General features: G+C 41.8%; 5 protein-coding genes, 4 long non-coding RNA genes and 1 other non-coding gene across 67 annotated transcripts; 6 read left to right on the top strand and 4 right to left on the bottom strand.

The window, feature by feature from the left end:
• Positions 1–23,623: 23,623 nt before the first annotated feature.
• CCNY (cyclin Y) lies at positions 23,624–144,107 on the bottom strand. Of its 2 annotated transcripts, none has more exons than XM_025264681.3 (10): positions 144,001–144,107; positions 60,963–61,037; positions 57,289–57,323; positions 50,422–50,522; positions 36,796–36,831; positions 35,106–35,163; positions 34,894–35,013; positions 30,363–30,529; positions 26,804–26,966; positions 23,624–26,177 (listed from the first exon to the last, which is right to left on the bottom strand). In XM_025264681.3, the coding sequence occupies exons 2-10, from the start codon at positions 61,027–61,029 to the stop codon at positions 26,061–26,063; spliced, it is 864 nt and encodes a 287-aa protein (XP_025120466.1). In that variant the 5' UTR covers positions 61,030–61,037; positions 144,001–144,107; the 3' UTR covers positions 23,624–26,060. The 2 variants fall into 2 exon arrangements, with proteins under 2 accessions (XP_025120466.1, XP_006063247.2); XM_006063185.4 differs by lacking the exon at positions 144,001–144,107 and adding an exon at positions 132,385–132,645.
• LOC102395769 (endogenous retrovirus group V member 1 Env polyprotein) lies at positions 133,026–140,786 on the top strand. 2 transcript variants are annotated; one of them, XM_006063186.4, is made up of 2 exons: positions 133,026–133,133; positions 138,279–140,786. In XM_006063186.4, exon 2 carries the CDS (start codon positions 138,496–138,498, stop codon positions 139,546–139,548), a length of 1,053 nt encoding a protein of 350 aa, XP_006063248.3. In that variant the 5' UTR covers positions 133,026–133,133; positions 138,279–138,495; the 3' UTR covers positions 139,549–140,786. The 2 variants fall into 2 exon arrangements, with proteins under 2 accessions (XP_006063248.3, XP_044784156.2); XM_044928221.2 differs by lacking the exon at positions 133,026–133,133 and adding an exon at positions 134,121–134,863.
• Positions 144,108–159,733: 15,626 nt separating the features above from the next.
• Positions 159,734–227,612, bottom strand: CREM (cAMP responsive element modulator). Of its 20 annotated transcripts, none has more exons than XM_006063188.4 (10): positions 227,476–227,612; positions 215,640–215,739; positions 210,299–210,422; positions 190,980–191,126; positions 187,799–187,896; positions 187,515–187,657; positions 179,087–179,275; positions 168,635–168,670; positions 164,667–164,823; positions 159,734–160,481 (listed from the first exon to the last, which is right to left on the bottom strand). In XM_006063188.4, the coding sequence occupies exons 2-10, from the start codon at positions 215,681–215,683 to the stop codon at positions 160,337–160,339; spliced, it is 1,083 nt and encodes a 360-aa protein (XP_006063250.1). In that variant the 5' UTR covers positions 215,684–215,739; positions 227,476–227,612; the 3' UTR covers positions 159,734–160,336.
• On the top strand, positions 205,138–210,454 carry LOC123329265. The gene is made up of 3 exons (XR_006544651.2): positions 205,138–205,259; positions 207,755–207,928; positions 210,255–210,454. It is a non-coding gene; the product is annotated as an uncharacterized LOC123329265 (long non-coding RNA).
• On the bottom strand, positions 208,720–209,434 carry LOC112578900. Its single transcript, XR_003103355.2, has 2 exons — positions 209,274–209,434; positions 208,720–208,809 (listed from the first exon to the last, which is right to left on the bottom strand). It is a non-coding gene; the product is annotated as an uncharacterized LOC112578900 (long non-coding RNA).
• Positions 227,613–255,558: 27,946 nt separating the features above from the next.
• CUL2 (cullin 2) lies at positions 255,559–327,135 on the top strand. Of its 6 annotated transcripts, XM_006063202.4 has the most exons (22): positions 255,769–255,926; positions 256,332–256,507; positions 274,139–274,279; positions 279,822–279,924; positions 282,752–282,846; positions 288,874–288,979; positions 289,655–289,737; positions 297,441–297,537; positions 297,634–297,744; positions 299,432–299,594; positions 304,092–304,216; positions 306,046–306,153; positions 309,337–309,396; positions 310,077–310,205; positions 310,302–310,388; positions 311,366–311,518; positions 312,020–312,097; positions 316,405–316,471; positions 321,142–321,344; positions 323,009–323,110; positions 325,671–325,787; positions 326,536–327,135. In XM_006063202.4, exons 3-22 carry the CDS (start codon positions 274,161–274,163, stop codon positions 326,665–326,667), a joined length of 2,238 nt encoding a protein of 745 aa, XP_006063264.1. In that variant the 5' UTR covers positions 255,769–255,926; positions 256,332–256,507; positions 274,139–274,160; the 3' UTR covers positions 326,668–327,135. The 6 variants fall into 6 exon arrangements, with proteins under 6 accessions (XP_006063265.1, XP_006063262.1, XP_006063264.1 ...); XM_006063203.4 differs by lacking the exons at positions 255,769–255,926; positions 256,332–256,507 and adding an exon at positions 255,559–255,708; XM_006063200.4 differs by lacking the exon at positions 256,332–256,507 and having other exon boundaries at positions 255,768–255,926.
• Positions 327,136–402,712: 75,577 nt separating this feature from the next.
• Positions 402,713–402,785, top strand: TRNAG-UCC. The gene has a single exon. It is a non-coding gene; the product is annotated as a tRNA-Gly (tRNA).
• Positions 402,786–419,910: 17,125 nt separating this feature from the next.
• PARD3 (par-3 family cell polarity regulator) lies at positions 419,911–999,597 on the top strand. Of its 32 annotated transcripts, none has more exons than XM_044928196.2 (25): positions 419,911–419,997; positions 512,172–512,273; positions 640,876–641,056; positions 676,875–677,050; positions 698,193–698,324; positions 739,558–739,649; positions 741,876–741,959; positions 752,988–753,113; positions 754,102–754,481; positions 758,310–758,449; positions 761,250–761,378; positions 763,656–763,694; positions 773,564–773,752; positions 775,090–775,260; positions 783,258–783,408; positions 789,686–789,875; positions 794,481–794,542; positions 795,691–795,735; positions 800,896–801,123; positions 815,331–815,562; positions 846,342–846,452; positions 856,262–856,504; positions 981,467–981,587; positions 991,210–991,337; positions 997,559–999,597. In XM_044928196.2, the coding sequence occupies exons 1-25, from the start codon at positions 419,926–419,928 to the stop codon at positions 997,953–997,955; spliced, it is 3,921 nt and encodes a 1,306-aa protein (XP_044784131.2). In that variant the 5' UTR covers positions 419,911–419,925; the 3' UTR covers positions 997,956–999,597. The 32 variants fall into 32 exon arrangements, with proteins under 32 accessions (XP_044784131.2, XP_044784123.2, XP_044784121.2 ...); XM_044928188.2 differs by having other exon boundaries at positions 794,481–794,629; XM_044928186.2 differs by having other exon boundaries at positions 794,481–794,632.
• Positions 932,239–941,097, bottom strand: LOC112578898. The gene is made up of 5 exons (XR_003103353.3): positions 940,967–941,097; positions 940,710–940,866; positions 937,109–937,217; positions 935,413–935,501; positions 932,239–932,369 (listed from the first exon to the last, which is right to left on the bottom strand). It is a non-coding gene; the product is annotated as an uncharacterized LOC112578898 (long non-coding RNA).
• Positions 999,598–1,018,012: 18,415 nt separating the features above from the next.
• LOC123329264 lies at positions 1,018,013–1,022,330 on the top strand. The gene is made up of 2 exons (XR_006544649.2): positions 1,018,013–1,018,397; positions 1,018,506–1,022,330. It is a non-coding gene; the product is annotated as an uncharacterized LOC123329264 (long non-coding RNA).
• The last annotated feature ends 21,532 nt before the right edge of the window (positions 1,022,331–1,043,862 follow it).

Below are 1,043,862 nucleotides of genomic sequence, written 5' to 3'. Positions count from 1 at the left end.
AGACAGTGATGCGCACGGGCCAGGCCACTCTTAGCCGCAGGATTTGTAATCTCAAAGGACTAACTGGAAAGAATCCGGTGACTTTTCAAAGTAGAATCTCCAGAGGGAAAGTGGGTGAAATCTGAAAACACAGCAGTTAAACCCAGATTTGGAAATGTGGTTGAAGTCACCTCCTCTGTCGTTCTACAGCTGGATCTGTGAGGAAGGTGGTGGAGACCTGATGGCATAAATTAGACCCATAAATTCATTAGGAAATTTCAGATAGTTCAGCCATTGAATACTTAAGGAGAAACTGTATACCACCTACCCTTCTAAGAACAAGCAAAACAGTAGTGATGAGAGTAATTCCTGCTCTCATGGAAGGTACATTCTAGTTGGGAGAAAACAGACAATATACAAATTAATATTTAACATGTCAAGTAATGTCAGCATTTTGACAGCAATTAAAAGGGGAGGAATAGAGTGGGGATGGAGGTGCTGTATTAATTAGTGTCATCAAGGAAGATCTAGCTAAGTGACACTTTAGCTAGACCTAGAAAACTAAGATCATGGCATCTGGTCCCATCACTTCATGGGAAATGGGGAAACAGTGGAAACAGTGTCAGATTTTTTTGGGGGGGGCTCCAAAATCACTGCAGATGGTGATTGCAGCCATGAAATTAAAAGATGCTTACTCCTTGGAAGAAAAGTTATGACCAACCTAGATAGTATATTCAAAAGCAGAGACATTACTTTGCCAACAAAGGTCCGTCTAGTCAAGGCTATGGTTTTTCCAGTGGTCATGTATGGATGTGAGAGTTGGACTGTGAAGAAAGCTGAGCGCCAAAGAACTGATGCTTTTGAACTGTGGTATTGGAGAAGATTCTTTAAAGTCCCTTGGACTGCAAGGAGATCCAACCAGTCCATTCTAAAGGAGATCAGTCCTGGGTGTTCATTGGAAGGAATGATGCTAAAGCTGAAACTCCAGTACTTTGGCCACCTCATGCAAAGAGTTGACTCATTGGAAAAGACTCTGATGCTGGGAGGGGTTGGAGGCAGGAGGAGAAGGGGATGACAGAGCATGAGATGGCTGGATGGCATCACTGACTTGATGGACATGAGTTTCAGTGAACTCCGGGAGTTGGTGATGGACAGGGAGGCCTGGCATGCTTCGATTCATGCAAAGAGTCGGACACGACTGAGTGACTGAACTGAACTGAAATGGATGAGAGAGCAGTCCATGTGGATTTTTGGATGAGAATATTCCAAGCAAAAGGAGAAGCACATTCAAAAGCCTTGGGTTAGGACGGCACTCAAGATGTTAGAAAAACAGCAAGGAAGGGACTGTTCTGGTCTAGTAGGGGTCTTGCTCTGAGTGATGGGCAGCCAGTGGGAGGTTCTGAACAGTCTCAGTACTGGGTAAAGAGGCGGAGCCAAGCAGCAGAGTGACTTTCCTGGCAAAAGAGGTTAAGGAACACCTCTGCAAAATAATGGAAAGGGGCAGCCATTCAGAGACTTGGAAAAGCATTCATAGTGAAGAAAGCAAGAACAGGTCTTGAGGAAGGAACGGAGAGGGTTAAAATGGCAGGGTAACTGGAATATGGCGAAAGAGTCGGGCAGTGGTAAAGGCTGGGGACAGAGAGGTAGGCAGGCGCCAGACCAAGCAGGACTGGGAGTCAGCCTTGAGGACGTTGGGTTTTATTCTAATTGTAGCGGGGAGATATTGGAAGGTTTTTAGCAAGTGATTTGATTTCTGCCGTGTGCCATCGTGCTGGCCCGTGATTGGAAGCTCAGTCAGACAGGACAAGAGGAAAAGCAGTAAGAGGACATTTAGGAGGCTGTGGGGACTATCCAGGTGAAGGATGATGGTAGCTTTGATCAGGATTTGAACAGTGGGGATGATGAGAAGAGTTTGGATCCAAGATACAGTATGAAACCAGAACCTGCAGCATTGCTGATGGGCTGGGTTGGGGGTGGGAGAGGGGCAGAAGGGATTAGAAATGAAGTGTAAACCAGTGAGACTGGCATCCTGGGAGCGCTGGTGTGAGGCAGGGCTACTGAAGAAAGATCAGTAGGGACAAGCCAGGTTAGGACCATGGGGACCATGTCCAGGATTGTTTTCTCATCCATGAGATTGTGTAAAATAATATCTGAAGCCTCTATTTTCTTTGTAAAGTAAAAAAAGAAGTAGGATCATCTGCTGGGGGAGGGGGTTGATAGGAAGTTATCATGTCATAGATTTAGGGAGCTGGAGAAAGTTTAACAAGGGCATTGCTAAGAATCCAAGAGTGAGTTCCTTAGAAGAATATAATGGGATTTCCAGGCAGCCTGAGTCTGAAATTGGTGATGGTGGCAGAAGCAGTCTGCTCATTCACGTGGCCCTCCTGCAGAGCTGGTTACCTAGGTTTGGAGAACATTTAGCTGTAATGGGAGTGGCCAAAACAAGCCAGCTGGAAGGATGGGTCATTGTGGTCAGAAGGGAGGCAGTTTGAAGTTTGCTTCAGGAGGCAGTGAGATTATGGATGGTGACAATGTCCAGGGTGTGACCGAGGGCCTGGGTGTCTGAGATGGTCAAGGAAGTAAGATACCAAAAAGTAGCAAAATGTTAAGTCACCCAGGGTTAGGGTGGTCACATAGAACTGTTGAGACTGGGACACTTTTGAGGGGACCAGAGTGCCAACTGGATGAGAAATCAGGAAACCGGTGTAATGCATGACTCTTCTGGACAAACAGAATGACGACAAGATTTCAGGTCATCTTAAAGGAAGATTGGGAGTCAAGTGTCAGGGTTCTGAAGTGAGAAAGCAGGAGTGACTGGAATTCGGGGAGATGGCAGTTCTGAAGAAGGAAATGGAATAGTTTACCCAAATGACATGAGCCTCGAGAGAAACATGTGTTTGTTTTTTGTATTATTTTAAATAAAAAGTTGAGCCACTAGAATGTCTGCAGGTAGCAATGGGGAGCACAGAGAACAGCAAACTCACCCTCTGAGCTTAAGGTACATGGAGTGTGAGAGAATAGACCGCCTACCGTTGAGAAAGTTGCAGTGGAAAGTCTGCAAGGGCAGAGTTAATGCCCCAATAGAGGGACGCTCCAGAAATAGCTTCAGGACACAGGAGTGGCAGTAGTTTGAGTTTGGAAGATGGGGAAGAGAATGCCTGATGGAATTACAGGCAAGGAAGAACTGATTATCCTGGTACGATGGAGTGGAAGAAAATTCTCCAGGTGGCTTCCTGTTTGGGGAGGGCCTCCCTGGAATATCTCTGCAGAGGGTGGCTCGTGGATAGAGAATGTCGGGGAACTGGGTTTCACTGAGCTGCATTTTCAGTTTCTTACAACCTTGCTCTTTGGGCACATCCACCAAGTCCAACTTGTGTTTTGGCTCATTTCCTTCCAGCTAAAGGGCACTTTCATCTTCTGGCAAGGGGCCTGGGTTGACCTGAGGTAAGAATCTTGCTACCTTTGTTTCCTCCAGGGGAGAGGGATTTGTTTTTTTCTTTTGGTTTAGCATTTTGTATAGTTTAGCCCATTTATTTTATTTGCTTTGCTCTTAATCATAAGGAATATTTGTTTCTGATATAAATGTCTAACTTTTATGCCCCCTGCAGCGGACTGTATTTTCCAAAGATGGCCACAACCATTTCTCGCTTTCCCCATGAAGAGGTGGAATCCATTTCTTTCCCTCCCCCTTGAATCCAGGCAGGCGCTGTGAGTGTTCTGACAGATAGAGGACAGCAGAAGTGGTGGCGGGCTTAGCCCTTTCCTGGCTCTTTCAGCCCGCAGCGGGGTGAGGCCATGTGGAGAAACACGGAGGCCTCAGGGATGAGGTGAAGGCACCCAGCCCCCTTATCTAAATAAAGCTGCAGGAGAGAGACCAGGGTGAAAAAAACACCCAGCAGAGTTCAATCAACCCACAGATTCCCTGAGAGATAACGATAAACAGCTGTGTGAGCCTCTGAATTTCAGCTTGTTCACAGCCAGAGATGCTCAGGATATCATCTTGGGTATCTGCTTCTCCTTTTTCTGTCCTGGTAAAGGTGTACTTACAAATGGGTAGTAAAAATAAATAACTCTGCTCATGATTTCTATTTTAACCATAACACCTATGTGTAATTAGGATGCTATTACTAGGGCTTCCCAGGTGGGGCTAGTGGTAAAAAAAAAAACAAAAAACCTGCCAAAACAGGAGATATAAGCAACTCGGGTTCAATCCCTGGGTTGGGAAGATTCCTTGGAGGAGGGCATGGCAACCCACTCCAGTGTTCTTGCCTGGAGAATCCCATGGACGGAGGATGGGTTTTTTTTTTTTAATAAAAATTTTAGTTGCACTGTGTGGCATATGGGACCTTAGTTCCCTGACCAGGGATCAAACCCATGCTCCCTGAAGTGGAGTCTTAATCCTTGGACTGCCAGGGAAGTCCATATATGTTTTATATATAGTATATATCTTTCCTCTTCCTTGTTAGTAAAACCCTCCCTCTGCCTGACCACTTGGTCCTCTGACCTTCGTTCACGTCCTTCAGCCAGCCCTTTCCTGCTCCACACCCTGGTGCTAGTGAGTGGGAGGAAAACCAGAACAGAAGAGATGGAAGAATAACCCCAGGAGGAGAAGGATGGGGAAGAAGACAATGCCCAAGAAAGCTTGGGAGAGAATTTTTGGTGGGGAGCTGAGAGCTAAGCAGGGAGAAGGATGTTTGGGGACACTGCAGGGTAAGAGAGAGGTAGAAAGTGAGAAGAAAGGGAAGAAGGGGGGTTTAAGAATTGTAGGCTTGGTTTAAAATTAAATGTGGTTGTTGGTTTCTTTGCGTTGACACTGCAGAGAGACTATGCCCATGGGAGCCTAGTGTTCAGTTACTTAATAAGCATTAACATCTGTGAAATACTGAGATGCACGCATACACTGTGCCTCCCTAGACCTTGTGACTCTGGAGTCGTTATCATTGCTACCTAGTATCACTGATTTATAAGGAACAAATTCCATTCAAAGTGGGCCAGGCATAAAGGAGAAGTTCTTGGAGAAAAGCTCTGATGGCTCATTGAACTTGGGAAGTACAGCTGGGTCTCTTGAGGGACTACACTAAGAACCAGGGGACTACCAGGAAGGCTCTGAATCTCTCTTTTTTTTTTTTCCCCAATTTTTAAAATTGAGGTAAAAAAATATATATCATAAAATTTATCATCTTAAACATTTTAAAGGGTACAGTTCAGTGGTATTAGATAGCATCACCAACTCAGTGGACAGAAATTTGAACAAACTCCAGGAGGTAGTGAAGGACAGAGGAGTCTGGTGGGCTGCTGTCTGTGGGGTCTCAAAGAGTCAGACATGACTTAGCAATTCAACAACAAAAATTAAATGCATTTATAATGTTGTGGGACCATCGCTACCATTCATCTCCATTGCTTTCTTCATCTTGTAAAAACCAAAACTCTGTACCTATTGAACACTAACTCCCTAGTCTTCCCTACCTCTAGCCCCCGGCAACCACCTTTCTGCTTTCTCTGTGATTCTGTTTCATATAAGGAGAATCATATAGTGTTTGTCTTTTTGAAACTGGCTTATTTCACTTCCATGTTGTCCTTAAGCTCCATCCATGTGGTAGCGTAAATCAAAATTTCCTGCCTTTTTAAGGCTGAATAATATTCCATTCCTTGTGTACTCACATTTTGCTTATCTGTTCTTTTATCCATGGACACTTGGCTTACTTCTGCCTCTTAGCTTTTGTGAATAAAGCTGCCTCAATATGGGTGTACAAATATCTCTTTGAACCCCTGCTTTTAATAAATTCGGGTATATACCCAGAAGTAGAATTGCTGGATCATCTCTATTTTTTATTTTTGAGGAACTGTTGTGCTGGAATCCACAGTGGCTGTACAATTTTACATTCCCATTAGCAGTGCTCAAGTGTTCAATTTCTCCACACCCTCCCTCTTTCTAGTAGCTGTTAATCAGCGTGAGGCAGTAGGCACCTCATTGTAGCTTTAATGTACGACATGATAATTCAGTACATGAATATGTTGTGAAATGATCACCAGGATAAGTCTAGTTAACATCTGTCACCACACACAGACGCACAGTTACAATTTTTTTTCCCTTGTGATGAGAACTTTTAGGATCTACTGTATCAGTAACTTGCAAACAGACAATCCAGTATTATTAACTGTAGTTATCACTCTATACATTTTTTTGCCTTCTCCATTTTTATTTGGCTTTGTTGTATAATTGTTGAGTTATGAGTTCTTTGTACATTATGAGAATATTTTTGTGATTAAGTTTTTTAAATTGAAGTATAATCAATTTACAATATTAGTTTCAGGTGTAAAATATAGTAGTTCAGTATTTTTATAGATTATATACCATTTAGATTTATTATAAAATATTGGCTGTATTCCCTGTGCTGTACAATATACCGAGTAGCTTATTTATTTGTGTTTTTTTTTTTAATTGAGGTATAGTTGATGAACAGTAAGTTTCAGGTGTGACAGAAGTTTCACAATTTTTAAGTTTATACTCCATTTAAAGTTACTGTAAAATATTGGCCATATCCCCTGTACTGTACAATATATCCTTGTAGCTTATTTATTTTATCTGGTTCTGGTGTCACTTAATCCTCACCCCTATATTATCTAACCCTCTTCCCTCTCTCCAATGGTAACCCTAGTTTGATCTCTATATCTGTGAGCCTGTTTCTGTTTTGTTAGATACTTTTACATTTTTAATATCCACTTTCTGCTCACTCAGTTGTTAACTCAGCTGCTGCTGCTGCTGCTACTGCTAAGTCGCTTCAGTCGTGTCCGACTCTGTGCGACCCCAGAGACGGCAGCCCATCAGGCTCCCCCGTCCATGGGATTCTCCAGGCAAGAACACTGGAGTGGGTTGCCATTTCCTTCTCCAAAGCATGAAAGTGAAAAGTGAAAGTGAAGTTGCTCAGTTGTGTCCAACTCCTAGCGACCCCATGGACTGCACCCTACCAGGGATTTGCCAGGCAAGAGTACTGGAGTGGGTTGCCATTGCCTTCTCCGTGTTAACCCTAGCAAAACCTAAAAAACAAAAAAAAAAACAAAAAAAAAACCCTGTTCTTCCACACCATTTCTTTTCACACAGTAATGGCAAATGGCAACATCCAGCAGTCAGCTTTTGTATGAAAGACCAAACCTGGTGAAAAGTGGTTTAAGGGCTGTCAAAGTAAAATGTGTGAAAATGCAAGCTATAAAACCAATATTTAAAGTCTTTCCTCTGTATGTTTCATCCAGTTTGATTGCCACACCTGGGTGTAAATGAGAACCACGAGCAGAACCCTGAAAAATACTTATGCCTTAACCAAAATCTTAAAAAACTTGTTGATATCAAAACTGCTGCGCTGACTAAAACCCTATGAGGCACTACTACATGCTTATCCTGCTGCTGCTAAGGCGCTTCAGTCGTGTCCGACTCTGTGCGACCCCATAGACGGCAGCCCACCAGGCTCCCCCATCCCTGGGATTCTCCAGGCAAGAACACTGGAGTGGGTTGCCATTTCCTTCTCCAATGCATGAAAGTGAAAAGTGAAAGTGAAGTCGCTCAGTCATATCCAACTCTTAGTGACCCCATGGACTGGGGCCTACCAGGCTTCTCCGTCCATGGGATTTTCCAGGCAAGAGTACTGGAGTGGGTTGCATATGACCTGGCTATTCTACTCCTAGGTAGAGAGATAAAAGCATATGTCCACACAAAGACTTGTACACAAATATTCATAGCAGCTATATTTTTTATAGTCCCAAGTTGGAGACAACCCAACTGTCCAGCAAGGTGAATGGATTAAAAAAAATAGTGTTAAAAAAATCATACTGCAGAATATTATTCAGCCATAAAATAGAACAAACTTCTGATACAACAGTGTGGCTGAATCTCAAAACAATGCTGAGTGAAAACAGGTTAAAAAGAAGACATGTTGAACGGTTGGTCTTATTTCTTTAAATTCTTGAGAATTAAAACTAATCTGTAGTGAGTAAAAGAACTAGAAGGGGTGGGAGGAAGGAAAAAGGGAGGATTGCAGAGGGGCACAAGGGAACTTTGAAGAAACTTTCTAGGGACTTCCCTGGTGGTTAAGACTCAGCATTTCCACTGCAGGGCACAGGTTCAATTCCTGGTCAGAGAAATAAGATCCCTCATGCCCTACGAGGCCAAGAAAAAAGGAAAGAAATTTTCAAGGGTGATGAACATGTTTTGGTGATGGTTTCCAAACCTATGTATATACGTCAAAAACTGACCAAATAGTACATCTTAAATATGTGTCATTTACTATATATGTCAGTTGTATATCAACAGAGCTATAGAAAATATCTTTGTACCTTGGACTGTTTTTCAGTTCATGATTTCAAAAAGCAACTTAAAAAATTAAAAAAACAAAAAACCCCACACATAATTTTAATAATCTATATACTACATTTTAATTAGAATCTTACTTATCAACAATAAAGGAAAATTTTCAGTCTATAATATTAATATTCTTAACAAATATTGATAATTATGAAAGAATCACAATGTTTTGCTGTAGGAAGTCTTTCTGAAATATAAATTAGAGAGAAAATTCAAAATTGTGTGGGAAGAAATATGAAATTAAATGCTACAGATTTTCCAGAAGCTCTGTTTGATGCCACTGGCTACAACAAGCTATTGGAGGTTGCAGCTGCTAAGTCACTTCAGTCGTGTCTGACTCTGTGCGACCCCGTAGATGGCAGCCCACCAGGCTCCCCTGTCCCTGGGATTCTCCAGGCAAGAACACTGGAGTGGGTTGCCATTTCCTTCTCCAATGCATGAAAGTGAAAAGTGAAAGTGAAGTCACTCAGTGGTATCCGACCCTCAGCGACCCCATGGACTGCAGCCTTCCAGGCTCCTCCGTCCATGGGATTCTCCAGGCAAGAGTACTGGAGTGGGGTGCCATTGCCTTGGAACCTTAAATGACCCTACAGCAAAGAGGGGTTTGTCCCACAACTGAAAAGAGTACAAGATTTAAGAAACACTTGTGTTACATATTTTTAAAGTTTAAAGCACAAACTTTATTAAAGATCTTTTGTATCCAAAGTTTTTTTTAATCTGCTTTTTAGCTGGTGCATATGTGTACACTAAGTCGCCTCAGTCTGTCCCACTCTTTTTGTGACCCTGTGGACTGTAGCCCGCTAGGCTTCTCAGTCCATGAGATTCTCCGGGCAAGAATACTGGAGTGGGTTGCCATGCCCTTCTCCAGAGGATCTTTCCAACCCAGGGATCGAACCCGGGTCTTCCTCACTACAGACAGATTCTTTACCGTCTGAACTACAGGGAAGATCCAATAACTTGATTAAGGCAAGAAAAAAATATATGAGAATTTATTGCAATTGACCCTGCTCAGTACTTTAGAACATAAAATTAAGATTTAGCAGTTCTTAATGGGCACAGTCATATTTTCTATTTTTGGCCATACCTTGTGGCATCTTAGTTCCCCCACTGGGAATTAAAACCATATCCCCAGGATTGGGAGCACAAAGTCTTAGCCATTGGGCCACCAGAGAAGTCCCTACAGAGTCACATTTAAATGCTGGTCTTCAACACTGAGCTGGATATAAGATCAATACAAATTATTTCCTTAAGGCACTGGGGTTACCAACAAGGTCTTATTCAATAGAACCATTTACATTATGCAATGGCTAAGACTGTGCTCCCAAGATTCTAACAGCTTTGACTGTTACATTTACCTGGTTTTACATAACTGTTTTGTTGACCTTTCCACTTGAATTTTATTTTAAAGTCTTTATTGAATTTGCAACAAGTTGCCAGAAACTTATTTTGGATAAAATAGAAATGTTTATTTTCCCTTAAACCAGTGCTCCTCTCAGTCTTTCTCATTTCAGTAAAACCAATCTTTCCCCTTCGATACCTCAATCCTAAACCCCAAAACCATTATTAATTCTGTCTTTTAATTCTTACCCTTGTCGAATGCAGCAGATGTCCTTCTGGCTCTCCCCAAATGTATATCCCTTTGTCTCTGTCCTCACCTACTTAGTCCAAGCCCCATAAACTTTCCCTTGGACCATTTCAATAACTTCCCAGCTGACCTTGTTCGTTACCCACTGCCCCCAATCCATTCTCCAAACAGCAGCCAGAATAATTAAAAATAAAATAAAAGCAAGTAATGTTTGCGGCTCAGACAGGAAAGAATCTGCCTGCAGTGTGGGAGACTGGGGTTCTATCTCTGGCTCAGGAAGAGCCCTGGAGAAGGGAAAGAGGAGCCTGGTGGGCTACAGTCCATGGGGTCGCAGAGAGTCGGACATGACTGACAACGAACACACCCATACACAATGTTTACCGATGCTTTTTAGACACGAGGCACCATTCCAAGTGATTTACAGTGAATCATTTGAATAGAGTCCTATGTTGGACCAGTGTTACCTTTATTAAAGAGGAAACTGACATATGGAAATTAAATAATATGTCTTCATTTAATGGTAGAAATGGTGTTTGAATCTACATAGTCTGATTCTTGGAGAAGGAAATGGCGACCCACTCCAGTGTTCTTGCCTGGAGAATCCCAGGGATGGGGGAGCCTGGTGGGCTGCCGTCTACGGGGTTGCACAGAGTCAGACACGACTGAAGTGACTTAACAGCAGCAGCAGCAGTCTGATTCTAGAGCTTGAATTATTAACCATTATATATCATACCTCCCTGAACATGTCAGATTTGTCATTCTTTGCTACAGAAAATTTAAACTTGCCTTTGTACTTAGGATAAAATCTAAACTCCTTGCCATGACCTCCAAGGCTTTACAAGATCTGATGCCAGAGAATTCCAGTGGCGGTCCAGTGGTTAGGACTCCGTATTTTCACTGCCGAGGGCCTGGGTTCAATTCCCGCTCAGGGGAACTAAGATCTCACAAGCTGTGTAGCCATTAAAAAAAAAAAAAAAAAAGATCTGACGCCAGCTCCACCTCTCTAACCTCATCTCCTAGCATCTTGTATTCTCTTCCAAAGCAAGCTGAGTCCACACTACACTGGTGTATTCCTCTGTATTCTTGATTGAGGAACTTGGAATCCTTACCTTCTGGCTTTTCCTGAATGGTGTCTTCAGTCTCAGCTTAAAGGTGGCCTCTGCCCTGTTAGGTAAGGTCCAGGAAAACATGGAGGTGTTGCTGCAGCGTGGGGAAAGGGGTGGTTTGAAGGTAGGACAGAGGGAGCTCAGGGAGCTTTGTTTCTCCCAGTACAAAGCTCCACTGCTACCCTGGTGCCTTTTCTAAGAGAAATAGTTTGAAGTGTTCAGTTTAAATACGGTGATCAGACTGTGAAACATAAGGAGGTCAGAAGTTGGCATGTTTATGTTCTCACCCCACCCTTAGCTATAAAATGAGACTACTAATAATGTCTTCCTGCCCAAATCACAGGGTGGGGGTGCAGATAACGAGGGCAAGTTTGCCTTGAAAACTATAAACAGGAACCACCAATGCTTCAGGCTAATGTGGTCTTCACATCATGGCGGTGCCTTCCTTTGTGAATTTTGCCAAGGACCAAATAGAGAAGGTCAACAGGCTAGAGGAGATGCCCTTAGGATCATTTCACCGCCTGCTCTGGGGGCCTCAAGGGACCCACTGCCCATCATGCAGCAGCCTTCAGACACTAAGTGACAATATGTGTGTCTTATTTCAAAGAACACAGCAAAGAAATACATTTCATTTGATGTGGGCCATTTTAAAAGTCTTTATTGAATTTGCTACAATGTTGCTTCTTTTCTATGTTTTGGTTTCTTTGGCCAGGAGGCTTGTGGGATCTTAGCTTCCTGACCCGGGATCAAACCCACACTCCCTGCCCTGGAAGGTGAGTCTGAACCACTGGAATACCAGGGAGCTCCCCCAAAATTAAATTTCAAATGAGAAAAATTTCTCTAGCTAACTTAGATCAGAATTCCCTTTTTCCCTCCCTCATTTACTGTCTCCCCTGTCTCCTTCCCATCTTTGTCAAGATTGAAGCAGGACACTGGTCAAAGTGGAAAACTTCCTATGAACAAATGAATGGCAAGCACAGTAAAACAGCTGGCAGTAGATACTTTAGTGTTACCCATTATTGATATTAGGGAATGTTGGTGTAATCAGATGACCCAGGGGAGCTGCTGAGGCCCCACAGAGGCTTCTTCTGTTTGCTTTGCTTCATTCAATTTTATATCCTATCATGTAAGGTGAAAGTTTAAAAAAATCCATCACTGGATATGTAAATTTCTAATTAGAACTGTGTCGGGGGTGAAGTCTCCATCTTTTAACTGTAATTTATTCAAAATAAGGGACAAAGTCAGATTCTTTCTTTCCTAGAACCATGCTTGCAATCAGTCAATTAGATGGTATTTGGTAAAGCCATCAATGCATCTGTCAACAGGCTCCTTTATTTTTAGTTCCCATCCTTATTTTGCGCGATTCTTAGTGATTTTATTATTATTTTAAAAGGAATCTTACTCAAAAAAATTTCCCCCAATAATATTTCATGTTGATGTGATCTGCCTTCATTTGAACCTTGTGAAGCTAATCCTGGCAGACTCCCACGGGCAGGGTCCCACGGGCTGTGTCCCTGGACCCTCTGCCCCTTGAGTGAATGGCTGCTCTTTTGACTGAAAGCTCCCAGTGCCCTGTCTTCACCATTCTGAGCACTCAGGAGAAACATTTGTCTACTCCCCACCTCATGCTGAGGCTTGGGGACTGAGCTGTATTTTCTAACCTATCTTCTTCAGCTTTTTGCCATGTAGCTGTCTTTACTCTCTGAGCCGTGGACATGTGGGGGACACCGGCTCCCTCCACGGGCAACCAGAGTTGAGTCAGGGCACGGATCCACCTGATTCAAAACGCTCACCCCTGCAGACTGGCCCAAAAGGCTGGGCAACCCATACCAGCTCCCCTCCCTGTTCCTCTTCTCTTGGACTCTCTTCTTCTACTCCAAGCTTTGGAAGTACAAGTAAAAAATCAATTCTGCTCAGTCCTATGTTATTTAAAATCGTTTCCTTCTCTTTCTTTCTTATGAGAAGGTGATTTATAACTCAGGCAATGTCTTGCTCAAAACTCCTCTCTTGTTCCTGTAGATAGTATTTGAGGAAGAAAAGAATGCATGGATGCAAAGGAAAATATCTCATCGGGCTAAATTATGCAGACGTTGTTAATAACAAATTTATAATGTATTCAAGTACAAATAAGCAGTATTTTTAGAGTCCAAATTGCATTTGCACAGAGAAGCTATTTAGTAACATACAATTAAACTACATCAGAAACACGTCGAAGTTAAACAAGTCACACATAGACAGTGTCACGGTTCAGTTCACATAACACTTTACTGAAAATAAGTGACCTGAAGGCCACATCCTGGTCTGAATCTATCAAAGGCTCTCACCAGCCTATAAGAAAAGAGAGCACAGGCTTCACTCTTTTTCTTGTGATGCGTGGGCCAAGGAAGCCTTCCTGTCCCCCTTGATGAGGGGCTGCCTCTGTTGTCAGTCAAACCCAGTTACTCTTGTCCCCCTCTTTTGCTCCTCACTTTCTGGGACTCTAATTGCGTGTTAAGTGTTTCTGCTGTCTTACATGTATCTCTTAAGCTATTTCTGTAATTTTGAATCCTATTTTTTCTTTCCGTGCTTTAATCTTCTGAGCTGTGTTCTGGTTCACCTGTTTGTGATCTACCGTTAAACCCAATTGATTTTGTTCATCGTTTCAGTTCTAGCATTTCCATTTGGTTCTTTTAAAAAAAGAGTTTCCAGTTCTCTACTGAGATTTTTCCATCGTATCATCTAATTTCTTGAACATATTAATCATAGCAATTTTTTCTGAGCGTTCTGGAAATATAAGCAACATATAACATTTGGTAAATTGAAGGTGTGCAGTATAATGATTTGATACACATATATTTGCAAAATGATTACCACACTAAGGTTAGTTAACATATCCTTTACCTCACAGGGTTATCATTGTGGTGGTGTTGTGGCGAGAAAATTTAACCTCTCCTCTTATAGATATTTTCAAGTATATAATACAGTATTGGTAACTCGAGCATCATGCAGTACATAGTTCCCCAGAGCTTACTTATCCTATACCTGGAAGTGTATACCACCATTCTCTTCTCTGTTTCTATGAATTTAATGTTTTTGGATTCTATATATAAGGGAGATCATGCAGTAATTGTCTTACTCTATCTGACTTGCCCTCAAGGTTCATTTTTGTTGTTGCAAATGGCAGGATTTTCTTCTTTCTCATAGATAAATTCTATTTTTTCTCTCCCCTTATATCTATCTCTCACATTTTCTATACCCACTCATTAAATCAGTAGACACTTAAGTTGTTTCCTGTCTTGGCTATTATCAAAAATGCTGCAGTAAACACGGCAGTGTAGATACGTCTCTGAGATAGTGATTTCATTTCGTTTGGAAATACACCCAGAAATGGAATTGCTGTAGCATAGGGTAGTTCTAGGGGCTTCCCAGGTGGCGCTTGTGACAAAGAACCTGCCTGCCAGTGCAGGAGACGTAAAAGATGCAGGTTCAATCCCTGGGTCGGGAAGATCCCCTGGAGGGGGGCATAGCAACCCACTCCAGTATTCTTCCCTGGAGAATCCCATGGACAGAAGAGCCTGGTGGGGCTACAGTCCATACGGTCGCAGAGTCGGCATGACTAAAGTGACTTAACAGACACACAGGGCAGTTGTATTTTTAATTTTTTTTGAGGAACCTCCATACTATTTTCCATACTGGTTGCACTGTACATTCCCAACCAACAGTGCACAAAAGTTCCCTTTTCTTCACATGCTCATTAGCATGTTATCTCTTGTCTTTTTCATAATAGCTGTTCTAGCAGGCGTGAGGTATTTTCTCATCATTTTCATTTGCATTTCCCTGATTAGTGATGTTTATCTTTTCATGTACTTTTGGGGCATTTGTATATCTTCTTTGGATAAATGTGTATTCAAAGCCTTTGCTCATTTTTAACTTGGGCTTTTTAATTTTGCTGTTGTGTAATTTCTTCATATATTTTGGGTATTAACCCCTTATCATTTCCCTATGTGGAAACTTTTTCACTTTGATGTAGTTTCACTTGTTGAATTTTGCTTTTGTTGTTGGTGCTTTTGGTGTCCAAATCAAAACATTTATTGCCAAGACAGATGTCCAGATTTTTCTCCATGTTTTATTCCAGTTTTATGGTTTCAGTTTTTACACTTGAGTTAATTTTTGAAAGAAAGAGGTTGAATTTCATTCTTTTGCAGGTGACTATCCAATTTTCCCAACACCATTTATTGAAGCTTGCCCAGTGCAGGGGGAGATTGGGGCCCCAAGTCCCGTGATGGTCATTGGCTCAGGCTGCTGGGCTCCACAGTACGGACAACTGTGTGGCCCTTGATGAGCACTGCAGGAGGAGGGGAGGAAGGTCTGCAGAGGCTGCGGGGCTGGTGGGGTCCTCAGCAGAGCCTCCAGGCTCCGTGGACAGGGACGAGGGCAAGCAGCAGCGGGGTAGGAGGGTGGGGAAGGTTGGGGTGCGGCACTGGAGGCGTGGGCGCATGCTCAGCTGTGGTGGCCAGCTGCAGGTGCCTGTGGAATGGAAGCCAGTGACATCTGCGAGGAATCTCTTTAGTAGTGAAGGCTGCTGGGTTTGTCTCCAAGACAGGGCCCTGAGAACCCATGATCATTTCTGCCACGTGGCTGCTGCTGGTAGCCTCCTGATTTTGTCGTTCCTAGTTGTCTATATATATCTCAGCTTTGCCAGCCTCTGGTTGTGGTAAAACTGAATGGGACCTTTCTATGGGGCCAAGAGAGACTGGGAAGCTGGTTGCTCACCCTGCTCTTCCTCTTCTTGTGAGGGGAACTGCTTCTAACTGGGGACTTCTCTCTCTCGATGCAAAGCTGGCTTGGGGGATGGGATGATGTCTTCCTTCCCTTTTTGTGTGGTTATTCTCAGGTTTTTTTTGTTCTGCTGTGTTACTAAAGTTTCTTAAGTGAACTCCAGAGCTCTCCCAGGGAGTGTGTTTGTGCGTAGCTAATTATGGATCTTTGTTGGGATATGGCGACTTAGGGTCCCCATACTCCACCATCTTGGTGACATCATTCTCCCTGATAGATGCTTAAATATATGTAACATATACACACGTATTAGATGCATGAAAAGAAAGCTACCTCCCTTTCTCATACTATAAACAGAAAAAGTAAAGGTCTAATATTAGAAAACAATAAAGAATTAGAATGATATTTTGGAGAGTAAATTTGAAACAGGAAAAATCCTCCAAACAGACCAAAAATCCTAGTAATCAGACAGGTATGTTTTTTTACATATATATATTTTTTTAAGTTTATGGCAAAAAAATTATAGACAAAGTTGAAGGACAGACTGGAAAATATATTTTCAATAGATATGGCAGACACAACCATTAATATCCATAATAATAATTTCTCTGAATAAGAAATAGAAAACATAGGGGCAGAGGTGACTCACTGAAGACAAGATTTATATGAAAAGATACTCAAGCTGACTTGAAACAAGGAGTGTGTGTGTATATGCGTATTTATATATATTCTTTGTATTTTTTGGCCGTGCCTCACAGCCTGTGGGATCTTAGTTCCTCCACCAGGGATTGAACCTGGGCCCCCTGCATTGGGAACACAGTCTTAGCCCCTGGACTGCCAGGGAAGTCCCAGGAGTTAAAGCAATAATTCAACTACTATTTTTAAAATTATAAAGAAATGTTCTGATGTCAGGTGGGTGCAGGTTGTATCGGCTCTTTTCAGAAGGAATATTTGATAATGTATATATTTTACAAAGTGCTACCAATCATTAAATTAACTATAAATCATGTAATTGGCAGGAAAAAGAAAGGAAGGGGAAGGATCACATTGTGTGCCGCTGTGCTGCAGAAAGCGGATGTTCTCTTCCTTTGCTTCTGGAGGTAGTAAAGTGCTGTGCCTTTTCTGAATGTAATCTGACCACATCTACCAAAAGGAAAAAAATTCATTCTCTTTGGCGGAGGAGTTCCACCTTAGAAATCTGTCTCATGGAGATAGTGGCACAGAAAGCCGTATGTTCCTGGATATTTGGTAACAGCTTTGTTTGTAGTGGCAAGAAAACAAAAAATGATTAAGTTGTCAGTTACTGAATGACTAATTTAGAAGCATGTGCAAAAGCTGGAGAGCAGGGAAAATACTGATATGGAGCCGTGTTGTGTGACCTTCTTCCTGTAGCAAACACTGTAGGGGAGGGAGTGCCTCGACCTTGATTTCAGGATTTTACAAGGTCTCCTCCTTTCTCAGACTTTTCTACGTGAAAATGATTAGGTGTTTGACTTCATCATTATCTGCTCTGCTTTGCTTAGGTATGGAGTTCAGAAATTCTTTCTGATAGAGGAAAGATTGCCTGGATGAACAGTTAAATAACCCTGGGGCCTTGTACGTGCTAAACAGAATGTGATTTATCTCTACAACATTTTTGTGTGTACTGATATATAATTTATATAACTTGGTGTATCGATATATATGATATTGGACATAGATATGATATAGATGTGGTATGTATTGACAAAGATGGAGAAATCTGCATGATTATTATTAAATGGCAAAGGCAAAGTGCTGAGAAATATCAATAACATGATCTTACTGTTGTGAGACCAGATACACTCCCTGTATATTAGCATTTATTCATTAATTTGGGGAAATTTGTTGAGGAAATACCATCAGCTTTTATTAAAATCAGTTTTTTCAGCACATAGTATGTCTTTCACTTTACACATCTCAGATGGTTTCTTCTGTTACAATGAGCACGTATTACTTTTTTATAAAACACACAGGCTGTTAATCTTTGCTCACCTGCAAATGCATTAGCAGATTTCCGGACTTCTGAGGGTAAATCCTAGTTCTAAATTGCCTTCCCTTTACCCATCACTATTCTTTTGGGCATTCCTCAACATCTGCCTGTGAGTTCTTAGGAGACACAAAGGTGTTTTAATGTTGGGTTAGCCAAAAGTTTCATTGGGGTTTTTCCATGAAATGGTTTCCATTAAAATCAGCAGAGTCAGAAGAAGGTCTCCTTAGTCCATTTTGTTTCATAACTGAGCCCTTTCATTTAACCTACAATTTGACAGGGTCTTAGTTGTGGCCTGCATCTGCGTGGCTCAGAGGTTAAAGCGTCTGCCTGTGTCTGCCTGGAATGCGGGAGACCTCGATTCGATCCCTGGGTCGGGAAGATCCCCTGGAGAAGGAAATGGCAACTCACTCCAGTATTCTTGCCCTGGAGAATCCCATGGAGGGAAGAGCCTGGTAGGCTACAGTCCATGGGGTTGCAAAGAGTCAGACATGACTGAGCAACTTCACTTTCATTTTCACTTTAGTTGTGGCACACGGGATCACTGCGGCATGTGGGATCTTTAGTTGTGGCGTGCAAACTTTTAGTTATGGCACGTGGGATCTGGTTCCCTGACCAGGGATTCAACCTGGGCCCCCAGCATTGGGAGGATGGAGTCTTAGCCACTGGGCTACCAGGGAAGTCCCTGACCTTTCAAGTATTAATGAAACATGCTTATCACTCATATTTTGAGAACATTTATAGCTAGTTAGATAACCAGAAAGGTGAAGTTCACAAAAAGAAAGGAAGTCAAAAGCTTGAAACGGATTTTCTCTCACATCCACTGTGCTGTTTTGGCATTTCTTTGCTTCCCCAGTTGAAGAGCTGACTCATTGAAAGACTCTGATGCTGGGAAAAGTTGAAGACAAAAAGAGAAGGGGGTGGCAGAGGATGAGATGGTTAGATAGCATCACCAACTCAACAGACATGAACTTGAGCAATCCTGGGAGATAGTGAAGGACAGGGGAGCCTGGCATGTTGTAGTCCAGGGGGTCGTAAAGAGTTGGACACGACTGGAGCAACTGAGCAACAACAACAAAAAGTTGAAGCAGAATGGACTTACTGTGTTACTGGCACCACCTGGGAAGTGAAATGATTCTGAGGACTGTTTACTTGTAAGTTGCAGATGGAAAAGGAAGGATCCGAAAGAATAATTTTGCCTGCACTGTTATACCAGCACTGAGAGACCAGTAGATGTCAGCATAAGGACACAATCCTCCTGGTTTCCGGTTCTCCTAGATGAAAAGATTTGGTCTTGTTGCTCATACAAACAGGAGCCACTGGGGCTTCCTCCCTCATCCAGATGCCTGCTTCTCCCTCTAGGGATGTGGCAGCTTTATGGTCATTTGTGGAAGAATTACTTGATGCCCTTTGCAGAAGAATCACTTTGTGCCCTTAGAAGTCACCTGTTCCCGACTCCCACATGAAAAGCCCCCACTCTTAGGATTCTTTGTCTACATTTCTAGAGTAGCATCTTGGAGTTTACACTTCAAGATCACTCTGATCCACAGCCAGGGTTGAGAAGTGATGTCTGAAGGTGTAATAAAAAAGACATTACTTTGCTTCCGTGCATACTTGTTTTATCTAAATGTGTCCTTGGATTTTACTCTGTTTTATGAAATGTATTTGTGGGTCTATTGTCATTGATTCATTAATTCATCTAGTATTTGAAGAGTCTGCTATGCCTCAGGAATTGTGCTAAGTGTAGTTAAGGAGGGTACCCCGAAGTTTGGCAGGGGAGATAATGAGACACCTATGATAAGAGTTTACTCAGCAGTGAGGAGAAGTGGGAAGGAGCTCTTCACCTAAGGAACACAGGCATGTCACAACTAAAATATTGATGGGGAGGAGAGCAGGGAAGAGAGCCTGGACAGGCACAGGTGCCCTGTCCTTGGTGCTGACTCTTCACTGGCTAAGATAAAGAAGCTTTTCCTAATACCTGGCTTCTGATAATTTCTCTACTTTCTGTCCCACTAATTCCGAACCAAATGAGGAAGAGGGGAGGAAAAAAATGAAGGACCCCAAATGTAAATGATTAAAGAAGTTATTGAAGAGACAACCACTGAGTTACTGACTTGGTGATGTGACGTTTGAGGGAGAAGGGAGCAGAGATTTCAAATAATTCCAAGAGGGAAGTTTCTCCTCCAGAAAGGAGGAGAAAGCTCTCCAGTGCTTTCTGCAGTGTTATACTTATGAAAGCAGAGGCTTTCTAGAAGTGTTAACAATGTGAAATGGGTCCTGAAATTCACCTCTAGGTGAAGGGGGCCTGAGAGGCATTCAGGCAGAGACAGCATTATTAACAACAAAAAAACAAACTTGTTTAAGGACCCACATGTAACTTAAAACAGCAAGAACACTTAGTGTGATATATCATGATATACTAGTGAAGATGTAGCTAGGAGTTATGCCAAGGATGGTCTTGCATGCGCTCCTCATGGAGGCCGGCAAGGTGCCTCCCTCCCTCTCCCTAAATGGCTCCCCCTGGGGCTCTTCCACGGAGACCCCCACTCAAAAGCTGCCTCACCCCACTACTCAGGCCACCTGACTGTCTTCATGACCTGATCACAGCCTGAAATGTGCTTCTGACACAGTGACCTACTGATTGCCTGCCCTACTGCCCCATGGACCTTGCCTGTCTCGTCCCTGGTGTCAGAAGACCCACAGATAGCATCCCGCACAGTTCCTGCTCCGTAAGTATTTGCTGAATGAAGTAATTGTGTGAGCTAAAGCCTTCATTCACGTCTACTCCTCACAAACAAACACCTGTGTTCTAGAGAATATTCTGGAATAGAAATTTTGTTTCCAGTTTTTGCAGTGTTAGAGGCTGGCACTCTTTGCAGGATGCGGCCGAGAACCATGGAAGGGAGTAAATAGACACGTGGGATCCTAGAATGCTTCAGGATAGGCTTTCCTAAATTGTTTTCCTAACACTGCAGGGGTGAGTAGATCTCTTGTTCTGAACCCCGAGGCTGCTCCTGGAAATCTCAGAATAAGCGGTTCATAAGATAACTAAGTTTTAGAAGTGAAAGGATCTTAGGGTGATCCAGGGTTTGACCCATTTCTCTGCTCTAAAGATGAAGCTCCTGGAAGCCAGAAAAGTTCTAAGACTTGCTGGTCAGACCAAATGCCCAGTGTACCCTGGTGAGTCCTCGTATGTAGGTGTTCTGACCCTGCAGAGTCTACTGTTTTACCTTACACTGTCCCCAATATGGCACTTCTCTTTGCAATGGACCCCAACTCTTCTGCACACAACGCCCCCCCCCCCCCCCCCCCCCACGCAAGAGCTGGTGAGCAGAGGCAGATCTGAGAAGCCTGCAAGTGGCCGAGTTCCATGGAAGTGCCACAAGAGAGGAGGGGGAGAGAATTCCTTCTCCATGGTGGCCCCCAGAGCTTTGGGTCTGCAGGTCTGAGGATAAGAATTACTGGGGGATTAACCCAAGAGGCAGCACCCTTCTCAAGACAACCACTGGGGAAGATTCCTGTACCCAGCTTCTCTGTCGCAAGATTTTCATTGTCCATCAATGTGGAAAAGAACCACAAGGTCCAGTAAAACCCAATTGGACAAGCTGAGGATTCAGGTGCATTAGGGCAAACCTGGGGAGGATGGACAGCAGCTGAATTCTAGACACCCACATCCTTCTCCTAAGAACAGCCGTATCTGCTGATGCCCACCCTTCTTCCACCCTGGCCCTGAAAGGGACAACGGATTTCTCCGGGGAAACTCACAGATGAGCTTGGACTTATCTTTCAGTGGGTCCAGCCTTCCTACATACACGCAGAGCAGCATCCAAAAATTGTAATGTAAGAATGGCTGAGCAGTGTGGGTTTAGAAACAGAGTAAGACAGGTGGAGAAAACACGAGCAAGTCGGTCTCTTGCCAGTGAAGTTTGCTGAGTGATCCAGAGAGGTGATGGAACTTGTCCAAGGTCACACAGCAAGTTAACTCTGGGCTGAGACTGAAACCCAAAGTTCTGTTACAATATAAATGAATAACGTTAATACAAATGTTATGCCTAAGTTCTAGCTACATTTAATATTTTTGCCCATAATGGCAGTTGTTTTGGAATGCCATTCTTTTTTTTATCCCGTGTTCTATTTAAACAAAGCTCTTTAAGAAAATAAAGCTCTCTACCCAGACCGAGTCCCTAAAGGACACAGGCTCCTCCACAATTCTTGCTGCAAAGACCTACAATGGGCATTGTGGGCACCAGGACCACCCAGTCTGACCCACGGCCCAGACTCACAGCGATGCAGACAAAGGCCTCCGATGACCCTTTCAAATCAGAGATGAACGTTTCTAATGGAAAATGACAACTGACCTTAAGCAGCTCCAGACATGCAAACTTAGTGAGGAAACCTACCAGAAGTGGAAGCCGCTACCCCACTCTAGTCCCGAGTCCAGCAGCTTGGTGGCCGCAAGCCCCTGCTCACCTCCCTACTGCGGACGGGGCCGCTGGCCCCTGCTCACCTCCCTACTGCGGACGGGGCCACTGGCCCCTGCTCACCCCTCTACTGCGGACGGCGCCGCTGGCCCCTGCTGACCTCCCTACTGCGGACGGGGCCGCTGGCCCCTGCTGACCTCCCTACTGCGGACGGGGCCGCTGGCCCCTGCTGACCTCCCTACTGCGGACGGGGCCGCTGGCCCTGCGGGATGATTCGTTTCCAGTGCAGTGGGGCTAGGAAGGCTTGGCGATCAGGACGCTCCAGTCATGAACCGAACACAGTTGTGTGCGGGGCCTTCCTTGTAATTCGCAGAGCTTAAAATATGAGTCCCAAATTAATCCTTCAGTACCCTGTTCCCATTTTACTTGAGGTTTGTTCCCTATTTCCTTCTCTTTTTTCATAAGGGCAGGGAAGGGCTCCTGTGGTTCAGAAGACGATCCGTGTTGCCACAGTCCACCCATTGGGAGTCTTGAGATGCTAATTCTAGTAAAGTCAAAGCGGATGGAGAAGATCCAGTCCTTCTGAGGATCACTTAACACCTACAGAACCCATAATACTCTCCACTGCTTTTCATCATGTAGAAAAGAACTGGTTCACTCAGCATCCTCAAAACCGGTTCAATTCTATCTCAATGTCATATTCAAAAAATGCAGCAGGAAGGCAAGCACTATTTGGTCTCTGTGTTTATTTAACACTTAATAAGTACCTACAATGAACCAGGAATTGTATCTTATTGTTTAAAAATGTCAAAGCTGTAAAATATGGCTCCAGGTGAGAGGTTACCAAAAGTAGCCTGGAAGGATCAAAATCACTCACGCAGCAAATTCTGCTCTGCAGCTCGGCCAAGCATCAAAACCCCTAGACCCAAAGGAAAGCCCAGGGTGGAGATGGTCTTGCCAAAGACCAAGAGGAGGAGCTTGGGGGGGTGGTGCGGGTGGGCCACCTGGGAAAGGGGCCAGGTGACGGCCCCAGCGGGTGCATTTAAGGCACAGCAATGTCTGGGATCTTAGCAGGACCTCCCATCTTGCCCTCCAGTTGGTTTTAAATCCGACTTTTTTGCCTCTCCCAGTTTAAAAGAAAAAAGGTAAAACAAAAAGGGAAAATTCATTGGCATATTCTCCCAAATGACTTAGTTTAAGTCAAATCTAAACTTAAAGGCAATAAATTGTGTGGTTTTCTTCACCCTTCATTAGTGAAAACTGCCCATTCAAAAACTACACTAAGACAATGTATTCCTAAATAGCAATCCGGCTTTAATTGTAGGGCATGAACCACCTTGCAAACAAATTACATCACGATGATTTATCAATAGGTACTGTACTGGGTGTTGTTGGGCTTTTTTTTTTTTTTTGGCAAACTTAGAACAAACCAGAGAATGTAATGTTTAAGTCTTCTTCATCATGTAGAAAAATAAACCCAACCTAAATTACCTTCATGTCAAGGGATCCATTCTGCAAAAGCAAAACTGAAATCTACACTTACAGCAGAGTTTTAAAAATCCTCAGTGCAAGAAACATAACCAATTAATACAGATCAATGCTCAGGAATATGGAAAATTTTCCTATACAGAGGTAGAATCCAGTGCACAAGGCTAAACAATATTCAATAGTCTAAACAAGACTGAGTCAGGTTTTACGGAATCCACTTTAAGTTAGCAGACTGTATGTACATACATACAATAAATAGACTATACAATTTTTTAAAGTAGTTTAATAAACTCCACAAAATAATAGCAGATGCATTGAAATATTTACATAATTCAATTTTCAAATCTCTCATTCAAATAAAAGGGATAAAAATAAGATGTCTGCTTGAAAGGCAGCAAAACCTCTTTCCTGAAATGGATCGGTAAAGTAAGATACTCTACATGGGAGGAACTAATTTATTTGAGAGGTATTCATAGTCAGCTAAGAAAATATGTCCCTTTTTAAGCTATATAGTTTAGGGAATATAAAATGTTATTTTCTACATTTTTGGGGGGTCTCTATTTCATGTTCTAAATCCAAATCTTACTTGAAGAGAGCAGCTGATTTTGGAACCCATATGGAGCATACTGATACACAGTTACAATGTAAAGATAATTAACTTTTCATGTTCCGCTTGTTTGCTTTTGAAAGTTTAAGCCAGAAAGAATCTAACAGTATTTCTGGCCCACACAGTTGGGTTTACACATGCTACAAACTTCAGGGCCATCTGAGTAGCACTGGGCTTCGTGTTCTTGGGCTGCTTGGCTGTTTCTGAGTCCCTCCCACTAACAAAGCATGTCTCCTCAGGGGCAGGCATGTCTGGGGAGCAGGTGTATGAGTTCAGGGCACAAGACAAATAACATAAGATTCCAGAGTTTTCCAAGCTCACACAGGAGGGTGGTAAAACACAGATTTATCTACTGCCATTTGCCTCAAAGACCTGATGAAAGAAAAACTTAGAAACCTCTGTCATTGTGACCCGAGAAAATATGCAAACCCCAAAGCACTGTATGCTTCACTGACCCAGATTCTTAGACTTAACTGTGAGGTTCTGTCATTAACCCTTCAATTTTCCTTGCTACAAAAGCTTTCCATTTGGCCCATAAGGAAATGAAGAACAGTCAGAAATGAAAAAGGACGGTCATAATTAATGACATGTAAACCTTCACAGCTTTAGTTTCATATAACTTCACTAAGCACCCACAATGAAAATGCAAGTTGAGTTTTTTATTCAATCATTCTGTGAAAAATACCTCAGTAAATAGGAACATTTTGCCCTTCAGTGATCTTCCATGTGAATACCCATCCCCACCCCCTTTTTTTTTAAATTTTAGATTTTTAAAAAATTTTTATACAAATAGACTAACTTTGATTTGAAGTAAACATATAAAAGTTGAGAGGAATATTGCTTGCACAATGGACGTGGAAGTAGAGGAGTGGGGTGGGTGGGGCGAGGAAGGGGCTGCCCCTCGGGGCAGGCAGAGAGAGAGACCGCTGCAGGATCAGAAGGCACAAGCACCCATGTGATCTAGAATGTTCCTGGGGGAGGAGCTGGGGGAAGGGAGTCGTCTGGTTCAGCACTACAGTCTGGTTCAGCACTACAGTCGAGCTGATTCCGCCACTGTGGAGAAAACCGGCTAGGATAAAGGCGCGCAGACACGGGGAAAGTGCCCCCTGGAGAGCAAGAAAGCTCAGAAGACAGCTCGCAGGAGTGGTGCAGAGAACAGCCGGTGCTATTTATTTGGATGTCTATGCCATGGTGGGTACAAACTATATTCTCTGCTCTGTGGGACCAAAACCAAAACAGAATAAAACAAACAAAAATCCCCCCCAAATCCCCGAGAAGCAGCAAGAAGGAATGCAAGAAGTCTTAACGGGACATACTGATCCGGGTGGGGTGGTGAACGCGGCGCGCGCCTTTAATGCGCATCCAACTTTGTCACCTATGCCGGGCTCTCCTATCAGGTTGGTTCGGTTACTGACCGACGGGGACTTAGGAACCAGGCCAAGCCGCTCCCTGCCTCTATGCGACTTCCCGTCCCTTCCCTGCCTCCTCCAGGGTTAGAGTCTTTTTCCTCCACGAAGGAAGCGCTGACCCGGGGCTGGGAAGGCGTGGACGGGATCCCATGGCACCGACTTCGCGTCCTCGGAGCCCTGCTGCGCGTGTGCGCAGCCCAGAGGCGCTCATCAAGGCAGCCTGGCGGAGCTATGAATTAAAAAGAAAAGGAGAGGGGAAACAAAACAAAACCACCCTACGTCTGTCTTTTCTCGAACTAAAGAAGAAACTGAGGGATGGCACGGCCTCCGGCAGGGACGCCCACGGTTAGGAGATGATGGCCGGGGACCACCTGGGCAGAGTCAGATTGTCAGCACTCGCTGACCGCTTCCTCGTGGGTCTTCTCAGGTCCTTGTACTTGTCCTCGCAGAGGCGGGAGATGGCCTGAGGGGCAGGAGAGAGACACTCGGATCAGCCCCGGGGCCGGCACCCTGCCCACACTCTCCATCCTCGCGGTGGGCCAGCACCATCCGCGACACTGAGGACGCGCGGAATGAAGGTGCTGAGGGCCCCGCACCTCCCCTGGAAGACTGCTCTGACCTGTGAGCCTTCTCCCCACACCTGCAGCCGCCAAAGTCGGATGGGAAGAGGCCGGTGCAAGTGCAAAGCCGAGCTATACGTAAGACACAAGTGTCACACAGCTTCACAGAGACGGCCCTAAACCCAGGTCAAGACCAACAACATGGCTGTGGAGAAAACAGCTTCAAAAAATGAAAAACGCGGATTCAAACCTTTCTGGATTGCCAATCAAAGGGTCATCTGGTATCTTTTCCCTTATAAAAGTGAATGCTGGTTTAAAACAGGTTTTAAAAAACTTACTTGATTTAAAAAACAGAATCAATGCACGTTAAATAAAAACCAGTACTGAGAAGGTTATTAAAAGTATGAGGTTGTACCAATGCAATCCAGGTCATCTGGTCCTTATTTTATGATGACCGGCAATGGCGGAATGAGCCTGAGCACAGAGCTCTGCCGCAGGAGTGTACCCGCGGGACGCTGGCGCCTCTTACCTCCAGCTTGTGGGCCCTCTCCCTGCTCAGGGGCTCCAAGGGGAAGCTCAGGTTGTTGGCTTCCGCCAGAGAACGAAGATCAAAATAATACTTGGCATAAACACTGGAAGGAACGTTAATGTTGAACTGGAGCAATTCAAGGAACTGTCGCTCTAGCTCGTTCCTGCAGAGAAAGACAGAAATGCACAGCTCAGCCGCCGTCCCCACCGCGGATGGCCCAGGCAGGCTGCCGGACACGGAGGCCACAAGACCGCACCCTCCAGGGAGAAGAGCCATCTCACCGGCAGCCCGCTTGGACGCAGAGTTGCCATCTCATCACCAAACTGGTGATAAAAACCAAGCCCATCTGACCCAGTGCCCAGAGGATGAGGCCTGATTAACTGGGATGATTAGCACCAGGAAGTGCTTCAGGGTGACCCCAACACTGAGACCAAGCACATGTGTGTGTGCACACACATACGCATGCAGCAGGCTCTGGCCTCACCTCACCACATGAACCATCAGTACAAACGGGGCAGAAGACACAGTTAGGAGCTGTCAAACAGACTCCAGTGAGACTGGACAGCTGCCTAGAGGACAGGCCTCCGAGACCCAGAGGATCGCCTTGCGGGGAGGGAAGGGTGGGGAAGCGATGAGCAGCTTCCTCAGGACCGTGGGAGTGCAGGAAGGAGACCACCAGTCTCAGCATGCACCCACCCACCCACCCTAACCCTAAGCCTAACCCATCACCTGCAGGGTCTGTGAGGACCCAGAGCTGGGCCACCCATCTGATTTGACAGGTCTAGGTGGGCCCAAGAACATGCATCTCTAGTGCGCTCCTGCTGCTGAGCCTTCCCTCCTGCCTTCCCTCCTGGATAACAGTGGTCCATAAAGGAGCCAATCCCCTTATAGCTGATGAAGGCCGGAACACATTGTAAAACGCCCCCATTAGCAGGCCCACCTCTTGGTAGTCACTGCCGGGGGAAAAGCATCCTCAGGGACAGGTCTGTCAGTCAGCACTGGTCCTGGGCCAGATTCTCAGTTCTAGGCCACCCCCTGGGCAGCACCCTGGACTCACTTCTGTCCTTTATCACAGTCTCCCCTCCTCCTCTCCTCCGAGACAGAAACCGTGACATCTGACTGCAGCCTGGCCCCAGCACAGCACCTGACACACAGCTGATGCTCAATAATTAGTTATTAATTATTGAATGGAGTGGACCAAGCGTAGCCTGGGTGGAGGGATCAGGGAAAGCTTCCTGAAGTGACAGCTGAGCTAAGTCTGGGAGGCGGTAGTGGCTGGTTCCCTGACAGCAGCTCCTAGGCAAAAGATAACTGAGGAACCTCAGCAAGTTGTTATCGAAGGCCTGAGCGCTTTGGAGGGAAAGATCAAGACATCGAATTCAGTTCATCTAATCAGAAGGGCTGCTTCCATGCAGCTTTGAGGAAGAAGTTAAGCCCCAAATGTATATGTGATGTCAAAATTTACACTTCTAATGACTTTTATTTATGCCTGCTTTAAGTCAGACTTAGGAGATCATCCTGTGAAATACAAGAACCCAGATAAGATCTTAACAAGACTTGGGAGCTGCCTGTGGACACACTGCCACATAGTGGCCAAGTGGTGACACTGCCGCTCCCATTCTCCAATGCCAGGAAGAAAAACCAGTGAGAGAGCCAGGAAGCTATTCCCACCCCAGATGGTATCTAGACACCACTGCCTTTTGTTGAGGGTATAACCAGGATTAAAGTCGAGAGGAATCTGGTTTCTAACAAGGTGGCAGTTTCCCCAGGTTCCTTAAGGGAAAAACAGCCTTTCTGAATATTTATTTTTTTAATGTTTCTGTTTATGTTGTGGGGGAAATAAAGATTTTAGAGTGGCTGTGTTTTCAAACTAGGGCAATATTTAGAAAATAAAAATAATTCCCCAAATTTGAATTTCCAAACAATAGCAGTACCTCCTCCAGGGACATCTGACAGCTTGTTATATGATGAATCATCAGAAAACTAAGTGATGCAGAGGGAATGGGCTTGATGGATTTGCTACTCTCAAGGATGTGTGTGTGTGTGTGCATTTAGTTGCTCAGTCGTGTCTGACTCTGCATCCCCATGAACTTTAGCCCGCCTGGCTCCTTGTCTATGGGATTCTTCAGATAAGAATACTAGAGTGGGTTGCCATTTCCTTCTCCAGGGAATCTTCCCCAGGACATCGAACCTAAGTCTCTTTCGTCTCCTGCACTGGCAGGTGGATTCTTTACCATTAGCACCACCTGGGAAGCCTAATTACCAGTAAATAGTTCTGATGTAAAACTTTATAATAAATAAATTCAAGTGAATAAACCAAAACATTTCAGAAGTATTTGTTGCATTAGGTCATCACTGTAAAGAAACCCAGTTGATTGATGCCACTTAGCAACTTGCGAATGGGGCTCTACAGTTGTTTTCATCACCTCATGGCCTATCAACTTTTCTAGAAAAATGAGCCCACTTTAAAGACCAGCTATTAAGGGGCAATCCCACTCCTGGGCACAGACTCCAAAGAAGAGAGCCTCAGGCAGGAATTTGCACACTGATGTCCACGTTTACAGCAGTTACTCACAGCAGCCAAAAGGTGGAAGGGACCAACTTACGGTCTGCATGACAAGTCTCTTAATAACTGTTTTCAGCTTGAAATAAAATCAAGACTTTAAAAAAATTTTTATATTTTCTAATTCTTGCTATCAAAGACTTCATATTTTTCTTACTTTTTAAGGATAAAGAATGACAGGTGCAGGAAAGAGTCTTACTGGTCTGTAGTAGGAAAAGGCTGTGTGGCAAAAGATGCAAGAACATAAACAAGTGTTCCCAGGGCAGCAAAAAGTGGGGGGATGCCCAGCCAGCCAGCAACCGGAGGAAGGGGCAGGTAGGGTCCAGGGACATGGATGGGGGCTGGGACACAGTGGAACCTCCTCTAGCAAGAGGAGGCTGTCCGGCTTGAGGAAGCCGGATAAACAAGATGAGAAACACGTTAGTAACAACTGGGTCAGCCATGCAGAAGTTCATCCTGATTGTTTCCAAAGCAGCTCCTTTCGTCCTGACCCCACTTCCTGTACACCAGGCCCCAGGGACCCCAGGCCTCGGGCTGCAGGTGAACCCAGAACGGTGCCCTGAGAGAGGAGCGGCCCGACCGGGAAGCACAGGAGGACCCTGAAGGACAGAAAATTCATGTGAAGCCAAGTGAACTTGCAACAGGTGTCAAAAGCAATGATAATCTTCTTTCTGAAACTGAACAGAGGCAGGGAGCATTTTAGCCTGTCTGCTGCCTGTCGTCAGTCTGCAATGAGTACAGAGTGGGGATGAACCCCACCGCAGACAGGGAGCAGGAAGGTAAAGGAAGGTTCCCTGGAACATGGTTTCAAGACTAGATTCATAAGCCAGAAAGCTTGTCCCAGTACCCATCTGGGACCCACAGGACGAGACGCACAGGTTTTTGTAAATCCTATCTGCAACCGTGTCCTTGCTCAGCCAGCTCACAATAGACGCACAGCCACGGTCACTCACTCCCCGTGCACATCCACACGGGGGCGCCCCCGCCCACACTCACATGTCCTCCACCGTGATGTCCTTCAGGATCTGGCAGTAGTCCACGTTCCACACCGCCTGGTCGTCCCACACCTTGGAGGCCAGCAGGATGGCCCCCAGAACAATCCGCTTCCAGTTGGCCGGACAGATGTCAATCTCTGCGTATGTGAGAAGCCGTTCGAGGTACACCTGGAAGACATGGCCACACCGGCACCCTTCAGCCCTAAGCCACAGACAGAGGGAGGGTCAAGGGCTCCCTCCCAAGCCCAGCAGCCCCGATGGCCTCGGCAGCCAGTCTGTGCGGCCTGCGGTCTGTGAACGGGGGCCCAGGTGGAGAAGCCTAGGGAAGCTGACCAGGGCCAGCACCTTGTCTGCCTCTGCCACTCAAACAGGAGCTCTCTGCCTCTGAGATGAGGGCTGGCACTCAGCTGTCTGCTAAGTCAGTAAACAGATGAGTGATGATGGTTCTTTTGCTTAAAAGGTTTCGTTCTGCTTCCAGTGCTTTACTAATGAAAAGTCAGTTCTTTCCATCTTAAAAGCAGGATTTTTATGGATAATCTCAGATCCCAAGTACTCCTCAGATCGGATGAGGGGCACAGTATGAAAGACAAAATAAAAATCATGAGAAAGAAATTACTAATGTAATCACAAAGACAAAACAGCCATACCCAATGAGCTGCCAAGAGGCCCTAAGTTTCCTGAGAGGTGATGAAACGGGAAGCCATCATGACCACCTTACTGCCCCACCCTGGTCCGGTGACCCAGCCCCGCCACCGTGGCTGTGTCTCTCCCCGGGCAGGGCAGCTGCCCTCCTCTGGTCTCTCCCCCGAGGAAGCCAAGTCCCCTGAGGACCACGCCCAGGCCTCACTCCCACCATGTGCCCAGCACTCAGCACGCGGCTGGGTCAGGGAGCGGCCCCCACGTGCTGGCCTCAGGGACACAGGGCCCTGCAGGAAGGATGCTCTGGGTGTGGAATGCGGCTACAGGAGAGCAGGTCTAGGGAGGCCTGAGTGGATGAGATGACCACAGCAATGGCATTCAGGAAGGAGCCGCAGTCAGAAGCAGGCGGGAAACTCAGGCCCTGGATTTAGAGACAGGTGCGGGGGGAATGGGGGGTCAGAGGAGACCACTCAGGGAAGAGCCAGTCCCCTCTGCGGTGCTCAGCACAGAACATCTGAGAGGCCTTCAGAGAGGCCTCTGGGGTCACGACACGTGCCTGCCAACCGTGCTCTATGGACCTTCAGGGGCGCTTCCGACGTCCCTCGGGGACAGAACAGCGCTGGGCTGTGACAACCACTGGTGAAGAAACGTGGGTCACTCAGCAGGTCAGTCATCTTTTCCTTTGTTCAGATTTAGTTTTTAATGGCATTTATTACATTCAAGGAGCAGGAAGAGTAAGCTAATGTTTTAGATCATTATTTTTGTGTGAAAACTGAAATCCTTCAGCGAGAGATCCAGGCCAGGCTGAGGGGAAATTTAATTGGACACCGACCTCAGGAGCCCAAACTATGTATGTTACAAAGGTTGATGACTAACTCTTCTTATTCCACGAAGAAAAGCATTTTTTAAATGTGCCACAAAACTGTACTAGGAGCAGAAAACTGAGGCTGGATCTAACTCCAGATTTTTTGAAGCAATCATTATGGACACTCTTCAACCAGATCCCTAAGACGCTATTCCTTTATATAAATGAGCTATGTAAACCTCTCCAAGCTCCCCAATGAAATAGCTTCTCACTGACTCAGTACAAAAAGAAGGTTACTCAATTTTGTTCTTACTTAACCACAGTAGATATATATTAATAGGTACACTAGGTAACATTTAAAATAATGTTTGGAAAAAAACAAGCATCTACCACATCTGATACTCCACTAAGATGACCTGGAGAAATCAGATACGATAACACACTCCATTACCGAGGGGAAGCAGATGTTATGTTTGGGGAGAAGGAATTCATAATCAGCACCACATAATAGCATGTAATTTGGCAGAACTTGCCAAGAAACCTATATTCAAGGGTCAGCTGTAATTTCTTTAGTAAACTCCCACTTGGCTATTTTAATTTTCTGCCAAGTAAAATAATATACGATTGATTTTTTCTGAACACCATTCCCTACACCATTGCTAATAGGACACTGCTGCTCAATTAAATTTTCAGATTTAATTTCCTAAGAAGGACCATCCTGAGAATCTCTAGAAAATACAGGTTAGTGAGCGCTTACAGAGCGTTCAGGTGACTGTACAAAATAAAACTGTTCAAAGGCATGGCGTGGGGGAGGAGGGGAGGGAGAAAGTGCAAAGTCACGGACTCCGGGGTGCACGGGCCCACACTTCTGAGGACGCCGGGCTTCCCTGTCCATCACTCAGAGCAGCCCCGGGGGGGGAGGGAGAAAGTGCACACTCACGGACTCCGGGGTGCACGGGACCACACTTCTGAGGACGCTGGGCTTCCCTGTCCATCACTCAGAGCAGCCCTGCCCACACTTCTGAGGACGCTGGGCTTCCCTGTCCATCACTCAGAGCAGCCCCGCCCACACTTCTGAGGACGATGGGCTTCCCTGTCCATCACTCAGAGCAGCCCCGGGTCCGTGCACTGTAGGCTCTCACCCACAGCTCAGCTGACTGGGCCTCCCAAGCGCTTCCTATTTGCTAATATTTGAGGCAGCTGGATTCCTCACTGGACTCTATCTGAACAGCACTTTTGACCTCGGTAGAAACCACTAATGTGCCCTAAAAAAGGGGGTCTCTGGGGTCAGAATGGATAGATTCCACAGGTGGCCTCTTCACCAAAGCACCGGCCTCTGAGAGGCACTTTGGGGCCAAGTGACAGCCCTCAGGGCCGCCCCGGGGGGCCCAGCTGAGCTGGCATGCCTGGTGCTCCTGGACACACGCAGCAGCAAGTGGCTGAAGGCTCTGGAGGCGTCTCCCACAGGCAGGCAGCGGTCTGGTTCCCTGCGGGCAGCGGGGCAGAGCTAACTGTGGTCCTCCCTGCCTCCTCCGGGCAACGGGCCAGGCCACCAAGGGAAGGCCCAGGAGAAAGGCAGAGAGGGACACAGCCCGCCAGCTCCAGCCCAGGCCTGCTCTGAAGGGTTGTTGTGAGCCTGGAATGACGGGTGGGGCCATCACACGCAGGGCTCGATCGCAACACAGAGTTGGCTGCCTGGGCCAATCAAGCAGACCCCAGAGACTCAGTCTGCAGAGCTGTGCCTGCCCACCTGTCAGCTATAGCCAGAGACGCTCATCTCCTGCTAAGCCACCAGCTGATGTCCCAGGACAAGGGAGGATTTCAGCAGCTCCCACAACTGACAGACACACACCACTCCCACAGCACTCCCAAGACAAACTAACCACCCACGTCTGCTCGGAGACAGGGGAACAAACTCTACATGTTCTCAACAGAAGTCTCTGCAGAAACTACGTCTTTCACAGGACACAAAGCTTCTTCACGCTGATAAATCCAAACTGGAAGGTGCTACAGGGCAAAGTCAGGTCACCATTTTCTTCAGAACAGAAGGCAAAAAACCCCACCACACAGCATTTTGAAACAGGAGCTTCAAAATAAATCTTTCTTCAGGGCGTCAATTTAAGTACTCATTATCTGATTTTCTTCCCCTTCTTCCCCCTTTGTCACAATCTCCCTTCATTAAAATGTCAACCCTGCTGCCTGGAGGGGGTTTTTTGAGGACTTGACATCCTTTGGAGGAACAAAGCTGAGCCATAAATATGCTTCTCAGTCATGACCTCAGGGTCTATCAGCAGGCCACTTCACCTGAGGAAGACTTGCTGGATGTCTGTTCACCTGTCAGGGGGCAAGTTCCACAAGAGAAGGAATTCACAAGCAAACCGGTCACTGTGCCATGAGCTGAAAATAAGGGGCTCTCAGTGTGGCGGAGACGTGGACGGTCCTTACACTCGTCATCATACCACAGGGTCTCTTCTCAGGGAACTGCATGGGCCCGCGGGGCAGCCCACGCACTGGCAAGCCCGTTTCTTATCTGAGTGGCGCACAGTGGGAAAGGTCAGTGACAGCGGGCTCCGCTGTCAAAGCTGCTTCCCCAATGAGATCGGAGCTAAATCAACCGTCCCTAAGGTTTTAAGAATCTAAGGAAGGTTACAGGTTTTTAACTTGAGTCAATGTGCAGATTATGTCCACGCTGTCTCTGAATGTCTCATGAATGTCTCAGAATGTAAGATGAATGTCTCATCTTACAGACACGTATTTACACAAAAATCACAGAGGAGAAGGCAGCAATTACAGCAGTCTTTGCGACGTAGGGAACCAACACCAGAAACCTGGACATCAGTGAGGTGGCCCTGGTCCTTGTCAGCACTGTGGGCCCTGCATGGGTCGTTTCCGCTTTCCTGCTTCTGAGTGTGATCTGACGAGGGGCTTTAGGTGGGACTGCGGAACAGACCGCATGCCCTCTTTTGGGAGATCCAGTTGCTATTCTGGATAAAAGACAACCCTGAGGTGGCGTTGGGGTTCCCAGGTCTGCAGTGGACACTCCCACCTGCACCCCACTCGATGGCCATGTCATCCTGCGGGCACTCACCAGGGTGACGATGGCACATTCTGCAGTCAGCTGAGCAGCACTGAACAGTGTCCGAACAAACCGGTAAATCTGCTTCTGCTCTGGGTTGTGTTTGTCATAATCTGGTGGCACTTCGGATTTCTGGGGAGGGAGACATTCTTAATGAGTAGCCGCCCCACAGGAGCCACAGAGACATGACTGGACCACACCCTGGGACCCAAGGGGAGGGTTACCGAAAGAGGGTGAAGGTTTTCATCGAAAATATCCAAGAGCATCCTTCCATCTGGGTCCCTGGGGAGGAAAAGTAACAGAAAACGGAGTTTCCCTTCTGTAACAGAGTGCCAGTCAAAATGAAAACAAAATATATTCTGATTCAACTGTTATTTCAAGAAACAGAGGCAGTACTGTTAAGAGATGCTATTGATTATTCATGAATTATAATTTGCTTTTCTTGGGGACAATACTTAATCACTTTTGAATAGTCCATAAAATAAAGGTTATGAATCCCATTTTGATTTTTACTTTACTAAGATTTTCATTTCTTGAGTTTTCAAATGCACCAAATCTAAATTTCTTTAACATCTTATTTCTGAGCAAAGTTTGATGGATCTGTTTAAACCATCACTACGTTGTGGTCAACACAAAAGAAGTCTGAGGGTGAGAATGAACACATAGCGTGTCCTGGAGATTAGTCTGAAATTCTCACAGCATGCAGCTTAACCACTTCACTAATGAGGGGCTTCACGACTGTATTTTTAAAAAATAATTTAATGTATGTATTTATTTTTGGCCGTGCTGGGTCTTCGCTGCGGCATGGGCTTTTCTCTAGTTGCTGTGCAGGCTTCTCGTTGCAGAGCACAGCCTCTAGGCACGCGGCTGGCAGCAGTTACGGCACGTGTGCTCAGCGATGGTGGCTGCTGGGCTCCAGGGCACAGGCTCAGTAGTTGTGGCGCACGGGCTTAGCCGCTCTGCAGCACTCGAAATCATCCTGAATCAGGGATCCAACTTGTGTCTCCTGCACTGGCAGGCGGATTCTTAACACTGAGCCAAAAGGAAAGCCCCACGACTCAAGTTTGAAAAACAACAGGGGCCATGTAGAAAAGTGTACCTGGCTGTTACCAAGCCAGTACCCACACAGATCCATTTAAAGGGGTGGCTCTCTCTGTGAACGCAGGCAGAGGGGGCGCTGGGCTCTGGGGGGCCGCACCCTGCTAGTGACGGCTCTGCTCCCACCTGACTTATGTCATTTGAGTGTTGCCTAAAAAACTTGCTTTGGAAACTGCTGCTTTGGTAACAGCACGTAACGTTCCACTGTCAGTTAGGCTCGCGATTATCAGAAGCTGCAGATGTGCCTCTGCCATGCACCCCCGTGGCACATACCAATTTCTGCTCTATGACTTACTGTCTGCAAAAGACGAAAGAGAGCTTGGCAGAACAGCTAACTTCTTATATGATTTTTCCATGATTCACTTCTAAAATTAACTGAACTATCTCCAGACTCCCATCAGAAAGGATTGCTACCACCTTAAAAGAGTTTATGACTAACTTTACAACAAAACTGTTTCTACTGAATTGAAACTATAAACTTCTTTTTCATGTGAAAGCTGTGCACAGAAACTTGTTAAAATATTTTATAAAAGACAGAATGTTTAAGTGAATGACACAGAAAATAAAGTCAAGAGGAGGCTGAATACTGTCAAGAAACTATTCTCTTTTGCTGACTTCATTTGGTTTCCTCTGACTCAGAAGCAGTTCAGTACTTCTCTGGGAGGTGTGGGTAAACTGTGTTACCTTTACAGATTCTATGAAAGTGAGATAAGAATACAAAACTCAAAGGCTGAGGCAACTAGAATGCAATAGGAAAAATGTCATTGCAGATAAAATGTGATGTTTTCAGCACAAAATTAAACAAAATCCACATACCTGTTTTTGATGTGGTAATATATTGCGAGAGCTACACTGTAAAATAAAATGCAGGAGTTCAGTGTTTCATAAGCATATTCAAGATGTTGCATTTTCTCTGGCATCAGTCTGATCATAAGTATTTACAACTTAAGTAAAACGATCCATCTGAACAGCCCCCATTTAATTCAGAATGCTGATTAAGAATATGCACTCTTCAAAGTAAATCAATCAGATATTTATATCCAGCAGTTATTAAATCTTTTCCAGAAACACCAAAACTTTGTGATATTCAGAAATAAATTTCTCTATCTGAAATTTTAAGCTTTCCTCACTTTATAATATAGTCATTATGCAAAAATTAAGTGATTAAATTAAACTCCTCTAGAGGTCTCCCAATTCAGCACCTGCTATTTTAGACAATCAGTGGTTTCTTTATAACTGCCAGAAAAATGTGAATATTACCCACAGTGGTTTATCATTTTTTCTCTTAATATCAATAACCTATTGGCAATCTGCCTAACTTATTCATTCATCTGCTGAAATGGTACTTACCTCTTATTTGTAATACCTTATAGTTTAATACCTTAAAATTTCATTTTACATTTTAAAAGAATTTAATGAAGACATTCCCATCCCCTGAATTTTCAAGTACTGTTTCTCTGATTATAAAATGAGATATATTCATATTGTAGAAATTTTTGGAAAATAAAGTATACAGAAAATAATTCCTCTGCCCAAAGATGATTACTACCAGCTTGAGATATAGAGACATCTATTCCTAGTTACCTATAAATTATGTGTGTAAGCAAGCAGGCTGGCATCCCACTTTCATCCTCATTAACAAGTTTCTTACCATTAAAATGTTACTCAAAAATACAACTTTAAATGGCCAACTATATTCCATATTCCACCATACTGTTGAATAATTTATTAACCATTTCCCTGTTCTTGAACATTTAAGTTGTTTATAGTATTTTGCAATTATGATTAACACCATAACATTCCCACAAATAAACATTTTGTGACCTATTTCCACAAGAAAACATCCTGTAATCAGAAACGGGAGCTCTAAGGTCGTTAATAATCGTAAAGCTCCCCCAAACATACCTCCCAAAATCTTTGCAGAAAAGCTGTACCAGTGTACACTTCCTCACCAGTGTCTGTCTCACTTCACCTTCACCAACGCTCACCTTGAATGTTTTGAAAAAATGTTCTCCAGCTGGATAGGGTAAAAAGGGTAACTGCTTTCAACCTGAGTTCCTTTGATCACCTATCAAGTGGGCAGGGTTATTCAGGTTGAACTGCCCAATCTTTTTATTACTTCCTCCTTTGTAACCTGTCTAGATCCTTCCACAATTTTAAAATTTGAAGAGGCCAATTTTTTTTTTTAAGCTTCTAAGAACATAGCTAACTGGCTGCATCAGATTGTGCTCTGGTCTCTGAGCCCAGGAACTGCCAGCCCGGGCCCCAACATGGAGCGAGCAGACTGAGCCCCAGACACCTCTTCTCACTCAGCGGTGCCCACTTAGAGCTCGGGCGTGCACACTGCACTCCAAGAGGCCCAGACGTTCACCCACAACCTGACACAACAGCTCATTTCACTCTGCCGAAAGAGAGCACGTTCTCCCAAATCTCTCTTTACAGATCTATGAATTCAAGAGATTTTAGATAAGTGTGAAAAGTATTCCTGAGCAAGTGTAATATTTAGTTCTCCTAAAATCCTAAAAAGCATCTAAGCTGATGAAGGAATTGTAACTGGGGTGAATGGACTTCAAAAGTTTAAAAAATAATGGTACAGTTTTCCAAGTACCTTCACATGTACCTAAAAAGCCCTGTCATGGGAAATAATAAATGTTACCATTTCTATTTTATAAATGAGAAAATTCATGTAAAGATATCAGATGTCAGGATTTCTGACTTATATAATGGTTTTGTGCACTTTCATTCTATAATGCTGGCCTCTGGAAAGAAGCAAGAGATACTGTTTTATTCATTTAAAAGTCACGCTGTGATGATTAAATTGAATGTTTCATATGATTGGGTTTGGTAAAGTGATTACTTTAATTGCTTTAGGAAAAAATACAGTCCCTGTGCTCCCTGTGAGGGAACATGTCATAGGAAAAACATCACTGGACTGAAGTCAGACCAGCTGGGCTCAAAACCTGGCTCCTTCATCAGTTAAGAGTTCATCCACCCCTCAGAGCCTTCACTTCACATTCAGACAATTCAACCTGCATTGCAGAGTGGTTATTACAATCAAACGAAGTAAATAAAAGCATGATCTCAAATGTAAAGTTCTCAAATGAAAGTTACTATTATTACTGCTGTTGTTGCCCAATGAATGATTCCATCTCTGGAGGTCTTCCAGCCTCTGTGGAGGGAAAGTTTCAGGGCCCCAGGTTACTACTATCTCCCATATCTCTAGAACCCAAAGCCAGGTTGGACGTTATCATGACTCACACCCCCATGAAACACAGGGATGCTCGGAAGGCCAATGTCCACTCAAGGTCAAACCCCGAAAGTGGGAAAACCAAGCTGAGGATGCACGTGTGGTCTAGCTCCACCGCCCAGTTCAGCGGGTCACGGTGAAAAGAAGCAAGCAACTCTTGGGGGGAAAGCCTGGCCAGCTGCAAACGGAATAAATCCCAGGCTTCACTCCCAATGGCCAGCTTGGGAGGCCTGGCCAGTCTGCCACATCCTCAGAACTGGTGAGGTCTCCAAGGACAGGCCGACCAGAGGGCTAGAGCAATTGCCCTAGTTGCAGAACCAGGAGGAAAGGGGAGCCTGGAAGGAAAAGAAGCTATTTTCTTGCCCAGGAAAACAAACCCCATTTCTGACAGCTAGCACCACCCTTGCCTCACTTCTGACCTAGAGCTAGGTCAGAGGTGCCGGGTTCTGGAAGGTGTACGAAGCTGCTCTGACCCTGAGGCCAGGGGCCATGGATGGTGTTGCTGCTGCTGCTGCTGCTAAGTCGCTTCAGTTGTGTCCGACTCCTTGCAACCCCATAGACGGCAGCCCACCAGGCTCCCCTGTCCCTGGGATTCTCTAGGCAAGAACACTGGAGTGGGTTGCCATTTCCTTCTCCAGTGCATGAAAGTGAAAAGTGAAAGTGAAGTCGCTCAGTCATGTCCGACTCTGTGCCACCCCATGGACTGTGTAGCCCACCAGGCTCCTCCATCCATGGGATTTTCCAGGCAAGAGGACTGGAGTGGAGTGCCACTGCCTTCTCTGATGGATGGTGTGGGCAGCTGCAAACAGCTCCTCACCACCTGCACCCATCCTCTGAGCACCAGCCCCATGCTTGTACACAACTGGGGGCCTGGGGTGGTTACAGGGGCACCAGGGTGGATGGCAAACTCTGAATTCATACCACAGCTATCAGCATTCAGGGGAAAGATGGGAAAAATCAAGTTCTCAGGGAAGATATCATGCCTGTGGAAAAAAAAGGAACACAGAATTGTGTGCAAACCTGTCACACATCTGCTTCTTTGACCTTTCAACCCTCCACCCATTCCCTAACCAGAATGTGCAAATATGTTTGCTCTTTGGGCAATCCCCAATTTACAAAAGAGTTTTCTTTTTTTTTTTAATTAAGAATTTTATTTCACAGTACTTTTCAGTTCCTGGATTTCCAATTGGGTCTTTTTGTAATTTTATTCTTTTTTCTGGCTGCACCGACCAGGTATTGAACCCAGGCCACAGCCATGAAAAGCCCAGAATCCTGACCACTAGGCCACCAGGGAACTCCCCAGAGGGTTTTCTTCTAAAAGGTCAAACGTGGTTAACAGGAGGTGAGTTCAGCCCACGAATGCCCCTGCCCCGCTCTGCCCACAGGAAGCTGAATGACTGATTAGTGAGTTTGTATCAATTTTGACATCTTGGGGGAGGAGACCATAGGGGCCTTGGCAGGTGGCAAAATTTCAGAACAGGAGGGCATTCAGACCTCGCACACCCTGCCCTTCATGACATGCATTCCCCTTGTGCAGGCAAAGGCCCTGGCTGAAATCTCCCAGGCCCGCTAACACCTCAAAATGACCATCACCAAGTCATGTGTGACATACAAGATTTACAGGGAAGGATTCTGATGGTATGTCTACAGTTAGGGTCCATCCTGACAAGCTCTCAGATCCAAAATGGACATTTGTAAAAACAGGGCACATTTTAAACAAATAAGCTATTGCCTGAAGACATCTCAAATCTGGGTGGTGCCCAGGGAAGCCACAGCGTCCACACTGGACTCTTCCTCTGGACACTCAACCCTCACCACTGCCCTAGCTTTCCAGCTTCTCTTCCTCTTTTTTTTTTTTTTTAACATTTATTTATTTTTTATTGAAGGATAATTGCTTTACAGAATTTTCCTGTTTTCTGTCAAACCTCAACATGAATCAGCCATAGGTATACATATATCCCTTCCCTTTTGAACATCCCTCCCATCTCCCTCCCCATCCCACCACTCTAGGATGATACAGAGCCCCTGTTTGAGTTTCCTGAGCCATACAGCAAATTCCCATTGGCTATCTATTTTACATATGGTAATCTAAGTTTCCATGTTACTCTTTCCATACATCTCACCCTCTCCTCTCCTCTCCCCAAGTCCATAAGTCTGTTCTCTATGTCGGTTTCTCCACTGCTGCCCTGTAAGTAAATTCTTCAGTACCATTTTTCTAGATTCCATATATATGCGTTAAAATATGATATTTATCTTTCTCTGACTTACTTCACTCTGTTTAATAGGTTCTAGGTTCATCTACCTCATTGGAATTGACTCAAAGGTGTTCCTTTCTATAGCTGAGTAATGTTTCGTTGTGTATCTGTACCACATCTTCTTCATCCATTCATTTGTCGATGGACATCTAGGTTGCTTCCATGTTCTAGCTATTGTAAATAGTGTTGCAATGAATAATGGGATACATGTGTCTTTAAATTTTGGTTTCCTCAGGGTATATGCCTGGGTCATATGGTGGTTTTATTTCTAGTTTTTTAAGGAATCTCCATACCGTCTTCCATAGTGGCTGAATCAATTTACATTCCCACCAACAGTGCAAGAGGTTCCCTTTTCTCCACACCCTCTCCAGCATTTATGGTTTGTAGACTTTTTAATGATGGCCATTCTGACCGGTGTGAGGTGATATCTCATTGTAGTTTTGATTTGCATTTCTCTAATAAAGAGTGATGTTGAGCATCTTTTCATGTTTGTTAGCCATCTATATGTCTTCTTTGGAGAAATGTCTGTTTAGGTCTTTTTCTCACTTTTTGATTGGGTTGTTTGTTTTTCTGGTATTGAGTTATATGAGCTGCTTATATATTTCATTAAGCAATCTTTTGTCAGTTGTTTCATTTGCTATTGTTTTCTTCAGACAACATTCTGAGGGTTCTCTTTTCAGCCTGCTTAGTGTTTCCTTTGCTGTGCAAAAGCTTTTAAGTTTAGTCAGGTCCCACTTGTTTACTTTTGCTTTTATTTCTATTACTCTAGGAGGTGGGTCACATAGGATCTTGCTTTGATTTATGTCATCTAGTGTTCTGCCTATGTTTTCATCTAAGGGTTTTTATAGTTCTGGTCTTGTATTTAGGTCTTTAATACATTTTGAGTTTATCTTTGTGTATGGTGTTAGGAAGTGTTCTAATTTCATTCTTTTACACATAGTTCTCCAGTTTTCCCAGCACCATTTATTGAAGAGGCTGTCTTTGCCCCATTGTATATTCTCGCCTCCTTAGTAAAAAATAAAGTACCCATAGGTGCATGGGTTTATTTCTGGGCTTTCTATCTTGTTCCACTGGTGTATATTTCTGTTTTTGTGCCAGTACCATACTGTCTTGATGACTGAAGCTTTGTAGTATAATCTGAAGTCAGGAAGGTTGAGTCCTCCAGCTCCACTCTTCTTTCTCAAGACTACTTTGGCTATTTGGGGTCTTTTGTGTTTCCATATGAATTGTGAAATCTTTTGTTCTAGTTGTGTGAAAAATGTCATTGGTAATTTGATAGAGGTCAGAGTGAATCTGTAGACTGCGTTTGGTAGTATAGTCATTTTCACAGTATTGATTCTTCCTACCCAGGAACATGGAATATCTTGCCATCTGTTTAATGTCATCTTTGATTTATTTCATTAGTGTCTTATAATTTTTTGTGTACAGTTCTTTTGTCTCCTTCAGTTCAGTTCAGTTGCTCAGTTGTGTCTGACTCCTTGTGACCCCACAGACTGCAGCATGCCAGGGCTCCCTGTCCATCACCAACTCCTACAGCTTACTCAAACTCATGTCCATTGAGTCGGTGGTGCCATCCAACCATCTCATCCTCTGTCGTCCCCTTCTCCTCCTGCCTTCAATCCTTCCCAGCATCGGGGTCTTTTCAAATGAGTCGGTTCTTTGCATCAGATGGCCAAAGTATTGGAACTTCAGCTTCAACATCAGTCCTTCCAATGAATATTCAAGACTGATTGATTTCCTTTAGGATGGACTGGTTGGATCTCCTTGCAGTCCAAGGGACTCTCAAGAGTCTTCTCCAACACCACAGTTCAAAAGCATCAATTCTTCAGCGCTCAGCTTTCTTCACAGTCCAACTCTCACATCCATATGTGATGACAGTAAAAACCATAGCCTTGACTGCTGCTGCTGCTGCAAAGTCACTTCAGTCGTGTCCGACTCTGTGTGACCCCATAGACGGCAGCCCACCAGGCTCCCCCATCCCTGGGATTCTCCAGGCAAGAACACTGGAGTAGGTTGCCATTTCCTTCTCCAATGCAGGAAAGGACTGGATGGACCTTTGTTGGAAAAGTAATGTCTTGGCTTTTTAATATGCTGTCTAGGTTGGTCATAACTTTCCTTCCAAGGAGTAAGCATCTTTTAATTTCATGGCTGCAATCACCATCTGCAGTGATTTTGGAGCCCCAAAAAATAAACTCTGCCACTGTTTCATTGTTTCCCCAACTATTTGCCATGAAGTGATGGGACCGGATGCCATGATCTTCGTTTTCTGAATGTTGAGCTTTAAGCCAACCTTTTCACTCCTCTTTGACTTCATCAAGAGGCTCTTTAGTTCTTCTTCATTTTCTGTGGTAAGGATGGTGTCATCTGCATATCTGAGGTTACTGATATTTCTCCCAGCAATCTTGATTCCAGCTTGTGCTTCTTCCAGCCCAGCGTGTCTCATGATGTGCTCTGCATATAAGTTAAATAAGCAGGGTGACAATATACAGCCTTGACGGACTCCTTTTCCTATTTGGAACCAGTCTGTTGTTCCATGTCCAGTTCTAACTGTTGCTTCCTGACCTGCATACAGATTTCTCTGTATGCAGAGGCAGGTCAGGTGGTCTGGTATTCCCATCTCTTTCAGAATTTTCAACAGTTTGCTGTGATCCACACAGTCAAAGGCTTTGGCATAGTCAATAAAGCAGAAATAGATGTTTTTCTGGAACTCTCTCACTTTTTCAGTGATCCAACAGATGTTGGCAATTTGATCTCTGGTTCCTCTGCCTTTTCTAAAACAAGCTTGAGCATCTGGAAGTTCACAGTTCACGTATTGCTGAAGCCTGGCTTGGAGAATTTTGAGCATTACTTTACTAGCGTGTGAGATGAGTGCAATTGTGCAGCAGTTTGAGCATTCTTTGGCATTGCCTTTCTTTGGGATTAGAATGAAAACTGACCTTTTCCAGTCCTGTGGCCACTGCTGAGTTTTCCAAGTTTGCTGGCATATTGAGTGCAGCACTTTCACAGCATCATCTTTTAGGATTTGAAGTAGCTTAAATGGAATTCCATCACCTCCACTAGCTTTGGTCATAGTGATGCTTCCTAAGGCCCACTTGACTTCACATTCCAGGATGTCTGGCTCTAGGTGAGTGAGTGATCACACCATCGTGATTATCTGGGTCTTGAAGATCTTTTTCGTATAGTTCTTCTGTGTATTCTTGCCACCTCTTCTTAATATCTTCTGCTTCTGTTAGGTCCATACCATTTTGTCCTTTGCATGAAATGTTCCCTTGGTATCTCTAATTTTCTTGAAGAGATCTCTAGTCTTTCCCATTCTATTGTTTTCCTCTATTTCCTTGCATTGATCACTGAGGAAAGCTTTCTTATCTCTCCTTGCTATTCCCTGGAACTCTGCATTCAAGTGGGTATATCTTTACTTTCTTCCTCTGCTTTTCGCTTCTCTTCTTTTCACATCTATTTGTAAGGCCTCCTCAGATAACCATTTTGCCTTTTTGCATTTCTTTTTCTTGGGGGTGGTATTGATCAATGCCTCCTGTACAATATCAAGAACCTCCGTCCATAGTTCATCAGGCACTCTATCAGATCTAATCCCTTTAATCTATTTGTCACTTCCACTGTATAATCGTAAGGAATTTTATTTAGGTCATACCTGAATGGTCTAGTGGTTTTCCTTACTTTCTTCAATTTAAGTCTGAATTTGGCAATAAGGTTTTCTGTGTTGTCTTTATCTGGTTTTGGTTACCAGGGTGATGGTGGCCTTGTAGAATGAGTTTGGAAGTATTCCTTCCTCTGCCATTTTTTGAAAGAATTTTAGAAGGATAGGCATTAGCTCTTCTCTAAATGTTTGACAGAACTCTCCTGTGAAGCCATCTGGTCCTGGGCTTTTGTTTTGGGGGAGATTTTTGATCACAGCTTCAATTTCAGTGCTTATAATTGGGTTGTTCATAATTTCTATTTCTTCCTGGAAGATTAAACTTTTCTAAGAATCTGTCCATTTCTTCCAGGTTATTCATTTTATTGCCATATAGTTGTTCATAATAGTCTCTTATCTTATAATCCTTTGTATTTTTGCATTGTCTGTTGTAATCTCTTTTTTCATTTCTAATTTTGTTGGTTTGATTCTCCTCTTTTCTTGATGAGTCTGGCTAAAGGTTTGTCAAGTTTGTTTATCTTCTTAAAGAACCAGATTTTAGTTTTATTAATCTTTACTATTCTTTCTTTTTTTTTTTCATTTATCTCTGCTCGGATCTTTATGATTGCTCTCCTTCTACTAATTTTGGGGGTGTTTTGTTCTTCTTTTTCCAGTTGTTTTAGGTATAAAGTTAGGTTGTCTATTCGATGTTTCTCTTGTTTCTTGAGGTAGGATTGTATTGCTGTAAACTTCCCTCTTAGAACTGCTTTTGCTGCATGCAATAGGTTTTGAGTTGTCATGTTTTCATTGTTATATGTTTCTAGAAATTTTTTGATTTTCCTTTTGATTTCTTTAGTCACCTGTTGGTTATTTAGAAACACAGTGTTTAATCTCCATGTGTTTGTGTTTCTTACAGTTTTTTTCTTATAATTGATATCTAGTCTCATAGCGTCATGGTCAGAGAAGATGCTTGATACAATTTCAATTTTCTTAAATTTACTGAGGTTTGATTTGTGACCCAAGATGTGGTCTATCCTGGAGAATGTTCCATGTGCACTTGAGAAGGTGTATTCTTCTGCATTTAATGTCCTGAAGATATCAATGAGAGCCATCTCATCTAATGTATCATTTAAGACTTGTGTTTCCTTATTAGTTTTCTGTTTTGATGATCTGACCAATGGTGTGAGTGGGATCTCCTACTATTATCGTGTTACTGTCAATTTCTCCTTTTATGTCTGTTAGCGTTTGTCTTCGGAGAAGGCAATGGCACCCCACTCCAGTACTCCTGCCTGGAAACTCTCATGGACGGAGGAGCCTGGTAGGCTGTAGTTCATGGGGTCTCTAAGAGTCGGGACACGACTGAGCAACTTCATTTTCACTTTTCACTTTCCTGCATTGGAGAAGGGAGTGGCAACCCACTCCAGTGTTCTTGCCTGGAGAATCCCAGGGATGGGGGAGCCTGGTGGGCTGCCGTCTATGGGGTCGCACAGAGTCGGACACGACTGAAGTGACAGCAGCAGCAGTGTCTGTCTTATGTATTGAGGTGCTCCTATGTTGAGTGCATAGATATTTACAATTGTTATGTCATCCTCTTGGATTGATCCCCTGATCATTATGTAGTGTCCTTCCTAATCTCTTGTGATATTCTTTATTTTAAGGTCTATTTTGTCTGCTATGAGGATTGCTACTCCAGCTTTCTTTTCCTTCTCATTTGCATGGAATATATTTTGCCATCCTCTCACTTTCAGTCTATATGTGTCTTGAGGTCTGAAGTGGGTTTCTTGTAGACAGCATATATATGGGTCTTGTTTTTGTATACATTCAGCCAGTCTGTATCTTTTGGTTGGAGCATTTAATCCATTTACATTTAAAGTAATAATTGATATATATGTTCCTATTGCTATTTTCTTGATTGTTTGGGGTTGATTTTGAAGATCTTGTTCCTTCTCTTGCATTTCTTGACTATATAAATTCCTTTAACATTTGTTGCAAAGCTGGTTTCATGGTATGAATTCTCTTAACTTTTGCTTGTCTAAAAAGCTTTTTATTTCTCCATCAATTTTGAATGAGATCCTTGCCGGGTACAGTAATCTTGGTTGTAGATTTTTCCCTTTCAGTACTTTAAATATATCCTGCCATTCCCTTCTGGCCTGCAGAGTTTCTGCTGAAAGATTAGCTGTTAAATGTATGGTGTTTCCCTTGTATGTTACTTGTTGCTTTTCCCTTGCTGCTTTTAATATTCTTTCTGTTTAGTCTTTGTTAGTTTGATTAGTATATGTCTTAGCATGTTTCTCCTTGGGTTTATCCTGTATGGCACTCTCTGTGCCTCTTGGACTTGATTTGACAATTTCCTTTTCCATGTTGGGGAAATTTCAACTATAATCTCTTCCAAATTTTTCTCATAGCCTTTCTTTTTCTCTTCTTCTTCTGGGACCCCTATAATTCGAATGTTTGTGTGTTTGATATTGTCTCAGAGGTCTCTGAGACTATCCTAAGTTCTTTTCATTCTTTTTACTTTATTCTGCTCTCCAGAAGTTATTTCCACCATTTTATCTTCCAGCTCACTGATTTGTTCTGCTTCAGATTCCTTCCAGAGTATTTTTAATTTCAGTAATTGTGTTGTTTGTCTCTGTATGTTTATTCTTTAATTCTTCTAGGTCTTTGTTAATTGATTTTTGCATTTTGCCCATTTTGATTTCAAGGTTTTTGATCATCTTTACTATCATTATTCTGAATTCTTTTTCAGGTAGTTTGCCTATTTACTCTTCATTTATTTGGACTTCTGTGTTTCTAATTTGGTCCTTCATTTGTATAGTATTTCTCTGCCTTTTCATTATTATTTTTTTAAACTTATTGTGTTTGAGGTCTCATTTTCCCTGGCTTCAAGGTTGAATTCTTTCTTCCTTTTGGTTTCTGCCCTCCTAAGGCTGGTCCAGTGGTTTGTGTAAGCTTTGTATAGGGTGAGATTTGTGATGAGTTTTTTGTTTTTCCTCTGATGGGCAAGGCTGAGTGAGGTGATAATCCTGTCTGCTGATCATTGAGTTTGTATTTTTGTTTTCTTTGTTGTTTACATGGGGTGTCCTGCAAAGGGTGCTACTGGTGGTTGCGTGATGCTGGATCCTGTATTCAAGTGGTTTCCTTTGTGTGAGTTCTCACTATTTGATACTCCCTAGGGTTAGTTCTCTGGTAGTCGAGGGTCTTAGAGTCAGTGCTCCCACTCTAAAGGCTCAGGGCTTGACCTCTTCATGTCCTTCTTCATCAGAGTCCTTGAGTAGTTTCATTGCTTATTTCAACAAGAAGAAAACCCACCAACAGGGAACTATGAGCATCTCAGTAAGAGGGTGTTAGAGTGTAGAGCACAGGGAACTGCACCTAGTGCTCTCTGGTGACCACTTTAGGCACATAATCAACATCACAAAACCACAGTGATGAGACAAACTGATACCATATACCAGTCGTCAGTGTTTACGACGAGGAGAGACCAAGTCGATGTGATGTTTTCTAGAAGAGTCCAGCATCTGTGGTAGTTCTTAAAACAGGTTAAGTTTTAATTTTTTTTGCAGATACAAGTCACGACCTGATGAGACTGAGGGTGTCAGGTTGGACGTTCCACCGTTTGCATGGGAGACCCTTTTCTTCGTCTTGGTATTAACCATAGGTGACACCTTCAAGAGAATTGGAAGGCAGAGGTCCACAGACGTCCGGGGTCTTCAGCCTTGGCTACCCATGAAACCCTCCTGGAGGGGCTGACAATCCAGATCCTGGATGTGTGGGGCCAGACACATCTCATGGATCCCTTAAGCCCCTGAGGGGGCCTTGCAGGTGCAGTATGGCTAAAACTGCTGATGCACAAACCACACACATGACTTTGGAGCTGGCACCTCTCAGACTCAATACCGAAGTATCCAACTGTCACCCAGATTTCCTGCTGGGCCCCCGAGTGTCTGTGTCACAACCAGGGGCAGTGTGAAGTCATCCCCGGGGGAAATTCTGAGCAACAGAGTTGGAGGCCCAGGAAATCGACTGGCCCTGGAAGACGGGTCTCAGACCCCGGGGAGGCTGAGCTCCAGGGCTGGAGTGGGTGCTAGCTACCAGGTCTCCAGGCTCCCACTGCACCCCCCCACCTCCCCCCCCCCCACCCTCCACCAGCACCTCTCGTTCCTGGCATGAAGCTCCCAGGGCAGAGTGGCTTGACCAAGGGCAGAATAGTGGGGCGAGGGCACACATGGTCCCCTAGCTGTGAGTGTCCACCATGGGGTGATGCCCACTGGTCACCACCACACCCTCTATCACCAATGGAACAAAGGAAGAAGCTACATTCCCATTTAGGTCTTAGAGACATGCAACTCACCCAACTCTCCAGGTGGGCCCACCTCCTACCTTCCCCCTGGAGGGGACACTGTCCATAGAAGACTATCCCAGTCTCCACTGCCCAGCAGGCCTAACTCACTGACACATATGGGCATGTGCAGGAAAGGGTTTCTAGACCTGAAGGCCTGGCCCAATGGAACAGAAAGCATCTTATTTAGAAAGCAAATACTCACTGCACACGATGGCAAAGAGAGCTGTTAAACATGGATTCTCCTTAAATGAGTACAGAGGCAAAATATCCCAGGTTTTTCATAGTGAAGCCTAGACCAGATCCCGAGCAAGTGGGTCTCTGTAACCTCAGTCAAGGCTTCCTACTACAATGCTGGGGGGCACACTTCAGGGAAAACCAGTGTTCCAACCCTCCCACTTCCCACTTTAAAATAAGGGAGCTGAAGCCCAAAGGGAAAGATTTTAATCCAAAGACTCCCCTTCCTCCCTTAAACCCCACTTTACAGCAGAAGCCCAAAGTGAAGGGTCTTTGCTCCCACCCTCCCCGCTGGGGAGGGAGCCAAGGTCAGAAGCCTGCTGTCCTTGCTCCAGACAAGCACCCTTCCACGGTGCCAGGCCTGCTCTCTACTGCAGCCCCAAGTCAAAGTGGGACCCATCACATTCTGACAGTAAAATTCAAGCAGAGTTAGGCTGGGATGGAGTCCATACAAAGTGGGAAGGTAGAAAGCATCCACAAAAACAAAACTATGCTTAACTTACAATTTCAAGTCACTGAAAATTTTGGTCTTTTTTGTAAATAGTAACATGTATAAATATTTTGAACACCTCTACATTTTAACTCCCCAAATCACATTTTTAAAAGACTCCCTGAGTATCAATGTCCTCCCCCTACCCAATCCTACCACTCACAGATCCCACAACCAAACAGTTAGCCAGCAGCTTAAGGACCAGAAAAGACATTCAGTGAAGGAAAAAATGCGCATACCCACCATTTAATTGTATACTTGAGGTTTGGTTGACTGACTGTGCTATCATCTAGGAAAATAGTCGAGCAGGAGCTGTATTTCCTCGCTATTTGTCCTGGAGGATGCTACAAAAACAATGGCAACAAAACAAGAACAATTAAAAAGGGGCTCAAAATTCTTCCAAGGAACATCATCCCCTTCACCTTGAGACCAGCCTATAGAGGAAAAGTGTCTTACCGAGAAATGTTAATACTACCAGCAAGTACAGCACAAAACTCACTTTCTTCCTACCATGGAATTCCATGTTCTTCCATATAAAAAAGTCACCACCACCACTCCCGGTCCCAAACCTCCATCAGCTCAGCACACTCCCAAAATCGAGCATCAAAGGGTGTACTGCAGAGTCCATAAAAACCACTGAGAAACAAGAAGCATGCACTCTTCTCACCAGCAAAGGCCCATGCTTCGGGGGCAACCTGGTGTGAGGCACCAGAATCAAGACAGGAATCCACAGCACCCATTTTTTCCTACCCCTGAGGTACAGTCGATTTGGGGACCATGGAAGATACAGCCACTGTTAATTTAGAATCTCCTAATCTTCAATTTCAGGAGGTGAAGATGTAAAGAAAAAAATACTCCTTATTTAAGGGGAAAATACATTTTAAAGGTGCAAGTTATCTGATGCTTTTGAAAATATGACCAGTGGATGAGCTTCAGGTGGGGTGCCTATGGAAGCTGTGCACCTGGTTCTCTCAGGCTGTGTAAATTTTGAGCTCTTTGGAAAACTTTAGAACTGAGAACTATAGTTTTAGAACTATATTCTAAAACATACTGCTAAGGAAAAAGAATTTAAATTACACGCAGCTGACATCTAACTGAATAGTAAGTAGATTTCTGGCAATTATGTGGGCAATGTGATTAGTAGATATCAATCTGGATCATTCTTGCTCAAAGCATGCTAAAAAAAAAAAAAATCAAATCATCCAAACGAGTTTCGACTGGCCTGGTGCTATGTTGACAATCAAAAGTTGTCATTTTCAGCAACCAAAACAATTAATTCCTTAAGGATAACAACACTGCCCTATCTCACCCACCCACCCCCAGGGAAGCCCTTAGTACCCATGGTTTATGAACATGAAGGGAGCCTTAAAGCTCATCAGAGACCAAATACCCTGTTTAACATTTACTTCTTATTTAATAAGGTTTCCCATGTAATAGGGCTTCCCTGGTGGCTCAGACGGTAAAGCTTCTGCCCGCAATGCGGGAGACCCGGGTTCGTTTCCTGGGTTAGGAAGATCCCCTGGAGAAGGAAATGCCAATCCACTCCAGCATTCTTGCCTGGAAAATCCCGTGGACTGAGAAGCCTCATAGGCTACAGTCCATGGGGTCGCAAAGAGTCGGACACGACTGAGCGACTTCACTTCCCCATGTAAAAAGGGCTTCCCTTGTGGTTCAGCTGGTAAACAATCCACCTGCAATGCAAGAGACCTGGGTTCAATCCCTGGGTTGGGAAGATCCCCTGGAGAAGGGAACGGCTACCTACTCCAGTATTCTGGCCTGGAGAATTCCACGGACTGTCTAGTCCATGGGGTGCAAAGAGTCGGACACGACTAAGTGACTTTCACTTTCACATGTGATAAAATTATAGAAATATGCAACAGCCTGAGAAACAGAAGACAGTGTTATATAAACAATCTCCCCTCTTGCTAATCATCACTCCTTGGGGCATACAGTTCCTAAAATCCCCACCAGAGGGCACTGCACCACTGAATCACTACAACCCTCTGGAGCGCTGCTTTTGCGAAGGGCATGTGGGTCAGGAGGAAATAACCAGAGTCAGGGAATTCAAAAGATAAGGCTTGTTCTTGGCCAATGTGTTTAGGCACACATTGTTCTGTGCCTGTGTAAGATAACACGCACAGTTGTGTCTGACTCTTTGCGATTCCATGGACTGTAGTCCGCCAAGTCCTCTGTCCATGGGATTTTCCAGGCAAGAGTACTGGAGTAGGTTGTCACTCCCTTCTCCAGGGGGTGACACTTTCCTTCCCAGGGATCGAACCTGGGTCTCCTGCATTGCAGGCAGATTCTTTACCAACTGAGCTATTAGGGAAGCCCTGTGTAAGATAAGGACACCAAAAAAGCCTGTCAAGTTCAAGTTTCTTGAGTGCAATTTTAACAGGGCATTTTTCATGTCTATCAAATTAATCACAACAGTCTCATTAAGACAAGCCAGAGACATTAAAAACCATTTTGATCTCTTTTGTAGGTCAGGTAGCAATCACACTTAAGTCACAGACAAAAACTTGCAATCTAATAATAGATTATTAACATGTGGCAAGTTTTAAAGAAAATTCTTATGAAATTTTCCCCACCAATGGAAAATCTACTATAAACAGAAACCTCAACAGATATACTTAACTCAAAAATTCAGTAATTAGTTGATATATTAAAGAATCTTTAGAGATACAAGAGAATTATTATTTAGGAATAATCACAACAGTGAAGCAAAGGACAGCAATGACCGGCTTCTATTTGTGAGGTTTCCACTGTTTCCTCTGACACAAATTTCCTAAGATGAAAACATGATGGGAGCAGCCAAGAGTAAGTGGCTTCCCTAAGAAAACATGAGCACTAGCGTTAAGGAGAGGAGGTCAGTGATACACCAGGTCACAGAGTGGGCACGTCCTCATCCTCCTTTCAGGAGTAGTAGTACTCTTTGGGGTCACAGGGTTAACTGGAAACCAGCATCCCCAGGGGCCGGTCCTGGCCTGGGGATCCCCCAGCTGTTAGTCTGAGCCCTCTATCACTAAGGGCTGGTGTGCCAAAGGGGGATGCCAACTCAGCTTTCTGACTCTTTGCAACCCCATGGACTGTAGCCCACCAGGCTCCTCTGTCCATGGAATTCTCCAGGCAAGAATACTGGAGTGGGTAGCCATTCCCTTCTCCAGGGGGTCTTCCCGACCCAGGGATGGAACTTGGGTCTCCTAAAGTGCAGGCAGATTCGTTACCAACTAAGCCATCAGGGAAGCCCCCTTCAAACTATTTAGTAATTTCTAAATTGAATTGAACTCCTTGGCATTGTTATAATGGGGTTATGTATGAAACCTTATTTGGGCATTAAGTCATTTGCTGGATAGAAGGGCTACAAGGTTCACAGAATGTATACTTCTCTTGATCTGACATCCACCCCCCACCCCCCAAAAAAAAAAAAAAATGGCTGAGAGAACAAGGATCCCTCCACAGAAAGGCTCCTGAGCTCAGGGCAGCTCCCCTGCCTGGTTCCTGGTTTGAGCTCTTTTGTGTGGCAGAGGCAGGCAGGGACCGTGCTCAATAAATTTGTGTTCTATTAGGAGCAAAGCTCCCAAAGAGACAAAAGCAAAGTTTACAATTTTTAAAATTTCAATTCCTGGATCACATTCACTTCATTCCTTAAGTGCTATGGCTTAATACTTACGAAAAAACTATATCCATACTCAAAATACCAGAAAGACTTTGATCAGTTTTGCTACTGAACTTGGAAAAGTAAACAAAATTTACTTACAAATCTAATGAGCAATAACAAAAATAACATCAACATACTCAGATGGTGCTAAAATCACCTGTTCAGTCCACTAGGTAAACAGGCGGACCAGGAGTCATTCTACGAGATCAGACAACTATGACTTCAAGACTTTTTCAAGGTCCCCCTTTATCAGCTGGTATTTAGGGCTTGAACAAAATTCTTTTGGCTCCAAGTCCAGCTACAAATGTGGCTCCTGCTAAACTGATAAAGAATGCTCTATATTCCTTCACAAAGTTTTTACAGCTACCACCTGTCTCAATATTAAGACAAATAACTGTGATTATTTTGCTGAGGGGAAAGGAGGCTGGCCATTCAACTCCTGACTCACTCTGTTTTAATTTTTTCTTTAACTTAGAATGACCAATTCCCTTCAGGTACGCTGTCATCAAGGGGAGGAGAACGTCACGGAAAAGTTAGGCTAAAGCAAAAGATGTGCGTTTTCCCTAAGTTTCGGGAGAGAGATTCCAGATTCTCAGCCACTGACAATGCCACCCACAATTTATAATCAGAAGACTACCACATTTTAATTAAAAGATTCATTAAAACAGCTAGCCAAAACTTCAGCAAATTTTAAGCTACAAACTTTAAATAAAGCCCTTTACACAATCTTTGCTAAAATACCTAAGTGTCTCTATTGTAATGTATTACATTTTCCTGTAACTGTTGATCTGATAATTACATCTAAAACATACTGCTGATTAGAATATTAATCTTTATAATTTGCCCTGGTTTAACTTAGTGTTAAAAGTCCCCCAAAGGGTTTATCCTCAAATAGCTTCAAGATTTAAAACCTATAATAATTCTTTTAGAAGAAGCTCCTTTTACTTTGTAAGTCTCTCTTGGCAGTTCTCAGCCAGTGAGCAGTGCCCTCTTTACCAGCCAGGGGTTCCTTCTTTTGGCCCCTTCCCTGGAGGCTGTATCCAAAGTCAGCTTCCATCACTTGCTAGACTGTGTTACTGTCCTGGAGCCAGAAAAGGCCTTGTTTCTCTCCACCTGGTGGAAGCTATTTCCCTGTTGTGACCATCACCCCTCACCTTTCCTCACATGGCTGACCTACGTCCACTGCTTTTTCTTAACTAGCAGCCTCTTTATTGATTGTCTTAGCAGCATGTACTAATAAGCAGGTTCTTCAGAAACATCCCTCACAATAAAGCAAATAAAAAACACAACGGATTTTATAAACAAGGGCAAAGAATAATGGTCATTCCAGAGTTCAACAACAAAAGAAACTACAAATGTTAGTTGGGGCCCCAATTCAGAAAACAGTGCTCTCTGTCTTCAGATAAAAAGCTAAACAACTTGTGTCCGGGTGGCGCTTGGTATGACCGTCTGAGGACTGAATGGCCCGGGCCAGCCCCCTGGGCCCCAGGCTATCCACTGCTGACTGACTGATGTCCACTGATGGTTGACTCTTTGTGCCTCACTTTCCCCATGTGGAAGGCTGGAGTGACACGCAGTTCCTCCTGGGCACAGTTATCCAGCACATTAGGCTACAGAACAGAGTCTGGCACAAACACGGTATAAAACGTGCACTAGACTGTGCTGATGATTACCGTTACCACTTACCGTCTCTTTATTGCCCTAACTTATGACACTCGGGTGTCTCAAAACTTGGAAAGCACAGCTGGTTTATTAGCCTAATTGAACCTGCAGGTCCTTCCACTCCAATTCTACTTCAGTTGGTTGAAATGGCACATTCCAGTGGTTTCTCCCAGTGTGGGCAGAGCTGAGATGCCACTGTGCAATGTGGTCTGGAGGGCACGCTGTTACCCGGGCATCTGTTACATAAGGCAGCACAGAGATTTCTTCTATCGGCATGAGCGCACCTGAGCACATTCCAACAACTGTGCTTCCACTCTCTGTGTCGGGGGCAAGGGGGCTGGCAGGGGTGAGAGGACACGCTGGGTCAGGGGCACAGCGCAGGGCAGGTGCCAGGATGGCGCGCCGCAGAGCGTGAAGTCGCGGGGCACGGGGGAGACGTGGGGCGTGTGGCTGGCACAAGGGCAGGCCTCCCCACCAGCCACTTGAATGGGGCTGCAGTGACCAGCAGAGGTGGTCTAAGGCTCCTGGGCAGACGTGCTGACTGGGGGGCAGTGTTCCAGTGCCCCTGGCACGTGAAGAGGCGGGAGTGAGACTTACAGAATGGGGTCAAACCTCTCACCTCTCCAGGTCCAGGCAGACACAGCTTTCAAAAAAATCAAAAAGGGCATAGCAGTTTTCCGCATATTTTCCTTAAGACACAGCTCGTAATTTCACAGATGCTTCACACTGCTGCAGCAAAACTGGAGAGAGCCAGGAAAAGGCCGTGAATTGCTGTAAGAATCTGATAAAATCTACAGGGCGTCTCTTCAACCCTGAGACCACTGCCTACGAAGGACTCACCAACCTCCTATGGGCCGAGCGTGGAGCCCTTTGGGTGCAAGGGTCCAGCTATGAATTTCCTTTCAACTGCATTTTACCCAGATTTTCAAAGAGCAGAAGAGGCAATACTATGGCTTTAAGTCTGTTTAGCACAAAGCTCCAGTGCCTAGTACTTCAAGATCCACAAATACTTAAATGCAGACAGTTTAGAAATCCTGAGAAAAAACCCTGAGAAATCAAATACATCATTCTCGCTTTTGATATGAGAATTCATGGCATATACTTATTTGGTAACACACCTGCTTCATCAAGAGGCCTAAGTTTAGAGTATTAGGATGTGTGGCCATAGTTCTGGTGGCTGGGCACCACAGTCCTGGGGGGGCAGCTTGAGATCACCCCGGGGCAGGGTGGAGGGAGGCTGGCTGCACCCACTGATCAAAGGAGAAAGATCAAGTATCTTTATGCCTGGCCAGCAGGGCAGGGAGACGCTGCTCAGAATGGCTGAAAGACTAGAGCTGGTTTTTTTTTTTAATTCGTTTTAAAATTCCAGTGTTGTTAAGTTCATCCTTTCTTAGAGCATCAAAGGAAAATGCAGACTCTACTGTATCTATAAACAACAAGGGGGAAGAACACATGGGTTTGCTTATTCAAATGGGACCGAGTTAGGAGACAGTCACTTGGGGGAAGGGAGGCAGGAAAGGACCTGTGGGATCTGATGCCGCCCTGTCCACGCACACCAATCCAGGAGCAGCAGCAGCCCGGGGCTTCAGGTCACACAATGGCCCTGGCGATAAATGCCAAGCCGTGCCTGTCCAGCCACAGGCCAAACAGAGCCTGAGTGCCCTGCAGCCTTCTTCACACTCTTCCACATGCAGACAAGATTCACGGGCCACTTCCCCACTGCACACACAGTGTGGATGGTCTCTGGACAGTTATTACGAAGAACACAGGCGAACAGCTCCACTTACATGGTTAATGAAGAGACTCTTGCGCTTTTCTCTCACTGTGAAAACAAAAGATGCAACAGAAATGTTACACGCCTGCGTGCGAACCCCTGGCAGGTTGCTGAGGATGGGCCTCTGTGTCAAGGTCCCGTCCTTCCACCAACCAACATATCCAGCTGCTCGATTATGACTTAAGAAATGCGACCTGCTCACATGCAGATATGACCTCTGCTAAGAGAGCAGAACATGAAACCACGTATACCACAGCACCCAACAAAACTACTGCACCATAGTTAACTGAGTGGTAATGGCTTCCCAACTAAAGAAAACAGTAACTAGTAAAGCTCATAAAATTCTGCATGGTCCACTAATTAAGATGGTCAACAAAAAGCAGGACTATTTATTTCTAACCAAAACAGACCCATAAAGGTCCATACTACTAGGGTGAAATAAGACACGACACAGTGACTAGACAACAAATGATAACAATACTATCCATAACTGGATTAAAATACAGGACACTGGACGTCGGAAGCATCACTGGAAACCAGTTACTCTCCGCACCGGTGCTGGGGGCCTCCCAGAGCATCCTGCTCCCTCAGGGAGGCCGAGCAAACTCACAACAAAAGCACCCCTTTTCAGAGGCTGTTCTCACACGGCTGTCTGTGTGGCGGGGTCAGCACCCCACCTTCGTTTCCCAGACCTCAGTGTTTCTCAAAATGGGGGCTTCTTAACCTCAAAGATATAGAAGGGGGAGATAGGGAACCCAGAGGAGATTTTTAACAACCTAGTATCACTGAGTTTTGCATTTTCTTTCCTGAAAACTCCCTTTTGAGAGTATATAGAGTGAGAGTTCAGTCAGGAAGATCCCCTGGAGAAGGGATAGGCCACCTACTCCAGTATTCTGGGGCTTCCCTGGTGGCTCAGACGGTAAAGAATCCGCCTGCAACGCATGAGACCCAGGTTCGATCCCTGGGTCAGGAAGATTCCCTGGAGAAGGGAATGGCAACCCACTCCAGTATTCTTGTCTGGGAAATCCCATGGACAGAGAAGCCTGGTGGGCTACAGTCCATAGGGTCTCAAAGAGTCAGACAGGACTGAATGACTGTGCACAGCACAGAGTAATAGTTGGACCATAAAGAAGGCTGAGTGCTGAAGAGGTGATGCTTTCAAATTGTGGTGCTGGAGAAGACTTCTGAGAGTCGCTTGGACTGCAAGGAGATCAAACCAGTCCATCCTAGGGGAAATCAACTCTGAATATTCATTGGAAGGACTGATGCTGAAGCTGGAGTGCCAACACTTTGGCCACCTGATGTGAAGAGCTTACTCAATGGACAAGACCCTGATGCTGGGAAAGACTGAAGGCAGGAGAAGAAGGACAACAGAGGATGAGATGGTTGGATGGCATCACTAACTCAATGGTCATGAGTTTGAGCAAACTTGGGGAGACAGTGAAGGACAGCAAAGCCTAGCGTGCTGCAGTCCATGGGGGTCGCAGAGTCGGACGGGCCCCGGTGACTGTCACGGCGTTACTGTGTTGTGACAACAGCACAGGATCAATCACACAGCGAACAAGCAGGTCACTGGAGAGGACAGAGAGGGATTCAAACCAAAAGGAACGTCAGCGGAAAGGAAAAGGGGAGCTGAGGCTCTTTGACTGCGTGTGGATGTGAGATCCTTGTCTGTGAGGTGCTGCGCCTGGCGTGGAGAAGAGACCCGCGGCTGCTCCAGAGGGCACGCAGATGCTGCAGACCCCTTGTCCACTTTCTCCAGGCTCCTGAGTGTGTCAGGTCAGCCCGGGTGCCACCAAATGGCAAGAGCACTGGACGAAAGTGACAGTCATTCACAGGCTCTAGGGTGTACTTTCCAGAAACTCCTTACTTTTAAGGAGCTCCCACAACCAGGCGAGAAACTCTTACAATTAAGTGGACTCTAATTCCTTACTGTCAACAGAACTGAAGGAGAATAAGACTGAACTGCAGCGATTAGGAGGGATTCTAGAGGATAAATCCCTTGGAGTTTCTGACACATAAACCAAGTAGCGTAACCTATGGATTCTTCAGTGTTTCACTGCAAACACATCCCCTGAATGGGGATGGCGGGAGGAAGAGCCTAGCGGGCAAGCGGAGGGAAGGAGGAGGAGGAGGAGGAGGAGGTACAGGAGTGTTCGCTCTGCAAGCTGGGAGACAGGACACCGCACAGAGATGGGTGTCGGTTCCTCTTCCTTGTTTTTAACCTGTGAGACTCAAGTAGATCCTTTACACTCAAAGGGAAGACCCAGCATTTGAGGAATGAAGGAAAAACAGAAGGACGAGAGTTGCCAACACCCCAGTGATGGATGGAGGAGGGGAAGGTGAGAGGGAAGGGGTAGATGAGCGCCCCTGACTCACACCCATGGATCCTGTGAGGTCGGAGGACCCTGCCATCCGTCTCCCCGTGACAACCAAGCCACGTGTCATCCACTTAAGAGGCTCTAATGCCATTTCATGTGAATCTAGGTAAAAAGCTTCTGGCTGATGTTGGTCTGTGCCCTAAATTCACAGGAAGTGAGAACCGAATCTGAAAGTGTGCCAGATTTGTGTGACTTGTTTTCATAGTACTATATTAAGTGCAAAGACTTGCTTTTGACTCTCATTTTTCATTGTCCCAAACCTTCACCCACTGGCACTCTCCTGCCTGGCAATAACCTCCCCTCTCCATGGGCTCCTGCTTCATCAGGTGAAGAAAAAAATGTCCTGCTTAGTTTCCACCCAAAACATTCAAAACTTATCTCACAAGTATTTGATGCCTACAGTGGTTTCTTCTTATACACTTAAAAGCAAATGCACCAAATTCTCTCTGATCTCATCACTGGCCTGCTTAAATCAAGATCACCAATATTATATCAGCATTATGCTACATCAAAGTTGTCACCTAGCCATAACTGAGGAGTTATCAGTTCTTAAAATGAACTGTCTTAAGTATGTTTGATTACTTTTCTAGTCAACTTAGGAGCTTCTCAAAATGAGAGCTTAGCAATTTGACGAGAGCCACGGCTAGAACCCCAGGGCCTCAGCACTCTCAGTACAGCACCATTAACAGATCCTCCACTGCTCTCTGCTGTAGGAACAGGCTATGTCCACTGTATTGTGTCTTTTATCTCACCTTTGTAGCCAAGAGCCAGGGAACAGTGACATAAGTCAAGGGCTGGAAAGAGGGGAAAATCCCCCAGAAGAAATTCCACGCCACAGAACAAACAGCTTAACACAAGTATGACAGAAAGAAAACATCTACCCCCAGTGTACAGGTTCAATCTGGCTCTCAAATGACACAACTGAGATAATGGTGTTTTCATTTAGAGTTGTGTTATGATTTCTTTTTACATACTATCCAATACTTCTGATCTTCAGAGAATTTATGCAAATAATAAATTTTTAAAGGAAAGTCTCTGATTCTCAGGGTACAAACTGCCTTGAACTATCCCAACTGATTGGCAAAATGAGGACAGTTGCTTCAAATAGTAAATTCTAAAAATATGACTTACTATAGAGAAACCCCAAAGGGTAACCACCCAAACATCCTTAGTGGTCACTAAGGATGACCACTAGGATTCTATCTTTAGCCTGAGAATCACAGTGACTGGAAAATCAAGACAGGCTAGTTACCAGCATAAGTCTTAAAAAAAAAAAAAAGAAAGAAAGAAAGAAGAAAGAACCTACCGTCTGTTTGAGATTTACTGAGGAATATCGTGCTGGCCCGAGGATGGTCTGAGGGATTGAATTCCATGTTCAAATCTTTAAAGAAAGAAAAAGAAGAGATATGAAAACCCATCTGATAACTAAAGGGCGTCAAAGATTTTCAATTTTTTAAACCTTAGATTACTAAGACATTCAAGGATTCTGGAAGAAACCAACAGTTACTGTGTTAATAGATTCTTCCAGGTTCCACTTCGAACACTTGACTATTCAGAAACTTGAGAAAGTCATACATTGAAAATTAGACACCTGGCTGGAGATCTATTAGCCGAAAACTCCATTTTCTTTGTAAAAGTCTGTTCTGCACCAGTATAACTACAAAATAGCAGGACAACGTCCGAACACGTAACGAAGGAGAGGTACGTGCTAAAACTGACTCATCTAAATCCACAGTTAAGTGAGTGGTATTTCCTTGTTAAATGTGATTAAAATAGGATATCTCAGCCAAATTGGTATCTACACACTCTGCTTAATTAAGACAGTTATTTTCTGAAAAGGCAAAATTAATCCTTTAGAGCAAAAGCTCACATTGCCCATCTGTGGGCATAATCGGGGCCACAGATGTGTTTTGTCTGATTCATTCATTTTCTTTCTTTTTTAATAAATTTGAACCCATGCATAATTTCTGTATTTCAAACACATATCACAAAGGGAAAAAAACTTATTTCCAGCTTCTCTTGAGAAATTAGATCATTTAGCATCACCGGGACCCACCCCAATGGTAGCAACTGGCAGGAGCTAAGACCCCAGTGCCAGTCCTCACCCTCTGCTCCACCACCCACTCCTTGGGGCGGTTCCTCAGTTCCTCCCGGCTACTGGCATCTGCCTTTGTAATCCTCCTGCCTTAGAACAGTCTCCAAGGGCTACAGGCTTGTCCAGTATAAACAATCAGAATCCCATCACAGGGGAGTTTTTTCAATTAAAAAAAAAAAAAAATTCCAAACGGAAAGAATGGTTAAGCAAAACAAAAGAATAAAGTTACAGAAGGGAAGAGAGAAGACCAAAATTAATGGAAACTCAGAATGGTCTTCAAATCAGCTTCTAACATCACAGTGAAAACTTCTGAGTTCCATTATTTCAATAAATTTGCAAAGAAATCTAATCAACACCAACAAAAAACAGAAGGTATCTTATCCTTAGCTTTAATAGCTAATCTAGTCAAAGATAAAAGGAAAGAAAAAACAAGGATGGTCACACGTTGTTGTTGGGGGCATCCAGGGCCCTTGCAAAGTAGCTCACTGGGCTCAGGGCAGCCTCAGCTCTGGAGGGTGTTGGCATGTCTGTGCTTGTGAATTTTCTCTGGAGCCTGCCTTGAGGGAGAGAATGACTGTGTCTCAGCCTGAGGTGCCACCTGCATTAAGGTACAGCAGCTCATGACCTGGTGATAGGTGGGCGTTTGTGACTTGCTGGTGGAAAGAAAGAGAATCAGATCAGGAGAGCCCTCATGGTGCCTGTGGCTCATGTTGGCTGGGGCCCTGACTTCTTGTTTGTTTTTGTGTTCTATCGCTTCATTTTAAAAATACATATTTATTGTATTTATTATTTATTTATTGGGTTGCCTCAGATCTCAGCTGTGGCAGGTGGGATCTAGTTCCCTGACCAGTGATCCAACCTGGGGTCCCCTGCCTTGGGAGCACAGAGTCTTGGCCCCTGGACCACCAGGGAAGTTGCTCTTTGCTCATTTTTAACTTGAGGATCATATCCCCTGAGGAGATAAGTATCTACCTGCCAATCAGGAGAGAACACAGGGGAAATGGCTTCAGAGTCCATTCAGAGTGGCAGGTTAAAGCCTAGGGCTTGCTCTAAGCCAGTGGTCCCCAACCTTTTTGGCACCAGGGACCAGCTTTGTGGAAGACAGTTTTTCTACAGATTGGGTGGGGAGGATGGTTTTGGGGTGATTCAAGTGCATTACTTTTATTGTGCACTTTATTATTCTTTGTTGTTGTTCAGCCACTAAGTCATGTCTAACTCTTTGTGACCCCATGGACTAACTACAGCATGCCAGGCTTCCCTGTCCTTCACCATCTCCCAAAGTGTGTCCAAATTCAAGTCCATTGCATCGGGGATGCCATCCAGCCTTCTCATCCTCTGATGCCCTCTCCTCCTCCTACCCTCAATCTTTCCCAGCATCAGTGACTTTTCCAATAAGTCGGCTGTTCACATTAGGTGACCAAAATACGAGAGCTTCAGCTACAGCATCAGTCCTTCCAATGAGTATTCAGGGTTGATTTCCCTTAAGATTCCCTTAAGGTTTGATCTCCTTGCTGTCCAAGGGAGTCTCAGGAGTCTTCTCCAGAACCACAGTTGGAAGGCGTCACTGCTTTGGCACTGTGCCTTGTACCCTGGAGGCAACACCTGAGGGCTGTCACAGAGACCCCTTTGAGGTGACTGTGCCTCAGAGAAAAAAGGCAACTTTAGGAGATGTCGAGTCCCTGGAGTTGACTTCAACCCACTGCTTCTTTATGATGATGATACTTATTAAGCTTTCCAGGTGGCTCAGCAGTAAAGAATCCAATGAGGAGACGCAGATTCAATCCCTAGATTGGGAAGATCCCCTGGAGAAGGAAAGGGCTGCCCACTCCAGTATTCTTGCCTGGGAAATCCCATGGACAGAGGAGCCTGGCAGGCTACAGTCCACAGGATCACAAAGAGTTGGACATGACTGAGCACCTCATACTAATAGAACATTATAAGAGTCTATAGCCAGACTTTCAGGTGAAAACAGAAATACTCGGTCACAATGCTTTCAGTCCACGTTTCGGCTGAGTACAAGGCATGACAGGATCCCTTTATTCAAAACTGAAAAGAAACTGACAGAATTTAATACAGCAATGCTGTGAGCCTTCCATGTCTGTGGGAACTGCACCTGTGGGTTCAATCAACCTTCGGTCAAAAATAATGCATTTGCCACACATGGGCATCTATTTAAATAACATTCATACTGCATATCTACAACTCTGTATATAAAATTTACATAGCATTAGGTATTATAAGTAACCTAGAGATGACTTAAGGTGTACAGGAAGATGTGGTAGGTTATATGCAAATCCATGCCATTTTATATGAGGGACTTGCGCATCCACGGATTTTGGAACCAATCCCTGGTGGTTACTGAGGAATGACTATATTCTCCCATGCCATGTAGCCTAGTTTTTTTCTGTCCTTTCCACAGATAGCCTTGTTCGTCTCAGCTTTTAAACTAGCACCAATGCTAGAAGGATCCCTGTGACGGTGCCTAAGAGAAGTGGGAGCCATAATCCATGACTGACGGTCTGGAAAACCAGAAAAAGAAAAACACGACGGTGCAGCAAGGCCTAAACAGTGCCGGGTCTAATTAGGATAGATGAGGAGACATAAAAGGCGAGCTGCAAAAACCAGAAACTTTCACCTCCCACCCACTTTGTCCACACTGCCTGGCCTCAGGTTGGTGGTGTTCCAGTGACTCATCCAAGAGACGAGCTTGACAGCATCAGTGAGTAGAGGCCGAAGGACTCAAGGACCCTCTGAGCACTTGGTACTGTTTTAAGACCAACTGTGGTCAGCTAACCACCCCAACCCAACCTCAGATGACTCCATCAGGTCTGTTTCCTATCTTTAGATAAATGTATTTGACATGATCATAATCTTAAACTTCTAATTTCAATGTTAGGTCGTCACATTGCTACGTGTGACTAGGATCTGCAAAGCAATGATGGAAAATCAACAAATAAAGCCTGTTAATTTTAAATCAGTTTGGTTTACTTTTATTTTTAGTCACTACTGACCCACTGCCTGAAGATCAGCGCCTATCTCCATTCATTAGCGCTCCGTTCATCAGAACCTGACCCCATTGGTTTGCTGCACTGGTCGCTCCGGGCCAGCCCCAACCCCTGCATCCCGCATCAGCACCCCATTTATAAACCCTGCTGCTGCTGCTGTGGCAGCAAACTGCTGCTACCACAACTCCAACTGATTCCAGAGCCATCTTTTGTACCCCCGCTGACCTCATGTTTATTTTTTACAATTATTCTAACGCGCTCACATGTGGTCATTTTCTCTTCTCACTCTCCTGGGGGCACACCTATGCACGGTGGGCCTCCAGCCTAGGTCTGTGCACACATCTGACTCACACTCATGTGCTCTTTCTCTCCATCCACCTCCTTCCAAACTGCCTATCTCTCAGTCTCCTACTCACTCTTGTTCTCTTCCTGTATCTGTCTCCTCTTTCCCTCCCGCACCCTCTCTCCAGTCTCACCACTGTCCCTTTCAAATATTCTTTGTTAAGATGAATCAAAGGAGAGAAAAGATCCTAATGTTTAAGGCTAAAGAGAGACTGTTCCGCCAATACAGCAACTAGATAACCTATAAGCTCTCACACTACAAGCACCTAGAAGTCTGAGATAAAATACAAGACATCCATTTAGAAGCCTAGAGAGTGAGGCAAGGGAAATGGCTTGAGCCTCTAACCGAAGAGTGAATGGAGTCTTCTGGCAGAGCAAAGGCTGTCTGGCTGTGTGCCCTGGGTCTCAGGTTTCAACCAAGGTGACCACATGTCTTGGTTCACACCGATTATTCTGGCACAATAGCCAATTCTATCTTCTTTACTTATAATGTCCTGATTAGGAAGTTAGCTTATTTTAATGTCCTGCAGGATAGGATATAAGCCAGTATAGGGGATACAAGTTAGAACAGATGCTTGTATATGTGTCTGAAACCCTCAAAGAGATACAACTGCAACAAAAACTGAATTAGAAAACAAAGTTATCTATAAACCCAAATGAAAAAGGAGCCGGGCCCTCAGAAGGGGAAACATCCCCCAAGCCCCCCTCCCCTGCCCACAGTGAATGGTACCCACTGGTCTGTCGGAATCTCCAGCATGGTTCTGGAGTTCCATTCTACTCTGCACATATAGTCCAGGGAACCCTGTGACAAGACTTTTACACCAAATTGGTCACATGCCAGTGAGACCCCTGTGTGCCTGGCAGAAGTAACTGCAAACCACTCTGGAGAAGTCTGCCTCTCTGAGCCCCTCCAAAGACAGGCTCCCCATCCCAAATGAGGTGACTCAGAGGAAATGATCCACTAGAAATGAGAATCAAGAGATACAACAAATGATGTGACTAGAACCTGGATAACAGAGTTGGTGAGAGACGGCAAAATAAGCATGGGCTGAGGTACTTAAAGTCCGGGAGAGAAAAAGATAAAAATGTACAACTGAAAATAACAAGACTGAACTCTGGCTTCTCGGCCATGTGAGCAAATCACTTAAAGGTGATGGTGACACTAACAGGCCACCGGGCCCTGTGGTGAGCAGAGGCACTGCTGCCTAAAGCCAGGGGGACTCGGGGCCCCGTGCAAAAGCTGAGTGCGGCCCTCAGCCCCACAGATCAGCACTGAGGACAGAGACCACGTGTACAAAGTCCAAATGCTCAACAATAGTCAACAAACAAGCCGAATAATGGAAATACATAAGAGAATGATCAAGTGAAGCAGCTCTTCTCAGCGTTTCTTTTTTTTTCTTTAAAGAAAAACTGGCAAGAACCAACCATTAACTCACATGTAGATTAATTCAAAGAGAAAGAATCTCCTAGCAACCAGCCTCTCCTGAGGCCTGAATCAATGCTATTACCAAACAGGAAAAGCACCACTTGGAACATTGATATTTTAATATCAGGCAAATAACTAGGTCTAGTATGGGCAATATTGGTAAAATTGGCCATTGCAGACAACTAAAAAGTGTCTGAAGTGACACACTGAAAGTCAGCAGAGACACTTGAGTCCCAATTATTACTTTATTCAACAGTCAATAAATATTTACTCAGAATCAACTTGATGCAGGCATTGCATGCAAGAAATACAAAGTGAAAATACCATGGCGCCAGGAATGCTGAGGCCTGGGGGCAGGGAAGTAGTCAGGGCGGGACGGTGCCACAGAACCGAGGAGAGAGCTGAGACCACTGTGAATCGAGTCACACTGCATGTTGAGTGAGGGGAGAGGGATGTGGGGGTGCTGGGGATAAAAACAAACGCACCAAGAACACTCAGTCCACAAAAAGATTCACCTCTGATTTTAGAGGCAGGTGGGACTGAGTAACATCCGGGACAAATGAAGTCAGTGATACTGAGATTTCCCAATAACAGATCCGACAGTATTTCCACTTTCAAACACAAAACCACCAAAAGGCACAGGTGCCGTAAGGAACTCAGAGCACAAGCAAGAGGTGGCAAGAGACTCTCTGATCAATTGTCAGCAAGCGATCCGAAGCATTCCCCAGGCACCCCACACATGCAAATGAGGGCCACATCTACAGCAGCAGCAGAAAGCGCTAGAAACAGAGACTATGGCTATATAAATCAGGAATTATCTGAAAGCACTTTAAAGAGAGGAAATAAACCAAAGAAAAAATGAAAATAAGATTACAAAAGGATATCACGTGAAAGACAAGAAAACAGAAGATATAACTCGGGGCAAGTACAGTGTAACCTATGTGTGAGGACAGCTGTTGGGTGAGAGACGCCAGAATGTGGGCACCGAGGTGCAACGCCCCAGAACCGTCTGAGGGGAAGAAAGACCTGGCTCCTACTCGACACCAACAACACGGGAATAAATGACAGGAAAGGAACCAGTCTGCCTCTCTTACAGCAATTCTATTCCACAGACTCTGAAGACTGTTCTGTCAGTTCCAATATGTCAGCCGAGAGCACGTCTACAATTCCAAGAGGTCAAACTCACTCTGCAAATGAGATCATCACCCTTCAGTATAGACCTGATCTATATCTTATATTCTAAGAAGAAAGTTAAATTCAGAATTCACCTCCTACTTCAGTCTATAACTTCAACCTGCCAATTCTGGGGAAATACATAGAAAGGAATACTGTGGCCTCTGAGCATCCTACTTGACTCAGACACAAGGAAATGGGATGCATAACTAATAATAAAACCGGAGAGGCAACTGCCAGGGCCGAGCCGTTCTGTATTTAATGGGGTCTGTCGAGCTTCAGAGGGAAAGAAAACAGGCAGCCAGCCGGACAAGACGTGCATTCAGAGGAGCCACACTGGAAGATCCAAGTAAATAAATGTGCCTCCGAACCTGCCATCACAGACCTGCTGCTCGGTTCACCAGCACCGAACTGAAACAATCACATTTCGTTTAAGAAGCTGAGTCAGCACCAAGTCCAGCGGGAGAAAAGCGCGGTGCAGACTCTCCTGTCCCATCTGAGGGCTCAGCACTGGGCGCGCCAGGCTCCAGTCCCTGCGGCATCAAGGCGCCGCCAGGTTTGGTGAAAATGGATTTTTTTGTCCTCCCTGCACAACCATCTGGCCAACGGTGGATGCAACTCAACAACTCTCAGCACACATGAGTGCAAGCGCACACACCAGCACACGTGACAGCCGTCAGTCCTTTGCAAAACCTGAGACACTGAGACGGGCGGACAGGCAGCCAAGTGCCCAGCCAGCCACTAAAACAGCCATTGCGACGGCAGAAGAAAACAAAGGCACATTTGACTGGGGCAGGTCACTCGGGGTCCCTGGTTTGTTAGCCTAGTAAACAGTGTTCGACCAATACGCCAGAACCAGGGGCTCAGCACCCGTCCTGTTCCTCTCCTGTCTAGACCTGGTGAGAGATCAGGCACCAAGCCTGCTCGGTGTCCCCAGGCCCGAGCGGGGCAGCCAGGGTGCCGGGCATCTTCTCTGCACTGGCAGCATGGTGGCAACCCCAGGGGGAGCAGAATAGGAGCAGGCCCTCTGGTAGGTTTCTTGTGACAGAGAAGAGGAGGGGAGAAGGCCACATTTATTACATTTTTCCTACCACAATCTTCCAGGTTTGGTAAAAATGGATTTTTAAGGCAAAATTTTTCTCAGCATTCCAAGAAATCCATGGTCAACCACATACCCTGGTGACTATGTTCAAAATAGGAAATGTCACTTGTTTGCATGATACAATGAACTGCCCTTTGAGAAGAGGAAAACACTAGCAGTGATTAGCTTTGATTTTCTTCCATAATTAGAATGTCCTAGAGCATTCACTGAAAGGTCATCCTGCCATGGTTACCGCGCCCAATGGAAGGGGACAGTTCCAGCAACATCAGGCCCTCGGAAACCCTCGGGTACTATGGTCACTGCATCATGCTTCTTGGGAGTCAGACTGGTGAGAGGTTCTGAGTCACTGACAGCCTCCTCCTCAAAGCACCCAGCGGCCACCTCTGATCCAAGCAGGGATCATACTGCTTCATGGGAGTTTGTGAACAGAAAACACAGATTTGGACAGGTCACAGTCGAAAAATTGATAAGGGCCACAAGTACATCAGTAAAACACCAATATTATTATTACTAGAGAGCATGCACAACTGCAAAAAGCCTTAAATATACCAGATCTTCTTTTACCTGATTAAACTCTTTTAAAAAGTGTAGTCACTGGAGAGAGAAAAAGTAATTAAAAAGAATTAAAATAAGCTATGCCTGCTCAATTTAGACATCCAATGAGTAGCTTTTGCTAGTTACATTAAATATTAGTACTACGTACTTTCTCACATTGTAATTTCAGACTGCAATCTGAAACTATGAGTCATTCATTTAGTTTTGGGACTCTATCCTAGTGATATGATCTCACATGCAGACAAGGCTTTAAGCCCAAAGATGTTCCTTACTGCATTATTTATAATAGGAAAAAGAAAATTATAAATAATCTAAATGTTCACTAATAAGAGCCTGAATAAAGTAGGTGGCAAATTTACCACACTGAAATTTGTAGCTATTACAAATAATAAATGTTTATAAAATGCATACTGCATTTATAACTGGGGAAATGCTTCTATATATCATGCTAAATGAAAATAAAAAATTTGTACACAGTATCACCACAATTATATGTCACCCAGGTTTGGATTTTATTGCTTTGGTGGTGGTGGTTTTAAGTAAATCTAGCTTTTAAAAGTACTAAAAGAAACTACACAAAAAAATGTTCACAGTACTTCTTTTGTATAAGGCAAGCATAGGAACTTTTTCTCTTTTCATTTTCTTTCTACTTTATTTTTTTACTTGAAAGATAACTGTTTTACAGAATTATGTTGTTTGCTGTCAAACATCAACAAGAATCAGCCCAAGGTACACCCATGTCCCCTCCCTCCCAAACCCCTCTCCCATCTCCCTCCCCATCCCACCCCTCTAGGTTGATACAGAGCCCCTGTTTGAGTTCCCTGAGTCAAACAGCAAATTCCCATTGGCTATCTATTTTACATAGGGTAAAGTAAGTTTCCTTGTTACTCTCTCCAGACATCCCACTCTCTCCTCCCCTCTCCCCATGTCCCTAAGTCTGTTCTCTATGTCTGTATCTCCATTACCACCCTGCAAATAAATTCATCAGTACCATCTTTGTAGATTCCATATATATGCGTTAGTATACGATATTTATATTTCTCTTTCTGACTCACTTTGCTCTGTAAATAGGCTCTAGGTTTGTCCACCTCATTAAAAGGGTGTGGAAAAAAGGGAATCTTCTTGCATTGCTGGTGGGAAAGTAAACTGATACAGCCACTGTGGAAGACGGTATGGAGATTCCATTAAAAACTAGGAATAAAACCACCATAAGACCCAGCAACCCCACTCCTAGGCATATACCCTGAGGAAGCCAAAATTGAAAAAGACACATGTATCCCACTGTTCATTGCAGGACTATTTACAATAGCTAGAACATGGAAGCAACCTAGATGTCCATCGACAGATGAATGGATAAAGAAACTGTGGTATATATACACAATGGAATGTTAGTCATAAAAAGGAACACATTTGAGTCTTTCCTTTTTTTAAAAAAAAAAAGCTTTTCTATATGTTCAAGTTTTTCTCTGTGGACATATTTTGCACATTCAAAATGAAGAGAAAGTTAGAGCTGCCCTTTATATCATGCTACAGAGCGTTAAATCTTACCATTAAATTTTCAGCATCAACAAAGACAAAAAAATTTACTCTAAAATGGTGGAAACTTCCATAGTCACTTAGATGAAAAACAAAGAGTTGGTAGTAACTTCATGTATTAGATGGGAAGATAAACATTACAAATTAAACAAGGTTAAATTTATTTACTGCTGAACAGGAATATTGTTTCATTCCAGATAAGCAAGGTTATGATTGGTTTAAAGAAGACCAATACCACTGTTGAGCTGATATAAACTAAAAGGCTATTTTGATATCTGAATAGGAGGTGAAAAGTGTGCATGTCATTTCTTATTTCAGCAGCATTTAACCTAAAGGTATATGCAGAGATGGGGCTTCTCCTGTCGCTCAGCTGGTAGCTCAGCTGGTAAAGAATCCACCTACAAGGCAGGGGACCCTGGTTCGATTCCTGGGTTGGGAAGATCCCCTGGAGGAGGGCTAGCCTACCCACTCCAGTATTCTTGCTTGGAGAATCCCCCCAGGAGCCTGGTGGGCTACAGTCCACGGGTTTGCAAAGAGTCAGACATGACTGAGCGACTAAGCACATATGCAGAGACAAAGTCTCACAGAAGAGTGGGAAGCCAAGCAGAGCACCCAGGGGCACCCTGAGTAGCTCAGTGCCCCAAAGAAATCCCAGGATAGACCTACACATTTGGGCTAAAAGCCTATTAATTGTTTCCTGCCTGTTACTTCCTTATCCAATTATCTGTGGTCCCAAATCACAGACACAGCACAAATAGCCAACTTTGGCTAAAAAGACTGAGCAAAACCAGTGAACAAAAATCACATGAAGCCTGCAAAACGCCCCAGCATCAGACACACTATTTCTGGCATTTCATGGTAGACACACTACATTTGGGTTATTATTTATAAAGCTTTTAAGCTACTGAAACAACACTGCTAATAAATAACCCCTGATATCTTAGAAATTAAAATTTTATATTACTTCCAGTCTTGCCATATTTTTTCTTTTTTTAGGATTCAGAGTTAATTTTGGGGGGGCCACACCATGCAGCTCCCACCAGGGATTGAACCTCGGCCATGGCAATGAAAGTGCCAAGTCCAAACCACTAGACCACCAGGGAACCCCCTTGTCATATTTCTTAAGAAACATGAATGCACAGTGTTAGAAATAACTGAGATGTAGACAACGATGATGACGGTGATCAATCATCGTCACCACCATCTTTGTCATCATCATCACCATCTCAGGCCCAGAGTGCTGGCTTTTATCCTCTGCTTTTAAATATAAATGAAAACCAACCTGCTTCTCCCCTCTAACCAGCAGAGCAGGGAACCATAAACAGCCCTGGGGAAACATCGTGGGCAGTGGGGTGGGGGTGGGTGGTCATCAGCTTCACAGATCCCACAAGGGGCAGAGCAAGGACAGAAGGCTGTCTCTCCTCACCACCAAACAAAGATCCTGGCAAAGAGGGGAAGCTGCTCGAGAAAGACGATCCGACACAATTTTATGATAATTCCTGTTTCTGAGTTTTGTGTTCCAAATATATACTATCTGTGGCAAATATACACCACCCATTTTCACTCAAAGCAGGGAAGGAAAGGGAATGACTTCCTGCACACAAACATGGTCCAGAGGGCAGCGGATTTAGGACAGTTAAGTACTATTTAAACGAACTAAAACATTCTGTATTTGGAGGGGATGGAACAAACTCACATTTTCCACTGGGTGTATATATTTGTCCAATGTTGAAGGGGACAATGCTTTAGAGATTAATTTGACATGTAAGTATTTTGAAGGGAAGACTTTTGAACCTCACTAATCTATCTCATGCCAAAGAATGCTCAAACTACCACACAATTGCACTCATCTCACATGCTAGTAAAGTCATGCTCAAAATTCTCCAAGCCAGGCTTCAGCAATACGTGAACCATGAATTTCCAGATGTTCAAGCTGGTTTTAGAAAAGGCAGAGGAACCAGAGATCAAATTGCCAACATCTGCTGGATCATGAAAAAGCAAGAGAGTTCCAGAAAAACATCTATTTCTGCTTTATTGACTATGCCAAAGCTTTTGACTGTGTGGACCACGCTAAACTGGGGAAAATTCTGAAAGAGATGGGAATACCAGACCACCTACCTGACCTGCCTCTTGAGAAACCTATATGCAGGTCAGGAAGCAAAAGTTAGGACTGGACATGGAACAACAGACTGCTTCCAAATGGGAAAAGGAGTACGTCAAGGCTCTCACCCTGCTTATTTAACTTATATGCAGAGTACATCATGAGAAACGCTGGGCTGGAAGAAGCACAAGCTGGAATCAAGACTGCTGGGAGAAATATCAATAACCTCAGATAGGCAGATGACACCACCCTTATGGCAGAAAGTGAAGAGGAACTAAAAAGCCGCTTGATGAAAGTGAAAGTGGAGAGTGAAAAAGTTGGCTTAAAGCTCAACATTCAGAAAACGAAGATCATGGCATCCGGTCCCATCAATTCATAGGAAATAGATGGGGAAACAGTGGAAACAGTGTCAGGCTTTATTTTTTTGGGCTCCAAAATCACTGCAGATGGTGACTGCAGCCATAAAAATTAAAAGACGCTTACTCCTTGGAAGGAAAGTTATGACCAACCTAGATAGCATATTCAAAAGCAGAGACATTACTTTGCCAACAAAGGTCCATCTAGTCAAGGCTATGGTTTTTCCTGTGGTCATGTATGGATGTGAGAGTTGGACTGTGAAGAAGGCTGAGCACTGAAGAATTGCTGCTTTTGAACTGTGGTATTGGGGAAGACTCTTGAGAGTCCCTTGGACTGCAAGGAGATCCAACCAGTCCATTCTAAAGGAGATCAGCCCTGGGATTTCTTTGGAAGGAATGATGCTAAAGCTGAAACTCCAGTACTCTGGCCACCTCATGCGAAGAGTTGACTCATTGGAAAAGACTCTGATGCTGGGAGAGATTGGGGGCAGGAGGAGAAGGGGACGACAGAGGATGAGATGGTTGGATGGCATCACCGACTCGATGGATGTGAGTCTGAGTGAACTCCAGGAGTTGGTGATGGAAAGGGAGGCCTGGCGTGCTGCGATTCATGGGGTCGCAAAGAGTCGGACACGACTGAGCGACTGAACTGAACTGAATCTATCTCACTTCTCAATTAATAAAATTAATAAATAACACAGTGTTACACTGTGGAATCAAAGATTTACTATTTTTTGAAAAAGGTCCAAATAGCCATCATGTTCCTCTACCTTTTCTGCTGATTGGTTACCAGTCAAGAAAAATATCTAAAAGAATATTTTTTATTTCAGAACTTTATAGTATAGTCCAAGTCCCACACTTTGTGTGTTTAAGCCTCCCATTAGACAAATAACCATAAAATATTTTAGGAGATGGTGGGGTGTCCTAATTATTTTCCAACAGAGTGTCTCAAAAGCCTTTTCTTATGAGAGTAAAGGGTATTAAACAGATTATATAACAAATGTGAGAGTTCTTAAAACATGAACTATTTAGAAGTAAAAGTACCTAATGTCTGCAACTTATCTTCATATGGTTCACGAAAAAAAAAGTATGTAAGAAAGAAAAAATAATAAAGCGATTGTGGCAAAATGCTAACTACATTCTGTGGTAACGTTAGTACTATTCCAACTTTTCTGTAAGTCTGAAACTGTTTACAAATAAAACATGAAGGAACATGTATCAGCAGGTGTACTACACAAAAGAAGAGTTATTTAGGTTGTGAACTCTTTCCTACAGACTCTCTACCTTTCCTCACTTCTGGTTCTCATCCAACCTCCATACTTCCCTAGTCAGACTTGTAGGAAGGCAGGCTCTCTCTTCCCACTTCCAGCTCCAAGCCACCTCCAAACACGGCTTCTGTTTCTTCTCACCTGAATCCTTTCTCACCAAAGTCATCAATGACTCTCATTCCCAACACACTAGCTCTAAGCAGACTCCAGCTTTTCTGGTAGAGATGTGACTCCGACTACTGCTCTGCTGTTGTCTCTCCATGAAATTTTCTTCCTCTGACTCTTAAGACTTCCCTTAGATTTCAAATACGATGCACTTTTTGCCCAACTCCTGTCAATTCCCAGTGCTCTGCCCTGGGAAGGATCCTGAGGCTCCTCTGTAAACCCACGCAGGGCAACGGGCCCTGACTTCACGGTTTGCCAAAGTCCAACCTCAGCACGTGACCTTACACACCAGGGCCGACACCGATGCGCTCTGCTGGGCACGTAACTGGTCATTCAGTGCTGGTCATGGAGACAAACTGACCTTTCCAGACCTTGGGTTATGCCCAGGGACACTTTTCATATTGCTTTACTCAGACTTTTAAACTATTGTTTAAAACCTTTCTTTATAACTGTTTCACTGTTTAAATTTTTTTCTATCTAAAACTATAAATGGAAACTTTCCCTTTCATAGATTTTCTTATAAGGTTGGGTCTTCTCAGTATCTTCAACTCTGAAGCCAAGTTTATTTCCTGAGAAACACATTTTCTTTCTCTTCTAATTTTACAGTGAGTCATTAACCGAAATTAACTTTATATAAAAGGCATCTCCACTGTCAAATGAGATACAACAGATAAACTCTTACCAAATTTATAAGAATAACCTCCTGCTTTTTCCATTTAAAAGCCTAATTTCTGAGGTACAGTCTATATAGACCACGAAGATAAAGAAAACAAGCAGCGCACACAAGGCTGATGCACAGCAAGAAACACTCTATGTAACCACCCAAGGCCACACACACACAACATCTGGGAGAGCTCTGGCTCTTCCTGTCACTGTCCCTTCCAGAGTGAAAGTCGTTTCAAACAAGACTGTTGCTGCTTCTCCGCTGACAATAGTCTAAAAGCCAACTTGTTCCACACTCACAATGGTGCCTTTCTGCAAGACGGTGGAACGGGCTGTGTTCCGAAGGAGGGGGCCCGACACCTGTCGGAGCTGAAGAACCCCCAGCCCAGCCCAGCCCAGCCCATGACGCGCTCCACAGGACTGCCGGGAGCACAGAGCCATCTTTCAAAGCATGGAACGTTACACAACAGTGCTCTTCTCAGATTGTTGTATAATTGCAGCACTTGGGACTCAGAATTAAGTTCCTATATTATATTTCTACTGCTACATTTTATGTCCCTTTAGTATGAGGAGAACTTTTATGAAGTTGACATTTTGGGAAACTTTATACTTCAAGCAATTTCAGTCTGATTTGTAACACATGACTTTCCTTAATAAAAAAAAAAGCGGGGGGGGTGTGTGCGGGGGGGGGGGGGGAGAAGGGGATTTCCCTTCTTGTCATGAACATTTATCATCTTTTCTTTTCTACTACAGGCCTTATTGTTATTGAGCTGCTAAGTTGTGTCCAACTCTTTGGGACCCCATGGACTGCAGTTCACCAGGCTCCTCTGTCCGTGGGATTCTTCAGGCAAGAATACTGGAGTGGGTTGCCACCCTCTTCTCCAAGGAATCCTCCTGACCCAGGGATTGAACCTGAGTCTTCCCCTTGGCAGGTGGATTCTTTACCACTGGGTCACCAGGAAAGCCCATATTATAGGACTAATCTCAAGTAAATAATCTAATGCATGTTACTCATTTCAGTCTGGCTTCTTAAGAGACTCTGCCTTTAAATTTCCAGCAAATGGGGTCTTGTCAGGGAGGTGCTAATAATATAGCATGAACTCTGGATTAGCAACCACAATACTCTAACTGGAGAAATAGCACAGCTTTCTGCAATGTCTCTGGCCACAGCTATACAACAGAAATAAGAGCACCCATCCTTAAACAACATCACAGAAGCACAAGCCAAAATGATGTGTAAAGAGAGATGTTTTGACTCAGCGACACTACGAGAAAATGCAGACATGGTTCAGCTGAGTTGGATGGCTTCTGTGGGTAGCATCACTAAACATGCTGTGAACAAGCAAACAAGTGTTGTGTAATGTCTACCGGAAGTGCAGCTCACTAGAGACCGGTCCCAGTGTGCTTGAGTATGTGTCAAAAGCCCCAGTCAGACACCCCAAAGAAGCTTCTGGGAGTGTTGGAGAAACAGCCGTATGAGGCATGGGAAAGAAGAAGGGTCTGCAGCAGGGGGGACCTGCTCATGTGTAGCTTGTCTGGGGCTGTTTCTGTAGCTCTTCAGCGGAGCTGAGTAGGTGAGACGCAGACCATGTAGCCCTTTTCAGAAAAAGTCAGCTGACCTCTGGTCTAAAGCTAAGGAAAAAGACCAAGGCTGGAAATACATGTGAGGGAATCTCTGGATAGGGGCATAGAGGTGTCACTCCCCAGGAGAACAAGAATGTCTAAGTCAACTGATGGTTAAGTAGTGGGTAGGACAAGGAAGCTTCTAGACCAGTCCCACCTGGTCCTTACTCTTGATCCCCCAACAGCATACACTCTGCTAAGTAAAAAGGACGTATGCAAAAGTACGTGTGTTAGTTCTCATAAACAAGTGACAAGACACACCACAAGAAACAAAGAATTATTATGCTTAGCTTTTTGAAAATGGTTGTTTCTTTTTATCCATGTAAGGAATACAGGGACGTACCATTTACTCAAGTCTCTTACCCTTCAATGTTAATTATCAGTATCTCAAAAAAATGTCAAACACTCTTAAGTGTTTGAAAGGCATTTATATAACCCAAATTATGCTTCAAAAGATGCATGCGCTCTGCTGACACGAGAACCTACTCTGCCCCACCAACCTGCCTTCCTCTGCCCACTGTTGCACCACCACAGACACAGAGTGGGTCGAGCAGATTATGCACGGTACAAGTTAACAGTCTTAATGTAGTTAGTTAAAGCAACCCTATAAACATGGTCTTTTAATTCCTATCTTACAAATGAAAACTGAGGCTGGTGCGTGCGTGCTAAGTCATTTCAGTCATGTCTGACTCTTTGCGACCCTATGGACCGTGGCCCGCCAGGCTCCTCTGGTCCATGGGATTCTCCAGGCAAGAATACTGGAGTGGGCTGCGATATTCTCCTCCAGGGGATCTTCCCGACCCAGAGATCTAACCTGCGCCACTTACATCTCCAGCACTGGCAGGCAGGTTCTTTATCATGAGCATAACCTGGGAAGCCCAAACTGAGGCTGAGAGAGAACTAAATAACTGGCCTAGTGTCTCAAAGCTAGAAACTGGCAGATCCCATACCCAAACCTAGCTCACCTGACCCCACAGTCTATAAAGCATTTTCATCTCCTGCAGATGTGAATCGTATGTGAACTCAGCACACCAGGGAAGCATAAAGCTACTTCCCTGTAGAGCTGCCCCTAGGGAGCAGTGGAGAAGGACAGCTGCCCCAGATTCTTTCTCTCCATAGCCTAAGACAATCCAGGGAAATGCAATCGTAGTCAGGAGCGGAGCTGGCAGTTTCCTCAGTCCACGTTGCCAATCCCTAAATCTGCCTCTGCAAAGGCCAGGCGAATGCTGCTTCATTCAGGCTCTGGCTACCCGCTGCCCTATGGCGGATTCCATTCCCCTCCAGGAGACACTCGTGTTCATTTCAACAGTCAACTGTCCTTATTTTGATTGAAGAAAAGGAGAGAAGGTCCAGATGCATTCAAAACGCTCTCCTCCAGGGTGCCCTGAGTCTGCGGAAGCATAGCGCAGTGGCTCAAACCAGTGGTTCCCTCCCTTCATGCATCCAGCACGTGCTGCCAATGTCACCACCTTAACCTTATCTCCATGACCTCTCTCTCACCTGCACGACTCCCCACCACATCGCCTCTCTAGGTTGTTCTCGTCTATTCTCCAACCCCGACAAGTGTTCCACCCACCCTCCCTCTCTTCTCACACCCCATCACTGGCTTCTCACTGCTCAGTGTAAACACAGAGGACTGCCACAGCCTGCTTGCTGTGTTTCACCCTTCCGGGCCCACCCTCCACCACCCCCCGCTCCCTCTCACGCTCCTGTTCTGGCCACGTGGGTTTCCTGCAGCTGCTGTGGCAGGCAGCGGTCCACACGCTTACCTCTCCACTCAAAAGTCCTTGCATCACCACTGGTTCCTGCCGAGCCCTCGGGTCTCAGACGCGCCCCGGCCCCGAGCTGCAGCTTCTCCCTGCAGGCTCTCCTGAATGCCCCCGGCATCCATCGTAGAGCGCCGCCTCTCCCTCCTGACTGTCAACCACTGGCAGCAGTGGCGACATCTGCTTTGCTCACCATTTTAACCCAAAGCTCGGCATAGAGTAAGAACATAATAGACAGCTGTCAGATAAATAAAAGCCAACATATAATCAGAACGTGCTGATACACGCCCAGAAAGAATGAGCCGATTTACACTCTCACAGGGTGTGAAAGTGACTTTCCCCACCTTCGTCACCAGGTACTAGGGAAGTTTCCATGTCCTGGCTAAGTGGTAGCTGCCAGGCCCAGGAGGGGCAGTGGTAAAGGACACAGCAGCGTGCGGTGCCCTCACAGCTGGCATCCGTCAGCACTTGGCTGGTTGCTGCTGCTTAAATCTCAATGAAGGATGTAATTTGAGACTGGGTTTCAGCCTCTTTTACGAAGACCTCTGACGGACTCCCACTGACACTACACATATTTGCTCCTGGCAAATCCAAGACACTGATCTCTACTCCCTTGCAACCTATGTTCTTTATTTACACATATGCTTCCGTGGGTTGCAACAAATTTATCTCATATATATACATGGAGAATGTATGTACCAGTAAGTATTAAAATACTCACACAGATACACATATTCATTAACATTTATGGAACACTTATTATGTGCCAGGCACAATAACAAAGGTTTTAGATGCATTTCAGTTACTTACTAGAAGGCTTTCAAGAACATTCTATGATCATATCCATTTTAAAATGAGGAAACTGAAGGTTAGAAGGCTGTATAGCTGGCCCAAGGCTACATAAAGAAGGATGAGCCCCGAAGAACTGATGTTTTTGAACTGTGGTGCTGGAGGAGACTCTTCAGAGTTCCCTGAACAGCAAGGAGATCAAACCAGTCAATGCTAAAGGAAATCAACCCTTAATATTGGAAGAACTGATGCTGAAGCTGAAGCTCCAATACTTTGGGCATCTGATGTGAAGATCCGACTTACGGGAAAAGATCCTGAAGCTGGGAAAGACTGAAGGCCGGAGGAGAAGGGGGCGACAGAGGAAGAGACAGTTGGATGGCATCGCTGATTCAATGGACAAGAGTTCGAGCAAACTCCGGGAGATGGTGAAGGACAGGGAAGCCAGGTGTGCTGCAGTCCATGGAGTCGCAGAGAGTCGGACACGACTGAGTGACTGAACAACCACAGGGGAGAGGCAGAGCAGGCATCTGTCTGCTCCAGACCCGCCATCTCTTCCCCCAAGCTCCCTAGACTTCTGCCAAACTACAGCTAACCAGCAGGAGCTTGGAAAGAAAAACGTTTTGGCTTTTTTAAGAGAAGAAAATACCATCCTTAGCTTAATTAGTCTTTCCATGCCACGGCAGGCCCTGACCACACACAGAGCTAGAACAGTGGGTTTATTCGGAGATCCATCTCCACCACAGAATGAATTCTCAGGCCAGATGTAAGCACATACAATCACACGCATCAAAGAAAGGCGGGGAAACTACCAAGGGTAATACCACTTACTTAGTACATTTCTTAAAACCGGCTTTTTTGATTCCACCCTTGTTGGCCTGGATGGAAAACTACAACATGCCCTTAGGAAGCATATATTTTAACTACAGAGAAAATGACCACGTCCCTCGCTGGAAAAACACCCATGACGTACAAATCCTGAGAACAGAAATGCCAGGGCCCTCCGCTCACACTGCTGCTCCTCACCCACCTTTTTTCTTGTCCACTTTTTAAAAATAAACTTTATGGAGGTGATCTACAGGGAATTAAACGTACACCCATTTTGAAGGTACATCTCAGGGCGTTTTGACAAATTTATACACTGTATGACCACCATCCCAGTCAAGACACAGAGTATTTTTGTAACTTCAGATCTGCTCCTGTGCCCCTTCCCAGACCACACCCTACCCACAGCAGGCCCTGATCCCCGGTCACTCACAGTGACCTGGAGGCATCTTCTCTAGACTTGCACACAAACAGATGCACGGAGTATGACCCTTGCCGACCCCTGACCTAAATCGTCTCCACAGTGCACTGTTTCATAAATCCTGGTATTTAGTGAATTCCAGCTGTGCTGTCTGATGCTCTGTTCAATGAGCCACAGTGTGGAGAGGCAACTTCATGCCACACTGACGCAGCCACAAGTGTGCGTGCAAGCAGCCTAGCCCTGGCACAGTGCCCTGCCTCCCAGCACCCCAGGCAGGCTCAAGGCATGGAGCCTGGGAAGCCCCGGTTTCCTGTGAATCCCAGGAAGAGTCCCCTGTGACTCTGGCTGCTGCAAAATGAGCCCCTGGCTCACAGCAGGTTCTCAGGCTCTCTGGAATTGTGTTCGGCATCACTTCTGTTTCATCTTATGCTTCCATCACAGTTTTCCATTTTCTTTCCTTCCCTTTTAAACTTATAGTATTTTCCTGCGTGTGTAGGTGTCACAGACAAGGTGGAGCTGGTTCCCTGACTGGACGTGAGGGCAGGACTGGGAGAGACAGGTAACCACCTCTTTTTCCCTCGAAGGAGAGCTCCTCTCCTCCCACTGATCCATCCCAAGCAATCGTGCTCACCTGGCTTCAGGTGAGACTCACCTGGGAAGATTACAAAATACTGATGCCTGGAACAAATCCCTTATGATTATACAGTGGAAGTGAGAAATTGATTTAAGGAACTAGATCTGATAGACAAAGAGCCTGATGAACTATGGACGGAGGTTCGTGACATTGTACAGGAGACAGGGATCAAGACCATCCCCCAAGAAATGCAAAAAAGCAAAATGACTGTCTGAGGAGGCCTTACAAATAGTTGTGAAAAGAAGAGAAGCTAAAAGCAAAGGAGAAAAGGAAAGATATAAGCATCTGAATGCAGAGTTCCGAAGAATAGCAAGGAGAGATAAGAAAGCCTTCTTCAGCAATCAATGCAAAGAAATAGAGGAAAACAACAGAATGGAAAAGACTAGAGATCTCTTCAAGAAAATTAGAGATACCAAGGGAACATTTCATGCAAAGATGGGCTCAATAAAGGACAGAAATGGTATGGACCTAACAGAAGCAGAAGATATTAAGAAGAGGTGGCAAGAATACACAGAAGAACTGTACAAAAAAGATCTTCACGACCAAGATAATCATGATGGTGTGATCACTCACCTAGAGCCTGACATCCTGGAATGTGAAGTCAAGTGGGCCTTAGGAAGCATCACTATGAACAAAGCTAGTGGAGGTGATGGCATTCCAGTTGAGCTATTTCAAATCCTGAAAGATGATGCTGTGAAAGTGCTGCACTCAATATGCCAGCAAACTTGGAAAACTCAGCAGCGGCCACAGGACTGGAAAAGGTCCATTTTCATTCCAATCCCAAAGAAAGGCAATGCCAAAGAATGCTCAAACTACCCCACAATTGCACTCATCTCACACGCTAGTAAAGTAATGCTCAAAATTCTCCAAGCCAGGCTTCAGCAGTATGTGAACCGTGAACTTCCAGATGTTCAAGCTGGTTTTAGAAAAGGCAGAGGAACCAGAGATCAAATTGCCAACATCCGCTGGATTATCGAAAAAGCAAGAGAGTTCCAGAAAAACATCTATTTCTGCTTTATTGACTGTGCCAAAGCCTTTGACTGTGTGGATCACAATAAACTGTGGAAAATTCTTCAAGAGATGGGAATACCAGACCACCTGACCTGCCTCTTGAGAAACCTATATGCAGGTCAGGAAGCAACAGTTAGAACTGGACATGGAACAACAGACTGGTTCCAAAGAGGAAAAGGAGTATGTCAAGGCTGGATATTGTCACCCTGCTTATTTAACTTCTATGCAGAATACATCATGAGAAACGCTGGACTGGAAGAAGCACAAGCTGGAATCAAGATTGCTGGGAGAAATATCAATAACCTCAGATATGCAGATGACACCACCTTTATGGCACAAAGTGAAGAGGAACTAAAGAGCCTCTTGATGAAAGTGAAAGAGGAGAGTGAAAAAGTTGGCTTAAAGCTCAACATTCAGAAAACGAACATCATGGCATCTGGTCCCATCACTTCATGGGAAATAGATGGGGAAGCAGTGCCACTTTATTTGGGGGGGGCTCCAAAATCACTGCAGATGGTGATTGCAACCATGAAATTAAAAGACGCTTACTCCTTGGAAGGAAAGTCATGACCAACCTAGATAGCATATTCAAAAGCAGAGACATTACTTTGCCAACAAAGGTCCGTCTAGTCAAGGCTATGGTTTTTCCAGTGGTCATGTATGGATGTGAGAGTTGGACTGTGAAGAAAGCTGAGCGCCGAAGAATTGATGCTTTTGAACCGTGGTGTTGGAGAAGACTCTCGAGAGTCCCTTGGACTGCAAGGAGATCCAACCAGTCCATCCTAAAGGAGATCAGCCCTGGGTGTTCATTGGAAGGACTGATGCTGAAGCTGAAACTCCAGTACTCTGGCCACCTCATGCGAAGAGTTGACTCATTGGAAAAGACTCTGATGCTGGGAGGGATTGGGGGCAGGAGGAGAAGGGGACAACAGAGGATGAGATGGTTGGATGGCATCATCGACTCGATGGACATGAGTTTGAGTAAACTCCAGGAGTTGGTGATGGAAAGGGAGGCCTGGCATGCTGCGATTCATGGGGTCGCAAAGAGTCGGACATGACTGAGCGACTGAACTGATACCTCAATCCACCCCAACAGCTCCCGATTCCACAGGTCTGGGATGGGTTCAGGCCAGGCGGATTTCAGAGTTGGTTGGGGAGACCGCGAGGTAGCCAGAGGGAGGGGTGGGGTCCTGGACCAGCCTCCCTCCGGCAGCGTGCCACCCCCATCCCCCACCCCAGCCCCCCACCACGAAAAAGACCCATAAGGCACCTGAGTTCTTCACTCCAAGGCTTTAATGCCTTAGTCCATCCAGGTACCAACTACATCCCTGACAAAATTCATGTCGCATGCCCTGGTGTGCAGCTTGAGCAGTGGATTTCTCAGTGATGCTTAATAAATCTGTGATAGGGGTCACTGCATTTAATTACTAACATAAAGCCCAGGATATTAAAGGGATCTTTTTTCTGCTCTGCTCAAGACACCGATATACTTTTTAAGAGTGTACAATGGATTTTCGAAATGGTTTCTTCCACTGTGGCTACATCTGTCTGGGTCGAGACAGGAAGCCTCAGGGGCACAATGGCTTCTCCTCATTACAAATTCGATCGAACAATAATGAAGGGACCACAAAGCCTACTGTGAGACATAGACGGGTAGAAATCTGACTTCTTCCTCAGAACAAAACATCGAAGTCTTTTCTGTCAGAGTGCTTGTCCACGTAGAAATGATAATTCAGCATACTCTAATACTCTACCAGGGTGGAAGGGTTGCTAGAAAGATTTCTGGCCTCAATTTAACATTTTATTTTTGAGACAAAGAGTTCCAGGGAGATGGATATTGTCTTTAAAAGTCGGTGAAACCACTGGTTCAGCATCACAGAATTTCCAGATAACTGACACTGTATTATACCAAGCTGTTAAAGAAATTCTAAGAGTGTTTTTAAAATGTACTGCGTACCCTCCTGCCTTCCTAATCAGAGTATCTGAGACCGCATCTTGCCTGTTCTCAATGCCTGCCCAAAGTCATCTATCAGGATAAATCCTCGGGGACAACACTTGAAGAGGCTACTGAGGATGCTGGGGTCTTTGCACCAATGTGGAGTTTGACTTGGGGTGTTTTTTGAGGTCTTGGTTTATTTCTCTATAGTTCTGCTGTCTCCTTCCTCACTATCATACCTTCGTAATAACTTGCTTCCAACTGGGAAAGCAGGCAACACAGCATGTCTGTAGAGAAGATTTCAGAGCAAAGGCTTAAGTGCTGCTCACTGTGTGAGCAAGTGTGTAAGAATGGGTGTGGGTGTGTGCACACGGGTGTGTGCTGGGGTAATGGAGCGGGGAGGAGGAAACAGGGTTTTAACTGAATGAAAGAAAGAAAGAAAGTGAAGTCGCTCAGTCGTGTCTGACTCTTTGCAATCCCATGGACTACAGCCTACCAGGCTCCTCCGTCCATGGGATTTTCCAGGCAAGAGTACTGGAGTGGGTTGCCATTTCCTTCTCCAGAGGTCCTTCAATAAATAGTTACTATGAATAATGCTGTGATGAACGCCTGAAAGGTGGTAGTCGTTCAGTCGTGTCCAACTCTGAGACTCCATGGATTTTAGCCAGCCATGCTCCTCTGTCCGTGGGACTTCCTAGGCAAGAATATTGGAGTGGGTTGCCACTCCCTTCTCCAGGGGATCTACCAGACCCAAGGACTGAACCCAGGTCTCCTGCATTGCAGGCGAATTCTTTACCATCTGAGCCACCAGGGAAGCCCAGATGAACACCCTAGACCTTTGCAAATGCATACTAGTAATAAATGCCTTTAAATGGAAATTTCTTGGTCATAGGGTTCAAGTAAATTTAAACAGATATTGCCCAGTCACCTTCCCAACAGGTTATGACAATTCACAGAACTTTTAATCTCATACCAATGCAATCATTGCTAGGCCTTTCCAAGGTCCCTGGCCCTAATAGGAGAAAACAGTAAAGAGTAAGTCAAGTACATGGGAACTGCGATCCCAAAGCCCACACTACTTGGAAGGAGCCCCTCTTAGAGCAGTGCTTTCCTGCTGACTCAGCAGTAAAGAATCTGCCTGCCAATGCAGGAGACAAAAGTTCGATCCCTGGGTTGGGAAAATCCCTTGGAGAAGGAAATGGTAACCCACTCTAGTATTCTTGCCTGGGAAATCCCATGGGGAGAGGAGCCTGGCAGGCTACAGTCCATGGGGTCACAACGAGTCGGGCATGACTGAGCGACTGAACAACCACCACCACCACCTTTCGGGGCAGCCTGCCATCTCCGGAGAAGAGGACTACCATGTACCTTCTCCGGGCCCAGGCTGCACATCTGGCTGTGCACGTACACATGTGGAGTGAAAGCGGGGCACCCACGTCACACCTGGAACACAGCACACAGCATCAGGACTTCTGCAGAACCAGAGAAAACCCCAGCCAGTTTATAGCACTGAGAAGAAACCACAGTTCTACTTGTTTTAGAACCAATCCTGTACCTGACGTTTTTACTTGCACTTTCCAAGCTCGTGTAGCTGGAGGACAATGCAGATTAGACATTTCTCTAGACTGTGCCTGAGAGCAGATATGTTCTCAGCAAAGGGAATTTCTACAATCACACAAGGCATGAGTTTCAAAGCATGAATTCTATAAACTATACATGTCTCCTCAGACACATGGTGGAACACCCACCTTCGTTCTCAACACTGGACAGCTGCACAGCCAGCCTCTGCTCAAGCCCCTAGAACACAAGATCCAGCATCACTGACAGCAGACACACCCTCTTTGAGAAGATGCTGTGAACCTCAGATGAGAGAATGTGTGAGGCAACACTCTGTAAGCCACAAAGCACTGCAGAAACGCAAGGGGTTATTTACCACAATCAGAAGAGCTAACATCTGAGAGCGTACAGTGGGCTCTGCATACATTAACTCGTCCCACCCTCACAGCTGCTCTGAAGGAGGGGCTCCAACCCGCGCTGAGCAGCTCAGGACGTGGAGAAGCCCAGGAAGTCTGACTGCAGGGCCCGTCCTTGCTCTCTGCTCTGCCCCCTTGTTCTGGGCACATTACTGCCCCGGTTTCCTCATCTCCATGCTGAAGGAGGACCTGGGGGCCATCTGAAGGGCTCTTTTCCAACCAGCACATTCCACTGCGTGAATTCTGTTAGGTGACCAGAAAAGCAACCTTTGGATACGTGCAGCCTCTCTGGAGTTTCGAAACAGCAAAAAATGTGAGAATTTTCAAAGGAGGACATCTGTCAAAGAGGTCTGCTGTTTTTAATCATTTGCCTGATCTGGCCACGGCAGGAATTTCTGCCCCAGGAATTCAAGCAGGCCAAAGTTCTTCTTGGATAGAAGGTTTCCTTGCAGGATCTCCAAGAGGTCTCAGGTGTCGAAACCAAACTGATGCATCTGCCGCCGTCCAGCACATGGGGGAGAAAGCTTCTTCCCAAAACAAGAGTTTCTACCAAAATAACCCACTGCTGCAGTCAACCCCTCAGTATGCACATCCCCTTCCCCAAAAGCCTCTTTCAGTAGAAAATGATTAAATAAATGAAAGAAGACTATCTATAGAAAACCGAACTGAATTAAAGGCAAGCATCGTGCTGACGAAGCGGCACCCATGGAGGGCCTGTCTTATTTTAGGAGACTGAGGGAGACAGGGGTTTGGTGGCTCAAAATAGAGGTTCATAAATCAAGGGGGTTTTCCTCCCCATTAATTCGAGCACTAAACTGCAGATGACTTAGTGCCATCTAACAACATCTGGAGTCAGTTTCAAAGGCTACAATTAGATGAAAGCAGAGACTATTTTATTGTGCTTTTAGAGAAAAATTTTATAAGGGCCTTTACCCTAGCTATAGACATTAAATGAGTCAATATTTTTTAAGAGAGAAAGTAAATGGGAAAAAAATATGCAAAATATAAATCAGTATCTTCAGACTTAACTATATGTGAAAAGTTCTCCCCTACCCCTTCAGCTCTTAACTGGAAAAAACAACAACAAAAAAAGCCTTTTTGTCCCAAACTGAATGTAAACTGCAAAGTCTTTTCTTGGTCCCATCCATCATAAACCTGAACTAACTGCAAACATTGAACTAGCGTCTTTCTCAAGTTAGTAACAGTTCACCGCTTTTTCATAAAGGACATAATAACTACCATTTTCTGAATATCTAGTATTGTGCCAGGAACCTTGCTACTTACTCACATTTAATCTTTCCAAATGCTCGTGAGTTAGAGGAGGAAACAGATCAGGGACGTTAGGTACCTTGTCCGAAGTTAAACAATAAGGTGAGTGTTGGAGCCAGGACCCCAGATCTAATCCAAAGCCCGAGGCTGTTTTCAAAACACCACACCTGCCTGTGTTACAGGGTGGCTGAGCACATAAGAATGAGCTGACCCATCTGGGACCACTGGGCCAGATGGAAAGAAGATTTCAAAGAACGGAGGAACCAAGACCTGCAAGCAGAATAAAGCAGTGGTACGAGATCTGGCCACACAGACAGAGGTCTAAGTTCAAATCCCGCTTCCCCGACTTAGCAGTCTTGACAACCTGGGGCAGTGACCCACCTTCTTTGCGCCTCTGTCGTCCCACCTGCAAAGCAGGGATAATGCACCTGGTAAGACCGTGATGAGGAATGGGGTAAATGTGCCCCAAACTGAGAACCATGTCTGGCTACAGCAAGCACTGAGCTAGGGCTGCTGATGTGAAGGGAGACGTCTGGAGGCAGGGTTACCCCATGGACAAGGACAGAGCACAGAAGAGACGACAGGAAGACACAGCTCCTGCAGGACGACGAGCAACCATGCTCAGGGACACAGGGTGGGCTGCCCAGACCAGCGGGAAGGGTCTCTCAGGCTCTCGGAGACCGGGGTCCAGCCGGGAAGACACAGCAGCATCTACGTAAGACTAGCAGGGTGGTTTTGGAGGAAAACAAAGCCAAGGGGGCATGAAACTGAGTCTCTGACATGAAGAGCTTGACTCTCTGAAATAGCAAGGGAGTCAAAAGCCCTTGGCCGCAGGCTACAGACAGGACACCGAAGGCACACTAGCAAGTTCTGGGCCGTCGAGGTCGGGGGCCAGAATCAGAGGGGAGGGCTCCTAGGCAGGGCTGCACGGCACCGGCCATGCAAACCCGAGCAACAGGAGACAAGCGTCGGGATCTACTGAAGTTCAGGGACAGCAGCGTGAAGCCCCACACTGTCTGCCCAGTAACTCCCAGAGAAGTCAAAGTAAAGACATGTCCATGAAGCCAGGACTGCCAACCTAAAGAAGAAATGCCCTCTCCTTACACTTGGCCTTCCAAAGTTCACCCGAGCAGGGCACAGGCACAGGCTCCTGGACACCTGTGTGGCTGCTCCATGTCCTCAGCCAGGTTCCCTAGGTCCCGTACCCAAGGCCCAGCCCCCGAGCCGAGCAGGCCTCAGCACAGCCTGACTTAGATGACAGGCCTGTCAACCCGGCTGGCTGCGCTATTAAGAAATAAATGGAAACAGGCATATTTACATTTGACGAAGACAGGCTCAGATTTGGCTTAAAATGCTACAGGGTATGACTCTGAATTAGTAACACAATGACACATTTTTCACCGTGGTCAGCCAAGTTAGGTTTTGAAACGAGAATTCAGACTCATTTTCATACAGACTCCAACAAATTAATATTGAAATAGTTAAGAATTATTCTCCACTCACACTCAGCCTAGGCAAGCACCTGCTTTTGCAGCATGGCAGCTAGTTGTCTCATTTCAGAGTTGACTTAGCATTCAGTTTCTGTTTTTTAGGTGAGACTTTGTTTTTACTTTCAAATGAGATTTTGAGATAAAGTAGTGATTTTCCTTATGATTCGATTATCAGGGACCAGATAGGCGATCCTGGGTCCCACACTCAACTCCCTAGAGCCTCCACCCGCAGGTGTGGGTTTTTACCTCATTCCAGTCGCACTCCACACATTTTCATCTTTTTTTAACCTCAAATTGAAGATACGCTCGAGGAGTAGGTGCAAACTCACCAAAAAGCTACCTGTGCCAGGTCAGAGGCATAAAAATATCATCACAACAGCTTCACACCTTCTTGAGAAATAACAGGCCACCAGTGAGAAAGACCCAGAATATTCAGGCGGACCCAGATTCCCAAGCTAGCTCCCTCCTCCCCATTAGGAAGGAGCACTGGGGCCAGATCCCAGCAGCCCACTCCACTGTACACAAGGCAACAATACCAGAACCTTCTCGCCCAGAGCAGGACATGCATCATTCAGGCATGGCTCTATACACTCCTACACACAAAAGATGAAGCAGGATGCACATTTTTCTAGGGAGCAAAGGGGTTCAAAGGAAAATTTCTGGACTTTATATACATGACAACACTCCCACTATTTTAGCTAGGAAAGAGAGACAGTGCAGGAAGAATCAGGCGAGCACAGGCCTAGGACCTCAACTAAGAAAAAAGAGATTAGGAACAGGGGGCACCAAACTTTTCCTACAGAGAAAAACTGAATAAGGAAGAAATCATTTGCAGGACCAAGTAATGACAGCCATATTTCTTATTTCTTTTAATTAGAAAATTTATCTAGGAATTGATAATCAGTCGACCTACGTCCTACGTTCAGAAGAGTGAAGATGGCCACAATGATGGGAAAGCATCAAAACTGAAAACACCATGTGTACACCTGTAATTCACATACATATGAAATCCACACACACATATGAATAACTAAGGATGAAAGTACAGCAAGTGCTGTGTCTATGGGGACCTAGTTTTGGACAGTCTCCAATTTAGCTACTCAATCAGTCTCTGGACCTCTAATTTATCACATGATACACACTGCAAAGAAAGGGAAAGGACCGATGCACCCCAGCTCCCTTTATGTCTCCACGGATACCACCCAGGTGCACGCCTGAGGCACACCTGCATTCATTATTCCACCAGGTTTCCAGTGAAACCTCGGGTCCATCATGGATGACTCTGCCAGTGTTCCAACATCTCTGAAACATTTCTCTGTGCCATTGCTTTGCTTAATTTTTTAAAGACTTACAGGACAAAGTCCAACTTATTTAGCATCAAATCACATTCAAGGTGCCTCACAATTAACCTCAATCTACCTTGTATTAACTTTCCTTCAAGAATTCCCAAGTAATAGAAATAACACAACAGAGCACTGGAGGTATGCTGAGTTTGGTGGTTTGTCACACCACAATAAACAACCAACACAGAAGGGACAGGTGAAAAAGGGAGAACTCCTTGGACTGAAAGATCAGTATCTGCACCTTGACTCTGTGACAGAGGCTCCACGGCAGAAGGGAACTTGAGAGATCAAGTTCACTGCCACTGGCTCCACCTCTCCCCAAGAAAGCGGGGTGAGGGTGGAGGGGGCGCCTCTGTCCTGAGCGTCACATCTCCCCATGTCTACTCTCATTCTCAGCCCAGCTCTGCCCAGCTGGTATGCTAGCAGAGCAAGGGGAATGTACGAGAGAACTGAACTGCTTGTTTTGTATCATCTTCCATGCAGGGAGCCTGTCTCTAGGATGGTTGTGCTCAAGGCATAAGACCATTTTCACTGTTCTGTCTCCAGCTTTTGTGAAAGCCTCTGCTTACTTTGGGTTTTGACACCGTTCTGAAAAGTCAGTGCCTCTCCTGCATCTACGGTTTCCTCTTTCTAGGGGAACAGGTCAAGGCTGATTTTTTTGGTTCCTTTGTGTTTCTGTACCATCCAAGATGTATGTAAGAATCACAGACAACTGTATCACACGGGGGCGGAGTATCTCTTATCTGTAACATTTTAGTATTAATTTCAATTTTATTTTAACATGACTTCTTCAAGGTGTTCCCTATACTGTGTCTTTATTCCCTAGGAATCATCTATGCTGTGCTGTGCTTAGTTGCTCAGTTGTGTCCAACTCTTTGCGACCCCATGAACTGTAGCCTGCCAGGCTCCATGGGGATTCTCCAGGCAAGAATACTGGAGTAGGTTGCTGTGCCCTCCTCCACGCGATCTTCCTGACCCAGGGATTGAACTGGGGTATCCTGCATTGCAGGCAGATTCTTTACCAGCTGAGCTACCAGGGAAGCCCAGGAATCACCTGTACGTCTGTTTAAATTAAAGCAATTTCTCTTTGCACTTTAGAATTACAGTACATTTTCTGTTCCCGGCTGTTTCTCTTCTCTCCTCACTCTGGCCCAGCCTCTGGAGGGCAGGAGACCAGCTGGTCCTCTGTTCACAGCAGCCGTTACCTTCCGGCTGCTGGCAGTGACTTCAGAGACTCTCGGAGCGTGTGGCCTGGCCGCCCTGGATACAGCTGCCCCGCTTCAGATGCCCGGACAGCAGCTGCGGCCAGGCCCCTCAGCCAGCGGGCTCTCCCAGCACAGGAGCTCCAGAAAAGGCAGCAGGGCGCTGGAGCCATCACTGCAGTGACCCGGGGACGCCACAGCTGTGGGGGGGTCACCATGGCAGGCGCAGGGCTCGCCCCCATGAAGGCACCTGGCTACACAGCATCACGGCTCCCGACCTGGACTTGGGCTAGAAGCTTGGTGCCTCCTGGTCACAATACACAGCCAGGCGAGTCCGTGAGGGAAAGACAGTCCTCTCAACACAGTTTGCTTCTCATAATGAGCTATGATGTAGGGTCACTGATTTCTGCTTTCATCTCTGTGCCTGGGTTCAGGGAAAAGAATAATTATTTTTTGTTTTTCTCCTGGAGAATAAGAACAAGTTGTTAAGCTGGGTGGTGGATGGCAAGAACATAAGCTGAGCCATTCACGATGAAACAATACAGTTTGCTGGCCTGTGTTCATCAATTTCTCATGTCAGGTCCTGAATTTTCACTTATTTTGAGAAAAAACACTTCAGAGAGAGAAAAGCAGGTGCCACTCCCTCCCCGTACCCTGCAAAAAATTTAGAATCGTGCTGGCTTCTGGCAAAACAAATTTCTGCTATAGCTGTCTGAGGAGAGGACTGGCAGGCAATTGTCCAATCCAGGAGAGTGGAACTGGAAGGGGAAGTACTCTGTGGTCTTCCGGTAGCGCAAAGGTTTCGTTATCACGTCCCAGGCAAGGAGGGGGTCACAGAAGAACACGCCGCAACCCCCCCGGGAGTACATGCTCTTCTTCACAGGCCTGCCCTCAGCTCTGCTTCCACTCCTCTCTCCACAGCTGCGATGGAGAAATCACAGGGCAGCTGGGGGCCAGGGATGTGAAGAGGCACATCCTCTCACAACAGAACCCCCCCAGACGGGAACCCCCCAAACACAAGTACCGCCCGCAGGGGCCTGCCAGCCCCGCACCTTCCCTGCCAGTCCCACGTGCCCTTCAGAGCACAGGTCACTGCAGTCCGTTTTCTAGAAAGTACACATGCAAAAGTCTCTTTTCTTCACCATTTTCTCCTTCTCCCCAAAGAAAGTGCTGATTAAAAACAACAGATCACTGCCACAGCGTGCCTACTAAAAGAAAACACAACAGTCTGGGAATTCACGCCGAGGTTGCCACAGCAACAGTTCCAGCCCAACTCGCAGCATCAAGCTTTCAATGCCTCCATGCTGCAAAGATTCCCAGGGCAGGGAGGGCTCCCTTGTTCTGTGATTGGAATTCTCTCCACTGAAAACACTGTTTGGGCACCTACTGCACCATTCATATTCCTGCTCCTGGTCATCTAACCCACAGCTGATGACTCTGGAGACATCTCCTGATAGTTCTTTCAGCTGGAGGACTGGGAGATGTCAGCCAGGAAAATCTCTTTCAGTTCTTAGAACAGAAAATACACTTTCTCAATAAGGCTTATTCTTAACCAAGCACACAAGGTTACTTCAAGTAATCCAATCAAGTCGGCAACTATAAGGCTCCAGGCTGTGATGCCAAGTGCCCCCCTCCCTCCAAGAGACCCACTGAAGTGCCCCGAACGTGCATTCCCAAAGCAGGAGGATGGGGTGAGAAGAAGGTAACTGTTCAGCTTCTCCTCCCAGAATAAAACCCCAGCACTGTACCAGGGAGATTCTGAATAAAATGACTATTCATTGCATGACAAGGATGACTTCTTAGTGTCTCACAAAGGCTACCAGACTTCCTCTGCAAAACTACCCACATCAAATACATGTTGCTGGAAGGGAATCCAAATAGAAAGGAAAGTTATCCACGTGGCTGGAATCAGGCGAGAGAGAGTATCCAAGAGGCGCTGGTGAGCGAGCCTCTGGTTGCACGTGTTTTCTGAGAGCCCCTATAAATAGGAGAACACATGCCTGGCCTGCCATCCCAATAAAGCCCGATCTCCAGCCAAGGCTACCATTTACTGAGAGCAGCCAGACCCCAGGCTCCTGATAAGCATAATCTCATCTTGTCCTTACAACCACCGCGTGGGGTGGGGGCGCCACTGGGGTGGTGGTGGTGGTGAAGGGGGAAGGTACAGCTATCATTTCCACTTTAAAGATGACAAAACTGAAAACCAGGGCGATCTGCCTGAAGCACACGTCTAGTAAGTGATGGAGTCTGTACTCTCTCTACTCCACTACCAATTTCTCAAGGGGGTACTGTGTTACCAGTGAGCTCCTCAGACACTTGGCCTCAGTCCCCACACTGAGCAGGGAAGGCCCTGGCCCCCTTCAGTGTCACCTGAGCAGTTCCACCTGTACCCATTTTCTGTATCTTCAGGATGTAAGAGAACATTAACAACAACAAAAAAAAAAACAGGAGTTCTCAATGCTTCAAAAAATAAACAGCAGTTTGAAAACCACTTTCCTTTGCTATAGTGCCAACTACATGGGCCCTGAGGGGCTGAGATGTATTTGGCAGGTATGCTTGGCAAGTGACACAGGGGGAGGAAGAGGCATGTGCTGGAAACAGAAATGAGATGGAACGTGAGGGCCAGGAAGTTCCAGAGGACCTGGAGCAGGACAGAGGTGAAGGAGCCTCTAGGGGTGACAACCATCCACACCAAAACCAAATGTGCAGGTCACTCTCAAAGCAATGACGTTTAATACAAACTTCAGAGAGCCTGCTGTTCTGGCATAGCCAGTTCTGATTTAAAAACTCAAATACCAAGACAAAAATGCAACAGATGTGTAACTCTATTTTAAAATCAACTGAATGTGTGCCAATCTTGCAAAAGAAAGTGAGCTTTCTCAGCATTCCTGCTCCTGAGGCAGTCTCACTAGGTATTCTGGGCAAGTTTTGGGGGGTGTTACTCTATCCAAGGTGTGCCTCCTACAAATTAATCACTAAAAAGGTGGCACAAAGGGCATTCAGACAAAGTCAAAATTAATGGACAAGAATTTATCTATACTCACCTGTAATATAAAGAAAGATCAAATCATGCTTTTTTGCTAACTTATATGGTACATTTAATACAAAAATAATCTGAAGTCCTCACAGTTTTACAATATTATCCTTAAGAGCAAGGCAATAATGAATGTGTGGTTTGAGATTTTCCATTTTCCATGATTTATTACAAAGCGATACTCAGTTTAGCAAAGAGCAATCTTCAAATAGACAAGCAGTAATTCATTTTACACAGTTGGTTTCACACTCATGACCAGCATCAGATGATGCGTTCCTGAGACATGGCTACAATAATGAATTCTACTGCACAGGTAGGTTGTCTGAGCCTTACACTCAATGGTTTTCCAGAAGTCAAGAGACAAAGGGGTTTTGAGTTCTTACTGCTTTGCTACAGAAGTTACAATTCTCTAGCTATTATGTTTGTTCTTAAAATCTGGGCCAGGGTGGGGTGGGAGTGTTGAAACAGTTCTGTTTAGCTTGGCAAACACTTACTGAGCACCCTAAATTGAGTGCCAGGTGCTGTGGAAATGCTGGGAATTCAAAGGTGATACAGACAACGTGGTGGCCCTAGAGGAGTCTGGGAAATTTAGTAGGAATGAAATATATGTAAACAGAGAACTTCCATACGACTTAGTACAGATCAGGGTACTATGGAAATACAGAAAGCAGAAAGAGCCTGTGGTGGGCAGAATAATGGCTCCAGAGATGTCCACACCCTAACACAGGAACCTATAAACACGGAGAACAGAAGACATGCAATGAGAGAAGCAAGTCAAGAGATGTGAGGCTGCTGTCTCTGAAGACAGAGGGGACCACCAGCCAAGGGATGCAGCTGGAGAAGGCAGGGAGAGAGGGAGCTCCCGGAGCTGCACACAGGGCTGCGTGATGTCAGCCTGGTGATGCATGCGCACTTCTGAACCAGAGATAATAAATATGTCTGTAGCATTTCAAACCACTAAGTGTGCAGTAATTTAAGGTAGCAACAGAAAGTTAATCAAGAGCCCTTCAGTGGGAAGATACTATTTACATGTGAACGAGAACACTCACTCTTACTTCATCAGCTTCATCAGCCAGGCTCAGCAAGAAGAGCGAGGCTGTTCAACCTTGACGCTCCACCCAGAAGCACAAACGGCCAAGCTCCACAGTTCATGGTGCTACAGTAGGTCTCCGGGGCCTGCTCTTGAAACACCCTTCACTCGTTCACCAGCCAGAGAACTGTCATTTGGGAGACAAACTACTTGCCAAATTACAAGGCCATAACCATTGGGCTGGCACCACCACTCTGAACATGTGTATGCCACGCATCTGACGCAGGCCTTCTGAGGTGCTTGCTAGCTGAGTCTACTTTGCAGCAGCCTTGGTCAACAAAGACTATGCTGCTGCTGCTGCTAAGTCACTTCAGTCGTGTCCGACTCTGTGCGACCCCATAGATGGCGGCCCACCAGACTCCCCCATCCCTGGGGTTCTCCAGGCAAGAACACTGGAGTGGGTTGCCATTTCCTTCTCCAATGCATAAAAGTGAAAAGTGAAAGTGAAGTCGCTCAGCCGTGTCCGACTCAATCAACCCCATGGACTGCAGCCCACCAGGCTTCTCCATCCATGGGATTTTCCAGGCAAGAGTACTGGAGTGGGGTGCCATTGCCTTCTCCGAACAGATACTATAAATGTTGCTTATTATGGAGCACAGTATTTAAATGTGATGCCACAAAAAGCTACAGAATCAGGGGCTACAGAGTCTGCTTCTCTGAAACTGCTCTGCAAAGGAAACAGGACCCAAGTCTCCTGCAAGGCTGAATTCTGAAACACCAACTGGACATGAATGTGGACAAGCACAAGGCAACAGCTTCCCCTGGGTCCCAGCCTGGAGTGTGTGCGTGCCTCAAGATGACTCTGGGGAGCACGGTCTCAGGAGGACCGAGGCCAAAGAGGAAGGGCCATGCCTCAGCGGGCATTTTCAGGAAAGTCAGGCTTCAGTATGAAATCCCATAGCTGTCCAGAATCCATCAACGATCTGTGACTTAAAAATTATTCTGTGGATGCTGGCAGCAAGTTGCATTCAATGTGCTGTATATTAACTACTAAATTTATTACACTGTCCAAAATTTTGTCTTAGTTTTTTGCACTTAGAATACTTCCCATAGTAAATTTTTAAAAACAAGTGAACTGTGTGAATACAGTCACTTTTAAGAACACGTGTATCCTCCCCTCCGCTCATGTCTAGAGTTCTTTCTTTTTCCTGATCTCTTCATAGCTTCTCGGAGGTACCACCCAGTGTCCAACTTTGCACATGTGGCCAGCAGGCTGATTAAAGCTGCTTCCCATCCCACCACCCTGTCTCACATCTGCACCAGATGGGACACTGAGCAGACAGCAATGCAAATTATCCTATTAAAGGCTCAGCAGAGGGCTACACAAAAGATGTCTGCTTTACTCTAAACGATGGGCTTCCCTAGTAGCTCAGACGGTAAAAGCATCCTCCTGAAATGCAGGAGACCTGGGTTCAATCCCTGGGTCAGCAAGATCCCATGGAGAAGGAAATGGCAACCCACTCCAGTATTCTTGCCTGGAAAATTCCATGAACAGAGGAGCCTGGCAGGCTACAGTCCATGGGATTGCAAAGAATTGGACACGACTGAGTGACTAACACACACACATTACTCTAAACCACGGTTTTCCAAACTCACTGACAGAGGATCTTTTCCCCCCCTAAAAGGACTATTCCCCAAATTTGCTTGATCTTAAGACTCACCGAGGACTACTGTTGAAACTGAGGATTCCCGTCACATGACTACAACCCTGGTCCCTTCTTCTAACCTCTGAGTCTTCAAGGGGAGGATTTTGTCATGTAACAAGCAACCCAGATGGCTTATCATCAGACCAGTTCAGGAAAAGACTGACAAGCCAGCATTTGGCCAGAAACACTACTTCCTGTTCAAATGTTTCTAAGTGATTTCCAGTTCAATTTCCTAATTTAAAGGCAAGATCTTGGGAATTTCCTGGGGATCCAATGGTTACAACTTGGCGCAGTGGCCTGGGTTCAACCCCTGATCAGGGGACTGAGATCCCACAAGCTGCACAGTGCAGCCCAAAATGAATAAATAAATATCTAAGGCTGGATCCTAAGCATCATCACCCGTGGAGAGCACCTAGATGCAGAGTGGAGCGTTTCTACTGCACCTGGGCCGTCACAGCAACAGGTTTCCATCCTACATGTCTCCCCACCAAATTAACCATCGTTGTTATTTATGCCACCAAAAACTGGCCTCTTCAAGGTATCATTTTCCACAGTTTGCCACAAAATCACTATGAGAAAAGCACTAATTTTTTCCCATTTCAAGGAAATGAAACAGGCTAGGCAATTTTACTTTATTTGCCCTAAGTCAAAGTTTCTCAGCACCGTGGACGTTCTGGGCAGACAGTTCTTTGCCGTGGGGGTGGAGAGGCTGCTTCGTGCCCTGGAGGATGCTGAGCTGCATAACCCACCTCTACAACCAAGATGCCAAGGTCAGATCCCCTCCAGCTGTGACCATGAATGTCTCCAGTCCTCACCACACACCCCTGGGCACACAATCAGGTAGGGACCACTGCCCTGAGTGATGCTCCAGGTCAGAGCAGAGGTCTCCACCAGCCCACCACCTGGGCGGGAGCAGCCTTGATGCCATCCTTTGTGGCTCCATCCAGCTGGCCCTGTAGGAGCCCTCACTGCTCGGTCTCACAGGCTGCAGGCCCGGGAGAAGTTCGCAGAGGGACAGAGTGAGATAAAGGTGCAGTGCGTGCCCGTGGTGATTTCTGGCACAGACTCCTCCGGCAGTAGAGTCCTGAGTCTTTCTTCCTGTCCTGCCAAAGGCTCAGAAAAAGAATTCTGCCTGCCAGGATATACCTCGTGTATTCAACAGCCAGGAAGGACCATTTTTAAAAACACTCCCTTCATATGAAAACACTATTTTCAGTAATAATTATGTAAAAATCAACTATTTTCATGATTTGTTCTTCAGTATCAGAACCACCCATTTTAAAATAATACATTTCAACTTTATTGACATTAGGCAAATTTAGTAAAACAGTTCATGTATGACCTAAAATTTGAACTTACCAAAGAAAAAATATTACACCTCCAGATCTGTTTTAATTTTTAAACAGAAATAAAAACTCCACATGGTCACACAGAATGACAGAACTACTCAATAATACCACTATTGTTCACTTCAAATCTACTGTTTAAATACAGAAATACATAGTACCACAGGGGTTAAGCAGGGGAAGAAGGTCTGAAGCAAGCTGGAACAATTCCAAACTCTTGAAAATCTTCTCTCGAAATGAATGCACATAGCTGAGTCCCTCACCACGTGTTAGCAGCTAACTGTATAATTAGCAGTCTCTGATTTAACTTTCATGCAGTCTACGATGTCTACTAAAGGCTAAGTAATCAAAAAGTACTCATTTGAGGCTTACACATATATTGTTAAAACTCAAGTTACCATAGCAATTATGCAGAACACACACCAACAAATTTTTGCTGGAGGAGTATGCCATCACTGACATTCACAATTACATGCACAATTCTAGACTTTAGGATTTTGCAGATAAACTTTTGGATGGTTTTATTAAACTGTACCAGAAAAGCTAAGAAGCGCTCCCAAGCAGTGCAGTTGAGAGAGTCAGCACACAGGCTGCCAAGGCCAGCTGCTGCTGTGTGACCCTGGGTAAGTTACTTCCTATCTCTGGGCCTGTCAGTTTTCTCATCATCAAGATGGAAATAAATAATACCTGCCCCATGGGGCTGTTGTAAGGTAATAAAAGCAGAGTTAAGTGCTCTAGACATAACGGGCAGCTGTACCCAGGAAATACCTTGAAATTACTGAATCTGGGGGATGAATCTATAGGGATACATCATACTATTCCATTTCGGCATCCTACACATACTTGCCTCAATGACTGGATGTCGGACTGACTCTAGGCTTTCATTACAAAATACAAACCCAAATGGGACCAGCACTTTCAGATCCAAGCCCCCGATGACCCGAGACTGGTGCCTAAATCTTCCTGTTCTTCACAGATCAGAGCACAGCAAAGGACACAATGATGGGGGCTGTTGCTGGAGGAAGGAAATACCCCCTCAAAAGACTGACTGAGCTGAAGGCAATACTGCACCACAAATGACTCTAAGGCTTTCTGGGGGTGAGCTGGGAAGAAAGCTGGGGACCCCTTTTAGCACTCGCAGGACTTTCAAACCAAGGAAGCCCTCCGTCAGGCTCACCCTTGAAACACAAAGCCATGCCATGTCCTTCCCCTGCTCTCCTAAGACACCCCTCAGCATGCCTGAGAGCCCGCTCGGTGCTCCCCATAAAGCTTCAGATGTGACAACACGCCCTGTGTGTGTGTGTGGCTTCGTGAGCCCCTGACCTCTGAACCAAGCTCAAGCAGGGGCCACCCCACTCCCACACGTCTCCAGGTGCTCCTTCCGACTTTGGCCCAAGTCTTTTCCATGGTCGCCACTCGGTATGCCAACTCTGTGGTCACAAACCTACAGGCGTCCACAGGAACAGAAGGCCTGAGGACCAGGGCCCACTCCACCCCCGGCTACCTAAGAGTTGTGACTGGCAGGTGTGAGTCTCCCTTTCACACTTATAAAACATGGCTGGCCATCCTGCCTGCCCTTTGATGATGCTGAGGAGCAGAAGGGGTGGATGGCACGCTGCAAGCTGTGGCGCTACACACAGTGGCTCCCCGAGGTGACCCCCCCCAGCACCTGCCCTGCTCTCTGCCCTCCTCTGCTCCCTTGGGCTCTGCTCTAAAGGCTTAGATCACTGAATACAAACAACAAAACCCTCAGCTCTCCTCCTACCCGAGCAGTAACGGAGGACTTCCAGGGAGTCATCCATGTAAACAGGCTAACACCAGGCACAATCTCTCATACTGCCAAACACTGACTATCACACGTCTTATCACAGCCCCCAAGGCCAACAGCTGGGGTTCCCTCTTAACTTCTGAGCCCCTTGGAGGAAGGGAATATGTTGATCACACCACAGAGAATCACTGAAAAAGAAAAGCCACTTCTCCCACTGACGACAACACTGGAAATAAGGAAGAGCTCAGAAGTCAAGCAGATGTCGATTTTGAAAAATCCAAATATAACAAGTCACCTCCAGGTTAATTATCCAAATTTCAGGGTTGGGATAAAGAATACCAAAACCTCTTTAAGGCAATGGCTCCCATACTCAGAAACTTTTCGTCATCAAATTGAAAACAAAAACAAGAAACAAAACAAACAAAAACTGCTCAAAGTGCGGAGAAAGCAGGTCTTAATGCAGAAATGGATCCAGGTGGAACTCAGCCTCCCGTGGCCCCGCTGCCCCCTCCCTGCACTGGCACCTGCGTTCCCCGTGCACGTCCAAATGGACACTGGGGCCAATTCCTCGAAAGAGGTGACGGCTGGAAATCACACGTCTACCGCCTGCCTGAAACATCTTGAGCTCAAACATCACCACAGAGACCCCCGAGATGGAGGTCTCAGCCAAACGTCCAATATCAAAATCTGCAATTATCTGGTACCCTTGGGGAAAACATCACTCACCATCAAAGTTATCAAGAAAGCACCAAAAGATGAACTACTTGTCCCGGAAAGCAGCCTCCTTCCCTTCAGCATCCGGCACAGCAGGCAGCTGCTGAACGCCACCTCCTCCAATACCAACCCGCAGGAGTTTATGCGCTAATCCCAGGTTTATCAGTGCCCTGCTCTCTCTGGGGCACTGTGCCCAACACTGGAGATGGAGTGATGAGAGCCTAGATCAAAGAAGATAGAGCTATGAAGAATTATAACATGAGACCACAGTAGTTGATGTATGCACTTAACATCTACTATGTACTACTACAACGGACCTCAAAACGGGGTCCCTGCAAAGAAGAAAATCCTGCCTTTTGCTACAGCACAGACAGACCACAAGGGCATTATGCTGTCTTTATTGTATCTCAGAAACTCTGAAGAGTGGCTTTTGAATCCACCTCTCCAAGTCTGTGCTGCGATAGGTGCTTAGAGAGGGGCACAAGCACAGCGCTGTCTGCCTGCTGGTGCCTGTCACGGGCCATCTTTTATGGGAATCCAAAAGTACAGCAGATGAGAGAAGAGAGACACTTGGGATGAAAGTGAAGGAGAGACGAGTGTGGAGAGGTGGACAGGAACCCAGAAAGCGAAGAGAGACCGGCCCCACGCTTGGTACTGAACACGAGGTCATCACTGGGGACTGGCTTCTTCCACTCAGCCCAGTACTCTGGAGATGCCCCCAGGGAGCTACATGTTTAGGTGGTATGTTTCTTCTGATTGTTGTGTAGAATTCCATGGGGTACTCACTGACCCGTTTAAGGACATCTGCGTGGTCTCTGGTTTCTAACTATTTCAAATAAAGTTGCTGCAAACGCTGGGAGGGCAGATAGGGATGGATGGAGCGAGGAAGGAAGGGGCTCGGACCTACCCATGCTCTTTCCCTGGAGCTTGTCAATGTCCTTTCTTACAATCGGAACCCTCATCGTAACCCTTATTTCTTATCTGTCGAATGACAAACATCAGAGTACCTGCTCAGCACCACTTCATCACCAGTACTGACAATACGCTTTTGTCTCCTTTGCATTCTGGTTTTAACAATCCAAATCTCTTCTGTGGGCAATGACTTCATTTCCCCCACCCTTTCTGTCAGGGTTCACTTTGGCATATTTACCTATTTTCCAGAGATCCACGTGTTAGACCTCCAGTTAGACCTCTAGTATGCTATGAATATAAACTGTTTCAGAATGCCCATCTTAAAAACCAAGAAACACTTCACAAAGGTCAAGGATGCATCAGCATTCAGTGAGACGCTTCCCACTGGCTCATTTGTGAACCACCACCCCATTTGCACCTGCAAAACATCTCAACACAATCTCTTGGTTGGAAGTGTCATTTGTCACCAGGCTCCATGTCATGAGACAGATTTGCAGCACTAAAAATTAATGTGCACTCATTTATCACGAAGATGGATGAGGGAGAAAACCTGGTATGACTGGCTACGGAGAGGAACAGAATACTCTTAAAATATTTATATTGGTTTATCGAGTTCTCATAGAGCAAGCTTCTTTTCCTTTCTCTGTTAGGAAACATTTGTATCCCTACTGAGAAAATGGAAGGATCAGCTACCCACAACCATGTCAAATACATTAAAAATTTATAGGAAAAAACGAATCCTGTGGTAGTATTTCTTCTCTGGTTTCATAAGTGATATGGTATGTACACTTTATACAGCTGCCCTACTATACATCTAAGCCTCAGCATTTGCTCTGAAAAGGAGAGGGCCAAAAACCAAATCATTTCAACATGCCCAGAGTTCTGTGGGCAAAGGCAAAACAGAACAACGTCAATGGGGAAACTAACTTTACAGGTTGTACCTCCTGCCATAAATGTTATAAATATCGAATATATAAATAGCTGCCGATCAAATCTTTTTTAAAAAGTACAAATTGATGCTATTGACTGCAGTGTACACTGCTTTCCCAGAATAAATATGCGCTTCCTTCTATGCAATCACCAGCAGAGACAAATGAAACCGCTATTAGCATAGGACGCTCTAGGAAACAAGGGAGCACAGTCATGAAGAACGTCCACCGGCTCTTTATGACATGCGTCACCCGATGTGCACAGACACGGGAAAGGAGGTTCAGAAGGGCAGAATTGCGCACGCCTGCCCCCGCCATCCTGATGAGGAGCAGGGGGCTCCCTCACCCGCTCTCCTCTACCTCGTCATCCCCGCCCTCCGAGGTGCAGCCAGTTGTTGTTGAGGTGTAGACTGCTGAGTACTTAGTGTGTGCCAGGCCTGGGCCCCACATTGCTAAAAGGTCAGCTGCATGATCCCCACTTTGTAGGTTAATAAGGTGACAGGATGTAACCACCCCAAACCACACCAAGGGAGAAGCAGAGCCTGGATTTAAACTGAAGTCAGCCCAGTTAGGGCTTATCCTCTGATACTGACATGGATGTTCTCACTACATTTTATTAAAATTTAAAATTATTCCTGGATTTAAAAATCCTTTCAGTCACAACCTAGCAGAGGAAATAAAAGCATGACTAAAAATAACCACAGTTTTAAGGAATGAGTTTCCATTCTCTATGGAGTGAGATCTACAGTTAACTGACCCACAGCACAGTGGAGGAAGGGGAGCAGGAAAGGCTGATTCCGGCCAAGGCCTGAGCCTGTGTGAGTGAAGGCACGTCGGCAAACAGTCGGGTGTGTTAGGGGAACGACACTTGCAATAGAGGGGCTGGGCAGGCAGACAGGCAATGGCCTGGCCACGACAGAAGTCACCCGGGCTCACGCCAGCAACAGGGAATCACCTAAGCTTTGTGAAGAGAAAAGGTGACACAAGACAGACCTTTGCCAGACTAATCTGTGCAGGCTCACCTCAAGCTGCCCCAGGTGGGCGGCTAACAGTGAGACTCCTCTCCTCCCAACAGCAAAAGGGACAGAGCTGGACAGAGTGCCTCCGCCTGCCTCGCGCCCTTCTCCTCCTTCCTGACTACCCCAGGGGAACCTGGTCCCTTCCCCCATCCTCCACGACAGCTCTTTATTCTGAGTCTTCTCCTGTATACCAGCTCCACCTTCTGAGCCTTCAATACACCTAAGAATCTGCCATTTGGGGAAAAAAAATAATAAAACCTGTCTTTTCATTTTTAAATCTCACAAAAGTGTGTGTGGTCTGGCTCCTCCCTGCTGCAATTTAACCTCTGTTCCTGCTGAAGCGCTTTCAGAGCACACCAGACTGTCATCACTCACTCATCAAATGCAATGGAACTCCCTCAGTCTTCGCCCACTTGCCTGAACACGCAATACTCTCAGTCATCCTCTTCACCTGGAAATTCTTTCTTCCCTGGACTTACTGACTGCCTCTCCTGGTTCCCGTCTCAACTCTGACCACCCTTTTCCACTTGACTTCTGAACCAGAGCTGTAGCCCCGCGTCCCGTTCTGGGCCCACAGCCTATGCCAGGAGAATACTTCCACCACCTTGGCCCTGTCCTGACCCTGCTCAGCACGAGCCCTACATTTAAAACTGGGAAGGATGAAAAAGCCGATCCCAGCTGGTACAGACTTGCACTGAGGAGGGACGGACTCAGTCAAAGCAGTGTTCGCACATCAGCCTGGCAGGTAGGCGAAGATGTGTCTTGACCACAGAGGAGGAGGCCGAGGAGGCCACCGAGTCCAGCCTTAGGAGATGAGGGCAGGAGCGAGTGTGGCAACAGAAAGGAAGGTCTCACCAGTGCACATCACTAACTAGGCACCACGTTCCTCCTGCTTCCCCTTGTTGCTGTTACCAACACCATCCATATACAGTACCTGCTGAGCAGGCTAAGCAGGGAGGAAGGAAAAGAAATCCAGCCTTTTTTAAAAAAAACCTCACAGCACAAAAAGTGAAATAAGCTACCTAAGAGGCAATCAACAAGGAAGAGAGTCTAAGAGTTTCTTCCAAGATGAGACCAGAAACAGCTGAGCAAAAGAAGAAAAGCAGTGACATGACCTGGCCAAGTCTCCGGATGATCAGCAATGGAAACAGAGCAGAAGATCGCTGTTTATGGGCAATGTTGTAACTCACTAAGTCAGAACAACGTTCAATTCAGGCTTCATAAACAGAACACCTCCAGGCACACAGCAAATACATGTCAATGCCCAGAGAATATGGCCTGCGTGACAGACAGGATTCACCTCCCCTCTTTGAGCATATGCCCTCACCAGTGAAATCATGGGGATGCTGTGAGTCTTGGAGGAGCTAAGGGTTTAGGACAAATCACCTAGGCAATTTCCTAAAAATACATATTCTGCAGTTCCATTCCTGCAAATTCTGATTTAGAAATCTGTATTTTCAAACAGCCACCCAGGGAATTCTGATCCAGAATAATGTACAATCACCCTTTTCAATATTCTCAAAAGTGGTCTGCCAAGTCTAGAGCAACACAGGGCACAATTCAAATGCACTTTATATCTAGTCACCTCTAATCTAACGAAGATACTGATTTCTCTGGGGTCCAATTGAAATACACACAAATGGGAAGTAGAAAAATACTCCATTACACATTAGTAGGCTTAATCTCAGAAACATATTTCAATTGCAAATTTTTATATACATTTAGCTCACCTAAGTTGGTTCAGTCCAGTGAGAAAAATGCTATGAAAATCTCAAGCAAGATAAATTTAACAGAGGATGGCCTGATGGAGCAGTTTTCTCAAAGGGTATATAAAACTATAAAACAAAGAATGCTGCCTGCATTCCAGTTCCACCTACAGTATATCACGAAAGGAATTCAGGGCAAAGATCAGGAATGAGGCACTTCGAACTTCACACAGGTATTTTTAGGAGAAAATGTCATGAACCCAGTTCCTGGCATCTTCCCATACTTAGAAAAGCACTAATATCATTAACTGAGATATCTGTTCCTCGTGACGAGCAGCAACCTTCTACCAAGAGGTGTGCTTGATTACATGATGCTGTCTGTTGTTTAGTCTCTGAGTCCTGCCCAATTCTTTGCGACCCCATGGACTGTAGCCCACCCGGCTCCTCTATCCCTGGGATTCTCCAGGCAAGAATACTGGAGTAGGTTGACATTTCCTCCTCCAGGGGATCTTCTTGACCCAGGGATCAAACCCAGGTCTCCTGCATTGGCAGGGGATTTTTTTACCACTGGGCCACTAGAGAAGCCCTAATTACACATACTACCCTTCACCAGAATCACACACACGATTCTCTCTGTGGAGCAGTTCCTCAGAGCTATCTGAGAGGCTGTCTCCCAGGCTGAAGTCCTTAGTAAGACCACCGCCATCCCCAAATCAAACTGAAACTCACAGCTCTAACACTGTGCTTTTTTTCCAAGTCAACAAAGCCAAGAATTTATTCTTTTAATTTACATTTTCATAATTATTTCCCATAAAGAACTGACTGGAATTTGTTCTGTGTTTTCTGACAGCAAGAATCCAAGTTTTCAGGGATTACAGAAATGGTTCTGTTTAGGACTTGCCAGAGATCACAACCTCCCTGAACTCTGCTGAGCCTTTCATCCTCAGCTTGCAAATGTGATTAACAACAAATTTACCCCTGAAACCAAACAATGTTCATACCCTAACAGTTTAGCTGATGCCTCTGGTGGGATGAGATACAGTGCTAATGAGTCCAATGTCACAGGCAGGACCTCTGTCAAGATTAATCTGTCCTGCTCTGTCCCTCTATCCGCTGACACCCGCAGGGGGACATCAGTTCCCACAGTCACCAGCACCTTCGTTAAGATAATCTTAACTTATCTTGTCCATGACACAGTGCAAGGCCATTTGTACCTGATGATGAATTAGTCCAGAACGCTATTTGTATGTCTGGCACTGAACCACTTCTACAAAGCAAGCTGGGCGGTGTCCATGATGTCAGACCAGCAGGAAGTTCCACAGGATAAAAGGCAGGCTACTGCTGCTCTTTCCTATACACCAGAAAGTGGCAAACACCAAAGGGTTTCTCAATAGAACGATAAGTTCTCAGAATTCAGTAGTGGAAAGTACACTGGCCTGGAGTCTGGAGAGCTGCTTGCCCAGCCCACTGAGCAGCCTTTCAGCAGCCTTGTGAGCTGGGACAACTCTGAGTCTTAGTTAAGGAGATAGTAAGATGTTCTGTGAGGCGCCTTTGAGGATCTAAAATCTAGGATTTTATGACTCTTTACTCCAAACATCATCTGTAATCCCACTAGGAAGGGCCTGTGCAGGGCAGTGAGTGCCCCAGGGTAGCCCCCGGTCTCTGGGCAGGGTACAGATGGCTCCATGGCAAATTGGGAATGGTCTCACCCATACAGACATGCCTCTGACAGCCTAAGAGAGGATATGATGATGACCACATTTGTGAACAGAACAAGCACATATATTATCTATGAATGCTCGATACAGGTGAAAAGAAGCAAAAGAGTGTAAGATGGGGGCTTCCTGGTGGTCCAGTGGATAGACTCTGTGTTCCTATTGCAGAGGGCTCAGGTTCGATCCCTGGGCCTCAACCAAAAAAAAAAAAAGAAGTATAAGACAATTTTATATAAGAAAGCTCAGAACAAAGAAAAGCTTATCAATGCAATTTTAAAAGCTTTCTTTTTTTCCTTTTTGCAAATTAGGAAAAGACTATGGTTTTTCCATTTTTTGTGGCAGCGCAGTTTCTGCAAATCAAAGACACTAGGACATGGCCTACAGATGGATCCTAAAGATGAAGGTTAAGCGCCTGAAGCCCAGAAAACTCACAGGACTCACCCAAGGCCGTGCAGCTAAGAGTGGCTGGGTGAACATTAGGGCAGGTCTCCTGATTTCTGGCTGCAGAGCTGCTTCCCAATGGAGCAGCTCTCACCTTGGTTATAAGGCCCCCCCAAGCAAGACTGTGCAGCCTCACCTGTGACCAGTTACAGCTCTAACCTTTCTTATTTTTAAGAGTTTCCTTAGCACATGCACCTAAATCTCTCTTCTGATAATTTTACCCATTTCCCTGTGCTGATTATAAAAGAAAAAAAAAAGCTAGTGGCCTTCCATCTAGGTAGTAACCAAACTCTTTAAACCAGCACCTACACTCTGAAGCTTTACAGAGGAGTGGGAAGGCGGAACTTGTGTAACTATTCTCTGTACCCCATTACTCAGGAGACTAGGCAGAATGAGAAGTCTCCAAGAGTAGGTTTTATCTTCAACTTCTGGTCATTCAGACACTCCTTGTTCTAGTTTGTTCCTTGTTCCTAGTTGTTCTAGGAAAATCAGTTTCAAACCACAGACTTGTGAAAAAAATATAGGCCCAGAGGTGCCCTGATGACCCTGCCCACCTCCACCACTCGGCTCTGAGGGGAAGGTGCCCTCTCACAAACCACATGACTCCCCCAGAAGAGGCTGCCCGCCTACCCGGGAAGCCAGCCTCTTGGAGAGCAGCATTCCAGGGATGCCGGACTAGCTGGTTCCAAGGTATAATGGTCAGCACTTGGGACTCGGACTCCAGAGATGCCTAACCTGTCCCAAGTTTTCTGGTGTTTGTCTTATTCTATTATGATCCATGACATCTGAGCCCATGTCATTTCACAAGAAACAACCTTTACCTAGTAATATAATTAATAACAATTAGTATTTGTTGACTCCTTACTTTGTACCAAACAAAGCAAGTGATCTTGATTCTTTTTTTTCCCGTGCGAGCCCCAAACACTTTCTGAGGTAGGTATTTTTATTATCCCATTTAGCAGAAGAGGAAAATGAGGCTGAGGGACATGAAGTAACAGGCCCAGGTAATCACAGCAGGTGCTCCATGAATGTTAACCCACTTGCCTCTTTCACTTTCTTACGATCTAATAAAGCCTTCTTGTTTTGTGACTTTTCCTTGTATATCTTATCTCCCACATCACTCTGCTCTCCGATAAGCAAGGGCTGTTATTCCCACCCACATACAGTCCGTTAAAGAAAAAGCTTTCCACCATCCATTCTAAAGTTCAGAGATTTCATCTCTGTGCTAGTGGTCCTGCACTTCCCCAGGTTTTATTCTAGCAGAGGTCAGTTCTTACCACAATTTTTAAATTATCACTTTTTCTAAAATGCAGGCAAATAAGCACATGTCATCAGGGAAATGTAAATTAAAATGAGATACCACCACAGGCCTATATGAATGGCCCAAATCTGAACACCAACATACCAAATGCTGGTGAGACGTGGAGCATCAAGGACTCTCATTCATTACTGGTGGGGATGCAAAATGGAACAACTACTGCAGAAGAGGGCTTGGCAATTTCCTACAAAACTAAAGGTACAACTACATGACATTCTGGAGGAGGAACTATGGCAACAGTAAAAAAGATCAGTGGTTGCCAGGAGTTGGGAGAAGGGAGGGATGAACAGGTGGAGCACAGAGGATTTTCAGGGCAGTGAGGATACCTTGATTGATACCATAATGATGGATACGTGTCATTATATATTTGTCCAAACCCAAAGAATGTACAGCACCAAGAGTGAACCTTAACGTAAACATGAATGGTGGGTGATAACGAGTGTAGGTCCAGCAACTATAACAAGCCCCATTCTGGGAGGGGACGTTGGCAGCGGGGCAGACTCTGCAGCTGTGGGGAAAGGACACGTATGAGAAACTGCTCTGCTTTCCTCTCAATTTTGCGGTGAACCTTAACTGCTCTTTTAAAAGTTGTCTTTAAAAATAAGAATGAGCCAGGCTACTTCCTTTCAACAAGTCTCTGAACTTGAGGCCTTTTTCAAAAGGAAGATAAGACAGAAGCGTGAAAGAAAACGGTCCCCTTTTGTCCCATATGTCAAATAACACCTGTTTTCATCACTGGACTGGCAGCACTGACCTGACCTGTCACAGCTAACTTGGTCCAGCGAGAGACGCGCCGGCCATGAACACGGCATCACCGCTCAGCCGGGGCCTCCGTCCCGGGGCAGCAGCGCCGGGGAGAGAGAGCTGAAGGCTCCAGGCCCACCGCTGTCCAGGAAACGGCTTCTCTACAGGGACACCCGACAGGCAACGAGAGCCATGGCGAGAGCTCCCCATAGACCCACCAGACGAGCCCCAACCCTGCTCCCCAGGAGGTGCCACTGAGCCACCACCCTGAGGTCAACCAGAAAGCCAAGTATCTAACACGACACCATGTTCAGGGTCATGGCATCTCTGCCCTGAACACGGTAGAAAGAAGAGACGAAGATTCAGGCAAGTGCAGATGTCACCTCAAAGCCGCCTTTATTTCAACACATGACACCTAAAATGTGTCTCACTCTGATGAACCTTCCACAAATGCCAGTTTACAGAGTAAGCTGGCCCAGCCTTGAGGGGCGGGCTCACAGCAGGGGCACTTCAGCAGTAAATACCAAACCAACCTAATACACCCGAGCTTTGCCTATGAAACTGTAATCCTAGGGATTTCCTGAGGAACAAAGTAAAGATGTATCCCTTCCAAAGTGAATGTACATAATTAATCTCCTAAGAATTGCATGTAACATAAAAATGTATGTAATATTTTAAAAGAATAAATAGGCGATAAGTAAATGATGACAGAGCCATAAAATAGAACACTACAACAGTGAGTAACAACAATGAGATAAGTTATGTTTACTGACCTGGAAAAAAGTTTATGTGAAAAAATAATTATATTTTAAAATGGTACCCAAGGGGAATTCCCTGGAGGTCCAGTGGTTAGGACTCCACACTTTCACTGCCAGGCCCAGGTTCAATCCTTGGTCAGGAAACTAAGATCCCACAAGACATGTGGCATGTCATCCCCTCCCAAAAAAAAGAGGTACCCAAAAGGTGACTCTCACTAAGGTACCCCTAAAGCAACAGAAGAGAGTCAACATGGTAAGCACATCATTGCTATGTGCTTTAATGGAGATTTTATATCGAAAATGGAGAACTGAATATCTGTGTCTTTTCTTTTATACTTAAATTGGCATTCAAAGTGGACCACTTAATGAACGAGCACTTGCAGCCACTAGCTACATTTCTTTTCTTTTCTAGCTGGGTATCAAATTTATGTTACTCTTGCTTTCAAATGTCCTACAGGGAAGAAGATAACCTATCTTATTTATACTCCAGAAACCTCAACAAACATTACTCAGTAAGTGTGAGATAGAACTGACTTTAAGATATGAAATTCAATTATAAAAATCTTTCACATGCACTTGGAATTTTCCACCTTCCAAAGCACTAATGTTCAAAGTTCAACATGTTACAAAACACATTTGTTTAAACTGATTGTTAAACATATGCTAATTGGCTAGCTTAAAAAGCATAAACAAGGTAGTCTTGAACTTAAATGAGCACTAGAAGAACTCAAAACATCCACATTTTGACAGCTAGTGCCCAATACTAACTAGGGACCATTCCCCAAATCAGATTTATACAGCCTTTGCTTTGGCAAAGACCTCAATCTGTAAAAGAAGGTGGCTTTTAGAAGTTCAAAAGTTGTAACAGTTAACAGGCAAATCTAAAGAAACCAAAGTTTAGAAAAAACACAATCAGCTGGAAAAAATGAAGTATAAAAACATACAATTCACAGAGGTGAAATGTCTAATAAGCACATCAATGTAGGTAATGTTCCTTTTAAAGCTGACTTTCACATAAGAATTCAGAACTCTTCAGAAGTATGCTGTCTCTTGATATTTTATACCACTATGAACACAAATTCAAAGATCATCCTAATGTGTGGAAGAAAGGAAACCCTTGGACACTGTTGATGGGAATGTAAACTGGTGCAGCCACTATGAAAAACAGTATGGAGGTTCCTCAAAAAATTAAAAATAGAACTACCACATGATCCAGCAATTCTACTTCTAGGTACATATCCAGAGAAAACAAAAACACTATGTCTATCTGCACCTCCATATTCACAGCAGTATTATTTACAATAGCTAAGACAAGGAAACAATCTGTGTGTCCATCAACAGACGAGTGGATAAAGATGTGGCATACTAATAAAATAAGAGTATTAGCCGTAAAGAATGAACTCTTGCCATTTGTGACAACATGGATGGACCTGAGGGGATTATGCTAAGTGAAATGAGTCAGAGAAAGGCAAATACCTTAGGATTTCACTTATGCGTGTGTGCTCAGTCATGTCTGACTCTTTGTGACTCCATGGACTGTAGCCCTCCAGACAACTCTGACCATAGAATTTTCCAGGCAAGAATACTGGAGTGGGTTGCCATTTCCCACTCCAGGGGATCTTCCCTACCCAGGGATTGAACCCACATCTCTTGTAACTCCAGCAATGGCAGGCGGATTCTTTGTCAACTGCGCCACCTGGGGAGGCGGACGCATAAAGCAAAAAAAAAACCAAAAACAACGAACACAAACAACAAAACAGAAACAGACTCATAAAGAGAATAAACAAGTGATTGCCAGAAGAGAGGGGAGTGGGGTGATGAGTGAAATAGGTGAGAGAGCTTAAGAAATACAAACTTTCAGTTATAAGTTGTAAGGATGTAATGTACAGCAAAGAGAATATACTCAATATTATTTTAATAACTTTGAATGCTAACAGATGGTAACTAAACTTATTGCAGTGATTGTTTTGTAATGTATAGAAATACTGAATCATTATGTTGCACACCTGAAAGTAATATAATATTGTAAATCAATTATATTTCAATACTCAATATTCTACAATGGTCTATATGGAAAAAGAATCTAAAAGAAGAGTGGATTTAAAGTATTTAACAGACTCATTTTGCTGTACACCTCAAACTAATACAATACTGTCAATCAATTATACCCCGATAAAATTTTTTTAAATAAAATTAAAAAATCATCCTAATGGTACTTCTGACCATTCCACCACATCGTATTTTTAAATTAGTTAAACACATAACATTATATTGAATCAACTTAAAAACTATGTCTGGGGGTCAGAAAGCAATCTTTTGGTATATTTAATTACAAGTGAGACAAACAGGACATAAAAGCCAACTTTCTATCATGCTAGCTTGAATAACTTAAAGGAATAATTAAAAGAACCTTTAGTTAAATCTGAATACTTGAATTTCACCCCTACTTGCCTCTTCTCTTGTTTTGAATTATGGGCGAAGGGCTACAGGACCCGAAGTCCCATGAGAAATGAGATCAAAGGATCCGAAACCACCAAGAGCTGCTATAAACACACACCTTCATCAAGTGAAATGACTATAAATCTTGATCCGTTCATCATCCCTTTGACACCAATCTGAGGATGAGAACATTCAGATCTTACAAAATTACATTCTTAACAGGAATATATGAAAATGAACTGTGAAAACTGATTATCACTGAACACTGAGAGAGACTGTATGAAACCTGTCTCTGCCCCAAAGCTTGCCCCCTCCTTCCTCAAAGCCAACTCCTCCTCCTCTCCTGCAGTTTCCACTCACTACCGCAGCATCCTCCCATCTCCAAGGACCCAGGGGCAGCTCTGAATCGTCACTCAGGCACTAAACTCCAAGACTGCTCCATTCATTCTCAACAAAGCTGGTCGAGTGAGCGATGCAGGTGTTCTAATGGACTCAGTCCGCATGGAGCTGGGGGTTGTGGCAGGAGGGCACTTCCACAACTTTCAAGACCACTATCCCACCTCAGACTTTCCATGTGAACCCATGGGCTCCAGTCATTTGCTATTAGCAACTTCTCTGGCTCCACAGCTCTAACATACTCATCTTCCTAAACAACTCTGACCAGCTGAGCCTGCTGCCCAAAACCAGATGCTCCTGAACAATGGCATTCAGGACAGCCTGACCTGGCGTTCTCAAACAAATGCCATTCATGAGTTTAGACTGGATCTAAAGAGTAGAGTAGACAGGAAAAAAAAAAGTCCCAAGAACAGCCTGATATATATGAGAGCCAATCACAGAACAGATGTGTAGCCAGGTGGATCAGGACTGGGGTAAGTGGAACAACCAGGTAAGCGATAATCAGAGGTCCCATGACTATCTCCACGTGGTGGTATCAACCGTATTACAAAGTGAAAAAGTGCAGAAGGATGGCTCCGCCGCGATGCCCCAGCGACCCTGCACTCATCTACACAGTCCGGGAGGCAGAACCGCAGCTGACCTGTCCTGGAGGAACACCTTGTGCCCCTCCCAGGACATGAGAGGAGGGGGCCTAAGGAGTGCCTGGAGCCTGCCTTAGTCTGCTCTGGTTGCAGATACAAACAGCCTGGATGGCTTGTAAACACCAGAAACTGATTTCTCACAGTTCTGGTGTTTGGAAGTCCAAGGATGGGGTGCCAGCATGGTGGGGTGAGGGCCCTCTTCCGGGGTGCAGACTTCTGACTGTACGCTCTCCTAGTAGAAGGGGCGAGGGAGCGCGCTGAAATCTCTTTCATGAGGTACTAGTCCAACTCATGAGGGCTCCACCCTCACAACTTAAGCACTCCCAAAGGCCCCAGTTGAACACAAACACAATGGGAGTGAGGATTCCAACATACGAATTCTGGGGAACATACACTCTCAGACACAGCAGAGGCCACTTCCCGCCGGCCACCCCTGCTCTCTGGCAGCTGCCATGAGACAGTTCTCTCTGTCCCCGGGGTTCTGGTGAAGTGGGGGCCTTCTGTACACCTCACTCTGCCCCGAGCAGATGTCCAGAACATAAACCCACTGACGTGTGGCTTCATGGCAGCAGGGTTCTGCGAGTCACACAATCATGGGTCCCTTTTATTTCAGTGCACCCCTGCTGGTGTGCGGGACAAGGATTATGCGACACCGGCTCCTTTGTCTATATAGGTAATCAACCATCTAAATCTGAAGGTGGCCATATATTTATAGTCAAAGGTCAGGCCCTGGCCTTGCCTTGTCCTGTGTGTGTGAGCAGGTAAAGAGGACTGTTCATTACCAAAGTCCAACTTTCTGATCTCACTCATTCTTCAGCGCAGTCTCATCTTCCTCCACTAAACCGTCCATCCCAGGGAGCAGAGCCGGCAACTGTCTTCAATTTTTTCAGCTCCAGACAGAAGGCTTCACACACTGGCTTGTGTGCGCGCTCAACTGTGTCTGACTCTGAGACCTCATGGACTGTAGTCCGCCAGGCTCCTCAGTCCATGGGATTTTTCCAGGCAAGGATACTGGAGTAGGTTGCCATTTCTTCCTCCAGGGGATCCTTCCAACCCAGGGATCGAACCCACATCTCCTGTGTCTCCTGCACTGGCAGGCAGATTCTTTACCACTGAGCCACTGGCAGTACTCAATAAACACTGTCAACATCTCACTGAACTCTCTACTCTGTGAGCTACCAGCAGATAAGCTGCCTCTCTTTGATTTCTCAGGCCCAGCAAGCAAAATTGTGTGAGTTTACAAGAGACTGGCTTCTAGTCACATTCTCAGGCAGAATGATTGGCTACTGATGTTACTGTGATGTTCTGGAAAGGAAAATATTGCATCCGTATTTCTTAAGAGGGAAAGGTTTTTCCAAACTAAGAGAAAAATTACTTCTAAAAGGCAAATAACCTGCTGGAAATTAAGGAAGTGTTCAAGGAATGAGGAAGACATAGCAAAATGACACAGCTTGTAAAGAAACAGTCTGCAGTTTGAAGAGGCTTCCACCAACCAAATCTGGGACAACTTGAGCAACAACAACAATGAAAAAAGAAGACAAGGGTATTGCAACTCACTGAATAAAAAAAGAATCCATGACTCCATACTGGCAAATATGTAAGTGAGAAGGAAGAGCTCACCCCCACAATAGATGCCTACCCCAAACACGGAAGGGGCTAAGTCACCAATGGACACTGCAGCTCGCAGAAAAAAACTCATCAGAAACAGGGTGTCAACACAGTCTCAATCTCCCCACAAATCACTTATTACTATTAACTAAAGCTAGAGTGCTGAATAAACCTGGATGACATCGTCCCTTAACCAAGGGTGAAGTCAACATCAGCAGCACTGGGATGAACAGGACACACGTGCCCCTGGGTGTGATGTGCCAGTCAAAGCAGGCTAATACATAGTGAATACTTAAGCCTGTACATCTTAGGATGCTGCTCTGTTGGTTAAAAATTGAAACTGGCAGAATGATTCCTGGGAATGCTAAGCCCTCACGGGTCCCTGGGTGGGGGAGCTGGCACCGGTGGGTACCCAGAGGGTATTTTGAGTGTTTCAGGGTCCACTGATTTCTGCAAGGTTTGCTGGCTGGTGCTCCTTTGGAAAAGTCCACTCGCTCTATTTACTCTAATATATTCCTCACACAATACTCCATTACTGCAGTTGGTGTGTGTGTGTGTTTGGTCACTCAGTCATGTCCGACTCCTGGCGACCCCATGAACTGTAACTCTCCAGGCTCCTCTGTCCATGGGATTTTCTTAGCAAGAATACTAGAGTGGGTTGCCATCCCCTCCTCCAGGGGATCTTTCCAACCCAGGGATTGAACCTGGCTCTCTTGCATTGAAGGCAGATTCTTTACCACTGAGCCACTGGGGAACCCCTATTGCAGATATAGATTTGGTAATAATGCTGCTATTTCCTGTTAGAATCTAGAAAAAGCCCTGCTGCTACTACTGGGGCCATTCAAATCAAACTCTGAGAAAACTCGAAACCCACCAACCAACTTGTCTACAAAGCCAAAAAAAAAAAAAAAAACAATCATAAAACCTCTGGGAGAGGCTTTCAGTTCCCATCTTTACAATAAAAATTTTTTACAGCTAAGTCAAAGTGTACATCATTTTAAAATGTTGTGAAAGTACGTAAACAAGCATGCAAAAATGTGGATAAGAACCTTCTGTGCATTTTTATAATTTACTGAAATCAATTAAAGCCCAAAACATAGTGTTATGAAGACACTTAAGTGGGCAGTTTTAGAAGAGAACAAAAATGCTTATTTCAATTCAAGTTACATAAACTCCTAAAAAAAAAAATCTAAGATAGGAAAGCTGACAGATGTTCACAGTCTAAGAACATTTTTTTTAAGTGGATAAACCTGGAATTTATAAGGGGCAAGCTCAGAAAGAGTGAGAAAGAGAAACAGTAATTTTAGTAACCAATAGATTTTCCAGCTTTCAAATTAACAAAAGCCTCAAAGAAATTTTTTAATTTGTTTCTTAATAGAGATAACCATGCTTTTCTGCTAAGGTCCCTCTTTTCAAAACTATTTGCAAACTTATCCTTAGCTTGAGTTTTACCCAAATCAATTTATTTTAGGTCTACTAGGGAATTTCTTTTCCTACTAAGAAACACTGAAATATGGATTTAAAAAATATACCTATCTGAAAAAATTATTTCCAAATGCCCTTCTCTGAAATGTGCTTCCCCCAACCATTCACCAGCCCCTGCATCCTCATCCTTTTATCTATTTCCACAACAACAGAGATAATGCTTCTATAGTCATGTCCAGATCCCCATCTCGACCTTCACACACCATAGCTGACTGCACGCCTTGCACAGGGGAGCCACCCCATTAATTGGGCTGAGTGAATGCAGTCCTTTCTCCTGGGAAGCCGGAACAGTGAGATCCTAGTCAGTCGGTGGGGGTCTTAGAACTGAGGGAGGGAAGGAGGAAGGAAGGAAAGAAGAAATTTTATAAAGAATAAAAATTGACACAAAAGTAAATCTGAGACATGGAGAAGGATAAGACCAACTAAGCTTGACAAGAAAATTTGATAGTAAAATACTGAAGAGAAAGGCACACCTGTCCCAACAGGGAGTCCAACTCCCAACTCCAGTTCCCTGTGAGACTCAGGGTGCTCCTGGCCTCGCTTTCCATGAAATATCCTGCCATACTTGCAACAGCTCTTCCCTCTCGCACTCCCCACCCACCTTGCTCTCGTGGTCTCAGTGGACTTCTGTTACATACAAGCAAGAGAATCTGGTCTAACGTTCATGGTAAGCCGCCTCCAATACAGCCCCCCAAATACCTCCAGGTATTCGCACTCCTGTGGATCACAGGCTCCTTGGGTGTGGGCCAGCCTTGAGCAATGATGAAATGCCATTTTTAACTTAGGTACAGAAAGGCTGTGGCTTTTACCCTAGGGGTCTCTCTTGCCCTCCCAGACCACTGGTTCCAGGGAAGGCAGCTGCCAGTGTGAGCTGCCCTGGAGAGGCCCGCAAGGCAAGGAAATGATATCTACAGCCAGCACCTGAGGCCTTGGGAAGAGATTCGATTCCCCTGGTTGAGCCCTAAGAGAATGGAGGCCCCAGCTGACAGCTGGACTGCAATGCCACCAGAGGCCCCGGGCTAAGCTAGGTCTGAGTCCCGACCCACAGACACTGAGGATAATGAATGCTGTTGTTACTAAACTTGGGGGTGGTTTGTTACACAGCCTGATGACCAACACAATTCTCTAAGACACAACTCTCAATCAGACTAACATCATGTAAAGAACGAATATTAAGATGGGTCAAGATTCATCTCCTCCGGGGAAATCTTTAACCTGGTGGCGAGAACCAGGGTGAAAGGCTCTGACCCCGTCAAGAGACAGCTCCCGCCTGCACACCACCCAGCAGGAATCGTGGGGCGCTGGGGAGGAGCAGCCCTCCCAGCAGGCCGCCTGGCCTAGAGCTCAAGGATCTCGGTGGTCCCTGATGGTATAAACATTCTGTGATTCTATGAAGGTTAACTTCACAAGCTCAACAAAAATAGTTCTCAAGACGTTATTCTGTCTTCCACATTACAACTTGGAGTCATCATTTTCCAGAATCCAGAGTTATGTGCAAAATACACAAGACACTGCTCCCCAATGAATATCCATCCATTAGGAAATCTTTTAGAACAAACATCCCCCTAACAAGCATAATCCATTAAATGAGATGTCTGGGGACTAAGCCACCAAGTCCAACATCATCTACTGACTTCACACCATCCTGTGACCAATTCGTGTGAGATCTTTCTGAAGACTGCCCTGCCCACTTCCTGCCTCTTCCCCACTCCCACTCCTCTTCCCTCGCCACCCAGGATGCCTTGCCAAAGCATCCCCTGACCACATCCCCTCACCACCTAGGTCAGAGGTCACCACTAGCCTCCCTTATACCTCAGCATAAGGTACTGCAATCATTTATCTGCATATCTGTCTCCCTTAAAGGATCATCAGGTCCTTAAGGGCAAAGTCTGAGCTACACTGTTCTTTGTAGCCAGGGCTACAATGTAGCCAGTAGCCAGGGCTCTGAGCTGGCACCACGAATTCCCCTGTAAGTGGACCAGACATCTCTCAGCCAACACGTGCTACTGAATTTCACATTCTCTCCAATTCTGTGGCTGAAGAGAACACATTCTAGAAATACTTTCTCATGAGGAATTTACCACTTGCTAGACATATTAGTTTAAGACAGAAAGAAGCTCCCTGACTTCTCAACATTAGCATTTTGCTCACATGGCCTGCTTTGTCTATAGAGAGAATTCCAAACTGTCACCACGGTTCTGAACTCTGGGGGAAAAAAAAAAAAGATTTGTGATCAGCTTTGTGATGAGATCGCTGATCCCATCATCAACAGTAACAATCATTTCAAATAAAAATGGTACCAAAAGTTGTGTATTCTCAGTAGACTTTAGAGAAATGAAGGCTAAAGTTCCACACACCAAGTGTCTTCTAATAATACCTGAAAATTAGGTAAATTACCTGCATCCCAGGGAGCAAACCAAACAACATGGCCAACACAGATCTCAGTGACGGTGCCCAGCTGGCCGCTATGTTAAACCACCAACAGGTAAAAGGAAAAATAGTCCCACGAACTGTTGGGCTGTAGACACTTGCGAGGCACACTGCTCTTTACCGAGGGAACAGGATGCAAGTTCATACTGGACACCCCTTTATATCCTGGTCACCTGCTCACTGAAAGAGTCTTGTGAGGGCACCTAATAAGAAGCTCTTCTGGTCATACTGCCCCACGGTTTTGTTTATATGCCGAAAATAAAAATACTTAAAATCCTCTATAACCACAATCTTCTGTCTCAGAGTTCCCACACATTGCCAAGCACCACTCTGTAAGTGGTGCAGAATGCGTTTTGCTGTTTCTTCTTACGCAAAGAGACTCGCTACCGGCCTGCTCGTGAAAGGAGCTTCAAGAACTATGACACACTTCGCCTGGGAAAGGCTAGACCTTCCCTTCCTGAGAGATCTCTTACTTCATGCACACAGGCATGTGCTGGGCTTAGTTAAACTTAGGAGTCACTCTGAAAACAATACTGAAGGTCACTTTGGGGGACTTTAGAATACAGAAAGAACTGAGAGAAAATGACCAAGCTCTGGCTGCTTCCGAGGCTCATCTCTGCATCATGTCCAGATGTGTTCTCCAAACAGTGCTGCTAAATGGCACACTGCGTGTGCGCAGACAGGCAGCCCCAGACGCAGTCCCAGCCTCAAGGCCTCGGTCTTCCCATCTTTCTGCTGGGATCCTTTTCAATCCTGCAATCAAGGTCCAGGCAGCCGGCTTCCCTCCTAGCTCTGTAACAAGGGTGCTGACCACCATCCCTCTAACCAGCAGCTGCACTTTGACCACAAGGATGCTTCCTAACCAGTGATCTGTGCTATGTGGGCACTGACCATACACCTTCAGCCCCCAGGCTCTGGGAGGACACCTCTAACGTCAGGAACCAATACATACATACAGACACATACTTCGTTTGTATCTTTATAAGGACTTTTACAATGGAGGGACTGACAGTTTGGGTTCAAATATTCATAGAAGCAAGGTTTAATTGTCAGGAATACAGCATCACCATATTTTAGGGGGCTTTCTTCACCTAGGCAAGCTACAAATCAAGACCTCAATTTCTAAACTTCCACCTCAAGAAACCCAAACTCCACTTCCTCATTCCAGCAGTGGTGTGCTTGGGTACAGAAACTTCTTGAAATCAAATGACTTAAGTGGGTTCATCTCTCAACTTTTTTCCTTCAGAGTGTAACAGTGCAACAGAGATCCACGCCTTGAGGGTTCCCCCTCAAGTTTTCTACTGAGCGTGACCTGAACACCAGACCCTGAATCAAACACCCACCCAGTTCACCCAGATTGTCCAGCTGCAGAGAGGAGATTTGATAAGCCCCACAAAAATACAAAATTGCACTGAGCACTCAAACCAAGCCAGAATGATGCAGAAAACACAGATCAGAGCTTTACCAACTTGAACAATCTTTACATTTCTCCTCAAAACAGAGTCTCAGAGTAGAGTCCACTGTAAGTATTGATAAGATATGAAAAACCCACACAAAAAAACTAGCTGATTTTGAAGTTGAAGTAAAAAATAAAACTGCTGGCTAAAAGAAGAAAAATGTACCACGCCTCTCAGTATATTGCATTAAAAAGGGAAAAAAGAAGTAAAAAAGGAAAAGGCACAGAGAAGAAAAACACATGACCTTTAATCTGAGTAAAGGAATCACACACCATTCAATGCACCCAGAACGCCACGGCACCATCAGAGTCAAAGGCACAGATTTCTGTCCATAGCACCACAAGGAGCCCCAGCTCAGAGCCTGGGACAGTTCCACGGAGTCCACATGAGTGCAGAAAGCAGTCCTGTGGGGGAACAGTGGCATGGTCCACACGGTGCCCCAGGAGGCCCGCACTGCAGCCTCTGGTGTGCACAGAACCGCCACCATGTCAGTTTCTCTGTCACTTTGACTCTCGGAACCTGGCAGCTCAGTGGTTCTCAAAAGGGGCAGAGGGGAGCTGCCCTCTGGGGAAATGAGATTTAGCAAAGTCTGGAGACATGTCTGACTGTCCTGAGCAGTGGGTAGAGGAAGGGGCGCTGCTAAGCATGCTACCATGGACAGGCAGCCCCACCACCACCACCAAGGAAGGATCCTGCCCAAAGCGTCAATGACACCAAGGCTGAGAGACCCAGTGGACCTTCACTGAGGACGCCTGCTTTACTGAACGTGACCCTGATTTTCACCCCAAGAGGCCAGGCTCCATAAATATCCCCTCACATGTGAATACAGCTCATCAAGACTGAAACCCATTTATGAAAATCAGCTTGAGGTCCTTCTTGGCTGGATCTCAGCACTACGTTCCGGACCCAGAAGGCGGGGGACAGCACTCACCCAGTGCCCCGGCTGCCACCCTTCTGCATCCAATGTGAAGACACAGATCGAGCCTGAGGCCCCTGGGGGCTGGGTGGCCAGGACGAGGGTGACTCAGCCTGGCCTCAGTGGCTGGGGCCCACGCTTACTCGTTCCGCCCTCTCTTGTCCTCACACTCTGTCCACAGCTCCTTCTGTCCTTACCTCTGAGCCATCACAGCACCATTTTATCCCAGACACAGGAATAACTTTTGTTTTCAAAAAACCCGACTCTAGATTCCACAGGGGCTACTCCCAGAACATTCTTGGTTAAATGAGAGAAGACAATATGGTCCAGCCATCCAGTCTCCTGGTTCCACGCCAGAAGCCCACAGGGCCCCAGTAGACCATCCCCACCAACTGAAAACCATGGCCACACTCGCCATCCAGCCCCAGCCATGCTCAAAGGCTCAGAGACACCCAACGTGGCCCAGGAGCAGAGCCACTGACCGCTCCTGGGCCACCGTGGGGGCTGTGCTTGTCTGGGGGTCTTGTGCTAGGTCTCCTCCCCACTTCTCGAGGCCACTGCAGCTCCTTCACACACACTCTGCTCACATCCTGCACTCCCATCACCCAGGGGCCAGTGACAGCTGCAAAGCCTGCAACAAAGCCGCACCACCATCGCTGCAAAGGAGCAGGCCCTGCAGCCGGGCCAGGGCTCCGAACAACCAGCCTCTGGAAAGAGAGTGGCGTGCAAAGCAAGGACCTGTGCTCTCCTCCTCCAGTTCCGGGCTGTGTGGTTAAAACCCAAAGTCACACTTCTGAAGGCCAGCTCTGCTATGCTTCCTCCAGATGTCTGACTAAATGCAAGAAACAGAAAATTAGACATTAGATTTATCTTAAGAGTCAAATGTATGCTAACATTACAGTGAATGAACGAGTCCCCATTGCAGCTTGCAGAAGACAGAGGGCATTCTCCAACGCTGCAGAAACTCTGCTTACTAATGCCTTTCAAGCAAAGGAGTAACAAGGACTATACATTAAAATAACCACCCATCACTGACAGCTTGAGGGGAAAAAAGATTGTCCGCATAAAACTGGCAAAAGCAATGTTCACTATAAATGAAGGTACGGCTTGATTGTTTTGGGAGTTCAAAATTTTCGAAGCTGAATTCAAACACAGCATCATGACTTCGACTCTCGTCCTAGATTTTGGCAGAACGCATGGGGAGCCCTAAAACCTGGACTGACAAGCAACTGTACAAAATCTAGATCCACATCTAGAAACAAGAGCGTGTTTAAAAGAGGATGACGATTACACTTTACAGAACAGCTGTCACCAACTGGTATCCTGAGTCAGAGGTTCATTAATGGACAAAATTCTAAGTGTGGAGCAAAGTCTTCTCTTGAAGTACAGGCCTCTCAACCTATCAATCCATGCGCCAATCCCCTAGGTTATTGGTCAATTTGCAGAGTGAAACAAGATTCCCCAAATATAATCAGAATATTTTTCATAGCTTTTCTTTCCCCACCAAGGACCAGAATCACCCAGCCACGAGAAAGAACTTGCTTACAGAATGTTTCAAGCGCTACACTCATGGCTATACTACATATCAACCAACTCCCATGCACAGTGTTTCCTATTCACCCTCCTCAGAGTCACAAGGTCTATAATCAGAGGCATCCAAAATAGAAGTGACTTGCATTTCACCATCCAACGAAGATTTCTGCAAAGCTCACGGAGCACACTGGCAACGATGTGACTGCAGTGGCGAACAATTATCTTTAGTGCACTCCAGCTGTATTCCTCTCGGCACCAGGAGCCAGCTGGCATGTCCGCGGAGGCTGGTACATCTCTGCTGGGCACGGCACTCATCTGTCACACCCAATGAGCCCCCACTATACAGCCCGAGTAGGGGACAAAGACCGCAGAAAATGACCCAGAAATTAAAATCACACGTGCCAGGTGATGTATCTATAGAATAATGAAACCAGGTTGAATTTTTTTTTTTTAATCAAAGTAGTATAACCAAGGGAGACTAGACACTTAGCCCAGAGCTGTCACCATTGCTGGAACATTTGAGAACTCCCTTTTTGGACTCTTTTCAGTCCAACTTTTGATCCATATGAAAAAACAAATAATGAAAACAAAAATCTCTTTACAAAGTCAAAACTAATGTATAAAATGTTAGTATTCTGACAAAGGTGAAGAATAAAGGATTTCAAGGCTTTCCACTCCAGTATTTACATGTTAAGTAACCTCCCAGCAAAGCAGCAGAGAACCCAGCATGCTGCTGCTTGGGACCAACCGTCCCTGAGATGACCTCTCTTCTAAGAGCCACCAACTGACTTTCTAGGCAGAATCTTGCCAACTGAGGAGCCTGCCAAGTTGTCTGCTGTTGGGCCGACCACTCAATTTTAACTTCAGCACATCCCTCTCTCCAAGCTGGCAGAGGGCAATAGAAGCCTCAAAAAGAAGCAAAGGAAGGGACCACAGGTCTCCTCTGACCTCGCAGCTGTAGAGCCAGCCGGTCAGACTTTTCCGTGAAAGAAATGGGCACAAACCATCCCCCAAATTTACTCAGGGCTGCCTGTGCTTATTTTTCAGCCCATCAACTCCTATTTAGTTAGAGCAGTATTTTAATAAAATAAAACATCTGTATGCAGGCCTCTAAAACCTTATTCTTTGAAGATTTTTTTTTTTTTTTTTTTAAATCCCTGGCCTCACCCTCTCTGTCAGGGCACAAGCTGATGTTCCAAGGATGAGAGTGGATGCCAGCTGGGTGGGCCCGGCACCCACGGGAGAATTGCCTCAAACACTCATCCCACCCTCTCTGCGCGGCATTATGGTGTGACTGTACAGAGATGCAACCTAGAAGGGCAATAAATGCCAAGAAGAGGAGGATTTGCAGTCCAAATTCTACTGCCAGCAAGTATCCACTCAAGTCACAGAGCTCTATTTAACCTCATCCCACCCAGCTCTCAAATTCCACTTATCCTTCCAGGACTGCCTTGAACCCTCGATGTGTCTGCAAGACAAGCCCTCTGGCTTCTGGCTTCTCTGGCTACAGCAAGTTCACACAGGCTCCTGTAGCTCTTTCCACCCACTGCATATTTAATTCAAGAAAATTAACCTGAATGCTATGTTCATAATGACATATATCCATCTAGCACCTCTGGTTTATTAACCATCTTAGTCTAATTTCAGGTTCCTTGGGTCACACGTCAAGGCAGTATGTTTAAGCAGAGATCCAGTGAGGCTCAGGAGGACAGATGATCCATAGCCAAGGCGGGGTCATGGCCAGACTGCAGACTCCCGACTTCTGGGCTCTTCACCCTCCACCCACTTCACATAGCCAGAGGCATATTTTGAAAAACATTCAGGGAAGAGCCCTCCCTCTTCTTCAGGAAAGGTAGGACAGGCTAACAGTGAGTCTAAGCACACAGAGGAAACGATCTCCTACCCAAGACTTGCAGCCACAAACTCAACATTTCACAATGATGCAAAGGCTGCAGAGAGTGAGCTCTCTCTTTCCTTCTAGCTCTCTGCTGAGAATGTGCTGAAAGCATGAGAGGCCCTGACATCAACTGCTGGTGCCATGCACTTACCCTGGGCGCCCAGATGTTGAATCATTAAGGGATGTGTACTTTGAAGTATGACAAGTGTAACACTGTCAATAGCTCTCTTTGGAAAAATACCAAACACTGCTTCCTTACAGACAAGTCCAACACTATACACTTGGAGCTACATCTCTGACCCTGCATGATTAAAACAGGATTTCAAAACTGCTCATGTGGCTTGTCTCCCATATTTTTCCTTTTGGTTCTGCCCTTTGCTGGGTAGGAATGGATTTCATCTTTGTGTTGTTAAGTTTCATCTAGCCAGAAATGTGAAAGCAATTCATCTAAAGATGATAGAGACAATCAGCTTTGTAGAAAAGGGTGAGAAAATCTATTCAATACTATTTCACAAAATTATTTAATATGCACTCCTCTCAAAAAGGAGCAGAAAAGTAAAACTCCTCATCACAAATACTGCTAGTCAAAAGTGCACAGGCAACAACTGAATCTCTGAAAACAAGGCAAGTGTGGGCCAGGCACAGACCACCCCCCACCTCAAACTAGCAGTCACAGCGCAGCTGAGGTGGGATTCTCTACCAAGTGAGGACAGGCTGGACTCCAACACTGCCACTAACCAGCTGCGGAAACGTGAGCAAATATCTTAACCTTTAAGACTCGATTACCTCTCCTGGAAAATGAGGACAAAGACATGAAGAGATTCACTGCCCTTGTCCAGGATCTGCAAGACCAGGGCAAGAGACTGCACCTCTCCAAGATTCAGTTTCCTCATGCATAGCATGAGGGGATGGGAGCAAACGACCCCCTGCTCTAAATCAGAGAGGAAAATTAAGTGAGCCGGGTGGTGGTCAGGGAGCCACCCATATGCAGTCAGCCCACACTTGGTCAGAGCATCTTCACAACCTCGCAGGCAGCACTGCTAATAAATTTTAGTTTGTAAGCAAAGTCTACAGGCATGGTTTTGCCCACCAAGCTGGAAAGGTTAAAGTGGGTTAAAGCCTGAGAAAAAGAATGCGTAAGAGATGAATTTCCATAGGCTGCAGACAGCGTGGAAACGGACTGCAGGAGTCCAAGCTAATCGCCCCAACAGGCACTGCGGTCCCTGGAGTTTAAACACTGGACTTTGCTGTGCACCTCCCGTGCCCGAGAGGAGCCGTTCAGATATCAGTGCTGTACAGCCCAGAACACACTTCACATTAAACACATGAAAACCACCGTGAGTGGCTATGTCCCTAATCAAAAATGTTTATCTAGTACCTTTTGGTGTGTTAAGCATTTGAGACTCTTTTTGATCCTCAAAGACGTGAGACAGCTAAAGTCATTCATCTAAAGAGACAAGGAAAGAAGACTGAACAGTATCGTGTTGTTAAAAAGATTGCCACTAGCCACGGTTTCCTTTCAGTTTCGTTTGGGTGTTTTTTCTTTCGCTATATGCTTTGAAATCTTTCTTAAGTTTCATTTTCAGGACATGACCCTATCTGCTTACTTCTCAGGTAGAAACGCACACCAACCAAAAAGTTTACTATCCCAATCTGCTTTCATTACTGCAAGTCTTACACATTCTCTACTTCCTCTCAATAAACACACACGCTGATGCTCTGACTGATGTCCTTCAGCGGGTAGCGTCACTCGTTCATTCAACAAATAGTTATAGCATGTCTGCAAGGTATCAGACAACCCAGTATTGTAAGCATGTGGGTTACATCAATGACTAAAGAGTTCTAGAACTTACATGCTAAAGTAAGTAGAAATAATTATGGTTACAGTTGTATATATGTACAAAAAGAGGCTTCGCAAGCGGTGCAGTGATAAAAGTATATATACAATGCACTATAGCTGACATGCAATAAAGAAAAATGGTGGTGCACAAAAGGCATATTAGGATTGCTGATGGGATGACAAGAGGGGTGTTTAGTGGGGTGTCTGGGAAGGATTCACTGAAAAGTGAGGCCTGAATTGAGACTGAACGTGGTGAGGAAGCTAGCCAAGAGCACACATGGAGAAGAGAACTCCAGGCAGGGTGACAGAGCAAAGGTCCTGGGGCAACTGCATGTCTGATGTGTTCAAGAAACAGCACTCAAGGGGCCAGTGTGGCTGCAAAGAGCAAGTGATTGAGGCAGGCAGGAAGATTGCAAAGGACCCTGGGGTCCCCTGGAAGGCCTGCGTTGTCAAATTCACTGTAAGGCTTTTATTCTATGTGACAGAAGGAGTCGCTGCAGTTTTCTGAGCAGAGGAGTGATGTGTTCAAGTTCTCAGAAGGATCTCAGTGCAGCAGCAGTGTAGAGAACAGACCGCGGTGGGTAAGCCTGGAGAGAGGCAGGGAGACCAGTCGGGCTCATTACATGGCAACAGCAGGAGAGGTTTTAAAGTGGTCAGATTCTGCACCAGGTCTTGGTTGTGGCACGTGGAACCTTTGATCTTCATTGCTGTATGTGGGATCTGGTTCCCTGACGACTGATCAAACCTGATCCCTTGCACTGGGAGTCTTAGCCACTGGACCACTAGGGGAATCCCTCTGGATGTGCTTTGAAGGCAGAGTCATGCCTTCCTAGCAGATTGAACAGGAGATGAGGAAGTGATAGGGTGGTCCAGGATGACAGCTAGTCCCTGGATGAAGTGGCTCTCAATCATTTTAAGATTTCAGTTTGTCAACCCAAACGGACACGCCAGGTGCAGGTATTATAATTATCCTGATTTATTTGGCCTCACTGAATTTTAAATTCTCTTTAGTCCGTTCCTCCTCTTCTTCTTCCATAAAAAATGATCCAATCAGTTAAGACCAGTTGTTACAGATGGAAGAAGAGAAACCACAGACATGACCCAGTGACCCACAGCCTACCCAAGGCGGCAACCCCAGCCTAGTTATTATCTGATGGCTAGTCAAGCAATACTGGAAAGTTTCCACTTGTAATTTAATGGCTCCATGGCTTTGGGCAAGTTATTTCTCCTCTCTGCCTTGTATCTGGTCGTAAAGTAAGGATGATATTGTCCCCAGGGTTACTGTGACTAAATGTTACTAAATGAATAAATTACTGAATGAAATAAATGTTACTGTCACTAAATGTGACTAAATGTTACTAAATGAATGAGCTGATGTCAAGCAACATGTAAGTGCTGTACTTTGTTATCATCATTGTTGCTAAGTGTTTTTGTTACTTCTTGATCTCAAATAACTTTATAAAAAGTAACATTTATTTCAGTTCAGTCCCTCAGTCCTGCTGACTCTTTGCCACCCCATGAACTGCAGCACACCAGGCCTCCCTGTCTGTCACTAACTCCTGGAGTTCATCCAAACTCATGTCCATCGAGTCGGTGATGCCATCCAGCCATCTCATCCTCTGTCGTCCCCTTCTCCTCCTGCCCCCAAACCCTCCCAGCATCAGAGTCTTTTCCAATGAGTCAACTCTTCGCATGAGGTGGCCAAAGTATTGGAGTTTCAGCTTTAGCATCAGTCCTTCTAAAGAACACTCAGGAGTGATCTACTTTAGAGTGGACTGTTTGATCTCCTTGCAGTCCAATGGACTCTCAAACATTTACTTAGTAACATTTATTTCGTTTAGTAACTCATTCTCTTACCTAATGAGTCTAACATAAATTTCTAAGACAGGAATAACCTAACATTGGGTGTCAACTGCTCAATCATGTTCGACTCTTTGCAACCCCATGGACTGTCCTCTAGGCTCCTCTGTCCACGGGATTCTCCAGGCAAGAATACTGGAGTGGGTAGCCATTCCCTCCGCCAGGGGATAGCGTACACTAAATACAAAAGGAGGCAAGTTCCCCTTGGGCATCATGGAAGCCTAATACAATCACTGCAATTCTATGGACAAACATTACCTGCTGTATTTGGGTGTGGAAAATATGAACCTAGTATCCTTGGTGCTCTAAAGAAACTAACCTAACCAAGCTCTATGAATTTCTCTGACTCTTCCAAGTCTAGCTATCTAGAAGGTCTTTCAGGACAGAAGAAATATGGTACTTAGGCACTTCACCTTTTGTTATGTACTAAAATTAAGAACTCTTGAGACACAGTTTTTAAAAGTTTAATCGTCTAACAATCAGAAGTTAAAATACAAATATATATACATACCTATACACTACAACTTAAATCTATTCTCTTCTGCCAGCTTCTGACACAATGAGTTCCCATGGAAAATGCGTCTGAACAACAATGACAATTCCAAGACTCATCCCAGCCAGTGATTTTCAAACCAGCAGCATCTCAGAATCACCTGGAGAGCTTTACGCATACTCATGACAAAGCCCAGTCCTAGATTTTTGGTCTAACTGAAATCATTGAGAACAGCTAAATAGGTAAATACTACAAGTATTATTGACTGAATGTGGTAGACAGAGAGAACACTAGTTAAATAGTGAACGAGGACTTCTAGGTTTAAATTAGCATCATAACCAGTGGGTTCTGGGGTGAGAAGACACTACAGCCCAGATGAGAAATCCTCTTAACCTGCTCTGCTAGTCTCTCAAACCATCCCAAAGCTCCAAAACAAGAACTAATGATCTTCCAAATGTTTCCTCAAAAACAAATGATGACCAAAACTTAAGACTTCTTCCAAATGAAAGAACACACAACATCATTCTACATTTTTCTGGCAAAACCCTTCTACACCTTATTGCCAAATAGCTGATTACAGTTACTTTTATTTTCCCCTTTCCTTATTATAGTCATAACAGCATGCAGCATGGGTCTAAGAAACGAGAGTCTTCCTTTTCTTTGTATTACTTTAATCCATTATTTAAAACAATGTCTGTACCCAATATTAGGGCACAACACAAGGGAGAAGTTATTTCCAATGTTACAACAATATATATGAGTAACGATATTCTACAACAAAGTCATTCATTCCTTTATAATACAACAGTTATTCAGTCTTTATTACATGCTGGACACTTCTTTCAGGTGCTTGGGACCACAGAAGTGATCAGGACAAGTGGGACTTATATCTTTCTGCTGTGCATGTGTGCTAAGTCGTGTCATTCATGTCCCACTCTTTTTGATCCCATGGACTACAGCCCACTATGTTCCTCTGTCCATGGGATTTCCCAGGCAAGAATACTGGAGTCAGTTGTCATTTCCTTCTCCAGGGGATCTTCCCAACCCAGGGATTCTTTACCACCTAGCTACCAGGGAAGGCTTCCCAGGTGGCACTGCTGCTGCTAAGTCACTTCAGTCGTGTCCAACTCTGTGCCACCCCATAGACGGCAGGTAAAGAACCCAACTGCCAATGCAGGAGACTCAAGAAATGCAGGCTTGCACCCTGGGTCAGGAAAATCCCCGGGAGAAGGAAATGGTAACCCACTCCAGTATTCTTGCCTGGACAATCCCATGGACAGAGGAGCCTGGCTGGCTACACTCCATGGGGTCAAAAAGAGTCAGCCAGGACTGAAGCGACTTAGCACCCATGCACCCAGACCACCAGTGAAGCCCAGGTTAACATAATGGAAGTTAAAATAACACCATTAGAAATGTCATACTGAACCCTAACTTACTGTCTACTATAAACCAGATATTAGTCTCTCTTTACATAGGGTACCCATTTACTAAAGTTGTTCTAAAGAGATGAATTTACTATTTACAAGAAATTAAATGATGCCAAACAATGAAAAAATTCTTCCCCGTGGCCGAGTTTAAATTTGGCTTTGCATACTAGATGGAATGCGCCATTCTAAAAGTGACAAGAATGAATTATGACAGAGTTGTGCCAATTCATTCACACAAGAAATTTTTTTCAAATTAGTTCAACCACATCAACTGTGAAAAGAATCCGTGGTTTAAAAAAAGTCAAGATTTCATAAAAATATATTTCCAATTTCAAATTTTTTTAAGTTGAAAATTACATAAACTGTTTGATGCATAAACTACCCATCTATTAGATACTAAATCACATAAGCTTATTGATAAAACAGTACTAATAAAATACTGTAAGACCAATTAAATAAACAATCATTACTAGGAGCAGCGATCAGTCTTTTAACTTCCTTTACAAATCCTAGTCCAGAAGTCATTGAAATCACTCAGAAATTCACAGGACTGTAATTCAACCTCAAGCAAAAACAAGGGGACTTATTCCAAAGCTGTCTGCAAATCACTGCGATAATACTGTAAAGAAAAAAAAATGTTAACGAATTCAGGTGACGTTATTTGACTGCAATCTCTCAACATTCCCCCACCCAAAATCCTTTTTGTTGTTGGTATTTTGCGAGGAGGGCTGTGGGGGGTTTTTTTGTTTTTTTAAAGAAATGGGGTCAGGGCCAGCAAGTGGGCTCAATTCGCGAGTTTCCGGGGAGCCGGCCCAGGCATTCAGTCCTCGGCCGTGCCCAGGGTCCCCATCGCCTTCGCCTCTCGGGATACAAACAGGCTCACCCTTTCGCGCGCAACTCGACAGGCAGCTCCGCCGGACAGACAGCCGAAGCCCGGCCTGGACCCCGCCCCGGCCCGCTCTCCGGGGCGAAGACCCCGGTCCGCTCGCGGTAACCGGTCGAGAGCAACGGCCGCCGGGCGGGGCGCGGGGTGCGGGGCGCGCGCGCAGGAGGCTCGGGGCGTCGGAGGAATCAGAGGGACCCCCGCCCGCCCGCCTCACCGTCGATGTTCTCCCGGTCGCTGATGTGCTGCAGGTTGCAGCCCGTGTCCTCGCGGCTCAGGTCGGCGTCGGGCCGGCAGGACTCCAGCCGCGAGTGGGCATTCCTGCGGAGCTTGGGGCTGGACGACACGCAGCACGAGGCGGTGTTCCCCATGGCTGGCGCCCCGGCCCCGGCGCGGCCCCGGGTCAGCAGCGGCGGCGGCGGCGCGGCCTCGCCATGGGCGGCCCGGCTCCCCTCGCCCGGCCCGGCGGCCTGTCCGCGGCGGAGGAGCGCCCGCGCCCGCGCGACTGCGGCCGCCCGGCCCGGCTCACCCCGCCGCCGCCATGGCGGGCGCCGCGCAACCGCCTCCGCTTCCCGATCGGCCCGGCTCTGCGCCGGCGGCCGCAAGCGGTTCCGGTTCAGGGGGCGCGGCCGTTCGGGATGCGGAGACGCGGGGGCGAAAGCAGGCGGCGGGGACGCGAGAGGCCGTGGGCGACGGTAACGCGGGCTGCGGGGAGGCGCGGCGCTGGGCCCGGGCGTGGGCGGCCCGGGGGACGTTGGGGCCCGGCCCCGCCCTCCGCGCCCTCCGCGCCCCGCCCACCCGCGGGCCCGGTCCCGCCCCCGCGCCCCGCCCACCCGCGGGCCGCCCCGCCCGCCCGGCCTCGCCCCGCCCTCTGCCCTGGAAGCGGATGCGGAGGAGGGGGCAGCCTTCCGCCCGCGCGTGCCGGCGGTGCAGTGGTGTAGCGAGGAACCGGCGCAGGGAAGAGAGGTGCGTGCGGCGCCTGGGCCACTGGCATCGGCGGATGGGAGTCGGGGTGGAGGGTGGAGATTTTTTTTTTTTCTCCTTTAAACTCTCAGAGGTCAGAGTTAATGGGCAGGGTTGGGGCGCTCTCCCGTCCTCAGCCGCCGGTCGTCTGCCCAGAATGCACCTTGGGCCGGGGCGGCGCCGCGCTCTCAGCAGGTTTATCGTCAGGTGCGCCAGGCTCTCCTGTTCACCCCACCACGCAGTCGGCTGTGGGTGCGAGAACTTTGCAGGGTGGTCCCCATCCTGCCACACACACACACACACACACACACACTGCAGGGTGGTCCCCATCCTGCCACACACACACACACACACACACACACACACACACACTGCAGGGTGGTCCCCATCCTGCCACACACACACAAACTGCCGGGTGGTCCCCATCCACACACACATACACTGCAGGGTGGTCCCCATACACACACACACACACACACTGCAGGGTGGTCCCCATCCTGCCACACACACACACACACACACACACTGCACGGTGGTCCCCATCCTGCCACACACACACACACACACACACACACACACTGCAGGGTGGTCCCCATCCTGCCACACACACACAAACTGCCGGGTGGTCCCCATCCACACACACACACACACACACACTGCAGGGTGGTCCCCATCCACACACACACACACACTGCAGGGTGGTCCCCATCCTGCCACACACACACAAACTGCCGGGTGGTCCCCATCCTGACACACACACACACACACACTGCAGGGTGGTCCCCATCCACACACACACACACACACACACACACACTGCAGGGTGGTCCCCATCCTGACACACACACGCGCACACACACACACATTGCCGGGTGGTCCCCATCCTGACACACACACGCGGACACACACACACACTGCCGGGTGGTCCCCATCCTGACACACACACACACACACACACTGCCGGGTGGTCCCCATCCTGACACACACACACTGCCGGGTGGTCCCCATCTTGACACACACACACACATACACACTGCCGGGTGGTCCCAATCCTGACACACACACACACACACACACACACACACTCTGCAGCGCTGCCCCCTCGCCTCCAGGAAGGACAAAATAAGGCAGCTGAAACAACCCTTCCCCCCCTTTCTAAATGGCCGGGGAAGGCATCCTGAGACCGGGGACAGAATGCTTTAGTGGGTGGAACCTGGCGTGACCCCATTCTCCATACAAGGAAACTGAGGCCCAGAAACACGACGTGTCGACACAGGTGCTAACTGGTAACAAAAGGGAGCAAATGCTCGGCGTCCGCAATGTGTGTACAGCTTGCCAGAGGCACTGTAAACATGATACTGTCTAATTCTGGACGAGTTTATTCTTTTTTAAACTTGTGCTTTCCCTTCTGTCTTTTTGTTACCCCGTATTTTAAAAGCTCCATGTCTTAAGTGTATTGTTGCCGTTTATTGGAATAAGTGGTCGGTGTCCTTGTTCTGACTTGCCCGGCTGTGCCGTCCCCAGCCCACCCGCGTCTCTAACGCGACTGTACTAACTGGGGATTAATGGGCGGCCAAACGTAAGATGATTTACACCCCCTCCCCTTTACCTGTGAGTTTGCAGCTGGTGTCATCTCATCTCTCATTCTTTTTTGTATATGCCTGAGTGGCTTCTTCCCCGCCTCAGAAGAGATTTGCTAAATAAACTGGGAGTTAGTATACTCTTAGAACCAGGTAAGAGCCAAGAAGACAGAAAATCAGAACAGAGAATGCATTTGTTAGTAGCCCCAGATGCCCCACCCATTAGTCATGAAAATATTGCCCAAGAAATTAGGGAACAGGTGGATCCTGTGGTTTGGAACTATATCTGTTCCAGGAAAGGCAAAGCTTGTTCCCTGGATGGAAATAGAGGTCAAGCCTGTGGGAAGATACCCCTGATAGAGGCACTATCTTTTAAAGCCTGAGACCTTGTCAGGGAGGAGGGGTCGCAGATCAAACTGCTGCTCTGCTCACCAAATTCCTAAAACACAGTCCCACTGACCCCAGTCAGTCCTATTACAGCACTCGAATTCTCCCATCCAAAAAGCCTCACAGGGATATGTTTTGGCCCCGGTTTGTATAAGACTTATGGGTCATCCACCCCATTCACCCGTTGGTGCCAAACCCATACATAAACCCAACTCACCTAAATGCCAGGGGTGCTCAGTACTTCTCTCTCCTAGACCTCAAGGATGCATGTTCTTTGTCCCCCTTCATCCAGACTCTCACACCTTTCTGCCTTTGAATGGAGGGAACTTGATACCCTGGAAGCACTTGGACAGTGCTTCCCTGAGGCTTTCTCTAGAGCCCCCATCTCTTTGGAAATGCATTAGCAAAAGAACTGATGGAACTGGGCCTGTAATGTGGAAGACTGTGTTCCAGTATGTTGATGACCTATTAATTGTTGTTCAGTCACTAAATCATGTCCGACTCTTTGTGTCCCCATGGACTGCAGCACACCAGGCTCCCCATCCTTCACTGTCTCCCAGAGTTTGCTGAAACTCATGTCTGACCATGAATAAGTTGTGAGATAAGGCAAGATTCAGATCAGAATACTGTTAAGGTCCCAAGTTTCCTGGCAGAAAGGGGATATAAAGTCTCCTCAACAAAGCCTGATCTTTTACAACAGGTTCAATGTTTAGGGTTTGTTTTGACCCCCTGGCCATAGATCAGAAAACAGCAGTTTGTGTATTACCACCTCCAGCCACAAAGAGACAACTCCGAGGCTTTCTCGGAATGTCTGGGTTCTGCCGTATCTGGATTCCAAGCATGGCCTTATGTATGAAGCTCGGAAGGGAGAAAGGGAACCCTTTCAGTGGAGTAGGGAGCATCAGTAGCACTTTGAGACTCAAGACTGAGTTGAGCAAAGCACCAGCACTGGGGCTTCCAAATTTAGACAAACCCTTCACCCTATCCATGAGAGGGCAGGGATAGCACTAGGAGTCCTGACCCCAAAATTGGGAGCAGATCAACGGCCAGTGGCTTACTTTGCAGAACAGTTCTACTCAGTAGCCTTGGGATGCTCCAGCTGCCTTCAGGCGTTAGCAGCATGGCCCTACTGGTCAGTGAGGCTTGCAAGCTCACCCTGGGACAACATCTAGATAAATTAACCCTTCATCAGGTGCAATCTGTGTTAGAAGCCAAAGGATACCATTGGTGAACCAGAGGGAGGTTAGCAAAATACCAGGCTCTTCTAATGGACGCCCCTGATATTACTTTAAAGGTGTGCCAAGCCTTAAACCCAGCACTTCTCCCAGCTGTTGAAAATGGAAATTTATTGCATCAGTGTACAGAGACAGTAAAACAAACTTATTCTGTCAGATCCAGTCTTCTGGATGAACCTCATGACAACCCTGAGGCTGAACGGTTCATTGACGGGAGTAGTTTATAGAGATGGGAATCCAAATGGCAGGCTGCTATAGTTAGGGCTTCCCTGGTGGCTCAGATGGTAAAGAATCCGCCTGCAGTGCTGGAGACCTGGGTTCAATCCCTGGGTTGGGAAGATCCCCTGGAGGAAGGCAAGGCAACCCACTCTGGTATTCTTGCTTTGATATCCCCATGGACAGAGGAGCTTGGCAGGCTACAGTCCATGTGATCGTCATGGGTCGGACACGACTTTGAGACTAAGCACAGCACACATAGTTAGCTTATATAAAATCAGCGAAGCCAAGGCCCCACCACCCAGACTTCAGCCCAGAAAAATATTTTTACTGATTCTAAATATGGATTCCATATGATATGTACATGCTCATGCTGCCATTTGGAGAGAGACAGGAATGTTAACTGCTAGAGATTCTGCCATCAAACATGAAGATTTAATCTTAGCTCTTTTAAAAGCAGTGCAGTTCCTGACCCAGGCACCAGTAATTCCCTGTAAGGGCCTTTGGAAGGACAGGTCCTCTATAACCCAAAGAAAGAACAAAGCTAATCAAGTCCCTAAACACACAGTGCAGGTGCAGAGCATCACCAAATCATGGCCCTAGTGATTGTCTCCCCACCCTGAACGGCCTGCCTTCCCCAGTATTCCCCACAGGAACAAGAGGATGCTGAAAAATGGGGCTATAAGAAGGCTGGAACAAGCTGGTATAGAAAGGATGACAAGTTTCTTATCCCTGGAGCCTAACAATGAAGGTTCATTAGGGTTCATATGATGCCACCACCTATGGGAGGAGTGCACTATGGGACTTGATACTAAGGACTTTTTCAGGAAAGGGGCTTAAAGGAGCAATAAAACAAGTGACCCTTGTTTGTGATTTGTATCCCTGTAATAATCTGTAAGCCCATGCAATCCCTGGTTCGTTACTCAAGCCAGTTCAACACCAATGGACAGACCTGGGGGAAGACTGGCAATTGAACTTCATCCAGATCCCCCCACAGTCAAGATAAAAGTATCTTCCTGTGTCCATCAGTACTTTTGCAGGATGGTTGGAAGTCTTCCCCATTCAATCTGAAAAGGCCACTGAAGTCTGTGAGTCTGTCTTATAGGAGACAGACAGTTGCTTGGTTTGGACTTCTAAAATCCCTCCAGAGCCATAATGGGCCCTCCTTCATAGCAAAGGAAGGCCTAACAAACACCTTGGGGATTAGCTATAATTTACACACTTCTTGGCACCTCCAGTCTTCAGGAAAAAGTAGGAAAAAATGAACCATACTTTAAAGAAAACCTTAACAAAACTTTGCCAAGAGACTCGTGAGCCCTGGTTCCTCTTGCACTCCTTGGGGTACACACTGCCTCCAGGGTATCCTGAAGTTTAGCCCATTTGACATGACCTAGCAGAGGCCCTTCCTTACCACTGGTGTGAGGAATTGAGCCAGTGTCTACACATGTACCGTTAACCTGGAACAGGATCACGAAGCAGCCTTGGCTAGTGCCAACAAGGCACCACCAGCGCCCACTAGGGATACAACAGAGGGGCAGCTTCTTTATGACTTAAGTTTGGGAACCAAGTTCTTAAAACTTGGAAGGAGGGAATCCCCTGAAGATCAGCTACCAAAATGGAAGGGCCTCTAAGGAGTAATTTTAGCCACCCTCACTGCCAGTGAACTACAAGGAATACCTAGTTAGTTACATTTAACTAGATTAAATCTCTTGCCTCCAAAAACCCCACAGGCTACAACGGAAGAACACACCTGTGAGCCAGTTGAAGACCTGAGATACTTATGCAGAAGAAAAGCACCACCAACTGATGAGTAAAAAGTGATGCATTAGGCTGGACTTCTGGTTGCTTATTTTGTCATTGCATTTTTGGTCACATATTCCTGGTTTGCTCAGCCACCCCCTCCGGATAAGCAGTTTTGGACCCTCAGAGCCTAGAAGACCAGAACCGATGACAGGATGGGAAACATGGACTCTTCTCCTGGCCCTTCTCCTAAGGAGGGGTTGGGGACAAAACAACGAGGAGAAGGGAACCTGGAGAGAGAACTCAGTCGTCAACTTCTCCAGCATGTTGGCCTCAGGAAATAATCTCTCCAGTTGTTGGACCTGTCATCCCCACCCACAAGAGGGGATTCCTCAGCTCCAGATTGTGCCGGTAGATGAGGATGTTAATCTCACCCTGACTTCTGAACCGGTTAGGAACACACTGCTTCTAATAGTGGATCTTGAAGATCACGAGGAAATGGGGTGTGTAGAGCTTACAGACACTTGGAACCAAACGGGTCTCTGGATCAAGCGGCCCTTTCTCTGCACAGGGCAAGGAAAACCCTGTTGCCCCTGCCAGACAGATGCCTGCCTTATTGATGGAGGAAGCTCACTGTCTATTTATCCAATGTCATTTTCCACGTTAAGCTCCTCCTGCACCCCTAACCAGACTCACTGGTGTGTGGACTCATCTCTGCTCTCCCCAGGCACCCAGCCCAACACATCTTGTACGCATTGGAGAGGAACAGCAGCCCCGGCCTGGAGGCTCACCTATCAGACCCCCTCTGCTTTCAGCGATGAGGAGGAAATAGAGGAAAACTCAGAACTAGATGGGGGACTGCTAGAAGGAGGGCCTTTGTCCCCCAGGTGCAGTAATGCCCCTCGTTGGGGTGCCCTTTTACGTCAATGGTTTAATTCTACTTCACCCCGCCAAGCTTGTACCCCTGCCGGATATCTATTCCTCTGTGGTCCACCGCAGAATAAACTACCCTTTGAAGGGAGCCCAAATTCCTCCTTCTCCTGGCCTCTCCGAGCAATGGCCTACCCATGCTTAGACAATGTTCACTTCCGAGGAGAATGCACTTTGGGCCGATTAGGCACTAAAGGACTAAGCACCACTGCATATAATAATGCCACCTCTCAAAACAGACATAACTGGGTACTCAGACTAGTCCTGGCAGGAATTGGGGCAGCCATAGGTCTGGCTGCCCCTTGGGGGGTTTTGCCTATCATGAAATAATCTTAAGAAACCTCACACAGGCCATAGAAAACCTGGTCTCAAAAAACGGTGATGGGAATTCCCCGGTGGTCCAGTGGTCAGGACTCCATGCTTTCACTGCCAAGGGTGCAGGTTCAATCCCTGGTCAGGGAACGAAGATCCTGCTTGATATGCCTGGTGCAGCCAAAAAAAACAACTGGTGATGCCTTTAAGGGGTCTCCAAGAGTCCCCAGATTCTTAGCCAATGTTGTATTTGACAATAACCCTGGATCATCTTCTGGATGAACAAGGGGGTGTCTATGCAGTGATTAACAAAACTTGTAGAACATGCATCAACAACTCAGCGGAAGTTGAAATAAATACTCAGGAAATTTATGAACATTTAAATGGCTACGTGGGTTCAGCTACCCCACTGCCCAAACTATATGGGACTCAGTCAAAGGCTTCATCCTATTTCATTCCTTGGTTCTTGCCTCTCCTGGGCCCTCTAGTGGTGCTAGTTCTTTTGCCATTATTCAGAGCCTGCCTGTTTAATCTTTAGTTAGATTTGTGTCTTCCATGCTTCAACAGTTCCAAGTGAGGCTCCTGATGGCCCAAGGATTTAAACCCATTCCTAGAAGGTGACCCTGGTCCCTATAGGTCTTTGGAACAGTCAGCGAGGGACTTCTGCACCTCTCGGCTAGGCTAGGGTCTCGGCAGGAAGAAGCTCCAGAAGAAGAGACATTCGGCTCCTTGACCCTTAAGAACAAAGGGTGTAGAACCCCTCAAAGGAAGATGAGATCAGCTGGGATCTTGGGTCATCTGCCAGGACACTTGCCCCTGGACAGCGCCTCCTTGAACAACAGGAAGCTGGCATCCGTAGACTGACCAAGGGGTGAAGCTTCCTTAAACAACATGGTGCTGAAGGTGATAAGTTAACTGCAAGTGATTAAAAACAACCTCACGCCTGTGCAGTAGGGCGATGTTGACCACTACACACCCTTCCCAGTGGCGGTAGTCTGCAAGTCTGCCATTTTGAAGTGCTAATGCAGAAAGCAAAAAACTGTGCACAATTTATTCATATGGCACTGCCAAGGAGGAGGGACAGACCACCTGAGCCATGCCCCCTGCCTGGACTGCAGGTCCATTCCCACCGTCACCCCATGTAAGGACCCAGGGAGCTCTTTGTGAAGGAGCAGATAGGCAAGGACACCTGATCCTTGCCTTTCTTCCCTTGTGCTGCAGTGTGAGCTGCCATAAAACCTTGTCGGAAATTCTCATCTGGCCTCATGTCAATGTCTGTTGATTAAAGAGTCCAAGGGCCCAGGTCAGTAATACTGGGAAAATGAATGACAGCAAAGTGCTAATGCCAAGATGAGGAAGGAAAGTTCTAAAGAATTCCAGTCACATAGAGGTGCGGAGGTAGCAACAGGATGAAATGACTTCTCTTTATTAAGGCAGTTCCGACCCTTTTGCTTCCCAGGCAAGTTTGACTGGAATGTAACTGCAAGTCAGTGAACATTCAGATTTTCAGGGCTGCGGTGCATGGTTACTGTGTGATCTGTTCCAGTTGCTGTTTTGTGATGTGGGTGCTGTGTGAAAGGAAGCATGCAGTCATTCGACCCTATGTGTGCGGCATGTCCATGCAGACACATGAACTTTTTATTTAATCGTAACAGTTAACAGATTTATATTAATGATGTGGGCTGAAGGGCTTACAAGGAGACACAGAATGGCACATAGGAGACAGCATGACTTCTGCAAGCTTTCCGTGCTGAAGGGTCATTGGCAGAAGAGAATGGCAGTGTCAACAGAGAACACCATCTGGGGGTGCGCGCAGACTCGACCAGGGGGCACGGCAGCCACAGGCTGTTGCCCGGTGATGGACGGCTGCTGGTCTACAGCAACTTTTGTGCACTACCCGCCCCCATCCCACCTTCTCCTCTAATGCTCCTGCCATATTCCCCTTAGCAATGTGTCTGTGGGGCTTATTCAGGATATGACTTTGGGTCCACAGGCCAGGAAAGGAAAGATAAGTACCATGGCCTCATCAGTAATTTTCCAGACTGCCAACCCCCTCCCACCAAAACATCACACGCACATGAAAATCCTCAAGACAGAAATGACTCCTGCTTGACACGTGGTGAGGGTTCCAGGAAAGTCCACAGAAGCAGTGTGATGCCAAGATGATGATGAAAGGCATCTCTTATTGAACACGTGGTACATACTAAGTTGGTTGTTTATATATATGTATATATACATATATATGTAAAACCAAGCCTATGCTTTTATTCTCCATTTTACAGAGAAATGGTGCCAATATGATGGTGAAAGGTGTCATTTATTGACCACCTGCTGGATACTAAGTTTTTTTGTTTGTTTGTTTTTACTACCAAGCCTATGCTTTTATCCTCCATTTTACAAATAAAGACACTAATTCTGATCATTAAATCTGTGGAAGGTCACACTACTGAGAAATGGCCAAAGTGGGGATCTTGTCTGCAAGATCACCCTCCTGCCGCACCTCCAGGAATCACTGAACAGTAGCTCAGAAAAGCAGATTGGAATAATGAGAGAGGATTCTGCAGATGTTTTGAGTAGAAAAGAGACACATTCTAGTGAGCCTTGCTTCTCTCCTTTCCTCTTTTTGAAGTGGTTTGGGAGTGACTGCTTAGGATTAGTTCTAGACTTGAAGAGAGGGGGGCCTTGTTATTTCTGTAGAACTCAGCCCTCCCAACCAAAGGCAGCAAGGTTGAGAAGCGTTATTCAGGAAAAACCCATGCCTTTAGCCCCAGCATCTCCTGTGATGTAGCCCTTGGAAGTCTGAATGCAGGGGCACTTTCTCACATGGATCTGGCCCAGGTGTGGGGCTGGAGGGGGCGAGGGGAGGTAAGCAGTGCAGCCTGAGACCCTGTCCTTGAACACTCAGCCTTCTTAGAAAGCTTCCAGCTGGATCAGCTAACCCCACCCTGTTCTCAGCAGACAGAAGTACTTGGGAATTTTTTTTTTCCTTCATCTCCATAATTGCTGTTGAAGGTTTTGGTTGTTGTAGAGAAGTAAATATGAAACTTGGGGGGATGGCTTATTACTGCTCTTCAAACTTTTTAGCTATAGAAGCTGGGTATTTTTAAGCAGAATTTTGAAAGGAATCACAATATTGAAAACATGAGCAATATCACTGTCAGCTCAAACAATTTATAAATATCTGCTTATATAAAGAAACCACCTCAACTGAATCAGGAAGCCATAATTACACAAACCAGTCATTTGCACAACTCCCTGAATCACCTCCTAGAAGACAGAAAACACTGAGCCAAGTTAACCCAGGACGTGGACCTTTGGTCAAAAGAAGGAAAATGGCCCCAAGCTCAGGCTAAGTAACTGCTCCGAGTGTGTGTGCTCCACCCACCCGGTGGCCCGTTTCCATGGCAGCCGCTGGCGTTGGCAAGGCACTGTGGGGTAACCAAGACCCTTTGTTGTGCCACCAGTGCTCTTCTGTCACTTTATTTTCCAGTGACCCCTCCCCCTCCAAAACAGGCCCCTGGAAAATCTTATAGTAACCAGCTACAGGGGAAGTATTGACTCTGATAGCAACTTGACCTGGACCAAGGTAAAGTGCTTCATTTATCCGTAGAACAAAGCTCCAAGGTTATTTTCTCTACCATTGAGGTGAGTTAGGAAGTAAGGGAGCCCACTCCACCTTGCAATTAATTGTAAGTATACATCCTAAACTGCACTTGTTTGCAGAACATTCTAGAATACTTTAATGCCTTGAACTGTTTGTAATCAATGAGTGGTAACTTAGGTTTAAAGATACAACTAGTGAATAAGGGAACTTAGAGTTGAAAAAGAAAATGTGGCCAAGATTCATTCCCTACCAATCCAGTTAATTTTTTAAAAGCCTTAAATATCATAAGCAATCTCAGTAGTCTTACATTTGAGTGATTTTCTGAAATATTCACTGAAGTGTCAGATGTACATGCAAAAGCCATTGCTTCATTGCCTGTAAAACAGATGAATACCTTCACCTAGATAGAAATCAGGGAGAAGGCAATGGCACCCCACTCCAGTACTCTTGCCTGGAAAATCCCATGGACGGAGCAGCCTGGTAGGCTGCAGTCCATGGGGTTGCACAGAGTCAGACACAACTGAAGCGACTTAGTAGTAGATAGAAATCATCAGTCCAGCCAAGGATTATTGGCTAGTATGGAATCTGTACTGAATAGAAGTCTCAGTGCCAGCCACCAAAAATCTAGTGTCTCTAAAAAAGACTTTTCAAAAACCAAGTCACCTTAGTTTCAGGCCACCTCCTAACTGCTGAGGAAACCAGGGTACTAACCTGCAAGTTTGACCGAGTTTGCTACCCTCCAGGCTTCACAGCCCACATAGTGGGCAGTGTCTGAGAAACAAAAAGCTTTTTTTTATTAGAAACAAAAGCTTTTTCTAGGAAGGAGATGATATTTAGCACTGGAAAATAACAGGACCAAGGCTCACCTGGTGGCAGAAAGCTCCAGGGCAGGGAATTCCAGTCCCAGTTCAGCTCCTGACATGATGTGACTGAAGAGACGTCGAGCTCACCGCCCAGTTTCCTCACCGTGACCCTAAAATGACAACACAGCCGACTTCACAAAGGGGCCAGGATGTGGGGCAAACAAAGGACAGCAGCACTTTTCCCATTTCAAGATGGGAAACATTAAAAAAAAAAAAATGGGCACGCACAACCTCATTATGTGAGATGTCCCCACACGCCTCTGCCGTTTTAACTATCAGGGCGCCGTGTTCAGTCATGTCCAACTGTGCGAGTCCATGGACTATAGCCCGCCAGGCTCCTCTGCCCGTGGAATTTTCCAGGCAAGAATACTGGAGTAGGTTGCCATTTCCTACTCTAGGGGATCTTCCCAACCCGGGGTCAAACCCGCATCTCCTACATCACCTGCTTTGGCAGGTGGGTTCTTTTACCACTGTGCCACCTGGGAAGCCCATTAACCATCAGTGACTTATTTAGTCTCAGTCACAATACCTTCTGTTCGGGTTACTCTGGATTCCCTAATCTTGACTTTGATCTCTGATGGTGAGCCCTGAGTAAGCTTTCCAACAACCATTTCATCTGCCTCCCAGCTCACCCTGCATCTCCAGGACCCCAGGCCTGGCTTGCCCAGGATAAAGGGCACACCTCTCTGACCACCCCCCCTTCCTACGTGCAGCCCACACACTGTAATAATGTGCCTTGTGTGTCATAACTAGGTCATGACCCTTCTCAGGTCATATGTCACCTCCTCACTTCTCTCAGATCCTAGTGCTCTGTACATAAGACAGTTCAATATACACCCCCAAATGGTAATTATCTGTTAGACCTGTTGTTCTCCAATGGTTTGGAGAGTGTTTTCCCAACTCAACGGATTAGTGCTTTCCTTAATTAATAAACATTTCCCTACCATACAAACACGGTTACCTGAAAATATCATTCTGGCTTAGTGTATGTCCTTATTACATCATGGTTTAAATTTGAAAAGGCCCCTGTATGATCATTATACATGGAAACAGCAATGTCTCACTGATGTGGCATTATAGGAAGAGGTCCAGACCATTTAAATAAACTTCCTGGGTAAATGAAAAGACCTCCTTAAAGGACCCTTTGAAAAGTTGCACCATTTTTGATAGCACTCTTCGTTTCAGAAATAATATAATCAAACGTTTCAGTACTTACATATTTATCAGTGGCTGTTTTTCTAAAATGTGTATAGATGTCTGCCTCCTTGTGAATGGGAAATCAGACATAATTTAAGGTTTTCATTACATTCCAAAGCATCGTTAAGTATACATTATTGAATATTGTAATAATCCAAAGTGCTAGTTTTGCTTCTTAGAATTCTTGTTTCTCAGCCAGATGACACTATTATTTCACCTGCTGGTCCCTTCTAATTCACTGCTTCTGATCTACTCCACAGGCTTCCCAGGTGGCTCAGTGATAGAGAATCCACCTGCCAGTGCAGGAGATATGGGTTTGATCCCTGGGTCAAGAAGATCCCCTGGAGGAGGAATGGCAACCCACTCAGTATTCTTGCCCCAGAATCCCATGCACAGAGGAGCCTGGCAGGCTACAGTTCAGAGGGTCACAAAAGAGTCAGACACGACTAAGTGACCAAATAAGCAATCTACTCCAGACCAGCACACCAGGAAATCAAACTTAGGAGTAAGAAACGTGTTTGTGCACTGCTGGTAGGAATGTAAACTGGTGCGGCTGCTATATAAACTAGTATGGTGGTGGTGGTTTAGTCGTTAAGTTGTGTCCGACTCTTGCAACCTCATGGACTGTAGCCTGCCAGGCTCCTCTGTCCATGGGATTCTCCAAGCAAGGATACTGGAGTGGGTTGCCATTTTCTTCTCCAGAGGAATTCCCCCAACATAAAAATAAAATTATTGTATGATTCAGCAGTCCCACTTCTGAGTGTACTCCCCCCAAAAATTTGAAGGCAGGGTTTCAAAAAGATTTTTGTACATTCCTGTTCACAGCAGCAGCATCTACAGTAGCCAAAAGGTGGAAGCAACCTAAGGGTCCGTCGACAAATGAGTGGATAAACAAAATGTGGTGTATAACTACAATGGAATATTTTCCAGCCTTACAAAGGCTGAATTTCCCCTTGAGAATCCCTGTGTTGTCCTGGGCCTAGTGAGTTTACTTCCCTCTCAGGCTTTCCCCGCCAGGCCATGACCTCTGCATGTCATGACCGACAGCTCACCCTGGTCCCTCCCTCTCTCAGTTCCTAGGAGGGTCAAAAGAAAAGAAAGGAAATTGAGTAGGGGGAAATGGGGTACAGGGGAAAACCATCTTGAAGGGACTAGCAGGGGAGACCTAACAGCCCCTCATCCCCTCTTTTGTGCTAGGCAGCGGGCACATGAACAGGTATATATTATGACCCAATCTTACAAATGAGGGAAATTGACGCCTATTTCCAAAAGGTGAAATTAAGAGAAATAAGGGCACTGCTGTGAGTTCATTATTCTCAGATTAAATCTTTGCTAATTTTTCTCAGGGAGCAGCAGGTGGAGGAGGGGCTGTTAAAAAAAAGAAGAAAGAAAATTCTGACATATGCTACATATGAACCAACCTGGACATTGTGCCAAGTGAAGTAAGCCAGTCACAAAAAACACATATTTTAAGATTCCACTTATATATGAGAGGCACCTGGGAAATCAAATCATAGATACAGTGGAAGCACAGAGTACTAACCTTAGGACCACCAGGGAATTTACATTATGATTAAAATTTTAATTTTTATCTCTCATCAACATCTGGGTGTATCTGCTTAGTTTTTCTTTCTGTTACAGATTAAGGAATGGAATGGGAGAGACAGAATGTACACAAACCCAATGGCCAGACCATCAGAGCAATAGATTGACCCATGACCTGCAGCCACCTACCCCAGAGACCAACCGCTTATCCACAGTAACCAGCCCAAGAAGCCAGCCTCCTTGAAATCAAACTTAGAGGAAGCAAGATTGCTGTCTCTAGCAACAAGCCAGGAAGCTAAATAGTGACTTCTGTAACAATTGGCCTCAGATGGCTAGGGCTTGATTAATAACGGACACACCTTCCTAATTTTGCCCCTGCTTCCAACTTAAAGCCAGCCAGAGGGAGTCAAATCTGACCCCCAACCAATCACGTAAGATCCCTGGTTCTAGGTTATCCACCCTCAGCTGCCCCCTGCCACCAGCCTCTGGTCAGGCACACCTGAAACCTCCCCTTCTCCATCTTACACAGTTTTCCCACTCCTTGCCCACCCTTGAGTCTCCACCGAAACACCAGCGACGGTGGCTGGCCCCCTTGCTATTGCAAACTCAGAATAATGGCGCTTGCTTTTCTCATTTTGTTCATTTCTCTTTATTTCTGCAGATGTATAGTTTCTGCTGTGTAATGGCAAAACACTATTCAACTTTCTGCAACACTTAACTACCAAAACATAACTGTTACAACCCCAGTTTCCTAGCAAGTTCTTCCATTATTACAGTGCTGAAATTTTTAACAGTGGGTAGTCATTTGGAAAAATTCTTTTAGAACAGTTCTTTTGCCACTTAGACTCTTCTATAATACTTCAGCCACTGAGAAACAGAGAACATCTGTTTGTTCTAGTGTTTGTGGATGGCTGGAGTGGCCCCAACAGATGACCTCTGAATAGCAGGGATATTTGTCCATCTCACTTGAAAATGTACACGTGTTAACTGAGTCCAAGCTTGTACTGCTCACTGCATGACAGACCAGTACGTCAAGAGATGAGTTGTTGGGGCGAGGAATAGCAACTTTAAGAGGAAAGCCAGAAGCCTGAAAAAAATAACGGATGTGTTCCAAATAAGCAGCTTGTCTGGAGTTAGCATTCAGGCTTCTTTTATACTAACAGGGGAGAGCGTAAAGTCAGACATTTCCTGTTTCCGGTCAGCCTTTGGAGGGGATGTGTTAATTTCTTTCTCCCTGAAGTCATTCACAGGTGGGTCTGGTCATAATGTTTCCTGGGAGCTAAACAAAGGTATTTTAGCTTAATGCTCATTACCTGGGAGGCAGGGTTCCCAGAGATGGGCCATTATGTATGATTTAAGTTTATAGGCAATATCCCTTTAGTGATTAACTTGTAATAAAATTAAAGGTAGGACGTATTTCTGTTTGCTTGGATCTGAATAACTACTGGCTAAACATCAGGTGTTAGAAAGTACTTGATAAAGCTGGCTTCACTGTCATGCTGAAAAATCGTAACGGATATTACTTTTTAATTAGGTGATGTCCTTCTCTCCCTGTACCTCCATGTACATGACCTCCCTATGCCCTGTAGGTAGCATCTATTTGTCTCAGGCAGAATTATGATTCTTCTAGAATACAAAGAAAAACATGTTTGTGCAGTCTAGCCTTTGCTATCGAGAATTTTTAAGATCACAAACTTGCAAATCAGGCTTTCAAAAGAGACAGGACTTTCTAAATCCCAAATGCTCTTTGTATTTCCAGGGGCAAACCCAGGCTGGCTGGTACATTATTACAAGAGCTTGAATTTTAACACTAATGATCTTGTGGGAAAATGCAAGGGTAAAACAGAAGTTTACTTTAAACCAGAGCACCAGGGAGTCCCTTGAAACAGGAAAGGAAAATAGAAAAATCCCATCTCTTCCAGGTCTGGGGAGAGGCAGCAACAGCAAAATGAATTGGTTCGCCCTCTAGTCAGAGGACTCCCGGGAAGGTAACATCCCACTGGTGGAGAGAATGGAGCTTGGCAATTTCCTACACTGTTTTCCTGGTATTTGATTCTGATTTGCAGTTTTAGGTTCAGTGCATTACATCGTCAGTCTTAGGGCTTGTTACCTGGGTATTTCCTGTGACTTTGCACCTTCTCCCTTCTCCTCCCCGTCTCCATTCATGGCAAATGGGAAATGTTTAACGCAAAGCATACTCTTGTTGAAAAGCATATGTTGTCTGATACCTTTTTTAGACATTGGATATGTTAATTATGTTATTTTGAGGAAGTTAAAAACCCATCTCTTTCAGAACAGTGATTCTCAAATAGGGTTCATTTTGACGTGCCATTGAGACTAAGCAGACCCGGGATGGGCTGTTATTTCTGTTTAACAATTTGGCTCCATCTAGTGGACTGCGAGGAGATCCAACCAGTCCATTCTAAAGGAGATCAGCCCTGGGTGTTCTTTGGAAGGACTGATGCTAAAGCTGAAACTCGAGTACTTTGGCCACCTCATGCGAAGAGTTGACTCATTGGAAAAGACTCTGATGCTGGGAGGGATTGGGGGCAAGAGGAGAAGGGGACGACAGAGGATGAGATGGCTGGATGGCATCACCAACTCGATGGACATGAGTTTGGGTGAACTCTGGGAGTTGGTGATGGACAGGGAGGCCTGGCATGCTACGATTCATGGGGTCGCAAAGAGTCGGACACGACTAAGCGACTGAACTAAACTGAACTGAGTGGTCAGTTTGGGAATTTTCATAGGCTGTCATCTGTTCTTTAATAATAATATGCAGTAGTGTGTGCTTTCCTGTCTTGACTCTGCAATCCCATGGACTGTAGCCCGCCAGATCCTCTGTCCATGGGATTTCCCAGGCAAGAATACTGGCGTGGGTTGCCATTTCCTCCTCCAGGGGGTCATCCCGACCCAGGGATCAGACCCGTCTCTTGTGTCCTCTGCATTGGCAGGCTGATTCTTTACCACTTGTGCCACCTTTAAAACTCCTCTTCAAACATAGTCATTTTTCCTAGGAAGGTTTGGGGGGGTGGATAACTGACTAAGAGAATATATGCATTTTTAGCAAATACGACAGTCATGTTTGAAGAATGACTAAGGTTTTTTTTCAAGTGGATAAGGAATCTTTTCCATTTTAAACCTTTTGTCGTATATTGAAGTACAGCCACTTAACAATGTTGCGGTGGTTTCAGGTGCACAGCAAAGGGCCTCGGCCAAACACACACGTTATCTATTCTCCCCCAGACTTCCCTTCTATCCAGACTGCCACATAACATTTTTTGAAGAATGACTAAAGTTTGTATATATGATTGGCAGGTTTAGCAAATAAAAATACAGGGTACTCAATACAATTTAAATTTCAGATTAAAAATAATTTTAGTATAAAATTTAGTAAAATTTTTTTAGTATAAGTATGCTTAAATACATTAATCTGGCAATTTATGTGTTTCTATCATATTTTGCATCTCAGTTGACAAATGAGAATTCTAAGGATCAAAGGCTCAAAAAAATAGTAAGTATTTTTCTCATTTTACTATGGCCTGTCCTTTTTTCTTTAGAAATTTTCCTCTAAGTTTCCAGAAGAAATCAGATCAGAGTCTGATCAGATAACACTTCAGTTTAAGCTCCAAGTATCCTGAGACATCTTTGTTTTAACTTGACCAGGTGAAATGATCACTATGCAAGTTCCCAGGGGACCCTCAACCTCTCCCTGAAGCTTCCCCACCTGGCCCCTGGGGCTCACCTGTGGGTTCCAGTCATTTGTGAGGACACAGCTACTACATGAGAGCAATCTTTATAATGAAACTCAGCCCAACGATAGGCTGCCTTAGGTTCTCATCACAAAATACATGGGGACTTCCCTGGTGGTCCAATGATTAAAACTCTGTGCTTCCACTTTCCACAGCAAGGGGCATGGGTTTGGTCCCTGGTCAGGGAACTAAGATCCAAGAAACTGTGTGATGCAGCCAAAAAAAAAAAAAATTATCTCCTAGTTTTGATGAAATCCCAAATTACAAATGATATCTTCAGTTCAGTTCAGTTCAGTCGCTCAGTCGTGTCCAACTCTTTGCGACCCCATGAATTGCAGCACGCCAGGCCTCCCTGTCCATCACCAACTCCCGGAGTTCACTCAGACCCACGTCCATCAAGTCAGTGATGCCATCCAGCCATCTCATCCTCTGTCATCCCCTTCTCCTCCTGCCCCCAATCCCTCCCAGCATCAGAGTCTTTTCCAATGAGTCAACTCTTCGCATGAGGTGGCCAAAGTACTGGAGTTTCAGCTTCAGGATCATTCCCTCCAAAGAAATCCCAGGGCTGATCTCCTTCAGAATGGACTGGTTGGATCTCCTTGCAGTCCAAGGGACTCTCGAGAGTCTTCTCCAACACCACAGTTCAAAAGCATCAATTCTTCGGTGCTCAGCTTTCTTCACAGTCCAACTCTCACATCCATACATGACCACTGGAAAAACCATAGCCTTGACTAGACAGACCTTTGTTGGCAAAGTAATGTCTCTGCTTTTGAATATGCTATCTAGGTTGGTCATAACTTTCCTTCCAAGGAGTAAGTGTCTTTTAATTTCATGGCTGCAGTCACTATCTGCAGTGATTTTGGAGCCCAGAAAAATAAAGTCTGACACTGTTTCTCCATCTATTTCCCATGAAGTGATGGGACCAGATGCCATGATCTTCGTTTTCTGAAAGTTGAGCTTTAAGCCGACTTTTTCACTCTCCTCTTTCACTTTCATCAAGAGGCTTTTGAGTTCCTCTTCACTTTCTGCCATAAGGGTGGTGTCATCTGCATATCTGAGGTTATTGATATTTCTCCCGGCAATCTTGATTCCAGCTTGTGCTTCTTCCAGCCCAGCGTTTCTCATGATGTACTCTGCATAGAAGTTAAATAAGCAGGGTGACAATATAACAGCCTTGATGTACTCCTTTTCCTATTTGGAACCAGTCTGTACCATGTCCAGTTCTAACTGTTGCTTCCTGACCTGCATATAGGTTTCTCAAGAGGCAGGTCAGGTGGTCTGGTATTCCCATCTCTTTCAGAATTTTCTACCGTTTATTGTGATCCACACAGTCAAAGGCTTTGGCACAGTCAATAAAGCAGAAATAGATGTTTTTCTGGAACTCTCTTGCTTTTCGAAGATCCAGCAGATGTTGGCAATTTGATCTCTGGTTCCTCTGCCTTTTCTAAAACCAGCTTGAACATCTGGAAGTTCACGGTTCATGTATTGCTGAAGCCTGGCTTGGAGAATTTTGAGCATTATTTTACTAGCGTGTGAGATGAGTGCAATTGTGCGGTAGTTTGAGCGTTCTTTGGCATTACCTTTCCTTGGGACTGGAATGAAAACTGACCTTTTCCAGTCCCTGTGGCCACTGCTGAGTTTTCCAAATTTGCTGGCATATTGAGTGCAGCGCTTTCACAACATCATCTTTCAGGATTTGAAATAGCTCAACTGGAATGCCATCACGTCCACTAGCTTTGTTCGTAGTGATGCTTTCTAAGGCCTACTTGACTTCACATTCCAGGATGTCTGGCTCTAGGTGAGTGATCACACCATCGTGATTATCTGGGTCGTGAAGATCTTTTTTGTACAGTTCTGTGTATTCTTGCCACCTCTTCTTAATATCTTCTGCTTCTGTTATGTCCATACCATTTCTGTCCTTTATCGAGCCCATCTTTTCATGAAAAGTTTCCTTGGTATCTCTAATTTTCTTGAAGAGATCTCTAGTCTTTCCCATTCTGTTGTTTTCCTCTATTTCTTTACATTGATTGCTGAGGAAGGCTTTCTTATCTCTTCTTGCTGTTCTTTGGAACTCTGCATTCAGATGCTTATATCTTTCCTTTTCTCCTTTACTTTTCGCTTCTCTTCTTTTCACAGCTATTTTTAAGGCCTCCTCAGACAGCCATTTTGATTTTTGGATTTCTTGCCATTCTTTATATCACAGGAAGCAAAATAAAAGCAAGTTAGTTCACTATAAATGGGCGTGCACCATCTTAGTGGAGTGGTGGCAGTGCTCTAACTTCTAGATTGTGGTGATGATTACACAGCTAAAAGTCACTCACTCAACTGTACACTTGAACTAGATGAATTGCAGCATGAGAATTGTATCTCAATAAAGTTACTCCCACACGCCAAATTCATTGCAGTACACTATATGACCACAGAGTGTCAGCCAAGACAAACATGAAGGATTTTCCCATAAACCTATCTCCAAAGATCTCCATCAAACCTATCTCCATCACCAACCACGCTGACTGTGGCTGCCTCTCACCACAGAAATTCCTGTGTCCTGGGCCTCAGGAGTTTGAAGTTACCAAGCACCAAAGTCAGGTAGCAGGAATAAGGAAATATTTTCAAATATTTGCTTATGCAAATCTACAGTGATCGTAGCTATCAAATCATTTAACCCATGATATTTGCTGAAGCTGAAACTCTACCTGATATGAAGAACTGACTCATTGGTAAATACCCTGATGCTGGGAAAGATTAAAGGCAGGAGGAGAAGGGAACGACAGAAGATGAGATGGTTGGATGGCATCACCGACTCAATGGACATGAGTGTGAGCAAGCTCCAGGGGTTGGTGAAGGACAGGGAAGCCTGGCGTGCTGAAGTCCATGGGATTGCAAAAAGTCGGACATGACTGAGCAACTGAACTGAACTGATATGCAATTAAGTAAAAAAAAAAAAAAAAAACAACCCTCACACCACAATAATCTTCAATAAGAAAACTAGAAATTTAGTCCTATTGGAAATATTCAGTTCAGTTCAGTTCAGTCGCTCAGTCGTGTCCAGTTCTTTGCGACCCCAGCACACCAGGCCTCCATGTCCATTACCAACTCCCGGAGTTCACTCAGACTCATGTCCATCAAGTCAGTGATGCCATCCAGCCATCTCATCCTCTGTTGTCCCCTTCTCCTCCTGCCCCCAATCCCTCCCAGCATCAGAGTCTTTTCCAATGAGTCAACTCTTTGCATGAGGTGGCCAAAGTACTGGAGTTTCAGCTTTAGCATCACTCCTTCCAAATATTAAAGTCCTTTAAAACTGGTTTTGGACTAGTTATATGTTCTGTTATATAAACTTTAATTTGTATAGCTATTATATTATACATTAAAACTGTAAATTTAAAAGTAGAATTTTAAAAATGTCCATCTAATTATATAAAAATCAATAAAACTATTAAAATAAGTTTGATTTAAAAAATCAAATAAAATCATCAATAAAACTTTTCAAATAACTAGTTAACATGGAGAGAAATCTTCTAAAAGGAGTATAATCTCTCTTATTCATGACTAATTTAGTCCTTTGAAGAAGTAAAATCAATAAGTCGGGTGATGGGAAGGTAAATCTTCTAAGGCGTTGAAAACCACAGTGGTTTCTGGGCTGGCAATACTTCCTTTTACTCAGTGCAGCCGTGTTAAGAGTGAGCAAGGCAGAGACTTGTGAGCTGGAAAATTTTCAGTCACATTTTGAGCATATTCATAAATAACTGTAAGTGAAGTAACATTTGTCTAAATAAAGTCTTCAGGTGTCAAAATCTTAACCTACATGATCCAGATCAAAGTAGACACCCCTTCCTTCATTAAGGCCAGTTTCAGTCTAAGGCCATTTTGCTCATGAATTCTGTACCACATGTCAGGGATGGATGGATCCAGCAAGGTCCTGCAGCTTCCCACTGTTTCAGGGGTCACAAGGGCAAATGGTTTCTCAGAAAACTAGGCTTTCGCCAAAAGCTGGTTAAAAATTCAGTTTACAAAAAAAGAGAGGCATTGTGGTAATGGAGTTAAGAGTTCTGAGTATTTCTAATCTCGCCATTCCCAGTAACTATCAACATTTAAATAAATCAACCTAAAATCTGGTTTCCTTGTCTATAAAATGAAAGCAGTAAGTTACACCTTTATCACCTCTTTTTAGCTTGGGGATTCTATTCCAATGTGTAAGTCTGCAGCTTTGATATCCCAACATCTAATCCTCAATCTGTAGTACCATTTTCTCCTGATGGCTTCATGGATTTTAAACACCAGAGAGAAATGGATGCATGCTCTCAAACGGATAACCAGCAAGGGCCTCCTGTCTAGCACAGGGAACTTGGCTCAGTGTTGTATAGCAGCCTGGATGGGAGGGGAGTTTGGGGGAGAGTGGATACATGTCCATGTGTGGCTGAGTCCCTCTGCTGTGCACATGAAGCTATCACAACAATGTTAATTGGCTACATTCCAATATAAAAGAAAAGGTTTTAAAAAGAAATGGATGCATGCTCTTGTTCATTACAACAGGAAGGGTTCGGGTGTTCCTAAGTCTACCCAGTGGGGCCACAGAGTGTCTCCAGCCACCACCCACCTGGCCAGCACGCATGCCCTCCGGCCACCTTCTTGCTTTGGGTCCGGGCTCCCTTGCTCGCTGCCAGGTTTGCTCTCGACCCTGAGCCCTAGCTGTTGTGTGACCTTGGGATAGTCACTTACCCTCTCCAAGTCTACTTCCTCGTCTGCAAGATGGGGGTGATGGTAAAAGCACCAATACTGATGAGAATTAGGTGCGATAAGCCCCGTGTGGCATGCATTTTGGTGCTGAGCACAGGGACAGCACTCAGTAAATGGCAGCCATTGCTTTGGATAACAGCTGTGTGGTTGGAGCCGCCACAGGACTCGGGATGTAACAGAAGAGTCCATGAAGTGCCAGTGTTGCCACGGGCCCTGACCCTCTCTCCTTCCAGACCCTTTCTCACTCGTAGCGACGAACATGCTGCCTGACTCCGCAGGTCTCTTTCCAGAAACCTATCACAGTCCTGAATACGGCACAGCAATCTAAGGAAACAGGAGGCATCATCCATGAATCTCTTTCCCAAAAAAGAAACTGGTGACCGCAGTTGCCTCCCGGGTGACGGGAGCCAGGGATGGGAAACAGACTTTGCACTCTATACCTTTGTATCCTTTGAATTTTGAATCTCAAATATGTCTTACCTATATTAAAAACTAAAGTTGATTTCTGAAAAGTAAAAGGATACAATTAATTTTTTAAAGGTGACACCTTCCCTCCGGACAGTCGGGGAGCTGAAAGTCGAGCCTCACAGGCTTCCTCATCCCCCGCCCCCGACCTCAGGGCTGTGGGCAGAAGCCATGGGGGCACAGAGGGGAGGAGAAAGGGTGTTAAGTTCAGACTCTGACTCTTTCTGCACAAAGATCCAAGGAATTCATAGATTCGGAGCAAGGCTTTATCTCCAAATCTGATCGATGGCCCAGGAAAGGTAAAGATCTGGATTAAAAGCTAGAACATGGACTCCCTGGTGGTTCAGTGGTTAAGACTCCACACTCCCAAAGCAAGGGTCACTGGTTCAATCCCTGGTCGGGGAACTAAGATCCCTCAGCCAAACAATAAAAAAAAAAAGTAAAAACAAATGGTAATGAAGTGTGTGCAGTGCAACCCACACTGAGCTTTGGTACTATTTATGAACAAACAGACATTTTTTTTTAATAAGGAAATCTGAAAAAACAAAAATCTCTATCTTCCTGAAAACTAAGACTGGCTTAGAAATAAGAAAGGTTGCATTTCATTTAAGCACATACAACCTACTGTAACAGAGTGCAAGGTTACTTTTGTTTTATTCATTTTCCATCTTTGATGAGCTTCCCTGGTGGCTCAGATGGTAAAAGCGTCTGCTTGCAATGCGGGAGACCTGGGTTCAATCCCTGGGTGAGGAAGATCCCCTGGAGAAGGAAATGGCAACCCACTCTAATACTCTTGCCTGGAAAATTCCATGGATGGAGGAGCCTCATAGGCTACAGCCCATGGGGTCGAAAAGAGTTGGACTAAGCGATTTCACATCTTTGATGGAATTATGTGTGAAGAGACTTACCTTAAATCTCGTCATAAGTCATCACACAGTATCCTGTGGCAAAATAAATCTTTGAAGTACAAACACTGTGTTAACAATGGTTTGTGTTAAAAAATAAATACATTTGGAATTCTGAAATGTAGGAATATGAAATGTACTTAGGAGAAAATGGATTTATAGAGAAGCTTACCCACAAAGCATAAAGATTCAACTGTGCCATGCTTGAGTAGCTGGCGTGGGGTTGGGTGTCTCTAGGACCACCTCAGATGCGGCACCTCAGATTTGGCACCTCAGCTGCCGAGAAGCTTGTGAAGTGCTGATAACTCAGCAGGGCTGGCTGAGTCTCGGGGGCAGCCTGTGCTGCACATGTGCCCAAATCACGCCATGATTTTTGGTTGAGGTCTAGAAAAGCAGTGTGTTGGTTTCAAGAGTCCTCATACTTTAAAAATGTACTTTAGGCACAAAGGCACAGCCTTACTGGACATAAGAAGAGCTGATGAAGGAAGCAGAGAGGCGAGGCTGCTGATACAAATGGTGCTACTTCGGACAAGTGCAGAGCTCCTGGCCACACACCCAGCAATGTCCTCCCTCTATTCTTCCATTTTGAGCAATTTCAAGTCACAAGCCACCTAGTTGAATCTGAGAAGGTGGTGTAATCCTCCAACCTAGGGTCAATAATTTCTATTTCCAATAGTCCAGGAGCAGAAACTCTTAGGATTAAAAGAATAAAGTCACAGACACAGTGACAGCTCTGGATTCCATGCAGCACTGCTGCACGAGACAAACGATGTCCACACAGCTTCCAGCTTACCTCTGGCTCCATCTACCAGGAGGCTACAGGCAGTATCTGCTAATGCTGGGTGGAAAGCTAGCACATTGTGCTAATCTAGCATCAAAAGATGAGGTTCCAAGGTACAAATCAGATAAGCCAGAATCTGGGGAAGTCCTGTGCGACTCCAGCCTCAAGTCCCACCAAGGTCCCCAACCCCCGGCCAGCTGCAGCCTCGCACATCACCAATATGGGACACCCCATTAGCTGCCCACACCTGGCTCTTCCGGAATCCAGTTCTATTCAACACCAATTGGCCATATGCTTCACAGAAGCTGGCCACCCTCCCAGCCCCAGAGGCTGCATCCTCACTAGGAATCCAAAGCTTTTAACTCCACTCTCCAGGCCAGTGAGCAGCTGCGGAAGGGGGTAACGATGAGCGTCTGGCAGGTGAGACTCAGCTGGTGAGACTTGCAGAAGGTCTTCTGTGCAGGTTTTCTTTGCTCTGAAGACAGGACAACCAGAAGAGGTGCTGCCGGCTGCCCTCTGGTGCTTATATCCAGGCAACGATACCAGGATTCGGAGGCCAGCCTACACAGGGAGCCGATGCTCTTGAGGCCGTGTTGAGCCACTGAATCTCTGGGCCTGGTGTCTCATGAGATGATAACATTTCCTCATGTTTAAACTCCTGGGGAAAAGGGGGGGGGGCATTGGCTATCGGGGTCCCAAGTAGTCAGATGCAATCTCCTTTCCCTGAAATGACAGAGTGGGGTACACATGTATACGCACAGCCTCTGTCAAACCAAATGGACTCCCTCCATGAGTCCTAATTTCACCTCCTCCATCTCCTTGACTCTTCTCCTAGGAGGGGGTCTGCTCTGTACCCCATCTAGATACACACACCCTCACCGCTGCATTTCCAGTCACTCCTGTCTGCCTCCTTCAGGAAGACCCCATCTGGCTCCACCCACATCTGCCTCCCCTTCTGACCTACTGCATCTCCTGCATCCACTTGTTTACGCCCTGTCTGCCAATCCCTGGGTCACCCCCCCCAGTGTCCACACTTCTGAACATACATCTCATTTACACAGACTCTGAGCGACTGAATGAAAGGTTGAGTGATGGAGTGACTGATAACTGCATGAGTACCAAGCACCCTTCTCCTTCACTTGAAACCTGGGGTTTTCCTTTCCTCTTTTCTTTCTTATCTTCCTTCCTCATCTTACTTCTCTGTAGAATGAAAGACAAACATTGAGATAAAAGAGATTCAGAGCTCGGGCTCTGTTGGGTGGATTAAGTATTTCTAGAGAAAGCCGCAAACGGTGCGCCTGGCCTCCTGGGAGTTACAGATAAGGGATGATGACGTGGGGTGGCACTAAGATGCCACACAGCGGCCTCCTGTCCTGCACCCCACACTGCACACAGAAGCCAGCTCCACCGCTGAAACTGGGGGAGGGGCAGCCTTCACAGGTCGGGAGTTACAGCAGAAACTAAGCTGAGTCCAGCCCACAGGAGGCCTTCAGCAGAAGTCCCATGAGTGAGTGAGGTGACAGAGTATCTTGTGGTCAGGGCTTTGGGCTTACACATGTCTTCGAGGTTTTTTATTATAAAAGTAGGATGACATGTGAATACCAGTAATAACCCACTCGACGTAATGAACTTCATCTGAAAGTGCTGACTCAAAAGTATTTGATCTAACAAGTAGCTATCTCAAAGTGGAAAAATAAAATCTTGAGTTGTCTTAGATTTTCCTTTCAAATTCCTATGGTGGGACTTCCCTGGTGGTCCAGTGGTTAAGAATCTACCTTGCAATGCAAGGGGCTTGGATTGGATCCTGGATTGGGGAACTAAGATCCCACAGTCTGTGGGGCAACTTAGCCCATTTGCTACAACTAGAGAGTCCATGAAGCAGCAAAACATCCCGTGTGTCACAACTAAGCCCTGATGCAGCCAAACAAATAAATATTAAAAAAAAAAAAAAAAACCAAACCCTCCCATGGTGGTTAGCCACAACTCACAATAGAGGGTCACCAGCAGGAGATTTCCAGACCATGCGCAGAGAGGCCTAGTCCATCACACCAGCTGAATCTCTCAGAGCTACTCTGCTGTATACAGCTAAGCCCTGGGGCTGGGTTTCTGAGACGATGGCAGAAAGAACACGTGGCAGAAAACATGGCCCACTGGAAATCGGCAGTGGAGCCCGTGAAGGTCTGCAAATACAATTTGAACTTGTAACTCGGCACAGGTATTAAAATATGTGTCACCTTTCATCACCTTAAGAGCAAACCGACACTAAAAGCTTCTGCAAGATCTTTTATATTACACCATAGAGTAAAAACTGTAGTCAATGTTCGGATAGTTGAAAGAGCACAAACACTACAAAGTGTAACCAACATGGTTCTATTAAAAACTGTTGTCAACTCTGGCATTCAAGGACAGCAATACAATATTTTCTTTACAAAGCAACCAATATAAAAATCTGCAAATGCCATAAATTCATTTATAGGCTATTATTTTCACATAGGCATGTCACTAGATTCTTTCCATTCCTTCTTTCTTTCCATTCTCTCCTGAGGTATTTTTTTGTGGTTTATTTTTATTGTACTGCTGGATGCATTTATCTTTGATCACCCTTTCCTAAAATGATTTTTAAAGATCTGCAAAAAATTTTTATTGCATAGGACACTATTCATGACACAGAGATGGGGAACTGCAAATATGTAGCATTGGAACAAGTCTTACAAATATTGCATTTTAAGAATCTGTTACAGACTTTTTTTTACAGTTTGTCTCTTTTAAAAAAAAATTGAAGTTACAGCTAAGAGTTAACTACGTACAGTGAAGCAGTTTGGGAATGTTAGAGATTAGAAAATACGCTGAATGATACAAAGGAGGAAAAAAAAGCCATAATTCTTGCCGGCTATATATTGTATTGCCTTCAAAAGCAACTGTACAGGTTGTAATCAGTTCATAGTTAAATATTTCTACTAATCTGTTTTGGGAGAGCAAATGTCTTTCAAGGTTTCCAGTTCCTCTATAAGCTTCTTGTTTTGAACTTCCAGCACCGCGACTCGACTCTCCAGACACTTGACATATTCTTTCTTTCGACGTCGACATTCTTTAGCAGCTTCCCTGAAAGAAAATAGAAAGCAAAAGGGCAAACAAAACATTTTTTCGCATGCACGCTACTGACAAGGAGGCTGAAGAAGGCTTGGGAAGTGTGATCATGGTTGCATTCCCCATCCTGGGACAAGAGGTCTCATTCAATTTCAAACACTAAAGCCAAACTGGGTTCTCAAGGGTCACTGGGGTCCCTTCCACAGGTCATTCCACATGGCAATTAGTAGCATGGCTGCACCTCCTGCCTTGATTAGAGTTCAGAGCAAACAAGGTCCGAGTCAAAGACAGTTACTCTGCTTTATGGCAATAAAGATCTTTGAGGGCCTTGAGTTCCTCAATGAGGGTCTTGTTTTGGTTTTCAAGCACAGCCACGCGGTTTTCAAGACACTTGACATATTCTTTCTTCTTCCTGCGACACTCCCGGGCAGCTTCCCTGGAACCAACACAAGGCAAGTGACAAGGGGAACAATCTCTCAGCGCAGTCCAGAGCGGACCCCCGGGCTCAACCACCAGGCGGTCCTCGGTCAGGTCTGGACAGAGCCGCACGACAGCTGTGACCAAGCACGGGCCTGGGCGTGTGGTCACCCTCAGCCAGCAGGAGCGATGGCAGAGCAACAACTGGCCCGGCATCTGTGGTACCAGGTGTTTCCTTAGGGCACATGGCCCATGGTCACAGGGACCAGAAGGTTTTCAGTAACCAAAACGATAGGAACACATCCCCACATGAATTTCTACCAAAAAAAAAAATGACAGATCTGTTCAATTCTCTTAACTATCTTTGTCCACCAAAAGCCACATGTTCCATCATGAGTTAACTTGGATCAACAATGATTAGAAAAATTAATCCTCAGCAACCTTAAACCTCAGTATGGGAGGTTTTTATTCTTCAAGACTAAATCTCAGTTAAGACAAGATCAACTGGGATGGCAAGCAATAATTTATTGGCTGGAAAAACAACACAGATAAGAATAACAGGTCATGCACATTCTCATAAACCAAAATTAAAGGGACTCGGCTTTTGAAAATTAAAGGAGAGAAGACAGGGTACAGAATACAACCCTCAGTAATTCAGACAACTTAAACCTGGAAATGTGAGAATGCCATGACAGAAAGCATGGAAAGGACATGAGACCTACATCTGCAAACCAGGGCTGCAAGCAGTGCAGACACGCCCGGAGGAGGCCGGACCAGCAGCCAAAGCAACACACACAGATGAATCCACGAGCCGAGGCAGTTACTTTCACGCGTAACCCCACCAAAAAACAATGGACACAGCCAGCATTTTCTGTCCTCCTTTTTTTTTTTTTCAGGGAGGGAGGAGGTGGCAACCACATCATTTAACTCCTCTGCAGAAGATACCCTTTGATCACAGCTTTATTTTGAAGCATTCCTTTGAGAAGAACTGCCTTTCAGGTACTCATCGTATCAAAAAGCCTGCGTTGAAATAGATAATTCAAATATATAAACAAAAGTTGTGTCGAATGTCTAATTACCAACTACGGTAATGCCAGTTACCTCTGCTGCAATCCTGAACTAGGATTGACGTGTGCAACACACTTGGCCGATTCTGTTTTATGTTTGGGGATAGTTGATGCTCACTAACAACTGGTTATCTGTGTTTTCTCTGTCGGAATTAAGGGTCAGCAGAAGAGAGACCTTGAAATCCCAATGAACTGCAGGAAGAGATCAAGCCTTACTGCCTAGCTGGGAACAATGGCGTCACCCTGTGAATTTAAGATGTTCTCAGACTTCTCAACCAGTTAACAGAAAAATTAACAGTGTAAAAGTGAGCCCAATCTGATAAACACAGATTAAGTTAATCTAAATGATTCACATGGCAAAGTCAAGAGTAACTCCAATCACACTTGGCAGTTTGGGAGCATAATTCAACTCTTTCACAAAGAAATGAAAATATATTTCTGAATACCAAGCTTTTCATGATTAAATCATCATATGAAATTCTAGATCTGGAAGGAAGATAGTCATTTTATAAAACAAGTTACCATGAAATGAAATTTTAAATATTGAAGAGCAGTGTCGTGGGATGTCTAATTTTTCAAGTTTTATTTACCAAGGTCAACTATTTCTAGTGAAATGTCCATACTTCATGTTTCATGTGTCTGCCTGCGTGTTACCAGAGTCAAAATGTTCTAGGCACAGGACTATTTCTAGTGAAATATTCATACTTCACGTTTTGTGCGTCTGCATGCATGTTACCAGAGTCAAATGTTCTAGGCACAAAGCTCTGAATGGTCATACCAGTAGGTGGTACATTCCTAAGTTGTCTCGGCTACGGAAAACACCTGTTTCTTCTATTAATAGTTAGCTCAGCTTTCAGGTCTTGCATTTGTCTGAAGATATCCTTGGCGTGGAGAAGAAATACACAGCAAAGAGGAAACACTGACAAGCTTGTTAAAAAAATAAAAACCATCGTGGGATTGATAGAAATACAATTAAGTATCTATTATGAATGCCAGCCAAAGAATTTAGTCTTTTTAGAGAGAGAATGTGTAACAGGTCTTTTACATGAATAAGTCAGTCCTACATGTCTCTACATGGTGGGGCTATGGGTAATTTTAATTCTTTCTGTAAGGCCATACAACTAAATGTGCAGCTGACACCAAGGTCTCTTGCAGGTGACCTCAGTGTTCGTGCTATGTGGGCTCTGGGTAAAGACAACCTGAATGCACTTCCAGGTTCTGGGCAGTTTGGGCTGTGTGATTTTAGCCAGCTTGTAACCTGACCTCTCTGAACCTCAGCTGCTCATCTGTAAAGTAAGGAGGATGTGTATGTGTGTGTGCTCAGTCATGTCTGACTCTTTGCAACCCCATGGACTGCAGCCCACTAGGCTCCTCTGTCCATGGGATCTCCCAGGCATGAATACTGGAGTGGGTAACCATTCCCTTCTCCAGAGTATCTTCCCGACCCAGGGATCGAACCTAGGTCTCCTGCATTGCAGGCAGATTCTTTATGGTCTGAGCCACCAGGGAAGCCCATGAAAAGTAAGGAGAATAACTAGACCTATTCTCATGTGAAAGCTATGTGCCTGCGAGTTAAAGAAATGGTAGAAACAAGCATTGAAAACTTGCTCAACAGACACTGAGCAACCAAATAGCCATGTGTCATCTGTTTTTCTCTTGTCCTGCTCTGAAACTGAAATCTCGAAGCTAAAATAGACCCGTCTCAGAATTCCTCGCACCTAGAGACTGTCTCAGTTATTTCAAGCCCAGAAAATATGCAAGAACATGTGAGAAAATGAGAGAGGGAACTAGAAGTATACTACAGGAGGTATCTCTACATGGTGGGGCTGTGGGTAATTTTAATTCTTCCTCTTGCTTTGTCCCTGCACTCAGCGAGAATTTTTCAGAATAGACTGTACTTTGGTATAATAGAGAAAAAACGAAGTTACAAAATGGATAGAAAACTACATGTAAAAGACAGAAAATTCTGAACTCATATTCAAATTTATTTTGCTCATAAAGAAGCTTTTTTTTTTTTTTTTTTTTACAGGATCTTTAACAAGTCAGAGGGGTGGGATGGGGTGGGAGGTGGGAAGAAGGTTCAAGAGGAACTGGACATATGTATGCGTATGGCTGATTCATGCTGATGTATGGCAGAAACCAACACAATCTTGTAAAACAATTATTCTCCAATTAAAAAAAAAAAAAACAAGTCAGGCAATGGTTTTATTTCAGTCTTTTTGTATAAAGTATAGAAGTACTTCATTATCATCATCGAACCATTTTCTAAGGTTTTCATTGTATCTGAATGTCTTATTTCATAATAATGATAATTATATTGACCATACTAATTGACAAATTAAATAATGATAATTTTTTAAAATATTATTTTAATTTTTATTGAGTATAGTTGCTAAGAAGCTTAAAATTACTTATCACCTATTTCACAAAGTAAATACCAAGTATAAAGTGAATCTTTATTTGTAATAAAGTCCTTCTGTTGTCATTAAAAAAATATAATGTCTCATTTAGATATTACCCTACAACACGGGGATGTACCTCGGCTGATGAAAGAGTTTCACAGCTGGAACTCTGATTAGAAAACTTACCTATGAGCACAAGCAGAGCAGGAGTCTACACAGAATGCCACAGAACACGTAACATGGGAGAAATAGCTGAGGACTGTAGGAAATGATAGGTCCCCTAGGTGGCCGCAGTCTCTGATGGAACGCCTTACCTGTTTTTCATTAGCCTCAGCTCCCGTTTGCGTGTCGCTTCCTCTGCTAGCTGCTGGGGACTGTGCAGGCTTCCGGGGGAGGCAGCCATCACCACTCCCTGTGGCAAAGCAGTAGTCGGAGCTCGGATCTGGTAAGTCGGCATGTCGCCAGTGGCAGCTGCGAGGAAACAAAACGGCACAAGTCATATAAACAATTTCCCACTTGATATATTTTATATAAAGTTTACCTGGAAATAACCACCTTCTTTTTACAAGTTGTGAGAGGTGATCTTGCTAATGTTTAAGATGACTGTTCAGGGCATTATAGAAATCTTAGGTATGAAAGATCTCATGAGCATTTGGAACAGTGCTACTCAGGATGGTCTATACATTTAATAGAAAAATGCCCTAACACTTTTTAGAAAGGTTTTTTTTTTTTTTTTTGTAAATCAAAGGCTAAAGTAGGGAGACTTTTGAATTAGTAGTTCATTTAGCCTAAAATCAGTGGTGTGCTGATACGTATTTAACCGCAAGCTCTCCAGGAGGGAAAAAGCAGCCCTGGTCTGTAGTGTTTATCGAATCCCAGGATGTGAACACTTTCACCATGGCCAGTTTCAAGCTACCAGTGTGACTTCACTAGATGTAGAGGAGGGAAGACATATTATAGTAAGGGGCACACCATGGAGACAAAACAGAGGTAAATAACCTCAAGATCATGGATATAATTATTAGAAAGGATGAGTTTTAAGTGTTTATTAATGTAATTTATGTTAAGTTTATGTGTATTATCAATACATCTAATTTTTACTGATAGCTGTTTTTGCAGTCAGTTCATAAAAATCCTGAAAATGTAATCATCGGTACCAGCAAACCAGTGGAAGCTGCCCCTTGCACACCACTGCAAGAATTTTATTTAAGCAGAACATCTGTATCCTCTGAACAGCCCGGTGAAGAGATTTTCCCAGAGCCTACATCATACCTGAAACAGTTCCTGAAAATCTTTAAATGCAAGTGTTATTAACAGATGATGACTAACTGGGCTGCTGGAAGGAAAATACTAGCTTACTGTATTTTCAGCTTAAAAACAAGAACAAAATAAGAAACAGGAAAGCTCTACTTAAAACTGGTTTCTCTGCAGAATAATAATTTTTGTCTTTCCTAGGTTCCTTGGAATAATAACACATTTCTAAGCAATCATTTTTTAAAAACACATTTTCTAATTATAATATAATCATAGCTAAATGATAAATTTAAATATTTAGTATTCAGACTGAATACTAAAAGTCCTCAAAGTGTCCTGATTTCAAAGTTTGTCTATCCACTGCCATAAACACAGCTTCCTAGAAAGGACAGATGGATTTAAGTCATGAAACATTTTTTTACCACCAACTTTTCAACTTTGAGAATGAATGGTCCATAGTTAATTGAACATTCATTTTGATGAGATATTGCAAAATGCATGCTCTCTCAAAGTTAAATGCAAGAAAGGTTTAAAAAGTTATCAAATTCTATAAAAATTGGTCTGAACCTAGTGCCAATCAAAATATGAAAGGTATCATCACTATGTGTCATTGAAATGTATTATACCCATTGAGTAAGAAACAAAATTTTACCCAAAAGGGAGACGAAGACTTTTTCACTAAAGTGGAATATTATCACTGAAAATAGCCAACCAGTTTAAAAGGTTCATCAAAAATGATCTATGTGCTTCTTTTGGATATATACCAGGGTTTTTTTTTCCCTCTAGGGCTTGAGAATTAAGTGAAAGAATAAAAATATGGCTTTGAGTGAAGATAACAAGGTCTTTGTAAGATTAACAAAACCACTTATAAATTTCTCCCTTCTGTATATAGTTTAATAAACAATCATGATAAACAGTAACTGTGATAGATATAACAATCACTAGCAAAATTCAATATTAGTAAACTTGGGAAAAATCCTAAATTTATTTTTGTGACTATTTAAAACACTGTATACACAGATGTCTTATTATATGTCACAGAAAATTTTGAAATATTTTGTAATTATTTAAAAAGATATTTAAAAAAATCAGTTGTAAACTGTTAACTTCCTTAAGATTTTTAAGAAAAACTTCAAATCATATTACCAGGGGAACTAGAACGGTGCACAGAACAACACTGTGGTCTCCTTTCTCTGTATTCACATCAGGGGAAGGTGGTTAAGGGTTAATAAAGGTTAAACAATGGAACAGCTGGAGGCGACAGAGGCTTTCTAAAATTGGAACAATGGCCTGTGACGAATGAGAAGTTCTTGTGTCGTCCCTGTGCTGACATTTGCAGGCAGCAAGGATGCAGACCTTGGTCTAGGGTTGCTCTGGCCAAACACTGCTCACAAAGAGTGCAATAAAAATTAGCAGCAAGGCACAGAGGGGTTCAGGATGCTTGCTCTAGTTTTGTATATATCTGCTATTTTTGGTACTGTAAGTTAGAGCAGACTGGTTATGTGATATACAATAGTTAAAGAGCATCCATTTTTTAAAAAAGGAAAAGGAGTAGGGGGAGGAATATTTTGCAGGTGAAAAAATAAAGTTCATTCACTGGTCTTAAAGCCAGAAATGTTTCTAAACTTGGGCCTGTTTCCAAAAGCTGAAACTACCCTCCAAGGGCCAAACTTGGCACCATGAAGAAGAGCGGCACTTTTTAAAGAAGTATTCTTAAAACATTTTGAGCAACAGCTCAGGAAAAAATACAGCTATAAAATGATATCTTGGAAAGGAATGTTGTATTTGGATGTATTAGTTCTAGATTATTCGCTAACAAAACTAGGTTTTATTACACTTTTTCAGACCTAGAATATATTCATTCTATCTCCTTCAACAAAAAATCACCCTGCAGTGCATTAGTTCAAGCCACAGATAGGAATTAATGTAAATTAGTAGGAATTAGCACCAATTCCTATAATATCCCCAATAATTTATGTGATGGTGCTATTCTAATGTCTAATGGTTACTGAATAAGGATCAAAGATGAATTCCATATATTGAAATATGATCTTATTAGTAAGCATGTTAGTAAGATATGGGCAAAGAGAATCTTTTGTTTTAAGGAAATTCAAATGTCAAAAACTTTTGTTTTTGAAACAGGTTATCAAAAAGTTTTTGTCTTAGCTTTAGTTTTCAGTGAAGTGATTCAGTGGTAATAAAGCAGGTCAGATGTTGAGGATCACAGTTCAAAGAAACCTATTAGATTCTTCGGTGTCACACTCTGATCCATGGATTCTTACAAAGGCCAATTCCTGTTCCTTCTAACTACTAAAAGTGCCCAAATTATTTTTTATTCCAGAATTTCACTGTACACATTATTTCTGAAAATAAGTAGACCATCTGTGGGGGCTTTAAACTCATGATCAAAGAAAAACAAGGAAAAGATATTGATATACTAATTTTATTCTAAGGCTGCAAACTTTAAAGACAAGTCAGGGACATCTTTTTTACCTTGGTATCCCCTAGAATCTAGCTCGGTCTTTGATACTATAAGTGCCTAGTGAGTTTACATGTGTACCACACGGAGTAAAATTTAAACTTCCTGGGGTTTTGCAAAAGTCCACTGTCATTTAGAATGTCTAACATAAGCAATATTATGATTATAAGACCGTAATTGGCTATTGTTATTATAGCTAAGTCTTTAACACTAAGCCATGGAGAGCCCAATAAGGTGCCATGTGTTTATGTTTATTCAGACTTCTCGATAAAAGGCACTATTTCTTCAGTCTTCCCTTAGGTAGTAGTCATCTAACCTGGCATTTTGGAAGGAGAGAAATTCTATTTATAGTGCGATTCCAACCATCTAACTCCTGACATGAAAAAAAGAAATGTTTAGGTTTAGTATCAATATTTCATGAGAAAGAAAATTCCTAGAACTCTCACTTCTGGTCAGTAACTTCATACCTCTCTTCGCAAGCTTTAAACACGGTACAGCAGAAAAAGCATGGGGCTTGGAGTTGGGGTTCTAGTCAGCTCTGCCACTTACCAGCCATGTGACTTGGGGCAAGTTCAGTTTCCTCATCTGTAAAATGGGGATACATGGTTTCATTTAATACTCACAATAAACCCTGTAATGTATGTCAAAGTGTCTAGCACAGTGCCTGGCACATGGTAGGTTTTCAGCAAATGTTAGTTCCCTTCCTCTTCCCTTCCTTAAGTTCTGAAAGACAATATTCCAGATTATGCTTATAGTGTATATTAGTTCAAAGGCATATAACAACCATACATATGTTTCCCCCTGGAGTTTCCCTTCTAACAAACCTGGCTAATAGAAATGGTTGAAATGTGTGGCTCTTATTCCTTATTGTGCTTTTTAAAAAATATGCCTCTTAAAAAACTTTTAAAATTTCTACTATAAAAATTTATACTATATATATATGCTATCCCCTTAGAGAATAAATTATTAAGCAATAATAGAAAACATCCTTCTTAAGGTGTATAATCATTTAAAAGAGAACCTCAAAGGTGGAGAATCACAAATAAACAGATGGTACAATCTCATCAGCCTGGTGATAAGAAAACTGTCAAAGGTACTTATTTCTTTCTAACAAAGAAAAGAGGAAACCCAGCCAGATGCCTAGCTTGATAACTTCCAGAGTGAAACGATTTACCAACACCCCTATTGATGGTGATATCATTTGCTTATTTATTGAGTTCTCTGAGCACGTTAACTGAATCAAGATCTCTTTTTCTACACACAGCTCCTACCTTCATGTGTCACGTTGCTCTATGTGGCCAATCCCAAACACACTGGAGAAATGCAAGCAATGGAGGTGACTTAGCAGTCATACTGGTTAGCACGGGTTGCTTGCCCTGGCTCCAGCAAAGCAACAGCATCCTCATTTTCCTTTTCTGGTCCTCTTCCTCCCTGCCACCACACCAGGACTCAAAATGTCCAGACCAGGCGTGTCCTCGCCTGCTGTCTCACACCACCCAAAACTTCCCCTCCTCCACTGCCCCCCACTTTTCCCAGGTAAATGAAGTCCTATGTAAATGTAACTAAATACTGAACACTTTCAAATTTGTTATAATTCCTGTAACACATAGAATTGAGCCAGTACTATTTTTCATTAAGTTATCCATAAGGGACCTTCCTGAATTGTTTATTAAGTAAAATTCTTCAAGTGAAAAAAAGAAGTCCATGTAAAAGATGAAATTATGAATATAAAAATTTAAAGTTCTATACAATAGCAAATATATACTCTATCATCCTAGGATAGTAAGAATAAATATTCTAGAAAAAAGCAACGTGATATGGTGTGAACAGGACCCAACAAGGAGTCTGAAAATCCAAAAGAGTTCATCGCTTGCTAACTCGGTGAGCTAGAAGAGCTTCACCCGCTCTGATCCCTGTTCAGTTAGATGCAAATAAGGGTAACATCATCCGCAGTCAGTACCTCAGTGACAAAGCATGGAAAGTGCTTCTCCTCTCACCTATTTAAACATGGTTTCCTCAATGGGGACTTTCCTGATCCCTTAACCCTGTTACCTGCTTCTCGTGGTCTCTCATGCTCTGCCAGCTTTCTTATAGCACTCGCCACATTTGTATTTGTTTATTTGTAACAGTAAGTTACAGATTTTTTTTAAGTTTACATAAATGCAAAGTATCATCATAATTATTTTATTAGGCACCATATTCATATAGGCATATAAAACTGGGCAAAGTGAAACAAGCATCCAAAATTGTATTTCATTAAAATGTTTTTTCAAAACTAGTGGGAAAATAACACAATGGCAATTTCTGTATACTTTCCATGCAGTTACAGCCTGATCCAAAACATCTTTTCATGTGAAAATCTCCAAACAAAAACCTTTTCCAGCAGCCCCTTTTCACAAAGGTGAAATGTATCCTTATTCTCATGCATCAAATACTAATTAAGATACTATTTTCCAAATTTGAATAAGTTGTAACTTTTTAACAATTCAGAAATCCAGGCTGAATACCATGACAAAAACTATTTCTGATAAAAATTTAAAGTATAACCAACAGAATCAATCATATAATTCTATAAACCATGGATATTCACTCTCACATTCAATTCCATGATCCTATAAGCAAATCCTCCTAAAACCTTTTCCAGGCCAATCATTATTCTGGAGCCTGATTCTGGTCTAGATAAGCTTTTCAAACTATAAGTTGTAGACCATAAGTAATTCATTAGTTTCATGGGTCAAGAATGGCATTAAAAAAAAGAATAGAATACACAAGTATATCACAGAGCATAAGCACTATTTTTGAAACTGTTTTATATAACGGTACTTGTTTTATATAAACACACACACACACACACAGTCTACTGCAGCATGATGTCAAATGTGCATCATGGTCAAAACCGGGTGGGGACGGTCCCCTGGAGAAAGGAACAGCAACCCACTCCAGTATTCTTGCCTGGAGAATCCCATGGACAGAGAAGCTTGGTGGGCCATAGTCCACAGGGTCACAAAGAGTCGGACACGACTGAAGAGACTTAGCACACGTGGTCAAAAAGTTGGCAAGTCAAAGATCCAGTTCCATCCACTCCCTTCAAAATCCGAATGGAGAGGGGGTGAAACTGGGAGTCCAAAGGTGGGGCCCAGAGCTCACTACTGCCTTCAAAAGGCCCCTTAAATCCTAGGTTTTGGGAGCTCCTCAAAAAAGCAAATAAAATATGCTTTTCATTCTCAAATAGCATTTTAAACAGAACTGATTCTGTGAGAACTGACCAGATTTCCAAAAATAATGATTTCTGAAGACACAGTGAGGTCTTGTGAAAAACATTTGAGATTTTAAAAATTTCAGCATTCTGAAAATTTTAAATTGGAATGGGTAAATCAGGTATAAGCATTGTGGGCAAAACTGTGAGAAAAAAATCTTTTCAAGGATAGTAGTATGTACACTCTGTAAACATAAATGTTCTCTTATTTACAAGCAATGGTTAAAAATGTATACACATTTTTACTTTAAAATTTAATGTTTAAATATATTCCAGTTATTCTCCAATCATTTAATTTTATTTTTTGCTATGATTTGTTTCTCATATTTGGACATGAAAATTGGAATTAAAGGCTTAGTAAAGAAAAATACACACCAACTAATGATTTTTAGAAAATAAATGCATGCACAAAAATGCCTTTGGTCCTAAAATCATAATGACACGCAGTGTTTGAGATTAAGTCCATCTATCTCTTACAATAAGTCTGTCATCTGAGGGCTTCTGTGATCTATAGCACTTCCAAAACCTCAACCTCACAAAAACTTCTTTGAGAAAAACAATTTAACACAGGCTTTACTTGCTCAAGACAATGGAATGTTCCCTTCGGGAAGAGAGCGAGATCCACCGAGAGAACAGCTAAAAGGTGTTTACAGTAACCCTGTCTTAAGAAATTAGGCTGCAAGTTTAGTACGGGTCTGGCACTCAACTGCAAGTCACTGAATCACAAGCATTACCTGTAACTGAGAGCATCAACCCCGGGAAGAAGTGAAGGCGGGGGTGGGGTAGGTGGGGGGCGGCCAATCAAAGACTTGCACTCCCCGGGCCAAGCACGAGCGGGCGCTCGGTCCCCAGGCACCTGCGCAGGCTGCTTGGCCCCGCCGGGCACACACTTACCTGGGGCGCAACGTGAAGGCAAGGCTCACGGGACCTGCTGGGAGCTAAGGGCGCCGTCGGGGAGGGTGGCCGCCCCCACCTGCGCGCGGCCGAGCGGAAAGAACTGAGTCAATTACGGCGTGACTTGGACTGACGTCAGCGTGCAGCTCGCCTGCAGTTTAACTTTCCACTCCTCGCTGCACCGATTCCAGGAAATGTAATGACGTAGGCCCTCTGAACCCTGTGAGCTGAGCAGCAGACCGTTTTCCACAGGACGGAAGGAACGGCAGGCTCACCAACACCCTTGACGCACTGGGTTCCTTATTCTGTTTTGCAGCTACATTTGAACACAGCGTGAAAAAAATCGGAAGCTGACTTTGACTTTTTTTTTTTTTAACAACTTGAACAGAATGTGTGTTTCACTCGCAGCTGCATTGGATCTGCAACAGGTTGCAGATGAATCAACAGCTTATTTTAGTAGAGCAAATGGAGAGAGAGAGGGGGGCGTGGGGTGGGGGCTGGGGGGCGGCGGATTACCGCTTTGGCTAAGGAAGCAGCTCAGAACTGAGGAAAAAAGCAACTACACTCAGATGCCTTCACAGGGTGCCGAGCAGATACGGTTACAGATTAGAAGAAACATCTTACTTCTCAGCTACTAGAAAGTTGATACTTTGGGAAACACTGAAGAGGTCCCTAAATAATTTTTCTAAACTTTAAAAACAATTCTGCGGAATGTAAACCCCTCTTTAAAATTCTTACCTGTTTCATCCCCAGTTACAGCCATGATGGGCTTCTGCATACAGCACCGCCTGGCTTCCCCTGCCGCGGGTCCACATAAAGTGTTCCAAACCAGCAAGCTCGTGCGGCGTGAGTAGGAGTACTGACATCACAATGACATCACTAGCCTATCACTGCCATCAATTTGCTTTGTCACACACGAGCTCACTGAAACCAAACCCTATTAAAACCCTTCCTGTAATAAATCATCTCAGTGTTCTAGTTCCTCATTTTACATAAAAATCGAGTTGGGCTCTGGCAAAAAACAACAACAAAAAAAACCATTTTACTAGCATTAAAAGTTACCTGGTTGTTTTTTATGGGGCTACTTTTAATTATTGTTATGTCCAATGTTTCTAAGTAAGCAAAGTAGGCATAAACCTTAAATATTTTTCTTAACTCATAGAAAGATAAAAAGCACTTAACAGATTAAAAAAAAATTGACAATCAGCCCAGAAAAATGCTGTGAAATACACAGAAGTGTATTTCATTGACGCTTCTAAACTCACCAGGTAAGGAATACCCAGCCACCTTAGTTGACTTAATAAATTTTTATTTGCTACAATACCATAAAATCCAGCTGTTCCTAGGATGACACAGAATTTGCTAATTTCACTTGAAGGAAATGCATACTGAAATTTTAAAAATTCACTCTGCCAAAAGTAACAAGTATTATATAAATTCCTCCAGAAAAATTAGATTGAATCATATGAATTAGCTGATAATTAACCTTTTTGGCCCATAAAAATAGCAATTTCATGTGGCTCAATCTAATATGCTATTTTACTCAATTAAAATCCCTTGAAAAGAATTTTGTGGTTTATAAAACTCATAAATAAACACAATTACTATTCATACATTTAAAAAATACATCCAGTTTTATTTGGATCACTTAGTAAAGGTTCAGCATATGAAGAGCTGGATCATTGCTGGAAATTCAACTATTACAAAGTTAGACAAAAGACTGGCACATGTTCAACAGAAAAACAGACTACAGCCCTGGGGAAGAAAATCATCTACATCTCTCCTGCACAAAAATAAGTGATCTGTCACTGATCTTCTGTCCTTATCAGTGGGCTTACAAAGTTCATTCCCTGTAGGACTAGGATTCAATTCAATGTTACCTCAGTGAAAGGGTATTCATTCCACTACCTCCTTCTTTCTTTATTCAATGAAGTACTTCTAGTAAGGCAGAGACTTCACATTCAGACACTTGGGAGGCAAAACATGATGAAGGATCCATGGTTCTAGTAATTTTCCGAAGCACATAAACTAAAGACATCCTGACGAAGTAAGAAAGTCTGGAGACCGATGGAGAGTCCATGAGGGACTCTTCCATCCCAGCCATGCCTGAGGGCTTGGGTTCAGGACTGCTGATCAACTTTTATTTCAAATTTGAGAAAGTTCACATTGATTTTAATCTCAACATTTCTTTAAATTGGCACTTGGTTGCTCAAACCTATCTGTGTAAAAAAAAGGTGGGGGAGGTACTTGCCTGGTGGTCCAGTGGCTAAGACTCCCAATACAGGGGGCTTAGGTTTGATCCCTGGTCAGGGAACTAGATCCTGCATGCCGCAGCTAAGACTCAGAGGAGCCAAGTAAATAAATAGAAATATATTTTCTAAAAAGAGTAGAGGAAGGAAAGGAAGAAGGGGGGTTGGTTGCTTGGCTGACTACTGCTATTGGTACAGTTTTAATAAATCCCCTGGACTAGATAAACTTGGTTAATCAGCACATGGAACTAGTTAGTAACATTTTTACAGAGAGAGACTATTTCGCTTTCGTTCAGTAAATGGTTATCGACCATTACACGTCAGGGGTCCCAGCAGCCAGATGTAGAAGGTTGGGGAAGGCTGCCTAGGAAAGTGTTTCTCAGCATGAAGTGATGGGGGAAGTGCTCCTGCCAGGGTGAATAGCTTGAGGTGAGGCCCCTAGAGGGGAGAGGGCACATGGCACAGGACAGGAAAGGAAAGGAACTGCACAGAAGAGGGACAAATGTAGGGAGAAGTCCAGTGAGGAAGGAAAGCCTGGATCAAGCAGAGGCTTGGGCTTTGTTAGGGACTCTGACTCTAACAAGTTACGGGGTTACTTGTAACACAAGGATTTTGAGCAGAAGAGGTTGACGTGCTTACACACTTGAAAATTTTACAAACACTACTCTGAACTGCAGAAGGGAGAGCAGAATGGGAAAGAGGAAATGCTGGAGACAGAGACTTTTGTTCCTAAGAAATATTAGTAGCTCCCAAAATCACTGGGAAGGATGAGTAAAGGGAGCCTAGCTAAACTCTCAGGAGCAATCCAAAACACCAGGTCAACAAGGGAGCTGCTGCTTCTGGCATGAGGAAGAAAATCAGGGTGCTGCTCCATAGCCGCCAGCTTCAGGGCAGCCACTGGGCAGTGGCCAGGGATCGCCAAGGTCCGGAAAGAGGACTGTGACAGTGGAGGTGGGGAGGAATGAAGAGACGGGCTCTTGAGCAAGGAGGAGGGATGAAGACAGGGCGGGAGAGTGACAGGTGACACCCAGGATTCCGCATGAAGCAACAGGATGGACAGTTACTGAATGAAATAGGGTAACAAGGGGAAGTGGGGTGGGAAAAATTAATGTGGGGTTTTGGACTTCAGGCGTCAAGAGATGTGAGCCGGGAGCAGGGATGAGGTCATCCAGAGAGAGCACTCAAGCCAGGCGGAAGAGGGCCCAGGATGCAGCCTGAGCACCACCACAACCACCAGCACCTGGGAGCTGGGCCGAGGGGACCGGAAGAGGGGCAGGGCTACCCAGGAAGTGAAGAAGCAGAGGTCAGCAGTGCTAAATACTGCAGAGGGAGGGGGCCATCGAGATGACGCCAGAGACAATAAAACTAGTACTATTTCTATCTAACACAAGCAAAGTAAAAAAGTACAGGTAATCAGCATAATTACAGGACCATAGGTATAGCTTATTCAGATGATCCAGAATGCCTTTGTATTATTATTAAATTTTTATCTAAACTGTTTAGAAATAAAAGTATGAAACACTGTCAGACCCCTGGGGTCTAGAAAGCTGTTTAAGAAGTAGTCATTTATAAACTTCTGTTGTACAGGAACACTTTGCATTCAAAAGCATTATGTGGCATAATGTGAAAAAAAAAAAAAAAAGATGAGGACAGAGACTCACAGGGAAACTGCTGTGACCTTTCAAGGGGCTGACAGGGTGGAAGGTGGAAAGAGAGTAAGACAAGAACGCCCACGGACCCTGCTATGTTTAAGGAAGAAGTAGAACCCCTGGCCACCATTATTTTTCAGATGGAGTAGGAGAAGATAAAAGTAAAGGCAAGGAGAAAGAACAAGAGGAAAATTTATTTTTATCTTATTTGTGTTTGATATAAACATTCATGTAGGATCACAGGGAGATTCACCAAGAGTCAGAATATTATTAGCAGTAGAAGTAATTCAAGTTTTAGCAAGGTTCATAGATAAAAGATAAACTTAAAAAAAAAAACCAATTATTTCTCTATACCAGCAACCAGAAAATGTAACAAAGAGCTACCACTCCTAATAACAAAAACAAAAACCCGACCCCACCAAGTATTTAAGAATTGAACACTGTTCAGAGTATGAGAGGACCCCGCCCCCATGGAGAAAATTTTAAACTGTTACAAGAAGTTAAGATCTGAATAAGTTATGCTCTGTTTGGTGGGAATATAAATTGGTGCAGCCACTATGGAAAACTCTATGGAGGATCCTCAAAAAATTAAGAATCAAACTACCCTATGATCCAGCAATCCTACTTCTGGGTATTTATCTGAAGAAAATAAAAATACTATCTCAAAAAGATATCTATACCCTCATGTTCACTGCAGCAATAATTACAATAGCCAAAACATGGAAACAATCTAAGTGTCTATCGACAATTAAATAAATAAGACATGGTATATGTGTGTGTGTATATATATATATTTTTCAATCAACTGTAAAAAAGAAGGAAATTCTGCCATTTGTGACAGCACAGATGGACCCTGAGAAGAGCATTATGCTAAGTAAAATCAGTCAGACAGAGAAAGACAAATGCTGGATGATATCACTTATATGTGAAATTTAAACAAACAAAACTCAGACTCAAAGACAAAGAGAGCAGACTGGTGGATGCCAAAGGTGGGGCATGGGGGAGAGCAAAAAAGGGTGAAGGGGATGTCAAAAGGTACAAATTCTAGTTATAAAATAAGTCCCAGGAATGTAAAGTACAAATTGGTGACTCGAGTTACTAACATTGTGTTGTATGTTTGGAAGGTACTAAGAGTAAGTCTTAAAGGTCCTCAGCACACACAAAAAAAGTCTGTAACTATACACGGTTAAGTATGTTACAATAAATAGCCTTAGCACGGCGATCACTAGCTGTGACTGTACAATTGTAGGATCCTTATGTTGTACACCTGAAAGTAACAAAAATGTTAAGTGTCAGGTATACCTCAATAAAAAAAAAGACTTCAGTTCTCCCTAAGTCAATTGATAAATTAAGTGTAATCTCATCATTGGTTTTCTTACTGTATTATACTATTAGTATTTAGAAATTCAACCTTATTCCCAATGCATATGAGAGAACTATAGTTCACAAAAGCGAAAACAGCACTACAAACAAAAAGTTAAAAAGACAAAAAGGGGCGCTTGTTCTGTGACAACAAAAGCAGTGTAGCGCTGGCAGCAGCAGCGAGAGCGCTGACATTTCCCGACTGCACAAGCCTACTTGCTGCACAGCTAAGACGGCGCATAACTGGCCGCGTATGCGGAGAGAAAAAAATAAAAACAGGTCTTCACCCAACGCTACACACAGAGGTGGATCACAGGTAGATTAACAACGTAATGTGAAAGGTACCATAAAGCTGACAGAATCAATGCAGAAAAATATCCTTTGTGACTTATGGAAGAAAAAGACTTGTTAACGCCCCCCCCCCAAATATAAGACTTACGTGTGTATTATTGATGCACAACACAAAACATTAAAAAAAAACTCTCCTTCTTAAAGTAGCAAGTTTTCAGTAGATTTTCCATATTAAAAAAAGATAAAAGGAAAAGAAATGAGAGCATTCTTTATGATTTTTCATTTAGGTATAAAGGATTTATGAGTATCAGATAAATAGAATGGGTGCTTTAATTTTATATTTAAAAGAAAACATTAAAGCACTGGGTAAATACTAGTGATTTTTTTTAACTCCATAAATATCACCAGTTTAGCTTTTCATACACTTTTATTATACTCCATACAGTGCCCCAAATACTTCAGCGTAAATCTAAATTATCAAGAGACTCATCGATTGTAATCTTCTGTTTTCTATACTTGCAAAACTTTCAAACTAAAAGAACTGATGTTACTCCCCACCCTTAAAATTAGTGCAAATAGACCAAGGGGAATTTTTTGAAAGTTGCATTGAACACATTATAGTTATTTGAGCACAACTGAATGAAATAAAAAATACTGTATACTTCAATTTTCATTGAAATCTTAGGTTACCCTAAAAACTTAAGGGTATATATCACATACCCTTAAGTGAATGAAGAGTGCATTAAGAATACCCTTAATGAAGAGTGCTTCATTTCACTACTCTTAGCTTTAACGAGAGATAGAATAGGTACCTCAGAATTCAAATGTACTAAAAATGCTCGAAAGAAAGCACAAAATCAGCATTTGTTTTTAAAATAAGATGTCTAGAAAGTAGGCTTGAGTGTAACAACTGGGGAAAAACCCAAATTCAGTGCATTGTGGACTGAATACTTAAGTCTTCCTAAGACTAGGTACTAAAAACATATTCGGTACATTTCTAATACCCAGAGGAAGAATATTTACTTAAAAACTTCATGTTTCCAACTCCTTTTTTTCCACTGTTACTCTGAATTTAACTTTAGAGCCAATAAAATCTGCTAAAAATTGAAAACTGTATAGTTTATTTAACTTTTGGTTTAGTATGCTAAAATACTTCTCCAAGCCTTTTTAAGTCCTCTCTACCCCCACTCCCTCCCCAAATCTACATCCTGTATGTTTCAGAGAACTATGAAATCACCATTAAATGGCGTGCTCTAGTAACCCACAGGTATTCTAAATGTATTAGATGAATGACATATACCTTGAACCACCACCTGGCTGCCTGGGACAAAGAACTGCTGTGTGCCATCTGCTGACTGTGCTGCGTACTGCACAATTGTAGCACCTGGTGGAGGAGCTCCTGAATTTGTCATTGTTAATGCCTGCAGTCCCTGAACACCATCAGATCCTGGGTTAGAAATCTGGATTGTTCCACCTTGGGCTATAGCAACTTAACAGAAAAAGAAAACAAGTATTAGACAATTTCAAGATTTGTTCTTAACAACCCCATATTGGAAGAATATATACTCTGGACCTATATATGACCAAAGCTTCTCATTCTCGTTACCCTTAATTCTCTATGCTAGATTGATCAAGGGACCCTCCTTCATGGGACAACACAGTGGAAAAGCTCAAAACACTTGAAAATGTTTTATATTCAGAACTGCCTGAAATACACAGAACTCAAGGAGTTCTTCCTCCTCCCTGGCATCCATATATATATATATAGTATTTAAGAGGAAGAATGGAGATGCTGGCAGGGATAAAGTCCAGGTTTTGACTTTCTCCTTTCTTTCTCATATATTATTAGTTATAAACAACATTCTTCTAAGATTTAAGAAATGGTCAGTTAAATTCCATCAAGCATCATAATTACAATAAAGTTGTACCTGCAGCTAACTACTTGCCTAATTTATCATCAAAAGTACCTTTTAATGGAATATATATTTAATATATAGCTTTAAAGCCTATATGTATTTATTAAAATATGTGTACTTATATATTTAATAAAACATATGTGTGTATATATACATTTAGACATGAGGTTTTAAAGTGCAAGTCTATAAAACTGTAACTTTTTACCATTTTGATTATGTCAGGAGAATCCTGAAATATAAAATGCTAAGTCAGAAAGAACCTTAAAAGGTAACTGTATGGAAAGAATTTGTGCTACAGTATTTACCTCTATAAAATATCTTAAATAACTGTAGCTATGGCAAAAGATATGAGGTAGACTTCCCTTAAATATAGAGGCTTACCAACCATGTTTAAAAGCTGACAAATTAACAGAAAGTTTCAAAAGAATAACTGATCAAATGTTATGTTTTAAAATTTTACTCTAATAGACAAAGAAGTACTATTGAAAATATCTGAGAGCTCTATATACTTTAACATAAAGATGACTCCGTGTTTTAGTTTAGACACTAGAGGTTAAGTGGAACAAGGGCTAGTCTTTAAAAAAAAATCACATATAAACAGCTAACTAGACTTTACAATGAAGATAGAAGTTAACACATAATCAGAGTAACATGACCCTTATAATTTAATGTAAGTGCCCTACAGGAATGCTGTGGTAGTGTCTAAGGTATATTCTGAATATTTCAGAGTCATTTTCTAACTTTGTTATGGCATCTAAGCAAAGGTGACAATCTGATTGGATAAACCTGTCAGAACTATTAGTAACAATAACCACCACCACCACCACCAAATCTTCAGTTCTTTGACCTAAAGTTCTAGGGCCAACACAGAAAGATGAGTTAACATTTTAAAAAAAGATTTCAACACAGAGGCACTATCTGGTTTTAGCTCACTGGCAGGCTACCACAAGATTGATAGAAACTGAAGAATCAGTTACCAAAATGTCAATAGTTGAGAAACTCTGAAGCAATCTCACTTTATTTGTCTCGTTCATCTACAGCATTATATTTCGTACACATTTTCAAAACAACATTTCACCATGACTGTCCAAAGATTTCAAGGGTCTCAGGACTCACTCTTAATAATAAAAGGGTTTGAGAGAAATCTAAAAAAGAAGAGATATCGCCTTCTTGGATCTTCATGGCTGGACATGAATGAATGTCATATGTTGTTATATATTTGAATGCATATTTTCAGTTGATAGTTGGATGTCAAAGAAACAGTGCTTTATAAAGAACAGGCATGGGCAGTGTACCCACCATGTTAAGAAGCACAGAGCCTAGCACACAGCACGCACTCAATAAATATGATTGATGAGTGAATGGCTATCATTTCCTCAAGACAGGACAGATTAAAAACTTAAGCCACATGTGAGTGTCGAAGAGTTAAAGTATGGTTTCAAGTTGTAATTATAGAACTTAATTTTCCATATTGACAATATTATCAAGCTTTTCAACTAGTAACAGATCTGAGTTGTTGCTTCCAAGGATAAGAACCATGAAATAGGTAGATAAAGATCCTTTCTTTCTTCTTTTCATACTTCATTTTTTTTACTCTTTTAGTTTTCAATGTTTTCCCAAAAGATCTAACCAAATTTCTTTGCTTTCACGCTGTGAAAAACTGAATCTGTTCTTATCGTTTTATTTTTCTGATCATCATATAATTAGACATGAAAAACAAAAAGACAAGCAGCCACACAGAAGCTGGCTCTAGAGAGAAAATGTTTCTACTGATAAGTCTTGTCCTTCAGCCTTTTATTTTTTTTTATATCAAAGGCACTCTTGAGTTTGGCATAAGCAAATGACAGAGGGCTCTCCCATTTAAAAATATTATCTCTCAACTGACAATATCCCTAATGCTGAAAGATTTCTCAGTGCTTCAGGATACCGGAAATAGGCTTTGTGAGCATGTGTGTATATATTCAAAAGATGTGAGGAGGAAACTTTTTAGGTTACAGAAATTTTCAAGGATAGCATAAGATGTTTTCAATAAACACATCAATATAAATTAAGTAGTAGGAAAAACAAAAATGAAATTAACTGAGTGAGTTTAGTCATATCTTAGCTAATTATTAACTTTATAAACTTATGGAAATTTTCTAGTGAACATAAAAGGTAAAAGAATTTTGTGTCAGTTATTTGCCCTACCCACTTATTCCAAACCTTTTTTTTGTGGGGGTGGGGAGGTCTGGAGTATTTTAAAACCAATCTCAGACATCAGGTCTGGCAAATCATTTTAAAATAAAATCACTGGCCCATATCAAGGCCATTAGGAACCAATGAAAATAAAATAGCTTTGTATTTCCTACTGATTCCTAGGTCCTTGGGGACCTAGGTTTTACTCATGCTCTTTTGGACTGAAAGGGCCGCCCTGGTGGCTCAGACAGTAAAGAATCCACTTGCAATGCAGGAGACTTGGGTTTGATCCCTGGGTCAGGAAGATCCCCTGGAGAAGGGAATGGCTACCCATCCAGTATTCTTGCCTGGAGAATTCCATGAACAGAGCAGCCTGGTGGGCATGCAACTGAGGCATAAAAGCTTATACTTATGGCCACTTTATTGTTCGTAATGGAGAGCCTACACGGGCCTGTGTATAGTGGTTAGAATGCAAGCAGAGGTAAAGTAGTGTGTTATTTTAGGCCACTTAACACATGCACACTTATTTTCCTCTTCTAAGTAAGCCTTAATAACATTACGATTTGATGAAATAATCTCAACTGAAGGAAAACTGAATGGTTAGATTCCATGATCAGTTAAATTCTACCTCACTGTCCTTTCTGAGCTGACTCAAGCCTGATGGCATACTATCTGCTCATAGTACTGGCGGGCAGAGGTTAAGCTCTGGTATTCCAGTTGCTCTGGGATATGCCTAACTTTCTGCCCCCTAAAGTCTCAGGTGAACTTCACCCCAAAATTAAGTAGATGACTCTACTCTACACCCACAGACTGAATGTTTAACACACTGACCTTACATTAAAAAAAAAAAGTTTGTCTACAGAGAGTTTAATTCATTAGTTAAGAAGTGTTTTTCCACTAAGTCAGTTTTAGTGGTTACACAGATGTCTTCATATACATTCTGACATAGCCATGATATTTAGTGTCAAATCAGAATTAACAAGTATGGTCTCCCTAACCCCAACTTACCATATCCCATGGTAACCAGGATGATACCATACCAACTAGTCTAGGCAATGAATTCTTTAAAAATTCTTTGTATAAAAAACTGTTTAAAAAAATCTGCTACTTCTACTATTCACTGCCATGGCACACTTCTCTTCTTAGAGGAAGTAGTATCACTGAAGCAAGGAAAACACTACTTATAGGATGAAAATTCAAGAACTTTGGTAAAAAAAATTTAATTAAAAAATAATATTTTAAAGGCATATATAATCAATAAAGGAGGAAGAGAAAAATAAGGATGGAAACTGAAAAAAAAATTCATGACCAAATGAGGAAGAAGCAAAATTTAAGATTTCATCTGACCTCTTTTCACATGATACATCTTTTTAAATCTAAATCTGTATATATGAGCTAATTCAAACTACAGGATCTTCCCTATAGCTCAGACGGTAAAGAATCTGCCTGCAATGAAGAAGACCCAGGTTCGATCCCTGGGTCGGAAAGATCCTCTGGAGAAGGGAATGGCAACCCACTCCAGTATTCTTGCCTGGAGATTTCCATGGACAGAGGAGCCTGGCGAGCCAGTCCATGGGGTCGCAAAGAGTCGGACACAACCGAGCGACTAACACTACCACTACTACTATATATGAGCTAATTCAAACACATAAACATGTAAATGTTTAATTACTTATAATTTACAATTTAAAACCATCTTTATTCCAACTGCAATGAAAGGATTCATAAATAAAACCTCATTGAATGAACTTTAAAAAGGAATAGCCAAAAAAAAAAAAAAAAAAAGAAAGAACAGGCCTTATTCCAGTGAATTCTCAGAATGAAATTCAAAAAGTGAGCACAACACAGAAACTGTGAGTGCCTGAAAGACTAAAACAGCTGGGTGCTACAAGAACAGCAACACCAAAGTTAAAGAACCAGATTTACACTAAGCAGATACCATCCAAAGTCTGCTTTGAAAGGTACCTTGGGAGCACAGAAGCAAAGTCATTCCTAACAGTAATAAATGCAACTGCATTTACTTTGGAATGCACAAGCCGATCATGCCAATTCCTCTATGAAGAAATGGAATGGGTGTTTATTCATTTGAGCTTCCTGAGAATTCTGAATTCTTCAAGCAGGCCACAAAGGTCACAGATAACCTTTCTTCATAATGGTGGATTTAGGATGAACTTACTTACCGTTAGCATACAGATGAGTTAATAGAGACTCACTCTAACAAGATTCCTAGGAAAACAAAGTAGGAGCAAGAAAAGAGACAGAGATATTTAGGAAAAAAATAATTTGAAGTCTTGGATGATAGCCCTTAACTGGTAAGGGAAGAAGTAGGGTTAGCTCGACAATGGATTAAAAAAAAAATTGTCTTTAGAGAAAATTTAATGAAGAAACTTCAAACATTTAAATTTCTTTACCTGCAACAGCACAAATAGAATAACCACAACTTCTGTTCACGCATTCATTCCCACTCAATGCATGTCACGCAGCAAGTAACATTCTTTGCTAATTCTAAGACAGTCTGAACCACCATTGTTCAGAAATAGTCTCTTGAGACAAATTACAGTTTCTTTGACCAGAATGACTTAATTGGCATACAGCAAACCTGTGACTAACATCAGTACTTCCAGTAAAGTTTCGCAAGTGTAGCTCACTTTCTTGGTGTTGCAATAATGAATCCCTGCCTATTTTAAGTTATTTTCCCTACTCCTGGAAATAGCCTATTCTAACTTTCACTTCTTGCTTTTGTCATTTAAAAAATAAGTTGAAATAATAAGGCCAACTTCTATAAATATCTCACTTTCAACTACTAAAAATGCAACTGCTTGTATATGAGAAAACTTAAGCACACTTCATTTTTTTATTTTTTATTTTATTTCCTCAACTTTTACAGTTCCTTTGTATTTAACACCAATGAACTCACTGTATCAAATTAAAAAAATAATTAGTATAATAAATAATAATTATAATTTATATATAATAATTTTTGAAGTTTTTTTATCCATGGATAAAAGTTGAAGAAAGAATTAAAATCTTTTTATAATAAAAGTTTATAAAACAATCTCAAAACTAGGTACATATAAATACACAGAAAAATCTCCAGAAATTCTAGTAAAATAAACTCTAATCTAAAAACCAAAGGACACCAGTAACTCTATTTCTAAGATAGTTAAGAACATTTAATCATTAATTTCTGTTAAGCTACTGCTAGTAAGAAATGGTTGATGAAAATGGATCTTGTATAAATATACATTTAAAGCAAGGTCTTCTAAAGAAAAACTTAAATATTAGTATTCACTTGTCCAATGAAAGAATTATCAACATAAACAAGTGTCACTAAGTATCTAAGAAATTCGTTTTTAACATAGGCAATATCCCTTTTTTGAGAACCGATAAAATGGCAGTTTTTAACCTGCAGACAACACATATTGGACAAACACAACTTTTTATTAAAGTAGCTGCCAGGATCATACTGTATGGGTCCAAATTGAGAAAACTAAGTAACAAACTGTCCATGACATCTTATGGAGAAACTATATGGTAAACAGTAAATAAATATGCCTGAACTTCTATGCTAAGGAAAAAAAAATTGTCCATGACTTCTAATGTGGCAAATAAATCTATACCCTAATTTCTAAACATTTGATTTCCTAGTTCTCAACCAGAACCCTGACGCCACGCCCCCACACCCACATACTCCACACACAAGGCAGTGACAGCAACACTGAAGCCCCGGCTCTGAGCGCACGCTAAGAGCTCAACACACGCTGCGGGAGAGGACAGTTCAGTGACTGAGTGAGACACTGCCACAGCCGGCTTACCTTTCTCTGTTTCATGTCAAGAGCAGTATGTCTCTTCTGACATGAAGAGTCAAAAGATTTTACCCCCACAGGTAAAATCTGTTGTCTCCTTTTGTTCTCACATTAACCCTGAGCTTGGAAATTTAGTGTTAGTCACACTTCAAAGACTAAAAACCTGAGATGTGAAATTATACCAGGCAGTGACTGGCAGGACCATGTACCACCGCCTTCCCCATATCATCGCCAGCCTCAACATCCTCTCAACCCAACATGTTCTCACGACTCCAAATTCTCAGCTAATAATCTAGGCAAATTCACCCACAGCATCCTTGCCATGTCACTTAGAAACAGATCAATTACTGAGCAGAGTCAAGATATGCCAGAGAGATTTGTAAGATGCCAGCATCTTAATCACCCTTCAAACTTTAAGATATCTTACCATAATTTCAGCAGTAATTTCTAACATTTTCCCTGTCAAGACACAAAAGAGACATGATAAGATGGTAACAGCCCACTGCTCAAGGCCAGAGCTGACTAGCTAAGAGGTTTCAGCATCTCCAAGCCCCACCCAGTCACACTGGTTCTAAATTCCCACCATCTACTCCCATGGGTCAGACAGAAAAAGGCATATAAATCAGAGAAGTGATAAAAGAGAAATAAGGGGAAAACCTCAAGGTCTAATTCTTACAGACCGTGGAGAGTTCTCTTTTCCCAACATTGACTTTGGACATGTCCAGTCAGCGCTCTGTACAGGATGTGGACAAATTATATTATAGCCCAGTTCTGCCTAGTATCAGGGTAGGAGTTACCCAAAGAACCAGAATCACCAAAGCAGAATTGGCTTAATACTGCAGATCTACCACCATTAAAAGAAAAAAACTAATGACTGTATAAGGCTTTCCCACAGATTACAGCAGCCAGGTCTTAAGTTAAGACTTGAGATTTTTTTGTAGGTATTATTACTTTTTAAAGGGAAAACAGAAAATATATCTAAAATATTAACACTGTACTTGGATCAACACAGTCATTAACATCACACATACTTCTGTACCTAACTAGCTTTTTTAAAAAAACTTTTTTCCTGCCCTTTTCTCCCTTTTCCTCCCCACTTTTCTTTCTTTTTTTACTAAAGTATTTTTTATATCAAATGTTCTTGATTTAGGGAAAGACTAGTGCTTTAACTGGAGCACAAAGCACAGAACTAACAGCCCATTAAAATGCACAAGACTAAATGTGAATGTATCTGTTTATTTACAGCTTTTGGTGCTTAAAATTTCAAATAAAATGATCTGTCCAATTGCATTAGTTTAAAAAATAAGTCATTTTTCCATTCTCTTCTAGAAAAAGCTGCAGCACAAATCAACACAGTAGAGAGTAGTGAAAACAGAATTACATTTAAAACATAGTTTAGAAAACATAAGCACCTCTTTTAGATTAGTAAGTATAAGATGTAATTGTTGGTGACAAAGGTCAAGAACGAAATACAGACATTTATATCTTATTGTGTTCACATGCATCATAGAGACAAAAACAGTAAGTTTTAAGTGTTTACTAGATGTGAATACAAACATATAAATTAGAAAAACCTTCCCTTTATTTTGACGCCAAAGTTTTCTTCATTTAGTAATCAAAATTTTTTTGTTGTTATTTTTCAAAAGTATACGACAACTGTCAGTACAAAACTCTCACTTCTTTAACATGTACTTTTCACACTGTGATACACAATTTAGGTATTATGATGCAGTTTTTAAATGGAACAGTTTAGTGCCAAAACCCAAGCTGCTTCAGGGAAACAAGAGCCTGAAAGCTAGCACTACGTCATGTGGAATCGCCGCATACATACTGTATTGCCCCGTGCTAGTCTGATATATGCTAGTCGGCACTGCCATAGCAGCGATGTTCGGCGGTGTTCCCTCTTCCTCTGATTTTTCTTCTTCAATCTTGGGTACACCAGGCACATCAGAGGAAAGTTCATTCAGTATTTTTCTAAAATAGAATTCAACAATACAAAGAATTAAGATACATGAGTGAGATTTAAAACAGAAAAGCTATCAAGGGAGAATCGGAGGTATCTTTATTTCTCCCTTTTTGGAAAAACTTTTCATGACTGTAGGAAACTTAACTTACCTGTAAGAAGGTCTTCGTGAAAGGATTTCTCTACGTTTATGAGAATCAATTACACCTTCTGATTCTGCAGACTCATCTGTTTCTGCAATGGTTGCTACCTATAACACAAGAATTCCTGAGATGCATCATAAAACCCATGGTATCTCCTTCATTCACAACCCGGTGTCTGAAGGGGCTCTGCGTGCAGCACAAAGCCGGCACTGCCAACAGAGCACACTGAGCCGGGCTAGCCGTGCTCACAACCTGGCCCAGGACGGGAAGTGCAGACACTGACACTTGGCTGTAAACCAGCCTGTGTGCCAAGGATGACACAGACGACACATGCTACAGAAACACACGGTGCCAGACAGGCTTCAGGAAAACACTGAATGTAAGACACACAAGGCCTAAGCCCCAGCCCTGAAAATGTCTCACAAATCCAGCAGAGGGTGAGCTAGCAAGTGACAGAGGAGCAAATCCCACTGCTGACTTAGGCTGGGTCTTCAAATTACACATTAGATAGACCCAAAGAAGAAAGAATATTAAGTAGGTAAATACTTGTGTTAACAAGCCTGGTTAAAGTTATGAGTTATATTACAACAAGTAGGTTGGGCTTGATGTCAGTAGGTCTTGTCAAAATAAGGAATTACTCCTTAAAAGAAAGAGCAGTTTTAAATACAATTTCATTTTTTGAAGGAACAGTATAATAACATGAGTATTAAAGAAAGGAAACTAAAATAATAAATCTCTCCACAACATGACTGTTCTCAATATATTCAGCCATCTATCACAGGTTCTGAGTTTACAAAACTACCTATTAATATCATCTATCATCTAGTTCTGAGCTTACAAAACTCCTCCAATGAATATGATAAGGACATGGGATTTGATCTGGGTATAATCAAAAAATCATATTAAAATACCAACAATGTAAGCAGGAACATATACTTCCCAAGGCACATGGATGTGCATGTATGTTTGCCCACATGTATGATCATGCATCTTTGGTCATGGATACCTTATACATAAGCACACTTAGGCATGAAGAGAATCTTTAGAGAAACTATTGTTGCAGTCAGACAACCACACATCATCACCAACTATTTATCACTTTCCATTGGGCTTTCACACATCTCTTGTATAATCATAACCACCCCTTTGTGCAAGGTAGGCTATTACTGTAGAAAGTGAAAACTGAAGTTCATCACTCACCAGGTTGGAATTCTAAGACAAGATCCACAGGCCCCTACCTCTGTAAAGATAATTAAGTCACCCATTTAACAAAATCCAAAACAGCCTATTGAAAATGAGATAATACTCTCTCTTCCAGTGCCAGCTAGGTTAAAGCTAAGTAGAAATACCTGCATCCTAATAAAAGTTACAAAAAGGAGAGTGGAAAGTCTTGTTTTATAATCAGAGTCAGAAAGAGTCAGAAGCTCCTAGAATTAAGGGCCTCACAAGAAAGGGAAAAAAAAAAAAAAAAAAAGACACTACTGAGAATCACTCAAACTTTTGAACAACTTGGAAGAGACATCTGTGCCACAAAGATAAACAGACTTTTATTGCACATGGATTTATTACTTCAAGTATCGTGGTGCAACCCTTATCCTTATTTTGCAACAAACTGGATTCAAATACACAGGAAAAGGACAAGACCAATTAAGTATAAGCAACTACATTTTCTTCACAGATCTTTTTGTCATCAGATAGGTTCAAATAATTTCAATATTTAAAGGATAAAGACAAACTGATCTTAAAAAGGAACAGAAATAAATTTAGTAAAAGAGAAAAGTATGCTTTAAAAATGCATACTTAATAATTTATATCTATCTGTCGATGCAAAAAAGAATGTTTTTGCTTAAGAAATGTTAAGAATTTATGACCAACTTTGGTGACAATAAATAACAAAACACATCTCTGGATCACAACCGCAACACTAACCACATCTAAAAAAAACAAGGTTTAATCTGATGTATAAATGCAACAGCAATTAACAGTGATATCATGGCACACATACTGAATGAACAATAAACCTAAATTTCTACACTTCACTGTGAGTATTGGTGAAAACAGTGTCAGTACTAGAATATTTACATTACGATGTTTATTAGACATCTCCAAAGAAGCCTCAAAGTACTTCTAAGCATTTTTGGAGAGCTTTGCTAAATGAATCTCAGCTTGAGCAAAGAGAAACCTTATTTAAAGGAGACTGACTGGGCCTGCAGATTAGGAGCTGACAACAAAACTGCAGCCCGAGTCAATCTCTGTATCCAACAGGGCACCAAGCACTTCACAAAGAAAAAGGAATCTGCCTGCAATGTGGGAGACCTGGGTTCAAAGCCTGGGGTGGGAAGATCCCCTGGAGAAGGGAACAGCTACCCACTCCAGTATTCTGGCCTGAATTCACGGATAGAGGAGCCTGGTGTGCTACAGTCCATGGGGTAGCAAAGAGTCAGACATGACTGAGGGACTTTAAAAAAAAAAAAAACTTCTACAGAAATAAAAAGGAAATTCTTACAAATGTTTAATAACAAGAGTTGAGCATCACTCAACTCTTGCCCACCAGTTCAACCACTTAGAATTTATCCTAAAGAAATTTTTAGGCAAATGCACAAATATAGCTTATGTACATATATTTAGATAAACACAGGATGTGTGTAAATAACATTTCTCAAGGTATTAAAAACTTAAAAATACTTTAAAATATGGAAATTGTTACATTATGTTGAATTATATTAAAATAATTTATATTGGGTCATCTATGACTAAAAAAAGATACTACATATAATTGGTAACATTACTACACTATAATTTGGTAATAATATAGTACATATAAATAATAGAATACTAGCATGCCATTAAAATATGTTTATGTATGCACATAGAAAACATATATGGAAGACTTCCAACCAAATGTTAATAGTACTTATATCTGAGTGCTGAGATTATTTTTACTTTCTTCTTTTCTGTATTTTATAATTTTCTTCTCAATGAACATAGGCAAATGTGCAATTTCAAATTAAATAAAGAAGCCAGTGTTGACATAACAAAAAGAAATTACCACCATACTAATAGATTGCTCCTTATGTGGATTAAAAAAAAAAAAAGACAGAACATCAAATCTACAGGAAAAAAAAATGATAAATGAATTAGTAAAAAGCTCAAGAAAGTCAAAGAGAAGTCATTTAGGAAGGAGGCTAACCTGAACAGTTTGTATTTGTGGTGACTGAATAACGGATGGCTGTGGTGTCTGAATTACTCCCTGGACGTGGACAGTCTGGCCGGAAGGTAACTGTACTAGAGTTACAGCTGGGGAGCCTCTTCCGGTGCTGGATCCAGCTACAGAAACCTGCAAAAAACAGCATCACTGAGGATTAAGGCTGAACATTTTTTTCCTCCCACTGTTACAACCTGCCTATGTTCCCTGCTTTTAAGAAATGGCCAGCAAGCCAGGGTACTCACCATCAGGAGATGGTTACTGTGCTGGAACAGTCATTCTCTGATGTGACAGATATTAAAGAACCCATGCGTCTCACTTTCAGTTCCCATGCTTCAGTGGCTAAGAATGTTCCAAGCACAAAGTTCTAAAGCGGTTAAACTACCTCACTACGACCTCAAGACTACTAACAGTGAAGACTTCTTTAGGCCAGAGTATAAACCACTCTCTCTAACTTAAGAGCAATCGGAGACAGAACTTAAATATGGTAAATTATTTTTTCAATAAGTGCAACTTCTGACATGTGATATTAGAGTATTACTCCAGATACAAGCTAATGCCTTGTCTCTATACTGATGAAAACTGCAGTTACTTTTATGCCCCAATAGTCATAAAAAAAGGCATAGGTCAAAGAAATTCCAGGACCTCTCAGGCCCTTAGCATCTCCAAACCAGAGAAAGCTCATCCCCTGGAGACTGTGTGGTCCTTGCACACTCCCCTCCCCACAGCTTGAGCATGCAGAATCATCACTTGGATTGCACAGAGAGGAGATACAGCTGTTTCCCACCACCTTGGGTGCTTGCAACAAAGAGCCCTGCCAGCAAAACACATTAAAACCTGTTCTGTTTTGTTCACTTCTCTGGACTCAAAACCTGCCAAGTTTCTAACTGGTAGGCAACTCAGTCCTAAAAGCCAGCATAATCTTACAAACTCTGCCTCATTTTACTAAGTTTCACTATTGATTATGACTTCCTTGGAACAGACAGAGACTTTGGACGTGAAAGAACCTGCTAGTTTCTATCATGAGTGGTGGCAGACCACAGAATCTAAAAAAAATTTTGAAGAAAGCCTCCGTGGGCCCTCACTTGAAGGAAAACCAATCATTTCCAACCAACTTACACAAATACTTCTCAAGAATTACTAAGAACTGGGTTTATAACAAATAATCAGATGTGTATACATCATTCCCTTGGAAGGCAAACTTCTTTGGCAACCTAGAAGTAAAGTCTTCTATCCATGCAAGAGAACCTACATGGAGAGCACTGAACTAGGTGCACCGGGGTGGAAAGCAGAATTGCTAAAACCAACACCTCAGCAACGACAGCACACAGACAGTAGAGGACTAACTGCTCCACTGTCCAGGTCATGAAAACCACAGGAGTACAAAACGGACACATCAGCAGAGCCTGACAAGCGCAGGCGTTGTGTAGAAGCTGCCCCTTGAGCCGGGCCTCATTATGGTCTGGATAACAGCTGGACAGAAAAGTGAGAAACCGGGGCAGAGACCACCGACATGGAGCCCCATGGGCAAATTCAGCCCACCTGCCCTTGGAGTGTTATTGCCAACTTTAGATTTCAGGGGAAAGAAAAAGGGCATCCCATAATGGAGCCCTCAGATTTAACATCCAGAAGTTTAAAAGCCACTAGATTTATTCTACAAATGTTCCCTGCATGAACCATATAAAGGGATCCTTCTCTTTGTGAACCAGTTGCCCTCCCCCCAAAAAAGGTATTCCTCTGCCAAATGACTAAGGCTCAGACTTTTTAGTCTCAGAACACCTTTACACTCCTGAAAATGACTGATGACCTCAAATAACTTTTGTTTATGTTACATCCAGCAGGATCCTGTAAATGTACAGCCAACTCCTGGGAAGGGAAAATGCTATGGGTAACTTTTGCAGATTTCTGTAATGAAAATACTCCTACTATGCAGATTTTAAGTTGCCAATGGGTGACATTGAAGACAAAGCTGGAAAAAGATGTGTGCGACTGGCTATGACAAGCCTCTCAGCTCTTATATATATAAGCTGTTATATGTTTATATATATATAATATTGATATTTACTAAATAGAAATTAAAACAGAAAATTTTAAAAATACTTAGTAATTGATTTAAAAGCAACAATAATTCCATCATATGCTAACAGAAATAGCATTTTCTGAAGACTGTTTTCAAAGACATAATAATTGGTGACAAGAATGTCAAAGTTTTACATTTTTACAAATTCTTTTAATGTCTGGTTTAACTTAAAACAAGCTGGATTTTCATACCTATTTTTGCACTGAATCTATTGTAATAAGTTATTTTAATTGGTATATGAATATGCCTTATACAGATATATGATTAGAAAAGGTGGAGTGTATCAATAGCTTTTTCAGAAAAGTATGGGTATTCTTCTTGGATACTACCCCAAAACTCAGCAAGTGGTTGTTTTTCTCAAAGGTTAGTGGCCATGTGGAATCTGAAAACTTAGTTATGTTAAAATCGATTGATCTGGGACTTCCCTGGGGGTCCGATGGCTAACACAACGCACTCCCAGTGCAGGGAATCCAGGTTCAATCCCTGGTCAGGGAACTGGATCCCACACACTGCAACTAAAGATCCTGTGTGCTACAACTAAGACCTGATGCAGCCGAATAAATACATGCTAAAAAAAAAAAAATCTATTGCTCTGTCTTATACTTCAGATGGTTCTTTAGCCAGGCATGATTTTGTAATGTCATGTAGTAGCTACTTGGAAAAGACTGTTATTGAATTAAGCAGATCTCCCAAATGCTGATAAATTTCATGATACTCTATCAGAAAACTACATTCATTAAAATCAAGATCAACTTCATCAGAAAACAATAAAATATTGGCATGTTATCAAGCTCAAAATGGCAGATGAAGAATTTCCACAATTTGAAACTTCTGCTAAAAGCCTAAATTTTATCATCAGCAATAAACACTGTTAACTGTTTTCCTTGATGTGACAAGCTTACTTCATTTGCTTTTGAGAAAAGTTTTCAAATACTCAAGTTTGAACAGACATAGATATAATTTAGTTACTTGCCACTGCTTTAAGAAAAATTATATCCTGTGGCAGGGGCGGATGTGTGTGTGTGTGTGTGTGTGTGTGAATTCAGCTAGTTCATCTTGTCCCTCAGACAATAACTTGTGTTTTTTCTCAAGATCACCACTGCTCTTCAGTAAGTGGCAGAAATGCTTTCAATGAATGTTCCACTTCCAGAACACAGAATATTAAAACAACATGTACTTGACGGTCAAGATTTAATATAATTGGTAATGTTTACTGTTTCATCAGGGACCATCTTAAGTGGAACAGACTTTGTTTTAAAAACTGCAAGTGAATGCAGCGAAGACTGTAATGACCACTAACAAAGTTTGGTGCCACTTACGTGACTGGGATGAGGCACCAAAACTTTTAAACCCCCACTGTTTTTGTGCCATCAGGGCAAATGCCAATACAGAGGAAAAAAAAATACATCTTAGTATTATTATGAAAATAGGTTTGTCCTCCAAAACCTCCAGGCATGATTGTGTAACATCATGTAGTAGTTACTTGGAAAATACTGGGTCCTTGGAGTCTCCTCCAGGGTTCCCTGAATCACAATTTGAAAACTACTGCTCTGTCCTCATGCAGCCTCTGGGCCCTGCTCACAGCTCAAAGCACAGAGTGCTGAAACGGGCTGCGATTTTAGCTCCACCACAGCAGGATGGTCAAAATCACCACCCACAGTAATTTTGATAGAACATTCCTATGTCAGAGACTGAGCAAAACAGAAGGTACATTATACCCAAGAGCATCACCAGTATTCCTACAGATGAGACCTGTGGCTTGAGATGCAGTTAGTGCTACACACACTTTCATGGAAATGACCTGCTGTAGAAAAATTAGATATTCTGAAGAACAACTCAAGAAAGATTCATGGGGGTTTCGATAAGTATAAATCATGCTTAGAGTCGCTCTAAATGTCTTTCAAGTGTAATTTTCAGGACTTTGCATTATTAAACAATGCTCCATCAAAATGGCTTACTGAGAAGAAACTCTGCTGTAGAAAAGAGAGCTATACCTACTAGAACAAAACTGAATTCCCAGAATTCTGGAGATGAGTTACATGAATCTGTATCTGCAGTGAAAACTCAATGTCCAAACTCTGGGCAGTGAAGGAGGTCATGTGTGCATGTGCTCATTTGTATCCAACTCTTTGTGACCTCATGGACTGTAATCCACCAGACTCCTCTATCCATGGAATTCTCCAGGCAAGAATACTGGAGTGGGTTGCCATTTCCTCCTCCAGGGGATCTTCCCAAACCAGGGTTCAAACCCAAGTCTCCTGTGTCTCCTGCATTGCAGGTGGAGTCTTTGCCCATTGAGGCACCTGGGAAGCCCCATTTTTCTTATAAACATCATATATTCATTCCAAGAATTTTTAATAAGTCAATCTCACAGAAACAAGTCATACTTACAAATTAACTCATTCTTTTGTTCCCTCAACAAATGTTGGAAGCCTGCCTTGTGGACCAGTCTAGACAGCAGAGATAAGGTAGTAAACAAGAAAAGTCTGCTCTCCTAAATCAGGAGACAGAAAACAGATGAAGAGAGTAAAACATAATTTGGGAGAGGTACCAAATTCTTAAAAGAAAAATAAAGAAGGGGAACTAGTGAGATGGGTTTCCCTGGTGTCTCAGGGATAAAGAATCCACCTGCCAATGCAGGAGACATGAGTTTGATTCCTGGGTCAGGAAGATCCCCGGGAGAAGGAAATGGCAACCTACTCCAGTATTCTTGCCTGGGAAAATCCCACAGACAGAGGAAACTGGTGGGCTACAGTCCATGGGGAATTGGACACAACTAAGAGACTAATCAACAACAGCTAATGAGGTAGAGGGAGGGTGGAAGGAAGCTACGTTAAGGTATACCTACTGTGGGAAGCTTCTCAGAGGAGGGAACTTCTGTGCAAAAAAATAGTCTAAAAGAAAAGTAGGAAAGAAGGCCAAGGGAAGATCTATCAATATACTCATCACATTCCAACCATCAAGCAGGCAACTGCCCAAAAAACAAACACATAAAATGGGTGTATTTTATATTTTATAATTTTACACCTCTATTTATGAGGCTCTAAAAAGTGTAAAAATGAACTCATGCCAGACAGTTTACCTTTTTTTCCAGATCCCCTGAAGAATAATCCTCTTCTATAGGATGCCTGAAACATAGATTATGCTGAGGCCACCACATCCACCAAAAACCCCACTAGAGACAGGAGTTAACGTGATGAAATAAATGAAGATGATGCAGCTGACAGCCTAACTTGGCTTTGCAACTAAAAAAAAAAATCTAATAATGACACTTATAACTGGTAAAACCTCACGATGTTGTAACACAGCATTTGATTAGCACCGAGTGGACGGCACCAGTGCGTAGCTAGGTTCCCTTATGAGGGGTCATGATGTCACAGTGTGGCTGCGCGAGTCACACAGCCACTGAGCCCGCATTCCAGACAGTTAACAAAGGATGAGGAGAGGTGAATGCATGGCCTAGCAGACTTCACTATCAACTCTGCTGCCTGAAAAATCAAATCTATACATTATCTATTTTAATTCCAAGGACTCCAATGAAAACCCAGTAACACCCTATGGGAGAAGCTGGAAAAATATCTTGATTTCTGTGTATTAAGACAAGATTCTCAAAAAGAGTCTGTTTATTCTACAGGGAAAAAAGAAGTGTTTACAGAATAAGGCTGAAAACAGGCAAATAATATTATAAATGTGTACACTTTAAAAAACATGTAAAATATTTCACTTCACTTTTTAAAAAGTTGTACTTAGGGACTCCCCTGGTGGTCCAGTGGCTAAGACTCCATGCTCCCAATGCAGGGGGCTCAGGTTTGATCTCTGGTCAGGGAACTAAATCTCACATGCCACTACTAAGACCTGGTGCAGCAAATAAATAAATAAATAAAAATGTTTTAAAAAGTTGTTTTTAATTGCATTAAATGAAGACAAACACAACATGAAAAATATAGAATTGGTATCACTGTAGTGTCTTTACTGTTTTTCTTTCCCATATTGAGGTTCTGGTTTTTTTAAACAATGTGACTAACAAATTGCAAAAATCAATGGAGTTAAATTTTACCTTGTAAATATCAACTGAAAGCACTGATAACAGAGTTGGACACATGAGACTGATATTTTTATATCTATGTTAAAATTATAAGGAGAACTACCACATGATCTTTGAATCCTTTCTGTGTATAGGGAATAAATAAAAACTATCTAAAATTTATAATCTGAATTTAAAAAGGAAGTAATTCTGTTTCTGTAATTATAAGTGGCCAAATATGTCTCTCTTAAAAAATTCCCCTTTTGAAAGCAAAGCAAATATCAGAATCAAGTCATTCTTAATTATATAGTCTATTCTGATAATACTTCCAATAAGCAGTGGTGATCACTGTGGCGACTGGTGATGACAAAATTAGGGTTTCTTTATACTTTGAAAAAGAACGCTCTAGCGGATTTTTTTCTCTAGCAGATCCTTATCATTTCTTATTAACAGTACTTGGAGCATCATTTTATATTCTAATATGATATGTGTTTTACTTATATAAAGACTTACTATGAATATGATCTTTAGGGAAGTCAAAATTCTTTTAGCTCTAGAAAAATCAATCTTATATATTGATTTCAATAAGACTGAAACTAAAACTGATCACAATTTTCTACCCAACTCCATTATAAAGTAATAAATGCAAGTAGTGAAGTAGGTTGCTATGAGATCCTGAGCCCAAAATGACATTTACCCAACAGATGGCTTATATGGGCAAACAGTGGATATTAAAACTACTCTTAACAATGATATAGATTAGATTCATTTTAATACTGAGGAAGAAATGTACATGCCAAAAGCCTGAAGCTACAGAATGAATGCCTAAAACCACTTACCTTTATTTCTGACCAGTATCAACTTATTGGGATCTTCTCTAATAGCTCAGTGGGTAAAGAATCTGCCTGAAAGGCAGGAGACCTGGGTTCAATTCCTGGATCAGGAAGATCCCTTGGAGAAGGAAATGGCAATCCATTCCAGTATTCTTGCCTGGAGAATCCCATGGACAGAGGAGCCTGGCAGGCTATAGTCCATGAGGGTGCAAGAATCGGAAACGACTTAGCAACCAAACCACCACCACAGTATCAACTCATAGGAATGCCTATGAAGGAAACTTCAATTCACTTGAGCTATTCTCCATTAATTTTTCTACCAATCACTTGGTATATAAGCCCTAAAGATCACTGACTTAACAAAAACAACTTTAAAAAACAGTAATAATAAACAAAATGTGGTGTGTACGTACAGAGAGGAAGGAATTCCTATCACATACAATACAGATAAACCTTCAGGACATTATGTAAAGTGTAATAAGCTAATCACAAAAAGACAAGGAAAAGAAATGAAAAAAGTCAAAATGGTTGTCTGAGGAGGCCTTACAAACAGCTGTGCAAGAAGAGAAGTGAAAGGCAAAGGAGAAAAGGAAAGACAGGCCCATTTGAAGGCAGAGTTCCAAAGAACAGCAAGGAGATAAGAAAGCCTTCCTCAGTGATCAGTGCAAAGAAATAGAGGAAAACAATAGAATGGGAAAGTCTAGAGATCTCGTCAAGAAAATTAGAGATACCAAGGGAACATTTCATGAAAAGATGGGCTCCATAAAGGACAGAAATGGTATGGATCTAACAGAAGCAGAAGATATTAAGAAGAGGTGGCAAGAATACATAGAAGAACTATACAAAAAAGATCTTCATGACTCAGATAATCACGATGGTGTGATCACCAACCTAGAGCCAGACATCCTGGAATGTAAAGTCAAGTGGGCCTTAGGAAGCATCACTATGAACAAAGCTAGTAGATGTGATGGAATTCCAGTTGAGCTATTTCAAATCCTAAAAGATGAAGCTATGAAAGTGCTGCACTCAATATGCCAGCAAATTTGAAAAACTCAGCAGTGGCCACAGGACTGGAAAAGGTCCATTTTCATTCCAATCCCAAAGAAAGGCAATGCCAAAGAATGCTCAAACTACTGCACAATTGCACTCATCTCACACGCTAGTAAAGTAATGCTCAAAATTCTCCAAGCCAGGCTTCAACAGAACGTGAATCACGAACTGTTCCAGACATTCAAGCTGGATTTAGAAAAGGCAGAGGAACCAGAGACCAAATTGCCAACATCCGTTGGATCATCGAAAAAGCAAGAGAGTTCCAGAAAAATATCCATTTCTGCTTTATTTACTAGGCCAAAGTGTCTGACTGTGTGGACCACGACAAACTCTGGAAAATTCTTAACGAGAAGGGAATACCAGACTATCTGACCTTCCTCTTGAGAAATCTGTATGCAGGTCAGGAAGCAACAGTTAGAACTGGACATGGAACAACAGACCGGTTCCAAATAGGGGAAGGAGTACATCAAGGCTGTATATTGTCACCCTGCTTATTTAACTTATATGCAGAGTACATCATGAGAAATGCTGGGCTGGAGGAAGCACAAGATGGAATCAAGATTGCCGGGAGAAATGTCAATAACCTCAGATGTGCAAATGACACAACCCTTACGGCAGAAAGTGAAGAAGAAATAAAGAGCCTCTTTATGAAAGTGAAAGAGGAGAGTGAAAAAGTTGGCATAAATCTCAACATTCAGAAAACTAAGATTGTGGCATCCAGTCCCATCACTTCATGGCAAATAGATGGGGAAACAGTGGAAACAGTGGCAGACTTTATTTTTGGGGGGGCTCCAGAATCACTGTAGATGATGACTGCAGCCATAAAATTAAAAGATGCTTACTCCTTGGAAAGAAAGTTATGACCAACCTAGACAGCATATTAAAAAGCAGAGACATTACTTTACCAATAAAGATCTGTCTAGTCAAAGCTATGGTTTTTTCCAGTAGTCATGTATGGATGTGAGAGTTGGACTATCAAGAAAGCTGAGTGCCGAAGAATTGATGCTTTTGAACTGTGGTGTTGGAGAAGACTCTTGAGAGTCCCTTGAACTGCAAGGAGATCCAACCAGTCCATCCTAAAGGAGATCAGTCCTGAATATTCACTGGAAGGACTAATGCTGAAGCTGAAACTCCATTACTTTGGCCACCTGATATGACGAGCTGACTTATTTGAAAATACCCTGATGCTGGGAAAGATTGAGGGCAGGGGGAGAAGGGAACGACAGAGGATGAGATGGTTGGATGGCATCACCAACTCAATGGACATGAGTTTGGTTGAACTCCAGGAGTTGGTAATGGACAGGGAGGCCTGGCGTGCTGCAGTCCACAAGGTTGCAAAGAGTCGGACACGACTGAGTGAACTGAACTGAAAAGACAAATATTGATGATTCCTCTTATATGAGGTATCCAAAAGTAGGCAAATTCATAGAAACCAAACATAGAATGGTAGTTACAGGAGGTTGGGAGGGGTGTGTAAAAAGGAGTTGTTGTTTAATAGGTACAGAGTGTTAGATCTGCAAGATGAAAAAGATCTGGAGATCTGTGTCACAACAATGCGAGTACATTACAGCGAACACTACTGAACTATAAACTTGAACTTAAGACTGAGGATTTTATGTCTTTTCTTTAACCATATACAAAAATAGCAATAACAAATTGCCCCACATTTGCTGTAGATGATAATTAGCTGGCTCATTGCCAAGAAGATAATCAATCCGTTGATTTTACCAAAGGCAATGAGACTGACTTCCCCATCATTTTATAAAACATAATTCTAAAGCTGTGGGCGCTCTCGTGCTCCTGACCCCAGAGTTACTGCTTAATAGTTAGATTGGTTATTGGTGCCAGGATTTATATGGACCAGTTACTAATACATCAAAATGGATAAAGTTTAAATCTTCTACGCTCTTCATATATCCAAGATCAGAAGCTGAACTGGGACATAAACATGAAACTATCTTGAAAGTGAAAAGTGTTAGTTGCTCAGTCTGTTGTCTGACTCTTCAACCCCATGGACTGTAGCCTGCTAGGCTCTTCTGTCCATAGAATTCTCCAGGCAAGAATACTGGAGTGGGTAGCCATTCCCTTCTCCAGGGGATCTTCTTGACTCAGGGACTGAACTTGGGTTTCCTGCACAGGAGGCAGATTCTTTACCATCTGAGCCACCAGGGAAGCCCCAAAATACTGGAGTGGGTAGCCTATCCCTTCTCCAGTGGAACTTCCCAACCCAGGAATCAAACCAGGGTCTCCTGAATTGTAGGCGGTTCTTTACCAGCTAAGCCACCAGGGAAGCCCCATAGTAACTATATGTAGCATATAATTATGATTATTCTGTGTTGATCATGCATGTTCCCAGGTAATGTCCTCTGAAATAATCTGGTTCAACACTGAGTACCTATGTATTATCACAGAAGTAATATAAATATTTAATGCTATCTAAAGCCAGGTTTCCTGGGCTCTGCCTTTTACTAGCTATGTGACCTGTGACAAGTTACTCAGCCTCTCTGTACCAAATTTTCCTCAACTGCAAAAGATAATGAAAACAGTACCTTTCTACAGAGTTGCTGTGAGAACTGAGCAATGTGTAAAACACTTAATTCAAACTGAATATTGGTGTAAGTTAGGGCTCTTCTTCCTTATACCAAGTACAAAGCAGGAAACAAGCCGCTAGAAAAGGTAAAACTAGAAAGTTCTGAGGAACTGGGAGGCCAACTTATACTGGCAGTACCTATCATGGTATATTAACATATCTGATATCAAATAAACTACCATTAGTTTTCAAAAGGTATTTAAAAAGAGGTCTACTGCTGTATAGAACTTACCTACTTAAAGGCAAGTGCTTTTCCTGAACTGTTTCTGCTTGCACTATTTTCACCTGACATTGTCTTGACTTAGCATTGGGTTTTGCCGTAAAACCTGAACAAACTTTTTTGGCCAACCCCATATTTTCGACCTCACAAGCAGGCTTTTCTCTCCTACGCCTTTTTGGAGAACCACACGTCGTACCTCTGGGGGTGGGGGAAGGCTCAGAAAGCTCACATTTCTGAAGATCGTTACTAAGATGCTGTCATCACAATTAATCAATGAGTGAAAACTTCCCAAAGCCTCTGTGCTTCCCAGTGTAATTCCTTTGATAGTTTGGGGCTTACAGAGGTTGTAGCAGCAAAAATTGAAGTGAGGCAAAGTAAACAAACTGAATCTTACTCAAGGAAGAAACTATAAAAATTAACATTTCTAATATTAAAAAATTTCAGTGTCTAGTCTACTATTTTTGTTTTTGCTGTTCTTTTATTGTGGTAAAAAAATACGTAATATAAAATGAATCATCTTAACCACTTTTAAGTGTACTGTTCATCATATTCATACTTTTGTAAAAGATCTCCAGAACATTTTTATCCTTCAAATTGGAATCTATAGCCCTTTATCAACAGCACCTCCTGTATTCCCTCCCCACAACCTACTCTTTAACTAGGAAAAATCAGAGAAAGGGTAAAAAAAGTAACTGTTTATACTCAGTTATTTTTCCATTACTGTTAGTGACAAACTACCTGGTACTAAAACTAAGACTTGAGCATCAAACAAAAAGTACCTAAAATCATTACAAATGACAGAATATCTCTAACAATCTCTTAAACACTAAAACAGATTTGTATTTTTTTTCTGATTATAAGAAGTGAAAAAACAAAATCGTATTCTGAAATTTGACTTTGCTTTATACCTGCTGAAATTATGTTTGAAACATCAATTTTCTTATTTTTTAAAAAATATTTATTTGGCTGCATCAGGTCTTAGTTGTGTGGCACATGAGCTAAGTTGCTCCTCGGTCTGTGGGATCTTAGTTCCCTGACCAGGGATCAAATCTGTGTCCCCTAAACTAGAAAGTGGATTCTTAATCACTGGGGCACCAGGGAAATTCCTGAAACATCAATTTTCATTCAAAGCAAAGTATTATCACATGTAATATACTGGGATGAAAATACAGAGTGTGTTTTAAAGCCAAAAATTAACCTTTAAAGAAGCAGAAGGTGAAGAAGAACTAAAGAGCTTCTTGATGAAAGTGAAAGAGGAAAGTGAAAAAGTTGGCTTAAAGTTCAACATTCAGAAAACTAAGATCATGGCATACTGTCCCACCAGTTCATGGCAAATAGATGGGGAAACAATGGAAACAGTGGCAGACTTTATTTTTGGGGGCTCCAAAATCACTGCAGATGATGACTGCAGCCATGAAATTAAAAGACACTTACTCCTTGGAAGGAAAGTTATGACCAACCTAGACAGCATATTAAAAAAGCAGAGACATTACTTTGTCGACAAAGGTCCATCTAGTCAAGGCTATGGTTTTTCCAGTGATCATGTATGGATGTGAGAGTTGGACTACAAAGAAAGCTGAGTGCCGAAGAACTGATGCTTTTGAACTGTGGTGTTGGAGAAGACTCTTGAGAGTCCCTTGGACTGCAAGGAGATCCAACCAGTCCATCCTAAAGGAGATCAGTCCTGAGTGTTCATTGGAAGGAATGATGTTGAAGCTAAAAGTCCAATACTTTGGCCACCTGATGCGAAGAGCTGATTCATTTGAAAAGACCCTGATGCTGGGAAAGATTGAGGGCAGGAAGAGAAGGGGACAACAGAGGATGAGATGGTTGGATGGCATCACCGACTCAATGGACATGAGTTTGGTTGAACTCGGGGAGTTGGTGATGGACAAGGAGGCCTGGTGTGCTGCAGTTCATGGGGTTGCAAAGAGTCAGACACGAACTGAGCAACTTAACTGAACTGAAAGAAATATACTAGCAAAATATACTAGCTATTATTATTAGGAAAGAAGGGGGCGACAGAAGATGAGATGGTTGGATGGCGTCACCAACTCAATGGACAAGAATTTGAGCAAACTCTGGGAGATACTGGAGGACAGGGAAGCCTGGCATGCCGCAGTCCCTGGGGTTGCAAAGAGTCAGACCTGACTTAGAGACTGAACAACAATACAACTAGCTATTATATACAAAGTTATCAAAATATAAGTACAGATTATATAAAAAATTATTATTCAAATCGAACAAAATGGTCACTAATATTAATAGTTCACAAATTATTTTTACTTATGTCCCTTAAACCCTAAATTACCTTCAAGAATGAGTTACATGTCAAAGTAGTATATTTTCTTGAATTAGTTAAGAAACAATGAAGATTTAGGATTTACTGAAAAAAAAATCAGTGTTCTATTTTCTCCTCCTAATTTATGTTAATTTTTAGAGCTAAATGAATACAAATATTATGATAAAAAAAATTAAATTATGGCACTTAAAAATAACCAGGAGAAAGAATACATAATATTAAAGAGCAATAGAAAGAAAGTCAACAATAAAATGAAACTTTTTATTTTACAATCTTAAGAGGAATATTTCCTCCAGTAAGAGCCTCTCAAGTCATGGAATCAGCATCAGTTCAGTTCAGTTCAGTTGCTCAGTTGTGTCCGACTCTGCGACCCCATGAATCGCAGCACACCAGGCCTGCCTGTCCATCACCAACTCCCGGAGTTCACCCAGACTCACGTCCATCGAGTCGGTGATGCCATCCAGCCATCTCATCCTCTGTCGTCTGCTTCTCCTCCAGCCTCCAATCCCTCCCAGCATCAGAGTCTTTTCCAATGAGTCAACTCTTCGCATGAGGTGGCCAAAGTACTGGAGTTTCAGCTTCAGCATCATTCCTTCCAAAGAAATCCCAGGGCTGATCTCCTTCAGAATGGACTGGTTGGATCTCCTTGCAGTTCAAGGGACTCTCAAGAGTCTTCTCCAACACCACAGTTCAAAAGCATCAATTCTTCGGGGCTCAGCTTTCTTCACAGTCCAACTCTCACATCCATACATGATCACTGGAAAAACCATAGCCTTGACTAGATGGACCTTTGTTGGCAAAGTAATGTCTCTGCTTTTGAATATGCTATCTAGGTTGGTCATAACTTTCCTTCCAAGGAGTAAGCATCTTTTAATTTCATCATACTGAGGTCTAAAAAACAAGATTCAATTAAACACTGAGCTTGAGCTAGATGTACTCAGCCAATAATAAATATAACAAATCAACCTAACATGATGCAGATCATCATATACAAATATGATGTTGCTGGCCAGTTAGCAATAACAAACATTGCTTGTTTTGTTTTCTGACAGCTATTCATATTATTCCTGGTACTACTTAGGACAGAGGAGATAGACTTTTGGCACAGCTGGCAAAACAATGAGAAATGCCATCCCAATTTTCCACCAGTTTGAAAAAGCAAACATGTAAGTCATACACTGAAACCTATCCCTTGTTAAATCAATCGTTCCTACTCCAATCCCTCACTGCAAGCCAGGCCTGCTTTCCTCTAAGGCACTTCTTTAACACGCCGTTGGCATCTACAGCAGACAGGATAAGGAAGGAGTGAGCAGACTGCAATCCCTGAACACTCCCTAGTGGCTTCCTCTGCTCCACAGAGTCCTCTTGTTCCAAAACTACAGAGGGTGTCAGAAAGGTGGAATTTTATATTAGAACTAAGTCTCTCAAGGCACTATGCTGACCTTGATGCTCTCGAGTTTCCTTCCAGCTCTATGATCCCTGTGGTTCTGCTCCTTGCATCTTTCCTTCCTAATCTTGGCTGAAACTTTGAGAATTGGTCATTTACACAGCAGAGTTATTGAGCCTTCCGAGTCAGGCCTTGGGCTGTACCAGGAGCTGTAAGGCATGAAACCCCAGACAGCACACCCTCTCCCAGGGCTCCATCCGGGTTCCCTCACTCAGCCAAGAGCTTCGTGGCAGCATTATCAATTCCCAAGAGACATGGGATAAAGAAAGGGCAGGGGGGCATCACTGCTGCTTTCAGAGCAGCTTACACATTGTGAGATAAATGGGAAAACATGAGTATGGTGAGCATATTATGCCAAGGAATTATGCTCAATTTTATTAGGTATGATCATGACATGTGGTTATTTCAGACAATATGCATAAGCGTTGCATACCCAGAAGAAAGGAGGAATGAGATGACGTGATGTCTGAGATCTGTAGAGCTGCTTAAAATTCTTCCACAAAAAGGGAAAAAGAAAAAAATTTTTAATATAAATTTTGTAGCAAGTGCTACAAAATCTTAATTTTAGGTTTCTATAAATGTCAAAGCCTTATTCTACTCTTACATATGTCTAAAATCTTTCATCACAAAAGAAATGATAAGTTCCCATTACCCATTTAAGGATTATATTACTTCCAAAGGCTGTATGTTTAACTTTTAAGACTACCTATATATACAGTAATTTTGCTTGTCACTATTTTGGCTTTGGGCAAGGGTTTTCTCCTGGCTTGGTGATATAAAATAGACTCTTAATTTATCACCAACAGTTTTTCCAAGGGGAGAGGAGAGTAGACTCTAGTCTTATATACGTATCAACATATACACTTAGACAAGACTCCAGCTTCAATTAAAAAAATCAACATAAAAAGTAATTCAAAGCAAGAAAATACACAAATCACAGTACTCAAACCTCAACGATCTTCCATGCCAGCCACTAGCCCTTGGGTACTGTTACCACATGACCTCTATTTGCTTTTGGATACAGACAGAAGGGGCAGGCTCCACTGATACCTGGGAAGTTATAAAACAGAAAAACTGCAAACTGAGAACTCTAGCCTCCCTCCATCAGTCAGCAGAGCAGAGGCGTGAGGGCCAAGAGCAAGCTCAAGTTTTCACATCTTTATAACTGGGATGATTTGCAGCGTTAACTTGATTAGCAGAAGCCCTGGATGGGCAAAATTACTATCGAATGACCAGAGGCAAAGGATCAGACCCACTGAAACTTTGGGTTATATCTTTTGTTCTCACACTATTTAATGATAAAGAGACCATGTGAAAAGGAAAGTGTCATAAATTCCATTTTATACAAGACTGAATTTAAGTCTAAAACGTCTTGGAATTCACAATCCTCTAGTTTAAAATAAGTGGCAAGAATGTACAAAATATCAGGAATTATTCAGAAGAGTCAGTCACGTTTAGCATACATTATAGGCTTAATGAATGAAGATTTCAGCTTGATTTCCTAATCCTTCTATCATATAATATTGCATAATAATGAATACTCAAATGAACTGCTTCAGGCATCACAAGAATCTAAATTGATAATAATGTTTAGAAAATTTTGACTCTTAAGAACTGTGTCCTAATTCTACAAAACATCATGATCCATAAAAGATTTATGGCCTCACATCCATGGAGGACAACTCTTATTTAATCAAAAGAATCAATAAATCAGCATACAGATTTCTTCTTAATCTCTTAACATTCTTAGTATGTGAAAGATACGTGATATATTTTTTGATCAAGTATTTTAAATATATGGAAAACAGAATAAGATAGCAGGTCTATGAACTTGCTATCCAGATGTAATGACTATCAACATTTGATGTACTTGAGATTTTTAAGGAAGTAAACATTGTGAATGTAAACCACAGCCTTTTCCTTGCTCTGTGGTTCCGTCTTCTCACAAGTCTCTATCTCTGAGCCCTTCTGTTTTATTTAACCCTTCAAACTTCCCCACATTCCTATTTAACACACCAAACTTACCCTAGCTCACACTCCTTTGTCTCCCAGACCCATCTTTCTCTTTCACAGGAAAATTTCTTAAAGAATCTATACTTCCAATTTCTACTTTCTCTCTCTCTTAATTATTCTGTAACCTACGAAAGCCTGGTTTCTGTTAACTGGACTCCTATGAGATTTCAAAAACCTCATTAATCCTAGGTTATTTTTCAGACTCTACATTACTTGACCTCTTCAGCAACTTTTGACCGAGGATCACAGAGCTGGGTGTCACCCAGGCTGAAGGCTGGAGGAAAAGGCACGTGTAGAGGACAGGGAAGTAGTACCTAGAGGGAGAGAAGCGGGCGCAGGAGGAAGAGCTGCTCTCAACTAGCACTTCAGCAAAAGGTGAACTACAGATCTGGAATCACAGTTATAAAAACTCTAGTTGCCATTTTTGTCTTTTCTGAAATTCTGTCACCAAGGAAGGCAGGACTGGACTTCCCTGGTAGCTCAGACAGTAAAGAATCTGCCTGCAATGCAGGAGACCCAGATTCAATCTCTAGGTTGGGAAGATCCCCTAGAAAAGGAAATGGCAACCCACTCCAGTGTTCTCGCCCAGAGAATCCCATAGACAGAAGAGCCTGGCGGGCTACAGTCCATGGGATCGCAGAGTCAGACATGACTAGGTGACTAACAACACTCTTGGGACTTTGAAATGGTAAATATTTGTGATGTGTGAAAAAGCATGATACATAACTGTATGACCTTAATTACATAAAAATGGACGCTTGGTTGTGTAAATACACAAATAAGACCTAAAAGGATGCATCAGATGGTAAAGTGCTTATGATTCTGGATGACTTTGGTTTTTGTTTTGGTTTCCTATTATGCACAGGTTAACTTTTAAGAAATAAATGTGATTTTAAAAACCTTAAAAGAAAACTCTAGAAGACCCCAGATTAATCAAAAGATATATGTATACTCTATTAATATTCTTTTTGCAGACAAAAAGACAATAGGATAAACATCAAGATGCTAACAATTAAATTTCTGCATGTAAAGACCACAGGTGGTTTTAATTTTCTTCTTCATTTAATAATACACATTTTGCCAATTTTCTACAATGAACCTTTTTTTTTTTAATGAGAAAAAGGCTGCTTTCTTGAAAATAGCATGGTATGCATGCCTGTTTTCCAGGGTAACAAAGAAGGGTGTTGCCAGGGAGATGCAGCTCCACAGAGCACTTGTGAGGAGGAAACCCCAGGGAGCAAGTGGGTGTTGAGAGCCTGAAAGAGGAAAGAAGGGCAGGCTGAGTTCAGGGTGTTTTGGAAAAGTCCAGACCATGCAGGAACCAGGCTGGCTGGAGACAACCCAGGAATTGCCTGGCACTGCCGCGGGCTTTCCAGGCAGCCATGGGTCCTTCCTAGTCTCTCTTCCAGATATTGCAAAGTCTCTCTACTGCTCGAATTCACGTCACTGTGATGCCACCCAAATGGGGCCCCACTCCCGGCTTGCTGATGTCCCACCCAACACCACTTGGCCACAGGTATCCTGCTTTGGTTAACACTTGGAACATGGGATGGTCCACTCCCTCAGATGCATACCACCCTCCACTTAACCCTGACCAGCTCCACTTCCCAGCCCAGACACAGCGCCACTTGGCCCCCATCCTCTGCCTTCTGTATACTCTTCCCTGGCCTAGAGAATATGCTTCCCTCTCCTTATATACCCAGTGATATACTCTACTCACCCTTCATAATAAAACCCTCTACAGAGCACTCCAAATATTCAGGAAATCAACCCTGAATATTCATTGGAAGGACTGATGCTCAAGCCAAAGCTCCAATACTTTGGCCCTTGATAGTGAAGAACTGATTCACTGGAAAAGACCTTGATGCTGGGAAAGATAGAAGGCAGGAGGAGAAGGGGACAACAGAAGATGAGATGGTTGGATGGCATCACCCACTCAATGGACATGAGTCTGAACAAGCTCTGAGAGAAGGACAGGGAAGCCTGGCGTGTTGCAGTCCATGGCGTCACAAAGAGTCGGACACGACTGAGTGACTGAACAACAGAGTGCTCCTGGTCACCCAGCTGCTTCCCCTCTGCACAACTCTGTCATTTCTACGTAACATCTTACAGCACTTCTTACATGGCGAGACTTATCCCTTAAACATCCCTCCCCACTAAACCGTGAGATGTCAAGTCCAGGAAATCCAGAGCCTCATGCATCCAAAACATCACCTAGATATGGACGGGGCTCAGTAAGTAGTTGATGAGCTAAATAAATATATCTGTTTTTACTATATATTTTTATAGATATTTCAGAAATGAGGTTTAAGAGCTGAAAAATGGCTAACTGATATTGGTACTCTCTAAATGAAACCAATTCAAAGTTTAAGGTGTAAGTAAAGATTAAACCAAGTATATACTGGGCAAATGGCAAGATTTCTGTCATCTTTAGAGCTGAGAATATAAAACTACATCAATCTGGAATTACCAACCGTACCAAATAGTAATCTGAGGACTACACACAATGCAGGGGGTTTTGTTTCTCCTTTACATAGTGTCTTTTACAATGCAAAAGTAATTCAAACACATATCTTCTCTTTGAAGGCAAATCAGTAAGAATGGCTGATACCCAGGGAACAGGGGAAACTTATGATCAATGGCAAGAAAACAGAATCTGCGACTAATTCTCATACTGCGTGTAATTCTCATTTCCACACAGGCTGACTTTCATGGGTGCCTGCCTGATGCCTACGTTGAGTTTACCTGAGCTAAAGTGGGGATTGAATTTTGACCAGTCTGCGTCTGCATGTGAGCAGATTCGCTCTCTGCCACAGAATCTGGTAAACCTCCATCCTGCTGAGAGTCAATTGTTTCGATGGTCATTTGTCTGAAAAGACAATAAAAAGGAAGAAGAATTAAGGCCCTATCTGAAATACCTGTTTTCACCTCGCTTTCTGGTTGATATTCATTTCTATCATCCAATTATTCTACCTTGTTTTTCAAGAAATAGATTCAGTGGCAAAGCTCTAACTCTCCAAATGTAAAGGCACCTTCTCTGCTCACTGGATATGAACACTATACCAAGGGAGGAATGTCCCATGGGAATTAGTTTATTTGAAAATTTTTAAATCTTACAATAAAGTCTCCTTGATAATTATTTTAAGCTCTCTACCATAAATTAGTGATAAAGTTAGGTTTTATATTTTACATGAAGTTTAAATATCCTATGACTCTCATGGCCTAATAAACCTGCTTTATACTATGATTTAGTATGAAAGAATTTCCACATTACCTACATTAAATGTGTTACAATATAAAGATGTGTCTGGCTTTGTCAGCACTAAATAGTTTCTGATTTAAAAAAACCTGTCAAAAAATAAATAAATAAATAAAAAATAAAAAAACCTGTCAAATTGAATCACTGAGTGGACCACTTGTCCTGCAGCTCCTCCTTCATTTAAAGAGGAGAATCTAATTTTTCCAGGAAAAACTTGTAAATCTTTATCTTATAATTTCAACTTAAGTTAATGATTTCTATATAGGCTCTTTCTAGACAGAAGGTAAGCCACATTTTAATGTTACCCTACCACGAGAACATATAAAATGCAAGCAAAATCAACAACAAAAAAAATGTTTTAAACTTATAGGAACTACTCCCTGCAATTGTGTATCTTTTCGATCGTTAATAATATAGTGTGTTTTTTTCACCTCAGTAGCCTAAATATATATCCCGAAAGTATGCAGGCAACTTAGAACTTTAAATTGAAATGTCCAGATGTTTTTTCCAGATTGAATTCTTCTGCATTTCAAGAGGCGTCACCTGAATCCAAGTCTTCTGTTCTCAAAGCTGTCTGCTGTAGCCTGCACTACACCTAGAATTACTTCTCTCTGTTCAGACAGTTTAATACTTAGAACTGACCGTGAGAGTTTAGAGCAATTATGATAATCTAGAGTCTACTATGAAAAGACGTCTTTCCCTCAGCGTTCCCCAATTCTTTTATCTCTTATCATTTCCCAGCATGGACTTTCTAATTCTAGGTAAGCAGAGGCCAACCCCCTGCAAAAACTGCCAATTCCTGAGGTTCCACTTTTGCTTGTGAACAGTTTCCAAGGAGAATACCTAGAACATTTGATTCTGCAGGATATGAAAAGGTATTATCTGGGCAAAGAGTGTAAGAGGAAAAACGCTTGGTCAGAGTTTAAAATATCTGGGATTAAAAGGGTTTCTTGGCCACAGAACTTTCTCTGAAGCTTGACTATTCCAGTTTGACTTGGGAAGGATGATGCAGATCCAGTCAACAGCATTTTCCAAAAGAATCATCCCAAACCCTTTCCCCACAAAGCGAGTCCTAAGCAGAAATGGTTTGGAAAGAGTGTGAGAAATGTTGTCTTATGCTTCTTCTTACACCTTTATTAAAAGCTCTCCAGGTTCTGTCAAGAACTTGAGTTTCCACTCAAACATTATCTTCTGAAAGGCCTTCCCCCTTTCAGAAACATTCCTTTAGCACCATCTACATGACAGACCCTGAGAATACAAAAGTCACAATCCTTGCTCTCAAGGACACTGTTCTCCACTTGGGCCTTAGTTTCTCCAAGAGTCCTCGGACAACCTGTCTTAGAATTGACACACACACTTGTAAAGGAAAAAAAAGCAGATTCCCAGGCTCGACCCCAAACCTACTGATTCAAACTTTCTAAGGGGTCTAATTTTTATATCTAAGAGATTCTGATAGCTATTAAAATTTGAGAACAACTTAGCTTATTGGTAAATGCTATTGGTTAGACCCGTAATGAACACAAATTGTGTGAAGGGTCTATGTATGAAATGCTAGGGGAAACACAGGAAAACTGAAATAGGCCTGAGGATGGGGCCATATGAGTTGTATGCTGAAGAAGGAGAGGGTAGAAAAGATCAGGACAACCAAGAGAGGAAGGAAAATACAGAGCATGTTTGGAAGACAGAGTAGCTGACTGCAGCAGACAATCTGGTGAGGCATGCAGGAGCCTGCTAGTTTTCATCCTTAACAAATTCTAAAGGGCAATATAGTTAGTTCTTCTTATAGAGGTGAGGGAAAGGAGACATAAAGAGGTTTAGAATCTGATTTTCAACAAAGGGATTGAGTGGCAAAGCCAAGTTTTGAACCAAGGTCTTTTCCCAAAGCATATTCTCAATGACCAAACCAAACTGCCATTCAATCTCTCTCACAACATGAGCTCACTTTATCTTCACAGCCTAATCTCCAGTCACTTCATTCCTTCCCACATTCTGCAATCCAGACTCCTTACAAGCCATGTCTTTGGTTGAATACACATCTTAATTCCCCAATTCTAATTTTCTATATCCGTACTTCTCTCTTCCTCGGATGCCCTTCAGTCTTTCTTTGTCCAACGGGCACATTTCTACTCATTCTTCAAAGTCTGGATCAAGGACACCATCTTTAAAAAGTCTATTCTGATAGCCTTGGGCAGAATGAGTCTGTCCTGAGTTCCCAAAGCATCTTGTGCAATCCCTCCATTTCAGCACTTGTCTAGCATATTCATCTGTCCACAAAGTTCTAGCAATAGTGTGAGGAACAGACACAACATCTTAGATTTCAATGTATTCCCAGTGCCTAGAATAGAATCTACCATAATCATTAAGTGAGGGAATTAATTAATCAACTATTCCAGAAGACTATAGGACTGTTAGGTGTTACTAAGATAATAAGAAGACGGTTCAGAGAGATTTGGTGTCTTTCTCCAGGGCTCACAGAAGACTGCATGATAGAGGGTGAACAGGAGGTCCGGTGTTTGTGCCTCCAGGGTTCCTCCCACAGCTGGTACCCTGAGCAGTACCCCCGTCTAGACACGTCTTACAGAAACGGTGTGCTGCTCAGTGTGCTGCCGCTGCTCTCACAGTCTTCACTCAGATGGGACGTACAGGCTCGAATTCTACCCCATGTTACTCTCCTGGAGTGCCTTGTACACGGCCCGGTACATGTCATTCAGTCCAAGTTTGTTACTAAATCAATTTATTTGAAAGTAAAAATCTACAGAAGAGCAGGTCAGTACTACCAATTTACACAGCCTGTCATCCTCAAATAAGTTCATTCTGCTGATCTATACCCAACTCCTCTCCAGTACAACCTCCTAAACCCACTAAAAGCCAACCCCAGACCAAGACTCGGGGCAGGAGATTCAACTAACATTCGCGTGCTCAATGTGGATCAGGCACTGTACTAGGCATTTTCAGACACTAACCCAGCAGGAAATAAAGGGCCCAGACCTCAGATGGAAATGACACATATCAACACTAATATCTGTAAATCAGTCTCAGCTAGTTCCAAAGGAATTTGTTTACCAAGTGTAAGAGACAGGCCCATTTAAATCTTGCACTGTTCACTTACCTACTTTACAGCAAAAATTAAAGAGGTGAATCATACAATATTTTTCCCCAAATCTCACTTTCTATACCAAATTTTAAACACAGTTGTACTAGTATTAATAATCTGTATATTAATTAATATATAATATTTCAATCTTAAATACAAATGAGAAAAAGACCAATTAGGAAATAGAAATTACAGAATATTTAAAAATAAACACATACAAAATGATAAAAACAAAAAGTTAAAAGTCCATTAAGCACTATAATCTACAAGTGAGCAAAATACTGGCAAACATTTGGTTCTACAATTCTAAAGAACAGATAAGGATTTGCTAACACAGGCATATTTAAACTTATAAATGATTAATGGTAGTAGCAACATGCTTATGAAAGTTAAATATTTCTTCTGAAATCTTTATTAGCAAAGCATTCTCTTCTCCAGTAGAAAAGCAAATGTTATCCCAACATGTTTTGAAAAACTGGGACTCGTTTTAATAAATGTTAATATAATCATTGTTTTAAAAGAACAGGATCCAACCAGTTGCACAATTTTCAAAGTCTTCTAGGGTGAACTGCCTTTAGTGCGGGTAGCACTGTATTTGCGGATTACTCTGTTATTTTCTAGGTTTTTAATAGAACATCTATGTCATATTTCAAAAACTCCCCAAAATACTAAACTACAGCAAACAGTACAGTACGGTTTATATATGTTTTATATAACACACTTTGAAGAAATGAATACAAGGCAGTATATTTGTAAAAATTATGTTTTTACAATTATAGAAATATTGAGATAATTAATGATCAAAGTTATTTTCACACACCTATGTACCAAGCACACAAAAGATATTTAAAAAGAAGGAAAAATGAGAAGAAAAAGGAAAAACAGTTTTGAAAAATTCTATCCTAGGTACCCAAGAAGATATTCTTAAAAGAAAGGAAGAAAAAAAAAGAAACAAACAAAGAAAAGACATACAAGCCAAAAATATCTACATGAAAAATAAAAGTAGTTTCCTAGTTATAATTAAAGTGTACAATTAATAACTTTGAAAATCTTGGTTGTATCCAATTTGCAAAGACAAATTATACAGTGGAGCAACTATATTTATCCATGCAAAACTTTTTCACCTGCTTAAAAAACAGAATCCAGCAACAAAAGGAAAAATGATTAAAGTTGTTTTTATTATCTCTTTTTAAATAGCTCTATTAAAACTGTCATGAAAAATTCATTTTCTTTTTGCTGCTAGACCCCACTGATGAACCAGAATGTCTCTGAAAATCACTAAAAGAGAATCTGAAAAATAATATTTGGATTTCCAGAAAACATTGGTAGAGATGTGCTGTTTTGCAACTTTAGGTACGGGTGTTGACTAAAGGCAAGAATGAAAATGAAAACTCTTCTCCACTTCCATATATATCATCTCCTTTCTAACTGAAAAGGCCAGTATTTAGAACAAGCTGACCATGAAAGACCACTCAACTCCTATGTTGCCTAGCACAACTCATGGGAGAAGACAAACTCCCTAATTGAACAGCTGAGCAATTTGGGTACATACTATTACAGTTTTATTTTAAAATGTATATATATATATATATATACATACACATATATATACACACACACCCATATACATACACAAACACATATACATATATACACACACCATTAATTTATCCATTTTAACTTTAAGCTAAGTAGAACTTTCAAAAGAATAGAAAAATAACATATCCACCTACCTTAGATTTGTCTTCATATATTTTTTCCTGCCACATTTGCTCATTATTAAGACATTTATAATCAATGCTTTGCTCCTTCTTGTTTTCTTCTTTATTTATCCTGCAGTAAAATTATAATGTTGAATTGGGGGATCATAATATTTTATTTAAAAAGAATTAAAATCTCTCACAACTACAGCAAAATACCCTAGTTTCATAAAACTAAAAATAAAAAAGCATAGAAAGCTGAAAATGATTGTATTTTTTTTTCAAACTTACTCCTACCCAATTTTCTTATCTTTGGAGGGAAAAAAATTTTCAGAAAAATTAAATTGTATGCTATTTACCAGATGATTTTCTATTGAACAGAGCAGTGCTGCTTGAAACATTTAATACACACTGCAATGTGCTTCTATCAGCTCTATTTTACAATGATAATAAACATTTAATAAACTGAATGAATTATTGTTTTCTCAAATTTCATTTCACTGAAACAAATTTGTCAACTGTTTTTCATATACCTTAACTTCAAAACTGGGTTTTGTTAAAAAAAATTTTAACTCCAAAAAGAATAGTAATTTTTCCTTTAAAATCTCCTCTGACAGCCTTCAATCTATTTTAAAAAGCTGTCTTAGACACTGTAGAAATTAAACTCCATTTATTTTTTTAACTAATATCTCTTTAAAATGTACATTTGACATGCTGCTGCTGCTGTGCTGTGCTCAGTTGTGTCTGACTTTTTGCAACGCCATGGACTGTAGCCTGCCAGGCTCCTCCGTCCATGGAATGCTCCAGGCAAAAATACTAGAGTGGGTTGCCATTTCCTCCTCCAGGGGATCTTCCTCACTCAGGGATCGAACCTGCATCTTTTGTGTCTCCTGCACTGGCAGGTGGATTCTCTACCACTGCGCCACCAGGGAAGCTCTCGACATGCTGAATGAAAAAAAAATCGACAAAGAAAAAGACCAAAGGAGAGCAGTGAGCTCTCAATTTATTTTAGGTTTGAATGGACAAACACTGGCATTCCTAAGTTTCTTCCGGGCATCTATGCCAGCAATGGGTGCTCTGCCACAAACAGGCTATTTTCAGGGCTCCCTCATAATGGCCCCTTTATAATGATGTTACACTGTCTCACCCAATTTGGAAACTGAGTTGGCAGTCAGGTGTGCTACCCCTCACTAGGGGCACTAGGATGATGATTGTTGTTGCCACCTGCCCCCAATCTACAATAGGGATGAGAAAAGGTAGGGCATTTGAACCAAACCCCCCGCGCCCGCCTCTGCCCTGACCCCAACCAGGCTTCCCTGGTGACTCAGTTGGTAAAAAATCCACCTGCAGTGCAGGAGATTGCCGGCAATACAGAAAACCAAGGTTTGATCCCTGGGTCAGGAAGATCCTCCTGGAGAAGGAAATGGCAACCCACTCCAGCACTTTTATTTTTTAATTTATTTTTTAATTGAAGGATAACTGCTTTACAGAATTCTGTCATTTTCTGTCAAACCTCAACATGAATCACCCATCAGTTCAGTTCAGTTGCTCAGTCATGTCCCGACTCTTTGCGACCCCATGAATTGCAGCACACCAGGCCTCCCTGTCCATCACCAGCTCCCGGAGTTCACCCAAACTCATGTCCATCGAGTCAGTGATGCCATCCAGGCATCTCATCCTCTGTCATCCCCTTCTCCTCCTGCCCCCAATCCTCCCAGCATCAGAGTCTTTTCCAATGAGTCAACTCTTCGCATGAGGTGGCCAAAGTATTGGAGTTTCAGCTTTAGCATCATCAGTCCTTCCAAAGAATACCCAGGACTGATCTCCTTTAGAATGGACCGATTGGATCTCCTTGAAGTCCAAGGGACTCTCAAGAGTTCAAAAGCATCAATTCTTTGGTGCTCAGCTTTCTTCACAGTCCAACTCTCACATCCATACATGATCACTGGAAAAACCACAGCCTTGACTAGACAGACCTTTGTTGGCAAAGTAATGTCTCTGCTTTTCAATATGCTATCTAGGTTGGTCATAACTTTCCTTCCAAGGAGTAAGCGTCTTTTAATTTCATGGCTGCAATCGCCATCTGCAGTGATTTTGGAGCCCCCCCAAAAAGTCTGACACTCTTTCCACTGTTTTCCCATCTATTTCCATTGAAGTGATGGGACCAGATGCCATGATCTTCGTTTTCTGAATGTTGAGCTTTAAGCCAACTTTTTCACTCTCCTCTTTCACTTTCATCAAGACGCTCTTTAGTTCCTCTTCACTTTCTGCCATAAGGGTGGTGTCATCTGCATATCTGAGGTTACTGATATTTCTCCCAGCAATCTTGATTCCAGCTTGTGTTTCTTCCAGCCCAGCGTTTCTCATGATGTACTCTGCATAGAAGTTAAATAAGCAGGGTGACAATATCCAGCCTTGACATACTCCTTTTCCTCTTTGGAACCAGTCTGTTGTTTCATGTCCAGTTCTAACTGTTGCTTCCTGACCTGCATATAGGTTTCTCAAGAGGCAGGTCAGGTGGTCTGGTATTCCCATCTCTTTCAGAATTTTCCACAGTTTATTGTGATCCACACAGTCAAAGGCTTTGGCATAGTCAATAAAGCAGAAATAGATTATATAAAACCCATTCTCCTTATTGATCAATTGAAGCAGTGTAGCAAGAAGCAAGCACTGTATGGACTCACCTTGTTCCCCAGGAGTTTGTAGAGGAGCTACCCCATGTCCGAGGTCAGGGGCGGGGACCGAGAGGAGCTACCCCTGCTCCTCGTCCGAGGTCAGGGGCGGTGGCCGAGAGGAGCTACCCCAAGCCCGAGGCCAGGGGCGGCAGCCGGGAGGAGCTACCCAACGCCCGAGGCCAGGGGCGGCGACCGGGAGGAGCTACCCCATGCCAGAGGTCAGGGGCGGCGGCCCAGAGGAGCAACTCCACGTGCAAGGAGCAGTGGCTGCGCGGGCTCAGGAGGGCTGAGAGGAGCTACTCCACGTTCAAGGTCAGGAGGGGAGGCTGTGAGAGGCATCAGAGGGCAGACACACAAACCATAATCACAGAAAACTAGTCAATCTAATTACACAGACCACAGCCTTGTCTAACTCAGTGAAACTAAGCCATGCCATGTGGGGCCACCCAAGTTGGGCGGGTCATGGTGGAGAGGTCTGACAGAATGTGGTGCACTGGAGAAGAGAATGGCAAACCACTTCAGTATTCTTGCCCTGATAACCCCACGAACAGTATGAATCAGCCATAGATATACATATATCCCCTCCCTTTTGAAACTCCCTCCCATCTCTGTCCCCATCCCACCCCTCTAGGTTGATACGGAGCCCTTGTTTGAGTTTCCTGAGCCATACAGCAAATTCCTGTTGGCTATCTATTTTATATATGGTAATATAAATTTCCACGTTACTCTTTCCCTACATCTCACCCTCTCCTCCCCTCTCCCCACTCCAGTATTCTTGCCTGGAAAATCCCATGGACAGAAAAGCCTGGTGGGCTACAGTCCATAGGGTTGCAAAGAGTCAGATATGACTGAAGCAGCTTAGCACAATAAATAAATTGGCACCCAAGGTACACCAGCCCTTGTGCTAGGCACCCAGACACAGATAATAAGATGTCTCTGATCTCCAGGAACTTGGATTCTAATGAGAAAGACAGACATTTAAACAAGGAATAATGATAATATTATCTGAATAATGATGATGGGCATGACACCATCCAGTAGTACTTGGGCCACCTGATGTGAAGAGCCAATTCATTGGAAAAGACCCTGATGGTGGGAAAGATTGAGGACTGGAGAAGGGGATGATAGAGGATGAGATGGTTGGATGGCATCACCGACTCAATGGACATGAGTTTGAGCAAACTCTGGGAGATAGTGAAGTACAGGGAAGCCTGGCGTGCTGCAGTCCATGACGTTGCAAAGAGTCAGACACGACTGAGCGACTGAACAATAACATGACACCATCTAAGAGGGGAGAAGTAACTCCCAATTTCTCTTGGAAATACCATTTTCTTGAGTTTAATTTCTGAGTAAGTAATACATTATCATTTGAATCTCAAGTAGAAAAAGGCGTTTGATCAAGTCCCAGGACCAGCCACCTATTTCCTCTTCCCAGCTTCCTGCCACCCCTGCCACCAGACATCAAGAGAGAAAACGATTAACCTCACAACAGAACAGTGACCATCAGTAAAACCTGATCCTGATTCAGGCTCATCAAAGAATTATTTCATTCCCAGTACTCTCTAGAGAGTCATCACTGATTGCCTGCTTGCAACATCTAAAGCAAAATGGAGAAGGAAATGGCAATCCACTCCAGTGTTCTTGCCTGGAGAATCCCAGGGACGGGGAAGCCTGGTGGGCTGCCGTCTATGGGGTCGCACAGAGTTGGACACAACTGAAGTGACTTAGCAGCAGCAACATCTAAAGCAATGATTTTTAGTCTCTATCTTCCTTAATACACCTACAGCATTTCCTACTCCCTAAACTTTGTCCTCCTTGAACTCTTCAGGGCACCACATTCAAGCTTCCCTTCCAAGTTATCCAGTCCTTTGCCCCAGTCTCCTTTGGCCCACTCTTTAAGGGTTGGTGTTTCCATGCTCCCAGTCACAAAAACCACAACACTCTCCCTCAAGACTGCTTCATCCCTGTTAGATGAGTCTCAAATCTCACCTCCAGCCTGACCCCTCTCTGGTCGAATGCTCAGGAGTATCCGACTCTTTTGCAACACCATGGAAGTTCCTCTGTGCATGGGATTTCCCAGGCAAGAATCCTGGAGAGGGTAGCTATTTCCTCCTCCAGGGGAATTGTTCTGACCCAGGGATCGAACCTTTGTCTCTTGTATTGGCAGTACCACCAGCGCCATCTGGGCCTATGTGTATCTGCCTATTTGACATCTCTTAACAGTTTGTTCACAGATCCTCAAGCCTGAAATATTTAAAACTAACCTCAACTCCTTTGCTCTACATCTCCCTTCCTGCTATATTTTTTATCTCAGTCGGAGACTGACGTCACCATGGCCTCAGGCACCGTATCTGGGTATTCTCTGCCTTTACTCCCGCTTCCTTTGTCTGTCCCCAGTTCCTGAGGAGGCAGTGCGGTCTAATGGTCATACGTAGCAGCACAGTGTGCGATATACACAGCACAGCACTGCAGGCTGATCTGGGTGTCAACTTGAGTTCTAGCCCTTATTGTACTATGGTTTTTGCAAGAAAGACAAAACTGAAGTCCCACTACAATTAGCATGGTCAAAATGAAAAGAACGTGGAATAAAGGGCAGTGCACCTCTAAGGGAAATTTCTATAATGATTCATTCTTTAGTGTAGAGCCTAGGCTCCTGCGCCACTGTCAATGCATGAATCATTATATCTATAAATGAAACAAAATTTCTTTTCATATTATCTTTTCATTTTTGGTGCCTAGTGTTAGGAATACATATAACAGCTACAGTGTTTTGTATCATCTAAGATGGTACTGATGTACTGACAAAGGATTCATCTTGTCAATTTATAGTATTGATAAATACAGTACAGTCCTATAAATGTTTCTCTTCCTTATGGTTTTCTTAATAACATTTTCTTTTCTCTAGCTTCTTTATTGTAAGAATATAGTATATAATACATATAACATACAAAATACATTTCAATTGACTGTTTATGTTATTGGTGAGGTTTCTGGTCAATAATAGGCTATTAGCAGTTAAGTTTCGGAGAAGGCAATGGCACCCCACTCCAGTACTCTTGCCTGGAAAATCACATGGATGGAGGAGCCTGGTGGGCTGCAGTCCATGGGGTCGCTAAGAGTCGGACACGACTGAGCAACTTCACTTTTCACTTTCATGCATTGGAGAAGGAAATGGCAACCCACTCCAGTGTTCTTGCCTGGAGAATCCCAGGGACGGGGGAGCCTGGTGGGCTGCCATCTATGGGGTCGCACAGAGTCGGACACGACTGAAGCGACTTAGCAGCAGCAGCAGCAGTTAAGTTTTAGGGGAGTCAAAAAGTATATTGGGATATATACTAACACCTCTAACACCCATGTTGTTCAAGAGTCAACTTCAATTACCCAAGCCCATATATGTGAAGTTGACAGGGATGAGCCTATGATTATTATGTATTTTTAGGTGAAGATGAGTACAGGAAAAACAAAACATACAATAGTAACAGGAAATCATGCCACTTTTAACTTTTTGTAATCTTTGTGAAGCAAAACTGGAATAACTTTCAAATAATTTTTACACTTCTCTGTAAAAATACAAGTGGTCAGGAATAGTTTTTGTAAAAAATTATTTGAAACTTGCAAATACTGTCTTTACTATTTTGAACATGAATCACTCAGAAAATCAAGCAGCATTCTAACACAGATTCAAGACCACCCAGTTTAATTGCTTCAGATACCTATTAAGCATGTATGCATGCTCAGTCACTCAGTTGTGTCGGACTCTGCGATCCCATGGGCTGCAGGCTGCCAGGCTCCCCCTCTCCATGGAATTTCCCAGGCAAGGATACTGGAGTAGGTTGCCATTTCCTCCTCCAGGGGATCTTCTCAACCAAGGGACTGAACCCATGTCTCCTGCATCTCCTGCATCGGCAGGCAGATTCTTTACCACTGAGCCACCTCAGATATCTATTATTATTTAAGAAATATTAACTCTTTACTAAAATCACCAAAGGATTAAAAATTATTCAAGCATCTCATTCTCATTCATTCCCCCCTGGTGCCTGCTTTTGTCTATTTCAGTCAATGAACAGCAGAATCTGCTGCTAAGGAGGAAATGAAAAATGAAATTCAAATAATCATGGCCTATCTCCTCGTCTCCAAGTCCCCCTTCCCTGCCCCAGCCCCAATTCATGAAAGGAAACAAAACTTTCTATCTTTGGGGGGAGTTATTGCTTGACTAACAATCACTGTAGGGTTTTTCAACAGCATGCTCCATTGCTGCACTTTAGGTATATTTCAGAAACCCTTACCTTCATGTAAAGTACAACTACATTGACCACTAATTAGTAAATCTGGGAAAGAGTAGGTAAGACACTGGAATTAGCTAAAGTTTATAGAAATGAATTTCAACGTTGTGATACTCAGGTTGGTCCTATCTTGCGTATACAAACAAAATTAGTGTCCAAGTGCAGACACGTGTCTAAATAAGTTAAACTTCACTCCTCCGATAATTTTAAGAAATGCAAAAGCATCCCAAGTGTGTATGCGTGATACATAGTTGTCCCAATGCCAGAGCTGGAAACTTTCATGATAATCAATGCTATGCTATAAATTACTAAATTATTAAATAATTTTTGTGCTACCAGTGGAAAAAAAATTGAAGCTGTTTGAGAATGTGAACAAAACTCTATGACATTTGACATTTTGAATTAGGATGTTCTAATTTTAAGTCTGCTGAGTTTAAAAAAAAACAAAAACAAAAATGTTCATTAAGATAACTTTGAAGAAACTGAGTTTACTTTCAGGAATCCTCAAAAGTAAAAATATTAGAATCACATGAACCCCACTGTTAAAATTTAGCAGGATTTCATTTTGACATTTGATTGGTCTGTTCACTGTTCACAAAGTGTGCGTGAAGTTGCTTCTCATTTGGGGAGAGAGACTTCAGGAGAGCCTCATAAAAAGTTGCTAGTAAGGTTTTCTTAGAGGCAAGCCTCCTTCCTCACAAGTGAGACAATTATTTTAAACAGTTCCAAATAACCTTACCAGCCCATGCTTCTTTTCAAAACTGTTTTGCATGCACCTTGCCAGTAATTTCCTGTAATACTCCTGGGATGGTCAGTCAAGAGATTTGCAAAATAGGTATTTTTAAAATTTGCTATAATTGAATTATACCATAAGACTCAACTTGTCTTCATGAGTAATATTAAGATAAATCCCCAGTAATGTCATCCTTAGGTTATTCTCTTCATTCTCTCTTACTTTCTACTGGATATCCTATAGCATCATTAAAAGAAAACCCATGAAGGAAAGATTTAAAAACAGGGCACTGTTTATTGTGCAATTCTCATGGTAAACAGTATTTTACATACTTTGTGTGCTTTAAAAGGGAATTAACAAAATGATTTAAAATGTATATCTCAGTTTCTTCAAAGTTATCTACATGTGTATAATGGATGAGAAACACTTCCCCTGAAATCTATATTTTTACAATGTATATACCTGTACTGATAATATTGAAACTAGATTCAATGTAGGATCCTAACTTTTCTCAAAGATGACTTTTATATGGGTCAACAGCAATCCCATTAAGTAGAAAATTAACAGGATTCAATGACATTTCAGGTTTCTTTCCTTAATGACCAATACTGATTGCCTGTCAAAACATCAATGGTGCAGTTGTTAAGTGTTTGCATTGTTCAGTTTTATTTTTCAAAGTTTATCTAAATAGGCCAAGACATTTAAGTACATTCCCCAGTTGAACTGGCCCAATATTAACTCGTAGAGAACACGAGGGTGGAGAAAACAGGATCAGGAATATATGTCTATACTGATAAAAGATTCAGTCAGGATTCCTTTTGTATGTTAACCTGAAACTCTTCCCTACTATTCATGAAATGTCCATAATTCTAAACATGATTTCATATTTTAAACATACAATGATTTGCCTCAGTAGGAAACTAGTCTATGGAGTCCGGAATTTGTTAAATTCACCAGATTTCAGGAAAGCTTCTGGGGCAATAGGGAAACAGAAAGACTAAAGCATTCTTCTTTGTTTACACATTCAATAAAAATTTATTCATACACTCTTACAAAATGTGTACACAAAACATCCATGTAATTACAACTTCACACTCACCAAAGGAACTCCAGGTTGAAGAGCAAGTCCTTGTGCAAGCATTAGCTTACTCTTAACTATTTTACAGATGCACCAAAAATGTCTGTCATTACCATCACTTAACATGACAGTTTTCATTCCAATCCCAAAGAAAGGCAATGCCAAAGAATGCTCAGACTACCGCACAATTGCACTCATCTCACACACTAGTAAAGTAATGCTCAAAATTCTCCAAGCCAGGCTTCAGCAATATGTGAACCGTGAATTTCCTGATGTTCAAGCTGGTTTTAGAAAAGGCAGAGGAACCAGAGATCATTAATTGCCAACATCCGCTGGATCCTGGAAAAAGCAAGAGAGTTCCAGAAAAACATCTATTTCTGCTTTATTGACTATGCCAAAGCCTTTGGCTGTGTGGATCACAATAAACTATGGAAAATTCTGAAAGGGATGGGAATACCAGACCACCTGACCTGCCTTTTGAGAAACCTATATGCAGGTCAGGAAGCAACAGTTAGAACTGGACATGGAACAACAGACTGGTTCCAAAGAGGAAAAGGAGTACGTCAAGGCTGAATATTGTCACCCTGCTTATTTAACTTCTATGCAGAGTACATCATGAGAAACACTGGGCTGGAAGAAGCATAAGCTGGAATCAAGATTGCTGGGAGAAATATCAGTAACCTCAGATATGCAGATGACACCACCCTTATGGCAGAAAGTGAAGAGGAACTAAAGAGCGTCTTGATGAAAGTGAAAGAGGAAAGTGAAAAAGTTGGCTTAAAGCTCAACATTCAGAAAACGAAGATCATGGCATCTGGTCCCATCACTTCATGGGATATAGATGGGGAAACAGTGGAAACAGTGTCAGACTTTATTTTTTTGGGCTCCAAAATCACTGCAGATGGTGACTGCAGCCATGAAATTAAAAGACGCTTACTCCTTGGAAGGAAAGTTATGACCAACCTAAATAGCATATTGAAAAGCAGAGACATTACTTTGCCAACAAAGGTCTGTCTAGTCAAGGCTATGGTTTTTCCTGTGGTCATGTATGGATGTGAGAGTTGGACTGTGAAGAAAGCTGAGCCCCGAAGAATTGATGCTTTTGAGCTGTGGTGTTGGAGAAGACTCTTGAGAGTCCCTTGGACTGCAAGGAGATCCAACCAGTCCATCCTAAAGGAGATGAGTCCTGGGTGTTTTTGGAAGGACTGATGCTAAAGCTGAAACTCCAATACTTTGGCCACCTCATGCAAAGAGTTGACTCATTGGAGAAAACTCTGATGCTGGGAGGATTGGGGGCAGGAGGAAAAGGATGACAGAGTATGAGATTGGCTGGATGGCATCACCGACTCGATGGACATGAGTTTGGGTGAACTCTGGGAGTTGGTGATGGACAGGGAGGCCTGGTGTGCTGCAATTAGTGGGGTCGCAAAGAGTCCCACACAACTGGGCAACTGAACTGGACAGTGGTCTCAATGTTTACTTATCCAGGATCAAACCCATTGAAATATCTTCTCAAAAACTATGTCTGGATCACCAAGTAGCTCTTTAGACATCAGTATTTTTACTGCTGCTGCTGCTGCTGCTAAGTCACTTCAGTCATGTCCGACTCTGTGCGACCCCATAGACGGCAGCCCATCAGGCTCCCCCATCCCTGAAATTCTCCAGGCAAGAACACTGGAGTGGGTTGCCATTTCCTTCTCCAATGCATGAAAGTGAAAAGTGAAAGTGAAGTCACTCAGTCGTGTCCAACTCTTAGCGACCCCATGGACTGCAGCCCACCAGGCTCCTCCGTCCATGGGATTTTCCAGGCAAGAGTACTGGAGTGGGGTGCCATTGCCTTCTCCGGGTTTTTTTTTTTTTTTTTACTACTTCTTATAAAAAGGCCAAAACACATTGTTTGCAGATTGCCTTTCTTTAGTGGAAAGCTGAGCACTGAAGAATTGATGCTTTTGAAATGTGGTGTTGGAGAAGACTCTTGAGAGTCCCTTGGACTGCAAGGAGATCCAACCAGTCCATCCTAAAGAAAATCAACCCTGAATATTCATTGGAAGGACTGATGCTGAAACTGAAACTACAATACTTTGACCACCTGATTCGAAGAACTGACTCACTGGAAAAGACCCTTATGCTGGGGAAGATTAAAGGCGGGAGGACAAGGGGACGACAGAGGATGAGATGGTTGGATGGCATCACCGACTCAATGGACATGAGTTTGAGTAGGCTCCGGAAGTTGGTGATGGACAGGGAAGCCTGGTGTGCTGCAGTCCATGGGGTTGCAAAGAGTCGGACACGACTGAGCGACTGAACTGAAGTGAACTGAGTGGGGAAAAGTTCCTTTTAAGTTCAAAGATTCAAAGACTGTGACTTAAGAGGGGAAAGCAGCTTGTTATTCAAAAGTTGCATGGCGACTAGGCCAAAGATGTGGTACCCACAGGGGAACAACCAGAGAACACGACCTTCCTGTCTTCTAACACAGTCTTCACCTTGGACCTCCAGCCCTGCGCATCTCGGTTTGTGTTTATTTCCAAGGAGGGTGGCTGCACTCCCAGGAGCCCGGCGAATGAGGCGGGGAAGCCAGAGGTGTTCGGAAGCCGCTTGGTGAGCCGCTCGGTTACGGGGCCTCCGGTGTGGGCCGAACTGGTTCCGCCAGGCGGCATCGCTCACCCCCGGGCCGGCCGGCCGCCGCTGCCCGAGCCGCGCAGGGAGGGAAGCGGCTCACACTAGGGATCCGGGTCCGGCGGAGGGAGCAGTGAAGACGTCCGAGGACGCTCGTCCCTCTGAGTCCGCGGTCTGGACCGCGGTCGCCTGGCTGGCTGGTCCCGGCGCCAGAGGGGCACGGGAAGGAAGGTGGCGCGCCTTCCAGAAGCACCTCTCGGTCTGTCTAGGGTTGCGAGGATCGGGGACGGCGGCTCCGGCGAGCGAGCGAGCCGACCGACCCGCGTTGCCCGCCGGCCCTCGCCTCCCAGGAGCCGGAGCGGCGGCCCCTCGGAAAAAGCCCTTGAGGTGCGCGGGGCAAACGGCCCCCGGCTACCCGCCCCGCCCCCGCTCCGGCACCGCCGCCTCAGGCCCCGCGGGTCCCGCCGGCCGGCGCGCCACTTACCCGCAGCGAAGCGATTTACGTAGCGGACCTCGTCACTGCTTACGGACGCGAGGAGGTGGGACGACGAGCCCCACCGGGACCGCCGCCGGCCCACGTTGCCCCACGTCAGTGCTGATGCGGCCGCGGCCTCCCCGCAGAGCGCGATCCAACGCGGCGTCGCAGCCGCCCGCCCGCTCGCGGCCTGGAGTCCGCGCGTCCACCCACCCGCCCCGCTCCGCGCCTGTCCCTGCCCAGTGGACGCCGAGGAAATCCACGCTCGAACCCCGCCCCCTGCCGGCCGCCGGTGGGAGTGCGGCGCCGACAATCCAACAATTGAATGGAACGAGGCAGTGGGGGAGGGGGATGAGGGGCGGGGCCTGAGGGCGGGCTGGAAGGAGGGGTCTTAGGTGGGGAGGAGGGGGCCAGGGGCGGGGCCTGGAGAAGGAAGTAGGCTGGGCGGGGACGAGGACCGCGTTGCAGGCGGGTTCTGAGGCCGTGCGGTAGAAACCAGAAGATACCTGGTGGCACCTGCTCTAGGAAGTCAATCCTTAGAAAACTGCTAACCCAGGTGGTCCCGTTGTGTGTGCCGAAGTGGTTTCCCTTTGGATTTCCCCAGCTGCCAGGCAAGGCCCAGGAGCACATCCTACCGACACCACCCCGCCGCCGCCGGCCAAGAGCCCCGGAGACCCCGCCCGCCGCCGATCCTCGGCGACCTTGCCAGGGTCCCGGGGACCCCATTTGGTGATTTCACGGAGGACAGGAAGGCTTTTTGGTAACAAGCAAAACCCTCGCCTGGAAGAGGGGAGAGTCTCGTTTTCGTCTAGCTGGAAACCCGGGGTTTTCTAGTAGTAGGGGCGGTCCCGGCCGATAAAACGGTCACCTGTTGTGTACCAGGAACCCTGTTATAACGGTGACCCAACGTCCGACCTTAGGTTCTCAGTAGTGGGTCACACCGAAAACTGCCGTCAGGGACACTATTTGAAAAGTTGCTGAGTAAAGAAAATAAGAGCATAAGCCACGTAGTGCAGGTGGAGAAGGGCAGCTTTGAGAAATAGTAGGATCCCAGTGCGGTTCTCCCAGAAGGGGAGAATCCTGAACTGTTCAGTGCTAGATTGTTGCCATTCCGACGTACTGTCAGCAGTAAATGCTTGCTAGCAGAGATGAGAGGGTAATAACCTGGTCGGTTCACGTCCTCCTTTCCACATTAGCAGAGCTTTGAAATTCTTCCAGGACAATAGTTGATGCCTGTCTCCTCCTCCTGTTAAAAATGAGGGACATTACAAAGCTAATAAAAAAGTTAACCAAATCCTTTTTCTGTGTGTGCTGAGGTAAGGCTGGCACAGGGTATTTATTCGTAAGTAATCAATGAAGCTCATTTTAGTTCAGAAAAAAAAGAGCGAGAGAGCCATTAGAAGGAATGAGAAGGGAAAAAAGACCAGAATGCTAAACCTGAAAAGTCATAACCTTTGTTTTGGTCAAGGTTGACCATGTGCTGGAAGAATAGATTTTTAGCTTCCAGTGATTTATGGGGGATTGTGATCACTCTCCTTCCCAAAACATTGTTCTCCACCTACTTGTTTATCACTAAATTTTTTAAAACAAAGTGTACATTCTTTGTAGATAGAATCCATCAAACAGAGGACTTCAAATGCAAATATGAGTCAGAGGGGGCCGAAAAGAATTTGCAGCCCGTTCCAGTGACATCTCAAGACAGAGAGCCTGTATCCCTGTTGATGTTCATTTGCTAAGTCGTGACCAACTCTTTGGAATCTCATGGACTCTGCAACTGTGGCACTTCCGGCTCTTCTGTCTTCCACTATCTCCCGGAATTTGCTCAAATTCCTGTCCATTAAGTAGATAATGCTATCCAGCCATCTCATCCTCTGCTGCTCCTTTCTCCTTTTGCCTTCAGTCTTTCCCGGCATCAGGGTCTTTTCCAGTGAGTTGGCTCTTTGAATCAAGTGGCCAAAGTATGGGAGTTTCAGCTTCTTCAGCCTCAGTCCTTCCAGTGAATATTCAGGGTTGATTTCCTTTGGGATTGACTGGTTTGATCTCCTTCCAGTCCAGAGGACTCTCAAGAGTCCTCTCCAGCACCTCAGTCCGAAAGCATCTATTCTTGTATCCTTAGGAGCTTTCATAAGCACCACTTAACCATGCCCAAATAGATCCAAGTGACCCAATCTTGCCTTCTGGCTTTTTGTAATTGATCACTTTCCTGACTCTTCTCAGCCCCATTCAGCCCCTCCCTGTTCTTCCATTCTCCTTTAAAACACTCCATCGCCTTTCTAAAGTTGATGTTGAATTCAGTTCATGCTAGACTCTTTTTCTCTATTGCTATAGTAGATAGGGGGCTTCCCTGGTGGCTGAGTGGTAAAGAATCTGCCTGCCAATGTTGGAGACATAAGAGACACAGTTTCGATCCCCGGATCAGGAAGATCCCCTGGAGGAGGACATGGCAACCCACTCCAGTATTCTTGCCTGGAGAATCCCACGGACACAGGAGCCTGGCAGGCTACAGTCGATAGAGTCACAATGCGTTGGGCACAGCTGAAGCAACTTAGCACACAGGTGCATAGTGGATAGGTGATTAAAACCACTTCCACTAGTGTTAGCTTTATCTGACAAGTCACAGGAAGCCATTAAATCATTAAATATCCAATATCCTTGCAGTCAAGGATGCAAGGATATTTCCCACCCGTGAAGGCAGAAAACGGTGATTGCCCTTCCTTTCCTTCTCTGACTTTTTTCATTAGAGAGATTTTTTTTATACCTGCCACACTCCCTTTCCCAACAGTTAGGTCCACCGTGGGTACAGTGTTCTCCCTCTGTCATGCTGTGCTTTCCTCATAAATCCCACATGTATGCCTTTTTCTTCCACATCCACACCTGTGCCTTCCTCATACACCCCTACATTTCTGCCTTCCTCTTGCACCCCACACCTATGGCTTCCTGTTATTCCTCCTACCCCCACATCTTTGCCCATACTCTCTTTAGTTTCTCCTTTTTTCCTTTTTGACTACCATTTAGTTGCTAGAGGAGAAAATCAAAAGCACCTTTTTTCCTTACTTTCTCTGATTCTGTTTCATTTAGAAAGCCAGAACACATAATCATGTTCATTATGGATTTTTGCATTAAATATTCTTTTTAAGTATTACATTCAAATGTCATTTATTTTGATTACTGAGTTCTTGTGCCATCATAAATTCTGTGCCCAAGATGGGTGGCTCTCTCCTATCATGGTAACCCAGGCTTGATCTGTGACTTATATTCAAATTTTATCAATTTTCCCAATGTTATTCTCAGTAACTGTCTTCTCCCATCCATGATCCCATTGGAGTCATGCATTGCACTTATCTGTTTATATCTCTTTATTCTGGAACTATTCTTCAACCTTTTTTTTTCCCTTAACCTTGATATTTTAAATAGAATAGTCCAGTTATTTTGTAAAAGGGCAATTTAAAAAAACTATTTATGGAGAACAGACTTCAAGGAGAACAGGCAATAGAAATTACCTTATGGGTTAAATAGGCTTCATGGTACTATTGTTTCTACTATTTTTGGCACGGGAAAGTATTTTTCCTTCTAAACAATTTCTCATCAAACTTTTAGAATATAATTCATCTATAAATTTGATGTTATGTTCAAATTCAGAGATTAATGAATTGGTGATAAAATATCCCTAACTGACTCTTGACTGATGATAATCAAGATAGGATGGATTTTTTTTCATGCTCTTAATTCCTGGAACAGGCTACTACAGGCCCTTTGCACATGCCCATTCCCTCTGACTTTGTTATGCTTTTCCCTTTTCTCTCTTCCTGGTTAATGTCTATTCATCCTTCAGAGCTTAGCTCACTGTGTCTTGTTCAATGAAGCTTCCCTTTACTTGGCAGACTGAATTCAGCCCCTTTAACCATTTATGTATCCTCATTTTATTAGATTTATCTTTTGTAGCACTCATCATAAGTTTAATTAAGTAATTATGTCATCATGTATTTAAAGCCCATCTCCCTTGCCAGAATGTAAACTCCATGATGACATCTGTCTTATCCAATGCAGTTTGCCTGATAACTTCTGAGTTATTCCTTAATTCAATAATAGGGAGAAATTATGACATTATGGGTAACATCAATACAGTTGCATCCTTATATTAGGCTCTTACATAGCTGTTCACCTGCTTTTGTTCTGCTTATCCAGTTCAGGGCCATGTGCTAGAGATGATTAATAACTGTTTTCTAAAAAGATGAGGAATAAGATTCTGTTATCAAATGAACCATATGAAAAATGAACTTGAAAGATTAGCCAGTGCCTCTCTGTAAAACACAAGGGAAATGATACCCATATTGTTTTATATATAAAATGCCTTATTTTAAAAAGTATATCTATTTAATTGACTGAGTTGGCTCTTAGTCATGGCATGGGGAAATTTTGGTTTCCCTCAGGGCTCTCTGGCTCAGTAGTTATGGCATGCAGCTTTAGTTACCCTGAGGCATGTGGGATCTTAATTCCCCAACCAGGGATGGTTGGAAGGCATATTCTTAACCACTGGACCACCAGGGAAGTCTCTAAAATGCCTTATATATATGCATGCTCCATCAATAATAAGTATTTTAACTAGAATTTAAAATTAAAAAATTTAAGGCCATGACAAACCTAGACAGTTTATTAAAATACAGAGACATTACTTTGCTGACAAATGTCTGTATAGGTCGGAGAAGGCAATGGCACCCCACTCCAGTACTCTTGCCTGGAAAATCCCATGGACGGAGAAGCCTGGTAGGCTGCAGTCCATGGGGTCGCGAAGAGTCGGACATGACTGAGCAACTTCCCTTTCACTTTTCACTTTTATGCACTGGAGAAGGAAATGGCAACCCACTCCAGTGTTCTTGCCTGGAGAATCCCAGGGACGGGGGAGCCTGGTGGGCTGCCGACTATGGGGTCGCACAGAGCCAGACATGACTGAAGCGACTTAGCAGCAGCAGCAGCAGCAGTCTGTATAGGCAAAGCTATGGTTTTTCTGGTATTCATGTATGGATGTGAAAGTTGGACCATAAAGAAGGCTGAGCACCAGAGAATTGATGTTTTTGAATTGTGATACTGGAGAAGACTCTTGAGGGTCCCTTGGACTGCAAGGAGATCAAACCAGTCAATTCTAAAGGAAATCAATCCTGACTATTCATTGGAAGGACTGATGCTGAAGCTGAAGCTCTAATACTTTGGCCACCTGATGCAAAGAGCCAACTCATTAGAAAAGACCCTGATGTTGGGAAAGATTGAGGGCAGAAGAGAAGAGGGGACAGAGAATGAGATGGTTGGGTGGCATCACTGATTCAGTGGACATAAATTTGAGCAAACTCCGGGAGATAGTGAGGGATAGGGAAGCCTGGTGTGCTGCAGTCCATGGGGTCACAGAGGTAGGACATGACTTAGCAACTAAACAACAACAACTAGAATTTACCAGGTCCTTGCTGCTACTGACAAGTACTAAGTTGTGTCTGACACTTTTGCACCCCATGTACTACAACCTGCCAGGCTCCTCTGTCCATGGGATTTTTCCAGGCAAGCAAGCATACTGGAGTGGGTTGCCATTTCCTTCTCTAGGAGATCTTCCTGACCCAGGAATCAAACCCAGGTCTCTTGGTCTGCTGCATTGGCAGGCAGATTCTTTACGACTAAAGCCACCTGGGAAGCCCTTGATCTTCATAAACTGACAGCCTCTTATTTTGTAGGTTATAGTGCCATCATGTGGATACTTGATTTTCCTAAGATAAAATGTAACATTTTTGTTATAGAGACTAGAACACTATGACTGGAAACCCAGCCATCCCACACCCAGGCACTACTTATAATTCATACTAGTTACCATGTCTGGCTGAGTGAAGGTTCATTTGGGGACTTCTGAATCTTCGTTGTAAGCATGCAGAATTTGGAAACATTCATTTAAATGATAAAAGAAACCTTACAAAATACAATAGCTTGAAGATGCCCGCAATCCCTATGATCATCAGGTTATTTTGTGTGTCTAAGAATCCACCTGCCAATGCAGGAGACGTGGGTTCGATCTCTGATCCGGGAGGATCCCACATGCCTCAGAGCAGCTGGGCCCGGGAGCCACAACTACTGAACCTGTGATCTAGAGCCCGGGAGCTGCAAGTACAGAAGCCTACAAAGCCTGGACCCTGTGCTCCACAGCAAGTGAAGCCACCGTAATGAGAAGCCGGCACACTACAACTAGCGAGTAGCCCCTACTCACCACAACTAGGGAAGAGCCCTCACAGCAGTGAAGACATAGCACAGCCATAACTAAATAAATTTTAAAAATTAAAAAAATAATAAAGCATACAGATGATTACCTAGATGAAGAGCCACATAGGTCTGGAAGGGTTCCAGTGCACAAGCTTCTTCTGTCCCTTGGAGTTGGGGTATGCGAGAATGAAGCAGGGCAAAGGCTAATAGAGTTTTGCCAAGAGAACTCACTGGTCATAGCAAACACCCTCTTCCAACAACACAAGAGAAGGCTCTACACATGGACATCACCAGATAGCCAACACCGAAATCAGATTTATTATATTCTTTGCAGCCAAAGATGGAGAAGCTCTATACAGGTCAGCAAAAACAAGACCAGGAGCTGGCTGTGGCTCAGATCATGAACTTCTTATTGCCAAATTCAGACTTAAATTGAAGAAAGTGGGGAAAACCACTAGACCATTCAGGTATAACTGAAATCAAATCCCTTATGATTATACAGTGGAAGTGAGAAATAGATTTAAGGGACTAGATCTGATAGACAGAACGCCTGAAGAACTATGGATGGAGGTTCGTGACATTGTACAGGAGACAGGGATCAAGACCATCCGCAAGAAAAAAAAATGCAAAAAGGTAAAACGCCTGTCTAAGGAGGCCTTACAAATAGCTGTGAAAAAAAGAGAAACTAAGAGCAAAGGAGAAAAGGAAAGATATACCCATATGAATACAGAGTTCCAAAGAATAGCAAGGAAAGATAAAGCCTTCCTCAGCGATCAATGCAAAGAAGTAGAGGAAAACATTAGAGTGGGAAAGACTAGAGATCTCTTCAAGAAAATTTAGAGATACCAAGGGAACATTTCATGCAAAGATGGGCTCGATAAAGGACAGAAATGGTATGGACCTAACAGAAGCAGAAGATATTAAGAAGAGGTGGCAAGAATACACAGGGGAACTGTACAAAAAAAATCTTCACGACCCAGATAATCACGATGGTGTGATCACTCACCTAGAGCCAGACACCCTGGAATGTGAAGTCAATTGGGCCTTAGGAAGCATCACTACGAACAAAGCTAGTGGAGGTGATGGAATTCCAGTTGAGCTATTTCAAATCCTAAAAGAGGATGCTGTGAAAGTGCTACACTCAATATGCCAGCAAATTTGGAAAACTCAGCCGTGGCCACGAGACTGGAAAAGGTCAGTTTTCATTCCAATCCCAAAGAAAGACAATTCCAAAGAATGCTCAAACTACCGCACAATTGCACTCATCTCACACACTAGTAAGGTAATGCTCAAAATTCTCCAAGCCAGGCTTCAGTAATACGTGAACCGTGAACTTGAAGATGTTCAAGCTGGTTTTAGAAAAAGCAGAGGAACCAGAGATCAAATTGCCAACATCCGCTGGATCATGGAAAAAGCAAGAGAGTTCCAGAAAAACATCTATTTCTGCTTTATTGACTATGCCAAAGCCTTGACTGTGTGGATCACAATAAACTGAAAAATTCTGAAAGAGATGGGAATACTAGACCACCTGACCTGCCTCTTGAGAAACCTATATGCAGGTCAGGAAGCAACAGTTAGAACTGGACATGAAACAACAGACTGGTTCCAAAGAGGAAAAGGAGTACGTCAAGGCTGGATATTGTCACCCTGCTTATTTAACTTCTATGCAGAGTACATCATGAGAAACACTGGGCTGGAAGAAGCACAAGCTGGAATCAAGATTGCCGGGAGAAATATCAGTAACCTCAGATATGCAGATGACACCACCCTTATGGCAGAAAGTGAAGAGGAACTAAAAAGCCTCTTGATGAAAGTGAAAGAGGAGAGTGAAAAAGTTGGCTTAAAGCTCAACATTCAGAAAACGAAGATCATGGCATCTGGTCCCATCACTTCATGAGAAATAGATGGGGAAACAGTGGACACAGTGTCAGACTTTATTTTGGGGGGCTCCAAAATTATTGCAGATGGTGATTACAGCCATGAAATTAAAAGTTGCCTACTCCTTGGAATGAAAGTTATGACCAACCTAGATAGCATATTAAAAAGCAGAGAAATTACTTTGTCAACAAAGGTCCGTCTAGTCAAGGCTATGGTTTTTCCAGTAGTCATGTATGGGTGTGAGAGTTGGACTATAAAGAAAGCTGAGCGCTGAAGAATTGATGCTTTTGAGCTATGGTGTTGGAGAAGACTCTTGAGAGTCCTTTGGACTGCAAGGAGATCCAACCAGTCCATTCTAAAGGAGATCAGTCCTGGGTGTTCATTGGAAGACTGATATTGAAGCTGAAACTTCAGTATTTTGGCCACCTCATGCAAAGAGCTGACTCATTTGAAAAGACCCTGATACTGGGAAAGATTGAGGGCAGGAGAAGGGGACGACAGAGAATGAGATGGCTGGATGGCATCAGTGACTCAATGGACATGAGTTTGAGTAAACTCCGGGAGTTGGTGATGGACAGGGAAGCCTGGTGTGCTTCAGTTCATGGGGTTGCAGAGAGTCAGACACGACTGGGCAACTGAACTGAACCACCCCACCAGGCCCAACCTGGTGTTTACCAACCTGGAAACTCTCAGAATCTCACAGTTTAAAGGTTTTTATGGAGACTGCATCATGCAGGTGAATGTCAGCTCCCTTCCCTCACTGTAAGCTTAAAGTTCCAAGCTTCAAATCCTGGCTTGGTCTTCCTGGAGACCAGCCTCCATCCTGAAGCTATCCAGGGGCCACCAAAGATGCTTCTGTCACTCAGGAAATTCCAAGGGACCCATGGAACTTTGTGTCAGGAACCAAGGGCAGTGACCAAATGTATATTTCTTCTTTTTTTTTTTTTTCTTTTTTGACTGTGCCATGCAGCATGAAGTATCTTAGTTTCCCAACCAGGGATGGAACCTATGCCCCCTCCAGTGGAAGCATGGAGTCTTAACCACTGGATTGCCAAGGAAGTCCCTGAATACACATTTCTTATTATGTCACAGTTAGCCATTCAGCAGTTGTGCAGAGGTATCTCGTCATTTTAATTTGCAACTTCTCTAGTGACTAAGGATGTTAAGTTGAGTAACTTTTCATGTGCTCATTTTCCCTCTCTATATCATAGGTGAAGGGCCTTTGTTTATTTAAAAAAAATTTTATAACATTGGTCTATGAGAATTACTTACACATTCCAATAAAAGTCCTTATTATGTACATGCTTTGCAAGTATTTCCTCCCTGTCTCAGCTTGTCTCTCTACATTCCTAATAATGGACTTTGAAGAGAAGTTTTAAACTTTGATGAAGAAATCCAATCAATTAATTTGTTATTTTATGAATCAAGCCTTCAGTGTCATACCTAGGAAATCTTTGCCTGGAGAACAAAGATTTTTCTCATGGGTTTTTTTCCAGAAGAATAATAATTTCAGATTTTACCGACCTGGCTGTTAAAATTTTATTTATGGTTAGGAGACTGTGAAAAAGAAATCAAGGTCCAAAGTATTTTTTTGCCATGTTCTAGGTATTCTTGCCTCAAAAATCCCATGGACAGAGGAGCCTGGTCAGTTACGATCTACCCTTTTTAATGTAAACGGAATCACCTCAACCTGGCTCAGGAGAGCGATAGAGTCTAAGGAAAAGAATCTTCTTTATCTCAGCACACTCAGCCTTATTGCTCAGACCAAAAATCTGATAATAATCCCTGAATCTTTTCTTTCTCTCACTTAGAAATGGCAAACTTGGGAATTTCCTGGTATCCATGGATAAGACTCTGCATTTCCACTACAGGTCCAGGAGGGTGCCTGGGTTTGACCTTAGTCTGGGAACTGCAAGCTGTGGTCAAAAAAAAAAAAAAAAGTGGCAAATCCATTCATGCTACCTCCAAAATAATTCCCCAATTCATCCACTTCTATCTTCTATGCTCAAAACCCTAATCCAAAACAATAGTATCTTCTGCTGAAATGCTGCAGTAATATCCTAACTGGTCTCTATTTCCATTCTTCACCATGTTACAGAACGAACTGGGTCTCCCCACTCAAATTCGTATGTCCCCATAACATCTGAATGTAATCCTATTTGGAGCTAAGGTCTTCAAAGAGGTGATTAAGTTAAAATGAGGCCATTAGCGTGGGGACCTAATCCCATATGACTGGTGTTCTCATAAGAAGAGAAAGAGATCCCAGCAGTGTGCACACAGAGGGGTGGACATGTGAAGAGAAAGGAAGTCATCTGCTAGTCAAGGAGAGGGCCCTGGGACAGTTCCTCCTCTTATGGCCCTCAGAGGAAACCAACCCCCTGGCTCCTTGATCTTGGACTTCTGGCCTCTGAAACTGTGAGGAAACAAACTTCTGTTGTTTAAGGGAACCCAGCGCATTGTGTTTTTGTTGCGGTGGCCCTAGAAAACCAATACATCCTCCTATGCTGCTGCTAAGTCGCTTCAGTCGTGTCCAACTCTGTGCAACCCCATAGATGGCAGCCCACCAGGCTCCCCCGTCCCTGGGATTCTCCAGGCAAGAACACTGGAGTGGGTTGCCATTTCCTTCTCCAGTGCATGAAAGTGAAAAGTGAAAGGGAAGTCGCTCAGTCGTATCCGACTCTGTGCCACCCCATGGACTGTAGCCCACCAGGCTCCTCCATCCATGGGATTTTCCAGGCGAGAGTACTGGAGTGGGGTGCCACTGCCTTCTCCGATAGCCCAGCAAATTTTCATTTGCCTTATTGTTACCTATGTGTGTGTGCTAAGTCGCTTCATTGTGTCTGTCTCTTTGTAACTCTATGTATCACATCCTCCCAGCTCCTCTGTCCATGGGATTTTCCAGGCAAGAATACTGGAGTTGGTTGCCATGTCCTCCTCCAAGGGATCTTCCTGACTTAGGGATCAAACCTGCATCTCTTAAGTATCCTGCATTGGCAAGCAGGTTCTTTTCCACTAGCGCCACCTGGGAAGCCCTGTGCTTAAAAACCTCCAAGGATTTCCCACATGGTTAGGATGAACTCTAAACTTCTCATCATGGTATACAGAGTCCTGCTGCTGCTGCTGCTGCTAAGTCACTTCAGTCGTGTCCAACTCTTAGCGACCCCATGGACTGCAGCCTACCAGGCTCCTCCATCCATGGGATTTTTCCAGGCAAGAGTACTGGAGTGGGGTGCCATTGCCTTCTCCAATACAGAGTCCTACCCACACATTTTTTTATTTAGCCTCCAGTCTTCTAACTATTAATTCTTTGTTTCAGTAATTGTTGAAGATATTTTTTTTTTGTTTCATCTTTCGTAACCCTCTTTGTATTTTATAAACTAAAATTTTAATTTTTTATAACTTTATATTTCATAACTCTGTCTTTGTATTTTACATATAAAATAGATTGTCACATTTTCTTTGTGTGAAATTTTTTTCTTATAGTGTTTATTGATTTTTTTTTTTTTAATTTAAGGAGGCTGCTTCTTTCAGGAGCCAGATTCACTGCTTTTCATTAAATGTGTAACTGACATTAACTGTACTCCCTTTATTGTACATAATTATTTAATTTGGGGGGGAACCCAAATCCAGGCCATGACTTTTAACCCTTGCTGAATGTCATGCTATTTGTTTCCTTTCTGGACCTTGAATATGTCTTTAAGTATCTTTATTCTGCATTGACCTATAAATTTTTTTCCCCAGAGATTTTGATTATTTAATCTGAGTTGCGATCTGGGAAGGATCTTTTAAAAGGTTCCCTAAGTGATTCTAGCTAAAACTGAACCACTGCAAGATCAACAAAGTAGACAGGGTTGGTAGAAGAATCTAGGCTCTCAGGTGATACAATTCTGATGACTTTCTTCTGTCCGTTGTGAGTTCCTTTATTTTTTTTTAATTTGTTTATTTTAATTGGAGGCTAATTACTTTACAATATTGTAGCTGTTTTTGCCTTGACCTATAAAATGAACTGTTGTTGTTTAACCGCTAAGTCGTGTCCAGCTCTTCTGGGACCCCATGGACTGTAGTCTGCCAGCCTCCTCTGTCCATGGGATTTCCCAGGCAAGGTTATTGGAATGGGTTGCCATTTCCTTCTGCAGGGGATCTTCCTGACCCAGGGATCAAACCCATGTCTCTTGCATCAGCAGGCAGATTCTTTACCACTGAGCTACTTGGGAAAGCCCATAAATTGAATTAACTGGACATTAATTGAGCACCTAGTATTTGCACACTACTATGCTTTCCTAAAATTTCATCTATCTTTAACACAACTAAGAACCAGAAAAGCGGGCCAGCAGTCCCTTCTTCCCACCACGCCAAGTTTCTAGGCAACCAAGAAAAATGAGAAGCCAAGACTGAGAAGGCAGAGGGCAGGAGAGAAAAGAGAAAAGAGACCAAAAGACAAGATGCTAAGCTCAACGGGAAAAGTAAAGAAATGTCTTACACCATCTTCTGTATATGTGTGTGTGTATGTTGTTAAGTGTGTATGTGTCTCATAGTAACATTGTTTTTGTACAGCTAATACACTGTATTTGAACTCTTCCAGATGTCAGAGAGAGAAATGATTCACCATAAAGTTAATGCAGCTTTAATTTCCTCTCCAAGGCACTCTGTGGAGTCCTAATATATTTATTTGTTTTTTGTTTTTTTTTTTTTCTTAAGGACAACCTCTCAAATTCTGGATCTGGTGAGGTTACTTTTTATTGCAAAAATTTAGATTAAGTATAGAGGGGGAGGGATGAATGGAGGATAGAATATGAGGTCAATATTAGATCCAAGAAGCTTGAATGAACACATTTTGAGTCAAGTAGATTTTGGGTGAGATTACCTAGAAGGCTCATTGGTCTTTGGTTTAGAGGATTTGCAAAAATCCAACTGATTAGACTTCGAATGAAAAAAATATCAAATTATAGAGCTTTCCCTACTGATTTTATAACTAGCTCCTTCCCTTTAAAGGTAGCATTATTCAGTTTAGGTTTTATGGAATTTCAACAACTTGGAATGGAAATAACATTGAAGATCACCTAGTTCAAGTTTCTTATTTTATCAAGGAGTCACAGATTTTTTTTTAAATTTTATTAGTTTGTTGCTGCTGCTGCTGCTAAGCCACTTCAGTCATGTCCGATTCTGTGCAACCCCATAGACAGCAGCTCACCAGTCTCCCCCGTCCCTGGGATTCTCCAGGCAAGAACACTGGAGTGGGTTGCCATTTCCTTCTGCAATGCATGAAAGTGAAAAGTGAAAGTGAAGTCGCTCAGTCATGCCCCGCTCTTAGCGACCCCATGGACTGCAGCCTACCAGGCTCCTCCATCCATGGGATTTTCCAGGCAAGAGTACTGGAGTGGGGTGCCATTGCCTTCTGCATTCTATTAGTTTATTTATTTATTTTTGGCCATGCTGGGTCTTCACTGCTGTGCAGGCTTTTCTCTAGTTGCAGCGAGCAGGGGCTACTCTTCCTTGTGGTGCACTGGCTTCCCATTGCCATGGCTTCTCTTGTAGAGCACAGGCTCTAGGGTGCACAAGGTTCAGTAGTTGTGGCACACGGGCTTAGTTGCCCCACAGCACGTGGGATCTTAGTTCCCCAACCAGGGATTGAACCTGTGACCGCTGCATTGGCAAGCGGATGCTTAACCACTGGACTACCAGAGAAGTCCCGAGGCACAGACATTTAAATGACTTTAAATGTGAGGTTCGGAGAAGGCGATGGCACCCCACTTCAGTACTCTTGCCTGGAAAATCCCATGGATGGAGGAGCCTGGTAGGCTGCAGTCAATGGGGTCGCTAGAGTTGGACACGACTGAGCAACTTCACTTTCCCTTTTCACTTTTATGCATTGGAGAAGGAAATGGCAACCCACTCCAGTGTTCTTGCCTGGAGAATCCCAGGGACGGGGGAGGCTGGTGGGCTGCCGTCTATGGGGTCACACAGAGTCGGATATGACTGAAGCGACTTAGCAGCAGCAGCAGCAAATGTGAGGTTACGGCTACAAAACAGATCTCCTGTTTCTTGTGCTCTATTGTGTCTACTCCCTCTAGTTAGAAACCATTCTGTTTGGTATGCTAGAATTAGAGCAATAAACTGAACACTAGCTCTGCTACTGCTGCTGCTAAGTCGCTTCAGTCGTGTCCGACTCTGTGCGACCCCATAGTCAGCAGCCCACCAGGCTCCCCTGTCCCTGGGGTTCTCCAGGCAAGAACACTGGAGTGGGTTGCCATTTCCTTCTCCAGTGTGTGAAAGTGAAAAGTGAAAGTGAAGTCGCTCAGTTGTGTCGGACTCTTCGCGACCCCATGGACTGCAGCCTACCAGGCTCCTCCGTCCATGGGATTTTCCAGGCAAGAGTACTGGAGTGGGGTGCCATTGCCTTCTCCGAGCTCTGCTACTACCAGTGTTAAAAGCAGCAGCTCTATTCAACATCCACTTATGATAGAAACTCTCCAGAGAGTGGGCACAGAGGGAACATATATCAACATAATAAAGGCCATATATGACAGACCCACAGCTAACATTATACTCAATGTTGAAAAGCTGAAAGCATTCCCGTAAGATCAGGAACAAGACAAGGATACCCACTCTGATCACTTTTATTCAGCACAGCAAGCGTCTTTTAACTTCATGGCTGCAGTCACCATCCACAGTGATTACAGAGCCCAATAAAATAAAATAAAATCTGTCACTTTCCACTTTTTCCTTTTCTATTAGCCATGAAGTGGTGGGACTGGATGCCATAATCCTAGTTTTTTGAATGTTGAGTTTTAAGCCAGCTTTTTCACTCTCCCCTTTCACCTTTATCAAGAGGCTCTTTAGTTCCTCTTTGCTTTCGGCTGTTAGAGTGGTATCATCTGCAATATCTGAGGCTGTTAGTATTTCTCCTGGCAGTCTTGATTCCAGCATGTGATTCATCCAGCCTGGCATTCCACCTGATGTACTCTGCACATAAATTAAATAAGCAGGGTGACAACATATAGCCTTGTGCTACTCCTTTCCCAATTTTGATCCAGTCCATTGATCCATGTCTGGTTCTAACTGTTGCTTCTAGACCTGCATACAGGTTTCTCAGGAGGCAGGTAAGGTGGTCTGGTATTCCCATCTTTTTAATGTATATGTATATATATTTCAAACACATTTTAAACTACTTGAAAAATGTCTTATTTTAAGATCAAGTGCTATAGTTTGTCTCTCTTTCCGACTATCAGTCATCACCTTTATAATTTATATATTCTTCCCTAGCACTGATAGGTAAAGCCTATACATAGAATTGCAAAATGTGGAACATGGAAGTAGACTTAGGACTCTGCTAGTCTAGTCTAGTCCTTGTGTGCTGGATTTAAGAATCTGCCTGCAATGAGGGAGACCTGAGTTCGATCCCTGGGTAGGGAAGATCCCCTGGAGAAGGGAAAGGCCACCCAGTCCAGTATTCTGGCCTGGAGAATTCCATGGACTGTATAGTCCATGGGGGTCACAAACAGTCGGACACGACTGAGCGACTTTCACTTCACCACTAGCTCAGCGGTTAAAAATCCACCTGCAATGCAGGAGATGCAGGAGATGCAGGTTCAGTCCCTGAGTTGGGAAGATCCCCTGGAGAATGAAATAGCAACCCATTCCAGTATTCTTGCCTGGAAATCCCATGGACAGAGAAGCCTGGTGGGCTATAGTCCCTGGGGTCACAAAGAGTTGGAACCGACTTAGTGACTGACACCACACACACACCACTAAAGGTGAAAAATAATTATCTTAATTAGTAAAAGGCATTAGGCTAGGGGACCTAGTATTTCAATTTTCTGTTTTTCTTCCCACAAATTTTTAAACAACTGTGCTTTCAATTTTTAAAAATAGAATTGAGGAGGCAGTTCAACATGGTGGTGTAGGAAGATCCTGAACTCGCCTCCTCCCACAGACACACCAAACGCCCAGCTGCTTGTGGAAACATTCCCTCTGAAAAAGGTCTGGAAACTAGCTGAGCAGTTCCTGCACAACAAAGGATAAAAGGGCCACACTGAGATGGGGAGGAGAAAAGGTCTCGATAATACTCCACCCACAGCGTGGTGACCCACAATCAGGAGGATCTCACAAATACGGAGCTTCTCCCTAAGAAGCAAGGGGTTCACACCCCACATCAGGCACCACAGCCACTGGGACCAGTACCAAACAGATGAGCCCCCAGAACATCTGGCTTTGAAAACCAATGGGGCTTACCTCTAGGAGACCCAAAAGGCTGGAGGGAGCTGAGAGCCCCGCTCTTAAACGGCTCAAGGGCAAACTTATTCACCTCAGGACCCAGTGCAAAAGTAGCAATGTGATAAGTATCTAGACCCCATGAGAAGGAGATTCATTTGCTTATCATAAATCATCTGCCAGTGGGGCAAAGGCCAGTTGGGGGGTCTCTCATGGTGTTCATTGCACCACCCCCAGGGCATGGTGCAGTCAGCAGACTGAAAAGTGCCCACAGTCTTCTCATGAAAAAGGCCTATTTACTGGTCCTGTCTTTTATTATTTACTTCAGCCTGAGGGGCAGGCTTCAGGTTTACTGCACATCTAGAGACTCCAGCGATGCTCTCAGGGGACAGAGGTCATCTGTGTGCGCTCCCTTGGCCTCCCTGCAGCTCACCAATATCTCCCAGAAAGAAGTACATACATTCCTCTGGAGCCCTAAATTTTGCAACTTTACCACCTCAAGATCAGCTTGTCTGGAGGCCAGCAGGGTTTACATTGCAGTCCCACAGACTATATAATTAAAAAAATTTTTTTGACATGTGCACACAGCTATATTTATTTATTTACCCACTCCAATATTCTTGCCTGGAGAATCCCATGGACAGAGCAGCCTGGCGGGCTACAGTCCATAGGGTGGCAAAGCGTTGGACATGACTAAAGCGACTTAGCAAGGGTGTTTGCTCCATGGCATGTGGAATCTTCCTGGACCAGGGAACAAATATGCATTGGTAGGTGGATTCTTATCCACTGTGCTAACAGGAAGTCCAGGTTGCTTTTGTGTTGGTTTTTGCTGTACATGAAGTGAATCAGCTATACGTATACCTATGTCCCTTTCTTGAATATCTCTCCCATCCTTCTCCCATCTATCATGAGGTTGAATAGTGAGAAATATTTGTATTTCTTAAGTCAATTGCTTTGCTTCCCTGGTGGCTCAGTGGTGAAGAACTCTCCTGCCAATGCAGGAGATATGGGTTCAATCCCTGGGTTGGGAAGATCCCTTCAGTATTCTTGCCTGGGAAATCCCATGGATGAAGGAGCCTGGCGGGCTACAGTCTATTGGATCACAAAAGAGTCAGACAAGACTTTGAGACTAAACAACAAAGTCAATAGTAGGTTCCTAGATGCAGTAACTGTATGATTTTCTCTGGTATCTCAGATTCTAGAATCAGATCTAAGAAAAAATAGACTCTCTTGATACTTGTTTAGTTAAATTAATGAATAAATAACATATTTGTAAATAAAAAAGATGCTGCCTGTAGGTGACTTCCAATCAGCCCAAGGTGCTTCCACCGTAGGGGGTGTTGCTTCTATCCTGGTGGGGGAACTAAGATCTCTCAAGCCGCACAGTTCAGTCAATAAAAAAGTGATTACACTTAGCAGTTAACCCATAAGTATTTATGAACTTCCATAAGGGGCTTCCCTGATAGCTCAGTTGGTAAAGAATCCACCTGCAATGCAGGAGTTCAATTCCTGGGTTGGGAAGATCTCCTGGAGAAGGGAAAGGCTACCCACTCCAGTATCCTGGTCTGGAGAATTCCATGCAGCGTATAGTCCGTGGGGTCAACAAAGAGTTGGACACGACTGAGCGACTTTCACTTTCATAATGACCTCAGAATTGTCCTGGCACTATGACGAGTCTGTGACGGTTCACCATCATTCTCCTGAGGATGCTCATCATTCAGATTCAGAAAACTGACCAATACGAACATTTGTGTTGTGTTGTATATCACAATCACAAAAGCTATGAAAGCTCATAGGTGAGGAGCTTCAATAGACCTAGAAAGGAAGACTTCCTAGAGGAAATGAGAATATTGCCGAGTCTCTGAAACCAAGCAGGATCCTGTGGAGTTCCCAAGGATTGGGGCCTTTCTGTCCTCCATTTATTGTAGGCAAGATTCCTCCGCTGACTTCCAAAGAATGGATTGAAACAGTTGCTAATCAAGGAGGAGCAGCCATGAAATCACCCTAGGCATGATTAAAGGGATCAGAGAAGCTTATCAGGATTAGGAGAGGGAACACCTGAGATGAGATGAAGGGAGTGCAAGGAGACACTTTGGAACTGTGGTGCTGAAGACTCTTGAGAGTCCCTTGGACTGCAAGGAGATCAAACTAGTCAATCCTAAAAGAAGTCAACCCTGAATATTCACTGGAATAGACTGGAATAGACAGATGCTGAAGCTGAAACTCCAATACTTTGACTACCTGATGTGAAGAGCCGACTCATTGGAAAAGACCCTGATGCTGGGAAAGATTGAAGGAAGGAAGAGAAGGGGATGACAGAGGATGAGACAGTTGGATGGCATCAATGACTCAATGGACATGAATTTGAGCAAACTCTGGGAGATGGTAAAGGACAGGGAAGCCTGGCATGCTACAGTCCATGGGGTTGCAAAAACTGACATTACTGAACAACCAACAATAACAGAGGTCTGCTCACATCCTGATCTTGTCAGACCCCGCCTTTGGCCCACTGTTTTAAAAACCCTCATCAAATTCTTTAGGGTGGATATGCAGTTTTTTGAGGCTGAAGACCAGTGTGTCTTCCTTTGCCTGGCAAAGCTATGAAGTTGTCCTTTTCTACTTCACCCAAAATTCTATCTCTGGGATTTGATTCAGCACCAGTGTACAGAGAGGCTGAGCTTTTGGTAACATTTCCATGAGAAAGAAGGAAATCCTGCCATTCATAACAACTTGGATGAAACAAGTAAAATAATAGAGAAAGAAATACTGTGTATTCTCACTTAATATGTGGAATCTAAAAAATCTGATAGTCAAGTGGTAGTTCCCAGGGACTATGAGGTGGGGAAATGGGGAGCTGTTGGTCAGAGGGTCATACTTCCAGTTATAAGATGAATATGTTCTGGGGATCGAATGCACAGCATGGTGATTATAGTTAACACTACTGTCCTACATATCAAAAGTTGCTAAGACAGTAGATCTTAAACATTCTCACTACAAAAAGGAAATGGCAATTTTGTGAGTTGATGGAGGTGTTAGCCAAGCTATGGTGATAACCATTTCACGACATGTAAGTGTATCAAAGCGACAGGTTGTACACTTTAAACTCACATAAGGTTATATGTCATTTATCTTGACTTCCGGGTATTGTACCTCTCAAGTTTAACTTCTCCAACTCCTGGTTTCCATGGATGAGAGACCTGAGACTTCCTTGAAGGTTATGAGAGCTGCTCAGATGGAAGACTGAACACTGCGTTGTAAATACATTCCCTGCTTCCCTACACCCGGAAGACCTCTCCTCTCATTTTCTCTTCCTCTTCCTTCTCCTGGGTCCTCCAGATACCCATTTACAAGATGGGCATTGTCCTGCTCCCCTGTTCTTTTATGGGATTGATTGGTCAGAAAAGACTAGGTAAATTGGAGGAAAACGTACATGAGAAAGAAACTTGAATGAGAACCTAGGGTGACATGGAAAGAAGTAGGGTGATATAAATGAGTAGTGAGAGAGAGCTTGTCAGGGTGATAGAGCTCTTTTGAATCCCGTGGTGGTGGTGGCGCCACAGATCTAAACAGTGTTCAGGGACTTCCCTGGCCATTCAGTGGTTAAGACTTTGGCTTCAAGTGAAGGCTCAATCCCTGGTTGGGGAGCTAAGATCTCATGTGCCTTGGGAAAATCAAAACATAACAAAAAACAAAACATAAACAACAGAAGCAATATTGTAATAAATTCTATAAAGACTTTAAAAAATGTTCCACATCAAAAAAGTCTTTAAACAGTGTTCAAATTGGTAAAAAAAAAAAAATGTATATCTCTCCCCTAATCAATGTTACTGCATGATAATTTAAAATTAAATGAAAACAAAAGTGTAAAACAGTGCAAAGAGTCAGGCTTCTCATCTTTCCTATCTTCCTAAACAGTCATAAGGGAAATGTGATGTGGATCCAGGTTACAAAGTGGCTCTTTGTTAGAAATAGTATAGGCTGCTGCTGCTGCTGCTAAGTCGCTTCAGTAGTGTCCGACAGCCCACCAGGCTCCCCTGTCCCTGGGATTCTCCGGGCAAGAATATTGGAGTGGGTTGCCGTTTCCTTCTCCAATGCATGAAAGTGAAAAGTGAAAGTGAAGTCACTCAGTTGTGTCCAACTCTTTGCGACCCCTATGCTAATTTCTAAGACTACTTACATATTGTATGATTATTTGAATGTCACTTTATCTCTCTCTTTTTTTTTTTACTAGCATAATACATCTTTTGGGATGCAAGCAGTTGCTGACTTTTTTTTACAGGTTGTTGTGATACATGAATATTTTTATTAAACATTAAACCATCATGCAGTTCTTAGTATATTGGTCTTATTTGCTCATGCATGAGATCTAGACAAGCAAACTTGAAGGTTAAAAGGGTCAAATTCTTTTTTTTGTTTTCTTACTTGACTTGCATTCTATTTACTGGCTCTTATCCTTGCCATGGGGTTCCCTGGTGGCTCAGACTGTAAAGAATTTGCCGGCAATGTGGGAGACCGGAGTTCAAACCTGGGAGGATTGGGAGGATCCCCTAGAGAAGGGAATGGCTACCCATTCCAGTATTCTTGCCTGGAGAATTCCATAGCCAGAAGACCTGGTGGGCTAGAGTCCATGGAGTCACAAAGAGCTGGACATGACCTTGCCATACCTATCGATAAATATGCTACTTTAGAAATCCAGTTGCATAATGGTACACAGTTCTTATCTTCAACGTTGGTGTTGAGCAGATGAAGCACTTAGGACCCACTCTGCACAATTTGACTTTATTAATTGACCTCCTTCTTTTGCTCAGAGGTTGTGTCTTTGCCATTTGTTGTGGTGGTTATTCAGTCGCTAAGTCGTATCCGACTCTTTGCGACCCCATGGACTGCAGTGTGCCAGGCTCCACTATCTCCTGGAGTTTGCTCAAATTCATGTCCGTTGAGTTGGTGATGCTTTGCCATTTACTCTTTTACAAAATTAGCTTCCTTCCTTCCTTCCAGTCTTGCCACATTTGATTTGCTCTGCTTCTTTGATCCCTTTCTCCTAGAATGGGATGGACATTTCTTATTTTCACTAAGTTACAAGTTTTCCCATCTTCTCTCATCACACTTCTCTGGGTGGATCATGATTCATTTCCACTCTAGTGACACACATATTTTTAATATGATATACCTGTTGAGAAAAATGTCATCTCTCTTTCTTTCATATATCACATATTATTTATTGTAATCCATTACTCAGAGTCACTCTTGACTCCCAATTCTGGGAAATCACCTTCTAAATGCATTATCTCAGACAGTGAACTTTATGGATATTTGATTTTTCTTTCTTGTTTAAAAAAAATTTTATTGAATAGTTGATTTACAGTGCTGTGGGTATATTTCTTTGAAATGAGCTCTCTTTTGACACAGCTTTGATTTTGTTAAATTACCTGTCTGAATGTGACTGCAAAGAAATATAAAGGATTCGGAGGTATTTTTTTTTAATTAAAGCAATTTTTTTTCTAATTTAAAAGAGGATACTTTTCCTTTTCTTTTTTAATAACTTTCAACCAGAATTATCTACATGTAAACTTGGTGTCTGGTTCCACTTCTCCATAGGGAAAAATCTTAGGTGCTCTTAGCTTTTCTGATTAGAGACCCTAGACTTTTTCTTTATTTAAGTGTACATTTAGATGAGGTTTTTATTTTTATTTTTAATTAACAGACTTTATTTTTTAGAATAGCTTTAGATTTACACAGAAACTGAGCACATAATAGTGCCCACCTCTTCTCTTCCCCATCCCCGATTTTCCCTATTAACATCTTACATTGAGATGGCACATTTGTTACAATTAGTGAATGTATTTTGATATATTATTATTAATATATGGTTGAAATTTTCCTTAGTTTTTACCTAATGTCTTTTTTGTGACCCAGGATCCTCTCCAGAAACCTCATTACATTCAGCAGTCATGTTTCCTCTTGGCTGTGACAGTTTCTCAGACTTATCTTGTTTCTGTTTTTGTTTTCTGTTCAGATTTATTGAGATACAACTTATCTTGTTTTTGATAATCTTGACAGTTTTGAGGTGTACTGGGCAGGTATTTTGTAGAATGTTCCTCCCTATATTAGAATTTTTTCTCGTGATTGACTGAAATTTGGGGTTTGGGGTAGGATGATCACAGTAAAAGGGCCAGTCCCATCCCATCACATCAAGGGGACATAGGATGAGCAATGAGTTGTCATTATCAATGTTGACCATCATCTGGCTAATGTGACATTTGTCATGTTTCTCCACTATAAAGTTTCTCTTTTAAATTCCCTTTTTGTACTGTATTCTTTGGAAGGAAATCACTTTTCCTAGCCTATACTTAAGAAGCAGGGACTTACGGTCCCTTTATTATACCTACATAATTTATTTGGCATTCTCCTGCCTGAGATTGTTTTTTTTCCCTCATATAAGGCTTATTCAGTCATTCCTTTATATTAGTATGGACCCATGGATACTTCAGGCTTCCCTTGTGGCTCAGCTGGTAAAGTATCTGCCTGCAATGCAGGAGACATGGGTTTTATCCCTGAGTTGGGCAGATCCCCTGGAGAAGGGAAAGGCTACCCACTCTAGTATTCTGGCCTCGAGAATTCCATGGACTATATAGTCCATGGGATCGCAAAGAGTAAGACATGACTAAGCAACTTTCACTCTCACTTCTCATGGATATTTACTTTCTACTTTGGGTTATCATCTTTGACTCGTTATTTTCTTGCTTACATTGTTCTAGTTCTGACTCATGGGAGCTTTTTCAGTTGGCTTCTGTGTCCTTTGACCTACTCCTATCAACGTGGATGTTTTTATTTTTGAGCACTTCCTTACTTTTTCACACTACAAGATGTTCCAGACTCATGTTGTGTACTTCCTGCCCTGGCCCTGCAGTTAGATGTTTCTCCAAAGAGGAGCCTTGTACTTTTATAAGCATAAAACCGCTCCTTAATCAGCTACTCCAAACATGAAAACAGTTCTTCAATCTCTGTTTTTCTGTTTTAGTTTCAGATCAGATCAGATCAGTCCCTCAGTCGTGTCCGACTCTTTGCGACCCCATGAATTGCAGCACACCAGGCCTCCCTGTCCATCACCAGCTCCTGGAGTACACTCAGGCTCACGTCCATCGAGTCAGTGATGCCATCCAGCCATCTCATCCTCTGTCGTCCCCTTCTCTTCTTGCCCCCAATCCCTCCCAGCATCAGAGTCTTTTCCAGTGAGTCAACTCTTTGCATGAGGTGGCCAAAGTACTGGAGTTTCAGCTTTAGCATCATTCCTTCCAAAGAAATCCCAGGGCTGATCTCCTTCAGAATGGACTGGTTGGATCTCCTTGCAGTCCAAGGGACTCTCAAGAGTCTTCTCCAACACCACAGTTCAAAAGCATCAATTCTTCGGTGCTCAGCCTTCTTCACAGTCCAACTCTCACATCCATAAAAGATGGAAAAATGTTTTAATAAATGATGTAACTATGAAATGCAAATTTACAGTAAAGGTTTAAGAAAGATGATTCAATTTTAGTATATAGATTATAAAAAGGATAAAATTATTTGAAATCATAAGTCCCAGAAAAATCAGGGCTCCTTGGGTTTCATGTCTATAAAGGATGCTTAGAAGCACAGAAAATGTTTCTGGTTGGGCTCCTTGAATGGTGAGTATTATTTGTAGATTATGAAATGAAAAGAGAAAACTATGTACACTCTTAAGTGAAAAATGAATGGAAATAGATATACTTGGTTTACTGAGTTATGTAATGACATTTTAATATATTCTATTTAAAATGTTTTTCATTAATTTACTTTAAATATAAATTTATAAATTACTATGCCTGTCTGATAATTACTTAAATATTCTCATAAAGACCAAAACCAGAAAGATTCAGAAGTAAAAATAGCTGGCTACAAAGTGGCAAATCTATAATATGTTCACAGTTGTGTAAACGTATTTAATCATATTCATAGAAAAATCTTGAGGAATATTTATCAACCTAAACATGGTTATCTATTTCTGTAATATTGGTCTTTTTAAAAAATGTGTTTGCTTTAAAACAAAAAACATTTATTACTTTTGAAATTGGAAAAAAATAAAGGAATTCAATAAACATCACACAAAGCCAAAACACATTTTTAAGTAATATATGTAGCTTTTGCTAAGAAGTAAAACAAGAAGAGGACTCAGAGATGAACTAGAGTTTAAGGTTTGGTTTGAAGGTCAAGACCAAATATTGCTTAAAGCATTGGCTTGAAGGGTTGATTAGAAAGGATAACTTTGTTTTTCTAAAAACTCTATGATAGGGTGAATGATGACCTATAAGAGGGCTCATGGTGTAGGACACTGCTACTGCCAGAGTCTGTGTCCCCACAGAGAGCTACTGTGGACCCAGGCCTCTGGAAGAGACCCTCCAACACTAGCAGGTAGGCCTGGTTCAGTCTCCTGTGGAGTCACCGCTCCTTTGCCCTGGGTCTTGGTACGCACAAGGTTTTGTCTGTGCCCTCCAAGAGTGGAGTCTCTGTTTTCCCCAGACCTGTGGAAGTCCTGCAGTCCAATCCCACTGGCCTTCAAAGTCAGATTCCCCGGGGATTTCCTGTCCCTTTGCCAGATCCCCAGGCTGGGAAGCCTGATGTGGGGCTCAGAATCTTCCCAACAGTGGGAGAATTTCTCTGGTATTACTGTTCTCCAGATTGTGGGTCGCCCACCCAGTAGGTATGGGATTTGATTTTATTGTGATGGCCCCCTCCTACTGTCTTCTCGTGGCTTCTCCTTTGCTTTTGGATATGGAGTATCTTTTTTTGGTAGGTTCCAGCTTCCTCCCATTGATGGTTGTTCAACAGCTAGTTGTGATTTTGGTGCTCTCACAGGAGGATATGAGTGTACCTCCTTCTACTCTGCAATCTTAAACCAACCTCTCATATTTCCAAAATAAAAAGATTCTATGAGTTTTCATTTTTTTAGTGAGAAGTAAGGCATTGTTTCTTTTTTGTGTATCTCTTTAATATCTGGCTTAATAAAAGACAGCTAGATTCTCTATGATTGAAGTATAGGAAGAAAATAGAAAGCCTTGGGTGGAGAATTCAATTGTCTTTTGGGGTGATTGTGGATATTCTTATCTGATACAGAAAATTTGACAGGTGGATGTTTCTTAAGGGTTAGTTGCAATGAAAATCTGCAACCATATCAGGTAATCTTTTGTACTCTGTGTTTTATGTGCATGTACACACACACACACTCCCACACCCATCTATCCTCTGATCTTTCACTTTGAATTGATATTTTATCCATGGGTGATTTTAAAGTGGCCTGCATCAGTTATTTGGAAAATATTGGTTCACTGTGTCGTGTAGATCTTCCATGTATTGAGATAGCTTATCATCCAATATCAAAAAATTACAATCATTAATAGCACTACAGTCTCATCAGTAAAGTCTTTAAGCTGCCAAGCTCATGGTGGTGATGGAAGACATTTTCACATCTGAAGTATGGTGAAGTCATTCTGGCTTGAACTTCAGGCTAACTGGAACAGTCTGTCTTATGGCTTATCGAAGGTACAGTGTATGTATACTTTAACCCTTAAAAAAAGAATTATTTAAAAAATGAAAATGGAGAAATTGTGGTTCAGGCATTCAAAAGGGAGCCAGGTTGCCATTATGGATATAGTTTCACACTTGTTACTCCATCACTGAGAACTTGAATTTTCTGAATTCAAGGACAGCAGTTCTCAAACACAATTATCTGTTAGTAGCTGATGGCTGCAACCTTATTGTCTCAAGGTCTTCCCTTTTAACTATGCAACCATTTTGGTTCCCAACCAATCCTTACCTAACAAGCATCCTTACTTTTTACTATTTCTAATCCTAAATCCTGACAACTTAGGTTAACTTTGTGGTTTTTGCCCATATAAGCCTCCCTCATTTTTGAGCCTGAATCTGTGTCTCTCGGGCTATCATTCTCAGTTAGGCTGGAATAAAACTCTTTTCTATTCCTGTTATAGATTGTTCATTGATTATCTCAGTTGACAGTATTGACACAAATTTCCCACATTTTCAAATTTCACTTGCAAGCGAAATTTTATCATTGGCAACAAATACTGTCAGTTATTTTGCTTGAAGTGTTCGGCTCATGTTACTCATTTTGTAGAAATGTCCAAGACAGAGTAATGTTAACATTTCTATCAACTGTTCTTTCAAGGAAAAACAGCACTCCATGAAAAAATGGTTCAGCTGGCAACTCAGCCACTCAAGTGTTTTTCTGCAAGACCAGTCCTACTGTGGTATTCAGCAAGAGTAGGCATGTGCTTCCTGTTTCTTCCCTCACAATGTTAGAAGGCCTGTACTCAGGGTTGAAATTTATAAAATTAGTACTTTTTACTACTTCACCAAGGATATTCGTAATACAAAACAAGAACAAAGTACCAAACTGGGGGTGCATGGCATCAATACAATGACCAACAGGACAGATATGTGCCATCCTCTTTTTTTTTTTGGCCTTGCCAGGCAGCTTGTGGCATCTTAGTTTCCCCACCAGGAATCAAACCCAGGCCCGGGCAGTAAACGTGCAGAGGCCTAACCACTGGTTGGCTAGGGAATGTCTCTTGCCACCCTCTTGATTCTTCCTGAGGAGATGTCAGCTGGGTTTTGTGAACCCAGAAAAAAAATAACAAAGAATGTGCCATTTACAAAGAAGATTGTTTTTAACATCGGGACCCCTGAAAAGATCTCAGATTTCCAGAGGTCTGAGGGCCATACTTTGAGAATTGCTGGATTAAAAGAAAGAGACCATGTGAGAAAACAGATCATATAGTGGGATTGATTTTAACATATGATAGCTTTCTTAAAATAAGTACTGCAGACTTCAAGTGCTGTGAGAGGCAGATTAGAAGAGGAGAAAGATCCGTGGGATTTACCAGGTCGGGAGATTTTACATGGACCTTGAAGGAATGGAACCCACTCCAGTATTCTTGCCTGGAAAATCCCATGGACAGTAGAGCCTGGCGGGCTACAGTCCATGGGGTCCCCAAGAGTAGGACACGATTGAAGGGACTAAGCCTACAGGCGTGCACTGAAGGAATGGTACAGAGTTTTAAGAAAGGGTGTTGGAAGGGAAAGGCTCAAAAGGCACAGAGAAGACAAGACTGACTTCTGAGATCTTTGGATACCAAAGGCTGATAAGAGAATAAAGCCAGGCTTTTGTTCCCTGGGGCGCTGTGCGTACTAGGGAGGAGATGGGTACTGTATGAACTTTTGTCAACATCACCCTGAACATTTGTAGGCGGACACCCTTGGATTGACAGGTGCAGGGAGGCGGGGAGTTGGGGTCACAGGCTGTGAAGGGACAGGCCTCTACTGAAAATACATATTTATGTCTCAGAATGTCTACAGATAGAAACCCACTAGAAAAGGAGTATGTCCGAGGAAACTAATTTTGCTAATACCTATCAATCCTTTGAAAAGCCCATAGAAGTAAGTAGGTGGCAAGGAGATGGTGGTGTATCAGAATGTTCACGTAGTTCTAAAAGAACTTTAGGGGGAAATCCTGTGTTGAAACCACTTTTCTAACACATTGTTATCAGCAGCCCCCAGACTTAGGGGTCCTCAGTCGCCAGCTCAGCGAACCGCGAGCGCTCGTGGGCAGCTGGGGCCGATCGCAGTGGCTCGGAGCAAGGTTCTCTCGGCCTTCCGCGACCGCACAAGAGTGGCCCTCGGCCCTCGCCGTACTCGGACTCTACTAACGCCGGCGCAGGAGGGGGGTGTTTGGTGGTCGCGGAAGAGGAATCCCGAGGGTGTGCCGGGAAAGCAGGGCCTCGGAGGACGGTCGTTTCATCGCTCGCGTGGCTCTCCAGCCCTTCTCCCCTGTCCGCTCCTCACTGCGCCGTTCCATCCGGGAGCTCTCCCGTGTTCCCGCGACGGCAGGTGAGCGCCCTGGCCCTCGGCCCCGGGCCGGCCCCCCCCTGCTCCTCGGCGGTGGTGGCGGCCGGCGGGGAGGCGCCTGCGCGCAGTAATGGCAGCGCGGTGAGCAGGGACGGAGCTGACAGCCGCCGCCGCCCACCCTCCTCGCCGGGCACCGTCCTGCGCGCCCTCAGACTGTCTTCCTCCCCTGCTCCCTGCCCCGCGTCCCGCCTCTGCAGCAGGTAACCCGCTGAAGGCCCGGAGCCAGCTGCGGGCTCCGGGAAACTTCCTCTCCCGGTTAGTGGGTGGCGGGGCTGGGGCGGGGAGAGGAGTTGGGGGCGCGGAGGGGGAGGGGAGGCATGGGGGGAGGCCGGGGACCGGGTGTCCTGAGGGTGACCCCGGCTCCAGGAGCGCCGGCCCCGGAGCCTGGCCGCCCCGGACTGGATCCCGGGCCTCCAGACGGCCTTGGCCGCCCCTCCCTCGGCCCCATTTTGCTCCCAGGGAGGGAAGGTGCGAGTGCATATTCTCTTTTATTTACGCGCTCACGCGGTTACACAGCTCTGTGTGTTGCGGTGTGAGAGGTGGGGGGCGGGGGGCATCAATCTCTTACATCCTTACCACGAGTGTCTTCACTTTTGTTTCCGCAGACAGCGAAGATTGATAGCTCTGGGGAGGAGTGCCCTGCGTGCATGCTAGACCTGTCTCAACCCTTGGGGTCTGGTGAAATAATATCTTTAGACTCTTAAGAGCACTTAGTTACACACCAGGGAGTCTGGACCATTCCCTACCACCCTGCAAATACGTGCATGTACAGAAAACATTTGTGAGTTGCAGACTGTTTTGTCGTTAAATCCTGTCCTTTCCCCAGGGAGTACTAATACCTAGTTGTAAGGGAGAACCTTGGAAGTTTACATTTTGATAATAAGATTAAAGACTATTAACATTCACGGCAGACTTTGGCTTCACAGTGTAAGCATCTTTGAACTAGACCAGTCCCAGGTCTATACAGAGTAAGATAGGGGAAATAATCACTTAGTTCTGACTTATCACCGACTACATAATAGGCATTTAAGAACACTCAAAAGACTGCTCCCTCCTCTTTACTATCTCACGTTTCTTTCCAAGGCAGACAATCGAACAGATTGTTTATATTTTGCCTCTTTTGCCCAAATACGGTGTTGGAAGACCCTTCCGAAAGAGTCAGAGATGAAATAGCAGATGTACACGGTGTTCTCAGTTACTCTTCCCTACCCCAGATACTGTTTATAAGTTGGAAGGATATCTGCACATAGTATGTGAAAAATACCCTTTCTATGTCTGAATGCTCACATGCATCTGAAATACTTTTACTGCACTCTCCAGCCTCTGGTGATTTTTAAGTGTTTTCTGTGGGAAGGTAGTTTATTCATGTTTTTTTATCTTCACCAGTGTGTCACTAAATGGAATGTTGTAGGCCTTCTTCAAAGTCCGTTTTGCCTTGCCTTTGTCACTTCACTATTTGTTAAGCACCTGGTTTGTATGACAAGCATTACCTGAGGCCTTCGGGATACAGCCATAAACAGGACATGTGAAATTTCTCCTCTCCTGGAGCTTCAGTTCTGGGAGGTAAGGGAAAGTCAGAAAGTAAGAAATAGAAAAAATTTCAGCCAATCCTAAGTGCTATAAAAGAAGTAAAATAGGAAGTCGTGGTAGGACGAGGAGAGACTGCTTCAGATGCTGTGGTCAGGAAAGACCTGTCTGAGGAGACTTTTGACCTGATATCTGAAAAGTGGGAAGGATATGGCCTCTGGAAGTCTGAGGGAACAGCAGATGGATATGTCCAAAGGTAGTTTCAAGCTTAGGGTCAGCAAACTGAAAGCAACCCACTGAAGTTGGGCTGAGACCCTCTTGAGAAAGAAAAGTTTAGGTGGTAGCCGTGGGTCAGGTCATGTGAGGTCTGTTATCAGAGGAGTTTGTTAGGCTTTTATTCTTAAGGAACATTGAAAAGCTGTTCCCTTTTTGCGAAGCTGGGAGTGATATGGTCTGGTTTACAATCTGACTGAAGGAGATTGGATAAGAGGAAAGAAGCAGGGCTACTGGTGAGAAGGCTGGGGCAGATCTGAGCAGTGACCAGAGTCAAAGAAAAAAGATGCTGAGGTATATTTTGGAGTTGAAAGTAGTGATCTGGCCTGGTTCGGATGGGAACGCAGTTGGCTGGGGTGGAGGTGACTCCTGGCTTTGAGGCTTCACCTGGAACGTGGTGATGCCATGAATTGAGATGGTGAAGATGGGTATAGGGTTGGATGGGACATTTGAAGTAGAACCTATTCAGTATTCATGTAGAGATGAGAAGCAGGCGATTGGATACACAAGTCTGGAATTCAGTAGAGAGATTAGGGAGGCATTCATTCATTCAACAAGTATTTTTTAAGCACCAGCTACCCACTCCAGTGTTCTTGCCTGGAGAATCCCAGGGACGGGGGAGCCTGGTGGGCTGCCATCTCAGGGGTCGCACAGAGTCCGACACGACTGAAGCGACTTAGCAGCAGCAGCATGGACTAGGCAGTGGGGATACATCATAGTGAAAAAATAGACAAAAATCTCTGCCTTCATAGGATTTAACTTTTAGTCAGAGAAAGATATGGGGAGTCATCTAACTTTATCTGTTGGTTATTATGTTAATTTTTTTAAAGAATTAAAAAAAAAACTCCTGTTTTGCTTCTTGTTATAATTATCTTTAGATACAAACTATATTCACGTGATTCAGAATTTGAAATGTTTGATGGAATACAGAATGAGAGTCTCTATTTCTTGTCCCAACATATTTGAGGCCAAATATTTTGACGGTCTCTCTACACATCTTTCCAAAGATGTATTTTGTGGACATGTAGACAAATGTGTGTAGGTTTCTTCTCCCCACTTGGCAAAAATGGTAGCGTACTTGCTTTGATTTGACACCTTGTATTTTTTAGAGTATTAAATAGTATTTAAAAGGTTATGAAGCAGTATATGAGGCCATCTGAAATAAGAAAGTATGAAAGAAGAGGAGACGGTCCTGGGGCACTGCAGCATTTTCTGATTTGGTCCCTATCTTCTTTGAGTTTAGGACCTGCAGATATGGAGTTTAGTTTAAAGAGCTGTTTTGGTGAGGCTTTTTTTTTTTTTTAACAAAAGTGTGCACTGTTTCTTGTGTGTTTCATCTTTCTTATCTGCCTGTTTTCTTTATGTGCTAGAAAAATGTTTGATTATGATCGAAAGCAGCATTTCCGTGAATGTACTGTCAGTTAAATTCAAGTAAGTTGATAAAAAGACCAGCATTGAATCTTTATGTTTTGAGGAAGTTTAGCTAATGTTAAAGCTTGGAAAAACAAGCAGAAATTTGGAATGTTTTCATGAGACAAAAGTTATTGCTACTTGAGATGTATGACTGAATTCTCTCTCAGTAATCAGTTAATAATAAGACTGTCTGTTCAGAGTTGTCTGGCCCTTTGCCTGGGTTTGAATCTTAACAGTCAAGTTTCTGTTGCGTTGCAGATGTTAGCATAATTCTTAGGTTACCATCTTTAGGATTACAGACCGTCCCCAATTTACAATGATTTGCCTTAACAATTTTTCAGCTTTATGGTGGTACAAAAGCAATATGCATTCAGTAGAACCCTATTTTGAATTTTGATCTTTTCTTGGTCTAGCAATATGGAGTATGATAGTCTTGTGATGCTGGGCAGTGGCAGCGAGCCTCAGCTCCCAGAAAGCCAAGCGGTCATGAGAGGGAACAACCAGTGTACTTAACAATCATCCTGCACATGGGCAACTGTTTTGTTTTTCATCAATGTAGTAGTCACAAAATTACATGAGACAGTCAACATGCTATTCAAAGTAGGCTTTCTGTTAGATGATTTGCCCAACCATGGGCTCATGTAGGTGTCCTGAGCACTTTGAAGGTAGGCTAGGCTAAGGTACGATGTTCGGTAGGTGAGGTGTTTTAAATGCATCTTGACGATATTTGTAACTTTTGATGGATTTGGGGAGACATAACCTGATCTTAAGTTGAAAAAGATCTGTGTAAGATTCAGACTATGTTACCACTTTGTATTTGGGAAGGCCTGTTGAAGATACTGGAACAGTGAAGTTCCTTTAAGTCTTAAAAAGTTTTGAGACAATGACTAGAGTTAAGGTCATGATATTAGCATTTGCTACAACTTTTGGGGTGCAGTTAATGTTAGCTTCCCCTGTTGATTGACCCAGAGGAGGGGAGATGGAATATTTTCTGTAAGTTGCTTAAGCTTAATTTTTTTTGAAAAATTAAAAAACTCAGACTCATTGTGTTCCCTACTGAATTTAATACTATTTTTTATATTGGTTGACATTTTGATTTTCACTTAGCTGTCTTTAGCTAGACACTTTCTATGTAAATTGATCTACCTCTTTGGTTTCTTTTTTTTTCTTGAGATTGTTCTGGATTTATGAACTGTTTTGTTCAGTTTGATTTTATTTATGTTATTGTTACCTCCCTTTTTTCTTTTTCGTCTGAGATAAGTAAGCATTTAGTTTCTAGGTTGGAGAAATATCTTTAAAAATACTTAGTTTTTCTTTTTTGCAGCATTAGTAATAATACTATGAAATATGTGTGCTTAGGCAGCGGCATCCCACTCCAGTACTCTTGCCTGGAAAATCCCATGGGCGGAGGAGCCTGGTAGGCTGCAGTCCATGGGGTTGCTGAGAGTTGGACACGACTGAGCGACTTCACTTTCACCTTTCACTTTCATGCATTGGAGAAGGAAATGGCAACCCACTCCAGTGTTCTTGTCTGGAGAATCCCAGGGATGGAGGAGCCTGGTGGGCTGCCATCTATGGGGTCGCACAGAGTCGGACACGACTGAAGTGACTTAGCAGTAGCAGTGTATTAAACTTACTTAAACTCTGTAAATGTAGATGTTAATGTTCTATTTGAAGATTTTAGTTATCCAGAGAATTTTCACTTATATACTTTAATAGTGTAAATGTTACTGTTGTTATTTAATCATTGAATTATAGCCTGACTGATGAAAAATTCTGACACATATACAGTCAGGTTAGTAGTTTATCATCTTTGTTTCTCTTATCAGCTGTAAGCTTCTTGAAGGCAACATCTTTAATACCTGGTAGAGGTCTGAGTATTGTGAATACTTAATAAATATCTATTAACTCAATGACTTAAGTCTTGTTCTAATGTAGGTTGCTTTTAAAATAATGAAATATCAGATTTACCATGTGTAAATATTTCTTGAATTTCTCAGTTTTGCTTTACGTCAGTTGACGGAAAGTACAGGATACTTAAATTTTTATTTTATTTTATTTTTGTTTCTTTTTTGTTGATTTGGCTGCACCACGTAGCAAGTGGGATTTTAGTTCCCCAACTAGGGATCAAACGCATGGCCCCTGCAGCGGAAGCGCTGAGTCTCAGGCAAGCACTGGACTGCCAGGAAAGTTCCCTAAATTTAAATGTTGAAATAATTTCAGACTCTACAGAGAAGTTGCACAAATGGTACAGAAAGCTCAGGTATACCTTTCCCCATATTTCCCTAGTGCTAACAGCTACATAACCAGGGCACAATGCTCAAAACGAGGAAAATTAACATTGGTACCATGCTGTTAATTAAACTACAGACCTTTATGTGAATCCCACTAGTTTTTCATGTAATGTCCTTTACCTTTTCAAGATTCAGTTCAGGATCAGACACAGCATTTAGCATCTGTCTCCCTGCTGCTGCTGCTGCTGCTGCTGCTGCTAAGTCGCTTCAGTCGTGTCTGACTCTGTGCGACCCCATAGACGGCAGCCCCCCAGGCTCCGCCATCCCTGGGATTCTCCAGGCAAGAACACTGGAATGGGTTGCCATTTCCTTCTCCAATGCATGAAAGTGAAAGGTGAAAGTGAAGTAGCTCAGTCGTGTCCGACTCTTAGCGACCCCATGGACTGCAGCCTACCAGGCTCCTCCGCCCATGGGATTTTCCAGGCAAGAGTACTGGAGTGGGGTGCCATTGCCTTCTCCAATCTGTCTCCCGAGTGTCTTCTAATCTGTGATGATCTTTTCTTATCTTCCATCATCTTCATGCTTGCAATGAATGGTCAGTTTATTTTGTAGAATGACTCAATTTGGGTTTCTCTGATGGTTTCTCATAGTTAGATTGAGGTGGTACATTTTTGGCAGGCATACTAAAGAAGTGATGCTGAGTCTACAGCATATCATATTGCAGGATACAGTGTGTCAGTATATTGTATTAGAGGTGATGTTAGCTCTCATTAAGGTCATGTCAAATTTCTTTGCTTGTAGAAGTTACTATTTTTTCTCTTTGTAATTGCTGGATATATGGGGGGAGATTCTTTGAAACTATGCAGAAATCCTGTTCTCAAATTTTTGTCCTTTCATTTCAGCGTTCTTTGGTAGTTCTTGCTTATAACAATAATTACAGCAGTGTTCACCTGATGGCAATTTTGTATTTTTCTCATTTCCTTCTACACTTATTAATTGGAATCCTTCTATAAGGGAGAACTGTCTCGTCTCCATATTTGTATCCATGTTGAGTCAGAGATACTTGTTTTACTCTATGGTTTATAATTTAATTTTATCTTTATTTAATCACTCAGATTGTTCTTCTATGGCTTTCAAGTTTGCTCTTTGTCTTTTTAACATCCTCCAGCCTCTTTAAGAAAGCACTTTCTGTTTTCTGACATCTTAACATGTCCAGACTCATTATATTGCCCCTGCTGCAGCCCTGGAACCAATCACTTCTCCAGTGAGCTCTGGTTCCTTCTCTTGGAGAATGGTTTTTAGAAACCAAGATCTAGATGTTATGTGTGCTAATTGCCACTGGGTGTCATTGCTCCTAGGCCCTCTCAGTGAACGGAGCTAGAAATACATGTATGAATACTAATCCATGCATACACAACATCTGTTTATTTCTATATCTTTCATCTCTCTCTATGTGTTAAAAACCATGCTGATAACTCTCATTCCAGTCAAATACTATAGGATTTACACTTGCTGTCCCCTTTTATTTATAACTGCTGTTTTCTGATAGAAATAGAGCATACTTTTCCAATAGTCATAATAATGGTTTGAAGTTACCAAAGTGAGTCCAAGGTTTTTAGATAATGTGACATAATTTAGCTCTCAGGATAACAAAAATTGCAAGTCATTGGGTTGTTAAAAAGGATAACTAGAGTATAATTCGAGTAATCCTTTTTAATATTTGGATAGATGATCAGGACTAGAAAGAAAATTCAGTCTTAATGTTTATTTATGAAAAGGCTTATTGGTCACAGCTTTGTCTAACCTGTGTGCCAGAGTGGGTGGGCTTTCCTACTCATGAGAAACTCAGATTAATTCAAGTTCTCTAACTCATCCTTGAAACATCCATAAGAATTTTTTTAAGGCTAGTTGGAGTCTTAAATTCCTGCCTGGCTTATTAAAATTGGAAAAAAGTGAGCAAGTAAGTGAAAAAGACATAAAGCTTCATTGAGATAGAGCCATGGAAAGAAATACTGTTTTGTAGATATGTGGGAGAGTCTCAAGTCATGGAGGAGAAAGCTCTTTAATTCTGGTCAAGTTGACTTTAGTTTGGAAGCAGATTCTTCTATAATTTTTTTGTGTATTATAAATATATTCCGTACTTCCTACTGTCCCCCTTCCTAAGGTTTTCTTCCTGCACTGTACATTTTGCCAATTGGAGTTACAGACCACTGTGTTTCTCTTGACTTTTTTTCACCAGTGTCTGCCTTTTTAAAAAAACCCACTACTAGAAATTTTTTTATTTTTAATTAAAAAAATTATTTATTTATTTGGCTGTACCAGATCTTAGTTGCGGCATGTATAATCTCTAGTTGTTGCCTGTGAACTGTTAGTTACAGCATATGGGATCTAGTTCCCTGACCAGGAATCGAGCCTGGACCCCTGCATTGGGAGCATGGACTCTTAGCCACTGGACCACCAGGGAGGTCCCCTAGAAATTCTTAAGTAAGCACATCACATTATGGAAATGACATTTGTGGTGTGGAGCTGTGTGTCAAGCCTTACTGCAACAGTAAACATTTACCCTGAGCCTGCAGTTAACAAAGATACCTCTTGGCTGTAGCTCATGGGCCACACATTCAGTGCAGTAAGATGAAAGTGTTTAGATGCATGCTTGGAGCTTATTTTCATATGAAATCATGATAACCTTTGGTCAGTGTATACCAGAGACAGTCTTAGAAATGGAAAATATTGAAGAATTAATAACGCTCTTTGATTAGGTATTAAATATTTTCCTTATTTTGTGTATTTAGGCTATAACCTGCTCAATAAGCCCCCTGGATGTCATTTTAAAAATTTACTAGGGTATATTGACTTAGCTGAAATTTATTTAGGCCGCAGTATTCTTTTGATCAATGCAAAGAAATAGAGGAAAACAACAGAATGGGAAAGACTAGAGATCTCAAGAAAATTAGAGATACCAAGGGAACATTTCATGCAAAGATGGGCTCGATAAAGGACAGAAATGGTATGGACCTAACAGAAGCAGAAGATATTAAGAAGAGGTGGCAAGAATACACAGAAGAACTATACAAAAAAGATCTTAATGACCCAGATAATCACAATGGTATGATCACTCACCTAGACCCAGACATCCTGGAATGTGAAGTCAAGTGGGCCTTAGAAAGCATCACTACGAAGAAAGCTAGTGGAGGTGATGGAATTCCAGTTGAACTATTTCACATCCTAAAAGATGATGCTGTGAAAGTGCTACACTCAATATGCCAGCAAATTTGGAAAACTCAGCAGTCCTGAGTGAAAACTCAGGACTGGAAAAGGTCCGTTTTCATTCCAATCCCAAAGAAAGGTAATGCCAAAGAATGCTCAAACTACTGCACAGTTGGACTCATCTCACATGCTAGTAAAGTAATGCTCAAAATTCTCCAAGCCAGGATTCAGCAGTACATGAACCTGAACTTCCAGATGGTCAAGCTGGTTTTAGAAAAGGCAGAGAAACCAGAGATCAAATTGCCAACATCCGCTGGATCATTGAAAAAGCAAGAAAGTTCCAGAGAAACATCTATTTCTGCTTTATTGACTATGCTAAAGCCTTTGACTGTGTGGATCACAATAAACTGTGGAAAATTCTGAAAGAGATTGACCTGCCTCTTGAGAAACCTATATGCAGGTCAGGAAGCAACAGTTAGAACTGGACATAGAACAACAGACTTTTCCAAATAGGAAAAGGAGTATGTCAAGGCTGTACATTGTCACCTTGCTTATTTAACTTATATGCAGAGCACATCATGAGAAACGCTGGGCTGGAAGAAGCACAACCTGGAATCAAGATTGCTGGGAGAAATATCAATAACCTCAGATGTGCAGATGACACCACCCTTATGGCAGAAAGTGAAGAGGAACTAAAGAGCCTCTTGATGAAAGTGAAAGAGGAGAGTGAAAAAGTTGGCTTAAAGCTCAACATTCAGAAAACGAAGATCATGGCATCTGGTCCCATCACTTCATGGGAAATAGATGGGGAAACAGTGGACACAGTGTCAGACTTTATTTTTTTGGGCTCCAAAATCACTGCAGATGGTGACTGCAGCCATAAAATTAAAAGACGCTTACTCCTTGGAAGGAAGGTTAGGACCAACCTATGCTATGCTAACTCACTTCAGTCGTGTCCAACTCTGTGCGACCCCATAGATGGCAGCCCACCAGGCTCCGCCATCCCTGGGATTCTCCAGGCAAGAACACTGGAGTGGGTTGCCATTTCCTTCTCCAGTGCATGAAAGTGAAAAGTGAAAGTGAAGTCACTCAGTCGTGTCCGACTCTCGGCGACCCCATGGACTGAGCCTACCAGGCTCCTCCCTCCATGGGATTCTCCAGGCAAGAGTACTGGAGTGGGTTGCCATTTCCTTCTCCAGGGGATCTTCCCGACCCAGGGATCGAACCCGGGTCTTCTGAATTCCAGGCAGACGCATTAAGCTCTGAGCCACCAGGGAAGCCCCACTGTGAAGAAAGGTTAATGCCAAAAAATTGATGCTTATAAAATGTGGTGTTGGAGAAGACTCTTGAGAGTCCCTTGGACTGCAAGGAGATCCATCCAGTCCATTCTAAAGGAGATCAGTCCTGGGTGTTCGTTGGAAGGACTGATGCTAAAGCTGAAACTTCAATACTTTGGCCACCTCATGCGAAGAGTTGACTCATTGGAAAAGACTATGATGCTGGGAGGGATTGGGGGCAGGAGGAGAAGGGGACAACAGAGGATGAGATGGCTGGATGGCATCACCGACTCGATGGACATGAGTTTGAGTAAACTCCAGAAGTTGGTGATGGACAGGGAGGCCTAGCGTGCTGCGATTCATGGGGTCGCAAAGAGTCGGACATGACTGAGCGACTGAACTGAACTGATTCTTTTGATAATTTTTGGAATGCCAGAGTTTTATTGCTGGGAATGATCAGTACTGAAATAAAAAGTTAAATTTGATAGGTTTTTTGTTTTATTTATTTTTAATTTTTTTTTTTTTTTTTTTACATAAAAAAGACATTAAGTATTTAACCATTTACATTGTTGATAATTATACTTTTGGAAGGCAACTGAAATGTTTATCAGTAATTAAGCTGTAGTCATATTGATCATTATGTTGAACATGGTTATACATTTTGCTAAAATAGTTTGTGCTTCAAATAAAATATTTAATTATGTACCAGCATCAGTTCTGTCCTTAAAATGAATGTTTTGAGATGCTGTTACTGCCTTACCTGCTGAAGTGTAATTATCCAAATCACTTCTTTGTTTGAAAAATGAGTGAAAAACAGTATCACTCCATATTAAAATCCATCTGATGTTGGCAAAATTATATCTTTTGTATTTCTGCTATTGCTGGCAACTTTGTTTTCTTTCAAACATTGTTGGGGTGGGAGTTTTGTCAGGCTGTGTTAACATATCATAGCACATTGTCAGGCTGTGTTAACACTTTGGGCTGGTACCATGTTGCTTCAGAGCTCCTTCAGCATCTATACCTCAAAGTTAAGATTCTCGGGAGAAAGGAAATGTTAGTGTGTTTGTGCATAATCAGTTGCTCAGTCATGTCCAACTCTTCTGTGAGTCCATGGACCCACCAGGCTTCTCTGTCCATGGGATTCTCCAGGCAAGATTACTGGAGTGGGTTGCTATTTCCTCCTCCAGGGGCTCTCTTTTAGTGTTCTGGGGAGTGAGGTAGGTGTGTGAAGAGAAAAACTGAAAAGGAAAAGAGATTTTAGAACATTGCTATCAGAAATCTATATAACTTATCAATTTGATTTTTGTCTTTAGCTTGGGTTACCTAGCTATTCTCTTAGAACTAGTAACTGATTAGAAAATGTTTGTTGTCAGAAAACTAGTCAAGTATCTGTCCTGAGTCTATTGACAATCAGTGATTTGATGTATGTTTTTGTATTTTTGACTTTTTCAGCAACCATTACAATATGTAGCTTAATGAGCATGTCTGCTTTCACTTGGCATAATGCTTTTGAGAATCATCTGTTGTTGTCTACATATCAGTGATTTGTCCAACTTTAATACTGAATAGTATGCTGTTGTGTGAATTCACCACATTTTGTTTTCCATCCACTAGTTGATGGGATATTTGGTTTGTGCACTTTGGTAGTTATTAATAAAGGTGCTCTAAAAATTTGTGTTTAGGTTTTCCTGTGAATGTATGTCTTCATTTCTCCTGTGTAACTACCCAGAAATGGAGTTGCTGGATCCCATGGAAAGTATATGCTTAACTTTAATAGAAACTGCCTAAGTGGTTATTAGGCAGCTTGTCACTGTTTAGTATGTTAGCTGTGGGCTTGTCTTATATGACCTTTATTGTGTTGAGGTACATTCCCTCTGTGCCCACTTTGTTGAGAGCTTTCATCATAAATGAATGTTGAATTTTGACAGATGCTTTTTCTGCATCTGTTGAGATCATCATGTGATTTTTCATTCTTCATTTTATTAATGTCATTGATTGATCTGTGGATGTTGAACCTTGTATCCCTGGAATATATCACAGTTGATCATGGTGTATCAATCCTTTTAATGTGTTGTTGAATTTGGCTTGCTAAATTTTTTTTTATTTTTTTTGCAGATGTTTGCATCTATGTTCATCAGGAATATTGGCCTTTAGCTTTCTTTTCTCTTTGGTGTGTGTGTATTTTTTTTATTTTGATACCCATTTTGTTTATTTATTTATTTTAAAAACTTTGTATTTTATATTGAGGTATAGCTGATAACAAATATAAAAGTTTTAGGTGAACAGCGAAGGGACTCAGCCATACATACATATGTATCTAGATTTTCTTTTCTTGTGGTGTCCTTTGGTAATCATGGTAATGCTGGCCTTGTAACATGAGTTTGGAAGTATCCTTCCGTCTTTTTTTTCTTGGAAAGAACCCTCCTGGAGCCCTTTGTTCTGTGTCTGTTTAGACGGGTTGTTTTTTAAAATCTGTCAAGCTTCTGTCCTGAAAAATTCCTGTTCTCTCTTCTGTGTTAGATCCCTCTGTTTCTGGGATCCCAAGTCTTTCTTGGTTTGTTAATTTCCTCCTGATAGAGGATATCTTCCAATAGATTCCTGAATAAAATGATTTCATGTACATTATTTGATACCACTCTGGATAGAGAACTCTAGGTGATTAGTCATCTTCCCCTGAGCATTTTGAAAGCATTGCTTTACATTACCTCCAGCATCCAGTGTTGCAATTGTAAATCTAGATATAATTTATAGTCTGTTGTGACTTTTTTCTTTTCTGAAAAATTATAAACTCCTTTCTTTATCCTCAGTGGTTTAGTATGCCAAAAAGTGGTGCCTTGTTATTTTTAAAATCAAATATTCTGGGTACTCAACATGCCCTTCTAAGTTGGAAAACTAATGTTCATTAGTTCTGCAGTATTTTTTCTTGAATAATTATCTCTCATTCTGATTTTCTAGAATGCATATTAATTGAATGTTAGATCTTTTGGATGAATAATCCTTTTAAAAATAACTTTCTGATTCTGATTTATGTGCTCCCCACTCTTCCTCATATTTATGGAACTGTTAATGATGATGGTAAAGATTTTTTTTAAACCCATTTACTTTGAAAAATTGCAAACATATACAGAGAATGAATAGTTTAATAATGCCTAATGTACTTGTCACTCATTCTCAACAATTATCAATCAGTACATAAAGAAGCTGTTTAATTTTGAGGTAGGTCTCAGACAGCATTTATTACATTCATAAGTATTTTGGGATGTGTCTTTGATAGATAAGAACTCTCATTTTTAAAGCTCTCATAATTGTTATAAAAAATATTTTTAAGGTCATGAAATAGCCCCTCAGTGTTTTCAGATTTCCAGGGTTATCATAAATATAAATTTTAAAAAAGAGCATAAATCTAGATCCACATAGGAACAGTCATACTATGGTAGATTAAATGTGCCTTTTCAGTCTATTTTAGTTTAATTTCTACTCCATAAATGTCTCTCACTCTCATTTTCTTTTCTCTATCTTATGTATGTGCATAATTTATTGAAGAAATCTGATTATCCAGTAGTTTCCTGTAGTCTGGATTTTGCTGACTTGCAGGTTGATGGTTAGTAATGTTTGTATATATAATATGTATCACATAGGAGGAATTCAGAAGGTATTTAATGAACAGTAAGGATAATGATAAATTGTAATTTTCTTATAAGTATTTGTAGCAATTGTAACTTAAGTTGTGTTAACAGTATCTTTAGAAGAAAACTTTGTTGATGTCAATGTGAAAAGAACTTACTAATCCATTTAAAAAACTATTTTAACTCAAAAATACTGACATTAAACTAGGTACTTTAATTTTGGAGGACTCATCACATATCATATCAAACACAATAGAATGAATCCAAGTACAGCCAAGCAGTGAAATGCCATTTGCCTAGTCACTCGGTTGTGTCTGACTCTTTGCGACCCCATGGACTGTAGCCTGTAAGGCTCCTCAGCCCATGGGATTCTCCAGGCAAAGAATGCTGGAGTGGGTTGCCATTTCCTTCTCCAAGAAATGCTATTAGGATTAAAGAAATCCTTATGTGTTAATATGGAATGCTTTTCCAAATGTACTGTTAAGTGAATATATTGTTAAGTAAGTGGTGTGATGCCATTTATATCAAACAGGTGAAGAAAGACCATCTCTATATTCAATTATGTAAAAAGGGGAAATAATAACATATATGCATAAAGTACTCCCAGACACATATAATAGATCCCGCTAGTGATGGGACCTGGTAACAGTAGCATAGGAGTGAGAAGGAGACTGAGATTTCAGAATTTGCAATCATGTAAATGTACCTGTTTTCCCCTACATTCCCCTCCACATTAAATTGCTCCAAAATTTTTGGTACGGTTATTTCACCTTAAGTGTCTTAACAGCTTTATTGAGTTATCCTTCACATACCATTCAGTGTACTCATTTGAAGTGTGCAGTTCAGTGGTTTTTAGCACATGTGAGGGTTGTGCAAACATGATGACAATCAGTTTTAAAACATTTTCATCACCTAATTAGCAGTCACTTCCCATTTTTCTCCAGGTCCTGTAACCCTGTGCAAACACTAAAATACTTCCTGTGTCTGCTGATCTGTCTTTTCTGGATATTTCATGTAAACGGAATAGGCAGTGATAGGCAGTCTTTTATGACCAACTTTATTCACAGAGTATGTGTTTGAGGTTTATCTATATTGTAGCATCTATCAGTACTCCATTCCTTTGTATTACAGAATAATCATTGGATGTACTACATTTTATTTATCCATTTTTTACTTGATAGACATTTGAGTGATTTCCACTTTTTTGGCCTTTATGAATAAATGCTGCTATGAACATTTGTGTCCAAGTTTTTATGTTTTTTTATTTTATTTTATTTATTTTTGGCTGGGCTGGGTCTTTGTTGCTGTGTGGGCTTTTCCCTAGTTGTGGTGCTTGGGCTTCTCACTGCAGTGGCTTCTTTGTGTTGCAGAGCAAGGCTTTAGGGCACTTGAGCTTCAGTAGTTGTGGCAAGTAGGGTCAGTAGTTGTGGCTCCTGGGCTTTAGTTGCTCCGTGGCATGTGGGATCTTCCTGGATCAGGGATCGAACCGGAGTCTCTTGCATTGCCAGGTGGATTCTTTACCACTGAGCCACAGGAAAGCCCCATGTCCAAGTTTTTGTGTGGACATGTTTTCTCTTGCATAGGAGTGAATTACTGAGTCACATGGTAGCTCTGTGTTTATATAAATCACTTTTGTAATTATTAACAGCCATACGATACTTAGAAATGGTGCTCCTAGTGAGAAAATCTAATCTATGAATCATTTTCAAATGTAATGAAAATTTCATAAATGTTATTGTCATAACATTTCTTTCTTTGCCCTCTCTCTTTTACATCCTTGTATAAATTCTCCATGAGTAAATGATCATTTAAACAATTTAAATAAGATGAAGGAACATACATTTTATTTAAGGAGCTTAAATAAAGGAGCTTTCTATTGGGCAGGCGTAGAAGCTAACCGACTGTTTTATAAAGCATACTTCCTGTTACTGGTTTTTTAGTTTTTAGTGTATTTCCCTGGGCTGATGCTTCTCTCACCTTGGTGTTCACATTTTCCATCCATCTAAGAGTGGATTATCACTGTACATAAACCCATTCTCTCTGTTCTCAACAGAGAAATCAATGCCAGTCTGATTCTGCTAAAACTTGAATAAAGCTAAAAGGTAATTGATGCAACCATTATAATAATGTATAAGCAGGGTGTGTGGTATGATCCCATTCTTACAGGGGGAGGAATGGAATGTGAAGCAAACAGTGATAGCTTTTTGGTACACAGTTACACAGTAGTCTCCCTACCCTGAGGAAGCACTCAGATAATCGTGGCTCAGTTCAGTTCAGTTGCTTAGTCGTGTCCGACTCTCTGTGACTCCATGGACTGCAACATGCCAGGCTTCCCTGTCTATCACCAGCTCCTGGAGCTTGCTCAAATTCATGTCCATCGAGTTGGCTGAGGGTAGGTTAATCCTCTAATAGCAGTTAAAGAGAATTCTCAAGTTACACGAAGAGGACACCTTACCTAGCTTAAGTGGGCCCAGGAAATTTCCTAAAAGCTAATATTCTGGGCCAAGGCTAAAAGAGCAGTAGGAGTTAGGTGAATGGATTGAAAGGAGGAGGCATGGAGAAGAGAAGAATTTTAGGTACAGAAAGCAATCACGGTAACACTCAGTGTTTGTGAATCAGCCTGTTGTGTTCAGTGACCTCTAAGCAAAGAAGTTTCCAGATTATGATGCCAAGGAAAGGAGTCCCATGAGAAGAGCAAGGTGAGGATGGGCTTCAGTCCAAGGTCACATCATGGAAGCTTGATGATCCTGTTGCCAATGAGCTTAAACCAGATGCTATCCGTAGTGGAAAATCTCAAGCTGCTTTAAGTACCAGAGTGACATGGTCAGCTCTATGGTTTAGGTTATTTTTGTTGCTGAATGCCAGATCCAAGAGTCTAACTTCCTTGAAAGTCAAGAACTCTGTTGACCACTGTTATCCTCACCTAGTACAATGCCTGGCATGGATGTTCCCAAGTCTGCTGGAGTAGGACATGGCAACCCACTCCTAGTATTCTTGCCTGAGAAGTCCCATGGACAGAGAAACCTGGTGGGCTACAGTTCATGGGGTCGCAAGGAGTCGGCCATCACTGAGCACACAGCACATAGTTGTATATGGCAGTTGAGGGCAGGGGTACCAGCGCAGGTCTGAATCCTGATGCCATCAATAAATAGCTCTGTGACCTTAAGCAAGTTTGTTAATCACCACGTAATTAGTTTTCTTATCCAGAAAATGGACGGAACAGTGAGCCCTACTTCAGATTGTTGGGAAGATTAAGTGACTTTATATAAAGCACTTAGATTTGTGTTTGGCTCATAGTAAGTATGGGCTTCCCTGATAGCTCAGTTGGTAGAGAATCTGCCTGCAATGCAGGAGACCCTGGTTCGATTCCTGGGTCAGGAAGATCTGCTGGAGAAGGGATAAGCTACCCACTCCAGTATTCTTGGGCTTCCCTTGTGGCTCAGCCGGTAAAGAATCCGTATGCAATGTGGGAGATCCGGGTTTGATCCCTGGGTTGGGAAGATGCCCTGGAGAAGGGAAAGGCTACCTACTCCAGTATTCTGGCCTGCAGAATTAATTCCATGGACTATATAGTCCATGGGGTCGCAAAGAGTCAGACACGACTGAGTGACTTTTACTTTCATAGTAAGTACTGTATAAGTATTAACAGTTATTAGTACTGTTTTGATAAATAAAAGATGAATGCAAACTGGAACTGTTGAGGGCCTGACCCCAGAGCTTTCATGGGGTTGCACGAGAATGGAAGGATTTAAGAAATCCCACACAGATAGGATGTGTGAAAAGCTTGAGAAGTTAAGGTTAATTTTCTGATTTAAAACTGGAGCTTTAGGTCCCCCTCTTCCCCCCAATACACACACACACACACACAGGGATTACTGCTAGTTAGAGGAAATTTAAGGCCTGGTCTGTTGACGGAAGAGAGTTGATTCAGTGTGGCACACCCTCTTTGGGCTTTTGTTTGACCTCTCTGATTCATTTTCTTCTCTTCTCTTGAAGTCTGTTCCCTGGACCCCTCTGCAATTCTTTTCTTCACCACGTAAGAAGGGCCCAGGGCCTCCTCCAGTTCGTGGACCATGCAACTGGTCTCTTGTCTCGTTTCCTTTCTCTCTATGCATCCTGCCTTCTCCCTGCTGTCTCTTTACCTCCTTTTTTCCCTACAGTGGGACACAAAGAGGAAGAATGTTTCCTCCTTGTTTGGCCCTAGCTACAGGACTAACTTGGTGCTTCACAGTCCTGGTAATGAGGGAAAACTTCGGGGAGGGTGTGAAGGCTTGCACAGGAAAAATGCTCCCTTGTGCAATTAAATGTGGCTTTACAAGGTTTTTCTTTTAATTCTGTTCTTCTGCTGTGTTATGGAGAAGGATTTGGAATCCAGCTAAACTGATGCTTTAAGAAAAGACACCCTTTAATGGTTTTGTGTTTCCTCATATATGGGCTTGGTCTCCAGTTTAAGGAGTGCAAACCACGAGGATTTGGGGCTGAAGCCTTTTTGTCTTGACTGAGTATCTGCTGTGGATTTCTTATGTTGGAGTTTAACTTTTTGGCTCATTGAGCCCCAGCTTCTTTCTGTCAGCACGTGAAGCTTCTCATTCTTTGGACCACCCTGAATTATAAATAATTTGTGTTAAAAGCTCTCTATTTCTTAGGGTTTGTAGTGAATACAAACATTCTGAAGAATTCCTTGTCTGGACAGGCATGAAAAGATGACAGCCAACGTTGATTGTTCTTACCATGCGCGTCAGGCTCTGTTCTCACGCCTTCCTGCATCCTGCTGCCTAATGATGCGATTGTTTTAGAGACAAATGATTGACCCCGTGTAATTCATGCTAATGTTAGCATTGTCTTTAATTAACAGATTTCAACACTAAACTTGCACAATGTCTTTGAAACCAAGAGTAGTGGATTTTGATGAAACCTGGAACAAACTCCTCACGACAATCAAAGCTGTGGTCATGTTGGAGTACGTGGAGAGAGCAACGTGGAACGACCGCTTCTCGTATCCTTTGGTGGCACCTACGCCTGCGCCCGTCAGCACTCTGGGTTCATAAGCTTGTTGAAAACAGGTTTAAGCTTTCCTAAGTGGAAGAACTTTCCAGTATAACTATTTTCAAATGTATTATTGTTCACAGTTCCAAGTTTATTGCCTGTATGTGGCAGTCAACAATCTTCCATAACCTTTTGTTCAACAAATACTTTCCTGAGATTTAGCATATGTCAGACACCGCTTCAGGCTTTGGGAGTACAGCTGTGAACAAAACAAGCCACTTTCCCTTCATTCTTCTGAAGGAGATAGGCATTAAACAGATGTAAAGGAAACCTCATGCCAGTGCTTCTATTAATCATAACAGGTTAAGTATTGGGGCGGTCCGGTGGGGAGGAGTGAAGCAGGGCAAGTGTCTGAGTGTGGCTGGAGTGTGTGTGCGACTCTGCAGATGGTGGTCAGGGAAGGTCTCTCTGAGGATGGTGATAAAACTTGAGCAAAGACTAGGACAGAGGGAGGGAGCAGGTCACACAGAGACCTAGGGGCAGTGTTGCAGGCAGAGAGCACATAGCACATTCAGCGCCGGGGAGGCGGGAACGGTTCTTACCTGGGTTGTCTGCATTTGCGAGTTAGGGGTTGTATATGAAAACAAATAGGTGGTTTCCCTGTGGTCTAAAACCTGCTGCCCTGCATTTCTACATGAAAGCAATCTTATTTAAAAAAATTTATATACATACACATATATATACTATACTTAATATGGAGAAGCTCTATACAGTCAGCAAAAACAAGACCGGGAGCTGACTGTGGCTCAGATCATGAACTCCTTGTTGCCAAATTCAGATTTAAATTGAAGAAAGTAGAGAAAACCATTAGACCATTCCTGTATGACTTAAATCAGATCCCTTACATTATACAGCGGAAGTGACAAATAGATTCAAGGGATTGGGTTCAAGGAATTAGTTCTGATAGAGTGCCTGATGAACTATGTACGGAGGTTTTTGACATTGTACAGGAGGCAGTAATCAAGACCATCCCCAAGGAAAAAAAAGCAAAAAGGCAAAATGGTTGTCTGGGGAGGCCTTACAGATAGCTGTAAAAAGAAGAAAAGCAAAAGGCAAAGGAGAAAAGGAAGGATAAACCCATTTGAATGCAGAATTCCAAAGAAGAACAGAATAGCAAGGAGAGATAAGAAAGCCTTCCTCAGTGATCAGTGCAAAGAAATAGAGGAAAACAATAGAATGTGAAAAACTAGTGATCTCTTCAAGAAATTTAGAGATATCAAGGGAACATTTCATGCAAAGATGGGCTCAATAAAGGACAGAAATGGTATGGACCTAACAGAAGCAGAAGATATTAAGAGGTGGCAAGAATACACAGAAGAACTATACAAAAAAGATCTTCATGGCCCAGATAACCATGATGGTGTGATCACTCACCTAGAACCAGACATCCTGGAATGTGAAGTCAAGTGGGCCTTAGGAAGCATCGCTATGACCAAAGGCTAGTGGAGGTGATGGAATTCCAGTTGAACTATTTGAAATCCTAAAAGATGATGCTGTGAAAGTGCTGCACTCAATATGCCAGCAAATTTGGAAAACTCAGCAGTGGCCACAGGACTGGAAAAGGTCAGTTTTCATTCCAATCCTAAAGAAAAGCAATCCCAAAGAATGCTCAAACTACTGCACAATTGCACTCATCTCACATGCTAGTAAAGTAATGCTCAAAACTCTCCAAGCCAGGCTTCAACAGTATGTGAACTATGAACTTCCAGATGTTCATGCTGGTTTTAGAAAAGGCAGAGGAACCAGAGATCAAATTGCCAACATTCGCTGAATCGTCAAAAAAGCAAGAGAGTCCCAGAAAAACATCTATTTCTGCTTTATTGACTATGCAAAAGCCTTTGACTGTATGGATGACAACAAACTTTGGAAAATTCTTAGAAATGGGGATACCAGACCACCTGACCTGCCTCTTGAGAAACCTGTATGCAGGTCAGGAGCAACAGTTAGAACTGGACATGGAACAACAAACTGGTTCCAAATTGGGAAAGGAGTACATCAAGGCTGTATATTGTCACCCTGCTTATTTAACTTATATGCAGAGTACATCTTGAGAAATGCTGGACTGGATGAAGCACAAACTGGAATCAAGATTTCTGGGAGAAATATCAATAACCTCAGATATGCAGATGACACCACGCTTATGGCAGAGATCTGAGAAAGAACTAAAGAGCCTCTTGATGAAAGGGAAAGAAGAGAGTGAAAAAGTCAACTTAAAACTCAACATTCAAAAAACTAAGATCATGACATCTGGTCCTGTCACTTCATGGCAAATAGATGGGGAAACAATGGAAACAGTGACAGACTTTATTTTTTTGGGCTCCAAAATCACTGCAGATGGTGACTGCAGCCATGAAATTAAAATATACTTGCTCCTTGGAAGAAAAGCTATGATCAACCTAGATGGCATATTAAAAAGCGGAGACATTACTTTGCTGACAAAGGTCTGTCTAGTCAAAGCTATGGTTTTCCCAGTGGTCATGTATGGATGTGAGAGTTGAACTATAAAGAAAGCTGGGAGCTGAAGAATTGATGCTTTTGAACTGTGGTGTTGGAGAAGACTCTTGAGAGTCCCTTGGACTGGATCAAACCAGTCAATCCTAAGGGAAATCAGTCCTAACTATTCATTGGAATGGAGAAGGCAATGGCACCCCACTCCAGTACTCTTGCCTGGAAAATCCCATGGATGGAGGAGCCTGGTAGGCTGCTGTCCATTGGGTCGCGAAGAGTCAGACATGCCTGAGCGACTTCACTTTCACTTTTCACTTTCATGCATTGGAGAAGGAAATGGCAACCCACTCCTGTGTTCTTGCCTGGAGAATCCCAGGGATGGGGGAGCCTGGTGGGCTGCCATCTATGGGGTCGTACAGAGTCGGACACGACTGAAGCGACGTAACAGCATTCATTGGAAAGACTGATGCTGAAGCTTGAAACTCCAGTACTTTGGCCACCTGATGTGAAGAACTGACTCATTGGAAAAGACCCTGATTCTGGGAAAGATTGAAGGCCGGAGGAGAAGGGGACAATAGAGGATTAGGTGGTTGCAGGCATCACTGACGCGATGGACACGAATTTGAGTAAGCTCTGGGAGTTGGTGATGGACGGGGAGGCCTGGAGTGCTGCAGTCCATGGGATTGCAGAGTCGGACACAACTGAGGGACTGAACTGAATTGAATATAATGTATGTATATGAAAGTGAAAGTTGCTCAGTCATGTCCGACCCTTTGCAACCCCTTGACCTGTACAATCCATGGAATTCTCCAGGCCAGAATACTGAAGTGGGTAACCTTTCCCTTCTCCAGGGGATCTTCCCAACCCAGGGATTGAACCCAGGTCTCCCACATTGGAAATGGAGTCTTTACCAGCTGAGCCACAAGGGAAGCCCAAGAATACTGGAGTGGGTAGCCTATCCCTTCTCCAGCAGATCTTTCCAACCCAGGAATCGAACTGGGGTCTCCTGTGTTGCAGGTGGATTCTTTACCAACTGAGCTATCAGGGAAGCCCTGAAAGAGTGATCTGCCCTCTCTGAGGTTCAAACTCAGGACCTTCAGATTGAGACTGACATGCTGCCTCCTGTGTTAAGAGGGCAGACATGTATATTATATGTACATTATAGCATTAATAATATTATAGAGGTAAAAACGCAGTGTGACCTCCAGCACCCAGGATATATACTCTGGAAAAAAACCCACAGCATTCCAGCACTTTAGCTTCTTAGTATTTGGGAGGTTAAAGCGGTCTCTAGGAACCCTCAGCCGCTGGTAGCTGGGAAGAGGGGTGGGTGGCTGTCTCACCAGCTCTGCCCAGTGTTTGCCAGGCACCGTGGCCGGGGGGGCCTGGGGGCAGCCCTGGCAGACTGCTGACCTGCCTTCACCTCCTACCACAGGGATATTCCACATGAAGGAAGGGAGTGGGGTTGAGGCCTGGTCTCTGGGTTGAAGCGCCCCTATAGGAGGCTTTATGGACAGAGGAGACCCTGCAGGAACCAGAGACTCTTTCCATCTAAAGGAAAGATGAGACGTGAAGGTATTACGTGGGTGAAGGTTCCTGTCGTCTCCTGCTCGCTGCCCCCTCCAGCAGTGCCCTGGGGCTGAAGGATGGCTGCCTCACTGAACAAGGTGTGTGTGCTCTAGAAAGGCTGGGATTTCATAAGAGTGATTCAACTTGTTGTCAGTGCCTAACCCAGTTGTTAATATTAAACCGAATGTTGGTGCAGGAGCAGTGAAGTTCTTTGAATTCATTACTGTTGCAGTTGTCAGTAAGAAACATTCGATACGCTGTCTGTGTTCTAGTCACTACAGATACAGAAAATGATGGTAACTTTTCTAGAAGACTTCATAGTTTGCAGAGGTCTTTTACATTTTTAGTGTTATTTGGTGCCCCAAACACGCCTATCAGAAGCGGTGGGGCAGATATAATAGATGTGGAAACTGGTACTCAGCGGTAAAGGGACCCACTGACTCTGTGCTGGTAATCATTGATGGAGCACAGACTTCATGCAAGATTTCTAACATCTGATTTCTTGTACTTTCCATTGTATCTAGATGATAATTGATAATGGATTTTGCCTTTGAAGAGCTTATTATTGAACTAGTCTCTTTTAAGTTTTGTGTGTGTGCATGTGGAACATCATGAACTGTTTCTGATTGGAATCTTAGTAAAAACTTTAAAAAGTGTTAAAAGTTACTTGTGCATGAATGAGGTTGGGCTAGGCAAGTACTTAGGTACTTTTAAGGCTATTTTAACTAAAATAATGAGTAAAAAGAGAAGAGAAGGAGTTGGTCACAGAAGATGACAAGAGAAAATGAGCATAAGTTAAAATGGAATAATTAAATGTGTTCTTATTCTACAGAATATATAGTTACTTGTTAGTTTGGAAATGGGTTTGAGATAGCTAGCATCCTTGAAAAGTCCCTTCAGTTATTGATATTTCTAAAATGTTTATTGTTTGATCTAAGATGATCCAATTACTCTTCACCTGATCATGAGTTTTCTGCTCCTCCCCTGAAATAAAAAAATGTCTGTGCAAACAGCAAACTTGGAATCTTAGTTTTAAAATTTTATTTTGAAAAATAAAGACCTGTGTTCCTAATTGTTCTACAGCCAGTCTCTCTCCTTTTCCTGTTGTTTTGCCCAGGAGTATAAGGTTGACTTCTGATACTCAGATATTAAGTAGAAATTTTAGCGGTGATAAATCTTTCATATTTTGAAACTGAAAAAAAAAAAAAGCCCACCACTCTCCTCTGAAAATTGTGCAGCCCCATATGTTAGCACTTAATTTTTTACAAAGCATTTGTGGGGTATGTGACTTAACCTTATGTGGTCCTGTCCCGTCACATGTTGGGTCAGTGCCCTTCATTCTGTATGTATCTATATAATCCTAAACTAGAAGAGTGAAATAAAGGTTTTCCATTTTTTAACTTGAGTTCAAACTTGAGTTAAATCTCATTTGTTTTAAAGTAATGTGAATATGAAAACCTTAACAATTTAACTAGAGATATCTATGCTTTATGTGTGGCCTATCCTGAACCCCTTGGAGAAAGACTTTATACAGAAACTAAAATTTTTTTGGAAAATCATGTACGGCATTTGCACAAGGTAAGGACTGCTGTATACATGATGTAAGTGTGTTTATGGCTAGATAGTTATTTGACTAGTTCACTGTTTTCCAGTGCAGAACTTGTATCAAATTAAGGTTATTTGTTTTGTTTCCTAAATAGCATTTTTCTAAAATGTATTTAAGAGCTATGAGTCAAGCACTGTGTGGTTAGGTTCTCCAAGGGAAATCAGTTTAGTTGCTCAAGGTCATGCTACTAGTAAGTGAGGAGAGTTTCAAATCAAGATTTGTTCAACTTGAAATCAAGTCCTCACATGTTCTTCGGATGGTGTTTGTAGAACCAGGTTTTTTTGTTTTTACTGTCCCTTCCCCACCTCTTGGTGGATCTCTGTAATCAACCTTTTAGCTGGCTCTTAATATCCTATGTAAGGTCTTGAAAATCCTAGGATTAAAAAGGAGAATGGCAAATGAGAAAGGATGACAGGAGCTCCCCGTGACCAGTTATTTCGGTCAGTGTGCCATGCACACGAGGGAAACATCACAGACTTGATGATCCGTGTATACGCATTAACGAATTTGCAGTATTTAGCTAATGGCAGCATTTCTAACTTATTTCGGATTAGTGATCTTATCAGGAACTGGATGAGATCATTTATTGTTTGAGCTAGAAACTTTTGACCACCTTTTATTAGCCCTGTGACTCTGGGCAACTCACTTAACCTGCCTCACTTAACCTGGATTGAACTTTAAGTTCTTTTATCTATAAAATAGAGATAAAGTAACATAAACTGTGTAGTTGTCTAACCCTGCACATGACTAGGATGAGGCCTTTTTCAAAGGGTAATAAGTGGAGCACAATTGATCCTATGATAGTTCCCTTCTAACCTTTGAAGAAAAGCTCATTTTTCCAAGCCTGTTTTATCTGTTTACTATTATTTCTAAATAGGGTAAGTCCCTAGACTTAGACTTACTAGGTCTTAAGTCATGAACAATTTTTATTTTTTTGACTTAATGTGGTTGGTCTTCCATGTCTATGTCTTCCATACTGGTGGATGTGGAGGCCTGACTGTAGGGGAGTTGAGCCTCTGTGGGTTTTGGCATCCATGGGGCATCCTACAAATAGTCCCTGCTGATACTCAGGAATGACTGTAGTAAGAAATTGTTTCTGGATTTATATTTTATCCCACCAGCCGCAGAAGTTCCTAAGGGGGCCCTGTTCCCTAGCATTGTTAATGCTGTGCCATGTCAGTCTCTCAGTTGTGTCTGTCTGTGCGATGCCATGGACCATAGCCTGCCAGGCTGTCCATGGAATTTCCCAGACAAGCATACTGGAGTTGGTTGCCCTTTCCTACTCTAGGGAGTCTTCCTGAACAGGGATTGAACCTGTGTCTCCTGCATTGGCAGGTGGATTCTGTACCACACTAAGCCACCTGGGAAGTGTGGCATTATTATTAGTGGTTGGTATATTTAATTTATTTACCACATGGTAGGCAAAAAAAGTACTGTTTGTCGGCTGTTCCTATCATTGTGAGCTTTAATTGTTTAAATCCCAAGTTTAAAAGCATAGCATTTCATCAGAGTTACTAGATGAGCATTGAGGTCAGGACTTGCCCAAGGTCACACGGACAGTTGATGGAAGGACAGTTGAGGTACAAGAAGGGGTGACTTTGGGAATGTCCGTCCTAGCCAGTGAATTTTTGTTGTTATACTGAATTTCAGTTAAAAAGTTCAGGCCTCAGATTTCAGCCTGATTTTCATTTTTCAAAAGATAGTAGGCTTTTATTTTTATTTTATTAAGTAAATATATAATACCTTATTTGGAGAATGTGGAAAAGTGGTCAATTTTCATAGTCTTATTCAGAGAAGTGAATAAAGTGAAGTGATGACGTACAACTAGCAGTCTGATAAAAATTGATGGACATGGGGAAAAAGAGAGATACATGGCAATAGAATTACATTCTGTTTTAATCTGACCTAGTATTCTAGCCCAAGGAACAGCATCAAACCATTACATTTTATTTTTTTATCTTAGGAAATGAAGCATTTACTCTGTAATGTGGATGTTTCATTTTCATCTCTTAAGATTCATTTTTTTTTTTCCTAGCTCTTTCATTGTTACTGAAGGTAGTTAAATTATTATTATTTTTAATTTTAATTTAAATTTATTTATTTTAATTGGAGACTAATTACTTTACAATATTGTATTGGTTCTGCCACACATCAACATGAATCCACCACGGCCGTACATGTGTTCCCCATCCTGAACCCCCCACCTACTTCCCTCCCCGTACCATCCCTCCAGGTCATCCCAGTGCAGCAGCCCCAAGCATCCTGTATCGAACCTGGACTGGCAATTCGTTTCTTATATTATACATGTTTCAATGCCATTCCCCCAAATCATCCCACCCTCTCCCTCTCCCACAGAGTCCAAAGACTGTTCTATACATCTAGGTCTCTTTTGCTATCTCGCACACAGGGTTCTCGTTACCATCTTTCTAAATTCCATATATATGTGTTAGTATACTGTATTGGTGTTTTTCTTTCTGGCTTACTTCACTCTGTATAATAGGCTCCGGTTTCATCCACCTCATTAGAACTGATTCAAATGTATTCTTTTTAATGGCTGAGTAATACTTCATTGTGTATATGTACCACAGCTTTCTTATCCATTCATCTGTTGATGGACATCTAGGTTGCTTCCATGTCCTGGCTAGAAGGTAGTTAAATTAGAATGTAATTTGTAAATATGATATATAATGCTCAAATTATGTCACTTATGTAAGAACATTAGTTTTTGATAAATTTCATCGTTTACAAATGAAAATGATCACTGTTTTGTGAGTAAAAAGCGTTTTTTTCTTTATCTAGAGAGTTCTGGAGTCTGAAGAGCAAGTGCTTGTTATGTATCATAGGTATTGGGAGGAGTACAGCAAGGGTGCAGACTATATGGACTGCTTGTACAGGTAAGTGCACTTTCACTTTCACTCCCCTGACAGACGCCTGTGTTTGGTAGTTGAAGGAGTTTTTGCTTTTATGACCTATTAAAATGCACAGAACTGAAGCATTTCATGACGTATGGGCTTTTCTCTGCTAAGGGGAAAGGTCTGTAGGGCGGGTCATGTGGATATTTGGGAGCCAGGCCATGTGTGGAAACTTAGTCTGTGAAAACTGAAGCTGTATTTGATGGCATAGCTCTGTTTCTTCAGTTTTCTGGGACTGGGTAGCATGCATTAAATCTTGACAGATCTAAAGTGAAACTTCAGCTTGGATGAAACTCCTAGTGGATCTAAGCCAGCACCCTCCTCCAGCGTGTTCCTCTTTGACTCCAGGATTCAGTATTTTATGTCTCATGGAGGTACCCAGCCTCATCTCGTCCTGCCATTCCTCAACGCCATTCTGTCTGTCTGTCTGGATTGCCTCTCTTCCTTTCCCTGAGTGACTAATCCCCATTCCCTGCCCTGAACTTCTTGCCTCGGTCTGCTGCTTAGATCTCCTGCCTTAGCTGCCCACTCCTGCATGTTTCCACGGCCCTCTGGCCTGGTGCTCTCTGACTCATTCACGCCAACACTGGAAATAGGTACTGGGGTACACAGGCAGAATCGCATTTATTGAAGGATCGTGGATAAATAAAGGAATGATGCTGGCCCCAGCGGCCTGAGATGGCTGCAGTGAGAACTGCAGCCCCTTCTGTGTTGTGGCTTGGGCCACAGATGAACCGCTGCCTCAGTTTCTTACTGAGGAGAAACTGAGAAGCCGAGCTGACTTGCACATTTACATGATGCTTTGCAGGAAGCCACACCGGGGCCAAAGTATGGTCTCCTCGTATTTGTCCTTCTTTGCTTTATGGGGTTTTTGGTTCCTTTTGTTTTTATATTACCGTTGAACTTTACTAGATGTAGGTTGCTTATGTTAGAAACTGGAGCTTAATTCTAAATAGCCAGTAGCTCTGTTTCTTCTTAGAAGAGTAAAATGTAATAAAACCAAACCAGAAACCAGCAATGGCTAACAAAGGCATGGCTTACTGTGGCTTTGGCTTTTATAAAATGGTGTCTGCCATCCATTAAACATCCTGACCATTTGATTTTTTTCCCTACCTCATCCACCAAAGTTACCTAGTCATAAATAGAACTTTGAGAATTCCTTAGCTGAACTATGAGGGAGAGCAGAGGGAGGTTTAAGGATCAGAGTGAGGGCGCATGTGTGCCTTTGCACCTGCTGAGAAGCTGGGGCTGCTGGTGTACTGATGACGAAAGAAAGCGCTTCACCTGTGTGTGGGCAGTGGGACCCCTCAGTAGCTGAGATGCTTCAGCAAAGATCCAAGTTATTTTTCTGTTCTTTCTTAGTTTTCTGAGACAGCATTCTCTTGGGTCTTCTGCATCTCTCTTGACCAAAATCAGTTAGGTGCTATTGAAATTAGTACTATTAAAGAACTTTTATTAAGTTTTATAATATATATGATGCACACACATATATATATATGTGCGTATGATAAAAGTCATATGAGGTAATTTTTTACAGTGGAGGAAAACTGTGGGTCATAGAGGTTAAATGTCTTTGCTCAGGGTCCCTGAGCTAGAAAAATGACAAGGGGAGAAGTTAAACCAAGATCAGCCTGAGTAAGTCCATTCAATGCCTTTATTCTGCCTAGTCTCATTCTAGATAGAGACTGTAGTCATGTAGGTTCTATTCTCATTCCTTAGCCACACTCCTTATTCTTTCTAGGATGATCTCAGTTACTCCTGGTTTTAACTATAACCTGTATATCGATTACCACCAAAACAGACGTTTATTTCAGGTAGCCTCAGCTTCAGAGGAGTATTCTTAGCTGACAGCCTGTACCTCTAAGGTGTTCTGTGGGTACATCGTACTGCTGCAGATGTTTACAACTTGTTATCTTTTATGCATACGCTGCCTCCAGTAATGCTTATCTCAGTTAATGGTAGTAATGGACACCCAGATGTATGTGCCAGAAGTCGCTTATCCTTCACCTGAGGTTATCTTCTCTGCCTGACGCCTCTTGGTCAAATCCTCCAGATGTCTCTTGAATTTATTATTTCCTTTGCATTGCTATTATAGTATGGTAGTTCGACCTTTTTATCATTTCTCACCTGTATATTAATGATAATGTAACCAGTTTCCCAGCTTTTGATTTCTAATTTAGTAAATTTCTTAAGTGCAAATTTGATCATTTAGTACCTTTCCACTGTCTGTAGCAAAGGCTTAGAGTCAATGGCTCACGGGATTCACTTGGAGTGTTTTGTTTGACCTCCATGTGGTTGGCTTCATGTGATAATCATCATTGCTTAATTATACCGGTAGACTGAGTCATGAGATCTCATGAAGGTACATTTGGCAGTAATTAGATGAAAAGTGTTTGATACTTGTTGGATAGTAGGTTATCCAGGCTATCTTGTTAGCAATCTCAGTCTATAAGGAAATCTGTGTAAAGAAATGTAAAGGAAAAAAAATCAGTTTTGTTTCAAAATTATTTTTCAATATTATTTCGAAGTAATTTCTAGCCTCTTCTTTACTCTGGTTGATTTATAAGATGGATGTGCCTTAGCATAGGTGACTTAAGGATTCTGATCTTAAAGGAAAATAATAATGTTCCTGTCCCACTTTTCCTGCTACTCCATACCTGTTTAGGCCCTGCTGGCCCTTGATGGAACTGCTGGGACACAAGGTTACTTGTTTAGTCCTAAGCTGTGTCCGACTCTTTGCGACCTCATGGACTGGAGCAATTAGCTTGAGACCTAACAACTCCTGAAATCTAGCAGGTATTAGCATGAGAACAGTTCTCGTAATGCAATTCTCTTAAGATAGGTTGAAATGCCTGATTTCTTAGAGGCTTCAAATTTACCTTTAGGCTCTTAGTTCTTGTTCGTTAATGCTGTTGGGTTACTGCTAGTACTCCAGAAAAGCAAAGGATAATTATTAACCGCTTTGAGCCAGGATGAATTATAAAAATGTGTACTACTGCACAAGTTTCACCTGAGCAGTGAAGGTATTACCTGTGCAAAAGAGTAAAAACTATTTAAAGAATTTATTGGAGGCTATTTTACGATCTCATAGTATATATATGTTTGTTTAAAAATAAAATAAAATTAAAATAAATAAATAAATAAATAAAAACAAATGTGTGGTTAATAAATTCTATTGTAAAACGCTACAGTGACTTAGAAATTAAGAATCATGTCTAAAAAAAAAAACAAAACAAAACAAAAAAAAGAATCATGTCTGAATCAAAATGAACAACTACCCTACTTTTTTCAGTTATATCTATAAATTATTTTAAAAGCTTCTCTATCAAGCTTAAGCTGTCAAGAGTAGAATATCTGGAATGAGAAGGATCTAGATAATAAAGGTTAGTTTAAAATTTATCCCATGAGGGAAAGAGAATAGTGACTGGTCTTCTGCAATAACACAGCGTATGACGCTCCCCTGACACAGGGTACTGCTCTGAAATATACACATAGACCTTGGGAAGGGATCAGTGAATCCAGACTTCTGCAGATCTAGCAGCTTCTCTCCCAAGTCAGCAGTGCTAAGAAGTTTACATTTAATATAGGAATAAGGGGGCTGCTATAGGCTTCTGGATAGGAAGTTGGTATCCTGAAAATAGAGTTTTCAGATGAATGAGAGATGCCAGAAATGGGAAACAGAGACCAGTCATGAGAATGTTGATGCACTTGATCCAAACGAAGAGTCAACAAATGCATTGGAAGTGAAAAAAGAAAACAAGGGGAGGAGGTGATGAATAGTTTAGAACAGGAGGACCAGCTGATGAAAAGGAGATAAAATGGAGCGTGAGGTGAGTGGTGCTAACATTCTAGGTAGGATTGCTGATGGCCATGGTACGCTGACCGGAAAAGGAGTGGTTTGGAGCAGAGGCTCTTTCAGAAAGGCGCATGTAATGGTGCAGGTATGACAGTTAAGTTCCCCCTGCTCAGAAATGTTACATTTCTTCCTGTTGTTATGTCCTGCCAGATGGTTAAGCTCACCGGGCAGAAACTACATTTTTGTTTTTCCTTTTTTCTGTCCCCATTGCCTTGTTGTACCTGGCGTGTAGTACGCATTTGGTCCATACTCCCTGAATGAGAGAGGGAGCCCTCGTGAATTTTCTGAGTCAGCTCTGCCACTTAGTAGTGGATGGACCTCTGCCGAATTCTTTAAACTCTCTAAGCTGCAGTTTTCTTACACGTAAAATGGGGATCCTTATGGTACCACAAACACCTGCCTCCTATTATTCAGCCAGTGGCAATGCTTAGGGCTGTCTCTGACGCATAATAGGCACTCCATAAATATTAGTGACTGTTTTTATTTCCTGACATTCATGGCTTTTATGATCTGGCTCCAGGCTGCTTTTCCAGACTTGTGTTCTGCTGTTAGCTTTTGCCATCCATGCTTGCTGGAAAGTTACCGTTTATTCATTTCGTTAATTCGAAGAAGTATTTTTCAGGGACTGCCTGTCTGCCTGCCACTGTTCTGGATACTGTCTGGCAACCCTCACATTCTAGAGAGTATGTGTAGACAAAGAAAGAACAGGGTTATTTCACATAGTGGCAAGTACTGTGAAGAAAAGAAAACAGTTGTGTATCAGACACTAACTTCATAGGAGGGTGGGGAGTGAAGGCTGGTTTGGCTTGGGGGTCAGGTCAGGCCTGAGAGGTGTGTGAGCCAAGACCAGAGTGACCTAGGCCAGAGGTGCCTCCCTGCCCCAGAGAGTCTGGTTTCAGGTGAAGCAGGCGTTTTCTCTCGAGCTGAGGCTTCCTCTCTCTCTCCTGGAGTTCCCCTTTGCTCAGTTGGAAGCATGGTTGGAAACCCAGCAGGAAATTACAGGGGTTATAGTGAGGATGGAAGGGAAGGTTCATTGGTACTTGGAAGGAAATGAGTTTGTAAGCAGTGGACAGAAGACACTAAAATGTTGAATGAAGCTCCACAGTGTAAGCCCTGGAGGCCAGGGCTTGAAGTGAGTGAGCGTGGGAGGGAATGTGTGTAAACGATTGTGGCCTTGTGCTTTATTATTTCCCATCGTTTCCTAGAATTGGCAGAGGAGTTACGCCGTTGAGATTTTTGTTGTCTTTGCTTTCAGTTTCAGTTGTCTGTGAACACTGAGTAGACCTTTGATTTCGATGCAGCAAACATGTGTGTTTTAATACAGAGATTTCATGGTTGTTGCTTAAATATTTGTATCGTCAATAGCCGTTTTCACCTTGGCAGAGCTTGTCCAACGAATAGTGTTAGGAGGTGAGCACGAAGGGCCTTGTGAAATCTGGGATGGTGGCAAGTGGTACTTGAATATTGCGCACCCTTTGCACACATTTCTTTTAATCTTAGAACTCTGTTCATCTCAGTGATTCTAAGAGTTCATCACAGTTGATCTTTCTTTATAAAGCTGTTTCCCTGTGGTTGACACAGTGATATTAATTCTGTCCATTTTTCCTTCTACCTGTCTGTAACAGTCTATTCCATTTTCTTACTTAGTGATTGTGATTTTGTTTTTGGTTCAAAAATGAAAAGTTACGTATTTAATGGTGATAAAATATAGATTAGAGAACTTACTTGAATTTGATCTTTTTAAGCATTTTCTGTTTAATTCTTTGCAAAGTGAATTCAGCTTATTTAAGGAGAATCTGAGAATGAGCAAATTAACTTGTAGAGGGTCTGACCCTTGGATAGCAGCTGTTGAGCTCGAAGAGTATTAGAAATTTTGGGAGCAAAACTCTTGAGTTTTTTTAAGTGGGACTGTGGTAATAGGATTTTTTTTTCCTACCCTAGAGGTCTTATTTTTTGTCTTTTAGGGCCTTGCAAAGAGAGTTTGGCTGATAATTTTTATCTTTTTTGAAAATTATATTTCTAATTTCTTTGGGGTGTATTACTGAACTATTCTGTAGTTGATTATAACTCTAAAGTTATTGTTCTAAAATTCCAAGTTATTTCTTTTCCTACTGATTTTGACATAGCATCTTGATGGTACATTTGTTTTTCAGGTATCTCAACACACAGTTTATTAAAAAGAATAAACTGACAGAAGCTGACCTTCAGTATGGTTATGGTGGTGTAGATATGAATGAACCACTGATGGAAATAGGAGAGGTAGGACATTCTTTAAAAGACTGGCAAACATAAACCTGTTTTTATATACTGAAGTAACGTGATCCACTGTCTTCCTAAGAACACTGAGTTAACTGTCTTAAAATTGTCAAGATTTAAAACATCCTAAATGTTAAATAAATGAAATACTGTTTTGATTTACTAAGACTTTCATATAGATGAGAAGAACAGAAAAGATGTGGGAAAAGTATTATTTTAATAATTAAATTAATGGTGGATGAATGACAGAAGGTTAATAGTTTTGCTGTATGAAGAAGCTCATAAAATATATTTAGAAAATGTTGAGACTCTTATAGTTTAAAATAAAAAAAAAAAAAAATGTGAAGAACATGGACTTCAGAGAGAACCCGGAAGAGATGAAATAGAAATCTGTGGATACAGCAAACTTATTTTAACTAAGGTTTTATAAAAATCATTTATTTCTGTAAGATTTCCAGTTAATGATAAAACCTTAATTCTGGTCCTTATTCAGAATGTCCGACATGTGAGCCAGTGTCATTTTAAATTAAGCCATTTATTTTCCTTATGTATATTCAGTTTTTATTTGAGTTTTGAAATAAAGTTATAAATACTTCTTCTGATGGGTATTTACTTTTACAAATGTTTAAAGCAAACACTGAGTAATTCAGCCTTAATGATTTTCATTTTTCCTGGCAGCTAGCATTGGACATGTGGAGGAAATTGATGGTTGAACCACTTCAGGCCATCCTTATCCGAATGTTGCTCCGAGAAATCAAAAAGTGAGTGTTGACATCGATCTTCTTAAGTTGGTTCTGATTTGCTGATTGAAATGGTCTAAAATAGTGAGCATTGGTCTGGCTGTCCACTGCACATAGGCCCCATTTTACTGTAATGACCCTCTTTTTCCATTTTAATAAAGCCAGTATTTTAAAGTGGTTTTATAATCTTTTGGTTTTGTGGGGGGCAAAACCACAAGATTTTACTATGACATATGCTTAGTAAATAAGTAAGTCCCTGAAGGAAGTGACTTCTTCTGTAGTCCGGAAACCTCTTGGATCCTGTAGGCAGTGCTGCTGAGTTCTTTGAACATATTCTCAGTTGAAACCCTGATGACGATAACCTGCTCAGGAAATGAGATGCTTCCAGTTAGTTGGTTACCTTTATAACCAGTTAACCCATGAGGCAAATTTATGAGAAAAAGGCTCTAGAATGGTTGATTGTGCTTGTGGCCCAGAGAGGATGGCTTGTCTAAGCTGCTGTGTGAATAGATTGTGGCACAGTGTAAGTCTTCCTGTGGAGTCCAGAGTGGGGCGTCCTTGGCTCAGGTGTGGCCTAGAAGATTCTTACTAGACCCTAGGTGACTGGAACTGCTGTGAAGGGAATTCCCTAGACCAGTGAATTGCCACATGATAATGGCCACTCCCTCTGAAACTGCTTTCTTTAAGAAGACCCAAATAGGGAGTTTTTTTATGTGAGGGAAAAAAGAAAAGCATTTTTCTTACTGTGGGGCTCCTAATAGGAAATAAGGGGTTATTAAAAAAAAGTTCATCAAAAAGGATAAGACACTATTTTAATAGTTAATGTTAATACCAAATAGGAAGTATGTGGTAGGAATTAATAACTTGGTTTTTAAAAATGGTCACTCACACTTTAATAATTCCGCTGTTTCCAAAGAGGATGAGAGAGAAAAGAGGCAGTGGAACGGTAGGGTGGAACTGTCTTCTTCCTTCCTCTTTTCTCTGCTGAACTATGAATGACTGAAAAGGCACTCCCAACAAGGGTTTTAGGCTCTAATATAATTTCCTTTGCTAAAAATATCAACTTTATTCTTGAAATTCAGCTATTTTACAAGTATAATGGAAATATTATTATAAATTTTCTAAATGCACTTTTAATGAGTGTCTCTTTTGTAACAATTTTGATCCAACCTCATAAATTTTTAAGTGTGATTGTTAGCTTGTTAAAAGTGAATTTAATGACAAATTAAGGAAAGCATGACTATGTAAGAAAAACAGTAACAACTGTAGGATACTAATTCTGGAAAAGACATAGAGACCATGGTCAGAGACATTAGGCCAACTCATTTTAGTTTTGTTGTTACAGTCCGTTTCCTTTACAGTATTATTTGACATGCTTTACTAATATCTCATTTATTTTTTTATGTCTGCTTTATTAAGTAGGTATTATCTTACATTTTCTAGTGAGGGGTACTCAGGCTTAGTAATAATAATAAAATATGGAAACTGTGTACCAAGCAGCAATTAAAGCTTTACATGCTAATCCCATTTAATCCTCGCCACCCTAGGAGACTGGTATGATTTACCATTTATAATGTGTTAATCTTCTTTGAAGATTTCAGAAAGTTGAGGGCCATCTCGGCCTTGAGGTAAAGTTATCTGTCAGGCTAATGGAGGATTTTTTCAAAAGCGGAATGTAGATTGCAGAATTTTTTTGTTTGCTTAAGAGAGTCAGTGAAACAATTCTTAGTTTAATTTTTGTTTTTTGTGGTATCATTAAATGTGTACACACAAAATTTAATTGATAATCCAAAAGTAAAGTTGCTCCTTCTATATAAGGAAGAAAGAAACAAGTGATGGAGTCATAGATGGTGCATCATATTTTCATAGTGTCTGCTTTACTAAGGAAAGATAGAAGTAATTCTATTCATACAATAACTGGTCTTTTATAGTAAAATAGTAGAATGCCAACTGGGACTTTCAATGTAGTAACAGCCTAACATTGATAATTTTAATGAATAAAATGCTGTAATTTCATGGATCTAAATGTTACAGTGTAAGAATGTGAAATTGGAGAGAAGAAAGCAGATCAGTTTTTTAATGCAAGTAAAAGGAATTGTTTAGATACTTAAGGATACTACTGAAAACACAAACTCTTTAATGTTAAATGGATTCAAAATTGCTTTCCTTTTTCCCAGTAGCTCTGTTAGCTTTCTAGTGTCAGATAGTCTTTGAGCAAAAATAAAAACTTTAAATAAAATTCTTTGTTCACCTGTGGATTAGGAGCAATTTATAACATAGGCTGCTGTGACTGATTTGTATTTTCTCTGACATGTTCATAGGCTTTTTATTCTATTTCTAAACTGTTAAGATTTCATTGAGGAAAAATATAGATTTCATTGAAGAAAAAATATAATCGTGGATAAAAATAAAATTTAATGTGTGTGTGTTAGTCGCTCAGTTGTCTCTGACTCTCTGCAACTCCATGGACTATAGCCAGTCAGACTCCCCTGTCTATGGAATTCTCTAGGCAAGAATTCTGGAGTGTGTTGTCATTCCTTTCTCCAGGGGATCTTCCTGACCCAGGGATTGAACCCAGGTCTCCTGCATTACAGGCAGATTCTTTACCATCTAAGCCATCAGGGTCTCATAAAATTTAATGTAATAGGCTTAATTCTTTCATATGTCAGTTTCTAAGAGAGGTTTAAATTTCCCAGCTCATTTTAGATTTATTGATTTTCATCCTTGCAGTGGCTATTTTTGCTTTATGAATTTTGGGCCTCTGTTGTTAGTTGTATAAATATGAGGATTAGTCTCTTCATGTTTTTTACTGTTACGTGGTACCTTTATCTATCTTGTGCTCTTTTTCCATGTTCTGTCACATGTTAATATTATTATAACAGTTTCCTTGGATTTTTGGGGATTTTGTTGTGTGTGTGTGTATCATTTAACCTTCTTAGTGTAAAATTAAATATAGACAGAGGAGACCATACAACACAAATGTATAGCTGAATGAATTATTGAAAGGCAAATGCGCTTCTGACTGCCACCCAGGTTAAGAACTGGAGCCATGCCGGCCTGCCCTGAAACCTGTGTGTCCCAGCCCCTGCCTTTCTCCCAGAGACACAGCTGTCCTGACTTCTGTGCAGTCACTTTCCTGTTTCTTTATGTTTTTTTCACCCGTGTGTGCATTCCTAGATGCTATAGTTTAGTCTTGTTCATCCTAAAAAACATTTTAATCAACAGATTTCTCCTCCATCCTTCATTTTTTTTCCCACTTGTAATACATTTGTTCAGGAATCCTGGCCATTTGATCCTTACACTTTCCCACTGTCTAGATTTCTCTAGGTGAGTGTATGAGGCCCACTTATATGTGTTCCTTTGTCCTCTGTGTTTCCTGTAAATTGGCAGTTAAGTGGCCTACTCAGACTCAGGTCGGTTCTCCCTGGCAAACCAAGATATTTTGTTTTTTCATAATGTATGATTTTTTACTCTTTTTTAAATTTAAGCAGCCACTGATGCTAAATGCTGGCATCTTTTAGTTTATTGAGATTTGTATAATAGTGCCACTTGAATCCTGTTGTTTGATTTTCATTTTTTAACTTGAAAAATTTTATTGAAATATACTTACCCTTGTCTATTATTTGGTTATCATATATGAAAGATGAAGTAACTGCTTTTTTTCCTTTTCTTTACCCATTTGTCAGGATAATGAATTGGTTTGCTGTCATCTTCAGAAAATGGCCAGTTAGCTTTTTCCACCCAATATATCATGATGAAACGTAAAGACTTAAATATTTTGATGTGTTTCTATTGTCTCGATTTTATTAAAGTTTGAATAGCCTCTCTTTGGTTAGTTGGTGCCAGAATCTTTTTGCTATGACCATTGTCATCCTTGATAACTTTCTTGCTATCTCGTATGTCAGGATGTTCCAGGCTTATCTTGTACATTTTCTTCCTCAGACCTGGCACCAGCTACTCAGTGAAAAGCTTAGTTCAAAATACACAAGTGATATGTAAATGCATTCTTGAAAAACATTGAATGCTCCAGATCTTTTCCTCTCCATGGAGGTAATCCCTGTTTATCATTTGGTTAACTGTCTTTTCAAACATTTTCCTATGAATTTTTATATCTGTGTACAGAAATAAATACAATACAGAATATTTTTTGTTTTTTTTTCCAAGTGTATAATTTTTTCATTTTTTTCTAACTTTTAAAAATCGTTTATGACATACTGATTTATCTATCTTGATAATTTTTCTGTGTTTGTACATAAGAGATCTTACCTTCCTCCTTCTTCCTAAACTCTATATCAAGTATGGTTCTACCTCATTTTATTAAACTCTTCTCCTACTGATGTATATTAGGTTGTTTCCAGTCTTTCCATTAGTACAACTCTGAGTTCTGTTACGCACATATGCAGCTTTTTAGAGCCACAGAGTATAGGCATTTAGAATTTTGCCCTCTGTAAAGTAACTGTTCTTCTAAAGACAGAGTATGGAAACCAGTTTCTCTACCACTCATCAAGTCTTGATGCTACCAAATCGTGCTAGTCCGTGATTTCCCGGTACTACCGGAGGTGCCCTCGAGTGGATACCAGAGTCTGGGTACAGACAGTTTCCTTCCTCCTGGGACTGCGCTCACTGCTCCTGCAGGGACGCACTGAGCAGGTAGTCTGCCAGTGAGCTCACTGGTTTTACGCCAGCCCGCTTTCAGTAATGCCACTCCTTGCCCATCCTCCTTCACGTCTTCCACCCCCTTCTTGTAGCCGTCCTTTCTCTTGTGCATTTTTGTTTTTCTGTGCTATCTCGTCTTCATTCCATCTTATTTTCAATTTCTGCAGGTCCAAGGGCTACTGCCAACAATGGAATATTAAAAAGTATCCTTCTTATCACTTCTCAGGTTTGGATTGAGGCAGGAGACTGCATTTAATTTAATCTTCTCGTCTTAATCACAGGGGGCAAATGAAGGTTTCACCAAGAGATAAATTTGCCCATTGTCACATAGCAGAATCAGGACTTATGAGAATTCAGCCTTTTTTTTTTTTTTTTTTTTTTTGCTGCACTGGGTCTTCATTGCTGCATGAGGGCTTTCTCCAGTTGTGGCAAGCGGGGTCTACTCTCTAGTTGGGGTGCATGGGCTTCTCACTGCTGTGGCTTCTCTTGTTGCGGAGCACAGGCTCTAGAGCACAGGCTCAGTAGTTGTGACTGATGCACAGGCTAAGTTGCCACCTTGGGCATATGGGATCTTCCCAAACCAGGAGTTAACACCCGTGTCCCCTGCATTGGCAGGCAGACTCTTAACCACTGTTACACCAGGGAAGTCCCTCAGACTAACTTTTTATGATCATCACAAACCTAGTCTGCCCTCTAAATGCCTTGGTTTTAAAATCACACTCAGTGCATTTTTTCTTTTCTTTTTTTTTTTTTTGGTCTCTTAGCTTTCTTCTCCTGCTTCCATTTTGCTCAGTCTGTACTTAAAATGCTAGCTTAGTGATGCTTCACTCATTTACTAGGCACTGTGCTATATACTTTCTTGGATTATGCTTAATCTTTACCATATCCTCTGAGAGTAGGTGCATTTGTTATCCCCACTTTACAGAAGGAAAAATCTCTTGAGTCCTAAAGGTTAAGCACCTGCACAGGGTGACATATTAATTCAGCCAGAACTTGAACCCAGGCAGTCTGACTCCAAAATCCGGGTCTTAAGAACTACAACAAACAATTCCTATAAGCTCCCAGCCGAATGATTTCATTATGGTTGTTTTAGGCATTTTCCACTTAGTTCTGTCACGATCAAATAATGAACCACATAATAAAAATTCTTTATATTCTTTTCTCAGAGCTCATCTCTTGGGATCACTGTTCTTTGATAAATCCAGAGCTTATTCACATAACCAGCTTAGTCATTGCTTTTATATAGTACTACCTTATTAGCATCATTTCAGTTTATTTTCATTATCTGTCAACTTAATAGAAATAAATTATAATGATTTTGTTGTACATTTTGTGCAGTTATAAAACCATGTGGTGATCTTTAAGATTGAATAATTATGCCTAAGGGTTTCTGAGTTCAGATGTTATTCTTACAGTAGAAGACAACTTAGTCATTAAGCACTGGGAATATTGATATGCTTTCTAGGCAGTACCTTACCAGATTCCTGCTTCTCTGGGCCTTTTGGGGTCAGAAACAAAGGGCAGGAGTAGGAGTGGGTATTTTCTGGGTGCTGAGCAGGGACAGTAGAATTTGGTCATGAAAATAACTTTAGGTAACCTGATTTAGATATTTCTCACTTTTTCCCAGACAGAGTTAGAAGGCAAAGAGCTATGTGCTCCAAATTGATAAATTAAATCATATCATTTTTTTACCAGATTTAATTTGGGCTTAAGAGGGAAGGTGAGCAGAAGATATGAGCTCACCTAGTGTCACCTTGTATGTATTTATTGCTCTTACTAGTGGTAACAAAATGTAGACTTTGTAAAAAAAAAAAAAATGTAGACTTTGTAACCAAGATTTTGTGACTGTCAGAGGACTGTAGCCATATTAATTCAATCACAAAAAACTTTTTCCACAATATCCAGATAATTAAAGGAAGAAGGAAAGAGGCTTAGAGGGAGGTGGAGACAGGGAAGGACACTAACTTAAAGCAAAGGTTATTGCCTCAGTAATTTTCCTAAATGTTTGGAAGTCTTTCTATCCCAGTGTAAAACCCAGATGATTCTATTAGAAATGATGATAGTATACTTTTTTGTTGCTTTTTTTGTAAAATAATTATTCATTCAAAGAAAGAAAATATTTAAAAGTAAGGTGGAAGGTTACCAATAGAAAGGTAAACCTTTGACTGGATAATGGTTTGATTTAGGCATTATTACTGGATTCAGAACCTTCCGGCATAGATCCAGGCTGTGTTACTGTGGCTTTAGGCAAACCTTTTTTTTTTTTTCCTATGTCTATAATTAGAAAAATAAAAAAATCACCTACATTTCTTATTGTGGTTAAGACTTGCATCCCAGTAGTGCCTTTGACTGAGGAGGAGCTTATCAAAAGTCACATAATTGTGTCACCATCTCAATAACGGAGAAATATTGAGTCACATCTCAATAATTGAGATGATTTTAGATCCCTTTGTAGCTGTAAAAGAATATAGAAATATTAAAGCATATCTCAGTAAATTCTAAGTAAAGAATTACCTTTGTGGTTAGATGAAAGCAACTCCGTGGCTCTAGCAGATATCTTAGAGAACAATAGCTATTAGTCATTTCAATGAGCAAAATACTGTATTGAGTGTACTTTTGAGGAATGAGTCCCGTCACATTACTGTAGGCATACTTGTGATGGTTTAAAAACTGGATTCTCAGACCAAATCCTCTAGTAACAGAGTTTGTGGTGAGTGAAATTCAAATATTCTTAACCACTGGTATTGCAAGTCTTAAATTGATGGGTTCATAGCTACTCTATTAAAAGAATTTTCTTAGTATCAACATAGTATCTTTTAATTTTACAATTAAGCTTTTCTGTTGTTTATTGAAATGACATCTAATGGGTACATTAACTGTCATAAATATTAATTCAGCTGCAGTATTAAAAATTGCATTTTAAATATCGTGCATGCATTGACCTTTAAAATACTTCATAAATAAAGTGATTAGACCAATAGAATAAGCAGCCATATTTTGGCATACTTTGGTATATTTCCATGGATACTTGTATTCTCAAGAATGTTTTTTGTTTTACCTTATTTTAGTGATCGTGGTGGAGAAGACCCAAACCAGAAAGTAATCCACGGGGTTATTAACTCCTTTGTTCATGTTGAACAGTATAAGAAAAAATTCCCTTTAAAGGTAACAAAGCTTCCTTTAAAACATAAATTAATAGACCTTTAATTTCTTAGGTTGTTTGTTCTGATTTTTTAAATATGATTTAATTGATTTATTTAGTTTTATCAGGAAATCTTTGAGTCTCCCTTTCTGACTGAAACAGGAGAGTATTACAAACAAGAAGCTTCAAATTTATTACAAGAATCAAACTGCTCACAGTATATGGAAAAGGTAGGAAAGCATTATGTTAACTATTGTCGTCTATTATATATCAGGTGTGGCTTATTTAATATTAGTTATCTTAGTTAATATTTTCTTTTGGTGGAAAAGGTTCCGTTTTTCTTGATCAGTCATTGTTCTTGCTTGACATTTTCCATGAGAAAAAGTGCTGTTCCAGTTTTCATTGTGGTCAGTGCTTTCTGATAATCCTGATTAATCTAAAATTAATATATATCATGTTCTTGACAAAATAATAAGCTATATTTTATGCTTAGTAGATAAGAGAATAGGCTAAGTACAAAAGCTAGGTATTGGGAGTTTTTATCTTTCTTCCTGTAAAATACAAGAAAAAAAAATAGTAAAAATATAATAATTCTAGATACTTGGTCTTTTGGTCTGTTAAGTTTGTGGCGACTAAGAAAAACTTGCATGAGAAATTTTAATCATTAAACCAGCATATTGATAACCGTATTTAAAATGGCTATATATATTTTCTTGGTCAAAGAATAATCAGATGATAAATTCAGTCATCAGATATATCAGACATTTTAACTAGTTTTTTTCTTCCAGTGTTGGATCTCAGGCATTTTATTATCAGATGATTTTTCTTAGTTTGTTCACCTTTAAGCAAAGTTTGAAGTGGAAAAGCTGTAGTGAAGCCTCCATAGGACATAGATCAGGAAATATCAGTACTTACTGATACGATACACTGGTGTCTGTTCCACAAACCCAGGTCCAGGAGTTGATTAATTCTCTTTTGCTTTGTCAGTGATTAGCTCCGGGACCTTGAGTAAGTTATCTGGGACATTTTCCTCCATTAAGTGCAGGTTACACTAAGTCAGTGGGTCTTAGCTTTTAGCCCTTTTTACATCTTAGACCCTTACTAAAGGTTCTAGATCCAGTCTTGAAAGGTACACACAGAGTATCAGTGATGTATAAACTCTCGTCATTATATCTAACTCTCAAAAACAGGCTGTTGGCAAACACTGAAAACAACTCAAATGTCTTTCAAGAGTTGAAAAGACAGGCAAAATGTATGTACATACAATGAACTATTATTCAGATTTAGAAAACAATTAAGTTCTGACACAAGCTGCAGCATGGATTAACTTTGAAGACATTATGCTGAATTGAAGAAGCCAGACACAAAAGAACAAATATCTTAGGGTTTCACTTATACAAAATGTCTAGAATAGACAAAGTCAGAGAGGCAGAAAGCAGATTAAAAGTTTTTGGGAGGGGAGAACAGGGAGTTATAGCTTAATGGTTTCTGAGCTTCTGTTGGGTGTAATGAAAAAGTTTTGGGAATAGACAGTTGTGCAACATTGTAAATGTAATTAATGCTACTAGATTGTATACTTAAAGATGGTTAAAATGACAAATTTGATGTTACACATATTTGACCACAATTTAAAAACACTAATAATATACCAGAAATCATTGAATTGTACATATAGGACAATTGGAGTCAATAAATAAGGGAAAAAATGCAGACCAGTTAACTTATGTTCTTTTTCATAAGGCAGTGCTGAAGTGTAGCTTAAATAAGATTTTGAAATGATTTATGGAATGGAACTTTGAATCGTGAATAGAATTGTATAAATAATTCTATTTGTTAATTTGCCATGTAAGTTGCTTACTGATATTTCAGGTGTTTTCTCATAGTAGTTCATGACTGTAAGACTATATATTTCTAAAGGTTTTAGGTAGATTAAAAGATGAAGAAATTCGGTGTCGAAAATACTTACATCCAAGTTCATATACTAAAGTGATTCACGAATGTCAACAACGAATGGTAGCAGACCACTTACAGTTCTTACATGCAGAATGTCATAATATCATCCGACAAGAAAAAAAAAATGGTAAGTGATACCAAACATCAATAGGAATAGGAGTGAAATTATAAACCCACTTTTTATATCATCTTCCAGGCCTCCTTAGGCTTCAAACATATTTAAGTAGTATGTCGATAGGTTTTTCAATATGCCTTTTTACAGATTATTAATTATTTTAAAACACTGTTTGGAAAAATATATTTTCAAACTATTTTCTAAAGTCAAAAGAAAAACTGGGAAAGTGTGTTTGCACATTTTAAAAAATCACAGGGACTAATTTCTTTAATACATTAAGAGTTTCTAGAAGGAGAAAAAACAAAGAACATGAAAGGGAAATAAAAGTAGATTTTAAATATCTGAAGATGCTCAGCCTCAGTCAAAATAGAAATACAAAGTAAAGATACGAGATGTTAACAATAAGCAGTGAAAAAATGGAATTTTTTTAGAAAAAAGCAATGAGAATTTTTCAATAATAGGGAATAAATCTAACAAGATATGTGCCAGACTCACACAGAAAACTGAACATCGTTGAAAGCAGCATTGATAGATCCAGGGCAAGCTTTGCAAAACCCAAGATTATTTTTTTAAACTCTGAAAGTTACACTGTTCGCCTGAACGGTCAAGACAGTTTTGAAGAGCACAGTGAGAAACCTTTGCAGGATAGCATGACTTCTAAAAATTACAGTAATTAAGAAAAGGAAGTGGCACAAGGGTACTCAAAGTGACCAGTGGAATAAAATAAAAAGCCAGGAAATAACTCATGCATACAAAGATACTTACTTCATTTAAGACCAAGGTGGCCTGCAGAGCAGTGGGTGATAGTTTTTTGAACACACAGTACCAGGTCCATTGGATAACCAGTTGGGGAAGAAGTGAAATTTGATCAGTACTTCAAACACTGTATACAGAGTCAGTCAATTCACCTTGGGCTTTTGATCTCAGTATAAAGCAGTAATGCTTCCAGAAGATAGCATAGAATAACTTCAGGACTTGGGGGTAGAGAAAGATAATTTAAATGAGACACAGAAAGCACTAACCACAGGGAAAGGTGATCAAGTTTATTACTTTATCATTAAAAGCTTAAACTCAATACAAAACCATAAGACCATTGGATCATCAAAAGAGCATCACAATAACAATCATAGGACAAAGGAACCAAGAATGCACAGTGTGGAAAGGACAGTGTCTTTAATAAATGTTTTTGAAGAAACTGGATGACTGACTTAATGCCATACACAAAAATTAACTCAAAATGAATTAAACACTGTAACTTAAGACCTGAAGCCATAAAACTCCTAGAAGAAAGCAAAGGTGATAAGCTTCTTGATACTTGTCTTAGTGATGATATTTTGAATCTGACACTAAAGTGAAAGTGAAAGCCGCTCAGTTGTGTTCTACTCTTTGTGACCCCATGGACTATCCATGGATTCTCCAGGCCAGAATACTGGAGTGGGTAGCATTTCCCTTCTCCAGGGGATTTTCCCAACCCAGGGATCGAACCCAGGTCTCCCACATTGCAGGTGGATTCTTTACCAACTGAGCCACAAGGGAAGCGAAAATAAACATGTGGTTTTGCATCAAACTAAAAAGCTTCTGCCCAGCAAAGGGAACCATTAACAAAATGAAAAAGCGACTTACTGAATGGAAAAAAATCACATATGTGATAAAGGGCTCATACAACTCAATAGCAAAAAAAATTGATTGAAAAATGAGCAGAAGACCTGAATAGGCATTTTTCTAAAGAACTCCAAATGGCCAACAGGTACATGAAAAGGTGCTCACCATCGTTAATCATCCGGGAAATAAAAATCCAACCGTAGTGAGGTACCATCTGGCACCTGTTAGCATGGCCATTATCCAAAAGACTAGAAATAACAGATGTTGGCAAGGATATAAAGAAAAGGGAGCTCTCATGTACTGTTGATGAGAATGAAAATTGGTGGAGCCACTATGAAGAACAGTACGGAGGTTTCTCAGAAATTAAAAAGTAAAACTTTAATGTGATGTAGCAATTCTGCCTCTGGGTATTTATCCAAAAAGAAAAAGAAAAAAAAAAAAAACACGCTAAAAAAGATAGAGGCATCCCAATGTTCATTGCAGCATTATTTACAAGAGCCAAAATAAGGAAACAAGTGTCTGTCAATAGGTGAGTGGATGAAAATAAACACACAAACACATAGAGAGAGATCGTTCAGCTATGTAAACAAAATGAAGCATTGCTATTTTGTAACAACATGCAAGGATCTCCAGGGCATTGTGCTAAGTGAATTGTCAGACAAAGACAAATACCGCGAGATCTCACTTATATATGGAATCTAAAAAGCAAAACAAGTGAGCTCATTAATACAGAGAACAGATAGGGTGGTTGCTGAAGTCAAGGTGGATGGGTGAAGGAAGTCAAGAAGTTTAGTAACTTTCAGTTACTAAAAAAAAAATAAAATAAAATAAGTCATGGGGATATAATAATATGTAGCTTGGTGACTAGTTAATAATACTGTGTTACATATTTGAAAGTTGCTAAGAGAATAGATTTTAAAAGTTCTCATCACAGGAAAAAAAGTTATAAATATATATGGTGAGAGATGTTAACTCGACTGATTGTAATGATCATTTTGCAGTATATAACAATATTGAAAATCATTTTGTTATAATCCTTAAAACTAATATATGTCAGTTATACTTGAAAAAAAGAGTCATAGGGTTATATATTTGCAATTGTTGAAAAAGGTTTATGTCCAAAATATAAAATAATTAGGACATTTGAACAAGCACTGCAGAATATATATATATATATATATATATAAATACATATATCCAGATGGCCAATAAACATATAAAAAAATCTCTCAAACTCACTAAAACAGAAATACAAATTAAAATCACACTAAGGTATTAGTAATTAATCACATTTTGATATAAAATGAAAAAGACCAAAAACAATAAGTGTTTGGAAGCGTATAGAGTAATAGGAACTTGTTATACATCGGACGTAGAGTATAAATTGATGTAGCCACCTTGAAACTCTTGACAGTGAGTAGCCACTAACACTGAATAAACATATCTCTTAGGATCCAGCCATTGCTCTCCTAGGTGTTAAAGCCCCCACCCAAAATGCATGCATACATGCACAGAAGAATATGTGCAAGCATGCTCACAACAGCGTTGTTTGTAATAGCCCCAGTCTGGAAGCAGTACAGATGTCCTGTAGCTGTAGAATGAATAAAGTGCCACAGAGAGATACGATGGAATGTTAAAGAAGAGTGGAAAGGAACCCCTGAGAGCTGCGTACAACTCAGATGAACCTTTTATATTGAGCCAAAGAAACCAAACATGAAAGAATTGGATGATCTCGTTCTTCGTTTCAAACAGGCAGATCGAATCTGGTGTAGTTGATTAGTGTTGTCATGACCGTGATTACCGTTGTGGAAGAGCAGGAGGAGTAGGGAAGGCAAGGGGGCTTCCGGGAGGAGGTTGTGTCCATTTCCTACTGTGGGTGGTGAGAACCTGGCTGGGGAGGGGGGTCACTTGTGGTAATTCATTGAGCTATACACTTAGGGATTGTATACTCTTCCATATGTATGTTATACTTCAATAAAAAGTTTAAAATAAAAACCACTACACTGAGATGTCATTTTGCACCTCTCTGTGTGAAGATCAAAGAATTTGTTGACAGAGCTCCCGGCTGCTGGGGGCTCTGTCTACAAGGTCGTTGTGTAAGACAGACCTGCTGCTTTTACACAGCAGCCCCACTTCTGGGAATTTATACTATGGATACTCTTGCCCATATGCAGGGTTATTAATTGTAACAATGTAAATATCAAAAGATTGGAAACAACCAAATTCTCATGCGTTGTTAAATAATTGTCATATGGCTGTCAAATGGAGTGTTGCTGCTGCTAAGTCACGTCAGTCGTGTCTGACTCTGTGTGACCCCATAGGCGGCAGCCCACCAGGCTCCTCTGTCCTGGGATTCTCCGGGCAAGAATACTGGAGTCGGTTGCCATTTCCTTCTCCAATGCATGAAAGTGAAAAGTGAAAGTGAAGTCGCTTAGTCATGTCCGACTCTTAGCAACCTCATGCACTGTAACCTACCAGGCCCCTACATCCATGGGATTCTCCAGGCAAGAGTACTGGAGTGGGTTGCCGTTGCCTTTTCCAGTGTGTTAAGCAGTTGTAAAATATGAGGAAAGGCTTTATGTACTCATATGAAAAGATCTTCAAGTTAAAATGTTGTGTCTGCAGTCGCAAATAGTATATGAAATACGCTACATTGTTTATTGAAAAAGGTGGACAGAGGGAAGAATAGTACTTGAATGGGTAGGAAACAGCTCTGAGAATATATTAAACAGCCACAGCGTTGCTTTCCCAGGGGAGGAGTACCAGGGGGATTAGGAGAAAGGTGTGTGGGGGCTTGTCTGCATATGCTTCTGTAATTCTGCATTTCAAACCATGTATTACCTATTGTATTAAAAATATTTTTTAAATTGTTCGTAAATTTCATAATAAATTTCTTTCTCCCCTCAGACATGGCAAATATGTATGTCTTACTCCGTGCTGTGTCCACTGGTTTACCTCATATGATTCAGGAGCTGCAAAATCATATCCATGATGAGGGCCTTAGAGCAACCAGTAATCTTACTCAGGAAAATGTGAGTGACATAAGGAACGGGAAGATTTTTCTCTTAATCAGACTATCATGGAGTTTTTCTTTTGACTTTACTGTTTAAAAGCATGAAAGAAAAGTCCTACCATGCTAAGAAATGAGACATCTTTTTTAAAATGTTCAAACCTAGAATTTGTTGGACATGTTTTAGAATTATCAGTGATTAGGAAATCAGTTCAGTAAGACTTCTTACACTACTGTGTTCATTTACCAATTCTTAGTTAATTTCTCACAGGAAAGTATGTTTGCTATTTCAAAACAGTTGTGTTTCTATATAACTAGCATCTATGTTTAGTTAATTGTAGTAGTAATGGTATTAATCACTGATCATATAGACAACTTACAATTTGGTTTCCTTTTACATGTCCTGGGTATGATAGCCCAGGAAGCAAATTTGGATTAAAACTATCTTCCCTAAATATATGCTTACTACCCAAAATACTCAGCAGTGACCCTCATGTCCCCAATTCCTATCTGTCTTAAGAGTTCCCTGCCATTTAAATGACAGTTTACAACAAGGTGTCTTTCCTATCCAAGTATGCTCCTGTTGTCAAGTTTTGTTGGACCACCTTCCTTGGTTTTACTAGTAATGGATGACAACTAAGGTAGATATGACATCATATATCACTTGTCTTCCCTAAGTAGAACTATTTGCTCCCCTGTGAGGAGTGATCTGTGTATAGACCTTATTTAAAGAAAAGAGATGTCATTCAGTCATGTCTGACCCTTTGCGACCCCCATGGACTATACAGTCCATGGAATTCTCCAGGCCAGAATACTGAAGGGGGTAGCCTTTCCCTTCTCCAGGGGATCTTCCCAACCCAAGGCTTAAACCCAGGTCTCCAGCATTGCAGGTGGATTTTTTTACCAGCTGAGCCACAAGGGAAGTACAGGAATACTGGAGTGGATAGCCTATCCCTTCTCCAGCAGATCTTCCCGACCCAGGAATCGAACCTGGGTCTCCTGCATTGCAGAGGAATTCTTTACCAACTGAGCTATCAGGGAAGCCCTATAGACCTTATTGACAGGACCTTAGCCGTAGATTTAGATGCATGTCCTGTCACAGTAATGCATAAACTTTTCTGTTTTTGTCAAACTGTTGGCTTATATTGTTTAGATCTAATAGCTTGTATTATTTATTAGTTTTCTTAGTTTATGTTAGTTTTACAGATTCAGAGTGTGGAATGACATTGGTCATAGAGGCATAGAGTTTAGTGTCACGGCCTGGGAGATGCAAGTACAAGAGAATATGTTCATAGGAAACTCAGAAAATTTTAGCTGACTTAGAGGTCTTAGGTCTAACTTCATAGTTATCTCCATTAATAGTGAAAACTCACTTTTGCACTACTAGGTGTTTCTTCCCTGTGAGATGTGGAGAACGCTACTGCTAAACTCTTGAGAGTCTCAGTTTTCACAGATAATACCTTTTTAACCTCTCCCCTCTCTCAGCCGTTAGTGACTTTGAAGGCCGTTTTTGTTTACATAATCCCCTATGAAACTGATAGGCCTGGTAGTTCTGAGATTGTATCTTGTTACCCTTATGATACAGAATCCTAGCACCAGAGAGAAGTGTGTTTTCCATGGGTTCTTCTGGAAGAGGAACCACAGTCCTCCATTTCTGGTGTTGAGTGACAGCTCATTTCAACATTGAAGTTTTGGATTTTGACTGTCTCAGCTAAAAACATTTTTTGAGCATGTGTGTTGTTTGTAACATTGTTTGCTGGGGGAAATCTTTACTCTTAAGCAGTCTTTACTAAGCCTAATTGTTTTATCCCTGAACTTCTTAAAATATGGTTTTGTATTTCTTACTTTTAGATGCCAACACTATTTGTGGAGTCGGTTTTAGAAGTACATGGTAAATTTGTTCAACTTATCAACACTGTTTTGAATGGTGATCAGCACTTTATGAGTGCGTTGGATAAGGTAACTTTTCAATACATGTATCTTTATCTATATATAATTCTCCTAATTTAATCATTATTCTTTAAGTAGTTTCAGAAATAGGGCTACTAATTATGAGATTTCTAATCTGTACATGAAGATTAACCTTAACCAACTTCATAGTGAAAGTCAGAAGTATGTAACTTATAATTTTTAAGTAAATAACTAAATTATTAAATTGAGTGCTTGGATTATATGGGAATTGAATTTCCCATGATTTTTCTGTAAAAGGAGACTTGTTAATATACTAGTACATTCTGAAAATTATGTGTATAATTTTAGTATTATTTAGTGCTCTTTTTTCCTTTGAATAGAATACTTAGGCTATATTGAAAAATACTTGAAAGAAAAATAAATATATTTTACAAACTTGAATTTAAATTTGCTTACATGTTTGTTGTAAGATTTTTTAAAATATAGTTTTATTTTGTCAGTGTTCAGATATTAGAAATAAGTTTTAAAGAGCATCTTTCAGTAGGAACAGGATACATATAATCATTATATAATTGTCACGAGGGATACAAGGATAGGAGTTTACTCTGTATTATATATGAAAAGAAATATTAACAAACTACCACCAAAATGCCATGTTTTGTGTCAGGTAGTAATTTTTGGATGTACCAATTATAGCATATATTAAGCCAACTATATTTTTACTCTATTCAGTTCAGTTCAGTCGCTCAGCCGTGTCCGACTCTTTGCGACCCCATGAACCACAGCACGCCAGGCCTCCCTGTCCATCGCCAACTCCCGGAGTTTACCCAAACTCATGTCCATTGAGTCAGTGATACCATCTAACCATCTCATCCTCTATCATCACCTTCTCCTCCTGTCCTCAGTCTTTCGCAGCATCAGGGTCCTTTCCAATGAGTTAGCTCTTTGCATCAGGTGGCCAAAATATTGGCGTTTCAGATTCAACATCACTTCTTCTGACGAACACCCAGGACTTATCTCCTTTAGGATGGACTGGTTGGATCTCCTTGCAGTCCAAGGGACTCTCCAGAGTCTTCTCCAACACCACAGCTCAAAAGCATCAATTCTTCGGCGCTCAGCTTTCTTCACAGTCCAACTCTCACATCCATACATGACTATTGGAAGAACCATAGCCTTGACTAGATGGACCTTTGTTGACAAAGTAATGTTTCTGCTTTTTAATATGCTCTCTGGGTTGGTCATAACTTTCCTTCCAAGGAGTAAGCGTCTTTTAATTTCATGGCTGCAATCACCATCTGCAGTGATTTTGGAGCCCAAAAAAGTAAAGTCAGCCACTGTTTCCACTATTTCCCCATCTATTTGTCATGAAGTGATGGGACCAGATGTCATGATCTTCGTTTTCTGAATGTTGAGCTTTAAGCCAACTTTTTTACTCTCCTCTTTCACTTTCATAAAGAGGCTTTTGAGTTCCTCTTCACTTTCTGCCATAAGGGTGGTGTCATCTGCATATCTGAGGTTATTGATATTTCTCCCTGCAATCTTGATTCCAGCTTGTGCTTCTTCCAGCCCAGTGTTTCTCATGATGTACTCTGCATAGAAGTTAAATAAGCAGGGTGACAATATACAGCCTTGATGTACTCCTTTTCCTCTTTGGAACCAGTCTGTTGTTCCATCTCCAGTTTTAACTGTTGCTTCCTGACCTGTATACAGATTTCTTAGGAGGCAGGTCAGGTGGTTTGGTAGTTCCATCTTTTTCAGAATTTTCCACAGTTTATTGTGATCCATAGAGTCAAAGGCTTTGGCATAATCAATAAAGCAGAAATAGATGTCTTCCCAGAGCTCTCTTGCCTTTTTGTTGATCCAGCGGATGTTGGCAATTTGATCTCTGGTTCCTCTGCCTTTTCTAAAACCAGCTTGAACATCTGGAAGTTAACGTTTCACGTATTGCTGAAGCCTGGCTTGGAGAATTTTGAGCATTACTTTACTAGCGTGTGAGATGAGTGCAATTGTGCGGTAGTTAGAGCATTCTTTGGCATTGCCTTTCTTTGGGACTGGAATGAAAACTGACCTTTTCCAGTCCTGTGGCCACTGCTGAGTTTTCCAAATTTGCTGACATATTGAGTGCAGCACTTTCACAGCATCATCTTTTAGAATTTGAAATAGTTCAACTGGAATTCCATCACCTCCACTAGCTTTGTTCATAGTGATGCTTTCTAAGGCCCACTTGACTTCACATTCCAGGATGTCTGGCTCCAGGTGAGTGATCACACCATCATGATTATCTGGGTCATAAAGATCTTTTTTGTACAGTTCTTCTGTGTATTCTTTCTACCTCTTAATATCTTTTGCTTCTGTTAGGTCCATACCATTTCTGTCCTTTATCGAGCCCATCTTTGCATGAAATGTTCCCTTGGTATCTCTGATTTTCTTGGATTGATCTCTAGGCTTTCCCATTCTATTGTTTTCCTCTGTTTCTTTGCATTGATTGCTGAGGACGGCTTGCTTATCTCCTTGCTATTCTTTGGAACTCTGCATTCAAATAGGTATATCTTTCCTTTTCTCCTTTGCTTTTCACTTCTCTTCTCACAACTATTTGTAAGGCCTCCTCAGACAGCCATTTTGCTTTTTTGCATTTCTTTTTCTTGAGGATGGTCTTGATCTCTGTCTCCTATACAATGTCACGAACCTCCGTCCATAGTTCATCAGGCACTCTATCAGATCTAGTCCTTTAAATCTATTTCTCACTTCCACTGTATAATCATAAGGGATTTGATTTAGGTCATACCTGAATGGTCTATTGGTTTTCCCCACTTTTCTTTAATTTTAGTCTGAATATGGCAATAAGGAGTTCATGATCTGAGCCACAGTCAGCTTCTGGTCTTGTTTTTGCTGACTGTATAGAGCTTCTCCATCTTTGGCTGCAAAGAATATAATCAATCTGATTTCGGTGTTGGCCATTTGGTGATGTCCATGTGTAGAGTCTTCTCTTGTGTTGTTGGAAGAGGGTGTTTGCTATGACCAGAGCGTTCTCTTGGCAAAACTGCATTAGCTTTTGCCCTGCTTCATTCTGTACTCCATGGCCAAATTTGCTTGTTACCCCAGGTGTTTCTTGACTTCTTACTTTTGCATTCCTGTCCCCTATAATGAAAAGGACATCTTTTTTGGGTGTTAGTTCTAAAAGGTCTTTTACCCTGTTGCTGGCGACTAATTCCTGTTCTGTCTTCCATTTAGGCCCTTACATCAGTTGTAAATTACAGAGAACCCAAGTCTGTTTGCAAAGCACCTGAATTGGTAAGTTTGATGGTTGCATAAATGTAATCTTATGAAAAATTGTCATTAGAGAATGCAAACTGAGATGAATGTCAGATTTTTTTTGGTAGCATTTTTTAAAAAAATTAATGAAATTAATTATTAAAAATAGAAACTGATCAACATTGTATATAATTTGGCATTTGTATAAGGGATGCAGTAGGTCATCTCTGTAGCCTTTTCTTAAAAAATAATTGAAGGAGAAAATATTCCATCTTACAAACTTTGGGTTGGAAAGGATGACTGCTTTAAAATAATTTGTATCGCATTTCATAGAAGTTTAATTTTATCTTCAACTCTAAAGGGGGAATTTGATGACAAATGAAAACCTTTAAAGGAAGCTTGCTTATAAGGTTGTTGTACGATTTTTAATAAGCATTTTTTAATGTCAATGACATTACTGCTCAAAACTCACCTAAGTGTTGCATCAAAACCTAGTTACTTATATCAGTGCTCCATCGGATCATTCAGTGTTGATTAGATTTTACTTGTTTATAGTTTTTTTAAAAAATTCACCCAATCATGTATTTTAAGTTTTAGTGCATAATTTCAAAACATAAGCTTGAGGATGACAAAAACCCATGATCCTGTTTTGCGTTGTTACCATGGTGCCTCCTTTGAGAAGGACCCTTTGTAAGAGTTACTGTTGATTTCTATTTGAGCTCGCTAAGTACTGTGACAACTTGCTGAAGAAATCAGCAAAGGGGATGACAGAGAACGAAGTAGAGGACAAGCTCACGAGCTTTATCACTGTCTTCAAATATATCGATGATAAAGATGTTTTTCAAAAGGTAATTTTTGAGTCTGAAAGTTTTATGTGTCAGCTTTGATTAATCTTTGAACTTTAAATCAGAAAGGAAATAATCTTTTAATCTTTTTTAATGTAGTTCTACGCAAGAATGTTGGCGAAGCGTTTAATTCATGGGTTATCTATGTCTATGGATTCTGAAGAAGCCATGATCAATAAATTAAAGGTACTGTAGGACTTTGATACGATGTCCTAGAAGTTATTTCACTAGCACACAGAGATGGTCATTTTCACAGTATGAGTAATAACAGGAAATAATTCATTAGCAGTTGACTGGTTAAATGTAAAGTGTAGTTTCATGTTCGCACATGCAAATGCTGTATTAAAGGACAGAGTCTCTCTATATGTTGATATAGAATCATCTACAAGATATGATTTGTATTACTTAGAAACGAGCATACCTAAAATATTCCTTTAAGTACAGGTTTTGTGGAGGGCATTTGAATTTCAGTTCACTTTTATGTGATTTTAGTTTATACAATGATGAGATAAGCAGTTGCTGATTCATATTTATCCTGAGTTATTCAATAGTTGATAGTTTTCCTGTATAGCAGACATTGAATATGCAGTCCTTTTCAAAGATACCAACAATAACTTTTAATTTTTAAAGATAATGTTAACAAAGCTTTTTATATCCCAAGATTAGAGATCCAGATTTTTTGACCTGATGATCACAGAGTTTGGAATAATTTCAAAGAAATAGATTTCTTCATTATTCAGCTGATAGTATTAAAAATCTGCCTCAGTGTCCTCCTTGTAACATTAACTACTGGCTCATATATTCCCAGTTACCTTTCATGTGTATTCAGTACTATCTGTAAACCTTATAAGGTATCTTACAGTAATGAAGCAGTTTTTAGTGTTGAAATGACATACAGATTTATAGAAAAGTTGTTGTTTTAAATGGAAATTTGTTATTTCATGAATACTTGTTTTCATTCACTTATTTAATCTATGTTAAAAAAAAAAGAAAGGAATTTTTGAAATATTTAGAATAGCTGCTTTGCGTGATGAATAATGTAGGCCTTCGGTGTGAGTGTACAGGCCGGACCTTTGACCAGACACATAGCAGTAGCACAACATTCTTAATAATCAGTATGGTTATTATTTTTGTTTTTAAATCTTTAAAACTTTCTTCTACAGCAAGCCTGTGGTTATGAATTTACCAGCAAGCTACATCGGATGTATACAGATATGAGTGTCAGTGCAGATCTCAACAATAAATTCAACAATTTTATCAAAAATCAGGACACAGTAATAGATTTGGGAATTAGTTTTCAAATATATGTTCTACAGGTAGGTATTTTATTGTGGACATTTACTAATCATTTCTGATACAGAGGACTGATTAATAGATGGATGCCTGATTGCCTTTCTTTCAGTCAGAGGGTTATAGCTTCTGAAGTTACATGTTACATTGTTATGGAATGAACTGTGCCCTGATAGTCATGCTGATGGGTTTTATCAGCATTTGAAGGGAGGAGAAAAAGTTGTTTTAGTTGCTTGTGGTGGTGGTGTTAGTTGGTTTATCGTGACCAGCTCTAAAGATCCCATGGACTGTAGTCTGCCAATGTCCAAGGGATTTCCCAGGCAGGAATACTGGAGTGAGTTGGCATGTCTTCTCCCGGGGATCTTTCCGACCCAGGGATCAAACTCGAGTCTCCTCCTGCATTGCAGGCAGATTCTTTACTGCTGAGTTACCAAGGATTCCCATTGTAGTTGCTTGCATCATTTTATAAACATTCACTTCCAAGTGAGAGGTGTATCTATTTAACAGTTTTACTCTTCTCCTTTTAGGCTGGTGCATGGCCTCTTACTCAGGCTCCCTCATCAACATTTGCAATTCCCCAGGAATTGGAAAAAAGTGTACAGATGGTAAGTGGACAGAAGATATATTGGAAGACCTAAGGAATTTTAATAATTGTCTTCATGTTATATCACTTTAAATATTTCTTCAAAGTCTTAAGGGCTCATGTGATGTAAAAACATAGTCACAAGTTATGATTATTCTGCCTTGTAGGAAGAATGGAAATGATAATAGTTTCTAGTTAACGCTAAACTGAAACAACTTGATGGTGTTGGTTCTTTGTCAGAACGTGTCTCTCACTCTTAGTAAATCGATTATCTGTCACGAGTAATTCTAAATTACAACAATGTTGATGTTAGAAGAAAGTTTTAGAATCCAGGACTGAAAGCAGTCCTTTTCTAATTTTTCATTTGAATGTGGAGCCGTTTTTATAATTCATTTATCCTTTATAATGGTTATTTTTGTTTCTGGGCTATAATTTGTGTAAATATATAGTAAATGGGAAATATTCTAGAAAAAAAAATGGATTGAAGATGGAAAATACAAGTAAACATGGTCTTAAAATATGACTGAATAGAAACCTGAGAATTCTAACCTAGAGCGTTTTCAGAGACTGTGGAGACTCCATTGTCGGCAGCTGTTGAGCTATAATTCATATACCATATGGCTTAGTCATTCCATAAGGCTGCTGTAACAAAATACCGCAGCTTAGGTGGCTTATAAACAACAGATTGATTTCTCATGGTTCCCGAGGCTGGAAGTTCGAGGCCAGGATGACAGCATGGTGGGGCAAAGGCCCACGAAGGTGACAGACTATGACCTCACGTGGGAGCAGGAGCTGGGGAGCTCTGTGGGATTTAATGCCTTAGATGAGGGGATCTAAGCACCTCCCAAAGGCCCTACCTTCAAAAACCATCACATTGGGCATCAGGATTTCAACATACAAATTTGGGGAGACACATTCAGGCCACAGCACTATACAATTCATGTAACATGGACACTTTCAGTGGTTTTCAGTATATTCACAGTATGTTCATCAGCACCATTAATTTTAGAACATTTTAATTGTTTAATTACCCTGAAAGAAACCCCCTACCCATTAGCAGTCACTCTTCACCTTCACCAGCTCCCTGCCCGCTCCCCAGCCCTAGGCAGTCTGCTTTCTTTCTCTGTAGATTTACCTGTTCTGGACATCTGTTGTAGTGCTATGTCATACATGGTCTTTTGTGACTGCCTTCATTCACTTTGCAGAATGTCGCGGTTTATCCATGTTTTAGCCTATGCCAAATACTGCCAAATAATGTTCCATTGTATGGAGTCATCACATTTTATTTACTCATCCAACATCAGTTGATGGGCATTTGAGCTGTTTTGATCTTTTGGGTGTATAAGTCATGCTACTCTGAACATTCATGTACAAATTTTTGAATGGATGGACATGTTTCCATTTCTCTTCCAACTGACCCTTTTTGATTCTCTTAACTCACCAAACAAGCCTTCTTATTTCTTGATTGGATGGAAGTTTAGGTAGCTTTTTTTTTCTAGCAAAATCTTTATTATCCTTTTCATTAACTTTTTATTTTATGTTGGAGTATAGCTGACTAAATACACCTGCAATGCAGGAGACCCTGGTTCAATTCGTAGGTTGGGAAGATCCACTGGAGAAGGGATCGGCTACTCACTCCAGTATTCTTGGGCTTTCCTTGTGGCTCAGCTGGTAAAGAATCTGACTGCAATGCAGGAGACCTGCATTCGATTCCAGGAAAAGAAAAAGGCTACCCACTCCAGTATTCTGGCCTGGAGAATACGTGGACTATATAGACCATGGGGTCACAAAGAGTTGGACATGACCGAGCAACTTTCAGTTTCACTGCCAACTAGCAATCTTGTGATAATTTCACCTTCATAGCCGATTAACAATCTTGTGATAGTTTCAGGTAAACAGTGAAGGTGACTCAGTCATACGTATACATGTATCCAAAAGGCTTTCATTATCTTCCAGTAGTCTTTTATTTGGGCAGTAACTTGAGGTTGTGAACCTCAAGGTATGCATATGTTATTTAAAATGAAAATGGAGAGAGTTGCCTGGAAACATATACAGTACTATATATAAAACCGGTAGCCAGTGGGAATTTGCTCTATGACTTAGGGAGCTCAGACCAGTGCCCTGGAGGAGTGGGATGGGTGAGAGGTGGGAGGGGGTTCCAGAGGGAGGGGACATATTTATACTTACAGCTGATTCATGTTGATATATGGCAGAAACCAACACAATATTGTAAAGCAATTATCCTTCAGTTAAAAATGAATAAATAAAAATAAATTGAAAATGATACTTCATTACACTGTTTCCTAGAGAAGTTCACAATGTGCCGTTTGAATCTTTGAATTATGTATGTTTTTGTTTCTTTCAAAATAAGGATTATAAATCAAATAACAGTGTAAGCTTTGGGATCATAAATCCTGGTTTTACATGTTCTGTCATTTACTGTGCTCTGTGACTCAGGGCAAATAACTTTCTAATTTTCTGTTAACTGATGATACTAATACTCAGAGTGCTGATATGAAGATCAAGTGAGATGTGTAAAGTAAGTACTCAGTAAACGATAGCTGATAGTAGTTAATGCTAACACAGATGGTAGTGGTAACAGCAGGCTAGCATAATATGAACAGTCAGGTATATTTTAAAATACCATGCATAAGGTAGACTTAGAAGACTGACCAGCCCCTCACCTTTAACAGTCTTAAAACTTATTTCTTCTTAAGAGCCTACTTTGCCAATTGAAATTAAAGGAGAAGTTGGGGGCAGAAATAGTAATAGTTTCCTCGTAACTTTGTCATTCTTTTCTTTCTCCTTGAAATAATTATTTTCCAGTACTTATTGGAGTACTGGAATAAACCCCTTAAACTTTGTTTATTAACATATGACCACCCCTAGGTTCCAGTGTCCTTATTTACAAACAAAAAGCGGGTTTCTTTCTAACTGTAAAATCTTGCTTTCAAGTAAATTGTTTTCTCCATTTGAACTTTCTTTCAGTACCAGTAGAGGGAGTTTGTCCTTTTTTTTTTCCTGCTGCTGCTGCTGCTAAGTCGCTTCAGCGACTCTGTGCGACCCCATAGACTGCAGCCCACCAGGCTTCCCTGTCCCTGGAATTCTCCAGGCAAGAACACTGGAGTGGGTTGCCATTTCCTTCTCCAATGCATGAAAGTGAAAGTGAAGTTGCTCAGTCGTGTCCGACTCTAGCGACCCCATGGACTGCAGCCTACCAGGCTCCTCCGTCCATGGGATTTTCTAGGCAAAGTACTGGAGTGGGGTGCCATTGCCTTCTCCGGGCTAGTAAGTCCAATTTTAGTATCATTTTCTCACTATAGATTATGTACTAGCTCTTTAAAAAGAACTCTCTACTTTTTGGACTGATGTTCCACATTCAGTCAGAGGGAGGAATTTTTTTAATGTCAAAGCTATGTTACTAGAATGTTTAATTTTCCACAGTAGTATCAACAAAAGGATACAGAGTCAAGACTGATGCTTTGCTTGTATTAGTGTTTTACTGTATGTGGAAGTTAAATCATGGTGGTCACTTTTGGAGTAACTGTTGACACTAGTCAACCGGTCCCTTCAACAAGGGTATATGTTATAAGAGACTAGAGATGAAGGTATGATTTTATTGTTTATATTTTCATATTGAAATGTGCACAGTAATGTTTTTCGCTTAGTGCTTTATCTGCTTCCCTGGTAGCTCAGCTGGTAAAGAATCCACCTGCAATGCAGGAGACCCCGGTTCGATTCCTAGGTCAGGAAGATCTGCTGGAGAAGGGATAGGTTACCCACTCCAGTATTCTTGGGCTTCCCTTGTGGCTCATTTGATAAAGAATCTACCTTCAATGCGGGAGACCTGGGTTCGATCCCTGGGTTGGGAAGATCCCCTGGTAAAGGGAGCAACTACCCAGTTCAGTATTCTGGCCTGGAGAACTCTGGATAGAGGGAGGAGCCCGCAGGCTACAGTCCATGGGATCACAAGGAGTTTGACATGACTGAGCAACTTTCACTTGTATTTATAAAGTTCAAATTGATATCATTCAAAACAGTAATTTCTGAATTTATGCAAAAAGTCAGATTTGCAGGACTGTGGTTTGGCCGTGAAAACCACAGACTGAGTTGTAAGTGAAAAGGGCTGGTCTGATATTTGCATAATCTTTATTAGGAGCTTTAATGTATTTTGCATTTTCTTATCTATAAAATGAGTAAATATACTCTGTGGGCTCTAATGTCTTTTTCTAACATGAATTTTCTTTTTGCTTTTTTAGTGTAGTGATAGCCAAGTAAGTTAGGTTGTCGTAGCTGAAAATAATTTGATTCCTTTTTTCTTTTTTACAGTTTGAATTATTTTACAGCCAGCATTTCAGTGGAAGGAAACTTACATGGTTACACTATCTTTGTACAGGTAAAATGCATTTAATTATATCTAGTTTAATGAAATTGACCTGATAATTATTATGTTAAAATTTTGGACAGAGATTTCTTAGAGCCTAATTATAGTTGTCTGTTTTTTTTTTTCTTTTCTAATTATAGTTTTTAACCTTTTCTTCTTCATCTACCTTTCTGGTTACCCTTAAAGCAACAATAAAGAAGTTCACATGCAGCATTTTTAATAGTGTGCTGCTGATAAAGAATTTCTGAATTTTATAATGGTTTCCTACATTTCTGTAACAAACCACTTTTTATAGATATTTGGAATTTTATTTAGAAACCCAGACTTGATGAGTCAGATACTCTTAAAAAACCTGTTCTTTCTAGATATGCCAGACATCCTCAGAAAGTTCATTAATTATTACAGCACCACAAGGAGACCTAACCATTTGATTTTTTTTGTGGTACTGTAGTGAACTACTGTAGAAAATGCTTTTTCCAGAATGTCCCAATTAACTTCCAGTACTTCCCAGTTTTAGAAAAGTTTAATCAAAATCTAATCATTTCCTTAGCTTCTTCCTGGAACAGTGGGGTCGACTTATTGGAAAGTAGAATTAATATTTTGGGTGGTGAGAGCTTATATGTAATATTGCTCTGAGCTGCCTGAAGATGTGAGCCAAAGCAAACACTAAGAATTTTGTCTACTTTTGCTAAAGCTATGCTTTGAAAAGTGCATTGAATCAACTTTCAGTTTGTATAAGAAGGAAAGGATATCCATGTATGTTAATGTCTCTTAGGAGTGATACAGGAAAATCTGATTAGTTGCCATACCTTTGTCAGGAAATTGACTGGAGAAATTTCTGGTGTCTCGGTGGTAAAAGAATCCACCTGCCAATGCAGAATATGCAGATTGATTCCTGGGTTGGAAAGAGAAACATAAGTACCATTTATTTGATTACTTTATATTTGAAATACGATGTCTCATTATGTTAGTAATGCATATTAGTACATAATAAAGAAGCATAATGCGGGAGACCCGGGTTCGATCCCTGGGTTGGGGGGTTGGGAAGATCCCCTTGGAGAAGGAAATGGCAACCCACTCCAGTACTCTTGCCTGGAGAATCCCATGGATGGAGGAGCCTGGGGGGCTATAGTCCATGGGGTCACAGAGAGTCGGACACAACTGAGCAACCTTACTTTCACCTTCACTTTCAATACATATTTATACAAGTGTATCTTTAGTGAACAAGCTGAGCATTTTAATTTTTCAGTTGTTTGTGAAATAGATGTTTGCTGATATTCTTAGTATGTGGTCACTTAGTAGTTGACCTTTAGTTTTATACCTGTTTTGAGTTTTTATATTCTCATTTAGTAAATTGGTTTTAGGGAACAATACATTGCTGGACCAGTGTTTTAATGTACTTGAATTAAAGTTACTTTTACTTTCCCTAAATATCTATCTTGGGGAGTTTAAACTCTCTTTGCAGTTACCTCAGCAGTAATCAGTCCATCTCTTCAAGTAGTTTTAATGAGGAACTTAACTTTTTGGTGTTTGGAAACTGGTGTATTAAGATATTGGTGAGAATATCTCTTCGGGGGTCCTGATCGCTCCTGGCTGGAGCATCTACTGATGATCATGGCTTGAATCGGGTATCTTACTCCTGGTTGCAGATCGATGACACTCTGTCATGCACTCAGCAGTTTAGCAGCTGACATTGTTCTGTAAGGAAAAACTTTCCGCTAGAGACTAGATTGCTGATAGGTAACGAGGGAGAAACTCAGATGAAAGTGTTTTGAGAGTTCTGCCTACTCTTTATTCTGGCAGCTGTTAATATCACTTGAATTATGGTTGGCTAATTTTTCAAGTATGTATGTATCAGAATGTTTTATTCTAGTTTGGAGTCTCTTAGAGTTTCTCAGCCTATTCTAAAGGTTAAATGACCTCTTTGTCATTCTCCTTTCCTGTTTACCCAGCAGTAATTAAGTGAATCATCCAGATTTCGGGTTTTCTTCCCTGCCACACATGCTCCTCACCCTTTCCCCAGTCTTTTCGGCTCTGAGAGGAGTAACAAGAGAATGGTGCTGGAAAAAGTGAGAAGAAGTCCATGTACCCCTGATACTAATAATGTGTGGAAAATAGCAAGAAAACTAACAAGTTTTCATTTTTTCTCTAAGAGTTGCAGAGTGGATTTGATATCAGTGAATACTTTGAGCCCTTAATTGCGTTGTCTCCTGATGCTCTCTGCGTTCTTGGGCCAGAGACTCACTCTGTTTCCAGACCCTTGGCAGTACGTTGCAGCATCTTTGACAGCTGGGTGATGGTCCTAGCTTAATCATCTAGATGCTTGAGGCATTATTTTATACTTTGTTTCTGGGATATGATCGAGCAGTCATTGCACAAATGGTCTAATGCCATTTATGCAGTTTATATTTTTGCCTCTCACATTTCCTAAACTTTAATGTTGAGATGAAGCTCTTAAAATGCTCTTTATACTAATTGTTAGTAGGACAATCCTAATGGTAATATGCTTAAACTCTATGTGAATTGGATATTCCCATTAATTATTAAAACCTCCTTTTGTGGAAATTCAGAGATTAGAATTTTTTTTTTCCTCTAGGTGTTCAGATAATTTTGAAAAACATTTCTGAGTGTTAGTTTTTTTTTTTTTTTTTAAAGTTGAGGCAAAGTACAAGTTAGAATAAGCATATCTGTCTGGTGATAGTAAGTTGGAGAATTGACTTATTGCCTGTAAATTTTTTAATTATATAATGAATGAAATATATATTATTAAATAATAAAAGAAGCACAAAATCTTGACCAGAGTTGCTAATTGTCACCAACAGAGCCTTTGGGGTAAGTTCATGTAAAATTCAACTTTCTTGAGTTAAAATGTAGAACCCAAAAACCAGATCTCATACTGATTAAGTTTATAAGTCAGTAAAAGTCAAATAATGTAGGATGTGTATGTGCGTGTAAGAGAAAGAGAAATGCAGTCACTAAACCCCAACTTTGTGCTTTAGGAAGATATTCTTTGACTTGTAGTAACCGTTTCTTACGTTACCAGTGCATATCTGTTTGACAGCAGTGTTGGCTACAAGCTCTTCGGTGAGCTCACCCACCACCCCCGTGCCCCCAGATGGATAGAACTGTAGTTGACCGAAGCCTGATGTGTTTTTACAGCTCTCAGGGTAGTGTAGGGTCTAGAACATTTTTATTCCATCAACTGTTTCAACAAACTTGTTCAGTTGTGTCTGGCTCTTTGTGACCACATGGCCTGTGGTCCATGAAATTCTCCAGGCCAGAATACTGGAGTAAGTAGCCTTTCCCTTCTCCAGGGGATCTTCCCAACCCAGGGATCGAACCCAGGTCTCCCACATTGCAGGCAGATTCTTTACCAGCTGAGCCACAAGGGAAGCCATATGGCAGAAAGCAAAGAAGAACTAAAGAGCCTCTTGTTGAAAGTGAAAGAGGAGAGTGAAAAAGTTGGCTTAAAACTCAACATTCAGAAAACTAAGATCATGGCATCTGGTCCCATCACTTCATAGCAAATAGATGGGGAAACAATGGAAATAGTAAGAGACTTTATTTTGGGGGGCTCCAAAATCACTGCAGATGCAGCCATGAAATTAAAAGACGCTTGCTCCTTGGAAGAAAAGCTATGACTAACCTAGACAGCATATTAAAAAGCAGAGACATTACTTTGCCAACAAAGGTCCGTCTAGTCAAAGCTATGGTTTTTCCAGTAGTCACGTTTGGATGTGAGAGTCAGACTATAAAGAAAGCTGCTTTTGAACTGTGGTGTTGGAGAAGACTCTTGAGAGTCTCTTGGACTGCAAGGAGATCCAACCAGTCCATCCTAAAGGAAATCAGTCCTGAATATTCATTGGAAGGACTGATGCTGAAGCTGAAACTCCAGTACTTTGGCCACCTGATGCGAAGAACTGACTCATTGGAAAAGATCCTGATGCTGGGAAAGATTGAGGGCAGGAGAAGAAGGGGATAACAGAGGATGAGATGGTTGGATGGCATCACCGACTTAATGGACATGAGTTTGAGTAAGCCTCGGGAGTTGGTGATGGACAAAGAGGCCTGGCGTGCTGCAGTCCATGGGGTCGCAAAGAGTCAGACACAGTTCAGAGCAACTGAACGGAACTGATTTCAACAAAATAATGAATCTACCTATTTGTCTCTCCTCATATTTGTGTTTGTTTCTAGAAGATTACTGGGGAGAAAAACTTAATTTATGAGACAAAATAACATTGTTATAGTTTAGCAGAAATTATGCTTTAGCCAGAGCTGCAATAGAGGTGTCCTCATAGTCATGAACCTTCCCTGGGGTAAACCAGATAGACACACAGGAGGCAGTTGCTGGTAGCAGACTGTCTTCTCTTTTTGTCTGTTTCTCTTCCACCTCTAGTTTTTACTGTTTTTTCTGCCCAGGTCTTAACTTTCCTATTAACTATTTGATAGCTTAACTGTGATTATATTAGATACCCCAGACTAATATCCCTCCACTCAATTCTCCCTCCCCCCCCATCCCCTCAGCAAACAAATGCTACATTGCTAGCAGGAATAACTTTTCAATAATTAAGTTCTTGGTTCACTCTTTCAAGAGAAAATATTGGAAATAATTATTTATCAGGTAATTTTGGAATGCTTCTTTGAGTGATCAGCTTATTGTCACAATTTTATCTTAATTATAGGTGAAGTTAAAATGAACTATTTGGGCAAACCATACGTAGCTATGGTTACAACATACCAAATGGCAGTTCTTCTTGCCTTCAACAACAGTGAAACCGTCAGCTATAAAGAGCTTCAAGACAGCACTCAGATGAATGAAAAGGAACTGACGAAAACAATCAAATCATTACTCGATGTGAAAATGATTAACCATGATTCAGAAAAGGTATGGGGTAATACTTTAAGAAATTTAAGTATTATAAACATTAAAGCTTCATGGGACCTTTGCAGTCTTAAAAGTAAGGTTATAATCGTTAATGCCCTTTGTACTTTGTAGCGCTTGAAAGCCGCGGTACTTCAGGCTCTTTCAGTGTCTCAGAGAAGGCTCCGTCAGTTGGTACTCAAGTGCCCCTTGTTCAATTTTATTTGAAAATTATTTAAGAGTTGGCATCAGAAGGATTCTGCTTAATTGAGGTTTTAAAACTGTAGTCTGTCATAAACTTTTCTGGGCTCTTCTGTGTGTTTAGTTACTGTTTGATTAAATGGTTCTGTGATAGGAAATGACAGCTTATTGATGTCTATTCTGTGCGTATTTACAATGTGTGACTCCCGTCTCATGCTGTCACTCTCACATTTAATTTAGAGTCCTAAACTCCAGGATTCAACTCAGCCCCATATAGTTTTAGTGTCTGTCATGGGACTAGCAAGCTGATAGTACATTTCTTTTTTTCTTTGTAACTTTTTTCCCCTAGTAACATGTTTTTGTTTTCATAGTATCTCATAGATATTTGAATAGTTAAAAAAGCAACAGATGTGGGTTCAATCTCCTGTTTGAGATTATCGTGCCTGTAAGGAAAACTTCTTGCAAATGATGTTGTGTTTTTATTCTACTTCATGGCCTACACCAGTTCATCTTGCTAAAGATGACTTTTGCAGCCTCTGAATGGCATGCATGCTGTAATTCAAATCAAGCTTTTCTTCATTTTGAGAAATGAATAATTTTTCTGACTTCAGAAACTTAGCAGAATATTGAATTAATATTAAAGTTTTAATTAAAAAGCTTTTAAGCTTAAAATTTAAGTTTAAATTTTTAAGCTTAATTAAAATGCTTAAAAAGGTAAGTATTTTTCTAAACGTATTATATATTTTTGCTGCTCAGTAATGTACAAAATAAATATTGATAGGTTGTATGCACATTAAATGGGAAATACAAAGCTGTCATTTCTTTAATAGACTTTTTGTGGTTATTACTGAGGAAGTGCCATCTGCCAAGTGCTCCATGGTCCTGCTGGTGGAGAAATTCCAGTGTATGACAAAAGTGGCTTTTTTAAGCTCAGTAGAGCTTAAGAGCTAAAGATTGGCTTAACAACTTCCACTTGAGAAAAGACCACTGGCTTCTGGCAGAGTGGATAAAATGAGCATTAGGGGGTAATGTCAGAATTGCACTCGGTGGTAGGGAAGTGAGCTTGTGTGCCATTGAAACCAGCTGGCTTCTATCACTGGTTATTTTTAATTGGTATTTTGTTATTGTAATAGTATTCAAAAAATTTTGGTTAATTTGGTTTTTCAAAATGTAATGGAAAAATTACAAGCCTTGGTATTTAATAAAAATTAAAATGTTAAAATACTGCTAAACAGTTGGGCCAGAGAAAGTTTTGCTGAATCTAAGCTGATTAAAATTCTATCAAGTATAAAATTAGGAAAGAATTGTTTTCTCTTTCATGATTTGACAAAAGATGATTATTTTCTCTTAAATAATATTTATAATAGATTATGAGACTTCAGTGTGTTTTGCTTGGTCATTATTTAACTTCATGGCATGTTATTTGCAGCAATTGTTATTTGATGATTTTATTTTTATAAGTGTAAATGAATTATTTTTAATTATAGGAAGACATTGATGTAGAATCTTCATTTTCATTAAATATGAACTTTAGCAGTAAAAGAACAAAATTTAAAATTACTACGTCAATGCAGAAAGACACACCACAGGTAAGTGCTTTCTGATGTCATTTCTTTTGTAAATATTTAAGCATTGGACTTTACAAGCAGTAACATTGAGACCAATGCAGAATTTTGCACATCAAAATTAGGATACATCTTCTCTGGTTTATTCTTTCCATTGACTGACCTCACAAACAGTATTTTAGATTTTAAAAACAGTAGTATAATCTTCGGAGAAGGCAATGGCACCCCACTCCAGTACTCTTGCCTGGAAAATCCCATGGACGGAGGAGCCTGGTAGGCTTCAGGCCTTGATATCGCTAAGAGTCGGACACGACTGAGCAACTTCACTTTCACTTTTAGCTTTCATGCATTGGAGAAGGAATTGGCAACCCACTCCAGTATTTTTGACTGGAGAATCCCAGGGACAGAGGAACCTAGTGGGCTGCCGTCTATGGGGTCGCACAGAGTCGGACACGACTGAAGTGGCTTAGCAGTATAATCTTAGGGAAAAGGTGTCATAGTTTAGTCATATTTGCCCTTTTGTTTTTTCTCCCAGTTTTATTGAGATATAATTGCCATACATCACAGTATAAGTTTAAGCTGTACAGCATAATGACTTGATTTACATACATCATGAGATGATGATCACAGTTGGTTTAGTGAATATTGATCATCTCATATAGAGACAAAATTAAAGAGGTAGGAAAAAAACTTCCTTGTGATGAGAACTCAGGATTTACTGTCTTAACCACTTACATGTATAACACACAGCAGCATTAATTATATTTTTCATGTTGTACATTACATCTCTAATACTCATTTTATAATTGGGAGTCTGTACCTTCTAACTGCCTTCATCCAATTTTCCTCCCCTCTCCCACCAACCCCTGCCTCTGGTAACACCAAATATGATCTCTTTTTCAATGAGTGTGTTTGTTTTTGAAGTATAATTGATGCTACGTTAGTTCCTGTTACACAACATAGTGATTTAGATCACCATGAGAAGCCTAGTTACAATATATCACCATACAAAGTTACCGCATAAATTTCCCCACACTGCACCTTTCATTCCCAAGACTCATTTATTTTACTGCTGGAAGTTTATACCTCTTCATCTCCCTCACTGATTTTTCTCTTTCCCCCATCTCCCTTCCAACCACCTGTTGATTCTTTGTATCTGTAACTCTGTTTTGCTATGTTTGCTCTTTTTTTTTTTTTTTTTTTTTTAGATTTTACATATACATGAAACCATGAAGACATGTCTTTCTCTGTCTAACTTATTTCACTCAGCATAATATTCTCTAGGTCCATCTGTGTTGTCACAAATGGCAAAATTTTATTTATTCTTTTTTTATGACTGAGTAATGTACCATTGTGTGTGTATACACCACATCTTTTTTATCCATTCTTCTATTGATGGGCACTTGGATTGCTTCCATATCTTTGCTGTTGTAAGTAATGCTGCAATGAACATAGTCATATTTGCTTTTAAGTTTTATTAAAATGTATGGATTCGTTTTGTATTCTTTTCTACCTTGAAGAAATTTCTACCTTGAAGAATAATGTAATCTCTCATATTTTTCATTCATAAAATAAGGGAAAGTTTTGCAACACATTTCTTTCAAAGAAAAACTGTTGAAAATGCCTTCAGACTTCCCTGTGCAAATAAACTGCATGGAGAGCATGTTAATACTCAAACTGTGATGAGCTCGTAGGTCTGGAGTAGAGTCTGACCTGGGGTGAGCCAGTGTGCACCGTGAACATCCGCTGTTGACGTGGTGGTTCTTCTCAGGCAGCCTGTTCATATCACTGGGGATTTCCTTATTGCTTCCCATGTGCCACCCTGACCTTGGGCTTGAGGCAGGCTGTGAAGGTATCAGATATGTCAGGCTCCTCTGGGAACTTAACTCCCCCCCAAGGTCAAATGTTAATCAGTTGCTATTCAGTTTGACCCCTAAAATGGTCACGATCTCATGCCTATAGGCAATGGTGATAGCGTGTGCTATTGTATTTTATCTGCTGTGAGATCCCTGTTAATGTGGCACTGCCTGCTTCTGTGCCTTCCCGCCATTGTCTTCCCTTGACCTCCACGGAGAGAGGCCCTTCTGGCCCAGCCTTCCTGGCTTCTCTGCTTGAGTCAAATGGAGCCCTTCTCAGCTCTTGCCCTTGAAGCCTGATCCAGTATCCACTTGGAGCCAGTTGCTAAAGTCTGCAAGCTTTGTGGTATAAGTGTTTACTCACTCATAGGTCCATGGTCTTGAGACTTATTACTCTCAATAAGTAACTTACGAGTTCAGTGTCGTAAGGAAGAAATGCATTACTGAAGTAATGTGTCACTTAAGTTCTACTTTCTTGACTATTTACACTGAGTACAATGTACAGTAGTGTTCATTTTTTTGAAAATAGCCTCCCCACTTTAACTTGAGAAATTATATATAACTTATAGGTATTCTGTTGGTAATGGTTATGTTATATTGGGCACATAATTGTATAGTTTGATTCTCAGTATTGATTGGAGATTTATTTAAACTCACAAATAAAAGGAGTTAAAAACAAGTGCAGTGACTGAGGGTCTCCTTTGCTTTTTATGGGCTTCATAAAACAGGAAATGGAGCAGACAAGAAGTGCTGTAGACGAAGACCGGAAAATGTACCTCCAGGCTGCTATAGTTCGTATCATGAAAGCGAGAAAAGTACTGCGGCATAACGCCCTTATTCAAGAGGTAAAAGGGGAAAGTCCTGAAGACTTCTTGGCAAAGGGTATTAGAATTAGGCATGTTTCTTTGTGAAGATGATACAGAAACCTGTGACTCCTGTATAGCATAAAGAAATGCTTTTTGTTTCTGAAAGAGAACAGTGCTCATAAATCCAGTATTAAATTCACGTTTAGATTTAGAGGTCTGAGCCCCGTGTCCATTTATTGAAGGAGGTCGCCCATATCCACCACTCACTCATTCCTTGAATTCGCGCGTCTCCCGTTTGGTGGAGCACTGTGCTGGTCGCCGTGGGGTGCACTCCAGCTCAGGACATGGCTTCTGCTCTTTGGGAGTTCAGTGTCGTAAGGAAGAAATGCATTACTGAAGTAATGTGTCAGTAAATATAAAATTACACTAATGTGCCACAAAGAAAAGAGATATGGTACAATGAGAGTGTACACAGGTCTTGACTCAGGCGGTGTTAGGGAAAGCTTTCTTGAGCAGGTGTTCCTTCAGCTAAGAGCCAGAAGTTGCGGAGGGATTAAATGGAAGCTTGAGGGCGTGTATGAATAAATTAATTAGTTTGTGATTTGATTTAGTATGTTATTTAGGTTTGACTGTATCTGTGCCCTTCACCATTTAAATTCCTTCACAGCCTCAACGTTAAGACTATTCCCACAGTTTGCATGAAAAGGTATTTTTGTGCATTGCATCAGAGTTGAACGAAGTGCTCCTGGTGAGAAGAGCATTTTTATCATCCGCCTCTCTCCCACAGGTGATTAGCCAGTCAAGAGCTCGGTTTAACCCTAGTATCAGCATGATTAAGAAGTGTATTGAAGTCCTGATAGACAAACAGTACATCGAACGCAGCCAGGCGTCCGCAGATGAGTACAGCTACGTCGCGTGACGCGGCGCTCCGCCAGCGTCGGTGTGGAAGGTCGTTGCCATCCGCGTCCGGTGTGTCCTCGTGGGAGAAGGCAGGCCTGTGCCTCCATAATTTGGTCATTTGGCAGCCCCTGTTTCTCTGCTGTTTACAACATCACCAGTGCCACGTCATGAGCGTCAGAGAAGATGCCTAGAGATATTTCAAGCTCATGTCATTATGACATTTCTTAAAACTTTATTAAAAAAAAGAATGAGTGAAGTATTGCTGAAATGTGGAAATCTGGCTGGGTACCATGCTTTTTCTCCCCTTCACGTTTGCAGTTGATGTGTTTTTTTTTTTTTTTTTTTAATGTATCTTAAAGGACATAAGATTAAAAAAAAAAAAAAAACCTAAATATTGTAATATGACAGATAACCTAATAATTGTATCTACATTAAAATGACAAACATGATATTGCTGCTTGTCAAATAAAAAAATAAAGAAATAGAATGCCTTTTTTATGTGGATGGAGTATCACAATGCTCAGAAATGTCCGTGAGTCCTCGTGTTCCTGTTTAAATCCTACATGAAAACGTCTCGGTTGTTGTTTCTGAACGCCTTCAGCGTAAAGGATGCGTTCAGCATAAGTGATGCTTTCTTTTATGGATTAGAACTACATTGGATGTGAGCCTTGTGAGGAGTGAGGCTGTGATTCTGTTCGAGTTTCTGGTGGTGTCCTGCTGCAGCGCAGAACCGTGAGCGAGGGGACTGCGGGGACCCCGCGTCTGGCTCAGGAAGCGCCGTCATTCCTAGGCTGTGTTACTCCTGTCTCCGCGGTGCATCAGTTCTAATGAGGTCTGACGCCCCTCTGCTCCTTCCCTCCCCCTTCTTCGGGGTCAGAGGTCTGCCTGTGCGTCCCCCCCCTACCCCTGCCTGCCTGTTACTCTCCACCTCCTTCCACTTTAACACTAGATTCACTCCTACGTCACAGATACTCTTAGCAATGCATAACCTAAATACTTTTTTTTTCTGTATAGTGCATTATACCAGGTGCCGCTTTTATAGACATGAAAGTGCATTATTTTGTTTATGTGTATCAACAGCAGTATTAGAATGCTCTGGTTTATTTCCATATTTATTATCTACCCTTCCTCCACCACTACACACACATTTTTTCTTAAAAGCTGATATTTTAAAGCATGTCCTTCGTGGATCATTTCACTTGCAATACTTCAGTCACAGAAAAGGCCAGTAGGAAAACACGACCACAGTTACTTTACTACACTTAATAAATAAACAATAATTACTTAATATCATCCCATATATGACTTGTATTCCAGTTTCTCTTATTGTTGCCAAAGTGGCTTTTTCAGTTTTTTTGTTTGATGGTACTTTTTCTAACTCATGTCTCTTAAGTGTTTTAAAAACAAAATCTGCTGAGCTTTTAATGACTCCTCTACTGCATTTCTCATTTTCCCTTTTATCCCCTAGAGAGGAAATATTGGCAAATCATACAATATTGTACATCCACTGTCAAAAAACAAACCTTTGTTTTGATAACTTGTTGATAAAGTTTTCCAAATTGATTCCTTTTTTCTTAAATACTTATAAATATTAAGTCTTAACCTGCTATCTAATTGTCAAGAAAATATATTGAAAAATGGAGAAAATACTTGTGCCGAGGTTGACAGAAATGACCGACAGGAGTTTTTGTCCCATCTTTTTTCCGTTTGACCTGAAAGGAGACATATTGAAGGCACGGTTGTCACCTGCGAGGAAGGAGCCAGGTGCCCTTAACGAAGGCGCCTTCTGAGAGGATGGATTTAGTGCACCTTCCGTTGAGCAGCAAGGAGCTGGGGAAGAGTGAGGCTGCGGGGTCAGGTGGGGTCAGGCAGGTGACGTCGTGGCACCAACCAAACCTTGGCACACGGCCCTGTGCTTGGTGCCCAGAGCCATGGGCAGGAAGGGTCAGAACGACAGAAGGGCAGAACGAGGGGCAACAGGAAAGGCTGTCAGTGCTTTGCCTCAGAAAACAGAAAGAATGTGACCAAAACTCTGAGAAGTTAAAAAATCAGGCGTGCTGGAGTGGTTAACGTGAGTCAGAGATCGGGCTTAGAGCCGCGCAGCGTATAGCTCTTGTCAGCACTTTGTCTTTTCCATTGGAGCCCAGATATTTTCATAGCTGCTGTAGCTGCAGGTTTATTCTCGAGTTTGGTCCAGTATGGTATGACAGTCACTCTAATATGAACAACAGGATAGACATTCTGGAGTTTGTGTTTTACCTTGTAACTTATGGTCTTAATAGGATTTTATAACCTGTATATGCCACAATGCTGTAACATTTCCGTTAATTTTTTTTTTGACCTTTATGGAACGCAGACTGTGGCTGCTGCTTCTACTTGTTATTTGTTTGCAGTCTTCAGATAATCCTGAAAAATCAGCAGCATTCCTCTCTTTTCATAGATGAGGAAACTAGAGTGCTTTCCAGGAGTTGTTGCCAGAAACTGCATAACCTGAACTTAAAACCAAGGCAAAACTGTGCACCTAATATAGTGTGTCCTGTGAATTAGATAGAAATAACTTCATTTTATATGTGAACAACAATCATCTTTCCTAACTTTTCATAATAAAAGTTTGTGTCCAGTTAATTTGTGAGTAATAAACACTTCCTATTTTAGTTTCTTAAGATACTTATTTAAGCTGTAAATATACATGGTTAAGTGAGTTGGCTCAAAACCTCCTCCATTTACAGGTGGACAGAGTCCTGAACAAAAGCAGTTTTTAACAGTCAGGCAGAGGGATGGGGTTCTCTGAGGCAGGCCATTGTGTATGATTATAATAACAAAAGCAACAGAAAATAAGTCAAAGAAACTGTTCCAACATGACATCAGGAGTCAGATTTGGCTCTTCACAGCAAAAAAAGGATATGGGCTTTTAAAACAGTAGTTGTAAGAGCAGCTATATGTGGGCCATAGCTAAATGGGTGGGAATGAATATGGAAAGGCTCACTGGTTGAGGATTGGCATGTTCATGGGGCATATCTAAGGCCGAACCAGTAAAATCCTCAGGTGAGACAGAAGCCCCATTGGTTGGAGTTCATTAAAGGCCGGCTTCACTGGTGGCCAGGAATGATTTTCACATTTGGTGACTGTGCTGCCTGGGAAAGCAAGGTTTACCTGCCTGGCCTCCCTCTAGGGCTCAGGCAAGCCCCCCTCCTTTGTCGCCTAACAGCCATGCCTTGGGGCCAGGTCTTGTGTGGGTACCATGGCTCTGACCATCAGCAGCCAAGGTATGATCTGCGCCCAAGTGGGGCATTTAGACTTGTGTTGGTCAGACGTGAACACCGCATTCCAAGTGAAAGTGCTGACAAAGGGGCCTCCTGGGCTATTGCAGGAGGTCGGGTAGGAGAAGTTAAAGGCAGAAGATGAAGCTGGGAGAGCGCGGGGTAGGCAGCAGTGGCCAGAACACCTGAGCCTCAGCGGCTGGTGTTTACACAGTTTACTTGGGCGAGTTATAGTTGTATCAGAAAAAAAAATGGATGACGATGTTTTTTAAAACATAGGTGGTGAGTGCATGAATATTTCCTTTGCTGATGCCGTATAGTGTACATATTTATATTTTTTCTTGGGTGTTTATGAACTGTTTCAGAATATTTGTGATTTCAGTGGAAATGGAGACACTGTGTTTGTGTGGAACGGACTCTGGAGGGAGGGCAGGACACGTCCACGCAGGACGCAGGCGGCCCAGGCGGGAGTGGGCAGGTAGGAGAGGGCCAGTGGCGCCCTCCAGTGGAGGAAGTGGGTAAAGCAACACCACTTGCTAGTGGACTGGGTGAGGGCAGAGGTGAGTCAAAGAGGACCCGAGACTCGGCTGTCACAGCAAATACCATCCAGCCAGATGGGGCACCTGGACAGAGACAAAGGTGGAGAAGGAGCGGGGTGAGCCTGGTTCCAGATACCCATGGTGTGTGTGTGAGATGACCCAGTGGAGCTGGCAGTTGGTCCCAGGGGACTGATGCTCCTGATGTAGGTGCTCTGATCCTGAACCTCAGAAGCCAATTGTAGAGGCTTCTGAATCCATCCTCATTCCCCTGACTCTTCAGCCCTTGAATGAATGTCCCAGGTAACTGTGACTGTGAGTAGTAGGTATTTACTCCCACACGAGTACAATACATAACATCTTAGATCATAAAACTAAGAACCAACAAGAATGAGAATATTTGATCATTGGTACGTGTCTTGAGAGTCCCTTGGACTGCAAGGAGATCAAACCAGTCCATCCTGAAGGAAATCAACCCTGAATATTTACTGGAAGGACTGATGCTGAAACTGAGGCTCCAATACTTTGGCTACCTGATGTAAAGAGAGCCGACTCATTGGAAAAGACCCTGATGCTGGGAAAGATTGAAGGCAGGAGGAGAAGGGGATGACAGAGGATGAGATGGTTGGATGGCATTATCGACTCAGTGGACATGAGTTTGAGCCAACTTTGGAAATAGCGAAGGACAGGGAAGCCTGGTGTGCTGCAGTCCATGGGGTTGCAAAGAGTCAGATATGACTGAGCGACTGAACACATGTTCTAGGGTCTGTCTTCCTAGAACTTCAGAGAATAGTCCTTGTCACCCTACTTGGACGCAAGGACATGTTTGTAGAAGTAGAGGAATTGAGCCGTAAGTCACTCCGTTATATGATTATTTCTTCTGTTTACAATCTTTGTTAGCGTTAAGCAGTAACCTTGAGGAAGGAACATATCGGTGTTTTGCATTCTCCTGACGACAACATTAATGGTACAATTTTTCAGCAAAAGGAAGAAATATTTGAGAACTAGCTTGTGGAAAAGAACTCAAGGCAGGCAGGGTTTGTTCAGTTTTCGATTCTTTATTGTTTTTTCTCTAGTGCTTCCTATTTATAGTTCCAGTAATTGAAGAATTGCAGCCTGTGTCAGAGGTTCACAGTCCAGGGGAGGGTGGGTAAAGTGGATGGGTTGCTAATTTTATCCCATGTGGTCAGTTCAGTATTTTCCTTGGAAGAACTTTGGGGTTATAGGAAAACGATGGAACTGTTCTGTGATTTTTGTAACCGCCCTGTTGAGGTATCACTTGGTTTGTGGGATTGCCCACCTCAGCACTGCGCTGACAGCCTGACCTCAGAGTGGGTGGGCTTTATTAGTTTATCCTTTGGGGAAGAAAGGACAAGCTTGAAAAGCAAAGATCTACTTTTAGCAGAAATAAGCTGGTTTAGCATCAACTGTTCCTAATTTTGGCCACCTGATGCGAAGAACTGACTTGTTGGAAAAGACCCTGATGCTGGAAAGGATTGAAGGCAGGAGGAGAAGGGGATGACAGAGGATGAGATGGTTGGATGGCATCACTAACTTGATGAACATGAGTTTGAGTAAGCTCCAGGAGCTGGTGATAGGGAGGCCTGGCGTGCTGCAGTTCATGGGGTCGCAAAGAATCAGACACGACTGAGCAATTGAACTGAACTGTACCTAACATGGTCCAAGGAGGTCACCCATGCAGCAGAAGTGCCCTGATAAAGAAAAAGTTGAATGCTGAATAGGAAAAAAGAAAGGCTGTTTTAGCTGTTTATATACTGCTGAGGTGACTAAATTCAAATCTATGCTGTGCATCGGAGACACCTTTTTTAGACTGTACATCTTACAATACCCATCTCTCAATGTTGGCAGCCAAGAAAGATAGCAGCCCTCCAGCCCCTGGTGCAATGGTAAACTGGATGTGCAGTGCGGTAGGAAGGGGCCAGGCCGGGTGGGGTGGGAGGATGTGCAGTCCCCGATTGCACAGCACGTGCTTCACCTGGCTTGCCCCCCAACCCCGGCACTGCCCCATGAAGCAGGGTGAGAGGAAGAGGTGTCCGCAGCCTAACCCACCGCCTCTGCCCTCTTCCCTGCTGGCATCGGCTCAGGTCCAATCGGAGAGAGCCTGTTTGCATTCCCGAGGAGGTGGCACCTCCAGGAGGCCAGCCTTGCTCTGGACAAGTCAGTCAGGCTCACTGCTGACCCAGTCACTTAAATCCCAGCTGGCTCTGTTCAAAAGCTCTGACACCAATTGGAATTCCTTGTAGCCGCCGATCCCAGAAGCAGCACTCAAGGACCAGGCCACTAGCTAATGCATCTTTGTCCCTGTCAGATGGTCACTCCTTCCAGGGGTGACTCTCAAGAGGCAAGAATGGGGCCAACCAGGAAGCTCAGGGAACTCGGCGGAGCACTGTGCTGGCGTTGCTGAGTATACACTGGAGGGATGAGAGGTGTGATGTGAACTCAGAGGATTGGGGTCAGTCCTTTTCTGCCTGAAGGACTTACTTCATTAACTGCTTTGATTTGCAGTGGGTGGGTGTGTATGCTCATTTTCATTAGACTCATCTAATACTGTCTTTGGTTGCATACTGATTGTTGTTGAATCGCTCAGTCGTGTTCGACTCCTTTGTGACCTGGTGGACTGTAGCTCGCCAGGCTCCTCTGTCCATGGGATTCCCCAGGCAAGAATACTGGAGTGGGTTGCTATTTCCTTCTCCAGGGGATCTTCCCAACTTAGGGATTGAACCTGCATCTCCTGCATTGGCAGGCAGATGCTTTACCACTGAGCCACCAGGGAAACCCACGTATTGTTCCTACTTACTGCATTGTGTTGGATAGCGTCCTCCCAAACTGCATGTCCACCCAGAACCTCTGAATGTGACCTTGTTTGGAAATAGGGTCTTTGCAGTTGTAATCAAGCTAAGTTGAGGTCATGCCGGGTTAGTGTGAGCCCTGATACAATGATGGGGGTCGTTACAGGGAAAGGGAAGTTTGGACACAGACACACAGGAGAGACAGCCACGTGAAGACAGAGGCAGAGATCGGAGCGATGCAGCCATGAGCATCAGAAACACCAGCAGAGATCTGGGAGAGCCAAGACCTTACACATGGGTAGTAAAATTTCCAGAAAGATACAAGAGCCAGGCAGAGGAGAAGCAATAATAATAAATTCCTCTGTGCTAAAAAAGACTTGAGTGCTCAAAGCAAGTACATTTACCAAATCCCAGGCTGGATTAATAAAACATCCACTTGAGGAATATCCTGGTAAAAATTCCTGAATTTTAAGGAAAAAGAAAAATCTCTCATACTCTGGACTGAAAGGGAAAGAATCAGCTTGCACCAGATTTGTCTTCCAAAACATTGGATAACATTTAAATAACATTGGAATAACAGTGGAATAACATTTAAAACTGCTTCAAGGAAAGAAGCCAAGATTACTGTGCAACCATTAAGGTAAAAGGCGAATATTCTTTCTGCAAAGATCCAAAGAATAAATTGCACATCTACTTCCATTTGATGAAAACACTTGAGAACTCTAATCAGACTATAAATAAAACAGAAAAGAAAAAAGACCTCAAGGTTGGCGTGATGCGCAAGGAGCTTTGCAGAGTGCGTGTTGTGATACATGTAAAATGATACCACGGTCAGGAATGTGTACCGTGCGTGCTAACTAAGGATCTTAGAATAGAAACAATTCTACGAGCAAAACCGTAATAGTAGCCGGGAAATGAAAGCACTAAACTCCCTGGTGGAGCAGTGGCCCGCATGTCCCATCTGGGCCTGGGAGCCTGCAGGGTAGCTGTGATGTCCTCAGGGTTTCTTACTGATGAAGGAGTGGAGTTTGGTGGTGGGAGAGACATCATTTTGCTCTGCGTTTCTGTTGTTACATATAGTGATAGAGAAATAGGTGTCCATTGTACCAGGTATAGAGTGGTATCCACTAGTGAAATGGAAAATTATGGTAAAATTTTCACGTCTGGATAAGAAAAATTAGTCTAAGTGATGCCCTAGACTGGAATGGTGATGGACCCTCTTCTGGCTGAAGTTGCCAGGTCAGAGCAGCAGAGGACACAGAGACCCGTGGTTTCCAGCTCCTCTCCCTTCCCTGTGCCTCCTGGAGAAACCAGGGCCCAAGTCCAACCCATTCCAGGCAAGTACAGGCTCTGGAGGCCCAGTTGCAGGGCTGTGTTTTTGTTACCATTTGCAAAAAAGAAAATTAAGAAAATCCATTCTTTGTTTAGGGTTTGCCTTTTTGGTGGTGTGTGTGGGGGGGGTGGTGTGAATATTCTTTTTTTTTTTTGTAATTTCAAGCATGCAGAAATGTTGGAAGCATAACACAAAGAACTCTGTGATCCCCCCTCTCAGATGTGCCAGTTATTTACAATTTGCTCAGTTTGGTTTATTATTTATCTATGGAAACATTCTTCTTCCTGAACTGATTGAGAATAAGGTGCTGATCCCATACCCGTGTGCCCCTAAATAGCTGAGTGTGTTCTCTTGTATAACCACAGGGTGATCAGAAGCAGGGGACAGCGTTTATACAACATCCCTAATGACAACCTCCATTCACGTTTCATATTTTTCTCATCTGGAATGGAAGCCCAGATCAGGCAGTATCGTTTCTCCTCGGTCTGTTTCAACGGGGAAACATTTTTCAGTATTTCTTTGTCCTTCGTGAGCTGATGAAAGGCAGGAGGCAGTTCTACAGAATGTCCCTGGAAGGAGAAGCGCCTGGCACCTAGGCGCTGGCAGCTGCCGCCGGTTGGGCACCGGTGGTGCTCTTGGGAGGCCAGTACCCACAGGAAGGGCTCGGTGTCCTCTTGCTGAGCCCCAGCCATCTCGCAGAACCCCAGGGCCACTCTGTGACCACGCTGGATCATGGCAAAGACAAAACCACCCTACAATCATGTCTGAAGACAGACAAAACATGACCATTGCCAAAGCTACAGTGTACCAGATGCCCGCTCTGGCTAGTGAGTGATGGCTTCTCTAGTCTGCCCTCCCCATAGATAGGACAGAAACCTCCAGGTTTCCTCTCTCCATGGGATTCTCCAGGCAAGAATACTGGAGTGGGTGGCCATGCCTTCCTCCAGAGGATCTTCCCAACCCAGGGATCAAGCCCGCGTCTCTTACATTTCCTGCATTGGCAGGCAGGTTCTCTACCACTACTGCCACCTGGGAAGCCTGTACCAAGTCCCGTCCTCCTAACATGTTAGGTCCTCCTAAGATGCTGTGCTGTGATGAAGAATAAGTCCAGCCCGTCCAAACACAGGGATGCTCCTGGTCATCTTTTTTATGTTTTTTTTTAAATTTATTTTTAATTGGAGGATAATTGCTTTACAATGTTGTGTTGGTTTCTGCTGTACAACAACGCGAATCAGTCATGAGTATACACAATCCCCTCCCTCTTGAACCTCTCTCCCACCGTCCCCCACCCCACCCCTCTACCTTGTCACAGGGCAGCAGGTGCTTCTGCTCATCTGTGATTGATCCTCTCAACTGAGGCCCCAAAATAACTTTGGACAGCATTTTGAAATAAATTCTCTGTGTGTGGACTTTAAAAAATCTGTTGTGTGATCCCAGGCTGACTACTTATTGACATCACATTCACGTCTCATCATGTGCCTCCCAACGTGCTGGAACAGGTTGAACTGAAAAGGAAGCAATCCATGGAGCAGAGATTTGCTCTGCATGAGAAAGGAGGACGGACAGGCATCCGGAGCGAGCCTGGGCACGTTCCTCAGGTCTCCTTTAAGACTCAGTCCTTGAAGGGCAGGTTGAACTCTTGCTCCCAAAGATAAGATCAACTTTGCAGAGGAAATGTCAAAAATTGAAGAAATCAGAACAAAGCCGTTATTAATCATACCTTCACCTCAGGTAGCTGTTTCAAATACCTCCTGCATGCAACATACCATAGTCAATACTAAGGCTATGAGAAAACAGTTCTTGCCCTCAAGCAACTCACAGTCTAACTGTGTTAAGTTGATAATTAAATATGCCCAGGGTATTGTGGAACGTGAAGGTGCATGTTCAAAGATGACTTCCTGGGGAAATGATGCTACAGGGTAGGAACTAAGCATCCAGATGGCCCACAGGACATAATAAAGACTCTTTTCAGTAAAGAATGAATGATGGGGGACTTCCCTGGTGGTCCAGGGAGTAACACTCCACGCTCCCAATGCAGGGGGCTTGGGTTCAATCCCTGGGTGGAGAACTAGATGCCACGTGCCACAACAAAAGATCTCACATGCCAAAACTAAGACCTAGCACAGCCAAATAAATAATATTAAAAAAAAAAAAAAAAAAGAATAGTGACTCCTCTCTACTACTAGGTCTGGGCTGAACTACTTAATACCCCAATCGCCTGACTAAAGCCAGGAAAAAGCCAGCCAATGTGTTTAAAAAACATAGTCTTCCTAAAAGCCTCAAAGAACCAGACAGGGAAGAATCATGAGGGACAAGGTCTGGAATGAGATAGGAATCAAGGGAATGAAGTTCCCAGGCAAAAGCAGTCCCGATACTGGACTTCATCCCCAGGCTCCTCCTCTCAGCAGCGCTGCTTAGGGTTACCCTCCAGCTAGAGCGCAGGCTCCATCAGGGCAGGTACGGGCTGCCTGCACCGCCCACGAGGCTGGGGCTCCGCCGGCCTGGGCTCTCAGAGCGGGGCTCTGTGACCACTGTCTGAGGCTGCACGGTCCCACCTCCACCTTGACTGGCAAGGTCGCAGGATCCTTCCTCCTTTCTGGGGTCCCATCTCTTTGCCTGTGAGCAGCTCTCCTCCAGAGCTCCATGGCCTCTCTGATCTCGGGACTGGGCTCTGGGACCTGCAACCCAGAGTTGCTGTGAAGTGGATAGACAGGAGCAGCCTCCCTACCCTCCTTCCTCTGCCACTTTCTCTGCAGAAGGCGGAAGGTGGGGGGCGGGGGGTGGATTGGCTCAATTATACTCTGCACCAGGGTCTGCTTCCCGCATTTCCCTCTGTATTTAAAAAAAATTTTATTGATTGATTTTTGGCCTCGCCAAGCAGCTTGTGGGATCTTAGTTCCCTATCAGGGATTGAATCCGTGCCCCTGCAGTGGAAGCACCAGGGAAGTCCCCCTCTCCAGTATTTTAACAATAATTTAAATCTAGAGTCAACCCCTGAGGTGGTTATCATGAGACCTTTATATGGGAGAGTGAGCTAAGGTTTAGAACAGGTGAGGTAGGTCTCCTCCCTCCACTCACTTATCTGGTTGCCCTCGAGGGAATACCTGCCAGGACCTCTCTCCCCAGTTTGAAGCTGGCTTCTACTTCCTGAGGCTCAGGTCTTGAGCAGGTGATTGAGCCTCCCTGGAAGTTAGGGAACTGGGTGGGGCCCCACCTCCCTGCCGGCTGCTGTCAACAGGCCCTGGGGAGCCGAAGCTGAGGGCCGTGCTGGCTCAGGGCAGGGTTCAGGGCTGGGAGCTGGGGTGGGTGGCAGCCCCTGCCCTGTCCCCTCACCAGGTTTGAGAGGACCCGGACCAGTAGGGGCGTCGGGGACAGGCGAGCTGGCTGAGGGCCCTCACCTACGTTGGGACCTCGGGGAGGATGGGAGTCTGAGACCTGCAGAGGGTTTCATAACCCGAGTCCCCAGTCACAGGATATGTGATGTAGGACCTTCCTAAAGGGCGCTGGACATGCCAGAGTCCCCCTCCTCTGACCCTCAGGCCCTTTTCTACGAACTTTACTAGTTCCACCTCAGACCATGCCTAGCTCTTGAGTGTTGCTTCATGCCTCGGTTCAGAAGAGGCTGCACTCATCCCAAGGTCTCTCTCTTTCTCCTGCTTCTCCTCTCACGGCCTCTCAGCTGTCATCTCTTTACTGACTGTGGCTGTTGCCTCCTTACTGTGCCTCCCTTTTCATCTCTGAGCTGATTCAGATCAAAATCCTGCTCTTTCTTCAGAGCCGACACGGCCTTAATAGGAACTATTCCTGCCCTCGGGGTCTTCTCACAGGTTTGACCCTATTTGACCCTATTTACCCCATGAGAGTTAGACCATAAAGAAAGCTGAGTGCTGAAGAAATGCTTTTGAACTGTGTGTTGGAGAAGACTCTTGAGAGTCCCTTGGACTGCAAAGAGATCAAACCAGTCAATCCTAAAGGAAATCAATCCTGAATATACATTGGAAGGACTGATGATGAAGCTGAAGCTCCAATACTTTGGCCACCTGATGCGAAGAGCTGACTCATTGGAAAAGACCCTGATGCTGGGACAGACTGAAGAAGGGGACGACAGAGAATGAGATGGTTGGATGGCATCACTGACTCGATAGATATGAGTTTTAAGCAAGCTTCGGGAGTTGGTGATGGACAGGGAAGGCTGGCATGTTGCAGTCCATGGGGTTGCAAAGAGTAGGACACAACTGAACAACTGAACTGACCCCACTGAGGGCTTCCCAAGTGGTGCTAGTGGTAAAGACCCCACCTGCCAATGCGGGAGACGTAAGAGATGAGGGTTTGATTCTGGGGTTAGGAAGATCCCCTGGAGGAGGGCATGGTGACCCACCCCAGTATTCTTGCCTGGAGAATTTCATGGACAGAGGAGCCTGGTGGATTACAGTCCATAGGGTCACAAAGAGATGGACACAACTGAAGTGCTTTAGCATACACACACCCTACTGAACCCCCATGCCTACCTGATTTTCCTTTATTTCACAAACCTTCTTGGCTCTGAACTTGGTTTCCCCAGTGAGTGCTCATTTCAACTCAACAAACATTCCTTGAGATTCCAGGCGAGTTTTAGTCTCTGCCTTCAAGAAACCTTTAAATTTGTAGTGAAAATAAGACACTTCCACAGGAAATCAAAATATGTGATGTGGTGAATATTTCAGCTGATGAAGAAGCAAAGTGCTACTGGAGCCGAGAGGGAGAGACTAGTTCCACATGAGTAGAGGGAAAGGGGTAGGGCAGGTCTGGGAAGGCTTCTTGGAGGAGGTGGTACTGAGCTGGGCTTGAACACTTCAGAAAGTCCAGAAGGGTGAAAGAGGACATTGGACAGAAGGAGAGTATGCTTGGAGAGTCACTAGCTTTCCACTATGGCTCAAGTACAAGTTGAGTGAGAAAGAGGGAGATAGAGATAGGATATTATCAAAGGAAGGTTGAAATTATGTCATTGATGGTCTTCAGGTCAAGATGTTCAGAAGCTTAAACTTTTATAGAAAAAGAGGAACCAGAGAAGAATTTTGAGTCAAGAAATGCCCAAGACTCAATCTGGAAGGCATTCTTTTCCCTAGTCACCAAGTCTACATCCTCAACTGCTTTAAGAACCGAGCAAGTCTCTACATCCGTTAGGTCACCACACCTCCGTTCAGCCGCCACTTTCTCTCATCTGGATGGACACGGCACTGCCCTAACTAGTCCTCCAGTCTCCAGATGCCCCTCTGGCATGTCCACTCCTAATGTACTCCTCCCCCAGAAGCCACACTGGGTCGTTGTCAAAGTGCAGATGCAATCGTGTCCATTTTCTGGCCTTGTGACTTGCAGAGGCTTCACATTATTCTCAGGATAAAGCCAACATTCCTTATATATTACACACCTGTCCTTTCCTGTCTCTTGCCATTCCTGCCACCTTACTAACCAGTTTGTAATTCTGCATTCCCTTTCTCCATGGGGATGCCCCCTCCACTCATCAACTGGCTTGACCCCAGGGGTCTCTGGGTCAAAGTTCGGCTCCGGTGCCATTCCCCCCCAGGGACCTGGCCCTGCCTCCCACCTCCCCAGGCTTCCTGTTGTTTTAACACTTATCACACAGTGTTGAAATGGGTGTTGATTTATTATTTTCCCCTGCTCTCTGATTTATGATCGGATCTGCATTCCCACAGAGCAGGTGCTTGGGGCTCAAAAAAAAAAAAGTGTTCTCAAATGTGTGAAGAAGTGTTCATTTCCTCCCTAGACTGACTGACCTCTCCTGCCCACACACTCCATGCCCTCTGGACAAATTATTTGCTCCTGTTTCTTCATCTTTTCTGCTTTTCTTTGCCTCTCTGTCCACAATGACTATGGCGCTGTAGGAAGAGAACACACAAACTCATTTCCAGATAACATCTCTGTGAAAATTCTGGAGTGAAAAGCCAAAGGGTTAACAGCGGTGGCCTCTGGGCAGTGGGGCAGGGGATGATAGTGTATTAGCTCCATTTTCTCTAATTTCTTAAATTGACTATATTTTGTAATGGGAAAATACTCTTTTTTTCTTTTCTCTTTTTTGTTAGAAAGACTGAAAAAGCTTAGTTTCAGGCAGAATAGTATGTATATTAAATGGTTATCTGTCTAGAAAAAGAAAATCAGAAAAAAACATATATTTATAAAATTTCTCTTGAAGGACACATATATGGGCAATGTCAATCACTTCCTTGGAGGGGAGCTAGGAGGCCAGGGCCTAGAGAGGCAGGGTTTTCACCAAGTCCCTAAGTATGTTTTGGAGCTTCCCAGATGGCTCAGTGGTAGGGAATCTGCCTGCTAATACAGGAAATGCAGGTTCGATCCCTAGGTTGGAAAGATCCCCTGGAGAAGGAAATGCCTTCAGGGCTTCCCTGATAGCTCAGTTGGTAAAGAATCTGCCTGCAATGCAGGAGACCCCAGTTTGATTACTGGGTCGGGAAGATCCACTGGGGGAGGGATAGGCTACCCACTCTGGTATTCTTGGGCTTTGCTTGTGGTTCAGCTGGTGAAGAATCTGCCTGCAATGCAGGAGACCTGGGTTCAATCCCTAGGTTGGGAAGATCCCCTGAAAAAAAAGGCTACCCATTCCAGTATTCTGGCCTGGAGAATTCCATGGACTACAGTCCATGGGGTCGCAAAGGGTCGGACATGACTTAGTGACAGAAACAACAACGAGAAACTACATTTTGGATTTTGAACCATGGGCAAAAGATAAAGTGTGATTGCAAAGAGCTGAGTTTGACTTTCGACCCTCAGATGACCGAGGGAACCTCCCTTTGCCCGTCTGTGAAATGGAGGAAACATATCCAGGGTCACGGGGTGATGGGGCGGCGGGCTCTGGGGCGCCACCCGGAGGCAGGCCGGGGCCTCTGCTCCCCTAGTGCTCCCTCCCTCTCACCTAAATGAAGCTGTCAAGGCCGAATTGTGTCTGCCAATACATCTCCCCCGGAGTTGCCCGCCTTGGCTCCCTGCCTGTTGGAACACAGCTAATAGTGTGGAGCAAAAGCCACCCTTGGAGGCGCTGGGCATCTCGGAGCGGCCAGACAGCTCTTTGTGTTTTCTCAGGCTCTCAGCTTGCCAGCTGGTTCCACACATTAGAAATATTTTGGAAAAAAAAAAAAAAGAAAGAAATATTTTGGGTCAGCACTGCACTTTTCAACCACACAGATTCGTTTTGTTTCATGACTACTTCCTTATAATAGCTCTGGGAAAAACGGCACTGGGCCGCGTCCCAAACCACGTCCCTGGCGTGGCCAGCTACATTCAAGATGGTGTCTTTGGGTAGAACCGTAAAAGAAGCCGAGATTTCCTGCAACTTACTAGGATTTGGTCTGGAAAAAAAGACGTGTTTGGGTTGAGTTTCTCAAGGGTTGTCATCACCACGACCTTCAAGCTGTTTGAGGCAGGAAGAGGAGCTTAATTTGCCATGTTCCTGCCTGTTTAGATATTCCTGCTTTTCTCTGCAGCCCCATGGATTTCTTTCTCCTGTACGTGGATATTTATTGAGTGTTGATGAGAAGTACTTTCTTTGTTGACTGGGATAGAGCTGCCAGATTTGGCAGATAAAAATACAGGGCACTGGTTAAATCATCATTTCAGATAAACAACCTATTTTTTTTTTTTTTAAGTATGTCCCATGCAATAACTGGGGCATGTATACATTAAAGATTATTTATCACTTTAGTCTTAGGATGTCCCATGTAATATTCTCATACTTAAACTAAAAATTATTCATTGTTGATTTGAAATTCAGATTTAACCGAGTGTCCTGTATTCTCTCTGGCAACCTTGCCTATGAAGGACACGGATGAATCTTCCGTAGCCCTCACGAGTGTAAATGAATTCATCATATTCTTTTCTGAGCATATACATGGGAAAGGTGAGGGGCACGGGCTCGGGGCACTTGAGGTCGGAGATAAGAGCGGACACCTCCTTCTGGAACAGGATGAAGGGAACTCAGCCCTTGGGCACCTGGTGGGTGCTTCTCGTGAAGAGTGGACCTCAGACCCTCCCCGTGCTGCCCCAGCAGTGATGCTAACACTCAGAGCAATGCCCTCTCTGCACTACCCTGAGTCCAGCCTCGCAAGTCCCCCTCCTTCTATGGCAATTTCCTCGGGTACCAGAAAAGGATCTTCAAGGGATGCATTGGAGATTTCTATCATCTGTCCATGTTTTGGCTAAGAAAGTGTTTGCTGTGACTGCTGGTTACACCTCTTTCCATCTGGTTTCTCATGGTTTCCAGGACTGTCCTCTCTGCAAGGCCAATCAGAGCTTGGATTTTCAGAAATATTTCTCACTTGCTCGATTCTGCTCCCCTAAGAGCCTCTGCTGAGCAGAGTTCCACAGATAGTGTCCTCGTTCATTTTTCTGTTTATAGAGCAGAGCAAGGTCCACGTCCTTGTTCTAAGGCAACACCATAGCTAAAATCCACCCCTTAGTTTACCCCCAGTTTTGATTTTCCTGGTTGAGAACCATTACTTTCTTAATTTTTTTAAATGTTATTCAATTGCTAAGTCATGTCTGACTCTTTGCGACCCTATGGACACCAGGCTCCTCTGTCCATGGGCTTCTCCAGGCAAGAATACTGGAGTAGGTTGCCATGTCCTCCTCCAGGGGACCTTCCTGCCCCAGGGATTGAATCTGAATTGCTTATGTCTCCCACATTGGCAGGTGGGGTTCTTTACAACTAGGGCTACCTGGGAAGCCAGTCAACTTTGATCCAGAGCCATTTATTACCTTGATAATTCTTAAGAAGCAATGCAATATTAAAATCAATTAATCCATACAAATAAATATTTGAAGCCTAAGAGAAAATGAAAGAAATGAGGCTCAGCAAAACTGCATTATGCCACGTCATTGACTTTTATAATCTTTTGCGAATAGCTGTAAATCAATATATGTGGAGAGTCTGTGGTGTTGCCTTGGCCACCATCATCTTGCTGAGATAGAACTCAGCTCTGGATTTCGTCTCCTGTGTATTACTGCTGACCTTATGGCTTTTCTGGGTGTCTTTCATAAATCTGGGTACCCGAGAATGGCAAGCCCCTTCAGAACACAAACCGTGTTCTCATTGCAACTTTTAGCCTTTGTTTTCTGGGGCATCTTGAGCAAGATGCGTAAATATTCTTATCCTGGATCTTTTAAAATATTTGGGAAAAAGAGCAATAGATCTTTTTATTTTGCTTAGAAAAGCTAAACTGGAAAACAGTTAAGACATAAAACTCTCATGAGAAGGAAAACCTGCTGCTTAACTCAACAGTAAATATTTACATAATTACTATAAAATGGATCGTTAATGTATAAATATATTTGGAGAATGAAAGAGGGAAAATAGAAGTAGGTAGTTGTGTGAAAACATTGGAGCTGAAGTTAATATGTACCAGAAGCTAAAACGCTTTCTGTGTTCCCACTCAGAGTGGGGCTTAGGGTGGGGCTGCTGTTTTTCATTATAAACCCATAATCCTTGACTGTCAGGGTTCTTAGTTGAGATAACAATCTACTCTAGCTTTTTTCTTAAGAAGACAGGCGTTTAAGGACTAGCTGGAGCTCCAAGAATCTCAGGGAGATGTGAAGAGGCTGGGTTTGTATGGTGGGTCCGATGCTGGGCTGCAGAAATGGCCACTGCCTGGACACCCACTGCCCTGTTGTCAGCCACAGCCTCCTTGCTACAACCTGGGCCACAAAATGCAGGTCCCCCCTGCCAGGCTCCAGGTCAAAGGTGTGGGCGGTCAAGGGATGGGCAGAACCCACCTCCCACAGTCCAGAGCCATGCTGAGAAGCATCAAGGCTTAAACACTGCTGGGAAGGCAGGTTTTCATGATGTGGAACTGTTCAAATGGATTTTATTTTTTGAAGCCAAGCGTACGTGTTACTTTGATGAAAATAAAAGGAATAAAAAAAGAAAAGGGCTTTATGAGCTGGAAGTAGAGCCAGCTTCTAGGCTCATCAAGCACTCTTAATAGGATGAGTTGGCATTTTCACGTGGTCGGCGGAAAGTTATTTGAAGATGGGTTTTTAGCTCACTTCTTCTGGAAGGATGTGTGTAGCCCTCTTGCTGGCTGCATTCAAGAGCAACTGCATTCATGAGTCTACTCCTTACATAGGAAAGAAAAGCGTTTGCAAAGCCAATGCCTTCTCTTCGGTTTTATTCCAGGCTCCTGACCCTCCTCCTTCCCCAGGCCCCTCAAGATTGACATTTGAGAACTGATTATCCTAAAGCAGTCATCTTAAACCACACTGTGTCAGGGCAGATGGCTGATTGAGGCATGACAGGACAGGTGTCTGTGAAGGAGGGAGCAAGTGGATCCACCAAGGTGTATATTTATAGCAGCTGGAGTTAAACATACAAGCAGCTTGGTCCCAAAGCCTGGGCCTGTTGAGATGGTGTGGGGACCTCAATCTGTGATGAGCGAGGCCTGAGGTGCTGAGGTCTGAGTGGGGTGAGGAGGAAGGCCTCTTGCCACAGAAAGCTGGAAGAGATGGGCAACATGGAGGTTGGACCACCGGAGGTGACCAGCCACCTACAGCCTGAGATCTCTGCCCACATCCTCGCCAGGTGGAGCTCAGATCGTGGAACACAGAGGGGAGTTGCAGGACATGTTTATGAAATCTGCAGCGCAGGGGAGGACTTCCAAAGAGCTTCACATGTCATCAAGGTGTTTACCCCTGAGCTTTACTGAGAGATGATGAACATATGATGCCATCTTAGTTTTAGGTGTACAGCATAAAGACTTGATATTTGTATAGATATGTATATGAGGAATGATCATGGTGATGTTTCGTTAACACCCATCACTACCCACACTTACTCTTTTTTTTTAAGTTTTTTTTTTTTTTTTTAATTGTGGACCATTTTTAAAGTCTTTATTGAGTTTGTTACAATACTGCTTCTGTTTTATGTTTTGAGTTTTTGGCTGCGAGGCACATGGGATCTTATCTCCCCAAACAGGGATTGAACCTGCACCCCCTGCATTGGAAGGCAAAATCTTAACCACTGGACTGCCATTGAAGTCCACACTGTTACTCTTTATTCATAATAAGACTTATTGGCAAGTTTGTCACTGATGTACATTGTATTGTATCTATTGAAATGAACTTCCTGAGAGAGAGGGGACATTAGAGAAAACTGCTTTTGTGGTGAAGACACTGTTCTGAAGGAAGAAAAAAGCTGCCAGGAAGACAGGAGGAGGACCTTTGCCCACCCTAGGGGGACCCACTGCAGAACAAATCCCCATGTGGGATGCGGATGCAGAACAGACCTTGGGAGCCCCATTGCAGGCCTGGACTCGCTGGCACATATGATGCCAGCTCCGAGGCACCACCCACCAGGGTTAGCCATCCAGGGAATGAAGCCAGTGAGCCCCTGATATGCTGCCCTGGGGAGAGGACAAGGCCAACGAGAGGAAAACACACAGGGAGGAGGAGGCCTGATCAAGGAGCGCCTGGGGGGTACCCACACGTAAACTCTAAAGAGAGGTGTGTTTTTCAAGAGAGAGAGAGCTGGGAAGAAGCATACTAATGGGAGACCTGAGAGTGGGCAGGCAGGAGCCTCGTTCCCTGCATCTCGCACATACCGTGGCAGGGCTGTGGGGTCAGGCTTTGCCCTGGGGAGCTGGGCAACCACAGTTCTGAGCATTTAGAAAAATAATCATTGTGCCCATGAGTGCCTCTGAGTGCTCAAAGGAAAGGAGTCAGCAGGGTCCTCCTTGGGAAGCTGCCCAGAGACCCTGACAAAAGCGGAGAGTTGTATGTATCAAACTCCCTGCATCCTCTCCTTGTTTCTTCCTACTCACCCCTACCCTCCCAGCCCCCAAAGCAGAAAACAACACAGGAGTGACAACAGTGGCCAGCTGACAGAGAGCAGTGGAAAAAACACAAACTCGATTTTCAAGTCTGCCTGGGCACCCAACCCTGTTTATACGACTTTCCAAGTGGTTAAAGTCAATGAATACCAGCGCCGGGTTTTAGGACACCCCCAGGTGACTTTATTCCAAGGGCGATTGCGAAATTCTAAAACTAAAATGATTTTAAGTCCCTGCACTTTCAAATAAGCTCACACCTTGCAGTCTTTACAAGCGCACACTTTCAGAGGGAAGGAGATTGTGAAATCCAACAGCAGCCAGATTCTAGCAGGCTGGCCGGGGCAATCAAAACACCACTTGGTATTTGAGTAACGCTCTGCGGCTTTGAGAGCACTTTCCTGGGTTAGTGACTAAACCTGTGAATTAAGACAAAAGATGACTGTTCTAGCCTCCACGTTGCGCTTGAGGTAGATACGGAGATGGGCCCTTCCTCTGGCATGAAGCTACGTAGCTCATCTGTGAAGTTCCAGTTTGTCAACAGCTGGTGGAGGTGCTGTTTGAAAAGAAGCTGGTGGCCCAGGCCTGGGCAGCAGTGATGTTGTTTGGGCCAGGCAGAAAGGGTGATCGATGCAGGGCTTCAGGTCATGGCCAGAGAAAGGGAAGAGAAGGCAGTTCCAGGCTGGCTGTCCCAATGTGCTGCACTTGGCTGGGAGTTCTGGGGAAGCACCCTGAGCAGCTGGCCAAGTTAGCAATGACCCTGTGAGCAGCAAGGCCCAGGCTGAAATCTGGGACCATTTCTTCCGGAGCTCACACCCCTGCCAGCCTGGGGAGCTGCCTCTCAGTTGAATTCCTAGAACTGAGCTGTGTTTGAGAGACAAGGGTCTCCTTATGTGGGCCTGCCTGCATCCTAACAGGCTGATGTTTAATTTAAAGCAGCACCATGGAAATTGAAGAATGGAGAACAAACTTGGTTTTAAAGAAAATAAATATGGGAACTTTCCTGGCAGTCCAGTGGTTGAGATTTCACCTTCCAATCCAGAGGGTTTGGATTTGATCCTGGTCAGGGAGCTAAGATCCCACATGCCTCGGGGCCGAGAAACCAAAACATACAACGGAAGCAATCGGGTAACAAATTCAATGAAGACTTTAAAAATGGCACACGTTCAAAAAAAATCTAAGAAGAAAAGAAATACGAGACAAAAACGTATGTCTCATGGAAACACAGTCTGAAGAGGTTCAGGAGGCCTTCTGCTGAATCAAGAAATCGTACCCTGCTCAGGGCTGGCCCATTCATTCACTCCACCCAGAAGGGCTCACATGCTGTCTGCTTGGGGTTTTGATGTCTTTTGGGCAGGACGGCTCAGGGTCCCTCACGGGAGAGGGACAGCTCATTGAGAAAATGGCAAAAGGCAGAGAAATGGCTCAAAAGGCTAATGAGACCATCCAGAAAGAGTTAGTGGGGGTGCAATTAGTGGGATTTGGGTATCTGTCTCCAGAAATCTCATCCAACAGGTACGCTGGGTGTTTAAAGAATAAACTAACGTTAAGGACATAAAAATGCACGTCGTACCAACAGTTGATTTGTGTCGTGAATGACATTTACACACACGATGTACAGCTGTACTGAATACAGTTTTTCAATCTATATGTGAGTCTGTGGCAAATCAATAATTTTGGCAATCGTATTAGCTGCAGATATCCAACACATAGACCCACACTCTCCTGGAATTTGGCATAGCTTATCTGTATTTTAGGAAGTCATAACTAAAGCTGCAAAAATATGTTCGGGTTCACTTTATCAATCCAGGGACTGACGTATTATTTTATATTTCACTCTGAAAAAATAAAATTAAAAAAAAAACTTTAGGGTAGAAAAATACATTTCAGAAGAATCTTTACTTCATTTTTAAATTGCCCATATCTGGCTATATGTTATTTAACTTATTTTAGGGTTTTTACCATGGATAGTTAGATCTAAGTGAAAAAAGAATTAGACCATTCCCCAGGGTATAATATACATGATAGAAAATGACTGTCCTTCTGTATTCACATCGACACAGACAATTAGGAAAGGGATAGTCTGGGATCTAATTTATTTTCTGCAGTTGCCATAAAAAGCAAATGTCTATTTTCACTTGGGAAATGCGATACATGTAAAAATCAGATTAAAAGATGCAGATAGTTGACACTGTTTATACGTACTTTAAACCCTCAGAGAATGTTCTTAATGTTTTATTTCCCATTCATTTGCTAGGTTCTATGATTCGATTTGGGTGCAAGGAAGTTTCTGGAAATTTACCTCACAGAAAAACCACGTACCACATGTCCTTAGTATACACTTTAAAGAGTCAGGCATGGTCTCCAGATTTCAACTTTTCTACTTAAGTCCTGGCAGTTTGCTACACGTCAGTGACATTGGATCATGCGTTACATTCTATTTTATGATGATTCAGGCAGATTCAGTGTCTAAGTGTCTTTTTAGGAGGATTGCATCCTTTATTACAATATATAGACAATGCTGCATAAACAATTTCTAGCCTAAATGGGTGGCAACGGCACATTTTTACTTGCTCAGGCCGAATCTTCAGAATCATTCTTTATTTTTTAAATATTTATTTATTTATGTATTTGGCTGTGCCAAGTCTTCATTTCTGAATGTGGTATCTAGTTCCCTGACCAGGAATCGAACCCAGGCCCCTGCATTTGAAGCGTGGGGTCCTTATCACGGGACAGCCAGGAAAGTTCCTGGATTCAACTTCTTCGTGTACTAAGTCCATTGCTAGATTGATCTACTGTTGGGGTGCCAAATGGATCTTAGTTCTGTTGTCCAGGTTAGCCAAGGCTTGCATCAAACAGTACCAAGGAGAGGAGCTGGCTGCCGGAGGCAGAGCCAGGGCTTAGGTTAGAAACGGAGTTAACATTTATGACATGTTTATGTAATCTGGACACATGTAACTATAATTTGAAACACACATTGCTACTCTAAAAAAAACCTATTTATTATTTTTGGCTGTGCTGGGTCTTCGCTGGTGTTCGAGGTCTTTCTCTAGTTGCGGTGAATGGGGGCTATTCTCTAGTTGTGGTGTGTGGGCTTCTCGTTGCCATGGCTACTGTTGTTGCAGAGCACAGGCTCTATGCACGCAGGCTTCAGTAACTGAGGTGCACGGGCTTAGTTGCCCCGAGGCACGTGGGATCTTAGTTCCTCAACTAGGGATCAAACCTTCAACATCTACATCGGAAGGAAAATTCTTTTTCTTTTTTAAAAAAATTATTTATTTTTAATTGAAGAATAATTGCTTTACAATATTGAGTTGGTTTCTGCCATACATCAACGTGAATCAGCCACAGGTACACACTTGTCTCCTCCCTCTTGAACCTCTCTCCCACCTCCCACCCCATCCCACCCCTCTAGGTTGTCACAGAGCCCTGGTTTGAATTCCTTGAGTCATACAGCAAATTCCCACTGGCTATCTATTTTACAGAAGGCAGATTCTTAACCACTGGACCATCTGGGAAGCCCCCACACTGTTCTTTTGATTTTAAAAGCTAAATGTAAATATGCCCCAACAGTGGGAAAGACCCTTTGCCTCTAGGAAGAGTCAACTGGGGATCAGAGGTCAGGAGGTCAGCGGGCAGGAGAGTTTCTTTGCACAAAATGTCCTTTTATACTGTTAATTTAATATGAGCACATGCTGTCATTAAAAATAAACCCAAAAACCAAAAACAATGGCTGCGCCTGGTAAACAGTGGCTTCTACAGACGGAAGGAAATTGGAATTTTCATTGGCTCTGGGAGCCATCCAAGCAGGGTCCAAAGTCAGTGAGAGTTACTTGGTGCACTTACTGTAGATGAGTTTTTTATATATATAATTTTATTTATTTACTTTTGGCTGTGCTGGGTCTTCACTGTGTGTGGACTTCTCTCTAGTTGTGGCAAGTGGGGACTGCTCTCTAGTTGCGGTGCTCGGGCCTCTCATTTTGGCAGCTTTTCTTTTGCAGAGCACAGGCTTTAGGGCCCAAAGGCTTCAGTATTTGTGGCTCCTGGGCTCCAGAGCACAGGCATTGTGGCACACAGGCTTAGTTGTTCCTTGGCAAGTGAAATCTTCCCAGATCAGGGATCGAACCTGTGTCTCTTGCATCAGCAGGTGTATTCTTTATCTCTGAGCCACCAGGAAAGCCCTGTAGATGAGATTTAAAGAGCTCACCATTTTCTGGAGACAATGCCTCCTAGCTATTGTCCGGAGAAGGGCAAAGAGGCTCCCCAGATCCCAGTAAGAAGGAGGCAACCTAAAACGTACCCGACGCCAAACAAGCCATGAGTTGTGACATGTTTCAGCTGTAGCTGGGCAAGGGAGAGTGAATCACAGGTGAGAAAATGTGGTCACAAGGAGAAGTCGGGTTAAGGGTTTGCCAGGCGACTCCAAGGATGTGTCAGAAGCGGCTGCCCCAGCAGGCTGACCTCGACCTTCAGTTGCAGCAGGACAGCCGTGGCCAAAAGGACCTGATAAGGGGATCATTTAAGGATATCGGGTCTCCTTTGATCTGTCTTTATATCCAGTAAGTAACTTTCTTGGCTTCCTTTGCATTTCAATGTGCGTTTTCTTTCTGGGGAGAGACAGGGCTGACGACTGGCTAAAACACGTCCCGTCACAACGCACCTCTCCGTTGGGAGTGAGTGTGTTAACACTCGGCAGTGCCATGAGCCAGTCCAGAGTGAGTTTGGATTCAGGAGCCAGTGTCACAGAGGGAGCCCACACAGACTTGGAATGAGAGGAACCAGCTCCCATTCTCAGCTTCTCCTCTCATTAATGTGGAATCTTGACCTCGTTAACCTAACCTCTGAGCTTCAGCTTCTCCTGTACAAGATGGAAATGAGCTTGGGCGAAAACCAAGAAAATACAGGCAAAACGCTTGAGATGATGTCATGTGATAGACATTTGAGATATGGTTCTCTCTCACTGTCCCATATGCAAAGGACCATGTTGTTTTTGTTGAGTCACTAAGTTGTGTCTGACTCTTTGCCATCCCATGGACTGGAGCCCGCCAAGTTCCTCTATCCATAGTGTTTTCTAGGCAAGAATACTGGAGTGGGTTGCCATTTCCTTCTCCAGGGGATCTTTCCAACTTAGGGACTGAACTTACATCTCCTGCATTGGCAGATGGATTCTTTACCACGGAGCCACCAGGAAGCCCACAAATGACCATGCGTATCATTTCAGTCATGTTTGACTCTCTGCCAGCCTATGGACTGTAGCCTGCCAGGCTCCCCTATCCATGAAGATTCCCCAGGCACAAATACTGGAATGAGTTGCCATACCCTCCTCCAGGGGATCTTCCCAACTCAGGGATCGAACCTGTATCTCTTATGTCTCCCGCATTGGCAGGTGGGTTCTTTACCACAAATGCCATCTGGGAGCCCTATACATGACCATATTGAAGATTAAATTAGCGGGGAGCTGTAGATCCCGGCCCTTAGGATTCATGAAGGTCAGCATCGTGCAGAACCAAGCAGTAGAGAAACCAGGTGCAGGATGGGGTGAACCAGATGGCGCCTAAGAGGCCAAGTTCAGTTTTGAACAAGCCCAAACATGGCAGGTGAGGGTAGAACAGCGCCTATGGCTCCATCGGGAGGAGAAGGTTTGGTCAGCAATCACCTAGTGAGAGGAGAGAAACTGTAGCTTTTCCTCATTCCTCCCTTTTCTCAACATGCGAATGTGATGTAGATGACGTTGCCCAGAAAGGGATCCCTCTCTGGCCCGCACGCCCCTTCAGTTATTGCATCCTCTCTCCTCCGTCTCCTCTGTCTGCTCCCAGCTCCCGGCAGGACCCTCCCTTCCCTCCCACGTCCGCAGCAGGGCTCCAGGTGAGGGCGGCCTCTTGCACCATCCTCCTGTGCTTTGACTTGTTGCCTCTCCTGCCTGCTCCCTTAGCCTTTGCTCTGTGAAGGCTGCCAATGACAGAGTCCCCAGTGACCTTCGTGGGGTTCCATCAACCCGCACATCTCAGTCTTCCTCTTTCTTGACCGGTTTGTGGCTCTGGCCACATTCGACCAATTCCTCCTCATGACATGATTGTTTTCAGTTGGCTTGGGGAACACCATGCTCCCTTGGTTTTCTCCTCTGTCCCTCACTGCTGCTTTGGAGTCTCAAGTGCACCCCCAAATGCTGCCCACTGGGGTGCTCAGGCATAGTCATGAGTCCTCTTCCTTCCAGGGATCTCATCAGTCTCCCAGCCAGCAGCAGTGTGATGTCTTCCACGTTCATATCTCAGGCCCAGACCTGCCCCCTTATTTCCAAGTTCATGGGCAAAACCCTAGGTGAATAGACATCTCAAGCCTCCAACTCTTCTTCTTTTTTGACTTAGGAACACCAACTTGATTTTGTCTAGGAAGGATGTTAAAAGAAAAAAAAAAGACCCGACTATTTAAAATCACCTTCATTTCACAAAAGGATGTGTTGACATTTTAAAAATAGAAAGGGCATAATCCCAGAATCACGCCTCCAGGTTTTTCTCCTTCCCTCAAATCTTGCTGCTTCTCATTTTAGTAAATGACAATTTCGTGCTTTCAGCTGCTGCTTTGGACTGAATTGTGTCACCCAAATCCTCATACTGAAGCCCTAAGCCCCCCTTGTGAGTGTACTGGAGAGAAAACCTTATGGTAATTTAAATGAGGTCATAAAGGTAGCTCTGATCCCATAGAATTGGCATCCTTTTAAGAAGAGAAGGAGATACAGATAGATCTGTCAACAACAAATTTGTCTTCAAACTACAGTCAGCCTTCATCTGCCACTAATCACTGACAGTGTTCAGGCTATTGGGTGATTGCCATAACCTCTTAGCTCATCTTTCTATGTTGGATTTGTCACATCCGCACCCCAGTCTGTTCACTTATCAAAACAAACAAACAAAAATGAAACAAAATAGCCAGAGTAATGCTTTTATTTCATATACTTATGTATTTATTTTTTATTGAAGTATAGTTGATGTAGGCTTTCCTGATGGCTCAGTGGTAAAGAATTTGCCTGCCAGTTGAGGAGACTGGATTCAATCCCTGGCCTGGGAAGATTCCCTGGAGGAGGAAATTGCAACCCACTCCAATATTCCTTCCTGGAGAATCCCATAGACAGAAGAGCCTGGTGGGCTACAGTTCATGGGGTTGCAAAGAGTTTTACGTGATTTAGTGACTGGACATAGAGAAGGCAATGGCACCCCACTCCAGTACTCTTGCCTGGAAAATCCCATGGACGGAGGAGCCTGGTAGCCTGCAGTCCATGGGGTCGCTAAGAGTTGGACATGACTGAGCGACTTCACTTTCACTTTTCACTTTCATGCATTGGAGAAGGAAATGGCAGCCCACTCCAGTGTTCTTGCCTGGAGAATCCCAGGGACGGGGGAGCCTGGTGGGCTGCATCTATGGGGTCACACAGAGTTGGACACGACTGACGCGACTTAGCTTAGCAGCGGTGACTGGGCAACAAATAGTTGACTTACAATGTGTTGGTTTCTGGTGTACAGCGAAGTGAAACTGTTTTTCAGATTCTTTCCTATTATCGATTCTTATAAGATATTGAATATAGTTCCCTGTACTGCAGTTTTGGTCCTTGTTGTTTATGTTTTATATGTAGTGGTGTGTGCCTGCATGCTCAGTCGTGTCCAACTCTTCACAACCCTGTGGACTGGAGTCTGCCATGCTCCTCTGTTCATGGGATTTTCCAGGGAAAATCTTGGAGTGGGTTGCCATTTCCTCCTACAGGGGATCTTCCTGACCCAGGGATTGAACTGGCGTCTCCTGCATTGGCAGGCGGATTCTTTACCATGGAGTCCCGGGAAGCCATGTATATAGTATTGTATATGTATTAATTCCAAACTTTTAATTTATCCCCACCTCCCCTCCCCTTTAGTAACCATGTTTGCTTTCTATGTCTATGAGTCTGTTTCTGTTTTGTAAATAAGTTCATTTGTATCATGTTTTTAGATTCCACATCTGAATGGTATTATATGTCTTTGTCTTTCTGATCTACTTCACTTAGAATGATCATCTCTAGGTCCATCCATATTTCTGCAAATGGCATTATTGCCAGAGCAATGCTTTTATTGCTGAAACAGAGTGTATCACTTCTGGGCTTGAGCACCTTGCATAGGCTTCTCCTCTTGTTCAGAGAAAAGCCTTCATCTTTAAGAATGGCCTCCAAGGGGACTTCCCTGGCAGTGCGGTGGTTAGAACTTCATCCTCTAATGTGAGGGGGGTGTGTTCAACCTCTGAGGGGTAGGGAGCTAGGATCCCACGTGCCTCGGAGCCAAAAAACCATAACATAAACAACAGAAGCAATAGTGTAACAAATCCAAGAAAGACTTTAAAAATGGTTGATTTGACTGACTGATGTTGATGTATGGCAGAAACCAACACAATATTGTAAAGCAATTATCATTCAATTAAAAGTAAATTAAAAAAACACATTTTGTAAGGAAAAAAACAAACAGAAGAATGGCCTCCAAGCCTTTACATCTATATCCCCCTCGGCCATGTCCTATCTGAACTCAGCACCCTTCGATCTAGTCACCCTGCTTTCCAGCGGTTCCTCATGCACCTGTGTCCTCCTCTCTTGCAGGAGGCCTTCCCTGACCAGCCTACTGGGGTTGCAGCCTTCCTTCCCCCACACCCCCCTCCATTCGCCGGCTCTGACTTCTCCATGGCGCTGTCACCATCTAACACTGAGTACTGTTCGCTTGGTTATTGCCAGTCCTCTGCCACTAGGCTGTGTCCCGGGAGAGTAGGAATTGTTTTCTCTGTTGTGCATCACTGTGGCCCCAGACTGAGACCAGGCCTGCTCCAGAGTGGCACCCACTCCATAAAGATTTGTTGAATAGCTGCACTGACAAATGAATATCTGTTTCTTTACCTTTTTTCCCAGAAAACTCAATCTTTTGAAATAAAGCAGTCTTTAACATTGGTTTACATAACCACCTTTAAGAAAGATTTTTGCCCTTTAGAGAGTAATTAACTGCACAGCTCATGAGCTGGGTGAACCCAGGCAGCCGGAGCCACAGGGCCACCTTGCAGCCACATACTTTTCATTGCAGGGAAATCCTGTAAAGAAAAAGAAATGTCTTGAAAGCGGTGTTTGTAAACCTGAAAGAAAAATAACATTCTAGCAGTATTCTTTAAAAAGTAAAGGCTGGGAATTTTTAAGGATGCTTTTAAAGGCAAATTACTCGGGGTGCTTGGCTCATTTAGAAGAGACTCATCCTTTTTACCATCCATCTGGCACCAGAAAAGCCATTATTCTTGGGGACATGGGGAGTTTCCATTCTTCCAGGGTTGGGATGATCCTTGGAGAAACAGTATGTGGACTCCTTGGGACTTACTGGCAGGAAAAAAGGAAAATTATCTGGAACAACAGTGCTTCCAGTGTCCTGCCAGGGTCCACGTGGATCTGCTAATAGCCCCTGCCCAGGATGCAAGTCACAGGCAGCCTGACCTGGCCCTTCATCTTCCACCAAGCCCTCTCCGGCCCCAGGAGGGAGCCTGCCACTTGCGGTGCAGCCAAGAACTGCTACTGGCACCCCGTGTTCTGATGGCTTTTGCAGAGACTGCTGACATGTTTTTCAGAAAGCCAGAATCTCCTTTTCCAGGGAAAGCCTTCTACAGAACAGATTTAAAATCATATCAAGTCATAAAAAATATTCTTTCTGACAAAGAGGCAGGAGGAGCCAGGGGCTGCCTGACCTTTGGCAAGGGGTCAGCCTGGCCTGCCTGCAACTACTTACGGTAATTAATCCTCAAAGACCAGAAAGCCCAGAGCACTCAGTGTGCTAAGCTCACTGCCTCCCATATTCCTGGTAGGGGTTGATTATGGGGAGGCCAAGGGTCTTGGAGTTAGGCTTCTGCCATCTTGGATTATGAGGGCTGATTGCCTTCTGAGCATTTCTCTGGTTGAATGTCTGTGCTCATTCCTTAAAACTTCCTGAAACTGGCAGTGAAGAACCGGTGACATCAATGTGAAATGAAACGGGGTAAGAGAAAAGCCTCACCGTTGTTACTGTTATTCAGTTGCTCAGTCGTGTCCAACTCTTTGCGACCCCATGCACTGCAGCACACCAGGCTTCCTTGTCCATCACCAACTCCCGGAGTTTGTTCCAACTCATGTCCACTGAGTCAGTGATGCCAACCAACCATCTCATCCTCTGTTGCCCCTTCTCCTCCTGCCTTCAATCTTATCTCAGCATCTCATTTTCCAATGAGTTAGTTCTTTGCATCAGGTAGCTGAATGTCTGTGCCTATTCCTTAAAACTTCCTGAAACAAGCAGTAAAGAACCGGTGACTTCAACGTGAAATGGAAAGGAATACGAGAAAAGCATCATGGGTATTTGTATAGCCTCCATCTTCAAGAAACACCAAGTACTTCACATCAGGGATATCTTGAAATACGGTCCCCAGACTCCGAAGGCCCAGGTTGCCTTTTGTGGGCTTGCCGTGGGCTGCTGGCTGGATATAAATGATTTGTTTCTCATCTTTAATAAGCTACTGAACATGGTCACAATGGTACATGCATCTGGTTTAAAAGTTCCAACAGTGCAAAGGCTTCATGAAGAATCCCCTCCCCCTCTCTCTGCTTTTGTCACAGGACTTTACTTCTTTAAATCTTTTTTTATAATTTCATTTATTTTTGGCTGTCCTGGGTCTGTTGTTGGGGGGGGTTTCTCTAGTTGTGACAAGTGGAGGCTGCTCTCTAGTTGCGGCGCTTGGGCCTCTCACTGTGGCGGCTTCTCTTGTTGTGGGGCACGGGCCTTAGGTCTAGCAGGCTTCAGTAATTGCGGCTCATGGGCTCTAGAGCACAGGCTCAATAGTTGCAGAGCACCGGCTTAGTTGCTCCGTGGCATGTGGAATCTTCCTGGATCAGGGATCGAACCTGTGTCTCTCCTGCATTTGGCAGGCAGATTCTTTACTACTGAGCCACCAGGGAAGCCCTGAACTAAGTCTTAGAGTCAACTCTTAGTAAATTATTTATTTGGGGAGGGGGAAGCACTTTTCTGATACAGTCGTATAATATAGCATCCTTTGCCGGTTTTACAGTCTGGCCATGAAAAGAACTGTTCTTACAGCACCAGGGAAGTCCTGTTAGGGGACTTTTAGTTTTACGCAATCTCAGTTCACATCCACATTTGCCATTAGAAACACAATAAAATCTGGTGCTCCATCTGTAGATTTATTCCAAATGTTTCAAACACTGGTGTTTGCTATGTAAATGTCAAGGATGTTTAAGATCTTTAGGGGCTAACTCTCTGAGGGCTGGGTCCCTGTGTGTGATCACCAAACAAAACTCCGGCATGGCGCAACCAGTTATCTCCTTATCATCCCCTTGGGGGTGGCAAGAGCCGTTCAGGCAGCAGCAGATCCCATCATGCAGAGACTTCTCAGACTGCACGTATCTACATGGCTCCCAACCAGCTTTGCAAGGCACCCGCAGACATTGTACAATCACCTGGGAGGTAATTACTGCCTAGTCTTGCTGGCTGCCTCGCCATGAAGTCAGGGAGAAGGACTCTGCCGCTCAGCCCCCAGGATCTTCTTCTGAGCCTGAGTTTAGAATAGGAGAACTGGTGAAGGTGGAAATAGTCTTCTGTGCAGCTGTCAGGGCCTTTCAACCTCATCTTGCAAAAGCTGCAAAAATAAAATTAAAGTAAAATGGAAGTGAAAAGATTTCCCAAAGCCTTTGAAAGTCCTTTTTAATCAGATGCAGAAATGCTTCTCAGTTAATGGTGAAGTGCCAGTGAAGCAGGATCTGTTCTCAGCGGACTCAGGTGGACCTGGATTTGGTTCTTGCCTTTGCTTCTTAAGAGCTGTTGGGTTCTGTTAACTTCCTCTCTGCAAAGCCTGTTTCCTAAGGTCTATGGGACCCGCCTTACCCTTCTCGGGGAATGGTGAACCTACACGCCCAGCAAGCAGGCTGTGCACTCTGAGGGATTAAGTAGGCAGCAGGGCACCACCCCCTACCTGCTCCTAGGAGATGTTCATGTCTTCACTCTGGTCCATCCTGTTTTAGGCAAGATTGGGCCAACACCTGCAGACAGATCTTGTTTTCAGGTGTGCTTTTAGAGTTTCTGGAAAGAATTCCAGCTCTCTCTCTACTCTATTAGTAATTTTACCAACTGGACTTTTTAACTTTCAAGATATTTTTGCCTTTCTCAGGTGGGCTATAAATAACAGCATACTTTAAAATTTCCTGATGGGCAATACTGTAAGCATTTAAAGTTATATGTCTTCATCTCAGCCAGTGTGAGCCTAAGTGAGTTGGAGAGAGATAGAGTTGATACGAACTCTGATACTTTATGATTGTCTAATAAGATGGAGATCCCAGAATTTGTGTACGGGTTCCACATGAGGAAGCGTAATACCTGCATGGACCTCATTTTAGTGTCGGCATTAATTTCTTAGCCAGGTTTTTAAAAGGTGTTCATAAATAAGAAAACTTTTATAAGATCCTTCTAGTTTCTGTTGCGTGTGTATGAACAGAAATGATATCAGAGAAAATACAGGTATCTCAGCTGCTAAAACTTGTGTGTAATGTGAAAGTAATGGTCGTATTTTGGCAGGAGCACAGTGGAAAAAGAGTTCTCAACATAAATATTGGACAAGCATGGGAGGTGTCCTGTGATTCATTAAGGTTACAATGATCATTATCATTTTCTCCCTGTGCTGCAAATAAGTTATCCTGTTTTAAAAAGAAACAATTCATTCTCTGCAGTAATCAATCAAGAACCTTCTGTGTTCTCCTATATTCAACGTATCTTCTGGCCAAGGACTGCCAAAAACGTACCATATTTCCTTTCTTATCTATGGTGTTGGTGATTGGATTACCTGGTGTGGTTCTGTACTCTCACTCTTTGAAGCCCAGTAGTTTCTGAGAGTGGAGCCAGGTCAGAACAAAGAAGCAACAGGAAGATGTTTGGGAAGTATCTCATGACTGCATCCCGTGTCCATACTGTGCAGCTGTGCTTGAAGCAGAAGGGATTTAGTACAGGGTATTGACTGGCTGAAAGGAGCAGGGAGAGGGCAGAAGAAGCAGAGTTGGGCTGAGTGGCCAGCTTCCACATTCCAGCAGCGGGTACAGAAGAGCTGAGGGCCCAGCCACATGCGGAAGCTGCCTGCAGACCTGGGAGACCTCCCCTGCAGCCACTGTCCCCAGATCTACAGGATTCGGCTACAGTGCATACCAGCAGGCTGGGGGCTCTGTGCCCCGCCTCTCCCACATAATTCCCTTCTAAATTCAAGTCTTGCATGAGTGCCTCCAATTAGCAGCAGCTGAACCTCACATAGAGCCCTAGCTGCTCAGGAGCTCCAGAAGTGCCCTTTCTTATCCTAGGTCCCAGGACAGGAGGCACATTAGAGTGAGGCTCGAGCACAAACAGTAAGCAGATCCCACGCACCTCACAGGCCTGCCAGTATTGTTCCTCTGAGGGATAGGGCTGCAGTGGGCCCTATCCCACTGCAGAATAAGAATAAGACTTCCCAGGGCTGGTGGCGGGCGACACTGGTACATTCCTGAAGTCCAGCCCGGAAGACTCCCATTGAGAAATGGAAGGTGAGAGCTGGCAAATGGAGTGAGTGATGCTGCTGAGACCTCAGGTCCCATCCCAAAGAGTGAAGCGCTGGATGGAGGGCTGAGTGTTTGGGCCCCATGCGGTGAGAATCTAATTCAAGAGAAGGACAGACGATCTGTTTTTGTTCCCATGTTACCTGTGATTAATTCTTAATGGCTTCTTGGAGCACTAAATTAAGATTTTTCAGGTTCAGTGGAGAAGAAAGCTGCGATGTATTAGGAATATCTGCTGTAGGCACAGTTAGGGGTGACTTGAGTGTAAAGAAGGAAGTGTGGGAAACTCAAGCTTGTGCTTATGTCCAAGAAGAGAGAGGGGAGGTTGGAGGGCCTGAGAAGTTAGAGGTGCTCTGCTTGGAGAGAGTGAGCAAGAGGGCAACACGAAGTCCCTCCTTGATGGAGGAGGACTGTACATTGAACTTTACATGGAACACCATGAATGCAATACAGAATAACACTCGACTATTCATCTTGAAGTTAGCCGTGAAGGCTTTCTTTTTTTTCGCTCATAGGATAACCAAACAATTTAAGTGCACACAAAAAAGGCTGGTGGTAGTAACTGGATTATTTAAAAAAAAATTTTTTTTTAATTGAAGTTGCTTTACAATATTGTGTTAGTTTCTGCTGTGTAGCTAAGTGAATCAGCTGTACGTATACATAGATCCTCTCTTTGTCACTGCAGAGCATTGAGTAGAATTTCCTGTGCTATACAGTAGGTTCTCATTAGTTATCTGTTTTATTCATAATAGTGTATATATCAATCCCAATCTTCCTATCCATCCTACCCTCCTTCCCGGTCTTGGTGTCCATATGTTTGTTCTCTATGTCTGTGTCTTTATTTCTGCTTTGAAAATAGGTTTATCTATTTGTGGTAATTGACTTATATAATGGAAATATCCATCCTGAGTTGATTCCTAGTCTCAAGTGATGTCAGGAGATGACAAAGCCATGTACTCACCATCCTTAAACCCTGAAGGCAGCAGGTGGCTCCACATTGCTCACTCCATACCTTCCTGAACAACCTTAGGCTATGGTGCAGTGAGGCTGGAATTCTGCACACCCCAGTTGGACTTTTCAGTTCCATTAAGAAAAGAACAATATGAATTATAAACTTTTTAGATATCTATACAAAATGACTGAAACAAAAGTAGCCCAGAAGTGGCTCTGCAGAAATTAACTCTAAATCACTGCTGAGGGCAATTAGTAACCGAATATTTCCAAACTGTTTTAGAATGCTTGAAAGGTTATTCTCTAAAGTTGCTCAAACAAACTACTATCAACCTTATTTTTACTTTAGATTTTCTTTTTCTCTCACTTGTCTTCACTTTTTCTGTCTTTCACTCCTACATTATGTGACCATGATTGAAAGGGAAATATACAATATTATTGTCAAAATATCATTTTCATTTCAAAATAGAAATGCCATTTTCAAATGCTTGGGACCAAAAAAATCAAACCATAGAAGTATATAAAAAACATAAAAAGAAAAACATGAAACTTCCTCCCCATATTCATCCCCAAAGGCATATTTTTATTTTGTTTATAGAGGCATATTTGAAAAAATCTTATCTACCATGAATAGTTTTATGTTCTTTTCTGTGAATATAGAATTTACATTTTCCTATCAAAATTTCTATAATCCTTTTGTTATAAGCCAACAAACCAGTAAGTGAGAGAATATTTTTTTAAAAACCAGATTTACTTTTATCTCCAAAATCACTGCAGATGGTGACTGCAGCCATGAAATTAAAAGACACTTGCTCCTTGGAAGAAAAGCTATGACCAACCTAGACAGCATATTAAAAAGCAGAGACATTACTTTCCCAACAAAGGTCCATCTAGTCAAAGCTACAGTTTTTCCAGTAGTCATGTATGAATGTGAGAGTTGGACTATAAAGAAAGCTGAGCACTGAAGAATTGATGCTTTTGAACTGTGGTGTTGGAGAAGACTCTTGAGAGTCCCTTGGACGGCAAGGAGATCAAACCAGTCAATCCTAAAGAATATCAGTCTTGAATATTCATTGGAAAGACTGATGCTGAAGCTGAAACCCCAATACTTTGGCCACCTGATGCAAAGAACTGACTCATTGGAAAAGACCCTGATGCTGGGAAAGATTGAAGGTAGGAGGAAAAGGAGATGACAGAGGATGGATGGCATCACCAACTCTCTGGACATGAGTTTGCACAAGCTCCGGGAGTTGGTGAAGGACAGGGAGTCCTGGCATGCTGCAGTCCATGGGGTCGCAAAGAATTGGACACAACTGAGGGACTGAACTGACTGATTATGTATCTACTTATCTATCCACCTATCATCTATCTCTCCACATACAATACACATACACACTTACATAGATACGTATTAAATATCATACAACCTTTAGAATGATCTTAATTAAACTTTTTGTGGAAAGAAGCAATGATTAAATCAAAGCATATTATTACAACTATTATTAGCTGTTATACCCAGAGTTCCTCCATCTCTCCCAGGATCCCCATGACTCATGGCCTGAGTAAGCACACATCAGCTCAGGCTTCTGAGGAAAGTTGTCTGCATCTCTTGACATTGTTATTGATACCTGCTCTAATGCATGTGTGAATGCTTGGTCACTCAATCATGTCTGACTTTTTGAGACCACGTGGACTGCAGCCCACCAGTCTCCTCTGTCCATGGGATTTCCCAGGCAAGAATACTGGAGTGGCTTGCCATGCCCTTCTCCAGGGGAATCTTCCCAACCCAGAGAACATCTCTTGCATCTCCTGAACGGGCAGATGGATTCTTTACCCCTGCCAGTTGGGAAGATGGTGCCTGACCACCTGGGAAGCCCACATGCTCTAATACCTATCTCTTAACAAAGTGTTTATTACTCAAACAAATATGATTTACATTCAATGGAAAATTACTCTTGACTACATTTTAGTGATGGCTCCAGGGTATGAGTGATGAGAAATGTCAGGCTTCATGTGTTGTCCAGGATGAGCCCTGAAGCTCTGGTGAGGCCGTTAGGAGTGCACTCCGTGTGCAGTCTCTCTCATGGCCTGGAGTCTTGTTTGCTTTCTATAAAATTCTGAGTGCGTTTCCAAAGCCCTGAAAAATAAATCACAGCACAAGGCAAAATCTTTCGAAGTGTCCCCGTAGATCACAAATCTAATTAGAGTCCAGGCAGCCTTGTGGAGTATTTCTCTCCCCACTGACAGAGGGCCTCAGCATTAAAGATGTTTCTCTGGGGTTTCTAAGTGACTTCTGAGCATGTGCCATAAAAACACCAATGCGTGGCCAGAGGAGGGTCATAGTAAACACAATCTCTTTGTTAGTGTAAATTCTGGAGACACAGAGGAGGGAGCAGAAACTGGGAAAGCTTAGGCATGTATGTTCCCACGTGAAGAGTGGCCAGAGGAGACAAATAAGGTGTTGGGGAGAAGATACACAGAAAGACCTCGTGATGGTGATGGGTCTTCCCAGAGATCACACTCCAGCTTCGAGTTGCCTAAGGTCTCTAAACTCTACACCAGGGGGCTGGCAGACTCCCAAAAGTTGCTGTTCCTGAAATGCAGTTTACTGCTTAAAAGATCCTATTGAGTCTAGTTCTGTTGAAGTAGGACCCAGCCTCACACATCTACTCGCTCTTAATAGTCTCATCCCTGTCCTAATATTCTTCAGCTTGAAGGAAGTAAATTCTGGGTACTAAATATAGATAAACTGGAATGGTCCACGTACAATTGTCTTGGCTCAAGTTCAAATGCATTGTGACTCTTGGCCTAATAAAACCCATGCGTTATTCTCAGCTTCTATAAGAAGATGATGTTGGTTTTCCATTTAGTCTCCTATAAGGAAATTAGAAATGAAACATCTTTATTTTCTCCAGAATTTTTATGTAAAGTTTAACTACAAGGTGTTCACCATATTTTCAAAGATGGGTCACCATCCTGTCTAGCTGTTGGATTCCTCCAAGTGTAGAAACAAGTAGTCTCAATGTCGTTTGCCATTTGTACATTAGCAAGGTATATGCTCTGCTGCTTCCGCTGCTGCTGCTAAGTCGCTTCAGTTGTGCCCGACTCTGTGTGACCGCATAGACGGCAGCCCACCAGGCTCCCCTGTCCACGGGATTCTCCAGGCAAGAATACTGGAATGGATTGCTATTTCCTTCTCCAAGCTATATGCTCAATGGGGTTAATAGCAAGGAAATAGATGCAACTGTTCTTTTGGCCAATTTGATGGTATTAATCTTGATCTGCTGATCTGAAACCACACATGTGAAAACAAATAGAGTCTTGGCTTTGATGCATGGTGCCCAAAGGACAGTGACTGATGAGAAAAATTCCAGCACCCTTTCTTCAAAAATACTTTTAAAAGGAATTTTGCAATGAAAGTTTCCATTTTCCTAGGGAGGGTGATGCCCTGGGGCCCACTGAGCTCAGCACTGTCTCCAGTGGCCCTCATCTAGGCTTTCAAGGGCTGGACAGGCCCCTGAGGGCTGGCTCCTGTGGCCTGTTCTCTCTCATCAGCATGTATGGACACAGGCCTTGTGCCCCAGTGGTGTGTGCTCCTGGGCAGGAGCACTGAATTCCCGAGTGGAAGTTTCACTCATTCATGGGACAGTTATCATCCAATGCCTGCGGTCTGTTGAGGGCCGGGCACTCTCTAGGCACCACAGATAGAACAAGAGAGAATGTTCCTGCCTCTTGAAGCTTATATTTTAGTGAGAAGACAAACAATAAATGAGGGAAGTAAGCAGAAAGGTTTGAGTACTAAGAGGGAAAGAAGGTTTATTGAAGGGATGGGGAGCATGAGTATCATCGAGCACGGCAGCTAGGGGGGGTTATTTGCTTGAATGTAACCATTTGTCCATCCTGGCTTGTGACGAGCAGGTTAGCCCTTCCAGTCTTAGGTCCGTCACTTAACAGAGTGCTCCCAACTTTGAGTAGGAATCAGTGCCTGCGAGTTGCATGTCATTAACATGAATTGGGGTGCCAGCTGTCACTGGCCATAATTAAAATGGAGCATTATGGCCTTATAATTTTGTTAATGCAAAACCATCTTGCTGGGAGTGGGAACAAATGAAGGATGAATTTTATTAAGTGCAAGTACTTGCTCAGACAATTCCTTAAAACCCCCTCAAATGCCGCACGCAGTGCTCCAGGAGATGCGGGTGGAGATGCACCTCCTTTGATGTGTGGTACAGAGTGGCAGCTGCACAGAGCGGGCCGAAGCTTCCACACGCCCATCAGATGTCCCGTGCGGGTGGAACATGCAAGGGGCGCATGGAAGACACAGCTGTGCTCTGAGCGGTGGGCATTTAGCGACATCTAAGGGGACGTCTTTGTTAAATTCATTAATCTCTTGATAAAACTGTGCAAGTTCTGACTTCTCAGGAAAAGGCAATGAGAACAAAGTGCTTGGGTGTGGGAGGTGGCTCTTTCCTGGGGCAGCTGTGAAGTCCTACCAGGGGGTGAACTGCTGATTACATAAAAGGAGAGCAGCCGCAGGGGAGCCTCCGGGGTGGGGGTCCCTGTCCCAGATAGCGCCACCAACCTGGCAGGCCGGGAAGGCAGGGATCTGGGATTGGGCTGCCAGGGGACAGCTGCGGCCGCAGCCCCAGTGGACCCCACGGGGCCGTCCTCCAGGCCGGAAGCTGGGGAAGTGAGGACAGCGACCCCGATTCAGCTGTTTGGGATAATTCCGAACATTTGGCGTCACATCTGGTGTCAGTGATTTGGTTACTGTTTCACATATTTCATTTCACTTTGGTATTAAGGGATGAAGCCAGCCGTCCACAGAGGCAGGGAGAGTGGAAAAAGAGCCCACGTCTGAGCAAGTCCTCGGGTCACGAGGTTAATCCACTCCCGCGGCTCCTGTAAAAACTGCTAATTGAGGCATGGCTCAAGTCCTGGAGCGCAGGCAGCATCCTTGCCCTGATTATCACCACATCCTCACGGATGTTCCTTCAGCTCCTGGCCCAACGGCCTTTCCATGGATGCTGTCTGGTACCCGGACCGACATCTCATTTTTTCAGAAACGGCTGTTGGAACATTAAGTTTTTAGTGTCATTTCCCCGTAATTATTGGTTCTGTGAAAAGAGAAGAGAAAATCTATAATGCGGCAATTGGGCGACAGTAATAGACCTGTGATCAGAGTGAACAGCTGGGTGAAGAGTCACACATGTGAGGCGCTGTCGTTATTACTGGACCAAGGTTGGAAAGGGCCTGGCCAGGAATGACTGTTCCTCCTGTGAGCAGCGGGTCTCCGTGCAAAGAACACAGAGCATTTGGGGTTGAACCTGGGTTGTGTAGGTTCTGCCTCTTGCAAACTGTGTGGCCGTGGTCGTGTCCTGGGCTCAGTGTCCCCACCTGCAAACAGGGACAGGACAGGTCTCAGATGGTCATTTGGAGTCGAGTAAGGGGAGTGAGCGAAGTGGAAGATCTGCCCACTATTGTGGGCAGTGCCAACTGTAGGGCAGCCCTTGTGCTGGGGACACGGGCCTTCCGGGAATCCCTGCTCCTGCCCAAGCTCTGCCCCGCCCTGGCCCTCTCCCTGCCCCCGTGTGCCGGCGCGCATGCCCACACACACACACACCCCCACCACTCTCCCCAGTCATCTTCCTGCCGCCTCCACACCTTCCCGCTGTTATCTTGGTCTCCCATTTCCTCATCACCTTTCAGATCCAACTCTCCCTGAGTTTTAGCTGTAATTGTCCCCCAGGTAGGGTGTCACTGATTTCCTCCGAATTTCACACTCAGGAGTGACAATGTGCCTCTAACTGCCTGCCACATCTGTCGGTCTGCCTGAGTAGATTCTTAACCCCAAAGCCAGAAATGCACCCTCTGTTTGTCTGGTGGAAGTAGCCAGTGGGGAGATCTAAGGAACACCTGAGCACCTGCTTTTTTGGTCACAAGATAAAAAAGGTGGTGTTGACAGTATATAATAGTTTTGCAGAGTGTCCTGTTAGTCTAACCCAACTTGGAATTAAAGTGACTGCCTTTGATAAGATGGTGGGACCATCATTCCCTGGACAGAAGTGGAGGAGAACCCCAGACGGAAGAGGCAGGGACCAGGGACTGAGGGGAGATGGTCCTTCATGGGCTCAACCAGTCCAGCCCACCATCTGCATCTGGGCATCTCAGAGCCCCCTTGGGGTTGGGGAGGGGAGCTGGCAGAACCCAGAGAGCTTTTGTGTTTCCAGAAACAAAGGACTTATTATGACTTTTCTTCTAATTCTAAAATATCTATTAAGCTTTCAAATGAGCCAAATACTATTTATAGGGTATCTAATAAGATGGTTCTTGCTCTCAGAGTCAGTTTTGAAGGCACAGTAATCACAGTTTTTTAGATAGTAAAGACAAATTTTCCCCTGATATTCTAATGGCTGAGCCCACCCATGCTGCTGTTTCCAGCTGGGTGGACCCCTAGGGGCTGCCCTTGGCCAAGTGGGGAAGTGGACAGTGCTGGTCTTTCCCACCCAGGTCCAGCTCTCAGGAACCTCCCTCCAGGACTGAGTGTCCACTGCTCCCAGGAACCCCCGCGGCTATGTGGAACAAGCATTTTCTTCCCTGGGGAGCTCGGCACAGCCATCTTTCTCCAGACCCCTCGTGGATCACATTCTAAATGAAGAAGCTCTTCACTACTAGGATGATCCATACAAAATTGAGGGCAGCAGTGGTCAAAAATCAGCAGTCTCACAGAGTTCACCTAATAGATGTCAGATTGAAAGAATCAGATAAATTATTTTAACTAATAGCCTAAGGGACCGCAGAAGTGATTAGGACTTCAGTTTGAGGAGTCAGAAAGGCCTGAGTTGAAACCCTGATGCTACCCCCTGGCTGTCTAATGTGGGTCACTGTCTCCCTCAGTTCTCAAATGGAGGTAATGATACCAAATTCAACCTTAAAATTCATGATCTGGAAGAATGCTCTTACTAACTGATGGGCGTTTACAGGTGAGCTTTGATGATAAGTTGGTAACAGAGCAGATCTTAGGTGGGTGTCCTTTGTTTGGAAGGCCTGCTGAATGCCAAGTGCACCCCAAAGGCCCAGGGCTGATTAAAGTGATTGACATGTATTAATGTGTGGAACTCTCATAACAACAACCCTTTCAAGGTAGATACTATTATTATTATTCCCATTTTAGAGATAAGGACATGGAGGCTCAGAGAGGTGAGGAACTTGCTCAAAGACATACAGCTAGAAAGGGCCAGATATGAGTTTCAAATCCATACAATCTTCCTCCAGAGTCTGCGCTTGTAATCTCCCTGCACCTGGCTTCTCTCTGAGGCCTATAGTCTCCTCTGATTTTATTGTTGTTGTTGTTTTAGTCGCTAAATTGCACCTGACTCTTTCACAGCCTCATAGACTTGTAGCCCTGCCAGGCTCCTCTGTCTGTGAGATTTCCCAGGCAAGAAGACTGGAGTGGGTTGCTATTTCCTCCTCTAGGGAATCTTCATGACCCAGGGATCGAACCCATGACTCCTGCATTAGCAGGCAAATTCTTTACCATTGAGCCACCTGGAAAGCCCAATCTACTCAGTTAAGAACTAGATTTTCAAAAGACTGTCTCATTAAAAGGTGGGCAAAGGACCTGAATAGACATCTGACAGATACAGACAGATACAGATGGTATCTGTATATCTTCAATATTCGGGAAAAAAAAAAAAATTCCCTAACATCAACTCAGAGTTCACCAGACCAAAACAGCATTTGGCAAAGCTGTGCGTGTGTCTGTAAGGGAGAACCCATGTTAACAAAGCTCCTCTGAACAAGGAGCTGAGAGGTGAGGGAGTTGTTAGACATTAGACTTACTGGAATAGTTTCCTGGTAGTTTGGGCCCGGGGTTTTCAGGACAAGGCTCTTAGTAAATGAGATCTTCGACATATTCGTGAGCAAATGGTGTGTGGGCTCATGTCAGGCACCGCCTGTGCAGGAGTCAGAAGTTTTTTAAAAATTCAAGCTGTTCGTGAAATCACGAAATCCAACACATGCAGAAACATCAACACTATGTCACTCAGAGGCCATTCTCAGACACATGTCACGTGGAACTAATAAATTCAGATGCTGAAATAGTCCTTCTGTCCTTGTTTTCTTTCTTGTGTAACACTATCGAAACTCAGAACATTGTAGGTCTGTGCAACAAATTGATTTTGACTCACTGTTTTAGGGCCTGAACGGAACTGAGCCAAGCCTAAAGGAACTCGGATTGAAAGAAAAATGGAAAATACCATTTTTTATGTAGATAGGGGGATTTCCAGGTGGCATCTCTGCTTGCCATCAGTGACAACTTCTACTTGGACTGCAGAAGGGAAGAAGTAGCTAGAAGGCTTATAAGCTGAAGCTTCTAAGTTCTGTCTGTAAGAATCTGAGAGGAGTAAGTCTGCTGAGTTAAAGCTCTTTCATGGTCTGTGTAGGAATCCTGGTCTTCAGTGAGAGTAGAGGAAACTCATTTTTTTATCCTGTGGACTTCAATTTTCTTTAAAGGGTACATCTTCTGGATCCTTCTCCCCTTGTGAGGTGGCCACACATTTGTAGAAATAAACTTACCATTCAGGACACACCCTTGCTTTTGGCTTAGAGTAGACAAAAGTGTGTCTGCTCAGTCATGTCCGACTCTGCAACCCTATGGACAGTAGCCCACCAGTCTATGGGATTCTCCAGACAAGAATACTGGAATGAGTTGCCATTTCCTCCTCCAGGGGATCTTTCCCACCCAGGGATTGAACCTGAGTCTTCTGTGTTGCAGGTGGATTCTTTACTGCTGAACCACCAGTGAAGCCTCAGACAAAAGAACACCACCCTGCCCCCCCCCCAAATTCTGAGAGCTTTTTCTGGTTTTATAATTACTTGGCTGTAAATTACTTGGGGTTTAACTTTTGCTTCCATTATTATCCATATTATACTGGACGGTTTTCCATGCTGGCAGATTTAGTGCTTCTGAAAGGACCAGTGCAATCCTGTTTCCCTGAATAACTAGTTTTAGAATGGAAAAGAATGGGTAGAAATAACTCACCATCTTTTGACTTCTTCAGAAAGTGCATATTGTCAGTGGGATTGGCCTTCTGGCATAGATTTGCACCTCAAAGGGTTCACAGCAGGCAGGGTTTTAGTTCTAGAAAACGAAAGCAAGTTTTCAGTCTGCCATAAAGAAGCAAGTAAACATCATTAAGATGACTTTTCTGAAAATGAGTCGTATTTCTCTGTGACTCTACTTCAGAAATGCTCAAGGAAACAATTACCATTAGAATTGCTTGATCATCTCCTCAAAAATGGGTTTCCCTGGTGGCTCAAATGGTAAAGAATCTGCCTGCAATGCAGGAGACCTGGGTTCAGTCCCTGGGTTGCAAAGATCTCCTGGAGAAGGAAATGGCCACCCACTCTAGTATTCTTGCCTGGAGAAGTCCATGGAAAGAGGAACCTGGCAGGCTATAGTCCATGGGGTCACAAAGAGTTGGACAGGACTAAGCGACTAGAACTTTCACTATTTTTCACTACTCAAAATGGTCAACAAAATCGATCATTTAAGGGGCCAGGTGATGCTTTCCATGTGCATTTCTCCATTAGCTAGTGTAGTTGGCCAGATGCAGGCTACTCTGAAAATACATTAAGATGAAGCTAAGGGATGATCATTTTTAATCAAAATGAGACATGCGCAGCCCTTTCCCTCCTCCCAAGCATCCCCACAAGCCCGTTCCTCACGTATGAGGCCAGGTGCTCAGCCACTGGGGAGGAACGGTCTAGATTTCAGCCTGTGATTCATCATGACAATGCCTGTCACTGTTCCTCCAAGTCCACTCGGAGGAGTTAAATAGTTCTCAGCCAAACTGCCTCAGTTGGTGGCTGGAGTGAAGTTGATCCACCTAGATGGTGGTCTTGGCGGCTGCCTTTCCTGAAAGCTCATACTTGTGGTGTCTGTTCACCAGCGTTCATGTATGGATATGACGTGGACCCTACTACTTGGGGACATAGGACAGTGTCCCTGAGTCCCTTCTGGCTGGGACCAGCCTGGAGTGAGGGGCTGGTGGCTGCCGAGCCTGGAGCTCTCGCCCCCCCGCCCTGCTAACTCTGGGGAGCGGCTGCTCCAGACACACCACGCTCCCTCCCTGTCCTTCTCCTCTGAACTTCCACCTTCCCCAGAACGTCTTCCTCACATTGCAGTGTTTGGTGTTATTTCTGAATTAGGCTGTTGGCACTGAGTCCGCAAATACTGCTCTTGTTTCCTGGTGATGCAGAGGCCCCTCTTTTCCACTCACTCATCTTCACCTCCAGGCATGGTGTGCAGAGTGCAAAGAGCTGGGCAGTTGGCAGATGCTCAGTAAACAGAGCGAGCGATCAATTGATTGAGTGAGTGGGTGACTAATTGGTTGATTGATTGGAGCTCCCTGCTTTTTGCTTAGGTCACGGCAGTGCATCCCCCCAGGGACAGAGTGATGGACAATGTGCTTTTGAGGGATGGGCTGCACCCAGCTTAGCCTCAGAGGCCTCTTCCTCCAAGCCACCCAGCTCCAAGACTCACATTTGCATGATTAAATCCAGAGGGGCATCAAAGTGCTCAAAGCCTCAGGACTAACAAGCCTTGGTGGAGGTGGGGTAGGAGGCAGGAGAAGAGATTGTACCTGTGGCAAACCCAGGCTTTGCTGTCTTCTCTGGTTCAGGGTTCTCTGCAGCCAAATAAAAATAAGTGCTAGAGGCCTGCTGCCTTCTGGCAGAATGAACTAATCAGAAATATGGTCAAAATGCACCCCCTCTGAACTTTCTAACTCCTGCTACAAGGGAGCTAGTGACTGTGTACATTCAAACAGCACGGGGAAAGTCTAACTCCCCTGGTAGTTTTGACGCTGCAATGTTTATCTTCGTCTTTAGGTTTAAACTGGAATGCCGAGGACCTGAATTTCGTTATAAGCCAGTGACATTTTTAGCTGGCATCTCTGCTTGGAGCTGACTCCGTACGTGTATAGGTTTTGATTTTTGGAATAACGGTGCCTGGCAAAAATAATTATACAGAGGAATGTTCTTTATTGTAAACTCTTCTTAGATAGTAAAAGACAATTTGGTCAGATGAATTGCTAAATTGAGCTTGCCCTAATCAAGCTCAGCTGATTAATTGTAAAGGTTTTTGACAATGGACATTTTAGGAGTGTTTAACCAGGCTAATAAGTGCTCTTAAAATAGCAATCGTATGATAACCACACTGTAGGCTGGATAAGTAAAAATATGTAATGGACACCTCACCCATTAGCCACAAAGGGAAAAATTATAGCCTATACATGTACATACATATATCTTCTTTTAGCTGAAATCCTGTAATTTATTGTATATGATTATAGAATAGGAACAAATACGGAAATGGTTTAGGCACTGATGAAATTTTATCAATAAAATATGTTGGAATGGTTTGTGGTAGCAGAGCATAAATAAAGTTTAAAAGAACCCCCCCATCCCAATATATAAGCAATGCAGACACACACACTCTATTGTACTCTGTTTTTGAATTAATAAAATTTAGATACACAGGGCATCTCTAATAGCCAAGGCCTTCTTTAACTTTGAAAATATGGTCCTTTTCAGGAGATTTCAAAATTCACTCCACATATACCTGAAAAACACAAATGCTCAATTGGCTGGTTTTCTTTGTGTGATAATAAAATGATCTGTTCTCTAACCTCTCATTTTTATCGTTGGCAGAAATGTGACTGTACTGTAACCCAAAAGACATCTGTTAGCAATTTGCAGTCTCCAAGCGGCCCATGGTTTTATAGGAGCTTCATCTGAAACTCTGATTCATTTGGTAAGAAGTCAGCTAACAGCTAACCTAAGCAGAGTGGGGGCAGCCATCCCGCACTGGGATCTGGGGAGGGGCTGGTTAAGAGTCCAGGCTCTGTCTCACAGCATCTGCCTCATCAGTTCAGTTCAGTCGCTCAGTTGTGTCTGCCTTTTTGCCACCCCATGGACTGCTGCATACCAGACTTCCCTGTCCATCACCAACTCTACGTTGTCTCACGTTGCCTCTTCTGGGCAGCTTGGTCCAGTAAGGAGCCCCCCTGTTGTGCATTCCCTGGGGCAAACACTTTAGTTTCTTGTGGCTCTTTCTTCCAGTCTTTACCTTCATATTTCTCACTTTCTCTGCTGTTTTTCATTTCATCACATCCGGACATTTTCTGTGGACTTGTAACAGCTGAGCATTCTCTGTAACATAGCCTTTTTCCTCCCTCCTCCATTCAGTTGTATCTTGAGAGAATTGCACTGATGCAAACTAGTACACAGAGGATATGAATAAACAACAAGGTCCTTTTGTATTGCACAGGGAGCTATGTTCAATATCCTGTGTCAAACCATAATGGCAAAGAATATGAAAAATAACGTATATATGTGTATAACTGAGTCATTTTGCTGTACAGTCTAAATTAACACAACTTTGTAAGTCAACTATAGATCAATAAAATAAATTTTTAAAAAAGAGAAGGCTGTGTCAATAGGGTTGGCATTGTTAGGCACTTTTAATTACTGCTCACTGGAGAAGGCGATGGCACCCCACTCCAGTACTCTTGCCTGGAAAATCTCATGGACGGAGGAGCCTGGTGGGCTGCAGTCCATGGGGACGCTAGGAGTCGGACACGACTGAGCGACTTCACTTTCACTTTTCACTTTCCTGCATTGGAGAAGGAAATAGCAACCCACTCCAGTGTTCTTGCCTGGAGAATCCCAGGGACGGGGGAGCCTGGTGGGCTGCCGTCTATGGGGTCGCACAGAGTCGGATACGACTGAAGTGACTTAGCAGCAGCAGCAGCAGCAGCAGCTGAGCCATGGAGTATGCTGTTTCCTTTCTCATACAACATTTCCCTTTTTCCTGGAATAAATAATCAGTGTTTTGTTGTTATGGTTTTTTGTTTGTTTGTTTTGCTTTTTTATAGACTGTTCCCCTCTGTACTGGCCTGGACAAAGCTGTCCTCATAGAAAAGACCTTTACTACTTCCTGCTGTCTGTATTGAATCCCGCTTCCTGGGTTGCTTTTCTTCTTCATCAGTGCTCTTGATTTGCAGGGGGAAACGCTTCATTCTCGTGGAAGGATGTATGGTAGGTAAATTTGAGTCTGTGCAAAACTTGTATTGGAGATTTTTCTCAGGTGCTCTTTGTTCTTTGCCTGTCCATTTGTACTTGAGAGGGAGGTCCTTGGGATGTTCTTTGGAAGCTCTCTATGCAGATGGAGCTTGTCAGCTCAGGAACTTGTGCACTGAATGATTGTGTGGCCTCCTTGTTGGCCCCTAAGTCAGCATTTTCAGGGTGTTAGGAAAGATTCCTACAATCCCAACTCTCCCAGCCTCCACTTTCCAAGGGGCCAGAGGGCATCCTGCTGGGATTCTGGAAGCAGATTAGGAATGAAGGGAGTCAACTAGAAGAATTTCACTTAAAAACCATGTGTTCAAGCCCCAGGCTCATCCTGCTTTCTCTATGTACATTTGGTCTCTTGGCATTTGGGGTGGTAAGGAGGGTGCATGGGTGGGGTGGGGTGGGCAGGCTCCTGATTTCTGGGCAGGGGTGGGGGAATGAACTCCACCTCCCACCTCCCTATCTTCAGTTCTGAGCCTTCCTAAATCCCATGGGAAAAACTGATGCTTTTTTTTTAGCATCCCCTCTTCAAACTATATGGGCTTCTCGGTGGCTCAGATGGTGAAGAACCTGCTTCCAGTGTGGGAGACCTGGGTTCTATCCCTGGCTCAAGAAAATTCTGTGGAGAAGGGAATGGCAACCTACTCCAATATTCTTGCCTGGAAAATCCCATGGACAGAGGCGCCTGGAGGGCTACAGTCCATGGGGTTGCAAAAAGTCAGCCATGACTGAGCAACTAACACTTCACTGCAAAGTACTGACCCAGTACTGATCACTATTCCAGTGATCTCTGTTCTTTCAGTCTGCATGTTAACTGCCTGTAGCGTTCAGAAATGTGTTCAGATCTTTCATCTTCTGATGTCCCCTCTACCAAAATCTTTGTCCTTGTGGCTTTGTATATTTTTTATTTTAAAGGGAAAGGAGACGCATGTATGTGGCTAACTGATCTCATTTAACCAGGAGCCTTCAGTTCAGTTCAGAGTCGCTCAGTCATGTCTGACTCTTTGCGACCCAATGAATCACAGCACACCAGGCCTCCCTGTCCATCACCAACTCCCAGAGTTCACTCAGACTCACGTCCATCGAGTCAGTGATGCCATCCAGCCATCTCATCCTCTGTCGTCCCCTTCTCCTCCTGCCCCCAATCCCTCCCAGCATCAGAGTCTTTTCCAATGAGTCAACTCTTCGCATGAGGTGGCCAAAGTACTGGAGTTTCAGCTTTAGCATCAGTCCTTCCAAAGAAATCCCAGGGCTGATCTCCTTCAGAATGGACTGGTTGGATCTCCTTGCAGTCCAAGGGACTCTCGAGAGTCTTCTCCAACACCACAGTTCAAAAGCATCAATTCTTTGGCGCTCAGCTTTCTTCGCAGTCCAACTCTCACATCCATACATGACCACTGGAAAAACCATAGCCTTGATTAGATGGACCTTTGTTGGCAAAGTAATGTCTCTGCTTTTCAATATGCTATCTAGGTTGGTCATAACTTTTCTTCCAAGGAGTAAGTGTCTTTTAATTTCATGGTTGCAATCACCATCTGCAGTGATTTTGGAGCCCCCAAAAATAAAGTCTGACACTGTTTCCACTGTTTCCCCAGGAGCCTTAGACACATCAATTTTGCTAAAGTAATTTCACTGGCACTGGTGACGAGGGAGAGAGCAGAGGGTTCCTACACTTCTGGGTGGTCACCTGTCCAGTGTCCACTCAGCACCCAGCGGAACTGGATGGGTTATTCTCCCAACCGAGGCAGGATGAAATTCTGTTTCTGGAAACTTCCTTTCATCTTTTAGACCTCTCCTAAGTTGGTCAGCCACATTCATGACTTTAGGCAAAAATGATACATCAGAAAGGCAGAGAAAAATCTTTTGACTCACACTTTCTTAACTCGGGATCCATGGAATGGTGGTAGTGGGGGGAGTCTGTGGTTAGAATGTGCATGAAGTTGGATGGGAGAAATATCATTTCTTTTTTTTTCATATCTGTATTTGCAATAACTTCTAGTTGAAATTCAATCGTGAATGCTGCAACAAACCACAGAGGTAAGTAATGGAAATATTCGTAACTTCATTACCAACAGAAATCACTGATGTTTTCATATCACGAAACAGTGGTTGTGGATACCTCTAATTATGATTTGGAAATTATGATCACTGGAAATTATGGTACTCATCAGACCTGTCGGTCTTATTTTTTTAATAGAAGCATGAGGTAACAACTTAATTTTTTTTTTTTTTTTTTGGTCATACCACTTGACTTTCAGTATCTCAGTTCCCTGATCAGGGATTGAACCTGGACCACAACAATGAAAATGCTGAGTCCTAACCACTAAGTGACTAGAGAACTCCCCTTAAATATTTTAATACATATATTTCCATATATTTGGCTTATTTTGTAGTCCTATGTATCAATATCATGTTTTTGCGATCACAATATTTTCTGAGAACTTTTGGGCTGGTTCATTTAGTCACTGTCAGCGGGGCTGTCCATTCTTTTCTCCCTTGCAGCCTCAGCAAAAACTCTGACTATTCACCCCGTGTTCACAAGATCATGACGGTAGACCCAAACCTCACATCCAGATACGGCCATGTAGGTGGAAGAAAAATGATCATTTCTTCACTTGTGACACTTTTCATAAACAAGAAAATGTTTCTTAAAATTCCCTCCTCCTCCAGAAGACCTCCCCTTATGACACGTGCCCAGAAATGGGCACAGGGACATCCCTAGATAAATCACTGTCCAGGGGATGGAACTGGCTTATGCATGAGTCACAGAGAAGCCCAGACACCGAGGCGACAAAAGTAGGTTCTCTTGAGAGTTCCCCGGTGGTCCAGTGGCTAATACTCTGCTTCTACTGCAGGGAGCCTGGGTTTGATCCCTCGTCAGGCAACTGAGATCCTACAAGCCTTGTGATCAAGAAAAGAAAAGAAAAAAAATGCGGGTAGGGTTCTATTTGCAAAGATGAAATGGGGAGTGGTGCTGGTAGCCAGGTAGCTGTGCGTTACACTTAGAGAGCATTTCTGTTCTGTTAGGATGATGTCAATGGACTTGAATTGCTCCCCTTCCATAGAGAGACTGAACACCTCAGATTCTGTTACTTCCCAAGTCTCCCGAGGCACGTGCTGAGCCTCTGGTTCCATCTCAGGGGTGAGAGAGCTGCCTTGGTGTCCCTCTGGCCCGGGCTGTGCCGTGTGGGTCAGACATCAGCCTCCTCCTCTTTGCCACACTTTGTACGGCCTGACCGGCTTGTGGGCTGGAACTCCACTCCACTCCAGTGTCCCGAATGGCTCATATGGTAAAGAATCCGCTTGCAATGCAGGAGATGCAGGTTCGATCCCTAGGTGGGGAAGATCCCCTGGAGGAGGAAATGGAAACCCACTCCAGTATTCTTGCCTGAAAAATCCCATGGACAGTGGAGCCTGGTGGGTTGCAGTCCATGGGGTCGCAAAGAGTTGGACACAACTGAGCGACTAGCATGGCACGCCTGCATCACAGGTCAGGCTCCCATGCCCACGAGAGGGCGGAGCCCCCCGCCCCACCCCACCAAGATTCGTCATAGATGTGTCTTGTGGTGACCAGGTTTATTCTAAACCACACGGGCCCCCATGTTGGTGAATTGGACTTGGCATCTTCCAGTGGAATAAAACCGATTTTAGTCACATTTGTTCTTATGGCTTAAACTCAGGTGAGCATTTATCTCAAGTCTGCTGATATGATGCAGAGGGCAGGGCTTATCCACCCATCCTAAGGTGTCTTTGAATTTCTTTGTGAAGGCAGTTGGAGCCATCAAAGTACTCAATCAAACAACTCCTGTGGTTTTAAAATGGAATTTCCCTCTTGTCCCACCCTAGGTGTTCTGATGGGATTGTGTCTCCAGTTTATTATGCCCACAGCCCAGATTTTGAAAGCTGATCTTCTACCACAGTCTCTTGTTTTTCTAATTTGCATGTCTTCCTTCTTCTGCCCACAGTGGCAGAGACTGCTGCAGGAAAGCAGGAAAGGCTCTGGGTAGGCTGGTTTTCTCCCCGTGCCCAGCTGATGTGGCCGAGTCTGCCTCCTGTTCTAAAATCCTTGTAAAGCTGAGGTCCAAGAGGAGGTGATGGTCTGTTTGGAAGACCATAGGGCTGCAAATGTTTGTGTCTATAAACCTGAAATCCATTTTCCCCTGAAAATCCCCTTGTGTCTTTCCCCTCTGTGCTTCTAACACAAGTCACTCTGTGCCTGGGGCTACATACACAGACCACAGCTCCAGGGCAGAGGAAGGGTGGACTGAAGAAACTAAAAAGCAAATCAGCAAATATGGTGGTGGGTGCTGGGACAGGCACGGTTGTCCACAGGCAGGCCTGGCAGAGGGCTGAAACTCTGGGGTGTCTGCGGCCCTTCCCTGAAGCCGGATCCCACCTGGCCAAGCAAGTCCAGCCTGAAACAGAGAACAGCTTGAGGGGGCTACTTCCAAAGGGTGGGGACCGCTGGGTCTGTCTGCCAGTCCCTTTCCAGCCTGCTGGTTGCACTCCATCCAGGTGCAGGACAGGGAAAGGGCTCTGAGTCAACCTGCAAACTGGACCATCGATCCAGTTTGTCTTCCTTTACTCTGCAAATTGGCCCGCCTTCCACCCGTAGCTCTCAGAAATGTGTTCAAATCTTTCATCCTCTGGTATCTCCTCTACCAAAATCTTTGCCCCTGTGGCTTTGTATATTTTTTATTTTGAAGGGAAAGGAGATGCACGTATGTGGCTAATTGATTGCATTTAACCAGGAGCTGTAGACTTGTCAATTTGTTAAAAGTTAATTTATTTGTTTTAATTCGAGGATAGTTACTTAACAATGCTGTGATGGTTTTTTGCCATACCTCAACATGAATCGGCCATAGGTGTGCATGTGTCCCCCCGCCGCCAGGTACCTACAAGCCTCGGGGTTCTTTTTCTTAACATGCCGCAGTGTTGCTGGAGCTGAAATCACTTATTCAACCAAAGAATCAAGGAAATCCACCCATGGTTATCATCAAAACCCTGGTACATATGTGTGTGCTCAGTTGTGTCCGACTCATTGTGATACCCAGGACTGAGCCCGCCAGGCTCTTCTGTCCATGTCCATGGAATTCTCCAGGCAAGAATACTGTTGTGGGTTGCCATTTCCTACCCCAGGGGTTCTTCCCAACCCAGGGATCGAACCTGTGTCTCCTGTGCCTCCTACATGGGCAGGTAGATTCTTTACCACTGAGTTGGACCATAAAGATGGCTGAATGCTGAAGAATTGATGCTTTTGAATTGTGCTGGAGAAGACTCTTGTGAGCCCCTGAACAGCAAGGAAATCAAACCAGTCAATCTGAAAGGAAATCAACCCTGAATATTCACAGGAAGGACTGATGCTGAAGCTCCAATACTTTGGCCACCTGATGCGAAGACCCAGCTCATTGAAAAAGATCCTGATGCTGGGAAAGACTGAAGCCAAAATCAGAAGGGGGCGACAGAGGATGATATGGTTAGATAGTATCACTGACTCAATGGACATGAATTTGAGCAAACTCTGGGAGTTAGTGGAGGACACAGGAGCCTGGCATGCTGCAGTCCCTGGGGTTGCAAAGAGTAGAACATGACTTAACAAGTGAACAACATCAACCTGATACTCAATAAAAATGTAATCATGCCCCCTCAATAGAAAGAAGATAAGAATACTCTATGTGTAGAGAAGAGAGTTTGATACATGCATTAATCAGAGCTATCATATTTACTATATGCTATACAAAAGTTCTATATTATTGATTGCATTTTACCCACTTGACTTATAAACCATAGAGACAAGGGAGGAGGCCAGCATGTTTCTCTTTGTTTCTCCTTTCCTCTCCTATAATTTCAAGTTTATGGATGCTATTGCTTTGTTATTTGGTGCTTTATAACTATTTTATCTATTTATATTTATACAGACCAATAGTTATAAATTTATAGCTATTTTATCTTCACTGTGAATCATGCCCTTTAGCTTTATAAGGTGCTTTTATTGGTCTTGCTTAATCACTTTTTTGGTCTGAATTCCAACTTGCCTGAAAAACCAGGACCCCTGCTTCCTTTGGGTGTGTGTATGCGCTTAGTCACTCAGTCATGTCCAAATCTTTGTGACCCCATGGACTGTTACCCGCCAGGCTCTTCTGTCCGTGGGATTCTCCAGGCGAGAATACTAGAGTGGGTTGCCATGCCCTCCCCCAGGGGATCTTTCCAACCCAGGGTTGAACCCAGGTTTCCCACATTGCAGGGGGAGTCTTTACCTCCTGAGCCACTAGGGAAGACTTTGGGGGTATTTTCCACTAAACTACCTTTACTTACCCTTTTACTTTCAATATTCTGATTTGCTTTAGTTGTGTCCCAGGTATATAGAATTCAGCTCTGCTTTATAATCAAATCTGGAAATATTCTTTCTCTTTGAGCATTAACCCTGTTTGTATTTGTTTACTGATGAAACTAGCATATGTTTAGTCTTAGTTCTATTATTTTATATTATGATTTGTTTTTAGAGTTTCTTTATAAGTCAACATAATTCCATTTTATTTGTTGGTCTGTTTGTTTGCCTTTGTTTTTTAGTGTCATCTTTGTGATATTTAGGAAACTAATATATTTTCTAGTAGATATCTTTATAATAATAATATTAACATTCTACTGGGTTGGCCAAAAAGTTCATTTGGGTTTTTCCATCTGATGTGACAGAAAAACTTGAACAAACAAACCCAATATTTGTATAGAAAGTATCTATTGGTTCCCTAAGCAACTTATCACTATTACTAATCTCTTCTAGACAGCATATTAAAAAGCAGAGACATCACTTTGGCAACAAAGGTCCATCTAGTCAAAGCTATGGTTTTTCCAATAGTCATGTATGGATGTGAGAGTTGGACTATAAAGAAAGCTGAGGGCTGAAGAATTAATGCTTTTGAACTGTGGTGCTGGAGAAGACTCTTGAGAGTCCCTTGGACTGCAAGGAGATCCAACCAGTCCATCCTAAAGCAAACTAGTCCTGAATATTCATTGGAAAAACTTATGCTGAAGCTGAAGCTTCAATACTTTGGCCACATGATGTGAAGAACTGACTTATTAGAAAAGACCCTGATGCTGAGAAAGATTGAAGGCAGGAGGAGAAGGAGACAATAGAGGATGAGATAGTTGGATGGCATCACTGACTCGATGGACATGAGTTTGTGCAATCTCTGGGAGTTGGTGATGGACAGGGAGTCCTGGCATGCTGCAGTCCATGGGATCACAAAAAGTCAGACAGGACTGAGCAACTGAACTGAACTGAACTGGTTATTTCCCTACTACAAGCAATGGCAAAACTAGTATATTTCCTCTTTGTCGTCATTCTACTACCAGCTCATTTTCAACAATAACTTAATATTTGTTACAATCCATCTTTGTTCTTTAAACAAGTTTCTAGTTTTTTTACTTGAGTTGTCAGGTCTTATGTCAGTCAGGGCCTAGGAAAACAGAAACCATGATAAACCAAAGTGACTGGATCAGGAAGAACCCCTGAAAGAGGAAATGGCAGCCCACTTCAGTATTCTTGCCTGGAAAATCCCATGGACAGAGGAGCCTTGTGGGTTATAGTCCATAGAGTCACAAAGAGTTGAACACAACTGAACAACTGAGCGTGCATGACTGTAAACCAAGGAAGTGGGTACACAGGTGGCAGAAATGCTAAGAAGTCCCAGTAAGACTCTGCAGATTAGTAAAAGTGGTAAGTTGGTACTTCTCCTCGGGGCTGGAAGGAGGTGGTGTTACCGAGTCAGGGACCAGAGGTACCTTGAGGTGCTGCCCCAGGAGAGGCAGCTGCTGTTGCCCAAGGCTTCCTGCCCCCACCCTCCAGCCTCCCACAGGCTCCTTCTAGCAACCCAGCCACAGACATCAGGCCCAGGATGAAACCATACAACTTGCTGGGATTGGCCTTCTTGTGATATTAGCCAGAGGAGCCAAAGGGCAAGGATTGTACCTGAGAACAAGCAGGCCAAAGACTGAAGGGCTTTAAATGGTGTCCTTCGTCTACTCGTTTCTGTGGATGAACTGAAATATCCAAATACTACTCTCTATTCTTGGTTTTTAACAGTTTGACTTGGATGTTTCTCATAAGCTTCTTTATGTTTATCCTGTTTGGTGTTTGCTTATCATTTTGCATCTACAAAGTTCTATACTTCATCCAATTTGGGGAAATTTTGGCCTTTATTTCTTCATAAAATTTTTTCTGCCCATTCTTTCTTCTCTCCCTTTAGTGTTACAATGACTCAAGTATTAGACCTCTTGATATCATTTAACTGGTCCTTGAATTTCTGTTCAAACTTTTCAGAATTTTCTCTCCTCTGTGTTCTTCATTTTGAATCATTTTAATTGACCTATCTTGCATTTCTTTCATTTATTACTCTGGTGTGTCTATTCCAGCATAAGTCTATTCCTGTGGAATTTTTATTTCAGAAATTTTGAGGGGTTTCGGTTCTAGAATTTCCATTTAGTATTTTTTAAAAATTGTGTCAGTATCTCTGATGAGATGTCTTGTTTTCCATTTATTTAAAACATATTTCTTTTACTTCACAGACAAGAGCTACAATATTCACTTCTAAGTCTTGCCTGTGGGTTCCATCTTGGATTCATATTGAGATACGGCTTCCTTGCTTCTCTTTCCTCTTGAGGACAAATTCCATTTTCTTGATTTTTCAGATGGCAGGTCATTTTGGAGTGATCCTGGGCATTATGAATGTTAGGTTGTAGAGATTCTGGATTCTGCTATTGTTCTTCAATGAGTGTGTTTCATATGGTCACAGGAGAATTTCATGGCAAAATTCAGTTTTTTGATATGAATACTGGTCTTGGTCTAGATCTTATTTCCTTAGCTGAGCTGACTTAGGCCTGTTTCACGTACACATGGCTCAGGGTCTGTCAGAGACCAATGGAGGATCCCACCTCTGAGTTTCTCCCTCCTGGGACTCCCCTGTCTCTCTCTTCACCATTCTGGTTTCTTGCCTTCATTTTTCCAGCTTCCTGTCTTTATTTTTTTTTTGTTTCCCAGGATAGAAAACCTGTGGGGTTTTCCTTGTTTGCCACAGTGCTGCTGTGCGTGCTGCACAGACCAGCCTTAGCCCCTGGCAAAACACCAGAGTTGGGAACTTGCTTGCACGGCCCACCTCACCATCCCCAATAAATGTGTACTCCTCCCCAGACCCCTCAGACTGTCAGCTTCTGTTCCGACTCTAGTACTTTTTGTTTCATGTTCAGATTTCCTACAGGGAGGGTGGTTGAGGGCTTGTCTGATTGTGTTTTAGTCCATTAAATCCAGAGATAGAGTCTTTTTTTTTATTTTTAAGGGAAGAAGATTCTAATGAGATTTTGCCACAGAAATAGCGACAGACGGCTGGGAGGACTGGAGAGAGCAGCTGCATTTCCTCCACATGGGTCACTGAGGAACTCATGGGAGCCTGGTAATGACCAGAGGGAGAGAGGACCCCTGAATGCCATATGGCTTGAGGGATCTGATGTGAGAGAGCGAGAAAGAAAGAATGAGAGAAAAAAAGGAGGGAAGGAAGGAGGGAGGGGAGGAAGGAAGGAAAGCAGAATTTTGATTGCAGTTTTGCTATCAGAACAGACATGATTAGACCTTTAATATCCAAAAAAGAGACTTCTGGTTATTAACTGAAAGTTACCTGTGAGATCTGTGTGAACTTGTTGTCTTGGATAGCGAAAAATAATTCAGCTTGACTGTATTTGAGAAAAGGGCAGTGGTTTGATAACAATAAAATTTCTCTGTGCTAATTCATTCAATACACTGGCTGCCAGTGGAAGAAAGGATTTATTTTCTACTCCACACACATTATCACTTCCTATTGACACCCTCACCTTATCTGTAGGGTTATATCACAATTTTTATTAAATTCAAATTCATTGTTTATATTTTATGATCATGTGTGATATTATTCACAACAGAGTTGCTGGTCCTACTAGGAATACATTTTCTTTCTTGTACTATTTTCCCCTAGTGATAGTAATTAACTTGGATTTTGTTCCTTGGTTCTTCTGAGTTTTTGTTCACTTTATTTTGCATTTACCTATTGCTGATTCACCTCCTAACTTCCACAATAAATCTCTGATACGTTCAGAATCATTAAGTAATCTACTTTTTTTATGTTTGTTTTTCCCCCTTGAGAACATGTCTTCTGAAATCCTCCACCTCAGCCTTCACTCCCTTTTAGCTGTTCTCCCCACAGTTGTCGTCCTGTGATAGCCCTTCTAGAAATTACTTTCTTTCCCTCCCATCCTAGACTTCTTGTGTCCTGAGTCTCATGTCTTCTCTTTTGGTTTATTCCCTCATTTGATGAAGCATATCCCCTAGAATATTACTAAGAAAGTGCAGCAGTTCAGTTGCGTAGTCATGTCCGACTCTTTGCAACTCTATGGACTGCAGCACATCAGGCTTCCTTATCCATCACCAACTCCTGGAGCTTGCTCAAACTCATGTCCACTGAATCTGTGATGCTATCCAACCATCTCATCCTCTGTCGTCCCCTTCTCCTGCCTTCAATCTTTCCCAGCATCAGGGTCTTTTCAAATGAGTCAATTCTTCCCATCTGGTGGCCAAAGTATTGGAGTTTCAGCTTCAGCATCAGTCCTTCCAATGAATATTCAGGACTGATTTCCTTTAGGATTGACTGGTTTGATCTCCTTGCTGTCCAAGGGACTCTCAAGAGTTTTCTCTAACACCACAACAGCATCGAAAGCATCAATTCTTCGGTGCTCAGCTTTCTTTATGGCCCAACTCTCACATCCATTCATGACTACTGGAAAAACCATAGCTTTGACTAGATGGACCTTTGTCAGCAAAGTAATGTGCGTAGAAGGCAAATTTTTTGGAGACTTCACATATCTAAAGTTGTCATGATTCCCCTTTACAAATGATTGACCATTTGTCTGGGTAACTCCCTATTGAGTCCCTGCTTTTGTTATGGAATGATACAATGAACAAATATATTTATAAAGAAAGGGATAGAAAGAAGAAAGTTCTAGCAGACTTCTCTATCCATTCAAGCAATGGACTTTGCTTTCGTTGAGACTGAGGTTGTGGGTGTGGGTCTGGATGGACCATGTGGTATTTGTCCGAAAGCACTTCTTAGGAGAATCGCCTCCCTCTCATTTGTGGGGCTGGTCAATCATGGTGTCCTTCGTCTGACCACAAAGATAGTCATGGGAGCTCAAGCAAGGCCAGTGTGGTTAATATTAATAACGCATCCGAGGGGGGAAACCCCTCTGTGCTGCCTATCTTCTGTTGCCTGTCCAGACGTGTTCTTGTCCTACGCTTGCCTGCTCACTGTGGAGAGGCTCCCTGATCTCTCAGCCTCCCACTGGACTGAACCTGTGGGGCACTCCCTGGAAACCAGTGAGAGGGCAAGCGAAGGCCAGAGAGCCTGGGTTCACTGTGCTCCCCCAGAATGCCACGGCTCCTGCCAGTAAGCCCTCTCCACACCTCTCCCCACTCCAGCTGCTCCAAACTGCTTCTTTCTCCAGCGTCCTCAGGCCTGGGAATAATATTATATTATTGATAGGTTCTGTGGTTTATAGCACTAAGGATAGCACTCAGTTCAGTTCAGTTCAGTCTCTCAGTCGTGTCCGACTCTTTGCGACTCCATGAGTCGCAGCACGCCAGGCTTCCCTGTCCATCACCAACTCCCGGAGTTTACCCAAACTCATGTCCATCGAGTCAGTGATGCCATCCAGCCATCTCATCCTCTGTCGTCCCCTTCTCCTCCTGCCCCCAATCCCTCCCAGCATCAGGGTCTTTTCCAATGAGTCAACTCTTTGCATGAGGTGGCCAAAGTACTGGAGTTTCAGCTTTAGCATCAGTTCTTCCAAAGAACACCCAGGACTGATCTCCTTTAGAATGGACTGGTTGGATCTCCTTGCAGTCCAAGGGACTCTCAAGAGTCTTCTCCAACACCACAGTTCAAAAGCATCAATTCTTCGGTGCTCAGCTTTCTTCATAGTCCAACTCTTTCATCCACACATGACCACTGGAAAAACCATAGCCTTGACTAGATGGAGCTTTGTTGGCAAAGTAATGTCTCTGCTTTTCAATATGCTATCTAGGTTGGTCATAACTTTTCTTCCAAGGAGTAAGAGTCTTTTAATTTAATGGCTGCAATCACCATCTGCCGTGATTTTGGAGCCCCAAAAAATTAAGTCTGACACTGTTTCCACTGTTTCCCCAACTATTTCCCATGAAGTGATGAGACCAGATGCCATGATCTTAGTTTTCTGAATGTTGTGCTTTAAGCCAAATTTTCACTATCCTCTTTCATAAACTTGCACTCACCACTATGAATAGCCCCTTCATTAGATAACCCTCACGTCACCTAACCATTTATTTCCTGCTTGGACTTCAGTGGAGCTATTCTTTCCCCTTAAAGGATTTAAGGCTGGATTTGTTAGTCACCACTTGCTGAGTGGGGCTTCCCTTGTAGCTCAGCTGTAGAGAATTAGCAGTGTGGGAGACCTGGGTTTGATCCCTGGGTTGGGAAGATCCCCTGGAGAAGGTAAAGGCTACCCACCCCAGTATTCTGGCCTGGAGAATTCCATGGACTGTATAGTCCATGAGGTCGCAAAGAGTCGCACAAGACTGAGCGACTTTCACCTGCTGAGCAAGCAGAAACAGAGCGAAGAGGTAGAGATGAGCCTGATAACATCCTCTGAGCATCTGGACTCAGCTTGGTCTGCAGCTAGCTGTATCCCAGTCTTCCCAGAAGTATCAGCTAACAAACTTTCTTTTAAAAAAATTAATTTAATTGGTCCAGGATCCATGAAATTTAATGGGAGCCTGCTGGCTGTTCGTGATGCACAGGAATGTAGTTCTTAGCTTAACTTGGTGGTGCTTGGCCATGAAAAATCACGTCATTCTTGATTTCATTATCTTTATCACAGCTAAATGTTTACTTGCCCCTACTGGCCTATCTCGTGGTCTATTGAAATAAGATCTTCAGAGCCATATCAATTCATATTTCATGCCCAAGATATTGGCAATACAGTTCAAGGTTTAAAAAAAACATTATTGGAAGAAATATGTATCATATTCCCTCAAGAGACCTAGAACATTACATAGAAATTGCATATATGCATCCCTATGCTGGTGATTCTGAATCCTAGGGACAGTGGACTTATTTAAAAAGTAGAAAATGGTTGATATGGCTCATAATACCCTGCCACATTCTTTTCAGCCTTGCAGAAGCAATTTTCTCCTCACTTACTCTTCTGGGGCCTCTTTTGTCAGGCACAACAAATGGTTTCCTGCCTCAGGACCTTTGCACAAGCAGTGTTCTTTAACACAAGGCTCTCCCCCTACTACTGGTTCTTCAGGCTGTGTTGAAACACCACATTTTTAGAGAGGCCCCTCTAAGCCCCTTATCCAATGGTATCTCCCTATTATCCTGTCTCTTTTTCACCTATCTGTTACAACCGTGGCACTTATCACAATTTGACATTATTTTCCCTTCCTGTGCGTAACTGGTATGACCTGCTTCACCAGCTTGGGGTGAAAATTAAGTCACAGTGCTTAAATCTTCAAGTCAGAACTGGCTCTGGTTCCATGAGCCAGATTTCCAGGAAGCTTACGCCCTTCCTGAGGTTAGGGGAGGTTCTTTTCCCATCAAGTTGTCCAATAACTTCAGGGGTTTACTTGCTTCAAAGGGGCCAGTCCTGACCCCAAACATCTCATCAAGAGTACTGTGTATAAAGTAGATGACTAAGGAGAACCTGCTGAATAGCACAGGGAACTCTACTCAGTACTTGGTGGTGACCCAAATGGGAAGGAACTCCAAAAAAGAGTGGATATATATAAACATAGTGGATTCAATTTGCTGTACAGTAGAAACTAACACAACATTGTAAAGCAGCTATGCTCTGCTAAAAATTAAAAAAAAAAAGAAAAAGAGTCAGTTGGAGCCTCTGAAGAGTTCAGTAGTTGGCTCCCTTATTTTATTATTATAAAGTAGTTGACTTATTTAAAAAAATTTTTAAACTACTTATTTAAAAACAAATAATTATTTATTTAATATAAATTATTTCATTGTGGCACGCAGGTTCCAGCAGGTTCAGTAGTTGTGGTGTGCAGGCTTAATTGCTTCTCGGACAGCATGTGGAAAGTTAGTTCCCCAGTCAGGGATTGAACCCGTGTCCCCTGCATTGCAAGGCAGATTCTTAACCCCTGGACCACCAAGGAAGTCCCGGTTGTTATTTTAAAGGGCTGTGCTCCTTGTTGAGAGCTGACCCCATGCACCTTGAGGGGTCAGTGTCCACTGCTGCTGGTCCACCCTCATTGGCTGAGCTCACACTTTGGGGCACACCACATGAGGGGGTGTCTGGTGTGACTCCGGGGCTCAGCCCAGGCATCCCACCCCTGCCCAATGGCCATGGGTGTCCTGGCTCTATAACAGGCCCTACAGCCAGCATGGCTGCTTCGAGACATTGGAGAATGGGTTCAGGGGAGATCCCTGAGGACTCCAGCTGCCTGCAGTGTAGACAGCTTACACTCTCATGTCCCTTGTGGGATCCAGCTACTTTCCCTTCCTCTTTGCCTCTTTGTGGTCCTGCCTCCCACACACAAGCCACACCCTGGAAACATGTACCGATAATGCTTTCACCTCAGGGTCCGTGGCTGCAGGAGGGGACTTGAGACCCTCTTCCCCAAGATGAGCTCCCATCGGCACCCTTGAGATTTTCTCTGCTAGCTGATGGCTGAAACCATCTCATCCCCCAGCCGTACAATCTTCACCCACTATCAAGGTCTCTTTCCCCTTCATCCCAGGAAGGCCTGGCCCCTGTCTGAGTTGCCCTCGCCCGCTTGCCTGGAGGAGGAGGAGAGCAGCTGCAGTTAGGCACACAGACATGGGCCTTCCATCCCCTTGCTCTAGAGTAAAGGTGTTGCTCACCTCCTGTGACCAAGAAGGGCCACTCAAGTGGGCCTTTCCAACACAAAGACAATTTATCCCTGAATAACTGAGGGTTTGTCTGGATAAAGACTGTGAGAAACTTTTAAATGGAAGCTCTCTTTAGGTTTAAAAAAAAAAAAGACTCCATCACACTGCATGGCTGTCTCCTGTTTAAGCCTCAGAACCTCAGCTTCATCTGTGAACCCATTCATGGCACATGGTGGGCAGACAATCAGTTCTTGCTGAATGATTGTATCACCAATTCCTGAAAATATTCATGCCTATCAGTAAACCAGGGTTTGAGAACCAAAGGATGGGTGCAGAATGATCTAATAATCCTGTTAAATGCTGCTGATCAGAGATTTCCCTGGTGGCCCAGTGGTAATGACTCTGAGCTCCCAATACAGAGAGCAGGGGTTTGATCCCCCTGCTCAGGGAACTAAGATACCACATGTGGCACAGCCTAAAGATAAATAAATGAATAAAAATAAAATAACAACAAAATGCCATCAAAAAATTAATAATAAAGAGAGCCAGAAATGCAAGTAGATACATAAGTAAATATTAAAAACGTTAAAAAAAAAACTTATCATGGGTAGAAATGTCAGTGTCCATATACATGCAATTTTATTCACGTTTTCTTCCTTTTAATTTCAAGAAGTGCAATTTTCTTTTCATTTGGAAACTTTCAAGAAGGATTTCAGACATTCAAAATAGTGTGAAAAAGAATGTTTAACACCAGGGAACCCAACACAGAATTTAAGAAATAAACCTGAACTAAAGTAGTTGCAGACACTTGGGTACCTCTCCTCCCTTCTCCCACCAGAGGTACCATTGTCCTAATTTAAAGAAACTTCCACAGCCCTAGAAGCCACAGACCAACACAGGTGTGATCTTGCCCCTCCTCCTCCGGCCACAAGTGATTAAACCAGGTGGACACCCCACACACCTGGGCCAATCAGCTGCTGTGTCTCAAGAGTTCAGACTTGAAGGCCTGAGCTAGTGTGCTGTGATGAGCAACACGGACAGGTCTTGCTGGTTGCAGGACTTGGACTTACTTTGGGTGTGGCCACAGGAGTCTTGTGAGAGAAGGTAAGTGAATAGTGAACAGTGTGAAGGGATAAAAAGACAGAGCGGATGTAGAGGGAAAGGAGGGGAAGGCTGAGGGGGAAGGGGAGACACAGGGAGGTAAAGAGAGTAAGTGGGGAGAGGGTGTGTCCAAGTAGAAACACTGCTAATTATCTTGTCTGCCGCTGTGCTCTGTCGTGTCTGACTCTCCGCAACCCTATGGACTGTAGCCTGCCAGGCTTCTCTGCCTATGGGATTTTCCAGGCAAGAATACTGGAGTGGGTTGCCATTTTCTTCTTCAGTGGTCTTCCCTACCCAGGGATTGAACATGAGTTTCTGGCATCTCCTGCACTGACAAGCAGATTCTTTAACACTGAGACGCCTGGGAAGCCCTTTCTGCCTCTATCTCTGCTCAAAAGACTCAGTTTACACCTGAATTTATTTTAAACTATTTTAACTTGGGTTTTTAGCAGACCAAATGTACTTTTCTATAATGTTATTCTATATTATATTAAGATATTATAATTCCTTTAGGGAATGATATCTGCTGTGAAAAAATGCCTAGTTTTTCATTATCCTCATTTTTATTGGTGTCATTTCTTCGTCCAGTTTGCTCTGATTATATATATATATCGCTTTGGCTCATTTTTACCCCTGTAATCCTCTCCCTATCCCTGCAGCATAATTGTGGTATAAGTCTTAGGGATGTTTTCCTCTTATTCACCATTATTTGTTCATTCAGTCAATCATTTATTTATTCCACAAATAAAGTGTCTGCTATGGTAAGAATAACACAGTAATACAGACAGATTTAAAATAGTGAGCTGTGGAAGAAACTAAAGCAGGGAGGAGGATAGAGGATTGGACTGTCTAGGGTTTCAATTTAGCACTGGGGTGGCTGGGCTAGGATTCCTGAGGAGGTGACATTCTGTATAGATTTGAAGGATCCAGGGGACTGGTCTAGTATCGTGCAGAGCCCCAGTCCAGGAAGCAGGGGTGGTAGGTGCAAAGGCCGTGGGGCAGAGAATGAACTGGGGAGCAGGATGAAGGAGAATAAGCAGTAAGACGTGGGGTCACAGTCAGTGCAGGGCCTCAGGGCCATTGTCAAGACTCACTGGCAGACATGGAGGCTTCTGGTGAGAGGAACGGCCCAGTCAGACGTCTGCTATAACAGGGTTACCCCAGCTGCTCTGTTGGCAACTGTCTGAAGCAGAGCTGTTCTTCAGCCAGGAGGCACTGGGGCCTGGCATGTGTTCTTGGGTGTTTTCATATCACCGTAGTGTGACAGAGGCAAGCATGCATGCAAGGTAACTGGGCAGGGGGCTATGATGACCATTCAGGTGAGAAGAGCAGGTGGCTTGGACCTGGGAGGGGACAGCAGAGGAGGTGAGAAAGGGTCAAATTCTGGAAATAGGTGAAGCATAGCCCTTTGCCAATGTTAAAAAATTGTCAGTGATCTACACGGGAAGTGTCATACGACATTGGTAGTTTAAACAATTCCTTTTATGAGAAGGAGGACGCAGGAGGCTGGCGTAGATCCTTTCCTCTGATGCTTCATCCCAAATTCCACCCCCCTATTTCAACCAAGTCATTCTGTCCTCCATGCATCCCATTGGCTCGCCTTCGTAAGTCCATGGACCCATTGCCAGTGAGATGTGTTCTCGTTTTTGAGGCCTGCTTCCAAATGGTCCTCCTTCCTGTGTTCCGGCTTCTGGGATTCAGTTTCGGTTTTCAATACAAACCTATAGAATTTCCTACAGCTCAACTCCAGAAAAATAAACGACCCAATCAAAAAATGGGCCAAAGAACTAAATAGACATTTCTCCAAAGAAGACATACAGATGGCTAACAAACACATGAAAAGATGCTCAACATCACTCATTATCAGAGAAATGCAAATCAAAACCACTATGAGGTACCATTTCACACCAGTCAGAATGGCTGCGATCCAAAAGTCTACAAGTCATAAATGCTGGAGAGGGTGTGGAGAAAAGGGAACCCTCTTACACTGTTGGTGGGAATGCAAACTAGTACAGCCACTATGGAGAACAGTGTAGAGATTCCTTAAAAAACTGGAAATAGAACTGCCTTATGAGCCAGCAATCCCACTGCTGGGCATACACACTGAGGAAACCAGAAGGGAAAGAGACACGTGTACCCCAATGTTCATCGCAGCACTGTTTATAATAGCCAGGACATGGAAGCAACCTAGGTGTCCATCAGCAGATGAATGGATAAGAAAGCTGTGGTACATATACACAATGGAGTATTACTCAGCCATTAAAAAGAATACATTTGAATCAGTTCTAATGAGGTGGATGAAACTGGAGCCTATTATACAGAGTGAAGTAAGCCAGAAAGAAAAACACCAATACAGTATACTAACGCATATATATGGAATTTAGAAAGATGGTAACAGTAACCCTGTGTATGAGACAGCAAAAGAGACACTGATGTATAGAACAGTCTTATGGACTCTGTGAGAGAGGGAGAGGGTGGGAAGATTTGGGAGAATGGCATTGAAACTTGTAAAATATCATGTATGAAACGAGTTGCCAGTCCAGGTTCGATGCACGATACTGGATGCTTGGGGCTGGTGCACTGGGACGACCCAGAGGGATGGAATGGGGAGGGAGGAGGGAGGAGGGTTCAGGATGGGGAACACATGTATACCTGTGGCAGATTCATTTTGATATTTGGCAAAACTAATACAATTATGTAAAGTTAAAAAAAAAAAAACCTATAGAATTTCCAGTATTACTTGGTAATTACCGCATGCTAATCACTGTTGAAATTTTTCTTTCCAGCAAACACCAAATGAACATGCCTTTCTGCTATCATGATCACATTGCAAATCTAATTTAACAACCTGTGGAATAAACAAACATGGAGATAAATAGTACATTGTCAAGTGTTTTCAGCAAGTTAGAAATTGGATCAAATCCTTGTAGGTGGCAATATTTAGTTTGGATTTGCTCTGTCTTCATGGCGCTTTAGTTACTATGATCCTGGGGAACTTTCTAGACAAAAAAAAAATGCTCCCTGTTTTCAAATTCGTCCATCCATGTCTTATTAATGGCTGTATTTATACATTTATCGTTGTTGTTCAGTCACCCAGTTGTGTCCGACTCTGGGGCCCCATGGACTGCAGCACGCCAGGCCTCCCTGTCCCTCACCATCTCTGGAGTTTGCCCAAGTTCATGTTCATTGCACCAGTGAGGCCATCCAGCCATCTCATCCTCTGATACCCTCTTCTTCTGCCCTCAATCTTTCCCAGCATCAGGGTCTTTTCCAATGAGTTGTCTGTTTGCATCAGATGACCAAAATACTGGAGCTTTAACTTCAGCATTCAGCTACATTTACCTGTTTAATTGTCTGTAAATAAAGAATATGGTAAGGAAGAGCATTTGGGACAAGACGTGCTTCTATAAAAAAAGAATCAGCCTGAAGCATTCAACTTAAATGAGGGTTAAGCACACAGATAATTGTGTTCAATGGTAATGAAATGTTTCGTTTTATTTTTAAATGTCATTTTGTTACTGCAAACTCCAAGTCCTCCTGTGAAGTACCTCATTAAGCAGAAAACAAGACCAGACGTGAATTAATGTTTTCCTCTGAGCATCTACACTTTCTCGATTCTGAGCTCTTCAAAATTCAAGGTGCTTCCTTTTTTTTTTTATTGATGTATAGTGGATTTACAATGTTGTGTTAGTTTAGGTGCGCAGCCAAGTGATTCAGTTATTTACGTATGCATTCTTTTTCATACGCATATATTCTTTTTCAGATTCTTTTCCATTATAGGCCGTTATCAAATATTAAGTATAGTTCCCTGTGCTCTACCACAGGTTCCTACTGATTATCTATTATGCTTATATAGTAATGTATATAAGTTGATTCAAGGTGCTTCTGAAGCATATAACATTTAGATCTTTTTTTTAATGTCCACAAAATCAGTGAATTCTTTGCTATTTAGAATTTAACCTTTTGAAAGCAAGTGCTTCTGTTAGGTTTTACTTAACTGCATGAGACTTTTCTTGTATCATTTTTGACACATTTTCGATTGAATTTCATATATGAACATACTCATGTTCTCTAGATTTTACCCAGCACCTTTTACTGAAGGTGAACTTTTCATGGTGAAGGACTGGACATAGAATGAGACTCCTACAAGATACTGTCTATACATACGGCTTTTGGACTAACAGTTTCTGCTGTTTTATGGATAGTTTCTGACAAGGATTGGATTGACTTCCAGATACAGAGAAGAGAGATGCGGATACACACTCATTAACATTTACGGGTACTTTTTTCAGAGGACTTATTTATTTAGATGATAATACAAAGACACTTTCTCTTTAATGGCCAAACTACACAGTAAAAGCAAGTGTTTAGAGAAAAGACCCTAATGAACCATTTCCTGTAGTATCTTGTCGCTCACATGCGCACACGTATTAAGAAGCTCTTTCTTCTACCTACAGACTATCCAGGCTATTTTTATGGTTTCTGAACCCATCTGTTCCAACCTGTACTTGCTGCTATTTAGAATACAGATGTTAATTACCTCCTTAACATCTCCCTGCTCCTTGCTAGAAGCCTTGAATGCCCCCAAGCAGCTATGAGGTTCTCAACACCCAAACCTTGGTTCTGGTTTTTCAGAGCAGCCCAACTCAGACTCGTCTCCCCATCAGCCCCAGTTAGAGGGACATGGGTATGCCCTCCAGGCAGAAGTACAGACCTGATACTTCCTCTGTCATCACTGAAGTCCCGACTAAGGCAGACCTTCTCGCTCTGAGTTGAATAAAATAATCCTAATTCTAAACATCTTAAACATCTTGTTAACAGGATGTGTCCAAACATGTCAGAGGCTCCTTCTCATCCCAGGTCTGTCCAGCTTGTTGGAAAACTACAGTTTCTCTCCATGCTGTGTAACCCTGGCTGGGTTTGTTCCCACTACTGGGCCATCCATAGGTGAAGGCTGGTGCTTTATTATGGCTTGCTTTCATCCTTGGGCCCTATTATCTTTTCCCGCTGATTTTAAATTCCCTAAGGGGCCTAACATTGATTCTGTGATTCCTATTGGTTTGTCAACTGATTTCCCCCCCTTTGTTTCTGTTGTAAGCTTCAGAAAGTTGCCACTATAATGAATGAAATGCAGCTTCCAATGGGCCTCTGAGAACACATAGAAACCCCACTTAGAATGAAAACATCCCTTTATTTATTTTTTTATTTTTGGTTGCATGTCACAGCATGTGGGACCTTAGTCCCACCAGGGGTTGAACCCGTGCCTCCTGTGTTGAAAGGTAGTCTTAACCACTGGACCACTGGGGAAGTCCCCCAAACAACACTTTAAATGGGTCATGGAGAAGGACTCAGTTTTACCCTTTGAAAGTAACACATTTTAGTAGAAATTAAGTATTTGTCATTTGATGAGTCTTCTAGAACTTTGTGCTAATTATAATGCCTCATTTTATCACCAAAAGCTGTAGAAAGAAGAGTGCCTTACAGTTGCTAAGAGTGGAATTTTTTCACGTGAGTTCTTTAAATTTACTACTCTACTCATTCCTTGTAGTTGATAATTGAATGGGAAAGGAAATAAGTCAGAAAACAGAGGAAAAAGAAGACAGCACAGTGCCAGGCAAGAATAGATTCTCAACAAATATTTGCTGAATAAATGAATGAAAAGGAGCCCTGAAAATTTAAAAACAGTCATGATGTAAGATCTCAGCTCCTCGGATGAAATTCAATTAAAAACATTCAGACCGTTCTGAGCATGAGTATGATTTTTGTCATGGGGAAATCATGTGTTTCTTTTTTTTGAATAAAATTTTAGAGAAAGAAAAGGGGTGGAAAAAAGATGAATGCCAGGAGAAGTTGAACAAGGTGAACAGAAAATAAAGGCGAAGAAGAAAAACAGATGAGTTTGGTAAAAGGAAAACAAACAGAAATGTGAGCACATTTCTGTTTTTCTTTTCTTTTTTTCAGAGATAAATCTCCCACCTTTATTCTTCAAATGAGATCAGACATCTGATCTCAAGATGTCTGATCAAACAGATACTATTTAGTAGTGATAAATATGGGCTTCCCTCAGATGGTAAAGAATCCACCTGCAATGCAGGAGACCTGGGTTCAGTCTCTGGGTTGGGAAGATCCCCTGGAGGAGGGCAGGGCAACCCACTCCAGTATTCTTGCCTGGATATTTTTAATATTACAATGAGCAAATAATTATGGAGGAGTTACTATAGCTGAGTCACTTTATTTTTTTTATCTGTTTCTTTTTTTAATTAAACAATTTTTTATTGGAGTATATTTGCTTGTGTTGTGTTAGTTTCTGCTGTACTACTGTTTTTCTTTCTTCTTACTCCCTTTCCTTTCTTCTAGTATTTATACTCAGAATTCCAAAGGGAGATTTAAGAATAATTTGGAAATATGTTAAGACAACACCAGGTGGCAAATAGCAATTTAATTCTCCTTGCCAACAGAGCTAAAGACTTGGCGTGCTTTTTATTATTAATAGCAGAGCCAGGTGGGAGGGAGAGGGGAGGGAGGAAGGAAAAAGCCATTTAGTGTGCGGTGATGAAGGCGGCACGGAGTTGATAGGACCCAGATAAGAAATCTCTCAATGCACGCATGAATTCTCCTTTTCATTCTGCCGCCTGCTAGAAAATTGGGTGAACAGGCATTTAAGACTTTTTTTTTCCTGCAGCAAATATTTGCATGGGAGCCTTGCATTGACACTGTGTGCTTTGGATTTCAGGGAGCAGGCTGATGCCTCTTGGGGCATGTAAGTACAGAAGGCAGGGCCACACCCCTGAGAAGGTAGCTGGTTTCAGAGGCAGTTCCAAGAGTCCTATTTGCCCAAACTGAGTCAAGTGAGGTACTCATCACTTTGAAAAATTGGATGGGGGTCTCCTTTGAAGTCTTCCATGTGATTATGTCCTATTTGGTTTTTATCTGATAGAACACTGGATTTTCTGGGCCCCTAAACATATACTATTTCAGTTCAGTTCAGTCACTCAGTCGTGTCCAACTCTTTGCGACCCCATGAACTGCAGCATGCCAGGCCTCCCTGTCCATCACCAACTCCATGAGCCCACCCAAACTCATGTCCATTGAGTCGGTGATGCCATCCAACTATCTCATCCTCCGTCGTCCCCTTCTCCTCCTGCCCTCAATCTTTCCCAGCATCAGGATCTTTTCAAATGAGTCAGCTCTTCGCATCAGGTGGCCAAAGTATTGGAGTTTCAGCTTCAGCATTAGTCCTTCCAATGAACACCCAGGACTGATCTCCTTTAGGATGGACTGGTTGGATCTCCTTGCAGTCCAAGGGACTCTCAAGAGTCTTCTCCAACATCACAGTTCAAAAGCATCAATTCTTCAGGACTCGGCTTTCTTTGTAGTCCAACTCTCACATCCATACCTGACTACTGGAAAAATCATAGCCTTGACTAGATGGACCTTTGTTGGCAGAGTAATGTCTCTGCTTTTTACTATGCTGTCTAGGTTGGTCATAACTTTCCTTCCAAGGAGTAAGTGTCTTTTAATTTCATGGCTGAAATCACCATCTGCAGTGATTTTGGAGCCCCCCAAAATTAAGTCAGCCACTGTTTCCCCATCTATTTCCCATGAAGTGATGGGGCCAGATGCCATGATCTTAGTTTTCTGAATGTACTATACTACTATATACTATTTAGTAGTGATAAATATGGGCTTCCTTGGTGGTTCAAATGGTAAAGAATCCACCTGCAATGTGGGAGACCTGGGTTCGACCCCTGGGTTGGGAAGATCCCCTGGAGAAGGGCATGGCAACCCACTCCAGTATTCTTGCCTGGAAAATCCCCATGGACAGAGGAGCCTGGCGGGCTACAGTCCATGAGGGTCGCAAAGAGTTGGACATGACTGAGCAACTAAGCACAGCACACAGTGATAAATATATACCATTTAACATAAATTAGTAGATCCGGCTATTGTTATTGCTGTTATTTCATCTTCTGTACCTGGCAACATTTTCAACTCCTCTCGCTGCAGAGGTCGCCGAAGTTCTGTCTTCATTCTGGCTGGGTGAGTGGGAGAAGCCCAAACCCAGTCTACTGACCTGAATCAGAAGGAAGGAAGGTTTTCTTTCTCTTTCTCTCTTTTTTTTTCATTTTTGAGTCACGTGCTTCTTTTTTGTGAGGTTCAGTAGGTACGAATGGAAGAATCAGGTAGTGAGCTCTGTTCTCCAAGGGAGCTGAACAGAAAGAAAACCTCGTGCGGATGCATCGAGGTCCATGTCAAGAGCTTTTTGGATAGCGGGCCCTTGGTGCCCTGTCTGACCAGACTCTCATCATGGAGCAGGAAGTGGTGCTCCAGGGCAGCTGGACACACCCAGAGAGGCTGGCTGTGCTTTCCCTCTGCCCCATGGACAAAAGGGCTGTATGGATATGGTGGTGGGAGGGCACTCTCGAGTGGGGGACTGCCTGTCTTGCCATGGGTTTGTGGGCAGCAGCCTTGTCAGGCTTTAGAATTTGAGTGCAGATCTCACACTATTCGGAGTTTCCTTTTAAAAAAAGCAATGCTGTGAGAGACAGCATTAAGACTGTAAATGTAGCTCTCAATAGAGAATTTTTGAGTTCTTTCCCTTTTTTGGGGAGTGGGGGAGGTACAGGGTTAAGTTCCAGAGCCCTAACTGGGGATCAGACTGGGGGTTTGTTCAGTTTACTTGTCTGTAAATGGGGTTGTCATGATGATTGCAAGAGTGGAGTTAATGCATTTTTAAAGCACTTAAAATGCTTCTCTCACAGTCAGCCTCAGATGCACTTTAACATTAATCTATTATTACTACTTTTGTTCACTTGCCATGAGGTTTAAACCCTCTTTCACTGCAGGTCTTGCAACACTCTGTGGAGGACAGCCCACAGCTAGAAAGCGCTCCACATTTCCCTAGAGATTTGTTTTCAAGACCCCATGTTTATTTCTCTAAAACTCTAAAATAGCAGGAACTTTTGCATTTTATTGAGTTAGCCCAGAGGTCTAGATTCACACTGTAGGACAACCTTCCAAGGTTCTATGTAGCTAGCCCTTCTTGTCAGATGCCCAAGGACCTGCTCCTCCCACACAAAGCCAAGCAGAGAATGAAGGTAGCTTCAGATAGGTCAAGTTAGTGAGATTTGTCTGGGAACTTGTTTCAAAGCCCTGGGAACCTGCCTTTTGTAAAGAACTATTTTCTACTTTCCCAGAACACAAAGTTTTGGAACTGTGACTTATCCATAAAGAAAAGAAAAGCAAAAACTCCAGCTTTCAGGTTAGATGGCATCACTGACTCAATGGACATGAATTTGAGCAAACTCCCGGAGACAGTAAAGAACAGGGAAGCCTGGCATGCTGCAGTCCATGGGGTCGCAAAGAGTCAGACATGCCTTAGAGACTGAACAGCAACATGTATTTGTTGAGAAATTATTATGTTGTTTGCCAGGGGTTGTATATCCAAAGATGAACAAGTTCCTTAACTTTGAGGAGCTTAAAGTTAGTGATGGAAGCATGCTCAGTGGCTCAATCGTGTCCAACTCTTTGAGACCCCTGGGACTGTAGCCCACCAGGCTCCTCTGTCCATGGAATTTTCCAGGTAAGAACACTCAAATGCGTTGCCATTTCCTACTCAAGGGGGTCTTCCTGACCCAGAGATCAAATCTTAGTCTCCTGCACTGCAGACAGATTTTTTACCACTCTGCCACCTGGGAAACCCCAGGTATGAATGTAAGAACAAGGTGATATGAGCGGGTGATATTATTACTTGGAGGAGAAGTAGGGGTTTGTCAAGATGAAAATGGGAGAAAAGGCCATTCTAGAGAGATGCTGTATAGCATGTGCAAAAGGTTAACAGTCAGCCAAGACCATGGATTACTGATCAGACGAGTGAGAAGGCTGGGGTGACCAGGGCACAGTACCCTTCTCTCTCTGCTGAGCAGGTACCCGCACCGGCCACACTGCTCGGGGCTCAGCAAAAGATGAGAGCAGCAATCACCCATAACTCTGATGCTCAGATGGGGAGCAGGGCACTAATTCATTTCCAAGAGGGACCACCAAGCTTATGAGGCCCCAGAAACTTGTGAAATGACTCACCTGAGCAGAGGTCATGGTATAACCCCTGACAGCTGGAGGTGAGGGTGAGCTTGAGGGGACTGGTTTGCAGAAGCCAGGGCAGCACAGGCACTCCGGCGGCTGAGAGGTGCAAGCTCAGGGCTCATGAAGCGCCTTTGATGACTTTTCTGAAGCGTTGTATTCTGCCTTTCCCTGCAGGTGAGGGTGAGCTGGTAGACTGTCTGCACACCTTTGCAGTGTGGAGAGCATTCTGGAAGGAAAGGAGCCAAGACAGGAGTTGATGTTTAGTTAGGAGGCTGGAGTGATGCTTCTGGGGACCCCTAAGGTCTGAAGGAAGATGGTGCTGGCGGTGCAGGAGGCGTCAGTAGAACCTGGAGCCGTTTCTGGACTAGGAATGGCAGGATGTTGCGATGCTGGATGAAACAAGGAAGGAGGAGGATGCTCAGGTCGGAGTCGTCCTGTGGTCACAGGGGTCTGGGTGTGGAGCAGCGAGCGCTCTGTCAGCAGGGCTGAGCTGACCCTTCACTGGGTTTGTGCTGCCGGCTCTTACAGCAGCCCCTGGAGGGGAGGATCCCCAGGTGAGGGGGGGCAGGGGTACAGGAGGGTGGGGTGGCTGCCCACATTTACACAGGAGACCGAGCTGCATCTGGCACCCACGTCTGCCCATCTCCTCCCTTCGTCACCATGTATGTTTGCTGCCTTTCCAGAAGTAGGAGGTGTGGCCTCTGTGTGAAAGTCTGAACTGTTCCAGCATTTTGGAGAACAGGGTGGGCCGATCCCCCCATCTGGGGGACAGAAACGGGCCAGGAAAGGAGGGGATGTGAGCGTCCAGCCCACACTGTCCCAGGGGGCTGGTACAGGAGCACTGAATCAAGCAGGTAGTAAAAATGAAAGGTCTATTTCCAGGAGGGCTGCTTAGGGGGCTGCGCAGCAGGGGCTGGGGGGCAGAACTCACTGGCCACCTTGGGAGGACTGGAGACCTGAGGCTCGGGGAGGATATGTGGGTTGCGCAGCCCTTGTCAGGGTGTTTGGAGATGCAGGATTCATCGGGGATGGCTTCAGGGACCAGGCGGAGGAAAAGGAGGTCTCCTTTGTAGCAGCCAAGAGGGTTCAGGTCTCAAACAGACCAATGACACTCCTAGGGCTTCTGTGAACCACTGGGACTTCTGTCCACCAGAGCTGGTTCTTGAATTCTGCCAGTGGACAAGGTCATAGACGTACACTTTGTTACTGTGACCCTATTTCCCCCTCGGGCAAGTACACGCAGCTCAGTCCATGCAATAAATAATAACAATGACAGCAACACCTGTGCATTTGCCTGCCCCAGGCGTGGCACTGAGCGTTTACATGCACAGTCTTACTTAACCCCAAAATAATACACAGAAGTTAGTGCCATTGCTTCCCATCTTACACATGACGGAATGGGACAAGAGCTATTCCTGTGTTTGTCCTAAGTTAAAAGGTTAGGAACCAAGGATCCTTCAAGTTTACTGTGAACATCACCCTTTTCTTACTCAATTAAAAAGTCCAGTCTCAGGACTTCCCTGGCAGTCCAGTGGTTAGGATTCTGAGCTTCCAGTGCAGAGGGTGTGGGTTTGATCCCTGGCTGGGGACCTAAGAGCCCACATGCCTTGGGGCCAAAAAACCCCCTAAAACATACAACAGAAGCAATATTGTAATGAATTCAATACAGACTTTTAAAAACCGTCCACATCAAAAGTCCTAAAATGATGAAAATAAAAAACCAAAAAAGTCCAGTCTGTATGCCTCTTACACAAATCCTCAAGCCCAAGTGTTCTCTTTTTCTTCTTCAAGTTTGTTTTCTCAGCTGACTAGATTGTGGGCGAAGTGACATCACCATCTGATCAGCATCTAAAAACATTTCAGCTAAGTTAAAAAAAATAGAGATCTCGAACGTGCTCCCTTAATTACATTTGACCATTTGAGCAGCTGCGTGGAAACCCCGGGTAGCCGGCCTGTTCTGCAATTTGTTTTGAAAACAAGCTTTTCAGTCTCTCGGCTGCGAGGATCCTGTGTAAAGGGTGTACACTGTGAATCACAGTTTCAAAGGAAGACGACAAACACAGATCTCAGCCAAGTAATTTGTAAAACTGGATTGCTGACAGAAATTCAGGAAGCAGCAGAAAACAACCAAGCACAAAGACACAGTCAAGAGGCTGGATGCGACCTGAAGCAATCATGGGAAGAAGCTCCGGGGTGAAGGAAAGATGAGGAGCAGAGACCCCGAGGGGCTGAGAACACATGGTCTGAATGCAGGATGCCCTGCGTTTGGGACCTGAGCTGCCTTCAGCTGTTCCTAACCTGCGTTTAGTTCCCCGAGGGAACAGGGAATGGACTGTTTCTTCAGTTAGATTGGCAGCTTTCATTATCATCATGAACTCAATCAGTCCAAATCTCTTTAATGATTACTTCATGGATTTTGTGGTCTTTTGCTCTAATAATAACAATAACAAAATAAAAATAAGTAACACTTACTGAGCTTTCTACCTTCAACAAGTATCAGAGAGACTTTCCTGGTGGTCCAGTGGTTAGGACTCTGAACTTCCAATACAGGGGACTCAGGTTCAATCCCTGGTCAGGGAACTAAGATCCCACATACCATGTGACATGGACAAAAAATAAAATAAAAAAAAAGGTCATTTGGATTCAGCCAAAAAATAAACAAACAAGAAAACCACAACAAGTGTCAGAGTCCACTGGGGACTGAGTGGGTGGATAAACCAGCACCTGTTGCAGGTCGGCAGGTAGTACTCTCGGGACTTCACTGGTTCATTTAAACTTCATCACTATTCTATTAAGAAGATATTTGTGATGCTTTCTATTTTACAGATTAGCTAACTGAGTTCCAAAGAGGTGACTTAAGATTGTCCAAGGTTACACGGCTACAGGGGCAGAGGCAGAATCGGACTCAGGCAATCCCACCCCAGAGTCCCCTTCTCCATACTACTGGTCTTCAAGCTTCATTCACTCACTTTTAGTTTAAACCTCTCCATTTGACTAGACTTCTGAGATAATACAAACATGAAGCCTGAGTCATATGAAATGTGTAGAAAAATGCACCATGAAATTGTCAGATCCCAAAGCCCATTGCTCCCCTACACAGTAAACTAGAAGAATCTCTTCCATGAGAAAGCAGTTCATCTCCTACTTTTATTTTTCAAACAAATATCAGTTAACTTGGTTGAATATTTATGTCTCACATTATGAGAGACTCTTCAGCAGTTTTTTCTTTTTGTAATTGTAGAAAATACTTTCTTTGTAAATGTAGACACTTTGGAAAAACACAAACCTTTTTCTTACCAGATAATTTTCATAAGACTAGTTTTCTCAAGTTTCCTTGTTAAAAACATTAGATTTTTATCTTTGATTTATTTTATACTCCTTTGATTGGGTCTGAGGATATTTAAGAGGATATAGACCTCAAAGTTTCTAATCCAGATCTCTATATTTTTAGTTTTTATTGGGAAAACCATGTTCCTTTTCTGCATTTCCCCAGTTAATTTAACAGATCATGCCCTCTTCCAAAGACCATTTCCAAATATCTGCTGAGATCTCTTCTCCTCCACATCCTCAGGGTCCTCCTAAGGGCCACCCCACCACTTCCCAAAAGCATATATTTACTGACCTGATTCATCTCCTGCCCTCACCTTTCAGCTTTTCTTAGGGAGCTTTTTGATCATTGAAAAGAAATACCTTCAAAGATGTATTACCTCAATAGAGTTTATATGATAAAACCATAATGTACAAAATTTATATTGAAGTGATACAGTTAAGTTTTAAAGGGAGACCATGGTAATGAGGTGACAAAAATATTGTTCATTTATTTTCCAAAATTCCTTGGAAAAATGAATCTACATGGTTACACTTGAAGGATATTGTACTTTGCAATCACATAATAAAGCCCTGACTGCATCAACATCACTCCGAAAAGCTGGTGATGATAAAAGCTAAGGATATGGTTCCATTATATAGGTTAAAGCAAGTTTCATTTACCTGTCTGTGTATATTGCTTGTTTTTAATTAATTTAAGGTGTTTTTTTCCTTTGTAGCCTTCAGATAGAGACACCATCTGCCACCATATAGACTCTAAAGAATCTGGATAGGGAAATATTCTCATTCTTCCCTTTTTTCTAACCCTTTAATCCAACAAATCTCAGGGCTTTCTGATTATAACTACAAAGTATTTTTCGTCTTTGTCCGCCACATGAAGAGTAGAAAGGAAGAAATAAACCTCTTATTATTTATTGATGATATGCTTGTCTGCATAGAAAACCCAAAAGAATATATAGAAAAATTATGAAAACCAATAAGAGTTTGGCTAGGCTGTTGAATACAAAATCAACACGCTAATGCCAATTGCCTTTTTCTATACCACCGAAAGTAAAAAGTATAATTTTGAAAAAACAAAAACAATGACAGTGGCAGCAAAAGTATGAAGGAGCAAGGGAGAAGTCTTGCAAAATGAGTGAGCTCTTTAGGAAAACATTCTAGAACGTTGTGGACTGACAGTAAAGAAGGGCAAAGTAAGTGGAAAGATGTATTATATTCATAGATGGAAAGAGTCAATATCAAGTGTTCCTGTAATGGTCATTTTAAATCAAGGTCCCAAAGGTTCTGCCCCATCCCTCCCTACTGGAAACTTGACAAAATGATTGAAAAATGAATGAAGAAGAGCAAAGCATGAAGAATGGTTAAGAGACTCCTGAAAATGTGTCTTGACTAGTTACATAAGACCCATCATATGGCAGCAATGACTGTTGGTATTGGCACAAAGCTAGACAGACAAATGGACTGCTGTGGCTGCTGCTAAGTCGCTTCAGTCGTGTCCGACTCTGTGCGACCCCATAGACGGCAGCCCACCAGGCTCCGCCGTCCCTGGGATTCTCCAGGCAAGAACACTGGAGTGGGTTGCCATTTCCTTCTCCAGACAAATGGACAGGCTAATGCAAATATGGAAGCTCTATTTATGACTGGAGAGGCATCAAAGATTCGTGAAAAAAAGAGTGGACAATTCAGCAAATGCTATTGATCCAAACAATTGGCTATCCATTTAGAAAACCATGAGGTTGGATTGCTTCCTCTCACATTAAAAATCCATTCTATGTGAATTTAAAGACAAAATCAAAAGGCAAAACTAAGACAAAATTTAAAAGACAATTAGGAGAATATATAAGCTTGAAGTAGGTACAGATTTTTAAAATAAGATGCAAAAAACAAACTGTGAAGGAAAATAAAGATAAGTTGAACTATGTTAAAAATAAAGATGTTTGCTCATTATAAGACAACTTATGAGAGTTAAAAAGAAAGTAACAACCTGAGGTAGGACATTTGCAATACATACGACTGACAAAGGATCAATATACAAATTAATAAAACAAGTAGGTACAAAAATAAGACAGACCACCCGATAGGGAAACAGACAGAGGCATGAAAATGTACCTCATAGAAAAGGCAACACGAATGGTCCATAAATACATGAAAAGGCACACAATATCATATAGCAATAAAGGTAAGGAAAATTAAAGGCACCAATTAGATACGATTTCACACTCACCCCCAAGTTAAAAAGTCTAACAATCCTACATACTGGAGAAGATGTAGAGACATGGAAATTTCCACTTGGGAAACAAATTTGGCCGTGACTAGTGAAGCCAACATGTGCGGGACCTACAGCCAAGACGCCCAACTCCTGAGAAATATATCCTAGACAGTGCTCACAAAGAATCTGGACCAAACTGGGCAAATCCAGGGCAGCTGTGCCTGTGGAGGGGAAGGCAGGGGAGGGAGAACTCTGGGTGATTTTCAGGTTTAGGGCTGGAGCTGATGGCAGTACCACTGACTGAGATTTGGAAGCCTAGAAGAGTGGGGTGGGTATCCAGGGTCCTTTTTAGATTGCAGATGCCTTTTCTGCATCCAGGATGTAGTATCTTATGAGCAGATGGAAAAAGGAGTCTGGGAATCAGAGGAGAGCTGGGGGCTGGATTCCTATGCCCATCCTTCTGTCCTCCCATCTGTTTGTCTCTCCGTCAGAATCAAGATCATGAATGCTATTTAAGCCCATGGACTGGATGGGATATCTAGGCAGCCAAGAGCAATGGAGAAGATATTGGGACTGAACCTTGCTGTGCTCCACCATTTAATGATTCTTCAGACTTGAGATATCCAGCCAAGGTCATGGAAAAGGAGTGGCCAGAATGGCAGGAAAAAGATCAAAGTGTGTGATATCCTGGAAGCTCCTGAAAGAAGTGCTTCCAGAGGAAGGGACAGTGCCAAGCACAAGGGTCAAGTAAGAAAAGACCATTGGATGTGGAAACAAGGAAGGTGTGTGCGACCTTGAGGGATCTCAGTGGAATTATGGAGACAGGAACATGATTCAAGCAGATTTAAGAGAAAATGGGAATGAGAGTGTGGGTGGCTGAACCAAGTCAGTCCTTTACAAAGTCATGCTCTGAAGAACAGCAGAGAAACGGAAGTCCTTTCTGGGAGATGTGGGGACAAAGGAAGGTGTTGGGGTTTTTGTTTTTTGTTCAAGATATGAGTTTCTGGAACTTGTTTGTATGCTAATGGGAATGATTTAACAACAGAGGGAAATTCTGATAAAAAATGTGGGGAACCAACGTTCTCAAGGCAAGAGGATTACATAAGGAACATAGAATTCAGATTATTGTCAACATGCGTGTTACTAAAAATGTATTTTGAAAAAAATCATTCTCCCTAACTCTATAAAATAGACTATAAAATAAATATTAATGATAACAATAATGACAATGTAAGGTAAGAACCATGTTTATCAAGTACCTTCTGTAAGTCAGACTCTGCTGCTCTAGTCACTGTAGTACTCTGACAACACACAGATGAAAAATTTATTAAGATTTTTTCTTGAGGACCATTTTTTAAAAGTCTTTATTGAATTTGTTATGATATTGCTTCTGGGTGGTTTTTTTTTTTTTTTTTTTTGCTTTTGTTTTATGTTTTGGTCGTGAGGCATGTGGGATCTTAGCTCTCCAATCAGGGGTCAAACCCACACCCCCTACATTAGAAGATGAAGTCTTAACCACTGGGCCACCAGGGAAGTCCCCAAATTTATTTATTTATTTTTTGAAATGTTTACAAATGAAGAAGTTGAGACTCAGAGCATTTCATGGGCTGGCAGTGAATAAGTGACAGATAGGTGATGAATAGATGGCCGGTCTAGGATCCAAATCCAGACTCTTAGTTAATGCCCAGGTGCTCTGACTGCCCAGTGATGTTCAGATCTGGGTCTGGCAAGCCCCCCCACCTCCCTCCACCCTGTGCTTCTGCAAACCCCATAGGCCCTGGGCTGTTGCTCCCATAGAGCAAGATGTATTACAATTGGGAACCTGTCTCACTGTTTTGTTTAGAACATTTTTTCCCATTTGAAATGGTGACGTTATCTCTCCCGTGACTGAAATGGTTACCACCGTTAATGCAAGAGCTATTTTCACATACAAGCTATTGCCTGAGAACAAAAAGTCCCATGAGAATAAATACGACCTGTTTAGGACAAGTTCTAGGAAGTTGTGTTTAAGGTTATTTGTACTTTCCAAAGGCTCCTTATTTCCAGTTCATAGATAAATGTGCATCTTTGTATGGCAATCTTCTGGAGATCAGGACTTGTGTTTTTCACTGTTTTTATATTTCCTTTATCATTCTCTAAGAGCTTGGTATTCTGGAGAGGTGTTCAATAGTGAAGCTGTTGTCTGGTTGATGGCAAGTGTGTGTGGAAATCTCAACTTACTGAGTTTCCTCCTATCTAGGTCATGCAGAACTCCAGGGAATGAGAACCTTATTGGATTGGATCCTTGATTGAACAAGTTTTTAACATCAACCTGGGGAATGATCGATCGATCGCTAAACTTTGAAAAAAAAAAATTTTTTTTTGGTGCATGTATGCCATAGAAGAAGCCCTCATTATCTTAGTATAAAAAACTAATACAATGGAATCCACTTCCAGTGCAGAAGAAAATTTTCATATTAGTTAAATTAAAAAAAATTATTGGGGTTAGGAGATTTACAGTGTTGTATTAGTTTCAGGTGTACAGCAAAATTAATGTGTTATATCTACTCTTATTTATATTCTTTTCACACATAAGCCTCATTAATTACATTTTTTAGATTTTTTTGGATTGGGATTTATCTAGAAAAATGAAACTAGATAGCAAAAAAACTAAATTTTAAAAAACGTGTATTAAGAAGGTTTAGATTAGGTCACATTATAATATGAACTATGTCTTTAAAAAAAAATGCTATTTCTCTATCTATTTTTGCCTGTGTTGGGTTTTCATTGCTGCTTGCGCTTTCTCTAGTTTTGGTGAGCCAGGGCTACTCTTTGGTTGCAGTGTCCGGGCTTCTCACGGCAGTGGCTTCTCTTGTTGCGGAGCATGGGCTTTAGCCTGCAAGGGCTTCAGTAGTTGTGGCTCCCGGGCTCTAGAGCGCAGGCTCAATAGTCTTGGTGCACAGGCTTAGTTGCTCCGTGGCATGTGGGATCTTCCTGGATCAGGGATCGAACCTGTGTCGCTCCTGCATTGGCAGGCAGATTCTTTACCACTGAGCCACCAGGGAAGCCCTGAACTAAGTCTCAGAATAAACTCTAGGGAAATTAATCTGAGGAGAGAGAGAACCTTTCTGACACAATCATATAATCCTCTGCTGATTTTACACTCTGACCATGAAAAGAACTGTTTCTACAAAAATGTGCCCTAGTTTCATCAGTTTTCCTAAGGGCCTTTCTTAATCCTTTGATATTCAAATCATTCTTTTCTGAAGCCCCATCTTCATTACCCTTGTGGACCCTCTTCCGTCTTCAACAGTCCAACCCGGGTGGACCTTCCCCGGTCCACAGTGCTGCCTGTGATGAGGACGGTTGTCCATATTGTTTCCATGAAAACCCAGCTATTTTATGAGATTACAGTTTTTCTCTGTGCACATCTAAACCAGATGTTTATAACCTCAGACCATCAGATCCTAATGACTTATGACTTGGTGACCTAGATGGCAATGGAGACGTGGGCATGGAGCAGAAAGAGACATCATCATGGTTGTGCATGGAGCTCCATTAGTGGCCCATTTTGGTTGTTGTTTCTCTAAGTTATGTGAGTTTGGAGTTAAGAGAAAAATATTTGCCCATCCCAACTTGAAGTGGTGGGATGGAAGGAGAGGGGGAAAGACAGAAAAAGAGGCTTCCCACGTGGCACAAGTGGTAAAGAATTCGCTTGCCAATGCAGGAGATATAAGAGATGTAGGTTCAATCCCTGGGTTGGGAAGATCCCCTGGAGAGGGAAAAAATGCAGCCCACTACAGTATTCTTGCTTGGGAAATCCCATGGGCAGAGGAGCCTGGTGGGCTACAATCCATGGGGTCGCAAAGAGCCGGACACGACTGATCGCTCACACATACAGAAGAGAATTCGCTTTTAACTGCCTTTCTCACTTCATCCCATTCAGCTCTCTCAATGTTCTTTATTTCTCTGGAATCACATCCTTCCTCCTGTTTCAACCCCAAGTGTGTTAGCCACAGTTACTAATGTTTCCTACCACCCACTCTTTTCCCCAACCCCAAGCACTGGGGGAGAGAGCCTAGAAGGGCCTGGAAGATAAAAGTGCTTCTTCAAGAGACACTGGGCCCCTTAAACAATGAGGACATGGATTTAGGCCCTGAGAAAAGGCAGGAGGATTGCACCTTTGTCCCCATCCCATAATTTAAATTCTCAGCACACCCCAGGGACCAAGGCGTAGCTCCCTGCAGCAGCCGCTCTAATTACAGCCCTTCGGGGAATGCCGTCATGCTCCGTCCAACCTCCCTCTCCACCACCCCACCCACCGAATCACTGCTGCCCAGCCCAGGCCCAGAGCCACCACTTCCAATGCTCTGCCAAGGTCTAAACCAATGTTAGATGACCATCCTTTCAAGAAGCACTGTCTTAAACCACTGTCTTATGTCTGTAGGTTACATGCTGTCCAGAGTACAACAATCTCCATTAATGAGATGAATCTACTTGTACTAATGTGAAAAGCTGCCCGAGATATATTAAGTGAACAAAAATGTGCAAAACTGTATCTATGATAAAACATTTTGCTAAATTGTTGGTATTGACATATATATTAGTTCATGGAACTGGACATTAAAATGGAAGATTCAATGACATCAACACTGTAGGTAGGATAGATGTCAGATACCATGCAGAGCATGACACAGGTCACCCTGGAGGAATCTTCAAAGTAAATACAGAGAACTAGTTCTGGGCGCATTGAATCCTGGTGCCTATTTTGAGAATATAAGCGAGTGGAGATGGGGGGCTTTGGGAGAAAGTGAATTTGAAGAGTTCTGCTACCGAGGCCAGGAACAGGGAAGTGCTGGAGCCCCTTGAGGATAGGCTCCTCCAGACCCTTGCAGGGCTGGGTTTGTGTCCCTCAGAGTTGGGGGACCTCACAGATTGGTGCCTGATTCATGCCTGACAAAGCAAAAGCGGCTTGTGGCAGGGCGAAGAGCAGAGGGCTGTTTGTGCAAAGTGACCACGCTCCCATAGATCTGTGTGTATGGAGATGTAACGCATGGCTGTTTCTTGCAGATTCTTGTGAGAGAGCTAGTCTGCTGTCACTTAAAGTCCATTAAAATCCAGAAGGAGGGGTGGGAAGGGCCAGGGCCTCCATCACAAACAGTCTGAGCCAGGAGTGGATACTGAGACCTGAACTGGGCAGGATCCAGTGGAAGCAGAGGCATCCTCTAGGCCTGAGGGCCTAGCAGGGGACCCACAAGGTGACCCTGAAACACCCCGGGAAGGAGGTGTTGACTCAAAGCATTTTTTCCGCTCAGTGTAGTAGCCAGCAGCCGAGTGGGGCGGTCCGCATCTCTCATCACTTGTGTTCCCCACACTCGACTTGGCCAAGCCAGCGAGTGGGAATGAAAGAAAGTGAAATCGCTCAGTCGTGTCCGACTCTTTGCAACCCCCTGGACTGTAGCCTACCAGGCTCTTCCGTCCATGGAATTTTCCAGGCAAGAGTTCTGGATTGGGTTGCCATTTCCTTCTCCAGGGGATCCTCCTGAACCAGGGATTGACCCCAGGTCTCCCGCATTGCTGGCAGACACTTTACCATCTGAGCCACCATGAGGAGAAAAAAAAAGAGAAAGAGAGAACCAGATGCTCCATTTGCAGGAAAGGAAGTATCTTCTTTGAACGAAGGCTGAATTGATGAACCAAAGCTTGGATATCTAGTTTCTAGTTATCTAGATATCTAGTTTCTAGATTTCTAGTTTCTGATTTGCTACTGTGTTTTGAGATTGCATGACAGTCTAGTTCCTAAAAACTGAGCAAGAAAATTGAGGAGACTGCCCAGTGATTAGCCAGTGGCAGGGGAAAATTGCCCTGCTGGATCAATTTTAAGGGGCCTTGGAAACAAAAATACAGCAGTGTTATTCTCACACCTCTTTGTTGTGCTTCATGGAAAGACTGGTTTCATAAACAAGGTAAGAGGTCCCAGAAGAGAACCACCAGCTCTGGTTATCTCCAGCCGGGTGGGGACAGGAAGTTGTCCTCTTTTTCTCTTATCTGTTTCCACTATGTTTGAATTATGGAAGCAGAGCATGGGGACTTTTATAATCAGAAAAGCCATGATGACAAATATGCCCATCTAAAATACTAGGGTGAAAAGTCATCTCCGTGAGTGAAAAAAAAAATATGGTGAGAAAGAGAGCAAGTTGAAAAACAAAATAACAATCATTGTAGCTAACATTTGTAGAGGCCATTCCATTTTCCATAAGATTTTCATCTTAATGATCTCATTTGATTGTTTCAGCAACCCTGGAGATAAGCATTTGAATTATTCACATTGTGCAGATGTAGAAACAGAAACAGTCATAATTGTTGGTTACTTTGCTTGGCCAACAACACTGCTAGTAATGAGAAGGCTCAGATTTAAGTCTCTGCCTGTGAGTCCCATATTCCTCCTATTGCATAACATCAACTGCTGCCCTGAAAGGATATTGAGTTGTCAGGAAGCATTTGCCCAGCCCACTCCCTGTGGAGGGTACGTGGTCCCCTGCTGACATGACACAATAAAGCCATGTTGGCATGGCCTGCATTGACAGTATTTTTCTGAATTATATTCCACTTTCCTCTTTAAAGAGGATCTCTATGTGTTCCCTCCCACCTTCAAACTGATATTCTTGCTGGATGCCTTGCCTGTCAATGGTTCCATCATTTTTCTAGTATCACAGTCTCAAACTTCAGTTTTCTTTGATTTCTCCACCTCATTGTATTCCAAAGTTGGTCATTTTTAAGTCTTTTAGCTTCTCTTCTAGAGGAACTTAGATCTGTTCATAATCCATTTCTGTGGATTGGACATCCCCCCTTGGTTCAGATGTTTAATTTCCTATGTGGCTCACTGCCAATTGTCCATTTTCAAATTTGCCCTTTTCTGGAAGCTTTGTCTGACCACTGAGGCTTCAGCCTCTGTGTTTCCAGTTATACAGTCTGTGTTTTAACAGTCTGTTCACATTGCTCTCTGGCTGTCTCCATCCCAAGAAGAAGGCCATCCTTGAGGACATGATTGCATCTTACCTTTTATCACTATTTAGCACAGTGCTTGACAAAATGCTAATTTCCCAGTGAAAGGTGAATGAGTGAATGAGTAAATTTTTTACAAAGGGACATCTTTGAAGCACATGAACTCTGGGTGTCACAAGCGGGAAGAAGAGTGCTGGGTGTCAGAGGGAGAGAGACGGCCAAGCTGTACCACCGCATGTAGGATCTTTCCAGTCCAGGGATTGAACCCATGTCTCCTGCATTGGCAGGCAGCCTCTTAACCACTGGACTACCAGGGAAGTCCTAAAAGAGAGACTTTGGTATAAAAGGCCCCTAACACACATTTTCACCCTTTACTTCCAGCCACTCACTTTCAAGAGTCTTCCACTTCCATAAGGCCTGTCTGCTCATCACTGCTTTGCCAAAAGCCTGGATCATCCTGCTTCTTGCTCAGTGGGACTCCCTTCCTGAAGTTCCTGGGAGTCACCCTCAGGATGCTGGCAGGAATGTCTCCATGCTATCTCTGAGCTGAGCAGAGACCCAGGGCCACAAAGGGCAGCTTGCCTCAGAGAACTTCCCCACCTGGAACAAGCTGGTAGCCTCTACTGAGATGCTGAGCAGATGACATTCCAAAGCACAGAGAGAGCAAGCTTTTGAAATTGAACTCCTAGCTTAGCAGCGTAGTAAGAGGAGGGAGGGTGACTCAGCCATCTCATGTCAGGGGCAGAGGAGCAGCCAGGCTGGGTGTGTGCTGCTCAGCACACTTGCATTACTGCTTAGAACACCAGCACCCGGGTGCTGGATTTTATCACAGAGCAGCCTCGCTGCCACATGGCTCCTTCTGACATGAGCAGTCTGGCTTTTTGGAAGGAAGACTTCCCGTTGTCAGCTGGGTGAGGTTGGGGGGTGGAGGCGGAGAACTTTGGGTGGAGGTGGAGGTGGGGGACTCTGGGTGGGGGTGGAGAGGGGGGACTTTGGGTGTGTCTCAGGACGGGTAACCCAGGTTGGCCCACTGCCCAGAAGGTCCTGCATGGTTGGTTGTTTTTAAATGTTGATTAATTTGGCCGCATTGGGTCTTAGTTGTGGCATATGGGCTTAGTTGCCTAACCAGAGATTGAACCCACGTCCCCTGCGTTGCAAGGTGGATTCTTAACCACTGGACCACTGGGGAAGTCCTGCCGCATGGTTAATTCCACCACGGTGACTGCAATTAAAGCTTCCCTGTCACCCAGCCTCATTGTTTCAAGATTTGAGAATTTCAGACATTTAATCTTGACAAGATCAAGAAAAAGTATATTGTTCTAACGATCAACCACAATGCATTTTTTCCCTTCTTTACTGAATGAAGCTGCTCAGCCACATTTGCTAAAAAAACAGTCTTTAAAAGCTGATTCATATCCCCTAACCTGAAGTCCTTTAGAGCTGAGATTTATCCAAGCATTGGTGCGAGGCTTTATGTGAAATCATTTCGTCCTTTTCCTTTTAATCATCAAAGGTTAAGTATCCTCTGGGTGAGGAGAATTTCTCTTCTTAAGAAATGATTACAATCATTTCCTTGATCTGTTCCCCTTCCTACCTCATTTTCTCAAAGTCTTGGAGTAAAAATAAAAAACAAACAATGACTTCAGTACTTCGTGCTTCTAGGAGAGCCACGCCCACCTTGGAGAGACAGCAGAGTGGTCCTCCCAGCTGGGAATCCCAATTCAGACTAGGAGTCTCAATTCCTATGCCTCTGGACTCCTCCAGCTTAGAAGGTCAGCACTCTAGGCCTTGCTGGAGAACTTGACCCAGGACTTTGCTCTCAAAGATTCAGCTGAAAGAACCTCAGGTGGAGACACCTCTCCATACTACTGGCTGCTCCCATCTGCCTCAGGTCAAGTGGCCACTGGCAAGTAGGCAGCTCAGACTGCTTTGCTTGACTCTCCTGCAGATCTGTCTCCAATAGCTCAGTTGGTAAAGAATCCGCCTTCAATGCAGGAGATCCTGGTTCGATTCCTGGGTTGGGAAGATCTGCTGGAGAAGGGATAGGCTGTCCATTTCAGTATTCTTGCACTTCCCTTGTGGCTCAGCTAGTAAAGAATCTGCTGCAATGCAGGAGACCTGGGTTCGATCCCTGGGTTGGGAAGATCCCCTGGAGAAGAGAAAGGCTACCCACTTTAGTATTCTGGCCTGGAGAATTCCATGGACTGTGTAGTCCATGGGGCCACAAAGAGTTGGACATGACTGAGCCACTTTCACTTTCACTTTCTTACAGATCTGTCTCCAATAGCTGGGTTTTAACATCACCAGTGGTGCCACCTTAACTCTGGTCCATGTGTTTCTGGGCTGGCCTTTGAGGACTTGATTGACAAACTCCCTAGTTCTTAGGCTTTAGAGCATGGGAAGCAGAGGGGCATTTGATGAAGGAACCATGGCTCTTGAGTGGTGGATCACGATGCTGGATGGATGGATAGAAGGATGCAGGGGATGGCTTTCTGTAAGGAACTTGGGGATCTCTTCCTACACACTGAGGCTGGGTGATATGGGGGCATCTAGAAGTGTTTTCCAAGCAAGGCAGTGGGGCTGACACAGCTTCCAGGCATTTCTGGGGACTGGTGTAGGACAGCAAGAATACAGTAGACACTCTGGTGACTGCCAATAGATTGGTTGAGGGCAACCTGGACTATTTTGAATGGAGGACTTGGATGCCCATGGGGAAAGCCAACACCACCCCATCGGAAATCACAAGCTGGTGAGTCAGGTGCCTTTTGGATTACACCAGCCTCTAGAGTAAAGACAGTGTCGGATGCAAGGGAAAAGGAGATGGGCCAACCTCATCCTGTGAGATTTTCTTCTGATAAGAACCAGGTCAATCCGTGTACTTTTCATGTCTGATGATGGGGGATCATTAAGGCTCCTCCTGTCTCTTGTTCTTTTCCTTTTCTTTCACTGACTTATTACTCTCACCCAAGCAATTCATATGAGCTCAAGCTTCATTAGAAAAAGCACTGTTTTTAGACTTCTGTTTAATGTTGCACAATAGGAAGATCTGTGGAGTCTAAATGCCATTCTTTTTTTTTTTCCCGGCTGCAACTCGGCCTTGGATCTTAGTTTGCTGACCAGAGATTGAACCCAGGTTACCTGCAGTGGAAGTGTGGAGTCTTAATCAAAGGACCACCAGGGAAGTCCCTTACGTGCCATTCTAATTTTCCTCAATCTTTGCATTCTATCCTAAACAGCTTTACTTTTACAATATTTGTACATAGGTTAAGAAGCCATCTTTCTCCCATCCCTCTGTATTCATTCACTCATTCATCACACTTAAAAGCTAGTGTGCAGATAGCCTTGGGAGAACAATTCTGGGGAAGTGCTGTCAGAGAGGGCACTTGTAAGTTCCTCAACAGTGCATGTGGCTTCCAGCCATTAGCAGTTCCATCCTGTAGAGCTTTGCTGTCCAATATGGTGGCCACCAGCCACATGCAGCCACTGAGCTCTCACAAGGTCAGACATGTGCTGGTTACTCAGTCTTTGACGGAAGAGTGAATCATGAGTGAATGAATATGGAGGACTGGTTCAAAGGAAGATGTGCTGCATGTTTAAACTATGCACAGGGTCATGAAGAATTAGTAGGCCAAAAAATGTATGAAAAATAGTGGTTAGTAGACATTTGGTTCTGTCCAAAACTTTCACAGGACATTTGGTCTACACCAAAAGGTTCTCGATATTTGGTCACTTTTGGCCCTGTCCAAAACATCCATGGCGACATTTGGTCCATGTCAAAAGGTCCTTGATATTTGGTCCTGTCCCAAACCATCTGACATGGAACAAATATGCCTATGATGTTTTGTGTGTGTGTGTGCTACGTCGATTCAGTCCTGTCTGACGCTTTGCAACCCTATCGACTGTAGCCCACCAGGCTCCTGTGTCCATGGGATTCTCCAAGCAAGAATACTGGAGTGGGTTGCCATGCCCTCCTCCAGGGGATCTTCTTGACCCAGGGATTGAACTTGAGTCTCTTATGTCTCCTGCATTGGCAGGCAGGTTCTTTACCACTAGTGCCACCTGGGAAGCCCTCATGATGTTTTGGACAGAACCAAGTGTCCTGCAAAGAAAATGTTCATTAGTATTTTTTAAAAGTTGATTATGTTGAAAGGTTGAAATGATAATAGGATATACTGGGTTGAATAAAATATATTGTTGAAATTAATTTCATCTGTGGCTACTAGAAGATTTTAAGTTAGGAATATGGTTCGCTTGGTGTTTCTCTTGGACAGTTTCACTCTAGATGGCCTGCTTCCACCCCCTTCACTTTCCTCTCTCCCAGGAAGGAGCATTTCCTCTGGGTACCATCATCATCTCCATACGTAGCACCTCTCATACCCTAGTGGCTGCCTATTCATGTCTGAAACCATTTCCAGCGTCAGAACCTCTTGAAGGAGGAATTTTCATACCCAGCCTACAGTGCTGTGCTTGTTATATAATAGACAGACAATAATTAATTGGTGAATACTGATCAATTGCTCCTATTAGACTAAACTTGTGTGAGGCAAGGCATTTATGATTGTTAATGTGGTCTTAAGTAAAATACTGCATAGGCATTCAGTATGTGTGGGAAACATTTCAGAGATAATTTCTAAAATACATATGAATTTTAAAAATTCCTGGAAATATTTTTTCCTAATTATTAAAACTTTTAAGGGTATGGTGTTAGGTAATTCAGTACTGTTCCTACACACATGGGGTGTGTATTTATTTCACAGTACATGAATGCTGCTGGATAGAGTTGAATTTATGGTCCATGTGGTCACACCTGCCCATTTACAAAATAGGCACAAACCCAGCTAAATTCTAATCAATTTTCAAAATTCTCTGATGTTTTCAAAACCAATTGAAATCAATCAATTATAAAAGAGAAGTATAAGTTAGGTAAGAGTCATAATTTTTTTTTTTAACAAAAATAAGCAGAATTTAAGACAGTAAACACACTAGAAAATATTTACTTAACGCTTGACCCTTAACTTTGATGAGTTTGCTTCTCAGGGGGCTGGGTTTGCTTTTATGCTCATCTCAGGTCAGAAGCAATATGGTCAAACTGAACATTCTGTAGATGTGAACGCAGCCTGGCCCTAATGCATCTTTATGGTTAGACATTAGATAAGTATATTAGTGAAAACAGATTTATTATTCATAAGAAAATTTTATGAATTTGACTCAAGACACCAAAGTGTCTGGTATCTAAAATTAACACAGCATTAGTTTTTCATCAGTTATTAATATAGAGGGGAATCACTGTATCTAGATAAACTTGGTAGATTTAAATAAGGACTTAAGGTTTTATCTGGCTAGTTAAATCACATTGTAATTATTAATCTTATGATCATATTTTTGAAAAGCTGTCTAAACTTATTAATGATTTAATAGTGGAAGGAGTTGATGTACACACAATGGTACAGGAGTACTTAGATGCTGTCTCTTTTCTGAATTCAGGCCTCCCTCCCCAGTTCGGCTGTAAACACTTTGCTGGCTTGAATCTGTAATGTCTTGAATTACAGTTATTGGAGTAGCTATCTTATTTTAAAATTTAAATTTTTCTTACTTAAAAAAAAATTCTGCTTGTGGGATCAAATTAAGGGAAGTGAGTACAGGTTTGATTGAAGGTCATGAGTCCTGGTCCAGACACTAAACAGCTGTATCGCCAATTCAGCAATTTCTCTGAGCCTTGGACTCCTCCCCCAGGCTAACCCTCCCCCTCAGCATCCTCCTTTGCTATCTGGTCCTGACTTTGTTACCCTTCACCCACATCATGATATGTGTGTGTGTGCTCAGTCCCTTAGTCGTGTCCGACTCTTTGTGACCACATGAACTGTAGCCTGCCAGGCTCTTCTGTTCATGGAATTCTCTAGGCAAGAATACTAAAGCCAGTTGCCATTCCCTTCTCCAGGGGATCTTCAAGACACAGGGATCAAACCTGTCTCCAGCACTGGCAGGTGGATTCTTTACCACTGCGTCACCTGGGAAGCCCTACGTTACAGTAACTGGACTCTACTAAACTACACACTCCCATGCGGCAGCATGCACTAAGTATCTTAACACATTATTTTAATCTTAATAATTTATCTCATAATTTATGGAGATCATCAGCCCCACTTTTCAGTGAATAAAATTGAGGCTGGAGAGAGACTGAGTGGCATGTCTAAAGCACAAGTAAATGATACAATTACTATTTCTACCTACATCCCAGCATTGTCTGATGTCCTCTGGCTATTCCTGAACTTGCCTTTCAACCAGAACTATTTTGAGAAAGCCCCACTCTCAACTAGTATACTCCTCTCTTCCCAAAGCATTAAAACAGAGACAACATCTATAATTATCAGTAATTGTTGTTGTGGATCCAAGTATTAATACAGAAGCAAGGAGACCTCTGCAAGATTTGTTGTCGTCGCTGTTACAAACTTAATTATTGGGTAGAAATGTTGAAGGTTGCCTCTAAACAGAAGAGGAGTAAGAGAGCCTTTCCCATGAATGCATGGCAGGAAACTTGGGCTCTCTTTCTGGGTCATCCTCTAGCTTTCTCTGGGTGGCCTTGGGCTAGTGATTTCAAAGCTCCTTAGCATCCTGGGGTAAGATGGGATGATGACACATGGTGCCTATTTATTGCACTGCTTTGCCAGGATAATTGATTGTACTGGTCAAGGGCTGCAAAGGAATGGAAGTACCTTGTGTATGACAAACCACATTATACCTGGGGCAGTGGAAAGTGCAGGGATCCAAAAAGCAGATTAACCTGTCTTGTTTCCTTAGTTTAAAAAGGGAGGTGGACAGTCACCAACTGTACCTACTGAAGTTCTCCTCGAGCCGACAGAGCTGTTGATCACTTTCACAAGCCCTAGAGATGCTGGCAAAAATGAATCCACTATCGTTTGGGACAGACCTGGGCCAGCTATGACTCTTTGTTGACACTTGCATTCTCTGAACAGAGAGACACACAGTTGCCAGGAACACTCAGATTCCTGCCATAACAGAGGAGCCTCAGTTACTTTTCTTGACGTGGTGTCGGTTCCTCTATTAACTGTCGCGGGTCCCCACGCAGGTGACTCCATGCAGCGCTGCTTTCTTCCCCAGGGCTGTGGTGGCCTTCCTAGTGCATTGTTCCTAACTTTGCGTTCAGATTGCTTGGGTTGCAGAATTCTAAGAAATAAAACGATGCCAATTGCTGATGTCGGAGTTGCATACAACAAAGCGGGTGAGTCGCCCTGGGGTCACAGGAACTTCAAGGTAAGTGGTGGCCTGGGGAGAAATATCTCCCCGCAGAGCAGCCCCTCATTCTGGGGACGAGGTGGGGGGGGGGCGTTGGGAGTTGGGGGGATCGGGCGGGAGCCCCCCCCCGGACCTTTGGGGTAGTGTGGAGTCAGCCGCGATTCCTCTTGGGCCCCTCCAGCGCCAGGAGGGGGGATCCACAGCGACAAAGGAAGGGGGGTGCGGGGGGCGGGGGCCGGGGGCTGCGGCGCCCAGGCTTGCCGGGCGGCGGAGGAGGGAGGCCGCCCAGCGCCCCGCGCCAGGTCTCCGCGTGTGCAGTGTGTTGTGGGACGGCCGCGCCCCTCCCCTCCCCTCCCCTCCCCTCCCTCCCTTCTGGTCCCTTCCCCTCCCTCCTCGTCCCTCCCCTCCTCTCCCCTCCCCTCGCCTCCTCCCCGTCCCTCCCCTCGCCGCGTCCCCTCCCCCGCGGCCCGGAGCGAGCGCCTCGCCAGCGCCACACGGCCCGGCCGCCGAGCGCGACGACACACACCGAACAGGTGGCCGGAGGCTGCGGCGCCGCGCGGGCACAGGCGGGCGAGCCCCGGGCCAGGCCGGGCTAGGCGCGGCGAGGGCGGCAGGCCGGGCATGCAAGCTGATCGGGCCCCCGGCCGCGGCCCCTAGCCTCGCGCCGCGCGCCCCGCGCCGCGCGGCCCGCGTGCAGTCGCCTCGGCCCAGGGCGCTCCGGCCCCTCCGGCCGCGGTCACCGAGGGGCGCGGGCCGGCCCGCGGCGGCGGCGGCGGCGGCATGAAAGTGACCGTGTGCTTCGGGAGGACCCGGGTGGTCGTGCCGTGCGGGGACGGCCACATGAAAGTTTTCAGCCTCATCCAGCAAGCGGTGACCCGCTACCGGAAGGCCATCGCCAAGGTGAGGGGCCGGGGGCGCGGGCGGGGGCGGGCGGGCGACCGAGGGGGCGGAGGAGGGGCGGAGGAGCGGGAGGAGGGAAGGCGCCGGGATCAATATGGCGCTTCCTGGAAGGGGAGGCGGCGGCGGAGGCGGGGAGAGGGAGCGCGCGGCGGCCGGCCCGGCCTGCGCCCCCCGGCCGGGCTGCGGGCCGCAAACTTCCCCGCGCCCGGCCCCCGCGCCCCAGCCCCCGCTGTTCCTTCGAGGCCCGGCCGCCGGCGCCCCGAGCCTCCGGGGAGCCGAGCCGGAGCCGCGGCTGGGCGTGCGGAGCCTGCTCCCGGCCGCGGGCTGCGGCCCCGGCTCCCCGCCCTGGGCCGCGGGCGGAGGCCGGGCGAGGGAACTTTTCCTGCTGGAGCGGAGTTCGCCCCGCGAGCGGGGAGAGTGGCTCGCTGGTGCCTCTGCGCCCCCCGTCGGGGGGTGGGGGGAGCCCCTCCTGCGTGCCCTGCCGGGCGGGGGTCCCGGGGCGGGTGGGGGCGCGGCGCCGGGAGCGACCAGCTCCAGCTGGCTCGCGATCGTCGCTGGAGCCCTGCACTTCGGAGACCGAGAGGCCCGGGAGCACAGCTGGCTCCTGGGAGGAGCACAGCCTGGAGATGGGTCACCGAATTCCGAGTGTTCCTGCTGTCACCTCGCCGTGGACCCGTCTGCACCGAGCTCCCTGCGGAGCCCGCGCCGCGCCGGGCCTGGAGTGGAGTGGATTTCCCTTTTCCCCGTGGAGTGATAACATTGTCTCCACTTCCCTGCATTCCTCTACAATGTGTCAGAAGTGAAAAGGCTTTTTGTTAAATTGTTTTATCGTCTGTGTCTGTTTGACAACAGCCCACGCCTCCCAAGTTTCTTTCAAGCACCTGAGGATATTTCCTTTGCGCCAGAGGAACGTTGGTTGGAAAGCACAGTCACTTTCAGAATTCCCGTTTTGTCTCCGATCTTAGAGTGGTTTGAGCCCTTTGGGTCTGGGGGCCACAGAGGAGAAAAAGTTTTTACACTCTTGTTTTGAGGAGAGAGGAAAATTAGCCCACGTTTGGCCTTTTAAAGATAACCTTGGGGACGTTTAAGAACCTGACACAGTGATGGAATATGTTGACTTTATTTCAGGGCTCTAAAATGTTCCTTACAGTTGGTTGAACTTTTATTGAAAATCAAATAAAATTAGTGGAAATTGGGCACCTGCTTATCTTGAACCACTGTCAACCTCTGAACCTACCTTGAACATTTTAAAGGGTTGTTTATGGATGACAGTTTGTGATCTAAATGTTTGGTACCAGTAATCAGATTGCACATGTACTCAGGAAACCAACAGAATAAACTGTGAGAGGAAGGAAAATAATATATACTTTGCAGTGTGCCCAGGTTCCGAGTACAGAGGAGTGATGGACGTTTCTTGGCTTACATGCTTAAAATGGACCTGCTTAACATTAGTCATTTACATGCTTAAACATTAACATGCTTAACATTAGTCATATTTCATTATGCACATGATGCATGTGGGTGGAACAGCTTGTTTGGGAGATACAAATGTAGTTGTTTGGGTCATTTGTATGCTCCACAGAAATTCTTAAGCATTTACTGTGACTGAGGCATTGTTCTGGGTGCTGGACATCTGTGAGATCCACTGGCTGCTTGTGGAAATTGGACTGTGAGACTCAAGGAGAGAGGCCACACGGTCCTGCAAGTGAGGGTAGCCAGCCTTTGGACTGGCGAGTTACAGTGCAGTGGGGAGAAGACAGGCCTCTGGGGTTTTGAGTAGATGGAATTGAGAAGCCTCGGTGAGAGAGCTGGACTTTGTCTTTAGGTATCGGTGGTGGTTTTGCAATGACTGGGGAGCATGAAGAAGGAAACATAGGTTTCTGCAGGGCACCTGGGAAAGCACCCAAGAGAAGCAGCATCAGAGCTGAGTTTTGAAGGGTAGGCGTGAGACTGATTACTGTTCCTGGTGGAGATGGAAGGAAGGAAGGGTCATGCTCAGAAAGTGACGGTGTTGTTGGAGTTGGAAATAAATGACTCAGAGGCTTCCAAAATTGTTTAAATTCTCTTTAAGTACAATTCACAGTTCAGCAGGTAAATTTTAAAACCGGCTTTGTGGTCTACAAAGTTCAGTCATCGGATCACAAGACTGTTGACTCTCCAGTGTTGCATGAGCTGGAGTTTCTTCCAGGTCCATTTGTATTTTTTTCCTCTTAAATGATTAGGTAATGGCTAAGATGAAACTTTAGTGGTTCTTTCCATTTTGTCCACCTCCTTTAAAATGGTTATGAAGCAAACACTTATTAACACTTGTTTTAACTTTTATCCTCTTATCTCTTCCTTACCCCTTACTGTTGAATAGAACAAGATAAATTTTGTATGAAGAACTGGGTAACTGGGTAGCTGTAGAGTGGTGTTTGGTTGCTAGGTGACATGTGCCATGCCGAACTCCCATCTCGTGAGGAAAAAATGGGGGAAGATCATATTTATGGCTTTGTATAAAAACCAGCTAAGCTGGAAAAAGAAAGAAAGAAATTAAAGGAAAAAAGAAAGAGAAAGAATGATCCCAAGCCACTAAGACTTGCTCTGCAGTGAGCATTTTGTGGTGTGGTGGGGCTAATTTTTGGCATTATATTTAAGCTGTTTTCAGGTTAAACAAATACGTTTTTCTGGGCAGTGGAGTGGTGTGACTGAAACCAGAAATGTCCTCAATAAGCAGATATTTGAAGGCTTACAGTTATTCATAGCACTTTTTTTCCCCCTCCAGTTAAAAACTGTTTTTCTGTTTATGATCCCTGATGGGTGAAAATGGGTTGGCTGTTCTTCCCCATCCACCCATCCTCATCCAGACCATCTCTGAGGAGGGTGCCCTGCTAGACATGGAGGACCGTGTCATGTGGACTGTTCTGCTCCTACCTGTGGCCTGACTCATCCATGGCCCCTGATGGACACATGGTGCAGAGCACCAACTGCCCGGACTCTGTAATGTGGTGACTTGGCTTCTCAGGGCTTTGCCTGCTCTTTCTTTATTCTCAGTGGATCAGGGCTGGCCTGACTTCCCATTTTTTCCTGCTGTGCACCTTAACTCTGGTTAGCAGGAAAAAAAAAATCTCCATTCTTTTTTAAAAAAAATTGTTTATTTGTTGAAGGGCTACTATATGCAAAATGTCATGCTCTATGAAGAAATGTAAGGCTGAATTCTTGCTTTCAAGAAGAATGTAATCTGGGAAACAGGGTGAATATATTAAACTAGAAATAACAGTAGGCAATAACATTAATTAGCAACAGGGTGGTACATACAGAGAGTAGCTGCTTCTGGATTTCAGAGATGGAAGTGGTCATTATAGCCTGGGGGTGGCAATCTCCTGGAATCACTGGGGTTTGCGTATACTAGGCTTAGTCAGTGGGAAGGCTGGCCTGGATTTAGGATGGCACTTCCTAACTGGGTAGTGGGGTGACCCCCAAATACACCTGCCTGGCCTAGGTATCCTGGTTTGACAGGTGTTCAGTGGGTCCAGGCGTGTGAATCTGGAATGTGTTGGCTGCCATGCTGAGGGGTGAAAGGGAGGGCATTGTCGGTGAGCATCAGGGCTGGTTTGGCTCCTGTGCTGCTGTCCTGTCAGATGGTGGGGCAGGACCAAGCTGAGGAGGGCTGGGAACGCCAGGATGAGACCCTGAGGCTTCGTACAGTCTGATGGTCCGGGGGGACTGAGGTGTTTGGGCAGGACTAGTTCTCTTCCGGGCAGAGGACCGGGATCACCTTCAGTCCACAGAAACGCTGCTGGTCCCTGAGGAGTAATCAAAGGAAGACAAAAGTGAGGGAAGGCTGTGACTGGAACCTCTTAGCTCCCCTCCGTCTCACCTCCATACCTCTTTTAGGTCTCAACCCCTCTTTTAGGGGTTGAGGGGGAGCTTTGGATTGAATTTGGAGACCTGGGTTTTTTCACCATTTAACCTTGGGCAGACCAGCCCTACGGAGCCTCATTTCCTCATCTCTTGAACAGGTTCCTCCCCTGCAGGGTTCCTGTGAGTACTGAGGGGTGATGAATGGGCAGCTCCTCAGCTCTGCATCTGGATCCCTAATTGGTTTTACTCACCAAATGGTTTTACTGCCTGCGAGACTTTCCTGAGTAGTCTGCTAGTTCTGTTTGGGTTTTTCCTCTTTGCTCAGGAAGACAGTGTGTAATTTAATTAAAGAATAGGTAGGAATGTTAATATTTGCCTAAGCAACACCACAATGAAGAGCACATTGTGTGTGTGTGTGTGTGTGTCTGTGTAAAGTAGAGAATGTAAAAATCATGGATGTTACAGCTTTACTCTGTGTTGACTTCTGGGCCTCCATTTTTATTTAGGGGGAGGGGCACTGCTTCTGTTCTTTGAGCATGGAAACCTTGAGTTATTTAATAGCAATTTATTTGTGGCTCAGCTGGTAAAGAATCCACCTGCAATGCGGGAGACCTGGGTTCCATCCCTGGGTTGGAAAGATCCAGTGGAGAAGGGAAAGGCTACCCACTCCAGTATTCTGGCCTGGAGAAAAGAGTCGGACACGACTGAGCAACTTTCACTTTCGGTTTGTTGGTATATAAAAAAAAACACAAACATAAATTTATGGGCAGTAACTTTTGAAAATATACTTTCCTTTTTTTGAGGCAGGGAGGACTGTTGATTACCAAAACCATGTAAGTCATGGTTTGTACGAAGATTCTTGTGTTTGGTGTGTGATTTCTTGTGGACAGATGGATGACTGCATGTTGTTACACATTCACAAGTTTATTGAAACTTTTAGGAAAATAGGAAACTTTTAGGAAATTGTTGCAGAGTTTGAATGACCCTATTTTTGAATAGTGAAATGAAATACATTTTATTATTTTGTTAACATTTTCTCATCTTCCTCTTCAAAAAGAAAAAAAAGAAACATTTCTGAATGGTTGATCTTTCTAAAATGCACATTTCCATGTACTCTTCTGCTTAAGGACCCCCAATATCAGCTTTCCCCAGAGGCCAAGTCCTGCCACCTCAGCAGGGCCTGTCCCTTGTAGGACCCCTCTTGCCTCTTCCACCCCAGACCCTCCCACTTCATCCCTACCCATTTGGCCTTGCTTGCACTTTCCTGCCTTTGCTCTGGCATTTTCAGTTTCCCCCTCCTAGATCACTTGCTTGCTTCACATCTGCTCCTCTCTTGAGCCTCAGCTCAGCTCAGGCTGGCCCCACAACCCAAGGCTGTTTGAGGTTCTCCCCGCTTCTCACAGCTCCCGTACTGACCTAGAGGAATGTGCCTTGTTGTGGGTGCTTCGGGGTATTTTTTTTTGAACAGAACTATGCCCCTTCTCCTCTAGGTGAGGTGCTTGAAGGTGATGGTCCTGCCTCAGTCTTACCGGTATCTGCCATGTAGTCATCTTACAAGCTGAGTAGGTGCAAAATTGAGGATAAATACGTGGCACGTATTCTCACACAAAAAGTGCACTTTTGCTTGGAAGACTGTATGATTTTGAAGACTGTAAAGTTTTGTATGTTTGGCGTATTGGGACAGAGATTGATTTAGTGTGGTTTCAGGGTACCTGGAAGTTATTCTTTGGTGTCATTTGTTTTCAAGGAGTTTGGTTTGTTTTTCAGCCAGAGCAGAGGAATCATCCTGGGGTTTGCTTTGGGCCTGTTTCAAGGCTGGTGGCCAGGGCAGTGCAGGAATCTGGCCCCAAGACACACCTGTGCTGGGTCTGGCGCTTCTAATTCTGTCAGTTGGGATCTGTGGGTAAGTGCCAGGAGTAAACAGAAATGTTTAGGATCTGAGATTCACAGGGAGAATCTAGCGATGCGCGGTGCTTCCTGGCTTGTGGCGAATGTCGTGAATTGGGCACAGGAGGTAACCTGAGTACGTCAAAGGGCCACATGCACAGAGTCTCTATCTGTGCTGGAAGGTCTGTTCAGGCCTAGAGTTGGATGCAGGTGGGTGGTGGTGAACACTTGAAAGATGACCCGAGCCCTCTGCCCTTTTTCAAGGATAGAAAGAAACACATACGATTGGCCTAGAAAAGTGCTTTCCCCAAGTGGAGGTGCTCTTCCATGGGGTAGAGGTGGGCAGCCCACACAGGCGACTTTTCTCCCACTTGGCCACTCACGTGGCAGTCCAAGGTGCCACCAAGGTCAATGGCAGTGGAACAGGGCTCAGAAAATTTATGCCAATTTTTTTTTTTTTTTTTTTTTTTACCAATTTTTGGTATCTTTTCTGTGGTATCTTTGGTATCTTTTACATGGAAAAGAGAAAAATCTTAATAAAAAGAAATGCAAAGTTCTGTGATCATAGTAGGAAGGTGATTGTTTTTTGTCTTACAGTCATTATTTTATCCAAATGAAAATTTTTTTCCATTTGGAAGGATTATGTAAAAATGCTTTTCCTTCATGGCTCTGTCTTCCTGCATCTGACCTTCCATCTTTAGGTGTTCCTGCCATTAAATATTACTTTTGTTTATTCTTTTCTCCTCCTTCAACTAATATTGGAACTTAGAAATACAATTTCCAGCTTCTTTCCAAATGACTTGAAATGTGAATTATTTAGTTTTTTTCACTCGATACTAGCTTATACACACACATGAGAAATTGAAAACACATCTATAGAAAAAATATATACATGAATGTCTATGACATGATTCGTAACAGCCAAAAAATAGAACAAGTCAAATGTTCATCAACTGAAGAAAATGTGGTATATCTATACATTAGAATATTATTAAGCTGTAAAGATGAATGAAGCTGTGATGCATGCCTCACTAGAGATGCACCTTGCAAACAGTATGCTACATAAAGGAAGCCAGTCATAAAGGCCCACATACTATGAGTCCAAATTTACAAAATGACCAGAATAGGCAAATCTGTAGATGCAGAAAGTAGAGTAGAGTTGCCGGGGCCTGGGAGTTGAAGAATGGTGGGTGACTGTTTGTGGGGATGGGGTTGATCTTTGGGATGATGAAAGTGTTCTCAATTTAGATAGTGATGATGGTTGTATGCCTCTGTAAGTATACTATAAACATCACTGAATTGTACACTTTAAATGGGTGAATTTTGTAATATATTGTTATGTCTCAATAAAGATGCTTAAAAAAATAGACTGCATAAGCCACTATGGACAGAGCTCCATTTTTTAGGTATTTTATAGTTCTGAGAGTCCCATAAAACATGTTTTTCTGTGTTAGAGATGTTCAAATGAAGACTGGCTATTTTTAGGAGTTTTCCATACAATGTGTGAACCTGCTTTCTTGAGGTTGCCCGCTCTCTCCTGGTGCTGTCTGCTCAGCCCTTGACTGGTGAGAATCCACGTTCTCTAGTGCCCCCTGGAAAGGCTTCACCAACTGACCGTTCACCTGTTCTGCCTTCTTCTCCCTCATCCCAGTCCACCAGCTGCCCCGGTGGTTGATTCAGACGACCTAAGATGTCCATCATGGAAGAACTTTTCCAGTTTTTGGGTTTGAGCTTTGGCAGATCTCACAAGCTCTGTGTGCATCAGTTTTCCCATCTTCATCTCCCTATACTTAGAAGTTCTGGGCTGGGCTTCTGCTTTCTGGCCCCCTGGGCAACAGCCACCCTGAGTCTGCGTGGTTGGTGGTTGTGCCTGTGGGAGCATCAGGCATGAGAGGCTTTTCAGAGGTGCGAACAGAGTAGATCTCAACTCCTCCGACCCTCCCTGTGAGAATGTTTTGCATCCTTTACTTTGAAATGATGGGCTTGACCCATAGGTCAGACATATGCTGTTTGAAAGTTAGAATGTATTTTGCTTGGATTGTCCCTCAGAATTTCTTACTGTCCCAAGATAAATATCTTTTAAAATAAATTACATGCTCAAAAGTAACTTAATAAGACTGTGTCCTTTGTGAAGTGTTACTAAAGGTCTGATTCTGCATGGTTCTAAATGTATGGCGTGTGTATACACATACATGCACAAATGTATTCATGAATTTGGTATTTTTATGGTGATATCAATTTAAGGGGTTTTAGAGATGACTGGTCCCTACTTTTAATGTTCTTTAATATTCAGAAATGATAAGGCAAGTTTTTGGAACTCAGGTTTATTTTTTCCTGGTGTGTAGTTTTTCTTGTTTTTGTACTGCATCCCTGTATGATAGGATTTATGTATCTGAAAAGACCTCTTTGAGATATTCTATTATACAAAGCAATGTTTCCTTCTCTGTTTATTTTAGAAAACAACTCACTATATATAAAAAAACTTAGGGTTCCTAAATACTAAAACTATGTGGTATTAACAGATGAAAAGCACAGAAAGGCTGTTTCTGTGTAAGTGGTTGAGATGAGAATGGGCTATTTTGTTCTAGTTCTTTGCAGTATACAATAAAAACTGGGAAATATTTTTTCATGTTCATGATTTAATTTTTTCCAAATCTAATATTGAATCCAGAATTAAAAAATAATCCATTTCCCAGGGAACACAGGAAGGCTTTTAAGATACACCATTTGTAATTCTGAAACCTGTTGTGCAAAGTCATATGTGAATAATACTTAGCCAGATTCCTGCCCAACAGGGGTATAGTCTAACCTGAGATTCTCTCATTCCAGCCAGCAGCACCTGCAGAAGAAGGAGGGGAGATGTGCATGTTATTGGTTCCTGGTGAGCCACCATACAGGATATGACTAATCTCTAAATCCATGAAAGCTGAATGTAGGATTTGGTATTTTTATTGTTTTGTTAGAGATATGGGAAAAAACCTTTCAGACAAATCAAGGGGATCGCTACATGAAAGTGCCTCATTTGGATTGATAGCTACTTAAACAACTGCATCTGGAAGGTGGTGGCATTTCTGCATTTGTACTGCCTGAGGAATATGAAATGAGTCATATTTTAAATTATGAAGGCATATACTATTGGGAATTTTTTTTTTCAAGGAAACCTGGAAAGCTAATAAAACCCTGAATTTTTTATAGTGGAGTCAGTTTTATCTTTTGTATTTCATGACCCACTTTTTAAAAACACAGATGTTTGGTAAAACACAATTAGCTGGAGGTGGAAAGTTTGGTGGTGGATGTTTTTTTGTTTTTCTCCTTCTAGGAGGCAAGCACATCAGTATGACAGAGTCTGGGCCAGGATTCAGAAGAACAGATTACATCATTTGTGTATCAGAAAGCAAGAACGGTAACCTCTGTCAGCCTAGGATCCATGTCCTTCATGGGATTGTTGTGAATGTTTAAAGAGAGAATGTTATAGAAAGGCCTTGCAGGAAGGAAAACAGATTTTGAGAGCTATTCTGTTCTTTCGCTCTTGCTAAGAATGGTCACAAGTGATTAAGGCTCACTTGAATAAATGCTTCTAAATTGTTTCTTCTCATCTTCCTTAGAACTGCTCTAGATGTGGAATATTGAATATTTCGGGGGAAAAAAGAGTTCTCCCTTTAAAAGTCTTGAAAGTATTTTGTTGTTTGAGAAATAAAATCCCAGTGACATTGTTATAGATGCTCCAAAGATGTCCATAGAGGAATATCCTTCCTCGTTTTTGGTTTTGGCCGTGGTAGTTTTGAACTTGGATAAGTCTCACCGGCTGTCTGAGCCGCAGTTTCTCATCTGCAATTTGGGAGTGTTTTCTTTAGTTAGCAGTCATAGAGATCAAGGGATTTATTATGGATAATCCCTGCCATGTTATAGACTCTCAGTCCATTTTAGATCTTTTCCTTTCCTTCAAGTTTCACACAGAAATTAGACACACTTTTAATGGCTAATTCATAAAATCAACTTGATTTTTATTTGATTTATAATTCTAGTTGTCATTTTTCAAGATGGTTTGTCAAAGAGTTAGCACTTTCTTCTTAAAAGTACTATAGAAATTCCAGTATTTAGTATTCCAGTTTTGGTACTTTTACTAAATCAGTTGGAAATAGGGGAAAAAAAAATGTTCTAATAATCCAGTAGCTGATTCTTTTACAGATCAAGAAGTGTGTTTATCCTAACTCTGTAGCTTTTTCTGTTATTAGCCTTTTCTTTTTTTTTTTAACTTTATTTTTGGCTGTGCTGGGTCTTCATTGCTCCCCGTGGACTTGCTCAAGTTGTGGCAAGCTGGGGCTACTTTTTGTGGTGCTCGGGCTTCTCATTTCAGTGACTTGTTGCAGAGCTCAGGCTCTAGGGTGAGTGGGTTTCGATACTTGCACTCGAGCTTAGTTGCTCTGTGGCATATGGGATCCACCTGGACCAGGATTGAACTCCTGTCCCCTGATGTGGCATGCAGATTCTTAATCACTGGACCACCAGGGAAGTCCTATTAGCCCTTCTTATTTTCTAAAATAATTGCAGCTGCCATGCTGCTAGATGAATGGAGATTATGGGACCTTTCTTTGCTATATTTACAATATTTTAAAAGGCACTGGTTACACATTTTTCCATTAAAGAAATCTTTTGAAAGTTGGAAAGAGTAAAACTAGAAATTGTAAATACTATTGATATTTAAAAAATCCTAAAGATCTTTAAGACAGCTGTTTTAAAGACCTTTAGCATTTATTAACTAGTAGTTCTGAGAGTACCCTGGAGTGCAAAGAGATAATCTGAGTTATAAAAAAAATGGGAAGGTTGACAGTTTTGTGACCCCTCTAATCCTTTATTCTATAGGCCTCTATAATTCACATGCCTGTAACACTTCTTCACTCTTTTCTGTATCTTCAAGATGGTGATTTGGGCAGCTAAATCAGCAGTAAATGAACACCGAACATCTTTTGCTTGGGTAGATAGTTGTAAGGGTTGATTGTAAGTTGTAAGATTGATACAACTTTTAATACTTTAGTTCAGCTAAAGGCACCCAATGCCAATCACCTGAAGACTTCGCCCAAGAGTTGACCTATTTATCATTCTGAACCAGGAGTGGTGCCTGAGAGGCTTCCTCAGGGTTCTGGGTGGGGCTGTGCTAAAATGCCAGACTTGCCAACTCATCAAAACTCAACTGAGTTCATGCCCAAGAGGACCACTTCTTACTTACCTTTTCCCTTTCACAGTATTGAGAGTTGTCTTCCTCTCTTTGAGGACTTTAAACACCTTATTAATTCAAGCTTCCTCCCTCTCTGCATATGTCTTTAGGGAAGTTGCTAGGTAGTGATTAAAATAATAAAGCTTATCTAGTTGTGCAGCATTCATATTTTGACTTTGATTCCTTCCATATTTGTTTATAAACATTGTGTCAGGTGAGTGCATTTGAAATCCAAAGCTTTTGATTCACACAAGGCCTAAAAAGAGATACAGCAACACTGTTGATTGGAATTTATATATATCATTTCCATTCACAATTTCCTGTGTTTTTGTGCTTTGTAATGAAAGTGATAAATAGTGCTTTCAGAACCTTTCCAGAATACCCCAGCATTTTATAACAAAACTGTAGAGAAATAGCTCTGGGGGAGTTTTTTTCTCCCCAGCTTTATTGAGGTGTAATTGACAAATAAAATTGTAAGATATTTAAAAGTGTGCACCGTTATTTGATACACCTGTACATTGTGCCGACTTCCTCCCATTGAGTTAATTAACGCATTCATCTCATCTTGAGTATTTCTTTATGTTCTCTGGGAAGATTTAAATTGTACTCTTTGACTTGGGAGCATTTTAGACAGATCTGTTCTGATGGGTGATTGGAGTGGAGTTTTAGTCTAAAGCAGAAGAGTTTTTGGTCCTGGGCTGTTTTTCCACCTATGAGGAGGGAAGCCGCCTCCTTTATAGATTCAGGGGAGTGGTGTTCTCAGGTCAGTCTTTTGGTGTCAATAACCTTTTTAGGTCAGAATGGATGATAGAAAGCTCTTGCACAAGAGGTGCTGTATTAAGGGCATTATGTATCTGCCTGTCACATTGGGGAGCTGTTGAGAAAGTACTTTTAACAGTGATACCCATCACATCTCAGTCCCAATTTGTTGAGGAGTTTCTGACAGGTAGGAGGGTAACCAGGACACAGTGGTATCAGGTAAAGAGTAGCAGTGATAACGCTTATTATCAACAGGCATGGTTAGCACTCTGGGGGTATTTTGTAACATCAGGCCCTGAGTCTGGGCTCATGCTCATTAAACCCATGGAGTGGTAGTGAGGCAACTCTGAGTTTATGGGTGAGGACGCTTGGGCTAAAGAAGATTAAGAAGGTGGTAAAAGTTGTACATCTGATGTGACCCCTCTGGTTGGAGAGCCTGTACTGTTCTACAGGAAAGAATGAACAGCACCCATTGGAGAAGACAAGTTCTTTTCTGATCTAGGTTTCATCTAGTGGCTCATGAGTGAAGGGAAGAAGTGCACATTTGGGATGATGGAGTTGGCTGGGTCAAGGAGGCTAGACGTCGAAGCCCCTTGCTGCTCAGGCGTGGTCTATGGGTCAGCAGTGCTGGCTTTGCTTGGAAGATTGTTAGGAATGGAGAATCATGGACCCCATCCCTGAGAGATGCTCTCAAAATCTGCATTTTAGTCAGATCCTCAGATGATTCTAAGCTTCCCTGGTAGCTCAGCTGGTAAAGAATCCAAATGGGTACCCTCTCCAGTATTGTGGCCTAGAAAATTCCATGGACAGGGAGCCCGGCAGGCTACAGTCCATGGGGTCACAGAGTCGGACATGACTGAGAGACTTTCACTCACTCAGGTGATTCCAGGGGCTTCCTGGTGGTTCAGTGATAAAGAACCTGTCTACCAAAGAAGGAGACTTGAGTTTAATCCCTGGGTCAGGTAGATCCCCTGGAGGAGGAAATGGCAACCCACTCTGCTGTTCTTGCCTAGAGAATCCCATGGAAAGAGGAGCCTGGCCATCTATAATCCATGGGATTGCAAAGAGTTGGCCACAACTTATTGACTAAAACAACAACAGATGATTCAGAGCAGTTGCTCTCAACTCTGGCTGCAGGTAGGAACATCTGAAAGGGTTTTAAGAACTGGATGCTCAGGCTCCCCACGAACCAAGGGAATCAGGTCTCCGGGTGGGAGTGGATACTGGTATTGCTCTGAAGCTCCTGCAGGGTTTCTCTGTGCTTCCAGGGTGAAGAACCACTGGTTTAGAGCAGCCTCCAGGCCCTTAGGGGTTGTTGTGTTATGTGACCTGGGACCTGCCGCCTTGTAGCTATACATGGAAATTTCCAGAACATAAGTTGAGAGGATGAGCCAGGGTGCTCACAGGCTAGTCACTTAAGTGACAGTGGCTCCATCTCTACATTTTCATTTCTGACTTTTGAAGTCACTCCCCCCCTTAAAATTTTTCTATTTTATATTGGAGTATAGTTGATTAACCTGATGTGAAGAACTGACTCATTTGAAAAGACTGTGATGCTGGGAAGGATTGAAGGCGGGAGGAGAAGGGGATGACAGAGGATGAGATGGTTGGATGGCATCACTGGCTCGATGGGCATGAGTTTGCGCATGCTCCAGGAGTTAGTGATGGACAGGGAAGCCTGATGTGCTGCAGTCCATAGGGTTGCAAAGAGTCGGACAAGGCTGAGCGACTGAACTGAACTCACAGTTGATTGACAGTTTTGTGTTAGTTTCTAGTGTACAGCAAAAGTGATTCAAGGTATAAATATACAAGAATCTATTCTTTTTCAAAATGAAATCACTCTCTTCTCCTGCCTGTTAATTAATTTTGAGTTGTATTTGTGGATGCAGTTGACAGCATCGGTACTAGGTATTCCTGAGGTTTCAGCCGTTAACTCTTAAGGACATCTAGTCTGAGTTTAATGACAGAAATGGCTTAAAAGGTTCAGAGGAGCAGTAAAACTGACAGCCCAAGAGATAGAAATAAGGGGGGGAAGGAGAGGTCATACTGAGTCAAACACGTGAGATTTGGTGCAAGTCATGTGCTGTCCTCTTGGTGTTTGTGATTTGTAGTGACAGGACAGCTAAGACTTTTGGTTCTGGGTAAAGCAGGCTTGTGAGCAGTGGACTGAGCACTCCTTTTGCTAGAGCTTCTCTTCAGGCTTGTTTGTGGCTGTGCCTGCCTATGTAGGAGAAGGCACACCCTCACCAGGCCAAAGGGCATTCCTATCACACACATCCACTCTCAGCTTGTTGGAATGTTCCAGTCAGACTGTCCCCACCCCCACACCAGGGAGCAAGGGCAACAGGTGCCTCTGGCCTGAGGCCTCGGGGACCTGAAGCCTGCCACCCGGGTCCATTTTATTAACTTGGGCATGAAATGAAAAGACGTTTGCTCCTTGGAAGGAAAGCTATGAAAAATCTAGACAGTGTATTTAAAAAGCAAAGACATCACTTTGCCAACAAAGGTGCGTATAGTCAAAGCTATGGTTTTTCCAGTAGTCATGTATGAATGTGAGAGTTGGACCATTAAGAAGGCTGAGCAATGAAGAATTGATGCCTTCAAATTGTGATGTTGGAGTAGACTCTTGAGAGGCCCTTGGACTGCAGGGAGATCAAACCAGTCGATCCCATAGAAAATCAACCCTGAATATTCATTGGAAGGACGGATGCTGAAGCTGAAACTCCAACACTTTGGCCACCCGATGCGAAGAGCCAACTCATTAGAAAAGACCCCGATGTTGGGAAAGATTGAAGGCAAAAGGAGAAGAGAGTGACAGAGAATGAGATAGTTAGATATCATCACCGACTCAGTGGACATGAATCTTAGCAAACTCCAGGAGATAGTAAAGGGCAGAGGAACATGACATACTGCAGTCCATGGGGTCGCAAAGAGTCGGACACGACTTAGTGACTGCACACAACAAAGACAACAACAAATGGCATTGTAGTCTTTGCTTGTCCTGGCATTGTAGCTCCTTATACTATCCCTACATTTTTATACATTTCCTTTGTTACTTGAAGTAGGAAAAAGGACAGATGACCAGCTGTCATTCTTCACATGGATTTGCCAACTGACCTTCATTTGGAAAGTTTGCACATGGGATGGGGCTTCCTGCCACTCCCCGCCCACCCCCCAACTCTAGTCATAAAGACCCAGTACAGGGCTCACCAGCCAGAGATGATAAAGACAGGACATGCTTTCCTCAAGGGAGATTTCAGAGATGCAAAGTGCAATATTTAAAACAGTGTCTTCAAAGGTACTGCAGCTATAAGAACTTACTTACCTGTTAGAAATTACTTTAGTTAAAGGTGTAACGAGTTTGGGAGCACTGCCCTTGTGAGAATTTTTTATTTGGCAGTTTCAAATAGCACTTAACCATGAGTTGATTAGTGAAAATGTTGTTTGAAAATTTATGTATGTTTAGGTATTGCTGCTTAACAAACTACCTGGAACTTCATGGCTTAAATCAATAACTAATTATATCTCATGATGTAGTGGGTCAGAATTTGTCCAGGGCTCAGCTGGGTGATTCTTCTGCTTCATTTGGAGTTACTTGGGGATATTCAGTGGCAGGTGACCTGGTCTGGAAGGTCCTAGATGGCTGCATTCATTCACATGTTTGGTGCTGGTGGGGTTGGTAGAAGCTTGCACTTCACTGGGACTGTTGACCAGGGCACCTAGTTTTTGCATCTCCAGCATGGAGGTCTCAGGGCTCCTGGAGAGGGTGTCCTATGAGTCAGAAGAGGAAGCTGTCGCTTTATAAAGACCCTAATATGGAAGCCAGCACAGAATCACTAACCTTATATTCTCTGTGCCAAACCAGTCACTAAACAGCAGAGATTCCAAGGCAGGGGATGCTGGCTGCACTTTTCAAAGCCATGAGAGTCCAGGAACTTGTGAGCATCTTTATTTTGCTGTCACTATAGAGGGGTGTGTGTGTGTGTAGGTGTGTGTGTGTATTGCAGATAATATAAAACATTCAGTCTTTTAATTGTTCTGTGTCATGTTGTAAAGTTCTCCTTTTCTTGGTCTGGGCACAGTAATAAAGTGTATATCCTGAACTGTCAACGCTGACAAATCTAAGAAGTCATTGGAGTTCCTAATTCATGAGTCCAGAGATCTGTCAGCTTTCCCAGGCTGTACAGCAGAAAGAGATAAAAATAATAACACCTTGGGTTTACATGGCATCTCCTCTGAGAGGTTCAAAGTGGCTGCGCCGCTCAGGATTCCTTTATTGGAATGTCTCGTGAGGTAAATTAGTCATGTATCTTCAAGTTCATGTACCGATGAGGAAATGAAGTAATTCCATCAGTCTGCTAAGCAACAGTGTTCAGAATGCAGCTCTTCCAATGTTCCATGTACTAATTAGAACTGGAGTATGGGTTTACCCTTTTTAGAGGGGATTCTGGAAGATGCTGGAGATGGACTTTTTTTTTTTTGGAGATGGACTTTTGAACATCTGGTAGTATTTTGAATTATATGTCTCCTGCCAAAACCGGTGTCAAGTTTAAAGAAGAGTCAGTTATTTTTCTAATGTGGATTTTTTTGAGGGGGCGGTAGAAGCTTATGGATATTGCATCACTGGGGTGTCACTATAATGAGGTGAGTTCTGTGGGTTCAGCAGAGATAGGCAGAAGGCCTGGTGAAGGCAGCTGCTCTCTCATGAGTGTGTGCTGTGGGTGGGGGGTGGCTTTGGAGGTGGGAGAACCTTGTCCCCTGTGTGGTGTCCATTCCCAAGTCCTCTCATTGTGGGAGCATCCCCTGGTGCTTATGGGTAATTCAATGGCGTTTTCTGGGGGTAGTTTAACCATATGTTAAGCTCACCGTGCTATTTAGTGCCTTACTTTTGGGTAACATGCTGCTCCACTGTAATGCTCTAAATGTGGTGCTGGTTACATTCATTCGGTTTTACTTAAAATGAAACACTTTACATGCAATTGATAGGTATCAGGCTTTGGGAATAAAGTTCTCCAGTCACTACTTGTTAAGGGCATCTCCTGGTTCATGACCCCCTCACCCCCCACTCCCCACCTCCCCCGCTACGTGTGCAGTAACCCACCCTGCATGTTCCCAGCAGGTAAAGTCCCCAAGGACAGCTTGCATCACAACAGTCTCCAGCTCAGAGAAGTCCATGAGGCTTGGCAGGGCCTTCCAGGCAAAAACAACCTGATCAGCCTGAAAACGGCCCCTGCCTACCTTTCCCCTTGACTCTCACCACCTCTCTTCACCTGCCCATATTAATAGAATGGACTCTTATATTTCCCCAAAGCTGTGCTGTTTCCTGGTTCCCTAGCCTGGAATCCTCTTGCCCTCATTTCTCTTCTCACTTGGGTTCTCCCATTCTTTCCTCTGTGTTGTTGACAGAGCTGTGCCTTTATGTTCAGATAGATTCAGGGCTTCCCTGTTGCCCCCAGGACAGTCTTCCTCCCACCCTCCCAGGGAGGATTCAAGGCTCTGCCCCAGTCTCTGTTTCTCCTTGCCTGGCACCATGTGCCATTGCCTAAACCACTCAGGGTCATCTATGCCACAGACCCAGGTGTGGCCCAAAAGATACCCTCTGCTCCTCCCCACCCACAAACTAGAGAGATCCAAAAATAGACACATCCGGTTATAGGGATATAAAGTGTCGCTAACACAAACATTTTCTTTTTGAAAGGAAGTTAACCCAATAATTTCGACTGTGTTATTACGTGTTTTATTAGTTGTAAATAATTAGAAGAGGATGAACTTTTAAGGGGCTTCCCAGGTGGCTCAGTGATAAGAATCTGCCTGCCAATGCAGGAGACACAGGAGACGTGGGTTCAATCTGGGTCGAGATGATCCCCTGGAAAAGGAAATGGCAACCCACTCCAGTATTCTTACCTGGGAACAGAGGAACCTAGTGGGCTACAGTCCATGGGTTGCAAAGAGACATGGTTAAGTGACTGAGCATGCATGAACTAATTTTTAAGAGACAGTGCGCTGATATCATCAAGAAGGGCCTTTTGAATGTTCTTTCTGCAGCATGGTGCTGGTTCTCCACTGGGAATCCTTGGTGCTGTCCAGCTTCCCCTGCTGACAACTGTGGCTTGACATGTTGGATTTACTGTGCTCAGATGTCGCTGTAAAGATTGTGGGTGGATACGCAAGTTCCAGGGGGTGGATGACTTTTCCATAAAGTGGCTAAAAGAGAGGGAGGTATGTCCTTAGTGGAAAAACAGTGTCCTTGGAAACTGCACCGCAGCTATGACTAATGCTTAGAATTGATTAAGAAATATTCCTCTGGCAGTGAGGAGCCACTTTTTTACGTGTCTGTGTCTTGGGGCTTCCCTGGTAGCTCAGCTGGTAAAGAATCTGCCTGCAATGCAGGAGACCCCAGTTTGATTCCAGGGAAGATCCCCTGGAGAAGGGATAGGTTACCTACTCCAGTATTCTTGCTTGGAGAACCTCATGGACAGAGGAGCTTGGCGGGCTACAGTCCATGGGATCGCAAAGAGTCGGACTTGACTGAGCGACTAAGCACAGCACAGCATTAAACCTGAATGAATATTAAGGTTTTTTTTTTTTTTTTTTTTTGCATTTGCTGTGCTGAGGAGTGGAGTCTGTGAAGCGTCAAGAGATGGGGAACAGGTGCTGCTTGATTAATGACCATTTTTGAATCGAGGGAGGAAATTGAACTGGTAGCCTTAGCCAGGTATTTGAAATGTTCATCTCTTCTTACCTCAGAGAATTGGCAAGACCCTTTGGATTCTGTTCTATTATCACCCATCTCCTTAGCCCCAGGGTTGGGCAGAGCAGGAAGTCCATGCAGAGTGAGTGCTGCAAACGCACCTTCCAGAATGCTGTGGCTGCATCCCGATGGATCGGAGCAGTTAGACAGTAGGGCAGTTAGATGATGAATCAGGGGCCGTTAGATGATGGTGTAATAGGGCATGGCTGGGCACAGACCTTAGCACTGGCCATTGCTGTGCTGCCGTTAACCTGTACCCCATTACTGCATGACTGTTAGTGGTCCGGCTCAGCCATTGATTGGCACAGCTGTGGGCCCCTCCCCCAAGCAACCAACTGTCAATGAGTGACCGGTAGAGGTCCCGCTCAGCCATTGGTTGGTGCTAGACCCCACCCACAAGCAACCAACTGTCAGTGAGGGACCGTTAGTGGTCTTGCTCAGCCATTGGTTGGTGTTAGGCCCCACCCACAAGCAACCAAAGGTCAGTGAGGGCCCATTAGTGAGGCGTTCAGTCAACTTCCTGTAGAGTGGTGGTCATCAGGCAGCGAGAGAAGTTAGAGGCAGATCCTGGCCTTCTCCCCCGGGCCCTCCAGCTTACCAGGCCTCAAACCAACAGGTGAGCTGGGGGCCCAGGGGACAGGCTGGGGGCCATGTCCTGCAGGCTCCAGAGCCCTCACTAAGGCTGCCCACTAGCTGTGCCTAGGCCTTGAGGTGGTGATGACCCTGTCCCCCATCCCCACCTCTGCAACCTCATGGTATGGGTCACCATCTGTGGGACCTGCTCTTCCTCCCACCGTTGTGTGGGTGGCCTGAAGAGCCTGAGGACTGGTTGGATCCTGTGCCCTTGCTCCCTCAGTGATGATGGTTGGAGAGGGTCTGGGGACCTGGCCCTGAGGGAACCGCCAGCTGAGATCTGCTCATCTCAGCCAGGACTGGACCTCGGAGGTGACAGTTGTGCCCAGGGACCATGTCCTTTCTTGTCAGAACAGAGAATAACATTCAGTTGGTGGAGGTTTAGAGGCGCATCGTTCCCTTACTGTGTGTGACCTGACCTCAGGAACACAGGCTCTGCCACTAAGACGTTTGCAACAACTCGCTCGCCCTTCCCTTTCCTTCTTTAGGAAAGGGCTTTGCTGAGAGTTCTTGGGGGAGTTTGGGGTTTTTGAGGGCATGAGCCACTCATCACCTTGCGTGACCCTGAAGTAAACCTTTCTCTGCTCCAAACTCGGACTATTTGGTGTTGTTTGGCCTCACTGTGCGTTGGGCCCGTGGACTGGTGTTTTGGTAACAATGGGTCAGGGACAGTGAAATGATGGGTTGGAGCAGTTAGATGATGGAACGTTGTATAGGAGAGTTCAGTTCAGTCGCTCAGTTGTCAGTTCAGTTGTTCAGTTGTGTCGGACTCTTTGTGACCCCATGGACTGCAGCACACCAGGCTTCCCTGTCCTTGACCATCTCCCGGAGCTTGCTCAAACTCATGTCTATCGAGTCAGCGATGCCATCCAACCATCTCATCCTCTGCCGTCCCCTTCTCTTCCTGCCTTCAATCTTTCTAGGCCTTTAGTTTGGTTTCTTTTTCTCCCAGTGGGGTGGTTGTCTATTTTGTGATGCTCTTAAACTATTAACCAGAGTGTGGGTGCATCACGTATGTGTGTCTGTGTGAGAGGCTGGGGTGGAAGGTGGTTACTGCACTCTGTGAGTTCTTTGGCCAGAGACTTGGGATTTATTTCACAGTCATAGACGGGCTTTTTTTTGTCTTCCAGGGAATAAATACCTCTCATGTAATTCCATGGATTAAAGAAATGAAGTCAGTTTTTGTATGGCTCATTAAATCTTTTAAAAATCCATTTATACTGGGGTACATTGCTGAAATATTTAGAAAACAATTCACAAAAAGCTTCATTCCCCACCCCTCCCCCCAGTTTGTATTATCTCAGCTCTAACTTGATTTTCCCTGCTTCATTTGCAAACTTCTCATTTACTTACAAGTGCTGTGTTGCATGAATGCCAGTTCCACACAGGGCAGAGCCTCCGAGGCCCCCTCTGCCTCTCTGCTCATCTTCGTGGGTGCTCGGTGCGCCCGTGAAGTCATTTCAGCATCTTCCCCCGCCTCGTTTATGCATCAGCATCATTGTTGTGCCTGCCTCTTTGGGGATCTGACTGATTGGTAAATTAGAGCTGGCAGAGGAAGTGGAAGACAATGCACAAGTGTTTTACTTAAACAAACACACTCTACAATTTATTTTATTGGATTTTGTCCTTTGAATGAGAACACCACAAGTAATCCTATTACAGACTAGAAACTGCTTGCTCACACCAGATTACAAGCCTCAAAATGTGTTGCTTTGCCTTTGGAAGCACATAAGTCTTTAATAAATGAGGCAATTTCCACATTCATCAATAATTAACCAGGAATTTGAGAAGTTTTATCCCAATCCAAAGCTGCAGAGAGTTTGAGACAGTCTGCCTGTGCAGATGAAATCTCTCTGAAGCATCTGTGAACACTGAATTCTTCTTCAGAGATGCTGGTTTGAGAGGTGTGATGAATGCTTTCTTGAAAAATGTTTGTTTGCATTAATTACAAGAACATAAATACTTATTATAGGGAGTTTGCAATGTACGGATGTTTTTGTAGAGCAAATTACCTCACCTACAGTCTCACCACCCCGAATAATCTAAAATTTGAGTATTTTCAGTCTGAATTTCTGTATGTTTGTGTGTATATAAATACAGATGCTTTTTAAAAATAAGTTGAAATCATGATGTATGATTGTTCCGACTTTGTTTACTTGATATGTTTACATTTTCCCATGTCTTTTTCTTTTTTTTGTTTTTGGCCTTGTTGTGTGACATGCAGGGTCTTAGTTCCCTGACTAGGGACTGAACATGGTCCCCTCCAGTCCTTCTCATGTCTTTTAAAAATTGTCATAACAAAATTTAAAGGCTATATAGTGTTTCACTGTGTGAATATATACATATTTGCCTATTGTTGGAAATTTGTTGCCCCATTTTTCACCATTTAAAAATATTGTAACAATCCTGGTGCATAAAATTTGGTCAGTGGTTTGGATTATTTATTTAAATTGGGTGTATAATTCTTTTTTGGGTGAGGAAGTCATGACTTTTTTCTAAGGCTCTCAGTTTATGCATTTTGCCAGTTTGCTTTCCAGAAGTTGCATCAGTGTTTGCTTGGCTGGCCTGGGAGGTTCTTCCTGCCTCCTCTGGGGAGACCTCGTGGCTTAGTAGGTGGTACACCACACTCACAGCTGTGAGCCCCTGGGCCCAGGAATGAAGTCTGCGGCCTCATTTTGATCATCTGTTAGCTGGGCTGTAATACATCTGGACCTTCTCTTTGAAGATTAAAGAGAGACATTTATGTAAAGGGTGTGGCCTTGAGCTTGTCCAGTGCAGGCATCTGGTGCTTGGTTGTTGTGGAGAAGATGGCTGATCTAATGTGCAGCATTTAGATTCTTCCCTGTTACTAGAGCAAGACAGTGACTTCGGAGATGAATGGTAACTGTATCAACTTGTCTTTCAGGAAGAGGCACAAGTGCTTTTCTGAACTGGGATTCTGTGTAAAACAGTTTGACAACCAAAAGTTTAATATTAACAAACAGAAAAAAATAGCTTTTTTTTCCTGAGGATGCTCTGGGCATAAAATGCAAAGATGTCCCCGTATCTAGAGCATCTCCCACCTGTCCACATGGACCCCCTGCATTTTAGGGACCCCGCGGTGCTTCATCAGTGCACTGCGGTGCCCCTCTGTCCTGTGCTTTGGGGGTGGAATGACATTTTCCACAACTTTCCTGCTAGTCTGACAGGGTTATGACTGTACAGTGTCTGTTTTCCACTTTAAGACTTAAAACACTTCCTTTGCCATTATGGTTTTCTAGGATTTCTTCCATCTTGCCTGAGATACAGAAACACTCCATATCTTCACCATAGTTTGTCTAGCTTACATGCTCTCAGACCTTAGTGAATTGTAAAGCACATCTGGTCTTAGCATTTCCATGACAGCTCTAAGCCCGCTCACCTCACTGAGGTGTTATGTGATCAACATTCCATCTTTTGTTCAGATTCCGCTGTTGGAATCATACTTGTTTCATTCTTTTAAGTGTGTCCCATCTCCCCATGATATGGAAAGGGAGTGGCCTTGTTATCTACTGGGTTTGGATCTGTACTACCTTAGTAGTGTTCATGTGAACTGGGTTTTATCTTTGATTTCTTGAGGTGCATAATAGATCTATGAGGATTTTTGTTAAATTTCCTAGGACTGAGAAAAGTTGGCAAACACCCAGTAGTTTTTCAGTTACTTGACTCTGAACTGGATGTGGTGCTAGTATTTAGATTAATTGCTTTGGAGAACTCTTTACAAGCCTTGAAGCTGTGTGTCCCACTTCCGGGTGTTTGATTCTCCTGATATAATGATGCACAGCAGTCACATTTTCACTGAAGTCTGCATGACATCTTTGGACTTCTGAAAGCAAATCTATATGTACGTATTGGAAAAAGAAATAGACATAAAATCCTAAAGCCCATTTTTAAGTTCCTAACAAGGCAGTGAGTGTCAGAAATGGGTAGATTTTAAGTGGATCTTTTGGGCTTGTTACTTGAATGGGATAAGAATCTGTGTGTGGCTCTCCTGTACCATTAGACACTGGCAGGTGCCTCTGTTCCTTTCTAATCCCCAGATGTAACAGGATGCCTCTGACTCTAGTTACTTCGAACTGCCATTCATAAAACTGGTGGCCAGTCCTCCCAGGGGGTGGTGGTTCTAGTGCCTTTCAGACTGTCAGAGCCCACTTGCCCTTCCCTTGTGAGACTCAACATCACTCAGACCGTTGCGGTGTTATGTGTTGACTTGGGCTCTTCCAGCATACAATGCTCAAGCATCATTTGGCCACTTTCAGTCAGTGATTATGGGTCAAAACTTTGGCCAGAATTAAAAAATGGTTGCCAGAAAGAGTCGGTTGGGTTACCCCAAGCTGCTGCGTGCATGCGTGCTAAGTCGCTTTGGTCGTTTCTGACTCTTTGCAACCCTAAGGACTGTAGGCCACTGGGTTCCTCTGTCCATGGGGATTCTCCAGGCAAGAATACTGCAGTGGGTTGCCATTTCCTCTTCCAGGGGATTTTCCTGACCCAAAGATTGAATCTGCGTCTCCTCCGACTCCTGCATTGCAGGTGGATTCCTCACCACTGAACCACTGGGGAAGTCTCATCCCAAGCTGCTACTGGAGTATGAATTTCAAAGTGCAAAGTTAAGGAAATAAGAAGAAAACTGTTAAGTCATAGATTTAGATGTCTGGCTTTCAAAATATGACTATGTGATGCTTGTGCTAGTTTGGGAGGTTGAGGTATTTGAGATTAGGAAAAACATTTATTAAACTTTTTTTTTTTTGGTTGGAGGATAATTGCTTTACAATGTTGTGTTAATTTCTGCTGTACAAAACCATGAATCAGTTACAAGTATTCGTATATCCACTAAAACCATTCATTTTTAAAAGTATGAAATCATTTTTCTTTTGTATATTTAAGTAAAAATGTCATCTAATGTCCCAGGTAGCTTCACTGTGTGGACTGAATGATTAGTGACATTTTTATGAAGCTCTAGCAATTATTTTCTAGTATGAAGCACTTTAATATTCCCATAAATGAATTTAAATAAACTCCAATATCCACTTAAACCATTTCCAATAGTTTTAGGGCAGTGAAGAAGCTTAGTTGGTGATTGAATTTCTGGCACCAGTTTTTCAAAGAGGATGTTGAGGTGAAGATTGAGAAGAATAAATACTAGGAATTATTACTACTGAAATGCATTGATTAAGAGGGTTTCAATGCCCATGAACAGTTAGTTCATGTGTGGGAAAGTTCAAGATACATTTCCAGTTCCACAAGGTTAGATAGAGACATAGGAAAGGAAAAGGGAAGAAAATCTTTAAAAAAAAATATTTGAAAATACCAGGAGAATGCTCATCTCCACTTACACTTGCTCTTTTGTTACTCAGATCTTCTTAGGACAAAGCAAAACATCCTAAGACACTTGGGTCGTTTTCTCCGGCCGTCTCGAAGGGAACTAGTGTTTTATTTAATTTTTATTTATTTATTGCCTACTTTAAATATTAGAATGATGGTTATAAAAACTGTAGCTGTTTCAGAAACCACTTATAAGATGCATATTTTATACAGTTTGCTTGCAAATAGTTAAAGGAAGGCGTTAGATGATTTGGAAACATACTAGACCAACAGCAGTATTTGTTTTAGAGTGATGAAATAGGGTGCTTTTCCCTTTTTTTATTCTAAAATTTTTGTAATGTGGTTATATATATTTGTGATAAATGAAAACTGTATACTCTTTTGTTTTTATTTTAAATGTGCTGCTGCTGCTGCTGCTGCTAAGTTGCTTCAGTCGTGTCCGACTCTGTGGACCCCATAGACAGCAGCCCACCAGGCTCCCCCATCCCTGGGATTCTTTAGGCAAGAATACTGGAGTGGGTTGCCATTTCCTTCTCTTCTTAAATGTGCTAGAGGACTTATTATAGTCTCAAATAGTATACACCCTGAGGCAATTATTCCACATTAAACTGAAATCAAATATCTGAAAGTTCAAATAAATGTACCTTACAGAAAATATTTAGAAACCAAAATTTCTAGGTGGGAGTTACATCAGACCCAGATTAATGCTTTTTAACTATTGTCCCTTGGATGAAAATAAATTCAACTTGACCCAATCAAGCTTTCAATTTTAGCACACTGATAAAAATGGTATTTAAAAAATGTTTTAAGCTAAAGTTTAAATGTAAAAGCTTCTATATTTAAAATAGATAACCAACAAGGACCTACTGTATAGCACAGGGAACTCTGCTCAGTACTCTGTAATAACCTGCTGCTGCTGCTAAGTCACTTCAGTCGTGTCCAACTGTGTGTGACCCCATAGACGGCAGCCCACCAGGCTCCCCATCCCTGGGATTCTTCAGGCAAGAACACTGGAGTGGGTTGCCATTTCCTTCTCCAATGCATGAAAGTGAAAAGTGAAAGTGAAAGTGAAGTTGCTCAGTCATGTCCGACTCTTAGCGACCCCATGGACTGCAGCCCACCAGGCTCCTCCATCCATGGGATTTTCCAGGCAAGAGTACTGGAGTGGGGTGCCATTGTCTTCTCTGCTGTAATAACCTAAAACCTAATAAAACCTAGTAAAAAAAATTTGAAACGTATATGTATAACTGAGGGCTTCCCTGGTGGCTCAGTGGTAAAGAATCCACCTGCAATGCAGGAGTTGGGGGTTCAGTCCCTGTGTTGGGAAGAACCCCTGGAGGAGGGCATAGCTACCTTCTCTAGTATTCTTGCCTGGAGACTCCAGTGGACAGAGGAGCATGGTGGGCTACAGTCCATAGGGTTGCAAAGAGCACAACTGAAGTGACTGAGCATGCACACATATGTATAACAGAATCACTTTGCTGTACACCTGAAACTAACACATCGTTAGTCATCTATACTCCAATATAAAAAGTTTAAAAAAATGCTTACTGTAAGTCCTTCTTGGAATATAGTTGGCATGTAGGAGGAAACCTTTGTGTGTAAGTCATTGGGTAAAAGTGGCAGGACTGAAGTGTTTGGGGCATAATTGCTAGTACTGAAGATCTGAGTATCTGGAAGTGGAGCGGCCAGCTCTTAGGTGTGTGGACATCATTGTGAGAATTGCAGTTAGTTATAAAGAACAGATGTAGAGCTCATCTCAACTCTGGAGATTATGGAAGATGGAGCTCCTCAAAGAAGACCTTTCTCTGTGCCCCAGTGTTGACTGAGTACCTCAGAGGGTACTGGGGATTCCAGACTCCATCGCAGCCTTTCTAAATATCTCCAGCACCCACTGAAGGAGCTGGGTGTTGCCTCTCCTCCCCTAGACCCTCTCAGGATCTTCAGATGGGCGGGTCTTCTCAAGCTGCTTGATCAGAGTGGGCTTGGGTTACACCCTGACCTTAAATCGGGCCTCTGCAATTTGTAGACTTCTGCTAGGATGCAGTTGGGTCCAGAAGCAAGTTAGGATGATATTTGAAGGACAATTATGTGGTAAATAGTGGAGTTAAAGTGCATTCCCTTACTCTGCATTTTACAAGTTAAAAATATCTAAAAAGTGTGGTAGGCATTTCACAATTTCTCATAGGTGCCAGATTTAGATATCACCTTTTAGAGTGCTTAAGCACTGTGAAGAGAGAATTCCATTAATCATAAAGTTCTGTTTTTCTAATAAGTTAAAAATCATCCCTACTCCTGTCTTGCTGGGACCGTGTAGTTCGGTCCTAGGTGTTCAGAGCGGCTCGTGTGCTCCCCTGGGTTCAGGAGCCCTCTTTCCTCCACAGAACCGTGAGCTCCAGGCCAGGGGTGATGCTTTGTGTCTTTTATACACGGAGTATGGACTGTGCTGAGAAATCATTAATTTCTGTCCTACTTTTACTCCCAGAAAGCCTTGTTTATTCAAAGAACTAAAGTTAAATGTCTTATAGGAAAAGGCATGATGAATTTAGAGAATCAGATCTAACTTTGTTTAAACATTCTGTTGTAGGCTCTTGGTTTTAGGGGTCTTCACTACCAGTTTTCCTTTTGCATCAAGTACTAGCTGTGAAAGAAAGCCAAAATCTGGTGGGCCTCTTTATTTCCCTCCCCGCCCCCCTTTTTTTCCCGCCTCACCCCTGCCCAATGTGGAAACCACCAGAAACCAATAAAAAAGAATGGGAAGTGACTGGAGAGCAGACAGGAAATACCAGTTTCCCCAGTGAAGCACCGCAGCTCATCCTGAGCCCGAGGTCACAGGGGGAGGGAGTAGCACAGCTGCCTCTGCAGGGGGCGTTCTGCCCGACCCACAGCGTCTGCAGCTGGGCAGCCTTGCGGTGTCACCCAGGTTCCTAGGTTGATGCTCCTGTGAGCCTCTGCAGATGCAGGCACTCAGGGAGCTGGGCGGGGGTGTCCCCGGTCCCTGAAGGGGCAGAGCTTCACTTGGATGCTGTGCTGGGACTGGGAAGCCTGGGATGGGAGAGGCATCTGCCCCACCAAGTTCAAGAAAAGTACAGAGTAAATGGAAGTACTTCCCTTCAAATACAGGAAATCCCCAGTCGCTTTTATGTTTCCCCTCACAGCTGTGTGAAATATCTTGCAATTTAGCCGTAACATTGAACTTCAGCTCCTTTTACTGTGTGGCATCCTAGGGGTTGATTTTCAGTATTTCCTTATTACAGTGTATTGTATTTCTCACCTGCACGGATGATTGTTCTTTGTTAGTTTAGAAGTCCTGTTTTACCCAGAGAAGAACAGAAAAATAACAGCAATTTTGAATTGCAGCTCTCTCCTTTTTTATTTTTAAAAGAAAGATACCACTTCTGTAAAATCTGCAGCAGGAGAAAAGAAGGGGTGTTCTATTTCTGGGGATAAACTAGGCAGGGGACCAAAGGCAACTCCGTTTTAGTTTTATTAATGAATCCCAGTAGAGTTTTAACAGCAGAGCAGGATTTCCTCCTATTATGATTCTTGATGACCTCCAAGATAACAATTCTTTAGGAAAGTACTCATATGACCACTTTCTGATTATAGGCTTGTAATAATTAGATGTTTATCTCCAGAAAAAAAAATGCCATAAAATTTTATTAGTAGTGCAAGGGAAATGCTTGTGTACCTTATCATGTAAATTGTTATCTTACAGTCTCCATCATTTCAAAAAATGTACTGAGAAGGTTGTTGACCAAGAGTTCTCCCATAGAGCAGTACTTGGACTTATAGACAGTATCCATCATGTCCACCAAGCACCTAACAAGTTGTACCCACACTCCCATTGTTGAATAGCATCCAACTTTTTGGGAAGAAATGGGAAGCCAGGGACTTATTTGGTGATTGGTTTTTGAGGTTAGGTTAGGTCAAGGGCAAAATAAATATGTGTCAGCAACTTTAAAACCATTCATATAAAAGATGTAGATTCAAAACAAACTTGACAGTGTTTCCATGGGGATAGCCAATAGGTATAAGGCATCAAGAGATTGATGGAGAGAAGACACAGGGTGTGATGGCTAGTGTTGGTTACATGTGTCGCTTGGTGGCATCAGTGTCATCATTCATTCATTTCTAAGCATCTGGATCCTCAGTTACAAGGCGTCCAAGAAGGCAGGGACCCAGGAAAACCACGGAGGAATTTGCCCCATATAGGGATTTCTCTGAAATAAGCACATCTTCTTGAAAATGCCCAAGTGAGAGAGCTGTGTTGGGTTTTTTCAGGTGTGATCTCATGTGGATAGTATTTGCAGTTTTGCATGTCGTGATTGAAATGTTACAATGAGCATTTCCTCTTGCTTTCACTGTCTACATGTCACTTCACAGAAGTGAATTTCATGGGTTTTTATAGCAAATTCAGAAGAGAATGATTTACACTTAGTTGCTTTATGTTATATGGGTGGTGACTGTAACTTTATCCATATTTTTTTAATGTTTCGATATTTCAATTTTTATTATTTTTCAAGGACAGAATATCTTATATGTATATTTTATATTGTACTGTTATATGAATGTGTTGTGTCAAAACAGCTTAATGAGTAGGCTTGGGTAGTGTTAAACCATTAAATTTAATAATGACAGAGACTCAGAAAAGGTAAAAGCCTTGTCCAAAAGTCACAGAGCTATAGTATTCTGGTAAAAAGAACTCTGGACTGGGAAGCAAAAAATTTAAATTTTCATTCTAGCTCCATATCTTACTTTTATATTTGTTGTTGTTCAGTTGCTCAGTTGTGTCTGAGTCTTTGCAACCCCATGGACTGTAGCTCACCAGGCTCCTCTGTCCATAGGATTCTCCAGGCAAGAATACTGAAGTGGGTTGCCGTTTCCTTCTCCAAACTTAATCCATATTAATCTTGATTGATTACATATATTGTATATGCTGTAGGACGCTAGGCTATTCTAAGTCAGAGTCTGTCAGTTTTGACCATTAACTATTATTGACAATTTACCATCCCTCGTGAGCAAAAATCCTGGTTTATCTGCCTCATTTTAAGGGAATGGAGATGCATTTTAAGGGAAAGGAGATGCATTTTTAAACAGAATGCACTAAGAGGGAAAAAACCACACTAGGTTGTTTAAACAGCAAGTTCTTTATTGAAAATATGATTTGTCATTTACATCAGTTCAGCGTACATGCGATTACCTGTGTAACCGATAGAATAGAATGTGGGGTAACTGTGGGTCCTAAGAGATGGCTTCTAAGTATGTAGGCCTTCTGAGCCCTGCAGACAGACTTTGTTCACCAAATGTTTGCCCAGAGATCACATCTGTGGTGATACATTCAGCACTGCTCACGGCAGCCAGTTCAAAGGGTTAAAAACTCATACTGGAAAAGTTCTGTTGGCCTGATACCTGCTTCATTTTTATCCTTGGCAATTTATGTTGCTTATCATTCAGCAAGACAGACAAGTCTCTTCACCTCCATCCTTGACATCAAGATCTGGAAGCTAAGAACCCAACATGAGAATCAGGCAGCACAGAGATATTGCTGTTTGCCAGACAAGTGACTCCGAACCAGCTGCTGTCTTACATTTGTCCTTGGCCAAGGGGTGTACAATCAAACAGACTGCGAGTCAGACCTGGAGGTTACCTGGTGCTCCCTCCCTTCCTCTATCCCTCCCTGCCCACTTATGGGGGACACCAGGAGACCCACAAGCTTACATGTACTGTCCAAAGCCACACATGTTGGCTGTGAGCTCGGTGAATTTTGTTTCAGGTTTGGGTTCAATAGTCAAAACGTACTTTGATCTCCATGTTGGAAGTTGCTAGCTCTTGTTTCTGAGTGTGGTTTTGACGAGGTTCGACACTCAAGGACATTTACTATTTGTTCACGGTTTCACTGTTTAATGTAATAAGAGTAATTTGGGAAATTTTTAAAGTACCTTGTTGACATTTGACGGCCGTAGTAGGAAAAAACGACGCTAGTTTCATGTACCTGGCCTGAGTGGTCCCAGGGCAGGTCACAGCGTCCCTGCCCCTTTTGGGTGTCCAGAGTTCACTGGAATCTAAGGGAGATGGGAGAAGCTTTAGAGACATGTGGACATGGGGTTTGGAACCATTTCTTAGCTCAGACAAGTCAGCCACTGAGTTGCAGATTTTTCTTTTTTTTGAAGGGCAGGGCACTCCCTCCCTTGGAAGGATGTTGGCGAATAAAGCTCTAACTCAGAGCCTAACTGGTCTCCATGTCCTTGGGGAGGCAGCACTGCTCATCTTCATTTTCTGATCTTTTTCCTGGTCTCATGACCATTCTTCAGGGATTCAGTCATTAGTTGATTGATTAAGAAATGAACATCTCTTACTGAGTTCATGGTGTTAGTGATATGAAATGTCCACTTAGACCCCCAGTCTGGTGGGAAACAGCATCAGCAAGAGTGGGAAATTGGGTAGAGACCCAGGCCCCATGTGTCATGGGACCCAGGCAAGGTCACCTTTGTTCTTCTTGGTCTGATGGCAAGTAAGAGCCCATCCAGAGAAGATGACGTTGGAGATGGATTTGGGTGGGTCCTCTAGGGGAAGAGGGACTGACCTTGGAGGGAAGGGGCTTATTGTCCAGCAGAGGAATTTGTACCTGCCTCCAAGCAGATGAAGGTTCTAATATGGGGGAAATAGCACAAAATTACTGAAAATGCTTTGGAAATGTTCTTAGTTTATTATTTTTATTATTTTGGAGTGAGAGAGAGGCTACTGATTTTCTTGTTCCTTTTTTAGCTTGAAATTCTTCTGTTATAAAAGACCAATAAGAAATACAATTGGTTAGTAGTAGCCTACACTCTCCACACTGTAGCCTGCCTCTTTCAAGCTCCAAATATAGCTTAGAATCTTACTTTCCTCCTTTAGTTTCTTAAAAAAAAAATTGTTCCTGCACTTCAGCTAATTCTGGGGTTTATCTTTCTGACAGAGTTCTTTGTGGTTCATACCACATTTTTGTTTCCTTCTTGGCCACGGGCCTGCCCCTCCAGTTTTTAGATAAACTGTTTTAAAAATGGAACTACCCAGTTAGTCAGATTAATTGCTTTGGATAATGCTGATTCATCTTTCTCAGATTGTCATGCTTTAGTGTCTTGAGTGCTGCAAAAGCAGTGATCTCTTTCAGGTGTGTAATGTGTGTTTTCTTGGACTTTTCAAATTTAAGTCTAGAGATGGTGTCTGCTTAGTCCCTTGTATTGTTATTACTAGTTCCACAACTGCATTCTCACTTTCTTCCAGGAGTCTTAACGGTCTGACTGATGAGTTCCTGTTTGGTCCAAATTATGAGTGAATTTGATTTTCTTCATACTTTTCCAACATTTCTTCAATGAGCTACATTAATTTTGTTAAAGAACAAAGTGTTATTAATTACAAAGAGTGAAACTGAGAATGATAACTTTTCTTACTGCTTCTTCAGAGGCAAGTCAAGAGTTCTTATGACATGCTCTTAGAATTCTAGAGTCATACCAGGAGGTTTCCCTTATGTCTTTATTCTGCACAAATTTGTGGTTAAAATATGTGTATATATTACTCAAACTCATGTCCATTGAGTCAGTGATGCCATCCAACCATCTCATCCTCTGTTGTCCCCTTCTCCTCCTGCCTTCAGTCTTTCCTAGCATCAGGGTCATTTCAGATGAGTCAGCTCTTCGCATCAGGTGGCCAAAGTATTGGAGTTTCAGCTTCAACATCAGTCCTTCCAATGAATATTCAGGACTGATTTCCTTTAGGATGGACTGGTTGGATCTCCTTGCAGTCCAAGGGACTCTCAAGAGTCTTCTCCAACACCATAGTTCAAAAGCATCAATTCTTTGGCGCTCAGCTTTCTTTATAGCCCAACTCTCAAATCCATACATGACTACTGGAAAAACTATAGTTTTGACTAGATGGACAGTTGTTGGTAAAGTAATGTCTCTGCTTTTTAATATGCTGTCTAGGTTGGTCATAGCTTTTCTTTCAAGGAGCAAGTGTCTTTTATTTATTTATTTATTTTTTAGCAAGCGTCTTTTAATTTCATGGCTGTAGTCACCATCTGCAGTGTTTTTGGAGCCCCCCAAAATATGTCTGTCACTGTTTCCACTGTTTCCCCATCTATTTGCCATAAAGTGATGGGACCAGATGCCATGATCTTAGTTTTCTGAATGTTGGGTTTTAAGCCAACTTTTTCACTCTCCTCTTTCATCAAGAGTTCTTCTTCACTTTGTGCTATAAGGGTGGTGTCATCTGCATATCTGAGATGCTTTTCCAGGCAATCTTGATTTCAGCTTGTGCTTCATTCAGCCCAGCATTTCTCATGATGTACTCTGCGTACAAGTTAAATAAGCAGGGTGACAATATACAGCCTTGACGTACTCCTTTCCCAATTTGGAACCAGTCTGTTGTTCCATGTCCAGTTCTAACTGTTGCTTCCTGCCCTGCATACAGATTTCTCAGGAGGCAGGTAAGGTGGACTGGTATTTCTCATCTCTTGAACAATTTTCCACACAGTCAAAGGCTTTGGCATAGTCAATAATGCAGAAGTAGATGTTTTTCTGGAACTCTCTTGGTTTTTTGATGATCCAACGGATGTTGGCAATTTGATCTCTGGTTCCTCTGCCTTTTCTAAATCCAGCTTGAACATCTGGAAGTTCATGGTTCATATACTGTTGAAGCCTGACTTGGAGAATTTTGAGCATTAATTTGCTAGTGTGTGAGAGGAGTGCAATTGTGTGATAGTTTGAGCATTCTTTGGCATAGCCTTTCTTTGGGATTGGAATGAAAAGTGACCATTTCCAGTCCTGTGGCCACTGCTGAGTTTTCCAGATTTGCTGGTATATTGAGTGCAACACTTTTCACAGCATCATCTTTTAGGATTTGAAATAGCTCAACTGGAATTCCATCACCTCCACTAGCTTTGTTCATAGTGATGCTTCCTAAGGCCCACTTGACTTCACATTCCAAGATGTCTGGCTCTAGGTGAGTGATCACACCATCGTGATTATCTGGGTCATGAAGATCTTTTTTGTATATCTGTCTATCTATCTTTGTTTTCTCTGGACAGTAAGTGGCAAATGCTTTTAGCAGGGCTTTGTCTATTTTGTTTCCTTCTTATTTGCTCCCAAATTTCTTCATGCTCCCACAAGTACATCTAATATTTCCCCTTATGATACATTTTCTGAACAAAGTGTTACCTTTAACTGGCAGCCTTGTGTTCCATTGTCTGTCCAGTCTTGATCCTATAAAGAATTTGTTCTTTTTTTTTGCTGATCAGTCTTTATTTAACGGCACATAAAGGTTAGAGTATTGCTGTATTTTGAGCAAATTCTCTGTCGCATAACCTTGAACAACTGGGCACTATGCTACTTCTTTCTGTGTTGTACGAGTCTGCAGAGGAAAGGGATTTTGGAGTTAAAATTGCTCCACTTTTTCCTCAAAGTATGTTTCCTTTATCTGGTTGGTACTTATCTTCAAAGCATAACTTCTGACAAGCCTGAAATGCTGATACAGAGTATCTCTTGGGTTTTTCCATTTCATATACTTTTATTATTTTTTTAAAACTAAGTAAACATTTGAATTACTGAAATTTGGTATCTGTAAATGAAAAATTAGTGCGTGATTTGAGTTCAGTATTTTAATGTCTGGATGTCAGATTTACATTTGGCAGGATTGCAAAACAGTGACAGGTACGTACATGCAGTTGATTTTAATTCAGGTAAAACTGTTTTCCCATCATAAGATCAGTGTGGTCTTTGAGTTGGTTGTGGTTTTCAATGGCTGCTTTTAAATGACAAATTAGTTCATGTGACATCATCATTATCCATTTACAGTGTCATTGGGTCATGTGTATTTAACTTATGCTAACTTAACTGTAAATGTTTGCTTAAAAAGAATTAATAGTATATATATATATTTTCCACGCAGCATTCTCTTGAACAAGTCAGACTTGTATTTACCACACTTCTTGTATTCAACCAAAGAAAGTGCAGTCTCTGCCAACACCACAGGAAAAACTGGCAGCGCTGGCACCATGGGCGAACCGGCCTTTGTGAGCGAGAACGCCGTACTCAAAACACCACGCACGCTGTATTGTGTAGTCTAGTCAAGGAATTTTCAGGGAGAATTTTGTCTTAAACCTTAGCCTTGGTCTTAGGAGCTCTGCATCAAAGGTGTGCTGTGAATTCTTTGGCCAGATCTACAGGGTGTAGTGGTGTACTTTATTATCAACAGCATTGAAGGATTATAATTTTTTAATATTGAGAATTTAAGCTAGGTATGCTTTACTGTTCAAGCGTGAGCCACCCATGACCCTATTTAAATAGCTACATATTTTCACGCTCAGTTTGTTCACACAGTGACAGTGCATTTTTGTCATTGAGCTTGTTTTCTGTTGAGAAGTAGTAATGGCTGAGAAATGTGGGCTGTGTTAAGTAAACTGGAGAGCCACTGGTTTAAAGCAAAGAGGTGGGAGTCCTCCCTGGGAGCAGCAATGTGTTGTTTACTTCTGAACATTCATCCAACTGCAGTGGTAGAATTAAGTCCCTATTATTCTTTGTCTAACATGAAAGCTTCTCATTGAAAATGCAAGGCGCTTACGGGGCACTTTGAAGCCATCAAACTAAAGACAAGAATATTAAGAGCCCAGTGGATGGTTGGCCAAAGGACTCAAATGAGCAGTTTAAAAGGAGAGAATCAACTAGTAAAAAACCATGGAAAAACATTGAATAAACCTACTATTCACAGACTCACAAATTAAATGATCATTTATCTTATTAAATTGGTAAAACAAAAACTGCATAACATACTCAATGCTCCAAAGTCACGGTGACCCTGTGTGTTTGGATCATCATGCCATTGCTGGTGCTTTTGTGCAACTGTACATTTCCTTCGAAAAGCAATTTGGCAAGATTATGAAGATCTGCAAAAATGTTCCTACTCTTTCATTCAGTTCCTGGAATAGTGTCCTCTGAAGATATTGTTTATCCCTAGGAAATTAAAATCATGGGTGAGGATATTCAGCCAGCATTATTTAAATTCTGAAATCCTCAGCATGACTTCAAAAGTCTAACATCAGGAAAATCATTAGGTAAGCCACAGTTTATTCATTAGAAGAAATAGTATGTAGCCTTTAAATGAATATAAAGGCTTTATAGTAAAGTGAAAAAAGGTTATACTAGGTTAAGTGAAAAAAGGTACAAAATTAAAGTGTACCCTACAGTTAGAAAAACATTAAACATGCTAAGGTAAAACCCAAATGTTATTTGTCGAGAGTGGAGAGTTAATGGATTTTTTTGTTTGTTTATAATTAAGAGCTTCATCAAAGTAAAGAGAAAATTAAAGAATTAGATAAGGCTATGGTAGGATGAAAATGAGATGCTGGGATGACTATATTTTGAATCCAAGGGAATGTGTCGGCTTCTTTGGTGTGCCTCCTGGTTCTGCCAGCAGTTCATTTGCTGTCTAAGTGGATTTCGCTTTCCTATCACCTGGGTATGCATGAGAAGTAATTTTGGTAGCTAAATGAACATGTTGAGGCCATATTTTAAAGTTCAAATTCCATCTGCTGAATGTTTGTTTTTGCTAAATGTATTTATTGCGTCTTCCTTTGCTCTAATGAGAATACAGACCAGAGAACCATATAGGAATAGATGGTTTTTTTCTTAAGTGTTTTAGAGTAAATCTTTGAATCATCAAATATTTTGACTCTCTTTTACTCCTCATTTTGGATCATTTCTATTATCCTGTTTACAGAAGTTCTGTCCTACCTTTGAGATGTAATTGATAGATTAATGACATGCTTTTTAGTGAAGTAATTACTACATTTTTCTTTATACAAATCTCTCAAAGATACTCAATCTTTACTAAGTAATTAAGATCACACGTTTTTGGATGAAGGTTGAAATTTGCACAAATGCTTATTCATACAGTGTAAGTGGGTCTTAGCCAAAGTGGCTCATTGGTAAAAAAAAAATCCACTTACCAACTGGAGATGTGAATTCAATCCTTTGGTTGGGAAGATCCCCTGGAGGAGGAAATGGCAACCCATTCCATTATTCTTGCCTGGAAAATCTCATGGACAGAAGAGTCCCAGAGGCTACAGTCCAAGAAGTGGGGCATGGCCGAGCATGCATGCACACTGTATACTGGTGACCTCCCAGTTTTTTTTTATTTGTACGTATTTTCCTTACTGTAGAAACTTAAAGTGGATTTCTAGAGAAAATGTTACAGGTCAGGAGGCAAGTCTGAGCAATGACGAATCTGCAGGGTATTGTGATCTACATATGACAGGTGGCCCAGCGCACAGAATGGGCAGTTGGTGTCCTGGAAGTTGAGGTGGGAGAGACTACCTGTGTGACAGGCTGCATGTGTAGCTTGGCCTTTTCTCCCTTATTCTCTAAGAAATGGGATCTTGTGAAGTTTGGGGCAGATGGGATTCCTGATGCTATCTGGGCAAGACTGTGGGCAGGGCCCTGTAGGGGATCTCAGTTGCAGGGATTAGCCAGAGGACCCGGGGGAAATATGTTGTTTTAGACAGTGAGCGATGAGCATCTAACTAAGATATCAGTGGGAATAGAAAGGGCTAATGCAAGAGACATGGATGCTTCTTTTGATACAACGTGAGAGGTGGGAGGCAAAGATGCCACTTGAAATTTGGATTGAGAGGGATAGAGAATTATTCAACCATAACTCAATTCCAGGTCAGCAATCATTTTTGTAACCCTGCATATCAATTTTCTCACTTAGAGACTACAAAATTAACCCGAAGTTTCCCTTAAACTTGAAGGGCAATGATTATCCACTTTTATGTAATCACACTTCCTGTTTTCTGAGGACAGTCCTAGGTTGTGATTGAGGATAATTTCTGACCCCTGATTTTTGGTGTACACATTTTGTCGGTGGGATATTATAGGAAGACTGTTGGGATTTCATCACTGCCACATGTGGGAGTGATCCTGTTTGATGAGTTATACTGTTTTGCTGCTGATATTTTATTACATTTTTCCCCCGGTGGGTTTAATTTTTTCTTCTTTTAAAGAAAAAGTTTTATTTATTATTGGCTGTGCTGGGTCTTTATTGTCTCTCATGGCTTTCTTTAGCTGCAGTATGAGGCATTGTCATTGTGGTGGCTTCTCTTGTTTCAGAGTTTACTGTGCTTTCAAAATGCCATGCTCCTCTAGAGCAGCACTTCTTCAGCTCACCTGCACACTGGGGATCTTGTGAAAGTGCAGGTTCTGATTCAGCGGGTCCAAGGTGGACCAAGAGTCTCCACTTCAGACAGGATCCCAGGTGGTGCGGGTGATGCTGGACCTTTGATGGTCAGGCACAGCAAGGCTCTGCAGGACGCTTCTACTTAAACTACATGCTTTGAAGATTACTTTTTGATGATGGGAAGGAACTCTACTGCTTCAGGCTTTTAGTGTTATTTGAACATTGCTGTGAAGGTGGATTTCATTTGCAACCTGATTTCCATATTACTGAAATATCAAAAAGAATCCCCCTATCTCCCTTCTATAACTTACATTATAGAAATGTTAATATTTAGAAGAAGTTTTACCTATTAAAATAAACTTGAGGTTTGAATAGTGATGCTTTCTACCATTGAAGTAACCTAAGATGCTTAATAGTAGCTTTGGTATATGTATAGTAGTTTCCAAATGACTTTCTGCAACCTGCAGTTCAGAGTAGACACAAGAAAAATGAGCAGGGTTTATTTTAATAATTTCAAACAAAATGGCTTCCTTTTATTTTGAATCATGACTTCACAGTGGAATAAAATGATGTCCTGTGAAAAATTTTGGAATTAGGTTAGTGAAATTTTCAACATCACTGTGTATCTGTCATATTTTGGTAGAAAATGATTTGAAGCAAAAATGATTTTAACTGTTTAAGAAGGTAATCATGATACAGAATGAAATTTTTCTTTCTTTGGGAGGTTAGCTCTTGATTTTATTATCCTTTTTTAAGAGAAATATCTATAAATAGACATTTTAAATAAAAGGAAATACAGAGAAATCAATTTTAAAAAACAAGTTGAGGGTTCAGGAGGGAGGTGACATATGTATACCTGTGTCTGATTCATGTTGATGTATGGCAGAGGCTAACGCAATATTGTAAAACAATTATCCTCCAATTTAAAAAAAAAGAAACAGGTTAAGAAAGTACTAAACTTGTCCAATTTCTAGCATCCATTTATTAATTACCTGGTATTTTGGAAAATTTTAATGTTTATTGTTTAATTGCTAACATTTAGGTACTTAAGATACTTTATATCTATATTTTTTAAGAAATTTTATTTTACTTTTTTGGTCATGCTACTTGTCTTGGGGAATTCCCCAACCAGGAATTGAACGCATTCCCCTTGCAGTGGATGCACAAAGTGCTAACCGCTGGACCGCCAGGGAATTACACACACACCTAAACGTATATATTTCATGTGTTGGTGCTGCTGCTGCTGCTGCTGCTGCTAAGTCGCTTCAGTCATGTCTGACTCTGTGCAACCCCATAGACGGCAGCCCACCAGGCTCCCCCGTCCCTGGGATTCTCCAGGTGAGAACACCGGAGTGGGTTGCCATTTCCTTCTCCAATGCATGAAAGTGAAGAGTGAAGTCGCTCAGTCGTGTCCGACTCTTAGCGACCCCATGGACTGCAGCCTACCAGGCTCCTCCGTCCATGGGATTTTCCAGGCAAGAGTACTGGAGTGGGGTGCCATCGCCTTCTCCATCATGTATTGGTGAAGTGAAGTGAAATCGCTCAGTCGTGTCCGACTCTTTGCGATCCCATTGACTGTAGCCTACCAGTCTCCTCAGTCTATGGAATTTTCCAGGCAAGAATACTGGAGTGGGTTGCCATTTCCTCCTCCATGTATTGGTAATCAACCTCAAAAGGGGTCACTTTATTAAACCGATACCTACTTTTTATTGTATTAAGAATTCTTAAGGATGTGTGTATAAAAACTTGAACAACATCCTTGATGTATTGTGTTGTAGGTACACTTCTGAATAGGAAATACAACATTTTGACAGTCTGGTAATAAAGTCACTTGGATGATTTCCCATTCACGTTTTTAATATAATTGAATCTCTCAGGGAACAACTTGATTTTTTGCCAACTTTAGTGTAATTCCGTTTGTTCAAATTCTAGTATGGTTATATTTGCCCTGGCTATTCTGAAGAGTTACTGGCTCAAGTTCTAGGTGTCAGCCACCTATAGTGGCAACTAGGAAACAATGTGTACACACACACATAATGCAGGGCAGACAGTGCTCCTGCCCCAGTTCTGTTAGCGCTGGCTGCTGCGATGGACCAGCCTGCCTGCCAGCTGCTTTAGCCGCTGCTTCCATAGCAAATGTGGGAAATTTTGCTCCAACACAGAGGATTGCAGAGAGGTTAGCTGCCTTGAGAGGGTGGGCTTCAAACCTGATAATGTGTACTGTGCAAAATCTGTATTTTATCTTTGAATCCTGTTTATATCCAACTCTGTTCATTTGGTTTATTCCTTCAGTTCACATGGGACTGAGTGTCTATTTTAAGCAGGTATTGTAATCCGATGGGTATATTTCTGCTGTACAGTGGACTGGGGCATTACGGAATTGTTGGAAAAAGCAGAACCCTTTGCTAGTTGGGATGAGCATAGGCAGTTCTGCCTTCCAGGTTGAAAAACTTCCTTGGTATTTGGATCCATGACTTCTTCCCACTGTCAAGGGCTGACCTGAGCTTGTTTCCAGGCATGACCTGTCTTTGTTGGCTTATCCTGTGAGCTGTTGGGAAATACTGTCATTTTAATTTGCTCTATTTCTGTGAAGCTCCATTAAACAAGGTCTGAGCTCACCCCATGGAAAAACTCCTTTGTTTCTGCCTAAAAGGACAGGGCGTTCATTTCTATCAGATCAGTTCCTTTAAATATACCAGCCTGGGCATGTGTGTGTCTTTGCTTAAACACCTATTGCTTCATAAGATATACCACAGAATTGGAAGAGGCAGGGAAAACTGTTTCTCAGCTGGCATTAAAAGCAGACACCAAAAAAAAAAAAAGGTAGCAAGTTGTTGTAAGGCTTACATGGGTGGGACTGGCCGACATTACTTTTCTTTCTTAGTTCTGTGCTAAGTATTTTTGGCTTTAGAAAATTGTTTTGAACTAACAACATGCGGGTTGATGTGCCCTGCTAATTGCACGGCAGTGATCTTGACACAGGTGGTAATAGGAGCAGCAAATGTCCATTGCTTATGCCCATGTGCCAGGCACGGTGCTTCACACAGGGAGTCTCCCATCTGGCGGGTGCGATGATTACTGTTGTTCTCAGAAAATGAACCTGGGAGGCTGAGGGATGCTGAGTCTAACAGCTGGGATGGGCAGAGCTGCACCCCTGCTTTTGCAGGGTACCCGTCCTGGTGAATGGCTTCATTACTGCTGTGCTTTGTCCACATTTGCTTTCAGAGGCCAGAACACTTAAAATCAAAGGAGTACAAACTTAAAAACTGCTATGAATTTTGTGTAGTTTCTTGAAGAAAATCGTGAATGCTTGCATATTTTAAAATGACAGATTGTATTTTTTTTTAAGTTTTTTTTTTTTTTGATGTGGGCCATTAAAAAAATTTTATTGAATTTGTTAAAATATTGCTTGTTTTATGTTTTGATTTTTTTTGCCATGAGGCCTCTGGGATCTTAACTCCCCAACCAGGATCAAACCCATACTCCCTGCAGTGGAAGATGGGAGTCTTAATCACTGGGCCTCCAGGGAAGTTCCTAAAATGGCCAATTTTAATACCAGGTCTTCCTCCCTCGCCCCTCCTTCTCATCAGCCGGAAGAGCATTTGCTTGTTGTTTGGTTGTTCATTCCAGAGCAACCTCATAGACTTTTAGGGTTTGAGTTCCCAGAGGAACATTGCAAAACCTCCCCAAATCTGGTGATTTTAGACCTTGAAGGTCATGGAGTCCGAGGATGGCAAATCCATGGCCTCTTGTTGCTGCCCATCTTTCGAATCTGGTGGTTTTTGAGAACTGGTCGCATGCTCTTTGTCTGGAGTCCCCACGTAACCTCAGTCATCGCAGACGCCACCACTGGGACATTGAAACTGGAACTTGACATGCAGTTTATTCGTCCCCTCTAATTTACTCTCAGAGCAGACATTCTGGGTCAGGTTCCTGTGGTCTGCGGGGTGAGTCATCTGTCCACAGTTACATACCTGGTAAGTGGCAGGCGAGTTTGGACTCCTGGTCTCATGCTTGCCTCTCTAGTAGGCCACCCTGCTGCTCTGTGAGTGAGCTCCAATCCCATGACGCACCTGCTCAAAAATGGCTACCCAACATGAAAAGTTGGGTGAAGGATACTTTATCAAATCCAGGTAAGCCATTCTGTTTGGGGTTCTTAGCAGAAGTGATGGGATGATCAGAGCTCAAAGCTCTGTCTTCAGGGAGTTTACAGGCAAGCTCAGGGCTAGAGGTATAAGCTGAGTTCAGGAATATTGAGAATACCAGGCAAAAGGAATGATTTTAAACAGAGGGAGGAAATGCTTTTGCAGCTGGAGAGATGATCATTGGCTGAATAATGAGGAAAGATGTTGGAGGGGAGATAGCACTTAGTAGATCTTAATAGAAGAACAGATAAGTGGGCATGTTGGCTGAGACAGTGTTGGCGAGCCACAGAGGTAGCAGAATGGCTCATATCTGAGGTGCAGGGAATATTCGACTGGATAATGTAGCTGCATGTGGCAGATAAGATGGAAAAACAGCATCTGTAATAGATGGTCTTGAATGTAGGGCCATCAGCTGAAATCTAATTTAGGAAGTTATTGGGAGCCGCTGAAGATTTTTGAGCAGGGGAATTAAGTAATCGGGGCTATATTTTAGTGAGACAAAGCTGGCTTTGGTGGAAAGGGCAGATCAGAACAGAGGACCCGTCCCCTTATTCTGAGTTAATGTCATTTAGGGAAAGAGCCACAGAGACTCAGCAGCTGAGGGTTTAGGCCTTAGAGGCACTTAGGCCTCACACCCAATTTCAGACACAAATGGATGTTGTCAGTCTAGAAGGAGGGTATGCTAGAGCAAGCTTTTTGAAAGTAAATGGCGGCAATTGTGCTGCTGAGGCGGGTGTTAATTAGAAGGCACGATGTGGGGAGTTGTCATTCTCGGGAGTGTGGCATGGTTGTGGCGTGTTGTGTGTGATGCGGATGGATGTATAATAGAAGAACACTGGGTATGGTTTTAAACAAAGAAAAAATGGACAGATATTTGTCTAATGTCATTCTTTTTAAAAGTCTCAGTAATCAGTCTGTTAGGGTTAATGACTGTGCTGATGTATAACCTAGTTTTTTTTAAAGACCTTTGAATTATTTGGAGTGTTTTGGTTGTTTTTTCATGGTATGTAAAGTGCTAAAAGTATTGTTCTACTCTTCGAATGAAAGAACCTGAGAAACCTTGAGGCCTTTTCATTTGTATAATCCTTTTCCAGCTGAAGTAGTTTGATGGAGAAGAGGGCGGTTCTATGTTCTGTTGTGATTTTCCTCAGTGACTCTCCATCAGTGTTTGGTTAAGAAGTCTTTTTTGACCAAACCCATCTTCCCTAAATGTCCCCGCTCCCACTACCTCCTTAAACACACTACTCAGTCCTTTTCTCGCCCTGCCTCACCCACGCCTGTTGTTCTCAGTGGTCCCGTGGAGTTTCCGGTGTGCTTTCACTGTATGTAACGTGTTGTTATACGTGCTCTCACCCACTTGTGTTCCTATCAGACCATGGTCTCCATGAGAGCACCACAGATCCGCTCATCTTCCACCCCGCTGTGTACGTGCTGGGTGGATGTCAAATAAACTGAGGAACCAATATGCACTTACAGTGAAACTCGAGTGGGCTTTTGGGAGTAAAATGAGAGCTCTTGTAATTGCTGGAATATATGCAAATGCTTCCGGAGAAGGCAATGCCACCCCACTCCAGTACTCTTGCCTGGAAAATCCCATGGACGGAGGAGCCTGGTGGGCTACAGTCCATGGGGCTGCTAAGAGTCGGACACGACTGACGCGACTTAGCAGCAGCAGCATGCAAATGCTTCAGTATATGAGGGAGGTAGATACTGTTGAGCATTCCCTCCCTTACTTTATAGATCAGAAGAGTGAGGCTTATAGGTCACCCAGAGAATATCAGAGGATACAGAAAAGGCATTGATGGACCTCTTCATTTTTGTATCTAATGCTTGTGAAAAGCCTTCAGATAGATTATTTTAGGGCACTCATAGGGTTAGCAGTGCTGTGTGAAGCATTGGAGGGTACACGAAAAAAATTAGTCATGCTTTGATCCTAGAAGGGCTGTCACTGAAATGGTAGTGTAATATACAGATGTAGAACCCAAAACATTTATGAGAGTGTGTCTGTGGTCCAGGGACAGTCTAATTGAAGAGTCACTGAAGACATTTTGGACGGTGGGCAAAAGTTGGGCTAGCTCTTGTTCACCAGTTTAAGATTGGCCCCTTTTGAATGGGGGTGTAAATGTGAGTATGGTAGAAAGGGGGCTCAGAATGAATTCAGGGCTGGCTGCGTTCTTTGGTGATGCTGAATTTTCTGTTCAGAGACTTTCAATTAAATCCGTTGAAGGCAGTCTTTTAAGGGAGAAAGAACTTAGCTGTAGCGGTGGGTCAGTAGGCAGTGACAGAGTTGGTCAGGGTGGGAGCCTCAGCACTGTGGCTGAGGCTGCAGTGCCGTGTCACCTGCAGAGCCAGTCCTGAGGTTCAGCCATGTCCTCACCCCTGTTGGACAGCTGCAGAGCCTGCCTCAGAGCAGAATGTGGGGCAGTGTGGTTCTATGGAGAGCCTGGCTTTGTTGACGGTGACATCAGTGTGAGGTTGAGATGGGATGGGATGATGGACATCATTCGGCTTTGACGGGAGGCTGACATCAAAGGAGTTTATTGAATTTACTGATGGAAGCCTAGGAAGGGGAGGTGACATGCATGCCTCTTCTTTGGTTGATGAGCTGTGAGGGCTGAGCACAGAGTTGACAGTGAACTCGGGCTCAGTGCTAAGAACTGGGTATCTACCTGTTTAGACCTAAGGCAGTGACACCTATTAGAGCTCTGTCTCTGTGCTGGGCTGGAGCCACACCCCGACTGTGCTCACAGGTGGTGGCATGTGTGCAGGGCTGCAGCCAGGGCTGGGAGCCAGCGACCAAGCTGTTTGAGGATAAAGGTGGACAAGGGCCAAGTAAGGGCTCTTTTCCCTTGTCCCTCTGTGGTGACACTCTGAGTGATACTTTCAGGGCTGTATATGGTAAACTTGGACGTCGGAAGATCCTTTGAGCACTGAAGTCCAGTGAAGTAATGGAACAGACAACATAAGGGGACAAAACAGCTGTGCGTGTTCTTTTAAAAAACAAACTCATGCTTCTTTCAGATAGAGTGGAATCTTATCACCTAACATTTTGTATTTTGATCTTTTATTTCTCTCAAATTCTTAGAAATTTGGAGGTCACACAAAAATGATTATTTACTACTTTAAAAACACAATTTTTCTTCTATTAATATTATTTTAAACATTCTCAAAGGCTTATATGTTTCTTTGTATGGATATACTATTTACTTTTCTTCCGGGATATTTAAATTGTTTTTATAAATAACCTTGCATTGAGCTTGTTTGTATGTAAATACTTATCTAAATGTCTAATATAGTCTTTAGATTCTAAAAGGAATTATTCTAAAGAAACAAACTGCATATATTGCCGTGTTCTTTTTAGAAGGGCTGTAATTGTATAGCCTCATCAGCACACCAACGTTTATGAAGGTAATGCATTTCACCTTTCTCTACTAGATTCTGCTATTTAAAATTTTTTGCTAGATTTATTCAGAAATCATAATTAAAAAGTCTGCTGTCCTGGTGGTCCAGTGGTTAAGACTGGGCTCCCAGTGCAGGGGGCGTGGGTTTGTCCCTGCTTGGGAAACTAGACCCACATGCCGCAACTGTAAGATCCGCACGCTCCAACTAAACTTCCTGCACGTGGCAACCAAGGCCCGGCCCAGCCTAATAAATATATAAATAAATAGTTTTTAGTCTGCTGTTGTCCTAGGTTTCCTGTAACTTTGCCGAGGCAAAGTGTCCCCTGCTACACTTGTGTCCAGCAGTGTTTGGATTGCAACAGTAGCAGGAGTGGACATGTTGGTTAACTAGAACCCCAGAGAGAACGGGAGGCCACTTTGCAAAATGCTTCTGTTTGTAGTAGCAATAAGTCATTATTGGTCACCTCGAATTAGTTCAGTTAATTGAGGCTGAATTAAAAAGACATGGAGCCGGTTGACTTTCTTGGGATGCTCAGAGTGCAGGAGCACTTCGCGGGGGCCTGTCTGTCCCTCAGGGCCTCAGAGCTGCATTTGTTTCTTGCTTCCCTGCGCCCAGAGGAGCGAGGTGCCGCATTGATCAGCTGCTGGGCTCCTCCTGCCCCTCCGTCTCCTTTTCCCGTCTAATGTTTAAGTGCCCGTCTTCCAACTAAAATCATTTACGTCTTTGATTCAGTCTTGTCTCCTTAGAATCCAGGCTCTATTATAGCAAGCTCTTGGTTTTTCTGGCTTGTGCTGTCTCCCCAGAATCTGGCCTGTAAGCGGTGCTGAAGGAGGCTCCCTGTTGCCCATGGAGACAAGTGTAGACTGTCACCCCATCTTCAGTTTGCCCCGGCGGCTTTCCCAGAGCATCTTCCTGAATGACACTGCCCTGCATCCACATGTGCGCCCTGCCTGTGGTGCCCTGCTGCCCGGGGGCCTCCTGTCTCTGACGCCCCGTTTCACATGGGGCCTGGCAGAGGACTTGTTGAGTGTTTAGCGTTCAACTCAGTGTTTTGCTGATATCCCTGACAAAACCTTCCCTCACATCCTAACTGGCTCTAGTCTTGCTTCTCTGCATCCCGGAAAGTCATCCTGTGCCTTAAGAGTGACCTCTAGCTGTGTGTGGTTATGTCTTTGTGCCTCTGCAGTGGGGACTCCCTGCTCACCCAAGTTCTTGGCCCAGCAGTGCTTGGGGCTCAGGCAGCTAAAGGCTCACTGGACTTTTCATTCACAAGTCTTTGTTTCTCAAACTGTCTGCCCGCCCCCCCCGCCCCGCCCCTTTTCTCAATTTGTTTCTCATTTTACCTCTTCAGTTGTATTTTTTTGGTCTGTGAAATAGTTAAAATATTACAGCCGGTGGGGATCTTGGCCAATATCTAGCCTCATTGGAATATGTACCTGTACTGGGGTTTTTCCATTAAGCTTTGCCCCAGGAGTTTCGGGTTAGCTTTGGGGCTGGTAGCAAATGTAGATAATTGTTTCCTGATTAGGAGTCAGATTTGACACTTCCTATTGAAATGTTTTGCTGTCTGGGATATGAAGCAGATGGTCGCTTATGACAGAACAGATGTCTGTGTTGAATCAGAGCCTTTTAATCTGCTCTGTACCTTGAGGTGTTTCCCTTGGCAAATACTCACTTCTGACCTACTTGTTTCAGTTTTGGGTGTTTTTCCCTGCTGAGGGGCTATATAGATCCTTACAAAGAAGTCTGATAAAGTATGACTAGAACATAAGTAAGTTAGTATTGGTTAATCCACGTGCTTATCTGAGTGCAAGTCCAATGTCTTGATTGACTGGGTAAGTGGTAATTTGTTGATTAACACTCTGTTAACATGAACTACTGATCATAACTCTGAAAAAGTCATTTCACTTAAATATAGTTTGACTCTTCAGATTATCTGTTGAACTCAGGCTGTTGGTGGATTGTATGGTGGAAAGTTAGCTGTGTCATAAGACCAGTGTAGATTTAAGCATGACCTTGCAATGCTGTGCTTCAGTTTCCTCATCTGTAAAATGGGAGTGAGCAAGGGTGGTTATAATAGTATTACTTTTCGGACTGAGTAGGGGTTACATGAGTTTATGAATGGAAAGTGCCAAGAATGCTTACTGGCTCCTAGTCACTGCAGAAATATTAGCTCTGTCACTAATATCATCGATGTATCATCATTGCCATCCTCATCTGAGAAGCTGGAGCCCTCGCTGCCCATGTGCACAGTACAAGAGACTGGAATAAGGGCCAGATCTGAATAAGGAGTGTCCAGCTGAGACCTCTGTGTGGTCTGCCCAGCTTGGCTTTGTTTCACTTTCTAAGGTGCTGATTGTGCCACAGCTGTTCCCTGGGATGTGTAATGTCTGTGGACAGTTTCTGTTTGAAAGTATAGGTTTTTGAGAGTCACAGACATAGAGAACAGACTTGTGGTCAAGATGAACTTGTTTGTGCCGTTAAAATTATGAATGTAAACTAGTGCATCAAAATAGCACTGTTAAGTGAAATTGAATTCTCTTTTGTGGGTGTTGTTCATATACATGTATGTGTTATATTGATACATCTCATGGGTTCTCAAGCAGCGTGTGTAAAGCTGCTTATGCATGTGGAAGCAGTTTTTCAAGCTCCATCCTTGAGCCCTCTTCCTTCCTAGTTCCTTTATCATGGCATCCATCATTTCCTTTGTCATAGCACTTTGTTCCTTTGAGATATCCTATTCTTAAATAGAAAGTAATAGACCTTTTTAGGGAGAGAAGAGAGTAAAGTACTACAAAGATACCACAGAAGGAAGGCATATGTCTTTGCTTAACGTTGATTCTCCAGGGAAATCTACTCATTTAAGTGTCATGGGAGGAATGCCAGTATCATTTATGTGACTTGGTAGAAGAAATGAGCCATAATTTGCCTCTGAAAATCTAGGAATACTATAATTTGGCTATACTTCTAAAATATTTCACTGATCATTTTCTTAGAGTTAAAGAATAAATCCTAATTGCTTAGTTTTAAACTACCTTAGCTAATATAGTATGTGTGTAACCTTTTTTTTTTTAATGTTTGAAGAATAATAAATCCAAATTAGGATTCTTTTTGTTTTCAATAAGGCCAGATACTTGAATATATTTGTGCCTTAAACAAACAAAAAGATTGGCTGAACTTTATGGCCAAAAAATGTTTTGTCTTCTATGATGGGCTCTATATAAAAAAGTCTATTAATTATCTAATTTATATAATTTATCTATTGTGGAATAAAAATTACCCCAAAATATAATGGCTTAAAACCCCAGGTGCTTATTAACTTGTTTCTGGGGGGCAGGACTTGAAGCGTGGCTGGGCTAGGGGCTTTGGCTCATCTCTCAGGAGACTGAAGGTGGGAGTGGGACTGGGGAATCTGCTGAGCTCCACTCATGTTGCTGTCAGCTGGAGGCCCTGGTTCCTCACTACAATCAGTGAGCACCCAAAACAGAGGCCACCTGCTTTTTATAACCAATTTGGAAGTGACAGTCTGTTCCTTCTTCTATATTCTGTTCATTAGAAGTAGACCAAGGAGAAGGGATCACACAGGGGCATAAACAAGAGATGAAGATCATGGGGGTGTTTTAGAGGCTGTCTCCCTTATTATATTTACTTATATAATGTACAGTTTTCTAGATCTTGGAATTATACTGAACTTGTTGAAAACTGAATACCTCATGGCAACGTGAAAGATTTTGATGGGTAAAATTATGTTTCTGAAAATTAATAAAGAAATCTCCAAGGAAAATGAGGATTTTTAAAATTCATAAATGTTCAGAGCTGATCTTGAAAGTAAAGGGGAAACAGAAAATGTAGTGGTATATGCAGAGCTTCTCACTATATTAAAACATTACATTGTAAGAGTTGTATTTCATATGTGAACTGACTTATGAATCACCACTGGGGGTGAGCTTTCATTCAGTCATCTAATTTAATATTAGTTTTTACCTCGGCATTATTATGTGGGCTGAAATCCGAGCACTTAACATGTTGTTTGCTTCAAAGAATTTTACCTTGATTTTGGGTACAGAGTGATGAATTGGCTGCCCTAAATCAGTTCTCTCAATTCTTTTTTAGATTGATACTTTTTCTTTACCCTCTTTTCACTTGCTTTAATTTGGAATATTTGATTGCTAAGTATGTCATCCTTAAATGAAGTGTTTGAGGCAGAACGTTCTAGAAGCTTATTTTCTCTTTTCTCTGGGGTGCTGAATAGACTACAAATCTCCTGGGAGATAATCTGGAGGATTCTAACTAAGGATGAGATGTTTTCCTTAAGCAGGGCCCCTTGTGAAACAGGTCTCAAGAGTACATTGTATCTACTATGAAGTCTGTTAAGTGCAGATACAGTATTTATTGGTTACATTTATACTTAGTTTTTCTTTGAAGGTGATAGTTAGGTCCTAAGTTTAGAGATCTGACATTGTGGCTAAAATCCTCTGTCAGATCTCTTTGTATTCTCTTCCATGCAGTATATTTCTGTGGTTTCCTATTTCTGCTCTTAGTACTGAGTGTTGACTAATGGAAGCAGTAGTATTTTCTCTTTGTTTATTTCTGTCCTCACTTACCTTCAGTGCCTGTGCTTCCATAGCTTTTCTTTTCTCTTTCCCCTTTCTGCTCTTCTTGGGCAGCAGTATCTAAAAGCATCCCCAGTGAATCCTCTGTTTGCATAACCTATTTTGTCTGACACAGCCTTCTGTCATGACTTGGTTTAGCTGTCTCGGTCACACCCTTTATACATTGGGGGATTTCCAGTGCTGTTAAGCCCTCCTTGTCCCTGGGGTCCAAGGTGTGCCTTTCAGAGGGCAGGGCCAGAACTCTCCAGGTCTTACATTTTAGGTGGGAGCTCATCTTAGGAATTGTTTTTTCTGTGAATGAGTAACAGTGAAATTAATCCAAGCTCAGTGCTGAAATGAAAACACATTTGCATGTTACAGTGTTAAGTTGAAGGTCCATAGTACTTACCTGCCCCAGTGAGAAAATAATTCATCATCAGGTGTAGTTATGTAGAGAGCATGATGTGGTAGAGCAAAAAGGAAACTGCTGGCGAAACAGCGACTCTGAAATTCACTTGGCTTCTCTAAAGTCCTTCGTTTTGAAACGTCTCTCCTTCACTTGAACGTCAGATGGACCTCAGTGTGGTGGGGAGGTTTCGGAATTACCTACTACTTTGCAGCCACAGTGCTTGGAAAAATTACTTCATCTCTCTGGACCTGGGTTTCCTCATCTGTAAAACGGGGAGATTGCCAGTTTCCTTGAGAGATTGGCTGGAGGTTCTATAAGAATGTGTGAAATAACATCTAGCACAGTGGGTGGTAATTGGTGGGTATTCCACACTCTCTCCGGAGAAGGAAATGGCAACCCACTCCAGTATTCTTGCCTGGAGGATCCTGTGGACGGAGGAGCCTGGTGGGCTGCTGTCCGTGGGGTTGCACAGAGTCGGTCACGACTGAAGCGACTTAGCATGCATGCATGCATTGGAGAAGGAAATGGCAACCCACTCCAGTATTCTCGCCTGGAGAATCCCAGGGACAGAGGAGCCTGGTGGGCTGCCATCTATGGGGTTGCACAGAGTCAGATACAACTGAAGCGACTTAGCAGCAGCAGCAGCAGCCACACTCTCTCTTTATTCAGTTGATTCCTTCTGTGTCAATGCTATGACCTGAGTTGTGTGAGGTTTTGTTTAAGTGGCACCTTTCAATGATGATGGTAGCATGTCCAGCATGGTCTAGGCAGCTAGTGAATAACAGAGAAACACGGAGCAGGTGTAGCGGGTCAGGAACAGATGTGATTTAGAAGTAAAGAGCAAGGTGGGCTCATAACTGAGTTGACAGTAAGGAGTTAGTTTAGAAGAGTGATTTCATGCCCCCAAACTTTATGTGTAAAAAGGCAGCTTTGCCTTAAAAGAGAGATTTTTAGAACATCTCTGTGAAGCACCAACAGTGAATCCATCCAGGTGTAAGGGCAAAATGAGGCATCACATGTTGGGTATTTTACAACAGTTGTGAGAAAAAATGTGTCCCTTAAAAGGGCAAGAGGGGACCAGAAGCTTTGGCATGGTTTTAGATTGTCCAGGGGAATTTGCAGTGGTTTTCAGGATGTACTCTAAGAAAACAGATTGTTTCAGAGTCTCAGTGAGTGGATAAGGAGACAGGAGGTGAGGGGCAGGTAGGTCCCTGAGCTCACAGCTTCTGTGAATTTCCTTCACCAGATACTGTTGTCTAAGAAGGCAAACTTTATTTATTTATTTTTAGTTCATACTGATGTTCAGTTATGAAGTCTCAGAATCCAGGCTGAGAAACTAGCCCTGGAAAGCACATGGGGGCACAGAGGAAGGAGTGTTAAATCATCTTGTTTTTGGTGAATCTTCTACTAAAAGATTCAGCCCAGATCAGTTGAGGATTGTTTAGGTTAGAAACAAAATGCCCACATGCTTTAAATGAAGGCTTTAACCATATACAGTAGAGCTTGCATTTTGTGGTGTGAAGTCACTGGTGTGTATACGTCATTTGGTGGGTTAGGATTGAAGGGAGGGGGGAGGAGAAGAAAGCATTGCTAAATCAATGACAATTAAAATATTTCCTTTTACCCTGTCAGTCTTAGTAAAAACTTTGCTTCCAGTCCTCTGCTAAAATTTGTGCAGGCTCTAACTGGTGTCCTGTTACAACTGTTGTAAGTACCTGAATACTTACCTGTATCCCAGCTGGTATTTTGATAGATAGGCAGCAACAGACTATACAATTGCATTAATTAACCAGAGCGTCAGTTCCTTTCTGTGTTACTTTCCATGCCACATGGTAAGGTCTCGGGAATATTTGTGCCTTTGGCATTTTGAATGACTGCATTCAGGACTTTACTTACAGTGGTCTGGTCTCATGTGGTGGGGGGACGTGCAGGTAAAATCAGGGGTGTGTCAGGCAGAAGTGGCAGCCCGGGCTCATGATTGGCAGCAGCGCACCTGTTCTTCAGGGTTTGCCCGGAGCGTGGCTGCCGGCCTCTCCAAGAGCCTGGTGCTCTTGGTTTGTTTTTCTTTTGGTCAGTCCAGGTGCCCTTGGGTTGTGGCTAGTGCGTCATCCAGTTCTGCTCCTCAGCATTGTGGGTAGAGAGGAGAGGCTTCCTGGGTGCACACATGTAGCCGGGTTGGGTTATGAGGCCCGTCCTGGGTCCAGGACCGCAAGGCCAAGGCCGCCGAGTGCATCAGAAGGGGTTCACCTGCTGCTTTGGTTCCTTTCTTCCATTATGACATCTCATGATGGGACATTTGGAAAAATTGGTTGTGGTAGAAGAAGCGTTTCCACTCTAAATTGGAGACCAGTCCCTGTCAGTATTCGGATTAGTAAGTACAGGCTTCCCTGGAATGAAAACTTTTGGCTGAGGTATTCTCAGACAGCCCCTGGCCATGCACTTGGGGAGAATGGCCACCCATCAAAACCCTGTCTTCCGGGGTTGCCAAATACTAGTCTTTTCAGGTTCGGTGGTGTGACAGGTGACAGCATCCTCCTGCTGGTTAAGGACAGGTGTCATGTGTTGGATCTGCCTCTTGAATTTTGTTTAGATATTTTGTAAAGAGATTCCATTGAATTGAGAGACAGAAGTATTTGAGGTCAGTGACTACACTTGACCCCATAAGATACTCTAAAATGGTCTTCCCGTCCATCAGCTCCAACAACCTCAGTGTAAGTACCTATATATATATATTTATTTATTTCAACCCCCCACCCCAATACGTTCTTAGCCTTTGCTCTGTTTTAAATGACTTCGTAAAAACTTATCCCCTTAAATAATACAAAAAGCTGCCTTAAGTTGGTGAAGCTGCCAGGCCGGAAATGCTTTCTGCATAATCATAGGCTGCTGTGAATACGTTATTTTCGGTTGTCTCACTGAGTTTGAACTGGGGACAAGCAGGAGACGGCCTTTCTTGTACACGTCTGTGATTAGCAGATGGGTTGCTGTCTCCTGGTTAAGCTTGTCCCCACTAGTACTTCTAGTTCACAGTCACCTGAGAAACTGGGTTTTTGTTGTCCCACAGAAAAATCTCCCACAAAAATAAATTATTCTCTAAGAAGATAACACTAAATTTTAGTTTACTGGGATAAGCACTAGATTAACAAATTAAGAGAACTACGTATTTCAGATATGTAACCAATTTGACCTCCCTGTCTTACAAGTGTGCTTACTTGCACTTACTTACAAGTACTTACTATGCAGGAGTGAGGTGCTCTTGTGGTTTTTTTTTTTTTTTAATAAAAAATTATTATTATTTTTTTGATGTGCCAGGTCTTAGTTGCAGCATGTAGGATCTTCGATCTTCATTGCAGCATGCGGGATCTTTAGTTGTGGCGTGTGGGATCTGGTTCCCTGACCAGGGACCAAGCCCCGGCCCTGTGCATTGGGAGCTCAGGGTCTTAGTCATTGGACCACCAGGGAAGTTCCCCTGCTCTTGCTGTTTTAACCATAGTCCTCATCAGCACAGCAGCTGTTTCCTTCTATTAAGTAATTATGTGCCAAGGTACTAGGCTGAGTACTTTTGTGTTTAATACTTAGAGCAACTCGTGAGGGCTTTGTCTTCGTCTTGCCAATGAAGTTGCTTCAGCAACTGCCCCAGGCTCATGTCAGCAGTGCCTGGAAGGGAGGGATTTTGAGCCTGGTTTTGTCTGATGTCAATGCCTGTGCTTCTTCATGTGCCTTCCACTCCGAATTTACAGTACGAAAGAGTTATAAATAAGAAAAGAAAAATGTTTCTTATGTCACCTCCAAGAATAATCCAAATGGACTTAGTGTATAAACATTTAGACAGCTTAATCAGTATAAACAAGAAATAAAGGCTCCTGCTCTAGCTCCTCGCCTCCAAATGTAAACGCAATAATTGTGCCTTCTGCATAGCCTTGCAGCCTTCTAGGCTTTTAGGTAGGGGTGTGTGTGTGCATGTGTGTCAGACAGAGGAGACGGGGAGGATATAATCCCAATTTTGGTAATACTACAAGTGGGTCTGCTGCTTTCTAGAAGTGGAATTGCTGGGCTATCTTTCTTTTCATAGTCTCTCATTTTTGCCTTTGCTTGAAATGTATCTTCTACAAATTAAGATATGTTTGATTCTTTTTCTGTATTCTGTATCTATTCTGTTTATTTTTTCTCCTTTCCACTCCTCAGTCCCAAACTATTTTTAATTCTGACAAAGCACCTCATGTTACTTTTTGTTTTCATAATTTTCCTCATTTTTTCTTTTTAAGACTGTAACTTTAGACTCATTTTGCCAAAGGTGACCCATTGCACAGAAGCCAGACAAATGGAAATCTATTAATATTGTAATTGAGAATGCATTGCAATGATCAGTTACTTCAGGGAAGGAGTTGAGATCTTTATTTTATTTATTTATTTGATCAAACCTCCAAGTTTGCAAGATCTTAGTTCCCCAACCAGTGCTGGAACCTGCTTCTCCTGTAGTGGAGTCTTGGAGGCTTAACCATTGCACTGCTAGCGAAGTCTTGACATCTTTAAAATAGTTAACTCTAACCAAAAAAAAGAAAAGAAACAAAAGAAAATTCCAAGAATATGTATAGTTTCCCTTTTACTTGTCTTTTTTGGTCACTTAGAATTCTAAATATCGTGTAAGTCTAATACATTTATTATTTCCTAGGTACTTAAACCCTTTTGATGGCTATTGTCAACTTTTCTCATAATGTTTTTACTTTTTCCCATCATCATATTTTCATAGTGGCTCTAATTTATATATAGGGAAGATGTTATTATATTTAATTTTTATAAAATTTATCATTTAAGTGTTATAATAATTCAAGTTATTCTTTTGGATTTTCCAGGTATGTAATTTTATCATATGCAAATAATGATAATTTTGTTTCCTTTTCTGTGTTCTTAGCAAATATTTACTTCTCTGTTTATTGCCTGGCTAGCACTTTCAGGGTAATGTTAAGTGAGAGTGGTGTTAATGAGCATCCAGTCGACTATATGCCAGACACATAATAATGGTTTTGGTATAAAGGATATCAAGGTCTACCATAAAAATACGTAACTGTTAAATTTATAACTGTGAAAATGGATAAAGAGAAAGTAAGTTGAAACCCAAGTACAGGGGGCAGGTAATAGACTAGGACTAGAATTCGAGGAATAAATAATGAGAAAATCTAATGGAAGAAAAGTAAGGTCAGTCCAGGCAGAAAGGTTGCACTGGAGGCTGTGTGTCCACCTGGTGAGTCAGTTTGGATTCTGAAACCAGCTGTGCATCAGGCTTCATTTTGGTTGGATGCTCTGAAGATGGCATCCTTTTATGAAGTGCCTGTGACAGAGGGGGGCTCGGTAAATGAAGGGAAAGGAAGGTGGGAGTAGAGGGAGGGGCTGCTGCCCAGAGGTGGAGAGCTGGATGCAGGTGAACTGTTCCAGATGGGGTCTGGATGGGGGTCCTGTTTGCCATGTGGGGCTTTGCAGGGGCAGGTGGGTTGGGGGCAGCTGGAGGGCTCCTGGTGGCTGAGATCGGGTTGGAGCCCTCAGGATGAGAGTGGAGGGGTTGGCTATCTTTGGCTCCTGCACCCACATTTTCTCTGTGTTTCATGCTATGAAGACAGGAAAGTGGATGGTCCAAGGAGCTGCCCAAACCCCGCGTCTATACTCCATCTTCAGACAGCTGCTGTTGGGGCTCCTGGGTCAGAGAGCAGTGGGCACAAGGCTTGAGCTTCTCTGTCCACCTCAGGGAAGCCCGCAAGGGCACAGGGTGTCAGAGTGGACGGAGAACAAGGCATTTGCAGGTCAACCCACAGAGCCAGGATGTAAGAGCGGACGTGAGCCATCCTCTGACTGTTGGGAACATGTCTCAGCATCTTTCTTTCATGAATGACTTTCAGTCACTGTTAGTCATGAGTCCTTTGATTAAATGAACTGTGAGGAGAGAGAGCCCAGTTGGATGAACATATGATGAAAAGACTGCTTTGAGTTTGGGGAAGGGGGAAGGGAAGAGATGAGACCATCTGTCTGGGGAGTTTGAGGGTGTTGGGCCAGGTCTTGAGGATGCTGCCGGAAGCTCAGGAAGAATATCAGCAAACTTCTGTAGAGTTGTAACGTGGTAATACTCAATTTTGGATGAGCAGCGGTGAGGGTGGCAGAGAAGTTAGTGCTATATAAAGTCAGCTCCCAGTGTTTGCTTTTATGTTGTTTAAGGATGAAACGTTTGACTTGCATGATTTAAAAATAATGTTTTCAATATTCTAACAACAGTATTAAGAACTGTTTTTTTTTGGCTGTGCTGCAAGGCACTTGGGATTCCCGTGTTCTGGGGGTGACAGTGGTGTTCATTGCCGGGATATATCACAGTCTAGGGGTTTTGTGTATGTTATTTGATTAAGTCCTCACACTGATCCTATGATGTGGGTGATATTATCCCCATTTTGATAGGAGACGAAATTGAAGCTTGGTGTGGTTAAGTAATTGGCACCGTCTCTCAGAGCCTGTGGGTGAGACAGGCAGGATTGGAACCTAGGAATGTCTGAGTGGAGTTCCTAGCTGGGGTGGAGGAGGTCAGGTCTCGGGCTGTGAGGTGATGTGACCATTTAGCTACAGAGCACACACTGCAGTGGTGGGGGCTCAGCTCGAGAGGGAGAGGGCCCTGGGATTTCTCCCTGACCTGAGAACTCAAGGTTCTGGTGCCTGTTCCCCTAGATGAGATGCTGTACACTCAAACTGACAGCTATGCGAGCTTCTCAGAGGAATTGTGGACCACACATGGTCACTCAGCATGCACTATAAAAAGCAACTTCAGGAGACTTTTGTGCTGCAACTTGCAGATCTTTGTAAAATGGGAATATCTGCTAACTGCAAAGTGATTTTAAAAAATAAAACCTAACGATGCATTTCCCATTATTTCTTATGATGGGAAACAAAAGGGAGAAACTTTGGCACTTGAAGAAAAGCGTATTGGTCACCTGACGGTTATATTGGGACAGAGAAAAGACCTGTTTCTGTTGATGATAAATACCTGACAGTCGCAAACTGCTGGACGTCTTGCTGGCACTATCACAAAACTGCGATCTGCCTTTTTCAAAGCTGCAAAGCCTCAGTTCTTTAGATTTTTTGCCAAAAGGGTCCTATGAAATGGCCATGAAACAGGACTACCAGTAGGTTAAAATATTAGAAATGTTTGAAAGAAGTTAAAAGTTGAAAAGTTTAAAAGTTGCACGTATGCATTTCCAAGGCTGTTCCTGCTGGAACAAGGCAAATATTCTGTTAGAAGTTCTAGTATATTAGAGAGTATTATTTAGTTACTGCTCTAGTTCTGATTTTTGAAGAGTTGTAATTGAAGAAGACAAATGAGGAGAGCTTTTTTGCATAGAAAAATTTCAAGGTTAATTACTGTCATGTAATTACATACAGTAAGTCCCTATGTGCAAATGAGTTCTGTTCTGAGAGCACGTTTCTTAAGCCAACCAAGTTAGCCTAAGTACTCAACTAACGCAATAGGCTGTATAGGACTGTATTGTAATAGGTGTATAATACTTTTCTTATAAATAATACATTAAAAAACAAAAATTAAAAATTTTTTTAATCTCACAGTACAGTACCTTGAAAAGTATAGTGGTACCAGCTGACCCTCTTCTGATCCCTGGGGGTGGGGGGTCAATGTGGCCTGTGATTATAATGAACATTTGGAGGGAAGTTTTCTAAACTCTCCTCAAATGGTCCTGTTTTTATTTGAGATTTTGACATTTTATTCATCATGGATTTTGACATTAATTTTGACTCCCCCCCCAAATTTTCATTAAAAGTGCTTATCACAACTACTGAGATTCTGCCCCCCACCTCACTTAAGTTTTGTCTCCTAGACAGGTCCCCCTTGTCTCACCCCAGTCCTGGCCCTGCTCCAGTCACAGGCTTGTAAAGACTATAATTCTTTGTTGTTTGTCATAAAGAGTGGTTATCAAAGCCAGGTAATTTGGAGGTGTAGACAAGAGATTTCACTGATATGCTGGTAAACAGATGCCTGTTTATGCTGACTTAGTGGCCAGGCAATAGCAGTTGCAAAACCCTGAAGTGAAGACAGAGCAGTGAGGTGGGCAGTGGGCAGGGCAGCAGTCTCTCCCATTAGTGGTGAAAGGGAACCTTTCAGTCTTTCAATCCTGGAAGGTAAACAGCCAAATATTGGACTAACTTAAAAATGTTATTACTTTTGAGATGGGAAATATGGTCTTGCTACTGAATTCCTCTTCACAGTGAACATTTTTTTTTTTTTAAACTGGAATTTCTTACGGCAAATATTTCAAGATGTACATGGATAATGCAAATCTTCCTCCAACATGAGTGATGTTAAGAGAAGCATAGCCACCTGGTTTGTTGCCTTTAACTGTAAAATTGCGCTGTTGTGCTATGTATGATCATTTCTGAGTGATACCGTGGAGGGTCCGTGGAGCAGAAGGAGATGCAGGAGCGGGGCTGTGGTGGCTGTCTGGGCCCTGGGATTGCTGTGCTCCGTCTGTCACAGGAGGGCCTGGGCTGGCTGTTCGCTGCTGCTTGCATGGGCTCAGTTGTGTCTAGGAGTCTCTTCGCCGGGCAGAGGCAGGCTTCCCCTTGGAGCAGTCTTGCAGGCGGTCCTGAGTGCCGGTGGTGTCTGTGCCAGGTACCCAGCGCTGCTGTATAAGGCAGGGACGGGCCGCAGTGGGAGGGCCCACCAGGGACGCAGAGCCATGCAGGGGCAGTCATGTGGCTTGCCAGCCCTCAGGCCAGCTCTGTTTTCCTCTTCCCTCCTCTGACTGTGGCACTGACTTTTTTTTTTTTTTAAACGTGGACCATTTTTAAAGTCTTTACTGAATTGACTACAACACTGCTCCTGGTTTATGCTTTGGTTCTTTAGGCCAGGAGGTGTATGGGATCTCAGCTCCCTGACCAGGAACTGAACCCGCACCCCTTGCATTGGAAGGCAAAGTTTAACCCTGGACTGCCAGGGAAGTCCCCTGATGTGGCGTTGACTTTGGGCAGCTGATATGCAGGATCAGTCTTCATGTTACCTGCAGCCACCACTTCAGCTTCCAATAGCCATTGCTAGTCAGTGCTGCATGTAAAAATCCATGGCAGCTGGTGAGGATGGTCTGGTGTTCAGAGGACGTAGGTTTTAGCTCGAGGAGAACTTGGCTGCTTTGCCTTCGGCTCTGTGTGCTGCATTAATTGGCAGGAGTTTTAAGGGTCTGAAATTCAGAGTTGATTTCAATTCATTTTGAAAGACGAGTGTGAGGGACAGTTCTCAGTATGTCAGGTACTGATCAAATGGGGTTTTACCAGGGTTGATTTATTCTAAATCCAGCTATTTATCAGATCTGTCGCAGAAGCTGGTCTCAGGCTTCTGTCCTGAGCTGAGGAAGCTCTGTTGGGTCTTTGACTCTGAGCTGTGCAGATGAGAGGACTGAAGCTACTGACCAGACCTGTGGCTCTGGTTCCTTAGGAAACTGCTTTGATGGCTCAGTGGGTAAAGAATCTGCCTGCAATGCAGGAGACACAGGAAACTCAGGTTTGATCCTTGGGTCAGGAAGATCTTCTGCGGGAGGAAATGGCGACCCATTCCAGTATTCTTGCCTGGAAAATCCCATGGACAGAGAAGCCTGGTTAGCTACAGTCCAAAGGGTCACAAAGAGTAGGACAGGACTGACTACACACACACACGCACACACACATACATGCAAAGACAGGGACAGACAAGCGCCGAGGCCTGGGTGTGGGGTTTTGCTTGGCTTCTGGTCCTTTTTGTGTACATGCCCTTGGAACCAAGACGTTCCAAGAAGTATCCTGTTTGGGAGAAAGATGTAGTGGAGAATAATGAGAAGATGATAATACACTTTAATTGAATGTCGTCTAAGTCCAGAGCACTGTCCTAGACCTTTGTAACTCAGATTTGTAACCCATGAACTAGGTGCTATCTTCGTATCATACAAGGAGGACCCTTGGCAGTAAATGGAGCCTGAGAGTGTTCAAAGTTGAACTCAAGAGTCAGAGATTTGAGGAACTTCCTTGGCGGTCCAGTGGTTAAGACTCTGTGCTCCCAATCCATGGGATGCAGGTTGGATCCCTAGTTCAGGAGCTAAGATCTCACAAGTTGGGTGGTGCAGCAAAAAAAAAAAAGTCAGCGATTTGGGACCCCTCCAGTGTTGTGTGCCCAGTAGATTATTGATGTATTCTTCATAAATAGACTTGTAGAGTTGTTTCACATTTTAAACATTTAAGATTACTGTTGAAGTAAAAAAAAGATACATGCCAATTAATTTTTTTTTTTGGCTCAGAATAAAAATTCGTCTCTGAGCCCTCAGGAGGAGAGGGAAGGAAAGAGAGTTTGTTGTTCATAAAATACAGAAGAGGCTGGTAGGGAAGATGTTGTGAAGCTTCGGAATAGATTGACATGAATGAGGAGGACACCCGGGGGTGACAGGTGGGAGGAGTGGGAGTGTGAGATGGGGTGGAGCCAAAAGAGCATTCTTCTTAGCGTCCTGCCAAGAACTCATGGTAAACCTCTGTTTTGTTGTAACTGCAAAGGCGATTGACAGAGAATGTTGTCTAGAGCCACTGCCACTGATTCAAAAGGCTGGTGACTTTGAGGTCATGCAAGAGGCTGAACCCTAATAGCATATGTATTTCCCAGGAGACAGATCCGCTGATACGCTTTTTCATCATTTTGCATTCACAGCATCTGTGTCTGCTTGAATTAACTACTGTCTCCGCATCTAGGAGACCTGTTAGGGACATCTCCTGCCACTCAGCTCGGAGCTTTTCCATTTTGATGTGTCTGCTTCTCAGCTCTTGCTGCACTGGTGGTCGTCTGGAAAGGACCCCTGCCCAGCCCCCTCCACGCCCCCCCTCCACCCCCCCCCCCACCGCCTGTTTGCACTGGTTTCATATTTCCTTCCCTCCTCCTCTGGGGGTGGGGGGGGTGGTGCCTGGCTCCCACCAGCTGCTCTCTTTGTGTTTTCTCTCTTGAGCTAAAGTCTCTGACATCCTCCGCACTCCGCTTTGCCTCCTGTGAGCCCGTGGGAGGTGAACCCTAGTGGTTGGTTGTCTGTGCCCCGACTTCTACCATTGCTTGCCATGGCTTGTGCTACTTAACTCCAGATTTTATTTGGTTTTCACTAGTTTTTCCATTGATGTCCCCTTTCTGTTCCATTTTAGTTAGTTGTTGACTGTATATTAATAAAAACTTATGTTTCAGTGCTTAGTTATTTTATTTAAGGGGATGGTGATACAGAGAGTTAGTTACCTTCTCCTGGGTGTCATCTTTCTCACTTCCTCTGGTCGGTCAGATACACATAGCCTTTCACTGAACACACTCATTTGTGTTTGCTCTGGTTTATGTTTTGTAGTAGTGTGTTCTTTAAACACTTTATATTTACAAGTAAAATTAGCAGTATTTTGTATGAAGTGGCAACATACTTCCCTGCATTTTAATGAGGTTTGAATACACAGTAGTTTTGTGTGCCATGAAGCTGATTAAAAGTGGGATTTTATCAACATTTTGTAATAATTTATAAGGAAGAAGAATCTGAGAAAGAATATATATATATAATAGCCGAATCACTGTGCTACACATCTGAAACTAACACAACATTGTAAATCAACTATACTTAAAAAAAATCTAGGATTCTATTTGTATGATGGATGAGTCTAGTACCAGCTTTTCCAGGACCAGTGGTACTTGTAAAAGTGTGATTTTTCTGTCCAGCTAGCTAATAAAGGTATTTTCCTTAAAATTATGGATGCAGGTATCATTCAGGATAGTTCATCTGGGAGAGGGAAGGGAGTTTGTTTCTTAGTAGGTTAAAACTGGCACTTAGAAAAAACAAATGAAAAGAAAATAGTTGAGGACATTGCGTGTAGTAAGACCCATAGCCTTTAGGGAAAATGCAGTCTTCACTTGTCCAGTGAGAGCCCCACAGCTGGTCTTGCCTCCCTCCTTGCTCTTAGCCCGGGTGGGTCCTCTGGCCCAGGCTTCTGCGCGTGCACCTGGCACGCTCTTGTCCCTGTTTTCTTAAGTGTGCAGCAGACTGCCTTGCTGTGGTTTTGCCTCCACAGTGATATAAGCATGTTGAGGAAGGGGATCTGCCTTTCGTCTCTCCGGCCTCGGGATAAGTGCTGCTCTGGGCTGTTTGTGGCAGACCTCTTTTCCGTTCCTTGTTTGGGCCGATATTAAGGGCATGACTTCACCTGTCCTTGAAGGTGAATACAGCCAAGTACCTAGAAGGGCTTTCTGCTTTTGCCTATTGTGACTGCCGAAATAGGAAATCCTCCTTGCCTGACCGCATAATCACAGAATAAACTTTGGCTTCTGTTAAAAAATGAAAGGCAAATTGTACGAATGAGATACCTTTGACCTCACAACTGTTAGCTCAGCCACCTAAATACACAGCGAGTCCCTGGGGCCAGATCTGTGCTGCACACTCCCGCTTCTCCCTCTGTCCCTCTGGCTCTGGTCGTTCATGTTTCTGAGCCTGGGTTTGGATACTGCGGTTCTCAGTTGAGATCGTGGGGAGTCTTAGCTATAAAAGGGGATGGAGACATGAGACTGGTTGCTTCCCACGTATGGGATGTCTAAAGCAACCTGTTTCCAACATTTCGAGAGCATTCTTCAGGTTTATTCTCTGTAGTTCTCACTTTTTATTGAACATAAACAATAGTGTCTATGTCTGTCAATGTAGGAGTTATAGGAGACTCAGGTTCAACCCCTGGGTCAGGAAGATTCCCCTGGAGGAGGAAATGTCAACCGCCTCCAGTATTCTTGCCTTGAAAATTCCATGGACAGAGGAGCCTGGTGGGATACAGTCCATGGGATCACAAAGAGTCAGACACGCCTGAGCCTGCAATCCAATTATTTAAGCAATCTGCTTCTGTCTAATTTCTTTTATAACACAGTTTGTTAATGAGAAAAATCAACTCTAAATTCAGTCTAACCAAACATGGATTATCAAGGCATGGGGTACATTGACTGTTCCCTTAGTTTTACATTTTCATTAGGTTGCACATCCTGGTGGTGTTTCCTCTAATAGCTCTTTCATTGATTCTTTTAGGTTAGAGAGAAGGGGGCTTCCCTGCTGTCTGTTTTTCAAAGAATAGTTAATAGCTTTGATTCAGTTCAGTTCAGTTGCTCAGTCGTGTCCGACTCTGTGCGATCCCATGAACCGCAGCATGCCAGGCCTCGCTGTCCATCACCAACTCCCGGAGTCCACCCAAACCCATGTCCATTGAGTTGGTGATGCCATCCAGCCATCTCATCCTCTGTTGTCCCCTTCTCCTGCCCTTAATCTTTCCCAGCATCAGGGTCGTTTCAAATGAGTCAGCTGTTTGCATCAGGTGGTCAGAGTATTGGAGTTTCAGCTTCAACATCAGTCCTTCCAATGAACACCCAGGACTGATCTCCTTTTGGATGGACTGGTTGGATCTCCTTGCAGTCCAAGGGACTCTCAAGAGTCTTCTCCAACACCACAGTTCAAAAGCATCAATTCTGTAGTAGCCGCCGCTCCTGCACCAATAGCTGTGATTAATCTTGCAAAAACTATTCTTTTCAACATTTCGCCTTACAAGATTATTCCTTTTCCTTTTGTTTTTACCCTGTCAATTCTGAGAAGCAGGGACCCCTGAACCTGAGGCTTATTTCGTATTATGTCTGTCTCCTTAAATTTAGTTGACTTAATTCTTTGCTCTCCTCTTGTAAATATTTGCAAATTCATTACAGTATTTACTTTCCCTGTGGTTTAAGTTTTTTTTTTTTTTTTAAAGATTTTGGCAAAATGTGTAGCATGCTGAAGAATTATTGGAATAGTATTTGGGAGTTGGAAGTTTTTAGATCTTGCTCTCCAGTTAACATTTAATTTTGAGCCTTGACTTTCTCAGTTGTTATTCATGATCTACAAATTCTTTGTGTTTGCTTAAATCTTAGAGGTTTTAATGGCAAATAAAATTTGTTTTATATTGTTTTATGGCCTACAAAGTGTTATTTTAGAAAGAACCATAATTTATAGGACATAAAGGGTTTATTTGCGCTGCTTCTGAAAAATCTTGGTACAATAGTTCAGGCAGCAAAGTCAGCAGTTAGTGTAAAGGACTTGTGTAAAAGAACCCCTCACCAAATAAGAGTTGAGTGGAATTTATAGGGGAACTGAAGATCTCATGCTAGAATACATTTTCTTTGCATACAGCCTCAAACTCGGACCTGCTCTATACAAGAGTTCTTGAAAGAAGATGATCAGTCATCATTTCATATTCTGACAGTTTTCTGAATCAGAGAAAAATGATAGGCACAGAGAAAATAGTTTAAAGAAATAGCTCAAAGCATATTTTACAGATGTTTATAAATGTATGCATTCACACAGATACAAATACCTTTATGATACAGAAACCTTGCCAAAGGCAATTTGTAGCTGTAAAATTCTTAACTTTGGGGTACAAAGTTGGGTGACTTACAGCGGTAGAGATGTGTAACCAGATCAAATTTCGGACTCCTGTCCCTCCCCCATTGCAATAGGTCATTTCCTTTTAACTGGGAGACTGTAAAATAAACACACATGAAACTCATTGTTAGGTTTATTAAAGAATGGTTTGAGGACATGAGTTTACTGTGTCTCACACCACATTCATCTTGGAAATCTGCAAGGGAAACTTCTTCCTGGTGACACACACCATGGTGGTTTGCCTCTTACATGAATGTACTCAGTGAGAGGGATTCATTCCCTCCTGGGCCAGGCTGCTGGCTTTCCTCCTAAGCCAGTCTGGAGACTTCATGGAAGTCATTTTGAATACCTTTGGCTTCATTGTAGTTTTCCAAATTTAATTTCTCTACTCTTGATTTTAGGTTATTAAAAACATCCTACTGCATTATGCAACTTTGTAGCTTATAGTACAATCTACAATGCAGGCTCATTGATTTCCACACATAGTTAATTTGTCCATTAGAAAACAAAAAAGGTTTGGATTTTGGAGAGGGAGAGAGTCTTAAGAGTTGTGGTTGTGGATGAAATCACTTTGTATCTGACTGCTTTTATATGTTGCTGGCTTTACTTTGCTAATATTTTGTTAAGGATTTTTGTGCCTGTGTTCATGAGGGAGATAACATATATTTTAATGTCTTTGTCTGATTTTGGTATCAGGTTATGCTGACCTTTCAACATGAGTTGAAAAGTTTTCCCTCATATTTACATAGAAAGTTTATGTAAAATTGACATTAATTCTCCCTTAAATGTTAATGAGAGAATTCAGCAGTGAAACCATTCGAATTTGGAGTTTTCTTTGCGGGAAAGTTTAAAATTATGAATTGATGTTTAACAGGATTATTCAAATTTTCTATATCTTTTGGTATAAGTTTTGGTAATTTGTGTCTTTCAAGGAATTGGTCATTTCTTCCAAGTTGTCAAATTTATCAGCATAAAGTTGCTCATAATATTCTGTTATTAACTGTTTAATATCTAGGATTTGTCATGATATCCCTTTTGCATTCACAGATATAATCTGTGATTTCACTTTTTCTTTGATTAGTATAGCTAGGGGTTTATCACTTTTATTAATTTTCAAGGACCCAACCTTTGGTTTATATTCTGTGTTTGTCTACTTTCCATTTTATTGGTTTCTTACTTTAGTATTTCCTTTCTGCTTACTTTGGTTTAATTTGCTTGTCTGTTTTTCAAGCTTCTTAAGCTAGAACCATAGATAATTGTTTTTAGGCCTTTTTCCTTCCTTTTTAATTGGAGGATGATTGCTTTACAATATTGTGTTGGCCTCTGCCACATATCAACATGAATCAGCCACAGGTGTGTATATATATCCCCTCTCTCCTGAATCCACCTCCCATCTCTCACCCCATCCCATCCCTCTAGGTTGTCACAGATCACTGGACTGAGCTCCTGTGTCACACAGCAAATTCCTACTTGCTCTCTATCTTGCCATCTACCTTTTTTTTTTCTTTTTAAAATAAGCACATAGACCTATAAATCCACCATCAAGCCTTAGCTCCAGTCCAAAAATTGTGATATGTTGAATTTTTATTATTATTTGGTTCAAAATCTTTTTAATTTCCCTTAGCCTTGGGTTATTTAGAAGTATGTCCCTTAACCTTCAAATATCCAAACATTTGGAGATTTTCCAAATATTTTTATCATTGATTTATAATTTAACTCTGTGACTAGAAAGAATATGCAGTATTATTTCAGTCCTTTGAAATTTACTGAGGCTTGTTTTATAATTCAGCCTGTGGTTGAATCTGGGTGAATGTTCCATGTGCACTTGAAGCTGTTTTCGCTTCTTATTTTAGCCAGAAAAGGAAAGACAAGTTGGACTGAGAACAAAACAGCATCTTTCTCCAGGCTGAGGTGTGGGAGTGATGCAGGCAGCTCTGTTCACAATGACTTTCTTGGTGTATTTTATGTGGGAGGGGATATGGGGTCCCCTCGCTGTATGACTGACCGCAAAACTGTAATAACGAAACAGGAGGCAATTGTAGTCTATAGAAGGAAGATTGCTTAATTGGTTCCTTCATCAAATTGCAAAGTTGCTCATTCTGTGGTCAACTCAAGAAATGATAGGAATAATTCATCTTACTGAAATTCCATTTTTTAGCAGGAGGGCTTTCATGTAATAGTATACATACAACTGTCCCTCCGTATCCATCAGGGCTTAGTTCCAGGAGCCTCTTGGACACCAAGATCTGTGGATGCTCAGGTCCCTTATATAAAATGGTGTGGTATTTGTGTGTAACCTAAGCACATCCTCCTGTATACTTTAAATCATCTCTAGATTATTTATTAGATTATACAATGTAAATGCTATGCAAATATACTGAAACATGACAAATTGAAGTTTTGCTTGTAGACCTTTCTGGAAAAAATTTTTTCCTGAATATTTTTGATCCACATAGTTGCTTGAATCCTTGGATGCAAAACCTGGGGGTACAGACAGCTTAATATTCCTGTGCTAAGGATGATAATTTCATATAGGTGGATGACTCAGACTGTTTTGTTGTGAAATAACAATTTATCCACTATGCATTTCCTATTAAAATAAATACTAAAATTTGATGCCTTGAGCCTTTTCTGTCTTAACTTAGAATTCTGTAGCTAGAGTGAGGCAGCTAGAATAAGTTCTCTGGGATAGTCAGGACAGAAATGATCATCACCTCCTCTCATAGAACTTAGATGAATAACGGACTCTGTCAGGTAAATAAAGCTACTTGGCAACATACATTTTGTTTTCTAGGGATACTGACCTAAGTGAATTTCACTAATCCCTAAACAGTGAATGTTTAAAAAAGCATTTTGCTCATACTGAATTGTGATAATTTTAAATTCATGGCAAATCACAACTGCAACCAAAGTTTCTACCTCAGTACTAATAATGCTAATGTATTGTTCAGCTCCCATTAGGGTGAATACAGGGCAAGGGAGGCACTGGTGTAAAAGTCTGATTTCAACCACTTGTAGATTTATTACCTAATTGAAAGTTTTGAAATATTAACTATATTTTTTGGAAACCTTGGTAACATTAAATTTTCATTGCCTCTTGATGTGTTTTCCAGGTCCAGAGTCTCACTCTCAATAGGTGCGTATGTTCCTGTATGTTTGTCCAGAAGGGCATAATTTCTAAAAGATGAGCCTGGAGATTAGATCGGCTACAGGCATCAGAAGTATCTCACATTTCAAAAGCCAAACCTTGGTATTTCTCTGTGCTATGAGATGCTCCGGGACTGATAACACCTATCTTGGGTCAGGATATAGCCCTGAGAAATTATTTTCTTGAACATTTTAAGAAACACACAAAAATTCTTTATGAAATGCTCTTTAGTTCTGATTTAGATGATAAGACCTATTAAAATTCTGTATTACTTATTGGAAAGCCCATGGTTTTGCAAAAGCAAGGCAAGGGGGATGTTGGGAGTGCTTTTTCTAAGAAGAATCCTCCCTTCTTTCCCCATCTTTTTAAATTGAATCTCTCCCTGGGGATAGATCACAGATGAGTGCACAGCCGCCAGAGTGAGCACCGTGAGCTGTAGGGCTGCTGTCAGATTACTTTCTGGCTCCTGTAGAGGGTTGTTCATTGCATAATGAGTTAATTTGTTGTAACTTCCTTAGTGTATTTTTAATTAAGTGGAGTTTTTGTGAACATGTACTGGTCAGATTGGTGGTGATTTAGTTGCTAAGTCATGTCTTAGTGACTCTTGTGACCCAGTGGACAGTAGCTTGCCAGCCTGCTCTGTTGGGTGGAATTCTCCAGGCAAGCGCACTGGAGTGGGTTGCTATTTCCTTCTCCAGTGGATCTTCCCAACCCAGGAAAAGAACCCGGGTCTCCTGCATTGCAGGCAGATTCTTTGCCAACTGAGCTACTGGTCAGATTGGCTTATAGTAAACTTTCTATATTAAGTCATGTCACACTATTTGAAGATGTTTAGCATGTATTTCACATGTAGAATATTTCAAATTACCAGAGATTTTTATTCAGAGCATTATCTTCCTTAAAAAGGTAGACTACTTTCAGCATTTGAAGGGTTTTACATTTGAGGATAATTCGGTAACTTTGTCTAATGTGAGATTCAGAATATCGTGCTACATATGGTGGCGCTAGTGGTAAATAACCTGCCTGCCCATGCAGGAGGCAGAGATGTAAGAGACACCGGTTTGAGCCCTGGGTCAGGAAGATCCCCGGAGGAGGGCCTGGAAACCCACTCCAATATTCTTGCTCAGAGAGTCCCATGGACAGAGGAGCCTGGTGAGCCGCAGTCCATGGGGTCACATAGAGTTGGACACGACCGAAGTGATGTAGCACACACCTGACAAACTATTTTAAATGTTACTGGGCTTCCTAAAATGTGAATCTTGTTTGCTGCTTCTAGGTAATGAGAAAGAAATAGTTAAGTATGGAAATGGTTGTGTTCTATTGGAAAACAGAAACATTTTACTGCAGCCTGTGATGACATCAGATGATTGGGGAGCATTTAAAAACAAGCAACATTGTGACACATTTACTGCAAACTGGGTAGTGCCTGTGCGTGCTAAGTCGCTCAGTCGTGTCCGACTCTTTGCAGCCCTATGGACTGTCGCCCGCCAGGCTTCTCTGTCCATGGGATTCTCCAGGCAGGAGTACTGGAGTGGGTTGCCATTTCCTTCTCCAAAACTGGGTAGTAGCTTATTGGAAATGAATCTTTTTAAAGTGGAAAGGCATTTTTAGGTGCGTATGTTCCATTCTCTTATATTCATCTTTTAGGACATGTTTCAGGATTGAAGAGAATTTTGCTGCTTCCGTTTCTAAAATGCCCTGTTTTGTTGCAGTCAGTGGAAATATTTAAGATTGGGACTCTCTGGCTACTAACTGGGCTTTTTCTAATCTGTGAAGATGTTCACTAATAACACTCATTATCGGAGTCTAAGTTTTATTTGTTGTGTTTCAATCTACAGGTTTCCCAAAGGCTATTTGTATGTATTTGAAGCACTGTTTACCTTTATTAAGCATTTGACAGCCAAAATGTGGGAGCGTTTTCTAAAAGCTGTGCTGTATTAATGATGAGAAATTGAGGAAGACAGAATGAAGGGGTTTTCCTCTGCATGATCCTTGCCTATGATCTATCATACACAACACACTGCTGCTGCTGCTGCTCCTAAGTCGCTTCAGTTGTGTCCGACTCTGTGCAACCCCATAGACAGCAGCCCACCAGGCTCCTCCGTCCATGGGATTCTCCAGGCAAGAACACTGGAGTGGGTTGCCAATACACTACTGAGCCTCAAATTGGTGAAATCTAATCAAATAGATGGAATAAATATGGTCTTTAAACCAGAATGCATGTAGGCGTCTGGTGTTAAGGTCCGATGTCAGATGTGCCCAGTACACAGTGGTGATGGAGGGGCATGTGGTGGTGGGGTGGGATTAATACTTCCATCATTTCCAATAGGAAACTCACTTACAGTTGTCAAAGACAGTGTTTAACAAGAGGGCCAGAAGAGTTTTATTCTGGCACCGTTAAAGGATCTGGGATGGAGAAAGAAGTGACCAGAGACAGAAAATCGAAAAGGCTTTGAGCTGCCCATGAATCATTGATGAAGAGAAAAACTCAATTCTTTCTCTAGTGGCTGTGCTCAGACTTGTTCCAGTGAAATGAATTTTGACCTCTTTCCAAAATACCAGGTGGGAATTCTTTGAGCTTTAAGGCTTAAGCCTGGGAGGACAGGCCTGCTTAGGGTCCAGTGGGACTTGCCCTGCCTGCAAGTGAAGTTGGTCTGGACAGCAGGGCTTTGATGACGTCTGTCACAGCCACTTGAGCAGTTGAGAAGATCCCCCATGGCCCTCACAATGCACAGCTTCTCCTGAGACCTGGAGCATCGAAGCAGGAGCAAGCCCACCCCACATGCCTGATTTTCCTCTCCAGGCTGCTGGAACCCCCATCCCGCCCCCATCATTTGCTTTCTCGGTTTTTGTAGTCATGTGCGCTTGGGATTCTTGTTCCAGAGTGTTTAAGCTTGACTTCTCCCAACAAGGGACTGGCCCAGACCACTGTGAAGGGGAATGGGTGGTCCAGCTTTTGTGGCTTACAGGAGGATATATGTTAAGGGTAGTGGGGCCCTTAGATCTTGTGCTGCTTCTCTGTGATTACAGATGGGGAAATGCCCAGAGCTTTTAATTGCCTGAGCGCACACAGCTAGTTATTGGCAAAGCAGGGACTAGAGCTGACTCCAGTCCGCAGAATCTCATGGAAATCTGCCAGCTGTTGGGGCTCAGGGATACTGTGGCTGTAAGACAGCCCGTTCCAGGGCTGGGCTCACGGAAGATGCTGGACAGATGGAATGTTGGCCAGTCCCCTACGTCTAAGAGAAATCAGCTTTTGTTTTAGGAAACCGCCAACTTCTAAGGATAAACGTAGTTATCACTAAGAGCTTTAGGAATGTTATATTACATCTGGCTCAGAGACGGTTGGCTGTTGATGGTTAAATTTAGGCCAAAATCCACGAGGAGCTAATTGATGATCTGTACTGACCCTTAAGCTTGGATCAGATCTCAGTCTAGAGAAATTTATGCTTAGATAGTGCATCTAGCTGTTGCAGGGCTGAGAATAGGAGAACAGGCGATTTCTTTATAAACCAGGAGTGCACTTACCCAGGACAGCAGAGTCAGTCCACACCAAGGAAATCATTCTGGGTTGCACAGAACCTTTTTATTCAGTTATCTCCCTTATGGGGTGGGGGGAGTTCCCCGTGCTCATTCCTAGACTAGATGGTCGGGATTGGGGTGTTGGGTAGCTAATTAATAAAGCTCTGTGGGTGTTTTGGATAGTCAGGAATGAGAACTCCTGTGTACAACCTACTCCCTTTTGAAGTAGATTGGCCCTAGGTATTTGCGCCCTCAAAAGGGTAGGGTTTGCAGTGTACAATACCCATCCACAGTTGAGGAAGGAACCTTGGCTATAATAATAGCAACTAAACTTAGCAGTGACTCAATCCCATGAGCTATTTTAACTGCTTTAAAGGTTTAGACTCCTGTAATTGTTTTAACCATTATGTGTGTTGGGGACTCTCTGTTACTCTCATTTCTCAGCTGAGGAGAGTGCTGTGAGAAGAGGTTCAGTAGTTGGCTTAGTGAGTCCCAGAGCCTGGACGCTGACTCCTTCCTGGCTCTGTTGCTTGTTTGGAAGCAGCTAACCCTCCCTTCTAGTCTAGTCAAGTCAAGGCTATGGTTTTTCCAGTGGTCATGTATGGATGTGAGAGTTGGACTGTGAAGAAAGCTGAGCGCCGAAGAATTGATGCTTTTGAACTGTGGTGTTGGAGAAGACTCTTGAGAGTCCCTTGGACTGCAAGGGGATCCAACCAGTCCATTCTGAAGGAGATCAGTCCTGGGTGTTCTTTGGAAGGAATGATGCTAAAGCTGAAACTCCAGTCCTTTGGCCACCTCATGCGAAGAGTTGACTCATTGGAAAAGACTCTGATGCTGGGAGGGATTGGGGGCAAGAGGAGAAGGGGACGACAGAGGATGAGATGGCTGGATGGCATCACTGACTCGATGGACGTGAGTCTGAGTGAACTCCGGGAGTTGGCGATGGACAGGGAGGCCTGGCGTGCTGCGATTCATGGGGTCGCAAAGAGTCGGACACGACTGAGCGACTGAACTGAACTGAACCCTCCCTTCATATTGATGATCCACAGAAGCCCCTTAGCTCATGAGGCTGGTTCAAAGTGTTGGCGTTTCTCCTGCTTGTGCGCTTGCTCCACAGCATGTCTTAGACCATGGAGGCCAAAACTCTCTGTGGAGTGCACGAGTCTGGAAACGCCTGCCGCAGGGCGGGCTTACCCCGGAGCTGCTCTGCACCGCATGTGCACGTGTACATAGATATGAATATGCACATACTCACCGTAGCGTTTCCTGTGGCTTTCTGTGCTATGTGTACTGTAATTATAATTGTTATTTTTTAAACAAATATGTATTGATTTGGCTGTACCCGGTCTTAGTTGTGGCACACGAGATCTTTTTTTAGTTGCAGCATGTGGGATCTAGTTCCCTGGACAGAAATCAAACCTGGGCCCCCTGCATTGGGAACCTGGAGTCTTAGCCACTGGACCACCAGGGAAGTCCCAGTAATCAAGTTATTTAAATAGTTTATTGAGATTAGGAACAGAGAGGTTTATTACATATAATTTAATTTTTTACAAGCAACTTTAGAAAAGTACTAATAAATTTAGAAACATTTTACTAACAAATATAGAAATGTATGAGCTTTTTTTTTAAAAAAAAATGTAGGGAACTGAAGGGAAATAAAGAGATTTTTCTCTACCATCATGAGACAGTAGATGGTCGTACAAGTCTTTCAACGTGGACATGATTTGGAAGGACATTTTAATTGCATGGAGAAAGCCATAGACCACAATGCAGCTTCCGGATACACTGCTCTGGGTTTCCCCCACTCTTAAAAAGTGTTTTATATAGAAAAATGTTTTAAACAGTATAGTATTTATCTCATAGCATCCTCAACTTGCCTGTTTATTTTCTCATGAACACGAGTTTATTCTAATTTCTTATTAAATTGCTCCCATGCTAAATATGAAGTATCAGTTAAGAATGCATTTTGCCTTGATTGGGGTGAAGAACTGTTTCCCTCCACATGGAAAGGAACCTCTGCTCGCAGAGTGCACTCTGCTGGTGGCTCTGTGTTTCAGTAGTAGTCACAAAGCCAGCATCCTCTAAGTAATGGAATGTGGGCTTGAGAGCCAAAGGCACTTTAGCACCCACTCCCAGCAGCAGCAGCCCTCTGCGCTGGGGCCTACAGTATAAGGCAGCCCCCGAGGAGGGACGAAGCAGCCCCTTCCTGGTCCTGCCTCCCCATACCCATCCTGCCTCCACATCCCGGTTCTTCTTCCCCATCCCTGTCCTGCCTCCCCATCCCAGTCCTGTATCCTCATCCCGGTCTTGCCTCCCCATCCCCGTCCTGCCTCCCCATCCCAGTCCTGTATCCCCATCCCCGTCCTGCCTCCCCATCCCCATCCTGTATCCCTGTGGAGTTGCCAAGCCCAGGGCAGCGGGCGCTTTCAGTGCCTCTGCTGCATCATTGTGGTCAATACTTGAGTGTATTTTAAAACACAATGTACCAGGATAATGCAAAATTTATGAGGTAATTGGGTTTTCCCTGCCACCTGCAAAGCATCGAACTAGTGAAAGTGAGAAGTTTCAGAGTTTTCTTGACATAATAAAGTCAAGATTAATTACTCTGATCTGATTGATACTTAATACATTTTGTTTTTCAAGAGATTGCTAGAATTACTCAGTGATCTGAGCTGAAAGAATTTGAAAGAGGATCTCTGACAGAGAAAATCTGGGGAGTTAGTAAGGCACTGTGTTTGTTTAAGGGGGAAAAAACTCCAGAAAGTCACAATAGGCATGATGACTTTGCTGCTGCTGTTGTGTGTGTGTTTCAGCTGTCACTGACTACTTTTCCTCTTATGGTTTTATTGAGAACATGTGAATCAAGGGCAGCCTCTACCCTTCAAGTCAATATATGTATTTGGCAAACAAGACCAGTGAACTAAGAACACCCTGCTCTTGGCTGTGCTTTGTAAAGATGATTCTATTTTGGAAGGGGGTTTTAAACAAGCTCTGCGATATGCCAGATGCAGAAGCAAACAATTTGAAGTTAAAAGTTTTTGAGATGGAGGCCTTGAGCATGTGTCCTGACATGAGGAGGAAGTGTGAGTGGCCCTGCCCACACTGGGATGGAGCAGCCAGGTCTTTCCCTCTGTCCCTGTCAGTCAAGATGCCTCCATGGATGCTTCTTGTGATTGTGGTTGGCAGGGCCCCCTTCCACTGAACCAATTTATTCTTACAACATGCAGTTGATAAACTATAACTTGTTTTCTCTGTAGGTGACTTCTGGAAGTGCAAGGGTGAAAGAAAGGGTGGCGGTGGGTGAAATCTTACTTATTACTATTTAGAAAATAACAAAGCCAGTGTTATAGCTTCAGATCAGATCAGATCAGATCAGTCGCTCAGTCATGTCTGACTCTTTGCAGCCCCATGAATCGCAGCACGCCAGGCCTCCCTGTCCATCACCAACTCCCGGAGTTCACTGAGACTCTCTATATGATTGCAGTTTAATATATGCTTCATTAAAGGTATTGGTATAACCCCAGTACACATTTTTTTTTTCATCTAACGTAGATTGAAAGTTATACTTAATGCTTTGTTTGTATCTTCCATCAGTTACTGAATCCACCTACTAGTTAGATCTCTCACATTCTTCTTCAGTCTTGTCCTGATGGTGAAAGCGTGGCTTCGTACAGCTCCAGGAGATGATGCTCCAGCAGCCTCTGTGGTTAGAGCAGTGGAACCTCAGTGCCTTTCTGGCCTGTTGACCTTGTGGGGATTGAGTTCCCTGGTCACTTGCTCATCCCTTGTGCACACTGGACACTCCCAGGGAGAGGGATCCCCCTCCCCCCACCTCTCAGCCCCAATCCTGCCCCACCTCATCCAACTCAGCATGCTCACCCTGTCTTTGGAGGAAAAGGGTCAGTTCTTCCGTGTCCTCCTGCTTGCTGTCTTGCTAAATCCAGGTGCCAGTCAAACATCCTTGCAGCATTAGCCTCCATCACTTTCCTTCTTTTCACATGGTTTAATTTACACTGTATTCTTTCCACAGTTGTTTGACTGTTTTCAAAGACAGCATGGAGATACAGGATAGAAAGAAACCTAATTTGAAGGTTAGATTGTTATTTTTAGAATGCGGTCTCCTCGGCCCTGGAATTGATTTCACTTGGTTGTCACTGGTCTTTGTGAAGAGTGGACCTGGCTTAGGATTTATATGTAACCTAGTCAAGTTTGCTTCAATATCGTATTACTTTGCATAAGCTTTGTCAAGGGGGCTTGAATATTTGCTGTAGATTCAGAATTAATGCATCGCCCTTCTCAAGGTACTTCCATTGCCCTTCTGCTGTGATGGGGCTCAAAACTGTGTCAAGTGCCCTCAAATCAGTCTGAAAAATTCTTTCTTAGTTCATAACATTGTGACTTCTCGTTAAATGACAGTGACAGTCCTTACAGGCAAATTATCTTATTTAAATTACGATGGATTTTGCTTTCCTAAATAACTGGGCACATTTTTAGGACTCTAGTGGCATTTATATGTGTATATATAGGTATTATTTTAGGTGCGTTGAGAAGAATTCTTGACAAGGTACAAAATGGCATCAATCCAAGGCACTTTTTTTCCCCAAAAAGTAAGGGGAAAAAAAGAAAAACGAGTGTCAGTAGTCTACGTTTGGTTTATATTTACCCATGGGAGCAATTGTTTCCCACATATCTTGCATCATAAACTGAGATTTTGGTGCTAGTACCCTGGTGTGGGGTTCCATCCAGAATGGAGGCAGGTTTTTGCAGGAATGTCATGTGACTGTGAGATGGGCCCCAGAGAGGCTTTGTGTCAAAACAAACACTCACCTGGTCCAAATGGACTTTGCCTCTTGTTTGTCAGAGATTTTTAGTTAAGAATGGGCTCTGGCGTTCAGATGCTTGGATATGTTGATGTTATTCTGCTTCAGTCTCCTGTGTGCTAGTCCAGGCTCTGCTGTGATGTGAACAGAGCCCTGTCATGGTGGTGGGAGGTGGTCAGAGGGCTGGGCTGGACACGCCTGATGCCGCCGGTATGTGGGGCTGGTGACTGAAAGGTGGGGGTGCTTCTCTGGCTCACACAGCACATGTCAGACGGGTTTTCTGTTTTCCTTGTGGAGTTTTGTTGACCTGCTTTTCACTTTAGTCTTTTGATAAACAGGAAGTGCTGCTGCAGGGCTGAGAGGGGGTGTCTGAAGGACTTTTACTGTTAAGCCCATATAGGATTTCATTTTAAAAAGAGGAGAGATGAGGGGTTGGAGAATGTAAGATTACCCAAGATAATCCCACAATCCTTACAGTTTTGGAATTTTAACCAGTGTGATTTGGGGTCTTTCAAAATGCTTGTTGGATCTCGAACTGGGTTCACATGTGCAGCTTCTGTGGGTGACAGCTTGCTTAAATAGTTGTTTAGAGCAAACACGAAGCTGGAGATGATGTTTGGGTTGGGGGCTTGAGTGTCAGTGATTCCCACTCAGGTTTAGAGAGCCTCTTCTGCAGCCTGGCCCCCAGAGTTCTGTGTGTGCGGCTCAGCTCCCCGCATCCCGGGCCTGTGAAGAGAGGAGTTGAGTACAAGACAGGTGCTGAGGGGGTGTGTGTGTGTCGTGTCTGGGCTTTACTCCCTACTGTCCAATCATGTCATGCACATCTTGGCCTCCTCGCCTTTGTCTGAAGATGTCCCCCACTTGAGGGGACATAATTCCTTTGTGAAGTGTTCTTTGTCTCTGCTATTTGTTTTTGTAATTCTTGTACCACTTGATTGGCATTTAATTTTGATACCTAGGAATTGTTAGTGAACTTTCCACACACCTGTGGTTTGCCTCCCAAAGTTGATTTGACGTCATGGAGGGCAGAGGCCTCCATAGACCTGGCTGGACCCCTTTATCCTAAAACACAAGCTGGACTTTGAGACTGAGTGTTAAGGTTTTCATTGGCTGGTGGCGTGTCACATGCCATCCTGTTACCTGCGGCTGTTAAACTGGGTAATAAGAGCACAGTGTTTTCAGTCATTAGGAGCCGTTGAATGGATGTTCTTCCATATCCTCGACTGTTCCTGCTGGCAGGAGTCTTCCAGAAACTTGGATGGGCCCATGGCCTTGCTTCTTGCTTCCTACTCTGGATGGTGCAGAGCATGGTTCTGCTGCCATCAGGAGGCTCCCTGTGTTTGGAAAGGTGGATGGATCGATAGCTCAGAAGTCTACTACTGCCCAGACATATGTCTGTAAACATGTGCTCAGCAGAGGATGTTGTAGGTAGGGGAGGTTAGGTAGTTTTAATTTTGTATGATGAGTTGCTTTCAAGATCAGATTATGGTGGTTGTGAAAATGCTTATCTTCCTTCCACTTTGAAAAGGAGAGCTATTTGGAGTGTGTTCAATTTTTGTGTCTGCTTGAGCAACGTGTGACCCTCAGTGACAACTTACCTCCTTCATTGCTACACACACGGCCTCGAGTGTCTGCAGACAGGAAATGACTGTGCATCATTGGGCCACTGAGTCCATGGGGTCTTTTCACTGCCTTTTCGTTGTTGCTCTTGGTAGACAGGCTACATGCCCACTGGGTGCCTGTGTCATTAAAGCTCTGCCTTTGTGCCCGGTCCACTGTATCTGTGCATCTTCAGTGCTTCACAAACCAGCTTTGCTTCTGTTTTGCTGTCTTCCCACCCTGTCTGATAAGTTTATAGTGACACATTGTATTGTTGTTTGAGGTAGTCCATTTCATGCTTTAATTACTAGTTGTATAATTAGGTTTTGCCTGAGTTCCCAAACAGCTAATTTGTTTCTTTGCTTCCATGCAGGATTTTTATCGGAGACTTCAGGTATGATGCAGAATATGTTGGGCCTGTGCCTGCTATATTTCCTGTTTTAGTGCTTCGATTGCACTGGTTAGCATTTTGTTTTGTTTCTTTGGGAACACTGTGCACCATATTTTCTTAGAAGTAATACATTGAAGGCACAGTTAACTAAGTTTCAAATACCTCATAAAGGAAAACTTTACAAGGACAGCAAACTAACCGTGTATCTAAGGGATTAAGAAATGATATGGTGTTAACCTCTATAATCTGCTCACATACTTCATAAGGTATCTTGAAGCCCTTTCAAATTCCCCCATTTCAAATGACTTTGAAATTGACCAGATGAAGCCAGATAAGTTTGTGAGTCACACTAGGGATTTTCAAGGAAAAATTTTAAGTGCCAACACACTTGGAAACAGATGAGTTAGTAAAGGAATACAAATTGACCTTTGGTATGGAATCACCAGTGACACCGATGAGTTTCGGGGTGTGGGGCCGTGTTTGCGCGACTTGGGACTAGGGACCATTTGCTGCTGTAGCCCTGTGTCTGTTCAGTGCCTGCCACTGAATAGATGCTCCATGAGTGCGTGAATCAGGCCCTGAGGCTTGGTTAGGGTGATACTGTAAAACATGCACATCTTCACGACATTGTCGTGAGTGCCGTGGAGAGACAGGGCAGGAGACAAAATGAGATGGGAGACTGATGCCGTGCCGAGGTAGATGTTAGCAGGAATTGACATTTGGGTGAGCTTTCCACGGGCTTTTCAGGAGGGTACCAAGGAGCTACAGCCAGCCTGCGTGACGAGCAGACCCCGAGCATTTACTGGCCTGGGTCTCGGGGTTTGTGGTGGCTGTCTTTGTCTGTCCGTCACTCTCTTCTCTGCTGAAAACCATCCTAAAAGCTGATGCGTGTTCCTCGCCTGCAAATACGTCCATGGTGATGAGACTCTGAGAGGACTCTGGTCTCTGGCACATCTTTTGAAGATACCATCATAGCTCCCGCCCTGGACCCATGCTGGGAGTGTCCTGGGAGGAGGAGGGTGCTCCACCTCTGGCCTCAGCGGCCCCAGGAAACACTGGGACAGGCCCCTCCCCCTCCCGAGTGCCTGCAGTTGGAGCTGCGTTCTGAGCACCAGCACCTGCTGTCCCTCACCTGGGGCCACCCTGTGATGTGGTCGTGCTGTGGCCTTCCTCGCCGGACCCTGCGCAGCGAGGGCTATGCTGCATTTGAGTGTAGGGGCCACAGAGTGCAGCTGGATGGCTGTGTGCCCAGGCTTCTAAAAAGGAGACCCCAGGTAGGTGCAAGTTATCTATCAAAACCCACCATTTCCTCACAGTCTCCTCTCTTAGTTCACAAGTCATTCTTCTGATTCAGTCCGGTTGGGTACTGCCAGATGTAAGGAATTGTGGATTTTTAAGCAACTTGAGATAACATCTTTGAAGAAAAACTGGGAGGTGGTTTTTGGATTAAGTCATAGGATGGGGGAGTGGAGAGCTGCTTTGGGGTCAAATTTGGTTGGTTTGTTTTAGAATTCTGCACTATTAGAATTTATCATGTTTCAGGGAGGCTTTCTTTCCGTCGGAGAAATTCCTTTTGGTCTGAGTCAGCCTCTCTTGTTGGCTGGTTGGAGAGTAAATAGGAGAGGGGAGATTTTTCTTTTGTGAAGCTGGGTGAGAACCTTGAGGATCTCTTAGTTTGGTTATTTCTTTATAAATAGTAGAAAAACATTCAGCATCTTAGTTCACTTGAGAAGATCTCAGTTGTTGCCTGATCTGCACAGGTGCTGTGGTTTGCTGATGCCCCAGGGTGGGTCTCTGCCCTGAGGGGTCTGAGGCCTGGTTTTAATGGTTGTATGTGTGTGCTAATTCGCTTCAGTTGTGTCCGACTCTTCGCAACCTTATGGACTGTAGCCTGTTAGGCTCCTCTGTCCAAAGGATTCTCCCGGCAAGAATACTGGAGTGGGTTGCTCTGTCCTCCTGCAGGGGATCTTCCCGACCCAGGGGTCTCTTGTGTCTCTTGCGTTGGCAGGCAGATTCTTTATCACTAGTGCCACCTGGGAAGCGCTTTAATGGTTCTGGGTTTTTTGCTTTTTTTCCTGCAGCTTGGAATCCAGCACTTCCAGGTGCATGGCTGGAATGACATACTTCTTAAATCAATATGTCTTTATAGGTGACACTGGGAGTAAAACATTACTTCCTTAAACTGAAGTTAGTCAAGTCTATATACACGTAGACTTGGGTTATATATTTTTCATTATTATTATTTTTTTCCATTCTAAGTGAAAAAGAAAAAGAAGGAAAGAAAGAAAAGAAAGGACTCTATCCTGATCAGATTTTCCCTTCCTCATGTGTCCTCCTGACAAATCTGTTTGGTCCTCGTGCAAGAAGCGGTGCGTCCAAAAGTGCACAGCAGTCACTCAGAAGCCAGAGTGACATCTGAGCTGAAACGCCCTTTCCTCTTCCATGATCTCAGACAGGTTGGGTTTCCTGCTCCCCTGGCCTCACACCTGCTCATGGAGCCGGAAGCATTTACCGAGAATGAATGTCCTGAAAACCATTGCTGTGCATGAGTGGCCCCATGGCTGGCCCCTCGTGGAGTCAGGGGAGGGTTAGGGAGGCCCAGTGCAGGCGCCCACCTTCAGCTCTCTGTTGGTCCCCAGGCCTGGAAGGAGACTCTTGGAGTTGGGGAGAACACTCCTGTAGATCCATGTTGGTTTTTGGGTCTCAGCCTCATTTACTGTCTCACACCCTCTCCCGGTGCCTCTGGCCCATCAGGTGACAGACAGTACTGCCCACCCTCTGCCCTGGGCATCCTTACCCTCCCTGACGTAATCGGGGAGAACGTGGCTGGCCCCGGTAAGCTGTTGTCTGGCTCTCCTTTTCCTAGATTGTAAGCAGGTGTGTTGACTCCTTGGAAAAGACTCTGATGCTGGGAGGGATTGGGGGTGGGAGGACAAGGGACGATGGAGGATGAGATGGCTGGATGGCATCACCGATTCGACGGACATGGGTTTGAGTGAATTCCGGGAGATGGTGATGGACAGGGAGGCCTGGCATGCTGCGATTCATGGGGTCGCATAGAGTCGGACACGACTGAGTGACTGAACTGAACTGAAGCAGGTGTGACCAGCATAAACTCAACTTCTGCCCGGTCTTCCAGGCCAGCGGTGCTGGGGACGCAGCTCTGCGCATGAGCATGAAGGCATTTCTGCAGGAAATTGGGTTCCTTTACACTGGAAGGGTAGAGTACCTGGAAGGCTTCTTCCCCCACAGCTCAGGCCATCTGGAGTGTCAGCCAGGATAGTCACACTGAGGTTCTTGAGCGAGCTCTGAAGTCAGAGGATACAGGATGAAGGGAGCGTTGATCCCAGCAAGGTACCCGTGTCCATGGGGTTTCTTTTGGTGGTTAGGGAAGCATAAGCCTCTTTGTTGATTCTAGTTTTCTGAAAAAGTCTTGTTGAAATTTCTTTTTTGTCCAATTGGGTTATTTATTATGCATATTTTATACATTATTTGTGCAACAGCGTGGTGTTTTGTTCATTGTTTTGTGCTAAAGAGAAGAAGATGACCCTTGCATTTGGGGAACTTATCTAGAGATAAAAAATATCACCATGCATGTGCAAGGAAATAGGCGATTATGTGACACATCTGTGGTCTAGATGAACACCTTGGGGTTGGAGGGCATTTCACAGGGGAGGTGGTTGTGATCTTGGTCGGGAGGAACAGACAGCCTGGGTCACTGGAATCGTGGGGTGAATGCTCTCAGCTGTGTGGAGGGGAAGGAACCAGTGTTTCCTGAGCACCTGCTGTCTCGGGCTTGGCTCTGGGTGCCTGGGGTAGGATCCACAGAGAGCCCGGAAAAGCAGGCTTGGAGAGTGTTGAGTGCTTGGCCGAGGACGTTGGGTTTTAGTGTTTAGGATGTAGTGAGTCACTGGAAGTGACTCATCACAGGGCAGGGACACGATGAAATAGGTGTTTTGTGGAGATGAATGTAGTCTCAGGATGTGGAGAGAATTAAGAGAGGAGCCTGGAAGTAGTGAGATGAGTTAGCAGGTGATTCCACTGCTGAGAACAAGAGAGGAAGGAAGGGGAAATGAAGGGATGTGTTCACTTGTTACTTAAGGTGATAAAATTATACATATATGTTTCTTATGGAAAATCAGAAGGGTGGCCAGTTGTGTTTAGCAGTTCTTTCCCGTTATCTATGGCTGCTGATTCTACTTCAGACTAAAGATGAGATGCTACCTTTCATGGTGTTCTGTGCACAGCATTTAAATTGCTGTACAGTGTTTCATGGATTATATGTCCTCAATTTCTAATTGTTGGGTGTGTAGCTGGTTTCCTATTTTGTACTACTGTTTATTATAACATCTGATTTTCTATATACGTCTTGACCATGTAGACAAACATTTTAAATTCCTGGGTCATGTACTGATCACTTCCAGGAAATTTTCCATTTATCAATTTTGTCACGATATGACAGATTCTTCAATTGTCCCAGCTTTTTATTTAAGTAAAATTTCTCTCCAGATGCAGGATCTACTCCAGTATCATACATTGCATCTAGATACTAGATAATGTGCATTTCAAAAAAAAAGAAATCAGTGCAGTTGTGTTATTAAGGTCTCATATTCTGGACTTGTCTGGTTGTTTCCTTGTGGTGTCATTTGACTTGATTTTCTGTCCCCTGTATTTTCTGTGGGGAGGTGAGGTTTATGGCTTGATTAGGTTAAGTCAGAGGAGGATGATACTGCCAGTAGGAATGAAGACAAAATGTTGATTTTAGGGGCAAGATAAGGGATAAAAGCTTCATAAATTAGAATTAAAATAGGACTTGATAAAAATATTGTTTAGTTATCAGTTATTCCCAAATGGACATCCTTTTATTCATTGCATTAAAATTTCCTGGCAAGCAATCAAAACAAGCTCCCTGGGGAACTCAGACAGCTCCCAAAGTCACGTGCAGTGAGAGAGGTTGATGTTTGAGTGTCGGGAGAGCTTTGAGATGAAATGATTCTGAGAAAGAGTTTGTATCTGACACTGGCTGTGAATACATAACCATCTATGTGATCTGTATGTATTCATGATGATGTTTTTTTTTAAGATGTAGTAAGAAACATCTGTTTAAGAAATGTTCATGGGACTTCCCTTGCGGTCCAGTGGTTAGGACAGCGCGCTTCCACTGCAGGGGACACGGGTTTGACACCTGGTCAGGGGACTAAGATCCTGCATGCCACATGGCGTGGGAAAGAAAAGAGGTGTTCATGGGGGCATTAGCCCATGAATTTATGAGCTAAAACATAATAATAATAGTACCTAGAAGAAATACAAAGCATTTCAGCCTTGAGAAGTTGTGATTCAGTAGAGCTGAGATTTGGAACTTCTGACTAGTAGTCAGGTGATGCTGATCTGGGGTGGAACCCTACTTAGAGAACTACTGCTTCAACTAGGGTGAGGCTCAGACTGTGATATAATACTTAGGAGAGTGGCTTTTCAACCTTGGTTTTTTTAAACAATCAAAACTTTTTTATTAAAATAAATATTTTACGGACCTACTCACTATGCAAAACATTAAAAAATGATGCTATTGGGAAGAGATTGGGAGGAGGGGCTGTAGGAAGACAAACAACTGTGATGCTGCTGTTGGGAACCGCCCGTCTGGGTCTTAGAAAGGGCCAGGAACCATCGGCAGACCTGCGGCTGTCTTGGCTGACAGCGTTTATTAGTTGTGACTTCTTGGCAGCAGTTTATGCTCTCTGAGTCTTAAGTTTTCTCATCTGAAAATAGGGGTTATAAACCCTCCCATCACATTAGATAGTGCGCACAAATGTAATGCAAATCTCACTCGGGGTTACTACATTCTCATTCTTGCCTTGGCTCTGTCCCAAGCCAACTCTGTGATCTCTGTTAGGTGATTTCTGTGGAGTGGAGCAGGAATTGGGGAGCATCCATGACTTGGGTGATGTCTTTGCTGTTATGAAAGTAATGTCACAGGTACAGACGTCGATCATGGGCTGATTTCCCATATTACTGGGCTAATGTGCGACTGTAGAGGGATTACGTGCTGATTCTAATAAAGCAGAATGCCAGGCAGTTATTTCCTTGAGGTTGGAATTCACCTTTGGTTTCAGGCTGCCTTTTTCTTTTTTGATTGACATATTAAATGAAGCCATCCACCCTTCAAGGGAGGCAGCAGGTTTGTGGTTTGCTCTGCTGTGTTGTGGTGAGGTGGTGTCATGAGTGTTGGGTGTGGTTTGGGGTGGAAAAGGGGGGCAGCAGAGATCGATCAGTTAATCTATAGATTTCTATTGAAAATATCTTTTAAAATCTCAGAAAATTCCAAAAGCATAACTTGAGTTTGCCATCCACACAGATGACTGCACAGTTCTTGCATTGTTTTAGGTAGTATACATCATCTACGTATACAGGAGGAGGTGGTAGGTGATATACAAATACTACATCATTTTGTACCAGGGATTGAACATCTGTGGATTTTGATGTCCCCATAAGTCTTGGAACCCCATACTGAGGGGGAACTATATCATGTCTATCTCGAACTACCAATGTTCATTAAAAAAAAAAAAAAAAGAACTTTACAACATACTTAAAGTTTCTTGCTTTTGCTTCAAGTAGATTGGAAGGATACTTACCAAGATAATCTAGCAAGAGGCATCAATCCTACTGACTTTTTATTGCTCTTCTACTGCCTTTAAAGAGAATATGCTATTTGTGATGTCATTACCAGTGACTTCATTTGTCTCTGCAACATAACTTTCCTTGGCTCATAGGATGGACACATGCAACCTTGAAGCCCTGTGCCACCATGCCCATTATTTTAAGGATGTTTTCCAACAATGTCTTTTGGTTTCTGAACATTATAGATGTGCAGAGTCAAGTGGTTCTACCAGGATTCTTAAGAAAAAGAGCGGCATCTCCTAGAGAGGTTGTCTTTTCCAACTTTGAGCCTGGTCCGTTCCACATTCTCCTCTGTATTTCTGTGTAAACAGTTATGTTACTTCTTCTTTTTGTCTGTCTTTTGACTCAGTGTGGAAGATTTAACCCTGTTTCACTGCCCTGTGTGTGCTTTGTCTCCCTCTCTTGCAACCACTTCTTGGATTTCGGTCTCTCTCTCTCTCTCTCTCACACACACACACACAAATGTGATTGATGTCACATTATTTTCTTTTAAAACTGCTCAGAGCTGAACCATGTAAGATACCTTTATTACTTATTCTTTGACAACTTGTGTGTTTTCTCTGGAGTGAACAATTCCGCCCCCTACCCCCCTTTGGTTGGTCTTCTGTGAACTTGCAGCTAATTCCACCCCAGCTTGGGCAGCTGTTAAGTAGCGTCTCATTGCGTTGAGTTGCATGGGGTCCTCTCCCGGCCTTGTCTGACGACAGCTTCCACCATGACCTGCCCTTCCCACCTCTGGTAAGCACCCTGTGCATTCTCTCATGGGCCTGTCCCCGGCTTCACGTGCCATGATGTCCTCATTCATGGTTAGGTCTCTGTCGGCACACATCTTCTAGGACCCACCTGAGAAAGAGAGAGGGTAACTTTCTGGTGACACTTCATTTCTGAAAATGTTTTCTCCCAGCGCCCATGCTTTTCTGATAGTTGGTTGGTGAGGTCTAGAATTCTATGTTGTAGAACATTTCTCTTGCGAGTTTTGAAGTCACTGTGCTGTTATACAGGTTTTGGTGTTGCTCTTAAAAAGGTCCAACCCATTCTGATTTCTGATTCCTTTTGCCTTTGTTGTGGTGACTTGTATTTTACTTTGTGGAAGTTCCTTCCTTTCTTCATTGCTTCATTCTATGCCTCCCTCTTCTGGGATCTGATTCTTCTAAAACCTCACCACCAACCTTTCCCAAATCTTCTCACTGAACGTAATCTTTTTCTCTTCAGAACTCACAAAGCGTTTTTTAAACTTACTTATTTTTAAGTGGAGGAAAATTGCTTCACAGTATTGCGAAGCCTCTGCCATACATCAGCATGAGTCACCTGTAGGTATACATGTTTCCTTTCCTTCTTTAACCTTCACAAATCATTTTTATGTTTCATTTTCTTATGACCCATGGTCTGTCTGTTTCTAAACTGTTTGTTTTTTTTTTCTTAGCTGATAAATTTTAATTTCTCACGGTAGGTCATGATTGTCAATGTTTATACTCAATTTTTTTTTTGGATCAATTTGAATTTTCTAGTCATACATTTACAAATCTGTTCTCCTTTGAAGATTTCACAGGATATAGACCATTACTACCCACCATGATTGAGGCAAGAGTAGGGTACTGTTTCTATTTGCAGATGCTTTCCTTGAAGCTCACATGGGCATAAAATATGTAGCCCTTGTGTGTCACCACTTGAAAAAGCTCATTACCTTGTTGTACAGTGTGGTGTCTTGAGAGTCTCTTGGACTGCAAGGAGATCCAACCAGTCCATCCTAAAGGAAATCAGTCCTGAATATTCATTGGAAGGACTGATGCTGAAGCTGAAACTCCAACACTTTGGCCACCTGATGCGAAGAACTGACTCATTTGAAAAGACTCTGATGCTGGGAAAGATTGAAGGCAGGAGGAGAAGAGGACGACAGAGGATGAGATGGTTGGGTGGCATCAGCGACTCGATGGACATGAGTTTGAGTAAGCTCCAGGAGTTGGTGATGGACAGGGAGGCCTGACATACTGTAGTCCATGGGGTCGCAAAGAGTTCGACAGGACTGAGCAACTGAACTGAACTGAACAGTGTGATGATGCTCTTTGTGGAGTGGTGAGAGATTTCTTGAAGTTTGGGTAGGGATCATTCTTTCATTATGACTTTCCCTCCTCTGTTTCTCTTCCTGTGTCCTGGGATAGAGTGACATCAGCATTCTTTGCAGTTTGCACCTTATCAAGTCTCTGCTTTCTTTCTAGCCAATCATAGAACTATCCCCTCCATCTTTTCCCCAGTCATCTTGGGCGAGAAGCAGTGATTTTGTGTGCTGGTTTGTCTCCTGGTTTCTTCTCTGGGCTCGGATCCATCATGGGGAGTGTTGCCTGGTGGGGACATTTGCTTCTTGCTAGTCCTCTATCCCGGAGAAGGCAATGGCACCCAACTCCAGCACTCTTGCCTGGAAAATCCCATGGACGGAGAGGCCTGGTGGGCTGCGGTCCATGGGGTCGTGAAGAGTCGGACACAACTGAGTGACTTCACTTTCACTTTTCACTTTCATGCATTGGAGGAGGAAATGGCAACCCACTCCAGTGTTCTTGCCTGGAGAATCCCAGGGATGGCGGGGCCTGGTGGGCTGCTGTCTATGGGGTCTCACAGAGTCAGACACGCCTGAAGTGACTTAGCAGCAGCAGCAGCAGCAGTCCTCTATCCAGCCACTTGTTGCGAACCTTGTCTCTAATTTCGGGATTTTTGTTCATCATAATGTAAACTTATTGTTACTGTTCAGATCTTTGGTTATTTATATGCATATACTGTAAGTGAAACCTTTTAAAAAAATTTAGTATGTGTCACATTTGTTTTTTAATCCAATGACAAGTCTATTGATTGTAGAATTAATGTTTTTGGCATTTTTAAAAGTGGCTTATCACTGCTTTCTGTTTAGTTGTATGTATAAGTCGCTATAGCCAGGACAGCAATGATTTCTGCTATTAATTATTTCAAACTTCTTAGTGAAAACTACCATGAGGTGGAATCAACGAGTATGTGCCAGCTTGTTTAGAAAACAAGTTTTTCTCCTGGGTACTTGACCGTTCCTTGAAAATACAGCCAGTCCTCTGGGTATTTAGAGAGAATTGTGTGGACGAAGGCTGTCAGTTAACATCTCCTGAGAGACAGCTCTTCCAAGGAGATGTATTTCTCAGTGGCGAAAAGCATCCTGGTTTTATACTCTTGTGGGAGGAGGTAATTTTCATGTGTGCTGCTCAGATCTGACTTTTTTTAGTGTCCTTTGCTCCATTAGGATTACTGATGATTCCCACTCTGTGTCTTCTCTCCAAGTGGTTGTTTCCATTCAGCACATGGTTCAGAGTGACATTTAGTAAGTACCAGCCTGATGAAAGCCTTGACATGTTGTCGTGGCTACTTGGCATAGCTGACCTCTGAATCAGGACTTCTCTGGAGGCAGGAATCAACAACTGAATCTCAGAATTGGACACACCCTGATCAGACAGTTGAAGGATGATAAGCCAAGTCTGGAGAATATTTCAAGGAAGAGGGAGTGACCAGCAGCGTCAGATTCTGCTGATAGACCAAGGAAGATGGGTCTTGAGAACTCGCTGGCAACATGGAGGCTGTTGGTGACCTCGATGGGCAGTTTTGGCACTTGTGGTGGGGAGGAAGCCTGACCGGAATGGGGCTATAGGAGAAGAAGAATCTGAGATGACAGATCTTTAAAAAATTTTGCTATCAAGAGGATCAAAGTGTGGTAGCTCAAGGACAAAAGTAGGGTCCATAGAAGATTTCATACAATTATTTTCGCATCTGCAAAAATACAGTATTAACAACTTTTGAAGACTCTGAGTTGACATCTGAGTGCTATTTTCCATGCTGTTATGGTTTTAAAAAATTAATTTTATTGAAGTATAGTTGATTTACACTGTTGTGTTAATTTCTACTGTATGATTCAGTCATACACATATATACATTCTTTTTTAAAAATACTTTTTTCCATTATGGTTTATCACAGGTACATTGAATATAGTTCCCTGTGCTATATAAGGGGACCTTGTTGTTTATCCATCCGATATATGCTAGTTTGCATCATACTGTTAACGGTTTTTAGGAACTTTAACAGTAAGGCTAGAGATAAACTTTTAACCTTTCTTGGGATGTTCCAGTCAGGAGAAGCTCTTGGGGAAGAGGATGGCTGAGGAGTCTTGAGGGATGGAAGTGATCAGCCTGGGGGGTAAGTGGGGCTCCAAACATTGGGCGCAGTGGGGAGGGGTGCATTTATACAGGACACAGTGCAGGCTGCGAGAGGGGAAGTGGTGTGAAGGAGGCGGGACAGTGGTAGGTTCTCCAGTATCAGTTTAAGAGATTGGGAAATCTTAAGCAGGGAATTTATTTCCAGGGAGTACCTCCAAATGTTATAGAAAAGCAGTAGATTACGATCTCATGTGGAAAGAGTGAGGAGGGTCAAAAGGCTTTAAGAACATGTTTTATAAGCTACATTTTAGAGGTCAGTCTGTTTCTGTGTTGGAGTAGGAAATGGCAACCCACTCCAGTATTCTTGCCTGGGAAATTCCATGGACAGAGGAGCCTGGTGGGCTCCATGGGGTTGCAAACGATTAGACTCAACTGAGCACGCACCCATGCTGCTTTTGTGTGCGTAAAAGTGTTTCAGAAATGAAAGTGGATATTCAAGCTGGTTAGGTCATCCTGCTTGGGGGAAGTGGAGGACAGGGTGGACCAGTGATAAATGGCTGGATTTGATGATGAAGGACCACCTTCTCTTTATTCAGCCCTCGGGTTATTCATTCTTCCCCATTTCTCTTGCAGAGTGAATGCCACTTGGGAAGGAAGAGGAGAAGTATAGTTTGTTTCAGGACTTTGTTCTTTAACAGCTCAACAAATATAGAAATGAAAAATTCTGGAGCCTGGCTGGACTAACAGCAGCGGGTTTCCTAAGAACTCTCTAGGTGATGTGATTAATATAACCAGGGAATTAGCCGAGTAAGGCCCATGTATGAAGGGGATGCCAAGAGAGGGGTGTGTGTGTGTGTGTGTGTGCGCGTGCACATGCGCGTGTGTGTCCCACAAGCTTACTGTCTGTGTTCTGGATTAACAGTTGATTTCAGTACTGAATCTCTCTTTTTAAATTTTTTGGCCGTGTGGCATCTTAGTTCCCCGGCTGAAAGTGCTGAGTCTTAACCTCTGCACCTCCAGGGAATTCCCTGAATTTCCTTTTAAAGAAGTCCAGATAAATGAGGGTGCATGCAGAGCAACTGTGGAGTGTTGGCATAGTGGTCATGTTTAATAACTTTGAGAACTGGAACCTGAACGGTTTTCTGTGCTGGTTAAAAAGTGACAGGGATTGATAATACATGTTCCATTTTAATGATTGCCTTGGAGGGCTTTGGAGTCCCTGGCTTCACCCTTGGAAGGTCTGAGTCAGTAGATATGGGGTAGAGTCCACAGTCTGTGTTTTTATTAATAACTGTCATTAATCTTGTGCCTCCTCCACCCCAGCCTTTCCTCTTAGAAAGAGCTGTACCTGACATCACTGTTCAAATTGGTAAAATAGAGTGTTAATGTGAATTGCACTTTTTATTAGTAATTCTGTGCTATGGATGATTCAGTAGCTAATGGCAAAGGTTATAGTTTAGTGTATTTTCATTTTTGAATATACAAATGAGAATGACTGTAGAAGTTGAAAAACAGCTATGTTTTTTCCTCACGTCGTTTTAGAACTTGGTTTGATGTTATATTCTGGGGTATATATTTTGTGTGTGTATGTGTGGGTGTGCATGTGTATATGTGTACATGCATAAGTGTGCACACACACCCAGGTAGAAGTGTGTAACACTTAAAATGAAGTCCTTTGTCTTCTTTCTTCCCCAGCCCCACCCCTCATGGATAAATATTAAAATGTTGGTGTGTATATCTGGGGACATTTATCTATGCACACATACTAGCGTATGTAATTTTGTCTTTATAAAACAGACTCAAGCACACATGCTGTTCTGAGCTGGCTTTGTTCACTTGTGGTCTTAACATTCTTCTGCGTCAGTATATTTTAGACCTGTTTGTAGTGATTACTTAGAGCCACCAAGGCAGGCAGCCTCCTTTTCTTCAGATAGGCTGCAACAAGAGTTTTTCAGACACACAGTATGTGTTGCTTGCTTATTAGAATGTCTCAATAGATTGGATTGGGGAGATTATTAAGCATTTCATATTAGGCCATGGGAAACTCAGCATACTTCAGAGGAATTACTATTTTGTGTGCTGTGAGTTGTGCTGGTTTCTGCAGCTCCTATCACAATAGTATATCAGTGTCTGAGCCAAAGGGGTGTACATGCATGAGTGACTCCATCATAAAAAAAAGCAAAATGGACTCAAACATAGGGAGCCACCTGAATTTTCAATCAAGTGCCGTATTGTTGATGAGGTCAATTCCTGTTCATGGCAGGAGTTTATCCCAGTTTAAATTGTTGCGTTCCTTTTTGGTGGTGCTAACTTGCCGTATACTCTCATACAGGATCCAAACTACTGGATACAAGTGCATCGACTGGAACACGGAGATGGAGGAATTCTGGATCTCGACGACATCCTCTGTGATGTGGCAGATGACAAAGACAGAGTGAGTTCAAGTCCAGGGAAGCGGCTCTGGTGCATTTTGTGAAGACTGGGGAGGGTGTGGGTGGAGGGGAGCACTTTGCTTCTGTTTCAGACACTATTTTAAAGAGCATTTGGGCCACTCATACTGGTTTGTTTGTTTTATCATAAGTATCATGAATCTTTGCTTTCTTGAACCCTGGGGACTCAATACTAGGTTTTGGAAATTTTAAAATTGCAGCATTTTAAATGGAAACATTTTAAGAAGTTTCCATGCCATTCCCCCATTATTTTCACCAAATGTAACATCTTTCTTGACAACTCAGGCCTGTCATTATGATCATCGTTTCTGTTTTGATCCTAGTGGCTGGCATTACCCTGGCTGCATTCCAGTGTCCTCCCAGTGAGCTTGGCTTCCAGTAAGCCGCCCTTTCCTCTGTAGCTCCTCTTTGGGTAATGTCATACTGCAACACCATCTTCACTGTTAGCGCTGAAGCCATGGCCTGGATCCGCCTCCTGTCTGTCCTCACTGAGGGAGGGGGCAGAGGAATGACTCAGGGTGTGTTGGGAGCGTGATGGGATGCGGGGCTGTGGCACAGGAATTCACAGATTCCACCCCTCTCAATCCTCCGCTGCCGCCTCCCGCTTTTTTTTTAGGCAGCTGGTTAATATGATTTTATTTCAGTATTTACTGGAGTTTTAAATATAATCACATAAAAACCAAACATTTCAAAAAGTGTGACGTATTAGAAAGTTAATGAGTGCCATTGATCTTTCCATGCTAACAATCTCTTTTGCTGAGATAAGCAATACCAATTCTGCAGCTGGCAATATGTATAATATGATACTCTACCAGAGTTTAAAAATAGGCTTGATCAAGAGATTGCATGTGATACAACTGAAGTAGTGCAAATTCTTGATTGGATGAGGTGCTGACTTGAGCAGGCTGTGGCCACGCCCCTCATGTCTGGCAGCGAGATGATGGGGAGGACTGGCCGCCACATCCTCACCTGTTCATCACGGCCTGTGATAGCTCAGGGTGGGCTCCGCAGTGATGTTACGTCATGGGATCAAGGAAGGTAACTCTCCCAGCGATCACTCCTGTTCCTCCCAGGTGATCATTCCAACCACCGGCCCCTTGCCTCCTGGGCTGTGGGCTGCTGCGTCTTCTTTACACCTGCATTCCCGACAGTTAGCATGGTACCTGGTTCAGAACCGGTTGATGTCTTATGTGTTTTCTTGAAATCTTAAGGAAAAGGAAAATTTCCAGGTACCAGATATTGTGTAACGTCAAGGATATTTGATTCACTAGCACCTGTCATAGTGGGGTTTGTCCCCTGCAGCTCCTGTGGGCTGGGAGCACCTTGTGTTGAAAATACAGAACTTTCTGCCCATATGTGATTTGCTGCTGTTTCTCCAGGTGTCCGTTCTTCTCATGAGGCTCCAGGAGCTAGAGGCTCTCAAATCCTTTTGCTGCAATCCACATGAAGAAGCCCCTCTCGAGACTCCAATTTTTTTTTTTTTGAGACTCCAATTTATAGTCATTTTATTGTGCAGCTCAGCTCCAGAGCTTAGACAACTACAGAGATTTATGAAGGATTTAAACAGGTGTCCTTTCCCAGTCATAATGCTGCAAAGAGATGAGCTAATGTTGTATTGATCTTTTAATATTTTTTCTTCTCCCTTCCTCTTCTTTCTTTTCTTTTCTCGGTTGTTTTTCTTCTGTAAGATAATATGGCTTCTTGTGCAGAAAGAGAAAAATACCGGCAAGGACATAGCTACCCGTGAGCCCAATGCTGCCTGAACCTCATTACTGATGCTGTTTGAGTGGGCTTTGCTTTTCCTGACACTCTTTTCCTTCAGACACACACATACTTTTTCTCTTAAATAGGAGGGAATGAGTAGCAGCCTGCCTTTTTGGAGTTGCTTATAAACATATTTCCATGTCCACTGATGGTGGCTTTGCTGACAGAACTGCACAGTGTTCTGTTTTAGGGAGTTGTGTGCTGGTTCGTTCTTCCTGGTTTGGGTTCTTGGATTTCTGTGGAGGAGGCCCTGTGGTCCGGGGTGTGTCCCTGCCCCCAGCGGCAGTGATGAGCATGCCTGTTTCTCCACCTGTTTCCTTTCAATTGAAGTATAGTTAATTTACAATTTTGTGTTAGTTTCAGGTGTACAGCAGAGTGATTCAGTTACACTTGTGCATATATTCTTTTCCATTATCAGTTATTACAGGATATTGCATACTGTTTCTTTTCTGTGTTGAGCACAGATGTAGGTTTCCCCCAAGTTGGTGCCTTTTCACTCTACATTTTGACTTTATGTCCAAGTAAAGAGAGGGAGTAAGAATTGGCTCTGAGATTGCCTCTGTGCTGTGTCTCGCCCTGGTGTGCTGTCGGGACCGCGGTTGCCACAGGAGCAGGATGATATAGCACCTGGCAGGTTCACGAAGCACCCCCATCAGCATTCACACTCCAGACACAGTTCACATTCTGAGTCGGTATTGAGACGTAGGTGTTCGGCTACTGCGTTATTGAGACTTATTTTATGGCCCAGTATATGGTCTTTTTGGTGGGTGTTTGGAGAGAGAGGAAGAGAGAGGGAGAGATAAGGAGAGGAGAGAAGGTGGGGGCAGGGGGAGAGAAAGAAAAAAGAGAGAGGGAGAGAGAGAATAAGTCCAACTGTGATCTAAAACAGTTGCATATTAAAATCATAGGATACTTAATAAACTGTTTTAGATTTTATATTCTTATGTAAATTTGATGATGCTGAATCTGCATTTTCTAGAATCTTTTTTTATATATCCTTTATAGGTCAAAAAATATATTTTTAACCTGAGAAAGAAATACTTAAAATATAGTAAGAGAAATACGTTTTCAGACAATTTTATATCATATAGATTAAATTTAGTTTTCAAAGAGAAAAATACCACTGACTAAAATAGTTTTTAAATCATTGTTTTATTTGTTCCAAAATATTTAAATGTGTGTGTGCGTGCATGTGTGTTAGTCACTCAGTTGTGTCCAAATCTTTGTGACCCAATGGACTGTGTAGCCCACCAGTCTCCTCTGTTCATGGGATTCTCCAGACAAGAATACTGGAGCAGGTAGCTATTGCCTTCTGCAGGGGATCTTCCCAACCCAGGGATTGAACCCAGGTCTTGTGCATTGCAGGAAGATTCTTTACCATCTGAGCCATAAGAGAAGTCCAAATATGTGTATGTGTATAATTAATTTCAGTTTTTGAAGGAGCATCTTCATGGACCCACTTTTAAGTTGTAACTAAAAAAATATAACTAATCCAGAATCTCAGCACCACATGAGTGTTGTTGGGTGATTGTTGTATTATTTTGTGTATTATTTTGAGTCCAAAGAAAAGTATTATTTGAAGTGATAAAGTTACTCAAAGTGAGGGATTGTGTGTAGTCAGCTGCATGGCTGTTTTCCATGGTTCTGAAATTTGATTCTGTATAATCACCTTGGAGTGTTTTCAACTTGTTTTGGCAGGTTCTCTGACTAAGAATCTTGACACTTATTTTGCTTTTAGGTTAGAAAAGCAATCTTCTAAATAATACAATCCTTCTTTAAAAAAAAAACAGTCCTGCTTTTTAGAACTCCTCTGGGCTCCTGCATTTTATACCCTCCACCCCTCAAGTGAGCCAACTCATTGGAAAGACCCTGATGCTGGGAAAGTTTGAGGGCAGGAGGAGAAGAGGGTGACAGAGGATGAGATGGTTGGATGACATCACTGAATCAGTGCGCATGAGTTTGAGTAAACTCCGGGAGATAGCAAAGGACAGGGAAGCCTGGTGTGCTGTAGTCCATGGGGTTGCAAAGAGATGGACCCAACTCAGTGACTGAGCAACAACTCCTCAAGTGCCCCAGGCGCTGTTTTTGCTCCCAAACTGTGAAGACAAGACTTCATTGGCTTGTCCGCCTGGCAGTCTCCGTAAAAGAGCAAACTCAGAGATACAGATTTTATACCTGGTCATTGAATTTGTAAAATTATGAAAAAATATTTTTAACAGAGGGAAATTAGGATTAAGAGGAAATAATTCAAATGATCACATAAGAAAATTGAAGTATCTATTTAGCTGTAATTTTGGTCTCTATCCTTTAGTTATTAAAGTTCAATGCATAGCACCAAGAAGTTTTCATTCAGTGCCTATAATACGATTCCAATACCAGGGCTTACCCAGATGTATTCAAAATGGTGTGAGTGTGGATTGTTTTGGGTTCCTGGAGTAGGTTTGATTTCCAAAGACACAGAATATTCTAGAGTTAGGTTGAGCATGAGGATGTGCCATGTGTGTTCCTCTCTTCTGGACATTGGTTCTTCCAGGCAGGGTACAGAGTCAGCCTGCACGTGCCGTTACGCCGGTCTGTTTACTCTCAGAATCTGATTCTCAGTCTTCTCATTGACATCCTGCCAGATTGTGAAAAACCAAAGTGGCTTTCACCCGTTCTCTAGCACGGTTGACAGCAGCTGTAACTCGAGCCTTCCTGAATGGTACACTATGTTTTGTCTGAATTTCTTCTTGATTTGCTCTCCATTATTTATTATTCACTATCTCTGAGCTTCTCCTAGTTCTCTGTCCCTCCTGTCATTCCCTCTGTAAACTCTAGTCAACTGGGTACATAGATGTCTGGGTAGGAATACTGGGCATTTACTTCTCCCTGCAAGCTGGCACCTTACACTGACTGAAGGGTGGAAATGGACGTTTCAGGCGGAAGTGATCAGCACTTAGAGTTGGGGAAGGATGCTTTGTGGGGGAGCAGTCAGCAGGAAGAGAGTCTTTTTCTCACTCACAGTATTGTCTTCTCCTAAGTCTTCGGTGTTGAAGGTGATTTAAGATGTGGTATCAAGCATTTCCTCTGTCACACTGGGATGTAGTTTTGTTTTGACCAAGGATGATGTCATGTGGTTCTATCTTGGTGATGACCTTGGGAAATATCTTTCATTTATCCATATCTAGCTCTTTGTAGGAACGTTGGATGGGATAGCAATTTCAACTCTTTGAAGAGTTGGTATGTTTAGAATGGGGTCCGGGTTGTTGAAGGGCTGGTTGCTGTGGAGCCAGCTGTCTGCTGCTTGTTGGAAAGAAGCCAGGATTCTCTGGGGGGCAGTCTGGCTGGCCAGTGTCCTAACGTAGAAGAATATTGAGAAAAAGAAACTTTTAAAATGTATTGGCATTGTGGACAAACAATCATTTCCACTTGTCGGTGGAAGCTAGCACAGAGACATTTGTGGAATAGACAAGTTAAAACTGCATTTTTGAACCAAAGCCAAGGGCCCCTCCTGCTATTGAAGAAAGCTTAAGTGGAGAAGTTTTCAAACCAGGATGCTGAATAATAATAGTAATAATATAATAATAATAATGAAAAGACAACACATGTAATAATTTCCTTTGAAGGATAAGACTTTTGACATATATTTTTAAAAATAATTCTTAGTTAATTTAACCTATTTATTGACTGAGCACCTGTTGTGTGTCAGACATTGTGCTTAGTGCACATTGTTGAACACACAAGTAGATAGAGTTTCTACTTTCTTGGGGCTTAGGATCTATTATGAGAGTCAGACTTACTGATAGATAATGATTTTGAGGAAAAGGAACGGTCCTGTGAAATACGTGATTAAAGTCCCCTGACCATGCTCAGGGGGAAACAGTACTTAAAAAAAATGTGAGTGAGCTGGAATTTGAAGGATAGCCAGGTGAGAACAAGGAAGTGTTAGGTGTTCAGATTTACATTTGAGAAATATCCCCAGTTGAATGTGTCAAGAATGAATGGGCGAATTTCCCTGATAGTCCATTGGTTAAAATTTTGCGCTTACAAAGCAGCGAGTTATAGGTTCCATCCCTGGGCGGGGAGCTAAGATCCTACAAACAGGGTGGTTTGGCAAAAAATTAAAAAAGGAATGAATGAACAGGAGGCATAGTGGACCCGGGGGGCCAGTTGGTGGGCTTTGTGGGGGATGGGAGATGGATGGAGGTTGGATCTGGTGGTGAAGTGGGAAGTAGGTACGTAGGCAGATCTGAGGTAGCTTAATAGGTAAATTTAATGGTGGGATTATTCCCCAAGGTCAGGAGTGTTGGAGGGGACCCAGGTGGGGGATCAGGATTTAGTCCTGACGTTAGCTGGTTGAGGTGCCCTGGAGGATCAGTTTGTCAGGTGAATATTTGGAACCAAAGCACAGATAAATGTGTGAATCTGATATAAAACTGTTAAAAAATCAGAGTAAAACAGCATTGAAAATATAGTCTAATTTTAATGAAAATAATTATACACCTTTGGAAAGGTTTTAAGGGACCAATTGAAATAGTTATCTCTGAGGGTGGAATAGGTGAATAACTGGAGATTTTGTTACTTTCTTTTTTTCACTTTCTCTGTAGTTCTCCTTCTGCCTAATTCCAATATGAAGAGAGCATTAGTCAGTTCTAAATTTAGGTTATAATAGGAACATCCTTTTTTTTCCTTAAAAAAAAAAAAACAAAAAACAAAAAACAAAAACCCAAAAAACAAAACTTGTGTGTGAATTGGCATAGCGATGATTTAAACACTTTGCTAACTTGAAATTGAAATAATTTGTATAAATAGACTTCATTTAACTAGATGACTTGATTAATTTCCTCCTAAATGGATTTATTTGAGTTAGGTTCTAAATAAAAAAATATTTAAATTAAATGCCAGCAGAGCACCAAATGTCTAATTAATTAATTCAAAGGGATTATTTCCCAACATTTGATTATTCCGTGAGTACTGGCTCAGCCACTGCTCATTAGTTTGTGGGTGGGTGGGTCGGGGAGCACAGGGCCAGGAGTATCCCAGGTGGTGGTGGGTGAGGGGAGTTAGCGGAGGGGGACAGAAGCAGCAGGACCTTTGCTGGTGGGGGCTGCCTGTGGAATCATGGCTGGGCAGCCTTCCTGGGGGAGGCTTTGAGGACTTAGCTTGGCTGGGGCGACCGGTGAGTCGGGAGGAGTGGGGGTCAGTTATCATTGTTAATGGTAGGCTGGGGCTGGGTTCCCTGGTCTGCTGCATGTTGCTTTTCTATTGCTTCATCAGCAAGGGGCATCTTGGGGGTGGCTGCTGGGGGGTGGCTAAGAGGCTACAGTGCTCCTGTCTGAATCCTGGCCTGACTTCTTAATGACCTGTGGTAAATCTTGACTTCTTTATGACCTTTGGCAAAGTATTTAATCTCTGTAATCTCAGTTTTCCCATCTCTAAATGGTGAATAGTAATTGTATTACCTTGTAAGTTTGTATTAAGTTTAAACCTGAGAATTTGTGTTAAGGTTTCAGCATTGTGCTTGGCAAAAATAAGACCCCAGGAAACGGTAATTTGATCATCCTTGATCACTGTTGCTGCTACCATCTTTGAATTAGGGAAACTATTCATTCTTAAATACCACCTTCTAATGATTCAAAAACAAACATATAAGCTGGGCTATCTTAGGTATTTGTTTTATAAAAATAATTTCTATAGATATTCATTTTCATTTACTTATTTTAGTATTTCTATCAATTTGAAGAGAACTTGGTATGAAATAGATGCTCAGGGATAGTTGAGGGGGGAAATAGGTTATTTTCTAACAAACCAAACCAAAAGTTTTGACATCAAAAGCAAAGGCAACAAAAAGCAAAAATAGATGAGTAGGAATATATCAAATTAAAAAGTTTCTGCTCAGCAAAGGAAACTACCAATATTAGGAAAATGCAACCTACAGAATGGGAAAAAATATTTGGAAACCATTTATCTAATAACTCAAATAACTAAAAAAAGAACACCAAAAACAAAACCCAACTGGGTCAAGTAATGGACTGAGGAAATGAATAGATATTTTTCCAAAGAAGACATGCAAAATTACCATCAGGTATGTGAACATGTACTCAACATGACTGATCATTAGGGAAACACAACTCAAAACCACAGCATCAGCTCGCACCTGTCAGAGTGGCTGGTATCAGAAAACAGGAGACAGCAGGTTTTGGTGGGAATGTGGGGTAAAGGGAGACCGAGGCCTTGTTCACTGTTGATGGGAATGTAAACCAGTGTAGCTGCAGGGAAAAACTGCATGTAAAACTCTCAAAAAATCAAAACTAAAATTACCAAAGTATCCAGCAATCCTTCCTCTGGATGTTTATATAAATCAAATGAAAACACTGTCTTGAAATGATATCCACCCTCCCATGTTCATTGTATTATATTATTCACAGTTGCCGAGATATAGAAACAACCCAAGAGTCATCCATGGATGAATGGATAAAAGAGCGTTTACACGCACACATACACTCACAGGAATATTATTCAGCCATAAGGAAGAAGAAAATCCCATCATTTGTGACAACATGGGTGGACCTTAGGGAATTTATGCTAAGTGAAATAAGTCAGAGAAAGACAAATATGTATTGTATGATCTCATTTGTATATAGAAACCAAAAAAAAAGCCAAACCCGCAGAAGCAGAGATTAAAAGAATGGTGCTACTGGGGCTGGAAGGTGGGAGGAAAAAAAGGGGTGATGTTGGTTAAAGGGTACATGATTAAGATGAATAAGAACAACATAATGATTAGAGCTAGTAATATTGTATTACATGCTTGACTGTTGCTACTGACAGTAGATTTTAAATGTTCTCACCCAAGAAAGATATGGTAATTATGTGCCGAGATACAAATGTTACTAATACTCCAGTGGTAATTGTTTTGCAGTATAGTCAGTGCATCAGATCAACACTTTGTACACCTTAAACTCATATAATGTCATATGTCAGTTACATCCCAAGCTGGGGAAGGACGGAAAGGAAGGCCTTGTTTATGGTTTTAAGATATTGCTTGGTCAACACTGACAGTTCTCCAGAAAAAACAGCACATCTCAAAACAAGTACTCCTGAATAAATGCTGTGAAAAGGTATTTTATAACAACTTTCATCTTTTAAAATGTTTTGTGTAGGTTTTCCTTTCTCTCATATCTCAAGTGCAATGTATAAAATTCAACGTTTCATGTGTACAATAAACTATTATCATCACAAAAAGGAAAAAAAGGAGGAAGGTTGATGACTGTTGGTTTCTTCCTCATTGATATTTTCTGAATGATTTTGGAGAAGTAATTATAAATGATAAACACGATCATCCTATTCATTCATGCAACTATTAATAAAGGATAGAAATCATGTAGAAAGTAGCAATTTTTTCCCCTTCCTGGATTGTGTAGTAAAAAAGGAGGAAAATAGGAAAAGTGTGGATCATTTGACCCTCTTATAATTCCAAAATAAGTCAACTAATAAAACTGAACCCTCATATGCTACATACCATAGCAGGATAGAGATGTAACTTTGTATCAGCCCTGGGAGTTGGGTATGGTAGTGTCCTTGGTTTGAGCAGTGGGAGAACCAAATATACTTTCTAAACCTGCAGATCTCTTTCACTTCCTTAGAATCCTGCCTGGCCTCAGATAACAAACATTTTAATTGCTGGTTGGGGTTGGAGAAAGAGGCTAGTTTAGCTAGTAAAAATATTGATTTTAACTACTATATTTAATTTTGTCACACTACTTGTATGTAGTCTTATATGAGTATTCAAATGCCAAGAGTTTTGTCATGTGTAATTGTATCACAATGATTGGTTATTATCATAATTATTGATGCCCCATGTTCCTATGTAAGACTAAAATTACAGCATCTGTTTGAACAAAGGTTAAGCAGATCTTACAGATTCACTCATTTCTTCATTCATTTCATCCTTCTGACGCCCATTCAACAAATGCTTTTCAGTCTCTAATATACTGGAGAAACAGATGGAGGTGCTGAGGGCATATTTGTGGTGCGATGTCCTCTTATCTCACAAAGCTCTCCTTGCAGTGAGAAAAAGAGACTCTGAAGGCAGTGAGTCTGGGCTGTAGTGGAGCATGGGAGGGAAGGACAGCTCTCAGGACACAGGTGTGCTGATTTCAGTGAATGAGAAGGAGCAGGCCTGGGAATAGCCAGAGGCAGAGGGAGCAGCCGGAGGCAGAGGGAGCAGCAACCTGAAATAGAAAAAAGGATGCGGGATCTGAAGGGGATGAGTGTGGCTGGGTTGCAATGAGCAGCTGGGAGAGGGGAAATGGTGGGGTTGGAGAGGAAGGCGGGTATTGAGGACTATCTTAAGCTACTAAATTCAATAGAAAGCCATTAAACTGTCAAACTGAGAGGTGACACAGAGAGGATAATTTTAGAAGGTGGATTTGGGAAGAATGCATTCTAGGTGTGAGGAGTGAGGGCAAAGAAGATATATTGAGAATGATTTAAGAGTCTTAACTGGAGCAAGATGGGTATACAGAGGCTTCATTTCATTTACATGGGAGATGTCACAAGTGGAATAAGGGTTCAGGGTTGGGGAATCAGGGTTGGGGTCTTCTTCCTGTTGAGACGCTGAACTGCTTTTGCAATGCCTGTGAGACATCCAAACAGACATTGACATTGACCTACTTGACATCAGTAGGTCATGGGACATATAATTCTGAAGCTCAAGGGGAAGATCGTAGTTGGAGATATGAATTTGGAAATAGCTACTACATAGAATAGATGGTATCTAAAGGCGTGTGACAAATAGTGTTTCCATGTGGCAAAGTTTGCAGTCATTCTAACCTGGTCACCTTTATTGGTTCCTCCAAGAGTGCACACTCTCATCTTATTGCTTGCCTTCACTGTGATGGAAAATACTAGTAACATTTTAATTAGAAATTAGTATTAAAATGTGGAAAAGAAACTCCTTAAATTCTTCTGAGTCAAAACGTTTGAATTAGAATAACTTTGGGTTTAGATATTGAGGAAAACAACTGAGTGTAAAAGGCTATAAAGAGACAGCTCAGGGAGATGACGCCTCAGACACAAGACTGGTAGTATTATTTCTGACACATGCACAGAAATGTGTGAATGCTGTAACCCATTTGATCTTAGATGGTCTGGACATGATTGCCTCCTAAGAAAGAGCTTATTTAATACAATAAAAGTACATAGTTAAAATCAGAAACTCACTTGGACTACCGGGATCCTATAATCTGTATCCTGTATTTCAGAATTTTGATAGTCCCTCCATTGAAATGCCCAATAGATTGCTTAATTTCTTATAAAATATTAAGCAACACTTCTTTTTAAGGGGATAGTCAAATGCTGACTGTTCTCAGGCATTTTGTTATTAGCAGTAGTGTGTAGTGTCGGCAGAGATTTCTCAGTTCTAGGAACTTGAGACTGAAGCCTAGCTGTGCTTACATTTTCTTTTTTTAATAACAGCATCATTTTCTTTAATTTAGCTCAGATGTGTTTTTTGAGCACCCATTCCATTCCAGGCAGAACTTGAGATATTGAAGGGAATAGACAAATGCTTACTTTTCACCATCCATTGTAAAACAGGAAGATGAAAGGTTCTAATCCTGTGTGCCATTTCTGACTTTCCCTCTTACAGAGCGGCAGCCTTAAGTAAAGATAATTCTACCTTCATTTGACATAGCAGATGATTGCTTTGTTTAGTATTGTCCCCATTAAAGTTCTTGTACTTGTATGATTTATCAGCTGTATATTCTGGTATAATCTAATGTTTGGTTATGTAGTTTTTACAGTTATGTAGTTTCTTTAATGATTGGTATATGTGTATTTTTAAAAACAATAATGTTACACCACTTGTTACAAAAATGAACTCTTAGGATTATGAGCTAAGTTTAAAAATATTGCCTTGACTACACTTCCTTTCAGTCCTTGGGTTAGGCTGTGTGTGTCCCAAAACATTGAGTTTTGTGGGAGACTCTAGTATTAACCATGCCAGGAGCATTCATTGTGTTGTGAATATTTGTGATTGAATTCTCTGATTTTTCTTCGTTCATTTCCCTCCTCCCACTCAAGCTTCATTCAGCTGGACTTGAGACAAGCTGAAGGTATGATGCTGCCTTTGGAAAGGACGTAAAACACCCTCCTCTCCTTTCTGGGGCAGAGGACAGGTATTCCAGACTCCTATTCATTTCTCCTGTGACTCTTTTGTCCTATACTTTTCTGGGTAAAAGTATTTGAGCATTGGATCGCTTCAGTTCTCATTCATTGGAAGAAGAGAATGTTCGAGGAGTTTAGAAAACAGTGTTTGCTAATTAAGAGGGCTCTGCCTTTGAAGTAGGGGTTGGGGCTCCGTCCTGTCCTGGCACCAGCTGTCTGTTTTGGCAAGGACTGAGTTAAAGAGACTTCTCTGAACCTGCTGTGTTTACTCACACCCTGCTGACTCCTAGGTGTGTTGTTACACCCTGTGTCACTCCTGACAACTACTTCTGGCCTGTTTAACTGGTGGAGGGTGTTTTCGTCTGGTGCAGAGGAAGCCGTGTGCTTGGTCTCCCTGCCCTATGCACAGCTCTTGTCTTCCTGGGGGCTTACATATATGGAAAGGGTTCTTTCCTGTGTTTCCCACCTGTCTCTCATTTGTTGCCCTTTCTAGAGTACTGTGCAAAACACAGGGCATATATCTGGGTTTGGAGGATCATTTTTTTTTTCCTGTGGTTAGTTTTGGAACCTGAGTCACTGTGGATTTTTGCCTTCTGATGGACTGAGATGGCAGACAGATTGACAAGGAAACCTGCGAAGAGATATTACTCCTTTTCTGGAACCTCTCGGAAAGATTCAGTGAAGGCCCTGAGGTTTTCAAGGTCATTGAACCTTAAAAGAGCCACTTCAGAAATCAGCAAAAGGCAGGTTGGTACAGAAATTTCTGATCCCTTCAAGTTTCCTTTGGAGTTGAAAGTAGTTGAAACTTTTGAGAAAAGCTTTGAAAATTTGATTTGAAAATTTAATTTGAAAATTCTTTCAAGGTTTCAAAAACATTGCTCTTTTCTGCGCCATCCGTCTGTTAATGGATGTGTATTATTTGTGTGTGTTCATTTATTACATGGGTTTAAATTATTCACTGTTACAACACAAAGTTGTCATGGTATCAGAAGATTCTGATTCCTAATATGAATTCTTCTCCTAAAAGTCTGTTTCAATGAAGATTCTCATAGTACCAAAACATCTCACTGAAAGGATTAGTTGACTTTTGTGCATAAACAAAATATTACACTGAATGCAAATTAGTGTTTATATACTTTCATAGGAATATTGTTCTATAGGACTATATGGAATTAAACTTAAATTAAAAAAATATTTTTTATATTAAATAATTGGAGGCTACTCCTTGGGACTATAAAAAAATGATAGGAAGCGATTCTGGCTGTGTGCTTTCTTGTTTAGTTTTCCTATCTATGTGTTATACTGTGACTTAACGGCTGTTAAAAGAATACATGTGTGCTGTGTGCTGTGCTGTGCTTAGTCGCTCAGTCGTGTCCACCTCTTTGTGACCCCATGAACTGTAGTCAGCCAAGCTTCTCTGTCCATAGGGATTCTCCAGGCAAGAATACTGGAGTGGGTTGCCATGACCTCCTATAGGGGATCTTCCCAATCCAGGGATCAAACCCAGGTCTCTTGCTTTGTAGGCGGATTCCAGGGAAGCCCAAAATAGTACATAGAATAGTACATAGAATTTTTAAAATAGTATTGTCTATTAGGATTGAAAACATTTCTCTTCTTAATGTTAATATTTTTGGAGCTCCCTTTCAGTTACCAAAGAACAGTAATAATTGAATAAAAAGTCAACTAACATCTCACATAGAATGTGATTTTCTTTTTACTTCATCATTTATTTTTGGACAAGGGCCCTGGGTTATGTGTGCCCTCCAGTGGTCTTTTGTAGAATGGTTATTTTTGAGCTCCATTAAGAAGCAGTGGTAATATCCACACCACTACTAGGGGAAGAATTGTGCTTTCAACATTACAGAGAGGTTATTCAGAACAACTTCCTTCATACAGTTCAGACCCAGCTCAAATATATGATATTTATTTGGATACTTTCTGAAGGATGTGTGTTTCGGAACATCTCTCAGTGGTTTGTAGGAGTGGACAGTGAAAACTCATGTTAGTTAGTATGTACCATCACTTTGATCTTTATTTTGGACCTGACTGCTAATATTGAGTAATTTTAATTTCTTCTTTTTCCCCTTCTTTTCCTTTTTACCATGAAGAACGTTGACATGTCAGATACGAATCAAGTCCAAGACATTCCAAATCACTAACCTATTTTCTCCGGCAGAAATCACAGCCATAGTAGATGTTTGTTGATTAGGGATTCTCAACAATCCTGATTTTTTTTTCTAGTTATTTATGCACAGATCAGTGTAATTTGAATTGCGGACACAGATTAAAACCTGTTTTTAAGAAATTAAACTTTCTACGTTGAGTGTACATAAAAGATGAGAAATTAATGAGGAAATCAAAGGCGCTGATTCACATGTCAGAATCTTTTCTCTACATCCTCGAGGAAGTACAGAGTTGAAAACTCTGCTTGAACTTGAGGGTGGGACCTGTGTGACAGCATTCTGTGCTTGAGAATTTCAACAGGAGCACCCTGTCTTGTCATTAACGACTCCACACATTGTTTACAGAAGTAGGGTGTTCACCTCCAGTTCTCCGCCAAAATCCAATTTGTCTAATTAAATTCTGCTGAGCATTTCTAACTTCCTGCCTGAAACGCATTCTAATTGCTTGTGGTTCCAGTGCTGGTAATAATAGTGATGGTGTTCTGCTCTGGTAAACATGTGTTTAAGTGATTACATTCCAACCTGTCGGGGAAGATGAGGTTACTTTTTCACGTTAAAGATGAAAAAGACTTGGTTTTTTGGAGGACTCACGGGGATGTCGGCTGTATTGGTGATGAGTTCAGATTCCTATGCAGAGTTCCTGGGTCATCTTATATGTACAGTTGGTGACACTCTTGACCAAGAAAGGCACCTACCCTCCCCCCAAGGAAGACGCATCGCCTCCTCAGAACCTTGTTTCTCTCCTTGAAGCCAGTGTGTGAAATGTCAGCAGCCATATAATTTCAGATTCCTGCCTTGTTTTGCTTTAGGAAAGGTTTCCATAGGTTTCAAAATCAGGGTTTTGTATACTTTTGGTTGTGGGTTGGGGGAGAGGGTAGTAATGATTAGGACAAGAGTGTAATACCTTTGAGACTTGTCAAGGGAATTAGGATCTCATATTAAGTGGAAAAAAACTAAGCAGAAATGTTGTATAGTGGACAGTTTACTGGGCTCACAAGGCAAAGCAGTTTAGTGTGTGTGGTTGAAAATCTGTCTCAGCAAAAACACAACCAAGGTTTTTGGAGTCAATGGTGAGAATTTGTGCATCCAGGATCTGTGTGTGGCCCAGCGTGTGGATTTCAGTCATTTGCTATGACACCATCATTTCTGTCAGTCATCTGTGTGTCTCTGTCTCTATGCTGACTTACTTCTACTTCCTGATTATATAGAAAATCAGCATGTAGACTCAAAAGTCAGCAGAATGACACATTCTGCTTAATGATTAATGATGGAAGAACAAGGAAGCTAACTCAGAAAGTTAGATGGTTTTTTAATTCAACAAAAAGGAACTTTAAGAGCCTTAGGTTATATAGACATGTATTTTATCTGCTAAAGAGCCTTCATTTTTAAGTAGAAGGCAAAGACCTTAGAATAAAGTTGCCTTGGTCTTTTAGGGCCTGAAGGTAGTTATTTTGGATCCGTTTATTGGTTATCTTTAGGTACAAAGCAAAGGAAATTGCGTGGATTTTGTATTCAAACAGAGTAGAAAATTGTTTTATCTGTAGTGTGTGTGTGAAGATAACATGCTAAGTCTTTTTCCGTGTTCTATTAAGAGTGACTTATAGAAGGATCACAGTTGGTCAAAGTGTAGCTCTGGTTGAATGAGGTTGTCTTCCTATACCAACCATTCCTTAACGACAGACAGTGCCAGTGCTCATCAGTGAGAGACCGCAGTTATGTCCAGAGTAATATGACGTATAGCACTGTATTGTAAAACACTAAAACATATGTCCTTGTTCAGTGCTTTTTAGAAACTACTTTGAAAATATTTAACAATTAGGAATATGTAGCGGTTCTCTTATTCATAAAATGTAGCCACTTTTTTTTTTTTTAAGAGGGAACGATTTAGAAATAGAATGTATATGTGTGGATAACTTGGAAGAATTTTTTGTTTTTGTTTTTTTGTTACCAGAATAGTTTTTCTAATCATAGCAGACAAGATAGTGCTGCTGATGTCACCCAGGTGGGAAGAAGTGTGTTCTTGATGAGTTTTGTGACATAGCTTTGCTGTGTACATAATAAAATGTCATCAAGTCTATTCTCTTTTACTCTTGTGTTGCAAAAGTTGTATATTCTTGCTTTTCTCACAACCTCAATTAATGAGAAGCTCCTAAACTTAAATGCAATTCGTGTTTTCAAGAATAGCTTATATATTTTTTAATATTAGGTTTAGCTTTACCCTGTGTAATTAGATGAACTGTGCAGATGGTATTGCACAAAGTATCAGTTTAAAAAATACAAACCTTTAGTATTTAATACCCTCATATTATTCTAGGGCGAATACATTTTCTTGTGAAAACACGCTGTCCCCAGATTGAGAGAGTTTTGATTCGGATTGAAGTAAGATGGCAACCTGCTCCAGTGTTCTTGCCTGGAGAATCCCAGGGACGGGGGAGCCTGGTGGGCTGCCGTCTATGGGGTCGCACAGAATTGGACACGACTGAAGTGACTTAGCAGCAGCAGCAGCAGCAAGTTCTCTTTAGTTATTTTTTGAGGGGTTTGTTCCAGCATTAATTGTACTCCTTAGTTATCCTTTGACATTTCTTGATTAGGTAGTTTGATCTAAAATAGCAGCCAAGTTAAAGTAGGCTGAGATAATTTTGAATTTAGGAATAGATTAATCCAGAGCTTTTAATACATAAAGGGAAGTGAAATAAATGCATGTAGGTGTTAATGATGAATTGTATCATCCTTGAGGTGAGCAAAGGAAGACTGCTGAACAGTGAACTGCTAAAAGAATCAAACGGGGCCAGGGTCTTTCAGATCAGATCAGATCAGTCGCTCAGTCGTGTCTGACTCTTTGCGACCCCATGAATTGCAGCACGCCAGGCCTCCCTGTCCAACACCAACTCCCGGAGTTCACTGAGACTCACGTCCATCGAGTCAGTGATGCCATCCTCTCATCCTCTGTCGTCCCCTTCTCCTCTTGCCCCCAATCCCTCCCAGCATCAGTCTTTTCCAGTGAGTCAACTCTTCACATGAGGTGGCCAAAGTACTAGAGTTTCAGCTTTAGCATCATTCCTTCCAAAGAAATCCCAGGGCTGATCTCCTTTAGGATGGACTGGTTGGATCTCCTTGCAGTCCAAGGGACTCTCAAGAGTCTTCTCCAACACCACAGTTCAAAAGCATCAATTCTTCGGCGCTCAGCCTTCTTCACAGTCCAACTCTCACATCCATACATGACCACTGGAAAAACCATAGCCTTGACTAGACAGACCTTTGTTGGCAAAGTAATGTCTCTGCTTTTGAATATGCTATCTAGGTTGGTCGTAACTTTCCTTCCAAGGAGTAAGCGTCTTTTAATTTCATGGCTGCAGTCACCATCTACAGTGATTTTGGAGCCCAGAAAAATAAAGTCTGACACTGTTTCCACTGTTTCCCCATCTATTTCCCATGAAGTGACGGGACCAGATGCCATGATCTTCGTTTTCTGAATGTTGAACTTTAAGCCAACTTTTTCACTCTCCACTTTCACTTTCATCAACAGACTTTTTAGTTCCTCTTCACTTTCTGCCATAAGGGTGGTGTCATCTGCATATCTGAGGTTATTGATATTTCTCCCGGCAATCTTGATTCCAGCTTGTGTTTCTTCCAGTCCAGCGTTTCTCATGATGTACTCTGCATAGAAGTTAAATAATCAGGGTGACAATATACAGCCTTGACGTACTCCTTTTCCTATTTGGAACCAGTCTGATGTTCCATGTCCAGTTCTAACTGTTGCTTCCTGATCTGCATACAGATTTTTCAAGAGGCAGGTCAGGTGACCAGGGTCTTTAGCTTCTCTTATTCTACACCCCTTTCTGTAGTTAGCATCTCACCAGGTCACGCGTGTTAGTCGCTTAGTCCTGTCTGATTCTCTGTGACCCCGTGGACTGTAGCCCGCCAGGCTCCTCTGTCCATGGAATTCTCTAGGCAAGAATCCTGGAGTGGCTTGCCATTCCCTTCTCCAGGGGATTTTCCTGACCCAGGGATCGTACCCAGATCTTCTGCATTACAGGTAGAGTCCTTACCACCTGAGCCCCCAGGGAAGTCCTCACCACATCATAATACCAGCCCAAGCAGGCCTTGGTGACCAAGAAAGAAGGACCAGCATGAAATGTGGCTCATTTTGAGTAAAAAATTAAGGCCATGTAGTTGGAGGATGTATGTTCTTTCGAAAGGCAGCAGCTCTTACATAAGGAGTGTCTTCAAACAGGGTGGAAGCAATGCAGCCCATCCATGCAGTGGATATGATTTATATTTTATGTGCTGTTGGTTATACATGTTCCCAAGGAGAAGTCCTCTCTGTCGGATTAAAATGAATGGTTGTTCCTGCCGCGTGGGACCTGTGGTTGCCTGGTGAGAGTGACTGGGTTCTCGGCTGGTGGTAAATTCCTTGTTTACCTTTTTGGGCTGTGAACTAAATGTACTGTAATTTATGTTAATTTGTGCTTTTAAAAGTCTTCAATTTTGTACTTGATCATAAGGGCGGGTAACAAAGATGAAGTGCGCATGAATAACAGTGTTCCTGGGGAAAGGGAGAGTGGTTAACCTTTTGAATCAGAGTCATAGGTAAATAAACTCAGCTTTTTTTAAAGTGATATATCGATTTTCAAGCTGTGTCTTTAAAACCACAAAATGAGTTGATTTTGAAATTTGCGACCTGTTTCTCTGTCCCTTAGGGACTCTGCTCCTGAGTTCTTAAGCCTTACAGCTTGTGTGGCTCTTTGTAACAGCTGGAACGACTGACATTCATTTTCAAACAATCAGTTCTCTCTTATTTGGAAACACATATAATCATATTTTGGCAAGCATTTTTCCATTCCAGTTTCTCCTAACCTGATGTTTTAGTGTCTCTTGCAGCCATGTTAACACTGGCTCTTAGTTTTAAAATTTTTTTGAATTTAATTTTCACATGAAGCTTGAAATACATATTACTATGATGCAAAGAGTAAAACAATTTTTAAATGTTTTTTAGGACTGTGTTCTAACTATCAAGAGCCAAACAAACTTTCAAGGTTTTTTTCGGTTTGTTTTTTTTTTTTTTTTTTTTTTTTTTAGTTTTTTGAAGTTTATGGAGGAGTTCAGTTCAGTCGCTTAGTCATGTCCAACTTTTTGCAACCCCATGAACCGCAGCACGCCAGGCCTCCCTGTCCATCACCAGCTCCCGGAGTCTACCCAAACCCATGTCCATTGAATCGGTGATTCCATCCAACCATCTCATCCTCTGTCGTCCCCTTCTCCTCCTGACCCCAATCCCTCCCAGCATCAGAGTCTTTTCCAATGAGTCAACTCTTCTCATGAGGTGGCCAAAGTATTAGAGTTTCGGCTTCAACATCAGTCCTTCCAATGAACACCCAGGGCTGATCTCCTTTAGGAAGGACTGGTTGGATCTCCTTGCAGTCCAAGGGGCTCTCAAGAATCTTCTCCAACACCACAGTTCAAAAGCATCAATTCTTCAGCGTTCAGCTTTCTTTATAGTCCAACTCTCACATCCGTACATGACTACTGGAAAAACCATAGCCTTGACTAGACAGACCTTTGTTGGCAGAGTAATGTCTCTGCTTTTTAATATGCTATCTAGGTTGGTCATAGCTTTCCTTCCAAGGAGTAAGCGTCTTTTAATTTCATGGCTGCAGTCACCATCTGCAGTGATTTTGGAGCCCAGAAAAATAAAGTCTGACACTGTTTCCCCATCTATTTCCCATGAAGTGATGGGACCGGAATGCATGATCTTCATTTTCTGAATGTTGAGCTTTAAGCCAACTTTTTCACTCTCCTCTTTCACTTTCATCCAGAGGCTCTTTAGTTCTTCTTCACTTTCTGCCATAAGGGTAGTGTCATCTGCATATCTGAGGTTATTGGTATTTCTCCCGGCAATCTTGATTCCGGCTTGTGTTTCTTCCAGTCCAGCGTTTCTCATGATGTACTCTGCATAGAAGTTAAATAAACAGGGTGACAATATACAGCCTTGACATACTCCTTTTCCTATTTGGAACCAGTCTGTTGTTCCATGTCCAGTTCTAACTGTTGCTTCCTCACCTGCATACAGATTTCTCAGGAGGCAGGTCAGGTGGTCTGGTATTCCCATCTCTTTCAGAATTTTCCACAGTTTATTGTGATCCACACAGTCAAAGGCTTTGGCATAGTCAATAAAGCAGAAGTAGATGTTTTTCTGGAACTCTCTTGCTTTTTCGATGATCCAGCGGGTGTTGGCAATTTGATCTCTGGTTCCTCTGCCTTTTCTAAAACCAGCTTGAACATCTGGAAGTTCACAGTTCACGTATTGCTGAAGCCTGGCTTGGAGAATTTTGAGCATTACTTTACTAGAGTGTGAGATGGGTGCAATTGTGTGGTAGTTTGAGCATTCTTTGGCATTGCCTTTCTTTGGGATTGGAATGAAAACTGACCTTTTCCAGTCCTGTCGCCACTGCTGAGTTTTCCAAATTTGCTGGCATATTGAGTGCAGCACTTTCACAGCATCATCTTTCAGGATTTGAAATAGCTCAACTGGAATTCCATCACCTTCACTAGCTTTGTTCATAGTGATGCTTCCTAAGGCCCACTTGACTTCACATTCCAGGATGTCTGGCTTTAGGTGAGTGATCACACCATTGTGGTTATCTAGGTCATGAAGATCTTTTTTGTATCTTCTGTGTATTCTTTCCACCTCTTCTTAATATCTTCTGCTTCTGTTAGGTCCATATCATTTCTGTCCTTTATTGAGCCCATCTTTGCATAAAATATTCCCTTGGTATCTCTAATTTTCTTAAAGAGATCTCTAGTCTTTCCCATTCTATTGTTTTCCTCTATTTCTTTATATTGATTGCTGAAGAAGGCTTTCTTATCTCTCCTTGCTGTTCTTTGGAACTCTGCATTCAAATGGGTGTGTCCTTCCTTTTCCCCTTTGCTTTTCACTTTCCTTCTTTTCACAGCTATTTGTAAGGCCTCCTCAGACAGCTATTTTGCTCTTTTGCATTTGTTTTCCTTGGGGATGGTCTTGATTCCTGTCTTCTGTACAATGTCACGAACCTCCGTCCATAGTTCATCAGGCACTCTGTCTATCAGATCTAGTCCCTTAAATCTATTTCTCACTTCCACTGTATAATCATAAGGGATTTGATTTAGGTCATATCTGAGTGGTCTAGTGGTTTTCTCCACTTTCTTCAATTTCAGTCTGAATTTGGCAATAAGGAGTTCATGATCTGAGCCTCAGTCAGCTCCCGGTCTTGTTTTTGCTGACTGTATAGAGCTTCTCCATCTTTGTCTGCAAAGAATATAATCAATCTGATTTTGGTGTGCATGGGATTAATGCATTGTTTGAGGAAATGGTTTGAAATTCTAATTCACGCTGTTTTAAAGTTTGATTTGTGGGATATCACTTTATTTTTCCTTATTGAATTTGGCATTTCTATACAATTTGAATATCTGCTGATACATTTGGATATTCCTTGATTCAAAACTATTTCTTAAATGCAAAAGCAGTGGTCTGGCCTTATCATACAACTTACCCTTTCATTGAAGCCATGATTTTAACAGAAATAAAACTTTTAGCTGCTTTAAATTGAAGACCATCTGAGGAGTCTAGACATCTTAGGTAAAATGTGTGTATTTTTTTTTTTAATAACATGATGCTGATCTTGCTGCTGCTGCTGCTGCTAAGTCGCTTCAGTTGTGTCCGACTCTGTGCGACCCCATAGACGGCAGCCCAGCAGGCTCCCCCGTCCCTGGGATTCTCCAGACAAGAGCACTGGAGTGGGTTGCCATTTCCTTCTCCAATGCATGAAGATGAAAAGTGAAAGTGAAGTCACTCAGTCCTGTCCGACTCTTCGAGACCCCATGGACTTCAGCCTACCAGGCCGCTCCATCCATGGGATTTGCCAGGCAAGAGTACTGGAGTGGGGAGCCACTGCCTTCTCCAGATGCTGATCTTGGGAACACTCAAATCACCAAGATGTGGGAAAACTGGCATTTTTGTCAAAGGATCCTGTTTCTTTTCATTCATTCTAGACTAGCACCTCCTTTTCTTACAATGATAGTTACATTAGTAAATATATTATTTCGTAAATAAAACAAATCCTTTAACTTTTCAAGTGTTTAAAAAAAGCAATTTTATACTTAAGCCAGACTTGAGGAAAAGCACAAAGTTTACCAGCTTACATTTTTTTACTCCCAACACCTCAAGCACCCGTTCTGTGCACAAGACTATTCTGGTTGCAGTGAAAGTGATTCTTAGCCTTATACACCTGGTTGAACCTTCTGGAATTGTGTTCTCTCTCTTTGCAGAGAGTAAAAATAAGTAAAATCACTATTGTTTACTACCGTATATATGTGCTAAGTCACTTTAGTTGTGTCTGACTCTTTGCGACCCTATGGACTATAGCCTGCCAGGCTCGTCTATTTATGGAATTCTCCAGGCAAGAATGCTGGAGTGGGTTGCCATGCCCTCCTCCAGGGAATCTTCCTGACCCAGGGATTGAACCCGTATTTCCTGCAGCTCCTGCATTGCAGGTGAATTCTTTACCACTGAGTCATGGGGGATGCCCTTGTTTACTACTTACCTGCCCCAAATCTACTCTGGCTCATGGATATGTGGTTCTGTCACATTTAAGGTATTTCAATGAACTCAACTCCTAATAATTATCCCAGTATTATGGGAATTCCCCTCCCACCTTCTCTGTCTCCCATATTTTCATCTCTGTATTCTCAACCTAGAACAATGCCTGACACATAGGAAGTGCTCAAATATTTGTTGAATGAATCAGAATAGAGATATTGCCCAAAGTATCTTTGCTTTGAGAAGGCCTGATCGTGTGAATACATTTTTTTCTTTTTCTTTTGCTTGTCTAATTAAATATTTGCCATTGGTTTCAAATATAACTACAAAGAAGGCTCTGGAGACATTTATATTGTGTGCATTTACAGTGAAGTCAAGTTTTTATGCCGGTGGAAATGGACTTTTTTTTTATTACGACCAAGAAATTGACCCGAGTTGTGGTTTGTCTGGGCCTGTCCTGGTCTTTGTTGTTTTCACTTGTCTTTGTAGCTTAGGCTGAGAACAGGTAGTGGTTACTCTTCCACCCACATTCTGCCTTAGTCACTGCAGGCTACTGGTGAAAACCCATGTCCGTCATCAGCTCATCCAGGAAGGTAAGGGACCAAGGAGAGATGTGGCACATGGCTGTGCGGTACCTCCTTCCTCCCTGGGTTTTTGGAAAATCCATCCATTGGATTTTTCTGTTATGACCTTAGAACAGTGAAGCAGCAGGCAGTTTCTCCTTCAGGCCTTAAAAATAAGGATGGAACTTACGATAGTAAAGCTTGTTATAATTACTTTTAACAAAGTCATCACAGTATAATAAACATTTCCTGTGGAATTTAAGAATAAACATTAGCTACGGTGGCTACTATTTACATTTGGCTTAATTTACCAAGACCAAGTCTACCTTGGCTGGGCATTCAGCTGTCAGTCATTGGGTGCCTGCATCTGGACTGGGCTCGAAAGGGGAGCACTCTGGCTTTGTCCCACGACAGCCACGTGTGAGCACTTTGATGCTTAGAATTCTCTACTGCAAACATTTCTCAAATATGCTAGATACAAAACCATTTAAAATCAGTGTGCATTTTTCAGTGCTAAAGGCTGGCCGATAAAAACATCTCTTTGCATAATGTTCTTTTGACTCAGAGGAATAAAGTGAGCGCGCTGTGGCCCCAGACTGTCGTGCTGCTGTTGTGCAGCCACAGAGGATGCTGTTGTGGGGGCCGGTGGTCTCAGCACCACTGCTTGCTCTGGATGTCGATCAGTATGTCTTGAGGAACTATGGAATGACGCTTGGAATACAATCCATTCTTTCCTTAGACATCAAATTCTAATTTCTGGCATTGTGTAAACAGAAAGTTTGCATCTTCCAGCTGATTGGCCCTTGTTGAGTGGTTCATTTTAGTGTTTTGGATTTTTTTCTTGAATTTCCAAACCAGTTTCTCAACTTGTGTGTCAATAATTATGTTATAATTTACCTTAGCGTGTTTCTGAAAGACTGGAGCAGATATTTTGGTTGTTGGATATGCATATCAAGGTCAGTTATCAAATTAGGTCCAAACAAGGTCTTGTTCAAAACATCCATCTTTAGTTTCTGGAACTCCTAATCCTGTATGATGTGTACATGTGCTACTCTCATTCTTCCTGCCTTTAACAATGAGGAGGAGGTAATCAAGCCCAGCGGCAGAACAAGAAATGAGGAGCCCTCACTGGACAGATGGTAGGAGGTGAATAGGACAAACCTGAGTATTTGAAGTTTAGAGTCTTGTTGAGCGATTCCTATAGCACCATCTAGAGTCTGCGAGTGATACTGTGTTAGCTCCTGTTCGCCAGCACCAGGCTTTCCCCTGGCTTTGACGAAACCAGAGGTTGAGATTCTTAGATCCTTTGTGTTGTGTTGGGAACCAAAAGCAGCAAGTCAGCAGCAATTTCTTGCTCCTTGATTAGCCGCATAATTAGTCAATATACATTGCATGAATACACATGCTATGGTTTAAAAAATAATTTATGCCTCAGTAATATATTTCCTATATTTAAACTGGGGTTTTTTGAGGATTGACTTTTATTTAGAAGTAAATTAGGTAATTCATAAGAATCTCTACTATAGTGTCATTATTCTCTAGCTTATTTGAATTGCTATACCTGTTTCGATAAAGACAATCTAGCAATCTTTATTATTAATAACTTGTACAGATTGTATTAAAACAGAGAACTTCTCCAGACAAGTTTTCTTCTTACTTAAAAGATATGATTTTCCTGGTAGTTGTGGTTTTACTTACGTTGTGTCCCTGTTTAATGGGATGCCTTTGTAGAAAGGTGCTTATTCTATCCTATAGGCTATCTATCCTTCTATCTAAGACACACATGTAAACATGTACGTACTTTGTTAAGCATTTCTGAACTGCCTGCAGATTCTGTGTAAGCTGTTACAGAGAGTGGGACAGAGTGTGCTTGAGAACCCAGAAGTCTTTAGAAAGAGGTATTTAATATTTTGCACAGAAAGACTTGCTTAGGATGAGCCTCTTAATAGCCTTGTCTAGGATGATGGACGGAGAAGGCGATGGCACCCCACTCCAGTACTCTTGCCTAGAAAATCCCATGGACGGAGGGGCCTGGTGGGCTGCAATCCATGGGGTCGCTAGGAGTTGGACACGACTGAGTGACTTCACTTTCACTTTTCACTTTCATGCATTGGAGAAGGAAATGGCAACCCACTCCAGTGTTCTTGCCTGGAGAATCCCAGGGACGGGGGAGCCTAGTGGGCTGCCGTCTATGGGGTCGCACAGAGTCGGACACGACTGAAGCAACTTAGCAGCAGCAGCAGCAGGATGATGGAAGCAGTGGCCACTAATTTGACTAACAAACAGGTTCTGATTGCATTTGCTGTTGATACTGACATTGACATAAATATATTAAAAGCACTCTTTCTGGAAAAAAAAGTAGAATGTGGAGCGTTTTGTGGATGAATAGGATGACACAGTGTCTTTAAAACATTTGTCATGCGTGGTGCCTCCCAGGCCAGGTGGGTCACACACAACAGCCCACCTCGTGTGTTACGTGTGCCTGCTTGTCACATCAGTATCTGCCTATAACCAAGTGTCTGGAAGTAGAGAGGGGGTGTGTTTTGAGGCTGAGGAAAGCTGATCATACCGTTCTTGGGGTTCTCAAGGCAAGAATGCTTAAGTGATTTACCATTCTCTTCTCCAGTGGACCAAGTTTTGACAGAGGTATGACCAACCTATACAGTGTGTTAAAAAGCAGAGACATCACTTTGCTGACAAAGGTCTGAATAGTCAAAGCTATGGTTTTTCCAGTAGTCATGTATGGATGTGAGAGTTGGACCATAAAGAAGGCTGAGTGCTAAAGAATTGATGCTTTTGAACTGTGCTGTTGGAGAAGACTCTTGAGAGTCCCTTGGATTGCAAGGAGATCAAACCAGGCAATCCAAAAGGAAATCAACCTCAAAATATGCATTGGAAGGAGTGATTCTGAAGCTCCAACCCTTTGGCCCCCTGATGCAAAGAGCTGACTCACTGGAAAAGACCCTGATGCTGGCAAATATTGAGGGCGGGAAGAGAAGGGGGTGACAGGATGAGATGGTTGGATGGCATCACTGACGCAATGAACATAAATTTGAGCAAACTCCGGGAGATAGTGAAGGACAGAGAAGCCTGGTGTGCTGCAGTCGATGGGGTCACAAAGAGTCAGACACGACTGAGTGACTGAACAATAACAAAAGCTGATCTTGGAGAGAGAAAGGGCCACCCTTTCAGCCAACCTCAGATGTCAGCTTAGCCTGCTTTAGAGAAATTGATCACTGGTCCCATGACATGTGTACCTCCAGGAAGGTGGGGGGCATGGCTCTCTGCCTGCACATTTTAGGGACTGAGATCCGAGGAGCAAGATCTGTCTCTCTTCCTAAGGGTGTGCGATATTTTCAGGAGGTGCGCCCCTTTCTGTGCACAACTCCCTCGGTGAGGGGGCACCTTAACGCATCACTGACTGTGCCAACCCCTCCCTCCCCTGAAGGGCTTACCTGAAGGTCAAGGGCTCTTGTCCGTGTCTCTCTTTCCACTGCAGCAAAGTTCACTGACCCTGAGCTCTGCAAAGTCATGGTGATAACAACTCTCCTTCTGTGGTTCTTTCCTCTGTGTCACTGAACTTGGATGAAGGCCTGTGGACCACAACCCAGGCCCAGTTTGGGCTACAGATGAATAAATAGATCCTGTCCATTGTTTTTTCTTTCCCCTTTATTTTATGCAAAAGTGATGCTTAATTGTTGTCACCTACTTTCCTGACCTCCATAGAAAGGGTTTGTCTCAGTTTCTCTGCCATGACCCTCAAGCCCTCCTTTGACTAGATGTGAGCAGTTTGGGAAAAACCACAGGTCCTTTATCAGGCCACTTCAGGGAAAAAAAGGTTTGCATATTTGCTGAATGGATGTCCCAGGTTCCTTTATTCGTTCGTTTTAGGATGTTTGCAAGTAAGTTTTATTTCCTAAGAAGTTGTTGCTTTATTAGTTACAGAAGAACTAGCTTTGTCAGCTTGTTGGGTAAAGGAGATGCATCTTTTCTGTCTCTTGTTTCTCAGGGAGAATAGCTGCAGCTTCAATTAAGAAGTACTTTTGGACTTGAGGTGTCCAGTGTGACCCGAAGGGCTGTATTATGTGTAAAGATGAAAGCATATTTGTTTGACCAAATTATTTCTGTCAGTCCAGTTAGTTATAATCCTAGCCCTTCTGCCACAGGTAAGAAGGGGCTTTTGGTAGATAATTTAATGTGTGAAAGAACGTCTATTAGTTCCTTGTTGACGGGGTCAGCAGGGCCCGCTCTTATACACCAGCACAGAATACGAGGGCAGATTGGGCTATAGCATCTACCACTGCAAAAGTGGCTTAGAACATTCAGCTAGAGCACCATGCTTCCGTGCCGTGTTTTTTTTATTTTATTTTATTTTTTTTTAAATTTTATTTTATTTTAAAACTTTACATAATTGTATTAGTTTTGCCAAATATCAAAATGAACCGTGCCGTGTTTTAAAGTAACTTTCCCGTCTGGACAGAACTGAGGCTGGCTGTGTTGCCCGGTTCAGTTCCTAAGTTCTTGCTGCCGGCGGCGCTACCCTGGGTGCTGACTGGGGCTCACAGGAGTCTGGTCAGGCTGGTTCAGCCGCAGAAAGCCTGCTGCACCCGCACGTGGGAACCCGAGGCTGTCTATCCGTGTGTGCACTGCTGCGTCCTGGGGTCAGTGGGAGAATGGCAGTCTTCATCCCCGCGTGTGTCTTCACTGTGCCCTTTTCAGCTGTGACTTCCAGTGGCTCTGCGCTCGGGGCCCGCCCCGCACAGTGCCCCCTCTACAGGGCTGGGGGAGCACGCTGTGCACCCCGTGTACGTGGCAGCCTTGTGCACAGTCGTGTACTCCTCCGCGGATGCTCCTCAGAAAACACTGCCACGTTTAAAATGTCCTTTATGTTCTACAGTTTTAATCTAAGTTTTAAATGGTCTGTCTTTTCAGAAAAAGAAACGTGCAGTGCAGGCATTTATGTGGATACTGTATGTGATTCAACCAAACTTCTGTTCCATGAGATGCCTTCATTAAAACAAAAGACTTTTAGAAAATTAGTTTCAAATTTGAAATGAAAGAGGATTTTTATAATTATAAAAATTTCAAACACTGGAAGGAAGTTTAGAAATAAATGTTTATCAGGCTTCCTCCTTTGGGGAAAGAACCTCAGGCCCAGGTGGTGTGTTGGAGGCAGGACTTGCCTCAGACCAGGGTCTCCTGGGTCCTCACTCCTTAAAACCCACCTCCTTTTTAGAGTTTGCTTCCTGAGGGTGTAGTCCACACCCAGGCTGTGTGTGCTTTTGCTTTGCAAGAAAGTTTTCTATTAAAGTGGATTTTGTGTGTGAATTCTAACCAATAAAGTCATACACATTAAATAACAAATACTTTGAAAATAAAATAATGTCATGTATAAATTTAACACTTATCCTGTGCCAGGCATAACTATAAGGACTTTTTAACAAACATGATGCACACCATCTGTGAGCAGGTTCTGGTATCTTCTCCATTTCTTCTCCGTGGGTGAGGACACCGCGGCACTGACAGCCGTTCTCTCACACAGTACGTTATTGATCAGCCCCGACCAGGGCACTAAGTGCTGCACTGCATGTCTTGCGTGTCTGCTCCCTGCCGCTGGTGCTGGAGGAAGTCGAGAAGGGAGGATGGAGAGGAGGTGCCTGGCTTTTCCTGTTTGCTCTTCCTGTCAGCATTGCCCAGCCAGGGCAATTCAGTGGTAACTGATTCTAGTTTTCAGCTCTTTTTCCGGAAGCCCCAGAACCATCCCAGGAGGCAGCAGCCAGGTTTCCCTCTCAGATGCCCCAGCACGCGCTCTGCTGTGAGCTTCCTCTGAGCTCCCAGGGGCCAGCCCACCCTGCTGTGTCCTTGTTCCACGAAAGTCCTCCACTAAGTGCCCTACATCCCAGCCCCAGCAGGCAGCACCCTCTGCTGTGGCCTCGGTACCTGCTGCCCAGGACCTTCCTCCAAGGCTCTTGGTTCTGCGAACCCCTGTCTCCCTCCTCCTCTGCTATTCCCAGCTCCAAGCTCACCTGTTTACCCTTCCTTATACTCTCTGTTGTGACTTCTGTTTTCCTTACTGGACCCTGATTGCTCTTTTGGCATATATTAAATAATATTCAGGATTAAGCATATTAGCTCATAAAATAATTTTGGTGAACTTATCCTAAGAAATATTGTAATTTAAACCAGTATCTAATTATGAATTAGTACTAGTATTTATTTTCAAATATTTGCCAAAGGATATAAAACCCAAACCATCTTTTTTAAAAAATGGAATGATTCCTTTACTGAGCTCCAAAAAAGTTAAAATGAGGCTGGAAGAAAGTAGGAGATAGTTCTCAATTATTAATTAGTGAAAATCTGTGGCTTTTGGGAAAGCTGCTGATCCAGTTAGAATAAACAAATATCAGTTGATTTTAATGAACTCCAGCTGGACCTAAAGAAAATTATTTCATCAAATGAATTTCAAATTTCATGATCTTTGGTCACAAACCTCTATGTTTATTCCTTTCTCATCATCCTCTATTTAAGGAAGCATGACGCGGTGCTTGAAAGTGTGTGTGTGTGTGCTTGTTCTGGCTTTTCTTATTTGTGCCTTTGCCAAGACTCTAAAAGACCCGGTCACTGTAGTAAAAGTTTAGGGTCCAAGTTTGCATCTGAACATAATTCCTTGTGGAGTAAAAAGTAGAGCTGTGACAGCTTGGTTCTTCCCCCTCAGGCATAGTTTGGAATGTTTAATAAAAGGATGTTTCTTCACACCGAGTTTCCATCAAGCTTGCATGCATGCCTTAGCTTGGTGCTTTTGCAATTTTTATGTAGCATCTGTTCCCCAATCCGAGGGCGCTAACAAGACCTTAATACAGATAGCAGTCAAGACAGCAGGGAGCTGCCCCTGTCGGCTTCTGACTCCTCCTGTGTCTTGAGTTATTATTCATAACGTAAACTCTCTCCCGGTTCCCAGCATGTACATAATTAATGGAAGAGACTATCCCAGGAAGTTTAGCAGCCACAAGTAGGTCACCATTACCAGATGTTTAATTATTGTCATTAGAAAGCATTTGGAAATACCTGGTGAGCTTTCTAAAAGCATAACAATAAGCAAATCCCTTTGGATTTTGATGGATTGGTTCTTCTGTGTTGAACGATGATTAAAGTGATTACAGGCACAATGCTGGAGCCTTCCTCTGAATATCTTCATCAAAAAGAGGTAATAATTATGCTTCACTCAATGTGAGATGCACGCCATCTTCCTTTTCATTTGTTTCCTCATTTTCTTCAGCTGTGCCAACTTTTAATTAATGTGCTTCAATAGTATGAAAACGTGAACATCTATAATTATATATTTAGTAGCAATATTTAAATCTTTACTGACAATATATTTATTAGATAATATTTTCTAGAATTAAGGTCAATTGTCTGGAACCTCAAGAAAATATTGGAATGGAATGTGTTCCAGATTCGTTTTTTAATTTTGAAGGTTAAAAATAAAATGAGAGATAGGAGAGGTCGAGAGAAATCTGTTAGAATGAATTTACAACCATTCTGTTAACATTATAATTTAAAAAATTTTTGGTGGCATGTGAGGGTGGTCCTAGTAATGAAACTTGTCAAAGGAAGGAAATTTTGAAGAAAATGCTCGTTTGACTTTCTTCAATCTCAAGTTGGTATGTCATAAAAATTTTTTATTTTTATCTACTGTGTGAAAGGGCTGTTGTCAAGCCATCCGTCTGAAATGTTTGTTTCAGAAACGCTCACACTGAAGATTACTCTAAAAAGTCCTTTTCTTTTTTGAATTCAGTTCTGAGGAGCATAAGGAATTCCTGTATGTTATTCTTTACTGATTTCTTTCACTGCTCCTCTTGTTACTCTTAGTATTTTTTCATTGCCTCTCATGGTTTGTCTTAGTGGAATTTAAAGTTTAGTGTTTAGATAAAGTTTTGGTTTTTAAAGCAAATTTCCTAGTGTCCAGTTACTTTGCAGATGGACCCACTGGCTCCCCCTTGTGGGCAACCTCTGTATTGTCACTCCCAAGGCTCTTGGTAAAAGGCCCAAGTGCCAACGACCATATCCTTCGGAGTTCTCATTTCCTTATTGACTCTTCGCAGCATTCTGCCCTATTTCACACACTTTATAGTAATATCACGCACATGACACCCCTTACAGCACCCTGTGATCAGGAGAAACGCAGACTAGGGCCATTCCTGTTGTCTTTTACAGAGAAAACACACAGATAAATCACTGAGAACTAATATGCTGGAAAGATTTATAGACAAACACTGTGCAGTGTGCAAATGCTAACCAGGTGACCCTAGGAGAGGCCTTCTCTTTTGAATAGTGTCACACAGGTAAGCACAGAAGAATCACTTGATATTACGTAAGGGGAATAGCTGTTTTCCTAACAGGGGTTTGAAGGGCAAATATTGTCCCAAGCTGTGCTTTGTGGGTCTTGGGCAGAGTTTTGGGCTCCGAAAAGCATTTGTCATGTGCTTTTCTATTTTCATCATAGGAAAGACTAGCGGTTTTTATCACAAATTTTATGGTTCTGTTATTAGACAGTTGGCAGGTGGAAGGGGATGAGCAATCCGGAATGGACTGTGATTTTAGAAAGGAGAGGCACAGGGTTCACAAGTGTTGTGGGCACCAGCATTCGGGGAGTACAGCTATGGAAATGCTCGCTGTGTGGGCTGTGTTTATAGGAAGCAGCTGAAGAAGAGCCCAAATGGAAGATCTTGAAAGGCAGATGTCAGAGCTGAGTTTAGGAAAGAGTGCCAGGTGCTCATGAGGAAAAGGACGGAGAGACAGAAGGAAACAGGTTTTGTGATTGGATTTGGTGCTCGGCTTGATCGGATTTAGCAGCGCAGCCAGCATGGTGCTCTGGTTTTGTTTGTCCTCAGCCTTTCTGCTGAAAGTCACAGATATTTTTCCATAGAAAAGCTGGGAGTGCATCTTGGATTCTAGAGCAGAGTCTGGATTTGGATGGCTCGGGTTCAAGTTCAGCCCAGGTATCTGGCTTTGTGACTTTGGGCAAGTTACCAAAACTTTCTGCCCATCTGCAAAAAAGGCAGTGATTATAATAGTTCTATTTGCAGTGGGGTGGTTGTGAGGGTGAAAACAGTATGTGGTCTGTAGTGTGGCCTTACACACGTTGGTGGTGATTTAGTCGCTCAGTCGTGTCCAACTCTTGTGACCCTGTGGACTGTAGCCCGCCAGGCTCCTCTGTCCGTGGGGTTTTACCAACAAGAATACCGGAGTGGCTTGCCATTTCTTCCTCCAGGAGTCTTTCTGACTCAGGGGTTCAACCTGTATCTCCTGCGTTGCAGTTGGAATCTTTACTGCTGAGCCATTAGGGAAGCCCCTTTATATATGTTAACTGTTATTATTTCATTCTTTTTCTATTTGCATAGCCTTCCCCAGAAACCAACAGTGGCATCATCTTTATGATACTTCTGAACTGTTTTTCACAATTTTACTGGCACCAAATGTGTTTATTTTCACCCAGTCCCTATTAGAACCATGTAATCATATTCATATTTTTATAAAGGTTTTCAGTTTACTATTAGAGCAATTAATAAAGACAAGGTGTGAATTCTGTTCGCTCATGCCTCTGTATTAAGCAGATTTAAAGATTCTACCATCATTGAATGAGTGTGTGTACAAGGGTACAAACATGTCTCTTCCAGATTTCTTTCTGCCCTGTAATCGCATCTCTGGGTAACAGGTCACAGAAGACGGACTCTTCCTTCACAGCTGGGTGCCCCGTGGCCACCCCAAGAGCTGTGCCAGGGTCCTCTGGGCTTGCCCGGGCCATGGGTTTGATCTCTGTGAGCATCTTTGTAGAGGTGTTCCGTGCATCTGAGTCCTTCATCTCTCCCTTCCAAATGCCCCTCCACACCAAGCTACTGTTATGTTTGCTGTGGGAGCGTTTTCTTTTCAGAGGATGCAAAGTTTGTCAAAACAGGGAAAAAGATGAGTAAGTATGATTTTTCAGTCCTTAAACACAGTGAGCAGATCTCTGTGGGGACTGACGATGACGTGTATTAGGGGACGTGTGAGGGGCAGGCTGACCACAGATCACAAGAAAAGACATCAGCTTCCATTTGACGTGTCTGACCCCCAGGTTCTGCTTCTTGGGTGGTTCTGCTCCCAAATATCGTCTCCTTTTTAAAGGGTGAGAATAATTTGTTCCCTCCTGAGCAACGTAGTCCTTGTACTGGTCCCAAATATTATTTTTCTGATTATTATTCATTATGTAAGACCCTCCAGATCTTTCTTTTCCTTAAAAGGGAGGATCTAAGCTACCACATTTTCCCCTCTCAAGCATGTGATTTGTATTTTTTTTAATTTATTTATGGTCCCTTACCAGCCTCAGAGCTCTAGGGCTTGTCATTTAAATGAGCACTTTTGGTTTAACATGCTGTAGCTCTTCATTCCCTTTGCCTTAGTGACCAACTTTTTATTTGAAATGCAAATCTCTAAGTAACAAGCCAAAGTCTGACCTACTTATACAGTTTGTTGCTTTCCATATAGACTCCTTGTTACAGCTGAAGAGTTTGCATATTTGTTGCATATGGTTGCAGCGAGCCTGGATATGAGTGCGCTTCATTATCTAGAATCTGAGTCTGTATTTTCCCTCCGGATCTTCTGGTGACTCTGCAAGCTCAGAGTTGCCCTGCCAGCTAAGACAGGACCCTTCGCACAAACAGCACACACCCCAGTCAGCCCCCAGGTTCCCTCTGCACCTGTGCTCGTGTCTTTTACTTGGGGGATGTTGGCCATTTTGGAGTCTCAGCATTTCTGAGCTGTCCTCAGCATCCATGTGGTTGGTTATTTGTAGAACATCTCAAACCAGGTACCTTCCCTGTTGTCTGGGATCTACTGTTCAGATTTGGCAGAAAGTGAAAGGAAATCTCTGTCTCAAATTCCCTAAGGAAACAGGATTAGAAAAAAAAGGCTTATCATCCAAACTGATAATAGACGGAAGGGTGAGCAAGGGGGTTCCAGGCTGCTCGCCTGTTCCCTCAGAGATCATTTCAGGTTGTGAATCATGGTTGAGCTGGTGACTCACTCACAGCCAGATTATCAAAATAGTCTGTAGGTCTTTGCATAAAGAGAGTTTTTTTTTTTTTTTAACTTTCTTTTCTAGAAATTTAGGGAAAATGATGTATTTACTTCTGAACTCTTCAGGAGTAAAATGTAGATTTTTAACAAAAAAAAAGGAAAAGGAAAAAAGGCATGAAAGCTTCTGAGGCCGTCACCTTGTTCTTGTCTTCAGCCCAGACCATCCGCATACACTGGCCTGTGTCTCCGTGGCCAGCAGTGGGCTGTGAAGCGGCCCTGTGTCTTGAAGTTGTGCACAGACTGGGCACGTCTGCACAATCAGAGCCAGCTGGCTGGTGGCTGTGGGAGAATTGGGAGGGAGATGCGGAGGTGAGGGGCTGTTGGTCCAGCACAAATAAGTGCTGTGTCTTTTCCTTGGGACTTGCTTCTCTTTGGGGGCCAGCTACCAACCACAGGACTGCGTGCTGAGTGTGACATTTGTGAGGAGGGTTGGTAGGGTGTGCTGTGGTCTACAATGTGAGTAGGAGATAGGGGACCGATTGGCTCATTTTGTTCTGAAAAAAAAAAAAAAAAAAAAAAAAACCCGGAACTCTTGTGTACAGAAGAGACCCTAAAGTAATTCATCTGATGAACATTTCCTAAAGCCTGTCCATGTCTCTCACACTAGTAAAATTGCTCAGCCTCCTGGGTGGTGTGCCTTTGTGACTCAGCAGCTGAGTTTGTGGTCTTATTCACTGAAGGCTTGGTTCCAGAGGATGCAGTTGGTGGCTCCATCACTTGGCACCTCTGGCCAGAGGGTGATCTCAGTGCTGTGCGGTCCCAGAGCCTGGGAGGCCTTCCTGAGGCGGCTCTGCGGACCAGCTCCCAGGCTCCCAGGGCCTGAAGGTGCTGCTGCTGGGTCTGGCCACAGAGTGAATGTTAGGCCCGTGGGGACTTCTCTGCAGGGACCCTCTTGGTGAGGGGGAGCCTTCTCTGTATGGGGGCGGGGAGGGGGGGCACTCTCCCTCCCTGTGCAGCTGCCTGGGGAGGCTGGTGGGCTGTTCTGTGGGAGGAATTCCTGAGAGAAGTAGGGTGTCACATGCCCCCATAGAAGGCATGTGAGGGCAAGAGTCTTCTGTTCAGAGAGTGTGTCGTTCTCTGCTCAGACCAGTGGAAAAGCACATGGTAAATCTTTGGCTATGTTGATTTTTGCCTTTTGGAGCTAAAAAAAAAAAAAAAAAAAAAAAATCTCCTTTTTGTGTTAGTGATGGCGGGAGCAAGTGAGCTACGCCTGTGGGTCCCTGAGTTCGGCTGGGGTGTTGGCGATGCCCTTCCTCCCTGTCACAGCAGGGGCACCGCGGTCAGACCCTCGAGTGTGATCATGGTCCTGGGTCCAGGCTTCTCAGCTCTCCCTCCCTGTTCCTGTGTTTTCTGACCCCAGTGCTGGTAGCAGCTGCATTGCTGAATGAGCGGATGGTGAAGATAGTTTCTAGGCTCACCCTAAAGGCGCTCAGTTTTCCTAGGCCTGCTATAGTATGTAAGCACCTTAAAAAACACACCCTTCCATCATCGGGGTTGCTCCACTGCCCAGCCAGCAGCTCCACTGTGCTTGAGTTCATCATTCGAGACACATTTGGTCTCTGGGCGTCATGGTCACTCACAGGAATGCAAGTACCCGGCTGTGCACTTCTCTGGCCACACCGGCGTGGGGCAAAGGAGGTTACTGGGAGTCCCAGAATTTCAGGAATCTTCTGACTCAGCCTCTTTAACTCGGAGGATGCATAGCTTCACTGCCATGCATAAAACCGAGGAAACGGCTTCCCATTTCGGAGGTGTCGTTGGACAGTGACCGTAATAAGTTCATCCCAGCCGCTCCCCAAGGACAGTGCCCCCGAAAGTGTGAGCTGATGTCCCAGCTCCTATAAAGTGTCATGTGCTGGGGGAAGGTGCTTGCAGTTGGCGTGGGGCTCCTTAGATCTCCATGTGTCATGGGGTCTTATCATGGGCTCCTCAGAGCGTGGCCGACATGAAAAGAGGAGCTTTCCCACAGCTCTTGGCGTTTGTTTTCAGATGAAATGCATCAATATGAAAAATAAAGCATAAAACAGTCATGAAAGTTTTTGGAGTCCTTTTAAGAATTGCTTTGAAGCTGACTTAACATTGTAGCATTTATTACAGTCACTCTGCAGTTCAACTCTGCTTTATAGGTTTTTAATCTTGGGTTCCCATATGCGTTTTAAGATGATATAGCATTATATGCAGTTTCAGTCTGTTTATAAAAACCAAATGCAGTCTTCAAACCCATGTGCGTGCCACATGGCAGTATTGGGCTGAAGATTATGTTTCTATTTATAAACAAATATGCTGGTGAGGATTTTAGGTGTGATTTGCAGATTGCATGTCTATCTAGGAGCAATCTCTACAGAGAATAGTAATAGTAATGATTCCTATCCCCCCCACCCCCCGCCACACACATATACCTTGGACCCTGTTCTTGAAGGTTTTAGTAGAAACAATGCTTAAATGCTCTCACTTCCACCTGCAGTTTCAAACAGTACAAAACTCAGTTTCCAAATATGTTTATCATTTCTTGATTGAATATTTTCAAAAGCTGACATGTCCTAGAATTTCTCTCACATAGGTCTTAGCAGCTGGTCATATTGATTAGAAGACAAAGAGTGAAGGTATGTTATGCTTGCTGGCTTTTTAGCTCAAGCATCACAAGGAAATTAAGGGTGCATGTCAGCCTGGTTCCGACACTAAAAGAGGGCTTTTCAGATTTTTTCTGGATTTTTATGTCTGGTGTAGATCGCCTCCTGGGGGCTTGAAGAGAAGGCTTTAAAGATTCCATTGTCAGCCCCTGGGTACTGGTTATATCTTAGAATACAGAACAGCTATACGTCGGTGGAGTTGTATTGGTAGGGCTGCTGGTTTTGTGGAAGCTTCACCCAGCAGACATTCTGAAATTGCCTGCTTTATTTAATTCAGCCAGACCGCCATTTGTGAATCTTGTAAGGTGCCCTCCAGATGAGGGGCATGGCAGCCAGGGGACAGAGCTCTGCCCTGAGAGCCCACACGCCAGCTGTGTACATGGTGATGGAGGGTTTGGGGAGGGAGGTGTTGTGGGTGCAGTTCACGATGAGGTTCCACTCCGTGTAGACAGGATGAATTTTCGTGTGTGAGCAGCTATCTGGTTATATTTAAAGCAACTTACCCTCCTCTCTTTCCTCTTAATGTGTGTAGTAGCAATCAAGGTGGAAGAGTAATTAGTAAAGCTCTCTTAAATAAGAGCAGATACTCCCACATTTCCCAAAAAAGTGGTCCTAAGTGGAAGGCGTATGGCTGTGATGCTAGAGAGGACCATGAGAGGTGAATGGAAATTTGGAGAGGGAACCAATAATCTCATAAAAGATCCTGCAGTTACTACATTAGCAACATGATGGGGACATGTTCCCATCTAAGTAATGACCAGAATGTGCTTTATGTGAAGAATATTCTGTGAGAGACATAAAGTCCTAGCAGGGCCCCCTCTCAGGTTATTAGTGGATGATGCTCACACTTCGTTTTATTGCCAAATGACTATTATGCTCTCTGAGGTATGAAGTGATATTAATGACCATTTGCAATGAGAAATAACACTTTATAGCATTGCTATCATTTACACATATTAAAATATGTTGTAATGTGGAAGAACACCCTAGGGGGGAGAGATGAAAACTTAGGAGTTTAATTTGAAATGCAGTTTGGAAATTATTTGGACAGGAGAGAAAGCTTCAGGGCAAAATTTCAATAAAAGTGTGTTATTTTCTAAACTATTCATGAAAGTCTGTTTTTTTTCATGTACCTGGACTTAATTATGGCTACTCACTGTCCCCACCCCCCCAAAAAAAAGTTTGGTTAATTTTAGTCACTCATCTGTACTAATCCAAAAACAAAAAAGAAAAGTTATTAGTGTAGTTATTTAGAGAAAACACAATTAATCATTTGACTGTAAGCACTTAGATATTATAATCACGTCCTTAGTCTTTTATCTTGCTTCTTTTGTGAAAAGTCATATTTCTGCACTCTTCTGTGTTGGGGGAAATTATGTCCTACTTACTATCATATATACTTTTATCAAGCTTCAGTCTTGTCCTAGTGATTCTCCAGAGACCTAATCAGTTAAAGAGATTTTCTTTTCCATTTCAGATTTTAGCCTGAAGTTTTACTCTTGGTTGTCAAATATTCTATAACTATGTAACAGGGAAGAATTAGAACATGTCAAATATAGTAACACACTTTAATAGTTTGCTCTAAAAATCTGTTAATAGGTAATCTCTGCTTACCTGAATTTGGTCTTTTCCCCCCCTCATTTCTTAGGAGGGCTTTTATTTGCTCATTGATCTAATATCTAAAGGAGCCAAGAGGGTCTGGCTGTGCTCGCATTGAGGCAGCTGCCCCCCTGCCAGCGTTCTCTTCCCCCCTCACTGGGTCCCCTTCCAACCATGAGACAGGGGCCAAGCTGGACCCACCCTGGCATCAGGCCCACTGGGATAATGGGGAGTCGCACTGGCTCCCTCTCTGAGTGCCTTGCAGAGGCCCGGGAAGCTGCGTGGTGCCCCGTCTCTGCTCTCCCCAAGAGGAGGGGGATGGTAACCCTGAGGGTCTGGGCAGAGTCTCCTTGAACCCCCTGGCTCTAGGGACTGAGACCAGGAACCCCAGGCCGGCTCATTGCCGGATTGCTATTTCTAATTTGAAAAACTTGGTATCTTTCTTTGTTTAAATTGTGGGTTAACAATGTTGTGCTAATTTCTGCTGTACAGCAAAGTGACTCGGTTATATACATACACATTCTTTTCCATTATGGTTTATCATAGGAGGCTGAGTGTAGTTCCCTGTGCTGTATGATAGTTAGGCCCTTTTATCCATGATAGTTTACATCCGCTAGCCCCTAACTCCAGTCTATTCCCCTCTCCCTGCCATCTCTACCCTTAGCATCTATAAGTCTGTTCTGTATGTCTGTACATATGAAAAACTTGGTTTCTTAGTGTGCTGGTGGAAACACATGCCTGCAAAAAATTCTTGACTGCTTTTAGTGCCAATGTTGAGTCTGGAACCCCATTATCTTGGTGGGATTTATCTTTATCATTATATTTATCAGTATCTTTATTGTCATTTTCTTTAAACTGTCTGCTGCTCTGATCATGACAGACATCCCCTCTTCCCTTGGAAAATTTGATGAGCATCCCAGCACCATGAAGAAACTTTGTGAAATACACAGGCTTTCTTTTACTTGTATAAAATATGTCTTTTTACCCTCACTTATTCAGCAAATACATTTCTTAAAATTCATAAATGGCTTAAGACACTGAATGCCAGTTTCCTTATCACTGAGAATGCTATGGCACCCAAAGAGACCCTCAGGCCAAATGGATGCCCAGTCCTGTTGGTCAGGGGGGTATTTAGTGTAAAGACTGCATAGCTGTTGTGTACCCTGTAAACGGCATCCTGGAAATGGGGTGCATGCTTTATCCTTATTCCGTAGAGGGGTGCCTGGAATGGGCTGCCAGGAAGAATCCCAGGGCCTTAGCCGCACAGCGATGCATGCAGCGCCAAGGTGTCTGGGCCCTGGGAACCAGCTCCCCGCTGCAGCCACCCTTGGCCGCGTCCGTCGGCACCAGTTACCCTTGCATCTCAGTGGTCAGATGGTTGTCAGGGCGCTGAGCTGGGCCCTGGGGACCCAGCTGCTGCCTCTGTGAAGCAGTTTTAATATATTAAGCTTGGAAAGCTCCTGCTGAGCTGGATAAAGACTTGGTGTCCTTTGGGTCTCGCCTGTTTTATTGGTTTCCGGCTGCAGGGCAGACATTCCCCCTGCCTGCTGCCCCCCTCCCCTCACCCTGGCCGAGGTTCAGGCCCTGGGATGTGGAACTGGCAGGTTTGACTCTGGAAGCCCCCAAAGGCACAGGGAGATGGTTCTGAATTTGGCATGTTTGTCTCAGAGTCCAATACCCAGCCACTGTGGACAGCTTTGCCAGGTTTTGCAGCCTAAAAATGTCATGCAGGCAGTAAATAAAAAAAATCTGACACACAGACACAACATACACATCTCGCCACTGTGGGGTCTTTTGTACAGGTTGTACTTCTCTTTCATTTCATTTTATTTTTTTTTAAATTATCTGTTAGATTTACATGAGGAAATATATTAAAATGTGGAGAAGGAAATTCAGTGTTGTTGTATTTGTAAGTGTGAAAGCAGAAAGTAACAGAATTAGAAAAGGTCTTTGTGCTCCTTTGGCTTGTTTATTTTATATTTCTGTCAGTAAAGGACACTTTAATATATTTAGTCAATGTAGAACTAAAATGTACACAGAATCTCCTGTTAACTCACTGCATAGATGTTCCCTGAGCTGTTTCTTTTACTCCACCTTTATTGAGATGTAATTGACATATAACACTGTAAGTTTAAGGTGTGCAGTGTACTTATATGCTGTATAATGATATCACACTAAGGTCAGTTAACACACCTATCACTTCACAGAGTTACTCTGTGTGTGTGTATGTGTGTGTCTGTGAGATGAGATCAAGATTTCCTGTCTGTGCAACCTCCATGTATACAAGATAGTACACTATACCCCCAGAATTTATTTATTCATCCTAAAGCTGGAAGTTTTTGCCTTTTGGCTAACATCTCTTCTCTTCCCCCTCGCCACCAGTCTCTGGTAACTACCAGTCAACCCTATGTTTTGATTGGTTCAGTTTTTTTAGTTTCCACTTATGAGTGAGATCATACAGTCTTGGTCTTTCTCTCTCTGACTTATTTTTCACTTAGCACAACACCCTTAAATTTCATCCACATTGTCACAAATGGCAAGACTTTCTTCTTTCTCATGGCTGAATAATATTCCATTGCACATACATAGCATATTTTCTTTATCCCTTTATCCATTGACAGGCACGTTGTTTATCCATCTCGGCTGCTGTGAACATAGCTGCAATGAACATAGGGATTCAGTCTCTTCAAGACAGTGATTTCATTTCCTCTGGATATATAACCAGCAGTGGGATTGCTGGATCATATAGTAGTTTTATTTTAATTTTTTTGTTTAGGAACCTCCATACTATTTTCCATCTATAGATAGCTTTAGGTAGCATAGGCATTTCAATAACATTAATTCTTCCAATGTATGTGTCTCCTTTTAATTTTTTCACTATTATCTTTCACCTTCTTGGTTAAGTTTATTCCTAAGTATTCTATTGAAATGCAATGGATATTTGTATATTGGTTTGTATGCTATAATCTTACTGAATTTGTTTACTGGCTCTCACTTTTTTTTTTTTTCTTTTGGCGGAATCTTTAGGGTTTTCTGTGTATAATATTATGTCATCTGCAAATAGAGACAGTTTTCCTTTTCAATTTGGATGCCTTTAATTTCTTTTTCTTGCTTAATTGCCTTGAACCCTTTCTGTGTATGAGCTGTTAGGGGGCACCAGGCCAACTCCAGGCAAAGGACACCCAGGCCCTGCCGTGTGCAGCCCACGAAGTGCCCCTTGCATAGTAGACACTCACTGTTCAGGAGCTGAGGTTGTGCTCTTAGGGCACTCACATGTTCCCATGACTTCATCCTGGGGGTTTGTCGGGAAAGTGGTCCCTGAGATGCCTACTTTTAAAACAAAGGCTTGGGAAGGAGTCAGCAGGTGACGGAGGGGGAAGGGAGGCTCGGAGGGGGAGGACAGGTCTTTCCTTCCGGTGGGAAGCCAGCAGTGTTGGAGGGCTCCCCAGCAGAGCAGGAGGGCGCAGGCAGACGGTTAGGGCAGCAAGGCCACCCTGTCCCTCAGCAGACATCTGAGTGACTGCAGGGACCAGTGCAATCGGAGGTTTAGGGAAACTGTGATCTTCCTGTTTGGGGGGCAGGCACGGGCAGTTACAGAAATGACATGGAGGGCGTCAGGAGGCCTGAGTACTGACAACACCCGTAAACAAGGGAGGCAGAATGACCAGAGGTGGATGCTGGTCTGACAGGCTGCCTGAGTCCATTTTCTCTGATGGGGCCACATGTCAGCAGAGGCCCTTGAAGGCGTGTTAGAGTTTCTGGATCAGTAGTAAGAGCATAGGAAGCATGGAGCAGGCTCTGGGGAGTGACAAGATGTGTCTTTTTAAAGGTGGTCTGGCTCCTCTGCGGACCATAAAGCAGTTAGGAGGCTCTTGCAGAATCTAGGAGGTGGGAGGAGGGCAGCTCTGGTCAAGGAAAGAGGGAAGAGTGGGTGGATCGGAAAGGCTAGTTAGGAGGTGGAGTGACAGGCCACAGTTTCTGGCCAGTACAGCAGAAACCGGGTCAAAATTAGGGGGTGCTGGTGATCATGAGGGACATTTTGGCATGTGCTGTGTAGTATTGAGGAGAGGTCTAGGCTGGGGTGGTGAACTTGGGTGTGGCTGAGGATCGGCAAGGCGGTCTAGGGAGAGCCTAGGTCAGTGAAAGAATGAGGTCCCAGGCTGAACCTTGGGGCCTGCAGCGAGGGTGAGCTCCACACTTCAGTGGGGACCCTGGGGACCGGGGAGGGTGGGTGCAGAGGGATGCCTGCTGAGTAGGCCTGGGTCCACAGGCCGGGGGAACCATAGTGGGGAGGGGGTTGAGGGAAGCAGCTGGGCTGTGGCTGAGGGGGCATGGCGAGGAGGTTGGGAGGGAGTGGAAAGCGAAGGGTTCGTGACAATAGCACGTTCACAGGCAGCTGGAGGGACTGGTGGGGGAGCAGAGGAGGCGGGGGCAGAGGGGCAGGGCTGGTGGGTAGTCCAGGGCGCTGAGGAGGCGGGATGGCTGCGCCAGGAGACGCAGGAGACCTGGCGCGCATTTGCAGGGACCCAGGCAGGCATTTGCAGGGTCCTGGTGCCCACATGCCACCGAGTCCTCCCAGTCCCGTGGGAATTTGCTGGGGAGATGCCTGCCGCCTGGTAGGGAGACCTCGGTGCATCTTCTGGTCCCTTGAAGCACATCACCAGTGCCTCTTGCCCACCTTTTGCTCTCAGCGCATCGCATCCTACACTTAATAACACACAACACGTGATTAAAGATCAGTCAGCAGTTAACTGCAGAGTGCTGCCCTACGACAGCTCCCTCCCAGCCTTCCCACTTTACAGACCAGGGGACTGACTTAGAGATGAGGAGCTGCATCCCGGTGGGTCCAGCACTTCCGGTGGCCCTGAAGCTCTGGGATGTGGCCTTGGGGTGAGTTGTGCTCGAGGCCTCCTGCTTAGTTTTCTCCACGCCCCCCTGTCTCTGGGGTGTGTGCTCTGAGGATGGATCACCCTAGGGCCCTGAAACTCTCAGCTGGTGCGAATTAGAATCGCACAATCTGCCAGCCAAGGCCACTGTCTGGGAGGAGATTGGATGGGAAGGTAGAGCTTGGATGCTCTCAGCTTCCACCTGTGCAGGAGTTGGCCAAGGGAGGATCGAGATTTTGTGCAGAAGGAGCAGAGATGGGCCCGTCCTCCCCCACAGACGGGCTGCTCCAGGTGCCGGCAGGAAGGCAGCTCCGTTTAATTGCTTTGCAGTTTTGGCCTCTGTGGTTTCCTTGCCGGCCTTGGATGTGTTTTAGCCCAAGCAAGAATTCAAGATGGGAGTTGTTTTAATTATATAACACAGTGTGCTCATGATAAGAAAGTCATCCATCACAGGAGAGCGTAAGGAAGCAGCTCAAAGCCGCATCATTTCTGCCTCGTGCAGCAGAAGCCCTTCTGCTCGCTAGACCATCTCAGGGAAGGACCTCTGCCTGGGTGGACCTCTGCCCTGAGCACGTTGTGGGGAGAGTAGGGGAGCTCTGTCTTATGTGTGTGTGTGTGTGTGTGTGTGTGTGCGCGCGCGCGTGCGTGCCTGCACAAAAGTCTCCTGTTAAGTGTGGATGTGTGCTGGTGAGGTACGTGGTTGGATTCTCACAATAGCTCTGCTCTGTGGCTCATGGTTCCCGGGTTTTAGGGGAGGAAGCAGGGCTCTGGCCACTCACCTGTGAGGTGGTCCCTAACGCTGTGCCCTCCCCCATGCAGATGGGGAGAGCTGCTCCAGTCCTGTTGGTTTAAAAGCATGTGTTGTATTTCCCCCTGTGTTTTCCTACGCATTTTATTTATTTTTACTTTTTAAAATTATTTCTATTTTTCTTTTGTTTTGTCCCACTGCAAGGACTTGTGGGATCTTAATTCCACACCCCCGCTCCCCGCCCCGCCCTCCACTCCCCTGGGATCAAACCTGTGTCCCCTGCAGTATAAGTGCGGTGTCTTAAACATTGGACCACTAGGGAAGCCCCTCCTGTGCATTTAAAAAAAGAGTAGTGGTCATAATATATGTTGTGTTTTCCTATGCACACTTTTTCAAGAAGAGGTTTTTTGTCATCTTTATGTATCCACCTTCATGTCTCATCAGATCTTATTTTGTAGATTAGAATAACTTTGAAGCCAGAGAAAAATCTTAGATATTATGCCAATGGCACAAGGACCTTAGGCCTAGTAAGAAATATTCTTTGAAATGAACTCTCACAAGCGTACTTCGTATTTTATATATTCTCTTCTAAGAATTGGAAAGGAATTTAATTTTATTTTTCCTGGAGGGAGAACTATAAATCATATAAATACGAACAGAGATGTTTGTGGATGACAGAACTCAATTCATAACTGATTTTCAAATCAAAGCAAATCTACTTAAAAGCTAAGCTTTTCAAGTGCTTTGTAACACCCGGTTGAAGGGGCTATTATAAGACTAAATAGTTGTGCTGTTTGGTGATATTTTTATTTCAGAATACCCACAAATGAAAGTCAATACCCTCTCGGTTTTCAGGGTGTGATTTCTGGACCTTCCAGCAGAGGGCACTGCCAGTTTGTGGTTGAGTTTTACTGCTGGCAGTTCAGTGAGCCTGTCTGTGTATGTGGTGCTTTCCAGAGGAAATGGATCTGAGTGTGATGTGCAAATAGTTAGATTTTATTTTAGGATGTTATCATGAAAATTATTGTAGGTGTCATAATAGTATTTGTAAGGTATCTCAGAAGATGGGACTGTTTCTTATTACCTGAATGTAATGAACATTTTGCAATTAGCTACCTAGTGAGGTTTGACATAAAATTGGTTGGATGGCGTCACCGACTCAATGGACATGAGTTTGAGCAAACTCCAGGAGATAGTGAAGGACAGGGAAGCCTGGTGTGCTGCAATTCCTGGGGTCACAAAGAGTTGGACACGACTTAGCAGCTGAACAACAAAAGGGGTTGTTACTGACTATGGCTTGAATCTCTACTTAGCCCACTCCCTTCCCCACCCCTGCCCCCCAGCTTGATTTGGGTTTTATAAAGGAAATCTTACTAATTTGAATACAGGGGACGCATACAATTTTGGGGGTAATTTTTATTATGTAGCAAAAAAGAACGCATGACAATTTCTTATTGGTGGCTCTGTGATTTCCTGTTGATTTTTAACTGTTTTTAAATTTCAAGTATTTCTTTACCAGCTCTGGATCCTGGTGACTGCATCTTCAATGGAGACTTACATGGCTTTGTTACGTCCACTTCTCCGCTCCCTATAGTGTCCACGTTCTCTCTCCTGTACTTTGTCTGCCAGACCCATACAACCCTTATATTCTGTGGACTTGACTTGTCAGTGTTTTCTCAGCACAAGAACGGTGGGCGCAGTAGCTGTCTGTGTATATATGTGTGTTTTGTCTATACATAACGCATGTGGATGCAGATACATTTTGGCTTAAGTTCTTTAGTGTGAAAAATTTTAAGTGATGTCCATTAAGTGATGTCCATTAAGACATGTCCATACATGTCTGAGGTTTGAGTATCTTTCATGCCTGTAAGACTTGATTATTTGATGTCCATCAAATGTCGAAGTTTTAGGAGAGACCTCTTTATATTTCTGGGGTTAGCTTGTGTTTCCGTTTTTTTTTTTTTTTCCCCTCCTTGATCCAGTTCACAGGCTCTCCCTGCCTGTCTGCCCTTCTCCTTTATAGGCGCTGGGCCGGCATGGTCCGCTGGAGGGCAGCACGACTGCACACTGCCCGGCAAAGTCTAGGGGCTTTCTTTTCAGTTGGCAGGTGCGAGGGGCACTTGTGAGAACAAAGCACATTATTACCGAACACAGAAACCCCCAGCGACAGAGCATTGTCGTGAATTCAAATACACGATCCGGGAAAATTCTCAGGGTGCCCGGGACTGGTCTCTAGTGCGAGCCTGAGACACTGATCACTTGTAATTAAAGCTCACACTTGTGGATGGGGTGAGCGCCGACGTTACCGGGCGGCTCATTGTGGGGCTTTGGAAAGCTGTGGCAAGCCCGCGGAGCCAGGGCCTCTTATCCCTAGAATACTTATGAGGTACAGACATAAGAGCTAGTTGGGAGGAGGATTGTTATCTGGATTCATCCGTTTGTGAAAGGAATGGCAGGAAACTACACTCACAGCACCTGATGGAGTCCTTGCTGATGGACTTATTTTACTTGTTGATTTCTGGAAACTGGACCATTTAACTAGTAAATCTTTGCAAAGGGGTATAATTACAGTATCACATGTGTTTCTCTGTTACTTGTGTAACTCGTGTCTTGGACTATAATCTTGATTTTAAGTTCCTTCTTTAGGTTTCATGTTTTTCTTTTTTTCCCCAAAGATCCTGGTGCTTAACATAGAGTTTTGAATGCAAGTCATAGCCAACATTTGTTTGATAGGCTTTTATGTGAACAACTGCACCATCCTCCTCCCCCCAGCTCAGTTTGCCTGTTAACATACTTTTCCCTCTCTCTGCGAGGATGCACCTGCATCCGGGTCTTCCTGCCTGTCCATTATGGCCGCGTGCCACGCCCACTGGCTCTTTCCTTGCTGGTCCCACAGGCAAATTAACGTGGGGACATAGAGCATCGTGAAGTAAATCAGTTTATCCTACTAACTGGTTGCCAACAGGCTGACGGGAACTGCGGGTTATCTTCAGCATCACTGTTGCTTTGACTCTGGGTGAGATGGCTTGAGGTTCAGTGTGGCTTTGTCTGTCTTCCCCCAGCCCTGCAGAAGCACTTGTGCAGTCACCGGCTCAGTTGCGCCTCAGCTGTTTGTCCAAGGTTTTCAAAACCTCCCACCTACCGGTGTGAGATTATCGACATGCCAGTGGTGAACTGGTGTCAGAGGCTGGTACCGCCCCATAGCCTGACAAGGTGGTTGCCTCGGGCCTGGTGGAGAAGGTGGGCTCCTGCGGCCACATGGATGGCCTGGGTGGCTGAGACCTGGCTGAGAGTGGAGCAGCTGGGCTCGACTTGGGGATGGCAGCTCTTGAATTTGGGTGTCCAGGGACCTGTGGCTGCCTGTTGGTTTGGCTAAAACAAAGCTTGCATATAACCTTCGGGCAGAGTAAGAAAGACGAGTATAGAGTTTTTGGGTTTTGCTTTTTTAAAGAACAATGCATTGAGACAGCATCCTCATCCTCATTAGACCAGACCCCATGGTGCTGTGGTGCTGTTCTGGGGGTGTGTGGGCTTGAGGGTTCGGTTTGCTCTTCACCGTCAGCTTGTGGCCAGATCCTTCCCCGATTTTGTCCACTGGTGTGTGTGCTCTGTGCCCACACTGCTTGTGGGACGATGTCACATCGTGTTTGTAAAAACCCAGCACGCTGCGTGGTACATTCAGGCAGGCGCTCACATGTTCTCTCTCTCCATCATCCTTTGCAACTGAATTAATGGAAAAAACAAGCATCAAAACAAATACATTACTTCCTATGTGCTAGTTGTCTGATCTCAAGGAAGGAACAGTTCAGGAGATTTGAGTGATGTGTGACCTGGTACCAGGTTCTGAGTGCTTTCTTATGTCACTGAGTCCGTTTAGCCACCCCCATCAAGTTATTACCCTCCATTCACCCCTGAGGTCCCTCGGAACAGTCAGGAAGCCCAGGAAACCTTTCTTGAAAAGAAGGGGGTGGGGACTCAGATGTCCCCTGTGTGGCCCCAGGGCCAAGCCCCCCACCCACAGAGGTAGCCCGGAGCTGACCTCGCGAAAGCAGGCTGAACTCTAAACCCAGCACTCTAAACCCGCACCCGTGGGCCCTTTCCTGAAATATGGTCAGAGCACAGGCCACGTGGCCACTTGCAGCTGCCATGCGGGAGGAACCTGTGTGGAGGCCAGAAGGGGACCCTGGGTCCTCCCCACCTTGGAGCCGTGTGTTTGGTGAAGATCTAGGGTAGAGAACCGGGCGGGTGCCCGTGCTGGCCCTTGCCTGCCTCCACCTCCTTCACATCGGGCTGTCTCCGCTGTGTTTCATGATCCTTTTGTTCCAAGCACCACAGCTTCAATCTTAACTAGAAATCACCCAACCAATTGAAAAGACTCCGTATTGTGGGAATGGAATTTTGTGGCTTTCACTCAATACGGGAGTATTCGGAAGCACCACCTGTAGGATCTCTGCAAAAAAAACAAAGCCACCCCCCTGTTTCACTGGAGGTGTTTTTGTTGTCTGTTACTCCTGGTGCCTGTGAGGGGACTGTGAGCCATGGTGTTCTTTCTTTTCTTCTTATTCAACAGAACATCTCTTAAAAACCCTACTATGAGAATCTCTCTGTTCCTTTAAAGTCTGAGGTTTTTTTTTTTTTTTTTTCCCTCTAAATTGTAATACTGATGGAAAAAAAAAAGTGTATGAAATGGAAAATAAAAAATGCCCTGAATACCACACCCCTACCCTCCCTTGGAGAGAAAACACAATCATCTTTTTTCTTTTTTTGGCAGCATTCTTCCAGAAATTTCTGCACATATATGAGCATTTTAAACACACCCCCACACACAAATGGTTTCCTGCTCTACATACTGTTCTGCCAGTATATCTTGGATGTGTTTCCACATCAGCAAATATAGATTGACTTCATCTGTTAGCAGCTCCTTAGTAATTAGGGGATAATTTCTTACAACTCTCCTATTTTTTGGTTCCAAAGCAAGATGCTCTGGATCGGTTCCCATGTTCTCCCTGTGCCACTTCCTGTGTTCAGTGCTCGTCCAGCCCTGCTTCCTTTAGGGAGAGTTTCATCTGCTAATGTCACCCACTCAACTTTTTGTGGCTTTCAATTACTTAGGTGTGTTACCGATTACGTTTCTAATAAGAAAGGTATGGGTCTCAGAACTTAAGTTGGCTACCAGAGGCAAATGCAGTTGGACAGGGAATTGGGGATCAAGATGGAGCAATGACCTGTTATGCACAATGTTAAAAACTGGAGCCTCCAACTCAGGAGGACTTCTGGAGATGAAAGCTCTGCCCAGTTATTTGACCAGCGACCTGGGTCCCCCTTTAGGTCTCACCCTCTTTGTTCTTTCCTGAGTTGTCTTTGGCCACAGGGCTCCATTCACCATTTGAATTCAGTGAGACATAAAAAGGCAGTCAAAGAGTGCATTAGAAAAAAAAAAAAATCACAATTAAAAATGTAATTGACTCCTTTTATTTGAACCAGTGTAAATATTATCAATGTTTCTATGACAGTATAGCTTACTAGGTTCATTTTCTAGAACTGTATGTGACCGAGAATTTGTATTTGTGTATAATCAGTATAATTAGCATTCACCTGCTTAAGATTCTTGTTTTCAAAATATGCACTTTTAGCTAATCCATTTTCTAATTTCTCTTTAAAAGCAACATTTCTGAGTGTTAGCTACCTGGTATAAATGCCATAGAACTAGTGTGAGTACCTTTATCTACGATCATCTGTGTCAAACTATTCAGACCTTCTTATTGACTTTTGTTTTCTGTGTATTTTGCGTCAGGCTCTTAAAATCAGCATTAACGCCTTTATTCCAAGTCTGTCTGAAGTGCTTGGGGGAAAGGCAGCCTTTTTTGACTATGAAGTGACATGGAGGTTGTGTCATCCCCTTGGCATGGGTTTTGAGTTGGATTCTGGGTTTGGGCGATGGGGCCAGGAGGAGACCCACAAAGTGGAACAGGTAAAGCCTGCGAAGAGCCAGTCACTGTGGCTGTAATAGCTGAGGTTTTTCTTTCTTTCTTTATAACCGACAGCACTGTGAATTTCTAGGTCTCGCCTAGTGATGTTTGAGTGTAGGTGCCCAGTCATTCGGGGGCTTCCCAGGTGATAAAGATCCTGCCTGCCAATGCAGGAGATGTAAGAGACACGGATTCGATCCCGGGGTCAGGAAGATCCCCTAGAGGAGGGTGTGGCAACCCACTCCAGTATTCTTGCCTGGAGAATCCCACGGACAGAGGAGCCTGGCAGGCTATGGTTCATAGGGTCGTGAAGAGTCGGACACGACTGAAGTGACTCGGCACATGCAAGCACACCCAGTTATTCCGAGCCCAATCCCAGCCCTGTACACGTTATGTCAGAGTAGCAGGATTTGTTTGCAGTTCCTGTGATGCTGTGGATGCCAGTTACTGGGGCAGCAGCTGGTGGGAAAGTGGGGTCAGGTCCTCACTGGAACAGAAATAGAAAAACGAGGCTCTGGGTTCCCCTGTAGACCCCGACCCTGCTGAGGTGTGCGGGCTGACTGCTTGGCCTGGAGAATATTCTGTCTCCACTGCCCCCTGTGTCTCCTGGTAGATCTCTTGTCCCACCACTGGCTCGTGTCCTCTTCTCAACTGATGGTCTGTATGGTCAGGTGACTTCTGCAGGGGCTGCTCATTATGGAGGGGATACAGGCCACGTTCACCTAGCACAGTGGGGACAGCTACGTGTATTCCCAGGTGTATTTTATCCCAGGCATTAGATATTTATGTAAACATCTACATCCTGCATGTATTCAGTATCTAAAGATCTATAATGTTGCTTAGTGAATAACTAAATGCTGTGTACTGTTGACCTCAGGGAAATGACAAATTATTAAAAAAATAGTCTCAAAAACTAATGAAAGCTGAGGGTCTTGAGTATTTTGGTGCTTGTTATTTTAATCAGGTCACTAAACAGAGGTTATGACAACTGGATGAGTGTTTTATCTGAAGCATTTGAGCAACTGGGTGGTCTCTTTTCCTTGGCTTCCAGATAATGTAATGTGATATTAATTTTGATGAATGAAATATGCTTAGCTGAGGCCCTCTCTGAGAGGCTCTCTGCTAGCAGACTGGAGGTTGTTTTCTTTCTGGGGTTGCAGTCAATAGATGTTCTGAGCAGGAGACCATAGCACCACACTGTCCTTGCTTGTGTGTGTGTGTGTGTGTGTAAGTTAAGAGAATCCCCCACTCCTGTGCTTTGGGATTACTGCTTTTGTGATGGAGACTGGAAGACTTCCTCTTTTTTTGGCAAGGGCTATAAAGAGAGATCATATTAGTATAACCTTTGCCCCTTAAGGTGTGGATGAGTGCGTTGTGGTTAGAATTTAATTTTAACAGGTTTTATCAAACTGCTGAAAGATATTGAAAATGTTTAATATGGAGTTGAGGCAGTAAGTCACCTGCGGGCTTGTTAAATCAGCATCCTCGGGGGTGGGCGCTCAGGTCCCTCCCGGGACTCTTGCTGCTGCCCCGACCAGCACGCTGCAGTCACCTTGTAACTCTGCGATATTGAACGGCTGCTGGAGACCGCGGGGAAGGGGGATTTAACACCTTGTCTCCCCCTCCTGGGGGAGGGTTTATGGACCTATTCTTAGATCATTTGGCTTTTCACCGGGATTTTAAAAGTCATATCTGAAGTATGTAGACACTGAATGGTGTCTTGTGACCCCCTCCCAGCTGTAGTGCATTTGGCTTCATCTTTTTTTTTCCTATCCTTTCTATACTTTTCTTCCCTCTTTTTGTTGACTTCCAATTTTGTTGTTGCCCATATCACACACTTACACCACAGGTCTGGCCACACTTGTTGGGGACACGTTGCTAGTCTCCATCATCAAAGTCGGGGTGACAGACTACAGCCCACGTGCCAAACCCGCCCGGTGGTGGGACCCAGCTGCTGTTGCCATGCACTGTCCGTGGCCGCTTTCACTGGGCAGCGCTGGGCGTTGCTGAGAAGCAGCCTCAGAGCCTGCAACACCTGCTGTCAGGTCCTTCTCAAGAACAGGTTGCTGACCCCTAACCTAAATCATAGTAGGTATTTACTAGCTGCTGAATGAATTGGTGTATGAAGGACTTCCCAATCAGGTTTTACTTAGTATAGAAACAGACCCGCTGGTCCCGGGTGCTTGGACTCCTGGTGTCCCTGTGGGGAAGATCTGTCAGAGCATGTGCTTGAGTCCACACAGGTGTGTATCATCCTGTCACGCCACTGTTGAGTGTGAATGTTGTGTAAGCTGTGCGGCACCTCTCAGAGGAAAAGGGAAGACTTGGAGAAGGAAGTTTCTGGACTGCAAAATATTCCCAGGTAGCATGGATGGGCATCCCACATGCATTGAGAATTAGTCCCTTAGTCTTGGTGGTGCAGGTCCCTGGAGAGTCAGGCAGGTGAGGTCGGAACCAGGGAGATGTTTGCCGTCTGTCTGCCTTCAGATGGGAAGACAGGCCAGGCCCATAGAGTGAGCTGGTGAACCTGTGTACCAACAGCTTCAGACATAAAAAAAACGGACAGGGCAACTTCTGTGTGTGCTTCACGTCCTGCTAAAAGCATTGATCTTATTTCCCACATGAAACTTGAAAAACTGTTTTAATCAGTGTGCTTATGGATACTCGGTTAGTTTCGGAGGGATGCTGTAATGGAGGACCCACAGCTGGGTGGGTTAAACAGCAGAAATGTGTTGTCTCTCAGTTCCCGAGACGCGATAGCTGGTCAAGGTGTCGGCAGGGCGGCCTTTCCTCTGAAGCCTCGGGAGAAGGAGTGCTGCCTGGCTCATGGTGCCGCACGTGCTCCTTGGCTTGAGGGACACATCATTCCAGTCCTGTGTGTGTTCACACTGTCTTACCTCGATGTATGTCCGTCTCTGTGTTCAAATTTCCCTGATTTATAAAGATACCAGTCGTGTTTCCTAGGGCCTGCTGTAGTGAACTCATTTCAACTTAATTGCTTCTTTGAAGACCCTGTCTCCAAGAAAGGTCACCTTTTGAGGTCCTGGGGCTCAGGACTTTCGCAGATCATTTCAAGGGGACACAGTTCAATGCATAATAGATGGGTATCTCAGATCAGTATAATTCAAAAGGATGTTTGGCTTCAAAAGTGAAGTCGTACAGAAACATGGCCAAGAAAAGGTAACATGTCATTCTCTGAGCTAAAACAGTGTTGGATATGACTGCTTAGGCTTCATAAATGGGCTCATGTGTTGATTGTGTTGGTCTCCGCGTCTCTTTCTGGATACGCACATTCATATGTTTGGATATGGTTAGAAAGAAGGGAACTGTTTTTGAAAGTTTGCCCTGAAATCACAGTGTACACAAGTGTTAGATGTCAGGATTGTAACCGCGTTCTTCTCATATGTTTTGTCATGTTCTTGGCCAATTTTCAGATAGTTGTATCCAAATGTGAGTTTCACCCCTCAAACCAGTCAGAATTTTCTTCTTGATTTTACACCTTAGCCATAACACATATTCTGAGAGTGCTTTCAGAGACTCTGTACTGCCAAGTGTAGAACTATGAGTTAACCACATAATCATGTGGTTAACTCATGATATTAACAACGATATTGTTCTTGTTGCTCGATTTCCTTCCCCTGTCCTCTCTAGAAAGAAAGAGATTAGAAAAGACAAGTTTTATTCTTGGAGAGAGAGAGGATGAGAGTCAGAGAGTGAGAAAGACACAGAATACATTTCCCCACACAGAGAGGAGGAGAGAGCAAGGAAGCACACACAGAGGGAGAGTGATTCCAGAAGGATTGCCTGTGGACCTGCCCTTCCAACTCAGTGGATGGATTGAGAATGAGCATCCAGTGAAGCCTGCTCTTCCCTCCATCCCAGCTCCTTCTGGCCGCCCAATGCCAACATCCTGTTGCACTGAATGAATTCCACTGTTTACACAGACACCCCCTTCACCAACGCCCCCTCCCCACACCGCGCGCCTTTAGACACTTTTGTTCAGATGATAAAACACTGTTGTCCTAGAGGTTTTCATTTCAAATGCCTTGTTCACGATTAAAGTTGAAGATTGAAGTTATTTAAAACTGAACATAATTATATAGGAGAAGAAAGTTTGATAGCCTATTAAAAGATGCCTAGAAAATCCCCATTTTGGTTTAGTTGCACTGTTAAATAATGCATATTTAATGTGCATAAATAATCATGTGTCTGGAGTAGGCAGGTCTGCTATAAATAGATGCCATCAGACAGGGTGCGATGCTGTTCCTTCACGTGTGGGAACAGCCTTGGGGGCTGTTCCGTGGCTCCCTGCCCCACATGCTGCAGACACAGCCCTGTGAAGTGTCAGTTTTCACTTTTGGGCTGCTTAAGCCCAACGTATATTCCCATATGCTTTTGTGTGTCTTTGTAGAGCACTTTGGGGTGGATTTTTGTTATTTCATCACTTTTCTCACTCTGCCTTCAGGAGCCAGAAACACCGACGTTTCACATGTGACCTGCAAACTCTCAAGCTCCTGACATGGCACTGAAGGGCCAGGAGAAAGAAAACAGTCTATTTGTCAGAAAAAAAAGAAATAAGTGAAAACGCTCCCCCCAAAGCTTAATTCCCACTCTTCTCTAGTGATTTTCTCAGGAGGATTATGAGAAATACTATTAATATGGACTGTGCATGCCCTGGGCACTAAAACCAAACGCATCCCAGGCAGTATTGTCCTGTCATGAATCTGGTCTTTGCAGAATCTTCCCCCGGAGCTTCTTGTTTTTATAAAAGACACTAAAAGCAGCTGACTAAAGTTTATCCAATATATTCTCTCAACCCTAATTTATTCAGTGTTTGTATGTAGCCCACTGGGACTAATTGTAATTGTTATTTTGCTTACAGATACAAACTCATCTTTATCTCTGCAGTGGCTCCTCCCTGTCCCCATAGAAAGGGGGAAAAAACCTCTTCTGACAAATATTATCTGTCATCCTTTTGTAAGAATTGAAATGGCTGACATTTTAGGTGAAAGTTATAATATAGAATTATTTTCAGAAGCTTCAATAAAGGAAACATAATTTCCTTTCTCACATATAACTTTCTTATTTGATATCTCTTTTCTATGTTAATTTAATTAATATCTTGAGACTTTGGGTTTTAATTTAAAGCAGCATTGGCCTGCAAATCCAAAGTTGATATTTCTATGAAATTTATGCAAAATGGGTAAGTCAGAAAAAAATGAAGTTCTTCAGAATAAATGATGATCTTGGATTTCTGTCACTATTTTCCAAATTAAGTTCTGTAAATGTATCTTTCTTTCTATATGTTTCTAATAGATTGGTAATGTTGCCCTGTCTAGAGGAATTCTGTTCTTTGTTGTTAGCAAGCAATGTGGTCCGACATGAGTGTGACTTGGATTAATAAGTAAAAATCTCTAATTGAAAACAAATGAATGGCCACCTGTAGAAGTACCTAGTTCTTCTACTGAATTTTAGGAAAGGTGTGAAAATTGAATAATGATTAAATAAATGATTGGGATTCATGTGTTGCTTGAGAACTCTTTCTCCCTCAGCTGCACAGAATGTTATATAAACATGAGCACCAGGGTTTTGATACTTATTTCATCCACATATACTTAGTATACAAATTATATTTAGATATACAATCTTTTTTTTTTTTCAGTTTAGGTACTGCAAAGTAGATTTAAAAAGACAAAAGTCTGACACTGGAAAAAAAAAATCTGTGCATCATATGACTGTATTGTCCTTATTGGTATAGACTGCCATGGAAACTTCTAGAGCATAGAAATGTACTATACATGCTTCTTTAGAGGGCTTATATTTACATGAAAAAATTAATGTGATCATTTTAAGGAGGTGAGAAGGCAGAGTTGCTGTTTATTTCAGGTCATGGTGTGAGTCTGGCATCTGGATTCTGTCTTAACAGTTTTCAAGGGTGTTCTTGAGCAGCTAGGAATGTGCAGGTAAGTCATATTCTGTTGTTCAATGTTGGAACTATGAATTCTTTAATGGGCCCTGCCTGATTCGATATTTGTGTGTGTGTGTGTGTGTGTGCAAACCTAGAATAGAGTGGGATTCTCCTTCCATCTCTGTTCAGAGGTTTCTCTTCATTGGATCATGACAAAGGAAGAGGTCATGCCAGCCCACCTGGGTGAAAGGGGACCATCTGTGGGCTTGAGGGCACTTGCAGGCCCGCAGTGAGGTGCCTGGGCATGCACGTGGCCCTGCTATCCTAGTCTAAGATTGAAGTGCTTCTCATCTCCTGTTGCTTTCATAAAGAATGAGAGCTGGTTCATCATTAATGATTTAACTTGGAATCAGAAAATTTCCACTTCTCTTTCAAGCTTTGGAATTAGTTTAATTAAAAAGTGCCCTGAAATTGCAGGGTGAGCTTCTGTCTGTTTATTCGTGAGACTTTTAAGCTGCTGTCTTGGAAGCAGAACGAAATGCAGAAACAGGATTTTGAGGTAGATGAAACGCTCAACCCGTTTTGACTTTTCTGCTGTGTTCGTCAAACTGCAGCATTGTTTTCTTCCATTGTCTTTTTAATAAGAAATGATATACATTCCAAATGAAAAGATAAATTTATGTAAGTCTAGATTTTAGCTTGTCTTTGTATGAGGATCCTGTGAAAGGTTTTTATTGTACAGTGATTCAGAAAGAGAGGAGTGTCCTCCATACCCCCAGACCTCTTGCTGTCCAGTGACAGAGAGTCTGGAGCAAGTGTGTCTGGAAACAAGGCAGGAAAAAGGTGTGGATGAAATCTGGAGAGCGCAGACTTGGTGTGGCTTCAACTGCTCTGAGCTGTTGATGGTGTGAGTCACCTCTTGGTTGTTAGGGATACAGGATGCATTTTGTTGCCTTTTTTCTCTTTTTGGTATTAAGTTGGTGGCATTTGAGAAGGAGAAGCCAAAGGGAGGCAAGATGACATCATGCACGAGTGACTGATGACCTGGGGACACCTCTTGTGTGTGGTTGTCTAAACAATGCCTGTTTTTCCACCTGTTTTCACTTAATAAGAGCAGGGCCCATGGGTCTTGCTGCAGAGCTGGTGGGAGTGTTCATTACATCCCCAGTGCCTGGCATAGGGGTGGGAGCTCATAGTAGGTCCTCAGGAAGCTTTTGATGAATAAATAAATGAAGGCATACACCTAGAAGCAGGTTCTGCTATCAGGCAGACGCAGACCCAGGCTTGCTCGGCTCAGTGCCGGGGGGAAGTGCATGGTCCTGTGTTAGGAAGATCTTCTGAGACAGAGCTCCCTGAGATTGCTGTGAGCTGCCTGGGGAGGGAGGGCCTGCAGGCGGAGGGCGAGTGGTAGAAACGGAGCAGAGGGCACTCAAAGAGTTTTAATGGCCAGTTAAGCCAGATGATTCTAAAGTGCTATTTATATTCTGAGACTCCATTAAATATTTGAGCATCTCCTGTTTCCATAACAATGTGTGAGTCACCAGGGAGAGATCCCACAGTGTGTGCAACAAGATGCCTACCTAGGCTTGGGTATTCCCAACTGCATCTTGATAGTAAGATAAAAATTTAAAAGTAAAACTTAGTGAATAACAAATTATAAATAGATACGATGAAATTCAAGATATTTATACCATTCACTCAATAAAAATTTGAATGCCCATAGGCATTGTAGATACAGTGGTTGTGTTTGTAGTTGGAGAGAACAGCAAAATCGTCTGAGAGGGGATAGGGTCGGGCTGACTGTGAAGAAATTACAGAAGAGCATCAGCAGTGGGCAGTGGGAAGTGTGGAAAGCTGGTGCGGGGGTGAGGAGGTGCCTCCAACAGTGAGGAAACCTTGCTTAAGAAATAATGCAGGGACACCAGGCAGGGAGCTGGAGTCACTTCATGGTTGACCTCAGGTGTCACCTAGGCACTGAGTTGATCCTGTGATCCAGTGTGGAGGGAGAGGTGTGTGTGGTTCAAGTGCATTTAGAAAAGTTTTTGCCTCCTCCAGAGAGGAAGGAGGACTAGGCGAAAATGACATGGAGATCCAACTGTACAGAGTCCATCAGGGACGTATCATAGCTAAAAAGACTTCTTATGTTTTGTTGGTGGCTCATCTGTTTGCCAGTTTAAATGTACATTTAGTGCATTTGGGGTCTATTCTTTTTTTGGGTTCATTTTCCTTTCACGTGGATTCATTGGCATTTATCACTTTCTCATTTCTGCACTAATTGTGACTGACTGTCACCATTATGGAAGTGCTCTCACATGCTGGCTTCACTGGTGTAAGATGTCACTTGATGTCACCAGGAGCTGAGAAAAGCTATTTTAAGTGGGGTGGCAAAGGAAATGTATTTCAGGTTTTAAAGGAGCCCCTGAGTTTTCGAACAAAGCTGAGTATTTTTAGGGAGCTTGGGCACTTGTGCGTTCTTGGGAGGTCTTGTTAAAAGGCTTTGGATTTTATTCTGGTCCTTTGTTTCTAGGGCATTATTGGTGGAACATCATTGGATGTTTATATAAACAAATAGAATCGAGCGTGAAAGCCCTAATGTTTTAAAGTAAAGATGAGGAAGCCTGAATTTTAGAGGAAGTGATGGAGGAATTGTGCCTTTCCTCCCTTCTTCTCCTTCCTCCTCCTTCCCCCTGCCCATCTAATGCTATGGTTTAAAAAGGCCATGGTTTGGAGGATCCTCTGTTGTTATACTATAATTTTGTACCAGACAATACAGTTGAGTATCAGTATTTTTAGAGAAGCCATAGCTGATACTTACAGACCTTTTCCTTTAAAAATTTTTTTCAAGCTGAATTGCATTTGGGTTTTACTTCTCACAATTTTTACCAAAACTAAGAAGTTAAAGAGTTTAAAAATAAAAATGTAAAGCTCTAAGTTTGATCTCTTTAAGCTCCGAGTCCTGGAGACTAGCCCCGTACTCTCTGAGGGTGGCTGTCCCTTTGTGAATCTAAGCGTCCAAGACCAGTCCTGTGAAAAAACTGTTCCCTACCACGTGAACTCTGCTTCAGTTTGTGTGACAGTAAGCTGATCTGGTTCTGTGGGCCAGATTGCCCATTGAAGTGCACTTAAAAATAACTTTATTTTTTGAAAAAGTTAGGTAAAAATGTTAATTAGTATTAACAGTGCTTTAAAAATACATGCTAGACATTTAGAATATGAGTTAAAAAAGTGATCTGGGTACCTTTAGATTATTTGTTAATAAATGTCATTATTCATTAGTTTTTTTATCCTTGAACAGCATACTTTTTTTGGTCTCACTCTAATACTTCTTGAACTTTATATTCCTTTTCTCTCAATTTTCTGTTAGAGAACTTCCTGATATATTCAAATTTGTCGTCTCCAGAGCTTCAGCTCTTATTAACTCTTCTTCATAGGCAGCTCTGAAATAATTTCCCAGAGGATTCTGTCTCTTCCTCGGAGACCTGTGGTCCTTCTGCCGCCCCACGCAGAGGAGCAGAAGGAGGGGGTTTGTGCACTTGAATGACGGATGTTGGCTGACTTCAAATGTCACGAACACTTTTCCCCAGAAGAAACAAAACTTTAAAGGAGAAAAAACATTTTTTTCCCCCTCTCTCCAAATTTGCTCTTTGCTTTTGAAAGCTGGATCCAGCAAAGCAAACACATCCATAAGAACAAATATGTGTATATGAGTATATTTGTTAACTCATTTCAGTGTTTATAAACTTGGCCTATTAGTATGGCCTTGGAGTATATTCTTAGTGATTGCCTTAATTTTAGTTATTTCTATAAGTTGATTCACGAATGGGAGGGTCTGCTGATCGATAGAGCATTATAGATTTGTAGCTTGTGATGCATCATAATGTCAAAAAGCAAATTAAAATAAGAAGTGACAATGGTTTTAGAAAAAGATGGAAAATGTGTGTGTGTGTGTTTTATTTTAGAACTACATGGGACTTATTTAAAACCTTTTTTTTAATTAAAATTTTTTATATTTATTTATTTTTATTTGCAAAATATTTTTGACACTTTGACCCTAAAACGTTTCCTCCATAAATTTAGAAACTTGGAAGCTGGTCCCTAGAGAATATTGAGCAGAAAACCATTTTTTTAAGCCTTTTTTTATTCTACAGGAAATGAATGTGTTTGCTCTTTTCCTGTGGTGCCATATTGTCTGAATTTCTATTCTGTACTCATAATGGGCAGAAAGAGTAAGAAGGCCACACATTTGCTAATCCTCTTGATGCTCTGCGGTGCTATGCTGTGGGGTTGAATAATTATGATTAATTGTGAGCTAGACCATGTGCATTTCTGAGAGTGGGTTGTAATTAAATAAAACTTAATGATTTTAACATTGGGCTACTGGTACGTATTTATGATACATAGCTCTCTTGTTCGTATAAGATATACTTTGTAATCGCACAGATGTCGTTGAGCTCAAATTTCAAGCCATAAAAATATTCTGGGACTGCTTTCTAATGAAAATAAGGTTTCATGTATCTTTGTGTTTCACAGGTTAGACCTCAGAAAGGTGAAAACTGAGAGGTGACTGGAAAAGAAAGCAGGTGGCCAGTAGCACACACGTGATGTGCTTTAATCAGGATGCATGTTGGCTTGATTTGTGTGTTGTTTACATATTTTTATAAACGTGCAAAAGTAAGTTTTTGTGAGTGACTTATTTTTTAAGTCATTTTTTACATATCTTTGTATGTTTTTACATATTTTTATAACAGTGCAAGAGTAAGTTTTTGTGAATGACTTAAAATACTTGAAACAATTCAGCCATTGTAGATTTGTTCTGAGCTGGCTTTTGAATTCAGAAACAAAGTTATTTTGTGTGGTGGACTTTTTAAATATTTATTAGTATTTGTACTATAAGTAGCTTTGGTAGAATTATAGTCACCTATATGGGTTTAGGTTTTATAGCTGCTTGGAGAATTATGTACATTAACTTGAAAGATAAATTACATTTAATTTTCATTTAAGATTAATTATTATTGTTGGCTTGGTTGGCTGGCAGAGTACTTTATCATCTCCCCTTCAGCTCGTTTCCAGCCCAAGGTTGCCCAGTCTTTTTGCAACTAGCTTAGTGTCCTGGGTTGTCATTTTTCTCGTAAAGAGGATAAGGAGACTCACCTTGCTGTGTTCCTGTAGTGAGTGGCAATATTAGATTCCACTCACCGGGTCCAGTACTGTGCATCAGAATTAAGAGGCTTTCTGCATCTATTCTGTCATTAAACCTCGCTACTGCACTTTTGCGTAGAAACTGTTGCCCTAGTTTTCCCACTAGGGAAATGAATCATGCGGGTTTCCCACGCTCGCCCAGGGCTGCACACAGTTCCTAAGACGCTGTGTTGGGACAGTGCACGTAGAGCACCCAGCACCATCCTCTTGCGTTGTTGTGGTTGTTATAGATCCACAGTAACTACTGGAGAAAAGTGTGTAAAGAGGTGAAAACTAATTTTTTAAATATGACATTGTCTTGGGCATTTTTTTTTGCCTTTTCAAAAATCATGGTTTTCCTCTTCCTAAGGGATAATTTCTCACTGATAGGGCAAAAGTCTGTATGTTTAAGGATTTGGGGGTATATTTGCAAAAGGATTTTATATGTTTTTAAATTTTATATTTTTAATGCATTTTAAACATAGCCTTAGAACACTTTGGTGTATGCATACGATTATTTATACATATTTCTTACTTCTGTCTATGTTTATATCTTACACATTGTGTTTGTAGTTGTGTACTATGTATATGGAAGACTTCCCGGGTGGCGCAGTGGTAAAGAATCTGCCTGCCAGTGCAGGACATGCAAGAGATGTGGGTTCGATCCCTGGGCCAGGAAGATCCCCTGGAATAGGAAATGACAACCCACTCCAGTATTCTTACCTGGAGAATTCCAGGGACAGAGGAGCCTGGCGGCTGCAGTCTATGGGGTTGCAAAAAGTCGGACACAACTGAGCGACTGAACATACACTATATTTGAACTACTTTATTCTAAATGTCAGACATTAAGTTTATTTCCCACTTTTGTGTACATGGATTAAGATAAATTTAACAGTTTTTAGCTGCCTCCCCCTGATTTCATTATGCACAATTCGGGCCTCGAGGGTGGAATTCTTGTGGTTGGTCGAAGATCTAAATTTTTCCCTGGACCTCTTATGCTTTTACTCTCGTTTGTCCTATTAGAAGTTCATAGGAAAGTAATTCTAAAAATGATATTTTTTAATTTGCCAAGTTAATTTTTCTGGCCATATCTGAAATTTGTAAAGGCATTAGGAAAATCTAAAATAACTCCCTTATGCTTCTCGTCCTTGCCTTACTCAATATATGAGTACTCCTGTGCCTTTTAATAATTTGGTTTTTAATTTCTTCTGTCTTCCAGTTTTGTCCAGATATTGCTTGGTTAGATAATACATCTCTAAGGGTCTCATTGTCTTGAATTTCTAGAAAAAGTTAAAATTTCACATTTTGGTTAGCTTACCTTCTCTCTATTTTTAGGTTGAGGATTACAGTTGTGTAACAGTAAACTAACTTAGTTGTTAGGCAAGGTTATGTTCCTAAAATGGTACAGAATTGGGATGGAAAAACATTCATATTTGTATGACCTTGTGTTTTACAAGTAACTAGTAAACACAGAATACCTCTGAAAACTATAATTAAATTTCTTAGCCATCACTGATTTTTACTTTTATGTAAGCACTGAGCAATGAATGTAAAAATAAATTGGTCCTTATTCTGCTTATTCGTAGATTCATGGGTTTCTTCCATTTTTAGTGCTGAATTTGGCAGGCATTGTGGCAATAGGCTGATTTATCTCCTAAATTGTTTAGAGACTAAACAAGTGTTTTCTGCAACACTTTACACAGAAAAGAAAACCATCCATTTTTTCCCCCTTTTGTATGAATGTATTTCCCTTGGTGCTGCTTACTTTTTAAAGTCATGGAAGAGTGGAAAATTTTCAAGTTTGCTGTCAGCACACACACACAGCCTTGTCAACTGGATCTGCAAATATAAATAATCTTTGTGTTAAATTTTAAAGAATCAAAATCTATGGCTATTTTCTAGTTGTTCCATTTAGTACCACACTCTATAAAACCTAGAGTTAATCATATACACCATTCAGCAATTTCATTTTACAGTCAATGACGACCATGAAATGAAACAAAACAAAACTCCCCCTTCCTATCATTAAAAAAATCTCCTAACAGCATACTGTAGGAACTCCATAAATGTTCTTTGGAACATGAATCTAGTTCAACCCTGATCCTATTGGTTCCTTCGAATTTTCCTCTTACGACATCTCTGCACAGACCTGCCTCTTTTCCTGTGATTGACACAAGTCTACAGGTAACATTTTGGGGTGTACTTGCTAACCCTCTGAGCTGTCCTGGAAGGCTGGTTTCTGCTGAGACTGTCTGCATCAAGATTTCTTGCTTTGAAGAGTGTCCTGGTTGCCCAGTGCCCACTGGGTTTTGATGAGTGTTACTCTTTTCTGTCATTTTGAGCAGGGACACAGCCTAGCATGTTTCACATGTTCACATGTAGAAGACTCTGAGGAGCAGCCAGAGACTAGTGAGCCCCAGACCCTCACTCAGGACCAGCTGAGTAACTCGCTGGGATGCCCCATGCAGAGTGATTCAAAATGCCCGGTACTTGATTTAAAAAGTCTCCATTCAAGACATCAGCAACAGTGGAAACATGGTGTGGGGCTCTGTGCTGAGGCCTGGGTGGGTGCACCCCTGAAGCCCGCCCTGCTCTTCCTCTCAAACAAATGAAGCACACCTAAATGTTTCTCACAAAGCTTTCTCAATCCTAATGCTTGAGGCCTGAGCAGAGTTAAGTGTTAGTCGCTCATTCGTGTCCAACTCTTTGCATCCCCATGGATGCCAGGCTCCTCTGTCCGTGGGATTCTCCAGGCAAGAATACTGGAGCGGGTAGTCATTCCCTCTTCCAGGGCATCTTCCTGACTCAGGGATCAAAACCATATCTCCTGCATTATAGAGAAATTCCTTCCCATCTGAGACATCAGGGAAGCCCTATTCCAGATCTTGGAATCGAGTTTTCCCTGCTGATTCACCCCCAGTCTTCCTCCAGCTACAGAATGAGCTCTGAGAAGTGCCAGGCACACAAGCAGAAATGTCTGAGAGGTGCCAGAAGAGGAATTTACCTTTCCTTCCTTTTCTCAACACGCTTGGAACAGAAAAAGGATCATAAAAACAGACATCACCTCGGATAACTGCCATTCAGAATTTGTATAATTAGTAGAGTTTGTATAAAACACGGAGGATCCCTTTCTTTTAATCTATTCATTTTCCATTCATACTGTTTTCCCTCCCAAGAATCCTAGGAAGTTAATTATTTAACTGTGCTTCTAGCTGTTACACATTAAGAATTCCTATTGTTGGCACAAAACCCATCACTTAAGCCTCCTCTTGGGAATGCACTCATCCTTATTATTTCTGATATGACCATGAAATGTGGTTTTTAGCACATTTGTATATACCCTGGAGGGTTGTTTGCAAACACAGATCACATGTGTTGTGAATTTATCTGTAAAATGATGGAATATTTTTATGGTTTTAATGTACCTGGAGTGATGACTTTGTGGGTGGGATGAGGTGAAGTTCTGACAGTTTTGAAATGTGTAAAATGCAGAAAGCTTGGTCTTGCCTTTTGAGGCATTTAGATTGGCCCCCAAAGATGAAGATTTACACCAAAGCACATTTCTCAAGATCTCCTTGCACCACAAAAACAACACATCCATCTGTGGATCTGGGCCACTCCTTCCATGTCCCAGCGGTGTTAGGGCTGTCTCCTGGATACTATTAACTTCTCTGCCCTGCTAGACCCATGAAGAACCAAAGAACCACCAAAAATGAGAATCCTGGAAATGCATGCTGCACAGCGTGTGGACTTGACGGAGGGGATTGAGTCAGGTGTGCTTTCCCCCTTCCCGCTCATCTGTCTCCACCTCCCCTTTCTCTTGGCTGCTCTCTTGGTTTGAGAGACCCAGGCTCCCACACGTGTCCCCCTCTCCCCTGCACCTGTGCACATGAACAGATATAATTTCTCCTATGAAAAATAGCAAGACTAACAAGAAATCACTTGCATTTGCTGGTTGGCTGGGCACAGTTTTATATCACTGAGTATATTTGGGTGTGTGTCCTTTGCTTTGGTGGCCCTTTTGTGAAATGAGGGAATCAACTTGTTAAAATTTCAGGGTAGCCACTTTTGGTGATGGCTGGGGGAAATGAAGTTTTTGGAATTTCTTGTTCTTGAAAGTATCTGGGACTGAAGGCATCTTCAGTCACCTTATTCCTCCAGGATTTGGCTTTAAAGGGGTTGGTGGCATGTCAAATGAATTTCTACATGTAATTGTCTTTCTCTGAACCCGGAGCAGTGGTCTACACCAGCTTAGCATCTTCACACCTTTTTCTTTTCCCCATGACTGCTATACGTAAGTTTTCTGGTATGTTTTTCCTGTTTCCGTTCCTTCCTCGCTTTCTCTTCCCTACTCCTCTACTCCCTGTCTGGTGTGCTGGGTGGATATGATAACCTCCGATCCTGTTACATGTTTCTGGTTATGAAGTCTTTGGCAAAGAAGTGAGTTGTCCAAGTCCACCCTGCTAATGGACAGCTTAGATAACTGAGATTCCTTCTGAGTTTTGAAATCTGATTGACTTAGGAGCCCCATCCTGGACTGCATATCCACTTTCTAGTATGTTGCCTTTCCCTTGCCTTCCTTCTCTGCTTGATTTTGGAGGGAACTAGGCAGAAGGGACAGTCTTCGCAGATTAAACCCAGGCAAGTTAATGTTGTCGTTGGGCAAAGAGTATTAACCCCTGGGGTTCTTGGAATATGTCAGGTCTTTTCTGCCAAGGGCAGGATGCCATCGAGGACAAAGATGAACTCTTCAGGGAAACAAGGATGCAACTTTATTAGCACTGGAATTGCAAAGCACCAGGCAGGGGGTCCCTTCTAATTTAAAAACTTGCAGCCCACCCAGGCGCCACTGCTTCACTCTAGGACACCTTGACAAGCTGCTAGCAAAGCGTGATTTTCAAAGCACAACAAAATTTTTCGGATACACTCTCTCAGGTCCTACATACAGTGCTTAATTTTGATAGCCATTTGCTGCTCTAGTATTCAAGGGCACTTTCTTCTTTCCATTCATCTCTTTCTACCAAACAATCACATGAAAAGAAACAACATTTTGAATTTTAAAACTACAGCATTACTATTTGTCAGCTATTTTAAACTATAACAATTTTAAGTCTTAGTGATGTTGGATACATATTTTACACTGTTCTGAACCTCAGTTTCTCTTTCTGTTCATTGTGGGCATTATAGGGACAGTAGAAAAGGCCTTTAAACATTGAAGTATGTATATATCTTAGTTTCCTGACCAGGGATCAAACTCTAGTCCTGGGAGTGAAAGGGCTGAGTCCTAACCACTGGGCCATCAGGGAATTCCTGATAAGTGTTTTTCTAAACAAATCGTGTGTCCCAGTAAAACAAGCAAGAAATATATACATATCTAACATATATTACATTATAGAATATATAATAACATTATATAAGCAAAACCAACAAATCAGTGACAAATTATAAATATAAGCAAGGAGGTGCAGTCATCCGTCCAGCTTCTCTTAGCAGCCTCTGCAGCCCCTGTTTCTGCCGGACCACAGTGAAGTTGAGAACACCTCAGTCTTCCCAGCTCTCATTCCAGTGTGACCTTGCAAGCCTATCATAAGCTACTAACTCATGCCTTGTTCCGGTTTAGCCCTCCAGGACCATTTCCTTGACCATTCTATTAGGAACCTAGAGACTTTGGGACTTGTTGGTATTTCTTTGATTAAGCAGATTCTTGAAATGTCTTTGGCACTGGGAGTGCAAAATCTACCCTCTTTCCATTTAAACTCTACAGCTGGGAGCGATTTCTTATTTATGTGCCTAAAGCTAGTCAAATCCCTTCTCTGTTTCGCAGTCTCTCTCTAGATTTATTTAAGATGGAGATAATGCATTGAAATACTGCTGGGGCACACCTCTGCTGCTCTTTGAGGGACGCCCTCCACCCCACCCTTACCTCCCACCACTTTCTCATCTTCTCCACTCTAGAACTGGGTTAGGCACCTTTGGTGTGTGTTCACATTTCCTACAGGGCTTTGAAAAACGTGTGTGTGTGTGTAATAGAAGGAAAGTCTGATGCAGTTATGTTTAAACAATCACATATTCCAAAAAGAGGTAAAAATTAGAGTTGGATGAATATTGCTTGCAAACTTGAATGCTCCCAAGGTTATCTGCACAGACATGCCAAATCTCACTGAATCTATCGTGACTGTATAGGGTTTAACTGGAATTAGGGCTCAGGAACAAAAGCAATGAATGACTGGAACACTCACTTTTTTTTTCTTTTTCATGGAAAAAAATTAAGGATAAAATTAAGTTTTTATCCTCATTTATTTGATATTTCAGCAAGAAGAGGAAGAAGAAAACTGCAGTAATTCTAATGCAAAAACCAAGGCAGAATATTTTTTGACCTAAATAATGAGCTCTAGTTGAGGTAACAAAGTGAAAAATAAAATTTTACTTTGTTTTGAATGTTTCAATGGAAAAATTTGAATGTTTCAATGGAAAAACTTATTACACCACACTGCTAAGTCACTTCAGTCGTGTCCGACTCTGTGTGACCCCATAGATGGCAGCCCACCAGGCTCCCCCGTCCCTGGGATTCTCCAGGCAAGAACACAGGAGTGGGTTGCCATTTCCTTCTCCAATGCATGAAAGTGAAAAGTGACAGTGAAGTTGCTCAGTCGTGTCCGACTCCTGACGACCTCATGGACTGCAGCCCACCAGGCTCTTCGGTCCATGGGATTCTCCAGGCAAGAGCAGTGAAGGGGGGTGCTGTTGCCTTCTTCATGCTATAATACTTAAAACTTATTACACTACACTATAATAAACTTTACTTTTTATTTTAAAAAGTGACTTGGTTATGGTGACACACTCTCCGTCCTTGAAATGTTTTAGATGGGTAATTCTGACCACCATCACCACCAACACCATAATCGGTATTTGAAATGCCACTGGGTATGCATGAGGATAAAGGAGAAAATGTCATGAAATCAACTTGAAATTTAACCAACTTGGAGACATCATACCTTGTAGGGTGCTTTATGGAGTATAGCCATGTTTTGTCCTACTTTTTAGTAGATTTCAGAAGTTGTAGTTGAAAGCGAAAAAATCTTTTATTTCTAAATTTCTGAAGGGTTTCTTTAAGACTCTGAATATTCTGTGAATACTTAGGGCAATATTTCACAGCAGAAATTTCTATTGTATAGTATTTCGTATGTTCAGTTGATTAATCTTTGGCTATGCTGAGAGAAAAATCTCTTTCCCTCTCCCCCATTTGACAAGAATGACTTTAAAAAATTTAATCAGGCTGATTTGACTTTAAAACTAGAATGAGGAGTGGAGAATTTCACCAGTGATGGTCTGAGTCATTTTTAGGGGATATTTTGATTTTGAAGCCTTAAGTAGTTCTCATATATTCCTGGACCACAGGACTACAACCTCAAGTATAGAGTTTTGGATAAAGAACTGAATAATAATGATGGTGATGACAGGGTCCTTTACTATTGTCCTTCACTCTGGTCTGCTATTCGCTTGGCTCTGTCCTAGGTGTTTTAAATGTTGCTGTTTATTCAACAGGCAAATAACTCCATGGTGCTCATCTGAAGAAACTAAACTTTCAAGCGCTGCTGGGCCAAGATGCCTTGCATTCAAAAGGCCAGTGTTAAGATAAAAGCCCAAATCTGACTTATTTTAGGGCCATGTCTTTTCACTGTCCCCATCTGCCTTCAGAGGAACTTCATGGCCCTCTCTCTAACTGTTGGCATCACTTACTGCTCGTTCTCGGGTTTTTGTGTTTTCTAGCAAAGTTGTGTGAGAGGAGAGTTGAAGAGCTTTTTACCCAGGCTTCAGTGATGTATTTGTGTAAATGAGCCTCAGAATCCACCCAAGTACACTTCCTTATGACGGAACTGCCTGTATACTATTCTATTGAAGCTTTCCAGTACAAGTTGGAAAGAGGAGTTGAAATGTAATAGCCATTAAGTATAAATTGTGGGTCATTTCAAAGACATTGTTTTTACAAATTGATGACAAGCTAGGTCTTTCATGTAGCAGTCTTGGACTGGACAGTCTTTACCAGCCGCACACATTCCCAGTGCTTGGCATTGTTCTCAGGGCATGCGATCAACTGTTGAAGTAATAAACCTCTTTGCTGTCTGAGAGCTGAAAGGGAGGCTGTAGTCTGTTTGGGCACAACTGAAGCGACTTAGCAGCAGCAGCAGCAGTCTGTTTGGGAAAAGGCGTAAGTCATAATTGTAGGCTGTAATAAATATAAATCCATGAGAAATGGCTCAGCTTCAAACAGCTAAGTAGCAGAAGCTTGTAAAACCATGCCCCAGTCCTCCTTTCTGGGGCCCAGATCACAGAAGAATTATTCATCTTTTTTTTTAAGCCATGAAATTTTGAAGGATTCTTACAATCTCCAGTCTCTTGGCTTCCTTCAAGAAAACAAATATCGAGTCTTAAATGACAGAAATGATTCCTAAATAAGTTAAACTTTTTCAAAATTTTTACTAAATTTGAATAATAATAATGCTCCTTACAGATGATAGCTCAGGCCAGCACTTCCTCAGTGGCGCTGAGCTAACATTCTAAATTCGAGATGGCATTCTCTCTGTTCTGCTGTCGGGATAATCACTGATGAAACATTAATCATCTCAAGGTTCTATTCAAGTCCATTGATGGAAATGCTGAAATGTAATTTAGCTCGAGGAATTGAATTAATGTTTTCTAATAGCTCTGAGGTATTCAGTGATTTATAGGTTTCGATGCTGGAAGGTGTGTGTGTTGTGTGCAGTACTTAATCTAAATAGATGGTTAAAAATGATACACATTCTATACTATAAAAATATGTATTAATCTATGGCGAATGTTAGTATGGTTTATTTATGCCTGTCAGTGTAACATTGATTATGTTATACACCCAATACAAAGTAGTGCTCCATTAAGAACTATTTGTTGAATTTTTATAAAACCTTTAACTATGGATGTTCGTATGCAGATGTGGACATGAATATCTGTCTGTATCTATATATTTGTCAATATTGATATCTATGTTTAATGATTTATTTTCAAGAAAGTTCAAGATTTATTCTTATTTGATTATACTATAAACTGCTATTATGCAAACATTAGTTTTCCATAATCCATCATTTCCCTCATTTATAGCTTTTATTTTCCTCCCATGCCTCATACTCTCTAATCTATAACATTTTTGCCTAAAACCACGTTAATAACATACTTGTGTCTTTCTCACTACTTGCTTCTTTCAAAAGGTTACAGTATGATGCAGTTTCATTTTGTTCACTTTGGTACCTATAGGATCTGAGCAGTTTCTGGCCCAGTGTAGGTATTCACCATTGAATGAAGGTATTCAGTGTTGAATGAAGGTGGAATGTGAAGAAACCAGGGCTATGCCCAGGGTCCTGGGGAAGGTTCATTCTATGATTCTGCCCCTTTTGCATCACTTTGGACCAGTTGTTTCCTCTGTTTAGTTCTTTATTTGAAAAATATGCATTATTACACCCATGTCACTGGATTGAGGGTTAATAAGGTTATGTAAGTGAAATTCCTTCTGTGTTGCCTAGAGTGTAGTAGGCTTTCATAGTTGGCTCTCTTTGAATGTTCTGTCCTAGGTGTCCCTATGTGTGAGTGTCCTCCTCTTATAAGGACAACAGTCATACTGCATTAGGACCCACCCGTATGACCTACTTTAATTACCTCTTTAAAGACTCTTCAAATACAGTCACATTCTGAGGTACTAGAATTTAGGATTTTGACATATGATTTTGGGCAGGGTGGGGTGGGGAATATGGGTAAGTCTTCTAACAGTGCAACACTTTAAAAATGTGATCTGAAGCTCTTGTTAAATGAATTGGCTTTTCTTGGGGCAAAGGGAAGGATAGACCAGCTCTGCTTAACCAAATTTCTTACGTTGGTTTCTGCAAAACAGAGTACTTGATTGATCACATTAAGCTCAGAGGAACTGACCCATTTGTCACGTATCCTCCATAGCACAGGATTTTGAAGGAACTTTGTATGTTCATGTAGCATTACTTCTGCCAGAGCAGTACGCCTCAGACTTTAACGTGCACATTACTACTGGAGCGATCTTGTTCACATGCAGTCAGTTCGCCAGGTCTTCCTCGGAGGCTGAGATGCTGCATCTCACCTGTACTCCGGATGGCACTGATGCTGCTGAGACCACACCTTGAGAAGCAGGCAGGACTGGCTCCACAGGTGACAGGTTGCAATGCAGAATCAGAGTGTGGTCCCTCGTTTTCAAAACTGATTAATAAATTTGAAACCGTACCAGCAGAGAGTTAAACTAAGTGCATGGAACCCTGTGTTGTGACACCATTAAAATGCCCGCGAGCCAGCCCTGAGCTGCTTTTGAAGTGCTAGTGGAAATGATCTCAGGCCACTTACTCACACTGATCTGTGCAGTGATTACCCTTATTGACCCATATAAAATCTTTGTACTGCTAACCACTCATGGTTTTACATAATGTTTGCACAAAACTCTGAAGATGTAGGGAAGCATGAGCACGTGGGAAGCATAAATAGAGTTGCCCTGACACTCTGCACATCCCTGTATATAAAACAGAACTTTGTCCCCGCCAGCACAGTGACTGTGATGCACAACTCATCCTTCATTTGGAAAGGTGCAAAGGCATCTAGGCCATGACATGTGGATTCCTCGGAAAAAATGATGATTCTTCTTTTTTGTCCTTGAGATAGCACTAAGCCTTCTTTTTATAGCTGAGTTTAGGAGCAAAATCCATTGCGTTTTTTTTTTGAGATGAAGGTCATTATAATAATATAACATTTTAAAAACTTGGGTGACTCATATACATGGATTTGTCAATTTTCGGTGCAGGGAACAAACACAACCACCCATGTACTGAGTTGTACATCTTAGAGTTGTCTCCCCATTTTCCTGCTTCCTTCTCCCCTCCTCTCCTCTTCATTAAGAGAACTGTATAGGTAGATAATTCCAGAAGCTGAGGAAATGGTTTTCATTTAGGATTAGCCCAAGGAGAAACCCGAGGTTTGATGAGAATGGTCTGAGGTCTCTTCCTACTCTTTCATCCTACTAGATTTCTTGGTACTTTTCCAAGTCCTTGGCACTGAGTTCCTGTAATCAAGTAATTATTGCAAAGACAACGGTCAGGTTTCTATGGAGTGAATACTTCTTTTATAGTTGTGTTTTTAAATACTTCTTTTCTATATCTTTATCTTCATATATTTATTATTTCTATATGAATTATGGAATTTTTGTAAATTAATTTTTTTGGTCATACTCTGTAGCATGTGGGATCTTCCTTGTGACCAAGTACTCCCTGCAGTGGAAGCATGGAGTCTTAACCACTGGACCACCAGGGAAGTCCCTGAATTACGCAATTTAAGGGAAAATAGTTTCTTAAAAAAATTCTGATAAACATCTTGTGGAGGATTGTGATTGTCTTGGTCTGGAATGGTAACCTGAATTTTTTGAATAAGTGCTATTTCCATTTGTTGTTGTTATTCAGTCACCAAGTCGTGTCTTACTCTTTGTGACCCCATGGGCTGCGGCACCTAGGCTCCCCTGTCCTCCAGTATCTCCTGGAGTTTGCTCAAATTCATGTCTATTGAGTCAGCGACTCTATCCAACCATCTCCTTCTCTGCCATCCTCTTCTCCTTTTGCCTCCAATCTTTCCAAGCATCAGGGTCTTTTCCAGTGAGTCGGCTGTTCGCATCAGGTGGCCAAAGTATTGGAGTTTCAGCTTTAGTATCAGTCCTTCCAATGAACATTCAGGGTTGATTTCCTTTGGGATTGACTGCTTTGATCGCCGTTCTGTCCAAGGACTCTCAGGAGTCTTCTCTAGCACCATAGTTTGAAAGCATCAGTTCTTCAGTGCTCAGCCTTCTTTATGGTCCAACTCTCACATCTGTACATGACTACTGGAAAAACTATAGTTTTGACTGTATGGACTTTTGTTGGCAAAGTGATGTCTCTGCTTTTTAATATGCTGTCTATGTTTGTCCATACAGCTCAAAATTAAAAAGGTATGATTGCCACTACCATCCTCAAGCCCTTCAGTGCCTTCCTGGAAGGCTCCCCGCTGTGTGTGTGTCCTCTAAAGTTAGTTTAGGCTTACATGAGCAAATGCGCCCACCCTCCCCTCTAGGAAACTATTTTCATGGTTTTGCACATTTTAAAAATTATCTAAACTATAATACAGGATTTTGTGAAAGGTAATAACCTTCAGGACTGTGAGCAATGCAGGTGGAAGATTTGAGGGGTGAGAAGTGTGTGTGCTCAGTAGCCAGAGATCCCACCTGCTGCCATAGTCACCTTTTCTTACTGCTCTTAGAGTTGGTGCTATTTCTAGGCTTTCAGAGTTTTGCCCCAAAAAAGGGATATTAGAAAAAGTGGTGGGCTTTTGTATTAGAAATAATAAAGAATTACCAGGGGAGAGATAGTAGATTGTTTTTAAAAAGAAAAATCATCATCCAGTTAGTTTAATTTCAATTCCTAATAGACTGATGAAATAACATTAACAAGAATGTGTAAACATCTATAAGATAATGGAAACAGAACCAAAGACTTTAAAGCAGCAATCATCACACAAAAACCTGATTGCTTTCCTTGATAGCTTTATACAATTACTTGATTAAAAAAGGCTATATATGTTAAATATCATGATTTTAAGAAAACAGTGTTTTTTGAAATCTTATGTACCGAATTAACTGAATTGGATAAGAAATGGTAAATGTATAATGAATTATCCAAAGAGATAATGATTATTGAAAACATATCAAATTGAAGAGACCCACAGGGTAATGTGTATATATTTTTTAATGATCTGGAAGAATTAGCTAAGCAGTGTATTAATGGCATCTACAGAAAATGGTGAATGGGAGGGTGCCTCTTTTTTCTTTTTTTTGTATTAGTGAGAATGAAGCATAGGAGTCAAAATGCACTTTCAGTGTAACAGCAAAAGGTGAAGCAGACTTATTTTCAAAAAACTATTGTATTTGCGAGAAATCATCAAATCAATGGGTCAAGGGAAGGAAAAACACAGTGACCAGATGACCATTTCAGGAGATGGCAGTATAATAGCAGTTCATTATTATGTGAATTTGATAAGATCTTGATGTACAATTAACCTAAAGATTTTTAGTTCATATGATGAACAAATATCAAGTGCTAATCTAGGTATAATATTATACATATTTGTCAGTTTCATTACCATACCGTCATTAGATGGCATCGTGACTGCAAAAGCAAGAGGTTGTACTGCAATAAAGGAAAATTTTCTAAAAAGAAGTGTCTTTCAACAAAGTGCACATACATTGTAGAGACACGTGAAAACTTGTTGAGGCAGATGACATTTGTTTTATTGTGAATTATTGGCATGAGTTGGGTACCATGTTGCTGTCTTCCTGAAGGAGCTGCGCACGATCACTTGAGAAAGTATAGTGGGAGCAAGGAGCTGGCCTCTGAATGCCCTTCATCGTAGATGCTGTCCCTTGTTTTACACGGTTGGGCTTTAGCTTAGAGAAGTTGCAGCGTCTTGTGGAGTGTGTTATAGACAGTCTATGGGTGTTTAGGCATATAGTTGTCTCCTCTTACTAGACTAGAGTCTTTGCACTGGGTTTCCTGAGTTTCAGTAGTCATTCTTCATGTTAGCAAGCAGTAGGGGTATTATGTCTGCATGGACAAGGAGGAGGAGAAGATTTCAGTCTCTAAGGCAGTCATGATGGGTTGCCCTTTTGACTTACAGCCTCTCACAGCAACAAATTCATGTCTGCTTTGGACCAGGAAGAAATAGTAGTTTGAAATCTAATAGCTTGAAGAGTGAGGAGGACATGCCAGTCAGTTTTGTGTCATCAAATTTGTGGATCAAGCATAGATTTTCTAACCTGAGTGATCCTAAGAATTTATCATAGTGCATGACTCATGTATACCAGAGGCTGTAATAATTAAATACCCCAGAATAGTAGCATTATTGATGTATGTTAAACTGGTGGAGATGCTAGAATTAAAATTAGTTCCTAATTTGCATTGATTTCTTTTTAAAGAAGACATCAATTTTATGGAAACTTTTGAAGAATTAAAGTGATAGAAAACTGTAAAGCACCCTCTCCTGGTAGAAAATGTTCTTTTTCCCCTCTCCTGATGAGTTTAGCATAGAATCAATGCTAATGATGTTTGTATTGTACTTTAGTGTTTACCAAGTGGATTCGCATATATTCTCATATTTCATCTGTGCAACGACCTCTGGAAGACGAGATTTCCTAATTATGTTTTTTACTGTCTATTTCTTAACTCTGTCTAAAAGCAGATTGATTGAACTCCATTTCCTCAATTTCGAAGGCTGGTCGGGTTAACTGTATGATGGGATATTCAAGGAGGCAGAGGAAAGGAAGAACTAGAGATTCTAGATGATAGAAACCACCCCTGAAGTGATTTCGCCAGCAATCTCACTTCTTTATCCAAAGGCTGAAAACAAAATACAACCCAAAGACAAGGAAAGCAGGGAGCACGTGTGTCTTTGAACTTGGCAGTGGAGCAGGGCCTTCCTGCTGTGCCTTGAGGAGGAATTTGCTTTGGCTGTCTGTTCTGCAAAGTCAACTTTGTTTTTTCTCCTCAGTGTCTTGTTTTACTGGCATATGCTTATACTGGATTTATATTTCATCTCATTAAAACAAAAATTGAGACCTCTGTATCATTCTTTTCATAATTATGACTTCCATGGTGCTCAGACGGTAAAGCGTCTGTCTACAATGCAGGAGACCCGGGTCCGATCCTTGGGTCAGGAAGATCCCCTGGAGAAGGAAATGGAAATCCACTCCAGGAAAATCCCATGGACAGAGGAGCCTGGTAGGCTACAGTCCATGGGGTCGCAAAGAGTCGGACACGACTGAGCGACTTCACTTTCACTTTCTGACTTTGTTAGTTAGGATTAAACATGGCACTATACAACCCCTGATTCCCCAAATAACAGCAGGGTCTTAAACATGCTAAAGGTTTATTTCCCTCTTAGATAAAGCAGTCAAGCAGTCTGCATCCCAGAACTGATTTGTGTGATAGCTCCAGAGGCAGAGAACCAGATGCCTGACTCACTTCAGTGTTATCTTCAGACTGTCAACCTCGTGGTCCAGAGGGGTTGCTTGAGTGTCAACCATCAGGTCCACATTCTAGGCATCAGGAGGAAAGAAGGGCGCTTGATTTCCCTTTTAGGATGGTTTTTTTGATATACCAGATAGCTTTCCTGTTTTTATTTCTGCTCTAGTTAGAGGGCCGACGCGGAACAACTTGCTGCCAGGTAAGCTCAGCTCAAAACCAGAGTTCCTTACTGAGGGGGAGAGGAGAGTGAGTGCTGGCGCGAGGACCTCGCATCTTGCACATGTGATGTAGGGCACCATCGGTGAGCAGTGAGGGTGCCTCTGCAGTCTGTCCATTGTCTGGCTGCACCGATCGGTTTATGATGATAGGGTGCTGTGACTTACTGCTCTTCATGTAGAGATGCACATATATTAGAATAGTCACCTGATTCATTTAAACTCGTGCCTGTAAAAGGAGAGGGTATTTGTTCTCAGAAGTCACTGAGTAAGGTTAGATTTCTGTACTGTTTCTAATTTTTACATTATTTCCTAAGGCTTCGGGGGAAATGCGAGCAGCTTGATGCTAGAACAGTTTTCTATGTGATTTCCTCTCCTTTTTCTTTAAAGGAGCAATAAAGTGCATAGAGAACAATGGGCAAAATGCCAGCCACTGTGTCTTTAAGGTCTGAGATTTAGCTGTGGATCATGGAAGAAAATTCCAGAAACACTCTTAAGAAAGTTATTATTTTCTCTTAAATGGGATTTGGAACAGCAAAGGACAATATGTTTTATAGCACAACTTTTAAGACAACTGAATTGGCAATAAATTCACATAATGAAACTTCCATCAAGTCTTTATATTTCTACTGGGGAATTCCTTGGTGCTTGGTGTAAATTTTTTAATAGTTAATATCAGCTTTCTATTCTTTCGTTTCTGTTTTTGTAGAGCTAGTGGGAAAAAAGCTTGCTGTGTTACAAAGAATGCCTTTTAGTAAGACTATGAATCAACTCATGTGTGTTTCTGTGTCAAACATATTAAGTAGTAGTTTTTAGGCACTTGAAGGATTGCGCATAATGTCATAATTGTGAGATTCTCTTTCTCATCCATAACCAAGTGAAATCCTTCCTTTCTACCACTGCTTGTCCAGGCTCCCAGCCTTCTGGTTCTTTCTCACAATCTATTTTCATCAGGTTCAGCTCTAAACCAGCAGAGCAGGTCCTAGCTTCTCAGAGACCTGAATCTTAGTTCTAGATTTGCTGTTGAAGGACAGGGTATAAATTAAGGCAAACTGATGTGTGTTTTGAGGCCTCAGTATTCCCACATTTAAAACAATAACTTGAATTACAGTATTATTCTCTTCCACTTATGAAAATCTGAAACTCAGTGCAATGGTTTCTTTAAAAATTAGCAAAAAAAATTTTCTAGAACATGTTTTTCCAATAATCCCAAACATGTTAATTTATTTTAAAGATGCTACATTTAAGTTATTAAAATTACCAGCTTTTTAAAAGGAATTGAAGTAAAAAAAGTTTGAATATTTGTGATTATGAGCTCAAGTAGCTAAGCTTAATTTTTACAATACCTATATTTTGTGGGGGAAAGAAGTTGCAGCGAAAACGTTACTTTCAAACCCTAATCATAGTCTACATTTTCTGTTCGAAATTTAATGATAAATGTGTTGAATTACTGAAGTCAGATAAGGAGGAACCATTTCAAAAGCTGAATAGTCTGTCAGCCTCCTTGATGACATTCAATTTTATTTGTATTCAAACAGCAAGTCTCCTTGGATTAGCAGCTGCCATTGTTCTGAAGCTTGGTCCCTGTCCTGAGTACAATGTGTCTGTTGTCTTTGTAAATCTTTATGTGCTTTAAGTGTGTGATTACTATTTCAAACTTAAAGAATTTAAATATGGGAGAGTTCAGGTTTTTAGAATGTCTTTTAAGGATAACAGCCAGGATCAGTAAAAACTGGGGGGGGAATAGATACAGCCTTTAAAAAAGAAATTTCATTTTGCAATTTTTAGCAAATGGGTTAAAGTGCTTTTTGAGATTCTATCTGGAATGTTTAATTGGGAGATTTAAAATTAGTTTTAGTGAAAGTGGTAGGTATTATTTACTTAGTATCTACTCTCTGGCAATGAACTAGCCTCTTCACATTTATTTTTTGCATTTAATATCTCCACAGGGTTCACACCTATTTCACAGGTGGGGAAACTGAGGTCATCCAGAATGAGTGACAGGAAGGCAGAGTTGAGGGGGGCTCACCCTTACCTAAGAGTACTTAGACACTAGTATTTATTGAGAAGGATGTTGCTAAAGTGGTTTATTTAATATTTTGCTTTCCTGATTAAGCAGATCTCTTGAAATTTTATATAACTGGTATATCTTCCTCTTCCCCTACCATAGAACTTGTAAGTAATAGGAATTCAGCCTGAACTGATTCAGAAAAAAAATTAAAAAAAAATTTTTTTGCCCACATAAAATCTGATTAATACATTGACTTGTGCTGTACTGTGCAAGAGTCGTGTATGACTCTTGGCGACCCTGTAGCCCTTTGTGGCTGTAGCCCATCAAGCTCCCCGTCCATGGGATTTTCCAGGCAACAAGACTGGAGTGGGTTGCCTTGCCCTCCTTCAGGGGATCTTCCCTATCCAGGGATTGAACCCTTGTCTCTTACGTCTCCTGCATTGGCAGGCATGTTCTTTATTACTAGTGCCACTTGGAAAGCCCAGTACATGTACTTGTGTGCATCCTAATACTCTTAGAAATGTAAAACATGTACGTTACCTCAGGGACTTAGTGCCTTTGGAGAGTTGCAAATATCAGTGTGAATTAAAGGCACAGGCTGTGTAGACAGAGACCCCGGGTTTGAATCCTAGGTCCACCAAGTATTGACATATGACCACTTAAGAGCTTCAGTTTCCACATAAGTTAAACTTACTTCAGGGCTGTCAGGTTAAAGTGAAATGATGTTTGAATCATAAGCATAGTGCTTGGCAATATTTGAGTTGCTCTTGCTCTTTTGGGGTAAGTTTATTGTTCATTGGCATGGGAATGCCTTCTCATTTGAGTCAAGAAAAATAACGTGTTAAGAAGTTTAAAAATAAAAAATGAAGACTTACTAATTAATGTTGGGTGTATTTTTTATGTTAGTTATTTTAAAGACTCTATAGAAGTCCTCTAAATAGATTCCCTCACCACCTGCAGTGAGCCTTGAATATGATTCAGTTAAAAATTAGTTTCCTTTAAAATTTTCAAACATTTTCAAAAAATTTTCTATGATATTTTTATTCAGTAGTAGTTGAAGTATTGAGGAAGTGTTACAGTTTTTACTTTATTCTAGTATCAACTGACACATTAAATGAATGATTCATATCCCTGAACAGTATAAAACTTTCATATATATGTATACACACACACACACACACATATATATATGTATATATATAGTTTTGAACACATATATTAAAAAAAAGTAAAATGTTTTGGGGGTTCTTTTTATTGGAAAAAGTTATTTGTCCTTCACATTTCACAGGCAGGGAAGATGAGTCGTAAAATGGTACTTACAAGAGCAGCGAGAGTGATGGATTTGCAGCAAAGGAGAGGGTGTGAGGAGGCAGACATCCTTGATTCCCTTTCAAATTGGATTCATGTCTGCTGTGCTGTGTGGCGTTTCCAGCATGGGCAGCTTTTTGAAATGTTTTAAATTTTGCTTCTGTGTTGTCATATAGTTCAGTGTTTGTGACTGGAACGGTCTCTTGGGCAAAGATACTAATTTAAGAATGTTCCCAGTCTAAATTTTCCTAAGAGGATTAAACAAATTCCACAGTAAATAAATGGACATGTTTAGAAGGTTTTTCCCCCAAGTTAATTTCCAGAAAACACACAGGAATCATTTGCTAAGCTAAATCTCAGGTACATGAACGAGTCCCACTTATGTGGATGGACAGTCGCAGGGAACCTCATCGTTAGGCTTGGGTTCAGTAGTAGAAGCTGCACAATTCACAACTAGAAGCTGCTCCTATGTGTCTCTCCCCAAAGTCGGTGAGGCAGCTCCCCTCTTTGCCTGATCATTAGTATTCATCAGCCCACAGCTCAGACTCTTTTCCCTTGTTTTTGTCAGGGAAGATGATGGAGCAAGGTTGCCTAGAAACAGTTAGCCACACTCTCCACGGGAATTATCAATCTGTCCTGTGCATTCACCTCTGCACGCAGGGGAGAAAATTGAGTTTTGCTGCTGACAACGTTAATTGATTGCAAGTTGTTTTAGATGTTGTGTGATGTTGAAAACCGCAGTCCCTTTCCTTTTTATGTGTTGGATGTGGAGAAACTACGGTGACTCGTTGCACTGAAACGAAAACGATCGTAGAGGCGTCTCAATTTGGATTTGTGTGTGTTAGTATTCAGATCTTGACTCTGGTCAGTTTACAGAATCCTCTTTGGTTTTGGAGACTGTTTCTGTAGTGATTTCTTTGGTTTCCAATAAATTCACACAGCCGTCTCCTTCAATAGAGTTCTGATTAGCACAGTCAGGGAGTGACACACGAAATCGGGGTGGGGGAGAGGGCTGAGGTGAAAACCAGCCACCGGCTGATCACCTCTAATTTTTATGGTCCAAAAATTCTTTTGTCAGTTTTTTCTTTTCTCCACTCCTTCTGGTAAGATTGTCATCTTCAAAAATGTCTTGCCCTAAAAGGTAAAGGCATGAATACAATGTGTTTCTGTGGTTGATTTTATTGGACTTGAATTCCTCTTTAAAGATTTTTCTGATTTGGCTATTAAGAGCTCTTAAAAGCTGAAAGAGGAACAGAGCAGATGAGAGAAAGTTAGATAAGCTGCCACCTCTCTGAGGTTAGAATGGGTTGACCTGGGGTAGGAAGAGGGGCTAGAGGCAGGCCAAGGGGACAACTTTGTTTCAGGTCTGTAGCCCTCTCCTGTGCAGTGCCTAAGCCAGCTTGTGTGCTGAAAGCATAGTGCCTTTGGTCATGAATGTGTTCTACCAAGGACTCCCATTGAAATGAATGCATTGAACTTTGGGGAGGCCCTAATATCATATATATATATATATATATATATATATATATATGGTTATAAAGATGTTTAACACACTGTGTGGCCTCTGGGATCTCAGTTCCCTGACCAGGGATTGAACCCAGGCCAAGGCAGCAAAAGCCTGGAATCCTAACCACTAGGCTACCAGGGACCTTCCAAGCACATTTAAAATCAATTCTTCTTTCTTCAAGACAACACATAAGAATCACCTGTGGAGCTTGAAAAATCGGTGCTTATTCCTTGTCTTGCTCTTAACAGATTCTGATTTAGTAGAAAAGCAAATTGTCTAAATTCTTGTAGGATTTATTATATTAGTCTGTAATGTTAACATATATACGATGGATTATATTATATGATAATTAGTGACTTAATCGTAATAAGATTGCAAATACAAAGGAAGTTACTTATAATAAAAATATTAATCCCAAATGGAAATGTTCAAGTCTTATCTAACCAGAAAACAAATGGCTTCACAGTATCAAAAGACCTCTTGACAAGCTCCCTGTTAAGGTTACACTTCTTGATAGTGTTTCATGAAAAGGGGATGCACGAAGCAATTCAATCCAGAAACTGCATTGAAGCTGACACTTTGATTTCCTTCTAAACCACAGCTATAATGGATCCTTGAAATTTCTGGTGTACATCAGAGAGACTATTTTATCCAAAAATTGTAATACCAGTGTATAATATAACGAGCCCCACAAAATATGTTACATAAGGCAGAAAACATTAGATACTTCCTTTAGTATAGAAATAAATCATCATTAAAAATTTCTACTACCAAAATGAATTTTATATCACACTGCATCATTAGGTTTGACAGCTTTACTATCATTTACTTTTACTGTGACATCTAGTATTTTATTAATTTTTTTTTTTCATAAAAAAATCATTTTATCAGATCTTGTGTTAGAGATGATGAGCAGAACAACAAAGCTATGAACGTGATGTTGGATATTCTAAAATTAACTCGGTCACAGCTCAGTTTTACGACCTCATGCTGAAGAGGAAGTCTTGTAATTGTGTTATTTATTTATTTATTTATTTTTATGCATTTATTTATTTATTTTTTTGCCAAACGGCCTGAGGGATCTTAGTTCCCTGCCCACAGAATGGAACCCCATGCCCCCTGCAATGGAAGCATGGATTCTTAACCACTGGACCACCAGGGAAGTCCCTGTTTATGTTTTATAGTAAGGTGTACAGTGCTTGGTGCTACCTCACAGGGTTATAAAGACCAAATGAATTATATGCATAAAAGGCTGGGAGCAGTGCTTAGCCCATATTAAGTGTGTACATTAATGTTAGTTGTTGACATTATCACAGCATCATCATAATTACACTGTTATCATGATTAATCTGTTAATATTAATCCATATTATCCCTTTAACTTCTCCAGAGGAGAAAATTTAGTCTTCTAAGTATGTCTTTGCCAAGCTTATAATCAATTAAACATTTTAAAAAACTTTCCTATTCATAGGACTATAAATGCCTGATGTATTTACTTCTGCTCCTGTGCTGTCTTCTTGGCCGAGGGTGATTTTTCTATGGTTGATGAATCCACAAGACACTTGATATAGTTCTGTGGGTTCTCAGTGTGATCAGACAATATCTAAATGTTAATTTCTGAAATGGGTAATGTCGACAGGTATATCCTGTGAAGGGCTCCCCCAGTGGCTCAATGGTAAAGAACCTGCCTACAATGCAGGAGATGTGGGTTCAGTCCTTGGGTCGGGAAGATCCCCTGGAGAAGGAAATGGCAACCCACTGCAGTATTCTTGCCTAGAGAATCCCATGGAGAAAGGAACTTGGCAAGCTACATTCCATGGGCTTTCAAAAGAGTTGGACATGACTTAGTGACTAAACGACATACCCCATAGAAACAAAATCTCTGTGGAGTTTCCACTAACTTCTTAGAGCAGAAATATTCCTGAAGCATCTAACTTTGATCAAAACAGGTGAGGTGTAAGCCAGCAATTCCTCGGTCCCAGGTTGCGGCCAAGCTTTGTAGCTCCATTTACTCCCTGATGCGTGAGGATAAAAAATTAAAAAGTTACACTACTTCTGTGTAACTTTTCATAATCTCCCAGGATTTAAATTTTTACTATGTGAAGAGGGGTGCTGATTCTATTCACATTCATCTAGCTTTAAGAATAAACAACTGGAACTTCATAACCTTTTGTAGTTTTGAGTGGAGACAAAAACAGTCCATTGCTTCTTAATTTTTCCTGAATAGTCCTTTGTAGCCCACCTTTACCACTGAGAAGGAAAACATTGCTCAGCTCTGTTGTAAACTAACATCAGTTCAGTTCAGTTCAGTCTCTCAGTTGTGTCCGACTTCATTGCGACCCCGTGAATTGCAGCACGCCAGGTCTCCCTGTCCATCACCAACTCCCGGAGTCCACCCAAACTCATGTCCATTGAGTCGGTGATGCCATCCAGCCATCTCATCCTCTGTTGTCCCCTTCTCTACCTGCCCACAATCCCTCCCAGCATCAGGGTCTCTTCCAATGAGTCAACTCTTCGCATGAGGTAGCCAAATAATTGGGAGTTTCAGCTTCAGCATCAGTCCTTCCAACGAACATCCAGGACTGATTTCCTTTAGGATAAACTGGTTGGATCTCCTTGCAGTCCAAGGGACTCTCAAGAGTCTTCTCCAACACCACAGTTTCAAAAGCATCAATTCTTTAGTGCTCAGCTTTCTTAACAGTCCAACTCTTACATCCATACATAACCACTGGAAAAACCATAACCTTGTCTAGACGGACCTTTGTTGGCAAAGTAATATCTCTGCTTTTGAATATGCTATCTAGGTTGGTCACAACTTTCCTTCCAAGGAGTAAGTGTCTTTTAATTTCATGGCTGCAAACACCATCTGCAGTGATTTTGAAGCCCCCCAAAATAAAATCTGACACTGTTTCCACTGTTTCCCCATCTATTTCCCATGAAGTGATGGGACCGGATGCCATGATCTTCGTTTTCTGAATGTTGAGCTTTAAGCCAGCTTTTTCACTCTCCTCTTTCTCTTTCATCAAGAGGCTTTTTAGTTCCTCTTCACTTTCTGCCATAAGGGTGGTGTCATCTGCATATCTGAGGTTATTGATATTTCTCCCGGCAATCTTGATTCCAACTTCAGCCCAGCATTTCTCTTGAAGTACTCTGCATAGAAGTTAAATAAGCAGGGTGACAATGTACAGCCTTCACGTACTCCTTTTCCTATTTGGAACCAGTCTGTTGTTCCATGTCCAGTTCTAACTGTTGCTTCGTGACCTGTATATGGGTTTCTCAAGAGGCAGGTCAGGTGGTCTGGTATTCCCATCTCTTTCAGAATTTTCCACAGTTTATTGTGATCCACACAAAGGCTTTGGCATAGTCATTAAAGCAGAAATAGATGTTTTTCTGGAACTCTCTTGCTTTTTCAATGATCTAGCGGATGTTGGCAATTTGATCTCTGGTTTCTCTGCCTTTTCTAAAACCAGCTTGAACATCTGGAAGTTCACGGTTCATGTATTGCCGAAGCCTGGCTTGGAGAATTTTGAGCATTACTTTACTAGCACGTGAGATGAGTGCAATTGTGCGGTAGTTTATGAAACTAACATAGCTTACTGTATTTTCTTTTATGAAAGAACTCAAACAACAGGTAAAACTTTGAAAATATTTTCAAGTGTTTTGGCTAAAACTAAGTGAGGAAGCAGCTTTGGGAGTTTAAGACTGGAAATTTTTATATGATTAGATACATGTGTGTTGTTTAGTTTGTCTACTTTTAGAAAACTTCATCTGAGCCTATTATTTGTCCCTGTTTGAGGAAAGTAAGAATATGTATTGGTGGCATTAGAATCACTTATTCCTGCTTTTATTTTAGCAAGATTTCCATAGGAAATCTTTAGTAGTGGTATGGAAAATATTTACATGTAGTCTATTGTTTCTAGTTGTCTGAGTAGTAAGGAAAGGCTTGGTTAACCAAGGGTCAGCTAATCCTCACTGATTTAGGTGGGGAAGAACTTAGCTTCATCATTTTTTCTGATACCACAATTTTTCTTCATGTTCTGGTAGCATTTAGTGATGGTGATTTGTATTAACTTTTTAAAAAATTACTGTCACTTATAATACAGGATTACATAGCATTGCATATTTATTTTGAATCATATTCTACCTCATAATTTAAAAATCAAAACCTTGTCTATCTAAATTTTCTTGTGGTAGTAAGATCAGCCTGTCCCCTGCCCTCATTCTTCTGTAGGATTATTTTTCCATTTCTCTATAGTTTCCATATGCTGATGTTTAAATATTAATGCAGTAAAACTTTTCTTATTTTGCACTTGGCTAATGTTGTGTTACTGTCTTCTTGTCTTGTTCTGAAGGGCTCTGGCTGTTTATCTGGCATTTTAAAAGTTTTCATACATTTTTAGATGGTATGAAAAGTAGTATGGTGAGTTTAGCTTTGAATATTAATACCTGTTAATTATTATACATTCTAAGGAATGATTTTTTGTTTTTGGAAGGCTTTATTAACATTTTTATCTGGAGATAATAATACACACTGTAATTGTAATTGCTTGTGTCAGTTGAAGTATTTCATACTCAATACTATTAGAAATAAAAGTTAGGAAGGGCACTGGGCAATTGACATATGAGTGCATCCTTCCTACAGCTCAGGGAATTGAAGTTCAGAGAGGTTAATTGCCCAAAGTCAAACAGCAAGCAAGTTCTGGAACAGAACTTCAGAGTTTGACTCCAGTGTCTCTCTATTCCTTAACTTGCAAATTGCTGCATCTGAGAAGAACAGAGTGGGTCATCCCCGCTCTTCCACCTCTTAGCTGTGTGACTCTGTTAGTATATTATTAATTGTCATGTTGTTATTCTTATCCTTAGACCTCAGAGTTGTATCATTTATGAAAATAATCTACAAGGTTTTTTAAAAATAAAATATTCCCCCTTTTACTATTTCTTTAAAAATTTAAAGATACGATTTATGTTTCCTGGTGTAATTGGCAGAGATATACATTTTGTTTTTTATTGTATACTACTACTAAGTTGCTTCAGTCGTGTCTGACTCTGTGCGACCCCATAGACAGTAGCCCACCAGGCTCCCCCATCCCTGGGATTCTCCAGGCAAGAACACTGGAGTGGGTTGCCATTTCCTTCTCCAATGCATGAAAGTGAAAAGTGAAAGGGAAGTCTCTCAGTTGTGTCCGACCCTTAGCGACCCCATGGACTGTAGCCCACCAGACTTCTCCATCCATGGGATTTTCCAGGCAAGAGTACTGGAGTGGGGTGCCATTGCCTTCTCCGTTTTTATTGTATAGACACTTTCAAATTGAGCAAGGTTTTAATTCATAACAAAAGTATTTACAATCATAATGAATTCAAGCTTCTTCATAGGGTGTGTCCTTTGCCAACAATGGCGTGACCCCTACCGCACTGGTTGGCTGTCCGAGTGTGGCTGTTGTAGTGGAGGTCGTTCACGTCTGTGATACCAACTTCAGCAGTATTTTCAGTTAGGTGAATTTTGATGTCACTCTTCTGTCCAATGATAGTCCCAGCCCAGATAAAATGCAGTTTTTTGGGAAGGCTGTTCCTGAAACTCCTCCTCTATTCAGTAGGAAATGTAGCTAGCAGGATGGAAGGTTGGTCCTGAGGGTGACTGGTGGACTCTGGAAGGGAGGGTGAGGTACAATGTCTATTTGATGGCCCCATAGGAAGAGAAATGCATAGTAATTGGAAGATAGTTGGTTTCCTTCTCTTTTAGCCCACCCATCAGTTCTTTCTCGGGCAGAACCTACTATACTTGGGAGTCAACTACTCATCCTTACTAGCTAGCTCCTCCAGCAATGACACACATCTTACGATCTGAGGACAGATGGCTGGAGCATAAATCTGTAAATGTCAAGTTAAGTCTGTTGTGCAAGGCTTCTTGCTAAAATATTGATAGCTTAGTGTCCAGCTGTAACTGCTGGTTCTGCTCTTCCTATGTTTATCTTATTATTTAAATGAATAATGCTCTTACTACTTTAAAAGCCACTGGAAATTTTAAAATTAGATTAAATTGTCAAAGCACATAACTAATGTTTGCTTCTCTCTGTATTTGTGTTAATGAATGATTCGAGGTAGTACTCTAAGAGTGAGTTTAGCCTCTGAATGTTTGAAATTCAATCTAGGCCAGTTGTTTAATGTGAAGTCAAATCAGTGTAAAAAGAAAATGTTATCAAAGGACTCAGACTTCTTAAGGTTTAAAACTGTTTTGGAAATGTCTTAGGGATTTAAATTTTTATAATAGATGCTACACCCAAGCAAACACTCATATGTATGCCCACACACATATTTAGTTACTATTTTAATTAAAAATGGTCCCAGTTCTAATCACTATTTTTGACATGAGTGCTTGTCTATATTGACATTGTTTTTTAATTTTTTTTTAGTAGGTTCAGAGTTTGTTTTCAGAACATATACTAAATCAGTTCATGGTATAATAGGACTATGCTCCAAAGGTTGATATTGACATTCTGTTGAATATCTTTTTTTCTCTGTCGCACATTAACTAGCAACCCTGTTTTCAGGGAAGGTTGGCGCGACAAGCTTTCATTAACCTCTTGTTTTCTTTGCGTGGGGCACTGTGCTAGCAGCTATAAATTGCATTTCCTGTTATTAGTTTCCTGTGTAGCGATCTTTCTTAACTAGTCTATAGTGCTCTTTATTTCCAAGTCTTTATAGAGGAAGTAACTATAAATAGAGAAGTTATATTTTACCCTAAAATACATTAAAAACAAGCATCCGGAAAGTATCTGAACAGTTACAGAATTTTATTTTTAAAACGTTTACCCCTTAATATAGTACATTCAGAAAACATTTAAAGACATGTTGTTGTCTTAAAGCAATATTAGCTTTATAGCCATCTGATCAGCATCATGTGTGTTGTTTGGCCTGATGTGGGGTGGATATGCCAATTGCAAAAGCTCTTGGATTAATTTGTTTAATTAGTATCCAGATAGAGTACCATAAATGAGCTCCCATGGGACTTCTACGTGATATTTTTCACTGGAAAAGCAAAAGCAGTATATGAAGAAGAAAACACACAACTCATGTTCAAAACCTGCTTTTCTTCTTTGTTTTGACATTACACAGGTAAATTTTGCACCGTGATCCATTTTGCACCACTTTACCACTTTTGGTCAGACATTCTCACTGCATTTCCTGAATAATGTATTTACCATACATTTTACTCCTCATACCCCTGACTCTCCACCTTGTTTCCCCCAGGATGTTTTTGCACTTGCCTGTCAAAGGGTCGAGTCATGACCTGACTTGGTTTTTAAGGATTTTTAATCTGTATTTGGAATTAGTCACTATCTGTGCTTTTCTGTAAGGTTATGCCTCTTTGCATATGCTTATAATGACCGTTAGAGAAATGTCCCTCAAGGGGTGCTTCGTGTTGTTTTCACATCATTTTCAAGAATGCACAGCTCTATCTGTCAATCTCTAGAAAAAAAAAAATAGTTCAAAACTTTCTGCAAAGTAGAAATTTTCATACTGTGCCATAGTGTTGACAGGGCTGGCCATTGTTCCCTCACCCACGCTGCAGGGGGCTGACTGAACTTTGGAATCCCCCCAACACTGTGAAGAGCCCCCTTCCTGCTTTTGCCTTGGGGTGACCCTAGGATTAATGGAATGTGTTCAGTTGGACTTTAAAGGGATTTTGCTTAATCTTTGACTGCTATTTTCCTTTAGATAGAGTGGAACAATAGTTGAATCCTGACTTTCATTTTTGTTTTTTTGCCATCTAGAAAATGGGCCAAATTAGGAAAAGCCAATAATCATGATAATTTGAATTCTACATTTTTTTGAAGATTGTCTTCCTTGCACCAACTCTGGTGCTCTAATTAGTGTTGTGCACTTACATGCACTCTTAAAGGAAAGCACCACTGTCCTTTCCCATTTGAAAAGTGAAGGGTATCATCCATAAAAACCCAAGGCAGAGCTTCCCAGGTGTACTATGCATCAAAACCACTTTGTGAAAAGTCAGACTTTAGGAATAAATAATTTGCAGCACAGAGTTGCTGCAAATAACTCTGTGTTTTCTAGAGTTTATTGAGACAAGAAAAATGGTATTAAATCTTTCAACGTTATATCTTCTATCTGGCCATATGGTTTTCAATAGTGACCAGATGAACTGTCTTTATATAATTAAACTAGCTCTCATAATTGAGTATAATTGGACAATAAGTTATCTTGGGTTTCTGGTCAGCAATTAATATCACTGATGGTCTGAATTTGTTTTAATGCTATTCCTTCCACAGACAGTATTGGTTAACAATAATGAGTGGACTTGAGAGCCAGTTTCCTGAACTTAATCTTGATTCATCAAGTTAATACTTCTGTGCATCTGGACAAGTTACTTGGCTTTTTTGGGCCTCAGTTGACCTGTCTCTAAAGTGGGGATAAGAGATATACTTACCGCATAACTTTGTAGTAAGAAATACATGAATTACAGTGAACATTTGAGAAGTGTTAGTTGTTTTTATTCTATCAGTAAATGAAAAATTATCATATTAATGACATAACTATAGACTGAGATTATTTCATTAATCATGGAATCCAATAATGCTCAATAAGGGGGACCCAATTCTTTCTTTTCTGTAATCCTCAGCATCGAAGCTGGTTCTTCCCAGAATCACGAAAGAACTGTAGTCGCCCCATCTCGCACATTCCAGCATATGAGTGTGAAGCCCATCTCCAAAGCCCTAGGAAGGCTTCACCTGCTGACCTGTGGGCTAGAACTGAATACTTTATTCTTCTCTGAGCAGGCCTTGAAAATGAAAAGAAACTATAAGAAGTCATAGAGCCAATCAGAGACAGATAGATACTGAAAAATCGGGGTTCAGTTAGTGACACAAGAGTTTGGAAAGGATATTGAGTAACGTTGTAGCATTTATTTTTATATTTTACTGATACGTAAATGTGTGTATGTGTTCTAAGTTGCTTCAGTCGTGTCCAACTCTTTGCAACCCTATAGACTGTAGGCTGCCAGACTCCTCTGTCCATGGGACTCTTCAGCCAAGAATACAGAAGTGGATTGCCATGCCCTCCTCCAGGGAATCATTCCCAACCAAGAGATCGAACCTGCATCTCCTATGGGTCCTGCAATGGCAGTGGGCTCTTTACCACTAATGCCACCTGGGAAGCCCAAAGAGCACTTGTCCCACTAAACCAGCCAGGAGGCGAACCTGGAATCTTTTGATCCATAGTCAGATGCATTATAAAGACATAGACAAATAGTATTTATTTATATGTGAACAAAAGCTAATATTTGGGTATATAGAGCCTACCAACCAGAGGATGAATTAATTATTATATAATTTCTCCTCATAAAATCCCCATGAGGTAGAAACTATTAACTCCATTTCATGGATAGACAGGGTTAAGCAGTCCAAGGTGGTGGGGCCAGGATCTGCTGAAAGAAACGTGGTTCTCTGAAGTTGAAGCTCTTTCTATTATAAAATGCAGTTTCTTATTCCTTTTGGACATCAGAATATTAACTGATGCTCTTAATTTTACTTTATGGTAAACTGATTTACCTTAGTTCTTTTTGAAGACAGGTATGAATTTCATGTATGAACAGATTCTATCTCCAAGACATAGTGTTCCATATTCTCATATTAGCAAAAATTTTCTTAATGAATAAACTGTTTTAGTAAATGGAAATTGGATATAGAACTTGTAAAATGCTTCATAATAATCTTACAGAGAATATGTAAGTATGTCTGTTTAGCACTGCGACTCCAGCAACTCATTCTAAAGCACATGTTTTAACTTCTAATTTTCAAGATATTAAAACAAAATCCCCTCAAACAGTCAGTTTTGTCTGTCCTCAACATATTAAGTTTATAACCTGGGTAACTAAAAGAATGGCAATACAAAATGTGGTTGCATTTAGAAGGTTGAATGATTGCAGTGTCATGGTTCAGTTCACTTCAGTCGAGCAGTCATGTCCAACTCTTTGCGACCCCATGAATCACAGCACGCCAGGCTTCCCTGTCCATCACCAACTCCAGGAGTGTACTCAAACTCATGTCCACTGAGTCAGTGATGCCATCCAACCATCTCATCCTCTGTCATCCTCTTCTCCTCCCCACTTCAATCTTTCCCAGCGTCAGGGTCTTTTCAAGTGAGTCAGCTCTTCGCATCAGGTGGCCAAAGTATTGGAGTTTCAGCTTCAACATCAGTCCTTCCAATGAATATTCAGGACTGATTTCCTTTAGGATGGACTGGTTGGATCTCCTTGCAGTCCAAGGGACTCTCAAGAGTCTTCTCCAACACCACAGTTCAAAAGCATCAGTTCTTCGGTGCTCAGCTTTCTTCACAGTCCAACTCTCACATCCATACATGACCACTGGAAAAACCATAGCCTTGACTAGACGGACCTTTGCTGGCAAAGTAATGTCTCTGCTTTTGAATATGCTATCTAGGTTGGTCATAACGTTCCTTCCAAGGAGTAAGCATCTTTTAATTTGATGGCTGCAATCACCATCTACAGTGATTTTGGAGCCTAAAAAAATAAAGTCAGCCACTGTTTCCACCACTGTTTCCCCATCTATTTCCCATGAAGTGATGGGACCATATGCCATGATCTTAGTTTTCTGAATGTTGAGCTTTAAGCCAACTTTTTCACTCTCCTCTTTTGCTTTCATCAAGAGGCTCTTTAGTTCTTCTTCACTTTCTGCCATGAGGGTGGTGTCATCTGCATATCTGAGGTTATTGATACTTCTCCAGGCAATCTTGTATTACTTTATTTAAGTTAAACAAATCTCATTGCTTTTAGTGAGTTAAAAAGACCATATTTTTCTTTATGCTTCTCATTTTCTTACCAGAAGATGATGATTCATTTGGTTGAAACTATGTTCTGATTGGTTTAAAAAATGGTTTTAATAGTTATATAAATGATAGACTTAAAAAAAACTTTAAATGGTGATCCCTCCTGTGAAATTTCCTATAAGAAACTTGGGAGATGGAAAACTGAAATGGACGAATAGAGTAACAAGAGCTCTGTATGCCTGTCCTTGGAGGAGGGTGTGGTGGCTCCCGCTGACGGTCCTAAGTGTGCGTCCAGTTACTTGGAGGAAGACATTTCAACATGGCTTCTACCCTGTACTTGGTTTTACTGAATATGATTTTGGACAAGGATAAATGGAAATTGGAAGTGACAAATCAGATACTGGTTTGAAATTAGGGGAAAAAGTCAAAGCAGTTGGTCAACTTTTAGCAAGATAAGATTCCCATCATTTCATCTTTGCTGTTGCCATGATGAACACTGGAGGTTGGAATAATTTAATTCCTATAACACGAAATGTTTGGTAGTGGTAAAGGGGATTTCTTGTATCAATCCTCTTCTTACCTCACTGCTGCCAAGATTGGAGACAGGGTGTAATCTGCATCAGTAATTGGAATAATCAAGAGTATTTCTGTTCCCTGTCCCCTTCTCAGGATCAGAAACTCAGCTGTTGTTCTTAATATTGACTAGCTGTGTCGCCTGTTTTACCAATAGTATTGTTTAATTTGTTTGAACAATACTATTTGTTTAATTAATTAATTTTTAATATTTTTGTTTGTTTTTGCTCTAAAACCTTACCCTAAACAGTGGTTTGAGAGAGCCCTCATCTGAGTACATTCCCAGAAGGAAAGGATAGAGACTAATTTGACCTTAGATTCTGTCATTTTTGCATAAAAATGCTGAGTTAGTTCCAAATGCCTCAGATCAAAAGGAGAGCTGACACTTTGTCCCCCTTGCTATCCTTTGGAACTCAGGAAAACGTGATCAAAATTTAATACTATTGTCTTAAAAAGGCATAAAAGAGCTCCCTGGACCTGCGTGCCTTCTGCTGTTCCCAGTCACTCCCCCAATTCCAAACTAGATGACAAGGTACTGGCCCCATTCTTGCAAGGCTTTGTCTCCCTGGAGTTTTACGCATAAAGTTCTTGCATCTGTTGACATTAACTTTCAAACATAGGACATTTTTTAATACTATAACCATGTATCAAAAATTAAAAAAAAAAAAAAATCCTTTATCTATGACCAGATATCTAGTGTATTCTGGAAGTTTTTGGTATACCCTTTAGAGAATTGCTTATTGATTTTTTTGCACCTTAACAAACCACGTGGCTGTGTTGAGACTGACAGTATAATTTATACACATACAGTGACAAACATTTATATTTGACAGAATAAATTTAAATTTTCATTGACTTTGTTACTTTAAAGCATTTTCTAATTGAAATATATCTTTAGTTAATTCTACTTTGATACACTGCCTGCTGCTGCTGCCGCTAAGTCACTTCATTCATGTCCGACTCTGTGTGACCCCATAGATGGCAGCCCACCAGGCTCTGCCGTCCCTGGGATTCTCCAGGCAAGAACACTGGAGTGGGCTGCCATTTCCTCCTCCAGTGCATGAAAGTGAAAAGTGAAAGTGAAGTCGCTCAGTCGTGTCTGACTCTTAGCGACCCCATGGACTGCAGCCCACCAGGCTCCTCTGTCCATTGGACTTTCCAGGCAAGAGTACTGGAGTGGGGTGCCATCGCCTTCTCCGTGATACACTGCCTAGGGCTGCCTTCTCTGGGGTCACACAGAGTCGGACATGACTGAAGCGACTTAGCAGCAGCAGCAGCAAAGTGCATTTACTGTAGTTAATGCTGTTACAGACTTAAGTATACCCTGGTGTACCTCGGAGAGTGCTGCTTTGTACTCATAAATAGTAAAATATTGTCCTCACTGATTCACAGATTAAAAAGATAAATTAAAAAAATGCATTACATGGAGGAAACCAAAAATGAATGTATTTCCATTTAGCAGATTGTTTTAGTCTTCTGTGACATTGTCTGTACTAGGCTTGTGTCCTTTTTTGATCCTCAAGCCCTACACATGTAAGAGCCCCTGAAACTCTTTCTGCATTAGAGATTAAGAATTAGAATTAACATATATAAAAGTATTTGCTTTTGATATTTGGTATCATTAACTTTTTCTGCATGGCCTAGTTTTGAAGAACAATTGTTCTGGGTTTGAAAAGTAGTGATATTACGTGCCAATGTGCCAGTACAGAACATACTAGAAAAAATACTCAGGGTATGGTAAAGTCAGCCTTCAAAAGGTTAGGAAAAGTACCCTAAAAAATGCTGCTTTGGACTCTTGATTCCTTCTTTAGGAATCATGGTTAGTTGTGGTTCCTCATATATAATTATAAATTAAGCACTTTTATTTTCCTGGAAAGCCAAACATTTACCACTATTTTGAGTTACTCAGTAGAATATACTGGTGTTTACGATGCACATGATTAAAGCATATGACCTATGTCAGCTTCTAATTCAAAATTAAATTTTTTTTTACTTTGTAAACAATATTTTGTTAAAAAAGAAAACTCTCTTCACAGACTCATTTTAAATGCCCATTTCTATACAACATGAAAGATCTTCGTTCAGCTTCTAGGGTAATCTTAAAATAAGTACATCCATTTCTTCTTAAATGCATCCAATCTTCTTCACTTTGACACGTGGTAGAAGCCTCTCAAGTGTGTTTTTGTTGTTATGATCATTTCTGTTCTCACTGAGTAAGTAAGGTCAGATTATATTGCTGTCCTGGGAGTCATCCTTTTCACCAGTTATTGTGTGTCTTTCTTTTCGATGAGTAACTGTTTATTAAACTATGAAATAATGATTTACGGAGGATATTGTGGCATTGACATGTGGGCATTCACTTAAGGAACCTTGACTTGCTGAGATGTTAAAAAGGCAGTAATACTGTTTTTTTCTTTCATTGGTGTGTGTCTATTCTGACTGGTAACTATTGAGACTCAGGTAGAATTTATAGCTCAATGTTTTATTTTTCTTTTAGAAAGTGTTATAAAAGCTCTAGATGCTGGCAGTTCACAATAAAATTGGGCTTAAAAACCATTTCTGTCTAATTCTCTAGACTTTATGAGTGAGTGAATGTTAACATCTTACGTAACTATAGTGCATACAGTGTTACCGCCTGCATTCTGACATTCTTCCATGGAACTTGTCTAGGTGTCCTCTGTTTTCTGTGCCTTTGAGTCTATGTGTGTGAATAGTTCTATGCAATATTATCACAGGTGAGTATGCTTATTAAAGTGTGAGTTGCTCAGTCATGTCCGACTCTTTGTGACCCCATGGACTGTTGCCTGCCAGGCTCCCCTATCCATGGAATTCTCCAGGCAAGAATACTGGAGTGGGTTGCCATTTCCTTCTCCACTAGATTTTATGACCCTTGCCTACAAATGCACAGGTACTTAGCAGTTACAAATAGGAGAGCAAGACACCTCAGCCATGGTTTACAGAAAATCATAACAAATTTGCACCAATTAGCCTACAAGCCTTTTTATGTTAGATCCATGAAAAATACTACTTTGCCAATAAAATCAATTCAGGCAGATTGATCTCTTGTAAAATGTGCACAATGAGCTGGAGTAGAAGGCAGAGCATGGGGCCAGGATTAACAGGGTGTGTGGACCAAGGACAGAAGAATAACAAGAGGGAGTGTTTTGGGATAGAGGCTCCAGAAAACTTAGAATTTGGAAAAAAAATCTTTTAATTCTAGATGAGTTGTTTATTTCAGGGAGAAGAAATAGCAAATGTGTGGGTTTGGAAGTGAGCATCTAATTGATCTCTGGTTCCCTGTAATTGGAATAAAAAGCTCAGTGTGCACACTTAGGGGGAGGGGACATCATGGAAACTGAGGCACAGACACTGTGTTTGCAGTCGGCATCTTCACACTCGTGCATATTAGAGAGTCAAGGGGACCATCAGAGAGGAAATAGGACTTGTTCTCAGATTGCTTAGTGCCGGGAGCCGGCATATTGCATATTGAGTGCATATTGCATATTGAGTGCATACTGCATATTGAGTGCATATTGCATATTGAGTGCAGCACGTTCCACAGCACCATCTTTCAGGATCTGGAATAGATCAGCTAGAATTCTATCACTGCTGGGAGCCAGCGTGAGGCACTCCACCCATGACAAAGGTCATGAGGAAGGAGGATTGGCATACGCAAAGGTGGGATCGAGCCTCAGGAGTCCCCCTGGAAATTCTCGAACATCTACCCCCAAAACCAGAGTCTGCCTACTTTCTGCTTTGTGCTTTCACCTACATCTCTGACTTTATGGGGGGCTGTCCCCCACTACCTCTCTCTGAAAAAAGAGTTAGCTTACAGCTCCAGTTAATAATTCCTGGATGTGACAGTGTTTCAACCTACAAACTCCTTTGGAAATCCTCTAGCCTGCCTGAATGGGTTTTTCCGGCCACATGTGATTGTTCAGAGCCTCCCAACTGTGAGAGGCAGGAGATGTTCTGGCTAAACACAGATTCCTTTGAGTAGTTAAAAGATTGATTAGAAATTGTATTGGTGAAGGGTTTTTCACTTACTGAGCCAATGTTTGCTGCTAAGTCTCCATACTCCGTACCTACTGTGTCCTTGGCAGTGTATTGATTGATATAATGGGTGTATAGAAATGTAAGTAGTAGCCTCAATGTTTGTAACCTTGGACCCTTGAGTTAATTCTTTTCTTGATTGAGCCGACCTCACCTTTGCCCTATAGGAATGCAGCTTTGTCCAATGCTTTTTTGGAGGCTGGTGCCTGACTTTGGAATAATCACCTTTAGAGAAAAATAGGTTTCTTAAAATGTTAACAGGCCTCCTGGCCAGAAGATGATGTCAATCACCTGAACTTTTGCATATGATAAGTTTGAAAGCCTGGCTTCGATTAGAACCAGGAACTGCTGTCCTTGCATGACTCCACCCCTTCCCCCATTATCCTCTATGCACAACTTAAGGTATAAAAACTACTTTGGAAAATAAAGTGCGGGCCTTGTTCACTAAAACTTGGTCTCCCCATGTCACTCTCTCTCTCAAATTCTGGCTGAGTCTCCATCTGGAGCGCGGAACCTGCCATGCTTGCTCATTATGCCTGGGCTTCTAAGATCCGACCGGGGAGGCCTCAGTGTCTCCTCTCCTTCGGGAGAACGGAAGGACGCCTGCGGCCTACATAAGTGGTGCAAACTTCTTCTCTTGAAGTTTTATTGGTCTCCCGCGTAAACCAAGCTACTCAGCCTCTTTTCTCCACTGAATTTTCCTACTGAGCTATCTTCATTCTATTATTCTTTATATCCTTAATTAACGTTTAATTAAGCAGTTGTTTCCTGACCCTCGCCTACGCCGTCTCTCCTTCGAATACCCTGGATCAGCTGGGGCTGGACCCCGGCAACTTAGGACTTAACATGTTGAGAAAAGGAATTAGTAGGAATGGTAAGAATTTTATCACTCCTAAGGGTGAAGGCAATGATGACAGTTTATAACGTGCATCTTTTCTGTAATTCCATACCCATAGCTGATAAAACGAAGCAGTAGAACTACAGCTTTGTAACGGCATCCACTCCAAGTGTTTTTGGAATACTCCAGTCACAAGTGCACCTCTGGTGTGGCTGTGCTAGATCATTTGGGCTGTAACAGTGACGGGTATAATGACGCATTCAATACTTCTGAGCAGAGACATGTGCAGCCACATGCACGAGCAAGTCGGGGCTGAGAAATATTTGGCATCTTCTACAGAGAAGTATGTTTTGGAAGATCTTTACCCATAGCTATTATATATGGACAAATGGTCCAGCGGTTAAGACTGTGTCTCACTGCAGGCGGTACAGGTTCGATCCATGGTTGGGGAAGTAATCTAGCATGCTCTGTGCCACAGTCACGAAAATTTGGGCTTCCCAGGTGGCTCAGGGGTAAAGAATTTGCCTGCAATGCAGGAGATCTGGGTTCAGTCCCTGGATTGCGAAGATCTCCTGGAGAAGGAAATTGCAACCCACTCCCGTATTCTTGCCAGGGAAATCCCATGGACAGTGGATCCTGGCGGGCTGCAGTCCATGGGGTTGCAAAGAGTTGGACATGACTGAGCTACTAAACAACAGCAACAACAACAGGAACACCACAGCTGTCTGCATCTTTGATTGAGAAACAATCCTGGCATCATCATGCTTTTTGTATTTTCTAGTTATTCTGATTGGTAATTATTTTCTGTGCATGTACTATATTCTATAAGATGTTTTGGGTGCCAGGGATACAAAATTGAATAAAGCAATTTTGAATAAATTTGAACTTTCTTTAATAAAGTTGAATTTATTGTTTTGAACTAATATTCAATAGAGTTCCTACTTTTCAACTAGCTTAGTAATCCTCATCTGTTTTCATGCCCAAACCACTCAGAATAAAAGCACCTTTTAGTGGTAACAGTGACTTCCTTTGGTACGGATGTTGTTTGGACACTCCTCTGTCCTGTGTGAACCTCTGGGTCCTTTAAGCATTGCTGTGCTACAGGCTGTGAGAAAAAGCTAAACGGACTATTGTACCTGTTTCTATCACCCGTCCCTGCTGGTGGGTTGGGGTCAGATATGTGTATGTGTTCAGAAAGATTTTGAATGAAATATAGACTATCTGTGAATCAGAAATATCCTTGTATAGGTATTTTGGGTGGAACTTAGAAAGGTGAAGGACAGTGGGCTGGGTGGGGAGGGGAATGAGTTGCTGGGGAGGGATGGTTATCACCCTTGAGATTCATGATCGAAACAGACCTGGACATAAAAAACCCAATCGTAATAATGTTGTCCATCTAAAAGATCTTAAGCCGCGGGATTGAAGAGTGGTAGCATCTTGCATATATTAAATCTTTGTTCCACATAGGATGTTAGGGCCTATTCAGTTGAGTTTCTTGATATTCCACATAACAATAGCCAAATCAGATTAGCCTAAGAAAAATGGAACAGTACCAGAGGGCTTCTTCATGACCTCAATAGTGCAAGAAGTTAATGGGAACAGAGACTGTAAAGTCCTTAGGAAAACCAAAAGGTCTCTTTTTATGCCGTGATTTCTTGCTTGCTTCTGGAATTCTTTTTTATTTCTCCTCCCCAAGAGCAGCTTTCTTTGCTCCTGTTTCCACGTTATTATTTGTCTGTCTCAGCATCCACACCTGTGCCTTATATTAGTCTCAGCCCCTTTCCGTCTGTCAGTCCCACATGTAAGTTTCCTTGTAAGTTTTCAGTTGGTCTAATTTAGATCAAAGGTCCACCTCTGATGTCATCAGTGTCACTGGAAGGGGAGGGTGTGGATGCAGTGATGATGACAGTGTGTGTGGAGATGAACTAGACCCACACACCCCTTTGGATGGGTGGTAGGCTGGTGGGTGTGCAGTTAAGTGGAGACGTTTCTCAGAAAATGAGAGATGGCACTGAACTTGGCAAAGTGGTCCTATGATTATAAAAAGAACCTGAAACATCTTGAGGACATTAGAAAATAATAAGGATAATAAAATAATAATGGAAGGTATGTATTCAGTTGTGAAGGTTTCATGATCCCCCTCTTTGGCAAAAAACTTTGTAGTAGTTGAAGCAAAACTTGAAGTATTCATTCTTCTTTGATCTTATAACTTTGCTTTGTTCCTTAGTTATTTTGATTTACATTTTTTCTACATCATTTTGCCATACATGCAATAGACAAGATTTTGTTTTCTAATGGAATTTTAAAAATGGAAGTATAACGTCCCAACATTTTCTTCAAGAAGAATAGTGGCAGCATTGTTCTGTTTGAATGGATTGGGACCACAGTCCATGTCTTGAAAGCTAACATTACAGTTACTGTTTTTAAAAGACAAAACTATCTGTCCATTTTCAATCAGTTAATTGATCTTCAAATATTTTATTCACTACCATCAAAATATCTCACTATTTTCCCCTTGAGTGAATGATTTTGTGATTCATTTTTATTTTTCTCATTGTGAAAGAGTTCAGTTCAGTTCAGTTCAGTTCAGTTCCGTCACTCAGTCGTGTCCGACTCCTTGCCACCCCATGAATCGCAGCACACCAGGCCTCCCTGTCCATCACCAACTCCTGGAGTCCACCCAGACTTTTTCCATCGAGTCAGTGATGCCATCCAGCCATCTCATCCTCTGTCGTCTGCTTCTCCTCCTGCCCCCAATCCCTCCCAGCATCAGAGTCTTTTCCAATGAGTCAACTCTTCTCATGAGGTGGCCAAAGTACTGGAGTTTCAGCTTTAGCATCATTCCTTCCAAAGACATCCCAGGGCTGATCTCCTTCAGAATGGACTGGTTGGATCTCCTTGCAGTCCAAGGGACTCTCAAGAGTCTTCTCCAACACCACAGTTCAAAAGCATCAATTCTTCAGTGCTCAGCCTTCTTCACAGTCCAACTCTCACATCCATACATGACCACAGGAAAAACCATAGCCTTGACTAGACAGACCTTTGTTGGCAAAGTAATGTCTCTGCTTTTGAATATGCTATCTAGGTTGGACATAACTTTCCTTCCAAGGAGTAAGCGTCTTTTAATTTCATGGCTGCAGTCACCATCTGCAGTGATTTTGGAGCCCAGAAAAATAAAGTCTGCCACTGTTTCCACTGTTTCCCCATCTATTTCCCATGAAGTGGTGGGACCGGATGCTATCATCTTTGTTTTCTGAATGTTGAGCTTTAAGCCAACTTTTTCACTCTCCTCTTTCACTTTCATCAAGAGGCTTTTTAGTTCCTCTTCACTTTCTGCCATAAGGGTGGTGTCATCTGCACATCTGAGGTTATTGATATTTCTCCTGTCAATCTTGATTCCAGCTTGTGTTTCTTCTAGTCCAGCGTTTCTCATGATGTACTCTGCATATAAGTTAAATAATCAGGGTGACAATATACAGCCTTGATGTACTCCTTTTCCTATTTGGAACCAGTCTGTTGTTCCATGTCCAGTTCTAACTGTTGCTTCCTGACCTGCATGTAGGTTTCTCAAGAGGCAGGTCAGGTGGTCTGGTATTCCCATCTCTTTCAGAATTTTCCACAGTTTATTGTGATCCACACAGTCAAAGGCTTTGGCATAGTCAATAAAGCAGAAAAGTGTGGTTTAATAAAACTATATCAGTTCCTACTATTAAAAGTTTTTTTGTCCCAGTCTTAAAGCTCAACACTTAAAAAATGGCCCCATTCCGTGGTATCCTGACTCCTAATGAAAGGCTATTGAGTTGTCATTGGCCTTAATCGTAAGTTGGTTAACTTGGCATATTAAGTTTCTTTCGATTTATATTACATTTCTTTTTTTAACTATGGGAATTACTCTTCTTAGAAAATAAACTCTTTAAATGATGAAGAATTTATCTTCTTTTTAGATTGTATTATAAGGAAGCTTGACAGTAAGCCATGGGCCAGGCACTCTAGCTTTTTCTATTATTTAAAAAAGGCAAGCATTAAAAGGTTAGTACAAAGAAAGAACCTAAGCTACCTTTCTTCAAAATTTTTCACCTTCTTAGTTCACTGAAAGCATTTGTTAACACTTCATCACTAACATGGAGTATAAGTTAATGATGCACTAAGTTTAAAACCTTTTATATTCAATTAGAGGACCTGTGAGCTTTGAAAGTAGTAAATAATAATTGGCATTTACTGAATTTTAAATAGGATCTACGCATTGTATTTTTGGTTTAGAGCACATATAGCATTTTGGGTTATGCCATGAAACTTGATGTTCTGAGAATATAGTTACCTTTTAGCATTTAACCTAAAGTCTCTTCCTGATTTTAATGTGGAATATTTCCTCTCTTTAATTGCTAACATGTTTTTCAAATATTTACACATGATTTTAAAGGTGCTAATTGGCACTAGAATAGCTGATGGATAGTAAACATTAACTTAAGCACATCCATAATAAGTTTTTGTATCCTGCCCTGGAATTGCTGGCATTTGTGCATTAAATGCATCCTGGCCTAGCAGTACAATGCATAAAATGGCAGTGTGCAGTTTCAGCTTTTACCTTTCCAGGGCCTTGGATGCCAGCTACGGGGTCTGCCTCCGCAGAATTTGATGGATTCTTTTGTAGAATTGTAAATGTTATGGTGAAGCTCTGTTTTTTTTTTTTTTCTTTTTAACAGAACATTGCCTGTTTATATGTTACAGCTTATTTGGCCCAATGGACTTTATAAAAACAAAAACCCACCTTTCTTCTAAAACCCAAATATGTGATTAATGTCATCTTTTGTTTCTCACTCTTGCTTTTTGTTTCATGCTTGTTATTCTTCCCACATTTTCTCCCAGTGTCATTTGTATGTTTCATAAAAACACACATCCTTCAGATGGGTCATGTTCCACTGAGCCAGGCATCTTGTCCGCCTCATCTGTTCATCCCCCTTTACCTCTCTGTAGTTGCCCTGAGAATTTGCAGTTTATCCAGTACATCATTTTTGCAATTATTTTGCTATTGTTCAGAGATGTACAAAGGCCTTTTCTCCTCTGAATGTAGAACCTGACTAGGAACCCCCAGCTCCAGGCTGTTTTCTTATATGTCTCCTGGGGCCTGCCCTGGGGACTCAGGTTCGGGGGACCAGAGAGGAGGCCTGGGGTTCCTCTGTCAACTGTGTCTGCACTGGTTTTGACCTGGGAGCCCTGTCTGGTGACCACTGTGACTCACAGTGAGTCATTTCCCAGCTCTGAATCTGGCTGCTGATCAATTCCTAGAGCCAAGTTCAACAACAGCAACAAAACTCATCCCATCACGTACTGCATGCATGCATGTGTGCATGCTCTGTCATGTCTGACTCTTTGTGACCCCATGGACTGTAGCCTGCCACGATCCTCTGTCCATGGAATTTTCCAGGCAAGAATACTGGAGTGAGTTTGCCATTTCCTTCTCTAGGGGATCTTCCTGACCCAGGGATAGAACTTGGTCTCTTGAGTCTTCTGCATTGGCAGGCTGGTTCTTTACCACTGAGCCAATAGGAAGCCCATCATATTTTGGTCTTACTATTGTGGATTCAATACAGACAGGAGATTCTCACCTTTGTAAAGTGAAGGTGTGGGGCTATATTGTATTTTCAACTTTAGATAAAAGGTGCATCATAAAATCTAAGACCTTCAGAGGAGGAAGGTGGTCAAGTGCTCCAAATCCAAGGGAACCATCCAAGTTCTGTTGAGATAAACCCATAGTGTATCCCAGCAGGGCTTGTAATCCAGAGTTTCTTATGGGAGAATCAGCAGTATTTGTGAGCAGTTTCCAAGATACTGGATTTTAAAAGATATCACAGTTAATATATGGAAAGACATAGTGGCTTGAAGTTTCCATTGTTGAAAGATACCAGCTAAAAACTTTGAAAAGTGTGACTGTTGAGATGAGAGCTATCTGATTGTTGCAGTTTGGTTTTCCAGCTCCTGCTCATCTTCTTTATAGATGTTAGGGTAGTTTGGTTGGTCTGATTCAGCAGAAAGAAGATCCAGTGGTGGATATTCCCTGAATCAGTTTGCTCCTGGTCAGTTGAAAGCTGACCACTACAGATGACCTAACTTCTGAGAGTGATGAACAGGCAAGAGGATTTGGGATGTGATAGAGGCTGAACAAGAACTTGTAGGGGGCAATCCTGTTCAAAGTGTTTACAAAGTGAAGTCAAGCAAAGGAGACTCTACTACCACTTTTCTTTAGTTCTTCACGTTGGTCTTCAAATAAAAGAGAAGAACAGCACTTCTTGTTCGAAAGGCTGGTGTGTTGAGGAGGATTGTTCATAAACCACTATGCTTAAGGTCAGATTTTAATGCTGTTCGGGGAGTGAGCTTCATCCTCTTTTAAACAGTGGAGAAACTTCTGTGGGAAATGATATTTAAAAATGAAAGGAAGAGAGAAAGAGATCATTTTGAATTACAGAAAACTGGGTTTCCAGGGTAAATCAGTGTTACTCCTTTCGAATAAAATTTTAAAGAACAGGCTGGCTAACTGATAAAATCCAAAACATCAAATGGGGAGTTGGTGAGCTTGATCATAGAGACTGAGGCCCGCATCGTATAACTTGTTTCTCACCATCTTGTTAGCTTTTAGAGCCCAGAGAAGCACAACCACATACATATATGAAGTCATGGGGGACTGTTTATGTTTATGTCAGCTAATTTTTCAGTAGTTACTAGAAGTGATGGTCAGAGTTTGCTGGTTAATTAGCCATTTTAAACATAGTCATTGCCTGAAATATGTTTTTCTGTTACACAGCATATTTTTTCTCTCATCATTAAGCAGTATTTTATTTGAGTTGCTACTTGAGCAATAGATGTCAGGGTATTTGAGGAGAAGAAGAAAACTCTCAGTAATAATCCATCTGATTGCAAACTTAGCATTGCCTCGCCAATCTTTTTTCTTTTTTATAAAAATTTTATTGGAGTATAGTTGATTTACATGTTGTGTTAGTTTCTGCTATACAGCACAGTGACTTAGTTAGACATGTACATATATCCTCTCTTTTTTAGATTTTTTTTTCCCATTTAGGCCATTACAGAGTATTGAGTAGAGTTCCCTGTGCTAGACAGTAAGTCATCTGTTTTATATAATGTAGTGTGTATCTGTCAATCCCAATCTCCCTGCTACTTTTCCCCCCTGGTAGTCTTCCTCAGTCTTGATGAGCACTTTTAGGTATTATTAAGGGCTAAACGTGCAATTTCCTAACAGAGCTTAGACGCTGTATGTCTCAGTATCATAAATCTCTAGCTGAATTCTTGGCGGTGATGCATGTGTTTTATGTGTGCTGTGATTATCTCCAGCCGTAATTATTTAATACACATGGTATATGTAACATTTATCTTCCCAAGGGGAAAAAAGATGTGTAATTCTGGCAGATTATTTATATTATTTATCCTTCAAATGTTTGGTAAAAAATTCTACGTATCTGTCTTTGAAACACCCCTACTGTTCTATTTTTAAACAGTTGTATGAAAATAAAGAAACTAAGCAGAGTAATCTTGTTTTTACCTATTTCCTCTTGTCAATTACTATAAATGGTGAACATTCATTGAATTGACTGGCTGGTGGGAACTGGCTGACAGTGGGAGTGTCCCCCTAACTTTTTGATGGATAGTTCAATAATGTCACCCCTTGCATAAATTTGCATGAAGATTTGAAAGTTTCATTTGCCACTGGATACTAGGAAAATTTCTGCAATCTTATCAAATATTGAATAAGTAAATTTTATAAAAATAACTCTTGTAGTAAGTTAAGCAATTTAAAAATATTTCTTGCTTTGTGTGTTTGAAAACTAGACAGCAGGCTAATAATTTTTTGCCTTTTCAGATAATTTCATTTGTGTTCTGGCAATAATCAGTTCAATTCAGTTCTGTTCAGTCTCTCAGTCGTGCCCGACTCTTTGGAACCCCATGAATTGCAGCACGTCAGGCCTCCGTGTCCATCATCAACTCCCGGAGTTCACTCAAACTCATGTCCATTGAGTTGGTGATGCCATCCAGCCATCTCATCCTCTGTCGTCCGCTTCTCCTCCTGCCCCCAATCCCTCCCAGCATCAGAGTCTTTTCCAATGAGTCAACTCTTCGAATGAGGTGACCAAAGTACTGGAGTTTCAGTTTTAGCATCAGTCCTTCCAATGAACACCCAGGACTGGTCTCCTTTAGGATGGACTGGTTGGATCTCCTTGCAGTCCAAGGGACTCTGAAGAGTCTTCTCCAACACCACAGTTCAAAAGCATCAATTCTTCAGTGCTCAGCTTTCTTGACAGTCCAACTCTCACATCCATACATGACCACTGGAAAAACCATAGCCTTGACTAGGAGGACCTAAGTGGCCTTAAATTCTAATGTGCTCATTCATTGTATTGAACTAGGAGAATACATTAAATGTCTAAAACAGTATAAAAGGAGAGAAATGCTACTTAGTTAATACAGTGAAAACAAAAGCTATATATTTATTTTCAGTGGAACCCTGAATCTTGTTAATAAAATGAGTATTGCTAATTGCTGTGATCTGCAAAGTACTATTTTTCTTCTTTGTACAAAAATGTATTCATCTAGTATAGTCAGTGTTTTAGTGAATAATATAAAGTATTAACTTCAGAATTTTAAACAATTCTTTATTATTATGTTGACATCATTCTATATGTTGAATATTTACTAGGTTCTAGAACTATAGAACATGTAATTTACATATGGTATTTTTTTCTAATTTTATTTTATCGTAAATATACATTGTACATTAAAACAAACTTGTAGTGTAAGATTGGCTTTGGTTGTGGCTCAGATCGTGAAGAATCCACCTGCAATGCAGGAGTATAAGATGTTGAAAAACAAAGGAGTAAAAACTGGAAAACAAATATTCTGTAATTCTACAACATCAGATGTTGACTACAATATGTTAGTATTTGGGGGACTTCCGTAGCAGTCTAGTGGTTAAGACTGCACTTCCACTGCAGGGGGCTCGGGTTCCATCCCTCTTTGGAAATGAAGATCCCTCATGCAGCAGGGGGGCAGCCAAAAAATAATAAAAATTATTTTAAAAGCTGTTAACATTTTGGAGTATATCATTTGTTCTCCTTTCAATGTCTGTGGATATATATTGTAATAGCTATATTGGTTTAAAATACTATGGATGATCAGTGATTTATTTAAAACATCTCCTCCTGTGTATAGTTAAGGGTGTGGTTATATATTCGTGATAGAATTCTTCTCAGTGTTTTCCCTCTCAACATCCATGTGTCTAGATTCTCACGGACATGTTTTCCATATATCTATCTCTCTTGACAAGTGCTTTCCAGCAATGTGATATTTGGGTTCTCACATCTTTCATTTCCTAGATCTTTAGGGGCCTCAGGCTACTTTGAAAGCTGTACTCCCAGAGGGTCTGTTACTTCTGTCTCTCTCAACTCGCCCCTTAAATTGAAGCAGTTAGGATTTTGGTTAGAGATGAGCGAGTTGTGGAAACCTGGCCTTGATTTAGGAATGGGTGATCACATTGTAAAGATGGCAAGATGGGCTGCACATAAGTTCCTCTTTCAAGCAATTAAATAAAAATTTGAATTAATGGAAGAGGACTCCAATGGCTATCTGAAATCCACACCCTGCCTATTTTTTGAGGAGGGAGTAGTATCAATGAGTGTGGGGCTTTCTACGTGTTATAGAAACTGGAATTACATCCTCAGGAAAGCTATCCATTTGCACAAAGCGTGTGTAAGTTACCGAGTGGATGATCCTGGTTCTGTGAAAGCAGGAAGGGAGGGACACTCCCCGTGTGTGGTGGCAACAGTGGTTAGCAGCAGACTTTGGTTTCATACTACTTCTTAGAGCCTCAGCTTAGTGTTTAATATGACTGAGCCAGAGCTGCTCCAGAGTCATGAGAATACAAGTTCCTACATCATGAAACTATCATAAGGGTGAAATGGGCTAAGTTGTGGATGTTGCTTAGCACAGGAAGGCTTAGCACTTACTTGCAGGTTAGGATAGTGCTTCTCCAACTTGACTCTGGATTAGAGTTGCTGGAGGGTTCAGAAAAACAGACTTGCAGCCCCCAAGTTTCTTACTCAGTAGGTCTGGGTTGAGGCCTAATCATTTACATATCTAATGAGTTCCCACATGGTGCTGATGCTCTTGGCCAGAGACCACACTTTGAGAACCATAGGGCATTATAAAGGCAGGTATTATCTTGAACCAGTATATGATTGAACTCTTTCTTTTTGGCCACCTGCATAGATAACATTTAAATCACTTCCAACCTATCTTCTAGACCCATTTTTTGTAAGTGATCAGATCTGAATTGTTTTGGATTACTGTAGAAATTTAAAGCTAGAATTACATAGTTACTTTAAATTTTAGAATTTAAAGTCTAGAATTTTGAGGATTTTGATAGCCTTTAAGTATACACATAATATATGAGTATGTAATATTCTATGAGTATATAATGTGCTCACTCAGTTGTGTCCATCTCTTTGTGACCCCATGGATTGTATTCTGCCAGGCTCCTTTGTTTATGGAATTCTCTAGCAAGAATACTGTAAGGGTTGGCTGTTCCCTTCTCCAGGGGCTCTTCCCAACCTAGGGATTGAACCCAGGTCTCCCACATTGCAGGTGGATTCTTTACTGTCTGAGCCACCAATATTGGCTTAATTTTTAAAGAAAATGGTTTAATAAAAGTCATTTTCCTTTGATATGGACTCTGTATATATTTCTGTTGAATATAGAACACTTGAACATGAGACATTTTCCAGAATTTTAAAATAGATGCAGAATTTAAAATAATGTTAGACTGTGAGCCTTGATTTTTTTTTTTTTTCCCCTTTGCTTCCTTGTGAAAGATCTGCAGGGACTAGGCTCCTCTCATGGCATTGTTTCTGCCAGATGTTTAAAGCAACTGGAATCATCTAGAGTATTGTCATGAGTTGCCAGTGATTGGCCATCATTGTGAGAACAAAGCTTCACTTGTAATTTTCTTGATGAGTGCAAGACAAGGGCAGGCATGAATGTATGGTGTTGACACTTAATTTAGTACTCCTTCCACAAAGCTATTACATTGACTATTAATTGGCCTTCTGATAAAATTTCTGCTTAATGCAAATGATGAAAAAAATGCACCCTTGGATACTAGCTGCTGCTTCTGAAAAATTCGCATGCCCTGAGATCTCATTAGTGACAGAAAACATATCTTCTTTTGAATGTGGTTAGGTTTCTTTTAAATATAATGATTAAAATGTATTAGACCAGACTGTGGTTAAAAAAAGGCTTAACTTGCAACTGTATAGTTTGTGGTTCTGTTGCCTTGTCTCTTTTTCAACAGTTTGAAAAGGAAAGAGGAGCTTGTCTATGTTCAGTCCTTCATCAGGCTGTGCTTTTCCAAGGTAGAGCCTGTGTCTGCAGGTGTGAAGTTTAGCAGTTTCAAACCAGAAAACCTCCAGCTCACACTGTATTTTGAAAAGCGTGAGTGGTGAATAGGAAGTTGGTTTCTGCTTGTGTTTTCCTGGCCTTTTTTTTTTTTTTTTTTTCCTGCTTTATTTCTCTCTTTCTGGTCTTCTCTTTCTTATTTACTACCTTCTGTTTTAGGATTTTTTAGTCAACTCTAGTAACTTACTCTGGTGATTTTGATGATGGAAGGACTGTCAAGTCAAAAAATCTGAAACTGTTGGCTTCTTCACAATGTGTAAAGATTTTTTACTTTCTGAGTAAGGATTTACAAATTATGAAACTGTCCTGCCTTGCTCTATCTTTTTTGTTAGTTTGTCACAAAATCCTTTATTCTCTTTTAGTTTCCCACCTCTCTGAAGTGAGCATCATAATTTTTATTATTAGGAAAAAAATTGGAACTAAGTTTTAACTGTGTCCATTGAGAACCTGTTGTTACATTCATTTCTTAAGTATTAGCAGACTCTGCGTACAGTGGTGCACGTATGTGTCCTAAAGGAATGACCCCCAGATGATGTGAAATACAACTCAGTTAGTGGCCTTGAAACTTATGACTATCTCCAGGGTTGGCAATGGTGACATTTGCGGCTAGATTGTTCTTGGCTGTGTGGTCTGTCCTGTATGTTGTAGGAGGTTTCGTGGTTTTCCCTGACCTGTACCACCTAGATGTCGATAGCACCCTCCTGGAGTTATGACAACCGAAAGTGTCTCCTGTCAATGTCCCCTCAACAAGTCCCCTATAGTAAAAGATACTCTTGGCTTGGCAGCCAGGTGAAGAAAAACGTAAACTTGTAAACAGCCTCCCTGCATAAGATGTACGTTGATATTTTTTATTCTTTCCTATTCCATTTCATTAGTCCCATACCATTTTATTTAAAAACTCTTGTAAGCATATTTTTCTAGTAGGTCCCTAAGGCACTTAGTTTGCACTTAAAACTGTATGTGGGATAATGATTTACTAAGGGTTTTCTTAAAGTGAGGCACCAGGCTGAAGAACATGCTTTTCCGGGGCTACCAGTAGCTGCTACGTGCAGAGATGGTTCTGAAAAGTAGCACCAGGTGAGGCAGCAGAACTACCCAGGGCCCCTCCAACCTGTGATCCAACGCATACCACCCAAGATGGATGGTTCTGGTCTAGAATTGTGGCTGCCATGGTTTAGGAGACACAGTTTATGCTGTCAGCAGGAAAAGGTGTGTTGTTTTGGGCTTCAGGGATTTTGCACACGGTTCACAATGGAAGATGCCTGTGAGGCTAGAATTCATCTGTTGTTGTTCAGTCATTCAGTCATGTCTCTTTAAGACCGCATGGACTGTAGCACGCCAGGCTTCCCTGTCCTGCACTCGATGATGCTATCCAACCATCTCATCCTCTCTCACCTCCTTCTCCTGCCCTCAATCTTTCCCAGCATCAGGGTTGTTTCCAGTGAGTCAGCTCTTCATCTGTAGAGCATCCATAGAACAAGAGAATGCTGTTATTCTTTTAGGGACAGATTAGATCTTGGGGTACAGGGCTTTTTGAGTCTCATCCCACAACATTTAGTTGCATTTCTCTAAAGGAAGCATTATGTTATGTGTGTGTGCGGTGGAAGCTCTTCCCTTCTCTTTGCATTTGTTTTTCTTATGCAGATACTGTGTGTGAAATATCAGTTATGCACAGTTATGTCCGAGATGATGGTCCTTCTAGGCCACAAATAAGAAACCTTCCGACTGCCTTAAAAATAATGTGTTAAGATTCAAAAAGAAGCATTAACTTTATCTCCTGAAAAATCAACTCCTGCATTTTCAACTTTCTTTTGAATGTATCTTTATGGAATGTTTCAGTTATTTAATTTTTTTGGATAATTTTTTTTTCCTTTAAAATTTTACCTGTATCTCAGATTAAAGCTATGAGAGCTTGCGAAAAAGTTGCTATGGTGAGTATATATTTAGGCTTTCTTCTCTAATTTAGGAATGGATTTGTGGTCTAAAACCTCATTTTTAAATCAGTTATTTGGAACTGTTACTTTTTTCACAGAAACAGTATTGAAAGTAGTAGTTAGGTTTTAGACTCAAGCAGAAAACTTACTTAAACCAGAAAGTAAAAGAAATTTCATATACTCAGTTTTTTCCCTCATGAATTCTCCAATAAGAAGAAGTTTAGCAGATGGTTTGTTTGTTTTGTACTTTTTCTTACCTTATTGTTATTTAGTCAGTCAGCCATGTCTGACTCTTTATAACTGCATGGACTGTAGCCCGCCAGGCTCTTCTGTCCCTGGGATTTCCCAGGCAAGAATACTGGAGTGGGTTGCCATTTCCTTCTCCAGGGGATCTTCCTGACCCTGGGATTGAACCCTCATCTCCTGCATTGGCAGGAAGATTCTTTGCCTCTGAGCCACCAGGGAAACCCCTTTTCTTACTTTATAGGATTTGAAATATAGGGTGTATTGAACCACAAGGGGCTTTGGAGGATTTATTCATTCCTGTAGTAAATATTTACTGTGTCCCTACTATTTGCAAGGCACTGGTTGAGACCCTAGTATCAAATAAAATGATGCTAGTTGCTCCCCCAGTGCCTACTGGCTGTGGGGAGCTGACCTCTAATTTCATGCCCTGGGAATGAGGTAGGAGGCCAGGAAGGAGGCTGCCTTGAGGCCTTGTCCTCCAATGGCTAATAGAACCTTGGAAAAGGGGCTCTGGGGTTCCTGAAGCCTCTGCTCCATCAACCTGGCTCCCAAATTTCCCTTCTAGCTGTCTGTTATGCACAGGAGCCATTCCTGAGCTCTGCCATCCTGACGTCGTCCTCGTTCATCTTTGTCTTCACCGTGTCAAGAGAGCCTAAAGTGCTGATGTGCTTGTTGATATCTAACATCCAACATATTTGTAATGTTCTTTGGTTTCTGTGGTGTGAATGCTTTACTGCAGCCAATTTCAAGAACCAGTGTGATGTCAGTGAGTGTGAACTTGGAAACACACCGTACATACCATTTTGTAGTATTTCTGCTCTTTGGATAAGGTAGATGTGCTTCCCGGTGGCTCAGTGGTAAAGCATCCACCTACCAATATAGGAGCCAAAGGAGACACGTGTTCGATTCCTGGGTCAGGAAGATTCCCTGGAGGAGAGGATGGCAACCCACTCCAGTGTTCTTGCCTGGAGGCTCCCATGGACAGAGGAGCCTGACCTGCTACAGAGAGTTAGACTCAACCGAGCACAGATGCATGGATGAGGTAGATCTACATATTCTCAGATGACACACAGCAGTGAAATGCAGTCATGTAATTAGAAAGGGGTATCTTCCACGAAACTGGTCCCTGGTGCCAAAAAGTCTGGGCACCAGTGATCTGCACAGCCTGCTGCTGCTGCTCTTCTAACCCAGTGTTTGCAGTATCCAGCTGAGCACTGACGGTGCGGAGGCCACAGCATCTGGGGTCCCGCCCCCGAGCTCATCCTCCAGGAAGTGGATTGCAGTGGACAGCTTCCTCTGAAGACCTGATTCCCAGGGGCAGTTCACTCCAATTGCTCAGAGTTGTGTCTTAACAAAGCTTCTTTCCTTTCAACTCCTGAGTCAGCTTCAGTGAGATTCTCATCAATCAGGCCCGTTTCCTTGCACACTTGTTTACAAGGAGCATATATCTGAGGGACATTATCTGTGGTGGCACCCACAAAGGCGACTGCATTAGGGAAGAGCAGCCAGTCTTCTGGAGCGCCCATGAATGGTAGCATTCAGCTTTCCTGACTCTCTTGTGGTTTTTAAGGTTCTGCTGGGATGTTTGAGAATAGGAACTCTCAATCACTAATTTCAGAGGTTTTCCATTAGTATTTATTTTATTTATTATTTATGTATTGGTAGCACTGCATGGCCGGCATGTGGGTCTTAGTTACCCAACCAGGGACTGAACCTGCACCCCTTGCCTTAGAAGCAGAGCCTTAACCACTGGACTGCCAGTGAATTCCCTTTGTTCATATTATTTTCTGTGGGCAAACTAATAATTGAGCTGAACTTATATTTTAATCACTTTATGTGGAAGTTTAATTCACCCTTTCTTGGTGAAAATATTATATATTAAGATTTCACAATCTTGCATAATAGTCTATTTTATTCATTTATTACACTTAGCAATGCCACAATTTGTGAAGTGACTTTTCTCCCTCGTAATTTACCACTTACCTAAGTGTGTTTCACTGTCTGACAGGATTGAATCAGGCAAGTTTTAAGGTGGCAGCCATTTATAAATAATGTGGTTCTTCCGAAGAAAAAGCAGCAGCCTATTAATGGTTTGTTTACATGAAATTTGTGTTTATTTCTGGCAATTTTGATGCTAATTGTCTCATCAGATTTGTGTTTTAGAATAAACACTGATCTGGCCAGTTGAGGAGTTTGTATTTTCCTATCTTTTAGGCTATTTTGCAAGCATAGGGACTGTGTTTACACATCCGAGCCGTGGCCTTTTCTGCTTTTGCTCTCACACCTGTGTAGGCAGACCCTGTGCTATAGAGTCTCTTGTATGGGAGGCAATTTTATTGTCTGAGCAGTTTCCAGCTTCTGGGTCATTAAGACATTTCCAGCATTTTCCATGGCTTCAGAGATAAAACTGTTGATGAGGCACGTGGGCTCCACAGCATCCACTGGTTGGTCTGCTACTGGATCCAAAACACCAAATGCAGGTGGTCTGCTGTTGTTACTTTCTTTTCCGTTGTCGCTCTCACCTTTCCTTTCAGTCCTTGGGTCATTGGGACTGCTGTTTTTAAATTCCTTACATCCGATGTGTTGAGTATGCTCACTTCCTCAGAGGAAAGCAGGCTGATGTGCTGGGATGATGTGCCTTCCAGATGGGCTGAGTGTCACCACAAAGGCTCCACCCAGGCCCGTGAATCCAGGGTTCTGAGATTCTTCTGAAAGGAACCTTTGGGAGATAATGGTTCTGAGCTATGTCTGCTTGTAATGCCTTGGTATAGGATTAGTATCTTTAGAAAACTGAATGGTTGAAGCTATAAAGAGCTTAGTTCTGGTTCTGATTGTCTCCTTGACATCTTTATGTCATTGGAGACATATTGGTTTTGGGAAGGACCGCAGCCCATTTCTCCTTTTGTAGATGATGGGGGTGATTGTTAATATAGCCTTAGCTCTTCCCTAGATTTTCTTATGTTTGGTAAATTTATGTCACTTTTTGATTTGAAAGCATAATAACACTCAGTGATTTAAATGTCTTGAATAGACATGCTTATGTTTGAGGCGGGGATAAACAATTAGAATATTTAAAATGTTGTTACACTATACTGAAACCCTACACATTGGTTCTGGTTTGTGGAAACACAGGTAGTAACTGGAGGCTGAGGTGACTGGTATACTAGATCCCAAAGTGGATCAGCGCTAAGCACTTGGGGTGGATTGTGTTTGGAATATTTCTTCATACTTCTGACAACAGGATACTCTACACTTTTATGTTCACATTTAAAGGAAAAACACTAACAACACTAACTTAATTCCTTTACAAAAACTGGTTTGGGTAATTGTCCTGTAGATTTAGTACCAATACCAACAAAAATGTAAGCATTTTGAGTTCGTTGTACTCAGATTTGACTTTTTACAGCCTAAGTGTATTTTCAACATTATTGCAAATCAGATGCTAGTTTTTTAAAAGTGTTTTGCTTTAACATTGTTCTTCTTGAGTTTCTGTTGCTGCCCTTAGCAAGGCCCCTCTGCTTGTTGGCCATGATGGAGGGTGTGTCCTGGGCAGTATCCTGCAGGGTTTGAAGCCAAACCATTGGTCTTAAATGCGGGTGGGCAGTTCTGCTACATATAAGCAGTGCTGGATCAAAGCCAGTTAATGCAACCCGATCGGTTTCCCTTCCACTGTTTCTTTGTTTTTCTAATGTGGACCATTTTTAAAGTCTTTATTGAATTTGTTACAATATGGCTTCTGTTTTATGTTTTGGTCTTTTGGCTGCAAGACATGTGGGATTTTAATTCCCTGACCAGGGATCAAACCTGCACCTCTTGTGTTGGAAAGCGAAGTCTTAACCACTGGACCACCAGGGATGTCCCTGCCAGTATTGAGTGGATGCTTTTTGTATTTTGAGGCTAAGAAGGGTCAGCTCCTGTCATTTAGTATAACTTGGTTGTTATTGCTGTTACTGTAATCACATTTTTTAAATAGTTAGGAATTTTGTTTATAATTCTCTTGCTGCTGCTGCTGCTAAGTCACTTTAGTCGTGTCCGACTCTGTGTGAGCCCATAGACGGCAGCCCACCAGGCTCCCCTGTCCCTGGGATTCTCCAGGCAAGAACATGGGAGTGGGTTGCCGATTCTCTTATTCTAATCCGTGTAAAGTAAAACCTTATTTCTAGGTTTTAACACTTAATATTTAGGTTTATAAATAAATTTAATTTAAATTTATAAATACATTTAAATTAAAACCTATTTATACTAGGTTTTAACATTTAACATTAAAATATTTATAGAGTAAAATGAGAAGATGAAGCAGAAAAAGTAGCAGGGGTGTGCTTCAAGGAAATAAAAAGAATTTGAGGATATTGAGAAGAGATGTACACTCTGATACTATATAACTGTGGTTATCAGAGTGATGTGATGGAACTTAAGAAATATGAATTGGTATTTAATTGAATGTTAGAAAATGTGTTTTAAATTCTGTCTTCATTGTCTTAGAGGGGAGATCTGTGAACCTGCTGAAATTACATCCAGAATGCAATGTGTCTGTGCACTTTTGTTCTGTGGAGAAGGTTCATTCATTCATTGCTTGCCACATAGTAGGTGTGTGGTGTGAGTAAAAGAATAAAGCTAGCTTATGATCTTTAGCCTTATGATCTGGTGTAGCGTTGTATAATTAGCAGTGCGTTGTGATCCTTCTTAGAGGAAAGGCAGAAATCACAGCTGGAGGGTTAGGGGCTCTAGGAATATGCAAGACCCCTTGTTTTGCATCAGTCTGCTGTTTCCTGGGATTCTACACTCAGCTAGTTGAAACGTACTTCTGGCTTCTGAGAATAATGAGACCTGGATGTTAGGGTGTTGAGAAGCAGGAGGACGGTAACGGGGGCAATTGGTCTGATTCGTTGGACTGAGGTGCATGCTGCGCTGCTCACTTCTCTCCTCTTGCGGGCTGTGTTTTTCTGGGTGTGTGAGCAGAGGGGTGAGGTTAGGACATGGGGCCCAGAGGACTAGCAGTGACTCAGCTGCTGGTATTAGCTTTCCTACACTTCTCAAAGGGGTTGCAAAATCATGCAACGTGACATTAATTCATCATGTATTTATTGCAGCATCTTTCAGACAGGAGCAGGGTGGAACACAGAGGTTAAAGGAATAGACTCTAACAAAAAAGCCAAGAGCTGTTTACAGAATTCTCATTTGTTGAGACAAGCATATTATGAAGATGAATTACCTACTTAGTGTTATTTGAACAAATATCTGAGTATATTTTGTATATCAGTGGACTAAAAATTTAGCTTTTTCCTATTCTTTTATTATTCATCCCCTATCAGTAAAATTATTTTAGCACGAGTGTTACGGTAACTTTAGGTCCCACTTGTTGAAAATATATATCGATGTCACCTTCCTTGAGAAAGTGCTAATGTGCCTCCTTGTGGTAGTTCAGTACTACATATCATGACTCCGTGATACTCTCCTCTTCATGGCTTCTGCGAAACCATGTTTCCTTGAGTTTACTTCTATTCGCTAGTCAATTCTTAAATTTCTTCCAAAGTGAAATTGGAGGAAGAGAAGAGAAGCCTGCCATCTCAGCTTTGTGCCTGTTTGGTTTGGAGTTCGCTACATGTTCCACATTCAGATTGGGACCTTAACTAAACTCCTGGTTTCACCCACCACCCACTGATGACATCGCCAGTTCCATATTTTTAACCTTGAACTCCCCTTCCCATCCTGGAACCCCATCTCCAAGTGTCTCCTGGGAGCTTAATCCAGTGGGTACCTCAACTGAAGGCATCATCTTTTGTCTCAAACTTCTTTGTCCTTGTCCTTGCCCCCTGACCAGCCACCCAAGGCAGACAAACCTAGAGATCTCAGGTTCGATCCTCTCCTCCACAGTGGCCCCCATCTACCAAGTACCAAAGCCTTTTAACTAAGTCTCAATTCTGTATTTTCATAATTATTTAATTGTCTTTTTACTCCACTGCTTTCCCATGAGTCGAACCTCTCCTGACTTCATTATTGGGCTAACGAGTTGTGTTTACCCTTCCAGTCCTATCTCCAAACTCCTCCAAACCTTCTGCAGAATAAATGGCAGATCACACTGCTGTGCATTCAGGGTTTCCTTGTGGCAGCCCTTCATCTCCCTCCCTTGATAGCCTCAATCTCTTGATGCTCTCTCTCTCAAATCATCAGGGTAGCTGACATTTATTGAATACTTGTAACCTGCAGGAACTTCCGAACACGTGGTCAGAATTAAATACACATGAGACAGTCCTGTGCAGAGCAGAAACAAGAGTGAGGCAGAGCTGTCCAGGCCCTCCAGCTGGGGGTCATCTCTATGAGCCTCACCCATCCCGGGAAACCCATCCAGGACAGGCAGTCTCGCCCTATTGAAATGAGTGGAGGACACTGCACATGATGGGTGACCTTGACTCGAACCCCTATTCCAGGTCCATGGTGGGGAAGTTTTCTGTGAGATGTAATGGAAGCAGAGAGCTTGGCTATCTTTAGAATACATTCTCCTAGAAGTTAAGCTTTCCAAACTCTTTGTACTTGTCTAAATCCATTAGGTGGCACTGGATTTCAAAAGATTTTTGGGCAGTTTTAGTATTAAAGCAATCTGGATTGGGGGATATGTTTAACTTCTAAGGTATTTCTTTTCATCTGTCAAATACGGGGGAGAAAGGATTGACACACAATTAGTATTTATTCTGTGTTCATTTTTTTTTTTTTTAAAGAGTACTAAGCAAGTTATACTAATGAAGAGTTGTTATAAAGAATTTTATTATTTAGTTACTTTTTGAATAAACCTGCCAGCTGATTAAAATGAACCTAATTTAATCAGCATTGTGTTGCATACTGAAGATAATTTGGGATAATGTCAAGGACACATTCTCTCTTCTTTGTGGAAGGTGGTGAGATAATGAGTGTAGCAAAAAGGAGTCAGAACATGTTTGAAGTTTTTCATCTCTGCCTCTGGCTGGATATTTAAAAATCACACTTTGTCTTTTTGCATGCAAATTAATCTGAAAGGCATTTTGTAATGTAACATTAGAGTTATATTTTACAAAACAAATTTGTTGAACTCTGATCTTTTGCTAATATTGGCTTGTGGTTGTCAGAATGAAGACTGACTCTGTTATGAATCAGCATAAACCCAACTTTCATTCAGAGCTCGGAGGGAGCAGAAGTGATGGGTTTGATGCGTTTTCAGTGGGAAAGAAATCACCGAGAAGCAGTGACTCCCAGTTCTTCCACTGTCACCTTTTCTGAGTCACCTTTTTTCTCCTGTGTCCCCTGCTGCTCCTCAAAGTCAGTGCTGTAGAATCTTCTGAATTTCTGTCTGTTAAAGCAGTTAAACTCTCTTTTTTTCCAATGATGCCTTTTAGTTGGAAGCTAAGCTATCAGTGGGAGTCTGGTTCAAATTGTGAAGTCAGCAGTTAAGGGATTACTAACCCTGAGTAAGTCCCCTATACAAATGGCAAGTTGCCTTGGAAACAGGCTGGTTCCTTTAGTTGGAAGTGTGATATTGTCTGTAAATGCCGGGGATGATGGTTTTTACCTTTATTGCACCACCTCTAGGACTAGCGTACTGAGAGGCTTTCTGCTTCACTCCTTCTCAGTACTGATGCCTTGATGGAGCCAGAGCCAAGTTTTCATTTCTCATGCTTTTAATTTTAAACATAATCTGCAAAATTTAGAACTAAGGAAGCGATCCTTTAAATTTCTATTTTAGGATAGGAAATTTTCCTTTGCTGATTGCCAAAAAAAATGAAAGTACTATGGCTCCCTGGATTTGACTGGCAAGGAATTTTAGTGATGAGTCATATATTCAACAGTGGGATCAGCCATGGGTGATTAGGGAGAGGATGTGAATGCATTGTTCTGTTAGGTGGTTATTTTGATGAATCGGTGGGTTTCTCCTGGGAGCCTGGAATCACCTGATCTGCAGTCCATCGAGCACAGAGTCAGGGCGTAGGTTGGTGGGAGGCTGTGCTTGTGAATTGAAGCTTAAATGCACCCCTGCTTCCCTCTTATGTAGATGTTTCTCTCATGCTAGATGCAGGGGTGGGAGGGCATATGGAGACAAGGCTTTCAGGCCAGTGGAGGAGGTACTGGCTGAATTTAACCTGGCTAGCTGAGGAGGTAAAAAGACTAGAGGGTCTTCCTGGTGGAGGCCTCAACTTGGTTTCTTCAGGCTCTCCAAATGGAGGCAGAAGTTCTGAAGTACAGGATGGTAGGATGAGCTCTTATATCTCATGGCCCAGTGGTCCTGCCTGGGTAATTGTGGGGCTGTGTTTCTGGGCTGAGCATTCACATTGCAGCTGTTATCCCTTAGGTGTGTGTTTTGGGGTTTGGGGAGAGTTGAGTCTGGTGCCCCAGAAATGACACATCTTTGTGGGACAAAGAAGGGAGGGTCACTCAGGCATACTTACTCCTCAAAGCTCAGGTGGCATGGTTGGGGCTGTGGGTTTTGGTAGTAAACCTTTAAATCACAGTTCAGAGTAAGGTATTGACAGAAAGGCTCTCTCTGAGTGTCTTTTCTATGTGTGCATATGATTTTGGCTTGCCATTGTGTCTGTCTGTTTCCTGTGTGATGTTGGGCTTTTGGTTAATAACATATATATTTTTAAATTTAGATCCCTAATCCCCAGACCACGGCATTCATGAAGGAGTCACTCTTGGTGGAATCTCTAATTTGTGATTTGTTGATGCAGCTGTTCCTGAGTCAATATGTAACACTTATTGATTGTCAAGCTAAATTGTGTACAGAATAAAACAACTTGTGGTTGAATCCTGTCTCCATACCTTGCTGATTTTTGGAGAGATGTATGTGAGAAGGTTGGAAGAGTGGCAAGGTGGCAGGGGGCTACCCATAGATGAGGACCTGCTGCCTCTCAAATCTTAAGCTCTGGAGCTGGAGGTAAAGACAGATTGAGGTCAAGGCTCCTGGTACTGTGCAGGGAAAGGACTCCTATTCTTTGCTGTTCCTAGCTTAGCCAGGAGGAAAAATAGCTAAGTCTTCAGTGTGCTTATGGCATTTAGAGTTCTTTTCTAAGCTTTGGGCTCTTTTGTTTTGGTCATTTGTTTTTTGTTGGTGGTGTCTTTTTTTTTTTTTTTTTTTGCATCAGACAAGATACACTTAGTTCTTGAAATGCTGATGAAGCAGAGAATTAATCTTGCATACATAACATTTAAAGTTTTTCTGTGGCAAATTTGAGATTCTCTGTCTGCCATGAGTCAGCTGTTATCAGCATTACTACTATTATAAAACACCATTGGTGCAAATATATTCTTTTACTAATGTTTTGCTTACTCGACCAGTAAAAACAGTAGCTTTATTGAAATGAGTTTTTAATGAACCATGAGAGCAAGTAAGGCTCAGAGAATGGCTAAGGATTTAGTGTTGCCCCTGTCTTTAAAATGAATTCAGTCATTAGAAAGTTTATAAATTGATTTAATGGGTTTTTTTCTTTTGGTCATGTCTATGTAATAATTTGTTATTACATCATTACATTTGATTCTGAGGTTCATATGATTCTTTCCCAATTTTACCATCATCTCTTCAAGGGAAACGTGCATGTGTTGTAAAGTCACAACAAATGCCACCTCCTCCAATTTGGAGTCAACCTATATATGTTTGATTAGCCAGTTTCAAGATTACTTTGTTCTGTCTTACTGTGCAGTCTTGCTTTTTATTAACACTTCAACAACAGTTGTAACGTCATGGATGGGTACAAATAGAACAGTGGGTCTTGGGGATGGGCTTGGGATGGGGAGGAGTTTGCATTGTCTGACAAGTGGGTCAGCCAGCTCCTGACTACAGCATTTGCATATGTTCATTGTGGTTTGCGGTTGACACACTCAAGGCTCTTGAGCATAACTCAAATTGCGAATCTAATTAGTCTGAAGGCTCAGTGGGTGACAGAGTGTGTCACCCTGAGGGACAGCGGAATTAAATCCCAGTTCTAAAATGTAAGCTGGGGAGTGTCACAGGGAATATATATTTCACTGTGACTTCCGATGAAACGTAACATATTTATTAGGCATCTGTGACCAAGAAATGGTACCTTCTTAAGGGATGCTGTTAGCTCTTGTGGGACAGTGACTTTGATCATAGACAGGTGGGAGCTTCTGATTGTGATGGTCTCCTTGGTTGCTCAGGTAGCAAGGGAATATCTGACCCCCTATGTGGTATATTGCTTGAAATGGCACTGTTAAATATTTTTCTCGTTAGTTTCCCTTTTTGTGAGTAGATAACATAATCTGCTAGTGTCTCTTAGCTTTCATTTTTGTTTTTTTGGCCGTGCTACATGGCTTACAGGTTTTAGTTGTTGGCTCAGGGATTGAACCTGGGCGCATGCAGTGAGAGCACTGAGTCCTAACCACTGGATCACCAGGGACTTCCCTAGTTTTTCTTTTCTTTTATTTGTGTGCCACAGGTTATCAAGTGTGCTTTATGGGAAACAACTGTATGTGGAATTTTTTTTTTAAAGGAATGGATAAAGCAAAATCCAGGAACCTAAATACTTGATCTACTTCACCTTGTTTTTAAAAGTGCCGCCTTGAGTCAAAAGACAAAAAAAAAAAAAAAAAAAGTAAAGGTCTTGATACGTGTCGACCTAGGAGAAGGAAAAGTCATTTTTGGAATAGTGATAGTTTAGAATAGTATGTTACAGAACAGCCTCACTTTTGTTGTGAAATACATGTATCTCCAACTACTTGATTTTTATTGTTATTTTTTGGGAATGCTGCACTGTGCTACAGCTTCCACCTTTGTAATGCATTTTCTCTCTGTTGCATTTATTCTTTATAGGCACATCTGCCTATGAAACCTCCCTGCCATTGTTCAGAGAGGTGTTATTTTACATGATGTCATCATTACTTTGGGGTTCAAAAGCATCATCACCATAGTCTCCTGTTAGAAGAATATTGAAAAATGTGGCAAGCAAAGTTCCCCACCAGAAGCACAGTCGCTCTTTTTTGGTGATTGGTGATTTTGTTTTGATACTGTAGACCAAGAGATTCAGTGAAGTCTGGCTTACTCATATTTCTTAGGTGAAGAAAGGATCTTGAAGGCAACTTCAAGTTCCTTGTCATTTTTAGTATTTTTCCATATGAGTTGGACCTTCTCCAGGGCCAGAAATATGATGCCTTTCTAAAGAGTTATAGGTCTTTATTTCAAAGTCAAACAATTCAATACATTAATGTTGAACATGCTAAAGACATCCATGAAACCCATAATAATCAACTTTTTCTGGGTATATGCAGACTGTACATGAAGAAATCAACAGAGACAGATGGGTTACTTTAAGGCTAGGGCAGTAAAACAGCTTTGGAGGGTGTGTGGAGCCCAGGCCCAGAGTCTTGGTGACTTCACTTGGACAGCTACTTAAGTCCCCTGCCATTTCCTGTATGAAGATAGAATCCACAAGATCATTTGATTCTTAAAAAAAAAAAAAAAAATTCTTCTGGGACTTCCCTGGGACTCCAGTGATTAAGACTCTGTGCTTCCAGTGCAGGGGGCATGGATTTGATCCCTGGGTGGGGGAGCTAGGATCACACATGCCATCCTCAACTCCCAAATAAATAAAAGGCTTTTCTGATTAAAACTGAGTGACAATATCTTTAGCGCGGTTACCTCAAGTATGTTCAGAAACTTTCATGTAGTAGTATCAAAATAATGCGAATTTGGTAAGGTGGAGTATTACCTGTGGTTTATCCTGAATGAACAGAATTCTATTCCAAGACTTGCAGGTGCTCATACCCTGGAGATTCCCCGCAGGCCATGCTGTTGATTTTTTAGATGCTCCAGGGCAGCGAGGTGGGGAGTTAGATTTGAACTTCCAATTTCAGATTCATTGTATACTTCCAGCTAAACTCTAGTCATATGAATCTTTCTGAGTCTCAGTTTTCTTTTCCCTGAAACAAAATGTAAAAAGCTGCTCCATGTTTCTGTGAGGGGTTGAGGCAGGTTGCAGGGCATCTGCAGAAGAACTTCACTCTGTGGTCATTACGATGCTGAATTTTTCCAACAAGCCTTCTCCTTTCGTTTTCCTGTTGTTTTTCCCTCTTATTATTGGTGTCAAAGAACTTTGCCTCAGCCTCCAGTTACTCTTGGAACTGATCCTCAAAATCCCAGAAGTCTGTGTTCATCAACCACCATGATATCGCTTTAATTTTAGGTAACGGTGAGGGTGCGCTTGTGTTCTGGAAGCTGATGTGCCTTCTCTCTTATGTGTCCCAAGTCCAGGAGGAGAGGCCAGGGCTTCGAGTAGTTTCCTGTTGCTGCCACAGCCAATTCCCACAGACTAGTGGTTTGAAACACCACACATTTATTAATATCTGTCATCATTTTTGAATAGTATTTATTGGGCTGCATTGAGTCTTCGTTGTGGCATGTGGAATCTTCACTGTGGCGCTCAGACTCTCTGGTTGTGGCACACAGGCTCTCCAGCTGCATTGCACATTTTTAAACTTATAATTTTGTAGGGTAGGGGTCTGACATAGGGAAAATCCATTCTTTCCTGGAGGCCCGAGGGGAGAATTCATCCGCTTGCCTTCCGGAGACCCCCACCTGCCGTAAAGCCAGCAGTGTACCGTGTGCTAACCATTGTCACATTTCTTCTCTGGTCACAGCCGGGAAAGAGTCTCCATTTACCCAGACTTGTGTGATTAGATGGGGCCTACTGGACAGTCTCTCTGTTTGAAGGTCCTTAATCTGAATCACATCTTCAAGTCCCTTTCGCTGTGGAAGGGCAGTACCCACAGATTCTGAGGACGTGGGTGGGCAGTCATGAGCGTTATTCTGCCAACCTCACCACCATCCTCTTTTGAGATGAGGAGATGTAAGGCTTAGGGATGGCAGAGAGGCCAGTGGATTGGGCCAACACCCATCCAAAAAGTAAGGTTAGAGCTGGTTTTGATTGTAGTTCTCTCTGATTGTGGGTTCTATGTCCTTAGCCACTTTGCTCCATGCAGTTTTTTATTCATAAAAGAGGCCACCCTCGATCCTCAAGTGGTTTACATATGCATTTGCATGTGATGTTTATGACATGGGTTTTCTGCTGGAAGGTTCTGGTGTCTCAGGCAGCTGAAATGACTTGTTCCAAGGGAGGTGGAAATGTGTGGCCAAGTTCGGAGTTCTATTTATACGTGGGTCATCTTAGGTGTCCGGGGACAGAGAAGCCCGTTGGGCTACAGTCCACAGGGTCGCAGAGTCGGACGTGACTGAGCAACCGTCACTTTCACTTTCGTCATGGCTGTTATCCTAAATTCTCTCTTTTCTTGTGGATACTTTTTGGGTAGATGGATCACAAGAGTGATGAAATAATAACTGTCAAAATTAAAAGTGAACTTTCAAAAACAGTCTACTTCATGGGCAGCAGTGAAGATTCCATCTGTTAAAATATGGGTTTGAGTCACGTTTCACAAATTGAAGAGCAAGACGTTTCCTTTATTTTTTGAAGGGCACGATAGAGTTTTTTAATATGTGATGTTTCTTTGAAGGTCTTGTTTTCTTTTGCTGTGCTACTGTGTATTCTTGTAGAGTAGATTTTCTAAAATTATATATCCTTCCCAATTTAACACAAAATTACTTTATATCTGCACCTGGCACTTAAATTTCGGTTTAAAAGAGAGCTGTAGAATTGTATGTTTTTGGCATATTGCAAATCACCAACTGTGATTCTGCCACGGAAATTCAAACAGCATTTGTTCATGACACAGTCCAGATTTCATAATACTTGTGTTTTCTAAAAATGCTGGAGATAATTATTGAAACTAATATACGTGTGTAAGTTCTTCCATCATGTGTGGCATTTAAGGACTTGTTCTTTGTAATTTTCAATCTCCATTTTCCGTTTGCAGAAAGGACTTTATTCTTAGGAGAACACATCATTGTGAAAAGTTAATAACAAAACTTGAATTTCATTTGCTTCCAATTAAGCGCCAATATGTCAAAACTTAATATCTTCAAAATGCATATGAAGCCACACACCTTGTAAGAAGTCTGATGAAATTAAAATCAAGTACAGAAATTCAAAATCCTGATGAAGAGCTTGAAATGAATATTCTTAGCTTAGCAGGGTTACCAAGGAACCTTGACTTTTAGTTTTATTTCCCACACGGAAATTTTTAAATTGGATGTTATGAGAGGGATGAGCAATCTAGTGCAGAATCATCAAACTATGGCTCATGGGTTAAGTTTGGTTCATTATCTGCTTTGTAAATAAAGTTTTATTTAAACACAGTCACTGTCATTTATTTATGTTTTGTGAATGGCTATTTTCATGATAGAATGCAAAGTAGAATGTTGTGACAGAGACTATATGACTTGCACAGCTCCAAAAATATTTAGTCTCTGTACATTTTTAGAAAAATGTTTGCTGACCCTGATCTGTAGAATGTCTATTTTTAATCAGAGGAGATGCTTGTGAGATAAACAGGTTGATAATGTATACATATATATACCGTTTGTGAAAACTAGTGTATACATACAAATACTTTTCCATTTTTTACAATTGCTAAGGATTTCTTTTCCCACTGATGTTGCTTATTATAAGGTTGAGTGGCCCAACTCCTCATCCGACTTTAATTTCTTCTTACCACTTAGCCTTCCTTCAGATTGTTTAATCAGCTAATTATATAAGATGCCACAGCAGGATTCTGAGCTTCCTGTTTGTCTACATATCTGTATGACCTTATGATGGTTTTCTTTTTTGTCTTATGAATTGATGGATGTAAATAGAATTAATTAAAACTGTAATTATAAATACTTTTCATCTTCTGTGAATTCTTCTTTCAGTCTGTTAGCTAAAAGGAGTTGAAAAGACTTGGGTTGGAAGCTGAAGGCTTGGTTCTTTTGGGGTGTGGTCCTATCTCTTCTTTCCTTGGAAGGCTAAGCTGAGTTTTCTGGGCATGAGATTGGAGGGTGAACGACCAAGGTGTTCTGTGCCATAGAACTTTTGTCCTCGTTGAGATTTTGAAGAAGCACTGCCACTCTGTAGTTGTAAGAAGAAATAGAGTGAGTTTAAATAGAATTTATACAGTACTTGGTAATACCGTATTATGAAATTTTTCAATTTTCAGAAAAGTTACAAAAATAGTACAGAGTGTTTTCATGTACTCTTCACCTATCCCTAATGTTAACATCTGACATAACCATAGTATTGTTATCAAAGTTAGGAAATGAACAGTACTGTACATACCACTGTTAGCTAGTACATACCACTAATCTATAGCTGTCATCTGATTGCCTCTTTTCCACTAATGCTGTTTTCTAGTCCAGGATCCAGGCAAAGACCTCATACTGCATGCACTTTGTATTTCTCCCCAGTCTCCTCCAAGGTGCACGATTTGGTCAGCCCTTTACTTTCCTAGTCTTGATATTTTTTAAGAACAGGAGTTATTTTATGGAATGCTCCTTAGTTTGGATTTGTCTGATGTTTCCTCGTGATTAGATCAAAGTTATGTGTTTTGGGCAGGAGTACCGTGGAAGTAACGTCATATACTTCTTGGTGTATTTTTCACAGAGTACATGCTGTCATTACGTCTTATTACTTAGCGAAATGCTGTCTGCCAAGTTTCTGTCCTGCAAGATACTATTTTCTCTTTTTAATTAAAAAGCATCTTATGGGGAGATACTCTGAGATGTGCCCACCTCTGATCATATTCTTACAATTAATGTTAGCATCCACTGGTAGATCTTGCCTGCAACAGTTCTGACTGTGGATGATTTCTCTTTATTTTTTCCATGTTTACTAATTTGGATGCTCCAGTAAGGAAGAGCTGTCCATTCTCCATTTATTTCTTTGATGATTTGATTATATCATTATGGACTCAAGGAGGCTTAGTTTTCTCTTGGGTTATAATCTAATGCTATCATTATCTGTTTACAAGTGTTGCAATGGCGTTGGTGATTCAGAGCTCCTTCAGGTTGGCCCTGATTCCCTTAGATGTTCTCTCTAGCATCATAAGGTGTTTCAGGCTCCTCATGTATTTTTCTTACCCTGCCCCTGGAGTTAACTGTTTTTCTTCGGACTTCTGGTTCAATTACTGGAAAACAGTATTAGAAACCAAGATCTGGTCGTTCGTATCCATTGGTTCTTGAGTCAGTAACTTGACATTGAAGCAATGTCATTGCGTCAAGGATCTCTCAGTGGACAGAACGAGGACATACATGTGTGGTCTGCACAGCACACATGGACTCACATCCATCTGTGCCTGCCTCCCTACCTACTTATGAAAGCCTTGAGTTCATTTCGATGGCTCCAATTCAAATCTAATACTAAAGTTAATTTCTTTTTTTGTCACTTCTGTTTCTGAATTTTGTAAGAACTTTGGCTCTCATTATCCAAAATAATTTTCTTTTTCATTCATTCTTGAGGTGTGTGTGTAGTAGGAGGAGGAGAAGTAATAGTAGTAGTAGGAGTAGGAGTAGCATGAATTTCTAAACCATATGCTTGTGGGAAACAAGCTTACTAATTGAATACAATGTTTCTGTTCCTGTCCTTTTTCCTTTAGATGTACTTTTAACAGTGAAAGGAATTTTCCAGAGTTACTTAGTTCTTTTCTTCCCCACCCTTTTCTGTGTGGTTGTGTTTTTCATTTGTAAGAGGTTTGTTTGATTGTGTTCCATTTTAGATTATCCGGCCTCCAGACCCCCACCTTGCCTCTTGGTTGATTTCAATTATTTATTTGTTTTAAATATTTTAATTATTATGATGGCTCTAAGAGTCAGAGTTACAGAAAAATATGTTCAGGAAAGTGTCACCACGCCATTATCTTCATTACCTGCTCCCATTCTCTTTCTTTCAGCCTTGTTCCCTCTAACTCCCTGTAGGCTACCAGCCTCATTAGTTTCTTTTATCCTTCCTGTGTTTCTTATGCACCATGAGCAGATGCTTTATGACAGTTCATATCCCCTTTTCCCACATGAAGGGCCCCTTATTACCCTATGCTGTGTATACTACATGTCATATATATGTATGTGTATTTATATATAGGTATATGCACTTTCTTTTCCGCTTGATATACTATCTACGAAAAGATTTAAATCCACTCTATCCCCTGTAGCATTCTGTGATACAAAACCATTGTATTATTTTCCACCTGTAGAATTTTGGATATGAAATGTACAACTTAGAAATGTAAAAGTATCAAAACCCAGGGCAAGCCTATTTCTCTGAAGTTCCTCTTCCTAAAATGTAACATTCCTGGGTGTGTAAATCTCACTATTTACACCAAAGATGGTGTAAGTTTGGGGTTGTCCTTTTAAATGCCTTTGTATGTAACTGCAAATTCACCTGTCGTTTCTAGCTGGTAGCCGTGTTTGATGAGCAAGACCCACATCATGGAGGTGATGGCACCAGTGCCAGCTCCACGGGCACCCAGAGCCCAGAGATATTCGGCAGTGAGCTGGGCACCAGCAATGTCTCAGCCTTCCAGCCTTACCAAGCAACAAGTGAGATCGAGGTCACCCCTTCAGTCCTCCGTGCGAGTAAGTGCATATTTCATCTTCATTTACAGGGATGCCAACTTTTGTTATTCAGGCATGCTCCTGTGAATGGAATTCATTATCTGTTTAAAATTGATTAAGTTTAGAATTTGGGCAAATGTCTTTTGCAAGAGAGATAAGTAAGATTCTTTACATTTTTGGATTGAGCTTAGATTACTTTGGACTGGTAAACTTTTAATAGCTCACTAAAGATCAATAAGGATAATATAAAGTTATATTACTTGAATTTTTCTTCCTATGTATTTTGTCTGAATGCTAGAACAAATGGAAGTAATCAAAAGCCTTCCATTGAAACAAAGCAGAGCATGTTTGATTGACAGTCAACTTGGTTATAATCGTTTCTTGATCTTTACCTTGAGGGGGTCAGTGTTATCTTCAGGGATCTGGAAAAGCTGCTATGAGATACCATCTCAAAGAAAGAAAATATCGGACTTAGTGAGTTTATAGTAGAAATCCTAGGATGCAGAGTGCCCAAGTTCCAGGACACTAGCTTGAAGAATTCTATAGCCACTCCTGCCATTCCTTCACTTCTTTTACTCACAAATATGAAGAATGCCTGCTGAATATACTATTTAGTGTTTGTAATTGTATAATCTTATCATTGAGCAATTGGTAAGAGAAAGAAGGCCTATTTCAAGAAATTTATGTTAGAAATCACTTATCTTTTAGGCACATCTAATTTAGAAACATTTATGTTTTCAAGTAGAAAATTTAATCTTGTGTGATATTATTGGTAGCCTTCAGTGGATCTTCACATAGAGATATGGAATGATATATAAAAGTAATATATAGAATATAGTTAGATAGTTTTGAAAATATGCAGTTTTTTCTTGCAAAATGTATGTTTGTCCCCGCTTTCTGTATTGGTAGCAGTCTACAGCATCTTGGTAATTTGCTTCTAGATGTTTATAAACTATTTCTGCTTCCATTGCCCCTTGAAGATATATGCTACTGCTACTGCTAAGTCGCTTCAGTTGTGTCCGACTCTGTGCGACCCCATAGACGGCAGCCCACCAGGCTCCCCCATCCCTGGGATTCTCCAGGCAAGAACACTGGAGTGGGTTGCCATTTCCTTCTCCAAGATATATAGGCATATATATATACACATATATATATATATATTATATATATTAATATATTACTATATAATATTGCCATATTTCTATCTATGGAGAATAAGGAAAGAACATCAATTTAATAGTTAACACATCTGATGATCCAAAATGTGATATGATGGGTACCATGTATAGTATATGAAGTAATATGTAGGGTGTGCACAGGTCATTTTCTTTTATTATATACTGACTCATAAGTCCATGCTTCAGTGATTATCTGCTTGGAGCAAAGGTGTTTAAAAAATGGATTGCCTAGTTTCAATTTAAAGAAAATTTTAATTAAATAATAGTGAAAATATTCATAGGTGCCTGATGTTTGGAAAGCAGTGTCTTTATGTGAGTAATTACACCAATATATATAATGAAGTACAGAGTTTTTTGTTGTGTTATTGTAGTTTTTTTATTCATGTGTTTTATATAGCAGGATGCACCTTAAATTTAGATATGTGCTGGAAGAAAGGCCAGTCCTATCTTTAAGTTAGTAAGAATTTGAATGGCTTGCTGCCCATCCGTTTGTATATTTTGACTTCACTGGTTCAACAAAATTTCTATACCACCACCACCCACTTTTGGCTGGCTCTATGTGTTAAAATTTTAATGCTGTTTTCAACCCCAAACATCTCTTTTACCTTGTTTTTACTGAGAAAAGGAAGCTATATTTGAAGCGTATATGTTGTCTTGTAGCCACCAGTGGGAAACTACACAAATTTTAAGAACAAGAAGCTCTGACTTTTATTTGCTAAGGTTATTTAGATTTTATGTCCTTGGCAGGCATTGGGTAAATGCATGTTAAACATGTACTAAATATAAGATTTGGTGACTATGTAAAAGTTACTCAATACATATGAGTCATTTTCTATAGTATTAATACTATTCATTCAGAAATATAACAAGGGTCAGTCAGTGCTGGCCAGGCTTTGTGCTAGGTGATCAGAGTCTAGGGTTGAGTTAGTAAGTCTTTGTTATCAAGGAGTGTATGTTCAGTGATCTTCCTCATTTTCAGGTATGAAAGGAAAGAAACTAACAATATGTAGAGATCTGTTCAGTCATGCAATAATCAACTGGAGTTAGAGGCATAGTTAATACAGGATTTCAGATAAATAAGCCTCAATACTTACAAGAAATAAAGTGATGGTTTTTCTATGAATTAATTCACTCATCTCTTTTATTCTATAAAGAACTGATGGAAGCTAAGAAAACTTTACAAGTATCATTGTCTTGTGATGTGAGAAAAAAATGAAAATGTTTTCTTTTTCTCCCAAAGTTTACTTTTCCTCTTCTGATTAAAAAATATCAAGACATTTGGGCCTCCAGAAGTGCTGTGAGCCCTGGGCATTGGATCTCCTCTGCCACAGTGGAGAAATCCGGAGGTTTTCAGGCCAATAGAGCCATTTTAAGGAGTGGTAAATGAGGAAGGTAATGATTTGACAGCAGACACTTCAAACTGTTGTTCTGGCATCCCTTGGCAGGTTTCTGCATCCTCCAGTCATAGATAGGTATACTTTGATTTAATGATAACCAGATGCTGGTAACCTGTTCTTTTTTAAAAAAAAAAATAAACTTTTGATAAGTTTGAGAGTCTATTTGTACTTTACACTTTTAACATGCGCTTACTCTGCAGACACTTCTTTCTAGAACATGGTTTAGAGTATTCATGGTTCAGAAAAAGTAAGGCAAAACCACATCAAGTGCGATCAGTGGCCTCACTTGGCCTCAGTTCCTTCATCTCGGGATAACTGGCCTGGGACCATGAAGAGTAAATGAGATGCTTGAACTCTTGATAGTGTCTGACACATGATGAACACTAGAGTAATGGGAAATTGTAGAAAGGGGATGGTGATAATGACATCTCTTGAGTGCAGACCCAGTTCTGGATGTTTTAAAGGTTTAAGGAGTTACAGAGCCCAAGTAGAGCGGATGTGTCTTCCTGGATAGAACATATTGCCTTTCTTGGGTGGGGTAGGGTGTAGTACTCTCATATAGAGTGAAATTGGAACTGTGTTCTCCTGACCTCACAGTTCTGTGATACATACTTAGCTTCCTGTTTTTAATGTTCACAAATCCAGATTTAGAGAGACTTACTGTGCTCAGGGGCACAATTTCTGGAGCAGATCATTGAGACCAAGTCTTATTTTTCTCACTCTATGATGTTTTTTCCCTTAAAAAAATTTTTTTTTTTTCCTAAAAGCTGTTTATAGGGCCAGACATTCTGAGGGTAGTCTAGCTTTAGAATGCTGGCAGGATTCCTTTTCACCCCAGAATGCTGATTTAGTATTTCCTTTGGAAGAGCCAGACTAAAGATTCAAGATACCTTGGCAGTGGCATTTGCCCTAGTGATGGAAAAAGTCCTAGAAATAAAATTGCTGTAGAAGTTCTGAGAAAGAAAGTATGTGATTAGATTGTCTTTTAACATTTTTAACTGTTCTGAGCTATTTTAATTTTATAGTGAATTTTTACCATTTCTGGCAAAATGTTGCTTACATGGTGCTCTGTAACGAGTTGGTAAGATTTTACTAGCTCCCTGGCTTTTAGAACTTATAGAGACATCAACAATTGCTATACAAGCTCGTGTTATGACGTTAGCTCCCCTGCCTCTTTCTTGAGCTCTAAATTTTTTTCTTACTCAAGAATATACAGATTGGTGTTCTCTTGCTAGGAGATCTAAGATCTTTGGTTTAGAGATCTATCCTCTTAACTGGTATTAGAATACTATTTTCCAGATTTAATTTAAAAATATATTGAAAATAGAAATAATATTCCTATTGTATTTCCTTTTAACTTGTGAAGTGGAGCATGGCATACAAATGGCATTCTCAGTATTTCAAATAATTACCTTCTTACTGTGCAAGTTCTATTCAGCCTATAAAACTCATCCAGTTTTGTTGTAGATGCAATCTGATTATTACATGTTGACAAGGTCATATATCTATTAATTGGATTGGAGATGGGATACAAAATTGCTGTAATTATTGTAATTTTCTAGCTAATTGCAGGGTTGGTGGTGAATATTTTACTTCTGCAAAATGGAAAACAGTATTCCATCAGAAGTTGTTCTATGGGGTTTCAGACATTTTGTTTCATATCTTTGGTGCTTTTTGCCCACAAAGTACCTCTTTTGTATCTATTTTTTGTGTATCAGTCCGCCTTTGGATGTCAGAGTGCTCATTGGCAGGCATCAGTGGAAGCAGCAAAGGCAGAAAGCCTGGAGTACGCTCACTGCCTCTTTGTTCTGGTTGCCACGGTACCTCTATTGTTTATTTATAAATTCGAGCACTCTCCTTTCAGACTTAAAATCAAGGTTGAATGGGTCATATCCAATTGGAAGAGGGCTCCTCCGCTCTGCTCTGTTGTCACCTGTGCACTCAGAAATACTCCCCAAAATGAACATTCTTCACTCCATTCACATTGTTTATGTTCATTTTTGGCATGAATAATTAAATAAATTATTGGTCAGCCCATTTTGCATTGTAATATATGGCTTATTTTGCATATCATCTCTTTTCTGTGTGTTTTTTTGCTTCATTTAAACTAAGCCAGCTTCTAAGAGCTGGAAGCCGAATTGACATTTTAAAAATAATGGTGTGTACCCAAGGTGAGTGTGTTTGGAGAGTTCCTGGTGGGTGGGGGCCACGTTACCGAGGGGGTATTGGAAGCTCACTACCTAGGATGGTGCAGGCAGACTGATGTTTATTCCCTGCTGGAGTATAAACTGGAGGCGCAGGTGAAAATTGCCAGGCCTAATGAGCAATTTGGCAGATAAGACGGGCTGTCAGGCGACAGCAGTTCAGCAGCAGGCGTACTGTCTGCAGACCAAGATGCTTGTTCCAGAGACAGCATTTCAATACCATAAAGAAAGCTTTTTCGGTTGGTATCTGGTGTGGCAAATATGTTTATTTCATCCGTCGATTTTCCAGTGAAGTAACCAGACATCAACATATGGCGATTTTGGTTTCAAAATTATTTTTAAACTTGCCTTTTCATGCAGTTCATCCATTTAAAAAAGAAAAAAAGGCCAATATATGTTTCTCCCACACCAGAACACAAGAAATGTTAGGTTTTAAAATGCTGGTAAAATGTAAGCCATCCTTGCCTCCTTGGGCTGAAGCATTTTGTCTGTGGTCTTTAAGTTGGAGCTTAACACTTGACAAAGAAACAATGTAGTCTTTTCAGCAAATTGTATCATTTATATCTGCTTCTTTAACCCAAGAATCCTTTCCTTCCATGCAGCACATGCAAGTCTAGGCATATGGATGGCTTCTCCCCACAGAGGCTGTCAGTGTATTGTGAAAAGGATGCTGGGACAGGTTTCCATATCCGTGTAGTGGGGGGCAGTCCCGTGGGAAACCACCAGGTCCCTCTCCCCTGCTTTACCGTCAGGCCTCTGCGGCTCCGCGGGGTGAACTGACACGGGCTGTGCCGAGAGTGCAGCCACAGTGCACGTCTTCACGGCCAACACAAGTGGAGTTATTGCTGAAAATGCATGGATACTCACTGTACACCAAGGTCCCTGTGTGGCATTTCGAGATACCAGACTTGCAGTCAGAGCACTGATGCACTTCCTGTCTGACTCCAGTATTTCCCAATTATCTTTCAGCAGAATAACCACTTGTTTACTACATTGCTTAACTGCATTTCTGTGAAGTACTTAATTTAAAAAAAAACCCTCCACACATCACATGTGTACAATATTTTACTCTTAATAATGATGACTGTGGACCATGGGGAGGAGGAGTATGTTTTAGAAACTCTCTGCCTCGGGTGGTCAGATGGACTTTGGACTGTAGTTAGCAGGCGATCCTTGGTCAGTGAAAAGGTTTCCTGCAGGGTTCACAGCACCACCTGTGTGTGGTCTCCAAACCCTAAACCTTAGACAACTGGACACCTGTGCATGGAGCTCTCTGTGTCTGTCACACCAGCTGAAATCTAGGGAAGAACAGTTTTACAGGTTTCCCACCTCCCCCTAACCCCAAGCCCAAGATATCCCCATGGTCCAATCACCTCTGTATTCTTCACTTCTTTTCGTCCTTGGCTAGTATATTGTATTTGACCCTCAAGTCTTGCCTTGTACTCTTGTCTTTGTATGGGAATATACCTTATGTGCCCAGTGTTTATCAGGTACAGAAACAGTTACTGACACTTGAAAATTGGTAAAAGTGATATAGCTATGAATACGTTAAGAAAGTACAATTTAAATCGAAGCAAGAAAGCCCATTTTCACATCGCAATAAGAACTGCATTACAGAGAGAAAATAATTGTATGAAAATGTTTGAGCAGACACAATTGGATTGTAAACAAGCTTTCTTTTTCATTTTCATCCTCCATTCTAACCAGGTATCTAGATTCTTTTTTCTATTAGCGGATGTCACAGAGAGACCCATATGTGGATTATTTTGTCAGCATGAAAGCCTGGCAGATAACATCTTTTCTTCTCTTCGTGTTGCATTTGATATAGATCTCTTGTATAGCTCTTCTTGAAACTGTGTTTGCTTATTTATTCTTTCATTGCTTTTAATGTCAGAAACGGCCTTGTGTTCCTCATCCTGTTTGCTCTTGTCTGCAGCTAGAGACCGACTTCATCTCTCAGAATCCTTGTGTGAGTCCCAAATGGGGAGGGACCCAGAGGCAGGGTGATTTTTAAAGGCACCCTTGAGGTTGTCACCCCTTCTGCCTTTTCTTTGGAATGGAAAGCTAGTGATCTCTGTGGTGGCCATGTTTTGAAGAAAAACTAACATGTCTAAATCACTGTATGAATTAATTAAATTATTTTGCATTTACAAATTTATTTATATTGACATTTAAGTTAATTTAATTATTATTTACCACTTCATTGCCTACATTTCAGCAAATGATCCTTCTCCTTAACAAAGAGCCTGGGTGCTGTATTGTGTGGGCATAGTGGCATGAGTGCTTGTGGTCCCAGACACACATGAGAGAGGACAGCCCCTTCTCACAATGAGATCATATCTATCCAGCACTCTCTGTGGCTTAAAGTTGATGCTTCTGTTATGTAGTTCCCTCCTGTTGGCATTTGACAGGACTTAAATGAATCCAGAATTTTCATAACAGCAAAAGGGGGACTGTGCATCCATTTACCAAACCCTCCTGTTTCCCTCTCTTCATCTCAAAAATGATCCAGACCATGGACCTGGCTTATTCTCAGATGCTGTCACCCTGCTTCTTCCTCAGTGGAGTGCCTTTCCATTTGTGTTCTCTCTAAAATTTGTAGAAAGCTTTCTATCTCTACTTTTTTCTACATCACCCTATGTTTTCTACCTGTTCTGAAGATTAAGCAATCTCGATATGTTCTTTTTCAGCTCTTTCTTACAGAGTCAAGGGTAAATACAGCAATGACAGCTTGTTGCCTGGGCTGCAGTTCTGTTTTGACAGTATTATATAAGCGTTGTTTTCTTGTCTTTATAGTGGTACCATAGTAATAAGTGTTTGTATGGTTAAGGTTGGCCAAAATGTTCATTGGGTTTTTCCATACAATCTTTGGAAAAACTCTAATAAACTTTTTGGGCCCATCCAATACATACACACACATATATAGCTGATACTTTGTGAGTTTATATGAGGAAGGAGTATAGGAGTAGCATGTACCTTCAGGAAAATAATCATTTATAGAGATAATTCATGTGTTCAAAGATGGAAGATTGCAGCTGGATCCATCTAGGGCTAATCGTAATATGGAAAGAGCAGGAGCCAAAGGGCATTTCAGACTACTGCTAGATTAGTCAACCCATCATCACATTTGACTAAAATGTCAATTTGTGCCATAGCTGATCTACTGGTTAATTTGTTATTTAGATCAGCTTGAGAAGTATTTATTTCAAATACAGAATTTGTGTTAATGCATTGGAAAAGAATATTCTCTTGCTTGGCAGAGATGTTACAGCTGAAAGATTTATGATTTAGAACAACAAAAACCAGCTGGTGATCAGTTTGCATAAGTAGTGTAGGGTTATCTACTAATGCTGGATAATAACTGTTCTTTTGTAACCAGAGTCAGGAAGTCGGGAATGGGAGGCAGAAGCAAGGTCAGTGATGAGTCACTGGGACGTCCCTGGTGGTCCAGTGGTTAGGAGTCCATGCTTCCACTGCTGAAGGCACAGGTTCAATCCCTGGTTAAGGAACTAAGATCTGCATGGCTGTTAGGATGATTACATAAACTGATGGAACTTGTGAGTATTAGATGTAATTTTCATTCTTGAACCTCCATATCATCTCACCTCCATTCTTGAACCTCCATATCACCTCACCTCCTGAACCTCCAGTTCACATTCTTGAGCTCTCCTGCTACTGCTAAGTCACTTCAGTCGTGTCCGACTCTGTGCGACCCCATAGACGGCAGCCCACCAGGCTCCCCCGTCCCTGGGATTCTCCAGGCAAGAACACTGGAGTGGGTTGCCATTTCCCTCTCCAATGCATGAAAGTGAAAAGTGAAAGGGAAGTCGCTCAGTCGTGTCCGACCCTCAGCAACTCCATGGACTGCAGCCTTTCAGGCTCCTCCATCCATGGGATTTCCCAGGCAAGAGTACTGGAGTGGGGTGCCATTGCCTTCTCCGTGAGCTCTCCTAGGAGTTTCTAATAATTCTGCTTTGAACAGAGGTGTTGAAGTGACTGAAGACCAGTTCTAATAAGCCTTCATGGGCTCATTCATCTAAAGATTTTTTATTTTGTGTTACCGCATCTTCATTTGTTTGCTTGTAAAGAAGCGGATTGTTAGGCATTTACTAAATTTTTTTAAAAGAAAGAAATGTTTTCTAAAACACAGTGCTCTTTCCTGTTTCTGGGTTTCCTGATATGCTGCTTTATTTTGTAACTGCTTATGTACCTCTCTGGCAGTTCAGTTGCTTCATAATGAAATGTGATAAAAGACTCTTTATAACTTTGAACATAAAATTTCAACTGATCCAAGTTCAAATGTGTATTTGATCTCTTAATTTTATTTACAAGGGTGCTAACATTCCTTTAATAGGATTTTTTTTTTACACTGAAGAAATGTTTGATAACATTTGCAACTGAACACAATTTTATATATATTTCAATATTCCTACATTCTCAAAGACTGTAAATTTATATGAAAACTTTGCAAACAGTCACCAGGGGCTTCCCTGGTGGCTCAGTTGGTAAAGAATCTGCCTGCAATGCATGAGACTCGGGTTTGATTCCTGAGTGGGGAAGATCCTCCAGAGAAGGGAATGGCAACTCACTTCAGTATTCTTGCCTGGAGAATTCCATGGACAAGGGAGCCTGGCAGGCTACAGCCCAGGGGTTGCAGAGAGTCAGACATGACTGAGTGACTAACACTTTCAGTTTTCTGCATTTATATCCTCAATTGGATATGCTTGACGCAATCCTCTATTAGTGTAGAAAATTGAGACCCTTAATTAGAAAACATATCTACTGAAAACGCATCTAAAATGACCACTCTCTGTTTGGTGGTTACATCATCCATCTTCATTCGCTTCCTTTGTTATCAAGACATACTGAATCACTGCATTTGTGATACATCTTACTATAAGACTTAATTGTTTCAGAGGAGAAGTTTGGTTTAGCTATAGATGGTTTCGTAGTTGTGGTTATTGTACCTTACCAATTTTAAAGACAGAGTATATACTTAGGGGGAAAAACATTCTGAGCTACAAATAGAGTCACTGCTAGTGGCAGAGTTTCATTCTCTGGAACTTGGCTATTGTAGACCTTGATTCGTATTTACTTATTTACAGCAAATGATGCTTCACTATGACGGGGAACGCAAATGTTGGTGTGGAATCTACTTTCACATGCAAGAGTCAGTACTGTCAGGCCCGTGGAGTACTAAACATGTCTGGAGAAGCTGTGTGTGTATGTGTGATTTGCAGTGATTCTTTGTTTTTGTATTTTCACAAGTATTGCCCTTTTTGACTGACAGAAAACTGAATTTTAATATGGGCTTTTTAACTTCAAATGTCCATAGCAATATTAAAGAATATTACATAATGTGAAGATATTTGTCATAAAACTAATGGGACAGTTTTTTTTTTCTGTATGATGAATATGTTACATTTCTAAATAAATGAAATGTCTGTCTAGATTTTTTTCTTCATTTACTCTCATAAACTCTGCCCTTGAAATAAGTACACATCAGACTTTTGAGGAAGTTATTAATCAGATGAAGCTAATAAACAGTGAAGACTCTCTATCTACTTGTGACTGGTTTTTATAATTTGCTTTCAATTTCTATGGGTTCCAAGCTTTAAGTTTTTATGCTACTTATATTTGAAAATTTTGATTTTTTTTTCCTGTCTACTCATCTGCGAACTACATTGGTAACTATTACATTTTTGAGCATTTTCTCATAATAAACTTTAAGACATCAAAATAATGTAAGAATATTTTTCACTTCTCTACCATTACTTACTGTCACTCCATTGCCGCTTGAAAAGATCTACTAGGTGTGTGATGGGAAAATGCAACTGCTTTATATCTGTACCTTGATTTTGATCAAATGTGCTTCATCTTTCTGAAAAATGGGAGAAATCAGACGACAGTAGCACTTGTTCCTTACCTTTTCAAAATCAAGGCACAGCTGAGCAAAGGGGGCTCAGGGGCCACACCTGCACCCACTCATCATGTTGTTAAACTTCTTGCTGCTTCTTAGCCCTGTAATTTGTGAGAAGTAGCATTTTAAGAGGCTTGACTTAGCAAATCTTTTCGGGGAAACCGAGCCTCTTCTGAATAAATGCATAAAGTCTACACAGTCTGTTCGAAGGAGATTCATTCAATTGTAGTACGCAAAATATTAAAGAAACTGTCATGATGAATATGGAACTTTGCATAGTTTTTTAAAAAATTTAATCCTAATTGAGAAAAAAAGACTATTACTCAGTATCATTACATTGCTTATTTTCACTTGTCTTTATAATTTTCAATATTGCAGGGTCACTTGTCTTCTGTTCAATTTTTCATCATAGAAAATTTCAAGCATATACATGATTAAAGAGAATACTGTAAGGAAATGCCATGCCCCAGTCTCAGTTCTAACAATTATCAGTTGGTGGCCAGTCTTGTTTCATCTGTACTCCCCCAAATAGCATTATTTCAAAGTAAGTTCTAGATCTTATATCATTTATTCTGAAAATATTTCAGTACTGTGTTTATTTCTAAAAAGTAAAACTTTAAATATATAACCTTATATAATACTTTCTTAATGTATGTAATGTAATATTAGTATTAAAATTACTCTATTTTGTAAATTTAGTTTTTCTATTTGGCTTGTTTAAATCAGTATCTTGGGGAAATCCACACACAACATCTGATTGATATGTTTCTTTTGGTCTGTGAGTCCCTTTTTCTGTTTGTGTGTCTGCATGTATCTATACATGGGTATGAGTATTTGTGTACACACACACACGTACACACACACACACACATGCTGCAATTTATTCCTTGGACTGTTTTTCCTGTGGTTTTCTTCTGCCAAACCCGTCATTAGAAAACTCCCTGATGCTGGGAAAGATTGAAGGTGGGAGGAGAAGGGGACGACAGAGGATGAGATGGTTGGATGCCATCATGGACTCAATGCGCATGTGTTTGATCATGCTCTGGAAGATGGTGATGGACAGGGAAGCCTGCTGTGCTGCAGTCCATGGGGTTGAAAAGAGTCGGACCCAACTGCGTGACTGAACAACAATGAGCAGCAGCATCCCTGTGGCATCTGCTGTATCCTCATGTACCCTGTGCTTCTTGTAACCTGGTAGTTATTAGATGTGGTGTCTTGATGTGTTTCTGGTTTGATTCTCTGACAACAGTGTCTCTGGGTGCTGTTGTATGGTTCACTCTGGAGACACATACAGCCTGGTTCTTGGTTCTCATTTTGTGATATTAGCAGCATTGGTAATTTTTGCCTAGATCCATTACTATTTTTTAATGTTTGCAGCATGTTGATATTCCAGTTCTTTCACTTATTGGCCACAGTATTTCTATAAAGTTAATCTTTTTGTCAACTGGTTTGTTACTCTGAGATACCCTATATCTAAGAAGAACAGACCAGATACCTAATTCTGTCTCTGTATTAGTTTTCACAATAACATGTTTTTTTTTTTTTTTTTGGCTGGCATTCTTCTGGTTTCATTTTTTCCTGTTTCCCTCTTTAAAAAAGTCACAGGAACTCATAAGCTCTAGTATAGTTCTTGTTTCTGTCTGTTCTATTATTATTCAGATCATCCATATTTGTAGTGATGTGACCTCTCTAAACTGGGTCCTGAGAGCCCTTCACGGCAGCATCCTCACTTTCTGCCATGAAATGTGTTCCATGTTCATCTTATATATTTTCTGCCCCACATCTGCAATCAGTCACTTCCTGAAGCAGCCTTGTCCTTTTAATAGGGAAAGGTATTCAGAGACTGCTGTGTGGGTACATTGGTTTTATTTTGCTAAGCCTAAAAATGAGTTAAAATTAAGAGCATCCTGGTCTAATTTCAGTTTTCAAAGTGGTGCCTCAAAGTGTCTGATGATTTGATTATTTGAGAGTGAGTCTTTCTAGTGGTACTAGTCAGCAGAGGTTGTTCATGCCAATTCCAGGTTTCCTCTATTCGGGTGGTGAAGTTTTATGGTAACTGTAAGACTGGTGGTGTGAGTTTCCTGGTGGTCCAGTGGTTAGGACTACATGCTTTCACTTCCAGGACCCAGGTTCAGTCCCTGATTGGGGAACTGAGATCCTGCAAGCTGTGAGGCGCAGCTGGGGAAAAAAAAGAAAGGACTCTGTCATGTTTCCCTGGGCAGTGTGACCATGAGTGTGATGAGGTCGTCCTTGGCAGGTGTCAGAAGCATTGGTGGATGTTCTCCTTGGCTGTCAGTAGATGCCAGAACACAGAGCTGCCAGCATGCTGGTGTTTGCAGGGAGTCCCTCAAAAGGAATCCAAGGTGTTTGTATCATGATCGGCAACCAGTGTTTTTTTGTTGTTGTTGTTATTGTTCAAGTTGTGAAGAAGAAATGGCCTCTCACTTAGTGAATTTGGTGCTATCTGTGCCCCTGGTGAAAGTGAGTGCCCAGAGGATGGCTCCAGATCCCTGTGCCGTCTCTGGTGGGCACTCTAGGAGACTATGGCCTTGGCCAGGGATGCTGGAGTCTGGAGAGGCCTGTTGTAACTGTCACCAAGGGTGGTGCTATCCCCAGCTCTCACAGCCTCACCAGGTCCTGTGACTTCACGACCTGCCTTTGAGTTCCCAAGGATGGTGTTGCTGGTGGTCTCTGCAGTGGGGTCATGACTGGGGACATAGGGAAACAGAATGCTAGAACTTAGTGTTAGTTTATTGTTTACTTTATTGTATTCAAGAATTTTCCATTTCTTGCATGTGGTTAATAGTGCCTCTGTTAGCTGAGCATGCATTTAAATAATAAATAAACAAAAACCTGCATGCTCAAGATTTTGCTGTTAGTGCTCTGTTGTCAGGAAAGCAGAGCTCCCGGGCCCATCTTGGCTGTTCTCTCCTCGTCCTCTGTAGGGCAGCCCTGCAGTCTGTTCTGCAATAGCAGGAGTGATTGTTGTAACCCCCACATCTCATCCTTTCACCCCAGTGCCTGAAAACCTTCCATGGCTTCCCAATGTTTTTAAATACAGTTAACATCAGTAATATCACTTCATGGCAAATAGATGGGGAAACAGTGGCTGACTTTATTTTTCTGGGCTCCAAAATCACTGCAGATGGTGACTGCAGCCATGAAATTAAAAGACAGTTACTCCTTGGAAGGAAAGTTATGACTAACCTAGACTGCATATTAAAAAGCAGACACATCAAAGGTCCCCCTAGTCAAGGCTACGGTTTTTCCAGTGGTCATGTATGGATGTGAGAGTTGGACTATAAAGAAAGCTGAGCACTGAAGAATTTTGAACTGTGGTGTTGGAGAAGACTCTTGAGAGTCCCTTGGACTGCAAGGAGGTGCAACCAGTCCATCCTGAAGGAGATCAGTCCTGGGTGTCCATTGGAAGGACTGATGCTGAAGCTGCAACTCCAGTACTTTGGCCACCTGATGCGAAGAGTTGACTCATTTGAAAAGACCCTGATGCTAGAAAGATTGAGGGCAGGAGGAGAAGGGGCCAACAGAGGATGAGATGGCTGGATGGCGTCACTGACTCAATGGACATGAGTTTGAGTGAACTCCGGGAGTTGGTGATGGACAGGGAGGCCTGGCGTGCTGCGGTTCATGGGGTTGCAAAGAGTCGGACGCAACTGAACTGAACTGAACTGAACATCAGTAAGTTTTGGTAAAGTTTGCAAGAACTGTCTTGTGTCTGTCTTTTTTACCCTGTAACAAGTTCCCTTGCTTGAGTTTCTTGGATGGGTCTCAGGCCCTCAGGGCCCTAAGCTCCCTGCTTCCCCACAAGTGTGGAGAAGCTGTTTCTCTGTCCTCGCTGCTCACTTGCCTCACCTCGACTTATCTCTCAGGACTCTGCTCGAAGTCACAGTTTCTCCCATGGTCTTTCCTGATAGCACAGACTCGCAGTGCAGTCCTGTGGTGTCTTGTGCTTTTCTTGACTCCAGGAGAAGAGGATTTGTCTGTTTCATTGGCACCCCACTCCAGTACTCTTGCCTGGAAAATCCCATGGATGGAGGAGCCTGGTGGGTTGCAGTCCATGGGGTCGCGAAGAGTCAGACACGACTGAGCGACTTCACTTTCACTTTTCACTTTCATGCATTGGAGAAGGAAATGGCAATCCACTCCAGTGTTCTTGCCTGGAGAGTCCCAGCGATGGAGGAGCCTGGTGGGCTGCCATCTATGGGGTTGCACAGAGTTGGACATGACTGAAGTGACTTAGCAGCAGATCCACTGGTGCGCTGGTAACCTTTTAACGGCTGTGTCTCTGAAAACCAAAGAAGACCTGGCTTGTGACATTTGCCCATTTCCGTGGTGTAAACGTTCTCACTGGCCAGTTTTATGTTCCCAGGGCCATGTCCCCGAGCACAGAGCTGGTGAGAGATGCACTACTCTACGGTGTTTCCACCACACAGATGCACTGATGTGCCACGAGCATACATGATGGCAACTTGTTGTGAAGGACTTGGAAAGTGATGTGTTTTGAAGTGAAAGTGAAAGTCACACGGTCATGTCTGACTCTTTGTGACCCCATGGACTATACAGTCCATGGATTTCTCCAGGCCAGAATACTGGAGTGGGTGGCCCTTCCCTTCTCCAGGGGATCTTCCCAACCCAGGGATCCAACCCAGGTCTCTCACATTGTAGATAGAATCTTTACCAGCTGAGCCACCAGGAAAGCCCAAGAATACTGGAGTGTTTTAATATAATCTATTTAATTATGCATGCATGTGTGTGTGCTAAATCACTTTAGTCATGTCCGACTCTTTGTGACCCTCTGGATCAACAACAATTACTGCAAAGGTTTAAAAGAAGAAGGATGCTATCAATTGGAGTATCTTTCTGCTGCTGCTGCTGCTAAGTCGCTTCAGTTGTGTCCGACTCTGTGCGACCCCAGAGACGGCAGCCTACCAGGCTCCTCTATCCATGGGATTTTCCAGGCAAGAGTGCTGGAGTGGGGTGCCATTGCCTTCTCCGGGAGTATCTTTCTATTGGAAAACAAATACAGGGTATTGCAAATTGTTCTCTGTTGGTAAATACAGATAGGCGATTGGAAGTTTGGTGTCTTCAACTTTAATTTATGCAGGATTCTAAATCCTAGGCTCTTATGGGCATTTTTTTTGGTCTCTAAGTATTAGGATTATGAAAGAAAATGCAAGCTGTGGACAAGCCAAAAATAAATTCATAAAAATTTTAACATAATCATGATACAGAATAGGTGCTAACCATCAGGTAAGTCAGAGCATCAGGACTAGGTGAGGATTCCTCTGTGATCGTATATGCATGCATACTTAGTTGTTCAGCTGTGTCCAGCTCTTTGCAATGCTATGGACTGTAGCCAACCAGGCTCCTCTGTCCATGGGATTCTCCAGGCAAGAATACTGGAGTGGGTTGCCATGTCCTTCTCCAGGGGATCATTCCCAACTGAGGGATCAAACCCACATCTCTAGGTCTCCTGCATTGGCAGGTGGGTTCTTTACCAGTAGCCCCACCTGGGAAGCCCCTAGTTAATTATAAATTTATATAATTTGAATTTGAATAATAGTTCTGTTCAATGACCAACTCTCAAAAATTTCTTAAATCTTCATTTTTTCTCATAAGATGAACCAACTTGAGACATCCCCTGTGGAAACACAGACAAGTCCCAGTCCAGGTTCGATACACGATACTGGATGCCTGGGGCTGGTGCACTGGGACGACCCAGAGGGATGGTATGGGGAGGGAGGAGGGAGGAGGGTTCAGGATGGGGAGCACATGTATACCTGTGGTGGATCCATTTCGATATTTGGCAAAACTAATACAATTTTGTAAAGTTTAAAAAACAAACAAACAAACAAAAACAGTGGGATAAGGCAAGTATGATAGGTATTTACTGCTGACAGTTCCAGTTGTGAGGGGCCTGGAGCAATTTTGGGACAAGTCTGTGGAGGAGGAAGAGAGAGTGTTTCAGGTAGATCAATATATAGATTAGCAACATTTGGACACTGCACTGGATCTGGGGAAAGAAGGGAAAGAGAATGTTCAGATTTTTGGCCATGTTTGTACTAAAAATGTGCATAATCTCCTTCCCCCGTGAATGTTTATTTTCCTGTCATCCTTGGCATTTATTTTCATACCGTATTTTTGAACCCTGTGTGATGATTACCCATTCTTGGATATGCACAGCATAGCTGACATGCACTCCTAGTGGTATACATCAGCCTGCTCCAGTTTATCCTGATGAGAAGCAAAGGTAGGGTTCTCTATCCTGCTTGCTCTTTTCCAGCGACTTAGCTATCCCAGAAACATAGTTGATTTTTATTTTTGATATTGTAATTCAGTAGGGTTTTGACATGGAATCAGCTCTAATAGCCAGTTCATTCTGAATGAATCTTATGATTAATTTGGAAAGATACTGAATACTATTGTTTTTTTTTTTTAATAGGAATTTCTCTTTTTAGAAATGCAAGCACAAAAAGTTTGTGGCTTGTCAAGTCACTGTTTAATCCCTTGTAAAGATCTTACACTTAGGTCATAATAATTTTTTCCCCATAATTTGCTTTAGAGCATATGAGAGTTTTTCAAATTTGAGGATACAAAGATTTGCTGTTACCTTTTTTTTTTTTTTTTTTCATAAAGGAAGACCTGTATTCAGTCCCAGGTCTCTTGTGAAATGTGTGATGCTTAATTGGAATATTTTTGCTTGGAATAAATAAATGCCAATTAACTCATTTCTTCAACATATACTTTTTAACATATTAAGTTCTAGATATGTTAGAATAAATTGGTTGTATATATCCTGTTAATTTTGATACCTTAAAGCTTATCTCCCTTTGTATAATTATAATGTTGATACTGTACAGACTCAATTATGTTAGATATGTTCTCTGATTATCTAGCACATGTGGATTTATGTTGAATTTCTAAAAATAACACTAAAAACAATAATTAGAAAATAAAAACAGAGAATTGTCAAAAAGGAAAATGTAAGTTGAAAACCAAGACAAAGAAAATTTTATCTGTATATAATCTATATATCTATACCACCTATCACATAGTAGTTAAATCTACAGATCTTTGGGTTTGCTTCCTGGCAGCTCACATGAAAAGGAAAAGAAATCTTTTAACATTTCCTTCCTAATCAAGTTCAGGCTTTGTCAGACTCCTCGCAGACATACATATAATTTCAGTCTGTCTACTCATGAGATTCTTCTAGGATTTACTCTTCTCATTTTTCTTTTAATGGCCAAATTGCTTACATTTTCTCTCAGCTGATCTTATATGTATCCTGTATTAAAGAGCTTATGTCTATGGACGCTTAATGATGTTCAGTGTTCTGAAGAGTAGACAGTTGAAGAATCTAGATAGTAAGATAAAAAGCAAAAAGTAAGGCAATTATAAGTGAACTGAAATTAATTTATAAGGATGTACTTACCAACATGCTGTGCTGTGCTGTGTTCAGTCACTCAGTCGTGTCTGACTCTTTGTGACACCATGAACTGTAGCCTGCTAGGCTTCTCTGTTCATGGGGATTCTCCAGGGAAGAATACTGGAGTGGGTTGCCATGCCCTCCCCCAGGGGATCTTCCCCACCCAGGAACCGAGGTCTCCCGCATTGCAGGAGGATTCTTTACCATCTGAGTCACCAGGGAAGCTGAAGAATACTGGAATGGGTAGCCTATCTCTTCTCCCAGGGATCTTCCCAACCCAGGAATTGAGCCAGGATCTCCTGCATTGCAGGGAGGTCCTTTACCAGCTGAGCTACCAGGGAAGCCCCCACTTACCAACATATGTGCTGATATTTCACGGAATGCGTATGTCCCAGCTTTTGAATTATTAACTTTTTCTGTTGTAACTTACATTTCTTTCACTGTAATAACTTTTATATGAGAACAAGTGTGTATGTATAAAAAAAGAGGGAGGCATGTCAGTGCACCCAGATACCCAAGTTGATTTCAGGAAAGCATCTGATTCCTGAAGAAATTAAAGGGATCTAATGAAGTTCAATGGTAGGTGATTGGCTTTGGAGAATGAATTATAATGTATTAATCTGACTTTGTTGGGTAGACAAGAGAGAAAAAGAAAAACTGTGAACATATTCTTGTTTAGAAGCACCATTTTGCTATTCATTCCCTTAATTCATCAATCATTGAAAGGTGAATTATCAGAAAAACATTTCAGTGACATTTGCCTGCAGCTACTAAATTGGTAGTTTTGCCTGAATTAGTTGATCAATTCAACCTAAGTTCCTAAATTGACTAAACATTTGGCTGAAAAGACTCTTGGTAAAAATATAGACTATTTCATAAGTTTGTAGTGACACATTGTGTGAAAATATAGATTATGAGCATCCAACATATTTTAGTTAATCCAAGTAAATGTTCCTGACCTAAATATAAGAGCAAATGCCATCACAAAAGCTGATGTAAGACGTAGACATTTAAATAGCTGTATAGTAGAACATTTCCAATAATATTTTCTAAAGGTTAGCTGTCAAAGTTTACATCCTGTGAAGAAAAAGTTTTAAAATGGCTTAGAATCTAGTCTTTGTTTGTTCTCAGTGTTTTTAGACAAAACAGCCCTTCTATACTTTATTTCTAAAAATCAAAAGCTGTTAGAGCCAGGAAGGGTTTTGCGATGGAATCCAAGCCCTTCTTGTTACAGATGAAGAAACAGAAGCCAGGTGAGAATATGGACAGCCTAGTGCTTTTTAATCTGTGTTGTGAAGTGTGTGGTTTACTGTTTGAATTAAGACCTAAGCAGGTATGATGAGCATGTCTTTGTAAAGAAGATGCTCAGACGCATCCTGTATCCTGTGCTACCTCATCTTTCTGGGTGACTCTCTTCTTTTGTCCTTTGAATTAATGTACGGTCCCATTTGTCGAGAAAACTAAGGAGGCATATTAAAAATCTGTACTAATGTAGATAAATTTTGTAGAATCAACCAAGATTGATCACTGTCCCTACTTAATTCAGAGCAAAGGAAGGGAACCTAATTTTTCTATTTTTCCACACCTCGTTTGCTGTAATGAAAATGGCTTTCTGCTTTGAATCATTTTCAGTGAAATGATTTTCAATATTGTTGTCTTTGTGGCATTTTGACAATTAAAATGTATTTCTCAAGCTCACTGGAAATGCTGCAATGCTTTTTCTCCTTTTCATATTTTCCATTGGTCGTATCTGTGCTTGTTGCCTAGGAAACTACTCTTGGGTTGAATTCTGTTTGCTTGCTTGTCAGGCTGTCAGAGTTATGGATAAAGTTCGTGACTTTATAGTTGGAAAAGTGCTTCCTAAATATTAGAAATGTTTTATCTATATTAAAGTGCTTTATCACCTCAATTAAAAAGCAGCCAAGCAGTTGTTTGGTTTTCTTAAAATAATAAATAGAGGATTCCTCCCCACCTCCCATTACTATTGGAATTTTCTATGTTGTATATAGATTTGCAGTAGGATTTGAATTGTCACATAGGTTCATTCCAAATATAACAATTTAATAAAAAAAATTCTTCTGTAAATATTTGTTTCTTTGGGGAGTCATGGTCATGTATTATGATTCTCCAAATATGCAAATATAAACATGAAAATATTACATAAAAAAGTCCAATGAGATTTTAGAAAATGCACGTTATTTGCCCTATATCTAACAAGTTGAAAGATTGTTTTCTCTTTATAACATTTTCAAATTAAAAAGATGCAGGAGGACTGTTTCACATTTTATCCTTTCTTAGTGATTAGTACTTAATAAAATGGAGAGTATAAAATTACTGATTATTTAATTATATTTTTGTTTAGCTAAATTCAATATCTGACAGAATTGTTTACTATATAAAAGCTTGCGATGACACACTGTGGCTAGTGGCTACCTACCTGGCAGCACAGATAGGGGTCTTCCCAGTCCAAGGCACACTTTGCAGTCTCTCAGCCCTGCCCAGAACCTACTGAATCAGCACCTGTATTTTTAAAAAGATCTCCCAGGCTAGATGTGCAGTGCTCTCTAGTCGAGAGTAGTGATTCCCCATCTTGGTTGCAAATAGAATTTCCTGGAGAGCTTGTAAAAGTAATGTCTGGACTTTGTCCTAGACCCTAGATCCAAGTTTCCGGATTTCTTTGTGGGGGCCCAGGAACCCACATTTTACAGGATACTCCCAGATCATTTTTAATGACTAGTGATTATTTGCACCCATGGGTGTAACTCAAAGAGTTACAAACAAGAGCACGGTGGGGATGGGAAGACCTTAGTACTGACGTGCATTTCTGACCTTTTATTAAGGTCAGGTATAGCAAGGCTGCAGATGAGAGAATTAGCTCTTGTTGAGTACTTAGTATATTTCAGGCATTATCGTCCTAAACAGACTACATATTTGACTGAAAAGAGTCTTTCAGCAAATATATAGCCTACATCACAAGGTTATAGCGACATACTGTGTGAATATATAGATTGAACCTATTAATCCCGATCAGTGTTCCCTACATGGATATGAAGCATTCAGTTTTACACACACACATACACACACACTCTCTCTCTCCATGATGTCACCCCACTTCAGTGTGTGCCACTGCCCATTTCTCCCCACAAATCCCCTAAGAATAAAATAAATTGTGATGAAGTTAAAAGTCTCATTTATCTGCCAGTCTTAGCTCTCATGGCTTGACTATCATGGCTTGGATTTGTCTCCACCAGTTAGTGGTAGGTTAGCTTCACCAGTTTCCCTACTTATTAAGTGGGAGTAATAATATAACCTGTATTTAGCCTTGTTCTGAGGAGATTATCAATTAATGCAGTAAGATTCATAGCACACACATGACCCCATAGTAAATGTTCACTGAGTGTTAGTGATTACAGACTTAATTGGCTCGTTACAAATGATCAGGATGTATTTACTTTTACATGATTCTTTCCTCAACAAAAAGGAGGAATGGATTAGATTAGCTCTGAAAGATCTCTGCACTTTGAAGGTAACACAGACAGACACGAGGCCATATGTTTCAGAAATATCCAGTCTTACTGCTGCCTTGCAGCAACCAGGGCCAAATGGCTTTATGAATAGCCAGATGTATAAGGCTCGTGGCAAGGAATTAATTCGAAACTGGAACACTCAGGACAGGAAAGTGAATAATGAGCTGTTTGAATGCTTTCTTAGTGCTGCTGTCAGACTCCCCCAGATAAACTAGCATTTCTCAACCTTCCCCAGCCCCTGATTCCTTCCTCAGCTTCACTTTACAGCACTGATCACCTCGTGACATTATCTGTTCTTATTTGTTTATCCATGTCCTTCTCATCACTAGTAAGGGAAATGGACAAGGAATCTCCCTGGTGATTTGTATCACCAGAGTGTATAGTCCTTGAGGGATCACTTACTGGCAGCAACTAGAAGTGTGCCTAGCACACAGTAGGTGCTTATCAGATATTTGTATTGAATGAACGACTTTTGATACCTTCTTGTATAGCTTTTAGTACCATGAAGATTCAAGTTCAAGATGAAGAATCTATATATGAGCATAATGATGTGTAGCGACTCTGGTGGAGGTTTACCACCTGAGTGCTAAGAAGGGCTTTGCTTCTTAGCTGGCCCTTCCAGCTAAGAAATTCCCTCATGGTCCAGTGGTTAAGACTTTGCCTTCCAATGTAGGGGGTATGGGTTTGATCCCTTGTTGGGCAGTTAAGATCCCATGTGCCTTGTGGCCATGAAACAAAAACATAAAACAGAAGCAAAATTATAACAAATTCAATAAAGATTTTAAAAATAATCCACATTAAAAAAAAAAAACTTAAAAAAGGAGTTCCTTGTCATTGTGAAGTAGCTGATGATGGTTAATGTGCTTGTGAAATAATTATAAAGTCTACTTACATAGAGGACCTTCCTTATATAACAGAAAGTTGTACTTTCCTTAAATAATAGAAAAAATTACATTCTTAAAGAATAGAAAGTTGGCTCATGAAATAGGTGAAAAGCTGGTCCCTGGTTAGGAGAAAAATATTACACTTTTGTAGAGTATTATGAAATAAAGGTTAAAATAATAAAGGAATGGGAGAATAATGCTAATCAAAAGTTAACTTGACAGTTACTGAGTTACTTGAATCCTTAATAAAATAATAGAAGACAAATGTCAAAGGAGAAAGGGCAGTGCGCATTTAGAGAGTATCTCCGAAACCATCAATAGGTAACATCAATTTTGAAAGACAAATAACTTGTCAGGTGAAGCTGATAATTTCAAAATTTAATTTACATGGTGGTTGAACTAAATTGGTACTACAGTGGAAGTCATATAAGGGATTTGATATATATACATATAAAATTATATATGAGGAATTTAGATTTACTCGGGCTCAAATATTCTCAGAGGAGAGCAAACACTGAGTGAAGAACAATAGTACAAAGTTAATAATAAATAGTTACTAGAATGTTGATGAGATTCTGGACGAGAGAGTTTATCACTAATATATCAGTTCACAATTCTTTGAGCTTCTCCTAGTAGAAACCAACCCCCCCCACCCCCCACCTTTTTTTGTTTTTTGTTTTTTTTTGTCTTCTCTGGCCATCTAATATCTGTAATTGTTTTTTCTTTGCTAAAAAGGTTGCCCTTATAATACTTGAGACAGTCAATGTGAAAGGATGGAGATAGATGAGTAGTCACATTCATTCATACAACAACATTTTAGCAAACATTTGCTGGGCTGGGATCTAAGGGTGGAACCTCTGAGATTAACAAGGGAGAGGGGTAAGAGAGCACTGGTTCTAATCAGTGAAATTAACACAAGGCGTGGATTCACTATGCTTTCAGAACCTAGGGACTCCTTAGAGAAGGAGGTGCCCTCCAGGCTCTTAGAGTGGTTAAGACAATGGACAAGAAGGGATGGAGGGGTCTGTGGCCTCTGGTCACTTCAGAGCACTCCAACTGGATCTCAGCATTGGGTGGAGAGGTGCCAGGGCTTAATCTGATGTCTTGTGACCCCACCGGATCAACCTCTCCGAGTTGTGACGTCTGACATATACTTTAGTAAAGGTGTTGTGAGTGATATGCAGAGGATGCATTCATGCATTCAGAGGTCTGGGCTGGAGGCAAGGAACACATGAGCTGATGAGAGCCTATCAAAATGTCGTAGCACAGCTAAAGAAAATTTTAACATGTGGTATAGTGGTAAAGAATTTGCCTTGCCAATGCAGGAGATGTGAGAGATGAGGGTTGAATCCCTGGGTTGGGAAGATCCCCTGGAGAAGGAAATGGCAACCCACTCTGGTATTCTTGCCTGGAAAATCCCATCAACCCAGAAGCCTGGGTATAGCCAATGGGATTGCAAAGAGTTGGACCTGACTGAGCGACTGAGCATACACACAGCCCTGCAGAGTCTTCAAGTGCAATGGCGGGAGCAGCAGCCTGGATGTCACGGTTAAACTAGAAATGCAGAATTTCATCTTCCATGACCCAAGATCTGTGGAATTATCTTAACAAGATCCCTTGGTGTATTGTATGCACATTAAAGCTGGAGAATTTCTGACTTAAACCACCCTGGTTGGCTCATCCAGGGCTGCCTCCCTGGTGTTCACTTTCTCCATCACTTCTTTAACGCTACATTTTAGCTGCACAGATGTCTCGCAATCCTTTTAATTGTGTAGAATTAAGCATCTGCCCTCTGTCCCTGCAGTTTTCTCTAGCTATGTGTTTTCTTCCTCTCTCACCATCCCACTGGCCAAACACCACCATCTGCACGACGGAACAAAACCCCAGACAAACCCAAACCTTCAGTTCTGATGACTTATTCACTTCTTTGCTGGTTCAGCAAATGCTTATTCAGGGCGACCCTCTGGGGAGTTGCGACAGTAACAAGTGTAGTGTTATTTCCTAGGAGCTGTGTGCTTAGGGGAGGCAGAGCCCCACACTCAGGGTGACAGCATGGCAGATCCTCTGGGGGGTCAGGCCGTTAAAGGAGCACCTTGCTGCTGAAGATGTGGTTAGTGGCTTCCTAAGAGAGGAGACATCAAGAGTGAGAAAGGTTAGCAGGGAAAGATTGAGCTGTCCCTTCTGTCTGAAGGCTTCGAGGATGCTCTTGGAAAGTGCCCCACCCCCACCCTCCCGGAGGCTCTCAGTATTTCTCCTTTAGCACTATGTCACCCTGCACGGGGCTGGGTGATTCATCTGCCCTCTCCATGCAACCACAGCCTCCACAAGGGCAGAGCCATATCTGTGCCACACACTCAGCTCCCTGGGGACTGGTGGTCAAAAGCATCCATTGAGGAAGAGAGGGCGGTTTATGGTTCTGTATTGTGGGCTGGTGGGGAGAAGGCTTTAACCCACACTAGGGTGGGTTATAGGAAAAGTGAGGATAAAGCAGCCTTCTTTCTCCAAAGTTGCTTATCAAGGAAAGAACACAAGAGAGCAGCATCTGGAGAGGAACTTGGAGGAAGTGGGGTCAGTTCTTAAGATTTCTGAGTTGATTATTCAATCAACAAATACTAATGGAAGAAGGTCCAGTTGGACCTCACTCTTTATGGAGGTTCCCGCAAATATTGAATCCCAACGCATGTATCTCCAGCTAATGGTGAGCAAGGACCCTGCCTCTTTTTCAGTGCTTATACTGTAAACAGGGTCCCTTTCATGGTCTATTGGGTGTCATGTTTTTCACACTTCTGTGCTTTTGGTTGGTGATCTTGCTGTTCAAAATGACCCCCTGAATGTAAAATGCAGTTTTGTGCTCCTAGACCCAGCAAGTCAGATGTACCTCATGGAGAAAATACATGTTATTTCAGCTTCAGCCAGGCATGAGATTTAGTCCTGTTGGCTGTGAGTTTAACATTCACGAATCAACCAAATCAATGTGATGAAGAGTCTTTAAACAGAAACTCGCAGAAAACATGGCCATGCAGAGGCTCCGACCTCACCCGTGGCTCCTCCTGGACCAAGGCCTCGGTGTTCTGAGTTCAAGTAGGGTGGGCAGCGGCCTCACAGCGTGGCTGCCACGAGTGGCAGGAATCGGGGACTTTCTCTTCTAGGGGCCGCTCTGGGTTCTGGGATCAGGCAGCGAGGACAGACAGAGCTGGACTTGACCCTCAAGCTCTCCCCACCAGCTAGGCAACAGTCCCTGGAAATAGAGGGTGTGTGCAGGGCCCAGCACTCATCTGTGGGGGGAAGCATTACCACTCACAGTAACACAAGATCCTCCTGGCCGCAGCATACACCTTTTCCTGTCCTTTCCCATATTGTGTTCATTTTCTCAGGAGAGTAGCTCAGGAGTAGCTCCTGCCTGCTCCTGGCTCCCCGTGCATGCTCTCAACTCCTCCCTCTCGGGTACTTTATTCCCCCCACTTCCCCCACGCTGCTTTTCCTCAGTTCTGCTGTATATTTGTCCTTCCTTTAAATTTTCCTTTAGTTGCCTCTTTCTGAATCTGCTGCTGGATCAGACGGGTTTGAGGAGTTGGTGCCCTTTGAGGAGCAGTGGCGGGGGGCCCCTGGGCAGTGAGGACCGGGGTGGGTGGACGCCCAAGGCTGCCCAGGAGGGGAGACATGGAGGCATCTGAGCTGGGAGCACATTTCGGGGAGTCATCGGTGTGGACAGTCAGCAAGGCGCTTGGCTGTGTGCAGAGGTGACGAGACTGTTCTAGAAGACGAGGTTAGAAAGATGTCTTCAGTCCTAGTGGCTACAGGCCTAGACCTTAAGACATCTTACCTGGGGCTTTCTGTTTTTTTGGAGGGGGCTTTTATTTAATATTTAAAATTGAGAGAACTGAGAATCACATGCAGCTGTAAGAAATAATATCTACAGATCCTTTGTCTATTTCCCTCACTGGTAAGATTTTGAAACACTGAAGTTTTAGATCCTAACAACATTGAGACAACCCATTGATCTTATTCACTTCTGTCTGTTTACTTGTACTCATATGAATATTTGGGAGGTTCCTGATGAGGGTGGATGTATTATTTGTTTTCCAGAATTGGAATCCTAATGATTCCAATTTCAAATGCGTCAGAGAAATTCTTGGGTTTTTCTTTGTAAATATTCACATGACATTAGAACACTGAATATTTATTTCCCTCTTGAGTCTCTGTCCCTTCCTCATATGTATCTAAGATTCAGTGGAACCTTTGAACTCATCCTCTTAACTATAGAAATGGGTTTTAAACTCAGTCTTCCCAAGAAATCTCCTGTTATTTCTAGTGAAGGGTAAGCAAACTGTGGTGGCTTTGACACGTCTTAATTCCTCCTGGATAGCAGTGTGGTCATATCCAAATGACATGGGATGGGGAGTCCATTGACAAGCACTCCAGGGACAGCTAGGCTCAGAGGGGTAGTGTAACCTTTGACCCAGCCCTACATCTCTTTCTGGACTCAGTGCACTCATCTGTAAATGTGATCTTTCAATTTATCTCTCAGACACCTTCCAACTATAGTATTCTTTATTTATAGCTTGTAAATTCTGTATGTGTGTGTGTGTTTATATATATGATAACAGGGTAATAAAATTCATTTTATGTTCTTCTCTCTGAGTCATCTGCTGTTTTTTCAAGCTTATTTCCTATCTTGCCTTTCCTCAGATTTCTTCCAAGGATTTTATCTCAGTAAGTGAAATACAGATAAATACCTTTATAAAAAGGGGGACTCTTATATTGGAAAGTGGCAATTCTGAGGTCATGTTTTTCTCCACATGGCTTGTGTTAATAACTTCTCTCCTCACTGTGATATGTGTCTTTAAGAAATGTATAATTGCCAAAGATGGCAGAGATGGTCTTCATTTTGCATGAAGCATAATTTTGCTGCTTGCATCATAAGTTCTAATGTGTGTGTCAACTGCATATTATTTTTAGATTTGTTTAAATACCTTGATGGCTGGTGTCTGTCTTCTTGGAAAAGGTTTCTTTGTTGCCTTGAGTGGTTAAATGATTTAAAAATCACTGGAAGAATAAAAGAAGAGAAACATTGGAAAAACTGATTAGGAGTAGGGGGTATGATGTATAACTGTTAAAAATGTATATATCTGACCTTTAAGTATTTGCTCTAATTCATTATTAGATGTTCCATTTTTTCACTTATTTAAAAGGCCCCTTATCTAGACTGGCAAATCAGTATTTACAGTGCAGTAGTGCCACAGAGAATCTGAAGGTTTATCCCCTCTTCAAAGGAAGGCACACATCAAACAGCCTCCACCTCCACCCGGGACCTGGTGACATCGTCCCCATCTCTGGGTGCTTCATCCAGGAGCTTAATTATTGAAGATCCTCATCTTTGAATTTTCTGTTAATATTTCAGAGGCCATACTTTGAAAATCTATATATTAAATAAATCAGAAGATTACCAGGAGAGAAAGTTTTATTATTGTGTTTTGAAAAGTATTGTTTTTCCTAAAATGGACGGTAAGGAATCATAATAATAATGAGCAAATTACCTTAAATGAGAAGCTCCCATTATTTCTAATTGCTTGCAAGAATGCAAATTGCATTGGATTATTAGTAATGATGAAAAATTGTGAGCCCTAGATACATGAAGCGAATTATAGGCAAAAAGGCTGTTTTTGTATTTTATTTCTCTGAGGCCAAGACAAAATTGAGTTCTTTTATGCAATATTTTGCTTTTTCAGGACAGTGAGAGGTGGGGAGCTTGTCAAATGAATCAAGCAGTTCTGTTTCATGCTTCATTTTGTTGATAAGGCCAGACGTCTGGAGTAGTCTCTTTCCTTAGAATCATGTTCAGGTCATCCAAGACCTCAAGGCAGTTGTGGCTACTTCTGCATTGTAACCCACAACTCTTGTGCATTTTTCATTCTTCTCTGAGGCAACTGGTAATGATACTACTTTGAGATGCTTTTATATTTTTTTCTAGCGCCTCTTCATAAATGGTTTTAAGTTCTGTTTAGGATGAGGTTTGTTGGATGATTATCAGTAAAAGGAGATTATGATCCTATATGGAATCGTATACTTTTTAGTTTTAATGGTAAATCTCTGATTTTATAGATGGGGACACTGAGGTCCAGTGAGGTGGACTGACATGTCGGGATTACACATCTAGGCAGGTGGTGGTTCTTCTTCTTCTTTTTTTTTTTTTTTGGGAGACTAAACAATTTTATTTGTGCCTTATGGTTCTAAAATCTGCTTACTGGATAAACTGTTGTTGGTCAGTCGATAAGTTGTGTCTGACTCTTGTGGCCTCGTGGACTGCATCAAGCCAGGCTTCCCTGTCCTTCACCTAGTAGTCCCTAGACTACTAGGAGGGAAGAGGTACAAACCAACATGCACAGTATGAGCCCGTTTTTGTGAAATAAAGCAGAAACACACTAGGAATACAAAAACTAAAGGCAAAGGCTGAAGTGAATGTTAACCAAAATCATAAAAATTACAGCTTTTTATAATTCTTCATCCAAGTACATGGTCAGTTCAGTTCAGTTGCTCAGTTGTGTCTGACTCTTTGCAACCCTGTGGACTATAGCATGCCAGGCTCCCCTGTGCATCACCAACTCCTGGACCTTACTCAAACTCATGTCCATAGAGTTGGTGATGCCATCCAACCATCTCATTCTCTGTTGTCCCTTCTCCTCCTGCCTTCAATCTCCCAGCATTAGGGTCTTTTCCAATGAGTCAGTTCTTTGCATCAGGTGGCCAAAGTATTGGAGTTTCAGCTTCAGCATCAGTCCTTTCAATGAATATTCAGGACTGATTTCCTTTAGGATGGACTGGTTGGATCTTCTTGCAGCCCTAGGAACTCTCAAGAGTCTTCTCCACATCACAGTTCAAAAGCATCAATTCTTCGGCACTCAGCTTTCTTTATATAGTCCAACTCTCACATCCATACATGACTACTGGAAAAACCATATCTTTGACTAGACAGACCTTTGTAGGCAAAGTAATGTCTGCTTTTTAATAAGCTGTCTAGGTTGGTCATAACTTTTCTTCCAAAGAGCAAGTGTCTTTTAATTTCATGGCTGCAGTCACAATCCGCAGTGATTTTGGAACCCCCCAAAATAAAGTCTGCCACTGTTTCCATTGCTTCCCCATCTATTTGCTATGAAGTGATGGGACCAGATGCCATGATCTTAGTTTTCTGAATGTTGAGTTTTAAGCCAACTTTTTCACTCTCCTCTTTCACTTTCATCAAGAGGCTCTTCAGTTCTTCTTCACTTTCTGCCATAAGGGTGATATCATCTGCGTATCTGAGGTTATTGATATTTCTCCCGGCAGTCTTGATTCCAGCTTTTGCTTCCTCCAGCCCAGCAATTCTTATGATGTACTCAGCATATAAGTTAAATAAGCAGGGTGACAATATACAGTCTTTACATACTCCTTTCCTGAATTGGAACCAGTCTGTTGTTCTATGTCCAGTTCTAACTGTTGCTTCCTGACCTGCATACATATATCTCAGGTGGTCTGGTATTCCCATCTCTTGAAGAATTTTCCACAGTTTGTTTTGATACACACAGTAAAAGGCTTTGGCATAGTCAATAAAATAGAAGTTGATGTTTTTCTGGAATGCTCTTGCTTTTTCAGTGATCCAACGGATGTTGGCAATTTGATCTCTGGTTCCTCTGCCTTTTCTAAATCCAGTTTGAACATCTGGAAGTTCATGTTCAAGTACATGGTCAGTACTATAATACTCCAAGTCATAGCTTCTCCTAATCTGTATTCAATTTTTTATCTTTCTAATGGTGTCATTTAATGAACATCTATTAATTTTAATGGAGATTTGGGTCCTTTGCATCACTAAGAACATCTCAGGGAGACTGTTAGGCAAAACTCTATTCATAGTGATCCAGAAACATATTTTGTGTGGTTCACTGAGTTGATATTGAACCAAAGGTGTCCAGACACTAATGGGTAAGATGAGTCCCCTTGGCACAAAGTAAGATGGTAGCCCCAAATGTATTCCTAACTCAGCACAGCTGCAGTTTAAGGAAAAAAGCCATTTTATCTGCTATTCTTGATGAGGCAGCAAAATGATAACTTTTAAAAAATCCTGACCGTTGAACATGCAATTTAATATTTTGCGTAACAACATAGGAGGTAGGCATAAAGTGCTTGTACATATTGAAAGTAGTGAAAGTGTTGCTCTCTCAGTCATGTCCAGCTTTTTGTTACCCCATGGACTATAGCCCTCCAGACACAGCTCATCTATCCAAATGATTTCCCAGGCAAGAGTGCTGGAGTGGGTTGCCCTTTCCTTCTCCAAGGGATCTTCCTGGCCCAGGGATCCAAATCTGGTCTCGTGCATTGCAGGTGAGCTCTCTCATCTGAGCCACCAGGGAAACCACATATTGAGAAAAACTTGTATATGATGATTTGAGTTGTAAGCTAAGATAACCATTTTTAATGGAGCAGTGCTTTTATTTGAAAGAAGAATGGAAAAGCTGTGTCTATTCAGACTTTGGTTATCTGGCAGGGTTTCTAGAAAATGGATGAACTGAGCCTGTCATTACATGGAAAACGACTTATAGTGTTCATTGCCAAAGATAACATTCAAGCTTTAAATTCGAGTAGAATTAGATTTTGGAAAACTTATATCCCATTGTGAGCATGATAATGTCCCAATACTTAATGATTTTTCTGATGGAATTGGTAGTGATATTCACATATGTGATTTTCTGCTATAAAGAAATATATCAACATTTGGAGGGTTGGTTTAACCTAATTACTAATATATTCCAAGTAATTGTTGCAAAATTTTTCACGGATAGAAGATCCATTCGAAGAGTAAGATGTAACAAGAGAACAAGAAGTTTGCATTCTATATTGCAGCTAACCTTCGAGTCAAGTTTTAGTGTGGTATCAAAGATATATAGTTATCTGAGGAGATTAATTTTTATTTTATTTATTTGCCTGCACTGAGTCTTAGTTCTCTAGGCCAGAATACTGGAGTGGGTAGCCTTTCCCTTCTCTGGGGGATCTTCCCGACTGAGTGATTGAACCCAGGTCTCCCACATTGCAGGCAGAGTCTTTATCAGCTGAGCCACTTAGTTATGGCACATGGGCTTTTAGTTGCTGTGTGTGGTATCTAGTTCCCTGACCAGGGATCAAACCTGGGCCCCTTGCATTGGGAGTGTGGCATCTTAGCCACTGGACCACCAGGGAAGTCCATCTGAGAAGATTATTAAAATCCTACTTCCTGTCGCAGCTAAGTGTTTGTGGAGTTCTTTTTTTTCTTTGTATGCTCGGTCATATTGTAGCAGGTTAATGAAGAAGCAGAAATGAGAATCCAGATGTCTGCTGCTAAGCAACATGTGAGACAGTGCCCCTCTCCAGCTTCATATGCTTTGTTTTGTAAAATCATTTTCATAAAATTCTGTTGTTTATGTTAACATGTAATAGGTTTATTATTGTTAACTTAAAAATGAATGAATAAATATTAAAAACCTTTTTTTTCATTTTCATTTCTAGCGTGGTATATGCCTAGCTATAACCCACATAAACAAAAGTTTTTTGGGTTCTCCAGTAACTTTTAGAGTGAGAAAGGGTCCTGAGGTCAAAGTTGAGAAATAGCGGTATAGGTGTCTATCCCCTGGGGCATGTTTCATCATCTTAGGCATCATACTAGTAGAGATTTTTTATTTTTTTCCTTCATTTTTTTTTTCCTTCTCCTTTTAACATTTTTGAAATTGGGATTGCTCTTGTTTCAGTTTATATGTATAGCTAATGTAATAGTTCTTCAACTCTCCCAAATCTAATGATGCTATTAAAATCCGTGTTTGATTTCTCAGTGTATGTAATTTTACTTTGGAAACACTGCAAAAAATTCTTCCCCTTTACAAAATTGAGACTGACATTTATATCTGTAACTAGCTAGAAGTGGAGTTTATTTTTCAATGAATGGTCGAATAATAGAATTAATTTCATGATTTGGGTGGTGATGGAGTGCTGACCAAGGAGCCTCAAGTTCTGGCCGGAAAACTCTTCCCATGCTCTTCCTGTCACCTCTCAGGCTCCACTTACTGGTCTGTGGAGTGAGTCACATGTTTCTCAACTGGGCCTGCATGCGTGCTGAGTCACTTCAGTTGTGTCTAACTCTGCAACCCTATGGACTGAAGCCCACCAGGATCCTCTGTCGATGGGATTCTCCAGGCAAGAATACTGACTGGAGTGGGTTGCCATTCCCTCCTCCAGGGGATCTTCCTGTCCCAGGGATCGAACCTGCATCTCCTGCAGCTCCTGCATTGCAGGTGGATTCTTTACCACTAAGCCACCAGGGAAGCCCCCTTTTCCACTAGGATTAATGCTTAAAATAAAGATTCAGATCCTTTCAAGTCATTGACTTCTTAATGTTATTTAATATGTGCATGCATGAGTATAAACTGGATGAAAATGACATAATTTTCACACAGCCATAAAACGAAGAAATTATAAACCAATAAAAATGTAAATTGTCACTATCAGTGTGAGACACTGTCTAAATCGCAGCCAGCATGAGCTGGACATGCGATCTGTTCTGGTGTCTTCACGTTTGCTGCCCATGTGCTCTTTGCTGACTCTGTTCTTACAGTTCATCAACTGCAAGAAAACCTGACTTCGAGATCATCATGCTGTCACTTGGCATTCCTTTGCTGAGAACATATTGTTTACTTTTCAAAATGAGTTTGATCTCCTGCGGCATCCTTCACCCTGTGGTTTGTGTCTGTGCCTGGCATCTCGCCAGAAGGGCCAACCGAAAGGTCTGCAGTCCCTCTGTAACCCCACCTCTCCTTGAATCCACTTTCTTCCCCTGCATCTCGAATGTTGAGGGTTACAGATGCAAAGAGGTGCAAAGTGCTAATTATTTGTGTCTGTTTCAGTCTAACAGATTAACACAGTGATCATGACTTTTCAGAAGACGATGATCCCAATTATTTATCTAATCTGAATCGGGTCTGCAGTGTATTTCTCTTGGGGAGAATTTCAGAAACAAGTTGAGTAAGCTGTTTTATTGTGTCCAGTCGAATTCATTGAAATTTATTGTCCCTGAATTTATTTGGGGTTGAAACGTACTTTCATGTACTTTTAAATTTTATCATTGTCTGCTTTTAGTCATGACTGCTTTTAGTCATTACTTCTGGACCATTTTTAAGGCCTTTTGTGAACTAATAGTGCTTCTTTTAGACTTAACACACACACACACACACACTCACACACACACACACACACACACACACACACACACACACACACACACAAATATAGGTATACACAGTTCCTTAACAACCAAGTGATCAGCAACCCTGTAACTGGAGGCAACAGAACGCATATCTAAGGAGCAGTATTGTAATTTCCCAAAAGTATTTTATTCTCCCTCCTCCCCATTTTATTGCTTTTCTGCTTACATTTTTGATTTTTGAATCTGAGAACAATTTTGTTAATTGGGAGAGGACTTTTTTATGGTAAGAGCATAGTACTATTAACACACCTCGATCCTTAGAGGTATATTTTTGTGAACTTGTTTTTGAGAGTGACTATAGAGTTCTTTGTATTGTTTTGTTTCTTTTTTTTTGGGGGGGGGTATAAATTGTAAGCAATAAAGGACTGTCACACTTTTTTTACATAGACTTAAAAATTGGAAATTATTCTTTCCTCTAATTTTCCTGTATGTGTTTCTCTTAGCAAATTAAGATAAATACCAATAGTATTAAATTAAATGTTCAACATAATTTTTTCTCCGGTTATGTTACTCAGACTCTTTATTGGTTATCAAATCCTCATGATGTGGAAGCAAATGTTAAATGCAACATTTTAGTATGATTCATATGCTTCTCTGATCATTCATATGTTTTCTCTGATCGTTTCTAATTTGCTTTAACATATTTGAGACTATTGAATTGACAATGGTTTAAATGTAACCGTTAACATATATAAATCATCTTTCCTTAGTTTCACATCCTCAAGGATCTCTATAGCCATACATTGACCAGATGCATCAGTTTTCCAAAATTGTTTCTCATAGAATAAATGATGAGTTTATTCCTTCTCCACTAAAGCTGTTTTATTCGAGGCTTTTAATAAATATTTACCCTGCATCCTAGGTTTTGTAAACAAATTGCTCTAAGCATTAATTTAATCTAAAATTTTGCCATATGTTTATTATGCTCTCCGCTCAGTTGATGTGTGGGGCTTTTGGTTCTCATTCTCAGAGTTACAGATGCCTGTGCCTGTGTTCTTCTACCTGGTTTTGTAACGTTTCTTTTCCGTTGTCACAGTGATCACATCTGCTAGCATGTACCCAGTGCTACCGTACGAAGGCTAACCTGAGTTTGTTATTGGTTTTTGTTAGAGTAATTGCAAACAGAATACAGCTGATAAAACAGCACCTTTTATGTAATTGTGTGCGTGAGTATGTGGCAGGTACTACCTGAGTTTACTGCCAGATGGCGCAGGGGTCAAGAGCCCGCCTGCCAATGCAGGAGATGCAAGAGACAAGAGTTCGCGCCTTGGGTTGGGGAGATCCCCTGGAGAAGGCATGGCAACCCACCTCAGTATTCTTGCCTGGAAAATTCCATGCACAGAGGAGCCTGGTGGGCTATAGTCCATGGGATTGCAAAGCGTCTTGGACATGACTGATTGACTGAGCATGCACACTTGCGTATTGGTGTTCTACTTTTAAGATTTCATTATCTGAAGGATAAGAAATATGTTTGTGCTTTGTACTTTTTGATAATACTTTGTTGAGCAAAAGAAATATTTTATTCAACAGATTTCTTTACTAGAAAAGCCAAACCAGCGTCGAGATGATAATAGCAGCAATGGTTATTTTTGTCACTCTCTGCTGAGTGCACACCCTGTATCAGGAACTGTTTTAAGCAGTCTATCTCATTTAGTCCTTGCAGTACCCTTAGGTGAGAAGTGATGTTTTATTGCTATTTGTGTAGGAAGGGACCAGGGAGAGGACAGTGAAGCCACTTGCCTAGAGCCACACAGGTAACAGGTGTGAAATGCAGATACACCTGGCCGTCTTACTCCAGAGCAGGTCATCCTGTAGATAAGTATTCTTTCATCCTGTAGACATCCTGTTTCTTTCGCAGTGAAGTCTTTTAAAGAAATGACTGGAATTTCTACTTAGGATGCTACCCACTGTCACCTTAAAGTGTTACTCTACTCTAATCTTTGGGATTTAACTACCTTTATTCTCACACACAGTTTTCAGGTGTTAGGTTATCTTTTAAAAACACAATGCTCTTTTGTGTTACAGATATGCCTCTTCACGTCCGACGAAGCAGTGACCCAGCGTTAATTGGCCTTTCCACGTCTGTCAGTGATAATAACTTCTCCGAAGAGCCTTCAAGGAAAAACCCCACACGCTGGTCGACAACCGCTGGCTTCCTCAAGCAGAACACTGCGGGCAGTCCTGCAGCCTGTGACAGGAAGGTGAGCACCTCCCATTCGTGTCTCCTTCACGCCAGTGAGGGCTGGTGCCCAAGGGCCGCAACTCTGTGTCCACAGCATCCCCACCATGTCCTCCGTGACCAAAGTTCCAAGCACTTCTATTTTGTATTGCCCTCGAATTTTCTGATAAAAATCTGTATTATTTTTCCATTTTTTTGAATTGATAACATGTTCATATGATTAAACATGAGAACATACAACATGAAATATATATACTTAAGGTCCCTCTCCAAACTTGTCTCCTGGTTACCCTTGTCTCTGCCCTCTTCAGCAACCCTCTTGGGAGCTTTTTCCATGTCCTTAAAGCGGTACTTTATCAATGTGTAAGTGTCTATTGGCCCCTGAGGTATACTAAAGAAATCACAGCATATGGACTGTTGCGGATGAAAGTGGACGTTGTCCATGGTCATTTGCTCTCACTATTCAATTGATAATTTTATCTTCATACGAAACGAAAGCGCACTGTCTAGTCTTAATAATATTCTCTTCTTTGACCTGATTTAATTTTGTCCATGACCTAATTTATTTAGTCTAAATAAACAAACGTTATTTTAGTCTATTTAGCCTACTTTTTTCTACTTTGTATTAATGGTCTTTGTCATATATTCCTTATCATCCTGTTCTGTTAGACCTCTAACCTTTTACCCAATGAGCTTTAAGCTATGCTTGTCATTTTCACTGCTGAATTTATAAAATAGATTCTCAGCGAACATCCATTGAATAAATTAATGACCATTTTTCAGTGCAGACTGTAACTGAGCACTGTATGTATTGAGAAGTAAGGAAACATATTCAGTTCAGTTCAGTCACGCAGTCATGTCTGACTCTTTGCGACCCCATGAATCGCAGCATGCCAGGCCTCCCTGTCCATCACCAACTCCCGGAGTTCACTCAAACTCATGTCCATCGAGTCCGTGATGCCTTCCAGCCATCTCATCCTCTGTCATCCCCTTCTCCTCCTGCCCCCAATCCCTCCCAGCATCAGTGTCTTTTCCAATGAGTCAACTCTTCGCATGAGGTGGCCAAAGTACTGGAGTTTTAGCTTTAGCATCATTCCTTCCAAAGAACACCCAGGACCGATCTCCTTTAGAATGGACTGGTTGGATCTCCTTGCAGTCCAAGGGACTCTCAAGAGTCTTCTCCAACACCACAGTTCAAAAGCATCAATTCTTTGGCTCTCAGCTTTCTTCACAGTCCAACTCTCACATCCATACATGACCACAGGAAAAACCATAGCCTTGACTAGACAGACCTTTGTTGGCAAAGTAATGTCTCTGCTTTTGAATATGCTATCTAGGTTGATCATAACTTTCCTTCCAAGGAGTAAGCGTCTTTTAATTTCATGGCTGCACTCACCATCTGCAGTGATTTTGGAGCCCCAAAAAATAAAGTCTGACACTGTTTCCACTGTTTCCCCATCTATTTGCCATGAAGTGATGGGACCAGATGCTATGATCTTCGTTTTCTGAATGTTGAACTTTAAGCCAACTTTTTCACTCTCCACTTTCACTTTCATCAAGAGGCTTTTGAGTTTCTCTTCACTTTCTGCCATAAAGGTGGTGTCATCTGCATATCTGAGGTTATAGATATTTCTCCTGTCAATCTTGATTCCAGCTTGTGTTTCTTCCAACCCAGCGTTTCTCATGAAGTACTCTGCATATAAGTTAAATAAGCAGGGTGACAATATCCAGCCTTGACGTACTCCTTTTCCTCTTTGGAACCTGTCTGTTGTTCCATGTCCAGTTCTAACTGTTGCTTCCTGACCTGCATGTAGGTTTCTCAAGAGGCAGGTCAGGTGGTCTGGTATTCCCATCTCTTTCAGAATTTTCCACAGTTTATTGTGATCCACACAGTCAAAGGCTTTGGCATAGTCAATAAAGCAGAAGTAGATGTTTTTCTGGAACTCTTGATATTAATCACATATTAATAGTAAAATAAATGTAGTTTGATATTTGCTTGGTTTAGCCTTTGCATCTATGTTAAAATACCTTTTTAGTATCTTTTAACGCAGTTTCACATTTCAACAAACTCCTTTTTGTACTAGTTTGTGTAAAGAAAAAAGAAGGAATATATAAGTTTAAACTGAGAAGATTCTTTTAAGAAAAAGCAGTGTACTGTAGTCTCTGCTTATTTTGGATGAGAGGTTTAACTGTTAGGGTCATTCTTCTGACCTATTTTATTAGATATGTGATGAGTATCTTATTGAGATTAGCCTGAAAATTTAGAATTTTTTATCACACAACAAACTATTCAAAGAATCTGGTTTCTGAATAGGCCCGACAACCTTTCATTTATGTTTGGAATAGACCTGATTTACTTGGATATTCACAAATATATGGCTTCCCTGGTGACTCAGACGGTAAAGCATCTGCCTGCAATGTGGGAGACCTCGGTTCGATCCCTGGGTTGGGCAGATCCTCTGGAGAAGGAGATGGCAACCCACTCCAGTATTCCTGCCTGGAGAATCCCATGGATGGAGGAGCCTGGTAGGCTACAGTCCAAGGGGTTGCAAAGAATCGGACACAACTGAGCCACTTCACTTCACAAATATATAACAAGTCAAGTTGGTAGTTTAAAAAGTTATATCCTTTTAAAAAGGTTTTTGCTTAGTTGTAGGATAGTGGGTCAGAACTCACTGAAGAAATGAAGGTTTTCTTTCTAACTCATTCCACATCTTGTCTGTATGAGTCAGCTTCACTTGTCGTGAAGAGAACCACAGGAGCTATTTCAAACATAAAAGGACTTAATATTGAGAATTTGTGTTTCAGAAAAATCACTGGAAGGGCTGGCAGAGCAGGCCATAGTCTGGGCCCCCAGGGCTTTCTGGACAGTGTTTGGCTGGTCTCAGGAGTGGGTACAAGACCTAATGTCCCCATGCCTGCATCTCCTCAGTAGACATTAGCACCATCTTCTCATGTGCTCCCCTTGCTTCCTGCCACCTGTGTACCTGACCTGAACCCAGGAATACCCCAGAAAACACCACCATCTCCACTGCTTGCCACTAACAATAGCTCAAGAAAAACCTCTTTTTCACAATTATCATTAACATCACAGGTTCTTGAATCCAAATGAGCAGAATGAAGTTTGCTCCAGATACTTGTCTACAGGGGGATTTTTTTCCTGGGAAATGAACTTTAGTGTTCCAGCCTCCAGAGCCCACAGAGGCTACCCGGAGCAGATGGGGATCCTTCTGGCCAGTTCTTTTTAAAATAACATGTATCTGTCATTGTAAAAATGTGGGCAACTAGTAGCATAGCACAAAACTATAATAGCCTATTTCAAAACTCATTTTAATACAGATGTTAATGATCACACACAGAAAGTTGAAGTCATTCTCTGTCTACATAGTTGCATCCTGATGATTTCTACATTTCTTTCCATTTCCTGGGGATTTCCCATAGTGTGAATTTTGTTATAAAATATTTTTGATGAATGCAAGATATTCCAATGTAGAGTATACTTCATCATTCTCTAATTGTTGGACATTTATACTATTTTTTCACATTATAAATATCATTGCTATGAGATAAACTTGAATATAATTTTATTGGTTTTAAAAATGGTTACTTTACCCAACAAACTTTTTTCCTATGGGGAGTGGTATTTAATATAGCCAGATAGCCACACTATTCCTTAGCAATGTCCTTGATTCACACACGTATCTCTAGATGACATCGTATTCACGTATGGCACATGTGAAAGGTAGTGTGCAGGGAATTTGTCTTTTGAATTATCTTTGGCATTACTTTTCAATACCTATTTACTGAGTTTTCTGGTCTGGATTTTAAGCTGTTTGTAGTTTAATCTGAGGAGTGTTTTTTGTTTTTTTTAGTATATATATATCTGATAAATGCTGTCTTATTTTCAGTAAATGACTTGTGATGTTTACAGTATTAAGGAAGAATGTTGAAGGAAAGCATACTTGCTTATTGGTATTAAATTTTATTTGTGTTGCATCCACGAGCACTCACTCATGCTGGGCAATTTTAAGATGTTATAAATTCTTATCAGTGTGTAGAGATTTAGGTTTTCTGTATAAAAACATGGAAATAAATTAGTTAAGGGTTCACGGTCCTGTGATTCATTGATCTCTGTGCTTGTATAAATCATCTCTGTTCTTGTATAACTCATCTGCATATGTAAGTAGTTTTGTATTTTTCCAAGTTAAACAAAATGGTTTTGGAGTAAGCAATCAGCTAGAGCCTCTTCTTTCTGAACAAGGCAGTCACAGTGAGTTCTGCCTTGTGGCTCAAAACCACAGACGAGAGGTGGAGTCTAACCAGGTTAAACAGTGATGCTGTGCTTTCAAGTTTAGAGGGCACAACGCACAGACTTAGATGCTACTAAGCCAGATGAGAACTTGGAAACCAGGAGTGCTACAAACTTCTGAATTCCTTCAATTATGTCAGTTTTACCTGGCAGTGAGGCATAGAAGGGAAGAGAATCTTGGCTTTTTTTTTTTTTTTCCCGAGTTCTCTGGAACATTGGCTCATTCCTGTTTCTCAACATTCTGTGGCTGACTGCCCTTTCCACCTCTTTGAGACCAATTTGCTCACACTGTGTGTGGAAAGTATCTTGCTAGAAGATGTATTGTCCTTTGAGATTTTGTGTGTGCAAATTAATATTTCATCTTGGGAAAGAGTCAAGATATTTCAGTAAGTGTGAATATTTAAGTTGTCTTGCCACCTGTTCAGCCATCCTTGTTAGGTCCATACCCCTGTGAATGAAGTGGCAACCTAGAATGTGGACATGGTTTCACTCAATTCAATGTAATGAGGCGCTTATCACAACCAGCCTCCCGTGGGATTTCAGGGACAAGGTCTCTGTTCTGTTCATTGGGCAGTGGTTATAAGTTGTAGTTTCTTTCTGATGAATAGTAAGAGGTGTTGCTTTTTTAAGGTAGAAGTAGATGTTTTTCTGGAACTCTCTTGCTTTTTTGATGATCCAGCAGATGTTGAAAATTTGATCTCTGGTTCCTTTGCCTTTTCTAAAACCAGCTTGAACATCTGGAAGTTCTCGGTTCACGTACTGTTGAAGCCTAGGCTTGGAGAATTTTGAGCATTACTTTGCTAGCGTTTGAGATGAGTGCAATTGTGTGGTAGTTTGAACATTCTTTGGCATTGCCTTTCTTTGGGATTGGAATTTTTGTATAGTCCTTCTGTGTATTCTGCCGCTTCTTCTGAATATCTTCTGCTTCTGTTAGGTCTATGCCATTTCTGTCCTTTATTGTGCTCATCTTTGCATTAAGTGTTCCCTTGGTATCTCTATTCAATAAGTATAGTTTAATTTCCTGCCTTTTTTTGCTAATTTGTGTTATATTGAGAGCATTTTTCTGTGTCTTGTAAATATTGATAGTTTGCACAATATTCTGTTATGTAATGATTTTTTGGACTTGTTTTTAACTTTGGTGTTTGTTGTTGTTGTTATTTAACATATTTATATGTTTGCGTTTTTTTGCTCTTATAAATAATCTTTAGAAGTACCTTTCAGAGGATATCCTAATATACCAGTCAGATGTTGACATCTCTGATTATTTTCTTAGAATAGATTCCTTAAGTAGACTTATTTGACCAAGGAAACAAACGTTTTTAAGGCTATTGATAGTTATTTCCCATAAATTCATAAATGATAAAGTGAAAAGTACTTACGTTATATAAAGAGGTTTGTGATAAGTCGTAGAGGGGTGGGCTGGGAAGTGAGAGGTAGAATGAAGAGCACCAAGAAGCAACTGGTACTACTTCTGAATTCCAGTACTTACTCTCCTACTGAATAGCTTAATGGTTCCATTTGACTGTGCATCAGAATTACCTATGGACTTCTAAAAGATAAAACACATTGATACCAATAGATTCATATATCTGTTTCAGGACATTTGTGTGTGTTTATTTAAAGCTCTTCTGTTGATTCCAGAAGAGTCTTTTTTTTTAAAGAACTTGGGTTCAGTTCAAAAGGGATGATGTCTTTGCCTGTTAAGAGAAGGCAAATAATAGTATAATTCTGTTTTTGAGATGTTTTCTTTTTAGGCTAGGTTTTCTCTCTTAGAATAGAATCTGGAACATTTGGCATATTTGATTTTGTGACATTTCACTTCATTTCACTCTCAGCTCATAATTATCATTTTTAAATCAAAATCTATTATTGAGTCTTTTTAAAAAGTATAACAACATCCCATTGAGATATTAGATCCTATCTTATCAATACAAAGCTAGAACAGGAGATATTTTTCTAGATAGAAGCTATGATAAAAGCAGTATTTTTGTTTATTGTTAATTTGTGCATCCATCCTGCCCCCAATCTTAGTTGAAAGTGCATTTGAATACATAAGGTCATTTTCTGGGACATCAGATTCCTAGCATTAGAGTTACCAATGCTAATCAGACACAAGAAACCTCCAGAAAACTCCGACTACCTGTTTTATTGAGAGTAGGAGTAAGAAAACTTTTACAGTTGATATGCAGACAATAAAATAGAAGTAATCTTTGAACCCTATTTCATGTGATTGTAAAGTAGCTGCCTTGCCGGCTCAGTCATTCATTCATTTGTTCATTCATTGTAATATGATATTCCATATTTAGCTCTTTTTTGCTTCCTTCTCCTCTTCTTGAACCTTTGGCTTCTTAGTCTGCTTCTTCTCATTTTTCTTTCTAATGTAGAAGACCAGTCATATTGGTAAATTTGAAAATACTAGTCCATTTTAGCAGGAGGCTATTAAAAAAAGTTGTTCATGCCATCTAGTTACAATAACCATCTAAAACCTCAAAGGATGGGCTAAGAAGTTTTTTAAAACCATGTTTTCCCTGTGTATAGCTGTCCTTAATTTTCTGCGAGATTATTGTTAAGTTGCTAAGTTGTGTCAGGCTCTTTGAGACTCCATGAACTGCATCACAACAGGCTTCCCTGTCCTTCACTATCTCCTGGAATTTGCTCAAACTCATGTCCGTTGAGTCAGTGATGCCATCTAACCGTCTCATCCTCTGTCGTCTCCTTCTCCTCTTGCCCTCAATCTTTTCCATCTTCAGGGTCTTTTCCAATGAGTCTGCTCTTTGCATCAGGTGGCCACAATATTGGAGCTTCAGCATCAGTCCTTCTAATGAATATTCAGGGTTGATTTCCTTTAGGATTCACTGGCTTTATCTTCTTGCTATCCAATGGACTCTTAAGAGACTTATTCAGCACCACAGTTCAAAAGCATCAGTTCTTCATTCCTCAGCCTTCTTTATGATATAGCTCTCACATCCATACATGACTAGAGGAAAACCATAGCTTTGACTATATGGACCTTTTCTGGCAAAGTGATCTTTCTCTTTTTAAATATACTGTCTCAGTTTGTCATAGCTTTTCTTCCAAGGAGCAAACGTTTTTTATTATTATTTTTTTTTATAGTACTTTTTCCTTTACATTACTTTTTTTTATTTTTAATTTTTTTTAAATTTAAATTTATTTATTTTAATTGGAGGCTAATTACTTTATAATATTGTATTGGTTTTGCCATACATCATCATGAATCTGCCACGGGTGTACACGTGCTCCCCATCCTGAACCCCCCTCCCACCTCCCTCTCTGTACCATCCCTCTGGGTCATCCCAGTGCACCAGCCCCAAGCATCCTGTATCCTGCATCGAACCTGGACTGGTGATTTGTTTCTTATATGATATTATACACGTTTCAATGCCATTCTCCCAAATCATCCCACCCTCTCCCTCTCCCACAGAGTCCAAAAGACTGTTCTATACATCTGTGTCTCTTTTGCTGTCTCGCATACAGGGTTATCGTTACCATCTTTCTAAATTCCATATATATGCGTGAGTATACTGTATTGGTATTTTTCTTTCTGGCTTACTTCACTCTGTATAATAGGCTCCAGTTTCATCCACCTCATTAGAACTGATTCAAATGTATTCTTTTTAATGGCTGAGTAATACTCCATTGTGTATGTGTACCACAGCTTTCTTATCCATTCATCTGCTGATGGACATTTAGGTTGCTTCCATGTCCTGGCTATTATAAACAGTGCTGCGATAAACATTGGGGTACATGTCTCTTTCAATTCTGGTTTCCTCGGTGTGTATGCCCAGCAGTGGGATTGCTGGGTCATAAGGCAGTTCTATTTCCAGATTTTTAAGGAATCTCCACACTGTTCTCCATAGTGGCTGTACTAGTTTGCATTCCCACCAACAGTGTAAGAGGGTTCCCTTTTCTCCACACCCTCTCCAGCATTTATTGCTTGTAGACTTTTGGGTCGCAGCCATTCTGACTGGTGTGAAATGGTACCTCATAGTGGTTTTGATTTGCATTTCTCTGATAATGAGTGATGTTGAGCATCTTTTCATGTGTTTGTTAGCCATCTGTATGTCTTCTTTGGAGAAATGTCTATTTAGTTCTTTGGCCCATTTTTTGATTGGGTCGTTTATTTTTCTGGAATTGAGCTGCAGGAGTTGCTTGTATATTTTTGAGATTAGTTGTTTGTCAGTTGCTTCATTTGCTATTATTTTCTCCCATTCTGAAGGCTGTCTTTTCACCTTGCTTATAGTTTCCTTTGTTGTGCAGAAGCTATTTTTCACAGAGCTAGAACAAATAATTTCACAATTTGTATGGAAATACAAAAAACCTCAAATAGCCAAAGCGATCTTGAGAAAGAAGAATGGAACTGGAGGAATCAACCTGCCTGACTTCAGGCTCTGCTACAAAGCCACAGTCATCAAGACAGTATGGTACTGGCACAAAGACAGAAATATAGATCAATGGAACAAAATAGAAAGCCCAGAGATAAATCCATGCACCTATGGACACCTTATCTTTGACAAAGGAGGCAAGAATATACAATGGAGAAAAGTCAATCTCTTTAACAAGTGGTGCTGGGAAAACTGGTCAACCACTTGTAAAAGAATGAAACTAGAACACTTTCTAACACCATACACAAAAATAAGCTCAAAATGGATTAAAGATCTAAACATAAGACCAGAAACAATAAAACTCCTAGAGGAGAATATAGGCAAAACACTCTCCGACATACATCACAGCAGGATCCTCTATGACCCACCTCCCAGAATATTGGAAATAAAAGCAAAAATAAACAAATGGGACCTAATTAAAATTAAAAGTGTTTTTTAATTTTATGGCTATAGTCACTGTCTGCAGTGATTTTGGAGCCCAAGAAAATAAAATATTCACTGTTTCCACTTTTCCTGTATCTTATTAGCTCTGAGGGAAATCCACTGGAGACCCAGGTCTATGACTAACCTGGTACAACATTTGTACTTTCTGCAAAAGGCCACTAAAACTATAAATATCACCTTTCTATTTTGCATATTAAAAGATCTTAATTTGAATGCACTGCATTTTTGTGCTTTCAGTACTTAATGAATCTACTCATTTCTGCAATAGGCTAACCTCAAGTGCCAAGCTCTACTAGTTTGAGTTTTTAATAACTCAGATTCATCTTCTACTTCTGTGCCATGTTTAGGAATGTAATCTTCCTTCAGATGCTTTAAATAGTATAATTTGTGTTCATAGTTATGAAATCCTAAGGTGCTATTGAGAAAATGGTTAAGCCTGGATGTGATATTTTTAGAGCTCACAAAGCATTCCAAGAATATAAATCCAAAGCAATGTCAGGATTCTTGTTTAGTGCCCTCAAAGTTACACATCCTACAGATGGAAATGAAGATCATAAACCTGTTTTCTTGGGGGAGGAGACCAGGAACTCATTAACTTACATTGAAGAAAAATTCAGGTATTCTTTGGACATATAAAAGTATTTTGGCCTCATTCTGTCTCTCTAAGTGGTTTCTATTTTTAATATTTAATACTTTAGTTCTAAACCTACCAATTCAGGTCATGAAGTCATGGCCTGTCACTAAAGAGCAGAGCCTTGGTGGGCTGCTGGGACTGGTTCCCTGGCGTTTGCCCTCCCGCTCTATTCTACGAATGACTTGCGTGTGCTCTAAGGGCCATTATGTGGGCTCCTGTGGGAAGATGTATTCCAGTCAGCATTTCTTACAGAGTGGGGGTAGAAGTGGTTTCCATCTATCCCATCTCCAAGTGTACTGTTTTTGAGGTTTTGGTGTTTTTGTGTAGTGATAAGCCAAGTTGATCTGAGTACTTGCAGGGTGTATTATGTGCTGTATCTCATCTGTTCACTCTCTGAAGTCTAAGTATTGTTGCAATTCATTGACCAAGAGGTAGAGTCTGAAAGAGTTTAAATAATTCACCTTAGAGTTAAACCAACTGCTAAACAATAAAGTTGTTAACTTTGATTATCCAGTTTCCTATTCTGTGCTTTTGATTTTACTACCCACTTACCTACATGCTTACAGACTTTACATATTGCCCCAATGTTCATTTAGTTGTATATTTTAAACTGTAAAATATTTCATAACAACCTCATTTCTGTCACCTCTAAAATTTTCTGTTAGGCAATTAAAATAGAAATATAAGAATAATCAGCATTTGTTATTAAAAAACTGGCATAATTTTTAAAACCTTACCAAGTCTGTAGTATATCTTAGCATCTTAGTCTTGAATAAAAACACGCTAGCTTCATTAGTGTCACTAATCCTCTTGGTGAGTACCACTGAGCTATACAGTTAAATATAGTTAAAATAGTATGTTCTATATTATGTGGCTTTTATCACAGTGGTGGTGGTGGTTTAGTCGCTAAGTCATATTGGACTCTTGCGACCCCATGGAATGTAGCCTGCCAGGCTCCTCTGTCCATGGGATTCTCCAGGTAAGAATACCGGAGTGGGTTGCCATTTCCTTCTCCAGGGGATCTTCTCGACCCAGGAATCAAACCCAGGTCTCCTGAACTGCAGGCAGATTCTTTACCAGCTGAGCTATGAGGGAAGCCCTTTATAATGAATAAACTTTGTTACTTATTGTTGATTAGTGCTGACAGTTCTTATATTCCTTTTAATTGCTTAACAGAAAGTTTTAGAGGAGATAAAAATGATGTTCTACATTTTTCAAAAATATATCTGTGGAGATGCTTTACCCAAGGAAACAATTTCACAATTAAGGGGAAAGCTTTACCAGAACTAAATTGTATTAATAGATGGTCCCTGAGAACTTTTCACAAAAATGACTCAGTTGTTCTGCTAATCCACTCAGCCCATTGAACTTACATAAACAGAAAAAATGTAAGAAGGAGCTGCAGATATTTACATTGTCACATCAATTGTATATGGTGTCTATTTTAGTAAGTTCTTTGGATATACATTGCTTTAAAATTAAGGTAAAATATTTTCAGATTTTAGCACCCTCTTTTACTATCATATATGCTTTAAAATCAAGGTAAAATATTTAGATAGGTAAACCTAAGAGATTCACATTGCACATTTAGGTGATATTAACACAGCAGATATTTTGGATTCAGAGGGCCACTCTAAGTGTTTTTCTCTCTCTCTCTCACCTCCTTGCATCTGTTCCCTTCCTCCCTCGCAGTTTGCTCCTGATGCAAAATGCGATTGTTATTTGCAATTTTAGTTTGAGATATGAACATTTGGAGTTATGTGTTTTTGAAAGAAAATGAAATGTAGATGGGTATTTTGTACCTTCAAAATAAGAAACAAGTAGCACTTTCTAAAATGTTTGAAAATTGTTTCAGATTCAAATTTGTTTTGCAGAGTCTAACAAGCGCTGCTTGTCATCTTTATTGTATTAATTGTTTGGAAAATGAGCTAGGCTCCGCAGTGTGCTCTGACTCACAGCATTTGCATCCTGTTTTTTTCTTATACACTTGCTCTTGGTGGAGGGAAGACTGTCAGAAGTGGTCAGCCCGACCTCACTGACTGTGGGCTGCACGAGGCTGTGGGCCAGCTAGGTGAGCGTGCTGATTTTATATGAAATACAGTGAAAGAAACGAAATGGGAGCCGCTGCAACTGCTGCTTCCCTGTGAGCTCTTTTCCTTTGTTGCTCAGAGTCCAGATGGAGACAGCATCTTTGAAACTTGAGAAAATATGACATTTTCCTCTGTCTCTACCTTCTCCTCACTCCCTGATGCATATTGTCATAGGATAAAGGAGCTAATCCTAGCTGTATCAAACAAGAGGTCATTGTATTTAAAACAGTTGTAAAGCAAGCATTTTATTGCTCATGATTATTCCCAAGACTATATAGTATTTATGAATGAACCAACCGTCTCTAAGATAAATAAATTTGGGATTCAAGAACTTGGGTGGTACTTTCCCATGGGAGAGGGTCATTGTGTAAGAATGGCTGGATGTCAGAATTATGTCATTACTCAGGTAAACCACAATTCCTGCTTAGATTGAGAGGGAGAGCCTGGAAATGTCATCATGTAGAAACTGGGCACTGAAGTGGGGAGGTAGAACCTTGGGAGCTGGTTAAACATCTTAATCTTCGTACAGTATTTGTCAGAACTTCCCCAAATCCCTGTTTCTTCTTTTAGACAGTGAGAGGTTCAATTGGATGTTCTCTACCCTTTACCTTCCAGCTTTTAAAACTCTGTTTCTGAAGTTTTTCATGGCATTCAAACTGTTGAGGTGGGTTAGGAACAGCTGGGGACATTGGTTCGAAGAAGAAGCCTAAGACTGAGTTTCACTGATTTTGCTTTTCTTGGATTTCCTGGTCTGCTCCACAAGCAGATCCGGCCGCTTCAGAGAACCCTGTGCTCCGATGCTCACCTCTGGAAGCGTTGTGGCGATCATAAGTAGATGTACCTCCATGAGAGGTTTGAACACCCCCTTTAAGGTCAGATCCTTTATGTGCATAGCCTGATGCACGTCTGTGTTCCAGGGGTTGTTTTTCTTACCTGATATCAAGACTATTACCAAGCCCAGTTGTAAGCTATGAGATAAAACTATAGCATCAAGCTTCTGGTTTTGCAAATATACCACCCTGAAAGATTTGCTGTGTGACAGGAAACTTAATTGCAAAATTACTTTTAATTCTCAGATGTGTTCTTCCATATTGGAGAATTCCAATGTGATTTTTTTTTTTTTTTTTTTTTTGCGTATTTAACATTCCTCAGTGTCCCATTGATCTAAATATAATTTTACAACCTATAAACTATTGCACATATATCATAAAGGCTAGAAAAGATATGAGTTATACTTCAGAATTTAAGGCCAGAATGAGTTTTGAGAACTGTTTATAGTACTTTTAACATTTCAAGGAAAAAAAAGAAAAACTGATAAAATTTGATGTGCCTGCTAGGAAATATTACTTTATACCTTAATTTAAAAATTGGCTTGAATCAATTAATATCTTCAATTTTTTTTTATAACTCTTATTCAATACTTAAACTTCAGTTTATCAGGAAAATTAAAATAGTTAACAATAAAATAGTTGTGAAATTTGACCTGAAGACATGCTAATACAGTTTTGGCATTCAAAATCTTTGGATTTTGACTCTTTAAAATTTTAAACAAGTTACAGTGTAAAGTGCAATTAGTGTCTCTTGTTGCAAATTCCACCACATTTTAGTAGACTACATCATTTATAAATAGATATATAGTCTACTACTAGACAAAATTTTGTTTTGACAAAAATTGCATGAATTTTGAATTTCCTTTTTGTCCTGTCATCGTTCTGCTCAGAAGTAGGAACAGATTTTAAACACATATCCTTTTCTTTGTCTCCTCTACCCCTCTTATTAATAATGGTTAAGACTGTGAAAGATGGCAATTATCAAAATGGAAAGGAAGATGTATACATATATGTACCAGTATTTATGCTCATTTAGAGATGGGAATTACTGCTAATATGGAAATGATTGCTTGACCTACCAGAGTTTCAAATAATGCTTTTCAGTTCATTCCACTTGAAAACAGGTGTGTCCCTAATATGTATGTGTGTGCTAAGTCCCTTCAGTCATGTCCAGTTCTTTGCAACTCTATGGACTGTAGCCTGCCAGGCTCCTCTGTCCATGGGATTCTCCAAGCAAGAATACTGGAATGGTTTGCCATTCCCTTCTCCAGGGGATCTTCCTGAACCACGGTTTGAACTTGTATCTCCTGTGTCTCCTGCATTGACAGACAGATTCTTTACCGTTGAGCCACCTGGGAAGCCCTCAAAAAGTGCCTTAATAGGCATGCAGTTGGTTTAAACTGATAGGGGCTGCCAAACTTTCTGACTGCATTTACAAGTTGGTTGTTGAACCTATGTTTTTGTGTGTGTGTGTGCGCGTCACTTTATTTATCCTCACCCTCTCTCTCCTCCTGACCAACCCCCTCTACTCTTCTTTATATCTGTGATGTGGTATGAAGGTCAGAACAGTACATTGACAGCAATCCTATTTACAGACCATTTTATGGTTATCTTTAAACTTCAGCTTTGGCGTTGCTTCCAAGGTCATGCTCTGGTGTAGCCATCAAGAGGCACAAAAGATAAACTCTGACCCAGAGGGGACTGGGTCTGCCACATTGACTTGACAATATGACTATTGAAGATTTTAGCAAGCTTGCTGCAGTTAAAAAAATGGTCTAAGCTATAACTACTCATTTCACTTCAGCCTCATAATCTCAGGTTAGACATCCTGAAAAGAGTTTCCTTTGTTTTCCGTCTGTTTTTTCTTGGAGAGACGATAAAGTGGAAAATTGAATTCTCTTGGACCACAATTGCAGAGTTGAAAAATATTGTAAATTTAAAATCTTAAAACCGCACAGGAATATTCAAACCCATAGGATTCATAGAGGGTGTAAAAATGAAATCTATATGCGTTGGGTGTTTAGTGTTTCAAAACATGGCAAAATTCCTAATGATTTTTTAAAAGACGTTTGGAATTTTTGTTTTGAGATAAAGTGGAAATAGAATTGAGTTTCTTGTGCTAACTTAGAAATATCCATGACTTCTATAATGTTCATGAAATTTTCCTTTATTTCTGCAGTAGAGATGTAGGTCTGCCAGGAAATCTGACCATCAGCTAAATAGCTGTTTCTGAGAGATAAAGCCTCAAAGCTGCAGCTTATTATGCCAGGAATAAGCCTCAGTCCCAAGGCATTGGGTGGGTTCTGTGTGATTTCTTTTTATTGAATTGTAATTGGCTCAGGAAGAGGGGAGAGGGAACAGCTACTTAGCTTACCCTGGAAGAGATTTACTCCATACCCAGGGTACTGCTACCAGAGAGCAGCAAATTAATATGCATTTCTCAGCCTGGGTGGCTTTTTGACACCTGATGATGCGGCAGTACATTTAGATGATAAGGAAAATCCCTGATCACAGCAGGAACATCTGGGTTTTTCTGGCAAGAGGGCAAGTTTCCTACCTTGTGTAGAAGCTTAAATGGCTGTTTGGTCCAGTGTCTTCTAATTTAAAAGAAGAGTAATTCCTTATGGTATTTTTCTTATATAATCTTTTAGATATAAAGTTGTGGCTTTAATAATTTTTTGCTGTTTGCAAATTTAGTACTTATTAGGGCTTTCTATTGGTCTGTTGGTCTATTTCTACTAATATATTGGTCCTACTGCTAGATTTTTATAAGTCTCAAGAAAAAGATTTCATGTTTGCTTTAAGTTTACCAATATACAGAATTGAGACATTAATTTGATCATAGAATAAAATAGATTTAAAAGCCCATTCTCCAATTTATTATAAATTCAGTGTGAAACTATCACTGACTAACATTTTGGTTGGTTTATTTTTTTCTTTAGATTATGGTATATAAGTTTTGCAAATACATTCAAAAAATATTTTTGACTTTTATGTAGTTAGCTATAGTTTGGTCCATGGAAAATGTGGTCTTGCAAAGACGTAGTTAAGAGTACCGTAATTTTAAAATCATTTACACTGGAAAAAATATTTTCAAATTGAAAATAGAGCACACGGTATACATTTCACTTGAAAATGGTGACTGTCCATGCACATATTGTAGAAAATACAAGTAGAAACACAGTGTGCTATTAGGTTTAAGCATGTGCTTACATCCTTGAATACGAATCACAGCTTAATAGAACTGTGAAGTGTTTGTACTTGATCCAGACTTCAGGCAGAATTTTGAGGAAGAACATTGCTGAAATGCCAGTAGCATGAGATGGTGCAGCCAACAAAATAACAGATACTGTGGGGTAACAATTGGTAACATATTTTAGAATTTCTTCACTTACCTGGTGATGACTAAGGTGACTGACTGTAACTGGACTTTTCGTAAATACATTAATATATGAGTTTATTACTGACTTTACCATATCAATATTGAATTAGGAAAACTTTTTTTATGAGGGATATAGTATTTTATTTTTCTTACCATTTAAATGCTCAAAGTTGATTCTACTGATAGATCTTTTGATTTTTTTTTAAGCCCTTATCTGCCTTAATATGATTACTTTGTGGTAGCCTGCTGCATGAATTACGTGTCATAATTGACATAAATGGAGAAATGCCACACTACTTTTTAGATGCAATTGGAAATAATCATATTTTCACAGACATTGTATACTGTAGTACTGTAGGTGTGACATACAATTGAAATAGGCATCTGACAGTAGCATGCCGCAGCCCATGGGGTCGCAAAGTGTCGAACACGACTTAGCGGCTGATGACAGCAATACGTCTTTTAGTATAAATTTAAAAGTGCAGTCTTTGTATTTCAGTGAAAGTGCATTTCCACTAAATTTTGTCATGATACCTTTATTAAAGTATCCCATTTCAATTTGATTTTTATTTAAAACATTTTTTCATTTTTATTTCTTGAGTTGTTTCTGATGTTTTTCAAGATTATTTTATTAATTTCTTATTATGATTATTTGCCAAGCTGTGGCATGTGGGATCCTAGTTCCCCTACCAGAGATAGAACCTGCGCCCCCTGCCATGGAAGCATGGAGCCCTAACCACTGGGCTTCCAGGGAAGTCCCTCAATTTGATTTTTAAAACAACTGATAGAAATGTTCCTTTAAAATTATGGGATTCTGAAACCTCGTGAAAATAGAGAACATAATAAGTATTCCAGAAAAAGCCATCCATGTAGGTGTAGGCCACTGAGCTAAGTGCTAGGGTTTAAAGGTGACTGTGATCTTCTGCCCAGGTGTCACTGTGATCATGAAAATAGCCATTTTAAAAATTAACTAAATTATAAGTTAGAATTATAATTAGAAGTAAAATTGGAATATAGTGATAACAAAATGCATGACATTATTAGTTCTGGTGAGAATCAGGGAATTCCTCTTACAGAAAGTAGCTTGGGGACTGGGTGTTGAAGAGTGGTGAGTGTTTTTACAGGAGCAGCATTACTGGGAGTCTAGACTCAGGAAGATCCTGATGGAAATGGGAGGCCTGTGGTACTGAAGGTCCCCAGCTCGGCCTCGTGTTTGTTCTAGGTGTGACGTGACCTAGAGGGCATTGTAGAAGAATCCTCTGTGGCAGGTTGTTGGAGAGGATGAAGATTGACCAAGCCTCCAATTTGAGGGCTGCTGTAATCGTTCAGATGAGAGGCACATTGATTCTGTACGAGGGTGATTGCCCAAATCTAAGATCTTGGCCATGAACTCTGGATTCACAAGACCTAGCAACTATGGGGATTAGGCAGGATGGAAAGAGGTGAAACAGGGGATGCTGTTTTCAGAAGGGTGCCAGAATTGATATAGGAGTTGGGTTTCATTTTGATCTACTGATTTTGAGATATCTTTGGGACATCCTCTTGGTAATTTAGATCATGAATTCAGAAAAAATATTTAGTGTTGGTGACCTGTGTGTAGATATTTTCATGGGTTAGGTTTTGAATGGCTTCCCAGGTGGCGCCAGTGGTAAAGAACATGCCTGCCAATACAGGAGACTTAAGGACCATCCCTGGGTGGAGAAGATCCCCTGGAGGAGGGCATGGTAACCCACTCCAATCATTTTGCCTGGAGAATCCCATGGACAGAGGAGTCTGGCGGGCTTAGGTCCATGGGTTTGCAAAGAATCAAGATACAACTGAAGTGACTTAGCATGTGTGCAGATATTGAAACTGTACACTTTTGGGCTTGTTCAGGGAGACGGTGGTGAGTGGTCCATAGTAAGAGCCCACAGGGGCCATTTAAAAGATGAGGAATCTCCATCATTATGGAGATTCAAAAGGAATCAAAAGCACCAGCAGCTTCTTGGATTCTAGACATCAACAAGGGTGTTTTATAGCATCTTGTCTCATCATTTTAAAGATAGATTTTCCCCTTTGCAAGTGGTATTTCATCATGTTGCATACACCCTGTTCATTGTCAACTTTTCACCTAACGGTTTTAGCATCCATTAATTATCTTTGCCTGAATGAATGATTTCATTAGGAGTTGAAAATGGTGATTTTTCTAATTCTATTAATTATTCTATTATTATGTGCATTCAGTTCAGGTCAGTTCAGTTCATTCGCTCAGTCATGTCCGGCTCTTTGTGACCCCATGAATTGCAGCACGCCAGGCCTCCCTGTCCATCACCAACCCCCGGAGTTCACTCAGACTCATGTCCATCGAGTTGGTGATACCATCCAGCCATCTCATCCTCTGTCGTCCCCTTTTCCTCCTGCCCCCAATCCCTCCCAGCATCACAGTCTTTTCCAATGAGTTAACTCTTCGCATGAGGTGGCCAAAGTACTGGAGTTTCAGCTTTAGCATCATTCCTTCCAAAGAACACCCAGGGCTGATCTCCTTTAGAATGGACTGGTTGGATCTCCTTGCAGTCCAAGGGACTCTCAAGAGTCTTCTCCAACACCACAGTTCAAAAGCATCAATTCTTCGGTGCTCAGCTTTCTTCACAGTTCAACTCTCGCATCCATACATGACCACTGGAAAAACCATAGCCTTGACTAAATGGACCTTTGTTGGCAAAGTAATGTCTCTGCTTTTGAATATGCTATCTAGGTTGGTCATAACTTTCCTTCCAAGGAGTAAGCATCTTTTAATTTCATGGCTGCAATCACCATCTGCAGTGATTTTGGAGCCCAAAAAGATAAAGTCTGCCACTGTTTCCACTGTTTCCCCATCTATTTCCCATGAAGTGATGGGACCAGATGCCATGATCTTAGTTTTCTGAATGTTGAGCTTTAAGCCAACTTTTTCACTCTCCTCTTTCACTTTCATCAAGAGGTTTTTTAGTTCCTCTTCACTTTCTGCCATAAGGGTGGTGTCATCTGCATATCTGAGGTTATTGATATTTCTCCCGGCAATCTTGATTCCAGCTTGTGCTTCTTCCAACCCAGCGTTTCTCATGATGTACTCTACATATAAGTTACTATGCTTTCTGAAAGGACAAGTTTTTCTCCTTGACTATTGGTTACTTTGAAATACCATTCGTACAGAAAAAGTAGGATGTATTTTTTTAATGCCCTCTGTTTGATTGTTCATTTTCAAAGTAGAGAGTTGGTATAATAATACTTTCTAATGGTGGGAAATGAATAGCAAAACCAGGTCCCTAGTCAATGTTAGGAGTGCAAGATCCTTGATGTAAAACTTGTGCTTCTGTTTCTCCACCCTTCCATCTTTCCTGTCTTCATGGATCTTTTAGTTTCTGTCATTAATAAGTTTATCTGCCTTTTATGACTTATTTGAATGTCTGGTCAGTAAGTTTAGGGACTACCATGTGAAGCATAGATTTGCTTTGTTCTGAAGTTATTATGGTCAAGGAAGGGCTCTTAATATTTTGAGACACAGTGAACTTTAGTTGCTTCATTTGCTTGATTCCTTTCTTTAGACTTTGTCTGTGTCCTCTGCTTTACCCTTTCCACGTTCTTGTAAGCAAGGTCCGCACTTCATCGTGGGCGTGGAGCAGCAGCCTAATCGCACCAGCATTTTCCTTGTACTTGTGGTTGTGACTCATCACAACTTTGACCCACAGTAACCAGAAGGATACAGAGTTTTTCTAGTAAAAAGTAGTTGCTGCTAATGGTTAATTCTACTATTGTGTTTTTAATGTTTACTTTCTGTAGTTTGGTTTTAAAAAGTTTCACGCTACAGTTTATACTGTAGCTATTTCATACTACAGTTTATACTGTAATTATAATTATAGATTAAATTTTTTTTCAAAAGTCACAATATTGGCCTAGGTTCAGGATGACCAGTTCATTTTTAAGTTTTATCCTCTGATGGAACAGAAAACAGTATCCTGGTTTATTCCAAGGTCTATACAATCAATCCCATTATGTTACACTTTTTGTTTCTGTGTGTGTGTTTGCTGCTAATGTGGTTTAAGTAATGAAGAATAAGAATCAATCATGTGTATGAAGATTTTTACAGCCAGACTACCCTCAACAAAGTTTTTAAGGAAAATATTTGGGTATTTAATGTGGGGGCACTGATGTAAGTTAGCTGAAGTGAGGCTAACATTTTAAATTTGTTCTTTTAGAAGATACTTAGATTTAGCTATTGAACTGAAATGCTCAATTTTCCTACCTTATCCTAGCCTTCTCATTTCTTTTCAGAACATCGAGATTAAGCCAAAGCAAGTTGTTATAAATTATTATTTGAAAGAAATACCTTGGCTGCTCTGGGGTATATTAAATAAATATTTATCAATCAAAGACATCTCATCTCAAGTATGTTGGGGTGAACAAATTATGTGTCTGCGATTCATGGGGTCGCAAAGAGTCGGACACGACTGAGCGGCTGATCTGATCTGATCTGATTATGTACCATGTGTTGGGATAGGCTAATTTTTTTCTTCTCTCACTATTTGAATTAATGTTTACAACTAGCTTGTGAAGGAGGTAACTGAAGAACCCAGAGTCTTCAATTTCTTGCCCAAATTCCTGAATCTATGAGGATCTAAATAAAGAGCAAATTCATTCATCTCCTGTTTTAAATGTTTTTGGTAAATTATAGAAAACATCTTACAACATTATTCTAAGATTGGAAAGAAGAAGAAAAGAGAAATGCCATGATTGAGTGATGATGAAAGTCTAGTATAGAAGTATTTTCCTGCAGAGGTTGACCCCAGAGGAGGGCAGAGTGTGTTGTTCTGTCTACTGTGCTCCTACCTGTGTGGCCACAGCCATCAGACTCCCTTTCCCAGGCAGGTGACTGCATTTCTGAGGTCTAACCTGGAGGAAATGACCTCAATCAGCTCTTTGATATCGACTAGGGGAAAACATTTTAAATATGTAGAATCATTTTATTTTTTCTGCTACTTTAGAAAAACCAGGTGCATCATTAATTTGCAAAGTCTGGTTTTTTACAAGACACCTTTTTGTTTCTTTTTGAATAGAAAGATGAAAACTACAGAAGCCTCCCACGGGACACTAGTAATTGGTCTAACCAATTTCAGAGAGACAATGCTCGCTCATCTCTGAGTGCCAGTCACCCAATGGTGGACAAGTGGCTGGAGAAGCAAGAACAGGTAACATAAACTCATCCTTCTACACGTGTTGGTGATATAACTTCCTGGCCCACCCCCTAGGCATTTCCCTCTATCACAGTGATGCTTGGAGATAAGTGGTTCTGCCCAACTGTAGTTAAATACCAGGCTCTGTATCTGAGTGTGTCTAACATAAATGTAGACTGTTTAAATGGTGGTCCCTGATCAAAGATTTCTCCTAAGCAGTTGCTGTAGATTCTCAAAAATTACCACCATAGAGCTTTTTAGGTTGTGAGGCACAGATATTTAGTATGAATAATGCAGTTTATAAGTAGACTTTCAAGGCCACCCATGGGGGACTTCCCTGGCAGTCCAGGGATTAAGACTTCACCTTCCAATGCAGGGGGTGCAGGTTTGACCCCTGGTTGGGGAGCTGAGATCCCACATGCCTCACAGCCAAAAAACCAAAACACGAAAAAACAGAAGCAATATTGTAACAAATTTAATAAAAACTTTAAAAATGGTCTATATAAAAAAGGGGGGCTTAAAAAAAATCACCCATGGGTTCCCCTCTCTATTGAGAGGCAATAAAGTCGAAAGATCTGAAGGGATGAAATAAAAATTTCTTTTACCCCTGACTTCACTTTATGGGAGAAATAGACATTCTAGTATTGTTTCAGCAATTGTCAGGTTAAGACCAGAACCTGTTGTAGGCATCTGTTTTCGCAGTTGCTTAGTTCACTCTGCAGGGTAGCCACCTCCAATTCACAAAATCAAAAATTGGTCACCACTCAGCATACATAATGGCTTCCTATCTTAGGAAGGGGACTGTTTGCCGTTTGTATGAAAACTAAGAGGTTTTCTGCTAAGTTTTGATGTATAAAAAAATTCTTGCAGTGTCATTTAAAAAAAGTGTTAAGTGCTTATTGTTAGTCACAGTGTTTTCTCTGTAGTTTTAATAGTATTGATATTAAAAATCTGTGTATTTGGTTCCCGCATCACTTATTTTCTTTAAAAAGTTCGAATGGATCACAAACTAGGTGAGTACTCAGTGACAGAATGCTTTGTTGTGTATTTGTTTCAGTAATTTCTAAAATTATTGATAATGTGGTTGCCTAGATACTGGAATAAGCTGTTTTTCAATTTAGATTAATGATATCAGTGGAAGGAAACCCTATTCTACTGAATTCATCTGTCTATTTTTTCAGTATAATCTCCTAAAAGAGTTCTATGTATGTGGGATATTTGAACAATAAAAAATGACAGTTTGCCTTTGATACCTGCAATGGTATGATTTTTATCCTATAGTAAGGAGCATAAAACTTTGTGTGATGGAAAATTTTTTAAATAATTAAAAAGCCATTGAAGTTCTAGTAGGAAGAACAAGTGATAAAAACAAGTGAAAAACCAGTGGTAATGAAATAGTAATACTGATTAAAGTCCATGAGATTATCACTTTGAAGTAAAGTTTTTTTATTGTTTACTTTTTATTTGAAAAAAAAAAAGTAGTACAATAAATTATAAAGACAGCACAGAGTTCTGATGCACACTTCACTTGGCTTAGTGATAACAGCTAACATAAATAACCACATTATCAAAATGTTGAAACAACACTATTAACTAAACTATTATTTGGTTTCTACCAGTTTTTACTTGCATTCTTTTGATGTATGTGTGTTAGTCGCTCAGTCATGTCCGACTCTTTGTGATTCCATGGACTATAGCCCACCAGTCTCCTCTGTTGCCATTTCCTTCTGCAGGGGTTTTGATGTATAAATTTATAAAAAATTTCTTATTGGAGTGTAGTTGCTTTACAGTGTAAGTTTCTGCAGGATGGCAAAGTGAATCAGCTCTACGTGTACATACATCCCCCTCTTTTGTGGATTTCCTTCCCATTTAGGTCACCACACTGTGTTGAGTAGAGTTCCCTGTGCTACTTCAGCTTTCACTGAAGTAACTTTTTAAAATGAAGATGGTTTAGCTGGGCCTGGGATCAGACTGGCAGCTACCCTCTGTTCACCTTGTACGGTGTTTGGGCGCTTGGGCACCTGGTCTACCCCTCAGTTTATTCATATAGCAGATGAGTTTATCATCGAACCTGCCTCATCAGTGATGTAATACCTGCTGAGGGTTTAGAGTCAGGCCTGGTACCCAGAAAGACTCACTGTGTCTTAGTGTATTTGTTGGAAAAACATTGGGTGTCAATACAGAACATCTGGATTGCGTGATAAGGAAGCACTCCTTGCTCCTGTAACAAGAAGTCTGGGGGAAGGGCAGAGGGGGCTTCATTTTTGGCCCGGTGGCCTCCCTCAAGGCCTGGGGTCCCCAGCTTTTCTGGGAGTCTCCCGAGGTCTCCACTAGTCTTTTCCTGCCTGATTCAGACCATCACATCCTTGCAGAGGAAGGGGGCCGTGCCCTTCTCTTCACTGTGGCTCACTTGAAAGCAGATAAGCTTTTCCTGCCAGCTTGACTCTTTCCTTACCCACCAGATGCCCTCCGTGTTTTGTTGTTCAGAATCACGTGACTTGCCTGCCCATTTCTAAATCAAAGGCAGTAAAGTACGTGCGTTGGTTTGGACTAATCAAACTTGACCTCCCGGAACTGGGGGTGGAAATGGGGGTTTACCTTTCCTGAAACACAGTTGCTCGTCACTAAACAAAACCACGTGCGCGTGCACACACACACACACACACACACACAAAATCAGGGCTCTGTTCCAGCAAAAGTTGCTGAATCTGGTCTTTTTTTCTGTTTGCAAGATTCAGAAGAAAAAAATATTGGAAACCCAGAGTTTCTAAAATATGATACATTTAATTATTTCTGAAAATATAACTTTGTCTTACTGTTGTGATTGTAGGCCTGTAAAGAAAGTAAAATAGCTTTTCTTTGTAATTTTGGAATTTCTTTTTAAGCAAAAGGGACTCATTGAGAAGCCACACAAACACCTACCCCAACCCCAAATAAGCCTTGCTTTGCTTCTGTTGAACTTATCTAAAGTATTTGTTCTATGATAAAAAAGCTTTTTTTTTTTTAAAGTATTTTTTTAGTCCATGTAGCCCACTGTAGATGACATTAGCTAATTGCTAATTAATTCCTGAGCCCACAACATCTTTTTCCTTAGCTTAAGAAATGATGATTCATTCATTAAATTTAGTGGTTTACCATCAGCTGGATAATTAACCAACCTGAAAACTACTTAACTAGACAGGAAGAGCAAAAACAAAAATTCATATTAAAACTTTGGCTTAAAGTAAGCACAGTTGTTTGGATAGAAGAGGACAAATAAGTTATGCTGGATACACTGGAAATCTAGTCCAGCCATTCTCATTTAATTGTGGATTTATTCATTTAACTGTTCCCATGAGTCATCTGACTTTAATGGCCTGATGCCTCATCTGTGGCCTTTTTTCCCCCCCCGCCTTAATTTTTGCCATTAAAAATAAAGTAAAGGAGTGGCATCAGGTAGATAAAAGAATGTTTCATATGTTTTAAAAAAAAAGTCAGCCCTTGCCTTTAGGATTTGAGATCACAAGGGTGGAACTGATATCTTCTCTTAGTTATGCCATCTGTCCTAAAGAGGTCGAGAGAGTTCCAGATTTTATATGCCTGCAGTGGTTTTGTTTTTGCTCTGTTTCCTACTAGAGTGCTTCTCATTATCTGTTTTTTGAAGGCAATTATGCCCACATCAGCCGTGCCAATGGGAATAAACAGTAGGGATGAAAAGGACAAAGGAGGGTGTGAGTGCTGAGTTAGCAGGCACATCTGGAAGCTGAGGTGCTTTCCCTTTTGTGAATGGACCCTACATAAGAGGGCTACTGAATCTTCCTTCCCTCTGAGTGCTGCTAAGTTACACCTCTGTGACCAGAGGTAGGCGGTATACTGAACTCTGACCCAGGAAGCACTTGGAGTCAAACTTAACATGATTATGGAATCATAACTGACTCACTTTGCTCAGAATAGCCTGTAGCTGTATCCTACATCAAGATCATCTCAGAAGGTAGGACTGCTGCTGCTAAGTCGCTTCAGTCATGTCCGACTCTGTGCAGCTCCATAGACGGCAGCCCACTAGGCTCCTCTGTCCCTGGGATTCTCCAGGCAAGAACACTGGAGTGGGTTGCCATTTCCTTCTCCAATGCATGAAAGTGAAAAGTGAAAATGAAGTCGCTCAGTCGTGCCCCACTCTTAGTGACCCCATGGACTGCAGCCTACCAGGCTCCTCTGTCCATGGGATTTTCCAGGCAAGAGTACTGGAGTAGGGTGCCATTGCCTTCTCCAGAAGGTAGGACTGAGCATCCTTCAAAAGCAGCCTTTTCTTACCTCAGTCATTTGGCTTCCTTCTTCTGAGAGCACTCAGAGGAAGCACAGAGGATTTGAAGACTAAATCAGTTGTTTGTTGTGTTGCCTTTAAAAAGTTCTCCTGGGACTTCCCTTGTGGTCCAATAGCTAGGACTCTGAGCTTTCCCTGCAGGGGGCATTAGTTGGAACCCTGGTGGGGGCACTAAGATCCCACATGCCATGCAGCCCACAAGTTTTATAAAAATAATAAAATTAGGTCTTAAATAAATAAAACGTAAAAAAAGAAAAATTCTCCTGCTTTAAAAATTTTGATTCTAAGATCTAAGTAACAAAAAATGCAATGAAGTCCTTAGTTTTGATGTGTGGCTGTGTTTTAAGAAATCTGAATTTCTTTTTATGATTACCACTTCCCTGACTCTGCATGGACTATAATATTGGCAGATAATAGATCATAAGCTGCCTTTGTTCTTATATCCCCATGGTTTATTGCAGCTAATAAATTCCGCAGAAGAGGAGGCAGGATCTTTACAATATGTGATTGGGAGAATTTGGGACCAGAACTGTAGAGGGACCTTAAGGGAAATTTAAGCTAATTGGGAGCCTGCCATTTTCACTACCTTGTCTGGGTGAACAGGCCTGAAGCCAATTAACAGAAAGAGTGGTGAGGTGGAAGGCACATTCCAGCCACCACTTACACTGTGTTACAGGGGACGACTGCCCTGACCTTTAGAGGAAAGTCCATGCTTTAAGGTTTTTTCCATCAAGCAAAAGCTTCATCTAATTGGCAGGTTATACTGAGGGAGGCAGACTCGGGGAAAACCTTAGATGTGTGGTGATGGCGAGATTCAGGCTTGACATTGAATGTGCTGCCCCCGCCCCGCTGGAGCCTATGAGGCTGTGAGTTTTAGAAGCGCTGACCTGCCTTTTTCCTTCTGATTTTGTGTACTTCTGTCACTGTCTCCAGACAGGATGCTCTTGCTCCAGACTTTTTCATGTCGACAGGACATTACTGACTTATGATCACTTCTTCCTTCGAAATGAAGGTGGCTAATCCAGGGAGGGATAGGTTTGTTTTTATGTCAGCTGTGTTTGTTGAGTCATAGAGATTATAATGAGAAAATAATTGACTGTTAAATAGAAAACAGATGTAATAAAATAATGCCAGAGAATGAATGTTTATCGTTGGTCTTATTTGCAAAAAAAAAAAAAAAGAGTTCAACATTGTCTGCTTATCCTGATGCTTTTTAAAGTTTTGAAAATATTTACACATTATGATTACTACTCACGTGCTACACAGTGAGTATACTCACAAATCATAGAAAAGGTTTTTATTTTTCTTTATAATTTGTTTAAGGCCAAATTTTTGAAGATCTGGGGCAGAAGTAAATTTTAAAAATTAGAGCCTGGGGACGTCCCTGGTGGTCCAGTGTCTGAAGCCTCCACACTCCCCATGCCGGGGGCCTGGCTTCCATTCCTGATCAGGGAACTAGATCTTACATACTGCATCTAAGAGTTCTAATGCTGCAACTAAGACCCAGTGCAGCCAAATAAATAAATGAATAAAAAGGTAAAAATAAGTATTAAAACATAAAAGTTAGAGTCTGTTTTGGATGTGAATAAGCAGTGTGTGAAGAAACATTTTTAGAATGGATACGTGTATAGGTATGGCTGGGTCCCTTCACTGTTCACCAGAAACTGCCACAACATTGTTAATTGGCTACAAATACAAAATAAAATAAAAAGCTTTATTTAGGGGAAAAAAAGAGAAACTTTTAAGCTTATCCAGATTTTTATGCAGGGATAATTTAAACAATGAGTAAGTCGGTCAGTAATTCCTCACGGTCCTAGGTCTTGCCTGTTTCGCCCTGGTGTGATGAATGACAGGGACCACGAGTCACGCCATGGGCCCTGTCTGCACACTTCTCTTTGAGGCTGAGTTTTCTTTCGTCTACATGCACAGGGGCAGATCCTCATTCTTTCCCAAGTGCTTAAAATCCTTTTCTAAGCGGGGAAGAAAAAAAATCTCCTTTCAATGACACTTAGAACCATCCAGATGACATAAATAAGTTGTTTTCCAGAATATGAACTGATCATACTTTCTTAATGACAAAATTAGGAGGTGGCTTCCTCAGAAACCTGATAACAACAGCTGCAAACCTGTCACTGAAATGACTGCAGGATCATCCAGTTAGAACCGGGACTCACGATGGAAATTCTGACCGGGGAACTGGCCGGGCTTTGTGGTCTCTGCCGACATTAACGGAATAGGAGGTTAGGGTCTGGTGCTGCCAGATAGTAATTAGAATGTGTTTTGTTTGTTATTTCTTTAGCACATAGACACTGAGGAACCAAAAGACTGGATTATCTGGTTAAAAATAATCAAAGGTCCTTGCCTCCCAATTCTCAAATTCTACAGTTTTCTATTAAAAGGTAGGGGATCTATTAATATTATTTCCTAGTTGGCAAAGTTTGGCAGAACTTGTGCAGAAGCAAGTATAATTGCGTTCCCCTCTAGCAGCAGCAAATGTAGAAACAAGAAACATTGATCGTTTTAAAATTAAATTTAGTTTTCATTATAAAATGCCAGAGAGTTTCTTCATAGCAGAAACCTGTCATGTTCACAATAACACCAAAAATAAAACCCAAACAACCTCTGAAGTGAGGTGTCATGTCTCTTGGATATGCCAAGAGCAGATTGTCTTGGACTTTGATAACGGGGTGCCTACCGTAATAAGACATGTCTTTACATTAGTTAAGGTTTAAAACATGATTAAAGTGACTTCTGTGTACATGACACATATTATTTCTCATAAACCCTACACATTTTCTACTTGTATTATCAAAGAACTGTGGACTCGTAGCATCAAATACAAAATCAGGACTGGAAGGCAAGGGGCTGGTAGACATTTAAGAAGGGCACACTAGTTTCCCGGGGAGCCTTGCCAAAGCACACGCAGGGCCACTTTCATGAGAGTGATAAGCTGCACTTTACCCTTATCTAAACTCATAATTCACTGGTGGGGCCTTGACTGGGTTGTGTAAACTCTGCAAACTTCATTTTCAGTACAGACAAAATGGGAAAATAATGCCCACTGTTGGAGTGTGTGCAGATGAAGTGAGCGAACACATACCCAAACTCAAATCCAGCTTTTGGTGCATCATGGGCACTTGCTCAGTGCTGCTTTCCTGTCTTAATTTTGGGGGAGAATGGGGCTTAATGGTTACACCTCACTTAACGCTCTCTAGTTTTGAGTCACTGAAATGCTATTTTCTCCTGGCATATTAGGTGTCCCACTTGGTGTGCTGGGCTGGTTCTTTTTCATCCCTGGTGTATTCTAATGCCCTTATCATCCTTCCAGAATTGGATTCTTGCTTCCATGGCATCTTATCAGAATTAGAATACAAGTTAATCATTTTAAATCATCTCTGGTTCTTCTCTGAAGAACCTAGTCTGACATAAGAATGACATTAGTGTTAATTTCTGTGTCTGTGTCCGTGTTTTATATTCCCTTCTGTTTTTGGCAAACAAGTGTGGTTTTGATACGATTAGACCAATGGCAGCCCACTCCCGTACTCTTGCCTGGAAAATCCCATGGACAGAGGAGCCTGGTGGGCTGCAGTCCATGGGTCATGAAGAGTCAGACACGACTGAGCAACTTAACTTTCACTTTTCACTTTCATGCATTGGAGAAGGAAATGGCAACCCACTCCATTGTTCTTGTCTGGAGAATCCCAGGGACAGGGGAGCCTCATGGGCTGCCGTCTATGGGGTCGCATAGAGCCGGACACTGCTGAAGCGACTTAGCAGCAGCAGCAGCAGCAGCAGACCTAAGGATACCGCTTAAGAATGCTAAGTGTCTTAGGAGGGCTTCTGCTCTGCCACTTTCTAAGCATCTGGGTCCCTTTGTGGATGGAGGACGGTCTGGAGGCGTAGTGCTGCTCTTTGGTTTTTGGAGTGTTGGGTTGGGGGTAGTGTGGTTTAATGGGAACTAGTCAATTCTCCTGTTCCTTTATGACTGGCCCTTTTTATTGCTTCTTTGGCCTATGGAGCTAAAAGCCTGGGAGCAGCAGGGAAGTGCGTCTGAAATTCTACTGAGTGAAAAATCTTTGGTGGTGTGTGGATTAACCTTCACGGGGTGTCTGTTAGTAGCTGATGATTTCCTTGCCTGTGAATATAGCTGCTGTAACTCGATGTTTAGAGCTTGTGCTGTGGATAAAGGCCCATTTTCTTTTTTAGCTACGACCCTCAGGTGCCTTTTCATATATTCATTGCAGGCAGTCTTCAAGATTTTTGTTGTGAGCTGCACGATTAAATATGACTATGAAAAGAATACAGGTTTTCTCCTCTCTCTTCTACATTCACTGAGCAGTGAACTGCTCTCTTTTAAAGAAATTTGGTGAAGAAGTTGCATTAAAATCTTTCACTTTCAGTACGTTGTCTTCCCTGCCCGTGTCCTGCAAGTGGACACGGGCTACAGTCTGTGGGGTTGCAAATTGTCGGACATGACTGAGAGACTAACACACCCATTTCCATAATATAACCTCAATAGCATTGCAAGGGAGATGGGTTTGGAGTGGGCTTTTGGGTTTTACTTCATGTTTTTATAGAAATACATACTCCTTTGCAATAAGTGGATCCCTCATAGGCCATTTTAAATTTGGGGGTTTTGTGATCTAGGTGGGTGTAGTTTTTCAAAGTCAGTCTCATACAGGCTTTTTCCAGCTACCTTCAACAGAATTCTGGAATGGTCCTGAAAAAAATGGCTATTTTTAAACACTAAAGCGTTTTGCTCAATGGTTGTGTGTTCTTTTCTCCCACTGAGGCCTGGGTATATGTGCCCTGTAGTATTTTCATTGGGTCTGTGTATCTGTGAGCTATTTTTTCCTTCAGTTTTTCCCTCCTTTCTTTCTCTTTCTGCTCTTATGGCTGAAGGAGGTTGTTGATCAGCTTTCTTCAATATCTGAAAAGATTTTAAAGAAGAAAGTACCGAAAATAAACATGTAGTTTCCATAATATAAAGGACTTCCCTGTAGCTCAAATGATTAAGAATCAGCCTGCAATGCAAGAGACCAGGATTCAATCCCTAGGTTGGGAAGATCCTCTGGAGAAGGGAGTGGCAAGTCACTCCAGTATTCTTGCCTGGAGAATCCCATGGACAAAGGAGCCTGTCGGGCTACAGTCTGTGGGGTTGCAAATTGTCGGACATGACTGAGAGACTAACACACCCATTTCCATAATATAACCTCAATAGCATTGCAAGGGAGATGGGTTTGGAGTGGGCTTTTGGGTTTTACTTCATGTTTTTATAGAAATACATACTCCTTTGCAATAAGAACATATTACTTGTAATATTTTTATTTTTAGCAAATCAAGCTTCATAAGATTGAAAGACGGAGTAATGTTTTCTCTCTTTCTCTTTATTAAGCAAATACTGTAATCACCAAATTATAAGATAAAACGGCAATGTGGATATTTATCAGAATCAAGTTAAAGCTTTTGAGAAGCAGAGTGTTTCTTCCTGCCTGCTGTATTCCTTCAGTTCTCTGAAGTCATTCTTGTGTTCTCTGGTTCCTCCTGTTCCCAGCAGTGTGTTTACACACCTACCTTGGCGCCTGCTGCCGCCCTCCTCATACCTGGAGGAAATTTCCCTAAGGTCAGCAGCCCTCACCTCTGCTTTGTTCGCTGTGCCTTCTCAGTCAGAGGACTTTGCCTTTGTGTTTATTTCTTCCCTACGCAGCCCTGAGTGTGTGTATGTGTGTGTCTCTGCACTCGGTCGTCTAGTCAGCAGCTATAGGCTACCCACTGCCACATTCTTGGGCTTCCCTGGTGGCTCAGACAGGAAAGAATCCGCCTGCAATGCAGGAGACCTGGGTTTGATTCCTGGGTTGGGAAGATCCCCTGGAGGAAAGCATGGCAACCCACTCTAATGTTCTTGCTTGGAGAATCCCACGAACAGAGGAGCCTGGTGGGCTACAGTCCATGGGGTCACAAACAGTTGGCCACGACTGAGCAACTAAACCCAGCACACAGGCTTCATTAACACTGGCCCTGTCCCACAAGCTCTTGTCTCCTGGCTGCCCTGCCAATTCAGACTCAGTTCCTTCCTTCCTTTTTTTTAAATGTCTTTTTTTTTTTTTAATTGTGGTAAAAATCACAAAATAGAAAACATACTATTTTAACCATATTTAATTGTGCAGTTCAGTGGCACTAAGTCCATTCACATTGTTGTGCATCTCTGACCATCATCCATCTCCTGAAGTTTTCACCTTCTGAAACTGAAGCTCTGTCCTCATTAAGCAGTAAGTCCCCCTCCCCACAGCCCACCCCCACCACCTGGCCCCTGGCATCTCCTGATGTACTTTCTGACCATGATTTGACTATTCTAGGTACTTTGTGTAAGTGGAATCAAACCGTATTCATCTGCCCCTTCTGTATGTTGGAATGCATTTTTAAGGTTAACTTAACATACATCCTACAAACAGATTGTACCTTCTGCCCCCTGCACGCCCCCCCCTCCCGCCCCCGCTCTGGCCATGTTACACAGCGGGCCCTCACCAGCCGGTCTGTCTCATATGTAATAGTGTACATGTGTCAATCCCAATCTCCCAACCCATCCCACACCACCCTCCTTGGTGTCCACAGGTTTGTTCTTTATGTTCTTTATCTTTCATGTATCCCCCCCACCCCCCACCCCTCCCTAAGCTTCATGCTTGAAGGAGGGGCACATTCCTGCGGCCTCAGGCTATTGTCTCTTCTTTCCTCAGCCTTTTCTTTATTACACTTATGAATTTGAATTTATCTTTGTTTATGTCGTTTCCATGCACCAAAATGGCACAGGCATCATCCTGGTTACTATTTGTTTGTAGCTCTGACTCATCCCCCATGTGTTTTTGAGTGAATAAGTGTTTTGAGAAATTTGAAGGAGAAAGTCCATAATGATTTTACTTTTCCTGATACCGTGTATTGCAGGTTGATTCTTTGCTGGGTGGACTAGATTGGCTGTTTTTATGCCATATGATATGATCCTGTGATTTTTATTAGTTACCAGCTAAAAACTGCAGGTTATAGGTAAAGCAAAGAAAAACTGTTAAATATTAAGACATGTACATAAGTCAACCTTATGCATGTGGTCATACTTCTGAGTCATCAATGTTTGGCTACATCCTTGCTTGTTTTGCAAGGGGTGCAAGTTTTACACCAAAAACCAGGTCTGATGGAGAGCTTGGTCTTCATCATTTATAGACTTATTTAATCACTTCTTACCTTTCCCTGAGAGTGTCTTGTAACTGAACATGGTGTTAAAAGGTGAGCCTGAGCAGTCTGTTACCAGCAGTGTCTCTGCATCCTTATAATTTTTGCTGTATCACAGGTCACAGTTGCCCTGGGAAAGACACCTGAGGCTTTTCAGGCTTTTAAAGCTTTCTAGAGAACATCATGATCGTAGAAGGTGCAAGCTGCTGGGACTTACTTAAGGGAGGCATTAGTGGGACATAAAAAAAAAAGCCCCCTAAAATGTTGCTCATGTTCCAACATAGTCACCGATTCTATTAGCTCTGAAGTTTTTAATTACTTGAATATTTAAAATATTTAATTATCAGAAAATGTGAAATTACTCTGTGGTTGTAGCTAAAGCGACAGATTAATTTTCCATTTAATTGGAAAACAATATTTGAACAAGTTGTTTGATTATATTTAATATTTTATAAGCAAGTGAGTTGAATGTAATATATTCTCTCCTGAATATATCATATATTTTGTTTGTTTCAGAGCTGTTTTCTTGCTGTTTAAAAATTGTTTTTCAGAGAGTTCTGAGGTTTGTATTGTCATTAGAATCAATATGAATTATAATTATTACTCTTGTACCCCAGGCTAGCAAAAATTTTATTTTCTTTTAGGGACAAATTTTCTTATTCTGGGAACATTGGAGTTTCATATTTACATGTTCAGTGTATAACATGTGGATATTATAAATTCTGAGCTACCATTAGCATTTTAGATCTAGTATATAGATTTTTGATATTATTTTCTTCTTCCAATTCTGAGTAACATTTCTCTTCATATAAAACTGAATTTTAGAAATTATTTTCAAAAAGAGATGTGATGTCCTTTATTTCTTATGGAACTGAACAAAAAGTTTTTTAGTAAAATGAACTGATTCTTATAGAAAGATAAACCACACAGTCTGTAGAGAATTTTTAAAAAGAAATTAATACTAATAGGTGTCCCTGTTTATTTCTATAATAATCTGGGCTCATTGGACATCTAGTGAGATGAGTGATGAGAATTATGGGGTCTTCTCTGTTATCCTGAAAAATAGTATACTCGTTGGACTATATGGGGATTAATTTGATAATATGATTTCTCTTTTTAAATAAAAATGTTAAGATATGTTATTTAAGTTTGGCAAAGGTGGTATATTCATAGTCCACAAAGCACACATTACACATGGATATTACAAAATACTGCCTTCCAGTGTCCGGCTCTCCTCCCTTTATGCAGTCACTGTTCCTGGGTTCTTAGGGATCCTTTCAGCTAGTACCATTCTTTTCTAAGCTAACATGAAAATATATTCTTTTTTCACATTTTTGCGTGAATACTATCCATCATCTTCTGAGCTTTGACTTCTCTGCTGAGAATGATTGGGCAGTCTTTTTATATTGAAACATAAATAGTGTCTGTTTATGAAACGGTTCAGTAATTTTCCTTTGTACAGATGGGACATTGTCTGCTGATAAGCACTCTGCTGTTCACTGGGCTTTGCACCCCAATGAATAACCTTTGTCCTTAAGCTACTTGGCATTGACTGTCTCGTGGATAGATACCTAAAATTGAAATTGTACATTTGTGGGTTTGTATGAGAGTATATACACATGTAACTTTGATGGATGTTTCCAGACTGACCTCAGTAGATATTGGACCAGCTTATACGCCCATCAACCGGAGAAGGCAATGGCACCCCACTCCAGTACGCTTGCCTGGAAAATCCCATGGATGGAAGAGCCTGGTAGGCTGCAGTCCATGGGGTCGCTAAGAGTCAGACATGACTGAGTGACTTTACTTGCACTTTTCACTTTCATGCATTGGAGAAGGAAATGGCAACCCACTCCAGTGTTCTTGCCTGGAGAATCCCAGGGACGGGGGAGCCTGGTGGGCTGCCGTCTATGGGGTCGCACAGAGTCGGACATGACTGAAGTGACTTAGCAGCAGCAGCATAACGCCCATCAACAATGCCCAGGAGACCCCCTGCACTCTGTCATGTTACCTTACAATATGAGGTTCTGTGAAATCTGTTCAGCTGACAAGATGTGCCTTTAAAATTCCTCCCTTTCCGTGCTCTCTAGAACAGAAGATTGTCGACTCAGTTGGCAGCACATGAGCTAAGAATGGGCTTCCTTTCCTCTTCAGGAGAGCATGTCACTCAATCCCTGTCTTCCTGGAAGGAAAATGAAGCCTTAGGGGTAGGGGTAGAGGTTCTTGTTATTCCTTCACAGACAAAAGACACAGTAGTATTAGTTTTTTCTGTTTTTAATTCTTTCCATTCTATTTGTTTTTTGGCCATGCTGTGTGGCATGTGGGATCTTAGTTCTCCGAGCAGGGATCAAACCAACACCACCTGCATTGGAAGCATGGGATCTTAACTCCTGGACTGCCAGGGAAGTCAGTGTTTCTGTTGTGGGTGGGTCTTCCTGCTGCTCTTTCACTGACATCCCAGTGCTTTTCCCCTTACTCTGGCACTGCCAGCTGCCTGGACCTTCTTTGGTCTCCAGGTTCATGTTGCTCTTCCATCACTGGCTTTTTGAACATGCTGGTTGACTCTCCCTTCCTCTCTTCCTAACTCCTCTCCTTTGGTCAGAACTAGGAGAGCTCCACCTCTGGAGTGGTCCTGACACCTGCCTCCCATGACCCATTATCCTATCCCCTTGCTCCTGGCCAAACCAAAAGAAGGTGCACCCAGCAACTGCTGATTCCCTTTCTTGCCAACATAGCAATTATGTTTAGCATAGCATAGCATCAGGCTTCATTTTAAATGTGTCTTTTTCTTTTAATGAGAGCATGCCTGTATTTGTTGCTCTGGGTTCTGTTTTTGAGGGAGGCATGCGTTAACTTCTGGTGGCATGAAATCTCTTTTACAACCTTTGCATCTAAACACAACTTTACTTTCATTGAATGTACTTGTAGTTGTAAAGGGCTACCTATTTTTAATTTTTGTATCTAAACAGTTCTTCTCGTGAAACATTTTTGTAGCAAACATTTCGATAAAAAATATACTATTCCTTAGATAGTATATCTTTCCTTACATTGAATGTTTAAGTTTTCAAGAATCTCTTCTAGATTAAGTTGGGGAAAATTTGAAGGGAGGGCAAGGAAAGTTAGATTATATCAGCAGAAATCTAGGCTTTTGGACTTACTCCTATTTTAAGTCCCTGGAGGAACTAATTTTCCTGAGAACTTTGTATTTTAATCATAAACAGACCTGATTCAGTAATACTTTCATAAACCTTTGGCTGAGAGTTTGGCATTAATGTCCTGAACTCATAGAAAGAGAAACATATTTCTGTGGATTGGCCAAGAAAAATAGGTCTCAATTCAAATAAAAATAATGTTTGTTATTTTAAAAAGATTTTTTCCACTGAGTTATGTGTTAAACTTTTGCTAATTTAGTTGTCTAATATTGGACATGACTTAGCCAGCAATTTGATATACTTTCTGTGGCTCAATATAATGACTATTTGAGTTTTTACAATTTTGCTCTTGAGTAGGAGTTAAGTTGAATTAGGGTATACATAATTATTTAATTAACTTTTATTATTTATTTTGTAGATTTATATAAAAAGGTAAATCCCACGTCTTATTTCCTTCAATATATTGGAAACCATAAAATATGCAGGGGATTTTATTGATGGTGAACATGTCTTCTTTAAGGTGTGTTGTGCATTTTTCCTTCTGTAAGTGGCTGGACTAGCATTTTGTATCTACTGGATCCCTAGAAGTCTTTCTCTTGGCTTCTCTGCCATTCTGTCCATAAGCTCACTTACAGTTTTATTTGCAGAAATCCCTTTCTTTTGCTCTGCCTGAGTGTGTGCAGGTCATTTTTCTAAATGGAATTTTATGTGCTCTTCTTTGGCATGACCTTTTAGTTTCTCTTCCCATCCCTCCAGCCTTATGTTACCCACAAATACTAGCCAACTACGTCTTTCTAGATATCTTTTAGCCATTTTTTACACTTTCTTCCAAGCAGAGGGGAAGTGGTCCCTAGTCTGAAGGGCAGTGTGAGGTAAAGCCCCTAGTTCTTGACCTGACCTGCCATCCACATCCAGTTGTGTGATCCGTCACAGCCTCTGGATGCCAGGATGACCTCACCCCCTGTGAAATGGTCTGCAGTTAATTTCTGAATGTTTCCTAGAGCTAGAAAATTCTATGATTGTTGGTGACTTTCTTATTTTTTGTCATTTTGCCATGAGTCTCCCAGGTTTCAAACTAATTTTGCTTTTTCTCTTCCTTCTACTGCTTCTTGTTTTATCTGTTGCCAGGTGCTACATATTATACCTTTAGTCTGGCGTGTATCTGTGCCTTTCTACTTTCTTTGCACCTGTTCACACTTCAGCCTCACTCCCTTCGACTGGACTCGTGTAGCATTTGTCTCCCTCCACCATCTGTCCCTTCCTTAGTCAATGCTGCATCTTCCTGTTTGCTTCATCTTTCAAACCACCATTTGCATTGCATCACCTCCACGTGTAAAGGCATTAAAAATCTCTCTCCTGCACTGATTTAAAATTAACCGCCTTAGCTGGGTGTTCTGAGAATTCTGCAATCCAGAATCCTAGTTAACTTTTTTTAGGCTTTATCTCCTACCGTGGCCTCATGCAGATCCTATGTCAGACTTCTGTGCCTTCCTTTTTAATGAACATTCTCTTTCTTCTGCCTCCAGTGTCCCCCCACCTTTAGAGTCAGTGTTGTGTCATTATTTGCTTAGTCCAGTCTCTGGTGTGTTTTGTTTTTGGCTGTGCTGCACCATTTGAGAGATCTTAGTTCCCTGTCCAGGGATTGAACCTGGACCCTCAACAGTGAAAGTGCTGAGTCCTAACCCCTGGACTGCCAGGGAAGTCACTTATGTTTTGGGTGCTCACTCTGAGACATCAACCTGCTTGAGAACAGAGTGGTTAGAACAGGAAGAGGTCCAGATTAGGTCCTAGTTCATGCTTCTTACCTGGGATCCTAAATTAGCTGCTTAATCTCTAACTTCCCAGAGGGGTGGACATTACCTGGATGGAAATTGTCACTTAAGGAAAAGCAGTATTCCAAAAGCCTCTCTGGAGAACAAGGAGGCTGGTAAAATTTTGAGGAACTCCAGATCATTGATTTCAGTTAATGATCTTTCCACAAAGCACCAGTCAGTTTTTGTCTCATGCATCAGGTGCACTCAATATGCCAGCGAATTTGGAAAACTCAGCAGTGGCCACAGAACTGGAAAAGGTCAGTTTTCATTCCAATCCCAAAGAAAGGCAATGCCAAAGAATGCTCAAGAGAAAGGGAAGTCACTCAGTCGTGTCCGATTCTTTGCAATCCCATGGACTGCAGGCTACCAGGCTCCCCTGTCCATGGGATTTTCCAGGCAAGAGTACTGGAGTACAAGAAGAGCATTCTTCTCCAAAGAATGCTCAAACTACTGCACAATTGCACTCATCTCACACGCTAGCAAAGTAATGCTCAAAATTTTCCAACCCAGGCTTCACAATATGTGAACTGTGAACTTCCAGATGTTCAAGCTGGTTTTAGAAAAGGCAGAGGAACCAGAAATCAAATTGCCAACATCCACTGGATCACTGAAAAAGCAAGAGAGTTCCAGAAAAACATCTATTTCTGCCTTATTGACTATGCCAAAGCCTTTGACTGTGTGGATCACAATAAACTGTGGAAAATTCTGAAAGAGATGGGAATACCAGACCACCTGACCTGCCTCTTGAGAAACCTATATGCAGGTCAGGAAGCAACAGTTAGAACCGGACATGGAACAACAAACTGGTTCCAAATAGGAAAAGGAGTACATCAAGGCTGTATATTGTCACCCTGCTTATTTAACTTATATGCAGAGTGCATCATGAAAAACACTGGGCTGGAAGAAGCACGAGCTGGAATCAAGATTGCTAAGAGAAATATCAGTAACCTCAGATATGCAGATAACACCATCCTTATGGCAGAAAGTGAAGAGGAACTAAAAAGCCTTTTGATGAAAGTAAAAGAGGAGAGTAGAAAAGCTGACTTAAAGCTCACCATTCAGAAAATGAAGATCATGGCATCTGGTCCCATTACTTCATGGGAAATAGATGGGGAAACAGTGGCAGACTTTATATTTCTGGGCTCCAAAATCACTGCAGATGGTGATTGCAGCCATGAAATTAAAAGACATTTACTCCTTGGAAGGAAAGTTATGACCAATTTAGATAGCATATTCAAAAGCAGAGACATTACTTAGCCAACAAAGGTCCTTCTAGTCAAGGCTATGGTTTTTCCAGTGGTCATGTATGGATGAGAGAGTTGGACTGTGAAGAAAGCTGAGTGCCAAAGAATTGATGCTTTTGAGCTGTGGTGTTGGAGAAGACTCTTGAGAGTCCCTTGGACTGAAAGCAGATCCAACCAGTCCATTCTAAAGGAGATGAGTCCTGGGTGTTCATTGGAAGGACTGATGCTAAAGCTAAAACTCCAGTACTTTGGCCACCTCATGCGAAGAGTTGACTCATTGGAAAAGACTCTGATGCTGGGAGGGATTGGGGGCAGGAGGAGAAGGGGACAACAGAAGATGAGATGGCTGGATGGCATCACCAACTCGAGGGACATGAGTTTGCGTGAACTCCGGGAGTCTGTGATGGAGCATGACAGGAAGGCCTGGCGTGCTGCAGTTCATGGGGTCGCAAAGAGTCAGACACAACTGAGCGACTGAACTGAACTGAACTGATCAGGTGTTATTTTCATTGCTTTTGAGTCAGAGATGTTCTGGTGTGAGGAGGTGATATCCTGTGCTCATAGCTACATGCTCAGACTTGACATCCGCTTTGAGGGATTTCCTAGTCTGACCGCTATGAGATGCTCTTTCCTTCTCTGGGCAATTAGGGAAATTATTGATACCCTTTTTTTTCTTCTTCTTCTTCTTTTTTTTTTTTTTTACTAACACAGTTTTTCAGAAGCTTTAATGACCTCCTCATAGTGGTTAACAGCTTATGCTCCTAAACCCTGAAAAAGTATGGTCACTTTGATTTGACTCCTTGACTCTTAAAAATTGTGTTATTTGTAAAATAGTGGATGGTATTCACTTTGGGTCTTGAAAGATGAGAGTGGTACCCCTGGTAAAGTCAGGTTATAGAAACATGAAGATAGGGGAAGTTTTGTTGGTAAACGTCTGATATGCTGGGTTTTAGTGACATGTGTGGACAAGATGGATATTAGAAGTTCAGTTGGGTTCAGATTTGCACAGGTATTCAAATATAAATTATGCAAAGGCAACACTGGTGATGGAGAAAGGGGGTCAAATCTGTCACATTGGTTCAAACAACAAATTTCTTTAACCATTAAAGTCCACCAAAAATGGATTTGAGATGAGAAAACTCTATTAAGAAGATAAGAAATAATGTCTTAAATCCATGCTGTTGCAGCAGAGATAAAAAAGAATAAATTTGACAGGTACCAGGAGAAAGAATCTGTTGGTCTTGGTAATAATGTGATTATTCAAGGTGTGATTTTCTCTGGTTGAGATATTAAAAATTGCTGACAATAATTTCAGTACAACAAAGGGCCAGGCACCAGATTTCTAGGGGTTGAGGAATAGTGGGTCTCCCCAGGTGGTGCCAGTGGTAAAGAGCCCACCTGCCAGTGCAGGAGACATAAGAGATACAAGTTTGATCCCTGGGTCGGGAAGATCCCATGGAAGAGGGCACAGCAACCCACTCCAATATTTTTGCTTGGAGAATCCCCATGGACAGAGGAGCCTGGTGGGTGACAGTCCAGAGGGTTGCAAACAGTCAGACACAACTGAAGTGATTTAGCATGCCTGCACCAGGATTAGTAGGGGGATTAAATGTGAAAAACTAAGAGAAAAAGAGGAAGGCATTTTGTTTTTTTTCAATGATGGGGGGAGTGGTTCCCTAGTTGCCTGTTGGTATGAAGAAGTCATTGCTCATTGGGATAGAGCTGTTCACTCAAAATTTAAAAAGAACCTTGATTACCTTGCATTAATAAGCCAGCTTTCATCAGGCTTCATATTTGATTAGTTCCTCCTGGAGTCTTCCAAAGGCCCTCTGGTTTCTCCTAACCTGAATGGTTTTGTGTTACTGGAATTTATCTTGTTGTCTATTTCTTCCAACAGATTGCTATGGAAATATTAAATAACACTGGGCTTGACTCTTATCTCAAGGGATTCTGACTATTAAAATTTCTGCTCATGCTAAAGAACTTTTTGTTTGGTAGAAAATGTGATATGGCTGGTGATTTTGTTTTTTCTTTTTTACCCTCTGCATGCTTTGCTCTACATAATGAGATGATGGAACTGTTTATCATCAAACTTTATAGCTTCTTTCTTCTATTGTTTTTCTACTATTAGGTAAGAAGCTAATGTGTACAAATTAAAATATTGAATTTTTTTTTTTTTTACTGTAGTTTAGCAAAAATTTTTTAGTAATCAAGTGGTAATAAGACAGTGGCCCTAAAGGCAAACTTGTGTACTATAGATTGGAATGTAATTGATGAGTGAATCTGGCAATGCCTGTCTTTGATTTCAATATTTTACTAATGTGAATACTGTTTACAGAGAAATGTTTGCTTTTGGATAAGTATGTTAATTGTTACAGTAGTAAAAAGTGCTAGAAACAACCTACTGTTGTCCATTTATGGAGGAGTATCTATGTCAATTATTTTATATTTGTATTGAGGGATACTCTTAGTGCAGCCATTAAAAGAATTGAGGTTTAAAATTATTGAAAGATTTCCAAGTGTGTCATTAAATGAAAAGAACAAGTTTCACAGGGTATATATTATATGTTTCACTTCACATAAAAATTATACCTGAGTATATGGGCATCTCATGCATATGTAAGTATAGAGAGGAAATTGGAGGGATATTTTCCAAATTGCAGGTATGATTCTATATTGCACTTGTGAATCATTCTAAAGAGGAAACTTGGACTAGGAGCATAGTGATGACATGGGACTTCCATGCTTTATTCTGTATACTTTAGCACCAGTTAATCTTGTATGAGATGATTTGATGATGGGGAAATACTCCCTATAACATTAAAAGGAATTACTAAGGAGACACACTTCCAACACTGAGGTGGGTTGGTTTCCTCTGCTTCTGATAATGTTTCTTTGTATTACTTCTATTCTATTCTTCTCTCAACATCCAACATCTTCTTTAACATTTACTTTATGATCTCTTTTAAATTAATATTTAAAAATTATCCTACTGTTTTTTATATTCAATTTTATGAATGCATAGTGTCTTTCATTAAAAAGTTTAATGCAAGATTGGAGTTGCCCTGTGAAAGGTGGCACATGAACAGACACATGTTCTCGTGTTTTGTGCCCTGATGTGAAGGTGGTCACTCAGTAAACACTTAGTTCAGTTCAGTTCAGTTGCTCAGCCATGTCTGACTCTTTTCGACCCCATATACTGCAGCACACCAGGCCTCCCTGACCATCACCAACTCCTGGAGTTTACTCAAACTTGTGTCCATTGAGTTGGTGATGCTGTCCCAGCATCTCATCCTCTGTCGTCCCCTTCTCCTCCCACCTTCAGTCTTTCCCAGCATCAGGGTCTTTTCCAATGAGTCAGTTCTTCGCATCAGGTGGCCAAAGTATTGGAGTTTCAGCTTCAGCATCGGTCCTTCCAATGAATGTTCAGGACTGATCTCCTTTAGGATGGACTGGTTGGATCACCTTGCAGTCCAAGAGACTGTCAAGAGTCTCCTCCAACACCACAGTTCAAAAACATCAATTCTTCAGCATTCAGCTTTCTTTATAGTCCGACTCTCACATCCATACATGACTACTGGAAAAACCATAGCTTTGACTAGATGGACCTTTGTTGGCAAAGTAATGTCTCTGTTTTTTAATAAGCTGTCTAGGTTGGTCATAACTTTTATTCCAAGGAGCAAATGTCTTTTAATTTCGTGGCTGCAGTCACCATCTGCAGTGCTTTTGGAGCCCCCCAAAATAAAGTGTGCCACTGTTTTCACTGTTTCCCCCTCTATTTCCCATGAAGTGATGGGACCGGATGCCATGATCTTCGTTTTCTGAATGTTGAGCTTTAAGCCAACTTTTTCACTCTCTTCTTTCACTTTCATCAAGAGGCTCTTTTAGTTCCTCTTCACTTTCTGCCATAAGGGTGGTGTCATCTGCATATCTGAGGTTATTGGTATTTCTCCTGGCAATCTTGATTCCAGCTTGTGCTTCTTCCAGCCCAGTTTTTCATGATGTACTCTGCATATAAGTTAAATAAGCAGGGTGACAGTATACAGCCTTGATGTACTCCTTTTCCTATTTGGAACCAGTTTGTTGTTCCATGTCCAGTTCTAACTGTTGCTTCCTGACCTGCATACGGATTTTTCAAGAGGCAGGTCAGGTGGTCTGGTATTCCCATCTGTTTCAGAATTTTCCACAGTTTATTGTGATCCACACAGTCAAAGGCTTTGGCATAGTCAATAAAGCAGAAATAGATGTTTTTCTGGAACTCTTGCTTTTTCAATGATCCAGCAGATGTTGGCAATTTGATTTCTGGTTCCTCTGCCTTTTCTAAAAGCAGCTTGAATATCTGGAAGTTCACAGTTCACGTATTGCTGAAGCCTGGGTTGGAGAATTTTGAGCATTACTTTGCTAGCGAGCGAGATGAATGCAATTTTTCAGTAGTTTGAGCGTTCTTTGGCATTGCCTTTCTTAGGGATTATAGTGAAAATTGAGTGAAAACTGACCTTTTCCAGTCCTGTGGCCACTGGTGAGTTTTCCACATTTGCTGGCATATTGAGTGTAGCACTTTCATAGCATCATCTTTCAGGATTTGAAATAGCTCAACTGGAATTCCATCACCTCCACTAGGTTTGTTTGTAGTAATGATTCCTAAGGCCCACTTGACTTCACATTCCAAGATGTCTGGCTCTAGGTGAGTGATCACACCATCGTGATTATCTGGGTTGTGAAGATCTTTTTGTATAGTTCTTTTTTGTACAGTAAACACTAGTAAATTAAAGATTTCTAATCAGATTAATTTTCTGAAGAACTGTAATCATGGATATTTAAATGGACCATGAATTTATTTGCTCTCATTTTGTGAAACACTAGATTAAGTCTGATGGAATAACAGTCACTTCCTATTTCCATCAGGAATGTGGACAGTGTCCAAAATAAAGAATGGATAATCACCAACCATGATTACTTTACTGTCTTGAAGAGTTTCATTATAAACTGCTAAAAATTTATGTTTTAAATCTCAAAAATTATCACCCACCATCTAGCATGTAGAATTGTGGTTTTTTGGGAATTAGTACATTTAAATCTTTGAAAGTATACAATTATGAAATGAATTTATTTTATAGGCTTAAGAACAGCCTTTATAAATATACTTTTAATAAACAGAAATTGGATTTATTGTTTAAAATTTTATTTAGGCTTGCCTAACTACTTTCCAACCACATTCTCTGAAGCTAAACCTTATCCTTCTAGTTTGGTCATTGGTAATTTCCCTCTATGAAAACTTTTATAAAATCACATTATAATCTTTTAAAACAAGGGTATTTTTAGTTGTACTGTATGGGAAAGCGCCTGTGAAATCTTTGACTAAATGTCTAATTTTTTGTAACTTAAGGTTAACTTCTCTCTCTTCCTCTTTCTTTTTTTTTTTGAGGGAGATAGTTTAAAATATCAGCAAAGGCGAACAGAAGTACATGCATTTGGTACTTGAAAACCATTATGATGTATACTCTTGCCATTTTCTTAGAAAAATTTCTCCAAATTAAAACTAAACCTAGCCAATTGCACTCCATTTTCTATTTTCAAAAACAATTTATTATCTTCAAGTCACCTTCCAGTTTTGAGAATAAAACATATATGAGATAGACAACAAATGTTTGCAATTAGTGAATTTAGGTGAAGAGTCTGTTGAGTGTATTTATTCAATTTTCTGTAGGTTGGACATCCCCCCCCCCCACGCCCATACCCCCGCCCTCCCAAATCTGGGGGGAAATCAAGTTGCCTGTGATCCAAATTTTTTGCATTTTCTTTAAAACAGCAGTTAACTCATTCCTATCTGAATGTGGTCACTGTGGCTCAGGAAGTAAAAAGTATTTCAGCCTTAGCTTAAGACCTTGATTTAAGGAATATTGGGCCACAGAACTCAGGTTCCATTTCATCTGCAGCCTCCTCTGTTTATAAGTTCTGTCCTCACTGTCCTCAACAATGGGTGAGGATGTGGATGTTGGCAGACAGGATGAGGCCGTGCTTTCATTTTCATGGTGCACTTAGTTTGTTACCTTTTTTTTTTTTTTGAGGACTTTATTGGATTTGTTACAATATGCTGTTTTCTTTCTTTCTCTTTTAAAAATGTTTTGTGTTTTTGGCTGCAAGGCATGTGGGATCTTAGCTCCTCAATAAGGGATCAGACCCACACTCCCTGCACTGGAAGGCGAAGTCTTAACCACTGGACCAGAGAAGTCCATAGGTTGTCACTTTATCAATCCAGAGCGGTCCAGGCCTGGCCTCACAAGTAGGACCCTGGAGTCAGGAGCTGAGTTGGATGGTGTGAGTTTGTAAAGATGCCCCTGAGGTCCTCTGACCTGGCTCAGCAGTAGCGGACTGCTGAATACCAAGTAGGGGTGATTGTGGGTGTTCCTTCCTTCCCTGCCTGTAGGGTCTCTTTGCAGTTCACCTTGTGGCGCTGGGAACGTGTGTTTGGGCCCTGTACAGGTCACCTGCCCTGCTCTCTAGGAGCTTGCCTTTGAGTCTGGTAGATTACCATGTGGACTGACGGCTGTATAACAAAGGACGGGTTACTTAATTACTCTGAGCTGCATTTCTCTGTTTGTAGAACAGAAACAACATATGTATAGGGTCTGGCACATTTGTAGAGATGTTTAATATTATCACAACTCTCAATAAAGTGTTTTCTCTCTTCCTACCCATCTTTATCCTCTGAAGGAAGTACTCTATATATAAAGTTCTTTTCAGTGTTTCTCTAAAATATCTATAAGATAAAATAAAAATATCTATAAGAAAAAATAAATGTTTTGTTCAAAATGTGTGCACTTAAGAGGTATAATTATTAAGCACTGAAAGCTGATGCTGGGAAGGATTGGTGGCAGGAGGAGAAGGGGACGACAGAGGATGAGATGGCTGGATGGCATCACCGACTCGATGGACATGAGTTTGGGTGAACTCCGGAGTTGGTGATGGAAAGGGAGGCCTGGCATGCTGCGATTCATGGGGTCACAAAGAGTCGGACATGACTGAGCAACTGAACTGAACTGAAATCAATGTTATGCTCAAGGCCACGACCTTTTAGTTGCTTTGCTGAAGGGAAGAATTGGGGGGAATTATAACTTGTGTTTTACACCCCAAGTCAGACCCTCCAAGGCGATACCTTTCTCTAGGCTCACTTAGGTGCCACAGAGGTACCAGACGTACTTCAGTGTCTAATCTCTAACTGATTTTTAGGAAATTAAATTACCATTTCAGATAAGAATTACACTTTGCTGTCAGAGTGGTGGTGGTAGTTGTTAGAAATTCATTGGCTTATCGTCCACATGGTTCCCGACTTAAGAATGTTCAGTTCGCATTCATCAGAACCTTATTTCGATTTTTGAATTTGGATCTAGTCATGTACCGTCGCATTCTCTCTTGTGATGCTGGGCGGCGGCAGTGATTCACAACGCCCAGTCAGTGTGTGACCAGGAGGTAACAATCAGTACACCAACAAACACCTGTTCTTCCCTTTCAGTACAGTGCTCGATAAATTACATGAGATAGCCAACACTTTATTATGAAATAGGCTTTGTGTTAGATAATTTTGCCTAACTCTCTGCTAATGTGTTTGGAGCACATGTAAATCAGGCTTGGCTGATGTTGAAGCTGAAACTCCAATATTTTGGCCACCTGATGTGAAGAGCTGACTCATTTGAAAAGACCCTGATGCTGGGAAAGATTGAGGGCAGGAGGAGAAGGGGACGACAGAGGATGAGACGGTTCGATGGCATCACCGACTCGATGGACATGGGTTTGGGTGGACTCCGGGAGTTGGTGATGGACAGGGAGGCCTGGCATGCAAAGTGTCGGACACAACTGAGCGACTGAACTGAACTGAACTGAAGCTGTGATAGTAGGTTAGGAGTATTAGATGCATTTTGGACTTAACAATATTTTTGACTTCCTGTGGGTTTGTTAGGACCTAACTCCATCATAGGAGATCTATAATTCATCTGTTAGTTGGTTCAAATGATAAACATCTGATAGATGAATAGCCCTGTTAGGATATAAAACTAAGCAGTATTCTGGCCACGTATGATTAACTGTCAAAAATGATGCTGGTATTTTTATATTATTAATATCTGTTATTAATCTGCTAAGAGCTCTTTTTTTTTTTCACTCATCCCAGTCCCACCTGGGTAATCATAGATGGCTCCTACCCAAAGGTCATATGTCTTCCACACTGTTCAGTGACGTGATATTGGTGGTTTGCAGTCTGCCGTGGGGGGAGTATTTGTTTTGGCAAACATTACAAATAAGGTCTTTTTCCTGTTTAACAATTTTTTTTTTTGGAGAGCCAGCTCTAGCACACTCCTAGTCATGTCACACGTTCATGGCATTTTCTAATTTTTTGGTTATCCCTCCAGGTCTCTGCTTTGAGAGCCCGTCATTGTATTGAATTTTTCTCTAACCTGGATGATCAGACTTCTGTGTAGCCCAAATGAGCTTCAGTGTCTGCCCAAACCTTCTCCGCTGGAGCCCCCCAAAGAGCTGTGCTTAGGATGGTTCAGGTCCATCTCCTTGTGCTTTCTCAGTGACCTTGCTGTGAGTCTCCTCAGGACTCTGACCTGAGGAGAGTGAAAGTCGCTTAGTCACATCCGATTCTTTGCAACCCTATGGCCTATATAGTCTATGAAATTCTCCAGGCCAGAATAGTGGAGTGGGTAGCCTTTCCCTCCTCTAGGGGATCTTTGCAACCCAGGTCTCCTGTATTGAGGGTGGGTTCTTCACCAGCTGAGCCACAAGGGAAGCCCAAGGATACTGGAGTGCGTAGCCTATCCCTTCTCTGGTGGATCTTCCCGACCCAGGAATCGAACCGGGGTCTCCTGCATTGCTGGTGGATTCTTTACCAACTGAGCTATCAGGAAGCACGTGAGGATATGATGTGAAACTAACCCTTTCAAACTTGCAGTCCTATCAGAAAAGCCAGGCAGGGTGCAAGTATTCTTTGGGGTGTCATGGATTAAGTGCCTTGAGAAGACACCTGCTCCTTAGACGTGTGCAGGACAGTATATGTGTTGCTATTTTTAACATACATTTGTACCTTGATGGTATCTCTTTAGACTGTTAGAAGTGAGTTCTGTGATTGTAGGTCTCTGACTTCCTCAAGCATGTTTGACTCAACTATATAACTTTCATAGCTTCACCAGTAATAGTGTCTTTTTAATGATTTTAAGAAGTTGGAATTTTATTAATATCTGATTGCTATCCTCAAGAATATGTGCAGGCACAAAAACCACCTGTAGTTCTATTTTGACCAAGAATTCTCATGTGGAGATGATTTTCAAAATGATGGAGAATAGAGACAAAGGCCAGTGTGCCCTGAGGAGGCTGGGTTTCACATTTAATGCCTAGGGGAGAGAGGAAAGGCACTTCAGGAAGAAGGGATCTGGCCACTAGGGCTCACAGAGAGGCAAGAATCAGGATGAAAGGGCTGTGAGACTTATTTTAGAAATTGCGGAATGACAGATTCAGGGTTTTGAATAGGAAATAGTATTTGGTATTCTAGATTTAAAGCTAATCTGGGCTGACTCTACAGGGAAAGTGTGAAAGGTTTCTGAAGGTTTCCCTTGTATTGTCTCCATCTGAAGATACTGCAAGTTGTTCACAAGGGTGAAGTAAGTCCTTGCTCTGGGTTGTGATGCTGAAGATAGCTGCTGAGCTTTTAAAAAATACATGGATTGTCTAATACCTTAAATTTTATTTAAGTTTGTTATCAGTTACGAAGTCTGTTTTCTACTGAATCACAGTTCAGTTCAGTTCAGTCACTCAGTTGTGTCTGACTCTTTGTGACCCCATGAATCACAGCACACCAGGCCTCCCTGTCCATCACCAACTCCGGGAGTTCACCCAAACTCATGTGCATCAAGTCGGTGATGCCATCCAGCCATCTCATCCTCTGTCGTTCCCTTCTCCTCCTGCCCCCAATCCCTCCCAGCATCAGAGTCTTTTCCAATGAGTCAACTCTTCACATGAGGTGGCCAAAGTATTGGAGTTTCAGCCTCAGCATCAGTCCTTTCAATGAACACTCAGGACTGGTCTCCTTTAGGATGGACTGGTTGGATCTCCTTGCAGTCCAAGGGACTCTCAAGAGTCTTCTCCAACACCACAGTTCAAAAGCATCAATTCTTTGGCTCTCAACTTTCTTCACAGTCCAACTCTCACATCCATACATGACCAAGTAGCAGACAACTTGATCTTCTTTTATCTCAACATTCAGGAGTAAATATTTCAAGAGTCAAACAGTTTCTATCCCCATGAATGACCTAAAATCTTAAGTATTTCAAGACTTTTATTTTTGTAACTGAAAGTCCCAGGTATCTGTTACATTTTCTGTTAATATTTTAATTTGTGCTATCACTGCTGCAATCATTTTATACTGAAAATTGTATAAAATGAGCCTCTTGCTCTGAAGATCTCTCTTTCTAGTAAATATTGATAAGGCAGTCTTTGATACAAAATGAGCTCAAGTTTTTTAGGCCATGTGCAAATCACAAATTCTGGTTTTAATTATATCTCAAGGGAACAACCTGAGGAAACCAAAAGAACTGACATAATTGGATCAAATTGTGTAATCAAAAGCAAATGATGTGGTTATTAATCCTAATGAAATGATTTCCCAGCATTTAATTCATTTCTCTCATTCCATAGTGATAAGTGTGTTGAAAGGGATATTCTGAGCAGGTACTCTTCCTAAATAGTCCGTTTCTCCAGACTGTTTTTGGTTGAAATATTTCTGAAGTTTAAACCTTAGAACAGAGAGTCTGTTCTATATATGAAGTCACATGCTATACATGAAGTTTTAGTCTTATTTTATTTATGTAGAAGGCAGTATTCCAAGCATTTTATGTTAACTTATCCTCATAGATTAAAAGTGAAAGTGAAAGTGAAGTCGTGTCCTACTCTTTGCAACCCCATGCTGCTGCTGCTAAATCGCTTCAGTCGTGTCCATCTCTGTGCGACCCCGTAGACGGCAGCCTACCAGGCTCCTCCATCCTTGAGATTCTCCAGGCAAGAACGCTGGAGTGGGTTGCCATTGCCTTCTCCATTGCGACCCCATAGACTGTAGCTTACCAGGCTCCTCTGTCCATGGGATTTTCCAGGCAATAGTACTGGAGTGGATTGCCATTTCCTTCTCCAGGGGATCTTCCCAACCCAGGGCTTGAGCCTGGGTCTCCTGCATTGTAGAGAGATGCTTTACTGTCTGAGCCACCAGATTATCAGTAGATAGTATTATATTATTCTTGTCAGTTTATAAAATGAGTCAACTAAATCAGAGAAGTGACATCATTTGTCAAAACCATTTTGCATGGAGATTCCGTTTTTAACCACAAGGCTAATGTGCTCAGCTGGTAAAGAATCCGCTTGCAATGCAGGAGACCCTAGTTTGATTCCTGGGTCAAGAAGATCCCCTGGAGAAGGGAAGGCCCCCCACCCCAGTATTCTGGCCTAGAGAATTCCATGGACTGTATAGTCCATGGGGTTGCAAAAAGTTGGACACGACTGAGTGACTTTTACTTTCACTAAGGTTCCAAAACAACTGTAACATGTTTATTAGTTTAAATTAACGTATTTGTTTAACATCTTAATTTTTGTTTGGTATTTGCGTCACATTTCAGCATTAGGGCAATGCAACAATGCATCGCTAATTAGCTTTATCAATGTTAACCTCTGCATTTATTATAAACTTTTGATCCATGATCTAAAATTGAGCATTCAGACTAGTCATCATGGCCATGTGCCTTGTTTTAAACACATAATAGGTTTGGTTTTGTTTGAGAATACGATCTCTTGATCCCCAGGAAAGCTACCAACTAGCTTTTGCGTCACTGACTTTAACTAGGAAATTGAGGAATTTTTGGTTTTGGAAAGCTACTTTCTCTAAGCCATTTCAAGTAAGTTAATGACTGTGTTTCTTATGTGAATTAAAAGACTTCATTGGAAAGTAATAAAGTACAAACTCTAATAGATGTTTACACGAGTGGATTTTGTTATGGGACCCATGTGTTGTTCTTTACTTGTTTCTTAACAATTTAAAATAATGAGGTGTAGAACTTTGAGGACTACAAACATTTTTTAATAAGCCCTTCAAAATTAATAATTGTGAAATATATATTTATCATCAAGGAAAAAGGGTTAAATAAACATATGTTAGTCCCCGTTGGAAGCAATGTGAGGTTTTTATGGACCACAAAGCTCAGTGATGAACTTGCCTTGTAGGGACTCTTCTTCACTCTTTACTCTTTTTTCGATTGTTTTTAATTGAAATTTCTTCTAATTTATTTGATATGGCATCTTACCAATCTTCCTTTTTTAAACTTTTCTACCATTCAGATTCTATACCAAAATGATTAAGAAAAAAACAACAGCCCTCTGCTGGAGCTGATTCAGTACGATATACATTCAGTGTCAATGCCCAGTTCCATCTTATTACTTACCTATAATGTTCTAAGTCTCGTTCTAGATCCTTAATTTTTTGTAGAGTCACTTTTCAAAGGAGTTACAAAGTAGCGATATCGCATAATAAAAAGCAATTTATGAAGGTTTTGTAACATTTTTAAAAAATAAAAATACCCTTTATTTCTAAAAGATTTATGCTCATTGTAAAAGTACTTAATGTTATAAAGACACAGTAAAAATCACTGCCATCCAGATGTGATAACTGGTAAGATTTCCTGATGTTCATTGTTTATATGTATGTGTGTGTGCTGTTTGCTCAGTCGGGTCTGACTTTTTGTGACCCCATGGACTATATAAGCCCACCAGGCTCATCTGTCCATGGAATTTTCCAGGCAAGAATATTGGAGTGGGTTGCCATTTCCTTCTCTGGGGGATCTTCCCAGCCCAGGGATTAAACCTAGGTCTCCTGTATCAGCAGGTAGATTCTTTAACGCTGCACCACCTAGGAGACCATTATTTACATGTTTCTCCTAAAATGATGAGATGGTTGGATGGCATCATTGACTCAATGGACATGAGTTTGAACAAACTCCAGGAGATAGTGAAGAACAGGGAAGCCTGGCATGCTGCAGTTCATGGGGTCAGAGGAAGTTGGGCATAACTGAGCTACCGAACAACAGCCTAAAATGAAAATTCATAGACAAAAATATTTTAACAGTAATTCTCACTCTATATGAAAGTACATTTATTATATGTTCAGAGTTTAATATTTGTTACAACATGATTATTATCATATTTTCTCACAGACCCTGGCCCTGACTTACTAGTTGGCGAGGGTCACATCCAGTACTGAATTGTGCTTGGTTCCTCTTCTCTGGGTCATAAAGAGCGAAACCAAAGAACCACAGGCTATAAGACCATTCTCAAAATCACAGGGCTGTTGCTGCAGAGAAATCTGCAATCTTTTCTAGGCCTAATTTCTTCATAATAAGAATTCCTGCCTTGTTGTGAGGATTAAATGAAAGATTGTATAGGCAGTTTGTTGTGTGTTATAGATGTTTCATAAAACTAGTTCTTTTCTCTTTTTCCTAAAAATTTTGCTTTAATAGGTAGGATGTTTTGCATGTAGTGATAGCCATGAATCTATTCCAGCAAGCTCATGAGATGGAGAATGTTGTATTTCTTTAATTTGGATTAATGTACTGGATGGATCCATTACATGTCTAGTTATAATTTCAAGTAGAGCATTCAGTAAACTTTATTAAAGAATACTTTGCATGTCAGCAACACAGCTCTGTTATCCAAGTTACGTTGTGCTCAAAGATTTGTGAACTTATCACATGGTTAGCTCAGTTATCATTGAAAAAAGACTAGCAGAAACTTAATTCACAAAAAAGATCCCATCTGTTTTGTTTACTGAAATATATTTAAGGGTTGTATTGTTGATTAAATTGAGATTGTATTGAGGACTAGAGAAGTGTGTTCTTTAGTAACTGGCACATCAGAAGTCCTCAGTATATACTAGCAATTATCACTTTTTGTTAATTAAAATTTATAAAATTTAAAATACATAAGTGCCTTGCCTTTCGAAGAAGTGATTTGTCCTTATGTGTAGCAAGAAATATTTGTTTAGACTTTTTCTTTCTTACTGATTTAAGTAAAAGTTTATTTAAACTGAAGAGCCTTTTAGTGAATGGAAAGATTGATGATGAATGGAAAAGCCCTGATGCTGGAAAGATTGATGGCAGGAGGAGAAGGGATGGTTGGATGGCATCATCAACTCAATGGACATGAGTTTGAGCAAACTTGAGGAGTTATTGAAGGGCAGGAAAGCCTGGTGTGCTACAGTCCATGGGGTCGCAAAGAGTCTGACACGACTGAGCAACTGAACAACAAGTTTCTACTTTAACAAATTGATGATTAATTTTGAAATCATTTTTAAGCCAAGGAGAAATTGATTTTTTGAAAGAAAATAGTTATAAATTGTTTTTTAAATATAAATCTAGATATTTACTTACTCATGTATTACACTTATTTCACCCTGAAGATAAAGCATTTTAAAATGTCACCTCTGTAAGGATTAAATGTTAGTTAGAACAGCAAAATTGGTCAGATCAGAAAATCAGTACGTTTCTACAATCCGTAAATTAGAGTATTTTTTTCAGGAATGTTCAAAAGAATCCAATGGGTATTAGTCTGATAAGGAAGCCACACTTGAACCAGATTGATTACGCTGGTTAAAGTCACCTAATGGATACACTTAGCCCTTGGTGTGTGGTAGGGAATCTGAGCAGTGAGAGCTACTTCCTGCAAAAGAAATGACTTCCATATTGTTGAAGTGATGATAGTGATCAAGTCTTGGGATAAATATGTTAGGAGTCAGGCAGGTGGGATGCTGGAGTTAGTTACTGAACCCATTGATACTTAGTAAGGCTTCCTTTGTGTGTCTTGGAGCACAGGAATCGTGGAGGAAGATTCCTGCATATGACTGGATGTCAGACTAAGTATGCCCGATAGGATACCTCCACCCCCAGAAACTCTAATAATCTATAAGAAGCAAGCTTAGATTTTGAAACTTAATTTCAGGATTCCACTGTGCATGTAACAGGTGCAAAGATACATACTATTTGTTGTTCTCTGTGGTTAGATAGCTTCATAAATCAGCACCATCTGTTCTTCTTCTAAAAGACTCTTCTCTTGCCTTGGGTTGTGTGGAGTCATGTTGTGTATATTTCAAGACAGGAAATGTTTCATTTCTGTGGGAAATGGAAATTTCATGGACTGTGTTCAGGACTGTGTTTGCCATTCCGTTTGATGAGTATTAACTTGAGATGAGGGCGTTAGGCATCCTGTTGAGGGTGGGCAACTCACATATATTATTCAACATCACAGGTACTGAATTATTCTTCATTTAATGCAAAGTTATTTGACATTGAACTCTGGAGTTCTATGGAGCAAGTTTATATTAAGGTGAACTGTACTGCCTTTAAAGGTATAATAGCTATAATTTTCCCTCTATAGTATAAGAAGACAGTTTTATTTTTAAAAGTCTTGCTTAGTATCTAGTACTGTCTTTTCTAATTCTTTTTTTAAAAGTGCTTTTACTGTAGTAAAATACAATGATCTTCAAATAAAATTATATTACACATTTCCTGATTTTATTTCTTTGGAAGTTTGCTTATAGGCTTATCATTTTCAACAGTGAAATCCCCTTCCCCCCTCAAATGTTTTCAATTGTTTTCCACATATGATGGAAAATTATTTTTCCCTGGGGATTAGGCTAATTAATCAAATAGTGGCAACCTTAACACAAAAGCCTTCTGGAATCCAATTTGTGATACTCAGGGGACTTGGAAACAGATTCTCCTCAGAATTTATTTTCCACCAAATGTGATCCCCCAAAGTGGTTTAATTCATACTGTCAACATTCAAGTAAATACTTTCTCTGGAAGCTATGGTTCACTAAGAGTTAACGTCTCTCTCATTAAATTTGGAAAATTTTGGAATTCCAAAACTCCAAAAAGGTGAAAAAGATCATTTAGTTGAGCATTTGTGTAGCAGTGTAATTGAACTGGTTAAATTATTTTACATGAAAAATAATAATAACAACATTTGAGGAAGAATATTATAAATTTGTTTAGCAGGATATCATCAGAACTTTCTTTTCCTTTCTTGCTTCCTAAACATAAAAATCAGATTGGTATGATGGAAATTTAAGTAAGCAAGTATTACTTAAGTTTTTAAAAAACATTTAGACAGTAAGTAAATTATTTCTTGAAATTGTAGGCTTTTCTTTAAAGTAATAGCTATTCAAAATATTTATATCCTCAGAACTCAAGAGTATGAATGCAGAGATGCAGGTGATTGCTTTCTGGGTAAATTTTTATTGTGTTCCATAAAACAGACAATTTTCCTTGTTTTGTAAACAAACCGATTACAAAGTTTATCCTCTTGTATGAATGATGGAAGCAGGATTCAGATTTTAAGTGTTCTAACTACCAATTCTGTACTATTTTGCAATAGTATCCACTTTTGTTAATGATAGATATCATTAACAAAAATCTGTGAATATAGAGAAAATATTTAGTGCCCAAGAAGGAAAAAATACAACTAGATAATTTTTGAAATTAAAAAGATAATTAAGGATTTAGCCTAATTTCATTTTTTTCCCTCTCCTCTTACTACTTGACTCTTCCATCTTAAAAACGTTGCTTAGATCAGTATTATATTACAGATAAAGGGTTAACAAAAATTATTTCCCCCTCTGCACGAGAGTATAAACTTTGGTGAGGTTTTTGGTTTGGTTTTGTTCCCTGTTCCTGGAAATCTGATAAAGGTTTCTGTGAACCATCTTTGTATGGTAATTAAATTATTCTGATTGGTAAATTGTATCTGGACTGGAAACACTGTAACTATCTGACAAGCAGCTGTCCCTCTGGTGATGTCATGGGACATACTGGCTTCTCTGAGGCAGGAGTCTCCTGAGCCAGGGCAGCACTTTGCATCCAGCCCCTGTAAGTGTCTTCCTGGGCAACTGAACTGTCATCTGGGGGACCCATAGGAGAAGGTCATGGGCATCTTCCAGGACGGCACCTGCCAGGGACACGAGCACGATACTGCCTTCCTGGCACGTTGGGTTTCCTATCTTTTATTGTTTGAAGTAAACCTGGTGCCAGATTTAAATTAAAATTAAATACAGCATACTGGAAGGCATTTAATGAAAAAACTAGCACTCTCTGTGTTCCCCCAGCCCCTCTCACTGGAGGCAGCAACACCCAATCTATGCAGATGTTGGTTGGTTCTGGTATTTACTTCCATGTTTCTGAATAAAGTATTTATGTTGTCGTTTTGTGGTTACTAGCTATTGACATCTTTTGATTTGTCATTATGGAAGATGGGGTTTTCCCTTTAATGCCACTTTTACCTTCCCGATTCCCCTCCTCTAAGTCTTGTTACATGAAAATTCCAAGTGGAATCAATACCCAGTGTCACGTTATATGGCGATGTGAGAGCTGCTCGCGGCTTAGCTGAGTGGGTTCTCTGATTACGTTTCCTTTCCTACACATTTCCCTTCGCTGTTCTTGGAGCTAATTGCTTTGGCATTTTGACAATTTGGTTTGTTTTCTCTGTCTATATCTTTAATCTGTGTCCTGCCCCGTCATTCTCTATCAGATCTCTGGAAATATCTCCCAAATATTAAAAAATATCAGAGTAATTATTATTAAGATTTTTCTCATGGAGACGGACTTCCCAGACCTCTGTGTCCTGCTGCTCTAATCTTCTCTGGACTGTCACCATATTCTGGGTTTACCTTGGGTTCTGTCCATTGTCTCATTGAGTTTTCTGGGTTTTACTGGAAGGCATCCAAAAATAATTTTATAGGAAAGGGACCAGGGGAAGTAAAGACTTTACTTGTCTGATTGTTTGTTTGTTTGTTTGTTTTACTTTTCACACTTGATTTTTATTTTTGTTTGGTTGGGCATATTGTTGAAAAATATGTTTTTCCCTTGATATAGAGGATTTAACTCTTTCATGTAGTAGAATTTGATGTTTACTGTTCAAAAGACATTCTTATCATAGAGCATGTTCCCAGTTTTACTTTGCTAGCGATCATACAAATGCTGTGTGTGTGTGTGTGCTCAGTCGCTTCAGTCGTTTCCGACTCTTTGCAACCCCATGGACCATAGCCCGCCAGGCTCCTCTGTCCATAGAATTCTCCAGGCAAGAATACTGAAGTGGGTTGCCATGCCCTCCCCCAGGGGCCTACAGATGCTACCACTTGGCAATGCTCAGATTAAATTCTGTTATTGGGAGATAATTTTCCATGGTTCTTTTGTATTTCTGTACATCTTGAGAATGAAGACCTTTGTGCTGCACTCTTCTTTCAACGATGTGTGTACAGCAAACAACCTTGGAAGATAGACATGGTGTCTCCTTCCAAAGCAGTGAGCAGGCATGCAGACTGTTTGTGTAAAGGGTTCCAGTTCCCTGGGCTCAGTTTCTCCCATGTAGACCGGTGGCCCCTGGCCCTCTTCATATCACCTTTGAGAATTTTAGCTTAGGAATCAGTACACAAATGGATGATAGTCTGGCTAATTCCATTGCTGTAATGAACTGTCCTTTGTCTGTGAACCAAGGTGTCCTCTGTGACACCCATGAAGCTATGTGGCAGGCTAACTTAGAGCTTTCAAGCAGGATGAAATCATAGCCCCGTCACAGGTCTTCAAATCTGTTTCCTCTCTGAAAATTTCCTCAACTAGCAACCCATGGGGTTTTCTTTTTCCTGCCATTTATTGGATTGTAGAATATTCATTGGAAGGACTGTTGTTGAAGCTGAAGCTCTAATACTTTGGCCACCTGATGTGAAGAGCCAAGTCATTAGAAAAGACCCCGATGCTGGGAAAGATTGAAGGCAACAGGAGAATGGGGCATTAGAGGATGAGACGGTTAGAGAGCATCACTGACTCAATGGGCAAAAATTTGAGCAAACTCCAGGAGATAGTAGAGGACAGAGGAACCTGGCTTGCTAATGGTCCATGGGGTGACAAAGAGTCGAACACGACTTAGTGGATGAACAACAACAATGAAGCATTTAGTTGTTTATACTTTTTGATATGTTTTCTCATTCTGAAACCCTTTTATGATGAAAGTACTTTGTATACAGCAAAGTGCAAGAAATTATGGGTTTTATGCAACTTTCTAAAATGCATATGATACATTCTGTATTTAATTGAGTGGGTAATATGTTTAATATTAAATTTTACTGCAAGGCATAAAGTATGAAAGGGTGAATATATACTCTTAAAATATCTTATAGTTGTGTAACATTACCCTAAAAGAATTCCTGAGGTATGTTTTATATGTCATGTATTCCTTGTTTCTCTTTTCAATAACAGCTAACATTTATTGTCCATTACCATGTGTCAGGTACTATCTTATGATTTGTGACGTGGGTTATCTTACTTATTCCTCTCAGTAATCTTAAGAAGAATTAGATGGTTTTGTTGTTCCTAGTTTACAGAAAAAGCAATAGAAATACAGAAGGGGTATATAACTTGTTTAAAGATGTAAAATTGGCAGATGGCACACTCACTTTTCACATCCAGGTCTGTTTAATTTTTGAAACTGAGCTCTCAACCACTATTCTCTACTGTAAAATAAACAGGATAGGACAAAAAGTACATTGACTCGCCTGAAAATTTTTCTTCACACTACATAGTTTAAATTAATACTCTAGGCCTTCCATCTTGATTTGACATAGTTCATGACTGAGCTTCATTTACTGCGGTTACAGTGGAATTCAGTGTATAACTCCTGTTAAAAGTGACTGTGTTCAGCCCCTCTTAAAAGTACAAAACAACAAAATAAAGCAGTATAGGAGTTGATGTGTACACATTCAGAAACTGTAGTTCCCACAGCAATTGCAGCCCAGCCTCAGGGTAGTGAATTTTGCAAAATAACTGAACACCATATGCAGCGACATGAAATAATATTCTCCATGCTCTTGGGGCCCTGATAATGGCCACTGTGGCAACAGTGAAGGGGTCAGTTATCAGTTGCTGTTTCATCACTGTAGTTTGGGGCATTTCATTTATGTGGCTGTCTCCCAGTGCCGCATAGGTGTTTCTGCCAGTTGTATATCGTGGTGGTGCTTCAGCAGTGCTTAAATTATTAATGAATCCTGAAACTAAATGTCTTTAACCCATAAACTATTTGTATGTTTTCCACCTGATTTATATACTACTGTGTTTCTCTCCTCTCTATCCCAACCCCCAGTGGAAAAGCTTAATTTTGGGAGTTTGTTGTTTACATTGTAAGTGTGACTCTTAGGCAGGTTCAAGATGCTGGTTCACCTTTGAAATGTATTATGTAATGGTGCTTAAAAGAGATAAATGACTAAGAAGGACATAGCAGAGCCCCTCAAAGCACAAGACCATCAATCTTCAAGTAGCTTGGCCTCACGCAGTGCTCCACCATTGAGGATGCATGGAATCTATGTAAACTCATAGAAGAACTCGGCACATCCAGCTTCTTATTTTGCTGGATTCTCAGAGGAAATGTCAATTGGGCATTACCAGCTACCTTGCCTTCATATTGCCTTAGTGACTTGAAATATATTTGATGCTCTATCTTGAACTTAGAGCCATTGCTTATCGTTTTGTTGATTGATGTCTCTGTTAATGGCTTATACATTTATACTATGAGTTAAAAATATACGATTTTTCTGTAATGGTAGACTCTCATTAGGTGGTTTAATAAGTTCATATATAAGCTCACTGTTACCAAGTTTATATAGTAGAAAAAGATAAACCTAACAAATTATGGGTATGTAAATTATACATGTAAACCTCCAAGATGTAAATTAAATAAATTTTATTGAGTTGTATTTGGAAGCATGTTACTCCAGAGATTCCTGAGGATGATTTTGTTTTCATTAGCAAATACTTGCATACTACCTGCTGGGATACTACCTGCTGGGTGTAAGAGCCAAAGTAAAGCCCAAGTCAGCCACTGTGTTTGGAGATTCTGAGTCTTTTCTAAGTATTCTAATTTGGATAATAAAACCATTGATGTCATCAGACATGTTTATCCTTATTCAGATGATCCTGCAAAGCCAGCATCACTGTTAGTGAACTGCTTAGTGAAAAGACAGTGGACAAGATGACAAAGAGAAGTATATTCTTGGGTGACATTTCATTTACTTTTATGAACCATCACATTTATTCCACATGTACTTTTCGAAGCACTGGCGTATTTACTCAATTTCTACAACATGTTGGAATATAATTTTTTTTTTTTTTTTTTTAACAAACTAAAAAACTCTGCCTTTCTGAAAGGAAGAGTGCAACGCTGGGAGTTGATTAGCTTACTCTTTGTCCCTTTTTGTGCACCTGGTCCTTTGTAACAGATCTTACTGCCTTTACCTCTAAATGATCAGTCAGTGGGCTTAGGATAACCTTATGTGACATTTCACAGGATAAAGTGTTTAAGTCTGCTGCTGCTGCTGAGTCACTTCAGTCATGTCCAACTCTGTGCGACCCCAGAGACGGCAGCCCACCAGGCTCCCCCGTCCCTGGGATTCTCCAGGCAAGAACACTGGAGTGGGTTGCCATTTCCTTCTCCAGTGCATGAAAGTGAAAAGTGAAAGTGAAATTGCTCAGTCGTGCCCAACTCTTAGTGACCCCATGGATTGCAGCCCACCAGGCTCCTCCATCCATGGGATTTTTCAGGCAAGAGTACTGGAGTGAGGTGCCATTGCCTTCTCCGAATGTACATTTATTTGTATATTATAACATTGTAGTATATTCAGAGCAGTAGTATGCATGCATGCATGTATGCTTAGTCGCTCAGTCATGTCCAACTCTTTGCGACCCTTTGGACTATAGCCTGCCAGGCTTCTCTGTCCATGGAATTTTTCAGGCAAGAATACTGAAATGGATTGCCATTTCCTCCTCCAGAGGATCTTCCTGACCCAGAGATAGAATCTGTGTCTCCTGCATTGCAAGCAGATTCCTTACCCACTGAGCCATCAGGGACACCGAGTATATAATAGCAATAACCTCAGATTTGCAGACAGAGAAGGCAGTGGCACCCCACTCCAGTACTCTTGCCTGGAAAATCCCATGGATGCAGGAGCCTGGTAGGCTGCAGTCCATGGGGTCACTAAGAGTTGGACAGGACTGAGTGACTTCACTTTCACTTTTCACTTTCATGCACTGGAGAAGGAAATGGCAACCCACTCCAGTGTTCTTGCCTGGAGAATCCCAGGGACGGGGAAGTCTAGTAGGCTGCTGTCTATGGGGTCGCACAGAGTTGGACACAACTGAAGCGACTTAGCAGCAGCAGCAACAGATTTGCAGATGATACCACGTGAACGGCAGAAAGTGAAGAGGAAGTAAAGAGCCTCTTGATGAAGGTGAAAGAGTAGAGAGGAAAAGCTGGCTTAAAACTCAACATTCAAAAAACAAAGATCATGGGATCTGGTCCCATCACTTCATGACAAATAGATGAGGAAAAAATGGAAACAGTGACAGACTTTATTTTCTTGGGCTCCAAAATCACTGGGGACAATGACTGCAGCCATAAAATTAAAAGACGCTTGCTCCTTGGGAAAAAAAGCTATGACAAACCTAGACAGTATATTAAAAAGCAGAGACATCACTTTGCCAACCAAGGTCCATATAGTCAAAGGTACAATTTTTCCAGTAGTCATGTACAGGTGTGAGAGAAGTCTGTTGTGAGGTTTCAAACTTTCCCAGCAGTATGAGAACTTCTTTGGTATAGCTGTTCTCCAGTTTGTGACTCGCCCGCCTGGCGGCTCTATTGTGTAGCTAATGGTCACCTCCTTCAAGAGGACTTAATGCCACACGCTGCGACTCCCAGGACTGCCATTGTTAGAGCCTCTGTCTCTGCGGCAGGCCACTGCTGACTCATGCCTCTGCAGGGAGACCCTCAAACACTCAAAGGCAGGTCTGCCGCAGTCTCTTGTGGGAGTCACTGCTCCTTCCCTTGGTCTTGGTGCACACAGGTTCTGTTTGTGCCCTCCAACCGTCTCTGACAGGTATGAAGTTTGAGTTTAAATGTGATTGGGTCCCTCTTACCATCTTATTGCAGCTTCTCCTTTGCCCTTGATTGTGGGGTATCTTTTTTTGGTGGGTGCCAACATTCTCCTGTCGATGATTGTTCAGTAGCTAGTTACAATTTTGGTATTCTCGCAGGAGAAGATGAGCGCATGTCCTTCTGCTCCGCCATCTTGGGTTTGATTTTTACATATTAAATATACCAAAAGGTGAAGTAAAAATGACAAGAAGTTAACATAGGTATAAGTCCTAATGTTTTTTTTCCTTATTGCAGAGGCATCTTGTTCACCCCCTGGGATATACTAACTCAGGAGACTTACTGCTTTAAAATGCAACTTTTCACATGTTCAAACCCATGTTATCATTAAAGGTCATCCTCACTAGACAAGAGACGTAGTTAATGTGATCACAGTGCCTGTTAGACTCCAGTTTTATCCAGTTTCTTTTCATGCACTTTGTAAGAGTAAACCTGACCCAGGGTGTGCTTCTCTTTGTTTAGGATGAGGATGTCGCAGAGGAAGATAGCAGTCGCGTGGAACCCGTGGGCCACGCCGACACTGGTGTGGAGAACATCCCCAACTTCTCTCTGGAGTAAGTTACTGACAATCTCAGCTAAGTTTGTAACATCCGTGTAGCTTCACTGATGGCAGCGAATATTCCGAAAGCGTATGGCATGTGGAATGTCTGTGCTTATTTAAAACATGCTTTGCACTGGTTTGTTTTCCAAAGAGCATCTTTCATCTACTGAGTTAATGGTATAATGTAAGAACGATAGCATGGAAATTCCCACGTACCTGCTCTGAGTCTCATGCCTTGGCAAGTGCTATTAAATGCTAGTCTGAAGCAGTGTCTGACTGAAGACGTTGTCACGTTCGTGGCTCTGTCACTGTTTGCAGGTTGCTTTTGTATGTCAGTGTTTTGCTTGTTCTTCAACTTTGCCAAGTTAAAAAAGATGTTGTAGCCATACTTTACTTGAAAAACTAGTTGGATCCGGTAAGCATTAGTCATTTAGGTATATGTTTTGTATTGATTTGAAGAAATAGTATCTCTCAAGATATTTGATGGGGACCTTGTAAGAGGTTAGGGACCTTGAACATGTTTTAAGTATAAAAGGTCAAAGAAAAGCTTTCATATATTGTCACAACTTTGCAATTATCTTAAATAACGTCAGGTTTGAATGGAAGATGTTTTTAAGACTTCGTCTGAGTTACCTTAGAGCAGTCATTCTAAATTTTTTCTTTGACTTTGGGTAAAAGTTGGAGTGGAGATATTAATAATTAGACTCTTAATTTTGTCTTTTCTTGGTTTTCCAAGAAAGGGTTATAAGAATTTTCTCAGTGAAATTGAACAGGCTCCCGAATCAGATTATGTTTGGATATTCAGCACCCAGTGCTCTCTAAGTAATTACATTTAAGAAATACTTGTATTGTTGTAGTTCTTTTGAGAAAGACTATGAAATAAATAAATGTATTAAAAATACCATACTATACTCAGTTGACAAACAAACATTAAATAGATGTTCAAATGCTATTAATGATATCTGAAATAGGATTTTAGGACATTCTATGAAAACATCAAAAAATTAAATATCCATGTAAATAGTATTACTTTAGTAAATATTTTGCAATATGACAAAATGTTAATTTAGCTAATTAGGATATTAACTAATGTCCTAAGTAGTGTATATGATTAAATCTGTATACATATTTTCAATTTTGATTTGTTTGATATTCCTATCTTTAATTTTCTTGAGTCTTTGTATTACATAACCAGGGTACTTACAGTACATAGGATTGCCTCAGGTTTTTATTTAAGGCATACAGTTGAAGTATTGGCATTTTCCAGTGCATAAGAACTGTCCTGGGATCCTGATCAAGTCCATTGGTAGTTACTTATGTTTGTCCAGGTTTCCTTAAACTAGATACCTAATATCTAGTTGAAATAGTATTTCCAAATATTGATCATTGGATCAGTACTGTTTAGATTTCTGTGCCGTGCTTATACCCACAGAAATATCTACAAAGAAAGTGAAATCTCACTGAAATGGTTTAGAAAATTTACATTCTCCTGATTACACCAATTTGCAGTAAATTTGGGCTTATGATATTAATATTAAAGTACTGTACTTATGTAGTAGAAGTCTACAAATGAAGTCGTGTAACTTCATATAAATAGCGTAAAGACTTTAGAGTTCAATTACAAACACTCTTAAGGTAATTGTTTGATTTTTCATGGGTGTCCACTGGGGTTGTGTCACCTGCACGTGGAGTGAGCTTACAGCAGGTAGGCTGTTAGGAGTAAGGGTGGTGGCATCCTATCTGGACGGCTACCTGCAGCGGCAGAGCTGTGCCCTTACTGGGCTATTGGAAGGATCAATGAGGTGACCTGTGCAGGAGCGCTTTGTAAATTATAAAGTGCTGTGCAATGAAAACCTCTTTAGCCCATTAGTCTTTGTAATTCTTGATTAGATATTAGGATGGGAAACTTTTAGTGCAAGTCTAGAGATCTGATTACAAAATGTGGACTTGGACTATACAGAAGAGCAATGTCCTGGGTGATTTTTAATGTAGTTATTTCTGATGATTGCTCCCCTCCCATGCCATCAGACTAGCGTGCAGGTATGTAGTGTTGAATGTGCTTTCATCACCATGCTTCTCTTCCAGAATGTGAATGTATATGCGTGTGTGCCCCTTGGAATTTTCATTTTGTCCTCTTTTGTTGTTTACTGTGTGTCTGTGCCGTTGCAGTTTTGTGTTTGGTTTGGTTTGGTTTGTGACAGTACATGTTCATGCTCCCTCATTCATCATTGTCTCACAGTGATATGGTAAAGCTCGTACAAGTCCCCAACGATGGAGGGCCTCTGGGAATCCATGTAGTGCCTTTCAGTGCTCGAGGCGGCAGGTAACGTATCTTGCAGGTTTTTAATTGAATCATAATGTACAGTGTTTTATCTTCATTTATGCTCAGATGTAGAGTAGTGTTGAGTTAGCGTATGCTTAAAAGAAGCCTTTTCATTTGGGAGCCACTGTGCCTTCCTTCACACATATGCATCATAATCACAAAAGCACTTAGGCTGATGAAGAAATGGGCATTTAAATTATTCTAATAATTTTATTGTTCATCACATCCATGCAAACATTTTACTACGCTGCAAATTGATGATAGCCTTTATTGCCAGAACTCCAGCTGAATGTGCAAAGGTAAGGAAGTTCTTCAGGCATTTTTCTGGAAAACATGTATCCAGTATAAGTTATCTGGATAACATAGAAAATGATTCATTGAAAATTTGTTTATATGTTTGTTTAGTTCTTTAATTATATATGATTTTTATAATTGTGTTCCTAAAATTTTTAAGTTAGAGAAGCTATAGATTTATTTCCTCGCATGTGATCTGTGTCTCCTGTTCTATCTGCCCACCCAAATGGCACAGTTTTGCACTGTTTGTTAGTATGACTTCATTACTTCATAAAACATGTATCCTTAAAAATGTCAAATGTTACATGAGTTTCTTTTACCCTACAGCTTGTTTTCAATGACAGAATTATTGTTTGTTTTATATATATTCAAATACTAAGAACTGATTTTGCAGCTAATCACATCAACTAATCAAATGTTTGATGAGTCTTTCATCATCCATGAAATACTGCCTCCTCTTAGGGCTTGGGGAGAGGCATTAACCTTTGAGGTTTAATCTCATCCTCTCTTATTTACCCATCTAGTTATTACCAGCTGAAACATATTTATGATCTATTTGGCTTTTTAGTTTGAACTTCTTTCTTTTATTGTTATCCCTTTATCTATTTATTTTTAAACTTCCTTTGTGCTGGGAGAAGAAAACAGGGAGCTGGAAAGTCGCCTTAGGCCAGTGAGTGAGAACATAGAACATTCTTTCAACTCTTGCCAAGGAATTATAAGCATCTAGTATGTTGTAAGAGACATTGGAATGTCAATTACAGGCATGTGACTGAATTATCTGTTTAATTTTTTAAAATAAGTGTTTGAACAATTGTGCCACCTTCCTAGTATATGTTCCTGACTGTGCTGTGTCCAGACTTCATGTTTCTGATAAAGCACATGCTTTATGGAAGGTCTGGAAGCTGATACATTGATTTACCTCAGGCTTCCCTGGTGGCTCAGATGGTAAAGCGTCTGCCTACAATGTGGGAGACCCGGGTTTGATCCCTGGGTCGGGAAGATCCTCTGGAGAAGGAAATGGCAACCCACTCCAGTATTCCTGCCTGGAAAATCCCATGGACGGAGGAGCCTGGTAGGCTACAGTCTATGGGGTCGCAAAGAATCGGACACGACTGAGTGACTTCACTTTCACTTTCACTGCTGGAGTAGGAGGCTTGAAAGTGAGCATTATTTAGCAAGATGTGAAATTCTCCTGGAATTGAGAGCGGGGTGTTAAATTCACAGACTTATGACCACTTTTACTTTTTTTCCCTTCTCTTCTTCTTTTTTTAAAACTCTAGAGAAACATTAAACTTTCGTCAAAGAACTTTCATTTAAATGAGCTCAGTTGTTTTCAAAATGGCCCTTGCCTTTATCTCCTTTAAAAATTATAATTTTAAATGATCTCAAAAGTTAAATCCCTTTTCCATTTATTTCATGAGTAGAAAAATAAGCTAAGAGGGTAAAATGCATGAATGATAGCTTCCCAATACTACTCTGCCTTTAACTGCTTGTGGAATATAACCCATCACAACTGAGACTTAATTGTATATGGACCAGCTTTGAACCAATATTTCAAACATATTATTTTCTGTCATTTATTACACATTTTCTACTGCATTGTGAAAGGATATTGGGTTAAAATAGGTAGGTAAAAAGCCTAAAGCAAAAAAACTGTAAGATAGAAAAAGTAATCTACTGCAGATTAATTCAGTGGAAGGTATTTTTACTGGTTACCATGGCATTTCATTTTGATATACAGAACTCATTCAACTAGACAAGGATCCCTTTGCAGAACTAGAAGGTGTCATTTTTAATCCCTGTTGATTTGGCAATGTAATGAAGAAAATCCTGTACAGCATTCTTGTACAAGGGACAAAGAGATTAAGACAATGAGATTCTTTATAAACCCTTTCTAGGCATCAGCAGTTTTCATACTGGGAAACAGCAGAATTCTTTCCCTCTAACACCTGTAATGCGTCTTTGAGCTTCCTCATTGTCTTGACATTCCTGGTTCTCTGGAGTGAGGTGGAAAATGCAGAGAACAACGGGAGGGCTCCTCCAGAATCCTAGACGCCAATCTTCAGGAGCCAGACACACCCATCTCCCTTGTTCTCAGAAATGCTGACAAGTAAATTCTTCCCAGTCTGTCAGAAACCTTCCCAAGCATTTACTGAGTGACGGTTCCTATGTTAGGTGTTGGGAAACAAGGATGAATGGGACATGGTCTCTCTCCAGGGATTTGCAGTCAAGATGTAGTGATAGCCAGGAACTCACACTATTATAATTATGTGATAAATGCCGACATTGTGAGTTGATAGAGGAGGGGTTGTCTGAATTAGGTAACTGAAGCTGGCTTGTTGTAGAAGATGATTTTCATTGAGATGACACCTTATGAAGGAAGCTACATCAGCTCCATGGTGACTGTGAGGACAAATTAAGCAATGCAGTGTAGCACAAAGGAGGAAATTAAGTGAAACTCGTGAAGAAATTGCATATATTATCCAGTGGGAATATAAGAATGCATATTTGTGGGATGTAAGTTGAAATTTCTGAGAATAAGTTCCTTGGTGCAAAATTCCAGTTATACTTGGGCCCCTCTCAGTTTTGGAAATGTAATTAATTGAATAACACTTACTGAATACTTATTTTTCTAAAAGTGACATATACATGTCAGTATTGCTTTCTGATTTCAATTTCAAAGTCAAAAAGTTTTAAGGAACAGTACAGAATGGGAATCACACATCCTAAAGAGAAGAAACTCCATGCAAAACATCTCAAATATCAAACATAATTCAGGGAAATTGGAAAAAAAGTGAAGTCAATGTTAGAGAAATTTTTAAAGCTACTTATGTATTCGGTATTATTTTGGCCTGCAGTTAAAGAAGTTTTTTGAATAAAGATTCTGCTGGATCAATTTTAAAGAGGCCATTTTCTGGAGTGGGTTGAATGTTCTTGTGACAACTGGCTTGTGGCTGCCCTTCCCCTAGCCACTGCTTTGGGCATTAAAAACGGAGACAAATGGCTGCACAGGAGACACTGTGTTGATATATATCCCTTGATGCTCTGTTTTTCTATAGTTATCATCCTGTATTTTATTCAAAAATATAAAATTAGCTGATCCCCACCCAGAATTCTTTATTCACAGTTTCGCTACCTTGAAATCAATTTTCACTTCACATGTATAATTTCATTTCCTCTTGATTTAAATGTCAAACATAACCTCCTTATTTAAATCACAAGTGCTACTACTTTCAGGAAGGCTCTGCCAAGTAATTGTCATTTCCTTTGGCAGAAAAACCGTGTTTCATGTTAAAATTTTTTATATTTCTAGGACCTAGCCCAACAGTATTGCTCAGCGAAGCTTACTGTGACTATCCCTACTAACTCTGCATTGCTACTGAAATAAAATACATGTAAAAATAAATATCTGATGTACATTAGAAATAAAACAATAAGGATGTATCCTGGCTTGATGTTAATGAGGTTTCCCGAGCCTTTCCAATTACTTAGGAATATGATTGTATTGTAATGTGTTGTAATATTAAATATTTAGAAAGCAAGGTAAAATGTATATTCTGAAATAGGGGCTGGGCTTATGAAATAATAAGATTTTGTAGTTTTAAGGGACTTAAAGTCTAATTGAGAAATATGTACTATATAAAGAGGTCTATACTATGTGTCCAAAGAACTTGATGCATGTGTGTGGTAGGATTTAGAGGAAGCAGAGCCGTGAAGCAATGGATCTTGATCTGTTCTTTAAAGAAAATATACAACTTAATGCTAGTGATGTCTGAAAAGATCTTCTTTCCAGGAAGAAGATATACGAAAGGAAGATGTTCCATACAAATGTGTGTGATTTGCTGAGAAATAATGATTCCAAACAGAGTGTATTGGAAATGGCTCTTAGAAAGCACTTTATGAATGGCCTGTGAGACTTCATTCTGTAAATAGTAGAGAAATTGTTGAAGGTTTTCGAGAAATATCATTGTGTTATTTTTTAGATTAGCTATTCTTCTTCTATTCGGTTCCAGTCTAACTTATAGAAGACATTCTTAATCTTAAATTTTATTCTTTATTTTATTTTTTAAAGCATATTATTCTTAATACGCCACCTGCTTCTCTGTTTCTTTTCTGTAATGGACATAATTGAATAATTTTTGTCTCAAATAAAACTCAAGTGTTTATTAAGTTTTAACTAGTCTGTATAAAAGTTAGTAGACATATTTGGAAGGTCTTAAGAAAAATACTCATCTACTTAATAATTCAGTGAAATTCTATGAACTTGACTCCTCTAATACTTACATGAGTTATAAATAGTGTTAGTTTTAACTCTTAGGTCACTGAACCTTTATTATATTACTTTTTGCTGTATAAGACATGAAAATCAGAAAGCTCATCTTCTTTCCAGAATTCCCAATTACCTGTGCTGTCTTCCCTGTTTGTGGCAGACAGTGATGGCCTCAACCACACGCTGAGTCTTCATGTTATTGGCCAAGGGCTTGTTAGGAATAGTCCAGGATAAGAGACACATTTTGATGCACCTTTTTTGAGACCACAGATACTTGGGACAGTTCCTGGCTCTGTCTTTCGAGTAAGTGTGGCCTGAGCAGGTTTCCTTCACTTAGTCTCAGTCTTCATATCTGAAGGCTGGGACACTCCTGTGACTTTGTATGGTTTAAATAAGAAAATACAGAAACTTACAAAATGCGTGTAAAATTCCTTTAGTGAGGTATTTGGCAGTGACAGCTAATATAATAAGAATGGTGTTGACATTTCACCTTCCACTTATCTACCTGTGATGCGCTTTAAGATTACCTCTAAATGCTGGGTGTTCTGGTTGTCTCAGTTCAGTTCAGTCGCTGAGTCATGTCTGACTCTTTGTGACCCCCTGAACTGCAGCACGCTAGGCCTCCCTGTCCATCACCAACTCCTGGAGTTCACCCAAACTCATGTGCATCAAGTCAGTGATGCCATCCAACCATATCTCTGTCGTTCCCTTCTCCTCCTGCCCCCAATCCCTCCCAGCATCAGAGTCTTTTCCAGTGAGTCAACTCTTCGCATGAGGTGGCCAAAGTATTGGAGTTTCAGCTTCAGCATCAGTCCTTCCAATGAACACCCAGGACTGATCTCTTTTAGGATGGACTGGTTGGATCTCCTTGCAGTCCAAGGGACTCTCAAGAGACTTCTCCAACACCACAGGTCAAAAGCATCAATTCTTTGGCTCTGGTTGTCTAGGCAAGTGCTGAGACTGTGTAATAGTGGAATATGATCTCAAAGTGATCTCTTCTATTATGAATATGAGATGAAAATTTACTCTTACATAATAAATTTGAGAATTTCAGTACACACTTATTTAGGTAGTTCGGTGTATTTGTTAATGAAGAATTACAGCCAATTTGAATTTCATGGAAACAGCTCAGGTGTTCAGAAGAGCTTTATTTGAGGCTTGTATATTTCAGTTCACCTTAGAGTTTTTAAGTTGAATATTTACTTTTAAAAGAATAAATATCCTCTTGCACTTTGAGTACTCTATTTCAATTCATTTCCCAAAAAACACAATTTATTTACTGAATCTATCCTTCTGTCTGGAAGATTTCAGTTGTTCATTCTCAGCTGCAGATTCATTTTGTTCAAATCAAGGGGACACATTAAATGCATTTGTTTTCGAGAGAAGAGTTGTGTTTTACATTAGATAAAACTTGCTTTTTTAAAGGTAGTAGTTTGATGCCTATAATTTCTGCCCTAATTTTAAGGAATTCTCTATTTTCACTTTGCCATGTTTTGGTCCACTTTATCTCATCCACTAAAGGTTAAATCTTGATTTTTTTTTTTTTTTTTTTAATTAACTTGGAGTTCTTACTGTGGTTCTGAGGGATTGAATGTAGGTCATTGCCAGCCCAGTGTCCCAGGCTCAGTGAGGGGAGAGAGTCCTGCTGCTGGGAGCTCGTTCTGCTCATGCCTTCTTTGCTTTTGCTGTAGTTGTGGTGTTTACACTGTGTCAGCTTTTATTAAGATGAATTATGATCATTTCCATACAGCTGGGTGGCAGTTGTGGGAGTTTACGTTATCAAAGCAAAACTCAGACTTGCTCAGCCAATTTAGATGTCAATAAAACATTTGTTACTTATTTTCAGTTTTATCATTGGCTGTAATTTATACTTAGGATTGAAAATGTTAACATGTGTGACTGAGTTTGTTTTAATTAAGTGTATAATTAGGCTAATGAACCTTGTAAAAATGTAGTGGTGCAATCCTTAATATAATCTAAGCAGTTAAATTTCTAATTATGCATCCAAAATCATGTACAGAGATGCTGCCTTTCCACGGCTGGCTCTCTGGGGCTGTATTCTCCTTCTTCGCCCCCTTTTGGGGATAAGAAACATTGTACAAAAGCCATGGTGAAACACTTCAAAGAAATATGTGTGTATTTACATATTTTTTAATGTAGGAAATTCATTCAGAAGTGGGATTTGTACATAGCGGACGTAGTGTGTTTTCCCCTAAATTTTTGAAAAGATAGAGGGACCAGGGAAGAGAGGTAGTTTTGGGGATGTTTTCAGTTTACCAGGAGAAATCCACTTGCCCAGAAAGCATCTTGCCAAGTCGGGTTCACATTAAATTCATGCAGGATGTGAAGAGGTGCTGCCCCATGTAACCGGGAGCCCTGATGCTGTGGCTTCCCGGAGCTGACCTCCCTGCTATGTTAATAATGACCTGCTCGTCCTCCTGCACCTTCCAGCACAGTCAGGCTGGTGCTTTGCCCCTGGTCCTTTCCCCAAGCGACCTCCCCTTCCCACTGCCCGACTCTTCCGTCTCCTCGCTCTTCTATCTTTCGCAAAGTGGTTTCTTCTGATGAAAAGTGGTTGCCCCTAATAAGGAATTCTGGTACTGACTGCCAAGAAGGAAAACCACTCTCTACTCTGGCATAGAGTCATGCCAAAACGCTCTGACCTTCACGACCTTTAATTATTCTCTCTAATAAGAGTGTTAAGGGAATCACAACAGCATCGGCACTCGCTTCTTTACTCCTTTAGAGGGAATTCTAGTTGCTGGTTGAATTTGGAAAACAGACTCCTAAAATTTGTTTCTAATTACAAATACTATCTGAACTGCCTTTTCGTGGGCAGTGGGGGCAGGAGGGGGTGGAGACGTCTCTGCTGGCAGACACAACTTTCCAGGAAGATGAAAATCTCTGTTATTACTTCCCATTGATTTCCCTTTAGAGGGTCCTCTTCATTCTGTTTGGCTGTCATGTTATCAGTTCAATTTTCTTGTGAAGTTTTTTTGATCGTTCAGTTCATTCCCATTCCTTTTGTAATCATTTTCACCTAGTGAAGCAAACAGGATAATTTTGCAGATTGTACCATTTTCCTTTTCAATTAATCCATTCTTTTGAAGAGAATGATTCTAATAGTGTGGTCAAGTACTTGGAAATCAGCAGGCTACTGACGTCTCCTTAATTCAGTCTGTTCTGTTGTTTCCCTGATCACTTGCTGTGTCAGTCAGGGTGAAATTTTTCCCTTTCTGCTCCTCTGCCCCCCCACCCTCAACCACCCCATCAGCTCTCTAGTCTCTAGTGCTGTGAAAGAGGATTCTGAGGTTTCTGCGACTACTTTAATAATATTGGATTCTAAAAACTCATTTAATAAACTTTGGCAATATTTCATGTAAATATGATAGCATACTTGTTTTTGATTTGTAGCGTTTTTACTGTTTGTGAGGATTACTCAAGCATTTGGTTGTATAAGAGGGCCTGTATAGAAAGACAAGCCATTCCATGAATGAAGCATGTCAGGCCTTTTTACTGTATATTATTATCCTGGAATGATTCCCATGGGGGGAAAAGTAGATTTAAGAAAAGAAAAATGATTATCCAGATGAATATAAATCCATGGACCTATTCATCTGAAGAATATTAATGCCACTTGTAGAATTAAATTACAGATTTCCAAGTTAGATGATTTAAACTGTTATAGATACTGAAAGGTTTTATTGGAGATAAATTTATAAATTTAAACAAATGACTCATACTAGCTACCTGCTAAGTAATTTCCATTAAACTTGGTCTGACTTTATCCATTTCCCTAAAAATATTCTATTTCAGAATACACAAAGTACTTCAGAATATATAAAAACATAATAATTTTTAGACACTTGAGATCACAGCAATGTTGTAACTGTATTGAGAAATTGCTCGTGATCTCAGTGATTAAAAACTAATTAGCTGGAGTGACTCTTGGTAGGGCATGCTTTTACTCAGGGGCTGAACACATGAACTTGAAAGAACTGTTGTTGGTCCTTTGAGGCAGCTTTTAGCAGCAGAAGTGATACCAAGTCGTGGTTCTGTTAGGATTGCCTGTGGGTGGCTGAGTCATCTTTTCTTTCTGCTGTGCTCTCATGTGGATGCTTGGATGGCAAAGTGGCCTCATGTCTTCTTCTGGTTCCACTGTTACCAATAACTGTGATTCGATTTGATTTCTCTTGTTATTTCGTCCCACTCAACAGAGACTTGGGTATATCTTAATGATGTGATGCCTCTGAATAGAACACTTTGATCAGTTGCCCATGCGTGTGCGCGCGCTCAGTCACTCTTTCCCATCTGACTCTGCGGCCTCACGGACTGTATCCTGCCAGTCTCCTCTGTCCATGGGATTTCCCAGACAAGAATATTGGAGTGGGTTGCCATTTCCTTCTCCAGGGGATCTTCCCAACTCAGGGATCAAACCTGTGTGTCCTGCATTGGCAGGTGGATTCTTTACCACTGAGCCACCTGGGAAGCCCATAGACACAGACAGATCATAGGGAAGCTTAGGAAGGTGCACTGTGGGTTTGATTACATTTTAGGGGTCACTTTACACTTACTGTGCACTTTGGTGACGCACAGTAAGACATCACTTCCTGCCAAGCAGGGACCCTGACAGCTCGCCTCACGCTGCTGGGTCAGTGTACTTTTTCTTGCCTTTGAGCTTAGGGGAGTTTTATATTGACTTAGTTCCAATATATGATGGCAAGTAACGAACAATGACCCACGCCATATTTTTCACTAGTCACCAAGTTTCTTAGACTCTTCCACTAGTGGATGTTAATCCCCAATTATTAACATGACCAAAAGGCAATTTAAATGTCATCTCCTCTTAATTCTTGCAGTAGGTATACTTAACCATAGTAAGACACTGTGCCTCTTCACTATATTTAATAATAAAAATTAGAATGACATCAAGTGACTCAGTAAGTATTCATCAAAGAAACAGGGTTAAACTGTAGAATAACACCCCAAAAACAAGAGGACCTTCACCTCAATGCATTTCAGCTCAGTCCTGTATTTGGTATAAATGATACCATCATGAAAAAGAGGATCTGATTCTGTGTTTTATTTCATTTATTCTATTTTGCAAAAACTTGTTAGGAGATTTGTTTGCCTCAGATAAACCTAAGCACCCATTCATTCAGTTTTCATTTGTCAAGACCTTACTACAAGCTCAGGCCCATGTTCCCCACTTTCCAGGAGCTGACAGGGCGACAATAGAGATAAGATGTGTGTCTAAGTGACAGTGACAGGGCAGTGAGATCAACAGCAACAATTACCTCACAGGTTTAAAAGCAGGATGCAATCTCCAATATTGGGGCATCTTTCTATTGGACAGTACATACTGCAGATTGTATTCTGTTGGAAAATACAGATAGGTGATTGGAAATTTGGTGTCTTCAACTTTAGTTTATGCAGGATTCTAAATGCTAGTTTCCATATGGGTATTTTTTATGTCTTTAAATATTAGGATTATGAAAGAAAATCTAAGCTGGGGACAAACTGAAAGTAAATTCATAAAAATTTTAACATGATCATGATACAGAATAGATGCTAACCGTCAAGTAAATCAGAGCATCAGGACTAGGTGAGGTTTCCTGTTACTTATGAAGCTGTAATCATATATAGTGTTTGCTATTTCTGTGGGGTATATAGAATGTCCCTCCTGTCAGTCAAGGAGTTGGTGCTCCAGACCAAGTACATTTGCAATAATCTTTTTCCCCCCTCCATCTTGGTCTCTAAAAGTTCACTCAGGCTTTTCTTTCTACTTGAAGTTTGACTTAACACTGGGAGCTGAATGGTGACTGCCAAGATTGGAACTTGTCCCTGGCTTCCTATTTTCTTCCAAAGGGAATAATGGCAACAAATTACGTACTTCTGGGAGACCTAACAAGTTTTGAAATTCAGAACATGAAGCAATATCAAATTCAGATGCCAGGAATGGAAACTCTTCTATTTTTGAAATCTTCCCAATTCTCCTTCTCAAATGTGCAATGCACCCGGGTGAGCTTCTCCTCCTTACCTTTCCTTTCATGGAAAGTTGGGGTTGCCATCAGCACTGTACCAGCTGGCTTGAAACAGGAGACTGCCAGACTGCTCACAAATCCATGCTCATTCACTCTGCCCGCTGCCTCAGCCACCGAGCCGTTAGGCCCGCTCTGTTGGGAGCATTTGTAAGCATAGAGAGAAGTGTACACTTTATTTCAGAAGCACGACTCTGACATTCCAGAAACAATTGCTCATATTTATTGAAAAGATCTCTTTCTATGCACCATTTATACCATCATGATTTTTGTGTTGGTGTTATTTTAAAATGTCTGAATAGCTATTTAATGCACCCCTTTATTAGGCAGTCTTTGTAAATATAATACCAACATTAAAGCAGTAGGGTATTGTGCACAGTGGCAATATTACATGTGTAACGATTTGCATTCTTAATATTCCAGAACCCTGGGGTTATTAGTAAAACGATTGGAGAAAGGTGGTAAAGCTGAACAAGAAAACCTTTTTCATGAGAATGATTGCATTGTCAGGATTAATGATGGCGACCTTCGAAATAGAAGATTTGAACAGTAAGTGTGGGCTGCCTCATTGCTGCTCTTTTCTGCATCAGGCATGACGGAGTGCAGGCGATGGGAGTGCCTCGGACCACGTGTCTGTGGTCTTTGCCTTCCTGCCGGAGAGGGGAATTTTCTGCCATTCTCTAGCTTTTAAAAATTTCATCAAACTCCAGGTAATCACTACCATTAGACTATAGTTTTTAACGGCACTTCTTCAGATGTTATGGGCCCAGTTTAGGCTTTACAATTTGGCAACTCCCTCACCTTCTGGAAAATTCACCAGGTTGCTAGTTTTTATTATACTTTAGCTCATACTACCAACTTTGTCACACATAACATGAGAAGCAGGCAGATTTTCCTTATCTTGATTCAAGCCCTTACTCAATTAAAAAGCTACAAATTCTCCAGTTCCTATCAAGTAAGGCAAGAATGAGCAGGAATTATGAGGACCCAGTTTAAGGCCTGACTAGGGATCCAGATGAAACGGAGGAGCTTCTTGTACTGGTCTTGGAGTTGCACTGCGACCAACTGCTCTTGGGTCACTGAAGCTGTATTGGCATTCTTGAGAGTTTTTTGCATGTAGAGACTTGGATTAATTTTTCCAATAAATAATAGATTGTCACTTTGTATAGTTTTCTAAGTGTATTTTTAAGTATGTTTCTTTAAAAACTCGATTGGTCTCCTTGCAAGGAAATACTTAATAATGATTTTTAAAAGTCCTATTGGATAATGTTATAGAGAGGTTATATTTAATTTCTCTTAATATTGAAATGATAATACCTCTTATGCTTAAAGCTACAGTATAACCGAATGATTGACAGTGCAGGACCCAGCATTTCAACTGTAGTTGTAGACAGTTTTGTCATTTTTGAGAATGAAAATTTATATTGGGGTTGTTTTTAGTTTCAACAAAGTCTGTCCATCCTTGTTGCTTAATACATATACTTAATTGAGTTTGCCAGTCTTTTTTTGCTAACTTTCCATTCTTCCTCAAACCCAGAGCACAACATATGTTTCGCCAAGCCATGCGGACATCCATCATTTGGTTCCATGTGGTTCCCGCAGCCAATAAAGAGCAGTATGAACAACTGTCCCAAAGCGAGAGGAACAATTACTACTCGAGCCGCTTCAGCCCCGACAGCCAGCATGTGGATCACAGGGGCGTGACCAGCGCGGGGCCGCAGGCTCTGCCCAGGGCGTCCCGGCTGAATCCCCCATCCGAGCACTCGGACCCTCACCCCCGACTCCTACCTCAGAGCGCGCAGCCCTCGGGAAAGCCGCCTGCCGCTCCAGCCCTGGCAGGACACCATGTGTTGAGTCCCAGCAGTGGTTACAACACCAAAAAAATTGGCAAGAAGCTTAACATCCAGCTCAAGAAAGGTACAACCGATCTTCCTGTCAAGTCAGCTTTCTGTCAACTAACCCCAAGCACCTTAAGTCTTATCTCATTATTACAACTGACATGACTTTTAAAGAAAGTATTTCAAGTTGTGTTTTTTTATGCTTTTCAGAATCCCTTTGCTGTATAAAAGTTTACATCTACAAGTTCAGAGGATAAGGCTTTAAACCTGATGTTTCTAGGAAAGAGGTAGTGGTTATGACTGCAGTACCATTGCTGAGAGCGAAGGAAATGGGATTCAGGATGTTACCATCAAGCCCAAAGCAACAGGGAGGCTTTGACTGTTTTGAGTGCCCCATTTGATGTCCAAGAGAACTAGAGGCCCTTCTTCCACTTTGGGTCTGTCTTTTGGTGATGGGAAGGGATTGATTCCTTTGAAACTATGGGCGATTCCTGGTGGAATGCTGGAGACCTTTGGCCCCTTGTCTCCTGCTCTTCTAGAATATCCTGTTGCTTCCCTTTCTTAATATGCCAAGGAGAATTGGAGTGGCCCTGGCTAATACTTCACCCATGCCTTACATCAGTGTGTTTTGTAAGGATCTCCACCTGCAGATAAGAAAACCCTGCATGCTGGGTGATGTGTGTCTGCTCTGGCCTTCTCCATGACTCAGAGCAAGCAAACTGCTAGGCTCTTTTCTGACTCCCTGTCACTGTCCCCTCCAGACACTGCTGTTAATCATCCCTTCTAGCTGAGCATTTTTATGTGTTTTTAAATCATGTCCCTCAAAATGGTGTCATTTTAAAGAATGTTTCTCCTTTTATGAGGTCAACCATCTCCCACGGTTAGTTGGAAAGAAACCCAAGAGAGGTTGAGTGATTGCTGCAAGTCACGTGGCCATTGGTGGCAGATTCTTACTAGAAACTTTTCCCTATCCTGACACTGAGACCATTCTTCTTTTCATCTGGTGTAGGGTTTCCAATGCTGTAAACTCTGAGATTCCTATTTCCTTCCTAAATCATACTCTTTCATTGGACTTTATGTGAACCACAAAAGCCTTCTTTCTGGTGACTGGCTTTTTTAACCTCCAAATACTTGGTTGACCTGATCAGGAATTGACAGTCTCACTCCAGTTTTGAAGCCCCTTGCAAATACAGAATCATATCAGCTTAAACCCGTCTCCTCCTGTTAATACAGGAATATCAGGTAAATGACAGGACTTGGTTTTTAAGCAAAAGCATATCAAGGAGCACAAATAGAGTTGTATACAACATAAAATTCTGCTTGGGGTCTCTCAACAGAGGAAGAATATTTTCCATTGTCACCGAGATGTTAGTTCATAAGTACCTCTGCCTTTTTACTCTGATATAGGCATATTCATCGTTTAATTATGGTTTCCCATACAATTGTTATATTACCACCTTATGATCTAGTATGAACTTTTTAAATGAAGTGAAATTTTATTTGCCATTAAAAGAATCACTCTTTTGAATACAGAAATGAATAGTTTATTTTGATAGTATTTAAAAATAAATGATTACATGTATTACAGAAGCTAATTACATATGTTACAGAAGCTAATTTAGAAAGATTATGCTAGCTCAACATGAAATAGAAATAATGGTTTTCTTTTAAACATTTTTCTGACCTTGAGTTATATAATTGATATGGAGCCTCATAGAATCTGGCTTGATTTTCATTTATTAAATATGAGATTATATGGCAAAAGGCAGAAACTGCCTGTGCATTCTGCCAGTACTTACAAATATTTTATAAAAAAAACAAACAAACTGTGTTCACTCTAAACAACAGTGACAAAGAATGCTCATTGTCTTTGATTAAGTACTAAATATAGATGCTTTAATGATTGAAGTTGGACAAGCTTTCATTCTAGTTAACAGATACTATTTTTTCTAATTATTATTGTTGCATTTAACATTTTTAAGGAAGTACATCAAAAACATAGTGTTTGTCAGTATTAAACTTTAAATTCAGTTCAAAGTTAACTGATACAATTTGAATGACAGAAGCTCTTTGTAAACTGAGGTCAATCCTAAGGAAAGGCTTCATTATAATGATTCTTTGGCATAATTTTGGAACTATGTCATATAACATGTCAAAAGAGAATAGCTCCTATGTACTTCCTTCCATAATTATGATTTCTTAATATTTATTGTCATTTTGGCATTCTCAAGTACCCTGCTCTTTTGTAGAAATTAGCTTTTTAATAAAGTCAGAGGAGAAGGTCAGTGATCTATTTCAGTCAGTGCAAAATGTTTTGTTGGCTTTGCTAAATGAAAATTGATATCTATTTATCTTTCTTTGAAAGGTCATTGTCTGAACTTTTGGCTTACAGATTTAGGGGTTATTGCTGATATTTTAATAGTATTGAGGTTCATATAACAATCAGTCTTTGTAGTTCATAGAAATTAATATTACAGAAGGAGAATCATTTAGATTTTTTTTAATAAATGTTATTGCAAGTCATTAGAGTTTCATGAAAGCACAGAGACATATGGAAAAGTCCCAGCAGAATAATTAGGAAAATTTCATATAGACAAGATGCCATTCAACTCGTCACAAAAGACTTAAGAAATTAACAGCCCAGGCACATTAAAGTGATTTCAGACTTGAAGTAAATGAATGTTTTGTTTGAATTTGAGAATATTTGCAGTAGGTTTTGTTATAAGTACCATGTTTTTTTTCATTTCTACTTTGTTTCTTCTTTAACCCACATTTTTATTCATATTTATTTTCCCATGGATGTTTGTTTACCTAGAGATTCAAACCCTTACTTACCATTTTTTACTGAGTGCTACATCCAATTAATGAATTCTTCTATAAAGATTTTTCATCCCTTTACACATCTCTTTATTCTTCCTTTATGAACAAGTATTTGTCCTCATGTAATTTAACTGGAATTGAACCCAATACCTTAAAAAGTAACTGTTTAAGAAACTCTGGTAGAAATTAATCATCATTGGAAGAGATAAAAATTCTGTGAATCATTAGAAATTTGTCATTATCTCCATACTTTATCCTGAGTTATTCTGACTCGCTGCATTGTTGGTTTCATTGATAATTGAACTTTTTGCATTGAACTTTTCACTGTATTGAACTTAGAAGGGTGCCTGTTGAGAAAGCTGCCAAAGAGCCTGGAATTGAAATTATACAAACCAGCACAGTGATGGGTAATTGTGTCATTGGTTTCAGTACCTTTAAGAATTAGATGATGATCCTCAGACTTGGTAGCTATGGTCTCAGATGGGCAATTTGCTTTTGTTGTTTTAAGGAAATATACATGGTAAGATTTAGGTGAATTAGCAAAGAATGAGGCAAAGATAATATGGTTTATCCTGTCAGTTGGGGAGGTCCTGTTATCCATATCTAGAAACATTTCACTGTTTCTTTTCCATCATCCTGGACTTGTTCTCTTCCTTTTCTTTACTGCCTACCCTTCAAATCTGAATACCATTATTGCACAATAACACTTGATATTGGAGATACTATGAATTTTAAAGGAAGGGTTTGTTTTGTGTGTGTGTGTATGTGTGTAGAGAAATTGTTTATTTTCATAATCAAAGATTTAAAAACATTCAGCAGGCATATTTGTATATTATTTTCACCTGAGTATGTTCCCATTACTTCTTAGACTAATGAATCTTCACATATGTACCATTTAAACCTGCTACAATTTAGTCTATTTTGAAAATCTATTAAAAATTTTAGAGTATTAAAAGAAATGGATACCTGTGTGAAAATGGATACCTGTGTCAAGATGAAGTAGAGAATAATAGCAAATCCTTTATGTATATTTACCTGTGAAATCTCACTTTTTTTTTTTTTTTTTTTTTGCCTGTTATACATTCAGGTACAGAAGGTTTGGGATTCAGCATCACTTCCAGGGATGTAACAATAGGTGGCTCAGCACCAATTTATGTGAAAAACATCCTCCCAAGGGGTGCTGCCATCCAAGATGGCCGGCTGAAGGCTGGTGATAGGCTCATAGAGGTGAGTGGCTTCCCGCATCCCAAGTTCCATAATTCTTGAAAAGCTCTCTTTTTAAGGGTCAAGGTTTTCCTAACATTTTCATAAAATTTGAAATTAAATTATATATTTTAGAAGTAGTATGCATCCTAAAACAATGTATTTCCGCTTCAGTTTTACATTTCTCCTTGTTATTTGATGAGAAATGTCTTTCATTTAGTTCACTCATAAATTTTTAGTTACTTGGACATTTGGTTTATGAGATAACATAACATTTGTCATTATGTAAGTACAGTGTCTGTTAGGTTATATTTCTGGATGGCTTTAAATTTATGTCTGGCAGTATAGAAATGTTATCTCCTCTGGAATCAGAGCAGAGACAAATGAAGTAAATGAAAACAGTGTGTCTTGATGAGAAGAACAAGGAAATTTGGAAATGTCAGCGTGGAGAATGAATTGAGACATAAAAATCAAATGTCAGGGGGAAAAAAAGATAGTTTTTCAAAGTTTCCTTTCTGTACCTCATGGGTTTCGGTTCATTGGTCTTCGAGGCTCTCTTTGACATACGTAGGATGGCTAATTTCTGTTTGCCTGAGTTTTGTGCATGTAGAAATTAAGGTGAAGATGATTGAGAAAGAAGGTGCCTTATTAGTGGTTTTTCTTAGTGTTTTCCTTAGAAAACAGTCTTTTAGTGGTAAGTGCTGTGTTTTGTAATTATTAACTAGCATTCAAAAACTAATGTTAAATATATGGAAGGGGTAAACAGCAAGGTCCTTCTGTACAACACAGAGAACTATATTCAATATCTTATGATAAACTATAATGGAAAAGAGTATTTATTTTATTATTTAAAAAAATTTTCATTGGAGTATAGTTGCTTTACAGTGTTATGTTAATATCTACTGTATATCAAAGTGAATCAACTGTACATATCCATATATGCCGTCTTTGGAAAAGAGTATTTTCTCTTTTTGGCTGTGCTGTGCACATGTAGGATCTTAGTTCCCCAACCAGGGATTGAACCTGTGCCTTCTGCATGGGGAGCATGGAGTTGGAAAAGGTTATTTTAAAAAATAATGTATATGTATGTGTATAACTAACTCACTTTGCTGTACATCAGAAATTAATACAACATTATAAATCAACTATACTTTAAAAAATATACTAATGTTAAGGTAAATGTTTATGATGTTATCCTTTTTTCTTAACTTGTAGTCTCATATGTAGCTTGAATCTCTCCAGCTCTAGCTGTCCTCTTAAAGATTTTTTGAAAAGTAATGAAACCAAGGAATAGCTTCTAGATTTTTTCCCGCATATACACTTCAGGCCTAGATTCCTTCAATCTTCCTCTTTCCTCTTTGTCTATTAGCATGACACCATGTTTTAAAGGGATACAGATAGAAGCCCAATGAAAAGAAAGGTTTGAGTACAAATTGTGTTTCTGATATTGTTTGCTGAAAGAGCCTCTTGTCCTCAGGCTATGAGTGAGGGTGGGTATTAGTCCTCATTTGTAACTGTAGCTTGTTTCATTTAGAAAGTGTCTCATCTGGGACATGAGCCTAGTTATTTTTTGCCCCTAAATAAAAAAACAGTCTATCTCCCTGTCCTTCTCCCTGCCTCTCCTTGCACACCCCCGGCCCCTGCCGCCTTCTTCCTCGCAGAAAGTAATCACTTTATTTTTGTGTCTCCCTTTCATCATGTAATCGCTTTACTTGGTGACACATTACAGAGGCTTTTGCTCTACCTTTTATGGAATGGAAGGGCCTGCGACCTGTACCTCTTCAGAATTAGGCTTTCTTTTCTCTAGCTGTCAAGGCATATTTTAACCTAACTTTATAGTATCCATAGTTATATCTACAGAATACCAACAGTTCCACGGGCAAAAAAGTTTTCTGAGTAGGATATTTTCAAGCCTGTACATTTAAAACAAGTATCATGTGATTAATTTTTAAAAATAATCTAGAAAATTTTTGCTTTCTTTAAACCTGTTACTACTGAAAGGTTCCAAAACATATTTTAACTACAAGAAAGTTTTGATGTTGCTATTTAAGTGATACACTTAATTGCCTTAACTCAATGTTATTTCTGTCTAAAGAGAGTAGTACTGGATACTTTTTAAAAGAAATTTCCATTCTCATTTCTGTTAGCTATGTCCTGTTGCTGATAATGTTATTATACTTTCTACAACAATGATGAGATTCCCCAGGATGTGGTTGTTTAAAATCTCTCTCTTTTTTTTTTTTTTTTTTTTCTGGTAGAATTCTCTTAAAACATTGAAAAATCTTGAGATGAAATACTTCTTGCCCTCTTTTTATTTTATAGAGATTCTTCTGTGTTTGCTATTTAGTGATAAAAATTTATTGTCATAATTTTCAATAACATTTTAATGAAAGCTAAGATGCTTTTACCAAAATATTTTTAGTGTGTTTTACTACCCCTGTAAGGGTGGCACTTTTTAATTTTGATATAAGAAAATCTGTGATGAATAAAGGCATCATGGAATCTCAGTTCAAAAATAGGAAGTTTTGTGCCAGTGTGGCATTGTAGATATATTTGTATCTCTGGTTACTTGTTAATGTGCTAGTGGCTATGCTTTTGATTTATTGATGAGATCTGAAAGATTGACTGTTTCCTGCCTTGCTTCAAGATAATTGGTATGCCTTTCATTATTAGCCCCAGCAGCCTGGTGGTTACCAGATCAGGGCAGAATATACCATGCAATGAGTCTTGTTCCATGGCAGACATGGTCCGTTCTAGAATGTGTCTTGTCTCCTGTTAATCTGTTTGCATGATATCATCGCTGAAAACTTTTTGTTCGTTTTAGGTTAATGGAGTCGATCTAGCAGGCAAATCCCAGGAGGAAGTTGTTTCCTTGTTGAGAAGCACCAAGATGGAAGGGACTGTGAGCCTTCTGGTCTTTCGCCAAGAAGATGCCTTCCACCCAAGGGAACTGGTGTGTAACTTCAGAGCAGATGAATGGTTTCCGACACACATGAGTCAGGAATCTGGGCTAGCTACCTGCTAGCCAATGTTTATTAAAACATTTTCCAAGCCATTTCTACATTTTATATATCTTTCAGCCTTAACATAATATAAGCATTCTTTACTCACATTTCCTCCGTTTTGGAAATAAATATCCACAATGTTGCATGCAGGAATATTTGAAAATCAAATTGCAGGAATATTTTCTAGGACAGCAAATGTTTATTACTGAACACTTTTAGATGAACTGATTGAATACAGAGATGTCGATTATTCCATAACTGTCACTTCAAAGGCTGTTGTTGAAAGCTTGCCATATTCTCCACTACATATGACAAATTTTCATATTTCAAGTTCTCATGGTACGTGTAGCTAAGCCAAATAAACATGCTTGCTTACTGTTGTATGAAAAAGAGGGCCTTAATTAAATAGTCTTACTGAAAGTAAAAAGACCTGAGATGCAAGAAGCCCTGGGGGCATTAATTCCTAATATAGACATTATTTGGAATGACATAAAAGAAAAGGGGTTTGTTTGCAAACTATTTATTTCACTTTTTATACATATGTCAATGTATCTAAATATTAGATACTGGTATTTGTGCAGTATTGGTGTGAGTGAAATATGTATATTAAATTGACATGGTTCTTGGTAATATAAGTAATCACCTTAATTTTTTTGTTTGGATGTAATAGGAAAATCAATTTACTTCAAAAACAAGTGGTATTTGATATATTTCAAAAGATATTCTAGTTGGGTCATTTTAGGGCATTTAACCTGTCTTTCAGATAGCTTTTAGCTTTAAACAATAATTAATCCATATATACTAGAGTGGGTAGGTTTTAGGGATGCAGTTTCAAAATTCTTCTGATTACCCTAATTCTCTTAGGCTAATCCTTCAAATATAGATGTGTCATGGTTAGTAAAAATTGCCCTTTATTATAAAACAAATACCTTTTAGTCATGGAAATATCTCATCCCTTGGTGACACACAATTTCAGACTGTGATAGGGCTGAAACCTGAACACTTGTGTTTTAAATCGATTTTAAGAAATGACAAAAACTTCTTTATTTCTGTTTAAAAATGTTTAATGCATTATTTCTCAATTTAAATTCAGTTTTCCATTTCCCCCCACTGTTATCCAATTTTGTGCTTAAAATGCCACCTGATCCTAAATCTGGAGTTGTCTCTATTAAATTGTAAATGAGCACTTAAAAAAAAAAAAAAGACTGAACTTTCTATGCAATGAAGCTTTAGCCCTTCCTCAGTGTGTCTGAGCCTGGGTGATAGTTGGCATTATTAGGTTGCCAAAGCTTAACTGCTGCTCCTACAGCCTTTTCTGAGTTCCTGCCAGCATAGACCAGCTTAAGGTTAATCAGGTTCTCCTGGCCCAAGTTTGATCTTCCAGGCTTCTGTTTTCCCCTTCTGCTGCCTTCTTTTTTTTTTTTTTTCCTTGGTTATTTAATTTATTGCTTGTGAGCTTTTCATTAAGGAGTGAGCCAGTAGGCCGTCAGTCTATTATTCACATTGCAGCTGCTATACAAGATTTAAAAAAAGAAAATTCTGAAAACTTAAAGGTGGGGGGTGGTGTTTAAAATGATCTTTCAATCCAGTTAACAGAACGTTTTTCCTTTCTTTGGAGTGTTTGTATTTAAATTCTATGTCTAAAGCAAAATTTATCAATAGGTACCTTTTTAGTAAGTCAACCATATAACTATATTAATTAAAGCAACTCTATAGTACATGAAAACCATATCACATTTATAACCTGTGTAATATTATAAAGTATAATGCTTGCAGTTCAGACTGTGGTTCAGACTGTTATTATCTGGCCTAGCTATCAAATTACAATATACTTTATAATTTAGACTTAGTTAGGAAAATTAGAAAACAAAATTAGAAACAGTGCCAGGAATAGAGAAGCAGTTTTGTGGGATTTGTTTTCCTCCCAGTAATAAATTCATGATGTACTCCAAATGAGCAACTAAAAATTTACATCTAGAGAAAAATTTTAAAAGAACCACCCCCAACAGCACACACACACACACACACACACACACACAAGATAACATAACCACATCAATGAAACTTTGCAAGACAGAGTAATATATCAACCATAATTTGATCACCTATACATTTTGTTGATTTTAAGAAAAAACAATTTTTCCTTGAAAGTAAAGCTTTGTCTCCCTGTGTGTTGAAGATGGCTTTGGTCAGTCTGTATTTATGTTTTTCTTCAATTCTTCTAGAATGCAGAGCCAAGCCAGATGCAGTGTCCAAAAGAAACGGTAAGAGCTTTGTCTTTTGCAGGATGCAGAGATGTTGGAAAGATAAATCGAACTAACTTCTTACTAATTATGAAGTTACTTGTCCTCTCTTTTCCTGGCTCATAATAGATCCTACATAGATTCATTAAATCTTAAACTGGTCTTGCTTTAAGTGACTTATTGCTACTACCCCAAATGAAGAATATTTCATGATTATTTTTGATCAGACAGGGCTAAAAAACAGACGTTAAAGACTCTCCTATTTACCTGCGTAATAAGAGGGACTAAAATTGGTGAGCTTTGTAATTTCATATACACACACCCACACAAACTCACACACATATAAGACACACACATACACACACATATATATGACACATTACATACATATATATATGTAAAGTATTTTATGAGTTGTGAAGTGCTGTATTACAACTGGCTACAAAAATGAAAAAAAGAAAAAGAAAACTCAATTAAAAAAAAATAGGGAGGACTATAAGGCATAAAAATGTGTCATAAATAGGAAAACTAAAATATGTCAGCAGTTAGACTAAACATATTGTCATAATAACATATTTAATAATTTTTTAATTTATTATCAGTTATTATGACATTTTTTATGGGACTAAAAATTCTCCTAACAGAAGTAAGTTTTCACAGCTTTGATTAAAATGCAAAAATAGGTGTGTAGAAGACAAATCTTAATATAGGCTGAAAATAAAAGAATAAGCAGACAGTACTAACATAATGAAAGAGAAAGAATTGCCATATTAGTTTCTAAGCTTATGTTTTTGTGTATGTGGATGCACTACATGGGGAAAAAAAGAGAGAGTATTTTATATTGACACATGATATCATCCAGTAGAAAATCTAACAGACAGGATATTTTATACATTAAACATCACAGCACAAAAACATGTCATTCTCAAACCCTTGTGAAGAAAATGAAAATTTGCAAAACCATATCTACAGTGGGTGATGCTAGTACATATTTTTCCAAATTTGGCTCGTTAGACAAATAATATGTCTAACATGAATATTATGAATCTGAATGACATAATTAACACTATTAAAATATAGTATAACATGATTTAATTTTCATTGACACATTCATAGCTAGACAGCTTTGAACCTAATAAACAAGCAAAATATCATTTGAAATATTCCATTGTTACAAAAAATGGATGAATAATCAGACCTCAGAGAAAAGTCAGGAAACAACCTGGAGAATATTACATGTTTATAAGTATAGGTTGTAGGAAATTCACAGCCTCCATTTTTTATCCATTAAATCAATAGGTCTGTGATAGTTAATCAAAATCACAATGGTGTGTGTGTGTGTGTGTGGTTATGGGTGGGGTAGGTTGAGGCAAAATCAGACAGATTAATTCTAAAGAATCAAGTGGGCCTTAAGAATGTCTTTTTTATTTCCTATTTTAACAAACAACAATGCTAGCAAAATGTATTATAAAGCTAAGCGTTGAAATAGCATGATGTTGTTGTAGGAACAGACAAGTAGATAATTTAAACACATTGATGATGGAAGCGGTCCCAGTGTTTACATGTGTGTGCATGTTTGTTAAAGGAGGCATTTCAAAATAGTGGTAAAGAGTGGTTTATTTAGTATTTAGAACAATTGGCCATTGATTTTAAAAATTTAGATTCGTTTTTATTCATCATAAAAAATAAATCTCAATTGATTATGAAATTAAATCTAAAAACATACCAAAAAGTATTGAGGAAATATGTGAAAGATTTCTCTGTTAAATTTGGCTAGTGAATGGTTGTCCTGGCATGACAAAGTCAAAATGTCCTAAGAGAGCAGATTGATGGGTTTGTTTATATGTAGTAAAAAACTTGTATACCAATAACCACACCATGAAGGAGTTGCAAGGTAAATACTAAAAGCAGGAAGTATTTTGCAGTGTGTTCCTTGGTTGAAGAACCATTGTTTGGTGTTTGGAACCTTAATATCATAGAACTTTTTGGAAAAGTGAATGGCGTCACAAGTAAACTATATCTGTTAATGCCTAAGATGATCTGAGATGGAGAATGATGCCATAAGATAAGTGTGTTCTTTTGAAACATGTAATCCGTCCTGGTGAGGAAATTGAGGATTAGCTCTGAAGTTTTAGATCACCACTGGGAAGAAGCAGCTTTGGCTTTAAAGGTGGTATTCCATTGAGAATGTCCAGGTGCCTTCTATTCTGTGCTTCACCCCAAACCTTTTGTGGTCATGATAGCATGCCAGCTGCTGCTGCTGCTGCTGTGTTGCTTCAGTCGTGTCTGACTCTTTGCGACCCCATAGAAGGCAGCCCACCAGGCTCCCCTGTCCCTGGGATTCTCCAGGCAAGAACACTGGAGTGAGTTGCCATTTCCTTCTCCAGTGCATAAAAGTGAAAAGTGAAAGTGAAGTCACTCAGTCATGTCTGACTCTCAGCGACCTCATGGACTGCAGCCTACCAGGCTCCTCCATCCATTGGACTCTCCAGGCAAGAGTTCTGGAGTGGGGTGCCATTGCCTTCTCCGATAGCATGCCAGAGCAAATGCCAATTCAGGCACCTGAACAAAAGAGATGGTATGTGCGTATGTGAATCTGACTTGAGATAGCAAATGGAAATTGTTTCTGATAAGGGTTTTCCAACCTAGGTAAAAAAGGTAAAGTTTTTTGTTTTTTTTTTGTTTTGTCTAAATGTTTTCTTTTCAGTTTATTGTTCTTTGGTCGTCTCACACCTGGGTCTCTCTTTCTACTTTTGATAGGCAAAATCATTTTGGGCTGTTAGAGGTTTTATTTTAAAATTACAGTTTAAAAATTGGCTTTCAGGGTCTCTCTCTGCCTTTTGGTGGCAAGTCTTAAATTCATTCTCGTAGTGAAGTTCTCTGACATTATATTCATTAAACTTTCAGATTGTAAGCACCTTGAGAATGGAATGCCCTAAAGCCCAATTAGTTGATCATAATGACTCCCAGAACTGATTAACTCTTAGAAATTGTAAAAAAGGTCATTTAGGTAGATGAGCCAAGCTGTATCAATGGCTGATAGACCTTTTAAATATCTGAGACTTGGGTTTCTTGTACATCTTCTAAATTTTGTTTTAATTAGCCAGAGTGGGTAGCTAGAAACCCTACTGAGTTTTAGGTTATCCATTCAAAATTGGACAAAAAGCTGAATTATTTAGCATAGGCTCAAGGTCACTTATTGCATGACTTGAACAAACTCCTTGCCTTTGGAAAGTTTATTCACTTGATAGTTTATTTTTGTGCTCGTCCAGGTTGGACAAGATAATACATGTATGTATTAGCCAGGGTTCTCCAGAGAAACAGGACCAATGGAATGTATAGATAGTTATAGAGAGACTCGTTATAAGATATTGGTTTGTGTGATTATGAAGGCTGGGAAGTCTAAGTCTGCAGTGTGGGCCAGCAGACAGAGACCTAGGAGAGTCCACAGCGCAGATGAAGTTCAAAGACAGTCTGCTTGAGAATCCCCCTTGCTCAGACAGGCCTGTCTTACTGTTCTTCTTTAACTGATTGGATGATATGGAGGGTAATCTGTTTTATTCAGATTCACAAATTTAAATGTTAATCTTATCCCAAAACACCTTCCAAGTGGACACGAAATTAAGCATCACAATAATGTAGTGAATTTACCTACAGGCTATCAGGCCTTAACTTACCAAAGTGCCAGTTTCTTCCTTGGGCTTCAAAGGACAGTGCAAAACTGCTTAGGAAGGCCCCCAATAACTCTTCCTAAGATCCATGTAAGAATATCACTGTATGTAAAACAAATTCAGAGCTACTGGATATAAGTAGGGCTTTAGAAAATAATAGTTTTTAGAGATGATGCTAGAGCATATGGCTAAGATATGAAACATGCTTAAAGGTCAAAAATTTAACATGCATGGAATCTCCACCTGGGATCCCTTGCAGAGCCAGGGGGATCTCCCTGTAGAAGCTGCAAGGGTACACTGAGGAAATTTGGGGATAAGCTAACCGATAGGTTGTAATCTTGATCTGGAAAATTAATGAGCTCATCAGTAAGTCTGGCCATAGGCTTATTAATGTAATGGTTGTGGTAGATCAGGTAGAGCCTACCATGTTGACCCCACTGTAAAGTAAGAAAACAATCCCATTTATAATAGGATCAAAAAAAACACAAAAAACACTTAGGAATAAGTTTAACCAAGGAGATGAAAGACCTGCACACTGACAGAGGTAAGAATGGTGGACTGGAGTATCAGGAGCGTGAGGGAGATGCTGGTCAAGGAGTATAAACTTCTACTAGGTATAGGGTGAGTAAATTCTGGAGGTCTAATGTAGAGCATGATGATTATAGCTAATAATACTGTATTGTATACTCAAAAATTGCTAAGACAGTAGATCTTAAATGTTCTCACCACAAAAAAATGTAGTTTTGTGAGGTGATGGAGGTGTGTTAGCTAAACGATGGTATTGATGGTTTTGCAATATATAAATGTACCAAATGAACACTTTGTACGTCCTAGACTCACACAGTGTTATATGTCAAATATATCTCAAAAAGCTGGGGAAAAAACAGCCAAAGTCAGACAAAGCACATAGCGAGCCTAATGGGGGGTTGAATTATGGGTTGGTACTTCTTCATTCAAAGCCTTGTATAAATTCTTTGGGATAAACTGTTCATCAAACATTTCTGATCATCAAACATTTCTGATCCTCAAACATGGGCTCTCCTGGCTAACACTGATGGAAGAATACAAAATTCTCTAATTTGAGTTTTGTTGAAGATTTCTACTATCACACATTAATCACATGTTAACCTAATCATATGTTAACCTAATCATATGTTAAAGTAATCACAATAGTTTGGCTTTGACCATCAAATGTTGCTATTATCACAAAGAATTTTATAAAATATGTGCTATTTCTAGTGCTTTAAGTACTCAAGCTTAAAGTTATGATTCAGTGAGATACTTTTCAATTCAAATGATTCAAACTTACTTTAAAACAATCTTATTCCAAGATTGGGATAGAATAATATTTTCATGATCTTACAAAAATAGTAATGATTTTGTATAATGAATCTGTATCCATGTTTAGGGGATTCATTTGAAATTCCCTACTTTTACTAAAGTAAGTTAAAGTTTTCCTAATGTTTGGTGTATTTTCCCTTGGGAAATTTATCTTAGTTATTTTTTATTGTCTTCCTTTAATGGTAGAGTGATAAAAATTATCTTTAAAATTTATTCTTTTTTTTTTTTTTTGCTATTGAGCTCATGTCATTTTAAAGATTATATTGGTAGTAATGTTTGTTTTAAAAATAAGGACTGTTTTAGATATAGCAATACTATTCTGGATTAATTGCTATGTGTAATTTTTATCCTAAAACATCATTCTTTCAGAAAAGTTTCAAGAATAGCCTGAGGAGCTCCAGTATATTTGTCTTTTTGTTAATATTTAACTACATTTGATATGTAATTTTCTTCCATTCTTCCCTCTCCCTCCCTCTAATATCTTCATCTTTCCTTTCCACTGTATAATTTTTTTCAGAATTGAGATAAATTGTAGACATAATTCCCCTTCATCTGTAAACCTTTCAGTGTGTGTATCCTAAAGAATGACATTTTGCATGTAACCAGGTTATAGTCATCAAAGCCATGAAGTCAACATCGACTTACCTGCTGTCTCAGTTAGTGGCCTTCTTGGTGTGCAGACATGAACAAACGAATGAATACATATGCATCGCATTCTGGTCCAGTTTCCACTGTACAATCACGCCTGGCGTCTCGTTGTCATGTCTCTTTAGTCCTTCTTAATCCAGAGCGTTTCTTCAGTTAATCTTTGGTTTTCATTTTTGAAGAGCAAATTACTTTGAGAATGTCCCTCAATTTGGGTTTGTGGGGTTTCTTTGAGAAATGATTTTTCTGGCTTCACATTACAGATTAACAACGGTACAAAACCTTTTTTTTTCCCCCTCCTCAGTATTTGTAGCATCAAGCAAAACATTAAAAAAATTTTAAATATTATTTATTTTAGATCTACTGTTTGAATCAGAAAAGAGCACATAAAACCAGATGTGACATTTTAACTTTGCTAATAAGAGTAATTAACCTTAAAATATCAGCACAAATATCATGCATAAACATTCATCTTGCATATGGGATAAAATAAAATCTATAGCTTAAACTGTAGGGTTATTCCTTTATGCCTAAAATATAAACACAGTACCATCTCTTGGACTTCCCTGGTGGCTCAGACAGTAAAGCGTCTGTCTACAATGCGGGAGACCTGGGTTTGGTCCCTGGGTTGGGAAGATCCCCTGGAGAAGGAAATGGCGATCCACTCCAGTACTCTTGCCTGGAAAATCCTATGGACAGAGGAGCCTGGTAGGCTACAGTCCATGGGGTCGCAAAGAGTCGGACACGACTGAGCGACTTCACTTTCCTTTCCTACCATCTCTTACCTTAAAAAATCCTGCTCTTGATTAAAACTGTAAATGGTTATTATTATTTGTCTGCTATACTTGCATATTATTTAAACTCTAGATGTTGAGTTAGTGTATTCTGTCTTTAACTTGTATGAAAACTCAAGTTAGGCATGAGAATATGATGCCGTACTTATTTTGTAAGATCCATCATAAAATTTTCAGCCCTGTCTTCCCCATCCTAGCGCTAATCCCTGCCCAATGATCATGTTTTGGCCACATAATATAATCAACTTCTACTTCCTTGCTACCAAGTTTGCAGATTAACTGCAGGCTCAGAGTGGCCTGAGGGCCACCTGTGTCCCCTCGGCTATTGGGACTGTTGTTTGGGGCAGAAAGGAAAACTAGGCTTTAGTGCAGGTCACTTGTGGCTATTTTTCTGTCTCGCTGCACATACGTGTGCATCTTTTCTGCCATCCTGAGGATTATTGGGAAAATAAATAGCCTTCATACTGCCTATGCATTAAGTTTTCTGTTTCTAATATGCTTAGCAAAAATGCTCTTTTTTTTCCTGGGCATTAGAAGGCAAAAATGCCTATGGAGTAATGCCTAAGGGAAAACATGCCAGATTGTATTGACAGAAAAAAATCACATGTGCATATGAGGGACATGATGTGTATTTGAGTGACATTCATGTCCAAATGGCTTAAGGGGCAAATTAAAGGGAAATAAAGTATTTATTGTGTTTCTTTATGAAAAATCTTGACTCAAGAAACAGTTGATACAGTACAGAATCTGGATGGAGTAACAGTTGAAGATGATAGAAAATTAGCTTCTCCTTGTATCAGAATGAAGAGATCCCCATACTAGTAAAATTTTTGGAAAAATTCTCTATAAAGTAGACTTTGAAATAGTTTTTGAAGAGCAAAATTTTTAAAAACATTTTGCTGCTGGAGAATTAAGCTGTAAAAACTGGTGTTAATTTCAGTCATGTCAAGAGCAAAATGGATTAATAATACAATATCAAATGAAAAGTACAATCTCTCACTTAAATGTTTTAATGACAATAATGACTTAAGACTCGATAAGAAAGCTGAGAAAGAGTATTGCTCCCATCCTGCAGTTTTCATAAGAAATGAAACTTTTCCATGGAGAATACAGCCTCCTTTAAAACAGGTTCGGAGCAGGGCAACATGTCAGGAAATGATTTGAACTTGATTAAAATTTCTGTTCACGTATTCAGTTAGCTTCTTATCTTGATTTTTCGAGTAGAAGAAAAATGAAAATTTTAAGTCTTAGTAGAACATTATGGAAATGTCAATATAAGTAAACATTAAAAAATCAAACTGAAGCTACAAATCAGTAAGTGACAATTAAGAACCTTCCAGATTTGGGGCAAATAAATGTACTGAATGATCAGACTTAAAAGTGCCCTTGTAAGGGACTGTCTTTGGTTTCTGTGTCCTTTCAAATGCAATTTTCCCAGGAATATAAGTACTGGTTCTGATTCACAAAGTGAATTTTATCTTTCAGTTTCCTCTGAATTTAAACTAGAAGGGCTGTATTGTGTTCTGAAACTATTTTGTATTTCAAACATCAGAAACATTTTATATTGAGGTAGCTATGTTCATTCATGCAAGATTTTTATTTATGCTCTCCAATTGTTTTGAACCATATGGATGAAAATAAAATTTATAGAGCAAAACAAATATATAAAGATACTTTTGCATAGTAAATAAGATGTCAGTATTTTAATAGAGTATTTAATGTTTATTTTTCCCAATCCATTGATTTTTATTTGAGCTATAATTATTCTCTTGGAATATTTTAAATGTAAGAAGGCTTTTATAATGCACAGGTATAGGATTTATTTTGATTTGGGTACTTTTTATAGTTAACATACTATCCCTCTGTATCTTTTCAAGTTCTTTTAAAAATATTCTTTATTATATAATTTTCATATTTTTAACATATTAGAGTTGTTTTTTTTAAACATACCTTGTCCTGATAACTTTGAGGCTATCTTTTCAGATGGCACAGTGAGTGTTAGCATTGAATATTAGTAAGTTAGAAACAACAAATAAATCACATTATTGTGGATTTGGATAATGTACTTCTTGTATTATGATAATCTAAAAAAAGACTCTTACTGATAAACTCTGTACATCCAAAAATTATTTCATCTGATTGAGATATCTCAGATTGCACATTAACTTTCCAAATGCCTTTTAACATTATTTTATATTATTATGTTAATTTTGATAATTATTAGAAAATTTTTAAAAATTTGTTGAGATGCAAAGAAAAAAGCTGAAGTCTACCCACAGTTCCATTGCTCTGCAGTAGGCTTACACATGTGTAATTGAACAGTTCTTAAAAGTGCAGTCTTCAAAGCATGCCTTATAGTCCAGCCTCATTAAGTACCATTAGATGTTTAACCATTCTTCAAGTGTATTTTGATAATCTCAGTCTGAATGACTAGGTGGATGCAGGAAAAATATTCCGAAACTACGAAAAGAGAAGGAGGAAAACTTTGTAAACTTAGATGAGGCATTTAGTTGTGATTCAAAGAACTTGTGCCACATGTCTAGATGGCCAGCGTACAGTTGGGAACACTACCAAGGTCCTCTTCCGGTGTCCAGATACTTATATGTCATCACACTCCGTTTCATCAAGTTATACCTGAAGCATTCACTTGCTCCTTGCTTTTGGGGAGGAGCTGGGCAAAGTTTGTGCATCTCAAGTGTTGGGTTCTGCAGCAATCTTCTTATGCACTTGATGTCTACTATTACAAAATCAAGGTTGGCATATACAACTCTTTAATTAAATAATATTGCTTGAATAATATCCACCAGCTGCAGTATGTATCATACAGTACTGTGGAAAAAAATTTTGTTCTAAAGTTGTTTATCTCTACTTTGTCTCACAAATGTTGAAGGTTAAAACTCGCTAGCAACTCTCTGAAAATGAACCCCTTTTTCTGCTGACTTTGTATTATCAGGATTTGTTGTTGTTTGAGAATAAAATAATACACCCTTAATGAACATTAAGCTATTAATAACATTGAAAATTTCTAGTGAAAAACAAAGGGACAAATGAGTTATATTTATTTTGATTTCCTGCTGTTTCTGTTTTTCTCCTGTGGTTTAGAATATATAAACAGATGAAAACCCCCCACAAAAAAGAAAAACAAACCTAAACTCTAGGGGTCTACATGTCTTTAGTCCTTCTGCTACATTTTTTCTCCTATATTTCTCAGAATCTGGTTTAGGTTTGTTTCAATATTGAAACAAGAGTCACATAAAAATATTAGCAGCTGGCTCCAGGAATCATCTGGAGGGGATGCAGTATGTGCTGTTATCATGGATCCTGTTGTGGAACTTCCATGGAAATACTGTGCCTGTTATGATTAAAGAACTGTTCATTAGCAGTCCTTCAAAATAACAGAAACATTGGAATATAACTGTGCGATTTTGTTTCCTGTTAGAAAGCAGAAGATGAGGATACTGTTCTCACGCCTGATGGCACCCGGGAATTTCTGACGTTTGAAGTCCCGCTGAATGATTCAGGATCTGCTGGTCTTGGCGTCAGTGTCAAAGGTAACCGGTCGAAAGAGAACCACGCAGATTTGGGAATCTTCGTCAAGTCCATTATTAATGGAGGAGCAGCATCGAAAGTAAGCCAATGTCAATCTTATCAAGCGTGTGCGCACTCACAAAAATGTTTAATTTATAGCCCTATTCCTTGGAAACATTTAAGTGGTTGGGGTGAAATCATTCCTCTTCCCTATGTATGTTCATTTCTGTAGCCTGTGAAGTAAACCGACAAAAAACAGATTAAGAGGAGAAAAAGTTTACAAATTTTACTGATGGTAAAATTTCCAATTTTATGTGTATGGGGACTCCCCAGGAAGAAGTGAAAACCTAGGGAAGCAGTTAGATTTAGAAGCTTGTATACCATTTTAGCAAATGGTGATAAGTTGTAGAGTAGGGATTAGACGAAGAAAGACGGTTTGGGCTTCCAGGGGCAGTCAATTGTGGGATGGTAAACCTCTGAAGGGAACCAATGGAAGAAAAGTCTCCTTTTATAAGGTTTGTTTCTGAAGACTCATCTCAGTAAGTCTCTGTCTCTGGTGTGAGGGTCATTCTCCACTTACAGGTTAGAGAGAAGAGACCTGGCACCTTCACAAGGAGGACCTTCTCCCCTGGGTTCAGCCAGAGGCAGGGAGGACAGAGCCCTCTCTCTGTGTCTGACATTTCTCACTTGCCTTCTGCTGAGAATAATTCCTATGCCAAAGTGGTGTGTTTTGGGATGGCATATTTCTGATCCCCTGTAACACTTAAATGTTTTCTGGCTTTTTGCTAATAACCCAAATAGGATCAAACAACTGCTGTAATCTCAGTGATGTTCCATTTGGGGATGCAAGTCTTATCTTCAGCTCCTCATTTTTGATCTCCGAGTTCACAGCCCAGGTTCATGCTAGTGAAATGAAGATTATCTTTGCAGAGACTTAGCTCAGGTTCTGGCACAGACCTGCCTGACAGGAAAGGTTAATCCCTCCCTCTTCTCTCCCTTCCCCTCTTGTGGGTCACTTCTGTTTCCCAGAGGAGAGAAAACGTCCTGGCTGTCTGTTGAGGGGGTGCTGCTCTTCTCTGCAATTGTCTAATAGCCTGGAGCTTTTGCACGTCTTGGGTTGTAAATAACCTCTCTGGGTGTCTGTGGAAGCAGGAAAGTAATCACTTTGTGTCCTTTGAATTAGTATGCTATTTTGGTAAACAGATTATGATAATGACTTGATTTACAAATGTATAAATGATTGAAGTAGACACAGGCTGCAAGGGCTGCTTACACATTATTATGCTAGTGTTCAATTGGGCATAATCCATTAGTATTAAAGCCCCCCCCCCTTTTGTTTTTGCTTTGTTTTCATTTTATTTTTTTAATGAAGGGGAAAGCAGCTTCTTTTATCACAGACTATTTAATGGCACTTATTTTTACCTGCTTCCTTCCCAGGATGGGAGGCTTCGGGTGAATGATCAACTGATAGCAGTGAATGGAGAATCCCTGTTGGGCAAGACAAACCAGGATGCCATGGAAACCCTCCGGAGGTCCATGTCCACTGAAGGGAACAAGCGAGGAATGATCCAGCTCATTGTGGCGAGGAGAATAAGCAAATGCACTGAGGTAAAGAATGAGAAAGACAAAAGGCATCTGAAATGGCCGTAGTACCAAGTTCTCTCCTAACATTGGACGAAGAATTACAGGTCCCTGGGCTTTGCCGCAGAAGATTCTCAATTATCTCTGGTGGCTAGAGTTTATTTCATTGTCATTAGATTGTGATTTATTTTCTTAATTCTGTGCTCAAAATATTCCTGAGCATGCAGTAATATTTCTATTGCCACCTCAAGAGTTAATGCCGGGATCTGGAAGGCACCTTTGTTTAGCTGGGTGCCACACATTCCTGCCCAGAGTCCCGTTTCTCTTCTGTTCATCAGTGTTGAACCAGGAGGGAGAAACACTGAAGCAGCAATTGCTTATCTAGACTGGGTGCCTCTTGCAAAGTCCCTCAAGGGGGAGAGTCTGTTTCTCCTGTGACGTGGTCAGAAGTGGAAGCCTCCCTTCCCACGCCTGGCCTGCTTCATCCTTTACTGTAGGGCTGGGCATTTTCCTCTGGAGAACCTGCTCTTCAGTGATATCTGCTGCATGAAACCATGGTGGGTTCTGCACCTGTGCTGTGTCTAACCAGCTGTGAGTGGGAAGGTTTTCTTTCTCGAAGGACGTGAGCTTTTGTTTTCCCAGATAGCAAAACATACCAAGTAGAAACATACTACTTATGTTTCAATAGCAGAGCATTTGAAAATTTAAAGGGAATTAAATATAGATTTGTTAATGAATATTAGAACCTGAAAAAAAACCAAACGATTTTTTTAAGACATTTTATAAAGTATGTGCCATCTATAGGAAAGAGGTGGGACCTGCTTGCTGAAAGTATCATTTGTTGTTTTTCTCTTTATTGATGTTCAGCTCCCCATACTTTTAAATCAACTAAGAGAAAATGTTTAGCAAATCGCACAAACTGGAAAGTATACCTAACCTGCTTAGGTGCTTTTCTTAATTTTAAAATCTGTGTTTAATGTATAAAGAAAACTTTTCAGGTCATGATGATGGCTCATCCAATTGGTTAATACAACTGGATTTTGCAACATACCTTTGAGCTCAGGGGGTAGTTAGTGGAGAGGTGACCAATTTTTGAAAAATTATTGACCACAGACTTACTTTTGCATTTTTATTTTCCAAATGAAGAATGACTTAATGTTAATTAACAAGTTAATTTCCACGACAGCAAGAGAAGAGTGTCACCTTAACTAGAAACTTCATAGTGAAAAACTGTGAAAGTAAAACATTTGCTTTCTTAAATATAAATGCTAGTCCCTCAGACTAGGCTACTGGATTGATTTTCTTGAATGGTTATTTTTATTGGTTTCCAAATCATTCACTGATATTTTAAACGTTAAGTCCTGTAAAGAGCTATCTCCACAGTTAGTTCACAAGACACATTGTTCTTTATTAGGTCTTTTTAAAAAATGGAAGAATTTGATTTTCCCTAAGATTGTATTCATTAGACAGATGCTCATTGAGAAAATGTGTTAGATCCTGGGGGTAGAGCGGTGAATAAAAACACTGGGGGACTTCCCTGGTGGTCCAGTGACTGAGACGCCAATCTCCCAGTGCAGGGGTTCTGGGTTCGATTCCTGGTCAGGGAACTAGATCCCACATGCCGCAACTAAAACCCAGTGCAAATAAAAAACAAACAAAAAGAACTGGCGGGGTTCCATCCTTGGATGTTCTCCTGGACAGTATATCATATTGTTATCACCTTCTCAAAGTTTTCCTTCAGAGAAAAGCATTGAAACATTACATGGGCACTTAGACTGTGAGAAACAGACCCAAGGTCAGCATCCTGAATCTGGACGTGCTTTCATCTGGTTCAGGGGATCCCTCTTGTTCCCCAAACAAACCTGTACTAGCCTGAAAATATTTTGATAAAGGCAATGATTTGATCCCCTGTCGCCCTATAAGAAGCATGGAATTGAAATCCCACTGCAATATCTTTGTGTCTCATTCACTTCTGCATATGAATTTATGTGAATGAAAATGATATAAGTAAGGGAACAGCGGCAGTAGGCAGTAATAGACTTTAATATTCAATATTCTTTACGGTATCACTTTCATACATTGCTGGTTATTACTATTTCTTAGGATAGAGTAAGCTTATAAAGCAATTAGATAAAAAAAAAAAATCTTATCACGAGTGCTGTGTTCTCTTTGTAATACCAGTGAAAAGCCTTTTGTACTGACAGGATTTAACTAAAGAATTATATGAAGACAGAAGAGCTCATTTCAGCTTCCCATAAGTCTTAAGACATGATTTTGCTGCTGTTGTACTTATATTATATATTACCTTTGGAGAAACATCTCCCTGAATTACTGAGAGGGTATGTGTAAATTATGTTACCGTAAATATTGATGTAACCAGAGCATGTCTTGTCATGCATGAACCTCAAGCCAGAATAATGTGCTAAGTTCCCTCCTTCTGGGTCTATCCATCAGCTGTGTAGTCCGGCCTTGGACAGTATCACAGAACTTTATTTCACTGACTCATCTTTAAATCAAGGGTTTGCATACTTAATTTCAAGCTAAAGAAGATGAAAATTTGCAAAAGGCTCATCTTTTGTGCTTTGTCACATCTTTCCTTGCCCTCTCTTATATGTGGGAAGTGCTGTGTGCTATCTCAATATGTTTTCTTTAAAAATTAGCAACTCTGCGGAATTCCCTGGGAGTCCTGTGATTAAGATTCAGGGCTTCCAAAGCAGGCGGTGCAGGTTTGATCCCTGGTCGGGGAACTAAGATCCCACATTCTGTGTGGTATGGCCAAAGATTAAAAAAAAAAAAAAAAAAGGCAACTCATTGCACTAGGTACATCTTTCCCTGCACGTCTCTGTTCTTTGTTTCCATACAGCACATTCGAGACATTTTCTAGAAGATGTTTCTCAGTCTCTTCCACTTGACTTCTCAGAAGTCTGAACGCTGCCTCGTTCTTGAATCCTTTCCTGTCAATTCTCTCCTTTTTTCTCCTCCTTCAGTCTGGCCCTTCTGTCTCCTCTAAGGTTGCTCTCTTCTGCCTATTCCTTTATTGGTTAGTATTCTTCAGGGCATTTCCTAGGCTGTGTCTTCTGCACACGCTCCCTGGGAGACCTTTGTTCCCTGGTGTTCGGGTACTGTGTTCGTTGTGATGAATCCTGTGATCATGTTACCATCTCAGGACCCTATTCTAGTTCCAGACCCCCCTCTTCAGTGGAGACGTGTACTGGTGTGTCTCTGAGGCACCTCTACTTTTTCCTCCTAGAGTTCCTCCTCGAGGTCTTCATCTACCTTTGTCCTTCCCCGAAGAAATAGCTCCACTGTTTCTGCAATTGAAGCTGGGAATCTGGGGTGATCCTGACCTCTCAGATGCCTTTCTTGTCTCTGTCAGCTCCTCCTCTGGAATCTCTCCTCCCTACTCTCCTCCATCCCCTGCAGCTGCCCAGTCACCTGGCAGGGCTCTGTGCTGCAGCTCCCTGAAGGATCTTCCCCTCAACCCATTTTGTTTACACTGCAGTAAAGCCTGTCTTCCCACAAAGCAAGCTGATCCTGTTCTGTATATCAAAAACTGTAAAGTACTTTGGGATGAATTGAACAATGCAGGTAGTCTCTGTACTCATATTCCTATAAAACATTGCTGAAGAATTAAGTTAGATCAAAATTAGTGGAGTGATACATGATTAGCAGATTCAGTATCATTGAAGTATCAGTTCTCTCAAATTGGCCTATAGGTTTAATAAGCTCTTGTTAATCATCCCAGCAGGCATTTTTATAGCAATGAATAAGCTGATATCAATTGGGATTATTAATTTTTTATACTGTTACTAATATTATTATTAACATTATTTAATTTATATGAAAATCTAGAACTGGGAAAACTAGGATGAAAATATCATTGGTTGCTTTTGAGCAAGTTGGGAATGAGTGGGAAATAATAGGGAGGAATTTAATAAGGTAATGGGAATGCCCTTTATTCAAAGAGAGGTGTATGTTACATGGATTTATCAATTTGTCAAAACTCACTGAACTGACCAAGGACTACTTTAAAATGAATTCTCTCTCTCATTTAATCCTCTTAGAATTAGAAAGCTATATTAGAATAGAAAGGAGCCTAAGGTATCATTTATGATTCTCTTTATGTGTGAAGAAATAAACACAGGAGGTCAAATGATGTGCTTAATGCCGGCAAGTAATTTAAGAAATTGAGAAGCAAGGTGTCCAACCCTCTTAGGCACATGAGAGGGTCTGATGGCATGTGTGTTGTTTGGGCAGTTGATATTCTGGCTGTGTTGGGAAGTGTGGACAGTAACCCCAAGTCAGGTAGGCCATCTGTTCTGCGTCTGCCGCGTCCAGGCTTACTTTACACTCTGGTCCTTGCTCTCGACCACGTGGAGACATGAAGGTCATTAGCAATGGTTCTTCATAAACGCAGAACCCGGAACTGTGCCCTGAAACTCTGGTCACTCTTTTCCAAAGTTAAACCCCGTCTTTTTATCCATTGTTTTGTGTTAACTTGTCCTTTGGATATTAGTATTGAGTTGTCCAAGAAGTTCGTTTGGGTTTTTCCTTTAAGTGGTATGGAAAACCTGAACAAACTTTTTGACCAAACCAGTACTTTCTACAGTGTGTGATTTTTAATCTCAATCAGCTTTGTTTTACTTCCGGTGTTGTGCTGTGTCCTCAGCTTCAAGGGCCTGCTTCCACATGGCCTAAATGTATGATATCTCTAAACCATTTTAAGGAAACTCTGAGTCATTCACTTAGAAATAAATTTATTCATCCAATTATTCACCCAGTGCCTGCTCTGTGCCAGGAATTGGGGATAAAATAGAATAAGCTTATAAAGACTGAAATATCAGATAATGAGATCGTGCCAATTACTAACTCGGACCCAGTTTTAGGCTTGCTGAAGGGGATTAGGGCAGTATCTGTGCCAGCTTTTCACTGTTTATAGTTGAGATGGTGGGATACATTCTCTTTATGGGAAAGACATGATTTGACCTGCTAATGCACGCTTACAACAACATGAGATTTTACAAAGCCCTATAGATATTGTATTCGTTTTTAAAAAGAAACCAATCTTTCACCTTTTCCCAGGAAGAGTAGGCCAAGTGTATAATATAAAGCATATTCATTGGACAGTATCCAGCTTTTTGTTATTAAATAGCACTTATTATTTCCTGATTATAAAAGCCACATATCTTTTTAAGAGAATGCTATATTTCCATTGTTTTTAGGTATGGAGTAATTCCCAATGTTTATGCCTTTGTAAATGAAGTTCTGATAAATGTTGATTGGCATGAATCTTTGTTATTCACTTAGCTTCTTACTTTGTGAGGCTAGCAACTGGAAAATGAAATAAATGGACTGGTCAAAGAGTGTAGGATATTTCTTGGCCCATGGCATGCACTTGCACATTCCTTTGGGAAAAGACTGTATCACTTCTTGCTGATGTCCAGTATAGGTTATCTTGTTGCAGTCTAGAGCTGAATTCTCTTTAATGGGTGAGAAGGCATTCCTATTTTCCTAGCACTGGAGTTGATGGGGTCCCAAACTTCTGCTCCTGCTTGGGACTGAATTCTGTTGAATGGAAGAACATTTCTTTTGCAGCTGAAAAGACAAAGTGAAAATTGCAGTTCTTTTATTTTGGTGTCCTCTTCGAATTAAGCTTGATTTGATAAGGTTTTCATATAAGGAGAATATATGGTCTGCCTGGGAGCAAACCATATTGCAGGAAGGCCACCCACTCTTCTAGGACCACCTTACTTGGAGTGGCCACTCCCACCTCCGATGTGATACTCTCTTCTTTCTTAAACTCTTTGCTTGCAACAAAAAGAATCATCAAAAGATTTAAAACAAAACTCTGTACTCCAATTGTTTTTTTTTTTTTAAAGAAATTAAAAGGCATTGTATCTTCTGTTAAATATTTATGTAGGAGGCCATTGATGTCTTCATTTAAATCTGTCTTTTGAGATGCAAATTAGACACAGTTAGGGAGGTGGGGAGGTGCAGATGCTTTCCCAGGAAAGTGCTCAAGTATGACTTTCCTAATGAACAGGCATCTTACTGTTTTTCTCTGGAAAGCCTGTGTGTACAATTCTTTAAATGGAATTTTTATTTGACTTTATAAAATTCTAAAATAGCCTCTCGGGATATTTAGGGGTTTCGCATAAAGGTGCTTTATAAAGAGTTTATCATCTAAAAAATTGCAGTTATGTAGTTCAATTAAATATATTTGTTAAGCAAACTCAAGGATGTGTTGTCTGTCTTATGATGAAATAAATTATTGTGTAGGATGCGGGTTTTGCATGTTGAGACTTGTATAGTGAGTCTCTTTAATATTGTGTTCATTAAAAGTACTCATGCATGTCTATTTTTAAAGATATCAGGTATTTGCTGTGTTTATTTTTGTTTTTACCTCCCCAGAGTCCCTTGGAATTATGGCATCATGTCCTTTCAGAAAATATTCTTTTATTTTTTTATATCCGAGACCTTGAGTATTTAATTTTCTTTTCAGTAAAGCTGTCGGTTGTAATCTGCAATTAAAAAAAAAAAAAAACTAATAAAACAAATCCTCATTTCACAATTTAAGCCTTATTGAGTCTAATTCACCAGCACTGCACGTTTATTATTCTCCTGCAGTTTGACGTGCCTGCAGTTGTAATTGTGTTGACCCTTCAATGCATTAAATCTCCCCAGTGCTTATCAAACTGGGCGAGATAAGTCTACAATTCGGAACTTCATTAAATATCTCATTTATATTAAACAGATGATAGCTTCTAACAGAAATAAGAATTTGTTCCAATGGAGAAGCCACGGTTGCGGTTTCCTCTGTGTTTGGAACGTGCACTGTTTGCTTTGCTGTGCTGGAGCCCCTGCCTCCACGCTGCCCCCACTGCCTAACTCCTCCCTGCCTCTGGCTGTAGGCCTTTGCCAAAGCATCAGGCGGGGTTAACCTTGGAGCCCACTTTGGGAGGATTTGTATTTATATGTTCTGTTCCCTATTGTTTCATGGCCTTACTAGCATAGATTTCTCTTTCCTATTATTTTTATGAAATTCATAACTTATAAGGCACAACTGTTATGCCACTCACTGTTTTAATTCTCAGTGATGGGAATCAACCTATATTCTCCACTTATCTAGCAGATTGTATGTTTGTGAAATAGGCATCTTTGCCTGCTTCATTAGAATACTTAATCTTTACTTCTGTATTGTCAATATCCTATATAGCTTTTTTTTTTTGGTTTTTGAGTCTTTATTGAATTTGTGACAGTATTACTTCTGTTTTATGTTTTGGCTTTTTTTGGCCATGAGGCATATGGGATCTTAGTTCCCCAGCCAGGGGTTGAACCCACACCTCCTGCATTGGAAGGCAAAATCTTAACCACTGGGCCACCAGGGAGGTCCCTATCCTATATGGTTTATTTTCTCTCATACTTAGGATTACAATGAGAGAATAGAATTTGTTTCTAATTTCAGCAGAAAAAACGGAGGCTCAGGGTGTTGTTGAAGACACCTGAGCTAAGAAGTGGCCTTTAGGTCTTAGAGTGTAGGTGGTCATTCTCCCCCGCACACACACCATGGCGTGCTAATGGTTAGCTGTATTTACACACTCTAAATGTAAAAAGCAGAGTTAAATTTCAGCTTTTGTTTTGATAATGATACAGCATGTGTTGCACAGGGCAGCATGTCATAAAAAGTTCTGAATTAAACCGTAACTTAAACTGACTTCAACAGATACTTAACCGTCAAACTGAAAAAATAAGCAACAAGATAAGTTTGGAAGAAAGCCTTTAACATACACGTTTTTGGTCCAGTGCTTGGGCTCTGACAGAGCTTCAGGGGGCACAGGGTAAAGTGGCACAGGAAGCCGGCCACTAGGCAGAGCTGTCACCACCAGCTATTCTGGCACAGGGTGAAGAGTTCCGGTTCATTTGGTACTCAGTTGGGTGCGGGCCTTGGGCAAGTTGTTATGATTCCCCCATGCTGCTCCTGGGCCTCCACTTCTGACTTGGCCTTTCTCCATCTTTCTCTGCAGCTGAAGTCACCTGGGAGCCCCTCTGGACCTGAGCTGCCCATTGAAACAGTGTTGGATGATAGAGAACGAAGGATTTCCCACTCCCTCTACAGCGGGCTCGAGGGTCTTGATGAATCACCCACAAGAAATGCTGCGCTCAGTAGGATAATGGGTGAGTCAGGTACAACCCTGTTGGTCCCATCTTATGTTTATGCTTTTACTGGTTCACAGAGAGGTTATTAATGTAAAGGAGTCCCATGTTTTCAAGAGGAAAAGGAGCAGGTTCGTTATAATTATTCAGGAAGTGTTAATGCCAAGAGAAGCAATCAATACATTGAATTTGTTAGGTGAGGGTTAGATCCTATAACACGTGGGAAAGGAGAAAAAGAAGGGATCACACAGAAATGCTTTCCAGTGATCAAGATATTCTTAGCGTGTCTGAGATGTTAAATGAAGCTGTGTTTTGGGGTTTTTTTTTAATCAAAATTTAGAGGTTTATGGCAAGATTTCAAGATCATATTTTTATAATAGCACTGTTTACAGGGAGAGGAAAAAATACGTAGATATGTGTATATGAAATATTCACATTTTGTGGTTGTTATGGACTAAAGTGTTACCCTGTTTTAATCGCATCTCGACTTTTTCAAAGGCTTCATTTGAAAATCCTGAAACCAGTGTTTTGCGTCCTTTGTTTGCATTCAGCACCGTTCTGTCTGTGTGGCCCCCAGTGGGTAATGAGGTTATTAGCACTTGCTCTGCACCCGTTCAGCTCTCTGCTAACAGATCCAGTTAATAAAGACTTGCTGCCACCAGAGTGGTTGGATTTACTGAGTTGCTCATCTTGGGATTAGCTTGTGAGAGTTGTCAAATTTAAAATGTAAGAAGCTGTTTTGATTAAAATAGCACGTGACCTAAAATGCTTTGATTGCTGGTGTGTTTTGCAAGCCTCTAATGTGAAGCACAAGCCTAAATTTAACTCCATTCATTTAATGGAGATTGAATACAATCCATGTCTCCATTAGGAAGCTTCATTGGGACAGGAATTTGTTTTCTTCATCAGTGTATGTTTATGGAAAGCCTGCTGTTGGCAAGACACTGTATTTACTTTTTCTGTAGATGCAAAGAGGAGAGAGAAACAGTCTGCCTTCAAAGAACTTTCTACCAGGCATGATCGGAAAAATATGTGAACATGACTAGTAGAATTTTCTGTTGTTCTTCCTCTAATCCTTCTAGCTTTCTTATTTGGATATACTGCTAAATTCCCCATTTCTTATTTTATTACACGTAGAATAAAGACATGCCAGCTCTCTGGCAACATTTGTCAACATTTTTGTTTGATCTTCTTGATGTGGTGTGAGCAGGGGAAGAATGCTGAAGGTATTGCATACATGTCAGACAACAGGCATTGCACATGGTGTGTTAGTTAGATTAACCTTCATTTATTAATAATCACTCTCCTCACTGCTGTGAGGTTTTCCCTACTTTTCCAGTTTTGGTGTGTCAGTTAATCTTCATTAAACGCTTTTTTTATTGTTGAAAATTCAGACCTCTTAAGAGAGAAAGAGAGTATATGTGTCCCTGGATCTGTATGCATACAAAGTGATTTGCTGTAATTTCCCCTTTATTATAGGAACATAGGACTTGCCATACTGAATCAGACCATTGGTCCACCAGTTCCTGTAACCTGCATCCTGCCTCCAATCCCTGATGCTTCAGAGGAAGGCGAAAAACTAAAACTAAAAAACAAACCAAAAGCCCCCAATTCACCTAGTGACCTTTGGAAATGCTGTATATATGGGTTGAGGATTCCTTCTTTTTCTTTAGTCTTGTGCCCTGCTTTTGTTAGTAATGACCTCATTAGCCCTAAGTTTGCTTTAGAGTTGGCATTGTTTTCCTTTCCCTCTGCTGGAGATGTAATGGACTTTAAAATTCCAGATGCTTCTGCTGTGGTAGTAACCTCCCTTTCAGCTCTGTGCTTTGTAATGTATTGTGGGTTCTGTTTTGGGCTGGGGGTGACAGATTCCTTTTATGGAAGGCCAAACTGATATTGTATGATTTGGATATTTTAAGACTTTTTTTTACAAGTTGTACTAGAAACTAGGAGTCTCATATATTTTACTCTGAGAAATGTATGTGCTGAATTTGAGTTTTTATCTTAAGTTTTAAAAATTTGAGAATTCTTTCATCTTGTCAGTCCCTATTTCAGCGTCATTGACCCTAAGAAACAAACAGTATTCATAATGTCACTTCCCACTTAGAGTTAGAAATCTTGCAAAAAATAGTGTCTTACAAAAAGATACCAAAGCAAGGTACCAAATATAAGAAATTAAAGCACTGAATTTCAGTTAAGCTAAACTCGATAGCACCATCAGTTACTAATGGGCGCAGTATCTGGGTGCATGAAAATTGCTCAGACAGATCTTGTTTGGTTAGTGGTTGTCTTCTATCCGTTTAACCCCTGTTTGGACACCAGTGGAGGTGGTGGTAACTGCTTCATGATCTGCTATGATTCAGATAGAACTTTGTGTTGAAATTCCAGATGACTACATTAAGAAATGATTAATTTCATGTGGACAGGGTAAATTTTCACATAGAATATTCCTCCTGTGCAACTGTAGGTCCAAAAGGAGCTTTGAAGCTGACTCATTTCTATGGGAACATAACTCAGGAGAGAAGCTTCCAAAAAATAGACCAAAAAAAGGAGAGATTCTAGTTGGGAACATGTCAGATGTCACCAGCCACACTTACGCACTTAAATAAAAGAGCTAAGCCGCAAGATCCCATGATGATTTTAGTTTTATTTTGTTCTTGGCTATTTCCTCTTTCTAAAAATAGCCCTCTCTGGGGATTAGTGGGATCACACAGTAAGTGTTAGTGACATTTAACCTTTATTAACATCCATTTTTAAGTATCCACATTTTCAAGCAACTGGCATTACACAGTCTGCAGAATCTTCCGTTCTGGCCAACACTGTGATTTAAATCAAAGAAGTTGTTTCAGAGGAAACCACCTTACAAACCATTTGCCCCCGCCTGCTTAACATCTGTGCGGGGGAATTTTGGACGAAAGAAATTAAGTGACAGGTCTGAAGCCCCAGAATTCCGTGTTTCTGAACCAAAATTATGATGTATATTTTTCTGAGTCATGAATCCCATGTTATTGGAACCTGATTCATCTCCTTAGCTTTTGGTGAGGTCAGCCAGACTTGCAAACAAAGGCAAGGGTTCTCCAGGTATCTTCTGTATTGGCTAACTCTCCACTATCATGGATTTTCAAGGAGTGATCTTGGACACTCATCAAAGAGAAATCTGTATGGAGTCTACGTAGGATTTCTTCCTTTTAAAAGCCTTAAAAGTATTTTACAGATCCTGAACTGTCTTAGCTACCATACTACTAACAATAGCAGTAAGAGGTGCAGCTAATTTCACCAACATGTGCACTTCGTAGGACACCATCACAAGCTGACCTTTGGGAGCATGGAGCCTTAACATGTTTTCCAACATTTTTTATCTGAAGAATTTTTCTGTTTAAAGCACAACTGAAATCTGTTGACTCCATTTTCAAATGTAATTCAGTAGTTTTTATATTCATATACTTGTGGTGAGTTTAAAAAATAATTTTGTTCAGAGTAGTTTGAACTTGTTAGAAATTAAACATAGAGAAAAGAAACATTAATGTTTTTTATTGTGAGTCAAATCACTGGCAAAGTTTTCATTGGTTTCTAGTGTCATGCATGGTGCTGCCTTCTGTGTAAATGTACCGATGAATAAATGTTTGGTAAAGTCATCCTGTATCGCGTTGTTTCACTCTGCTACAGTTTAAATCTTAGCTTGTTTTTTAACTAGTTGTGGAAAGAGGAAAGTTCATTCACTGAAAACCAGATCAAAGGCTTCTGAAGTCAGCCCTCGAAGGGTTCACATTCAGGATGTGCCACGTACCTGCAGACTAGGTGGAGTTTGGTAGAATATGTAGTTTGACAACTTATTTATCACTCCCAATATATTCCTGAAGTTGGATCCCAAAACAATATTCCTGACAAGTTTGTTATTGCTGCCAAGTGGAAAATTGATGGAAAAATATGTATTTTCAAGACTTTTGAAATATTAGCCTCCAGAATCGCGGGTGAGAGACAAAAAGCTGAGTCCTTGTTTTGCTGTTAATAGGGACATTTTGTCCTGTTTATTTAAGTATAAAATTTTGGATCACTTAAGGAACAATATTTCTACTCAAAAACAACATGAAAAAGGACTGTCACATGCAGAACCATTCTGTGTTTCATATTGCTTGCTAGACTGCCTCTCAGAATATATTGCATACAAGTTCTCATTTTTATGTTTAGAAATTAGTTCGCTATCATTACACCATAATAGTTTCTTCCAATAAATTTTGCCTGTGTGAGGATGTGCCATTTAATGCTGTGACATGTCAGTGGTGTGCTCTTAGGGATAACTTGTGTTTTTCATTGTCTGCATGTTTTTGGAGGGGAAGTATGTCTTGAGTAGGAAATATTTCTTTGGGTAATAGTGCTGTAATGTCCAACCTTATTTATGAATGATATTTTATTGAATAGATTTCTGTCTTTCTGTACTAATATCCTAAAACTGGGGTGGGCATAAATGAGTCATTTGAATTCAGGAAAAGGAAACAGTGAAGTATTAAATTTGACTCCCATTTTTATTATGAACATTCATAAAAAGTTGCTAGTTTTTACAGTTTGTCAAACTGGATGTATTTCAAATCAGAATCGAGTATTTTTCTTGATAATTTGCTGAGGAGAGATTTCAGTGAACATATAGTATTTCTGTAATAGAGTAGTTGGTGCTAAGTAATGAATTCATTGGAAATTTCTAGCAATTGTGCTTTGGGTTGTCCTGAAAAACTCTCTATCAACTTCGTGTTTCTCCTTTGTTTAAATGTCTATATATTTAAAATCCTTCAAGTCTATATGTATGCATGCCATCCTCTAATTTCCAAAATGGTGTTAAAACAAAAATTATTATGTACACACTCTTATGAATGTTTAAAAATGAGATCTTAAGACAGATATTAAAGTGTCATGAACTGTGGTCACATTGCAGTTGTGCTGTTTTTAAAAGTAATTCATCATAGAGGGCAAGGACACCCTTTGAGAACAGTGGTAGGATTTGGAGAGGGCAGCAGTCCTGTTTCTTTGCATAGGAACCAGGAGAGCTGATCTCACAGATGTGGATGTTGGCCTTGCAATGAGCGTGTTTCCACCCTCCTGTAAGGTGAGAGGCAGTGTGTCCACTTTCCTTGCTCTGTTGGAAGAGCCAGACCAGCGTGACCGCATCGCACTGTGATGAATATATCTCTGAGGACAGCCTTTCTCAAGATATTCATGTGAACTGAAGCCTCGCCTATGAGTTTCGCTCAGAGGAAATACAGCACAAGGTTTGGGGAGGAAGCCAGAAGAGTGTAGGTGTCTTGGGGCAGGAAGATAGCAGCATTTGGACCCCAGCTTTATCTATAAGGATTCAGGCCCTTGAATTATAATTTTTTCCTAAGAAAGATAAACACCTTTCATGCTGGTGATCCGTGAACTTGAGCAGATTTTCCTGAAAGAAACTGATCAATGTGGATAGTTCTGGGTCTTTTCTTACCAAGAACACCATATCCTAATTGAATAAATCAGAATTCACAAGCTCCTGTGTCTTGGCCTGAAAGACCTCACGGCAGTGAGATCCTAATCTTTTCTCTTGAAGATCACTCCTGCTGTCTCTGAAGTGTCACCTGAGTGCACTGTGGGCTTTTCTCCATCGTGCATTTAAAGATGCTATTGCTGATGTCTGTAATGAATGTCATCATTTCCTCTAGCAGAATAAATCACAGTCATCATTCAAAACCCCTCTTGGATGTTGGCTTTTGCTACGATTTCCAGCATCCTCTGCCTTCAGCTACCAGCACTAGTGAATGCCAGGGCACTTGTGGGACATCACTCACAGCACCAGTCAATTAACACTGTATCTGGTCTGTCTCCTTCTTCAGGCTGTGAGCCATTGAGAGACAGAGATTGTCTTTCTTACAGATCTTCTAGGTGGTAGGTGCCCAGTGAATGATTGATGTAAGTCTGCAGGGCTTCCCTCCAAATTTACTGGTAAAAATTTTCAAACAACTTTAACGACTTAGAATCCACGTGGCATTTTCATGTTAGAAGTCATTCTAGAGATCAACTCTGGCCTTAGGAAGCATAAAACCAGAGACATGGAATACCACACCCAGAGCTCCATAGCATCAGAAGAAGGAATAGACCAGAGGTCTCCAACGGACATCCATTTATGAAAGATAAATTTTCTTAATTCTGTTTTGTTCTACCAGGTTGAGACATTTTGGAAATTCAGACTTTTTCTGATGTAGCAAAGTATTAACATTAATGCATCTCACCCTTAGATGGATGTCTAGAATGTCTCTCTTGTTTTTCCATCGGACAGGTAAATACCAGCTGTCCCCCACGGTGAATATGCCCCAGGATGACACTGTCATTATTGAGGATGACAGGTTGCCAGTGCTTCCGCCACATCTCTCTGACCAGTCATCTTCCAGCTCCCATGATGATGTAGGATTTGTGACGACGGACGCAGGCACGTGGGCCAAGGTTGGCATCAGCGACTCTGCAGACTGGTAAGAGCACTCCAGGGCTGGAAAACATTGGGTAATTGCAATCACACTTGATTTTATGTTGATTTTATGAATATTCTGTCATTGAGCTCAGTAAAATGGGTGTCTTTTATAGCTAAGTTCTGTTTTCATGATTTTAATACTCATAATTATCACTCTGAACAAAAGATTTCCCTCAACCTCATAAACCTGCCCAATTGTGTTAGCCTTTCTAGGTCTATGGTTAGGAATTGAACCAAACCAACAAAAAAACTCTCACTAACTCCGAAACACCACACATTTGTTAAGTTTCGCTTTTAATTATTTTGTACTAAGTTGTTTCAGTCGTGTCTGACTCTGTGCAACCCAATGAACCATAGGCCGCCAGGCTCCTCCATCCATGGGATTCTCCAGGCAAGAATACAAGAGTGGGTTGCCATGCCCTCCTCCAGGGGATCTTCTCAATGCAGGGATTGAAGCTGTATCTCTTATGTCTCCTGCATTGGCAGTCACCTTCTATACCACTAGCGCCTCCTGGGAAGCCCTTTAATTATTTTAGATCTGTGTTAATTTGATTAATTGTTTTTCTATTCGATAAATAAATGCTAAGCAAATCCCTAATGGTGACTGAGAATTTGTAACAGTTAGATGACTTTGGCCAGATGAATAGTTGTTATGTTTTGGGAGTAGAGAAGAGGCTTTTACAGGTTTTCTTTTTAGAGTGTTGTGACTGTTCTAGTCTTTGTACTTACTTCTTTTATTATTATTATTTTGGCTTCATGATGCTGCATGTGGGATCTTAGTTCTCAGCCAAGGATCAAACCTGCGCTTCCTGTATCCACTGGACCATCAGGGAAATCCCTATACTTGTCTAACATCATGACTTCTGAGGCAGTCGAATCCTATTTTTTCTCCTCTATCTCTTAAAATAGACAAAAGTATTTGATATTATTGAGTCAGTGGGCAGCACAGAAATGAGGATGTGCCTAGTAATTATATACATCAATTACATGCCTAGTAATTATATACATCAATAAGCAAAAGGACCATCTCTCCTAGGGATGACCATGGAAGGCTTTAGTGACAATTAACACAAACCATGTGAAGCATTATACCCGAATTTTCTTACTGCCCTTTCTCTGGGGTCTTTTATGAATCTATCAGCAAAATGATATTTCATTGTTGTGGCTTTGAGCTACACTCAAGTCCATGTGATAATAGCTTATCTTTGAATGAGTTTTTTGGTTCAGCAGAGAGAAAGAACTGCCATATAAAGGAGAAACCCACCACTTGAAATCCTCAGATGCTGTCACATTTACTGCTGCATTTTATGTCTTTTTCTGAATGTGAAAGTGATGACAAAGTAAGGATTAAATATTTGCAATATTCATCATAGGTACAAAAGCCTTTAAGTTGACACTGTGATGAGGAATTATGAAGGCAGCCATAGGAATAGATCTGTTTGGGGCCTTAAGAAGCTCTGTACTGGTGAAAATAAATGAATAACGAACAGGGCCGGAGTGTGGCATTAATATCCCTAAGGGGATTCATAAAATGGTGAGGACTTGTATGATTTTGCTGAGGGGAATGTGCAGGAGTTGGAAAAGAATATGAATGAAGGGTTATCCAAACAAGAATGGCAGCTGTTCTGAATCACAGCAGAAAATGTAAGCTTTTCCAGCCTGACAATATCTCCCTAATCCTTGATGAAAATGTTATGAAAACAAAAGGGCAATAAGGCAGGATTAATAACTGGAATTTTAATAACGCTGGGGGGGGGGGGGACCAGGATATGGTTACATTCTTTAAAGAATCAGCTGTCAGTCCTGCAGACCAAGTTGCTAAGTATGCTAGTGTATTGTTTTCTGAGTCTGAAATTAGTTTACTAGGTATATTGATAGGGCAGAATTAATTATGTTGTGGTTTAAGAATATTTAGTTATTTTAAGATGCTTATTAACTCACAGACTCATTTGACATATTCAATTGTGTATGTTTACAGTTCGCTGCACAATTGTGGAAGGTTAAATATGTCAAATGGCTAAACTTTGCATTTCTTCACTGACAGAATATCCTTTTATTCAATCCATGAATTGATTTAGGAAACATAACAGACAATGTTTGTAAGGTGAAAAAGGTAAAAACAGCATATTCTAATATTAGTGACAATGTAATTTCAGAGGACAGAAAATTAGTTTAGAAAATACAGCAATATGTAGTTTTCAGTAACAACAATTTGTACACCTTTGAAAAACCATTAACCAATAATTTCTATTAAAAATATATTGCAGATTTGCTCTGTCTGCAAATTTGATGCCTACTTGGAGTTCAGGTTTAGTGTATTTCACATGATATGGAAAAGGGTTGATGAGCATATGTAAAATGGTTAGAGAGATCAACTTCCAGTATTTAAAGGAATTACTCTGTTTGCTGTTGCAAAATTAGATCATAGTTTTAATGATATGGGTTTTAAATTTTCACTTCTAGGGCTGTGTTTCTGAATTGGGGTGTATGTACCCTGAAAATTATAAGCATAGTATGGTAAGCTAAGCATAATACACACACACATATATTTATATAAATAATATATGCAGTCTATATTTATATAAATAATATATGCTAGAGCTGTGCATACGTATGTGTGTATATATATACACACACATATGTCCAAGCAGAGTAGGATGTGAAGGGGCATCTGAGGCTTCAAGATAAACATGACCCTGCTTCTTCCTGGAACATCAAATTTATTCAAAGTTTTATAGGAGAAATATGACACATTAAAAATGAAAAGATTTTCTGTAGGATGCAAAAAAATAACATGAATTAGAATATAACAAGTTGTTTTTGCTTTGGACTGAACACCTAGTCACCATGGGATGCTCTTTGCTCGGTCTCTGGGTTAGATGAAGGGTGGGCAAGCTAGGTGCCCAGGGTAGTCTTGATGTAAGGTCTCACTCAGATGTGGCCCTGAACTTGCTGGACCCTGAGATTAGATCTGCCTTATATCCTGAGTTCCAGGCACCTGTCTTGCCTTCTCCTTGGACCCTGTTCTCTATGAGGTGGAAAAGATGAAGAAGGATTTTTCAGTTCCTTTTTAAGGCTTTGGTTGGTTTTTAAAGACCCTGTTTCTGTTATCATAATTTGCATTACATTGATAATTTGAGTTAGCAAGTATTTGTTGGGTGATAATAACTCATCTTGTATAGCGGTTTGCAGTTGACAGAGGGCTTTCCCCTTGGGTCCTTGAATTATCTTAGTGGCCCTGACTGGCCCTTACTGGTGAGTGGGGCCATTTTTTTCTTCCTGGAGCCAATGAAGACATAGGGACCCAAAGCATTCAAGCCACGTCATCTGATGGGAATCACTACCTTGATGTCTTTCTTGTCATAATTTTTGGTTTAGGTCATTTCATGCATCATGAATTGCACCTAAATTTCTGCTGTGTATCCAAACAAAATCAGTACCTTTTTATTAATATGCCTGGTCTTTCTCATAGGGCCAATATGGGATTAGAGAAGCTGGTTTCCACGGAGGCATAAGGAGGGCTTGTATAGTGGAAGGTGACATGGTGGAGGGCCACCACTTTCTATGGTGTCCAGTGAGCTGTGGAGGGACGTTCTCCTACCTGACCACATATGCACGGTGCTCCACCCTCAGATGGGAGAGCTCTCTATTTATTCAGTGTGCTCAGCATAGACAAAAGCCAGTTCATTCGGGCAGCTTGGCTCACAACCCCTGGTGGTGCTTCTGAAATTGTTCCCAGGGTTCTACAAGGAGGACCGGTTCCCCTGCCACTGACATCACAAAGACACCTGGTACTGTATCCTGTCACCACTGATCTGCCCTGTGCTTCATCTTCTCTGCTGGAGCTACTGTGTTGGTGTCACATGAATCCAGTGCCATCCAGCCTTCATCCTGGACTGCAATTCACTCTCTCTCCTACCCATCCCCAGTGCCTGCTTTTTGCTTCTGCTTTGGTATTTTTCTTAGGGAATAGAGATCTTTTCTTATTTATTACCTTGACTTTGGTATCCAGCACAATGTCTCCATCTGAATAGGTTCTAATTATGATTTGTTGAGTTGATTTCTTCTCTGTTGCTTAAGTGTTGCAGTGAGACTACATCCTCATAAAACAGCATGCCAAACTGTGCTCTAGAGTCGGACCTGGTGGTTTACCCAGTCTATAAATAATATTTTGCGTCTGCTAATCCCAAACTCCCAGTCTACCCTTCCTCCATCTCTTCTCCCACTTGACAACCACAAATCCACAGAATAAACCCTTTTTAAAACTTCTATTCAGTTGCAATACAGGTAGTCACTTATTTGTTGCCAGTATTTGTATTAATATATGAAGGTTTTCCTCAAATATTCAGTCTTTCTCACATGGAGAAAGAATTGCTCTAAATGTAAATTAATGTCATGTTTTTCTATCGTCTCCTACACAGCCACAGTTTTTCTGATGGACTATATTTGTACTCTTTAGTTTAAATATTTCTGAGGAACACACACACACACACACACACACACACACACACACACATTCATACACACAGGTGTGGATAAACTTTGCTGAATGGCATGTCTCCTATTTTCAGTAAATGTTTTTGTTTCTCTTTCCTCTTCACGCCAGCTCTTTGAGTCCCGACGTTGATCCAGTTCTTGCTTTTCAACGAGAAGGATTTGGACGTCAGAGTATGTCAGAAAAACGCACAAAGCAATTTTCAGATGCCAGTCAATTGGATTTCGTTAAAACGCGAAAATCAAAAAGCATGGATTTAGGTAGTGAGTACAATCTCCATGAATCTTTATCTAAATAAGGTTTAGATGCTTTCGGATGAAAACTGATGGTCCCAAACACATGTCTGTTTACTGTGAGCAATAAAGAAAATAAATGTGAAATGAGGCAATTTGGCAAAAATTAGTTTTTCTCGAAGTTTGAGATAACTACATTTCTCCTAAGTGGCATGTTTACATCATGTGCAATATGTTAATATATATGTTTTCTGATGAGAAAAGAAACAAACACATGTGCATATCATGCTCTGTTCATGTATCTTTATTTGAAAAAATGAAATGTTTTAACACGTTAGCTGTTTAAAACCAATTTCATTGGTCTTACGATTTGGTTGGTTGTGGGGATTCTTGAACTAGAAGAAAAAGTTTTGGAGAGAAACCATTATCTCAATCCATGTCTAGAGTTTGGTTACTTCGTGATATTTTCCTTCCATCACTGTCCTTTAAGGTTTATTTAATGAAAACTCTTCTGTGTTGATAATTAAGGCCTTTAATTGGAATCATAATTTGAGAGCATATTTATTGTAGAAGTATTTGGAAGCAAATGAGAGAAGGAAAATAATCCTAGTTGTTCAATCACATACAATCAGGTAGTGTCTCGTTTTAAATCCAAATCCACCGAAAACCAAAACAAACAAAAAAAAGTAATTAATTAATTAATTATATCCATGCACTGATTGAATGATTAGAAAACCCTTTCTTAATCAACTGTAACGTATTTACGCTGTTGTCTGGTGGCTGTTTTTACTTTGAGACTAAAAGCATTAATTTATCCCATGCATAAACGAAAATTGGGCGATGACTTGCCTGGCTAATGATGATATGCTAACATATCAGTAACACACGTGTCATGAAATGAGATGACTGGCATTGCATGGAGACACGGCTTTTCCCCCTTTTTTGATTATGTTTGCTTGATGTTTCATATTATTTGCATGAAATATTATTTAAGAATTATCACCTAACTGGAAAGATCTGGGGATGGTTGAAGCATGTTGGGCTGTGGGACTAACTGGGCTAACCATTATACATTTACCTTTTAACAGTAGCTGACGAGACTAAACTCAATACAGTGGATGACCAGAAAGCAGGTAAGAATGGACGTTTAGACTGTTGCCATAGAAACTGTGGTCCAAGGAGTTTATCATAATTGTAGAGCTGCCAATCATATGACTGTAAACATAAATATTCCAGGCTGCCATGGATGTTTTCATTGTAGGAAATCAAATTGTACAAGGAAAGGAAAATTTTCTTCGAGCAGAAATTTATCAATGTAGTATATACTAAGTGGAAATATAATTTAGTGCTTCAGAAATGCTAACACAGCCCAGATTCTCTTAATTATATTTGTGTAGGAATGTTTTGTCACGGTTAAAAAAAATCAAAATCCCGAAAGCATGATCTCTTAGTGTTGATTCTTTAAGTTTCGAAGTCATCTATCTGATGCTTAGCTTAACATCCAAAAAAATGATTGTCAAAAGGTGATTTTGGTTAGGAGGATAACAGCACATATATAAATATTTTCACTGAAGGACAGTGTTCAATATAGCTCTCATTAGTCACTCAGAAAACCTTAGTTCTTTTTCTAATGCAGGCTTTAGTTCCTTGTTACATAGCATTGAATTAGGCTATATATTGCATCTGTATGTTAACTTTGTGAATGTGCTTGAAAAGCTTTTTGTTTTTGTTTTTAACTATTTAGGACTTGCTGCTAAAATGCTATCTAAATCCTTCTGTAGAAATAATGGATTATGTTGACCTGAGTTTTACATCATAAGATTTTACCTTACGTGTTATCTTACGACAGTAATCAGAGGAAAATCTTTATGTGTAATTAAAGTCATGTGCTTTGTACAGCTGAGCATTTTGATTTATTATTATAGGTTTGGAATAGAGTTTTAATTATTGTAGATCCAGTACGATGTAGTTACACCACTTAGTGCTAATTAGCTTCAATTCACCTTTTTCACCTGCAATAGTAATTAGTTTTAGGCTTCTTAGAAAGTGTGTATCCCATATACATATGTAAAGATAACTGTGGACATGCCTGGAGTTTTCACATTCTGTAAAGATAGATTGTAAAAACTGCATCCAGTAAATCACTGGATTAACTGTAGTGCAAGGCAATTAACAATAGCCTCAGCCCTTATTAAGGAGTTATTTCTTTTATCAAACATAAAATTCATTGGAATTCTGGAGCAGGGCTAAAGAAAAACATTATTTGATAGTTTACATATGTAAATTAGTAATTAGTTTTTGGAGTTAATAGTATTCAGTGCTTTTCAAGAAGTAACCCTTGTCCAATTTAATGTTTATAAAAACCAAATTGAGCTGCTCAGGTTAAAGAACATGATTTTATATAATATGCCAATTGGTAGAGTGAAAAAAATTGTTAATTTAACCAAATCACTGTTACTAACAGGAAAAGAACAATTTATTGTGATTAAGAAATAATAATAATATCCAGATGTCAACTGAAAACATTAAATACCTTTTATGGTGAGTAGGCAGATTTTATCATCTAATTGAATCATCTGCTTTTATAGTGTTTAAAATGATAGTTAGAGCCTAGATAAAAAGAGCATTTTAAAAATATTACGTGCAGTCTGTTTTACTGAATTAAACTGGAAAAACTTAGGACCAAAATTATGACATAGAGGTAGAAGTATTTGCTGGTCTATTGATTTTAAATCTACAATGAATAAAATATCTCCACTGGATTCTTCCCACCCTCCAGTATTAGGCAGTGAACAGATTTTATTATTTTCCTTTCTTCACTTCACTTGAATTGCTAAGATTATCATGATTTTACAGTTTAGTCCAGAGGTTTTTAGTAGAGTCACAGTGGCATTTGAGTGTAGATTGTCTGTCTAGCCATAAGCCTTTCATAATGAAAATTGAATTCCATTTCCCTTTGCCCTTGCAAAAGACATCCTCTTCTTTTTTTCTGGCAAGAGAGGTATTAGTAGATAAGAGTAGAAAAAGAGACCTAAAGAAAATAGTATGATTATGATTTCCCCTTTTATTCTTGGATTTAGGAATCCTGTATGATAGTTTGAGAGTAAATTTATTTTCTACAGGAAAAGAGAGAATGGGAATAAGAGAATTGGGTTTCTAACAATTTAATCTTTGAATATAAAAATAAATGAAGCATCCTAATGACTTAATGGATTTACATTAAGAGCTTCAAAATATTATTTAAAAATTAAAGGCATTGATTTTGTGTGTGTGTAAATAAAACTAACCTTTTGCCTATACCTTGTATAGGGAAAGACATTTTCAACTTTTATGATGAGTTTATGATGTTATAAATCTCAGTGACCGTCATTTAGCAATCTTACTAATATATTAACTAACTCTTTTGTTTAAGTGTCTTTGATGAATATACCACCTTACATGAATGAAATCTATGTTTTAGATCAGGAATCAGCAAGCTCTTTCTGTAAAGAACCAGGGAGTAAATATTGTAGATCTTTCAAACCAGACAGCCTTTGGAACAATTGCTTAATTCTGATGTAATGTGAAGGCAGCCATGGAGAATATGGAAACAAATGGACCCATGGCTGTGTTCTAGTAAGAATTTCCAGATTTGACCCATATTTTGCTGATCCCTGTTATAGATACACAAATAATAGATGTTATGAAAAATTTCAACTATGTATAAATAGAGAGACTGTAATTTATTAATCTCTTATACCCAATACTCACCATATTTAATTATCAATATTTTGCAAGAATGTTATACTATGGTGTTAAGAATTAGACAAAAGCGTAGTTAGGTAAGCTTCCAGTGATTCCTACATTATAATCTATTGCTTATTTTGTTACAGTTTCACTATTTTTTTATCCTAGATTTGCTTTGTGTTTATGTTTCTTCATAAATACATATATACAGATATAAATGTATCAATATTTATATGTATGTAATATGTATATGTACATTTATTTGAATACTCATGCCATTTCTGAAATTAACTGTTAAAGTTTTTAGGATGCTGAGTATATTAAGTCAAATCTCAGCTAACTTTTTATATATAAATTATGTTTTAATGCTAATCTTTACTGGGAGCATATATACATACGTATCTTTATTGGAGATGTAAACATAGATGCTGCTGCTGCTGCTAAGTCGCTTCAGTCGTGTCCAACTCTGTGCGACCCCATAGACGGCAGCCCGCCAGGCTCCCCTGTCCCTGGGATTCTCTAGGCAAGAACATTGGAGTGGGTTGCCATTTCCTTCTCCAATGCATGAAAGTGAAAAAATAGAGTGAAGTCGCTCAGTCGTGTCCGACTCCTAGCGACCCCATGGACTGCAGCCCACCAGGCCCCTCCGTCCATGGGATTTTCCAGGCAAGAGTTCTGGAGTGGGGTGCCATCGCCTTCTCTGAAACATAGATATATGTGTGTATATATATAAACACACACATACATACATATGTCCTTTATGAATCCAAGAAAACACCAAATGTTTGCCATATAAATGTTTATAGGACCTAAATGTAGCTAGTAAGTTATGAAAATTAATAGGCATGATTTATTCAGGAAAAGATCTTCCCAATGTTAATTCTTGAAAATGTGAAGGTAAATGTCCCTGCCCAGAAATCATCTTTTCCCATTCTCTTTGATTCTTTAATCTCTTACTTTTTCTTTAGCTCTTTGGAACAAAATCATTTTCCTTCCTGTGACATGACTTTTATGGATATTTAAAACATGAACTTGTCAAACATTATAGTGCTATCAAGAGAAAAAGTAAGATTGATCATCCTGGCAAGAAATATTCCTTGTGAATTTTTGTCATGAAATAATCAAATATAGACAAACCTGCATGGAGAAAGTTAAATAAATCATCTTTTTCTCTCAAGCACTCTAATTTATGGAATATTTTTTCTTCATTAGAATCATCTGTCTGCCTTTCTGCCTATGTTACATTTTTAACATACTTGTTCTAACTTAAAACTGCTACCCCATTGTGAAGATTATGTGAAAGTTGTCATGTAAATGAATTTTAAAAAGATAATTCTTGTTTTGACTCTCCCAATTTAATTTCTATTCTGTTTTATACTCTGAGCCATGGAACGACCATCTCAGAACTATTTGACTTCTATGTGAAAACATATCAAGGTTACTCCTTAATTATTGATCCACATATGGGCTGATGGCCCCATGTAGAGATAAGATATCCAATCTCACCTCTCCTACCCCCTGCCTTTTTTTTTTTTTTTTTCTTTGTACCTGTCTTGTTAACAGTGTAAGTGAAGAACTAGTTCTGTAACCTGGATTGCCCAGCTGGTGGTTGCAGATATTTCAGTCATCTCGAGGCTAAACTCATCTATTTGAGTTCCAGGGCAGGCAATCATTGATGAAGTTGTCTTACCTGGTTAAAGAAATCCATTTAGATTGCCTTCTAAAGCTTGGTTACAATCTTAGTCTTGCTAGATCCTCAAGTCACCAAGCCACAGTTTTAGTGCTCTGAATTCTTCTCTACTGAAAACTTCTTGGTAATTGTGATGTCTTCTTCCTTCTGTTCATCACCTGTTTCTCTCTGCTGACCTGGAGGCATAAGTCCTAACATGCAGCTCTGGCATCTTTCCTCCTTTACTTCTCTCTCTCTCGATGGTCCTTATGTAGTTTATTTCTATTCACATCTTGTATTGCTCTTCCCAGAGAACCACCATTTTCCAGAAATGGGTTTCTACCTGGTGCTAGGGTACCCTATTGGCAACATGTGGTCTCTTGTGCTTTTCTCACTTGCTGAGTTGTCTGAACCTGGGCCATATGAGGACAACTTGCTGAAACTTACTGAGACGAAAGTTTCACTTCCATTGTAAATAACTGTAAACTGCTAAAAAATGTTTTAAGCTAAGTCACAAAGTGTACTCTTGGTTGCTTCCCTTAGCCATTTCATCATCCTGCTTTGCAGAATGATTTTCTGCGTTATTCTGGTTTTTTAGATTATTAGCATAACTTGAAGCAAATGATTTGACAAAGATTTTATCTGTTGAGCTAAAAATGAAAACTATTAGCTTAAAATTGTCTCCTAATGAGAATAGAGAAAATAGACCAAATTTAATACACATTTGGGAAAAGTTAAAATTAGTTACTGTCACTTCACTTTTTATATCTTGCTACCCACATTCCAGAAGTAGACACTGAGCAAATAATTTGTCCCTGATATTTTCTACAATTCATAGATATTCAGCCATGTAATTTTCACCACTCATTCTAACATTTTGTTTTTGCCAACTTCCAAGGTTCCCCCAGCAGAGATGTGGGGCCTTCCCTGGGTCTGAAGAAGTCGAGCTCTTTAGAGAGTCTGCAGACAGCAGTTGCCGAGGTGACTTTGAATGGGGACATTCCTTTCCATCGCCCTAGGCCACGGATAATCCGAGGAAGGGGATGCAATGAGAGCTTCAGAGCTGCCATTGACAAGTCCTATGACAAACCTGCAGTGGATGATGATGACGAAGGCATGGAGACATGTAAGTGTACAACGTCTGAAGGAATAGCCATGACAAGCATCTCTATAGTGAAGCAGTTTTAAAGTGTGCTTCAGGGAACCCTCGGGGACCTCAGCATCCCTTCAGAGGGATCTAGGAGGTCTAAACTATTTTCATAATACGAAGAAGATGTTATTTACCATTTTTACTCTTATTTTCTCACAAATGTACAGTTGGTTTTTCTAGAGGCAACATGTCATGTGATATTGCAAGAGATTAAATGCAGAGCAGATAGAAGAATCTTTTCAACTAGATATTAAAGAGATTTTCCATTCTTCTCAATAATTGTTTTTGGAAAATACAGGTTTCTTTTTTTTTTTTATGTGATTTCTGCTAATATGAAATCTATAATTTTTTAGAAAGTAATTTGTATTTTTAAACTTTCTCAATTTTAGTTCAGTAAATATAGATAGATACAATCCACAGAAAAATTTCGAGCCCTTAATAAATTTTAGGAGTATAAAGGTATCCTGAGACCAAAATATTTGAAAACCACTGCTGTACAGTATATCTGTAATATATCTCAAATGAATATGTGTAATCATCTGTGATTTGATAACATATTTTTGTTTTGTTTTTATGAATTACTGTTTCCTTGAACTAGGCTAGCAAGATATATTTATGTATATGTATTTCCAAATTGCCAAACATTTTAAGCCAAGATTATTGGAAGTTAAAGGTTACTGTGAATGAGCAATGTGTTTTCCATAGTATTGATATATTGTGAAAAAAGTAATGTTTATAAATACATATAAACGTATGCTTCAGGGAGTTGTTGAAGTTAAACATTTATAAATGAGTATAAAAATACCCATTCAGTTTAAACATAAGAAGGAAACTCAGCATTGTATTTATTTAGAAGAGAATGGACTTGAGTTCTAATAGAAAACACTGTTGATTCACTTATATTGTTTGTAACTACTGATTCATATTTTAGTTTTTTAACTTAAAGTAACTCTACCCAGGTAACCATTGTAAGAAACACTGTTGGGAAAAGACAAAAGAAAGAAAGAAAGGATAAAGAAAAGCAGGAGACACCCACCCCTACCCAAAATTAAAGCCGAGATCATTTAGGTGGATTGTAAACGATGACAGTTTAACTTGGGGGACCACGTCCATCACACGTGCCTAAGGAAGACTGTGGTGGGGAAGGAGAGTTTCAAATGGAAATCAGATTCTGAGGAGATATAAAGCAAAATTATATAATCTTTGCCTGTCACATATAGTGTGTTTGGGAAGATGAATATTTCTGCTACAATATAACATGCAAAGCAAAACTTAGTAGAGGAGCGCCGCATCCCCCGAGCCCCCGCCTAATTCTTAGTTTAAATCTGGACAGCTTCTCACTCCATCCAGCCAGTGATTTCAAATATATGCAGCCCATTCTTGCCAGATGAAGAACATATTTCCTATTTTTGCTGCCAAGCCTGGTCTCCAGGCTCCTGAGTCATATGAGCTTCCAACCCTCTCGGGTTTTTCCTGGCGTCTCAGGGGCTCCTTGCCAGTCTCACCCAGTGTTACTTGCATTGCCTTTCTAGGGTGGGGACCCTCTATCACTTAGAGATCTTGCCTCTGTCCTGGGTGCACATTTAATAAGAGAGCCAGTGCTCCGGCACCTCAGTATTTGTTTTTTTTTTTAACAAATACAGTTTTGGCTCCTGAGCTTTTTTCTCGTCCTAGTTCACATGTTATTTAAATTCCTTCATAGAATGCAATTTTCTCACATATACCACGTATTTCAAATGCAGCAGGGGATGGAATAGCGATCAGTACCAGGCATGTTCTTAATTCTGTAGCCTCTAGAGCTTCCCACCGTGTGAATGTCTAAATATGTCCCTGACATAAACTTAGCTTCCGGTTTTAACTGGAAATAACCGATTTAAGTATTTCATATTAAAACTTTTGTACTCAACTATCATCAAGACAAAACCAAGTGAGTAGATGAACTACAATGTGTGAACCGGAGGGGAAGTTCTAGATAAGAACTGGGAGACACATCCTGACTCGTGCACCTGCAACCACAAAGTGCTGGTTTTCCACAGAGTCCTGACTTGACGGTGTTTTCTCCCAGAACAGTCTGGTGAACTCGATATGGCCAGAGAGAGGCCGCTGTTGTGTATTTCAAATGTCTGCCGTGCGGGTTGTCACAACTATACGACTAAAGTGATCTGAGCACTGGCCTGGAGCCCCTCCACATTCTTCTCACCCATTTGGAATTTGGGTCAAGTTGCTTAAAATTCTTCTTTAATTCCTTCAGTTGTGAAACCGAAGCTTTGGATGCCGAGGCCATTAATGCTCAGATTGTCTCAGTGTCTAGTGAGGAGGCTCGGCTCGGTGGTCTCCGGGAGTTGGGAAATTCGTGCGAGGCTGAGCGGGTGGTCTCTATCGAGGCCACCAGTTCCCCCCGCACCCGCGGTCACTGCAACAGTCTTGGGGATTTATTTATTCCCATGAGGCTTGTGGGATCTTAGTTCCCCAGCAAGGATTGAACCCGGGCCCTTGGCAGTGAAAACACCAAGTCCTAATCACTGGACCACCAGGGAACTCCTAGTTGTGGGGTTTTTAAATCACTCTTCATACTTTATGATTCTTTGTCAATTGTAAGTTTAAAAAAGGGAAGTCAACAGTTTGCCAGAGAAAGTTGGAAAAGCTCTGCTTCCGTTTCTGAGTTGCTTTCCAGTTTTAACTTCCCAGACTCTGTCCTCCTTTACTTACCCACCGACCTCAGTCCTGCATTCCTGCTTCGCTCACCATCTGTAAAATCCACAAGGAAAGATGCCACCACGATTTATTCCTGCGTGACCAGGCTCAGAGCTCGGCCAGGTGTTGGAGTCAGTGACAGTCACATCAGTGAATGGGCTCCTGTTTGACTAGCACCACTGCATGCGTGAGAGACACACACCCAGACGCAGCGCGCATCGGCAGCAGCGCGTGGGGTGGCATTGACGTTTCACTCCTCCCGCTTGTGTCCCACTCTGGACCTGGGCGTCTGAGACCTCCGCGCCTCAGCAAACTCTTTGGTCTTCTCTAAGAAAAGATCTGTCAAGGCTGGTGTTACTGCTGGTGGTTATGAGACTGTTGACTTTCTTTATGGCTAGGTACAGGTGTGAGAAAGGAGTCTGGCTCCCTCCTCCAGTTGCCTAAACCCCACCCTTTGCAGAGCGGATTCTGGAGGCGCGTTCTGCATACGCTCTTTCTCTGTCTGCACGCGTGTCTATGCTCATGCCCTCACTGTGCAGCCCCACCCTGCATCCTTACTGTGTGGGCGCTATCCCTGGCCGCATGTCTGAGTTCTGATGGCTTCGTGCTTTGTGGGACCCTCTGGCTGAGGTCCCTTCTTGTACAGACGTGGGCCTCGGGCCAGTTATGGCCGCCACGTCACTGTTGTGCAGTGCTCTGAGAAAGGACCCTGTCCGAGCCGACGGTCTGTTAGACGGCCTTCCTGTGAGGATGCCGTCCGTACACCCTGGAAGCATGGGTTGGGGGGTGGGGGCGGGCATAACCTGTCCCGCTTAGCCTATGTCTGTCCCATGCAGTCCTTTCCCTCTTTACAGGCGGAAGTCACACGCGTGGAGGGTGAACTTGATTGTTCTTGTCAGCTGGGTCAAGCTCCTCCCCGGTGACGCTCTTTCAGGCTTGGAGCAGGCTTGCCTCCTCTCAGCAGTGCTGCAGTCGTGGCATGCGCACAACAGTGGGGGCCAAGAGACCCGGGCGGGATCCATGTGGTATCTGGTATCTGTCATCTTCTGTAACACTTATGTGCTTCCTGTGGAGATGGCAGAAGTCGGCGTTTTTGTCTCTCATTTAATCCATCTGGCCTCTCCACGTTGTCTGTGTCTGTCTGGATCAAGATGGAGCTTTGTATTCTGGGACCCATTATCTCTGAGGCCCTACCTGTGTTTGACAGGTCAGGGCATCTACAATCTGCTCCCTCTTCTATGCAAATCATACTTCCCGCCTGGCTCTCAGCGAGAGGCTCCTACAGCCCCCGTCATAAATCAGCTTCTGTTGAAACCAAGAACATGGATGCTACATAACATTGACTTGTTTTATTTTTGAAAATATAGAGTACAACCCCCACCCCCTTTTTACCCTCTATTAAAAGTCGTCAGCCTTGCTATCAATTCAGGAACAGCTTTCTGTCGAGGTCAAGGAGGTGATACACAGCAAAACCAAAGACTGTCCTTTTCATTGTACTCTTGATTTTAAGATCTATCCAGTCTACAATTTTAAATGTGAGAACGGTATTCCTTGAAAACATAGAGACAGATTGCATTTAAGGAGCTTGCCTGCTTTCTTATAGTACTCTTAACAGGAGATAAGGGAAAAAAAAAAGCATTGCTCTAAAGTATGCATAACTTAGGTTAGCAGTATGAGATTTGAGGAAACTGAATTTATGTTAGGAAGTTAGCTAATCTGAGAGCTTCAAGATTAATTTTCATTTATTTTGTTAGCTTCAAAATAGTAGATTACATGAGTATCTCAGATTTTTCTACTCTTAGCATGCTCTACATTTCTAGCCATCTTTTGTCACTACTTATTTGAGCAAAAATTATGTAAATTAGGTAGTTATCTTAAGAATCTCCAGCAGATTACCATAAATCTATAGTGGAAGAATTCAGTGTATGGTTTTCAGAAGTACTTTGTAAAGGATTTACCATTTGGTTAATCTATCTTTTTGGATAATTGGATGTTGATCTATTAAAAATATTTATTCTGAAGTGCTGGGAATAAGGATAACCTGTCTAATCCTCTTATGACAATTTGTATACTTAAGTATCACTTGCAGTTTAAGAAAAGGAGCTTTGGATAATTTTAGGACATTTCTGAATGCGATAGAAGTATAACCATGTGACAAAGCCAAAGCTGTCAATTCCTTATATTTCTTTTTTTAGGTGAAAAGTAAGTTAGGCTAAAAGTATGATGAAAAGTCACATCTAAAGTGTCTGAATTATAGATTCCTCATTTGAAGCATTTTCTGATAAGAAAAAAGTATGTAAATATTTGACTAAGATAGTACTTAGGAATTAAATCAGAATGCATGCCTTGTGATTTGCAGTCCTGCGAGTTTTCTACAATATTAAACAAACTTCCTAATGGGAAAATCCGTTACATTAAAACTTCAATAAAGTATTAATGAGTCATGGGACCTAAAATCTGATATTTAGGCTGTAAGTTCCAGAGAGGCTAAGGGTGCTTCAACCCACTGGGCAAACCAACTTTTGGGAAGCAGTATGGTTAATGGTTAAGGGCTGTTGTAATGCACAGGTTGCCATGGCACCAAAGTGTGGGGCACCCACTCAGCCCATGTGGAAGAGGGGAGGGAGGGGAAGCTTCTCACAAGAGGTATGAGTTGAGATGAGTAATCCTGCTTGAGTGGTCTTCATTGGGGTTTGTCGGGAGCTTAGGGAGGGGGACCATCTCTGGACCACCAGTATCCTATTGAGGTTGATGTGTGCAGATGAGAGTGTGGTGAGGAGTGAGATGTAAGACATATGCAGAGAACAGCTTGCAGACAGCCTTGTTTAAATAATTTTTGTTCATACTAAGGACCTTAAAGAGCATTTGAAGAATTTCAAGTGAAAGAATATGAGTGTTGGGGCTGTAGAATCGAGGGTGGGTTATTGGGGGTGGGCCGGTAAATAGCAGTGTTGGTGGCAAGATTGGTTCTAGGACAGTAATGCGGTAATCCAGGTGAGTAATGATGCTTGGCAAAGCCAGAAGAAAGGAAGAAACTGCATTTACATGCTTAGCATCCCACACATGTAGATGGATGATAGTGATGAGGTTTTCTCACTAGTACCTCCAGGCACAGAAACTTAGAATTATCATCTCATTGCATAATCCCTCCATTACCAAATTTTCTTAATTTTTCTGCATGAAATCTCATAATTTCACTCCTTCTACCCAATCCAGCCCCAATTCTCATTATTTAATATCTGAAGTTACTATTAGGATCTCATAACTGGTCTGACTGTCTCTCCATTTGCTGAGTAAGCTCTGGAGTCACACTGTCCTCACGGTCCTTCAAGCTCCCTTGTGCGTTCTCATCCAGACCACGTGTCGTCCCTGAGGTTTGTCTTCTCCCTGCCCTGACTGTCCCCTACCCTCTCCTGTATATGACTGTTGTCTTCCTTCTTCAAGACACTTTCCCCCAACCTAGCTAGTTTCTCCTTGACTCTCTAGAGCTCTGAGTATGGACGTTCCCCGACTTAACAGTAGTTCAACTTAGGATTTTTTGACTTTACAGTGGTTTGAAAAGGACGTGGTTTTAGTAGAAATTGTACATCTAACTTTCAACTTGGGTCTTTTCCCAGCTGGTGATAATGCAGATCTTCTCTGGAGATGATGGGCAGTGGCAGCAGCTTCAGCTCCCAGTCAGCCATGTGATCACAAAGGAAACAGCAGCTCCGAGCCAGCCATGTGATCATAAAGGAAACAGCCCCAAACCATTCTGGTTTTCACTTTCAGTACTGTAGTCACTAAATTACATGAGACATTTGACACTTTGTTATAACTTAGGCCCTGTGTTAGATGGCTGAGCCCAATTGTGGGCTAATGTCAGTGTTCTGAGCACTTTTAAGGTAGATGAGCCTAAGCTGTGATGTTTGGTAGGTTAGGTATATTCTGTACATTTTTGACTTTGGTATTTTCCATTTATGCTGAAGTTTATCATGCCATAACCCCACTAGAAGTTAAGGGAAATCTGTATACAGATGTGTATGAGCCTTCTTAGTATTTTTATAACATCAAGAAATTTTTGTGGATCTCTCAATAAGGGTTGCATGGCATGGGAGATAAGAACGCTGACTTTTAGGGGACAATCATTTTGACTTCTCATTAAATAGCAAAGCTCACCCTTCACTGTTCCATCACATTTGCACATTCTTATGTTGTTCTTTATTTTTGCTCTTGTTTTCCTACTTAAAAGAGTCAGAGCAGTGACCTGGACTCCCTTTCCTTGACACCATAAATTTTTTGTATATGTTAAAATATACATTTGACACCAGTTGAATCCATGATAAAAATAAAATTCTTAGTGGCAATTCCAACAGTGGGGTTATAAGTGCCACTCTTTTCATTGTGTAGTCAGTCCATTGGGTCTGATGAAAGGAAAACCTTCAGCTTCTTTATATGTTGTTCTCTGTGGACAGGAAACAGTACCCATTATAGATCATTATTTGAATGTGAAATTTAATTATACACTGAAAGCAAATTTACAAAGGTTCAGAAACTGGAGGGTCCGACCGCCCTTGTATTTGTTCTGCTACATTCTCTTGGACAGGGAGAGATAGAGGAGGTGACATTCTACCAAGATCTTCAGCAACATTCTGCCTGTTTGTTTGAAGGGATGCATTAAAGGAAACTTGAGAACATAAAGTAGAAATGAAGAATTGTTTTTGATAATAAGTCTTAATCTCTAGAAGTGTGATTTTATTGTTTTTGTTCTCTCTACTCCTTACCCCTATGTAAACTAAGTGTTTTTTGTTGTTTTTTTTTTTTTTTAATGAAATAATCTAATTTTAGAACACTGGGTTTTAGGAATCAACTATTTGAACATTCCTCCAGTCACAGAAACCCCTTCTCTAAGACCGCTGATAAATGTCAACCACTTCCTTCATGCCTTTTTCTCCTTTCAGTCATACTCTCTGTTCTTCATAATATCAGTTATTATTCTCACCCCACATTTTAGTGTAAAAGCTGTTTAATTCTTCGTGTGTCTTGCCAGCGTTGTGTGTGTGTGTGTTTTTCAAATGTTCTGAAGAAGCTAAGTTTTTCCATTGCCAAGAGCTCATCATTCTAATGTTAAAAGTCAGGGTCCAGAAAAGCAGATCCTATTATTCCACACCATCTGTGTCACTAGCTGTTCATTTCCTACATCTTTTATTCCTTTTCCAAAGTCAATATTCCACTAAAATAAGAAACAAAAATAACATATTTATTAATAATAAAAATTTCTTAAATACTATCCTGGACTTTGCAGTACCTGGGAGTTCAGTCCTCATTTATTTTTATTACACTGTATTTTAACTAACATTAGTCAGCAGAAATTGGTAGTGGTCAGTGGATTTGCTAAATCTAGTGTAATTTTCCAGTTATTAATGCCTCATTTTAACTTATTCATTTAAAATTTTAAGCAGGTAGATTCTGAAGACTGCATGCTCTTGCATCCAATTACTACCTTTAATCCTTTGTCTTGCAAAGTAAATTGTAAATTACTCAAGAGTATGTGTTTCTTTATTCAATATTGCTATTACTAGAGTAGCTCTTTCTAAACAGGGAGCAATAAAGGATGTTTTTCATATAATGGGCTATTTGTTCAATCTATTCAACAAATATTTAATAACACTCTTTTGAGCTATGCCCTCAAAGGAGAGTACTTGTTCACTGATGAATAAGAAGTAATGTTACCATTTTAATTTTGTATTTCTCTGTTTTTTATTTCTCTAAATGTTTGTACCAACTCATTTCACACTAGTAACAAGTCTGAGCAAATCACTTAATTTTAGTAAAATTGTCAAAGCTGCCTCGAGTGATATTAACTGCTAAATCTTACACTTGTGATAGATAGTACAGTGGATATTCCACAGCTGCTCTGAAGTTTGATTTATGTAATGTACCTATTAAGATGCTTTCAGCTGCATTTAGTAGAAAAATCAGTTTAAACCAGTTCAAACCTTGAGGGAATACACTGTCCTACCTGGTTCTATAGTTGGGCAGCTTCGGGGATTACTGATTACACAGCGTAATGGTATTATCAAAGCACTGCTATCTTTCTGATCCTTCTGCTACACCATCCACAAGTCAGTTTATCCAGAAGGTAACTGCAGTGCTCAAAATCCTAGTGCTTCCTTGATCCCATCCAAGTGAAGGGAGTGAGTCATCTCCCCAAGCATAGAATATGTCCTTTCAGGGTGTCAAGGCTGTTCCTGTGCTAATAAGAGTGGACAGGGGCAGGGGCCCATAAGCCAGGGTAAACCTAGTAATGGATTCATCCCTCGAAGCTGGACCGCATTCCTGAACACAATCAGAGTTCCATTAGAAAGGAGGAAGGGAGAAATAGATTTGGGATGAGCAGGCAACAGAGATAATTACAGTCCCCCAAACTGTATTGCTTCTCAATGGAAAAAAATGGTGAATGACCATGTGGCTTAGAGTCAACTCTTGACAGTGAATTGTGTGTGATGACCAGATTGAACGAAGTGTTTATTTGTGGCAGAAGTTACAGAACTTTGAGGTTCAGTGTACACCTAAGGTCATTTTCCCAATGACTGTTACTATCTAAGGGCTTAATCTTTTCCAAACTTCTTGACCCAGTGCTAATAGGATAACTTGCAGAACTGAGTAGCTGAATTTGTCACATGGAGTAGAATTTTAATTGCGCTGTATTTGCATCTGTTGAAAATATGGTAATTAGGTATGTCTTAATTGCAGAATGTGCTGCCTGGAAGAGAAATAAGCAGCTTCATGTTATACCTTCTTTAAAAAGAGAAACTTCAGAGTATCTGTCTTTACAGATAATCACATGGGAAAGCAACTGATAGTGTAGTGCATAGAGCAGGTTGAAACAGGCAGAAATGTTCGTCAAAAATAGAAATTTCCATTTGTTTGGAAGGAGGTAATTGTCTTTCTTTGGGCAGACTATCTGCAAAAAGAAAGGAAACAATAAAGAGAAAAAAATGTAAATTTATATAGCATTTAGAATAGTAAATTACCTAAATGTAGGTTTATGATTCGTTCTTTCATTGTAATTTACTGTATGAACACAATAGATCAAGTCATTTGTGCATTATATATCACCAGTGCTTTTCTTCCTTGAAAATTGTTTATCTGAATATCTTTTGTGTTTTTTTAAGGGAATAAAGTATTTTATTTACCTTATTATAAAGCTGATATTAATTATACAAAGATTGGTTTTAAAACTGAAAATAATTTGAGTAGTCTATCAATGACCTTGAATATATACATTTTTAAAAAAATTAAGCATGTGTAACCAATTTACATAAGCTTTTAAAAACCAAAGTAATTCTGCCTAGAAATGGGGTAAAGTGAGATTCTTATTTTTCTCTATCAAATAATTTTAGTGTTTGAAGCATATATAATGTAATACTCTAAAAGAACATCTTATGTTTATACATAGGAAGCCACATATTGCTAAATATTTTTAATTAGTTGGCATTTGAAAGGATTAGTTACACCCATACACCCCCAGAAGAGTTTCTGTGATAGTGTATTATCTAAATCAGAATGTTCAGAACAAGCATAAAGAATTCTCAAATGTACAAGTATGATTGTAAAACAGTCCACTTGCTTTGAGCAGGAAACTGAGCTAGGAGTTTTGATTTTACAAAATGAGGTTACAAAACCTGGAGTTAGTAAATGATTTAATACTAATTTTCTCTGCTTCACCCACTTTTGAAGATAAGTCGTATTACATACACCAGGAAATTATTGGGAATATGAAAGGAATTGGCACCAAATGTGACTTCAGCATATAGTTAGTTATGAAGGCGCTGCCTTTTTTCTGTGTCAGAGCCAAGAGCAGACATATGCCCCGTGTGCTTCTGCCAAAACTATTAGGCAGAAAACTAGCAGAATCGCTCCTGATCTTCCATTCATGATTTATGATAATGGTCGCTGTGGAAGACGAAGTCATTTATGTTTATTGAGCTCGTTTTTTTGTTTATAGTTTCAGACATTGTAGAGGGTCATACAATCCATTAGACGATATGTACAGCATTAACAATAATAGTTAAAACCCTACCAGAAACTGATGAGATAACCAAGAGCAATGACCTCCCTGTGGCTACTGTCACTGGGGTGTGGCTGGTGTTGTCAGGCTTAATGAGAGGAACATAGGCATCATTCTGAAGTCAGAGGATAGTGATATGTGGAGATAAAAGTTTGATATGTGGGTAAAAGTTTGTCTGGTTGGGATAAAGTCATGAGTCAAGTTTACCACTAATCTTCCTGTGAAACAGTCATTCATAGGCAGCTTCTGTCTGGCCAGTGGTCCTCATTTTAGAAGCTTAGAGAGTGGGAAACAGACCTGTGATTGTATCATATGAGAAGTACAATCATAAAATTTGTACAAAGCGCTTTGGACAGGTAGGTAGAATGAGTTTTGCCTGCAGGACTTGCAGAATATTGACTAGCATCCCTTTATCTGGGTCTTCCCTGGTGGCTCAGAGGTTAAACCGTCTGCCTGCAATGTGGGAGACCTGGGTTCGATCCCTGGGTTGGGAAGTTCCCCTGGAGAAGGAAATGGCAACCCACTCCAGTATTCTTGCCTGGAGAATCCCATGAACAGAGGAGCCTGGTGGGCTACAGTCCACGGGGTCGCAAATAGTTGGGCACGACTGAGCGACCTTACTTACTTACTCCCTTTATCTAACTTGAGTATATATATAGGTTTTGTAGCTCCTGAATACTTTTGAGAACTGTCTTTTCATGATTTGGTCCATTGCCTCCAAGTCGAGGCCACACTCATTTCCCACAAAGTGTGGAAGCAGTAGTTTGTAACCAGATAGAGCACAGCGAAGTTCAAGGATGTTTTCAGACAAGAGGCTGCAACCCTGCTTAAGCTATATTTTACATTCTCTTGGGGAGCACCCACTGGAAAAGGCTATACAGTGAGACCTCCCTGGGCCAGGACCATTATTCTTTCCCTGCTCTGTGTGTACAACACAACAATCACAGCCTTAACTCGGCATTTATTTGTAAGGCTATGGATTTTCTCTAGCAATGTCCATCTGAAAGTTGGAACTGGCTTTCTCTAACAAACCCTCTCAATTCCTATTTCCATATGAATTGACAGAGACTAAAATGATCAGCTTTTGAAAATGCGTGCTTGTCCCTTGGAGGAGGAGAGTGGCTCCCAGTTAGTTACCCCAGTGCAGAGGGAAGCGAGCCTTTCTTTGGTTGGAAGCCTGTCCTTGAGTCCCTGTGCACAATGGTTCGAACTACAGGAGTGATTTCATCAGTAGCAGCTACTAGTCACAGTGCTGGACGACCACACAAGACTGGCAGTGGGTTTCTTGAGACATGGTGCTGGCTGCTGGAATGATCTTCTGGGCAGAGAGTGGAGTGACTGGATGATCGATGACCTGCATCCATGCTGTATGAAGCATGGAATTGAGCAATCACAAACAGAGTTGATCAAAGAAACGTGACGGTCTGGCTGAGGTACAAGTGTGCCAGAATATAGTACAGAGAGCCCCACACTGGCGGTGTGCTGGTCCCACACCTGTTTCCTTAGCAAGAAATGGAAGATGTTGGTCTAAGTGACTTCCAAAGTACCTTTTGCATTTAGACACAGTGGTATTTTTACTCTTTGGCTGTAGCCTGGGATGGGATGGAAAATAGGTTGCCTCATGTTTTTAATCAAATGTGAAAACAAAAGAATTCTACACTTGCTTTGGTTATTAGCTAAATAATTAGCATTAAAATTTTTTAAAACTTGGTTAAGGTTGTACCTTAACCAAGTTTACATCATTTGTTAGTATCTTCTAAGATCTGTGAGAGTTTAATAGGACACTAAGATACTAAGATGTTGTTTTTTTTTTAATTTGATTTTTATTTCACAATAGAACATAGTTTATTTGCGATGTTGTGTTAGTTTCCAGTGTACAGCAAAGTGATTCAGTGATGTATATACATATATCCATACTTTTTCAGCTTTTTTTCCCATATAGGTTATTATAGAATATTGGACAGAGTTCCCTTTGCTATATAGTGGGTCCTTGTTGGTTATATATTTTATGTATAATAGCATGTATATTTTACAAAGTTCTAATTTATCCCTCCCCCCACTCTTCCCCTTTTGTAATCCTAAGGTGGTTTTCCAAGGCTGTGAGTGTTTCTGTCTTGTAAATAAGATGATACTGAGACTGCTCTTATTATACTCATAATTTTGTATATTGCTAACTCAAGTTCTGGTGGAGAGGCAAGACTGAATTTCACTTGAAGGTATATTAACTTGATCTAGAGGTTGGTTCTTTGTGAAAGATTTCTGTCTTATATGGTTCTGTGTTAAAAGAAGCTCAAAAACACTGATTCCTACTTTTTTTGTTGATGCAGGGGGGCAGAAGTGACCTCAGATTTCAAGAGGTACCCTGGAGCCCCAATAATTCTTACTATATTTGGAAAAACCTTAGGCAACTAATCTGGAAAAGGATTTATGAGGAAGGCTGTGCACGTGTGCATCTATTGCATCCTAAAATAGAAATTCCTGAAGTTCTTTTGGAGGTGGAGACTTGTCATTCTTTCAAATGCAAAAAGTTGGGGGTATACCATTGGACCATATGCTGACTAAGTGTTGCTTCAAAGGATGGAATATTGTAATCACTAAAGTATAGCTTTTATCTGCAAAGTTCAAAGGACTGTGAGGCTGTGGATTTATGCCTTCATGGCTCCATCCACCTCTGTTCACCTATCATTGTGTCAACCAAAACGCAACATTATTTCAGATTAGAACATATAGTAACATTGGCTTGTAATGCTGGCCTCACAATAACAATGTACTGACAATATAAGGAAAAAGTTAGAGAGGCTGTGAACATCCAATCTTCTCTATGCAGAAATCACAAAGGGACGTATTTGGGAGGCTGAGGAAAGAAGTCCTGTGTGGACACTGGTGTGCTTACTAGTGAGTGGTGCAACTGAACAAATCCATGAGGGGCTGGGGTGGAGCTTCATCCCCTTACACAGGAGGAAAGGAAGCTGTTGGTGAGAGGCTGCTTGTTTTCATTTTGCAAATGTGATACTGAGGATCTTTGGGGTCAGCTGTGTGATGAGGGCTTGCTTATCCCCACAGCAGTACAGGCTCCGTATCAACATGAGGGAATCCATCTGGTCTGGGACTCAGATTACTATCACTATACTAATACTATACTATTACTAATAATATACCGTTGCTATTACTAATGCTATACTGTTGCCATTGCTGTTACTGTTATTGTGACTATTACTCTCTTACCGTTGGCCCGTCATCTTCACGCAGGAGTACACACATGCATGGTAGTCATCTGCATCACGTGTTCCATTCTAATTCTACGCAGGATAAACAATGTTTGCAAGCCTCATTGGAAATATGGGAAAGAAATGCTCACACGACTTCAACCTCCTTATATTTATCCCTTTGGTTCCCCATGTTCTTTATCTTTTTTGTGTGTTTGTTTCCTTTTAAGTGGAAGAAGACACGGAAGAAAGTTCGAGATCAGGAAGGGAATCTGTATCCACAGCCAGTGACCAGCCTTCCCACTCTCTGGAGAGACAGATGAATGGAAACCAAGACAGAGGCGAGAAGCCCGATCGGAGGAAAGAGAAAATAGGCAAAGAAAAGAAGAAAGACAGAGACAAGGAGAAGGAGAAGATGAAAGCCAAGAAGGGGAAGCTGAGGGGCTTGGGAGACATGTTCAGGTAGGTGCTACCGGGCGGGGCTGGCCCGTCCCCACTGTGAGTGCCAGGCCAGCGCCAGATGTGAGGACTTTGAGGTCAGCTGAGAGTCCTCTCTAACTCCCAGGTTTCATTGCTGTGTTTTTACTTTCTTAAGGATTTCACTGGAGCTATTTCAGACCCTTTTAAAGTGCCTGAAAGATGCTATCTTGCCAACCATGTAAATAACTGTTGAGAGGAAGGAGGGACGGAGACAAAGGGCCCTCACAGCCCCTGTTTATTCTTTTGTGTGTGTGAACAATGGTTCATTGTTGACACTGAACATGGAGCTCAAGTTAGTGGTAGTGCATAAAGGCTCATTAATAACAAGTCTAAAAAAAATGTTACAAATAGAGCTTCAATTAAGCTGTGTTGATTAATTTAATACTTATTGCTTCAGTCAGTAAAGATTTCATTAAATGCAGTCTCTGGCTGTTTCCTGACAGTTGTTTTTGTGCCCCTAAATTATACTCTAGGATTACTTAGCATATCATTTTTTTTACAAATCATGGCTACACAATAAAAGTGACAAGTTGTTCAGAAGTTGCTCTGAAACTCTCCCATAAATGTTCATTGGAGGTGATTTATAATATTCAGGTATTTAATGTTAAATATAAAGATTGCTTGATTGTTCCATAAATTAAAACCCTAAACATATCAAGATGATGGTTTAAAATTGAAAACAGATGGTATCACCACTTAACTTCAAAAAGTCATTATCCTGCATTATGAATCCCTTCCTTTTAGCTTTTTTTAATTGTAAAATGTGAACAAGAGTTTTTATTTTCATAGAATTTCCTGATTTATGGTCCTGAGGTTGACCTCAATAACTCAGGGAGTTATAGATAAGTCAAGACCATGAAGTTGAGGACTCAAGCCCAACCTGCAGGCTACACACACACCAGATGTGTCCTGTGGATGGACTCAGCCAGAGCTAAGTCAAGTGCATGGAGGAAGTAAACTATAGGCGTAGATAACACAGAGCTTGGCCCATGAGCAGTATCAGCTTTAAATTAAATACGATCACATTTCCATATTCAGTGCTTCAGAACACTAGAATTAGCATCCTTTTATACGGGAGTTTTTCTTGTTGATATACCACTCCTCCTGAATGCATTTTTAGTCAGATCATCTTTCATCATTATATTTTCACGTTCAGGGACACCGATGGATGGAATTGCTCTAACTGCCACTTTATTTCCGTTTTGGTGTTAGTCAGAAGGCTTCTCAGCTCATAATCAGGCATCTATATAACACACAGAAATTAGGCTGTTGCCCATCAATTAACATTGAGAGAATTTGCACCCCTGTCTTCTTTGAATCAGAAACTATGAAATAAGAGGAAACCTCCCCTAAAATGTATCTGGCCTGGAGACCAATCCTGCTTCTACAACCCACTCCTGAGTGAAGTCTTCCTGAAGGCATGTAGGTTTCCTTCATCAGCCAACCATTATCTGATTGATTCAGTGCTCTGGTCACCTCATGGAATACGAAATAAGCAAAATTCTAGTTTGTTTATAAATTATTTTAGAAATTTATACAGTATTTTAATTAGACATTATTTTTTTCTGTAACTTGCAACTCCAGAATAAGAGAGGCTTTATGGTCGAGTTTTCTTTTTGGGGCTAGAGGAATGGTGAGTGTGGGGGCACTTGGCAAATTTATTTTCTTTCAAAGGGACCCTAAATGCAACCCTATGCAATCTTTTCTGAGCTGAAAGTTCTATAAAACATGTGGGCTTCCTTGGTGGCTCAGTGGTAAAGAATCTGTCTGCCAGTGCAGGAGACGGGTTCAATTCCTGGGTCAGGAAGATCCCCTGGAGGAGGAAATGGCAACCCACTCCAGTATTTTTGCCTGGGAAATCCCACGCACAGAGGAGCCTGGTGGGCTACAGTCCACAGGGTTGCAAAGAGTTGGACACAACTTAGCGACTGCGAACATGTACACTAGATCAAATGCTATAGGTTATACCTCTAACCTGTAGTGAAAGCCAGCTCTGTGACAATGACGACTGATTTGTAACTTCAAAGGCCTGAGTGTTCTTGAAAATCACATTTTTTGTTTAAGTGCAGGGCCTGAAGGTTTTTTCCTAAAACTAAGTTTATAGCCTCCCAATGCTTAAGAATGGCTACTGAGAAACACATGGACATTCACACTTTTCTGGGACGGATATGCTGGAGTAAGCTCATGCTGACTTGTGAGAGTTGTTCAATTTTGGAAATTTTGCCACTGACTGTTAAACCCAGCCATTATTAAAAATTAGACAACTTCTATGACAAAGATAACAACTACTCAAAACTCATCACTTCCTAATCCTTTTATTATATACTATGAGCTCTGCTTTTTAGGTGATTTATGCCCACTGTATCGGCAGAGCGCTGATGCTGCATGCAGGTAGCTTCAAATTAGCTGTGTCGGGAGTCCTTTTACCCCAGGAAGTATATGAATTCCACAAAACAGTTTATTTTTTCCTACCAGGAGAGCCACACACCACCACATGGACAATGCAGATATATCCGAACAGGTTGCAGTATCTTGTCGAGTTCCCTAGAACATGGCCCTCTTCCCACTGGTTTTTTTTAGGGAAATGATTGAAGCTTGCCGAATACCCCTCCTTGAAAATGAGTTGAGGATCCTTTATTAGAGTAAAATAAACTTTTTCTTTGGTTGTCTATTGGCACTCCTTCATACCATTATGATATGCCCTTAGTATTTGCGAAGACTCTGAAAGCACTGTTAGATTTTTCAAAGCATTTTTTATACTGCCTCCATACCTACTAAATCTAATTATTTGAGACTAAATAGACTTTTGGGTTGATTCTTTTATGTTTCCTTTTTTTTTTTTTTTTTTTGGTAACAACAGAGGGGAAGATAGTAAGATTTAAAATGAATCTCTTCCTTTTTTTTTGTTCTATTGAGGAAAACAGGATGAGATTCTTTTAGTGCTATTGCTTTAAAATACCTTAATCAAAAAGTGTATGTGCATTTAATTTCTTAGAACACTTTGTAAGGAGATGTGGGGTGTGTGTGTGGTGGGGGATGTTATGATTTGTTTCTGTTTTTGGTTAACAGAAAGCAAAGAGTAAGGGTAAGGAGCATTAGATTTTACATGTCTGGCTTTTTAGGCACGTGAACTTTTTCTTTTTAGTCTCTTGAGGGAATGATATACTTTCCTTCAAATTAGGCTCGCAGGCTCTGCTCCCCACCATTCCCCTCCCCTGCTCCCAAAACACACACACACACTCTTCCTTCCCCTGTAAGTTGTCTGTGAGTTTTGGTTACATTTGATGAGAGCCAAATAGATAAACCATATTTTTTAAAAATTTTGTTATTGGAGTATGATTGCTTTACAGTGTTGTGTTTCTGCTGTACAACTGAATCAGCTCTCTGTATACGTATATCCCCTCCCTCTCGAGCCTCCCTGCCATTCCACCCCTCTCAGTCATCACAGAGCACAGAGCTGAGCTCCCTGTGCGACATAGCAGCTTCCCGCTAGCTTCCGTTTTACACATGGTAATATATATATATTTTAAAACTGTACTGCAGGAATCCATGGCACCCTGAATAGGTATTTTTATTCATTGGTCTATACAGATGACATGGTTTTCTACTTTGAGTATTGAACAGTAGTCATAAAAATGGTTTAATTATTGATAAACAGCTCTAGGAGAGAATATTGGGAGTCATATTTATATGTCTGCTTATAAATTATGGAGTATATGAAATGCAAAAGCTGCCTTAATGCAAGTTTTAAATCACAAATTTAAATCTATAAGGAATCAAGTGACAAATGTAAAGTGTTCTTGTTTGTATGAATTTGTCCTTGTATGACATCTTCTCTTGCTCCAAAGGCACTCCCACAGCCTTAATTAAAATGGCTTTGGATCTGAGAAACCCGAGTTTCTCTACGAAACAGATAAACGTGACTTTGTTGATGTGATCATTCTTTGTGAAAGTGCAGGGCAGAAGGAGGGTCTGATTTAGAGCCTTCGTTCTTTTTCGAATATCATGGAATTGTCTGCCCTCTGATATCACAGATTCCTTTGGATATTCTGGTTCTTGAATGCCTGGCTATTCAAATTTAATACCATAAAATGTTTCCTAGAATTCTGCAATTGTCTGAAATTGCCACCAAAGAGGGAACTAAGTCTATCCTTTAGAAGGAGAGAGATCTGTTGTTTAATGTTTTAAATGTGTCTACTTTTCAAAGAAAGCAACAGCATCATTAAGCAATGTGTTTTTTGGTGAGTTTCCATCTCCAGAATGAAATAATCAAAAAGAAAATAAACTCCCTTATTTGGGACAGTATATTCAGATAGTAAGTACTTAAAATCGATGTATTCCCCCCTTTTCACCCTGGAATAAGTGTAATTTGATGCTACTTTGCCTGAAACATTAGAATCATTCTCAATGTCATAGAATTGCCTGCCGTCTGAAATTGAAGCTTCCTGGACGTGACCCCGCTCACGCCTATAAGGGTGCTTCGTTTGCTGTTGTGACGCATGACGGCTGAGGGCCCGTCGGCCCTGGACCATGGAAGCAAAAGCCATGGTGCTTTGTCACCATTAAAACTGAATCCTCCAGTTACATTGACAATGATTCCCTGGGTCCCTCCAGCATGGTTTTATCCTGTTCTGTACGAGGTAAAGGATAATTTCGTTTGAAACCTTGTTTGGTTGAAATCAGATATATGGCTGTCATTCCCTTTTCAGTATATAATTGTCTTCAGAACACAATGAACACGATCAGATCTTAAAACGCGATGTCGTAGTCTGGATCACACGTAGGCTTATGAGAGAATAGCAAACACGCGTTGTGGTTGTCTCCCTTACCTGTGCTCACTAACCGTGTGTCTGTACCGTGTTTCTCGTTTAGCCTGGCCAAACTGAAGCCTGAGAAGAGATGAGCAACAAGCCAGAGTCCAAATGTCTTGAGAAGCACATATTGCACAGTTTTGTTTTTTTTTTAAAAAAAAAACAATAAATTTACTTTTAATGAATTCTTAGTGGCTGTTGACAAATTTTGTTTACGACATCAGCAGTTTTGATGGTTTCATAATGTTTGTATTGATTGCTTTAGAACTTTTTATTATTATTATTATTTTGTATTTTTTATTTATTTATTTGGCTGAGCCGGGTCTTAGCTGAGGCATGTGGGATCTAGTTCCCCAATCAGAGTTTGAACCGGGGTGCCCGGCATTGGGAGCTCAGAGTCTTAGCCACTGGACCACCAGGGAAGTCCCCTGGAACTTTTTGTTCTTGATGTCAAGCTTTGGGGTTTACTGCTTGGCAGAGAAGTGTTTTTAATCCCCTCTTTTCTTGGCCCCTTTTCATAGTGGAAAACCATCGTCCTTGCTGCTGGTGTACTCAGAGCTCACCCAACTATACCCAACGATTGTGAGGATGGGTGCTTTGGGAGGAGGTGATACGCTGGTTTGGTTTCATTGAGTGACATGATGGCTGGGGTCACAGGCAGGCAGAGGAACAGCCTGTGGGTAATGAGGTGTGTAGGTTGGGATAGTCACTCATCCATTGATGGACAAACAGGCCAGTTTGAAAGGCAATTTTTGGCAAAGGTTCATCCCTTGATGGATTATACAGTTTAGACCAAAAAAAAAAAAAAAAAAAAGCAAAACTGGGGTGGGGGAGCTTCTGAACAAATAAATATCTTTGGTCAGGGATGGCTGAACCAGGACGTTCTTCCAGTGTGGAAAAGTAGAGAGATATTGGCAAATAGTGACACCGAGGTTTGCAGAGACCCCAAGGATGAGGGCGCATGTTCCTTTATAAAAACTTTTCTGGACAGAGCTGCCAGCCCAGGTGTTGTCTTCACAGGGGTGAAAGCTCTTGCAAGTGCGTCTTAGACTCTCCTTCCTTTAGAGCAGCAATCCCCAACCTTTTTGCACCAAGAACCGGTTTCATGGAAGACAGTTTTTCCACGGAGTAGGGGTGGGGTGGGGATGGTTCGGGATGATTCAAGCACATTACATTTGTTGTGCATTTTATTTCTATTGTTATTACATGAGCTCCATATCAGATCATCAGGCAGTAGATCCTGGAGGTTGGGGACCCCTGCTTTAGGGCAAAGCCTTCTTCCACAGCCCCGTCATGCTTCATGGCCTCTTGGGTTTTCAGAAAGACTGCTGAGTTAGCTCTGTTTCCAAGATGTGTAGAACTGCATCCCACTCAAAGAGAAGTGGGATGATGAAGAGGAAAGCCATGTCCTAAGTGGGCTTAAGGCATTGGGGTGGGTGCCTGTGAGAAGGAGTCGCCTCTGTCTGACCTGGTAGCAGTTTGCAGCCCTCCCTTCATCCCCTCGCCCCCTCCCGAGCTGAGCAAGCCCTCTTTGCTGCAGGATGGAGGCGCCTGCAACAATGTCCATTTGCTCCTGTCAAAACACCTGGACTTGTGGATTTTGCCTCAGGCCCAGTTGCCCTGTGGATTAAGGTTAGCGGTTTCTCATTGGTAAAATTGAATGACATCCCTTGCAGCCTGCTGGTGATTCAGGGGACACAGTTAAAATAAATGTGGAGAAAATTAGGCCCACTTAATGAAACACAGGAGCAGTACTTTGTCATGGGAAAGAAAGAGCTGGAAGAGAGCGATTTTGCATACTTTTATTTTTCTGTTTGTCGTCTGGGCAGAGAACAGGTCCTTTATATAAGTATACCTGTTGGGAGGTTTCCTTGGAGTAAGTTCTGAATTCCTTAATCCCATACTTAATATAGACTTCTTCTAATTTGAATGGAAACAGAGGTTCCCATTTTTAACAGAGGAAAGTAAGTGACAGACTGACCTGTTAGCAAAGATGAGTTCTGGGGCAGCTGATAGCATCCTTCTCGTCCTCGTTAGAAGCTGAAGCACAGAGCCTCTGACATCTCCAGCTCGGAAACTGACTGCAGAGGGAGCCGAGGGGTGCCGAGCGTGACGGCTGGGCCTCGCTAAGACCTTTTCTGACGTTCTTTAACGCTGCTTTTCCAGAGAACAGCGGCCTGAATACAGAATGCAAGTGTCAAGGATGACACCTGCTTTATAGTCTGTGTAAAGCAAACCTTTCGTAAAAGAAATTTTTGACAGTTCTGAGATGCTAAGTCAATTTCAATACCAGACTGTGTAGAAAATAGAATCTTTTTGCTGCAATTGATGTGGAAATTGAAAGCCAGTGACTATTCACTCCTTACTAACATGGGGTAAATAAATACCACGCACCATCGAAAAATGCTCTAGAAGACAAACTTGGCTAATGACATTTACCATCGCAAAGACAGGAAATATTCTTTCTGAATGTTTTTATTTGTTACCATCAGAGAGACTCTGTGAATCTTTTACATTAAATGTACTGGATCAAGTACGTGTTATTCCTAAATGGATTTTTGTCAAGCCGCAATGTATTATATGAAAGAAACTGATCCTTTACAACTGTCTTTTAAAGGAGTCACTGGGGAAGTGACCTCTTACCTAATTGAATGTTGGAATTTTTTTTTTCTGACCTATGTTTAATAATACTCGATTTAGAATCAAAAGAGTAAAATTTGGTTAGGTCTCCTGTTAAACTTTCTACTTACTTTTTTCTAGGACCCATGCTTTAAGCTTGCTTATGTTGGGACGTCACTCCAGCAATGCTTGCTTCTCTCTCCTTCACCCTGATTCTGGCCCTTCTCTCCTGGAGCATCCACTCTGTCTTCTCCTCCACCTTAGAGAAAATCTGTCTTACCCCACCCCCTCCTTCCAGCTACTGCCTCATTTTCTCTTTTACCCATTACAGCAAACCGTGGGATCAGTTTCTGTCTGCTGCCTCCATTTTCCTGTTTTCTCTTAAACCCCCTTTAATGAAGCCCTTGCACCCTGTGGCTCCATAAGGCCTGTTCTCATCTGGCCACCAGCGGCCTCTCCTGCTAAACCCTCCCCCCGTATTTGCACCCTCTCCTCGGTCTGCGGGAGCATTCGGCATGTCAGTTTTTGCTCTTCTCTGAGATCACACTCCTGGGGCCTCCTTCCTTCCTGCTCACCCCATCACCTTCTCCTTTGCCAGTTCTGGTCCTGCCCCATCCTCCACCTATCGTGGTGCCCAAAGCTTAGGCCTTGGTCTCGGTCTCTGTCTCTTTTCTGTAACACAGAATGTTTGCGTTCTTAGGAAACAGAGCCTTAGAACTCAAAGACAGACTGCAGGCAGATGATTCCCAGCTTCACATTCCTTGCTCGGGCAGCTTCTTTTGACCTCTGGATGGGCAGGTGCTACCTCTTCACGCAATTGCTTGGATGCCGAGCAGGCATCTGAAACCTAATGTGTGTTCCCCATGCGGCTCAGGTATTTCTCCGGACTATTCCTGCCCATCTTCCTTTCTTGTGTAATGGCAGCTCGGTTCTTTCAGTGGCTTAGGTCTGAAAGCTTGGAGTACTCCGATTCCTTTTCCCTCACACTCCACATTTAATCTATAATGTATGAAAGCAAAGGTCTATTTGATCTGTTTTCAGCACATCTCTGTAATCCTCGTACTTTGCAGCATCCTTGTCCCTCGGATCTGGGCAGTAGTCTCCCAGCTACACTCCCTACTCCTGCCCTTGCTCCTCTGCCGCAGTCTGAACCTTGCAGCCAGCAGTCATGGCATGTACCCCCTCTCAAACCCCAGCAGCCTTCCAAGTCTCTCAGAGTAAAAGCTGAATGTACCAGATGCTGGCTTGCCTGGATGCCCCAGCTCTGCTGTGCAGAACTGCCGGCAGCACCCGCAACAATGCCTGCTCAGGGCAGCCTCAACCAGTGACCCAAGAAAGCCCAATGATCCAAGAATAGCCTTAGGGTTAGAACGCTGAGGTATTAAGTCTGTGCCCTTAGCCATGAATGTGCACGGCAGGACCTGGGAGCCTAGCAGAAACGCAGCACCTTAGGCCCCACCCTGACCTACTGACGTCAGAATCTGCGCTCATCTGCCCCGGGGAGCCTGGGGTAGAGAGGCCTTCCCTCCTCCAGCTCCCAGAGTTTGTCTGGGCATCAGCCTCCCTGCTTCCAGGCTTGGGAACCATCCTGCCCAGCTGCCTTTCCTTCCTTCTGTCCCATCGCCACTTCCTGACCCAAATTCTTCAGCTTCCATTAGACCACAGCCCCGAACCCTGACTCAGGATCTGCTTCTGGCAAAACCCAGACTAAGATAATGTGTTTGCTGTGTGAACAGATAAATAAGTCCATGAAATTGCTAGAATAAGTGGTGACAGGGCCCGTGAGGAGTTTCTGCCTGGAGTGGTTTTGCAGGTGATGAGCAGTGGCTGTGCCAGGGCAGGGCTGTGCTTGTTCCTGCCTTTGGGAGCTGAAGTTACCTCCCGAGTTGGCCTGTGACTCAGGAGATGGTCATTAGGGAGCAAGCCTTTTCATGCTCAGGGATCTACATCAAGTTCTTTCGTTTGCTCTGTAAGTGACCATTTTCTCTGCTCTGAGTAGCCATAAATGATTTAAGAATTTTCTATTACATTAAACTTGCAAAAAAACAAAAGATGATAGGATTTCCAAGTTAGGTTCCTCTCGTTGGGCAGACCCGAAGTTTCAGGCTGGGGATTGTCTGGTTGAGGGGGTCATAGATTCAAACAAGGAGTAAGTGTTAAGATTGCCTATGACTGTCTTCCTAAGCCTCAAATGTCAGGCTCCAGGAGATGGCGTAAGATCTTGTTCTTAAAAGACGTCAGAACCTTGGCTTTACTTTTCACAAGCTGTCCAACCAGCTCTCTGTGTTTTACCCAGAGAGAATGACCTGGTGGCTAGCTTTTTCCCTTCTGGGGCCCACTCCCACTAGGTTAGCTTACAGACAGCCCCACGCCTACGTGGCACTCTGGAGCTTTCCCCTTTTCCCTCCCAGCCCCAGGTCTGGCATGGTCCTGACCATTGAGGTGTGGCTTCACCAGGATGGGGAATGATACTCACCTCCTTCATCTCTCCTGCCACAGCATCTGTAATGTGCTTACCTTCCACCTGTATGGAAAACATCATCTCTCTTTCTCACGATCTATTGCTTTATGTAACAATTCCGGTCCCTAAAAAAAGAAACTCAAAGAACAACTTTACATTCTCTGTCCACACAAAGGAACAGGGACCTTGAACTGAACTGATACAAACTAACTGGAAAACATCCCCACTTTCTGTACTAAGCTCTCTCCATTTCTGCTCTTCCAGTTAATTTAGAGGGCTGTCCATCCTCGGCCACTTTTTGGCCCATGTTTCTGATCTTGGGGGTGATGGGCTGGTCATTATGACTCTCTCCAAATTAATTCTTAAGGACTCAAGAATTTAACTGTTAATTAAAAATTAACATCCACATCCGCTTGTTCACAATGGACCCTCAAACTTGTCTATTCCGTGTCTGGAATGCTAGTGATAATGATTTTTTTTTTTTGTAATTAATTTTTATTGGAGCATAGTTGCTTTACAATGTTTGTGTTAACTTCACATATAGATTATCAATGTTGTGCTCGTTTCACACATACACTATTGATACTATGTATTAAATAGGTGACTAATGGGAACCCTCTATACAGCACAGGGAACTACTCAGTGCTCTGTTGGTGACCTGAATGGCGGCGATGATGATAAAAAGGCCATCTTTCCTCCTGCTCCCCCGTCTCAGGATGGCCCCAGCGTCCTGGGAAGGCTCTGACTTCTGCTCTCACACCTCATTCCCCTTCTCTTTCTATACACCTTCCTGCTGGCTCCATCGCTGCTGTTTCATTTGTTTATTATTTTTATTAGAATAATTTCAAGGCAGTTCTTCCTTTCCTGAGAATAAGCTCTCAGCCTCTTCTCCCTCTCCTAAACCTTCCCCCTCTCTCATCCCTGCTGCCCATATCAGCACCTGCCTGGAGCTTGGAAGTGCCCAGCCCTGGGTCCCCACTCCGGGAGGCTGGTCCCGCATCCAGCTCCCTGGGAGCCTCACCCCTGGCCTTGGCAGATTCCCACTGCTGCTTGTGGGGAACTCATTGACCTAATTCCTAATTTCCTAGTCCTTAGGAAACCATCTCACCTGTACTTTTGAATTTGGAGAGTTTCAGGTTTCTTTTCTTTCCTTTTGAATTTTGTCTTCTTTTAGAAGATAAAAACGTTTTTAACAGAGAAAATGAGAGCATCTACTTACTTTATCTCAGGGTAGGTTGATCCTGGAACAGTTTTAAGAAAGTAAAGCCACTGTCGACAGGCAGCGTCACAGGCGGGCGGCTTTCCTTTGGAGTGTGTCTAGGAGCCCAGCTGCAGCCGCCTGGCAGAGTCAGAGCACTGACAACCATCTGTGTTGGGCACTCTCTATTGCACACCTGAGTTGTCCTCAGCACACAGTGGAAAGGTGATTCCTCTCAAATAAATTTGGTTTCTCCGTGTTCAGGTAAGTATAAATGAGCAGGAAACCTCCTGATGGGCCATCATAGTGACGAGTAGTTCTACTAAAGATTAACTTTCAGGGCTCCTTTGCAAACTGGCAGCTGAGGGCTGCAGATCTGAAGCCAAAACAGTTCCGTGAAGGGTAGTGTACTCCCCAGATGGTGCTTTGGGCAGGAAAGGCAGTTACCTGGTGTGGGGTGGCCAGGGGCCTCTGCTCCTGATTGCTTTTTTTTTTTTTTTCTTTTGGTTTCTTTTTTTAAAAATTAAAAAAAAAATTAATTGAAGTATAGTTGTTTTACAGAGTTGTGCCAAACTGCCATACAGTAAAATGACTCAGTTATACACTTACAGACGTTTTTAAAAAATACTCTTTTCCACTGATTACTTCTGAAGGGAACTGCCTCCTTCTCCTACCGTATCTAGCCCCGTCTCTGCATCCCTCTGTCAGCTGTCACATCACATGACTCAGACGCATGTGCAGTAGGCATGTGCAGCCACGCATCGCCCACAGACGTCACCTGGGCAGTGAAACAAATTCTGAGAATTTTCACCGCTCACCTGGAAAGATTTGTTTCTGAGCATGAGGGGGTGAATTTTTTTCAAGTCTGTTTACGGAATGTGTATGATTTTCAGTAACTGAGGGATAAAAGCTTTAATCTGCACATTCCACAAATACTGGAGGCTTACTCCAGGGGAGGCTCCACATCAGGTGTGGGGGATGAAGCGGTGGGAGTAAGAAGAGCAGGAGGCAGGGAGCCAGTGGGAGAGGGATTGTGGAGGTGGGGGATCAGAGCAAGTGGGCCAGCCCTGCAGGCAGAGTCGGCCTCCCTCCAGAAGATGACCTCAAAACCGAGGACCTAGAGAGGTTGTGCGCTCTGTATCTGATGGGGCTTCTGGGGGAGAGGAGCCTTTTGCATCAAAGGGAGTCAAACTCTTTTGATATGATCTTTGGCAAGAAACACATTCCACCTGTAACACGTGCGTGCATGCTCAGTCGCTTCAGTTATGTCTGACTCTTTGTGACCCCATGGACTGTAGCCCACCAGGCTCCTTGGTCCAAGGGATTCTCCAGGCAAGAATTCTGAAGTGGGTTGCCATTTCCTCCTCCAGGGGATGTTTCTGATCCAGGGATCAACCCATGTCTTCTGCATTGCAGGCAGATTCTTTACCATCTGAGCCACGGGGAGAGCCGTATATGCACCAGTAACTCCAGTAAACATTTTAGCAGTGTGATCCTTGCCCTTCCTCCTCGTGATGGGCTCTGATGTTGAGAGGCAGCGGGGTATAGAGGTCAAGGGCCTGGACTTTGAAGATCGATGGCTCAGGTCCAAATTCCAGCTGTACCCTCAGCAGCCTGTGTTTGGGGCAAGTTCATGAACACACTTTACTTTTCTCAGCTGTAAAGTATGGATCATAACAGTGCCTGCATCACAGAGCTGCCTGGAAGCTCAAGTGAGTTAATGTGTACTAAGCACTTTAGAACCCCTCCTGGCACAAAGAATGCACTTGGTAAATGCTAGCTGTTGTAGCCATTATTATTACTCTGTAATTCGTTAAAAAAAATGGTAGGTGAGTCCCACCAAATCAATTTTACGTCTTTAATGGATTACAACACACAATTTGAAAGATGCTGTTTAGATGGTAGAAGTCCTCTAGGTCTGCAGAGGTGTAGAAGGAGGAGCCTGGAGGCATTTGGGAGGCAGGGTGGCCTGTCATAAAGGACTCGTGATACAGTCAGGACATTATCCTGAGGACACTGTGAAGCTGTTCAAAAGAATGGCTTGACCATCTCACAAGTGGAGAATATTTTAATACACATTTCTCTGTTGAGTGCGATTGGACACTTTCATGTGTTACTCCTTGTTTGTGAACTACTAATTCATATCTTTTGCTCTTTATTCTACTGGTTTGTTTTTGTCATTTAACTTTGCTTAAGGACCTGATCATTGCCCTTCCCCCCCAGCTCCCGTCGCCTGTCACAGTTCCTGGCACACGGAAAATGCTCAGGAAATACTTGAGACCTAAACAGGGAAACCTTGCTCAGTACCTCATTTTCACTGCAGAGTCAGCACAGAGGATCACATGTCCTCTCTTTTCTTTTTGTAAAATTAATTTTTACCTTATTTTATACTTTGCTCTTTTAATATGGCTAAACTGGATTTCAGTTGGTTAATATTTAAATTGTCTTTTTTTCCCTGATTTTCTATAGATCAAATTTTACATGGGTCTCTTTAAGAAAAAGGAGAATGGCTTGAAAAAAATGTACAGAAAATTGTAATTTTTAACTTTAAAAACTCTGCTAAGCTGCTGTTGCAAAAAATCATCACCAGAGATGGTGGTGGTGGAGGGGACAGAGATGCAATATGTATTTCTCAGGCGGAATCTAGGGGACTTGAATCCTTGGTTAGATATAAAAAATAAGAGAGGAAGAACAGTCAGCAACAATTCTGTGCTTTGGCCCAGTCAGCTGGGTGGATAGTCAGGTGCCGACAGGAGAACTCCAGAGCATCAATTTGGGGAGACATAACGTGTTTAAACTGGTGTTTACTTGTCTGCAGGTAAAAGTAGAGACGCCAGGGGCACATGGGGAGGCCTGGTGATGTGGAGGTTTGGGAGCTGAGGATGGAAAGGGTGACTCAGAGTTTGGGGCAGAGTCAACCGAGCGGCTGCCCAGGAAGTATGTGCCAGTCAGAAGGGCAGAGGCCGAGCTCCTAGCACCCTTCAGATGCCCGAGGGCTCAGCGTGGGGACTCAGTTGGCAGAAGGAGATGCTGGGGACCTGGGAGAGGCCAGTGCAGAGGGACGAGGAAAGCAGAAGTGTGGTCGTCAAAGCCAGGGCAGGGCTGCATTTCTCTTTTTAAATTATTTTTATTTTTTTTTTGAATTACAGTATATGTGCTATATAGTATTCTATAAGTTACAGGATGTCAATATAGTGATTCACAATTTTTAAACATTCTGCTCCATTTATAGTTATTACAAACCATTGGCTATATTCCCTGTGTTGTATAATAGATCCTTGTAGCCTGTCTTAGACCCAATAGTCTGTACCTCTTCATCCCCCACCCCTAAACCCTAAATTGCTTCTCCCATCCTTCCCTCTCCCCCTTAGTAACCACTAGTTCTCTTTACCTGTGAGTCTGCTTCTTTAAAAAAGTGAAAGTTTGCCATTTGCAACAGTGTGGATGGATTTGGAGGGCATTATTGTGCCAAGTGAAATAAATCACAGAAAGACAAATACTGTGTGATGTCACTTACATGTGGAATCAAAAGCGTACAACAGGCTAGGAGTGTGTTTCTTATTCACTAGAAGGACTTGCACAAGTGCTTCCACTGAGGGGCTACAGGTGCTCGTGGCCTTGGCTGCGTGGGAGCTGCTGGCGACAGATGTCCCTGGACGCGTGTTGAGTGGTTGCCATTGTTTCGTCGTTCAGTGTCTCTGTGTGACGCCAGCACAATCTCCTGACACTAAAGCTTGTTCCAAGGATATCATGTATTAACTCCCATTTCAAGAAGCAAAGTTCTTGTCCCCCCTGGCCCCACTCTACACAAGTACAGAAACCTGTGCCACATGTCTGTGTTTTTGAGCAATAGAATTGATGTTTTAAGTGGTGTGTTAATCCCAACTGCAGATTTTTACAAAAGTTTCCATCCCTGGGTTGGAAAGATCCCCTGGAGAAGGGAAAGGCTACCCACCCCAGTATTTTGGCCTGGAGAATTCCATGGACTATATAGCCCATGGAGTTGCAAAGAGTCAGACATGACTGAGTGACTTTCACTCTTCATAGAAATTAGGATATGAGGAATTAACTTTTTTTAAAAGTAAGTTATTACCAAAATGTAATTGGAGGAAGGAAGAATAGAGTGATACAATGATTTTGCTGACTGTGGGATCTCTTTTTCCCTCAGAGGTGGGAGAACTTATCATCTCCGTCTCTGCCCTGTCCCCTCCTGTTGGCAGTAGCGGGGCTGCCGTGCACAGGACCAGAGAGGGTGGACCCTGAGGACTCAGATGCTAAGTAACAATAGGACCGCCTCCAGCTTTCTCTCACGCTTGCAAAACAAGGCCTGGGGTTGGAAAAAATTGCTTGCTTCATCAAGACACCAGCTCTAAAATTACCTTGTATGCAAGGTTTTTTTTTTTTTTAAATATTGTGATATTTAACCATTACGACATACATATCAGGAGTCCTCACTCTACAATGCATTCATTTTCAGACTGTGTTTTCCCAGGACTGATTTCCCTAATATTTATGAGTTCTGCCTTTCCCGTGGCTTCAAAGAAAATTTAATAAACTGTGATTTGCAGATATCTTTGCTTTTCAAGGCCACACAGCTCATGTTTCATGTTCCATTCAAGAGCGTATGAAGTTTTGGGTATGTTCAAGCTATTAATGGTTTATATAGACCATTGAATTGGTATATAGAATAGTGCCTGTGATTTTATTTAGTTTGTAGACCTTTCCTGAAGGGTTCCTGGCTGTTTTCTGCCTATGCATCATTTGTTAAGAACCTTTATGTTATTTTTTACATGCATTTTTTAATATCACAAATCAATCTGTGTATTCTGGACTTGATAGCCATCGTTGCATTCAAAAATACTGCAACTAGATTTCTTTCTGGAAATATATTTCCCAGGAAAGTGTAGAATTATGTGTGTATTTCCTGCTGTGACACAATTTTGCCTTCTTTTATAATTTCAGTAATAAGATATTATAAACTAATTTTTAAGGAGCAGGAAATATAACTAGTTAGCTACTGTTTGGTCATAGTTAGAAACCATTGTGATGCTTGAAAAGGTTTTTTCAAAGCTTTTAGATCTGTCTTCTCAACTTTAATGAACAGATAGAAAAATATGTAACATTTTTCCTATGGAACTCTTTTTTTCTGAAAGGTCCTGTATTTAAATATAGTTTTATCCATATGGGTCTTATTATCTTCACTGTCAAAGTTTTATGCTTTTTCTCTTAGAGTCGACCCCTACTTGTCTATTTAGTCTGGCAAAACTACTTTGAACATTATTATTCTTGTGAGGTTGGAGTTTCCTAGTATTCTGGGTCTGTAATGGAAAAGGATATTTTCTTCTAGAAGTATCCTCCACTGTCCTGAATACACACAGCTGAGAGGTAGCCATCTGATTAGAGAGAAATTCTATTAACAGCCAAATAAAAAGAAGTGTGTGAAGGCGTTTTTGCACCCCAACTGGAGAAATGCCCACATAGCCTCAGGAACAATGAAGGGAAATGAAATCATTCTGGCTCAAGGAATGTTGTTTTCTTCTTGTTTATCTGCTGAGAAGTCTTTGTCAGCTGGAATGGCAGTGTTGGCCTGAATCGAAGAGGCTCTGATTGGTGGGTTTTTGGTTCTCAGTTAGTTCTGCTCATTCTCTTTTGGAAGGCTGTTGTCTCCATCCTGCTGTTCCTTGGCCACTGTGGACTGACTGTGGGGGGAGATGTCTGGAGAAAGTTGGTTGCTGGGAACTGTAGGACCCAACCAGCTGAGGTACTGACATGAAGATGGGATCTTTTACAAAGATCCTCTGTTGGGGAAGCTAAATCCCTGAAAGGACACTTTCTTTCCTCCTCACCTCCATGATTTTTTCTGGGAGAATTTGTTCTGGTTATAGCACAGACCCAAGTAACTATGGTTGTAACAAGACACTGCTTATTTTTCTCTAAAAGAAGTCTGAAGAGTGACCAAGGCTTGTATGGTGGCCCCAGAGTGTCAGCACTGTCAGTTCCTCCTTTTTTATGCAGCCATCCTTAATGGATATTTCTTTATTTCTTAATTGTGGCAAAGTATAACATTTACCCTCTTAACCATTAAAAAAAATTTCCTTGAAGTATATAGTTAATGTACAATGTTGTATTAGCTTCAAGTGTACAGCAAAGTGATTCAGTTATAACATACCTCCCAATATACCTCCCCTCTCCTCATCCCCTTTGGGAACCATAAGCTTGTTTTCTACGTCTGTGAGTCTATTTCTGACCAGTTCATTTGTACATTTGTATCATGTATTTTAGATTGCAGGTATAAGTCTATCATATGGTATTTGTCTTTGTCTGACTTAATGTGCTAATCGCTAGGTTCATCCATTTTGCTACAGTTGGCAGAGTTTCATCCTTTTTATGGATGAATAATATTCCATTGTGCCTGCACACATGTGCACACACACACACCCTCCCACTTCTTTATTCACTTATCGGCCCATGGACATTTAGGTTGCTTACATGTCTTGGCTCCATCTTAACCATCTTCACCTTGTTGGGCAACCACCAGCACCATCCATCTCCAGAAGTCTTTTGATCTTGTAAAATGCAAACTGTGTCCTTTTGAAACAGTAATTTCCCATTCTCCATTCCCCATCCCTAGCAACCACCATTCTACCTTTCTGTCTTTCTGAACTTCGCTACTCGAGATATTTCATGTAAGTAGACTCATACAGTGTTATCTTTTTGTGACTGGCTGATTTCACTTAGCATAATGTCCTTAAGTTTCAAACATGTAACACATGTCAGAATGTCCATCCTTTTTAAGGTTGAATAATATTCCATTGTGTGTATAGACCCCGTTTTCCTCATCCACAGACACTTCGCTTGCATCTGTCTTTTGGCTGTTGTGAACAGTCCTGCTGTGAACACGAATCTCCCAACGTGTATTTCTGTCCTCACTGTCACTTCGTGGTGCCAGCTCTGGGTGTCGTATGAGAATTCTAAGCAGGGAGAAGCAAGAAGGGGAAGAGGCAGCTGCTAGTGGAGGCAGCCCCCTTTTTAAGGATCTTTCTGGAAGTGCCATCAATTTCTGTAAGCCAGAAATAAAGACCAACAATGATAATAAAATAGTTAATATGTACTGAGTGCTTTATTGTGCCAACACACAGTGAATGTATAATTCACTTCATTCTCAAAATGAAGCTGTGAGGGTGGTTGCTTTTTAGCCAAGAGATTCAGCAACTTGGCCAAGCGTAGGGAGTCACATAGCTAGTGACAGGCAAAGCTGGGATTCTGACCCAGGAATCTGGCTCCAGTGGCATGCTCTTAACTAATGTCTTCTCTTCTTTTTGAAAGGGGCTGGGGAAAATAGTTTTATCTCAACTAGGAGTATTTCCTTTCCCTACCAAATTGGAGCTACCCTTCCAAGGAGGAGTGTATATGTGTGTTGACCTCAATGAAGTGAGGTTTACTAATGTACCATGATTATACTAGTTTAGACCAGACAGATCGAACGTCAACCCAGGAAAAGCAACATGATGATATCCTGTAACAGCAGCTGTAAATGAGGCAACTTGGGAATTTAAACCGATGTGAGTGGTGTTGGCTTCGATTCCAGAAACGTTGGTTGGACACACACACGTGTTGTGACGGAGCCCCACTTTTGCCATGTGTCTGCCAGAGTGTCCTGGATCCTCAGACCACACAGCAGGCAATGCAGACAGACGTGACAGCTCTTAGGAGGTGGGAGTGAGCTGGGATGAGAGGAGTTCCAGGCCAGGGCACAAATCTGCAAATTTTATATCGGAATGCTTATTGAACTCTTCAGCCAAATATGGGGAAAATGGGGTGGTTGACCAATTGTTGGATTTCACGTTGCCCTTCCCAGGAGGAGCATGTTGCCTGGGGTTGGGTCCCTAAACACGCCTCTTCCTCCTAAGTGCCTGCCTTCAGTCCCTGAACCCATCCCTAGGTTGTGGATTCTAGTTACCAGCTGGGTTTTTACCACACTGAGTCATAAACAATACTCAGCGCTGTGCTTCCTGATAGAACGAAGCCGCAGCACAGAAGGATGAAGAATCTTTTCTAGCCATTTGCCATTTTTTGGTGCCATGTGACCATCTTCCATGTGTGCAGACTCACCAGGACCCAGTAAGAACACTGATTTTAACCAAATATGTGATCTTGATGCTTTGTTCTTTAAGAGGGTGGCGTGAGTCAGTAGACGGTGAGTGTGGGCACCAAGGCCTGGGGAGCTGCACCCTCTGAGGGCACCTGCTTGTTTTTCTAGGCCTAAGAATTAGGTGTGGCCTCCAGCTCCTGGTGGGGGTTCCCTCATAGCTCAGTCGCTAAAGAATCTGCCTGTAATGCAGGAGACACCGGGTTCGATTCCAGGATCAGAAAGATCCCCTGGAGAAGGAAATGGCCACCCACTCCAGTATTCGTGCCTGGGAGATCCCATGGACAGAGGAGCCTGGCGGGCTACAGTCCACGGGGTCGCAAGAGTCAGACACAACTTAGCGACTAAACCACCACCGCCAGCTCCTGGTAATTTGCCTGCACAGCCCTATTGGGCCCTAAAAGAACATGTCAGCTCCTTAATGTTAAATTTGAATATGCAAATCCACTGAAAGATAAAAAATGAAAAGCTCTGTGTCCTAATTTATTCTGCAGAGAGCATTCTCAGAAATGTGAATCAACAGAAACTGTTTCCTATCATCGACAGAAAAAAGTGCTGACTGACACCTTCACTTTATAGATAATGAGCTCTTTGGGGAAGTTTTCATCTTTCAAAGTTTCCGGGAGCTATCCAAAAATCTGTTTCCTTCCTCTCCCTGCCCCTCCACCCAAACTCCAATGACCACATTATCTCTCTCTCTTTGCATCTCTCATTTACTCAGTAAACATCAGGATGTATTGGAAGGGGCTTAAGCTGGCCCTTTCATTAGGTATCTCTTATCAAGTGTCAATTTGAATCGCAGTACTTATTTAATTGATGGTGAGTATTTCTGACTCAAAAAAGATACCCTGAAGCTGTATGCATGTGTTTGCATTCGCTTCTAAGCATGTATAACCCGGATACCAGGGTGAGTATCAAATAGGCAGAGGGTAACAGAAATTATTGGGATTATCTATCTTTGTTACTAAATACTCCAGATTCTTTGTCCTAATAGAAGGAAAAAAAAAAAAAAAGTGTGTGCAGTAAAGTATCATTCTCTCTTACCTTTTCTTCTCTCAAGGGCCTGTTACGTAGATGTGTTTTTTGACTTAGGTCTCATTAGCATTTGAGGAATTGTCTTTGGGGCAGTACCACTTACTAAATTGTTCTGATGCTTTAGGAAAAGGAAAACCATGGTAACCAGATGTAGGGTATGATTATTTGCCTTTAACCTGGCAAAGTGTTGGGTTTAACAAAAGAAGCTTAATAGAAATGTTCAAATTGACCCTTCTCATCACTTGGACTGCTTAGTGCTCAATCAGCCTCTCATTATTATCAGAGTTATTCGAGGAGAGGCAGCAGTGATGGTGTTTTTCATAATCACTCCTTGAGCCAAACGTAATTTGCAATTTGTAGTATTGTATTATGAAACAATAATGCATTAAAATGAACCATGCAAGAGTTAAGAGCACAGTGCTAAAGAAAGGATTCAGAGGAGTAGTTGGCTGGAAGACTCTCTCAAAAATCATATAAAGTGGACATGGCTGATTTCAGTGCCAAATTAAGCATTTAGAAAAATCAGAATTGTGTCTTGTTTTTACCTTATTTAAGTGTGCATATGTGTGTGTGTATGTATATAGATATAATTCATTATAAAGTCAGTGTAGTAGCTAGGAGGGGAAACAAATTACTTTGTATTTGCATTTTTGGTGTTTTGGGTTAATGTGGTTTGATTGCCTGTGTGGGTATGTTTTGAAAAAAAAATGAAGTATATCAAACCTTATAAAAATCCTGTATGGAGCAATCATTACTGATTGACCTCTTTTTACAAAGAGGGAGTTTATTTACTACAGAAAATATATTGTGTGGTCCATGAACTAGCTGATGTCAGGGAAGCTTTAACATCATAATTAAGATATACTTTCACCCATCTCCTGTCATTTGACTTGAATGCCTCCACGTATAGATTATGAATATTATTTCAGGTTATTTATGTAGTCATCTTATGTTTTGAAAGATTACTGTGCTTGCTTTTTTTCCCTCCCTTAAGACTTTATATCTGGATCACACGCTTTCTGATGTGTGTGTGTGTGTGTGTGTGTATGTGTGTTTGGTTTGGTTTTTAAAATCTTTGGAGTTTATGATGATGCTGGTAAAGTCAAAATTGATAATGTGCTAGGCTCAGTTTCTTAATTGCTTTACTATTTCCTGGTCTGTATCCTTCCAGGACTCCTGCAGTGTCGGGTTACTAGACATATCTGGGCATCCAAGCTCCACAGGGGAAACACGCTCTTGTAAGGACACTTAATGGGAGCCCTAAGAAGAGCACGTTGTCCATTAAGGGACCATCTCATATCTGAAGGCTGTTCTAGCTTGGTTGAGTAAAAGCTATGTTTTCTTAAAAAAAAAAAAAAAAAAGTCACCTATTTTTTTCCTGGATGCCAAGCAACACAAATTTCGTTTATTAAATCTAATCAGACTAGCGCTGATGAAAACCGTACACAATCAAATAATGATCCTCAAGTTTGTGAATTTCCTTTTAAAGAGAACCCCTGCTACACTGCACCAGCTTAAAACAGCATCCTATTTGACAAAAGCACTATCAAGTTGTCATGTACACTTTCCAGGGCTGCTTCTCATCATGGTTGATTACCAAGATGTTTTTTGCCTAAATGGGAGCTTTTTCTGCTTTTCCTAATCAGATCTCTCTTCCCTGATTCATCTAGCATCACCACAAACCACTGCTGAGCAAATCAGTACATGATCATGGTAGCAATTTCTTTAAATGTCACTAAAATATGAAAGATCCTGTATTGGAAAGATACATTGGAAAGTTGGAAAGGATTTTTTTTTTCTCATTGGTAAAATGGAGGCTGAGGCAAAAAAAAAAAAAAATAGGGCCAGACACCATGAACCCATTATTATACAGAGAAGTACACCCAGTGACTTCTTGCTATTTTACTCTCTGATTGGGTTTGGGTGATTTGACCCGCTTCTGCTGTTGCCTGGCAGGATTTGCATGTGTCACGCAGACCGCTTTGACTTCTAGAGTGTCATTGCACTTAGAAATATTGGCAATGTTCTAGAGATGGAGATGTGGCCGTTTGTGTGATCCTTTCCAATAGTTAGGATCAGACCCACCCCCCCTTTTTTAAAACTTTTTATTTTGTGTTGGAGTATAGCCGATTTACAATGCTGGGATAGTTTCGGGTGGACAGCAAAGGGATTCAGCCTTACATAGAGGTGTATCCATTCTCCTCCAAACTCAAGGAGCAGTTCTTGACCTTGAGTCTGGACTCCTGGCCTCCATAGAAAAGTTCATTTGGGAACAATGTCTCCTGGACCTCCTTGCTGCTGGCAAAGCAAGATTTATCTCAGTAACTTCAACCAAGATGTTTGAACCAACTACTTTCAGTACAAAGGCATAGAGTGGCTAGCTGTCTTTGGTTCCTAATGCTTTGGAGGTAGCTGAGTGTGGTTATAAAGAGAGCCTTAGGCTGGAATCCTGGCTTTGCTGCTTAGTGGCCAGACTGCATGTGCGCTCAGTCGTGTCCAACTCTTTGTGAACCCATGGACTGTAGCCTGCCAGGCTCCTCTGTCCATGGGGTTTTCCAGACAAGAATACTAGAGTGGGTTGACATTTCCTTCTCCAGGGCATCTTCCCAACCCAGGGATCAAACCCACATCTCTTATATATCCTGCATTGGCAGGCAGGTTCTTGAGCACTAGCGCTACCTGGCAAGCCCCAGATTTTCTGTATTCTGTGTGTGCTCAGTCACTGAGTCGTGTTCGACTCTTTGCGACCCCATGGATTGTAGCCCGCCAGGCTCCTCTGTCCATGGGATTTCCCAGGCAAGAATACTGGAGTGGCTTGCCATTTCTTCCTTCTGGGGATCTTCGTGACCCAGGGATCGAACCCAATCTTCTGCATCTTTTGCGCTGGCAGGTGGAGTCTTTACCACTGAGCCACCAGGGCATGGCTCTTAGTTGCTGGATGACCTGTTATATCACTAAATCCCCCTTTGCTTCCTGAGGTTTTCCCTAAACAGGAAGGCGAGAATACCTATCTAATATGCTGGTTGTGGGGATCAATAAGATCAAGTACATAAAGAAGAATTCAATAAATTCTAGTTAAGTGTAATTAAATGAGCAAAAAAGCCTTCAACAGGTGCTCAATTATACATCTCACGTAGGATTTACAGAGTGAACTTCACTGGTCTGGGGATTTCATTTTCTCTAGAGGGCCCAAGTTCAGAGCCCCCAGGGTCTCTTAAACTCAGTGAGGCAACTTGAACTCTGCTCCTTCCTTGCACGCTGACTTTGGGCAGCTCTGAGTGCAGACCTCTTGGGCATCAGTTTCCTTGCCTGTCAGATGAAGACATCAGACAAGGTGGACTCATCTCAGGGCCTCTGTCTTCAGATAGATATGCACATAGAGCTTCAGCGCACTGGGACAGGAATGCACAGAACAGCCTGCAGAGACACATGGCTAGATGTTTATTTTCTTCAGCTAAAGTTTAGAGCAGTTGATTTTTAGGACTTTAAGGCAAGTTGAATTGAGGCAAGTCACTGCTCATACCAAGAATGTGGGGAAAGATTGTACCAGAATCAATCGAAAAAGAGCTTCTAGAGAAACTTGGATCTAAACCCATTTACGAAAAGTATGACTCAAAGGGGGCTTCCCTGGTGTCTCAGACAGTAAAGAATCCACCTACAATGCAGGAGACCCAGGTTCAATCCCTGGGTTGGGAAGATCCCCTGGAGAAGAGAATGGCTACACCCACTCCATGTTCTTGCTTGGAGAATTCCTTGGACAGAGGAGCCTGGTGGGCTACAGTCCAAGGAGTGGCAAAGAGTTGGACATAACTGAGCGACTAACACTTTCAGTTTTTTCACATGACTCAAAGGACTACAGAAGAATGAGGTTAAATGCTGGTGAGGTGATTTTGCTTGTGTGAACATGTGCCCTGCCCAAGGCATGCAGGTTTCTCATGGTGATGCAGGAATGCAGGACAGAGTCTTCAGTTTTGCTTTACAGGTTCTTGAACTTGGCCCACTGGGTAGCTGGCATCTCCCAGGGATCCTTAGGGCCCTGGCACATTGTTATAGCAAGCAGTGTTCAAAGATGGTGTGGCACAATGGCTGTACCGCACAGGTGTCTGCCAGAAACTGGAAATTTCCAGAAAGAGATACCGAGTTCCTGGAGAAAGGAAGTGATTAAAGCACATAATGGTGCAAGTATGCAGAAATGAAGGGCAAACATATGCAGAAATGAAGGGCAGGGGATGGAGTCAGAGGACATGTTGCCCGCACCAGGGCAGGAGTTGCTATTGGCTGGGGACAGGGTCACTTGGGGTGTGGGTGCACAAGGCTTCTGGTAGCTGATACTGAATGTCTGCCATTTTCACTTCTCTCCTCAGCCAAGTAGCATCATTTAACCTATACATTTCTCGGGTAAATAGGAAGACAAATCTTTATAGCAAAGCATTCCTTAGACATGAAGACCTCGGTAATTAGCAGTGAGAAATACCAGATTTCTAGGTGACATTTCAGTGAGGTTTTTGCAAGAAAATCTTCTTTTAAAAATTATTCCTCAAAACTTACAAGTTAATTGGTTCTAGTTAGTCTGTGTGTTGATTTTTAAATATGGCAGCAGATTTAAGACTTTCTTTTTCCTCTTGTGTTTTCAAGTATGATGTTAGGACAAACCCTTTCATTACAAAACTAGTTTTATTTTCTTTATAGCAGCCTGTTGTGTGTTATCGTTCAGTCTAGTCCCTCCTTAAGATCTCTGATTTTGAGGAGGATGAAACTAGAGCCTATTGTATTAAGTGAAGTAATTCAGAAAGATAAAGACAAATATTATATATTAACGCATGCATATGGAATCTAGAGAGATGGTACTGATGAACCTATTTGCAGGGGAGCAAAGGAGAAGGCAATGGCACCCCACTCCAGTACTCTTGCCTGGAAAATCCCATGGATGGAGGAGCCTGGTGGGCTGCAGTCCATGGGGTTGCTAAGAGTTGGACATGACTGAGCGACTTCACTTTCACTTTTCACTTTCATGCATTGGAGAAGGAAATGGCAACCCACTCCAGTGTTCTTGCCTGGAGAATCCCAGGGATGGGGGAGCCTGAAGGGCTGTTGTCTGTGGGGTCTCACAGAGTCCGAACGACTGAAGCGACTTAGCAGCAATGGAGATGCAGACATAGAAAACAGACTTGGGGACACAATGGGGGAAGGAGGACGGTGACGAATTGAGAGAATAGTACGGAAACGTGTACATTACCATACGTAAAATAGAGAGCAAATGGGAATTGGCTGTGTGAGGGAACCCAACCCAGTGCTCTGACAACCTAGAGGGGTGGGATGGCAAGGGAGCTGGGAGGGGTTTAGAAGGGATGGGACGTATGGAAACTTGTGGCTGATTCATGTTGATGTATGGCAGAAACCAACACAATATTGCAGAGCAATTATCGTCCAATTTAAAAAATATCTCTGATTTTAGTAGCAGTATAAAATATAGGAAGAGTTCAGTGTTATTCGTACCACAGAGAGAATGAGGTTAATTTCCTAAAAACCGAAATGTTGGTTGAAAAGCACAAACGTTTTACAGTAGTTAATTTCCCACGACAGCTCTTTCTGTAAAAAAACAACAGAATTTGGTTGCAAGCCATTATGACAGTTGGTTTGTGGGTTTTGCTTTTTTTTCCTCCATTCATCAACAAGTGCACATCTTGCCCATCGCTCTTTGCAGTAATAATATATATGGCTGATCTGGCAGACAGTCGTGATCTCATTTGTAGTGCGTCATGGTGGAACCCATTTAGCAGATTACGTGGAGATTACTTTAGCTGAATGAAAGCATTGCTGTATCCTTTGTGAAGAAAGCCATATGTTTAAGCAATCAATTTCACTCTGATAAGACAGGCTCATCCACTATATCTTTCTGTGAAGGAGTCTTCAGTGGCTTGTTGGCATTTTTTTCATTGCACCTTTTGTCTCTATAGGGCAGTACCAATAGAGAAATTTTTCCCTATCAATTTTTTTCTCAAGCTCTCTATTTGTCTTTTTGTCCCTATTAAAAAACAAATAAAGGTCATTGTACTGTATTAATATATCGTAAGATTTACCCAACTAATTCTTCCAGAAGTGGTGGTGATTTCTCTTTGAACATATGTATGGGGTAGTCAGAAGGCAGTTCATGAGACTGATTCTTTCCTGGGAATGGGTTTACTTCCTGGACATATTATTAACAAAATATTTTTTTCAGTTATTCTGTTCCTTGGAAAATGACCTAGTTGAAATTCGTTGGTGGCTTTTCAAAGATAATAAAATAAATGTAATTGATGTCCTCCAAGTTTCTAAGCATCTTGCTATTAAATGATTGTCTTCATAGGTTGATTACTGATTTCAACTCTGAAGCTGACTGTGTGAGTTTAACTGTGGCTGGAATTTCTCGATGACCTCCCTGTCCCTCTTTCAGGAAGAATTAAGCAACTGTAAATTAAGATGAACACTAGAATAGATTGGCAATTAGAGTGATGAGGATATAGCTACCTGTTTTTTTTTCTTTCTTTTTATACGGTAGAATGGTTGGTGTATTTTTTTTTTTTTTCATTTACAGTCTTTATTTCATTCTGTCAAAAAATTACAGCTGAGGGATCCGTTTTTACTCCAATTATCAAGTAATGTGCTATGCTTTTATAGTATGCCTTAAAGAAATCACATAATTTATTAACTAAAGCAGGCATGAAGGGAAATGTCCAAAAGCTAACCTATACACATTTTATCTATGGTTCATTCACTTTTTTCCTATATTAATTTGAATCTATAATTTTAAAAAGGAAAGTATAGCAATTTGATAATAAATTTACAAATAATAAAATAGTATATTCTGATGATTGGCAGCAGCCTGAAAAGTAAAAAAAAGTCTGTCGCTAAGTTGTGTCGGATTATTTGCGACCCCATGGACGCAAGTACTGGTAGCCCACTGGTATTCTCTGTCCATGGGATTTTCCAGGCAAGAATACTTGAGTGGGTAGCCATTTCCTTCTCCAGGGGATCTTCCCAACCCAGGGATTGAACCTGTGTTTCCTGACTGAGCCACCTGAGAAGCCCCAGCAGGCAGCCTAGGAAACTAAAATTTTGACAACAAATACAGTCCAAGAAAAATGCAGTTCTTAAATATGAGTTTGGATTCACAGGTTTTTTTTTTTCTTTTTAATTGTGTATTTTAGATAAAAAAAGCTAAAAGTTGGTAGACTGAGTTAGAAAACAGAAACTTTATTAACAAAATAGGACAAAGACCTTTTGAAAAAAATATTTTAACAATAGCTAATTAAACTCATTGTTAGATTGGGACTGAAAATCGCTAAACTGCTTTAAAACATGGAGAAGTCAACCACCTCAGTTTTCTCCTAGATTATTAACTCAAAGGGCAGATTCTTGTAAGACTAAGCTGTACCACCCACTCCAGTATTCTTCGACTTCCCTTATGGCTCAGCTGGTAAAGAATTTGCCTGCACTGTGGGAGACGTGGGTTCGATCCCTGGGTTGGGAAGATCCCCTAGAGAAGGGAAAAGCTTCCCACCCCAGTGTTCTGGCCTGGAGAATTGCATGGACTGTATGGGGTTGCAAAGAGTTGGACACAACTGAGCAACTTTCACTTTCACTTTGGTTCAGATAGATGATATTGCTGGTGCCATGGTAGTGTTTCTCAAATATGATACAGGATTGAATGTGTATAATCCAGAATGAGAACCAGCACCACAAAAGAAACAGGTCAATACGGTGACAGTGTAATGTTTGAAGGGTATTTATAAACTGAGAAACTAAATGGTTAAATGATTTACCTTAGGAATCCCTGTTATAAGCAAATGTCATGCATTAAGATGCGAACTTGACATTTTTCTTAAAGTTAGAATTTAATGCCTTTTATATTTCCAGATGCCTCAGTGTTGCAGAATTTTCACAATGGGATTCACATGGGCTTTAAATAACATCTACATGCTGACGACACGCAAATTAATTTGTCCAGCCCTGCACTCTTCCCTGAACCCCTTGTAGATGCTCAATAAATTTCTGTCAAATGAATGAACATTATGTTTTAGATGATGGCTCCTCCTGAGATGTGTCAGTTGTTTTGGTTTGCTCTTTTGTTAATTCATTCTATCAAGCTGGTCATTACGAAATTAAAAGACGCTTGCTCCTTGGAAGAAAAGCTATGACAAACCTAGAAGCATATTAAAAAGCAGAGACATCACTTTGCTGACAAAGATCCACACAGTCAAAGCTATGGTTTTTTCCAGTAGTCATGTATGGATGTGAGTTGAACTATAAGGAAGGTTGAGCACCGCAGAATTAATACTTTCAAACTGTGGTGCTGGAGAAGACTCTTGAGAGTCCCTTGGACAGCAAGGAGATCAAACCAGTCAGTCCTAAAGGAAATCAAGCCTGAATATTCATTGGAAGGACTGATGTTGAAGCTGAAGCTCCAATATTTTGGCCACCTGATGCAAAGAACTGACTCCTTGGAAAAGACCCTGGTGCTGGGAAAGATTGAGGGCAGGAGGAGAAGGAGACAACAGAGGCTGAGATGGTTGAATGGCTTTACCGATTCAATGGACATGCATTTGAGCAAACTCGGGGAGTTAGTGAAGGACAGGGAAGCCTGGCACGCTGCAGTCCTTGGGTTCACAGTCGGACACGACTTAGCGACTGAACAACAACCACAAAGATACTCATTATGTTTACCTCCTAAGCATTATTGATATATTGACAAAAACAAAGGAAAGAGAAAGTTTTTTTATTTTTAAAGCTTTGTATTTATTAGTTTTAAAATCATGCCACATATTTTCTGCCTTGTAAGAAGTCATTAGTTTCTGGGCTTAGGTTTCTAGGGAGGTTTTGTGTTTTTGTTTTGCTTTTTGCAATGGAAATGATCTTCTAATTTCTAAATAACATTAAAATTTAGGGATATGTTTGCTTTGTGAAAGTTAATTTCACAGGCAGTTTTCAATGCCATTTAATGATACAGATAATTTTAAAGGAATATTGGTGGTGATGCTTTAACTATTTTCTGTTTTAACCTTTTCAGAATGCTTTCCCTTACTTATTTATAACATAGTGTTACTTTAGTGACACAGGAGGTATTCCCGTGTACTCAATGCTGCATATTTGCAATCACATTTATATATATATATATAAAGATGTATGCTCCCAACCATTCTAGTAATTGAGATTTCTGTCTCTTTTTTGTTTGTTTTTAAAGATTTTTTTTTAAGTGAACCAGTTTTTTAAAAGCCTTTATTGAATTTGTTACAATATTGCTTCTGTTTTATGCTTTGGTGTTTTCACCTTGAGGCTTGTGGGGTCTTAGCTCCCTGACTAGGGATTGAAACCATGCCCCCTGCATTGGAAGTCAAAGTCCAACCACTGGACTGCCAGCAAAGTCACTTTTTTTTTCTCTCTCTCTTTTATATCAGCTTTGATCCTACCCTTTTACTCTTCTCTTTTTCAGTATGATTATCACCATAAGCCAAATTCCTACTTTGTGCTCAATTGAGAATTCTCAATATACTTTATATACTTGTGAATGTGTAGTTGAGTAACTGTCTATAAAAGAGTTGTTTTTTGAAACATCTGGTGACCAAATCACTCCAGATGAATGTTATTTCTGGGGATGGAGCACACATGCTTTCCAGGCAACATGGTCTGGTCTAGAGAAAAGTAGAAAAAAGCAACAGAGCAGGAAAAAGAATGGAAACCAAGTCTGGGGTTTCTGAGGCATTTCGGATACAGAAGGGAACAATATTAGTGTTTTCTTGGAAAGCCTAGAATTCAGTGCCCGTCTGTGGAAATGTGTGTGGACTGGTTTTGAATCACGTGTTTGTTCCTCATGTTTGTTTTTGATCAGATACAGATTTCCAACTCAGAGATGCCACATTCAGCAATAGCATTTCATCAAGTATAGGAACAGTATTTGTTGAGACTGCCTTAAGGCTTTCAGTTTAATAAGCTCAAAGTATGGTCAGAACTTAAATTATCCTTTTTTGTTTTGAATCTTGCAAATATGACCTTGTTTGTCAGCGTTTAAAATATGACACATGTTGCCAATAAACCTGACTGTGAAAATAAAGAATAGTTGTTTGTGAAGATATCATTAAAACGATGTTTGTGGATTTTCATTCTGTAGTCCTAAGAGAAACCCACTCTGATGCAGATTTTTATCCTCCAGAAGTCAGTTCTATACATTTATGGATTGTGTGTTTAATAAGGATAAACCATAAGGATTTTGTTATTTTTCTGTTGGCTAAAGAAAAACAGCTATGGAAGCCAATTCCAAAGATGGTTTTTCTCTGGAGAGTTGCAATTAAAGTGGATTAAAGTAATCTGTCTGAAAATATTAATACTGGGCAGAAGGCATTGGGGCCTCATTTTGAGGATGCTCACACTTTGTTGAGTGCATAGGTCTTATCCCAGGAGAATGACAATGCATTTTGTATACATTGACAAGTTAGAATTTTTTGTTATCAACAGGTTTGGCAAACATCGAAAAGATGACAAGATTGAGAAAACGGGTAAAATAAAAATACAGGACTCCCTTACGTCAGAAGAGGAGAGAGTACGGATGAAGCAGGAGCAGGAAAGGTAGATTCCAGTTATTTGGGTGGACCTCATTCAAGGGAGGCACTTTTGTTCCTTTCTACTCTTTCTTTTTTTAATATAAAGAAATTTATTTATGAAATTTGTATTTTATACATTTATTTTTATTTTATCTTTCTGTGTCAGTCCAAATACTGATGGTTGGGTGAATACAATGTAAAAACAATTAAAAGAAAAAAACCTTATTTTACTTTATGGCATTGAAATGAATTTTATTGGTTTTGGTTAAGATCTTTGCATAGAAGATGGTAGGGCATATGAGCATGGATATTAAGAGAAAATAAATCAGCATTAATGATCACTGAAAATGGCAAAAATATGTAATATTCTGTCTCATTCACCTATGAGTATATAGTATATTGTAATAATTTTAAAGAAATGTTCATATGGAAATAAAACTATTTGAATTTTTACGTATCATTTAAAATATTTTGATTTTTAGTAAGAATTGAGGAGGCTATTGTTACTTACTATGTTGTTTTCCTATGAAGTCAGACGTCTTTTTCCTCCTCCTCTTTTGCTATCATATTTTGTGTGACTTTTTTTACTTAAATGTTTCTCCATCTCTTCCTGAAAGCTTGTTATCTACTGTTGAATCATTTCATGGTGGGGACCCACAGACCAATGAAATGGATGAAAGGTTACTCTGATCAAGGTTATAAAGCTAAATATCATCCATAGCTAGGGTTGTAACCCAGCATCTCTAAAGCTAAGTCAGCTATTCTTACTATAATTCTAGAGTTGTGGCACCTTTGATCTCATTCTTAACTAGGACAGAAAGAAAAGACAGGCTTTTCTGTCAGAAGTGACTCGTGTTTGGATATTCTTCATTCATCTTTCTTATACCCCTGAGGGTTATGTGTTTGTGTTTTTCTGGAATGGTGTGATTCTCTATTTGTAGCTTCGCAGTTTATAAAATATGTAAGTGGGGAAAAATATGCACTTTTAATCTATTTTACAAAATTGAGTCTATTCTTCCAGTTCTTCTCCAATTAAGAAAAAAGTCATTCCACCTTTCTTGCTTTTCTGACTCTCTCTAATCCTCACCAATTTAGACATCCCCAAACTTAATAAACTCACTATTTTTAGAACAGGACACGTAGTGTTCTCAGTGTTTGAGTATGGCATTTAAGTGTTCAATAGTATAAACATCTACCTTAAAAGACTTTCTTATCCCTTAAGGAAGAGTATGTACCAGGTAAATGTATGAATTCAGATTTATCCACAGGCAAATATGTGATTTAGTTAGAGAATAATTTAATGGGTAGGAAGAAACATTATACTTCTCCCTATCTTGATGCCAGCTTAGGGGAAGAGTGTCATTAATCTGCACCATTTTTCATATTCCCTTTTTTGCAGTTTAAGATGAACTGCTCTGTTTCAATGCAGAATTCTATCAACGTTTTCCAAAATCCTCTATAATGCATAGTCAAATTTTTACAGCCAAACAATGTTTTACATAATGGCTTCACTTGTATTATTAATTTGCCTAAGGCACAGTTCACCTCTCCACTTTGCTTTTAATCTGCATCTCTACCTCTAATGATGCAATACTTCTGGGAACTAGGTTGGTCCTAATGAATTTACAACGTACAAGAGGCCTAGAATAAAGAATCTTTTAGGGTCAGGAAACAAGTGAATGGTCCATTAAAAAAAATCAATTAGCCTCATAATGTAAGAAAACTGTTTGCGTGTTTCAATAACAGTTTTTACAAGTATGTTTTATTTAAACTCATGGATCCTGTAACTGAGCAGGGAAATACATGAGACTCATTGAATTGCATAAGCAATACTTGTTTAGTGTGTGTTATTTTGATAAAGCAATTCTGCTTTTGTAAAACCTCTTTCCTATTCTGTCTATTGGCATTGGCATTGGCATTGCTCCTTTTGAGAATGAAAACTGCAGCTTCTTTGGGAAGAAGCTGACTGGAGGTAATAGAGAAAACTAAATAAGCCACTGCCTGTATTCTCATGACAGCTTTTCCTTCACTGCTGATGGGCAGTGAAACATCTCCTGTAATATTATTTAGTACTGTAGCTATTTGAGTTCCAAAAATAATTTCAACTGATTCTATCTAAAAATAGAAAACCTGATATTCCTTAGTTATTAGTTATGTCAGGTCCACATACCAAAATATTTTTTTTTGTCTGTACAAATACACGAAGCCTGAATATGACTCGATAGAATATTGAAAAATCGAAAGGACAATAAATATAGTTGAAAATGATTTTTTCTACCATGTTAATATCTATTTAGATAGTGAAGGTAAGTTAGATTCTTCAGAGCAGGGGTCTGAGATGGAATTTGCTTTCATTCTTGCTCCCTTCCCTGCCTTTTCTTCCACTCGCTGCCATCACTGGGAGCTGGGGTCTCGGATACAAGCTGTCTACTGGGAGAAAAGAGGAGAAGGATCCTGCTGTGGGTCTGTCTTTGGGCTTCACCAGCTCTCCCCTGTCAGAACCAAAGCCTCTGTGCCTGAGGTCTCCTCTTCAGAAGTAAAACAGTAAGGGTGAAGTTTGCTGATCCTGAGATGTGATATTTTGATTTCTAGCTTTGAGCGCTGAGCCTGGTACCCTACCTGTTCAGTGATGCTGTTGACAACATTTGGTAGCCCCTATTAGCTCATTTGGGCTTCCCTGGTAGCTCAGCTGGTAAAGAATCTGCCTGCAATGCAGGAGACCCCAGTTCAATTCCTGGGTTGGGAAGATCCCTTGGAGGAGGGCATGGCAACTCATTGCAGTATTCTAGTCTGGAGAATCCACGTGGACAGAGGTGCCTGGCAGGTTACAGTCCATGGGGTTGCAAAGGGTCAGACATGACTGAGTGACTAAGTACAGTTAGGGACTTCTTCTGGCCTGGAGAATCCCATGGACAGAGGAGCCTGGTGGGCTACAGTCCATGTGGTCACAAAGAGTCAGACATGACTGAGCAACTGAGCATGCACGCACGCACATTAGCTCATTCCACCTCACAAAAGGATGGGGCTCTGATTCCCAAATAACACAGGTTCAATTACATGATCTCTGTAACTTTGGGCCCACTCAGCTTCAAGTATAAAGCACATCAGTGGATTTTTCTGTTAACTCAGTGTCAGAAGTAATCTTTGGCTTTCTACTGTATTCTTGCTCTGTTGATAGCTTCATTTATATTTTAATGGTATATAAATATTGCGGTTTGGGGTTCCCCAAACAGCATTCATCAGCAGAAAAAGGGCTCCACATGCAAATATATTTGAGAAACACTTGGTTAAAAGCAGCTTATGCATATTTCTTTACTCCATTATTTATTTCTCAACAGCCTAATTCTGTTCATGTACATTGTGAGTCACCAAAATGTGTGTGGGCATGTTCGTGCTAAGTTGCTTTAGTCATGTCCGAGTCTGTTTGGCCCTATGGACTGTAGCACGCCAGGCTTCTCTGTCCATGGGATTCTCCAGGCAATACTGGAGTGGGTGGCCATGCCCTCGTTCAGGGAATCTTCCTGACCCAGGAGCTGAATCCAATCCACATCTCATACATCTTGTGCATCAGCAGGCAGGTTCTTTACCACTAGCACCACCTGGAAAGCCCACAGCCTAGACAATCATCACTTCCTAACTTATTTACTCATAGATATATATCCTTCTTCACTATTTTTTCCCACAAAATCCTAGTATCTCTCAGAATTAAGAGTCATTTGGGAAATACTGATGACAAGTAAAGACCATTGGCTCTTAGTTTAGCCATGGCCAGCTCATTCACCTAACTGGCAGAATTGAGTTTTTTTTTTTTTTATATGATGACCACAATAAGTTTAGTGAACATTCATCATCTCATATAGATACAACATTCAAGAAATAAAAATTTCTGGCCTTTTTGCCTCCAGTTTCCAATCACTGGCATTTCTCTTTTCAGTTTTACCAACTGTTTCCAATATCTGCTTTGAGTAAGTTCTTGAAATTTTGATAGGAACTTTTTTGTGGTCTTTCTTAGTTATAAGATCCTTTTCAGAGATGGCATGTGTTTATTTGTTAGTTTTTGCAGGATTATCATTTAAAAAATATGTATCAGAATATAGTAGTAAGGTTTCTGTAAAGTGCATGAATAAGAATTAGTGAAATTACAGAAGGAATAAACTATATAGCAACAATAGGTGCATTCCCTGTGCATCTAAAAGAATAAACAATTTTCACTTCTTTTTGGCTTGAACCTTAGGATTCAGATTCTCTGAATTCTGACATTAGAACCCAGATATTCTGGATAATTTTTGCATGCAGGTCACATATTGTCATTCAAATACAAGTCAACTTTTAAAGCTTATCCTTTTAATGCAAAAATATATTTTTCTATAATTTAGCAGGGTTCTTCATATTTTCTCTGGCCCCTTAAATCCTTCAGAAAAGTCAGTTCTAATCAATGAGATTAGTTCATCAGACATATTTTAAGAACTTATTGTTCAGGTGAACAAATTTTTAAAGAATCTATGAACTTCATGGAAGTCCAAAATAGACCAATACTTGGGCAAATTGAAGCAGATTTTATTGACAGTCTGTAACTAGAGTAGGAAAGTCAGTTTTATTTTTGATTAGAGCTTTCTTAGATTTGGCATTATAGCATCTCTTTGAGTTGGAAATAATTGTAGGTGATTTGACATTTATGAAAGCCAGAACATAATGTGAGTGAATGAGTAAGTATCTGTGAGAGAGAATAGTGAGTGTGTGTGTGTGTGTGTGTGTGTTTTGGTTAGTCAAATATCATTCTAGTGGTTTATTAGCATAAAAGAGAAATTTTTCTTGTTCACAATATATTAAATAAATAAAATGATGGTATAAAATTTTTATTCTTATTATAATTCTTCCTCTGTCAAGAATTTCTTACCTTTGTTAAGATGGAGAAAAGATTTAAACCTCATAACATTAAAAAATCAACAGAAGACATTATAATCAGTTGTGAAAGTTGATGACCACAGAGCTTTGGGAAGGGGAGAGGTTGGTAGGGCTGGAGTTAATAAGGAACACTGTACAGAGATGATAATTGGGGTCCAGATCTAGTTCTCAAGAACTCAGCATTTAGCAAAGTGAGTAGTTCTATACCCATGCTTAGACAAAGGACTGCTGATGGGTGTATATTCTTGTAACTGCGTAAATTCTGGAAAAATTGTGGTTGTGTTAGTGGATAGTATTGTCTCTGTGAATGCTTTTCTTTGATCTTTTTTTCAACTTTTAATTATTTTATATTATAAATCTGCTGTTTCTTCATTGTAGCTTTGAGGGATGAAGTTTGACTCCCCCATCCCTAACCTACTATAACCACTGTGGTTTTCAACAGCTGCCTTCTTCCCTTGAATTGGAAATGTATCTTTAAAACAATTGTTCCTATTCAACAATTTTTTCTAAGAATCCATTCAGAACATGGAAGGCTTTTCCAGTCAACTTTTGCCCCAATACTATAAGCATATTAAAATCCTACTAAAAATGATAACTCTTCATATTCAGTGGGATATTTTCCTTCTTTTGGGAATTCAGCATAGATACTCCATTGGCAGCTTACATCTAGGTAGGTGGCAGTTGTTTGATTTGCCCAGCAGGGTAAGGTGAAGATTGAAGATTTTTGATGTCTGCCATTTGCTCAACTGTTTTGAGGGGCAAGTCAGCATTCAGTCAGTTGACCACAAACCTCTCTTTGGTCAAACTGTTTTTTCCAGTTGCCTTGTTGCTTACATTTCATTCTGCCATGAAAGTAGGATTTTCTTTGATGAATTTCTCTAATACCGATTTTTAGACAGGAAATATTGTTGGGAAAAGATCCAGGAACTTTGTTCCCAGAATCAGGCTTCCATATGGTAGTACAATAAGTTGGGGACAAAATGTTCCCCAAAAGAGTTGATTTCAAGCTCTTGAACATTGTTTTGAAGATAGTTTACACTTATCTAATATATAGCAATCTGAAATTTATTTTAATTTGTATGTTAAAGTAACATGAGTATATCCTATCTTTTGTAGATGTTAAAAGCATTGTTGTTTTTTTTTTTAATTAAAAACATTAGAGGTCAATTTCTGCTCCTTGGAGTTTCTAAAAACTTATTATTCAGAACATTCCATGTATTGAGCATTCATAATGTTGGAGGTAGAAGTATTTTGAATACAGTAGAGTAATTTAAGGAACCATTGATTTTTCTATCTTGAGAAGTTGGTTTCTTAATAGTAGTGCTTATTAAGCCTTGTGTCTTTTCTGGATATGTAAGGACTATACTTCATAGTCATAAAAAAGTTATTTTCATTTTACTCTACTGCAATTAGTGTTAAAAGCCATTTATTGTAAAAGCGAAAATTCTAATGAATAGAAATGTTACAAGAACAGAAGTCTTGTGTGTTTTATCTTCATCATGCATCATCCATTTTAATTAGAGAAAAGGGTGGTGAACACTGAGACAAGAGTCTGGAATGAAAATCATTAATTGATGTCAAGCTGAAGAGAGACTGTTAGCATGAATTTAGTGACAGCAGGAAAGAAATTAACCTTATTACTTTATTTAGTATATTACATTATTTTGTGTATTATTTTCTATGCAGGTTCAAGGCAATTTCATTATCATAATGGAAAATACTTTTTTTTTTCTAACAGAAAAGAAAGGTGTGAATATTTATGTTTGAATATGCCAAATTGAAATGATAAATTCTTTATTAAAATTTTTAAAGGTTTTAATAAAAAGTTTTAGTAGTTGTTTTCACATTTTTTTCTTAACGTTCCAAGAATTGGGAAATAGTGCCTGAATGTGTTGCCCATCCATGTCAGAACAGCTGTCTGCCATCATTTAAACCTCAGAATGGTTCTCTTGTTTATGGCTCAGAACGACTTTCTGGGCTGCTTAAATCAATAGACATTTATTTCTTTGGCTAAGTTTTGTGCTAATCAGTTACTTTTGTCATTGCTGAGATTTGGCCCGAGATAAATTAGATGGATACTGCTAAACAACAACCTGACTGTTCAGAAAAACGGATGAGTCTTACATCTTAGAGATAATTTGTGACCCCAGGGTCACCGTGAAACAGCAGAGGGGGTGTCCTTTTATGGCATTGACCATCTGGAGCTGTTAAGGGCTACACTGCGAGACACCCTCTTTTTGAAAAGTTTCCTTAAACTATATGATTTTCCTTAAACAAAAGCATTTTCTCTCCTGAACCAAAAAAAATTTTTCTGAAATGAGAAAAATATGACAATGAATAATCAACATGAAAATATATGACATGAATATATAACTTTTGGTTGTGTTGCGGTCTCTTTTCTCGCTTTATAATAAATAAGACATTCAAATGTAAAAGTATAAAATAAAATCATTATGTGACTTTTATTGGCTGAATTGTCACTAAAGTGCACCAAAACCACAGGGCGTTCATCGTTCTAAAGCTCTACTTTTAGTGCCACTGAGGCAGCAAGCTTTGTTAGCATCTATTTCTAGGATGAACATTAGAATACACGTTGGTTCAGGGTAATAACCAGATTTGTCAGTTCTTTGACAAAGTGGGAGTCCTATCCTACTGTTGGTGGCCACAGGTAAACTGTAGTTTTACATTTTACATCTAAATTTGTGATCCATTTTTAGTTAATTTTTGTATCAGGGATGAAGTTTAAATTCAAAGTGGGTTTTGCTCTGTTTGGTTTTGTTTTCGTTTTTGCCTATGGATGTCTAATTGCTCCAGCACTATTTGTTGAAAAGACTTATTTCACTGAATTGCTTTCGTATAATTATGAGAAATCAATTGGCCATACTTGTAAGCTCTTTCTGAGTTTTTTTATCCTGTTCAACTGATCTAAGTGTCTCTCCCTCCATAGAAACCACACCATCAAGTGTGATTCCTCCCACTTTTTTTGTTCTTATCCCAATTGTTTAGCTATTCTATCCTTTGCCTTTTCATATAAATTTAAAAATAATCTTGTTTGTATCTACTAGAGTCTTGCTGGAGTTTTATAGGAATTACATTAAGCTGTTTATCAACTTGGGGAGAACTGACTTTACTATGTTGAGTCTTTCATTCTTGAAAATTATATGTCTCTCCAGTTTTTAGATCTTCCTTGATTTCTTTCATCATCATTGTATAATTTTCAGCATATAAGTCCTGTATATGTCATGTTAGGTTTACACCTATGTATTTTATTCATATCTATAAACAAACCTTTCTAGTCAGTGTATTTCATTCTTTTAGTGGTTGTAAATGACATTGTAGTTTAATTTTGGCATCTGTGTTCACTGCCAACATATAGAAATACAATGGATTTTTGCTTATTAATATTGTATTGCTATTCTGTTACCTTACTGAACTTTCCTTTTAGTTATAGGAGATTTTTTGTAGATTCCTTGGGATTTTCTACCAAGACCACTATGCTGTCTACAAATAAGAATGGTTTTATTTCTTCCTTTCCAATCTGTATGCCAGTTATTTCCTTTCTTAAGCTGACTTCATTGTATAGAATTTCACTATGTTGAATTATGGTGGTGGGAGCAGATATCCTTACCTTTTTCCTGATCTTAAGGGAAAGCATTCAGTCTTCCTCCATTATGTTATCAATGGGTTTTTTATAGATGCTTTTTATCAAGTTTAGGAAGTTAGTTTTGCTCTATTTAGTTTTTCTGAGGAATTCTCTCATAATAACTATTGAATGCATTTTGTCAGATGCATTTTCTGCATCAGTTGATATAATCTTGTAACTTTTCTTCTTTATCTATTAATATGGTGTATTACATTGTTTGATTTTTAAAATATTGAACCAGCCTTGCATTCAGGTGATAAACATCACTTTGTCATGGTGTGTAATTCTTTTTATATATTACCAAATTCTATTTGCTAATATTTTGGTAAGGAATTTTGTTTCTATATTCATGCGAAATACTGGCCTGTAGTTTTCTCTTTTATTAATGCCCTATGTTCATCTGATTTTGTATCTTTTCTGTATTCTTTTAAATACATTTATGTATCATTTATTCTAGCAGTGGTCTACTTTGAATATAAAAAAGTCAATAACTTTGCAGTAAAATGTTAAACAAAGCCCAAAGTATTGCTTTTATAAATAAGACTTCACTTTTAAGTAAACATTTAAATTTATAAGTATGTAATAGAAATATTTTTTCCCATTAAAAGTTGTCAAAGTTCTATCAAGGGTTGTTGAATTATCCTCAGCTAACTAAGACCAGCTTAGCACAATATCAATAGATTGATTTCAGAATTTGGTTGAATACATGCCTTCTTGTCCTTAAACTCAGGATTTTGTGAGCTCTGTATACATCACAAAAAATAAAAGTCAATATCATTAAACTGAGATCTTTTGCCACTAATAAAGAATAATAGTGTGGATTCATACTTAAGTTTCAAAGTATGTTGAATGTGTATGGTATCACTATAATGAGAAGATCGTACACGTATATACATACATAAACGTATGCAACTACAGTACATGTGTGTATAACTTTTTAACAAGTGACTTTTTGCCTCAAAAAATTTCATGAATAAAATGCAAGTGGATGCCTAAAACTATTCCTTGTGGATTTTTAGAGTTAGTTAATACGTGATAATTTAAAATATGATGTAAATTATGAGTATGTCTTATTGACATGAACAAAGCTATCTGAAATGATAATTTTTGAGAATCCATGACATTACCTTGATAATCTAAAATGAATATAACATTGTTTATCCTATCCAGCTTCTTAGAATTGCATGAAAGAATATGTATTTTGCAATGTATTTTGATGAATGTTCTATATCCAGTTCTTAGGAAAGGCATAGTTTTTCTTGCTCCAACTTATTTTAATTTTACAGGATTCAAGCCAAAACTCGAGAATTTAGGGAGCGACAGGCTCGGGAACGTGACTATGCTGAAATCCAAGATTTTCATCGGACATTTGGCTGTGATGATGAGCTGATGTACGGGGGAATTTCTTCCTATGAAGGTTCCATGGCTCTCAGCACCAGACCTCAGAGCCCAAGAGAAGGGCATATGATGGATGCTTTGTATGCCCAAGTGAAGAAGCCGCGGAATTCCAAACCTTTACCTGCAGACAGGTAGGCTCCAGGAGCAATCAGAGTATTGTTTCCAAATCAGCTATTATATAGTTTGTGACAAGGGAGTAGATTGTTCATCAATTCTCAAGCAAGAACTGCCTTTTATTAACGGCCTTTAAAAAGCTGTTGTGTCTAAGAGCATCGAGTTTACACAAATCAAAGCCTAATGGAAGGAACAGTAGAGATTTTGATAGCTTGTCTCATGATCCCAGCGTATTTCATCTTGTTCTTAAAATGGGTTCTGATGGGAGAACTAACCTGTAGTTTAAAACTCAGATAAGAAAAAGTTGAAAGTGGTTCTTCAATTTAAGACTTTTTTTTTTTATTGTGAGGTGAGCCTCTAGTTATGATAGATGAGCAATGACATGATTTGTTTTAATTATGGTTTATTTGGACCTATTTTTTTTTTTTGGTGACATGATTTTCATGTCATGAAAGAATTACTGAATGAGATGTATAGTATAGCCAGTCTTCAAACTGCTCGTTAACAAGCCACAGGTCTGATTGTGTACATTAGTGTAGCACAAAGGAGTGTGATGCTGACCCTGTGTTAATGGATATATATTTATTTCAAATTTTATCTGAAACAATTTAGGAACATCTTTTTCCATCCCTCCATTTATATATTCATGCACCATATAAAATTTAGCTCATGAAGAAAATAGTACGCATTTCTTTTTATTTGAAACACACACATGCTATTGTCATAAACAATACACTCATTCCATCCCATCTTATAAAGGTGTCATAGTCATTGCTCTGTAGTGGAGCTGTGCTTTGAATATTAAAAGTAGTAGGTTTCCCTTTAAACTAGTGGTTCTTTAGCATGCATCAGATACCTGGAGGGCTTCTTAAAACACAGATGGTTTAACCCTTTTCCAAAATCAAAATTCTGGAGAAATCACAGAAATTAAAATTTTGTGTTTTGTAATTATTTTTTTCAGAGATAAGCTGTCCATTGAACAATGATATTGCTAATCCAAAAAGTTGGGAATTATGGTACCTGTGAAGTATTTCTTCATCAACCTATAACTGAATATGAATTTGGCTTGGAAATAATGGCTTCACCTCCATTGCCTTTTTCTGTCAGAATGAAAGCTGTAAAAAAGTGTTTCTCAGACTAGAGTAGCGTAGAGACTCTTCAAAGAACCATCTCTTGATACTGCCGTATAGAATTAAATTGTTTTGATTATAATGTTATTTAAATATGTATAAAAATAAAATAGGGCTGAACTCCTTCTGTTTATAGCCATTATATAACTATAAAACCAAACATCTTTACAAATTAAATACAAACAAAACAGCAAAACCATTACATGCAAATTAACAACATTACTTTAATGTGGCCAATAATGTTTTTTTTCCTCCAAATCTGAAGTCTCGCACAAATCACAAGCATGAACGTGGTGGTAGATGCTCCGTGGCAGGTTCGTTGCAGTTTGGCTGACTCAGTTCAGCCGTCGCTCTTCTCAGTTAGATTCTGCGGCTCTTTTGCATGTCTGTAGCCAGCGATCTTTGACCTGTGCACCCTATCGATGTATCCTAAGGCATGAAGTTCAACGTGCTTCTCTATCATTAACTCAAGACATCAGTGAAAGTAGCATTTCTTGATGCCTCTGTATGTATAAGCTTAAATTCAGACAGGGAAATAACATACAAGATGACCTAGAATATGGTTCCAGTAACTTTCTGAAAAGTTAAATAATGGAAACCTAAAACTTGAAACTCCTCAGAGAGAGTTTATACCCAGTAAGGAATCTCCCATCAACTAACTAAATTTCACCCAAGTTTGCTGTTGGTGTCAGATGAACTTTACTATTCAAATTTTTGGATGTCATGGGAGCATCTCCAGTCCACTGACAGTGTGCAGTGTAGCCTGAATCTGTTCTGGGATTTTTATTGTTCAGTAAGAAAGCCATATTCTGAATTTCACTGTTTATCATTTTGATTGATCTGATGGAAATGTGGATCTGGTAGCCCCACATGGAAATAACCAGGGATCATTTATTAAGTGCTGTGAATTTGATGTCAGAATGGAACACTTTCTCCATTTCCGCATATTATTTATAAAATATTTGTTTTCTAGAATAGCTTCGTACTCTGGCAATATATCCATGCCTGTTTAATTGACTTGACATGTGTACTGTTATCTGACTGTACCCTTTGGTCATAGTGTCATTGTTATTACTTTTTATTAATGCTCTTGATAACATTCTGTGTTTTCGTATTGGGTGGATGCCAGAGAAGCCAGACATATATTCTTCTATTTTCTGTGAATAACAAAGCTCAAACTTACAAAAGTTTTGGCATATTTAACTTTTATCCTGCTTGTAACCAGATTCTATTGTCAATGATTCCTAATCCTATGTCTCCTTGGTGGAGTGTATATCCTATTTGATTGCTGTGTCTTCAGAGTGTGATGCAGCTGATCAAAATCAAATCAGAACTCTAATATCAGTTTGTTTAGTAAGGGCTGTTTACAGTGAAGCTGTGAAATAATATATAATTTCCATATTGGGTATGACTTTATCTGGGCATTCATAAATGCCCATTGTTTACCTATGACCGAATCATCATTTTATTCAAAATGTCAGCCTGCAGGTGTGTTATCATAAACTTTATTCAATGTTTCTTGACACGCAGCAAAAACTTTCTTTTTGTAAGTTATACAATTTCAATCTAAAAGTTTTGTGTGCTTTGAATTCTTAAAAAAAAAATATTGATGGAATGACAGTCAGTATGTTTTTTATTATTTGAGGGCACCAACAATTCGTATTTTTATAGTAAGATCCTAGAATCTGTAGTTAAAAACTCCACAGAAGGATAGTTCTAACGGACATTTGCTGACTGTCATCATGCAATCATTTGCCACCAAGAGAGCACGGTCCTGAAATATAATTGAAATAAAATAGTTACTGTGCTGCTATAAATCTAAATAGCAGGAAAATAGTAGGCTAGACTCCCCCAGCTTGCTGAGGACACCTTAATGGAAACATAAATACCATAATCACAAGCTTTTTGCATGCATTTTATGACTAAAGTGAAAATGCCGATTTTAAAAGAAAAGACCTCTGTGAACTTGTTTTCTCCCCCATTAAAAACCGGAATCTAGTTGTGTCAAAAGGAAGTCTGCCAAACACAGAGAAAACTAATTTTCTTAGCTATGGGTCATTATTAAACATGCGCTCTTTTTAAAAGGTTGGGTCATATAACAAAGTTGTATTTGCTATTCAAAAAGTCAAAGACTGTTTTATTTACTTACATTTACATAGTATTTTTTTTTTATCTCTGCTTTTCTTGAGATGTGAGAAAGATATTTCAAATGGAGTCCATCTCATTGTAACGTGTGTTTTGCAAGTTGATGCCCTTGCTGATGAATGAGCTCTACACTGACCCCATCTCAGTGTCCCTCCTACCCATCTCTGACCTTGGCCAGCTCCATCCACCTCCTCCATCTGCCTGGACCACCTCTCTCTCCCTACTTACTGAGGATCCACTTTCCTTCTTCTTGGCCAGCCCTGTGAACACTATTCCAGATCCCAGTCCTACCCCTGCAAGGAGCCTGCTCCTCGGTCCCCCTTTTTGTCCCTTAGCCTGTGTGTCTCAGCTGCCACTTCCTCATAGCTGGTGAGCTTGCTGATGTCTTGATCATGTTGCTTAAACAAAAAAAAAAAGTCTTTTTTACCCTCTGGCTATTCTCTGCCCTATTTTCCCTCTTCACTTCTAATCCAAACTTCTTGAAAGATTAATCTAGGATTGATAGAGACTTCTGTTTCTTCTTTCCTGCATCTTGTTCTCTCCATGTGGTAGGGGGAATAATGGCCCCTGCAAAGATGCCCCGCTCTAGTCCCTGCTGCTGCTGCTGCTAAATCCCTTCAGTCGTGTCTGACTCTGTGGTCCCTGGAACCTGTAAATAGGCCCCTTCATGCAGCCAAAAGGACGCTGCAGATCTGATTACATTATCTTAAAGTGGGGATGTTTCCCTGGATTCTCCAGCTGGGCTCAGTGGATCATAAGTGAAGAAGGTGAGAGAATCAAGGTCAGAGAGAGACTTGAAGATGCAGACTGCTGCCATAAAAGCAGGAAGGGGCCATGAGCCCAGGAGGTCAGTGGATTCTAGAAGCTGCTAAAAGCCAGGAAGCAGGTTCTCCTTGAAAGCCTCCACAGGAACCATCTCTGTTAACCCGTTGGCTTAAAGTCCAGCAAAACCCATTTCAGACTTCTGACCTCCAGCACTCAAATGTGATAAACTGGAGTTATCTTAAGGCAGTAGGTTTGTGGGCATTGGGTTACAGCAGCCATGGTGTGTTAGTTTCCCAATCCTGGACTCCTGGTTCAGTGAATGCTTCTGTTTTTTCCCTCTGGGTCACTCTGGCCTCCCTGAAGCTCTGTTCTTTTAGTTTTTATGTCCGGTACTGCTATCTCTTGCTTCCAGTACTGCTATCTCTTGCTTCCTTTCTGACTCTTTCTTCACTGTCTCTTTAGAGATTCTCTTCTATTTGTCTCCTAATTTGGGATTGCCTGAGGAAATAGCTCTGACCACTGATAATTCCTATGTGTTCTTTGGGTTATAGCTTTAACTGCTCTGAAGCACTGGTGATGCTTATTCTGCACTAACTCAGTCCTCCATAAACCCTAGATTCTTGGTGCTAACTACCAGCATGTGCTTTCTGTGTCTCCCAGGGACCTAAACCCCATCCAAAACCAAGTTCATGGTTTCTCAGTCCAGACCTCCTCTACTATCATCAGCCTAATCTCAGAGAATGCTGTCACGACCCTCACATCGACTCTAGACAGTGTTTTCTTCTGCAACCTCCCGCACCAGACATCAGTCAGTGACAAAGGCCTAACGATTTTACATTCCGAATAATTCCAAACTCCTTCTCTCCTGTTCTTACTCACGGATGCTGGCAGTCATCTCCTAGCTCTCCTCCCAGCCTCCAGTCTTGTTCTCTTCAAATTCCCACAATACCTGGAGTTTTCTATCTGAAATTAAAATCTGACATTTCATTCTCTTGCTTAAATTTGTTCTCCAGCTGCTCATTGTCTCCAAGATGCAGTCCAAGCCCTCAGCATGATGTCTATGGGCCCCAGAATCTCTCGTTTTAGCCTCATCCTTAATTATGTCATATTGGCTCACATCATACTTTTCCTAATAGAGGATCAGCCTCAAAGTATAAATCCAACTTCTACTAATTCATGGATGAATTAAGTGGCTCTTTGGTGTTATATGTTCTGCAAATGTTACATTTTGGTGAGTAAAAACAAGCCATCACCATTCATTAAGCTATTCTAATATAGTTAGAGATGCAGCAATTAAATTAAAGGCTGAGGTGACATAAACAACCCAACAAATGAAATCTTGAATGTAATGAAGCCATAAATAAGGTCATGGCTAATTTTAAAGACTTCTTGTTTAATTCTTTTTGTTGATTAACATTGCCTGAAACCATAATTTGTTTGGAGAACTAATGTGTAATGGGGGTTGTTTATTTATATATTTATTTTAGCCTTAGAGAAAGTTTAAATATTCTGCAGAAATATGAGGATAAATGGAAACTATTTTAGACCTTGGTACTTATTTGGCAAACAGTGCCCCAGCAGAGTGTGTTCGTTTTGTTTTAATGTCTTCCCTTTTGCAAGGCACTGAACTTTGGGGTCTTTGATGATGAGCTGGCCACACTTTTGGAAATTCCCTTTAGCCTCTTGGTATTTCATTTGATTTTAGCCTTCACACAGAAACTCTAAAATCATGCTTTACATGCAACTCATCATGATAACTCATCTTTTTATTTAGACCCAACCACCTGGTTCTTCTGTCCTTTTAGACAGTCCAGACCTGTGGATTCAAGTACCAATCTTATTGGTATTTAGTGGTCTTAGGTTGGTGGTTCTTTCCTTCTTGCTTCTGCACCAAGATGGAATATCAATCAGTTCTTAATATAAATTCATGAGGATTTATGTGGAACCCTATTGTGAGATGCATTTTCAACTTCTTGGGAGACTTATCAAGATCTGAATTCAAAATCCATTTTTAAATTAAGTTCTCAGATATTCTAGAGCTTTTCCTTGGACACTTCCAGCACTCACTGTGGATAGCTGTTTGATTATTCTCTGTTCGATGCTTTTTCCTTTCTACTTCCTTTAGTGCCCCATTGGTTGATTTTGTGTAACTTAAGTAGTAGTAATGATGTTTGTTTTGTTTTTTTTTTTTCCAATCCTTAGTCCTTAGATTCTTCCACTAAAACAGATGTGGAGATAGGAGTGTGAAAATTCCAAACCTTCTGTATTGTCACAGAACAGAAAATGATGAGATAATTCATATATTCTGTGGCTCTGTAGTAATTACTTAATATACACTTAAAATTGCATAAAAGGGAATCAACAAATCTTTGTAGAATGAATGAATATTATTATATACATTTCTGTAAAACTAAAAAAATATTTTAAAAACAATTTTCTTACTTTATACCTTTCATAATTAGTTCTAGCGAATAAACTACACAGGGTTATATTGCTGAATCCTTAGGAATACAGAGTTTTCAAAATATTTGTCTTTGAAATTAAGTACCTTGGGGCCAGATAAGCATCTCCAGGGTGGTTCCTTTTGGTAGGATGGCGGAGTGGGTGGGTGGCTCTTTCAGCTTAGCTTTTTTCTGATGACACTTAGAATTCTTAAAGAAGGTTGGGAGCAGAGATGGGCAGGATGCAGAAGGAACTGGGGTTACTGGAGAACATGGGGTGTCCATGGAACAAGTTAACAGACAGCATGACTCCCGGGAGTTCCGTAGAACTGCCAGCTGTCGTGGACTCGGACAAGGACAGTGAATTCTGGCACCCTGTTTCTTGAGGCATGAGGGTTTTCTCTAAATTTCACAGTCTCCATGTGGCCTATGAAAGAAAGGAAGACCTAGAAATGACTTTGATTCTATAAAATTCTAATTCTGATGCAGGAGAGTTCCAATTTCAGTTTTGGTTTTACACGCTGTGTTGGCGTATCTTAAAAAAAAAAAATCACCTGCTTTGTGACAGAAACTAAAGCTGAGGATCAATACTTAATTCAAATTATTCTCTTTTCCTTCTCTTTCTTTTTTTCCTTTCACGTGGATATTCAAGCTTTGTGAGGCGGTCAAGGGCTTAAACTCTTTGAACAAGCCCTGGATTCTGGTATGGATTCTTCTTCTAGCCTCTGTCCCTCCCCCTCCCCAACACTTATTTGGCAGCTACAATGTACAAGGATGTGGGAGGGGTCTGGATACAGAAATGAATAAGAAATTCCCCTCCCATTTCCTCTCACTTGGTGCCATGTGACAGACCATGCCCTATGTTATACACAGAGTGATATGAATTCAGTAGGGAGGGGAAGGCAGGTTGGGTGACACCAGACAGGTTGCCATTCCAAGTGGATTCTGGGGCCTTGCTGGAGTCTCAGGCCTGTGGAGGAATTATGCAGTTTGTGGCCTAAAAAAAACAAATTATGCAGTTTTCTGCTTTAAAAAAAAGTTTTTTTTTCACGAGCATGATATTGGAGAATTCTCTGTTTTTTTTAAAGCATCTTTTGTGGGTGGAACTTTTAGGTTCCTCGACTTTTAATTCTGATGCTACAGTTGATGCCTGTGGCTTTTTACATTCTATACGGATGCTCAGATGTGCCTGCCTGAGGACATTTGATTGATTTCTGTAATTAAGAAGCAACTAAACCTGCAGAAATTTGGTACAGGACTTAAGCTTGAATAGTCACAGATTCATTTCTAAACCAGGGGACTAGGGTGACAAGGGTTATGACCTTTGAGACGCAAACGAAGACGGTGAGGGCCTGGGACTGTGGTCAGACCCTCCCCCAGCCTGTGACGTGACGTGTGGACAAGCTCACCTTTGGACACACTGTTTGACTTCCCTCTGGAGGTGTGGGTAGAATTTTTTCAAGAGCATTTTCAATAGCTCTGTGATATATTTAAATAAAAATGACCACTTAATTGCATAATATTGGTATTATAAATGCCTTGTATTTATTATATGATAATTAATTAAAATAAGGTTCAGTGTTAATATGTAGTAGAGTATTATGGATGTTTTATTTATGGTACACAGGAAATGTCCCTGGTGATTTTTTTTTTTACTCCCAGTTTAGAAATGATAAATCAAATATGAAAAGGAACTAGATGTTTTTCTTTAATGGTGTGTCTTTTTCTGGCACACACATCCACGTAACTGGCATCAGCTACATATGCACCTCACAAAATCAAGTCTGACTGCACCCAAGGATAGCTAAATGCCCATCAAGGAGTCAATGAATGCATTTGAGTTGTTTTAATTAGCTAGGTGTGATTTAAAGGTTGCCAAAATCAAAAAGGCTTATTCATTTTTCATCAATAATCACTTACCTTAATATTTCATTAGAACCTGCTGATTTGCAGACCTCCTTCTGGGCTTTGATTCATTATGACTGCAGACATAATTTAACTTTCCCTCTTTTTCCCATTCTGTATTGTACTCTTTCATCTGTGAGACACTGTTAAGATGTTTCCAACATTCATGGGGCTGCTAATTGATCCAACTTTTTTTTTTCTTCTTTAAACTGTACTTAAAGCTGAGGGTTCTAGGCTATGGAAAGCTGTGTGTGTGTGTGTGTGTGTGTGTGTGTGTGTGTGTGTGTGCAAAGTCAGTTTTCTTTCATCACTTGAATATCTGGTAATAATGTGCAAATTTTCTGTTTCCTATGTTCTGAGAGTAAGGGCTGATTTCTCGTATGCAGAAGTCAGGAAGTAAATAGTTTGGGTGCAGTCTTAGACTGTGCCATTAATCTGAAAACATCTTGTATGTGGCACACGCAGCAGATGAGACTATACTCTATGCATATACCTTGTTTTCAGAACAGTTCTCTGTTGCTTTAGATGCAGACCCGCACTTCATCTCTGCACACCTTTGTGTCCTCAGGTACTGGCATCATCCCCGGCTTCTGTGACGCCCCCTTGGGGGTGCTGCATGGACGCAGGGAGGCTGAGAGATGATCGTCACATTAACATGGCGCATGTGCGGAAGACAGCCATTCCTCTTCTTAAATTGTCCATGACTGTGTGCCCGATCTTAGCCACAGACAGTCCATGCAAGAGGTGGGGATCTGATTGGAACCTCTTAAAACCCCAGATTTCAATCACTATCCTTAAATGTGTAGAAAGTCCTTAGTTTTTTAGAAGTCATTCATCTAAAACATGGAAACAGGTTAGATCCCTAACACAGACTGAGATTCTGACAAGCTGATGCTAGCAATGAAAAAAAAGACACATTAATAAATAAATATTTTTACTTTTCTAGATTAACTATAAATACTCTATGTCTGTCTCCGATATCCATGTTAAACAATTTGTATAAATTACATATTATTAACATTCACCAACTGTAGCAGTTTTGAGGCTAAGTAAAAATTACTTCATGTAAAGAAATAAAAACTTGTGTGCTATAAAATTTGGTAATTAATAATTTGAATTTATAATTCAATATATATATATTGAATTATAAATATTTTCATTGGACAGGAAGCTTTCTTACCTTTTAAATATTTCCTAGAAAAAGTAGTGCTGACTTTCCTTATGTCCAAGATTTCTGTTACAGAAATATGTCTGGAAAAAATGAATGAACCACCAGCAGATATATAGATATCTGCTTATGGAGAATTTAAAGAACACTTATGCATTTGGAGATATTAGCCACCACTAAAAATTGAAAGTCGTTGTTTGCCCAGAGCTACTTTTTGCATCTTGCTTCAGAATGTTTGTTGGAAACCCTTTCCATAAAATAGATTTATTAGAGTTAACATGACTTGCTTTGGGAGAGTATGTAGATTTCCGTAATTCTATTCTTGGCATATGATGTTCTTCACAATTCTGGGAGCCAGTGTGGAGGTAGAGTGGACAAGGTCTCTTTGCTAGACTTCTCCTTTACCTCTGTGAGCTTCTCATCCTGCCTGTCCTGCTTAACAGTCTTTGTTCCTTCTGCCCTTGAACACAGGTCTGAGGAGGCACAGCAGGTTACATTGTCCACTGCGGTGGTTTTAGATTTAGATCTTGGCTCTGCCGTTTACGTGAATGGCTGGCAAGTTATTTAACCTCCCTGAGCCTCGTTAAACTCATCTGTATTTAAAATTTTTTGTCCCATTGTTGGACCATATGTCAGCTGTGTCCTGATTTTTATATTTAGAAAATACATTCTTTATAACCGTCCATCATGATCTGTGTTGGCGACTGTTGGGGGTAAAAGAAAAATACAGGTCCAGCCTCTGATAGTAATGCTCTTCTAGTCTTCTGGGAGAACAACAGACGGATTTAAATAACACAACCAGTTTTATGGACCATGCTGTTTATTCTAATAGCTAGACCAGAATGGTTTGATTGACTTTTTAAAAATCTGGTATGTTTTTTACCATATGGCCAAAGCCATATCTAGGGTGCCAAGCTAATAAGCCTTCTTTTCTCTGCCAGTGAACCATGAAAGTTGTTAGCAAAATGTTTTATTGTGGATTGATCCATTTTCCAAGCTCTTGGTGATATAAACACCATCTTAAAAGATAAAGTGTAGATTACCAAACATTAGTCACTGAAAATTTGTTGTACCAAAGGACCATAGACCACCTGTCTATGAGATGACCCAGCGTGGAAGGTACATAATATGGTTAGGGATGCCTGAAAAATGTTATAAAACTACCCTGAATCAGTTGGTTGTGGGTACACAGTATAGGTTATGTTCTTTTGAATGATGTAACATGAGAAGAATGTACAAACGTGTTTAGTAATACTTTGCAATAATGTATTTTTTTGAGATAGGGTTTAAAATAGAATGACTTTGTGCTTCCCTCATTTATGACAACTTTTTATACAAAGGGCTCAATGTGCAAATTCTTCTGAATAATAACCACTAATTCCTGTGTATAGCAATGTAATGATGTAACGGGATTAGTTTGTCCTCTAATCGATCAATTCTTAAAAGAGTTCATGGCATTCCTAGCTTCCTCATACCATCAGACTATTTGTATCTTTCATTTTCTCTCCTCATGTTTGTGTCTTCCTTTACACCCTTCAGCATATATACTGTATTTAAATTAGCTTCTAAAAAGTCCTTTTGCCTCTTCCATCCTCACAGCCCTTTCAGGATCTGACTCTATGGACTGATTTTTTTCCTGGTCCTGGGTCATATTTTCCTCCTTTTTCTCTTTTTGAATTTGTTTAATTTAGACTGTGCTAGGTCTTTGTTGCTATGCGGGCTTTTCTCTAATTGCGGCGAGCAGGGGCTACTCTTTAGTTGCCGTGTACGGACTTGCCATTGTGGTGGCTTCTCTCGTGGAGCACGGGCTCTAGGGCACCAGGCTTCAGTGGTTGCAGCACATGGGCTCATAGTTGCAGCTCCCGGGCTGTAGAGCACAAGCTAAGTAATTGTGGCACACGGGCTTGGTTGCTCTGCATCCTGTGGGATCTTCCCAGATCAGGGATCAAACCCATGTCTCCTGCTTTGGCAGGTGGATTCTTTACCACTGAACCCCTAGGTAAGACCCCCTCCTTCTTCTTATATCTAATAATTTTTTCATCAGCTGTCAGATATTTTGAAATTTAGGATGTGGAGGATTATATGTTGTTCTGTCCAGTCAGAATTACCTCCCTAAAGTTTAGTTTGGGTGGCATCAGTTCTGCCCAAAAAAACCTGACTGCAGAATCAAGTCCAGACTTCTTGGTGTGGCAGTTTCCTCCCAGAGAACCATCAAGGTCTTAACCTTCTGTATCGTCCTCTTCAAAACTCTAGTCACTCCAGGCTGTTTACCATCCTAGAATACATCAAGTATTTTTCTACCTCAGTTCCCACTGCATGTACTTTTATTTGTTTCTTTTTGATCAGTCTGTAATTGATGCATTCAGCTCTCTCTATCTCTGTTGTTAAAATCCCAGTTCTCCAAATGCCATCTTTCTGCAGTATAGTAACAACTATTTGGAATGAGTCTGTCCTTTTCCTTGGATTCAAAATAGTTTGTAGGTCTACAAATGACTTCCTTAGGTGCTTGGACAGCATAGTTGGAAACTATCTGTCTCCCCTCTACTTTTTGCATGATTTTTTTTTTCCTCCACATTTTTCTATACATTGTCTTTAGCAATGGTGGGAAATCGTTGTTAAGTCATTCCCGAGAACTGTGGTTAGGACCTGACTGCTGTTAGAAAGTTATCTCAGACATAGGGTCGTTATCACTCTATTACGCATGTACACAGGTTACTTTTCCTGTTAGGAAATGAGGACTTATCTATAAGGAGGTAAAGATAAGGATCATGCTTTATTTAGCCTCATATCTTTGAAATGCTTTTATGTTTGGAGAATTTTAAAGTGGGTATGCAGGAGGAAAAAATGAAAAAAAAATTTGGCTTCAAGTAGTTTAGTGATTCGATTTATTTGAGAAGAGTCATTTACCTAACATGCGACTTCAACATGTAAGGATAATTCAGTTCATAAATGTTAAGTACCTGTAACTTTCCAGTAACCTATCAATGACATGGAACAGAATAGATTGCTTTACAAATCCATTATTATACTATTTTTGTTTTTGGCTAGGACTTTTCCCCCCACAATAATTATAATTCAGTGTTAATTAAGTTGCATATATATTTTTTCTTTGTACATTTCTTAAGCCAGCCATAATGGTAATTCTTCTACCGATAATGTTGGATTAAAGACTGAGAAACAAAGAGCTTAGGTTATTTTGAGACCCTTTGGTATCTCTATCCTGTCTGTTTTCTTCCTGTGCAGCTAGCTACTCAAACCACTACTGGGCACTGTTTAACTAGGCGCAACATTTTGCTGATTTCCTTTAAGTGTTTCCTGCATAAGAACCATATAATCCCTTAATCAGCTTCTTTTGAAATGTCTGTTTACACTAAACATAGTCCTATTCCAATTAGTTTCAAATTCTAAGCAGAAGTTCCGGTAATTAAACATTGTCTGAAGGAACATCCCATTACTGTACTGCAGCATTGAAATTGAGATACAGTTCAGTTCAGTCTCTCAGTCGTGTCCAACTCTTTGCGACCCCATGAATCGCAGCACACCAGGCCTTCCTGTCCATCACCAACTCCCGGAGTTCACTCAAACTCACGTCCATAGAGTCGGTGATGCTATCCAGCCATCTCATCCTCTGTCGTCCCTTTCTCCTCCTGCCCCCATTCCCTCCCAACATCAGAGTCTTTTCCAATGAGTCAACTCTTCGCATGAGGTGGCCAAAGTACTGGAGTTTCAGCTTTAGCATCAGTCCTTCCAAAGAACACCCAGGACTGGTCTCCTTTAGGATGGACTGGTTGGATCTCCTTGTAGTCCAAGGGACTCTCAAGAGTCGTCTCCAACACCACAGTTCAAAAGCATCAATTCTTCAGCACTCAGCTTTCTTCACAGTCCAACTCTCACATCCATACATGACCACTGGAAAAACCATAGCCTTGACTAGACGGACCTTTGTTGGCAAAGTAATGTCTCTGCTTTTGAATATGCTGTCTAGGTTGGTCAAAACTTTCCTTCCAAGGAGTAAGCATCTTTTAATTTCATGGCTGCAATCACCACCTGCAGTGATTTTGGAGCCCCAAAAAATAAAGTCTGACACTGTTTCCACTGTTTCCCCATCTATTTCCCATGAAGTGATGGGACTAGATGCCATGATCTTCGTTTTCTGAATGTTGAGCTTTCAGCCAACTTTTTCACTCTCCTCTCACTTTCATCAAGAGGCTTTTGAGTTCCTCTTCACTTTCTGCCATAAGGGTGGTGTCATCTGCATATCTGAGGTTATTGAGATTTCTCCTGGCAATCTTGATTCCAGCTTGTGCTTCTTCCAGCCCAGCGTTTCTCATGATGTACTCTGCATATAGTAGAAACAACATTAAGCTTGTTAGCACTTTCATCAATTTCATTGATCAACTACACTGAAGGACTATATACTGATGTAAAGGAATTTTTTTCCTCTCAAACTTCAACATTATGTGACTTTGGGAAACAACACTTCTCACCTCTTTTGTAAGATTAAATAACTATATACAAATAAATAATAATTTTAAATAAGTAAATAATAATCACTCTCTTGTAGGGTTGTGTGGGATAAATGAGATAATACAAGTAAATTATTTGATATAGTAACTGCTGGCAGTATTATAAATACATATATTTAATGGTGGTGGAGGTCAAATTTCATGTCAAACTCTGTTATGAGATGCAAACTATTATGTATAGGATGGATAAATAACAAGGCCCTACTGTAGAACACAGGGAGCTATATTCAATATCCTGTGATAAACCATAATGGAAAAGAATATGAAAAAGGGTATGTATTTGTATAGCTGAGTCACTTTACCATACAGCAGAGATTAACACAATATTGTAAATCAACTATACTTGCATAAAATTTTTAAAAACTATATTATGATTAAAAAGTCTTCTAAGTAGATCTTGAAAATTCAGTGAGAAGCACAGTCACTTGAACAAGCATTCTGTTTTAACATATTATAAAATTTTGGGCAACTTCTTGGACTTATTTTTAAATGGAATTTAATCTGTATAAACTGCTAGCCTAACTATGGAATAAAGGGAGATAATCCTTGAATGTGACACAGTTGGCAGTTTACTTAAAATATGTCACATATGTCAGCTGTGTCCTACTCTTTGTGACCCCATGGACTGTAGCCCGCAAGGCTCCTCTGTCTCTGAAGTTCTCCAGGCGAGAATACTGGAAGTGGGTAGCCATTCTCTTCCCCAGGGGATCTTCCTGACCAAGGGATCAAACCCACGTCTCCTGAATTGCAGGCAGATTCTTTACTGTCTGAGCTACCAGGGAAGCCAGTCTATGTCACATGTACATGATAACAATTCTGTATATTTCTCTAGTGTGCCCTGCAATGGTGTTAGAACGTCGGCATCAGCTGAGATGAGAGTTTTTCAAACCTGGATGGTTGGTAGATGAACCACTGTAATATTAATTGGCAATAGAATTTATTTCATAATGTGTGTGATCCGTTGCAGCGGTAAAATAGATTATTTTTAGATTCCCATGTAAAATTGTCTTCTCACTAGATAATTATAATTGGCTCTGTGTGTAACACAAATTTTAAATATTTTATGTTATTAGTAACACCAGCATAACAAGATAGAAATGCAAATACATTTTCCTGTTTCTTAAACTGTGGCTGCAAACAGAGAATTGGTTCTGTAAATTATTTTTAATGTGCACACTTTTTAACAAGGTTCTTAAAGTGGTAATCATGTTTCGGTTTCCAGCATCGAGGGGCAGTGATGGTTTGACAGCCATACTGTTGCTTTCATGGGTAATGAAATACTGGTTTTCATTAAATTTTATGTTAAAAGCCCTTATTTGGAGTCATAGATTTCTACCATTTTAGAGCGTGAAGAAACTTGATTTAAAAGCCTCCTGTTTTACAAAAGTGGGGACAGAGGGGTGGGGGTGTGGAAGAAGGTGACTGTTTCTTATCCCCATCTTTCCAGTTAACAAAGTCTTGGTACCATGGCAGGAATACCTGATGGGGATCAGGAGACCTGCAGGCTGAGGTGGGGTGGGGGCGCTGTCCTTAAGGAGTGGTGCTGCCTTGGGTGAAATCCTGATCACAAGCAGCCTTTTTACAGATTTATAAAATAGGGATAATCACTCCTGGTTTGCCACGTACAGAAGAAATATATATTCATCAAATAAAGTATATTTGTGAAAGCGTACTTACAAACACAAATATCTACCTGTGTTGTATCATACTGTTATAATTTTGCCTGCCTCTTGACCTCTTCTGCAACCTATAGAATTATGTTGAGTGGGTGAGTTAATTCAAAGACGGATATGAAAGCAGCTTTGAGAAGTTGAGTACGTCTCACCATGCCAGCGGTTCATTGGACTACTCCTAGACTTAGATATAAATACATTTTTATAAGTAATAAGTAAGAGTCTAATTGGACTTCACATGAGATTTTTTTTAAAGAGAACTCAAAATGCACCATCTTGAGAATCATAACCATATTTCCTTCAAAGTTAAATGCAGCAGACACAGATGTGTGTCTGTGAGTAAACAGTGCGTGTGTGATGTGCATGTTTATCATCCCTTTTATTGAGAACCTGGGAAGATGCTCCGGCCTGTGACATCCAAGTCCATTTCCACTAAATCCCACCTTGTCATCCTTGCTGCTCCCATTGGCCAGGGAGGTCATGGTGCCTTTGACTGTGTCTGGGGTCATTTACAGTCTGTTACAGGTTCCCACCTAGCCTCTGGGTGTCCCTTCACTGCATGTGGGCCGAGGCACATACACCATTCTGTATCACATTTCCCCTGCCCCCTGCTCCATCCATCCTTTACTCGCCTCAGGGTGCTTCCTCCTCTTCAGTTTGGTTCTTTTATTCCTTTCTCCCTGCCCAGGCCCCCTCCCCACAGGCCCTCTCTGGCCGGTCCCTCTTCTGTAATTCCTTGAGTACGTGTATTCCTCTCTCCCAGATGCCGCCTTTATCCACGTGTCTTATTACTCCTAATTCAGCAGGAGCAGACCCCACCTGGTGCATCCACCTGTGTGTCTGTAAGTTCTCACACGGTGGCTGGCAAGCAGCAGGTGCTGTCTGCTATTTGTTTAATGGCTGCACCCATGTGGAAAATTCTGAAAGAGATGGGAATACCAGACCACCTGACCTGCCTCTTGAGAAACCTATATGCAGGTCAGGAAGCAACAGTTAGAACTGGACGTGGAACAACAGACTGGTTCCAAATAGGAAAAGGAGTACATCAAGGCTGTATATTGTCACCCTGCTTATTTAACTTATATGCAGAGTATATCATGAGAAATGCTGGGCTGGAGGAAGCACAAGCTGGAATCAAGATTGCCAGGGAGAAATCTCAATAACCTCAGATATGCAGATGACACCACCCTTATGGCAGAAAGTGAAGAGGAACTCAAAAGCCTCTTGATGAAAGTGAAAGAGGAGAGTGAAAAAGTTGGCTTAAAGCTCAACATTCAGAAAACGAAGATCATGGCATCTGGTCCCACCACGTCATGGGAAATAGATGGGGAAACAGTGGAAACAGTGGCAGACTTTATTTTTCTGGGGCTCCAAAATCACTGCAGATGGTGACTGTAGCCATGAAATTAAAAGATGCTTACTCCTTGGAAGGAAAGTTATGACCAACCTAGATAGCATATTGAAAAGCAGAGACATTACTTTGCCAACAAAGGTCCATCTAGTCAAGGCTATGGTTTTTCCAGTGATCATGTATGGATGTGAGAGTTGGACTGTGAAGAAAGCTGAGTGCCAAAGAATTGATGCTTTTGAACTGTGGTGTTGGAGAAGACTCTTGAGAGTCCCTAGGACTGCAAGGAGATCCAACCAGTCCATTCGAAAGGAGGCCAGTCCTGGGTGTTCTTTGGAAGGACTGATGCTAAAGCTGAAACTCCAGTACTTTGGCCACCTCACGTGAATAATTGACTCATTGGAAAAGACTCTGATGCTGGGAGGGAATGGGGGCAGGAGGAGAAGGGGACGACAGACAATGAGATGGCTGGATGGCATCACCAACTCAATGGGCATGAGTCTGAGTGAACTCTGGGAGTTGGTGATAGACAGGGGGGCCTGGTGTGCTGCGATTCATGGGGTCGCAAAGAGTCGGACACGACTGAGCGACTGAACTGACTCATGTGCGTGTGTTTCATGTATGTGTGCATGTACATGGTAAGTTTTATGCATGTTTATAATGTGTTTTTATGGGTTTCTGTGTGTGTGCTTGCATGTGTGTTTATTGATGTATTATGTGTATTGTCAATGTGTTTGCATGTATGTCTATTTGTATGTATGTTTATATGTTTGTCTGTTTGTGGGGTGTGGGCTCCCTGTCTCTTGCCTGGTAAGCACTCTCACTTACTTGCAGAAAATCCTGCTGGATGGGAGTGGGGGTTGACTGACTACTGGCTGTGCCTCTGAGAAGATCATCCCCACCAGGAACAGAGCAACCTTCTCTTTTTAAAAAAATTATATTATTTTATTTTCTGACCATGCAGCATGTGGTATCTTAGTTCCCTGACCAGGTATTGAACCTGTGCCTGCAGCATTGGGGGTGTGGAGTCTTAACCACTGGACCAGCAGGGAAGTCCCTTAAGCCCTCTCTCTCTTTATGATGCTTCCTGTTTCTGTTTTTCAAAGCATCTTCTTTTCACCAAATCTAAAAATCCTATGTTGTCTCCAGGCAGCTATATGTAAAAGGCTATTTATCAAAGATTTTGCTTTTAACCCTTCTTGCATGCCTTCTAAAAATTCCTCTTCAAAAATATGTCATGGAGAGCTTGTAGAAGCTGTTAACATGAAATAACACACAGTAAGGGTTTAATTCCTTTCACTAAACCTAAAAGTTATCTTACTATTAAAAAGTAGAACTTTTTTGTATAAAACTTAGAAAATACAGAAAAATTAATGATCTCACCCGAAGCCAATAATAACCTTTTAAGTATATTCTTTAAACACATAGACTGATATCTGCATATGTGTTCTTATACAAAACTAAAACTAGAGTTATATACATACCTCTTTAGGAATCTGCCTTTTACTTACTATGTCACAAACATCCTTCCATGCCAGGAAATAGTCTCTTAGAAAACATTTTCTAAAATTCCAGCTATATTTCATTTCATGGATTTTTCTTGCTCAAATTGATGAACTGCCCAAGCTTCAGTCTTCTCATGTGTAAAAAGGAACAATAATATTGCCTTAAACAGTCTCAGGGAATTAAATGAGAATAATGCCTGTCACAGAAAGTACTCAATTGATTATTCAGTTCAGTTCAGTTAAGTTGCTCAGTTGTGTCCAGCTCTTTGTGACCCCATGGACTGCAGCATGCCAGGCTTCCCTGTCCATCACCAATTCCCAGAGCCTGCTCAAACTCATGTCAATTGATTATTAGTTTCAGTTTATATTTATCCATTTCCTACTGTCTTTCAACAACTTAACATGTCTTATGGTCTGTCGTCTACAATTTCTTGCAAATATAAATATGTACTTGCATTTCATCCATCAAACATTTTAAACTCCATAAATATACATGTTCTTCATTTTCAAATAGCATTATCAAAAGATGGTAGGATATTTCTACTGAAGGCAAATCCTGAATTTAAAATACTTTAGGATTTGCCTTACAGATTTCCTTCTGAAAGTAGAAGTTCCTCTCACTTCCCTCAGGCGGTTTCATCCTTGGCCTTTGGGCCTCTGTGGCCTCTTTCATCGGACCTTGTGCTACAGGTCAATGATCCCCTAGGCTGTTCCAGAAAGACACGCTGGAGCACCCCTGCATTGGGTCTGGACAGCTCCCCTCCTGGTCTTTATTTCTTCTCTCTCAGGGCTCATTGGGCTGCTAGCCTCAGAGTGGTATTAGGTCAAAGAAATTGTCTATCAGAGTTGAGGAAGTCACCAGTAATCTTTCAGAGTGCACATGACCTTAAATAGAAATTTTTTTGATTTAATTTAGATGTTCTTTTCTCTCATTAGGTGAAGCATGAAAGTAAAAAATTTATTAAGGTTGGACTATTTTTACAATTTTGGATTTAAAAAAAAATACTAATTTCTAATTCTAGGGAAGATCTAGTCCCATTTTAAAATATGTCAAAAATAAATTTCTATTCTGAAGTTTTGTATATTAAAAAATCTGTATTCATGGTCGTATAATGCAGTCTTTAGAGTTGGAAAGAAAATCCTGTTTAGGCTTTATTTAGGTTAACACAGTATATCTGTTATTTTTTTCCCTCCATTTCATGAATTAATCTTTTTTACAGGCGGTAGAGAGTGAACATCTCTTGCCTGGACTCCTGTATCCCAAATAGAGAAAATTTAAAGTGTTTGCCACAGCATCATCTTTTAAAAGCCCCTTTTTTCTGATTTTGAAAGTTAGTTTGGGTTTTTCATGGAAACCGAAATGAACTTTTTGGCCAACCCATTATTTTTCTTATGTTTTCTCTAGAAATTACACATCTTCTCCCCCCATCCCCCGCAAAACCCATATTTCTCTTTCTTAGTCTAAACCAAATGTTGGCTGCCAGCTCCTTTGTTCTGGGCCCATATGTGTGGGAGATATTTGAGACTGAGAGAGTTTGTCGCCCTCCTGACATCTGTATTGTGGAAGTGGGACCCGCCATTGAGAAATGCTAACACAAAGCCTCCGCCATTCCTTTACCGGTGCATTCGAGAGATCCTGACCACATTTCAAAACCGGGAGAGCCTTGTTGAGCCTGAATCTGTTAGACTCTGAAATGCACCCTGGGTTTTGAGGAAGAAGTGAGCCCATTTATAGCTTTAATTACTCATTTGGGATACTACAGGCTGTTGCCAAAGCCAGTTATCATCAGCTTTGATTAGAAATCAGGAAAGGCAGCTGCTGAAATGCGGAGTGAAAAGAATTGTATTGGATTAGAAAGGCGTTCTTTTGAATCTGAAAGAGAAGGCATGCGTCTTTGGGAAACATCTGAATATGCATTTATTTTAATAATTGAATAGCTAGAGGTATAGTACGGTACACTGTAGCTTGGAGTGGTTTTCATTATTAAATTAAGTGCCTTTGTTCAGTTCATCTAGATTTCCTATTGGCTGCTCTAGTCTTTTTCCTTTTAGCTCCAATTTAATGCAGTGTTACATCCCAATTTGTGGGTTGAAATGTGTCAATATTCATAAAGTAAATTCATGAACCATCTTCCCAATCATTTGGGCTTGATGAAACACCGTTTACCAGTGTGAAGCCAAGCCAGGAGGGGCATGTAAAAAAGTGCATTCAAATACTAAGCTTAAAAAGACAGTGCTCTTTATTCTCAACTCTGTGTGTGTGAAATACTACTCTGAGTCCTATTATTTTCACAATGCAATTTCAGATCAGAACATATATCAGAATAATGTCATAAAAAATTTCTGATCAGAACATATATCAGAATAATGTCATAATCAAATGCTCATAAGTAAATCAAAACTTTAGAGTTAAATTCACATGTATGTATCCATGGCTTGTAAAATCAAAAGAAGTGTCAAGAAGATAGACTTTCCACCTTTTGAGAGCTGTTTGAGGCTTTATCCTCCTTTCTTTAGTTGAACTTTGTTCAATGCCAGCATTTCCCCTGTTTCTACAAAAGATGATTACAGTTGCTTAAGGAAATAGATAAACAATATATATAGAAGTGTGCCTATCCCTTAAATAAATGTGTAATCGCTAAGAATAGTTGTATTTATATTCATATTTGCAGGAGAGTAAACATTTATGCAAATACACTAAGAGAAATTATCAAACACTTCTTTTCCCTGTGCTCTGGCTTCAAAGTAAAGCTGAGAATTTTCACCCAATTATTTAACTCTAGGCAGTGTAATGCTTAAACAAAACAAAGATAACATTCTGTACCTACACAATGGATCAAAACAGCTTCCTTCATCCTCACTTTGGACCATCTGTTTAAAAGAAACTAAAAACCCTCAGGAAGCAAGCCTCTAATCTGTGGTTAAGAGTTTAAAGACACAGGCTCTTTCTGACAACCCGGCGCTCTGTATAGAGCGCTGTAAATAGGTCTCATATTAGCTGTAAAAGGCTGCCTGGTTTGACCTCAGCATCTGTCACTTACAGCTTCTCTGCTCTTAGTAGGAATTCTACACTTCTCTTTGTGGAGCATCTCAGTCTATGTTATTTTAACATCCACTGTTATAAAGATTGGCAATAATATTTTTCCAGGAGTTCAGTTATTCTTAAAGTTTCCAAACGCGTAATTTTCAGCCATCCCTCCCCCCTTGCCAATAACATATTTGCATAATGGAAGTCACTCAGACTGACTGGAGAACAGGCTTGACTGCTGCCAATAGCACTGTGAAAACTGTGATCCCGCATTATTCTTTCTTGAATCCCAATAAAACTTTTGAAAGTTTTACCTTGGCTCAAAAATTTGGGCATCTGTTCACATTTTCTGAACTTCAGCATCACAATGGGTTTAAGGCCCTTCCCTCCCGTGAGCTAGGGTTGCAAGACAGTCAAGTTGCAAGGTGATTTGTACGTGCTATAAATGGGAAAACAACCATGGAAAGGCTTCTGCTTTACTAGGGTGGAAGAACATTTTTCATAAATTAAAGCTTTTAATGGCTATTATATACTCATTATAGGAAAATGCTATTATTTTTAATTCTTTCATTTGACACAATTAAATAAAGTACCTCTTGCTTATTAGAATTGTGGGAAAACTTGAGCAAGTGTGGTATTAGAACTGTACTGGCACTCCCCTGGCAGTCCAGTGGTTGAGACTTCATCTTCCGATGCAGGGGGTGTGGGTTCCATCCCTGGTTGGGGAGCTAAGACCCCACATGGTTCTTGGCCAACAAACCAAAACATAAAACGGAAGCAATGCTTTAACAACAAGTTCAATAAAGACTTTAAAAATGGTCCACATTAAAAAAAATAATAACAACAACTATACCTATCAGGCAAGCCTACAAACAGAGGTGGCTGGGGATGGGGAATAAGAGTACATTTCAGCATCTGAGAGCTGGCATATACTGTCTGTTACTTCATATGGTTTTCTTTGTTTGACATTGTGTCACTGGACGACAGGCTGTGCAGACTGTGGACTCTCTCCCTGTTCTCCAGCATCCTAAACTGTAGATGACTCCTGTCATAGCTGATCACAGACCTCAACGTTGGCCTTGTACTCTAGTAAGACTGGGTCAGGTGTAATGGTCGAGGTCTTTCGTGACTCCAATTCTGTGTGTGGGCACGTGCTCAGTCACATCCAACTCTTTGCGGTCCTATGGACTGTAGCCCGCCAGACTCCTTCGTCCATGGGATTTTCCAGGCAAGAATACTGGAGTAGGTTGCCGTTTCCTACTTAAAGAACTCTGTTTCTAGCATTTAGGATTTCACCAACTCTGGAACAGATGACGCTATCCTACTGGAACCTGGTGGTTGTATAGGATTTTCTTGATAACTTCTGTCTCCATTAATATAAAGACATTTAAAAATGTATGAATGTTTTAATACGGTTAGATTCTTTTAGAGGGGAAAGGTTTCAGCTGGAAAATGCATTGACATGGATATCATCAGACATTTTCTCAGTACAAATAAAAATCATTTAATACTATGTCAGATATAAAAGACATGCAAATGCCAAATCAGTGATGATGGCCTTCACTCTTGTAAACCTGCACTGTATTTAGATCGATGAGACCACCAGTGAATATCCTCAGTCAGAACTTGGTGAGATCTGGTTTCATGCAGTCACATGCACGCACGCACAGGTTTGTTTGCTTATGTCAGTCGTGGGACAGCAGCAGCTGAATAGCAGTGGTAGTTAATGTGGCATTTTATAAACACATAAATGAATCAGAAAAAAGTAAATTATTCTCAAAGAGTGACCATCTGTAAATAATGTCATGTCCATTGCATGACATTATTCACTACCTATGAATAGGAAAAAACAGGACAAAGGCCACTAATTGAATGAGACTAGACAAAAAAGTCCAAATGGGAGACTGGAAGAGGGCCTAGAACCTTCCCAGCCCTTGACGTCATCTTCAGCCTCGGGACTGAATTTGCAAATCTCTTCTCTGCCTCCTCCCTGTTTCAGTATTATATTTTCAGGATAACTTTTTGTGACATTCCAACGTTTGGAATTAAAAGGATGTTTATACTTCTATAACAAAATAATCTTACTTTGAAAAAAAAAATGGATGCAGAAAGCACAGCAAAACTTAATAAATTCACATTGAGTAGGAGAAAGACCTAACCAAATTAGTGGCCTGAATTATGGAATCTTAAAAAAATTTAATAGTAATTTAATTACTTTCAGATTCATGGAGTTCCTTGGAGAAATTGCTTTGGTAAGTAGCTAAGAAAAATTTGCAAATAGCACATCAGTGGGTAAATAAAGCAATATTTCTAAAGAATCCACCGTGGACTAGGATTTTTAAGTGGTTTTGTTCCCTGAAGTATATGCAGGCTATGAATTTGCCTTGCAAAAAAATGATTCTCTATGAGACATAGGAGAGATATTCCTGATTTTTAAATTATTTGTGGTATTTGGAAGTCCTTCATTTACTCATTCGTTCTTGCATTCACTCACTAAGCAAATGGGAGGTCATTGTGCTGGGGACCCAGTGGCGAGTTCAACGTAGCCCCCGCTGTCTACATCCTGTGGGTTGGAGTTAAGAAGTACATTTTAATGAATAAATATGTAGTTACCAATTATGCTAAGGATGTAATCACAGTGCAGAAATACTTTAGGAAGAAAGAGATTTCTTTGATATGATGCCATTTGGGCCGAATCCCGAAGGATAGAGAGAGGTCAGATGTGGAGAACAGAACAATCTGGGCAGAGGGAGCTGCATTGAGAGACAGGGAAATGGCCAGTGTGTTCCAGAAACTAGAAGGAAGCCAAGGTGATCTGGGATGAAATTGGAAAGGTGTGTGGAAATTGAATCTATCCAGGCAAGGCTTATGAGATGAGCTTTGTTCAGTGTCATGAGGGAGTTATTATAGAGTTTTTAATTATTTTAACTTACTTATGTATTTATTGGTCATGCCACACAATTTGTGGGATCTTAGTTCCCAGACCAGGGATTGAACCGAGACCCTCAACAATGAGAGTGCCAAGTCCTAACGGCTGGAACTCCAAGGAATTGCCTAGTGTTTTTACCTCGTGAGCACAATCTGGTTTATAATTTTTAAATACACCAATGGCTGCTCTGTGCAAAGTAGATTATAAGGTGGGTATATCAGGTGTCGTCAGGAAAACAGAAACCACACTAGACTTTTCAAACAGTAAGGGGGCCTGATGACACAGGGGGTACAGAGGAAAAAGACAACACAGAAGTTTCTAGAGATAACAAGTGCAGGAATAACCCTCACAGCACAGAGTAGAGTATAAGGTGGCTTTGGAGCAGAGGAAGATAAATACCCAGCAGCGGATGCAGGAGAGCTGCCTGGTCCTGAAGGCGAAGCAGTGGGGTTTGGACTAGTTTGTGGGATGGGAATGGAGTTGATTTGAGAGAGAGATTGGAGCTGGAACCAGTAGGACCTGTATTGATGGTGTGGTTTCACTGAGAAGGAAGTTAAGAGCAAATCCCAAGCTTCAGACTGATGGATGGAGGTTGGGAAACCAAGAGGGGCAGGTGTGCCGAGTGATATAAGGATTGACTTTGAACATATCAAGTTGTTCAGTCACTCAGTCATGTCCAACTCCTTGTGACCCCATAGGCTGCAGCACGCCAGGCTTCCCTGTCCTTCAACATCTCCTGGAGCTTGCTCAAATTCATGTCCATTGAGTTGGTGATGCCATCCAACCATCTCATCCTCTGCCATCGCCTTCTCCTCCTGCTTTCAGTCTTTCCCAGCATCAGGGTCTTTTCCAATGAGTCGGCTCTTTGCATCAGGTGGCCAAAGTATTGGAGCTTTAGCAACAGTCCTTTCAATGAATATTCAGGGTTGATTTCCTTGTCAAGTTGGGATGTCAAGTAAACTGTTGGTTTCATGTGTGAGGTGGTCAGAAGTGAGACAAATATGGGAATCATTGATTTTCAGATAATATTTAAAAACTAGAAATGTGCTATGTCATCTAGAGCAGCAGTCTCCAACCATTCTGGCACCAGGGACCAGTTTTTTGGAAGACAATTTTTCCATGGGATGGGAGGTGGAGAATGGTTTCGGGATGATTCAAGCACATCACATTTATTATGGACTTTATTTCTATTATGATGATGATGATGATGTCAGTTTCTCCTCAGATAATCAGGCATTAAATCCCAGAAGTTGTGGATCCCTGATCTAGGGAAAGGATGGAGAGAGGGAAGGGCGAGTTCTGAGCGCTGCAGTTCTCCTGTTGTGAGAGGTCAGCACAGGAGTGGGAGAGAGTGAAGAATGAGGATGGCAAGAACAGTGGGAGGGAAATCAAGACAGGGTGTTTCTATAGAAACCAAAAGCAGAGGGAGGCAGCAGTCCCGTTTGTAATGGTGCTGAGTGTGTGGAATGAGATGCGGACAGAAAGATGGCCATGGATGTAGCCTCATGAAGACAGTTGACGACGTGCTTGATAGGGTGAGTGATGGAAGATGTCATAGAAGGCTAGGACACTCACTCCATGCTGACACAAAGTGTCCTGAGGGTACAGAGAGGCCACACTTTCTCCAGCTCAGGGGCCCATGCAGGGCTAGGCACATGCACACAAAGGTTATTCCTGGTTGGCACTGATGAATGGGGGTCCTGATAGTCTCCTTGCCTTTATTCTCTACCTGCCGTGAGATGAAGACCCCACCTAGGCTTCTAGGTTGCTTTCTCCGCTGTATAATTTGACTGAGTCTCCAGTGTGTACATTTCACAGATCCATTACTTGATGCTTTTTATGACCAACTTCATTCAGTCATGCTGTTCAATAAATGAGGAAAACTCCATTCACAGGCGAAATATCCTCGTCTGGAAAAATCAGAAAAGATGTTGTTGGGACTTAAGAGCTATTTAAAGACTTGCCTATCCCAAGTGCCAGAGTGAAGCTGCATTTTAGCAGGTTTTCTAAACTCGTAGGTCTGCTCTGGGATGCCAGAGAGCAGCGTCACCGTAACCTTTTCAAGCTTTGCTGCCTGCGGGTTGCAGCCAGGTGACGCCAGCTTCACTGAATGATCAGGGGGATGAAACTGCCATTGATGGGGTCTTTGGAAACTGACATTTTGTCAGCTTTCTCAGGTCCTAAAATATCCCATCTGGACCAAAAGCATAATTTAGATGTTCCTCTGGGTTTCCCAGGTGGCTCAGTGGTAAAGAATCTGCCTGCCAATGAAGAAGATGAAAGAGATGTGGGTTCGATCCCTGGGTTGGGAAGATCCCCTGGAGGAGGAAGTGACAACCCACTCCTGTATTCTTGCCTTGGAAATCCCACGGATAAAGGAGCCTCACGGGCTAGTCCATGGGGTTACAAAGAGTCGGACATGACTGAGTATACACATTAATGCACTTGTGTACATATAAGATGTTTTCTCTAGTAACACCTGCCTCTTCTCTTGGACCTGGATTGGGAAGGGGATTGTTTGCTAAGTGATCAATTAATATGGATGTCTTTAAAATGCCTGACATAACCTTGAGAGTTTAGACTCTTATCTCATCTTACAGAAGTTATCTTTCAGTTTGCTTTGCTGTAACTAGGGGGATAAAAGCAGAAATCCTACTTCTTGGTCAAAGTGCTACTTTTATAGGAGGACAAAACATGCATTGTTTTACTTCACTTATCAGCAGGCCACACTACTGTTCACTCAGGTGGTGTTTAGTAAGTGTGTTCTCTTGGGCCAAATGTCAAATATATCCCTAATGAGTTCAGTGACATCACTGAGCCTGCTTGTGTTCCCTGCCAGTAGTCGGCATTGTTGGAGCAGATCACATTAGCTGGTATTCAAGCACAGATGCCAAGGTCAGGGCATTAACAGGCGAAAAAAGATGAAGATTTAGAGCAAAAGTCTGTCTGTGTTGGAGAGCAGCAGGTGGCTGTTGGTGGAGAGTGCTGGAGACTGTCCTGAGGCCACCCTGCCTCAGACAAGTTTACCATGTGTCTCCACTTTGTGAAAACCGTGTTTAAGCAGCGGTGGACGTGAAAGACGATCACCGTTAAGTCACACCTGCCACTTTGAATGTTGACTTTCAGACCATGCCACAGACAGCCCTGACATTCTAAAACTGATCAAAATTTTATGACCTTCAGAGGTAACTCATATATTTCCAGCTAGTGTGACTTCTGGAAATAATGAAGTTCAGTAACCAAACAGTTCATGAGTAAGTTCTGTATTTGTCTTTTAAGATTTTAGCACTAAAACTTGTGGCAGATAAAGCAGAGAAAAATCTCATGTTACATACACTTTTTCCTGTTAAGGGTGGAGATGATAATTTCATGTGTACATACGGATGTGGGGATGTCTAAATCGAACTTGACAAACTGGCAGGTTTCCGTGGCCAGGAGGAGCCTCTCCTTTGCATGCAGGTGGAGGAACCTAAGAAAGGAAACCAGTGTTAGAGGAGACTTATGTCTTTTAAAGTTACTACCTGTACATTTTCTCCTCTGCTTTCTCAACCTGTTGTCATTTTAGGGAGACTAGGGAAAGGAGTTCTTGTTTTGCAGGTGGCTGGCTTGAACAGTTAAAGTTCAAGAAAGGGCAAGACAGCCTGATACCGAGTGGATTAAAAGAAACATAACTTCCAGTGTACAGCAAAGTGAATCATTTAAACGTATTCATACATACATTCTTTTTCAGATTCTTTCCTCATAGAGGTTATTACAGAATCTCTGTCTTCCCTAAGCAAACATAGATATTGGCTATATCCAAGTGCCTTTTTACTATTACTTTTTGACACATATAAACAAAATGCTTAGCTTTTACCAGTGTGAGTCTAGAAGGAAGTCTGTCTTCGTAGAGTAGGCTGGGTAGAGCTTGGGTGAGAATGGAATGGGGATGGAGCGCTTCTGGTACCAGCTGGTGCTGTGGCCTGGACTGGGCTAAGCCGGGGGTATTTGGCTCCATCCAGGGAATCGGCAGGTTGAGGTTCTCCTGGTTTCTGTGGCCAGCGTGGCTTATGTTCTCTTGTGTGTGTTTCTTTATTGGTTGCCGTCTTTGATTAGTAGTTGTTCCATGTACTAAACAGAGCCCAAGTGCCAAGTTGTTTTCTGTGCTCAGGGTCTTCTGAAGCTGGGCGAAGAAAGGTAATCCATATTTGACATGAATGTATTTCACTTTTCTCTCTCACCTCATAGCTGACCAAATGTGTAATTATGAACCAAAGCTATGGTGTTTTCAAATCACCCAAATGTAAATAGGAATTAATATGAGAGCCACATGATAAGTATTAGTGGATAAAGAGTTTGCACTTAGGACTTTCCTTATGTGACCCAAAGTATTCAGATGGGCAAATCAAATGAATCATTTAGAATGAAAGCAATGTTTTCTTTAGTGCATCTGCCTTCATCCATTCACTCCTTTGGCTGTTTGCTCTTGGATTGCCCAACAACAAAAATAGTAAAGATGGATTAGGCATATTTAAAGCATCAGAAACAGGATAGAACAGGGTTTGTGATCTTGAGCTTTCAATCCGGTTACACACATATACATTCCTCCAACTACAGAAGAATGACAAAACGACATATGAATAATAACAAAATAATACCATTAAAGAGACTTATGTAAGCTTAATAGTCATGGGATGTGTCTAGAAAGAAAAGTGCTAAGCCACCTTTGGAGGAGCAGACATGAACGGCCCCAGGGGAGTAGGGGAGACAGCCCACATGGGAAGAGTCCTGGACTGATGCTGAGACGCTCGGCTCGGGAGGGGCAGCCCAGGGGCTGTGACACAGAGCTGACTGCGTGGCTGGGGCTTAGACCAGAAGGAACAGGGGCCAGTTGCTGGAGGTTTTGAGGCTGAGGAAGATGATACAGAGACACTGTTGGTAACTCTGAGACTTGGGTAACTGGGATATAAAAGGAAGAAAGCACAATCACAGGCAAAGTAAGGTGACTGCAGAAATGAAAGCAGAGGAGAGACTTCAGAATAGTCCCAGAGTTACCCTCCAGTCACAAAAGTACGTTTTCCACAAAGGAGAAGATGAAGGAGTTTCCACATGATGGGGGCTATTTATCAACATTATGCTGGGGACATGATGTTCATTCTTTTATTTTTCTGTTCATTTGTTTAAACATTTTTATCACACTCCAGGCTAATCAACGGTCATGCTGCCCCCAAATCTTTGCTTCCCTATTTTTCACCCTAACCAATAATTTTAATAACTTTATTGAGGTATAATCTACAAACCATAAAATTCACCTGTTTTAAGTGTAGAATTCATTTATTTAAAATAAATTTATAGAATTGTGCAACCATCATTATAATCCAGTTTTACAACATTTTCCATCACCCCCAAAAGTCCTCTGTGTCTGTTGGCAAGTAATCTCTCTGCTCATCCCCAACCCTAGGCAACCACTTACCTGCTTTCTGTCTTTATAGATTTGCCTTTTCTGGACATTTCACATTTCGTCTAAGTGGAATAATACATTATATTTTTTTTACATTTGGTGTCTTTAGCTTTACTTATTGTTTTCATGTTCATCTATATGGATCTGTATGGTCTATGTGATTCTTTACCATCTGAGCCACCAGGGAAGCTCCATCTATTAATAGTTCCTTCCTTTTTATTGCCTCATAATATTCTAGTGTGTGCATATTCTACATTTTGTTTGTTCGTTCACCAGTAGATGGATTTTTTTTTTCAGTGTGAGGGTATTATGAATAATGCTGCTATGAACTTTTGCATACAGACTTTTCTGTGAACACACATTTTATTTCTCTTTAATCCCATCCAGGAGAGGGATTAAGGGGTGGGGTTGCTGGGTTATATCATTGGTTTATGTTTAATTTTTTAGAAAACCTGCCACACTGTTTTCTCAAAGTGGGTGTACTATTTTACATTCCTACCAGCAAGGTATGAGAGTTTCAGTTATTTACATCCCTGTCAACCCTTGTTATTATTTGATTTTTTGATTATGGCCATCCTCATGGGTGTGAATGATTTTAATTTGCATTTTCCTAATGACTAATGACATGGAACATATTTTCATCTGTTTATTAACCATTTGTATGTCTTTTTTTCTGGTAAACTATATCTTTTGCCTATGTTTTAATAAGGCTTGTTGTCTCATTATTGGGTTATAAGAACCCTTTGTATGCTTTGGATATAAGTACTTGAACAGAAATATGATTTACCAATATTTCTCACAGTTTGTAGCTTGTCAGTTTTCTTAATGATGTCTTTTGAAGTCTTTAATTTTGATTAATCCAATTTATCACTTTTTTCCTTTTCTTGATCATACTTTTGGGGTCATAGCTAAGAACTCTTTCACTAACCCAAGACCTGAAAGAGCTTCTCTTATGTTTTCTTCCAGAATTTTACAAATTAACTCCTGCATTCAAGTTTGTGGTCCAGATGACTTGTGTGTAACGTGACATTAAGAACTAAAGTAATTTTATTTACATGTGGGTATCCTAACCAACAATTAACTCAAGATAGACAAGAGTCTGCCTGGCAAACCCATTCATTTATTCGTTTATTCATCCTTGAGAACACAGTTGGATAATTAAGTTCTTTCTGATGTATTCAATGTCCTCTCTTCTCCACTTGGATAGGAACTTGCTTCTTCTCTGAGTCTTTGTACACTTGCTGCTGTTAAGTGTGAACTCCGTGTGATCAGAATGTGTTTATGTTGTCTCCCCCACTCTTCATCTCCAGAGCCTCAGTGCTGGAAACCTAGGAAGACCTAAAGTATTTGGGGTTGAATTTGATTAAATATCAACCTCCGTGAGACTTGAACATCTCTTTCCCTCTTTTTCTCTTTTAAAATTTGAAACGTGCTAGCATTTGAACCACCGGCAACAATGAAAATAGTCCAGGGAACCAGCTTGTTCAGGAAAAGGAATAAATCATTCTAGCTGACAGGACCCAGGTTTCTGCGGAGCTGCTTTGTAGCTTTGTGCGACAGACATATAAAAAGGGACGGTGATTTGATGGGACTTGAATAGGGTGATGGATAACTGCTACAGACCTAATGAAAGAGTATATCTGAGAATGCCTGGAAACCCTAGGACGACAGCAGTCGTGTGACCAGCTCCACCTCTATTATTATTCACTCGTGGTCCTCCTGTGCTGAGTTCCACTGAGGGCCCTCCTCATCCCTGATGATCCAGAGATGCACATTTTTCCATCTCCCTGTCCTGTACGCTTCCCACTGTGGCCCCTGACACATCGTTTCTCTACTCCACAAGGTGAGACAACATGTGCCTTAGGGATTTATTTTAAATTTGCTGCAATAAAGGTTTGTTTATATTTCTTTGTGATCAGGTGAGACAGAATCTAGCTCATTTTCTCTACAGATACTGAGGATTTAGCATGTATTAAGCTCTATGCCCTACGGCAGATGCACATGCATACACACGCACGCACATGTGCTTGAGACCTGGCCCTTCCCCCATGGGGGGTTTTCAATATGTTTGAACGTTGATGAAAAAAAAAAGAAGTAAGGCTGAAATTCCCCTATGTGCCCCTGCAAAATCTGGTGAGATTTTCCCAAATCCGACTGAGAAATAATCTTTCCATATTGTCAGTGTAAGCAGGATTCGGTGAGCAGTGTATTCTGGATATTGATCTTCTTAACTATGTCTTAGGAAAAGCTTTTAGGTCAATCTCTTAAGGTTTGTTATTTTGAGACGGGAAGGTAAGGGCAGCTATGATCCTAGAATTCTCCCTCCAGAGGCTGACCTGCTCTGGTAGCTGAACATATCAAACAGTAGGGATCAAATACATTCTCATGGTTTAAGAATGAGCTTTTGAAGATCCACCTTTATGTCCTCACCTTCACTTAAGTTTAAAATATGCCATGTGGAATAATGATCAGGCTGGGGTTTGGAGCCATGGAGATCTGGGTTGGAATCTTGAGTCTGTGTGTCCTTGAGTACGTGACCCAAGGAAGGTCTCTTTCTTGTTCTGTAGCAATGGTGTTCAGACCTAGAGAGGCTGTAAAGATTGACTGAGGAATACGAGAAGGCGTGTGGACCTAAGCCTGGCACATAATAAGCTCTTATTAAATGAGCATCATTATTAATATTTTTGACAATTTCTGTGCTGACTCGAGCTTGATTGTTACACCCGTATGATCTCAACATAGCATTCTGTGCCTCACATAGTGTCCCTTGCTCTGATTCTCTTTTTTAATGCTCTAGATTTCTTGTGAAAGAAATCATGGATTACAGATATGGTCCAATGCACCTGCCATTCTGTTCACCTCCCCTCACAAACACATGAGCAGTGTTCTGAAACTGACATCTGTGCTCTAGCCCATTCTTTAAAACTCATCCCCGTCTATTAATATGACTCCATAGTACCTGATGTGTAATCCACATCCAGGTTCCCCGCCGTTGGTATAGTTGTTTTGATCCAGAATCAGCTCAGTTCCGTGTAGTACATTTGCTTGTACTCTTTCTCAGATTCTTCCCATCTAGAATGTTCTCCCCCATGCATCCCCTTTTCATGTCTGTTTTGACGGTGCCATTTATGCAGTCCAGCTCGTGATCTTGTATAACATCCCGGGTTGCCCTGAGCCCGTGCTTTCTTTGCGGCCCAGGAGCCCTGGGCGCTAATGGGAAGTGCGGCTGCAAACTCAGCTGCATCTCCCTGCTCTCTCTGTGACGTCACATGTACCACTCCATCTCTCAGAGCCTGCTTTGCATCTCGAATGTGGGATTTGGATCTATTGTGCTGGGATTTGGCATCCAGAAGGAGCCGGACAGCTGGAGCGTTAGAGCAAGAGAGTCAGGCAACAATTCTAAAGGGCTGCGAGGGCAGAAAAGCGCCCTTTAAGGGTGGAAGTTAGAGAAGGCATTGCTGGTGGCTTCTATTCCCAGAGCCAAACTTCTGGTCCAGTCCTGGTTCTCTTGCAGGCCCTTTCTTACCCCAGGGATGCTTGCAGACAAAGCGTAGCCTGCAGGTAAGTAAGAAGTGCACCCTCTCCCTTCACCACCACCAGGTGGATCCCTCCTTCTCTCCGTGAGTTATTATCTGGTTGTGCCAGGACGTTGCTGCTCTTCTGCTGCTTCTGTTATTGCATTTATTGCCAGAGCAGTAGGTTCTATGAAGCATTCCTGAATCTTTACAGTGTCTCTCCACTTGCAGTCCGGTGCTGGCAGTCCCTCTTGGGAGGGGCTCTGCAATCTGTTTTCTGCGGGCAGGCAGCTCCCCATCCTTGGGGCAAGCCTCAGTTTTTTCCAAGTCACGCTGAGGACAAAGACTTGTGCTTAGACACCTGGCTAGAGGTCAGGGCCAGCTGTGTGCATGGTAAGGCCTAATGCAAAATGGGGCCCCTTATCTGAAATGCAAGGGAAAAAAAAATGCTGCAAAAGGCACGAAAATTCAAAGCTCCTTTCTTCTATTTTCTATTTTCTGACTTGTCATGATGTTTTTAATTTGTTATTGGATGTTGTTCCAAATAAAGAAACATTGACATTTTAGCTTCTTAGCATGACTTTTACTGTTCATCTTTATCTTGCACAATGCCAGTCTTTTTTTTGTGGTCAAAACCACATAACAAAAAATTTACCATCTTAACTATTTTTAAGTGTTCAGCTCAGCAGTGCTAAGTACATTCACATTGTAGTGATCAATGCCAGTTTTAAATGCAAATAGAAGAGCATTTAACTCATGCACAGAATCACTGAAATTATATAATTTTTCATAAAGCATGCATGCATGTGGATTGCATTGTCAATAGAGCAATGAAATACTGCACGAAACTAACTCGGCTGTTTGTATGTTCCTTTTTTTTTTTTTCAAGATTTTTATAAAATATGGACCATTTTAAAAGTCTTTATGGAATTTGTTACAATATTGCTTCTGGTTTATATTTTGGTTTTTGGCTGCGAGGCATGTGAGATCTTAGCTCCCTGCCCAGGGATGGAACCAACACCCCCTCAATAGGAAGGCAACATCCTAACCACTGGATGAATGTGTATTGTCCCCACACTCCCTGCCTTTGACTTACTGAGGGAGGAAGGAAAAATTAAAAGGAAAAGGAACTATGGTTGCCCTGTCTTTTCCTTCCCTTACCTCTGTACCTCTTTTATACTGTGTTTCCTCAGTTCAGGAATTAACAGAAGAAAGGATACAGGGCTTCCCAGGTGGTGCTAGTGGTAAAGAATCTGTCTGACAATGCAGGAGACATAAGGGGCACGGGTTCGATCCCTGGGTCGGGAAGATCCCCTGGAGGAGGGCAAGGCGATCCACTCCTGGACAGAATCCCACGGACAGAGAAGTCTGGTGGGCTACAGTCCTTAGGGTTGCAAAGCAGCCGAACACGACTGAAGCAACTTAGCATACACACAAGAAAGGATATAGTAGGGCTCCCTGAACATTCCTATTTCTTAGAACACTGTTACCTCCTTTCTGCATTTGAAATAAGTTCTAGTTTGAATGGCAAGCGTGGTTTCTCCAGATCATCAGCTCCTGTGCTCTGGGAGCATCCAGAACAGGACATGGAAATGGGATGAGGAGGACCCTCACTGGATCTGGTATTGCTAGGATCTCCTGTCCTCACACACACTCTCCACTGTCCCAGGAGACTTCACTCCCACAACACAAGTTCAAAGATAAATGATCAAGGGACTTCCCTGGAGGTCCAGTGGTTAAGACTTTGCCTTCCAGTGCAGGGGGTGAGGGTTCAATCCCTAGTCGGGAAACTAAGATCCCACATGCCTTGGGGCCAAAAAAACCCAAAAGATAAGCCAGAAGCAAAATTGTAACAAATTCAATAAAGACTTAAAAAAACAACAACAACAAAGATAAATGACCAAGACAGTTGAAGCAGAGCCCTGAGTGTCCGCCAGGTCACACACCCATGGAGCTGACCCTGTCCTTGGTAGATATCTTACACATCGTTGCAGGAGGGGAAGATTCTGGGAATCGCACTACTCTTGGAATTTTCTTAATTAAATCAAACCATGCAGAGTCTTGAAATCAGTCTCCTGAAGTCTCACCCTGCCCCCACTTTATCCCCTTCCTCACTTCAATAGCTCTTTCCCTGGAATTCCAGATGTCAGGTGGCAGCTCTAAGAGATGGGCCTGGATGTGCTTCATTAATCAGAATACATTTAAGTAATTCAAACTATCTGTGAATTCCAGAACCACAGTTTTCTAAGATGTGTACAGCATAGGTTTTCCAATGAATATTTTATTAAATGTATGCTGGGAAGTGCGTACTCGCAACTATGATCTAAGAAGAAAATATCATCAGCCCGTTTTACAGACGAGGAAATTGAGGCCCCAGCAGGTAACATGGCTTTGACTTTGCTCATTTACAGTACAGATCCCCATATTCTGATTTCAGAGCTTTGTCAATAACCCCCTAATGTGAGGCCTGAAAAAAAGTTTCCTCCTAACCCTGGCTAAGTCACCAGTCCCCTTTAAGCAGTGTTTAAGCATAAGAACATACGTGTAAAATGCACTCTAGGTGTGAGGCACTAGGTGGGATCCAAGTGGGGAAAAGCACTCATTAGTTCGAAGGTTGCAAATGGATTCAAAAGTGGGACTGCCCCTTTCACTTCCTCCTAAAGTGAAAGTATACAGTTTTCACAACATATTTTTTTCAATGGCTATATGAAAAGCTTCATTAAAAAAAAAATTGCAGCGTGCCACTCCCCATCATCTCTGTAGATCCCCTGTGGTTGAACATTTTAATCAGCTGTTTTTGTGCTTTAAAGATTTTTCATTTGATTTACAACTTGTAGGAGTGGAGTTGCAGTGAGTAATCAGGAAGAATGCCACACAGAGGACAAAAAGAAGGTGAAACACAGCGTTAATAATTTAGTTTCAATAACCTTAAAAGGTTTACTGTTCACTTTTAACCTTGTATCCCCAAAAGCAAGCTACTGCAGTGAATCAGAGAAATGTTTCTTTTAATTTGCAAGTCATTTATTTAAGTCTGCTTACAGGGACTGATGTATTCTTTAAACAAAAAGGTGGAGAAGTGACCACGGCTGCTTGTTTCAATGCTGACTGTTTGAGGATGCTTCACCTTTGATAGGAAAGATCTGAGGGTTTAAGGCCTGCAGTGATTTGCTTTCAAAATGTATGGATTATTAGAGTGTCAAATTATTCATTTAATAACATTTTAGTTAGTACTGGGTAAATCAAAAGAGACTCACGGTGGTAGAGAGGCAGGAACGGAGCAGAAGTGATGGTTGCTGAGGGCAGATTGCCGTTTACAGGTGATATTTAGAATCTACTGTCAAGACTTGGGATGGGCTGGGGCCAGGATTGGCAAGGAAGTTTAAAACACTTGCCAACTAGAATTTTATCATCTCAGGAGGACTGCTAAATTAACAGAGAGATTTTTCACCCAGATCTCATTACCAGGCCTATTAAAACTATCCCCGTTGCACACTGTACCACACATTACCTAGAAAATCGTCAGGTGCATAAAGGTGTACCTTGTTTCATAATTAGGGGGCGATGCATAGTCCAGATACCATGAAAGAGCTAATGGCATGTTTCTTTGGGCCTTTTCCTCGTCTTTAATTAAAAATACTTACCATAATAAATGGGACCAGTTCTTCCTGCTGCTGCTGCTGCTGCTAAGTCGCTTCAGTCATGTCCGACTCTGTGCGACCCCATAGATGGCAGCCCACCAGGCTCCCCTGTCCCTGGGATTCTCCAGGCAAGAACACTGGAGTGGGTTGCCATTTCCTTCTCCAATGCATGAAAGTGAAAGTGAAGTCGATCCGTCGTGTCCGATCCTCAGCGACCCCATGGACTGCAGCCTTCCAGGCTCCTCCATCCATGTGATTTTCCAGGCAAGAGTACTGGAGTGGGGTGCCATTGCCAGTTCTTCCTAGGATTCTTCTTTTATCTCTGGTTTTTCAGTACTTTGTTTCCCAGTTTCTTAAGAAGCATCGTGTTTATATGATTCACCTTGAAGAAAAAGAGAGGTTGAGATTATTTAGAAATCCAAAAGAAAGGTTACTAGACTTTCATTTTGATTTTAGTGTGTTAAATGGACAGACCCAACTGAGAGGGGGAATGAACAATTCCCAATTATTAATTGATTAAAATCCAATTCCTACCATGTATTTTGATTTTTAATGCGGACATGTGAAGCAATCTTTTCCTTCTTCTCTAGGCCTGTGAATGCTATATCTGCAGCTCCGCCTCTGCCCTTTGGCCCTCAGTTTGCATTGCGGAAGCTCTCCACATTCCCCATCATTACTTTTTCCTGGGCTCTTAGTCCTGGCCACCGGCCTTGACATGGTCTCTTCCAGTTGGACTCTCAGCCCTTTCACATGGATCTTTCTTAAACGCTTCAGCTCTTATGTGAGTTCCCTTCCAGCCAGCACTTGGCAGGGCTTCCTCGCTGTCTTGCCGTAGAAAGTATTGGGCTGGTTTAAGTGACGTAGAGGAGCCCTTACTCAGTTTTTAAACACAGACCTGATCTTAAAATACTCTCACACTCTGCCGTCCTCAGATACCACTGATCACAGAATGAACAGTTTTTTTGCCCTTCTCCTCTCTCTTTCTTCTTCTGCATCTGTAATCCTCCTTGCCCCCATCTTCCCGTCCTCATGACCCCTCTTCCCCATCCTCCAGGCATCTTGTTTCTCATCCTCCATGCCCTCTCCACCCATAAGATGGTATCTTATCACCTGTTTTACTTCCATTGAAGGTCATTTTAAGGGTAATTGTGATAATGAATTGTCATCTCCAGAGGCTTATAAAAAAGTATGGAGACTTGTACAAATGGAACCTTTTTACACGTGTGAGAAGTGGTCTGTGCCCTTCCTGTTTTGACAGTTGAAGGACAGCTGGCACAAGCACTCGCCACCATCTCCCAAGTGATGATGTGGAGAGTGTGGAAAGTGCTTAGTGGCAGGAGGGCAGTCAGGTGGCCCAGCCCATCCTGAGAGGGTGAGGTCTCAGGCGGGGCTAGAATTCATGATTTCAGGCTCTCAGCCTCCTTGCCAAGAATGCTCCCTTCTCCCAACGTGCCAACTCTCTATCTTGCACACTCTTCTGAGGAAGAAGAGTGATGCTTTGATGGGTAATCACTGGAGGTTTCATAACTAAAGAAGTCATTTGTCCAAAATAGAGAAGAAACAAATCTGTATTTAAAATGAAGAGTTTTCTCGGAAAAATGTCATTGGCTGGGATGTGGGGATGAAGTTTAAACATGACAAGAGCTCAGAACATGTGAACCAGAGCAATTTCCTCTAAAGTGTGACTGGCTGTGGTATTAATTCCAATGTCCGTGGTCAAGGAAATCACCATTATAGTTTTCACAGGAGAGGGAAGTCAGACATGCCTTGTTTACATTATTGCCATTTATAAAACATTTAAAACAGCCATTCTGCTGAATAAACATTCAAGAGCCTGAAGGATAAGCATATCACTTAAACTTCTTAAGACTAAACTTTCTAAACCATTTCCTGCCAGAGGGACCCAATAGCAAAATTGCAAACTCTGTGCCCTGAGATGAGATAGGCTGAATTAGATTAAGCTGCTTACTGTTGACAAGTCTATTGATCTGGGTTCAGCGCAGTTTCCTGTCCCTGCCAGCAGTCAGATTGCTGTATACAATAACACAGTGGCCTGGTTTATGTGAAATTGGGGACTCCAAGCATCAATTACTCCAGGAAGGCAGTGGCACTGGGAGATAAGAGTAAGCTGCTTGCAGTGTTTAAGACTGCTAAAATCCAAGCCGCATATTTGCTGTCTAAAACGTTGCTTATAAATTTGACAGTGTTCCATTTATGACATTTCCAAAGAGATGATCCAGTGTTATTCTCTGTAGGTAGTAGTACAAATAGCATTATGAATGGTTATTGTTAAAGCAGTGTAACTCACTTACTCAATTTCATGCATGTTTCTTATATATTTGCATAAAGAGGTTGAATTGGGTGGCAGGGCAAGGACATGGTGGCACCATCTTGGACCATGGCTATGCCCACGTGAGAGAATGCAGGTAGTGCCAAAAATAAGTGTCAGCAATTTGATGTGCATTTCCCCCCTCTTTTTAAGGGGCCAATTGAGTAGATTGAATCAACTACCTTCTTTGTATTCCTACTACCTCCTCATGTATTTTCAGAGAGCACTTATTTTCCTAAACACTGCATCGTTAAGGCCAGAAGCATGGAGAATACAGAAAAGCACAGTGAAAAACACAAATGTCACCTCCAGTGATAATTATTTTGTGGCTGTGGATAGAGTATTCAGGTATTATTTTTGGATACATCTCTCTCCCACTTCCCCCTGACTCCTGCTCATGTATACACACACATGCAGACATTTCTTTTCTTCACTAAACACTCATTTAATTGTGCATATAATTTGTTTTCATTTTCTTTGTTTTTTTCTTTCTGGATAAAGGAAATGTGGCTTTTCTTGCTTCAAACATAATGGGAAGGAGAGTTGTCAAATGTATGTTTATATACTTCTTAGAAAGTGACAGAAAGGCATTTTTATAATCCATGAGGTTGGGACTCTTCAAAAATTCTCTATGGGTCAGCTCTTTGAGTCTGTTCGTACAAATTGTTAAGTTTCATACTTAAAATGCAACTCCTTGTTCCTGTAAGAGATGCTCACAGAGCAAATTCCATGCTTTCTGGTAAGACATATGTGCTATGATTTGGATAAAAGGATAAATTTTTTTGTAAGTGACATTTCAGTTTGCTTATTGTGACATTTTCTGTATTTTTCAATATACGTTTATCTCAGAAATAGCTCCCTTACTTTATTACAGGTAGAAACAGTTTCATATAAAACTTAGGAAATACCTTAAATATGGTACTGATGAAAACCAGACCTGGAAATCTAACAAGTCTGGACACATTTTACTAACTTAATTGCATTTTCTGTTTTGATCTCCTGAGTCTGGCACTGTCCGCAAGAAGGCTTTGCAGCATTCACGCTATTCTTTTCCATTTTATGCCCTCTAAGAATGATGCAAATGAATGTACTTCAAGTGTGTTTAGCATTTATTGGCGTAGTTTTAGGTTTTATCTTTTAATGAGTTTGTAATTGGTTTTATTGCAGGATTTATGCAAGGTACCTGGAATGCCGATAGGCAAGGGGGACCCAATAAGTCAACGGGCCATTAATGCTAATATGATGTCCCTCAGCAAAGCTCATGTGTTAACTTCCTGACAGGGCTGGTCGCTAAGGGAACCCACACCTGATGACTTTAGGTTTTTCAAAAAGGAGCATGGACTCTTTGATTTGCTGAAAGTTCATCTTGTAGTTTTCCCTTCCTGCAAAGTCCTGACTTTGTCAAGTTTTTAATTATCTTCAGAATGTCATTTTCTGATATTAGATTTCTCCTGAGGAAGAGTTATTCAAGGCCCTTCATATATTCTATTCGCAGGCATTCATTATATGAAACACAATGAAAGGAACCACAGTTTCTTTTTGTTTTTTTTAATTTATTTATTTTAATTGGAGGCTAATTACTTTACAATATTGTAGTGGCCTTTGCCAGGAGAACCAGTTTCTTCCTGTTTGTGTAATGGTGGTGGCAATGAGAAGGAGGGCTGGAGGGAGACCCATGCGCTGGTCTCGTGTGTGTACAGACCAGGCACCCCCACCCTGCCCCACTTTGCTTGACACCACAGAGTCCTTTGTGGTCAGTTTAACTTGTCACTGACCATGGGGAAGGGAGAATTGCTGAATTCTTTCATTCAAATTGCACGTGTGGCCGTATTAATAACACCAGTGGCTTCACTATGGCTTCTGAAATCACAAACACCCACCCTGCTCCCAATTTGCAGACCCTGAAGAGCTATAAATGAAAGCACTCTACTTAATCAAAAGACTCCACGTACGGAAACCATCATGAGAAGTTACTGCATAAGAAATCTCAAAAAGTTGACAAATGTGTCACAGAAAAAGTCAGCAGTCAGTCATCATCGAATCAAAGGTTCTGGGACTCGGAGCAGCAGTGACTGCTTCCCTTCCCAGCCTCTGAGCTGCTGGGTTGTACTTTGCCCTCCTCCGTGTTGTTTACATCCAGTCTCCGCCTCTGGATGTGAGTCTAGGAGAGCCTCTCCTGACGTCCCCGACGACCAGATGAGCAGCAGGTCTGCACTTAGCATCCTCAGTAAACACTTACTTGGTCATTGACTTGAATCAAGTTAGGCCAATTGGTTTTCTCGGTCTGAATGGAGCACAAGAAGTGGGGGTGAAATTATGGTTGGCTTCATCTGATAAAAGACCTGGGGTCGTGTGAAGAACAAGGAGAAGCCAGGAAAATTTTAGGTTGATTTAAGATGATTTTAGGAGCAGGATAGAAGAGGAACACTGGAGATGAAAGGGCTTTCAAAAAGAATGTCCCAATGGGTCTGATGAGCCTGAGGGCTGGAACAAGTGTTGATGGGGGTATATCTCTTTCCTGGACTCTTGCAAGTGCTTCCTATCTGATTTATTCATGAGTTTCTGGTCTCTCCAAATCCATCCTCAATATAGGGTTTGCTGATTCATGAATAGCCTTTCTCGCTGCTCCTCCCGCCCCCACCCCCATGCCCTGCATTAGCTAAAGGGTCATATCCAGGCATTTCAGCATCTTACAGTGAACTGAGGCCCATCCATAGTCCTCTTCTCCCACGGTCGTACCCTGCACCCCCTGTGAATCTTCCACCCACCTTTCCATCGTTCCCTTCTCCACGAGGGCTGAAGACATACAAGATATGTCTTGGTTTTGTTTCCTTTATATATGTATGCATGTATATATATATATATTTTTTTTCTCCCAGATGTACTGAGATATGAATGACATACAGCACTGTATGAGTTTAAGATGTACAGCATAATAATATGACTTACATACATCATGAGATGATTATTACAATAAGTTCAGTGAACATCCCTCATTTCATATGGATATAAAATAAAACAAATGGGAAAAAAAAATTTCCTTGCAATGAGAACTCTTAGGATTTCCTCTCTTGACAACTTTCATACATAACATGCAGCAGCGTTTAATTGTATTTATCATGTTGCATCCCTGAGGCTCCCCAGTGGCTCACTGGTAAAGAACCTGCCTGCCAATGCAGGAGACGTGGGTTGGATCCCTGGGTCGGGAAGATCCCCTGAAGAAGGACATGGCAACACACTCCAATATTCGTGGCTGGAAAATCCCATGGAAAGAGGAGCCTGGCAGGCTATAGTCCACAGGGTCACAAAAGAGTCCAATACGACTGAGCAACGAGGCACACACACACATTGCACCCCAATGCTTATTTATAACTAGAAGTTTTTACCTTTTGACTAGCGCATCCAATTTCCCCGCCCTTTGTTTATTTTGGAAGTATAATTGACCTGCAACACTGGTAGTTCCTGTTTCACAACACAGTGATTCAAAATTTCTATACATTTCAGAACGATCACCACAGGAAGTCTAGTTACCATCTGTCCATACAAAGATACTGCATAGTTATTGACTGTATTCCCCACACCATACATTCTGTACCTGTGACTCCTTTATTCTGCAACTGGGAGTTTTTACCTCTTAATCTCCCTCACCTATTTCTTGTCTCCCTTGTCTTCAACATTTTATGGTTTCACCTTGGGAGTTATTTCCCTGCCTAATTGAGGTCCTTTTCTGAATAACTTTCTAGATCTCACTGCCTAGAAGAATATTCTGACTTTTAATGATGGAAACAAAAAACTTGGAAAACAGAAGGCAGAGGACAAAATAATGAAGCTAAGTTGGGCTAGAAGAGATTGCTGTTAGGTGTCAGGCTAGAACAATGTGGAAGATGCAGGATCTCATAGGAAAGCAGCCACGAGGTCCAGAGGAATGGTCCTAGATAGCAGGACTTCACATTCTGACATGAGTTCATTAAAGAAGTTTTAAAAGTATATATTGGCCAAATTGTGGGAATGTAGGGAAATAAAAACGTGGGGGGAGAATAATAATTATGAGCATTGGATTCCCCAACATGGCTCATCTAATAGTGTCCTAAATTCAACGGGGACAAGGGTGATTTGAGCACACTGTAATAAGGAGACCTGAAAACGGGAGGAGTGGGCAGAAATCTACATTGAAGCCCTCCCCGCTCCCCCCCAAAAAAACTAGGGGAAGTGTCCCCAAGCTTTTTGGTACCAAGAACTGGTTTCATGGAAGACTATTTTTCCACAAAGTGTGGGGGATGGTTTTCAGAAAATTCAAGGGCATTACAATTATTGTGCATTTTATTTCACTTGATTATTACATCAGCTCCACCTCAGATCATCAGGCATGAGATCCCGGAGGTTGGGGATCCCTGGTCTAGGGCACTGACAGATTCTAAAGAAATAACATCTTACATGGAACACCAAAAAGTCACCTTTTGTAATGATGGAAAGGAGGAAACACAGTCTCCCAGATTCCTGACAGCAGGCATGGGGAAGGGGCTTTAGGGTAAGTGATAGGCGGGTGCTATTTGATCGGGGGGACTCTTGGGAAAGGAACCCACATCTCTACTCAGTTTTCCAACTGGAACTTTGTTTCCTGCTCTTTATCCTTCTTTCTGCCTCCACCTCCTTTTGCTTTGTCTTTTTCTTCACTCCCCTGCCCCCACCAGATTCTAAGCATTTCTAAGTGTGGCGTCATTTCCCAATATCAGGGCTCTGATCTTGAAGAGGAAGCATATACTTGAGGAGGTGACTTGGCAGAGAGGAAAGGGTCTGCCCAGACTTTGGGGTCAGATGGGCCCAAACTGGGCATAAATCCTTACTCAGTGACTTCCTGTCTTGAGGACTCGAGACATGTTTCTGAATCTATGGGTTGGGGGGTGGTTACACCTTCGTTACAGAAGGGTAAGCATTAAGGGTCAAGGGCAGAGAAGGAATGTTTACTAGTGCTTATAATGTGCTAGGCGGAGGCCAAAGGGCTATACATATGTTCTCTGTCTCTTTTTATTAATTGCTGTTCAGTTGATTTACAATGCTGTGTTAATTTCTGCTGTAGAGCAAAGTGATTCATTAATGTGTATGATTCACATACATTCTTTTTTAAAATATTCTTTTCCATTATGGTTTATCATAGAATATTAAATAGAGTTCCCTGTGCTACACTGTAGGACCTTGCTGTTTATCCATTCCATATACAATAATTTACATTTGCTAACCCCAACCTTCATGGCACCCCACTCCAGTACTCTTGCCTGGAAAATCCCATGGACGGAGGAGCCTGGTGGGCTGCAGTCCATGGGGTCGCTAGGAGTTGGACACGACTGAGCGACTTCACTTTCACTTTTCACTTTCATGCATTGGAGAAGGAAATGGCAGCCCACTCCGGTATTCTTGCCTGGAGAATCCCAGGGACGGGGGAGCCTGGTGGGCTGCAGTCTATGGGGTCGCACAGAGTCGGACACGACTGAAGTGACTTAGCAGCAGCAACCCCAACCTTCCACTCCATCCCTTCCCCAACTCCCTCCCCCTTGGCAACCACAGGTTTGTTTTCTTTGTCCATGAATTTGTTCTGTTCCATAGAGGGTTCATTTGTATCACATTTTAGATTCCGCATATAAGTGATATCATATGGTGTTTGTCTTCCTCTTCCTATTTCTTATATCACTTAGTATGATAATCTCTACTTGTATTTGTGTTGCTACAGATGGTATTGTTTCATCCTTTTTATGGCTGAGTAATATTCTGTTTTCTGTGTGTGTGTTTACACACCACATCTTGTTTATTCATTCACCTGTTGATGGACATTTAGATTGTTTCCATGTCTTGGCTATTGTGAATAGTGCTGGAATGAACATAGGGATGTGTGTGCATGCGTTCTCAATCCTCCTGACAGCCCCATGGAGCAGGCGTTCAGCGAGATAACACACGTGACCACCACGACACAGCAAGTAGGAAGCAGGACACGGTCGCCTTCTCCTGGTGTTGGGGGGAGGGGATCACAGCGGGTCTGGCACGACCCCTCACTCCCTTCCTGTGTTGCAAATCTAAGTCAAGAGGAAATTGTCAGTTTGTGAATGGCCATTGTGCACTGAATTCTAGTTTTCTTGGGAATCAGCGGGTGGGGGTCCTCCCAGACCATCGCAGGCCCTGGGCAAGGAGGCCAAGCCCTGGCTGCTGGGGTGCAGGGTGAGGCACTCCTGCTTCACAGTCATGACGTCATCTCAGGTCGCAGGTTTGTGATAATTAATCCTTATTCCTTCAGTCACGAGACAAGGATAGACTATTCCCATGTTGTACCACTGGCTAGATCTTTCCTTTTTTGTATGGAGGAGTCATAACAAGTTGAGCTGTTTTAGATGCTGCTGATCCCTGGGCTCCCTTTCTGGTAGGTGGTACCTACCTGAAATACTTTCTGTCTCCTCTGGTCTCATCAAACGCCTCCTCCTACATTCACAAGCAAGACATGTGGGGGCAATCCATCCATGAAAGAGCAGTTTAGATTTATATTAAGTCACTGAGGAATTAAACAACCCTCTTAACAGAAATAAGAAGGAAAAACCAGATAAATACACTTATTATTGTTCCGGTTTCTCTCCTTTCCACCACCTCCAAACACACACACACATGTGTGCTCAACACATATGCACTCACACACACAACCCATCTTTACATTTATCATAGTAACAGAAGTGATGTGTGAGATATTTTCTTATGTCACATGAAAGAAATCTTATGTTACATGGGAAATCCTTAGTTCTGGTCTTGTATTGACAACATCATAGACAAAGTATCATGCAAAGGTTCACAATTTGGTATGAACCTATAAAATCTTTCTATCCTTGCAGTATGTGCATAATTTTAAAAAGCAACATATTAAAACTTCAGTGAATCTCATTGCCACTAGGGAGGATTTTTGGTAACTGAGGATGAAGGTTACATGTGCATGATAATCAAACCCGGTACCTATTTTGGATTTCTGTCCATGAATATCTCACCTAATATAGTTTTATTATTACCACAACTTTGGGATTAAAAATAAGGATGTTAATGATAACTAATAATAGCTAACATTTATTAAGTGCTTTCTCATGCAAGAATTTGCATGCATTTTCTCATTTTGTTTTCAGCACCATCTCTGTGAGGTGGGCACTTTTTAAAGCCATTTAACAGTACACAGAAGACTTAGCGGGGTGACCCAGCCAAGCTCCAGCCGCCCCTAAAGAGTTGAGGCAGCATTTGAACCTGGGTCTCTCTGACTCAGGTTTCTTTGCTCTTGGTTAAGAAAACTGAGTTAAGAACTCTTTTTCCTATTTATAAAAGATTCTAGATGTTTACTCCTATGGTGGTTCTTCCCCAATACATTAATGTTAAACATTAATATCAGTTATCTCACAAAGAACAGCTCAGCCAAGCTTTGCTTCTCAAAACACTTCTCTCCCAGGTCCAGACTCTACTCTTGGCACCAACAACATCTCCATGTAAATTCCACCCCTCCTTCACCTCTAGACTACTTAATAGCATCATGTTAAAAGAAGCTAAGTAAGATTGAATCCTTTGGGCTCCCGATAACCAAATAATCCTCCAACTAAATATTCTGCTAGACTTTTGATGAGAAGATGTTTCCTGCAAAATGAAGTTTTTTTCTCATTAAAACAATATATATGAATAAATGCATTCATATATTCTTCCTCTCTTGACCCAAGAAATAGAATTTAGAGGAATCAGGGATTCTTAGGTTACCGAAGTAGAAAGAAAATCTGAAGCCATTTCCCCCCCTTCTAGTTAATTTTAAATGACAGGATGAGTTTGCTTTGTTTTACCTCTCTTTCTCTGGGGGTGGGGAGTGTCAAAATATCATCTGTGAACATCTAGTTTGCATTAAAATGGTTGTCCTCAAATATTACTTTTCTCCTTTAGTAAAAATATGCAAATATATCAGACAAGTTTATTTCTGGAATACAACTGGTAAAGGACTGATTGCTGAGTTTCACAGCTCCTGCTCACTACCAAACTGTCCTGAGAGGGGTACCTGGGAACCATCACATCCTGCCGTCTTTGCTGGATCTTTTCTGCTTTGTCTATTACCTGTTGTTGTTGTTCAGTCGCTAAGTCATGTCTGACTTTTTGTAATTCCATGGGCTGCAGCATGCCAGGCTCCTCTGTCTTCCACCATCTCCTAGAGTTTACTCAAATTCATGTCCATTGAGTCAGGGATGGTATCTAACCATCTCATCCTCTGTGGCTCCCTTCTCCTTTTGCCTTCAGTCTTTCCCAGCATCAGGGTCTTTTCCAGTGAGTGGGCTCTTCGAAGCAGGTGGCCCAAGTGCCGGAGCTTCAGCTTCACCATCAGTCCTTCCAATGATTATTCAGGGTTGATTTCCTTTAGGATTGACTGGTTTGATCTTCTTGATGTCCAAGGGACTCTAAGAGTCTTCTTTAGCACCACAGTTTGAAAGCATCAGTTCTTTGGCACTCAGCCTTCTTTATGGACTGACTCATATCTGTACATGACTACTGGAAAAGCCATAGGTTTGACTATACAGACCTTTGTCAGCATAGTGATGTCTCTACTTTTTAATATGCTGTCTAGGTTTGTCATAGCTTTCCTTTCAAGGGGTAACTTGGTATAAAATGAGACACAAGAAATCAGCCATAGGTGAACCTATGCCATGAGGTGTGATATATTAGTAAAAAGCCTTGTTAAAGATGTATTAAAAGGCCTGGCATCCCCTGGTGGTGTTGGCAAGGATTCTGAAGATGGAAGACAAAAGGAATATTGTTAGTAATGTTAGAAGAGAACTCAGAAATATTACTCTTCTCATCTTGAACAATTGAATAGTCATGTAAAACCTCTGTAATTTGGTGCAGCATCCCACATTCGGGCCACCTGCAGGCAATCTTCACTTACACGTCATCCTTATTGTCAGTTACTTTTTGCTAAAGTACTTTTTCTTTAATGAATGCTATTATTTGCATTTTAGAGAATGGCTCATTAGTCCTGATTTGACTTGTGTCCGTGACAAAGATCGAATTTTTTAAAAATGACATACACAGAGATGGAAAAAAAAAGTAAATCTTACATTCATGACTATGTGTTTCTAAAAAAAAAATGCAATTCTGCTGATTTACAGCTAAAAGCAGCTCATTAATTAGCAAAGTTACTTACAATTGTTTTACACCATAGAGAATATTCAAGCTTTGAAAAATTGGATCTGTACATTCTTTGCATGAGAATCCCAGGCCTAATTTGTCCAGAGAGAGCTCATTACTTTTTTTCTTTTTTAAAAAGTTAGATCACTGCCTCTTTTGACATCAAATATCTATTTTCTGGAAAAAAAGAGTTTTTTTTAAAAAAAAATTAGATATTTGAACTTTTCTACTAAATCCTCAGTGTCCACTCTGAAGGGAATTGATATCATCTTAAAAACTAAGATTATACTGGTTATTTTTATTTAAAGTTGGAATTGAGAAATCTGAAATGAAACCCTTTTGATAAATATCAAGTGGGAATTCCCATAAGGTTTACTGTGTATCTCTAATAGAGTGTGCTTTGAGGGATTTGTAAAAAAAAAAGGGGGAAGAATCATCTTTTCTTGGTAAAAGAAAAGGTGGAACATGCATTTAACCCTTCGGTGCCTCTAGCCTTATTTATGTAACCAGCTTTGTCCTGAGAGTGAAACTCAATCCATGGTGTCCCAGCCTGCCATGACCTCTAACACTCTCTCCCTCTGAGGATAGGGGTGGGGGTGGGGGTTGCTCTCCACCCACTCAGTAAATGCTCTTACCAGGAATTCTATGGCTGGGGTTTCACTTTTTCTATGTCCTGACTTGTTTACATTAAATTAGGTTGCAGAAAATGGGCTCCACTGCCCAGCAGTTAGTGTGAGGATTACTTAATTGAAAACACTCATCACCCTGCTTATTTTTATTTATTTTATTACTTTTTTTTTCTTTTTTGCCCAAGAGTTGCAAAACAAACAACCATCTGAATGAGAAATAATCAGAAGACTGAATCTTAATGAAGTATAAATCCCTCTGTAAGATAAACGGGAGGGGGGGGAGGTATATAGGAGCAAATTGCTGATGTGAGCTTCATCAGTCTTGTTCCTCCAGTTAAACTGTAAACAGAGAGAACTTACCTGCCCGAACTCTCTGACACTCAGACCAACAAGCACACCTGCGGGCACTCATACACAACAGTAGATGGTGGCTTCAAACTGGGTGCAGGGCGAGGGAGGGCTAGATGCCTGTTGGTGGATGAATCTGCGTAGCCTCCTGCATTGCTCCGCCTGAATTACACAGAGATATCACAAGTTTTCTCTGATCTCTGGGAAACTTCCTCCAGTAAGGTCCCTGATCTCCGGGGAACTTCCTACAGTATCATACAAATGGGACAGGCCTGGACCTAAACAGGTTCCCAGTAGCAGAGGGAGAGGCATAACCAGGGCATTAGGGGCTCACTCAAGGAAAACGTCACCTGTCTTCTGCTTTCTGACACTGCTGGATCTGCTAATCTGTCAGGATCTTGCCAACTGCAAGCACTAGACTAGTTTCATGCCCCAGATACTAAGGGCTTCTCTTGTGGCTCAGCTGGTAAAGAATCCGCCTGCAATGCAGGAGACCTGGGTTCGATCCCTGGGTTGGCAAAATCCCCTGGAGAAGGGAATAGCTACCTACTCCAGTATTCCACGGACCAGTCCATGGGGTCGCAAAGAGGCAGACACGACTGAGCGACTTTCACTTCACTTCCATATACTAAAGGTCTGCGAGTTACAGCCAGGGGGCGCTAGAGCGCTTGACCAGCCAGCCTGCAATTCCCTCGCTGTCTCTGGCCGTCAGGTAGGCACACCTCGGTCCTTCTCAGGTACAGCCACCTCTCACACTTGCTTCTGGACCACCCCCCTACTTCTGTCTCCCATGAGACTGAAGTGAGTGTCCAGTGAGATGCTGTGTGGGGTTGAAGGTCAAGTTGTGGATCCGTGCACTCTTCTCTCCATCATCTTGCCCTCCCTCTCACGCCACCCTCCACCAGGACTGCCCTTCCTCCCACGCTCAGCATCAGTCCTCAGCCACCGCCCCCTGGGGTTTGATGAGAGCAGCTCACCCAGCCCAAGGGGTGGCAAACTCTATCCAGAGCGAGTGCCCCAGGGTGCCGCCGCCTTCCAGTGCAGGTAGCCACAGCAGAAACCAGGCCGAGAGTCCTCGCGATCTGCTGCTTTTTCTGGACCCCAGATGAGGTTTAAAAAGTGGGGAGCCCCGAAGAACAGTATCAGGAGGTGAGTCTTTGCATTTCTCCAGAACCCAGTCTCTGCTCCCTTCATGGCTTTACCCTGACTTTGCCTTCTCTGTCTGGTACCCACTTTCCCTGCCTGTCCCCTCGCTTCCTTAGGACTTGGCATCCTTCTCCAAAATCCAGACCCTTGCATGTGACACTTCACCAGAGGCCTACATGATGAATGTTCGTGGACTTCCTTCTGAAAACTGATCTAGGGAATAGAGCTGGAAGACTTTTTTCTTAACAACAACAACAAAAAAGTTAAAAAACAAAAAAACTACAGAAAAATTTGAATGCACTATTAACTGTTTTCTAATACATTGAAAAGTTTTTCCTCATTTACACCCAGCCTGTGAAGCATTTCAAGAGAATTTAGGCCAGCATAGGAATATTTTAAACTTGAGTTCAGATATCAATATAACAGAATAAATATAGTCAGATTAGGCAAGTTCAAGACAAAGGTTTCTCGGCTCCTGCTGATACCTGAAAGTTCCAATGGCTTCAGCATCAGATGTCTCTTAGTTGAGAAATACAAAGATCAAAGTCTTTTTCCATTGTTAAATATGTAACACACCTAACTGATTTCACTGGAGCCCTGAGGCTGCTGTTGACGAAATGTTCTTATGATGCAAAGGTTTACAGTATGTTGTTTTCCAATTTTTTTGAAGATGATTGTCCCCAGACTCAAATTATGCCTTACATTTGCCTTAATAAAGCTGGTACAATCATTATGCTTAATTATGGTTGACTGTCAAAAACTGCCTTTCTCTTGAGTCATTGAAAGTTTTATTGGAGTTCTTTAATATGATTATAAAAATTAACAAACTTGTACCTAGATATAAGAGAAGCAGATCCAAAATTTGCCAAACAACCAATTGTTCTATGTATAAAGTTACATATTTCTGACTATATGCCAGAAATATAGGTGGCATGAGTTGGAATATTTTATGCTGGCTAAATCCACATCAAGAAAGATAATTTGAAAACTAATCCATATAACTTTTCATTGAAAGGTAACATATTATCATCATTGAAATCAATGCCATCAATAAATGTTGATATACTTTTACTTTCCATATTCCTTCTACTTTCTACTTAAGATCTAGGCTTAGTTCATACGTTTACTATTCAGAAACCTTTAATCAAGGTATAGAACTCTAACTGAATATTCTAATTACAATCTAGCTGCTGTTGATTTTTAATCATAACATGAGAGGTATCTTTGACTTATTCAGAACATTCTTCAAAATAGATTAGACATCTCCCCAAATTCTGTTGCCTGTGACAAAACATTTTCACATCATCCCTATTTCATAACTTGAGTATATTTTCTACTGTAGCAAAACTAGTCTTTGATAGATCAGCAGAACTCAGATTTGTGGATTCCAGGTGGTGATGACTCGGATGTTATTTGGGAGGTTAACTTCAGAAGCTTTGCTAGGCTAGGAGTCAGGGGGAGTTGTAGCAGCCTCAGAACCGCCATTCGTTTGATCTGAGTGGAGGATCTTTCTGGAGGAGCTGCTGGCGATTCGTCCCTTTTGTCTTCGTTCTTCAGGTGCTTGGCTCAGACACTGAAGGGTTTTACTCTTCTGTCTCTTGGTAGAGTCCGAAGTGGACAGAGCTCTTTTTCACACTGTAACCACCCCCCAAATGACCTTCAAAATTAAACTGTCCTGATGTCTTGGCACAGGAGAAATGAAGATGTGTCCTGTGGGTTTGCAGATGGTGGAAGGGCCAGGGCAGTGGGAAAGGCGACGTGAGCAATCCCTGGCATGGTTGTCTTCAAGTGCAGACTTGGGTGGATTCCAGCTCTGGCTCCTCAGATGTTATGTTACAGCCAGGTCAGAATGGCCACTGTCACTGAGAGGACCCTTTTATTTTTTTCTGAATCTAAGCCACTTGTCTTTCGTGTGTGTATCACAATAAGAGAAATCGATCCACATATTGTGGCTTAAATGTTGCCAGGAAAGTAACATACTAAACCTATTTTCCTTCTTTTCTTCTATCATTAAATTGGAGATAAACTCATAAAAGGAATGATTATAGAAAAGGAATATAATTGTCAATACAATTGGAGATAAACTGATAAACTTACAAATTGGAGATAAACTCATAAAAGGAATGATTACATAAAAGGAATATAATTGTCAATACAATTATATTGACACATGTAAGGAATGCCACCATATGCAAAAACATCCTTTGAAATAAAAGGAAGAGAAAGTTTATCTTATTGAGTTTTCAGATAAGCTGGGAAGGAGTTTTGGTTTCCTGCCGGGGCCCTGGCTCTCTGTCCACTGTGTGAAGTCACTTAGTTTCTCTGTACCTCTGTTTTATTCTTCATTTATACAATGTGATGTTTAGACAGAGATAATGCTTTCTCACATCTCATCTGTACAATGGTAAAGGGATGTGTATTGAATATGCTTGAAAAGTCTTTAAACTATCTCGGAAGCCTTCTAGTCCTTCTCACCAACAGCAGCGAGGCTCTAGGCTGGGATCCCTGTCCTTCAGCTTCACCTCTCTAGTGAGTACCTGGCACACTCAGCATGAGTGAGCATTTGGGGAGTGTCTGCTAAACAGACCTTACTTCTGCTCTTTAAATTTTTAGGGTGATGGACTCTGGAGCCTGACTGTAGAGTACTTACACAAGTCTCTTAATGGGTTAAAACTCAGTTTCAAAATGAATTCACTTTACTTTGAAAATGGATCCATTTTATTTTAAATATATTTTTGGTGTATAAAAATACATTTTATTTTAAAAGTTATTTTAATGAATATTATTTTAAAATTAATTGAAAATATGTTTTATTCTTATTTTTCCTTTATAAATTTTATTTTTATTTAACCTCTTGATGTATAAAAAATTAATTTTCTGAGAGTGAGTTGACATTTTTGGTGTACAACTCTATGGATTTTAATGCAGAGAACCACAAAAAGTCAATTTTACTCTATGTTGATTTAAATTTAAAACACAAAGTCTCCCCTCCTGAAAGAGTCTCTGCCATCACTCTGAAGAGATGAGCCAGCAGTTGGAATTTCTCTCTCCAAAATATGTCAGCCTTCTTAATATCTGTGGCTTTTCATTTCTTTCTAATTTTAAGTTTTTATTTCTCTTTGGTTTTCTAATAATTATTTAAAGTTTTACTTATGCTGAGATAAAGATCTTCCTTTGTTATATAAAATATTGTTTTTAAACAATGAGAGACTACCTGTTTTCTTCCCAGAAGTTTCTCACAGTGGAAATACAATGCGATTTATCAGTATTTCCTGCACAGTGGCTCCTAACAATAGCTTTAGTAAGTCGTGTTCACCGAGTATACTGTGCGCATTGTGACTTGGCTTCATCCTCAGAGCTCCTTGCAAGCAGGTGAATGCCTCCTTCATTGACAGGTGGGCGATGTAAAGCGTAATCATCTCTGGGGACAGAGACCGGACTGGAACCCAGTTCTCCCTCTGTCTCCAAGCCCACATCTTTCCTGTTCCAGGCTGCCTCTTCATGAGCAGACACAGGGATTAGATAACTTGGCTGGTGCATGTGTCTGTTGCACACACAAGCACTTACACATCTATTGGAGGGAGAAAAGTGGGGGTTTGCCAAGAAGCTGCCAGAGAGTTTGTTTGACATCTGCCCTGTTCATGAAATGGTGAAGACTGATGCCAAGTCGGCCACACTAGTCCAGGTGCCTGGGTGGGCCTCACAGCCGCTGAAAATTACTTGCTGTGGTAGCCCTGCTGGCGATCTGGGGCCCTGGTTCCATAAGGCAGCAGGAGCCCCGGGGCGGACAGAGGCTAATAGCTAATGCTTTGTCTCTGCCTTCCTGTTGTCACTGCTCGGGATCTATTGATGCTCAGTCCCCTAGCAAGCCCGTTCTTTATCGCATGTCTAGCTGAGCAGTTGGACCAACCCCAATGAGCTATTGATGCCTTATTGGAATTCGGTAGGTAGCAAGTCATATGATGGATGGATGGAAGGCAGCTAAAAGTTTCCTTTTTCTAAGGCTGAGGACTCCTTAACTAGAGATGAGCAAATAGCAGCTAGGCCCCATGTACTGACACAAATTCCTTTCCTGATGTGTTTCTTTTCTAAAGTGAGGTTTTTAACTCCCTCCATTTTGGGCAAATGTCCACAGAGCTGCAGCTATTTTTTTCTAATTTATCTTATCAAAGTGTAGTTGATTTACAATGATGTGTAAACTTCTACTCTACAGCATAGTAATTCAGTTATATATATATATATATATATATATATATATATATATTCTTTTTCATACTCTTTTCCATTATGGTTTATCACAGAATATTGAATATAGTTCCCTGTACTGTACAGTAGGAACTTATCCACTCTGTATATAGTAGTTTGCATCTGCTAATCTCAAACTCCCAGTCCATCCCTCCCCAACCTTCCTCCCCCTAGCAACTACAAGTCTGTCCTTTATGTCTGTGAATCTGTTTCTATTTCGTAGATGAGTCCTTTTGTGTCATATTTTAGATTCCACATATAAGAAATATCATATAGTATTTGTCTTTCTCTTTCTTACTTCATTTAGTGTGGTAATCTCTGAGTCCATCCATGTTCAGCAGACATGTTCTTTTAACCTCCCCTCCCAACCAGTGAAAATATCACACATCCCTCAGTAAGTTAACTGTCCACAGGAAATCTATGGTTTCCTTTTCCTGTTGTTAAGAGGTTTGAAAGTCAATACTCTTGGGAGCTCACTCTTCCTGACCCTAACATTGATAGGTGACATGAGACCAGTGACTCAGCCTGTCTAAGCTGTACTCCATGAAAGAAGAATAATGGTTCTCCTGTCTCCTGGGGTTGACTTGGAGATTAAGTGAGACAATGCATAAACTGCTTAACAGCCAGAGGTCAGTAAATTTTCACCGTTTTCGCTATTTGTGACAAAGATCCACATGATCATAGTCTCAAAGATAGTTCTTTTATAAAATTGCACTTTTTTGAGCAGGTCTTTACTTCCAAATCCCATTTCATGGCTATCTTGATGATTTCCTTGCCTCAGTGAAATGCAGGATATATGCATGATGTTCAGGAATCACTAGCCCATTTTTCATGGGTGTAATATTCAGCTTTCTGTTGGGCTACAGTGTTGCTACTCATATTTGAAGGTTGGTCTTTGTGGTTAAAGAACCTAGGAGAATGCCAAGGAAAAACAACTGGGCTATAACTAAGAACTCACACCTTCCTTTTGACCATTTACTGAGTCTCCTGTTCTGTAATCGGGAGAATCTGCTCAAAATAGAAAGGTTGCATCCTCTTTTCTCAACAGTAGGAGGGGGCTGCTATTGATATCCTCTTAGGAAGGTGAATTTTTAGTACTCTGAGTGCTTTATTCTCATGTCCTTATTTGAGCTTCCTCAACACAACAGCCACCTTTGCTAACAGGTAACTCCTTGGTGGCTGGAGACAAAGATTAGATCCCTGGATCAAGAAGATCCCCTGGAGGAGGAAATGACAACCCACTCCAGTATTCTTGCCTGGAAAATTCCATGGACAGACGAGCCTGGCGGGCCACAGTCTATGGGGTTGCAAAGAGTTGGACATGACTGAGCACACGTGTGCACATCAATGGCTGTCAGCCGAGCAGGCTCCTTGGTCATCAGCTTGAAGCTGTGACTGTGGCCTGGGTAACTCTGGGCTCTGACTGTGTTAACCAGCCACCGGGGATGGATGTCAGCTTATAGCATTCATGGTTATCTCATGGTCCTCACATCCCTGCTTCTGGGAAGGCCCTCCCTCAAGGCTACGTGTGGTATGTCTACAGTTCCACGGAGCCAGCCTCCATGTCTGTGGTTTCTCCAGGCTGGGGCCAGTACTGTCTTTAAACAGCCCCCACCTGGGGAGCAGGGCATCACTTATGTTAGTCTGAACCCACAGCCTCAAGTATTGCCCCAGTACATTCAAGATCTGGGGTTCAACCTAGCAATTTGCCTTTTCCTTTGTGTTTGTGTATTTTGTGACACCTTTTGTAGAAATTAACTGCTTGTGACAATTTTGTCAGCTGTAAAGGGATATTGGGGAGCATCTGGGGCTCAGTGGACAATCGTAAAACACAGTGACAGTGAAAACTTCCCACCAAATGGAATAATTTTTAAGAATAAAAAATATTATTCTTTATAAAAATTTTAAAATGCAGAATAAAGAAAAAAATTAAGGTGATCCCATATCCTATCAACATCCTTCTAGGATTATCCTTCCAGAAGTCTCTTTATGTGTGTACACATGCCAACCCATAATTTCAAATGGGCATTCTTCTAGATTCTAAATTAATTTTAGTTAAAATCGATACCCAGGTGGAATGTATTGAAATATGATACATCTTCATTGTGTCACTAATTGAATGTTGACTGTGGGCATTCCTTGGAGAAAGTGTCGATTGGGTTCTGGACCACTGCAATACAGCAAATATGGCAGTAAAGCAACACACCAGAAATTTTTGGTTCCCCAGTGTCTATGAAAGTTGTGTTTACACCATATTGTGGTCTATTAAGTGTGCAGTAGCACTGTGTCTAAAAAATGTACATACCTTGATTAAAAATATTAATACTATTGCTAAAAATTGCTAACTATGATTGGAACCTTCAGGAATGGTAGCAGTAACATCAGAGATCCCTGATCACAGATCATCAAACAAATAAAATTATAATGTAAAAGTTTGAAAGAGTATGAAAATTACCAAAATGTGACAGAGACATAAAGTGAGCAAATGCTATTGGAAAATGGGTGCCAATACACTTGCTCCACGAAGGGTTGCCACCCACCTTCAGTTTGTAAAAAAAAAGGAAAAAAACCACAGTTATTTGTAAGCTCAATAAAATGAGGTCTGTCTGTAGAAGGAAAAAAGACTAAAACATTAAACTCATAATTGCTGAGATAACGATTTCTTTTCTTCTTTTTTATATAGCTGTGTTATCTGAATTTATTATAGTTCTTTGATAATCAAAACATAATTTTAAATGTAAGTTGGCTAGAAATTTTGCTTGTGCTTGGCTTATAGATTTTTTTCCCCCACAATTTTAATTACTGCACCATCTTCTAAAATCTTGCTGCTATCGTTGATGTTAAAAATTATATTGTGAACTTCAGGGTCTAAGAATTTCTCATTCTTTTCATAAAATAATAACAGATATGCATTGTTCTGTAGTAGGAACTAAGGTTAGTACAGTAAACAATAGTGGAGAATTCAAGCTAATAGCTAGTTAATTTATGTATAAGAAAAAAAAATCTCTTATGTGTTAACCTGGAGTCCTGAATTTGCTAGTTCTGTATGCACCTGGTCTAAGGAGGTGAGTAGAACTGAGCAATTTTTTTTTTTTTTGGCCCCAAAGGAATTAAACAAAAACTAACTATATTTACATTGTTGAAGGAATCCACGCCAGGAATTTGGCAGTTGTTGATGGGGTGTTTTTTATGTTTGTTTTTTTGTTTTAAATTTGTTAGAGGTGGGCAGGTGGTCTGCATTTTTTCTTAGAGGAAAACAATATATCGTCCTAAGAGTTGTCTGAACAGAGTGCCGATGGGACACAAAACAGGAGGTTGAAGGTTTCCTTCCAGTTCTGGTCCAATCAATTCCTCAGACTGAATAATTAAAACATGAAGACCATCTGTGTGTACTCAGAAGCCAACTGAATCCTAAAAGCAAGTGTTTTCCTGAGAATACATACGTGGTATTTGGTCACTGCAAGGAGTTGTTCAAGATGGTGTGCTAGATGTTTGTGCATCTGTGCGTGTGTGTGTGTGTAAGTGTGTACACACATTTCTCATCTATTGAGTACAGGTGGGAAAGGACAAGGTGGGAAAGAAGGATGACTACCCGTGTCCAGGCACAACCAGCCATTTCCTGAGAGGGACGCACAAACCTTGCACTGCAAATTTACATCAGGAACAAAAGAAGGAGCTGAGGGGGGCCCCTCATGGGATGCCCCATAAATACTGGTTTTAGTTCTGGTCTTCCCCTTAAAGCCTTTAGTAATCGGGACAGAAAGTGTACAAAGTATTTGTAACTTAAAAGATAATACAGGTCAAAAATAAGTAACACAAAATGCCACTGTCATGAAAATCTATGTGACAGAATGAGTTCCAGGCTTCCCTTGTTTCTTTTTTAAAAATTTAAAAATTTGTTTATGATGATTTTCGGTTGCACTGGGCCTTCGTTGCTTCCAGAGGTCTTGCTCGTTGCAGTGACAGGTCCGCTCTTCTTGCGGTATGGGCTTCTCAGTGTGCTGGTTTCTCTTGCTGTGGCTCCGCGGCTCGAGAGCGTGGGCTCAGTAGTTCTGCTGCACGGGCTTTGTTGCTCCTCGGTATGTGGGATCTTTCCAGACCAGCGATCAAACCCCTGTCCTCTGCATTGGCAGGTGAATTTTTAACCACTGGACCACCAGGGAAATCTGCTCCCCCTGTTTATTTCACACATTGTTCCACTTATAATGGGAGGTAGGATCATCCCTGTAGTGTGTCAAAAATAATCACAAACAACAGGAACCAGTCCACGATGCAAAGGCACTCTGAGACCTTAAGAGTAACAGTGATTTTTTTTTAAAAGTGACTCTTGCCTTAGGGTGCTGTTTCATGAGATTTGATCGCGTATGGGTGGGTGTGATCGCATCCATGCCCTTTGTCTACAAGCTGTGTGTCACTCAGCTCAGTCATCCTGTGTAACCAACACCAAACTCTGCCTGGGTCACTTGTTTCTAGAAAGTATAGAAAAGAGGCTCCCAGGCCAGCTGCAAGGCTGATGATGAGAGCAAATCAAATGACATGAGAATGAATAATTGGGCTAAGAGGGGTGAGGTAAGTTTAACGTCAATCAGTCCCATTAAAGCTAATATTTCTTGAAAGCGTGGTCCGTGTACCAGGCACCAGGTAAGTGCTTTACATGGACTCAGGTGGCATTTGTACCTTTTGCTTTCACAACAGCTCTGTGCGTGACTGCTATGATCCATGGTGACTGGATCGGGAAACTAAGATTTAGAGAGATGGCTATGAGCTTGCCCAAGTTTTCATAGCCAGAAAGTGGCAAGCTCTTCTGTGTGTGAGGGTGTGAGGATGTGTTTGTGTATACACATAGAGCTTGTCCTGTTCTGTCTGCTGACATCACACACCTCTTCCTAAGATTCTGTTTGGGATATTTGTGCCCATATATATGACTCTAAATACATTTCTAAGTGTTGCTTCTTCTGGCACCTTCTGTCCCTTCTCTTTCGCATGTAACATATGATGCCTTATATTGTTAGTTGTATAAATAGAGCTTGTCTTCCAAACTGGAACTGGTTTCTTGAGGATGGTAAATGTGTCTCCTGCCCCAGTACATAAACACTCCATAAATGTTTGTTTATGATGTGTAAACTTATGATCTGTCTCTTTTAAAGAAATTTCCTCTGACAGGCGCCTAGTGTGTCCCATCAGTTAATAGTAGGACTTTGAACTGTGTGTGTGTGTGTGTATTCATAGCAGGCTTTCTGCGAACGTGCATATTATACATTATATTCACAGAATGCCTGTTCTAAGTGCCAGACATTGCTGGAACAGCTCAGAAAAGAGCAGACACCTTGCTTGGCGTGGTGAAGAACATCCACTGTCAGCACTAAGAATCCTATTATTTGTTTAAGTCTGAAAATGACATAAAAAATAAATTTTATTTTAACGTTGGGATTAGATAAGATGAAAATTGAAGGAAGAAGCCACAAACATTATGTTAATTGTGTTCAGTTCTTTTGCAGCTTATTCTGTTTGATTGATTATCAATACGCTTTTCCTTAAGAGACATCGTTTGGCATTATTTATTTGTAAGATAAAACAACTTGGATTCTCCCATTTACTGAGCATGGAGAAATCACTTTTGGAGCATCTTGAAGTATTTGAAGACAATTCAGGAAGTTGCAAAATCAGTACTAGGAATTATTCTGCTAGTCCAAAAGTAGCAAATCTGTTTTATAAACAAGCATATGCTGACATTTTAACTTAATAGATTAAGTTCATCAGATTTTACTTTCTCTAAATGTATGTAATGACACCTGCTGTACAATTTAAGTTTACAAAGTTTTCTTAAAGCCCTAAGATAAAAAGGGTGTTTCTTTTTCCGTGGTACCCTTCAGGGGCTAGGGTGAGACCTTAGATCTTTCATTCACAATCTGTCTCCCATCATCCACCTAACGTCCCGTTCTCCTTGAAAATGAAGGGAGAGAAACATTAAAAAAAAAAAAGAACAACAACAACATGGCTTTGGCATGTTGCAGGATATTCACAGTGATTTCTTGAATTATTTTAGGCAACTCAGTTCTCGCTCATTTCCAGAGACCACAGCTGATGTATAAATTCCCTAATTTGTTTACTTTAGAGAGATCATCTCAAGTGCAGCATCTGTTTTTGCTTTCTCTGCGAGATCTTGGTTTTACATTAGGGGGACTGAGGCAGTGGAATCACATGACCCTCAGAGCCCACACAGGAAGCTGCTGGGGCCTCCTCCAGCCCCTTGGGGGCCCCAGCCTCCCCAATTGCTCTGTGAAGGCAGCTTCCACCCTGCCTTTTCCACTGTCTTTCACGGATAAACTCCATCTGCCGGTTAACATTATTTTACACCCAGAAGATTGTCAGAACTCTCATTCTGCTTAGGCACGTCTTCTTTAGGACAGGCAGCTTTCTTTCCCGAAGCTCAGACCAGTAATCCAGAATTATTCCCAATATGGAGAGGGGAGCGCCTTCTGGAAGTGCAGTGGTTATTTATGAAGCTTGGGTGGGAGCACTCCCTGCCATGTTCCAGTGAAATTAGAGAGATAAAAATTTTAATGTGGAAGGCACTTATATTTTAAGTGTGTGCTACCATTTTGCTCTCTCTGCAGCCTTGCAGAAATGGCTGCCTCAGGAAATCTCATCCCAGCGCCCCATCAGACCCCATGCTCAAGGTCACAGGGAGAGGGGCACCCCATATTTATAATGTTAGTGGAAACGCAAGGCATTGAAAGCCAGGGAAGTATCAACAGCTTCCATCTCTGCAAAATAACCAACTTGAATTTTCTTGTGTATAGAGTGGCCAGAACTGTTCCCCCAGCTTCTCATAAGGATGGCGAGTTATTGTGAAGATAAATTTAAGCTCAGGAAGAGAGAGGGATGTGGAGAAAAATCCAATTAACTGGAGTGAAAGTCATATAGAATAAATACCCTGAGCTAGTAGAAATAGTTTTTAAATTGGATGAATCTTTAGAGAAGAATTGATAAACTATGTCCTTATTGTCTGAGAGGATGCACTTGGCAAATAATATTTTTGAGGAGACATTATCTGCTTGAGGATGTTTCACGTTCTTAGTAAGAAGGCGATTAGAAGTTTGGAGACTTTTTCATCGTTCTGATTAACTTGCAGGGGAAAATCTTCCTCCTGCAGTAGTCATTAAATGGATCTCTTTGTGTGTACAAATATTAAAAGTAGTCTTGAAAGTACTATAGACAAGCAAGGAAGAAATGCATTGTTTGTTTCCTCATAGCGTTGACATTTTTATTTAGGGGAAAAAAAATCCACGAATTTACAATCTCTCCCTTTCTAGGTTTTTCAACATTTCTTGCAAATTGTATGTAAATGAATGCAAATAAGCAATCCTCACTCGCAAGCTGCTTAGAAGTGTAAAATGCATAAAATTAAGATGCTGAGAGAAACGTGCATCTAATTAAGGTAGCATGTAAAGAAATGTTTAAATTCAAATTAGATACTTCAGTGGGAAGAATTACTTGTTTAATTCAAAGGATGTTTTGTATAATTCAGGGAAGACTTCTTCTTAGCAGTCTTCCCATTTCCTTCAAAAATCAGTTTTAGGAGATGTCTCTGGCTCAGCCAAACTTTTAGATTGAGTTTAACCTAATAGTGAGAATGCCATCAAAATGCATTCTGCTTTTAATGCCTTTCCCTCTAACAGACAGGAGAGTGAGGGTGGAGGTTTGGATGTCACTGTTTCTACCCATTTCATATGAAGCTCCCATGATACTTGTGTGCACTGAGTTCATGGAAAGCCTCGAAACACAGACCACAGCCAGCCAGCTACCCCTAGATCCTAAGAAGGTTTTTTTTAAGCAAGACAGGAAGGACGGTAGCCCAAGCCATCCATTCACAGGCATCTTCCGGCCTTGCCAGGGCCAGAAGAAAAGGAGAAGAAATTGATCTCCATTTGGAAGCTTTTAAATAAGTGGAAGACTTATTTACAACACATGAAACAAGCAGATAATTGAAAAATGTAAGATTTGTGTTGAGAAGATATGAACTATGTTCTAAGATTGATACTGCTTCCTCCTCAGACATGTCCACCCGAGAAGTAGGCAGGAAAGTGGTTGATGCTTGATTTTGAAGCATTCCACAAAGTTCCGCTTCCCATGGTGAAGTTCTGCCTTCCTGCTGGATTGTGTATTCAGACCAAGTCCTCTGATTGAAATGGGGCCCGTGTGTTAGCCCAGAGAATCTATTTCCTGGCTTCAGAGATAAAAATAGTTCCTTGTTATGAAACAGTTTTGATCACATGTCATGTACACAAGTCTCTTGGACTTGGGTTCCCTCCTCTGGAATACCTCCGTGTCTGCCATGAGGAATTAAAGGGTGATGGAGATGCTGTCGTTGTCCATCTGGGGCGTCGACTCTGTTCCCTCTTTTCAGCAGTCACAGAAACCCTTCTGACTCAATGCCAGCCTCCTTGAGCCTTCCTCCCTCTTCTTTCCCCGACCCATCCTCACCCCCACCCAGCCCTGGGGCTCAAGTTCCTACTATACTGAGCCTTTGGGATTGTGAGTTGGAGAACACGTGATTGGTGATGTCCACTTTTGATCTGACAAGTCAATTTAGGTTTGATCAGAAGGGTCCTGGTTGTTGATGCTCCTTCCTTGGACCAGGGATGTTTGTGATACGGAGCTTAGAGTGTGCCTTCCTGTCTGTTTACCTTCCTCTTTCTTTCGCTCTGATTCCTTAGTGCTTTCAGTGACTGCCTCTCCGTCAGTTAGTTGGTTTTAGTGATTGCTACAGTCACAGCCTAGAGTCCATCCAGCTGCCCACCTGGAGTCCCTTTCCTGCAGGTCCCGCATTCAACACAATCGACCTATCCCAATTCAACTTGGTAACTTTGTTCCAAACTGGCCTCTTCCCTACCCGTCCCTCTGGCTAATGATGCTCTATTTGCTCTCCTCTCCCTCCAAATTGTCCATGCCACTACCTAGGCTGCTTTATTTCTTACCTAAATTTACTGCTTTAGCATCCTAACTGCTCTCTCCCACTCTCATCCCATGCCCCTCTGTTCTTTTCACGCTGCTGACCAAACAGATTTATCTTAAAACACAAATCATCTCTCACATTCCCGATGAAAGACTTTCTGGTACCTGTTCTCACCTTTTGGGCATGGAATTCAACCTGTCCTCTCTCTCTATTCTTCCCCACATTCTGTGCTCCACCTCGTTGTCGCAAATTGGGACTTGTAAAATGCCATGTCATTCATATTTTTAAGCCTTTGCATATGCTGTTTTCTCTGCCTGAAATGCTCCTTCTCCAGCAGCATCTTCCATAATCCGCCTGGGAACCTGCTACTCCTCTTCATGGTCCTTCTGTCACCTGCCTGGGCTGGGCATGTTGTGCTTTCTTTTCTTTTTTTTATTATTTTAAGTAAAAATATTTTTATCGAAGTACAGTTGATTTCCAATGTTGTGTTAGTTTCAGATTTACAGCACAGAGAATCAGTTATATGTATGTGTATGTAAATGTGTAGTATACTACATATATATGTAGTATCTATTGTTTTTTCAGGTTCTTTTCCATTACAGGTTATTACAAGATATTGAGTGTAGTTCCCTGTGCTATACAGTAGGTCCTTGTCAATCATCTATTTCATATGTAGCAGTGTGTATATTTTAATCCTAACTTCCTAGTCTACCCCCCTTCCCCTTGGTAACCATGTTTGCTTTCTCCGTTTGTGAGTCTGTTTCTGTTTTGCAAATAAGTTCATTTGTATCTTTTTTTTTTTTAATTTCATGTATAAGTGGTATCATATGATGTTTGTCTTTGTCTGACTTAGTTCAGTTAAGATGATAGTCTCTAGGTCCATCTGTGTTGCTGTGAGTGGCGTTCTTTCTTTTTTGTGTTCTCTTCTGTTGCATGCTGGGCCTCTGGTCACACGCTCATTGCATAGTGCTGCACTGAGGCCTTCAAAGAATCTTTTGTTTATTGTGTGGTAAACAGATATTGATACTTGCCATATTTGAAATTTAGACTGAGACATTTATTTATTCATTCCTTTAAAATCAACAATAATTCATTATGCGGTATTACAAAGTACATTTTTATTTAAGATAACTATTCTTCAAAATGTACTAGGAAGATGGACATTGTTTTATATTTTTTCAAAGCTCTTCATGTTTTTAGAATGTCTGGCTTATTAAGAGAAGACAGCTGGATTCTCATAACTGCCTCTACATTCAACCTGGTTCAGTGGGTGGTTTTGTTTAAAGTTTATGAAGACAGTTCACCTGATTGTGGGTAGTTTTCTACACCAAAGCTGACATGAGGTAATTTCTTTCATTCAATTCTAATGTGAAACCTGGAACCACAGGGATGAACTTTTCTCTGTTACCTTGAAACTATTGATCTCTCCTGCTCTCAAAACCTGTGGGTTTTTTTTTGTTTGAGCCCTGAATGATTTACTTATACCAGGCATTGTTCACTTGGAAAATATGGGTCCACTAAGTTCTAAAGATCTTCCAAATGGTGATAATTTTATTATACAGTAAGAGAAAACAGAACAGAAAGCTGAAAGTGTTAGGGAGTAATCAAACCCATGGTGAATTTTCCAAAGTTTAAATTATTACTAAAAAGCCCAGATTTTATCATTGGCACAAATATTGTCAGTTAATTTTCCTCAAAATGACAAATACACACTTTGTTTATCTTCAAGAAAGTTCCTTTTAAATAGTTAAGTCGAAATAGCAGATTTTTGTTACTTGTTCTTTTTAATTAAAAATGGTGTTTTGTGGGGGAGAGGGGCAAGGCTAGTTGAGCTTGCAACTCAATCCCACAAGTGCTTTTTCTTGAGACAAACATCATACTACAGTCTGTACGTAACACAGTGGCTTTATACATGCGTGCTTTCTCGGGAGAGAAAATTAAAAAGAGGTATACTCGGAGTCAGGTTTGCTAACATTAATATTTACCACTTCATCAAGTTTGTGCCTGAGTGAAAATGGCACTCGTTTTCCTTCAAGTGCTTGGAGCTGAAGGGCACGACTGCCACTATTGTTTGGTGCCGAATACCGGTTATTGGTTTGTGCCAAATCACCAGCGGTTTCACCGGCTCCCTGGTGCACTTTTTTGTACCATCACTGCAAATGTTAATCCAGTACAGAAGGCAAACAATGTCTTAGTATTATTATCAAATAGTTCTGGACCCTTGAAAGGGTCTTGGAGACCCAGGACTGCACAGACTACACTTTGAGTACCATCGGACCAGAGGGTCAGGGTGAGGTCCTCGGCAGGGATGCAGAGTTAGTCAGTGCTGTGCCAGGAAGGACAGGACGGGAGGAGCCACATGGTCAGATTTGTACTTTAGAGGGACCGTGGTGGCTGCAGGTGGAACATCTTCTGGGGACTTGGGAAGTTGGCACTGGACATCACTGCCAAAATTAGCCATGTTTTTTTGAGTGACCAAGTGGATGTATAAGCTGGAGTATGGTCTTCATTTTTCAAAACTTTGGAGTGGTGTCTACTCAAGTCATATTCAGCTGCACAAATAAATTAGATTGGAGGTACTTCTGGGTGTTCTCGTATCTACTACGTGGGTGTTACTTGGTGGATGAATCCTAGGCATATACACATATATCCATGTGTGTAAGCTTGGATGTTTGGGCACCATTGACTGGTTGGCCTCCCAGCCTGTTACTTGATGTTTTATCACCAGCAGTACATTCCTTGGATGATACACATTTATCCTGTATCGTATGTGGAAAATATTTGTTTACCATGGAGACCTGCCACTCTGGGGAAGTGTGGGAGACTGGTTCCTCAGTTAAAAGGTCCAGATCAATGTATGTGCAGAAGTGATCATGTCATCTGCCCGGCCAGCAGTGCTTGTCTAGGATTCCATTCTGAAGCCCAGCCTCTCTGTGGATCTCTTTAAAAATACTAAGCAGAAGACAATGAATCTTCAAACTCGGCTGATTCCATTGTGATTGATCTGGGACAATTTTTAAGGTAATTGATGATATTGCCTTAGTTGAGTCTGTTAGTGCAAATAATTATTAATCAATATGCTCTCAGCTCTTACTTCAGAAGATAATTTGAACACATGATTTATTCTGAACATTTCAATTGAGCTACCTTTACAAGAGGAAAATCAATGGGCAAGTGGTCCTGAGCACTTTAATTATCTGCTACTCCATCCTCCTGTCTCAGCCATACCCACCTGGTGGTTTGCTGTCCCACCCTGGCAAGGGTGACAGGAAGGTTTTCATTGCCATGAGAGAAAGAGAATATATAGCTCATCTTTGATTGACTAGGTTGATTAAAGTGATTTACTTAAATGCCTTAGAAACAAAGCCTGGTGGCTTCACTTGCGAGAGCATAGTTAACACTGCCCTAGAAAAAGAAGGAACATATTGCTAATTTCCTTCCAGTTGGAAAGCACTTTACTATGGTGGGTATATTAATAAATGTCATGTTTATCCTGAAAACATGGGGAGACTGGGGTCACAGAAGGAGATTCAGGTGGAAAGCATTTGGGGCTGGGTTTGTATAACTCGCCACATGACTGCTGTCACTGAAGATGCTTTGTGACTTCCTTATGCTAAGACTTTCCAATCTGGGATTGATTGCTTTGCCTTTTCAGGCAATGTCCTGATGAATGTTGTGGTTTGCTACTTTTTTCCCTGAGGTGACATGCAGAAGAGAATGATCTACACCAAGGTCAAGCCCGCCTTCATCCCCGGGAAGAGTTTCCAAGCACCTGTTGGGGTTGTTTTCATGGAGTGTCCAGGAGTGTATGGGTCTTGGCCAGGAGCTTTCAGACGTGATGCTAACAGATGGGAATTTCCAACCACAATTCCCTCATTATCCTTGTATTAATAGAAGCATCGAGATGTTCTGTTACAGTTCTTGCTCAGTACCGTGCCTTTTGCTGCTGCTATGGTGTCTCTAAATGGCCAGCTGTGAAGGTGTCCAGCAGCCTTCAGGGCCAGTCCTTGAAGTCTCCACTCCTGCCCCCCATGACCTCCCAGGACCAAGACTCCACACACCAGTAAACTGAAATCCAGCCTATTGGTAGCAGCTGGCACAGGGTCCTATCTCCAGAAGGAAATGTTCTTATACATTGAATAGAGTCCATGCTATCAACTGAACAGTGGGAGAGAGCAAAGATGGGTTCTGCAGGGACTTGGGATTTTTCCGGAGCTAATTCGGTAAACAGTTTTGGAATGTCTGGCTTGGAGTTAGTATTACATGGAATACCAAGAAAAACAAAGTCCTGCTTCTGGCCGCAGGAAGTCACAGTCCTGTTGGGAAGGGTTGGAGCAGAGAGGGGAGACATCAAATGTGAAGGATACTGGAGAAAGGAGCTGATCCCAGAAGGGCAAGGCTGGTGGGGAGGCAGATGGCCGAACCCTCAATATCGAGTGAAGGAGAGGCAGGGGGTCACATGGGCCTTTGAAGTGGACATTGCTTATGTGTTTCGCCTTCCCCACTCCCTGCCCAGCGGTCCCACTCAGTGTTCCCTGGGGATAGTAACTCACTCTAGGCTGATCAGAGGGAAACTGAGGCATAAAATCTGGGGCCAGCCATGGTCTCTGGGATGACTTCTTCCAGAAAGCCTCTCAGACTCGCCAGTGGAGGCCAGGGGACCACACTGAGCTGTGACTGAGGGTCAGACCTCATATTCCAACTTGTATAAGCAGATCCATGTGGGAAAGTCTGACGGAAGTGCTGGTGAGAAGCCGGTGTCTGGGAAAGCTGTAACCCATCTCCTTGAACATCCCTGGCCCGCTCCTCCTGCATTTCCTCTCTCCTGTGTTCTCTTCCTCCATATCATCAGTTGAGTTAGAGCGTGAGAGGCTGAGCCCTTTCCACTGCTCCCTGGAGAACAAGCTCCCAGGTCCAAGTCTGGGACATGCACCTTGACCAGCTCTGTGATTAGGCCTGTCACCCACTCCTTGGAGGCAGAGTTTCCCTATCTGTTGAGTGGGTGTAGTACTTGTGGGTTTGTTGCGAGAGTTAAATGAGCTCATCGTAAAGCACTTTCAAAACTGTGAAAGTCTACCATGGAATATACTATATGTACACACGTGTGTATGTAATATGATAGGTAAGGAGCTATTTTACTTTTTCAATCTTAACTGTTCCCCTTTACCTACTCTGGAGCCTGTCAACGTTCCCATTAACTGTTCTGGTTCTGAGATGAAGCCCTGAGTGGGAGTTGTGGCCACTGCTTGCCCTTGTCACCTTCTTCCAAGGCTGAGTTCCATAGGAGAGTTCAATAAATATCCTGCAAATGAAGCATTCCTTACAGAGATCCTTTTCTTTCCCTTTGCTCCTGTTTCTGTTTTTAACATACAAAAAGACTCTTGTAAATCCTTTTCCCCTTCCTCTAGCATCTGTGGAGACCTCTGCGGCAGCGTGCCCTAAAGTTGTGTTGGAATGACATGATAGGAAAGAGTGTTTTTCAGTGCTAAGGAATGGAGTTCTCAGAGACCAATAAACGTTGCCAAAGGTATTTGAGGATCGAGACCCAGGGTAATGCTTACATAACCTCCCAGCTGTTTTCCTAGGTCTAAAGTGAAAATAACAGAGATAAGGCAGAGAGTACATGTGTAAACACAATATATGAACGGCTCCTCCAATCTACATAGCAAAATAAACCAGGGGTCTAGGCCCTAAAAGTGATGCCATGGTGGTGGTGGCCTGCTCCCCTTCTCCCGGAGGAGGGGCTGCAGCAGGTACAAGCAGCGCGTGTTTAAACAGAACCGAGAGAGACTGCAAAACATTTCAAGGGCAGAAAGTGGCAATAAATACTTCTCGCAGTTGGAGTGGCTGGAGACCTTGAGGTGAGCAGAATGTAATCACTCATAGTGGAATTCAGCCAGGGCCTCCTGTGTCTACCAGGGGACACTGCGAACTTTCCAGAAAACCAAGACCTCTGTCTTATCTCCTCCCAATGAAGAGAAGGGGAGAGCTGAAATTCCTTTCTGGAGGTGGGATTTGCTCTCCATGATGAGTTCTGATCTTTTTTGCAGGCTTTGAGCCTGAGAACCAAAATAGGAACCTGAGTTCCAAAATAGGTTCCCTAGGGAAAAAAAAAAATTAAAAACCCACAAAGGCCTGCTCAGGGTGATGTGCAGAAGTTGGTGATCTGGGTTGTAAATCCACAACCCACTTCACAGAGGAAGACCTAGATAGGGAGACTTGGTTTTCTTCTAAGGCATGAATGAGTGCTCTGGGCAATCTGCCCCTATGGAAAACAGAATAATGCTAGTAATTTGCATTTATATAATACCCCTCGGCTTGTGGATCTACAAGCACTTCGCAAACATTAATTAATTCTCTAAACCCCCTATGAGCCAGAGGGTGCCTTCAATAACCAATCACGAAGGAGGGCCAGAGATTCACGCCAGAGTGAGTATACAAATCAGTCCAGCTCTGCGGGCGTAGGAGCCGGGGAGGTTGTGTGGAATTTTTAGGAGAAAGAACCACAGACGTAGAATGTGGATCAACCTGAGTGGGGAATGAACCTGGATTTTATGACTGCGTTGAGTGAAGGCCTGTCCACTAACAATTCAGCTTGTCTCCTGCAATTCCAGGCACTTGTCAGGAAGTGTGCTGTGTGATTGTTTCACCTCTTGCTGTTCCTTCTTCATTATCCAAGCTCTGCTTGTACTTGGTTTAACACCTAAGAGTAGGGATCTGGGCTCAGCTCACCTTGGCTCAGTATAGGAGGATGGGCAGCAGCTGGGCCATACAGGAAGTCAGTATTTCCCTAGACGTTTTATTTATTTATTTATTGCCACACTGCGTGGCTTGTGGGATTTTCATTTCCTGACCAGGGATTGAGCCTGGGCCCTTGTATCACCTAGATGGATGGGTAATTTTGAAGTGCTTGAGAGCTGGTTTTAGCAGTTGTTTGCTATGATAGATTCCCTCATTGTGTTAGATTTTTTAAAAATACAAGTAATTACACAACAACCCTTCATAGACTGGTGCACAAGCCAACTTCAATCTGGCTTTTCCGAAGTTATAAGAATAAACGGAATATGACTTGCTGAGATTTATCCTGTGTTCATGCACATGTATGTCTGTACTATGGCAAAAGCAGATTATTGGAGGGGGGCGTTAAATAATTTTTATGTTACTTTCAGGTTAACTAGTATATAAGGAGAGATCTACTTCTGGGGAGATGTGTATATTTTTTTAAGTACTTTTGAGCTCTAGAACAAAAAAAAATGAGGTGATGCTATTGCTTCCAAAGTCCTTGCTGAGCCAGCTGCCAGGACAGTGACATAGGCATGGACTTCGGGAAGAGGGGAGCTCTGTTTGATGCGTGTAAAAGATCAAACATGCCGGGACTGGGACTCCTCCAGCAAGACACACGCTTTCTTTCAGGCTGTTGCCAGCTGGTTTTGCTGTGTGGTGGTGTTAAGCTTTGCAGATTGAAAACATCTGGCTTTTCACCAGCCGTGTGTACTCAGAAGGAGAACTGCACTGGCCAAAGTAAATTCACCGAATTCTTATCTGACACATTTAGTTGACCCTGATATGATAAGTTGGGGCAATTTCTGAGGATGAATCCTGTTTCCAGCTGTGTGACTTTTCTATCCTTCCCTTGCCTTTGGAAGAATCTGGATTTTAACATTTTCAAATGCAACACCAGCAGCCATGTATGAAAGTACCCATATTATTTGCATAGAGGTCAAACACAATGCTTCCTGTAGGGACCTCCTGAATTATGAAGCTGCAGAGCAATCCCATGTAAGCAGATGTCAGCAGGTTCCAGAAAGATGGCTTGTTACCTATGGCCGTTAAGACTTCTGGTGTGAACTGATTTGCGAGGGAAAAAAAAAACAAATTTGTAAACTGGAGAGGTTTGTATGTATCTGCTAGACACAAACTGATAAACAACTACAAATTATGGTGACAGGACTCTTGGTTGTATTTACCTTCTGAAAGCATGCTTTCTGGTTCGGTGGATCTTTTCTTCTTCAGCACTTTACAGAAGTGGTCCGGAGATGTTGAAACTGAAGCTTCCTGTAAATCTGTCTCCAAATTTTGGCCTGTGAATGTTTTAACTTGCAAAATGGACATTGTACAGATTCATATTTTTGAACAGCAATCCACAAACCAAACGTTGCTTAATTGGATCATGGCTTCCCACCGTGTTAAGGCTTCAGAGCTGACTGATCCATGTTTATAATTGGTCTGCTCTTGTCATTGGCCTTGGTGCATTAGCTTGAAGTGTCTCGAGAAGTTAATGACTTGTTAAAAGAAATTCCACAAGAGAACCTTCTTAAAAGAGACTGGTCAAGCCAGGAGTATTTATATCATGTCAGTAGTAATTTAGCACACCTATTGTGTGCCAGGCATGTATCTTCATGATAATCACATCAAGATGGTAATAATTATCCTCATTTTACGTTGAGGCTCAGAGAGGTGAAGCAGCTGGCCCCAGGTCACCCAGCTAGTAAGTTCCTGTGTTAGTTGCCTCCCTGGTGACCAAAACTATGTTGCAGCTTAGGTAATCATCTTGGATTACTTAACCTAGCCCCTTCTCCAATTTGAAAGAGCTCAGAGGATGAAAAGGAACATAAGACTCTTGAGTATGCATGGTGAGTACTGCAACTGAGCTGAGCACTCGTACCCCTGCTAATGAGGCTTTTCTTGTTCAAAAGTACATTTTTTTGTTGTTGTTGCCCCAGGGCCTTTTCACTTACTGTTTCTTCTGTCTGCAATCCTGTTTGCCCAGATCACCATGTACCATAGATGTGGTTTTCTCCTTGGAGAGTCCATCAAACCTCACTGCCTCAACAAAACCGCAACTCAGACCCCTCTAGAGATTGCTCTCCTGGTGGATGCTAAGAACTGGCCTCTCCTATTTCTCTGCCTGCCTGGGTTACTGGCGTTCTGTCCTAGTAAGGAGTTGTAGCCACAGGCTGGCCTAAGTATACCTGCCCCCTGCATACATGCTCATTCTTCTTTTTTCACATGTTCCCAAAGGAAGCAGTTGAGAAACTGGCTTTATTAAAAATATAGCATGGTTCTCTTTGATGGATCTTGTGATTATTTTTGTTGATTTTTTTTTTTTAACCCTGGACTTCATTTTCCCCCTTCATAAACCTGAATATGTGCTTTGTGTAGGTTTGCTGGATGAGAATCAGATAGTAACTGGAAGGTAATTTCATTTAGGACAGATGTAGTCAGACATGTGGTATTCGGCATGAGTTATGTGAAGAAAGTCAAGTCACGTTATGAACAAATGAGTTCTGAATTTCTTTAGAGTCTGGGGACATTTATTTATCTTGGATTGTTCCAGAGATTTTCTGCACTATTTTTCTGTAATCACCTTGATTAATCTTTAAGTGGTGTGTTTACATTTTGAGTTGATTTATGTGAAGCTTTGCTTTTCCTCCACGGAAACACCCAGGTTTCTCGTGTTACCAGATGATAGAAACCACCTCTCGGTTCCAGGCCTGCCACACTCACAGGCTGTCACCAGCTGAAGGATGCCACGTGTCCTCGAGGACTGCTCCATCAGCAGCAGTCACACGGCTGAAAGGTCCCACCAGAGGCCACCCTTCCAATCCACATGCTGTTTACAGATGCCTCCACTCAGGGCCTCTGTGACCTGCAGTAAATTTAAAAATACACTCTCTAACTTGGTGTGTTATGTGGGGATGCTCTAAATGAATCATCTGTGTGTTATGTCTGTGTTAGAAGGGCAGGGAGAAATATTGGTATCTTTTTTCCCCCCACCCTAGTGTATTCTGGCTTTCCTCTCCCTTGGTTCCCGTGGGAGGGGGCCTAGGGGCGGCGGCAGTGTTCTTGACTGGCTGGCTGGGTGACCTGGCAGAGGCCACCAGTCACTGACAGCTCCAGAACCCTGGTATCCAGTCCTCATTCCAGAGCTTCTTTCATATCATAGTCTAACCAAATCATGTATCTTCTTTGAACCTCAACTGCATCATTAGTGAAACAGTTATAATCATCTAAAAATTATGAAAGCACTGTGTTAGCTAACCACCACGTAGACTCAGTTCGGTTCAGTTGTTCAGTCATGTCCGACTCTTTGCGACCCCGTGGACTGCAGCATGCCATGCAGACTATGGGAAGTGAAAATGATCATATGTATCCATGATCACCAAATTGTTTTTTCCATTCCTTCTATCCCAAAGCGTTCTTCTTTGGAGTTGTGTTCATCCCTCTATAAACGCCAACCCCTATGCATCAAGCATTTAATGACGAGTTTAGACGGAGGCAGCTCTGTCCATTTCTACATGGTGATTGCAGATAATTCCATAGAAGCCACGCAGTAAGGAGGATCCATGAGGATTACTTTCTTATCCCTGATTTTCCTTAGGAGAAATTCTTACACTAAAGGTCAGTGTTTGTGAAGCATTCTCACTCATGGGTTTCTATCATTCACAGAAACATGAAAACTCATTGTCTTGTCTTAAGAAGAAAAAAATTATGTTTGCACCCAAGTCTCTGTGGGGCTTCCCAGGTGGCACTAGCGGTAAAGAACCTGCCTGCCAGTGCAGGAGACGTGAGACGTGGGTTCAATCCCTGGGTAAGGAAGATCCCCTGGAGGAGGAAATGGGCAACCCACTCCACTGGAGAATCCCGTGGACAGAGGAACCTGGTGGGCTACAGTCTATAGGGTCGCAAAGAGTCGGACAAGACTGAATCGACTTAGCGCACATGCATTTGTGTCTCTGTGGTCTGGTGGAAAGTGGGCTGTGGGTTAACTCATCCCCAGGATGCCTTGACTGTCATAATCTTTCCTTTTGCTGCTGAAATCTTAGGTTTTTCCATTTTCTGTACTTGGATATATGAATAAAAGAAACCAACTTTCCTACAGGTAATTATGTTAGAGGAAAGTTGATTGGTTGTTTTGTTAGAAAAAGCTCAATCTATTCACGATACATCTTTTATCCTCCTTGTCTCTATAAATGTAGAGTTTACTGAGATCCGCAACCCAAAATATATTGTTCTAATGAAATCACTTTGATCAAATGTAAAAATTTTATATATGTTAGTTTTTATAGCAAAGACAAGAGAAGATACTTCTGCAGAAATATTTTTCTGTATTCTTAAGGTCAGGGGTCCCCAACCTCTGAGATCTGCTGCCTGCTGATCTGAAGTGGAGCTGATGTAATAATAATAGAAATAAAGTGCACAATAAGTGTGATGTGCTTGAATCATCCCGAAACCTCTGGTCCATGGAAAAATTGTCTTCCACGAAACTGGTCCCTGGTGCTGAGAAGGTTGGGGAACCACTGCTTTAGGTTATGTGTTATTGCAGTACCTTCTCAGGCTCAGTGATAGTAATTTGCATAAACAGCTTTATAAGGTCAGAAACACTTGAAGAAATCAGAGTGGCCAAGGGCTGCGGTCCCCATCAGGCCAGAGCTGCCGCAGCAGATGAAGAGGCGAGGGCCGGGGAAGCAAGGACTCCCTCTCCCTGGTGTCGCTCTGTTAACTGTGAGGGCGGACGTTGCAGCATCTTGAAAGCGGCTGTGATGTTCCCCAGCCTGGCGCAGGCTTCCTGCCCTTTCAAGGGAACTCCTTGATCAGGCATTCGACTAAACTGCGGCGGCTGCTGAGCAGTTCTTGTGTTCTAATTGCCCAGTGGGTTGAGGTTTGGGGACAATAAGTGGATATCAAGGAAGGGTCAGGCTTGAAAGCTGGCAGCTCAGTGAGCAGACCAAATTGGAGAGAAGAAAGGATGACTTTTTTTAAACTTTATTTTGTCTAAGAGATTTTCTTTCTTAAACGTTTTGAAATCTTGCTTGATGAATACTTGTCAAATTGATTTGGGAGGTCTTTGTCTTATGTTTTATCTTCTTCCGTCAGCTCAGGAATGCAAATCTCAGCTCTAAAAGAGGTATAGACCAAGACGTGTCCACAAGAAGAATAGCAGCCCAGGAGCTGTGTAGAGGGCGGGGAGGGCAGTGGGCAGAGCGCTGGTCACAGCAGTGCCCAGCACTTGGTTATTTCCTGCCCCCGTTTTTAGCATTGCTGTGCCTAAGTGCAGTGTTCAATATTTGGTATATTTTTAGAAGACTGCATGTCCTTTCACTACTTTCTGGCCTTCCATATGCATATATATAATGTCTACATATATGTTGTGTCTTTTTATACATGTGAATACACATAATGTCTCTGTGTATATATATCCATACAAGCACTAGCCTTAGATTCAAAGATCAAGACATTTATAAAAGAAACAAATAATGGCACAGATTCCTCCAACTGCACTCCTCTTAGGAAGGATTTTTTAATGTTATTTTATTTTTTAAATCTTATCTTTTCATCCATGCTGCATGGCATGCGCGATCTTAGTTCCCTGACTAGGGATCAAACCCGTGCCCACTGCAGTGGAAATGCAGGTTTTAACCACTGGATCCCCAGGGAAGACCCTAGGAAGGATTTTTAAAGGAAAAAACCGCAAATCACTTCCCACTGACAATCTTGTACCAATGGAAGCACTGAGACTTCAGGTGCTTTTGTTATTTAAGGTTTTATCCTTGGCTCTCTTTCATCCCTATGGTGGGGCTTACCCCTTGCAAACTTTTTTTTTTTTAAATTATAGTCATTTTCAGATCTGATTGCACCAGCCTTGGCAACACGTAAGTCCCTTAACCCAAGAAATCCAGGCCTCTTCCAAGGTGTGTGATGGTGTAGAGAGTGATTGGCAAGCCTAGGGTGGAGGTGGGGATGAGGACCAAGGCAGCTGGTACAGGTGGCAGGAGCGGCCCCAGAGACAAAACACAACACCACTGGGGCCATTATTTTGGTTGGAAATACGTAAGAAAACCTTTCCTCAAAGTGGAAACAATAAACAAATTATCCACTTCCACCATCAGCTAATTGAGGCTGTCTCTCAATAAACAAGTGGATTTTCTGCTAACAAGCAGTTTTACGAATTTAATCGCCAGCGCTCTGTTGCCTTTCCCCCCATTTAATTGATGCTTGCAGAAATTTTTCTTAATAATGTTACACATTAGTGAGACTCGCTGTCCCTATTTTTGCATCCTCATGGCTTAAAAGTCTGTGACTGTCATTTAATTGCCAGACACATTTTTTTAATTGGAATTAAAATTAAATTGATTCAATTCTTTTTTTTTTATTTTCTTGAATCTAATAAATCAAGTGCCAGCAGTCCACATGCAGACAAGTGCCAGTCATTGTAGGAGCATGGTGACACCCTCCAGTTTTATAACAACCTCTTATTTTAAAAATCATGTCAAAGAGATAACTTTTAATCCAAAAATCTGAAATAAAATTTTAGAGGGATGTGTTTGTTGGATATTTGAATAAGAGAATGACCTCTTTCTCTACTGATGGGTTGTTTTCAGTCATCCTTGTATGAAGGATGCTCAGTAACTAAAGTCACTATTTGAAAATTATCTTGATACAGCTAGAGGAAGACAGTGGTGGAAGTATGAAAAATGTAGTGTAAGAACTTAAACACCTGTTTTCTCTTTAGCAATATAAGTGGGTTGGAATGAGCTGACACATGGGGATTTAACACTTAAATTGTTAATATAATTTTACTTTAAAACTCTCAATCATCCCATAAATTTGATTGTTTTAAATTCCCTTTCTTATATCTCCTATATTCGTCACTCTATATTACCTTCTAATACAAGGCAAAGTAGTAGCTTTATTAGGCTTTTTAAAATCCAGAATGTTCATTTATTATAAATTGTCTGATACTTGAACGTCTAAATAAAATATCCCATTGCTTGCCCGAGGAATATTTTTCCCCAAGTGGAAATATATTTTGTTTTATGTGATTGTGATGATGAAATTGCTCGGTACACTTTTTGAATCAAAAATTCATGGAGACAATTTAAATGTGCGAGTTTATGATCGAGTCTCTGGGGCCCCTGCACTGGCATATGGAAGCATATTTAAGTTTATTTTTAATTTCCTTTACGGCTGGCATGGTTTCTTTGGGTTCAGACACATGCACATTTACTCACATGTGTTTGCACATACACACACACACACACACACAGAGGCAGAAAGCATAAACAGGGCTTTTCCAAGTTATCAAGGCAATTTTCTGAATGAGTTGCAAAACTGAAATTAATATCTTTCTGTAGTCATCAAGGACAAAAGCCCATCATCGGCCAGCCCTGCCTGATGCTTAACTCGCCGTGAAGTTAATGTGGATGTTGTATATTTAAGGAAGCAGAAGGCAGTTCTTTTTGACCATGTGCAGTTAAATCCCATAACAGTACATGTTCTGACTTAATTAGTTCTCATCATATCATGTGATGTGGCCAGACTGATATAATTAATAATATGATGCTGTAATAACTTTGCCATACTAGGACCTCCAAGTGTCAAATGAAGCATTTGTATTATTCTAAAGTACAATGAATTTTAAATTAATCTTGAAGCAAATTTGTATTGTAAAGAAAAGAAAAACACTTGAAATTAATGTTGTTCTTCCCTGTAATAACTAAAAAAGATAGCTCTCCCTTATCATTTATTCTTTCCTTTTCAATGAAGCTATATAGAAACTCAGTACATAGAACTAATCAAAACAGCCTTATTTTATTAGTATGAACTTATTTTTAAGGTTAAATGTATTACATTCATATACTTTAATACAAGTCCTTGAGAATTTTGAGTCATCTCTGTAGCATCTTAGAATTCTGAGGCATTATTTGGAAAGCGTCCACTCTGGCTGGCAGCCAGACTTTGATTTGATGGTTCTCTTAACTTTCACCACAACCTAAATTCCTACCTTATTTGCCCTTGTTGCACCAGTCAGACAGGTGAGCCTCAGGGTTTCAGGACTGCATACCTTCAGTCTGGGATGCTTTACCTTTATCTTTCTTTCCTCATTTTTCCTGACTTTCAAGACATAGCTCAGGGCCCTCTTTCTTTCTTGTAGTTCTTACCATTTCATGACATGAACATCCTTGGCTCTGTAACACAGCTTAACTGCTTACATGTGTGTCTCTTGTCTTCCCACCTAGACTGCAACCCTCTGCAGTTAAAAGATAAGAAGAAAAATCAGCACTGTTCAAAAACTCAGTCTAGCATCATGCTGTGCATATTGTTGCTGTTCAACTAACACTTGAAGGGTGAATTTGACATCGTATCTTTGAGAAGTTCATTTTGAACAGTCCTACTCAAATAGATAGCACTATTATTTCTGTTTGGCCCTGTGTATATTGGGGTACATTTTCCTGGAGACCATCATCAGGTTTCGTGACTCATGCTTGGGTCAGCTAGCCAACCAGCACATAGGACGTCACATCCGTGACCAAGTGGCCAACCATGTAACATGCTGCAAGGTGGAAATGGTTCCTATCCCTGCTTGAGGGTGGTCAGCAGACTGTGTGGCTCCCTTGGTGAAAGGGATTGTGGCTTTAGGGTCTCAGCTGCAGAAAAACTCAGAGTAGGGATGGGAACCCACAGCTAGGATTCTGGGGCCACACTGGCTGGTTGCCCCTCTTCAACTCCTGGGAGGACCTTCTGTGTTAGTGCAGCCCAGGTGCTCTTCTGTGGAAAAGGAAGGGCAGTGACCAGTGGTTCCTTCAGTGGCAGGTTTGCGAGTGGGGTTTTCAGAAGCTGGGATTACTTTGCTCTTGGAGATGCAGTCAGAGGTCATGGTTTGGAAGTTGAGGGGCTTGCTCATCTCTTTGCTCATGTTGCCATTGTGGTGGGATGCTAGGGATGCTGCTTCTCTGCTTTCCTTTACCCAGCAGGAGAAAGGTAGCATTCTTCATCTTAACAAGGTTCCTCTAAAGCTGCATGTATGAAAAATGGGCCCATTCAACCCCAGAGGGAAGAAAGAAGGCACACATTTTTCAACAAGCCTTGTGGGTAAAGAGTGAATGTTTTCTCAGAGCATGCATGTTTCCTTATCCAGCTCCAACTTCAGTCCCTGCCCGCATCCCCTCCCTCCAGGTGACAGATAGAACCTGCTTTATTGCGTGCTGAGCGGCATGAATTCTGACATTGTAGAAATGGCTATGGCTGTTGGACAGCCATGAAGAATCGCCATCTGCAGTTTACCAGGACCCTGTATGGTTATACAGGCCCTGTGGGTGGTTTCATAGTCAACTGAGAAAGCACACTGAGGGTTCTGGGGAATTCAGGAAGGCAGTCCCCACCCTCGCAGAGGTTAAAATCTAGTTGTGAAAATAAAACATCTGTATGTGCAAAACCCATGCGTGCAAAAGACTAGCGGATGTCTTCCTAATCAGTCACGTGATAAACACAAAGTGCTTGAATTCAAAACGGGCTGTCTCTCTGATGTCCGGAATGATTTGGAAGATTTTGTGAGAGAATTCCCCATTGGATTAGGATGTAAGTGGTAGCAGAGCTGCTAATGATGAATATTTACTGTTTCTTATTTGTTTTCTCATTGTTCATGTGTCGTAATGAATACATTACTCATTACTGCTAATCAGTGAATATTGTCATGTAAATTTCAGAGCAATTATCTATACCTTTTTAGCAGGATATTTTAATTTTCATTTATGTAATTTTGCTTGGATTTTTTTTTTTTTTTTTTTTTTTTGTCATCAAACAAATAGGAATCTCAGGCAGCCCAGAGATCTGTAAACATAGTATTAAATGACTTACGTGACGATCAGCATGGGGACTTGCTGCCCTGGTGGGGTCCATGGACCCTCAACATCAGTGTTACCTGGGAGCTTGCTGTCAGTACAGAATTTCAGGCCCCACCGAAGACCTGCCAAATCAGAGTGAATTTTCACAATTCCCAGACAATACACATGTACTTTTCTTGGTTTCATTCTCATCTGATTATGTGGGAGGTCTTTACAAAATTTTGAAGACGGGTGCTTCTCTATATATCAGTATATATAATCACTATATATGTAGCTTTCCCTGAGCATGACGCATTATTGAAGAGAAAGAAGTTGTGGAGTTTTATAGATGACTGATTTCTGGCCATAGTTAAAAGTCAAAGTGAATACCTAAACCATTTTCCCAGCACTTGAAGTTTTTCAAAACTCAAACCATTCTTTGGAAAACACTGTTTTCCCTTTCATATCTGAGTCCATATGAATTCAATTTTTGTGGGAAATTTAAGCCACATGTTTCTGATTCATTTACACTTAACCCTTGAGAAGGTTGTGTTACAACAGCAATTGCCTGTCCAAAAAAATCTCAGTCTTTGAGTAAATCCTTCGTAAGGGCAAAGAGATGGGGAGAAGGAAATGGGGGAAATCATTGGAAAGACCCCAGAGAAGTTGGGGTTCAGGTTCCTGCTTCTGAACCTGGAGGCCGATTTGTGCAGGCTCCCCGTGTGGACAGTTTCTGGTTTACACACCTTTGATGGGGGTGGGGTTGGAGAATGGTACAGGTTTCTGTGCTGAAAAGAAACAGGACGTGTGTAGGCCAGGCAACCTAGCCCAAACCCATATTTCTACTAATCATACATTGACATTCCTCTCCCTTTCTTGTACAAATTGAATTTATATCCCTTCATGGGATTTCTATGATTTGACCCCTGGCAGAGACCTTATCCATATTTCGTATTAGTGACCTCTTAGCCGTGCTGACGAAGTGGACAAAGGCTGTGAAGAAGGCCCAGTGGGTGATGAACCTACAAACACAACTTTGGTTATCTTTACTCTGAGTTTTATAGTTTGAGCTGATATATAACCGGAAAAACTTTAAAAAATGTATTAAAGCTTCTTTTTGCCTCTTGGTAAAGCTTGAGTTCTAGCTTGCCAAATCATATATTCCATGTGATACCCTCCCCCCCCACCCCCAATTGATGGATATTATGCATAAACACACGTGTCCACATATGAGAATATATGTCACGAATGAAGAGTGAATGTTTACGGGGGGAGAAATCAGTGATCAGTAAATCATGTTTTCTGTTTAGACATCTACCCTTACATTTAGTGAGTTTTGTTTAGTTAAGAGGACTTGGCTTGATTACAGTTCTTAGTGGCCATTGATAAACAAAAGGGCATTCGAATTCCATGTCTAACACATTCTTCTTAGGAGCCAGCAAATACATATTCATATGACAGATGCTCTAATCAAGGCTGAAGGTCTTACTTAAATATTGTAAAAAGCACCCTCATCTCTGGAAGGCAGAGAGAATGCCAGTTGAGATTGTAATGGTGATTTTGCCAGATTTCCCTATGCCATAGGCTTTCTCACCATCCTGTTTTCGTGATGGCACCTAATGCCTTCCAACATGCCTTGCCGCGGTTAACTGCCTGACTCTTTCTCCCAGAATCGCTCTGTGTCTGCCTGTGTCCCTGTACCCTCTGTCTAGGGTCACTGTCTGCCATCTGTGCTTCCCCCACATTCTGAGCTTCCCTCTGTCCTAACATGGGTCACTCTGGTGCACAATTAACTGTTTACCTGCCTGTCTTTCCCAGGGTGGTGGTGACTCTCTGTTACTCTGTGTCTACCACCTATACACAGTAAGCATCTGAGTTGTTGGATGGATAAACCTATGATTTTAGTAGTATCTTAAACCAAAGGCTAAACATCTTCTGAAGATGCCAGATTTAAAATCTGAATGGGTGGACTGAGTTTGTGAAGGATTCTGCAAACGAATCTAATGCTGTGGGTTCATGTCATATAGAAGCTGAATCTTGATTCCCTGCATCTGATCTGGGCTCCCCCGTGCTGGTTACCTTGCAGACACTCTCTCTGGGTCAGGGGTTGTTATGTGAAGGACCATGGGGATTCATTCTGACCATCAAGCCTGGAGGAGGAATCCAAGCGGAGGGAGACAAGGAGCCTTTGTTAATCCTTGGAGGTTAATGGTTGTGGTTGCGACTCAGCACACTCCATGCCTCACTGCCCCATTCTGGTGTTGTTGAGTCATTCAGTCATGTCTGACTCTTTGTGACCCCATGGACTGTAGCCCATCAGGCTTCTCTGTCCATGGGATTTCCTAAGCAAGAACACTGGAGTGGGTTGCCATTTCCTTCTCCAGGGGATCTGACCGACCCAGGGATTGAACCTGCATCTCCTGCATTGGCAGGTAGATTCTTTCCCACTGAGGCACCTGGGAAGCCTGCTCCATTCTTTAGGTTGTTGAAAATATATCCCAATTTTAAAGACTTGCACAGATGAAATTTTCACAGTTTCCTTCTCTAACCTCTTCCATTATTTGTTTAATAAAGTCTCACTGTTGGAAATGTATTCTTTTGCTGTAATCTAAATCCCTCAATGCCTGTTTTCTGCCATTCAGTCTCCAGGAGAGATGGAGAGACAGCTGGCCACCTCCAAGGGGTCTTCCTTGGCCACCTCTTGGATCACGTTATCATCTCCTTAGGGTTTCCAAAAGTTTCTCATTATATTTATAAAAACAAACTTGAACTTTCAGCTTCAAGTTTATCATCAGAATATCCAGCTTGCTTTGTCAACTCCAGCTCCCCTTCATGTCTTCCTCCCAGACTGTTTTCCTATCTCCTTTTGTCACCATCATGGGACACCAGACTTACTCCTGTGCTCTGTTCTGCATCTGATCTGCCCCTACAATTGTAAGCTTCTAGAAAGATTGCACTCCTCTTTGTATTTTCCTGCAATGGGTAGTAAGTCAAAGTTGGGTTTTCAGCAGCTGTTTCTTTCTTTGATGTGCATAGCATCAGTCTGTCTGAAATTAATTAGGAAGTGTAGCTGGTGAACTTAATTCCTACTCACAGGGAAAAGTCTGTGTAGGGAAGAGGCATTTTAGAAAAAGAAGTTGAACGCCAAAATGTAATGTGGAAAGCACAATGTGAAACAGGGAAGAGTCTGTGATGTGCATTTCAGAATTCTTTGTCAACAAGACAACAGTCGTTTCTAGGTAACATTAAAGCATATTCCATGAAGGTATATCTATGATGCAAGCCAATATAGAAAGTGGATTTGTTGGTATTATGGATAATTAGGATAACAGTAACACCAATAATTACCCTGGGAGGATTTTGTATGGCATAATTAATGCCCTTAAAGTAGTAGAAAGCCTTGGATGAAAGAAAATGCACAAGTGGGAGTTTTGGTGTTGAAAAGACAAAAGCAAATCATGTTTAAAATACGTTACCGATGTCATATTTTATGAGCTCAGATTGGCAAAACATCAGGACACAGCTGTTGATTATAGATGCTCTCTTTAGTAGCTACCTCAGAGCCAGTAGACCCTGTGCAGGGAGATCCCGTCAGGACAATCGAAGCAAACCACATCACCCTCTTGACGACTTACCAAATCCCGTGCCTGTCCAGGAGATTTCCCTTGATGTCTCAGGAAAGTTCTTGGCTAAATGGAACCACATAGCAATGTGTGGGCTTTGAATATTTAACATCCAAACCAGGCTTTGGCAAGATGTGTTGGCATAGCCCAAAAACATGCTGTCGGTTCTCTGGATTAAAGAAAAAAAATAAAAAATTAGAAACTCATTTTAAGATGAGTAGTCACTCATATACCTTTTTATGCTAACATAGTTTTGAGAAAAAACTCACCATTTCAGATAAAAGTGTACATCAAAAGAATTATCTACTAAGCTTTCCTACCAAATACAAACCTATTACTAAATAAGTACTTCTGAATCACAGAGTATGGCCCATCATGTAGTAAATTATTAACATTTCTGTCGGAGGAGGCATTTTTCATAAAATATTTAAGCTAAGGGTCTCAGAACTCTATTTCAGCAACTGATACTAAAGCTATAAAGTGAGGATAGCTCACAAGTTACAGTTCTGTCAAATATTCAGCCTTTTGATTGAGGAGAAAAGAAGAACTGAACCTGAAACCATTACTAGTGACATGACCTTTGCTCCAGAAGATCCATGTTTCAACATAGTACGCTTGCACCCCTGGGATCAGCGAAGGCCAGAGGGCAGCCCTTTCTGTTGATGGTGGTACAGGATTTTAGGACAGGGTCAGTGGGTGTTTCAATTAGCACCAAGAGTCTATTATTGTTCCCAAGGACACACGTGCGTAGCTATGAAAATAATTAGAAAACAAATGAGAAATTCATGTCTTATAAAACTATCTTCCATTACTAGAGTAGAGACACGTTCAAGCATAAACATGTTATTCTGTTTGAAATTGGTAGAATAAGTTTAGACTATATCACAGATAAATTACCCTTAAGGAAGACATTTTTCTATTTTCCTCAGTTCTGGTCCTTTATGTGCTTTCTACTTTTTTTCATTTCAGAAGATGTTCTTTTTTCCATTTACCTGAATATTGCTTTTTTTCTATTTTCTCCTGCTAACCAGAGGAGTAATTTCTTGACCTGAGAGTTTTTTTGTTTTGTTTTAAATTTTTTTCTTTTTCTTTAGAGAATGAAGAACTCTTGTCACTTATGGAGCACGCTTTCTTGAAACACACTCAGTACTGTTCGTAGTGTAGAAAGTGTAATGAAAAGGCTTTCCTGGAAGCCTAACTGTGTGCGGGAAGGCACGCCTTCAGGCGCTGCAGCCCGTCACTGCTGCTGCTGCTGCTAAGTCGCTTCAGTCGTGTCCGACTCTGTGCGACCCCAGAGACGGCAGCCCACCAGGCTCCCCCGTCCCTGGGATTCTCCAGGCAAGAACACTGGAGTGGGTTGCCATCTCCTTCTCCATGCAGCCCGTCACACCAACATGCAATGCTGGCGGAAGCCGACAATGATGGCGGACCTTCTTAGTGACCCTCCGGTTCTCAGTATAATTGGGGCTAAGGATACTCAATCGTAGTTTGTCTTTGGGGAAGTAAGATCTGGATGAACAACTGTTAGTCAACAATATTTAATATGCTGCTGTGGAGAAGTGGGAGATTTCGGTAGCCAAACTCAGCTAACTCCCCCTGCCTGAGGTTACTGCCTCAGACAGACACACAGACGCAGCGTGCCAGCAGCCGAGGGGAAGGCAGCGGAGCTTGAGCTGACGCCACAGCAGGCGTAAATCTTGCAGGGTGCGCCCGGTTTATATCGTTACTGCCCAGACAAATAGGCCATGCATTGTTTGTTCTCACAAATCACTCTCTTAGTTGGCGCCATAGTTTTATTTTTTGATTTTTCTCAGACAGTGGCCCCAACACAGTGCATTGTTTCAGATGGAGTATTTGGAATGTGGGTACTGAAGGACAGCAACTGCCCATCCTGAACTAGAAATGGAGGAAAGCATAGGTCACAAAGAGGGGGCAGGTAATGTACAATATGATCTGTAGAGAAGTTCTTTAGGGAGTAAATCCTAAGTATTCTCATCACAAGGAAAAATCTTTTTTTGCTCTTTCTTTTCATTATGTCTATAAGAGGAGATGGATGTTTGCCGAATCTACTGTGGTCATCATTTCTTAATAAATATAAATCAAACCAGCATGCTGTGTGCCTTAAACTTATACAGTGAGGTATGTCAATCGTTTCTCAATAAATCTGGAGAAAAATTAAAAGAAGTGCTTCAGAATTCTAGGTTAGGAATTGCGTGTGTGTGTTGTGGAGGGTGTGTGCCCAGTGTTTTCTGACCGTCCTCTCTTCTAGAGGGGTGAAAGGGCCTCAGACAGCCGTACAGGGGTTCAGAGGCTTTGAGATTTTTCTGAGCTCTTTTTAATGCAAGTGAAATTTCTGGTGTTTCCATTTGTCAAAATAGAATTTTCTGTGGGACTCAGGAGAAGAATTGATATCCATCAGTACTTTTTAAGAAAGAGTATCATCCATACTTTGGAACACACCATGCTTTATTATTAAATTTAATTTTAGTAATAAAATTATTACTAAATTATAGAACAGAACTATTTTCCATAGTTTATTGTTTTATCAACATTAAAGTAAAATCCCTTATTCCTTCTTTATATCTTTGAGTCCAGCTCATTGAGTTTGAGGGAAGAATTAGGGAGAAAGAAGTGGCTGATTTTAAAGACAAAATGGTGGTCATATTAACCAATATAAGGATGAGAGAAATAAGGAAGCTCTAGGTAGAAAAAACTTCATTTTTGTTTGGTTGTCCCTCGGTATCCATGGGGGATTGGTTCCAGGACCCCCCACTTACAGATGCCAAAATCCACTGCTGTAAAATGGCATAATGTTTGCATAGAACCTGCATACAACCTCTGTGTACTTTAGATCATCTCTAGATGACTAGGTTCGATCCCTGGGTTGGGAAGATCCCCTAGAGAAGGGCATGGCAACTCTTTCCAATATTCTTGCTTGGAGAATCCCATGGACAGAGGAGCCTGGTGGGTTACAGTGCATGGGGTCGCAAAGAGCCAGACATGATTGAGCGACTAAGCACAGCACAGCACAGATGACTTATAATACCTAAGACAACACTAATACTGTGTAAATAGTTGCCTGCGCATGACAAATTCAAGTTTTGTTTTTTGGACCTTTCTGGAATTTTTTTTCCAATTTTTTTCGTTTATCCTCAGTTTGTTGAGTTCAAAGATGGAGAACTCGCAGATGCAGAGGGCCAACTGTGTATACCAGGTTAGAGATGTCATCAGTGTATGCAGGTGAGATACAGGCAGGCAGGCCATTAGAATGATGGATGTGGGTTTTAGGAGAGAAGTCAGAGCTGCAGGAAAGGAATGTGCCAGTCTAGGGCTGCAGCAAAGATAAGAGATGTGTCAGTCTGGGGTACTCCTTAACAAATATGGGGGATTCATGTTTTTGCCAAGGGAAGAGAGGCAGCAGCATCAATTTGCGCTGGAAATGAGCCCATAAAGAGGTCATTCACTTATGTAGCTATCAGAATGTCCTGTGAGGGTGCAGTGGGTGGATTTGATGCCCACCTGCTGGGTGCTGAGAAGGCAGTGTGAAGCGGGCATGGGGGATATAGTGGTTCTCAGGCAGCAGTGGACATGGAAGGTAGAGATGGAACTGAGCGTCTATAACTGAGCAGAAGAGGAATAAAGGTCAAGGAAATGTTATGAAGCTGAATTAAATCAGCCAGTGATGAAGGAGGCACTGATGATGTAAGAGAAAAATAACTCAGGTAGGGCCGTCCTAGTTGCTCGTCCAGAATGAGCAGGGGTAGAGAGGGCGGTGTGCTGGCAGGTGGGTGGAGGAGAGTGTAAAATAGAGACACAAGAGCTCGAGTTGGCCTTGGGAAAAATAACATGGACCATTTTTCCTTTGGAGCCATGATGAAGTTTGTCCCCAAGACAGAGCCTCAGAACATGCTAGAAACTCAGTACGGTTTCAGGAAACACAGACTCTGGCTTCTTACATTTCTTATTTTCCTGATTTTTAATAGAAGGTTCTGGTGTGCTGGAGATGTGATGGAAGGCCAGAGTGAAATTTGATGTCTGCTTATGGCGGGCTTCACGAACGGGACTGAAGGGATGGAGGGGAGGCTTCGTGTCAAAGCTAGAGAATGAGATTTACTCAGCTTATGAAAGAGAAAACTGGATGGAGACCTAGTTCTTATTCTCAGAAACACAAAGAGTTTTATGAGGCTGAGTCTGACAAGTATTTTCCTACTCTTCTGAAAGCTAAAGTAAGGGTGAAATGAGTTTAAAGATTTTCTTTTTGTCTGTGTCTTAGAATTTAAGGAAATGGTAGGGTTAGATTCTGTCAGGGGCTGAAGAGAAAAGCCCCCTCTTTTGTAAGGAAAAAGAAAGACTTATCTGTTTTAAATAACTGATACTCAATTGACTGAAGTCAAGGGTCAAGGCCAGGTGATTTCTTGAAAACTTTCCATTTAATGACTTGATAACGACTATGGATGTTTTCAGTCAGTTTGTTTCAGAAATGCTACCATGTGCCTTTAAAAAGCAAACAAAAAGGACTGTGATATTGCAGTACTGTGTGTGTGTATGTGTGTGTCTCTGTCCATTGAGGAGAGAAACCAGAAGTGTTACTTTGTAAATTTTGAAAAAGAACAATTTCTTTTTTGAAAAACCTTTTTACTATTCTATATTGGAGTATAGCTGATTAACAGTGCTGTGATAGTTTCTGGTAGGCAGTAAAGAAACTCAGTTATACATATTCATGTGTCCATTCTCCCCTAAACTCCCCTCCCTCCAGGTGGGAAAAGAACAATTTCTTTATATGGAAGTCAGCTTTTGATTGTTTGCCCATAGCAAAGCTACAAGACGTGCTCAGCAGTGATTGTAAAATGTCTGAAAAACTTGTTGCTGAAATTTACTTAAATGTTTCTCAAAGTTTAAAAAAAAAAAAAAAAAAAAAGGACTGGTCTCCTGTTCTCTCTGTTGCAGACTGGGATTCTTTGCCTTGCATTGTCCTGTATCTTGGCGAGAATTCAACAGCTGCTATTCCTCATTGAAAGCTTTGGCATGTTCCTTTTTAGAACATTCCGACATATTATAGAATATATTTATGATAAGTGTAGTCCATGACTTTTCCAGTAATCATGTACGTATGTGAGAGTTGGTCCATGAAGAAGGTTGAGTGCTGAAGAATTGATGCTTTCGAATTGTGGTGCTGTATAAGATTGTTGAGAGTCCCTTGGACAGCCAGGAGATCAAACCAGTCAATCCTAGAGGAAAGCAACCCTGAATATTCATTGAAAGGACTGATGCTGGAGCTCCAATACTTTGACAACCTGATGCAAAGAGCCAACTCATTGGAAAAGACCCTTAATGCTAGGAAAGGCAAAAGGAAGAGGGGGTAGCAGAGGATGAGATGGTTAGGTAACCTCACGGACTCCATGGACATGAATTTGAGCAAACTCCAGGAGATAGTGGAGAACAGAGGAGTCTGGCATGCTGCAGTCCATGGGGTCGCAAAGAGTTGGACATGACTTAGGGACTGCAGGACAACAGTCTTAAGGCATTGAATGACCTGAAGGTATCTCTTTTGGGCTAATTCTTGGAAATTGCAAGCATTATGACAGTTCACACAGAAGCTGTTTGCACTCGCCAATGGCAGCAGTAAACCGTGATTGTGCTTCAGCGTGTTCCCCAATCTGAACGGCTCAGTGGAAAAACTGCCCATCTGAAATAAACAGAAACCTTTCCGCTCATCTCTCACAAGTTAGTCAAAAAGAGAAGAAATGGTTTTTATGGCTGTCTCATCATTTTCTTCATTGTTTGGTAGCCCTTTGTTGGAAATACAAAGCCTTTTACAAGCTTCTTCTCTGCTTTAGGGAAAGTCTGTCTCAGTGATTTTTGTTCACTGCTTTCCACAAGTCAGCTAAGGTGTGTGGTATTTCATGTAACCATTTTTGGGTCTGTGTTTACTCTTTATATATTAAGACTATTATAACTAGGGAAAGTAACAACAGGGAGTAATACCCCAGTTGGGCTCCTTTGCTTCTTGTTACCTCTTTCTGTCTGATATGTATTGCTTGGGGAACCGTATGGTGTGAATAGCAAGAATCCTTACTTCTGAGTGTTGGCACTACTCACTGGACCCCCTCTCATCCGGGTCCTCCTGCAGGACATCCCTGATTTGACCTCTGCTGTCCCAATGGCCACCCCCTGCCCCCACACAGCTGTTCTTGAGCAGATCTTCTCTTTCTGAAGTCTTCTAACACAGGATCAGACCACGTGTCCCACGAGCCATCTTGGGAGATACTATTTGTCTATGGTACTTTGTCTCCTGCAAGGGCAGAGCTGAGTGATTAAAACAAACTGTTTGGCAGAAAATGTTTGCTATATGGCCCTTTATAGAAAAACTTTGCTAGGAATTCTCAATCCCACTGTAAACGATTTGTCCCCTGTGTCTTCCCACTTCTGTCTTTCACTTTCCTCTCTCACCAGTTGAGTATCATGTGTCTCAGCCTTATTTTTGACTAACATTCCTTTTTTTAAAAAACTCCAACCACATCATCATGGCTACATTATCTTTTCCTAGTCTTTTCAAATTCTAAGATCCAACATACATGCTACCTCACCTAAGAAGTCTTCTTTGATTCTACCAGCAAGGATTCCTCCACTTTCAATCTGTCTGTGCTGCACCTTATGGTACGTTCTGACCTGGCCCATAGAGTGTCCAGGAGCTCAGGTGTCTCCCCCAGACTTAATTTCTAAGATAAGGGCTCAGCCCTTCCCAGGTGTGGCTGCTCTGAGTCCCAGCCTGAGTGCTGAGCTTACATCCCCATCATCCATAGTCTAGTGGGTGACAGTCACTTGTTTCTAAAGTCAAAAGTAGCAGATTTGATCACCTGACAATCACAGAAGCATTTAAATTAGTTTATAGTGATATGAAAAGCTACCCTTCAGGGGCATCTGTAGGAACCTGGGCTTGTTTCTGCTCTGATGGAGTCTTAGCTGGCTTTTAGCTATATGTGCCCTTATCCCCTTACAACTCAACTTGTCAGTTTGAGGAAGCATTTTCAGCTCTGAAATTACAGGGTTTCAGATTCCCACAAGGGGGTGACCTCTATCCGAGCAGCTCACCCCAGGGCTAAGGGGACGCGTCTGAATTCTCACAGCCCTGTCCGGAGTGTGTGGCTGAGCTTTAGATGCCCATCCGAAGGCACTTTCATCACTGTGGGTCCTTCTAGCCTATCAGGTCAACATTTACTGGAGTATTTGTAATAATCATTTCAACCCATTTCATGAAGTCAGAATTCGGGTGGATTCAGTCCAGGTGCACCTTGTTTTTCTCCTGGCTGGCACGTAACACAATGCTAGTTAAAACTTTTTATGGGCGCAGGTCCTCGAAAAGGACAGGACACTTACCTGTTCCAGGCATCACTTGTGCCCAGCACGTGGCACAGCAGACTGCCGAGAGGCATGGAATGGCGTGAATAGGTCCACACACCCATGTGTGTACCCTCCCTGCTCTTGAGACTGTGTCTTATTCATTGTTTTATTCTCTGTGGGTATAACACTGTGCCTTTCACTCACCATACACCATAGAGATGTGGGAAAGAATCCATTCGTTAGCCTCTCGGCAATGAATTTTAGGTGAGTACCACCCCCCCAATTCATACTGCCTTTATTTTCTTTTATGATGCTTCTCCCTAGTTTGCACGGGCCTAGAACATCACGTGGGGTGATAAGGCTTCTCTATGTGCTCGCTTAGCTGGGCCTGCATCCTGGAAACAGGTCCCAAAGGCACAGCATTTCTTTACCCATGAGCGTTGCAGTCTTTCTGTCCAGTTGACCAGTCACTGCACACTGAAACGAGCTTCCATATCTGCAATCTGGGGAATACACACCATTGTTCTCTTGCTTTCTTCCTCCACTGGAAAACAAGAGTGTGGAACACTGAAGTACGATGATGGAGATGATGCCTTTGAAAGGCAATCTCTGCACCTCACTCAGTGTGAGAACACAGCCGGCAAGATGGAGTGTGACTAGCACAGCACTTACTCCCCTTGTTAGATCTAATTTCAGAATGCCTCCTTGGCTCATTATTTTAGCACATTTTTTCAATGTACCCAACAGCAGTGTTGACACTGCAAGTCTCTTGAAGGCTGTTGTGTAGATGCTTACTGATTGCACTGGACTCCAGACTCTTTTTTGAATGTAAGCACTTCAGTTCAGTTCAGTCGCTCAGTCGTGTCCAATTCTTTGCGACCCCATGAATCGCAGCACACCAGGCCTCCCTGTCCATCACCAACTCCCGGAGCTCACCCAGACTCATGTCCATAGAGTTGGCAATGCCATCCAGCCATCTCATCCTCTGTCATCCCTTTCTCCTCCTGCCCCCAATCCCTCCCAGCATCAGGGTCTTTTCCAGTGAGTCAACTCTTCACATGAGGTGGCCAAAGTACTGGAGTTTCAGCTTTAGCATCATTCCTTCCAAGGAACACCCAGGACAGATCTCCTTTAGAATGGACTGGTTGGATCTCCTTGCAGTCCAAGAGACTCTCAAGAGTCTTCTCCAACACCACAGTTCAAAAGCATCAATTCTTCGGTACTCAGCCTTCTTCACAGTCCAACTCTCACATCCATACATGACCACTGGAAAAACCATAGCCTTGACTAGATGGACCTTTGTTGGCAAAGTAATGTCTCTGCTTTTCAATATGCTATCTAAGTTGGTCATAACTTTCATTCCAAGGAGTAAACGTCTTTTAATTTCATGGCTGCAGTCACCATCTGTAGTGATTTTGGAGCCCAGAAAAATAAAGTCTGACACTGTTTCCACTGTTTCCCCATCTATTTCCCATGAAGTGATGGGACTGGATGCTATGATCTTCGTTTTCTGAATGTTGAGCTTTAAGGCAAGTTTTTCACTCTCTTCTTTCACTTTCATTAAGAGGCTTTTTAGTTCCTCTTCACTTTTTAGTTCCTCTCGACGCCATAAGGGTGGTGTCATCTGCATATCTGAGGTTATTGAGATTTCTCCCAGCATTTTTGATTCCAGCTTGTGCTTCTTCCAGCCCAGCATTTCTCATGATGTACTCTGCATATAAATTAAATAAGCAGGTGACAATATACAGCCTTGACATACTCCTTTTCCTATTTGGAACCAGTCTGTTGTTCCATGTCCAGTTCTAACTGTTGCTTCTTGACCTGCATAGAGGTTTCTCAAGAGGCAGGTCAGGTGGTCTGGTATTCCCATCTCTTTCAGAGTTTCCCACAGTTTATTGTGATCCACACAGTCAAAGGCTTTGGCATAGTCAGTAAAGCAGAAATAGATGTTTTTCTGGAACTCTCTTGCTTTTTCGATGATCCAGTGGATGTTGGCAATTTAATCTCTGGTTCCGCTGCCTTTTCTAAAACCAGCTTGAACATCTGGAAGTTCACAGTTCACGTATTGCTAAAGACTGGCTTGGAGAACTTTGAGGATTACATGTAAGCAGTTAGAGGACACTGAATCCAGTCCATTTTGATTTTTGCTTGTTTTAAATATTTATTTATCTAGCTGTGCTGGGCCTTAGTTGCAGCATGTGGGATCTAGGGGTTGACCAGGGATCATACTGACCAGGGACCCAAGCGCCCTGCATTGGGAGCTTGGAGTCATAGCCACTGGACCACCAGGGAGGTCCCTCAGTCCATTTTGTTTGTTGAAGTCCTATTAATTCTGCATAGCTATTTCGTGTGTTCATGGGTTCCATATGTATAGTGAATCTTTGAATTAAGTAAAACTTCAGATCAGATCAGTCGCTCAGTCGTGTCCGACTCTTTGTGACCCCATGAATCACAGCACTCCAGGCCTCCCTGTCCATCACCAACTCCCGGAGCTCACCCAGACTCACATCCATCGACTCAGTGATGCCATCCAGCCATCTCATCCTCTGTCGTCCCCTTCTCCCCCTCCCCCAATCCCTCCCAGCATCAGAGTCTTTTCCAATGAGTCAACTCTTCACATGAGGTGGCCAAAGTACTGGAGTTTCAGCTTTAGCATCATTCCTTCCAAAGAAATCCCAGGGCTGATCTCCTTCAGAATGCACTGGTTGGATCTCCTTGCAGTCCAAGGGACTCTCAAGAGTCTTCTCCAACACCACACTTCAAAAGCATCAATTCTTCGGCGCTCAGCCTTCTTCACAGTCCAACCCTCACATCCATACATGACCACAGGAAAAACCGTAGCCTTGACTAGATGAACCTTTGTTGGCAAAGTAATGTCTCTGCTTTTGAATATGCTGTCTAGGTTGGTCATAACTTTCCTTCCAAGGAGTAAGCGTCTTTTAATTTCATGGCTGCAGTCACCATCTGCAGTGATTTTGGAGCCCAGAAAAATAAAGTCTGACACTGTTTCCACTGTTTCCCCATCTATTTCCCATGAAGTGATGGGACCAGATGCCATGATCTTCGTTTTCTGAATGTTGAGCTTTAAGCCAACTTTTTCACTCTCCACTTTCACTTTCATCAAGAGGCTTTTGAGTTCCTCTTCACTTTCTGCCATAAGGGTGATGTCATCTGCATATCTGAGGTTATTGATACTTCTCCCGGCAATCTTGATTCCAGCTTGTGTTTCTTCTAGTCCAGCGTTTCTCATGATGTACTCTGCATATAAGTTAAATAAACAGGGTGACAATATACAGCCCTGATGTACTCCTTTTCCTATTTGGAACCAGTCTGTTGTTCCATGTCCAGTTCTAACTGTTGCTTCCTGACCTGCATACAAATTTCTCAAGAGGCAGATCAGGTGGTCTGGTATTCCCATCTCTTTCAGAATTTTCCACAGTTGATTGTGATCCACACAGTCAAAGGCTTTGGCATAGTCAGTAAAGCAGAAATAGATGTTTTTCTGGAACTCTCTTGCTTTTTCAATGATCCAGTGGATATTGGCAATTTAATCTTTGGTTCCCCTGCCTTTTCTAAAACCAGCTTGAACATCAGGAAGTTCACGGTTCACATATTGCTGAAGCCTGGCTTGGAGAATTTTGAGCATTACTTTACTAGCGTGTGAGATGAGTGCAATTGTGCGGTAGTTTGAGCATTCTTTGGCATTGCCTTTCTTTGGGATTGGAATGAAAGCTGACCTTTTCCAGTCCTGTGGCCACTGCTGAGTTTTCCAAATTTGCTGGCATATTGAGTGCAGCACTTTCACAGCATCATCTTTAGGATTTGGAACAGCTCAACTGGAATTCTATCACCTCCACTAGCTTTGTTCATAGTGATGCTTTCTAAGGCCCACTTGACTTCACATTCCATGATGTCTGGCTCTAGGTCAGTGATCACACCATCATGATTATCTGGGTCGTGAAGATCTTTTTTGTACAGTTCTTTTGAGTATTCTTGCCATCTCTTCTTAATATCTTCTGCTTCTGTTAGGTCCATACCATTTCTGTTCTTTATCGAACCCATCTTTGCATGAAATGTTCCTTTGGTATCTGATTTTTTGAAGAGATCTCTAGTCTTTTCCATTCTGTTGGCTAAAACAGTTCCCTGTATTATCTGCAGTACTGAATGGGAATTCTCCTTTAGTAAATATGGTGACTCCCTGACTTGCCCCAGCAGTTATTCGAATGATAATTGAACCTTACTTAATGATTCTAGGTTATCTATTTGCATTAATTATTGGGTTCCTAAGATAGAAAGAACTGATGGCTCCTATATTAAGTCACTTCAGATTGTTGAAATATTTTAGTCTGCTTTTATAACACTTCTTCCAGAGTCATCTACTGTTTCTCACTTCTGCTATTGTGCCCTTGATGCTCTTCAGTTACTATCTTATTTTAGATACGAGTTCCTGGGTGAATACGTTAAGATGCCTAAACTCTGTTAAAAAAAAAAACCCTCCTCATATAAAGGGAGTTTTGTATAATGATTAAACATGTGCACCCTACATTTTAATCCCTGTTCTGCTATCAGAGAGCTGTTGATCTTGGACAAGTTACTTAAGTTTTCCACTTCTTTCCTTGGTGTCTCATCCGTTGAATGTGCATAATTGTTCTCACTTCCTAGAACTTTGGAAATCAGATGCCTAGGACAAGCCTCCTATTTGGAAGGAGTTGCATGGCTGTGTTAGCTGCTGTTGCCGTGGATACACTCATGAATGACAGAGCACGGAGCCCGGTGGGCTATAGTCCATGGGGTTGCAAAGTGCCAGACACAGCTGAGCAACTGAGCACACGCATAGCACAGAGAACTGATTTTGGCCAGCTGTACTCTTGCTTTGGGCATTGGCTGATAGGGTGGATTGTAAACTGGGAAATTTGTATTCAGATTACCCTATGTCCTTTGAATCATACCAGAACTTCTCTCTTGAGATGAAATGAGAGATAGAAAACTCTTGGATTTTAAGCCATGGGTCACTTCCCATTGTCAGTTCATAAAATCATTTTAGTAGGTCAGCATCAAGGGTTTTTAAAGAGAAAGAGCAGGAATAGAGTAGAAAACATTTTGTTTTGTTTCATAATTTCTATTTCAGTTATAGATTTATATATACACATTGTACCAGTTGCTATGTAAAATGTGCTTTTTATTGTGGGTTGTGGTCAAAGTGTGAATAACCCTGAGTTAGAATTGTAGCTAATGCAATAGATAGGATTCTTTTTCTCCTTTTCCAATCCCCATGTCTGTAATAGTGTTAGACCTGCTTTGTCAAAGTTTATGTCATCTTTTTCTGGCTATCACAACCATGAAAAATGAGTGCCTCATTCTGGGGGTGTGTGGTTGGAGTAGGGGATCCTGTCCAGGAAGCACATGATGGTCTGAGATCTCAAAACACGAGTTTGGAAATCTTGGAAATATAGGATGGAAAGAGTTTTGTTGTGAAATTTGCAGATTTGAGTAGAGGGAATGCTTTCTGTTTGTTTTCATGGGGAAACACTGTGTAATGTACTCGTGATATTCTATATTGGGATGTACAGGCATGAAATATAACTCCTTATCAAAGGAAATGGGAGAGAAGGGAGCATATCCCTGGAAAGCATAGATCACAAGTTCTCATTCATTCAGCAAATTCAGGGAGCATGCATTTCCCTGGCATAGGGATCAGGGCTATGGGAACAAACAGGAAAACGGCAAGGTCCCTCCATCAGAAAGCTTGCTGCCTGTTTCCAGGGAGAGCCAAAACACTAAGACAGCTGGGTTTGGGGGCTGGAGGTGCAGAAGGGTGTTATCATCATCCCTGGGCCTTCCCTGGTCCAAGTAGGATCTCCTGCCCTACGTCACCTTCATCATCCTGAGTTTGAGAATATCCACCCTTCGCTAGAGTGTGAAGTTCACTGGGTTCCATGCACAGCTATTCCAAGGATTTATAAGTAGCTATAAAATGAGATTTTAAAATTCAGCTTGAATCTTTTCATATCATAATCACACTTGTGATTCAGCAGAGGGTTTTTTCATGTTGCATTCATACTCAAGGGCTGGGTTTCTTCCCCCCTCCTTTTTTCCACTGAAAGAATGCTAACAAGAATAAATTGAGTGGATGAGCCTTCATTGTCGCCGTTTTTCTTCACCGAGGTATTTATAGTAAGAAGATTAAATGTGCCGAAGCTGTTCTTCCCATTCATGTAAACCAAAGAGACGAGGAGTTTCATGAGTGCCTGGGCGGTGGTTTGGTCTAATGAGAAGTGCATCCCCTGGCAGCCTGGAGACTTGGAGCAGCTGAGCTCAACCCCTGCAGCTCCAGGGGGGCTGCGCTCCCTCCAGAAGTGGAATTGAGCAGCTATGCTCAATTCCTGGCTTCGAGGAAGCAAGACCTCCTCATGCAGAACCTTGACTGCAACTTACCTGTCCCTCCTGAGTTCTCTTGAGGGAGCACTTTCCTTACGCCAGGCTGACCAGCTAGGACCAACTGAAAAATCAGGGCATGCAGTTTGACCCTGAGCACTCTGTTCATGGACAGAGTATTTGAAATTGTGGCTTTCCAACAATATCTAGGACTTGTAGCTACCCTATAAAAATAGGAATTTGAACTCTGCAGTGTAATACTGACCGCCTGCCTGCGGACCATGTGGCTGGTGTCTCCTTCCCCTCTTCTTCCTCAAGGACCATCATCAGAGGGAGGCAGCTTCCTGGGTCACAGGGGTGACCTTTGGACTGTGCTGAGCAGCTGAGTGTCGCCCTGCTTGGGCAGAGCATCAAGTTGTACATGGGTGGTGTTGCTTCCACTTCCTACCCCTGAGCAAGATGGTCTGTGCAGATGATCCCCACACAGATGCCCCATTCCCGGAAGACCTGTCTGTCCACCAGTGGCCACACTTCTCCACTGAGCTTCCTTTCACCGGCACCACTGCTGCTGCCATGGGAACTGAAAATATTAGTATAAATATACACGTTTGTATACACACCATGTATACACATGTGTACTCACACACATGTCTTTAAAGTGCTTGTGGTTTCTGAGGATGGAGAAAGGGGAAAACTGTATAAATAAAAAATGTCCAAAGGCTCATCTTCTTCCCTGGCTGATCTTCAGAGGTTCCTGGGCTTTAATTCTCGAGTCCCTCTGGGGTCCTGCAGAGCTGACACTTTGCCTCTTGGTTTTTCTTCCATGAAGGCTCAGCTTTTCACCCTCTCAGATGTGCTAAGTCCTGTCCTTTAGTCTTCCAGCTTCTAAAATCTTATCTTTTATTTATTTATTTCAGTATCCTCTATTGTCAGGCTTCCCTGGTGGTGCAGACAGTAAAGAATTTGCCTGCAATGTGGGAGAAGATCCTCTGGAGAAGGGAACGGCTTCCCACTCCAGTATTCTGGCCGGGAGAATTCCATGGACAGAGGAGCCTGGTGGGCTACACTCCATGGGATCACAAAGAGTTGGACACGGCTGAGCGACTTCCACTTTCACTTTCCTGTATCGTCAGTCTTTTTATTCTTTTGGTGTTAAGACTTTGTATTCCTCTGTTGTTATTCCAGAGGAGATTTGGAAGAGAGCCGAGCTGCCTGTCCTGTCCAGTTGGTGTCTCAGCAGCCTCTCCATAGGAACTTTCAGCATCCAGTCAGGCACTCCTGAGCCACTTGCTTTTCAATCCTGTATCACCTGTGGTCCATCTCTCTGCTGTTCCTTACTCCAAGCCCATCCCAAATCCAGGGAGCCCATGAAAATGCACCTGGCTGGGTCTGCCTTCCCTGAAGAGTTGGTTGCCTTCTCTTCTTATCATCATAAAAAAAGTATACATTTATTTTCTGACTTAAGACCTTGTTTTTTTGTTATGTTACTTGACTGTTGAGTATGCTGTGCTGTGCTTAGTCACTCAGTCATATACAACTCTTCAAGGTCCCATGGAATGTAGCCCAGCAGGCTCCTCTGCCCGTGGAAATTTCCAGGCAAGAATACTGGAGCAAGTTGTCATTTTCTACTCCAGCGGATCTTCCTGATGCACAGATTGAACTTGTGTCTCCTGCATTGGCAGGCGGATTCTTTCCTACCATTTTTCACACTTCGGTATTCTCCACAATTGGCAGGATACCTGGCATCTAATAGATGATTAGTAAATTACAATGCTGATTATTGCCATGGATTACAAATTACAGAAATATGTTATAGCAGTTTTATGTCTCAACCAATCTTCCCATAGGAACTGGGAAAAACGTTTTCCACCAAAAGCAATGAGGCAGCTACGACCCTGTAGGCATGGTGTTTGGGGGAGGGACAGGGGTGCAAAGAAATTAAACACATGTTCCTGCCACTTCTCTCTCTTGTATTAAAAAGGAGGCCCCTCCTACACTGTTGGTGGGAATATAAATTGGTACAGCCACCATACCAACTGGAATAGTATGGAGGTTCCTTAAAAAACTAAAAACAGAGCTACCATATGGTTCTGTAGTCCCACTCTGCTCTGGACATACATCCAGAGAAAAACATGATCTGAAAGGATACATGCACCCCAATGTTCATTGCAGCACTGTCTACAACAGCCAAGACATACAAACCACCTATGTCCATTGACAGAGGAACAAATGAAGAAGATGCGGGGCATATATATATATATATATATATATATATATATACACATACATACATACATACATACAGTGGAATATTTCTCAGCCATAAAAAGAATGAAATAATGCCATTTACTGCAACATGAATGAACCTAGAGATTGTCACACTGAGTGAAGTGAGTCAGTCTGAGAAAGAGAAATATTGTATGATAGTGCTTATATGTGGAATCTAAAAAAAATTATACAAATGAACTTATTTACAAAACAGAAACAGACCCACAGACAAGGAATGAACTTACGGGTACCAGGGGGTAAGGGTGAGGAAAGGGGATGGTTAGGGAGGTTGGGATCAACATGTAGACACTGCTATGTTTAAAATACATAACCAACAAGATCCTACTGTGTATTATCTGCTCAGTATTATATAACAACCTAAATGGGAAAAGAATTTGAAAAAGAATATCTATTCTTTTTCATGTATGTATAACACAGTTATACATACATGTGTATGTATAACACAGTTATACATACATGTGTATGTATAACACAGTTATACATACATGTGTATGTATAACTGAATCACTCTGCTGTACATCTGAAACTATAATGTCATTCATAACTGTACTCCAATATAAAATAAAAAATTAAAAAAAAATTTTTTTTTTTTTTTTTTTAAAAGGAGGGGTGGTGTGTGAAAGACAGGGACAGCGTAGGGAGAGGCACACTCTTGGGGAAATGTGCCTTAGTTTTCCTACCCAGTGAGTGCAGCCCAGGCATTCAGCGATTGGAAATCTTTGTGGCTGCTCTTCTGTCTGCGGTCGTTCCTTATTGATGGGGAGAATCAGGTGATGGCTGTCTGGGACTGTCTGTGTCGTCCTTTGCTCAGAATCCAGGCGGGCTCAGTTCCAGGCATTCTCAAATCGGTCCGTTGCCAGGAAAGCTGTGGGTGCTGAGAGGATTCCCCCACAGCTGTAAAATGTGCAGTCTTTCTTTTCATTCACACTCACTGAAGAGAGAGCTTCACTCGTATTTGCCCAACACATATTATTATCATTTTATGTTTCCTCGGAGAGTTTCCCGCTGAAGCCTCATGTTCTGTGTCCTGCCCTGCCACCATCCCCACCTCCATACACACTGCCATGTCGGTGGTAAGTCTGTGTGTCAGAAAACTCTAATTGCTTTATGTGTGAGAACATTAAACTACGATAAATTTATGTACGCAGCTGCTCCATTACTGCAGAACAAGTTTTATCTCCTAATAAATTGATGTTTCTTTTTAGTGTCAACTAAAACCAAAATTTACACCCGAGGAAGTGAACCTTAACATTAAATAATTACTTCAATGCCACTCGTGGTAAGAAAGGGCCCGCACTACCCAGCTCTAAAAAGGCTGGAGCCAGGGAAATGGTTTTTTCCTCTGTTAATTGTTTCTTGAAAGCATAATTGCACAATGGCTTTAATTGAAATAGGAATGGAAGCTATGCCCTTTTAAAGCAGATACTGTAAATAGTGTCATCGTTTGGTATGAGTTACACCATCAGGGAAAAGACTAAAAGGCTTATTTATGTTGAAGGGTTAGGGGGAAGGAAAGAGATTTGCTTTGGTGGTTTGTCTGCAGTTGCATTTAAGATAATGGGATAGATGCTTAAAATTCACTGGACTTTGATTAATATTTAATTCATCTTTTCTACCAGACTTTGAATTCAACCAACTACTAATAAAAGACAGAGCTTGGACAAAGGGCTCCTATAAATTTGACTGATTTTAGAGGATCCACGTTAAAATGGCAGAGGCTGGTGTTCTTCTTATTTTTGTGTTGGTCATACCTCAAATATGGTGCTCTTTTAGGAATAATATACATTAAAGACTTTACTTGGTTGATCCCATGTGGAATAAATAAGGAGTAGTTTTATGTTTATTTATTTTTTTTGAATTCAACTCTTTATGGTGGCTTTTCTTAAATTGAAATATAGTTGATTTACAATATATTAGTTTCATGTGTACAGCAAACCGATTCAGTTATATTTATATATATGTATATATATATTCTTTTTCAGATTCCTTTTCCTTACAGGAAAAGAATATTATTTTTTTATTATTTTAATATTACAGAATATTGAATAGAGTTCCCTGATATACAGTAGGTCCTTGTTGTTTAATTTATATATAGCAGTGTGTATTTGCTAATCCCAACCTCTTAAGGATGAATTTCTGTAGAGGGAAGAAACTGTTAAGACAGGGTTTACAAAGGCTGGTCTGTTCTTTCTATTTTTCTTTATTTAATCCCACAGTGAGCCTGCAAGAAAATTCCCACTTCACAGAAGAGGTTTAGACAGTTTGTCATCTGATTCAATTTACACAACTGATCAGAGATGGAGGAACCCTGATAGAACCCTGCTCTCTGCTTTCAAACCCTAGGCTACACTCACGTCTAAAAAGCCCCCTTTTCCCTGGATCTGACAGATTGTTTCCAGATCACACTGAGGGCTGCTTCTGCCACAGTTGATGGTGGGTGGTGTGTGGAGGTCTCAATGCCTAAAGGGTGGGAGCCCTGCAGATACATATACTTGCTTTAAATTCATATTATGATCTGAAAGTTTATTATATATACGTGTGTGTGAGAGAGAGAAAGATCCTGTTTGAGTCTGGCACAGATGAGAAAGCTTTTTCTCCAATTTCTATTCATCAGGAAGACAACAGCAACAACAGAATGTTACGACATGGGCCAACCTGGCATAGCCCAACCTGGCATAGCCCTGGGCTAAGAATCTGTATATTTGCATCATCTTGAATCCGCCGTTTCCTAGTTTGTTAATAACCTTGGCAGGCCATTTTATCTCTGGGCCTCAATTTCTTCTTTGATAAAGAGAAGGATCTCAAAGCTCCTTATGATTTGAGTGTTCTTCAGTTCTTTTAAAGTGGTCCTGTGATAGTAAACTAGAGTCTGCAGTATAAAATTTATTTGAGTGTCGGCTGTTCATTCCACACTGTGTAAGAAACACTACGGTTTCCTTTTCTTTGCCTTAACCTTCCCAGCCAGTGTCTGAACTAGAAGACAGGAAAGCCAGACAGTCCAAGGACAGCCTGAATGTTGTTCTATGCCAGTTCTACCAATTATCTAGGAAATGATTGAATATTCCTTTTTTTAAAGCTGGGTTTGTTTTTTAAATGGCATTTGAATAAAATGTTAAATGCCATGATGGAGATCAACACACACCCAAACACTTAATTGGACAATCTGTGTTGTCCTGGCTCTAGCATTTTGGAAGAGTTCTGAAGTTGATGACTTTATTGTATTCGAAAGTCTCTGTTAGCTACAGGGAAATTTTTTCAAAGTAACTGAAAGATCCTGTGAAAAATCACATAAAAAGCATGTTGGGTCTACAGGGTAAAATTAAAGGATTTAACTAGATATCTTTTTTCATCTTCCAAAACAAAATCTAATCTTGATCCTCTGTAAAGCCATTTTAGGTTAAAAAAAAAAGAAAACTATTACGATATTTAGTTGGCACATTCATTTGGTGCCAAATTTCTAAAAATTTCTTAGTACTATAGATAGATAGCTATAGCTATATATATATATATTCTCTAGAATCTTGTGTTTTCTATAAGTAATACATAGATCACAGTTAAACTCATTTTACAGTATTTGCAGTCTACTGTTACTATTAAGCTAACTATAAAGATTTAGAATTATTATATCTTTGCTTCTATGAGCCATTGTTACTGTGTCATGGCCTTGTCTGGCGCCAACTCCTTGGTCAGAAACGTAACCTCCAATTATAAGATTGCTCCTATGGGAAAATGTGATTCACTTTATGATGTGGTTTTTAGGAACACACTGTGGCAAAAAGTGGAGAATGCCTGCCTTTTTTAAAATATAAGCTTTTCAACCCTTTGTACCATCAGTTACAACTTGGCAAGATGTGATATGACTAGGATTAGAGGTTATTCATGGATTGAATTTGACTAGTCTCAGAGCATGCCCCCCACAAGTGGATACAAAAGGGGTAACAAATGTATATGTCAAACTTAAGCTTTAGTTGGAAAGTTTGGTTTTCCCAGGTGGCTCAGTGGTAAAGAATCCACCTGTCAATGCAGGAGACTCAAGAGATGCGGGTTTAATCCCTGGGTCAGGAAGATCTCCTGGAACAAGAAATGGCAACCCACTCCAGTATTCTTGCCTGAAAAATTACATGGACAGAGGAGCCTAGGGGGCTATAGTCCATATACACCCATGTTTTGAATGAAAGTTTTACTTAAAATGTTATCAAATAAAAGATTTCTGTAATGCTAAACAGCTTGATCTTCCAAACACAGATTATGGTCATCGTTACTGATAAATTCTGGCTTTTCTCTTAAAAATTCAAAACCTCGTTTTCCTTTTGTGCTCCTTTTGTTCATTAATTAGACTTACATTATTGGTAAAAAATCTTTAAAATGATATTTTAATTGCTTCTAAAATCCTGAGATCTTAGTTACAAGATTAAAAGGACAAAAAAATAAAGCTTATTAAGTTTGGGGGGTCTTTTTTTTTTTTTTTGGAAAGTGCTTAAATTAATTGAACTTGTCCAATCAACTTTTTTTTTTTTAAGTCTCCTTCATAGTAATATCCATTGGGACTTAGAAGTTACACAAACTGAGTAACTCATCTGTAAAGAAATACTGAGAATATAGTGAATGGTAGCCTTCATCAGGAGAGGGCACATACTAGACTCTTTCTTGTACTCTTTTCTGGAGAAGCGTTAACCAAACTCTTGGTGGAACGTACTTGATAACAGATATTCACCTAACATCAGGGAAATGAGAAGGTTAGAGACTTGGACCTAGGATACTCAAGACAACAGTATATCAGAGCTGTCGTGTTTAGTTCACTCAAACAAAATTTTAAGTTACTCTAAAATTTCTTTCAATTAGTGAAACCTTAGCTCTCACGAAAGGAACTAGATTGACAACCCCTGAGGATACTCTACTTTATCACCAGCACAGCAGCAGATGCCACCTGCCAGCAGTCCAGGTATCACAAGCCCAAGGCCCAGCCTGAAGGGAGCAGAGAGGCTAGTGTTTGCACCCGTGGGGGTTCCCTGCAATGAGCCTTTAGCAGCAGAGCCTGCCAGGTTACTTAAGGTGCTGCTCAAACTGGGCACATTTTTATATCATGAGATCCCCCCTTCATAAGCACCATCCAGCCTTCCTTTTTGCTTCTCTATTGCTGCAAAAAGTAAACCCACTCCTTTCCTAACAATATTTGTTGGATTTATCATATATATATTCATCCCTCTTCTCTTTCAACATGTTCTTTCTGTATCTGATCCACTGTCATGGCTTAAATATGCATGGCATGTGTTGATGGCAGCTGATATTCCCTTTGAAATCGCTTCTTTCCTGAGCTACAGGACCAGATGTATAGCCTACTCCATGCCTCTCTCAGAAGCCATAGTTTTCAGTGTTTATCAAGTGCCTGGGTTACATGCTTTCTTAGACATCATCTCACATTATTTGCATACACTTATTATTAGCCAAATGTTATTTCTATTAGAAGAGTCAGAATAAATAACTATTCAAACTAGGGAAAGAAAGTCTAGGCTTTATAGTCCACACTCAATAGAGTGGTCATTGTGGACCTCTACGTACTGTCGTTAGCGAAACAAAATTTATTCTTGTAGGAGAATTGACCATGAGATTTCTAAAAATTATTGGAAGCAGTTCTTCAAAATAGTTATTAAAATGAAGTTTAAAAGAACTTGCAAAAGTAAAAGGTATATTAGAAAGTTGAACGAGTAATTTTAATTGGACATTAAGTATATCTCAGAGTTTATTGGTAGCTAAGGCAAAAAGGACAGCATGAAAACCATCCTCTATGACAAAAGGAATTGTATGAGTTTATTTGGAGAAATGCTCTCATTAGCACTAAATTCCAGGAGTCATTTTTAACATACATACTTGTAAAAGGGAAATTGTATAACAAAATGACCATTTTCAATGGAAGGGTTGTATGAGATTTATTAATGTTTTTATTATGATCAATTGTGCAATAAATGGAAAGGTATGAGGTCATATATAGGAATACCTTCTCTAGTGTTATATATTAGAAGTAATTTCTCACATATATATTTTCTAAAATTAAAATTGTATGACGAATTGGATTATGTTTGTATAGGGTTTGTAAATATAGGCAGGTGGATTCTTTACCACTGAGCCACCTGGGAAGCCCATACATATGTATACATATTCTTTTTCATTGTGGTTTTTTATAGGAAATTGAATACATTTCCCTGTGCTGTACAGTAGGGCCTTGTTGTTTATCTATATTATAAATACTAGTTTGTATCTACTAATTCCAAACTCTTTAATTTATCCCTCCCCCACCTCCTTTCCCCTTTAGTAACCATAAATTTGTTTTGTATATCTCTGAGTCTGTTTCTGTCTTCTAAATAAATTCGTTTGTGTCATATTTTAGATTCCACATATAAGTGATATCATATAATATTTGTCTTTCTCTTTCTGACTTGCTTTGCTTAGTATGATAATCTCTAGGTCCATTCATGTTGCTACAAATGGCAATTTAATGATGTCTTAAATTCAGCAAAACATAGTTATAATTGTATACTCATTGCATACTTCTTATATTTTAGTACAGTTTGCAACACACACAAGAAACAGACTATATTGATTAAAAGAAAAAAAACAACAACAACTAGATTCTGGCAACAGAAGAGCAGTGGATTACTTCTCCAAGTTTTTGACATGTTATTGGAAAGATTGAAAATCAACTCCTTAACTGAATCCCTGTTGTAATAAACCCTAGTGATTTGATGGAAACAATTTTGCAAAATTTGCAGTAAGTTTCATATATATTTGTGTTTATCAAAAACACCTTCAAATTTATTACATGTTCTGCAATTTACCTATCTATTCCATGGACTCCATACATCTTCACAAAGTTCTGTAGATAATGTCGTGCCAAGACCATGGAGATGACATTTTGATGTCAAAACAAAATAATGTAATAGAAACCTATAGAAGCAATGTTGCAGTGACAAAGTGAAATGTCAGTAGAGGTCTATTGTAGCATGATGTCAAAACGAAATGTCAGCCAAAATCCATGGAGACGCTATTGTGATATCAAAATGAAACAATATCAGTGCCAGTCTGTAGAGACATTACAGTATGAGAAAAGGCAAAACAATATCGTTGAGATCTGTGACTCCTGAGACTCAGTGAAGCTTCATGTCAGGTTAAGTGGTTTGTAACAAACATGGGAAATATTTTGGTGTATATTTTCTAAATCCTTCTTTTGCCACTCAAGAAAATATCCCAAACTAGTTCTTTAGTATAAATGACTGTGTTAGAAAATTGCTAATGTTTACATCTAAATCTATGTCAAAGTCTATGTCTACATTCATTCTGGCCTTCTGTGCTACTGTACACATAATTAGTTCTGTTTGGTCTTGGCTTAGCTTCTCTGCACACCAGTACTTGGACATCAGTTGAACATAAAAATATGGGACAGGCGGTGTTACAATCTGCTTGTAAGGGACCACACTGGGCTTTAGCAGCTGCTTTGTCCCATTTCTTTCTCCTCTGTCCTCAGGTGTAGCTGGCACCACTGTTGCCTTGAGGAACCTTCAAGCATCAAGGCTGGTTTTGAAATGTACACCTGAATTCTCATGACCTTTACCCCTCCCACTCATGGTTCAATAGCACCTTGGCTGGGTAGTTATTCTGTTTTCCAGCTCTTCAACATTAATTGAAAGATAAAAAAAAATTCTGTGTTTATGGCAGAAAAACAAATCTTTATTAAAATCTGTAATCATGTTCAATTAGGGTTTTTTCCCCTAAAGAAAGTTATTTAAATGAATTCAGTGTCAGGTTAGAGTCTTTGAATACCACATTAGACATAGAGAAGTGAAAATTTCACCATATAAATCACCTTACAAAGGTCGACATCTTAGGAATCAGCGAACTAAAATGGACTGGAATGGGTGAATTTAACTCAGATGACCATTATATCTACTACTGTGGGCAAGAATCCCTTAGAAGAAATGGAGTGGCCATCATAGTCAACGAGAGAGTCCAAAATGCAGTACTTGGATGCAGTCTCAAAAGTGACAGAATGATCTCTGTTCATTTCCAAGGCAAACCATTCAATATCACAGCAATCCAAGTCTGTGCCCCAACCAGTAATGCTGAAGAGGTTAAACAGTTCTATGAAGACCTACAAGACCTTCTAGAACTAACACCCAAAAAAGATGTCCTTTTCATTATAGGGGACTGGAATGCAAAAGTAGGAAGTCAAGAAACACCTGGAGTAACAGGCAAATTTGGCCTTGGAGTACAGAATGAAGCAGGGCAAGGGCTAATAGAGTTTTGCCAACAGAATGCACTGATCATAGCAAACACCCCCTTCCAACAACACAGGAGAAGACTCTACACATGGACATCACCAGATGGTCAACACTGAAATCAGATTGATTATATTCTTTGCAGCCAAAGATGGAGAAGCTCTATATAGTCAGCAAAAACAAGACTGGGAGCTGACTGTGGCTCAGATCATGAACTCCTTACTGTCAAATTTAGACTTAAACTGAAGAAAGTAAGAAAAACCACTGGACAATTCAGGTATGACCTAAATCAAATCCCTTACGATTATACAGTGGAAGTGAGAAATAGATTTAAGAGACTAGATCTGATAGAGTGCCTGATGAACTATGGACAAAGGTTCATGACAGTGTACAGGAGACAGGGATCAAGACCATTCCCAAGGAAAAAAAAGTACAAAAAGGCAAAATGGCTGTCTGAGGAGGCCTTACAAATAGCTGAGAAAAGAAGAGAAGTGAAAAGCAAAGGAGAAAAGGAAAGATATACCCATTTGAATGCAGAGTTCCAAAGAATAACAAGGAGAGATAAGAAAGCCTTCCTCAGTGATCAGTGCAAAGAAATAGAGGAAAACAATAGAATGGGAAAGACTAGAGATCTCTTCAAGAAAATTAGAGATACCAAGGGAATATTTCATGCAAAGATGGGCTCAATAAAGGACAGAAATGGTATGGACCTAACAGAAGCAGAAGATATTAAGAAGAGGTGGAAAGGATACACAGAAGAACTGTACAAAAAAGATCTTCATGACCCAGATAATCACGATGGTGTGATCACTCACCTAGAGCCAGACATCCTGGAATGAGAAGTCCAGTGGGCCTTAGGAAGCATCACTATGAACAAAGCTAGTGGAGGTGATGGAATTCCAGTTGAGCTATTCCAAGTCCTAAAAGATGATGCTGTGAAAGTGCTGCACTCAATATGCCAGCAAATTTGGAAAACTCAGCAGTGGCCACAGGACTGGAAAAGGTCAGCTTTCATTCCAATCCCAAAGAAAGGCAATGCCAAAGAATGCTCAAACTACCGCACAATTGCACTCATCTCACATACTAGTAAAGTAATGCTCAAAATTCTCCAAGCCAGGCTTCAGCAATATGTGAACTGTGAACTTCCAGATGCTCAAGCTGGTTTTAGAAAAGGCAGAGGAACCAGAGATCAAATTGCCAACATCCACTGGATCATTGAAAAACCAAGAGAGTTTCAGAAAAACACCTATTTCTGCTTTATTGACTATGCCAAGCCTTTGACTGTGTGGATCACAATAAACTGTGGAAAATTCTGAAAGAGATGGGAATACCAGACCACCTGACCTGCCTCTTGAGAAACCTCTATGCAGGTCAGGAAGCAACAACAGTTAGAACTGGACATGGAACAACAGACTGGTTCCAAATAGGAAAAGGAGTACGTCAAGGCTGTATATTGTCACCCTGCTTATTTAACTTCTATGCAGAGTACATCATGAGAAATGCTGAGCTGGATGCAGTACAAGCTGGAACCAAGATTGCTGGGAGAAATATCAGTAACCTCAGATATGCAGATGACACCACCCTTATGGCTGAAAGTGAAGAAGACTTAAAGGCCTCTTGATGAAAGTGAAAGAGGAGAGTGAAAAAGTTGGCTTAAAGCTCAACATTCAGAAAATGAAGATCATGGCAGCCGGTCCCATCGCTTAATAGCAAATAGATGGGGAAACAATGGAAACAGTAGCAGACTTTATTCTTCTGGGCTCCAAAATCACTGTAGATGGTGATTGCAGCCATGAAATTAAAAGACACTTACTCCTTGGAAGGAAAGTTATGACCAACCTAGACAGCATTTTGAAAAGCAGAGATATTACTTTGCCAACAAAGGTCCATCTAATAAAGGCTATGGTTTTTCCAGAGGTCATGTATGGATGTGAGAGTTGGACTGAGAAGAAAGCCTGAGCACCGAAGAATTGATGCTTTTGAACTGTGGTGTTGGAGAAGACTCTTGAGAGTTCCTTGGACTGCAAGGAACCAGTCCATCCTAAAGGAAATCAGTTCTGAATATTCATTGGAAGGACTGATATTGAAGCTGAAACTCCAATACTTTGGCCACCTGATGGGAAGAGCTGATTCATTTGAAAAAACCCTGATGCTGGGAAAGATTGAAGGCGGGAGGAGAAGGGGATGACAGAGGATGAGATAGTTGGATGGCATCACCGACTCAATAGACAGGAGTTTGAGTAAACTCCGGCAGTTGGTGATGGACAGGGGGGCCTGGTGTGTTGCAGTCCATGGGGTCACAATTGTCGGACACGATTGAGCAACTGAACTGAACTGAACTGAACTGATATAGGTCAAAACCTTCTTTTCCACATTTTAAATGATTTGTCTGAAATTCAATATTATTGATTTTTTTTTTTGGTAATTTGAAAAATCCCTGAAGTTGAGAAAGAAAAAGTCAAATGAAAGAAAAGAAGCTCTTCTATGAATACTATGGCAACAAAAGAAATATTCTTTTCTCATTCAGCTACAGTATAATTCTAAAATGTATAAATATTTAAGCAAAATGATACAATGGAGTTTCCATTAACTAAAAGTCAATTAAGCAGATCCACAATTAGCCAATGAGCATGCAAATTGCCCTTTTTAGGAGAAAGAAGTAGGTGCATAAGGAGTGCCATTATGGGGAATTTGTTTAAAAAAGAAGAAAAAAGTTAGAAAGGTGAAAGAGCTTTGGGGGTAATACCTATAGTCAATAGAGTACGATTCAGCTCAATTTCTTCCCTTTTTTCTACTCAGAGTAGTCAGTAATCAGAACTAAAGGCCATGAGAATCTTAAAACTTTTTAAAAAGTTAAATGATACTCATTTTTCCTTCTTTCAAAGATGATAGAGACTTTAGTGCTTTCTGTAAGGATTTTTGAACATAAGGATTGAAACATACAAAAAAAGATTTTGATAAACTTTTACTTAATCAGAGTATTGACTGGTTCTTCTAAGACAATGATTATTTGGGATCTCATGATAGGTTTTTTGGGGGGCTTCCCTGGTTGACTCAGTGATAAAGAACCCACCTGCCAATGCACGGTTCGATCCTAGGGTTGGGAAGATCCCCTGGAGAAGGAAATGGCAACCCACTCCACTATTCTTACCCAGGAAATCTCATGGACAGAGAAGCCTGGTGGGCTATAGTCCATGGGATCGCAAAAGAGACACTACTTAGTGACTAAACAACAACATTCCACATTTGATTTGCTTGTATTAATTCACATGTAGTAGCCATAAAACTATGCTCTTACCTGGAGAATGATATCAGCTTCGTGGTGACGTCTGTGAAGTCTGGAGCTGTATTCTAAAAGTATGCTCTGTAGCTGGGGCACGATTGCACAACGGGAAAGTCATGATGCATTCTTTGTCATGAGTACCAGTTTGGGCAGGACAATTAAGAGTGGATCCCAGAAAATACTGAAGTAGAGGATTAAAAATGATAAATCATAACCATCAGTGGGAGTAAACCTGTATAATAAACATAAAGCCCAACTGTGAATTTCATCACATGTCAAAGAAAGGAAAACTGTTTTGAATGTTAATGTTAGAACATGTGTTTAGGGGAGAAAGTTTGAGGATTTGGGTAAATCATTAAAGTAGGATTTACTTATATTTGGAGCCTTGCAGATTACAAGGGCAATGCTTTAGAAACTGAGTCTCCAAGTTTATATATATGTGTATACACACGTGTTATACATATGTATAACACAAATAAAAATATAAGCATAAAACAAAAAGCATCATTAATGATGTCCACCATTAATTCCAAATCAATATGGTCACACATTTTGTGCTTTCTTATAATAATTCAGCTAAGCATGGAATGAGAAGTTCAATGGATTGACATTTTTGTCTCATTTATTTCCAGATAAATAATTTGTAAATTAGGTCATGGTCAAGTCATGAATAGAAGAAGAGTAAATTGTTAACTAATAATTATGAATTTAACTCAGAGCACAAATAGAAGTAAAAAAAAACAAAAATTACCAGTCAAAAAAAATTCTAATGCTCTTTAAAATGTTTGAAAATAATAGATGAAGACTCTCTATTTGGGCCCATCCAGTGTTCTGTTTTGTAGAAAATGAATAAATTTATGTTTCTACTTTTATTTTAGGTATCAAAACCTTCTAGAGTTAGGCACTCATGAAGCCTACAGGCATTATATCTTCCGTTACATTATTTTCCACTTTAAGTCATTTCAGAAAAGCCATATAGAATTTAACCATTATTTAGAATTATGAGCATAAAGCATTTCATTGCATTAGAATTTCTATCTTAAAAAAAATCTAAGTTTTGTATAGTATTTTGCATTTATGCTGTCATTAAAGACAGAGAATGCAAAAACAAAGACATGTTAGTCTTAAATTCTATGTAATCATTTCATGATTAAAGAATTAAAATAATGGTTCTATAATTAGTTTCTATGCTTGTATGATAAAACCTCTGTAATGTGAAAAAGAACATGATAATCGTTTTATTTTGTCATCAAAACCCATCAGGTTTTGTAATTTAATTTCCATTGCTTTTTTATTTCAAATTTCCATAATGTATTCCTGATATTTTCACTCTACTTTTAGTTCTTCAAGGTTTTCACCTGCAATATTAAAAATCCATTCACTCTTTATTCAGACACCCAAATGTATATTTTAGTTTGAAGAATAGACTTTAACTGTAGGTCACAACTCACTAACCTTTGTATTCTCAGTGGTTTTATTGAATGAAGAGTATAATCCATAAACTTTCCTCAACTCTGTAACCCATTAGAATAACCTTACATGTCCTTGCCATTTAATAGACAGTTCAAGAAAATCACACGATTTATGAAAAGTAAATGCACTTTGGGCATTAACCCCAAATTATAACTGGTTCTTGCATTGTGCAAAGAAAAATGACATATGTGGTTTCTTATAGGCAGTAACATTTTATTTTCAAGAGTGCATTTAAATTCAAAGGTATACCTGGAAAACATTTTCTCTCCCATCATTTATTCGTAAAGCCATACAGAGTTGCCCGCTAGGAAGACTCAACGCCTGCAGGACTCTGCTTCTGTCTACAGCTCAGCACTCTTCTCTCACAGAGGCTTATATAGGTTCAGTATGAATTTCTCCACCATCCTGGGGTTTTAGATTCTAACATTCACCCTCACAATATTCAAAGACTGTTTAGCAAGATTTATTAGAACATGATCTCTTTGATAATTTTACATTGATGATTTTTTAAAGCTTGTTAAACAATATTACTTTTGATATGGAGTTTTACCATTTGCCTCCCTGGAGGTGTGACTGGAAGACTGAGCAACCCTTTTGGGTAGCAACCAACTTGGATTATTTCTGTGAAATTTACTAGTCAGGAGGAGCCACCTCAGGCTCACAATGGAACGTCTTTTTTCGTGTATTTATTGTTGGGTCCTGAAATTATGTATGTTTATGCATGTGTGTATTTTTTGCAACTGGAGGAATTCCCCTCGAAAAAAGTAAAGCTACATTTTTCTCACTCCTGCCTGAACCCAGTGACAGGCTAATAAGGAAGAATGATGATAGTAATAAAAGGGGGCGAGGGGTACATTCCTGAGATTCTGCTGCTGATAAAATGATAGCCCTTTTACCAAATGACCACAGAGGGACTCGGGCTAGAGCCTTAGTCCCAGGTCTTTCTGATGGAGAGAGGTGACCCTCCCTCTGACGCATCACATCAGAAGCAGATGCAGTATTAACAGCTTTGGTGACCACCTTTTCAACCCAGAGAACAGAGCTGTATGTTTTTAATTTGTTATGATTTATTACACTGAAATTGGTGTGAAATGGACAACAAATCATAGCTGTCAGAATCTGAAAATGAATTTTATCAGCTGAGGAAAGTAAGTGCCTTTGGGATTTGCATAAGTTTCTCATAATTCTTTTCATATTACAGATGATGAGTAAAACTGTGAAAATAAACCGAAAATGACACGATATTTCCCAGGTAGCTAATTTCACATGTACACATAGACATATATAAATATAGCCATTTAGTCTCACTGTAGACTTTCCCTGTAATTCAAGGTGATTTGTACCTGCTCATAGAAATATTTGTCTAAAATCCTTAGAGTAAACGTTAAGACTGTTTGTTACATCTCATAAATATCTGGGATTATCTACAGAAAAATGCGAACATTATATTATAACAAGGTATTCACCAACTTTATTTTTTCACTGTACAAACTTGGAAGAGAGAATTTATGCCAGTATGAAAATACTAAGACTGAAGAAAGATCTATCCTCAAATTTCAGATGTTATAAATACCTTTCAGCATCACACAAAAAAACTGCCCTTGTTAGAAACTAACTTTGCATGCATAATTAATTTGAGCACCACATTCCTACTTCACAACCAGAAGAGAAATTGAATTCAGGTGTTTGGTGAACATATGGAGAATTTACTGTGAATTTATGACCTGTGGTTTGAGTGTAAAACCCCAAGATACTTGCTGATAAAACTTAATGAAGCTTGTGCAGAGGAGCTATTTTTATTTGTAGTTTGGTAATTGATACATTTCTTGGTTTAACCCTCCCACCCTTTCCCCCATTCCTCATAAATCTTCCAGTCTGAGAGGTAAAGCCATAGCAGAAAGCCAGTTCTCTCAGCCAGGTTGCGCTAAGGCGTGTAGCTTAGCTGAAGTTCAGAGTTGGCTTTGTCATGGCATTTTAGTCTGTTCCTTCCTTCCCTTTTAATTTAGCAATTTATGCTTCTTTGCCTATACAGGGGACAGGAGACAGGGCCTTGGGAGGAAGTGTCTCCAGGTTCCTCTAAGACGGGGTCCCCAATCTCTGGGATCTAATGCCTGATGATCTGAGGTGCAGCTGAAGTAATAATAATAGAAATAAACATGTACATTACCATATGTAAAATAGATAGCTAATGGGAAGTTTCTATATAACGCTGGGAGCTTAACCTGGTGCTTTGTGACAACCTAGAGGGGTAGGATGGAATGGGAGGGAGTTCAAGAGGGAGAGGATGTATGGTTACTTATGGTTGATTCATGTTGTTGTATGGCAGAAGCCAACACAATATTGTAAAGCAATTATCCTCCAACTGAAAATAAATTTTAAAAAGAAAGAAAGGAAGTACACAATAAATGTGATGTGCTTGAATCATCCCCAAACCATACCCTATCCGGGTCTGTGGAAAAACTGTCTTCATAAAATTGATCCCTGGTGCCGAAAAGGTTGGGGTGGGGACCACTGTTCGGAGAGAAGCAGAAGTTTTCAGAGGGGTGACACCACTTTGCCTTAAAGAAGCAAAGATGGGATGCAATGTAGCTCAGTGTTAAAATACAGGCAACACGTTCATTGCCATTTAGAGGTTGGTTTTTTTTCCCCCTAGAATAAACATAGCTTCAGGGACAGGAACCTGCCACATGTACCCTACCATCTCTCTCTGCTGCTTTGTCTGGCCCTAGGATTTCACAAAGGATGCCAGGAAAGAGAACGCGTGACATGCGCTCCGTTTTACCATACGGGGTGTAATGGGTTTAATGAGAAACCTGTGTTTGCTCACTAATTTACAGCAATTAAGAACTCAGATCTGACATCTGTAGATTATAACTACTTGTCTGGCGATTACAAGATCAGGAATATTTGATGGAATTGCTAATCAGTATGGAAAAATATCTGAGTGAGAATAGTGCTGTTTACCTGCAGCCCCTGAACAGCATTGGTTCCTGGTCCCCGAGCCAGCATCCCTTGTTAGTTTAGTAACATCCCCACCCCCAACACTTTAGTCATCCCTGTTCAAGAACTTGTTTATATCCACTTTATCATGCTGACAATCTGTCTGTTTTGAAAGGATTACAACTCTGTATATCCACGCGTGACATCACAGTCAGACATTGCTTAATGATCTGAGACGCTTGTGGTCATCACTGGCTGCCTGTTTCCAAGCTGTGTGACAGGTCTGCCCTACATGTTCTTCTAGTGTCACTGTTGGCCTGCTCCAGTCCTGGTGTCTGATTTAAGTGACATCCTAGAAATAGTTGAATTTTAGACTTGCCATTGGTATGAATAAAGGGACTAAAAGATTTTCCTTTCCTAGGATGTTAGAAGAATTAATGGAACAAGGGAGGGAAATAGCCTTTAATTTTTCTCCAATGAAAATGTTTCCAAAAATAACAAGTAATCTTGCAGGATGGGTTGTTCCCATAAGGTTCTGGATCTTTAGTCTTTCCATCTGTGTAAATACTGAGGAAATCAATAAAAAGATACACTTCCCTTATAAAGTCGACTAGAACCCAGGAACCTCACATGAAGGCTGAGTTGTTACCTGAAGACATCGCCAAGTCTTGGAGAAGACAGATGTCAGCAGAACAGGATCTGAGTGCAAATGAATGGAGTCCTGGAAGCTTTAATTTACTCTCTCCTTTCTAAATGTGCTGTGCTGCAGACCATAATGAGGGTTCAGCATCTTAACTGCGGAATCCTAGGATCTGGAGAAGATAGGTCTTTGAAGTCCCTGCAGGTGGAGGAGAAAGAGTACCTTCAGCAGAAAAGTTGGCAGTGTTCCCCTCTGGTGTGCCCATGGAATACCTGCGGGGAGGTGATAGATATGCACCAGGAAAATGCTTTCAGTGTGAAGCTGTATTGTTTCCACCATCTCAGATATAGTTTGGAAATTGGCTTTTGCATTTTTTTAATTGAGAAAAAGAATAATATCCTCTTGCATCCCTAGTAATTGGATGCCAAGTACAGGTGTGAAATTCACTAGCATTTAGAATAGAATTTTGTACTTAGGCCAAAAAAAGTAAATTGGTAGAGCTGAGAAGTATATAACAAAAATGAAGAGGCTGAAGGTATGAGCTGATATGGTTAACCAAAATTTTTACTATGTACCTATTCTTTTGTAAATTGGGGATTTGAAGGAAATCTGTTACGTACTGCGTGCATGCTCAGTTGCTCAGTCGTGTCCATCTCTTTGTGACCCTATGGACTGTAGCCTGCCAGGCTCCTCTGTCCATGGGATTTCCCAGGCATGAATACTGGAGTGGGTTGCCATTCCTTTCTCCAGGGATCTTCCCAACTCAGGGATCAAACCCACATCTCCTGCATCTCCTGCATTGGCAGGTGGATTCTTTACTACTGCACCACCTGTTATGTACTGAGTCCTTGGCAATCTAAGTAAAACCCATTTTAACCAGGAATATCTCCTTGGGGGTTGTGTGTGACCCACATCCTAGCTGGTTACCAGCCTCTGCCAGAAAGAGAAAACTAGAATGAGTCCTTGAGTTTAGTTTTACCAAACAACCTGGTTGAGGGGTCTGTTCTCACTACACTCTGGGAAAACCCCCGCAATGCTGCTTTGACCTTATGAGGGCTGATTACAGAGAGCACAGAGTCAGAGTGGGGTGTTTTGGTGAAGTGATGGGGAGTTTGACCAGAGGAGTCATCCTAAGCCATTGGATAGACTTCCATGGGGCGTTTTTGGCTGTAACTGGTGTCGAGAGGAAAGCATGCTCTGTTGGTTGCATGCATTAAGATCTGGCAGTTACCATCTTTCACTGACATCTTGTGCAATTATATTTACTTTGGGCAATTTTTCTCAAAGACCGAAACTTTGGAGTGGCTAACTGTATAAATGGTAGCTGTGAAACTCATTCCTAAGTAAGTTTCCTCTCTCTTCCTCTTTTATCCAGCAGGCTTTGCAACAGGCAGTATTTATTAGGTTGCAAGTGTCGGCAAGGCATAGTTCTGTGGGCCCTTCTAGGCCACTCGATGTTTAGTTAGTGTGTACAACCCCTTCGCATTGTTAAAGGGTGGTGTGGTGGTGATGGTGGTGGGGGATATGTGTGTGTGTGGAAGAGAGACAGGTTTAGGGAATTTATGTGTTATCTTTTGTGGTCACCAGGGGGAGACCCACCATGCAATCGCATTGCAAATCCCTGTTTGCATCACATCCACTAACATCCTACTGGCCAGATCAAGTCACATGGCCAAGGCCATCATCAACGGGTATCTGTTTTCTTGCTGGAGAGCAAGTTAACACAGACTCAGCAGCTTCAAGCAACACATGCTTATTGTATCAGTTTTCATGGGTCTGGAGTGTGACAACAGCTTAGCAGAATCCCCTGCTCAGGGTCTCATCCTGCTGCAGCCAAGAGGTCAGCCAGCCTGTGTTCTCACCTAGAGGCTCCTCTTCTAGGGAAGCACCACTTCCCGCTTTTGGAGTTGTTGGCAGCATTCAGTTCTTGGAAGCTGTAGGATTCATGGTGGCTTTCCTCTTCAGTGCCAGAAAGGAGAGAGATGGACTAGCAAGATGGACCCTGCATTCTTACATAACCACATACATATAATCATACCTATTTCGTGACCTTTGCCACGCTTCTATGGATAGCAGCAAGTCATGGGCCCTGCCCACACTCACTTGTTTGAGTGTGACTTACTCACAAAGGTGTGAAGCCCAGAGACAGGGACTGTGGGACACCTGAAAAGTCTATCCATTACAAATATTTGCTAACAATTTACCCGCCATGGGGATGTGACGTACAAAATATATACGTGCCAGAGGACAAGGATTATTGAGGAGTTAAAGGAATAAATGAACAGGGGCTGCAGTATAAGGAAAGGCTTCAAGGAGGTGGAATTTGACTTCTTCTACTTCTTAGTAGAAATGGAAAGATGGGAAGAAAAGGAAAGGTTATCTCAGAAAGAAAGATATGAGCAAATTTATCTCCTGTCTTCCTTGGGAGCCTCTCTTCTCTTAGAAACTAGAAGCTTCTCCCCTTCCTGAGCCCCTGCATCCATCCCCTCCCTCTGTCTAGCGCCTCTCTTTCCTTTCACGCTCTCCTTCCTTCCATAGGAAGGGAGGTGTGTCCCAAGGAGTTACCTCCTTGGCCAGAACCACGAGTGGTTTTTCTCCCTTGCCCTCTATTCCAGCTTTCTGGATTACCTCTGCATAATTAAACATGAAAATGGTAAAGTATTTTTAGTCCATAAAGAATTCATCAGTTACGTCACAAACGCTTCTATCTCAGCAAATGCTGATCTGAAAAGATAGGTCAGAACTCAAGCTTGCAGGCCAGTGTGCCATGGGTTAGACAACTCAGGAGCAGAAGCAAGGCTCCGTGGACAATGCTAAATGGTCTTTTTTTTTTTTTGATATTTGTTTCTTGGGCCTCTTACTAGGGATCCAGTAGCCTTATCTCAGTGCAGTGAAAGTAAATAGACTAGAAAGGCAACATACAAGATAAGCAACATCTGCAGAATATAAAGTAGAGATTACAAGCTAGCAGGCAACAAACATTTTCTGTCTCACCTAGGACTGAAACAATAAAACCAGCCAATATTTAAAATTAAGAGATGGAAAGACTGTATTTCTGACTTCTCTCTCAAAAAAGCTTAGAAGGCAACATCAGACCTGTACTCTTTCAGGACAATAATCTACTGGAACCAAGTAAGAGCCTCCCTTTGTAGACCAAGCATATTTCCCCCAATTGTCACAGCGCAGTGGGTCTCCTTCACTTCCTAGTTAATTGCCCTGCAGGCATTAGAATTTGTCCCAACTATGACGCCTGCTTTTTCATACTGTTCATGGGCTTCTCGAGGCAACAGTACTGGAGTGGGTAGCCATTTCCTCCTCTAGCATATGAAAAAGCAAAGACATCACTTTGCTGACAAAGGTCCGTATAGTCAAAGCTATGATTTTTCTAGTAGTGATATACAGATGTGAGAGTTGGACCAAAAGGCTAAGTGCTAAAGAATTGATGCTTTCGAACTGTGGTGCTAGAGAAGACTCTTGAGAGTCCCTTGGACAGCAAGGAGATCAAACCAGTCAATCCTAAAGGAAATCAACCCTGAATATTCATTGGAAGGACTGACGCTGAAGCTGAAGCTCCAAAACTTTGGTCATCTGACATGAAGAGCCAGCTCATTGGAAAAGACCCTGATGCAGAGAAAGATTGGAGTCAAAAGAAGAGAGTGGTAGAGGGTGACATGGTTGGATAACATCATCGACTCAACAGACTTGAGTTTAAGCAAACTCCGGGAGATAGTGAAGGCGGGGAAAGCCTGGCATGCTGCTGTCCATGGGGTCACAGAGTCAGACATGACTTAATAACTGGACAACAACAAATGAAGCCTGCAGGCATAGTTTTCAGAGCACTTCCAGTGCTTTCAAATGCATGCAGGTTCCTGGGCCTGCAGTGGATGGACTGACTGGCTCAGAATATCTCAAGGTGAGTCTTAATCAGCATTTTTAAACAAGCGTTCTGGATGATGAGATTCATTTGCAAGACGTGTGTAGTGGTGAGAACCACAGTTATGAAGTTTTTTCCTCATTCAGGGCACCTAAGAAGACGGCTGGAGTACACACGCCTGCGCAGCATGGGTGGAGGATGGGCTCTGATGCTTATCTACAAATAGGATTGTGGCTGCATTTGGCATGGATTAGTGTTTTCAGCTACTTTCATTTGTGAAGCACATCACCGGAGTCCAATCAGAAGTTTTTAAGGCTTAGCACTCTGTGTGATCTACCTCTGATAGGAAAGGGTACATCCCCATGGTAATTGAATGGGAAAGATCTGAGTTCCGTCTAAGTCAAGGTAAGGTTGTACATGTGGTTTACGGATCTCTATAGTGTCTGATCCAATGTACACTTTCTTGATTCTGTTAGAATCTTCATTTAGTTTAAAATACACACACCCATTCCCTCACACACACACACACACACACACACACACACGTGTGTGTGTGTGCAGGTGTATAAACACCAACATGCTAAATGCTAGTGTTGAATGTAAACTGTGTGTATTTTTTTGCATAAAAAGCATCTCTGATTCCTCTCCATATGAGGAGAGTCAATGATCATTGATTGACTGACTGACTCCTCATAAAGAGTTTTATTGTTTTACTCACCCGTCTGATAACTTAGGAGATATCTTTATTATATTCCTCACCAAAAAGTAATAATAATGAACAACTTTAAGTTGGCGATGAACCCAAACGTAAGTTGATTGGGGTCTTTAGGAACTCATCACTAATGCTAATAAGCATTTCAAATTTCCTTTGGCCTTCTTGGCAGAAGAGGTAACCAAAAACTTTGGAAATCCAGATGTGTTATTGATGCTTAGGACCTGCCCCAAGAGGCAGAGCTGAGCAGTTGCAGTGTTACATCTCTGGAAGCCAGAGTCTCACCTGCAGGCTGCCGGCTGCTATCACCCAAGGCTGCTTAATGGGCTCCCAGTCTTTGGGAACCTCCATCCATCAGGAAACCACTGCAGCCTTCAACCCCCAGGTGCTTTACTAGTCTCGGGCAGGTCAGTCCGCTTCTTCTAGACCATAAGAAGAAAGGAAGCAAGGAAAAGAGGGTGAAACTGGTCTCGCCAGCAGCTCAAATTTGGAAATAAGATCGGAAATGACTTCCAGGACTTGTCTTATCCTATGAGAAACAAGAAGGTCACTAGAATTGAACATTAAGGACCCTGGGTCCACTTACCTTGTTGGGAGACTGTATGTTCAAGTAATCACAAATAGTAAGAAGAGGTCTGTTTTCACCAATGGCTTGGACTTCATGGACCTAATAATTATGAGGGTCAAACTGTGCTACATGAAAATAAATAATAGGAAAATATTTCTACTCGGACTTGTAAAATACTTCATCAGGCAAGCCTCCTAAATCCCTCTACTAAAAACTGTGAAGTAGGACTTCTCTGACAGTACAGTGGATGGGAGTCCACCGCCAATAAAGGGACATGGATTCAATCCCTAATCCAGGAAGATTCCACATCCTGCAGGCAACTTAAGCCCATGTGCCTGAACTTCTGAGCCCGCACTCTAGGGACTGCGAACCGCAACTACTGAGGCCTGTGCTGCAATGACTGAAGCCCATGTGCCTAGAGCCTGTGCTCCACACACAGCAAGAGAAGCCACCACAATGAAAGCCTGCACACCCACAGCAAAGAGTAGCCCCCACTAATTGCAACTAGAGAAAGCCCGCACACAGCATTGAAGACCCAGTACAGTCAAAAAGGAAGAACAAAAGAACATTAGAGGAACACTTAGGGAATTCTCTGATAGTCCAGTGGTTAGGACTCCCCCTTTACAAGGGAAGGGACCTGTGTTTGATCCCTGTTTGGGGAACTAAGATTCTACAAACTGAGCTACCTGGTCAAAAAAAAAAAAAAAGCTGTAAAGTTAGCCGGGAACAAGAGTCACAGCTGGAAAGAGGAGTGAGATGAATGAATGCTTGCTCTCCAACTCTTTGTCTGAGGAGTGTACACGCATGCCTATACCCTCATGGTTTTCCCGTGGAGAGTGAGGAGTTCTGTGGATTGGGCATTACACTGGGAAAATCTGTGGGCTGGGACAAGATAAGATGCTGTATATGTGACTTAAAAGCCAGTAGGAATAACAGCCTGCCAGGCTCAGGAGTGTGGAAGGGAAGTCTGAAGCAGTGGAAGGATGCCTCATGTGTCAAGTCGCACATCTTACAGACGCATTAACTTTCCATGTCCTTCAGCTGATCAATCCCAAAGATTTGTCAGAAGAGAAACAAAGGGAAGATGAGTTTTAATTGATGGGAAAATCATCAAATTGAATGTGTCAACCGGCTATTGCAAAACCTCTCATGAAATTAACAGAAATGTGAAGGGGATAGGAACCCACCCAGGAGATGAAGTGATGAGAGCAATCCTGTCTTCTTAGAAGGTGTTTGTGTTATGGTCCTCAATGCTATCGTTTCAATTTGAGATTTTTAAACCTATAGAATCCCTCAAAATTTGTGAAATAATACAAAGACCTATGTTAGTTTGAGAATTTTATATTCTCTTCTCTGACACATTCTCTTTCTAGGCCACCCCTCACAAATGCCATTACCCCAGAAGCTGTGTGGCCAAGAGAAGTCAGATCCACTCTATGTAACCAGGGCAATGTGTGTTCCATGAAGGGACTCATCCTTCTTTTGGCTGACAGCTTCCCATTCTGCCAGCAGCTTGGAGGGTATATGTGATAAATATAAGACTTGGTTCTTGTCCTCAAGAAGTCTGAAGTTTCATTGGAAAACTGTATACCAGATGTGCTTGAGTAGCTGTCCAGATTGGATGTGATTTTGTGCTAGGGAATGGAATCGACCAAAAGCACCGTGAGATTTAAGATTGATTTGTGCATACTCAGTTGCTTCAGTCATGTCCAATTTTTTGCGACCCTGAACTCCAGTACTTTGGCCACCTGATATGAAGAGCTGACTCATTGGAAAAGACCCTGATGCTGGGAAAGATTGAGGGCAGGAGGAGAAGGGGATGACAGAGGATAAGATGGTTGGATGGCATCACTGACTCAATGGACATGGATTTGGGTGGACTCCGGGGGATGGTGATGGACAGGGAGGCCTGGTGTGCTGTGATTCATGGGGTCACAAAGAGTCGGACACAACTGAGCAACTGAACTGAATGGACTGTAGGGTCCTCGACAGGCTCCTCTGTCCGAGGGATTCTCCAGGCAAAAATGCTGGACTGGGTTATCATGCTCCACTCCAGGGGATCTTCCTGATCTAGGGATCGAACCTGGTTCTCTTGCATTGCAGGCAGATTCTTTACTGTCTGAGAGTGTCCAGAAAATTCTGAATTCTAGTCTCACATTTCCCTACTGGCCAGGGAAAGACTGGAAACAGGTTACTTATCTTCTCTCAATGGCAGTTTATATCTGTGTGTGTATGTGTGTGTGTGTGTGTGTGTGTGTGTGTGTTTGTATGTGTGTAAGAAATACTACCTTCTGCACCTATCTTATAAGCTTTCTGTGAGGATAAAACAGAATTCAAAGTTATCAAAATGAAGGCAACAATATTATTAACTTATTGATTCAATTAAACTACCACCTGAAGTTGTTTTTAAACTGTTTTTTATTTATGCTGTGAGTGTGAGCTTTTTTGTTTGGACCTCTGATAATTCATAAATAAGAACGTCATATAATGGCATTATGTAAATAATACTGCGTGTTTGTGAGGCTATAATGTATGGGGTTATCTCACTTGATTGTTAACAACTGTGATATTTAGAGCAGAAGGGATTCGTATGTGCACTTTCTGTATACAAAGAAGCCACAGCCCAGAGGCACTGTGTCTTATTCCAAGAAGGTAGAGGACCTTGGTATTTATGATTTTTCATGCACTGTCCTTTCTAAACTGTTGTTGTTGCCAACACCTTACCAGATTACAGAGAGGAAATGAGGCTTTTAAAGAGCTGTGTAAAAAAGGAATGTCTAAAAAAACTGCTCACCGTCTTGAATATCTGCCTGAAATCACCTCCATAAGTCTTAACCATAAGAACAAAATGAACACATATTTGAAATGCCTAGATATGGTCTTAAAATTTCACTTCCTCCCAAACAGCACCATTTCACAGCAAGCTGCCATTTTTTCCCCAGTAACTGCCATCCACAGATTGTATTTCTGAAGAGTGTTCATTGTTGCCCATTTTGTCTTTCAGCAACAGATCAACTCCTAGCAACCATGATCGGATACAGCGTCTCCGGCAAGAATTTCAGCAAGCAAAACAGGATGAAGACGTGGAGGATCGGCGACGTACCTATAGCTTTGAACAACCCTGGGTGAGTGTCTGGTGCCTCCACACAGTTGTAGGAAGTCCTACAACTTCCCTGCAGTAAAAGCCATTAATAGCTGTGACCTCAGACCTTTACAAAACGAGACGAGATGGAGCCAAATTCCTTTGACCTTTAGCATATTGACCTTTTTCCTCATTTCCTTCTGGGTTTCATCATTGCTAATTTCATTTTATATCTTGTTGCACCATCTGTCCATTGCATAATAGGTTTCATTTGCCTGATGACAAGACACAGCATGAATATTCTGACTTGCAACCATGCCTTTTTTAAAGTTTACTAAACATTTTCTATATACATTTTTCTGAGAATCAGAGCCTAAATAAATTAGTTCTATAGATCTATAGTGTATCTACTCTGCACGAAGTACAGTATTTAGAGATTCTTGATTCTCCCCCATCCCCTATGTGTGTTTGTTGAACCCCGCCATGTATCTTCCTGTAGCTCAATTCCATTTCTTCCTCCCAAAGCCTCCAGAGTGGTCTTTCTACAGCAAAGCTTTGAATGGGCTTCTCAATGCCCCCAAGATAAGTCCAGATTCCACAGTGTGGCAGGCTAATTAATCCTCCCCAATCCAGCCCCAGACGAGCTCTGATCTTGTGTTTTGTCTTAGAGATGATAGCCCATGTGCAGATGGGAGGTGTTGAAGCAGATTTGGGGGTTAAAGATGATGGGAATTGTGAAGACTCTTTAAAAACTTGACGGAGAGAGTCAATTAGAAATGAGTAAATAGGCTGCTGGAGGCAGGAACATCTAGCTGAAGTAGTGTATTAGTTAAGTGTAGTCCACATGGTGGTGGGATCATAGCCAACAAGACTTTAAGGGCTGGGAATAGAAAAATAATTATTTTTAATTTATTTTATTGAAGTAGAGTTGATTTACAGTGTTGTGTTCATTTCTGCTGTACAGCAAATGATTCAGTTTTACTTATACATTCTTTTCCATTATGGTTTATCACAGGATATTGAATAGAGTTCAATATAGTAGGACCTTGTTATTTAGCAAAATAATTTTTTAGATTAATTCCATGATGAGGAATGGCAAGACAGACATGGCAGAAAGTCAAGGAAGGCGAGCCTGGGGAGGATGCTGGTGAAGCACTGCCCCGTCTGGGCAGGTGGTCAGTGCAGCTCAGGGAGGTGTTGCCCTGATAGCCCGAGAGGATGCTGGAGTGGGGGTGGGGTATCAGCAGTCTAGGATTATGAAGCCTAGGAGGCTGTGGTCAAAAGAGTGAGTTTTCGGAGTCTTGGAACATCTGGATGGTGTTGGGATCAAAGGTGTCCCATCCATGCATGTAAATTCCTAAAGCGGAGGAGTGATTAGGGTCCCAAAAATGAATGAGTTCAGTTCACTGTGTCGGGAATATGATTACATTCAATATTTGGGAGAATGAGAAGGGAGAATGAGAAAAGGCTGACATAGAACTGAGTGTGATCATGTTGTAGGGAAGGAGAGACGAACATGGGAAGATGGTAGGAGCTTTCCATGCTAGTTGGAAAGTCTAAACACAGATGGTATCAGAACAGAATGCTGGCCCACTAGCCAGGTCAGAAAATAATTTTTTTTCTCCGGGCATCAGTTTTCTTATTTGTAAACCGAGGGGATTAGAGTAGCTGATGAGTGTCAGTTACTAAACTTTTTGTTAGAATAAACATTTAAAAGGAAGCTGGGTATGTAAAGCAGAGGTCAGTAGAGCTCCTCGGTTGCGTACAGAGGTCTCCGTGGACCCAGGTGACTGCGGCCATGGTTCAGAGCTTCTCCAGGTGTGGTCCATGGACCACCTATGAGAAGCCCTGCTCCAGAGCTTAGATCATTGCTGAGGTCCTCTTTGGACCTAAAATCCAGCATGGTTAGTACATTCCACACAAAGCCAGAAATCCATAGACATTATTATCTGGAATTTGGTGATCAAGTTGGAGTTTGTGGAAGGTTCATTTTGTAAATGAAAGAAGGGAAAATTGGAGAAGTCATCCCAGTTTGAAGGACCTCACCTTGGCTCAGGTGAGAAAGACGGGGGCCTTAGAAGAGACAATATGAGAACTGCATCTTGGAAGAAATCAATGGTAGCCGACTTTGAAAGGTTATAAAACACGTAAATACCTATGAAAATCTAATTGTCCTCTGCAACATCACTATTAATAATATGTAGTTTATTTTTCTAAGTGGTAAGTAAAATGAGTCATTCCCATGTAGCAACAGGATGGAATTATGTTCATTTACTTCTATTGTTTGGGTTAATGACTCAACCTAGTCCTGTTAGGCTTCTTAAAGCAGACCTCTTTGTGTTGTGGGATAAACATCCTTAACTATGTATATTTTCACAAAGGTGCTGAAAGGAAGAATGAGGCCAGTGCAACCTGAAGGGATAGGCATATGAAAATGGTTCTCACCTCCAGCTCTATAGAGCTCCAGCCCAGCAGGGGCAGCGTTGTGCCATTTTACTTTACCTGGGTCTGTGAATTTCCAAGCAGCATGTTTCATTCTAAAATTAATTATTTAACTCATCAAATTTCTTGAGTGTTCATTATGTTCTGTTTATTATTGTGTTTGGCTCGGGAAAACAAAGAAAGCAAGCCCTTAGAATCCTAGAATCAAGCTGATACGAAAGAAGGAATGCTGCATGCAGTCTTGATAGGGAAAAGCAGGGACGTTTGAAGACAAAGGAACCACACCCAAATTGGTTGTGGGTGTGCACAAAAAGCTTGAAAGAACACATCTTTTAAGTTGAAAGATATTTCAAATATATAACTTTGAGAAACAGAGGAACCCATCTTTGGGACCTAAGATTAATTGGAATTATTTCTGGATAGTAACATCATGTCCACATGCAAGCTCTACAGGTTTGTTGGAAGCAAAATGAGCATTTCCTACTCCTTAGCTCTAAAAGTTTTGTACTGAGAGATGTGGCAACAATTTGGTATCCATTTGATATCTTTCTAAGTTTTCTTTTTAATGTAGGACATGAACATTTTGGCATATATTTCTATCTTTCTATGTTATCTATTGAATATGAGCAATCATGTTGGAAATCTGAGACTATCTTATACATTAGGAAACTCGACTACTGAAGTTCATAGGCCAAATTATTGTGTGTCAAAATAATTTGTGTATCAAAACGCCATAGCAACTTCAGATGGACCACTTGGCTTGTAGGATCTTTTCCTATTGAGCAGGGAGTTATTTGGATGACAGGCTGATTACCTTGGGAATGGAATAATTTCCTAAATTGTGGGTCAAAAGTTGACTTTTTATCTATTTATTTTTTCATTTTCAAACAGTTGGGATCTTGCTGGGTACTGCCCATTCTACAGATCATGTAAATGAGCTTCAAGTGACTGTAATTCTATGTAGTGTGTTAATTTTCATACCAATTCTCACTGTTGCCTTAGGAAGAGCTGCTCAGTTGTTCAGAATGTAGCATGGTCTATGGTTTTTATTATCTGTTTTACAAAAAGAGTTTTGAGTATCTTGGACTGTTTATTCTCTTCTCATATATATTCTGACCTTGAAAGATCACTGTATTTGGAAAAGATGAGACCATGATCTCACCTACTGGAACTGTTTGAAATCATTTTAGTGTTAAGGAACCACAAGCATATCTTCAAGCTGTGGGTACAACTTAGACCATATTAGCTGAAGTTGTCCTGCTTGTTGGAAATGCCCACATGTACAGTGCAGTCAGATGTATCATACAGAAAAATACCCAAGCCAATGACTTCACACAGAGAGAGAGATGCTACAGAAAATTCCCCCAAGTGGTCCTTTTTAACTCTTCCATTTTTCAGAATGTTCTCTTGACTCTAGCAACACAGAATGCACCTGTTCCTGGGCTTTTGTTCAAAATAACATTTAGGCTGGAGGAAGCTGATTTTTGGCACAAAAGGTCTTTAGGTGCGCAGAGGCCTAGAAAATTTCCTTAGCTCCATAATTGAAGTGAGTTATCTCCCAAGTTGAGTAAAAGAATAAGAAGCAGGAAAAGCAACTTCTTCCCTACCAAGTGCCAGGTGCAGCATAAATAAAGCAGCAAGTTGCTTTAAATCTTTGTTAAGATAATGGCACAATAGCTGAGGTTAGGGTTATTATCACAGAGCTCAGATATGGACAGGACTTAGTGTGTTGCTTTTAAAAGAATTGAATTGCAGACTGCAGACCTAAGTACAGTATGCTGTTAAAACTTTGCAGATACCTGACTGTTGCCCACAGCAGACTCACTGACTGAGACGGCTGATGGATGGGATAATGGAGCCTTTAATAGCTCAATTGCTAAATCCTTTCCATCCTGGGTGGGTAGGGACTGAAAGTAGTTTAGTCCTTCAGATAGAAAATTGATCCTCCACAATGTGAAAATCCTCTTCTCCCCCAAGCTTCCTTCCTAGCTGTCTGTCCTTAAACAAAACAAAACCTGCTCCTTTCTCCATTTTCCCACTTTGGACTTTTGTTTCTAAAGAAACTTCTATTTTACATGTTTATTTATTTACTTGGCCATGCCGGGTCTTAGTTGCAGCACTTGGGATCTTCGATCTTCGTTGCAGCATGCAGGGTCTTTAGTTAAGGCATGTGGGGTCTAGTTCCCAGACCAGAGATTGAATCCAGGACCCGTGTATTGGGTGCACAGAGTCTTAGTCACTGGACCATCAGGGCAGCCCCTACCTTGGACTTTTCTTGGCTCCTCTTACCACTTTAGCGTCTCACCTGCTTTAATTAGAGGGTTGGTCAGACTGCATAGCCGTCCTACACCCCTAGACTGCCTTCCCTGGACCAGGGGAATTCTCTTTTTATCTTCCTCTTTCTTAAGACTTAAAGGCATCTGCTGTGATCCCCTCCTAGCAGGCCTCCACGCCTGGACTCAGGAAATGCCTTCTTAGTTGATAGCCTTACTGTGTGGAGTTTGACTCCAGTTCACATTGGGTGGCCATCGCCTGCCTTGGAAATCCACCTGGAGGGAGCCATTCTAGCAGCAAAGGGGTGCCCTGGAGCCGTGTAAGGGTGTCCCTGTGCTGCTGCAGAGCAGCCCTCTTTCTTGGAGTCCCATGACCTGAGGGCTGTTGTACCCAAGGAGCCCTCTGGTGGTGAAGTGCGTGAGGCTGCCTGCCTCCCATCAGCGACGCTGGAGGGCTGCTCCTTTATTTTCAACCTATCTGCTGATTCCTACGGGAAACCAGATCCTAGCCCTGGTTGGGAAAGATGAGAAGAAGACAAATAGTGTGTTAAGACCAAAACACATATTTATAAAATCTTGATGAGGGAAATTGGTATGCACTGCCATTTTTCAACCATTACTCACATCATTAGTAGCAATTAAGCTTTTCAACATTCGGAGCCCACAGAGTTCAATCGATAGCTGTGTCAGTACAGTGTGTGATGGGTAGAGGGGAGGAGGGCTGGGAGGACAGGATCCAGAGACAGAAGTTAACTTTGTTTGGATTAGAAGTTGGCAATTAAGTCCGCAATAGAAAATCATTTACCAGTGTTAGCAGTGGCCACTTTTAAACAGAGTCAAAAACTTACACCCTTAACATGATTCAGTGACCTTTTGTTATCAGAACATGGAATTCATACTAGGTTCACAGTATATTTGAATCGCTAAAGTGAGAACTTTAAATCTCAAGGGATATCATTGTTCTTTGTGTTATTATTGTCATCTTCATTGTCATCATCTTCATCACAGGTTTTCATCCAAAGCACACAGACTTTTTGTATTTTATTTTTGCTTTCTCTACATGCCCTGGACATATGTGAAAATTTGAAAAAAAAAATTTTAATTGGAGTATAATTGCTTTACAATGTTGTGTTAGTATCTGCTGTACAATAACATGAATCAGCTATATGTATACACATATTCCCTCCCACCTCCCCACAGCTATCCCTCTAGGTCATTACAGAGCTGAAAATTTTGTTATTCATACTTTAAGTAGAAAACCCACCCCAAATAATCACTTATAAGACTATTACATATATGTGTGAATACATACAAAAGAACACACACATATTCTTACATGCTTTTTCTTATCTATAAGAAGAAAAATTAGTGTATTTAAAATTATTAAATGCTTTATGTAAATGTTAATAGAACTAACGAATTTTATTCATGAGGCACATTTTTACATGAAGCTCTAAAAGTCTTATAATATCATCTAGTTCTAATCAGTTCTGAAACTTGTAGGGTGTATATTTATTTTTGCTTTTTCTTTAGTATATTAACAGTTTGGGCTTTGTATTTTTATTTTTATGTATTGTCTTTTTTAATTTGGAAAAATAAGGTTGATTTTACTTAATGCTGAAGCATTTCTTAATTTACTGAAATAGTACACAGAAGAGATTTTCACATTCTGTTCTACACTAGTAAGTAATACCAAAATTGTGGAACTTTCAAAGTTTTATGTAATTTCCAAATATAATATAAATAGTAAAATCTCTTCATAATCATGATAAACACTAGTACTTTGCAGCTCATTTACAAAAGCAACCTGCATAGTCTTGACTGGTGGTTTTTAAACATGAGCCGTGAAGAGAGTCACGTATCTGTGGTTTTCCAGCATATTGTGTAAGAGATAATCATGTATTTACTTCTGTCTTACAGCCTCTGTCATTATTATGGCCATGGCAACCTTGGCTATTTTTTTTCCTTAAAAGGTCATTTCTTGTCAACAGTTTCATCACAAACAAGGCCAGGGTTATTTATAATTTGCTCTCTTAAAACAGAGCTGCCGTCTTGTTATCTGGTGAATCTCTAGAATCATTACCATTATGCTTTGCCTGTATGTTTCCCCATAGAGATTCTGCTTTGTCACTGTAGTTGCTGTTACTGTTTTATCTGAAAACATGCCCTTCTCTCTGGGGTTACACATGATCTCTTTCTTCATTTCTGTCTGTATTTTTGTGATTTTGGACTCTAGATATTTCTATTTCTGCCGTTTCGTTCTATTTCTGCCATTGGGATGGAAACCACAAAACCCCAGTGTCTTAACGTCAGGGTTCCTGGTGGTAATACTGTTTCCACAATTCACATTTTTATGAGATCTTCATTGAAATCATGAATCCGATTATTTTTGATGCAGCCCAAGTAGAGAACAGGCCAGGACAAACTTCTTTCGCTGTTGCTCTGGGTCCATCATGCACACAATCTCCCTGGATATCTGTGGCCCAGTCAAGTTTCATCCTAAAGATAAGGGGGATTCTTTCTAATAACCTATTCTTTCGCACACTCTGAAAAGAGAAAGTAAAATATTAATAGCAAGGTTGGGGTGTGTATTTCATCAGAGTGAAGCAAACAATGAAATCTGTCAGTTTGCTGATTCCAGACTCCTCCCCTCATTCTAAGTTTTCAGATCCCACTCGATGATAATTTCATTACTGGGATTCATCCAGATGCACTGAGATATGCCACTGATAAGGTTGGAGGTGAACAGTCCCAGAAAACACACAGTGGAGGAAACAAAAGCCCTTCAACTTTTTTTCTTCCCTCCATCAATATCAAATTTTCAGGCCTCTGGGAGAAGCAACTTAAAAATACACCTGAAACTTCAACAAGACCTTACATTTTCTTTTCACAACTCCACAAGCAGCGTGTCATAGAACAGCATGAGCTTGAAAAGCTGGTTAGTAAATCTTGCAGCAGAATGCCAGGTCTTTCAAGACTGTTTGACACATGTGTGTAGCTTAGACTGAGTGTAAAGGAAACGAAAATGGGGTTCTTTTTGAAGGCATATTTTCTTGCTTCACTTTTCCTGTCCACTGGCCCTTCCCCGGGCTCCCCACCAACGACAGATCACCCCAGTACTGTTCTGGGCCAGCCTCATCCAGGGTCATGGAAGAAACTGTTTGTCTCCTTAATGTTGTTGACGAACAATTGCTTCATGCTTTTTTTGCATAAGCAGAACTCATTCGGCAACATGTTTTCTTTACTGAAGGCACCACGGATGTTATTTGAACCATGTTGTGGAGTGGGTCTCCGAACACACATTTGTTCCAATGTGTGTGGTTATAAACATCCACTAGTAGAGACTGGGGTATCGTAAAGTCTAATCTCTTCACATATTATTTTTGTATCGGGATATTTTTAATATGCTCGCTGACGATGCCCATATGCTTTGAAATTTTGTCCTGCATATTGCTTCATTATTGCTTACCAACAAATGGGATATGCTGGCCAGGCAGAAAGGGGACAATAGAGGTTACTGCCTTTCTCTTTGCACAAAAGCCACCAGAGGAACCACTCTTTAAGAAACAAGCCTACGTGTTATCTTTCCAGGCTCCAAATGAGTGCTGAGACTCATATTATTTTAGAAAGTGATTATTGAGTCCAAGTCTGCTATTGGCTTTCAGCTCTAAAAAAAAAAATCAATAACTTGTTTGTCACAGACATTCTTTGTTTGGAATAAATCTATTGCACAATGTTGCATAACACAAAGGGGACAGAGGTTGGCGAGTGCCAAAAAGGGTTACTTAAGAGTGCGTGCCATTGATGGCTATGATCAACATTTGTCGGGTGTTTGTAAAGTTAGAGGCATCGTTGCCTGTTTTGAGTGGAGCTGCTTTCAAAACGCACCATCGTAAAGGTGAGCTCCAAGCCATTGGTAGAAGCTAAAGCACACACAGTGGCCCAGCACCACACACTCCCCCAGTATCTGGATTCGGTCAGCGGCAGCTATCAGCAGACGACCTGCTGCATGAAGTGTCTAGCCAGAAGGATTGACTGTTTCTCTGTAGCGTATAATTAACCTGGGTAAAAAATGCCATTTCTTAATAACTAAGGCAAAGTGTATTATTTCACAACCAGTTCCAGGAGCTATTAGCTTGCAGGTTTATTCTTTGGATAAGCTGTTCTGTTTGCATGTGGCTGCCACGGTGGATAAGAAGACCTGTATATGGTGAACTGTGCCCAGTTTCAGCTAATCTCAGTTCAAAATGTAACTGTCATTCTTTAACAAAAGGAAAGTCGGCTACATTGCATCCTACTGCTATACTAAGATGCATAATTACTGAAAGCTTCACCAGCATGGCCAACCTTCCAGTGTACAGCCTGAGACTTTCCCACTGTTGTGAATTATTGAAGCAAATTTTTATGTTTTTGGCACTTTTGAAATTGGGCTATAGTTGCTTTATCATGTTTTATTAGTTTCTGCAGTACAAGGAAGTGAACCAGCTATATGTATACTTACATCCCCTCCCTCTTGTCTCCCTTCCCCACCTCATCCTACCCCTCCAGGTCATCACAGAGCATCGAGCTGCACTCCCTGTACTGTGCAGAAGCTTCCCACAAACTATCCTAGTCTTTCAAGCAGGGTTGTTCCCCTATATTTGCTGTTTATACAAGGGATGTAAACTAGTGTCTAATGTCTGTATTTACCAAGCCTCACTAGGCAGACTAGACAGGTGGATCTCTCAATTTTAAACCATTCTAAGGCCATAATTAAAATTTAGGGTGATGGGGTGCTTGTGGCTCACAAGACCAAAAAGGTGCCTCTTGAGAAAGCTGCACTTGATTTTTAAAAAACTCACGGAAGTCACATATTGTTTCTACGTCAGTCTCTGAGAACTGAAATAGTCACCGAGTCCTGTGCTATTCGGAGTTCCTTTCCCATGACCTGTGTTGCCTTCTCTCCTGCAGCCCAACTCCAGGCCGTCAGCGCAGAGCGGGCGACACTCGGTGTCGGTGGAGGTGCAGATGCAACGGCAGCGGCAGGAGGAGCGCGAGAGCTTCCAGCAGGCCCAGCGCCAGTACAGCTCGCTGCCCCGGTACGAGCCACACACCCCCAGCCCCCACGCCCTGTCCCTGTCCCTTGGGAAATCCCTCCTTCCCAATGCACTGGCTTTTCCACCTCCGAGGAACCGCTCATAGATGGTGGGAACCGTGGCTTACTTGGCCAGACCATTGCCTGGCAGGGGGACCAGGCAGGAAGGTGTTTCAGGAGATGCCAGCATCCCCAGCTGACAGCTCCCTCCTGGAAAGTGAAGTGACCTGTTCCCCACAAGGACGGGGCTTAGGGGTCAGACTTGGGATCTGGTGTTTGTTCTGCGACTTCCCATGGGGCCGGAGACAGATTCCTCCGCTGAGAAATGGAAACAGAACTTTTACTTTGCACAGCTCAGTGGTAACTAGCATAAATGGACCTTGTAAATCTAGAGTTCTCCAGAAGGACAGGTGTAACTAGTATAAAAGCTCAAGGGGCTGTGGTCTTCTTGGCCAAATGTTTGGCTTCCTGTATTTTAGTTGCGTTTGAGGTTATTTTTTAAGGGATGGGGAAGAGCTCCCATAAAGTGTGTGAGAAGAAGTGAGAAGAGAAATGTCTAGGACTCGGAAAGGGGAGGGACGGGAGTGGGGGGAAGTTGGGAGGAGACCTGGGGCTCCATCCTCGGGAAGAGGACAAGAGAGAAGCAAGTACATCCACCAGGTTTCTCCTGCTCACCTTCCAAAGGATCGTTCCTCCAAACCAATCCTTTCGTCCTGGCTTACCCCTCTCCATGTCCACTGCTAACCTTCTCCTGCACCCCACCCCATGCCTCCCTCCCACGTCTCCTCTGAAGCACCTATGACTCCATAGACCTGAGGCTTGCTGCTGTGGGATCACTGCTGCCAGTCAGTGATTCCCTAAAGAACCAGAACTTGCCCTTTGATCAACTGTAGCCCCCTTCTGGTCAGCCATTTTATTCTGTGTGGATAGGAGAAAAGTAGAAACCCTAAAAAGAAAGAGTGCCGTGAGCTTAGGTGTGCGGGCTGGTCAACCTCTACACCGTCTTCACTCCTTTTACAGAGTACAGGTGTGTGTGTGGTGGGGCGGGGGGTGGGGGGGGTAATTTGCATGTAACTTTTACAGTAAGTCCCCTACATACAAATCTTCAAGTTGTGAGCCTTCAAAGATGCAAACATGCATTCCATCAATGATAGGCTTGAGTGAAACTGCAGCTTGCCCGCCGTCCTTTTCAAGGTACTGTACTGTAAGATTTAAAATGATTTCTTTATTTTGTGTGTTTGTTTTTTATATATTATTTACGTGAAAAGTATTATAAGCCTATTCCAGTACAGCACTATAGGGCCAGTTGTGTTAGTTGGGTACCTAGGCTAACTTTGTTGGACTTACGAACAAATTGGACTCGTGAACACACTCTCAGAATGGAACCCGTTTGTATGTAGGGGACTTACTGTAGTCTGCCCTCCATATCCATGGTTCCATCCATGGCTTCTCTGTATCCTCAGATTCAACCAAGCACAGACATGTTGTCCAGAGGTATTCATTATTGGAAAATATCCACGTATAAGTGGACTCCTGCAGTCGAACGCACATAGTTCAAGGGTCAACCGTAACTCCTCAACGTGCACCTCTGATTGAGGAAATCAGAAACTCGGGGTCTTGCACACAGCTTGGTTCCTTGAAGAGCCACCTCACTCAGCTAGAGGCTGGAGGGAGGTTGGGGGGGCTGTGACCCACATGAACTGGAAGCAAATCCCAGTTTCTGACATATGATATTTTTCAAAGACACTTGACCTCTGCTCTTTTGGATATGGACAATTGACAGAGTTTGGTCTAAACAAGTCGCTGTGGCATTTGATACCAAAAAGACTTCACACACACAGAAAGAGTTCAGTTACAAAGTGGAGTATAAAAGAAAACAAATGGGACTTGGGATCAGGCACGCTAGATGAGGTGGTTTGAATTAGAGGTCTGTATACTCGCCAGAGGGGTTTGTAAAGTCTTGCCATGATTAGGGAAACCTATAGGCTGAATTCAGGTTCCACTGTGAAATGTCAGTGAGAAACACTAGCCAGGTGGTAATGTGAGATCAGTGGGGAAAGGAGACCTGAGCAGCCCAACACTCGGTTCTTAACTGGAGGTGGATTTTTTTTTTAATTCCTAAATTAGTTTTCTTTTTTCTGTTTTACTCTCTTTTTTTAAAAATCCTTTTTAAAATTTCTAGCTTTATTCCTTAGTATCCAAAGTGTTAAAGTGTTGGTCGCTCAGTCACATCCGACTCTATGCAACCCCATGTACTGTAGCCCACCAGGCTCCTCTGTCCATAAAATTCTCCAGGTTAAGAAAACTGGAGTGGATTGCCGTTTCCTTCTCCAGGGGATCTTCCTAACCCAAGGATCGAACCCAGGTCTCCTGCATTGCAGGCAGGTTCTTTATAGTCTGAGCTACCACAGAAGTTCTAGTATCCAAAAGGCAGCTCTAAATCTGAGCAGTAGAAGTAGGTTGGGTCATAGTCACTGATAAAAAAGTGTATTCAAGACCCTTTGGGGATGATTTGCTTTCTTCTCTTTTCCTGGCGTCTGTTTCCTCTCCAGCTTTCCTCCTGCCACCGGTGGTTTCTTGCTCACCCTCCTTGTTTCCTGGCTGTGTCTCCATGCCCTGACTCAGTCTCCCCACCATGCCAATGTATTATGTGTCTCCACTGTTTGTCGCCTTGTCAGCCCAGGTCTGTCTGTCTTCATCCCCCTGTGCCCTCCTCAGTGTGATGCCTGACAGCTTTCCTCAGGTGTGGGGGCTTTTCTGGGTGTCCTCTATGTGAGGGTGGTCTTCACACATGATCACTAAGAGGCAATTATTGCCAAACCAGGGTGTGGGCTTTGGGTGGCCTCAGGCATCTCCAGCGAGCTCATTCCAGGACCCAACAAACCTGTGTGTTGGTCGTAAAGAGAATCACTGGAAGGAATGATGCTTTGTTGCTCCCGAGGTTATTGGTGGCCTTTGAGCCACCCTGGGACAATGGAAGGCTTGCTTCTGGTTCTCACTCTAGGACGTGTTTGTGAGTTGCTTCTCTGAGTGAAGATTCTCCAGTTTGTCTTTGGTGCCTTTCTTTGCTCCTTGATCTCTACCAACCCTTCCATCCCAAAAGACAAAATGCTAATCTTTTTGTTTATTTTCTTCCTTGGTCAGAAAGATGCTCCCCCAAAACTCAGAGCCTAATCATTGGAGGCAAAGTCACTGATTGGTCACCCATGAGCTGTGTATGCTACACTTTTGTGAGCATTTTACAGATGTGATTTCTTTTATTGCTCCCCATAATCCTATGATGTTAGAGATTCTGCCTGTTGCATTAATGAAGCCACCTGAGCCCAGAATAGAGAACCTTCCCAGGCTCACAGCTGCACGTGCAGACCCAGGGCTGGATCCATGTCCTTGGGACACCCAGCTGGTCTCCCACTGTTCCCTGTGCCTGCGTGCCTCATCTTCCAGTAAGTGGAGGAAGCTTACTGTCTGCTGCTTTCTCGTGTTTCTCTACAACCTGCTCGTTTCTTGTCCTGTTCTTTAATCAAGAGCTTGCTGATACACTAGCTTCCTTTCCAAGGTAGTGTGTGTATGTATGTATATGCGTTCATGTGTACACATCTGTGTGTATGAACTTTCCCCACATGTCTTACTTCAAACCTCAGGGAGGTTTTCTTCCTTCTCTCTAAACTGCTTAATCTGAAGAAAATTTTAGCTACAAGAAATTCTTTTTCCCACATTGTCATAATTTCCATCCCAAACAAACAGTTAATGAATTTTCAATGTGTCCTAGTACAAAAAGACTCTATCTTCCTGGAATGATTCAACTTCCGGTCCATGACCATGTGGAGCAAAGCCTTGGGCTTCATGCAGCTGGGGACCAGGATGGGCAGGACTAGTGGATCCCCATGGACCAAGGTTGAAGAAGCTTATCTCCAGTTATCCTTAAATTGATAGCTAACCCATGAAAGAATCCCATGTTGTTGCTATAACATCAGTAACAAGTTTGTTGTTTTAATTAAAGGTTCATGATTAATATCAAATCCCTTGGTTTCATGCTGGCACTTTCCATCATTCACAGCTCTGAGCAGATTAATTTATGACTCTTTAAGTGGAGATAATCAGTGCTTTAGGCAAATAAACTATTCCGTCAAATCTAAGGATTCTTGCCTGAGCTGATTGTACCCAGGGCCTGATTCCCATTACAAGAATGAATATACTTTAGACTGTTTAATTCATCATGAAACAGTCATTGCCAGAGATGATTCTGAATAGTAGTTCATCTTATTGAGAATACCCTTGACTACATTTTAGGTCATATGGAAAATGGGCGGATTTCATCCCAAACCATATTGATGGTACGTCTGAGTGTTCAGAAATGCAAATGGCTTCATTCCTATGGGAGACCCAATGCTGCATAGACCTTACTTTTCCCCTACCCGAGCCTTTTTGAACACTCCGTCATGTCGTGTGTGTTGATGTGAAAGGCTGAACAATACATACTGTCACCGAATCATTTTTTATTGATAAATGAAGCAATATATTTTGTTTTATGACTCAATTCTCGCTCCCTCTCTTCCATTTTCAAGGCGAAAAAATTAGGGCATGTCTGTCTTTCTGGCACAAAATTGTTTTACTTTATCATAGCCAATCTTATTGTAAATTCATAAAAGCATCTAGAGACTTGATAGTAAATTAAAGATGTTTCAAAACAATAATGTTTCCTGAAAATGATGTGCAACTTTATTGCAGAAAGGATAAGGAGTTGAAATTTCTATAGGACTCTGATTTATTTCCCCATCTCGGTGTGACAGAATATGAGTAAGTTACCCTGGCCTTGGATGAGGATACTGTGGGCAGAAAATGGTGCTTACTCCTCACACACCCAGGTTCTGCAATCTTGATGAGAGTGTATTCCAGAGGTTGTCAGTTGCTGACATATATAACTTGAAAGCCGTGGCTTTAAGGGACTGCCTGTTGCATTTTTAATCATAGAGGAGTCTAGACTTAAATCTTTCATAACTGAAGTCATATTGTAATCCATTCCATGTACTTCATATTAGCTAGCATCTCTGGCATGAGGGGGCAGCTGTGTAAAATATTTGTTTGGCTTGTTTAGAATTGAATCGTAATGTTGTAAAGCGAGCAATTATTGCTGGTACGAAAGCTGCCAAATCTCTAATACCCCTATAGAGCATCCTGCCAATGAGTCTCAATTGCAGGATATATTGTTACCCTGAGCGGAACAGATCACACCCGCCCAGACACAGAAGGAAGACCCTATTTCTGAGTAGCTGTGGAGTCTATTTGCTGTCTCTCCTGTGTAGCCATTGTTCATGCAGGCTTGTCTCAGATTGAGCTTGCCGGAGTCAGTCACGTTTTCATCCTTCAGCTCCTATCACAATGTCTGAGAATCAGCTGAAGCCCAATACAGTAAGTCCCCTTACTGGGAACATATGAATGAGTTCCATTCTGAGCGTGCGTTTGAAAGTCCCATTTGTTCGTAAGTCCAACAAAGTTAGCCCAGGTACCTGACTAACACAATCAGCTATACAGTACTGTACTGGAATAGGTTTATAACACTTTTCACACAAATAATACATAAACAACAAACACAGAAAATAAAGAAAACATTTTTACTCTTAGAGTACAGTACCTTGAAAACTATATTAGTCCAGTACAACAGCTGGCATACAGGGGCTGGCGTGGAATGAACAGGCAAGAAGTGTTACTGACTGGAGCAGGGAGAGGAGGTGGGAGATGGTAGAGCTGAAGGGTCATCAGCAACAGGAGACGGAGGGCAAGCGGGGGTTTCACTCATGCCTGACATTGATGGCACAGGTTCTGGTTCCTTGCTCGATTCAGTTCAATCTACCCTCTTGACAAAACGATTCAGTGATGTCTGCGTACCTCCAGTGATGTCTGGGCTTGGAGTGAAGATACTGTACTACCATACTCTACAGTACTGCACAGCAAGTACAGAAAAGCACAGCCACTTACAGAGCATGCATGCACGTGACGATGTACGCCAGACACGGGAACTAACTTACGTGATTGGACACACGAATGTGCGCTTGCTTGTCTGAAAGTTCATGACTTAAGGTTCATATAGAGAGGACTTACTGTGATGTTTGCTGAGATATAGAAATGCTATTCTGGCTCCCGCCTACCACCCCTTCACTCTTCCCCTTCATCTCCCTCCCTCCCCTTTTCCCAACACTCACACTCACCGTGGGCTTTGCTTCCTAGGCAAAGCAGGAAGAATGCCAGCTCTGTCTCCCAGGATTCTTGGGAGCAGAACTACCCTCCCGGGGAAGGCTTCCAGAGTGCCAAGGAGAACCCCAGGTACTCGAGCTACCAAGGGTCCCGGAACGGCTATCTGGGCGGGCACGGCTTCAACGCCAGGGTCATGCTGGAGACCCAGGAGCTGCTCCGCCAGGAGCAGAGGCGGAAAGAGCAGCAGATGAAGAAGCAACCTCCGGCCCCCGAGGGGCTCAACAACTATGATTCGTATAAGAAAGTCCAGGACCCCAGTCACATCTCCGCCAAGGGGCCCTTCCGGCAGGACGTGCCCCCCTCACCTTCTCAGGTCGCCAGGCTGAACAGACTCCAGACTCCTGAGAAAGGGAGGCCCTTCTATTCCTGAGCAGGAGGAGAGCGGACACTTCGTGTCATGCAATAAAGGACACTTTCCTACGAAGACTTGTATTCGGGAGTTTTTTTTTAACACCCTGGTGGTACTACGGAGTATTTCTGTTGCTGGTATCAGTGCCTTTAAGCAGTGTGGGCAGTTTGATGGAAGGCCTTAATGTCTTTGCCACTGTGTTTCACATGTCTATTTCATGGAAGAATTTCCCGCCATGTGACAATCACCTGTTCAAGGCATCCTACGCTCCTCATCTCTTGGGTACTGGGAACCTGGCCCAGCCTGGGAGACCCCGTGGCTTTGTGTTACCGCCCTGTGCAGCTTGTGGCAACAGATCATCCTGAAGTCACAGGTGATGTTGATCCCTCTTTTTTATCCCCTTTGAGTGTCTCAGACGAAGTGACATCTCCATCTCTGGTGGATGAAAGTGGGTGGCATACACCAGAAATTGGGGCTCTGTGGTACTTCCCAGCACAGTCATTTTTAACCCCTTGTGACCAGTATGGTTTCCCTTTTCTTTCTCAGCTCCTTGTAACGGGAATTTCCTTCCTCTAAAAGAAGCTAAGCCATATTCCAACACTGTCTGGTTATCAGGGGGGTCCTTTTGTAACTGCCTTATAACTCAGTGTTACCAGTGATGTGATCATTCTGTCTGCATTTATAAACACCCTCGTTTAGTCCTGTTCCCTCACGTGAGTGTTGAGCCGTCACAGCTCTGCGTGGAGAACACAGGAGACGGGCTTCAGCCCCGGTGGGGCAGGGGGCTGCTCGCCCACCGGCCCGGTGCGTGTCATGACATGGAGGGGGCGATAGCTAGAGAAAGAGTTCTCCCCGGATGAGAGTCTGGCCCAGTCCCTTCCGGTTGCCCTCTTCATTAGTTTTTATTTGATGAGTTGGCAAGAAGGGCATAGTGTGGGACAAAGATCAGCCAGACGCTCATTTTGGGATTCCAAAATCTCACCTGCTGTCTCCGGCTTTTAAAGTCAATTGGAATCGATGTTTGTCTATTCATCCACCTGCTATCTCCCTGCCTGGTGATGCCATCAGGCTTCTTCTAGAGAATTCTGCCATGAAACATAAAAGGTAAATAAGAGGACAGACATTCCACATCCCACAGAACGTTCTGGTGTCCCCAAACAGCGATAACAAAAGATTGCCCTTGTGTCGCTACGTTAACGTACGTGTGGGTCGTGAGGACCCGGGTTGCTCCCGTGTTTCCATCTTCTCCTCTGTTGGTCTGAACATCCTGTTGTAAACCATGGCTGGATTGCTAAAGTGCCTGCGAATCCCGACATGAAAAAAGCTTGAGATGAAAGCTCAGCATATTGTGTGTTAACAAAAAGAAAAAAAGAAAGACATGTACTGATATGCCTATTTTTTTTTTTTTTTACTGGCACATTGTATTTTTTGTGTCCATTTGTTTTTAGAAAATATGTGAGGGGTCCGTCCCCATACCTGCGTCTCTTTTGCATCTCTGTGTAATGGTTCTGTTTGTTCACGGAGTGTGGTGATGTTGAAGTGATGTGACCGGTGCAAGCGTGGTGACCTCTGACGGCTCTTCCTCACAGCCTCCCCTGTGCTGTGAGGAGCAGCTTTCCTGTACATACGAGACTTCTAATAAAAGGCATATTTCTTCCTGTTCTCTGTGTCTCTCTAGTATTCCTGTGAAAACTCTCCTAGCTGGGTTTTTCAAAAGTCTATTAGCAGATGTGATCTTTCTTCCCCTTATATTTAGAGAAAGTTGAAAATTTTCCATGTCTTTATCTGTGCAAACATGGAAATGGATGATTGATTGTTTATTTGAACACCTGAGGAGAGAGGGGACCGGGAAGAGAGAAGGACCTAATTAATGAGTCCACTGGAAGGCCTGGGCTGCCCAGAGTAGCTGGGAAATTCTGAATGGAAGGAGCTGATGATATACTAGAATAAATAAAAGAATAATTGGACAGAGAGCAATGTGTTAGTAAGAGTTCCACCATTGCCCTTTGCTCTATGGACCATTTAGACAGGCCAAATGTTCTGACTGAGTCCTAGCCATGTGTACCAGGAGCTCAGAGAGCAGTCCAAATTCAAGCCCACTTTCAACTGGTCCAGTGCTTATTTCCCAAATTACACAATGAGACTTCGCTCTTTCTTCCAGAAGGACACTAGTTAATATTTGTATGGTGCTTTGAAGGCACAAAGGGTACTAGATCCCCGGGTGGGTCCCTGTCCAAAAGGCAGACTTTGCAAAGACCTGTTCAAAATACCCTCCCATGGAGGGCCAAGCATCAGCTGGTTGTCATAGCTACCCTCATCTTGACACTAAATCCAAATTCTCTCACCTCAGGATTAGTGATGAGAGGTGTATAGCAAGCCAAGGTGATAGATAACACGTCTTTGGTTCTCATATGCCTACAAGGTGTGGGAAAGGAGGAGAGAGAAAGATGGACAGATTTGTTAATTTTCTCACTGACCAGGAGGCCCACTGCAAATGCCAAAACTCGCAGATTATTTATCTCAACTGACAGTGAGAAGCAGAGCAGGAGAGGCAGTAGTGAATGTTACAGGGGCCCAAATCACAGAAGATTTGTAGATCAGAACTGACAATTGGAGCTGCGCGGAGAAGAAGAGGAGAAATGGTTATGGGTCAGCACAGAAATGAGAATATGCCTATGATGCCGCCTTGTCTAAAAAATGGACTGGCCTCTACTCAGGGCATCCCACAAGGATTTGCTGGGACCAGTGGAAGAACATGTTCGCACGGAAAAGTCCTGAGTCTTGAATAGGGGTGAGTGTCAACCTCAAGGCACCCACAAAGCTGAGGATCAAAGTGCAGTCACTCAACAGTTCTTCAAAAAGGATGGTCTCACTGTTACCACCCCTCTTAGCCAATTGAGACTGTAGAAAGTCTATAAATATGTATGTGTAATTATCCATTATAAAAACAACATTAAGTAATGTATGGATAGTCTGTATAACCCAGTCATCATACCCACCTCCTCTTTCTGGGTTCAGGTAAACCAACAACAGCTCGGGGGTGCATGCACCCCACCACTGTCAGGCTGCCTCACTAAAAGGAAAGAGATATAAACCCAGGCTTCTCAGGTTTTCTGTCAAGGAAGTCAGATCTATCAATTCTTTTTTTATTTTTAATCTATCAATTCTGAGTCAGTAAGCCAAATGAATTTTGTTTGTTGAGTGAGAGCCTTTGGTTCTACTGCAAACCCTTTCTGAAAATGAGCAGAAAATAAGCAAAGCTTGCTGACCACCACTTGTCTGAACCATGAGTCACCAGCATAAGTCTGAACAAGAGGCCAGAGGGAAGAAGAGGCCAGGCCCCAGAGGCTGTCTCCACGTGACTTATCCCAAAGGGCTCGCATCTCCTGGGCTGCTTCCCTGCTCCCAGAGCTGCCATTAGGAAGTAGAGTGTTCACGTATACACACGAGAGGTACATGCAGCAAGTGTGAAATGCATACGGAATTCTATATTTAGCTGCTTATTTTCATGTGTCACTTATTTCATCCTTAAAACCCAAGTCTTAATCAACTATACTTTAATATAAAATAAAAAGTTAAAAGGAATAAAACTACCATCCGATCCAGAAATCCCATTTTTAGCTATTTAGGTTAGGTCAGGTTAGGTTAGGTTAGCTTTAGTCGCTCAATCATCTCCGACTCTTGCAACCCCATGGCCTATAGGCTCCTCTGTCCATGGGATTGTCCAAGACAAGAATACTGGAGTGGTTTGCCATTTCCATCTCCAGGGGACCTTCCCAACCCAGGGATTGAACCTGGGTCTCCTGCACTGCAGGCAGTGTGTGTGTGCTAAGTCACTTCAGTCGTGTCCCACTCTTTGTGACCCCGTGGACTGTAGCCCACCAGGGTCCTCTGTCCATGGGATTCTCCAGGCAAGAATACTGGAGTGGGTTACCATGCCCTTCTCCAGGGGACCTTCCCGACCTGGGGATTGAACCTGCGTCTCCTGTAGCTCCTGCATTGCAGGCAGATTCTTTACCATCTGAGCCACCATGAAATAGCCACTAGCTATTTAGCCAACAGAATTGAAATAAGCTGCTATTTGAAAGAAAAAAAAAAAAATAGCCTCAGTAAGTTAAAGTCCCTAACAAATGAAGACAGCTGTTCCTCTGGTATAATAACAAGAATGCCAGGGTTTTGTTTTAACACAATGATTGCTGACTCACAACACAGTATATATTTTGTTTTACTAAATTTTAAAGCATAAAGGGGTGGCTATAAAAGCAATGGAACACTAATTTAAAAACATACTAAAGTTGTTGAATCAGGATTAAAAAAAAAGTCTTGACTCCAGTTAATACCAACCTAAGCTTAAACAGACAGCAATTTGTTTCTGGCTTGCTTTGCTGGTCCTAGTGGAGGAAGTGACTGAGGTTCCATCACGTTTGTCCCATCATAAATGTCCTTCTATGACACCAAGGGCTATAAATTTAAATGTCTATTTAACAGTTCTCTCTCTCTTTTTTTTTTTAACAAAGATTACTTCGACAATGACATGTCAGGTAAAGAGATAATCTTCTTTTCTTACTTCAGAGACAGGATATCATCTTAATAAGGCAGCTAATAAGAATGTTCGCAGGTCAGAAAGTGAGAGTGATGGAGACACTTTAATGGAAAACCACCTTCATCTCTGACTAATGATTAGATCACGAAGCTGGCTGAATTAAATTGACTTTTATTTTTTTTAATGCGTGGAGGATGAGGGTTGTAATTCTGAGCATAAGCTTTTTTTTTTTAATTTAAACAAGAAACTGATATTTTACTTCAGATTTCATGGAGAAAAGGTGGGATTATCATTGCACTCCCCACAGAAGGAACTTATTTTCTCATTAGAAGGTTGTTGTTCCCTCCAAAAATTCATCATCTCCCCAGTCAACATATATCTTCCTCTGCCTCTTTTTTCTCTTCCCTCAGCTTTCATATTCAGCAAAGGAAAAATCAATGGGTGTCCTTCGTCCATAAATTTAGTCTTAGAGGAAACCCTATAGTGGAGAATTTCATTTTTATAAAAGATTTCACTATGAGCCAGATAAGATCAAATGTTTTTGCTAAAGAGGATAATCATAGTCCTTCATAAGTTTTCTTTTCCTTTCTGAGTTTAAATCCCACTGATCAATTTTTATTTCCTCATTTTTAATTTTTTAAAGCGAGTTACCTGTGCATCAGCCTGTCACTCCTCAGGTGAGTCTATTTCAGTCTGGACTTGGGAGAAAAGTGCAAGAAACAGGGAGGAAGGTTTCCCACAGTGAGTTTGAACAGTTACTCATCTTTCATCCTTAACACTTATTTCCTCACAGGATCAATTAAATGTGTGAAAAACACGCTTTTTTGAATTGCTCAGCTAACTGCCAAGTCGCCATGCACCGTTGCTGGCTTAGGAGAGCCACGTGGAGTTTGTTCCATCCCTCCTGTGTCTCCTGTGGAGCTGTGTCTCCTCCTGGGGTGCTGTCAGTTCTGGAAGGCGGTGCCCGGGAGGAATCCTTCTCCCCTCTCTGAAGGCGAGTCGTACTTGCTAGGACACTCCTCCTGAAGCTCAAGTTTGGCTTCCATGTGGGATTTTATGATGCAAATATTTTAAGTACAACTTTGAAGATTTTGCCATTAAAAACAGTCTCACGTGGCTCAGGGCCCAGCCGACTGCAAACTAGAAGGGGCGACGTGCCATAAATTGCTGGCAAGTGACAGGAAGGAAACGGCCCCCACATGTCTAAATCAGTCGTGACCTTGGTGAACGATCTGGCTTCGGGGTTCACTCAGTTCCTATCTCCTGCTGTCAGCAGCAACAAACTCACCATGGTTGTTTACCTTGGGATGAAATGGGACCAAACATCAGCCTGACAGCCCCAGAGAGGGCTGGAATGAGGACTCACCCCGCAAGCCAGGTATCTTGGAATAATGTAAACCTTTGAACTTGGCTTACAGGGCCTCCACGTAAGCTTGTTCTGCCCATGCCCTTGACTTGAAACTCCATTTCCTAGCCTCCTTTAATGTTTTCTGTGTGACTGGCCTGCCATTGGAGCCTAAGGAGCTCACCCTCTGGTCCAAGCAACCAAAGCGTTAACACAAAATCTGAAGCGGCTGTCAGAGGGCAGAGAGGCCCCTGGCTCCCACATTTCTCAGTGGACTTAAGCGTGCAGGGCTTTACAATTTGTACAGCGTTCACTTCTTTTGCATCCCCAAACCCTGTGAAGCACGTTAGAGCAACGAGAGTCCAATTTTACGCATGAGGAAACCGGGAGAGTTTGTGACTTGCCGGTTGGAGAACTGCCCGATTGGAAGGTGGAACCCATTGTCCTGAACCTGTGGGGTCATGAGGGTTTTAGCAAAAGGAAGGTTTTTGTTTTGAACCAATTTAAAATTCCTTACTTGATGGTAATTCATCAATTGGCAAAACAAACACAATAGTATGCAGTAAGAGAGAATTAACAACACTCTCAAAATAAATTTTATTAATCATAATAGTATTTGCATACACTTGAAAATTACATATGTACATATATTATACACATAGTGTGAGATAAATATAATGGATATATAACAGTTTACTTTAGCCCCTAGATCCCTTTGCAATAGACAACCAGCCAAGCCTCCGTGTGGACCTGCAGACCCCACTGGGTCCCTTGTTGGAAACCACTGTTCCATGCTTTGGATCCATCACTTCACTATTTAAACCTCTTAGACCTGAAAGTATGCATTTCTCAGCCAGGTTTTAATGCTGAGAAAAGAGAAAGAATCCTATGAGATTAAAGACAGTGAAAAAAAAAGAAAATGAGTAGGGTCTGCACCATGGGGACGTCAGTGTGCATTTGAAGAGAGTGGCCTCAACAGAAAGCCAACCCTAGCAGGCATGTTTCTGAAGCAGATGCGAAGGAGACCCCCAAATGCTAGTACAAAATAGAAAAGATCGCCGGGAGATTGTGCAAAAACACAATAACAATTTGCATTAAATCATCAGCTGTTTTCAGCACAGATGGGTAAAGCCTGTAACAAAATGTTGTAAGACATTTACAGCGGGTTTCAAGCTGGACAGGCATTAAAAACATTCTTAAACGTTTCACGTTGGAAGAAAAATGTAAATCATTTTTAGCGAGGCGTTCTTCTTTACCTATCATTTTTCTTTGTGTTTTATTGTATTTTTGGTAAAGAGACGACATACTAATAGCCAAGGGGAAACGATCCATTTACAGAGTTGGATAGATAAAATTTATCTCCAAAGAGGTGGAATATTAATTATGCATAGAAAGGAACTTTTAGCTCTGAAGACATTCCCAGCTTATTTCACTCAAGATCCTAATCAAACACAGTCACAGAGTCTGGAGAGAAACACAAGTGGTTACTGGGTGTCTTTCCAGGCAATGAGCAGGATTGGGTGGCTCAGGAGGATGGGACACCTCTTCCAGGAGGCTCTCTGGGGTTTGTCTGTTGCTTCACCGCAAAGCTGTGCCCATCCTCTGCTCCTTTAAATGGACTGTGCGGTTATGAGGTGGAAGCCAGCAGCTGATGCTACAGGGCCCACTCCATTCCCCTGATCTGTGCCCCTGAAGGAGAGACGCAGACAGCTACAGACTCAGCGTCTGGAAGGACTGGCTGGCCCAAGGAAACGAGTTTCCAATAACTAATCCAGCTGTATAAGGCACTTCCCCGGGCTCTGCTCTCCTTCCCGTAAGCCAGGAAATGCTCTCTCTCTGTTCGTTAGGGGATGGCTCACCAGGGACTTCTAATTTCTGATTGGCTACTTCATACACTCTGTGAGTATCTTCTGCTGCTCATCTTAAGTCCTTTTAGGGTTCCCTCTGGATTAATTGAAAGTCACGGATATCCTGTATGTGTGATCTATTCAAGGTAATTGTAAGCCCATGAAGAGGCCAATATTGATTTTTAAAGAAGGTGCCACTGTATAGGGCCTGAAATGCACCATGTGTAATGTGGAGTCAGTTTAGGAAAAATCATTTATTCCTTCCTTCCTTCACTCACTCATTCACTCACTCACTCGTTTGTAGCTCCTGCTGTGCAGTGAGTGTTGGGTTAGATGCTAGAAACAGTCCAGTGAGTAACACAGGTCTTATTCTAAGGAGGAATCTCTGATAATTGTCAGAGGGTGATGCTGGCATGAGGGAAATGAAGGAAGATTAGGAAACAGAGAAGCAAAGGAAGCCAGGGGTCTGCTCTTTCAGGGGGAGCAGATGGGGATCGCAACTGAGCAGAGGTGCAATAATATCTCAAAAGTCCAACAATGAAAGTCGGTCAGTTGTGTCTGACTCTTTGTGACCCCAAGGACTATATAGTCATTCTCCAGGCCAGAATACTGGAGTGGGTAGCCTTTCCCTTCTCCAGGGGATCTTCCCAACCCAGGGATCGAACCTAGGTCTCCCACATTGTAGGCGGATTCTCTACCAGCTGAGCCACAAAGGAAGCCCAAGAATACTGGAGTGGGTAGTCTATCGGTTCTCCAGCAGACTTTCCAGACCCAGGAATCGAACTGGGGTCTCCTGCATTGCAGGCGGATTCTTTACCAATTGAGCTATCAGGGAAGCCCTCAAAAGTTCAATAAATGAGTTTTAATGTAGCATGTATGTGTAGGAGGTTAACTTTTACTAAGGAAGTCACTCCATGCAGATCATGAAAGCTTTAACATGTGAATATTGCTGATATATTTTACTACATCACTTAGTATGAAGCGTAATAACCAAAATCAGAAATATTGTTGATGTGTAATGAGTTGGACTGTGAAGAAAGCTGAGTGCTGAAGAATTGATGCTTTTGAAATATGGTATTGGAGAAGACTCCTGAGAGTCCCTTGGACTGTAAGGAGATCCAACCAGTCCATTCTAAAGGAGATCAGTCCTGGGTGTTCTTTGGAAGGAATGATGCTAAAGCTGAAACTCCAGTACTTTGGCCACCTCATGCTAAGAGTTGACTCACTGGAAAAGACTCTGATGCTGGGAGGGATTGGGGGCAGGAGGAGAAGGGGACGACAGAGGATGAGATGGCTGGATGGCATCACCGACTCGATGGACGTGAGTTTGAGTGAACTCCGGGAGTTGGTGATGGACAGGGAGGCCTGGCGAGCTGCGATTCATGGGGTCGCAAAGAGTCGGACACGACTGAGCGACTGAACTGAACTGAACTGAATAATATAAATATGCCACAGTTTAATCAGTTCCTTTTCTTTCCCTAAGGTTCTTACTGTTCCATAATATGTTACAAGAAGCCCACAAAGAGAAGAGGTCTCGAATTGGGTAACTTTTGACAAAACTTTGAGTTTTCTTACTTATGGATTGAGAATAGTGGAGTCTTACGGCCACTGTACCCGGAACAGCTGCCCTCACAGGTCCTCAAGTTACTGCCAATTTAAAGTCCTTGAAATGTTCCAATTTCTCTTGCCTCAACTTCCTAACTAGTAACCATCCCATGTTCTCTGGGTAAATGACATTGATCAAAATTATTTTGCTGCTGCTGCTGCTGCTAAGTCGCTTCAGTCGTGTCTGACTCTGTGCGACCCCAGAGACGGCAGCCCACCAGGCTCCCCCATCCCTGGGATTCTCCAGGCAAGAACACTGGAGTGGGTTGCCATAGCCTTCTCCAAAATTATTTTGACTTCTCTTCAAATCTGCTTGCTCTGTGGGAATTCATTGGTATTAACCAGTGACTTCAGCTAAAAAAATTAAGAGAGACTATTTTCCATTGAGCACATATGAGAGAGGTTTGTTGTTGTTGTTCACTCACTAAGCCATGTTCAACTCTTTGAGACCCAAAGAACTGCAGCATGCCAGGTTTCCCAGTCCTTCACCGTCTCCCAGAGTTTGCTCAAACCCCTGTCCATTGAGTGGGTGATGCCATCTGACCACCTCATTCTCTGTTGTCCCCTTCTCCTCCTGCCCTCAATCTACCCCATCATCAGGGTCTTTTCCGATGAGTTGGTTCAGGGGTTTGGAAGAGTTTTATTTTTTCCTTAAAAAAAAAAAAAAAAAGCTGGGTGCAGTAGAGAGGAGCCTGAGAAGTTTTCTAAACCCTCAGTTTGGTTCAGCAGCAAAAGCCTTACATACCATTTGCCTGTTTTCTTAATCATCAATTCAGTACCTGGAACAAGTTTACATCTCTTACCATGATGAACTCTTGGCCTGGTCTTTTCTGACTGGCCTTTATCAAAAGAGTTTAAAGTTTAGTAAGAAAAAAGCATTGTTTAAAAGCTTTGCTTTTACAAATGCTAGAAGTAAGAGCTGTCACTTAGCCACAGGTTGATCTTTAGGATGGAGAGTCCAGTTCTAGTGGGGGAAGAGCATTGGCCATTCTCTACAGGGTGAGGACCTCCCTAGGACCTCCCTCCTCTCATTTATGACCCAAATCACAGCTTTTCCAGAATGAGTTCAAACAATGACAATTCTTTGGTTTTTTTTTTTTTTTTTACTAGAACTCAAACTGAGGGTGAGCCAGAGACACAGAGAAGTCAGGTAACATACTGGAAAGTTGAGGTACAAGTTTTCCAGCCCATCCTTGGTGGTGATGAAGGCGCTTGGATGAGGAGTAGGTGCTTGGCACATAGGCAGGCCTTCAAATCCTGAGATGACAAGATGCAGAGGAGTCTAGAGCTGTCTGATTACTATTTAATAATGTTGGCCATTAGGAGACTGTCAAAGATTCATGCTCTGCTCAGGAGTGCCAACTTCCCTTTTGAAACTTGGAGAGACTGGCAAAAATGCTGGCTTTGGCAGATGGGCTCTTGGCATGAGTGGGAGTATTGATCACCCTCGCAGGGCAGGAAATGCTACTCTCTCTCTCTGATTAAAAGTTTCTTACCAAGGCAAGCACAAGCCTAAGGTGGTCAGCATGGTTAATAGCCTACATTAAAGAAACCTCTACATTAAGGAGTGTCTGCTGCCAGAGTGTCCATCCTGATTGTTGCTACCATGTAACTTTAATAGATCTGACAGTCTTCCTTTTCCCTTTCAGATGCTGTGTCTTTCTGACTCAATCATTGTGCATCTTCTCTTTACCCATATTCTTTAAAAATTTTTAATTTAATTTATGTATTTTCTTTTTGGCTGCTCTGGGTCCTTGTTGCTGTTATACAGGCTTTCTCTAGTTGCAGCAAGAGGGGGTTGTTCTCTAGCTGCAGTACATGGTCTTCTTGTTTAGCTGGCTTCTCTCGTTGCAGAGGACAGACTCTTGGGCCTGCAGGCTTCAGCAGTCGTGTTTCCCAGGCTCTAGAGCACAGGCTCAACAGTTGTGCTGCGCAGACTTAGTTGCTCCATGGCCTGTGGGATTTTCCTGGATCAGGGATTGAACCCGTGTCTCCTGCATTGGCAGATGCATTCTTTACCACTGAGCCACCAGGCAAGCTCTATCCATTTTCTTTATAAACCTTTCTTTGCGAAAATCTATGGCTTTTCCTATGAAAATAGGACCATCAGTTGGATTTTTAAAAAAGCACAAATATTAAGATCTTTAGGGACATGCATGTTCAATCCCGTTTTGGTGAATCTGAAGGTAAGATATCGCAACACCATGCAAAGTGATCCATCTGCAGGCTGCAGGCCTCGGGTCCATTCAAATCCAGATGAGACTTCAGCTCATTGTTTTAGAAACAGCTGAAGCCCTTGGAGACCCCAGAGGTGCACCTGAATCCTGGACTTCAGGTAAGCTCTGAGGCCCCGGTGCATGCGTGCGTGCTAAGTTGCTTCAGTCGTATTCAACTCTATGCAATTCTATGGACTGTAGCCCGCCAGGCTCCTCTGTCCATGGGTTTCTCCAGACAAGAATACTGGAGAGGGTTGCCATGCCCTCCTCCAGGGGATCTTCCCTACCCAGGGACAGAACCTGAGTCTCCTGCACTGCAGGCAGATTCTTTACCAACTGAGCCACCAGGGAAGTCCCTGAGAGCCGATACTGATGCTTAAATTGCCAAATGATCTTTTCACCCCATAACCTCAGGGACTTGTTTAATCCCAGTGCTATATTTCAGGCTTATTTCTGGCTTTGGCTCACATCTCCCCTATGCAACTCCTTCTTTCCGGGCTCATCCTCCACTGTCCTTTCATTTGACCAAGCTGCTCAGCTGCATCTCTTCAAACATGCTCCAGCCTTGGACCACATTTGCTGTCCCCAGATGGCACCCAGGACACTGCATCCATCACCTCTGATAGGTTAACTTGGCGAAATTAATTGACCATAAAATTAACCTGGCTTCTCCCGGCTTCTTTTTTGTAGTAGACACTCAATAAATATTTGTTGAGTGAATGCTTTGCCTGAAACTTTATTTAAAGGACTTTAAGGTTTGGTGGTAGCAGCCTTCTGATTTCCTTCTTTGCACTTATGGCAAGTGTGTAGTGTTTCTGTAAACTGAGAGAGAGAGAGACAGAAAGAGGCAGAGCACGGTATGAGAAAAGAGATGTAGGGACTTTCCTGGTGGTCCAGTGGTTAAGACATTGCCTTCCAATGCAGGGGGTGCAGGTTTGATTACTGGTTGGGGAACTGAGATCCCACAGGCTTCATGGCCTACAGACCGGAACATAAACAACAGAAGCAATATTATAACAAAGTCAATAAAGACTTTAAAAATGCTCCACATAAAAAATACTTTATAAAGAAAAAAGGAAAGAGATGTAAATACAGTTGAAGTAGAAAAACCTAAAGAAGGCAAATACCCCTAGACTCTTGAGTGACTGTTAGGGAGTTATTCCTACGGAGGGGCTTGCTGGTCACTCAGTGGTAAAGAATCCGCCTGCCAGTGCCGGAGACTCAGGTTTGATCCCTGGGTTGGGCAGATTCCACATGCAGTGCAGCAATGGGAATATTGACCCCCCTCTTCATCCCTGAAATGTTGCTCTTCCTCTGGGCTTTGTGCTGGGCCCTTTTCTTGTCTCTTCTTTGTCCCCTTCTTGCTCACCCCTTCCACTGCCATAAACACACAGAGGACACCCAGCCACCGTGGCCCTGGAACCCCCATCTTGCCCATGGTCTTCACTCTGCTCCTGTCTGCAGCCCCAAGGAGCCACTCCCTCTGGTGGTGGTGCCCTGTATGGACTCAGCAGTGCCTGTGCCTGAGGCCCTGGTCTCTGGGGACCCTCCACCTGTCACTGGGGCTCATTGTTCCCCCCATTGCCTCCTGTTCTGCATAGTATTGTCCCCAGCCTTGCTTGTGACACAATTTTGTGCAATATTAAATGGCAGGGGCTTGAGTCAACTGGCCTGAGTTTGGATTCTAGCTTTGCCACTTACTGGATAATCTTCCATTTTAACCTCTGGAAGCCTCAGTGTTCCCATCTGTGAAATGGGGACAGTACCCTATTTCAGTACCTACCTTACAGAGCTGTTAAGAGGATTCATCAATAATTCAGCTGCTTAGTCCTGTGATTAAAACCTGTGCCCCTCACCCCCACCAAATGCTGTTTTTCTTTACAGATTCCTTTGTAAGGGTGTCTCCTTCAGTTTTTCCTGGCAGTCCCCTTCTATCCACGCAGCTCAGAAGGGAGTTTTCAGGGACGTTCAGAAAACTGGACCTTAGACAGTCACTGAGCTCTTCATCCTCCACCCACTGATCCCTCTCCTGTTCCCTCCTCCCCTCCAGCAGATGCGTTTTATAGAAATTGACTGTTGGAAACTTCGGGCTCCGATTCATCACATGCTCAGAGCTTGTGCATCCAGGCTGGAACCCTCAACAATCTGCCCAGCATTAAGGATTCAACGGTAACCCCAGGAGCAGAGGCCACCCCGCTCCTGTCCCCAAAAGAGTCAGCTCACTTACCCAGCCTGCTGGCAAGTGACGGACCCTTGCTTCCTGAGGGCTGGGGGGATCATCAGGATATTTAACTCCTTTTTGGGGTCTGTTATGCTTCAGAGGGAATTTCCTAACCTGTTGATAGGGTAGTCGTTTAAATAACTCCATAATTTGTTTTTGAAGCTTATTATTCTGCTTAAGGTCCTTAAATGATTATGATGATCTGGTTTCTTGGGAGGTAGTTGTGTTTTAGAGTAATTTTCTACTGCAGGGAACACTTGGATATTGTCTTGGGAAGGGACCCACTGAAAAAACCTATTAAATCTATTCTTTTTCCTAATTCTCCTGCTCAGTCTCAGGTAAGAGAATATCTGTGCATTACTCAGCTTGCACAGCTGTTGCAATAATTCTCAAACAGTTCCCTCTTGCTTTTGTTTTTGTTTTGTTCCTCTTGCAGTAGGAATGGCCCCTCTGAGAACATAGAAGCCTGTAGAAGGAACGTTCAACAGTGAGTGAGGAGCGTCCAGTGCAGGCGGACATACCAGGGCGAGGAGCGCAGGGAATAGTCCCTGGTGGTCAGGACCAGGCTGTCCCATGGCCAGAGGGTGACTTGCTAGATTATTCGGTGCCATCTGCACTGGGAGCATATGGTTGGGGCTATATCCTGAGGCTAGACCAACCTTCCTTATCAACATTATCAAGTCACTCTGCAGCTTAAGGGACCCATGGAGCCTCATGGTCTGTGACAATATGTCCAACTTTCTTAGCTTGACTTCAAGGCTTTCTGTGTCCCAGATGCACCTTTCTGAATCTTTCTCCTCTAGGTTGCATCTCTAACTTTCCCTCCTGTCAAACTGCATCCCACCTTCCTGTCTGATTTGGGTCCATGACATTCCCTGGACTGAAAGGTCTCCCTCAGCCCTGCCCTCGCCACCAACCTTTCTACCCGCCTGGATCCTGCTCACCTTTCAACATCCAACTCGATTCCTGTCTCCTTCCTTTAAAACTCTGCCCAGCTGCTCCGTGATTCCCCTCCACACACAGCTCTTAGATTGCAGACACCACCCACCGAGCTCTCCTCCTGCTTGGCTTCTCATTGTTGGTTATGCTTCTCTGTGCTCACGTCTTACTGGGCTCCCTGGTCTGTCAACCTCCCTGGTCTGTCAACCTCCCTGGGGCAAAGCCCGTATTCTGCATTTCTGTGTCTTCTCAGTGGGCCTTCTCTCCTGGAAGCATCCCTGCCACGTTTCAGACTCATTGATTAACTTAAAGCAAGTCCAGACTCTTTGGGAAACTGTCAGCTCGTCAATCCTGTAATTCCTGCCTGAGAGCGGTGCAGAAAGGCAGTATGATGGAATCCATTTCACTCTGATTGAGGGAGGAGAACTAGCTCAAATCATTCCAGCGGGTGCTGTGGGCTGCACCCTGTGCCAGATATTTTTTTCTTTGTTTTGGCTATGCCACATGGCATGCAAAATTGTCTGCAATCAGGGATAAAACCTGTGCTCACTGCAGTGGGAGGGAGGATCTTAGCCACTGGACCATGAGGGAAGCCACAGATATTTTTTTAAAAACGAATATACATTGGCTGAGTATATGTATATGTGTGTGTGTGTGTGTGTGTGTGTGTATAAAATAAAGGATGAAATGTCATTTGCAGCAACATGGATGGACCTAGAGATTATCATGCTAAGTGAAATAAGCCAGACAGAGAAAGACAACTATCACGTAATATCATTTATATGTGGAATCTTAAAAAAAATTATACAAAGGAACTTATTTATAGAATATAAATCAACTTGCAGACACAGAAAACAAACTTATGGTTACTAAAGGGGAAAGGAAGAGAAGGAATAAATTAAGAGTTTGGGATTAACATATAGACACTACAATATGTAAACTAGATAACCAGCAAGAACCTACTGTATAGCACAGGAAACTCCACTCAATTTCTTGTAATAACCTAAAAAAATCTGAAAAAGAATATACAAGATGATATATTGGGCACAGCTTCTCCCTTCAAACAGCTCGCTGTTTAGGAGACATCATTTCCAATATGAAATTAGGAAATGCTTGCCCCAAAGTAAGAGGTCATATCCATTCAAGTTTCGAATTGATCAAAAATTCCCAAGTCCATATGTGGTAGAACAAGTAGTAACAGGTGTGGGTTCCAAGATGTGTGGGAGCAGAGAAGGGACCTTAGGGGGCTCCAGAGAAGAGTCAGAAGTTTCAGGGGAGAAGACAGGATGGGGGATGCTTTTGGTCAGAGGGACAACAAATAGCTCAAACCACGGAGTGAGGAAAAGAAAGTGACTGAGTGCTCCTTACGCATCAGGCATTATGTAGATGCCAACTCATTCGTTCCCCGAGTCCCTGCAAGGCTCTCCTTATATTCCGATCACAGAGGAAGAATCACTGCAGGAGGCTGAGTAACTTGCCCAACACACAGGCAGTACAGGCTGCTCAATGACCAGCACAGCTGCGAGCACCACTCCGTCGTTGAGGGAGGGGCGGAGTTTAGGAAGGAAACGCCATCGCTGGAGCAGCAACCCCTGTTTAGGACCCGCTCTCTCTTCTCAGATGCAGTTCAGAAGGGAGGAATTGTTCAACTTAGGGAAGAGACCCATTCTCAGCCGCCTCTACAATGGATCCCCATGATCCCTACCTCCTGCTACTCTCCCTCTGCATGAAGCGTGCCCCCCAACCCCACACATATGCGGGCTGCCCCTGTGACGTGTTTCTAGTGCGTCAATTACAGCAAAAGTGGTGGGCTTTTCCATGACCAGGTTATAACAGAAGGTGACCTCAGTCCTGCTGGCACTTTCTCTCTCTGACTTTCCTCTTATGTTCCCTGTGATAAGACAAGTTGCGGTCTGGAGGGGCCCATGTAGCCAGGGACCGAGGGCCCCCCCCAGTCCAGCATGCGAGGAAGGGATGCTGCCAGCGTCTGCTCACCCTCAGCCTGCCTCTCGGGGGCTCAGTGACCAGCTCCTAAGTACGGTTCTCTCTGTCTTGGTCTCTCCCGCTTACCAGGACAGCGTGCTCTGTCCTGGCTTCCAAGTTTCCTGGGTTTAGAGCAAGAGCTAGGTATCAGATTTCCTTTTACTTCTGGCCTAGAACGACAGGTGCCTCACCCTGGTTCCTAGAACGCAGCCAGGTCCATTTCCTGGAACAAAGAACCAGACACCAGATTTCACCTCCCTCCCCGGGGACGCCCTCCCCCTCTCAGTGAGTTCCCATCTCCAGCCTTCCAGGGACCGTGTTCTTAGGATGCAGCCGCTATCACGTGTATTACCGTGCAGGAGGCACAGTAATTACCTAACCTTGCAGCTGATTTAAGCTTCCAGGTTACACACAAAACGCTGGGAATTGGAGGAAGGGACTCCACTATCGTTATCTAGAATACTCATTGTGGTGGACTCGTGTGATAAAGGTATAAAGAAAATCATTTTTTCTGCCCTGGACTTTGGCCAGGAGAAATGTGGAGAAATTCTTTTGTGAATAACCATTCACAAATTTCAACAATTGTTCGTTCTTGAGTCTAAAGTCTCTTTGCATGAATGATTTTCTCATCTTTATGCAGAATTTCCCCACATTTTTGTTGACTAAAATATTACTAATCTAATTTCCTATTAAAAAACTCATTTCCAGCATCGCAGAGCTGAAAGGTGCTACCAACCATTTAGTCTTCAATTTACATACAACAAATCCTATAATCTGATGGGGGCTTTTACACAAGGGTGGCTGCAAGCAATTACATAGGCAAAGAAATATTTCAGTCCGGAGCTGTATGCTGTGTTAATTTCATCTGTTGAACTCCCATTGCGATTTCGCCTTTTGTTAAATTACCTATTGATGTGGATTTAGAGAGGAAACTCCACCGAACACAGCAATTCAAAATTATAATGCTGTTTGTGCTCTAATATTTTTCTTTTAATTATAATTTGGGAAATTGGGGTTTATTAGGAAAAAAGAAGGTATTGGACTGGAACAATTTATTCCATTTTTCTCCACTCAATGCCATGACAAAATAGAACATTTTCAGGCAAAGTTTGATTTGGAAAGACCTAAAAAAATTCTTGACATCACAACAGGGCTCTGGGTTGGACTGAACCTCATGATGCCTGACATGGAGGGAGCATGGGGTCTGAGCTGCTGGCCTGGGGGCACTGTGGCTATTGGGAAAGTTTCAAGGGGAGAGTTCAGAAGCTTACTCCAGGTCGTGAGGAATCATAACCTCAAATGCTGCAGGGTCAGGTGTGATGAGGCCATTTTGTGTGTAAGTTGGAAGCTTACATCAGCTGCAAGGGTAGGTTATTACTGTGCCTCCTGCATGCTAATACATGGGATGTGGGCTGCATCCATCCATCCATCCAATCACCCATTCATCCATCTACCCATCCATCCATCCATCCATCCATCTACCTGTCTGTCCATCAATCCACCTGTCCATCCATCCATCCATCCATCTATCCATTCATCCACCTGTCCGTCCATCTGTCTAGCCTTCCATCCATCTTTTGTTGAATATTAAGCATATATTATCTTCATTCTTTGGTATCTAGTGTTTTAGAAGATGCAAAGTAAATATTTAAAATTCTTTCATTTAGTCATTCATTCAACAAATATTCACTGAACATAACATTCCTGGTGCCACGGTAGGTGCCAAAGATGCAAAAATGAAAGCTGGAGCCCAACTCTCAGTACCACACAAGACGATCAGTCCTTACAAAATACCCTAAAGAGTGTTATCATAGAGGGATGGAAGAGGGGCATGGTGTGGGCCTAAACAGAGTGTGGGGGGGAAATGGGGAAGGGGTGGTGGCCAAGAAACCTTCCCAGAGAAGGTGCTCAATGCTCAAAGGATAAGGAAGAGGCAGAAGACTAAAAGACGGGTGTTTTAAAAACAGCTTTAATGGGGCCTAATTACCATACAATAAACTACACACGTTAAAAGGATGTAATTGATAAACTCTGTTCTGTGTTTACACCTGCAAAATCACCATCACAGTAAAGATAAGGAATATACTCATTAGCCCCAAATTTTCTCATGCCCTTCTGTAACCTCTTCCTGCTGTCCACTTCATCCATAGGAAACCACTGATGCCGTCAATGCAGATTAGTACGAATTTCCTAGACTTTTAAATAAGTGAAATTATGTAGTAATTTGGCAGTGTTTGTACCATTTTACACCCCCACCAACAGTGTGGGGGAGTGTAGTTCTTTTGCATCCTCATAAAAGACATATATGGGCTTCCTTGGTGGCTCAGTGGTAAAGAATCTGCCTGCCAATGCCAGAGATGCAAGAGGTGCAGGTTTGATCCCTGGGTCGGGAAGATCCCCTGGAGAAGGAAATGGCAACCCACTCCAGTATCCATGCCTGATGAATTCCATAGACACAGGGGCCTGGTGGGCTACAGTCAGGGCGTTGCAAAGAGTCAGACATGACTGAGCACAAATGCACGCAAAAAGTGTGCTGTCTGTCACTGAGTGCAAAGGGTTTTGAGGCTTCCAGGCCTGAGTGCTGGGGCTGTCAGTCACAGACGGCCCCGTCCATCCTCATCCGCTGCCCATCAGGGCATTACCTGACTTTCCTCTCGGCTCCGTCTAGAATAAGAGCAGCCTCGGTGGCTGTGCTGGACGCCTGGTGGAGGGTACTGGCGGCGATGCAGTCACACAACGTGAAGTCCAGGCTGGCGCTTTTGTTAAACAGCCCTTCTTAGCAAAGCTGGTGAACTCCAGACACTGGTCCATTGTCATTTTTTCCTCATGAGAGGTTTCAATGCTATCTACCTCTCCGGACCCAAATCCTTCCCAAATGGATGCAAGGAGGATTAGGGAAAACAGCTCCATGACTTCCCAAAGCATCATTCCTGGGGCGGGCGCTGCTCAGCCACCCACCTTGCTTTGTCCTGAAGCTGCTGCATAATCTTGCTCCAGGCCCCACAGGGTGGACAGGCACATAAAGGACTCCTGCTAGGTCCCTTTGACCAGACTTAACTTCAGAAACCCTTTTAAGCTAATTTTTCCTGACATTTCCAACATGCCTTTGAAAATGCAGTGACTGAGAGAACAAACATGTGCTCCATAACATGCTCCCAAGTAGGGGGCGTTACTACATCTAATCTCCACCTTCTGCCTTGGACCTGAATCTTCCGGGCAGCAAACAGCTAAGAAGATTAAGAAGCAAACGCTGGAAGGCCGGATGTGTATGTGTCCAGAAAATGAGGCGGTCTGATCTGCCAAATGCGTGGGCATGAGTTTTCCGAGCCCAGAGCCGGGAGCAGTATTCTTTCTCTTTTCACAACTGCCTGAGGCAGTATGCATCTCTGTCTTTGGCCTCCTCTCCACAGTCCCCTGGCTTCCTTCTTCCTGGGAACTTGGACTCAATGTGTTTCTGTGCTTGTAACCCCAGGGTCTCCGGGGATTAGGTTTATGGAATTATGCTAACAGAGGAAATCAGAAAATTGAAAGTCAATGTTTGCAATCACATGTTCCCTTGGTGACGTAGCCTTTGGAAATTGTATGTAGGTCCTGCAGCTGAGATGCAGAAGATGTTGGTAAAAGTGACTCCAACCATCCCCTGCCTGGAAGCGAGCCTGGGACACGAGAGAAGGGAGATCTGTGATCCTGGCTCAAGAGCAGACAGTCAGGGGTGGCACAGGGAAGCCAAGTGACCAAATAGGCTGATATTGCCTGCAGCAGCTGTGTGTTTCTAAATTTTGTGGATTTTGGGGGGTCAAATGGCACCAAATCTGCCTATTTAAGGGATCCTCACCCTCCTCGATAATGTACTGGTATTTTTTCATGTCTAGGTGCAGTGAGGAGAAGGCATTGGTGAAAATCATGGTGACGAAACATTAGCTGTGCTGAAAACGTTAGCACTGGAAAAGACGTTGGTGACCCTCATCAAAATTCCTCATCAACTGAAGCCCAGGGAGAGGCTCAGTGATTCTCTCAAGCTGGTTGACTGTCAAACGACGTGTATAAGATGTGGCCACAACGCACTCTGAGGTAAGAGCAAATCCACCATCAAAAAAAATCACAACACACTGAGGGCTTCCCAACAGAATACACAGCCCTAAAGTGGAGCCCTGAAGATTCAACAGCGTCTTCATAAAAGTATGATGTGCTGAGCTGACTTTGAAAGGCAGCCGCTGTGTTGTCCACCACTTCTGCACCTTTCAGCGTCTGCTTCTTCGGCACTTGGCTTGCTGTGACCCCAGCTCCACCTTCCAACTCCTTTTATCTCATCCATAAACATGTGGAGCTCCGGCTGTTCTGGAAATGTTCTCTTTGCATCTTTTCAGGTACTGTGCTTGCTGTTGGCTTGATTTGGTTTCACAGTTCAGATTTCTGATAAGCATGTTCCATATTTTTTGAGGAGGATGTCATTGACCAACAGAAACACTGGCTTACCTATGGACCACTGTCAGTGATCCAATATGACCTGATTGTGAAGAGGGGCTGTGTTGTCTTCAGTGAGGTTGTTGAAGGTGCTGTGGAGGCTTCCCAGGTGGTACTGGTGGTAAAGAACCCACCAGCCAATGCAGGAGACGTAAGAGACATGGGTTAGATCCCTGGGTCAGGAAGATCTCCTGGAGGAGAGCATAACAACCCACTCCAGTATTCTTGCCTGGAAAATTGCATGGAAAAAGGAGCCTGGTGGGCTATGTAGGGTCCATAGTGTCACAAGAGTTGGACTTGACCGAAGTGACTTAGCGTGCATGCACAAGGTGCTGTGGATGGGCCAGGCTTTGGAACAGTAATTCCAGCCCCATCCTGTGTGGGGATGGCAGGACAGTACAGCCAATGTCTTCTCCAGATTTACAAATGCCCAACGTGTTTGTGAAGAAATGATCTAGTCACTTCTGGGCAGGGGGACCAATCAGAGATTGGATGTATCCATTGCTGGCTGGTAAAATCTAATGTTTTAATTTGTTGGCTAGCTTCTTTTTGGTTCCTAAACATTGCTCAAATTTTCACTCGATTCTTCCTTTTTTCTCAGAAACAGTCTTTGCGGTCTTTGGCCACGCCCAGAATCCTCGTCTGTTCTGTCTCTCCTCCCAGACAGACACTCCAGAGTTCATGTCAGGAGAAGGATGGCTCCCAGCTCCCCAGGGGAGGGATTCAAGCCGTGGGAAGAGCCGAGCTCCAAGGACATCGTGTTACACCCGCTAAAATGGTGTCAGGAGGCTCGGGAGGGAGGCGGCTCCAGGAACAAAGTACGACGAGGTCTGGGACTGTGTGGGAACAATCTGGGCCTCACAGCTGCTCTGTGACAGCCCGTGTCCTCAGGTCCTTCCGGGCGGAGCCTCCTGAGCCACCCACAGCACCTCTGCCACCCTTTTCCAGCACTTGGGCTGCTGTTCCACCTGGCCTCCAGCCCCTGAGGGGTGCCAGCAACACCATGGATGGGGAGGAGAGCCCCATTTGGGGTAGTCACCTTGGATACCTCTTTGCATCCAGGGCGGTGGACCCTGTGTTTGGGGAGAAGTCCCGATTCAGAATTTGGAATTGGGGTTTTGTGCTAATTGGATGCTTTTCTTCTGGCTTCAAAATAATATTGTTTTGGTTGCTAAGAAACGCTCTTAATTGAACATGGGGCTGAATGGTTCAGTACAATGACGCGCCGTGCAGAAGTCGGGAGAACAGCACAGTGCTCAGGTGACAGCGGGCCATTTCTTGGGACAGGCACATCATACCACACAAGTGTTTTCCCAGGTTTTCCTCACCAGGTGCCAAGGTGCTCATTTGTGATTGCAAACACAGGAGTCCCTGCCTAGTTCTGAGGCATGGTCCATCACTGAGCAATCTGTGGCTAGAACCCAACTCAGCTTGGTTTTATAGGCTGACGATATCTTGCAGGCTTGAAGAAGGAAATGGTAACCCACTCCAGTATTCTGGCCTGGGAAATCCCATGGATGGAGGAGCCTGGTGGGCTGCAGTCTGTGGGATTGCAAAGAGCTGGACATGATTTAATGACCAAACAATGAACAACATCTTGCAGGCTATTGGTCTGAGTGAACCACTCTCCTAATGACCAGATCATTCTAATGGTGTACTCATTTGATGCAGGGCAATGAAATACCGTTACTTGCATCAGACTGGCTGGCTCTTGTGGACCTGATCTCATAATCCTTGCTTCACGGAGGTCTCGATTTCTTCCGTAGTGAAGAACAGGAACCTGAGAGAAGATCCCTTTGGCAAAAGGTCTTTAGTGTCACTGAAAAAAACAAAGATCAAAGTTTAATATTCCTAATAGTAATTGCTTTCTGTTTTGTTTTTCACAGCTGAGAGACTGCGTTTGGCTGAATCTCTAGGGGGAGATGAGAGAAGCAGGCGAATAACCCTAGCTCTGAAAGCACTGATAAAATTAATGTGTTCTTTGACTTTAGAGCCAGAAGACGGTCATACACTGTTTTCCAGGCACTTTCCTAGCACACAGATACCGTAGGCCACAAGGTGGGTTCATGTCTGTTTGCTGAGAAGCCAGATACGAGCACTGGTGGGTTGAGGGTGCTGATGAGTACGAGGACTTGAGTAGATGCTCTGCTTCTCACTGTGATGGGCTGAGAGTTGTTTAAGTGTTTAAAACGTGGCCTAAATAACATCAAAGTAGTTCAAAAGTTGGTTTTTAAACATCTCTTAGTGGATAGAATTAGAGGGCTATTTTTTTTTTAAGTCATCGCCCCTCCCCGTTCCCCTACTAACAGGTGGTACTGCATCTGTGGCAGCCAGGGGTCTTTAAGTGAAGGCAACGGCAATGCTGCTGACCTTCATTTGAACAGGAGTTTAGTAAAATGATATCGAGTGGCAAATATATCTTAAAAAACCATTTGAACAGCCAGGGATCCAGAAGAGGGTGCCTAAAGGACCCTGAAATCAGAACACAGTGGCTTCTACCATTTCCTGTATTTTTATTACTTTGAGATTCAAATGTCAGGAGAAAGTAATTTGTTCAATTGGTCTACGGGACAGCTCCAGAATTCCAGTGTAGGAGGGATTCCAACTCTTGACGAGGAAGTGGAAGTTACCCTGGGTCTTAGAAGAGAGAGAGGAAAAGGTGTCAGGAGAAAAGAGTGGTGTGAACAAATCCATGGGGGCAGGAACCAGCAAAATGAACATGGGAGCCAGAGATGGGTGCCTGTTGTAACGCAGGTGTGCAAGGGAGGCGCCAGGGAGGGACAGACCCGTGTGTAAGGGGCCGGGAGAGCCCTGGCATTGTGGTGCAGTGGAAACAGAGGGAAGGAGGGAGGATTCTAAATAGGGAAATGACCTGAGGGAAGCAACATTATTAGAAGTCAGGGAGTAGGTCTTAAAAAACCCAGTTCCTAAGTCTGAGCCTAGGGAACGAGATGGTAGAGTGGGACCTGGTGAGGCATCCACTATGTCATGATGGTGCCACTGTGGGCCCTGGTACAGAGACCTCATAAAGGGTGGCATTTAGGGGTGGGTGTTAGGAGAAGGAGTTTGACCATCACCATGAAATTGGCCCCCCTGACAAAGGCTGAGGCTCCCATTACTGAGAGTATTTGGGTCAATCTGGACATCCAGCCCCTTGTCCTGGGGATGACCTTGGGAGGAAGGATGAATTTGACTTCAAAGGTCAATGTAACTTCTGTGAATCTATAAGTCAATGAAATAAGAAGCCATCCAGATTGTTAAAGAATATAAGACAACACTATCTGCATGTATTTGCATATAATGAAGATACCCATGCGATAAACTATGCATTTTAGAAGAATATTTATTTTGTAAGATTACATACACATTAAACACAATTGAATCACATTTAGTGGGGAGCAGAAGTGGTGATGAGGGCAAGAGGAGAAGGGGACGACAGAGGACGAGATGGTTGGATGGCATCACCAACTCAATGGACATGAGTCTGAGCAAACTCCGAGAGATAGTGAAGGACAGGGAAGCCTGGTGTGCTGCAGTCCATAGGGTCACAAACAGTTGGACACAATTTAATGACTAAACTACAAAGAAGTGGTATGTGAAGACAAAGGGGATTAATTAATTAATTAGTTGAGATGGGGAAAGATAAAGATGAGATCCGAATACATATTTTGGGTGCTCATATAAAAGACATAAAATAGTGGAATGCCAGTTTCTGATTTAGTTGGTAGGATAAACTCCTCAATAGTCAGCTATTGGAATCTTATTGTTAATTGTTAATTTTGAAGAATACTAGACTTGGATTGTAAATGTTTCTTTTAGGCTGTGACATTATTATCATTAAACCAATCAAAAGAGAAACACTTCTGATACTGCCAGGTCCCAACTGGCGCTCTACTTGAGAACTCCGTAACTTAAATCACCCAGCCACAGTTTGTTTTAGCTTGTTATTTGTGATAATATGAGAGAGAAAATATACTTGATTTTAAAATTTGTTTTAGTAGATTTTTCTGGGGCAATTTTCTCAAGTGGTTTTTCACAATTACCTATATCATCAGGGAGAGGTGATAATCCTTAAAAGACTGTGCAGCATACAATGTATGTGATTTTGTAAAGAGGAGGAAAAGTCTTTCTCTCTGTCTGCAGTGAGATTCACTCTTTCCTGCCACATATCAAAAGCTGGGTTGCAAAACTGCTTTAATGAGCCACCACAGAGAACTCAGCTTCACTTAATTTAAAAAGAAATGTGAAATTGCTCCCATGTAAAACTTGACATTCAGATTCCTTACCAATGTGTCCTCAACAAGATCAGTCATTTTCTTGGCTCTGTCTTCTTTCTTGTATCTCAGACAACCCATATGGGATCACTTTCCTTCTGCCTAAAGTGCATGCTTCAAAGCTGTGCTACTGAAAGTGTGGTCCCCAGAAAGACTGCCAGCCTTCAAACCATCAGTTACCACCACAGAGTGCAGAAAAATGAGAATCTAAAACTTGTACAGTGATCTAGCCTTGCTGCATATCCAAGGGAGGACCAATGTGCTTGATTGTTGAGCAAGGAATAAACCAAAGGTCTTCAAAAAATATCTGCTCAGATGAGGAGGAAGGCAGTCAGTCAGTGTATACTAATGAACAAAGTTCTCAAAGTAAGACCCTAAATGGTAAAGCTAAATCACCAGTGGAATTCTCCATTTCCCAGTAGCATAAGATTTGAGCATCCCTGGATGGGTGTGTGGAAAAACATTGAAAGTATCTTGCTGGGCGTTAGGTGGTTTGTTATTGAGGAACATCTCTCATGCAAGCCTGGACTGGGATATACAGAGGTTATCAGGGATCCTGGATCCCCAGGCTGTGGACCCGGTACTTTTTGCATGGCCTGTTAGGAACCAGGCTGCACAGCAGGAGGTAAGTGGTGGGCAAGCGAGTGAAGCTTCATCTACTGCTCCCCAATGCTCTCTATCACTGGCGTTACCACCTGAACCATCCCCTCCCTGGACTCTTTGTAGAAAAATTGCCTTCCACAAAAGGGTACCTGGCGCCAAAAATATTAAGGATCGCTGGGTTAAGTGGTCCAAGAACCAGTGAACATTCCTCCTCTGCTCTGCTCTCCAGCACCACATCCCTCCTCCAACTTGATGGGAGTCCCTTCTGCATAAGGTGGCACCAAGTTCTCATGCTTGGTCATCGCCTAGAGCCTTGCTCCTCAAAGTTGTGATCCAGGGACCAGCAGCATCAGCATTTTATGGGGGCTTCTGAGGAATGTGGGTTTCCAGGTCTCACCCCAGACCTCCTGAATCAAAACCTGATTTTTAATAAGATCCCCTGCTAGTTTCACATACCTATTAATGATTGAGAAATGTCCACCTAGAAAACAGATACATTGTTTTAACTGAAAATGCCCTTCCTTAACCAAGTTTGGGGAACTGACCCTGTGGGCTGGCCAGGAAAGGAGATGGGGCCTCTCGGTAAACTTTCTGAAATAGAAGGACCTCTCAACCGAACCCAAGGTTCTGGATCATCAGAGTTTATATGGACTCATTTTCATGCTCCAACTTGTGAATTTGGAGTTGCCTGAGGTTTTTGCTTTGATATAATGAGATAAATATATGGTGTTGGATTATCTGACTCTCTCTTCTCTAGACTGTTCCAGAAATAATCATCTGTAAGCCTTAGGGGAGTTGAGATGAAAACTTTTGGTACATGAAATTTTGGTCCAAATGGGATTTTTTTTGCTGGTGTTACTAATTAAGATTCTTGTCAAAACTAGGCCAGCTCCATGCCATCCAGTTGGCAGTATGCTTAGAATCCCTCTGTAAACACGCAGCGGCTTGTACAAATAGGGAGGCTTTTCTTTCCCATCATAAGGAGGGCCTGAAATAAACCCCAGACAACTCGAGGAGTTTGTCTTTGCCATAAAAATAGTGGAATTCATTGAAAGCTATCTCACAGCACCCAGACAGGATACGGGCTGGCTGGTTAATTGTCCCTGGGAACGCACTGGCGGTGGGTCTCGCTCTGATCAGACTGCAGAGGGGAGGCCCCTCTTTTAGCTTTGCCTTCTGGAGTATTGAACGCTTTGCAGTTAGATGACGCTAGTATCCAGGTAGAGTACGAAGTGCCTGAATTCCATTAATGACTCTGTAGTTGCTCTTCATAAAAAAAAAATTTACTCAGCTGATAGCTGGTATCACTGTGCTCATCTTTGAGATAGAAATCTTGATACTATCTGGGATTTCCCTGGTGGCTCTATGGCTAAGACTCCACACTCCCAATGTAGGGGGCCTGGATTTGATCCCTCCTCAAAGAACTAGATCCCACATGCTGCAACTAAGACCTTACGTAGCCAAAGAAGTAAATATTTAAAAAAAAAGAAATCACGATTGTCAACTCCTGACTTCTGTATGGTTAGTTGAAAGAAAGGAAGAGTTCCATATTCTTTTCTTCATAGACCGGATGGGGAGGATCATGGGTGGCCAACACAGCCATCAAGTTAAGTAGCTGGATGAAGCTGGGGCTGGAAGAGCCAGAAAGTCACCAGCCACGCCAGCCCAGGGCTTTGAATATCGTATGAGCAAATAAGCAGGTGTGGAGTGAATGACTGAGCAATTGATTCTCCACAGGGACAGAGATTTTATTTGCTGTGTTCATCTCTGTATTCTGAGGCAAGAACTGTGCCTGATAAGCAGCAGACTTTCGATAAATCTTTGTTGAATGTGTGAATGGATTCAACCATTTGCCTCTGGAAGGTAATTCTTGCAACTGAGTCCATTTTTGTATCACTTAATCGTTTGCATTTCTGCCCATTTCTCACTGCCTTCAGGGTCCCCATGCTTATTTCCCCTGCTTCCTTGTTGGGGGTCCTCCAATACCTGAGCTGATTCCAAAACTATGGCTGGGGCTAATGCAAACTGCCTGTTTATCAATGTGGGACATGAAGATAGGGCCTGAAATGCAGTATCCGGTTTACAGACTTCTTAAAGACAACATCTGTGGGTATTTCCCTTTGGAAGTTCGCAAGAGATGACATGAGGTTTGAGTAGATCCTAATGTCGGATCTAAGTACGTCTGACAAAATTGCCATTTCCCTAGCTAGTGGGCCCTGCTCAGGCATTATATAAAGAGTTGGTGTGTTTAGGCTTTAGAATGGCTTGGATAGAGAAGCCATGTGAGAGCCAGGCCTTCAGATTCTGTCCCATAACGTTTTCTTTGAAGCTGAGGCAGTGAGAGGGTTGACTTCGAGAGTCAGAGAGGCGGTAGCACCATCCAGCATGGGCAGTGGGGACAAGCCTGTCTCCTCCAGGGGCAGTAGACTGGCAGGCGGGGAGGACTCAGGCTCCCACTGGGTGCTGCGCTGTGATTCCATCAGAACGGAAGGGGAGAGCTGCACCCTCCCCAGGTTAGATGTGACGATGTGTCTTGACAGCAAAGTGACTTTGCTCAATTCCAAGGTGCTCTAACAGGAGAAAGTGTTGTTTTTCCAAAGTCCCTTCATATTTTTCTTCTGGGCTCATCCAACTGAGTGAAGGGTACTTTGGAGGTTGGGCTATCTGGCCTCCACCCAGGGTCAGGAAGAGAAAGTACTAATGACATTTCGAGCTGTGTGACCTTGAGCAAGAACTTGAGTCTCTCTGAGCCTCAGGTAGACAGGTTATCACCACTTGTGTGTGCTAGTCACTCAGTTGTGTCTGACTCTTTGCGACCCCATGGACTGTAGCCCCCCAGGCTCCTCTGTCCATGGGGATTCTCCAGGCAAGAATACTGGGTTGCCTTTCCCTTCTCCAGGGGATCTTCCTGATCCGGGGATCGAACCCAGATCTCCTGCACTGAAGGCAGATTCTTTACCATCTGAGCCACCAGAGAAGCCACTTACCACTTAGGGGGTAATTATATTTCCTTTGATAAATGCCTTGCTGGCATACAGTAATGATATTCACTGCCATTTATTGAGTACCTGCTATTATTCTGACCTAAACTTTGAGAATTAATCATATAGATTACAGAAGGAGTTATCAGTCTTGTGTGATAATCTGGGTACCCTATCATTAAGAGGAGAGATAGCAAATGCTTCCTTGCACTAACTCACTTTTCTTTTGAACCTTCACTTGTGTTATATTAATAGGTGCACATAACCACAGGCCAATTCTGTGGTTTCATAACAGTGTCTCCTTTCTAAAGCTCACTCTGCTTGGATTAGCAGCTAAATTCAGATACTTCTCTATATGTGTGTGTGTTTTGAAAATTTTTGAAACATTTCTGTTATGCTTGTTGGCTTAAAATCACTATTCAGGAAGCTGCACTGCCATATTAATTTATGCAAAAATCCTTGCAGAATTTACCTATCTTACAAGATTTTTTAAAAACTTTTTTTTGAAAGAATCTGTTTTCAAGTTACAAATACAGCAATTCATTTTAACAGAAGTGTTTGAGATCAAGTGGCAACCTAATAGTGCACCTTTCTGTACTTCAGTGTATATTTCTTATAAACAAGAACGTTTTTCTGTCTAAGCACAGTGTAACCCTCAAAATTAGGATATTGAAAAGGGTACATTTTTATAATCCAATCCTCTGACTTTATTCCAGTTTTACCCATTGTCCCAATCCTGTATTGCAAAGGGATCCAGTCCAATAACATGCCCTGTTATTACTACATGAATGTAGTAATCATGCCATTTTAGTCTCTGTCTGGAAATTTTCTCAGTTTCTGCTTGATGATCAGGATGTTGACATTTTAAAAGATTACAGCCTAGTAGCAATGTAGCCAGAGAAGGCAATGGCACCCCACTCCAGTACTCTTGCCTGGAAAATTCCATGGGAGGAGGAGCCTGGTAGGCTGCAGTCCATGGGGTCGCTAAGAGTAGAACACGACTGAGCAACTTCACTTTCACTTTTCACTTACATGCATTGGAGAAAGAAATGGCAACCCACTCCAGTGTTCTTGCCTGGAGAATCCCAAGGACGGGGGAGCCTGGTGGGCTGCCGTCTGTGGGGTCGCACAGAGTCGGACACGACTGAAGCGACTTAGCAGCAGCAGCAGCAGCAATGTAGAGCATCACTCAGTCTAGGTTGGGCTGTGAGTCCAGTCCCCAGTGAAGCCAACTCTGCATAGATACCCCCTCACCCAGCTAGGGTTCCTATCCTTAGTCGCTGACCCATCTATGCAGGTATCCTCCTTATCCTCTGTGGCATCTTCAGCCCACTCTGGGCCACTGTGGCCCCCTCCGTCCAGCCCTTGCTCTGCCTCACCTAACAGCTCTAGGACTGGGCAGTTCAGAAAATGGTCAGAATAGAAAGAACCACACCGGGTTTTTTGGATTTGGAATATAAGTCTTTCCTTAGTTTGAAAGACTGTCCTAGTTAGATTGAATCACCCTGAAACTTGAGCTGGTGTGAGACCCCTCCCTGGGCTGGGACAGAAGCCCCGCAGCTAAGGTAGGATGTTCTCATCTAGTACTTGCAGGTGATCCCCTCTCCGTGTTCTCTGATAAGATCACGGGGAGCAAAGGTCTCCGTCCCCAGCCTCACATGTTCACCAGCTGCGTTTCTACTCCTCTTGTTACTGTTCTCAGTTCTTGGCTTATGCTTCCCAAATCCAGCAAACGAACACAATGTTCATGACCACTGATGCCTTCCACTGATGCACCGGGAAAAGTTTACAAGATTATGGTCTTAGGTGAGAAAATGAAAAAAAAAAAAAACATACAGAGCAAAACAGAAGTCCTTTGCAATCCAAGTGTTACCCCAAAGACTAGGAATTCACTCAACCTCACTTTCCTCTCTGGTGCTTTTGGGGTCTTGCTACAACCATTCCACCGGGAGGGGACTTCTAGCACCTATTACCATTCAGATCTTCATCCCTTGGGGATGGATTTCACCCAGGCTAGCCCCACGTCACACATGACTAGAGCGAGGGCGGCTTACGAGGGCCGCCACTGTCCCAGGTCACACCTGCGTTTTGCTGTTTGCCAGCTTCTTGTTTCACGGCAGCGCCACTCATCCATTTCAGGACAGGCTTCCACTTAAAAGGACGGCCTTGGCTACTCGTGTTCGGAAGCGTGAAATCAAAGTAGGTGTTTTGGGAAAAGCTTCCTGAAATAATAGGAACTTTTGACTGCCGTTTTCACGTAATTCCTTTCAAAAGCATTCCTGATGTATGGCTAAGTGTTGATGTAGGCAATGGCACTTGAAGTGGGAGGGATGGTATTTAAAAAAAAATCCTCTTAGCTGTTGACATTAGCTTCCTGGAATTATTTTTCTTCTTTTAAACAAATCTTAATGGAACAAATGACATGACAAAATACTCTGAAAGCATCTGCAACACGAGCTCCACCTACACACGCCTCCAGATGATCATCTCGACAAGTCTGAATGCCTGATTTCAGTGGGTGTCGGCGGGGCTGACTCACGGCTCCACACTCCCAGCTGCCAGGGTCTCCAAGCTCATCCCCTCCGTACCGGCCTCTCTTTCTTTGATGTAATCGGGCCACGCAGAGCAAGTGCCCTCTCAACTGTTCTGAACCCCTGCGCCTTCTTTCAAATGAGTTTGGCTTTTGAATGATGCCTGGAGGGAAGACTTTCCTAGCACTAGATTTACATTATTTTCCTGCTGTGCTTTAGATATCATTTTTAAAATTCCATTCACACGATCAGAGGAAATATTTTCGAGAAAATGAAGGTGTTGAAAATCCATCTCTTTTGCGCACCTGTAATTCCCACTCTGCCCCACTGTCAACGAATCAAAGAATCAGGCCAGCGGACGCTGGCGAGGACAACCTTCTCTAGAGGTGTCAAAGATGATTTTTTAAAAACACAGTAGGAAGGGGATGTGGCTCCTTTAAATTGCCTTATTTTTCTACGTGGGCAGGAAAGTTGCTTCTTGGAGTGGAGTGGAATGTTGAGAGTGGTGTGGTCTTGGGAGAAAGACTGCTCTGAAAGCCATTGCTCATCAGAGAGAGAAATCTGGGGGACAAGAAGGCATGGTGAGATGAAGCAGGTGACGGTAGCTCAGAGTTCATGTGGAAAAGAGGAGCAGATGTACCCAAATCCTTCCTCAAGCTGGGGAAACAGAAGACATTGAGAACATTGGGACTCAACGCTCCCTTAGAGAAGCTGGGACCTTCATGTCATAATTTCCACAAAGCTAACCTGATAGGATCTATAGATAGCCAAGTGTTTAAATTAAATCCAGCTCAGTCAAGTGTATCTAGAAATTCCCTCAAAGAGATGCTGAGAGAAGTGATTGATAAGGTCTGATGGAGATTAACAAAGCTGATTTTCAGACTGGTGTGGAGAGCAGACCCCGACAGTTGTGAAGTTGGAAAGCTCATGATCAAGTGTTTGTTCTGTGTGTGAACCAGCTCTCCACAGATGGACAGGGTCAGTCAGTGGGCACAGGTGCCCGAGTGAGCTGGTCCAGCAGGAAGGACTTGCCCTGGGCCATGGCACATGCCCCACATTGCCAGACTTATAGACTGGAAAATCCGGGGATATTTTCTTGTCCCTATGGTCTGAATATTTGATGTACTTACTACCTGGAGACTTATCCATGATGGAAAGATCATGTAATGGGAAGACTGGAAAATCAACTTCATATGTTTTGTTCTATTGCTCAAGAATAAACACAGGAACCCACCAAACAGCTGATGGTCATCTACCATCACTAATTTGGGTTCTGAAATATTTCTTCCATGGGCCAGCTCTCAAAACTCTACCTTTCTGTCATTAGACAATACTTTCAGTGTTAAGATATCGAAAGTACTACCTAGGTCATGGAACCAAATCTTGATACTTCACTGATCCTGTAAAGTCAGCCAAAAGTAAAAGTGTCAGTTGCTCAGTCATGTGCGACGTTTTGGGACCCCATGGACTGTATGTAGCCTGCCAGGTTCCTGTGTCTGTGGGATTTCCCAGGCAAGAATACTGGAGTGGGTGGCCAGTCCCTTCTCCAGATCCGGGGATGGAACCTGGGTCTCTTGCATTGCAGGCAGACTCTTTACTGTCTGAGCCACAAGGGAAGCCCAAAGCCAGTCAAGGTGGGCCCCAGAACAACAGTACAAGAGACGGTTTTTGGTCTGGGGGAAGGAAGGGAAGGCATATAACTGGGTCACAGGAAACCAGCCTCCAAGACAGATGTTACAAAATATCGTCATCTCTGGAACAGTTGGCTTCCTGCTGGCCTGCCGTGGGCCGGGCAGCTCCCTAGGTCACCCTGTGGCACAGACTGAAGAAAGCTCTGTGGAGTTGACCTGCCCCCCCTCCCCTGCCTCCTGCTCCACCCGTCTCCCTGAGTGTTTCTTGGCTTGGGGTACACACTATGCATTAGTGATGGGTAGATTTTGCCATGAGAGTGCTTTAGAAATATACATGAACTCGAGGCATTGAATCCTGAGCAGGAAATGAAAACTGAGGTGAGGGATGAAAGCTCTTTTGGAAGGAGAGAGCGTTCCCGCAGCCGTCTTAGACCTGCCAAGCCCAGTGTTGTTCTCCGAGCGGATGACAGGACCGATCACATGTGACTCTGCTCAGACCCGACACCCCCACAGGAAAATCTGCTATGGCTCCAAGTGTTAGAGTTTGGTAACATTTTGCCCTTGGGGTTTGCATGAAGAGGAAAATCACATAAAATCTTTTTTAGCCTTGGCTTCTGTGACTCTATGGAGTCTAGGCAGCAGTGCTGAGAATCCAGGGAAAGAAAGAAGAGCTGAGGCAGCAAAGCCTCGGGTGGGGGGCGAGGGGAGGGCAGGACGAGGCACAATAGAATTTATTGGGGACTCTGCTCAGCTGTTCACTTTTGTCTCTGAGATCTGAAGTAAGGAACTTTCTCAATGCGCTGATGACTTGGATCTGAGAGAGAGCGTTATTGGTGGTATTTCAAGAACAGCTTTGAACGAGAAGGGAGGGGGTATGGATGTACCATTGTCTGAGCGTTTTCAACCTTGTCTTGTTAATAACGCTTTGGCGTTTTCCCGCCCCGTTAGGAACAGTGGAATAATAGGGCAACATTTCATTTGAATTGTCCTCTCTATTTTTCGTAATCATAGGATGGGAAAATCTCAAAGGCTGAGAACTGCAGCTCTGGGATGGTCTGCATGCTTGAGACCGGGGCAGCAATGCCCAGTGGGTATCCCAGCTCCATCTGTGACACTGTTGTATGGATGAGACATACACTGAATTTGTGGCAGATGGCCAGACTGCTCTCAGGGTTCAGAGGGAGTATATGGATATTTACATATACACAAACATGCCTGGAGCAGCTGTCTGTCCCTGTGTCTCTGAAACCAGAGACAGGGTCCCCAGGTCAGCAGCCCCGGGCCATTGTCACTGCTCCCCCGCAGTTCCTTCTGACAGCACATTCAAGGTACAAGTCCCACAAGGACCGTCCCCTGAGGGTCCGGGGAGCTGTCCTTCACTCTGTGATCACATAATATGGTGCAGTTGGAGAGACAGATAGGAGATAAGGCGAGTTAGTGAGCAAGGATAGTTATTGATCTCGGTGAATTTGAGACTCCAAAGAATGTAACCAGTTGCTCTGTCCAGCACCTTGATTTAAACCGAAGAAGATCAGTCAAAATGACCCGGTGTCCCTTCCATTCTTCTGCTTTCTTCCACACCAGTGTAGTTTGATGTTAAATTATCTGATTAAAAAATAATAGGTGACAGGAAACCATGGAGAAAAGGGACTTTTATCTAGGATTGAATATAAATGAGGCAAATTGACAAGGCTTGTACTCATGAATTTAATATAATCTACATGTAACCTGCTACAGGAAAGACTTTTAAGATGTTTAACAAGTACTTGCTCATCAATGTCCTCATCAAAAATCATTCTGTGGTCTGGGTGGCTCCCCTCTCTGGGAGGAACCTGCATGTTACACAGCCACAGACTCAGCTAGGAATTCACCACGAGGAAGAGATGGCATGGATACTGGTGTGCATGTCAATATCAGCATACACTGAAATCCATGTTGAACAGTGAACAAAACAGTGTGGAAATGGCAGGAGTTTTCTGGCCAGCTGGTACTAATGTGATAAACACGCTTCTCTTTCTCCAAGTTGCCCAGCACAGCTGCTTCTCTGCTGAGAGTGAGGTAGTTGTTACCTTGAGGAGGGGTGCTGCGCGGTCTGGTGGGCGCTTCTCTGTTGGGAAGGGGTGGGGGGAAGAGGGGGCTCCCCAGCTTGGATTGTAGATTATGCTCAATGGTTGATCCCCTAGTGATTGTTGTTGTTGCTTAGTCACTAAGTCGTGTCTGACTCTTTGCAACCCCATGACTACTGTAGGCCACCAGGCTCCTCTGTCCATGGGATTTCCCAGGCAACCATACTGGAGTGGGTTGCCATTTCCTTCTCCAGGGCATCTTCCTGACCCAGGGATTGAACCCACCTCTCCTGCATTGGGAGGTGAGTTCTTTATCATTGAGTCACCAGGGAAGCCCCACAACCCATACTGATTAGGCTCCAATGTTATGGTCTCTTTAGTTCCTGTTCACGTCCCCAGGTTATGTGTTCCAGAACACTGCGCTGCACTAGCCTTGTGGATCTGGAGGGGCCTGGACTAGTCCATCCTATGACCTTCACCCTTGGCTGACTGAGCTCAGGTCATCAGCACAGACCCCCTTCCCTCATGAACTTCCTATTCAGGCTCCTTGGCTTTTCTGCCACAGTCCACAGCCAGAGTCCCTAGCCATATTGGCTGGCCTTACCGATTTTCAGAATCCAGGAGCTGTTCTGGCCATTGGCCATGCCCTCTCTGCAGAACCCTCCACCAAGGGTTCCAGGGAGGCGGGGGTGAGGGTGGGGATGCATTCCTCCAGCCTTGAGTGTCTCTCTAGGTCTCCCTTATGCTTGTGGCACTTGCCGGTTCTGCAATTCTTTAACTAAGAAAAGCAACCCAAGTGACTCCTCTCGCGAGAGTGAAGATTAGCTCCAAAGGGACTAGTCGGCTTCTCTTTCTCGGGCGGAAGCAGTGCTGGGCCTTGGTTTAAACACTCTGCCCTTCTCCGTACCTTGTACTGACCCTAAAGGAGCAAGCAGAGCCTCCTGGCTGAGGAACGGCGTTTGCATTTGGAGTGAGTGGATGTAAGCGTGTCCACTGAGCGCCACCCATGGCGGGCTTCCGGCCCTTATGTGAGCAGGTCCCAGCTGTTCCCGCCCCTCTGCCATCTGTCACAGCCCTTCCCATCTCCAGGGCCCGTGTAAATCACGGCCCTCTTTGGGGAACCTCGCTGAAGCCTTCCATCTGCCTCTGAACTGGCTGTGGTGCCTCGCTCCGCATCCAGCCCCGCTCCTTAGCTCTCCACTTGCTCGACACCATGAGTATCTTTCTGTTCTCATCCAGAAGCCCTGGAATAGAACTTCCTTGAAGAAGTTCTCAACCACGTGTATCTCTCCAGTGTGTGGTATAAGCCAGTATTTGATCTAGTGGTTCTCAGACTTAAAGCTTTTTGTTTTTTCCTCTCTTTGGGGTAATGAGAAAAATTCTTTCTTCTCCTCTGCCTAATCTGAGACATAACTCAGCTATCAAATTAATTTCAGCTAATTTATTTTCTTTTTAAAATTGAAGTATGGTTGTTTTACAGTATTATACTAGTTTCAGGTGTAAACATAATTCAATATTTTTATATACAATACTATAAAGTAGTATTATAAAATAATGGCTATATTTCCCTGTGCTGTGCAGTGTATGCTTGTAGCTTATTTATTTTACTCACAGTTATTTGTGTCTCTTAATCCCCTACCCCTATCTTGCCCTCTGCCCTTCCCTCTCCCCACTGGTAACCTCTAGTTTGTTTTCTATACCTGTGAGTTTGTTTCTGCTTTGTTATAATTGTTCATTTTTTTTTTCCTATTCCACATATAAGGGTTAAAATACAGTAATTGTCTTTCTCTATCTGACTTCTTTCAGTAAGTATAATCATAATACCCTATAAGTCCATCCATGTTTTTTCAAATGGCAGAATTTCATTCTTTTTTGTGCCTGAGTAATATTTCATTGTGTGTGTGTGTGTGTATGCACATAGATACACATACCACATTTTTCTTACTTATTCATCTGTTGATGGATATTTAGTTTGCTTCCATATCTTGGCTATTGTAAATAATGCTGCTTTGAACATATATTTTCAAATTAGTGTTTTTGTTTTACTTAGATATTTAGCAAGGAGTGGAATTGCCGGATCAGAGTGCTGAAGGATTGGTAGTTTCAAATTATGGTGCTGAAGAAGGCTCTTGAGAGTCCCTTGGACAGCAAGGAGATCAAACCAGTCAATCCAAAAGGAAATCAGCCCTGAATATTCATTGGAAGGACTGATGTTGAAGCTGAAACTCCAATACTCTGGCCACCTGATGTGAAGAGCCAGCTCATTGGAAAAGACCCTGATGCTGAAAAAGATTGAGGGCAGGAGGAGAAGGGGATGATGGAGGATGAAATGGTTGGATGGCATCACGGACTCGATGGACATGAGTTTGACCAGACTCAGGGAGATAGTGAAGGACAGGGAAGCCTGGAGTGCCTGTGGAGTCTGTGGAGTCACAAAGAGTTGGACATGACTTAGCAACTGAATGACAACAACCACAATGATAGTTCTCTTTAATTTTTTGAAGAACTTCCATACTGTTTTCTATACTGGCTGTACCCATTTGCATTCCCACTAACAGTGTGCAAGGGGTCCCTTTTCTCTGCATCCTCCCTCAGGTTTGTTATTTGTAGATGTTTTGATGATAGTCTTTTTGACAGGTGTGAGATAATATCTCCTTGTAGTTTGATTTGCATTTCTCTGATGATTAGTGATGTTGAACATCTTTTCAAGTGCCTGTTAGCCATCTGTATATTTTCTTTGGAAAAACACCTATTCCGGTCTTCAGCCCATTTTTCAATTGGGTTTTTTGAAATTAAGTTGTATGAGCATTTATATATTTTATATATTAACCCCTTATTTGTCATTTCATTTGCAAATATTTCTTGTTCAGTAGATTTTCCTTTCATTTTGTTGATGGTTCCAGACTTTCTGTTCCTTAAGAAACTCTTAGGAGGACTTCCCTGGTGTTCCAGTGGCTAAGACTCCACTCTTCCAACCCCGGGGGCCTGAGTGAAACCCCAGGTCAGGGAACTAGATCCCACATGCTACAACTAAGAGTTTGCATGCCAGAACTAAATGCCAGAATCCAGCATGTTGCAACAGAAACAAAAACCAAAAAAACAAAAGTCATGTCTATTAGGTCAGTGATGCCATCCAACCATCTCATCCTCTGTCCGTCTCCTCCTGCCCTCAGTCTTTCCCAGCACCAGGGTCTTTTCAAATGAGTCAGCCCTTTGCATCAGGTGGCCAGAGTATTGGAGTTTCAGCTTCGGCATGTGGCAATGAAGATTCCATGTGCTGAAATTGAGTACAGCCAAAAAAATGAATTAAAATGTATTAAAAAGCAGAGATATTACTTTGCCAACAAAGGTCCATCTAGTCAAAGCGATGGTTTTTCCAGTAGTCATGTATGGATGTGAAAGTTGAACTATAAAGAAAGGTGAGTGCTGAAGAATTGGTGCTTTTGAACTGTGGTGTTGGAGAAGACTCTTGAGAATCCCTTGGACTCTGAGGAGATCAAACCAGTCAATCCTAAAGGAAATCAGTCCTAAATATTTATTGAAAGGACTGATGCTGAAGCTGAAACTCGATTACTTTGGCCACCTGATGCAAAGAACTGACTCCTTAGAAAAGCCCCTGATTCTGGGAAAAAGTAAAGGCAGGAGGAGAAGGGGATAACAGAGGATGAGATGGTTGGATGGCATCACCAACTCGATGGACATGAGTTTGAGCAAGTTCTGAGAGTTGGTGATGGACGGGGAAGCCTGGTGTGCTGCAATCCATGGGGTTGCAAAGAGTCATACACAACTGAGCGACCAAAATAAATGAATAAATATAATTTTTTAAAAAGCTCATATAACATTAAAAGCACAGATCCTTAGCCTCTCCTACCAAAGATCCTGACTTCATAGGAGTAGGACCTAGAAAGTTGTAGCTTCAAAGGACATTCCTGTGGACTTTGATACTTGAAGAAATAATGACTTAATAAGTTAGGCCTGTTAGAGATATACTTCAAAAATTCCTTTGTGGTCAAGCATATACATTTTTAAATTCCAAGTGAGTGATTCCCTAATGATGGGCTTCTAGGCAAAAAATTGCTCTCACACACACATGCACAGGGACTCACTTACTGGTGCAAAGATAATGTTTTGAAGTGATGAAGGGCTTTCCTACCTGTCACCACACCATGTGAATAGTGATTCCACTTACATATAATTTTGGAAAGAGCAATGTCAGATGAAAATCAAGCACCCTAAAAGTAATCAGAACTATTTAATTTCAGGTAATGTAAAGCAGAATATAAAGAACCCAAGTCAAGAGCATCTTTCCCAGACCATGCTCTGCTGACCATCAGAAAAATATCTGGATTGGATGACCAGACAGAATAAAGAGTTTTCAAAACTATCTGCATTAGGTCCAGAAAAAATAAAGCCAGGACAAGAATCTTCAATAGACTGCATTAGTGCTCCCACTTACTCTTGGAAGAGCTTCCTCTAGGCTTAACAGAGATCCAGGATCTATCTAACATGACCTATCTAAGGATCTTGGGTGTGGGTGGATCTTGAAATACAACAGCCTTGGGGTCACTGGGACATTCCTGGGTGGACCACATTGAGGGTGATCTCGCTCAAACTTTTTGAGCCATGTCATCTATCAGAACAGAAAGAAAACCTTCTGGCACTTTACCAAAGGGTGAAATATGACATGAGAACAGTATTACAGTGCCCAGAGACTTTACCAAGAGTTGGGACCTCAAAGGTGGGGTCTCCAGAGCTGGTCGGAGTCCAGGGCAGACTTTACGGAACCAGGTAAGAGACATTTTTCAGAACTGAGTAATTTTTGGAAAGAGACTCAAAGGCTTAAGGAGTCTAAGGAGACTATTTGAGAGATATGAATATACTTAGACTGGATTAGGATTTACAGATGAGGGATGGAACGAATTATCTCTGAATTCCTTTTTCATACAGAAAGTGATTTGCTGAGATATTTCTTATGCACAATCACTCAGAGTAGTATGTCGTTAGGGAGGAACCAGCCAGCTGGTTGAATGACTGAAATAAGCATTCAAGTTTTATCTTTGTGGAAGTATAACTGTATTAATTAGCATCCAGATGGATTTACTAGTATTTGCTGGTCTATGAATACCTGTGCTCTGGTGACTTGAATATGTTTAAATGCCTATAGGAAAGTATTTGATCAATTTCAAGAATTTTGCATTTTATGTATATAATACATATATTAATAAAACCCAGTAAACTTAAAAGAATCTCTTTGCTGTAGGATATTTTTGAGATATGAATCAGCTGTCCTCCAATCTCTCTTTCCTTTTTGTGGGAAAAATATCAGAATTTTTAAAATTAAACTATAGTTGATGTACAATATTATATAAGTTACAGGTGCACAATATAGTGATTCACAATTTTTTAAGTTTACACTCCACTACTATTACTACTACGTCGCTTCAGTCGTGTCCAACTCTGTGCGACCCCACAGACGGCAGCCCACCAGGCTCCCCCGCCCCTGGGATTCTCCAGGCAAGAACACTGGAGTGGGCTGCCATTTCCTTCTCCAATGCATGAAAGTGAAAAGTGAAAATAAAGTCGCTCAGTCGTGTCTGACTCCTAGTGACCCCATGGACTGCAGCCTACCAGGCTCCTCCATCCATGGGATTTTCCAGGCAAGAGTACTGGAGTGGGGTGCCATTGCCTTCTCCGACACTCCACTAATAGCTATTATAAAATATTGGCAATATTTCCTGTGCCTCAATGTTTCCTTTTTTATTTTTTTCCTGTTTCCCATTCAAGATCTGGACTGGTCTGTAACTCTTGACTCTTAAAGGGGAAATGAGAATAGAAAACAGAAAAAAAGAAAGGTCTTCCTGGATCATTTTTCCTTTTAATGGAAAAGGCAAGGACTCAACCTTGACAAAATTAGGGAGAAGAAAACCTCATGAGTGAAAACAAGGTTCCCACTTGATCCTCCTCCCTCGGCCCCTGCACCAGGATGGAAGTCCAGGCCCAGGAGTGGGGGAAGATGGAGCCAGAGGATGGAGACCATGCAAAGAGATCGGACAGACAGGAGAGAACCGGGGTGCAGGTCGCCCTCCCTCCCCGGGGGGAGGCTAAGCCAGCATCCTGCCCAGCTGCTCAGCTGGTGAGGACTGTCTGGGTCCTCACCAACACCTTCCGGTCTGATTAACTGTGGGCGGGGAACTCCCCTGAAAATATCCTTGAAAATGTTCAAGAGAAAGCTATGGAGGGGACCTCCCTGGTGGCCCAGTGTTTAAGACCTCAGCTTCTGATGCAGGGGGTGCAGGTTCCATCCCTGGTTGGGGAGATAAGATCCCATGTACCTCGAGGCCAAAAAACCGAAACATCAAACAGAAGCCATCCTGTAACAGATTCCATAAAGACTTAAAAAATGGTCCACATAAAAATGTTTAAAATAAAAAAAGATGTGGGACTCTGAACACCCAGCAGTATAGTGGAAAGGAAAAGGACACGCCTCTCTTGGTATGCAGGTGGACTCAGGAACCACCTGGAGCCAGGACAACGTGATACACACCCCTTTACGTAGCACACCAGTGGCACTTTAATTTTCCTTGTCAGGGTGCCATTTTTGTATCAATACATTGGTAACGGAGGTGAGGGAGGGTCTTGTGGTTCCTTAACAGGTGAAAGTAATCCATTTTATAAAATGCAGATGTAATCAGGTGCTTTCCTGGAGAAGACTGTATGGGGGCCTCCAGGATATCTCCCAAGCACAGAGGGCAATGGCGTTTACAGTCAGACCCCCTGCGTCCCTCCAGCCCTCTGGCTCTCCGCATCTCTATACACCCTCCACTGAAGGCACATTGGATCAGCCAGGCTCCCCAAGAACTCATGTGTCTTCACTCTTCCATGCCTTTGCTTGTGACTTTCCTTTTCCAGGAACCCTGGTCCATCCTCACTCTCAGCCCCACCCAAGCACATCATGCAACACTCAATATCAATATTTAGGAAACTCTTAGCCCTTCCTCAGAGCCCAGCGAAACGTTGCTTTGTAAATCAGCCTCTGCTTGCCTCCATCCACCAGTTCCACCTCAAGGAAGACTCATGCCAGGGAGTGTCACCATACCTGGGTCTCAACACATCTTTATGAATTGCAAACCCTTCCTTCTCCCGGTACAGTTGTGCTGCCTGAAAGCAGACACTGTGTCCTTCTCATTCTGGCCTGGAATGTGGCACAGAAATTTGCATAGACCAGTCACTTCACGTTTGCTGAGTTTAGCAGAAATGATAGGGAAATAATTCTCTGTTGATTACCCACTGATGTGGAGGTCTTCCCAGTGGTAAAGAACCTGCCTGCCAACGCAGGAGACATAAGAGACCTGGGTTCCATCCCTGGACCAGAAAGATCCTCTGGAGGAGGAAATGGCAACCCACTCCAGCATCCTTGCCTGGAGAATCCCATGGACAGAGGAGCCTGGTAGGCTACGGTCCATAGGGTCACAAAGAGTCAGACACAACTGAAGCGACTAAGCGTGCACACACACACACATGCAGGGATGTGAACACATGCTACATACCAGATACTGTATTCTTTCCCATGGTTCAGGAGTCCTCTAATTAACGATTCCAGGATGAATCCTAAAAGGATCAGTCTTTTTAGTGATGCTTGAGAATCTATCACAGTTTGTGTTTGGAGACCAAATATTTCAACACCATTTATAGAGTGTCTTCTATGTGCTATTCACGATTATCCCCTTTCTTTATTTCCACTGAAACAAGGGAAGGCTGGAGTGGAGAAGGGAATGGGGAAAGTTCAGCTCCTTTCAGTCCCTCATGCTGCCATTCCCACCCGACTCCCAGTGCCCCACATATTCCAAGGTGAGAGGAGGTTTGGGATGCTCTCCAGGGAAAGAGGGGAGACACCACAGCGCAGAAATCTGTGACTGCTGGCACAGCTGTGCCCAGAGCAAGCTGGTGCCTTTGTACTCCCAAAAGGAAGGTCACCTGAGGCTGGAGGGGAGATTGATGCTGTGCAGAGTGGGACGTGGGCAGAGAGAAAGACGTGAGCTCTTCCATCCCGCGCTTGGCACGCGGCCCCGGCAAGCGACAGGCCTTCCAGGTCTTTCGCTTAAAACCCGGATGAGTCATCTTTGGCGGGAGAAAAGCTTGGCGGCGGGGAGAATTTTGGCAAACTCCCACGCTCCTTTGCCACAGATGGAAGTCATATTTTCATACGTAGAGGACAGTCAGGACGGGGAACAAGGCTGAAGCGCCCAGTCCCGACGTCTACGTGTCCACCTTCAAATGCTCTGTTCCAGGACATAGTTGGCCCCCAGCTCCACACCGTGTGGGAAGTCATTCCCCCTGGATACCGTCCTCATCATTAAAGAGCCTATGTAACCGATGCAGCGGAAACGGCTGACGTATGCCAGCCATTAATCAGCCATGACAGTGAATCAAATCAAGTGCCAAAATAAATAGCTCTCCCTTTGGCTTGCAGGATACAGGTATCCCCCACTTTTTGAAAGTTCCCTTTCCACCACTTTGCTTTGATGAAAAACTTACATGAGCCTCTGTTTTCACCAGTCAAAAGAAATCTAAAGAGGATTTTCACTTTTATGGTTAAAAAGGTCATTTCTTCTTCACTGTATGCCATCTCCACTTACGAAAGGCTTTGCAAGGAGCTCACTTTGCAGACAGTAGGGGAAACCTGTACCCTGAACTGCAGGGCTGGCCCGAAGATGTGCAGAGCCCCGGGGAGTCCTTGATTCCTTAGTGACAGCTAATGTCCTACCTGCCCTGCAGCCATGCCTGCCCTCTAGGGCCACATGGCTGGACACGATCCTGGAGCAATGCCCAGTGGATAGAAGCCATGAGAGAGGGAAGTGGGGAGAAGGTGTCCATGGCCAAGTCTGCAGCTTAGCAACCACATGCCTCATGGGGGCAGAACCTCTCTGGGGACACTGCTTGTGCTTATACCACTGATGTGACAGGATGGACTGCAAAGGGGAAATGGTTGTGAAATATTTTGGTGATGTTTCTCACTCTGCCATGATGCACTCAAACTCCAAGTTCAATCACCTGTGTCTCTTGGAGGTCTGCAGGTGGATGGGTTCCTGCAGTCATAAGACAGGCAGAGCATCCTTGGCCTGTGTGTTCCTGGTTATGTAACCCCACTGACTGATTATTCAGGATTCATTCTCACCTTTCTTCCATCTGTCTTGATCTTCACACTCTTTTCATCAAATTGCCTCCTTCTTCTCCTTTGTTACTCTAGCTTTCCTAACACCATTTTCCTTTCTACTGCTTTCTAAATTTTTCCAGGACCTGATACTTACACTTGAGAATAGAGAACGAGAAGAAAAGAGATGTATTTTCAGTCTATGTAGATGGGTCCCCTAAGCAAGTTTGAGATGATCAGTGGAGCAAAGCCACTTGGACATTGTTCTTGGTTCTAAACCCTAGGGTCGTACTCAGGGGTGATGCTCTGGGGTGACAGAGGGAACCTTAGTTCGTGGAACAGGTATTTGTAAGCCGAATAGGGAAGTTTTCCCTTTCTGACCTTTTTTTACTCTTCTCTCTATCAGAGGCCAGTGCAGTTCCCAGGGCAGGAGCAGCTGCTCCCAGGTACTGTGCCAGCGCCTGAGAATTCATTCCCAGTGGGAAGCTCTGGGTGGCATTCACAGCCTTGTTACCTCCCTCGTTCCCTGATGACTAACCCCCACAGTGGGGCAGTCCCACTGCAGGAGTCAGAGCACAGATTGCATTGACTGACTCATGTCTACATGGAGGCCACCAGAGTGTTAGAGTTGGGTAAATCCCAGGAACTCAGAACCAAGTTGGAGAAGGCAATGGCAACCCACTCCAGTATTCTTGCCTGGGGAATCCCAGGGACAGAGGAGCCTGGTGGGCTGCCGTCTATGGGGTCACACAGAGTCAGACATGACTGAAGCGACTTAGCAGCAGCAGCAGAACCGAGTATGAACTGCCTTCATGCTAGTTCTCTCCCTGTAATTCCTAGGAGATGAAGGCGTGATGTGTCAAGTGGCTCCTTTCTGGCAGTGACGCTGAAGGACAGAGGATGGATCCCGTGGGGGAAGGCCACCGTGTTCATCGACACAGCAACTGAACAGGTTTTTGCTTCGAGTAGATTACTGGTATTTAGAGAACAGTGGATGTTGGCACCAGATTTAATTCCTGAGCTCATTTACTCACTGATTTTGTAAATACCTCCTGAGGGTCTACCACCAAGGAGGTGTCATGCTTTGTGTGGAACTGAGCACACTCAGCAGTGAGTCAGAAACACTGACAGGTAAACAGAGACAGAAGCCAGGACTGGATGGAGGGGGAGAATGTCTGAGCCGTGGAGGCTGATGCTAATGGCCTCAGAGCAATGGCCAAGTGGGTAGGAAGCTCAGGTTTAATGGCACAGATCAGCTACACTTTATCTACTGCTTATTATGTACCATCCAACTCTTATGACTAGACCATGAGGTAAATATTATCCTCTTTATTTTGAAGATTAAGCCGCTGAAGCTTAGAAAGGATAACTTGGCCAAGACTTTGATGGAAGTAGGATTTGCATCCAGGTGTCCTGAATCCAGAGCTTCAAACTACAATCCTCACAACACTCCTGAGAGTGGTTAGGTAGGTGTCAGTGATATATGACATCTATCTATCTATTTATGGATTGGTCGATCAACCATGTG

This window comes from Bubalus bubalis, chromosome 14 (assembly GCF_019923935.1).
Source record: "Bubalus bubalis isolate 160015118507 breed Murrah chromosome 14, NDDB_SH_1, whole genome shotgun sequence".
In the NCBI taxonomy this organism is placed as follows: Eukaryota; Metazoa; Chordata; class Mammalia; order Artiodactyla; family Bovidae; genus Bubalus; species Bubalus bubalis.
The sequence above is the reverse complement of the archived record's forward strand: the minus strand, read 5'-3'. Positions and strand labels throughout refer to the sequence as shown.

What these genes read in the sequence shown, in the direction of transcription:
- CREM (XM_006063188.4), bottom strand. Translation starts at nt 215,683, where the DNA reads ATGAGCAAATGTGGCAGGAAAAAATATATGAAGACAAATCTAAG. An exon ending in CAATCCCCACTTTAGCTCAG is followed by an intron (nt 191,127 to 210,298) that starts GTAAACTCAACG and finishes TGTTTTTTGCAG; the next exon opens with GTTTCTGTAGCTGGATCCAG. An exon ending in TGCCCCAAGTCACATGGCTG is followed by an intron (nt 164,824 to 168,634) that starts GTAAGTGGCAGA and finishes GTTTCCTCGCAG; the next exon opens with CTGCCACTGGCGACATGCCG.
- PARD3 (XM_025264667.3), top strand. Translation starts at nt 500,152, where the DNA reads ATGTGGTCGTGCTGTGGCCTTCCTCGCCGGACCCTGCGCAGCGAGGGC. An exon ending in ATGGAGGAGCAGCATCGAAA is followed by an intron (nt 773,753 to 775,089) that starts GTAAGCCAATGT and finishes CTTCCTTCCCAG; the next exon opens with GATGGGAGGCTTCGGGTGAA. An exon ending in ATCAGCGACTCTGCAGACTG is followed by an intron (nt 789,876 to 794,480) that starts GTAAGAGCACTC and finishes TCTTCACGCCAG; the next exon opens with CTCTTTGAGTCCCGACGTTG.
- CUL2 (XM_006063203.4), top strand. Translation starts at nt 274,161, where the DNA reads ATGTCTTTGAAACCAAGAGTAGTGGATTTTGATGAAACCTGGAACAAA. An exon ending in CACTGATGGAAATAGGAGAG is followed by an intron (nt 288,980 to 289,654) that starts GTAGGACATTCT and finishes TTTTCCTGGCAG; the next exon opens with CTAGCATTGGACATGTGGAG. An exon ending in ATAACGCCCTTATTCAAGAG is followed by an intron (nt 325,788 to 326,535) that starts GTAAAAGGGGAA and finishes TCTCTCCCACAG; the next exon opens with GTGATTAGCCAGTCAAGAGC.
- LOC102395769 (XM_006063186.4), top strand. Translation starts at nt 138,496, where the DNA reads ATGACAGGATGGGAAACATGGACTCTTCTCCTGGCCCTTCTCCTAAGG.
- CCNY (XM_006063185.4), bottom strand. Translation starts at nt 132,538, where the DNA reads ATGGGGAACACCGCCTCGTGCTGCGTGTCGTCCAGCCCCAAGCTCCGC. An exon ending in CAGTAAATCTCAAACAGACG is followed by an intron (nt 57,324 to 60,962) that starts GTAGGTTCTTTC and finishes TTGTTTTCACAG; the next exon opens with TGAGAGAAAAGCGCAAGAGT. An exon ending in CTCAAGTATACAATTAAATG is followed by an intron (nt 36,832 to 50,421) that starts GTGGGTATGCGC and finishes TTTATTTTACAG; the next exon opens with TGTAGCTCTCGCAATATATT.